Source organism: Scyliorhinus canicula, chromosome 16, assembly GCF_902713615.1.
Source record: "Scyliorhinus canicula chromosome 16, sScyCan1.1, whole genome shotgun sequence".
NCBI classification, from domain to species: domain Eukaryota; kingdom Metazoa; phylum Chordata; class Chondrichthyes; order Carcharhiniformes; family Scyliorhinidae; genus Scyliorhinus; species Scyliorhinus canicula.
This window is the reverse complement of record NC_052161.1, coordinates 133,139,835-134,273,486: the sequence shown is the minus strand read 5'-3', so window position 1 is coordinate 134,273,486 and position 1,133,652 is coordinate 133,139,835. Positions and strand designations below refer to the sequence as shown.

Here is a 1,133,652-nt window from a genome sequence, read left to right as displayed (position 1 = left end):
TCCTCCTCCTCTTAAGATCGCCTTGTGTGCAACTTCAACAGTGCCGACAGTGTTGGTTTGGCTGGTTGTAGGTGGGATCATTGATGCAGAGAAACGTGAGTTTAAATCCCATCATCGCCATTTGAGAATGTGAAAATCAATTTTTAACATAACTGACGTTCGTGTCCGCGACTGTAGTTAAATTGTTGTGAAACCGCTGCTGGTTCTAGAAAGCTCTTTTGGGATGGGTACCTCTCGTTCTAACCTGATCCTGGCGACACTACATGATTCCAGTCAGACAATAATCTGCAGCTCCTTCTGTGCTGCAGTATTCCATTACGTAGCAGGGCCGCTATTACAACTGGCCCGTTCTAATTAGACATCCATGAACCATCCCAATATCTGTCTCTGTAAATTCTGCTCCCATCTCCCGACAACACTTGACTCGAGGCACAAGAAGAGGATCCGTGGCTGTTAGCATGTGACCATCAGAGTGCTCGCTCACAGACAGCGAATAAAGCAGGGTTGGTGTATAAGTGGCTTCATTCGACCATTGGGGCGGATAGGTCTGTCCTCACTGACCAGCTTACAGTGCGTATAGATGCAGAGGACAATTTTATTGCGTTTTTTTTACATTTTTGAAGAGAAATGATAGGGTGGATGGAGGGAAACATGTTGCTGCTGGGGGAAGTTGTCCAGGGTGTGGAATATAACCTTCCCGTCAGAGCTTGCCATTCAGGAGATGTCAAAAACACTTCTTTAGGCAAAGGGTAGAATAAATGTGAGACTCTCTTACCCACGAAGACAGTAGATTCTAGCTCGATTAATAACTTTGAAGCTGAGATCAAGAGATTTCTGCTGGCCAAGGTTATTGAGAGACATGGTCCAAGGGAGGGGGATGGGGTCACCGATAGGCTCGGGAGTTGGGAGGTGGTCTACTTTTCTTCCTACATTACGAAAGTTGGTTCTATATTAACGGGCGCACTGTCAGCAGAGGGTCTTCACTGTAACAAATATAGAGCTAGCTGTTTGCAACAGCAAAGGAGGCCCGTATCTTTGTGGGTCCCACTTGCTGTTGGCTCCACTTAGTTTACATAGAATTTACAGTGCAGACGGAGGCCATTCGGCCCATCGAGTCTGCGCCAGCCCTGGAAAGAGCACCTCATTCAAGCCCCATAACCCAGTAACCCCACTCAACCTTTTTCGGCACTAAGGGAACTTAATCATGGCCGATCGACCTAACCTGCACTCTTGGACCGTGGAGGAAACCGGAGCACCCGGAGGAAACCCACGCAGACACGGGGAGAACGTGGCAGACCTCCGCACAGAGAGTGAATCGAACGGGGAATCGAACCTGGGACCCTGGCGCTGTGAAGCGACAGTGCTAACCGCTGTGCTACCGTGCTGCCATGTGCCACCCAGTGGCCCAGTGACAAATTCTGTTTGATAACACACCATTTGAGGCGGGTTTCACCAGGTGGAAGCCTTTATAAATGCAATTTATTGTAGCCGGTGAAGCCTCCTTGCGACTAGCCATGCTCCTGCTTTTAATGGGGAGCTTGACTGTCTAAACCAGGCCCAGAATAGCTCTGGATTTTCCTCTAATGGATTCTACATGCTGAAAGCACAAGTGTGTAATGACAGACCCTTTCCTTCTGCGGCAGTATTAGTACCAAGCTGACAGATGGAAGACATTGGACATCCAGCAGCAACCGCCTTGTTTCAATGTGGCTTGTTGAAGCTTTAATTGATCCTCGGGTCGTACGGTCTTGTTTCCTTTGGTAACAATGAATCTTGACAACTGTTTTTTGAGCCGGCTTTGAGGAAGGGGGCCCTTTAAGGCACAGCTAAGATTGATGACTTTAGATGCTGCGTGGGACGTACAGTTTCAGCAGAAAGAAGCTGGACATGCCATGCAATCAAGGACGTGTAAACTTATCCCCAGCAGAATGAACAAAAAATAATAAAACCAGATTCTGATTTTACAAAGATTGCCGTTCTCCAGCAGTGCACTGGACAAATACTGTCATGAATGAGCAGACTGTGCTTTACACGTTTTCAGCATGTCCCAAGGCAGTTCATGGCCAATGGATCACTTTTAAAAATGAAAACAACTACTGGAAACAGCTAGCGGTCTGTGTAGAAGAGGCACGAGGGCGCAGTCTAACGGTGCCGCGCCAGAGTCGGGACACCACCTTGCCGGTAACCTCGCGAGAGGGCTCTCGAAAAATTTACCCGGCTCGTTACGCCTCGCGAGATCTAACTGCGATCTGCACAGTCAAGATTCAAGATTCAGTCTGCATATTCGAGTGAGTCGTTAGCCTCACCTGAATAGTCTAAGCCAGACGTACCCAGCGTCCGCGATCAAAATCCCTCGCCTTGGAGACCCTGAGCTGGCACCGTTTAGCACTTAATGCCCACCCCAAATTGCACTTGTACTGAGGGCACGGGTCAGAGGGTAAGTAAGAATCAACTACATTGTTTTAAAAAAAAATGAATTTAGAGTACCAATCCTTTTTTTTTCCAATTAAGGGGCAATTTTGCATGGCCAATCCACCATCTTTTTGGGTTGTGGGGGTGAGACCCACGCAGACACGGGGAGAATGTGCAAATTCCACACAGACAGTGACCAGGATCGAACCCGGGCCCTTGGCGCCATGAGGCAGCAGAGCTAACCACTGCGCCGCCATGCCGCCCTTGAATCAACTACATTGTAGTGTGAGTCTGCAGTCACTTATTGGCCAGATCAGTTTAGGATTTCCTTTCCAAAAGAACATTAGTGAACCAGATGAGTTTTTACAAAGATCAATGATAGTTTCATGATCGTCTGAGACTCGCTTTATATTCGAGATTTATTAATTAAATTAAAATTCCACCAGCTGCCAGCATGGGGCTCGAACCCACCCGTCCCATTAGCCTGGGCCTCTGGCTCACTGATCCAGTGACATCACTGCTATGCCACCACTTCATATTTGTGTCCAGGTTGGACAAAAGCTCTTTAGGAATGGCTTTGTATAAAAACAGCCAATAGGCTCTGCGGCTCTCGTGGGTAGCCAACAGCTCTGTATGTACTTGTTTACTTAAAGATGCCACTCACAGATAAGTGGGGCTGTCTTCACATCCGTCATTGAGAGAAGGATGTGGCAGGATTGCTGGCATTCCATTGAAAACCGGCGGTCACACTGAGACCCGATTTGGCGCCAACGAGTCGGTGCATGCCACCTGTAATTACCATCGAGAATGTTCCCCGAGCCATGCCCAGAGCTGGGTGGAAAGACACTCCGAGGTATTCAGTCACAATACGTAAATGCTTAAAGAAAATGTCCAAACACCGACAGAGATTGTGAGATGCCTTGGATGCTTGGAGCAAATCTTTGTCAATGTGTGGAGTGACGCCTGCTTTAGTTTTGTAATTTTCCCTCAGGTACTGAAGGCAGCATCTTGAAAGGTGCAGTGTTCCAAACGTCACGCTAAACTTTACACTGTGACCCTGTAAAGGTTAGGACCTCGAGAAAAATACATTTTAAAAATTGCATTTATATAGCACCTCTCACTGCCTCCAAATTACCCAAAGATTCTGCAGCCAAGTTAGTCTTTTCATTGTGGACGTGTAGTCAGTGTTTTAAAGCAGGAACTACTGCAGCCAATTTGTGCACAGGAAGTTCCCACAAACAGCAATGTGATAACGACCAGCTAACCTGCTTTTTTTTTGCAACATTCTGATGAAAGATCATCAACCTGATTAACTCTGTTTCTCTCCCCATGGATACCGAGTGTTTACAGTATTTACTGTTTTTATTTCATTTCCCAGCATCCGCAGTAATTGGCTTGTGTGTTTTTAAAAAATGTTGATTGAGGGATAATTATTGGCCGGGAGGTTGTGTGCTCAACTCTCTGGATTGAGTGGGGTCTTGAACCCCACAGCTTACTGACTGGAGAGGCAGGAATACCAGCCACTAGGCCAGAGCAGATATTATATTATCACAAGATTCCCCCAGAGAGCTCTCTTTAATGTGCTTCTGGTCACAATGCTCCTGGGCTGGGCAGAAGAGTAAAAGCATCAGGGCTCTCAATTCTGATTGTTGCTAAAGTCAGCTAGCTAACCAACACACTGAACAATCAGCCCTCAGCGAAGGCCTTGTCATAATATCCACCAGTATACCATGATGCAGACACACACACTGATGGACATTCACGAGGACCAATCAACATGCACAAACACCGCAGCCAATCACCAGTTAGAACACACCCACTACTGTATAAATACAGAGGGCATCACTTTTCCCGCTCATTCGGGATGCTGCCTCTCAGATGCACAAGAGCTTATCAGTTACAGTACAGACTCTCACCACGTGCTGAGTGATTCAACTGGTTCGGACAGGCACAGGTCTCTAGTTAATCTAGCATTGTGTAAACCCACAGTTATAGTATGTCTAGCATTTTCTAAGAGTTAATAAAATAGTGTTGAACCATCTTCAGTGTTGGTGGCATATGTCTGCTTCACGAGTCCACAGTGCCCAACACTTCAGGCCCCAGCTTTATCCCCTTAAGCCACACCTCAATGATTTTCGAGCTTGGCATGACACTATGGTCTTCATCTCTGCGTCCACTTCTTTGGTCAAAAGTCTTCCCCCACCCCTGCCAGCAGTCCCTTATTGGAGTTACCCGTCTCCAACATTCTTCCTCCAGCTGGACCACTCCATCTGGCCTGTTGTCCTCTTCGATCTTTTCATTGCAAACTATCGGCATAACATCGGCCTCCTTCATTTCTCTGCTCCCCTCACCCACTCCGACCTCCCTCCCTCTGAACTTACAGCACTCCGTTCTCTGAGGTCCAACCCTCACATTTCAGTTAAACCTGCTGACAATGGGGTTGTTGTTGTTAGGCAGGCTGACCTCTACCTAATGGAGCTGAGCACCAACTCCCTGACGCTTCCTCCTGCCTCCACCTGGGCCATGGCCTCAGCACCAAACATCAAGTCATTGTGTCCAGGAATGTCCGATCCCGTCCTTTCCTTAGCTCACCATTACAAGCCTCTCATTACTCAGTTTCTGTAAGCACTCATCAATGGGTTCATTGGGTCTCAGTCACATGCAGGAAGCTTGACCGTTTCTTCCTCCTTTTGTTGTCCAAGGGCATTAAGTTGCCTGTAGCCACTATGCCATTGGTGGAGTTGTAAAGAACTTACTAACTTGGTTAGTGCTGGAAAGGTAACTTGGAAGTTGCATTAAATCCTTTCCAGTGGCAAGGAAATTCTTGCTTTAGAATCCATATCTAGCAAACACGTTTAGTTGTTCAAGACAGATAAGATTCCACAACAACAATTAAAAAAATAAATTTAGAGTACCCAATTCAGTTTTTCCAATTAAGGGGCAATTTAGCGTGGCCAATCCACCTACCCTGCACATCTTTGGGTTGTGGGGGCGAAACCCACGGAAACACAGTGATCCGGAGCCAGAATCGAACCTGGAACCTTGGCGCCATGAGGCAGCTGTGCTACCACTGCGCCACCGTGCTGCCCTACTTGTACGGAATCTTAAACACAGCCAAACGACTGTTCTCTTTCTTCCTTTGCTGCGCAAGTATGATTTGGGCATAAATAATTAGCTGTCAATGAAAGGCTGATCGATCCAGGCTGAACAGGAATATTTCTGGGCGGCACGGTGGCGCAGTGGTTAGCACTGCTGCCTCATGGCAGCGAGGTCCCGGGTTCGAACCTGGCCCCGGGTCACTGCCCGTGTGGAGTTTGCACATTCTCCCCGTGTCTGCGTGGGCCTCACCCCCACAACCCAAAGATGTGCCGGGTAGGTGAATTAGCCATGGTAAATTTCCCTTTAATTGGAAAAAAAAACAATTGGGTACTCTAAATGTCTATTAAAAATACATTTCTTCATACTTCTATGACTAATTCTTCACCGTCTGGGCTAATGAGCTGGAGAACAAGATAACTCCAAGTGTGTAAGTAATGTCTGGAGGAGGAAACTATCAGAGGCTCTTTCCCCCACTCTGCCCCAAATCATCTCAGTTGGGGTATTGATGAGAGTGCTGTAGAAAGATTGGGAAAGCAGCCTGGGAATTGCGGGAATGTTTCTGATCGTTATCCCAGGGCCCAATTCCGGACATGGAGCCACCATAAACGGGATCAGGATTGGGATTCGGCAGCGACGCTCTGTGCTGTTACTGGGGTGTTAAGGGACGACTCGGCCACCCAAACTGCAGCCGGGATGCCAGTAAGAACAAAAGAACAAAGAAAATTACAGCACAGGAACAGGCCCTTCGGCCCTCCCAGCCTGCGCCGATCCAGATCCTTTATCTAAACCTGTCTCCTATTTTCCAAGGTCTACTTCCCTCTGTTTTGGCTGTTTGATTCTTTCCAGCCGCACACACACACTAGATTCCAGCAGGAATTAAACCTGCCTGTCTACATTCCGACAGCAACACCGATTCGGTCGATGTGAAGTCCGATCTCAACCTCGGCAAGTGTACCATGTCACGTTCTGTGACGGACAGCCTGCATCGCCCATATTAACACACGTCACTGCTGCTGCCACCTGTTCTGAATCAGCGAGAGTGAAAGGTTTGTTCAAGAGAAAAATAAACCTTGCCACTGAAAATCTCTCACACATGGATGAAGGGAATCGCTTCCCATTATATTTTATTGTTTTCCCCATGACCCCCCCCCCCCCCCCCCCCCCCCCCCCCCGCGGAAGCTCGAGGCTTTGCTGAGCAATAGTTTCACAGGCTTCAGTCGCCCTCCTGCTGGGCCGTGATTCACATGGAAGTTGTGCAGCTTTTCGACTGTGCAGGGCGTCATTGCTGAATTCCAATCCTGATCCCGTTTCCACTGGCTCCTCATTCCAGGATTGGACCCTGGGATAAAGCTCAAAAATATTCCCCCAATTCCCAGGCTGCCTTCCCATTCTGAGCACAGGATGATCACAGTTGTTGGGAGATTAAAGATACCTTGTTGTTTCTGGGGAGCTTTTGGGCCGGACAATATTTCCCTATTTCCTCGACTGTAAACTCACCTCCCAGAACCTCCGCAGCTCCACTAGTCAAGGCAGTGCACACAATTCCACATCAGCAATTCCATCACCCGCTCCATAGAATCACCCCGGTGCAGAAAGGGGCCATTCAGCCCATCGAGTATGCACCGACCCTCTGAAAGAGCTCCCTACCTAGGTCCACTTCCCTGCCCACCCCGCCCTGTAACCTAATCTGCATATCCTTGACACTAAGGGGCAATTGATCATGGCCAATCCAGATAATCTGCACATGTTTGGACTGTGGGAGGAAACCGGAGCAGACACTTGACAGTCACCCGAGGACGGAATTGAACCCAAGTCCCTGCCACTGTTAGGCAGAAGTGCCAACCACTGTGCTACCATACCATGCCAGGCATGAGAGTTCAGCTCAGAGACCTTGGCTAGAGAAGAGGAAAATCTCCCAGTAGTTGCGTCCTGATTTTAGTGCCCATCCTATAGTGGCATCTCCCAGTGCAAGTGTCTGAGCCATCATGCCCACAGCTGACCAGGATCTATTTTTAAACTCTTATCAGTGGACAAGGGGGCATATTTTAGCGTTCGGTGCCCCCAGGACAGTTTTCGCCCAGTTTGATTACAAGTCAGGAATACAACTGCCCGATTCACAATACATCAATTGTGCAGCACAGGAACAGGCCATCCAGCCCGACTGGTTTTGGCTGGCGTGTCTGCTGCACACAAGTCATTAATTTTAATGACTAGGTGTTGAGCTGGGCTGAAAATCGGGATGACGGACATGCACATATTTATCATTCTGCCCCGTCACCAACCAAAATTGCATCATGAGTGCCAAATCGTTAGACACACTCCAGGGCGATTATTATATTATTTGGAGGTCCTGTCTCATTCAAACCTGTGACGCTTTAAAAAATAAACTTGCCTTCAAGAAATAAAGCACTTTATAACCAACAAAGTGTTTTTGAAATGTAGTTGTTATTATGATGCAAGAAATCTGGGGTGCAATTCTCACACAGCAAGCTCCCACAGGCACCGATGTGTTAGAAAGACGGCACCTCTGACAGTGCAACATTCCCTCAGTACTACATCGGAATGTCAGCCTGGATTAGGAAATTGGCAGAATTGAAGAACAAAGGCAAATGCACTTCCTTCTCAAATCTCGGTACTCCTCTGTGCTCCCATTTATGTACAGACAGGCCGCAATGTGCCATGAATTGCAGGACGCAGAAGGCACTGGACTTTGTCAATCCACTGTTCCATGTGTCAACAGCTAACCCTGTCAAAGTGCTCGCAACATGTGCCCCGAATTCATCAGAAGCAGGAGGTGCAATTGTCATCGTGCTGAGCAACTGGCGACGAGGGAAGGCAGGTGGGAAGCACAGTCATTGAGCGGGAAACAAGGAATAAAATATAACCTTGTCCAAAAGGAGCTATGATAAATTACACAACAGGTCATGAAACACCAGCTCCGGTGCCTCTATTTTTTGTTAAGATTGGTTTAATCTCACGCTTTGGGGTGAAAACCTTTAAAGGGAAGGAGTGCACCTAAATGTGGACGAGGTATTAAACAATATAGGAAAGGCACATTCAGAATTATCTCAGGTTAAGCTGTGGAAGCACTATCTATGGAAGAATTGAACACGACTTTTATGCCTCCTGAGCACCTTTTAAACAAAACAGTGGATCTGGTATTGTATTGAATTGTATTTGTTTTATTGTCACATGTACCGAGTGAAAAGTATTGTTTTGCGTATAGTCCTGACAGATCATTCCATACATGAGGAAAAAAAACATAGGTCATAGATAAATACACAATGTAAATACATAGACACAGGGCAGCACAGTGGCACAATGGTTAGCATTGCTGCCTCACGGCGCTGAGGTCCCAGGTTCGATCCCGGCTCTGGGTCACTGTCCGTGTGGAGTTTCCACATTCTCTCCGTGTTTGTGTGGGTTTCACCCCCACAACCCAAATGATGTGCAGGGTAGGTGGATTGGCCACGCTAACTTGCACCTTAATTGGAAAAAAAAGAATTGGGTACTCTAAATTTATTTAAAAAAAAGAGAAGATGTGTTAAGAGATCAGTTCAGTCCATAAGAGGGTCATTCATGAGGCTGGTAACAGTGGGGAAGAAGCTGGGCGAGATTCTCCGGATTCACGACGGTTCGGAGAATAGCGAGCGTCGGAAATTTTTACGGCGACGCTGTTCCGACGCCCTCCCGCTATTCTCCGAACCCCGCAAAATGTCGGAGTCGCCATTCCCGACAAATGCCTCCTTCCCGCCCCTGACACGACCAGAATCGCCACTGATAGCCCCCCCCGCTATTCACCGGCCCGGATGGGCCGAAGTCCCGACGTCATGGCGCCCTGTTTGCACGTCGTGAAACACACCTGCTTTTTAAATTCGTCAACCAGTCGGCCTGGCTGACGACAGCTTGGAGGAGGTCAGGGCACCACTCAGCGCACCGCTCAGCGCACCGCTCAGCGCACCGCTCGAGTCTGGCCACAACGGGGAAGGCATCCCTGAGAACGGGAGGGGGTCCAGAGCGGGGGGAGTGTGGGGCGACGGGGGAGACAGTGGGGGAGACAGGGGAGGCAGTGGGGGAGACGGGGGAGGCAGTGGGGGAGACGGGGGAGGCAGTGGGGGGAGACGGGGGAGGCAGTGGGGGGCGACGGAGGGGGGGGGGGTTAGGTAGAGAGTGAGCCGTTCAACCCCGTAACAAAATGTCTGCCAGCATGCCATGGTGTGCCGGTGACGAGGACACGGCCGCTAGTTCCCCTGTGGCTTCCGGACACAGGCCACTGACGCACCCGTGAGGAGGCCATAGTTTACTGGCCGTTGGATGCAGAAAGTGACCAGGGGTTAGGCTGACCGCGTGTCAGCAGCGCGACCAGGCCACCGGGACACACTGGTATCCCATGGCCGGCGGCTGCCGAGGTGTCGACAAACCTCCGTCTAACATGTCCCGTTTCTCTGCCTCCCACCACCCTTCTGTAGGTTAGCACGATGTATGGGTACAGAACGGCGATGTTCTGCGCAGTGGTTGGGGCAGCTCTACTGGATTTGGAGATGCAGCAGCATCCACACCCACAACCCGCAGTGGATGCAGGGCCAGCTGCAGCAGCAGAGGGAAGGGCCGAGGAGTTGCCAGTCGTCGAGCAGCATGGGGAGGGGGGGGGAGGAGGAGGAGGAGGAAGAGGAAGAGGAGAGAGTGAGGGTGCAGCCACGGCGCCAGAGGCGACGACCAAAGCCGAGGGTGTACCGTGTCCGGGTCTCTTTCCTAACAATGCCGGACATCACCTGCAGGAGATGACTCCGGCTGAGTAGGCAGACGGTGATACATATCTGCCAACTCCTGTCGCACCTCGCCCCACGTGGAACGGGGGGAGGACACGCGATCCCGGTTGCCATCAAGGTGACGGTCGCTCTGAACTTCTATGCTACCGGCTCCTTCCAGTCTCCGAGCGGGGACGTCTCCGGGATCTCCCAGTCATCGGTGCACAGGTGCATCCGGGATGTGACCGACGCCCTCTATGCCATCGCGGACCGCTACATCACCTTTCCCGAGGACCAAGCAAGTCAAGACTCACGAGCCCGTGGATTTGCCAGTGTGGCCGGGATACCGAGGGTTCAGGGGTCAATCGACTGTGTTCACGTCCCCATGCGCCTGCCTGCTGTGGACAAGGAAGTGTTCACAAACAGGAGGGGGACATACTCCATTAATGTCCAGGTGGTATGCGACCCCCACATGAGGTTCATGAACGTCTGTGCAAGGTTCCCAGGGAGTGTGCGTGACTCCTACATACTAGCGCAGTCGTTCATCCCTGCGATGTTTGAGGGACGTCCCCCCCGGCTGAGGGGCTGGTTGCTAGGCGACAGGGGTTATCCGCTGAGGTCTTGGCTGATGACGCCTATACGGAGGCCTCAGACCAATGCGGAAACACGATACAACGAGGCCCATGCAGCAACCAGGGGGTGGTGGAGCGCTGCCTTGGCCTCCTGAAGATGAGATTCAGGTGCCTGGACCGCTCCGGAGGGGCCCTGCAGTACCAGGCCGACAGGGTCGCTCGCATTGTAGTGGTCTGCTGTGCGCTGCACAACATCGCGATGCAGAAGGGAGATGACCTGCTGCAGGAGGCGGAGGGAGAAGCTAGTGGCAGTGGTGCCAGCACAGAGGAGGAGGAGGAGGAGGAGGAGGAGGCTGGCGGAGTGGCGGGCGCAGAACGCAGACACGACCCAGGTGCTGGTGATGTCCAGGAGGCGGCACGACGGACCCGGCAAAGACGGCGGGCACGCGACGCCCTGGTGGCAGCACGGTTCACGCATCGCATGTGACGTCCCCGATGAACACCAAACCACCACCTGCATCGCTAGTCATGCAGAGGGTCACCACACAACTGCCACCACCACACCCCCCCCCCCCCCCCCCCTCAGTGTACACTGCTCCACTTCGACATGACGCTTATCACTGGGTACAGACGGAATGGCACAACATTGATGGCTGTGTCAGTGGGTGTGATCAGTGCCATGTGGAATGATGACAGCCCGCTCTGCGAAGAGCTGTGAGCTCAGAATCGTTAGAGAGAGTCTGACCCATGGCAATAGCTGAACCATCCACCTTGGTGGCCGCTGAGTTCGTCACTGACACTCCATCACGTGCCCGCGTGGGCTAGCTGTGGGAGGGGGTAGGGGCAGGGACTGCACACCCGGCACCGAGGTTTCACCACCCGTCACCCCCAGCGACACTCGGTCACCATCACGATTCCTGTGGCTGTGGAACAATCACACGGTATTACAAGTAAGGTGGAACAGTGCGTTTAATATTAACAATTATTTACAGGTGCCCTAGCCCCTACAACTAAACTGTGCCCTTCACTCGTGCCAACTTACTCAGTGTCTATCTTAGTTGCCTTACGGGCCCTACCACTACGTCTAAGTGAATCCCCAGATGATACAGCAGGAGTGGAGGAGGATTGCTGCGAATCGCCCCCCTCGACTCGTTTCTCCTTGGCCAAGCATTTCCTGGGGCGACCCAGCCTTGATGGGCCAGGCTGCTCTGCGGGCGTCTCGGGTGACATTGTGCCACCCTGCTCTGCCTGCTGCCCACCCGATGCACCAGGGATGGGACGGGGGGAGGCCGAGAATTCCGGGACGTCCCGTGATGGAGTTAATGGGACGGGCCCCGAAACCTCCTCCTCCCTCGGGGAGCCCGGTGGCCCCCGGGCCTCACTTTGGGACAGAGGTGCGAGCGGGGAGGTGCCCCGTCGCACCACCGACACCTGGTGCTGCCAGTCCTGGAGGCCTGCAACGGTATCCACCAGGATCCGAAGGTTTGCAGAGACGGAGTCCAGGGAGTTAGACATTCCTGCCAGGGACTGTGTGATCTCAACCTGTGTGTGCACGACGCCATCCAGCACATGTGTCAGGCGGTTGATGGTCTCCGCGACCGACTGCTGCGACTGGGCCATGACCTGCTGAGACTCGGCCATGGCCCGCAGGGTGCCGGCAATGTCGTTTTGGCTCTGGCACATTACTGCCTGTGAGAGGGCAACCCTGTCCAGGGCCGAGGATGACGCGTGCACATTAACCCCAACGTCTTGCATAACCTGACCCATTGCCTCCACCGCGGATGCCACCCGTGCGGTGTCGGACTGGGTCTCTGCCATGAGCGGCACCACTCCCTGCTCTTGGACGCGGTTCGACTCCTCTAACAGCGTCTGCAGAGCCAGGAAGGCAGCCCTCCTCCCGCCATTGTTTCCCTGGGTTTCCTGAGGCATCGGCTGTGCGGGTGGGTTGATAAACTCCAGGAACTCAGAAAACGTCTGGGAGCCAGCTGCATCCTGGGCCTGGTCTGGCCTCCGCGAGTCCGGGCCCTCTGTTGCTCCGACCTCCACCTGCTGTACCTGCTCAGCTGTGATGTGTCAACCAGACTGTGCCCCAGGAGACTCATCACTAAATAGGCCCGCCGGGGTGTGTGTCTCTGGGATGATGGATGTGGTGGGAGAAAGCAGTGCCGCAAGCCCGACGCTCTCAATGTTTAGGGCCTCCTCCAGGGTGTGGGGCTGCTCAGCGACAGGAGGGTTGTCCCTGGCCATTTCTGGTGGTGGTGGTGGACTTCGAACCCTCTGTGCGTCCTGGTCCGCAGATTGGGTTGGGGCGGATAGGGCTGCCCGCTGATCGGGCACCCTCTGTTGTGAGGCCCCGGGTGAGGTGGCGGCAGATTCCTGTCTCCGTCTGGAGGCAGACGGCCCTGGTCGTTCGGCATCACGTCCTAGGGAAGAGAATGAGACGGGTTATTTCGATTTGCTTGGCAGGCCACTGGATGGTCCCAGTGGGCAGGGTTTGTGAAGGGACAGAGGATGGGGGAGGTGTCCCAGTGGGCAGGGTTTGTGAAGGGACAGAGGATGGGGGAGGTGTCCCAGTGGGCAGGGTGTGTGAAGGGACAGAGGATGGGGGAGGTGTCCCAGTGGGCAGGGTGTGTGAAGGGACAGAGGATGGGGGAGGGGTGAGTGTTTGTCAGGGAGGGTTGTCTCACTTGCTGCAGTTCCGCCAACCTCGCATTGCGCGATATCGCGGGTGGCAGACCCCCCAACAAGGTCCAGGGCCCTCTGTTCAAAGGTGCTGAGTGGGTGCAGGTTGGGCGAACCCCCTCCAGTCTTGTGCCGCTCACGGTGGTTATGACCGGCCTTGGCCTGTTGGGGGAGGGAACATAGGTAGATCATTACAAAACGGTAGGTATCAGCAGTCCGTTCAGATACTGGCACAGTTTGGGGGGGGCAAGTTGTCATAAGACGATTGCATCTCTCCTCGGGGCCAGAGCGCTGGGTCTGTGACAACTTTGTGAACCACCCTCAAATAACTCTGCCCCAATCCCTCCCCCACCCCCCCCCCCGTGCCGGGGGGGGGGGGGGGGTGCTTAAGTTAAGGGGGTGGGATGGTTGTGACTAGGGGGCACCCTCATGGCACTTACCCTGGCAGACCTGGTGAGGTCGTGTAGCTTCTTCCTACATTGCTCTGCTGAGCGAGGGGTCTGCCCCACAGCACTGACGGCAGCAGCCACGTCACGCCAGGCCTGGCGTACCGCGCTGGCAGGTTGGCGATGCCCTCTCCGCGGGCGGATGATGCCCCTCCTCTGCTCCACGGCATCGAGCAGCGCCTCGACGTCAGCATCTACAAAGCGAGGAGCAGCTCTCCTCGGCTCCGACATCCTGCCCGACAGATTCTGTGGTCGCCCGCGCCTTTTTACGGCGTCGGGCGGCGTCACGTGGGCGTGATCGTGTCGTTGTCGCGTTCCGTCGTCATCACGCACATAATTGACGCGGCCGCGCTACTAGCCCATTTCCAGGAAGTGAATCCGTCGGGAAATGAAGCCTTCGCGACCGTCGTAAAACGCTCCCGATTTTTACGACGGTTTTACGACTTTCCGCAGGTGCGGAGAATTTCGCCCGCTGTTTTTGAATCTGTTAGTGCGTGTTCTCAGACCTTTGTATCTTTTGTCCGATGGAAGAAGTTGGAAGAGTGAGTAAGCCGGGTGGGAGGGGTCTTTAATTCTGCTGTCCGCTTTCCCAAGGCAGCGGGAGGTGTAGGTGGAGTCAATGAATGGGAGACGGATTTGTGAGATGGACTGGGCTGTGTTCACGACTCTGAAGTTTCTTACGGTCTTGGGCCGAGCAGTTGCTGCAAATCTGATTGGGTCCAGTAAAATCAATGTATCAAACGCAGTCCAGTCTCCTTCAATTACATCACAGCATTAGGTCATGATGTCAGCACGCACATGTCTGCTCAATGACAACCAACACCACTCCCGTGAGCACGTGCAATAGTCAATTTGTCACAGTCACTCTGAGAGGATGCACCCTGATGCTGCTCCATGGGGTTTCCTCAGTCTCAGTGCCTGTGCTGTACATTGTGAACATCATGCATCTAACAATTTGCATTTATATAGCATTTTTAACCTAATAAAGCCCCCCCCCCTCCCCCTCACCTATCCTCACAGAATGTGATATTAGTATCAAGAGGTTGATCAAAGTGTGACATTTTAAGAAGCTTCTCACAGAAGATTTGGAGATGGGGGAAACAGAGAGGTTTAGGAAGGGAATACCAGAAGTTAGGAGTGAGGCAACTAAAGGCACATCCCTCAATGATCGAGCAAAGAAAACCGCAGAAGCGCAAAAGACCAGAATTAAAGGGTGTGCAAGAGGTGAAAATAGAAACGCAGAGATCTTGGAGGGGCGCCCGCCCTTCTGAGATAGGCAGAGATTTGAAAACAAGGGCGATCATTTTAAAATTGAAGCGTTTCTAGCTCAGGCGTCAGTTTAAGTAATTGGGCACAGGGCTTGATGGGTGACCTACAGGAAAGAGACTGGAATCTTTGGCCTAGCTCTGAATGAATGTACGGCTGCTGCCAGGACAAGGAGCTGGATGTATTAATGATGCTAACTTCCTGAAATCTGACCTGAACGAATGACAACAGAAAAGTGACATTTGATGACGTCACCACCTGTATTTACCTTCCGAAAACCATGACAAATGCTATGATTCAGGCCCTACATTTGAATGTGTTGGTTACATTTGAATGGTGGTGCTGGTTTGACCTGGTTTTGGTTTGAATAAGAATCAATTAGTTTTCACTGACAGGCACAATTACAGCATCTACATATGTAAACCTCATCTAATGACAGAAGGACATCTAATTGCCAACAAGGACAGGGGGCCAATGAGATGTCACTATCATTGGTGGTGTGGCCTATTCTTTAGCATTTAGGCTTTTGTAGTTTAGCAATTGTCTCCATTACAATGGGGATTTTAAAGAAATATTCTTTCCTGGGTGGTAGGTGTCACTGGCAGGAAAGCATTTGTTGCCCATCCTTAATGAGCTGAATGGATTGCTGGGCCATTTCAGAGGGAAGTCAAGAATCAACCACATTGCTGTCAGCGTCACATATAGACAGGACCAGTTAAGGATGATAGATAAACAGCTCAGAAAGGCCAGGGGTATGAGTATGGGGTGAAATCCAGCAGAATGCTTGCACAGCAACTTAGGAAGAGGGAGGCGGCCAGGGAAATAGGGACGGTAGTGGACGGGGCAGGGAACCGGGTTGGAGACCCGGCAGGATTGAACAGGGTATTCAGGGACTTCTACAGCAAGCTGTATACCTCGGAACCCCCCGCGGGGCCGGAGGGGATGAGGCGCTTCTTAGATGGGCTGACCTTCCCAAAGGTGGGCAGGGGATGGTAGAGGGGCTGGGGGCCCCGATTAGAGCTGAAGAAATAAGGGGGGGGGGCCTGAAGGCCATGCAGTCGGGTAAAGCCCCGGGGCCGGACGGGTATCCAGTGGAGTTCTACAAAAAGTTCTTGGGGATAGTGGGGCCGGTGCTGATTAGGGTGTTTAACGAGGCGAAGGACAATGGGGTGCTACCCCCGACGATGTCGCAAGCCACCATCTCGCTGATATTAAAACGGGTTAAAGATCCGGAAGCTTGTGGGTCCTACAGGCCAATTTCCCTGATTAATGTGGACGCTAAACTGCTGGCCAAGATCCTGGCGTCCAGAATCGAAGACTGCGTACCGGACGTGATTGTGGAGGACCAAACGGGGTTTGTTAAGGGCAGGCAGCTGGTAGCCAATCTAAGAAGGCTACTCGATGTGATTATGATGACCCCGGAGGGCAGAGAGGTGGAGGTAGTGGTGGCAATGGATGCCGAAAAGGTTTTTGACCGGGTGGAGTGGGACTATTTATGTGAGGTGCTGGGACAGTTTGGGTTTGGAGAGGGCTTTGTGGACTGGGTTAGACTGCTATATCAGGCTCCGGAGGCTAGTAAGGATGAACAGGACTACATCTGAATATTTTAGACTACACCGTGGGGACAAGACAGGGATGCTCCCTCTCTCCATTGCTGTTTGCGTTGGCCATAGAACCGCTGGCAATTGCTCTGAGAGCGGCAAGGGGATGGAAGGGAATGGTCGGGGGGGGGGGGGGGGGGGGGGGGGGGGATAGAACACAAGGTCTCGCTCTACGCGGACGACCTGCTTTTGTATGTGTCGGATCCAGCAGCAGGAATGGACGGGATTATGGAAATCCAAGGGGAATTTGGCCAGTTTTCAGGCTACAAGTTGAACATGGCAAAAAGCGAGATGTTTGTGGTGCAGGCGAGGGGTCAGGAGAATAGGCTGAGGGAGCTACCATTTAGGCTGGTTGGGGAAAGTTTTAGGTATTTAGGGATACAAGTGGCACGTGACTGGGCAAGATGCATAGGTTGAACTTGTCTAAGCTGGTGGAGCAAATGAGGAGCGAGTTTCTGAGGTGGGATGCGCTCCAGCTGTCACTAGCGGGGAGAGTACAGATGGTGAAGATGACGATGTTTATTTTTCAGTGTCTCCCTATTTTCATTCCGCAGTCCTCCTTTAAAAGAATCAATAAAATCATCCTGGGATTTGTTTGGGCGGGGAAGTCCCCGGGTAAAGGGGGGGATGCTGGAACGGAACTGTAGCGGGGGCGGCTGGCGTTGCCGAACCTCAGCAACTGCTACTGGGCGGCTAACATAGCCATGATAAGGAAATAGCTGGTGGGTACGGGGTCGGTTTGGGAGCGGGTGGAGGCTGCTTCGTGCAGGGGCACCAGCTTGGCAGCCCTGGTCACGGCTCCCCTGCCGCTCCTGCCGGACAGGTACTCCACCAGCCCTGTAGTGGTGGCAGCTTTGTGGATTTGGGGCCAATGGAGGAAGCATGCGGGGGAAGTGGGAGCGTCTGTCTGGTCCCCAATATGTTACAACCACCGATTTGTCCCGGGGAAGATGGGTGGCGGGTTTCGAGCGTGGCGGAGGGCGGGGGTGGGAAGGATGGGTGACTTGTTCCTGGAAGGGAGCTTCACGAACATGAGGGCGCTGGAGGAGAAGTTTGGGCTGGCGAGGGGGAATGACTTTCGGTACTTGCAGATACATAGACAGGTCCTGTCCTTTCCACGCCTTCCACCAAGGGGCATCCAGGACAGGGTCATTTCCAGGGGTAAGGTAGGAGAGGGGAGAGTCTCAGATATTTATAAGGAGCTTATGGGAGCGGAGGACACAGGGACCGAGGAACTGAAACTTAAGTGGGAGGAGGAGCTTGGTGGGGAGTTGGAGGGAGGCGTATGGGCAGACGCTCTGAGGAGGGTAAATGCAACCGCAACATGTACCAGGCTCGGCCTGATTCAGTTCAAGGTGGTTCACCGGGCCCACATGATGGTGGCCCGGATGAGCAAATTCTTTGGGCTGGAGGACAAGTGTGCTAGATGTGGGGGAAGGACCAGCGAATCATGCCCACATGTTCTGGGTGTGTCCAAAACTCAGGGGATACTGGCAGGGATTTGCGGACGTCCTATCCCGGGTACTGAAAACAAGGGTGGCGCTGAGTCCAGAGGTGGCGATTTTTGGGGTGTCGGAGGACCCGGGAGTCCAGGAGGAGATAGAGGCCGGCGTTGTGGCCTTTGCTTCCCTGATAGCCTAGCGACGGATACTGTTGTCCTGGAGGGACTCAAAGCCCCCAAAGACCGAAGTATGGCTGTTGGACATGGCAAGCTTTCTCGGCTTGGAAAATAATCAAGTTTGCCTTACGAGGATCACTATCGGGGTTCGCCCGGAGGTGGCAACCATTCATCGACTTCTTCGCGGGGAACTAATCGTCAGCTTGGGGGGGGGGGGGTGGAGTAGTGTAGAGTAGGGGGGAAGAATAGGCGGGTCTATTTGCGAGAGAGGAACTGTTATTTGCACTATGATTTTTGTAATTGGTATCTGCACACTAATGTATATTGTTACTGTTTACAATGCCAAAAAATACCTCAATAAAATTGTCTGTTAAAAAAAAAAGGATGATAGATAAACAAGATTGGGTTTGCAATCAATGATAGTTTCACGGTCACCATTTTACGGAGACGAACTTTCAATCCCAGCTTTGATTAATTAATTGAATTTAAATTCCACGACCTGCCGTGGTGGGATTTGAACTCCTGTCCCCAGCACTGGCCTGGGCCGCTTGAATTACTATACTAAAACTGTGCCGCCACATCCATATGAGAAATATTGTATTCAATATTTCCCCTGAGCTTATTCCTCTCCTCTTTATTTGGTCCTGTATCTTGTCTGAAGAGTGCAATACACATTGGCAATGTTTGTTGATGGTGATCGCAGAATTGTTACAGTGCAGAAGGAGACCATTCGGCCCAACATGGCTGCACCTATAATAATAATAATCTTTATTGTCAGAAGTAGGCTTCCAATGCAATGACGTTACTGTGAAAGGTCCCTAGTCACCACAAGCCGGCGCCTGTTCGGGTACACGGAGGGAGAATTCAGAATGCCCAAATTACCTAACAGCACATCTTTCAGTACTTGTGCGAGGAACCACGCACACACGTGGAAAATGTGTACACTCCGCACAGACAGTCACCCAAGCCGGGAATCGAACCTGGGACCCTGGTGCTGTGAAGCAACAGTGCTAACCACTGTGCTCCCATGCCGCCCTGGAATGGGGCAATTCATTGAGCGCCATTCTCCCTCCTTCTCCTCGTAACTCTGCACATTCTCCCTTTTCAGATAATAGCCTAATTCCTTTTTGAACGCTTCAATTGAACCTCAATTGAACCTTTGATGCAAAAGCAGAAAATGCTGGAAAATCTCCGCAGGTCTGTCAGCATCTGTGGGGAGAGAGAGAACAGAGCTAACATTATGAGTTTGGATGACACTTTGTCAGACGTGTCTTCCTTCTTCCTCAATCGTGATTGACAGGGCTCTCAACTGTGTCCAACCCATTTCCCTCCCAGAACCAGGGTAGGGACCTCCTTGTCCTCACCTTTCACCCCACCAGCCACCGCAATCAGAGAATCATCCTTCACCAGTTCTGCCAACTCCGGCATGTTGTCACCACCAAACAGGTCTTGTCCGCATTCTCTATTCTGGAGGGACCGTTCCCTCTGGGATACCCTGCTCCACTCCTCCATCACACCCAACACCTCACCCTCGTCTCACGGCCCCCGGGTGACGTAAGAGATAGAAATTAAGATAAAGGAAAAAACGTTTCCACAAATGTCAGACAGAAATTAGGTTTGAGAATCAGGCTATGTATATCAGGTTCAGATGGGAGGAGAGGAAGCAAAGAGGAGAAACAAATAGGTAGTGATCATTGTACCATAAGGTTTAGGCTGACAAAAGGACAAATCGCAGTCCAGAGTGAGAATAATTAACTGGGGAAAAACCAACTTCGATGGGTAAGAATGGAAGTGGGCTGAATAAATAGGAGTCAAAGATTTGCAGGAAAAATGGTAGCTGAAGACTGGGCTACCTTCAAAGGAGAGATAGCTCGGGTACAGTCAGGGGTTTTTCCCGCGAAAGGGTCAGCTGCCGAGGTCTTATATTATTATATATTATATTAACTTATGGAATTCATTACATAAACCTCTCCACCTCCCTCTCGCTTTCTTTTAAACACTTCTTCATATCTACCTATTCGAGCAAGCATTTGGACACCTATCTTCATATTTCCTAATACGTGGCTTGGTGTCAACCCTTGTTCGATAAGGCTTCTATCAAGCTTTTTGGGGTGTTTCACTACATTGAAGGTGCAATGTAAATGCAAACTCTTGCTGCTATCTTTAACACTGGCTTTCAATGTAATACTTGACGCCAGAGCAATTCCTTCACACTGGCATTCTGAGTTTTTGTTATTATTCTTTATCACTGGCTCTGTGCGTTGCCACATCAACACCGACATATTGAGTGACCAGTCCTGCCTGTCATTCCAAGCAGAAGTCCAGTATTGTTGTTTCAAAAAAGCAAGCTGGAAACCTGTCGAACCACATCTTCAGTAGTCATACAGTGTTTTATGTGCTGAGATGAGGAGAAATCTCTTCACCCAGAGAGTGGTCGGCTATTGTTTTGAAGGAGATAGAGATAGCATTTGGGGCAAAGGGGATCAACGGATATTGGGGAGAGGGAAGGCAGGATCAGGCTACTGAGTTGGATGATCAGCCGTGATCATGATGAATGGTGGGATAGGCTCGAAGGGCCAAATGGCCTCCTCCTGCTCCTATTTTCTATGTTCCTGTTTGAATCCTAAAACGACTGCTGCAGTACTCGTTACTGCTCCAGGCATGGGTTCACTGATAAGAGGGTTGGTAAAGGCACCTTATAACTGAGGTATGCTTGAAGGTCCCAAGCACAATTCTGGTCATTGATCATTGCCAAGATGGCGGGAAGGTGGAAATGCAATTGGTCTCAGTGCTCAAGCTGACAGAGGGTAAAATCAAACAGTACTCAGTGTCTTGAGATTCCCTGCTCAAGGTTTACAGGTGTAGTTGTGGTGGAGAGGTGAGTGAGGGAGGGGTTAGCTCGGTTGTGATACCCACCGTGTAACTCCCTTCTGCATCAGTCACTCCCTCCACCACCGACGCACGGTAGCAGCAGCGTGTATCCTCAAGATGCACTGTAGGTGTTAGACATTTAGCTGCTGTTGTATAACGAGTCAAAAGTTCTGCTCCTTTTCACCAACACCTTTATTTCACTTCAACAGACTCTGCACAAAACTCTAACATCACATCACCTGACACAAAGGCCACCTGAAGCCCATTTACGTATCAGTGTCAATTATTGGATACTTAACATAAATGAGACAACTAATTGGAATGTCACTTAACCCATTACTTAACAGCCTCCCCTTCCTTGGAGAAAAAAAAATAATTAGGTGAAAACATAATTTCAAGAAACTCAAAAACACACACGCAATTTCCCCCCTTCTTTATTTTCATTTTTTTGTTTGGAAGAAAAAAACAGGGATTTATTGTCAATGTGACAGTCAATAGGTATATTACCCAAATCTCCTAATCCCAGAATTTCTGTCAATATCTAAGATATATAAAAGGCCATATCCACCGCCTCTACAAAGCTTAACGTCTCAGCAGCCGAAGTGCTTTTGACCATTCTCCTTATTTTCTTTGTTTCCCACACAAGAGGGCAACATTTACTATTGTTACCCAAAAGGAAAATTATAAAACCTCCTGCGCTTGAAACCCCATCACATAAATTTGCATAGGACGCATCACTATAAACTATGGGCGCGATTCTCCCAGAGGGGGAGAAATCGTAAGGCTTGCGTCAAATCCGGGCGGGTTTGACGCCAGCCTCCCCCTCCCCGACCGGGAACCGATTCTGGTCCCCGGTCGGGGCTAGCATGCCACCGCCGTAAACTCCGGCATCGCGGGCGTAACGAATTTCGTTAAGCCCGCTTGCCAGAGTTTGCGCCGGCTGACGCGTCACATGACGTCAGCCGCGCTTGCGCGGATTGGAAGACTCCAACCCGTGCATGCGCAGATGACGTCATCACGCATTTGCGCGAAACCCGCGCATGCGCGGGCCGGGATGCCCCTCAGCCGCCCCGCGAAGTGATACAGCGGGGCGGTGGAAGGACAAAGAGTGCGCGTGTATCGGACCCGCTGCCCGCGATCGGTGCCCACCGATCGCGGGCCCATGGCACCCTTGGCACGGCCGTGGTACTGCCGTGCCAATTGGTGCCATGGTTTTAAAAATTGGCACTTTACGGCCGTTTTTACGAACGGCCAGACCAGGTGTGTTTGCCGTTCGTAAAAACAGCCGTAAAGGGCTTGGAACTCGGCCCATCGGCCAGCTGAGAATCGCTGCTGGCTGTACAAAAACGGCGGCAGCGATTCGTATCGGGAGTTGGGCGTGGCGGGGGGGGGGGGGAGAATAGCGGGAGGGCGTCGGAACAGCGTGGCCATAAAATTTTACCACCCACGCTATTCTCCGCACCGTCGGGAGTGCGGAGAATCTCGCCCTATGAGTCTCAAGTGCCTGAGGTCACCTAAAACTGGGAACCTCAAAACACACTCCTGCATTTTAGTTTGGCCAACGCTTTATTTGCTCTTATTATGTCTTCCACTTTGGGATCATTCATTTTTGTACTCAACTCTAAGACGTCAAAACTCACGTCCGGTCCAGTCTGTCTACCGAATCAATTCAGTTGCCCAATTAAACTTTGCAGTTGCTCTTTTTCCATCTTTGAAACCATTGCGTCTTTTTGTGAACCCAGGCCATGACTAATTGCTATTGGACAGATGCTTTCCAAATAAGATTGCCGACGTAAAGTTGCCCCTAACTTAGTTTGTCTGATTTCTAGTCCAATATATTTAAATGCACCAGAAGCCTGACTTCCAACCCTGAGTTCTTTCCTCAAATCAGAGATTACAATAGCTTTGAAATCACTAGTCCCACCCCACAAAAAAATTATCAACATGCATCATAAAGATACCAGAAAAATTTCCTTTATAGTGCCAGTAAAACATTGCCGGATCTGCTTTCAACTGGCAACAGCCTAACTTTAACAAAACTGACCCTACCAAAAAATACCAGACTCTAGACACATCATTTAATCCATATACACATTTGTTCAACTTCCAGAGTACCCCTTCTGTGTTAGCTGCTTCTTTAGGAGGACGGAGAAAAATGTCTCTCTGGAGCTGATGCCCCTGCAAGAAGGCAGCTTTTATATCTATAGATTTGCATTCCCATGCCTTTGTGGCAAATAGAGCCAAGAAGATCTTTAAAATAACCTTTCCTGCCGTACGTGAATCTACCGTTAAATCCTGATCGTCTAAGTTTTCTTCAAATCCCCTTGCCACAAGCCCGGCCTTTGCCTTATAAGTTCCATCCGGAAGAACCTTTTCTGTGCAAATCCATCTGTGGGAGAGAGCTCTTTGTCCCCTATCGGGTACTTCCGTATATGCCCCAAATTCACTCCAACTATACAGTTCTTGCTGCTTGGCATCTTTGATAACTTTTTCATTTAATTTATTGGAAGCCACCAAAATGTCACGTGCACGTGGGCTTCTACTCCTATTAGTATTTGTAGTCTTACTCATGTTCCGAGACCTTGATAAACTACGTCCCCTCTCCCGCCTGGTTTCTCGTTCTGTACTGCTACTGCTTGATCTTTCCCTTCTGCAGTGGGATGTCCTTCCAATAGTTCTCTTCCTTTTCCTGCGGACCTGTTCACTATCCAATGTACTATCTGAATTGGCACTGCGTTTCTGTGCCCTCCATTTTTGAACTTTGTTTTCCCGATCCATTGTCTTGACTCCCTCCACTGAATGCTGTACATTCAACCAATGTTTATACTTTTCAGTGGCCTTCCCTGCTCTACTAATTTTTTTATAAAAATGTTTTTATTCTCCATTTTCACCTTTTCCTTCAAACTTTACACCCCACCAACAAGCAGTAAACGGTAACAGATACAAAGTCAATACCCTTAACGTCAACAACGATCCCATCCTCCCACCACCCCAATCAACAGCCCACTGTCAATATATTCATCCAATAAAACAAACCCTCCCACGGTGGGAAAAAAAACAAAGGCAAAAAAGAGAAAGGAGTCCAGAATCGCTCATGGTCACCATTAACCAAAAGAGTCTCCCCCCCCCTCCCCCCAACGACACTCAATGCCATCCAACTTCGAAAGAGTACTGTAAATGATACCCAAGAGTTGTTAAACGCCCCCCCCCCCCAACTCCTCCCCTCCACTTCCTCTTGTAAAACTCCTCCCCCCAACTTTCCACCCCGGCTAGACCCCCTCGGACCCTATTCTGCCAGGCCCCTCCCCCACCTCACCCCCGTTCACTGGCCGGCTTAAACCGGCCAGCGTGGAGGCCCCCGTCCTGGTCTCTTTCCCCCTTGCCCGGCCCCAAGAAAAACCCATAAGTCCCCTTAAGCACACAAACCCCACATACACACCCAAGCCCCAAAGAATCCTCATCCTCCATCCATTTCTTCCCTTGTCCAAATATATACAACGTTGGCTCCTATAGCCCATACACCAGCACGCAGTGAAACAAAAAAAGAAAAAATACAGCCATGAGGCTACATCGGTACATGACCATTTCTCAATTCTGCCACAGTCCTTCTGCCTTCGCAAACTCCTCCGCTGCTTCCGCCGTCCCAAAATAAAAGTCCTTGAACTTATAGGTCACCCTCAGCTTCACTGGGTATACAATGCCACACTGCACCTTGCTAATGTACAGTACCCTCTTCATCCGGTTGAAGGCAGCCTGCCTCCTCGCCAGCTCCACTGAAAAGTCCTTGTATACGCGTATACCAGCTCCAGCCCACTGCACCACCCGCTCCTGCTTAGCCCAGCACAGGAGCTTCACCTTTACACTGTACTAACGGAAGCAGAGTCACTCCTCTTGGCAGTTCATTCGCCTTTGGTACAGACCTCCATGACCGATGAGCCTGATCCAGTTCATATTGGGAGGGATCCTCCCCCTCCCCCAATAGTTTCGCCAACATCGTGGCAAAATACTCCGTCAGCCTCGGTCCTTCAACTCCTTCGGGCAGCCCCACAATCCTCAAATTCTGTCACCTGGATCTGTTTTCCAGGTCTTCCATTTTGCCTCGCAGATCCTTGTTGATCTATCACCTTCCGCATCTCCTTCCCCACCGAGGTCAGTTGATCACTGTGCTGCAGTAATGTCTCTTCCACCTCCTTCAGCGCCTCGTCTTGTTCCCGCACCTCCGCCACTGCGCTCGCCACCACCGTCCTCACCGGGGTAATCGCCTCCTCCACCAGCACTTTCAAAACCACCCCCATCTCCTTCCTCATTGCTTCCATATGTTTTGTAAACTGCCTTTCGAACTCCACGTCATCACCTTAGTTATTTCTTCAGCCGTAAGCAATGCGGCCTCCCCTGGTGCTCCAGCCTCCATTTTCTTTACTGACCCCGTGGCGACCCTTCCACTCCCTGACGGACTTTCAGCTGCTTTTTTCACTGCCTTTTTTTGCTGGTCTTCGACATTTCCCTTCCCTGTGCTGTCTCCCGACTTTTGCTGCCTCCGCTGTCCTTAGGACCTGGTGTTAACCCCCAACAATGCCGTTCCCGAATGGGAGCCTTCCAACGTGCGGATGCCTCCCGCCCGCCATCACCAGAAGTCACCCCCTGCTCTACTAATAACAATTTCATCCTTCCATTGACTCGACCCTTCAGGCAAGTATGTCACTTTTGTACCAACTTTTGGCAGTTGTCCTTTCAGAGAAATAGCCTGTTCTAATTCATCAGGAGTGTTGTGTTCCTCTACAGAAACCCTGTCGAAATCAATTAACTGGTCCTCATATTTCTGTAACACATGCATACGAGATGACCCTGGTTCCTCGTCATGTCTGTCTGCTCTGTCTAAATTTGAAAATTTGTAATCTGTACCCATTATCCTTGATGAATGTACCCTAACAATTTGATTGGCATGTTGCAAAATAATTGTTTTGCCATCTAAGACTATGATCTTCTCTGGTCCTTTCCATTCATTAAAATCTCTTATAGTATACTATGTCTCCTTCCTGAAAAACGGTATTTGATGGCCATACATTATGCCTTAAAGCTCTGCAAATTCTTTCAGAGACTTCTGCTTCCAAAAAGGCTTTTCTTCTGCTATGTAATGCATTTTAATACTCAGCAAAGGCAGAGCTAATTGTAACCCCTTCCCAAGCTGGAGGCTGGTCATCCAAAATGGACGGAATTTTAGGATTTCTACCAAACACTAATTGATAGGGACTCTAACCCATTTCGTCCATGCTAAAGCTGAATTTAGCCTGCAATTCGGTCTATCTGCCAAAAGCATGTCATCAATTACAGCATGATTTCTTTCACAGACACCATTACTAAATAGGCTTTCTGCAGCCGTATTCATAACTGTGATATTCACGTTTTCACATGTATCCCTAAACCCATCATCAGCAAATTCTCCCCCATTGTCCGTAAGGAATTTTGCTGGTGGGCCCATTCCTGTCCCTATCCATTTTTCCACGATTTGATCCAGAATTACTCTTTTTTCTTTACTTCGTACAAACGCTGATTGACTAAATCTGGTTGCTAAATCTACAAAAGGCAAAATAAATATATTATTGGCTTTATCCCAGATCTTAAGGTCCATGGCCACAATGTCGTCAAAATTCCTGGCCAAAGGTTGGGTTATTATCGGTCGTGCTGGTGTCCTTCTGTACTTCCTACAAACTTCACAGTGGTCACTAACCTGTTCTATCAGTTTAGTATAGTCTTCATCCCTTACCCCTGCATCCTTTAATACATTTTTCAGCTTCCGAGGAGACTGATGCGCAAATTGCCTATGCAGTTTTAACACAACAAGCTTTTTATCAGCTAACGTCCCACTTTCAACTACCATTAACACATCTTTAACAACTGTACTTGAAATATTATTTGTCAGTAGTGGAATACAATAGTGTCCCGACTGTGTAAATTGTAAGTCCACCGCCTTTCCAAAAACTGTTGCCTTATCCTGTTCCATATCCATTTCATGTGTGCTTTCTTCATCGACGGTCTGCTCAGAAGCAAAGGTATCTCACTTGATACAAATAACGTGCTAATGAATTGATTCATTCTGGCAATATTGCAAGGGATCACCACTCTTTTCAGTGACTTCAGAGTATTATCATACCCAAACTTGAAACTTGTGGAACTTTCAAATTCCTTCACCTTGTTACGATTTTTAGCATTCAAGGAGTCCAGGTAACATTTTAACTAGTCAATTCCAGACACAGTAGATGTGCAGTCACTTTCCAATACAGCACAATTGAAGGATTCTGAAACCAACACCCTCATTACCAGCGTAAAACTGTTAATAGGACAATGGCTTCTTTCTGGTCACTATCTTTTTCCTCTTAAGACTCTTCCATGTCGTAATGGTATTGAGAGTTACATCGAAAACATCGATTTATCATGCCCCGTGCATTTCTGGGGTTCATCTTCCTATTGTAGGTTCTAACAGGGTTTCTGTCTTCATAATTTCAGGGTCTCAATCTCCTTCTATAGTCTTGGGACCTGTTCGTAGCCGTACGATTTTGCCATCCTGTTAGTAGTGTATCTTCCATATTCTGCTTTATTGCAGGCTGACCTATTTGGGTCATCAGAGCCATCGGAATCGAATGCTTTCCCAGAAACTTCTTTTAAAGCTTCTGTTATCTGATCAAATAAGGTATCCTTATCCGCAAACTGAACTCCTGTCAAAACCAGGAGCCTATCCATGTTGCTCACTCTAGCACAGTGAAGTAATTTAAAGGCCAACACAGACTGTGGAAATTCCAGGTTATGTTTCTGCAGCCTTTTATATAGTCTGCCAAATTCCATTGTATAGTCTTCAATGGAGAAATCCTCTATTTTCCAGAACCTATCAAAATCTAACCATGTTTCATACGCACTTAACAAGTGATCCTTCTTAAAAATCTTATCCAGATAACACAATAGAGTCTGCAGACCTTCTTCTGTGTCTAACTCATCCAATTCCAGCTCAATAAACACTTTGCTCCACATTTTACTGTCATAAGGTAGAGAAAGAGCCAGTGCCATACCTTGTTTTTTCTTTCCCAAGGCAGTTATAATAACTACTTCACACATAACTACTTCACAATCCTCTTTCAGAAAATAAGGGGGGATAGTCATATCCGGCCATCTTTATCCTAGGTTCAGCCATTTGTTTTGTTTTTTTTCCTTCTCACTCACTCCTTGGTTTGATCTGGAAAAGTCGTATCTTTCAACCCTTCACATTTGCACAGCAACCATCCTCTGCTACCAATTGTTAGACGTTTATCTGCTGTTGTATAGAGTCAAAGGTTCTGCTCCTTTTTGCAAACACCTTTATTTCACTTCAACAGACTCTGCACAAAATTCTAACATCACATCACCTGACACAAAGGCCACCTGAAGCCTCTTTACACATCAGTGTCAATTATTGGATGCTTAACATAATTGAGCAACTAATTGGAATGTCTCTTAACCCATTATTTAACAGCAGGAACTCACCAAGGCAGCACCTTCTTAGCTTATATTTGTTTTGTACCTTCCAAACCCACAATTGCTGCCATCTAGAGGGACGGGGGCAGCAGACACATGTGAACACCACCAACTGGACATTCAGCTCCAAACCATTCACCATCCTGACTTGGAACTATATCGCCGTTCCTTCGCTGTCGCTGGGTCAAAATCCTGGAGCTTCCTCCTAACAGCACAGTAGGTGTACCTACACCATATCGACTGCAGGGGTTCAAGACAGCAACTCACCACTAATTTCACGAGGGCAATTAGGGATGAGCAATTAATACTAGCCTAACCAGTGATGCCCAGGTCCTATAAATGATGGATGAAATGATAGATAGCCTGCCATTAGAGAGACTTCACTGTAGCTGGAGAGATTCACCAGTGCCAAGAGTGGAAAATCCTGCCAAACGAAAATACGGAGGAGACACATGTTCATTTTGAGAACATCCTCCCTGTACATCTTTGGGTTGTGGGGGTGAGACGCACGCAGACACGGGGGGAATGTGCAAACTCCACACAGTGACCCAGGGCTGGGATCGAACCTGGGACCCCGGCGCCATGAGGCAGCAGTGCTAACCACTGCGCCACCGTGCCCGCCTTAATTCTGTATGTTAACTGTCGCATTGCTCAGGGTCTCTGGTTTAATTAGGGGTGGCACGATAGCACAGCAGTTAGCACTGTTGCTTCACAGCACCAGGGTCCCAGGTTCGATTCTGGCTGGGTGACTGTCTGTGTGGAGTCTGCACGTTCTCCCTGTATTTGCCTGGGTTTCCTCCCACAAATCCTGAAAGACGTGCTGTTAGATGAATTGGATATTCTGAATTCTCCCTCTGTGTACCCGAACAGGGGCCGGAATGTGGCGACTAGGGGCTTTTCACAGTAACTTCACTGCAGTGTTAATGTAAGCCTACTTGTGACAATATAGATTATTAATATGTAATAGTTATTATTAGTAAATTGAAGGGGTGTAAATTAGGTTGATCTTAGATTAGGATAAATGGTCGGCACAACATCATGGGCTGAAGGGCCTGTACTGTGCTGTACTGTTCTGTGTAACCTCACTTAACCTGCACATCTTTTAGACTGTGGGAGGAAACTGGAGCACCCAATGGGGAGAAAGTGCAAACTTCACACAGTCACCCAAGGCCGGGATTGAACCTGTGTCCCTGGCGCTGTGAGGCAGCAGTGCCAACCACTGTGCCACCGTGCCACCCCATATTGCAGTCTCAGACCACTGGGTAGGCTCTGAGGGGTGGGTTTCTGAACTCTCTCTCTCAACTCTCACACCATCTTGTATATCAAAAAATTGAATGAACGAAATGATTATCACAAGAAGTTACCAAATGGTCAATACAAAAAATATTTTGATGAAACGCTGACAGCTGGAAATCCGACACCCTGAACTCAGGGAAGCAATGAGGTGCCAACAGTCCCATGTGCTATAACCTAAGGACAGGGCTGGTAACAATGCCTGTAACAAAAGGGGGAAGGACTTGCTTTAACTTAGTCCAGGGATATTATATTACGGCCAAGGAAGTACTTCAGAAGGGTGGCCACTGTTGCAATGCAAGAAACGCATCAGCCAGTATTATACACAGCAAGATCCCACATCAGAAATGTGATAGTGACCAGCCAATCAAATTTTAGTGGTCTTAGTTGACCGATAAATAATAGCCAGGACATCTGGGCTACGGTTCAAGTGGTGAATCAAATCAGGGAATGATTTTGTCCCTGGTTGACCTCAGTCATTGAGTAAGTAGGTGAACATTTGTCAGTTAGCGTGCTTGAGTGATCTCCAGCACATGCTGGCACGTGCTGCTAAAGCCGGCGACTTGATAAATGAGTGAATTGAACAATGTACAAAAGAGGGGAAAGAAACCAGCTGCATCGACAGTCAGGATAATGGCCATCTCACATGAGCTCTGTAGGAAGTGTACTGTATCCCATCTGTGGGAAAGATGTGCAACAGCTGAAAGCATTCACCTGTTACTGAGAGAGGAACGCACAAACACGGCACATATACAGGAGATCAGCTATGGTCATATTGAATGACGGAACAGGCTCGGGGAGGGCGGAGGTCCTGTGGACTACTCCTCCGCCTATTTCATGGGCTTTAATGTTCCTTTTTTAATACTGTCCTTAAATTTAATTAAATGCCTGGCCATTTGATCTAATAGCTCCTGTCTGAGTCAGTGCTAAAGTTTGCTTGTTAATGCTCCCGTGAAGTGCCTCTGGGCATTTTTATTACGTTACGAGGCACTGTGCAAAAGCAAATTGTTACCGTTTCAGTCTAAAGTTAGAATTTACAAAGTCACGCCTCTGAGCTGAGTTGCAAGTGAAGAATATTAACGAGGGGATTCTGGTCTGAATTCCAAGTGTGAAGTTGACAGGCAAAAAATCTCCAGCAAATCCGTTGAAACCTTTCTTCTCATCTAGCCAGTAGAAAGAACTTTAACCTGTTAAATATCTCCCCGCGGCACTGACGACCTGAGCTCGGTCCCGGCCCCAGGTCACTGTCTCTGTGGACTTTGCACATTTTACCTGTGTCTCTGTGGGTCACGCCCCCACAACCTAAAGATGGGCAGGGAAGGTGGATTGGCCATGCTAAATTGCCCCTTAATTGGAAAATTTGCAAAAGAATAATAAATAAATATCTCCCCTCTACTCTAGCTAAGCTGTAATGCCATCACTGCTATATACTGTGGTGTGCTTTATATTTCCCCATTACTGGTATACTGTGTCATGGTGTACAGTGCATGGTAGTGTCCCATTATCTGTTGTCTCCTGAACACTCATTCCGGGGTGCATTTCCATGAGTACTCCCTGATTGACAGCTCCTCATCCTTTCATCATGTATGAACACAGGCAATGTGTCAATCGGCTATTCAACTGTGGTAGGTCAGTTGAGCTCAATCCTGTCTCCACTTGACATCTGGACACTTCCAGAAGGGGCTAGCAGACAGCAATCAGATTGGATCATGGCGTAATACAGTGCAGGAGGAGGCCATTCGGCCCATTGTTCCTGTACTGGCTCTCTGAAAGAGCTTTCAGTTGGTCCCATTCCTCCTCCTCTTGTCCCAGTTGGGGTTACCTTGGCTGATGTTCCTCTCTCGGGGCAGCTAGCTCATTGTCAATTTCCTACACACCGATCTGCTATTAAAACTAGGACGTTCCCGAACACTGTACTTCCGAACTGAACTGTCACAGCAGGTTAATCACAGAATTAACGGGATTGTTACAGTGCAGAGGGAGGCCATTCGGCCCCAAATGTGAAACCCGCCTGGTGCTACTCCTCACCATAACCATATGCATTCTTCCTGTCCAGATAACAGTCTAATTCTCTTTCGATTGAACCTGCCTCTGCCACACTCTAGGCAACGTAGCCAGCTTGCCGCTCAAAGAGCTTTCTCCCCGCACCACTTTTGCTTCTTTTCCAATTTGTTTTAGATCTGTGACCTCTTGTTCCTGATCCTTCCACCAATGGGAACTGTCCCCCCCCCCCCCATCTACTCTGCCCTCGGGATTTTCAATACCTTCGACCAAATCTCCTCACAACCTCCTCTTCACTTTGATTCGTTGGTTGATTGTGACCAGACTTGAGCGATAGGGGAACGGGGAAGGGGAAATTGAAGCTGAGGTAGAAGGTTGGTCGCCATGGTATCAAACGGCGGAGCAGGATCGAGGGGACGGATGTTCCACTGCGGCTCTTCCGAACGTTCTGACTGATTGGATTACCACATCGCTGGGTCGGTCAGAGCTGTCCTGAGGACATTCACCTGAAGAAGGAGCCGTGCTCCGAAAGCTCGTGTTTGAAACAAACCTGTTGGACTTTAACCTGGTGTTGTAAGACTTCTTACTGTGCTCACCCCAGTCCAACGCCGGCATCTCCACATCATAATTTAATGTGATCCACATTCAAGGGGCTAACCTGTAACAATGCTGCCGTAGGAATTTAGGCAGAGGCCACAATTCAGGATCTGTGACAGCCACAGTACAATAGATGAATCTGCTCATTAGCCGCAAATGGATGGAGAGAGATTACAGGCAACATCTGTCCCACGGGCTGCTCGGCAGCTTAAAAGTCCCTTTGCTTCCATATGGTTCCAGCTAGTGGCCGCCTACACACTCAGTGTGAGCACATGGCCGACATCTGGAGGTACAGGAAAAAGGCATCAACTGTTCCCATAGCAACCATCTGTCACTGCTGGACAGCAAAAGAGTCAGCTGGAAGAGGAATTTCGGCTATGGCACCCCCTCGGCCACTCGGCCCATCCAATCAATCCATCCCCCCTGCTCTTTCCCCATAGCCGTGTTTCATTTTTCCCCAATAAGTATTCATCCATGGGTCACAATGATGAGGTATTTACTGTTATCAATGGGCCACAATGGGTCAGCTTCAGGCATAACCTGAGCTACTATTCTCAGCAAGGTCCCATTTTCAAATCCCTGGTCCTGACTGAGTGGGAGCACTGGGCTACAGCTAAGGAGAGAGAAATCAGGCTGAACTACAATTCCTCTGCTTGTTCCCCAGTGATTCCTGTCTGAGGTTCATAAATGTGACAATGAGTCCCTGCTGTGATACGATGGTAGCCTGACTGCCTGGGTCCACCCATGACAAACAACAACAACAACAACAACAACTTGCATTTTAACAGCACCTTTACACAAGTAACATGCCCTGAGGGTCCTCACGAGGGCCGCCATCAGACAACACTTGAATCAAAGCTGTGTAAGATGTTTGGACAGATGACTAAAAAAAAGCCCGCTCAGAGATAGGGGGCGCGATTCTCCGCACCCCACGCCGGGGGGAGAATCGCGGGAGGGCCCGGCGAATCACGACACGCTGTCCTGGCACCCCCCATGATTCTCCCACCTCCCCAAAATGACGTGCCGCGTTTGTCGACAGACCGCTCGGAGAATCGCCGCTCGCCGTTTCTCACGGTGACCGGCGATTCTCTGGCCCGGATGGGCCGAGCGGCCTGCCGAACCCGACCGGTTCATGCCAGCGCCAACCACACCTGGTCACTGCCGGCATGCACAGCACGCGTCCGGTGTTTGTGGGGCCTGTGGGGGCGGAGGGAGGATCGAGCACCACGGGCGTGCTCAGGAGATGCCTGGCCCACAATCGGTGCCCACCGATCGTCGGGCCGGCGTCTCTAAAAGACGCACTCTTTTCCCTCCGCCGCCCCGCAAGATCAAGCCGCCATGTCTTGCGGGGCAGCGGAGGGGAAGACGGCAACCATGCGCGGCTGACGTCACTTAGGCGCCGCCGGCCGCGTCATTCCCGGCGCGCTGCTTTGACGCAAGCGTCAAGGCCCGGTGCCCGAGATTCACGCACCGCCGCTCCTAGCCCCCCTGGGGGACGGGGGGGGGGGGGGGAGAATAGGGGGCAAGGAGCGGCCTCCGACGCCGGAGTGAAACACTCCGGGTTTCACTCCGGCGTCGGCTGTTTGTCTCCCGATGGGAGAATTCCGCCGAGGGTTTAAGGAGTGTCTGAGAGGTGGAGGCGGAGGTGTTTAGGGAGGGAGTTTCAGAACTTAGGACCCAGGTTGCTGAAGGGCAGGCTCGTTGGGTGAAGGCTTCCTTTGCCGAACTTCAGGGGAATAAGGGAGAAATTTCCTGAAACTGTGCCACACCAGTTGAATTTTCCTTTTGCATCTGAATTGACGCACTGGCGTAAACTTTGCTGCCAAGTGTCGTTGTCATGTGATGTCCAGCTGCCCAGCAGACCCAATGTGACAGATGAACCTCTCATTTCGGGATGTGGGGAAACAAAGCAAATGGAAAAAAAACATTCTGAACTCCTCAATGCCGTTTAAAAAAACAACAACAGTACTTGTAGCTCATAGCCACCCACCCACAGTTATCTGCAACCTGATGAGGAGACAAATAGGGTCAGGCAAAGGTCAGAGGGCATTTACTCCCGCCATTGTCCGAAGGGAAGGTCACATCCTCCTGCTTTCTTAATTGATTCAAAATGATGAGAAAAGAATGTGACTAAAGTGACAAGCAAGATGGGAGCACAGCTTTGTTCCGTGGATAAAAGGTATTTCGTTAAAAAAAAGAGGTTAAACCGGGGGTAAGAAATAAAGGTCCTTCTGTCAAATTATGGTGTTGGAGAAGAAATGTCGGGAGCGACCTTTGAGGTCAAAGTGCAACTTTCCTTGTGGCTCTGGCACACTTTGTCTTTGTGACACACCGATTATGAACCCTCCGCGTGTTTATCAAGCTGTTCGCCAATGATGAAAACAATTCAAAACCGTTAAACGCCAATTAAGATGTCTTGTTGAAGTGACCTGTGCTAATCTCCGGCAAGCTTGCATGAGCTGTTTGTTGTATTTTTCCACCTTTGCCGTTTTGTTTTTCTATCCTATTCAAAGCGAGAGTCTATACTCCAGTTCTCTTCCTTTGTGTACTGAAGGCAGTGCATTCCTCTTGGGATACTGTTTCCTCCTCTACCTCAGATTTGTCGCACAGCCTGCTCACCTTCCATTCCTGGATGAGTAGAAATTTCTTCCAACGATAGATGAGGAAAACTGAAGCCAATGTCTTCAGCCCCGGCTTCAAACTCTGTTTCCCAACCACCTCCTTGTTTTTTCCCCTCTTTGTTGGTTCCCTCACCACTTGCCAAAAGCCCAGCCTGGCAGTCACGTCCTTCAGTACTTGGCCAGCTCGGCCACTGCCGTACTGAGCTTCACCAGGGGGCTGGACATTGAAGCCCACACCCAGAGTAGATGAGGTGCCGTTGCTTCTGCCAGTGCTTCATCCAAGTGTTATTCAACATGGAGGAGCACTAGTTCATCGGCTGAGGAATGGCAGGAAGCGATAATCAGCAGGAGGGTTCTGTGTTGCAGGAAATGCTCAGGGGCAGTGACCTCGGCCCAACCACTTTCAACCTCTTCACCGATGACCTTCCGTCCATCATAAGGTCAGAAGTGGGGGTATTTCCTGATAACTGCACAGTGTTCAATAACGACACAACTCCTCTGATACTGAAACAGTCCATGACAGTACGCAGCAAGACCTAGGCAATATCCAGGCTTGAGCTGACAAGTGGCGAGTGGCATTCATGCCACACAAGTGCCAGGCAATCACCACCTCCAGCAAGAGGGAATCGAACCATCTCCTCCTCACATTGAGCAGCATTACCATCGTTGAAACCCCCACCATCGACATCCTCGGGATTGCCATTCATAAAATCACAGAATGGTTACAGTGTAGAAGGAGACCACTCTGCCCATCATTCCCATGCTGGCAATTCTGCAAGGGGAATTCAACTCGTGCCACTCCCCCACCGTTCCCCCATAGCCCTGCGCATATTTTCTTTTCAGATAACAATCCAATTCCCTCTTGAATGCCTTGATTGAACCTACTTCCACCATTGCCTCTCAGGCAGCACATTCCGGACCCGAAACAATCACCCTGTGAAAACATTTCTCCTCATGTCACCGTTGCTTCTTCAGCCAGTTACCTGAACTCTGTGCTCTCTGACTATCTTTCCGCCCATGGGAACATTCCTCTCTAGCTGCTCTGATCAGGCCCCCCCAACCCCCCAACGATTTTTGAACACCTCTATCAAATCTCGTCTCGGCCTTCTTTTCTCCAAGAAAATTAGTTCCAGCTCCTCCGATCTATCAAGTGAAGTTTCTCATCCCTGCAAGCTGTCATAATAATGGAGAATTATGTCTGAAAATCCATAGAATCCCGACAGTGCAGAAGGATGCCATTCGGCCCATCGAGTCTGCAGTGTCACGGGGAGATCGTGCAAACTCCACACAGACGGTCACCCAAGGCTGGAATTGAACCTGGGGCGGCAAGTGTCACTTTTTGTGTCACATGAGTGCCAGGCAATGCCCAACTCCAACAAGAAAGAATGTAACCATTAAACTTTGACATTCAATGGCATTACCATCATTGAATCCCCGGCTGCCAATATCCTGGGGTTACCATTGCTCAGAAACTGAATTGGACCCGCCATATAAATGCTGTGGCTATCCCTGTTGAATGTGGAAGCCAAACTGCTGGCCAAATTTTGTCCTCCAGGATTGAGGATTGTGTTCAGGACATTATTGGGGAGGACCAGACGGGGTTTGTTTAGGGTAGGCCGTTGGTGGCCCATGGAAGAAGGTGGTTAAATATGATCATGATGCCCCCGGAAGGTAGGGAGGTAGTGATCGCAATGGATGCAGGAAAGGCTTTTGATCGGGTAGAATGGGAATATCTGTGGGAGGTACTGGGACGGTTCAGATTTGGGCGGGGCTTTATTGACTGGGTCAGGTTGCTGTATCAGGCTCCTGTGATAAGCGTACAAACGAATAGGACAACATTGGACTATTTTAGACTGCACCGGGGATGAGACAGGAATGCCCCCTCTCCCCACTGTTGTTCGCGCTAGCTATAGAACCAACGGCAATTGCTCTGAGAGCTTCAAGGGGCTGGAAGATGCTGTTCTGCCGGTGGGGGAGGGGAGGGGGAGGGGGGGGGGGGCGGGGGGATGGGGGGGGTGGCACAGAAGCACAGAGTCTCGCTCTATGCAGATGACCTGCTTCTGTATGTATCGGACCCAATAGAGGGGATGGAAGAAATCATGAGGATTTTGGGGGAATTTGGAATTTGGGGAAAAGTGAGATGTTTGCGGTCCAGGCGGGGGACAGGAGAGGCGATTGGGGGAGCTGCCGTTCAGATTAGTAGGGGGAAGCTTTAGGTACCTCGGCATTCAAGTGGCGCGGGAATGGGACCGGCTGCATAAATTAAATCTGGCCCAACTAGTAGACCAAATGAAGGACGATTTTGGGAGATGGGACGCGCTCCCGTTGTCATTAGCTGGGAGGGTGCAGACGGCAAAGATGACGGTCTTCCCAAGATTCCTGTTTGTGTTTCAATGTCTCCCCACCTTTATTATGCGGTCCTTTTTCAAACGGGTCAACAAAGTGATCTCTGGCTTTGTTTGGGTGGGCAAGACCCATCGGGTAAGGAAGGTAATGCTTGAGCGGAGTCGGGGAGAGGGCGGCCTGGCGCTGCCAAATTTTAGTAACTATTATTGAGCGGCGAACATAGTCATGATCAGGAAGTGGGTGGTGGGGGAGGGGGCGGCATGGGAGCGTATGGAGGCGAGCTTCATGCAAGGGCACCAGTTTGGGGGTGTTGGTAACTGCGCCTCTGCCGTTCCCGCCGGCACGGTACTCCGCCAGCCCCGTGGTGGTGGCGGCCCTGAGAGTCTGGGGGCAATGGAGGAGGCATGTGGGAGCAGAGGGAGCATTGGTCTGGTCCCCAATCTGTAATAATCACCGGTTTGCCCCGGGAAGTATGGATGGGGGGTTCCGAATATGGCGGAGAGAAGGGATTGAGAGGATGGAGGATATGTTTATAGAGGGGAGCTTTCAGAGTATGAGGGCACTGGAGGAGGAATTTGGGTTGGCGAGGAGAATCGAATTCAGGTATCTGCAGGTGCGGGACTTCCTACGGAAACAGGTGTCAACCTTCCCGCTCCTACCGCTGAGGGGGATTCAGGACAGGGTAGTTTCCAGAGGGTGGATAGGAGAAGGGAGCGTCTCTGACATTTACAAGGAACTTATGGGGTCAGAGGAGACACAGACCGAGGATCTGAAGCCCAAGTGGGAGGAGGAGCTGGGAAGTGAGATAGAGGATGGTCTATGGGCGGACGCGTTGAGTAGAGTCAACACGTCCGCAACATGTGCCAGGCTCAGCCTGATACAATTTAAGGTCGTTCACCGGGCTCACAGACAGTGGCCTGGATGAGCAGATTCTTTGGGGTGGAAGAATAGGTGTGCAAAATGTATGGGAGGACCAGCGAACCATGTCCACATGTTCTGGGCATGTCCGAAGCTAAGGGGATTTTGGGAGGGGTTTGCAGATGTCATGTCCACGGTGTTAAAAACAAGAGTGGCACTGAGTCCAGAGGTGGCGATTTTCGGGGGGTCGGAAGACCCGGGAATCCAGGAGGAGAAGGAGGCAGACGTTCAGGCCTTTGCTTCCCTGGCAGCCCGGAGACGGATACTATTAGCTTGGAGGGACTCAAAGCCCCCGAAGTCGGAGACCTGGCTATCAGACATGGCTTTCAAATCAAGAGAAAATCAAGTTCACCTTGAGAGGGTCACTGTTAGGGTTCGCCCGGAGGAGGCAACCGTTCGTCGACTTCTTCGCGGAAAATTCATCGTCAGCAGAATGGAGGGTGGGGGTTATTTTAGCTGAGAGTAGGGGGTTAATACCTGTAAGGTAGGGAGACGGTTTTGCACTATGTTTATAGTTTCATTTACATTGTTTATTGTGTTGTTATTATACCAAAAAATACCTCAATAAAATGTTTATTAAAAAAAATACTGTGGTTGCAAGGTCAGATCACAGGCTAGTAATCTAGCAGCAAGTAATTCACATCCTGACCTCCCCCAAAGCCTGTCTTCTATCTACAGGGCAGAAGTCAGGAATGTGATGGCATACACTCCACTTGCTTGGATGAGTCCAGCTCCAACAACACTTAAGAAGCTTTTTAAAAAATTTTAGAGTTTCCAATTCATTTTTTCCAATGAAGGGGCAATTTAGCGTAGCCATTTCACCCACCCTGCACATCTTTTCAGGTTGTGGGGGCGAAACCCACGCAAACACGGGGACAATGTGCAAACTCGACATGGACAGTGACCCAGAGATGGGATCGAACCTGGGACCTCAGCGCTGTGAGTCAGCAATGCTTTTTTTTTAAATTTAGAGTACCGAATTCATATTTTTCAATTAAGGGGCAATTTAGCGTGGCCAATCCACCTAGCCTGCACGTCTTTCTGGGGGTGCGTCCCACTCAGACATGGGGACAATGTGCAAACTCCACTTGGACAGTGACCCAGGGCCGGAATTGAACCCGTGTACTCAGCACCATAAGGCAGCAATGCTAACCACTGCGCCACCGTGCTGCCCTTGAGGCAGTAATGCTAACCACTGCGCCACCGTGCTTCCCGACACTCAAGAGGCTTTACACCATCCAAGACAAAGCAGTCCATTTGATTGGAACCCCATCCACAAACATTCAATTCCTCCACAATCGACACACGGTAGCAAAAGTATACACAAGATGCGCTGTGGTACATCACCAAGGCTCCTTCAACAGCACCTGGAAGGACAAGGACAGCAGACCCATGGGAACACCACCACCTGGAGCTTCCCCTCCGAGTCACGCACCATCCTGACTTGGAAATATATCTCTGTTCCTTCACTATCGCTGGCTCAAAATCCAGGAATTCCCTCCCTAACAGCGCGGTGGGGTACCGACACCGCATGGACTTCAGCGGATCAAGAAGGCAGCTCACCACCACCTTCCCTGGGGCAATTAGGGATTGGCAACAAACGCTGGCCTCGCCACATCTCACCAATTAATGTTTTTTGTAAACTTCACTGTTTCTTGTCATTCAGCCAGTTTTATTGCAGTCCCATTCATTCCATGAATTCTATCCTTGCTCATAAGTTTGATGCGCAGTATTGTATCGAATGCGTTTTGGAAGTCCACGTTGCCATGACCCCCTGGACTAGTGCACGGTCAATTCCAGCCCCGCTTGACCCAGAGTCACAACACAGGTGCAATTAGATTTTATATTAATACTGGTGGTTGCGTGAAATTGACGCTCAGCAGGTTTGTAAGATTTAAACACAAGTTACCTTTTATTATTATCAGTAACTAAATAGGCAAAAAATACAATTGGATATCTACTGCCTGATTGCCCCCCACCCAACCCCGAACCCCAGCTTTCTAACACCACCCACTCTCTATATACACACACACACACACGCACAGACAAACACAGAGGGAAAGGGTGGTTGAAAGGGAAAGAAAGTGTAATAAAATAAAAGGATAATATTTTTTGATGCAGATGGATGTCTCCCAGTTAGTTTCTTTCTCAAGGTTCGGTCTTCAGTTGGGAACTTTCTTTCCTTCAGTTAGTAATGATTGTCACTGCAGACTCACAGAGAGAGGGAGAATCCACTCTTCCATCAAGGGTGCAGGAGGCTTCTGATGGTTTTCTCTGGCAAGGGTGTCTACTTTTTCTGTTGATTCAGCATCCTTTCACGTTTACAGCAAAGATGTGCCAGGCACTCGCTGTTTCCAGAACAATAAAGTAGTTCTTTCAGTCCTTCCCCATTCAAGGTCTAAACACTTCTGCCAAGCTCTCTCAGAAAGTATCACGCGGGATCCAATCAGTGATTGTTGTCAGGCAGAAGACGTTGTCAAGAGGCTTGACACAATCCAGGACAAAGGAGCCTGCTTGATTGCTCCCCACTCCACAAATATTCAAATCCTCCACCACCGATGAACAGTGGCAGCATCTACAAAATGCACTGCAGTAACTTACCAAGGTTCCTTGGGCAGCCCCTTCCAAACCCACGATCGCTACCATCTAGAACAAAGAACAAAGAAAATTTCAGCACAGGAACAGGCCCTTCGGTCCTCCCAGCCTGCGCCAATCCAGATCCTTTATCTAAACCTGTTGCCTATTTTCCAAGGTCTACTTCTCTCTGTTCACCACCCGTTCATATATCTGTCCAGATGCATCTTAAATGATGCTATCGTACCCGCCTCTACCACCTCCGCTGGCAAAGCATTCCAGGCATCCACCACCCTCTGCGTAAGAAACTTTCCACGCACATCTCCCTTAAACTTTCCCCCTCTCACCTTGAAATCGTGACCCCTTGTAATTGACACCCCCACTCTTGGACAAAGCTTGTTGCTATCCAACCTGTCCAAACCTCTCATAATTTTGTAGATCTCAATCAGCTCTCCCCTCAACCTCCGTCTTTCCAACGAAAACAATCCTAATCTACTCAACCTTTCTTCATAGCTAGCACCCTCCATACCAGGCAACATCCTGGTGAACCTCCTCTGCACCCTCTCTAAAGCATCCACATCCTTCTGGTAATGTGGCGACCAGAACTGCACGCTGTATTCCAAATGTGGCCTAACCAAAGTCCGATACAACTGTAACATGACCTGCCAACTCTTGTACTCAATACCCCGTCCGATGAAGGCAAGCATGCTGTATGCCTTCTTGACCACTCTAGAAGGACAAGAGCAGCAGATACCTGGGAACCCCCAGCACCTGGAGGTTTCCCTCCAAGTCACTTACCACCCTGATTGGGAATATATCGGCCGTTCCTTCACTGTCGCTGCGGCAAAATCCTGGAACTCCCTCTCTAACAGCACTGTGGATGTACCTACACCTCAGGGACTATAGCGGTTCAAGAAGGCATCTCACCACTACCTTCTGAAGGGCAGCTAGAGATGGGCAATAAATGCTGGCCTAGCCAGTGACACCCACATCCCGTAAATGAATTTAAAAAAAAGAATACTGTCCCTGGTCAACCTACTGCCAATTAGCCAATCAAACTGACTTCCTCCAAAACCAGTTCCTAAGTTTTCTCAGTGCTAGCGAGTCTGTTACTCTTCTGCTTGAAGGCACATTCCGATTATGGGTCCACGGACCAACAATAATAAAGTAAAAGGACTCTTACAATGTACACCACATCAACAGGATTACCCTCATCAACACTCTTACAATGTACATCACATCAACAGGATTACCCTCATCAACACTCTTACAATGTACGCCACATCAACAGGATTACCCTCATCAACACTCTTACAATGTACACCACATCAACAGGATTACCCTCATCAACACTCTTACAATGTACACCACATCAACAGGATTACCCTCATCAACACTCTTACAATGTACACCACATCAACAGTACTACCCTCATCAACATTCTAACAATGTACTCCACATCAACAGGACTACCCTCATCAACACTCTGACAATGTACGCCACATCAACAGGATTACCCTCATCAACACTCTTACAATGTACACCACATCAACAGTACTACCCTCATCAACACTCTCTGTTAGCTCATAAAAAAAACCAAAGCAAGTTAGTGAAACACAATTCTCACTCAACCAATCATATTGGTTTTTGCTTAATTCACCTGCAATTGTCCAAGTGATTGTGAATTTTGTCCTGAACCAATGGCCAAAATATTTCATTCTGGAGTCTAGGTTTTGTGGTGGGTGTGGCAATGAGAGTGATTTCTGTTGAGGGTGGTGGGATGGCTGATCACGAACGTTCTTGCACTGTTCAGCTCGTTACATACCCGCCTGCGAGGGGGATCTCACCGATTCACGTGGCGGGGGCGATGATCTGTGCCTCCACCCATTATAACATAAAGGTGCTTGGCAGTGGCAGAGCAAGGTTTAATATGGTACTGGAGAATAGCACTACCCACGTTATGATGCATGCAGCCACGTGGTAACAGACTCTCAGAGAACAGTTCAGAAGCAGAGCTCTGTAAATAAGCACCATGCCATGCATGACCATACCTTGAAAGCCTTCCAATAAAGGATTTGCGTTTAAACATACAGATCTCAAGATTTCATCAATGTGGAAGCACAACAACAGGGTCGGCAGCAAGTTGCTGCCACCTCACGGTATCCAAGCTTTGGGCACCATATTTAAAGGACAGTCTGCACTATCCCTCCCCAGGACTCCATTTAAATTCCACCATTGGCCATGATGGGAATTGAACCCTTGTCCCCAGAAACAAAGCCTGGGGCCTCTGGATTATTAGTCAAGTGATGTTACCACTACGCCACCGTGCGCTCCAACCACCAGCCATATGTTTTTAAATATAAATTTAGAGCACAATCTTCCGGTACTGCCAAAAGCAACCCCCCTCCCCATCCCCCCATCCCCCCGCCCTGCTGATGAGCCATGCAAAACGCCGTAGACCTCGGCAGGATGGGAAAATCCCGCACCCGGTGACCAATGGCGAAGCTTTCTCTGCTGCTAGAAAACACGCATGGGGTGGGGGGCTGGAAAATCCCAACCAATGTTTCTGCTTGATCCACTTTCCATAGAAGCACAACCCATTCATCCCATTTGCCTCAGGGTAGATTTTACCCCGCCCGCCACCAGGAGCGGTGTTCCCGATCCGAGGGAGAATCGAACGGCGGGATGCCAATCCCAATCCGTTGTTCCTGTCCCTCGCCACCAGCAGCTGGTACATGCCCCCCGCGCTAGCAGGAGGGTGCAAATATGTCATTTAAACCCATTTGTATCTGATTAACGGGCTTGAAGCCCAATTCCCCCCCCCCCCCCCCCCACCTGTGACACTCCGTCCCTCTCGGCCTGGATTCACATGGGTGTGGATTGGTCCAAGTATTCGTCAGCGTAGCCCTGATGGAGTGGACCCTGCAGTGGGTCAAGGGGGTAAGTATTGAGTGTTGGTGTCGCCAAAGTCTGACAGATGGCCCCCTCCCCACCCCCAACAATGCTACTTTGGCATTAATAGACAGCTCCTCATCACACCAAAAGAAATTCAGCGCTTTCTGCTTATAAAAAGAGGAAGTGAAAGCACGTATCTCCTGGATGTTTATAAACATTGTAGTTAGCTTCACCACAGGGTACTTGCGATGCATTCAAGTGTGAAGGAAAATGAAAATAAACAATCGAGACACCTGGCTGCCTGGAAGCTATTACACTGTCAATTACAGCCTACTAAAAGCTATTTCTCTTTCAAAGTAAATAGAAGCCTCGCATATCAAATGATCTGAGGGGGGTTTAAAGCCTTGTGATGTGTTTTGGATTTCTATGAAGTAACAGCCGCTGCTTTCAACACTTCTGTCTGAGGCAGCAGATGTAAGTGACTGGTATGTGAAAAAGCAGCTCTGTAGCTTCCAGGCAGGTGCATGATGGGGGCTGTCTCATATGGGGGTCTAATGGTGTCCTTGATGGGGATCTGATGGGGGGGGTCTGATGGAGGGTTCTCTGTTTGGGGCCCAATGGCGGTCAAGTCATTGTGTGCCTGGGGGGGGGGGGGGGTGACCTGTAATTTCTATTAGTGGTGGGGGTGAGAATATCCCTACTTGTCACTGGACGTGGGATAGGATTTACATCGTTGGGGGGGGGGGGGCAGTTGCTCGACCTTGGTGTCAGCTGCCCGCTTAAAATGGCGGCCTGATTGCAGGATTCCGACTGGAATCTCGCGAGCTCCCCGCCATACATGCCTTAGAATGGCAAGGGAGAGCGGCATGTGGCGCAGTGGATAGCACTGGGGCTGAGGACCTGGGTTCAAATGCCCACCCTGGATCACTGTCCGTGTGGAGTTTGCACATTCTCCCTGTGTTTGTGTGGGTTTCAGCCCCACAACCCAAAGATGTGCAGGGTAGGTGGATTGGCCAATGCAGATTGTCCCTTAATTGGAAAAAAAAATAATTGGGTACTCTAAATTTATTTTTAAAAAGAATGGCAAGGGAGAGTGAATCACTCCTGGATGTCACTCCTAATGTCTGGACTGACAAGGAGCAATTCTACTCCATCCCAACTGGAGAATCCTCACACTTGTCTTAGCCGATAGAAACCCATCTTGACAAGGGTCAGACATGTCCAAAACAGCGCAAGAGTACTTCTGGAGTTTAGTCAGCAAAAAACTGCAGCATTCATCTCTTTGGAACATTAGGAAGCTTCCCACTGCTCGAGGTTCTGGCTTTTAATGAAAGAATCAGGTGACAGACCTTGCCATCCATATCCATCAACAATTATATGGTGATTGTCCCTTTAAGGGCAACACAGCAGAGTAAGGGTCCCCTGGCCTGGAAGGCCAATCAGGACTCGGGGGAGGGGGGGGGGGGGGGGGGGGAATAATTTCAGGGGGAGGAGTTCTGTTCGGCAGGAGGCATTCCAGAATCAGTAGTAGACATGCTGCTTCTCTTGTAGATCTTTGTATATAAATCCTTTGTTATGCGTGAATGGAGGCCATAATTCTCCGGCTGTTGGGGTTCTCTGTTCCTGGCGGCCCAGCCATCGGGTTTCCCATTTTTTGGGGAGAATCACCCCCCCCCCCCTCCCCCACCCCCCACCCACACCGTGACAAAGGTGTCCATGGAAACGAAGATGCTCATTTTGATCTACTTTCTCTTCGCGATGGACTGCCGGCATGAAGGAGGACAATCCCCTTCGGACCACAGGCACTAAAAGTGTTCTGAGCAGCACGCACACAAAAATAAAACGTCAAATCACATACCAAAGGAGCCCCCCAAGGCAGACAGGCTGCTGCGAGAATGTGATTCGGTTAATCATTTCCTGACAGTTGTTAAAATCAAATTGGCCACAGTGGGTTAGCGCTGCTGCCTCACGGCGCCGAGGACCCGGGTTCGATCCCAGCCCCGGGTCACTGTCCGTGTGGAGTTTGCACATTCTCCCCGTGTTTGCGTGGGTTTCACCTCCACAACCCAAAGATGTGCAGGTTAGGTGGATTGGCCATGTTAAATTGCCCCTTAATTGGAAAAAATGAAATTGGGTACTCTAAATTTAAAAAAAAAAGAAAAAAGAAAATCAAATTGGCCACAAATCCTCTCTCTCTATTCAGAGGACGCACGCCAGTAGAAATAATCTCTTCCGTTTTTCCTTATCCCCTCACGATATTACCTCCTTTCTTTAACAGGCTCCTTTTATCTGTGCAACTTTTAGGCCTCAAACCCAAAATACTTTTGTCCCGTTGGCGTCGTCGTTTCAACGTGAATGAAATCAAAAAATAGAGAATTATTTTACTGAATAGATTTCTGTCTTTCATGAAATATTAACGAGTGCCTAAAGTATTTGTACACCCTTTTGTGTGGGTTTCCCCTCCAGTGATCTGGAAGCTTTGAACATGTTAATGTTGACATAAATTTCCCTGCAGCCCTGTTTAACAGGAAGGGATGGGATTTTGAGGTTTATTTATCTAGTACATAGCTGGGGTTTTACAGACCACCTGGCAGTAATCCACTCCAGTGTGAACTAAATCTCGCTTTTGCTACGTATTCTGATTTAACTACCGTGATCAACGCTCACCTCAACGCTATGGTTAACTCTCTTGATTTTTGTGCCAGCTTTGTGAGAGAATGAATATTCTAACACCCCCCCCCCTGATGTCTGAGGGCCTTACAGGCCAAGTGGTATGGGCAAGGGTGGCTCAACGTTGGATTTACACGTCTAAAGCCATGAACCACCTTTTATAGAGAAGATCTAAAAGAATTGCACAAGATAATTCTTTCTCTGAAATTCTCTCTTTTGTTCACTTGGCATGTCTCCACAGTGATGGAAGTTAGCAAGCGAGGCTGTGTTCAGTAATGTTGTGGTGCTGGTTTAGCTCAGTGGGTTGGGCAGCTGGCTTGTGATGCAGAGCAGTGCTGGTTCAATTCCCCATACCAGCTGAGGTTACTTGCAAAGGCCCTGGCTTCTCAACCTTGCCCCCCCCCCCCCCATTGTAATGTTACGGGTGTAAATTCACGTTAGTAAGGCAACCTCTTGGGTAGATGTCTGCCTTGTTTTGACAGAGTACAATGTTTAGGAACATGGCTCGTCGGGCACTAGGAGTGACTTCCTATACCCTGGTTGGTATTACATCTGGCAAAACCAACTCAGGAGCTTTCGCTGGTTCCTCAGATGACTCTGTCGTGACAGATTCTATAATTTTGGCAGTTGTAGTCCACTCTCTGTGGTGAAAACATCTGGTACTACATGCAGACAATAATTGGTCAGCGTGCCAACGCCAAATTTGTTCAATGTCAGACTGTACGGTATATAGAATCGGCGAATACAGTCCACTTTTCGCCTGAGGTGTTATTTATTGCAAGAATATGTTCCCCACGGTCATTCGTTTTGCTGTTGGAATGTTGCTTCTTTCTCACGTCTGATGTTGTTGCCTGACTATTTCTGAGGTTGAAGGGGGAGCCAAATGGTCGAATCGTGTGGGCAGTTTCCTTTTGAACATCAGTATGGCCGGTGAGCTTTGTGTTGTTGAATGTGCAGTGTTTCTGTACGTCATTAGATACGTTTAGGTAGAGAGCCTTAATCCCCCGAAACCTTCACTGCATTGCTTGAGCGATTGTACGAAACATTCAGCTAAGCTGTTGGTAGCTGGATGGGAGGGGGCAGATATGATATGGCGAATGCCGCACCCCTTCAGGTAGTCCTCAAACCCAGCTGATGTGAACTGAGTACTGTTATCGCTCACGAGTTGTTAAGGTCATCCAAATCTTACAATGACCTCATCAAGCCTTTCTATGGTCTGTTCCGTGGTTGTCGATTTCATGATGGCAAAATCCGGCCCCTTTGAATGTGCATCAACCATGACCAAAAACATGTGTCCTTTGACTGGTCCACACAGCGCAGGATTGGCATAACCCCACCTTCTCTTCAACCCGGGCCACCAGAAGAACCTTCTTGTCTACTCCTTCATTCTAATTACACCAGGATGGCCCTTGGGCAGATGTTCCAGGATTCTAGTTCGTAGACAAGGTAGAATGATTACTCTAATACCCCGCAACAATACTCCAGTTTGTACTGTCAACTCAAGATGCCAGGCAAGATAGGGTCTGGATTCTTTCTGTGCTTTTGTGCTAGTGTGTGTTTTTGAATCGTGTCCAACATCTCTCCCATCGCTAGATCTGTTCAGGTAAATGTTTGCACCTGAGAAGACATTACTGGAACATTTTCTACTTGAGGCAGGTAGAAAATGTAATTGAAGTGTTCATCAGATTCCTGATTATCTTTTTGGACCTGTTGATCCTGCAGTGGCCGTCTAGACAAAGCGTCTGCGTTCTTGTGCTGTTCAAATCTATGATTTTCAGTGACATAATCATGTGCCGACAAGGTTAACGTCCAAGGTTGTAATCGACTAGCAGTGAGTGAAGGGGTCCTTTTATGCGGCCAACAATTTGTTGTTAAGGGATGATGGTTGGTCAGTTGAGTAAATTGATGGCCAAATCAATAATGGTGGAACCTTTGAAAACCAAAAAATAATCCTGAGAGCCTCTTTCTCAAGTTGAGCATAGTTGGACTCAGTGTTGATCAACTTCCTGGAAGCAAATGCTCTTTGTTCTTCACCTGAAGCCATTATATGTGAGACAACTGCTCCAACCCCATGGGGTGATGCATCACAAGCAAGCTACAGCTTCAATTTTGGGTTACAATGGACCAATAACACCGATTCCTGTAATTTCTTTTGACATTTTGGTCAGCATCATCACAATCTTTTGTCCAGAGCCAAGATTGTTTGTTACAAAGCAACGTTTGTAAAGGCTTCAGCCTTGTTGCTAAGTGCGGTACCAGCAATTTAATAATCCTAGAAATGACCTTAACTGAGTCACGTTCTGCAGTCAGGTTCTAGGAGCATCCAGGATCTCTGACGTCTGCTTAGGCTCTTGGTGAAGACCACCTTGGTTGATATGTGTCCAAGATAGTGTATTGAAGATAGGGCGGCATGGTGGTGCAGTGGTTAGCACTGCGGCTCACAGCGTCAGATAAGCGATGGAGGGGGCTGATCAGCACATAATACAGAGTTGATAGTCATTTTGAAATCCCTGCATTTTCATACTGAATCATCCTTCTTTAAGACTGGGACAATTGGGGTCGCCCAATCGCTTGTGGTAACAGGCTCAATGACCCCTGTCTTCAATAACCTCTCGAGTTCTTCTTCTACTTTAAGCCGGATAGCATAGGGTATAGTACGTGCTTTCAAACACTTAGGCACGCAGTCTGCCTTTATCTTGAGTTTCACTTTGGTCATGGATCGAATATTTTTGCACACTTTCTCAGAAGTGGTTGGTTTGTTCACAGAATCAACAAGTTGGTTCACGATGGCCCAGTTGAATTTAATCCTCTTAACCAAGATCTCCCAAACAATGTTGGAAAGTTTCCTTGAAAAATATAAAGCGGCAACTCCACATGGTGCTCATCAACTTTTCACAGCCACCTTGATGAAGTCCTTCAGGAGCACGGCCTCCTCGGTGTATGTGCTCAAGGCCACATCAGATGGTTGCAATGCCAGATACTTCCATTTCTGATGGTACATTGATTCAGGTAGCAGGAGTCCGAGGGACTGTTTCCTAATCCAGACCGTGTTCTGTTGTAGCGCCCTGCTGGAATCACCTAAAAACAACAACGGCTGGAGATTAAACCTGGAACTTGCCTCAAGAACGTGTACGAACAACAGAATCACGTCGATATTTTTAACGTGATAAAACCCCTGTAATGTGTGCAGGGACTTTTCAAATTAGAATCATAGAATCCCTACAGTGTAGAAGGAGGCCATTCAGTCCATCAAGTCTGCACCGACCCTCCGAAAGAGCACCCTACCCATGCCCATGTCCCCATAACCCCTTTTGGACACTAAGGGGCAATTCAGAGGGCAGCATGGTGACGCAGTGGTTAACACTGCTGCCTCACGGTGCCGAGGTCCCAGGTTCAATCCCGGCCCCGGGTCACTGTCCGTGTGGAGTTTGCACATTGTCTGCGTGGGTTTCACCCCCACAACGCAAAGATGTGCAGGGTAGGTGGATGGCCATTAATTGAAAAAAAATAATTGGATACTCTAAATTTATGTTTAAAAAGAAGCAATTCAGAATGGCCAACCCACCTAACCTGCACATCTTTGGATTGTGGGAGGAAACCGGAGCACCCGGACGAAACTCCCGCAGACACGGGGAGAATGTGCAAACTCCACACAGACAGTGACCCGAGGCCAGAATTGAACCCACGTCCCTGGCGCCATGAGGCAGCAGTGCTAATAATTGTGCCACCGTGCCAACTTTGATTAAATGCATTAGGTTAAATATATAAGTGCAAGTCATTGTTGGCTGCCCAGTATCAATGGTTAAAAATCAAATCACTTTCTGCGGTGTTGCGTGAGAGAGAGCCATCTGTACCACACCTCAGGCAAGCGTGCGAGAGTCTTGGCGATGGCTCCCCTTTCCCCTGGTTCTTTTCTCTCCCAGTGGAAGAAATACTTCCACTCGGTTCTTTTCACCCAACAATGTGGTCCAATGAAGAACAAGAAATCTGTGACCTGCAGTGCTTCGTGATGTTGTATGTTAACAGTTTCAAGGTCAAAATAGAACCCAGAACCTGACCCAGGGTTGGCCAACTTGCCCCACTATTTATTTTACCTCACCAAGTTCTCCACCCCCCCCCCCCCCCAAATAAACCTCCTGACATCCTCCGCCTGGCCTGTTGTAAGGAGCCTGAATAATTAATACATAGCTAAAAGTCTCCTGTTGCCAACTCTTCTACCCTGTAGGGGAAACAGACACCCCTCCAGTCCCCCTGACAATGGGTCCTCACAGCACAGAAACCGGATAAAGAAAGAATTCTTCAAAATAATCCCTCTAATCCCAAACTCAATTGAATGCTTCCTGGAAGAAGCAGGTGAAAAGAAACTTGTTTGTGTGCAATCAGCATTCAAGTGATCACCGAGTGCTCAGGATTTTAAATTGGTTCGTTTGTGGTCACTTGACCATCAAAGTTGGCCCAACATGGAGCAGTGGCCTTCTTAATGAGCTATTCATGTCTCCAATAAATGCCGTAACAATGGGGGTCTGGATACCCATGGGGGACAGCATGCTGTCTCTATTATACACATCAGCACAGGAAAACTCTTTCCAATCACAATGGACTTTCTCGAGTTTAGAAATAGCTTGGCCTCAGATTTAACGCTTGCCTTTCTGGTTACAGCAGTGCATATCTTTCCTTCCCTAATGGTGCTAACTCAGGCTAGTTGAGCAAGGGGCGACATTTTATGAAGGAATTATGTTATCAAACCCCCCACCCCCTGCCCCCACCTTTAAGCAGGAAATGCACGGTGACCCATTTGAATGTTTAAATTGACATTAATAGGGCGGCACAGTGGTTAGCACTGCTGCCTCACGGCGCCGAGGAGCCGGGTTCCATCCCGACCCTGGGTCACTGTCCGTGTGGAGTTTGCACATTCTCCCCATGTTTGCGTGGGTCTCACCCCCACAACCCAAAGATGTGCAGGGTAGGTGGATTGGCCACGCTAAATTGCCCCTTAATTGGAAAAAAAAGAATTGGGCACTCTAAACTTATTATTTTTTAAAATTATGTTAATAACCTGCAGCTTCCCCTTCTGTTTAGGGTGCAATTGTGCAGTGCACTCTGCTCATCAATCTGGAAAGGGGAGTTCCACGTTTTAGGGAGCTATTAAAAGGGCAACAATCTTTGTGCAACCTTTGAACTGTTTCGATTGACGTTTCTTTTTCAGAATGTTTTATTCTCTGTTCCTCTTATACTTTAAAATTTAACATGGGTTTGTTTTTAGAAGGGGAATGTTTGCAAAAATGACGAATGTGATTGAAGTATCGAACAAGACTTTAGCAGAGCAGGAAGACCTTTACCAGAGAGGTGACATGTCAAAGGGGTTCTCATCATGTAAATCTGCATTGGAGGGCTGGGGGTGTTTGAGCTCTCGTCACACAGTCTGATGGCATTGATGGCAGTTGCCATGTCAACGTAAAACTAACGGAAGGGTTGGTTTCACTCCTCAAGACTCTCATGTTCAGGGGCAGCACGGTGGCGCAGTGGGTTTGCACTGTGGCCTCACAGCGCCGAGTTCCCAGGTTCAATTCTGGGTCACAGTCTGTGTGGAGTTTGCACATTCTCCCCGTGTTTGCGTGAGTTTTGCCCCCACAACCAAAAGATGTGCAGGCTAGGTGGATTGGCCACGCTAAATTGCCCCTTAATTGGAAAAAATGAATTGTAAAATTATAAAAAAAAAGACTGTCATGTTCGAAGTTGAAAGCAGGATTGTTAGGGAGGTCGGCAAGGATCGTGCTGGATTTACTCTGCCTCCTGGTATTTTTTCCAATTAAGGGGCAGTTTAGCGTGGCCAATCCACCTACTCTACACATTTTTGGGTTGTGGGGACGAAACCCACGCAGACACGGGGAGAATGTGCAAACTCCACACGGACAGTGACCCAGAGCCGGGATCGAACCTGGGATCTCAGCGCCGTGAGGCGGTTGTGCTAACCACTAGGCCACCGTGCTGCCCTTGCCTCCTGGTATTTAACAATTAAATTGTCAACTATTTAAAACCGCACAACTTACAGTGGCCGTGGACATATATCCATTAAACACTGTTCTGGTGACGCTCACTGAGAAAAAACTGCTGGCCAGAAAACCAGGGAGTATTGCCTCACGTTTCCTCGAATAGCGTCAAGGTTAGGGGAACCACTGCCTGGCAGTTCCCTCCAAGCCCCTTATCATCCCGACTTGGGAATGTGTCAGCCGTTCCTTCACTGTCGCTTGGTCAAAATCCTGGAACTCCCTCCCTATCAGCACTGTGGATGTACCTACACCACAGGGACTGTAGAGGTTCGAGAATGCGTTTCAGCACCACCTTCCCTAAATGCCGACCTAGCCAGTGCCACCCACATCCTGTAAATTCACACGTTAGCCTGTGATTGGAGAGCACCGACCCAGGAATTTTCAGGCGGTAGTGTACCCTTGTGTCTGCTGCCCTTGTCCTTCTAGGTGACAGCGGTCATGGGTTTGAAAGGTGTGACCTCAGGAACCTTGCTAAGTTCCACAGTGCACCTTGCCGACGGTATATACTGCTACCATTGTTAATTGGTAATGGAGGGAATGAAACGAAAATCGCTTATTGTCACAAGTAGGCTTCAAATGAAGTTACTGTGAAAAGCCCCTAGTCGCCACATTCCGGCGCCTGTTCGGGGATCTTTGATGTATGGAGGTACGAATCAAGGCGGGTTGCTTTGTCCTGGATGATGTCGGGCTTCTTGAGTGTTGTTGGAGCTGCAGTCATCCAGACAAGGGGAGAGTATTTCATCACTCTCCGCTGAACTGTGCTTGTTGATGATGGACAGGCTTTCAGAGTTACACAGTATTTATATGGCTAGTCCAATTCATCTTTGGCAACCCCCAGGGTGTTGACTTGTGGGGGGGATTCAGTGATGGAAATGCCTTTGAACGTCAAGGGGCAATGGTTAGATTCTCTCTTGATGGAGATGGTCACTTGCGTTTGTGAGACGCAAATGTTACTTGCCATTGTCAGCCCAAACTTAGACATGGTCAAGGTCTTGCTGCATTTGGACTGGGACTGCTTCATTATCTGAGGGGTGGCGGATGGTGCTGAACAAAATTCCCCACTTTTGACTTCATGGCCTGGTCTGATTGAGTCAGCTCCATTTTGTTTATTCGTTCTTGGGATATGAGTGTCGCTGGCAAGGCCAGCATTTATTGCCCATCACTAATTGCCCTTGGTGAGCCGCCCTCTTGAACCGCAGCAGACCATGTGGGTGTAGGTACAATCACAGTGCTGTGAGAGTGGGTATTTGACTATTCTGTAGCAAATGAAGTGGTTTACTCGTCCGTTTCAGAGGGGTAGTCAAGAGCCAACCACATTGCTGTGGGTCCGGAATCACATGTACACCAGATCATGCAACATTTCCCCGTCTGAAGGACATTTGCAAACCAGATGAGTTTTTATGACAACCCGATAGTTTCATGTTTTTAAAAAAAATTTAGAGTACCCAATTCATTTTTTCCAATTAAGGGACAATTTAGCATGGCCAATCTGCCTAGCCTGCACATCTTTGGGTTGTGGGGGCAAAGCCCACACAAACATGGGGAGAATGTGCAAACTGCACACAGACAGTGACCCAGAATCGAACCTGGGACCTAGGCGCTGTGAGGCAGCAGGGCTAACCCACTGCGCTACCGTGCTGCCCAGTTTCATGTTTATTAATAATACGGTTAGCCTTTATTCTAGATTAATCAATTTTGCATTGTCCCAGCTACTGAGGTGGGACTTGAACCTATCTCCAGGGCATTAATCCTGGCCTCTGGATTAGTAGCCCAGTAACATTACCACTAGGTTACTGTCCCCAACTGTTGACAATTCTTCATATTTCCCACTCAGCCTAAGGGAATGCCTGGTAAAGGCAGCGGCACCATAACTAGGGCATGGCCTGGGAAGCGACAAATAATTCAGGATTCTCTCTTGTGTTTCGCACTGAATGACCCGTCACTGAGTGATCTCACTCAGCCACAGAGGAGCTACAGCAGGTAGCCTCCTCCACTTGCAGCCCCAATACCAGGTTCCAAATTGCATGTCGGGCCATCCACGCGATCCCCCAGGGTTTAATCAATATTACATCACCCTCCGCAAAAGACCTCCGCTCCAATCTCAGTTTCGATGTTCACTGAAATAAGCGAAATGCCGCGGATGCGGGAATCTGAAACGAGGACAGAGGGGCCGGATTTCTCCGGCTTTTGCATTCTTTATCCCCGCTGGCAGCGATCCCCCCCCCCCCCCCCCCCCCGCCCATGGGCTTTCCGGCTTCAATGGCAAATCCCACTGACAAGCGGCGAGAAGAGAGAATCCCGCTGCCAGTGAACGGCGTGCCGCCGAGAATCAGACGGCTGGGGGACGGGAAAATCCCGCCCAGGTTGTCGGAAAATCTCGGCAGGTCCGGTAGCGGGAGCGAGCAGCGCTAACCGAGTCTATTTGGCTCCACGATAGGTGTTTACTCCAACAGTACAAGGGCGAAGGGTATGATGCGCCGTAACTCACCTATCCAGAGGAGCTTGCAGATCCTCCCGTCGCAACATTCCCTGCTTCGGAAATGATTCCATGATCTGATACACTCGTGTACAGTCTTCTCCAGTTGTTGCCAAACTCTTTGCACGAAGGACTTCGTGATAATTGTCCTAAATTCCCAGAATTAAAAGACATAAACTATCAGCTGGCTTAAACTAAGCGATCTGGAATTAAGTTTGCAGATGTACAAACGAGTGATTACCCAGAGAGAAAAGGACGTCGAGGAAGCTCACTGGACCAGAGCGGAATTTCCTCTGTTTTCTCAAATAATAAGGAACAGATCTTTTTAAAAAAAGTTTTGCTTCGAGTGGAGTGATCGTTGGGTGTTGGGAATTACGTTAGACGAGTGGAGAGTCTGTCAGCAATGCTGACCACTTAACAGTGTGAGATTTGGGGGTTAGTCACCTGCGAGAATGGGGCCACACTGTGCAAATGTACGTGAGTCACACACCAGATGTGTGAGAGCTCAGGATGAATGTAGTTAAGATCTGCTTAAGTGATGCCTGAGGAACTTAAGTGCCATCAATTCCTGCTGAATGATTAACCAGTTTCTCAAAATATTTACTTTCCCTATCTGCCCTGCAGCCCTGAAAGCAATGGCTAATTCCCCTGGTCCTTACATCCAATAGCACTTTTCCTAAACGATCGCTCAACAACTTACATTTCTCCAACTTAAAACATCCCATGATTATTCACAGGAGCTTTACCAAACCAAATTTGACACTGTAGCCACATAGGTACAAGTGCAGGTGCCAAAGAGCGAAGGGACAGGTTTGTGAAGCATCTTTGAGAAGGTAACAGGGACGTTAGACAAAAGAGAACCAGTGGACGTGATTTATTTAGATTTCCAGAAAGCCTTTGACAAGGTACCACATAGGAGACTGTTGAATAAGTTAAGAGCTCATGGTGTTAAGGGTAAGATCCTGGCATGGATAGAGGATTGGCTGACTGGCAGAAGGCAGAGAGTGGGGGTAAAGGGGTCTTCTTCAGGATGGCAGCCGGTGACTAGTGGTGTGCCTCAGGGGTCTGTGCTGGGACCACAACTTTTCACAATATACATTAATGATCTGGAAGAAGGAACTGAAGGCACTGTTGCTAAGTTTGCAGATGACACAAAGATCTGTAGAGGGACAAGTAGTATTGAGGAAGCAAGGGGGCTGCAGAAGGATTTGGACAAGCTAGGAGAGTGGGCAGTGAAGTGGCAAATGAAATACAACGTGGAAAAGTGTGAGGTTATGCACTTTGGAAGGAGGAATTTAGGTACAGACTATTTTCTAAATGGGAAAATGCTTTGGCAATCAGAAGCACAAAGGGACTTGGGAGTCCTAGTTCACGATTCTCTTATGGTTAATGTGCAGATTCAGTCAGCAGTTAAGAAGGCAAATGCAATGTTAGCATTCATGTCAAGAGAGCTAGAATACAAGACCAGGGATGTACTTCTGAGGCTGTATAAGGCTCTGGTCAGACCCCATTTGGAGTATTGTGAGCAGTTTTGGGCCCCGTATCTAAGGAAGGATATGCTGGCCTTGGAAAGGGTCCCGAGGAGGTTCACAAGAATGATCCCTGGAATGAAGAACTTGTTGTATGAGGAACGGTTGAGGACTCTGGGTCTGTTACTTGTTGGAGTTTAGAAGGACGAGGGGGGGGGGGGGGGGGGATCTTATTGAAACTTACAGGATACTGCGAGGCCTGGATAGAGTGGACGTGGAGAGGATGTTTCCACTTGTGGGAAAAACTAGAACCAGAGGACACCATCTCAGACTAAAGGGAGGATCCTTTAAAACTGAGATGAGGAGGAATTTCTTCAGCCAGAGGGTGGTGAATCTGTGGAACTCTTTGCCGCAGAAGGTTGTGGAGGCCAAATCACTGAGTGTCTTTAGATATGTTCTTGATTAATAAGGGGATCAGGGGTTAAGGTAGGAGAATGGGGATGAGAAAATATCAGCCATGATTGAATGGCGGAGCAGACTTGATGGGTTGAGTTGCCTAATTCTGCTCCTATGTCCTCTGGTCTTATGGAGAACGCGGCAAAGAGGTGGAAGAGATTAGGAAGGGAATTCCAGGAAGCTGAAGACACACCCACCGATGGTAGAGCGATGGAACCCAGGAACATCATAGATTATCATAGAATTTACAGTGCAGAAGGAGGCCATTCGGCCTCTTTGAGTCTGCACCGGCACATGGAAAGAGCCCCACCCTGGCCCACACCTCCACCCTATCCCCGTAATGCAGTAACCCCACCTAGCCTTTTTGGACACTAAGGGCAATTTAGCGTGGCCAATCTACCTACCCTGCACATCATTAGGGGTTGTGGGGGTGGGACCCACGCAGACACGGGTGAATGTGCAAACTCCTCACGGGACAGTGATCCGGGGCTGGGATTGAACCCGTGTCCTCGGCGCCGTGAGGCAGCAGTGCTAACCACTGCGCCGCTGTGCCGCCCTATTGGCCTTAATTTAATGGCCCCGATGACCGTGGGCACAAATCTCATAATGGCCGGTAAATCTCACAAGAGGTCAGGAATGGGATTTGCGCTGGCGTGATCTCAGAATAAGTTCTTCCCCGTCAGTGACGTAATCAGGTTCGCACCCAGAAAGGACAGGAACCTGATTTGCTGAAGCAGACCACATTCGCGGGCCTGATGTCCCTACCTCGACCCTCGGCCCAACTATCCACCCAGCTGGTGTGATGTCATGCCAATACTTCAAAGTTTCAAAAACTTTTTTTTTAAAATTAAATTTAGAGTACCCAATTATTTTTTCCAATTAAGGGGAAATTTAGAGTGGCCAATCTACCTATTCTGCACATCTTTGGGTTGTGGGGGTGAAACCCATGCAGACACGGGGGGAATGTGCAAACTCCACACAGACAGTGACCCAGGGCCGGGATTCGAACCTGGGTCCTCAGCGCCGTAGGCAGCAATGCTAACCACTGTGCCACCGTGCTGCCCTCTGGGTTTCAAAAACAAAAATCAGTCGCGATGACCACGCTGGGGGCGCAGGTAGCTGTAGCCCCCAGGCGGGTGAGGGACATGCCCGGCACTCTGACAGTGCGCCTGGCACACTGCCAGGGGGCCCTCTGGGGAGGCCCATTGTCCTTATCCACAGGGGGTTGCCCTTCTACGTCTGGGGGTCTCATAATAGCGCGTTCCACATCTTCACCACTCTCTGTTCCCCTTAGTTCCTTGTTAGATTTGTTAATGTGAGTGGCTGGTTTAGCACAGTGGGCTAAACAGCTGGCTTGTAAAGCAGAACAAGGACAGCTGCGCGGGTTCAATTCCCATACAGCCTCCCCGACCAAGCGCCGGAGTGTGGCGACTAGGGGCTTTTCACGGTAACTTCATTTGAAGCCTACTTGTGACAATAAGCGATTTTCATTTTCATTCAATGATTATTTTGTATCAATGGTCCCCAGCTTTGGACAGGATTTAATATATATTTTTTGGAGCAGGTTTGATAGACGGCTGAAGAAAATGGGAATGAAGGGGAAGAAGGGGCATGGGAGGTTGTTTGTTTGAAGAATAAGCGGCATCATGGGCTGTTTGGGTCACGGGTCAGTTATTGTTTTTTAAATAAATTTAGAGTACCAGTTTTCTTTTTCCAATTAAGGGGCAATTTAGCCTGGGCAATCCAGCTTACCTGCACATCTTTTGAATTGTGGGGGTGAAACCCACGCAGACAGTGGAGAACATGCAAACTCCACACAGACAGTGACCCGGAGCCAGAATTCAAACCTGGGTCCCCAGCGCCGTAGACCCAGTGCTAACCACTGCGCCATGTTCTGCCCACGGGGCGGGTGATTGTGTCAGGATTTCTATTGGGTTCCGTGGGATCATTCACAGGGTGTGAAATGGGCAGGCTGGGAAATGAAATGAAAATCGCTTATTGTCACGAGTAGGCTTCAATGAAGTTACTGTGAAAAGCCCCTAGTCGCCACATTCAGGCGCCTGTCCGGGGAAGCTGGTACGGGAATCGAACCGTGCTGCTGGCCTGCCTTGGTCTGCTTTAAAAGCCAGCGATTTAGCTGAGTGAGCTAAACCAGCCCCAGGAGCTGCGGCGTCAACATCATTTGCTCTTCCATTCGATTCGCAAAGTGCCGGCATCAAACGGGACTGCCAGAAACTGGTGCAGCATTGTCAGGAATGTCGATCACAACCGGCGGACATCAGGGAACCAGATGTGTTCCCCTCAGGAACCAGTCGCTGTACAGAAGGGAGACAGAAGGATTGAACCGCCCCCCCCCCCCCCCCCCCCCCCCCCCCATCGAGGGCTGTGTCTCGGTGCCCCTAACTCAATACGGTGCCAGTAATTGGCACTGTTCACACGCCGAGGGGGCACATTGCTGACATCTGGAGGAGGCAGGATTTCGACAGCAGCTGTTTCCATGGCGACCGTGTGCCATCGCAGCTAGAACAGCTGGGTGTCCAGCGGGGAGCCGCTTTTAACGTGGGGCTGGAGGAAGTTTTTTTGGCACTCGGGTTTTGTCTCAGTAACTGAAGGCAGAGGGACTGTGACTGTAACCCATTCTTTCAGTTGGGAAGACAATCGCTATTCAGGATTAAATAGAGCCGTAAATCGCTCCTAAACCCTTCAATTGCTTTCCAAGGCTGGCGTTTACTCAGATAGCGTTTCGTTTTGACAGGTTGGGATGGGTCTGGCCTCCGCGTCATAGCCCCTGAACTTAGCCATCCCAGGAGTGTGGGGCGTTTGGTCACAGGTTCAAACTATCCCGTCACTGTGCTCCCCCTCGTGGGTCAGGCCCCCTCCTCGGAATCTCCAGTCAATTAAATTACACTGACAGGGCAGCACGGTGGCACAGTGGGTTAGCCCTGCGGCCTCAGGGTGCCGAGGTCCCAGGTTCGATCCCAGCCCTGGGTCACTGTCCGTGTGGAGTTTGCACATTCTCCCCGTGTCTGCGTGGGTTTCGCCCCCACAGCCCATAGATATGCAGGGTAGGTGGATTGGCCACACTAAATTGCCCCTTAATTGGAAAAAATTAATTGGGTACTCTAAATTTATTTATTTTTAAATGTATCTATCCTCCGACACCACAAACCCAGATTGCCTGGTCTTTATCACGTTACGGTTTGTGCGCTCTTACTGTGAGCAGGTTGCCTGCCACGTTCCCCACATTACACCAGTCACAGAGTCGTACAGCACAGAAAGAGGCCCTTCAGTCCATCGCATCTGTGCCGACCATCAAGCACCGCCTACTATAATCCTATAGATATATATCCTTGCCTGCTATGGCGTTTCAAGTGTTAATCTAAATGATCCTTAAATGTTGTGAGGGTTCCCGCTCCTACCACCCTCTCGGGCAGTGAGTCCCAGATTCCCACCGCCCTCTGGGTGAAAAGGCTTTTTCCTCAAATACCCTCTAAACCTCCTGCCCCTGACCTTAAATCAATGACCTCTGGTTATAGGCCCCTCTACTGAGGGGAAAGATTTCTTCCTATCGACCCTGTCTATGTCCCTCATAATTTTGTGCACCTCAATCAGATCCCCCCTCAGCCTTCTCTGCTCTAAGGAAAACAACACTATCCAGTCTCTCTTCATAGCTGAAACGCTGCAGCCCAGGCAACATCCTGGTGAATCTCCTCTGCACCCTTTCTAGCGCAATCACTTCCTTCCTATAATGTGATGACCAGAACAGCTCACAGTACTCCAGCTGGGACCTAACGAGGATTTTATACAGCTCCACCATAACCTCTCTGCTCGTCTATTCTGTGCTTCAGCTAACAAAGACAAATATCCCTCATACCTTCATAATCAATTAATCTGCCTGTCCTGCTACCTTCAGAGACCTTTGGACATTCACCCCAAGGTCCCTTTGGTCTTGTGGACTTCCTAGCGTACGACCCCTCATTGTATATTCCCTTAGTCCTCCCAAAATACATCACCTCACACAGTTTTCAGGGTTAAATTCCATTTGCCCCAGTTCTGCCCATCTGCCCAGCCCATCTATATCATCCTGTAAGGCCTGCCTCCTCCTAGTTACCACACCGCCAATTTCCATGTCATTTGTGAACTCGTTGATCAAGTCTTCATGTGACCTAATGGACGGCAGCGTCTATCGTGGCAGCAGAGACAGCCCACCATTGCCCGGTGGCAGGATATTCCGGACCTGCCGTTGTCACCAGCTATTCCCATTGCTCGCTCCCTCTGCTGCCGGGGAAACATGCAACCGTCGGCGGCACTGGAGGACATTGCCCGCAGGAAGGGCTGGACAATTTCCTCAAAGGGGGCGGACAAGCTGTGCAGATCAGGGAAGTTTCCAACTTAAAAAAAAATTAATTTAGAGTACCCAGTTCATTTTTTCAAATTAAGGGGCAATTTAGCGTGGCCAATCCACCTACCCTGCACATCTTTGGGTTGTGGGGGCGAAGCCCACGCAGACACGGGGAGAATGTGCAAACTCCACACGGACAGTGACACAGGGCCGGGATTCGAACCTGGGATCTCGGCTGCCCCGGGAAGCTTCCAACTTGATACTCGACTTCTGATGCAGGTGTGGCTTCAGTCGGGGAACGCTGGACGTGAGCTCAGTTCTGCCGGCTTCGCAATGGGAAAATTACAGAAGGACCTCGCTCCCAAGGATGAACACTGGGAAGTACATGGATCAATTCTAATGGGTTGTGCCTGAATCATGACACTAGTGCCAGGGGGTGTTCCTTGCGCATTCCAACGATGATGTGGAGATGCCGGCTTTGGACTGGGGTGGGCACAGGAAGAAGTCTTATAACACCAGGTTAAAGTCCAACAGGTTTGTTTCAAACACTAGCTTTCTGAGCACTGCCCCTTTCACCTGAGGAAGGAGCAGTGCTCCGAAAGCTAGTGATTCAAAGCAAACCTGTTGGACTCTAACCTGGTGTTGTAAGACTTCTTAGCATTCCAACGATGTAGAAGCAAGGGGCAATCACCAGAAACTAACATACCGGGAATACCTGTCAGTATCGAATACCTGTCAGTATCGAATACCTGTCGGGATCGAACCTGGGAACTCGGCGCCATGAGACTGCAGTGCTAACCAGTGCGCCACCATGCTGCCCCAGGATGGATAAATATTGGCCAGTACACCGGGAATAAATCTCCTGCTCTCTTCCGAAAGCGTGCCACAGGATCCTTTGTGTTCAATTTGAGAGGGCCCAGTTTAACATCATTGTAATTATAAATAGGCTAATCCAGTCAATGCGATGGCATTGAAATTGGCCAGAGCACCTCCTAACCCTGGGAAGGGAAAATCGATTAGAGTCGCTGCTCTGGATTACTGTTCAATTCTTGGCCAATGCCGGGCGGGTAGAGTGGTGGTAAAGCTTCGGACTTTTTCTGCCATATTGTGCGGAACTCAGAAAAAAAAGTTAAAGTCGCTGGACCCACGTCATATCATTGGTGGGCGGCCTCTGATTTGCCTGCCCACCGGCCCTGCCGTCAACGGGGACACCTGGTGATCTGTGATGCCGTGGAATTACCCTGGCATCAAGCTGGCACTGCCTAGGTTATGCCAGTGGGTGGCGAGGTTGCCAACGTGATGCCAGGACACTACCTGGGCAATGTCCTCTCCCCCTGAAGGCTGCACTCACCTGAGCTCGCCTGAGTCCTCTGCTCGCCGTGCGCACGCCCTGGGAGGCAAGTTGCCCTTCACATCGTTCCGACATCTCGCCCCCGTGGATGGATATTTTGCCGTGCGAGTGGGTCGGGTGATTCTGACGTATGGACCTGATAATGACATGTTAATATATTACAATGACATTCCCGACATTGATTTGGGGGAGGGGGGGGGGAGAGACAATTTGTCACACTTTCACGCCAATGTAAAATGTGACTTTACACTTCCCGTGATATTTTCCGCTCCCATCACTGAACGTACCCAATGTGAAGGGGTGCCAAAATTCCTGAACATTTACTACTTTAGCCATTCGTTGTCCAGAACATCAGTATTTCTGAAAAAATACATTTTGTCAAAGCTTTTCATCTTACACTCATCAGGGCAATATCAAGAATACCGAAGTCAGGGGAAACAACAACTTTACTGTGTGATAAAAGAGTGCTGATTAGTTGGCAAGTGGACTCCAATTGGCAGACGTGTTGCCATGGAGAATGTACCAGTTGATGGTGACTGACAGTTAACTGCCAAACATTCTGTTTGAAAATTTAAATCAGGCAACTTGATTCTGATTGGTCAAGGCAGATAGCCCTGAGAAATGAAGAAGCCAATGGCTATCACCTATTTTGATTGGCTGAAACAGCCGCAACGTGTGTGAATGTTCTTTCCATCTGCAAACAACGGGGCCCTGTCTATTAATCTCTAACACTTCCAGTACACGCAAATGCGCCACTCTGCGAGCCGGGCTGACAATCGATCATTGTTTAGCAGCATCATTCTTTTTCGCAAACTGAGGATTATTTGTCCAATGACAGAATCACATGTAATGGTGGACACTGTTATGAGCTTTGCAAGCACGGGTTAGTTGGATACGGCCTGTACCTTGCCCACTGTGGACGGCAGAAGGGACATGTTGTTCGATACGAGGCCATGTGTAGGCCGTACCTCCCAAAGATGGGAGGGTTTTAAAACTGAGGTGTTGCTGTAGCGGAAACTAATATCGGTCAGCAAGCCGGGTGGTGGGCGAACAGAACTTGGTGACGCGACAGAATTCTGCATGAGGCCCAGTCCACGGTAGCTTAGCGGTAAACTTTGCCAACCGCCCCAGCACGGGCCAGGAGCACTCCCAGCATAAAACCCACACTCTCCCAGTGCGTGATTGTCTGTCCATTGCCTACCATGTCTGGAGTATGTGCTGATGGGGTTAATCAAGGAGACAAACAGTAAAACTTATAGCCCCCAATTAACATGTTCAGGCCAATTGAAGCACAGCACTGATTACACTCCACATTCCCCTGGAGTGGAGAAAGACTGTTCCCCCTTTGGAGCAAATTGTCTTCCTCATTCATTCGTGTCTGGATCTGGTGGGTTTCAAGCTCCCTCTGGTGGAGATCTGCGGTATGCCTGTTGAATTACACAAGGACATGAGGAAGGGGCAGGAGGAGAATAAACAACCCTTCGAGCCTGTTCCATCATTCAATCAGATTGTGGCAGATCTTTGTCCTCAACCCACCTTTCCTGCCCTCTTGCATATTCCTCGATTCCTATAGTGTCTGCTAATTTAGCAGTCGGAAACTTTAAGATCGGGGGGGGTGGGGAGGGAACAGAATGGGGTGTATGTGATTCATAGAACATAGAACAGTACAGCACAGAACAGGCCCTTCGGCCCTCGATGTTTGCCGAGCATTGTCCGAAACCAAGATCAAGCTATCCCACTCCCTGTCATTCTGGTGTGCTCCATGTGCCTATCCAATAACCGCTTGAAATTTCCTAAAGTGTCCGACCCCACTATCACGGCAGGCAGTCCATTCCATACCCTAACCACTCTCTGAGTAAAGAACCTACCTCGGACATCCCTCTTATATCTCCCACCCTGAACCTTATAGTTATGCCCCCTTGTAACAGCTGCATCCACCCGAGGAAATAGTTTGTGAACGTTCACTTTATCTATCCCCCTCATCGTCTTATAAAACTCTATTAAGTCGCCTCTCATCCTCCTCCGCTCCAAAGAGAAAAGCAGATTAAATTAAAAATTCAGATTAACACCAAGAGCGCAGGGTTCAATCCCCATTCTAGTCGAGGTAATTTTGGGGTCAGCCTCCACATGCTGTTCCACAGCAAAATCGTGGCATCAGCCAAGGTTCAGAGACCCTCAAACCTGCTGCCTTGAATATCCTCCATGGTCCAGCATCCACAATTCTCTGGGTGGCAAATTCCAAAATCCTCTGAGCGAAGAAATTCCTCCACATCTCAGTCGAAAAACGATGTCCCCGGATCCAGAGACTCGAGATCTTGCCTCCTTGTCCCAATTCTAGATTCCCCAGCCTCTCCGTAGTTACCCTGTCAAACCTTCGCGCATGTCACACGATTCAGTGGGATCACATTTAGAACAAAGAACATAGAACATAGTACAGCACAGAACAGGCCCTTCGGCCCTCGATGTTGTGCCAAGCAATGATCACCCTACTCAAACCCACGTATCCACCCTATACCCGTAACCCGAATCTGGGACCCTGGAGCTGTGAAGCATTTATGCTAACCACCATGCTACCGTGCTGCCCACCATGCTACCGTTCCTTTAAGCTACAGCAGACCATATCCTCATTCTACTCCACACCTCTTCACTGTGAACAACTCACCCCGTGAACAACTGTCCCTGACAACAACTCTCCCAATGAACAACTCTCCCCGTGAACGGCTCCCCCCAAGAACAACTCTCCCTGTGAACAACTCTCCCTGTGACAACTCTCCCCATGAACAACTCTCCATGTGAAAAACACTCCCTGTGAACAATTCTCCCCATGAACAACTCTCCATGTGAAAAACACTCCCTGTGAATAACTCTCCCCACGAACAACTCTCCATGTGAACAACAATCCCTGTGAACAATTCTCCCCATGAACAACTCTCCCCGTGAGCAACTCTCCCCGTGAACAACTCACCCCATGAACAGCTCTCCCCATCAACAACTCTCCCCGTGAACAACTCTCCCTGTGAGCAACTCTCCCCGTGAACAACTCTAACTCTCCCAGTGAACAACTCACCCTGGCAAGACCTCTCACAGTGAACAACTCTCCCCATGAAGAACTCTCCCTGTGAACAACTCTCCCTGTGAACAACTCTCCCCACGAACAACTCTCCCCATGCACAACTCTCCCCACGAACTACTCTCCCTGTGAACAACTCTCCCCAATAACAACACTCCCCGGCAACAGCTCTCCCAGTGAACAACTCTCCCCATGAACAACTCTCCCTGTGAACAACTCTCCCGTGAACAACTCTCCCTGTGAACAACTCTCTCCGTGAACAACTCTCCCTGTGAACAACTCTCCTTGTGAACAACTCACCCTGGCAACAGCTCTCCCTGTGAACAACTCTCCCCAAGAAGAACTCTGCCAATGAACAACTCTCCCCATGAACAGCTCTCCCAGTGAACAACTCTCCCCAAGAAGAACTCTCCCAATGAACAACTCTCCCCGTGAACAACTCTCCCCATGAAGAACTCTCCCTGTGAACAACTCTCCCTGTGAACAACTCTCCCTGTGAACAACTCTCCCCGTGAACAACTCTCCCTGTGAATAACTCTCCCTGTGAAGAACTCTCCCCGTGACAAACTCTCCCCGTGAACAACTCTCCCCATGAACAATTCACCCCAGGAACAACTCTCTCCAAGAACAACTTTCCCAATGAACAACTCTCCCCATGAACAACTATCCCTGTGAATATCTTTCCCGGTGAACAACTCTGACCATGAACAGCTCTCCCTGTGAACAACTCTCCCGGTGAACAGCTCTCCCTGTGAACAACTCTCTCTACGACCAACTCTCCCTGTGAACAACTCTCCCTGTGAATAACTCTCCCTGTGAATAACTCTCCCTGTGAATAACTCTCCCTGTGAACCACTCTTCCCATGAACAGCTTCCCCCATGAACAACTCTCCCTGTCAACAACTCTACCCATGAACAACTCTCCCCATGAAAAACTCTCCTTGTGAACAACTCTCCCTGTGAACAACTCACCCTGGCAACAGCTCTCCCAGTGAACAACACTCCCCAAGAAGAACTCTCCCAATGAACTACTCTCCCCAGGAACAGCACTCCCTGTGAGCAACTCTCCCCGTGAACTACTCATCCTGGCAACAGCTCTCCTAGTTAACAACTCTCCCCAAGAAGAACTCTCCCAATGAACAACTCTCCCCGTGAACAACTCACCCTGTGAACATTCTCGCCATGAACAACTCTCCCTGTGAACAACTCTCCCTGTGAACAACTCTCCCTGTGAACAACTCTCCCCATGAACAACTCTCCCCATGAGCAACTCTCCCTGTGAACAACTCTCACCATGAACAGCTCTCCCTCTGAACAACTCTCCCTACGACCAAAGCTCCCTGTGAACAACTCTCCCGGTGAACAACTCTCCCTGTGAATAACTCTCCCTGTGAACCACTCTTCCCATGAACAGCTCCCCCCATGAACAACTCTCCCTGTCTACAACTCTACCCATGAACAACTCTCCCCGTGAAAACCTCTCCTTGTGAACAGCTCTCCCCGTGAACTACTCACCCTGGCAACAGCTCTCCCAGTGAACAACTCTCCCCAAGAAGAACTCTCCCAATGAACAATTCTCCCTGTGAACAACTCACCCTGTGAACATTCTCGCCATGAACAACTCTCCCTGTGAACAACTCTCCCTGTGAACAACTCTACCCATGAATAACTCTCCCCATGAGCAACTCTCCCTGTGAACAACTCTACCCATGAACAACTCTCCTTGTGAACAACTCTCCAAGTGAACAAGTCTCCCTGTGAACATTCTCCCCACGAACAACTCTGCCTGTGAACAGCTTTCCCCATCAACAACTCTCCCCGTGAACAACTCTGCTGTGAACAACTCTCCTTGTGAACAACTCACCCTGGCAACAGCTCTCCCTGTGAACAACTCTCCCCAAGAAGAACTCTGCCAATGAACAACTCTCCCCATGAACAACTCTCCCCATGAAGAACTCTCCCTGTGAACAACTCTCCCTGTGAACAACTCTCCCCGTGAACAACTCTCCCCGTGAACAACTCTCCCTGTGAAGAACTCTCCCCGTGAAGAACTCTCCCCGTGAACAACTCTCCCCATGAACAACTCACCCCAGGAACAACTCTCCCCAAGAACAACTTTCCCAATGAACAACTCTCTCCATGAACAACTCTCCCCGTGAACAGCTGTCTTCGTGAACAACTCTCCCTGTGAACAACTCTCCCTGTGAACTACTCTCCCTGTGAACTACTCGCCCTGTGTACAACTCTCCCCATGATCAACTCTCCCTGTGAACAACTCTCCCCATGAACAACTCTCCCCATGAACAACTCTCACCATGAACAGCTCTCCCTGTGAACAACTCTCCCGGTGATCAGCTCTCCCTGTGAACAACTCTCTCTACCACCAACTCTCCCTGTGAACAACTCTCCCGGTGAACAACTCTCCCTGTGAATAACTCTCCCTGTGAACCACTCTTCCCACGAACAGCTCCCCCCATGAACAACTCTCCCTGTCTACAACTCTACCCATGAACAACTCTCCCCGTGAAAAACTCTCCTTGTGAACAACTCTCCCTGTGAACAACTCACCCTGGCAACAGCTCTCCCAGTGAACAACACTCCCCAAGAAGAACTCTCCCAATGAACTACTCTCCCCAGGAACAATTCTCCCTGTGAGCAACTCTCCCCGTGAACTACTCACCCTGGCAACAGCTCTCCCAGTGAACAATTCTACCCAAGAAGAACTCTCCCAATGAACAACTCTCCCCGTGAACAACTCACCCTGTGAACATTATCCCCATGAACAACTCTCCCTGTGAACAACTCTCCCTGTGAACAACTCTACCCACAAACAACTCTCCCCATGAGCAACTCTCCCTGTGAACAACTCTACCCATGAACAACTCTCCTTGTGAATAACTCTCCCTGTGAACAAGTCTCCCTGTGAACATTCTCCCCATGAACAACTCTGCCTGTGAACAACTTTGCCCCTAAACAACTCTCCCTGTGAACAACTCCACCCATGAACAACTCTCCTCACGAACAACTCTCCCCTTGAACCACACTCTCTGTGATCAACTCTCCCTGTGATCAACTCTCCCTGTGAAACTTGGTTCTGGCCCCTCAAACGGGAACAGATCCTTCCTTAGGTAAAAGAAGAACAAAACTATACTCGAAGTGTGATTTCACCAATGTTCTAAATAAAGAATAGCCGTCAATGATAAGGGACAAACTCTTAGGGAGAGCAAGTATTCATTATCTTTACTCCCAATCCCTGTAATAAAGGCTAACACACCACATGCCTTTCCAATTGCTTGTGACAAAATGACACCCAAAAATGACGTACGATTAGAGTGTGTGACAGTCGACATATGGAAATCCTTTGAGACCAATAGAAACGCCAACTTATGTTCAAGAAAGTTTGATGAAGGGCAGCACGGCGACGCAGTGGTTAGCACTGCTGCCTCACGGCGCCGAGGTGCCAGGTTCGATCCCAGCTCTGGGTCACTATCCGTGTGGAGTTTGCACATTCTCCCCGTGTCCTCGTGGATTTTTTCCCCACAACCCAAAGATGTGCAGGGTAGGTGGATTGGCCACAATAAATTACCCCTCAATTAGTAAAAATTAATTGGGCACTCTAAATTTATGGGAAAAAAAAGAAAGTTTGATGAGGCGTGGTGCTGTGAATGATGTAGGGTTGACTATTGGTCACAAACATGTATCGTTGCATGATTGTAGGTCAGGGTATTAGCATCAATTCTGTTGCATACCTCCTCTCATTGTTTAATGTCCATTTGTCTGGACGAGTGCAGCTCCAACAACACTCAAGAAATCGCAACACCATCCAGGACAAAGCAGCCCCGCTTGATTGCTCCTCCTTCCACAAACATTCAAACTCTCCATCACCGACAAACAGTGGGAGCCGTACGTACCATCCACAAGGTGCACTGCAGGAACTCACCTTCGACAGCACCTACCAAACCCTCCACCATTACCTTCTTGAAGGTCAAGAGTGGCAGATACCTGGGAACCCCACCACATGGAGGTTTCCCTCCAAGTCACTCAGCATCCTGATTTGGAGATATATATAATTTTTATTTTTATTTCCAATTAAGGGGCAATATTGCGTGGCCAATCCACCTACTCTGCACATGTTTGGTTTGTGGATGACACAACACTTGGAAACATTGTAAACTGGAGGAGGAGAGAATAAAACTTCAAAAGGACACAGACAAGTTGGTGGCGTGGGCAGAGAGGTAACTGTTATATTACCACGACTGGTCACATGTTGTATTCTTTACTGTTTCCTTCAGGATAGCCAGATGTAGTGTTGACAAAGAATATACAAATCAGAAGATTGAATCAAAGCTAATTTATTATTACACTACTAACTAAAATGAAGTTCGCACACTCTACTAAGTTATAGATAACAAAGAAATGATATTGAATCTGTACTGCAGTATTCAATATTCTATTTAACTACTAAACTACACTGTGACTTGATCTCGTGCTATATATCTCTATTCAACTTTCATTCTGCTCTCTCCACGTTCTCTTCAGCTTCTCCCAGAATTCTGAGAGACGCTGTCTTATATATAGTGAATTAATAACGCCATCTAGTGGTTGCTTCACACATAGATTCAATTATTAACCCTTCACTATACTGACAATATACATATCATTACAGTGACAGATGACATTTCATCCAGATAAGAGTGAACTGATGCATTTTGGTGAGGAGAGACAATAAAAAGTAAAAGTTACAACTCTACAGAGGGGAGCAGGTGCTGAGGGACCTGGATATGTATGTGCATTGGTCATTGAAGGTGGCAGGACAGGAAAACAGGCGGCGAGAGCAGTTAATAAAGCCTATATTATTCCGAGCGTTATTAATAGGGGCACAGAGTACAAGAGTAAGGAGGTTATCCTGAACATATACAAGTCACTGGTTATACCCCAGCTGGAGTATTGTGTACACTTCTGGGCACGACACTATCGGAAGGAAGAGGACATATTAGAGAGAGTGCAGAAGAGGTTTACAAGAGTGATCCCAGCGAAAGAGAAACTTCGGTTGTGAGGATAGATTGGAGAGGGGTGGGGACTGTTCCCCGGGAGAGAAAAAAGCTGAGAGGAGATTTGATCGAGACGTTCAAAGTCATGAAGGGGCTGGACAGAGTAGGTAGGATCAAGAATGAGAGGGCACAGATTTAAGGTGATTTGTAAAATAAGCAAAAGTGATGTGAGGCCAGGAAGTGTGGTGGAGGTCAGTTCAATCGAGGCATTCAAGAGGGTGTTAGATGATTATTTGAATAGAAACAATGTACTACAGGGGTACATTGCAGGAGAATGGCACTGAGACACAAAGGCCCAAATGGTCTCCTTTTGCACGGTAACACTTAAAAACGATTTATCTGGACAATTCTCGTTGTGACCACATGGTGGCGGCAATGTTCTATAATATAACCCAAGTGGACAGTGTTATTGCTTTGTGCGATGGACACATTTTAAAAATATAAATTTAGGGTACCCAATTCATGTTTCCAATTAAGGGGCAAGTTAGCATGGCCAATCCAGCTAACCTGCACATCTTCGGGTTGTGGGGATGAAACCCACGCAAACGCGGGGAGAATGTGCAAACGCCACACGGACAGTGACCCAGGGCTGGGATCGAACCTGGGACCTCGGCGCCGCGAGGCAGCAGTGCTAACCACTGTGCCACCGTGCTGGCCCCTAGCATATATCTTTTGACATACATCAAAAGTAACAATTCCGAAAGCACTCCATGAACTTCTCATCCAGGATAAGACGGCCAATCTGATTTTTTCAGTTGATATGTAAATTATTTATGATTATTGCTGTCCCTTTATCACACAAACCCAATATTTCTTCTTGTATACTTTGTCCTGCATGATGGTTACTGTTAGGGTGCCTGTAGACCACTCCCAGTGGTGACATCTTTCCCCGACTATTCCTCATTTCCACATAAACCGATTCTGCACTTGATCTCCTGAGCCAATGTCATCTCCATCTAATGCGCAATGTCCGCTTGGATTAACAGTGCTACCCCACCACCTTTACCTAGCTTCCTATTCTTCTTGAATGTCACATACCCCTCAATATCCAGGCCACAATCCTTGTCATTCTGCAGCCACATCTCCGCAATGGCGATCGGATCAAACTTATTTACTTCAGTGTGCGCAATCAATTCATTTACTTTGTTCTGAATGTTTCCCACATTCTGCTGCACCTTCAGAGCCTTTTTTTCTCTTTTTATTAATAAATTTAGAGTACCCAATTATTTTTTTCAATTAAGGGGCAATTTAGCGTGGCCAATCCACCTACCCTGCACATCTTTGGGTTGTGGGGGTGAAATCCACGCAGACACGGGGAGACCGTGCAAACTCCACAAGGACAGTGACCCAGGGCCGGGATTCGAACCCGGGTCCTCAGTGCCATCAGCAGCAATGCTAACCACTGTGCCACCGTGCTGCCCCACCTTCAGAGCCTTTTTGCCTTTTTTTGTTATCTTTGTCACATTTCTCTCTTTCTTTTCCTGCTATTCTCCGACCCTTATTTCCCATGTTGCTATTTTGATCTCCTGCTTTGACTCTAACCCGGTGATTTGCTACATCTGCCCAAGCTCGATCCCTCACCACCCCACCTTGCCAAGTTTAACATTATTTCTACTTTCCTAGTTAAGCGGGTCAGAAGAACACTGGTCCCTGTCCAGTTCAAGTGTAAAATGTCCCAATGGTACAGCCCCCACTTTTCCCAAAGCTGCTTCCTGTGCCCCACGAACCAGACTACCACGCCAGTCCGCCCGAGCCATGCATTCATCTCTCTCATCTTATTTGTCCTATTCCAACTTGCACGCGGCTCAGGTAATAATCCAGAAATTATTCCCTTTAAGGTTCTGCGTTTTAATTTGTTGCCTCGTTCCTGATGCTAACTATGCTGAACCTCTTTCCATGTTCTACCTAAGTCGTTGGTACCGACATGGACTCGGACAACTGGGTCCTTCCCCTCCCACTGTAAGTTCCTCTCCAGGCCCGAGCAGATGTCCCTGGCACCAGCCCTGCAACACCCACGTCTGGACCCTCACTCTTTGCTGCAGAGAACAGTTTCAATCCTCCTCCCCACACAGTCTCCGACTACCATTACATTCCTATTAGCTACCCCACTCGAATGGCTCCCTGTATCATGGTGCCGTGACCAGCCTGCTCGTCCAACTTGCATTATCTCGCTTCCATCCACACAGGTTTTCAGCACCTCACACCTGTTTGACAATTGTTCTCCACCCCTGTTTGCTCCATCCCTTTACCTGCCTCACTCGTGATCACATCCTCCTGTCTCTCATCGCTGGCCAAATCGGACAACCCTATTCTAAGAAGTGCAACCATCTCCTGGAACAAAGTGTCCAAGCGTTTCTCTCCTCCCTTGGGCGAAATTCTCTGACCCCCAGCAGGGTCGGAGAATCGCCTGGGGGCGCCTAAAATCCCACTTCCGCCATGGCGGAGATTCTCCGCCACCCGGGAAGTGGCGGGGGCAGGAATCTCGCCACTCCAATCGGAGAGGCCCCTGTGGCGATTCTCCGGCCCGGATGGGCCGAAGTCCCGCTGCTGGGAGGCCTCTCCCGCCGCCGAGGTTTAAACCATCTCTGGAACGGCGGGCTCAGTGGCGCGAGCAGGCCCCCGGGTCCTGGGGGGGCGGGGGGTGATCGAACCCCGGGGGGTGCCCCCACGGTGGCCTGGCCCGCGATCGGGACCCCCCCTCAGACTCCGGGCCAGTGCCTTGGCTGCACTAGTTTCTTCCGCGTCCGCCACGGCCTCCGCCATGGCGGAAGCGGAAGAGAACCCCACATCGCGCATGCGCCGGCAGTGACGTCAGCGGCCAGCTGCCGCTGATGTCACTACCGGCGCATGCGCGGACCAGCGAAAGCCTTTCGGACAGCCCCGCTGCCGGGGGCGCCGGTTTTTTGCGCCAGTCTTCTGGTGCAAACCGCTCCGGCGCGGGACTGGCCCCCAATGGTGGGGAGAATTCCCCACCTTTGGGGAGGCGTGACCCCTGAGTGGTTGGTGCCAATCCCCTACTCCGGGACCCTCCGTCACGCCGGGTAGGGGAGAATGCCGCCCCTTATCTTGTGCAGTGTCCACAGATCGGCCTCCAGATCGATAAACCCGATCAGGAATTCCTCTAGCTGCTTACACTTGCTGCCGAGGTGTTTGTCCTGGATCGCCTTGGCGTCCAGAAACTCCCACATTCCTCAGCTGCAACGTAACACCTGCCCTGCCATTGTTACGTATGTTATTTAGTTTATTTGCTAATTTGATTACTTTTTGAATTTATTTGGAACCATTTCTATGAATACTGAAATTTATTGTGCTTACTAAGTGCCAGTGTCACCCACAAATAAAACTAAACGGTTATCTTAATTACACTGGTTTGCAGGGCAGCACGGTGGCACAGTGGCTAGCACTGCTGCCTCACAGCCCCAAGGACCGGGGGTTCGATCCCGGCCCTGGGTCACTGTCCGCGTGGAGTTTGCACATTCTCCCCATGTCTGCGTGGGTCTCACCCCCACAACCCAAAGATGTGTAGGTTAGGTGGATTGGCCATGCTAAATTGCCCCTTAATTGGAAAAAAATACTCTAAATTTATTGTTTAAATATTACACTAGTTTGGGTATTGCTTTAGGTATTTATTTAAAGTATTTTATTTTCACACTTTCTCTTTAACTATTTTATGCTATATTTTAAAATTATTTTTGTTTTGTTTTATTTATAGATCTGCCTCAACTCGTGTGATATATCAGGTTGATTACATGGAAATAACTGACTGGGAACAAGCTGGTTACTGAGTTACCTACATTAGTAGTCGAGTGGCTCCATTTCTAAAATATTTAATTGACTTTGAAGCACTTTGGGATGTAATAATAATAATAATAATCTTTATTATTGTCACAAGTAGGCTTACATTAACACTGCAATGAAGTTACTGTGAAAAGCCCCTAGTCGCCACACTCCGGCGCCTGTTCGGGTACACGGAGGGAGAATTCAGAATGCCCAATTCACCTAACGAGCACGTCTTTCGGGATTTGAGGTTGTGAAAGGTGCTATACAAATGCAGTTCTTTTTTTTGTTTGTGTCAGTGCCCACCCCTCCCTGTCTGATTTTGCTCCCAGGTTCCGCCCCAGCCACTTCCCTTGGCTCCCTTGTATTTCCACAATGCTGCTCACACAGTACAGCCTTCAATGGAGAGGGGAAGCAACAGGGATTAAACCTTCACCTGACGTGTGAAGCCACGTCAGACAGATACTGACCTGTCACTGACGGATACTCTGATGGTTTGGCATGATTGTGTCCTCTGCCTGAAGAGATAGCAGCTATCTGTTTTGTATCTGAGTACAGCCATTTCACGGCTAATAGAGTTGCAATATATGCTGGGAGCTGTGAATTCAGAAATCCACAGCTTTCTGCATTGAAACATGAGGATAGCACTCGTGAAAGATGATTTTTTTCTTCTTCGATTAGTATATAAAGAGATACTAGGCTGGAGTCTCCATTGCTGAGACTGTGTTAGTGCTAGGGCAGGACTTTCATATAGCAAAACTGGTGCCAAACCTGAACCAATTCAGTGACTGTGGAGGGGCTAGAACGGGAGCCACGTGGAACACAATCGATTCCAATGAAAAACAGTGTGGCATTCACCAGGTCTCTGATTGACCCTCGGGAGGGTGACAAGCTGCAGCCGCACATACACATTACACTCCCCACACACACTCAACCCAGCCAACAAGGTGGCACTGGTTGTGCTGGAGCGCGCCCAGACAGCTGCTGGGTCGACTGGCGCCAGAGGACACATGGAGTGGGGGGGGGGGGGGGGGGTGCCCTGGGCGAACACCTGTACGACCCGTGGCATTAAGGTAATAGCGGGCTGTTAGCGGTGTGCGCAGCTGCAAGGCTGTCTTGCCGGCTGAAGCAATCGTGTTCTGTGCCCGTCCACCCCGACCCCACAGCCCACCTCCTGGCCACCCACATTACTCCCCCCGGCCCTGGCAGAAGCCCCCCGGCCAGCGGCATGACTGTCAGCACACTATGGGATGTGGGACGCTGTCCGTACTCCCTCTCTCTCCCTCAGCAGCCGCCATGCCAGTTTCACGGTTTTTAAAAGCACAAGTGAACCGCGCCGTTGGGAACTCGGCCCATCGGAGACGGAGAATCGCGGAGGCCCCGGAGAATATCGGGTCAGGCCCGCTAATGATATGCAAATGGTGTCTCCTGTGTATGCGTTCCGGACTGCATCGACCCCGCTATTGAGGTGAAGGAGAATTGCGATTTGGCGTCAAATCGGTGCTGCCGCAATTTTGGCATTGGGACCTATTCTCCGTCCAATCACATTCCCGATTTCAGCGTCAGCGTCCCGCCACTATATTTATATAGCGTCTTTCCCAGTATATCCCATAGCTTTACAGCCAATCAAGTATGTTCGCAGTGTAGTCACTGAGAAAACATGTCTGCCATTTACACACAACAAGCCCCCACACACAGTAATGTGATAATGGCCGGATAATATTCTGGTGATGTTAATTAAGGGCTGAATATTGGCCAGGACACTCGGTAAAGCTTCTCTACTCTTCTTCAAAATAGTGTCATTGAGCCTTTACATCCACGTGAGAGGCTGATGAGCTTTGTGTTTTTCAAATTCATTCTCGGGATGTGGGCTTCGCTAGGCCAGGGTTTGTTGCCCATCCCCAATTGCCTTTGAGAAGCTGGTGGTGAACCGCCTTCTTGAACCGCTGCAGTCCATGTTGGGTAGATCGAACCATAGTGCTGTTAGGGAGGGGGTTTCAGGAATTTGACCCAGCGACAGTGAAGGAACGGCCAATATATTTCCCAATCAGGATGATGAGTGACTTGGAGGGGAACTTCCAGGTGGTGTTCCCATGAGTCTGCTGCCCTTGTCCTTCTAGATGGTAGTGGTCGTGGGTTTGGAAGGTGCTGTCTAAAGAGCCTTGGTGGGTACCTGCCATGTGTCAGTGAGAATTTGTGCTTGTGAGTTGGTGGACTCGGGAATCCAGGGGAAGGCAAACCCAGGAGACAAGATTGCAACTCTGCAAAGTGAGGCTTTGGTGAAGCCACTCATGTTGAAGCGACATTTGGAGAGTTTCCAAGGCAAGGCCTTCGTAGGTGAACATTGGAACCTCTCATGAGAAAGATGAACCTTTGGTGAGATTGGTTGATTCACAGTGTTTCTGATGTCAGGAGGAGGGGGTGTGGTTGATAAATAATCCATGCAATCGGTTTTGGTTGCATTTGACATTTAATGTGTAGTGTGGGGTAATCGGCCACAGTTTGCCTGTTAATTCACATGAACCACATTTAACCCTGAATGTTAAAATGAATGTTAAAATGTAAGACACATGACTTCCGGTGGCGATCATGGAGGAGTAGGTCACACATTCGATAGCTCCCGCTTGAAACGGACTTCGGACCTTTTTTTCCAACTTTTCTCAGACTTTAGGGGATAGATCGGTGTAGTGGATGATATTAGGAAGGATTCCCTCTCCAATGTATGGCTAATTGGACTAGAGGTGGCCGTGTGAAAAGACTCAGCCCTGATAGAGTGAAGCAGTCGCAGCTGGTACCACGGCACAGCGTGGCGGAGGGTCAGGACCAGGGAGCAGTGGCTCAGTGGTCTAAGGAGCAGCAGATGAAGTTCTTTAAGGACTGTTTCACTGAGCTGAAAAAGGAAACGCTGGATCCGATCAAGGCTGCGATCGATCAAGTGGTATTTAATCAGGCGGCCCAAGGGAAAGCGACACAAGAAATTGAGCTGAAGTTGTCCAGCCAGGAGGACTATCTAACCATGCTGGAGCACTAGGTGGCGGTGTTGGATGAGTTCCACGAGAGAATGGCGGAGAAGTTGGAGGTCCTTGAGAACAGGTCCAGGAGGCAGAACTTAAGGATCGTTGGCCTCCCCGAAGGAATTGAGGGGTCGAATGCGGGAGCGTATGTGGCGAGTATGCTGGAGACGCTGATGGGGCCCGGGGCGTTTTCCCGGCCCCTGGAAGTGGACGGAGCGCATCGAGCCCTCGCAAGGAAGCCTCAGGCAAATGACCCACTGAGGGCCATGGTGGTGCGTTTTCACTGTTTTTCAGACAAAGAACTCGTCTTGCGGGGTGGGTCAAGGAGGAGCGGAGCAGCAGATGGGAGAACAGTGAGGTGTGCACCTACTAGGACCTGGGAGCAGAGCTGGCCAAGAGACATAGAACATAGAACAGTACAGCACAGAACAGGCCCTTCGGCCCTCGATGTTGTGCCGAGCCATGATCACCCTACTCAAACCCACGTATCCACCCTATACCCGTAACCCAACAACTCCACCCCTTAACCTTACTTTTATTAGGACACTACGGGCAATTTAGCATGGCCAATCCACCTAACCCGCACATCTTTGGACTGTGGGAGGAAACCGGAGCACCCGGAGGAAACCCACGCACACACAGGGAGGATGTGCAGACTCCACACAGACAGTGACCCAGCCGGGAATCGAACCTGGGACCCTGGAGCTGTGAAGCATTTATGCTAACCACCATGCTACCCTGCTGCCCCAAAGACGTGCTGAGTTTAACCGGGATGTGGAGATGCCGGCGTTGGACTGGGGTGAGCACAGTAAGAAGTCTTACAACACCAGGTTAAAGTCCAACAGGTTTGCTTCAAACACGAGCTTTCAGAGCACAGCTCCTTCCTCAGGTGTTGTAAGATTTCTTGCTGAGTTTAACCGGGTGTAGGCGATCCTCTTCAAGAAGGGGGTGAAATTCGGAATGCTGTATCCAGCGCGGTTGTAGGTTACACACTAAGACCGGCACTTTTACTTTGAGGCACCGGACGATGTGTGGTCTTTTATCAAAGAAAAGAAGTTGGAAGCGTCTTAAAGGGCCCTTAAGTCTTGAAGAAGTTATGTGGCGGCGGCTTGTAAATTTGTGTAATTCTTGTATCGGTTGAAATAAGACTGTATGGGGTTCTGGGTTAAGTATTGGGCTGGGGTGGTGGTTTGAGGGGGCTTTGTTTTTGCAGAGATTGGATGCGGAGGGGGGAGGGGAGCCTCGAAGTTGGTGCTATTCTGTGGGAGGTTGGGTCTGGTTCCAAGCGATTGTTTCTTCGTTGGTTTATGTTAATTTCTTTTATTTGAGGTTGTTTATTTACTGGGGACTGCGATGTTGTTAAATGGTTTATGCATGTCGGGAGAGGGGTTGTGAGGACGAAACCCCCACAAACACGGGGAGAATGTGCAAACTCCACACGACAGTGACCCAGAGCCGGGATCGAACCTGGGACCTCGGACCTCAGCGCCGTGAGGCGGTTGTGCTAACCACTAGGCCACCGTGCTGCCCCCATGTCCATAAAGTTTACTCCCGCATTGATTTTTCTGTTCTAAGCAGGGTGTTAGTTCCGAAGGTAGCGGGGACGGAATATTCGGCGATTGCCGTCTCTGATCATGTCCGGTATTGGGTGGATTTGCGGTTGAGTGAGGAGAGAGGGCAGCGCCCGCTGTGGAGGCTGGATGTGGGGTTGTTAGCAGATAAAGCAGCCTGCGGCCGGGTGAATAAGTCCATTCAGAATTACCTGGATACAACGATACGGTGAGGTATCAGCAGCGGTGGTTTGGGAGGCTCTGAAAGCAGTTGTAAGAAGGGAACTAATTTTGATTCGGTCCCATAGAGAAAAGGTGGAACGAGCAGAGAGGGAGAGACTAGTGGGGGAAATACTTTGAGTGGATAGGAGGTATGCAGAGGCCCTGGACGCGGGGCTCCTGAGGGAGCGTCGGAAATGACACAAAGAGTTTGAGTTGTTGACCACGGGGAGGGCGGTGGAGCAGTTGAGGAGGGCAAGGGGGGCGGTCTACGAATATGGGGAAAAGGCGAGCAGGATGTTGGCGCACCAGCTTAGGAAGAGAGAAGCGGCCAGGGAGATTGGGGGAGTAAGGAATAGGGAGGGCAACATGGTCTTGGACCCAGGGGGGGTGAACGATGTTTTTAAAGAATTTTACAGCAAATTATATGAGTCGGAACCCCCGCCTTGTGACGAAGGGATGAGGCAGTTCCTTGATCAGTTGAGGTTTCCGAGGGTGGAGGAGGACCTGGTCGAGGGGCTGGGGGCCCCGATTGAAGCAGAGGAAATTGTTAAAGGACTGGAGGGCATGCAGTCGGGCAAGGCTCCGGGGCCAGACAGTTACCCGGTAGAATTCTATAAGAAGTTCTCAGAGGTGTTGTGCCCACTGCTGATGAGGACCTTTAATGAGGCTAAAGAGAGGGGAATCCTCCCCCCAACGATGTCGCAGGCCTCGATTTCGCTCATACTTAAACAAGAGAAGGACCTGGAGCAATGTGAGTCATATAGGCCGATCTCGCTTTTGAACGTAGATGCCAAGCTGCTGTCTAGGATTTTGGCCACTAGGATAGAAGACTGTGTCCCGGGGGTGATAGGGGAGGACCAAACCGGATTTGTTAAGGGTAGACAGCTCAATGCTAACGTTCGGAGGCTTCTGAATGTAATTATGATGCCCTCAGAAGGAGAGGAGAGGGTGGTGGTGATTGCGATGGACGCGGGGAAAGCTTTGATCAGGTGGAGTGGGAGTATCTTTGGGAGATGCTGGGAAGGTTTGGGTTTGGGGAGGGCTTTATTGACTGGGTGCGATTGCTCTACCAGGCGCTGGTAGTGAGTGTGTGCATGAACCGGCTGAGGTCGGGGTACTTTAGGCTACACTGAGGGCCGAGGCAGGGGTGCCCTCTCTCCCCGTTGCTGTTCGCTCTGGCGATAGAGCCATTGGCCATAGCGCAGAGAGCATCAAGGAAGTGGCAGGGGCTGGTTCCGGGGGGGGGGGGTTTCGCTGTACGCGGACGATCTGCTCTTGTACATCTCGGACCCGGTGAAGGGGATGGGGAAGGTTATGCAGATCTTGGGGGAATTTGGCAGGTTCTCGGGGTACAAATTGAACATGAGAAAAAGTGAATTGTTCGTGATCCAGGCAAGGGGGCAGGAGAGGAGACTGAAGGAGCCGCCACTCAGGACGGCAGAGAGGAGCTTTCACTACCTGGGAATACAGGTGGCTCAGAAACGGGAGACATTACACAGGCTCAACCTAACTCGGCTGGTGGAGCAAATGGAGGTGGACTTTAAAAGATGGGACACGCTCCCATTGGCGGGGAGGGTACAGACCGTGAAAATGACGGTCCTCCCCAGATTTTTGTTTGTCTTCCAGTGCCTCCCCATCTTCAACCCTAAGGCCTTTTCCAAGCAGGTACACAAGATTATTTTAGGCTTTGTGTGGGCGAATAAAACCCTGCGGGTGAAGAAAATGTTGTTGGAGCGCAGTCGGGGGGGGAGGGTAGTGTCCGGTACCTGGGTGGGGGAGGGGAAAGTGTCAGATATCTATCAGGAGTTGTTGGAGGCGGAGGAGACCCCGGTAGAGGAACTGAAGGGCAAGTGGTAGGAGGAGCTAGGTGGGGAGTTAGAGGCAGGTCTGTGGGCAGACCTAAGCAGGGTTCATTCCTCCTCATCATGTGCTAGGCTCAGTCTAATACAGTTTAAGGTGGGGGCACACATGACGGTGGCGAGGATGAGCAAGGTTTTCAGGGTAGACGTTCTGACCTTTGCCTCCTTGGTAGCCTGGAGACAGATCCTTTGAATGTGGAGGGACTCGAAGCCACCGAGTGTGGAGGTTTGGGTCAGTGACATGGCTGGGTTTCTCAAGTTGAAGAAAATAAAGTTTGCCTTGAGAGGGTCAATGCTGGGGTTCTCTTGGAGGTGGCAGCCGTTCATCGACTTTCTCGGGGAAAATTAAAATGTCAGCAGAAGCAGCATTCTGAAGGGGGGGGTAGGTGCAATATGGCTAAGGGATGTACAGAAGGGGTTGGTGGGAAATGTCTATTTTACTATGTTGTTGTTTTTGTTATTATTGTTTTGTTTGTTATTGTTATAAAAATTTTCCAAATGCTTCAATAAAAATATTTTTTTTAAACTGTAAGACATATTGTAAATTGTTTTATCTTTCTGACCTTGTACAGTAAAGTTTATTTTTGTTTGTCCGAAACCTGTGGAATCTTGTGGCTTTATCCTCTTGGAAAATGTCTTCAATTGCAAACTATGTCGACCTTAAACAAAACGCTATTGGTCCCCAACTAAATCTCACCGGCAACATAGGGGCCTGGCATAGGATCAGGACAAAATAAATATCGGACTGAGTAAAGATTGGCTCCAGTGACCTTCTTCACCAACTGGCTTTCTGGGAATATAACACAAGGGTGATGGGAACTTATTGAAAAGACAGAGGAAGTCTTTGCACAAACATTGGGAGATACACTGGTCTGAAGGGAGTTGTAGCAAAATGTAGGATGGAAATCCATTGCATACATGGGGCAGGATTTTCCTCACTCACTCCCCCCCCCCCCTCCCCAAATAGGCTGCCATCGGCGGCACTGAAAGATCCCACCGGTGGGAAGTGCCGGAGAATTCCACCCATGGATTCCCATTCATCCATTTCTGCCAAGGGACCAGAATTTCCTCTATTGTAATCAGCTGAATTAGAGACGGGACAATGGGATTGGGCAAATTTGAGATTTTTGCGTTGTAGCTGTGCGCTTTGGTGTTCTGGAACTTTTACGGCTTCATATCAGTAATATGGTGCTTACAAATTAACTCCCACGCTAAAAATTGATTTGAAAATCTATTAAATAATAAACTATCAACTTGGATGAGAGCAAAATCAATCTTTAGTGATGCTACTTTTCATGGACTGTTTCCATACAGATGATCCCTCTGCTTTATATTGCTCATGTTTTTATGTTTTTTTACAATGACAGATTTATAGTGTGTCTTTGAAATTTCACTGGGCCAGAGCAGGAAAGTGTGGAACACATTACATCCAATCTCTGCACCCTGGGAGGGTTTGACAGCTGTTTTTTTTTTAAATTTAGAGTACCCAATTAATTTTCCAATTAAGGGGCAATTTCAGCGTGGTCAACTCACCTAGCCTGCACATCTTTGGGTTGTGGGGGCGAAACACACGCAAACACGGGGAGAATGTGCAAACTCCACACGGACAGTGACCCAGAGCCGGGATCGAACCTGGGACCTCAGCGCCGTGAGGCAGCAGCGCTAACCACTGAGCCACCGTGCTGCCCCGACAGCTGTTTGTTTAACATGATGGTGGTTCATTAATGTTCCATTGTGTAGCCCAGACTGATCAAAAACAGCAATGCGATAATTACCTGCATTGAATGGTGTGGATGTAGGATTCCACCCAGAGTCTCAATATTCAAAAAAGCACAGTGGGAGATAGGATAAGATATTTTTATTCTGCGCTAATACATGTGTGTGTAGTGACAGTTTGTGCATGCGGGTCGCGTACCATCTGAATGTTAACTTGCTGGGATCTACTCAGGTTGACAGTCAAGAACAGGCATCGTCTGGGCCATACCCAACTCACTTTCAGGTTGCTGTTAGCCATGTGCTGTACACTCCAGTGCCACTACCTTGCTTCTCAAGGCAGTCACAGAACAATGTCTTGATACATCAGTATGTCTACAAGTTCTATATGCCCATCGTCTACTGTTATGCATAAACACCTTTGCAACTATTGAGGTACAGGGGCTGCTTGCTGTGAAGGCCGGAAGGCCCACCAAATCATAGCAGAATGATGTCCACTTCATTTCAATGCAACCTTTTGCAAAAGATCAGTCTCGAGTTACGGATAGTGCTGGCAAGCCGACATTTAGCTCCCACCCCAGTCTCCTGTGGTTTGTCGCCTTCTCGAACCATTGCAGTCTGCATACTGTGGGCAGTGCTGCTAGGGAGGGTGCTCCAGGATTCTGAGCCAGCGACCCAATGCTACATTTGAATTCTCCTGTTTACTCTAACGTCAAGTTGAAGTCAGCAGGCGTGACGGCCACATCCAGCGCCAAGTTGTTTCAAACACTAGCTTTCAGAGCACTGCTCCTTCCTCAGGTCAAATTCCAGGCAATGACCGTCCGCTCCCAAAGAGAGTCCGACTGCCTCCCCTCAATAGCTAACGGACATGTGTCATCGTTCCTTCATTGTCACTGTGTCAAAATACTGGAACTCCGTCCCTCACAACTTTAGTGAGCATCATCGCCACATGGACTGCAGCGGTTTGGAAAGAAGTCCCACCTCTACTGTGTCAGCTGTTGCTCAGATAGTTGCACTCCTGCCTCTGTGTCGGATGGTTGAGAGTTCAAGTCCCACGTCAGAGACTTGAGTGGGGAAATGTAGGCTGGCGGCCCACCCGAGGAAGGAGCAGTGCTCCGAAAGCTAGTGTTTGAAACAAACCTGTTGGACTTTAACCTGGTGTTGTAAGACTTCTTACTGTGCTCACCCCAGTCCAACGCCGGCATCTCCACATCGTGTAAATAATAGTTATTGTAATTAAACTTTATTTATTTCTTAAACTCGGTGTGGACTCCCTTCATGGCCTACTAAAACATGACAGCCAATATGTTACATTTGAAGTGTAGTCATGTAGCAAATGCCGCAGCCAATATACTCACAGCAGCAATATGAAAATGACAAGATTGCTAAAATAAATCGTTAATGGGATGTGGACATGGCTGGCAAGGCCCAGATTGCCTATCCCTCATTTCCCTTGAACTGAGTGATGTGTTAGACCATTTCGGACGGTAGTTCAGAGAAAGCTACATTACTGTGGGTCTGAAGGCACCTGTAGGCCAGGCCAGGTGAGGACGGAAGATTTCCTTCCCTAAAGAGCATTAGTGAGCCGATGGGTTTTACAACAATCACTCATAGTTGCCACGGACACCATTACTGAGGCCAGCTCCAGTTTTATTAAAAATTACCTTAGAGCTTTAAACTGGGCCTCGGGATTACCCGCCCAGTAACATTACCATCACACCACCAAGTTATAAACTGTTGATTTAATGATGTTCATTGAGGGATAGTTATTATTTGTAAAATAAATTTAGTGTACCCAATTCATTTATTTCCAATTAAGGGGCAATTTAGAGTGGCCAATCCACCTACCCTGCACATCTTTGGGTTGATGATGTGGAGATGTTGGCGTTCTTTGGGTTGTGGGGGTGAAACCCACGCAAACACGGGGAGAATGTGCAAACTCCACACGGACAGTGACCCTGAGCCGGGATTGAACCTAGGACCTCGGTGCTGTAAGGCAACAGTGCTAACCACTTGCGCCACCTTGCTGCTCCATTGAGGGATAATTATTGATCTGATACAAGTGATAGCTCCCCTGCTCATATTCAAAATTTTGCCATGGGGTCTTTGAGGTCCAACTGATGGAGCCTTAACTAAAATCTCCTCCAAAAGACAACGCTTCCAACAGTGCAGCACTTCCTCGGTACTACATTGGGCCGCCAGCCTACATTTCCCCACTCAAGTCTCTGACATGGGACTTGAACTCTCAACCGTCTGGCACAGAGGCAGGAGTGCAACTATCTGAGCAACAGCTGACACAGTAGAAGTGGGACTCCTTTCCAAACCGCTGCAGTCCATGTGGCGATGATGCTCACTAAAGTTGTGAGGGACGGAGTTCCAGTATTTTGACACAGTGATAATGAAGGAACGATGACACATGTCCATTAGCTATTGAGGGGAGGCAGTCGGACTCTCTTTGGGAGCGGACGGTCATTGCCTGGAATTTGACTGATGCGAGTGCTACTTGCCACTTCAAACAGCATTGGTGAGCAGGTTATCGTGAGCAAGTCCTCACTAGGGTCCCCTTCCATCATTTTGCTGATGATTGCGAGTTGGCTGATGGAGCAGTATTTGTTTGAGATTGACCAGTCCTGCGTTTTGTGTAATGGACAATTCTCTGCAATTTTCCAGAGTGTTGTAGCTGTACCTGAACAGCTTGACTAGAGGCATGGTTGGTCTAGAGCAAAGGTCTTCAGCAGTACAAAAAGATATTGTAGGGACCTGTAGCCTTCAAAGTCCAGTGCACGGTACAACATTGATATAGAATTTACAGTGCAGAAAGCCATTCAGCCCATCGAGTCTTCACCGACTCTTGGAAAGAGCACCCTACCCAAGCCCACACCTCCACCCTATCCCCATAATCTAGTAACCCTACGCAACACTGTGGGCAATTTTGGACACTAAGAGCAATTTAGCAAGGCCAATCCACCTAACCTGCGCATGTTTGGACTGTGGGAGGAAACCGAAGCACCCGGAGGAAACTCATGCACACACGGGGAGAATGTACAAACTCCACACGGGAAGTGACCCAAAGCCGGGATCGAAACTGGGACCTCGGCGCCGTGAGGCAGCAATGCTAACCACTGTGTCACCGTGCTGCCTTGAAATAAGATGAAGTTAATCAAATTGGTTGAAGATAGGTATCTGTGATAATAGGCATCTCAGGAGGAAGCTGCGAAGCTGGCTGAAGCTTGTAGTGAATGTTTCAGCCTTGTCTTTTGTACTCACCGGCTGGGTGCAGTGAGGATCGGAGTTTTCATGGAGCGTCCTCTCCCATTAGATAGAACATAGAACAGTACAGCACAGAACAGGCCCTTCGGCCCTCAATGTTGTGCAGAGCCATGATCACCCTACTCAAACCCACGTATCCACCCTATACCCGTAACCCAACAACCCCCCCTTAACCTTACTTTTATTAGGACACTATGGGCAATTTAGCATGGCCAATCCACCTCACCCGCACATCTTTGGACTGTGGGAGGAAACCGGAGCACCCGGAGGAAACCCACGCACACAGGGGGAGGACGTGCAGACTCCACACAGACAGTGACCCAGCCGGGAATCGAACCTGGGACCCTGGAGCTGTGAAGCATTTATGCTAACCACCATGCTACCCTGCTGCCCCTGCTTGATGGATTTTGAAGCGTTTACTTCCTCAGAACCTTGGAGCCAATCAATTACCATTGCTGTTACGTAGACACTTGTCAAAGCCAATTTGGGTCGAGCAAGGTCACTTCAAACTGCAAGTGAGATGACTGGCCGGAGAATCTGCTTTTGCTGATATGAGTTCAGACATGAGCATTGACAGCAGGGGATCCCTGTATTGAGTTTGTGAATGTTGAGGAGCAGCAGCTTTCTGCTTTGGGTCGATGAAGGCTGACACTTGAGTTGCAATATTGGCTTTGTAAAGGGTGATGGACGGAAGGTCTCGGGTTAATGAAAGTTTCGAGGTGGTTGTCACAGCATTGGACGGGCAGAGATCCTCTTCTGAACCCACGTTTATGTGTGTTAGCTTCTTCCAGAATTTCTGGTCAGTGGCTTAACAGGGAGCGCTGGACAATCTTTATAATAATAATAATCATTATTGTCACAAGTAGGCTTACATTAACACTGCAATGAAGTTACCGTGAAAAGCTCCTAGTCACCACATTCCGGCGCCTGGAAGCCAACATAGCCTTTCTCACTACTAGCTATGGTCAAGTTATTTTTGCGCAACCATGTATTCGTTCACTATGAACACATCAGCAAAAGCTTGTCCCCCAGTGCTCTCCTTATGTTGGCTACAGAATGCTCAGCATTGTCATTGAAATGTCACCACCTTCGCAATATAATTTTTAAGAAATCATTATTGGATGTGGGCATCACTGGCTGGGCCAGAATTCATTGCCCATCCCTAATTGCCCTTGCAATCCATTTAAGAGTCAACCACATTGCTGTGGGTCTGGAGTCACGTGTAGGCCAGACCAGGTAAGGCTGGCCGATTTCCTTCCCTAGATGGCATTAATGAACCAGACGGGTTTTTATGACAATCGACAATAATTTCATGGTCATCGGTAGATTTTTAATTCCAGATTTTTATTCAATTCAAATTTCGTCATCTGTGGTTTGAAGCCAGATCCTCTGGATTATAGAGCAGTGACAAAACCACTCTACCACCACCTCCCCTCAATGCGGTTTATGCCAAAACACTTCAGTATTATGATGGGCCTCCTTTAAACCAGAATGTCGGCCCATTGCACAAGGAAACGATGAAAGCCAGGGGACATCACAGGGTACGTATTTCAAGTGGTGTCCGAAAGTCAAATTCACTCCCAGTCCTCAGAGTCCACAATGGGAGACAAGGAAAACTCTCTGTTCTGTAATTAATGAGTTTTTATAATGACACGGTAGATCTCACTGAATAAGTGCTAGACCCTTGTGGTTTGCTTTAGTGCTTCATCAAGTCCCTCCAATTTAACTAGAAGTGATTAACAGTAATAGCTCCTTTCAGATCTCCATAATGTCAAAATTGCTCTACGCCAGGCACTGCAGATTTAACATTCGCTGAGCATGTCCCTTCCTCTGCTCCACTCTTCACTGCAATACTGAGTCAAATCACATCGATCGCAACCCGTCAACTGACCAGCAAAACAAATGCTTTGCCTGATGCTGTGCCATGAAGTGTAGTGTTTGGTTTGTGTGTGTGAGCTGCCTTGTTCCATATTATTCCCAAATAAGCAGCAAAACATGCATTCATAGAACGCCTTTACTACACTCACAGTAAAACGTTCCCAAGCAATCCGCTGGAGCGTTGTCAGATAAGGTTTGACACTGAGCCTCAGGAGGTGTACAAGTGGCCAAAAGCTGACCAAAGTGATGGGTTCTATGGGCAGTCTTAAAGGAGTGGAAAAGCTTGGCCCGATTTGAACATTCGAGTCGATTCTCCGCCTGGTCACCAATTACGATATCGGCTTTGGGCAATGGAGAATCCAGCCCACGATCACGGGAATATGAAGGTCAGTAATAAAACTGGCCAGTACACCTAAGATACTAATACTGATAAAGCATCATATATACTCTTATATATATACCAATATGAAAGCACACACCCCTCCTTATATAGACATGTGTATATACTATTATATACCCTTATACATACTCATCATAAACACCAATACATAGACCCATATACATACTATTACATACCCATATATATCCATCATATATATCCTTATTTATCAATGGCCATTGCCGGTGAAAGTTGGTTAAAGCTAAGAACTGTTAAAACTAAAATGTTCATTGTCATCCTATCTCGGCCTTTCAAACAGCCTTTGTGAACCTTGATTGACAATCAGTTGGAGGAGATGAAATATATGCTGAATATTTCGCAGAAGGGTTTGCCTCAAGGTCGATAGAATCCCTCCAGTGCAGGAGGAGGCCATTCGGTCCATTGAGTCTGCACCAACCTTCCGAAAGATCACGACCTCGGCCCACTCCCCCGCACTATCCACGTAACCCGCAGCATTGAAAACGGCCTACCCACCTACCTACACATCTTTGGACTCTGGGAGCAAACCGGAGCACCTGGAAGAAACTCACGCAGACACGGGGAGAAAGTGCAAACTCCACACAATCACCCAAGGCAGGAATCATAGCCGGGTCCCTGACACTGTGCGGCAGCAGTGTCACTGTGCCACCGCGTCACCAGTTCCATGATTCTGTTTAGGATCCCGGACAGGAACACAACCATTTGCAATTGTACAACTGTGAGGAAATAGTTACTGCATCACAGGAGTGATCACACTGACCCATTGCTATCTTTTATGTTAAAACAAACTTTAATTGAAACACAGAATTAACCACATTAACAACAGAGAAATAGCTTTGCATGTAACAACAGTTTTTAAATGAGAGAAAAAAAATAACCTTAACTTACTTCCTAAACCTGCCACTATATTTTCCAATTAAGCAAATTAATATAGTTCAAATGCCACTCGTGAATAAAGTGAACAGCCAGGTTTCTACTTGCTTTTCAATGTGCAGAATCTGTGGAGAGAGAACAATTCAGGCCCAAAATTGAAAAACCTCTGTTCAGATTAAAACTCTAAGAACAACTTATTTTTCAGACAGACCTGACTCCTCCCCTTAAGTACATAATCTATCCCCAAAGCATAAAGTATTCTTCTGTCTCCACTCCCAAGATGTCCCAAGAACTGCTCAGCCAGGACCAAACACAAAACACCTAAAAAATTATTTACTTTTAAAAAATAAATTTAGATTACCCAATTCATTTTTTCCAATTAAGGGGCAATTTAGCCTGGCCAATCCACCTAGCCTGCACATCTTTGGGTTGTGGGGGTGAAACCCACGCAGACACAGGGAGAATGTGCAAACTCCACGCAGACAGTGACCCAGGGCCAGGATCGAACCTGGGACCTCGGCGCCATGAGGCAGCAGTGCTTACCACTGCATCAGCTTGCTGCCCGATAACAAATTATTTACACCCCAGCTGTCCTTCAAATGTAAACAATATTCCTAGACCAGAACACTTCACCTGCAAAATCAATGATTACCTCACTTTTGTGACCCCTTAATCACAACTTTAGCAGGCATGCTGTCTATGCATCTTAACCCAGGTTTTTAAAAAAAAAAATAATTTTTATTGAAAAAGTTTGTATTTATACAACAACAAACAGTAAGGAAAATAGCAACGGTCTCTAACAATAACAGTCATAACACCCCCAGAACCGTAACAGCTCGTACACCGAACCCCCCCCCAACCCCAATGACCAACAAAATAAATTAACAACAAATTAAATTAACAACATATTAAATTGAATAACTGTAGAACAAATAGATAACACCCCCCCCCCCTCTTCCCCCCCCTACCCCCCCGGGTTGCTGCTGCTATTGACCCATTTCCCTATCTCGGAGCCAGAAAGTCCAAGAAAGGCTGCCACCGTTTAAAGAACCCTTGTACTGATCCTCTCAGGGCGAATTTGACCCTTTCCAGTTTGATAAACCCCGCCATGTCACTGATCCAGGTCTCCACGCTTGGGGGCCTCGTATCCTTCCACTGCATCAAGATCCGCCGCCAGGCTACTAGGGACGCAAAGGCCAGGACACCGGCCTCTTTCGCCTCCTGCACTCCCGGCTCCACCGCAACCCCAAAGATCGCAAGTCCCCAGCCCGGTTTGACCCTGGATCCAACCACCCTCAACACCGCCCTCGCTACCTCCTTCCAAAATTCCTCCAGTGCCGGACATGCCCAGAACATATGGGCGTGGTTCGCAGGACTCCCCAAACACCTGGTGCACCTATCTTCACCCCCAAAGAACCTACTCATCCGAGTCCCGGACATGTGAACCCGATGCAGCACCTTAAATTGAATGAGACTATGCCTTGCACATGAAGAGGAAGAGCTAACCCTCTCCAAGGCATCCGCCCAAGTCCCGTCCTCCATCTGCTCCCCTAATTCCCTTTCCCACTTAGCCTTCAGCTCCTCCACTGACGCCTCCTCCTCCTCCTGCATTGCCTTATAAATGTCAGACACCTTCCCATCCCCGACCCACACCCCCAAAAGCACCCTGTTCCTTGCCCCCCGCGAGGGCAGCAAAGGAAATCCCTCCACCTGCCGCCTAGCGAATGCCTTTATCTGCAAGTACCTGAACGTGTTCCCTGGGGGGAGCCCAAATTTCTCTTCCAATTCCCCCAGGCTCGCAAACCTCCCACCCATAAACAGATCCCCCAACTTCCTAATGGCCACCCTGTACCACCCCCTAAATCCCCCGTCGATGTTCCCTGGGACAAACCGATGATTCCCCCTTAATGGAGCCTCCACCGAGCCCTTCACTTCCCCCCTATGCCGCCTCCACTGCCCCCATATTTTTGGGTCGCCGCCATCACCGGGCTCGTGGCATACCTCGTGGGAGGGAGCGGCAACGGCGCCGTTACCAGGGCCCCCAGGCTCGTGCCTCCACAGGACGCCATCTCCATCCTTTTCCATGCCGCCCCCCCCCCCCTCCCCCCCATCACCCATTTACGCACCATTGACACATTGGCCGCCCAATAATAACTCGAAAGGTTGGGCAGCGCCAGCCCCCCCCCCCCCCCCCCCCCCCCCCCCCCTCCCATCTCTACCTCGCTCCAGAAAGGCCCTCTTCACTCTCGGAGTCCCACGCGCCCACACAAAGCTCAAAATGCTACTAGTCACCCTCCTGAAAAAGGCCCTGGGGATGAAGATGGGCAAGCATTGAAACAGGAACAAGACTTACCCAGGTTTTAACAACACCGCTGCAAAAGATATAAAATATAACAGTTTCTTACATTCATCACACTTCATCACAACTCACAGGTTACAGTGCTAGTGAGAGGTAGACTGATGAACATCCCTTTACGATAACTCCAGCTCCTCATCCATCAGAGCTCAGTGTCCCCTGTGATTCAGTGCTGTCCCCAACGTTCTGGAGTAAATCGGTAAATCTTTGCTATCTACGTCAATGCAGAAAGCGAGACCAGCAGACCTTGGCACACCTCCACAGAAATGTACCAATGGCACTCTTTGTTCAACGTGGCCAGGGAGCAACTTGAAAATACATAGAACATAGAACATACAGTGCAGAAGGAGGCCATTCGGCCCATCGAGTCTGCATCAACCTACTTAAGCCCTCGCTTCCACCCTATCCCCGTAACCCAATAACCCCTCCTACCCTTTTTGGACACTCATGGCAATTTAGCACGGCCGATCCACCTAACCTGCATGTCTTTAGACTGTGGGAAGAAACTGGAGCACCTGGAGGAAACTCACGCAGTCACAGGGAAAAGGTGCAGACTCCGCACAGACAGTGACCCAAGCCGGGAATCAAACCTGGGACCCTAGCGCTGTGAAGTCACAGTGTTAGCCACTTGTGCTACCGTGCCACCCAAAATATTGAATTGTCTGTTCTTCCCAGAACCAAGCTGGCCAAGATCAGCAACGGTACTGCCAAGAGAGAGGGTGAGAGTGAATCTGACTCAATCGCAAGCCTAAAACTGTCTAATTGGCCTGATGGATCTTATTCTATAGGTAAACCCAGCACAGTGGTCAGCACTGTCGTTTCACGGCTCCAGGGTCCCAGGTTCGATTCCTGGCTTGGGTCACTGTCACTGTCTGTGCGGAGTCTGCACATTCTCTCTGTGTCTGTGTGGGTTTCCCCCGGGTGCTCTGGTTTCCTCCCACAAAGTCCTGAAAGACGTGCAGGTTAGGTGGGTTGGTCATGATAAATTGCCCTTAGTGTCCAAAGGGGTTGGGTGGGGTTGCGGGGTTACGGGGATGGGTCGAAGATGTGGACTTTTGTGGGGTGCTCTTTCCAAGGGCCGGTGCGGACTCGATGGGCCGAATGGCCTCCTTCTGCACTGTAAATTCTATGCCTATGTCTATGATTTACGCTCCAACACTCTACAATTATTAAATGACTGGATAATTTGCTTTTTGGCAATGGTGACTGAAGAAAGAGTATTGACCAGGATATTGGAAGAATTTCCTGCTCCTAATCATGGAATAAAGGAATCTCAACAGTGCAGTAGGAGGCCATTCAGCCCATCGAGACTGCACCGCCCCTCTGAAAGAGCACCCTACCCAAGCCCCACTCCCCCGCCCCATCCCCATAACCCCACCTAACATGTCTGGAAACTAAGGGGCAATTTAGCATGGCCAATCCAGTTAATCTGCTTTGGACGGTGGGAGGAAACCAGAGCAAACTCCACACGGACAAGGTGGGAATTGAACCCGGGGCTCTGGCACTGTGGCGCGGCAGTGCTAACCAGTGGGCCAACGTGCTGCCTATTCAGATGTTTTCTGTTTACCTCTGCCTGAGACTTAAAGAACTGTCTCTTGGCTCAGGTGGTAGCTCACCTCTCAGTCTTAAGGTTGCAGGTTGAAGTTTCATTCCAGGACTCTGTTGCAAAAATCAAAATTTACATCCCCGTTCAGTGCCGAGGGGGTGCTGCACTGTCAAAGGTGCTCACCTTCAGATGTGACATTAAAGCAAGGCCCAGTCTGCCATCTCAGGTGGATGTAAAAGATCCCATTTGGCACTGTCCCAAAGGAGATCATGGAAGTTATTCCCAGTGTTATTTATTTTTTTAAATTTAGAGTACCCAATTATTTTTTCCAATTAAGGGGCAATTTAGCATGGCCAATCCACCTATCCTGCACATCTTTTTGGATTATGGGGGTGAAACCCACACAGACACAGGGAGAATGTGCAAACTCCACACGGACAGTGACCCAGGGCTGGGATTCGAACCCAGGTCCTCAGCGCCGTAGGCAACAATGCTAACCACTATGCCACCATGCTGCCCCTAGTCCCAGTGTTCTGGCCAATATTTATCTCTCAATCAACATCACCAAAACAGAGTCCAGCACGGTGGTGCAAGTGGTTAGCACAGTTGCCTCACGGTGACGAGGTCCCAGGTTCGATCCCGGCTCTGGGTCACTGTCCGTGTGGAGTTTGCACATTCTCCCCATGTTTGTGTGCGTTTCACCCCCACAATCCAAAGATGTGCAGGCTAGGTGGATTGGCCAGGCTAAATTGCCTCTTAATTGGAAAAAATTAATTGGATACACTGAATTTATAAAAAAAACCAAAAAGAAATCACCAAAACAGACTATTTGGTTGTTACCTCATTGTTGTCTTTGGGAGCTTGCTGTGCACAAATGACCTGCTGTGTTTCCTCATTACAACAGTGACCACACTTCAAACGTACCTCACTGGCGAAAAGAGCCTTGAGGTGTTCAGCGACTGTTAATGTTGCTACATCAATGCAAGTCTTTCTTTCTATCTCTGAACACGGTGGCATTCTCAGAGGACTGCATCAAATACAAAAATCAACCTCAAAATGGGCAACCCACTTCCTGGCTGATTCAGCTGCTTAAAATGTTAAACAGCTGAGTCACGAAGATGGTGAAGAATCGCAGCACTTGCTCAGTTAGCTGATCCCAAAGCTGCAAGTCACCACCACAGGCACAACATCTTAAAGTTAACAAGGCAAAATAGCTCTTCCCTTCTTAATTTCTATCCAGGAGACCCTTAAGCTAAGTGCATGTGCACAGCATAGAGGGCCAAAGTCGTGATGCCACTGCAGTCCAATATCCTGCTGACAGTTCGAGAATATTGCACAAGATATGGGGGGGGCACCTGACCTCAATGCCTGTGAATCTGGCCCCCAGCACTTTAAACGGAATTAATTAAAAAGAAAGTCTCTTGGAGCAACCTGGGTTGTAAAAGACTCGAAAGACATACAGGTTTTTCAAAATATCAACGTCTTCAGGAGGAAAAGAAAAAATTGCGGAACAAGTAAAGCACGCAGACATTTAGTGCCTATCAATCGAATGGAACCTTGGAATACAGATTTGATTGTTTGTAATTTTGAAACAAGCAAATGACTTTCTTTCAGAATCAGCAATTGTACAATTGATTTCCTGTACACTTTTCCTGCTGAACAATGATGGTAAGGACAGGAATTCATGAAATATTCTGAGTCACAGCACTCCCTCTTCCAGAGTTTGATAGGCAATTCTTTCCTTTGCAATCAAACCTGCGATTTTCTCCAGCGCGGAACTGAATTTGTCGACTGGTGTTGGTTCTCCTGCCTCGGTGTTTGGTTTCCCCACCCTCTGGCACCTCCCCCCCAAGTGACCATTCTCCACGTATGAACGAAAGGCTCATGGAATTAAACACGGGCAAAATTAACAGAGGACAGGCCAAGAGACAAGGCGGATTCATCCAGTCAATCTTACCAATCAGACAGTGGAATTCCTCATTCCATAGATTCACCACTCTCTGGGTGAAGCAATTTCTCCTCACCTCAGTCCTAAAAGCTTACCCCTTATCCTCAAACTATGACCCCTCGTTTTGGACTCCCCCACCATCGGGAACATTCTTTCTGAATCTACCCTGTCTAAGCCTGTTAGAATTTTGTAAGTTTCTATGAGATCCCCTCTCACTCTTCTGTATTGTTTAGCTCAATGTGCTAGACGGCTGGTTTGTGATTCAGAACAAGGCCAACAGCGGGGGTTCAATTCCCGTACCAGCTTACCCGAACAGGCGCCGGAATGTGGCGACTAGGGGCTTTTCACAGTAACTTCATACTTGTAACAATAAAAGATTATATACACATTTTCCCCGTGTTTGGGTGGGTTTCGCCCCCACAACCCAAAGATGTGCAGGGTAGGTGGATTGGCCACGCTAAATTGCTCCTTAGTTGGAATAAAAATGAATTGGGTACTCTAAATTTTAAAAAAATTTATATAAACCCGTTATCCAGGTCACACGGGACACTTACCTGGGTCTGAAATTACTCTCAAAAAAGCAGATACGATCTAACCTCACCCCCCTCCCCCCAGCACCTGCACCCCCCCCCCCTCCCCCTTTAAAGTCTCAACTGATCCTGCTTCCCTACCCCTACACCTGTGCCTCCATAAATCTAAGCTGGGGAAAACCTGTCCCATTGCAGCACCAATATGTCTTTTCCATTTCCACCTCCTGTGAATACTGAGGCCTGACCCAAGGCACCAAACGTTGTTTAATTATGGGTAACTTTACACTATGGACTCCACGCTGCCAGAAATAGGATTGAGGCTAACCCAAATCCACTTTGCTTTGTGATAATGTGGAAATAACTCTCAGCCACCTAACTGTGTTTAAACCTGGCTCACGGTGGTGGAAAGTACGTGCTCTAACTCCCCACGTTTGCCCACACCCGTAACCCGAACAAACGCAGTTTCAAAGAATCCATGACAAGTGAAGCATCAATAAAATAACACCCTGCTATTTATGACAGGCTCTGTAAGATCTGCTTCAAACATAATAAGGCTGATGCTGCAGGTTACTGAATAACGAGACATTGAGCTCTCCCAGTCTGATGACAAATAAAGGTCATGAATAAAGGTCACAAATTGAGCCATTAATCTTCTACTAAAGTCACAGCTTTTCTACAATATGTGAGTGCATATTGAAACACACCAAAATAAGTTATTTAATCTAGACCCTGGTGAAATAGTAACAGCCGTGTCTGCGTGGGTTTCCTCCGGGTGCTCCGGTTTCCTCCCACAGTCCAAAGATGTGCAGGCTAGGTGGATTGGCCGTGCTAAATTGCCCTCAGTGTCCAAAAAAGGTGGGGTTGCTTGGCTAGGGGGATAGGGTGGAGGTGTGGGCTCAGGTGGGGTGCTCTTTCCAGTGGCCTGTACAGACTCGATGGGCCGAATGGCCTCCTTCTGCACTGTAAATTCTATGACCCTTGTGATTAGCTCAATAAATGTGGAGGTAAGTCACTCGTGGGTTAATATAATGCACTTTCGGGGCAGCACGGTGGTGCAGTGGGTTAGCACTGCAGTCTCAAGGAGCCGAGGTCCCAGGTTCGATCCCGGCTCTGGGTCACTGTCCGTGTGGAGTTTGCACATTCTCCCCGTGTTTGTGGGGGTTTCACCCCCACAACACAAAGATATGCAGGGTAGGTGGATTGGATATGCTAAATTGCCCCTTAATTGGAAAAAAATAATTGGGTACTCTAAATTTATATTAAAAAAAATATAATGCACCTTCTTCACTTTTCTTTTCAGTTTTCTCTCTTTCCTACCTCCTGGCGAATGGTTCCTCAGGTGCCCTCAGAACTATCACCCTTGACTGCCAGTGTGAGGAGCCCAAACATGTGCAGGTTAGGTGGATTAGCCATGATCAATACGGGGATAGGGTGGGGGAGTGAGCCCAGGCAGCGTGTTCTTTCGGCAGGTCAGTGCAGACCCGATGGGCCAAATGGTCTCCTTCTGCACTGTGGGGATCCTATTCCACTCGATTTGACATTGAAGCAAGACAGACAAATCCGAATGAGCTCTGAGGAAGAATCATGTTTGATTCACAGCGCTAACTCTGTTTCTCTCTCCACAGATGCTGCAGGACCAACTGAGCTTTTGTGTTTTTATAGCAGCCAAATCCACTCCTGCTCTCACCCACCACTTGCGCGCATGCACTTCCACCGGGGGCTTCCAGGTAGAAATCGGGAGCAAGAACAGTGGTCAGTTTTCATCTTCCCAATGTCATCAAGACAAGTTGCAACGCCGCTGAATTCTGTTCAGTTAACATGCTACAGAGCAGGGTTTGAACTCAGCAACTCATTCCATAAACTTACCCAGCCATTGAATGAACCCCGATATATAATTGGGGCCTCACGGTAGCATGGTGGTTAGTATCAATGCTTCACAGCTCCAGGGTCCCAGGTTCGATTCCCAGCTGGGTCACTGTCTGTGTGGAGTCTGCACGTCCTCCCTGTGTGTGCGTGGGTTTCCTCCGGGTGCTCCGGTTTCCTCCCACAGTCCAAAGATGTGCGGGTTAGGTGGATTGGCCATGCTAAATTGCCCGTAGTGTAAGGTTAATGGGGGGATTGTTGGGATACGGGTTACGTGGGTTTAAGTAGGGTGATCATTGCTCGGCACAACATCGAGGGCCGAAGGGCCTGTTCTGTGCTGTACTGTTCTAAAAAAAATAAAAAATAATATACTAAATAGCAGATGCCACCATTGCAACATACACAACGTTTGGCTTTAGGAGGGGAGGACATACACATTTATATCCAGCAGAAATGCATTTGAGGTACATTTTGTGCAAAAATAAAGCTTGTTAGTCTCCACACTGACTCGCAAAAGCTGAACGGTTATATGTGTGACCTCGGATGGTACTGGCTATGCAGTAAACGGCTTGACTTATTTCTGGATTCAGCAATGTTTCACTTCATTGGTTGCAAAGCGCATTGGGGACATTTTGAGGACTTAGAGGGCACTATACAAATGTCACACCTTTTACGCGACTGGCTGGTCCCCAAGCGCATTGTGGCCAATGAATTACCGCCGAGGTGTCGACCCAGCTGGTTTTGTGGACATACGTGGCAGCCCATTGTGTGCACAGTAAGATCCCACAAGCAGCAAAGCAGTAAATCCCCTGCTGCTTCGCATTCCAGAAAGCACTTGGAATATGGAATTCACGACCAGGAGTCACTGCGGTTAGGGCGGCACGGTGGCGCAGTGGTTAGCACTGCTGCCTCGCAGCACCCGGGACCTGGGTTCGATCCTGGCCCCGGGTCACTGTCCATGTGGAGTTTGCACATTCTCCCCGTGTTTGCGTGGATCTCACCCTCAAAACCCAAAAAGTAGGTGAATTGGCCAGGCTAAATTATCCCTTAATTGGAAAAAAAAAATTGGGTACTCTAAATCTATATTAAAAAAGGAGTAATTGAAGTGAAGAGGAGACACATTTAAAGAGGAAACTAGATAAGCACAAAAGAGAGAAAGGAATAGGAGGAGATACTGATAGAGTTTAATACAGTCGGGTGGAAGGAGATTCGAGTGGAGCACTAACTCCCAGTATAGACCAGTCGGGCCAAATGGCCTGTTTCTGTGCCTTGAAAGCCAATGTAATAATTGATTTTAGTGGTGTTGGCTGAGGGGGTATTGTTGATGATGGAGAATGCACCTACTGCTCTTCAGCTAGTGCTGCACGATCTGTTATGTTCACCATCCAATCATGCAGAGAAGGGAAAAAGAATCGCCAAATAAAATAGTGGCACACGTTTTCAAAGCAGCCCTGGCTTTGCCGCTTATGTACATCTTGTAACTCACACCAAGTGAAACAATCTGCTCCTTTAGCTCATTGCATTTACTCCAATGTTCCCCTGGCAGTCAGGGTCACACAGAGAGTCATCAGAGGCATTGAGGAAGACACAAGGCTCAGAGAATAAAGCAGGTTCATATAAAGGGAAATAGGAAGCTGGAACTCTCCCGCAACCCAAAAATCTGCTGAGGCTGGTGGGAGGGGTCAATTAAAAACTTTCAAAATAGAGTTTGATGGGGGATTTTTTTTGTCAGACAAGGTCAACAAACAAGGCAAGGCTTGCAAATGGAATTAGGGTACTGATCAGCCATGATCTAACTAGGGCCGCACGGTGGCGCAGTGGGTTAGCCCTGCTGCCTCACAGCGCCGAGATCCCAGGTTCGATCCCGGCTCTGGGTCACTGTCCGTGTGGAGTTTGCACATTCTCCCCGTGTTTGCGTGGGTTTCGCCCCCACAACCCAAAGATGTGCAAGGTAGGTGGGTTGGCCACACTAAATTGCCCCTTAATTGGAAAAAAATTAATTGGGCACACTAAATTTAAAAAAAAAAGGCATGATCTAACGGAAAAGTGGAACAGGCTCGAGGGGCTGAATGGCCTCTTCCTTTCCTATGCTTACATTTTGGTGGAGGTGGGATAATTGCATCACCAGTTCCGGTGGCAACGGTCTTTCCTGGCTGCTGCCAACTCTGTTTCAAACCATTGAGTTGTTAAGATGCATCACCCAGGAAATAAAGTTGCCAACTGTGATTAAATACATTCCTGGAGGTTTTGTCACATGACTTGCCCTCACACAGCCATTGGTCACCTAACGCATCCATCCTTGTGACCCACGGCTTCCCTACGTCAAGCGGAAAGTAAAAAAGACTCATTACCCAACTGGATGATGCTTCTCAGTCAAATCTTTGTTTCCCCATTTTCAATACTTTGTGTATCTGGTCATGACCTTCAATTCCTGCAGGCTCCAGGACGGTTGGCAACCCGACCAGGGGGATGTGTTTTTTTTTTCCAATTGGATCTTCCTGGATGCTGGCCGACCCGGATCCTTTAGGAAGGACCATGGGACAAAAACCTGTCATGAACCAATTGGATTCCATTCCACCATTCAGGGTGTACATTTAACAGCGGTATGTTCAGAGGCGTATCCAGTGGACAGGGGTCAGGTAGTGGGGGGGAGGGGCTTGAAAAATACACAAATCAGGTTTGTGTGAATGCAAGAGAAGATGAGAAGGCTGAACTCAGATCATGCACAACAGCACGTTCTTGAATTCAAACTAAGGAGGGCTGGATGTTTGCCACTCAATTCTAAGCTATAAAGTAACCAATCACTGCCATTAAAACTGGCTGGTAGTTGACTTTATTTTGCCCCCCGGAGACATATTTGAGTTGCAGAAGCAGAGCCCTGAGTTCATGGGGTAATCAACCGCTTTCGGTTGATAGAAATCTAAACACCAAACTTACCCAATAACCTCAGATGCTAAATCATCTACTGTCCCCTCCATCTTGTTGACCAACATTTGTCCCAGGTTCAAGTTCAGGAAACGCAGGAGTCATAGAGGTTTACAGGATGAAAACTGGCCCTTTGGTCCAACTTGTCCATGCCGCCCAGTTTTTACCACTAAGCTAGTCCCAATTGCCTGGATTTGGCCCAATTCACTCTATGCCCAGCTTTCCTATATAACTGTCAAAAAGCTTTTTAAAAGACAAAATTGTACTCATCTCGGCTACTGCCTCTGGCAGCTCGTCCCAGGCAGTCACCACCCTCTGTGTGAAACAATTGCCCCTCTGGACCCTTTTGTATCTCTCCGCTTTCACATTAAACCTATACCTTCCAGTTTTAGATTCCCCTACCTTTAGGAAAAGATGTTACTTTATCTATGCCTCTCATTATTTTATACACCTCCATAAGATCACCCCTAAGCCTCCTATGATCCATGGAAAAATGCCCCAGTCTATTTAGCCTCTCCTTAGAACTCAGACCATCAAGTCCTGGTAACATCCTAGTAAATCTTTACTGCACTCTTTCTAGTTTAATAATATCCTTTCTATAATAGGGTGACTAGAGCTGTGCACAATATTCCACGTGTGGCCTTACCAATGTCTTGTAGAACTTCAGCAAGACGTTGCAACTCCTGTATTCTGACCAATGAAACCAAGTATGTTGAATACCTTCTTCACCACCCTGTCAACCTGTGACTCCATCTTCAAGGAGCTATGAACTTGTACCCCTAGATCTCTTTGTTCTGTATCTCTTCCCAACTCCCTACCAGTAACTGAGTAGGTCCTGCCCCGATTTGATCTACCAAAATGCATCACCTCACATTTATCCAAATTAAACTCCATCTGCCATTCATTGGCCCACTGGTCCAATTGACCAAGATCCCGTTGCAATCCTAGATAACCTTCTTTACTGTCCACTATTCCATGAATCTTGGAGTCATCTGCAAATTTACTAACCATGCCTCCTAAACTCTCATCCAAATCATTAATATAAATAAGAGATTGGGAATCAATTCTCCCACCTGTTTTCTGTCAGGAGCAGCGGCCTGAGGCACCAAGAGTTAATGATCGAAGACCGAACAATCTTGTCTCCTTTCGCCCCCGTTGAACAGGTACTGACTTTTTGTTGCAGTAAAGGTCCATGCATGTTGTGCCACCTGCCTTTGGCCACCACCCTAACATTTGGATTGAATGCCCGTTCAATCATAAGAACCAACACTGCCAAATCCAATCCCATCGTCGGCCAAAGTCAAACAATAGGACCACTGGGCAACAGTCAAGAACTAGAACCATAATGGATTCCCCGTTCCTTAACAAAGGAATGCTGCGCCCAACTGTAACAAACTTGGCTTGAAAGCAGATGACGAGGCGAGGAGTAAACGGATCAATGATGAAGCTGAGGTCTTCATCACCTCCCCTGGGTTCCGCTAATCCATGGATCACGGAGCCAAGGCAAGGAAATTAGTCAATGTTAAGCTGGTCAGCTCACGAGCGATTCAAGGCAGTTGTTTTGGATTGGGGCCTGGTTGTCTGTGGAAACCGTGAAATATTTTGATTACCTCTGAACTTTAACCCTCCGTTCACCTATTTAAGACGCTGAAGAATTTCAGTCATTCTTGTCATTTTTAATTTGCCGTGGCTCCCTGCTGCTCTTCCAAAAGTAAAGGAAGATTGCTAGTCCAGAAGAGTTAATGAGATTGCCCTTGTTTTCGCCAATATATCAGTGAGATTCAAGGCTCTTGGTCATTTGGCAGTCTCAGGCACTTTTGGAAATGAATGAGCAATTCGTTTTTTGGCAAGCAGTACCAGAAAAAACATTTCATTTGTTTCTGGGCAGATTAAAGCAGGCCACATGCTTTCTGATTAATTACAAGAGACAGGGCTAATGGATGCATTTCCCTTCCCAGTCATTTAATAGATGCGCACTAATTAACATATCGATTCCTCCTCACAATTCACAATTCTCCTGCGTCTGCAATTAAACTGTACTCTGGCATTTGTTCAATATATCATAAATCTAAATGATGGAAAACAAATTTTACTGGAAATATTGATTTGAGGTCTTATCATATCATTTTTCCAGAAAGGTAAGTAATAAATCTTTGACTGATGAAGGTTGAATTTTCAATCCACTTTGCAGTAAGCTATATTAAATTCTGTAAGCAGAGCGGCTAATACTTTTCCAGTGCTAAATGGATGTTTTCTCATGGCTCCACCTTCTTAGACATTCCCTCAGGATCGAGGATAATTTGCTTCCACTCCAGTTCAATGGGCTCAAGGATGGCTGATAGATCCATGCATGATCTACAGACTCTACCATTTGGGAAGGCAGGCGCTTCTTGAAGGGCTGGGTAGATGGGGTGTTTGGAGGTCTATGTTCTTCCTCCGATGCTGTGGCTTCCCCTCTGCACATCCCTCTCTCGATGTATCCGGTGCCTTCCTGCATCAACTGTCTCCGCTTTGGGTGGTCAAAGGCCAGGAACTCCCACGAGTGAGCGGGAATGCCTAGGCACAGGGCCTGACCAATGGGAGGGCCCCTTGCTGGTGCCTGTGGGCATCCAGTCAGGGCCTGATGACTCTTGCATTTGCTGATAGGTTCTGCAGGTACAAATTAGCATGTCAGTAGGCAATGCAGAGTGAAACCAGACTCTGATTGGTGAGTGAAAGAGCGGGAAAACACTGGTCCAAACTGTATGAATAGCTAACCTGAAGCGCATGGACGTGAGTAAGTTTGCGACTCGACCCAGAGCAGGCCAGCAATAGCGAGGCACCGAAACGATACCACCTCGAGGTAAGGTCAGCTGCGAGCAGGGTAGGCCCAACGCCGTAAATCAACCCTTAGTCATGAGGAGACGACGGGCGAGGCAGGAGGCTGCCTTGAAAAACCCAGGCGACAAGGTGAGTGTGATTGTGAAAATGGGCGAGTGTGAGGTGTGGGGAAGACTGTGAGGAGATGGAGGATGGGGAGGAGGGTGTGTGAGGGGATTGCAGAGTTGCAGGGAGTGGCAGCAAGTGAGGGTCGGGTTGCATTTTGGAGGGAGGGCGGGTTTGTGACGGGATTGGGGGTTCCACAGGGACGGAGAGTTTGTGGTGGGTTCGGGAGGGGCGTGAAGTTGGGGCGGGGGCAGAACTGAAGATTAGCATGGGTCCCCACCAACTGTAAATCAGCCCCTGGTTTCCATTGTCCTGCTGAGACAGAGCTCCAAGCTGAGCAGTCGTTTCAAGAGTCCAGTGTCAGGCATACAAACTATATAATTGGACCACCTTTCTCCCCGACAGACTTGCAAGATCTTACAAAGACTCCGCTGATGGTTTTTGAGATCCCTGGTTAGACTATCCAAGTCTCCAAAGAGTAAAAGGTTGTAGGGATCACCCCAACCCAGTCAGATCCTGGTCACAAATACTCTTTTCCCCAGTCAGCAGAAGGCTGAGGTGGCAGATTGGGGGAATTCTGTTACTGATGTCTGCTTTCGTTGAAACATGACTCTGCACAATTCTTAAACAGGGCAGGGATCTCACTACTCTGAGGCCTGGGCCCTGTACTGAGTCTCAATGACACGACACAGCTCTGCATACACCTTCCACTTTCTATGGAGAACCTTTATTAACCCACCAAGTGATAGTGTATACTCACAACACCCATTACTTAGTAAGACCCACGTGCAGCAGCTTGTCCCTCGGTGGTCATTCCGCTAAACAAATCCTTCCTGTTGACTTCCTGTGACCGACCAAGTCACACTTACTGGCTGCAGCAACAATGTCATTGAGAGCTGCAGCTTTCTGACCCTTTATGATCCTGGCCTCGACATATAAGGAAATGTCTTAAATCGAGACATCCAATTGGGTTATCAATCCCACCCTGGCCATGCAAGGACCACCTGCATGTGGTCATGTGCTGCTCTCAGCATCGGCCGGTGGGGGGGGGGGGGGGGGGGGGGGGGGGGGGGGGGGGGGGGGGGGGCTCCGGGTACCTGTCAGCAATAGATGTGGGCCGGGATTCTCCCCTACCCGGCGGGGCGGGGAGTCTCGGTGTTGTGGAGAGGCGAGAACCACTCCGGCATTGGGCCTCCCCAAAGGTGCGGAGAATGGGGCTAGGCCCACACTGGAGTGGTTTCCGCTCCGCCGGCCGGCACGAACGGCCTTTGGCACCCCACCAGCCGGGGCTGAAAGGCCTTCGCCGGCCGGTGGAAGTCTGCGCATGTGCCGGTGCGTCAGCGGCTGCTGACGTCATACCGCCGCATGCGCAGGGGAGGGGGTCTCTTCCGCCCCCGCCATGGTGAAGACCATGGCGCCCGCCAACGTCGCCAAACCCGCCGGCACCAGACGTCATCCTGGCGGGAAAGGCCTGTCAGTGGCGGGACTTCGGCCCATCGTGGCCTGGAGAATCGCCGCGGGGGGCCCGCCGACCAGCGCGGCGCGATTCCTGCCCCAGCCAATTCCCAGGTGGCGGAGAATTTGGGCCACGGCGGGGGCGGGATTGACGCCGGCCCCGGGAATTCTCCAACCCCCCGGGGGTCCTGTATCTTGGTAAGGCAGGTAGAAAGCATTTCATACATACCCCAGTGATGCATGATCCAGTGAAGACGAGAGTTGGATACAACTGAGGCTTTATTGCTCTCAGATGTGTGGCCTCTCACTGCAGCTGGCGAAATGGCTGCTGCACGGAGGACACACATATTTATACTCCGCCTGCTGGGCGGAGCCAGCAGGCAGGGACTACCGTCGTACCTGCAGTACAGGTCCTACCATACATCACCCAATATAGGTGCAACAGTGGTATACCACATTCACACCCTGTTAAAATTGAGTCCGGCGGTGGAGAATTAAACACAACAACTGAATTTTACATATACAATTTTTGTGAGATAAAAAAATGTCTTTTGAATTCCAGTGGACCAGTTAGAGATTTAACTGGTCCGGGGCCTTGATGTGCCGCTGGGAGTGATGCAGTGGTGGCGGCGATGCCGATGCTGGTCTGGTCTTCGGTGACTCTGGGAGCGTGCCGAAATCCTCTTCATCTTCGGGCGTGGGCAGGGGGAGGACTGATGGTCCTGGGGGGGTTGCTGCTGGGAGCACCGGGGGAGGGGAGGGTGGCGCCGGGCCAGAGGGGTGTGTGTGTGGGGAACCTGCTGGTGCCAGGTCCCTGAGGGAGACAGTATCCTGGCGTCATCGGGGTACGCCACGTAGGCATACTGGGGGTTCGCATGGAGCAACTGCACCCTTTCCACCAAGGTGTCTACCTTGTGGAGTCGGATGTGCCTACGAAGCAGGACTGGTCCTGGAGCTGCGAGCCAAGTCGGGAGCGACACCCCGGATGTGGACTTCCTGGGGAAGGCAAAGCGACGTTCATGGGGTGTGTTGTTAGTGGCGGTGCACAGTAGTGACCGAATGGAGTGTAGTGCATCAGGGAGGACCTCCTGCCAGCGGGAGGCCGGGAGGTTCCTGGACCGTAGGGCCAGTTGGACGGCCCTCCATACCGTCCCGTTCTCCCTCTCTACCTGTCCGTTTCCCCAGGGGTTATAACTGGTCGTTCTGCTGGAGGCGATACCCCTGCCGAGCAGGAACTGACGTAGCTCATCGCTCATCAATGAGGATCCCCTGTCACTGTGGATGTAGGCAGGGAAACCGAACAGAGCGAAGATCGTGTTGAGGGCTTTGATGACGGTGGCAGGTGTCATGTCGGGGCATGGGATGGTGAAGGGGAATCTGGAGTACTCATCGACCACACTGAGAGTATACGTGTTACGATCAGTGCAGGGGAGGGGCCCTTTGAAATCCATGCTGAGGCGTTCAAAGGGGCAGGAAGCCTTCACCAGGCATGCCCAGTCTGGCCGGTAGAAGTGTGGCTTGCACTCTGCACAGATCTGGCAGTCCCTGGTGATTGTCTGTACTTCCTCGACAGAGTAGGGCAGATTGAGCCCTTTATAAAATGGTACAACTGCGTGACTCTCGGGTGGCAAAGGCTGTTGTGCAGGGCCCAGAGTCGGTCTACTTGTGCACTGGCACATGTACCTCGGGATAGGGCGTCTGGGGGCTTGTTGAGCTTGCTGGGGCGATACAAAATATCGTAATTGTAGGTGGAGAGCTTGATCCTCCACCTCAAGATCTTATCATTCTTGATCTTGCCCCGCTGTGTGTTATTGAACATGAAGGCTACCGACCATTGGTCAGTGAGGAGAGTGAATCTCCTGCCGGCCAGGTAATGCCTCCAATGCCGCACAGCTTCAACGATAGCTTGGACCTCTTTTTCGACGGATGAGTACCGAATTTCTGAGGCATGAAGGGTGCAGGAAAAGAATGCCACGGGTCTGCCTGCCTGATTGAGGGTGGCGGCTAGGGCGACGTCTGATGCGTCGCTTTCCACTTGAAAGGGCAGTGTCTCCTCTGCTGCATGCATCCCGGCCTTGGCGATATCGGCTCTGATACGGGCAAAGGCCTGTTGAGCCCCGGCTGTCAGGGGAAAATGGGTGGGCTGTATGAGTGGGTGGGCCTTGTCTGCATAGTTTGGGACCCACTGGGCATAGTATGAAAAGAACCCCAGGCAGCGTTTGAGAGCCTTGGGGCAGTGGGGGAGGGGGAGCTCCATGAGGGGGCATGCGGTCGGGATCGGGCCCCAGAACTCTGTTCTGGACCACATAGCCGAGGATGGCTAAGCGGGTCGTGCTAAACACGCACTCCTCCTTGTTTTAGGTGAGGTTTAGGAGAGTGGCGGTGTGGAGAAATTTGGCAAGGTTGGCATCGTGGTCCTGCTGATCATGGCCGCAGATGGTGATGTTGTCTAAGTACGGAAAGGTGGCCCGCAAACCGCATCGGTCGACCATTCGGTCCATCTCCCTTTAGAAGACCAAAGGGGCACTTCGCCGCAGTGTGCCAGGCCCGCGCAGTCCCTTTGGTGATGCCGAAAGAAACCCTGAGGAAGTGATAGAGGCGACCGTCTGCCTCGAAGGCTGTGTATAGACGGTCCGCTTTACGGATGGGGAGCTGGTGGTAGGCGGATTTGAGGTCTACCGTTGAGAAGACCCGGTACTGTGCAATCTCATTGACAATATCAGATATGCATGGGAGGGGGTATGCATCGAGCTGCGTGTACCGATTGATGGTCTGGCTGCAGTCCACGACTATTCTGTGTTTCTCCTCAGTTTTAACTACTACCACTTGGGCTGTCCAGGGGCTGTTGCTGGCCTCGCTGATGCCTTCCCGAAGCAGCCGCTGGACCTCGGACCTGATGAAGGTCCTGTCCTGGGTGCTGTACCGTCTACACTTGGTGGCAACGGGTTTGCAATCCGGGGTTAGATTTGCGAAGAGGGAAGGTGGATTGACCTTCAGGGTCGCGAGGCCGCACACAGTAAGGGGTGGTAGGGGCCCGCCGAATTTCAGGGTTAGGCTCTGGAGGTTACACTGGAAGTCCAGGCCGAGTAGTAGGGCAGCGCAGAGATTAGGGAGGACGTAGAGGTGGAAGCCGCTGAATTCTACGCCCTGGACCGTGAGTGTGACCGTACAGTACCCCAGGATCACCACGGAATGGGTTCCGGAGGCCACGGAGATTCTTTGATTGGCAGGGTGTACCGCGAGGGAGCAGCACCTTACCGTATCCGGGTGGATGAAGCTTTCGGTGCTCCCGGGGTCCAGCAGGCAAGAGGTCACGTGTCCGTCAATCTTAACGCTGGTTGATGTGGTGGCCATGTTGTGCGGACGAGACTGGTCGATGGTCACTGAGGCGAGTCGTGGTTGGTCATCGCTGGTGTTGGATGATGGGATGCCCGGGGGGGGCACGGGTCCTGGAACGCTGGTGGTGCCCATGTGCCATGGGGGAGACAAGATGGCGGTGCCTGAAGATCTTGGGGAGGACAAAATGGTGGCCCCCATAGGCCGCACGTGGCAGGGATTGAAAAAGATGGCGGCGCCTATGGGCCGCACATGTTGGGCGGAGGAGAAGATGGCGGCGCCCACTGGCCGCACGTGGCCCGGGGAGGTGAAAATGGCGGTGCCCATTGTCCGTAAACGAGGGGGGTAGGGGCGACAGCGGCGACTGCGCGGGCCTGGCACACCACGGCGAAGTGCCCCTTCTGACCACAAGCCTTACAAAGGGCAGCGCAGGCCGGGCAGCGTTGGCGGGGGTGTTTCTGCTGGCCACAAAAGTAACATCGGGGACCCCCGGGGTTCGCTGGCTGGCGCATGGCGCAGGTGTATTGGCTGGGTAAGGCCCCCGCTGGGTGGCCGTCTGTGGGGTCCACGAAGCATAGGAGGGGTGGGCCTCACGGCTGGGGGTGAAGGCCTGAACATTGCGCAAGGCGACCGTCATAGAAGCGCTAGCATCTTTGTCTCTGCGAGATCGAGCGTGGCCCCTTCTAAATGTTGCTGGCGTATGAAGTCCGACCCAATCCCCGTAACAAAAACGTCCTGCTTAAGGAGGTTAGAATGTTCAGTGGCCGTAATGGCCTGACAGTCACAGTCCCGGACTAGTGGGATTAGGGCCCGCCAGGAGTCTTCTATGGACTCACCAGGGAGTAGAGAGCGAGTGGCGAGCACGTGCCTGGCGAAGAGCGTGTTCGTCTTCTGGGCATAATTTTCTTTAAGTAGTGTCATGGCTTCGGCGCATCCTGGATCAGCGGATGGAGCTCAACCTCGAGTACAGTATCTGTATTTTCTGAGCCTCCGGAACAGGGCTTGGCGCCGAGTTGATGTACGCCTCGAAACAAGCTAACCAGTGCTGCAAGTCCTTTTTGGCGTTGTGGATCCAGCTGCAAGCGAACCGGCTTGATAGGGAGGTCCTAGGGCAGCACAGTGGCGCAGTGGGTTAGCCCTGCTGCCTCACGACGCCGAGGTCCCAGGTTCGATCCCGGCTCGGGGTCACTGTCCGTGTGGAGTTTGCACATTCTCCCTGTGTCTGCGTGGGTTTCGCCCCCAGAACCCAAAAATGTGCAGGGTAGGTGGATTGGCCACGCTAAATTGCCCCTTAATTGGAAAAAAATAATTGGGTACTCTAAATGTAAAAAAAATTAATTAATTGATAGGGAGGTCCACCTTTTGAAAATCTTAGAGCAATAAATTGATGCACAATCAATTGCACAAAGACTAGAGTTGAATACAACTGAGGCTTTATTGCTCTAAGATGTGTGGCCTCCCACAGCAGCTGGCGAAATGGCTGCTGCATGGAGGACACACATATTTATACTCCGCCTACTGGCCGGAGCCACCAGGCAGGGACTACCGACGTACCTGTAGTACAGGTCCTACCATACATCACCTAATATAGGTGCAACAGTGGTTTACCACACCCAGCGGCCATTGTCCGGGTCAGTTTCTGCAGACATGGTGATTCACCACCGCACCAGTGACATGTCTGTGTGTGTCTGTGTGTGTCCCTGTTTAGTTGAGGCTGTCTTTATTGTTAGTAAGTTCAATATTAGGCTCAGTGATGATGTCTTCAGTCTGACCTCTCCTCCATACTCTGTGTTCTCACCATCCTGCGCTGACCTCTGCACACTGCTCCACACCACAGCTAATTATATTTAACTCACAGACAGAAATACAAGACATGCCTTTTTTCATAACAGAAATACTAAAAGTATCAAAATGTCTTACAGCTCCCAAGATATGGGAATTGGTCCACATATACCAGGATCTTTCTGTGTTCTTAATCAAATGGGGGAGCGGGGAGGGCTGTTGTGTTGAGGGAGGTGTTTGGAAGTGGACCTTAGTTTTCTGGGTGTTTAGTGAGTGGCTCATTTTCTCATATGCTTCGGCGAAGGGACCACCAACATTTAAGGCTGGGGCTGTGGGGGAGGCACAGTGGAGCAGTAGTCTCCGGCCCCGGGTCACTGCCCGTGTGGAGATTGCACATTCTCCCCATGTCTGCGTGGGTCTCACCCTCACAACCCAAAGATGTGCAGGGTAGGTGGATTGCCCACGCTAAATTGCCCCTTCATTGGAAATTTTTTATTTATTTTTTAAAATTTAGAGTACCCAATTCAAATTTTCCAATTAAGGGACAATTTAGTGTAGCCAATCCACGCAGCCAAACACGGGGAGAATGTGCAAACTCCACATGGACAGTGACCCAGGCCAGGATCAAACCTGGGACCTCGGCGCCATGAGGCAGCAGTGCTAACCACTGTGTCTTGTTATGCCCTTGGAGTAGCATAAGCGGCTTCCTTGATGTGCACTCTGACAAAGGAAGGTTCAGATGTGGAGATAACTTCAACACGTTTATTGAACTATTTACAATTCTCCTACTCGGGTTCGCCACTACTGTTAATCCTTCTATAGCTACTCAGACTGACGAACCAGTCTGCTACAATCCACGTGGTGGGTGTGATGTTGAATCAACCCTGTGTCTGTACTGACTGAGTGTCTCCACTGGAAAGAGGAAGATCATGTGTGCTGTGTCCTTTATATATGGGTTGGTGTAATGCCCCCCTGTGGTAGTGTCACCTCTGTGTGTATCGTGAATGCCCATTGGTCATGTCCTATCTTACTGACCTATTTGTTGAGTGTCTGTGTGTCATGTCTCTGGTGCTCCCTCTAGTGTCTAGCTAGTCTACATGTATTTACATTAACCCCTTGTGTATTTACAGTGATGCATATCACCACACACTGCACCACCCTGCTGCCCTCCTTAACATAGAACATACAGTGCAGAAGGAGGCCATTCAGCCCATTGAGTCTGCACCGACCTACTTAAGCCCTTCCTTCCACCCTGCCCCTGCAATCCAATAACCCCTCCCAACCTTTTTGGTCACTAAAGGTAATTTTTTTTTTTTTTTTTGTTTTTTGTTTTTTTTAAAATTTAGATTACCCAATTATTTTTTCCAATTAAGGGGCAATTTAGCGTGGCCAATCCATCTACTCTGCACATTTTTGGGTTGTGGGGGCGAAACCCACGCAGACACGGGGAGAATGTGCAAACTCCACACGGACAGTGACCCAGAGCCGGGATCGAACCTGGGACCTCAGCGCCGTGAGGCGGTTGTGCTAACCATTAGGCCACCGTGCTGCCCACTAAAGGTAATTTATCATGGCCAATCCACCTGACCTGCACGTCTTTGGGCTGTGGGAGAAAACTGGAGCACCCGGAGGAAAACCATGCACACACGGGAGAACCCGCAGACTCCACACAGACTGTGACCCAGCAGGGAATCAAACCTGGGACCCTGGCATTGTGAAGCCACAGTGCTATTTTTAAAAAAATACTAGGGTTGTATTTGGAGCTGGTAAACTAGTGGCTGTCTTTGCCCCTTCCAAAGCAAGCGTTTCCTCAGCTCACCGAGACAGGAGCAGGCAAACTGCAGTCTGGGCTAACTGGGAGCTGGTGGTGTGGTGCTGGTTGTGATGGGACAGCTGGGAGGTCTCACCAGCGATGCACTTGACAACGTCACTCACAAAAGAGTCCATTGTTTTCATGACTTTGAAGTTGAAATATGTCTTTAAATCACCTTTCCAATGTTCCCAACTTCCAGATTTTGATTTGAGTTTGGCTCCTTGCTTTTACCTTCACTTCATTTTGTTCATCAAAGTAGTTCTTAATGATAAAGCGCACCTCTGTTTGGGACCTGCCCTGTTCACAGTTTTGGCTTAGGTGAAAGATAATCTGTCAACCACCACCCAACAACCTCTGTCATCTCCCCCGAGTTAGAATATGCCAAAGGGGGGAAAAAAATCTACTAATCTTTATTCTCACAAGTAGGCTTACATTAACACTGCAATGAAGTTACTGTGAAAAGCCCCTAGTCGCCACATTCCGGCGCCTGTTCGGGTACACGGAGGGAGAATTCAGAATGTCCAAATTACCTAACAAGCACGTCTTTCGGGACTTGTGGGAGAAAACCGGAGCACCCGGAGGAAACCCATGCAGACACGGGGAGAACGTGCAGACTCCACACAGACAGTAATCCAAGCTGGGAATTGAACCTGTGACCCTGGCTTTGTGAAGCAAATGTGCTAACCACTGTGCTACGGTGCCACCCAGCTGGGACATTATTAAGTAAAACCTAAAACCTGGACACCTACTTGCATCTGTCCATGCTCTTAGATTGGGATTTGATAGAGCGCTGGTAAATTGACCCTTAGACAGCTTTTCCGTGTTTATATAATTCTATTCACTCTCCCCTGAAAATCTTAGGAGGAACAAGCAGGAATGTTTCTCTCAAAATGATCAATCAGCCTTGTGTAATGGGACTGGAGGAGAGTGGAGATGGAGGAAAGTATGTTTATCATTTCTAAATAAATACTCCCAAGTAAAAAAATGTCAGATTGCATGCCAAAGGTAAGGTTGTAGCAAGCCTGGGATGTTATATATACTCAACACCACCGGGCAATTTAAATCAAGGGCAGACACCAGAGTATAGATGGTAGATTTTGAGATGGGAGAGGAAGGATGAAATATTCATTGTGGGGGTGTGGTGAAGGTGTGACATAACCACTATTGAAGGGTGCTACTCAGCTAAATGGGAGGTCTTGTGTCGCAGTGGATAGCGTCTCTGCCTCTGAACCCAGAAGTTTGGGGTTCGAGACCCACCTCAGGGCTTGATGACCAAAGCAGGTGTGTTCCTAACGTGGTCAAACCAGTTGAGTGCACCAACCTGCAAATCCATCAGGCACGCCAATGGCTGGCAGTAAGAGCAGGAGAGGCTCCCGGTCACCTGAGCTCGATACGGCGAGGCACCTCTTGCTCCAGGCTAGCGATCTGTTCCAGCAATTGTTAGCTATGGAAACGGTCAATAGTCTGCACTGACCCTCTGAAAGAGCACCCAACCTAGGCCCACGGCCTCATCCTATTCCTGAAACCCGCCCTATCCCCGTAACCCCACCTAACCTTTGGCCATTAAATGGCAATTTAACACGGACAATCCACCGAACCTGCACATCTTTGGACTGTGAGAGGAAACCGGAGCACCCAGAGGAAACCTATGCAGACACTGGGCGATTGTGCAAACTCCAAACAGTCACCCAAGGTCGGAATTGAAGCCCAGTCCTAGCGCTGTGAGGCAGCAGTGTTAACCATTGTGCCCTATTAGAGGTGGGAAGAGATTTGGGCATTGGATTCATCTAAATGGAGACAGGATGTCTTGCAACTTATCTTTGCTGTTCTGGTCAGATCATTAAACCTCTTCCTACACTGAATCTGTGTTCTCAAATCAATCTATGGAAGCTGACTACCACAAGCCTCTACCAGAACTGCTGCTTCTTGTGTTTTGGGCCCCTGGTGTTTGAGGATGAGGGGCCTCCTCCGTTCCCACGCCACCTCCACCAGTACCTCCACCACAATGTCACTAAACACGGGCGCACTGGTCCTTGCCACCCTGCAAATGCTGCAAGCAAATGTGAAAACCACAGAACGTATCCATTCTCAAGGACACTGCATAACTGATTCACAGAAATGACACATTTACACAGCAGAACCTCCCCTTCTCAAGGCCACCCACCCAACAGCCAAAGCTCAGAAACGACACAGTTATACAGCAAAACTTTACCATCCCAGTCCCACTGAACGACAAGCTAATACAGACAATGAAACAAGTGAACCTTCCCTTCTCAGGAGCATTGAACCAATCCCAAATCTGCAGGAAGTAAGTGTCTTTGGCTTTTAGGCAAGGACACCTCTCTCTGAGATAGTGCAGGTCTCACATGGGAAATGTATTGGATGGGCGGCCTGCCAACGTTCCCAATGGCCGTTCTGCCTGTCAGTCCCATTCAAAGGATACTACACCTGCCAGGCAGCCAGATCACCTGCCATACCCGCTGGCTGACTGAGCACCATTGAGGGATGGCTGTGGGAGGGGAAGGTGGCAGCTGGGGTGGAATCTACCCCAGTGGTTACTGTTGTCCTGTGATCGCTCACAGCAAGGTCCCAGAAGCTGCACACGAATGAGTGTGCTGACACGCTGCATTTTTAAAAAGATTTCGCGTACCCAATTTTTTCCAATTAAGGGGCAATTTAACGTGGCCAATCCACCTACCCTGCACATCTTTGGGTTGTGGGGGTGAAACCTACACAAACACGGGGAGAATGTGCAAACTCCACACGGACAGTGACCCAGAATCGAACCTGGGACCTCGGCGCCGTGAGGCAGCAGTGCTAAACCACTGCGCCACCCTGCTGCCCTGCCAAGCAGCATTTTGATTGGGTTAGCTGAGGGAGGAATGTTTTTTTTTTAAATTTAGATTACCCAATTATTTTTTCCAATTAAGGGGCAATTTAGCGTGGCCAATCCACCTACTGTGCATATTTTTGGGTTGTGGGGGCGAAACCCACGCAGACACGGGGAGAATGTGCAAACTCCACACGGACAGTGACCCAGAGCCGGGATCGAACCTGGGACCTCAGCGCCGTGAGGCGGTTGTGCTAACCACTAGGCCACCGTGCTGCCCTCTGAGGGAGGAATGTTGAGCAGGACACCAGCAGAATTCCCTGCATTTCTTTCTGCAATGCCAGGTGATGTTTCACACCAACCTAAACAGGCCAACAGCGGCTCTGCTCAATATCTCATCTGAAAGATGGCGCCCGTGACAATGTCGAGCTCCCTCAGCACTGCATCGAGGTTCCAGTTTAGATCCTGTGCTCAAGTATTGTAATCAGACCCAAAACCCAAAACGTTCTGACTGGGAGGTGAATGTCACCAGCTGTGCTGAATGTACCAGTGAATTTTGTACCAAACAATAACTTTATAAAAAAGTATTTTAATTCAATTTTTATCATTTTAAATATAAAACACAACAAAATAAAACAACAACAAAAAAATCCTTCTCCAACAAAATGAATGAACAAAAAATCTCCTCCAGTAACGAAAACAAACCCCCCCCCCACCTCCCTCCCTCTCCCCTGCTGCCGTTGCACCCCCTTCCAGCCCCCCCCCCCCCACCCCCCCCCCACCTCCCTCCCTCTCCCCTGCTGCCGCTGCACCCCCTTCCAGGACACCCACCCCCCCCCCCCCCCCCCCCAACCAGAAGCAGAAAACGGTAACCTGGGGTGGGATTCTCCGACCCCCCCTCCCGTGTCGGAGAACCGCCCGGGGCCGGCGTCAATACCGCCCCCGCCGTGTCCCGAATTCTCCGCCACCCGAGATTCGGTGGCGGGACCCCCGCGGTGATTCTCTGGCCCGCGATGAGCTGAAGTCCCGCCGCTGACAAGCCACTCCCGCCGGCGTGGATTAAACCACCTACCTTACTGGCGGGATTGGTGGAGCGGGTGGGCGCTGGGGTCCTGGGGGGGGGGGGGGTGTGCGGGGCGATCTGAACCCGGGGGGTGCCCCCACGGTGACCTGTGCCGTGGAGGCACTCTTTTGCTTCCGCCTTCGTCATGGTGAAGACCATGGCGGAGGTGGAAGGGACCCCCTCCACTGCGCATGCGCCGGTATGACGTCAGCAGACGCTGACGCTCCGGCGCATGCGCGGACTTACGCTGGCGAAATCTTTTCGGCCCCGGCTGGCATGGTGCCAAAGGCCGTTCACGCCAGCGGGTGGAGCGGGAACCACTCCAGCGCGGACCTAGCCCCTCAATGCGAGGGTTCACGCCACTCCAACACGCCGGGATCCCCCGCCCCGCCGAGTAGGGGAGAATCCTGGCCCAGCTCTTTAAAGTGTAACATAAACAGACCCCATCTCTTGTGGAACCCCTCACTCGTTCCCCTCAAAATGGACGACCTTCTCCAAATACAGGAACTCCACCAGGTCCCCCAGCCAAATTGAGGCACCGAGGAGAGAGACTGACCCTCACCCCAACAAGACCCGCCTGCGAGCAATCAGCGAGGCGATGGCTAAAACATCTGCCCCCACTCCACTCCCATCGAGAGCTCCGGCAAGTTCTACACCATGGATATGGCCCAGGGGACTAGGCTCCAAGTCAACGTCCAGGATCATCGACGCGGTGCTGAAAAACAACCTCCAAAATCTCTCCAATTTCGAGCAGAACCAAAACATATGTATGTGATTAGCCGGGCCCCTTCCAAACTGCTCACAGATATCTTCTACCCCCTCAAACAACCGGCTCATCTTTGACTTCGCCAGGTGAGCTCTGTGCACTATCTTTAGTTGAATAAGCGCCAGCCGAGCGCACGAGGTTGAGGTATTCACCCTCCGCAGCACCTCACACCACAGCCCCTCCTTCAGCGCCACCCCCAGCTCCTCCTCCCACTTGGCCTGAACCCCCTCCAGCGATGTCCTACTCTCCTCCAAGATCCTCCCATAAACCACCGGGTTTGAGAGGCAGGGAGAGACATAAACATGTGGAAGGGTTTAGGAAGCGAATCCCAGAGGGTAATTGGTGTCACTCCTCAATGCTCTGCCATTGACAGTGAGTTGCAGGGATGAAAAGTTGTCAAGACACCAGAACTGGAACAATTAATGGAATAAATGAGGGGCTTGTAAAATTTCTACAGTGCAAAAGGAGACTATTCAGCCCATTAAGTCTGCAACAACTCTCTGAAAGAGTACCCTATCACAGCCCACTCCCCTGCCCTACCCCCGTAACCCCACCTACTGCACGCAATTCAGACACCAAGGGATAATTTAGCAAGGCCAATCCACCTAACCTGGCACATCTTTGGACTGTGGGAGGAAACTGGAGCACCCGGAGGAATCCCATGCAGACACGGGGAGAACGTGCAGACTCCGCACGGTCACCCGAGGCCGGAATTGAACCTGGATCCCTCGTGCTGTGAGGCAGCAGTGCTAACCACTGTGCCACCGTGCCGCCCCAACTCAAAGCTTTCAGCTGTGTACAAGCCTCAACCCCCTCCACCCAATTTGGCTAAAAATTGAGCCATCAGAATCTAACTTGGTCTCCGCTCTGAAAGGAGCCAAGAAAAGGCAGAAACGCGGGCACACCATTGTCTCTCTCTTGGCTGGAGAAAACCACAAGGAATGGGCGACAGATGGCTTACAATTGCTGAATCTCCAACTAAACTACCGGCACCCTGGGGGTTACATTGACCAGAAACTGAACTGGACCAGCCATACAAATACTGTAGCTCCAAGTGTAGGTGAGAGGCTGAGAATTCAGCAATGCGTAACTCACCCCCTGACTCCCCAAAGCCTGTTCATCCTCTACAAGGCGCAAGTCAGGAATGTGATGGAGTACTCTCCACTTGCCTGGGTGAGTGCGGCTCCAACTGTCACTGTGGGATTTTATCAACCTATTGACAGTGGGCTGGGAGGCGGAAGGATTAACAATAAGACAGGGTGAGGTGTGAGGCGGCAGGCCCGATGTCTTTCTGCCACTGCAACATATTGCCAGTGTCAGGAAATTTGACAGCAGAGTGGCCCAAGGGACAGCCAACTGAGCCACTGAAGTGGCTAAGGTAAAGGACCAGATCCCATTCTCACCAGCATTTTGGCCACATCAGGAGGGCCTGCCACTACGTAGGGAAACTGCCAGGTAAACCATGATGGCCACGCAGCGGGTTCTGCTGGGGGGAGTGGGGATGGGGGTCCCTACCTGTTAGGCGCACCATACTCCACGTGGGGCCCCCAGTGTCTATAGCCTCCCCCCCCCCCATGACATCGGTGCATCAGGCCAACTCCGATTGCCAGGGTGTGGTGAACGTAGTGTACTAACCATTCACCACTGTATTACATTGTATCACGCTGCCCATGTGGGCTCCACCTATGGACCATTGTACTGTGCTACATTGATTGTATCATGTTGGAGCCCTTGTGGGCTCCACCCCTGGCTCCGCCCCCTTGAGGGGAGGTATCAAGAGCAGCTGCCCTGTAGGCGGCTCTCACTTGCAGAGCAGTCGCAGGTAGGCACTGTTCTAGTCGATTGAAGCCACTGTTCACTTCAACTCTCTGTCTCGCGTGAATTGATGGTCGCATCACAGGGCCTGCCTCCACGCCTGGCCCCTGCTTCCTCCAACCACAATTACCTCCATTTACGCCGCCAGTAAGGTACCAACTCCCGGCCAAACAGCCTCCGCACCGGTCAATGCTAGAGGAGGCTGCTGGCCATCTCATTGGATGTCCAGCTTCTCGGGGAGTGTGGTCCCATCGAAAGCCTTGTAATTGGCCGTCACGGGTAAATACTGCCCAGGGTTCTGCAGTTGACCATCAGCACCTCTTTGCAGAACATTCTAATGAAATTCAAATTGACGTCAAACACTTTGCAACATCGCAAGAGACAGAAAGCTGCCATTTAAGTGTAAATCCTTACTTTACCTTTTCTTTAATGCAACTCCCTGTCTTCTTATTCCTGTCTCCAGTTAAACAGTACACCGGCAGTTCCTTAGACACATTCGCACGATCACCTTCCTGGTCAGCACTGTGCATCATTTGGTCATTTGGAGTGGTTTCAGAGGTCGGCGCAACATCAAGGGCCGAAGGGCCTGTACTGCATTGTAATGTTCTATTGTTCTATCACTGTTCCATTTAAGACAAAATCCTTACTTTTGGTACATAGTGTTGGTCTGTCCTCATCCAGAAAATGGAAGGACAAGGAAATGATTTAGTCGCGTGCCTTTCAGCGGAACTAGTGCTTTCCATTCAACTGAAGGCTAGGAGGCTTTTAGCACTCATAAAACGTAGGCATGTCTGACTTGCTTAGTTTGAAGCTGCTGAATTTAAATTATTGCCTGATTTGGATTCACCCTTCTGAAGAAAATATGACTTTGAATGAACAGGAGTAGGCTTAAACTAGAAACGCTACTCTCTTTTGCTCTTTGGAGATGATGACTGACTGGCTGCACTATTCGAGCATGTTGCAGTCTGCTTTACAATTCCTATTTTTAGTTCCTCTGTGCGTACTCACGTCCACGTCGAATTGCAGCTGGGCTTTAATGTAAACATCTTGCCATATAGCCTTCCTGTTGAGCATTGAGAGAAAGGCCGAGCGAGGAAACATATGGGGAGCTCAGAGAACATTCAGCAGGTGAAAGCCAGACGTACGTTCCAGGGAAATACCAGGTTCTGGGGCTGCTTTTCGTACCGGCAGATTTGTACAAACGCGAGGACACAGATTTAAGATCATTGGGAAAAGATGTGGAGCAGAAATGAAGAGAATTTTCTTGAACGCAGGGAGTTGTTACAATTTGGAATGCACTCCCTGACAGGAGGGTGGAAGCAGATTTGATAATTACTTTCAAAGTGGACTTGGATAACTACTTGGAAAAGATACACTTACAGGGCAATCGGGAAAGAGTAAGGGGATTAATTGTGTTGCACCTATATTAGGTGATGTATGGTAGGACCTGTACTACAGGTACGTCGGTAGTCCCTGCCTGCTGGCTCCGCCCAGTAGGCAGAGTATAATATGTGTGTCCTCCATGCTGCAGCCATTTTGCCAGCTGCTATGGGAGGCCACCATCTGAGAGCAATAAAGCCTCAGTTGTATTCAAGTCTCGCCTTTGTGCAATTGATCGTGTATCATTAATTGGATAGATCTTTCACAGGGCTGGCACAGACAACATGGGCTGAATGGCCTCCTTGTGTGCGATATGATTCTATGAATTTCCTGCCTGACGAGCTGGGCTATACATCTCCAGGAATGGCATCTGGGTGGCACCAGACACCTTCCCATCAGGTCTAAATCCACTGTGACAGTCGTGCAATATTGAAAATAGGTGAGATAAATAGTGCCTCAGAATGATTTCAGAATGATTTCCTCTTACTAACAGAAGGGGAATGCGGCCAGTCACTCATATGGGCAGAATTACCACTTAGGTGATGCCTTCAATGCTTTTCAGGAACAGGAAGCCACATCTGGCCACTCGGTCATCAATGAACCAGTACAAGGAGATCACGTGTCGGTAGTTATCGATTCCCCAGTAGTAAAGATCCTTGACTCCCACCTCCCTCAAAGACAGTGGACTGCACTCAACTGAGTCTGCTCCATAAATGGAAAAGGAGGGGTGTGTCCAGGAGTCCCTAACCATTGACATCACATCACGTGAACCTGCCCACTAATTCCTGTTGACTGAGGCACCTCATTTCTCCACTTGTTATTTGAGGGGGCCATAGAACGGACGGCCAAACTAGACATACCCTTATTAGCTTTCCCCATCAGACAAAGGTAGCGGCATCAGTGCTTGGGCAATATAGAGGAAAGCAACTTGTGCTTGTGGATCTGCCGCAACATGACTATCTTCAGGAGACTAAGCGGGAAATGTCGAGTTCAATTGTTCTGTGTTCAATTATATGAGTCTGTTTACAATTGATACGCACTGGGCTTGATTGGTTAAGCCTGGGTGTGGATTCAGAGAAGAGTAAACAACCTGCAGACAGACCTGGAAACCTGAGATGTAAGCATGAGTGCAGACATTTTGTGACTGCAGAGATATTTTACAACATTGTAAAACTCTGTAAATAAAATTCTTGCACACATATAAACTAGTATCATCTCTGCATTGATCTGAGAGATAAAATATACAAGATAAAATGGAACAGCTCCTGCACTGGCCTCACAGATAAATTATTTTTTATGTGGTACGAATGTCTAAGGAACAGAAAGTTGCAGGCTTGAGACACCCACACTCTGCCCCACCCCAATGCCCCCCCCCCCCCCCCCCAATCCCCCACGAACCCAGCTCAATATTGAAGGAGCTGATCTCAGCCTGATGGCAGGGGTGTTTGACAATTAACTTCAACCCCTGTGGTCAGAAGGGGAGAAGTTGGGTGGGATTCTCCGAGCCAACGGCAGGTCGGAGAATCACCGGGGGGGGGGGGGGGGGGGCCTCGCGCTCCGACACTGGGCCGCCGCTTCTTGAGAATCGGTGACCCGGCCTCGGAGCAGCATGGCGCGGGCGCCATGGTGCCAGTCGGGGCCATTGAAAGCGGCCCCCCGCGGTGATTCTCCGCGCTTGATGGGCCGAGGGCCTGCCGAGTCCCGCCGGCATCATTCGCGTGCGGTCCTACCCAGCGGGACCTCGTCGTTCTGGCTGCTGGGGTCATCCTGGTAGGGGGGGGGACGGGGGGAGCCGACTCCAGGGGGGAGCCTCCATGGCGGCCATGCCCGCAATCGGGGGCAATGGATCGGCGGGCACGGTCATTCCGGGGGGGGGGGAGCCTATGGGCGCGATTCTCCGACCCCCATGCCGGGTGGGAGAATCGCGGGAGTGCCGGGCGATTCCCGCCACGCCGCCCTGGCACTCGCGTGGGCGATTGCGTGGCACCCGCACGCGATTCTCCCACCCCTCCAAAACGGCATGCCGCGTTCACAACAGGCCTCTCGGAGAATCGCTGTTTCTAACAGGCGAGCGGCGATTCTCCGGCCCGGATGGGCCGAGCGGCCTGCCCAATCCGACGGGTTCACGCCGGCGCCAACCACACCTGTCGCTGCCGGCATGAACAGCGCACGAACACTGCATGTGCGGCCTGTGGGGGGGGGGGAGGGAGGATCGAGCACCAGGGGGGTGCTCATTAGGGGTCTGGCCCGCGATCGGTGCCCACCGATCGGCGGGCTGGCGTCTCTAAAGGACGCACTCTTTTCCTCCGCCACCCCGCAAGATCAATCCTCCATGTCTTGCGGGGCGCCCGCGGGGAGGAAGGCAATCGCGCATGCGCTGGTGACGTCATTTAAGTGCCGCCGGCCGCGTCATTTACGCGGCGTCGCTTTGACGCGGCACCACTCCTAGCCCCCTGGGGGTGTGAGAATAGGGGGCGAGGAGCGGCCTCCGATGCCGGAGTGAAACACTCCGGTTTTCACTCTGGCATCGGCACTTTGTCTCCCTTTGGGAGAATTGCGCCCTGTGTTCCTCCCCACCGGGCCCCTGTAGGGCTCCGCCATGTTTCCCGGGGACCGGTGCGGAGACGGCCATGTCGCCGTGCTAGCCCCCGAGGAAGGGGAGTAAGACTGGGCCTGAAGGCCCGTTGATGCTGGCGACGCTCGCGCCGGTTTTGACGGCAGCGTCAACACTTGGCCGGGATTTTGGAGAATCCCAGCCATTAAACCTCATTCCTGGCAGGGGGTATATGCTCACGGTGACGTTGGGCTGGGGATGTAGTGTGGTGAGGCCGTGAAGACCACTTTTGTCACTTGCTGGCACAGCCAAGGCTTCACAGAGCGCCGGGGGACCGTGTGGCTGCTGCAACCTGTGGAACTGTTTCTCGAGCAGGGTCAGGGAAACAGTGGTGGAAAGAAGCAGATACAAAAAATGAAATGCATTTCAGGGTGGCACGGTGGCGCAGTGGTTAGCATTGCTGCCTCATGGCACCAAGGACCCGGGTTCAATCCCGGCTCCAGGTCACTGTCCGTGTGGAGGCTGCACATTTTCCCCGTGTTTGCGTGGATTTCGTCCCCACAACCCAAAAAATGTGCAGGTCTGGTGGATTGGCCACATTAAATTGCCCCTTAATTGAAAAAAAAAATCGGGTACTCTCAATTTAATTTTTAGAAATCCATTTGAAACAGTGGAGGAAGTACAGGAGCTGTATGAGGGAATAATAGATAATTACTGTGTGTAATAAGTAGTTATTCATCTTACAAAGTTAACTTGTGTGAAATTAACATATTGAAGTATGGATTGAAGCTGCAATATGGCCCTTGCTTCTACCAGAGTATTATATTCTAGGGCGGCGGTTTTAATGTAAATACATAGAAACATACATAGAAGCAGGAGGAGGCCATTTGGCCCTTCGAACCTTCTCCACCATTCACCATGATCATGGCTGATCATCATGTTCAATACTCTGATCCCGCCTTCCCCGCTATCCTTTGATCCCTTTAGCCCCAAGAGCTATATCTAATTCCTTCTTGAAATTACACAATGTTTTGACCTCAACTACTTTCTGTGGCAGCGAATTACACAGATTCACCACTCTCTGGGTGAAGAAATTTCTCCTCACCTCAGTCCTAAAAGGTTTACCCCTTATCCTCAAACTATGACCCCTAGTTCTGGACTCCCCCACCATCGGGAACATTCTTTCTGAATCAACCCTGTCTAAGCCTGTTAGAATTTTGTAAGTTTATATGAGATTCCCTCTCACTCTTCTAAACTCCAATTAATATAATCCTAACTGACTCAGTCTCTCTTTATATGACAGTCCCGCCATCCCAGGAATCAGCCTGGTAAACCTTCGCTGCCCTCCCTCCATAGCAAGAACATCCTTCCTCAGATAAGGACACAGTACTGCAGGTGTGGCCTCACCAATGCCCTACATTACAGTAAAACATCCTAATTCCTATGTTCAAGTCCTCACACAATGAAGGTCAACATAGCATTTGCCTTCTTTACTGCCTGCTGTAGCTACGCGCTCACTTTCAGTGACTGATGCACGAGGACACTAAGGTCTCGCTGCGTATCCACTTCTCTCAATTTACCCCATTCAAATAATAATCCGCCTTCCTATTTTTGCTACCAAAGTGGCTCACCTCACTTTTACCCACATTATACTGCACCTGCCATGCATGTGCCCACTCACTCAGCCTGTCCAAATCCTGCTGAAGCACCTCTGTATCCTCCTCACAGCTCACCCTCCCACTCAACTTTGTATCATCCAAATTTGAGAATAATACATTTAGTTCCCTTGTCCAAATCATTAATATATAACGTGAACAGTTGTGATCCTAGCACAGATCCCTGTGGAACCCCCCTAGTCACTGCCAGCCAATCAGATGACTGTAACATTATATTCTGCAGTCTCTCCTTCCTTCCTATGTACGGTATGCATTGTTTGTACAGCATGCAAGAAACAATACTTTTCACTGTTTACTAATACCATGTGACAATAATAAATCAAATCAAATCAAAATCAGAATCATTTATTCCAACATTTTGCTTCCTGTCTGATTTTTATTCATCTCAAGCCACTACCCGAAATCCACGCATTTTCACTTTTCATAGGAATCTGCTATGTGAGACCTTGTCAAAAGCCTTCTGAAAGTCTAAATAAACCACATCCACCGGTTGTCCCTAGTCAACTCTACTAGTTACATCTTCGAAGAATTCTCGTAGATTTATCAAGCATGATTTCCCTTTCATAAATCCATGCTGACTTTGTCTGATGACACCACTGCTTTCCAAATGTTGTGCTATGAAATCCTTGATAATGGACTCTAGCAACTTCTCTATTACTGACATTAAGTAACTTTACATATAACAAGGGAAGCACGGTGGCGCAGTGGGTTAGCCCTGCAGTCTCACACTGCCGAGGTCCCAGGTTCGATCCCGGCTCTGAGTCACTGTCCGTGTGGCGTTTGTGCATTCTCTCTGTGTTTGCATGGGTTTCATCCCCACAACCCAATGATGTGTAGGCTAGGTGGATTGGTCACGCTAAATTGCTCCTTAATTGGGAAAAAAAATGAATTGGGTACTCTAAATTTATCCAAAAAAAAAAGTTGCATAAAATAAATGACACTTTATGAAATGTTTATGTTATGGAGACGGGTGTTTAATTTAAACAGCCCTGATTTCTCCTCTCCCGACCCATCCGTGAACTGAAGGGTGTTTTGATTTCGATTTTGCACCTTTATAAGCGGCAACATATTTCCCAACCCCTCTCTTTTGATGTGTTGCAATTTCTAATAATAACACCACAGAACATTGAGACAGGATATCCTCAGAGAGTTAGTTTATTTGCACGCACTCAAACGCAGGAGAAGGGTAGCAACATTGCCTCCTTTTCACTCATACATCAAAAGTGGGGGAGAGAGAAAAGAAGGTTTTGCAGGGCAAAGGTCACGGAGAAATAACTTATTGTTTCACGTGAGTCCAAGTCCAGAATCAATAGTCCAATGGCGAATTCCTACACAGAGGTCGGCAGGCTGAACTAATGCTGGATAACATATTATTTCACTCGAGTTGACTTTCACATTGAGATAGGTACGCAGAGGTGAATCAGTCTTGAAGGCGATGGGGGAAAGGTGCAGGAGAAACAGTGTGGATGGGAGCCAGGCATTCAAGCCTGGACAAAGTCCCTTATCTGTGCTGCTGCTTGGTAGATGGAAAGATGGCAGTCTGCACTTTGCAGCTCCAGAAGGCAATATTACGGGCTCCACCAGCTAGGAGGATCATGGCACATGATTCCCACCTCTCCACTTTGGCTTTGACAAGGGATGTACATCCCTTATTCTGGGCTCCTGAGATTGCTAATATTCCAATTATTAAGAATTTGAAAGAAAGGTTGCTGGCTCTTTGTCCGAGCAGACCAGTAGTCTCCAGCTGGCCAGCTTGAGTTCTGAAATGCAGATGGTCTTGGTAGTGTTTGCTTAGAACTTGTTCTCAACAGTCCACAGGGATCATTACCACCTCTTCAGGGATAGTGAGGCATGAGTTTCTGTAAAACTCACAAACGGTGAGTGTCACAGCCAGACATAGCTTCAGTCATTTTAAAAGGTCCAGTTTCAACATTTAAAAAATTAGCCATGATGGTAAAGAATATATAAATAATTATATTTTAGAAAAGATAACAGCCAGAATTTTCCACTGGTTGCGCCAATGAGATCTTTCAACCCCACAGTTTTCCTGGCGGCGAGAGGTACATACAACCACCCATTGACATTGGGGAGAGTAGAGGAAACTTGAACCCTTGCAGCCCATGTGGTGTAGGTACGCCCACTGTGCTGTTAGAGAGCTTGAGGGTTTTGACCCAGTGACAGTGAAGGAACGACTATATATTTCCAAGTCATAGATTCATTGAATTTACAGTGCAGAAGGAGGCCATTCGGCCCATCGAGACCGCGCCGGCCCCTTGAAAGAGCACCCTACCTAAGCCCATGCCTCAACCCTATCCCCGTAACCCAGTAACCCCACCTAACCTTTTCGACACTAAGGGACAATCTAACATGGCCATTTCCGACTTACAACATTTCAACTTACAGGTGGTTTGCAGGAACCAATGGTGTCGTAAATCCAAGAATGCCTGCTTCTTATCTAAGACGTAGGAACACAGGAATTGCTGGACTTGAAAAGGCAACGGTTTATCTCCATCTCCTGCAGCCTTCTTGGTAGTCTCATCACGAATTGATAATGGAGTGGTTAACTAATCAATTTCTAGCAATTAGTCGACACAGACCCAGACATGAGATGAGGAAAACCTCCAGTGACAGAGAGCTCCAGGAAGCACAGAGTAAGGAAACATGTTCCTCCCAGGCTCGCTACACTTGCCACGTACCATGTCACAAATCTTTCATAGGTTGTATTCTAAAAGATAAAAAGATTGACAATAACAGTCAGATTGCCACTCCCCTCCCCTCCGCTCCGCTCTGCTCCACTCCCCTCCGCTACACTCCCCTCCATTTCACTCCACTCCACTCCATTCCACTCCACTCCCCTCCATTCCACTCCATTCCATTCCACTCCACTCCACTTCACTCCCCTCCCCTCGGCTACACTCCCCTCCATTCCACTCCACTTCACTCCGCTCCGCTTGCTCCACTCAACTTCACTCCGTTCCACTCCACTCCACTCCTATTTTCTTGCCCTTTGCTGAAGTTCCACATCTCTGGCCTGACCTTGCGACATTGGGACCACATCATAAAAGTGCAATGCACCTGATCTCGGAGGCCTTCTTCATAGTGCAAAATGGTTAGTGCGAAGCCAAGCCACAACCTCTTATTACAACTCTTGCTGCTGTATTTACTTAAGTTTTCATTCAATAATACAGTGAAAAGTTTTGGGATATTTAAGCAGTTTTTCAGTGTATTAGTGAATGAGTGTGAGTAAGTGGGTAGGGTTGGCATGGTGACGGGGTGATAGGTAGGAGGGTGGGAAGGGTTATAAAGGTGGCTTGGGTTGGGGGGTTGGAAGGCCATCGAGGGCTTGGAGGGTGAATGTGGGTTGGGTGTGTTAGAGGCCCAGGGGAGCCCACACTGTTTTGTCAGCGGGTCAGGGAGTCAAAGGGTCAGGGGAAATCAGAGAGTTACGGTCAGAGTCAGTGTGGTCAGCGATGAGTCAGGGGGGTCAGTTGTATGGTTACTCTGGAGTTCGACTTGATTTTTTTTTCAACCTAACATTTTGGGTAATTATCCAGGTAGCCAACTTGGAACACTCAAAGTTTCCGACTCTAACTCAGAGTTAGAGACCTTTTCGGAGGGTCCCAGGGAGCTGGAGGATTGCCTATCGGAAGTTTAAGCTTCCCACTGTCACAGCTACTGCGCGGTCAATTCCTGTCCCATGTGACCTGGAGTCGCACAAGTAAAATCAGGTCCTTGGCTGAACCCAATAAACCGCAGTCACCAAGTCTGTACCTTGAACACAAGTAACCTTCTATTATGTTCAGTATTATAATTAATCTGATTGAAAATGTAACTGACTATCTGATACCCCTTTCCCAACCCTTCCTTCTTAACTCGCCCCACTCTCTCTACACACACACACACACACACACACACACACACACACACACAGACAAACACAGGGGAGGAAGGGTGGTAGGCAGGTAAATAAATTACCAATAAAAGTAAAAGGACAAAAGTGTTTCGCACTGTTGCTTCACAGCGCCAGGGTCCCAGGTTTGCACATTCTCCCCCTGTGTTTGCGTGGGTCTCACCCCCACAACCCAAAGATGTGCAGGCTAGGTGGATTGGCCATGCTAAATTGCCCCTTAATTGGAAAAAATGAATTGGGTACTTGAAATTTATTTTTGTTTTAAATAAAAATTTTACTTTGAGACTTGTGACGGTTTTCTTTGGAAAGGTTGTCTCGCGTCTCTGCTGACTCTGCATCATTTCAAGTTCACAGCAAGGATGTGCCAGGCAGTCATTGGTTTTTGAACAATAGAGCAGTTCTTTCACTTCAGCAGCAGGTGAGGGAGAGAACGTTCCTTCTCCTCTCAAGTACGAAACTCTTAGAATCATAGAATCCCTGCAGTGCAGACGGAGGCCATTTGGCCCATCGAGTCTGCACCGACCCTCCGAAAGTGCACCCTACCTGGGCCCAATCCCCAGCCGTATCCCCATAAACCTACATCGGGCACTTGGGGGGAATTTAACATGGCCAATCCTCCTTAAGCTGCACACTTTTAGACTGTGCGAGGAAACCGGAGGTCCCGGAGGAAATCCACGCAGACACAAGGGCAAACTGTGTGCAGAAGCCACACAGACAGTAACCCGAGGTCGGAGTTGGAATCGAACCCGGGTCCCTGGCGCTGTGAGGTAACAGTGCTAACCACTGTGCCACCGTGCCACCCGATATATTTCCTGACTACACTGACAGTCCAGGCTCGGATCAAGAAGGGATCACTTGGTTGAGGTACTAGACTCCCAGTTCCCTCAGAAAGCATCACGCAGAAACCAATCACTGACCGTTGACAGGAAGAACACTGTTCCTGGCCGACCCACCAGTTGCCAATTGGCCAATCGAACCAGCTGCCTCCAAAACCAGTTCCTAAGATTCGCTTGTCACCGAAGAGTTAGTTCCTCCTCTCCAAACGTTAAACTTGGCAACACAGTGTCCTGACAAGCAGGCTAATCAGCTTGAGTCTTCTGCTTAAAGGCACATTCCAATTTTGGGTCCACAGACCAAAAATAATAAAAGCAATGGAAACGAGGAAATGAACAGGAAGGGCTGTTACATGGGGCAATTCCTGCAGAGAACTCTGAAGGGCCCTCTAGTGCATATTCCAAGATAGGTCCGGTCTCTGACCATACGGAGATTGGAAGACATCATTTTCAGGGCAGCACGGTAGCACAGTGGATAGCATTGTGGCTTCACAGCGCCAGGGTCCCAGGTTCGATTCCCTGCTGGGTCACTGTCTGTGCATAGTGTGCATGTTCTCCCCGTGTGTGCGTGGGTTTCCTCCGGGTGCTCCGGTTTCCTCCCACAGTCCAAAGACGTGCAGGTTAGGTGGATTGGCCATGCTAAATTGCCCGTAGTATCAAAAATGTTTAGGAGGTGTTATTGGGTTATGGGGATAGGATGGATCTGAGGGTTTAAGTGGGTCGGTGCAGACCCGATGGGCTGAATGGCCTCTTTCTGCACTGTATGTTCTATGTATCTAAGTCTAGAAATTTGCATTTGAATGATTCAGTGAGAATGGTATCTCCCAAGGTGCCGTCCCACTGATTGACCACTCGCTAGTTTAAATACTGATTCCCCAGGTTAGTTCTGAATTTATTCCCCTTCAAGTCTTCTTTTTTAAATTTAGTGTATCCAATTCTTTTTTTCCAATAAAGGGGCAAATTAGCGTGGCTAATTCACCCACATCTTTGGGTTGTGGGGGTGAGACCTACGCAGACATGGGGAGAATGTGCAAACTCCACACGGACAGTGACCCGGGGCCGGGAACGAAACCCGGGTCCTCGCGCTGTGAGGCAGCAGTGCTAACCACTGCTCCACCGTGGCGCCCTATTCCCCTTCAAAACTTGGCCATCATTCACCAGTGTTGCTTTCTTCCCAATCTCCATTCCCCTGTCTCCATATTTCCCCACATCTACTTCGCTCTCTCCCCCATACCTCCCCGATTCCTATCTTCCTCTTTCTGTGGTCCCTTATTGTCCCTGCAGCCCCCAATTCTCTGCCTCCCATTCTTCAGTCCCTCACCTCATTCACTCTTTTTTAAAAATAAATTTAGAATACCCAGTTAATTTTTCCAATTAAGGGGCAATTTAGCGTGGCCAATCCACCTACCCTGCGCATATTTGGGTTGTGGGGGCGAAACCCACGCAAACACGGGGAGAATGTGCAAACTCCACACGGACAGTGACCCAGAGCCGGGATTGAACCTGGGCCGGGATTCTCCTCTACCCGGCGTGGTGGGCCGTACCAGCGTCGAGGGGTGGCCTGAACCACTCCGGCGTCAGGTCGCGCGGAAGGTGCGGAATCCTCCATACCTTCAGGGGCTAGGCTGGCGGCAGCGGGGTTGGCGTCGCGCTAGCCGGCGCGGAAAGTCTTGGCGCTGCGCTAACCGGCGCCGAAGGGCCTCCGCCGGCTGCCGCGAGTTGGCACATGTGCGGGAGCTCTAGCGTGTGATGGATTCATCCCAGCGCATTCGCAGGGGGGTTCTTCTCCGTGCCGGCCATGGTGGAGTTTGACAGCAGCCGGCGGTCGTGTAGTCTATGGCCGGCGCTGAGGGAAAGATTGCTCCCCACGGCACAGGCCCAGCCGCGGATCGGTGGGCCCCGATCGCGGGCCAGGCCACCGTGGGCCCCCCCACCCGGGGCCAGATCTCCCCGTGCCCCACCAAGGACTCTGTAGGCCGCCCGCTGAGCCAAACCCGCCGGTAAGGACCTGGTTTGATTTATGCCGGCTGGAGCGCCCGAAAACGGGCAGCCACTCGGCCTATCGCGGGGCAGAGAATCGCTGGGGGGGGGGGGGCCATTGCCAACGGCCCCCGACCGGTGCGACGCGATTCCCGTCCCCGCCGAAAAACCAGCGCCGGAGAATTCGGCAGCCGGCGTCGGAGCGGTGGGGCTGGATTCAAGCCGCCCCCGGCGATTCTCCAACCCGGCGGGGGGGAAGAAGAATCCCACCCCTGGGACCTCAGCAGGGGTAGTATCCAGAAGTGCGTTGGGGGGGGGGCACTGGAACAAATGCACAATGATCGCCTGGGCTGTGAGCATTCCCCATTCCAGGAGACAGCAGAGACATCCAGTGGTTGTCAAGGTTCAAATATCAATGAGTTGAGATGACATTACCCAATTCCCAATGGACACAGGCCTAAACCTGGCAATAAAATGGCATTCACACTACAAGAGAAGTGATACAGAACATGGGGACGAAAGTGCACAGATTCTCTTGATGCACAAGGGCGGTATAGCTGGAACTCCATTCTGAATCGAACCATTCATTAACCTGATCTAGGCATGCTCAACTCAGACACTGAGTGCCAGCGGCTCACTCCAATACCTCGCCCCTCCCCGCAATGAAGGTGCAATTTTACCAAACTGAGTGCTATCTTGCCAGGAAGAACAGTGGAAAATGTTTCTGGAAAATAAATTAAAGCAAAGAATGCAGCATGTCTGGCAGCAGGAGGCGCTACAATTGGCTTCTTTGCACTCGGGTTAAGAAGTCCACTTAGCCACTGACAAATGGGCTCATCCATGAAGCAGCAACAACACCTTGGATTACCGTAGCGCCGTTAGCATCGTAAAATATCCCAAGCTGCTTCACAGGAGTGTTACCAACAGAATTTCACACCAGACAAGTGACCAGAAGCTTGGTCAGGTAAACTGGGTTTCACAAATAGGACAAATATTTGTCCGTTCAAACCTTGCTTGACCAGTGAGTTAAAGCGTGACTGATTTTCTACCTCAACAGCACTTTGCCGCACCATCACGATACTCCTTGATCACCTTCGTACTCAAAAATCTGTCGATCTCTGGGATCTTATAGAAACATGTAAAATTATGAAGGGAATAAATAGGGTAGATGCGGGCAGGTTGTTTCCACTGGCGGGTGAAAGCAGAACTAGGGGGCATAGCCTCAAAGTAAGGGGAAGTAGATTTAGGACTGAGTTTAGGAGGAACTTCTTCACCCAAAGGGTTGTGCATCTATGGAATTCCTTGCCCAGTGAAGCAGTTGAGGCTCCTTCATTAAATGTTTTTAAGGTAAAGATGGATAGTTTTTTGAAGAATAAAGGGATGAAGGGTTATGGTGTTCGGGCCGGAAAGTGGGGCTGAGTCCACAAAAGATCAGCCATGATCTCATTGGATGGCGGAGCAGGCTCGAGGGGTCAGATGGCCGACTCCTGCTCCTAGTTCTTTTTTTTTTTCTTTTTTTAAAATTTAGAGTACCCAATTATTTTTTCTAATTAAGTGGGCAATTTAGCGTGGCCAATCCACCTATTCTGCACATTTTTGGGTTGTGGGGGTGAATCCCACGCAGACACTGGGAGAATGTGCAAACTCCACACGGACAGTGACCCAGAGCCGGGATCGAACCTGGGACCTCAGCGCCGTGAGGCAGTTGTGCTAACCACTAGGCCACTGTGCTGCCCTCCTGCTCCTAGTTCTTATGTTCTTATGAATATACTCAATGACTCAGTATCCACAGCTCTCTGAGATGGACAATTGGAAAGATTCACAAGCATTTGAATGAAGGAATTTCTCCTTACCTCAACCCTAATTGGCTGATTCTCTTAAAAGAGGAGCGGGAAGTGTGGTGAATGTGATTCACACCGGATTATAATCTGTATATCATGTGTCTGTATTGTAAATTCAGTTGCACTACCTGTCCTCCAGGGGGAGTAGCTCTGGGAATGCTCGAGTTGTACGGGGCTTCTCCCTTGGCTCTGCCCAGGACTCCTCCCCCAGAAGCTGCTGTATAAAAGATCAGTGCCACATGGTCAGCTGGCCAGTTCACCGAAAGTTCAATGGCTAATAGGCTGGCTCTGTTGTGAGTATATTAAAACCGCTATTCTAATCCTACAAGCACGTGTCCGTAGAATTGTTGGTTCCAACAGGAAGGAAAGAGAATTATGGGGGGAACTCCAGGGGCGGCACGGCGCCGAGGTCCCAGGTTCGATCCCGGCTCTGGGTCACTGTCCGTGTGGGGTCTGCACGTTCTCCCCGTGTTTGCGTGGGTTTCGCCTCCAGAACCCAAGGATGTGGAGATTGGCCACGCTAAATTGCCCCTTAATTCGAAAAAATGAATTTGGTACACTAAATTTATATTTAAAAAATCAATCCCATTTGTCCATTCGACTGCAACACTGTGCCTGTGTCCAATCATATTTATAAAAGAAAAAGGGAGGGAACTCCATAGCTTCGGATCTGGGCAGCTGAAGACACGTCTGCTATGGTTGGAGCGAAGGAAATCTGGGGCGCTCAAGGGTCCAGAGGTGGAAGAGGGCAGGGATCTTAAAGAGTCATGGGGCAGGAGGCAGTTACAGTGACAGGGAGGGACACAGGCATGGAGGGAAAGTCCCAAGAGCTGCTGACCTACTGTAAGTCAGCAGGCAGACTGGGCAATGGGACCTGGTGTGAGATAAGATACAGGCATCAGATTGTAGCTGAACACAAATCTAGGGGGGATTCAATTTCAGACGCCAGCCAGAAGAGGGCAGCACAGTGGCACAGTGGTTAGCACTGCTACCTCACGGCATCGAGATCCCAGGTTCGATCCTGGCCCCCGGGACATTGTCCGTGTGGAGTTTGCACATTCTCCCTGTGTCTGCGTGGGTTTCACCCCCCCCCAACCCAAAGATGTGGAGAGGAGGTGGATTGGCCACGCTAAATTGCCGCCTAATTGAAAAGAGAAGGGTTCAGGAGCTGATGTGTCGAGGCAGGTGTGCTGGGCAGCATGGTAGCACAATGGATAACACTGTTGCTTCACAGGGGCGGCATGTAGCACAGTGGTTAGCACTGGGACTGCGGCGCTGAGGACCCGGGTTTGAATCCCGGACCTGGGTCACTGTCCGTGTGGAGTTTGCACATTCTTCCCGTGTCTGCATGGGCTTCACCCCCACAACCCAAAGATGTGCAGGGTAGGTGGATTGGCCACGCTAAATTGTCCTTTAATTGGGAAAAAAAAATAATTGGATACTCTATATTTTTTTTTAAAACAAAAAAAAACACTTGCTTCACAGCTCCAGGGTTCCAGGTTTGATTCCGGCTTGGGTCACTGACTGTGCGGAGTCTGCATGTTCCCCCTGTGTCTGCGTGGGTTTACTCCGGGTGCTCCGGTTTCATCCCACAGTCCAAAGACGTGCTGTTAGGTAAATTGGACATTCTGAATTCTCCCTCCGTGTACCCGAACAGGCGCCGGAGTGTGGCGACTAGGGGCTTTCCACAGTCATTGGGGTGTTAATGTAAGCCCACTTATGATACTAATAAAGATTAGATTACATTACGGAGGTAGAAGTAGGCACTCTTGTTGATGGTGAGGATATAGGGTTGGAAGCTCAGTTCATGGTCAAACGCAGGAGCCATGCGTTAGAATAACCTGTGCACTGCCGTGGGAAGTAGACAATAAGAAATTAATATTCCTGCGAATTGGCAGGCACAAGCAAATATCCTGGGTCTAATCTTTTTTAAAAGGTTACTTGGCTCTGTTGACAACACTCTCACACTCTCAGCTGACAATTAGAAAGCTGTGTTTACAAACTCCCACAGCAGGATTTTGTATTCCATTTAACATGCCAGCAAGTAAATGGGTAGCACTTTGTTTTTATTTATTCTTTCACGGGATGTGGGTGGTGCTGGGCAAGGCCAGCATTTGTTGCCCATCGCTAATTGCCCTTGAACTGAGTGGCTTGCTCGACCATTTGAGGGGACAGTTAAGCGCTAACTATATTGCTGGGCCAAATGGCCTCCTCCTGCACAGTAGGAATGCGATGGCTCCCAGAGCAGCACAGTAGCACAGTGGTTAACATTGTAGCTACAAAGGGCAGCACGGTGGCCTAGTGGTTAGCACAACCGCCTCACGGCGCTGAGGTCCCAGGTTCGATCCCGGCTCTGGGTCACTGTCCGTGTGGAGTTTGCACGTTCTCACCGTGTCTGCGTGGGTTTCACCCCCACAACCCAAAAATGTGCAGAGTAGGTGGATTGGCCACGCTAAATTGCCCCTTAATTGGAAAAAAATAAATAATTGGCTAATCTAAATTTATAAAAAAAAAATAAAAAAATAAAAAAAAACATTGTAGCTACACAGCACCAGGGTCCCTGGTTCGAATCCCATCTTGGATTACTGTCTGTGTGGAGTCTGCAGTTCTCCCCGTGTCTGCATGGGTTTCCTCCGGGTGCTCCGGTTTTCTCCCACAAGTCCCGAAAGGCGTGCTTGTTAGATGAATTGGACATTCTGAATTCTCCCTCAGTGTCCCCGAACAGGTGCCGGAATGTGGCGACTAGGGGCTTTTCACAGTAACTTTATTGCAGTGTTAATATAAGCCTACTTGTGACAATAAAGATTATTTAAAATAATTACTAGTCCAGTGATATTACTGCAGTATTACGGGTTAATAGAATGGATATGCTAATTAATGGGGAACAACATGATGTGGAGCTGACATCAGGAAGTTGTGCTTGGTGTTGTAGCTAGCAATCCCTGTTACTCACTATGTACATACTGTAAATAGTGTAAATAAACTAGTTGTTAAGTAAATACCCCAACATGTCTACAGCTCTTCCTTGCCAGAATCTTAGCTTCGCACATTCTCTTACCATTACATCACCATCTCCCCTTCTCTTCAGTGGTAGAATATGAGGTGATTTGCCATAACTCAAAGTGAGGGGATTTTCTGGGTGTCCTGGCCAACAGTCCTCCTTCAGTGATTACCACCAAAGGATACTTCATCATAACCATCATTGAATTTGAAAGTAATTCATTGCATGCCAAGTGCTCTCTGACAAAGAGATTTCGAAATCCCAATATATAGTATATCTACTTGAAGGGAAAGTAAATTACAGAACTGTGGGGAAAGAGCAGGGTGGTGATTCTAATTGGGTAGATCTTTCAAAGAGGCAGCACAATTGGAATGGGCTGAATGGTCTCCTTCTATGCTGCATCATTCTATGATTCTAAATTCCTTTCTTTAACCATTAGACGGTGCAATCTAGTAGTGAGGTCTCTGTAGAGTGTTAACTGAGAGTGAATCATTATTCTGCTTTGCACTGTTTATGAGGTCCAGACAGGTCCCAGTTCATACTTGTGCTTTCACACAGTCTCGAGCAATAAATCTAACAACTTCATTAGCTAAACCTAGGAGCACAAACCCCCCAACCTCTCAAAATTGGAGCCAAATGGTTTGGCTTTACCTTCAACCCTCTGGGAGAATGCGCGTGTTTTATGCTTTTGCTCACAGTATGGAATTAATTGCTTGTGGTTGACCAGAACAGTTGAATCCCATTACATTAATCATAACATTGCTGCGGTGTGCTAGACCCATGCTAGATAAACCCTGCAAATATATACACATAGAACCCTCCATGTCAGCCTGATACGAGTAGACTTTTGAAAACTGATCTAATATGGTTGTTCCTGTGACATGCAGTTCTGTTTCGAAGCAACAGTCAGCTTTATACGGAATTCGGTTAAACATTGAGTTACGATACAAGACTTTTGTTTGGGCTGTTGACTGGCACCCCGTCCACCATCTTAAACATTCACTCCCCACACATCCAGTGCCCAGCGGTTGAGGTGTGTACCATATACAAGATGCGCTGCAGCAACCCACCAAGGTTCTTTCAAGAATACCTTCCGAACCCGTGACCTCTGATGCCAAGAAGGACAAGGGCAGCAGGTGCATGAGGCCACCACCTCAAGGCACACACCATCCTGACTTGGAACTATATTGTGGTTCCCTCACTGTTGCTGGGTCAAGATCCCGGAACTCCCTTCGTGACCGCACTGTGGGGGTACCTACACCACATTTTTCAAACATTCATTTACAGGATTCAGGGGTCACTGGCAAGATCAGCATTTGTTGCCAATTCCTAATTGCCCTTGAACTGAGGTCACTTTGGTATCCAGTATGGCCTTTCTCACTACTGATATCTTTTGTAAAGTTATCTTTGCCCAACTTTGTTGTAATATCCTTGTCGGATGGTCTGATTTATATTACAGGAACACTTGTAGCTAAAGCTATAAATGATGTATTAACATTAACTGTGGGTAAACAGCATACAAAACAACAGATGAATAACAGTATGATCATGCACAAGCAACCTCTCTCTCCAACTCCCTCCAGCCAGTCTGCTGTCACCAGTCTCTAACAATCACTTATATACTAGTGAGACTCCTAGTGGTCAGTTGATGAATTACAACGCAACCATACTATCACTACACTTGTATTGGTTCACAATGAAAACATCAGCTAAAGATTGTCCCCCAGTGCTCTTCTTATGTTGACTGCAGAATGCTCAGCATTGTCATTGAAATGTCATCACTTCCACAACGTTTTAAAAAAATCATTTTGGGATGATTTGTACCCATCCCTAATTGCCCTTGCCAGTCCATTTAAGAGTCAATCACATTGCTATGGGTCTGGAGTCACATGTAGGCCAGACCAGGTAAGGGTGGCAGATTTCCTGCTCTACACTCCAGATGGCCATCATTAGACTTTTAATTCCAGATAATTATTTAATTCAGTTTCCACCATCTGCCATGGGATTTGAACCTGGGCCCCCAAAGCATTACCCTAGGTCTCTGGATTACTAGCCCAGTGTCAGTACTGTCATAATATACATACAAGCATATGATGGTGCATAGACAGACACTGACTGACACACTGAATGACCAATCAACACACAGAACACAGCAGCCAATCACCAGACAGGACACGGCCACTATAAAGCCAGAGGGCACTAGTTTTCCCACTCTCTTGGGATGCAGCCTCTGAGACAGCCAGAGCCCGTGATCAGCAACACGAACATCCACCATGTGCTAGCAGTATAGTCTGGTCAGGTTAGCCTCAGGTCTCCAGTCAACTCAACATAGTGTCAACCCACAGTGCAAGTATGTTTAACAGCTCATAGTTCAATAAAATAGAGTTGTACTTCTACAAGTGTTGGTAGCCTGCCTCTCTCACTGCTATGGTAAACGCAGTCCTCGCAGACCCAGCATACCACTAAGCCATGCCCACAGGCACTTCAATGGTTCAAGCAGGCAGCTCAATACCACCTTCTCAAGGTTGGACAACAAATGCTGGCCAACCAACATCATCCCATGAACGATTGAATAGAACACTGTTGCCAGCACAGGTTGATTGGATTTCTGAAGATCTCCCACCTTGAACTATTATGTCTCCACTACTATTGGCCCATCCTCTGGGCTTTGTCATGGCCAAACGGAAAACAAAGAGAACCCAAATGGATGAATCTTGACTATTTGTTGAATAGCCCCTTCCCCTCCCTCCCCAATATTTTTGGACCTCACACATGAAAATGGTCCAAAAAAATGGTTAATCTTTAAGAGTCACCTTCAAATCTTGGAGACTGCAGGACAATCCTGGACGCCTGGCGTCCCAGTTGCTAAGTTCCCAAAGCGTAGCTTTTGTACAGCCAGACCAGGTCGATTAATCTGGCTGATCGACCGGGAGCAGGGTCCTCTGGGCTGCCAGTCTTAGCCTGGCACCACAGCAAAATCAGGCAGGTGCTCAGAATAGGAAAGGAGAAGCAGAAAATGCTGGGAAACATGCAGCAGGTCAGGTGGCATCTTTGGAGAGCGAAACAGGTTCAGGTCGACGGCCTTTCATTGGAACTCTGATGAAAGGTCATTGACCAGAAATGTTGGGCCAGATCTTCCAGTCAGCAGGGATGCTGGGACGTTCACCGCTGACTGTGAAGGTACGGTTTCCCGACCGTAGCAGCAATCCCTCAACGAGGCGATCCGCAGGAAGCAATTGCAAAGAGGAGCAGCGGAGAGTCCAGACCCCTTTTCTGTGACACCAGATATACTCAACAAAGTTATTTTCAGCACTTAAGGGCCGGTAGTTAGGAAGGTTGGTAGTTGTGGGGGATGGGTATCCGGGTGGGGTAAGGTAGTCAGGTGGGTGGGTAGCCAGAAGAGGTTGGGGGGGGGCTGGTGTTGGGTTTGTGTGGGGGTTGCTGAGTGGGCTTCACTGCTAATCACTGGCATTAGCCAGAAAATAGCACTGGGACAATATTAAGGATACGTATTCAGTTGAGTATCGCACAACAGGTCTAAGTCTGGGGCTGGTTTAGCACACTGTGCTAAATCGCTGGCTTTTAAAGCAGGCCAGCAGCACAGTTCGATTCCTGTACCAGCCTCCCCGGACAGGCGCCGGAATGTGGGGACTAGGGGTTTTTCACAGTAACTTCATTGAAGCCTACTCGTGACAATAAGCGATTTTTATTTTTCATTTTCATTTCAGTCTCCGACAGTGAGGTCTGTGTTGGAGACATTTTCGGAGGGCCCCAGGCAGCTCCAATCTTCCCATTGGAAGTTGAAACATCTCAAGAATTGCTGTGCATTTGTGTCGGTCAGAAGCTCCGAGGGTTCCAAATGTTATTGAAATTGGAAGGTCCATACTGTGTTTCTCTCTCCACAGATGCTGCCTGACCTGCGGGGTGTTTGTACCATTTTCTGTTTTTATTTGCTTTAGATGCAGTTTGGGTCTTTACACGTGAGTTACTATTCAGGTTTAGCATTGGTGTGGCCAAACCTGGTGTAGCTCTGGGCCTTGGAGGGAGTGCAGTGTAGGATTACCTGTTTTCCAAAGGGTACATTCTTTGTTTTTATTAAGGGGCAATTTAGCGTGGCCAATCCACCTACCCTGCTCGTCTTTGGGTTGTGGGGGTGAAACCCACGCAGGCACGGGGAGAATGTGCAAACTCCACACGGACAGTGAGCTGGGGTCAGGATCGAACCCGGGTCCTCGGCGCCAAGAGGCAACAGTTCTAGCCACTGCGTCACCGTGCCGCCTTTAGTTCATCAAAGATCTTTTGTCCTTTTATTTTATTAATAATTTATTTACCTGTAAACCACCCCTTACCTTCTGTGTTTGTCCATGTGTATGTAGAGTGAGTAGGGAGGGTTAGGAAGTATTATGGAGTTCAATCTCAAATCAGCCATAGAAAACATGGAATCCCTTCAGTGCAGAGGGATGACATTCAGCCCATCGAGTCTGCACTGACCATCCAAAAGGACAAGATGTTTAGGCCCACTCCCTGCCCTATCTCCGTAACTCCACCTAACCTACAAATCTTAGGACACTAAGGTGCAATTTATCATGGCCAATCCACCTGCACATCTTTGGACTGTGGGAGGAAACTGGAGCACCCCGAGGAAACCCACTCAGACCCGGGGAGAACGTGCAAATTCCACACAGTCAGTCACTCGAGACCGGAATTCAGCCCGGGTCCCTGGCGCTGCGAGGCAGCAGTGCTAACCACTGTGCCACTCTGGCCATGATCTTATTGAGTGGAGGAACAGGCAAAAGGAGTTAAATAGCCTCCCCCTCTTCCTTTGTTCCGATTAAGTTTTAGCAGCTGATCTTACACAACAAGAATGTACCGGAACTGGATGGCCGTGGGGTTTACAACTGGACTGTTAAGCAGTAGCAACAGCCATCACATCTATCACCTCATCAGTTCTCATCAAACAAAATTGCATTTTGTGAGTCAGAACAAGAATACAAGCGGAGAATTCATGAGCTCTGTGTTGGACATCCTCCAGAATGTCTGTTAAATTCATTTCCTTAATAAAAGTGGTGAATGTTCCAGATGGTTTTTTTTGGGAGCAGTGAGTGATGTATTGATTGATAGTGATTCATCAATTGCTTCTAAGGCCGCATTAAAACTTTCTCCTGGGAGTGTACTGAACATTCATTGTTCACTCGCCTGTATCAGGGGAACCTCAAATTGTTGGTATTTGGGGAATTGATAAGTTACCACGCTCAAACTGAAATATTAGCTTTCAGCATGAGACAGGGGCCACACATATAATATATTTAAAAAAAATAAATTTAGAGTACCCAATTCATTTTTTTCCAATTAAGGGGCAATTTACCGTGGCCAAATCCACCTACCCCGCACATCTTTGGGTTGTGGGGGTGAAACCCACGCAGACACGGGGAGAATGTGCAAACTCCACACGGACAGTGACCCAGAGCCGGGATCGAACCTGGGACCTTGGCGCCGTGAGGCAGCAGTGCTAATCACTACTTATAATTATGTCTATATATGTGTGTGTGTGTGTGTATCTTATTTTTAAATCTCTTTCTCTGCAATAAGCATCATCATCTCCTGTTCTTCACCCCACCCCCCCCCCTCCCAAGTACAATTGAAAAGTTGTGTAGATAACATGCTCATCATTCTTAGCTAATCCTTGGTGCCTCACAATCTCCACTCTGAGGCAGAAGCTTTTGGATCCAGGCCATATTTGAGCACTTGAGCTCATAATCTGAACTGCTATTCCAGTGCAGTACGAAGAAAATGCATTACTGTTGGAAGCACCATCCATCAAACGAGACATTAAACTGAGGAACTGTCTCCCTTTTCTTATGAACGTTAAGGATCCCCATGACACTATTCAAAGCAGAGCGGAGAGTTTCTTCCAGTCTCTTGGCCAGTGTCTCTCCTCTCAAACGAACACCGCCAAACTAAAGATTAACTTCTCCTGCATCTCATTACCGATTGCGGGAAATTGCCTGCACGTAATAGCTGGCGCAATTCTCAGTGTTGCTTTATTTCTTCGGGAACGGTGCACACCTGGCCTCGTCGGCTCTCCGACCTGGGAATTGGGCAATTAGTAAAGTTTCAATGCTGCATTCAGCTACTCGAGGCATCGATTGCCCAGGCCCATCCTCCCAGATTAAGTGTCAGCGTTTTTGAATTGGATGGATAGAACACGCTGAATCAGGGAGAGGTCACAATGAAGAGGTGGCCGCTCCTCGGGTAATTCAGAAATGCAAATGATATGCTGATCATAGGCCTCTTTCAAACGCTGCTGCAGATGCCAAGGGTTTTGGCAGAGCCTTGCTCTTTGTCAACAAAAGCCGATTGTTTTGCTTTCGGAAAAGTGCACAAAAAATCCTTGGGACTGAAGGCAATGAAGCCACGGGGCTCACTCTCCGGACCCAATCCTTCTTAAAACCCAGCAGTTTTCACGGACCGCTTTAAGAGCTGGGCCATCATAGAGGCCTGGGGTGATACCGCTTACAAATGGCTGTTCTTTCTTCACTCGCATCACCACCCCCCGACAGCACCAGTGAGATTGGCGTCTCACAGAGTGGAAAACTGATTTTTAAAACAATGATTTCCCTTTCTTCCACTGTGGATACAACCTGTATTGGCGCACCTTCTCACGGCAATAATACATTCCAACCAGAGGCACCACACCAGCCATGTGTCTGCCTATTCCTGGGACTGTGCTCGATACAATTCCTCCCCCCTCCTCACCTCAGGATATGAATTCCCCCGGAAATTGGGGGTGGGGTTCCCTCTTAACAAGTGGGAACCTCTCAGTATAAAAGCCCTGATCTGGATGCAGGTCGGGGAGCGTGGCCCTTCGGGGAGAGAAGAGCTGTAACTTTGCGATTTTGTGTGAACGGTAATAAACCTTTGTTCGTTCCTACCCTACCCTTGTGTTCCTACGCCTCCCCCATTGGCTTCTACACTGGCGACGAGGGTGAAGTGGAGCAGCCGCAGCCATTGTGCGCGATACCGCCAAACCACTTTGTCCACCCAAAGAGGCCTCCGCTCCGAACAGTGAGATGCTGTACATGGGGAAACATTGAACAGTTCAGTGCTGGCCCCGATGACTGGATCCAGTATGTCAAGCGGGTACAGTTTTTTTTTGGTCCAACGCAATTGTTGGTGATGAATGACAAACTGTTATCCCACTGACCGCAGCGGGGGGGGAGGGGGGGGTGTCCACCTATGCGCTTATCAAAAGCCTCACCACCTGGACAGGCTGGACTCCAAGTCTTTGCCACGTTACTGGCCCAGGTCGAGGAACATCTTAACTCACAGGCCCCAATAATGGTCCGCCGGTTCCATTTTCAAACAGTCTCACAGGCCCAAGGGGTGACCGATGGTGACTTTTTGGCCCGTTTAAGGATACTCGGCGCCTCATGTGAGTTCGGGATCGCATTGTCCAAATCCTTACAGGACAGGTTTTTGTTAGCAAGAGAGCGGGACACCATTTGAAAATGGCGTCCTGATCTCAGAAGCCCCGAAGCAACTCCTGACCCAAGCCCCAACGCACGATGGGAGGGTCCCCCGGGCCCCCACATCATGCCCCCCAAAACATCTGACCTGCGCAGTGCACCTAGGCCTGATCACACCTGTGCAAAAAATACCAGCTTGGCAGCTTGACAGTGCCAACCTGGCACCCTTTTAGTGCCCCTGACACCTGAGAGTGCCACCTGGTGGCCCCCAGGTGGCACTGCCATGGTGCCAGTCTGGCAGTGCCGGAGTGCCACCCTGCTCTGAGGCATCTGTTTCCCTGGGAAACCCCTTATTTACAGTTTGCGGACTTTGGGACACCGGCACCCAGAGGAAACTCCTTACGGAGGCCCACTTAACCCTTCAACGGGCAGCAGACATAATAATAATCTTTATTATTGTCACAAGTAGGCTTACATTAATACTGCAATGACGTTACTGTGAAAATCCCCTAGTCGCCACATTCCGGCGCCTGTTCGGGTACCCGGAGGGAGAATTCAGAATGTCCAATTCACCTAACGAGCACGTCTTTCGGGACTTGTGGGAGGCAAACGGAGCACCCGGAGGAAACCCACGCAGACACGGAGAGGACATGCAGACACCGCACAGACAGTGACCCAAGCCGGAGCACCAAGACAGAGGCTGCAAGCTACAGGCTGGGCACGGCCACGGCTGGGACACCAGGCAGGCCCATGAAGGTGTCGTTCCTCTCCAAACCTCCAGGCGCTACCGACCCCTAGAGGCCAAGAATATCATGACGAGGAGCAGGAGGGTGCATACCAACAGTTGCATTGCGTTGCCGCCCCCAGGGTCGCGTCCATTTGGATTGCATTGAGGGTAAATGGACACCCCATTGACATGGAGCTCAACACAGGAGCGGCAGTCTTGGTGATCCGCTGCCAGACGTTCGCCATGATCAGAACCGGTCTCCAGACCTTGGACCTTTGGGACATGGTAGCCTGGTTGGCTACATACACTGGCGAGCCTTTGAGGGCACCACGCACGTGACCATGGTATATGGGGACAAATTGGCCTGGTTACCCTTGGTGATAATCCGCGGTGGAGGAACCAGCTTGCAGGTCCGTGTTGGCTGGGGCATTTAAAACTGGATTGGCAACGCGTCTGCTGCATGTACCCACACGGCCCCCAAGGAATGCTGACAACATTTCTTGGAGTCTTCGCTGAAGGCCTCAGCGTGATAAAAGGTGCAGTGGCCAAAATCAGTGTGGTCGAAAACGCACAACCCCGTTAATTTTGCACACGCCCAGCGCCAGGCCCAAGGTTGCTGCAGAGCTGGAACGCTTGGGCATCATCTGCACTCTCCACTTCACGGATAGGGAGGCGTCCGTGGTCCCGGTGTTAAAACCTGACGGGTCTGTACGGCTGTGTGGGGACTACAAGATGATAGTGAACCGGGTTTCTTGCCTTGTCCCTTATCCGGTCCCTCGCATCGCGAATTTGCACACCAAACTCTGCGGGCGAACAACGTTCACAAAACTCGATCTGAACCATGTTTCAGCTGGTCCTAGATCCAGGCTCTCGGAGGTTCGTCAGTGTCAACACCCACAGTGGGTTGCACCAATACACCTGTTCAGGGTTACATTGGCCTGTGCGATTTTCTAATGCGAGATGGAAAACATTCTGTGGCGCACACCCCAGAGTGGCCGTATACCTAGATAATGTACACATCACCAGGGCCTCGGGCAAAGAACATTTGGAGAACCTGGCCGAAGTCCTCCAGCGTTTTGAACAGCCCGGCGTCCGCCTCCGCAGAGAGGAAAGCGTTTTTAACGCCCCAAGGTCACCTATTTAGGGTACTGGGAAGACAGCCACGGCTTTTATCCAGTGGAAGACAAAGTGCAAGCCATCCGGCCGGCTCCAATCCCTCAAGGTCCGACCGAGTTCCGCTCTTTCTTCTGGTTCACAAATTACTACGGGAAATTCATCCCCAACTCAGTCGCATTGTTTAGCCCACTCCAACAATTGTTAGAGAAAGGACTCCAGTGGGAATGGGGCCCCCCACGTACCATAGAATCATAGAATCTACAGTGCAGAAGGAGGCCATTCGCCCCATCGAGTCTGCAGCTGCTCTCGGAAAGAGCACCCCACTTGAGCCCACACCTCCACCCGATCCCCGTAACCCAGTCACCCACCCAACCTCTTTTGAACACTAAGGACAATTTATCATGGCCAACCCACCTAATCTGCACATATTTGTACTGCGGGAAGAAGCCGGAGCACCCGGAAGAAATCCACGCAGACACGGGGAGAACGTGTAGACTCCGCACAGAGAGTGACCCAAGCTGGGAATCGAACCTGGGAGCCTGGAGCTGTAAAGAAACTGTGCTAACCACTGTGGTGCCGTGCCGCCGTACCGGAAGGTGCTCCAAAAGGTCAAGTGGCCATTGTCATCCGAGAAGCTGCTGACATACTTCAACCCAGAAACACTACTTCTCCTGACGCACGATGCTTCTCCTTATGGCATGGGGGCCACTCTCACACACCTGATGCCCAACGGGTCAGAGCGGCCGATAGTTTCGCGTCTTGCCCCCATCGTCGACGGTGAGCGGATCTATGCCCAAATCAATAAGGAAGGTTTGGCTCTTGTGTTTGGCATGAGGACGTTTCACCAGTATGTCTATGGCCACGCATTCTCGGTGCGTAATGACCACAAAAGGGATCGAGTGATTCCCCCGATCGCATCCGCCAGGGTCCAGCAGTGGGCTTTACTCCCAGTGGCGTACGAGTACACACCGGATCATCGCCCGGGCACGCAGATCCGCCACCTGCCCCTCTCCATGAGGCCGACGGCACCCACCTCCGTTGCAAAAGTAATAGCGGCCCTCCATTCATGGACTCTGATATGGGCCAGGGTTTAGAGAACTCCAAAGTGTAGCATGGAGTTCACCTGACCCACAACTTTGAATAGATTGTTGTTGTGGGGAACACATGGCCCACTCTACAGGTGTGATGCAAGAGAACTCGACAGTACTTTTAAATTAAAACAATGCTTATTTATGAAAACCAGTTAGCACTTTATAAACCCACAGGAAACATCTTAACAACAATCAACACCAATCCTCCCCACAGATACAATATTCTATAAGTAACCCTTTATCTTTCCTTGCAACATCCATAAGACAAAAGACCCTTTTTAACACCGAGATCTGGTTTAAATTCACTACTGAGAGCAGTTATCACGTTGAAATCACCCAATTCATCTGGAGACAGTCTTTAGATTGCAGCGAGATCCTTATGCAGCTCCGTGCTTTGCCTGCAGCGATCCAGCTCTCAACACGAAACTAAAACACACCCTGTAGCAACAGCCCAAAGCGAAAGTAAAAGCAGACAGACAGCCCAGCTCCACCCACACTCTCACATCACTGATAAACACTCTTTTCTTAAAGGTACATCCACTACAGCTATTTTATAAAAAAACACTCATTTCTTAAAGGTACTCTTACATGACAACTTTTAAAAAATAAATTTAGAGTACCCAATTCATTTTTTCCAATTAAGGGGCAGTTTAGCGTGGCCAATCCACCTACCTTGCAAATCTTTTGTGTTGTGGGGCCGAAACCCACGCAGACACGGGGAGAATGTGCAGACGCCACACGGACAGTGACCCAGAATCAAACATGTGTCCTCGGCGCCATGAGGCAGTAGTTCTAACCACTGTGCCACCGTACTGCCACATTCATGGACTCTTTACTGACCACAGCGGTCACATCAAAGAATGGACCCAGACGGACTCGCAATTATCCCGCGTCCGGCACATGGTCCAGTACACGGGCCGACACAGAGCTTTTTGCCCGACGATCTGCGGGCCTACACGACAAAACTCCCGGAGCTGAGCCTGGAGGACGGCGTTTTGATTTAAAAAATTTCTTTAAATAAATTCAGAGTACCCAATTCTTTTTTTTTCCAATTAAGGGGCAATTTAGCATGACCAATTCACATCTTTGGGTTGTGTGGGTGAAACCCACGCAGACACGGGGAGAATGTGCAAACTCCACACGACAGTGACCCAGAGCCGGGATTGAACCCGGGACATCAATGCCGTCAGGCAGCAGTGCTAACCACTGCGCCACCGTGCTCGCCAGAGAACAGCATTTTGATGAGGGGACACAAGTGGTCGCAGGACACGGTCGAACACTTTCGCTACAAGTCCTCCACAATGGACCTCCGGGATAGCCAAGGTGAAGATTCTTGCCTGCACCTATGTTTGGCGGCCCGGGATAGACTCGGACATCGGACAGGAAAACCAGAAGGTCCCACCCGCTCCTCCAATGCGCCCTTGGGAGTGGCCTGGAAAACCTTGGTCCCCCGTCCACATAAACTTCGCCGGCCCATTTCAGGGGGGACGTTCCTCATCATGGTGGGCGCCCACGCAAAGTGGCTCGAGGTCCACAAGGTGCAGACTATGACCACGAAGGTCACCATGGACCGACAGCGGCACACGTTCAGTACCCATGGAATACCCAAAGTGCTGGTGTCCGATAACGGCGCCGCCTTCACCAGCAGGGAGTTTGAGTCGTTCATGGCGTCAGAACTTGACACGACTGCCCCGGCCTCAAACAAGTTGGCCAAACGGGTGGTCCAAACCTTCAAAAGGGCCCTGAAGAGACTGGCCCTTTCACTCAAGTCTCCTCCCATATTTTCTCATCCACTGTGCCCCTCGATCCCCTTCTCCCTCATTGGCTTGTCTAGTTTTCCCTTAATTGTATCCACACCATTCACTTCAACCAGACCCTGTAGTAATAAGTTACACACTCTCACCAGGGGTGTGTTCTGAATTCCCCATTGAATTCCTTGGTGACTATCCTATTTTAACATTATGTTCTTTCACGATAGAAGATACATTCTCCCTGTATCCATCGATCAAAACATTTGATAATTTTAAAGACATCAAGTAAGTCATTGTTCAGCCTTCTGTTTTCAAGAGAAAAGAGACCCTAAAAGAGACACAGACTATCATTCCTTTCTTGATTTGCATTCTTGCTCATTGCTGGTATCTTTGTAAATCTGCTCTGTACCCTCACCGGTTCCTCTGCACCATTTTATAATATTGTGACCAGAGACTGCACACAGTGCTCTAAATGTGGCCTAACCGAGGTTCAACACAGGCTTAGCATAACTTCCCTGCTTTTCAAATTGATCTCTCTGGAAAAGAAGTCTAGTGTTTGTTTTTTTAATGGTCTTGCTAATCGGTGGTACAACTTTTTAGTGATTGATGTATTTGTCCTCCAAGATCTCTGTCCCTCTTCTCTCCCTAGACTTGAATTTTCCAAGTCATAAATTACCTTCCTATTATTCCTACCAAATTTATCTGCGTCAAACTTCATTTGCCTATTATCTGTCCATTTTTCAAGTTTATTAAAGTTGTCCTGTAATGTGTTGCAATTTTTATACTGGCTACCCCTCCCACCTTGGTATCACCTGAAAATTTAGAAATCGTATTTTTGATTCCAAAGTCCAAACCTTTAATTAATGTATATTATGAACAGCACTCGTCCCGAATCTGATCCTGATGTAGCATCACCCATCACCTCTGACACCCTGAATAACTACCCTTTATTCCCATTCTCTGCTTCTGTCTCGAAGCTGACACCTATGTGCCCTGAATCCAATCTGTCACCTTATTCGTCAGTCTGTTATGAGGCACATTATCGAAGTCCTTTCGAAAATCCAAATTGATTACCTCTATTGCAACATCATTGTTTACTTGCTATATTACTTCCTCAAAGAATTCAGTGAGGTTGGTCAGACAAAGTTTTCACATTTGAAATCCATGTTGACTATTCAATAAATTGTTTATTTTTTTCTAGATGTTCCTCCTTCCATTCTTTCCTTTAGTAAGGATTTCAGTATTTTTCCTGCCACTGATGTTAAGCTGACTGATCTAGAATTCCCTGGATATGAAAGTGAGAGTGACTGTCATTGACACCAAGGCAGCACTTGAAGGGGCCCTGGCAAAATTGAGATGAAAGGGATTCCGGGTCAAAGCTCTCCACCGGTTGGAGTCATATCCAGCACGTTGCTGTTGGATGTCAATCATCTCAGCCCCAGAACATCACTGTAGGAGTTTCTGAGGGTAGTGAGCTAGGCCCAATCATCTTCAGTTGCTTCACCAACAGCCTTCCCCCATCATAAGCTCAGAAGTGGGGATGCTTGCTGATGACTGATGACTGGACAATGTTCAGCACCTCGATGAGGCCACTCTTCAGCCTTAATTTTTCAAGAGAAAAGAGTGCAAATCTGTCTCTCCTTTCCTGATATGTAGATTCACTCGTTACTGGTACATTAGTGGAGTTTGCAACTCTGCCAATACTAAAGCAGTCAGTGTTAAAGCAAGACTTGGACAACATTAAGGCTTAGGTTGATAAGTGGCAAGTAGCGTGTCATACAAGTGCCAGGAAATGACCATCTTCAACAAGAGAGCATCTACCCATCTCCCCTTGACATTCAATGGCATTAACATCGCTGCTGAAACTCCTACATAGACAGATAGACATAGAACATAGAATTTACAGCACAGAAGGAGGCCATTCAGCCCATCAAGTCTGCACCAGCCCTTGGAAACAGCACCCTACCTAAGCTCACACCTCCACCCTATCACTGTAACCCAGTAACGCCACCTAACCTTTTTGGACACTAAGGGCAATTTAGCGTGGCCAATCCACCTAACCTGCACATCTTTGGACTGTGGAAGTAAACCGGAGCATCCGGAGGAATCCCACGCAGACACGGGGAGAACATGCAGACTTCGCACAGACAGTGATGCAAGCCGGGAATCAAACCTGGGACCCTGGAGCTGTGCAGCAACTGTGTTAACCACTGTGCTACCATGTCGCCTCATCAACATGCTAGAGGTAGGGGAGGCATGGTGGTGCAGTGGTTAGCACTGCTACCCAACAGCACTGAGGACCCAAGTTCAATACAGGCCCTGGGGCACTGTCTGTGTGGAGTTTGCACATTCTCCCCGTGTCTGCATGGGTCTCACCCCCCACAACCCCAAAGATGTGCAAGGTAGGTGGATTGGCCACGCTAAATTTCCCCTTATTGGAAAAAAAAGAATTGGGTACTCTTCAATGTAAAGAAACAAAAATCCTGGAGGTCACATTGATCAGAAACTGAACTGGACTCGCCATCTAAATATTATGGCTACAAGAGTCCAGGATCCAAAAGTGTGCCGGTCAGGTGGATTGGCAATGCTAAATTTCCCCTCAGTGTCCAAAGATGTGCAGGTTGGGTAGGGTTACAGGGATAGGGCAGGGGAGCAGGCCTAGCTAAGGAGCTCTTTCAGAGGGTTGGTGGAGACCCTGATTGGCCAAATGGCTTCTTTTTGCACTGTAAGAATTCTATGCTTCTCTGGTTCCGAGAGCAGGTCGGAGGCTGGACATTCTGCAGACAGTAATCACCTCTTGACTCCTCAAAGCCTGTCCACCATTTATAAGGCACAAGTCAGGAATATGAGGGAATACTCTCCACTTGGCTGGATGAGCGCAGCTCCAACACCAATCATCCAGCTCGACACCATCCAGGAAAAGGCAATCTGCTTGATTGGTCGCAGCCCATCCACCACCTTCAACATTCACTCCGTCCACCGCTGATGCACAGTGGCAACAGTGTGTACCGTAGGCAAGATACAGTGCAACAACTCAACAAGGCCTCTTTGACAGCACCTTCCAAAATGCAGCCTCTACCACCTGGAAGGATAATGCCAGCAGACACATAGGAATGCCGCCACTTGCAAGTTTCCCTCCAAGTCACGCACCATCCTGACGTGGAACTATATTATCGTTCCTTCACTGTTGTTGGGTCAAACCCTGGAACTCGACTCCCACCCCCCTAACAATTTTGTGGGTGTACCCACGCCAGATTAACTGCAGAGGTTCAAAAAGACTCACTGAGACTTCCTCAAGGGCAATTCGGAATGGACAACAAATGCTGACCTTGCCAGCGGCGTCAAAACCCCCGTGAGAGAATTTTTAAAATGTTCTGTCTCCCTTTGTTAATGGAAGAATTACATTAGCTACCTGCCAGTTCTCTGGCACTACACCTCTTCCTACTGAATTATTAGGTACGACATTTGGCAGGTGGAGTATAATGTGGGAAAATAGGAGCTTGTCCACTTTGTCAGGAAGAATAGGAATACAGCATAATATTCGACTGGAGAGAGATTGCAGAACTCTGCGGCACAGGGGGCTCTGTGTGTCCTGGTACATGAATCACAAAAAGCTAGCTGTTGGTGCAACTTCACACCCATCCTCTGTTCTTACCCGTCGGGCAGTAATGGGGGAAATGGTGGAACGATTTATGAGCTATTGAACAGCCCGTTGAACTCTCCTTCTGTGGCCAACAAGTACTGCCGCTGGACTCAAACCCACAGCTTCTAATTCAGTGATAAGTGTGCTACCACTGGGCCACAAGGCTTCCCTATAAAAAAGCTAGTATCCAGGTATAGCAAGTGACTCAGAAGGCAAATGGAATGTTGTTTATTGTGGGGAGATGGAATATAAAAATAGTTATGTTTTGCTACAGTTGTACAGGGCATTTGTGAGACCAGGTCTGGAGTACTGTGCATAGTTTTGGTCTCCTTGCTTAGGGAAGAATATAATGGCCAGACTAGAACAGTTCGGAGAACATTCAGTCGACTGAGTCCTGGAATGCAAGAGTTTTTTCGTGAGGAATAATTGGGCAGGTTGGGCCCGTATCCATTAGAGTTCAGAAGAATGAGAGATGACCGCATTGAAACATGTAAGATCCTGAGGGGACTTGACAGGGTGGGCGTTGAGAGGAGGTTTCCCGGAGTGTTTCACGACGGCGTCGGAGGCCGCTCCTCGCCCCCTATTCTCCCCCCCCCCCGGGGGGGGGGGGGGGGGGGGCGAGGAGCGGCATGCCATATATCTCGGCCGCCGGGAATGACGTGGCCGGCGCGCCTAATGACGTCAGCCGCGCATGAGTGGTTGCCATCTTCCCCTCCGCTGCCCCGCAAGACGTGGCGGCTTGATCTTGTGGGGCGGCGGAGGGGAAAGAGTGCGTCTCTTGGAGACGCTGACCCGACGATCGGTGGGCACAGATCGCGGGCCAGTCCCCTCCCGAGCATGGCCGTGGTGCTCACTCCCCTCTCCGCCCCCCACAAGCCACAAACGAACCTTTGGCGCCCATGTTCACGCTGGCAGCGACCAGGTGTGGTTGCTGCCGGCGTGAACAGGTCGGGAACGGCAGGCCGCTCGGCCCATCCGGGCCGGAGAAGTCTCTGAGCGGCGGGTCGCAAAATGCGACACGCCATTTTGGGGGGGGGGGGGTGGGAGAATCGCGGGGGATGCCAGAGCGGCCCTCCCGCGATTCTCCCACCCCAAGGTGCTAAGAATGAAGATGAGAAGTTTTTCTTGGTTGAGCGTCATCGGTCTGTGGAATTCCCCGGAAAGCAGTGGCGGGGGGGGGGGGATTACTGAATATTTTTAGATTTCAGATTGACAAGGGAATCAAAGGGTATTGGAGGCAGACAGGAAAGTAGAGTTGAGGCCACACTCAAACCAAGCATGACCTTCTCAATGGCAGAGAAGGCTTGAGGGGCTGAATCCTACTCTTAATTTGTATGTTTGTATGCATAAGCAGTAATGCCTTTGCTATCTCTTCCCTAGATTCTTTTGAAATATGAGGATGTAATTGATATGGACCAGGAGTTTAATTCTCTTTGAGTTGTTTTGCATATGTTTTATAGTTTTTTTTAAATCCTAAAGTACCAATTCTTTTTATTCCAATTAAGGGGCAATTTAGCGTGGCCAATCCACCTACCCCGCACATCTTTGGGTTGTGGGGGTGAGATCCACGCAGACACGGGGAGACTGTGAAAATTCCTCACGGACAGCGACCCAGAGCCGGGATCGAACCTGGGACCTCGGCGCAGTGAGGCAACAGTGCTAACCACTGCATCACATAATTTTGTTTCTAATTGGCTTCTGAATTGCTTTTGATTTGACTTCTCTCCTAATTTCTTCTTATATCCTCATATCTTGCATTCTTCTGCCATCTATATATTTAATGTATGCCTCTTCCCCCCCCCCCCCCCCCCCCCCCAACACTTCCTTCTGCCCTTACTCATCCAGGCAATCCCACTAGTGTTTAGTTTATTGTTCCCTTTAGAGGATGTTTTTACTTCACTCAAGTGAACACCACTTTAAATATTTCCAAAGTTGATCCACAACATTGTACGTTAATATGGCTGCCTATTTTATTTTGCCAAATTTCTGTTCTCAGCCCCTCAATTCAGCTTTTCTCCAATTTATTAACTTGGTTTTCTTCATACTTCAATCAATTTAGTCAGAACAGTTACGATGTTGGCAGCACGGTGGTGCAGTGGTTAGCATTGCTGCCTCACATCACTGAGGTCCCAGGTTCAATCCTGGCTCTGGATCACTGTCTGTGTGGAGTTTGCACATTCTCCCTGTGTTTGTGTGGGTTTCACCCCCACAACCCAAAGATGTGCAGCGTAGGTGGGTTGGCCACGCTAAATTGCCCCTTAATTGGAAAAAATTAATTGGGCTCTCTAAATTTATTTTTAAAAGTATGGTCGCAGTTTCAAACCTCGACTTAGACAATCCATATTCTTTTCATTAATTCCTGGGATGTGGGTGTCACTGGCTCGGCCAGCATTTATTGCCCATCCATAGGTGTCCTTGCTGGGGCAGCACGGTGGCGCAGTGGTTAGCATTGCTGCCGCACGGTGCCGAGGTCCCAGGTTCGATCCCGGCTCTGAGTCACTGTCCGTGTGGAGTTTGCACATTCTCCCCGTGTCTGCGTGGGTTTCATCCTCACAACCCAAAGATGTGCAGGGTAGGTGGATTGGCCACGCTAAATTGCCCCTTAATTGGAAAAAAATAATTGGGTAATCTAAATGTATTAAAAAAGAGGAATGAATTCCTGGATTTTGACACGGTGACAGTGAAGGAACGGCTGATATATTTCCAAGTCAGGATGGTGAGTGGTTTGGAGGGGAACTTACTGGTGATGGTGTTCGTATGTGTCTGTTGCCCTTGTCCTTCTAGATCAGGGGTGGGCAAACTTTTCCGTGCAAGGGCCGCATTCAGAAATTCACAATTCACAAAGGGCCGCATAGTATATTAAGTAAAATAATTACTTCACCCGGTTATGATTGTGGGCGCCTCATATAGAACATAGAACAGTACAGCGCAGAACAGAACAGGCCCTTCGGCCCTCGACGTTGTGCCAAGCAATGATCACCCTACTCAAGTCAACGTATCCACCCTATACCAGTAAGTAACCCAACAGCCCCCCACCCATTAACCTTTAAAACAAAATTTAAAAAAAAAAAAAAAAAAAATTTTTTTTAAAAAAAATTTTTTTTTTTTTTTTTTAATGACTTGGTGGGCCGCAGAAATACCTTTGGCGGGCCGCATGCGGCCCGCGGGCCGTAGTTTGCCCACCCCTGTTCTAGATGGTAGTGGTTGTGGGTTTGGAAGGTGCTGTCTAAGTAACCTTGGTGAGCTCCTGCAGTGCATCCTGTCGAAAGTACACACGGCTGCTACTGTTTGGTGGCGGTGGAGGGAGTGATTGTGGCTGTGGTGCCAAACAAGCGAGGCTGCTTTTCCTGGATGGCATTGAGCTTCCCGAGTGTTGTTGGAGCTGCACTCATTCAGGCAAGTAGAGAGTATTCCATCACATTCCTGACTTCTGCTTTGTGGATGGTGGACAGGCTTTTGGGGGGGGGGGGGGTGGGGGGGGGGTCAGGAGGTGAGTTATTTGCTGTAGGATTCCTGCTCTGGTAGCCACAGTATTTATATAGGGGCTGGTTTAGCACAGTGGGATAAGACAGCTGGCTTGTAATGCAGAACAAGTCCAGCAGTGCAGGTTCAATTCCCGTTCCAAGCTCCCCGAACAGGTGCCCGAATGTGGTGACTAGGAGCTTTTCACAGTAACGCCATTGAAGCCTACTTGTGACAAAAGTGATTATTATTATATAGCTAGTCCAGTTGAATTTTTGGTCAATGGCAATCCCCAGGATGCTGATAGTGATGCTGATACAGTTGGTAATGTCATTAAATGTCATGGAGTGATGGTTAGATTTTCTTTTTAAAAAGTTGTTCATGGCATGTGGGCATCGCCGGCTGGGCCAGCATTTATTGCCCTGAGGGCATTTGAGAGTCAACCACATTGCTGTGCGTCTTGAGTCACATGTAGGTCAGACCAGGTAAGGACTGCTGATTTTATAATAATGATAATAATCTTTTATTGTCACAAGTATGAAGTTACCATGAAAAGCCCCTAGTCGCCACATTCCACCACCTGCTCGGGTAGGCCGGTACAGGAACTCAGCCCACACTGCTGGCCTCATTCTGCATTACAAATCAGCTGTCTAGCCCACTGAGCTAAACCTGCCCATGATTGACTGAAGGACATTAGTGAACCAGATGGGTTTTTATGACAATCGATAATAGTTTCATGGTCACCATTAGACCTTTAAGTGGTTAGCACTTCTGCCTTAGGGCGCTGAGGACCCGGGTTCAATCCTGGCCCTGAGTCACTGTCTGTGTGGAGTTTGCACATTCTCCCCATGTCTGCGTGGGTCTCACCCCCACAACACAAAGATGAGCAGGGTAGGTGGATTAAACATGCTAAATTGTTCCTTAATTGGGTAAACAAATAAATTGGATACTTTAAATTAATTTTTAAAAATCATTCCACTTTTAATTCCAGATATTGATCGGATTTAATGTCCACCATTAGGAGTGGTGGAACTTTTTTTTAAAATTTAGAGTACCCAATTATTTTTTCCAATTAAGGGGCAATTTAGAGTGGCCAATCTACCTATCCTGCACATCTTTGGGTTGTGGGGGTGAAACCCACGCAGACACGGGAAGAACGTGCAAACTTCACACAGACGGTAACACAGGGCCGGGATTCAAACCCGGGTCCTCAGCGTCGTAGGCAGCAATGCTAACCACTGTGCTACCGTGCTGCCCTGGATTGGTGGAACTTGAACCTAAGGCCCCCAGAGGATTACCCTGGGTTTCTGACAATGACAACACCACTATGCCACTTCCTCCTCTTGGTAGAGATGGTCATTGCCTGGCACTTGTGTTGTGCGAATGTTACTTGTCGCTTGTCAGCCCAAGACTGGGTATTTGCCCAGGTCTTGCTGCATTTAAATATAGACTGCTTCAGTATCTGAGGAGTTGCAAACAGTGCTGAACATTGTCCAATCTTTTTTCTCCAATTAAGGGGCAATTTAGCGTGGCCAATCCACCCACCCTGCACATCTTTGGGTTGTGGAGGTGAGACCCACGCAGACACAGGGAGAACGTGCAAACTCCACACGGACAGTGACCCGGGGACAGGATTGAACTCAAACAGAAGGCCGCTGATGAGGCAGCTGAAGGTGGTCAGTTCTGGGACACTGCCCTGAAATATTCATGCAGTAAGATCCTAGAACTGAGATGATTGACCTCCAACAACTACAACTATCTTCCTTTGCTGCGCATGACTCCAACAGGGTCTCCCCCCGATTCTAAATGACTCCAGTTTTTGCACGGACCAGGAGGAGGCAGCGACATGGTGGTGTTGTCACTGGATTAGTAATCCAGAGACCCAGGGTAATGCTTTGGGGACTGACGTTCAAATCCCACCATGCCACATGGTGAAATTTGAATTAAATTAAAAGAAAATGAAAAGTCCAATGTCGATTTTCAAAAAAACCCACCTGGTTCACTAATGTCCTTGAGAGATGGAAATCTGCTATCCTCATCCAGACAATCTTTGCAACAGCACATTCCAGGAGGAAATGGCTGCTGTCCCTTTCCCCACCTCAACAGAAGCGCTCAGTGTTGCTTAGATGCTGAAAGATCCTTCTTAACTCGGAGTTCTGGAATGAGGCATACCACCAACTTTTTTCCCCGTTCATTCATGGGGTATAGGCATCTCTGGCTGTTCCCCATCCCTACTGAGATTCCACAATAATCAGATCAGCCATCACGTGATGTTCAGTCATTTATATTTTTAACAGCATTGGTGACTTGAGTATATATATATATATTTTTTCTTTATTTGTTCATGGGAGGTGGATGCCGCTGGCTGGGCCAGCATTTATTGCCCATCCCTGAGGGCATTTAAGAGTCAACCACATTGCTGTGGGTCTGGAGTCACATGTCGGCCAGGCCAGGTCAGGCTGGCAGATTTCCTTCCCTAAAGGACATTAGTGAACCAGATGGGTTCTTACGACAATCACCAATGGGTTTCATGGTCATCTTTAGACTTTTAATTAAAACTTCACCATCTGCCGTGGCAGGATTCAAGCCCATTTTGCCAGAGCATTACCCTGGGTGTCTGGATTACGAGTCCAGTGACAATACCGCTACGCCACTCTCTCCCCCAAATGGTTTTGACAGTCTGCTCAGAGAACCACTGTCGGATGGACCTGTCAGAGATGTTTTCCTGCACAAACCTTTCCATAAGGGACAGCTGGAGTCTTCCACAACAATGAGGCCAGACCCATCCTTTGCGACCCTGGGAAACCTCAGCACGTAATGACATTTGGGCCAGTTCTCAGTTCTCATCCGTGGCGGGAACTGTCGCTGGCGGGACGGACAATTTGACAGACCGGCCAAAGGTGCGTTGACTTAAGAGCAGGAATATCCGTCCCCGCTGTGGGCAGGACTGGAAAATCCCCACCTTGGCATTTGCGCACCGAGGGTCCACACACACACACACACAGCTTGATGCAGCTGCACTGTAAGATGGCTATCAGGATGTGGGCAACATTGGGTACATCCCCTCCCTCAGGATGTGGCTTGGATGACCACCGTGGGGCACGAGCTGGACATGGACCAGACCCACAACCCCCTGAGCGCCTGGTGACCATGACCCCCGAGAGCTGACGCTGGTTATGGGTGCAGGTGAAGCCCGCACCCAGAGGCCAGACAACTGAATGATAGAGTTAAGAGGAACGGGAGGCGGGGCGGAGGGGAGGAGGTTACCTGGAGGAGGGCTAGGAGGCAGTCACGGTCCGGCTGCTGGTATTTGGTGTTAGTTGGTAGCCAGGTATTTGCTGGGGGTAGTGGAGAAAGAGAGAGAGAGAGAGAAAGAGGAACCAACACTGCCCTCAACCTAAACTTGAACCGTGCACCATGTCTCACTGGTGTAGAAATCCATGGGTAGGCAATACCTGCCCACTCCCCTCCCCACCCCCAACAGCAGCAACCTTTCCACCCACACAAACCTGCTTCACCCTGTTGCATTCCTGCAGAGGGCAGGGAGGGGAGGGGAAGAACCACATGGGTGGGTGGTTTAACATGAAATTCCAGCAGGAACGGAACCCCCCCCGCCCCCCGGCCACACACCCACACACACATCCCCCACCACCCCACTGGGAGTGAAGTCTGATCACGTCGACGTGCGGTTATTGATTAACGCCGGGGCTTTTAGCTGCATTTCCGGGGGGTGGCGTTTTAAAGCTGTGCATCGCCATCAGGAGAGTGAATGAAGTGAGAGAGAGAGAGAGAGAGTGGGAGAGGTTGAAGGGCTGATCTGTATTCTGCAAACTGATTATGCAAATTCCCAGCAGCAGCGAGCGGAGCTGTGCTGAAGCTGAAGCTTTTGTGCCTCTGCGTCGCTAGATCAAATCAGCAGAGGGTCACAAACCTCTGCATCTCTCCCTCTCTCTGTGTCCCGTCTCTTCCTGGGTGTCTGCAAACCCTCCCCAAGTAGCAGAAACCACCCATGCCTTAAAACCCCGAAAGGAAAGAAATTACAAGGAGGGGTCAGCAGGAGCTGAACATTTCTGGGTGCTGGGGAAGAGGTGGGAGGGGGGAAATATAAACCTTTATTTTGAATTTCGATTGTCTGGTTTCTGTCGATGAGCATGGGACGAGAAGGAGCCGGCAGAATGGCTTTGCCCATTCATCTCTCAGTCCTGCTGCTGCTGCTGCTGCCTCTTGCCATAGAGTTTTGCTGGAGTTTGTGTCCAGAGAAAGAGTTGGAGAGCAGGGAAGAAGAGGCCAATGTTGTGTTGACGGGGACGGTAGAGGAGATCATGAATGTGGATCCTGTTTACAACACCTACTCTTGCAAGGTAAGGCTTTGTGGTGGGAGTGAGGGGGGGGAGGGGGGTGAGTGAAATTGCACTGGGTGAAACTTACAGAAGGGATCATTCTCCGGTGTTTGGGAAGGCGAGGGAGGGGAGGGGGTGCGGAATGTAAGCCACTTGTTGCATGCTGATGAACTCGTTTTATGCCCCCCCCCCCCCCCCCTTTAAGATCTGCCTTCAGGTGAAGGCGAGGCAGGTTCATTCTGTGTCCCCCCCGGGCTAAGGTGCTGTTTACCACACTGCAGAGATGGGTCACCTTTTAACTGAACCTCGTACAGTTAATTTGTATTCGAAGGAAAGAGAGCTTTTCTTCCATTAGTATGTGTGTGTGTGTGTGTCCCAGGGCTTGTGGTGGATGGCAGTTTTCATTCTGAAAAGGCATCCATTGAATTGTTGAAAAGGAGAAGAGTTTGGGGGATGGGGGGGGGGGGGGGGGGGGGGTGTTCAAGTTGCGACCTGTTTGCTTTTCAAAAATAAGCTTTGGGGAAGTTTGGGGAAGTTAGCCCGGATCGTGTTTTATCTCCGCTCCTGTGAGTTTTGCAGTGACTAAAGCAGTCCTGTTGTAAGGTAGGGAGGGCCAGGAGCGTGCAAGAGTAAACATGGCTGCAGGCTACTTAAACTCTACAAAGAACAATCTTTTGGATCACTGTAACTGCAGGATCAGGCAGTCTGTTGAATTTTGTTTGGGGAGTGCAATCACGGCAGAGTTCCAGTGACACTGCAGTGACCATCCGGCGGTTCAAACAAAACTTCAACTCAACCTTTTGATGGGTCAGAGCTTTGTGTGAATCATCTTCAAGTGACTTTATAATTGAGCCTTTCCAGAGGAAGCTGACCCTTTTCCTTTCGAGTCTGAAGGTTAGGTTTGACACCAGCAATGCAATTTCACCCAGTGGCCGTCTTGCCCCAGGCTGGGCAATAGCCAAGTCTTAACCCACTGACAATTCAACAGCTAGTTTGGGTCGACTGTAGCTGGTTCAATTCTGGCCTCGAGTGACTGTGTGGAGTAAGATGTGCAGGTTAGGTGCACTGGCCATGACCAATTGCCCCCTAGTGTCCAGGGATGTGGGAGTTAGGTTCAGGGGTTATTGGGATAGGGTGGGAAAGTACTCTTTCAGAGGGTCGGTGCAAACGCGATGGGCCAAATGGCCTCCTGCTGTACTTTAGGGATTCTATGATTCTAAGGGGGTGCTGCTGTGTGAAGTGGCTGCTCTGGTCACTGTGTACGCAAGGCAGCAGGAAATCAATTCTACCCAGTCCCAGGGCACACGCTGGCGCAGTGGCTAGCGCTGCTGCCTCACTGCACCAAGGACCCGGGGTCCGTGTGGAGTTTGCGCAGTCTCCCCGTGTCTGTGTGAGTCTCACCCCCACAACCCAAAAAGATGTGCAGGTTGGGTGGATTGGCCACGCTAAACTGCCCTTGGTGTTCAAAAAGACGGGGTTACAGGGTTCCGAAGATCGGGTGGATGTGTGGGGCTTAAGTGGGGTGCTCTTTCCAAGGGCCGGTGATGATTCGATGGGCCGAATGGTGTCCTCCTGCACTGTAAATTCTATGATTCTGAGATTCAATGTATTTGACCATTGTAGGGGAACCACAGCCTGCTCCTTGCATAACATTCACTTGTTTCAAAGGGGCTGCTGGGAAGTGATCCTGCATAGAGAACCCATCTGATTTTATTTTCATCTCCATCCCCCCAAACCCAACTAATTAGTGTCTTTTTTTAATTGTCCACACTGGTTCCTTAGCTCAGATGAGCTAACTCTAGCGGACGGCAGATCAAAGCGGCACTATGTTGAATGGTATGGCTCAGTACTGAATCGGAGTGAGCTGTTGCCGGGAATCAGGAGTGCACCTTGGCTTACTCGGTGGAGAAAGTCTCAAGATTGCTTTTGAATGCTGATTTGGAGAGGTGCTGATGATCTGTCTTGTTGGGGTACACTTGCACAGCCATTGGCTTCCCTCCAGGACCTGTTGTGTCTCTGTCTGTTGCTCAGGGTAGAGATCAGAGCTGCTCTTTGCCCTAACTCGTAATAAGTCCTTTTCACCCATCGCCCCTCACTGACCTGCAGTGCCTCAATTTAAAAATTCTCATTCTCATTTTCAGATCCCGTAATCGCTCCTGCAGGGCGGCACAGTAGCACAATGGTTAGCGCTGTTGCTTCAAGCGCCAGGGTCCCCAGGTTCGATTGCCGCTTGGGTCACTGGCTGTGCGGAGTCTGCACGTTCTCCCCGTGTCTGGGTGGGTTTCCTCCGGGTGCTCCGGTTTCTTCCCACAAGTCCCAAAAGACGTGCTTGTTATGTGAATTGGGCATTCTGAATTCCCCCTCAGTGTACCCGAACAGGCACCAGAGTGTGGCAACTAGGGGCTTTCACAGTAACTTCATTGCAGTGTTAATGTAAGCCTACTTGTGACAATAATAGAGATTATTATTATTATTAATCTTCTGCAGCCCTTCATGATCTCTGAGCTCCTTTTAAAAAAAATTTAGAATACACAATTATTTTTTCCCCAATTAAGGGTGGTCAATCTTTGGGTTGTGGAGGTGAAACCCACGCAGTCTCTGGGAGAATGTGCAAACTCCACACGGACAGTAACCCGGGGCTGGGTTTGAACCCGGGTCCGCGGTGCCATGAGGCAGCAGTGCTAACCCATTGCACCACCATGCCGCCCTTGATTTCTGCGCTCCTCATGTTCTGGCCTCTTTCATGCCCCACCCTTGTCTTCCGTATCTTTAGTATACCCTCCTGAATGGGCAGCACGGTGGCACTTAAGCATTGCTGCCTACGGCGCTGAGGACCCGGGTTCGAATTCGGGCCGTGGGTCACTGTCTGTGTGGAGTTTGCACATTCTCTCTGTGCCTGCGGGAGTTTCACCCCCAGAACCCAAAGATGTGCAGGGTAAGTGGATTGGCCACGCTAAATTGCCCCTTAATTGGACAAAAATAATTGGGTACTCTAAATTTTAGAAAAAAGTATACCCTCCCTAAACGTCTCTACCTCCATTTCTTTCTTTCTTGGCTCCTCAAGCCTAACCCTTTGGCAAAAGTTTTGGCACCAGCACTAATAATTTTTTATATGGCCTGGCGTCAAATTGTATATCGTTATGTTCCTATGAAATGCCTTGGGATGGTTTACTTCATTAAAGGTGCTACATAAATGCAAGTTGATGGCCGGACCAATTGTCAGCCTCATACCCTTCTATTCGGTGACCATGCAGCATTGCCCACGAAGGTAACAGGAAACTCCTGCCAGGACCCATGGGAATTATAGGTTTTCTCCACTACTTGGAAATACCCAGCAACAAACAGATTTTTTTCACTACTGGAATTATAATGTGTGGGTGTTTAGCTCTTTGTAGAAGCTGAACAGCATTCAGGTCACACTTGGGCCCCACACAATGGTCACAAAGGTAACTTACATAGAACATAGAACAGTACAGCACAGAACAGGCCCTTCGGCCCTCGATGTTGTGCCGAGCCATGATCACCCTACTTAAACCCACGTAACCCGTATACCCGTAACCTAACCCAACCCCCATTAACCTTACACTACGGGCAATTTAGCATGGCCAATCCACCTAACCCGCACATCTTTGGACTGTGGGAGGAAACCGGAGCACCCGGAGGAAACCCACGCACACACGGGGAGGACGTGCAGACTCCACACAGACAGTGACCCAGCCGGGAATCGAACCTGGGACCCTGGAGCTGTGAAGCATTGATGCTAACCACCATGCTACCGTGAGGCTTACCTTGGCTAAGTTTGAAGGTAGTTCTGAATATTGTGAAATGCAGCAGAGAGCATGAGCATCAGCTTCTAATGCTGTGATGAAAGGGTTGCCTGTTGTATGATAAGAGGTTGAGTAGAATGGGCCTCTACCGCCTGGCGTTTTCAAGAATGGGAGTTGACCTTCTTGAAACACCCAAAGCTCTGAGAAGACACAACAGGGTTGAGACAGGCTGCAGCGTCTACAACTAGGGGTCACAGTCTCAGGATAACATAGAACATACAGTGCATAAGGAGGCCATTTGGCCCATCGAGTCTGCACCGACCCACTTAAGCCCGTACCTCCACCCTATTCCCGTAACCCAATAACCCCTCCTAACCTTTTATCCCTGTAACCCCACCCTATCCCTGTAACCCCACCTAACCTGGACACGGGGAGGACGTGCAATCTCCGCACAGACAGTCACCAGAGGCCGGAATTGAACCCGGGCCTCTGGTACTGTAAGCTGGCAGTGCTAACCACTGAGCCACCATGCTGCCCATGAACCAAGATTCACCTGTTGGCTTGCTAATGGTTTTTTTGACAGAGGTGAGTTGGCAAAGCTGAGCCTAATCCTGTCCTCGCCTACCTCGCCCACAGCCAAATACAGCAGGGACCACTGGAGCTGGAGCCCTGCCAAACGTGGTGCTTCATTTTAGCTTGCTTAAAAGCTTGAGGTGTCGCAGTGGTAACTCGGCACAGGTTAAGAAACTAAACTGAGTTCTGCAGTCCCATGTCACGCAATATACCGGTGAAGTGAAATTTATATTCTGGACTGACAATGCATGAAAATAGAAAGAAGCGTCTGTCATTGGGTCGAAGGTGTGTGGCCACAGCTGATTTTGTTTGCCAGCTATATAGGTGGCATGCTGGTAAATCTTGCCCAGGGCACCAGCAGGTGATCCTCCCAAGACGATATGTGTTATGCATGTGGCTTGGTGTGGTGGTCATTACTTTGGGATACATGTAACCTTTATTTGCACTGTGTGGCGTCCTGTGCACTTTTTTTAGTTTGTTCCGATCTCAAAACTGGATATGCAATGGGTTTAATTCTACCACACTTGCTCCCCCACACTGCTCGCCACAGGTCCCATGGGGGTCACTGTGCGAAGTGTTCAAACAGCTGACAGCGCTGCTAGGTGGGGATCTGAGCGGGAGGTGTGTTGGAACAACACGTCACAATCAAAGGCACTTTGCTTTCTGAGCAGGTTGATTCCACCGTTTAACACCGGCAACCTCACTTCAGATCAGTTCCAGCTGGATATGAAATGTAAATTTCAAACCTGCCATGAGCACCAGGCTGGAGTGTGAAATTCCATCTTCTTGTAAATCAACTCCTTTCCAAAAGTTGGCTTGGGTTCTAGTTGAAGCGCTGGAGTAACCTCCTCCAGGCTCTATCCTTTCCTATGCGCTGCAGGTAAACTTAAACCTCAGTGGCATGAGATCAACCTCGTTCCACATAAATATTTAAGAGAGGAGTGAAGAAAACTGATGTAACAGAAAAAAAGGATTTGTCTTTTATGTGGATTTCAATCTCCATCCCCACATGTTCCCAGTGGATTGTTTCTTTATGTGTTTTGACTTGTTGTGTGGGAAATGCATTAGCCAATTTGTACACAGCAAGGCTCAATAGCCAGCATAAATGACCACTTAATCGTCCAGATGGAAGTTAGCACTGCTGCTTCACGGCATCGAGGTCCCAGGTTCGATCCCTGCCCCGGGTCACTGTCCGTGTGGAGTTTGCACATTCTCCCCGTGTCTGCGTGGGTTTCACCCCCACAACCCAAAGATGTGCATGTTAGGTGGATTGGCCACGCTAAATTGCCCCGTAATTGGAAAAACAAAATAAAAAAATCATCCGGATGGAAAAAAGTGGTTCGGTGTGGCTTGAGGGAGGAATGTTGACCAGAGAGTCGATGAGAGTTGGGGAAGTAAGTGATTTCAGTGTGATGCTACATTGTATCATCCATTCAGATACATTGTATTATAAGTATTGATGAAGTAGGGTTAAAAGCCTGGGTTAGAGTGCGTTTGACTGCTGAAGTCATGTTTTAAAAGAATCCTAGTTTGAAAGTCAAGTATATTTCAGGAGCCAATTAGCCATTGGAAAAAGCTTGGAGAAATGTAGTTTTGTTTTGATTCAGGGGATTCCCTGGGGAGTTAATTCATTTTCAGCTTGGTGAGATGATGTTATGGCTGGGTGAAGCTGAGGCATCAGGCTTTTTGAGAAAGCATTTTCATTCAGTTCTGATCTGTTCGCACAGTGAAACAGTTCTGCTCGCACTGTAAATTAGTGAAAAGAGATTAACTGTATTTAAAGCAGTGCAGACTTGTCTGAGGACAAGGGGGAGCCGAAACAAGCCAGTTGAAACAGTTTTTGGAAGGCATGCAGCCATAGTTTCTGCATGGGTCTGACCCGAGTTAGGTCTTTTCTGCAAAGCAGTGTCAAGAGATGTCATTCTCACACAATATCTCTGTATAGCAAGTATTCATCTGTGTCATTGGCATTAAAGATGGATTGAGAGGAGAGATCTTATTTTTCTTGTTGTTTGAATGGGAATGAAGGTAGCAATTAAGGGTATTTTATTCACTGCATTGAGTAGTATTGTTTAAGGGGTAATTGTATGCTATTTTGTCGTGTGATGGTAAAGATTTTAATACTGTGGTCGTGATCAAGTTTGTTTTTATGTTTAACATTTTTAAAAAGAAATTTAGAGTACCCTATTCTTTTTTTCCAATTAAGGGGCAATTTAGCGTGGCCAATCCACCTACCCTGCACATCCTTTTGGGTTGTGGGGGTGAGACCCACGCAGACACAGGGAGAATGTGCAAACTCCAGACGGACAGTGACCCGGGACCGGGATCGAACCTGGGTCCTCGGCGCCGTGAGGCATCAGTGCTAACCACTGCGCCACCGTGCTGCCCTTGACGGAAACAGAGTTAATGGGCTCTGAGGAATTGTTGGGCAAGATTTTGACTCCTTCAAAAGCCCACCATTAATTCTGTTCTTCTCTCTTCAGGTGCTGCTGGGCGAGCTGAGTATTTCCAGCACTTGTTGTTTTTTTAAAAAAATCGTCTTTCTAGTATCTGCAATATTTTTTTTTAGTATTTGAAAGGGGATAGGATAAGTGTTTAAAACTAATGGCAGAATGAAATGGGGGAGAAGGGGCATGAAAATGGAATTGAAGGGAAAAGCAGCACCTGGAGAGCTAGCAGAAACATGATAGGCCAAAAGACCTTGCTCGACGTTGTGATCTCTGTGGTTATTAATCGTTACCAAGGGCAGGATCTCCCGGCCCACCCCTCTTCTGGGACCGAATGGGCTTTTTTACTGGGTTTCCGGGCCCCCACTGTGGGGGATGCCGGAAAAGCCCCCCCCTACGGTTTCAAACCCTGAACCGACTTTGTTTTTGAACATAAGCATAGCAAAAGTAAAATAATGTCTGTCACTGAGGTGAAAAGCTTGGCTCTACCCTTTGTCCCGACTGTTGGTTATTACAATGAAACAGGGTGCTCGGAACGCAGAGTTAATGCTCCACACGTGAGTAATGGCAGGCGTACAATGTTAAACAACGTATGTGGCCTTTTGGTGCCCATTGATAAATGGATCTCACCTGCATTAAACCTGGAATTTCGAGAGTTGACATCATTGGAACTGATTTCCCACAGGTAACGTGAGGATTCTTCTTCACCCACAAGCAGCTGCACACTCGCCCTCAGTAATAGGCATAAGCTGTAGCCATAGCAACAGCCAAGGATTCTGGGGCATCGGCAACACTTTGTGGGGTGGGGGGGGGGGGGGGGGGGGGTGCTGTCGAAGGAGGGGGACAAAGCTTTTGGAGACTACACAGTGCGACCAGGAGGTTTTTATTTTGTCCATATGCCAAACGTCTTGCATCTGAAGAGGCTAACCCTCGGGCAGTTCTGACTGAGCGGGTGGATCAGAGAAGGGGAGAGAAATCTGGGGTTCCCATTCCTGAACCCAAAAAAAAAGAGGAAAATGGTCGGCAAGTCGGGCAGCAACCGGGCAGGGAACAATTGAGACCTGCTAGTTATGCATCGTTATTGAGACCCTACTCCCGATCGCGATAAGCACAGGGAAAGCTTATGTGGGGCAGGGTCAGGTTTGGTGCGCCATGCCTTCCATGCCAAATAGGCTGGCAACGCGTCTATAAAACCGTAAGACGCAAGAGCGGAAGTAGCCACTTGGTAGCATGGTGGTTAGCGTAAATGCTTCACAGCTCCAGGGTCCCAGGTTCGATTCCCGGCTGGGTCACTGTCTGTGCGGAGTCTGCACGTCCTCCCCGTGTGTGCGTGGGTTTCCTCCGGGTGCTCTGGTTTCCTCCCACAGTCCAAAGATGTGCGGGTTAGGTGGATTGGCCATGCTAAATTGCCCGTAGTGTCCTAAAAAGTAAGGTTAAGGGGTGGGGGGTTGTTGGGTTACGGGTATAGGGTGGATGCGTGGGTTTTGAGTAGGGTGCTCATGGCTCAGCACAACATCGAGGGCTGAAGGGCCTGTTCTGTGCTGTACTGTTCTATGTTCTATGTTCTAGCCCATTCAGCCCATCCAGTCTGCTTTACCATTCAATGAGATCATGACTGATATGCTAATCGGTCTGTGTGACGTTTACATTACACCGAGCCTCTCTGCCCCAACTCAGAATAAATGGGAAGATTGGAACTGAGCAGCCTGAAGGAGCTATTGGTCTCATTCTCTTTACAGCCGATAGCATGTGTGCGGGTAGTGGGGTGTGGGATGTGAAGCATTGCTACTTGAGACATGCCTTCCTGCCACTAGAATTCGAGGACCATCGCAGTCAAATGGCAGCAGTGCAAGAAATGGCCGTCAATCTTCAGTGGGAATGGGTACGATGTGGCAGCACAAGACACCCCACCAGATGGACAGTCTTCAGCCTCTGACACAAGCTCCCGTTTTTTGGTTACTGACTTGCTCCCTCTTAGAATCATAGAATTCCTACAGTGCAGGAGGAGACTATTCGGCCCATCGAGTCTGCACCAACCCTCCAAAAGAGCACTCTACCTAGGCCCACATGCCCACCTTATCCCCGTAACCCCACCTAAACTTTGGACACTAAGAGGCAACTTAGCACGGCCAATCCATCTAACCTGCACATGTTTAGACTGTGGGAGGAAACCGGAGCACCCGGAGGAAACCCACGCAGACACGGGGAGAACATGCAAACTCAGGACAGTCACCCAAGGCTTTTCCTGGCAACTGCTTGAGGCTGTTTGCAGCCTAAGTGTTGTATCTATCTCCAGATGAGTTTCTTCCTTTTTTCTAAATTTAGATTAGCCAATTATTTTTCTTTTCCAATTCAGGGGTAATTTAGGATGACCAATCCACCTAACCAGCACATCTCTGGGTAGCAGGGTGAAACCCACGCAGACATGTGGAGAACATAGAATATAGAATTTACAGTGCAGAAGGAGGCTATTCGGCCCATCGAGACTGCACTGGCCCTTGGAAAGAGAACCCCACTTAAGCTCCCCCCCCTCACCCTATCCCTGTAACCCTAGTAATCCCTCTTAACCTTTTTGGATACTATCATGGCCAATCCACCTAAACCTGCACATCTTTGGACTGTGGGAGGAAACCAGAGCACCCGGAGGAATCCCATGTGCAAATTCCACACGGACAGTGACCCAGAGCCGGGATTCGAACCCGGGTCCTTAGTGCCGCAGTCCCAGTGCGCCACATGCCGCCCTTCCAGATGCGTTTCTGACCACATATCTGCTCCATTACTCAGACTGCATTTTCCCACATCTGTAACACCCCCCCCCCCCCCCACTCCACCCTTGCCCTCAGCTTATACGCTGCAGAAACCCTCAACCTTCATCCATGCTTCTATTATCTCCAGACTCGACTATTCCAACCGATTCGTTTAAAAAAAATAAACTTAGAGTCCTCAATTATTTTTTTCCCAATAAAGGGGCAATTTAGTGTGGCCAATCCACCTACCCTGCACATAATTGGGTTGTGGGGGTGAGACCCACGCAGACACTGGGAGAATGTGCAAACTCCACATGGACGGTGACCCGGGGGCTGGGGTCAAACCATGGTCCTCGGCGCCATGAGGCAGCAGTGCTAACCACTGTGCAACCATGCCACCCTGTTCTAATTTGTCTCAGTGTCAAATTCTGTTCAATTTGTGAAGTGACTTGGGTTGTTTTATTACATTGAAGGCACTATATAAATGCGGATTGCTGTTTATGCTAAATGGTAAACGTCCAAGGAAATAGGTGGAACAGCCCCAGGAGCTACTGATTCTGCTCACTGACTATAAATAGGTGGCCCTGTCCTTTGGCTTTGCCAACCAGATCTGGGACTGATATGTCATTTTGGTTCAATTGGAAGCACTTCCTCTCAAGCCAGGGGGTTGTGAGTTCTAGCCACACTCTGGCAGTGTGCCACGTACTCTCGGAGCTCCGTTGCAGCACTGAGGGAATGTGCATGGTTGCAGTGGCTGGTCTTTAGGTAGGTATGTGAATCTCCGCCTTCTCCGGTGGAGGTGAAGGATCCCGTGGCACTGTGTGAGGACTGGGAGCGAGTTCTTCCCGTATACTGGCAGGCTGATTTCAAATCATCACTTATCCCATTTGCTGAATTTGGAACCTTGCTGTTGCCAAACTGGCTGCCGCACTTGCTTGCAAAGTAGCAAGTACACTTCCAGATTAATTAATTGGTAGTGAAGCACGCTGGGATATCCTGACGAGCTGAGAGGTGCGAATATAAAAGTTTGCTGTCTTTTTAAAGTGTCTCTGCCAATTTGCTAGGGGTGTTGTGTGCATGGATCAAACACCTCCCTCTGCCTAGTGTCTCTCAGTGTGCTTTCCTGTTCTGCTTGTGTCTCCCCCATTTAAACAGCGGTGTGATGTGATACAGACCTGCGCTGTCAGCTGGGTGAATGCTTTCATGTGGGTTTTATTGTTTAACGTGAAATTGGAAGATTAAGAAAGGAAGAGGGTCGACGTTCTTGTTGGGGAGGGGGGGGGGGAATGTTGTCATGGCCTAACTTGAATTTGGGACAAAGGCAATATTGGTCCCTCTTACAGGCTTGAGTATGGGACTGACAATCTTCCAGTTTATCAACTCAATGTGTATTCTCTGCAGGCGTGATTTAACAAAAATCATAGATCATAGAACAGTACAGCACAGAACAGGCCCTTCGGCCCTCGATGTTGTGCCGAGCAATGATCACCCTACTTAAACCCACGTAACCCGTATCCCAACAATCCCCCCATTAACCTTACACTACGGGCAATTTAGAACGGCCAATCCACCTAACCCGCACATCTTTGGACTGTGGGAGGAAACCGGAGCACCTGGAGGAAACCCACGCACACACGGGGAGGACGTGCAGACTCCACACAGACAGTGACCCAGCCGGGAATCGAACCTGGGACCCTGGAGCTGTGAAGCATTGATGCTAACCACCATGCTACCGTGAGGCCCCAAAAATGAAACAGAGCCCCGTGTCGAGCGCGTTTAGCCGGGTGTTTAGTCAGTCCCATATCCTGCATTATTCAGGGAAAATGCTGGAAAATCTCAGCAAGTCTGGCAGCATCTGTAGGGAGAGAAAAGAGCTAACGTTTCAAGTCCGATGACTCTTTGTTTCAGATTCCAGCATCCGCAGTAATTTGCTTTTATCCTACACTAATCAGCTTCACCCGCAGGAAGTGGTCTTGGCGCCGCGATCGCTGACCCCCCCCCCCCCCAAAAAAACCGGGGTGTGCTTTCTGGCGGTGGAGGTGGGCCTGCCGTTGGGATCTTCCAGTCTCGCCAGTGTCTACAGCATTTTATGTGGCTCATCTGCCAGAGAACCCACCCGGGGTGGTGGGGGGGATTGGTACCAGTGGGGCCATCAGATCCCGCAAGTGGGATGTGCTGGAAAATTCAGCCCTTAGTCATGCACATTCCCAGATAGTGACTGGGGAAATACACTCCAAGATGTTGCAACATGGGGAAGAATGAACAGGCCAGGGACAGTAGGGAAATGAATTCGAAAGGTCCACTTTAAAAAATAAATAAATTTAGAGTACCCAATTATTTTTTCCAATTAAGGGGCAATTTAGCGTGGCTAATCCGCCTACTCTGCACATCTTTGGGTTGTGGGGGCGAAACCCACGCAGACACGGGGAGAATGTGCAAACTCCACACGGACAGTGACCCAGAGCCGGGATCGAACCTGGGACCTCAGCGCCGTGAGGCAGCTGTGCTATCCACTAGGCCACCGTGGTGCCCTAAAGGTCCACTTTAAAGGACGAGAGATAAGGTGTTTATTCTGCCAATGGGCCAGATAATGAAACCATATTTCTGTATTGGGAACAAGCAGTTTAACCACAGTTTACTGCCATTCAAATATTTCAGCCTTAACACAGGTTGTAGGAAAATAAGGACTTGCATTTATTTAGCACCTTTCATGAACTCAGGATTTCCCAAAAACGTTTTAATGCCAGTCAAGTACTCCTGAACAAAAACGACACACGGCGGATGCTGGAAATCTGAAATCCAAACGGAAAAAGCTGGGAAGACTTGGCTGGTCAAGCAACTACCGTGGAGAGAGAAACAGTGTTAATGCCTCAAGTGAATTATGACTCTTCTTCAGAACATAAAGGACTTTTTGGAGTGTGTATAATGGTGTAGTATAGGAAATTTGTACACAGCAGGATCCCAGAAACAGCAATGTGATAATAGTCGTTGGTTGAGTAGTGTTGTTTGAGAGATGAAGGACGCTGGGGAGGACATCCCTGCTGTTCTTCAAACGCCTGCCTTGAAATCTTGTGCAGCCGCTTGAGAGGTTTTAATATCTCATCCGAAATTCGGCACCTCTGACAATGTAGCACTTCCTTAGTAGAGTATCCGGCTAGATTTTGAGCTCATGCCTCTAGAGTGGGACCTGAACCCACAACAATCTCACTCCCAAGGTGAGAATACTTTGCTAACTTAGCCTTGTGCTCCCTATTTGAATTGTTTGTGTGACAATCTGACTTAATCCTGAATTGTGTTGTGTGTTGAAGGTGCGTGTCTGGAGGTATCTTAAAGGCAGAGAGACGGTGAAGAATGAGATCCTCCTGGATGGTGGGAATAAAGTGATGATCTGCGGCTTTGGCGACCCCTTAATCTGTGACAACCAAGTTTCCACGGGCGACACCCGGATTTTCTTCGTCAACGTGGCGCCCAAGTCCATGTGGCCGGCACACAAAAACGAGTTACTGCTCAGCTCTAGCCTCATGAGGATTACCCTTCGAAACCTGGAGGAGGTGGAGAACCACGTGGAAGGTTTGGACATGTTCATGTGTTTGTTCCTCCTTTTTTAGATTCTTCTTGTTTCATTCTTCTTTTCTTCCCACCCTCCTCCCTCCACTCCTCCCCCCTTCGCACCTGGATTGCCGATACTGAGGTTGCTTCTGACAGCCTGGAGCAAGTACTCATCCTTCATGTGAAGTTTTACTTCAGTTCAAAGCAAATGGATTACCGCTGAGAGGTTGTGGAAATAAATCATTTCTACTCTTGCAAGTGAAGTGCTTTCGACATTGCAACAGATACAATAAGGTTCTTTCTAAATTAAATATGCAGTGAGGTCACCGTTTCATTATGGAGGTAAATGCTGCAGCCAATTTGCACAGAGCAAGGTCCTAGAATCTAATAAACATCCTGTTAATCCTTTTTTGGTGGTATTTGAGGGGGGAATGTTACTATTTCACTCAGTACAGTGGGACCTGTCACCTGAACAAGAGGAAGAGAACTGGTTTTAATGCTTTGCAAAAAGGATGACTCCTCTAACAATGTTGCACTCCTTCAGTACTGAAGAATTATCCTCATGTCTCACACGGTTAAGTCCTTGTGTGTGGGATTTGAAGATGATGTGAAGGTCACGGTGCTAGCAATTGAGCTAAACGGACACATGTGCTAATTGACCTCAGTGCTTTTATTTGGGAAGGGGAGATATCTGTTTGTGTTCTTGTTGCTGATTGCTATCTGGGGAGCCAGTGCCGGAAATTCTACCCATGTGGAATTTTGACCAAACTGAACTGGATGTGTTTATCATTCCTCTCGCTGTGGTGCTTCCTGGCGCTCCTGTCAAGGTTCACACTCTCAGAATGGCTGTTTCGGGTGGGGAATGAATGGTTTTCCAGCCTAGATGTACAGGACCGAAGAAAGGGAAGGCAACCTGGACGGAGAGAGATGGAATAGAAATAAAGAAATAAAGTGTAGGTGTTGATAGAATTCCAACAGCGCAGACCGTTCAGCTGATCGAGTCTGCACTGACCCTCTGAAAGAACATCCTACCTAGGCCCACTTCCCTGCCCTATCGCATAACCCCATAACCCCGTCTAACCTTGAACACTAAGAGACAATTTAGAAAGGCCAATCCACCTAACCTGCCCATCTTCGGACTGCCTTAGTTGGATGGACAGCCAGTGTGGGTCAGATAGGTGCCAACAGTACAGGGTTGTGGAGGGGGTGGATTTGGGACCTGCTTCCTTGCCTGATCCTGGGTGGAGAGTCACACCTGCTTTCTGGTGGAGAGCCCAAGAAGGATTGGCTCAGTGGTGGGGGCGCTCCAACTGGTTAGTGTTTGAGCTTAGCCCTCATCACTGTCCCTGTGAGCAGTAAATTAACCAATGAAGTTTTTTAGTTGCAGCCTGTTTTAATGATGCTGATATCTCCCTTTTCTCATTTGTTGATTCTGAACAAAGTGTTTTGAACTTTTGGTTCCAGCTCTGATAGCCACGTAGCAGTTTCCTTTTGTGAGGGAGGCGATGCAAGCTTCTAAAATGAGTCTAACTCTTCCACTCATTGATCTCGGCATGCAGCTCCCCATCGCGGATTCCAGGGCGTTGAGTGGGGTCCATCACTACAGCGCAGGGAGATGAGGTCAATTGCAGCCCCCCATTTCTGCCATGGCAGAGAGCAATTCACAAGGCACAGTTTGGAGATTGAAGTCACGCGATAAAAGGGCAGCAAATTCTATATTTCCCCTCCCTTGACTCCAAAGTCAGGAACATTTTTAGTTCTATAGCACCCAAACTGGTAAAAAGTGAGCTATTGTCAAGACATACTGCATGAAATAGTGTACTCGTGTATCAGAGCCTTTATTAAGACTGTTGCTCCTTTTGCTAAGTGTGCTTTACACTTAATTGGCTCTGTTTTATAACCTTGCTCTAGAGTCGCCAGGTATCTTTATGATACCACCACGAGGTTCAAGTTCAAGTGCTGATCAATAACTCAGTACACCAGTTAGTAAGGTTCAAATTAAAACACATTTATTATATACACAGTCAATCGCTACTCATGCATAAAATACTATTCACTAGGCTATTTCTAACACTAACAGGCCAATACTTAGCTTTGGAAAAGGGACCCACTAGGTCAGGGGAACAATTGGCCTCTCGTTCGATTCTGAGTCTGCAGGCTTCCAGCTGGTATGGACTAAGGGTCAGGAGCGCCTATCTCGTAGCGTGCGTTGACTGGACACTTACTTGGTTGGTGCAGCTGCTTGGCAGGTCACGGTCAGGAGTTGTTTCGAGCTGCTGAGAGACCCTACCAAGAAGCTGTTAGGCCGGACCCTGCCAAGAAGAACAAATTGAACTTGGCGACTCTACTTTATAGTCCCCAGTGGCTTTGCGCCTTTTTGGGCCGACCCCGTACCTGGTTCCAAGTGATTGGACTGAGTTCTGATCACTTGGATCGATTTCTCCAATACTGGAGCTGTTCCCTGATCGCTGGGCGGTTCCGAAGTGTCCGTTGGCCTTCCTTTGTCTAGGCTCCCGCTGGCGCCGAGGGGTCTGGCTTGGCCTCGATTATCTTAACTGGTTCAATTGTTCCCGGGGATCTCTCATCAATATGTAGATGGCCGTCAGTTTCAGTGCTGTCTGGGTTCTGCAAGTCTTAATACACAGGAAACTTTGCACCTGCTTGTTTTTCTGTCCTTGGCTGAATTACCCTGCATTCTTAGCGAATCTCCATTTTAAAGTCGGGAAGTGGCCAACCCAGGTGGCTACAAGACGAACTGTTCCTCAGTTTCTATGGTGGTACGTTCCTAATCCATAGTGACATCACCTTCTGTGACTTTCCACTGGAAGGAAGTGAAAGAGAGAATTTTCGTGCACTTCTTAATCCTCCCGTTCTGAAAAAAATAGCATCCCTCATTAGCACCAAATAAGATCTTACAAGCACCGATGAGAATCTGGGCCTAGGATTTAACTCTTCTGACTCCTAATGGGAACCTGTGATAGATCAGTGAAGCTGAAAACTTCAAAGAAATACGATTATCTGTGTAAAGGGAAGGCCAACATAGGTATCAAGATCTGAAAACACTTCGCACTCGACAGGTTTCTGTTTGATGTGCTTCTTATTAAGCGACTCAGATTTTGTTGCACAACCCTGGTTTCTGGTTTGGCGGAGATGGAAAATGGGAAGAAAAGTTCCACGTATTACCATGGTGACCACTGATGTGGCAGGGAAAAATTCATCTCTGTCTGCAGTGTTTGCCACCTGGCACATGTTCTTTTTCATCTCTGGCATTCCTATTTTAAACTTTCAGTCAACGCAAAATCATGTTGTTAAATTAATTGTCAAACAACACCTATTTTTGTAGTGTGAGCTGGCGGTGCCATGTGATTGTTGGAGAATCTTGCCAGTGAAAAGTCAGGAAGTTCAAATTGGGGAAAAGGTAAATTTAGGCCTCATATCAGGGGACTCCTGATCTACACAATGATTTCAACCAGGCTATTGGAGACAAAATCTTAAATTCCTCGATATCCTTCAGACAGCACCTTTCAAACCCACAACCACTACCATCTAGAAGGGCAAGGGCAGCAGATAGCTGGGAACCCCACCACCTGGAGGTTCCCCTCCAAGTCACTCTCCACCCTGACTTGGAAATATATCAGCCGCTCCTTCACTGTCGCTGGGGCAAAATCCTGGATCTCCCTCCCTAACAGCACTATGGGTGTACCTACACCACAGGGACTGCGGCGGTTCAAGAAGGCAGCTCACCACCACCTTTTCTAGGGCTCCTATAAATGCTGGCCTAACCAGCGACGCCCACATCCCGAAAAATTAATTTCTTAAATAATTGTGCATTTACATTCAAAGTTTGGATGGCTGGAGCATGAAGTTGGTTGCCAAAATTTTATGTTGTTTAGCTTCCTACATTGCAACAGTGGCTATGCCTCAAAACATCTTTTGGTTGTTAAGCACTTTGAGACATTGGCGTTTAAAAGCATTATATAAAAGCAAGTTTTCTTTCCCCAAAAAAATCCATGCCCTACAACTCTGGAGCAATGGATAAAAATGTGATATGTAATTATTATCCTGCTGGGATAAGGTTTTGGCCCTGTAAATAAAGGGAGCCTATTTAGGCATCTGATTTTGAAAATGCCTGGAGGAGCTCAATGGGCTGATTGAAGAGGTGGTGAGGGCAGATTTTGCTGTGGATGAATAAGTCAGGCAGGTCTCCCTGATCCCTATCTGCCTGCCATTGCTGATTTGCTACAGTGCTGATGTTTTGTGAGTCATGCAAGCAATGCCGTCTCAATGAAATGTTATGAATGGGTGTGAGCGATTTGTTTCTCTGGCTTGTCAGTGCTACATAGCTGGGCGGATTTACTTTCAGGCAAGCTGTCTTGTTACCTTGTTTCATCAGATGGTAGGTGATTATCTTTATTCAGGAAAGGGACAGCGTAAATTCCCTAATGAGAGGCGGCACGGTGGCGCAGTGGGTTAGCCCTGCGGCCTCACGGCGCCGAGGTCCCAGGTTCGACCTCGGTCACTGTCCGTGTGGAGTTTGCACGTTCTCCCCGTGTTTGCGTGGGTTTCGCCCCCACAACCCAAAAATGTGCAGGCTAGGTGGATTGGCCACGTTAAATTGCCCCTTAATTGGAAAAAATGAATTGGGTACTCTATATCTTAAAAACAAATTCCCTAATGAGTCCCTACTTTCCAAAATTGAAATCACTGGCAGTTGGTGTAGTCTATAGAATCATGCTGTGTTCATAAAATATGTAGCTGTTTCTCACTATAAATTCTTCTTGAAGTTTTAGCCCTATAAGATGACTCTGCTTCTATCTCTTCACTCCCTTCTCTTAAGGCATTAACTATGTATCACTATTAACATCCTGGGGGTTACCATTGATCAGAAACTGGGCTAGCCATATAAATACTGTGGCTACAAGAGCAGGTCAAAGGCTAGGAATCCTCTGACAAGTAACTAATCCCTGACTCCCCAAAGCCTGTTCACCATCTACAAGGTACAAATCAGGAGTGTGATGGAATACTCTCCACTTGCCTGGATGAGTGTAGCTCCGACAACACTGAAGAAGCTCGACAATATCCAGGACAAAGCAGCCAGCTTGATTGACGCCCGTTCCACAAACATTCATCCATTCGCCACCGACGCACAGTGGCAGTCATGTGTACCATCTACAAGATGCACTGCAGGAACTCACCAAGGCTCCTTAGGCAGCACCTTCCAAACCCACGGCCACTACCACCGAGAAGGAGAAGAGCAGCAGATACCTGGGAACCCCATCACCTGGAGGTTCCCCTCCAAGTCACTCACAATCCTGACTTGGAAATATATCGCCGTTCCTTCACTGTCGCTGGGGCAAAATCCTGGAACTCCCTCCCTAACAGCACTGTGGGTGTACCTACACCTCAGGGACTGCAGAGGTTCAAGAAGGCAGCTCACTGCCAACTTCTGATGGGCAACTAGGGCTGGGTAATAAATGCCAGCGACGCCTACATCCTTTAATATTAATTGTAAAATGGCTGGGGTAGAACTTGTGAGGATCCGCTTGTGTGTTGTCCTCTGGAACTTGGCCATTTGATAATGGGCCTGGGCTGTGCCAACCCATCCTCCATTTAGAATTAGATAGTTTGATGCAGCTGAATTAGAGCTGTTCAGAAACGTTAATGGATTTGAAGAGGGCATGTAAGTACTAATGCAAACTGGGAAGAATCTTTATTTCTCATTAAACTCCTACAACTCTTTAAGCACCTTTTCCTCTGGTAGAGGCGCAAGTTTTTGCTGCAGTGTAGTTTCACAAGTCTGGTACCTCAACCAAGTGATCCCTTCTTGACCCGAGCCTGGACTTTCAGTGTAACCAGGAAATATATTGGGGTGGCAGGGTGGCACACTGCCGCCTCCAACCTTGGGTTACTTTCTGTCTGGAGTTTGTACGTTCTCCCCGTGTCTGCGTGGGTTTCCTCCGGGTGCTCTGGTTTCCTCCCACAGTCCAAAGATGTGCGGGTTAGGTGGATTGGCTGTGCTAAATTAACCCTAAGTTTCTTAACGGTTAGGGAGGGTTACAAGGCTACGACTACATTGGGCCCAGGTAGGGTGCACTTTTGGAGGGTCTGTGCAGACGCGATGGGTTGAACGCCCTTCTTCTGCACTGTAGGAATTCTATGGACGGGATTCTACGACCCCCCGCTGGGTCGGAGAATCCCCGGGGGCGGCGTGAATCCTGTCCTGCCGCTCCGATGCCAGCTGCTGTATTCTCTGGTGCCGGTTTTTGGGCGGGGATCACGCCGCGCCGGTTGGGGGCCGTTGGCAGCGACCCCCCCCCCCCCCCCGCCAATTCTCCGGGCACTGATGTGCCGAGTGCCCGTCGGTTCCTGGCCAGTCCCGCCGGCGTCAAATGGACATGGTCCATCTTGGCGGGACCTGGCTTGTAGGCCAGCTACTGAAGCCCTGGGGGGGTCACGAGGGGATCCGGACCCGGTGGGGGGGCCCACGGTGGCCTGTCCCGCGATCAGGGCCCACCAATTGCGGACGGGCCTAAATCATGGGGGCTCTCCTTCCTTCCGCGCTGGCCTTTATAAGGCTCCGCCATGGCCGGGGTGGAGAAGAACCTCCCCCCTGCGCATGCGCAGGAAACACGGCGGCGGTTCTGCGCATGCTCCAACTCGCACCGGCCCTTCGGCGTCAGTTGGCATGGCGCCAACCCCTACGCCGCTGACCTAGCCCCCGGATGATTGGAGGCTTCCGCAACTTCCAGTTGGCCCAACGCCGGAGTGGTTTGCGCCGTTCTTGGCGCTGGCGTCAGGCCATCCCGCCAATTGCGGGAGAATCCCGGCCTCTGAGTCTACGAATGATGAGGAAGGAGTCACATTCTGACTCAAAGCCACCTCGCTCAGATTTAGCAACACCTATTTCAGTCCAGTACTTTGATTTGGACTGACCTTTGGCAACATCCTGAAAATACATGTCAGAGAAGCCAAGTTTACCATCTTAACAGTAAACCCGTTGCTGTTTTATTTTCTCTCCTCTTCCATGATTATGTGAGGTTGGAGGTGACACACAAACAGTTTCCAATCAGTGAGTCTTTGCACTGCTGGCCATAACCTGATCACAAATCTGTTTCCTTTCCCTTCCCTGGCACCTTGGCTTAACAAATCTGACAGACCTATCTTTTTAGGATGCAATTGGCTTGGCGCGATGGATGCATCAGAAGCCAAAGGTGCCGGCATGGGCCCCATATAGCATGAAAATGGCTCTGGTCTGTCTCGAGACAAAGGTGGCTGCAACTCACAAGGACTTCAATGATTGTAAAATGCTTGGGAGGCAACTTGGGGTCATGAGAGACGATCTATAAATGCACGTCTTTCCTCCTGTTCCTTTTTCTTCCCTCCTTCCCCAGATTTATTTTTCGCCCTGCTGGCGGCTCTTGTACCCCATTGGAGCCACTTTGCTCAGACCAGCGATCACGCCTTGTTGCTACATCGCGGTTTGCCGCATCATTTTGGCACATTTGCCCCTTTAACCATCAGGGCATCCGACGGTGGTTTTATTTTTGTTGAGGAGCAGAACCAGTTAACTGGAGAAGAAGGTGGATATAACCACTAACTTGGCACAATGAAGAGGTGACAGGTGCTTTGGCACAGAAGTGAAACCGGTCCAATTTTAAAAGTGTATAGTGTGGTTTAAATATTGTTCATGGCAGTGGGCGCGGAGCAGGGAAGGAAACACAATATAAAGTACGAGGTGGCTTTTCTATAAAGGGATTTATTTTTCATATTTAAGGTGGAAGGTACAAGGTCCAGCAGGTGCAGATTTAATGTTTTTGGGGGGAATGTGAATAAGGGCTATTTTACACATTGAGTGATAATGACTTGGAACTCGCTGCCCGGGAAAGAGTTGGGGCGATCAGTGATTTTGAGAGGAAATTGGATGGGCACTTGAAGAAAATTTCTTGGGCTACAAGGACAGAGCGATGGTATGGGACTGACTGGACTGCTGTACAGAGAGCTAGCATGGACTTGACAAGCCAAATGGCTTCCTGCACCACAAGGACTCTACGATCAGGATTTTAGCCATTAATCCTGCAATGCAGAATGTTGATGAAATATAATTGCAAATATTAGGGTGTTAAACAGAATTGGGTGGGAAGGCGGGCGTTGGTGTTTATAGGGTGTGGGTGTTTCTTGGGGAACTGAGTGATTGTGGAACCCCAATGCCTCCTGTCTCTGTCTCTCTCTCCCTCACTCTCTCTCACTGAGATCAGACAAGTTAACTGTGGCCACAATATTTTTAGATCTTTTAAACGGAGCAAACCTCCCACATTGCTTCACTGACGAGAAATAGACCAGCAGTAACTGAAAGCACGAGTGCACCGGACGTTGAATGCGGGACCTTCCTGTTTTAAGGTACTCAGTTCCCCCAGTCGACAGCGCATTTACCCACTTAACCATTGGCGTGCTTCTCCAGAATGAGTAATAGTGTGTGGAGCTGGTTAGTAAATGCCCCTTTTCCCATCCTGTTTTCTGCTTATTTCATGCCCTGTTGGAAAACAGGCATTTAGTAATGGGCTCCGGTCCAAATCTCGCAGCAGAACAATGCTGTAGATTAGTTGAATTTGCTGTAAATCCCTAAGCTAATTGGATGGAAAGTTTGCTTGCTTTGCCCCTGTCTATGTGAAAATAGTTAAACCAGGGGTGTCAAACCTGATGCCATTAAGCTCTCAGAGTACAGCCCTTGCAATCATCAGACAACTCATCCTATTTTTCCTTATAAAAATAGATTCTTTTAAGCCCTCAATTGTGCTGAATTACCTGCCATGTCACAACTATTGATAGGGGAATAAATAAGGCTTTGGTGATTGATCGTCTGACTTGTGGCGGGACGGATTATTTAACCTGTGCAAGGACTCAGACAGGCAGCCAAATATTTCTTCTTGACTGGCTTGGCCTCTTTTGATGTGAGTGGACCTGTAGATTTAGTGATACTGCCTCATTTGATGCACAAGCCCGAAATTGAAATGCTTAAAAAATGCAACTCGAGATAGAGTCATGAAAGTGTGGCCAAGAGGGCTCAATGGCGGGCCGTTGTGCAGCACATGAAGATGGCAGCATCCTGAGGTGTCTTTCCATTGCTCAGTGTGTGACTCTCAGCGTCCAATACTCCAGGTTGTGACCTATCTTTGAACAATGAGGTAATAAAAGGCCACACCATGAAAACAGGTTCCGTGTTTCTGGAATTTTCCAATTTGGATGCCCTACACGTGTTGGGAGGAGGGGGGGGGGGGGGGGGGGGGGGGGGCAGTTGAGCACTTCTCCTTTTGTATGAGACACCAGATACAGACACCGTCGAGGTCTGATGTCAGATAACTTACTACCTAGGTGCACACCTGAGGATTGACTACTCAGCTGAAGTACATGAGGGGTTCTTGTATCTTTGAAATGGTCCCGCACTGCCATTTGATCTGGTATTTTCAGGAGAGAGCTGAGAAAATGATGGAAAGAGGACAGCGAGGAAGAGGTATGCAAAGGCTTCAGTGGGCAAATTAACTTGGTTACACCTGAAAACGTGCACTCCCATTTTAAAGGTGGCTCACACACTGTTGGGACAAACTCTCTTTGTTCTTTAAAAGCCCAGGAACTGGCTGCTGTTGTGGAAGTGCTGAAGCTGAGCAATGATCCAATAGAATTTCATTCAGTGACCCCCATCAGCTGGGATTGGGTAAGACTTGCATGTTTGAAATTCCTGCTGCGAGTGTTGAGAATGGCCAGCTGATGATACAAGAGGTGGAGAGTGTGGGGGAGAGCCGGAGAAGGGAGGTGGGTGGTGGGGATTGGAGATGTGTGTGCAGAGGGTAACTTGGGAAAGAAAGCGTATTCTGCATGATTAAACTGACCAGTTTCCCCAGTGGAATTAAAGGACGAATGCATTGCGGAGGATCATGTTGAACCAGGCTGTTTTCTCTTAGACTGTAAGAAGTCTTACAGCACCAGGTTAAAGTCCAACAGGTTTGTTTCAAACACGAGCTTTCGGAGCACGGCTCCTTCTTCAGGTGAATGGAAAGGCTTGTTCCAGAAATGTTTATATAGACACAGTCAGAGATGCCCCGGAATGCGAGCACCTGCAGGCAATCAAATCATCAAAGATGCAGAGAGAGAGGTAACTCCAGGTTAAAGAGGTGTGAATTGTCCCAAGCCAGTTCAGTCGGTAGGCCTCTGCAAGTCCAGGCTTGTTGGTGGGGGCCGAATGTAATGCGACATGAATCCCAGATCCCGGTTGAGTCCGCATTCATGCGTGCGGAACTTAGCTATAAGTTTTTGCTCAGCAATTTTGCGTTGTCGCGTCTCCTGAAGGCCTCCTTGTAGAATGCTGACCCGGAGATCAGAGGCTGAATGTCCTTGACTGCTGAAGTGTTCCCCAACTGGAAGGGAACAGTCCTGCCTGTTGATAGTCGCACTTTACAGCACTTTAACCTGGTGCTGTAAGACTTCTTACTGTGCTCACCCCAGTCCAACGCCGGCATCTCCACATCATGGCTACCATTGACACCGCAAACTGCCGGCTCAAAGTGGAGAGGATCTCCAGGAAGATCGCGCATATAGACACTGACATTCAGTTTCTACAAAGATGCAAAAAAGCAGACAAGATCCCGAAAGGACTACAGATCAAAAACCCACTCAAGTCGACTTACAACACAGACAACGCTGAAAGACACAGCCACCGCACCTCTGTCACACTCCTCAAACACCTCGTACACCAACTCTACAGCAGTCGACGCAACCTGGAAACCAAGAGAGAGGCCATATTCTCAACTTGCGCTCAGGACACAGCAGACCAGCTGCGGAACACCGCCAAACAGATGAGACAGCAATACTATGCCACCTACATGCACACCAAGAACAGGAAGCTTGAGAAACTTGGCATCACCACCAGCAGCAATCAAGCTTCTCCCGGTACAACAGTCGAAAACAATACAGGGAAATCCATTGTCAACTTGTCAGACTACACCCTTCAACCAGACGAAATCGAAGTCCTCAGCAGAGGGCTCAATTTCTGCACCACCACCAAAATGGACCCCATCAGTCTCACGGCAGATACGGAGGAATTCATCAGGCGAATGAGGCTCCGGGAATTCTTCCACAGACCCCAAGAGGCCGACAGCGAACCCAGGGACACGACCAATGAACCGGAACAGCAGACCGCGAGATCTGCAGTGCAGCAACCGAAAAGGAAAGAGTCAAATTGGACCCCTCCGGAAGGCCGCTGCCCTAGACTCGACATGTATGCTCAAGCTGTCAGAAGTCGTGTCAATGCCAGATTCATCACTCGCAATCACAAGGCAGCCTCAAACGTCACCCAAGCACAACGCAACGCCATCCGCACTCTCAAGACCAACCGCAACATCGTCATCAAACCAGCAGACAAAGGAGGGGCCACCGTCATACTGAACAGAACAGACTACTGCAAAGAAGTATACCGACAACTCGACAACCAGGAACACTACAGGCAGTTACCCGCAGATCCAACCAAGGAACACATCCGCCAACTCAGCAGACTGATCAAGACCTTAGATCCAGACCTTCAGAACACCCTACGTGCTCTCATCCCACGTAATCCCCGCATTGGAGATCTCTACTGCCTCCCGAAAATACACAAGGCCAACACACCAGGCCGTCCTATCGTTTCAGGCAATGGGACCCTGTGTGAGAACCTCTCTGGCCACATCGAGGGCATCTTGAAACCCATCGTACAAGGTACACCCAGCTTCTGTCGCGACACGACGGACTTCCTACAGAAACTCAGCACCCATGGACCAGTTGAACCAGGAACATTCCTCGTCACAATGGATGTCTCGGCACTCTACACCAGCATCCCCCATGACGACGGCATTGCTGCAACAGCCTCAGTCCTCAACACCGACAACTGCCAATCTCCAGACGCAATTCTGCAACTCATCCGTTTCATTCTAGACCACAACGTCTTCACCTTCGACAACAAATTCTTCATCCAGACGCATGGAACAGCCATGGGGACCAAATTTGCACCTCAATATGCCAACATCTTCATGCACAAGTTTGAACAGGACTTCCTCACCACACAGGACTTTCAACCGATGCTATACACCAGATACATCGATGACATTTTTTTCCTTTGGACCCACGGCGAGACATCACTGAAACGACTACACGATGACATCAATAAGTTCCATCCCACCATCAAACTCACCATGGACTATTCTCCAAATTCAGTTCCATTCTTGGACACACTCGTCTCCATCAAGGACGGTCACCTCAGCACCTCGCTTTAACCGCAAGCCCACAGATAATCTCACGATGCTCCACTTCTCCAGCTTTCACCCGAAACACATTAAAGAAGCCATCCCCTATGGACAAGCCCTCCGTATACACAGGATCTGCTCAGACAAGGAGGAGCGCAACAGACACCTACAGATGCTGAAAGATGCCCTCGTACGAACGGGATATGGCGCTCGACTCATTGATCGACAGTTCCACCGCGCCACAGCAAAAAACCGCACCGACCTCCTCAGAAGACAAACACGGGACACCACTGACAGAGTACCCTTCGTCGTCCAGTACTTTCCTGGGGCGGAGAAACTACGACATCTTCTTCGCAGCCTCCAACACATCATCAGCGAGGATGGACATCTTGCCAAGGTCATCCCCACACCCCCACTACTGGCCTTCAAACAACCGCGCAACCTCAAACAAACCATTGTTTGCAGCAAATTACCCAGCCTTCAGAACAGCAACCACAACACCACAAAACCCTGCCAGGGTAATCTCTGCAAGACATGCCAGATCATCGACATGGACACCACCATTACACGTGGAAACACCACCCACCAGGTACGCGGCGCATACTCGTGCGACTCGACCAATGTAGTCTACCTCATACGCTGCAGGAAAGGATGTCCCGAAGCGTGGTACATTGGCGAGACCATGCAGACACTGCGACAACGAATAAACGGGCATCGTGCGACTATCAACAGGCAGGACTGTTCCCTTCCAGTTGGGGAACACTTCAGCAGTCAAGGACATTCAGCCTCTGATCTCCGGGTCAGCATTCTACAAGGAGGCCTTCAGGAGACGCGACAACGCAAAATTGCTGAGCAAAAACTTATAGCTAAGTTCCGCACGCATGAATGCGGACTCAACCGGGATCTGGGATTCATGTCGCATTACATTCGGCCCCCACCAACAAGCCTGGACTTGCAGAGGCCTACCGACTGAACTGGCTTGGGACAATTCACACCTCTTTAACCTGGAGTTACCTCTCTCTCTGCATCTTTGATGATTTGATTGCCTGCAGGTGCTCGCATTCCGGGGCATCTCTGACTGTGTCTATATAAACATTTCTGGAACAAGCCTTTCCATTCACCTGAAGAAGGAGCCGTGCTCCGAAAGCTCGTGTTTGAAACAAACCTGTTGGACTTTAACCTGGTGCTGTAAGACTTCTTACTGTGCTCACCCCAGTCCAACGCCGGCATCTCCACATCATTCTCTTAGACTGTAATGAGCTTTTCTTTATTCTTTCAAGGAATGTGAAAATTGCTGCATGGGACAACATTTGTCACCAGTCCCTGCTTGAGAAGGTTCTGGGGAGTCACCTTCCTGAACTATTGCAATCCATGTGGTTTGATACACCCACAGTGCTGTTCGGAAGGGACCTGCCATTCTTGACCCAGTGACAGTAAAGGAATGACGATAGACTGTCAAGTCAGGATAGTGCATGGCTTAGAAGTGGTCATGTCCCCATGTGCCAGGGCGCCACGTGTCACAGTGGTTAGCACTGCTGCCTGTGTCGCTGAGGACCCGAGTTAGAACCCCGGCCCTGGGTCACTGTCTGTGTGGAGTTTGCACATTCTCCCAGTGTTTGCGTGGGTTTCGCCCCCACAACCCAAAGATGTGCAGGGTAGGTGGATTGGCCACGCTAATTTGCCCCTTAATTGGAAAAAATGAACTGGGTGCTCTAAATTTATTTTTAAAATGTTCCCATGTGCCTGTCCTTCGAGGTGGTAAAGGTCGCCGGTTTGCAAAGTGCTATTTGAGAAGACGTGGTGAGTTGCTGTGGTGCATCGTGTAGATGTTACACACGGCTGCCACTGTGCGCCGCTGGTGGAGGGAGTAAACATCTAAGATGGGGCATGGGGTGCCAATCAAGCAGGCACCTTTGTCCTGGATGGTGTCGAGCACCTTGCGTCTTGTTGGAGCTGCGCTCACCCAGACAAGGGGGGAGCATTCCGTCACATCTGTGATGTACAGGCTGTGGGGAGTCGGGAGGTGAGTTAATCGATGCAGAATTCCCAGCCCGAGTGTTGGTAATGTTGGGGAACAGCTATGGACCTGACAATCTCAGAACAAGGACAAAGGCATAATGAGCATGTTTTTTTTCCTCTCCTGGTTGGCCATTGCTGCAAAGTCTACATTTGGGAACCATGGGCTATAGTGGGCTCAGTCTTGGCTGCAATGTTTTCCACGATCACAGATTCAATATACAGGCTCCTGAGTGTTGAAATTGGAGGTTCTGTAGGTGCAGAGTATCATAGCGGGAGTGCAGGATAGAGAATGGTCCTCGCCATGGTTATTATCCTATCATTGCTTCATATCTGGCTGGGCTGGAGTACGACGGTGCCCTTGAAAACTTTACCCTGTAAAAAACAAGCTTTGAGGAAGAGAAAAAGAATGGAAGGGGAAATTATCCCTTGGACCAGCATTTTGTGTGTTGCATTTTGGAATGAGCTATTTATCTGGAGGGAGGATGTTGAGGACCTGCACACGATGAGTTTGATGGAAGCATACATCGAAAGCTGCCCAGTTTGTTACAATCATTCTTCAGCATTGTATTTCTTTTTTGTGTTTTCTAGATGTGTCTTTGTTAAGCTGCCAAAAGAGCTGAACAAAGTAAAACTGTATTTTGCACCTGACTAATGTAAAATACTCACGTTGCCCCAAACGATACACTCTCACCTTCATTCATGTTCTGCCAAATTCCTTTGTTTCACAAAACAAACTGGCAGCCGCAGACTGAAGGATCATCTGACTGTCTGGAATTTGAAGAGTGAGTCTCCAGCTGTCAGAAGCCCAGGTATTTCGCCGAGACTATGAGTGGGTGTCATGCTGTGGGCCCCACTCACCAGAATCAAAACCCTACTGTTCTTCCTCCTCCCTCCGACCCCACCTCACACTGATTTCTCCACTCCTGTCTCTGCTGAAGGTGACACAGATGACTGGCTAAATTGCAATTTGATTTGATTTATTGTCACATGTATCGAAGTACAGCGAAAAGTATTTTTCTGTGGCCAAGGGAACGCACACAGTACGTACATAGTAGGCAAAAAGAATAATCGACAGAGTACATTGACAAATGGGACATTGAGAAACAGTGACTGGTTACATTGCGGAACAAGGGGCCAAATAAAACAAATACATGAGAAAGAGCAGCATAGGGTGTTGTGAATAGTTTCCTTACAGGGAACAGATCAGTCCGAGGGGGAGTCGTTGAGGAGTCTAGTAGCTGTGGGGAAGAAGTTGTTCCTATGTCTGGAGGTAGCTAGTTGATGTCGGTTTTGTTGTGATTGGGCGAAGGTAGCCTTGGTTGCCCTATTTGCCTCAGCCTTGTTGTGCAATGGTCTTCTGCAGAGCAAGGGTTAATGTGAGACTGGAGAGCAGTACAGTCCATGGTATGATGTGGATAGTTGCATGGTACTGGACTGTGCGTTGTAGAGTCTGGAAGGGACGACATGGAGGGAGCACCCATGCAGGGTTGTAACTTGGCTGCTAAACAGTTTATGTTTAACCATACTGTGAGGCAGCAGTGCTAACTACGGCGCCACCCACCTGCATTTTCTTGTTGCCGTGGGGAGGAGGAACCTTCCCAGCAGATGTTGGACCAGGGATGAAAATTGTTAAACTCTTTTTTTTTTGTATGAATAACTTGATAAAAATTCCTGCCCCGGTCTTGGATTTGGAGGAACAGTGAGAAGTATTTTTCTGCGAGCAGTTCAAACAGATCATTTAGTACATGAAAATAAAATAAAAAGAAAGTACATAATAGGGCAACACAAGGTGGGCAATGGAAATACATAGACTGGCATCAGGTGAAGCATACAGGGGTGTAGTATTAATCAGGTCAGTCCATAAGAGGGTCATTTAGGAGTCTGGTAACAGCGGGGAAGAAGCTGTTGTTGAATCTCCAGTAACTGATTTCTACTAACCACAGCGCCCCTCTCCCCTTTAAAACATTTTTTTTTACCGTGACGATCTGATGCAAACCCCACTCCAGTTCCGATGGATCAGGAATACCAACATCGCATCCGACTAAAACAGACGGGGCTTGCAAAATTTGCAGTTTCTCCTTTGGAATTGTGAAACGGGGTTGTGGTCGAGACTTCCAATTTTCAAAATACAAGAGGAGTTACTGTGATGAAAGAAGCACAAGGGGCTGACATTTTAGGCTGCTGGCTCGCCTGAGGGGGATAATGGACAAGAAGACTTGGGAGCCAAAGTAGGCCATTCGGCCCATCGAGTCTATTCCGCCAGTCAACTAGACATAAGTGTTGGAGATGTAGTATTCTGTAGCCCACCCACAGTTGGGTCACCTACCCTTTGACTTCCCTACCTTCCTGATACATGTCCTAGGGGTGGAATGCTGACAGGAACACTAGCCGACAGATCACCAGAGAAGTTGGTTGTGGTCATGTCTCCCTTCTGTCCCTTCGGTCACCCTGCTGATGGCTTCTGAAGTCTAGGCTCATCCGGGGCGGGTGTGGGGGGGGGGGAATCATGAATCAACCAGGATTCCTGCTCCTAATTATTGCCCAGCGATTCCTATAGGAAAGATGAGGACTGTGTACTTGCCAATGCACTCTGACCAGTTGAATGAAGCACTGTCGGGCGCTCCATAGAACTGTACCCAAGTACCAGTCTGCCTTTGGGAGAGAAGGCGAGCGAGACTTTCTGATGAAGTAAGTTAATTTTAGGATGATAAAAACGAAGCAAAAGAGCTGCAGTGCCCAACAGTTCCATACAGCAAAAGATTAATGTCATCGTTGCTGGAATGCAAGCTTTATTTCATGCATGAGAAAATGGCCTGATTCTCAAGGTTTTTTTTGTGTTGCACCTATTCACAAACCTGGACGCGGTTCAGCATGCCTGGAGAACAAAGAGGACTGTGTCCTACTGGCCAAGGGAGTGAACCCAGTGTGTGTAACAGTGTATATTACCATTCTGTCACTTGGCACTAACACTATGATAACTTGTTAAAGGAAAGCGCATTGTGCTGGTTGTATTGTATGACCTTAAGAGACAATGTTGAGCTCCTTCTGTGGAATCCAATCATAAAAGCCAGCAAAGTAAGATTTCAGTTCTTGTTTTGTGATGGGTTAGCTCATCACGACCTAGCAGCTCGGCCACGACTGCATCGCTGAGTTAGAACGGGGGGGGGGGGAAGCAAATATCATCCAGAATTCCTGATCAACTCTCAATGATTGGCACTGCTGCCTCACAGCGCCAGGGACCCAGGCTCAATTCTGGCCTCGGTTGACTGTCTGTGCGGAGTCTGTACGTTCTCCCCGTGTCTGCGTGGATTTCTTCCGGGTGCTCTGGTTTCCTCCCACAGTCCAAAGATGTGGGGGCCTCACGGTAGCATGGTGGTTAGCATCAATGCTTCACAGCTCCAGGGTCCCAGGTTCGATTCCCGGCTGGGTCACTGTCTGTGTGGAGTCTGCACGTCCTCCCCGTGTGTGCGTGGGTTTCCTCCGGGTGCTCCGGTTTCCTCCCACAGTCCAAAGATGTGCGGGTTAGGTGGATTGGCCATGCTAAATTGCCCGTAGTGTAAGGTTAATGGGGAGATTGTTGGGTTATGGGTCTACAGGTTAAGTAGGGTGATCATTGTTCGGCACAACATTGAGGGCTGAAGGGCCTGTTCTGTGCTGTACTGTTCTATGTTCTATGTGCAGGTTAGGTGGATTGGCTATGCTGAATTGCCCCTTAGTGTCCAAAATGGTTAGGTGGGGTTACGGGGATGAGGTGGAGGCGTGGGCTTATGTAGGGTGCTCTGTCCAAGGGCCGGTACAGACTCGATGGGCCGAAAGGCTTCTTTCCGCACTGTATATTCTATGATTCTATGAATCCCAATTGTCTCTACCATCCGATTCTTGATTATATATTGTGTAGGAACTGTGTATTTGTGAAGGTATTCTTCTTCAAAGCAATTTAGGATCGGGGTAATATACAATAAGCATCTTCCCAGCTGAGTGGGTGGATTTGTGCCAATAAAAGAAAGAACATCTATTTATTTAGCAACTCTGGGACACCCCGAAGTACTTCAACAATGCACTTATGATCCATAGTCACCTTGAGAATAAAGATAAATATAGTAGACAGTTTGCAGACGGCAAAGTCCCACAAGCAGCATTGAAATAATTACTGCATCATTTGTTTTACTGATGTCGGTGGAAGGATAAATGTTGGCTCAGAGAGTTATCCTGCTCTTAGTCCCATGGGATCACTTGTACACCACCTGAGAGGACAGTCAAAGTCTCGGTTTGCCATTTTTCCAAGAGCTGGCACCTCACGCTATTGCAGGAGGAATTGCCACACAAAGCAGCAGAGTAGACGGTGTGCTGACGTCACCTGAAGTGGGGCTTGAACCCATGGCCACCTGAATCTGAGGTGAGAATGCTTGCCGTGAGCCACGGCTGACAAAAAAGTGGCTCATTTCTCTGCTTCGAGTGGCCAAATTCAATTCAAAAATTTAAGAGCCGTGAGGTGATGATGCAGCTGTACAAAACCTTGGTCAGGCCACATTTGGAGTACTGTGTGCAGTTCTGGTCACCTCATTTTAGGAAGGATGTGGAAGCTTTGGAAAAGGTGCAAAGGAGATTTACCAGGATGTTGCCTGGAATGGAGAGTAGGTCATACGAGGAAAGATTGAGGGTGCTAGGCCTTTTCTCATTAGAACGGAGAAGGATGAGGGGCGACTTGATAGAGGTTCATAAGATGATCAGGGGAATAGATAGAGTAGACAGTCAGAGACTTTTTCCCCGGGTGGAACACACCATTACAAGGGGACATAAATTTAAGATAAATGGTGGAAGATATAGAGGGGATGTCAGAGGTAGGTTCTTTACCCAGAGAGTAGTGGGGGCATGGAATGCACTGCCTTTGGTAGTAGTTGAGTCGGAAAATTTATGGACCTTCAAGCGGCTATTGGATAGGTACATGGATTAGGGTAGAATAATGGAGTGTAGGTTAACTTCTTAAGGGCAGCACGGTAGCATTGTGGATAGCACAATTGCTTCACAGCTCCAGGGTCCCAAGTTCGATTTCGACTTGGGTCACTGTCTGTGTGGAGTCTGCACATCCTCCCCGTGACTGCGTGGGTTTCCTCCGGGTACTCCGGTTTCCTCCCACAGTCCAAAGATGTGCAGGTTGGGTGGATTGGCCATGACAAATTGTCCAAAATTCTATGATTAACCTAGGACAAAGGTTCGGCGCAACATCGTGGGCCGAAGGGCCTGTTCTGTGCTGTATTTCTCTATACCTCTAAAAAGCTGAAAATCCAACTTTAAAAATTTACTGGGAAGCCCCTGCTGGGCAATGAATCTTAAAGTTTAAACTACAGCTGCTACATCCATTTCAGCGCAGACCTACAGCTTAGACCCAAGCGGTTTGTACACAACGGAGCCTTCAACCTCCTCCATGCATTCAGACACAGCTTGCTCCAGAAACGTTGCTGGGAGGAAGTGGAAAATCTCTCAATGACAATTTAGCTTCGGTAAAGTTTATATTAAGAGATTTGACTCAGAAGCTGATGCACTGAAAATAAGGAACTGTTTACACACTTAATCCATTGTACTTCAAAAGCCATCAAGTCTCAGAATTTTTGTTCTCCCCCCCCCCCCCCCCCCTCCTCCCCACTCCACGTTGAACTTTACAAAGCCTCCAGGTCCCCCCATGCTCCGACCTTGACTTTGTGCAAGAAATAGGCCCAAAATTAATCAGGAAAACATTGCTAATCTGTGAAGGACTCGTGGGTTCTTTGCTTCCCACTAATTGGTTCAGTGCTTCTTTTTATTGGTAAGATGTCTTACAACACCAGGTTAAAGTCCAACAGGTTTGTTTCAAACACGAGCTTTCGGAGCACTGCTCCTTCCTCAGGTGAAAGGAGCAGTGCTCTGAAAGCTAGTATTTGAAACAAACCTGTTGGACTTTAACCTGGTGTTGTAAGACATCTTACTGTGCTCACCCCAGTCCAACTCCGGCATCTCCGCATCTTTTTAATAGGTTATCGATGACTCTTGGATGAGGATGACATCAAGGAATATGGGCCTTACCCAGCATGTTTAATTTTAGAAACCTGGAAGTTTTCTATTGCAGTAATCGTGGACCGTCTAATGGTAAATCCCAAAGTCCCCTTCCTCCCTTTTTCTTGAGATTTTCTCACCAGCATACTACTTCCTCTGATTGTCAGCAGGCTGCCCGACTATCGATTTCCTCAAGGCCCCCTAATTTCCTGCAAATACTTACTCGCTGGGACAAGTTTGTTCCACGGGTGACCCTCATCCAAGAGTTCGTCGGTACCGTTGAAAGAGCGAGCTGGCAGGCCATTCAACCGGGGGAAGCATCATGGAGCTCATCCTCAAACCTTTGTGAATATGTCTTCACAGTCTTCCAGTGGGAACCCCAGAATGGTGAGCAGGAATGGGAATCCCAGGTCTTTGTAGGCTGCCCCATCAGCCCCCATAAGGTCAGTTAATTCGATACTGACTAAGGGTTGAACTTAGGGGCCCTTCCCAGTTTGTCAGGTTGAACTGCACTTCAGTAAGCCTGGCATGTTTGAACATTTAGCAGACATAACTTGCAGTCATACAGTGTCTGTAATGAAGAAGACCACATCGAAATGCTTCATAGAAGCACGATCATACAAAGATTAACGCTGAGCTAAAGGACAGGTGACTAAAAAGCAGTAGTTTCTAAGATTGGTCTGCAAGGGAGGAGAGAGAGTTGGCAAAGGGGGGACTAGATACTGTAGACACAATTCCCAAAGGGGATACAAAATGCCCAAGATGCCAGAGTTGGCGGTTTATCACAAATCACACTGAATGGTGCGTGCACCCATTGAACATTTGGGAAAATGCATCTGATGTTGGGTTTAAAAGCTGGAGCATTTTTGTCCTGTGCATGCAAATCTAAAGCATTGTCTATAAATGGGTCATGTCCCCCAACACTCCTATCTACTCTTATGCTCTGTTACAACCTGCTGTCTGTATATTGTGATGATAAATAGTCCAACAGAGTGCTGAGGATATGTGGCTGGATACACACACACACCGAGCTCGATATTGGATTGAAACAGGGCTGTTGAGTTGCTGTTTGAGAGCGTGGGGCAGCATTACTGCCAGACTTGTGGAATGAAATATTTGAAATGCCTGAGAAGATTTGGTTTATTGGGGCACTGGCCAAGCTTTCTGACACAAGTTAACTGTGAGAAATTCCTGGGTGAGAGTTTATTTTGATAAAAAGCACCTGTCAATGTTCTTAATGTAACAATCTTTTCCTTTGCCCCCGCTCTACTCAATAACTGGCTGCCCTAGATGGTTAATGCACTACCCTGCACTGCTTAAAGAATGACAGACCCAGAAAGGCTCGCTTTGATGCTAAGCATTAGTCCAGTTAGCTGGTTTTGGATCTGGCTGACCTTCATAATCCCGCGGGAGTGAAGACTCGGAAATCAGGAATTGGCAAGGTTCTGATCCCTTTTGCAACTCAATTACCTCTTCACCCTCTCCCCCCCCCCCCCACCCCCCAACTCCCTGTTGTAAATTGCATCAACGTAAAATATTGGTGTCACATTTTATGACTTTGAAACTTCCTACTTTTGAGATGGACTGACTGTTGTGTACACAAACATGTCTGCCATTCTGCCTCAGCAGTGCCCTCCAGAGGGAAATGGACTGAATAGTCACAACCTGAGGGAGGAATGTTGGCCCGGATCCTCTGCTTTTGTTTCGATATATCCCGGGATCACCATTGTTCACATTTGAACTCCCTCCTGTCTATGTTTGTGGATGATGTATTGCGTGAGTGGAGGTAAACCCTATCATTCAGCAAATGCTGCTAAATACTGTTGTGGAAATTATTCCTTAAAATAAATTGTGGGGGTTGAGAGTTTAAATTGAATAATTTTATCCTTAGTGAAGTTATTATTTGAGTTTGTATAATCAGTGTTTATCTTGCTGTCTGGCCACTAAAGTAGGCGATTGGCGTTGCCAGAACGCACATTTTGAAGTAAACACTAATACAAATTCAGATGTTGGAAATTAGAAATAAAAACTGAGCCCCATAGGAGTCTCTTTGCTTGTCTCATTACCACTCCCTCAGGCATTGTTACGGACTCATTAGAGACCCTTTTTGATATAAAGTAGATGATATTTGAAATTGCTGTTGGTTGCTAAAGGAATGAAGCCACAGGAATCCATGGTTTTAAGAGGAGTGTTTTTATACAAGAGTCAGCAAAGAAACCACAAAATAACATCTATCCTATAATCTTAACATCCAGAATTAACATGAGTTCAACGTGAATTAACAGGCAAATTGTGGTTGAATAAAGTCTATGAATTATACCTTAAATGGAAGATGCAACTCAGACAGCAGCTCATTTAGATTTTGGTGATCATACTCAGTGACAAAGATAGCAGCTCAACTTCACTTGAGTTCCACAGGTACAATCCTCACCAAAAACGATTCCGGATTTCTCTCGGATCTGCTTCCGGATCTCAGAGGGTAGTTCGGAGTCCACCACATTGCTGTGGATCTGGAGTCACATGTCGGCTAGACCAGGTAAAGATGGTAGACTCCCTTCCCTGAAGAACCTGATGGGTTTTTAATCCAGCATGTGCATGGTCACAAGCAGCTTGCAAATCGAGATTTTCTTTTGTAATTTAAAGCACCCAATTCATTTTTTTTTAAATTAAGGGACAGTTTAGCGTGGCCAATCCACCTCTCCTGCACATCTTTGAGTTGTGGGGGTGAGACCTACGCAGACACGGGGAGAATGTGTAAATTCCACACGGACAGTGACCCAGGGCTGGGATCGAACCCGGGTCCTCGGCGGCGTGAGGCAGCAGTGCTAACCACTGTGCCAACCGGTATGTGTGCATTCGTATCTCTGTAATGCATTAAATCATAGAATTGTTCATTTTCCGATAATACTATAATAATCTTTATTGCCACAAGTAGCTTACATTAACATTGCAATGAAGTTACTGCGAAAATCCCCTCGTCGCCACACTATGGTGCCTGTTCGGTACACAGAGGGAGAATTCAGCATGTCCAAATGATCTAATAGTACTTTGTTCGGGACTTGTAGAAGGAAACCGGAGCACCCGGAGGAAACCCACGCAGTCACGGGGAGAATGTGCAGACTCTGCACAGACAGAGACCCAAGCCGGGAATCGAACCTGGATTCCTGGCGCTGTGAAGCAACAGTGCTACCCAATGTGCTACCAAGCTGCCCCCAATAAATATTGGGAAGTGCAGCTTTAAAAGCCACACTTTGTTGTACAAAAACAGCGGGTCCTTCAGCATCTGCTCAAAGCCAAAAGTAGATGATCTATCAAGTATAATTCAAAATTCTGGCAAAAGAGTTTGCATCCAAAAGGTTTTCTTTCTCTTTACGGCTGTTAATGGGTCGACTGGGCGGAACTTTGCACAGAGTGCTGGCTGAGGCGAGAAAACCTCCGGTGCAGCTCGCCAGCTGCACAGCCGAGCTTTCTCTCCAGCTACTCTGGCAATCTGCGCAGAAAATCTGGGGGGTGTTTTTGCCGTGGTCTGTGCTAAAACAACTACATCCACCGCCTCCCCCCCCCCCCCCCCCCCCCCCCCCCCACCTTGATAACCCCTGCCCATAGACACTTCCGGGTTGGCACTGCCATCCAGGACACTGCCTGGGGGTGTCTCTTCCCCCCACCCAAAATGAATACATCTCCCACCCTCCCCATTGATAACCCCTGCCCAGAGGCAACCAATGTGTATTTCTCACATTTGTAGTTTAATTTCAAATGTTCCACTGAGAGTCTTTAACCCTAGCTGCTTGAATAAATGGAAGGGCAGGTTCCACGTACAGAGAAGGTGCGATTGCTCAAAAGACAAAGATTGTCGAGAAAATACAGGAGTCATTTTCTGCTGGTTCAGTCATTGAATCCTCCAGATGATTGGGGGAAAAACAGCAAGCCTATGAATGGAGAAGAAAAGACATGACAGCGTGTTTATTGATCCTCAGTCCAGTGTCATTATTAAGGGTTGAATAGTTTACTTGAAATCTGTGAGAGCCTTCGAGTGAATCACTCGCTCACAGGACAAGGACGGGAAGTCAAACTTATTAACCTTGGGGGAAAAGGCTTGAAATGAATGCTCTAATCATTCTTCATGGTCTTGGAGGTGAGCAGTTTAGCAGATGTTACAGAACTGCAGTAAGCCCGATGTTCTTCAGCAGAGCAGATTGCCTGGGAATGTTTCCTGTACATATATCTCAATAGCACTGACAGCTAGAGTTTATCTTCATGGGCACCGCCTAAGGTTTAGTCAATGCCAAATGAACATCCGTCTTCCACCTTTCCCAACCTCCATCGTCAGACAAGTCAGCTCCGTTGTCCGTGTCCAAGCGCACACCAAGTTAATAATAATAATCTTTATTAGTGTCACAAGCTGGCTTACATGAACACTGCAATGAAGTTACTGTGAAAAGCCCCGTCTCGCCACGTTCCGGCGCCTGTTCGGGTACGCTGAGGGAGAATTCAGAATGTCCAAATTATCTAACAGCACGTCCTTCGGAACTTGTGGGGGGAAACCGGAGCGCCCGGAGGAAACCTACGCAGACACGGGGAGAACGTGCAGACTCCGCACAGACAGTGATCCAAACCGGGAATCAAACCTGGGACCCTGGAGCTGTGAAGCAACAGTGCTAACCACCGTGCTACCGTGCCTCCCACCCATTCGCCCATCACCTCTGTTCTCACTGATCTCTAATGGCCTCTAGTCTGACAACGCCCTGGATTTTAAAATTCTTATCGTCTCTTTTCCAATCCCTCCATTGACTCCCCCGTCCCTGCCTCTTGTAACCCCCTCCCAGTTCTCTCTGCCCCTCCAATTTTGGCCTCTTGCAAATCCCCGATTTAATCTCTGGAATTCCTTCCCCGAGCCTGCCCGCCTCATTATCCTTCTTTCCTCGGTGTCGGAAAGTTCTTAAAATCTACCGCTTTGACCGAGCTTTCGGTCATCTCCGCTAAGATCACCTTACGTGACAGGGTGTCAGATTGTGTTTGATGGCGTCCCTGTTAAGTGCCTTGCAGGATTTCACTGCTGTATTGTAATCGTATTGCAAGCGGGCCAGTCTGCTGCTGATTTGCTCCTGTTGTTTTCACTTCGCTATCGAAATTAGCTCATGTGAAAAACAGTCTACCCTATGGCTCAGGGGGAATAAGGACTTGAGTCATTTCAAAGCTCCTACTCGAAGTCAGGCCTTGCTGAGTTTGCCTGACCTCAGCCTGGATGAGTTGCTGGAAGAGAGGGTGAGAATGGAGGAACTACTGGCCGTGGTTCGTCCTCCTGATTAATATGCAGTGACTTTTGACGGAAAGGATTGAATAACCAACCAGGAGAAGACACAATTGGGTTTGGCTATGATTCCACAACCTGCTCCAAAGAAGCAGAACTCTGGATAATGAGCTGACTGGAAGAAATAATTTCTTTTCATTTGACGAGTGGACTCTTGTTCCCAGGTCGTCTGCTCGCAGCAGCCACAAATTTGTTTTTGCTCCTCCGAATCTCTGCTTTGTCTTTGCGTCTGAATTTCCCAAAGCTTCTTGTGGAGCCCTTTGGCTAAGCTGTGGCCCAGTTGGTGGCATATTTGCCCTTGAATTGCAAGGTTGCAGGTTCAAGTCCCACTCCAGGACTTGAGCACAAGAATCAAGGCGGAAGTGGCAGCACGGTGGCGCAGTGGGTTGGCCCTGCTGCCTCACGGCGCTGAGGTCCCAGGTTCAATCCTGGCTCTGGGTCACAGTCCGTGTGGAGTTTGCACATTCTCCACGTGTTGGCATGGGTTTCGCCCCCACAACCCAAAGATGTGCAGGATAGGTGGATTGGCCACGCTAAAATTGCCCCTTAATTGGAAAAAATTAACTGGCTACTCTAAATAAAATAAAAAAGAATCAAGGCTGACACTCGAGCACAGTTCTGAGGAAGTGCTGCACTATTGAAGGCACTGCCTTTTGGGTACACCATTAAACTGAGGCCCCATCATACATGCTTTGAAGGAAGAACTTGGGAGTTCCCACTGGTGTCCAGCTCAATATTTATTCTTCAATCAGTATGACACCAGATGATCCAGTCGTTATCACATTTCTGTTCGTGGGAGCTTGCTTTGTGCAAATTGATTGCCGTGCTTCCTAGATCACACAGTGACTACGCTGCAAACGTATTTCATTGTGTGTCAAGATGTCTGACGATCATGCGGCACGGTAGCACAGTGGTTGGCACTGTTGCTTCACAGACCCAGGGTCCCAGGTTCGATTCCCAGCTTGGGTGACTGTGCGGAGTCTGCACGTTCTCCCCATGTCTGCGTGGGTTTCCTCCGGGTGCTCCGGTTTCCTCCCACAAGTCCCTAATGCCGTGCTTGTTCAGTGAATTGGACATTCTGAATTCTCCCTCAGTGTACCCGAACAGGTGCTGGAATGTGGCGACTAGGGGCTTTTCACAGTAACTTCACTGCAGTGTTAATGTAAGCCTACTTGTGACACTAATAAAGATTATTATCATTAAAACATTTTTCTGAAGTCACAATTTAGAAGCAGGCGACTGGGTGGGATTTCCCCGCCATTCTTGTTGGCAGCACCTTCCTGTGGGTGTCTTCCCTGAAGGCAGGACGGATGATTAACGCAAAACGGCAGAAGATTCCATTGGTGGCCAATAGTGAGCCCCCATCTGCCAGCGAAAGCAGGCTACGGAGCAGTGGAGGGGGTAATCCTGCCAGAAAGGTGGGGGGGTAATCCCGGTTGTTGTTTTAATCAAGAAAGCATTTTAAAGTTGTATCTGGGAAATGAAGCAAAATTAGCAGGTGTGGTTAAAGTTGGGAGCATTTCAGAATCCTGACTACAATATAATTAGGTCCAGTGTAAAAATAGCAAAGGATACTTAACTTGGGGGGGGGGGGGGGGGGGGGGGGGGGGGTAAAGCAAATTGTAACAAAATGGAAAGGAAAGCCCAGTTTAAAGGGAAGGCGAATTTGACAAGTAGATTATGGTCCAGCAAGGAAAGCAAAGCAGTGTATCCAATTTGGGGCTTCCTTGTTGTTGAAATTGTGAAGGGTTTTGAGAGAGCGAACGGGACTAACTTGCTTCCACTGGTGGGAGAGTCAGTGACCAAGGTCAGGGTTAAGATAAATGGTCAAAAGACCAAAAGGGAAATGAGGAGAATTATTTTTAGGCAACGGAGTTGTTTTGATCTGCAATGCACTGCCTGAAAGGACGGTGGAAGTAGATTCAAAAAGGAGTCTGATATATATGGATATTACTAGAAAGGAGAATCTGCAGGGCTCAGCGGAACGTGCAGGGTGTGTGGGGCCAGGGGAAAGTGGATCCAATTGTACAGATTTTTAAAAACAGCCATGATGGGCCGAATGGCCGTTGTTCTTGTCTTAAGATTCTCAAAATACTGCCACCGAGACTTGAGGTTGTGTCCATGGTTTCTCCCAGGCTGGAGTCACAATGAAAACAGATCGCCTTCTGTGCAAATGCTCCTTGTGCATCGAAAGAAATGCATGAGCGAGTTAAGGAAGAAAGGGATGGTGAGGGAGATAAAGAGGGAAATGGGCAGAAGATGATGGGTAACCAAAAGTAGTGCCAAAAAGCAGGGGGCAGGATTCTCTGTTGGCCGACTAGGACATCGGGGCAAGTGATCAGACGGAGGATAGCTCCTGACGCCAAAATCACGGCAGGCGATGGTTTGATGCCAAATTGCGATGCTCCACCTCCTCAAAACAGCCGTCATTGCAACGCACGGCACGCGTAGTTGCAACCGCGTTTGCATCATCAGCAGGTCCACCCACGATGCTTCGCCTCTGATGGGCCGAGTTCCCGATGGTGAGGTACATGTGTGTGAACCTGGCGTGGTGGTTGCTGAGTGAGAGAGAGGGCGTACGGACAGTGTCCAGCACCTCCATACTTCGCCGACAGTCATGCCGCTGGTTGTGGGGCTTCTACCAGGGCTGGGGGGAGTAATGGGGGGTGGCCAGGAGGTTGGCTGTGGGGTCGGGGTGGACAGCGACGTGGTCCAGCACAACCAGTGCCATCTTTTCAGCTGCAATCGGTGTGGGTATGGGGGGGTCTTTAGTCTACGCGCAGCTGCAGCTTGTCAGCCCTGCACGTGTCCATCACGAACCTGGTGATTCCCGGACCATTTTTTGTGTGGTCTGCTGCTGTTCCACGCGAATCGGTAGCGGAATTAGTGCGGGTTTGATGCACATTTTTTTCTGACATGGAACTCCACGAATCCTCTGTTGGCTTCAGCACTTAGACTCAGGAATGGAGAATCCTGGCCATGGTTTTTGAAAGGTGGTAAAAGGGAAGGAGCTACGGGGCAGGAAAAGAGCGGCTGAATGATTGAATGGGAAGAGTTAAGAGATAAGGATGTGGGGACTGAAGACGGAAAAGTTGAAGAGTGTAGGGTAAGTGGGTTAACGGGTGAGATTTTACGTCCTTGCCCTATTGGGCAAGTGAAGTCCAAACATCTGTCAGAAAGAAAGAGCAAATCCACCACTTTGCGGACCCTCCGCTTCCTGCAACTCATAACCAGTAACATGGATCAAGTCCCATGGGGGGGGGGGGGGGGGGGGGGGGGGGGGGGGGGGAGAACAATCTTCCCCCTATCCTTTCGCTGCGATTTTAGTATGTGTCTGGGAGAAACCGAGATGGAGAGAGATGTCTGAACTTGAACCTATCCTTCAGAAAGTGTGGTTAAGGAGTGAACTGTGTTATAACCAGAGTTTAAGACTTGATTTGTTTATAAAACTGGGGCGCAATCTTTGCATATTGCTTAAATTGGATTTCCGTTTGTAACTGACCGTGAACCTATCAAAAGCCCTGTTCTTTATTCCAACAAAGCCCCTTTTGTTTCTTTCAGCTGGAGTTTGCTTTTTCCCAATCGTTCAATGAAATGGTGGAGTATTGTTGAAAATAGCTGTGGTTGCCAAGGATGTGACACCATTTAAAGAAGATTTAATTACTACCTTAGTGAACAACAAGGAAATAAATATGGGCATTCGTGGAGAATAAGGAAAAGGGCGAGGGAAACGTTTTATCCTCATTAAAAAGTCTCCTTTTGAACCCATTGAAAAAAAAAATCTTGTGAATATTTCTTGCTATTTAATGGTGTTGCTAACAGTGGACTTAACCAGAAGGCAACTTCAAGCGTTAATTCAACCGTTGCATAAAAAGGTTTTTGCTAACGTCCACCTTAAATTGCCTCTTTTATTAGCTTTAAATCGGCTTCTTCCAGTATCCAAGCATATCTTGTGTTCCAGATTAACTTTATCTCTCTTGTATACTTTCATAGAACCACCTCTCATGTGCTCTATGTTCAACATCAGGTTCTCTTGCTCCACTTGTCTAGTCACCCAATCCTGGATGGTAGAAAATAGCCTGCTGGCTTTTCTTTTATCATTGTGTTTGCATGCATGTTGAATGTGTTCGTTATGATTTGGTGATCAAAACAGTATACACAGTTTTCGCATTACCTCTTCTGACTTGAACTCAACTGATTAAGGATATAATGAATAATTTTATTCCAGTTCCAGCTTCGTAGGCAGTCTGAACGAGCAGACGGATTGATTTTGGTGGCAACCTTTTTAGGGGAAATCCTTTTCAAAATTGCAAATTAAATATGCCACATAGTTTCCCAGAGTTGGTTTGCGTCGAGGTCCGGGAAGTGGCAACATTTCCAACACCTCAAATCCCTCTCCATTAAGGAGGCTCCCTGCCCAGCATATTTTCATGTCGGTGGAGGTGACGGCAGGATGGAGTCGGAACTATCATCTCTGGAAGCAAGACCGATGCAGCAAAAGAAGTGGACAGATGGCAAGGCCGGTAGGCTAGAAGGCCCGTGTCCTTTACTGGGATATTAACCCGTTTGTAATCTTGATTGTCAGGCTTTAAAGGCGTCATCCCCTCAAGCTGACACCCCTCAAGTTCTCACCTCTCCACATTTATAATGTAGCCATTTGGAAAAACTGTTGTCTGTATTTGTCGATACAGTTACCAGGTAGCCTTGGCATGAATGCTGCACTGAGCTCCAAGAATGAGCTCAGTAGGCAATGTTTACACAATCTGGAGGGGAATACAAGCTTTTCTTAATTGAGTTCTGTTATCTTGTAATATCGTAATTTTTTTTGATGCAGTTTTTCAATGCCTGTGTGTTTATTTACACAAGATTAAGAGGTCTGAAGTCAATGAAAGCTTTTTGAAATTGATACAATGAATGGTGGTGATTGATTCACAGCTATATGTGAAGCCCATAGGTGTATTGTATTGCAATGGGAATGCTGAAAGCCTGTTTTTTATTCTTTTGTAACTTTTTTAAATTTAGAATACCCAATTCATTTTTTCCAATTAATCTAGGCCAATCCACCCACCCCACACATCTTTGTGTTGTTTTGGTGTAACCCACGCACACACGGGGAGAATGTGCAAACTCCACACGGACAGTGACCCAGGGCCGGGACCGAACCTGGGACCTCAGCGCCGTGAGGCAACAGGGCTAACCCACTGCGCCACCGTGCTGCCCGTCTGTTTTTTATTTAGGTGCTGACTCAGGACTGGAGTTCATCTTTGGTTCACGACTTCTGCAAGAATCTGTGAACCAAGTCTGCTAATGGAATTGCATCAAAATGACAGTGGGTTGGGGAACGGTGGTTTTAAATGCACTGCAATGGAGCCAGTCAGGGAGTGCTGACTGCTTGCACCTTTATGCCCAGCACATTAAAATTCCCGGAATTGGGTACACTCATTGCTGATAAAGGGTTTCCAACGCAGCAAAAAATCTGGACTCTATTGTTCGCTTCATATTTCTGAAAAATCCCATGTCTTTCACCGAACAGAGTTGCTGCTGAAAGATTTCGGTCTGGAGCCAGATTGACCAGATTCTTTCTGTGCAAGTTGATCCCAATGATCTACTTGATTATTTTTACAGACATTGCTGGTTGTGTAGACTGTAGATTTTTGCCACTTTTCCTACATCTATGTGTTTTTTTTTCCCTTTAAATTTAGAGTACCCGATTCGTTTTTTTTCCAATTAAGGTGGCCAATCCACCTACCCTGCACATTTTTGGGTTGTGGGGGTGAGACCCATGCAGACACTGGGAGAATGTGCAAACTCCACACGGACAGTGACCCAGAGCCGGGGTCGAACCTCTCTCACGCTCTCTCTCTCGCTCTCGCTCTCTCGTTCTCTCATATGCTAATTAGAATCATAGAATCATAGAATTTACAGTGCAGAAGGAAGCCATTCAGCCCATCGAGTCTGCACCGGCTCTTGGAAAGAGCACCCTATCCAAGCCCATACCACCCTATCCCCATAACCCAGTAACCCCACTCAACCAACACTAAGGGCAATTTTTGACACTAAGGGCAATTCAGCACGGCCAATCCACCTAACCTGTACATCTTTGGACTGTGGGAGGAAACCAGAGGAAACGCATGCACACACGGGGAGAACGTGCAGACTCCGCACAGACAGTGACCCAGGCCAGGAATCGAACCTGGGACCCTGGAGCTGTGAAGCAATTGTGCTAATCACTATGCTATCGTGCTGCCCGAATTGTTAGCATTTCACGAGTTTCATCTCTGGTCTCCTTGTGATACAATTGAAGAAATATTATCCACACTAAACCCATCATCCCCACCCCCACCTGAGATTTGTTAGTATTGAGTCCTTTAAGCCTGATTAGAACATCTACCTCATTGACGCCAGTGTCCTTCAAACCTGGACTGGTTATTCTCATAGTGGGGTATGCTACTGTTGAGCCGTCTGGTGAATAGTTCAAGGAGGTATTGATTCTGTATGTTAACTTCATTGCTCATCCCCATAACATTTACATTGGCACCCTTTCAGATGATCGTGCCTTCTTAATTTACCCTTTGGGTATTGGAAGAATTTCTTCCTGTTGTTTTTAGCAGCTACACCTACAGTGTGGTTAAATGAGGGAACAAAAAGCTGGCAAATGTGAAATTGTCCACTTTGTACAGAAGATTAAAAAAGAAGCATATATTATCAAAATAGTAAAAGATTGTAGAGCTCTGAGATGTAGAGGGACCTGGATGTCCTAGTGCAGGAATCATAAAAGGTTAGTGTGCAGGAACAGCAAGTAATTCGGAAAGCTAATAGAATGTTAGTGTCACATTTATTGTGAGGGGCATTGATTGCTCACGTAGGGATTACAGCTGTACAGGTCATTGGTGAGACCCCACCTGGAGTATCAGGTGCAGCATTGGTCTCCTTATTTGAGGAAGGATGTAAATGCGTTGACGCAGTCCAGAGCAGGTTTACTGGACTAATACCTGGAATGGGCTGGGGGTGTCTTATGAGGAAAGGTTGGACTGGAGAGGATCAAATCTGCTGGAGTTTAGAAGAATAAGAAGCTAACTTGATTGAAAATATAAAATCCTGAGAGGTATTGACAGAGTGGATGTCGAGAGGATGTTTCCTCATGTGGGAGAATCTAGAACAAGGGGTGACTGTTTAAAAATATAGGGTTGCCTATTTAAGACGGATGGGAGTTATTTTCTCTGCGGGCCAGGAGTCTTTGGAACTCTTCTTTTTTTTAATATACATTTTAGAGTACCCAATTATTTTTTTCCAATTAAGGGGCAATTTAGCATGGCCAATCCACCTACCTTGCACATCTTTGGGTTGTGGGGGCGAAACCCACGCAGACACGGGGAGAATGTGCAAACCCCACACGGACAGTGACCCAGAGCTGGGATCGAACCTGGGACCTCAGCGCCGTGAGGCAGCAGGGCTAACCACTGTGCCACCGTGCTGCCCTGGAACTCTCTTCTTCAAAAGACAGCGGTGGCAGAGTCTTTGAATATTTTTAAGGCCAAGCTCGAAGGGTGAAGGTTAACTGGGTGTCGGTAGGAATGTAGAATTGATCCGCCATCATCTTATTGGATGGGAGAGGAGCGTCGAGGGACTGAGTAGCCTACTCCTGATTTTCCAGGGCGGCCCCCGCACACTCACCTTCCAGGTCCCGCCGCGTGGGAGGTGAGTAATCCACGCTGGTGGGACTTAGCCAAAAACGGTGCCGGAGAATGGGGAAGTCAGCATCGGAGCATGATTCAAAATCCATCGTTTCTTGCTCCTTTTGACAAGTGTACACACTTTTTCTCAATAAATGGTGTGGAGATAAGTGAGCATGAATATAACATCTGGTGGTTTCCTCATAGTGGGAATATTTAGTGAAAAATCTATAGTAGATCGGCACAGGTACATTCTGAGGTTGCGTGGTCTCCAATCAGCCACTGGAAACCAAGGTTGTGAGTGGCCCTTGCAACGACTGAGCACAATTGTAGAGACGCTTGTGCATCAGCATCCAGATTTACAGACCCTGAGATTGGCACATCATTGGGGAATGCAACCACACAATCCATACTCCTGGGGGCATTGAATATTTTTGACACCGAGATCGAGAGATTATTGTTTGTCAAGGGAATCAAAGGTTATCGGGGGAGACAGCAATGCGGAATTTGAAAGACAGTCGGATCAGCCATGATCTTATCGAAGGGCAAAGCAGGCTCGAGGGGCTGAATGGTCTACTTCTCCTCTTTCTGTGTGTCCATATGTAAGCAAACCAGCCATTGTGTGTCAACAGTTTTGGGAATGGTGGATCAGTAAAGAACACTGAGCAGGACAATCCGGAATATTCCCTGCAGAATGGGATCTCAACTGAACAGGCAAAAAAAAAACATCACCTCGGTTTGATCTCCCAAGCACTGCCCCTCCAGCTGGCCGTTCATTTCTGAATACCAAAAACGGACGCAATGCTAAAATGAAATCTGAAAACGTGGTTAATTAGACCAGGGGCGGGATTCTCCGGTGCCCCAGCCGTGTGTTTCTTGGCGGCGCGACATTCGCTGGCGGTGGGATTCTGTCTTCCCACTGCTTGTGGGAAATGGGATTTCCCATTGAAGCCACCCCACGTCGCCGGGAAACCCTCGGGCGGGGGTGTGGTGCCAGCGGGAAAGGAGAATCCCAATGACTGGATAATTCCAGCCCAGATTTGGGATTGAAACACTGATGAAAGTTCGAAAGGATTTCCAGGGGTAGTATCAGTCTGTGTGGAGTTAGCTGGGGTCAGTTGAGGGTGCGATGGAGGTCTTCTTGTTGATCTTAGACTCCGCCTGAAACCGAAACTCAACCAGAGCCCCCTTGGCGGGAAAATCAAAATACTGCAGATGCTGGAAATCTGAAAGCAAAAGGGACAATTCTACAAATACTCCCAAGAGCATCTGTGGAGAGAGAAACCAAATTAATTGTTTCAGGTGTGTGGCCTCTCATCAGAACTGGGAAAAGGTGGAGGTGTAACAGGTTTAGAGGTAGGTGCTGGGTGCGGCAAGGAGTCCTGGACTCGCCCACATCCTCCTTGTCAAGGCCATTCAAGACCTTTAGAAACTTTGATCAAGACACTCCCCACTCGGGCAGCATGGTGGTGCAGTGGTTAGCATTGCTGCCTCACGGCGCCGAGGTCTCAGGTTCGATCCAGGCCCTGGGTCACTGTCCGTGTGCAGTTTGCACATTCTCCCCGTGTCTGTGTGTGTTTCGCCCCCACAACGCAAAGATGTGCAGGATAGGTGGATTGGCCATGCTAAATTGCCCCTGAATTGTACAAAATAAATTAGGCACTCTAAATTTAAAAAAATGACACTCCCCACTCTTCTAAACTCCAGTGGGAACAAGCACAGGCTGTCCAACCTTTCCGCGTAAGGCAACGTGCTCATTCCGAGTATCAGTCGAGTAATCCTCCTCCGAACTGCCTCCAAATCATTTACGGCCTTCCTTAAATAAGGAGACCAAAATAGCAAACTGTTTAAAGGGACATTAGATAAGGGCAGGAAGGAGAAAGGAAAATGCTGATGATGTTCACAACACTATAACTATGCGTCAAAAGCACTTTGAGGAGCCCAAAGGTTGTGAACCCAAGGGAACCACCTTTTTAAACCTCTGCAGTCACACCCACAGCGCTGTTGAGAGATCTTGATCCAGCGACCAGGAATGGGGATAGCTTTGGGTCAGGATGGTGTGCAGCTTGGAGGGGAGCTTGCAAATCTTTCTTTTCTTGATGGTGTCTAATGAAGTAAGGCGTATGGGCTGAATAACTTGTTGTGCGGTAAAATCCTGTGTGAGGATTTAAAAAAAAATAAACGTAGAGTACCCAATTCTTTTTTCCCCCCAGTTTAAGGGGCAATTTAGTGTGGCCAATCCACCGAACAGGTGCCGGAGTGCGGTGATGAGGGGATTTCACAGTAACTCTATTGCAGTGTTAATGTAAGCCTACTTGTGACACTAATAAAGATTATTATTATTATTATTATTATTACCCTGCACATCTTTGGGTTGTGGGGGCGAGACCCACGCAGGCATGGGGAGAATGTGCAAACTCCACACGGACAGCGACCCCGGGCCGGGATCGAACCCGGGTCATCGGTGCCGTGAGGCAGCAGTGCTAACCATTGTGTTACCGTGCCGCTTTCTCTGTGCGGATGTTACCAGGACTGGGATTAAGTAAACCAGGACTAGTCCTTGGTCTCTGGAAACGATAAGAGGACACTGCCTAACCTACTGAGCATTTTCAGTTTCAGAATTCCAGCATTGATAGTGTTCCTTATTTGATTTAGATACAAGTGGAGACAGGATAGAGCTTTTTAAAATTGCACAGGGGCTGGATCTGGTGGCTGTGCATAAACTATCATCTTGCACTTGGAATGGTCACCAATCAAGAATAAGGGAGGATAAGCATAAAATAGCTATGAATGGATCAAATGAAGAATTTAGGAAGAATGTTTGTAATTAAGTCAGCAGCAACATTAGTCAGAATTCTGACTCGACAAGCTGGCATGTTTAATTAGCATTTTCCTAAATTTATAGGATATTCTTTGCATGAGAAAGGTATGGAGATAAGTTTCCTTAAAGCAGATGTCTTATTCTAAATTTAAATGTTGCTTGAACAACTGGAAGTGGGTATGGGGTGGGGGTTATACTTTGCGAAAGGGCTGCTTTAAGTGAGCCTTTTGTTGGTGCCCAAGCATTTTAACCACAGATAATGTTTAAAAATTAGCGGCACTAAAGTCAGTCATTATGACTATAAAAAGAGGAACAGTCTGTTGTTGCCCCAAGCTGTACCTCTGTCTGTTAGTTCTTAACAAAGTACTTAGTTGATCAGAGCCCAAGGGGAGACAGCGGTGAATTTATTTAGCTGGGAGTGGGGGTTGTCTCTGTCAACATCATTTTGGCCCTGCAGGTTTTTTTTTAGATTTCCTTTTGTGGAAGCTTGCTAAACAAACTTCTTATCCGAGCGTGGAATTCCAGTGTAGTCACTAATTGCTTGTTTTATCTGGCTTTGACTTGCTATCCTTTAGTGTACTTTCTTGATGTTTATTGGGCAGGATTTCCAACTTAGCTGACCTTGCAGCATTGCTAAAGGCACCTGCAATGAAGGACTGTCTTCGACGAGCCAGTATCGCCGACTCCACTCTTGACTGATAAAATGATTCTGGTGTCTCTCAATCTGCTGAGCTCCAACCAATGCTTCCTAATGGAGTTGATTCTCACTGCGCCATTGTGCTTGCACCTTGCACCCACGGAGCGCTTCAATGCAGAGCCAAAGGAGATATTAGGAAGGGTAGTTCTAAGGTGAAAGAGAGGTGGGTTTTAAAGAGTGTCTTGAAGGAATAGAGGGAGGTGCACAGCTGCTGGAGGAAGGAAAGGGGGGGGGGGAGGGAGGAGTGGAGGGGGGGAAGAGGGGGCCTGGGAATGGAGAGTTGGGGGGGGGGGGTGGTTTGCGAATGGAGCCAATGGTGAAGGAATGCAATGTTCCTGGGGGAGTCATGGTGTAAAATTGAGCTGTGGTCTTTGTGTGCTATTGGACATAATCATTGCAGGTGGGGCAGAACATTTCACAGTGCCAGCATGTGGGACCCTATTGGTGTGTGTGAGAGTATTTGAATTGGCCTGGACAGTAGCTGGAAGCTGCCCACTGTATGAGTGTCATGTGGAGAGATGACACATCTCGAAACCTCGCCAGCATGTGCCAAATGGCCACGTAAATATCGCCACTACTCTTTGGACGTTGACCATGTGTCGGCGGCTTCTCAGCATCATTTGTAGTTATGAATGCAAAAGAGTTTGGGCAGCGTGGTGGCGCAGTGGGTAGCATTGCAGCTTCACGACACCGAGGTCCCAGGTTCTGGCCCTGGGTCACTGTCTGTGTGGAGTTTGCACATTCTCCCCGTGTCTGCGTGGGTTTCACCCCCACAACCCAAAGATATACAGGGTAGGTGGATTGACCATGCTAAATTGCCCCTTAATTGGAAAAATGAATTGGGTACTCTAAATTTTTTTTAATGAATGCATAAGAGTTGAACATTAAGGTGTATCATAGAACATACAGTGCAGAAGGAGGCCATTTGGCCCATCGAGTCTGCCCCGACCCACTTCAACCCTCACGCCCACTTCCGCCCCATCCCCGTAACCCAATAACCCCTCCTAATCTTTTTGGTCGCTCAGGGAAATTTATCATGGCCAATCCACCTAACCTGCACGTCTTTGGACTGGGAGGAAACCAGAGCACCCGGAGGAAACCCACGCAGACACGGGGAGGATGTGTAGACTCCGCACAGACAGTAACCCAGCGGGGAATCAAACCTGAAACCCTGGCACTGTGCAGCCACACTGCTATCCACTTGTGCTACCGTGCTGCCCTATCGAGTGAGTAGCCTTGCAGGGAATGATTACATTGACGGGATACATTGTATTATCTGTATCGTATTCACTTCGGAACAATTTCCCCTGACTGCTCAATTGATAAAGGTAGGTAGTGTAGAATGAGCCGACGCAACCCAGAGAGTCTCCAGTTCAGTACCCAGCCCAGGGGAAGTTAGTTGATCATAGAATCATAGACAGTGCACGCCACCCAAGCCCACACCTCCACCCCATCCCCGCAACCCAGTAATCCCACCCAACCTTTTTTTGGACACCAAGGACAATATAGCGCGGGCAATCCACCTAACCTGCACATCTTTGGACTGCGGGAGGAAACCGGAGCACCCGGAAGAAACCCACGCAGACACGGGGAGGACGTGCAGACTCCGCACAGGCAGTGGCCCAAGCCGGGAATCGAATCTGGGACCATTGAGCTGCGAAGCAACGGTGCTAACCGCTGTGCTGCAGCCAGTATGATAATGAGATAATCTGGCCAATTGTGAAGATAATCCAGAAATGTATGGGCCTAATTGAAAACAAACACTATATGGAGGAGGTCACGATCAGGCGCAGGGGCTGGGTGATGTATGGGAGTGGTAGGTCTATATTCATGTCACTCCCAATTTAAATCCTGCCTACCCTGATTCAGTATTCGATGTCAGTTCAAATTCGGCACGGTTGTAGCAGATGTTACATTGTGCTAAGTGAGGCTCCCAGCACATTACAGCCAGGGACTTGAGGAGACTTGTCAGGTTCACCAAGAATTTAATATATTTGTTCTGTTCCAGTTTCCAGTCACAAACAGCCTTTCCATAATTTTGTGTGTTACTTTGCAACATTTAGTGTAACATGTGCGTCAATGTTGCAGGCATGAATTAGTCATCCTCGTATTTTTTTTTAATGTTATTCTCTCCCCTGAAGTTGTCGACTCCTACAATTCGTATGCCAGTGACCCTCTTGTACTTGGTCCCGCTGTCAGATCTTCAGAACGTGACCCCGTACATTGCTGGCGATCTGGCAGAGGGGCATCTCTGATGCTGCTTTCGTTTTTCTTGACCTCTGTTGATGGTGCTGATAATCACCAGTACGTCTCTTATCTGATGTCACCTTGCCTCTGTTGATTGGTACTGAGTCTGAAGGTCTTGGGAGTGTTTTGAAACATCCTAAGAATGCGATAAGGTGCTATATCATAGAATCATAGAATTTACAGTGCAGAAGGAGGCCATTTGGCCCATCGAGTCTGCACTGGCCCTTAGAAAGAGCACCCCAATTAAGCCCACCCCTATACCCTATCTCTGTAACCCAGTAACCCCACCTAACCTTTTTGGATGAATGTACATGCTTGCTATCTAGCCATTACATGTCAGACAGGATGAGGGTAGACCCATGAGAGTGAGCGATTGACACGAGAACGCGATTTCACACTGCCCAGCAAATCAACGGACAGTCAGCATGAAGCACGTGCTGGAAAGGCTGAACGCTTCCAGGGATGGGGGGGTGCCGGGAAAAGGGAGGGTGTGGGCTGGCGCGGTGCATCCTCTGGGGGAGGGGTGGGGGGGGGGGGGGGGGGGGGGGGGGGGGGGGGGGGGGGGGAGGGGTAGAAAGCTGCTGCATAAAAACCATGCAAAGAGCGTCCAGGCAGCGTATTCAAACACCAAACCTCAGTCCTCAGGCAATTAAAAAAATTGTTTATTTGAGCCCGGACATTACATTCCACCCTGATTGAGGTTACAGCTAAAACAAAAAGGTCGCCTGGCCGATCGGCCCATCTCCCAACTGTAGAGGCAGCTGCGTTCAGTCGGCCCCTACATGAGCTGAATTGCCTTCCTGATTGTCGCCGCGCACGCTTCCAACTCGCGCAGGGCCACCGACCAAAATGTTGCTCTAATGCGCCAAGACGCTGGGGCACGCGCCCGACGTCTTCTCACCTGATTTCACGTGTTTTGGGATCAGGCAGGCGCCCCCTCCGTGCAATGTAGAATTCTGGCCCATGACCTGGACGCGGTTATTCCCCTGCGGGTCAAAGAGCGAAACAATTCGGCAGGTTTCCCTCTTTTAATATTAATAAAAATTCTTTATACCTGTGGACGGTGGAAAGGTGCAAAATGCTGGCAACCTGAAATAAGGCCAGTAAACCTTAGAAACGCTCAGCAGGTGCCAGCTTCAGTGGAGAAGGAAACCTGAGTTAACATTTCATTTCGCACTGCTGCCTCACGGCGCTGAGGACCCGGGTTTGATCTCGGCTCTGGGTCACTGTCTGTGCGGAGTTCGCACATTCGGCCCGTGTCTGCGTGGGTCTCACTCCCATAACCCAAAGATGTGCAGGGTAGGTAGATTGGCCACGCTAAATTGTCCCTTAAATTGGAAACATTTAAAAAAACATTTTGGTTTAAAGGTCATTTTGGTTGAAACCTTTAACCCTGTTTCTCTCTCCACAGATGCCACTCGACCTAATGAGTATTTCCAGCATTTTCAGTTTCAAATGTGAATCGAGTTTTTCTCCCCATATCTAACAATGAAACCTTGTTGCTTTTAATCAGGACAGCCCGAGTAGCCATTAATCTGTGAATGCAAAGGTCATCCCATTATTGTTGCAAATCCTAGCCGAGTTAATATTGTCTTTGAAGGTCTAGTCTTCTGTGAATCTGGTTCAGATTTGTTGTGTTATGCTTCTTCATGTAGCATAAACTGCTTCCTTGATGTATGCTCTGACAAAGGAAGGTTCAGACTTGGAGATCGGTTTAACACATTTATTGAACAGTTAACAATTCTCCCACTTGAATTCGACTCTCCTGTTAATCTTGCGATAGTAACTCAGTCTAACTAACCAGTCTGCTATAAGCCGTGCGGTGGGTGTGATGCTTCTGATCTGTCCCTGGCTCTCTGAATGTCGCCTATGGAAAGAGAAAGAGCATGTGTACCCTTTCCTTTTATATGGGTTGTGTAAATGGCCCCTTGTGGTAGTGTCACCTCTCGGTGTCCTATTCTATGTGTTCATTAGCTGTATTATGTCTGCATTTCATGATGTCTCTGGTGTTCCCTCTAGTGTTTACTTAGTCATAGTGTATTTACATTAACCCCTTGTGTCTTTACAGTGATGCGAATTACCACAAGATTGATCAATTTATTTTCCATGTTTAGAAACCATTCTCTTCCATTCCCGCCAACTATTTCAGTGAAAGAGGCAACCAGCCCTTCTTCCATGATCTGCAGCTTTAACGATTGATTCAGGAATCATGGAAAAGTCTCTGAAATAACTTGGCGCACTAGGACTTGAACAGCAGCAGCCTGTATTAAAGCTGCTCGGAATTGGCTGGCTTACCCAGGTACACTACACGTGGGTTGTCGTTCAAGAAGGTTCAGTTCCATCCCAGCTGAATCAGTACTTTTTGAAATGTGGGAAGAGAGTGGAAATCACTGACTTTTCATCCACAGCATAATCCATTGATAACCTGAGGATTTTGCTGAATGGTCTTCTATTAGCCACCAATGCTGTTCATTAACAGTCTAAGTGGTTGAGGGGGACTTTTAGGGGAGGAGGGTTTATGAGTGGTCATAATTTCGAACTGTTTGGGCAAGGGGCCCTGCTGAGTTCCACATGTTGCATGAAATCATGGTGTGTAAGTTATGACATTACTCATTGAACTGCGTTCTTCCCTATCTCTGCCATCACTTCCAATTATGCTGAAACTCTCCATCACCTCAATGATCCCCCATCTCTGGTCCCTTCGGGATTCCCCACTTGCTACGCTCCGCCATGGTCGGCCGTGCCTTCAGCTGTCTGGGCCCTAAAACGTTGCAGAATGCCCATCCCAAATCTCTGAACCCCACTCCCTCCCCCTCCTCTCTCTCTCTCTCCATGGGCGGCAAGGTAGCGCAGTGGTTAGCACCGTTGCTTCAAAGTGGCAGGGTCCCGGGTTTGATTCCTGGCTTGGGTCACTGTCCGTGCGGAGTCTGCACGTTCTTCCCGTGTCTGCGTGGGTTTCCTCCGGGCGATTCCGGTTTCCTCCCACAAAGTCCTGAAAGCCGCGGGGCAGGATTCTCCGTCCCGCCGCTCCATGGGCGCAATTCTCCACACTCACGACGGTGCGGAGAATAGCGGGGTCGTATATTTTTACGGCCACGCTAGTCCGACGCCCTCCCGCTATTCTCCCCCCCCCCCCCACGCCCGACTCCCGACACGAATCGCTGCCGCCGTTTTTTACGGCCAGCAGCGATTCTCAGCTGGCCGATGGGCCGAATTCCAAGCCCTTTACGGCTGTTTTTACGAACGGCAAACACACCTGGTCTGGCCGTTCGTAAAAACGGCCGTAAAGTCCCGATTTTGAAAACCATGGCACTGATTGGCACGGCAGTACCACGGCCGTGCCAAGGGTGCCATGGGCCCACGACCGGTGGGCACCGATCGCTGGCAGCGGGTCCGATTCCCACGCACTCTTTGTCCTTCCACCGCCCCACTGTATCACTTCGCGGGGCGGCTGAGGGGCATTACCGACCGCGCATGCGCGGGTTTCGCGCAAATGCGCGGGTTGGAGTCTTCCAATCTGCGCATGCGCGGCTGACATCGTGTGACGCGTCAGCCGGCGCAAACTCTGGCAAGCGGGCTTAACGAAATTCGTTAAGCCCGCGATGCCGGAGTTCACGGCCGCGGCATGCTAGCCCCGACCGGGGACCAGAATCGGTTCCCGGTCGGGGAGGGGGAGGCTGGCGTCAAACCCGCCCGGATTTGACGTCAGCTTTACGATTTCTCCCTGTCTGGGAGAATCGCGCCCCATGTTTCTGGTTCAGCACGCCGTCGGGATTCTCCATTTGGCCAGCTGGTCAACGGGGTTTCCCATTGTGGGGCAGCCCCACGTTGTCGGGAGAACCCCCCCCCCCCCCCCCCCCCCCCCCCGGGCTGCTGGCAAAACGGAATGTCCCGAAGGCGGAGAATTCAGCCCATGGTGAATTGGACATTCTGAGTTCTTCTTCAATGTACCCAAACAGGCGACTCGGGGATTTTCACAGTAACTTCATTGCAGTCTTAATGTAAGCCAACTTGTGACACTAATAAAGATTATTATTATTAGTAGTGGTATTATTTAAGACTCTAAAAACCCGTGGGTGGGGTTGTTTGGCCCTGGCACTGGCGGGGATCGCCGCAAGTGGCATGTGGATAGGTCGAGAGCCTCTGACTTTTAACGGTGCTCCAAATTTTAATGATGATGTGGAGGTGCCGGCGTTGGACTGGGGTGAGCACAGTAAGAAGTCTTGGAACACCAGGTTAAACTCCCAACAGGTTTGTTTCAAACACTAGCTTTCGGAGCACTGCTCCTTCCTCAGGTGAATGATTTTAATAATAATATTTGGGGTGGCAGGGTGGCACAGTGGTTAGCACAGCTGCCAACGGCACTGAGGACCTGGGTTCGATCCTGGCCCCGGGTCACTGTCCGTGTGGATACTCCGCACAGACAGTGACTCAAGCCGGGAATCGAACCCCGGACCCTGGCGTGGTGAAGCAACAGTGTTAACCGCTGTAATTTTCCAGTCCTGCCCGTGATGCTGCCCACCGGGGCCGGAAAAATCCTGTCACATGTCTTTGACGAAGAATATGGTCACCTGACCCGAGTGGTTTCCTCGTTGTGGCTCCGACAATTTTTGTCTTGTGTCCGTGAAGCGCTGTGCGATGTTTTAATGCATTGAAGGAGCTCCGTAAATGCAAGTTGTTGTCCATAAGACCGTAAGACAAAGGAGCAGAATTAGGCCACTCGGCCCATCGAGTCTGCTACGCCATTCAATCATGGCTGATATTTTCTCATCCCTAATTCTCCTGCCTTCTCCCCATAATCCCTGATCCCCATAACTGCTCGTCCAGCCTTAACATTTTGGAGTTTCTGCTTGGCGTATAACATAGATGTGCCATTATTACGGCTGCAGGGAATTCCAGACAGCAAAGATTTTCACTCTCTTGTGGAATGAACAACCAGCCATACACATTCCCATTGGCAGCCTTACAGCTACAGTATTAGTACCTTTGATTGGAGATTTTCCATTAGTATTCTCATCTTCGCAGACTCTCTTGACAGGTACAGATCTCTGCTGCATTAATAACGAGCCGCTTTTACAGTTCCCACATCTGAGAGCTGTGTTGTCTTGCTCTTGAGTCAGGAGAAGGTGCGGGTCCAGAATGCTACTATGCACTAAACGTTATCCAACATTGCAAATTAGACTTTTTGAAAGGGCGCCGTGTGGGCCAGTTTGTCTTCCTTGAGTTGTGAGTTTATATAAGGCCACCTCTGGCATACAAATTCCCCAAGATTACAGAACAAGCCATGCACTGTGTGCTGTGGAAGTCATGTGCTGCGCTCCAGTATGTAAACAGTGCCCAGCGACTGACAAAACAGTTGAAGACTATTAATGCGCGGCGTTCCCAGTGGGGGAAGTTTCTCCTTTATGACGCTTGTTTCTCACTCTGTTTTTTTAAGCTTGCTCTCTTTCTAACCCACCCCCCACATCTCAATAATACCTGTTTGACCGAGTTTTTGGTTACCTACCCTCGTATCTCTTTGTGACATGATCGCAAATTCAGTCTGCCTAGTCTTCTCGAGGCATTTTTTTTTAAAAATGACATTAAAGATGCTACATCAATGCAAGTTGTTGTTGGTGGTGTAGAACTTGAGGAAACCATTAAACATCTGTAGCTGTCTGAACTGTTGCGTTGGTTTTTGTGTACATTTGAAACATTTTTTTCGAAAAGGAGTTTGTTCGTAACAAAAGAAAGATTGACTTGAAATGCTACGGAGCACCTCCCTCCCCCAACACTTGCGCAGGGCACCCCTGGCCTGGTCGGCGCTGTGCAGAAAATGCCAGCGTGGCATCTTGGCAGCACCAACCTGGCACCCAGGTGGCACTGCCAGTGTTCCCAGGTGGCACCAGCAGTACCAGGGTACCATTCTGCCCAAGGGGCACGCATCTGGGTGCCTCCAATTCCTCAGTAAACCCCACGAGTGCCATTCCATCTGGTCCCGGCTTATGGAAACCAATACTGAACCGCACTCGCCCAAGTTCTCTGAGACAAAGGGCATAAACGACTCAGCTGCCTCAGGAAACTGCATATGAAAGAGCGACTAGCTGTCTCGCTTCAATTTGCCAAAAAGTGATCCCGCCCACAATGGACGGGATTTACATTGAAACGCCTCGCGAGATCGCGTTGGGTCTCACCCCCATTTACTGTTTGATGTTGGTCCGATGGAGTAGACTAAGCCTGTGGCCCTATAATTTCAAAGAATTGGAAACAATCCCCTTGAAACACATAAAATTCTGAAATAGCGTAACTGGGAGTTTGTTTCCCCGGACTGGAGAGTCTAGAACTCGGAGTCGCAGTCTCAGAATATAGAGTCGGCCGATTAGAATCAATGAGGGGAAATATTTTCACTCAAAGGGTTGCGAATCTTTGACATTCTCTAACCTCTGAACTCTGGATACTTTAATATTGACTATATTCAAGACACAGAATATTGGCTACTAAACTAATTGAGGGGTGTGAGGATAGGTGGAGTTGAGGTAGAAAATCAGCCATGATCTTATCGAATGGCAGAGCAGGCTTGAAAGCCCAATTTACCTAGGCCCTGCTCCTGTTTCCTATGGGTTTATGTTGCACTTTAGAAAGTGGCTTTGGGATACCCGAGATCATGAAACTGTGCTATAAATATTTCCTTCTAAAATGACAAATTGGAAGGTTTAAACCATTATCTTAGAATTTTCACTAATCTCCCCTATTGGATACCTTCCCCAAAATATAACATAATGAATTGCTGCAAATTTTACACTGCCTCATCTGATCAATAGCTGTGAAGATTTGTTTTAGTTTCCATGTTCCTTCCGCAGGCACCTCTGCAGTGTCACAGCTCTGTTGATCTCTTCTTGGTCTGGATGGACGGGACCCATTGAGGGGTATCTCTGGCTGCCCAATTCCCTTTGATACGTTGTCTGTTTGCATTGTCTATGTCTGAGTCCGAGCAAAACTGGAGGCAATAGGAATCGGCGCAAATGGCAGTAACGTGTGCCACACTAGTGCCAGACAATGGCCATCTCCAACAAGAGAAAATTAATCATCTCCCCATAACATTCAATGGCATTACCATTACTACATCAACATTGTGGAGGTTACCATTGACCAGAAACTGAACTAGACTAGCCATATAAATACTGTGGCTACAACAGCAGGTCAGGTGCTGGGAATTCCACAAGTGACTCACTTCCTGACCCTCCCAAAGTCTGTCCACCATCTACAATGTGGAGGTGCCGGCGTTGGACTGGGGTGAGCACAGTAAGAAGTCTTACAACACCAGGTTGAAGTCCAACAGGTTTGTTTCAAACACGAACTTTCGGAGCGCAGCTCACCTGAGGAAGGATCTGCGCTCCGAAAGCTCGTGTTTGAAACAAACCTGTTGGACTTCAACCTGGTGTTGTAAGACTTCTTACTGTGCTCACCATCTACAAGGCAGAGGCCTGGAGTGTGTTGGAAAACTCTCCACTTTCCTGGATGTGTGCAGCTCCATCAACATTTAAGCTCAGCGCCATCTGGGACACAGTAACCTGGTTGCTTGGCACCACATCCACCTACCTTGAACATACACTCTCCCCACCAACAATGCTCAGGGTCAGCAGTGCACATTAGGCTGTTTAACTGTGGGAACCTGGGATATCATCTACAAGGGGGCAGCAGGGTAGCATGGTGGTTAGCATAAATGCTTCACAGCTCCAGGGTCCCAGGTTCGATTCCCGGCTGGGTCACTGTCTGTGTGGAGTCTGCACGTCCTCCCCCTGTGTGCGTGGGTTTCCTCCGGGTGCTCCGGTTTCCTTCCACAGTCCAAAGATGTGAGGGTTAGGTGGATTGGCCATGCTAAATTGCCTGTAGTGTCCTAATAAAAAAGTAAGGTTAAGGGGGGGGGGGTTGTTGGGTTACGGGTATAGGGTGGATAGGTGGGTTTGAGTAGGGTGATCATGGCTCGGCACAACATTGAGGGCCGAAGGGGCTGTACTGTTCTATGTTCTAAAGCTGCTTTTACGCTGTTTTTGTTTGCCATTGAGACTCCCTGTGTCTGGGTCTCTGGCATCCAGCAACACCGCCTGAGCAATCTGGTAAGATTCAGCAGTGGCCGGTGTGACCAGCAGTGTTTTCCGAGCCATCAGTCTTGGTGAATCTCGCAAGCTTTACAATTTGTTGTCATGGTGGCACATGGGTTAGCACTGCAGCCTCACAGCGTCAGGGACCCGGGTTCAATTCCGGCTTTGGGTGACTGTCTGTGTGGAGTCTGCGCCTTCTGCCCGGGTCTGTGTGTGTTCCCTCCGGGTGCTCCGGTTTCCCCCCACAGTCCAACGGTGTGCAGGTTAGGTGGATTGGCCACACCAACGTTGACCCGTAGTGTCCAAAAGGTTAGGTGGGGTTCCGGGGATAGGGCAAGGGAGTGGGCCTGGGTGGGGTGCTCTTTCAGAGGGTCGGTGCAATGGGCCGAACGGACTCTTTCTGCTCTGTAGGGATTCTGTGATTCTCTGTCTGGCTACCCTGGGCCAAAGTAGAAGCAGCTGGTATATCTCCGTTGCACATCAGCCCACTGCGCTTGTCAGCTGAGCCACAGGAGGAGCAGACATTCAGCTCTCTTTTCCCATTCCCCTCCCCTCCGCAGAGTTGAAGAAGCACTCTGGAGAATCCTTTCAAGGGGGGGGGGGGGGGGGGGGGGCAGAAGGGGGGGGGCGGGGGGAGAGTACAAGCTCATGTGTGAAACTGGGAACTTGTTCTGTCTGGCGATCTGGGTTGGACCAAATTACGCAGCTCTGCTTCAACGGGTAATTAATATAACACTGATGGTAAATTCAGCTGGCACGGTATTGCTTCACATGATGAACATTGTACCATTCAGTATTGAAAAGGGGGGGCTGTGGGAGTTATGGGGTGGGGGGGGGGTGGGGCGCGGAATGAAGGCTTGGTTTATCGAACGAGAAGGATCAGTCTCGGTTTAAGATACAAGGGCAGACTTGCCAAGAATGTGGAGCGATCGGAAAGGCTTGCCCTTGCACTCCCCTCCCCCAGCCTACAGTGAAGAATCAGCTGGAATGTGCTCTGCATCGTGATGAACTTCATTCTCTGTTTGCCTGTGCACCAGAGCACAGGCTGGGGCCCAACTCAAAGAGACCCTACTTTTTTATTCAAAGCTCCCCCCCCCACCTCCCCTCCCACCCCACTTCCCGGCTACTTCATTGGAGTTACAGAGCGCAGAATCCTTTTTCACCAAAGCTGCAGTTTTAAACACCATGTTTAATTCATAGCGACAAGCTAACACTTGAAGCTACCAACCCTGCAATTTGTCTTGATTTCAGGTGGATGTGAGATCGGCTGTTTCACAACCACTAATAGGCTTGGGATCAGATTTGTGCCTTTAGCCAATGTTTAAATACTCACGGTAAATAAAACCTTTTAAATGTGTCCTTCATGAACAATCGTCTGATTTAGGGGCTGGTTTAGCACAGGGCTAAATCGCTGGCTTTGAAAACAGACCAAGGCAGGCCAGCAGCACGGTTCAATTCCCGTACCAGCCTCCCCGAACAGGCGCCGGAATGTGGTGACTAGGTGCTTTTCACAGTAACTTCATTTGAAGCCTACTTGTGACAATGAGCGATTTTCATTTCATTTCTGTGCAGTATGTGAGACATTGTGAAATGGATTTGCACGCAGTGCTTCAGCTTGGGGTTCAGGAAAGGCCATTCACTTAAAATGTTATCCTATCTCCCTCCGCCTATAGATCTCACCTGACTGGCGGGCTGTTTGCTCCACCGCGTTCTGGGTTGTTTGGAAATTTCAGATTCTCAGCTTGCTGCTGGTCCGTCACTGTCAGCAGCGCTGGGCATTGGCTGTGTGGTAGCAGGGTTTCGGGAGTGCAGCTGTGTGGAACCTGTTCCCTGGGACCACTGCAACTGGACATGGTGGCACAGTGGTTAGCACTGCTACCCCACGCCGCCAGGGACCCGGGTTCAATTCCAGCCTTGGGTGACTGCAGAGTTTGTACGTTCTGCGTGGGTTTCCTCCAGGTGCCCCCGTTTCCTCCCACAGTCCAAAGATGTGTGGGTTAGGTGGGGTTGCGGGGATGGGGGGTGTGGGTGGAGTGAGCGTAAGTGGGGTGCTCTTTCAGAGGGTTGATACGGGCTCGATAGGCCGAATGGCCTCCTTCTGCACTGGAGGGATTCTATGGTATTCTGATCTGATGTCCGGGTCTGTGTTGGTGCTGACTCCTTCCAAAACTCAGCTTGTTGGCACTAAGCAGCACAGTTGGCGGAGAGGGTAACCGTGCCACAACGCAGAACGAATACCTCGATGCCATTGCGAACAGTGGATGGCACCGTTTCTCTTCTTCCAACCTCCTTCCATGATCCGATGAGCACACCACTGGTTCACCAAGACCGAAGCTGTGGGCCCACACACTGAATGTTGGGACAATCTTCTTGAACTGTTGGCTTCTTGCTTGAAGGTGTCCGCAGTCTTTAGTAGACAAGCGCATTGTGGGGCTGGACCTCCGCTCCTACCGGGGTTGGGATCGGAGGTGGGGGGAAGCTAAAAGCAGCCCCACTTGGCTGGTGTTCTGGTCCCCCAGCTCCAACCCGCACCCAGGGCCACCATTGCGGAGACGGGACTGGGGGGGGGGGGGGGGGGGGGGGGTCCGTCAGGCTTGGTGGGGGGGGGGTCCGTCAGCTTGTCCACTCCCAGGTGGCAGGTATTTTCCCACGTCCACACAAACTGGCACTTTGGCAGGATTTGAACCCACGCATTTGGAAGCTGCAGGCAGCAGCGATCCATTTTGAGAATGTGCCTCCATGTGGAAGTGTCCTCTTTCTTGGCTTCCATTGCAGCTTACAGCTACTTTCAACCTGGGAGGCCTCTGACCCACTTCAAGGTCTGCCCACCGTCCCTATGCACAAGATGAGTCTGTCCCCAGGCTAAGCAAGTTGCAGAGCAAGGTTGCACTTTTCCTTTTAACTTAAGTCCACCTTAATATTGGGGTTGCCCCTGTGGCTCAGCGCGTGGCATTATTTTCTTTGAGGCAGAGGCCTGTAGGTTCAAGACCCCTCTGGAGATGAGAACCTATTTTGTAGATCAGCACTCCAGGATGGCACAATCTTTTCGTTCAAAATCATAAACCCCGCAGCCCTGTCTGCTGTCTCTGGTGGATATAAAAGATCTTATTCTACCACTTGAGGGAAGTTAACCCCCATATCTGAGCCAGCATTTGTCCTTCAGCCAGCATCGCCAAGAAAGGATGGACCAGGATTTTCTAGCCCACCCCCCAGCGTGGTGGTGTGACTCGCGTTTAGCCGCTGGCGTGACCTTCCGGTCCTCTCGAGGCCTGTGGTATGTTATATGGCTAGCCTGTCCTGCCATCAGGGGCTTCTTCAATCTCGTGTGGCATTGTAAGGTACACGGAGAGAATTGAACAGTCTGGATTAGTGGCTACAATTCCTCACGCCGTCCTTTCAAGCTTTCTCCTTCCTTTGATAATTATAATCGGACAGTGCAGCAGGAATTCCTGGAATGGGATGGTTAGCCCTTCAGAGTTAATGATTTAAATTCAGTGTTTGGAGTGGGAAGGGATGAGTGAGGGAGACACACTTGTGAAATTCCTGCCCTCCTGAGTTGTTTGTCTCTTTCAGAGCAACACAGCAGAGGAAGGCTCACATAGCCTTTGCGGCCAATCGAGACTCAGTGTGGAATCACCCCATGGTGAGAACATTTCTTGGGCAAAGAGACATTTAGGGAGCTAGTTATCAGCATGAGGCTACTGTCCAATTCTTATTAATAAATATCTTTACATCTGGCGACAAGGATAAATTATCCTGACACCGCCCTTGGACCGACACCTGATTGATTGATATTTATTGCCACATTTACTGAAGTACAGTGAAAAGTATTTTTCTGCAGCCAAGGGAACGTACACAGTACGTACATAGTAGACAAAAGAATAATTGATAGAGTACATTGATAAATGGTACATCGCCAAACAGTGTTGGGTACAGTGTGGAACAGGGGCCAAACACGCAATACATGGGCAAGAGCAGCATAGGGCGCCGTGAATAGTTTTCTAGCAGGGAACAGATCAGTCCGAGAGGGAGTCATTGAGGAGTCTAATAGCTGTGGGGAAGAAGCTGTTCCTATGTCTGGATGTGCGGGTCCTCTTTCAATCAAAGTCTGAAAATGCCTCACTTGAGGTGAAGGGACCCATTGATTCCTCCACGATACGATGAGCCCCATGGGTGTTATTTCCAAGCAAACTAAAGAGGAGAGGAGATGAGACGCAAAGCCATTCTCCAAAGTGTTTGTGGATCTCCAGACCATAACCTTATTCGCAGTCTTACAACCAAGGTCCGAGCTTCAATCCCGGCTGGTGAATTTATTAAAGGCTCAATTGCAACTGCAACAATGAGTCATACTCCAGACATTCAAATTTGGTTTGAGGCGAGAGGCCCAAGTCCAATCGCGACTTACATTGCTGAACTGAAGCACTGATCAGACTATTGTGAATTTGAAGCCAGACAAAATGACTTTTGTCCAAAGTGAGAGACAAAATACTCATAGGATGGGTGAATGTGCCAGTTTCCAAGGAAATGAAACTGTACTTTACCCGCAAGAATGAATTGAGTTGTCAGGATGGGATCTTGCCCTGGCGAGCCAAAGTAGTCAATCCTATGCCAGGCAGAGAGCTGCTCCGAACTGAATTACACAGCATTCATCGTGGCATCTCTAAGATGGTGATACTTGCCAGGAGTTAAGTGGTGGCTGTGAAAAGAAAAGGTTGCATTTGTGCAGCACCTTTTCATTATCTCAGGAGATACGACCCATGAAGAACTTCCGAAGTGTAGTCACTGCTGTAGTGTCGGAATGTACTACGTCCGCACTGGGTAACGAGCTTGCTGATTCTTGCTGGATTGGGTAGTGCAACTCTTGGGTGACCTTTTGTTCCCCCAAAGAGGTCACTGTCAGACTATCCTTCATGTGGATGGGTTGCAGACACAGTGACAGGATACTGTATTCACTCACAGGCCCCGTCCTTCCCTCCCACAGCCAGTGGTCTTATCGCCTCGCCGTGCAACATGGCGGCGGTTGCTCGCAGACCTGGCCCGCAAAATAGTTCCCCCCTTCTGCCGGTCGCCTGCCCTGGACCAGCCTCTACAGTGCCCCCAGCCCTTAATAAGTTCCCCCCTGCCCGAGGACCGGCCCTCCCCGACTGTAGAGGCGCTGGACTGAGTCCGCAGCCACCACGCCAAGTTCCCAACGGATGAGACCACATGCGGCCGACGCGGTGGGGGGGGGGGAAGGGGGGGGGGGGTGAGGGTTGGAGGAGGAATGACTGGCAAAACTGTTCAATTGTGGCATTTGTTGAAGGCCAGATATAGGTCCGGACTGCAGGTGAACCCCCCCCCCTCCCCCCCCCCCCCCCAGCATTTCAAATAATACTAGACTTTTTACAATCCACCTGTGGAGCAGCAGAAGTTGGCATGCCCAACAATACAGTACTCAGTTCCGCACTGGTATTGACTCTGTGTACTCTGGCTGCGTGACTGTCAGCTGTATCAATCAATTTGTCTTTCTATAATTGGAGAGTAGACCAGGCATTGTCAAACACGGGGGCGTGACCCGCAGGTGGGTCGTGGGCGGGTGTCGGGAGGGTCGCGGAGCAGTCCGTCGCGGCGCTCCCGATCGCACAAATCTGTGCGCAACAGCCGCAGCAGCCGACTGTTACAAACACCGGCTGCAAGCGGCCTTCAGAATGGCTGCGAACATGTTAAAAAAAAAGCGGCCGCAGTTCGCATGCGTGTCTGATCATCGGCGCGCATGCGCAGTGCGGCCTTTCTTTTTTAAACGGTTGCAGCTTTTTGTTTTACAAGTTCGGGGGGGGGGGATTTTTCATTTATTCTATTCATTTTATGTTAATTTTTTATTACAAGTTCGGCAGGGGGGGGGGGTTTATTTGATGAAACTCAACCGGAAAAAAATACTGAACTTTGGACAGATGGAAACTCCATACTTTCCGACACAGGAAGGCTTCACCTTCATCCAACCTGTTCCATTGGAGGAGCGTGTACGAGGGCCAAAGGGACCCAAAACCATGTCCTCCATTTTAATCAGCAGCAAACAAGGTAAGAGAAAATGGCGGGCCGCGCAGCTTGGCCGGGTTGGGTCCCGAAGGTTGGCCGATTGGTAAAAATGGGTCCCCAGAAAACAAAGTTTGAAGAACACTGGAGTTGACTGTGCAGAGAAGAGGGTGCAAGTGTCAGAGTGGAGCACAGATGAATGAAGGGAGATATAAAACTCAGTACTCGAGATAGATTGATTATCACAGCTGTTTAATTTGGTTCCTGAAAACAGGACTGTAGACCTTTTCCCACACTGCTTTCCTTTATTTTTGAGCAGATTGCAGTCTTCCTCTCCTTGCCGCCCGACAATTTAGCTTGGGAAGTGAGGGGGAGGATACTGAGGGTTTTCTACGTCAACCTTTTCATAACTTCCTGTGAATTGAGATGGAAACTGTCCTGTGGGAGCTGCTAGTCTGGCAGCTTTTTGGAAAAAGGTTGCATAGTTCAAGTGTTGTTCAGTCGGAAGTGGACACCAACACTGCCCTGGATAGAGCAGCATTAGCTCTGTAACTGAAATCCGAAACATTAAGCGGCTGTTACCAGCCTTGTGCACGTCAATCCCATTTGTGTGGGCAGCACGGTGGCGCAGTGGGTTAGCACTGCTGCCTCACGGCGCTGAGGTCCTGGGTTCGATCCCGGCTCTGGGTCACTGTCCGTGTGGAGTTTGCACATTCTCCCCGTGTCTGCGTGGGTCTCGCCCCCACAACCCAAAGATGGGCAGCATGGTAGCACAAGTGGATAGCCCTGTGGCTTCACAGCGCCAGGGTCCCAGGTTCAATTCCCCGCTGGGTCACTGTCTGTGCGGAGTCTGCACGTTCTCCCCGTGTCTGCGTGGGTTTCCTCCGGGTGCTCCGGTTTCCTCCCACAGTCCAAAGACGTGCAGGTTAGGCCATAATAAATTGCCCTTTGTGACCAAAAAGGTTAGGAGGGGTTATTGGGTTACGGGGATAGGGTGGAAGTGAGGGCTTCAGTGGGTTGGTGCAGACTCGATGGGCCAAATGGCCTCCTTCTGCACTGTATGTTCTACGTGCAGTCCAGGCAGATTGGCCACGCTAAATTGCCCCTGAATTGGAAAAAAAATGAATTGGGTACTCTAAATTTTTATTTTAAAAAATCAATCCCATTTGTCCACTTGACTGCAACACTATGCCTGTGTCCAATCATATTGATGTCTCTAAGCTTGACCCTCGACCTCATTCGCTCCCTCTCTCCCGGGAACGAGTTCTTTGCCCTTGAAGGGGACTCAAATTGTAGTCTACTGAGGCCATCGCTTCCCAATGTTTGGAATCTTTCTTATTGAGGAGTGGAGGAAGGGGAGAGACCAGAATTCTGTTACCTTTGTTTTCATTCAAAGGGATATGGGCGTCGCTGGCTGGGCCAGCATTTATTGCCCATCACTAATTGCCCTTGAACAGAGTGGCTTGCTAGGCCATTTAGGAGTTGACCACATTTCTGTGGATCTGGGGGTGTCACATGTAGGCCAGACCAGGTAAGGACGACAGATTTCCCTCTCTAAAGGACATTTAGTGAACCGGGTGGGTTTTTACAACAATCGACAGTGGTTTCATGGTGTAGACACTATTTCTTCCAGGTTTTTATTGCCGTGGTGAGATTCGAACCTGGGCCTCCAGAGCATTACCCTACGTCTCTGGCAATACCGCAATACCGCTACGCCACTGCCTCCTCTTGACGGAGTGTTGGTGACAGGTGATGGGCAATTTTCCTTTGTCAGTGATCTACCTGCTTTCTTGCAGAACTGTAGCGCTGTTATAGATTAACAGGAATTGAACCCACCATCTAGTGCTTCATACCATGCGATCGAAACAACGGGGAGCTGGTGCAGCGAGTGCCTGCACCGCGTCTGCCATCCGGCCTGTTGCACATCGGAGGCTCAGCCACCTGTTGCCCAGAGCAGGTCAGCTGACAGAAATGGCGCCACAGAAGCAAATCCAAACTGAGGGTTGCTTTCCTCTGCTGTATACAAGTGGGTTAAAAAGAAAGGTAGATATAAAAGGACCTTTTTTGAAAGTTGTGTCAAAATCCGAATCCTGGATGTCAAACCTGCCTGTCGGGAGATGCAGAGAAACGCTGAGGGAAAGGAAAATTGAGGACTAATGATGGATCTGCATAAAATCCATCTAACCACGGAACCCAAGCCCTGCCTCAGAAGATAGTGGAGACGGTGTCATTGTAGATAGATCCTTGTTAGACAAGGCAATCAAATGTTATCCAAATACATCCAACCAGGAAACAGCAACAGATCTTGAACCCACTTCAACCATCTGAGGGAATGGTCACATCAGGGGGTGTACTCGATCTGCTATTGCTCCTCTTCAAGTCCGGTCCCACTTCTGTTGTGGGGAGGAGATGCCCCCTGCCTTTCCCCCCTCGCCCCCACAACACAAAGGCCATCGGTGTGGAAAATGCGAGGCGCGGAGACATGGCTCCTTCCTCTTGACTTCTCATCTGCAACTGTGTGTTTGGTCTGGGATTATATCTGAGGCTCCTTTTCAGGCAGAATTTCTGGCTGGGTTTAAAAGTTCTTCAAGTGGGTTGAATTCCGTTCTGTTTCAGTTGAAACCTTTGTGCGGGAGGCAGGAAGTTGGAACACGTCCTGGTTGAGGTTAGGGTGTAGGAGGTGGGGGGCAAAAATTGATTTGGATCCTGTTTCAAGCCTCCGCTTTCCCCTCCCCTGCTTTTGGTGTGGACTAATCTGCAGGAGACGGGTTGGTGTGCCAGATTACTGGGGGGGGGGGGGGGAATTCAGACTTGTCCTGACTGGTGTAATCAGGTGAATTTATTGGCATTCAAGCAAAGAAATCAGTAAACAAATCAAAGAAAAGGGCAGCACGGTGGCGCAGTGGTTAGCACTGCTGCCTCATGGCGCCGAGGTCTCGGGTTCGATCCCGGCTCTGGGTCATTGTCCGTGTGGAGTTTGCACATTCTCCCTGTGATTGCGTGGGTTTCGCCCCCACAACCCAAAGATGCGCAGGGTAGGTGGATTGGCCACGCTAAATTGCCTCTTAATTGTAAAAAATGAATTGGGTACTCTAAATTTATTTTTTTTTTAATTCAAAGAAAGATGTACATTTATCCAGTGCTTTCCCATGACTCACCAGACAACCTAAAGTGTTGTACAGCCAACAAAGCACTTTTTTTGAAGATGTATTTGCTCTTATCATGTTGGGATTGTGGCAGCAGATTTGTGCACAGCAAGCTCCAAGACACAGCAGTCTGATAATGACCAGATAATCGGTCTCTTGTGATGTGGATTGAGTGATACCTGTTGGCCAGGACACCAGGGATAACTCCCTGCTCTTCAAAATCGGGCCACAGGATCTTTTTGCATCAACCTGAAGAGGCCTTGGTTTAATGTCTCCAGCAAAAGACAGCACTTCTAACAAGGCCATGCTCCCTCAGTACTGCACTGGAATATCGGCTTTGAACTTTACGCTCAAGCCCTGGAGTGGGTCTTGAACCTGGAACTTTCTGATTCAAGAGGCGAGCACACTACCAGCTTAGCCACAGCTGGCACACAGCCTCGAGGCCCTTCAAATTAGGCTCGCTGGCTGATGGGAAAGTCACTACATTGGACAAAATGCCTCTGAAGGCAGACACCTACATTGACAGCACTGATAAAGGTTCTGGATCGGCGCAGGCTGGGAGGGCCGATGGGTCTGTTCCTGTGCTGTAATTTTCTTTGTTCTTGTTCTTTGTAAATGTAAATGAGCCGACTTCTGGAAAGCCAAGATTTCACTGGCCTCCAATCACCTTTCCAGTTCACAGCGGAAGTGGGACCGGACTTGAAGAGGAGCAATAGCAGATCGAGTACACTCCCTGATGGCGCTTTAGGACCATTCCCTCAGATGGTTAAAGTGGGTTCAAGAGCTGTTGCTGTTTCCTGGTTGGATGTATTTGGATATTTATGGGAAATGACAAACTGGAGTGGGTCAGAGAGGCCTGGTTTAATAAAAGATCAAGAAATGACGGGACATCAGAAGCCAGGGCACTAAGGGTGTGGTGGGGAGCTACAGAAGTTCGACAAAAGTGCTTTATCTCCTGACTTAAGGCATCAGGAAAACTATTTCCCGCCAAAACGGGATTTACACCAGCGAGATCTTGGCTTGAGATCGTCCCTGCTTTCCCGCCGGTGACGTGATACATGTGACTTGATTTGCATGAATTTGCATTTAATTAAGCGGCTTTACGCCGTTGCAGCAGGCCCAGTGGAATGCCAACCCACCTGCCGGTGGGCACTGCCAGGGGGTAACCCTGCTCCATTGGAGGAGGGGGTTGTTCCCCCTGAGGGTGGTGGTGGGGGGAGAGGAAGAGAGTGCTCCCCGATACTTCTGTGGTGGTGGAGATGGGTCACCCAAAGGCTTGGGGGAGGGGGGGGGGCGTCCTCCGTGGCCATGGGGGTGGTGGGTGGGAGGGAGTTTACTTTATTTAGATCGGGGCACTCTTTAAAGATGGTGCCCCGATCTCTATGTAGCCAGACTTTTAAAAAATATATATTTAATTCTTCTCCTTTTTCACATTTTCTCCCAAATTTACACCCAACAATAAACAACAGTCAGTAATTAATGTAAAGTCAATCCCCATATCAATAAACACGATCCCATCCTCCCACCAAACCCCCAACATTAGCCCGCATGTTAACATAAACAAATGACTAAAAGGAATCACCATAGTCACCATTAACACATACAGTCCCCCTCCCCCCAACCCTCCCAGCTCCCCGCCCGCCCCCCCCACTAATGTTCGATGTGATCCAATTCTCGAATGTGCATAATGAATAATGCCCATGAGTTGTAGAACCCCTACATCCTTCCCCTCAGTTCAAACTTAACCTTCTCAAGAGTCAAGAATTCCAGCAGGTCCCCCCGCCACGCCAGGGCACAGGGTGGAGAGGTTGCTCTCCACCCTAACAGGATCCGCTTTCGGGTGATCAACGAGGCGAAGGCTACAACGTCTGCCTTCGCGCCCGTTTCCAACCCCGGCTGGTCCGACACCCCGAATATGGCCTCTCGGGGACCCGGGTCCAGTTTCACGTGCACCACTTTACAGATTACCCTGAACATCTCCTTCCAGTAATCCTCCGGCTTTGGACAGGACCAAAACATATGAACATGATTAGCGGGGCCCCCCTGCAACGTTCACACACATCTTCTACCCCCTCAAAGTGACGGCTCATCCTCGCCCTTGTGCGGTGTGCTCTATATACCATTTCAGCTGTATCAGCCCCAACCTCGTGGACGAGGTGGTGGCGTTCACCCTCCGGAGCACCTCACACCAGAACCCCTCCTCCATATCCTCTCCCAACTCTTCCTCCCACTTTGCCTTGATCTCTTCCAGCGGCGCCTTCTCCTCTTCCACAATAGCTCCGTCACCTCTGACACTATCCCCTTCTCCAGTTCCCCTCTCGTCAGCACCTCCTCCAGCAATGTGGAAGCCGGCTCTACTGGGAAGCTGTGTATCTATGCGACCAGATTTGTCAGTTCAATCAGGTCCCGCCCCCACCAGAGTGAAGGCGCAAACCACAGCTCCCGATATTTGTTTTTAACAGAGTGTCAGAATATCTGGGGTGCAGTTTAGAAATGGAAAAGTTTCTAAAGTGTAATTCGTGGCGGATTTTGCTGAGAATTTTACCCCGGCTCTGACAGCGAGTTCCTCACCCCTGTTTTATTGGGCCCTGTGGAATTTCTCTCGATCAAACCCACACTTACGCGGGATTTAACTAAATGGGAACGAAGTCCCATAGCGAGCGCGTTTAACAACGTGTTTCCGAGGGCTCGCAGCGCTGAGAAACACAATGCTATAAAACAGCACTCGTCTGGGTCACTGTCTGTGAGGAGTTTGCACATTCTCCCCGTGTCTGCGTGGGTCTCAACCCCACAACCCAAAGATGTGCAGGTTAGGTGTATTGGCCACACTAAATTGCCCCTTAATTGGAAAAAAATAATTGGCTACTCTTCAAATTTTTCTTGAAAAAATAAAAAATTTTTTAACGCCACTCGCGTTAGATAGGTGGCCTCTGAGACTGCACATAGCTCCATTTTGTGTACTGAAGCATTCCACTCGCTGGAACACCCCAGTGTAGCAATAGGTCAGGACACCATTTTTAAATGGCGTTTTTATTTCGGGAGATGCCGAAGCGAACCCTGATCCTCCCAAGCCCCATTGCACTATGATGTGCCCCCCCCCCCCCCCCACCCCAAATATTTGCTCAGGGCACCACTGGCCGCAGATTGCCACTGCGGAAGAAAATGCCAGCTTGGCAGTGCCAACCTGGCACCCTGGCAGTGCCCCCCTGCCAGCTGGCAGTACCACCTGGGTACCTTGGCAGTGCCAGGCTGGCACCCAGGTGGCACTGCCATGGTGCCAGGCTGGTAATGCCAAGCTGGCAATTTTTCTGCTCACTGCCGACTGGGCCAGGTGTGCCCTGCGAATGTCTTAGGGCGTTGGGCATGGAAGGAGGGGGGGCGGGTCGGAGTCGCTTCAGCGCCCATCCCTCTGAACACTGAGGTGTCCCGGCAAGTAGAGCGCCCCAGTGCACAAAAGGGGGCTATCGCTGAGGCTGCCGATCTAACGCCAGTGCCATTTTATAGCGTTGTGTTACTTGGCGCTGCGAGCACCAGGAAGCACGTTGCTAAACGCACTCGCAATGGGACTTTGTTCCCATTTAGTGAGAACGAAGCTGGTTTTCAGTTAGAACCCGACACTCTGCCATTTTTAAAAGAAAAAATTCCACCCTCCACGTTCCAACAATCTTCTGAAACATTATTGTCTTCTGACTTCCCTTTTTGTTCCCTTGATGGGCGAGATCCTCCGACCCCCGGGGTGGCGGGGGGGGGGGGGCGTGATCCCCGCCCCGGCGGATGCCGAATTCTCCGACGCCAGGGATTTGGTGGGGGAGGGAATTGCGTTTCGCCTGTCGGCGGCCGCTGGCAGCGGCCACCCTGGCGATTCTCCGGCCTGCAACATATATACCAGGTATTTGCCGGCTGGACCTGGCTCCACGGGTGGCCTCCAGGGTCCTTGGGGGGGATGCGGGGGTTGGGGGGATGGGGGGCTGGGGTCAGGAGGTGCCCCCATGGTGGCCTGGCCCGCGATCGGGGCCCACCGATCTGCGGGCGGGCCTGTGGCGTGGGGGCACTCTATTCTTCCGCGTCAGCTGCTGTGATCCTCCACGATGGCTGACGTGGAGATGATCCTTACTGTGGCTGGCGGAGGCCCTTCGGCACCGGTTCGGTTCACGCCACTCCTTGGCACCAGAGTTACCCACCCCACCAATTCCCGCAGAATCCCGCCCAATGATTCCTTCTTACTGATTCAGAAACTGATTGACCCTTTGCCCCATGGTAAACCTGGAACAGAATTGTCCATGAGTGTCCCGTTTCCTCCCCCCCCCACCCCGCCCTGCCCCCCAACCATGGAGGGATGGGTAAGCCCTTCCTGACTGTAGCCATGTTACTGCTATTCTGGCAAACCAATACAGTATTTTGCCTGGAAGTAATTCTGTATTCTTTGTACAATGTTTTTCGAAGTGTTTGTGCGTGGGTTAGGAGAGAAAAGATGAGGAGCTCCTGTTGCTGGAACGTGATCTGTTCTCTCTCCCTTTTGTTTCTCACTCTCTCATTTCAAGAATTCTGTAATTTTACCCATTCATTCATAAAACATCCAATGAACTGCACAACAAATTCTCTCGCTCTGCCTCACTCAGGCGCTCTCACTTGCTGGTGCTTTCTCTCATTTCTCCCTTGATGCCTCGTGCTCTCTTTCTTCGCTCTCTTTCTCGCTGTCTGGCTGACTCACACTTTCTCTCTCTCTCTCTCTCTAGCTCCTTTCTTTCCGACTCGTTCCCTCTTCGTTCTCTCATGCTCTCTCACATTCCTCTCTCTTCTGCTCCCTCTCCACATATTGTAAAGAGTTTAGTAAATAGCACTGGGTATGTAACACGTGTCCTGTGCGACTTCACTGGATACCAGGGATCGCTTGATTTGCAGTTATGGATTTCAGTTCTTTATCAGCAGTTGTGCTATATTTGCTTATTGTTTAATTTATCGACTCCTCCCATGTGTGCCCTGTACAGTTATTGATTTTGAGGCTGTATCCAGAGGAAGTGTCTGGTTTTACGATGAAAATAATTGGCAAGGCCCCAGCAACGATCCTCCAACCAGCGAGGGGCCAGCAACCGCGCCACGTAAAACGCACGGCCTTCCCGATTCAAACACCTGGACAATTGCCGGGTCCATGGCTGCGCATGCGCATGTGCGCGGTGATGACCTGGTATGAATGCTCCTTCTTCCGTGGACAGCAAGTCCTGGCGTTGAACTTTAACCCGGAGCTTCTGAGCCAGAGGTAGGGACAGTGACACTGTGCCACAAGACCGCCAGGCTGACAGTGAAGAAGAATCCAGGTAACTGTGTGGGTGTCAGCGACAAGGTCGAAATAACCCATAAAACTGAGACCAGGTGCCAACCTGTGAGTCTGAGATGGCACCAAGTAAATAATGGCAGAGTTATTTGATGACGGAGGCACCAATTCTGTAGATCATTGTGAAAACATCTAACACATTTTCTTTTAAAATTTAGATTTTCTTTCCAATTAAAGGGTGATTTAGTGCAGCCAATCCACCTACCCTGCACATCTTTGGGGTGTGGGGGGTGAGACCCACGCAGACGCGGAGGGAATGTGCAAACTCCAGACAGACAGTGACCCAGGATCGAACCCGGGTCCTCAAGCGCCGCAGGCAACAGTGCTAACCACTGTGCCACCGTGCCGCCCCCTGATGCTCCTACTCAACATAATCTAAAACACTTTGTACTGGTTGCTTGGTGGCAATTGCTGGATAGAAGCCATTTTGCGGATCTTATTGCCACATCTGGCAAGTGGGTGTTTATCTGCCCGCATTGAATTACTAATATTCCAAAATAGATTTGTTTTACACATTGTACAGTAATTGGCCAAATGCCACAAGCCAGAAACCAAATTCCCCTGCGAGTTGAGTGTTTGACTTGATTAATAAAAATATGCAGCCTCTGGCTGTCTCGCCGCACCCACTTTCTCTGAAGTTGTTTCCAAAGCAATGGCCCAACTGGGAGCCAGAAAGGGAACTTTTTATATATCCCGGGACCAGTTCACAGTCTCTCTCCTCACTGGAAGTGCGGGGCTCGGATTAAAAAAGAGTCCTGTTTAATAGTGGGTTGTTTTCGGCGATGCACGTACCGAGAGTCACTGTTCTAAATGCGCTCAAAACAGGACTCTTTCTTTTCTGTTAAATGGTGCCCCTGTTATACGGACATTACCTTTTTTTATCCTCTCCACTTTGCTGTCAAATATTTGGGAAAGCTATCCTGGATCCAGAGGAAAGTAAACCTAAACTATTTTATGAATGTTTCCAACCATGTTTTAAAGATGGAAAGTAAATCTGCCCTGTTTAAATCAATATCGAGCTCTCCCACTTTCTGTGTCTTAGTTTTGACAAAATGTCATCTGGATTTGAAACGTTAGCTCTTTTGTCTCCTTCCAGATGCTAATAATAATCTTTATTGTCACAAGTCAGTTTACGTTAACACTGCAATGAAGTTACTGTGAAAAGCCCCTAGTCGCCACATTCCGGCGCCTGTTCGGGTACACAGAGGGAGAATTCAGAATGTCCAATTCACCTAACAAGCATGTCTTTCGGGACTTGTGGGAGGAAACCGGAGCGCCCGGAGGAAACCCGAGCAGACACGGGGAGAACGTGCAGACTCCGCACAGACAGTGACCCAAGCCGGGAATCGAACCTGCGACCCTGGAGCTGTGATGCAACAGTGCTAAACACTGTGCTACTGTGCTGCCAGACCTACTGAGATTTTACAGGATTTTCTATTTTGTTTTCAGATTCCAGAATCTGCAGTAATTTGCTTTTATCGAGCTTTGCGGCTGAGGGACATCGCTGTGATTAAAACATGCGGCTTCTGATAGCCGGCTTTTTTGATAAATGAAAATGAAAATCACTTATTGTCACGAGTAGGCTTCAATGAAGTTACTGTGAAAAGCCCCTAGTCGCCACATTCCGGCGCCTGTCCGGGGAGGCTGGTACGGGAATCGAACCGTGCTGCTGGCCTGCTTGGTCTGCTTTAAAAGCCAGCGATTTAGCCCAGTGAGCTAAACCAGCCCCGTATTCATTGTTCTGAGTTCCTAGTGGGTTCGAATGAGCTGTTTATTCGGCTGGGGGGTTGACTTGGGAGGATAGGATGTGGAAACCCGTGAATCTGGCATGGGGTGAAGGAAAATCAGATCTGGTCTTTCAGTGAACCCTTTCCTGGAACCCTTTCCAAGGGCCTGCCTGGTTTGGACAGATTTGGGGTCTGGTGCGCAATAATCGTCCTGACGACTGCTAGCCTGACTGTAGGCCCATGTTTAGAGATTGGCAATTGGATACGGTGCTGAAGGACTCCCAGTTCCAGTGAAATGGTATTGCCATTGCCCCTGAAGTGTGTTCTGTGAGGTGCTGAGTTTTGGAAATACAATTCGAGGAGTGTCCTTTATCAGAAACCCTCGGGACCGATGTGCATTTTGGATTTCAGATCATTTTTGGATACCGTGTGTAAACTCAGATTACAATAGCCTCTGCCGGGAAGCACGGTGGCACAGTGGTTAGCACTGCTGCCTCACGGTGCCGAGGATCCGGGTTCGATCCTGGCCCGGGTCAATGTCCGTGTGGAGTTTGCACATTCTCCCGTGTCTGCATGGGTCTCACCCCCAGAACCCAAAGATATGCAGGGTAGGTGCCCCTGAATTGGAAAAATTAATTGGATACTCTAAATTTACAAATTAAAAAAAACAATAGCCTCCGCCTCGGCTACCTGTAGTCTGAAGTAAATCAAATGGCTGGAAAAGTACGATGCATCACTGAATAATCAATACAGGGCGCCTGTAAAAAGTTTATTTGTGACATGTTCGCCATAATGAGGTGAGCAGTGCAGACAGACAACTGGACTCGCCGCGCTGAAAGGTCAACAAGGTTCAAAAAACAAAAAGTGTGGTTTTTGGATGTGTTCAGTTTTCCGATTTTCCGATCAAGGACATTCCACCCTGTCAGAAGAAAAACAATGGACGTCTCCACCAAGTCCTGCTGATTTAAGTAGAAGCAAATCCCACAATGGAACATGTTCACGCGAGGAGGGGTAGGGGGGGAGGGGGGGGGGGGGCGAGGTGGGGGCAACAGATATATTTTAGCTGCATTGGAAGTTCCCCCGGCACCCAGTTAACAGGGAGTTTTGGAGCTGGCCCCTGAAAACGGGCCTGGAAGGGCATTTTAACAGAAGCTTTAACCAGTAAAATGACGATGGCTGCCGATCATAAAAGCTTTCCACAACTGTTGCCATAGCAACATACGTAGACTGGGTTTGCAATGATGACCTGAAACATTCGCTTAGCCTCCAGTAAAGTTGGATGCTGATCACTTTGCAATTGATAGGTTAACTTTTCTATTAAAGCGCTAAATGAATGTTTCCAGCGACATAGCAGCTAAATACAGGTCAATTTTGTCATTTAATTCCAGACATAAATCTTGTTACTTTTCCTATGGATCAGGAGTCACCCCTTCTAGTGTGTCGTATTGAATTGTGATATTGTCGACCCTCATTTGGAATTGACTTAAAGCCGCTTTATGGGGTCTCATGACCATCTCAAGTACTTGCTGTGTGAATGGCTCATACAAGGAGAATCCTTCAACTGTCTGCAACCTGGGCAGCACGGTGGCACAGTGGTTAGCACTGTCACCCAAGGTGCTGAGGACTGGATTCGAATCCCGGCCCTGGGTGACTGCCCGTGTGGAGATTGTACATTTTTCCCCTGTCTGCGTGGGTTTCGCCCCCACAACCCAAAAGGCGTGCAGGGTAGGTGGATTTGGCCATGCTAAATTGCCTCTTAATTGGGGAAAAAAAATAATTAGGTACTCGTAAATTTATTTTTAAAAACTGTCTGAAACTTGCAAAAATCTTGCGGAGGCATTGCGATTTGTCTCGATGTGTTCTGAAGCCCAAATTAATTCTGAAATCTGTCTGTGATTCTCAAAATCCATTTTGGTGCCTTTTTTTTTCCTTCAAATTCTGAGTGAGTCAAGAAGGGTTTTGTGACTGTATGAATCAGCTATTCATTCTTAAATAACCCAGTTTTCACATTCTTCCAGATAGTATCACGACGAACATCAAAGACAATTAGGGCTGGGAAGGCCGGGGGGGGGGGGGGGGGGGGGAAGGGGGGGAATACAGTTGGAGCATTATCGGCGATGAAATTTCAGTCTTTGTGCACTTTGTTCTGTGGCTATCTGACTCTGAATGGGACCTCACACTGAACAATTGGACCCATTGCTTTGACCAAAAATTGACCAGGTTCCTGGTCAGACCGCATGCGGTCAGCATACATTGGACTTGCAACAAAGCAATTGCTCATTGGAGACTGGTGCAGCTTCCTGATGAGATGGCGAGTAAGTGAACCGCAGGCCAAATTGGCCGTGGAAACCTAGGTTCAACTTGCTGACACATTGTTCAGATGTAACACCCGGTTGTGGGGAAGTTACTGGGTTCAGAGTGACTAGGCACATGACCGAGTATGAGCTGACCAAAGAGAGAATGGAATTGTGATCAATAGGGCCTGTCTCGTCGAATTGAATCTTTTGAGGTCACTTATGGGTGGCACGGTGGCACAGTGGTTAGCACTGTTGCCTCACTGCGCCAGGGAACCGGGTTGAACTTCTGCTCTCGGGTGACTGTCTGTGTGGAGTTTGCACTTTCTCCCCGTGTCTGCGTGGGTTTCCTCCTGAGGCTCCGGTTTTCTCCCACAGTCCAAAGATGTGCAGGTTAGGTGGACTAGCCATGCTAAATTGCCCCTTAGTGTCCAAAAGGTTAGGTGGGGTTACTGGTTTACGGGGATAGGGTGGGGGCATGGGCCTAGGTAGGGTGCTCTTTTCAAAGGTCGGTGCAGACTCGATGGGCCAAATGGCTTCCTTCTGCATTGTAGGGATTCTATGACGAGCATGCTGGATAGAAGTGTGTCAATGGTTGCCACCTATATTGTATTCTGCATTAGCAATGGTCTTGAGTGCGCAGAATTGGAGGTAAACTTGTGATATGGTTGATAATCGGTTGAGAGGTAGGTGACAGGCATCGGGGATAAAGAGTTTGTTCTTTGGGTAGCACGGTGGCGCAGTGGGTTAGCACTGCTGCCTCAGGGCGCCGAGGTCCCAGGTTCGATCCCGGCTCTGGGTCACTGTCCGTGTGGAGTTTGCACATTCTCCCCGTGTCTGCGTGGGTTTCGCCCCCACAACCCAAAGATGTGCCGGCTAGGTGGATTGGCCACACTAAATTGCCCCTAAAATTGGAAAAAAAAATAATTGTGTACTTTAAATTTATATATTTTTTAAATTGCCCTTTAATTGGAAAAAATGAATTGGATACTTCAAATTTATTTAAAAACACATGATTACGGGGGTGAGAAAGCACCCAACCTTGTGGTGGCTACATGGCACGGAAGGCTGCCATGCTGCCGGCAAACACCAAGTGCTCCTGTTCTGGGGACGCCCATCTGGGACCATAGCCGTGGTAGAGGGACAGACAAACGGGCCGGACAACCCCTTGATCACCTGCTGCCTGGACCTGCTAATGACCAACTTGGCCAGGCCCAGGAGCAGGTTCTTGAGATTGTTCAAGGCTGAGACAGACAGATTTTAAACCAGTACGGCAATCCAGTTTAATAAGGATAAGGCGGGAAAGTGGAGTTGCGGATTATAGCAGATATGATCTCTTGATGGGCCGAAATACCTGTTTCTGCTCCCACGTCTTGTGGTCATCTTAGTCTATAACAATTTCTGTGTAGTACACAGACTCCACAAGGCCACAAAAAGCGCAGACATCTTGGGAGTCCATGAACCGATGCATCCTATGACAGTATGGGACTACTGTGTGCCGCACCCTTAATCTTTAATTCCACATATTGGTAAATGGATGGACCCCCACATGGAGATCCCGTCACCAAGGACCTCCGCCGCCAGATGGAAACGAGGTAGGCGACGGGCGAATGCAAGGAAGTGCAAGGTATGTAGCAGCAGCGCTCCATGGCATGCTAACAGACATGGAGGGAGTCCGTTTCTATCTGAGCACCAAACCTTAGTAAAGATGTGCTGGCCTTGGATGGCGTACAGTGCAAATTGATGAGAATTGTGTACAGGGCAGCACGGTGGCACAGTGGTTAGTGCTGCAGCCTTACGGCGCCGAGGTCCCAGGTTCGATCCCGGCTCTGGGTCACTGTCCGTGTGGAGTTTTCACATTCTCCCCGTGTTTGCGTGGGTTTCGCCCCCACACCCCAAAGATTTGCATTGGCCACGCTTAATTGCCCCTTAATTGGAAAAAATGAATTGGGTACTCTAAATTTACAATAAAAAAAAGAATTGTGTATGCTAGGATTTAAAGTGCTAAACTGACAACAGGTTGCAAAAAGATGTGGGTTGTGGTGCCTTGCATTTAGATGATTGATGGGTGATCTAATTGAGATGTTTGATATAATAAAGTGTTTGATAGCAGCACAGTGGTTAGCACTGTTGCTTCACAGCTCCAGGGTCCCAGGTTCGATTCCCGGCTTGGGTCACTGTCTGTGCAGAGTCTGCACGCTCTCCCCGTGTCTGTGTGGGTTTCCTCCTGGTGCTCCGGTTTCCTCCTACAGTCCAAAGGTGTGCAGGTTAGAATATTCACAAAATTTACAGTGCAGAAGGAGGCCATTCGGCCCATCGAGTCTGCAACGGCCCTTACAAAGAGCACTCTACTGGAGCCCACGTATCTACCCCATCCCTGTAACTCAGTAACCCCCACTTACTTTTTTGGACACTAAAAGCAATTTATCATGGCCAATCCACCTAACCTGCACATCTTTGGACTGTGGGAGGAAACCGGAGCACCCGGAGGAAACCCACACCGGCACGGGGAGATTGTGCAAACTCCGCACAGACAGTGACCCAAGCCGGGAATCGAACCTGGGACCCACAATGCTACCGTGCTGCCCATGAAGCTAGGTGGATTGGCTGTGCTAAATTGCCCTTAGTGTCCAAAAAGACTAAATGGGGTTACGGGGCTAGGGTGGGGTGCTCTTTCCAAGGGCCGGTGCAGACTCGATAGGCCGAAGGGCCTCCTACAGCATTGTAAATTCTATGAAATAAGGTAGACACAGAAATTGGTGGAGAAATCTAGAATAAGAGGGAAAAATGTTAAAATTAGAGAGCGAGATCAGGAAGGATTTATTTTACAAAACCAGTAGGATAATCATCAAACTCATTCTCCCAAAGAGTGAGATGATAAATGTTTGTTTTATAAGGGGATAGGGAACAAAAGCAGATAAACAAAGTTACTTGTCCTATGCCCTCTATGGGTCAATGCTACCTGGGCAGAAGAAAGAGTAAATAACCTGTTGTTTCCAGCAATCTTCTGGTGCAGTGGGTAACGTACCAGCCTCTGAGCCAGAAGCTCGGGGTGCACGTCCCACCCCAGGAAGGTGTGTCTACAATGTAACCAAACACGTGGAGCCTGTCAACCTGCAAATCGTTCTAACACGGCAGTGGCTGGCGGTAAGAGTGCGAGATGTGGAGAGACGCCCCTCAAGCAACATAAGCCTCTTGCAGCAGACCAGCGACCTGTTACAGAAATAACTAACTATGGAAAGTCTGCCCGGCTTAGAGCACCACTAGGTGTGGGAAGAGCATTGGAATATAGCCATCCTCATCCCAAAACTTTGTATTGAGTAGTCCTCTAGTGGAACAGTATTGAAAGGCCATGTAGAGAGGGACCGTAGTATCAAGCTCCAGATGTCTAATCAGTACCATGCATTGTTGCAGTGAAACATTTTTTTTGTAAACTAGGCTGTCATCAAGTTGAAGCCGCAAATACATAAAAATAATTGGCATTTCTGGTTCTCCAACTCCTTTCAACTGAGGAAAAAGATAACAGATTTGGGTCCGGTCTAATCAAAACAGTCGGGCAGCACGGTGGCGCAGTGGGTTAGCCCTGCTGCCTCACGGCGCTGAGGTCCCAGGTTTGATCCCGATTCTGGGTCTCTGTCTGTGTGGAGTTTGCACATTCTCCCTGTGTCTGTGTGGGTTTCGCCCCCACAACCCAAAGATGTGCAGGCTAGGTGGATTGGCCAGGCTAAATTGCCCGTTAAATTGGAAAAAGTTAATTGGGTACTCTAAAAAAATTTTAAAAATCAAAACAGTCCAATGAACCATTTTTAAAAGCTGCAACTTAAATCCAAGTCACCCAAGGGGTGTACCCTTAATGCACTCGGATAGTCCACTCAGGCGGTTCAGTGTCGAAAAGCCAATTGTTCAACAATGTCAGCGCGGACCCTGGGAAGTGAGATTTCAGCCTGCCTCCACTCCCAATGGGGGGGGGGTTTCCAAAAGTCCATTGCAATATTGGCATAAAATAATGGCCGTACACCATAGCCGTGAAATGGAACCACTATCAAATCTGCCCGCATATAAAGTGAGACTATTCCCAACCAATTGTTTTAAAACATCTACTGACAGTCCTTGGACTTACGACATGGTTGGTTCCTGAAAACCGCGGCGTAAATCGGAATGTCCTAAGTTGCAATCGGTTTTCGCAGAGGAGCAATGTTATAACTGGCGGATTGGTTCCTGAACCAATACCGTATTTTCACTGAAGATTGCTAAGTTTGTGAGGTCTTGCTTCAGTATGATTGCCTTACAGTTGTCTATTCCCCATGATATAATAGTTCCTCCACTTCCAAAGACACGTCTGTACGTAACAGCTGGTAAAGATCGACTGTTCACTCGTGTGAAAGTTGTAAAATCGAAAGCGGAGTCGTAAAGTCAAAACAGTGTCAATTTAGAAACTTCAGAAGCGCCGTTTGTCATAACTCGAATGTTGTGAAGTCTAAAGCTGCCTGTACACTGAACAGAAAATGTTGGCTTGTGTTTGTAATTAATTTTTGATAAAGCTGGGACAGTATTTTTAGTTGGATTAGCAGGGTTTATTTCAAGAGAGCTTCCCGTGCAGACATGTGCTTCATTCAAGCTTATTATTCCTGCAATAAATATGATTCTTGCCTCAGGAGCCTTGGGTTTGACGTGTCCTTTAAAAGTTGGATTTGTACAGCAGAGAAACGACACAGTTATCTTAGGATCAGAGGACAAGCCCCAAGGGAAATGCTTAGCAACTGAGTAATAACTTCCAATTCTCTTTTTTTTCCGGTGTTATGGTTTCAAGCCGGTCCTTTGGGATTAATTCCCCGCGAAAGCCATGACATCCTCCTTGGACATTTAAGATTTTAATTCTGGCATGTTTGGTTAATTTTCAATGAACGGTGTATTCCCAGAGTACGAGCTCCAGAAATCCCACAGCTGGAAATAATAAGGGATAAGTTAGACATCTGGACTGCTTTTGGAAGGATTGTAGTTGAGGCAGAGGGAGGACGGTGATTTTCGCAGTTCAGGCATTGTTTCTCATCTGGATGCTCCGCGTTTTTGATTTGAAAATGGTGAAAGTTTAATTGGTGAAGCCTCATTACTGTCTTACATTTCTTGGTGTTGCCTTGGAAATCTTCCTGAAAAAAAAGAAGCATGTCACACAAGTCGCGAAAGTTGCAGTTCTGATCGCACTGTGCAGGTGTGTGCACACGCATGTATGAATGCACGCACACGCACGGGTATGTGCATGTGTGGATGGGTGTATGCATGGGTGTGTGTACGTGTGTGTATGGGTGTGTGCACGGGTGTGTGCATGTGCGAACGCGTGCATAGGTGTGTGAATATGCACACACGCACACATGTATGTGAATGTGTGCATGCACACACGGGTGTGTGAATATGGGCATGTGCGCACAGGTTGTGCGTGTCCACACGGTGAGTGCATGTGTGAACGGGTGTGTGACAGGTATGTGAATGTGTGCGTGGGTGTGTGAATGTGTCCAGGTGCGCCTGGGTCTGTGTGTGCACACGGGTGTGTGTGCAGGTGCTTATTCGCACACAAGTGTGTGCACAAGCGCATGCGTGAGTGTGTGCATGCACCAGTGTGTGTGTGCGTACGGCTATGTGCGGGGTGTGGTGTGTACTTGTGCGCATGGGTGTGTGCATGTGCTCATGTGCGCACAGGTGTATGAATGCGCGGATGGGTGTGTGAATGTGTGCATGCGCGTATGGGTGTGTGCGTATGGGCGTGTGCATGCACGCACAGGTGTGTGAATGTGTGCATGCATGCACGGATATGTGTGCGCGTGTGCATGCACACACAGGTGTGTGAATGTGTGCATACACGCACAGGTGTGTGTGTGTATGTATAGCAGCTCGCACAGCTCTTTTGCAGAGCACAGAATATTTGCAGGATATGTAAGATTAAGACTTGAATTTTGTTTGCCCCCAGCCCTTTGAACCGATAAGATTTGCATGTCCACACAACTCCACGGATGCTTTGGATGATTTGGATGTTGAAAGTAATGTTGTGGGGGTTGGGCGAGGAAGGGCTAAGGAGTGACTTGTTATGTAGTTGCGATCTAACCCAGATTCTGAGTATGTTCTTGGAAAGGATTGCGTAGGTACCTCTCTCAGTTAGCCCCAAACAGGCAATCAGAATTTTTTGCTTTGGAGATATTTTGTAAAACTTCCCTTTATTGGCACAAAGTTGAAACTCCACTCCTCTTAGTGTGTGCCCACACAATGGATATTGTGCGGGAGTTCATTTACTTTATCCTGAAGTATTGATGACACGGGCACATTCCAACAGGATTCAGCAGGAAGAGGAAGACTTCATTGATACAGAACCTTTCTCCTAAGACTCGCCATACCCTGTACCGATGATATTGTAAAGGCAGGGTGAACCTGGCGTTGGGACTGAATCTCATATTGGAATGAAGCGCGCAGTATGAGACTCCTTTGAGAAACTAGTTTGGCCATTTGTGCTCGATTTATCCTCTGGGTTTGCTGGGACTCCAACAAACACTAAACATATGGAGCAAAAATACACACGTCAGCAATGTTTCCCAAGTGCCTTGCACATAAGAAGTTGCTTTTCTGTCTAATTCGTCTACACGGCAGTCACTCTATATCATCCAATAGGAGGAAGTCTGGATGATGTTCTTTATTGTCTCCCCCCGCCAAAAGATAATAAAACACATGAACACTCATCATATTGGCCCCTGAGATCAGAGATTTGTATGATTTAAGTGTACACAAACATACAAATTAGGAACAGGAGGAGGGCCACTCGGCCTCGCGAACCTGCTCCGTCGTTCGATAAGATCACAGTTGATCTCATTGTAACCTCAACCCCACATTCCTGTCTAACCCCCCCACCCCCTCGATAATCCGCCCCCCCACCTCCCTTGTTAATCAAGAATCTGGCTCTGCCGTAAAAAATATTCAACGACCCCGCTTCCGCTGCCTTTTGAGGAAAAGGGTTTTAAAGACTCGCGACCCCCTGAGAGAAACCGATTTGCTTCATCTCCGTGTTAAATGCGCAACCCCTTATTTTTAAACAGTGAGCCCCCCCCCAGTTCTAGATTCTCCCACAAGAGGAAACGGCCTCTCCACGTCCCCCTTAACGGTTTCAGTCAAGTCACCTCTTACTTTCCGGAAGTGCCCTTTCCTCATAAGACAGCTCTTTCCTGGTTTTTGACCCAGCCTCCGTGAAGGAATGGCGATGTATTTCCCATGTCAGCATGGAGGGGAACTTGCAGCTGGCGGTGTTCCCATGCATTTTCCGCCCTTGCCCTTCTCGGTGGTGAAGGTCACCTGTTTGGAAGGTGCGGTCGAAGGAGCCTCGGTAAGTTGCTGCAGGGCATCTTGTGGATGGTGCAGGAAGGAGCCCCGCTTGATTGGAACCGCAACCACTACAGTCAACATTCACTCTCTCCGCCATCACCGTCGGTGACTGTAGTGGTTGTGGTTCCAATCAAGCGGGGCTCCTTTCTCCTCCATGGTGTCGAGCTTCTTGAGTATTGTTGAGACTGTTCGCTATGTGACAACGAGAGACGTACAGCATCACACAGGGTAAAGATTGCCTGTCTCGAGCTTCAATTTATAGCCTGCAAAGAAGGTAACTGAGTGGAGAGCTGAATGAACATCGGAACAGGAGTAAATTCTGACCCCCCTCAGTCCAAACAATTCAGATCATGGCTGACCCATCCCTCGATGACGTCCCTGTCACATAAAACCCTTCCGTATCTTAGACTGGAAAGTTTCAATTGTCACAACATCCACAACCCTTCCGAGTGGGTGAGAGTTCCACATTTCCCCCTATTGTTGGGGTTGGGAGTAAAGTAAAAATACATTAAATGAGGCAGATTAATTAACACAGGCAGCACGGTAGCATTGTGGACAGCACAATTGCTTCACAGCTCCAGGGTCCCAGGTTCGATTCTGGCTTGGGTCACTGTCTGTGCGGAGTCTGCACATCCTCCCCATGTGTGCGTGGGTTTCCTCCGGGTGCTCCGGTTTCCTCCCACAGTCCAGGTGGATTGGCCATGATAAATTGCCCTTAGTGTCCAAACGTGTTGGGTGGGGTTACTGGGTTATGGGGATAGGGTGGAGGTGTTGAATTTGGGTAGGCTGCTCTTTCCAAGAGCTGGTGCAGACTCGATGGGCTGAATGGCCTCCTTCTGCACTGTAAATTCTATGATAATCCATGAAACCCAGACTGCGACTTCCAGATAAACCAGGAAAATTAGCTGGAAGACCTAACTGGAGGTTAGTTGAATGTAATTTTAAGCTGGTGTCGGCAAGCATAATGTTACCAGTTCATAATCATTTGCCGAGATCTACATGTCAGGCTGGTGAACATATGAAAAGGACGAGGCCAGTCAGCCTCTTGGGTCCGCTTCGCCTTTCAACTACTCGTTGATGGACGGTCTTCTACCTCAATGCCATCTCCATATCCCTTGATGTTAGTATTTTGAAATAGAATCATAGAATTTTCAGTGCAGAAGGAGGCCACTCGGCCCATCGAGCCTTCACCGGCCCTTGGAAAGAACACCCTATCTCCACCTTAATCCTTGTAACCCCACCTAACCTTTTTTGTTTTTTGGACACTAAGGGCAATTTATCATGGCCAATCCACCTAACCTGCACATCTTTGGACTGTGGGAGGAAACCGGGGCACCCGGACACACGGAGAATGTGCGGACTCCACCCAGACAGTGGCCCAAGCCAGGAATTGAACCTGGGACTCTGGAGCTGCCAAGCAACTGTGCTAACCACTGTGCTACTGTACTGCCCACCATCACACTTTGAGCATGCTCACTGACTGAGCTACCACAGCCCCTGAGGTAGAGAATTCCATAGATCCGCCACCCAGTGTGACGAAATTCCTCCTCATCTCAACCCTGAATGAAAGCAATGGGATTGCCCAAAACATGTTTGAATTGAGCTCGAATATCAAACAGAGGTGCGCTGAAAGTTCTGTCAGCTGGCTTTCCCTGTGCCCAACCTAGTCTTCCTTCTGAAAGATTGTTGTTGTGTGCAGGCAGTTCTTTCAATGCGTGACCAAACATAGACGGTGCTCGGAATGGATCAAGGCCTGCATGTTGACATGGGCGCCAGGGTAACACCCCAGCTTCCTTGGTCCGATTGGCTCACTGCTCACTGTTTGCTCCTTGAGCTATTGAAGGAGTTCTCAGCAAGCGGAGGCGCTGGAGAAGGTTGCAAAGGAAAGGTTAACCAGGATGTTCCCAGAACAGCGAGATGATAAAGCTCAGGAAGGACTGAACAGCACGAGGCTCTTTTTCTCTCCCTCGCCAACAATAGGGCAGGCTAAGGGGTGGCCGAATATAGGCCTTTCAAATGATCGCCAGGGTAGACATAGAGAAGACATTCCCATATCAACATCAACTCGATGGGTCGAATGATCTCCTGCACTGTTGGGAAATCCAGTTCCACCATTTCTAAATATATATCGGCATTTATAAATCCTGTAAGGGAGTGATCAGAATGGGGAACTCGGGCTCTGAGGACTCCGGTTAGAATCCCGGCCCTGGGTCACTGACCGTGTGGAGTTTGCACATTCTCCCCCGTGTCTGCGTGGGTCTCACCCCCACAACCCAAAGATGTGCAGGGTAGGTGAATTGGCCGCGCTAAATTGTCCCTTAATTGGAGAAGAAATAATTGGGGTACTCTAGATTTATTTAAAAAAAGAATGGGGAACTCGGTACCACGTGGCGTGAATTGCAGTTGAAGGAAAGCTAGATAAATACATGAGGGTTGATATGGTTAGATGAAGAGGGGTGGGAGGATGCTCCTGTGGAGCACAAACACTGGCATAGATGATTTGGGCCGAATGGTCTGTTTTGGTGCTGTAAATTCTAGGTAATGCTTTATACAGCTTTGTTTGCATTTCTATCATGCACGTACACTCGATGGGTTGTGATGATGTAACGCTGCCAGTTACTAACTCAAGTCTTCAACATGTTGGGTCCAAATCTTATTAACATCTGTGCTGGATGCAAGCTTAGATTATAGAATGAATTTCAATGCTTTGCATGCTGTTTATGAAGAAAAACCTGTTCCTGCTGTAGAAAGATTTACTGTGATCGGAGTGGGACCTGTAAGCCAAATATAGGGTTCCCAGCTAATATCGACGTTCTTAACTAGACTAGCAGACGTATCTGGGTTAAAACAAATACTATTTTAGCTCCCTGATGGTTCGGTGAATAATAACAGAAGTGGAAAAGGACCAAAAACCTCTTCAGTGCTGTGTCAATTAATTGATCTCAGCCAAACCGGCAATTCAGTCACGGTATGAACCCTGCCTTCATGAGGCTCAGATATTGAAGGGAAGGGAAAACAGTCAGGATTCCCAGTCCTGATCACAACTCAGTCCTCCTCCAGGATGCTCCAGGATGAGAACAAGATTGGCCTTTCCTGTGATGCCCTTCTTGGAAGTTTACTGGGTGAAATGCCACGTGCTGGATTTCACTAGAAAAACAACACCGTGTTAACAATGCATGCTGTTATTAATGAGCATCTAAGCCAGCAAACTCAGGAGATTAAGACATGCTCCATGGGTTGTGAATCTCCAGAACTTACTGGTCGATTTTGTGCAACTCCGCCATTTGCTTCCAACAAACAGCACCCCGACCCAACTCCCCGCTCAATTATTTTTAAGAATCTCTTGGATTTATATGTCAAACTCGCCACAAAAAGATGCAGGTACATTTTTAATCATGTGATAATTGTAAGTGTAATGCCAATCCACATCTCTGACCCAGAAAGGGAACAATTTAAATTGCCCAATCTCATTCCTGTATGCTGTCAATTGTTGTGAGAGATTTTCAAAAATGTAATTTTTGATTTGTTTCCTTACGTTTCCTTTCTGTCTCTTTCCTAAATCTGGCCGTTCCCCCCTCTTTCTCTCTGACCTTCTTTCTTCCCTGTTCCACTGTTTTCTTCCTCGATCTGTAAACTGCATTGGTTACAGAAATGCACTGTTGAACCCACTGCTCACTGAAGACTCAAATACCTCATTGCAGAAGGGGCATCTCTTCTGCAAGTCCGATTATGTGATGGGTGGCAATCGGGCAAGAAAAACTCTTTAGCTGTTACCCTAGCGATGCTTGCCATTGTTCCTAACTGTGCAGCGCAACACCTTCTTGACCAAATATGGAATGATGGACGAATCCCAGATTTGGTGAGCGTGTTATGTTATTGTTGTGCACATGCTGTGTCCTTAACAACCGCTGCAAGTTCCTACATGTCACAGTTCTTGAGGTTTGGCCTCCCGACAGTCTGAAAATGGTGACTGCTCAATCAGTCTGTTGATCTATAGTTGGTCAATGCAGAATACCAAGTGTGGAACCAGTTAAATTTGGAGCGTCTAAATCATTTTGTGAAGTTGATACAAGTGAAATAAGTGTTTTAAAAAAAAATTTTGGTGCAACCCTTGGTTTTCATTGCTGAACGTCCCGCCAAATGATGACGTGAATCCCATAATTGTTGTGGCTCACAAGGAGGCCATTTAGCCCATCCGTATCTGTGCTAGCTCTGCAAACGAGCATTCTGTCTTAGTGCCATTCTCGTGCCTTTTTCCATACCCCTGAATATTGTTTCGATTCAATTAAAAAAATTTTTTTAAGAGTACCCAATTATTTTTTTTCCAATTAAGGGGCAATTTAGCGTGGCCAATCCACCTACCCTGCACACCTGTTTGGGTTGTGAGGATGAGGCCCACGCAGACACAGGGCAGAATGTGCAAACTCCACACGAACAGTGACCCGGGGTCAGGATCGAACCTGGGTCCTTGGTGCCGTGAGGCAGTTTCTATTCAATTAATCATCGAATGCCCTCTTGGATGCCTCGATGAAACCTGCCTCCACTTTGGAAAATACTGCCCGTAGATTTATGGAGCGAATAAAAGGTGGGAGAAGTTTGGAGAAGGAATTCTAGAATTTGGGGCCTAGGCAACTGAGCTCGGCCAGCAACGGGGGAGCGAAGAAAATCAGGGATACGCGCAAGAGCAGAATTGGGAGCAGGGCAGAGATCTGGGAGGGAGCACTGGAGGAAATTAAGGCGGGATGGGCCTATGAAAGGACTTGAAAGCAAGAACAAAAGTTTTGAAATCAAGGTGTCCTGCACCAGGTCAGTGAGAACAGTGACGACGGGGTGAATGGCGGTTGGTGTGAGTTAGGATACTGTGGAGTTGGAGGAATTTCTCTTTCCAGAGGGTGCAAGTGGCTGAACAGGAGGCAGCAGCATTGGTGAGAATGTGAGAGGACACTCTTGCTATTTGGTTGCAATAAACGTGCCCCCTGAGTCTTGCAGGACTCTGAACTGTTCCCATTCATTCTGCAGTGTAATAAATGAGCATGAGTTTGGATCGATACTGCATTAGCATCTACATGAGGTGATAGACATGCATCAAATCAAATCCCTTGGAGATGGGGGTAGTTTCACATGGTACACTTTTTTGCTGATGGGTATAGAGACCGATCCAGGAGAGGCAGGTCCAGCCACAAGTGTTGTAATGTGGTGGCTATCAGATGCCGTTGTATGTTGTTGTCTTCAGTGTTGGTGGTCGTTGCCAAGCTTTATCATAGAATCATAGAATGTACAGTGCAGAAGGAGGCCATTCGGCCCATCGAGTCTGCACTGGCCCTTACAAAGATCACCCTACTGATTGTCATGGTGATGCACACTGGCCCACAGATAATGTCAGCATTTCCCCCTGTCATTGACTAGTGCCTCCCTGTGACAATAAAGAATCTTTATTGTCGGTAGCACGGTGGCGCAGTGGGTTAGCCCTGCAGCCTCACCGCGCCGAGGTCCCAGGTTCGATCCCGGCTCTGGGTCACTGTCTGTGTGGAGTTTGCACATTCTCCCCGTGTTTGCGTGGGTTTCACCCCCACAACCCAAAGATGTGCATGCTAGGTGGATTGGCCAAGCTAAATTGCCCCTTAATTGGAAAAGATTAATTGGGTACTCTAAATTTATTTAAAAAAAAGAATGTTTATTGTCACAAGGAGGCTTACATTAACACTGCAATGAAGTTACTGTGAAAAGCCCCTAATCGCCACATTCCGGTACACTGAGGGAGAATTCAGAATGTCCAATTCACCTAACATGCACGTCTTTCGGGACATGTGGGAAGAAACTGGAGCACCTGGAGGAAACCCACGCAGACACGGGGAGAACGTGCTGACTCCTCACAGACAGTGACACAAGCTTGGATTCGAACCTGGGACCCTGGCGCTGTGAAACCACAGTGCTAAACACTACCCTGCGGCCATTGGAAGCACCACGAAGCAGTGATATGGGCACCTTCCCATTCAGAAAAGCCTTGGGTATTCATCCATCTGCAGAGCAGCAATCTGATACAGTACATCATATATACGACGAAGGCAAAAAGTACTGGTGCTTTCAAATTGGGCAAGATCAAAAGCATGGACAGGTGTTGAGTTTTGAACAGCCTGGCCCTGCAGGTATACTGTACTCGCGCAGATACATCAAAGGCTGCACAGGCAGCACTTGGCAGAACAACTGAATCTATTTACTGACAATGTTTAGTAGAGACATGATAGCTTCCTCCAGGGTTTTACCTTCAATGTTAATAACGTTCGAGGTATTCAGTGATTCATTTGTTATCTGAGAATCCTAAAAGGAAGAGGCAGCTGTGTGTCCGTCTGTCTGTTCCTGTCCTGTGTATTTGTTCTCTGTGTGTGGCTGTCTGCCCTGTTCGATGGTAATATAGGAGGGGGCGCTTTTAGCCAGAGACGAGGGAACATTCATCAGTCTTGATCTCCAATCTTAAACTACGAATCTAGCAGGGGTTTGCCTAAACCATCCGTGTTGTTAATGCTGGTGTGACTTCCACACGAGCTGGCTCCCAACATTTACACCGCAGAATCCTGTTTCCCAGGTCACAAACGAAACCAGTTCAAATTAACATAACTATTCAAAATTGATGTGGATGAGCCACATTGAAAAAGGCAGTTCACCATTTGAGGCAGTGTTAATGTGTCTCTCCTAGTTCTCGGAGAGAGCAGGTCCGCTACCTGTTCTGCATTAAATGCGTTATTATAGATAGAGGGTCAAAACAGTCCCAATTATTGAGTGGCCACAAATACCGTTACTATCGACACATTGGCCTGTGTCTTTTTAACATTTATTACGGGCTCACTCTCTTTTGAAAAGCCTGCTTTTCTCGCCACTGGTTAAGTGTGTGGGAACCGAGACGATGCTGAATGCTAGAGCTGGGGCACCCCTGTGTGAATCTTTGTGTGTGTTGGTTGTGTGTTCGCGAGTGGTGCCTTTTGTCTTACATCCCGCATTTCTTTCAATGGATGCTGCTTATTTTCTATATTAATCAAGGTGAAGGATAATGGCGCTGGGTTTCTTCCCATCCCAGTCCCCTCCCCCCCCACCCCACCACCACCCCTGTTCAGACACCTCTGGATTCGATGCAGGGGTCTCTGAAGGCCCTATCTATATTGAAACCTTCCCCCCGCCCCACCCCCACCCTCATCTCCCCTGGCCCAGGCTACTTATCCATCGAGAACGCTGTTGGAAAAAGCGAGGACGTGCCCAATCTACCCTTCCCGCCCAGCTCCATTTGATGACCGTTGGCTTTCAATTTGTTGGTTGGCCATTACCGTGTTAGAGAGGCTTCTTTGTGGTGATCGTTTGCTGCAGGGTGTTCAAACTTTACAGTAAGCTAGCTCCCCCACCCTCCTCCCCAGCCATTTCAACCTTTTCTCAAGGCAGGAGAATTGAAAGTGTTGGATGAACCTTGCCATTGTGCACTCCAAGGGAAGCCAAACTCTTTATTTTTGTTTGTAATGACTGCATTTGAGAACCGTGTTCTTTCAAGCCCAGCTTTCAGGTCAGCAACTTTATTCAATGGAGTGCCTTGTTTCTCCCAGACACCGCAGAGGAAATTTAGCCCAAAGGATCTGCAGATACTTGCCTTATCAGAAGTGGCTTGTCTGTTGCATTGTTTCTTTAATCTCTGATTTCAAGTTCCTCATTAAAATTCTTTGAAATCCAACTTGCGTAGTCCCAATATTTGGCCAAACAGGTCCACCGGCTCCTCCCATTCTTATTCACCTCATACCATCAACATATCCATGCGTTTATCTCTCTCTCTTTTCATTAGATCTGCGCAATTCAAAGCGGGGAGAATTTTAATGAATGGTGAGCTTTTTATGACCACATTAAGTAGTCTTATGGTGCCTCGCTTAAATGTTTAGAGCCCTTAAAACCATTGGGTAATGTTTTTAATTTGCGACACGCAATGATTCTGCTCACCACTCTGCATGGATTGGAGAAAGCAGTCATACATGGGTTTTACAGTAAAGGAGTTGTTACACGTCTCTCCGTGATCTAAGGTGGTGCTCCCTTTTGAAATATTTATCCCGTAGGCTCAGTTGGCAGAGGTACACTTTTTATGCTGGGACCACCTGTCTGAAAGATTGTCGTTTCATAGAATGCCGCTCGAGACCTCAGGGTGTCCAAATGCACTTTTGATTTCCTATTTTTTTGAAGTGTAGCCAATGCAGGGAAGTGTAGGAGACGCACAGCAAACTCCCTCAAACAGCAACGTGATAATGACTCTATTTTAGTGATGCTGGTCGAGGGATGAATATCAGCCAGGATGCTAGGGATAATAATAATCTTTATTAGTGTCACAAGTAGGGTTTACATTAACACTGCAATGAAGTTACTGTGAAAAGCCCCTAGTCGCCACATTCCGGCACCTGTTTGGTTACACAGGGAGAATTCAGAATGTCCAAATTACCTAACAGCACGGGGAGGACGGGCAGACTCTGCCCAGACAGTGGCCCCAGGCGGGAATCGAACCTGGCGCTGTGAAGCAACGGTGCGAACCACTGTGCTGCCCCACTAACTACCCTGCTCTCCTTCAAAATCATGCAATGGGATCACTTACATTCAACTGAGAGGCCGGACGGTTGAAGGCCTCATCTGAAAAACCATAGCTTTATCTATATATGTGTTTGTGTAACCTACCTCTTCACTCACCTGATGAAGGAGCTACGCTCCGAAAGCTAGTGCTTTGCCCTGAGAGAGGCTCGAGGGGACATAAACTGTTAGAAAGATAGGAAAGGATGAACCATTTTGGACAATGGCTATACAGGAAATGATTATAATGGTAAACCTCATTATTTACGGAAGGATGTGAAGGTGTTTATATTACTTTCCTTTGAGTGCTGAGATTACTTGTATCTTCACATGAGAATTCTGCTGTGGCTTCCATTGAACCAGCAATGCTCTGGCATCTCATTTCCCTATAAACCATCCGAAGTGCATCCATGCATTGCTGCATGTGTGGCTGTTGTAACTCTTGCTTCCGGTTAGCAAAGGTGCTCCAAGCCCAGTGTTACAGATCTGCACCAGAAGCCTCAGCCCACTTGCATCCAAGAATGGGAGCTGCTCCCACCCTGTTTGGCCCCAGCAGCGCTGCTACCTTTGCAGGGGGAGAGTTGTGGTATGGGGTGAGGAGGTTGGGAGCCACACATTGGTGGTCCTCCTCCTCCTCCACTTCTCCAAAGGCAGATGCAGTACAGCGGGCATGTCCAACCTGTGACACTTGGGCTATGAGAAGCCTCCCAAAACTGGTCAGGTGGCCCTCAAATCCCAGGCTGCTAAACCTCCATTATTTCTACATTTCCTAGCTGCTAGGTAGGCCTATTTGAATTTAGCCAGGAGGACTCTTGATGTTATGGAATTATTAATGGTCAAATCCTGAATCAGACACCAAGGCAGGGATTCACTGGTGACATGATTCTCCGTTTTGCCAGCGCCAGGGTGTTTCCCGACGGCGTACGGGAGAATCCCACCATTCGGTCGGGGCAGAAATGTGGCATGATTAGTAAATGTGTGTGCGCCAAATTGGGATGATGTGGAGTTTATAAAGAGGATGCTGGGGAAAATACCGGACCTGGACTCGCACAGGTTGGTCATGGGAGGGGACTTCAACACAGTTATTGACCCTGGCTTGGACCGGTCAAGCTCGAAAACGGGAAGGGTGCCAGCAATGGCAAAGGAACTAAAAGGATTCATGGAGCAGATGGGGGTGAGGGGTGGATCCATGGACATTTGGGCAGCCGAGGGTGAAGGAGTTCTCCTTCTACTCACATGTGCATAAAGTGTACTCTCAGATCGATTTCTTCCATTTTGAGCAGGGCCTTACTGGCAGGGGTGGTGGACACGGGGTACTCGGCAATCACAATCTCAGACCATGCTCCGCACTGGGTTGACCTGCGCCAGTAACCAGCGCCCACACTGGAGGTTAGATGTGGGACTTTTGGCTGACCAAGGGGTGTGCGAGCGGCTGAGGAAATGTATTCAGAACTACCTGCAGGTCAACGACACGGGGGAAATTTCAGCAGCGGTGTCTCGAAAACACTGAAGGCGGTGGTCAGAGGGGAGCTGATCTCGATATGGGCCTCATAGGGAGAAGGTGGACAGGCAGAGAAGGACTGACTTGTTAAGGAGATACTACAGATCGATAGCTGGTATGCGGAGACCCCAGAGGCAGAGCTTTTAAGGGAACGACGGAGGCTACAGGCGGAGTTCAGCTTGTTAACCACAGGTAGGGCGGTGAAGCAGATGAGAAAGGCAAGGGGGGCGATCTGTGAGCACAGAGAGAAGGCCAGCAGAATGCTTGCACAGCAGCTTAGAAAGAGGGAGGCAGCCAGGGAGATAGGGACAGTAAATGACGGAGATGGGAACCTGGTTGGAGATTCAGCAGGGGTGAATGAGGCGTTTAGGAATTTCTACAGTAGGCTGTATAGGTCGGAACCCCCTAAGGGGCCGGACGGGATGAGGCACTTCTTGTGGGGGCTGAATTTCCCAAAGGTAGACGGGGAGCTGATAGAAGGGCCGGGGGCCCCGATCGGGTTGGAAGAGATAGTGGAGGGTCTGAAGGCCATGCAGGCGGGTAAAGCCCGGGGCCGGACGGGTACCCAGTGACGTTTTATAAAACGTTCTCTGGGATATTGGGGCCGGTGTTGATGAGGATGTTCAGTGAGGCAAGGCGAAGGAGGGGTGCTGCCCCCGACGATGTCACAGGCCACGATTTCGCTGATTCTGAAGCGGGACAAGAACCCGGAGCTGTGTGGGTCCTACAGGCCGATCTCCTTGTTGAATATGGAAGCCAAACTGCTGGCCAAAATATTGTCCTCCAGGATTGAGGATTATGTTCCGGACGTTATTGGGGAGGACCAGACGGGGTTTGTTAAGGGTAGGCAGTTGGTGGCCAATGTAAGAAGGTTGTTAAATGCGATCATGATGCCCCCGGAAGGTAGGGAGGTTGAGGTAGTGATCGCAATGGATGCAGAAAAGGCTTTTGATCGGGTAGAATGGGATTATCTGTGGGGGGTACTGGGACGGTTCGGATTTGGGCGGGGCTTTATTAGCTGGGAGGGTGCAGACGGTGAAGATGACGGTCCTCCCGAGATTACTGTTTGTGTTTCAATGTCTCCCAATCTTTATTCCGCGGTCCTTTTTTAAACGGGTCAACAAAATGATCTCTGGCTTTGTTTGAGCGGGCAAGACCCCATGGGTAAGGAAGGTAATGCTTGAGCGGAATCGGGGAGAGGGTGGGCTGGCGCTGCCAAATTTTAGTAACTATTACTGGGCGGCGAACATAGTCATGATCAGGAAGTGGGTGGTGGGGGAGGGGTCGGCATGGCAGTGTATGGAGGCGAGCTTCATGCAAGGGCACCAGTTTGGGGGCATTGGTAACTGCGCCTCTGCCGTTCCCGCCAGCACGGTACTCCGCCAGCCATGTGGTGGTGGCGGCCCTGAGAGTCTGGGGGCAATGGAGGAGACATGTGGGAGCAGAGGGAGCATCGGTCTGGTCCCCAATCTGTAATAATCACTGGTTTGCCCCGGGAAGTATGGATGGGGGGTTCCGGATATGGCGGAGAACAGGGATTGAGAGGATGGGGGATATGTTTATAGAGGGGAGCTTTCCGGGTTTGAGGGCGCTGGAGGAGAAGTTTGGATTGGTGAGGGGAAACAAATTCAGGTATCTGCAGGTGCGGGACTTCCTACGTAAACAGGTGTCAACCTTCCCACTCCTACCGCTGAGGGGGATTCAGGTCAGGGTAGTTTCCAGAGGATGGGTAGGAGAAGGGAGCGTCTCTGGCATTTATAAGGAGCTTATGGGGTCAGAGGAGACACAGACTGAGGAGCTGAAGCGCAAGTGGGAGGAGGAGCTGGGAGGAGAGATGGAGGATGGTCTATGGGCGGACGCGTTGAGTAGAGTCAACGCGTCCGCAACATGTGCCAGGCGCAGCCTGATACAATTCAAGGTCGTTCACTGGGCTCACATGACAGTGACCTGGATGAGCAGATTCTTTGGGGTGGAAGACAGGTGTGCAAAATGTGTGGGAGGACCAGCGAACCACGTCCACATGTTCTGGGCATGTCCGAAGCTGAGGGGATTTTGGGAGGGGTTTGTAGGTGTTGTGTCCACAGTGTTAAAAACAAGGGTGGCGCTGAGTCTAGAGGTGGCGATTTTCGGGGTGTCGGAAGACCCGGCAATCCAGGAGGAGAAAGAGGCAGACGTTCTGGCCTTTGCTTCCCTGGTAGCCCGGAGACGGATACTATTAGCATGGAGGGACTCAAAGCCCTCTCAGGGACTCAGAGACCTAGCTATCGGACATGGGTAGATTTCTCTGTTTGGAGAAAATCAAGTTTGCGTTGAGAGGGTCATTGTTAGGGTTCGCCCGGAGGTGGCAGCCGTTCATCGACTTCTTCACGGAGAATTAATCGTCAGCAGAAGGTGGGGGGGGGGGGGATGTAGTTTAGCTCAGAGTAGGGGGTTAATAAAGGTGGGACCTGTCAGGGAGGGAGACGGCTTTTGCACTATGTTTATAGTTTCATGTAAATTGTTTATTGTGTTGTTGTTATAATACCAAAAATACCTTAATAAAATGTTTATTAAAAAAAAGAAATGTGGCATGGCGGGCAGAGAATCCCACCCCATGAGTTCTAAGCGTCAATAGCTTGAGATACAAGTAAATTATTTGAAATAATGGCATGGACTGTAATGGCGGAATTCTCTGGCCATTCACGGGATTCTATCCCACCCCAAACATTCATACGCTGCGGACAGAATTCAAAGCGGCATTCTCCGTCCGTTCTCGGCAGCGAATGGAGACTTAGCTCAGCGCCAAATTTCCTGGGCAGGAATCTCCCATGCCCCTCCATGTGGGAGAATCGCCGTCTGCGCCATTTTTTCCCGCGGCGACTGTCCAACGTCGGCAGGCGATTCTACCAGGAGTGGAGTATCGCCGCCATTTGCGCCGGCAGGTTTGGTGCGGCGCCGGTTGCGGACCGCTGTCCGCGGCCGGGCCGCCGATTCTCCGGCCTTGATGGACCAAGCGGCCGCGTGGAAACGGCAGAGTCCCGCCGACGCCGTTCACCCCTGCTCGCAGCCGGCGGGAACTCTGCGCGTAGGGTCGGGGGGCAGCCTGTGGGACGGGGGAAAGCGCTCATTTACCTGGGGGGGGACTCCAATGGGGTCGGGCCCACGATCGGCGGGCCGGCCTCTCCCCCACTCCCGCGTCCGGCCCGAGAACCCCCATGCGATGTTGTGTCAGGCCGGAGCGTTCAGTCAGGCCACCGCGCATGTGCGGGTTGGCGCGTCACCACTGCCCATGCGCGGGGTTGGCGCCGTGCCCAGCGTGCACCAGGAAGTAAGGCTGGAGCGGCGTGAACCGCTGCAGCGCCATGCTAGCCCCCAGTCGGGGAGAGAATCCCTACTGCCCACGCCCGTTTCGCACCATCGTGAAATACAACGGCGTTCACGACGGCGCGATTGGAGAATCGTGCCCCCTGTCTTCACTAGCAGTGGTAGCGGGATGGACTCGCAACGGAGACTCCCAGCTTGGTTGTCTCTCCCTCACCAATCAACCTGCCCCCCCCCCCCCCCCCCCCCCCCCCCAAGCGGGTCCCCCCTTCACCTGGGACACCATGGGGCACATGTACAAGACCCATGAAACAAAGAGCGGGGTTTTCTGGTGGTTCCCGCCGGTGGGATCTCCTGGTCCTTTCAAAGGTGACCCCCCTCCCACCCCTCCCCCCCCTGCAGCAGGTTCCCCGGTGGGATGGGCGAATCACGCAAATCTGGAAGATCCTGCCACCAACCAATGATGAGCCACCCCCACCATTGGGAAACATGAGGAGTGGGGTGGGGGGGGGGGGGGAGGGGGGTGTTAGACAATTTTATGTTATAGATCCTAAACCTGGGCCTGTCAAAGAGGCTGGCTTTGCTAATCCATGGATTGGATTTGAGGAATGCGGGACAACTTCCTTCAAAGTTTCCCTGAACAAATGAGGAGCTTGCACGGCTTACATCGAAACATACAAACAAAACAGAAGCAGGAGGAGGCCAATCGGCCCTTCCAACCCTCTCCACCATTCATTATGATCGTCACGTTAATCCTGCCTCCCCCCCCCCAATATCTCTTGATCCCTTTAGCCCCAAGAGCTATATCTAGTTCCTTTTTGAAATCACACAGTGTTTTCGGCTCAACTACTTTCTGTGGGAGTGAATTCCACAGATTCACGACTCTCTGGGTGAAGACATTTCTCCTCACTTCAGTCCGAAAAGGTTTACCCCTTATCCTCAAACTATGACCCCTCGTACTGGTCTCCCCTACCATCCGGAACGTTCTTTCTGAATCTACCCAGTCTAATCCTGTTGGAGTTTTTTAAGTTTCTATGAGATCTCCTCTTGCTCTTCTAAACTCCAATGAGTATAATCCTAACCGATTTAGTCTCGCTTCAAATGACTTGTTTTTCAACCTGTTAAACCTTCGCTGCACTCCCTCCATAGCAAGAACATCCTTCCTCAGATAAGGAGACCAAAACTGCACACAATACTCCAGCTGTGACCTCACCAAGGCCCTATTCAATTGTAGTAGAACATTCCTATTCCTAGATTTTCACAGTGACTTCATTGCAGTATTAATATATAATAAGAATCTTTATTAGTGTCACAAGAAGGCTTACATTAACACTGCAATGAAGTTACTGTGAAAATCCCCGAGTCCCCACATTCCGGCGCCTGTTCGGTATGTAAGCCTACTTGTGACACTAATGAAAGATTAAACACTCAAATCCTCTCGCTGTGAAAGCCAACATACCAGTTGCCTTCATTACTGCCTGCTGTACCTGCGTGCTTATTTTCAGCGACTGATGCATGACGGACACAAAGTATCCATCTCTCTCAATTTACACCCCATTCAAATAATAATCTGCTTTCCTATTTTGGCTTAATTTGAGATGGTGTTTCGTGAACTTCTTAAACCTTGCACTTCCTTTGTGTGTGTGTGTGTGTGTGTGTGTGTTCTGTCTGAACCTGTTCTCCCCTGTGATTGGTCAGTGTTGGACATTGGCAGCTTTTGGAAGTTATCTGAGCGGGTTCTGTTTCACAGCTGGATTTCCTGGAATTAGCATTTGTTTGTTGTAGAAGAGATCACAGGCCCTCTCGAGATGTCGTGATGCACCGACCAGGAGCTTGTTAGAATTTCCTTCCTTGCCCCTTGCTGACAAGCAGCTGTGGAAGCTGATAAATCTCTGTGAAGAAGCTGCTGCTCGGTGAGATTGCCAGAAAAATATAACACTTGTGTTTCAAGTTGAAAAAAACGTTAAGTGGAAAAGTTTGGATTTATGAAAGCCCATATATATGTAGGGATTTATGGGAATGTTTGCACACTCCTGCCAAGGTTAAAATTGCCTGTAAAATCATGAGCTCTATGGAATTCCCAGTAAGGTTAATTAAGTTTCAGTCCCGGCAACAAAGTTTTTTATTTTCTCGAGCCGCTTAGACAGAAGCTATTCTCAAGTTTGACTTTACAGAATCTACCTTTGTAGCTCCTTGCAAGAGCCACTCTCGCACCTTTTCCACTCTACAGATCCTTATGACTCTCTTCCCCTGAATGAAATGTAAAATGAAATGAAAATGAAATGAAAATCGCTCATTGTCACAAGTAGGCTTCAAATGAAGTTACTGTGAAAAGCCCCTCGTCGCCACATTCCGGCGCCTGTTCGGGGAGGCTGGTACGGGAATTGAACCGTGCTGCTGGCCTGCCCTGGTCTGCTTTCAAAGCCAGCGATTTAGCCCTGTGCTAAACCAGCCCCTCTGGATGGGAGTTAAAAATTCAGGGCAGCACGGTGGCGCAATGGTTAGCACTGGGACTGCAGAACTGAGGACCTGGCTACGAATCCCGGCCCTGGGTCACTGTCCGTGTGGAGTTTGCACATTCTCCCCGTGTTTGCGTGGGTTTCACCCCCACAACCCAAAGATGTGCAGGGTAGGTCGATTGGTTACGCTAAATTGCCCCTTAATTGGAAGAAAACATAATTGGGTACTCTAAATTTACAACAAAATTCAAACTGCAGCTTGTAATTTATACAGTGCCAGGGTACCAGTTTTTGGGGCGTATGAACGTTTAGGGTGGGAGGGAATGTGGCAGCCACCAAGCATGGGAAAGCGGGAAGTGGGGGAGATATGGGAAACGCTCTGATAGGGAGCTAAGGTGGAAGAGAAGGGAGTTGAGGAGAGTTTTGAATCGAGAGAAGGCAGTGGCAAAGGAGAAGAAATGAGATGAGAGCATCCCTTGTGTCGGTACGTAATAGCTAAGCAAGCAGCCATCATTGATGGTGTGGAGAGGAGATTCAGGGTTAGAAGCATGAAGGGGCAAGCAGAGACACGAGGACACTGTTGAAGTGGGTCAAGTAATTTGAAATCTAGGATGTGAGTTTTCTGACAGACCATTTTATTTTATAAATTTAAAATACCCAATTCATTTTTTTCAATTAAGGGGCAATCTAGCCTGGCCAATCCACCTAGCCTGCACATCTTTTGGATTGTGGGTGTGAAACCCACGCAAGCACGGGGAGAATGTGCAAACTCCTCACGGACAGTGACCCAGAGCTGGGATCGAACCTGGGGCCTCGGCGCCGTGAGGCATCAGGGCTAACCCACTGAGCCACCATGCTGCCCCTGACTGACCTTTTGGGGAGTAGTGAACCAGTGGAGTTTCGAGACGGTGGGGATGCTGGGATGAAAAGAACTTTTCACTCGAGATTGGTGGAGAGAAAGGTTTTTTTGATGGGGGCATGGGGGAAGACTGGCGTTGTCTATTTTTACACCACCTCAGGATATCACCGTTACGTTTTTAGAAACGATGGTTGGGACAGAACGGTCAGCTGTTGCTATGTTGAGTTTGTCTTGCACAATTTGCTGGACGTTGGATTTTCCTCGACTGTTTGGAAGATTAGGAACAGTTTAATGCTTTGACTTTGCTTACATGAGATTAGATTTTTCTCGTCCTAGGAAGTGGCAGGGCACCTTGCAATGTGGGTTATCACTCCGATAACCGGGTGTGCTACTTCGCCGTTTGTGAGGATGGCAAATCTACCTGAATGATCCACTGTCTGTGGTACAAGACCCGATTCGGGACCATTGCCCATTCTCAGAAGATGTTGGGGTTGGGGGTCCTTCAATTAGAATTTGTTTCGGTGCACAGTAATTGTGGCAGCTTAGCTGGAAAGAACTGAGCACAATTGCAATGAAAAAATGACAGCGCTCACGTGGAATGTTAACCAGAGAGACTACAGAGGAGCCCTGATGAACAACTAGATTACAGTGATGACGACACCACAGAATGCTGCTGAGAAAAGCACTTTGAGGATGTCCCGAGGTCATGAAAGGGGCAATATAAATGCAAGTCTTTATTTCCAAGGAGGCGACGACAACACCACTTGATGGTTTGCAATGTGATCCACGTCGGAAAGCTGCTAATAATGTGTAACTTTGAAAACCTTTGGACAATGGAGGGCAGACTTGGATACAGCAGGAACTGACGACTAAAGGCATGGAAATTGCCAGGTTGGACAACCTGGGTTCTCAATACAAAATCCCCTCATCTGTCAGCCGTGCAAGTTTGAAGGAGGTTCTAAGCATTGATTTTTTTAAAAATGTAAATTTAGAATATCCATTTCTTTTTTTTTCCAATTAAGGGGCAATTTAGCGTGGCCATTCCACCTAACCTGCACATCTTTGGGTTGTGGGGGTGAAACCCACGCAGACACGGGGAGAATGTGCAAACACCACACACGGAACATGACCCGGAGCCGGGATCAAACCCAGGTCCTCGGTGCCGTAGGCAGCAGTGCTAACCATTGCGCCATCGTGCTGCCCTGGTTCTAAGCATTGATGGCAGAATAGAATCAGACAACACACAAAGTAATTATATATATTTTCTTTTCAAAATAAATTTAGTGTACCCAATTAATTTTTCCAATTAAAGGGCAATTTATCGTGGCCAATTCACCTGCCCTGCACATCTTTGGGTTGTGGGGGTGAAACCCACGCAGACACGGGGAGAATGTGCAAACTCCACATGGACAGTGACCCAGGGCCGGGATCGAACATGGAACCTCGGCACCGTGAGGCAGCAATGCTAACCACTGTGCCACCGTGCTGCCCTAACCCACGCAAACATGGGGAGAATGTGCAAACTCCACACGGACAGTGACCCAGAGCCGGGATCGAACCTGGGTCCTCAGTGTCGTAGGCAGCCGTGCTAACCACTGTGCCACCCTACACAAGGCAATTCTGCTCATTGTACCTACCGGCAGTTACCATTGAATCTGTCATCACCACCTTTTCAGGCAATGCATTTATTTCCCCTGCTCTGGCTCTTTGATTTTCGGCCAATCACGGTAAAACCTGGTTCCCAACCCCCTCTGCCATGAAACTAGTTCCTCCCCGTGTGTCGAAATACCTCAATCATGAATTCCTCTATTAAATCTCCCTATAACCTGCTCTGCTCTAAGCAGAATAACCCAGGGTGAGATCTTTCAACCGTTCACGCCAGTAGGATCTTCCGAGCCCGCCGATGCCACGCCCCTGCCACGGGTTTCCTGGCAGCGTGGGGTGGATTCAATGGGAAATCTCTTTGACAGCATCGGGACCAGAAGATCCCACCGCCAGAGAATGGGGGCCTCCTCCCGCTGCTAAGGAACACACCATGGAGAGGCAGAGAATCTCAGCCCCAGATTCTCTATTCTCTCCACGTAACTGACGTCGCTCATTCCCTAAACCATGAGGGAGCCAGGGGTGTGGCGAAGTCATTAGATTAGTAATCCAGACGCCCAGGTAAACGCTCCGGGGGCACAGTTTCAAATTCCCACCACGGAAGAAGTGGGAATTTAAGTTCATTTAGCCTGGAATTGAAAGCTACATTCAGCAATAGTGACCATGAAACTATCATCGATTGTGGTTAAAAACTCATCTGGTTCACTGCTTATGTCCCTTTGGGTAAAAGCAGCAGAACTCCCTGATCTGGCCTCCATGTGACTCCAGACCCACGGCAATGTGCTTGACCCCTGACTGCCCCCTAAAATGGCCGAGCGAGTCCCTCGCTTGTACCAGGGACATTTTTTTTCATAGAATTCACAGTGCAGAAGGAGGCCATTCAGCCCATCGAGTCTGCACCGGCTCTTGGAAAGAGCACCCTACCCAAGGTCAACACCTCCACCCTATCCCCATAACCCCACCCAACACTAAGGGCAATTTTGGACACTAGGGGCAATTTAACATGGCCAATCCACCTAACCTGCACATCTTTGGACTGTAGGAGGAAACCGGAGCACCCGGAGGAAACCCACGCACACACAGGGAGGATGTGCAGACTCCACACAGACAGTGACCCAAGCTGGAATCGAACCTGGGGCCCTGGAGCTGTGAAGCAATTATGCTATCCACAATGCTACCGTGCTGCCCACTGCAGCAGTTCCAGAGGGCAGCTCTTCACCACCTTCCCAGGGGCAATTAAGGATGGACAACAAATGCCAGCCTTGTCTGAGACACCCCAAAAACCATCAAAAGAACAAAACAAACTTTTCCAAGGACTAGCGAGTGTTTTGCTTGTGAAGCTGCCAGTTTCCAGCACAGTTGTGATGGGGTGACTCATATTCCCAATGAAAGACTGGCAGTTGAAATTCACTGAAACAAATTAACCAGTGACCGTGGAAAAGGCATTGAAAACCTTTCAGGTGTCAGGGTTTTTTTTTGCATTCTGGGCCTGGGCAAATATTTTACAATGTGACAATTTTTCTCTGACTGCTTAATGAGGCAAAATTAATCTGTGAAAGGGTTAAAACCCCAAAAGATTGCAAGAATGTGCAATGGGTCTGCTCAAATGAAGCCAGCATTTGGGGATTGGCAGAGTCAACCGACCATTCACTAGTTTGACCTTCAAGGTCAAAGTTTTACCAAGGGAATTGTCCCCTCTCTCATTGGGAGCTCCTGGAGTAACTTGAGCCCTAAAACCAAAGGGTTTGTTTCCGGGTGAGGCCTGGACCCACCTGCCTGGAAGCATGAGTGAAATCAGGTCCTTCCTTGATGATTCAATGGTAACACTCTCTCCTGGGACAGAAGGTTGTGGGTTCAAATCCCACTCCAGATACTTGAGCACACAATCTCAGCCAATATATGAACACAGCACCGATGGAGTGCTGCTCAGTTCGCAGGTCCCAGCTGCCCCCCTAAATTAATTGTATAGGATTCTCTGGCTATGTTTGAAGGACTCTATGGAAGATCTTCCCTGTGTTCTGGATAACAGGCACCCTCCCCCAATCGGCACCATTTGAATAGATCATCTGCCCACTTATCTGCATTGTTAGCTGCAGGACCTTGCATGCAATTTGGGTATCACTTAAAATAATTAGCAAAAAAGTGCTCCAGGGTAAGTTAGAACATATTTGTTTTTGTCAGAGTTGTTATGATCTGGAATGCCGAGCCTGGTAGGAATGCTGGAAACACTGTAACAAAGGCAATGGCCTCCTTCTGTGCTGTCAGAATCTATGATAGCCTACATCCGGACGATGGCTACACTTGTTGTATGTCGACCGTGAAGCACTAAGGGTGCACACTGGGCCTGTGAAATGTGACAAGTAAATGCAAGTTGTTAGTCAGTGGAAATCAAGGCAATTCTTTGCTGATCCCCCTGAAGTGTGTCTTCCTAACTGTGAATTGACATGCCCCACGTCTCGAGTGCTTCATCCTTGTGATGTGGAGTGGAAACGTTGTTTTCACTCTCCGTATTAAACTGGCTCTGATTCTGACTTTGAGATTTTCCCCTGTGCCCAGCAGATAAAGTCGCCTTTTAAAAAAAAACATGCTTATCCGTCTCACTTCAACGATTCACCTTCCTCAAAGACCCCAGGTCGATAGCAATTGGATTAATGTTTCAGTCAGACTTTACAGAAGTGCTTCCCTTTGACTGCTTGTGCCAATTAGGAACTGGAAGAGGTCAAATGACTGTTTACGTTTGGTACGCAGAACTTTCTTTGGATTTTTCCGAAGACACTGGACGGGATTCTCCGCCCCGCCAGCCCCGTTTTCCGATGCGGAGCGCTCCCCATCGGCAGCGGGATTCTCCGTTCCCGCAGCTGCCCAATGGGGTTTCCCATTGTTTGCCAACCCACGGAGAATCACGCCGACAGCCTTGTCTTGTACCGGAGTGTGAAGTCCAAAGATGTGCAGGTTAGGTGGATTGGCCATGATAAATTGCCCTTAGTGATGAAAAAGGTTAGGAGGGGGTTATTGTGTTACAGGGATAGGGTGGAAGTGAGGGCTTAAGTGGGTCGGTGCAGACTCGATGGGCCGAATGGCCTCCTTCTGCACTGTACGTTCTATGTACTATGTACTATGTGGTTCCATGAGCACTCGCAGTCATTAAGAGTCTGCTCCAAGTGTCCACTGGAGTCCAGGCAATAAGTGTTTGCAGTTTCAGGCGCCGATGCAAGCCAGCTCGATAAGTGGCATTCTGAAAGCTGGGGTGGCCATGGAATTGGAGGTGCTGCCTGCTGCAGCTTCCTCCTCTTTTGCCTCCTTCCTTCCATCCCCAAAGTCGCCGTGACCAATTTTACTAATGCGCATGTTAACACCACAACTGAGACCAACCAGGGAATCAAACCTGGGACAAAACCAGTAGCACGGTGGTTAGCACTGTTGCCTCACAGTGCCAGGGGCCCGGGTTCGATTCCCGGCTTGGGTCACTGTCTGTGCGGAGTCTACATGTTCTCCCCGTGTCTGCGCGGGTTTCCTCCGGGTGTTCCGGTTTCCTCCCGAAAGGCGTGTTGTTAGGTGAATTGGACATTGTGAATTCACCCTCAGTGTACCTGAACAAGCGCCGGAATGTGGCGACCAGGGGATTTTCACCGTAACTTCTTTGCAGTGTTAATGTAAGCCTACTTGTGACAATAATAATGATTATTATTATTATTATTTAAAATTTGGAAAATCTCTCTCAGCGGGTCTGACGGCATCTGTGGAGAGAGAACAGAGCTTATGTTTCGAGTCAGGATGACTCTTCTGCAAGCCTTTCTGTGTGATATTTCTGGGCCTGGTTTAATTTACAATCCACCTTTCCCTCAGATTTCAGTTAAGATATGTATTTTTTAAATTTAAAGTGCCCCATTAATTTTTTCCAATTAAGGGGCAATTTAGCGTGGCCAATCCACCTACCCTACACATCTTTGGGGTATGGGGACGAAACCCACACAAACAGGGGGAGAATGTGCAAACTCCACACGGACAGTGACCCAGAGCCGGGATCGAACCTGGGACCTCGGTGCCGTGAGGCAGCAATGCTAACCACTGCGCCGCCGTGCTGCCCCAACCAAGTTTTAAAAAAAAAATTGGGTTCCCAATTCTGGCCTACATGTGACTCTAGATCCACAGCAATGTGGTTGACTCTTTTTTTGAATAAGGAGCAAATTAGCGCGGCCAATCCACCTACCCTGCACATCCCTGGGTCGTGGGGGCGAAACCCACGCAGACACGGGGAGAATGTGCAAACTCCACACGGACAGCGACCCAGAGCCGGGATCGAACCTGGGACCTCAGCGTCGTGAGGCAGCAATGCTCCTCACTGCGCCACCGTGCTGCCCCAAGACTTTTAAAATCAGCCTTTACACCTCCCCCCTCAACCCCCACCCAACGGCGATGGCACCCACAGTCAAATGTCTTATCGACACCTATAATCTAGGTTCACGTGTAAAGAACCTGGTTAAGAATGTCCTCTGTTGTATCCCTGAATGGCTCAATGCACTGAAGCGAAGAAAAAGACAGAAAGAAGAGAGAAAGACTTGTTTTTATATCGGCCTTCTCATCAGCACTGGATGTGTCAAAAGAGCTTTGCAGGACAATGAAGTACTTATTGAAATGTAGTCACTATTGTAAAGTAGGAAACAGGGTCGCTAACTGCACCCAGCAAACCCCCCACACAAACAGCAAATGTGGTATTGAAGAGCTAATCTGCTTTTTGTGATGTTGATCGAGAGATGAATATTGGTCAAGATCTCTTATCCATATTGTATAATATGACGTTTTCTCGGGGGTGGGGAGAGGAGGAAGCTCTCCAATTTCCTTTGCGAGTACATTAAATCCACCTCTCTTGAGCAAAGGCAGGATGAAGGGTTGGATTTGACTTGCTTAATTCTGCACAGGAATGTTGGATGGGGCCTGTGTTAACAAGCTTACTGGCACACTGGCTCTGTGGATTTAAATGCAAGAATGTTACCTGCACTGAATTGCAACTTAAATGCCAGATTGAATATTCACAGCTCTGAGTACCATGGAGAAGAATTTGAGATTGAGTAACGGAAACACCTGCCCCAATCATTTCAATTAAACGTGCGTCATGTCCCCTCAGCCCTTTAGAGATTATTCCTATCAGCCACAATTATAATATCAAGTTTTCAACTGTTTTACCACTTTATCTTGCTGGCTTCCGCTGATATCTCCACCTTCCTGGCACCACAGACCTGCTCCAAGAGGCTGATACACATCTGTGACATATTATTTATTTTTCCAATTAAGGGGCAATTTAACGCGGCCAATCCACCTACCCTGCACATCTTTGGGTTGTGGGGGTGAGACCCAAGCTGACATGGGGAGAATGTGCAAACTCCACACGGACAGTGACCCGGAGCCAGGGTCAAACCCGGGTCCTCAACGTCGTGAGGCTGCAATGCTAACCACTGCGCCGCTGTGGCGCCTTCTGTGACATATAAAGGAGCGTGTCATGAACCTGTGGGTATTACTGCAAAGCTTGATTCTACATCACTCTCCATCCTCAAGAGGACTTTCCATCAAGGAACAATCTGGAACTGTCTCAAGTGATCATGGGCAGAAGTTGTTCATTATTATGGGCTGTCAGGCTGTCCAACTTGTGTTCGACAGCTTAAGTGCCACTCTGTCCTGGCGAGGTGTGCGTGCGTACTCGTATGTGTGTGTGTGTGTGTGTGTGTCTGTGTGCACATACAAACCCAACACTGATGGTTACCGATGTTGGCTGATGAAATTTGGCCAGTTCTCCTCTCCCCTAGCCCAGGGACATTCAGCTCTCGCGCTGTCATTCGATCTAGTTTGCTCAGGAAGGAAAATGTTTGCATGATTGTGGGTAAACACAGGAAAAGGGCGGGGTGGGGGTGGGGGGTGGGTGGGGGGAGGTGTTGCTGGGGAAGGGGTGGTGTGTGATTGGATGGGATAAGTTGAATAGCTAGTACTGATGCGCCTGGACAAATGATTCTATCACAGACTGGGAATCAAATCATCCCGTCTCAATTTTCGCTAATCATCCGATAAACTCTGAACAATATTTTTTTGGAAGTTTAAAGAATTGGAAAACTTTTATTTCATCCTGGCATGGTCTAAATCTTCTCGGTTTTGATTGAGTGGTGCTTTCAAGTGCGTGCCTTGGGCAGCAACAGAGGCCCTGTAATTAGCCAATCTCTAGCGTGTTGCTACAAGTGTACCGGAGGAATAAATTCACAAGTAAATCAGAATTCTACATTCACTACTAGGATCAGAGCCTTACGGCTCGGAAGGCAGGTTTTGGCTGGACCTTTGAATTAGCTCTTCAACGGTCAGCACGGTAGCACAAGTGGATAGCACTGTGGCTTCACAGCGCCAGGGTCCCAGGTTCGATTCCTTGCTGGGTCACTGTCTGTGCGGAGTCTGCATGTTCTCCCCGTGTCTGCGTGGGTTTCCTCCGGGTGCTCTGGTTTCCTCCCACAGTCCAAAGATGTGCAGGTTAGGTGCATTGGCCATGTTAAATTGCCCTTAGTGTCCAAAAAGGTTAGGAGGGGTTATCGGCGCTGGATCCCACTGGATTCGGTAGTGCAGAGTCCTGGGGCAATGCTGTGAGGAGCAAGTTTCAATCCCACCTTGGCAGATGGTGTAATTTAAATTTGATTACAAATCTGGAATTGAAAGTCTAGTGACGTCTACAACGTCGATTGACATAAAAACCCATCTGGTTCACTAATACCCTTTAGGGGAGGAAATCTGTCGATCTTACCTGGTCTGGCCTACATGTGACTCCAGACCCACATCAATGTGGTTGACTAGTAAATGCCCTCCATTAAAGCCACTCTATTCAAGGGCACTTGGGGATGGGCAATAAATGCTGGCCCTGCCACCAACACTCACATCCCGTGAATGAATATACAAAAACATTACAAATAACCACTTGGATTAGATTCTAAAGTGCTACTGATGGGGGGGCTGCACAATGTGGATCATGGATTAAAAGCGAGGGAAAGCCTTCACAAGGACTGAGAAAGAGTGCCTCCAACTAGATTAAAAACCCCACCACTGAGTTTAATCGTTACTGTAATCCTTGAGGAATGTCAGACATTTCCTCTCTCCCTCCTCGCTTCTCCTGCCCCCAATCTTTGTTTTTCTTAAAACATCTCCTAATGGGTCACTGTCTGTGTGGAGTTTGCACATTCTCCCCGTGCTTGTATGGGTCTCACCCCCACCACCCCAGGTTAGGTGGATTGGCCGCGCTAAATTGCCCCTTAATTGGGAAAAAACTAATTGGATACTCTAAATATATTTTTTTAAAATCTCCTAATCTGTACCTAGTGGACGCACATTGAGGGGTTTGGGGTCAAAATGAATTACTAATTGGCCTGCCAATGGGTATATAGCTGGGGTCACCAAACCACTCCTGCTGTTGGACTGCTGGTTTCAGGAGGCACCTCGATTGCACCTTGACTTGCAAATATCTGGGCAGCACTCAGATCTCTGAAACCCAGCAGCATGGTGGCACATTGGTTAGCACTGCTGCCTCACGGCGCTGAGCTCCCAGGTTCGATCCCGGCTCTGGGTCACTGTCCGTGTGGAGTTTGCACATTCTCCCCGTGTTTGCGTGGGTTTCGCGCCCACAACCCAAAGATGTGTAGGTTAGGTGGATTGGCCACGCTAAATTGCCCCTTAATTGGAAAAATTTAATTGGGTACTCTAAATTTATTTTTTAAAAAGTGATCTCCGAAACCCTCCGACCTCATCCCCTCATCTATATCCTCACAATGTGCACCATTCTTTCTCTGAGGACAGACACGTGATTTTCCCCCTGGCACGTTTGTACTGCTGCTGTATAATTGGCTACCATGCCAACACCCTTGTGCCATTGTGCATAGAAAACCCATGTAATGCAAGAGAGAAACAATTAAGTTGCTGCTTTATTCAGACAATGCACCTGTGAGGAATACCTCTCGAGTTTTTGCCTGCTGTGATCTGGTTCATATAAATGTTGCTGTCTGAACAATATTTACTGCAGCCGCATAATTCTTGGCTTGTTATTGTCGCCAATGGGAGGTTAAGAGTCAACGACGTTGGGGTGGCTCAGTTGTTAGCACTGATGCCTCACGGTGCCGAGGACCCGGGTTCGATCCCGGACGTGGAGTTTGCACATTCTCCCCATGTCTGCGTGGGTTTCGCCCCCACAACCCAAAGATGTGCAGGGTAGGTGGTTTGGCCGCGCTAATTTGCCCCTTATTCAAAAAAAGAGTCAACCACATTGCTGTGGATCTAGAGTCACATGTAGGCCAGACTGGGAAAGGACAGCAGATTTCCCTCCCGAGAGAGCATTGGTGAACCACATGGGTTTTTACAGCAATCGGTGACACTTGTCCTGGTCACCATTAACAAGGCAAGCTTTATATTCCAGATTATATAGCTTTATATTACCACTGCACCACAATCTCTCCAATGTGGTCCACAGCACTCACCTTGGTTCAGTGAATTAAATGACATGAATGGCCACTAATTCTCGCAGTATATAAGTAAAGCTTTGACAGTGTGAATTCACATCTTTGAGATTGGCTGTTGCGCTGTCAGATGAGCGTGTCAGATGAGAGCCAGGATACTCCGTGGCGATTCCGCCTCGCCTCGCCTCGCAGCCAGCGAGGACGGAAAACTTGCCGCTTGGTCAAATCTCCATTCACTCCAACGGCACTGGAGATTCACGCCAGTGTGAAGGAACGGAAAATCAAAGTTGAGATGCTTTACCACAGTCCTCTCGGGTGAACGTGTAAAGTCCCTGACATTATTCAAGGATGAACAGGGGTGTTGTCGCCAATGCCCTGGACAGCGTTATTTTATCCCACTGCTGTTTGTGGGAGCTTGCTGTGCACCATTGGTGGGGACATTTTTTTTGTATTAGAACCCGCGATCATTCAACAGTGTACCATTGTTTGGAAAGTTCTTTAGGATGTCCTTGGACTGTGAAAGACACAATGTCGGCAGAATCCTCCTACGCCACCAGTGGGCAAATGGAGACAAATCAACACCAGTGCGGACTACCCTCTTGGCAGCAGCGGGCAGCTAATCTGCATAATTTGGTGACCAATGGGGCAGTTGCCTGGATCATCACACCCTGTGGTCACCATTTATTGTAATTTGGAGGTGGCGCTTGAAGATGGGGGTGCCCACGCGTTCCCCTTCCAACAGCGGCAGTGCCCTCCTCTGCTCAGCGGGTTTGGAGTCCCTCCAAGGCTTACAAGTCCTCTGATTGGCAGCCTCAGGCACTGGTCCACTGTCCTTAATTGGACGGTGGGCATGGAGGGGTGGCCTCTTAATTGGGCTGCCTCTGGGAGAAATTCCCAGGTGGCCACCAAGATTCCATTTAATAAGTGCGAGTCATTTTTTTTTTTAGCAGGTTGCCAAATCTGAGTGGGCTTAATCCTGGAGGTTTCATCGTGTGACCTCCCTCCTTGAACAATCCCCCTCCAACACGCTCGCCTTTGGCTCATCCTCCAGACCCACTGGGTTTTCGCAGGATTGACCGTTCTCAGGAAGACCTTCTTGAGGTTGTTCTGATGCCAGCTGCTTTGCTGCAGATTATCGTTTGAGCAGTGCATGTTTACTGATGGGCTTTCACTGCCAGATGCCAGTGGCTCAGGTTTCCACAGTCCGTTTCCAGGTGTTATCTGCTCTGTGTGTTGACCAGTATCTTGGAATGGTGGAGCATATCCCAGCCTGTTGAAATATTCCTTCCATAGGAGCAAAAAGAAGCATCCCGGCAAATTTGTGTGTTTGACATTGAGTGAGAGGTATCAGTGTGAGAAAAGCTGACTCGTGATGATCATAGAATTGGCCCAGGACTGATGTATCCAATATTGAGCTCTGCAGTGAGCTGTAAGATGTGTCCTTGGTTGGGGTTGCATTAGGCTGAAGGAGAAACAGTCTTGCAGTATCAGTTTAGCTCTGATAAGGGCAGGACGGTGGCGCAGTGGGTTAGCCCTGCTGCCTCACAGCGCCGAGGTCCCAGGTTCGATCCCGGCTCTGGGTCACTGTCCATGTGGAGTTTGCACATTCTCCCCGTGTTTGCGTGGGTTTCGCCCCCACAACCCAAAGATGTGCAGGGTAGGTGGATTGGCCATGCTAAATTGCCCCTAAATTGGAAAAAATGAATTGGGTACCCTAAATTTATATTAAAAAATGTTTAGCTCTGATTGCTCAAGACATGATGGGGCGGAATCTATAACATTATTTTACTTACAAATAACAAACTGGGAGCAATACAGCATTCTCACATAATGGAACAAATGTACTCTGCTGATTGTTAAAAAGATATATAATTAATTGATAAATGAATGAAGCATCCTCTCGTTCTTTCATCCCAGCAATTTGGGTTTAATAATCCTAGATGGGCAGCACAGTGGTTAGCATAGTTGCTTCATTGGGCAGCATGGTTAGCATTGCTGCCTCACGACGCCGAGGTCCCAGGTTCGATCCCGGCTCTGGGTCACTGACCGTGTGGAGTTTGCACATTCTCCCCGTGTTTGCGTGGGTTTCACCCCCACAACCCAAAGATGTGCAGGGTAGGTGGGTTGGCCACGCTAAATTGCCCCTTAATTGGAAAAAATGATTTGGATACACTAAATTTTTTTTTAAAAAAGCACAGTTGCTTCACAGCGCCTGGTCTCAGGTTCGATTCCCAGCTTGGGTCAATGTCTGTGCGGAGTCTGCACGTTCTCCCCATGTCTGCGTGCTCCAGTTTCCTCCCACAGTCCAAAGATGTGCAGGTTAGGTGGATTGGCCGTGTTAAATTTCCCTTTGTGTCCAAAAAGATTAAGTGGGGTTGCTGGGTTATGGGGGTAGGGCGGAGGTGTGGGCTTGAGTAGGGTGCTCTTTCCAAAATACGGTGCAGAGTCGATGGGCTGAATGGCCTCCTTCTGCACTGTAAATTCTACGGCCAGTGAAATATTCCTTCCTGTTCCTGCCCCAGTTTGTATCTATCTTTATCCTTTCATCTCCCTATGTCCCACTTCCTCCCTCTGTCCCTCTCCCTCCCTCTGTCCCTCCTTCCCTCTTTCTCTCTCTCCCTCCCTTCTCCCTCCTTCCGCCCCCACCCTCTCCCCTTCTGTACCCCACCCACCCTCTGCCCCTCCCTCCTTCCCCCTCTCTCCCGACATCTCCGTCCTCTACTCTCCATCCATCCCCCTCTCACCCTCTGTCCCCTCCCTCCCTCTATCCCTCTCTTCCTTCCTCCATCCCCTCCCTGCCTACCTCCCTCCTTCCACCCCCCTCCCACCCTACTTCCCTGTTTCCCCCTTCCCCCTCACTCCCTACCCGTTGCCCCCTCCTTCTCCCTCTCTCCCTCTTTACATTCCCCCGCCCTCTTTCCCTCTCCCTCCCTCCCTCTCCCTCCCTCTTTACCTCTCCCTCCACTTATTAGTGCAAAGCTAACTTTGTACCTGAAACAATATATATGGCTGGTTTATGGCCAAATGTACGGGTTTAGTTTATGACTCCCCCCCCCCCCCCCCCCCCCCCCCCCCCCCCCCTTCACCTCACCTCAACCCACCCCAGTTTCTTTGGTTGGGTTAAGGGTTATGTTTGTCTCCTTTTGCCCCATCCTGGAACCAGGAATTGTCTCTGACTCTCAACTCTTGGTCAAGTCTCAGATTGGTTTCACCAATGCTCAATGCCACTGAGAGCAATGCCAAGCCTGTGGTGAGGTTGTGGCAAATTTACTTTCATTTACTTCCCCCTCCTTCCCTCTTTCCTTTCCCACGGGATTGCCTCCAGCTTGTGTTGTATCAGTTGTTTCAGCTGAAGGCACCCGGGTTGGATCACACTGGAACAGTGACTGTAATTCCAAACTCCTCGATGGGGTGCAGAGTACTTTGGGGGGGATCCAGTAGGTGCAATGATACACGAGATAAATGGAATTCATTCCCTTTCCATGTCATTTCCAATAGGTAACGGCTTAAGTTATTAAGAGGGGGTGGTACTGGGGGCCTGGTAACGGCGCCGTGGCCGCTCCCTCCTACGAGGTATACCACGAGTCCGGTGGTGGCAGCTACCGTCACGATTTGGGGGCAGTGGAGGCGACATAGGGGAGAAGTGGGGGGCTCGATGGAGGCTCCGTTAAGGGGGAACCATAGGTTCGTCCCGGGGAACATTGATGGGGGATTTCAGGGTTGGCACAGAGCGGGCATCAGACAGCTGAGGGACCTGTTTATTGATGGGAGGTTTGCGAGCCTGGGGGAGTTGGAGGAGAAATTTGGGCTCCCCCCGGGAAACATGTTCAGGTATCTGCAGGTAAAGGCATTTGCTAGACGGCAGGTGGAGGGATTCCCTTCGCTTCCCGCGAGGGGGGTGAGCGACAGGGTGCTTTCGGGGGTCTGGGTCGGAGAGGGGAAGATATCTGATATCTACAAGGTTATGCAGGAGTGGAGGAGCCGTCAGTAGAGGAGCTGAAAACTAAGTGGGAGGGGGAACTGGGGGAACAGATTGAAGACGGGACATGGGCTGATGCCCTGGAGAGGGTTAATTCTTCCTCCTCGTGTGAGCGGCTTAGCCTCATCCAATTCAAGGTGCTGCACCGGGCCCACATGACTGGGACGAGGATGAGTAGGTTCTTTGGGGGTGAAGACAGGTGTGTCAGGTGCTCGGGGAGTCCAGCGAACCATGCCCATATGTTCTGGGCATGCCCGGCACTGGAGGAGTTCTGGAAGGGGGTGGCGAGGACGGTGTCAAGAGTGGTGGGATCCAGGGTCAAGCCAGGATGGGGACTCACGATTTTTGGGGTTGGGGTGGAGCCGGGAGTGCAGGAGGCGAAAGAGGCCGGTGTTCTGGCCTTTGCGTCCCTAGTAGCCCGGCGAAGGATTTTGCTACAATGGAAGGATGCGAGGCCCCCAAGCGTGGAGACCTGGTTCAATGACATGGCGGGTTTTATTAAGCTAGAGAAGGTCAAATTCGCCCTGAGAGGATCGGTACAAGGGTTCTTTAGGCGGTGGCAACCTTTCCTCGACTTTCTGACTCAACGATAGGGTACGGGGAGAGTAGCAGCAGCAACCCGGGGGGGAGGGGGGGGAAGGGGAGGGAAAAGGGGGGGGGGGGGGGGGGGCGATGACTATGTTTGTTTATTTAATTTAAATTTAATTTTTAAGTTCTCTTGTTGGGGTTGGGGGGTGGGGGGATATGATACATGCGTTGATATGGCCTGGGGGGGGGTGTTACAGTTGTTATGGGTCATTTTGTTGCATTTCATTGTTTGTTGTTATATTTTATATTTTCTGTAAAAAATTCCAATAAAAATTATTTTAAAAAAAAAGAGGGGGTGGTACAACGGTTAGCACTGCTGCCTCACAGCGCCAGGGTTCAATTCCGGCCTTGGGTCACTGTGCGGAGTCTGCACGTTCTCCCCATGTCTGCGAGGGTTTCCTCCTGGTGCTGTGGTTTCCTCCCACAGTCTAAAGATGTGCGGGTTAGGTGGGTTGGCCGTGCTAAATTGCCCCTTAGTGTCCAAAAGGTTAGGTGGGGTTACGGGGGATTGGATCTAGGTTGGGTGCTGTTTCAGAGCGTCGGTGCAGATTTGATGGGCCAAATGGCCTCCTTTTGAGCTGTGGGGTTCTATGATGGCTGGGCATCTCTCAATCAGGGTTGCGGCTGGTCGAGATGTGAAAGGCTACCACTCGGACATTTAATGAGCGCTCTCTCGTTGTAACCACAATTGTCTGAGAGCGCCGCTTGACTGCCGATGTTGAGGCTTCTGGGTGGGGGAGCTCGCCATCCTATATCTCCACTTTGGCATACTCCAGTTAAAATTTGCAGAAAGATAATTATCTGCCCGATCACATCAAATGGAGAAACAGTTGGATATAAGAAAGCCGTGCAGCACTAGCAAGGCAAACCGAGCTCGGATATAAACTAGCAGCCCTGGCCATTTGTGATCTCGCCTTTTAGTGGTCAAATTTTGTTTGAGTAGCTGCTGGCTGCCTGCCAGCAGACCACTTCCTTCTGCATCTCTCCTCACAAAGCTTATTGAATTGTAATAAGTTTCAAGGCCATGGTTCTATTTATTCCTGCTGCTTCAATGTACCTTACACAGCATAATGCACTCTGCACACTAATCTGATGTAAATGAATGACCAATCACAGCCACTCAAAGTTGCAAGGCTTTGCAGCAAAGCCCATTGTCTGGTGTTGTGTGTGTGTGTGTGTGTGTATTGCGTTCTGCGTCTTGTGTGTGTGTGTGTGTGTGTGTGTTTTGCATGGTGTGTGTTTGTCACTCTCTGCTTTCCCCCTTGCCCCTCCATTTCCAGCTGTTAACAGTTGTCACTGTGGAGTGTCAGTGACTGTGTTCTATATCCTTGACATGGTCAAGGAAAATTTATTTGATTTCAGAAATGCACCTGAGAGGGCGGCACGGTGGCGCAGTGGTCAGCACTACTGCCTCACGGCGCCGAGGTCCCAGGTTCGATCCCGGCCCCGGGTCACTGTCCGTGTGGAGTTTGCACATTCTCCCCCGTGTCTGCTTGGGTCTCACCCCAGAACCCAAAGATGTGCAGGTTAGGTGGATTGGCCATGCTAAATTGCCCCTTAACTGGAAAAAGGTTTTAAAAAGAAAAAAGAGTGTATCTAAAAGATTGAGAAACTGTTATAGTTCAACCTGTTAAGAGCAATGATGGAGCCACACCCAGAATCTTGGCTTGCATTCTCTGCTACGCAATGCCGGAAATGAGAAACGTGAGCAGGCGGTGAATCGCGGGTAATGAGAAGATCGAGGTTTGCGCACGGCGCCTATTCCAGTGCCAAGCACCAGTCCCTCGCTGGCGGTGATACGTATGTTTGGGCTGCACGCCGGCAGATCCACAGAAAACCGGCATTTACACGGGTTTCAAAATCATTAGCGGCTTGGACACTTCATTCTCCTTCCTTCCGCGATGCTCCACTCCTCTTCGTGCACGTATTGACAAGCGGGGACTGGTCAGCCTAGCTGAGGAGGGGGAGCGGGAGGCTAAAACACCCACTGAAAACCCCTCGAATATTGTCAGGCTGGCTGGGGGTTGGCTGCCCGGCTGGGGACAGAAGCAGGGAGCGACTTGGTGCCAGGCCCGTGGACCCGGGGTGTCCCACTCGGGATCAGGATGGACTGGATCAGACCGCCATTGCTGCAGTCTTAAATGCATCCCTTTGGTGCTACGTACCGGCTGTCCACACTGCTGAGTGCTCCCTGTGAATGCTTACAAGGCCTCTGGTCATCTGGGAGCCCACCCAGGCTGCCCCTCTGGACACCCTCATACCCCAGCTGTTCCATCAAGGGGATGGATGCGGCCAAGCTCAATCAGGGGCCCACCAGTTGTTGGCACTCCGCAGAAGCGTTGCCCCATTACAGAGGAAGCAAGGGATCAGCAGAGCTCACTACAACCAGAGGACACCTGCACTGTGGCCTTTGGAACTCTCCCTGGTTCCCTGCCCCTCTCAGGGCGGAGGACTCACCAGTGATCTGCACCTCTCCGTTTCACTGGCTCTCTCCTCCGACTGCCTCTGCCACCACCTCCGAGGCAGTGTTGAGGAGGGTGGACTTGAGTCTGTGGCCGGGACAGCACGGTGGCGCAGTGGTTAGCACTGCTGCCTCACGGCACCGAGGTCCCAGGTTCAATCCCGGCTCAGGGTCACTGTCCGTGTGGAGTTTGCACATTCTCCCCGTGTCTGCGTGGGTTTCACCCCCACAACCCAAAGATATGCAGGCTAGGAGAATTGGCCACGCTAAATTGCCAACGGCTGAGCCGTCTTGGTGGCTGCAGTGAGTGTGTGGTCGGTGGAGTATTTAAACACAGCTCCGTCTGTCAGGCTCATTTGACGCTAATCCTGACCCCAGTGGTTATAACAAATTTCTGTAGATTCACGTCAGCAGAGTGCTGACCCGCTAACCAAATAGCGCCCCAAATGGAAACGCAAACCGCACACTATTTAGTCCCGGCAGCAACAATTAGACTCCCAAACGGAGAATTCTGGTCCTTGTCTGCAATAATTTTGTAGCTTTAAATGCTTTAAATGCTTGTTTAGCAATTCAGGATAGTGTGACATGAGGTACACCTCTACCCCATTTTCGAATTGGATTAAATAACGGGATGGGATGGTTTGTTGGCATTCAGTTGGTTACAAACATTCGGCAGCTGGGAGAGAAACCTGAGGGCCTAAGAAATAGGAGCAGGGGTTGACCCGTTGAGCTTGTTCTGTCGTTCAACGCGATCATGGCTGAGCTGGAGCCTTTGGCTTCAAATTCTCTTTCCTGCCCGCTCCCCGTATCCCTGGAACGAAAGCAGAATGGTGCGGATACTGGGAATCGAAAATAAAAAGGGGAAATGCTGGACAAACTCAAGCAGGACAAGCAGCCGCTTCCAGAGAGAGAAACAGAGTCCGATATGGCTCTGCGGGACTTGCGTTTCCTACGTTGCAGCAGTGCCTACGCTTCTAAACGTTTGTCATTGGCTATAAGGCACTTTGGGATTGGCAGAGCACATGAAAGGTGCTATACAAATGCAAGTTTGCCTCTCCTTTATGATGAGCTTAAGTCGATGCTCCGACTTCTAAATCAGCTCATCACTTCCTGCGCTGTCAATGTGTTACTGAGCAACCGGTGATCTTTACTGTCCGAGTGAGCCGTTTAGTATTGAAATGCTGATTCGCTGGGATGGGATCATGCACATAATCATGTATAATCACTTCCTCTTCAAAGGACACCGAGGGCTTGATAACTTTGACGAATGCAGCAAGCCTGGGTGCTCTTTGATGTTGTGCCTTTGAAAAAGCTGTCCGCCGCTTTCAGTTTTCGCAAATCCTGCTTTTAAATGTGGAAAGCGTTAAATATAAATTTTTGAGGTATCAATTAGAAAATGTTCAACCAGCACTTCCAATGCAAAATTTAAAATCCAGCTTTTACTTTTATCTTGCCTGCATCACTGAGAGGCAAATGGTGGCCACAGTAGCTGAGGGAGAACATTGGCCGCTAAATGCACAATAAGCCTTTGAGATGGGAAGGATCAATGTGTGCTTCCTCACTCCTTTTTAAGTTGTCGTCCCATACTGGTGGATATGTCTGAAGTGAATAAAGAATCCTACTTCATTGATTGTCTGATTCGATCGCTGGCTTCTCTGTCTCCCAGCTCAGTTAAATTGAGTTCTTTGAAACGTTGCCCTGTACAGAAAAGACCTGTTGGAAGCCTTCGAGCCTGTCATGCATGCTTTGTTTCCCTCCCTCCCACCCCCACTGCGGCAGGGTTGCATCTTGGCCTGTGAATTCGGGGAAACAAAAAAAAAAACCATCAGCCCTTTGGTGGTGTCGGGAAGAATAGGGGCAGCTGTTTCGCTCGGGATTTCAATGACAATGGGGGAAATTCGAAAATGTCGGCCCCCTTTTTCTGACGCCTTGTCCCTTCCAAGGCATTCGTTCGCAATGAACTTGTGGCAAAACAAACACTCCCCCGCTCAAAACCGCTGTTTGCTTGTCACAGGAAGCAGTCACTTCCAAGTGGTGTCCCAATGTCAGCACAGAGCAATGAGCTAAAATGGCGCAGTGGATGGGCTTGAGAGATGGCCGCCACGGCAACCCCTCCTTGGCTTGAGGAATTGCAATTGCCACGTTTGGGAGGGCCTGGGATCAGCTATTTGTCGCGTTAGGTACACTGGCTGCAACTGGATGCAGCTTAGATCAGAAAGATACTCCAGACCTTGAAGATAGTTCAATCGGGTTTATTGAACCAATAGCACAGTTAGCACAGTTCTCTGTGAGTTCGACTCTCTGCTAACTTAAATGTGGTTACTCTGTCTGACTGAACCAGACTCGCTCTTAGCCACGTGGTGGAGGTGTGAGATTGTAACAGCACCCTTGACTGACTCTCTAGATGTTCATCAGTGGAAAAAGTGCCTTGTGTCTTTTATAGTCAGATCCCACCCCTGAGTGTCCTGCCTGCTTATTGGTCATGTCCTGTTCTCTGTGTCCATTAGCTGCTTGTCTGTATATCATTATGTGTGTGTGTGTGCCTGCATATCATGACACTAGTAACACAAACAATTCCCGCTTACAAAGTCCATTTATATCCACGCAAACCATGAGTGATGTTAGTAAATTACACTCACTCTGAGCTGGCACTTGTAGATAAAATAAGGCAAGTATATATGCTTTTGAAGATGGAGGAAGACTTCCTTAGTTGATTGTTTCATCCAATTTCTTGGACAGGCAAAGGTCTGGCCCCAAAATAAAATGGCCGTACGACCACCACTTGCCTTTGGCTCTTCCATTTTGTTCTGACTCCGTTTTCGAGAAGGATTCTGCTCAAACTGGAATTCAGGATTTGAAGATTGATCTCCAAGGGGAAAAGAACCATTGGGGGTGGAGGGTGTCGGGCATCTTATCAGCGCCCTTCTTCGTCATGATCACCACCATTAATATTCCCCTTGTCTTTTTGTCCACAACATCGCTGTCAATCTCTGCCCAGCTTCCACCTACCGCCGGCCCTCTACTCCCCCTTCCCCCCCACACCCCCACCCCACCCTGCACAGTATAAATCACACCCTATTTCCAGACCTCGCTCGCTCTGATGAGTTAAACTCGAAACATTAGCTCTGTTCTCGCCCCCCGGATGATGCTGAGATTTTCCAGCATTTTCTGATTTTGTAAATGCGGTACACATATCCAAATCCCATCCTCCCCACCACAACCCACCAATGGATTTTGTGTTTAATACGGAGAGGAGGGATGTCACGGGGAATGGAACCCTGCCCCTTCGGGCAGCCAGTGTTGGTATTGGGTTTGGTTAGGCCGGAGAATAACACATGGCGGATGAAGCTCTCTCCACCGCATTCCAACTGTGTAACCCAGGGATCAGCAGCCTGAAGAGGGAGAGGCATTTAAAAATTTTTTTTTACAGTATCCAATTAATGTTTTTCCAATTTAGTGTGGCCGATCTCCACCCCCCCCCCCCCCCCCACACACACACTCGACTTCTTACTGACCATCTCTGACTCTTTCTCCACGCGCCCCCCCCCCCCCCCCCCCCCCCTCCATCAGATGCTCCAACTCGTCCCAGCCCTCTCAAACCCCTTCCCCCTGGACCTCTGCCTCCTTCCCGACCCTCTGACCGACCCTGTAACTCCCCTTTAACTCCCTCCAACCACCCTCCTCCCCCAAAACCTCTCACTCCTCTGCTGTCCTCTGTCTCCTCCCCAACCCTCTGATACCTCACCCACCCTCTCAGCCCACCTGTCTGACCGTTCAACTTCCCCCAACCTTACCACTGTACCATTCCGGCCACACTGTCAGCTGACCCTCCCTACTCACTTACCTCACTCGCACTTATTCGCTGACACATTTAATTAGTTTTTTCTACCATCTGGAAAGACAAGGGTGGCAGACGCATGGGAACAGCACAATCTGCAAGTTTCCCTCCAGGCCGCCCACCCTCATGATTTAGGAGTAAATCGCTGATCCCTCACTGGCGCTGGGTCACAATCCTGGAACCCCCCCCCCCCCCAAGACTGCAGCGGTTAGAATAGAATAGAACACTACAGCGCAGTACGGGCCCTTCGGCCCTCGATGTTGTGCCGACCTGTGAAACCATCTGAAGCCTATCTGACCTACACTATTCCATTTTCATCCATATGTCTATCCAGTGACCACTTAAATGCCCTTAAAGTTGGTGAGTCTACTACTGTTGCAGGCAGGGCGTTCCACACCCCTACTACTCTCTGAGTAAAGAAACTGCCTCTGACATCTGTCCTATATCTATTACCCCCTCAATTTAAAGCTATGTCCCCTCTATGTCCCCTCTATGTTCAAGCTATGTTCAAGGAGGCAGCTCACCATCGCCTTCTTGAGGGCACTTTGCGCTGGGTAACACATTGGTCTAGGGTCCTGATTAGAACAGTGGGCTAAATAGCTGGCTTTTAATGCAAATCAATGCCAGCAGTCCGGGTTCAATTCCCGTACCGGCCTCCCCGAACAGGCGCCGGAATGTGGCGACTAGGGGCTTTTCACAGTAACTTCATTGAAGCCTACTCGTGACAATAAACGATTATTATTATGATTAACAACAGATGGAAGAGGCTTCAATCCAGTTAAACCTGAGCCGGTTTTTTTTTATAAATTTAGATTACCCAATTATTTTTTCTATTAAGGGGAAATTTAGCATGGCCAATCCACCTACTCTGCACATTTTTGGGTTGTGGGGGCGAAACCCACGCAGACACGGGGAGAATGTGCAAACTCCACACGGACAGTGACCCAGAGCCGGGATCGAACCTGGGACCTCAGCGCCGTGAGGTGGTTGTGCTAACCACTAGGCCACCGTGCTGCCCTACCTGAGCCGGTTTTAACCCCACAATTTGAAAACTGTCACAGCCATGAGCAGAACAACCTCCTTGGCAGCCTGATTGAAGCAGCACACCTCACCCACCACTGCATCGACTGCAGCTGGGATTGCTATTTGAAATGGCCTGTGGTATCGTTCAGTGCAGGTCTCGACATCTGCCTGTAAGATTTCCATGAAATTTGCTGCGAAGATTTGGGAAACAAGGAATTTTGGTGCCAGGAAGAGTAGAGCTCTTAAGTTTGAGGAATTGTTAAAATGAATTCCAATGAGATTAACGGCAAAGTGGTTCGCTATAAGGACTTAACTACTGGACGAGCCAGAACACATCAGATTGATCAGATGCCAGGAGATTTAATGCGCTGTTTTTATTAAGTGTTGGCACCAAATGGCTAATGGTCTTTTGGAAAGAAGTGAAAACTCTCTGCTTTCGCTGCCGTTTTCAATGAATGCAAAGGCCAATTAGGGATGGGCACTAAATGCTGGCTAAGCCAGCGATGCCCAAGTCCAGTAAATAAATGCAAAGGTTTGATTAGTACAATCTCTACTGTGTACAATGCAGTCCCCAATCCCAAAAAGGTTGGCCGATTTTGCCCCGGAAACTGTCCTTTCCTGCCCACTTTGCCCCTTCCTGTGCCACCCTGAGTGTAGTGATAATTAAATTCCACCATCAATATTTCAAAACACAAGCTGGAGAGTTCCATTTTGTGTTTGCACCTGGCTTTTGATTTTGCAAACATTATCACTATTTATTTTTCTTGGACAAGCGTGGACAAGCATTGACTAATAAAAGAGAGCCAGCACTGGTTTATTCAGGCAAACTGTGTTTGACTAAAGTGATTGAGTTTTCTGCAGTGGTAGCAGAGAGGGTGGATGGGAACAGTTCAATTGGTGTTGTGTATATAGACTTTCAAAAAGTACTCGATGAAGAATCACATTTTAAGCTTGTTAGCAGGATCGAGGTCCATGGGAACAAAAAGGGCAGCAACGACATGGAGTACAAAACTGGCTGAAGGACAGCACATAGAGTGGTGGCGATTGGTTGTTTTTCAGACAGGAGGAAGGTAGACAGTGGGTATTCTCAAGGTTCAGTAAATAAGACCGCTAGCTGGTTTCGATGTGCATGAATGAATGAGGTGAACTTGGAGGTGCAAGGGACTATTTTGAAGCTGATGTGTAGTAGACACTGAGGAAGGTATGAATAGACGCCCAAGAGAATATAGCCAGGCTGTTTGAACGGAGAAACGTGTGGCAGATGGAATTTGATGCAGATAAATGTGAGGTGATGCATTTTGGTAGCAGAAATAACGAGAAACTAATGTTAAAGTGGGCGCAGGAATTAATTGGGGACGTCTATGAACAAAATCTTTGAAGGTGGCAGGGCAGGTTTTTAAATTAATTTACGGAATTTGGACATCGCTGTCAAGGCCAGCAATTATTGCCCATCCCTAAATGACCTGGAGAAGGTGGTGGTGAGCTGCCTTCTTGAACCGCTGCAGTCCCTGTGGAGTAGGTTAATGAAACGGTTAAGGCTGCACCTGGGATCTTGGGGCTTTATCAATAGAAATGTAGGATTGGAAAACCCCAGGAAGTTGTTCGAAATCTGTATGAAACACTAGTTTGGCCCCAAGTCTATTGACGGCAGGAATTTAACTTCCTTTGCCCATGTGCTAAGGCTCGCAACCTGTGGCACACTGTGAACTCTGGGCGGCATAGAAGGGGGCGAAGTGGGTAGAAAAGGTCAGTGTGCCCAATTCTGAGCACGATGCTTCAGGAAAGATGTGAAGGTTTTAGAGAGAGGTGGCAGTGGATAGCACGGCTGCCTCACAGCGCCAGGGACCGGTTTCAATTCTGGCCTTGGGTGACTGTGTGGAGTTTGCACTTTCTCCCTGTGTCCGCGTGGGTTTCCTCCCACAGTCCAAAGATGTGCAGGTTAGGTGGATTGGCCGTGATCAATTGTCGCTTCCTATGCAAAAATGTGCAGTTCAGGTGGAGTGGCAATGCCAAATTGCTTCTTAGTGTCCAAAGGTTAGGTGGTGTTACATGGATAGGGCAGGGGGAGTGGCCCTGGGTAGCATGCTCTTTCAGAAGGTCCGCGCAGATGCGATGGGCCGAATGGCCTCCTTCTGCATTGTAGGGATTGTATGGTTCTCTGAGAGAATGCGGAAGAGATTTACTTGGATGGTTGCAGGATTGAGTGATTACGATTACACGGACTGGGGAAGCCGAAGAGGAGATTTGATTAATTTAATATCATTGAAAGGTTCAGATCGAGTAAATGAAGTGAAACTGTATCCGACAGATAACCAGAGGGCACAGGTTTAAATAATTGCCAGAAGGACCAGAGGTGACATGAGGAAGGACATGCTTTTTCTGAAATGAGGATTTATGAAATAGGATTTGGAAGTCGCTGCCTGGCATCGTGGTGGATGCAAATTCAGTTAATTGGATTAATACCTAAAGATGAAAATATTTCAGGGATATGGAAAAAGAGCGAGGGACTGGGATTGACTGCATCGCTCCCCAAAAGAGCCGGTGCAGACTGACTGGGCCGAACGGCCTCCTTCTGGTCTGTACTATCCAATGATTCGCATCTCCATCCGTCCCCAAACAGAGGGAAGATCATCTCGCTGCAGTTTATAACACAGTTTAAAAAGAAAGTTCCAATGAAGGGGCAATTTAGTGTGGCCAATCCACCCACCCTGCACATCTTTGGGTTGTGGGAGTGAGACTCACGCAGACGCGGGGAGAATGTGCAAACTTGGCACGGACAGTGACCTGAGGCTGGGTCCTCGGCAGCGTGAGGCAGCAGTGCTAATAACCGCCACCGTGCCGCCCTGTCGCACAGTTTTAAATGTGTGGGAAGAGTGGCAATTTTGTGCTACATCAGAAATTGCAGGTGCCATCTTCCTTTGCTTTCATGTGGCAACAAGTCATATTATTGTTATTGGTACTCAGTAATGTATGGTCCCGTCACAGCAGCGTTTGGGCATGTCTCCACCGTCCACCTTGTGGCTCCTAATGAGAGCTGTAATTTATCTTTCACAGTTACCCTGTGTTTTTAAAATTGGATAATGATGCCGGAGTGTGTTATTGCTCAACATTCCCAGCTGAGCTAATTTCCTCCATTCAGACCCGTTAAATTGGTGGTGATTGAGGAGTAACAAAAACAGAATTAGGGTTGATTGAAACAGTTGCAATGCAGGCTCGCGTGGGATCTTATTATATTTGCAAACTACGGACTTCTTTAGCAACAGTCAGTACAACCAGTTTCTCTGACCAGGGTTTATTCTGGCCGCCTGTCCTAATATCCCCTTATGAAATGAAATGAAAATTGCTTATTGTCACGATTAGGCTTCAATGAAGTGACTGTGAAAAGCCCCCAGTCACCACATTCCTGCGCCTGTTCGGGGAGGCTGGTACGGGAACTGAACCGTGCTGCTGGCCTGCTTGGTCTGCTTTTAAAAGCCAGCGATTTAGCCCAGTGTGCTAAACCAGCCCCTTGTATGGCTCGGTGACAGGTTCTGTTTGAAGAGGTCCCAGTGAAGCACCTTCGGGGATATTTACTGTGTTAAAGGTGCTATCTCAGTGCAGCTTGCTCATATTTCCCTTGTGCACAAAGAGCGACGAGAGATAATTGTCACCAAGCCAGAGATGTGGGTATTTGCACTGCGTAGATTTATCTGGAAAATGTTTACCCGATTTGAGTTCAGCATCACCTGACATCCCTTTAGAAGACGGCAGATCACGCCTGTAAATACTCCAAATCTTAATTAATGATTGGATTCAGCCCGCTGACCACCCCCAATAGCTCGGTAACTGCCCATTGTGAAAATCCTGAATCTATGATGGCACAGTGGTTAGCACTGTTGCCTCACAACGCCAGGGCCCCGGGTTCGATTCCGGCCTTGGGTGACTGTCTGTGTGGAGTCTGCACGTTCTCCCCGTGTCTGCGTGGGTTTCCTCCGCATGCTCCCGTTGCCTCCCACAGTCCAAAGATGTGCGGGCTATGTAGTATTATGGGGTTGAGTGGGTGGGGTGGGGGGGGGCCTACATAGGGTGCTCTTTCGAGTCGATGGGCTGAATGGCCACGTTCTGCACTTTTGGACTCTGAAAAATTTCTTACTAAATGTACGATTACTTTAGCTAGTTTAGTGGACTGTACATCGTGACCTATTCCGAAAACTAAAAACTGGGTCCGAACTAGTGATACCAGAACCAGAGCAGATTTTGAGGATTATTAGGAATAATTTTTCAAAGGAACACCTGCATTGTGAGTGACCTGTGCTTTAAAGTCTTCAGTTTGGCAGGTCCAGTGGATTTATTGATGTTAAATATTCAGACCAATGCATGACCGGTGCTGAATCCAATTCCATGGTTTCCCATTTTCAGATCTGCAACCATCTTTTTAAAAATAAATTTAGAGTACCCAATTAATTTTTTTTCCAATTAAGGGGCAATTTAAGCGTGTTCAATCCACCTACCCTGCACATCTTTGGGTTGTGGGGGCGAAACCCACGCAAACACGGGGAGAATGTGCAAACTCCACACGGACAGTGACCCAGAGTCGGGATTGAACCTGGGACGTCGGCTCCATGAGACAGCAGTGCTAACCACTGCACCACCGTGCTGCCCCTCTGCAACCATCTTAAATGACCCCACGTAAAACACAATGTATGTTGATAAACAGTTAAGTCTTAAAACAATACAATTAGTTGAGGTAATTTTCAGGTCTCTACATTAAGGTTGTATGTGTGTGTGTGTGTGGAGCGGTATAGGACTGGTGGTGCTGGAGTTGTAGGGGAGAGGAAAGAGAAGGGTGGATGTAAATGTGTACACACATGGATCTCCTCTATAAGGTTTGTGTAGACTCATGGATGTATTTTGTATAGACAATACGGAACCCAACTGTGACTTAAAATAAGTTTCTAAAAACAGGATTCAAAGCAGACAAGTGTTTTGACTTTGCCTGGTGGGTCATGTTGTTGCTGGAAAAGGAGGAAGTTCTTTTTAATTTCCACAGTTTCCTCCTTTGTTCTTCTGGTTCATTCCTGGCCTCCTCTGGCGTGGTCTGCCCAGGAAATGGGTGAGAAGATGGAAGTTCCCTCTCCAGCCCTATCAATGAACTCTGGGAACAGTCCATTATTTTCGTCTCTTAAAAGAGTCTTGTTCGTTATCAATTGGACCTGGCGATTTCAGTCTTTGGGCTCAACCCACGCTGTCTCCTGAAAGGTTTCCTTTCCAGCCGCATTAACAAGTCAGAGTGACAGTTGTGTGACAAGAATGTCTGGCAGTCTTAACCTGGGCTGGGGCCGGTTAGGGTTTGCTATTCCTCTTGGATTGTCCCAGAGTCTCCTGGAATAAAATATTAATCTCCTGGACATTTCTGTGACCAAATTGTGAAAACACATGGAGTTGGGGGGGGGGGTTGCTGTGTTTATAAAAAAAAAACCTTTCATTTAATTGGGCGGCACAGTGATAAAGTGGTTAGCACTGCTGCCTCACAGCACAAGGGATCCGGGTTCAATTCCGGCTCTGCCGTGATGTTTGCACTTTCTCCCCGTGTCTGCGTGGGTTTCCTCCGGGTGTTTTCCTCCCACAGTCGAAAGATGTGCAGGTTAGGTGGATTGGCTATGATATAAATTGCCCCTTAGTGTCCAGGGATGTGTGGGTTAGGTGGGGGTTACAGGGATAGGGCAGGGGATTTGGCAGAATGGGATGCTCTTTTAGAGGGTCAGTGCAGACTCGATGGGCCAAATGGCCTCCTCTTACACTGTAGGGATTCTATGATTCAATTTTGTTTATTAGTTATAAAAATATTGCAACTGAATAATTGACGGAAAGTCAAGAATCATCCAATCAAGCGAGGCAAGAATATTCGCTTTCACATTGGTTGGTGAAGATGGTTCACTGCGAAGATAGACATGTTTTCTGACCAATCAGGGTAGTGTAAGCATAAATAGTCAAGTGATGAAGGCACCTGAAATATATCCAACTAGAGTTGGACACTATAGAATCTGAACAAAGAGAATATGCATAACGAATGGTATGATGAAAAACAAAGATTTATTTTCGATATACACGGGTCTAACTCCACTCCCCGAAGGATGTCACGCCCTGACCTACACTCAGGTTGACATTTTGATCCGGTGTGTGTGGGCTCCCCTCCTTAAAGGGGAAGCCCCACCCCATTCCTGGGGAAGATCGTATTCAGTGGAAATCACGGGGGAAGCAGATCGTTCACACCCTGCGATCTCCGTGGGGGTAGTAACAGACACCCCTCGAGAGGGTTTTTCAAAGACTTGTTCATGGGGTTGAGTGTCAGTGGCAAGGCCTACAGTTGTTCTCCACTCCCTGAGAAGGTGGTGGTGAGCCATTACCTTCAACTGCTGCAGTCCACGTGGTTTTAAGTATTCCTGTTGGAAAGAAACTCTGAGGAATGTGATCCAGCAGAGTGAAGGAATAACTTGATGGCATGGTGGCACGCAGCAACAGGGACCCGGGTTCGATTCCAACCCTGGCTGACTGTCTGTACAGAGTCTGCACGTTCTCCCCGTGTCTGCGTGGGTTTCCTCCGGGTGCTCCGATTTCCCACCACAGTCCAAAGATGTGCAGGTTTGGTGGATTGGCCATGCTAAAATTGCCCCTTAGTTCCCAAAGGTTAGGTGGGGTTACGGGGATGAGGTGGAGGTGTGACCTGTGTAGGGTGCCATTTCAGAGGGTCGGTGCAGGCTCGATGGGCCGAATGGCCTTCTCCACAGCAGTGAATCTATGATTCTAACTTGGAGGGAAACGTGTAGGCAGTCGTGTCCCGTCATATCTGCTGCCCTTGTCCTTCCAGATTATCCTTCACGGGTTTGGAAGGTGCTGTCGCAGGAGGTCTGACATCTTGGGCGCGATTCTCCGCTCCCCACGCCGGGTGGGAGAATTGCGGGAGGGCCGGGCGAATCATGCTACGCCGCTCGGAGAATCGCCGCTCGCCGGGAAAAACGGCGAGCGGCGATTCTCCGGCCCGGATGGGCCGAGCGGCCTGACGACCCCGACGGGTTCACGCCGGCGGCAACCACATCTGGTCGTTGCCGGCGGGAACAGCGTGCGACAGGTAAGTGTGGGGCCTGTGGGGGGCGGAGAGAGGATCGAGCACCACAGGTGTGCTCGTGAGGGGACTGGCCCGCGATCGGTGCCCACCGATCGTCGGGCTGGCGTCTCTAAGAGACGCACTCTTTCCCCTCCGCCACCCCGCAAGATCAAGCCGCCACATCTTGCGGGGCAGCGGAGGGGTAGACGGCACCGCGCATGCGCGGGTTGGAGCCAGCCAACCTGCGCATGCGCGGCTGACGTCACTTAGGCGTCGCCGGCCGCGTCATTCTCGGCACGCCGCTTTGACGCAAGCGTCAAGGCCCGGTGGCCGAGTTACCCGCAACGCCGTTCCTAGACCCCCCCCCCCCCCCCCGGGGGCCGGGGGGGGGGAAGGCGAGGAGCGGCCTCCGACATCGTCATGAAACACTCAGGGTTTCACTCCGGCGTCGGCACTCAGTTTCCCATTGGGAGAATTTTGCTCCTTGTAGCTTGGCAGTGGAGGGAGTGATTGCTTAAGATGGAGGATGGAGGGCGGCATGTGGCGCAGTGGTTAGCACTGGGACTGCAGCGCTGAGGACCCAGGTTCAAATCCCGGCCCTGGGTCACTGTCCGTGTGGAGTTTGCACATTCTCCCCATGTCTGCATGGGCTTCACCCCCACAACCCAAAGATGTGCAGGTCAGGTGGATTGGCCACGCTAAATTGCCCCTCAATAGGAAAAGAATTAATTGGGTACTTTAAATTTATATGAAAAAAAAAGATGGAGGATGGAGAGTGCCAACCACACAGGCTGCTTTATCCCAGGTGGGTGTTGAACGTCTTGGAGCTGCACTCACCCAAACAAGCGGAGTGAGGGAATAAAAACTGAAAACGCTGGAAAAACACAGTAGGTCGGGAAGCCTGGGTTTGAAAACCCTGCTCCTAGCTGGCAGGACCTCGGCGTGGAAGGGTCCGGGGGTGGCCTGTGGGGGGGGAGGGGGTGTCTGACCCCGGGGGTGGGGGCCCTCCATTGTGGCCTAACCCGTGATCGGGGCCCACCGATCGGCGGCCCGACCTCTCGGACTGGAGGTCTCCTTTCTTCTGCGGCGGCCCCTGTAGCCCTACGCCATGTTGCGTCGGGGCCGGCGCAGAGAAGGGAGCCACTGCGCATGCACGTGTTGGCGCCGCACCGGTGCACGCGCGGACCCCACGGCGCCCAGTTGACGCCGGGATCAGCAGCTGGAGCGGTGAGGGTCACTCCAGTGCCGTGCTGGCCCCCTGTAGGGGCCAGAATTGCTGATCCTGAGGCCATGTTGACGCCGTTGCGTTTCCTGACGGCGTCAGCACTTAGCCTCAGGATCAGAGAATCCCACCCAGTATTCCAATCAGAAAGGTAGGCTGAATTTCCTTGATTTCGTCCTGAGGAAGGTTTGGTGGGTTTGCCTCGGTTCTGTGCTCAAGGAGCAGGAGTAACTGGATGAGAGTTTCCATGGGGGAGTGGGGACCAGGGTTTGTGAATCAAACATGTCACTTAGTCAGTGTAATGGTGTTCCACATTTTAGAACCACATCTTGTTCCAGGAAATCTGTTCCTGTAGTTGATCGTACAAGGACGAACATATACGGATTTAAGACGGACAAGAGCTTGATGCCTACGAGGGTGTGTAAGAGGAGGTGATGAAAGTTGTCAAAAGGAAATTGAAAGAGCACTCGATGGAAATGAGCATCGGAGCAGAAGTAGGCCATTCAGCCCGTCAAGCCTGCTCCGCCATTCAATTAGATAACGACTGATCTTTTACCTCAACACCACTTTCCCGCACTATCGCCATATCCCTGGATGTCATTAGTATCCAGAAACCTACCAATCTTTGACTTGAATATGCTCACGATTGAGCTTCCACAACCCTCTGGGATAGAGAATTCCAAAGATTCCCAACCCTCTGAGTGAATACATTTCTCACCAGCAGGATCATCCGGTATTGCCAAAGACCCCCCTCCCTCACCTGCCAGGGGAGGCACCCTATCTACACACCCACCTCTCATTTGCTGTAAGAAATCTGCGGGGTTATAGGGATGGAGGGAGGGAATTAGAATTGATTGGGTTGCTTCACAGAGAGCTAGCATGGTTTTGATGGGCTGAATCGGCTTCTATGTTTTAATGTTGTACTGGTGCAGAGAGAAATATTCCAAGCCTTAGCACGATCCACGTTCTCCTCAACGGCATCAATTTAAGGATGCTTATGCATACTAAACTGTACACTGTATCTATTTCTTGCAACTATGTTATCAAAATGGGAATGGACTGAAGCTGACTCAATGGCCTCTTTTTTTTAGACCTTGCCTTCAACTGACCTCTGTTCAGATAATTAAACGCTGGGCCAATTAACATTTTCGAGATTGAGAGCGATGTATTTTTGGTAGATGATTGTCCCTTTAAGGGCAACACAGCAGAGTAAGGGTCACATAGCCTGTGTGGCCAATCGGGGAGCGTGGAGTCGTCACAAGGCGAGAGAGACTCTTCGGCAAAGAATCATTTCGGGAGCTAGCTACAGCTGTACGTTTGCTGTACTATTTTTTTTCATAAATACTTGCTGTGTTCACTAATGGAGTCTCTCAAAAGTGCATCTTTACAGTGATGGTGTCGGGGGATAAGGACCAAAGGCAGGTCAATGAAATTGGGATTCAGATTAGCCATGATCTATCTAAATGGTAGACCAGGCTAGAGGGGTTGAATGGCCTATTCCTTTTTACTCCTGTTGACTGCTGGACTTCAGCTATCTGTGACCTTTGAGCCTGGTTATCCAGCAGCTGAGCTGAATCATTGTTCCATTTGCCCTTGGGTTCTTCTGCTAGGATTTCCTGAGCTTGTCCATGAGGAAAGGCTCGTTACCTTCCATGCTCGCTTATCACTGGAACAATTCTAAATCCATCCCTGCCGAGGAAGCAACATGTGCACCACCTCAAATTTATCTCGCCCTGTGTGAGAGGGAGATGTTGTCAATTTGCCGGATAAACGCACACGTTCTTTATCTGCAACTGAACGTCTGCGAGTGTATTTATGTAAACCTGCAGCAACATTGGGAGGGATTTCCTGGCCCTTCCCACCAGCGGGATCCTCCGGTATTGCCAAAGACCCCCCATCCCCCCACCCATACGGTGAGTCAGGCGAGCCACGCAAAACTGGAAGATCCCGCCACGGTCAATGACGAACCACCTGTGCTGCTGGAAAACATGCCACGGCGGGGGTGGGGAAGGGGATGCCAGTGATACCCCGCCCATTGTCTTTAATTAAGCAATGATCGGTTAAATGTGTTTATATTTTAGTTGTTTTTTTAAAACACAATTCCCAGGGATTTGTTGTAATACAACTAATTGGTTAAGGGAACCGTGCCGTGTAACTTCTTCCAACCAAGAACTGACCATTAAATTATCTCACAAATATGTTTTTTTAATAAAATAAATTTAGGGCACCCAATTAATTTATCTGTCCAATTAAGGGGCAATTTGCCGTGGCCAATCCACCCACCCTGTACATCTTTGGGTTGTGGGCGCGAAACTCACACAGACATGGGCCGAATTTGCAAACTCCACACGGACATCACACGGGATCGAACCCGGTTCCTCAGCGCTGTGAGGCAGATCTCCGAAGTATTTGATGACTGTTCCCCAATAGGAAACCTTGTCGTGATTTTTATTTTATTTTTAACATTCTTAAAGCAAGCTTGTAATTTTATAATTGCTACTTTGTGTGTGTGTTTTTCCATCTGTCTTTGTGTCTGCTTGCCCCTGTTTGTCATTCTCACTCTCACGCACAAAGTTATTTTCCGGGTTACAGCAAGTGTACGGAACAGAATGAGGCCATTCGGCTCAAATGGTCCATGTGGGTGTTTGTGCTGCACCTCTCCGTTTAACCCAATACCCCAGATACACTTGCCTGGCTTACCCGTACGTGGTGGTGTGTTTTTGTTCACTCGGAGTCCGAGTTGCCGTGGCAGCACGCACTTTTACAGTTGTATTCTGGAGCTGGTATTAGTGGTGGCAGAGGCTCCAATGCACTTTCGTGTGGCTGATCAGGAAACTCTCCCGTGCTTACTGCCTGCCTTCGGGGTGTGTTGGAGGAGTTTGTAAGTTGATACTTAACGTTTGACCACGCTATGAATGCACCTCCTTCGGCCATAAGCTCCTGGGGTGGGATTCAAATCCAAAACTTTTATTATGGCTCAGAGATGGGAATGCTACCTACGGTGGCAAAAGACCTCCTCTACAGGTGCACCAATGCTATTTGCTTCTGTATGATAGAGAGTTCCATTTTCTGTACAGTTACGACATCCTGGGCTGGGAGACGGTAAATTCCAGCCCCACTTGAACCGGAGCCGCAGCACATTTGAATTGACCACTAATCCTTCGAAAAATACCCGCAAGTCTTTGACCCTTGGCTGCCCAATAATTACAGTCACCAGGTTTGTAAGTTTAAACATAATTACTTTTTATTCATAAGAATTAGAATGAAATCTACAGTAAATACAACTGGTTAAGTATTATCTAATTTCTAACTCCCCCTACTACAACTTGCCCTCACCTTCTATATACACACACACACACACACAAGACAGACAAACATAGAAGGGTGAAAATCCTACATAAGAGTCTTTGTTACAGATGGTTATATATCAGCAAACCTTCCTTGAAATTGAGCTTTCAGATCCAGGCCTCTGTTTGCAGCCTGTAATGGTTTCCCTGTAGATTCATTTTGGTCTCTGCAGCTTCAGAAGTACAGCTACTCAGTCTTTTGGGAAAGAGAGAGAGTGAGAGAGAAGACGAAGAAGAGCAGGTCCTTCCCCTCAGTGTCCATGATTCAAACTGAGCTACTAGGGTCTCCGAAAACCATTCCACTCGAGTAGGACCCAATCACCATCTGTTATTGGGCAGAATACAGCCTTTAGGCCAATTCATTGGCCAACAGCCAATCAATCGAAGCAAGTTCCACCCCATCTCTCGAGAGCCACAAAGTCTGGGTCTTGTTGTCCAAAGCTAGCAGCACCACACGCTATGTTGCAACTTCTTCAATTCCTCATTCCCCCTGCAGCTTGACTTAAAGTCAGGGGAAGGTGACAACCCTGCTAGTGGGCAACGGTGCACACAATGTCTCATGGGCCGCACTCTCAACCCAGATTGGCTGCATGTGACCCCCTGGGACCGCAGGTTGCCCACCACTGACGTAGACCCTGGCTCACCTCCCTACGTCCACCTTGGTTCAGACGTGGTGAGGCAGTATGCCCTGTGTGTGATGAAGCGGCTCAGCTGAACCTGCGACCCCCGACCTGCTGCTCTGTAGAACCTGACCAAAAGTTGCCACCAGCTGAACCGTTCGTCCCAGCCACTGAAATGGAACGTCAATTGGGGCTGGGATGGATTAGCACGCAGGAGAGTTCATCCATTCCCAATCAAGTGCGGCATTCTCATAAACCGAGCAGGCAACCTTTCTCAAATATGGACTGCAGCTGACAGCAGCTGGAGCACTCATACTTAAAAGCACATCTGTCCAGTCATAAAGCAGCTGATTTATGGATGCCACTTGTATCAGAATTTGTCTTGCAGTTTCTCTTCCGAAATTCTGTTTGTTTAATGTGGCAGATTCAATTACTGGCTGAAGTGCTTATCCCAGTAAACCTTGAGTAGCCTAGCTGGGTTAATTGATTTCTGACATCTCTTTGACCGATGCCTCCTTATGTCCAGGCTAAACAACTGGCAACGAGTGCTTGATCAGCCAACGTGCCGAGGCGTGTTCTACCTCTTTATATGACGCCACTGTCATTTCCATTTTGCATTTGTTGAAAGGCTTTTGTTATAATGCTCAGAGTTGGATGATATTGCTGTTTTACGCCAGGTTGTTCAGAGCAAAGTGTTAAGGGAAGCAAGTGTGTCACAGGAAGTGTCAACTGGCCGACAAAAGCTCCCGGTTGAGCAGCTCCTCCATACCATATGCAAATTTTCACCCTCGCTTTCACATCCTCCATGGCCCTCTCCATCCCTAACTCCCGTCTCCATCCCGACAGCAATCCGTGATCTCTACTCTGCTCCAATTCTTTTTAAAGAAATGTTTCCAATTAAGGGGCAGTTTTTAACGTCGCCAATCCATCAACAGTGCACGCCTTTGGGTTGTGGGGAGGGGGGGTGAGGCCCACGCAGGATGGGAATAGAGGGATACGGACCCCGGAAGTGTAGAAGATTTTAGTTTAGATGGGTAGCATGGTCGGCGCAGGCTTGGAGGGCCGAAGGGCCTGTTCCTGTGCTGTACTTTTCTTTGTTCTTTGTTCTTTGTTCAGACACGGGGAGAATATGCAAACTCCAACTCTCCTCTAATTCTGCCCTCCTGTGTCCCTAATTTCCATTGCTGAGCTGTTAGTGGCCATACCTTCAGCTTCTGTAATCCCCTCCTCTGCCATCTATGACCCTCACCCCCGCTTAAAGATACTGTTTAAAAGTTACCTCATCAACCAAGCTTTCTGTCACCAATCCTGGGTGGTGTCATATTTTCTATGATGGTGACCCTTTGAAGTACCTTGGGGCATTTTGCCTGGTTAGAGGTGCTACATGAATGCAGGAGAGCCCATATCCATTTTCATCAAATTACTCTGTGTAAAAAAAACATTAACACCTGACGCCGATCTGCCCAGTGCTGGGACAGTTGTATGGCGCAGTCAGCTGGCACTGCATTCACCACTCCCATCAGTTTGCCCTGCGTGAAGTGCCCCAAGCTTGGAGAGCTCTTCTATCACCGACTGATCCTCCTTCCACTGCTTTGCTAAAATGACAGATTAAAACTCCTTCCCCTCTTCTGTCTCTGTTGGAGCTGAACCATCTTTACAGCCGTCATGGGAAATGCACCCTATGCATTTGAGGCTTCACCAAGCTCAGCCAGCAATCACAGACTAATTTAGACCAATTACACTCCCAGGACCTTCCGTTTTTTCCTATCCTCTTTCCTTTCCCAATTACTTCAGATACCAGCCACACGTGTATTCTGTTGGATCAGTGGGTTGTGGCTTCAACCTACTCCAGTACTTATACTGAGGGGGTGCTGCACTATCGGGGGTGCTGGATGAGAAATTAAACCGGCTCTACATCTGTCTTCACAAGTGGATGTTGAACGACATTGAGGGATGTGCTTCCTGGGGTCATGGCCAACTCTCAACCAAGCCCATGAGAAACAGATTATCTGGTTATTATCACAATGCAATGTGTGGTACTTGCTGTGCTCAAATTGGATGCTGTGTTTCCAATGTTACAACAGCGACTACACTTCAAAGAGCACTCAATTGTCTATAAGAACATACTATAAGAACTGGGAGCAGGAGTCGGCCATCTGGCCCATTCGAGCCTGCTCCGCCATTCAATAAGATCATGGCTGATCTTTTTTTAAAAATAAATTTAGATTACCCAATTATTTTTTCCAATTAAGGGGCAATTTAGCGTGGCCAATCCACCTACTCTGCACATTTTTGGGTTGTGGGGGCGAAACCCACGCAGACACGGGGAGAATGTGCAAACTCCACACGGACAGTGACCCAGAGCCGGGATCGAACCTGGGACCTCAGCGCCGTGAGGCGGTTGTGCTAACCACTAGGCCACCGTGCTGCCCTATGGCTGATCTTTTTGTGGACTCAGCTCCACTTACCGCCTGCTCACCATAACCTTTTATTCCTTTACTGTTCAAAAATCTATCTACCTTTGTCTTAAAAACATCCAACGCGGTAGCCCTAACTGCTTCACTGGGCAGGGAGTTCCACAGAATAAAGACCCTTTGGGTGAAGAAGTTTCTCCTCAACTCAGTTCTAAATCTGCTCCCCCTTATTTTGAGGCTCTGCCCTCTGGTTCTACTTTCACCCGCCAGAGGAAACAATCTCCCAGCTTCGATCCTATCCACTGGGGCGGCAGGGCTGTACAGTGGTTAGCACTGTTGCTTCATCGTGCTAGGGTCCCAGGTTGGATTCCTGCTTGGGTCACCGTCTGTGCAGAGTCTGCACGTTCTCCCCGTGTCTAGGTGGGTTTCCTCCGGGTGCTCCGGTTTCCTCCCACTAGTCCCGAAACTTGTTAGGTGAATTGGGCATTCTGAATTATCCCTCTGTGTACCCGAACTGGCGCCGGAATGTAGCGACTCGGGGCTTTTCACAGTAACTTCATTGCAGTGTTAATGTTAGCCCACTTGTGACACTAATAAAGATTATTATTATTCCCTTCATTCCCCCTCATTCTTCTAAATTCCAGTGAGTAAAGTCCCAGTCTACTTAGTCTCTCCTCATAATCGTCACAAGGGCATTATTGGTATGTCATGAGATTCTGGAAGGAGGCAAGGCTTTTTAAAATTGACCTTTTTGGGGCGCTTTGCCCTCAAGTGTGATACTTGCCCGTTTTGGGTGAAGGAGCTGAAGCTGAGATTTGAGGTGGAATGTTCCGGTCTGGTCCCGTCCCGGAAGGGGACGGGTAGTGAAATGCGGCGAGCCATTTTAAAGTCCACTGATTTCAATCTGGGGAGAGATCCCGCCAGCGCGAGGCAGCGTAAAATCCCGCCCTTGTCGTCTCGTTGCTATGGTTAATACAGCATTGGGCCACTGCATCGTACAAATAACTGGGGGTAGAGCAGTGATCTCCCAGCTGCTCTAAGGAGACCATGCCCTTCGAAATCCCCGGAGTTGGAAAGAAAACTGAGTTGGTTTTGTAGCTCTGAATCGCAGGATAGCAATTCTTATTACCAGCTAACCCAACCCATTCATTTCAAGCCTGCCGAGTATTTGTGTTTGGTCAGGTAATCAGGTCAGTGGCAGCTAAATGCAGAAAGAGTTTCCTGCAGCAGTTAGTCCTGTACAAGAGCGATGCCTTCGCCAGTGTCCTCTTACATCCGAAGGGGATTATTACTGAGTCTCTGTTTCCCTTGTTGACCAGAGACAAAAGCTTGCCTTCTTCTGTTCTGTGTGATCTGAAATTATTATGCTTGCGTCACGCTATGACAATGTTAACCTCTAGAACTTTGACCCCCTGACCCTGGACTCTGAGGATGCCTGTCGTTGGATGTCCAAAGCTGTTTTCAAACGTCTGATATCGTGGTGATTGCTATCTGCAAAACTCATTCATGAAAGGACTACCTACGCAGGGCAGGGGTTATGTGAAAGCAAGTTAGTGGATCCTGCCGCCTCATTTCCCCACATGTTGAAATTCGAGACACCATAAAATTTCACTTTCCTCCGACTTCATTCTGTGTGCTCTCGTTATAGTCTGCACTGATCATAGTCGTTTCACAATGGGGAGTCTCATCTGCATTAAATCCAGTCCAGTTGGCCGACTGTGAGCCAAGGTCACGAGAAAGCCTTCAGGATTAGCTCTTAAAATATTGCACCGTAGCAGAGTAAGCGGAACGAGAACTCGTGCCTGCTGGGTTCGCAAAGCAACAAGCGACGCCGAGAAGAACATGCACCGGAATGTTGCTTTTAAAAGTGTGTGGCTCCTTTTTGTTGCAAGCTTATAATGCCACGATTAATATTGTAACTAACCATTTTCAGATACTGAGTGGGAGAGGCGTTTCCTGGTACCTCTGTACAATGCATTCAATCTCCACCATGCCAGAATTTGCCTTTCCGTTGGCTTCCGTGGTTCTGCTGAGTTGCGTCAAGCCATGTTTCTCACTCCTGCTTGCTCTCCGATGAACATCGCTGAAAAAGGTCTGCTTACCTGGTGAAGGTGGGGACCTAGTTTGGAGGTGGTGACGCCCTCCAGGGCCATGTACTTTGCCAACAATGGTGCCCCAGGCTCTTCTGCAAAGAATGAGCAAAGTACCCGCGAGATTGTGATACTTACACGCCACCTTGAAATGAAAATCGCATATTGTCACAAGTAGGCTTCAAATGAAGTTACTGTGAAAAGCCCCCAGTTGCCACATTCCGGCACCTGTGCGGGGAGGCTGGTACGGGAATTGAACCGTCTGCTGGCCTGCCTTGGTCTGCTTTAAAAGCCAGCGATTTAGCCCAGTGTGCTAAACCAGCCACTCCTCCTTCCACAAATATTCACTCCCTCTACCGCCAATGCACATTATCAGCCATGTGTACCAGATAGGGGACGGGATCCTCTGAGCCTCCACGCTGAAATCGCGATCGGCGCGGGGTGGAGAATGGTCGTTAACGCTGAAAGCGGTGGTGCCACTCCCTCGATTCTCCGGTCCCCAGTCACGGTCTACGTGGCGCAGGTAGGGGGCCAGTGACAGAGGCCCTCACGGCGATTCTCCAAGGACAGCTGTCCGAGTTCCTGATGACGTGGTTCTCACCATGTTTTGCTTGTCGGGAACGGCCGGTGGCGGCTGCAGAGGGGATCCTTCATCGGGGGGAGGGGTCACGGGCGGCCAGGAAAGCGATCGGACGGCATCGATCAGTGGGGTACCTACATTCCTGATGCCACTCCGTGGACCGAGTCCGCCATGTCGCACAGAGTGGCCGCCGTGCGCGGACTCCCGGCAGGATGTGCAGGGCCCCCTATCTGCAACCAGAGCCGCGAGAAGCACTCCGGTGCCTTGCCAGCCCCCTGCAGATTGGAGAATCACTCTGGACTTTCCTTTTCTCCCGGCTTCCGGAATTCACCGCCTCCGCAAGCACAGCGTGAGGCCGCCGCGAATCAGTACCCGTTTCTAAAACACGGAAACCAGACGTGATGACCACGCCAGGGGGACTCAGAGGCCATTGCAACCCCCCGGGTGGTCAGGGACGGGGTGGGACATCACCAGGGTTCCAGGTTGGCAGTGCCAGGAGTCAGTGTAAGGTTCCTAGGGGTACTGTCCAGAGGTGGGGCCGGAAAGGAGTAATGGCTATGATGGGGTGCGGAAAATTGCAGGGTGGGGCAGGGGCCTGAAGGAGGTGCCTGGAAGGGGGGGCTGGAAGGCAAGGGGAGGGGGGGGTGAAGGGGCCTTACACCCCACTCCCCATTTAAGTGTGGGGGAATTCAGTGAGGGTCTCCCAAACTCCAAATAAAAGGAGCAAACGTGGGTGGATTTCAATGGGAATCATTCCCGAACAGCCAGTGGAATTCTCACTGGCTTTCCCTCCCAAAATAGCACTTAATTTTCTGGGAGAAGTGGGCAACAAGGTAGCACAGTGGTTAGCACTGCGGCCTCACGGCGCCGAGGTCCCAGGTTCGGTCCCGGCTCTGGGTCACTGTCCGTGTGGAGTTTGCACATTCTCCCCGTGTTTGCGTGGGTTTCGCCCCCACAAATCAAAGATGTGCAATCTAGGTGGATTGGCCACGCTAAATTGCCCGTTAATTGGAAAAAATGAATTGGGTACTCTAAATTTCATTAAAAAGAAACAATGCAGCGTCCACAATCCTGGAGTTCAAAGATTCCCTAATTAATTGGGTACTCTAAATTTATATTTTAAAAAATTTTTCTGGGAGAAATTATTGTATCGACAAATTAAACCACAACAAATGAACATTATTGCGCAATGGAGTCAAACACAAAAACAGTCAGAAGCTCCTCTCGGACCCCCACGACCCCCAGCTCCTCTTGGCCGTTCTCCAGCCTTGGGGACAGGCCTACCACGGACCCTTGGAGGAATCCTTCAGAACCCCCAGTTTGGAAACCCCCTGGACTAGGTTGTTCTTCTCGAACTTGGAGGTGGTTAGCTTCTTTGTAACAGCCTTCCCGATTCTCAAGCTAACTTGGCACAGTTTCAGAATCGAACCTGGGACCTCTCTGCCTCACAGAAGGCTGTTACGACAAACTCTTTATTCTCTTTGAATTCCAGGCTCGAATATGAACATGAAACGTCTCTCTGAATTCTCCTGTGATGCCTTTCCCTCAGGAAATTGCACATGAAATGTTAACACTTCTGAAATGTTTATCTAATGCATATTTGAGATCAATCCCTTGACTTGAGAGTCCTGCATGCACAAACCTTTCAATGCAACGAGTCTTGTCATGCTGCCTAACACTCCAACTTTAACAAGACCGATCAGCTACCTTTGGAGACAAAAGTTGAGGCACACATGGAGAGACTGGTAACTTTAAAACAGATCAGAATATAAAGCAGGAAGAGCAGAATTGGTGTTTTATGCATATCTAGTCCACATCCAGTTGTTTTTGTGGAAGGGAGGATGAACTCTAATGTATGAGCGCAGCGTGGAGTCAGAAACCCCCCACCCATATCAAACGATAGGAAAATGTCAAATTTACTATTTATCTATCCATCCATCTATCCATCTGTCCACTCTTCAAGTCTTGGATGACTCATCCAGAATCATAATTTGCTACACTGTTTTGAATGTTAAAATAAAAGTGCTTTAAAAGCCTCCTCGAAAAATGTCCAGCTCCCTGTTTGCTCTCTGGTGGGACGTTTAATCCTCCCTGCTGCATATTGATTTCTGAAATCCTTCACAAAGCGGACTCGCAAAGAAAATGCCTGCTGCCTAATGGGCTTGGCAAATCAACTGTGGAGCAGAAATGGACTTCTTGTTAACACAAACAGACTTGCATGTATGAAAGTGTAAATAGGGTACCAAGGGAGAGATGCTGGTTTAAAGCATGGACAATTGGCACGGTGTATGCCACATTATCATGCACTCCGCTGCTGTGGTATTCAGTTCTCACAAAACAGCCGCAACAAAAAAAATCGGAGTTGAATCTTTTTGTACTTTTCATGACATTTCGAATACATAAACTTTGCGGAGGTAGTGTTCTCAGGACGACCACAAGGAAAGGGAGTAAAGGAGTCGGAGTGGAAGACTTTTTAAAATCAACAATTATCTTTAAGTGCCAGAATACGGACATAACTTTCAAAAGAAAATTGGATCTCGACTTTAAAAGGGGGAGAAACAATTGCAGGGTTTTGGGGAAAGAGCAGAGGAGAGGAACCCAGGAGAAAACTCGAAGAGAACCAGGGGAAAGGTCTGAAGGTCCACAAGACCATAAAACAGAGAGCAGAATTAGGCCCCTCGGCCCATCGAGTCTGTTCCGCCATTCAATCATGGCTGATATTTTTCTCATCCCCATTCTCCTGCCTTTTCCCCATAACCCTTGATCCCCTTATTAATCTAAAGGATTAATATAAAGGATCGTCCCTTTGGTCTGAGATAACAATTTCAGCTGCTGCAAAGACTGAATTTCTGTTGCTCACGAATGCCACTTTGAGAGATGCCCTGGGCTATTTTTTCTATGTTATAGGCACTGTATGAAATCAGGTTTATTTGTTGAATATTGTAGTCTACTTCACTACTTTCTGGAAAAGCATGTGTCATTTTTGAATCAAAATGGATCCTTTCTTGACATGCCTTACATGGCAGAATAAGCATAGGCCGGTATCTCCCCCCCCCCCCCCCCCCCCCCAATAACCGGCAGCAGGATTTTTTGAAGTCAGTGGCCATTAGCCTCACTTGTTGGTCAATGGCGGCCCACCTATACCGCTGGAAAATCCACCGCGGGTAGGGGGAGGGACAGGATGACCCAGCCGTAGTTTTTGAGCTTTCAAAGTCTGTGGCTCGGCCACAAATCTGACTCCTGACATATCCGCGACGGGGCCGAATTTCGGAACTTTACGCCCAATCTATCCAAAATTATCAAATTTCAAAACAACATCTCAGTGAAGTTCTTTGCACTAGAAGAACAAAGCCACAGGGCTGTACGGCAATTTACCTTTCTGCTGCCTTTTTTGCAGTGAATTCAATGAAAAAATGCGGAATTAGAACACAGAACCGAAAACTTTAAAAACCAAGATGTGGAGATGCCGGCGTTGGACTGGGCACAGTAAGAAGTCTTACACCAGGTTAAAGTCCAACAGGTTTGTTTCAAACACTAGCTTTCGGAGACGTGCTCCTTCACCTGAGGAAGGAGCTGCGCTCCGAAAGCGAGAGTTTGAAACAAACCTGTTGGACTTTAACCTGGTGTTTTAAAAACCAAAGCATTATCATATGAGGGCGGCAAGGTAGCACAGTGGGTAGCACTATGGCTTCACAGCGCCAGGAACCCAGGTTCGATTCACGACTTGAGTCACTGGCTGTGCGAAATCTGCACGTTCTCCCTGTGTGTGCGTGAGATTCCTCCGGGTGCTCCGGTTTCCTCCCACGAGGCCCGAAAGACGTGGGCCGCGATTCTCCGCATCCACGATGGGTGGGAGAATAGCGGGAGGTCCGCTCCCGCATCTCCCGCTATTCTCCCACCTCCCCCCCTCAAAATGGCGTGTCCGGTTTTCCAACATGCCGCTCGGAGAAATGCGGGCCGCCGTTTTTCACGGCGGCCCGCGATTCTCCGACCCGGATGGGCCGAGCGGCCTGCCGTTCCCGACCTGTTCACGACGGTGGCAACCACACTTAGTCGCTGCCGTCGTGAACATGGTGCGCCAGGTAAGTGTGGGGCCTAGGGGGGACGGATGAGGGATTGAGCACCACGACCGTGCTCGGGAGGGGACTGGCCCGCGATCGGTGCCCACCGATCGTCGGGCCGGCGTCTCAAAGGGACGCACTCTTTCCCCTCCGCCGCCCCGCAAGATCAAGCTGCCACGTCTTGCGGGGCGGCTGAGGGGAAGTACGGCAACTGCACATGCGTGGGTTTGAGCTGTCCAACCCGCGCATGCGCGGCTGACGTCATTAGGCTCCGCCGCAGCGTCATTCTTGGCACGCCGGACCTTGAAGCCAGAGACAAGGCCCGGCCGCCGAGTTTCCCGGTGTAGCCCGCCTATCCCCCCTGGTAGGGGAGAATAGGGGGCCGGGAGAGGCTTCCGAACCTCTCCAGGTTTCACGACGGCGTCGGGCCTTGCGGAGAATTCCGCCCGTGCTGTTAGGTGAATTGGACATTCTGAATTCTCCCTCTACCTGAATAGGCGCCGGAATGTGGCGACTAGAAATCTTTCACAGTAACTTCATTGCAGTGCTAATATAAGCCTATTTGTGACAATAAAGATTATTATGATAAGGACATGACACCTATCTGTTCATGTGCTTTTTTTGCAGCAGCAATTAGGCCTCAGAGGAAACCTATTTGGTCACGTCCACCAATAGTAAAGAAATGCGAGCACTTAAAGAGGCATCGCAGCTTTTGACACTGACCCTGAGCTCCACATTAACCTTTGCTGCCTCAGAACCCGCCGGGACCCCAACATCACGTCTCGTGATCCCCGTTGTCCCCGTGCCTTAGACAATCCCTACTCTGATAAACGATTAATAAACGGCTCCTCAAACCCGGCATCCTCCAAACTCCTGTGGCCAGCCAGTTATTAACAAGTACCCAGCAAAAACATTTTCCTGAAAAATATTCACTGGTGAGATGAGATTTTAAAGTCACTCACATGGTTCGAAGGCTAAATACTGAATCCTTTGGGAATGTGCTGTTGTGATACCAGTGGATATGCAATCAGTGGGTACTGGTACAAATATTTTTCCCGAAAAAGTGACAAAGAGGAAAAGTAGTAATTCTCATCAATTTAAAAGGAGTTGGATTCGCTGTAATCTAATCTTGGGGCCCAGTTGTTGACAAAACTGCTCACCTTTTAGTTTTGTGGCTGTGACCTTGTATGAACCTCTTGATTAGATTATAGCTGAGTAACTCCCACATAGCTCATTATTATCTGAGTTAGACTGATATCTGGAGTGAGCACACTGGGGAGGGTTCAGTGTAACTCAGACAAAAATCCCTTCAATTCAATTTTAGGCCTTTTGGCCTAATTTGTTCATTCTTGTGTTCCTGTTCAACATAAACATCCTCTCAATACAATAAGACCATAAGATGTAGGAGCAGAATTAGGCCATTCTTCCCATTCAATAATGTCTGACATGTTTCTCATCCCCATTCCCCTATTTACCTCTACATCCCCATTATTAATCAAGAACCTATCTTTATCTATCGTAAAGAAACTCAGTGACTTGGCCTCCACGGCCTTCTGCGGCAAAGAGTTCCACAGATTCACCACCCTCTGACTGAAGAAATTCCTCCTCATCTCGGTTTTAAAGGATCGTCCCTTCAGTCTGAGGCTGTGCCCTCTGGTTCTCGTCGCTCCTACTGATGGAAACACCTTCTCTACCTCCACTCTATCGAGGCCTCTCAGTGTTCTGTAAGTTTCAATGAGATCCTCTCCTCATCCTTCTAAACTCCATCATACAGACCCAGAGTCCTCAACCGCTCCTCATATGACAAGCCCTTGATTCCCGGTATCATTCTTGTGAACCTCCTCTGCACCCTTTCCAAGGCCAGCACATCCTTCCTTAGATACGGGGCCCACAACTGCTCATAATGCTCCAAATGGGGTCTGACCAGAACCTTATACAGCCTCAGCAGTACATTCCTGCTCTTGTATTCTAGCCCTCTTGACATGAATATACTAACATTGCATTTGCCTTCCTAACTGCCAACTGAACATGCATGTTAACCTTAAGAGGATCCTGAACTAGGACTCCTAAATCCGTTTGTGCTTCAGTTTTTCAAAGCCTTTCCCCATTTAGAAAATAGTCTATGCCTGGGGCAGCACAGTGGCACAGTCATGGCGCCAAGGACCCGGGTTTGATCCCGATCCCGGGTCACCGACCGTGTGGAGTTTCCACGTTCTCCCCTTATCTGCATGGGTCTCACCCCCACAACTCAAAGATGTGCAGGGTAGGTGCGTTGGCCACGCTAAATTGCTCCTTAATTGGAAAAAAATAATTTGGTATTCTAACTATTGAAAAGAAAATAATCAGTGCCTCTATTCTTCCCACCAAAGTGCATAACCTCACACTTTTCCACATTGTATTCCATCTGCCAGTTCTTTGCTCACTATCCTAGACTGTCCAAGTCCTTCTGCAGCCCTCCTGCTTCCTCAATACTACCTGTCGCTTTACATATCTTTGTATCATCTGCAAACATAGCAACAATGCCCTCAGTTCCTTCTTCCTGATCGTTAACGCATGAATAGTTGTGGTCACAACACTGACCCCTGCGGAACACCACTAGTCACCAGCTGCCATCCTGAAAAGGACCCCTTTATCCCCACTCTGCGTTCTGCCAATCAGCCAATCTTCTGTCGAGTCCGGTAACTTGCCTCCACACCATGGGCTTTTATCTTATTTAGCAACCTCCTGTAATGCACCGTGTCAAAGGCCATCTGGAAATCCAAATCGATCACGTCCACTGGTTCTCCTATGTCTAACTTCCTCGTTACCTCCTCAAACAGATTGGTCAGGCTTGACCTTCCCTTGACGAAGCGGTGCCACAAATGGACACATCCTCTGTAATTAGAACAGTACAGCACAGAACAGGCCCTTCGGCCCTTGATGTTGTGCCGAGCAATGATCACCCTACTCAAGCCCACGTAGCCACCCTATACCAGTAACCCAACAACCCCCATTAACCTTATTTTTTAGGACACTAAGGGCAATTTAGCCTGGCCAATCCACCGAACCCACACATCTTTGGACTGTCTACCCTGTCAATTCATCTCATAATCTTAAATATATCTATCAGGCAAACGCCCCATCCCCCTCGAGACAAAGAACGTTTATGCTTGTCAGCTGTCATATGCCATGATAATTTTATATGTATACAATATGTGGGTATTTATTTAAAATAGTTCTCCAGGGGCCAGAACATGGTGGCAAACAACTTGACAAAATAGGATGGGAAATATTGACTGAGAAGTGTAACCAGATATTCCTATCGCTGGAGACCTGGTTAACAAGGAAGAGAGTGTGAACCCTACCGATGGTTTATTTAGTATAGATTGTATTCCTGTAGTGCCAAGTAGATTGCAAAAAGCATGTACCGATGATGGAGATGGGGAAATATTGCTCTCCTTATTTTGAGGCCCCCTGGTGTTTGCTTTTGTGATTGCATTCTAATTCCAATCGCTTCCCGCACCGAGTGGCAGGCTTTTGTCCGTTTCCATAGCTAGCTATTCCTGGAACAGGTCACTAGCCTATTGCCAGAGCCTTATAGCTTGAGGGGTGCCTGCCTCTCCACATCAGCCGTGGCTGACCACGTGTGTCACCCGCTCTCCTCGCCGGCCATTGGCGTGTTGGATGGATTTTACAGATTGTCACTCAAACGAGGGCAGCACGGTAGCATTGTGGACAGAACAATTGCTTCACAGCTCCAGGGTCCCAGGTTCGATTCCGGCTTGGGTCACTGTCTGTGCGGAGTCTGCACATCCTCCCCATGTGTACGTGGGTTTCCTCCGGGTGCTCCGGTTTCCTCCCACAGTCCAAAGATGTGCAGGTTAGGTGGATTGGCCATGATAAATTGCCCTTAGTGTCCAAAATTGCCCTTAGTGTTGGGTGGGGGTTTCTGGGTTATGGGGATAGGGTGGAGGTGTTGACCTTGGGTAGGGTGCTCTTTCCAAGAGCCGGTGCAGACTCGATGGGCCGAATGGCCTCCTTCTGAACTGTAAATTCTGATTCTATGATTCTATAAACCTGTTTGGCCGCGTTATGATCGCACCTTCGTGGCTATCACATCGTGGGGTAGGACCCCAACCCAGAGCTTCTGGCTCAGAGGCCGTGACGTTACCCGCTGCGCAAATCAATGTATTGTAACGACCCATTTATTAAATGTCCAGTATCTCCCCCGTCCAATCAGGATGTGGGCGATATTGGAAAGCCTGGCATTTATCCCCCTGAGAAGCTAACCCTTGCAATAGGCCACATTAAAGGGCAGTTGAAAATCACTTGGCATCACACAGAACCTCGGCAGTGCAGAAGGAGGCCGTTCGGCCCATTGAGTCTGCACCGACCCTCAGAAAGAGCACTCCATCCAGGCCCACTCACGTAGGCTATCCTTGTAACCCCACCTAACCTTTGGACACTAATGGGGAATTGATCATTGCCAATCTACCTAACCTGCACATCTTTGGACTGTGGGAGGAAACCGGAGCAGCCGGAGGAAACCCACGCAGACACAGGGAGGACGTGCATATAGGCTAGACTGGATAAGGGTAGCACATTTCCTTCCCTGGTACGTACTCGCAAAACGGTTGGATATTTATAGCAATCCAGCCGCTTGGTAGTCACTTCTTTGAATTTTAACAGTAATCTTTATTAGTGTAACAAGTAGGCTTATATTAACACTGCAATGAAGTTACTGTGAAAATCCCCTAGTCGCCACATTCCGGCGCCTGTTCGGGTACACAGAGGGAGAATTCAGAATGTCCAATTCACCTAACAAGCACGTCTTTCAGGACTTGTGGGAGGAAACCGGAGCATCCGGCGTAAACCCACGCAGACACGGGGAGAACGTGCAGACTCCTCACAGAAAGTGACCCAAGCCAGGAATCGAACCGGGGACCCTGGCGCTGTGAAGCAACAGTGCTAACCACTGTGCTACCGTGCCGCCCCTGGCTCAGAACCCCGAACTGACTTTGCGGGACTTGGACTCCAATTCTCTGGCCTACTCCTGGTATCTGGATTACTAACGCGGAAACGAAAGAGAGAAGAATAAAAAATGCCCACTCTACAATCCGATCAAGTGTTCGTCATTGAAGAGCCATTTGGTAAATTGGAAGTAAAGCAAATGTGAAACTGCTTCCATGTCCTCAGGAGCTCGCACAGTCTTTCGCAGCCAATGAATTATGTTTGAAATGTAGTCACTGTTGTTTTAGGCAAACACAGCAGCCAATTTGCACACAGCAAAATTCCACAAACATCAAATAAATTAATTACCAGTTAATCTGTTTTTTGGCACACTTGGTCGATGGAGGAAATGTTAGCCAGCACGCTGAGAGAACACGCTGAATTCTTAACTGGAGGATGTGTCTTTAGAATCATAGAATCCCTACTGTGCAGGAGGGGGCCATTCGGCCCATCAGGTCTGCACCGCCCTGCTGAAAGAGCACACTACCCACTCCCCCACTGTATCCCCTCAGCCCCTACTAACCTGTACATCTTTGGACACTAAGGGCAATTTATCATGGCCAATCCACCTAACCTGCACGTCTTTGGATTGTGGGAGGAAACTGGAGCATCGGAAGGAAACCCACGCAGACACGGGGGAGAACATGCAAACTCCGCACAGTCACCTGAGGCTGGAATTGAACTGGATCCCAGGCGCTGAGAAGCAACAATGCTAAACACTGTGCCACCGTGCCATCCTTGATTCAACTCATCATGTAACTCCCTTTAGATTGTTCCATACCGTATTAACAGCAATGGTTTTCCGTTCTATGGATGGGCTTTGACATGCCCACAAAGTTTTGACAAAGAGTCAACTAGACTCAGAACATCAGCTCACTTCCCTTTCAACAGTTACTGTAATGAGAAATACTGATACCCCTTGACTGTTCCAGGCTCCAGAAAGTTGATATTTTAATTGAAGGCCTGTCACTGGTATATAAAGCTTCAATCTCGTATGTCATTTGATGTGAACCACTTACATTGCCTTAACTGCGAGGCGCTCTTATACTAACGATAAACACACATTTTTGTAAGTGATCAACTTTTAAAAATATATAAATTTAGAGTATCCAATTAATTTTTTCCAATTAAGGGACAATTTAGTGTGGCCAATCCACCTAGCCTGCACATCGTTGGGTCGTGGGGTCGAAACTCACACAGACACGGGGAGAATGTGCAAACTCCACACGGACAGTGACCCAGAGCCGGGATCGATCCTCAGCACCGTGAGGCAGCAATGCTAACCACTGCACCAACGTGCTGCCCTACCGATAAAGGCTGCCTGACAAGTCCACTGCCCACCCACCCACCCGGAAAATGGGAGGCAGGTCAGGGGTGGGTGGGCAGGTAGCAGGCAGGGTCACATGCTGTATTGTATGACCCCCTACCTTCAAACCTCCCAGTGTGGAAGTATACTTTTAGGAGAATCCAATTTTGTAAAATCATCATTTAAAAAGTATCTTCTCTTTGGCCTTTTTAAAGTAAATTTAGAGTGCCCGATTTTTTTTTCCCCAATTAAGGGTCAATTTAGCGTGGTCAACCCACCTACGCTGCACATCTTTGGGTTTTGGAGGTGAGACCCACTCAGACACGGGGAGAATGTACAAACTCCACACAGACAGTGACCTGGGGCCGAGATCGAACCCGGGTCCTCAGCGCCGTAGGCAGCAGTGCTAACCACTGCACCACCATGCCGCCCAATCTTCCCTTGGCTTTGATAGTAGTGCCACCAGATGTGCCATGGTGTTTGATCACAGTGGATAGTAGGACAGACATTATATTAAGGCATATGCCAACATGCCATGCATTATTCTGGCTGCCAAGGGCACATAATCTGGTGTGTTCCGGTCAGCCTGCAGGGGGAAACCAATTAGAGACTGGTTGCCCGTAACAGATTCCGAGCCACTTGGGAGGCAAGTGGCCTTAAATGTTTTAAGGTGTTTATAATAACATTTTTGAGTCAATTAGAAGGAATTGTCTGTTGGTTAAGAAATTTCTTTGTCCGTTGAAAAATAATTGGCTGTCTCAGAATTGTGACATGGGTTTACATGGCTCAACACCTAACTTAATATATTTAAGCCTCAATGTATGAAATATGTCCTCTCCTTACAGTGACTGAATGGGTAAAATTCAATTTCAATCCCCTTGTGTTCAAGCCTGATTCTGGGAGCTTTGGGTATAGGAACAGGAGCAGGCCATTCGGCCCTTCTAGCCTGTAACACCATTCAGTGAGATCATGGCTGATCGGAAGAATAACTCCACCGGCCTGCCTTGTTTCCATTTGCCTGATTCCATCAACTCAATACTGATGGTTTCCATCTTTAACAGCGTTTCTTTTCCAATTAAGGGTCAATTTAGCCTGGCCAATCCACCTAACCTGCACATCTTTGTGTTGTGGTGGTGAGACCCACGCAGACACGGGGAGAATGTGCAAACTCCACATGGACAGTGACATGGGGCCGGGACCAAACCCGAGATCTCAGCGCCATGGGCAGCAGTGCTAACCACTGTGCCACCATGCCGCCCGTCAATATTGATATTTGCAATTGACATTCAGCCTCCCACAGCTTTTCTCGGAGTGTGTGGCGGGGGGGGGGGGGGGGGGGGGGGGGGGGGTTGTGGGGGGGGGGGGGGGGGGGAGAGGGGAGTGGGGAGCAATGCTTGCAGCCAGTGAAGTTCTGCTTGGAGAGTACAGTCAGAAGTTTACCGATATAGAGCAGGTTCTCCAATGCCACCCTGACACCGGTCCGCCGATTCTGCGGTTACCGGAGAATCGGCGCCATTGGCATCCGGTGCAGCGTCGGTCGGGGACCGCTTTACGCAGGCCCCCCCCCCCAGGCGACTCTCCCCACGTGATGGGCCAACTGGCCGCCGAGATAGGCCGAGTCCCGCCGGCGCCATTCACGTGTGGTCCTACCCGGCGGGACCTCGGCGTTCATCCCGCGGGGAGCGGCCTGGTGAGGGGGAGGGGGGGATCCGACCCCGGGGGGGGGGGGGGTTGCCTCCACCGTGGCCCAGCCAGCGATTAGGGCCTACAGATAGGCGGGCCGGCTTCTCCTGGTGGGGGTCTATTTTACTCTGGGCCCCTGTAGCTCTCCGCCATGTGTCTGAGGTGGCGTGGAGACGGCAACTTGAGTTCGCGCCGGTCATAACGCGCATGCTCGAATTCGCGCCGGCCGCAGCGCACGTGCACAGACTCGCGGCGCCCGTTTGACGCTGGTATCGGCAGCTGGAGCTGCGTGAGTCGCTCCAGTGCCGTGCTCGCCCCCTGTGCGCCGCAGGACCGCTGATCCTGGGAGCCTGTTGACGCTGTCGTAAAACGCGATGGTGTTTATAACGGCGTCAACACTGAGCCTCAGGATCAGAGAATCCCGCCCATAATTTCAGGCAGGCTGCGGGATTGGCGTCTTCTCCCTTCACGAACATCCTTTCACTTGCTGAACTGGAAATGGCCCAAAGCTAGTTAGCTGTGGTTCTGCACTGTTACTTGTGCTTTCTCAAGTGTCTGCATTGCGCAAAGTAACAAATTGTTAGGCTGAACAAAAGAACTGCAATCAATTCCTGTACAAGGGGGGGGGGGGGGGGGGGGAAGCATAACCCACTTGAGTTTCGTTCTCATGCTTTTGATATCATTTGAACTCTTTGATTGAACTGCAGCCTTGTGACTCCTTGCTCGCTATCGTTTATTTTGTATGAAGCTATTAGCTGCCATGCAGCTTGGCCGCTGAGTTGCCCTCATTGTTTTCAGGTTTATCTCGCGAGCAGTTATCACAAACCTGATAGTCATACATAACAAGGCGTGAGAGCTCATGACTGCCTCTCTATTTTTTAAACTGGAATGGCATTTAACGATATTTTGACATTTCTGATGGCTAAAAGCCTGGTGGAATAACATTAACAAGACATTCCCCAGCTTGACGAGGGCATTTGAACTTCATTCGAGCTCCCTGGCATTTATCTTGTGGCTCGGAGTGTCTGGGCCACGCTGAGCAGTGTGTTTCGAGTAACCTGACACTTTTGACACCATTGATTCGTTACATCAAGAGAGGCGTCACTCACTGAACTACTTCTACTAATGAGGATGAAAACAACAGGCGCGACTCCTCTCTCTTTTGCTGTGCCAGTCAGTGCTACGCTGCACAACCCATGTCATAGTCACAGCAATTCGGAGAGGCAGGTTCGGCAACGCACCAATTATTTTTCTCCGGTTATTTTTAGTTTGGCTTTTGACACTGACAGGAGTTTCAGTTAAGATCCCAGCAGCTTGGTTAAGATCTATCCACCACTTTCTCATCTTACAGTAGCATAGTCTAAAGATGGTTTTCACGCCACTCAATAATGATAATAATCTTTATTATTGACACAAGTAGGCTTATATTTTTAATCCATACGTTTACAGTACCCAATTCAATTTTTCCAATCAAGGGGCAATTTAACGTGGCCAATCCGGCACATCTTTTTTAGGTTGTGGGGACGAAACCCACACAGACACGGGGAGAATGTGCAAACTCCACACGGACAGTGACCTCGAGCCGGGATCGAACCTGGGACTTCGGCGCCATGAGGCAGCAGTGCTAACCCACTACGCCACCGTGCTGCCCCTTGACATTAACACTGCAATGAAGTCACTGTGAAAATCCCCTAGTCGCCACACTCCGACGCCTGTTCGGGTACGCGGAGGGGGAATTCAGAACCCCTCCGGAATATCCCGATTAATACCCGATGCAGAGTTACAGTTCGACTGCACAAGAGGAGGCCGTTTGGCCCATCATGCTTGTGCTAACTCTTTGAAAGGGCTGTCCAATCAGTCCCAAGGTGCCTGCAGCCCGTCTGGCCAGCACAGAAATGGCCAGGTGTCAGCTTTGACGTTGGGAGCGGGTATCCCTCTGCCCGTGGGGAGGGCAGCACAGTTGTAAAAGCAACACAAAGTGACCGGCAACATCACCAGGCAAGACTGGCGGAAACCAGATGAATAAATAAATTGACAGGTCTTTGGGATTTGTTGTTTATCCTGAAGCTGTGCAGGCAGTGATATTAATATCAGTGGCTGACTGCATTCTAGCAGAGTACTGTGTACAGTTCCAAGGATTCAATTAAAGCGATTTGGTTTTACAACCACAATTGACTTGAGTGTCATCAATAAATCTCCTCCACTGTACAAGTATTTCTCCTGAGAATGGAGTTTTCAATAACATTAGTTGCTATATCCCCCACAGTATTGCATAATGGAGATTGCTGTGTAACTGGATTAGATGCAGTGCTTCAGTTGGATCTATGTTTCTTCAGTACTTGGCTTCTCATTACTCTGTGCATGCTCATTGACTGCCACTGTGATAAATGCCTGAGAAAAGAAGATTGCTTTGGCTCTTCCAGTGAAGTTCTGCTGTTCCTGTGCTAATGCAAGCAATCATAAGGAGCACTTCCATACATTAAAAAGAGAGGAGCATCTTGCCAGCAGTGTTAAGCATTGCAGTGTGTTACTCAACTCTACTACCTTGAGTTTGGCTTCATAAACCAGCAATCTGTGAACTGGTGATTTTCCCCTTTTTTTTTTGGAATTTCCCAAATCCCAAATCAGGTGGTGCATACTTTGTACCTCAGATCCCGGACATTGAAAAAGCCTGAGAACCTTACTTGAAATGCAAGGGTTTGATTTTACGGCTCAGAGCCCCGCTCTTCATACCTCACCTCCTTTGGTGAGCCTAACGCATGCCAGGGTGTTGGGAGAATGGTACACCAGGGGCTGATGTGACTCTCTTTCCCTGCCTCCCCCCCCCAAATCCTTTTTTTACGCTTCAGGGCCGGGATTCTCCCCTACCCGGCGGGGCGGGGGGGGGGGGGGGGGGGGGGGGGGTCCCGGCGGGGTGGAGTGGCGTGAACCACTCCGGCGTCGGGCTGCCCCAAAGATGCGGAGAAGGCCAAGCCCTAACCTTGAGGGGCTAGGCCCGCGCCGGAGTGGTTGGCGCCCCGCCAGCCGGCGGGAAAGGCCTTTGGCACCACGCCAGCCGGGGCCCAAGGGACTTCGCCGGCCGGCGGAAGTCCGCGCATGCGCCGGAGCGCCAGCGGCTGCTGACGTCATCCTCGGCCATGCGCAGGTGAGGGGGTCACTTCCGCCTCCGCCATCGTGAAGACCATGGCCAACGCGGAAGGAAAAGGGTGCCCCCACGGCACAGGCCCCGATCGCAGGCCAGGCCATCATGGGGACACCCCCCAGGGCCAGATTGCCCCCCCCCCCCCCCCCCCCAGGACCCCAGAGTCCGCCCGCGCCGCCTGGCCCCGCCGGTAAGGTAGGTGGTCTGATTCCCGGCGGCGGGACCAGCATGACAGCGGCGGGACTTCGGGAGACGGTGGGGGCGGGATTCACACCGGCCCCCGGCAATTCTCCGACCCAGCGGGGGGTCGGAGACTCCCACCCCAGAGATCTATTGCGGCACTTCTCTCTCACGCTAAGGTCAGCTAACCCACTGCAGAGGACGGAACACAAGAGCTTCAAGTTTGTTACTCAATCACCCAGTGCATTGGTGTATGTGGTGATCAGCTACCAAATCTTGAAATGTTTCATATGAAGGTATGAAATTAGAATCTTAGAATGACTACAGTGCGGAAGGAGGCCATTCGGTCCATCGGGTCTGCACCGAACCTCCGAAAGAACACTCTAACCAGCACGCTTATCTACCCAAGCCCAATAACCCCTTAACCCGCACATCCCTGGATAATTTAGCATGGCCAATCCACCTAACCTGCATATATTTGGACTGTGGGAGGAAACTGAGCACCCGGAGGAATCCCACGCACACACGGGGAGAATGTGCAAACTCCACACAGTTACAAAAGGCCGGAATCGAACCCGGGTCCCTGGCGCGGTGAGGCAGCAGTGCTAACCACTGTGCCACCACGCCACCGTGAACTGACAGGAAGGAAAAGAGCGCTGGTCCATCAATCCTGCCCCACGCTCACGATGGTTAAAGCATCATCGTTCAAACCCTTCTGCCCTCTTCCCGCCCCCACCAAGCTTCCCACCGTCCTATAATCCAGGAGAGCCAAAATGCAGGGAAACAAACCCAAGGGCAATAAGGGAAGAACATGCCTTGGAAAACTCCTCTCACACTCCCTCAGGCAATCGAAACCAGTTCCGGAGATCACATGGACCAAGTGGTGTCTGAACACTTGCCCCCTATATAGTGCAGCTCTCTGCCACAATCAACAACAAAGGTGTTCAGAGAGTCCGAACCCACCACTTGAGGCAGCAACTTATTGCAGAGACTACAAAGACTACAGAGACTAAAGAACAAAGAACAAAGAAAATTACAGCACAGGAACAGGCCCTTCGGCCCTCCCAGCCTGCGCCGATCCAGATCCTTTATCTAAACCTGTCTCCTATTTTCCAAGGATCTACTTCCCTCTGTTCCCCGCCCGTTCATATATCTGTCTAGATGCATCTTAAATGACGCTATTGTGCCCGCCTCTACCACCTCTGCTGGCAAAGCGTTCCAGGCACCCACCACCCTCTGCGTAAAAAAATTTCCACGCACATCTCCCTTAAACTTCCCCCCTCTCACCTTGAAATTATGACCCCTTGTAACTGACACCCCCACTCTTGGAAAAAACTTGTTCCTATCCACCCTGTCCATACCTCTCATAATTTTGTGGACCTCAATCAGGTCCCCCCTCAACCTCAGTCTTTCCAACGAAAACAATCCTAATCTACTCAACCTTTCTTCAAAGCTAGCACCCTCCACTCATAGCTCGCAACCTCCATTAATAGTAATGTCTGGGAAAAGTAGAATTGGCCATAATTACTCTTACATAATTTTACTGGATGCCCCTCATGGTTTGCAGAATGTTACAGGTGAATATGAAGCTTTTTGATGTACCCATTTTCTAATACTTTCAAGCTTTTCTATTCAGAAGTTCTGAAAGAAAACTCAAAGCAAGTAGGGTGTTATAACCCTCATGAGGGCCATGGGGAAACAATCATTAATCTCCCCTGGTGGGACTCCCTAAGGAGTGGAGGCCAATCACCTGGGCCTCATTAAGGCAGATGATAAAAGCAGGCCCAACTCAGGGCCTGGTCAGATCTAGCCTCCCAGCAAGGCCTGCACTGGGAGTGGGATGCTGTACCAAGTATGTGCTTATAAATATGTAAATAAATTCACCTTCATTCACGATATTCCTCCTCTTATAAAGTGCCACTAGCTTCAAGACGTTAAGAATGCCACTTGTGATTCTCAGACAGTGTTCAAAACTGAACTATGCCCGTCGATTCTAACTGATGGGCATCGACACTATTAAGACGAGTGTGGGGGTCACTGTCTTGTAACACAATCGCACTGCCCAGCTGGTGGGAGAGACATTCGAACGTCAGCCTGCTCTAACTATCCTTCAGGCAAGATAAGTTTTCTGTTAATAAATCACACTTCCAACGAAAAATGACATTGCCTACTTCATGAATTGAACTATTCGATCTCCATGGCTGAAATAGGTGGCAATCGCAGTTAAATTGCTCACCCTGGGTTTAGACTTGAACTCTGGAGAGGGATACGAACCTACTGGACTAGTAATCGCGGGGCCTGGGCTAGTAATCTAGAGAAGGACTGTTCGATCCCTCCGAGGGCAATTTGAATCTGGTCGAAAAACATACAGAGAAGTAACGTTTTCAGGGGGAAAAAAACTGGACTTGAATCTAAAAATTCACCAGCTTACCAATGTCATTTGGAGTCTGGCCCAAGAGGGGACTCCAGTCCCACAACAACATGGTTCTCTCTTAAACGCTGTCTAGCAAACTACTCAGTTTCAGAAGACAGCGAGGAATCGGCAGCACGGTAGCATGGTGGTTAGCACAGTTGCTTCACAGCTCCAGGGTCCCAGGTTCGACTCCTGGCTTGATTCACTGTCTGTGCAGAGTCTGCGCGTTCTCCCCGTGTGTGCGTGGGTTTCCTCCGGGTGCTCCGGTTTCCTCCCACAGTCCAAAGATGTGCAGGTTAGGTGGATTGGCCATGATAAATTGCCCTTAGTGTCCAAAATTGCCCTTAGTGTTGGGTGGGGGTTTCTGGGTTATGGGGATAGGGTGGAGGTGTTGACCTTTGGTAGGGTGCTCTTTCCAAGAGCCGGTGCAGACTCGATGGGCTGAATGGCCTCCTTCTGCACTGTAAATTCTATAATTATCAGTGACGCCCATACCCCCAGAATGAGTTACATGGGGCTGCGCCCTCTGGTCCGCCAGCCGCGTGTTTTTTGGTGGCCCGGTGTTCGTTGGCCGCAGAATTCTCTGCTCCCACCGCTTGTCAATGGGATTTCCCATTTAGGCCACCCCACGCCTGCGGAAAACCCGTGGGTGGGGCTGCGCTTGCCGGAGAGAACAGAGCATCCCAACGGCTGGAGAATTCCAGCCTTGAAAGCGACAAAGCAGACGCAATTATCACGAGAATTGCCACAGAATTTGTTATGAAAATCCGTCCCCTTTTACAGTCCATTACCTACCACATTCTCAAGCAGCAGCCAGTGTACAATACTGTGGGGCTGACGTGGTGCTCAACCCAGTGCTGTCAATGGATTATCTAATTTTCTCCTGAACAGCCTGAGTTCAGGAGATCATTTGTTTCCCGTGTGTTGCAATCTGAAAACTACATCTGTTTTGAGTTTAAGACGGAAGGCCCCGCATTCCTCATGGACTGTCCTTCCGTTGCATTCTTGCCAGTTACTCCTTGTCGTGCATGTGCTTTGCAACTCACTGCTCAAGTGAGACATGCGCATTCCCCACCCCACCCCCCGGGCGTCAGCCTGCAATCGGAGGTCATGTCCATCCCTTCCTCTCCAACCCCCACGCCTCCCCCCCTCCAACTATTTGGGAGGTCAGTCAATACGCTGGCAAGGACTACCTCCAGTTTGCTCTCAGGAGCTTCTGTTATTCATCCTCCACCTCCAGGTCTGAACTCGAGGTCTGTTCAGACTTGCGTCCAGGAATACTTCTCCCTCGCCCCCCAGCATCGACAAGTAAGAGGTCAGAATGAGTAATGTTGGATATACATAAGAACATAAGAACTAGGAGCAGGAGTAGGCCATCTGGCCCCTCGAGCCTGCTCCGCCATTCAATTAGATCATGGCTGATCTTTTGTGGACTCAGCTCCACTTTCCGGCCCGAACACCATAACCCTTAATCCCTTTATTCTTTAAAAAACTATCTATCTTTACCTTAAAAACATGTAATGAAGGAGCCTCAACTGCTTCACTGGGCAAGGAATTCCATAAATTCACAACCCTTTGGGTGAAGAAGTTTCTCCTAAACTCAGTCCTAAATCTACTTCCCCTTATTTTGAGGCTATGTCCCCTAGTTCTGCTGTCACCCGCCAGTGGAAACAACCTGCCCGCATCTATCCTATCTATTCCCTTCATAATTTTAAATGTTTCTATAAGATCCCCCCTCATCCTTCTAAATTCCAACGAGTACAGTCCCAGTCTACTCAACCTCTCCTCATAATCCAACCCCTTCAGCTCTGGGATTAACCTAGTGATTAACCTAGTGAATCTCCTAACATGGGACCATAGCTAGGTATTGGCGATACTAATTAAAATCCATCTGGTATTTCTGAATACGGTCACCGTTTGTACTGACGTACCATTGCAATCCCTTAGCAGAACTGTTTTGTTTTGGGTTAGCCCCAGGTGTCTGACGCTCTGAAACCAATCACCAAGAGATGTTAAGATGGGGGAGGTGGTGGCAGTGCTGTATAACTAGTAATCCAGAGGACACAGGCATGAGTTTGAATCCTATCATGGCCGCTGGTGGAATTTAGATTCAATCAATAAATCTGGAATATAAAGTCACTCTCAGTTCCCGTGGAACTATCATCGATTGTGTTATGACATCTGGGGTAGGCTGCGGTCAATTGTAGCCTCCCTTAACTCAGAGTTGAATTGCAATTGATTTAGCAAATAATTCTTAGAGAAATACTCAAAGTAATTTGCGCCTGGCAGCCCAATAATTACAGTCACCAGGTTTGTAAATGTAAACACAAATACTTTTTATTAATAACAAGAACCATATTGAAATATGCAACAAATACAACTGGTTAACTATTATTAATTCCTAATCCCTCACTTTAACTTGCCTCCCACCCTCTATAAATATACACACACGCACAACAAACAGAGGGGAAGAGGGGACGATAAGTAAAAGTCAAAGATAAGAGTCTTTGTTTCAGACGGCTGTTGCTAACCCACTTTCCTTCAAACCAAGTTTTCAGGTCGAGATTTCTGCTTTCCAGTCTGTAATGGTCTTCATTCAGGTCTCTGCATTTTCAGAAATAAGGCCGTTTTCCTAGAGAAAACATGAGAGAAAGAGAGAGCCGGTCATTTCCGCAGAGTGTCCAGAATTCAAACTGCTTTCTTTGGGTAGGAATTCCATCCCAATAGGACCCAATCACCACCTGTCACTGGGCAGAGTACGGCCTTTTGGCCAATTCATTGTCCACCAGCCAACCCACCGAACCGAGTCCCACCCCATCTCTCGGGTTCCACAAAGTCTGAGTTCTCCCGTTCGAACACAAGCACCAAAAACTACATTGCGACATCTTGAATCCCTCATTCTCTCTGCTGCTTGACTTAAAGACACATGTCCATTAACCATCCTTGGATCAAAAATGATAACGGCAAAAATAAAGGAAAGGGAAATAAGGGAATCAGCAGGAAGGAACCTTACAATTGTCATTAAAAATACCTGGTTCATTAGTGTCCTTTAGGGAAGGAAATCTGCCATCCCTACCCAGTCTGGCCTACATGTGACTCCAAACCCACAGCAAAGTGGTTGACTCTTAAAAGCTCCACTGAAATGGTCGAGCAAGGCACTCATTTCAGGGGCGATTAGGGATGGAGAACAAGTGCCAGCCAGCAACGCCCACATCCCATGAAAGAATAAAGGAAAGAATCTTGAAACCAAGCTGCTTGAAAAAGTCACCAAGGTAGAGAGTCTGTCTTATGCGAGAGGGGCCGGAATTCTCTGTCTGTTGGCCGGTAGCTTGGGATAGCTTTAATGGGAATTCCTACTGACACCGGTGGGAGTAGAGCATCCTGCGGCCTCCTGAGGCTGGGCTTGGGAAGGAGGTGGGGGGAGCGGAAAATCTCACCCAGGGAGTCTGGGATAAGAGAATAAAACCTTAAAATCAAAGCTGGGACATTGAGGTGGGTAAGTGAGATTAGACCTCGTCACACAAAGGGTCGTCAAAGTATGGTACGCCTACCCACATAAGCAGCAGCTCCACCCCGCTGATATTGCTGGTTTTTCCGACCCAAAAGTATTGAGGGATGTGGAGCCATGGCGGGGGTGCAGTTACATTGCAGATCAGCCTTTATCTCTGATTTAGGGGGGTGGGGTGGTGGCATAGTGGTAATGTCACAGGATGAACAACAAAGAGGCCCAGGCTAATGCCTCGGGGAAATGGGTTCAGATTCCACCACGGCATCTAGCGGAATTTAAATTCACTGGATTAATTTGGAATACAATGTTCATCTCAGTGATGGTGACCATGACAATTATGAGGGTAGCACAGTGGATAGCACTGTGGCTTCACAGCGCCAGGGTCCCAGGTTCGATTCCCTGCTGGGTCACTGTCTGTGTGGAGTCTACACGTTCCCCCCGTGTCTGCGTGGGTTTCCTCCGGATGCTCCAGCCTTGAAAGCGACAAAGCAGACGCAATTATCACGGGAATTGCCACAGAATTTGTTATGAAAATCCTCCCACAGTCCAAAGATGTGCAGGTTAGGTGGATTGGCCATGATAAATTACCTTTAGTGTCCAAAAAGGTTAGGAGGGATTATTGGGTTACGGGGATAGGGTGGAAGTGAGGGCTTAAGTGGGTCGGTGCAGACTCGATGGACCGAATGGCCTCCTTCTGCACTGTATGTTCTATCTCATTGAATGGTGGGACAGACTCGAGGGGCTGAATGGCTTCCTCCACTTCCGATGTTCCCACTGGCGATGTACTGACTGTCAGCAGCAGGTCGTCGGGGGCCAACACAAAGGCCCAGCTGGCAGGCAACCAGCCATCTCTGGCCAGCACAAGACATCGCTGCTGCTGTACCTTCTGCTGCTTGCCCAGTGCAGGCCACATATTAGGCTTTTGGATTGTTGCGCAATCCTGTGCCACTCTGGTACAAGAATTCTTTTTAGTCAGAACGCTCATATAATTCTTCAAATCCAAATTGTTACAGTTGTGAGATTAAAAACATTCCCCGCGGGCAGGCATGGAATGAACTGGGTGCGGAGAGTCAGACCAGAAAAGATTAGGACACAAGATCAAGCAGAAGCTGTACATTCAGGTGTAAATGAAGATTTCAGTTTAACAGGTGATGGTGAAGCTGCTGGAAGTGGCTATCAGTGTAATGTGCATTTATATTAAGCAGAGATCAACGGGAAAGAATATACTTCACCAGAAAACGCTGTCAATATTGCACCAAGATGGAAGCCTCGACAACATTGTTAACTCTTCAATGAATAGGAAATGATTGCTTTGCATCCTCTGCAAAGCAACAATTAAACTGATGAGGCTTCAGGGTAGAGTGGGTATGTGTTCAAATTATGGTGCGGAAAGATCGATGATCGAGTTCTGAAACCTTGTTCGGCTTTTAGAAGCAAAGTGTTGCAAAAGCTCTGCGGGTCTGCCAGCATCCGTAGCAGGAGGAAGGGAGAGGTAACGTTTCAACTCCAATACCACTCTCCTTGGAAACCAGATCATCTCGGACGATCTGGGCGTTAACTCTGTTTCTCTCTCTCTACAGATATTGCTAGGTTTTCCCAGCACTTTGTTTTTATTGCGGATTTCCAGCATCCACGTTATTTTCACTTTTATCTCGTTGGGGTGAGGTTGGTTGGGCTTCTGCATTTGCAGAGAAGAATATTGTATCTCCAACTCACTGCAGTATGTACTGGTGTTATGAGAGTATAATTAATGTAACCCCTCCCTAAGGCTTACAAACCTATCCACAACAGTACCTCTCCCACTCAAGTCTCCGCTGAAGTCCGCTAATTTGGGATTTTAAACTTAAATGGATATCGATGATTTTAAAATGGTTGAATTTGGTGCACCCTCAAAGGAGCAGCATAGCAAAATCCCACACACATCCCACCATACATAGATTCTTACATAGAATATACAGTGCAGAAGGAGGCCATTCGGCCCATCAAGTCTGCACCGACCCATTAAGCCCTAACTTCCACCCTATCCCTGAAACCCAATAACCCCTCCTAACCATTTTTGGTCACTAAGGGCCATTCAGCATGGCTAATCCACCTAACCTGCATGTCTTTGGACCGTGGGAGGAAACCGGAGCACCCGGAGGAAACCCATGCAGACACGGGGAGAACGTGCAAACTCCGCACAGACAGTGGCCCAAGCCAGGAATCAAACCTGGGACCCTGGCGCTGTGAAGCCACAGTGCTAATCACTTGTGCTACCGTGCTGCCCGGTATGTGAGATGGTGACCATTTGAGATGGTGACCAGATAATCTGTTCTGGTGACATTGGTTAAGGGATATCTATTGGCCAGGGCATTGGGGAGATCTCCCCTCCTTTTCTTCGAAATAACACCAATTGACTCCACCCGAGGAAGCAGTTTTAGCAACTCATTCGAAAGATGCCTCTGATGGTGCGGCACTCCGCTAGCCCCACCCTGGAGTGCAAGGCTAGATTTGCTGCTTAAAGTTTTTGGAGTGGGTCCCCCACCACTTTCTGACTTTGAGGTGAGAGCGATCGATATCCATTGAAGCGTGGCCGACGTCACAAGGGAGTCTGTGGATGTAACAGTATTCATTGCGATGTGAAACACTTTGGAATTCTCCTGTGAACTAAGAATAGACTCAAGATAAATGCACATGCCCTGACCTTGTAGAGAGAGCTGCCTTGTGTAGTCCCGCAATTATTTTGCGTAACTATGAAAATGCAAGTTTTTCCAATCCTTTGATCAGACAGAGAGGGAGATTGAAAGTAGTTTACTGGCTCATTTGCCTCGCAGGATATTGAAGTATCATAATTTGTGGAAGAAAGAATAACTATTAATCAGAGAATTAGGGTGACGAAGTCTCTTTTTAGAAAAAAAATGTAAATCACTCTTCCAGGATAATTAGCCGTCAGTGGTTTTTGGAATATCCATTTGTAATCGCCACTTATCGAAAGACCTTAACTTCAATTAATGAACTGACTAATGGAATGAGATTCTGTGGAAAATGATGTGTCTGCAACATTTGGTTTGAATTAGTGCCGCTGTAACTGTCAGGAACTTGGAACTAGAATGTCTCCCTTTTGCCATGTTACCGTCTCGTATCGCCAGCACGGTTTATGTGACTGTGACCATACATGGTTATCAGCCTGGTGGACCTCTGTGACCCGAGTGGCCAATCTGTGAGCTGAGGCGGTGAGTGTCAGCACGCTGCTAGACTGTGGCGGGCATCACGGCTGAACCGGTGGCGTCCGTTCCTGGTGTCCACGCACTCACCTTTCAGCAGGGTCGTGAGGCAATGATCAGACAGGTGTGCTTTGTGTGTGTGTTTGTCTTCCTCCTTAATTTTCTTCCTTCCTTCCAAAACACCCCCCTCCCCCCACCCACACACATACCATACAAACCATACATACGCACATGTCATACTTACGCACACCATACAAACATACAACATACATACACACATGCCACACATACGCATGTCATACACACGTGCACATTTATTATTTCATGGGAGATGGGCGTCCCTGGCTAGGCCAACATTTATTGCCCATGAGAATGTGGTGGGTAACCATTGGCTTCATTGGTTGAGGAGGGCGTTGCAATGTCCTGAGGTTGTGAAAAGGCCTGTGTACATTCTAGTAGGGCAAGTTTGCTTTGCGGTGGTTTCGATCAGTTGTCCAGGTTAGTCAATGACCTTGAAATGGTGGGACGGTGTAAGTAATGCAATTTAAACGTGATATGGCCATCGCTTGGTGTAAAAGAAAAGACAACATCAAGGGTGAGAACTTATGGTGCTGACGGTGACTCTCCATAGTCACCAGAGGCCCAGTGAAACACATTTGATGGTAATTTCAAGTGTTATCTATTATGTTATCTATTATGCTAAAGGGGTCAAGGGATATGGGCGGGAAAGGCAGGATCAGGGTATTGAACTCAATGATCAACCATGATCATAATGAATGGTGGAGTAGGCTCAAAGGGCTGAATGGCCTCCTCCTGTTCCTATTTTCTATGTTTTTGGCATATCTAAACTGGACACTATATTTTGATCCTCATATATCTATATTAAGGATTCAAGGAAAAAATAGATTCTCTACCCGAAATGTAATGAAATGAAAATCGCTTATTGTCACGAGTAGGCTTCAATGAAGTTACTGTGAAAAGCCCCTAGTAGCCACATTCCGGCGCCTGTTCGGGGAGGCTGGTACGGGAATTGAACCGTGCTGCTGGCCTGCCTTGGTCTGCTAATAGCTAATGGGTTAATGTGCAAGTGTCCTAATCTCCAACGAAGCAGCCACTTAAGCAAATTAGAAATTGTTGGTTTGTGTAACTTGGTGTGGTGTGGTTAGTTCAGGCTGTGGCCTTCAAGTGAGTGTTCACGCTTCACTAAATAATAATAATCTTTACTAGTGCCACACGTCGCCTTGCACTAACACTGCAATGAAGTTACTGTGAAAAGCCCCTAGTCGCCACACTCCAGCACCTGTTCAGGTACACTGAGGGAGAATTCAGAATGTACAAATCACCTAACAGCATGTCTTTCGGGACTTTGTGGGAGGAAACCGGAGCACCCGGAGGAAACCCACGCAGACACGGGGAGAACGGACAGCGACCCAAGTCGGGAATTGAACCTGGGTCCCTGCCGTTGTGAAGCAACAGTACTAACCACTGTGCTACTATGCTGCCTAATCCGGGTTCATGCTGATGAGTGAATTCTAAAGCCCACAGGGGCTGGGCCATTGGAATGATATCCTTGCCATTTGTTTTTTCCTCCCAATTCCCTCTCTTACCCCCCTCCATGCCCCTCGTCTTTTGATGTTGAAGGAGAGGTATAAATTTTGGGTGCCACGTATATATAAAGATGGTCCATATTTAGTACATTTCTTGCTTCTGATGACCTGCTTTTCCTTCATTGAATGTTATTTGGCTATAATTTTTTTGTCAGCGGGTCTAATTAGATTTTTCTTTCTTTCCTCCTGCATGTGTGCTGCCTTCCTCCTGATTGGACGATTCCTCTCCAGGTAAGATCACTGATAGTTACTAAAAGACTGACCTCATACCTTCTGGTATTAACAGTCCAACAAAAAAATCAATAGGTATTGCTAGATGGCTCCAAGTAGATGAATTGTTAGTATTTGAGTCTGCATTGTGTTGATGTGATTGGGAAATGGATGTGGCCCCAAGTGACTTCAATGTGGATGACATGATATCTATGGACAGTTCAGAATTAAAAGGTACTGCACGGTGGCGCAGTGGATAGCACTGCTGCCTCACGGCACCGAGGTCCCAGGTTCGATCCCGGCTCTGGGTCACTGTCCGTGTGGAGTTTGCACATTCTCCCCGTGTTTGTGTGGGTTTCGCCCCCACAATCCAAAGATGTGCAGGGTAGGTGGATTGGCCACGCTAAATTGCCCCTTAATTGTAAAAAATGAATTGGGTACTCTAAATTTTAAAAACAAAAGTTCAGAATTAAAGACCACCTTTGTCTGAACGTAGCTATCAACTCTTTGACAGGATGTTTAAAGCCTATTAAAAAAATGATTGCTTTACCACTATGATTTCCATTAGGACTTTGGCTGTAAATTAACTGTTGCTGGAATTCCACGATAGAATGAGCATTGGCTGAGTATACGGAACTAAATTCTGCCTAGTCCATGGAGCTGAATTCTTTAGAAATACCTTTCCCTTGTGGGCTAGCAAGATAAGAACAGGAATGGGCCATTCAGCCCCTCCAACCAATTTGGCCATTCAAAGGTTGATCTGTACTTGGACCCTACTTCAACCTTATTTGTCCACCCTTGTAGGGGTGAGGGCATCTCTTCAAGAGCTTGGGAACATTCTGGACAAACACTGTGCTTCTATTACATACCAAATTGGGATTGTCTCTTTCCCAGAGGCGATACTGTAGTTGGTGTGGGAAACAGAAAAATATCACACTGGGGCCGTGAGCTTTGGACTTCTGAGGTTGTGACTGAATGACATTATTGGGCAGAGTAGAGGGTGTTTTACTCGACATCAGATGAAGAACGATTGCAAGCAGAGCAAAGCTTTTTTCACCAATGTGCTCAAAGCCCAACCACAGAAGGTTATCCCTCCACCTGAATTTAGCACCTTTTATTCCCAATTCCCATAGCAACCATCTGATGTCTGATGTGTGCCTGGCAGTTAGTGCTAAACTACAGGTAGTTTTCTGTTTTTGTCCCTTAACCCAGTGGAAACTGGATTGAAATTGCCTGCACTCAATTCACATTAGGATGAAAGAAGCTGTTTTTGCTTTTGAGTCTGTGTTCCTCCCTTGGAGCAATGTACTGGAAGGATTTGCAGGCGACAAATCTGTTACACGCGCCCTCCTTCCATGGCTGTAACAATCTTTACACCAGCTGGTTATCCTCTACGGGTGGCAGAGTTTGGTGGGCACCCACATCCCATGCAATGGTGATGGGGAAGTACCCATATCTGCACTCACACCCACTGGGCACAAATATCCCATTTATTGTTAATCCAGAATTCACTCACTAGGGCCATCTAGAGTTGGGTTCGGTCATTGAGCCTCCTGAGGTTGGATTGCTACCACCGAATCAAAGGCAGATTGAGGTGACTTTTATGATTTGGGTCTGGGATGGGTTTGAATTAATTTTCTTTTTAAATTTAGAGTACCCAGTTCTTTTTTTTTTACAATTAAGGGGCAATTTAACTTGGCCAATCCACCTATCCTGCACACCTTTGGGTTGTGGGGGTGAAACCCACGCAAACACGGGGAGAATGTGCAAACTCCACACAGACAGTGACCCAGAGCCGGGATCGAACCTGGGACCTCAGCGCTACAAGGCAGCAGTGCTAACCACTGCGCCGCCGTGCCGCCCTTCGATTTGAATTCATGTCCTGATGATGAAAGAGAGTGGTCAACCCGCTGCTTCTTCCTCTTCCCTTCAACATATCACTTATCAATTAAGACACTGTTCACTCTGCAAAATCAGATCCATGAATACACTTTCAATTGAAGCAATTGCGAGTTCTCTGTATTCTGTTTGTTCATTAGCTGTATGTTACTGTACGAGACTGTTGCTATAATGATTAAATGATAACTAGAAGTTCTTTTTAGAATTAAATGGGGGGTTATTTTATTATTGTGTGCCGTGGCAGAGATGATTGTGCTGGGTTGAATATCACATCAGTATTATTCATTTTGAGATTTTCTTTTTGTAAAGGCTGATTTTCTTCCAATCCTCATTCAGAAGGTTTTGAGATGATGCTTCACTCACTTTATATACATTGTCAAAGTGCCTTGACCTTGTGACGGCAGTTTCTAAATTAATATCTGCCCTCATTTTTCGTAATGTGCACAATATATCTTTGGGATTGTGTTGTTATTTATAGTGTGTGGGTGGCAGGGCTGTTGTATTCTGCTGATTAACGAAAGTCATGAGACCGACGACAGCAACAAGTGGATTGATGAAGACATCAATGAGACATCTTACAGACCCAAGAACAGGGGGGAATCATTTAGCTCCTCGACCTCTTTCCATCAGTCAATGAGATCATGGCTGATTTGTGGACGAACTCCACTGCCTGTCCAGCTCTAATTTTTAGACCAGTCTCCCTGGTCTGAGACTCCCCGGCCAGCATAAATATTTTCTCCTAATCTGCCCATCAGTTCCCCGCAATACCCTTAAAATATTGATCAAAACTTCCCAGGATGTGCAATCCTGGTTTCTTTTTCATAAGAGTCCAGGTTTTACATCTTTAGTAGAGAGCAGTAACTTTTTTTAATAGTAGATGCAATTTGAAACTCCAACTATTTACCAAAACAATGAACACAAGATTCCATGGTTTAAAACGGAAGAAATTTTACTATACAAGAGTCAACATAGCAAACACTGACTATCCTATTCCCTAACACCGAGAATAAACATAAATTAAAGTTGCATGAACAGGCAAATTGTGGTTGCATATAAACTATAAATTGCACCTTAAATGGCAGACACAATTAAGGAAGATTTTACGAATTGGCTCAGTGGCCCATTCAGGTGTTGGTGATCACTTTCAGTCACTAAGTCCTTCAAACCTTTGTCTTCTTCATGAGGAATTTCAGCTTCCTTTATTCTAGGAGCTTGTCTGATGCCCGGCCATCAGCAGCGCACAACGTACCCAGCTTTCACGGGTGCTGTCTTCGTGACAAATGGCACACGTGTGCAGAACCTGCTCAACTCAATCTGGATGCAGTAGGCAAACCAATAATATCTTTCAGCCACAGAAGAAGCTGCAGCAACCTATTCTCAGCTGTTGGACCTGAGCACTGTCTTCTTCAGGTTGCCTATGCTGCATCAGTGCGCTTATCAACTGCTACTGCACCCCTTGGTCTGATCTGTGTCCTTTTATATCTTGCAACCTGGTTCAGTTTGCTAGAAGCTTTGGTTTCCAACCACGGTTTGTTTTTGTTTCCTTTGAAATTGAGGGTGGGGGGGAGGGTCAGGTTTCTCTTCTATATTTATCTGTACTGTTTCCCTTTGCAGTTCATTCTGTGGCTGTGTCTCAACAAATACAAAACTAAATTCAAAATCACATTGCCTCACAAGGTGTCATTCTGATAAATCTGCATTGCAGTTCCTTCAAGGGCAGTATATCCTTCCTGAGGTGTGATGCACAGCACTCCTCTTAGTGTTCCAGGTGGGGTCTATTCGGGGCTTTGCAGCCTGGTGTCTACCTCCTTTATGTTCTATATTCGGACTCTTTTTCATAGAATGTACGGTGCAGAAGGAGGTCATTCGGCCCATCGAGTCTGCATCGGCTCTTTTGAACGAGCAGCCTACCCAAGCCCACGCCTCCACCCTATCCCCATAACCCAGTAACCCCACCCAACACTAAGGGGAATTTTGCACACTAAGGGCAATTTAGCATGGCCTGTCCACCTAACCTGCACATCTTTGGGAGGAAACCGGAGCACCCGGAGGAAACCCACGCACACACGGGGAGCACGTGCAGAATCCGCACAGCCGGGAATCGAAGCTGGGACCCTGGAGCTGTGAAACAATTGTGCCAACCACCATGCTACTGTGCTGCCCTTTCGTATTTGAATATTCTATTTACGACACAGCGGGACTTTCAGCCTGTAATCCGGAAGAAATCCCAAAGCTAGTGCCAAGCGTGCTCCGTTTCAGTTCTTCTTTCTCAGGGCCAGCAGGGATTGAATGTGAATACTGTCAAGTTTGCATGTGACCTGCTTTTTATTGAAACAAAATTCTTTCATGGGGTGCAGACTGGGCATTTATTGCCCATCCCTAACTACCCCCAAACGGAGTGGCTTGCTAGGCCATTCTGGAGTTGACCACTTTTCTCGGTGGCAGCAGAAGATGACATCATCCACCCTTGTGGTGAACTGGACAGAACGTGACTACTGTCGGATGAGAATTTTTTCTGAAGGGTGACGTTTAGCAGCGGACATGGCTAACCCCTGCTGTGCAGTTTGAGAATTGACAGTAACCGACCAGCTGGCTTTATATTCTGTGAGCCTGTCAGATAGGTTGAGGTTAGGCTGAATTAACCAGGGTTTTATTTTTTTTATAAATTTAGCGTACCTAATTCATTTTTTTTGCAATTAAGGGGCAATTTAGCGTGTTCAATCCACCTACCCTGCACATCTTTTTAGGTTGTGGGGGTGAAACCCACGAAAACACGGAGAGAATGTGCAAACTCCACACGGACAGTGACCCAGAGCCAGGATTGAATCTGGGACCTCAGCGCCGTGAGGCAACAGGGCTAACCCACTGTGCCACCACGCTGCCCTGAATTAACTAGATTATAGCAGCGGCACTTGTCTCAATTTAAGGCTCCTCTGTCGATAAACCTAAAGCTCGTTGACAGCCTGCTTGGTGATTGGTGTAAGGCAGGCTCACTCTGCGCTATCAGCTGCCGTGCGACAGGGGCTGGATTTAAATGTCAAAACATGGTTGTGTTCTGAGATGGTTTAGATTCGTTTGTATAATAAAAGCTGAAGTAGTCATCATGTTGTTATTGTCTCACGGGGACTTGCTACAGCTGGGGCCCAGTTCATGATGACTGTGATGATTTCTAGCCAATCGGTTGCAATGGACACGTTTCTTCAAGACCTCCCTTGTTACCATTTTAGTTGCCGGCTTTGAGTTCTTTTGAGAAGATTGAATGAAGATTCTTTGACAGCAGCTGGGTACAGAGCTCTGCCGCAAAAGGGGTTTGAAAACACATCCCCTCCCCCTTCCCAAGCACCAGGAGTATTAACTAGGATTTGTTTCAGCCACTGTTCAGATTAATATTTCAGAATTTGCTAAGTTTTTGCTGGATGTTCCATAAATTTCCCCACCCCGGTAAGGACTTGGTGCATTACAACGCTGGTTCAAAATGCTCAATTTTTCCCCCCTTTAAATTTAGAGCACCCAATTATTTTTTCAAAATGCTGAATTTTAAATGCCTTTTGTGCAGAACAGAAGAAATTCAAGAGTTTTGCAGTGGGTTTAAGAATGTGGAAGAAATTTGAAATTATACCGAGTGCTATATACTGTATAGGTTTATTTTGGTTATCCTATATTTAAGGAAAGCTCGACCAGATGATAATTTGCTGTGGGCTGCAATAACATTGTCAGGGTGAAGGGGGTGGTGGAGAAGAGGAAGGAGAAATTTGAAACAACAGTATCACTAAGCAGTGATAATGCATCGTGGAATGGATCCTCAGATTGGTATATTTGAATCATTTGTTCAGTCTTCGAAGGAAAGAAGTGGAGCCAAACTCGACACAATAAGTCCCCGTTTTAAGTTGCCTTGTTTAGCACTGTGGATGCAGTGGGGCCTGTGTGTGCACGTTGGGTCGGAATTTGTGCTTTAGCGTCATTTTACGCCAGGGCTGATGCAGCACCACATGGCCTGGTCGTCACGATTTTGGTACAGCTTTCCTCCCATCCACTAACTCTCTGTCCCTCTCTGACCCCCTTCCTCACCCACTCTCTCTCTCTTGCCCACTCACTCCCACTTACCCACTCCCTCCCACCCGCTGATTCTCTCCAGCTTTCTGCTTCCCACCCTGACCCTCCCGCTTGACGCGCCTCTCCATCACTCGCTTCCTCCCTCATGTTGCCCCTCTCCTAGACGACCCCTTCACAGCGTGCAAGAGGGTCAGCCAGTGGGCAGGAGACAGTTGGGGAGCAGGAGAGAGTGAGGGAGTATGGGGAAATGGAAGGTTAAAGGGTAACCCATATAAACATATGAATCGGGAGCAGGAGATGAACACGCGGCCCCTTGAACCTGCTCCACCATTCAATAAGATCACGGCTGACCTGATTGTAACCTCAACTGCACATTGCTTTTTAAAAATAAATTTAGAGTACCCAATTCATTTTTTTCCAGTTAAGGGGCAATTTAGCATGCACAATCCACCGACCCTGCACATGTTTGTGTTGTGGGGGAGAAACCCACGCAGACACGGGGAGAATGTGCAAACTCCACACGGGCAGTGACCCAGAGCCGGGATCGAACCTGGGACCTTGTTGCTGTGAGACTGCAGTGCTAACCACTGTGCCGCCCATCAGCTGCACATTCCTGCCTAACCCTGTTAACCGTTCACCTCCTTGTTAATCAAGAATCTATCGAGCTCTGCCTTAAAAATATTCAAAGATTCTGCTTCCGCTGCTGTTTGAGGAAGAAAGTTTCAAAGATTCACGACTCTCTTAGAGAAATACATTTTTCTCCTCTCTGTCTTAAATGAGCGACCCCTTATTTTTAAACATGATTGTCCCACAGGAGGAAACATCCTCAACCATATCTACCCTGTCAATACCCTTCAGGATATGTTTCAATCAAGTTGTCTCTTACTCCTCTAAACTCCAGCAGATACAGGCTTAGCCAGTCCGTTTCCTCACAAGACAATCCATTCATCCCCCCTCCCTCCCACACACACCTCGTGGTACCACCGGCCTATCCCCCGAGACACAATTTGTGCCCTAATGATCCCCCCCCCCCACCTCCCCACCCCCGTCCCCTGCCACCTCCTACCCGTTGGCCTGTCCTCCAGGGCCCGGGGGTTAATTCCAAAGCCACTCAGTTGAAGGGATGGGAAATGCCGTCCCAGTCAGCGATGCTCCCTGCCCATGAATGAATAAGACAAAAACCATTAGCAGAGTTACATTTCATTGAGTGAACAAGGCTTCTTCCTACTCCTCACAGATTGATACTGTGTTGGAGAAGGCCATTTGGTCCATCATACCTATACCACCTCTCTGACCAATCAATTCCCTTCCTCTTTCACCGCAATATATTTTTCTTTAAGTGCGTACTCCCTCGAGTAAGTTCGTCTTCTTTTCTACAGTGACCCTTTTCGTGATAAAGCCTACCTTTCTCCTGCAGCCGTGAACACCGTCATAGCTTTGTACGCAAGATGTTAAAAGCTTCACTCATCCATGGTGTATTTTCATACGGCTAATGGAAGGTCCAAAGCGACAGTAAAATCTAAAAATAACCTTTCATATAATGAAGGTAATTTAGTAGTTATCCTACCAGTTCATAACCTCCTGTCTAATGGTGACCGTGCACCGTAAGTTTTGTGACGTGAGGTTATGTTACTGGGTGGGCGGAATTTGAACAAAAGTGCAAAAATGCTAAGAAGTTGAAAGGCTCTTAAATGAATGGTCTTTTCGCATTTTTTTTAAGGAAGGGCCCTTCAGTTTCAGAGATCTTTACAATTCCACCGACAGCCCTGAATTCCTTTGTGCTGAGAGTAATATGCTGGTTGTACCCAGGTGAAAAAATGCCTGGCATTATTCTGCCGGAGGCTAAAAATGTTTCTTGGGAGTTTTAATGGGGAGGATTGAAAAAGCTTCGACTGCTATTAACCCTTCGAATACCAGATTTCCTCCCAGCCACTGATCGAGTCCCGGGGGAACTGGCAAGACTTTTTTTTATACATGTTTTTTATTGGGTTTTTGAACAAAGTATATTTACCGTTGAGAAGGGCACACACAAACATACCAAAACAAAATTTTTTTAAAAAATAATAAAAAATTAAAATAAAATAAATGGTAGGGTATTATCCACCAGCTCAACAGCAACAATTCTGTACAATTGGCAATATTATTTATAACACATAAGTAGGCATCTGTTTGTGGAGGGTGGGGGGGGGGGGGGAACTGGGAAGGTCGATATACATTTGGGTGCCGGAGAAACAATTACAGAGGGCAATACGTGAATGGGTCTGGTGTTGGTGTTGTCACTTGCTTCTCCTGGACGGGTTTCACTGCCGTTGCCGTCTCGCGTTCACCTCCGCTTCAACCGTTCGTTCCGCCTTTCACCTGGATTTTCCTTGCTCTCTGTTCCTGCAGATGCCAAGTTTGTTATTGTTTCCCATGCCCTCCTTCCGGCTATCATTCCCCTGCCTCTTCCCACCTTTCTGGTTCTCCTCTATTGTTCCCTGTCTCTTCACTCTTCCTCCCCCCTCCTGTGGTTCGCCTTTCTTTCCTTTTAGTTTTATCTGTCTTCCCGCCGGCCCGGATATCCTTCCCCCTCATGCCTTGGCTACTTTTCCCTAATTCCTGGCTGCCTGGTTATTCCTCTGCTTGTTCGTTGGCCACAAGCAGGCCCCGGAACAATTGGGTGAATGGCTCCCACGGTCTGTGGGAGTCAGACCCTCGGATGGCGAATTTGATTTTCTCCACTTGGAGAGAGATTCTGAGAGGTCGGACAGCCAGTCTGCAGCTTTAGGTGGTGCTGCTGACCGCCAGCCGAACAGGATTCTGGGGCGGGTGATTAGGGAGGCAAAGGCAAGGGCGTCCGCCCTCCTCCCCAGGAATAGATCTGGTTGGTCTGATACCCCGAAGACTGCCACTCTCAGGCATGGCTCCACCCTCATCCCCACCATTTTGGACATTGCCTCGAAGAAGGCTGGCCAGGTGAACTGGCAAGACTGATCATTGGTAGGGTTACATCCTATTCCAAGTGCCAGCGTACCGTCAATTGGCCTGCGGGGTCAGTGAAATGAACCTTCCAAGTCTAGGTTATGAACGAGCGCAGTAATTAGCTTTAAACTTGACCAGTTCTTGAAAGACACCTTGCTCCCATCTCCAAAATAAAGGATGGGAATGTAGGAGAAAGAAGTTGGATAAAAGTTGGGCAGCACGGTGGCATTGTGGTTAGCACAATTGCTTCACAGCTCCAGGGTCCCAGGGTCGATTCCCGGCTTGGGTCACTGTCTGTGCGGAGTCTGCACGTTCTCCCCGTGTGTGGGTGGGTTTCTTCCGGGTGCTCCGATTTCCTCCCAGAGTCCAAAGATGTGCCGGTTAGGTGGACTGGCCATGCTGGCCCTTAGTGTCCAAAATTGCCCTTAGTGTTGGGTGGGGTAACTGGGTTATGGGGATAGGGTGGAGGTGTGCGGTTGGGTAGGGTGCTCTTTCCAAGAGCTGGTGCAGACTCAATGGGCCGAATGGCCTCCTTCTGCACTGTAAATTCTATGAAAAACTTTGCGAATTAAGGGTCAGAAAAATCATTGTCAAAATGATGAATTGTCACCTAAGTTAAATTCAAGAGTTAGGGTTGAAAGTAGGAATGCAAGAAGAGACGAGGGAGAACGAGACACAGGGGGAGGAGGAGTTGGCTGCAATATTAGTTTTTAAAATTTGTCATTTTGATAAGAAATAAAAACTGTAAATGGTGGAAACAGTCAACAGGCCAGGCATTATGGGAAAGGCAGGAAGAGAGTTGGCCGGAATATTCCGGCCGTTCGCGAGTGGGGGGGGGGGGGTCCTTTCTTTGATCATGGAACGTTTTATGAGCCGGAGTATTTGAGAGGTTGGTCATTGCATCTTTTGAGAGAGCAACATATTGACAGAGCGAGAGCAGTGAGAATCATTTTGGGTTGCTCCAGGTAAAGGACTGGCACAATGGATGACGCGACCTTCTGTGCTGTAAATGCTTCTGAGCGTACGTCTTTCACTTCACAAATGCTGCTAAGGAAGGTCAGCCCGATTCATCCCCTCATCACTTTAAAACACGTCTATTAAATGGCCCCATGATGTCTGTTCAAATGCAAATGGCAAAATGAAAAGCCAGGTACCATCCTGTGCTTTGCCCTCTTCTATTTCCTGTTCATGCCATGCATAAATGTAGAGTGCAGTGTTTCTGTGTTGGCGCAAGAGTTTTGCGGAGTGGTTTCTGAAAAATGTGCCCTTTGTTCAGTTCTGGAGTCGACTTCAAGCTCTCGGCAGGCGGCAGCTCAGCAACATAAGGGTGGCAGCTTGACGGGTCTGTCTCAGTCAGATAGCTTTCATGAATGGAAGGCCTGTCAAGATTTATCAGAAAGGATGTTACAGCCTTATTGTTTTCAGTGGCCTGTCAGTTCCTGTTTTCCCCTCTCCTCCGTGGCATTGAACATGTTTCTTCATTATCTTTGCCAGAAAGGTTTCATGGGTAACGTTGAGACAGGTTTAACTTGGCAGAACATAATCTTCTGTCTGGCTAATTCCGCTGTGTTAATTAGACAGATTTTCCTTTTCTTTACGCACCAAGTGCAAACAACATTTTTGGAAGTGGGGGAGGGGAACGGGGGATGGGTGGTGCAAAGCATTTTTTCTCCACAACCACTTGGTAAACTCACTAGCTTGAATTCTGTCTGTCCAACAGATAGACGGACCGTGCATCAGACGTCATTGGTGATTTTGATGCCGTCATCAAGTTTGTCGAAAGATGCCACTTTACTTGGCATCAAGGTTCTTTGTCCACCACAACTTTTCTTTTTATAAATTTAGAGTACCCAATTCATTTTTTCCAATTAAGGGGCAATTTAGCGTGGCCAATCCACCTACCCTGCACATCTTTGGGCTGCGGGGGCGAAACCCACGCAGACACGGGGAGAATGTGCAAACTTGACATGGATAGTGACCCAGAGCCGGGATCGAACCTGGGACTTCGGCGCCGTGAGGCAGCAGGGCTAATCCACTGTGCCACCGTGCTGCTCTGTCTACCACAACTTTTGATGTTTGTATCAAGTGGGATACAACGCTGCCACTTTGGTGGTTGTCCAGTGTATAGAAGTGGACCAAGTCGACAGAACATAATTCTCCTGCTGGAGTGAGTGACGTTCATTTTCTTCACTGGGCTCTTTCAGCTTGCGCATCTCAAGCATTCCAGCATTGCTGTGGCTGCATTCTTGTTCAGCGAATACCATTGGAGAGTCTTGCTTTCTTCCATTCAGCAAGGATAGTATGCCTTTCTGAACCCCTCATAAAGGGGTACTTTTGTCGAAGGTATTGGTGAAACTTGCCCAATTGTTGATGCTCACCGACTTTTGGAGGGGGTCCCTGCTTTTCCGAAATTCCATCATGGAATGATGGAATCACTGGAATTTCGATGCCAATGTTGGTGGTTGAGATCCTGTGTGGACTGTTGGGGTTAATCATCGGCAATGGTGCTGGAGGCAGTGATTGGTTTCCCATTGCTATCTTTGGAGGGGAAAGGGGCAGCACGGTGGCCTAGTGGTTAGCACAACCGCCTCACGGCGCTGAGGTCCCAGGTTCGATCCCGGCTCTGGGTCACTGTCCGTGTGGAGTTTGCACATTCTCCCCGTGTCTGCGTGGGTTTCGCCCCCACAACCCAAAAATGTGCAGAGTAGGTGGATTGGCCACGCTAAATTGCCCTTTAATTGGAAAAAATAATTGGGTAATCTAAATTTAAAAAAAAAAAGAAAAAAAAATCTTTGGAGGGGAATCATTACGCTTCCTGCCACCTTGATAAATGGAATGAACCTTGACCTTCAGCACCAGAAAGGAGGAATATATTTGCTCGTAAAGCCCCTGTACCAATGTTTCTTCACTACAATTGACTTCTTTATTATCCCACATTCTGTTACAGTCTTGACTTGGGTGTTGACTTGGAGGGAGTGGTGGGTGAGGCCACAGTGTGCAGGTGGTCTGTAGACATTGGAAGAGGACTAGTTAGTGTAGTGATCTGTATATCTGATGGTAGATGAAGGGTTAATGATTCATTGTGTTAGACAACCACTAGATGGCAGCACAAGATTCAGGTATATAAACTGAACCTGGAAGATCCTCCCTCTCTTCGATCCAAGAGTGACGGGATATCAGAGTGTTAGAGAGAAATAGCTTAGTTGTCACGTGTCTTTAAACACAGTAATTACTTCTTCTGATTTACTTTGTCATAAGTTACAGTTCTGTAGAGTGAACAAACTCATTAGTATTCATATTCGTTATTCATTAAATGTTACTTGCTTTAAATTGAAGATTGGTAGTTTCATCAAAATGCCTTTGATGGCCAGTTTGCATGTTGGGATATTTGGTATGACATGGGGGCTCTCTGATCTGAAAGAGGATGTTGCTTAGTTCGGGATTCTTGCTGGGAGGTCGAATTAACACGTTTGCTGACCTTTGGGATGACATCAGTTGTGATCTAGAATCAGGTAAGGTGGCCTGGGCTACCAGATCTTTGTCGGCATCTGTTTTGTTCAAGTGCTTGAAGGTGGAGGATAAACATTAACCAGGAGGGCGCCAAGAGAGTGCCCTGCTCTTTGTGCAAGTGCCATGCAATCTTTTACTTTCAGCCATTTCTCTTTAGCTGTAGCTCAGTTGGTGGCACTCTCTCCCCTGAGTTGGCAGGTTGTGAGTTCAGGTCCAACTCCAGGATTTGAGCACATAAATCTAGGTTGACGCTCAGGTGCAGAACCGAGGAAGCACTGCGCTATCGAAGATGCAGCCTTCCAAATGAGATGTTGAACTGAGGCTCTGTTAAGTGGACATAAACGACCCCATGGGACCATTTTCTAAAAGAGTCAGGGAATTACCACTGATGCCCCGGCCTATATTCATCCCGCAGTCAACGTCACAGAAATAGATTATCTGGGGCGGCATGGTGGCACAGTGGTTAGCACTGCTGCCTCGCGGTGCCGAGGTCCCGGGTTCGATCCCGGCTCCGGGTCACTGTCTGTATGGAGTTTGCGCATTCCCCCCCCGTGTCTGCCGGTGGGTCTTACCACCACAACCCAAAGATGTGCAGGGTAGGTGGATTGGCCACGCTAAATTGCCCTTAATTGGAGAAAAAGATTCGGGTGCTCTAAAGTTTTCTAAAAAAAAGAAATAGATTATCTGATCATTATCACATTGCTGTTTGTGAGAGCTTCCTGTACGTAAACTGACTGCCGCACTTTTCCACATTACAACAGTGACGACACTTCAAAGGTACTTTGTGCATGTCCTGAAGGTTGAACGGTGCTATATAAATGCAAGTCTTTCATTCCTTTGTTTACTCTTGCCTGACCAGGCAGGTAAAAAAAGCAGCACCACTGATAATCCAACACTCCGATCAGTACTGCACAGATATATACCTGTTTATTTGCGCAAAAAAAGAAAGGCTTGCATTTCTACTGTGCTTATCATAACCTTTGGATGTCTCAAAACACTTCACAGCCAATGAAGTATTTTTTGAAGTGTAGTCATTGTTGTAATGTGTAATGTAATATGGATCAAGTGCTAGAAAATAGGATGAGAATAGATCGGTGCTTGATGGCTGGCACAGAAACGATGGGCCGAAGAGCCTCCTTTTGTGCTGCAAAATGTTATGACTCTAGTGGGCAGCACCGTAGCACAGTGGCTAGCACAATTGCTTCACAGTTCCCAGGTTCGATTCCCCGCTTGGTTCGCTGTCTGTGCGGAGTCTGCACGTTCTCCCCATATATGGGTGGGTTTCTTCCGGGTGCTCCGGTTTCCTCCCACAGTACAAAGATGTGCAGGTTAGGTGGATTGGCCATGGTAAATTGCCCTTAGTGTCCAAAATTGCCCTTACTGTTGGGTGGGGTTACTGGGTTATGGGGATGGGGTGGAGGTGTAAGCTTGGGTGGGGTGTTCTTTCCAAGAGCCGGTGCAGGCTCGATAGGCCGAATGGCCTCCTTTTGCACTGTAAATTTTATGAGTCTAGTCACTAGTGTAGTGTAGAAACTGTGGCAGCCAATTTACACACAGCAAGCAGAAATGTGAGAATGGCTGTCTTTGCGTGATGTTGATCAAAGGATACACATTGACCAGGACACCAGGGACAGCTTTCCTGCTCGTCTTCAAAATAGTGCCATTGGATCTTTCACATCTACCTGAGCAGGCGGACGGGGGTCCTGCTTTAACCTCTCACCTTTGACAGTGTCACACTCCCTCAGTACCACACTGGACGTTCTCCTAGATTAAACTTTTGTGCCAAAGGCTTGGAGTGGGACTTGAACCAGAAACCTTGCACTTCAGAGGCAAGAGTGCGAGCAACTGAGCCACGGCTCATGCTTAAGTCCTGAAATGGGGCTAAAACGCTTAACATTTTGACTGCCACTAAATGCCCTGGACAGAAGCACAGATTAAAGGATATTGATGTGGAGATGCCGGTGTTGGACTGGGGTGAGCACAGTAAGAAGTCTTACAACACCAGGTTAAAGTCCAACAGGTTTGTTTCAAACACGAGCTCCTTCCTCAGGTGAATGAAGAGGTATGTTGGAGGCATGTTAAAGGATATTAGCAAGGGTTACACAGGCATAAAGCTTGCCATAAGTTTGTGCAACAATCCCACGAATCCTTTCTCCATTCGCTTTTTATATATAATATTAGAGCACCCAATTATGTTTTTCCCAATTAAGGGGCCAATCCACCCACCCTGCACATCTTTTTGGGTTGTGGGGGTGAGACCATGCAGATACGGGCTGTGACCCGGGGCTGGGATTGAACCCGGCTCCTCGGCGCCGTACCTGTCTCCATTCTTACTTAATTTATACTCCCGGTGTGGGAATTGTTCATCTTATTCCAACAGCCAGTCAGGTAAAAGGACGATCGTGCCAACGAAACAGCAGTTCCGCCAGACTGTCGAGGCTAATATTTTATCAGCAGCTCCACTGATAGCCAAATAGGTTCACCAATGTATTCGTCATTCCAGCTGACTTGGGCGGAGGCAGAATCAATCAGCTGATTTGACGTCGTTCACTGCGCAATTCTGATAAGCCCCGTCAGGAATGAATGTCAATCAAAGGTCAAAGTTGAAGGAAATGCCAGACACGCCCAACATTCAAACAGTTCCCAAGTGGTCTTGTGTTGAAATTCATGTTGATACAATAACGTGGGCCCAAGAAGCGATCGTTAGATCACGTTATTCGAGTGGCAGTTTTGGAGAAGTGAAGGAATGCACCTGCGCCTGGTCACTTGACCCAGTGGCAGCGCTAAAGGGTGGAAGATGATGGTCAAGGACATTGAACAAACCCATTCAACCCTTTGGAATAATCAGCGTGTACTTCACTGTTGGGTTAATAACCCAGTAATTACAGTGTGATAGCAAACAAATACGATTGAGAGGTTTATTTGCATAACTATGGTGAAGGTTGAATACAGACAAACAGATTTCACGAAGAGCAGGGATGTGAGTCACCACACTCAGGGTGGTACGAGGTAATGACTGCCTGACTAACATGCCCAATAAATTCACTGAAGGTTAAGTGAGTTGCGTTGAGGCGAGAGGAGATTCTGAAGGTGGGTTCCTCAATAAATGGGTGTTTCAAATTTACAATAACAACATGGATTCGGAAGCTCATTGCCAACTGATCTGATCCACGGGCGATGCCAAATTGGCAAGGACGACCAACCTGTTCAGGGATTAGAAAATGACTCGGAACTAAATACAAAAGTGGGGAGATAGATTCATTGTCATTGCGCCACAGAAGCAGGCCATTCGTCCCTTTTTCGGGCATTCATGGCCCATTGATGGGCCCTCCAGCAGTCACGGTGCTGCCTGTCCTCAGTGACCTCCCCCCAGTCAATGAGGCCTGCCTGGCCTTCGCCTCCCCAGACTCCCCTTGCCATTCTCTGAGGGTGCCGGGCCTAGGATACGCCCTTGCCCTTCAGCTACAGCCTCAGCACTGACCACTGCCAGCAATGGAGCTGCTTAGCTGCTGGCCCTCTGATTGGGCTGACAGCTTTGAGAGGCGGACACGTCTTCTATTGGACAGTGCCGCCGATTGCAGCCACACAATTGGCCACCTTTGAGATGATGCCTCTCTGTATCCATCCAATGGCCTAAGCTTGTGCTTCCCTCAGAGTCAGGACTTCAGCTGTCTCAGTAAAATTCAGACCTGTGTGGAACAGTGTAGTCAAAAACAATTCAAAACCAAGGAAAGAAAACATGTCCAAACGGCACAGTATAGCACTGTAGTTAAATCACACACCTAGTACTGTGTCCATTGCTGGTCATCCAAGACACAAGGATATATTTGAGCTCTGGGCACATGTCAGAGAAGAACCACAAGCTGATCTCTTGTCTCGCAGGACTTTATATTATGAGGAAAAACTAGAACAATTTTGGCATTGGGCAGCACGGTAGCACAGTGGTTAGCACTATTGCTTCACAGCTCCAGGGTCCCAGGTTTGGTTCCCGGCTTGGGTCACTGTGTGGGGAGTTTGCACGTTCTTCCCGTGTGTGCCTGGGTTTCTTCTGAATGCTCCGAGTTCCTCCCACAAGTCCCAAAAGACGGGCTGTTGGGTAATGTGGACATTCTGAATTCTTCCTCTATGTATCCAAACAGGCGCCGGAATGTGGCGACTAGGGGCTTTTCACAGTCCGTGGTGGATAAGTCCGTGAGTGGCGTTTCCTCCCCACTATCAGTTGAAACCCTCTTGTCCCACTGTCACTGATACGCATCAGCAAGTGGGGTCCCTCATTCCCAGCTTCAGGAAGGCAGGGAGCTGCTGAGAGCCACTCCCCTGCCTCTTGCTGCAGAACCCCCTTCCATTCTGGCCTTGGACCCAGCAATGATCCGAGGCCTTGGGTGGGAGTGTCTTACTGGGAGCAGCCACTCCCTTCCTGGTGACACTGCCATTCCATCGAGCTGCCAGCTGTTGATTGGCTGGCAATTCTCGATGGATGGGGATACCGGCCCCTGGTGTCCTTCATCCCGGGGATCAGCCGCTGCTGGTCCGTGTCCCAAGGGGAGCAAAATCTTCCTCACACTAGGTGATGGAGGGCTCTTGACGCCATCTTCTGCTGGCAGCTGAGAGCCCCTTTTGCCTCCAAAACATTCCGTACGTGATACAAGGTGTTTGGGAACATTGGATGATAACTGCCCTTCATTTTGCACCCCGTTTTTCTGGAAATTAGGATGAGATTAAATTAATCTGATTAAACCACGACTGCACGAGGAATTTGCTTAACTGCCTAATTTTAGGGAAGTTCTCTCCATTAAAATGTAATTACCATTAAAATGAACATAATCATGCAGTGAAACTACCTGGACATCTAGTGATCTTGGTTTAAATCACGCTCTTTACGTCTCAGGATAGGTAATATCGCTGTTCTGACGGGCATGCTGCTTTGAAATTATGAACAAGGCCCTTCAATTGAAGGCTCTGTGGATATATCAGAAAGCTGTATACATCAGATTGTGCCAAGTCCAATTCATGGTTTCTATTCTAATGATCTCCTACACATCACCCCCAGACCCCTTTCCCTCCAACAACCTGCCATATTCTTGAGGTCATCCAAAACTCCGCTGCCCATATCGTCACACAAACCAATTCACCCCTAGCTTGTGACCGACATTGACTCCCTTTTTGGCATTTCTTCAATTTAAAAATTCCCGGTTTTGTTCTCCAATCCCTCCCACTGCCTCGCTGCCCCCGATCTCTGCAACCTCCTCCAGCCTCACGTCCTGACAACATCCTGTCGCTCCTCCAATCCCGGCCTTAACTGCATCCCCAATTTCCTTTGCTCTCCAGCCTGTGGGTTGGACGTCAGCTACCTCAGCCCTAAGCTATGGAACTCCTTCCCTGCGCCCCTCCCCCTCTCTACTTCTTCCTCCTGGTTGGCGTTGTTCCTTAAAAGCCTACCCCCTCGATCAAACTAGTCGCCCACACTTGTCCTGTGTGGCTTGGTGTCACTTGTTGTCTGATTACACTGCTGTGAAGCACCTTGTGAAGCTTCACTAGGTTAACAATGCCACATAATTGTAAGTTGTTGTTGAGTTAGCTGACATTGACCAAGTTGACATTAACCAGGCACAAACCGCTGAGTTGCTGTAACACCCCCGGGCTAAGGAGGAATAATAATACAGATATCCGGTTCCTGATCGCTATCCTGTGAGAGTTGCAGATAAACAGAGTTGCCCTAAGCCGTCATACCATCTGGGTTTGAATAACCTGGTGGTACTCACATGGATAAATGACCACTTGATCTGGCTATCGGAAGGTTGATGGTGACATGTAGCTTGCCCAGCAAGAATCATTAGTAAAGGATTTTAATCATCATCAATTACCAACAGTCATCAGTGTTAAAACAATGCCATTTGGGCGTAACATTGTGGCCCTCTTTCTTTAAGCAACCGTTGGTTGCTGTAAAACACCCCATGGCATTTATTCACGAACAGTATAGAGTTTCTGTAGTCAGGTCTTGTGGCTCAGTGGGTAGCGTGCCTGCCTCTGAGCCAGACGATCTGGGTTTGGGTCCCACTCCAGGATTTGATGGCCGGGGAAGCTGAGCTCATATCGCGGCCAAACAGGTTAGAGTATCGAGCAGCAAAAATCCTTGCAACACGCCAATGACAGGCGGTAAGAGTGGGCGAGACTCCTGGTTAACCATGCTTTGTGCGGAGTGGTGTCCCTCAAGCTATATGTCCTGGCAACAGACTGGCGACCCGTTCCAGGAGAAAATTTGCTGTGGGATCAGATGCAAGCTCATTAGAAATAAAGGTTCTATCCTGGCCAACATTTATCCCAAAAGCAACCTCAATAAGACATTGGTTTCCTTGCTATTGGTGGGACCTTGCTGTGTGCAAATTGGGTGCCACGTTTCCCACATTACAACAGCGACACTTCACTCGTTGCATTTCCTTTCAGGTAAAACATTTTGAGAAGATTTCGGGTTCTGAAAGGCTCTATAAAAAACACATGTCCCTCCCTTCAAAACCCTCTGAAATTTCCTCCGGATGTTTCTTTTAGCCCATGATGCACCATCAATTGGACGCGAGGCACGATGAAGGTCCAAACTTAGGATTTAATCAGCTAGATGTTAGCCCGGTGGTCGACTACAGAGAAAGGCCGACCGCCGGGAACTCTGGGTACTTATATCCCACCTCGGAGGCGGGGTCTACTTGCCTCTCGACCAATTGGTGAGCAGTCACGTGACTAGTCCCAGCCAATCAAACGAGAGGCACATGACCAGCCAGAGCCAATGGGAAACCAGTGCTCTGCACCAATGGTAGTGCTCCCATTCATGCCACCACAGCCCAGAAACCAGTTTCCAAATTACAGTCATCACTGACCTGAACCTGTAATGGACTGGGCTTTTTCTGAAATCATCAATGAAGCACTGAAGGCATGTCGTTCCGCTCATTCTACTGCAGCCCGCGATGGTGTCAGAAGTTACTCAGCTTCAAGATTACTAGTCAGAGAGCAGCAACTATCTCTGATTTATACATATTTATCCTCCCTGGCCATTATCTCATTGCTGTTTTTGAAGGCTTGCTGTGCGCCATTTGGCCAGCATGTTTCCTGCGTTGTGTGACAGTAACCACAATTGAAAAGTATTTCATTGACTGTAAAACTCCTTGAGACACCCTCGGCTTTGCAAGGGTGCTATTGATATGCAAGTTATTTTCATCCAACAATGTTTAAAGAACTTAAACTGCATGAGCAGCCGAAGAAGGCCTCCTTTATTCCCGCGTCTAGCTCATTCCTTTATGACTGCTTCATTCTGGCAATACGTCTCTTCTTGGAGCTGGATAGCATGGCGTGAAGCACAGGGAATTGTCCTGGAACACACCACAGGCTGGACCAGCTTTGTGAAGTGGCATCAAGTTCTGCCCTTGGATGCTGAACACTGGGACAGTTGGCAGATTTCCCTCGGGACACTGGCTGGCATTGTGCAGCACCATTTGTTTGATATAATCTGGGCTCTGTGGAAACTAACGCATGCAAGAAGGTTGCTGGGGACTGCCTGTGAATTATTGCTCTTCACTGCATGCACAGCTCAATCGCTCTAACTCCAGCACTATTTTACTGAGTGAGTTTCATCACAAGAGCAGAGCCTTCTTGTCCTCAATATTTTCTAAATTCGCCCAGCTATTGGAGTCGTATTTAGGGTTTTGGGGAATATATTAATAACTAAAATCAGTCTGTCCTTTTATCTTGTGCAAAATGCTGAATGTTTGACTTATTACAAGCTGCTTTTCACCAGTCTGGTGGGCACGATAGTTTGTGGGGGGGAGGGGGGGGGGGGGGGGGGGGGACTCTTCACAATGGCCGTCAATCCTGTTTACTGGTAAGAGTACGTAGGCTGGGTTGAATATGAATAACTTTGCATTGACTTTTATCTTTATCGGACTAAAATTTGCACATCTTACTCAAAATCTATCGCGCATGTTCATTTAGTAAATGTATCAGGTGGCCGTTGTCAGTTTTGGGGCTGGTTTGATTTTGCCCGGTGTTTGTAGACTTAGTGGCTTCGCTGTGAATCTTTATTCAAGTCTCCTCCGCCTGCCCAGATTCGGTCTGAAATATGCAGAGTGTCGTAGCAAGCACGGAAAGCATCGTTAAGATCAGGGTGCCTTTTTTAAAGGTGGCTTGAGACAAAAAAATAAAAATAGAACACTTGCCCCCCCCACCCAGGGGGCTGTGCCGGTGTGGGGTGTGGGGTGGGGGGTGGAGAGGGAGGGGGGGGGGCAGTGTTTGGGCATGACCCTCTTTCCAATCCCCGCCGAGCGATCCACTCACCTGAGCTCCTCTGGCAGGTTCTACTTGTCAGGTGCACGCTGTGGGACACCTGCCATTATCCGCATCGGCATGCCCCCACTGTTGGATGTTGGGTTTCCTGTTGTGTCACGTCACTGGTGGGAGATGAGGACAATTGTGTCAAGCCTTTACGTCAGGGCGACCATGATTTGGGCCTCTCGCGGGATTTCCTGTTCCTTGTCGCCGATCCCGTCCAACGCACACACGCACACACACAGACACGCAAACTCATACACGGACACATGATACCGACCAACAAAGTAATAAACCCCAACAGATAAAACGTAATGTTGAGCTGAATCCTTGTTAACTGAATTTGATGGCATCCCTGTATTTATAAAATATACCGGGCAGAATTTGACGGGACCGTTAGCAGCGAGCGCAAATCCTGTAATGGTCGCTAAGTATCACGAGAAGCCCAAAATGGGATTGGCGCCAGCGAGATTTCGGGAAGCAATCTTCCCTGGCTCTTACCAGTGACAGGGTCAAGTTCACGGCTCTTGTTTATGCTGGTCTTGTTTGGCCCCTGGTTCCGCACTGTAACCAATCACTATTTGTCGATCCACCACTGTCAATGTACTCTGTCGATTATTCTATTGTCTACTATGTTTGTACTGCGTATGTTCCCTTGGCCGCAGAAAAATACTTTTCACTGTACTTCGGTACATGTGACAATAAATATCAATCAATCAATCAAAAAAAAACCTGATTTGCATCAATCTGAATGCATTATACTAGACCCAGCGAGGATAACGTTACATTCCAGCCCTCATTGAATCTTCCCACCCACCAGGTGTGATGTCACGCTGGCAGGAATTACTACTACTTTTTAAAAACGGGAGCCAGACGCCATGGCATCCGAGAGGTAGGAAGGAGGTGATCACCGCTGACCACCGCTGACTCACCTGTTGGCATGTGTGAGTCTGCTGCCTGTGGGGGGGGGGGGGATATGGGCTGACAGGTTCGGGTCACATGGGGTGGGGGGTAGGGTATGATGGGAGTGAAGGAGGCAGGCCTAATAGGCTGGGTGGATGAGACCCTGAAAGAGAAGCAGGGGGAAGGGGCAGTAGTGGTGGTCCGGCCTGACAGCAATGAGATCTCTGAAGGATGCAGCCTGAGGAAGTGGGGTGCCTATTAGCCTTGCCCATTCCTGAAGCAGAAACAACTGTGCCATCGAACATTCCTGAGTCTCATGCTCGTCAAACAAATCGGCCATCAAGAATGAACTCTTAACAATGTGACAATGAATGAAAGAGATGTATAGGTCACTAAATTGGAAAAGCACAAACTGAGAGCAATGCTCTGGAGTTCCAGCTTCAAATCTCACCATGGTGGATGGTTGAATTTGAAGTCTGAAATAAATCACTATGCCTCACCATCTGCCTGACTTTCAGGGCCTGTGAGAAGTTCTCTGTCCAGATGGGGGGTTAAGGACTATGGGAGGAGGGTTAACCTTAAGGTTGTGAAGACCAATAGAAGTTAATACAGTGCCATGTGCAGATGGCACAGGTAATAAAGACCCCCAACTATCTGCCGAACTTCAACCGTGCCCATGATGTGCCTCTACAATTCCCACTATGTCCCACCACACCTAGGATAGACATCGGAAGTAGAGATGGTCTGCTGCCTTCCATGCCCTGTTACTTGAGATATACTTGGCGGGCTTCCTCTTGCAGGTCCCAGCCTACTTCCGGGTTGCATTGATCTTGTCGCACCACTCTGTTCTGCCGCTGCCCCTGAGTGCGCCAGTGTCAGGAAGGAGGGATTCAGATGGGCTAATCGCTCCCAAGGTCTCCGGGGTGCAAGCCCCGTGCTCCAGCGGATCTTCCTCTCTCAGGGTGCTCATGGGCCCTGGGTTACTCCATAGGATGGAGTGACAGCTGGAGTGAGCTCCATGACCTCAACATCATCTGGCGCTGCCAGTCCTGGACGCCTGCTATTGCCTGCACCACGTTGAAACCCTCAGCCATGGTCCTCAGGGACTAAGACATGCTTCAGAGTTCTTCTATTTTGGATCGGACCTCTTGCCCAGGCTTTCCACTGCGGGCGCCACCCGTGGAGTGTTGGTCTGGGTGCCACGTGTCACGTTCCTGTGTCAGAAGGTTTTGGGACTCCTCCGTTCAGCCTTGCAGTCACAGGAGTGTTGCTGACAACTCCTGGCATTCCTGGCTCTGCCATTGCATCTCCAGCAGCTGAGGGTCGAATGCGTCCAGAGTCATGGAGCCTGCCGAGGGCACAACTGTGACCTGGGATCCAGCAAACCTCTGACCCCAGGAATGCTCCTGCTTCCGCCTGATGTGCAGAAGCTGTGCGGCGCTCACCAGCAGGGTGAAGTGCAGAGAGGGGACTGGGAGCACTTGCTCTCGCTGATCATAGGAGGTCATTCATCTTTTTCCTGCATTACACAGACATCCTCTTGGTCAGGCCATTGCCACCGTGCCCAGGCAGGATTCTTAACTTGCTGGAGGGCCTCCTGCCAACCCGAGGGTATATTTAATTTAATAATTTAATAATCTTCAGTGTCACAAGTAGGCTGACATTAACACGGCAATGACGTTACTGTGAAAAGCCCCTAGTCGCCACATTCCGGTACCTGTTCGGGTACACTGAGGGAAAATTCAGAATGTCCAATTCATCTAACAAGCACGTCTTTCGGGACCTGTGGGAGGAAACCGGAGCACCCGGAGGGAACCCATTCGGACACGGGGAGAACGTGCAGACTCCGCACAGAGTGACCCCTAGCCGGGAATCGAATCCTGGTCCCTGGTGCTGTGAAGCCACAGTGCTAACCACTGTGCTGCCGTGCTGCCGATTAATCAAAGTGGAGAATGTGGGCAGCCCTTCTGTCCACCACAGCACCCAGCATACAGGTGACGGCCCTCTCCATAAATCTAGGAGCCGGTTTTCCCAGCTGCCATCCTCTTGGCTTGGCCAAGAGCAAGTGCTATGGAGCCTTTTACCTGCAGAGCCTCCTTCATTGATCATCCCGGGGGAAGGGGACGGGTGGGAATCGGATGCTTCCTGTTTTTCACGTGGGTAAATTTTTTTCTTCAAAGTGCCTAAAGATTGGGGTCCAGATTTCGCCCCGTGGGAGGAATCGTACCAATTTTCACACTGGAATCTATATTTCCATTTTTTGGGAGAATTCCGTCCCAACGTTTAAAGAATTTGTATGAAGGGGCAGCACGGTGGTGCAGTGGATTAGCCCTACTGCCTCATGGCGTCGAGGCCCCAGGTTCAATCCCGGCTCTGGGTAACTGTCCGTGTGAAGTTTGCACATTCTCCCCGTGTCTACGTGGGTTTCGCCCCCACAGCCCAAAGATGTGCAGGTTAGGTGGATTGCCCCTTAATTGCAAAAAAGGAATTGGGTACTCTAAATTTATATTTAAAAAAATAATTTGTATGATCCAGTGTGACAACCCTTAATCCCTATCAAGATTCTGGAGCCTGTATTTGAAGGTCTAGACTGGGACTACGGCGCTGAGGACCTGGGTTCGAATCCCGCCTCTGGGTCACTGTCTGTGTGGAGTTTGCACATTCTCCCCGTGTTTGTGTGGGTTTCACCCCCACAACCCAAAGATGTGCAGAATAGGTGGATTGGCCACACTAAATTGCCCCTTAATTGGAAAAAAAATAATAATTGGGTATTCTAAATTTATTTTTTTTTTAATCTGAAGGTCTGTCATAAAGGACTCAAATTATCTCAATTCAATTTGAAAAGGCACAAATCAATGTGCATCAATTGTGTTCTGATCAATAAAACAAAACAATTTAATTAAAGCAGAGTAGCTTATCTGGAGAATGGAATTACTAAATATTGTACCCACTCCCCTGCCAATTCCTCCCAGCCCTCCTCCCACATGGAAACATACATAGAAAATATAAGCAGGAGGAGGCCATTCAGCCCTTCGAGCCTGCTCCATCATTCATGATGATCATTACTGATCATCAAGCTGCCTTTTCACCGGCGATTAGTGTACTGGGGAATAAGTTCTCCCTGAAAAGACACTGGGCGCAATTCTCTGCACTCACGACGGTGCGGAGAATAGCGGGGTTCGTAAATTTTTACGGCCACGCTAGTCTGATGCCCTCCCGCTATTCTCCACCCCCCCCACACCCGACTCCCAACACGAATCGCTGCCGCCGTTTTTTTACGGCCAGCAGCGATTCTCAGCTGGCCGATGGGCCGAAGTCCCAGCCCTTTACGGCCGCTTTTACGAACGGCAAACACACCTGGTCTGGCCGTTCGTAAAAACGGCCGTAAAGTCCCGATTTTGAAAACCATGGCACCGATTGGCATGGCAGTACCACGGCCGTGCCAAGGGTGCCATGGGCCCGCGATCGGTGGGCACCGATCGCGGGCAGCGGGTCTGATTCCCGCGCACTCTTTGTCCTTCCGCCGCCCCGCTGTATCACTTCGCGGGGCGGCTGAGGGGCATTCCGGCCCGCGCAAGCGCGGGTTTCGCGCAAATGCGCGATGACGACATCCGCGCATGCGCGGGTTGGAGTCTTCCAATCTGCGCATGCGCGGCTGACGTCATGTGACGCGTCAGCCGGTGCAAACTCTGGCAAGCGGGCTTAACGAAATTCGTTAAGCCCGCGATGCCGGAGTTCACGGCCGCGACATACTAGCCCCGACCGGGGACCAGAATCGGTTCCCGGTCGGGGAGGGGGAGGCTGGCGTCAAACCCGCCCGGATTTGACGCCAGCCTTACGATTTCTCCCTGTCTGGGAGAATCGCGCCCACCATCTTCTCAGTTTGGAGACTGCTTGCCAATTTAGAAAAAACACTCTGGTCACTATCCAAGACAAACTTTGATCAGTACCCCATCCAGAGGCCTGAACAACCATTCTCTCCAACCTCAGCCTACTGTTCAGGGCAGCATGGTAGTATAGTGGTTAGCACTGTGGCTTCACAGTGCTAGGGTCCCAGGTTTGATTCCCCGGCTGGGTCACTGTCTGTGCGGAGTCTGCACGTTTTCCCCGTGTCTGCGTGGGTTTCCTCCAGGTGCTCCGGTTCCCTCCCACAGTCCAAAGATGTGCAGGTTAGGTGGATTGGCCGTGATAAATTGCCCTTAGTGTCCAAAAAAGTTAGGAGGGGTCATTGGGTTAGGGGGATAGGGTGGAAGTGAGGGTTTAAGCGGGTCAGTGCAGACTTGATGGGCTGAATGGCCTCCTTCTGCACTGTATGTTCTATGTTAACTGCAGTGTATATAGTCTATGGAAAAGTAGAATCAAGGTTTTTTTCAGCTTCTGCTCCCAAACCCTCAATCTCCACCAGCTGCGAGGGAAGGGGAGGAAGTGCAATAGGAACACCATTACCCCCAGGTTCCTCTCTCAGTGACACGCTGTCCTGACTCGGACAATCCTTCCTTCATGGCCGCTGGGTCAAAATGCTGGGACTCTGTCTCCCAACAGAACTGGGAGAAGCTAACACCACATGGTTCCAGACGCTGGCTTACCGCGCACTCTCCCCCCACATACACACACACACACACACACACACACACACACACACCTTCGCAATGACAACCAGAGATGTGCAATAAATGCTGGCTTTACTGATGAGGATGAATTTTAAAACATTGTTTGTTTTTCTGCTAATAGTTTAATATACTTCTCTTTGGGCTGTTGGCTGGCTGGGCAGAGACTGGGGTGATTCTTTGCCCGCACTGCACCCAGGGTACGTCCCGCGTATCCTGGAGAGCAGCAGGAGAGCCCCTGAACGTGGCTTACTGGTCTCCATCAACTGAGACCAGACATGAGGGTTCAATTTCCGTTCCAGCCTCCCTGAACAGGCGCTGGAATGTGGCGACTAGGGGGCTTTTCACAGTAACTTCACTTGAAACCTACTTGTGACAATAAGCGATTCTGGGGCTGGTTTAGCACAGTGGGCTAAACAGCTGGCTTGTAATGCAGAACAAGGCCAGCAGCGCGGGTTCAATTCCTGCACCGGCCTCCCCGAACAGGCGCCGGAATGTGGTGACTAGGGGCTTTTCACAGTAACTTCATTGAAGTGACAATAAGTGATTATTATTATTATAACCACCCTGGGGGGAAGCCCCTTGGTGGTTGGGGACAGGGCCATAGGAGAAGGGACTGATGCTTGCGAGTGGGGAAAGGGTGGGGGGTCTCTACCGATGAGTAGGTGGGGGAGGGATGGTAGGGTTGTCAGGAGACGGGGAGTCGTTTAAAAACGACGCCCCGATCTCCGAGAAGCAAAACTGGTTGGCCTCTTTAGGTCTTGCACACCTCTTTCCCGGCAGGAATCTTCCCAAGCTCCAATAAAATGACTGAGTGGGAGCGGATTGCAGTCTGGGTTGTGCCGATCTACCCGGCGGGAATCTCGCCACTTTTCCCGCCAGCAACAACATTTAGAAATTGTTTGGGAGAATTCTGCCAGTGTGTGTGGGGAAGCAGCACTGTAATGTGCTTTAAGGACATGCAATTTGTGCTCAGTTAGTGTTGATACAGTGTCAGCAGCGTGTTGCAATAATTAACACTCGCTCTGATCCGGCCATGTCACCTGGTCAAAATGTGTTCAGCATAGCTTCCAATTTGTGTCCGGTAAAAGCCGTTTTGGAAAGCAACACTACCATTCACCATGGAGGGGCGGACGCCTTGTTATTATCTCCCAAACCGGAATCATTTGAAGTTAAGAGGGTTAGGGCAGCAATTGTTAATTTTGTTTTCTAATTTCTTACCGCACATATTTCCCCCACTCCCTGCCTTCCGTCGCTTAGCCACTGAACAGCTGACTGTTCTCGGGACACTGTCCAGCCGAGCTCCATGTCACAGGCTGAACGTTTCTGGGCTCTGAAGAAGAGTTGTACGAATGGGAAACGTGGGCCGGGATTCTTTCTTAAAGGGACTAAGTCCCCACGCTGGCGGGACTGGCCAAAAACAGATGGCCCCTCGGCCCATCGGGGCCCAGAGAATGGCCGGGGGAGGGCGCTGCCAACGCCCCCCGCCCGGCGTGGCGTGAACCCCACCCCCACCCGAAACACGCCGCCGGAGAATACACCGGCTTCAGGACAGTGGGATGGGATTTGAGGCGCCCCGGCCGGTTGGGGGGGGGGGGTCGGCGAAGCCCGCCCATTAACTCTGTTTCTCAGGCAGCACGGTGGTGCAGTGAGTAGCACTGCTGCCTCACGGCACCGAGGTCCCAGGTTCGATCCCGGCTCTGGGTCACTGTCCGTGTGGAGTTTGCACATTCTCCCCGTGTTTGCGTGGGTTTCGCCCCCACAACCCAAAGATGTGCAGACTAGGTGGATTGGCCACGCTAAATTGCCCCTTAATTGGTAAAAATGAATTGGATAATCTAAATTAAAAAAAAACTCTGTTTCTCTCCCGCCGACGCTGCCAGACCTGACGAGTTTCCCCTGGCATTTTCTGTACATATTGCAGATTTTCAGCATCAGCTGAATTTTGCTTTTTAGGAGATTGCAGAATCGACTCACTATTTACGCAAGAGGGAAATGCCAACAAGTTCTCATTCCTCTTTATTTATAAACGTGCCTTCCGACCGTCTGATTAATTGTTCCATTAAGCTGCTCCATTTGCATTAACTTTGACCAAAAATCAAAGTAAAAAGTGAAAGGAATCACTTTCCTTTTTGATGCAAAGTCTTCGATATTTATGCGTGATCAACGTAGGTTTTATTACTGAGCAAGCTGTAACCTTCTATTAGCAATCAGTGGCTTTATAAATCTGTGCCCTGTGGGGAAATCTCATTGTGAGTGTGATGGCTGATATATTATGTTACCAAATTAATACGAAGGTATTTGCTCTTCCACTCAACAAACGCCAAATAGCTGATGGTTCACAGACTTTTGCTTATTTAATAAATAAATGAGTGGATCAGTGTTAATAAGATAATGCTACAGGTGTTTGGGTTAAAGCAATCTCAATGCATCTTTGTTTTTATAAAGTCCCTCGAAAACAGAGAATGGGTTTCACAATCCAGTGTGTGTTTGCACTGAGTGGAGAGTGGTGCTGTGAAGAAGGTGTGGTGGTGTTTCAGGCATCGATCTGCCTTCAAACTCTGTTCTTTAACCGCAGGCTTCACAATGCCCCAAACAGGAATATTGTGGAAATTTCCACAACTGTGAGAAACACTTCTGGATTTATTGTGCCTCATTGAACAAATGATCAGAATGACCTCCTCAATAGTGGCGAGCAGCATCAAAGAATTGGCTCCGGCGCCGGCCCTTTGAAGTGCTCTTTAGTTTGTTTACGTTTGGCTGCCGTCTTCACCGACCGCCCATAAACAGAGCCGCTTCGAAACTTCCTAAAGGGTATCAGTTCTGGAGAGATGGGTTTGAACACCACCCACTGGGTGGCAATCATCGTACCTCTCACCTCGAGAGACAGCAGAGAGGAAATGTGGAAAATGGCAATGAGTGCAGATAATTGGCTCCATTTGTGCTTTGCGTTCATATTCAGACAAGTCAACGCATTATTGCGGGGGCACGATGGTGCAGTGGTTAGCACTGCTGCCTAAGGCGCTGAGAACCCGGGTTCGATCCCGGCTCTGGGTCACTATCCGTGTGGAGTTTGCACATTCTCCCCGTGTTTGCTTGGGTTTCGCCCCCACAACCCAAAGATGTGCAGGCTAGGTGGATTGGCTACGCTAAAATTGCCCCTTAATTGGGGGAAAAAAAAAATTGGGTACTCTACATTTATTTTAAAAAGAGTCAATGCATGAAACGTTTTCCCAGGAATTAATGCACCTCAGAGCACTTGTGATTACATGATTAACTGTGAGACCAGAGGAGCAGCATGGTGGCCAAGGTCCCAGGTTCGATACTGGCTCTGGGTCACTGTCCGTGTGGAATTTGCACATTCTCCGCGTGTCTGAGTGGGTTTCGCCCCCACAACCCAAAGATGTGCAGGTTAGGTGGATTGGCCATGCTAAATTGCACCTTAATTGGTAGGGCAGCACGGTGGCGCAGTGGGTTAGCCCTGCTGCCTCACGGTGCTGAGGTCCCAGGTTCGGTACCGGCTCTGGGTCACTGTCCGTGTGGAGTTTGCACATTCTCCCCATGTTTGCGTGGGTTTCACCCCCACAACCCAAAGATGTGCAGAGTAGGTGTATTGGCAATGCTAAATTGCCCCTTAATTGGAAAAATTTAATTGGGTACTCTAAATTTATTTTTAAAAATTGCACCTTAATTGGGAAAAATTAATTGGGTACTCTAAATTTATTTTTTTTAAATTGCACCTTAATTGGAAAACATTTATTGGGTACTCTAAATTTATAAAAGAAACCTGTGACATCAGAGCACGACTGGAGTCCCTCATCAATCCTGAAGTCCGTCTTCGAATCCCAACAGTGCAGAAGGAGACCATTCAGCCTATTGAGTCTGCACTGACCCCCTGGAAGAACACTCTACCGAGGTTTACTCCCCACCCTATCCTTGTAATCCCTTGACCTCACCTTTTAAAAAATGATTTAGAGTACCCAATTCATTTTTCCAATTAAGGGGCAATTTTAGCATGGCCAATTCACCTAACCTGCACATCTTTGGGTTGTGGGGGCGAAACCCACGTAAACACGGGGAGAATGTGCAAACTCCACACGGACAGTGACCCAGAGCCGGGATCGAACCTGGGACCTTGGCGCCGTGAGGCAACAGGGCTAACCCACTGCGCCACCCCTTAACCTCACCTAAGGTCAGAATCGAACCCGTGTCCCTGGCGTTGTGAGGTAGCAGTGCCAATCATCATGCCATCCAAAATATAGTGTGTGGTTTCTAGATGCTTCTTGTTTTACTACTAGAAGGTAGACAGCAAGTTGCTGTGGGTTTTACTACTAACATGGGGGTATAGATTGGCGACGAGTTAAATGGGTTTATCTTTTCCTTTGTAGTAAAAGGGGAACCTGTAACATCTGGTTAACTTGCCTGCTAGAATTCTCCAACACAACCTCTCCTTCCAGCTACCGATCAGTGGTGACAGAGTGCAACCCTCTGACACGGCTGCCACCGCCAATTCTGGCCTCGTGTATACCCCTGATCCCCAGCCCTCCCGCAGTGGTGGCCATGGCTTCAGTTACCCTGGCCCTGAGCTTTGAAATTCTTTCCCTAAACCTCTCCACTTCTCTGTCTACCTGTAAGAGGTTTCGCTAAGCCTACCACATTGACCAGCCTTACCTAATATGGCCGTGTGTGGCTCGGTGTCATATTGCCTGATAACTTCCTACCTTGGACTGCTTTGATGACTTTAAAGGCACTATATAAATCCAAGTTGCTGCTGAGGCTTCGGGTGCGAAAAGGCATTGGATAGGGCAGCTCGGTAGCACTGCTGCCTCACGGCGCCGAGGTCCCAGGTTCGATCCTGGCTCTGGGTCACTGTCCGTGTGGAGTTTGCACATTCTCCCCGTGTTTGTGTGGATTTCGCCCCCACAACCCAAAGATGTGCAGGGTAGGTCAATTGGCCACACTAAATTGGCCCTTAATTTGAAAAAAATGAATTAGGTCCTCTAAATTTTTTTTTAAAAAAGGCATTGGAGTCTCAGCCGTGTAACATGTTTTTGTAAATTCAATTTATTGCCCGTCCCTAATTGTCCTTGAGAAGGTGGTGGGCAGCCTCCTTCTTGAACCGCTGCAGTCCATGTAGTGTAGGTACACCCACAGTGCAGTTCGGGAGGGAGTTCCTGGATTTTGACCCAGTGACAGTGAAAGAACGGCGACATAGTTCCAAGTCAGGATGGTGAGTGAACTTGGAGGTGGTGGTGTTCCCAGGAATCTGCTGTTCTTGTCCTTCCACATGGCCAAGGGCCTGAATTTGGGAGGTGCTGCCTAAGGAACTTTGGTGCGAACCTGCAGTGCATCGTAATGTAGATATTGCACACTGCTGCCTCTGTGCGACAGTGGTGGATGGGGTGAAACTCAAGCGGGGCTGCTTTGTCCTGGATGGTGTCGAGCTTTTTGAGTGTTGTGAGAGCTACACTCATCCAGGCAAGTGGGGAGTATTCCATCACGCCACTGACTTGAGATGGTGGGCAGGCTTTGGGGAGTCAGGAGGTGAGTTGCTCGCTGCAGGACCTGCTTTTGTAGGATTCACGTACCCCTCCAGTAACCTACCACTGTACAGAACTAGACTGTAGTGACTCAGAAACGTGGAGAGGCACCAGAATTGGAAACCTTGGATCCTCCGAAAGATCTGATCCACATCACACTTGTCGAAACTGTTCTCAAGCAAGACTGCAGTAGTTGGTAAAACTAAAAACAAAAAATTGTGATGATATGCATAAAGCAGTTCTGTACACAATGTTATGCACGACTTCCGACCACTAGGTAGCAGCATAAACCCACCACGCGACCCTGTGGCTGGGGAGTTGGGAGTAGGTTGTGTTGGAGAATAGACATATTTTGCAGTAGCTGTACAATAGTTAATTAGTGTTAGTAGTTTATTATTTTATTTATCCTAGTTACCTTTATCGTGCAATTGTTCCATTTAAAAAAAATACATTTAGAGCACCCAATTATTTTTTTTCCAATCAAGGGGCAATTTAGTGTGGCCAATCCACCTAACCTGCACATCTTTTGGGTCGTGGGGGTGAAACCCACGCAGACAAGGGGAGAATATGCAAACTCCACACGGACAGTGACCCAGGGCTGGGATTCGAACCCGGGTTCCTCAGCACCGCAGTCCCAGTGCTAACCACTGCGCCACACGTTGCCCTCGCAATTGTTTCATAATAAGTTACTTAAAGTAGATGTCACTCCGGCCAGTCTACTGAACTTGACAAATATGGCTGGAGAGTCACCCTGCGAATCAGGCAGGATCTGTGGAGAGAGAGAGATAGAGACAGAGTTAACAATGACCTTTCACCAAACCCTTGCTTGTTGATGCCAATACCAGATGAATCTAATCCCAGTCCCACCTTTTGTAGTCAGCTCCTGTTTCCATATTGAATTCTCATTTCCTGATCTTATTAGCATCACACTTGCTGGCAGTTGATGAAACATTTGATAAGGATGTAATGTGGAAGCCTTGGACAAGCTTTGATTTGCAAGAAGCGATTGCAATTTCACGCCGCCTCTTGTGGCTCTTTCACCTTGTATTTGGCACGAATCGCAAAAGTCGCTTTGGTCACGCATCCATACTCGACAGCTACACAGCTCGGGCTAGCAGCCTGGGACGAGGTGATTTGGGGCAAAGCTGTTTACGCGTCAGGAATTGCAGTTAAAAAGAATAAGATTGATTGGGAGCGGTTTTGGAATTTCCAGTTCATGCATATATTAAAGGGGCATTGTTTCTGATGGGAAAGTCTGCCAACTATTGAAAGCCACGCTGGGGAAAATAAATTGCTGCATTGTGAAAACGTAACAAATTGTGTGTGGCTGCTGTTCCTCCCGGCAACCTGGACAGTACTCCGCTAACACGCCGAGATTGGCTGGCACACATCCTTGAGTTTCCTCTTTTGTAGAAAGCAACAACAGAAAGTTGCAGATGCTGAAAATCTGACATAAAAATCTGAGAATGTTGGGAGCACTGAGCAGGCCCAGGAGAGTCTGCACAAAGACCTTCCATTGGCAGTTGAAATTTGGCCCAGATCTCTGGACCCCGCTCAGAACCCATTGACACCCCGTCTACCCCCTCCAGAGCCCCCCATTTCCCCCTCCCAACCTGACCTGACTGGCCCCCAACACCTGACTATCCCACCTTAGTGTTCAAAAGGTAGGGTGCTCTTTCAGAGGGTCGGTGCAGACCCGATGGGCCGAACGGCCTCCTTCTGCACTGTTGGGATCCTATTCTATTCTATTCTAATCCAACTACCCACCTACCAGCGTTCCCATGTACCACCCTACTCACTCCACTCTAGCACTGTATCTACCTGCCCCTTCACCCACCTATCACCCGAACAATTTACTTCATCCGCCTGCACACAGACCCGCTCACCCATCCATCCCTCAGCCATTTACTGACATAGTCACTATGCATTTAAATTAACCTTGTGACAGCTAGTGCTGTAAAAAAGGGGTCCGGCATCCATGCCATATTATCTTTGTTGCTCTCTGCAAGGTTCCTCTGCTGAGGGGGTTCATCTGCCCCTTGGAAAGGGAGTCAGAGCCTTTTCAACCTGTGCAGGTAAGTGGGGAACTTTGGTTTGATCAGCGTGGACCACAGTGCTCGACAAAGGGGTTTGGACGTTAATCAGCTCAGGGCCTTCTGCTCGGGGCCATTGTGACGAGGGATGGGCCTGTGGATGGCTTGTATCTCCACTGCAGAAAGAAGGCAGTGCCAACAAAGTGGTTCTGTCGCATCATAAAGTGGTCATGGAGTGTCCTTCACCTGGTCCTGAAAATAGTCTGCCAATATTCGGAAGCATCCTGAATTCTATGACTGCATTCAGAATTACTGCATTGGTTGTAAAGCGCTCCAGGCATCCAGAGGGCTTGAATGGCGCCACGTTAATGCAATTCTGCCCCTTCTGTCTTTCTCTTCTCTTTGCCTCAACTGCCTCTCTCTCTCTCTGATTCTTCTCACTCACTCTCTCCCTTTCAGTCACTCGTTCCTCCCCTTTACTCGGAAGGAACGAAACCTATCCTTCAAAAGTGCATGTTCAGATCTGTGCAGTAAGAAGTCATGTTAAGTGCAATTATGACTAATGCAAATTTGAAAGAGCCCTTTTGTGTGGTTCCAGCCTGTTCCGAGAACCATTAACTAACTCGTACTCCTCTTTGGTGAGTCGTGTTCTGTGAAGGCTGCTTTATGGGCTGTGTGATGACCCTGTTACTATCTCAAATACGCCTTGAACTAACAGACTGGGAACAGACTTGATTTTTAGACCCAACATTTCTGCCAAGGGCTGTTGCTTGGTTGTGCCTGATGCCACCCCCAGCCTAGGTTTTATCTCGGCAAATCCAAACATATTTGCAGCTGCTGTAATGTTTGTCTGATTTTGAATTCACCATAGTAATTTCTCTGATAAACGTCTGTGGTTCTAAGTGGCCTTTCCTGCATCAGATCTAAATGTCCAAAGATATTAGCTGCCAATTAATGTGTGGCTTCCCACATAATTGTGGTTTTACTGCTAAACTGTGATTTTCTTAAGTAATGTTGGGTCGAGTATTTCTTTGGCAGGCTGGAATACATCAGGGTACTTAACATTTTTATTGCTGTATTTCTTCATTTGTGACTAATGCCCCCAGCTACATCCAAAAATTATATTTCTATAGCAGAATAACACAACCTAAGGCACTTCAGAGGTGTGCACCTGATATTTGACACCACGGCCTAGGTGTTTGTAATGACTGAGAACCTGTCCGCAAAGCTCCCCTTTGGATATGGTTCCTGGACAACTTCTGGAGTGGTAAGGTGTCCTTTTGGAGAGGCCAGATTCCCTTGGGATTGTTCATAGTGGGCATTAATGTGTCCAAAAAGTGCACTAACTCGTTAACTGTCAAAGTGTTCAAATGAGTGTCAAAAGCAACTGTCAGGGCATTTAAAGCTCCTGCCCTTTAAAACATATGAAAAAAAAAATGGAGTATTTTTTAAAAGCTTGTGATTTCATTCTGCCTGTTGGCATAAACCTGAGGGTTACTATTACTGGATTGGTACTGCATGACTGATTTCACAATCTTACATTGTCACTTTAGGGTGCCTGCCATTTCACAGTTTAATTGACAGCTCTAAGTGGTTATAGACACTTTGAAATGGAACTGTGAATTGCAATGATTGTTTTTCTCAAGGATTATGCGCTTGAAGGAAATTTTTGTTCTTGGCAGGGATTATGCAGTCGAATGAATATAAATATAATAAATGGGTTTTTAATGAATGAGTGTTTTTTTTTTAACAAAATAAAGTCTACAATAGACACTTACATCTTTATATTGTTTCACCTCAGCATGGCTCCTGACATCTGCCCATGCTGGATACTGGCTTAGTTGGTATGGTTGGTGTAAGGGAAAAGGATAGTGGGAGGCATGGATTGGGTTAAGTTGGCATAGGTCGCTGTAAAAGCTGTGAAGGTGGGCAGAGGGACATGAGGTGGCATGAAGAGGAAGTGCTATCGAGGTGGGTCACAGTGCTAGGGCACGAAGGCAGACCTTTGCTCAGCCCATCTCTGCACCAGCCACACTCATTCTGAGGTCACTCACTCCATTTCCCAGAGAACCCAGCCTTGTCAAAATGAAAATCCCAATTTCTGAGGCACTATATCCTGGGTCAGGTTTGGAACTGTCCGGACTCTGTACCCCCAACCCAGGAGCTAAGAACCAGGCCCAAGCCACTTAGGTAGACACTGGGAGAGGTTAACTAATGTTTGGTCAAAGTGGTGGACCACCACATTGTTGCCTCAGACAGGTAGGTTGTCCTGTCTGAGACACCTCAGTACCATCCTCCCAATTGAAGGCAATGACAGAGGGGGTTTTCATTCACTGCCTCCAACTGAAACCTCTGTGTCTGGCCAAAATAAAAGGCGTGTGTACAAAAGGCACAGCGGACAGACCACCTGCCAAGGCAGATGGACCTGCTGGTCGAACAGGTATTGTGCCAGCTGCATCAACAGCAACTCATGGCTAGCACCCTTTACTCTGACCAGGGTCCCTGGTTCGATTCCCAGCTTGGGTCACTGTCTGTGCGGAGCCTGCACCTTCTCCCCGTGTCTGCGTGGGTTTCCTCCGGGTGCTCCGGTTTCCTCCCACAAGTCCCGGAAGTGCTATCAGGTGAATTGGACATTCTAAATTCTCCCTCCGTGCACCCGAACAGGCGCAGGAATGTGGCGACTAGGGGCTTTTCACAGTAACTTCATGCAGTGTTAATGTAAGCCCACTTGTGACAATAAAGATTATTAAAAATAAAACTCCTGTTCAAATTAATTATGCAACTGGTTCCATCAACTTCTCAGGTGGAGGAAAGATTTTATGACTATTTATCTGCTTGGTGGAAGAGAAATGTTTCTCCCCCTTTCCTACCCAAGTTGGAAATGGGTTTGGGACTGGGCTTTTTAAAAAATAAATTTAGAGTACCCAATTCATTTTTTCCAATTAAGGGGCAATTTAGCATGTTCAATCCACCTAGCCTGCACATCTTTGGGTTGTGGGGGTGAAACCCACGCAAACTCGGGGAGAATGTGCAAACTCCACACGGACAGTGACCCAGAGCCGGGGGACTGGGCTTTTAACACCGTTCAGTAGAACCCTGTTCTTCAAGCATCACTCAATGTATTGATTTTCTTTTTTTTAATAAACGTTTTATTGAGTTTTTTTTGGCATTGCAACAGCAGCGATATAAATAATGACATGAGAATATAAACATAGTGCAAATACCACCTTCCTCCCCCACAGGTCCCACCTTTATTAACCCCCTTCTCAAAGTTAAACTAACCCCCCCACCCTCTGCTGACGATTAATTTTCCGCGAAGAAGTCGATGAACGGTTGCCACCTCCGGGCGAACCCTAACACTGACCCTCTCAACGCGAACTTGATTTTCTCCAAACAGAGAAAGCTAGCCATGTCAGATAGCCAGGTCTCCGACTTCGGGGGCTTTGAGTCCCTCCAAGCTAATAGTATCCATCTCCGGGCTACCAGGGAAGCAAAGGCCAGAACGTCTGCCTCTTTCTCCTCCTGGATTCCCGGGTCTTCCGACACCCCGAAAATCGCCACCTCTGGACTCAATGTCACCCTTGTTTTTAATACCTTGGACATGACGTCATCAAACCCCTGCCAAAATCCCCTCAGCTTCGGACATGCCCAGAACATGTGGACATGGTTCGCTGCTCCTCCCGCACATTTTGCACACCTGTCTTCCACCCCAAAGAATCTGCTCATCCGGGCCACTGTCATGTGGGCCCGGTGAACGACCTTGAATTGAATCAGGCTGAGCCTGGCACAGGATGCGGTTGCGTTGACTCCATTCAACACCTCCACCCAAAATGTATTGATTTTCAATAGTGCAGGCTTTGCTTTTCAAAAGAGAATTCCCATCAGAATCCCTCTTAACCTGAGGGAGCCCTGCATAATGGGCATGGAGTGGGCACTTGCTTAGTTAGACTCACAGGAGACCCATTTTCTCTTTGTTTACATCGCTAAAGCCCGCCTCCTTATGGCAGAATCTTATTTCCGTACGTTGATGAATCTGCCATTTGGATTCGGGTGCATATTGACATCAGTAGTGCGATCACAGCCACAAGAAACATGAAAGGTACAAGTGCCTAGTAACTGACATGCAACAGATCTCAGAACAAGTCCATGCATGTTCTGTCAGAAATGGACCAACTCGATTGCAACCATTTTGGGGCAAAATTGATATTATTTGTCACCTGCTGATTTGATACATAGTATCCTTGGTTACTGAAGGACAAATAGTAGTCGGAGCAGCAATCATGCCTCTGGTTTGGTGTAAAGGTCTCCTTGGTTGTGATTCAATGGAATTATTCTCATTCGGAAATAGGAATACAAGGACTCGGGTTCAATCCTGGCCCCGGGGCACTGTCCGTGCGGAGTTTGCACATTCTCCCAGTGTCCGAGTGGGTTTCACCCCCCCCCCCCACAACCCAAAGATGTGTCGGGTAGGTGAATTGGTCACGCTAAATTGCCCCTTAATTGAGGGGGTGGGGGGGAAGCATTGAATACTCAAAATTTCAGAAAATATTATATATTCTGCGCCGTGCTAACTTTCATCTGTTCCTTTGCGAAGGGCATGTTGGACCACACTGACGCGGGGCTGTGGCGGAATGTTTTGGGTTACGCTGCTGATTTATACGCCATCTATAAACAAGGCTCTCAGTCGCTCCCTGGAGCGTGTGACATCCGTCGCTGCCAATGCCAGTCATGGATGAAGTTTGAACCACCACTTTAACATTATTTGAATTCTGATTCTGGTTGGCCCTCTCCTGGTATTTCTGAGACACAGAGGTACAAATGCTGAGAGCTAACTCAGGAACCACTCACAAATTCAGAGTTAGAAACGCAACGTATGAACAACTTGAGAATATCACATTATGAATGTATTGGCTTAAATTTGAGTTCCGTTACCCCCACAATAATATAATAGCTTAATGACAACACTACCTGACTGTAAAGCTAAGTCATCCTGTCTAATAGGGTCCTATCAGGCAGTTCTGCTTTTGTGTATTAGGTCGCATGACACGTTGACATGCAATGTTGATGTCATGACAAAGGGAAGTATGTTCCTCGTTTAGAATTGGACCTTTTGGACCAGAGAAAGGGATATCCTTCGGGAATTTCCATTTCATCTGATCCTCATCTCATAAATCCTCTGGATCAATATGTTCATTGAAACAGCGCTGAACACCTGGGATGGGATGTAAACCAGTGAATGTTGTTTCCCCCCTTTTATTGATATCATCTGTCAGGTAAACAAGGACCCCTGATGGTGTCTGCACAGACTTGCTGCTAGCGTGAGCAATGCAGGGCAAGGGCAGGATGGGGGTGGTCAAATTTGCTCTAAATATAGCCCCCATTCATTTGGACACAGCTGGAATTGTGTCCAGAGAGGGGCAGGTTTACAGGTGGCGCAGTCACAGGGCGGCAGATTCGTCTCTGCAATGCTGTAGGTAGGTGGAGGCCCATATTGGGATAGTGGGTTGTGGTTGACTCCTCTGCTAGATATTCTCTCGGTCAGTCTTAACCGGTGCCAGCAGTCAAATGTTGGGAACACAACTGAAACCAAACTTTAACCATTGTACAAATGAACGTTCTCCCCCTTTTTGTCTTCACTCGTGTATGTGTGTCTCTCTCTCTCTCTAACCTTCTACGTGTGTGTCCATTCCGCTTCCTGCCTCTGCTCTAAATCACTGCAGACGCTGTAGGCTAACTTAACCTTTACTATTGTCAGCCATGCCAGATCGGACATCTGTGCCCTATAAATTAGCAAACCCACACAGAAGATGGACCTTCTCCAAAATCAAGCCACAAGTCTCCGATGATTGCTATGATATGTTACTACAGACTGGGCTTTAGTCTCTCGCTACTTGCGAGGTTGAGCAGTCCTATGCAAACAGCACAGTCTGTTTTCAGACAATATCTCATTATGGGGTCAGCTATCATTCAAAAATCTTCTTGTAGGGTAGAGGTTGAACTCTGACTGGCCCTTTGTAAGATTGAGATTTGTGCTGCCTCATAGACATTAGGCAGTCCTGAAAAGAGCACAAATCAATGATTTATCCTTCCACAAGATTTTTCTTAAGTTGACTAGCAGTTTTCAACCTACCACTGCCAAGCACTGCTTCGTGCAGAATCATTCCCCTATTGTGACGAATGGAAGACTTAAAGAATATTGGATTCTATGTATTGGGCAATTTAAAGGTTAAAAGCCTGGGGTTGCAGTGTATTTGACTGCAGTGGTCATGTTTTTTCTAAATAATTCTGTTCTGCTGGGCCTGGGTACTTTTAACAGCCAGAAGGTGAAATTAACAGAGAAATGTGTTTTTCAGTCTGGTATAGTGGACTGTGGTTTGACTGGGAAAGTCCCTGTGGAATTAATGTGCTTTGCAGCCTGCAGAGGTAATTTGTTTTTTCAGCTTGGGGAAATGAGGTCATTGCTGGGTGGAGCCCAGGAAGGCAGAGAGACATTTTGAAAGGTTTTAGAGAGGCTGTTGGCGGAGAAACTTTGGAGAGAGGAGTTGAATTCTGATCTGCCTGATGCTGAGTCCACAATTCTCCCACAGTAAAATAGATTGAGAGCTGTAGGTTTCTTTTCTTGGTGTTTAACGGGAAATCGAGTCACAGTGTTTTAGGTGTAATTGTAAGTTGTTTTTTTCGTGTGTCAAATTAAAAAGTTTAACATTGTCTTCATAATAAAGATCTGTTTTAAAAAATACCCAAGGCCTATTTCTTCATACAATCACTCCTGCAGCGAACCATTCCTTCTGCACAGTCTGTCAAATAAACAAAAACATTGGAGATTCAGTCCAGTATCCTAGCCACTGTCGGGGTCTAGTCTGGGATTGTAATACTTCCAAAAATTCATTGGAAAGGCCATTTTTCCTGTACAGGCTACTGCAGTGCTGTAATTAGGGGTGATGGCCATTCCTCTCTCACTCCACCCTCTTTTGTCTCCCCCTCCCCCCGCCAACTTTTTCCCACAGATGTCTAGCACTTTGTAAGGAGGGTGAAGTGATGGTGCCGTGGTATTAAACACCCACAGCGCCATTAGATTGAATTTGGTTTGAAAGGGGCAGCACCGTGGCGCAGTGGTTAGAACTGGGACTGCGGCGCTGAGGATCCGGGTTCGAATCCCGGCCCTGTGTCACTGTCCATGTGGAGTTTGCACATTCTCTGCGTGAGTTACGCCCCCCAACTCAAAGATGATGTGCAGGCTAGGTGGATTGGCCACGCTAAATTGCCCCTTAATTGGAAAAAACATTGGGTACTCTAAATTTATATTTATAAATACATTCTGCTGGTCGGGGAGTTAAAACACAGAGGCCCAGTCTCAGGTAAAGGGCCGAGCATTTAAGACTGAAATGAGGAAATATTTCTTCATTTAAAAGGGTTGGGAATCTTTGGACTCCAGGATTGTGGATGCTGCATTATTTAAAAAAAAATGAAATGTAGAGTACCCAATTCATTTTTTCCAATTCAGGGGCAATTTAGCACGACCAATCCACCTAGCCTGCACATCTTTGGTTTGTGGGGGCGAAACCCACGCAAACACGGGGAGAATGTGCAAACTCCACACGGACAGTGACCCAGAGCCGGGATCGAACCTGGGACCTCGGCGCCATGAGGCAGCAATGTGCCACCGTGCTGCCTTGGATGCTGCATTGTTGAACGCATTTAAGGCTGGAATAGCCAAGTGTTTTGGGATGCGATCTACTACCACCCGAACTGGGGTGCGACCTAGCCAGTAGATGCCGGGAGAGGCGCCCCCCAGCTTCCTGACAGCCTACACCTCGCGGGATCTAACCAGCTCCTGGCATCTACCAGCCTCCCCAGGGAGAGCCCAGCTGGGCGCGGTTTAGGACTGGTGGATCAGGTGAAATGGCGCCCAAAGGGTCTCCCAGGCCTTTGGAGGTCCCTGGGTGGTCAGGGACAGGGCAGAGTGGCGCCCTGGTTCTCCCCCCAGCTCATGGGCACCATGGCACTGCCAACGTGGCAACTTGGCACTTCCAGGGTGATGATGCCAGGGTGGCACTGACAAAGGTTAGGGCCTGAGGGGGATCATCCTCATGTAAAGAGGGATGGGGTATGAAGAGTGTGGGGGGGGTGAAGGGTGGGTATAAAGGAGTCTCCAGAAGGTGGGGGGCGGGGGGTGAAGGTTGGGAGTCCAGGAAGGGAGTGGGCTGAAAGCAGGTGTAGGGGGTCTGGACCACATAGCGGGAAGTTCTCACTTGGCCAGCGAGTTCAGCTCTCAGTGATGAAAATAATTCGAAGTGTGTGCTGGGCCGGAGGGAAACTCCCCCATGGCCCGAAAAAGTGCGGTTAAATAGCAGTGGGGAACTCGCCTGCAGAGCTGGCGTGAAACATCCCAGCCAAACCTGCCTGAAATGACATTTAGGGAGGGGTTTACCAGCTGTTCACGCCGGCAGGAAAATTCAGACCCACGCCGGCGCATCAGTTTCTCCGCGTCGAGGGGTGCGTCAACGGGAAGCCGTGGGGTGGTGATTAATCCCGCCCTAAGAAACCCTTCCATTAGATAGCGCCCGTGGTCCGTCAGGGAGTTGAGCTCGGTGGACCATATGATCGACTCTTGCTCTAATTTCTCGTGTTCTTGTTTTTGTTCGTGCTGACCCACATCGCCATTTGTTACATTGATGGTTCTTTGTGAGCTTTGTGATTTATATTTCGGAATGCAACAGTTTATTTCACTGGCGTTCCTTCAGGGCAAAAGCAATGTGAAGTGAGGGAGAGAACAGCCGAAGGAGAAATCAGCTGGGGAGGTTGACCTGGGTTGCACTGACCATAAGACATAGGAGCACGATTAGGCCATTCGGGCCATCGAGTCTGCTCTGCCGTCCTATCATGGCTGATATGTTTCTCATCCCCAGTCTCCTGCCTTCTCCCCATAACCCCTGATTCCCCTTATTAATCAAGACGGGGCGATTAGGGGATTTTCAGGGTAACTTCATTGCAGTGTTGATGTAAGCCTACTTGTGACACGAATAAAAATCGTCAGAGACACTCCATGAAAGACTTGACCTCCACAGCCTTCTGCGGCAAAGAGTTCCACACATTCACCACCCTCTGGCTGAATAAATTCCTCCTCATCTCAGTTTTAAAGGATGGTCCCTTCAGTCTGAGGCGGGTTCTGACTCTTCCGTGATCTTGACAGAGTTTCACAAATCTTGGAATAGTGCACATTGGATAAGGAGTATTTTTTTTAAATTGAAGTGGTCGTTGAAAGAATATGTGGGTCTGGAGGCAGTGATTCACTCCAATAACCTTGTTGTCCTGTCCTGCTCTTCACTGGGTTGAATGATGCTCTGTGCTATGCAGACAGGTTGTCACTCTCGTGTCTGAGGCCATTGGATTGAGCAGTGCATCAAATTAGGAGCACGGCAATAATTTAATTTTCCCCTTTTGCAGCATCAATCGCGACACTCAGATGAATTGGTTTGAAGTGACCTCTGGGGAGTGGCACAATGGAGCCTGAAAGCTCGCTTAGATGAACCGAGCAAAATATGCAAGCAATGTTTGGAGTGCGGAGATATGCAGCAAATAGTAAACAGCACAACAATAATTATTTTAACCATTGTGACAGTTTAATGGATTGATTCAGTGACTTGGCAGCGCGTTGTTGAAACCACTTAGACACATTGCATTTCAAGTTTTGCTTCTTCATGGGGAACGGGTCTGTCCAATTCAATATTTGTCTCCCCCCTCCCCATTCATCTATCTTCTAAATTAATTACATTGACTGATGAATGGTTCCATGGCCGTCTAACTATAAACTGCAGTCTGACAATGTCCGCACTCATTCTACATACAGTAAATCACACCTTCGTGTTCAAGAAAATTGAATATGAAAATTGATCTCCTAAGCTAAGTCATTTCCATCTCACGCTGAAATCTTTAACCCTGGTGTGCTGGTTACGCTCAGTCTATCAATGTTACCAAAATACTCTTGTCACCTTCTAGAAGTCACGGACTGTTGAATACGTGTTTCTGTGTCGCATTTATTATGTGGAATTGCACCGAGGTTTGTGTGAGAGAAGCAGGTTACTTTACCCAAGGGGCTGGATTTTAATGGTGCTGGATGAAGGGATGATTCCATTCCAGCGGACAGCAGGACCCAGGGCTATCGGTTGTCCTGCTCAGGATGGCGGCCCCGCCTCCACGAACTGCCAGCCAATCAGTGGGCTGACAGTGGTAGCCTCAGCAGCACCACAGCTAGCAATGGCCATTGTTGGGACTGCAGGATGTAGCCAAACGCTCTCAAAGACAGCTAAGCAAGGTCTTGGGGTGCCAGAGACAGGGAGGTAGGCTCCAATGAGAGGTTGTTGTTAACGATGGCATGCACAGGGGTGCCCACTGATACTGGCAGGGAGAGGGGGGACTCTTCAGTCCAAAAAGTGCTCAGATAGGACAAACGCACCCTCACTCAGAGTCCACTTGGGGCCACCAGCATTTACCTGGCAATCTCCCCATGCAGCGGTGGGCCCCCGCTCCCCACTAAGTATATGAGTAGCACAAGTGATTAGCACTGTGGCTTCACAGCGCAGGGTCCCAGGTTCGATTCCCCGCTGGGTCACTGTCTGTGTGGAGTTTGTATGTTCTCCCCGTGTCTGCGTGGGTTTCCTTCGGGTGCTCCGGTTTCCTCTCACAGTCCAAAGACGTGCAGGTTAGGTGGATTGGCCATGATAAATTGCCCTTAGTGACCAAAAAGGGTAGGAGGGGTTATTGGGTTACGGGGATAGGGTGGAAGCGAGGGCTTAAGTGGGTTGGTGCAGACTCAATGGGCCAAATGGCCTCCTTCTGCACTGTATGTTCTCTGTGAGATTGGCAAGGTGAGGTGTAGTAACGAAGGAGGGAGCTCACGTGGAGCAGAAATGCCAGCATGGATATTTAGGGCTGGATTTTACCACTCCTTTGAGAATGGTCAGAACTGGTTTTCCAATTAAGGAGCAATTTAACGTGGCCAATCCACCTACCCTGCGCATCTTTGGGTTGTGGGGGCGAAACCCACACAAACACGGGGAGAACGTGCAAACTCCACACGGACAGTGACCCAGAGCCGGGATCGAACCTGGGACCTCGGCGCCGTGAGGCAGCAGGGCTAACCAATGCGCCACCGTGCTGCCCGGTGACTCAGAGATAAACATGCGACAGGATTCCAGGGAGGCCGCCTTGGTTCTCCCGCCAATTGTACAACCTTATCTTTCACACCAACCTGAGAGGGCGGGTGGGGCCCCGGTTTAAACATCTAATCTGGAAGATGGCAGCTGAGACAGTGCTACACCCTCTGCTCACCACAGGAAAGTATCAGCCTACGTTATGCAGTCAAGTCTCCAGGGATGGAGTTGACCACACCAATCTTCTAACGCAGAGTCGTGTGCTGCCCACTGAGCCACGACTGAGGCTATATTAGTAATCCTCTCGCAGCACAATCATTCAGTAAACTCTGGCATGTCGTATGTTAGTTCTTCTTTAAATATTTGCTGTTCAGCGACTTCCAGGTTTGCTGCTGCCCCCATGTTGAGGCAGGTCAGAATGAAATGGGGTCCGCCATGCCTCTGCTGCTCAGGCTTTGATTACACAGCGATGACTAATAATCAGCTGCGCACAGGGGTTAGAACACAGTCAAAAGCTATTGACACAACAGCTCGCATTCACATAGTGCCTTTAGAGCAGTACAATATCTCAAAGGCGCATTGTTAAAATCAAATGTGTCACTCAGCTGGCCAAGGAGATATTGGGACAGGCGATTAAAAACTTGGCCGACTATCTGCGTTTAAGTGGAAGTCCAATAAGCAGCTGAGGAAGGTAATAATAGACAGATAGAGTGTAGTGCAGTGAGGAAGGAGGGAGCTCTTGTTTTTTTTAAAATAAATTTAGATTACCCAATTATTTTTTTTCCAATTAAGGGGCAATTTAGCGTGTCCAATCCACCTACCCTGCACATTTTTGGGTTGTGGGGGCGAAACCCACACAGACACGGGGAGAAAAATATGAAATGGAATATCTGGTGGGGTATTGTGCACCAGCTCGACAGCGGCATCTCTGTACATCTGGCAAAATTACCCACACCACATAAGTAGGCGACTGCCTGCAAGGGGGGGGGGGGGGGGGGGGGGGGCGGGGGGGGGGGGGGGGGGGGGGGGGGGGGGGGGGGGGGGGGGGGGGGGGGGGTGGGGTGGGGGGGGGGGGGGGGTGGGGGGGGGGCTGGGACTTGGGGGGGGGGGGGGGGGGGGGGGGGGGGGCAAGCACACCTTTGTGTGGCCGGGGAGAAAATCACAGATTGCGATATTTGGCTGTGCTGTTCGTTGCTGTCGCCCGCCTTTCCCAGACGGGTCTCGCTGGCCGTCCCACGCTCGCACCCCCGCGTCGTGCTTGCTGCCGCTCCTCCCCGTCCTCGCATTCTCCATTTTCCTCTGTCCCCGCCTCCTGGAGGTGGCTTCCCGTGCCTTCCCTCCGGCTCCCGCTTCCCTGTCCCCCCCCCCCCCCCCCCCCCCCCCCCCCCCCCCCACCACGGTCGTCGTTCCCCACCCCCGTGGAACAGGAACCAGTTTTGTTTGTGGTCCTGGTGAGGAAAGCCCCGCCAAGGCCACATTTACCTCACTAGCTGCACAGGCAAGCTCAGCTCTTCAATGCCATTTGGAAATGATGCCCCGATCACTGGATCCCCTCAACGCCACACTGCGGCCTTGGACCCCCACACTGCCCCACCCTACCTCTTAAGCGGTCCTCAAGCCCCCACCCCCCCTCTTAAAGCCAAGGCATTCGCTGGCATGGGCAACTTGGCACTGAAAACCTGCCATCCTGGCAGTGCCATCTTGGCAGCTGCTGCCTGCGTGGCAATGCCAAGGTGCCCAGGTGCCAGCAGGAGTGTCTGGATATAACCCCTGCCCCGAGCCTGAGCCCTTGGGGGCCTCCAATGACCTTCGAGGCACCCCCCCCCCACCCAAGTGCCAACATAATGCTCCGTTCCGAGCATGGCGCAAATGCCGTTTAGGAGCTCTCCCGTTATCCTCCAGGGCATGATATCGGGGAGGATCACCCCCTCCCCCAAGTAAGAAGTGAGCGATGTTTTCACAATGCACAAACAGGCAATGAGGAGGATAGGACTGACCAGTTTAACTGTCTATATTCTGAGCTGCACTGTAACATGGAACTAAAGAAAGGAGCTGTGTCATTTTGCCATGGTTTATGTACCAGGGCCGGCGACACTTTCACCATCCATTTCCTGTCCCTTTACATCTGTTTCTGTTAGACCTACTCCCCCCATACCTTTAACAGGAAATCAAATGTTAAATATTTACTGTTTGGTATCTCACTTACCTTGCTGCTTCAAAACTCTCACAAGAAGGGGCATGGCTTTACTTTTCAAAAGATTACCAAGCAGTTTCTAAGTAAAAACTGTTTAATTCCTAATTCAATGGAAAATGATGCTGTGATTTTTAACTGACCATTTAACACACATGCACCATAATATTTCTGTCTTTTATATTAACTGATACACTACTTGATATTAACCGATATGCTACCCGGAAACAGGCTTAATTGTTTGTTCAATAACGTCCCAGAGCATTTGTAAATTCAAGCTGGCAAAATAGATGTTGTTCAAGATCTTTAGTTTCGGGGACCAAATCAATCAAATTTATTTTTCTTCAGTGAGTCTGTGGGATTATTACAGATGGGAGGGATTATGTTTCATGTCAACATCCATTTATCCAGGAAGATTGCAAATCGACAGCCTTGGTCATGTGTTTGAAGGGGTCAATTGTCTTCAAACATGCTGACCGTGTAATTTTGTCTTTGATGAGGTTTTACAAGATGATCTACTGTGCAAACCAGAGCTCTTTTCTGGGAGGTTGAAGGGAGGCGGAAGGTGTTGGCAATTTATCGATGGTTTGACTTGCTCACTGGCAGAAGTAGATGGTGAACAGTGCCTCGGGGGACTAACATTAATTCTCTTGGCACCCTGGAGGATTTTACGCAGAGTAGTTTACTGAACCCATTGTGGATGTGCTTACATCACGCGGATGACAGCAGCTCAAGAAGGTGCCTCGCCACCACCTTCTCAAGGGCACCAAATGATGGGCAATAAATGCTGGGTTTGTCAGCGACGCCCACATCCCTGGAATGAATATGAAAAAATTGAACACCCTAAAGTAATTTGCCTGAGTAAGTCAGCAAACAACATTGCTGCGGCCATGAATTAATCACGTCTGTTTGAATTACCATTCCTTTAAGCGCAGCGATTGTAAACACTCTGAACATGAGTCATTGACCTGAAGCGCTTGAAATGTCAGGAAATAATTTGTTTTAACCAGGCAGTATTCTTTTTGATATCCTTTTTTTGTGATCTGTGTAGGTGTTTTTTAACAATGTGTGTGTGTGTGCGTGAAAGAGGAGCAAAGGCAAAACATGATTGTACACGTCCAGGTGGCCAGTGGCCAGGGTTCAATTCCAGCTTTGGGTGACTGTTGGTGTGGAGTTTGCACGTTCTCTCCATATCTGCGTGGGTTTCCTTCCGGTGCTCCGGTTTCCTCCCACAGTCCAAAGATGTGTAGATTGGCCATGATCCATGCGGGGTTCATGGGGATAGTGCGGGGCAGGTGAGCCTGGTAGAGTGCTCTGTCGGAGGGTTGTTGCAGACTGGATGGGTTGAATGGCCTCCTTCTGCACTGTAGGGATTCTCTGCTGAGAATGTACATTGGAAAATCCTCCATCCATGGCTCCTGATTTTCTGTCGTTAATGGCGAATGGTTGGAGTGACCATTTTTCCATAGATGAATCTGGACAGTGAGTTATCAAACTTTTGGGGGCGATGGACCCCAAGGTCCTGAAGCAGAAATTTGGGGCCCATCAAGTTCCCACTAGAATAATCAACAACAGTCTGCACTTATGTAGTACCATTAACATAGAAACAGGTCTCAAGGCCTTTCACAGGATGATATTAGAATAGGTGACAAGTTTAGTCAATTAGATTGTAAGTAGATCTTAAAGGAGGCTAGAGAAGAGGAGCGGTTAAAATAATTAGCAACAGTAGTTAAGATAATTAAGGTACAAGTGTAATTGGCAAAAGAAACAATAAGGGAAAATCTCTGTGTAATGAGTGGTCAGGATCTGGAATGCACTGCCCTATAGTGTGGTGGAGGCAGGTTCAATCGAGGCATTTAAGAGTGAATTGGATTATTATCTGAGAAGGAAGAATGTGCAAAGCTATGGGAGAAGGCCGGTGTTATTTAAAAAAAAATATATATATTTTTTTTAGAGTACCCAATTCATTTTTTCCAATTAAGGGGCAAGTTAGCGTGGCCAATCCACCTACCCTACACATCTTTGGGTTGTGGGGGCGAAACCCATGCAAACACGGGGAGAATGTGCAAACTCCACACGGACAGTGACCCAGAGCCGGGATCGAACCTGGGACCTCGGCGCCGTGAGGCAGCAGGGCTAACCCACTGTGCCACCGTGCTGCCCTAGAAGGCCAGTGTTATAACCTGCATGCGATCTATGAGGTTGGAGCAATCAGTCTCCCTATGAGTCTCGCCAAGTACGAGCTCCAGTGCTAAGGGGATGGGGAGCCCGAGGACATTGATGATTGAGTTGTATGTTAGCCAAGTATGGAGCTGGCAGAGCAGATCTGGCTGGGATTGCTTGCTTTGCAATGAACCAAGTTTTCTTTTGACCATCTCAGTTTGGACTTGATTGGGGCCTACTAAAGCCAGAGAGTCATGCGAGGCAAATTGCTCCTTCAGAGAAGGGGCTCAGAGGCAATGGGTGAATGGCCCCACCTCTCTGTGCTGTAACCATTGTGTGATTCTGGTTTAGGGAATTTCAGAGCTGAGGCCCAAAGCAGCTGAAGGCAGAGCCAGCACTGCTGGGATTTCATAAAGACCGGTGGGGCAAGAGGGCAGAGTTGGAGGAGCGCAGTGACCCGAGCGGGTTGAAGGGCTGGAGGTGGTCACAGTGATAGGAAAGGGCAGGGTTTATAAAAATTCCCTGCATCCGTGGTATCTTACCCTTGATGGCGTGAACAGGTTTGCAGAGGGATTTGAAAATGAGGATGTGAACTTTAAAATGAAGGTTTTACTGGAACTGAAGCCAGTGTAGGTCAGCGAGCATGGGTAGATGGGTGAATGAGATTGAAAGGACTACTTGTCCTCTAATCACTCTGTGCTGTTAGTTGGAAGTGGCATTGTAACTGTGGCAATGGGAGGAGGATTGCATGCTCTTCACTCTTTCAACCAATCTTTGACTTGTGCATCAGTCTTTGTGGATGAAGGACAATGCACACCAACAAGTAGCTTGCTGAAGGTGTGCTTAAAATGGGTGAAAGGGAGTGAGAGAGAATGAGAGTGAGAGAGAGAGGGAGACCTACAGAAGCAAAGACAGTGATTCCACAATCTATGTGGTAGCCTTAAGCATTCTGGAGGAAACTCATCCACCATTCCAAAGTTCATTGGTTGATCTTTTCAAATAAAATCTTGATCGTTCACCAATTAAATTACACACTGCTCCACACCATGGCCCACTTAGGAGCTCCTTTATCTCTTGAGTCGGAAGATCATTGGTTCAATTCCCACTCGAGAGACTTGAGCACAGGTTCTTGCCCGGCCTCACCCAGTGCAGTCCTGAGGGAGTGCTGCACTGTGAGAGGTGTTGCCGTTCGAATCCAGTGTTATATCCAGAGGCCCTGTCTGCTCTCTTGGCCTGTGAGTTCCCATGGTACATCCACGTGTTTTCTTCCTCTTCGGAGAAGAGAATGTTGAGAGGAGATTTGAGGTGTTCAAAATCATCAGGAGTCTGGGCGGAGTGTATTGGGAGAAACTGTTCCCATTGGTGCAAGGGTCGAGTACATGTGGAGACCTATTTAAGGCGATTGTCAAAAGTACCAGACGCAGCATGAGGGGAAACCTTTTTTACATAGAGACGGGCGGGTTGTGGAATGCACTGCCAGAGGGCGAGGTGGAGGCAGATTCAATCCTGGCTTTCAGAAGGGGGTTGGAAAATTGCCCAAAGAGAAGAACCTGCAGCGCTACAGTGATAAGACACAGGGGAGTGGGACTATCTGGGCTAGTATGGACCTGATGGGCTGAACGGCCTCCTTCTGTGCTTCTGTGGCCCGAACTTTCCAGCAGTTCACGCTGACGGGATCTTCCGGTCCTGCCACAGGGTTCGTGGTGGTGAGGGGTTAATCCAGCGGGAAACCAGTCGGCGGTGGCGCAGTGGTTAGCACTGGGACTGCGGCGCTGAGGACCCGGGTTGGAATCCCGGCCCTGGTTCACTGTCCGTGTGGAGTTTGCACATTCTCCCCGTGTTGCGTGGGTTTCACCCCCCCAACCCAAAGATGTGCAGGCTAGGTGGATTGGCCAGGCTAAATTACCCCTTAATTGGAAAAAAATGAATTGGGTACTTGAAATTATTTTTAAAATTCAGCGGGAAACTCCGTTGATAGCTGGGGGACCAAATGGCCCCCCTCCCGGCCGGCCATTGCCGGGCCGTCTCGCAACGGGCTGCGTAATGAATCCCACCCTATGTGCATTTTTATCTCTTAACCAACAGTTCAAGAAAAAACAGATTAGCTCAGCATGATCGTATTACTGTTTGTGACAAATCAGCTGCCACTTCCCCGACATTGTAACAGTCACGACGACACTTCAAAACCTCGTTCATGTTTGTGAGGTGCTTTTGAACATTTGGGTTTGTGGGAAGCGACGTATAAAACGCAGGTCTTTTATTTTCTAGCTGACCTTCCAAGGCTTCTGTCGAGTAATGGTACCGTTTCACATTGGGATTAGAGTAGGTAGGTTCTTGAGGGCTGGTACAGACACGATGGACCGACAGGCCTCTTTTTGTGCTGTAAGACACCGATGACTCTGAGGCGTGGGAATCTGGCGTGGTCGGGGGACAGGAATTTGAGGGGCAATCTGATGCTGCCCCCTTCATGTGACAATAAATCAAATCAACACCAGCGTCCAGGGGAAAGGGAGGGAAAGTGGGAAATAGGAGCAATGGTAATCCAATAAAAAAACACAATCTCATTAATCTCGTGCTGAGATTCCAGATGCAAATGGTGGTGATGGGGAGAGGCAGTTGTTGAATGAGATTTTCTGATCTTTCCTTTGTGAAAATATGTTGGTTAAATTGCATTTTTTGGCTTTGCGGCTCACTACGTGTAGCGGGCAAATCACGCGAACACCAGCTTCAGCTGCTGCTGGGAATTAATCATGTCTGTTTGGATTACCATTTCTTTCAGCACACTCATTGCAAACACTCTGAACATTAGTCACTGACCTAAAGCGTTGAATCTGTCAGGAAATAATTTGTTTTAAACACGCGGCACTCTTTTTTGCGAACTGTGTAGGTGGCTTTTAACTGTTTGAGGGCTGGGAGAAGGGGAGGGGCCAGCGAGCGGAGGAAGATCGAAAGAGAAACGAGGCAGAATTGGAAAATTGTGCATCTCCACCCCCTGATTTCCTTGGTCCATTAAGATGAACGGGTGGAGTTGCCATTCCTGGGACTGAATACTCCGCACCCCGACGCCAAAATCGCGGCCGGAGCTGAGGCGGAGAATCCATTTCCCCGCACGGAATCAGAACCGATACCAGTTCCCTGATTCTGCGGGCCCCGAAAAGCGGAATACTCAGAGAGTGCGCCGCGCAGCACCTACCTGGGGCCATTGCTGGAGGCCCTCTCCGTCCCCGACCGCCCTTAGACCAGACGGCGTGGGCCACTCATGGTCCGGCTGGTTGGGAAACGAGCGTCGGGAGCGGGCCGATCGGAGGGCGAGGGGGGCCTTATTCACGGCTGGGCAATGTTCGAGTGGGTGGTCAGGGTCGGGCGCGCGGTCGATCGGGGGGGGGGATCTATTTTTAGTGACCAGCTCCGCGGTCCGAGTCCGCCATCGGGCATGGCAGTGGCCGCTGGAGGCCGCAGCCGTGCGCATGCGTGCCCTCCGACCCGGAGGTGCAGGGATCCGTACCTGCAGCAAAAGCTGCTAGATACACACCGGGTCCCTGCTCGCCCCCTGCAGGGATAGGAATAGGTCGCCTTTTCACGGCAGTTTTTCTGGCGTGCAAGTCCACAGTCTTTACGACGGCGTGGGGACATATTCCCAATAACGGAGAATCCAGCCCCCGGTCAATGAACCGGGGTGGTGAATTATCAGACTTTTGGCAATGGGGACTGTAGTTACCACCAGGGTTTGAAATGGGTGTAGATCAGGTGCAAATGAAAATGCATTCCATTGTCTCTGTGGCATATTGATCTCAGGGCTACACCTCGATGGAGACCCACCAGCAATGCTGCTAAAGTAAATGCTGGCATATTGTCCTGCTATGATATGCAAAGGGTATCTGTGAAACAATCTCTGCCCTCATAACGTACGTGTGATATTGTGGACCTGACAGGAGGCCAGCTTTTGGTTAAAGCTGACCCGGGCTGTGGGGTGTGTTTGTGTGAATCTGTGTGTGTGTGTGTGTGTGTGTGTGTGGGGGGGGGGGGTCTAAATGCTTGCCGTTTATGGTACATAATGTTCAGCTATCATCATTGATCACTGAGTTAGAAATACTAAACCTCTCCATTGCACACAGCAGCCTGATCATCTCGTTGACTGAACTCAACGTGGGTGGTGAGGCGTGTGAAGAGTGGACTGCCAAGTGAGGCAGCCCTCATATTGGGAGATTCAAGGGACGGTGACGGAGAGAACTGATGGAGCGGCAGGAGAAGTGCTGTGCAATGAGGTTTTCAAAATTAGGAGGGGTTCTATGATGGGGGTAAATGGGGTTTCTGCTGGCAGGTGGGAGTGTAACCAGTGAGCACGGAGTTAAGGTAATCAGGAAAAGGACCTGAGGCGAGGTGAAGAGATTAATTTTCCGACAAGGTGCGTTCTTGTGATCAGGAATGCATTGCCTAAAGAGCTGGCGGAAGCAGAATGGGCAACAACATTTGAGGCGAATTGGATAATGGATTGAAATTGTAACAAATCTGGAGTCACAGGGAAAGATCGGGGGGGGGGGGGGGGGGGGGGGGGGGGGGGGGGGGTTAATGACTGGGTAGCTCTTTCAGAGAGGCAGAACAGGCAGGGAACAGGCCAAATGGCCTCCCTCCACGCTGGATAACTCTCTAATAGTTCCACCGGGATAGAGCAGATGGATTATTCTGGATTCTGTTGATCCTTATGTTCTTGTGGATGTGCTTTCAACAATGTAGCCATGAGGAGCAGGAACCTTGGCTGAGTTTATCATTTGCAGCTCTCCTCGCAAGCTGGAAGTGTCAAGGCCACCTGCTGTTCCAACTGGCAATGAAACAGCCCAATAATCATACCTGGACCTGGATGGATAAGCAGGTCGTTTAGAAGTTTTGTGTCTGTGGCTATGAATCTTTCATACAGCAGACGTTGCAGTTTGTTGTGGGAGTAAAGCCATCTTTCTTTTTTTTTAAACAAAAATGTCGTCTTACCTCAAGTTCTTCGACAGTGAAGCTTGAATTTACAAAGACGTTTGCTGGCTTCGAATTGAACTCTGGAATTTAGTCGGTCACCATTAACTGGATCCTCACCAGAGCACTGGCTGCAAAAGTGACAGGTCGGGTAAGCAGTGAGTTTAAAGGAGATAAGATGAGGTTTGTAGCTCATCATCACGACCTCGACTTATCCAAGAACGGTACCAGGAGAGGTCAGAGAGCACATTCATGCAAAACAAGATGTCCTGTTGGATTCCCCAAAGGGAATTTCTGCTTATGGTCGGAAGGAGAATAAATATTAAGAGTTGTCTTGAGGCTTTTAATATCCACGGTCATGTCCCCCCCCCCAGTCATCGAATCATAGAACCCCTACAATGCAGAAAGAGGCCCGTTGAGTCTGTACCGACACTTCGAAAGGCCACCCTACCTAGGCCCAATACCCCGCCCTGTAACCCCGCCCTAATGGACAATTTAGCACGGCCAATCCACTTAACCTGCACATCCTTGGACATGAGGGGCAATTTAGCACGGCCAATCCACTTAACCTGCACATCCTTGGACATGAGGGGCAATTTAGCACGGCCAATTCACCTAACCTGCGTATCTTTGGATTGTGGGAGGAAACCGGACCATCCGGAGGAAATCCACGCAGGCAAGGGGAGAACGTGCAAACTCCACACAATCGCCCACGGTCGTAATGGAACCCAGGTCCCTGGCGCTGTGAGGCAACAATGCTAACCCAATCCCACTTCAGGACTGTGTTCATAAGGTGGCCAAACGGGTTGATTATCAGGCTGTAAATCCTTCTAACAAGCCTGTGCCGGGGGATAAGAATGAAAGAGTTTCCTGGTCAGGCATAGTGCAGAGGGCAGTTACAAACCACTGCAGTACTTTGCCGCACAGAATCATGGACCAATGCAATGGAAGTTTATGGGCACCAACACCGTCTTACGGCCCGATATCTGAAGCTGGAGGAAGAATGGGAGTGGGAATAATCGGATAGTCGATTTCAAAGAGCTGACACACTGGGCTGGATCCAATGCTGTAACATTCTATGATTCAATAAAGAATTCTCATGGTAAGCGGCCCTTTAGTTTCCCTGCAGTTTGAATTCAGTTCGTGTAGACTGTTTAACACGAGCAATGTAGTTGTGCCAAACACTTTTTTTGATCAGCAGGCACAGCCAAAGCCTGATGTGATAATTAGGTTGATAGTGCACCAGACAGATTGGAGGCCACGTTATTTAAAAACAGGCTGACGCCTACACCTTGTCTTGGTCGGACGGTGGCCTTCCATCATTTTGTTTTGACGATGTACTTTCTGGGTTCCAGTTACAGGTTTAGTTTGTGGAGATAAGGAACTCATGAGATGTATTAGATTAAAAAGGGGAATGACTAAAATGGACGGCATTGATACATCTCTGAGTACAGATTAACTGATGCGCTTTGTGTTTAATGTTAGGCTGCTGAGTGGAGGTTGGATGACATGCAGTTTCTCCCTCACATTTTATTCCAACAGGTTGGAACAGGCGCACCGGTGAAAGTAAAAGAGGGAACAGGACGGGTCGAAACAATTTTGAAATTCTTGTGGAAAAATAAAATCCCGTAGACAGGTGGCTGGCAGCTTGGTTCCAGACAATTCTCCTTTTTACTCTTTGCCTGTCTGCTCCCCACTCAAAGTGGCCTGTGGCAGCATCAGAACATCCTCACCAGCCAGTTAATGTTTTTGAATATCGGGACCTGGCTTTGGACATACTCAAATGATTAGATTCATACCCGAACAGCTGTCAAATCGCACTGATTTGACCTCGGCACCTGGTACCTGTACAGATTAAGGTGGACATTTTTAACACGGCAGGTGGAGCTTCCCAGTGTGTGCCTTCAAAGTGTTCTTAATTGTATCCTCATTGCTGTCTAATTCCTGAACCTCGGGCCTGGGCCGGCCTGGCCGATGAGGAAGCCAGGAATCCTCACTCCAGTCTCGAAAGCTTGAATTTTCACTCCCGGGTCAGGAGCACAGAGCCGGGGCGATTCCCAGCTCTGCAGACTTGATCCGGGTGGAAGTGTCCCAGAGGGTTGGGTTTACGGTTGGGGGGGGGGGGGGGGGGGGGGGGGGGGGGGGGGGGGGGGGGGGGGGGGGGGGGGGGGGGGGGTTGGGGGGTTAAATGGAATCATGGTGGGTGGCCCCAGGAACAATGCAAGGGCGGGCTGAGTGTGGAGCCAGGTTGGTGCGCGGAGAGTGGGGGGGGGTCCTGCTACCCGGGTAGTGGAGTCAGGCTAGGGGATGGGGAGTGAAGGGGTGACCTGCTGTGAATCCTATAGCAAATGCCAGCTCAGTGGCATTTCAGAAAAGTCATATGTAAAGTAGGGGGGGGGGGGGGGGGGGAGAAGGAAGTGACACTTGCTGGCTGAAGGATGGGGAAGAATACGCTTGACACGAATGTGACAGCGAAGCTGCCAACCAGTTCACATGCAATCTTTCTGTCTCACCCACACACTCAGGGTGGAAATCTCTGCTCCTGCAGCTGGTGAGGTTGGAAGCTGGATGGGCACTTCATCAGCTGACTTGCTGCTTCCCGCCTCCACTAGAATTAAGTTCTGGGCAGGAAAGAATATGACCAACCATCTTCCACTGCCGCCAACTAAGACCCTGAAGTGGCCAATTGATGATCACTGAAAGGCCTCTTCACACTACAGCTGGGATTCACCCAGCTCTGTGTGGACTGGCACGACTGGTAAAAGAGACTGTCGGGGGGGGGGGGGCGGCATGGTGGCGCAGTGGTTAGCACGGCTGCCTCATGGTGTCGAGGACCCGGCTCAATCGCGGCCACGGGTCACTTTCTGTGTGGAGTTTGCAAATTCTCCCGGGGCGGGGGGGGGGGGGGGGGGGTGTTGGGGTAGTTCCCTCAATCAAAGGCTTGGCATTTAGCAGCAGCTAGCCGCAGAGAACAATCCTCCCACCTCGCCCTTGTTTCCAACACCCCCTGATCCCCTGCACCTCCTGATGACCCCCACCCTCAGAAAATCCTTCCCCCTCGTCCCATTACTTTCCTTACTCCTGAGTCCTGGGATTCTGTGGGTTCGGTTCCAACAGCGGTCACCGGCTCCTCCAAGATGCTGTCAATCAGCCCTCTGATTGGCCAGCAGCTCCTGGCGGGTGGGAATTCAGCCTCCGGGATTTGAATCCTGATGAAGGCGCACTGGTATCTCCGGATCTACCTGATTGCGAAAGCCAGTGAACCTTCCAACGCACCTTGGCGCACCTTGGACTCATGCCAACTTACATTCCCACTCACCAGCCATTGTCCTTACAGCCTCCATACCAACTCACCCAGAATCCACCTTGGGCAGATCTCAGGAGCCTTGCTGTGATTAAATACAATAAACTTTTAAGTTCCTGTTGCAGAAGTTTTTTTTAACTCTCAAGTTTCATTTAAATGTTGAAGGCGTTATAAAAATTAAAATTCATAGTGCCACTTCCAAGAGCCCATAACCCACTTTTAGAGCTGCCAAACAAACTGCAAAATGACAGACCATCCAATGTGATAAAGGAAGGTTGTGAAATCAGGGCCGGATTCTTTGCCACATTCAGCAAAAAATGGCACCATTGCAATGCTACGGTCACTCACTGGCAGCGGTATCAAAGTTCATGTCCCGCCAGCGGGAGGCTGCAAATGGGTTATTTGAATCCAGTTGCATTTTTTTAACGAGTCGGACACCGGACTCTCCACACCTCCGTGACGCTTCGGGCCTCTGGGCCAGGATTCACGTGGCGTGGGTTGTGGCAAGTATTTGCCAACGTGGTCTTTTTTAAAATAAATTTAGATTACCCAATTATTTTATCCAATCCATCTACTCTGCACATTTTTGGGTTGTGGGAGCAAACACGGGAGAATGTGCAAACTCCACATGGACAGTGACTCAGAGCCGGGATCGAACCTGCGACCTCAGCATCGTGAGGCAGCTGTGCTAACCACTAGGCCACCGTGCTGCCCTCGCCAATTTGGTCTTTATGTGATGGACCTCACAGTGGGCCAAAGGGTAGGTACTTTACGTAGGTGCCCCCAAAAATCCATCAGGCAGCCCTCCCCCCGCACCCTCACAACACAATTCCTGTCCACCCCACGATCAGGCCCCCGCACCAGAGACCTCCCCACCAGGCAGCACGATGGCGCAGTGGGTTAGCCCTGCTGCCTCACGGAGCCGAGGTCCCAGGTTTGATCCCGGCTCTGGGCCACTGTCCGCGTGGAGTTTGCACATTCTCCCCGTGTTTGCGTGAGTTTCGCCCCCATAACCCAAAGATGTGCAGGGTAGGTGGATTGAACACGCTAAATTTCCCCTTAATTGGAAAAAATTAACTGGGTACGCTAAATTTATTTTAAAAAAAGAGACCTCCCCACCAGAGGCCTCCCCATTAGAGACCTCCCTACCAGATGCTCTCCCCCCCACTGCAAACCGCCCCCCCACTAGACACCCCCACCTCACCTCCATATCAGATGAGCCACCAATCAGTCACACCAGCCTGGAAGCTAAAGAGCAGTCCAGGCAGAAACAATGAAACGTCATTACTCTTTCACTTACCTGTCCCTTATACCTGCTGCCTCAGACAGATGTGTAGAAAGCAGCAGCTATTACAAAGTTAAAACACATCACAAGGCTTCAAGCCCTCTCAAATCCTTTGATCTGCAAAGCTTCTATTCATTTTCAAAGAAAAATTGTTTTTAGTATGTTCTAAATGACAGGATAATAGTTTCCAGCCAAGTGTCTGGATTGTTTATTATCATTTCCCAGAGTGGGGTGGGAGGAAGGCCAAATTGTCAGCCGGTGGGGGTGGAGGGATAGGATTTGCATTGTAGGGGGGGAGGGGGCTAGCTGCCAGACGTTGGTATCGGGCCGGCCACTCGAAATGGTGAACCAATAGCAGGATTCGGAACAGAATCCCGTGAGCTCCCCAACATGCTCAAATGTACATGGCAAGGAAGTGGGAATCTCTTCTGGGCTTCGCTCTGAGCATCAGCACAACCCAGAGCGATTTGCTTCAGGTGGAGAACATAGTCTCATCACGAACAGCTGCGCAGTTTTTTCAAAGATTTATTGAGGAAGAGTTTTAAACGCCTTGACAATTGGATAGTTGCTTCTCGTCCCGCTCACCGCGGACAGGATGGGTAGGTTGATGGACCATTTAAAGGTCCATTGACCTTGGCCAGGAATTTGGGGTGGACGCAACAGGAAAATCCTGTCCTGAGCTTTTGATTGGAGTCTTCTCCAATGGCGGGCAGGCTGGCACAGTGGTTAGCACTGCTGCCCCACAGCGCCAACCCAGGTTCGATTCCGATCTTGGCCGATTGTCTGAGTGAAGTTTGCAAGTTCTCCCCGTGTCTGCGTGGGTTTTCTCCGGGAGCTCCGGTTTCCTCCCAAAGATGTGCAGGTTAGGTGGATTGGCCGTGCTAAATCGCCCCTTTGTGTTCAAAGCTGTGGAGGGGAGGTGGAGTTACGGGGATAGGACGGGGGGAATGGGCCGAGGTAGGGTGCTCTTTCAGAGGGTCGGTGCAGACTCAATGGACCAAATGTCCTCCTTCTGCCCCGTAGGGATTCTATTTCTGAGATTTCCTACCAAGAATGTTGCAATTGAACTTGTTCACATTTACTGCAGACCATACATGCCAACCACACAATACACAGACCGTGTCACTGGGCAGTGAGAAACAGTGGGAACGCAGACTGAAAAACTGGCTGCTCTCCCAGGTCGACTCTTCCACTTAACTGGTTGAACAGTTGCACAAGTTAACTGTCGTTAAAATTCTCCTCTCCCCACCCACCGGAACACAGTGGCCAGGGAAATGTAAGTTGGTAACACACCAGCTGTGCTCTTGAGCACTGTGCCATGACATGTCGATGGCAGTATCAGTGAATGCCAGGAGCCAGCTTCCTGAAGGAAGATGGTGCTGTTGACATTTGCAGGATCTTTTTTGCCGCCGCCTTTCCTTCGATGAGAATATGTTGCAAAGAGGTGTTGCGGCAGAAAGGAAAATACAGGGGAACAGGAATTGTGACTGCATTTTGTTTCCAGGCCCCTCCTTAAATCCTTCACAACCTCAACAGAAACCATTTGATGTGCTGTTCCAGGTGAAGGTGGGGAATGGGAGGTTGGACTGTTTTCCGTCTCGGACTTGTTGCCTTGACTATTTCGTAACAAATAGTAGTTTCATTCAAGTCATCTGGCTTTTACAAGGCCATTCAACCCGTTTGATCACAGCTACCATTTATGGTCCAGACCGCAACTCCTCCCATCCCTTTTAATTTAACCCTATCTGCGTAACTTTCTATTCTTTCCTCCCTCCTGTCTATCCAGCTCTCACCCCTGTGTTGCCCATCTCAGCAATTCCACGTGCTTGCGATTTCTACACTTTCCCCACTTTCAGAGCCTGGAGATTTCTCTTGAATTCCCGATTGTATTTCAGAGCGCCAATCTTATATTCGCGACCCCTGTTTTTTGGCCTCCTTCACGGATGGAAACATGGTCTCCGCACCTCCCCTCATAACCTTCGGGACCTCCGCCAGTTCGCCATTAAAGGGAGCCCCAGCTCATTTTGTCTTTTGCAACGAGTATAATCTTTCAATTCTGACGAGGGGGAATGCAAACAATTTAATCCTCCCCCTGCCCTCTCCCCTGGCTAAATTTGTGTGGTATAGACAGGCAACATTAGAGGCAATTTTTCATTTCATTCTTCTACGAAACCGCACCCCTGCGATTGGGGCGAGAGTTCAGTATTAATTATTAGGGCCGGTTCCTGATTTGACGCAGTTTTTAATGAAAAAGAAAGACCCCGGGCAGAAAATGGTTCAGGGAACAAAGCACTTCATTCTCTCTCCTCGCTCAGCCCCACCTCTCTCCTCCTGACATTCTCTACTTTTGAAAAGGTTGGAACTGTGGCAGCCTTGTGGTGCCGATCTGCAGCACTTCAAGTAGAGAGCCTGAATCGGTTTTCTCATAATGGACTTTTGAAAGTAAAATGCTGCACTTGCACTTTCTAATCCACCATGGTTTGTGTATCTTGAGTATAAACTGTTTGGGGTTTTCTTTCCAACACCATAAAGCAGTGGGATTAAAGGGCCCACACAGTCTTTGTCTTTGTGTTTTCTGATTTACATTCCCCTTATTGTCCACAAACTCAGTTTTGGAACAACAACGGAAAAGCCATTGAATTATCCTGCACTGTTCCATTGAGCGACCTGTTTGCATTCTGCCATTGCTAAAAAAGGCCCAATCAAAGGCTGCTCTGTGGACTGATCTCCATATGAAAGCTGGGTTGCCATGGAAATAGCATGGCTCATCCTTGCCAGTCCGTAAGGATGTTGGGAAGTGAGCAGTGTACTGGTTTTCTGCACACCAATCTCCGCTCCCTAGGACAAAAATAAACTTGTTTGTGTTTACAGGAGGGAGATTTTTTTCCTCTCGCCTCTCTTCTCCCCCCCCCCCTCCCTTCCCCTCCAATTTGGTGGATTTCGGGTTGACAATTCCGGAATTCCGGACAAACATACTGCCAAGGTCATTGGCACCCATGAGGCTTGAATTGATTTCTGTTTCTTGTGGCAAATAACAAGTGGTCACAGGGCCTAAACTCTGGACACTTCACCAGACAGACTGCCGCAGTTCATGGAGCCTTATCACAAAGGGCAACCAGGGATCATAGAATTTACAGTGCAGAAGGAGGCCATTTGGCCCATCGGGTCTGCACTGGCTTTTGGAAACAGCACCCCACTTAAGCCCTCACCTCCACCCTGTCCCCATAAGCCAGTAACCCAACCTAACCTACGGGCAATTTAACATGGCCAATCCACCTAACCTGCACATCTTTGGATGGGCTAATAAATGCCAGCTTTGCCAGATGTGACCATATCTGAAGAATGTGTATTCCACCTTTCAGAAAATTCGGTGAAGAACCTTTGGCCCAGAATTCCATCCCAGGGTTGGGTTCACCGGTTTCGGTGATCTGCCTCGGCGAATCCGGCCTTTAAAAATGGCCGGGTTTTTGGTTGGGGGAGGGTGCAGTGTGGGCCGGCTGAAATAGAAGTTAGGATGGGCGACCTCGGAATGAATGCAGAGTCTACCAAGTGGGGAGGGTGGGGGGTGGGGGGGGGGGGGGGGGCAGACCTGCCTCTGTGCTCTGGCACTGCTTAAATAATAAAGCAAAGAACAAACCTCCAGCTCTCAACTCCCACACATTCAACATGCTTTATCAATGCCAACCCATGCCCCTTTTCTCACCCACATTGCCCCAATACCGCATGCCAACCGAATGTCCCGCTACCCACCCCATACCCACATGTCAACTTAGTGCCAACACATACCACCACCCACCACTCTTTGCCCTTATCCCCTCCATGGCAGCTCACCTAGTATTCTTGGACTATTCCTTGACAGCCTTGATACTTCCTGGACAGCTTTGCTAAGTTTGACACTTCCTTGACAGCTGGACAGGTCTTTGAAAGTTCCAATGAGCTTGTGTGTAAAATCATGTTCGCATTTAGTAATTACAACGGGTGCCTTCCATCTCCCAAAGGGTGCCTCCCACCTCTTCCAGCGATGTCCTGGGACATGACCCAAAGGGTACTTTACCTCATTAAAAGGGTACCCTGGCTTTCGAAACACATCCATCAAGTCCAGACGTCCTGTTGTAACCTGTACACTCCCAGATTCCACCCTCCTGTTCTTCCGAATTCCAACTTCGGTGGCGGTAGCTGGTGATTTAAAAGACTGGCTGCCTTCACGAATTGGACATCCACCAATCCTGGCTTGACTCCACCCCTGCTCCATGAAGGTGCCGGGGGTGGGACTGATAATTTTTGTCTGTTTCAGAGGTTTTCGCCATGGCAGAGAGCCTTTTGTCATGGGGAAAATCCGGGCCTTTATTGTTTAAATTGGGCCCCACCATCTCTTCCAGATATTTTTCTCTCTTTTAATTGATCTGCCACTCGGCGAGTGGTGTAGGTTTATCCAACACGTCGTTAAGCTGTAGAACCAAGAAATTTGAGAGTTAAGGGCAGGCGTGAGGAGCTGCTGTAATTTTCCCTCCATTCCGCACGATGCCGCCCCCGTGCCGCCTGTCGCTATGGTTTCAGAGTTTGTTGACACTCACTGTCGAGTGTTAAAAAGATCAGGGACCAATTGAGTTGCAAGTGAACTGAAAATGGGTGAGACCAGAATGAGGGGCTTCAAATATAACGTGGTCTCTAATAACTCCCGTAGAAAATGCAAGCGAAGCACCTGTACCCTAGTTGATTTGTGGATGATAGCCAGGTTTGGGGGCTTTTCCCCCTCGAGAACAGGAGGTTGTGAGGTGGTTTGATAGAGGTGTTCAAAATCATGAGGGGTCTACGCCGAGGAGATGGGGAGAAACTGTTCCCATTGGCAAAAGAGCCAGGAATCAGAGGACACTGATTGCAGGTGAAGGGCGAAAAAAAAAACCTAAGACAACATGAGGAAATATATTCTTTACACTACGAATGGTGAGGAAGTGGAATGCACGGTCTAATGGTGTGGTGGAGGAAATTTCAACTGAGGCTTTCGAAAGGGAATTGGATAAGCATCCAACGAGGAAACAAAAACTGGCCTGGCCATAGGGGGAAGGGCTGGGGAGTGGGACTAGCTCAGTAGCCCAGCACCGACGTGATGGGCTGAATGGCCAGCTCCTGTGCTGTACCTGATTCTGTAAATACCCTTGTTTTGGTCCCTGTACTGGAACACAAGGTAATGATACAACAATTACTGTTCCAATAGAATATAGTGAAGCACACGCTGTACATCTAACCTCTTTTGAAAATGCTTTGCAGTTGTCCCAAAGAGTTTGGTGGAATAATGTTATGCTTGCCTTTCCCAGAGCAGAGGTAACTAACTGCTGCTCAAATCTGCTCCCTGAATGTTTGTTCAGTGATAAGATTATTGTAATACCATCCGCGAAGTTCACATTCCTTACCCTCCACCTGCACACTTACTCTTTTGTGGAAATATAAATCGCTGCTGTTCACACCACTAGGCCCCCCCCCCACCCATCCTCGTGTTTCACCGTTATAATTCCCAGGCCCATGCGTGTTATCTCAAACACACTCGGGATTTCAACAGGTGTTATCAATTCACTGATTGTCAAAAAGGGAAGATTAGTGCGTCCTACAGGCTTCTGGCAAATGACTGTATATTTAAAGGGTTTACTTTTGATCAGTTTGCTCTAAGTGCACCGTTATTACAATAGATTATCTCAACTTCCTTGGAATGTTACAGCTTTAGTTCCATTTCCATGCCCCAGAACATGGCTTGTAGTTCTGGAATTGTCGAGGAGAAGGTAATAGCCAAACACTTAATGAGGCAGTTTGATGCTAAGTTATTCAGCGTTGACTTTCACCAAGGCAAACAGACGAGCGGCCTGGGGCGAGATCCTCCATTTCGCTGGCAGCGCACTCATGCCCGCAGATTTCTCGACGGTGCGGGGGTGCCCACAATGGGGAACCCTATTGGCCAGCTGCCAGGGCGGAAGAGCACGCTGCCGGCAGGGGCGGGGCGGAGAATACCGCCACTGATTTGTCGGCCCCACCAGGGCCAGGATTGAAAGAATTTCAGTTCGACCAAGAGGCCATCCCTGCCTGCCTGGGTGTAGCAGTGGCCACAGGCAGTACTGCAGAGGGTTCAAACCCCCCCCCCCCCCCCCCCCCCCCCCCATCCTCACTTGCCCCATACACACACATTTAAAAACAATTATTCATTTAGAGTACCCAATTCGTTTTATCCAATTAAGGGGCAATTTAGTGTGGCCAATCCACCTACCCTGCACATCTTTGGGTTGCGGGGGCGAAACCCACGCAAACACGGGGAGAATGTGCAAACTCCACACGGACAGTGACCCAGGGCCGGGATCGACCGTGGGACCTCGGCGCCGTGAAGCTGTAGTGCTAACCACTGCGCCACCGTGCTGCACACCCCATACAAACTCATGTGCTCACACATGCATGCTCACACACACACACACACGTGCTCACACAAACATGAAAGCAGTCACACACACCCACACATACGTACACGCACACATATACGTACATATACACATACGTAAACATGCAAGCACACAGAAATGCATACACAAACACATACAGACACATATATACTCACACACGCACACAGACATACATGCACACGCGCACACACATATATATACATACACACATACAAAAACACACACACACACACCTATATGTATATATACATATACACACGCACCTTCATACCGTAAGGTCTCTGATTGACCCTCAAATTTTGACAGCCCATATGCCATCATTAATTGAACAGGATGTTAAGGGAATAGTGTAGATGGGGTTTAGAGTGGTTTCACAGGTCGACGCAACATCGAGGGCCGAAGGGCCTGTACTGCGCTATAATGTTATATGTTCTATATAGTCACCTTGATCTCTGGCAATTAATTGCTTTTTTCAGGGAAAATTGCAAGAGCGACTGTCAGACAGAGCGGGTTTCTGACCCACAATGGAGCCGAGCAGCGAGTTTCAGAAACCCATTCAGAAAGTCCTGTCTTGTCGCTGAAGAGAGATTTTCAGCTTCAGGCTCAAGTCTGTAACAGTTGCACAGCAAATGGGGCCCGTGAAAATGTATCGCCTGACAGGTCGGTGCACAGCCTTAGGGATTTTGGTAAATTTTGCACCCCTCTGCTGACTCTCACAGACCCAACTTCCGAGTAAGTGATCTGTGCAGCACAGCAGGTGGAGTGCAGAGCAGAGGTGAGATGTCTAGACAGATGGATGGTAAACGTGTTAGTTACTTCAGATCGGCACCTCGCATTGCAGGAATTCTCAGACTGCCTTTCTCTGCATGTACAAGCACACACTGGGAGATGAAATAAGAGAGACAGAAAGATGGGGGGGGGGGAACACATTGTGAGAAAGTGGGAGAGAAACCCAGGGACAGAGGGAAGATGGGGATTGTGGTGTTCTTTGTGCTGCTTATTTTAGGGTGGTTGGCGTAGTGTTCACAAAGACCACAAAATAGCTTCAATTTACGCAAAGCTATAAATTTATTAACACTCCTAGTTTAGATTCAACATATACTCCTAAAAAATACACAGTTGATTATTAACATTTAAACTACACTCATTGACAGCTAATCTTAATACTGATATAAACTATGATCTGCTCTCACTCACACTACTTGTACCTCTGACACTCTCGCACTAACCCCTGCACACACTCTCCCATAAAGCTTAGCATCACTGCCTTATATACTTGTAACTGTAGCTCCCTCTAGTGGCTACTCTAGACACTTCATTAACACTTGCAGTTCCTACAGTTATGATAATACCACAGGGATAGTGAGATCAGGAGAGAAAAGGGAAAATGGGGGGGGGGGGGGGGGGGGGGGGGGAAGAGAGACAAGGAAAATGGAGGAAGAGTGAGAGAAGGAGATCTGCAGAAAGAGAGTTAAGGGAGATGAGAGAAAGAGGGAGGGATAGCGAGAAATGCAATTAGAGATGGGAGAAGGGCAGCCAGACACCGGTAACTGGTGCATTACCCTGCCCCTGTGTTTGACTGGTAGGTCTGTTAATCTTCAATTTCCTCACAGACCTTAGCCCTTGCTTGGTGGCACAAAGCATTGATGCTGATCACCATTTATGCCATAAAAGTATATTCACTTCAACACTCTGGTAACTAGCTCATCAGCATGTATCAACATTAATATAGTACCAACCCAACAACTAACACTCTGGCTTTGGTTCCTTGGAGTCTGAGATCTATACTGATGCAGCAGCGCAGCACTGAGGGTGTGTTCCATTGTTGGAGCGGCCTTCCAGAAGAGCTGCAAGCCTGAGATCCTGGGCCCGATTTAATGGGAAAAAAACAAAGCCCTGTTTTGGGCGTGAATAGTGGGGTTTTTCTTGACACTGGCAGTGCTGAGGACTTTGCCGCTATCAAATGGGACTCGGTGCCTGCTGAGGGCCGCCCTAATCTTCATTTCCTGCACTGACCTCCAGGAAGAGATCGGAGCGCCATTTTAAAATGCTCCCCCCCCAATGTACCTATGAGGGGATCCACAAGCCCCCCCCCCCTCCACTTCAGCCCACCTCAGAAGGGCAGGGCACTCGCTGGCCTGATCCCTAGCAGTGCCAACCTGGTGCCCTGGCGCTGGAACCCTGGCGGTGCCCCTCCCAGCCTGGCAGTGCCCGGGTGGTATTGCCAATGTGCCCCGGTGACAGTGCCCTAGTGCCAGGCTGGCAATGCCAAGGTGGCACCCAGGAGTGCCATGGGATTACCCTGCCCAGAGCCTGACCTCCGATGGCCTGGGAGATCCCCCAGGATTGGGGAACGCCTGGGTTTGTGTGGACCGTGCCAAACGGTGCCCCGGCGAGGTCTCACAGGCATGGCCGTTCGATCTCGGGCCTTGGGTGAATCCAGCGGCAACATAATTAAGTGGGCCTAACTGTTCATTTAAAAATGGAAATCTGGATCACGACTCATTAGGCATCCGAAGCCTCTTGCGTGATTTAATGGCCTCATTGCATCCCAAGTAGGGCGCGAGAAGGCCATTCGGTCGGGCCCCCTTACTACCTGCCCATATCCCGTAGCAACAGTGGAAGAAGAACAAAATGATTCCCAATGTCTTGGCCAACATTCCTCCTGGCATGGCTTATTCAGTCATTCGTTACATTTGATAGGATCTCAAGACAAGGCGCGAAAAAAAGGAATGCAATCTGCATGCAAATTATGATTGGCTGCTCAACAGCCATGGCTAAACTAATTCCAATAATAATGGGAAATTCTGGATAAGCTCAGCAGGTTTGGCAGTATCTGTGGAGAGAGAAACAAGGTTAACATTTCGAGTCCATATGGACTCGTTCTGTCGATCCTTCAGGGGGCGATTCTCCCAAATGGAGCCCAATTGTTTGCGCCATTGTGAACGCCGTCGCGTTTCACGAAGGCCCGGGTACAACCTATTCTGTCCCCCACAGGGGGCCAGCACGGCGCTGGAGTGGTTCACGCCGATCCAGCCTCCTTTCCCGGTGCCAAATGGGCGCCGCGCCAACCTGCACATGCGCGGGGGACTTCTTTAGCGCGCTGTCCCCGCCTCAACATGGCGTCGGTGTTCAGGGGCCGGCTGTTCTGGAAAGTAGGTCCGGGGGGTGAGGGGGAGAGTCCGGCCCGCCGATCAGTGGGCCCCGATCGTGGGCCAGACCCCGGAGGCCCCCCTGGGTGAAGGAACCCCCCGACCGTTCGCACAGAGTTCCCGCCGGCAGCGACCAAGGGTGAACGGCGCCGGCGGGGCTCTGTCGTATCCACGCGGCCGCTCGGCTCATCCGGGCTGGAGAATCGGCGGCCCCACTGATTCCAGCGGCCAGCGCCGTGCCAAACGCGCCGGCGCAAATGGGGCCGATTCTCCGCACCTCGTAGAATCGCGCACCGGAGTCATGGCGCGGTTGCGGCGATTCTCCGGCCCGGAGCGGGGCTCGGAGAATCGCCCCCTCTGTTTGTCTCCCACAGAGGCTGCCAGAACTGCTGAGTTTATCCAGCACTTCACGTTTTTATTTCAGATATCCAGCATCCAGGGTATTTTGCTTTTATTTGAGCAAATATAACTCATTGGATGTGAATCGGTTTGGGGTTGTCTTTTTTTAAACCATAGGCCTTTATTTTCGTAAGGAAGATGCTGCTGTTTTAGGAATGGTTCAGAATTGATCAATTTTACATTTATCTCCCGGGGTAGCACGAAGCTTTGTTCTTCTCCTTCTGATCCGCCTTTCATTTTTTTTTTTACCTTGTGGTGCTTGCAGGATGGAGCAGGAAGAATTACGGTGAGTACTGGTGTATTACCCGGACCGACAATATTCCTCTTCTCGGTCCTATTTATGTTGGGACCCACAAGATTGCACCTCCACTTTAACCAACCCCCGGACGATAGACAGAACACGCTCTTAGCGAGCAGCAGACAAATGTCTTCACGACGGGGAATTTTAGACGGGGTGGGTGTGTTAGGAAGCGGCAAAAAAAAAAATAATGCACGATTTGTTTCATGATTCTGTCCAATAGACTGCACAGCTTGAATGGGCCAAATGGCCTCCTTGCGCTATGAGAGTGTCTGATTCTACGATAAGCGTGGCCATATCCCGCGACACAACTGCATCAATCTGATCGTGCCATTTTACCTTTGACGAGATGTTACTGAGGATGATGCATGTTCCACTGCGAAAACCAGGAATTTTTCCCGGGATGTCAAAGGGATGGAGATGAAGGCGATTAAACGCGCAACATTTTAACAGCCATCTATTTAATTTGTTGCTGGAACCTCTCCATAGGCCTATTGTGTTTGGCTGCATTGCCACCGTGACCACACTGTAAAAACAACTCATTGGACATCAAGCAGTTTGGAATTCTCTTTCTTAACATACGTATTTCCCTTTTATCTTGTGCTGCGGATAGGATACAGAAGGATTAGTCATGGTGAGTAGTACCTGGTGTATTACCTTAACCCATCTCTTTTTACAAGGAAATTCAGTTAAGTCCCCCCCCCCCAAGAATGCCTCCCCAGCTCCACCCCCCACTCCATGCTGCCCCTCAGCGGCAGCATCTGTCAAAGGTGGTCTCAGCTCCCCCAAACATGTAGGTGACCCCCCCATCCCTGCCTCCCCACTGCACCCCCAGCCCTGCCACCCCAGCCCTGCCTCCCCACTGCCCCCAGCCCTGCCTCCCCACTGCCCCCCAGCCCTGCCCCCCCCCAGCCCTGCCTCCCCCAGCCCTGTCTCTCCCCTGCCCCCCCCAGCCCTGCCTCCCCACTGCCCCCCCAGCCCTGCCTCCCCATTGCACCCCCAGCCCTGCCACCCCAGCCCTGCCTCCCCACTGCCCCCAGCCCTGCCTCCCCACTGCCCCCCAGCTCTGCCACCCCACTGCCCCCAGCCCTGCCTCCCCACTGCACCCCCAGCCCTGCCTCCCCACTGCCCCCCAGCTCTGCCACCCCACTGCCCCCAGCCCTGCCTCCCCACTGCCCCCCCAGCCCTGCCTCCCCACTGCACCCCCAGCTCTGCCACCCCACTGCCCCCAGCCCTGCCTCCCCACTGCACCCCCAGCCCTGCCACCCCACTGCCTCCCCCTGCCTCTCCCAGCCCTGCCACCCCACTGCCCCCCCAGCCCTGCCTCCCCACTGCCCCCTCAGCCCTGCCTCCCCACCCTGCCCCCCCAGTCCTGCCTCTCCCCACTGCCCCCCAGCCCTGCCTCCCCATTTCCCCCCAGCCCTGCCTCCCCATTTCCCCCCAGCCCTGCCTCCCCACTGCCCCCCCAGCCCTGTCTCCCCACTGCCCCCCAGCCCTGCCTCTCCCCTATCCCCCAGCCCTGCCTCTCCCCTATCCCCCAGCCCTGTCTCTCCCCTGCCCCCCCAGCCCTGCCACCCCAGCCCTGCCTCCCCACTGCCCCCAGCCCTGCCTCCTCACTGCCCCCCAGCTCTGCCACCCCACTGCCCCCAGCCCTGCCTCCCCATTGCACCCCCAGCCCTGCCACCCCACTGCCTCCCCCAGCTCTGCCACCCCACTGCCCCCCCAGCTCTGCCTCCCCACTGCCCCTCCAGCCCTGCCACCCCACTGCACCCCCAGCCCTGCCACCCCACTGCCTCCCCCCTGCCTCTCCCAGCCCTGCCTCCCCACTGCCCCCTCAGCCCTGCCTCCCCACCCTGCCCCCCCAGTCCTGCCTCTCCCCACTGCCCCCCAGCCCTGCCTCCCCATTTCCCCCCAGCACTGCCCCCCAGCCCTGCCTCTCCCCTGCCACCCCAGCCCTGCCTCTCCCCTGTGCCCCCAGCCTTGCCTCCCCACTGCCCCCCAGCCCTGCCTCTCCCCTGCTGCCCCCCCCCAGCCCTGCACCCGCAGCCCTGCCTCTCCCCTATCCCCCAGCCCTGCCTCTCCCCTGCCCCCCAGCCCTGCCTCTCCCCTGCTGCCCCCCAGCCCTGCCCCCCCAGCCCTGCCTCTCCCCTGCCCCCCCAGCCCTGCCTCTCCCCTGCCCCCCCCCAGCCCTGCCTCTCCCCTGCCCCCCCCAGCCCTGCCTCTCCCCTGCCCCCCCAGCCCTGCCTCTCCCCTGCCCCTCAGCCCTGCCTCCCCACCCTGCCCCCCCAGTCCTGCCTCTCCCCACTGCCCCCCAGCCCTGCCTCCCCATTTCCCCCCAGCACTGCCCCCAGCCCTGCCTCTCCCCTGCCAGCCCAGCCCTGCCTCTCCCCTGTGCCCCCCAGCCTTGCCTCCCCACTGCGCCCACAGCCCTGCCTCTCCCCTATCCCCCAGCCCTGCCTCTCCCCTGCCCCCCAGCCCTGCCTCTCCCCTGCTGCCCCCCCCAGCCCTGCCCCCCCAGCCCTGCCTCTCCCCTATCCCCCAGCCCTGCCTCTCCCCTGCCCCCCAGCCCTGCCTCTCCCCTGCTGCCCCCCCCAGCCCTGTCCCCCCAGCCCTGCCTCTCCCCTGCCCCCCCAGCCCTGCCTCTCCCCTGCCCCCCCAGCCCTGCCTCTCCCCTATCCCCCCAGCCCTGCCACTCCCCTATTCCCCCCAGCCCTGCCTCTCCCCTGCCCTCCCCCCCAGACCTGCCTCTCCCCTATCCCCCCCCCAGCCCTGCCACTCACCTGCCCCCCAGCCCTGCCTCTCCCCTGCCCCCCCCCCAGCCCTGCCTCTCCCCTGCCCCCCCCAGCCCTGCCTCTCCCCTGCCCCCCCCAGCCCTGCCTCTCCCCTGCCCCCCCCAGCCCTGCCTCTCCCCTGCCCCCCCAGCCCTGCCCCCCCATCCCTGCCTCTCCCCTGCCCCCTCCAGCCCTGCCTCTCCCCTGCCCCCCCCAGCCCTGCCCCCCCAGCCCTGCCTCTCCCCTGCCCCCCCCCAGCCCTGCCTCTCCCCTGTCCCTCACAATCCTTCAGCTGTTTCTGTATTGTTGCATCTTCAATACGTCCTTAAAGTCGAAAAATGGCTGGAGTGGCGTGACTGGGAGGGGGAACAGTGGGGTGGCAGGGCTTTGGGGGGGGGGGGGGGGCGCACTGGTGGATGGGGTTCATGAAGTTCCGACCCAAAATTGGAACGCTAGCACCGATTTGGAGGGGCCGCTGAGAGTAAAGGCACAAGTTCCCTTCTGAGCGGACAACTGACCTGCAGTGAATCTGGTGACCTAACATGCAGCCTGCACTGAATTAACCCACTACTTGTTGGGGTGTGTAAGGAGAGTGCAGATGGATGGGGAACACCTTTGATCCTTGGGGTTTTTGACCTTGCACAAATGAATGTGTGTGCATTTCTTTTTCCTACCTGTTGTTGGGTAATGATTTAAATGGCTCGTGGTGTGAAGCTTTGGCAATTGATGTTACATCTGAGGTTTACAGAAACCCAATCCGTGGCTGACATTTTGCGACCTAGCTAATTCAATTAAACCTGAATCTGATTACATTCACGCTGACTCCAACAAACACCACCATAGTGAATCTCTTGTTCGTAGTGTTTCCATCGATAATGGCCAATCAACAAAATGTTTTGACTTGCTCTAAAATGATAGAGCAGAAACATTTCTCATTCCTTCTTCCAGCTGCTTTATCCAGAATGAGTCGTGGACAAGTCATTGAATTCCATTTAATCAATTGCAGACCCCTCTCATGATTCATTTGTGGTTCTGCTATGTTAAGGGAGATGTCACTGGACTAATATTCCCAGGGTAATGCTATCCGAACATGGGTTAAATCCCACCACGGCAGCTGTTTAAATTTTATTTCAATTAATAAATCTGGCCTTGGCAAGCAAATCTAAGCCTTGGTGACCATGAAACCATTGCCGATTGTCATAAAAATCCTGTAGGGAAGGAAATCTGCCGCCTTTAGCTGGTCACGTCTACATGTGGGCCTGCAACGGAGGGGCTGACCCTTCACTGTCCTCTGAAATGGCCTTGCAAGCCACTCATTTCAAGGGCAATTAGGGGTGAGCCGTGCCAGCAGCACCTACATCCCAGGAAAGAATAAAACAATTGGCACCGAAATGCGCCGAGCGCTCCCTCATGTGTAATTTGCGCAATTGTTACTAAAGGCCGAAAAGTTGATCAGCCATGATGGTTTCGTAAGATTTTCTGGGAACCAGTTGAGCCACACAGGACAGGGCAGGACAGGAGTGTTCAATACAAGATCTCAGCCGGGATATCTGTGCCGGGATTACAATCGGCCTCAGTGCCAGAAGGTTGGAAGGAGACACATTGCGTGAGCGAGGTTTCGCTCCACAAGCATCCAAACTATTTGATTAATGTTGATTTCAGCCGGAGGGATGTGTAATGATGGTGCTAACATGCTTTGCGTACAGGAGTTGGTGCACGTGCCTCGACAAGCATTGGAGCTCTTCCTTGTTAAGTGATCCAAACGCTCGATACATACTACATGCAAAGCACTGGTGGTGGAAAGTGCAAGTTGCTGTGGAGTGCAGCCCCTCTCTCCTCTGCCGCCACCCCATCTCATGTTGATGAATGAATGGGGGCTGAAAGTGCCAGTTGGCCATGAACACGTACAGTTCTTTATCCGCCGTCATCCAAATAAAGCTGGTTTAGCTCACTGGGCTAAATCGCTGGCTTTGAAAGCAGACCAAGGCAGGCCAGCAGCGCAGGTTCAATTCCTGTACCAGCCTCCCCGGACAGGCGCTGGAATGTGGCGACTAGGGGCTTTTCACAGTAACTTCATTGAAGCCTACTCGTGACAATAAGCGATTTTCATTTCATTTTCATATTCCACCAAGTCCATGAGGAAGAATTTGGAACCCCAGAACCCATCACGCATTCAGCCCGTTTCTAGTACATATTGTTTGTGGGGGGGGGGGGGGGGGGGGGGGGGGCATAGAGTGGGGGTGAGTGTAGCTTAAATCAGAAAGTCATGGGAGAAAGAGGATTGTTAAAAATAGATAAAAATGGATGGATTATAATGCCCAAACCCACACTGAATACTCGCTTGTTTCCCACACCAAAGATAGAATTGTGGAGACAGTTTCTTCAATAGGACAGAACAAGGTTCAGAACCTGTGTGATTTGGGTGTTGGAATGGTATTTATATTTTGCTGGTTTCAAGAAACCGTAGCAGACACTGTCCAGCCCTCCTCTACCTCTGTCTCAGCCCGTTGCTCTTACCTGGGCAGCATGGTAGCACAGTGGTTAGCACTGTTGCTTAACAGCGCCAGGGTCCAGGGTTCGATTCCCGGCTTGGGTCACTGTCTGTGTGGAGTCTGCATGTTCTCCCTGTATCTGCGTGGGTTTCCTCCGGGTGCTCCGGTTTCCTCCCACAAGTCCCGAAAGACGTGGGGCGGGATTCTCCGGCCCCCCGCCGGGTCGGAGAATCGCCGGGTGGGGGGAGAGCGGCGTGAATCCTGCCCCGCCGCACCAACGGCGGCTGCCGAATTCTCCGACACCGGTTTTCGGGCAGGGGTGGGGTTCACGCCGCGCCAGTCGGGGGCCGTTGGTAGCGCCCCCCCCCCCCCCGGCAATTCTCTGGGCCCCGATGGTCCGAGCGGCCACTCGTTATTGGCCAGTCCCGCCGGCGTGAAATGGACATGGTCCATCACTGCAGGACCTGGCTGGTTGGCCATCTACCGGAGTCCTCCGAGGGGGGGCGGGAGGATCCGGCCCCGGAATGGGGGTCCCCACGGTAGCCTGGCCTGCGAGCGGGGCCCACTGATCTGTGGGCGGGCCTGTGCCATGGGGGCACTCTTTCGCTCCGTGTCAGCCTCTGTAAGGCTGCGCCATGACCGGTGCAGAGAAGAAACCCACTGTGCATGCGCCAGAACACGCTGGTGGTTCTGTGCATGCGCCGGACCACGGCGGCCCTTCGGCACCGGTTGGGCCATCCCGTCGATTGCGGGAGAATCCCGCCCATGCTGTTATTTGGACATTCTGAATTCTCCCTCCGTGTACCTGAACAGGTGCCGGAATGTGATGCGTAAGGGATTTTCACAGTAATTTCATTGCAGTGTTAATGTAAGCCTACTTGTGACAATAAAGATTATTATTATAACCTTGGCTATGTCACCCTTCAGCTTGAGTTTTCTAATGTCCTCCAGCCAGCCTGTCTAATGTCAGCCGCAGCTCAGACTGTGCAGATTACTTCCGAACGACAAGGTTGCGGGTTTAAATCTCAGTCCTGGGCTTGTGCACAAAAATCTACATTGGCGCTCAACTGCCACGCCCAAGAACGATCTCACCGGATCTTTCACATCCACCCGAGGAGGCAGGTGGGGCCCCAGTTTAACATCCCCCCCCCCCCCCCCAAACGGCGGCACCTCCCGCAGTGTAGCACATCTGCAGCACTGCGCTGTTGTCGGTGCTGGCTCTTGGATGCGACGTTAAAGCAAGGCCCCATCTGCTTACTGGGGTGGATGTAAAAGGCCCCATGGAACTCTTTTGCAGAAGAAGAGGAGAGGTACAAGGGAGCACAGGCTCAAGGTGAGAGGGGGAAAGTTTTTCATGCAGAGGGCGGTGGGTGCCTGGAATGCGTTGCCAGTGGAGGTGGTGGAGGCGGGCATGGTAGCAACGTTTAAGATGTATCTTGACAGACACATGAACATGTGGGGAATGGAGGGATACAGATTGTTTGGGCAATAAGTAGTAGGTCTAAAGAAGGAATCTGGATCTGTGCAGGTTGGTGGGCCGAAGGGCCTGATCCTGTGCTGTAATGTTCTTTATTCTCTTTGTTCTTTGAGTTCTCCCTTGTCGGCTGGTCAATATTTATCCCTCAATCAACATCACAAAAATACATGACCTAGTCAGTGGCACATTGCTGTTTGTGAAAGTTTGCTGTCTTCAAAATTAACCAAGATATCTCCTACATTACAACGCTATACTTCAAAAGTACCTCACTGGCTGGAAAGTACTTTGAGACATCCAATGGTAATGAAAAGCGCTATATGAATGCAAACCTTTTGCGGGGAGATGGGGAGAAAGCTGGGCTGGACGCAGGGACCACATGATACGCACCGCTTGACGGAAATGAGTAGCAAAACAGGGAGTGGATATTATTTCCTGACACTTCCCTTGTGTTTTTCCGGCGTTCCATGTGATACACTGTAATTCATCTGTGATTTGTGACCCTGGCGTGCTTGATGCAGAAGAGGAGTGCCTGAAATACAATGTGTTCCGTGCCGAGCACTTAACATCCTGAGCTTGATGAGCACGCGATTAATGCCAGTAAGGTTAAACCCAGGTGTTAAACCAGTTGTGGAGGAATTAACACCCTGTGGTATTGGGTCAAATAGAAAGTGCTGGCAATATTCCAAGGACGATCTTAAACATAAACTCTCTCTTTGCAGAGCTATCCCAGTGTGGAGTCTGAGCACTGGCAGTGTTATATTGGGAAATCGCACAGATAAAACTCTGTATCCAGGCGTGAGTCCATTAAGATGAGTGATTGGTTGGACAATAATGCGCCGTGTTTAGCACAGTGCTCCATCCTGAAACTGCACACCTCTATTCTCCAAATTATTTCAGCGGCCGTCAGCCATGACTCAGAGGGGGAGGGGGGGGGGGGGGGGGGTCTAGGTCCCACACCCCGGGACACATTATTACAAAAAAAACAAGCCTGCCACTCCAGTGCAGTGGCTGTAGTGCTAACGTGTCAACATCATTGTCTTACCCAAAAGACAGCAAACCAAGACCATCCCCTCCGGATGGAGGGAAAGCTCTATTTCTTTGAAGGCAAGGGGGCAGTTATCCCTCATGTCCTGCTCAAAACTAATATCCCAAAAATCAGATTACTTGATTATTGTCACATTGCTGTTTGCAGGATTTTGCTGTGCACATGTTGACTGCTGCATTTCCTACATAACCATAATGCCTACAGTTCACCGACAATAAGGTATTTTGACGTCGTGCGGTTGTGAATGAGGTGATATAAATATCCGTCCTATTTTTTGTAAACAACTTGGGGCGAAATTCTCCGACCCCCACGATGGGTCGGAGAATAGCGGGAGGGCCTTCCCGACATTTTTCCCGCCCTCCCGCTATTCTCCCCCCCCCCCCCCCCCCCGCCCAACTCCCGACACGAATCGCTGCCGCCGTTTTTTTTACGGCCGGCAGCGATTCACAGCTGTTCGATGGGCCGAAGTCCCAGCCCTTTACGCTGTTTTTACGAACGGCAAACAGACCTGGTCTGGCCGTTCGTAAAAACGGCGGGAACAACTCGCTTTTTATAACCATGGCACCGATTGGCACGGCAGTACCACGGCCGTGCCAAGGATGCCATGGGCCCGCGATCGGTGGGCACCGATCGCGGGCAGCGGGCCCGATGCACGCGCACTATTTGTCCTTCCGCCGCCCCGCAGTATCCATTCGCGGGGCGGCTGAGGGGCATCCCGGCCCGCGCATGCGCGGGTTTCGCGCAAATACGCGATGACGTCATCCGCGCATGCGCGGGTTGGAGTCATATGACGCGTCAGCCGGCGCTAACTCCGGCAAGTGGGCTTAACGAAATTCGTTAAGCCCGTGATGCCGGAGCTTGCGGCGTCGGGCTGCTAGCCCCGACCGGGGACCAGAATCGGTTCCCGGTCGGGAAGGGGCGCGCTGGCGTCAAACCCGCCCGGGTTTGACGCCAGCCTTACGATTTCTCCCGTTTTGGGAGAATCGCGCCCTTAGTGCGGGAGCTGGTGGTATGTGGCCCACGTGGTATGGGACTGAATCCCCAGGGCTCTCCGATTTAGCCTTCCTTGTCTCCAGTGCTAGTGGGCACAATGGGTGCAACAACAAACTGATTCAGTTTTCCTGGATCCAGCAGGAGGCAAAAAAAAACCTGACACACGAGCTCGATTCAGTGGTCCCTATTGGAAATGGCAAGACCGTCATGTACAAGACTCACCGTCATCCATTGTACCATTGATTCATTTCACTACTATTTTTAAAAAAAATTTATGTAGCCAATTAATTTTTCCCAATTTAGGGGCAATTTAGCGTGGCCAATCCACCTAGCCTGCACATCTTTGGGTTGTGGGGGCGAAACCCATCCAAACACGGGAGAATGTGCAACCTCCACACGGACAACGACCCAGAGCCGGGATCGAACCTGGGAACTCGGCGCCATGAAGCAACAGGGCTAACCCACTGCACCACCGTGCCCCCCCCCCACCCCCCCAATTTCACTACTATTTGAAAGTTTCTGTACATTTGACTTTTTAAACAATTTTACAGCACCCAATTACTTTTTATTTCCAATTAAGGGGCAAATTAGCGTGGCCAATCCACCTGCACTGCACATCTTTGGGTTGTGGGGGGGGGGGGGGAGGGGGGGGGGGGGGGGGTGAGACCCACGCAGACATGGGGAGAATATGCACACTCCACACGGCCAGTGACCCGGGACCGGGATTCGAACCTGGGTCCTCAGCACAGTGCCGCCCTTGTACATTCGACTTCTAAGTGGAAAATTGTAGCTAGAATAATAATCCATGTATTATCCTGGCTCCTGATTCCATTGAGGTAACGTGGCTGTTTTATAGGAGATTATCTGTGGGTATCACCGCCAATTCCCCACACACAAGTGAAACAATGATCCATTTAATCCCTTTGTCTTTCAGGTCTAACCAGACTTGTATTGAACTGAAGAGTGGAAGGCTCGTACCAGCCTGCATTATATTCAAACAAGGGAGTTGAAAACCAGTAGGATTAACAGAAAAAGTTTGGAAAATATTCTTTTCCACAAGGTTTCTTTTCTCTCTGAGCCCTCGGGAGTATTTGGCCTGTGTCAGCAGTATTCCCACTTTGCACCTAGAAATTCACAGGCTAGATAGAGCTGCTGAGGTCTATCACCATGGAGGTATCGGTGGGGGCAAGGGCTGAACCTCCTAAGGTATAAAAGCACCCCTCCCCCCTGGACCTCCCACATACGTTTTTTAAAAATAAATTTAGATTACCCAATTATTTTTTTCTATTAAGGGGCAATTTAGCGTGGCCAATCCACCTACTCTGCACATCTTTGGGTTGTGGGGGCGAAACCCACGCAGACACGGGGAGAACGTGCAAACTCCACACGGACAGTGACCCAGAGCCGGGATCGAACCTGGGACCTCAGCTCCGTGAGGCGGTTGTGCTAACCACTAGGCCACCGTGCTGCCCCGACCTCCCACATACATAACTGTCGCGAACTGAAATATGTAGACATGGTCAATGTGCGGGCCCAGAATTGAGCCGGGCGGATAATGTCATGTTTCAACTAGGCCCTGTGAGCCTCTTTTCTCCAGTCTCAAGCTGGTAGCTGCGGTGCCTAAATGCTGGATTTGAAAATGGGAGGGATATGCTGTCTGGGGTACACCTCAGGCCCCCGGAGGATGTGAGACATGTTGTTCTCGCCACCTTGGGCCTGACAGAAATGAGACGTTCCATGTTGTTCATCTGAAACCCTGCTGAGAAGAATTCAAACCACTGAGAAGAGCCCTCCAAAATGGAGCTGGTTTCTTGACTGGTTGTGTTGGACTGGACGTGGCATTGGACGGCTTGAGCTGCTGTCTGGAGACCAAGTTAAGGATTGGCCGATGGTTGGAGCGGTGCGCACTGCTGGGCTTTTTAATCAAGTTGCCTTTGGAAGACACACCACATAATATGTCGTTTGGCTTATAAAACTGAGCCAGCATCTGTCTAAGCTGTGATTCTGAACATTCCACACCATCTCCTTTTACAGTTAAATATTGATCTCTGGTGGGGAGCATGTTGGTCACTCTCTTGTTTACCTTTAGAACTCAGGGGATCTTTTGTCCTATTGAACCACGGAGACATAATTAAATGGGGAATTTGAAGAGGAGGAAGGAACTAGGAATAGTCAGGACTTTAGCTGACGAGAATTTGGCATATTTCAATAATGCTAAATGATTTAATCGCTGGTAAACACTGACTCGAACTTTGAGTGCCGTGCCCATTTCCAGTCCCCAAGGGGCAAAGGGAAAAGACCTGCATTTCTCTCGTGCTTTTCACAATCTCCGGCATTGCAAAACAGCCATTGGTGCACTTGTTGCAATGTAGGAATTCACGGGATTGTTGCAGCGCGGAAGGAGGCCGTTCGGCCCATCGTGTCGGGCGCAGCTCTCCAAACGAGCATCATGATTTAGTGCCATTCGCCTGCCTTTTCTCTTGAATGCCTCGATTGAACCTGCCTCCACCACACTTCGATCGGTGCGTTCTGGACCCGAAGCACTCGTTTTTCTCACAACAGCCAATTTGTGCACAGGCAGCTCCCTCAAACAGCAATGTGACATTGACCAGATAATCTGTTTTGATGACATTGCTTGAGAGACACACATTGACCAGGACACTGGGGATAACTCCCCAGTGGCAGGGGACAGCGGCACAGTGGTCAGCACTGCTGCCTCACAGCACCAAGGACGCAAGTTGGAGTACGGCCTTGGGTCACTGTCTGTGCGGAGTTTGCATGTTCTCCCCGTGTCTACGTGGGTTTCCTCCGGGTGCTCCGCTTTCCTCCCACGGTCTAAGCAAGTGCAGGTTAGGTGGGCTGACCATGCTAAATTGCCCCTGAGTGTCTGGGAATGTACAGGGTAGGTTATGGGGATAGGGTGAATGGTACTGACGCATTAAAGATAATATAGATGAGTTTATATAGGGGAAAGGGAATAGGTCATCACAGTGATAGATATAGATGAGACAGGAGGGGAGGACATCGAAGTGGAACATGAGTACTAGCATGGATGGGTTGGGCAGAATGGCCTGATTCTGTGCCGACGATCCTATGTACACCTATGTACCCCACTATTGTTAATGAACGCAGCATTCTCTGATTTAGCTGATTTCTAAAGTGACCTGACTGCTCTGGGTGAAAAGGGAAAATATCACTCAGCATTCTCACTCCAGATTAATATCAGTCAGCATTCTGACACCAGGTTAATATCAGTCAGCATTCTGACTCCAGATTAATATCAGTCAGCATTCTGACTCCAGATTAATATCAATCAGCATTCTGACTCCAGATTAATATCAGTCAGCATTCTGACTCCAGATTAATATCAGTCAGCATTCTCACTCCAGATTAATATCAGTCAGCATTCTCACTCCAGATTAATATCAGTCAGCATTCTCACTCCAGATTAATATCAGTCAGCATTCTGACTCCAGATTAATATCAGTCAGCATTCTCACTCCAGATTAATATCAGTCAGCATTCTGACTCCAGATTAATATCAGTCAGCATTCTCACTCCAGATTAATATAAATCAGCATTCTCACTCCAGATTAATATCAGTCAGCATTCTCACTCCAGATTAATACCAGTCAGCATTCTGACTCCAGATTAATATCAGTCAGCATTCTCACTCCAGGTCAGTCAGCATTCTTACTCCAGATTAATATCAGTCAGCATTCTGACTCCAGATTAATATCAGTCAGCATTCTGACTCCAGATTAATATCAGTCAGCATTCTGACTCCAGATTAATATCAGTCAGCATTCTGACTCCAGATTAATATCAGTCAGCATTCTGACTCCAGATTAATATCAGTCAGCATTCTGACTCCAGATTAATATCAATCAGCATTCTGACTCCAGATTAATATCAATCAGCATTCTTACTCCAGATTAATATCAGTCAGCATTCTCACTCCAGGTTAATACCAGTCAGCATTCTTACTCCAGATTAATATCAGTCAGCATTCTCACTCCAGGTTAATACCAGTCAGCATTCTGACTCCAGATTAATATCAGTCAGCATTCTGACTCCAGATTAATATCAGTCAGCATTCTGACTCCAGGTCAGTCAGCATTCTGACTCCAGATTAATATCAGTCAGCATTCTGACTCCAGATTAATATCAGTCAGCATTCTCACTCCAGGTTAATATCTGTCAGCATTCTCACTCCAGGTTAATATCAGTCAGCATTCTGACTCCAGGTTAATATCAGTCAGCATTCTGACTCCAGGTTAATATCAGTCAGCATTCTCACTCCAGGTTAATATCAGTCAGCATTCTGACTCCAGATTAATACCAGTCAGCATTCTGACTCCAGATTAATATCAGTCAGCATTCTGACTCCAGGTTAATATCAGTCAGCATTCTCACTCCAGGTTAATATCAGTCAGCATTCTGACTCCAGATTAATACCAGTCAGCATTCTCACTCCAGATTAATATCAGTCAGCATTCTGACTCCAGATTAATATCAGTCAGCATTCTCACTCCAGGTTAATATCAGTCAGCATTCTCACTCCAGGTTAATATCAGTCAGCATTCTCACTCCAGGTTAATATCAGTCAGCATTCTGACTCCAGGTTAATATCAGTCAGCATTCTGACTCCAGATTAATATCAATCAGCATTCTGACTCCAGATTAATATCAGTCAGCATTCTGACTCCAGATTAATATCAGTCAGCATTCTCACTCCAGATTAATATCAATCAGCATTCTGACTCCAGATTAATATCAGTCAGCATTCTGACTCCAGATTAATATCAGTCAGCATTCTGACTCCAGATTAATATCAGTCAGCATTCTGACTCCAGATTAATATCAGTCAGCATTCTGACTCCAGATTAATATCAGTCAGCATTCTCACTCCAGATTAATATCAGTCAGCATTCTCACTCCAGGTTAATATCAGTCAGCATTCTGACTCCAGATTAATATCAGTCAGCATTCTGACTCCAGATTAATATCAGTCAGCATTCTGACTCCAGATTAATATCAGTCAGCATTCTGACTCCAGATTAATATCAGTCAGCATTCTCACTCCAGGTTAATATCAGTCAGCATTCTGACTCCAGATTAATATCAGTCAGCATTCTGACTCCAGATTAATATCAGTCAGCATTCTCACTCCAGATTAATATCAGTCAGCATTCTCACTCCAGGTTAATATCAGTCAGCATTCTCACTCCAGATTAATATCAGTCAGCATTCTGACTCCAGATTAATATCAGTCAGCATTCTGACTCCAGATTAATATCAGTCAGCATTCTGACTCCAGATTAATATCAGTCAGCATTCTGACTCCAGATTAATATCAGTCAGCATTCTCACTCCAGGTTAATATCAGTCAGCATTCTCACTCCAGATTAATATCAATCAGCATTCTGACTCCAGATTAATATCAGTCAGCATTCTCACTCCAGGTTAATATCAGTCAGCATTCTCACTCCAGATTAATATCAGTCAGCATTCTGACACCAGGTTAATATCAGTCAGCATTCTGACTCCAGATTAATATCAGTCAGCATTCTCACTCCAGGTTAATATCAGTCAGCATTCTGACTCCAGATTAATATCAGTCAGCATTCTCACTCCAGATTAATATCAGTCAGCATTCTCACTCCAGATTAATATCAGTCAGCATTCTGACTCCAGATTAATATCAGTCAGCATTCTGACTCCAGGTTAATATCAGTCAGCATTCTCCAGTATCATTCCTCCAGATTAATATCAGTCAGCATTCTGACTCCAGATTAATATCAGTCAGCATTCTGACTCCAGATTAATATCAGTCAGCATTCTCACTCCAGGTCAGTCAGCATTCTGACTCCAGATTAATATCAGTCAGCATTCTCACTCCAGGTTAATACCAGTCAGCATTCTGACTCCAGATTAATATCAGTCAGCATTCTGACTCCAGATTAATATCAGTCAGCATTCTGACTCCAGGTCAGTCAGCATTCTGACTCCAGATTAATATCAGTCAGCATTCTGACTCCAGATTAATATCAGTCAGCATTCTCACTCCAGGTTAATATCTGTCAGCATTCTCACTCCAGGTTAATATCAGTCAGCATTCTGACTCCAGGTTAATATCAGTCAGCATTCTGACTCCAGGTTAATATCAGTCAGCATTCTCACTCCAGGTTAATATCAGTCAGCATTCTGACTCCAGATTAATACCAGTCAGCATTCTGACTCCAGATTAATATCAGTCAGCATTCTGACTCCAGGTTAATATCAGTCAGCATTCTCACTCCAGGTTAATATCAGTCAGCATTCTGACTCCAGATTAATACCAGTCAGCATTCTCACTCCAGATTAATATCAGTCAGCATTCTGACTCCAGATTAATATCAGTCAGCATTCTCACTCCAGGTTAATATCAGTCAGCATTCTCACTCCAGGTTAATATCAGTCAGCATTCTCACTCCAGGTTAATATCAGTCAGCATTCTGACTCCAGGTTAATATCAGTCAGCATTCTGACTCCAGATTAATATCAATCAGCATTCTGACTCCAGATTAATATCAGTCAGCATTCTGACTCCAGATTAATATCAGTCAGCATTCTCACTCCAGATTAATATCAATCAGCATTCTGACTCCAGATTAATATCAGTCAGCATTCTGACTCCAGATTAATATCAGTCAGCATTCTGACTCCAGATTAATATCAGTCAGCATTCTGACTCCAGATTAATATCAGTCAGCATTCTGACTCCAGATTAATATCAGTCAGCATTCTCACTCCAGATTAATATCAGTCAGCATTCTCACTCCAGGTTAATATCAGTCAGCATTCTCACTCCAGATTAATATCAGTCAGCATTCTGACTCCAGATTAATATCAGTCAGCATTCTGACTCCAGATTAATATCAGTCAGCATTCTGACTCCAGATTAATATCAGTCAGCATTCTCACTCCAGGTTAATATCAGTCAGCATTCTGACTCCAGATTAATATCAGTCAGCATTCTGACTCCAGATTAATATCAGTCAGCATTCTCACTCCAGATTAATATCAGTCAGCATTCTCACTCCAGGTTAATATCAGTCAGCATTCTCACTCCAGATTAATATCAGTCAGCATTCTGACTCCAGATTAATATCAGTCAGCATTCTGACTCCAGATTAATATCAGTCAGCATTCTGACTCCAGATTAATATCAGTCAGCATTCTGACTCCAGATTAATATCAGTCAGCATTCTCACTCCAGGTTAATATCAGTCAGCATTCTCACTCCAGATTAATATCAATCAGCATTCTGACTCCAGATTAATATCAGTCAGCATTCTCACTCCAGGTTAATATCAGTCAGCATTCTCACTCCAGATTAATATCAGTCAGCATTCTGACACCAGGTTAATATCAGTCAGCATTCTGACTCCAGATTAATATCAGTCAGCATTCTCACTCCAGGTTAATATCAGTCAGCATTCTGACTCCAGATTAATATCAGTCAGCATTCTCACTCCAGATTAATATCAGTCAGCATTCTCACTCCAGATTAATATCAGTCAGCATTCTGACTCCAGATTAATATCAGTCAGCATTCTGACTCCAGATTAATATCAGTCAGCATTCTGACTCCAGATTAATATCAGTCAGCATTCTCACTCCAGATTAATATCAATCAGCATTCTGACACCAGGTTAATATCAGTCAGCATTCTGACTCCAGATTAATATCAGTCAGCATTCTGACTCCAGATTAATATCAGTCAGCATTCTGACTCCAGATTAATATCAGTCAGCATTCTGACTCCAGATTAATATCAGTCAGCATTCTGACTCCAGATTAATATCAGTCAGCATTCTCACTCCAGGTTAATACCAGTCAGCATTCTGACTCCAGATTAATATCAGTCAGCATTCTGACTCCAGGTTAATATCAGTCAGCATTCTGACTCCAGATTAATATCAGTCAGCATTCTGACTCCAGATTAATATCAGTCAGCATTCTGACTCCAGATTAATATCAGTCAGCATTCTGACTCCAGATTAATATCAGTCAGCATTCTTACTCCAGATTAATATCAGTCAGCATTCTGACTCCAGATTAATATCAGTCAGCATTCTGACTCCAGATTAGTATCAGTCAGCATTCTGACTCCAGATTAATATCAGTCAGCATTCTGACTCCAGATTAATATCAGTCAGCATTCTTTCTCCAGATTAATATCAGTCAGCATTCTGACTCCAGATTAATATCAGTCAGCATTCTGACTCCAGGTCAGTCAGCATTCTGACTCCAGGTTAATATCAGTCAGCATTCTGACTCCAGATTAATATCAGTCAGCATTCTGACTCCAGATTAATATCAGTCAGCATTCTGACTCCAGATTAATATCAGTCAGCATTCTCACTCCAGGTTAATATCAGTCAGCATTCTCACTCCAGATTAATATCAGTCAGCATTCTGACTCCAGATTAATATCAGTCAGCATTCTGACTCCAGATTAATATCAGTCAGCATTCTCACTCCAGGTCAGTCAGCATTCTGACTCCAGATTAATATCAGTCAGCATTCTGACTCCAGATTAATATCAGTCAGCATTCTGACTCCAGATTAATATCAATCAGCATTCTGACTCCAGATTAATATCAGTCAGCATTCTCACTCCAGGTTAATATCAGTCAGCATTCTCACTCCAGATTAATATCAGTCAGCATTCTGACTCCAGATTAATATCAGTCAGCATTCTGACTCCAGATTAATATCAGTCAGCATTCTCACTCCAGGTCAGTCAGCATTCTGACTCCAGATTAATATCAGTCAGCATTCTGACTCCAGATTAATATCAGTCAGCATTCTGACTCCAGATTAATATCAATCAGCATTCTGACTCCAGATTAATATCAGTCAGCATTCTGACTCCAGATTAATATCAGTCAGCATTCTGACTCCAGATTAATATCAGTCAGCATTCTGACTCCAGATTAATATCAGTCAGCATTCTGACTCCAGATTAATATCAGTCAGCATTCTCACTCCAGGTTAATATCAGTCAGCATTCTGACTCCAGATTAATATCAGTCAGCATTCTGACTCCAGATTAATATCAGTCAGCATTCTGACTCCAGATTAATATCAGTCAGCATTCTGACTCCAGATTAATATCAGTCAACATTCTGACTCCAGGTCAGTCAGCATTCTGACTCCAGATTAATATCAGTCAGCATTCTGACTCCAGGTTAATATCAGTCAGCATTCTGACTCCAGATTAATATCAGTCAGCATTCTGACTCCAGGTTAATATCAGTCAGCATTCTGACTCCAGATTAATATCAGTCAGCATTCTGACTCCAGATTAATATCAGTCAGCATTCTGACTCCAGATTAATATCAGTCAGCATTCTGACTCCAGATTAATATCAGTCAGCATTCTGACTCCAGATTAATAACAGTCAGCATTCTCACTCCAGGTTAATATCAGTCAGCATTCTGACTCCAGATTAATATCAGTCAGCATTCTGACTCCAGATTAATATCAGTCAGCATTCTGACTCCAGATTAATATCAGTCAGCATTCTCACTCCAGATTAATATCAGTCAGCATTCTGACTCCAGATTAATATCAGTCAGCATTCTCACTCCAGATTAATATCAGTCAGCATTCTCACTCCAGATTAATATCAGTCAGCATTCTCACTCCAGATTAATATCAGTCAGCATTCTGACTCCAGATTAATATCAGTCAGCATTCTGACTCCAGATTAATATCAGTCAGCATTCTCACTCCAGATTAATATCAATCAGCATTCTGACTCCAGATTAATATCAGTCAGCATTCTGACTCCAGATTAATATCAGTCAGCATTCTGACTCCAGATTAATATCAATCAGCATTCTGACTCCAGATTAATATCAGTCAGCATTCTGACTCCAGACGGTGACCCTGTGATCCCGGCTGGAATGTTTAGGTGTCGGGGTCAGATTGGACCGAGAGTAGGTTTGTATTCAACATCTTCCTAACTTAATGCCTGACTTCTTTGAGTGAGTGCCGGAGGGCTGCACCCTACGGAAACTTGGAAGCAATGTGTCAACATAGGGAACGTCTGGAGAAAACCCATCAGCAATCAATTAAATTCAGAATTTTCTCTCATATAATCGCCTAATCTGGCTCTCGAGGTGGAAAACCATTGAAATAATGACATAGGATATGGAAATGAAAAAATGGAAATCACTTATTGTCACGAGTAGGCTTCAATGAAGTTACTGTGAAAAGCCCCTAGTCGCCACATTCTGACTCCTGTCCGGGGAGGCTGGTACGGGAATTGAACCGTGCTGCTGGCCTGCTTGGTCTGCTTTAAAAGCCAGCGATTTAGCCTGGTGAGCTAAACCATCCCCTGTAGCACTGAAACAGACGATTGTGGCCTACTGAGCCATGTCTGCATTGAAACTCACACGCACCTGCTTCCACCGCTCTTTACCTTGCCCCATCAACGTACCCTTCAATTCCTTGCTCCTTCATGTGTTTATCTGTCTCCTAAATGCGTCAATGCATTTGATGTGGAATCTGCATGGGTCAGGGCATGAAACGTTAGTGGGGATTGTATATGGACCCTCAATGGGGCTGGTTTAGCACACTGGGATAAATCGCTGGCTTTTAAAGCAGACCAAGGCAGGCCAACAACACAGTTCAATTCCTGTAACAGCCTCCCTGAACAGGCGCCGGAATGTGGTGACTAGGGGCTTTTCATAGTAACTTCATTGAAGCCTACTCGTGACAATAAGATATTTTAATTTTCAACTGTAGTATTGATGTTGGGAATGGCATTCAGCAGTGAGTTAGAGATGTATGGTCAAAATGAACGCCTGTGATTATGGATGGCTTTAATCTGCTATAGATTGGGAAAATCAAATTAGTCACAATGCCGTAGAGGAGGAATTCCTGGCATGTATACGGGATGGTTTTTGGATGAATAGGTTGAGGAACCAACCCAAGAACAGGCCATCCTAGACTGAGTATCGTGTCATGGGAACGGAATCATTGACAATCCAGTCATCCTAGAGCCCTTTGGGATGAGCGTCCATAATAGGAATTCTTCATCAGGATGGAGAGTGGCGTAGTTGATTCTGAGACTAGGGTCCTGAATCTTAATAAAGGAAACAACGATGTTATGAGGCAGGAGTTGACCATGATGAACTGGGAGACATTACCTAAAGGGGTGATAGTGGATATGCAATGTCAGACATTCAAAGGGCGCATGGGTGAACTGCAACAATCGTTTCTTCCTGTCTGGCGAATTTGGCAGAAAATAACAGCAGACCTGAGGATTGGGAGCAGTTTAGAATTCAGCAAAGGAGGACTGAGGAATTTATGAAGAAGGGAAAAATAGATTACGAGAGTAAGCTTGCAGGGAACATAAAAACTGACTGCTAAAACTTCCATTGATTGGTGAAGACAATCCGAAATGGGAATTTACAACGGGGAACAAAGAAATGGCTGACCAGCTAAATACAGACTTTGGTTCTGTCTTCACAAATGAGGACACAAATAAGATACCAGAAATGTTGGGGAACACAGGGTTTGGTGAGGCAGCAGAGTACGTGAAAAACAGTGGCAGAGACCAAATGGATTTACGAAAGGCAAATCATGTTTGACAAACCTACTGGAATTCTTTGAGGATGTAAGTAGTAGAGTTGATGAGGAGGAGCGAGTGGATGTGGATGTATATTTGGACTTTCAGAAGGTTTCCGACAAGGTCTCACATAAGAGATTAGTGTGTAAAATTAAAGTGCAAGGGATTAGGGGTGGTGTATTGAGACGTATAGAACACTGGCAGGCAGACAGGAAACAAGAGTTGGAATTAACAGGTCTTTTTCTGAATGGCAAACGGTGACTCGTGGGATACCGCAGGGATTGGTGCTGGGACCCCAGCTATTTACGATATATATTAATGATTTAGATGCGGGAACTAGATGTAATATCCCTGTATCTTCAGATCACACACCAAGTTGGGTGGGAGGGTGAGCTGTGAGGAGGGTACAGAGATGCTTCAGTGTGATTGGACAAGCTGTGTGAGTGGGCAAATGAATGGCAGATGCAGTATAATGTGGACAAATGTGAGGCTGTCCACTTTAGTAGCAAACGCGGAAGGTAGATTATTGGTTATAAATTAGGAGGGGGGAATGTGCAACGAGACCTGGGTGGCCTCGTACACTAGTCACGGAAGGTAAACATGCAGGTGCAGCAGGCGGTAAAGAATGCGAATGGTATGTTGGCCTTCATTGCGAGAGGATTCGAGTACAGGAGCAGAGATGTGTTGCTGCAATTATGCAGGGCCTTGGTGAGGCCAAACCTGGAATATTGTGGGCAGATTTGGTCTCCTTATCTGAGGGAGGATGTTCTTGCTATCAAGGGAGTGCAAAGAAGGTTTATCAGACTCATTCCTGGCATGGTGGTACTGATGCCTGAGGAGAGATTGAGACAGCATAATATTCGCTGGAGATCAGAAGATTGAGGAGGTGGGGGATCCCATAGAAACCGATACATTTCTAACACGACTCGACAGGGTAGATGAACCAATGATATTCCCGTTGGCAGGGGAGTCCAGAACCAGGGGCCGCAGTCTGAGGATACTGGGTAAACCTTTGAAGACAGAGATGAAGAGAAATGTCTTCACCCAGAGAGTGGTGAGCCTGTGGAATTCTCTACCACAGAAAGTAGTTGAGGCCAAAACATTGTGTTTGGGATTCTCCCCGTTTGTGAGACGAAGTGTTGATCCCGGGGAACAATTTCAGGACTTTCACGACAGAATAACTGGCACCGAACCTGAACCGATTCCGCAACTGGCACCGACCCCACGTGGAACACAATCAATTCCGATGAAAACCGGTGTGGGATTGGCTGGGTCCGTATTGACACTCGGGAGGCTGACAAGCTGCAGCCGCACATACACATTACACTCCCCACACACACTCATCCCAGCCACACATACACATTACACTCCCCACACACACTCACCCCAGCCGCACATACACATTACACACCCCCACACACACTCATCCCAGCCGCACATACACATTACACTCCCCACACACACTCATCCCAGCCACACATACACATTACACTCCCCACACACACTCACCCCAGCCGCACATACACATTACACACCCCCACACACACTCATCCCAGCCGCACATACACATTACACTCCCCACACACACTCATCCCAGCCACACATACACATTACACTTCCCACACACACTCATCCCAGCCGCACATACACATTACACTCCCCACACACACTCATCCCAGCCAACAAGGTGGCACTGGTTGTGCTGGAGCGCGCCCAGACAGCTGATGGGTCGGCTGGGGCCAGAGTGATGCCCTGGGGAGACACCGGTACAACTCGTGGCATTAAGGTAACGGCGGGCTGTTAGCGGTGTGCGCAGCTGCATGGCTGCCTTGCCGGCTGCGGCAATGGTGTTCAATGTCCGTCCACCCCGACCCCTCAGCCCACCTCCTGGTCACCCCCCGCTACTCCACCCGGCCCCGGCAGAAGCCCATCAGCCAGCGGCACAGAACCGCGCCGTCGGGAATTCGGCCCATCGGAGGCGGAGAATCGTGGAGTCCCTGGTGAATACCGGGTCAGGCCCGCTAATGATATGCAAATGGAGTCTACTGTACATGCGTACATGCATGTTTTCAAGAAGAAGTTAGATTAGCACTTGGGGCTAAAGGGATCAAAGGATATGGGGAGGAAAGCGAGAACTGGTTATTGAATTGGATGGTCAGCTATGACCTTATTGAACAGCAGAGCAGGCTTGAAGGGCCGAATGGCCTTCTCCTGCTTCTATATTCTCTGTTCCTCTGCCGTTTGCTTCAACTCTTCCTGAGGATAGCAAAATCCACTCAGGGTAAAGAATTGTTTCTGAATTCCTCATTGGGTTCAACGGTGACTCTCTTTTATTTCCGGCTTCGATCTTTCAAGTTCACTCCTCCGCCATTTCTTTTCCAGGGGGAGACTGGTTCGGTCTTTCCTTGCAGTTGTAACCTCTCGGTTCCGGTATCACCCGTTGTGCTGTCGTGTAGCAGGGACGCGTGTGCTTTGTGAACTGGAGAGGCAGCAGCAGCCAGGAGAAGAGTGGGGGGTGGGGGGGGGGGGGGGGGGGGGGGGGGGGGGGGGGGCAAGGAAGGCGTTGGACGTTGCAGGGCCTTGTTTAAAAAAAAACACATGTGCAGTGTGATCTGCTGTTCTGTCACAGATGTGGGAAAGGCAGAGTTCTCAGCCAGAGGGGGTCCAGCTCAGAACGCAGACTAGACTGTTCGAACATCCAGAATTACCCCAGCACAAAAGAGGATCTGGGAATGGTCTGTGGCACAGATGCCTCCTTGTGGCGATGCATCACAGCGACCGAGTGAGGATCACCGATTCTGAGAGCTGCACAAGTCAGTTCACATATTCTCTTCTATCCACTTGCTGCTCCCGCTAACAGCCGTTTCTCAACACCCCTGTTTTTGGCTCCCAGGCTGTTTTTATGCAGATTTGGTACGAGGTATTTTCATAACTAGGTGAAGAAGATCCTCGACTGCGAGGTGTTAATCCTGTGCAAAAAAAAAAACCACAAGAGTGACTTCAAGTGCGATTGAAAAAGATGCCTGGGAAGGCTGGCAGAGAATGCAGCGCTAAACTCTTTTAGTCTTCAGCTATCTTGTTATTTTTTACCAACGTGTCAACACAATAACATTCGAGAAGTTAAGAAAAGGTTTGCACATGAAGCATCGTGGATCAGAGAGTCCTCCAGCACAGAAAAGGCCCATCCAGCCTGCACTGGTCAATAAACAACCACCTAACTATTCTAATCCCATTTTCCACCACTTGGCCGTATCCTTGTCTGTCTTGGCATCATAAGTGCACATCTAAATACTTCTTAAATGTTGTGGTGGGCGGCACGACCACGCAGTGGTTAGCACGGCTGCCTGCCGGCACCAAGGACCCGGGTCCGATCCTGGCCCCGGGTCACTGTCTTGTGCGGCGTTTGCACATTCTCCCCTATGTGTGTCTCACCCCCACAACGCAAAGGGTAGGTGAATTGGCCATGCTAAATTGCCCCTTAATTGGAAAAATGAATTGGGTACTCTAAATTTATTTTTTAAAAAGAGGACCGAGGTTATAGGGAGAAGGCAGGAGAATGGGGATGAGAAAATATCAGCCATGATTGAATGGCGGAGCAGACTCGATGGGTCGAATGGTCTCATTCTGCTCCTATGTCTTATGGTCTTATACTAGTGTGACTCAGGTTGCAAAAGGTAAAAGAAAATCCTGTCGGAAATAAATATAAGTGAACAGAAAGTAGCAAAAAATGTAGATGCACGGGTTATACCCACACCCTTAATGACATAGCAAACCCTTCGATTTTGCAGGCCATTCAAATGAGTAGACCTGTGTCTGTGATAACTTGGTGGGATCTATAAATTGTTCCTTCATTGGATGTTATGAGGGTTTCTGCCTCCACCAGCCTTTCAGGAAGCGAGTTCCACACCCCCCACCCCCTCTGGGTAAAAACACTTTTCCTCACGTCCCCACGCCCCCTCTAAACCTCCTGCCCCTTACCTTAAATCTATACCCCCTGGGGGAGGGGGGGGGGGGGGGGAGGGGGGGGGGGGTGATCCCTCCACCAAGGAGAAAAGTTTCTTCCTCTCTACTCTGTCTATGCCCCTCATAATTTTACACACCTCAATCACATCCCCCCCCCCCCCCCCCCAATCTTTCTTCATAACTAAAACTCTCCAGGCGATATCCTGGTAAATCTCCTCTGCACCCTTTCCAGTGCTATCACATCCCTCCAATAATGTGGATTCCAGAACTGCGCACAATGGTCGAGCTGTGGCCTCACTCTGTTTTATACAGGGAGAATGTCTGTTGTACCCTATGGTTACTCTGTCGCTTTCTGTGGATCAAGGTAAGATTATTGGACAGGACATGGACAGAAATCCTTTGTGTACCCTGTCGGGCTCCTTCAGTTATGCAGGGGCTCGGGTTCAGTGCCTTTGCTACATAAGCTGGGCAGTCACCTGGAGGGCATGCTGCACTGTTAGAGGTACTAGGCTGGATTTTCCAATAACGGGGCGATGTTCCCATGGCAGCCCCGAAAAAGCGAGCCTTTCACTCTGGACTTTCCTTGAGAAAGTCCTGAGCGATTCTCCTACCTGCAGGGTGCTGGCAGTGCCCCGGAGAGCTCCTCGCAGCTCTGGCTGCGGGTAAGGTGCCCCGCACTTCCGGTCGGGAGTCTGCACGTGCGCACGGCGGCGGCCTGCAGCGGCTGCTTTGTGGGACATGGCGGACTCGGACCGCAGAGTGGCAGCAAAAATGTAGGCCACCCCGAGATCGCGCACGCCCATGGCTCTGTGCCGCCCGATTGCTCACCTGGCTGTCCACGAGTCCCCCCCTCCCCCCCAGTGATTGATCCCCTCCCCCCCCGCTCCCCAATAGGGCGGCTGCGGACTGAGTCTGCAGCTGCCACGGAACGTTCCCGACAGCCGATAGATGGTTAGAACCATGCCGTCGGGAACTCGCCCAGTTTCTCGCGGAGAGTCGCTGGGGGGAGCTCTCTCAATGGCCCTCTCCCCATGCCGCGTAGTTCGCGCGCGAGACTCCCGAGCGATTCTCCGGGGACCGGCGGTGGGGGGGGGGGGGGGGGGGGGGGGGGGGGGTGGTGCTGCCTCTTCTCATCCCTCTTTATCGAACCCATTTAGAATGTAAAGGTGGCATTGCCCACTGGGGAAGCGGCATAATCATTGAATGTCACGGGACTTGGCGGAGGAGGTAACAGAGTAGGTTTGGCCTCAATGTTGCTGCTAAAGAGTTAACAGCAAGTCGGAGGCTTAACTGCTAGACAGATCATGATTTGTGCGGAAAGGTATTTGAGTTAGATGTTTCTCGAATGCTGAGAAAACGTCCCTGAGATTAGAAGGCGTGGGGTAGTGTTCTCCCACAGTTGCTGCTTGCCACACATTCCTGGCTGGCGTGACTAGTGTTAGTTTGTCTTGGCGCGTGCATTTAGAGGGAGAGAAGTATGAAATTCTTTGCTACTATTGTAACCTTTGACTGCAATGCAGATTGCATTGGATACGGAGGAGAATATCGTTACAGTGAAAATACCCAGCAAAACGGTGGTCCCACTATGATGTGATCCATCAATTATCACTCTGCACAATTCTTTATCCCCCCCACCCCCACCGCTGCACCTCACTCACATTAAAGTCAAAGCCGTGCGGACAGAATATTTACATTTGTGATCTTTTTAAAATAAAAAATCGTACAGTTTATTATCACCATTTTCCAGAAATAGCACCAAGCATTTCCAAGCGCAGTGATTCCTACCAAACAACAATGCAGGAGCTCTCAACTGCTTCAGGGAAGAATGTTGACCAGGACATCATGTGAACTTGACCCGCTCTTCGAATAGCATTGGATCTTTGACATCCTCTTTCTGTCTGAAATGTTCCTCTGCTGTTTGCTTGAACTACTCCCTGTACTAGTGGGCTCCCCATTCTAACCCCTCTCTGGGTGAAGTCATTTCTCCTAAATTCCCTCTTGCCTTTATCAGTGATTGCCCTATATTTACGATCTTCTAATTCTTACCTTCCCCCACAACTGGGAGCATCTTCTCCCCACATCGAAACTAGCAAGCCCCCTTCATGATTTTCTCTGGGTGCTATTTTGTTGGTGACATTATTAATATAAGGGTGACACAGTGGTGAGCACTGCTACCTCACAGCGCCAGGGACCCGGGTTTGAATTCGTCATTGGGTGACTGTGTTGTTACGACCCCCTAGGCCAGTACGCGGTCAATTCCTGCCCCACTTGACCGCGATTACAACCCAATTAATTCTTTGAAGATACCCAAAGACTCAGGTCATAGGCTGCCGAATAATTAGTCTTTGTAAATTAAAACACCATTATTTTTTTATTTATCACAAGAACCACAATGGAATTTGCAGCAAATACAACTGTTTAACTATTATCTAATTCCTAATCCCCCCCCTCTTTAACTTGCCCCCCACCCTCTGCGCGTGCACACACACACACACGGCAGACAAACAAACACAGAGGGGAAAGGAGGAGTGTGAAAATAATGATGAAAGTAAAAGGATAAGAGTCTTTTGTTTCTAACAGCTGTCTTCCAGTCTACCTTTCTTCAGTTCCGGCTTTCAGTTGGAGGTTTTTGCTTTAAGTCTGTAATGGTTTTCACTGTAGATTCATCAAGGTGCAGAATGTGGGAGGAAAGGGTCACCTCTAGTGTCCCTTCTGACTACATCTGCGGGAAGTGCACCCAACTCCAGCTCCTCGAGAGCCGCATTAGGGACCTGGAGCTGGAGCTGGATGAACTTCGGATCATTCGGAAGGTGGAGGAGGTTATTGAGAGGAGTTATAGGGAGGTAGTCACACCTCAGGTGAAAGAAGAAAGTAGATGGGTTACCGTCAGGGGAGGGAGAGGGAACCGGCAGGCAGTGCAGGGATCCCCTGTGGTCGTTCCCCTCTATAACAAGTATACCATTTTGGATATTGTTGTGGGGGACGACTTACCAGGGGTAAGCAATAGGGCGCAGGTCTCTGGCACAGAGTCTGTCCCTGTTGCTCAGAAGGGAAGGGAGAAGAGGAACAGAGCACTTGTCATTGGGGACTCCATAGTTAGAGGAACAGACAGGAGGTTCTGTGGGAACGAAAGAGACTCACGGTTGGTGTGTTGCCTCCCAGGTGCCAGGGTTCGTGATGTCTCTGATCGTGTTTTTGGGATCCTTAAGGGGGAGGGGGAGCAGCCCCAAGTCGTGGTCCACATAGGTACCAACGACATAGGTAGGAAGAGAGATGGGGATTTGAGACAGAAATTCAGGGAGCTAGGGTGGAAGCTGAGAGCTAGAACAAACAGAGTTGTTATCTCTGGGTTGTTACCCGTGCCACGTGCTAGCGAAGTGAGAAATAAGGAGAGAGAGGAGTTGAACACGTGGCTACAGGGATGGTGCAGGAGGGAGGGTTTTGGTTTCCTGGACAATTGGGGCTCATTCTGGGGTAGGTGGGACCTCTACAAACAGGATGGTCTTCACCTGAACCAGAGGGGTACCAATATCCTGGGGGGGGAGATTTGCTAGTGCTCTTCGGGGGGGGGTTTAAACTAATTCAGCAGGGGGATGGGAACCTAAATTGTAGTCCCAGTGTACAGGATGTTGAGAGTAGTGAGGTCAGGGATAGGGTTAAAAGTTCGAAAGAGGGCACTGGCAAGCAGGACGCTGGTTTGAAGTGTGTCTACTTCAACGCCAGGAGCATCCGGAAGAAGGTGGGTGAGCTTGCAGCATGGGTTGGTACCTGGGATCTCGATGTTGTGGCGATTTTGGAGACATGGGTAGAGCAGGGACAGGAATGGTTGTTGCAGGTTCCAGGATTTAGATGTTTCTGTAAGAACAGAGAAGATGGTAAAAGAGGGGGGTGTGTGGCATTGTTAATCAAGGAAAGTATTACGGCGGTAGAAAGGACGTTTGAGGACTCGTCTACTGAGGCAGTATGGGCCGAGGTTAGGAACAGTAGAGGAGAGGTCACCCTGTTGGGAGTTGTCTATAGACCTCCGAATAGTTCCAGAGATGTAGAGGAAAGGATTGCAAAGATGATTCTTGACAGGAGCGAGAGTAACAGGGTATTTGTTATGGGGGACTTTAACTTTCCAAATATTGACTGGAAATACTATAGTTCGAGTACTATAGATGGGTCAGTTTTTGTGCAGTGTGTGCAGGAGGGTTTTCTGACACAGTATGTAGACAGGCCAACAAGGGGCGAGGCCACATTGGATTTGGTACTGTGTAATGAACCCGGCCAGGTGTTAGATTTAGATGTAGGTGAGCACTTTGGTGATAGTGATCACAACTCGGTTATGTTTACTTTAGCAATGGGCAGGGATAGGTATATACCGCAAGGCAAGAATTATAGCTGGGGGAAAGGCAATTATGATGCTATTCGGCAAGATTTAGGATGTATAGGATGGGGAAGGAAACTGCAGGGGATGGGTACAATCGAAATGTGGAGCTTTTTCAAGGAACAGCTACTGCGTGTCCTTGATAAGTATGTACCTGTCAGGCAGGGAGGAAGTTGTCGAGCAAGGGAACCGTGGTTTACTAAGGAAGTTGAAGCACTTGTCAAGAGGAAGAAGAAGGCTTATGTTAGGATGAGACATGAAGGCTCAGTTAGGGCACTTGAGAGTTACAAGTTAGCCAGGAAGGACCTAAAGGGAGAGTTAAGAAGAGCGAGGAGAGGACACAAAAAGTCGTTGGCGGATAGGATCAAGGAAAACCCTAAGGCTTTCTATAGGTATATCAGGAACAAAAGAATGACTAGAGTAAGATTAGGGCCAATCAAGGATAGTAGTGGAAAGTTGTGTGTGGAATCAGAGGAGATAGTGGAAGCATTAAATGGATATTTTTCGTCAGTGTTTACACTGGAGAAAGACAATGTTGTCGAGAACACTCAGGTTCAGTCGACCAGGCTAGATGGAATTGAGGTTCAAAAGGAGGAGGTGTTAGCAATTTTAGAAAATGTCAAAATAGATAAGTCCCCTGGGCCAGATGGGATTTATCCTAGGATTCTCTGGGAAGCCAGGGAGGAGATTGCAGAGCCTTTGTCCTTGATCTTTATGTCGTCTTTGTCGACAGGAATAGTGCCGGAAGACTGGAGGATAGCAAATGTTGTCCCCTTGTTCAAGAAGGGGAGTAGAGGACAACCCTGGTAATTATAGACCTGTGAGCCTTACTTCGGTTGTGGGTAAAATGTTGGAAAAGGTTATAAGAGATAGGGTTTATAATCATCTTGAAAAGAACAAGTTGATTAGCGATACTCAACACGGTTTTTAGAAGGGTAGGTCATGTCTCACAAACCTTATTGAGTTTTTTGAGAAGGTGACCAAATAGGTGGATCAGGGTAAAGCTGTTGATGTGGTGTATATGGATTTCAGTAAGGTGTTTGATAAGGTTCCCCACGGTAGGCTATTGCAGAAAATAAGGAAGTATGGAATTGAAGGTGATTTAGCGGTTTGGATCAGTAATTGGCTAGCTGAAAGAAGACAGAGGGTGGTGGTTGATGGCAAATGTTCATCCTGGAGTTCAGTTACTAGTGGTGTACCGCACGGATCTGTTTTGGGGCCACTGCTGTTTGTCATTTTTATAAATGACCTGGAAGAGGGTGTAGAAGGATGGGTTAGTAAATTTGCAGATGACACGAAGGTCGGTGGAGTTGTGGATAGTGCTGAAGGATGTTATAGGATACAGAGGGACATAGATAAGCTGCAGAGCTGGGCTGAGAGGTGGCAGATGGAGTTTAATGCGGAAAAGTGTGAGGTGGTTCACTTTGGAAGGAGTAACAGGAATGCAGAGTACTGGGCTAATGGCAAGACTCTTGGTAGTGTAGATGAACAGAGAGATCTCGGCATCCAGGTACATAAATCCCTGAAAGTTGCCACCCAGGTTAATAGGGCTGTTAAGAAGGCATATGGTGTGCTAGCCTTTATCAGTAGGGGGATTGAGTTTCGGAGCCACGAGGTCATGCTGCAGCTGTACGTAACTCTGGTGCGGCCGCACCTGGAGTACTGCGTAAAGTTCTGGTCACCACATTATAGGAAGGATGTGGAAGCTTTGGAAAGGGTTCAGAGGAGATTTACTAGGATGTTGCCTGGTATGGAGGGAAGGTCTTACGAGGAAAGGCTCAGGGAATTGAGGTTGTTTTCGTTAGAGAGGAGAAGGCTGAGAGGTGACTTAATAGAGACATATAAGATAGTCAGAGGGTTAGATAGGGTGGACAGTGAGAGTCTTTTTCCTCGGATGGTGATGACCAACACGAGGGGACATAGCTTTAAATTGAGGGGTAATAGATATAGGACAGATGTCAGAGGCAGTTTCTTTACTCAGAGAGTAGTAGGGGTGTGGAACGCCCTGCCTGCAATAGTAGTAGACGCGCCAACTTTAAGGGCATTTAAGTGGTCACTGGATAGACATATGGATGAAAATGGAATAGTGTAGGTCAGATAGGCTTCAGATGGTTTCACAGGTTGGCGCAACATCGAGGGCCGAAGGGCCCGTACTGCGCTGTAATGTTCTATGTTCTATGTTCTATGTAGGTGTCAAGAACGTCGCTGCAAGTTCAGAGATCAGCAGTTAAGCAGCATTTCTTGAGAAAGAGAGAGACAGAAAGAGAGAGATAGACACTCACAGCTTCTTCTCTGAGCGCCCAGGATCCAATCGCCATTTCCTGCGTTCTCTGAAAACCATCCCACTCGGGTAGGACCCAATCACTGCCTGTCGCCGGGCAGAATGCGGCCTTTGGCTAATTCATTGCCCACCAGCCAGCCAATCGGACCGAATCCCTCCGATCTCTCGGGTGCCTGAAAGTCTAAGTTCTGCTGTTCCAAAGCTATATCTCCAATAATGCAGTGTACAATTCTGCACCTTTTGAGTTCCTCACTTCCTCTGCTCGACTTAAAGGTACAAATGTGCGTTAAATATCCATGGATCAAAAATGATGACGGCAAAATAAAAGAAGTGGGAAATGAGGGAACGAACAGGAAGGGCCCTTACAGTGTGAAGTTTGCATGTTCTCCCCGTGTCTGCGTTAGTTTCCTCTGGGTGCTCTGGTTTCCTCCCACAGTCCAAAGATGTGCAGGTTAGATGGATTGGCTACGCTAAAATTGTCCCTTAATGTCCAAAGAGGTGCTGGTGAGGTTGGGTTATGGGGATAGGGTGGGGGGTGGGCCTGGGTGGCATGTTCTTTCAGAAGATCAGAGCAGGCTCGATGGGCTGAATGGTCTCCTTCTGCACTGTAGGGGTTATATGACTCTAAGTTAACTGCACTAAGTATGCAGCGGAGATTTCCTTCGTCCTTTCGTTTGTCTTTTTCAAGTCAGTCGAGTTTGGAAATACTGGACATAAATGTATCTCCCCTCCCACCCTCCATACATAACCCTTTTCCAAGGTCACGGACCCTTTCGCTAACACGTACAATGGCCACCTTGGCGAGACTTTCGAGGCTGCCGCTGCATTTCGTACCTTAGCAGGTGTGGCCATTTACAGCAGGGGAATCAGGCTGGATAAGGTGAGGCATTGGGATGAAGGAGAAAGAAAATCCAAACACAGGTTTACAGGGAAAACACCCTTGTGTGTAATATGATGGAACTCCAGCAGGTGGCAGTAGAGGATCAGCAGAGTGTGGGATGTGTAATTGTAGGTTTGCTTAAACCCAGCAATCAATATTCTGGATTCAAGGAGCCCTATTATTTCACATTTCGAATTAAAGGATGATTTTTAAATTGCAGCCTCTAAGCAATTAATTGATGGTGCATTTTGATTTGCATAATTTCCTCACAATTTGAACTTTGCAAAACAGGGCTAACAGCTCCTTCTCATCATTGTGGTTTCCAACACTGAAGGAGGCCATTTGGCCCATTGAGTTTGTGCTGGTTTATGCTTTCGGCCAGCCCAAGAGTAATCCCACTGTCCCACTCTCTCCTCATAGCAACACATTTATTGGTGACCCTGTGTATGCTGTTTACCTGCTGACTTCATTGCTGTGTGAGTGAGGTTGGGATTTGTTGACATTCACAGGCTCCTTGTTCAAATCGTGTCAATATTTGCCATGTTGAGCAAAATCCACAGCACATATCAGGGTTTACATCTAACCCTGGAGAGGATTCACCACACCCCCTACCCTCTCTCTCCCAGCTAACATTCTTCCCCCCCCCCCCGCTCATTCCCCCCCTGCTCCCCACTGGCAGTCCCCCCACCCCTTCACTCTCGCCCCTCGCATTCTCTCTTCCCTTGGGTCCTCTCTCTTCCTCTCTCACTCCATCTCTCCCCTTGCACTCTTCCCCCTCAATCCCTCCCCCTTACAGCTTCTCACTCTCACTTTCTCTGCTTCACTTTCTCGGCTTCTCTTTCTCACACTCACTTTCTTAGCTCTCACTCTTTTATCTCTCTCCTTCTTCCCATCTCTCTCTCCCCCCCGCTCCTCTCCCCCTAACTTTTTCTTCTTTCTTCCTGCCATTTTACTTTCTCCCCTGGCTCTCTCTCTCTCTCTGCCCCTATATCTCTCTCATCTCTGTCCCTCTCTGCCCCATCTCTCTCTGCCCCTGGCTCTCTGTCTCTCTCCTCCTGGCTCTCATTCTCTCTGCCTCTGGCCTCTCTCTCTCTCTCTCTCTGTCCCTGTCTCTCTCTCTCTCTCTCTATCCCTGTCTCTCTCTCTCTAGCCCTGTCTCTCTCTCTCTCTGCCTCTCTCTGCCCCGTCTCTCTGTCTCTCTCGGTCCCTGGCTCTTTCTCTCTGTCCTTGGCTCTCTCTCCCCTGTCTCTCTCTCTCTGGCCCTGGCTCTCTGTCTCTCTCTCTCTGTCCCTGGCTCTTTCTCTCGACCCTTGGCTCTCTCTCCCCCGGCTCTCCCTCTCTCTCTCTCTCTCTCCCCCTGGCTCTCTCTCTCTCTCTCTGCCCCTGGCTCTCTGTCTCTCTCTCTCTCTCTGTCCCTGGCTCTTTCTCTCGACCCTTGGCTCTCTCTCCCCCGGCTCTCTCTCTCTCTCTCTCTCTCTCTCTCTCTCTCTCTGTCCCTGGCTCTCTGTCTCTCTCTCTCTCTCTCTGCCCCTGGCTCTCTGTCTGTCTCTCTCTCTCTCTCTGTCCCTGGCTCTTTCTCTCGACCCTTGGCTCTCTCTCCCCCGGCTCTCTCTCTCTCTCTCTCTCTCTCTCCCCCTGGCTCTCTCTCTCTCTCTCTCTCTCTCTCTCTCTCTCTCTCCCCCTTGGCTCTCTCTCTCTCTCTCTCTTGTCCCTGGCTCTTTCTCTCGACCCTTGGCTCTCTCTCTCTGTCCCTGGCTCTATCTATGCCCCTGGTTGCCTCTCCCACCCGGTCTCCCCTCACTCCGTCTCTCCCCTCCATTCTCTCCTCCCTCCACTCTCTCCTCACTCCTCTCCACATTCTTCACCCTCCCCTCCTCACTCTCCTCCCTGCCCTTCGACTCTCCTCCCTCCCCTCCACATTCTTCTCCCTTCCCTCCCTCCCCTCTGCACTCACTTCCCTCTTCCCTCTCCTCTCTAAGCTCTCATAGAAACATAGAAAATTGAAGCAGCCCTTTGAGCCTGTTCTGCCATTCATCACGATCATGGCTGATCATCATGTTTAATACCCTGATCCTGCCTTCCCCCCCATCCTTTGATCCCGTTAGCCCCAAGAGCGAAATCTAATTCCTTCTTAATAATTTTATTTTTTATTTTTAGAGTACCCAATTCATTTTTTCCAATTAAGAGGCAATTTAGCGTGGCCACTCCACCTACCCTGCACATCTTTGGGTTGTGGGGGCGAAACCCACGCAGACACGGGGAGAACGTGCAAACTCCACACGGACAGTGACCCAGAGCCGGGATCGAACCTGTGACCTCGGCGCTGTGAGGCCACAGTGCTAACCACTGCGTCACCGCGCTGCCCTCTTCCTTCTTCATAATAATAATAGTTATCTTTTTTTATTGTCACAAGTAGGCTTACATTTACACTGCAATTAAGCTACTGCGAAAAGCCCGTAGTCGCCACATTCAAGCATCTGTTCGGGTACACAGAGGGAGAATTCAGAATGTCCAAATTAACTAACAGCACGTCTTTCGGAACTTCTGGGAGGGAACCGGAGCACCCGGAGGAAACCCACGCAGACACGGGGAGAAGGCGCAGACTCTGCACAGACAGTGACCCAAGTCGGGAGTCGAACCTGGGACCCAGGCGCTGTGAAGCGACAATGCTAACCACTGCACTACTGTGAAACTACGCAATGGGTGGAATTTTCCCCCCACACGCCGGGTGGGAGAATCGCTGGGGCGCCGAGCGAGTCCCAGCACACCGCCCCGGCACCCGCACGCAATTCCCCCCTCCCCCCCAAAACCAGCTCGGCGTGATTCACGGTGGCCGCTGAGAGAATCGCGCTCGCCGTTTGTAACGGGCGAGCGGCGATTCTCCGGCCCGGATGGGTCGAGCAGCCTGCCCAACACCACAGGTTCCCGCCGGTGCTGTCTACACCTGGTCACTGCCGGCGGGAACAGCGCGGGAACGCTGGGGGGGGGGGGGGGGGGGGCGGTCTGTGGGAGGGGGAGGGGGGGTTCTTGCACCGGGAGGGGCCTCAAAAGGTGTCTGGCCCGTGATTGGTGCCCAACGATCGGCGGGCCGGCATCTCTGAAGGAGGACCTCCTTTCCCCTGCCGCCCCGCAAGATCTATCCAATGCCACGTTATTTTCGTGGCGCCGCTCCTAGCCCCCCGGGGGCAGGAGAATAGGGGGCTGGGAGCGGCCTCAGACGCCGGAGTAAAACACTTCGGTTTTCACTCCGGCATCGGGACTTAGGGCGCGATTCTCTGCTCCCACGCCGGGTGGGAGAATCGCGGGAGGGCCGCTCTAGCACCCCCCGCGATTCTCCCACCTCCCCCCAAATGGCATGTCGCATTTTACGACACGCCGCTCGGATGGGCCGAGCTGCCGTTCCCAACCTGTTCACGCCGGCGGCAACCACACCTGGCGCAAAAGGTGAGTATGGGGCCTATGGGGGGGGCGGAGAGGGGAGCGAGCACCACGGCCGTGCTCGGGAGGGGACTGACCCGCGATCGGTGCCCACCCATCGTCGGGCCGGCGTCTCCAAGAGACGCACTCTTTACCCTCCGCCGCCCCGCAAGATCAAGCCGCCACGTCTTGCGGGGCAGCGGAGGGGAAGACGGCAACCGCGCATGCGCGGGTTGGAGCCGGCCAACCTGCGCGTGCGCGGCTGACGTCATTAGGCGCCGCTGGCCACGTCATTCTCGGCGCGCCGCCTTGACGCCAGTGTCAAGGCCCGGTGGCCGTGATTTACGGAGCGCCACTCCTAGCCCCCTGGGGGGGGGGGGGGGGAGAGAGAGAATAGGTGGCGAGGAGTGGCCTCCGACGCCGTCGTGAAACCCGGAGTGTTTCACGACGGCTTCGGCCTTTGCGGAGAATTCCGCCCTTAGTCTCCCGATGGGAGAATTGCGCCCCATGTTTTAGCCTCAACTACTTTCTGTGGTAGTGAATTCCAGAGATTCACCCCTCTCTGGGTGAAGAAACTTCTCCGCGCCTCAGTCCTACAAGGTTCAGCCTTTATCCTCAAACTATAACCCCCCCCCTCCCAGTTCTGGACTCCTCCACCATCGGGAACATTTCTGAATCTATCCTATTTAATTTTGTTAAAGCATTTTAAAGTACCCAATTATTTCTTTTTCCAATTAAGGGGCAATTTATCATGGCCAATCCACCTACCCTGCACATCTTTGGGTTGTGGGAGTGAGACACACGCAGACACGAGGAGAATGTGCAAACTCCACACTGACAGTGACCCAGGGCTGGGATTTGAACCCGGGTCCTCAGCGCTATAGTCCCAGTGCTAACCACTGAGCCATGTGCCACCCTACCCTGTTTAACCTTGTTAGAATTTTTAAAGTTTCTATGAGGTCCCCCCTCACTCTTCTAAACTCCAGTATATATAATCCTAACTGACGTAGTCTCTCCTCATATGACAGTCCCGCCATCCCCCCAGGAATCAGCCTGGTAAACCGTCACCGCATTCCCTCCATAGAAAGAACATCCTTCCTCAGATAAGGACACCAAAACTGCTCACAATACTCCAGGTGTGACCTCACCAATGCCCGATACAATTTCAGTAAAATATTTCTAGTCCGATACTCAAATCCTCCCGCTATGAAGGTCAACATACCATTTACCTTCTTTACTGCCTGCTGTACCTGCGCGCTTACTTTCAGCGACTGGTGCACGAGGACACTGTGGCCTCACTGAGCATCCACTTCTCTCAATTTACACCCATTCAAATAATAATCTGCCTATTTTTGCTGCCGAAGCAGATAACTTCATATTTAACCATATTATACTGTATCTGCCAGACATGTGGCCCATCACTCAGCCTGTCCAAATCCCGCTGAAGCACCTCTGTATCCTCCTCACAGCTCACCCTCCCACCCAACTTTGTATCATCTGCAAATGTGGAGATAATACATTTAGTTCCCTCATCTAAATCATTGATATATGTGAACAGTTGGGGTCCGATCCCTGCGGTACCCCACTAGTCACTGCCTGCCAATCAGAAAAAGACCCATTTATTCCAACTTTTTGTTTCCTGTCTGCTAACCAACTTTCTATCCATCGCAAGACACTACCTGGCTGGTTTAGCTCAGTGGGATAGACAGCTGGTTTGTGATGCATAACAAGGCCAGCAGCGCGGGTTCAAATCCTATACCAGCTGAGTATTCTGAATTCTCTCTCCATGTACCCTAACAGGCACCGGAATGTGGCTTTTCACAGTAACTTCATCGCAGTGTTAATGTAAGCTTACTTGTGACAATAAAAAGATTATTTATTATTATCCCATACACTTTGACTTTACACATTAATCTGCTAGGTGATACCTTGTCAAAAGCCTTCTGACAGTCTAAATAAACCACATTCACTGGTTCTCGCTGATCAACCCTACTAGTTACCTCTTCAAAGAATGCTGGCATATTTGTCAAGCACGATTTATTTTCCTTTCATAAATGCATGCTGACTTTGTCTGATTACACCACTGCTTTCCAAATGCTTTCATCTCCCTCCAGACTCTCCTCCCTCCCTTTGGCACTCACCCCCCTCCCTTAAGCACTCTCCTCCGTTCCCTCTCCATTCCTTCCACTCTCTCCCTCTCCTCTGCACTCTCCTCCCTCCCACACTCACCTCCCTCCCACCAGTTCTGTACCTAGTGGATCGATGGGCGGCACGGTAGCACAGTGGTTAGCACTGTTGCTTCACAGTGCCAGGGTCCCGGGTTCAATTCCCGGCTTGGGTCACTGTCTGCGCTGAATCTGCACGTTCTCCCTGTGTCTGCGTAGGTTTCCTCCGGGTGCTCCGGTTTCCTCCCACAAGTCCCGAAAGATGTGCTGTTAGGTGAATTGGACATTCTGAATTCTCCCTCCGTGTACCCGAACAGGAATGTGGCGACTCGGGGATTTTCACAGTAACTTCATTGCAGTGTTAATGTGAGCCTACTTGTGACACTAATAAAGATGATTATTATTAAGAGTGGGTTTGGAAGAGGTGTTAGCGAACGGAGTGTGGGAGAGTGGGGTGAGGGCAAGGGGCCGAACAACCATGTTGAGAACTGGGATGATTTGGGCCGCACAGTGGTTAGCACTGATGCCTCATACCTCCAGGGACCCGTGTTTAATTCCGGCCTCGGGTGACTGTGTGGAGTTTGCACGTCCTCCCCATTTGTCCGCGAGTTTCTGCCGGGTGCTCTGGTTTCCTCACACAGTCCAAAGATGTGCAGGTTAGGTGTATTGGCCATGTTAAAAATTGCCCCTTTGTGCCCAAATGGTTAGGCTGGGTTATGGGGACAGGGTGGAGACGGGGGCTTAAGTAGGGTGCTGTTTCCAAAGGCCGGTGCAGACTTGATGGGCTAAACGGCCTCCTTCTGCACTGTAAATTCGATGATTCTGATACCCCAGCAGGTGGAGGCACACCTTCTAACCTGCCCAATTTGACATTCGCCCGGACACCTTGCAGCTCAGCAGATAGTGAGCCTGTATCCATCCTGGGCACTGCCCCCTCGGAATGAGGATATGGCAGCTGGGCCAGGATGATGGTGGGGCCGTGGAGTCAGGAATCTTCTCTCAAAGATAAAATCCAGCCCATTCTCTCTTACTTCCTCTGTGTCTCTCTCTCACTCTCTCTGTCCCTATCCATCTGCTTTTCCACTCCCTGCCTCTCTCTCCCCCTTTGACACACATTCTCTCTCTCTCTCTCTCTCTCTCACTCACACACACACTCTCCCCCTCTGTGTCTATGTATCTCGTCCCCTCTGTCTGTCTCTCCCTCTCTCTCCGCCCCCCCCTTGACTCTCCTTTTCTGTCACCTCTTTCCCATGGGCTCCGGTAGCTGTGGGAATGGTCTGATATCTGCCTGGGTGTGAACGATTTGAGAAGGATATTCACCTGATGGTTTTTTATTTGGACAGAAATGGAGGAAGGAAGCTCGCCTCCACAATTTGTTTCTGTTCATGACCCTCTTGGTGTGAGAGAAATGCAAATAGATTGTGTCTAGTACCATGTATATTGTGTTGCAAAAATATAGTTCATTCATAAAATATCTGAAAGAGACATGAGAAAAAATTTCAAATTGTTATAACAAAGTCCAGTGGTATTCATGTTTTCTCCAGAGACCAGCTGAGGTGCTTCAGTTCAGGAACGCAAATCACAGGATCATAGAATGTACGGTGCAGAAGGAGGCCATTTTGACCATATAGTCTGCACCGGCCCTTGGAAAGAGCCCCCTACCCAAACCCACCCCTCCACCCTATCCCCACGCTTCCACCCTATCTCCAAAACCCCACCTAATCGTTTTTTGGGCACTATGGGCAATTTATCATGGCCAATCCACCTAACTTGCACATCTTAGGATTGTGGGAGAAAACCGTAGCACCCGGAGGAAACCCACGCAGACACGGGGAGAACATTACAAACACTTCCATATTTTATTAGAGAATACAATTGTGTTTGAGCTTTACACATCGGTCAGGTTGCACTGTGAGGTGCTTCAATACAATTACATCCAGTTAGGATTAAGGACACCATCCGATGGGTTCCACATGGTTACCGACCCCTCGGTGTACATTGGCTGGAAGGCCTTACACAGAGGCCTTTCCCCATAGCACCTTGGCAGCAGCTGCCCCAAGCTTGCGTGTGTCCCTCAGCACATAGTCCCGGACCTTGGAATGTGCCAGTCTGCAACACTCGGTCAAGGACAATTATTTGCACTGGAAGATCAATAGATTTTGGGCAGACCAAAGAGCGTCTTTCACCGAGTTGATGATCCTCCAGCAGCAGTTGATGTTTGTCTCCGTGGAGATCAGCCCGGAGGAGCACAGAGTCCTGTGTTGCAGAGCTGCTCGAGATGAACCTCAACAAATACCAGCGCATCTTTCTCCCGATGTCTTTGCAAAGGCGCATTCCACAAGGAGGTGTATGACTGTCCCATTCCCCCTCCGCAGCCACTTTGGGGGCAGCATGCGACGCCGCTGAGACCTTGGGTGTACATGAAGGATCTGACAGCGAGGTCCCTTCTCACCACCAGCCAAGCTAGGCCTTGCTGCTTGTTTGAAAGTTCTGGTGATGAGGCGTTCTGCCAGATAACTAATTCTCCACGAGAGACAGTTGACACGGCACGCTCCAACGACTTAATAATAATCGCATATTGTCACAAGTAGGCAATAATAATAATCGCTTATTGTCACAAGTAGACAATAATAATAATCGCTTATTGTCACAAGTAGGCTTCAATGACGTTACCGTGAAAGCCCCTAGTCTCCACATTCCGGCGTCTGTTCGGGGAGGCTGGTACGGGAATTGAGCTCATGCTGTTGTCATTGTTCTGCATTACAAGTCAGATGTTTAGCTCACTGTGCTAAACCAGCTGGAGTGTTCCGTGGCATCGGGGCCAGGTAGAACCTCCGTACGTAGTGGCCCTTAGTGCTTGTGTACTGAGGATTTGCTTAAAGCTTGATGCAGCCGAACACAGAGGTGGCCATCAGGATGAGGGCGATGTTGCCAACGTTTTTCCCTCTCTTTTCCGGAGATTTGTATGTGATGTCCCTTCGGACATTATCCTTCTTTAATCTCCAGAGGGAGATGGTTCGGGTGCCTGCTGCAGTGCAGGATCGGGGTATGGGCCAGACCTGTGCCACATACACCAACACCGAGAGCACCACACACCTGATGGCCGGGTTCTTACCTGCAGTGGAGAGGAAGCGTCGCTCCCAATTGCCCATTACTGCCTCCCGTTCGTTGCTGGCTGCAGTTTTGCCCCCTCCAGACCAATAGTCAGATTTCGCGATTCCTGACCTGCAGGACCCTTCCGTGACCATCGCACCATTGGCCAGTGGGCCGGTGGAGGTCGCGAACCTTGCAGTTGGGCAGCTCTGCGTGCCCCAAGCCGTGGACATGCTCCGTGGTCCTGGCCTTGCTGCAGATCTCTGAACTCACCGAAGTGTAAGTGGAAAATTTCATGGAGCACTTTCACAGTATTAATGGAGGATGAATTATTCAGAGGGAAGGGAATTGTTAAGAGAGTGTGGCTCTTCCACATGAGCTCATTTACACGTTGCTGGAACTTTCTTTGCCATCCGGCAGCGTTTGCGACATTGCAAAATCCCTCCAGATTTATTTAGCCAGATTTTATTTTTGTCTTTTAGTCTGTGTGGAGAGTCAAAACATGGGACATGTCAAAAACCCCAGCAAGAGACCCTGCCTGTTACTCTGTGGCTGAGGCCTGAATGTGTGTGGCTCTCAAAGCCATTTGCAACCTGCCTATCCACCTGAGAAAAGAGAACATTTGTATTTATATCGCACCTCTCACTGTCTCAGGAGGCTTCACCGCCAATGATGTGCACAGCAACCTCCCACAAACAGCACAATGCGATAACGAACAGACAATCTCTTTGAAGTGGTGTCGATCTCGGGGATAAATATTGGGCAGGATACCCCCTCGGGGATAAACCCCACCCCACCCCTTCCTCTTTCCAAGGCTGGGGGAATCCCCCCCCCCCCTTCGCTGGCATGACGTCACGTTGGCAAGACTTACAACTGCTTTTCAAAAATGGAAGCCAGGAAAAGGGAATCCGCCAGATGTACACAGGTAGTTATAGCCCTCGGGGGTAGAGGAATATGCTCAGGCAGTACTCTGCCACTGCCCAGGTGGGACAGGCAGGGGGACTTCTTATCTGGCAGGGAAGGGGGGGGGGAGGGGGAGATGCAGAGTGGGAACTGCCGGCTGTAGTATGCCCCCCCCCCACTTCACTTGATGGCGTCAGAGGCGCCCGCTCAGTCTGCAATACCTGGCGAGGCAAGCCAGTTGTGCAGCCAGGGAGCTGGTTTGCTCACCAGAGCCGGCACTTAGAGTAAATATCGGAAAATTTCACCAAAAGAGTGCTGTGGGATCTTTCACCCGCGAGAGTTCAACATCTCAACAGGAAACAAACAAAAAGGGCTTGCTTTATATAATGCCTTTCATGCCTTTAGCACATTCGAAAGTGTATCACACCCAATTTTTCTTTTTAAACTTTAGAGTCCCCAATTTCTTTCCAATGAAGGGGCAATTTAGCATGGCCAACCCACCTACCCTGCGCATCTTTGGGTTGTGGGGGTGAGACCCACGCAGACAGGGGGAGAATGTGCAAACTCCACACGGACAGTGACCCGGGGCCGGGACCGAACCCGGGTCCTCGGTGCCGTGAGGCAGCAGTGCTAACCACTGCGCCAGCGTGTGGCCCAGTTTCACATCCAGTTAAACACGTTTCAAGTCGAGTGTAGTGCGGGAAACGCCACAGCTAATTTGCACACAGCGAGACCCCGCAAACAACAATTTGCTATGATCAGATCATCTTTCTTGAGCAATGTTGGTTGAAGGTTAGCTGTTGGCCCAGGTCCCTGGGACTAACGGTCCTGCTGTTCCTCAGGCAGTTAATGCATTCTGCTGTAATTCCAGAGTCTGGACCTGTTTCAGATATTCCTTTGGAGAGTTCATTGCTGCAGCTCATGATCACCAGAATTTTAGGGGCATTAACATTCATCATGTGCAGGAATAATCAATAAAAACTGCAAGGATGATTGCTGGTAGAGCCAGCCTTGCCAGTGTAAAGCCATCTTTCATCTTTAAAGTGATTAAACAGCTTTAATTGGTAAGATAAGTGGACAAGATGGATTGCATTAGCATTTAAATTTAATCCTTTGATGTTCAAACAAAGAGAAATCCTCTGTGAAGTTGTGTTAAACGTCTTGTCAACGTGTGCCACAGAAAATCCATGGATGCCGCTTAAAGACGTAGATTTATGCCAATGCTTGCATTTGCCCAGAGCCACGTCTGCAAAACTCTGCTGCCCAGGTCCTAACTCACACCCTGGCTCCCTCACCTTTCACGCCACCTTTGCTTGCTCACGTACACTGTCTCCTGGTCTCCCTGCACTTCTTGTTTTAAATTCTCATATTCCAACCCCTGATTTTATTCTTGCACGGGATGCAAGTATTCCTGGCAAGACCCACATTTATTGCCCATCCCGAATTACTCTGGAGAAGGCGTTGGCGAGTCGCCATCTTGAACCACCGCAGTCACATGTGGAGTAGGTGCGTCCACAGGATTTGGACCCAGCGACGATGACGGAACAGCGATATCTTTCCCAAGTTTGGATGGTGTTGCTGGGGAACATGCAGGTGGGGGTGCTCCCATGTGTCAGCTGCCCTTGTCTCTCCAGGTGGTTGAGATCGCGGATTTGGAAGGTGTTATCGAAGTAGCCTTGGTGAATGGCTGTGGTCATCCTGTGTATGGTGCAGACTGTTGTTATGGGAGCGGCGTTTTCAGAACCCCAAAATGTATCATGGAGTTCAACCAACCTCTCCCTTTAATGTATTGTAGCTTTTGAAGCACACGGCTTGGTCTCCTGGTGTGGTATTACAATTATGGACACGTGAGTTTTTAAACACAAAACAATGTTTGTTCCATGAATTCAACTTAACCTTTTTAAATAAACATTGGATCCCTTAACACCCCTTACTTCAAAGATAACCCCAAAATAATACAACACTAAATAATCCCTCAAAATGTTCCATCAAACCTCCAAAAGACTTAACACCTTTAAACAGAAACACATCAGGTTAAAGACATTACTGTTGTGAGTTTAAATCACCCAAATGATTCAGAGATAGTCTTTCCTGGCAGAGATCACAGCAGATCCAGCTCACTGCAAACACAGACACACCCAAGTGCTTTTCCTCAAAACTGGCTTTTCCTTTTAAACAGCTCACAGCAAACCAGCCAGGCAACTGAAACCAAAAGCCCCAAAAAGCAGAAGTTAGCGCAACTCAGCTACCCCCACCCTCCGACATCACTTCAGTAATATGAGCTGCTTCATTTCTTAAAGGTACATTGCTTAAACATCCATTTCTTAAAGGTACTCTCGCATGACACTGTTGCCTAACATGTCGGTGCTGGAGGGAGTGAATGTTTGAAGGTAATGGATGAGGTCCCGATGAAGCGGCTGCTTTGTCCTGGATGCTGTCGAGCTTCTTGAGCGGTATTTGAGTTGCATTCATCCAGGAAAGCGGAGAACATTCCATCACACTCCTGACTTGTGGCCTTGTAGGTGGTGGACATGATTTGGGGGAGTCAGGAGGTGAGTTACTCACTGCAGAATTCCTAGCCTCTGATCTGCTGTTGTAGCCACAGTATTTATATGACTGGTCCAGTTCAGTTTCTGGTCAATAATATTATAGGCCAGGGTTTAGAGAACCCCAAAGTGCATCATGGAGTTCACCTGGCCCATAACTTTGAATAGATTGTGGTTATGGGGAACACACGGGCCCACTCTGCAGGTGTGATGCACCAGAGAACTAAAGTACTTTTAAATTAAAACAATGTTTATTTATGTAACCAGTTAACACTTTATAAACCCACAGTAAACATCTTAACAATTATCAACACCAATCCTCCCCACAGATACAATATTCTATAAGTAACCCTTTATCTTTCCTTGCAACATCCATAAGACAAAAGACCCTTTTTAACACAGAGATCAGGTTTAAATTCACTACTGAGAGCAGTTATCACTTTGAAATCACCCAAATGATCTGGGGACAGTCTTTAGATTGCAGCGAGATCCTTCTACAGCTGCTTGCTTTTCCTGCAGCTAACCAGCTCTCAAAATTAAACTAAAACACACCCTGTGGCAAACAGCCCAAAGAAAAGTAAAAGCAGACAGACAGCCCAGCTCCACCCACACTCTGACATCACTGATAAACACCCATTTCTTAAAGGTACTCTCACATGACAATAACCCCAGGACGTTGATAGTGGGGGGATTCAGTGATGATAATGTTGTTCAGTGTCAAGGGGAGATGGTTAGATCCTCTCGCTGGAAATGGTCAATGCCTGACATTTGTTTGGTACATATGTTATTTGCCACTCATCAGCCCAAGCCTGAATTCTATCCATGTCTTTCTGCATTTGGACATGGACTGCTTCTGTATCTGAGGAGTTGCAAATCGAACAGATGATTATGCAATCAACAGCGAATTTCTTTTTTTAAATACATTTAGAGTACCCAATTCATTTTTTCCAATTAAGGGGCAATTTAGTGTGGACAATCCTGCACATCTTTGGGTTGTGGGGGCGAAACCCACGCAAACATGGGGAGAATATACAAACCGACAGTGACCCAGAGCCGGGATCGAACCTGGGACTCGGCGCCGTGAGGCAGCAATGCTAACCACTGCGCAACCTTGCTGCCCATCAGCGAGATTCTGACCTAATGTTGGAAGGGTGGTCATTGATGAAGCAGCTGGAGATGGCTGTGCCGAGGACATGACCCTGAGGAATTCCTGCAGCGATGTCCCGGATCAGAGATGACTGGCTTCCAACAGCTACAGCCACCTTTCTTTGTGTCAGGTATGACTCCAACCAGTGGGGACTTTTCCCCGATTCACATTGGCTCCATGTTTGCTCGGGCTCCTTCATGCCATACTCCATCACATGCAGCCTTGATGTCAAAGGCAGTCACTCTCACCTCACCTTGAGTTCAGCTCCTTGGTCCATGTTTGGACCAAGGCTGGAATGAGATCAGGAGCTGAGTGACCCTGGCGGAACCCAAACTGAGTCTCGGTGAGCAGTAAGTGTCTTCTGATAGCACTGTCCACAACACCAGCACGGTAGCATAGTGGTTAGCATCAATCCTTCACAGCTCCAGGGTCCCAGGTTCGGTTCCCGGCTGGGTCACTGTCTGTGCGGAGTCTGCACGTCCTCCCCGTGTGTGCGTGGGTTTCCTCCGGGTGCTCCGGTTTCCTCCCACAGTCCAAAGATGTGCGGGTTAGGTGGATTGGCCATGCTAAATTGCCCGTAGTGTCCTAAAAAGTAAGGTTAAGGGGGAGTTGTTGGGTTACGGGTAAAGGGTGGATACGTGAGTTTGAGTGGGGTGATCATTGCTCGGCACAACATCGAGGGCCGAAGGGCCAGTTCTGTGCTGTACTGTTCTAAATCTAAATCTAAACATCCTTCATCACGTTGCTGATAATTAACTGATGGGTTGGGAATTGGCCAGTTTTGCTCTTTGTGGACAGGGCATAGCTGTCCAATATTCCATATTGTCAGGTTCTGTAGCTTTACTGAAACAGCTTGGCTGGTGGTGTAGCTAGTTCTGGAGCACAGGTTTTCAGTGTCACTACAGGGCGGCAGCCTTTCCAGAATCCAGTGCCTTCAGCCAGTTCTTGATATTGTGTTTCACCATCTCTCTAACTTCCTCCACTTTTAGTACCCACCAACAGCTCTGCATTCTCCAGCCCTGCCCTCGTGTATCCTTCACTCTGTTTGCCCCACAAATGGCAGTCACCTTCAGCTATCTGGGTCCTAAGATCTGCAAGTCACTCCCTAAACCTCTCTGTCTCCCTCTCTCTCTCCTTGAAGGCTCACTCTTAAAACATACGGGCAGGATGACTGACCTTTGGACATTTTCCTTTCCACGTTGAGGAAACGTTATTGTTGCCTGTGTAAATTATTCAGCCCTATCACATGCTGCTGTTCTTTGCTTCGTCATCGGGACACAGTTTTTTTTAAAATTCCCAATTAAGGGGCAATTTAGCGTGGCCAAATCCACCTACCCTGCACGTTTTTGGGTTCTTGGGACTGAGACCCAGGCAGACACGGGGAGAATGTGCAAACTCCACACGGGCAGTGACCCGGGGCCGGGATGGAACCCGGGTCCTCGGCGCCGTGAGGCAGCAGTGCTAACCACTGCGCCGCCGTGCTGCCCATCAGGCCAGAGTTGTTAAGAGCATCACGACGAGCCGAGATTAGCCCAGAGCCCACCGCGTGGCTCGTGAAAAGGAAACAAAGAGAAAGCGAGTTGGGGATCAGCAGGAGTCAAATGGAAATTTCTAAGTGCGGCATCCACAATGCTTCACAGCTGCAGCAATGTAATTATATAGTTGAAGCCATGCCCCACTAGTAATGGGTAATTTAAGGAGAGCTCTTTAAATTGGGCAAATTCTCATTTTTTTTTAGCATTTATTTTTTGTTGAAGGGGCAGATTGAATGTTACTTTATTTTAAATAGGCTTTGAATTGTTCAGCAAATTGGATAATGCAATAATCAGCCAATTAACGAATTAAAAGGAAAACTTTGATCTCTACCCCGGCGATTAGGGATCAGGTCAACTTGTTTTTCCACGATCATTGTTCAAAGGGAATGGCTGTTGTGCGGCGCAGTGTGGCTGGTGCTGGAGGGCGCACCCCCAAGTGTTAGCGCGCTCTCTGTCACCCCGTGAGCTGCCCAGTGGGAGCTATTTCCAAACCGATTAGAACTCTGTGAGATGATGGAGCCCTGCACCGGTACTTTCAATGCTCTGCCTTCACCTGGAGGAATTGCTAGAAATTCAGATTGTCTTTTATATTTCCTCTCTGCTCCTGTCAGATCTTTACAGGAGTCTGGATTTTTAAAAAAATGTTATTTTGCCTTAATTTTGCCTGACTTGAAAGTCTGCATCATTAACTTTCACACCTCAGGGATTTTTGCCTCTGATCATTTGAATGGGGCAAAAAAAAATAGGAGCCTGTCAGCGGGGTCTGAACGTTAAAACATGATCTATCAGAGAGCACGCTTAAAAGGGAAAAAGCAGATGAAAGAATATTCTTGTTCACAGCGTGTTATCTGCTGTAAGTGAGATAGACATTAGGTAACAATTCCAATAAATGGTTATCTTCTGAGAGTGAATGTATCTCCTTAAGTGCTTATTCAAGAAATGTTTGGCTGTTTGCGTGATCATTTTTTTTTTGTGTCTAAAGCACATGGGAATGGGTCTTAGGCGCCGGGGCGGGGAGTAGTATCTAATAATAATAATCTTTATTAGTGTCACAAGTGGGTTTACATTAACACTGCAAAGCAGTTACTGTGAAAAGCCCCTAGTCGCCACACTCCGGCGCCTGTTCGAGTACACGGAGGGAGAATTCAGAATGTCCAGTTCACCTAACAAGCCCGTCTTTCGGGACTTGTGGGAGGAAACCGGAGCACCCGAGGAGCCCACGCAGACACGGGGAGAACGTGCAGACTCCGCACAGACTGTGACACAAGCCAGGAGCAACAGTGCTAACCATAATCCAAAATCATAACAATCCCTGTGAGAGAGAGCAGCCCCACCCCCACCCACCCCCGCCATTCTGCTCACCCCTGCCAAGAATTCACACAGGTGAGTTCTTGATTTGGAAAATGACCCACGTCCCTAAGTGTCAGCAGTGACTGAGTTGAGTTAATAGGATGCTCGCCCCTAAATAACGAGATTCCGATTTCAAATTCAGCTCCAAGGCTGAAGTGCGTTATTGAGGGAGTGCTGCACTATCAAAGGTGCTTATACCTTTTGGATGAGATATTCAAACCCAAGCTGCCTGCTCAGCTGGATGTTAAAGAGCCCGTGCACTATTTTGAAGAAAAGCAGTAACATTATCTCCACACCCGGCCATTATTTGTCCCTTATTCAACAAAGAAAAAACAGACGATCTGGTCATTAACTAATTGCTGTGGGTGGGCAGTTACTGCAACACATATTGGCTGCCTTGTTTCCTCCGTTACAAAAGCGACTACACCTCAAACAAATACGTCTATGGCTGTAAAATGCTCGGGTTCATGAAAGGCGCTATATTAATGCAAGCATCAATATTCCCCCTCTGGTGGGTTAGCCCTGCTGTCAAACGGCGCCGAGGTCCCAGGTTCGATCCCGGCTCTGTGTCACTGTCCGTGTGGAGTTTGCACATTCTCCCGGTGTCTGCGTGGATTTCTCCCCCACAACCCAAAGATGTGCAGGGTAGGTGGATTGGCCACGCTAAATTGGCCCTTAATTGGAAAAAAAATGAATTGGGTACTGTAAATTTTTTTTTTAATGTTCCCCCTCTGTCTGCCTCTTCCAGTCATGAAGAATTATTCCCCCCCCCCCCACCTCCAACTCCAACTCTGTTGAATCCCTCAAGATGGCTAAAAGTTGAGGTGCTGACAAAGAACATCAAGCTATGTATTTCAAACAAAGCAAGTTTATTTACACTACTTTAAAATGATTTGCACACCGTACTCAGAAATAACCAAGAAAATAACAGTATTAAATCTATGCTATAGAAATCTATATTATCTAACTATGCTGTCTAATCTCAAATACAATGAACAACCTGACTCAACTTTCCACTCACACCTTCAGAATCCCAGGAGTCACAGTATATTTATATGACTGCTCTGTGGTGCCATCTAGTGTTGAGATACATGAACATCATCTTGTTAACCCTTTACACGCCCCATATTACACACCACAGGCAGGGATAATAATATGTCAAAGTTGATGACTCTTGGGCCATCTGATCTGATAGCATGACTCGGTATCATGTGGTGTTGTACAGTACAATGATCCGACGATGCGTCTCGGGCCGTTTTATTGCGTTAAAGTTGCTAGACAAATGCAGGTCGGCGTTAGATGAGTGGAACTTGGCACTGCAGCCAAGGAGAGAAGTGAATTACAGTCTGTTGCCATTTGTTTTGGAGTGTGGATCCAATGAACATTTGTCGCACCTGGTAAACCTCTTTATTTGGTCTACTGTTGCTGCTGTGCGGCCTCGTTTGCCGTTCTGTTGATTTCTGACCCTCTCGGGTCACACTTTAATCCAGCGACAATTGCAAAGAATTAATGGCCTTGCGGCATCGTTTACGTGCTCTGAATGGTTGCATTCAGCAGGCCACGTTGAAGGAACAGGCCAGCACTGCTAGATTCACAGTCTGCGGCAGGGATAAGAGATAGTCTGTGGAGAGGTGGGGGGAGGGGGGGGGGGGGGGGGGGGGGGGGGGGGGGGGGAGTCTGTGGAGAGGTGGGGGGGGTTGATGGAAAGGATTCTCTGATTTCCCTAGAGGCAGTTCATTGCACAAACTTGGTTAATCAGTCTTTTTAAACGAGGTTTGGGGTCTTGCTACAGAATCGAATCATAAAAATAATTTCACTAATGGCTTCGCGACTTGTGTACTGAGAATTAGCATCCAGAGCTAAATAAATCTAAACTCTCTTTCGGTTTATGACCACAAGAAAATAACCATGGTTGCATCTGCAGTTATAGATCCCACCAAGTTATCACAGACACAGGTCCACTCATTTGAATGGTCTGCAAAATCGAAGGGTTTGCTATGTCATGAAGGGTGTGGGTATAAACCGTGCATCTACATTTTTTTGCTACTTTCTATTCACTTATATTTATTTCCGACAGGATTTTCTTTTACCTTTTGCAACCTGAGTCACACTAGTGTAAGACCATAAGACATAGGAGCAGAATTAGGCCATTCGACCCATCGAGTCTGCTCCGCCATTCAATAATGACTGATATTTTCTCATCCCCATTCTCCTGCCTTCTCCCTATAACCCCTGATCAAATGGGAAGATTAGGAAAAGACTTGCATTTGTATGGCACCTTTCGCAACCACCCGTCATCCCAAAGCAGGTACCGCCAATGAAGCGTTTGTGAACCTGCAATCACTGTTTTAACGTAGGAAACTGGGCGGCCAATCTATGCAAAGCAAGCTCCCACAACGTGATAATGACTAAATAATCTATTTTCGTGCTGATTGAGGGATAGTTATTGGCCGGGATGTTGAGGACAACTCCTCCTCTTCAAAATAGTACCTTGAGGTCTTTACGCTCGACTGAGAGGGCAGCCAAGACCTCAACTGAACATCTGAGACAAGTGACAGAGCCTCTGAGAGTGCAGCACCCTCTCAGTACAACAATGGCGTGTCAGGCTTGATTTTTCCACTTAAGTCCGAGAATGAGACTTGAACCCGACACAATCTCAGAGGCAAGAGTCACATAGCCGCCACAGCCCATACCTGACAGAATGAACAGGGGAACAGCAAGGCAAGTTGCATTATCCATTGAAGTGATTGGATGTTTGAGATGGCGGTCTTGTGCCACTGTGGGGGGTGCGGGGAACCATAGTCAAAATCACAGTGACATAACAGGAAAAATCAATCATTAAGAAGGAAATTAACTGTGGTCCAATGATGCATACATGGGACGTCCTAATCCCCAAAGAATTCCCAATTGCCCGTCCTCTGCATTTATGCTTCTGCGCTGTGCAGGTTTGGTACCTCATTGACGCTGTCAATCTTAGTTTAGCTCCTAATTGATTGCCATACTCACCGGCAGTTCTTCTCCTCAGCTGCTGCCTCTGTTCTCCTAGTTGCAATGTATTTTACTGTTGTAAATGGTTAATAAATTTTCAGAAGCCGCTAATTAATATAACCCAAGTTTTGTTCCCTGTCACGTGCCCCACCCCTGCTGGAGATGTCAACTCATACTTGGGTAACCAGTACACAAATCTACTGGTGCCCGAACCCCTTAGGTATAGTTTGTCCAATATTGCAGATCGTGTCTCGGTTAGGGAGGCAGTAGCGTTGTGGTATTGTCACTGGACTAGATGTCCAGAGACCCAGAGTAATGTTTGGGAACTTGGGTTTGAATCCCACCAACGCAGATGGTGGAATTTGAATTCAATTTTTTAAAAATCTGGGATTAAAAGTCTAATGATGACCATGGAGCCATTGTTGATTGTGGTAAAACCCCATCTGGTTCACTAATGTCCTTCAAGGAAGGAAATCTGCCATCCTTACCCGGTCTGGCCTACACGTGACTCCAGACCCAAAGGCATGTGGTTGGCTCTTAAACGCCCCCCCCGAGATGGACAACAAATGCTGGCCCGGCCAGTGACGGCCACATCCCGTGAATGAATGAAGGATATCTTTGGGAGTTTTTGACCGTTTTTCCTCAGAAGGAACTATATAGGGGTCGCACGGGGGGCACAGTGGTTAGCACTGCTGCCTCACGGCACCGAGTGCCCGGAGATTCGACCCCAGCTCTGGGGCACTGTCCGTGTGGAGTTTGCACATTCTCCCCGTGTCTGCATGGGTTTCACCCCCACAACCCAAAGATGTGCAGGGTAGGTGGATTGGCCATGTTAAATTGCCCCTTAATTGGGAAAAAAAGAATTGGGTAATCTAAATTTAAAAAAAAGAAGGAACTGTATGTGTTGCAGGAGATAAAATAAAATATATCCAAGGAAGTTTAAAAAAAGTGAATGAAAATGGTTAATAAATTTATTGGCGGTTGTTTACCTTGAAGATTAAAAGGACAACTGACTCGCTCGCCATGGCGACTTCACACCCAGTGTGTTAGGTAGCCTCTGATCCTCTCTCCGGGAAGATCTCAATGAAGGAAAGAACTTCGTCCAGAAAGGGCTGCTTGGTCAGTCAGATTTTTAAAAGTGAGGCTGTGAAAATAAGCTTTAGTCATGTTCAGAAGGCAAACGGAGATTAAGAATGAAATTTACTTCAGGGGTTTTGATCCACTCCTGAGGCAGTTTCATTATTTTTGTCTTATTATGGCGAGTTGTATTGATGGGGTGAATTTATTTATATCGTAACCGTTGCCCTGTATGTGTTCATGTGTTGGGAAATAAAGTGGATTAATGATTCAGATTTGGCCTCATCGTGGCATGTAATTTCTTTCGACCGCGTTTTAAAGCCTGCCTGTAAAAAGATTTGATTATCGAGATCAGATCACAAGGGGATGTTATTGTTACACCCCTGAGTTATCACTATTATACAGTTAGACATTGCACACTGCAGCCTGTGGGTAGAATGCGGTCACGATCTCGTTGGAATGACCAATCGCACTTTAGCCCAAAAGGCAGCAGTGTAACTTTGTAACCGGTGTCGATCACAAGTTATCTGCTGTAGTTGTACACACACAAATCCTCGTACCGGCTGAGGTTACAATGAAGCTCCCACATTTTCACCCTTGTCCCTTGCCTGGCGTGCGAGTGACCGTCAGGTTAAGCAGCCTATATCCCCCTGGGACAGTGGCAACTTCCATTTATTCACACACATTACTGCAGTAATGTGGGTTTTACCTTAATAATATAAGTGAGATGCAGGAGCGTTGACAATGAGCCGTATTTGTACACTGATTTTTCTTCAATATTAATGCAACTGACTCAGTCGGTAAAGGTCATTGGCCAGTGAGCCTCACAGACCGAAAGCCGATCTGTGCTAAGTGAGCTACTCTCCACATGGTCATGGGTACTGAAATTGCCTTCAATGCCATTGAACCAGAGAGGGCAAAGTTTAGACTTTGTAGCGCTGTCCTGCTTTTAAGGCTGTGCGTGGACATTCGGTTGAAGACATATCTCTGGTTTGATTGGTTGTCTCTGAGAGAGTCACCTGAGGTCGGAATCGAACCCGGGTCCCTGGCGCTGTGAGGCTGCAGGGCCAACCATAGTGCCACCGTGCCACCCTCATTTGCCTCCCGTCAATAAGATGTAGATGAAGGCCTGACTCCCCCCACCACCACCAGTTTCTCCATGCTGCCAATAGGAAAACATGCCAGCCTGAAACACATTTGGAACAACGTGGAGTGCAGATATCGGGATTCCATCTGAACAGTGCCAGGGGCTGCCTCCGGGGTTGAGGATAGAGGCTGCCCGCAACCCTGGACCCTGGAACACCACGTCAATGAGTGGGACGGGGGGGGGGGGGGGGGGGGGGGGGCACCTCCGCAGGTGGGCTTTCCAGCTTCAGTGTCCTGGAGGAGGGCCCAGCGTCCTGCCACGGAATGTTCCAGGAGATCCACCTTCATTTTCAGGATGCCCGCCTTATTTCTCCAGTCGTGGGTCAGTGATGTTGGGGCGCCTTTTCAATATGGTTCCTGGACACGCCGATGGACTGTCCGCCATCCAGGCTTGTCCTACCACGGAATACGGCATAACACACCTGGGTGCATAATTAACGAGGTCGGGGCTGGAGGATTTGGCATGTTTACCCGCCGTCCTCCGCTGGGGGAAGCACTCAACGTTCCCGTCTCTGCCAGGGCACTCAGTCTCAAAGTGGGAGAAATCCATCCCCCCTTCTCATTCCTCTAAACTCCACAGCGTAGAGGCCTAATTTACTTGGCCTCTCGTCCCAGGAACCAACCGAGTGAACCATCGCTGTCTAGCCTCCAATGTAAATACACCCACCCATCCTTGGATATGGAGACAAAAGTATATCCATCCTCAGATAAGTTTTCCAGGGGTGGTCGTCTCAACGGACTGCACCCCAACCAGGGGGTGACCTTTGTCACATCTTGGGTGACCATCCCCACTCACTGACTGAGGGATGAGAAAAGCCACTGGAAAAAGTTTGCCGCTGTGAGTTATGGGCGACCGCAACTCAAAAGGCAAGGGAAGGAAACCTGAGCAAGAAATCTCAGGCCTGTGTCCCAGATTCCTTTCCAGTGGAGATTTGGAAATTGGTTTCCGATATTTGCTGTCCGAAAGCTCCCGCTGTGTTGCTCAGTCTGAAATTCTGTTAGTAGTTTGCCGTGGTCCATGTAATGGGTTCACAGTGGCAAAGCTTTTTTTTTAAGTAGCTTTCCACAGTTAAACAGATAAGCCTTTTTATGACAAAAAGAAAGCCTGGTGACTTTAAAATGACAAAAGGCACTCAATAGATTTCTGACACTTAGAAACGATGCAAAAGACAGTTAGGAAAATAATAACAGCTCTGACAAAGACTGAAAGTCAATGCCATTACTTTTCAAAAGGCATTTATCAAGGAACATCAGAATTAGAAGCAGGGGTAGGCCATTCAGCCCTTTGTTCCTGCTACGCCATTTGATAAGATCATGGTTGATCATTCCACTTTCCTATCTGTCCCCAAAACCTTTTGACTCCCGTGTCTATCGGAAATCCGTTGACAATGTATTAACTGAGCGCTGAAGTTTTTAAAAATAAATTTAGAGTACCCAATTATTTTGTTTTTTCCAATTATGGGGCAATTTTAGCGTGGCCAATCCACCTATCCTGCACATCTTTTGGGTGTGGGGGCGAATGTGCAAACTCCACACGGGCAGTGACCCAGGGCCGGGATTCGAACCCGGGTCCTCAGCGCAGCAATGCTAACCACTGCGTCACCGTGCTGCCCTACTGAGCATTGAGTTAACAAGGGTTCTGAAAAGATGCATTTCAAAATATTTCAACAGACGTGTGAGACTGCATGATAGAAATCTATTACAGAAATGACATTCTCGCCTCCGCGACACAAGGTTCGGGATCCGGCTCCGCTCCAGAGGTTTGGCCTTGTCTGTTAGATCGACACTCTTTAGCCTTTCTGAGCTCGAGCACCGGACTGGGGCAGTGTGTGCCACCTTTCGGGTGGGACGCTGAGCCGAGACTCTGGCTGGGATCTTTTCCACACCTGCCCGTTGTAGGATCCGCTGTGGGAGGAGAGGGGGAAATCGCGGGCGAGCTAAAGGTTCATTGACCTGGTGGCGGGAGAGGCAAGAAAATCCCAACCTCAGACTCTCTCATTGTTGTGTTCTGTGGCTCCCCTGATCATGAAGACGTGTATAGGACATGGGTGTGTGGTTGTAACAAGTCTTTATTCTTAACACATGGGAAGGTAACCATTAATTCTATGTGCAGACAATTATCTCTTAAGTTACTGTGGAGCTAAGGTGAGAGGCGACCATCTTGTTGACCGTCCTGCTACCAAGTGGCTTGGTCTCGTCATCCACCGGTATATATGGCTCCATGTGTGTCTGGGTCCACCTACTGGCAGGAGGTCATAACTGTCACTACGTGCGTTGATCATCAGCTATATGCATTTGTACTATTATATACAGTTATATACATTGGTGCAGCTAGGTCCTGGTATCACCACAGCCCTGAAAGATCCCATGGCACTATTTGATGAAGAGCAGGCGAGTCCTTCTCGTGTTCCGGCTAATGTTTCACACTCCATTTACAGCTAATTGTCTGGATATTTATCACATTGCCGTTCCTGGGATCCTGAATCAACAGTGACAATGGGCAGGATCTTCCACTCTCGCCGACAGCGTACCCACCCAGAGGTTTCCCGGCAGGATGGAGTGGATTCGACGGGAAATCTCACTGACAGCGGCAGGACCAGCAGGCCCCGCTGCCTGCCAATGGCGGACCACCTCCTGTCACCGATGGCGGACCACCTCCTGTCACCGATGGCGGACCACCTCCTGTCACTGATGAGCACGCTGTGGGGAGGCCAGAAACCCTCGCCCAATGTTTCAAAAGTGCTTAATTGGCTGTAAAGGATTTAGGGAATGCCGTGAGGAGAACAATGTAAACGCATCTCCTTCTTGTGCTTCTCAACAACACGAGGGTTGAGTCTGTAAGTCAGATAGAAACACAGAATGGTTAGAGCACCGAAGAATGTTTGTCTTCTATTCCGGGCTACACGTTTGAATGGCAGGGCAGCTTTTGTCAACCGCTGCATCAGCTGAGTTAGTTTGATAATGTCAAGTAGATTGGAGCAGGCAAGGAGCTGGATTAGGGGTTCGCCTCTGTCCACACTCTAAGCTCTGGCTTTGTAACTCAGATAAAGTAATTTAAAAATCTGTTAAAAAGCTTCTCGGCCTTTTGGCTAAGATCGAGCGTAGATTGAGCCTTTTGGCTCAGATCTGGTATGTCTTTTTAATGGGGACCATGAATTGGATTCAATTTGAATTGGTTTTTGGAGCAGGCAAGGAGCTGGATTAGGGGTTCACCTCTGTCTACACTCTAAGCCCTGGCTTTGTAACTCAGATAAAGTAATAAAAAAAAAAATCTGATAATGTCAAGTGGAAACCCATTCCGTTGGCGGTGAGAAAAATCAACCAAGCCTGCTCCGCACCTCTTGTCTGGCCTCCTGTCAGTAATTTACAGATTGACCTAAAGAGGCTCCGGAGAAGTGAGCAGTGCTCTCTCTATATTTCTGGCTGCACAGTAATGGCTGCATCAATCACTGAAAATAACATTCCTCGAGTTTCTCTTCGCTGGGAAATTATTTGCATTTTATTAGTGTGTCCCCTGTGACATTGCCCAAATGGGCAGGACAGAGCCAGTTACCAAATGCTCTTCCCCTTCTACCTTCGCTGCATTAACAGTCGAATTGTCAGTGCTACTTGATTTCACAGTCTGCTTATCTAGGCCAAGCAAACAGGAATTCTATAAACCCCAAATCATTTCATGATTTATGGGAATAAAGGAGTGTAATTCGATGGTGACTATTGGTGAACTTTGGGTCCACCCTTGGAAAACATATAGGTCTCACTGGAGACCACAGTGGAGTGTTGGCTGCTTAGTGACTTCAGCGGCCGGGGGGGGGGGGGGGAAGGCAGGGTCATTGGAAGCTTTCTTTTATCGCTGTTGAGATTGGCGAGTGTAGTGGTTCCGGAACGCAACAATGAGAAAACTTTGGCCTCTTGATCAGGGCTGAGGCAAGTCAAAAGCTGTGGGCTTTGCCTGGTCTGAATCCGTTACTGTTTGTTGGGTACTATTAGAATTGCATTACGTGAGTTATAGTGACTTGTGCCCACTGGGTGGAGTTGGTGTGGAGTGGGGGATTCAGGCTGCCCGTGCATAATTCTCACTGTGGGCGCAGCTTAGCGGCTGTGACGGGCACCCGTTTGGGAGAACGGGGCCGGTAGGAGCCGGGAGAGGCCTCTTACTACCTAGCTCGCCACGCCATTGTGGGAAGGATCAGTATTCGGCAAATCTGCATATTATAGAGAATAGCTAGTCTCACTCTAATATGCAGCTCGCCTGATCAACCAAAGGCTGGTTGGGATCTAACCCCTTTGTCTCGGAGACCTTAGAATAGCGCCGTTCAGTACTGTTCCCCACAAACGGGGATGAGGTGGAACGGCACTTCGGAGGCTCTTCCACGGGATGAGAGGCCCTGGGTGGTTGCTCTCTGGGCAGAGTGGCACTGTGGCAGTGCCACCAGGAAACCGGGCCTGGATGTCCCGTGTGCGGAGGGGGCGCAGCGAGTGCCGGGAAACACCCGGCCAAAAGCGCTTGACACGGAACTCTTTTGCAATCCCGGTGCGTCGCGCCCTGTATCCTTTGCAGGTTGTAGAGTGAGGAATCTTTAATTCCACAGATTTGAGTTGGATTTAATCTCAAGCCTTGAGGCTACTAGTAGTTAAAGACTTACATTTATATAGCGCCTTTCAAAACATCCAGATATCCCAAAGCGCCTTACAGATAATGAAGTACTTCTGGAATTTAGTCATGTGTTGTAATCGGAGAATGATAACTGCCCAGACGGCTGCCATTCAGCCCCTTGAGCACACGAGGGTCAGCTGCCAAGAGCAAGTGTAATGCAGGAAACATGACAGATAATTTAGATATAGAACAGTACAGCACAGAACAGGCCCTTCGGCCCTCGATGTTGTGCCGAGCAATGATCACCCTACTTAAACCCACATATCCACCCTATACCCGTAACCCAACAACCCCCCTCCCCCTTAACCTTACTTTTTAGGACACTACGGGCAACTTAGCATGGCCAATCCACCTAACCCGCACATCTTTGGACTGTGGGAGGAAACCGGAGCACCCGGAGGAAACCCACGCACACACAGGGAGGACGTGCCGACTCCGCACAGACAGTGACCCAGCCGGGAACCGAACCTGGGACCCTGGAGCTGTGAAGCATTTATTCTAACCACCATGCTACCGTGATGCCCCTATTTGCAAACAGATAATTTGCGAACTGCAAAGAGTACAGACATAATGGCCAAATAACCATTGTAATGGGGGATCGGACAGGGCTGAATATTGGGTGGAACTCCCCTGTTGCTGAAATAGTGCCATGGATGCAGCACTCTCACCACACTGCACTGAAGTGTCTGGGGTTCAAGGTACTGGAGTGGGACTTGAACCCAGAACCTCTGACCCAGCTGTGGTATTATCATAAATGTAAGAACTGCAAGGGTGAATGAAATGTCTAGATCAGCCACGAGAGGGAGCTGGAATTACAAGTATATAAAACATTGATGCTAAGCCTTTTGGGGGAGAGAAGTGGGATAGTTAGCTGGAGACAGACTGAAGTAAATATAGTGTGAGTGAGAGCAGATCATAGTTTATTATAGTGTAGAGATTAGTTGCAAGTGAGTGTAGATTATACGTTAATTATCAACTGTGTGTTATTTAGGAGTACCTGTCGAATCCAAATTAGTTGTGTTCATAAATGTAGCTTTGTTCAAGTTAAAGCTATTTGTGGTCTTTGTGAACACTATGCCAACCATCCTGAATTTAGCAACGCAAAAAATACCACACCAGAGAGTGTTACTAACTCAGCTATGGCTGTTTTAAAGACTTTACCATCCGGACCATCATTGACTTTGTCAAATTTGTTTCCTGTAGGTTTGAAGGTTTCCCTGTCCTTTACTTAAGGTACCTTGTACTTCTAATGCTGATATATTGTCGTGCTCAGTGTAGGTGATAATCATCAAGAGGACCATTTGCAGAGGATGTTTTCACTCACAATGCAGGTTTCAGCCCCCTTCTTTTGCGATACAAATTGTATTTGCAGCATTTGAGCAATTCAGGCACAGTGTGCTTTCCAATGTCCTCAATGATCAGCTGTGACATTCAGTTTTTAAAAAAATATTGTTTCACAGAATATGGGTGTCGCTGGCTGGACCACCATTTGTTGCCCATCTCTAATTGTCCTTGAGAAGGTGGTGGGGAGCCTCCTTCTTGAACGGAGCAGTCCATGTGGTGTAGGTACACCCATAGTGCTGTTAGGGGGGGAGCCCCAGGGTTTTGACGGGAGCGGCAAGATATTTCCAAGTCAGGGTGGTGAGTGGCTTGGAGGGGAGCCTGCAGGCGGTGGTGTCTCCATCCAACTGCTGCTCTTGAACATCTAGGTGGAAGGGATTGTAGGTTTGGAAGGTGCTGCTGAGGGAGCCTTGTTGAGCTGCTGCTGCTCGCTGCTGACATTGTGTGTGAGTGGTGGAGGGAGTGAACATTGAAGGTGGTGGACGGGGTGCCAATCAAGCAGGCTGCTTTGTCTTAGATGGTGTCAAGTTGCTGGAGTGCTGTTGGACCTGCATTTACCATATAAGAGGAGAGTATTTCATCACACTCCTGGGATAAATGGACATACTGAACAGGCAAGACCGTGATGTGCACTTAGCGGGGGAGTAGAATTCGAGCCATCGAAACTCCAGCTGTACGCAGAATTGTTGTTCACTCTTCGGCAGATTGTGGTGATGTTCAGTAATTAAACATGCGGAGTGGTCAGCTACTTAAGCCACTTAATGCCGTTTGTCAGGGTTTTACCCCTTTTTGAAAATTGACACCCACTGAGCACTCAGCTTTGCTCTGCTCTGGGGTCAGGCTCTGTAAGTGGATCTGTAGGTGTTTTCAAGTCTGTAGTCAAGGCTTTCAGAGGCGTGATCTCTGGTAACCTTATGCTGCTGTCATTACCGTCTGTGAATGTACCAGCAAATTTAATTCTGCGGGGAGGGGAAAATCGGTTTGAAAGCAAAATTCGGGGCCGGCGCTTAAATTTTAACTCCGCGAAGTGGCGTCTGTCAAATTCTGCTGTTTGTGCAAAAAGTGAAATAGGTCCACCATGTCTAAATCGTGTTTATGATCTGTGTTGCCATTAAGTCCCTTTCTTCAGACTGACGGCAGTGATCAGTTTTGCTCGTCCCCTGTCACCTCGATGTATGCCTATCCATACGGAATGTGGCATTGCCAGACAAAGCAGTCAATCGAGGTACCAACCTGAACAGTATTCATCTCGAAGTAGCTTCACTCATTTCCTTTTTCCTTTTAAGGCGGCAAAGGCAGAATTGCAAATGCGGGTTTGCACAGTCAAATGTCCGGCTTAAAAAAAGCATCCTTGGGTGTTTCATTAGAGATTTTATTCTTGGCCAGAAATGAGTTGCTACATAAAGCCGTGTAGCTATATGGTAACCATTAATTCAACATTGAAAGCGGACAGATTGCTTTGAAATAGAACCCCTTCTATTAAATTTGCCCTGTTTACACTGCTGGGTAGGATGGGAGACCTGAAAATAGCCCCTTCATGGCCACTTTCAAGCTGTTATGTGGCTCTGGTGTGACACCGCCTGTCATTAGTACAGTTCAATACAGAGCTGCAACATTGACAGGCTCAGACATTCCTGTATCTCACAGCAGATTGCCCAGGAAGGTAAGATCAATGTGACAATCAGCTCCCCCACCCTGAGGATAGGACATTGTGCTCAATGCACCCACAATAAAACAATCCCAATTTACGGTAAGGGACACATCAGACTTGTCACGGCTGCTAGAGGGTCTTCAGGGGGCAGAAAAAGAAGCTCACAAGAGATGGGGTGGGCTTCTCTGCTGCGGTTCGGGGAGGGGATGTAGCTTCATCCCATTGATATTGTGTTACAGGGCGGCACGTGGCGCAGTGGTTAGCACTGGGACTGCGGCGCTGAGGACCTGGGTTCAATCCCAGCCCTGGGTCACTGTCCGTGTGGAGTTTGCACATTCTCCCCGTGTCTGTGTGGGTTCCACCCCCACAACCCAAAGATGTGCAAGTTAGGTGGATTGGCCACGCTAAATTGCCCCTTAATTGGGAAAAAAAAATAATTGGGTCCTCTAAATTTATATAAAAAAAGATATTGTGTTACATCCATGGAAGCACGCATAGTGATAGAAAGGGTTGTGTGTACCTTTGTGAAAATAACACTCCACACAGAGGGTGACAGGATGGGGTACATTATTCTTAACCATCAAAGCATTATGCAAACATTCTGCAGAGTTATGGTTTTGGGTACTTAACATTATTTTATTCTAGAAAGTGCAGATAGTTTTATGTCAAATGATTAATTCATGTTAAGTTACCCACGCCTCGGGCACAATTTGGTGTAAAAGGTTCTAAGTGTCATATCGGGGCGACTTCCCGGGTGCTTCCTGATGGCTGAGCCAGCAAGATCGAGGCCTGTACCTAACGGCACTTAGTGCTGGAAATGATCCCCCACCAGCTTCACAGCGGAACTGGCGGTTCCACCAGCTGTATCGCCGGACTCCAGTCCGGCAGCTCCGTGCTAACAAGGAGCTGCTCATAAACGCTTCCTCCAACCTGCATCCCTGGCAGCAAACATGCATGGTACCAAGCACCCACGCTTTGGGGATGTCAACTTGACCAGGCTGCTGAATGCCGTGGGTGTAAGACGGGACACCCGGGGTGGAATTCTCCGCCCTGCCGCACAACCTTTCTGCCCCGACCCGCCGGCGGGATGCTCCGTTACACCGGCCGGTCAATGGGGTTTCCCGGTGTGGCACACTCGGGAAACCCCCGGGCTGCCGGCGACACGGAGAATCCCGCCCCCTGTTCCCCCAGGGGTCGCAGGACTAGCAGCAGGGCTAGCAATGCCGCCTGTCTGGAATCAGTGGCAGCGGCCGTCCATTCTGGCAGCGCACAATGTTGGAAAAAGTTCAACAACCTCCACCGACCCCTTGGCATCAGTCCCGCCTGGCACCCCCCTGACCCCCACATCCGCCCCCGCCCCCCTCCCCCCTCCCCTGCAGAGGTGAGGTTCCGTCGTCCCTTCAAACAGATGGCCTGTCTCAAATTAGTTGTTCATGTCAACAGCGCCGGCCCTAGGGTTGCTGGCGCCCCGGGCAAGCTGAACTTCGGCACCCTTGGGGGAGGGGGGGGGGGGCGGGGGGGGGGGCCGGGGGGGGGGGGGGGGGTAGGGGGGCGGGGCCGGGGGGTAGGGGGGTAGGGAGGCGTGGCCGGGGGGCGGGGCGGGCCGAGCCCGAGGCGGGGGGGCGGGCCCGAGGCGGGGGGCGGGGCCGAGGCCGGGGGGGCGGGGCCGAGGGGGGGGCGGAGGGGGCCACCCTGGGGGAGGGCGGCCACCGCGCATGCGCTGGTTGGCACCGGCCCAACTGCGCATGCGCGGGATCCGAGTCTCTGGCGCCCCCTAGCACATGGCGCCCCGGGCGACTGCCCGAGTTGCCGATGCCTTGGGCCGGCCCTGCATGTCAAACAAAATGACCCTTCCCTCTCGCACATGTCCATTGAGGTGCAGGATCACCATCAGATGGAACCGGGCCATCAGGTGTCGCCCCCTTGCCTCCTCCCCCGCCAGCAGAACACCTCATAGGAGAGCTCCAAGGGCGACACGCTGGTGCAGTGGTTAGCACTGCTGCCTCACAGCGCGAGGACCCGGGTTTGATCCCAGCCCCGGGTCATTGTCCGTGTGGAGTTTGCACATTCTCCCCGTGTTTGCGTGGGTTTCACCCCCACAACCCAAAGATGTGCAGGGTAGGTGGATCGGCCACGCTAAATTGCACCTTAATTGGAAAAAAAGAATTGAATACTCAAAATTTATAAATTTAGGTGGGGGGAATCAGGGAATGCAGGGGATAAAGAGGCAAAATGGGTGGGAGGGAGAAGAATGGGGGTGGGATTGGTCAATGGAGGGAGGGGGCGAAGTGGGGGTAGTTTGACGGTGAGAAGGAGTGAGCTGACGGACAAAGCCTCGTCCTATGAGAAGCGGGCGAGGATGAGGGCCTCCCTTTACCTCCGGGCCTGCCGGATTCTCGCCACCGCTTGCCCCCCACCCTCCGGCTGCTACCCCGGGTCCTCACCCTGGCTCATCCTTCAGCCCCTCCTGGTCTGGCTCCTCCTCAGACAAGGCCGCATATCCCTCCTCCCCCTCCTTTTCCAGCATGTCGGCCCGCTGCTGTGCCAGGTTGTGGAGGGCACAGCAGACCACCGCGAAGCAGGAGATCCTCTAGAGGAAGAACCGCCAGATCGGCTCAGGCATCACGATGGCAACATGGGCCTCGTTATACCACGCCTCCGCCTCAGTTTCTGGCTTCCACATTGGCGTCGTCAGCCAGGACCTCAGCGGGTACCCTTTATTCCCCCAAGGGCCAAACCGTCATCCTGGGGTGAACCTCAAAGGTGCCGGGGATCTCCAAGTGTCCCGGGATGCAGCTGTCATGCACACTCCCTGGGAAGCGTGCACACACGTGCATGGTCCTGAGGTGGTGGTCGCACTCATGCTGAACATTCAGGGAGTGGAACCCCTTCCTGTTAATGAAGGGCACTCCCTGTTGCCCCGGTGTGTGCAAGGTGGCATGCATGCCATCTATTACCCACTGGACCTGGGTCACCCTGGTGATGGTGGAGATTCCTGCTGCCCAGGTATCTATATGGCTTGGTCCAGCTCAAAGTTGAATAAGTCAGCTGCCCAGTACACAGGGAATCCGGAACCTCATGAATGCACTTGTGGGCTCGGCACAAATGCTGCATAAGCTCCCGATTGAGCTCTGGAACGAACTGGTGGCATAAAGGTTCAGGGCTGCAGTAACCTGCATGGCCACCGGGAGCAGGTGACCTTCTCCTCCACGGGGTACAAGGTCCGTGAGGACATGGCACAGGAGCCGCACTGTTTCCTTGCTGAGGTGGAGCCTCCTGTGGCACATACTGTCAGTCATCTCCTCGGATTACCAACGACGCCGGTACACCATGGACTGGTGCTGGCATCTCCCTCTGGGTCTCGGCCTGATAAGACGGTTGGGTCTTCAGGGTATGTGGCGGCCGCCTGCACATGGGGTGCCACCTCCAACCTTTGTCAAAGCTGCAGCTGCCTTCTCCGGGAGCGCCCCGCCACCTGGGCTGTGACCAGCCACCATGAGCGCTGCTGCTACAGGGTCAACAACACCACCCATTGGCTGGAGAAGGAGGGAGGCTGACAATCGGTTAGGGCTTCCACCCCGAGAGCCTCATACCCCCCCAGCCTCCCCCCACAGTGACGTATCCCACCTTCTCTCTGCGTGCCATCTACTGAGACAATTGCGCTAGTGCACCCCACACTGCGCACACTCTCTCTCTCTCTCTCTCGCTGCACCCCCCCCCCCCCCCCCACTCCCTCAGCAGGAGCCCCTAGACCCAGACACCTGCCGGGATCACTTAGGAGACCGTGTTTGGATACTCTCCCCTGATCCACACACTCACCTTTGGTTTCGAGGATATCCCCAGTGCTGAAGCCCAGTGTGTGGGTGTCTGATTGTTGGCTGTTGCCTCTGTGGTGTTGGCAACCGCAGGGTTCAGGCAAAGTGTCCAGGCCTCACAGGGATGTAGGCAGTAACACTCATCTGAGACATGGCAAGTTTTACCACGAGAATGCACTTGAGAGCTGTGAAGTGTTCACATATCGAACAATGCCAATTCCTTGTCAGCAATAGCCTTCAGCTGTGAAGCTCACAGTCAAAGGGAGTTACGTGACCTTCAGCATATAACCACGAACAAGGCTCTGTCCTGGAAGTGTTTTATAGGATAGACAGGGAGCAGCTGTCTCTGCCCCTGTTATGGGTAGACACAATTCGGGAGGTGGCCTGCCGACCTTGCAGGCGCCCTGCAACCGAGTGGTGACCTCCGACCTGTAAACTCCAGACCCCCCGCTGTGGGGGTTACCCACCCCACCCAAGCACTGTGGGGGGGGGGGGGGGGGTCACCATCTCCAGTGACCCTGGGCTGCATGCCAGGTAATGCAAATGGCTAATCACCTCCTCAGCTCCCCTCAGCAACCATTACGCTAGCTTGCCATTTTTAAAGAGGGGTGCTGAACGATGCCTGCGTGACCTCTGGCTGCGGAACCAGTTAATTCTCGAAGGCCGTTAGATTGGACTTCCATCTCCCTAACGAGATGGAGATTGGTCAATTGGTGTCTCGCCGTGCCTGGGCAGGATCCGCAACCCACCACTGGGAGCCGGCCGGTTAGATCGTGAACCGATTCCCGGCGCGGATCCAGATTCCGGCCTCCTTTGCTATTTAACCAGTGCGCCTGGATCCACGCTGGGCGCAATGCGGCCGTTAAATCACGCCCCTAGACTCTACAACCGTGACTGTTTTTTTTAAATTTTGAGTACCCAATTCATGTTTTCCAAGGGGCAATTTAGCATGGCCAATCCACCTACCCTGCACATCTTTGGGTTGTGGGGGGCGAAACCCACACAAACACGGGGAGAATGTGCAAACTCCACACGGACAGTGACCCAGAGCCAGGATCGAACCTGGGACCTCGGCGCCGTGAGGCAGCAGGGCTAACCCACTGCGCCACCGTGCTGCCTCAAGTTAGGTGTGACAATGGAGTCAGAATTTAGGGATTACATTCCACCCCCCCCCCCCCCCCCTTCCCAGAATATGAAATGATCCCAGGCATGCAGACAGCTGCCAGTTCAGGCTGAAAATCCCAATTGCTTTGTGTAGCTGCCAGCATTTCTAGTTTGTGGGAGCGTCAGGGGAGTTTGAGACCTGCTATCGCGGTTTCAATTGTGCTCTGAATTATTGCATCTATCGTTTTGATAAGGACAACATTATGAATATGCTCTGGGGTGGTGGTGGTGGTGGTGTGGGGGGGGGGGGGGGGGTGCCAGGACTGTGCACAAAAGGCTGTGGAAACTCTGAAACAGCTGGTATTCAGCTCCACCCTTCCTCCATATAGCTCCACACCTTCTCTGTTTTCTTTCTCTCTCTCTCTCTCTCTCCCACCCCCTCCCCAACTCCCTTTCCCAAAATGGGAAGTTTCTGTCTGTTGTGGGAGGAGAATGGTGGGGGGAGAGGAGGGGGGGGGGGGGGTGTCGCTGCTGGTAGCATTTTGGCAGAATCAGCAAGCAGGCTAGTTGGGGAGGAGTGTGTGTGAGAAAGAGAGAGAGAGAGAGAGAGAACATGCTGTATTTCCAGTCAGTGCTGTTGTAGCTGCTCCGGGTCTGTTTTTTTTTTCCTCCTTTCTTTTGTTGCGCACTCTGCTCCCAGGGGAGAGAATTCTCCAAAGCTGCTGTTTGTGTTGCTGTGTCGGGGTGGGGGGCAGGACCAGTCTGAGTGGAGCAGCCCATCTCCTATTGTGCTCCTGCTTTTTAATAATAACTGCTCCTGCTTTGGGGAAGAGGAGAGGGGGGGAGACTGACTACCTGCTGTCTGTGTGGAGAGAGAGAGGGGGAAGGAACTAAAAGGTGCCTGTGTGTCAGCAGACAGCACGCTTCCCCAAGCAGAGATCAGGGGGAGCGAGACAAAGATTCTCTCCACTTCGCTGCTGAAACTTGAGGACTGGGAAGTCCTGGGAAACGGGGAGAATGACAGGGAGGCGAGTCAGAGACATTCCGGGGATCAGGAATGACTGAGACGGTCCCTGCATCGGACACAGCCCCAGCAGCACACAGGAGCCAGGGGTGGGGGACATGCCAGCAGCTTTCTGAAGGCGCTCAAACCAACTCGGTTCCCTGAAAAGCTGACCGCCTTCCCACGCCCACATCTCGGTGTAAACGCTGCCTCGGAGTCACAAGCTGAAGATCTTCTGCCTCTTCGTCAAAAGGAATGAAGTCTGCAGCGGAACAGCAATAAAAGGCTGGTTGCTGGGAAAAGAGGTTTTGTGTTGGACTGCTAAGTACTGGAGCTTCTTTCACTGCTGTTGCAGGGGGTGGATTTGGGCAGGCATTGGATACAGAGTGACACACAACAGGCTGATTTGGAGCCAGGGGACAGTGCCGCTGAAGGATTTGACTTGGGCTGCTTCTGGGATTCAGAGGTGGAGAGCATTAAAGGGTGCAGCAAAGGCGATTCTGCTGAGCAGTGAAGTCTGGACACAGGAGCTGCTCATGGATCTGCTGGCCAACTGCCCCTAGGCAGCGATTGTGCCTCTCAGCCTGTGCCCCCTGTGTGATGTCTCTTCAAGAGCTTTTGAGTTGCATGGGGCAGTAACACTCTCTGGATGAATTGCCTGGCTGCTGCTTGCCTTTCACGTGTCCACTGAGCCCGTTGACCGATTGTCATGCTGAATGTGAGCAGCAGATTTGGCCCCTGCACAAGATGCACCGCTTGAAGACTTGGGATTATTTTGTTTGGTCAGCAGCTCACTTGCAAGGGGCCAGCAGTCAGCGGGATTCCTGTGCCATGGGATCGTTTTGGGAGGGGTCGTGCAACCTGAGGAGAGGTGGAAGATGTTTGAGCAGCTATGGCCGGATTGTCACCGTGTTGAACATTGTGCCAGTCAGCTGGGAGGCAGCCGGGTGGGAGCTCTGATTTGAAAAGCCCCCCCCCCCCCCCTTTAGCCTGCCCTGCCACCTGGGGGACGCGAGATCAGCTTTACCTGGGGGGTTTGCCAGGAGCACGGTGGTTGGCATGGCTGGCAGCCGCTACCCCACCCCCCCGGCACACCGGGGCAGGATGTACCAGCACAAGGTCTCCCTGCTTGTCCGCTACTTCATGATCCCCTGTAACATCTGCCTGATCCTCTTGGCTACCTCGACGCTGGGCTTCGCTGTCCTTCTGTTCCTCAACAATTGTACGTTGCCCATTTCCAATCTTCCAAAAACATTGTCCATGCCGGGGTGCTTGTTTTTAAATCTTGTTGAATTGTTCTTGTACAATTTACTTTCCTGTGGCTGAGTTACATCAGCTACTGGGCATGCTTTTTACGCCTCACTAGTTGTATTAGCTATTTCCAACAAGGTGACCCCCAGGTTCCTTCCTCGCCTGAACATTAGATTTTACCTGGTCATGTACTAATTGGGAGAGGCCTATCGTCGGGAATACCCCTCATCTAAGAGTAGAACGTTGACCCCTCTACAGGGGGACCAGAGAAGAAGTAATATTAGGCATGGAGACTGGGGAGAACCAACAGCGAGCATAAGAAGCAGAGTGGAGCCAGTCAGCAGCAACTTGGGAGGCTATGGGTCTCCTCTTTGGGGAGATTTCAGGGGATTGAGACTAATTGGAGTGCAAAGGTTGGGCCCAATGGGCTAAATGGCCTCACTCTGTGCTGTAGGATTTGATGAGTAAGTGACCCCCCCCCCCCCCCCCCCCCCCCCCCCCCCCCCGAGCTGCACAAGATACAATATAAAAACGCATGTAAGATACCCCTGAATGGCAAAGCTTATATGCCACAGTGAGAAATTTACTGGTGGCAGTGAACAGCAGATCTGTAGCTTCCAATATTAAAGACGGGTAGTTTTCGGGAGCTTAGTTGCTCTATCTGAACCCATTCCAAATGGGGACATTTAGAAACTACTTCAAAGGTCTTCACTAGTTTTCTGATGTAGATCTGTCACTGTAGTCTTCAAAGGAATAATTGCAATATCACAGGAGCCAGAGGACACTTTATATGTAAATGTTATTCTTTTGAAGGCAAGATTATTAAAAGGTTTTAATTAACGTCTTCACAAGCATAGAATGCAATATGGCGAGGTTTAAGACAAATCTGTAATAATTAGGAAAACGGTCTTTGATGATGGATTTGGTAACCAGTGCTTCCTGGTGTTGTCGTGGTTCGATGTCAGATGGGTATTATGGGTAGCCTCAGGACCTTTGTTCTCAGGGTGGGGATTGACAGGGAGGAAGGGAGGAGAGGCATTTCTCTTAATTGCAATTCAGTAATTTGGAGTTACGAGCATTCGGACCCCGGGCAAAGAACCTAGTCAGTTAGGATGCTCTCCATGGGGTAGCCAGCTGCTGTCCACTGCGTGGAGGGTAACCATTTGGAGGGAAAATGTTGTAAGGTGCCTAATGCCTGAGAAGCCCCTGTAGGTGTATCTCCTTCGGGAGAAGGGGTTAAGAATCTGGGAAGTGAGAAGAGGAAAACTTGCGGTGCGAATGTAAAAGATTTAAGTACAGAATAATATTCCTAGTTTTCATGCAGTGGGGTGATGAATATATCGAGCTCGAGTCTATAGCACAAGGTGACTTGACTATTCATGATTGCTTCACAGCACCATTCTAAATTGAAGGACAGGACACTTGCACTCACTGGAGTCTCAGCACGTTGCAATATTCATCTCCTTGCTGACTGTGGTTGGGCATGACCTGAACCCTTTCAAGTTGCTCAGAGATGGAAGGATAAACCTTTCACACTTGGGCTTTTCACTGTTCACTGTACCTGCAGTTAAATCAGTTTGTAGGTCCATAGGACTTGGAAGCAGGAATAAGCCATTCAGCCCTTCGAGGCTGCTCCGCCATTCAATAAGAACATGGCTGATCCGGTTGTGATCTCATCTCTACCTTCCTGCCTCCGCCCACCCAAACTTTAATTCCTTTGCGTATCAAAAATCCAAATACCTCAACCTTGAATAGATTCAGTGACCCATCCTCCAATGCTTTCTGCGAAAGAGAATTCCAAAGACTAATGACCCTCTGAGTGTAAAAATGTCTCGGAATCAGAGAATACTACAGCGCAGAAGAGGCCCTTCGGCCCATCGAGTCTGCACTGATGCATGAAAACTCCTGACCTGCCGACCTAATCCCATTTGCCAGCCCTTGGCCCATAGCCTTGAATGTTATGACGTGCCAAGTGCTCATCCAGGTACTTTTTAAAGGATGTGAGGTAGCCCACCTCTACCACCCTCCCAGGCAGTGCATTCCAGACCATCACCACCCTCTGGGTAAAAACATTTTTCCTCAAATGCCCCCTAAGCCTCCTGCCCCTGACCTTGAAGTTGCCTCCTCCTAAGTGACCCTTCAACTAAGGGGTCAGCTGCTCCCTATCCACCCTGTCCATGCTGCTCATAATCTTGTCCATCTCGATCTGGTCGCCCCTCTGTCTTCTCTGCTCCAGAGAAAACAACCCAAGCCTCTCTTCATAACTTAAATGTGTCATCTCAGGCAACATCCTGGTGAATCGCCTCCTCAACTCCGTTGTAAAATTGTTCTCAAACCAGTTCTAGTCTCTCCCACAAGGAGAAACAGCCTTCCAGAATCTACTCTGTCAAGTCCCCTCAATATCTTGTATGTTTCAATAAGGTTACCTCCCGTATTTCTAAACTCTAATGGGTATAGATAGGTCTCATCTGTTTAATCTTTCCTCATAAGATACGTCCTTCATCCCAGGTATGAGTCCAGTGACCTTTCTCTGAGCTGCAAGCCGCCGTATTGGGGGAGTTATGAAGCTGTAGTGCACTTAGCACTGCTGCCTCACAGCGGTGAGGACTCGGGTTCGATCCTGCCCTCGGGTCATTGTCCCCGACAATGTGGAGTTGGCACATTCTCCCCCCATGTCTGCGTGGGTCTCACCCCCACAACCCAAAAAGATGTGCAGGGTAGGTGGATTGGCCACGCTAAATGTCCCCTTAATTGGGGGGGGGGGGAAAATTGGGTACTTCAAATTTGAAAAAAATGTATCTGGCAGGACCAAACGGAATTACAGCAAAAAGCAACTGCATGAAAAAGGCCCTTTAGAAAGAACACTTATTGGCAACAATTATACAGTCCTTCCCACTCTGGACTAGAATAGCTTAGGGTGTGGTGCAATTTAAAATGTGAGGTTTTACTGTCAACACCTATTTTAAAAGGTCAAGCGCGAAGAATTGTGTTGTTTTCCAATCGACATTTTAATCTTGAATACTGATGACCTTGTTAAAGAATGGTGGGAGGAATTATCGCGGTCAGAATGGGGAGAGAACTGAAGTGACGATGCCAGCTTACATTTACATAGCACCTATACCGTGCAAAACTCTTTAAGGTTTGAGGAAACTTTTTGTTAGAGAGAAACATAGGAATGGATGCGGTGCCGGATGGACATCGGAAAAGTGACCCAAAGCTTGGATGACACATTTTTGTCAAGATGTCAGGAGCAGTGGGAGGGCTGAGAGGGATTTAGGGGAGGGGCCATGGAGAATTGAGCCTTGTTGTTTGAAGACTGCGTTACCAATGGTGGAACACAGCAGGAGGACACACAGAGGAGCAGAGTGAGTGGACTGAAGGATGCGACTGCTGATGAAGAGATAGGGTGGACAAGATTGTGAAGGGTTTGTCGATGAGGACAAAGGGTTTTACCTTGGGCTCAGTGGCACTCTTGCCTCCTCAGTCAGTCAGTTATGTGTTCCAGTTCCACTGCAGGAGCGCGCAATCCAGGCTGGTATTGAAACACATAAGGAGGTATTGTAGAGGTATTGTCACTGGACTAGTAATCTAGAGTCCAATGGTATGTTCTGGGGACCTGGGTTCAAATCCCACCGTGGAAGCTGTTAAAATTTGAATTGATTGAAAAGTTGTCAATTAAAAGTCTAATGGTGAACATCAAATCTCGGGTAGCACGGTGGCACAAGTGGATAGCACTGTGGCTTCAGAGCTCCAGGGTCCCAGGTTCGATTCCCCGCTAGGTCACTGGCTGTGCGGAGTCTGCATGTTCTCCCTGTGGGTGCGTGGGTTTCCTCCGGGTGCTCCGGTTTCCTCTCACAGTCCAAAGACGTGCAGGTTAGGTGGATTGCCCTTAGTGTCCAAAAAGGTTAGGAGGGGTTATTGGGTTACAGGGATAGGGTGGAAGTGAGGGCTTAAGTGGGTCGGTGCAGGCTTGATGGGCTGAATGGCCTCCTTCTGCACTGTATGTTCTATGTATCTATGTAACACGGCGCTGAGGGGGTCCTGCACTGTCGGAATTGGCATCTTTCAGGTGAGGCACAGAACCCCTGTCCTGTCAGGTGGACAGGATAGATCCCATCGCTTTATTTTAAAGAAGAACAGGGAAATTGTCCCTGAAGCCCAACAGCTATCCCTTAATGAAGTGCACTAATTAACCGCTCATTTATCTCGCTGCCATTCGTAAAATCTCATTGGCAGCCACCTTTCCTACATTATGATAGTGACTACAATTAGGACCCATACCCTGTGCCAGCTCATCTGTTCCACATCACTGTTCAAACAAGTATGTTTCTCAACAAATTACCAGGGAAGGGATGTTAATTGCAGTTTTGTCTACAGTATCACATTTAAAAGGTGAGTGACTCTGAGATTCCCACTTCAAATCCAGGCTGTTGGTAAATTGTGTCGACTAGCGCAAGCAGGGCTCGCATTTGTGGTAATGTAACTAAGACTTGGCTGAATTGTTCATCATCGATTAGATACGTATGCATTCATTGAGGTCACTTGGCATGGTAGCTGGCAGGGGCTGGTTTAGCACAGTGGGCTGAACAGCTGGCTTGTAATTGAACCAGGAATTGAACCCGCGCTGCTGGCTTGTAATGTTAAACAATGCCAGCAGTGCGGGTTCAATTCCCACACCGGTCTCCCTGAACAGGCGCCTGAATGAGGCGACTCGGGACTTTTCACAGTAACTTCATTGAAGCCTACTTGTGACAATAAGCGATTATTATTAATTCATGCTGTTGGGATGTGGGCAACTGTATAACCCTATGAGCAGGGTTTAACCTCAACCTCAATCTTATGAGCTCCACATTGTGGATGTGCTCCTGTGCAGTTGTTTTGGGAAGTGTGGCTCATTTTTCAATCTTGTTGAATTCATGGTGAAATATTGGAAGAGCATAGCTGTGATTTATGTCTCAAATATATGATCATACTGTACAAAAACTGGTTACCAGATGATGAAATGGATTAGTACAATTATTGCTATCGTTGAATGAGAAGTGTAGAAAATCCCACGGCACATTTTTGACATAAAATCTATTATATCAGAGATCTGGGTGACTGGAATAAGTGCCGCAACTTAATAATGCTCCATTAGGAAGGCAGTGGGTCATTAAGTAGAATACACGGTCATTTTTGTTTCCCCCATAACCGTTAACCTTCCTGATGTTTTAGGGCAGCACGGTAGCATCGTGGTTAGCACAATTACTTCACAGCTCCAGGATCTCAGGTTCGATTCCCGGCTGGGTCACTGTCTGTGTGGAGTCTGCATGTCCTCCCCGTGTGTGCGTGGGTTTCTTCCGGGTGCTCCGGTTTCCTCCCACAGTCCAAAGATGTGCAGGTTAGGTGGATTGGCCTTGCTAAATTTCCCTTAGTGTCCAAAATTGCCCTTAGTGTTGGGTGGGGTTACTGGGTTATGGGGATAGGGTGGAGGTGTGGGCTTGGGTAGGGTGCTCTTTCCAAGAGCCAGTGCAGACTCGATGGGCCGAATGGCCTCATTCTTCACTGTAAATTCTATGGTAAATGTTCGAGGATACAATGTCGACCGTTTTAACCCCTTCACCTCCATATTGGGTAAATGTAAAGGTTTAGTACTGAAAATGTTTCAATTAGGGTGGCATGGTAGCACAGTGGTTAGCAGTGTTGCTTCACAGTGCCAGGTTCAATTCCCGGCTTGGGTCACTCCCTATGCGGAGTCTGCACGATCTCCCCTTGGCTGCGGGGGTTTCCTCCGGGTGCTCCGGTTTCCTCCCACACGTCCCTCAAGACGTGTTGTTAGGTAATGTGGACATTCTGAATTCTCCCTTGGTGTACCCGAACAGGCGCCGGAATGTGGCGACTAGGGGATTTTCACAGTAACTTCATTGCAGTGTTAATGTAAGCCTACTTGTGACATTAAAGATTATTATTATTATCCCTGCTTCCGAAGCTAATTCACTGATTCTCCGCCATATGAATGCTGGTGGACTGCTGGGTGAAGTGGTCTTTATTAAGTAGGTCTGACTTGACATGATTATACCTGTTTATAAACATTCAATACTTAAATCTAGGTTAATGGTGTTTAATGACAGAAATTCCACCAGTCTCAATAATAAGTGTCAATAATAAAATAAAAAGACGTGCATTTATGTAGCACCGTACACAACCTGAGGATGTCCCAAAGCGCTTCACAGCCAATTAAGTACTTTTTCATAGAATTTTACAGTGCAGAAGGAGGCCATTCGGCCCATCGAGTCTGCACCTGCTCCTGGAAAGAGCACCCTACCCAAGGTCAACACCCCCACTCAACACTAAGGGCAATTTTGGACACTAAGGGCAATTTATCATGGCCAATCCACCTAACCTGCACATCTTTGGACTGTGGGAGGAAACCGGAGCACCCGGAGGAAACCCACGCCCACACGGGGAGGATGTGCAGACTCCAGACAGAGAGTGACCCAGGCCGGAATTGAACCTGGGACCCTGGAGCTGTGAAGCGATTGTGCTATCCACAATGCTACCGTGCTGCTTTTGAAGTGTAATGTCGGAAAGGCTGCAGCTAATTTTGTGCACAGCAAGATCCCACATATAGCAATGTGAGAAGGACCAGATAATCCATTCTAGTAATATCAGTTAGTGGATAACTATTGGCAATGACACTGGGTGGAACTCCCCTATTCTTTTCCAAAATAGTACCACAGGATCTGTCATCTCCTTGCTTTGCTTTAATGACTAATGTGTTAAATGGCACCTCCGGCAGTGCAGCACTCTTTCAGCGTTGCATCAAAATGGCTGCTTTAGCACAGTGGGCTAAATCGCTGGCTTGTAATGCAGAACAAGGCCAACAGCGGGGATTCAATTCCCGTACCGGTCTCCCCGAACAGGCACCGGAATGTGGCGACTGGGGGCTTTTCACAGTAACTTAATTGAAGCCTACTCGTGACAATAAGTGATTATTATTATTAAATGTCAATCTAGGGTGGGATTTTCACCGCCCCCCCACAATCCCACCATCGCGTGTTTCACAGTGTGGCGGCGAGGGCATGTGGTTAGCATCTCCCATTGCCTGGAAACCTGCGACAAATCTTTGCCGTCGGTGGGACGAGACTATTCTGCCGGCAGGAACGGCAGAAAATTCCAGCCTAGATTTTATGCTCATGACTCTGGAGTGCGGTCTTTTTAAAAATAAATTTTGTATACCCAATTCATTTTTCCAATTAAGGGGCAATTTAAAGTGGCCAATCCACCTACCCTGCACATCTTTGGGTTGTGGGGGCGAAACCCACGCAGACACGGGGAGAATGGAGTGCTGTCTTGAACGCATCTCCCTCTGATTCTGGGAAAAGTGCTATTCCACAGAGCAAAATAACAAGGTTAAAGCCATTCATTTGAGGTAGATTGATGGATGTCAAATTCCCGAGTGTAATATCAGCGCACCTTTTAAACGTGCCTCGCACATTGCACTAGTTCCTCTGTTTTAACTTTTTCTTGCGATCTTGTTCCCTATTGGGTAACACAGACCCAATTCTTCGACTCCAGTTCTCTGCCTGAAAGCAGATCTGACCCCATCGTGTCACAACCTCTACCACGGGCAGGACAAGGAGGCAGGTCCCAAATCCACCCCAGTCAGAATTAGGATTGAACAGCTGAGCTGTTGACACCAGTCTGATACGTACCAACCCTCCCGCCAACTGCGTCAACCAGTCCTTCAAGGCGTCAGAGTTGCTGTAGCAACATACACTTTTTACATGCATGTTGTTGCCTGGAGCTATGACCAGTGACCTCTCCCCGCTCTTACCGCCTGCCATTGGCGTGTGGAAGGAACGATTTACAAATTGATAACCAAAATGTTGCAAACGCTGTGGCCATCAAGTCCTGGAGTGGGATTTGAACCTGGATCTCCTGGCTTAGAGGTCGGAACGCGACCCACAGTATCCCAACACCTCCAGTCTAGACCAAGTTATAAGAGGGCAAATAAATCCAAGAGGGTTGACTTTCTGCATGTACTTCAGTGAAATAAGATGGCTAATGTCGGACAACACATGCCTCGCCTCATAGTCTTTTGAGTCTACCAATGCCCCAGTCCATTGTAAACGCTGTTGATATCTGAGGAAGTGCATCTCCAATTAGCGGTGTTCCATCAATGGAAGATTGTCTTTAAGGAATTTGTATTGCATGACTTGCATTTATATAGTGCCATTCACCTCCTCAGGACATCCCAACATACTTGAGAGTGAATTTGTACTTTCGATGTGTCGCTGGTCGAATGTGTCTGCTATATCTGTGTGAACTCGCCCACCTGTATTTTATAAGACCACTTGGTCTGAATGGGTTGTCCATCTTTAGCTGTTGTAAGATTAACTCTGACCTAATTGAGGGGATAGTATTGGAATTGCTGAAAATGCCTCTGAGATCTTCCAGCGCGACCAAGATATTTGGCCCCAAACTGGAGCAGCTCAATGAGAATGTCACGGGTGAGATGGTTTGAGAGTTAATTCCCAGAGGAGGCCCCAATGTAAATATGCTTCTGAATAATTCCCATCGTTTTCAACTTGTGTTTTATTATTTATAATTGTTTCATATGTTAATGAGTTACCATGGTGATGTGAATTTTCTTTCAGAAAGCATTCGCTTCAGCTTTTCCAGTGAGCTTGATTCAAATACTTTTCATCCCCATCAGAAATGTAAATAAAGAGTGACCATTTATTAAACTGGGTTCAGGGTCCTGGCCGCCACAACGAACAAGAAAAAGAGCTGGAGATGCCTTGTTAAATTTTCTTTTCTGTGCTTTCCCCCCCATCTTTTCCTTTTCCATCTCTTTTCACTCCCCTCTTTTTGTCACATCTCTTTCTTCCAAAGAAACCGATTCTTGCTGGGTACAGCTCCATTGATGCCAGTGTTCTTTTAATGCTCGCTTAAAGTGGCCATTCTTCGTGCGTGAGTGAGTGTTGGCAAGTTTTTCAACTGTGTGGGGATCACTTTTATATTTGATCTTTCCCTAATGGTTTAGAAGGGAAGGGGAAGGCTCAGAAACTCTTGACTGATTTTCCCCCATCCTCGGCCCACGGTTACTGCGACCAGTTGCTGCATTTCATTGGCGGTCCAGCTGAGAAATTAACTGCCCCACCCCCTCCCCTGGTGAGTTTGGTGATGGGGCTGGAGGGGTCGGGAGGGGGGGTGGGCATTTAATAAGGGGGGGGGTGGCAGGTGGGGGCCTCACCAGCTTCCCACCTCCACCCCGATTTAAGTCCATTTTGGGAAGGCCCGTGATGGCCTTTCAATGAATGTTCACTGTGGCTACCAGGGCTGTTCAAAGGCTAGGAATATTACAGGGAGAAGCTCACCTCCTGACCCCTCAAAGACTGTCCACAAGTCAGGAATGTCATGGAATGCTCTCCACTTGTGCTTCTTGAGTGGAGCTGCACCCAAAAAGCTCGACACCGTCCAGGGAGCAGCCCACTTGATTGCTCCCCCTTCCACAAACCTTCCACCATCGACAAACAGTGGTCTACAAGATGCACCGCAGTAACTCAACCAAGATTCCTTAGACAGCACCTTGCAAACCCACGACCACTACCATCTAGAATGATAAGAGCAGCAGATGCCTGGGAACCCCATCACCTGGAGGTTCCCCTCCAAGTCACTCGCTACCCTGACTTGGAAATACATCGACCGTTCCTCCAATGTCGCTGGGGCAACATCCCTAATAGCACAGTGGGTGTACCTGCCCCTCAGCGACCATAGCAGTTCAAGAAGGCAGCTCACCACCTTCTTCTGAAGGGCAATTAAGGATGGGCAATAAATGCTGGCCTAACCAGCGACACCCACATCCCGTAAATGAATAAACATTTTTAAAAACCTCATCCCATCACCACTGGCATTAATGCAATTGCAGGCAAGTTTATTTTGGCTTTCAGGGTGGTCTCATTCAAAGGCACTTGGTGCCTGATTGAGGGACCCAGCATGCGGAAGGGGAGACAGCCCTTGCTCCAGATTTCTACATCCTTCCTTCTCCAGAACCCCCTTGCCACCATCACCAGTAACTGGGCCTAAGCTCAATCTGAATTCCTTGGGTCGGTGTAGTACAATCAGCAGCCACTGCCTCCACAGATGGGCTGGCAGATCTGGACAGGGGGGAGCCTCCACCCCTGGGGTCCTTAATTCCAGGGGAAGGCCTTCCCCTCACCTGTCAAGTGCCTAAGTGGCCTCAATTTGCAGGCCTTCCATAAAAGAGACGACACACTGGCTGTCCAGCCGGTGGGCAAGATCCGGGTAGTTTCCATTAAATTCAGCCCACGGTTTTTCACCAGCGTTCAACATCCATGCACAAATTTATAAGTAACATTTCCATAAAGGGGTGGTTAAGTGCCGCAGTGGTTTATACTGCTGCCTCATGTGGGCAGCCCGGTGGCGCAGTGGTTAGTACTGCTGCCTCACGGCACCGAGATCCCAGGTTCGATCCCGGCTCTGGGTCACTGTCCGTGTGGAGTTTGCACATTCTCCCCGTGTCTGTGTGGGTTTTGCCCCCACAACCCAAAAGATGTGCAGGCTATGTGGATTGGCCATGCTAAATTGCCCCTTAATTGGAAAAAATGAATTGGGTACTCCGAATTTAAAAAAAAACATTGCTGCCTCATGACACTGAGGACCCAGGTTCGATCTCGGCTCTGACACCGGCAAGTGATTCTCGCAAAGCAGAGAGTCGCCGCCATAGGCGCCGGCGTGGTTGGAGCAGCGCCGCTCAGGGGCCACTCTACGCGGCTGGCCCACCGATTGGATGGGCCAAGCGGCCATCGTAAAAAATGCAGAGTCCCGCCGGCGCCGTCCACACCTGCTCTCAGCTGGCGGGAACCCGGCGTGGAAGGGTTGGGGGGCGGCCTGTGGGGGGGGAAGGCGGATCTGACCTCGGGGGGGGGGGGGGGGTGGCTCCTCCGACGTGGCCTGGCCCGCGATCGGAGCCCACCGATCAACGGACTGGCCTCTCTGGCTGGGGGCCTCCTTTCTTCCGCGCCGGGCCCTGGAGACCTGCGCCGTTGCGTCGGGGGCCGGCACGTTGAAAGAAGCCACTGCCCATGCACGCGTTGGCGCCGGTGCCACTGCGCATGCGCGGATCCTGCAGCGCCCAGTTCGTGCCGGGATCAGCAGCTGGAACGGCGTGAACCGCTCCAGTGCCGTGCTGGCCCCCTGTAGGGGCCAGAATTGCTGATCCTGAGGCTGTGTTGACACCATTGAGAAACGCGACGGCGTTTCCGACGGCGTCAACACTGAGCCTCAGGATCACTGAATCCCGCCCCCTGTGTCTGCGTGGGTCTCACCCCCACAACCCAAAGATATGCAGAGTAGGTGGATTGGCCGCGCTACATTGCCCCTTAATTGAAAAAAATTAATCCTGTAAACTAAATTTATTTTAAAAAAACTTTTCCATGGGACCGTTCACAATTCTGGGCCGTTCTACAGGCACTTCATTACTTTTTGTTTTAATTGTAATCATTGTTGTGATGTAGGAAACACAACAGCCAGATGACACACAAACCTCCAAAGACCACAATGAGATAAATGTCCAGATAATCTGATAAATGATACCAATTGAGGGATGAATAGTGGCCTGGATATGAGGGAAACTGCTCCTGTTCTTCTTTGAAAGTGGCTAAGGGCTCTTTACCAATCACCTGAGAGGGTACATAGGGCCTGGTGACTGACGGCTTTCCTGAAAGGCGGTATCTTCACTATCTTCGGCATTACCCTTGTCATGGGACTGGGAACCATCAAACCCGATGCTCTGCTCAAGTCCATGAAGTGAGTCTCGAGCCTACAACCTTCTGACCCGGAGACGAGAGCAGCTACCCCACTGAGGGATTAAAAAGCTTGGGTTCCCATTCCTGCTTATTAGCCAATTACATCCGCTGGGAAGTGTGTGTGTGTGGTTGTCAACTGAGAAGGTCAGGAGCATTCAGTTGTAATGCTGTTAACTGGCCTGCTAACATTCACTGTCTAGATTCAAATATGCAAAGTGCCCACTTGAATAAAGTGCTCCTCGAATGCCATTGCTGCAAGTCACCAATGTGGCCATCCAATCAAAGAGGGTTTCCGAGCCTTGATGCTCGCTCTTCCGAAAAGTTAAGATTTAAAAAAAAAAGAAAGACACATCATGCGGTTGTAATGAAATTGTGCGACATGGTCGGCTTGACGTTATCCATTGCATCTATAAAAGTTCTGCCACAAATGGTTGACCGATGTTTGCTTTAAAGACGAACTGAAAAAAAAACATGCTGAGCCGAAAGAAAGATCTATAAATTCTCAGAGAATGATGTAAATCATTCTTGCTTTTGGGCTGAGCGTTGAAATCCTTGAATCCTCTATTGCGCACGGGTCCCATGCTGATTGACTCTGATATTTCTTGGTAATGTTGGCTGCATTGTAACATTTGGCTGTTTTACCTTTCCTTTCCAGATAAACCTGTGATCAAATTCACTCCGGCCCCTCCATCATCACAGGATGGTAAGTGAGCACTACTTGAAATTTGAAAGGAACAACTTTGCACAATCACAGGTGAAATCATCTTAAATGAGTTGCTTAGCTTGGATGTGGAGTGATTGAACTTTGCTTGTCAGGAATTGAAGAATAACCGTGAGCTTATAATCATGCAAAAATGGAACTGATTCACAGAATGTGGTCATCAAAGCATTGTTAAAAAGCCCCGGAGCTCTCGGCAATAAGCACAGTTAACCTGATTTCCTCGGTCTCAGCAGTATGCTATCCTCCATTATCTCCGAGCGTTTTTGTTAAATGAGCTGCGATCTATTCAAACTCCCGACCTTCTGAAGCCACTGAGTGGAGTTTGATGCCGGATGAGGGAGCGGGGCAAGAGGTAGGTGGGGGCCATTGACTAGTGCGGGAAGCAGAGTGTCAAGCCACTGACATCATGACAGAAAGGCTAAATAAACCCAGCACACAGGGCTAAATCGCTGGCTTTTAAAGCAGACCAAGGCAAGCCAGCAACACGGTTCAATTCCCGTACCAGCCTCCCCGAACAGGTGCCGGAACGTGGCGACTAGGGGCTTTTCACAGTAACTTCATTTGAAGCCTACTTGTGACAATCAGCGATTTTCATTTTTCATTTCATCTCCACGCTGCTGCAGTCCCCTTTGGAATTCCACCTTTTAAAAAATTTTGGTCTACTCTTCTTGTGTTTCCTAAATTCATCTTTTGCCGAATTGTACAGTGCTGGACATGTTGTCAATTTAACATTACACAGCGGGCGGTATGACAACAGGTATGTTGTCGTACGGAGCTATGAATAGTGATGATGGAGGCCACTCACCAACTGCAATTGGCGTATTGGACGGATTTGAAAATGAAAAATGAAAATGAAATGGAAATTGCTTATTGTCACAAGTAGGCTTCAAATGAAGATACTGTGAAAAGCCCCGAGTCACCACATTCCGGCGCCTGTTCGGGGAGGCTGGTGTGGGAATTGAACCGTGCTGCTGGCCTGCCTTGGTCTGCTTTCAAAGCCAGCGATTTAGCCCTGTGCTAAACAGCCCAGGATTTGCAGGCTGACATGCTCATACTCCTGTTTGGCCGCGTTATGAACACACGTCCCTGGGGTGGGTCTCGAACCTGGAGCTTCTACAATAATAATCTTTATTAATAATCTTTATTGTCACAAGTAGGCTGACATTAACACTGCACTGAAGTTACTGTGAAAAGCCCCTAGTCGCCACATTCCAGCGTCTGTTCAGGTACACAGAGGGAGAATTCAGAATGTCCAATTCACCTAACAAGCACGTCTTTCGGGACTTGTGGGGGGAAACCGGAGCACCCGGAGGAAACCCGCACAGACACGGGGAGAACGTGCAGACTCCACACAGTGACCCAAGCCGGGAATCGAACCTGGGACCCTGGAACTGTGAAGCAACAGTGCTAGCCACTATGCCACAGTGCCACCCTGGTTCAGAGGCAGAGGAGCTATTCACTGTGCCACAAGACCTCCTGTGAGCGATGTGACTCCTATCACATTGGACTCGTGCTAATCTCCAAACCCTCAGAAGCAGCTAAATATGGGGAACAATTGCCAAGAGAGGGTTTGTGCAAAGTCTCAAGTAGAGTTTATATAAAGGACATTCAAAGATGGCTTCCATCCATGATGAGCGGAAAATCACTGCGTCAGAGATTATTCAATATTCCTGCTCACTGTATGTGTTCCAAAGTATTGTTAAAAAGCTGTAGTATTTTTGATCATTCATTTCCTTCCCGACATCACCCTAAAACTGAACAATGGCACCTAGTGAATCAAGAACAGAGGATGTTGGAAATACCCAACAAGTCAGGCAGCATCTGAAAGGAGGGAAATGGTTAATGTTTTGAATCCTTTGGCTCTTCATCAGAACTGGACGGAGGGAGAATGCGTTAGATATCAAAGTGTAGCTGTGAGAGATTGCAGCTAAATTTAGGGGTGGTGTTTGCATCGGGGCAATACATGTTTGGGATATTTTTTTTAAAGCGGGTTGAAGATGGAGGAGAAAGATCAAAATCTAATGTCGCCGAACTCAGAGTTGAGTCCCGAGGGCTGCAGCGTGTCCAACCGGATGATGAGCTGCTGCCCCTCCAGCTTGCGTTGTGCTTCACTGGCGCATTGCAGCAGGTCAAGGACGGAGAGATGGGCATGAGAGCCGGGTGCTGAGTTAAAATGGCACGCAACAGGAAAGTTGGGGTCATGCTTAATAGGACAAGTCAGTTTGATTGCAGTGCAACATTCTGTAGCTTTTAAACTTACTGCATGTCGCCCTATTTTGCAGCCCAAGTCCAGCAGTATTACTTAAAATGTATGGAGTGGGGCAGCATGGTGACACAGTGGTTAGCACTGGGATTACGGCGCTGAGGACCCGGGTTCAAATCCCGGCTCTGGGTCACTGTCCGTGTGGAGCTTGCACATTCTCCCCTTGTTTGCGTGAGTTTCATACCCACAACCCAAAGATGTGCAGGCTAGGTGGATTGGCAATGCTAAATTGCCACTTAATTGGAAAAAAAAAAATTGGGTACTCTAAATTTCTTTTTAAAAATGTGTGGAATGAAAATGTGAGCAGTTACCTTGTCCATTGAGAAATGATGTGGAGATGCCGGCGTTGGACTGGGGTGAGCACAGTAAGAAGTCTTACAACACCAGGTTAAAGTACAACAGGTTTGTTTCAAACACTAAGCTTTCGGAGCACTGCTCCTTCCTCAGGTGAATCATTGAGAAATGTGTCAATAACACCAGCTTACATTTATACAGCACATTTAATATTGTGAAACATCCCAAGCGGTTATCAGACATTGTGCCACAGAAGGGGACATTAGAATATGTGTCCAAAGAAATGGTCGAATGGGTAAAGACGATAGGGAGAGAGGGTTAGGGAGGAAGTTCCAGACAGGCAGCTGACTATCAGTCATCTTTGAAGTCTGTCAGCCAAACTCTGTCCTGGGTCATTTTTAACACATGTGCGCGACTGGTCTATAGAAAGGTGCCAACCTCTGTACTGCCTGATGAGAATACATTCTTGTACTGGGCATGGATGAGTGAAATGTGAAGGTTAGGTGGCACCTCTGTGCCTGTCACAGATCAGGAGGATCGCAGCCAGTTAGAATATTCTGATCTCAAATGCTAATTTGGGACCTCATTTCAAATACCCACTTTGAACAATTTTGACTTTGAACACCAAAATGTTGTGCGAAGCTTCCTCTGGCATATTATTAGGCAGAGTAGAGTGTTGTTTTACCACCCAGAGCAATTATGAACAATATTGGAGCGTGGCCAGCTAAGTTTTGCTGCACATTTCCTTCCTGTTTTCATTTATTTCAGCAATGTGACAGAAATGCGCCTTTTTAAAAAAGAAATTGTTTGTTGTGCAACTTGTAATTAATTATAAAGGGATTAAGATAAGTTGGCCCACCATTATAAATGAATCACAGCTGCGACATTGCATGGGCATTGTTTCTGGCCTGTTAGTCTGAAACACCAAATTTAATAATTCATGTTGATAATGCAATTTTTAGTTAATTGGATTCAAGGAACCTTTTCATGTGCCTGGAGGATACTGTTTATAGGTTTGCCGAACCAGAGCGAGAGGGTTGGCGACGAGTTTAACTTTTCCATTCTCTGTTGCAAAGCTGGACTCATACCATTTTAAGGATTTGGAATAAACGATAACATGAAAGTGCTAGCTGGGATAGGAACAGAGAGAAGCTGTTTTTGAAGTTGAGTTGTGATCTCCGCAAAGCATCTGTGTTTTCTTTTTCTACATTAAGGATATGCTGGCAAATGAGAAAGAAAAGGAAGTTTTTTGTCATGGAGGGGTTTTCTGTGGGATGCGGAAGATTTCAGGCTTCATTGCCCTGAAGCAAATGTTTCGTGAGGGACTGACAGATCCCTACTGACAGATTTTCAAGTGGCTATTGGATAAAATTCCCCGGGTAGTCATTCCCTGGCTCTCCCAACCACCCTAACCTGTCTGCAAGTTATTCTTTTTTAGAAATTTAGAATACCCAATTCATTTTTCCAATTAAGGGGCAATTTAGTGTGGCCAGTCGACCTACCCTGCACACCTTTGGGTTGTGGGGGCAAAACCAACGCAAACACGGGGAGAATGTGCAAACTCCACACGGACAGTGACCCAGAGCCGGGATCGAACCTGGGACCACCTCGGCGCTGTTAGACAGCAGGGCTAACCCACTGCACCACCGTGCTGCCCCATCTGCAAGTTATGCTGACATGGGTGAGGCCCAGGATGATCCACTTTCCCGCATCCTGATTGAGGTCCTATAGTGACCACTTGAGGGCCACTACCTGCGGTCTCATGCTGGGGAGGGAGGATGCCCAGCAGGTCACCCCCTCCTTTGGCACACACAAAGATGTGAGGTGCCCCCCCCTCCCCTCAAAGGGACTGTTTCTACATCAGACAACACCCCCCCCCCCCCCCCCCCCCCCACCCAGCCCCCGCCACCAAAGGTGTACACCAGCCTCTCCATCAACGTCCACCAGGCCTCACATCCCCTCCTCAAAGACCAACCTGGTCTTGGGCTCCGGGATTTAGACTCACATAGAATCGTAGAATCATAGAATTAACAGTGTAGAAGGAGGCCATTTGGCCCATCGAGTCTGCACCGGCTCTCGGAAAGAGCACCACACCCAAGCCCACACCCCCACCCTATCCCCATAACCCAGTAACACCACCCCACACTCGGGGCAATTTTGGACACTACGAGCAATTTATCATGGCCAATCCACCTAACCTGCACATCTTTGGACGGTGGGAGGAAACCGGAGCACCCGGAGGAAACCCACGCACACACGGGGAGAAAGTGCAGACTCCACACAGACAGTGACCCAGCGGGGAATCGAACCTGGGACCCTGGAGCTGTGAAGCAATTGTGCTAAGCACTATGCTGCCCATCTAGGATTGCTCGTCGCCCAAGTCCCGGCTGCAGCTGCCGCAGGCACCACTGTCCAATTGGGTTGGCCGACAGCTTTCCGAGGTGGGACCTCTGCTCGAGTGAGAGGTGGTCGAATGAACTCTCCACGGAGCAGTATTGGGCTGCTGGGCTGCCATGATCATTGGGGATGCTTTCCACGGCGACTCTTTGAGTGGCGGGTTGGGAAACCACATCATCCAACAAATCCTATCTCGGGTACCTTTCGTGTTGAGGATGGGTCATTATCGTTTTCCTATCCAGGTGGATGTTAAGTACCGTTGAAGCTCATTAGTCAGTGGGGTTTTCTGCAATTTCATGCCACTGATCCATTTTTGTTAAATGCCACAAGCCCGGTCGATGCCACTCCCACCCGGGCACTGCTCTCGAAAGTGACTGACAGGGATACAGATCTGCGCCAGCAACCTCCCCACGCTGTGATTTCCAGGCACTCGCTGTGAGCAGCAAGTGGAGACCAAGCATTTCCCCCATCGGGGAAGGGAAAAAAAACACCATCCACCCAGCTGTCTCTTTTAATAAGCTCCTTTCACTGACTGTGCAGCTGGCTCCTGACAGCAGACACTTTGTACCTTCTGTTGAGGAGCTAGAAACAGAGAGAGAAAAAAAAAGAAAGACTTGCATTTATAGAGCGCTTTTCCTGACCTTGTATACCTTGAAGCGCTTTGCAGCCAACGAAGTATATTCACTGTTGCATTGTCGGAAGCACACTAGCCAATCCGCATTAAATAAATTCCCATAAACAACAATTGATAATAACCAGGTGACCTGTTTGTGATGTTGATTTTTGTTGTGATAAGTATTGGCCAGGATACTGAGGACAACTCCCCCCCCCCCCCCTCCTCCCCGCCCCGCTCCTCTTCAAAATAATGTCATAGAAGTTACAGTGCAGAAGGAGGCCATTCGGCCCACCGAGTCTGCACCGGCTCTTGGAAAGAGCACCCTACCCAAGGTCAACACCTCCACCCTATCCCCATAACCCAGTAACCCCACCCAACACTAAAGGCAATTTTGGACACTAAGGGCAATTTATCATGGCCAATCCACCTAACCTGCACATCTTTGGGCTGTGGGAGGAAACCGGAGCAACCGGAGGAAACCCACGCACACACGGGGAGGATGTGCAGACTCCGCACAGACAGTGACCCAAGCCGGAATCGAACCTGGGACCCTGGAGCTGTGAAGCAGTTGTGTTGTCTACAATGCTACCGTCTTATACATCTTCCCAAGCAGGCAGATGGGCCCTCGGTTTAGTGCCTCATCTAAAAGACGGTACCTCTCACAGTGCAGCGCTCCCTCAGTGGACGTGAGCTTACACTGGAGGGCCAAAGACACACATGTTGTAGAAAGGTTGTCAAGGGCCACAGATCAATAAAGGGAGGACTGTAAATGCTCCTCTTCGATTGGGCCCTGAATACTACATTTTGCAGATTAACTGGTCCCGTTGCTGAGTGTGGGATTTTATTATGCATGATGACAGTGGCTGAATTTCAACAGTGTCGGAAATGAAAAGTGTCATGCCAGAGCAGTTGGTGAGAGCTTGCGTTTATGTAGCACCTTCCACATCCACAGGATGTTGCTGAGCACTTTGTGGCCAGCAACAGCTAGGTCCCGGAAACTACAAATGAGCTAAGTGACTGGTTAATCTATTTTGGTGGTGTTCATTGAGGGATGGGGGCTGGTCAAGGCATCAATAAATTCTCCTGCCCCGTAATGGAGCAAGGGTCTTTCTGACCTTTAACATCCTCCTAAACAGGCAAATAGGAGCTAGGATCAACATTTCGCCCAAGAGACAAGTAGTGTCCTTCTATTTGTGGGGCGGAATCAGGGGTGGGGTGGGGGGGGGGGGGGGGGGGGGGTGTCAGCCTATTCTGTAATTAATATTGTTAGAATAACAGCGATTTATGTCGCAGATGTTGCCTGATGTGGTAGGAAAAATCAAAAAGAATATAATTTAAACGGGGAGAGACTGCAATGTGTCGCTGTACAGAGGGATCTGGGCGTCCTTGAATTCCAGATTAGGAAGGTGAATTAAATTGTGGCTTTTATTGCAAGGGAAATGGGATATAAAAGTCAGCGCCGTGAGGCAGCAATGCCAACCACTGCGCCACCGAGCTGCCCCATTTCAGGCAAAGAAGAGGAGGATTTTCTTTCCTCTGAGGGTTGTTAGTTTTTGGAATTCCCCACCACAGAAAGCAGTGACGGCTGGTTCATTGACAGGACAGCACGGTACCACAGTGGCTAGCACAGTTGCTTCACAGCTCCAGCTTCCCAGGTTCGATTCCTGGCTTGGGTCACTGTCTGTGCGGAGTCTGCACGTTCTCCCCGTGTGTGCGTGCGTTTCCTCCGGGTGCTCCGGTTTCCTCCCACAGTCCAAAGATGTGCAGGTTAGATGGATTGGCCACGATAAATTGCCCTTAGTGTCCAAAAAGGTTCGGTGCGGTTACTGCGTTACGGGGATAGGGTGGAGGTGTGGGCTTAAGTAGGGTGCTCTTTCCAAGGGCCGGTGCAGGCTCAATGGACCGAATGGCCTCCTTCTGCACTGAAAATTCTATGATTCTATGATGATTCGATATGCAAGGCTGAGTTAGATTGGGTTTCCTCCAGGTGCTCGGGTTCCTTTCTACGTTGCAACGATGTGCAGGTTAGGTGAATTGGCCATGCTAAATTTTCCCTTAATATCTATAGAGGTGCAGGTTAACTGGGGTTACAGGGATAGGGTGGGGGAGTGAGCCCAAGCAGGGGGCTCTTTCGGAGGGTCGGTGCATACCTGATCTGCCGAATGGCTTCCTTTTGCACTGTAGGGATTTAATGGATGTTCCTGAATGGTAGAGCAGGCTTGATGGACCCCAATGATCTCTTCGCATACATGGTACTTAAAAAGAAGAGTGGGGCAGCACGGTGGCGCACTGGGTTAGCACTGCTGCCTCGCGGCGCCGAGATCCCAGGTTCGATCCCGGCTCTGGGTCACTGTCCATGCGGAGTTTGCACATTCTCCCCGCGTTTGCGTGGGTCTCTTAATTGGAAAAAATGAATGGGGTACTCTGAATAAAGGAGAGGTAGGTCTTAATTCAGTTGGTATACAAGCACATGTTGCTGTTACCTGGCTGTCACATTAGTGCTTAGACAAACTCCAGACTCCAGGGTACAATCTATTTAGGTGCAGTTCCATGATGAATACACTGGACTGACTATGGTGTTGCTGAAGGACAGCCTTGGGTATTGAGCATCGTTCTATTCCTTAGCCGCTCACATGGACCGAAGCTTTAAGTGGCTTTAGGCTCCAAGGCCATTGTTCAAAACTGGGAAATGCCGATAATTCCACAGCGCTGGCGTCCGGGATTAGTCACAACCGCTTGTAAATTTTAGTTGTCAGAATATAGAATTTGAAAAAAAACTTTTGTGGCACACTACAGGCATTTTTACATTGGCAGTGGGATATTACAGCAGATTCTGTTATGCCAGAAGTGAAATGGCTGAATCATTGGTTGGGCTGATATTGCTTTGACACAGAATGTAAACGCCTCGCACTGCAGATGATGCCAACATCTTCAGCTGCTTAAATTAGATTTCGAGAGGGAAAGGATCACATTGTGCCTGATGACCTGAACAGTCAAAAAGCATTCGCCCAGGTCAAAAGTGAAGCCTTTTTGTGGTGTTAGAGGATTCTGAGATATCCTAGTAACACAGGAAGGTTGGGGACTACAACTCCAGTAGATGGGAGAGAGAAATCAGGGGTTCGATTCCCCGATGTGAAGACTAAGTCCTGGTGCCGGCGTGGGAAGTGGTGTTTTATGCCCGACAAGACGGCGTAAAAGCTGCCCCGCTGCTCCATCTGGTGGTGGTGGGGGGGGGGGGGGGGGGGGGGGGGGGGTGGGGGCTAGTAAGGCGACAAATTACCGGGTCCGTGGCTGCGGACGCGCCGTGCAACATGGCGCCGGCCGTGCGCGGACCCGGCCTGCCAAATACTGTCCCCCTTTGACCAGGCTCGCCACCCCCGGACCAACCCCCACCGTATCCCCCAGCCCCCCTGCCTGACTGGCGGTGCTGGACTCAGTCCGCAGTCCCCACGCCGGGTGGATAAGTGTTCCACACCTTCGGGAACTCGGCCCATCGGGGGAATCCTGAGGCCGTACCGATGGCGTGCGGCGTACTCTGCAAGTACGCCATTTTCGAGGGGGGGGGAGCATTGTAAAAGCGGCACCACCCCCGATTTCGGCGTAAACGGGGATCGTCCGGCCGATCGCCAAAAGCGATTTCAGCGTCGGCATGGGAGGGTCCTGCCCATGCCTCCCACCATCGCCCTCTGAACCAACATGAATAGCAAAGCGACCCTCACCCATGTCTCTGAGGCTTTTAGTTCACTTTCATCAGCTAATTCCGAATGAGGCTGAGACCGTGGGGGGTGGGAGGGGGCACCAGAGATTTGAGACCCAACCACATCTTGGTGGACCTCCTGTTCGCTCTGACCTGCTATTGGTCCTTCTATCCCCACACCCGGGTGAAATAATGATTTGGACAAGGATTGTATTTAAATAAAGAAAAGCCTTGGTTCAATACAGTACAGTAATGCCCAACATAAGAGTTCAGAAATACACAGCAGATCCCATTTGATCTGTAAAGATAAAAGACATGTTTATTTAGATTTTTTTTTTGTTTGTAATCTGCACTGGGACATTAATCTGACTTTAGGGGCTGGAGTTAAAGAAGCCCCCCACAGTAGGAAGCATGGCGGCTGCGCCCCGCCATCGTCAGGCACTCTGATCAAGGGATCTGGTATCGGGGTGGTTGCTGAAAGCCATCCCAGGACCTATCTCCCGCTTCTGCCACCTCATGCGCCATGAGGCCCACCTTACGATCTCCATCCCACCTTCGCTGAGCTATGGACTGGGCTCCCAGAGTGACCGTGGGCCTCTGCCGGGTGTGTTTTTCAGCTGCCGCCACTCACACTGTCCCCGGCAACAATGAGGATTCGCTGGTCTCGCCACAAATGTAGCTCCCGGCTCTCTACGGGCGGGAACTCCGCAACCCATTACCTCAGTTGCGGCGAAGATTCTACGGTGGCCACTTTACTGTCTGAAGGACATTTGATTCTGTTGGGTCTTTCCCCACGGAGCTGATGGGTGTTCCCAGCTGGTTCTCCGGCCGGTGGGCAAGGCCCCCCCCCCCCTACCCCCGAGGGCCTGCCCGAACCCCGGCCCGGTTTTCAGACGCTGACGTTCCATCTGCGCAAGTCTTACATCCGCACTTTCTGTTCCTTTTTTTATGGACTTCCTAATTACATCGCAGCTTTATTTACCTTCGCCGCCTGGTGTTTGTTAAATGGCATGTGGAAGAGCATGAAGGAAATGTAAATAAAATGTTGCGTCAGTTTCTGAACCTTAAAATAAGCCAATTCTAACAGCTCGCCCAGATGCTCCTTCCTCACCCGTGAATCTGGGTAATGTGCAGCATCGAGCAGCTCCACTAGAACCGGGGCCATGATTCCAAACCTGTCCCAGTTTTCCACTGAGCCCCCAATGAGGAAGCTCAATAAACAGGAAGGAGAAAGGAATGCGAAGGTGATTGAGTGCGATGAATTGGACTCGGATGGGGCTCCTGTGGAGTACGAATGCTGTCACAATCCAGCTGGGATGAATGGCCTGCCTCTGTGCGCCAATCAGTCAAACTGCAGGGGTTTCATGTGATAGTGGGTGAGAGCTTGGCCTGATTGCATTCTTCTCTCTTGCCCAGGCGGGACTGAGGATTCCCATGTCAGCGCAGTAAACTGAGCACAGTGAATCTTAACCTTCCTGATCTGAGCAGGTCACCCACAAAATGTAGCGGGTTTGCGTAACCTGCATGAGTCGTAATTTATCACTCGAGATTTTCCATGAGAATAATTTGTGTTTATTTATATATTTTTAATGTATATATACATATTATATATGTGCCATTTCAGAGGGCAGTTAGTAGACAACCACATTGCTGTGGGTCTGGAAGCACACTGTGGCTTCACAGCACCAGTGTTATGGACCAGGGTTTAGAGAACCCCAAAGTGTATCGTGGAGTTCACCTGACCCACAACTTTTACTAGATTGTGGTATGGGGAGCACACGGCCCACTCTGCAGGTGTGGTACAGCAGAAATGGAAAAGTATTTTTTTAAAGCAAAACAATGTTTATTCTATGAACTCAAGTTAACCTTTTTAAAACATACAGTGAACATCTTTGCAACCATTAATTCAAATACAACCCCCAAAGAATACAACACTAGGCAATCCTTTAAGCTTTCCTTTTAACATCCATACGACTTAAGGCAGCACGGTAGCATTGTGGATAGCACAATGGCTTCACAGCTCCAGGGTCCCAGGTTCGATTCCGGCTTGGGTCACTGTCTGTGCGGAGTCTGCACATCCTCCCCGTGTGTGCGCGGGTTTCCTCCGGGTGCTCCGGTTTCCTCCCACAGTCCAAAGATGTGCAGGTTAGGTGGATTGGCCATGATAAATTGCCCTTAGTGTCCAAAATTGCCCTTGGTGTTGGGTGGGGTTACTGGGTTATGGGGATAGGGTGGAGGTGTTGAACTTGGGTAGGGTGCTCTTTCCAAGAGCCGGTGCAGACTCGATGGGCCAAATGGCCTCCTTCTCCACTGTAAATTCTATGATCTATTAACACACCTTTAACCAGAAGCACATCAGGTTAAAGTCACGACTATTATTAATTTTAAATCACCAGGATCGATTTACAGTCTTTAGATTACAGAGAGAGATTCACACACCTTCTGGCTGTGACTGCAGCTATCCAGCTCCGAAAACGAAACTAAAACACACCCTGCAGCAAACAGCCTAAATCAAAAGTAAAAAGCTGACAGACAGCCCAGCTCCACCCACTCTCTGACATCACTGCAGTAATAAACACCCATTTCTTAAAGATACTCTCACAGGGCAGCACGCTGGCGCAGTGGTAGCACTGCAGTCTCACGGCACCGAGGTCCCAGGTTCGATCCTGGCTCTGGGTCACTGTCCGTGTGGAGTTTGCACATTCTCCCCGTGTTTGCGTGGGTTTCGCCCCCTCAACCCAAAGATGTGCAGGCTAGGTGGATTGAACATGCTAAATTACCACTTAACTGGAAAAATGAATTGGGTACTCTAAAATTTATTTAAAAAAACAAAAAAAAAGGCACTCACTACAGATACTTATACACACACCCGTTTATAAACACCCATTTCTTAAAGGTACTCTCTCTCACATGGCACCAGGGACCAGGGTTCGATTCCCGGCTTGAGTCACTGGCCATGCAGAGTTTGCACATTCTCTCCGTGACTGCGTGGGTTTGCTCCGGGTGCTCCGGTTTCCTCCTACAAGTCCCGAAAGACGTGCTTGTTAGGTGAATCGTACATTCTGAAATCTCCCTCCGTGTACCCGAACAGGCGCAGGAGTGTGGCGACTAGGGGATTTTCACAGTAACTTCATTGCAGTGTTAATGTAAGCCTACTTGTTACACCAATAAAGATTATATTATTACGTAGGCCAGATTGAGTAAGGACACGTTTCCTTCCCTAAAGGACAGTAGTGAACCAGATGGGTTTTGCTGACCTTAACTTTTGTTTCCTTCCAACTGTATTGAATTAACCAAACTTAACTCCTTCAGTTTCATGGCTGGGATTTGAACCCACGGCTCTGGATCATTGTTCGAGATCCCGGATACACTCGTCAGGGAGCAGAATCACGGGGCTACCATATCCTGTGTACCATGTAGTTTATGCAGCAGACTGTGTCCAAGGTGGGATCTGTCATCTGGACAAGCATGTGTACCTTAACGGGAATGTGAAGGAGCCTGAGTGTAGCTTGGGTCAGTGCAAATGGTGTTTGATTTACAATTTTTGTTTTCGTGTCTCTGAGGCAGAAGTCAGATTTCACAGGATTTTATTTATGTAGATTGGCAGAGCATATATTTCTTCATGCCGTGTGGAAGGCACACGCAGCGAAGAAGCCACGTTGTAAATATTAATACCAGATGTTCATCTCATGTGGAGTTTCCAGAGGAGAAAACCAAATGTAAGTAGGGTTAGAAGATCAGACCCGGGTGTGCAGTTATAATTCAGTCCCCACTGTAATATCATCCACTCTGCCCCTTATTTCGATTATAAAATCTGATGCCCAGCTTTATAATGGAAACCAAGTCCTGTAAACTCGTCACACTGTAATTACATATTCCAACCAGCAATGGAACAGCAGGCTCATAAAATAGTACGGAATAAAAATAAAATGTAATGATAAAGGAATATATATATATATTAATTTTTGACAACATATCAGACCGTGTTCAAAACTGAGAATTAACAATATTCTTTCAAAAGTAGCCAACATGGAGTGGATGGGCTGAATGGTCTCTTCCACTTCTGCTGCGACTCTGTGACTAAAGTAAAGTAAAGTAACCTTTATTGTTACATTAACACCGCAATGAAGTTCGTGTGAAAAGCCCCTAGTCGCCACATTCTGGCGCCTGTTCGGTTACACTGAGGGAGAATTCAGAATGTCCAATTCACCTAACGGCACATCTTCCGGGACTTGGGGGAGGAAACCGGAGCACCCGGGGGAAACTCACGCAGACACGGGGAGAACGTGCAGACTCCGCACAGACAGTAACCCAAGCCAGGAATCGAACCCGGGATCATGGAGCTGTGACAACAGTGGTACCCACTGTGCTACCAGGACTAGTGGTCCATTTGAAAATTGTGTGGTCTTAAAATGTTCAAGGATATTTCTGTCAGAGGTATGAAGGCACGGTCAACCCAGCTAGGTCTTCCCGTTCGTTTAAGGAAGGTGACTGATAATTAAAAAGAGAGATTTGCATTTGTGATGCACCTTTCACAACTTCAGGAGTTTCCCCAAGCGCCCCACGGCCTCTTTTTTTAAAATTTAAAGTGCCCGATTTCCTTTTTCCAATCAAGGAGCAATCCACCTATCCTACACCTTTTTGGGTGTGGGGGGTGAGACCCACGCAGACACGGGGAGAATGTGCAAACTCCACACGGAAAGCGACCCAGGGCCGGGATCGAACCCGGCTCCTCGACGCCTTGAGACAGCAGTGCAAAACACTGCGCCACCGTGCTGCCCCCAAATCGTCCCACAGCCTATGAAGTATCTTAGGATTATAATCATTGTTGTTGGGGAAACGCAGCCGCCAACATGTTTTCGTGATGTGGGTTAAAAGATAAATAGTGAGGGCAGCACGGTGGCGCAGTGGGTTAGCCCTGCTGCCTCACGGCGCCGAGGTCCCAGGTTCGATCCCGACTCAGGGTCACTGTCCGTGTGGAGTTTGCGCATTCTCCCCGTGTCTGTGTGGGTTTCGCCCCCACAACCCAAAAGATGTGCAGGGTAGGTGGATTGGCCACGCTAAATTGCCCCTTAGTTGGAAATAAAGAATTGGGTACTCTAAACTTATATTTAAAAAAGATAAATATTGGCTGGGTTAGTGGGATAGCTCCCCCGCTATTCTTCAAAATAGATTTTTACTTTATGGGTCAGAGAGGTGTCTGTTTGTATGGGTCTAATGCCGACAGATGCAGGCCACCAACCTGTGCAGAGGACACTGTCGTGCGTCAGTCTGGAATTTCAACAGTATTTGACGGTGCATTTCATGAATGCACTATGATATTGCTAACTGGGAGCTATTTTCTCTTGCCTGAGTGTTTGAAGGAAATGTGTGTGAAGAACTGGGGGGTGGGGGGGGGGGGGGGGGGGGGGGGGTGGCAATCAGAGTGAAATTTGTCGATCTGGGCAGGTGGAAATATGAATCCACACAGTGTTTGAGATAAATATCTGATATCCAAATCTTTCTGGTTTGGTGAAATTTGGAAGCCCTTTTACATATATTCCAGATTAATTGACCATCTTTTGATGGATCTAATTTTCATGCTTTTGCAAAAATGCTTTCAACTGACAACATTGATTGCTTGCTTGAAATAAAACTGCTTGTCGTAGATGTGACACAAATGATAGTTTGATTGGGTAATTGGACTAACCAACTGTTCGAAATGGAGCAGTAGTTGACATAATTTCAATTTTGGGGAGGCAATTGCCTTGATTTAACTGATTTAGCTGATTGAAGTTATTTGGCCTTTTCCAGCCTTTGCAAGTGAAATAAATTCTGTTTTTCGCAAAAGCGTTTTTTTTTTTCTTTCCTTAACTCCTTCCAAACAATAACAACTTGAGTGAACGCAGAGCCTTCAACCATACGGAAGGTTTTTCACGGGAGCTTGATCGAGCAAATTGTGAGGCTGAGCCACGCAGAGGTCGTCTTCGGACACATGACCCTACAGTTGGGTCAAAGTGCCAAGGCGCTCGGGAGTGTTTGAAGGCGGAGAGAGGAATTCAGAGGTTTAGGAAAGGAAGTGGAGGGCCCGAGTAGATGAATTCAGGGCTGATTGTCTGTTGTTGCTCTTCCTGCACCGAGTGGTGCTGTAAGGCAGACTTCCGTCTCTCTCCATAGCTAGTTATTCCCAGGATAGGTCGCTGGGGACTTACAGCTTGTGGGGCGCAACTCCGCATCAAACATGGCCGACCAGGAATCTCTCCCGCTCTTACCATCATCTAGTGGCATGTGTGAAGGGATTTGCAGATTGATACTCAACCTGTTTGGCCGCAGTATGAACCCACCTTCCTTGGCCACCAAAGCCTGGGGTGGGAACCTGGGGCTCCTGTCCAAGAGGCAGGGGCACTATCCATTGCAGCTGAAGACCCCATGTTGTCAATGGACGTGCAAGAGATCAGAAATAAATTATAATCACTGGTTTCAGCACAGTTGCATCTGACTACAATAGGCACTGAGGACCATATAAGGGATATACTCCTCACTCTTTATTACTCCAGCAAGTTGCCCACCTCTTTTCAGAGTGATTGACTCGGTTTGCTGTGGGAAGAGGTGTGTGAGGACATTCTTCTCATGTGAGCCCAGGCAACCGGTCTACAATGAAGACCATTGCAACTGAGACTAATCCTGTCCTGATTCGTTTCCAAGCCTTGTGGACCCGTTAGCCAGGGTCACTGGGTAGCAACAGGGAGTGGGGACCCTGATGGTATGTTTTGTTTTCTCCCTCCTTCCCACTTCCAGGCTGGAATCTCAAGAAGCTGAATAAAATCCTCAGTATTGTTGTCTCCAGCGTACTTTTCTGTGTCTCTGCTGATTCAACGCAGACCAGAGAGTTGAATCTGGCAGATCTCCTGGTCTGTGTGGTGGGGTATCACAGCTGGAGTGGAGGTGGAGAGAACATCTTTTCATTACTCTGCTCTGCGCTTGGCTTTGAATTCACGAGCGAGAAGAGCGGGAGTGAAATTTTGCAACACCAGCCATTCCACCGCCCACTGAGAGCGAGCTGGCAGGCAGAGAGGATGTAAAATTGGGTGGCATGGCAACGCTGCCACCCCGGTCCCCTACCCACCTCGGCTAGTATTTTACCAGTGGCAGGAAAGGTGTTGGGTGACCCGCCCAACCTTGGACCAATTGAGGTGGAACAGTAAATGGCACAGTGGTTAGCACTGCTGCCACACAGCGCCAGGGTCCTGGGTTCAATTCCCACCTTGGGTGACTGTGTGGAGTTTGCACGTTCTCCCTGCATCTGCCTGTGTTTCCTCCGGGTGGTCCGGTTTCCTTCCTCAGTCCAAAGATGTGCAGGTTAGGTTGTGGGGATAGGGTGGGGTAGTGGGCCAAGGTAGAGTACTATTTTCAGAGGGTCAGTGTAAACTCAATGGGCTGAATGGCCTCCTTCTGCACTGTAGGGTTTCTATGGAATGTTCAATTAAAGGGCAATGAAGCATCTGCTCCAACTACCGCTGGTGTTTAACTGGCGGCCTTTGTGCAGGCTTTTGTTGCCCATCCCGAATTGCCTTGGGTGGCGGTGAGCTTCCTCCTTGAACCGCTGCAGTCCATGTGGTGTAGGTACACCCACGGTGCAGTTAGGGAGGAAGCTCTGAGATCCAATGACAGAAAAGGCAGTATAATTCCTGGTCAGGATGGTGCGTGGCTTGAAGGGGAACCTGTACATGGTGGTGTTCCCATTTGTCTGCTGCCTTTTCCCTCCAGTGTGGTAGAAGCCACGAGTTTGGAATGCCGAAGGTGCCTCTGTGAGTTGCTGCATTGCACCTTGTAGATGCTACACCCTGCTGCCATTGACCAATGGTAATGGAGGGAATGAATGTTTAATGTGGAGAGTGGGATGCCAATCAAACAGGCTTCTTTCTCCTGGATGGTTTAGAAATGATTGAGTGTTGTTGGACCCTCCTTGACAGACAAAAGCTCCTGAAGACAGCTGCTTGTGAATGAAGTTTCCACTTTTAATTGATTATTATTAATTTCCATCAGGGGCGGCACGATGGTGCAGTGGTTAGCACTGCTGCCTCACGGCGCCGCGGTCCCAGGTTCGATCCCGGCTCTGGGTCACTGTCCGTGCGGAGTTTGCACATTCTCCCCGTGTTTGCGTGGGTTTCACCCCCACAACCCAAAAATGTGCAGAGTAGGTGGATTGGCCACGCTAAATTGCCCCTTAATTGCAAACAAAGAAGAATTGGGCATTTTAAATTTATTTTTAAAAAGTTTATTTTTAATTAATTTTCATGCCGGGAATTGGGGAGTATCCCATCACAATCCTGATTTGTGCCATGTAGATGTTGTACAGGCTTTAGGGAATCAGCAAGTGAGTCACTCGCCACAAAGTTCCCAACCTCTGACCTGCTTTTTCACGTTATTTATATATCCCGTTCAGCTCAGTTGCTGGTCAATGGTCACCCCCAAGATACTTATAGTGGATAGTAATGCCTTTGAATGACTAGGGCAGATGGTTAGATTCACCCGAGATGATCATTGCTTGGCAATGGGTGGCACGAATGTTACTTTCAGATGGAGGGGGTCCGGGCTCGTTCATGTTCGGGCACCTTCTGCCCAATGGAGATCCTCCCACCCGACTCGCCACCAAATCTGTCTCCAACCGCCCCCTTCCTCCCCCCACCCGCATAGGGGACAGCTTTCATCCCAGGAGTGACCGCAGCTCCTGGTGGCACCCCTTGGTATAACTCGCACACGAGGGCAGGAGCCTTACCCTAACCAAAGTTGTAAAAATCGGCTGGGGGCTCCCAGCCAAGGGGAGGCCAACTCGCCAAGGCTGAGGGGGTGGGGTGGGGGGGGGGGGGGGGGGGGGGGCATCCATATAAAATCCAGGCCGAAGTGTTCATGTTCGAGTGGTTGAACATTTTTTTTTTTTTTTTTATAAATTTAGAGTACCCAATTTTTTTTTTTTCCAATTAAGGGGCAATTTAGCGTAGCCAATCCACCTAACCTGCACATCTTTGGGTTGTGGGGGCGAAACCCACGCAGACACGGGGAGAATGTGCAAACTCCACACGGACAGTGACCCAGGGCCGGGATTCGAACCCGGGTCCTCAGCGCCATAGGCATCAATGCTAACCACTGCGCCACCGTGCTGCCCTGAGTGGTTGAACATTGAACATACAGTGCAGAAAGAGGCCATTCGGCCCATCGAGTCTGCACCAACCCACTGAAGCCCTCACTTCCACCATATCCCCATAACCCAATAACCCCTCCTAGCCTCTTTGGACACTAAGGGCAATTTAGCGTGGCCAATCCACCTAACCTCCACGTCTTTGGACTGTGGGAGGAAACCGGAGCACCCGGAGGAAACCCACACAGACACGGGGAGAACATGCAGACTCCGCACAGACAGTAACCCAGCAGGGAATCAAACCTGGGACCTGGCACTGTGAAGCCACAGTGCTATCCACGTGTGCTACCTTGCCGCCCAAGATGTGTTGGGTGTGTCAACTCCAGTTTCCATTGGTTGTAAATGATCTAACAAATTTTCATTGTCGGCTGAGCTCCCAATGGCTCAGCAATGCTCGGCAGTAAGGGACTGGATCACACGAGGGCGAGGAGGAGTCCACGTTCGACCCCCTGGCCTGTGCTGTGGAGATCACACTTGGTTCCAACGTCTGACTGGTGACCAGGGACCTGTACTGGAAATGTGCCCACGCCGGGGGTGGGGGGGTGGGGGGAGAGATTAGGACTTGGCAGAGGTGTTCCGCAAGGTCAGGGGTCAGCTGGCCAGGCTGTGCGTTCACTGATGGGGCTTCATGTGAGTAATGGCTCCTCCGGCATGGTTCGCAACTTGCAGCTGAATCTCAGCTAGCAGACGGCATGTTTGTGAGCTGAGAACATTATTGGAAAAGGCGAGGGGAAAGAAATCTTTTTTCTGTTTCAGTCAACAACTGAAAAAAAAATCATAAATCTGAAGCTAGGCCCTCAGTGTCTCAGTGTTGGTGTCCTGGCAGCCCTGATGTTCAGTTATTGAAAGAACAAACATATGGGAGATACAAAGATTGGACCTGTCAAAACATTGAGATTTATCTCTGTATAAAAATGAAGCCTGAGGCAATAGTCCGAGGTGGGTTCTCATTTTCAAATTTGTGGGGGGGGGGGGGTCTCCACTGCTATTTTGGCAAACAAATGAACCATTTTTCATCGTGTCTTTGTTCCCTTTGGCCTGTTTCCAGTAGAGCCAGACTTAAATCTTTCAGGAACAATGCTGCATTTCAGTTGATAAACGGACATTATTGTGGACATTTCGAACTTGTTTGAGGGTTCTTTGTAATCCAGGATTGAATAAAGAACAGAATAACCCAGGCTCTGAACAATATTATGTTCAGCTGTTCAGCCCCTGCTCATAAAACTCCATCTTCAGTCTCCTTTGCCAGATCTGACTGCCTGAAACTAGCTGCCTAATTGATACGTAGTGCGATGTTATGCACTCGAACCGACGTGAAGCACAGAAGGAAAGGAGCATGTGTAAAAAGAATCAATTAGAATTCTGGCAAAAAAATCGGTAAACAGCAAATGGAATAGTAATATCAAAAATCACAGGGGACATACCTCCAAATTTGTGCTTTGGTGTTAAGCGTCACTGGAAATTCACACGCAAATGATTTCATGAGATACACCTTGTAGACTGAGTTCGTAGCACTGCTGTCTCCAGCCAGAATTGTTTCAAATCCGGTCGCTCTCGAGCTGGTGCGCAATGCCGCACTGAGGGGATGCTGTATTGTTGCAGACTGAAGATATACATAATATTGTTTTGAGCTCCAGTTATTTCTCCCTTCATTCATTCAGTCTCGGATTACGAAAAACCTCAAGTCAAGTTCAAAGTGTCCACAGTAATGTCCAGTTATCAACCAAAATGGTTGCCGGGGAGCCCCGCAAACTACGTTCATATGTTTTGGTCCTGTCCAAATCTGAAGGATTACTGGAAGGAAGTGTTCAGGGTAATCTGTAAAGTGGTGCACGTGAAACTGGACCCAGGCTCTCGGGAGGCCATGGGTGGGATTCTCCAACCCTCCGCCGGGTCGGAGAATCGCCGGGGGCCGGCGTCAAGCCCGCCCCCGCCGAGTCCCGAATTCTCCAGCACGGAGATTTGGCGGGGGCGGGAATCGATCCGCGCCGGTCGGCGTGCCCCCCCCCCCCCCAGGCGATTCTCCGGCCCACAATGGGCCGAAGTCCCGCCGCTGTCAAGCTTCTCCTGCCGGCGTGGATCAAACCACCTACCTTACTGGCGGGAGCAGGCGGCGCGGACGGGCTCCGGGGTCCTGGGGGGGGGACGCGGGGCGATCTGGCCCTGGGGGGGTGCCCCCACGGTGGCCTGGCCCGCGATCGGGGCCCACCGATCGGCCGGCGGGCTTGTGCCGCGGGGGCACTCTTTTCCTTCCGCCTTCGCCATAGCCTTCACCATGGCGAAGGCGGAAGTGACACCTGCGCATGCGCGGGGATGACGTCAGCAGCCGCTGACGCTCCGGCGAATGCGCGGACTTCCGCCGGCCGGCGAAATCTCTTCGGCCCCGGCTGGCGTGGCGCCAAAGGCCTTCCACGCCAGCTGGTGGAGCACCAACCACTTTGGCGCAGGCCTAGCCCCTCATTGTTAGGGCTTGGCCCCACTTGGTGCGGAGTAGGGGAGAATCCCGGCCCATATTCGGGGTGTCGGACCAGCCGGGGTTGGAAGCGGGCATGGAGGCAGATGTTGTAGCCTTCGCCTCGTTGCTCGCCCGAAGCGGATCCTGTTAGGGTGAAGATCAACCTCTCCACCCTGTGCTCTGGCGTGGCGGGGGTCCTGCTGGAATTCTTAACGCTTGAAAAGGTCAAATTTGAACTGAGGGGAAGAATGGAGGGGTTCTGCAACTCATGGGCGTTATTCATTATGCACGTTATTGAAGAATTGGATCATAGAACATAGAAGATTACAGCGCAGTACAGGCCCTTCGGCCCTCGATGTTGCGCCGACCTGGGAAACCCCTCTGAAGCCCATCTACACTATTCCCTTATCTGATCCCTGATTCTTTTTTGTCATTTGTTTATGTTAACATGCGGGCTAATATTTGGGGTTTGGTGGGAGGATGGGATTGTTGTTGTTGATATGGGGATTGACATGACATTCGTTATTGATTATTGTTTATTGTTGGGTGTAAATTTAGGAGAAAAGGAGGAGAATAAAAAATATTAAGGAAAAAAATCAACCAAAATGGATGTCTCTCTTCGGATATGGCGGTGCTTAGCACTGCTGCCTCAAAGCGGCAGGGACCCAGCTTCAATTCCGGCCTTGGGTCGCTGTCTGTGAAGTTTGAACATTCTCCCCGTGTCTGCGTGGGTTTCCTTCAGGTGCTTCGGTTTCCTCCTGAAGACGTGCGGGTTAGAGGGATTGACCTTGCTAAGTTGTCCTTTAGTATCCAAAGGTTGGGTGGGGTTACAGGGATAGGTTGGGAGATTGGGCCTGGGTAGGGTGCTCTTTTGTCGGGTCGGTGCAGACTCGATGGGCCGAGTGGCTTCTTTCTGCACCACAGGGAGTCTGTGATATGCATGTTGCGCCAGTGCCTCGTTTGCCACCTCCTGCAGTTAAGTACCGCATGGCACTCATCAAAGAGCTGCTCCTGGCCCGACATGCCTCCCTGAGTCAACAACGTGAGAAGCAGGATTATTAGGGCCTTCATCCAACTGCTGCTTGAGGGATCTTGCTGTTCGGCAAATGGTTGCTACGGCTACCTGACTATCTGCCTCGAACCATTGAATGTTGCAACATGTTGTGTCACTCGGTTCCCCTTCATTGAATTTCAGAATTCACTGCAGAGGAAGGCAAGTGTGAATTATTTTAAGCTGCAGCCTGTCTCGCACCTTGAACTGTTTGCCTCAAGTTAGAGATATGTTAGTCACCCCGACATTAGCATCGCTACACAGGAAACTGTCTGGACATGTGTGATGCTATCACATGGCACGTGACACAATGTCCATCATCACATAGTGCACATTAAGTAGTACTGATGTAAAAATAAGATCACTATTTCCAATACAGATCTGTCAACTTGATGTCTTTGTAAGGGGCACATTTCAGGACTAAGTGGTGTAAATTTACAATTATCTCTGACATTTCAAAACATTTTTATACATTTGTAGTTTGCTCAGAGAATTCCCAGGTGATCAAGCGGGAGTTCACCTTTCCTTCACTGACATAAGGCACTGAAGAGAATGGAGAAATAAACTCTTCTGCACGGACGGGAAGAGAGTCCTTACCATAAATCAAAGATTCTGTCATTTCAGCTTATAAACCCTGACATGCCGCAGCAGAATTCAAAGTGAGTATAATACGAAAGGATCTCGGAGCTGGCCAGGATGACTAAAATGTCCTCGCCCAGTTGATTCAGCGGGATCTTCCACTCCCAGTGAAACAGCTCCCTCCCTCTCCCCCTCCACCCCTCGCGGTGGTGGGGGGAGAGCTTCACACTCATAAATAGTGACCACGCAGATACACAGTCACACACTGAAACTCGCACACGGAAACGCACACACCCACACACAGAAAGACACATCCAGATACACATGCATAGGTGTTGGTGAGCTGCCTTCTTGAACCGCTCCAATACCTGTAGTGTAGGGACATCCACAGTGCTATTAGGCTGTAACTGTGCGGTGTAAGTGTGCAGTGTGAGTACATAGTGTGAGTGTACGGTAAAAGTGTGTGGTGCGGAGACTTCTGGTGGCGGCGATGAGCAGTTAAGCCGCACATTCGGCAGCTCCCGCGGAGAACAGACTTTGGGGCTCTTTACAGGGCCCCCAACGAAGCTGTAGCGGCGAATCCCAATGGGGGAAGAGGACAGGAGTCGACCCCAACGGTCCCATGGTCCGGACCAGGAGCGGGGCAGAGAAAAAACCGGAGAAAGCACCTCTGAAAAAACGGGGGCAGGAAGATAAAATGGCGGCCGGCGGAGGCCTTGAGGAGCTGAGGAAGTGGGCCCAGGAGCAGCTGGCGATTCTGCTGCGCTGCTTCCAGGAGCTGAAGTTGGAGCTGCTGGAGTCCCTGAAGGTAACCAACAGGGAGCTGATGGAGACCCAGACAGCCCAGGGGGCTGCGATCCGGGAGCTGCAGCAGCAGGCCTCCGAAAGGGAGGATGAGGCCGTGGCCATCGCGGGGAAGGTGGAGATGCACGAGGCTCTCCATAAAAGATGGCAGGAGCGGTTCGAGGAGCTGGACAACCGGTCGAGGAGGAAGAATTTGCGGATCCTGGGCCTCAAGGAGGGGCTGGAGGGGTTGGACCAGCGGCCTATGTGGTGATTATGTTAAACTCGCTGATGGGGGCTGGGTCCTTCCAGGGGCCCCTGGAGTTAGAGGGGGCCCACAGAATTCTGGCTAGGAGGCCCAAGCCGAACGAGCCGCCGCGGGCGGTGTTGGTGCGGTTTCATCGGTTCGTGGATCATGAGTGTGTGCTCCGGTGGGCCAAGAAGGAACGGAGCAGCAAGTGGGAGAACACGGAGTTGCGGATCTTCCAGGACTGGAGTCCGGAGGTGGCGAGGCGGAGGGCCGGGTTTAACCGGACGAAGGCGGTGCTCCACAGACGGAGTGTTCATTAAATTGGAGTGGGTGAAATTTGCCCTGAGGGGATCAGCACAAGGGTTTTTCAGGCAGTGGCAGTCTTTCCTGGACTTCCTGGCGGAACGGTAGGGAAATCGGCCGACAGCAGCAGCAACCCGGGGGGGAGGGGGGGAGGGGGGGAGGGGGGGAGGGAGGGGGGGAGGGGGGGAGGGGGGAGGGAGGGGGGGAGGGGGGGAGGGAGGGGGGGAGGGGGGGAGGGAGGGGGGAGGGGGGGAGGGGGGGGGGGAGGGGGGGGGGAGGGAGGGAGGGAGGGGGGGAGGGGGGGGGTGGGGGGGAGGGAGGGAGGGGGAGGGAGGGAGGGAGGGAGGGAGGGAGGGGAGGAGGGAGGGAGGGAGGGAGGGGGTGGAGGGAGGGAGGGAGGGAGGGGTGGAGGGAGGGAGGGAGGGGTGGAGGGGGGGAGGGGGGGAGGGGGGAGGGAGGGAGGGAGGGAGGGGGAGAGAGGGAGGGAGAGGAGGGGGAGGGAGGGAAGGAGGAGGGAGGGAGGGAGGGGGAGGGAGGGAGGGAGGGGGGAGAGAGGGAGGGGAGGGAGGGAGGGGGGAGGGAGGGAGGGAGGGGGAGGGAGGGGGGGAGGGAGGGGGGAGGGTGGGAGGGAGGGAGGGAGGAGGAGGGAGGGAGGGGGGAGAGAGGGAGGGAGGCAGGGGGGAGGGAGGGGGGAGAGAGGGGGGGAGGGGGGAGGGAGGGGGGGGAGGGGGGAGGGGAGGGAGGGGATAGGGAGGGAGGGGGAGGGGAGGGGGAGGGAAGGAGGGAGGGGGGAGAGAGGGAGGGGGGAGAGGGAGGGAGGGGGAGGGAGGGAGGGAGGAGGGAGGGAGGGGGGAGAGAGGGAGGGAGGGAGGGGGGAGGGAGGGAGGAGGGGGAGGGAGGGAGGGGGGAAGGGGGAGAGGGGGAGGGAGGGGATAGGGAGGGAGGGGGAGGGGGGGAGGGAGGGAGGGGGGAGGGTGGGAGGAGGAGGGAGGGAGGGGGGGTTTGGATATGGGGGGAGGGAGAACTGTGTACATGGGTCTGTGGGATGTGGTGGGTGCTATCTCTTTCCCTTTTGTTGTTTGGGTGCTCTCTTGTTTTTTTTCCCTTTTGTTTGAAGTTGCTCTTGAAGTTGGGGGGGTATTGTTCTTGGGGTGTTACCGCGGTTGTTTGTTAATAGAGTTAAGATGTTTATATTTTGTTAAAATTTCAATAAAAATTATTTTTTTTTAAAAAGTGTGTGGTGCGTGAGGACACAGTGTGAGTGTGCGCGGTGTGGGAGTGTGCAGTGTGAGTGTGCGCGGTGTGGGAGTGTGCAGTGTGAGTGTGCGCGGTGTGAGTGTGTGTACAGTGTGTGTGCACAGTGTGAGTGCGCACGGCATGAGTGTGCATGGTGTGAGTGTGCAGTGTGAGTACACGGTGTGAGTGTGCAGTGTGTATTTGTATCTCTTTGTGTCTGTGTGTTAAGTAGCGAATCAAATGTTTGAATGGATTTGGAGTTGCCTTTTGCCCTGGTGCGGAAATTCCATTTCCAACCCTCCCCCTTTCTGTCCTACATTGAGCTTCCATTCAGTGACAACCCATTCACTCATGGCTAATTAAGACTGCAATAGTATCTAAATTAGTGTGTTTCTACCACCAGTCTCGGCTGAAATGCGGAGCCACCAGGGAAAATAACATTATCAGCCTCGCGCAAGAAAGAAATTAACACTGGGCAAGCAGGCTGCTTCAAATTGAATGAAACCAAAATGAAACACATTCATATTAAAAATCATTTGACACAGAAAAATTATGAAGGGACTTTTAGGGTTTATTTTTAAGTGTCCACAGTAGGCAGGAGAGGGTCGAGAGGTAGGTTAAAATTTTAAACCTCAAACCTAAGTTCGCCTGCAATGCGCTGACTTCTGGTTTTAGTGGGGGTGGGCTGTGAGGAATGAAGGGGTGGGTAGTTGAGTTACCAACTTTCCCCCGAAAGGTTGTTCCATTATTTAACTCTGGCCTCTCAAGCAAACCTGCCGCCTGACACAGGCTGCACTCCGAACCCCTGAACCCAACGCTGCGACCCCCTCATAATCTCCCTCCCATTCGCCCTTCCTCATCCACGCCATGGCTGAAACCAGCACCCCCATAAATATTGGGGCTGTAATTTAAATATCAGATACTTCGATTGGGTGTGTTTTTTTAAAGCTGTCAGTGTAACCATTCTTAAGCCCACGGGGTAAATGGAAGCAGATGAAGGTCTCAGCTGGATATTAGGCCTCACTTATCACCATGGCGACAAACAGCCAGCTCTCATACAGTATTCATGTGACCTTTTCTATTCAAACACAGCCTCCAAAATGGAATAATTTGCAGTCAACAGCCTAATATCGTGCCCCCCAAGTGGCACTCTGCTGGGCAAAGCAAGAGGGGGCAAAATAAATTAGTTGATAGAGCGTTAATAAATAAGTGGACTGCTTTAAACTGGACAAGAATAGTGCCTCACAGTCTTTTGACTGCCCTTTTCCCAGGCACCCTCCCTCCCCACCAACTTCATGACATTTTAAAATTGGTGCAAGTAGTTTGTCTTTTCATGTTAGGGGAGGTCACCATCAGAACAACACCCATATGTCATTCTCACGTTTCTGGCACCGTCCTATGGTGCAGCGCACTCCAGGCCCATCGGAGTCCTGAATTGGCCCTGGCCAATGCACAAAATAGGAAAGTAACTCCAATTTTAAGGTGGTCAGAATTCTGGGACCAGGGAAAGCTGACTTAAACATAACGTGTACTTACAGCAATCTCACATTGAGAGCCACGTACGTTGGCATTGTGAACAGTGGTTAGCACTGCTGCCTCACAGCGCCAGGGACCCGGGTTCAATTCCGGCCTTGGGTGACTGTCTGAGTAGAGTTTGCAGGTTCACCCCGTGTCTGCGTGGGTTTCCTCCGGGTGCTCCGGTTTCCTCCCACGGTCCAAAGAGGCACAGATTTAAGATGATTGGAAGAGGATTAGATTGGGCATGAGGATGGGGCGGCACGGTGGCGCAGTGGTTAGCACTGCTGACTCACAGCTCAGAGGACTCGGGTTCAATCCCGTCTCTGGATCACTGTCCATGTGGCGTTTTGCACATTCTCCCCGTGTTTGCGTGGGTCTCACCCCCACAACCCAAAGATGTGCAGGTTAGGTGGATTGGCCACGCTAAATTGCCCCTTAATTGGAAAAAATTAATTGGGTACTCTAAATCTATATATAAAAAAAAGAACGGACATGAGGTGATTGAGGTTTAAACGTTTAACCCGTTTAAAAGATACCTGGATCTGCACTTGAAGTGCTATAACCTGGAAGGTGCAGGTTAGTGGGATTAGAATGAGTGGCTAGTTTTGTTTCCTGCTGGTGCAGACTGAATAGGGCTGAATGGCCTATTTTCTATGTGGTTTCCTCACAGACCGAAAAGTTGTGGTGCACATGGACTGAGGCCCTCAAGTGCCTCAATTGTCCTATAAAACAGGCAGCTGCATAATGCTTGGCCCCTCCCTCCTCGCAACGCAGAAAGGCTGGGGAACACGCTTTATTTTATATGTGTGTTCCCCCCCGCCCCCTGCCATCTTCACTACATTGACGAGGGGGGTGGGGGGGTAAAATTTACCCCATGATCTAAGTTACAATGTCAGGAGAAGGGCCCTAAAGAGGCTGGTTTAGCACAGTGGGCTAAACAGCTGTCTTGTAATGCCGAACAAGGGCAGCAGCGCGGGTTCAATTCCCGTACCGGCCTCCCCGGGCAGGTGCCAGAATGTGGCGACTAGGGGCTTTTCACAGTAACTTCATTGAAGCCTACTCGTGAGAATAAGCAATTATTATTATTATTATATTTTTCTCCTGGTCTCACCTTGATTCTTGGAGACTCCAGGGCAATCCTGAAGACTTGGCAAGACTCGTATCCAGAGACCCAGAAAACAATGTGAGTCTTTAGTTACTGCCGATTATATGTGCGAGCTGTAACTTGATAATCTGCAAAGGAAGGATTACTCGCGCCATTTGAATGATAGAAAATGTACTTTTGTACAAAGGACGTTCAAAATTCAGGTGCTGCTTGGTTACCCCGGGTCCTGTTGAAATATGTTTTCAGGTCAGGTGCCAGTGGGCCTCGTGATGGTTCTGAGAACACAACATTCCACCTCTTTGCATTCTCGTCCTGCGCTTGAAAGAAAGACTTGCACTTGTCTAGCACCTGCCGTGAGATCCTAAGCACTTCACAGCCAGTGAAGCACCTTTGAAGCTGCTGTAATGTTGCAACCAATATATGCACAGCAAGCTCCCAAAACTGCAATCTTATAATGACCAGATGATCAAATTCTGTGATGTTGACTGAGAGAGAAACATTGATGGGGGCAGAGAAGGGATAACTGCTTAGCTCTTCTGCGAAATGGTGCCATGGGATCGTTTACATCCACTTGGGAGAGAAGTTGGGGCCTCACTTTAATGATTGCCTGAAAGATACTTCCTGCGACCGTGCTGCACCCCCTTTAGTACTGCACTGGTGTAGCAGCTGAGATTTTTTGTATTCAAATCTTGGAGTGGGACTTGAACCTGAGGCAACGAATGGTGCCAACTGGGCCACAGTTGACATGAACGATTGTTTTTGGACATTTGTGGTGACCAAGTATTGACAGCACAGGAACAGACCATTGAACCCAGCCGACCCATGCTGGTGCCTGCACTCCATATGTGCCACCTCCCATTGCCCGTCATCCACAAAAGTACCCTTCTCCCCCAGCTGTCCCCGAAGAATATCCACGTGGCTTCCCTCAAGTATTCTCTGTGACGGCCAGTTCCACAATCCGAAACAGTCTCTGGGTGAGGAAGCTCCTCCCGAATTCCCGATTGGATTCGTAATCCCTGTTGGTGTTGGGTAGGTCCTTGCTTCAGCTTTGAAGGATGCCTGAAATGATAAATTGAAGAGGAAATTAGTTTTGAAACCTGGCTTGGCAATTCTGCGAAGCAATAGCAGGAGCTAATGCAAGAATGCCTCTGAGGCTTGTAACAGAGCAGCACATGTACAGTACTGACAGACTCTCACTGACTAAATAACTCGGAGAAAAATTATGCCGCCTCCTTTTTACTGTTCATTCACCCACCAATAATATTTATGGAGTATTAATGATTAAATGTCCAATGTGGATGGATAACAGGGCCATTTTGTAACGTAACATTGGCTCCTATTAGCTGTATTGTTTCGCGCTAGAATTTTATTTTGAATCTATTCGTCCTGTTTTGCTGTGTTCCATGTGTAATGTTGAAGCATCCATTGATGCTTCCTGCCCTTGGTGAGTGGACAAGAGCGTGGGCCGTGGCGACAGTGGGACCACTGCCTGCCCTTGTTTCCATGGCGACATCCATATCCAACATGGCGGCGTACAGGACTGGGTTGTTTCAGTCGCGCTTTTCTAAGGTTTGGAATATTGTGATTTTTAGTCAGGTGTACCCAGCCGGCAGTGGCACAGGTGAAATCCCTCCCAGTTTAGTCATATGAGCCAGTTTCTAGCGGGGCGTGTTACTTTGTTCCAATCCTGACAAGCCTGCTCGTGTGCATCAGTTTTTCAAGGGCTCCTGTGGGTGGGCCCTACCGACATTAACACCCGTCCGGGGGGGGGGGGGGGGGATTTCCTGCATACATGAACATAATCCTCTTACCCTGAGGGAGACTGCGTTCTACTCAAAGGAAAGCAAATACTATCCTTCTGGAATGGGTTCTCTCTCAGTACGTTAATGGCCTGAACCTTTTGACAGGAGGGCCAGGTCCATACTTCACTTTCAGTGAGCAAGCTGCGAACGATTCAATTTCTTTTTTGGATCAGACACGATCAGGATTTTAAAAAAAACACAATCAATCCCTTCTCTCCGTCAGAACAACTTTACAGCAAGTCGAGGAGCAGATTTTTCTTTTTAGTTCATGGTGTGGTTTCAAGCAACCAAGTGGTCTCTCGTACCACAAGACAGCTCATTAACAAAGCCATCGCACAGCGTACCTCCGAAATGCAGGATGATTCCGTACCATGTTTTCTCATTGTGCCCAACACTCGCCGTGGTTACATCTTCATTGTTGCTTGCAAGTATTTACGTTGATGCTTCCACAATATACCTTCGCACGAGCAATTAAAGGATGAGTAATATGCTAACCTTGCCAGCCACGCTCACATCCCATGAAAGAATTAAAAAATAATTTCGAGTGAATCACACTTCTAGGGACAGCATTCCCTGTTAGTCTGTTTATGATTCCCCATTGTCCTTTATCCTCCTGTTGGTCATGTCTTACGTCAGGCGTTTCACATGATTGCTCACGGACTCTGATTTCAGTAGAGTTCAAAAATTTAAAACTAAGCGTAACTTAAAAATGAAACTTTGGATTGAGCTTTATTGCAGATCACCAACACCGCTACCCCCCCCCCCCCCCCCCCCCCCCCACCACCACCACCACACACACACACCACACACACACACACACACACACCCTTTGCATGCCCACGCAGAAACAAAAGCTTCTCAGCAGAACTCGCCTTGCTGTTAAATCTCCATCGTCCCCGGGATGTCCTTACTTCAGCACCGACGGATTGCTTTTTGAAACATTCATGGGCCCGATGTCAACCTCAGGCCTGGCTGAGTTAGAAAATTGGGTCCCGTGGTCACTGTGAACAAGATGACACGAGCCATGGCTTAATGTCTGAACTGGCAAATGTTACCTCCAACGATACAGCACTCCCTCAGTACTGGATTGAGATGTCAGCCTTGGGATGGAGCTTTAATCCGCAACCTTGCAACTCTGAGGCACTGGCTAACAGCTTCAGCGTTTGGCTGCGGCTCCAAAGGAGCTACCTTTGCCCCAGTGGCCTGTGGCATGGACTCACCAACCTTTCTCTTTCCTGAGCCTTTTCCATTTCAGACCTGACCACTGCAGCCTTATTTGGTTTCCTCCCACAGTCCAAAGATGTGCAGGTTAGGTGGATTGGCCATGATAAATTGCCCTTAGTGTCCAAAATTGCCCTTAGTGTTGGGTGGGGTTACTGGGTTATGGGGATAGGGTGGAAGTGTAGACCTTGGGTAGGGTGCTCTTTCCAAGAGCCGGTGCAGACTCGATGGGCCGAATGGCCTCCTTCTGCACTGTAAATTCTCTGATCTATGATTTATTTTTCTGCTCCTCTGTCTTCATCATTTAGCTGGGACCTCTCCCTGACCCCCTGTCTGGAACTACTCCCTTGGGTCTCGCCCTGTCCCCCTCTCCCTTGTCTCCTGTCTGGGACACTTGTCTGCAAAAACGCTCCATCCCTGGTCACCTGATCGTGTCTCTCGCACCACTTTCTTTATGCGCAAGCGCACTGGGCCCATCCTCGGCCCAAAGAACCTAAAATGCTGAATATGTGGAGTCTGTACGTTTTCCCTGTGTCTGCGTGGGTTTCCTCCGGGTGCTCCGTTTTCCTCAAAACAAGTCCCGAAAGACGTGCTATTAGGTGAATTGGACATTCTGAATTCTCCCTCTGTGTACCCGAACAGCCGCCGGAGTGTGGCGACTAGGGGATTATCACAGTAACTTCATTGCAGTGTTATTGTAAGCCTACTTGTGACAATAAGAATAAAGATTATGTGCAGGGTAGGTGGGTTGGCCACACTAAATTGCCCCTTAATTGGGGAAAAAAGTAATTGGACACTCTAAATTTATAAAACAAAAAGATCTTTGGGTTGTAGGGGTGAGACCCACGCAGGTTTGGGGAGAATGTGCAAACTCCAGACGGACAGTGACCCGGGGCAGAAATTAAACCGTGAGGCAGTAGTGCTAACCACTGCGCCGCCGTGCAGCCCCGGTTTCCAATTAATTATAAACTTTACCAGACGATGACTTACACCTTTTTTTTGGGTCAATTGCCTCAGATCACTGACACAGCTTCAGTTAACTAGCACTCTGGTGATTCTAGTCAATGAGGATTTAACCATTATCTTTCAGCTAGAAGGACACATCCTCCAATCGGAGATCATACTGCTGTAACCCTAACATCTACCCCTCAAGTGCACTTTCAAATTGTTGTGACAGCGATTCGCTGTGATGGTACTTAGTCAGCTGTGCAGTGCACCCGTATTCCAGCCTTGACAGAATCTAGACAATGAAAAATGTGCGGCAGAACAACAATTTTGCTTTTAGAGAAAATAAATTTCTCTTTGCCGACTCTGCAATAAATATAAATCTAGCCATGACAGACATGAGGGTCCAGAATTTCTCTCTGAGCTGTATTTTCTGGGAGGAATTTGTGGCTCCAGCTGTATAGTAACATTTTGAAAATGGCTTTGATGCTTTGAGAGAGATTTCCTGCTGTCCTTTGTCCTTCTGGATGGGGGGAAGATGGGGAATCTCTTGCCCTGTGGAGTGTGCCACTGCCATTATGACGGATAGTGATTTCAGGTCTATGCCTTAAGGGGGGGGTCTTGCGTACAAGGCTCTGTTTTTCATTGTCTTTTGCAGATTTGTTTGTTTTAGGACTTCAGATGCACTGCCCAGTGACTTTGCAATCCATTTTGTCTGGCAGCTTTAATTTTATTGAAGTTACTTCTTCTGTCCTCCTTTGTAGCAGTCGCAAAATTGAAGGGGTGGGATTTCTGGTATTTTTTGAGCCGGCCTTTGCCGCTTGGTGCTTTCAATGAGATTTCACTCATTTTTTTTTTGTAATAAATTTAGAGTACCCAATTAATGTTTTCCAATTAAGGGGCAGTTTAGCATGGTCAATCCACTTACCTTGCAGATCTTTGGGTTGTGGGGGCGAAACCCACATGGGGAGAATGTGCAAACTTTTTTTTTTAATTTAGAGTAGCCAATTATTTTTTCCAATTAAGGGGCAATTTAGCGTGGCCAGTCCACCTAGCCTGCCCATCTTTTAGGTTGTGGGGGTGAAACCCACGCAGACACGGGGAGAATGTGCAAACTCCACATGGACAGTGACCCAGAGCCGGGATTCGAACCCGGGTCCTCAGCGCCGTAGGCAGCAATACTAACCACTGTGCCACCCCCAGAATGTGCAAACTCCACACGGACAGTAACCCAAAGCTGGGATCGAACCTGGGATTTCGGCGCCGTGAGACGGCAGTGCTACCACTGTGCCACCGAGGTTTTACTCATATATAACTCGCCATCGTCAACACGTAAGCTGAAGGAACAAGGAAAGGTATTAAGATTTCAGAACTTAATTTTTACAAAGGTGAAGCAAGGTTGAATGAATTACTGAAATTCAGGGGGAGGCACGGAGTCGCAATGGTTGGCATTGCTGCCTCAGGGAGCTGAGGATTCCGGTTCGATCCCAGCCCTGAGTCACTGTCCGTGTGGAGTTTGCACCTGAAATGAAATGAAATGAAAACTGCTTATTGTCACAAGTAGGCTTCAAATGAAGTTACTGTGAAAAGGCCCTAGTCGCCACATTCCGGCACCTGTTCGGGGAGGCTGGCACAGGAATTGAACCCACGCTGCTGGCCTGCCTTGGTCTGCTTTAAAAGCCAGCGATTTAGCCTCCCCGTGTCTGCGTGGGTCTCACTCCCACAACCCAAAATGATGTGCAGGGTACGTGGATTGACCACGTTAAATTGCCCCTGAATCGGAATAATACGTTTTTGGATCCTCTAAATTTATTTTAAAAAAGAATTACTGAAATTTTGCGATTCTATTTTTGGACTTCATCAATAAATTAATAAATTAGCAGTTTGTCTCCAGCCTACAGATAGCCATTCCCATCGGCGGGATCTTCCCGACCCACCGTCGATGCGCCCCCCTCCGCTGCGTGTTTCCCGGTTGCTGAGGGGTGCGTTTAGCGGAAACCCCATTGACAACGGTGGACCAGACAACCAATGGCAGTGAAACATGCAGAAGGTTGCTCGGTAAATCCCGCCCAAAGAGTTGTTGCATGGATTGAGTTTATAGTTTCTTGATCATAAAGATTAAGTGGTGATCTATTTGAGGTAGGAAACTACCAATGGGGGCGGATTCCAGAACAAGACAGCAAAACCTTGAAATTAGAGCAAGGACGTTTGGGATGATATTCCCACAAAAGGTCGTGGAAAGCTGGAACTATTTTCCCGAAAAGCTGGGGGAACAATAGATAATGTTAAAGCTGGGTGTCTGATAAATGAGGCTATTAAGGGATATATGACTAAAGCGGGTAGATGGAGTTAAGATGGAGATCAGATATGATCTCATGAAATGGGTGAAGAAGCTCAAGGGCTCTTCCTGCTTCATGTGGTCCTCTGGAAATGTCACGTTGACAGGTAATCAACTATCATTCAAAGAGATCAGCATCTCTGATAGCCCCGAGGTTGACAGATTGCCACTACCCACCATCAAAGCTCACTTGGACGATGGCCACAGTGCACCCCACCCAGACAGGAGTCAGTGCTTTGAGGGAGAACATGGAAAATAAGTAAAGAAAGAGAACACCATTTAAAGTCCAGTGTCACAGCATCTAGAAATGAAATGAAAATCGCTTATTGTCACAAGTAGGCCTCAAATGAAGTTACTGTGAAAAGCCCCTGGTTGCCACATTCCGGCGCCTGTTCGGGGAGGCTGGGATGGGAATCGAACCCGCACTGCTGGCCTGCCTTGGTTTGCTTTAAAAGCCAGCTATTTAGCCCTGTGCTAAACCACTCCCTGGTTCTTCCTTAAATGACTGGAAACTAGGACAATGGCTGTCGTTTTTAACAGTTAAAATGAACTGAATTCATGGTAACATTCCATTTGACTATTTTCTGAGTGAAATGTGCAATTGGAATTGTTGGAGAGTTAATGAGTAGCATGTTCTCCAGATGGTTTGGTATCCCCACGCTCCCTTAATTTAACAGAATTATTTAACCCTCAGTCACTATTGCACACTCAAGCTACATTTAATTCAAAAGACTGATGTATTAAGATAGCATCAAAACCCCAGTGCATTGATTGGTGGAGAAGCAAGCAAATGAAATATTCAATCATCTATAACTGCTCAGACTTTCTCTCAACTCCTTCACCTTCGACTGTTTCTCTCCTTGTGTTAAGGTAGTCTCGATAAAGATAATCTTGATAAGCAGCTCGAGGCTCCTCACGTTCAACTTGCACTATTGAGGGTGTTTCATCTGAGTTAGTCTGTCCAGGATTAACAGTTGCCCCGTGATTATATCAAACACTGATGCTCACCCAGGATTCCCGGCAGGTTTCCCTGATAATCACCTATGGCCCCTGTGCCCGCTGACCCGCATTGGCACCCAGTCAAGCCAACATCTCAATTTTGAAATCCCCATCCTTTATTTTTTTCGAATCCCTCCATGGTCTTGCCCCGCCTTATCTTTGTAATCTCCTCCAACCCTACTACCCTCTGAGATACCTGCCGTTCTCTAATTCTAGTCTCCCGTGACATCCCCAATTTAAATCGCTTCGCCTTTGGTGGCCATGCCTTTAGACGCCTCGCCGCCAAGCTCAGGAATTCCCTCCCTGCATTGTCTCAACCTCGCTTTCCTCCTCACAGACACACCTTAAATCCCATCTCTTTGAGCGAGCTTTTAGTCACCTGACTTAGCGTCTTCCTTGTTAGTGACTCAGTGTTGTATTTTGTTTTATAATGCTTCAATTTGGCACCTTGAGAAGCTTCATTACTTTATAGGATCTTTATAAATTAATGCTGTTGACTATAGGGGGTGGCAGGGTGGCACAGTGGCACAGGGAGTAGCACTGCTGCCTCACAGCGCCAGGGACCCGGGTTCGATTCCAGCCTTGGGTGGAGTTTGCACTTTCTCCCCATGACTGCTCCGGTTTCCTCCCACAGTCCAAAGTTGTGCAGGTCAGGTGGATTGGCCATGCTAAATTACCCCTTGGTGTGCACAAAAAAAGGTGCGTAAGTTCGTTTAAAGGGTTATTGTGATAGGGTGGGGGGGGAGTGAGCTTGGGGGGTGTACTCTTTCAGAGGGTCAGTGCAGACAGGATGGGCAGAATGGCCTCCTTCTGCACTGTAGGGGTACTGTGATAATTGAAAGGGTGGAATTACTCCACTCGTGTTGTTTTCCCCGGCACTTTTACTGGCTGGTTCAACAATGCAGAGCAGCAGCGAGACTTGAGCGAGATATCGGAATGAATGCGGCAATCCTTGCTGCGGGAGAGCCTAGCTTTGTACGAGTGAGGGTCAGACGTGGGGGCTGTAACACTGACTGATTGAAGTATTTCACACAATAGGTCAGGTCAGATTGTCAGGTTAACTCAGGTATGACCTGGCCCTTGAGAAGTCCAGAACAAAAATAGATACTTGGAATTTAAACAGAGTGCGAAGCTTAGAGAGAGAGAAAAAAAATCATCAAGGGCTTGTGCGATGGTGGAATTTAATGTTTCAGAGGGCTGCTGTTACAGAGTGACCTGAGGTATTTTAGAGGTAAGGGGATGGGGTGGGGGGGGGGGGGGGGAAACTAGGCAGGGAATGATCAACTTCAGAAAAGGTTTAGAGTAGCCTTGTTTAGACAAATGGTCAAATTGTCTTCCGGAAGGGTTTTTAACTGAGGCCTCTCTGTCCTCGCAGGTGAACATTAAAAGTCCCAGAACATTATTTGGAAGAAGGGCAGGAAAGTTCTCCCCAGTGCCCGAGGCAACATGTAATCCTCAGCCAATAACACTACCCGTTGATTGCCACATTGCTCTTCATGGGAGCTTGCTGTGCACAAATAGTCTGCCTTGCCGACTCCATTGCAGCGGTGATTGCATTGAACAGGTATTCCTTGGCTGTGGAGCACTTTGGGGTGACCTTAGGTCACGAATGACCTCATGTAAAAAGGAGGTGTTTTTTTTTCCATCTCTATCCCAGTGCCTACATTCTGAGGCCAGTCACGAGCAGTAGCTGATTGTGCAGTCCCCTCCTGGCTCGCCCAGCAGTGCTCAGCAATGGTTGCTGGAGCGAGGAGCTGCCAAAGGGTTGAGCCCATGTACATCTCTCCTCAAGGCGATGTAGCTGAGATTGGAAATCAGTAGAGTAGAGGAATCAAGCCCGGCAGTGCCTTTGGCATTTCCCTTACTGTGTGACGGTACATGACACCGAGCTCTGCCAAAAGGCCTTTGTTCAATCGGCTCACGGGTTTCTTGGGAATAATTTGACAAAGCGTCAACAAAAACCTCGAGGGGCCTCATGGAGATTTGGAAGCCTGGGACAAGGGAGGGAGGGGAGAGGGTGGGGAGAGAGTGAAGAGTCCTCCTGTATTCCATTTCTGATTATTGTCCCATAATTGTGACCAGGGTGAGGATATGAGTGAAACGGCTCTTTGTCAGCTTAATTTTTTCCAATTAAGGGGCAATTTAGAGTGGCCAATCCACCTACTCTGCACATTTTTGGGTTGTGGGGGCGAAACCCACGCAGACACGGGGAGAATGTGCAAACTCCGCACAGACAGTGACCCAGAGCCGGGATCGAACCTGGGACCTCGGCGCCGTGAGGCAGCTGTGCTAACCACTAGGCCACCGTGCTGCCCCTGCCACACCAAGTTGAACTGTCTGCCTGTGTTCTTGACAAAAGGTGCAAATGGATTTTCGGCAACCTACAAAAAGAGATGGGCTCTTGGAGAAATTGCAAGTATGCTGTTTGCTGTGGCAAGGTCGAGTAATTTTGGAGCACTTATTGGTGGAAAAAGGAAGATGCAAGTGCCCTCTTTCCACTCATTCCACCTGTAGATTCTGTACATGTTGACAGAGAGGTCCCATTGTGAAACATGTACGTTTACAAATTGAATTTCTAACTTTAATGTCAAACTTCAAACTCCATTCAGCACCTGCCAAATGGAACTGCAGAAAGAACTTGCATTCTTGTGACCCCCCCTCCCTCATCCTCAAAAATAACCCCAAAAGGCTTCCAGATGTGGTCTGATTAGCCTGCATTAAAGGTAGCGCAGTCAGTTGTGGTTAGTGTAATCTGCCCATACGGGCGGCACGTGGCGCAGTGGTTAGCACTGCAGCCTACGACGCAGACAATCTGGGTTCAAATCCCGGCCTTGGGTCACTGTCCGTGTGGAGTTTGCACATTCTCCCCGTGTCTGCATGGGTTTCGCCCCCACAACCCAAAGATGTGCAGGGTAGGTGGATTGGTCACACTAAATTGCCCCTTAATTGGAAAAAGAATAAAATAATCAGGTACTCTAAATTTATTTTTAACAAGTGTAATCTGCCAATGTTCCAATGTGAGGTGAATGGTGGTTTAGTCTGCTTTTAATGGTGGTGGGGGATGGGGGGGGGGAGAGGAGGTGGTTAAAGCATGAAACTGTGGACAAAGCCTTGGAAGGACTCCAACCGTCTTCTTGAATAATGGCACAGAATCTTTTATATCTGCTTGAACCACCTGATTTAAGAGATGAATTCTGTGACTGCCGACTAGCGCAGCACTGTCCTGTCATCCTATCAAACAGCCTTTCTACTCCCATCTCCAATATTTTACAAACGACTAAAAAAAAACTGTTCTGTGGAAACCAAGAAAAGGGCACCCAATTTTAATTAAGGCCCCTATGATTCTTCTCCCTCGCTTGCTTGGAGCTGTACCCACCCAGCAATTAATTCCTGGATCCTCCAGGGACCTCATGGAGATTTAGAAACCTGGCACGAGGGGGGGGGGGGGGGGGGGGGGGGGGGGGGGGCGGGAGAGTGAAGAGTCCTCCTGTATTCCATTTCTGATTATTGTCCCATAATTGTCACAGTGACCAGGGTGAGGATATGAGTGAAATAGCGGCAGGAAGGAATCGGTCAACTGGATGAGGAGAACCTGACAATGTTTTTTTTTAAATTTCCAATTAAGGGGCAATTTAGCGTGGTCAGTCCACCTACCCTGCAGGGGTGAGACCCACGTTGTGGGGGTGAGACCCACGTTGTGGGGGTGAGACCCACGCAGACAGGGGGAGGATGTGCCAACTGCACACGGACTATAACCCAAGACTGGGATTGAACCTGGGTCCTTGACGGCGTGAAGCAGCAGTGCTAACCACTGCACCACCGTGCCGCCTCGAGAGTCGGTTAATGTTGCAGAGAAGAAGCAGCGAAGAAGGGAAAACGGGGCAATACATGAAATACAGGCGGAATAAGCCATGGCCATTTTGACTTTTTAAAAATAATTTCAAAGAATATGAAGGTGGAATCTGTAATGTCCAAATAACCACTCAGATTGCAATCATGATAATTGGCTGTAGGGAAATGGAAATGATTGCCATGAAAAGTGTTTGGATGAAGGTGGCAACAAAAACCTTGAAAAGGAAAACTAACTTGCGTTCAGACGACTTGAAGGAAAGTAGACCCATCAAATGCTGCTTTTAGTGCAATTTGGGGGAGGTTAGATATCTTCATATTGTAATTCATTATGTCTGAAATATACCTCAAAACTATCAACCTGTCAGCCAGTGTTCCTTCAGCACAAGTGTCAATTTAGTTTAATTTGTAGCTCTCCTGCCTCTGAATCAGAAGATTGTGGGTTTAAGCCTAAGGACTTGAACAACACATGTCACACATTCCAGGTCAACACTTGAGTACTGTGCTGATGAGGCTGCTTTGTCGGAGGTGTTGGCTTTCAAATGAGATGCGAAACTTGATCTGTCAGCTCAGATGGAATGTCAGCCCATAGCACCATTCATAGAGGAGCAGACGCCAATGTTCTTCCCTCGTCCCATAGCCAGCAGCACCCGATCGCATATCATTGGGTGCTGATAACCTGCCGTTACCCCTCTTTCCTGGAGAAAGTATCCTCATGTTTCTGCTGACACCCATTTGAGCCTCTGCGTGCTGCTGGTTCACAGGTTCAATGCCCTGTGTTCATTATGAGTACCTCACTGGTGGGCACATTATGATTCGCCTCTACCCCGGACCACAGACAGGTAAAGGTAGAGGCAGTCCCCGCGCCTGAACGCTGTTCAGTCTTTGCAAGCTGCGCACTCCTCGTTGTTGAATATTGACAGGGTCTAGCATGGCCCAGCTGCCCAAGACAGCCGAGTTAACAACTTACGCAGCAGCATTTTGTTTATCAAATTTAGAGTACCCAATTCTTTTTTTTTTAACAATTAAGAAGCAATTTAGCGTGGCCAAGCCTGCACATCTCTTAGTGTTGTGGGGGTGAGACCCACGCAGACATAGCTTACTCAACATCATTCATGTGGCAAATTGTCCCAATGCTCCTCACAAGCAACAGTATCCAACTAAATTTGACACCCAAGCTATGTAAGGAAATGTTAGGACTGACGGCCTAGTTTAAGGAATTGATTTTAATGAGAATCTGAAACAGGAGGGGGAGAAAGGTTCAGGAAGTCACTTCTGAAACTTTGAGCCCAGACACTTGACAGCTGCTGGTTCTGGAACAAAGGCAATCACACATGAAGACTGGCCACTTACAGTGAGCCTCCAGAGGGCCGCTCGTACGCACATAAGCAAACGCCAGCCCCTACTAAAGACAGGGAGAGCAGATTTGACAATATATAGTAAGCTGGGCCCAGCTTCATGAAAAAGTTTAGGAAATGTTGCCTTTGCCACAAACACAACTTGCTGACCATATGAATGGAGACAACATACAACTTTTTAAAAAAGCATTCGTTTTTGAGCCCTGAGCAACAACAACTTGTATTTATGTAATACCTTTAATGTCCCACCAGAATATTGGCAAATGCTTTTTGTTGAAGGTTCTGCCCCTTTAACAGAGTGTGTTTGTGTGCTTTACAAACTGCGCTACTGATCGGCAAGCCCCAGAGCCATACAAATCCCTGTACTGAGGCTGGAATGTGCCTTTAAGTCCACATTCTGCCGTTAAGCATGCAGGATGCCAATGCGGCCACAGCGCAAGACATTCAATTTGGGCCATTGCAGTGAGAATGGAGGCAGAGTTGCAACTCAAACTAGAGCTTTGATGTGCATTGCTTGGCAAACTAGAAAAACAAATTTGTCTAACCGTTAGCTTATTATAAATTTAACAGCATCTTGGGGAAGGTTGAGGTGTTGTTGGCTCTCATGTTTATCACATTGTGGGGCAGCATGGTGGCATAATGGTTAGCATTGCTGCCTACGGCGCTGAGGACCCGGGTTTGAATCCCGGCCCTGGGTCACTGTCTGTATGGAATTTGCACGTTCTTCTCGTGTCTGCGTGGGTTTCACCTCCACAATCCAAAGATGTACAGGGTAGGTGGGTTGGACATGCTAAATTTTTTTTAAAAGATAGAGTACGCAATTCAATTTTTCCAATTAAGGGGCAATTTAGTGTGGCCAATCCCTGCACATTTTTGGGTTGTGGGGTGAAACCCACGCAGACACGGGCAGAATGTGCAAACTCCACACGGACAGTGAGCCAGAGCCGGGATCGAACCTGGGACCTCGGCGCCGTGAGGCCACAGTGCTAAACCACTGCGCCAATGTGCTGCCCTGGCCACGCTAGATTGCCCCTTAATTGAAAAAAATAATTGGGTACTCCAAATTCAAAAAACAAATGTTTATCACATTGTCTTGGGTTCATCTGATTTCTTTTCCTTTTCAAAAAGGAGGATATACCCGTACTTTGCCTTGAGTCAGAATTTAATTGGGTCAGATGCTTATTTATAAATCTCGATGCGCTGACGAATTTGCTACGATTTGCTGAGCCAGCTTACGGAAGCTGGAGTCGGTAATGTGAGTAAAATGTGATGGAACTGGGGCTGCTGCACAGCTGAGATCATTAATGGGTGCCTGTGCAGACTGCGTGAGACCGTGCGTCATGTGCCCTGGGAAAGGCAACAATGCAAAGTGTGGGTTAGAATCAGTGGCGGACTGGGTCTAAAAATATTGGTTGCCAGGAGACAAAGGGGGCCCACCCACAACTACAATGCTATCATTTAATTTTCATAACGAATAAATACAATTTTCAAAAAATACATATGGAAAAAAGGGTACAATTAAAATTTTTGTGGAAAAAAATGGGAATTTCTTAGTAATTACAGTGTCCATGTACTGTACATATTACTGGCAGTAGATACCAAATGTAAATACAGAATTTAATAATTTAATTTTTAAAAAAATTATAAGTAATTGGTTGATATTTTTAAATAGTTTACTGCACAATTTACACATTAACAGATAGTTCAAAAGCATTGCATGCAGTCCACTATATTAAGAGCAATTGCTAGATGATTGTGCGAATCTGCCAATAATTGCTTCTGCATCCAATTCATCTAACAATTCCTTTTCAATGGATAGCAACATGTATGATTCCAAATTCTCCTCAGACAGCGAATTTCTTAACCTTGTCTTTATGATCTTTAGCTTTGAAAATGTCCTCTCACATTGGACTTGAGTAACTGATAGTGTGCAGATGACTTTATAAAGTTCATAAAGGTTGTCATATGCCTTGTCATGAAGTCTGTTGGATGTCAGAATTTTTAGTACACACGATGGGCAAGTGCAAATTTTACAATTGTTGCAACTGGAATCCATATTCTCACCATCATTAAGCAATAGCTTTAATACATCAAAGTTTGAAGCAAAAGAAAACAATTCCAATATTACTTGATCTTTGCTGATTTGTGGAAACAGCTTAATGATACCTTCCAATGCTTCATCTTCAAGGCCCTTCTCTGCAATAGTTTTAAACTTTGCTGGGTCCAAGCAGGACAAATCTTTATACAACTGTTTGTGTTGTACAAAGCGTGATTCTAGTGACTGGACAATGCGATCCATTATTAGGTTAAACACATTTACTGGAAAATCAGCTAGAGAATCCGAGGAATTTATTTCATCATCAATAAGCTCATCTGCCAGTCTTGTCTTCTTCCTCTGCCTCTTAACTGGCAATGCTGTTTCCAATACATCAATTTCCAAAGTTTGATTTTCATCCATATTCATCTGTGAAATCCTGTCAGTACATTTATTTACAAATTCCAAAGCCTTGCTGCGAACGTTATCAAATGTTCTTGTCTGTTCCTTCAACTTTGTTGTAGCTGAATCTACTAAACTCCATGCAGTAAACATATCTAAACCACTTGTCTGTAGATAACTTGATAACGGGGTTGTAGTTTCAAATATATACAAGTAAGTAAATGCTGTCAATATGGTTTCAAACTTTAGAAGACTTTGAAGTAAAACATTTGCTTCATGTTTTGTTTTTGCATCAAACTTGTCTGAATCTTGTATCATTGATAAGCATGTCAATAGATTTACGAAAGTACTGGCAGCGGCATCATCAAAACGTCCAAATATAGTTGTTTTTGGATTTTCCTGACCATCTGGTCTCACCAATTAGCTTTAATTGTTTCATTTCTTCTTGTCCTAGATGTTTTCCAACAACTTCTATCCATACAGCCATTCTCTTGTATGATGCTTTCACAAAAGTTGCTATATTCTGGAGCAAATTGAAAAAAGAAACTGCAGGCACACAACATTTTGTTGTTTCAGTTATCACCAAATTCAAGACATGGGCATAGCACCATATATGAACATGTTGATCAGCCACATCAACAATTTTACTTTGTAAACCATTATACTGGCCATGGTAGCTTGCAGCGCCATCTGTGCTATCAGATAAAAATTTTTGGGGGTCAATTTTAAGATGCTGTAATGTTTCAATCAATAGTTCAAAAAGTCCCTGTCCTGTACCATCATTACTTGGCACAACTGAAAGTAGTCGCTCACAGATAATACCTTTAAGCACATACCGAATAATAATGCTAAACTGATCGATGGATGAATTATGTTGTGTTGAATCAATCTGAATAGAATAATATTTTGTTTGAGAAACTTCATGACTAATTCTTTCTTGTATCATATTCTTCATAATTTTGATTAACATGTTTATAATTGTTTTACTCAGGTATGTAACAAGTCCACCACGGCCTTTACTTTGAGCCTTTCCTTGTTGCTCTAATCATTTGATTCTTCATTTAGACTTGTTTTGCACTGCAGAAACATGAGCTGCCATAATGGGGTCATATTTTGCCATCAACTGCCCTGTAGCTAAAAAATTGCTATGATTCAGAGCCTCATTATCTAGAGTGTAGGCCGATTCATTTCTGTGACCTCGAAAACGAAGTGCTTGCTTGCCTAACATCTTTATGATGTCTATCCTCATGACAATACTTCTCTGCTTCAATACTTCTTTCCTTTTAATTAGTGATGCTGCAAAAAATTTATCTAAGGTGCCATCATTAACCACACTGATGTATTGCTGAGCATTTCTGACATGTGTTGTTGTCGATTCATGTAAAGTCAAGCTCTGGCCAATACGCCTGTAATCACTAAAGCCACGTACAAAGGGTGATGGATTACAAGTGTTGGGAAACTCAAAGGCTAAGCAGTATGAACAATATAAGCATCTATTTTCTTTGTTATATGTTAGCCATTTTCTTGGGACTGAGTCATTCATAATTTTCCTCTCATACAAACGAGCATCAAATGGCAGATCATCAAGTGGCTGAAGTGGATGTTCAGCAAAAAACTGTTTTAGCTTTGCTCGTGATGGATATTGGAAGATTCCAGTAATTGATCTTTCATTTTCTTGCGTAGGTTCATTTACAGGATGTGCTTCAGAAACCAAGTCATTTATGCTTGAAGGAATATCTGATTCCCTGCCACTAGTTGAAGCTATGTGTTCAGATGTTGCAACTACAGGCAGTACAGATACCGGAACAAGGAAGCCAGAAGAAATATTGGGCCTGGGTTGATTAGTAATGGATGCACTTGTATTTGTCTCTACATTCAAAGTAGCTCTTCTCTGTTCTTGTAACTCGCATGTCATTGCATCATCACCATGAGCATTGTTTCTTGCTTCTTGATTATTTGTTGCAGAACTGGATATTGATGTGGATTGTGCATGTGGTATTATAAACTCTGTAATAGGCCTGCATCGCTTGGCTGATTCCTTCCTTTCTGCTTCTTTTTGTTCTTTGCATTTTAGTGACCCAGATTTATGCTTTTTCTTTTACATGCTGGTAGGTGTAATATTCCTGAAATAAAAACTTAATTTAAAATAGCCCACATTGGGAAAAATGAATATTGATGATTGCAAGAATAACTTGAAGGAACACCAGATATACCCTTACTTGATAAAAAATATAAAATAGCTTACTTACACTTCAATAGGCTATGTTCATTAGTCAATACTACTGTGGCCTATGCAGCTTCAGAAGAGGAGACAATCCACTGTCCAGTGTTCACATCAGCAAGCAACTGAGACAACTGTTGAAACTTAGAAGTTTGGTCCGACTATAGTAAGACATTAAGAATGGTCCCACGACCAAAGTTAACATGTCCAGTTTGATACCAGTGTAGTGTTACAAGTCGTAACCCTTTGAGTTTACCGATCATGGCTTATCACTTCAATATCTTTGACCTCATGATTCACGGTCAAAGGTACCGCTTCTCCTTTTCGGTGACCTCACGACCCTATGTACTGCTTGATATCCTTTCAAGTTGCCGACCATCTCAAATCACGAACTGTAACTTTACCTTTAAATTCACACACTCTTGCTGAAAACGTGGATTTCCAACTATGTCCGACCCGGGTGAACCAGCCCCCCCCACCCCACTCCTTTTCACATCTGTTTAACACTGCTTCGTTCCTTCATACACTGAGTGATTATTTGTTTGTTTCTGTATTGCATTTTTATTTGGTATTGCTCTTTTTAAAAACAATTATACTTTATTTTCCTTTCTTTTTTTTTATAAATTTAGAGTACCCAATTATTTTTTCCAATTAAGGGGCAATTTAGAATGGCCAATCCACCTAACCTGCACATCTTTGGGTTGTGGGGGTGAAACCCACGCAAACACGGGGCGAATGTGAAACAATTATATTTTATTAAGTTAGAATACAAATCTCAGGAAAGAAGTTGGAGATTTATTTATCTAATTTATTATAATTTTTATAATCCACCTAGCCTGCACATCTTTGGGTTGTGGGGGCGAAACCCACACAAACACGGGGAGAATGTGCAAACTCCACATGGACAGTGACCCAGAGCCGGGATCGAACCTGGGACCTCGGCGCCGTGAGGCAGCAGGGCTAACCCACTGCGCCACCGTGCTGCCCTAAATTCACACACTCTTGCTGAAAACATGGAATTTCCTTAATTCTGCCCAACCCGGGCCCCCCTATTCCACATCCTTCCACTGTGTGTGCGTGGGTTTCCTCCGGGTGCTCCGGTTTCCTCCCACAGTCCAAAGGTGTGCGGGTTAGGTGAATTGGCCATGCTAAATTGCCCGTAGTGTCGTAAAAAGTAAGGTTGGGGGGGGGGGTGTTGTTGGGTTACGGGTATAGGGTGGATACGTGGGTTTGAGTAGGGTGATCATGGCTCGGCACAACATCGAGGGCCGAAGGGCCTGTTCTGTGCTGTACTGTTCTATGTTCTATACCTCCCCTGCTTCGTTCCTTTTCATGCACTGCTTATTTGTGTCCTGTTCTCTTTTTTTACTTATTCCTTTTTATTACTAAAACAGTTGTCTGTGTTTGTTTCTTTATTGCATTTTTATTTGAAATAGGGGGTCCACTTCATCAGGGGCCCACTTGCCATCGGGCAAGCTGACACTCTGGCCAGTCCGCCACTGGTTAGAATTCCTCCTGGAGACTTGCACTCAAATGCTTCCTTTTTCACACAGCTTTGGTACTCTTTTAAGTTGATCAAAGTTTACCAACTGGATAACGTGGAAATTAACATCCTGGGAATGCATGAAGAGTTTCTCGTTGTCATGGGACCCCCGTGGATCCTTCAGTGGAGAGTTGGTGCGTTAAAGCTCTCAACTGTTGGGCTAAAATGCTGCCAGTGATTACCGATGAGCCCTAAGTATGGTGGCACGGTAGCACAGTGGTTAGCATTGTTGCTTCACAGCACCAGGGTCCCATGTTCGATTCCCGGCTTGGGTCACTGTCTGTGCGAAGTTTGCACGTTCTCCCCGTGTCTGCGTGGGTTTCTTCCCACAAGTCCTGAAATATGTGCTTATTAGTTGAATTGGACATTCTGAATTCTCCCTCTGTGTACCCGAACAGGCTCCAGAATGTGGCGACTAGGGGCTTTTCACAGTAACCTCATTGCAGAGTTAATGTAAGCCCACTTCTGACAATGAAGATTATTAGGACAAGATCCCAGGCTTGCCTCTCAGCTGGGCCTCTGCAGAGCAGGAAAAGTTGCACATGGTTTCCGATTTTATTGGCTGTTCGTTGACTTTGCTGGAAGTTGTGCATGTTGGGTGCATGCTTAGGGCGTGTTGAGTGCTTGCTGGATGAGAGCTGTGGGTGGGTGGGCTTAATAGTCCAAAAACTCAGCAGCAAATAGAGGGACTGGAGAGTCAGTGTACCGGGGAAATGAAGAAGAGAAATTAGAAAAAGCAAACCTTTTTTTTATAAAAAAAGAACACAGCAAATAGCTTCTTATTGAAGTGTGTTCACATTTTCACTGGGCTCTCAAGCGTTGCAAGGTACTTAGAGTTTAATATGTGTGAACAGGGTAAGAACATTTGGCCATTAAGCATTCCATTTCTGGCAGACCAACTTAATCGTTAAAGAAATAACTGCAGGTAAAAAAGACAATGATGGAATTTATTCCAGATGTTGGAAGTTAATGGAGTGAGAATTCGCAGATACCAATTATAATCCATCTTGTTCGATGCTGACCTTGGAACTTCATTCTCACTGCAACTTCTCTGCGAGGGAAAGAAAAAAATCATTTTAACGTCCAGAGTCATTGCTGCCTTTCGAGCACATCAGTGACTCCTGATTGAAGCTCGTGGTGACTTCGATTGAAGGATGTTGGTGCTGTGGAGTCCAGCATTTCACATTTCAGACAGTTTTGTGTTCCACTTCAAACTCTCTCAAAGTCGGAAACAGTGTGGCTCAGTCGCGACTGATGTTCCCTCTATCTACCCGAGGCTGGTGCCTTAGCTCAGAACCAGAGTGAACCACTGTCTTCTCTTGCCTTCCCCAAACATCTGAGCATCTGTCGGATAAGAGAGTTGGCGAAATGTGGTGCTATTTTGTCCTGTGGAGCCCATGCAGCTGAATTGAGGCGCCCTCCACTCATTTTCCACATTAAAAAACCCCCCTGTAATGAACAAATGGTTCAGCCTGGGTCAGATGAGAAGCAGAGGTATAAGGCTAGCATCTAGCCCCATGCACTCCCTGACCAGGTTAGAATATTGTATAAGCGTTGAATGGAAACTGGACTGGATTGGTTTATTGTCATGTGTACCAAGGTGCAGTGAAAAGTATTGTTCTGCGTACAGCTCAAACAGATCATTCCGTACATGAAAAGAAAATACATAATAGGGCAAATATAAAATACACACTAAATACATAGACACAGGCATCGGGTGAAGATGTGTGAAGAGATCAGATCAGTCCTGTGCAGTCTGCACGTTCTCCCGGTGTCTACGTGGGTTTCCTCCGGGTGCTCTGGTTTCCTCCCACAAGTCCCGAAAGACGTGCTTGTCAGGTGAATTCGACATTCTGAATTCTCCCCCCGTGTACCCGAACAAGTGCCGGAATGTGGCGACTAGGGGATTTTCACAGTAACTTCACAGTAAGCCCACTTGTGACAATAATAAAGATTATTATTATCAGTCCATAAGAGGGCCGTTTAAAATGCAAGTCAAAATTTTTTATTTTTTTTTAAATTTAGAGTACCCAATTATTTTTTCCGATTAAGGGGCAATTTAGCGTGGCCAATCCACCTACTCTACATTTTTGGGTTGTGGGGGCGAAACCCACGCAGACACGGGGAGAATGTGCAAACTCCACACGGACAGTGACCCAGAGCCGGGATCGAACCTGGGACCTCAGCGTCGTGAGGCAGCAGTGCTAACCACTATGCCACCCCTCAAGTCAAAATTTTAAGAATTCTTCCAAAAGATCCTGGAAATTGTACATATTTAACTCTCAATATTGTCGGGACCTAGAAGCATGAATAAACAATTCAGCCTATTTCAATACTCCATATACCTGTCTTACATAGATTACATAGAATTTACAGTGCAGAAGGATGCCATTCAGCCCATCGGGTCTGCACCGGCTCCTGGAAAGAGCACCCTACCCAAGGTTAACAACTCCACCCTATCCCCATAACCCAGTAACCCCACCCAACACTAAGGGCAATTTGGAACACTAAGGGCAATTTATCATGGCCAATCCACCTAACCGGCACATCTTTGGACTGTGGGAGGAAACCGGAGCACCCGGAGGAAACCCACACAAACACGGGGAGATGTGCAGACTCCGCACAGACAGTGACCCAAGCCGGAATCGAACCTGGGACCCTGGAGCTGTGAAGCGATTGTGCTAACCACAATGCTACCGTGCTGCCCCTAAAGTCTTGGCACCATAGTCCATAATACACTTGTCTTTAAAAGAATCGAATAGACTTTATAGCCGTGTGATCTGGGAGCCCTGTGAATCATCTTCATTAGACACAAGATTATTTATTTCCAATTACCTGTACCTACACGTATTGGAATTATAAAACTCTCACCACTGGAAAATAGTGCATCAATCGCACAATAAAACATCAAGTGGTAAAATCGTGTATCAGTAGACAACCCGATCAACGATTTGATTAATTGACTCTAAACATGGACCTAACCTAGGGATAATGAGAAATATTGAACTGCAATGAAAATATGAAGGGCTGCCTTATTTAATATTGGCTTCCTGAAGAAGACGTCTTGGGTGTAGTATGAGTAGAGTGGAACAGAAAAAGTAAATTAGTAAATTGAGCGAAAAGAAAAAAATGCTGAAAGTGTGTCACGGACCTGTTGACATCTAAAAGCAGAAAATCTAGGTTAATATGTCAGGATTCGTCAGAATTAGAAAGTTATAGATAAGCAGACCCCTTAGAGAGCTTATTATTCATCACTCATTTTTCACTTACTGCAACATAAAAATTGTTTCTAAAACATTAATTCGATGGTTGTTTTTCTGTGACACGAGTCAGCAGGTAGGGTGGGTAGGTGAGGGAGAGGGTGCTTCCAAGTGGAGGTGTTGCCTCTCCAAACTTTTCTAAAATTAATTTAATGGGCATTGCAACCTGGCCACCGTTGTGGCCAGGAAATTCTTCTAGGTGGCGGCCCCTGGCTGCTGCTGCACCTGGGCAGACAGGTAGGCCCCAAACCGCAGCGGGTCCAGCCCAGTATAGCCGATATTCATTTACTAGTTTTCCCTCCTTCGTGTTTCGTCCGAGAGAGTGGCTTGTTTACGTTCCACTTCCTAGTTTTCCTGATGAAGGCCTCTGGCCCCCAAATGTTAACCTCTCTGTAACTCTTGTCAGTTGGAGGCAGACCTGTTGGTCGGGCCCAGCTTTTTCTGTCTCTGTGGTTACGTTCAGGCAGAATTGTAAAGTTTCTAATCTTGGTTAGCGCCACACTCACCGTTACCTCGCTTGCTCCGGCCACGTTGGGAGACCCGTTTTCTGACAAATGTCTCCACGCTGTTTGCCTTTGTGCTTCTGTCGAGGCCCAAAAGAGAGAGTGGTGCTGGGCGGCCATCTCCGGTTGGGCGTGGCCCTGGATGTTTGGTCATGCGAGATCTTCAATCAAACAAGCTGTTTTCTCATCTCCGATACATTGACAACAAAAAAAACGGATGTGGTCAAAGATAATTGGGAAGTTGGGGGGGGGGGGGGGGAGAGAATGTAGACACTCGTTCTGCTGTCCCCATGATTTTTGTCCAGTAGATCGATCTTTATTTCCTGGAGGTTTGGCAACCCGCGTTGAAGCTAAATCCGAGAGAGGGCCACGAGGGACCTTAAACCAGAAAAGTAATTGAAAAACACTTAGAAAGCTGACCAGTTTGAGATATCTCTCTCTTTAAAACAGAATTGAAAAGCTGGAATGTTGCATATACAACTTGGGTTAGAGCACACATGGAGTACTGTGACTAATTCTGGGCGCTACAGGCTGGATCTAAATGTAACCCAGCGCTTTGAATCACAGGAGAGGCCCCAAGCCAGTCTCTGGGCAGTGGCAACACTTCCCCCGATTAAGGTGGAGGGCAGAAGGGGCTGAGGCTGGATTGGCGGCCACCGGCAGCTCATTAATGAGGCAAAGAGCGAGGACAATATACAGGATAGGGTTAGATGAAGTAAAGAGTTAGAAGGTTTTAATGGAGCAAATGGTCCTTGCTTCTGTGCTGTTTTTTTTTTAATTTAGTGTACCCAAATTATTTTTTCCCAATTAAGGGGCAATTTTAGCGAGGCCAATCCACCTAACGAGCACATCTTTTAGGTTGTGGGGGTGAAACCCACGCAAACACGGGGAGAATGTATAAACTCCACACGACAGTGACCCAGAGCCGGGATTGAACCTGGGACCTCGGCGCCGTGAGGCAGCAGGGCTAACCCACTGTGTCGCCGTGCTGCCCTTCTGTGCTGTTCATACGTTGTAACTATACCTATAGAAGCCTCACGGCGCTGAGGACCCGTTTTCGATCTTGGCCACGGGTCACTGTCTGTGTGGAGTTTGCACATTCTCCCCATATCTGCATGGGTTTCGCCCCCACAACCCAAAGATGTGCAGGGTAGGTGGACTGGCCACGCTAAATTGCCCCTTAATTTGAAGAAAATAATTGGGTACTCTAAATTTATTTTTAAAAAGGATACCGATAGAAAAATAATAGCAGGTCCATACTCTTGGTCTTTAATCGTTGCTCCTGATGTTTCCCTGATGATAATGTTGCTGGTACAATCTCGGCTATTTCTGTATTTAAGATGGAAAACATTTGTTCTGGTCGATATTTGCTGGTCGATTGGTGAGCATTGCTCATTGTGTTCCAAGACGAACCTCGATCCAATTTATGGCTTCGAACCTGTGATCATTAGAAAGAGGGGAACTCTAACATCATTCTCCCTTCTTTTTCCCGCAGTGTGTCGAGGTGTCCTCTGCGGATTTGGAGCCATCTGTGAGCGAGATCCCGACGAGCCAGCCAAGGGAATGTGTGTCTGCAAGAAAGGCGCCTGCCCATCCGTCATTGCCCCGGTTTGTGGGTCAGATTACTCCACATACAGTAATGAGTGTGAGCTGGATATGGCCCAGTGCACCCAGCAGCGGAGGATCAAGGTTATCAGCAAAGGACTTTGCGGTAAGTCTTGAGACTTATTTAGGAAAACAATTGAAGCTTCAATGTGGCAAGAACACTCAGTAATAGACTAAGAAAGGGTTTGCATCCGTACCAGCCTCCCCTGAACAGGCGCCAGAATGTGGCGACTAGGGGCTTTTCACAGTAACTTCATTTGAAGCACTACTTGTGACAATAAGCGATTTTCATGTCATTTCATCCAGTGCCTTACCTGCCCTTGGCAACCAATAAATTTCTTTTGAAGTGCAATCATCGCTGCTGCAGAGCCACATGTGGCAGTTAATTGTAAAGTCAGTGCTCCGCAAACAGCAGATGAGTTGAAGGATGCGTTAACATGTGTTTTTGGAGTCCTTTTACTTGCGGCGGTGTGGAAGGGGCGGGGTGGGGGGGATGGACGGATGTGGGCAGGGCACATTTTGAGCAGGATTCCTTCTGTTCTTCTAAACCGGCAGATGAGGCGTCAGCTTAACTTCCAAGCCAGAAGTCAGCACGTTTGAGAGTGCGGCACTCCCTCAGCACGGCACTGAACGCGCATTACACCTCCAAGTACCGGCCTTGGATTTAAACCTGCAACTTACTGACTCAAAGGGATGAAATGAGGTGAAATCTCTTTTCTGCCGCAGATAGTTGCTGGGGCTGGAATGCACTGTGATAAATACCGGTGGTGGGGGGGGGGGGGGGGGGGGGGGGGGGGCTTAATCTCCAGGAACATTTACAAGAAAAGTGGATGCACATGAGAGAAGAAAGTTTTGTGGAAGGTCGACAGCAGAATGGGAGCAAGTGGATAACCATGTGACAGAGCTTACACAGACATGATGGCATGAATGGTCTCGCTCTCTCTCTGCATTGCGATGATTCAGTGATGATAAAAAGAAGGGGATGACAGCCAAGCCAGATGACCTGACGGGCCCGATAGAAGTTAGGGAAATAGTTGAGTCTAGAATGGTGAAAGGCACGCCTCAGCGTTTGAGAGGTACAACATTAGATACGGGGATTCAGGCCAGCTCATTAACAGATAGCCCACTGGCCTCTCAGTGCGTGAGCGGGGTGGCATTTGGGGCTGGAGGGGGGGGGGGGGGGGGGGGGGGGGGGGGGGGGGGGGGGGGGGGGGGGGGGGGGGGGGGGGGGGGGGGGGGGGGGGGGGGGGGGGGAGGTGGGTTGGAGGGGTCAGGGTAACAGCAATCTAAGCCGCTTCAGTTCTATCACCAGTCAATGTGTCCAATGTGCCCATTCTGTCCAGTTGTCTCGTTATTATGTCAAAGGAGCCAATTGGAGCAGGCGGGGTGTTGTCATTAAAGGAGGGGATCAGAGTGGTGCAGTGGTTAGCACTTGGACTGCGGCGCTGAGGACCCGGGTTCGAATCCCGGCTCTGGGTCACTGTTCGTGTGGAGTTTGCACATTCTCCCCGTGTTTGCGTGGGTTTTGCCCTCACGACCCAAAGACGTGCAAGTTAGGTGGATTGGCCACGGTAAATTGTCCCTTAATTGGAACAAAATGAATTGGGTGCTCTAAATTTAAAACAAAATGAAAAAAAAAACAGTCCAACACAAATTTTAAGGCTGTGCCTCCTGTTCAGAACCTCACCACAAAATGATTGAGTTTCTCTCCATCGACTCTTGACACATCACCTAAAACACTTTCCATTAGATCATCCCTGAAGCCTCTGTGTTGAAACGGATGCCAGCCTTGTATTTCAACCCGTCCTCACAATTTTACCGTTAACCATGTGGTGAATCAGCCGTGCATTCCTTCTCAGGCCAAGGATAGCATCTTGAGGTGTTCATGATCTAACTGGACACAAGAGAAATTAGGAACTCTAGCCAACAGATCCCAACCAGCACTAATGTTAAGGAATTGCACCTTTGGCTGCCAATTCCCCGCCCAAAGGCAGGTCAGTCCCAAAGCACCATAACCGCCAACATGGTTAAAACAAGGGGGCAGGTCCTGAATCCATCTTGGCAGGAACAGGGATTGAACCCCATGCTGTTGCCATCAATTGAATCCACACAGGCCACCTGAGTCAACCGGCCCCCAAGGTGTCCACTATGCACTTCTATCTTCATGTTGTTGTCTGGAGCCATGAATGCTGGTGGTAGATGCTGCAACTTTCTCTCCATTCCACTGCCTGCCATTGGTGTATCGTGAAAGATTCTCAGAGGCAGGGACGTTACCCACTGTGCCACAAGAGCTCCCAGCAAGGACAATCCCTCCCGTATCCTGAATTCTCCTGTTCTCTATACCGCTTCCAGATCACATCCCTTGGAATCTTGCCACTCCATTAGGTAATGGATGTTGCCTTTCCATTTCCTGATGAACAACAGTTCCTTAACACTCAAACATCATTAGCACTTATTGTAACAGGTTTTGTTGTCTAGTTAGAGATTTTTATTTTGTAACTACTTTAAGAGGGATAATGACGACAACTGTGAAGCGACCTCTAGTTAGCTTTGCTCAAACACTTGCTATTGCTTCATTAAGTTTGCATCGCTGCACAATTATTTTAATTTGCTACCCACGGTGTTATGAAAATTGCAGCCAATTTTTTTTTTTAACAGGAAGATGTGGCAAGCTGAATTGCTTTCCTGAGGCAGTTAACTTTGTTATCGACGGGCGGCACGGTGGCACAGTGGTTAGCATTGCTGCCTACGGCGCTGAGGACCCGGGTTCGAATCCCGGCCCTGGGTCACTGTCTGTGAGGAGTTTGCACATTCTCCCCGTGTCTGCGTGGGTTTCGCCCCCAGAACCCAAAGATGTGCAGGGTAGGTGGATTGGCTACACTAAATTGCCCCTTAATTGGAAAAAATAATTGGGTACTATAAATTTATTAAAAAAAAAGAAAAAAAAACTTTGTTATCGACTCTGAGTATAGACCAACTGGAGTACAGGCTGTATCGACCAACTGGAGTACAGGCTGTATAGACCAACTGGAGTACAGGCTCTATAGACTAACTGGAGTACAGGCTGTATAGACCAACTGGAGTACAGGCTCTATAGACCAACTGGAGTACAGGCTGTATCGACTAACTGGAGTACAGGCTGTATCGACTAACTGGAGTACAGGCTGTATAGACCAACTGGAGTACAGGCTGTATCGACTAACTGGAGTACAGGCTGTATCGACTAACTGGAGTACAGGCTATATCGACCAACTGGAGTACAGGCTGTATCGACTAACTGGAGTACAGGCTGTATCGACCAACTGGAGTACAGGCCGTACAGACCAACTGGAGTACAGGCTGTATAGACCAACTGGAGTACAGGCTGTATAGACCAACTGGAGTACAGGCTGTATCGACTAACTAGAGTATAGGCTGTATCGACCAATTGGAGTACAGGCTGTATCGACCAATTGGAGTACAGGCTGTATCGACCAATTGGAGTACAGGCTGTATCGACCAATTGGAGCACAGGCTGTATCGACTAACTGGAGTACAGGCTGTATCGACTAACTGGAGTACAGGCTGTACAGACCAACTGGAGTACAGACTGTGCAGACTAACTGGAGTACAGGCTGGAGAGACTAACTGGAGTACAGGCTGTATAGACCAACTGGAGTACAGGCTGTAGAGACTAACTGGAGTACAGGCTGTATCGACTAACTGGAGCACAGGCTGTAGAGACTAACTGGAGTACAGGCTGTAGAGACTAACTGGAGTACAGGCTGTATCGACTAACTGGAGTACAGGCTGTATAGACTAACTGGAGTACAGGCTGTATCGACTAACTGGAGTACAGGCTGTATCGACTAACTGGAGTACAGACTGTATCGACTAACTGGAGTACAGGCTGTACAGACCAACTGGAGTACAGGCTGTATAGACCAACTGGAGTACAGGCTGTATAGACCAACTGGAGTACAGGCTGTAGAGACTAACTGGAGTACAGGCTGTATCAACCAACTGGAGTACAGGCTATATCGACCAACTGGAGTACAGGCTGTATCGACTAACTGGAGTACAGGCTATATCGACCAACTGGAGTACAGGCCGTACAGACCAACTGGAGTACAGGCTGTATAGACCAACTGGAGTATAGGCTGTATCGACCAATTGGAGTACAGGCTGTATCGACCAATTGGAGTACAGGCTGTATCGACCAATTGGAGTACAGGCTGTATCGACCAATTGGAGCACAGGCTGTATCGACTAACTGGAGTACAGGCTGTATCGACTAACTGGAGTACAGGCTGTACAGACCAACTGGAGTACAGACTGTGCAGACTAACTGGAGTACAGGCTGTATCGACTAACTGGAGCACAGGCTGTAGAGACTAACTGGAGTACAGGCTGTAGAGACTAACTGGAGTACAGGCTGTATCGACTAACTGGAGTACAGGCTGTATAGACTAACTGGAGTACAGGCTGTATCGACTAACTGGAGTACAGGCTGTATCGACTAACTGGAGTACAGACTGTATCGACTAACTGGAGTACAGGCTGTACAGACCAACTGGAGTACAGGCTGTATAGACCAACTGGAGTACAGGCTGTAGAGACTAACTGGAGTACAGGCTGTATCGACCAACTGGAGTACAGGCTGTATAGACCAACTGGAGGACAGGCTGTAGACTAACTGGAGTACAGGCTGTATAGACTAACTGGAGTACAGACTGTATAGACTAACTGGAGTACAGGCTGTATCGACTAACTGGAGTACAGGCTGTGTAGACTAACTGGAGTACAGGCTGTAGAGACTAACTGGAGTACAGGCTGTATCGACTAACTGGAGTACAGGCTGTATAGACTAACTGGAGAACAGGCTGTATCGACTAACTGGAGTACAGGCTGTATAGACTAACTGGAGTACAGGCTGTAGAGACTAACTGGAGTACAGGCTGTAGAGACTAACTGGAGTACAGGCTGTATAGACTAACTGGAGTACAGGCTGTATCGACTAACTGGAGTACAGGCTGTATCGACCAACTGGAGTACAGGCTGTATAGACCAACTGGAGTACAGGCTGTATAGACTAACTGGAGTACAGGCTGTATAGACTAACTGGAGTACAGGCTGTATAGACTAACTGGAGTACAGGCTGTATAGACTAACTGGAGTACAGGCTGTATAGACTAACTGGAGTACAGGCTGTATAGACTAACTGGAGTACAGGCTGTATAGACCAACTGGAGTACAGGCTGTAGAGACTAACTGGAGTACAGGCTGTAGAGACTAACTGGAGTACAGACTTTATAGACTAACTGGAGTACAGGCTGTATAGACTAACTGGAGTACAGGCTGTATAGACTAACTGGAGTACAGGCTGTAGAGACTAACTGGAGTACAGGCTGTACAGACTAACTGGAGTACAGGCTGTATAGACCAACTGGAGTACAGGCTGTAGAGACTAACTGGAGTACAGGCTGTATAGACTAACTGGAGTACAGGCTGTATAGACTAACTGGAGTACAGGCTGTATAGACTAACTGGAGTACAGGCTGTATAGACTAACTGGAGTACAGGCTGTATAGACCAACTGGAGTACAGGCTGTAGAGACTAACTGGAGTACAGGCTGTAGAGACTAACTGGAGTACAGACTTTATAGACTAACTGGAGTACAGGCTGTACAGACTAACTGGAGTACAGGCTGTATAGACTAACTGGAGTACAGGCTGTAGAGACTAACTGGAGTTCAGGCTGTAGAGACTAACTGGAGTACAGGCTGTAGAGACTAACTGGAGTACAGGCTGTAGAGACTAACTGGAGTTCAGGCTGTAGAGACTAACTGGAGTTCAGGCTGTAGAGACCTCATCCCTGAAGTTTCTTTGTTGAAGCGAATACCAGCCCAGTTTATTCAACCACTCCTCATAATGTTATCGTTAACAATGTGGAGAGTCAGCCCTGCACTCGCTCCAAGGTCATTGATATCCTCTTGAGGTGATTGTGACCAGAACATGGTCATGATATTGGAGAACACAAGACAAATGAGGAACTCTAGCCAAGAGAAATGAGGAACTCTATCCCAAACAAATCCCAACAACCACTAATGTTAAGGAATTGCAGCTTTGGCTGCCAGTTCCCTGTCCCGGTCCAGGTCCGACCCCAGGCACCGCCTTCATCAACATGGTTAGGACAAGGAGGTAGGCTCCGAATCCAGCTCAGCAGGAATGGGAATCCAACCCCATGCTCTGATCCACACCGGCCCCTCAAGGTGTCCACTGTGTACGTCTCCCTGCATGTTCTGTCACATGACAAGCTTTTAGGACAGGTGGAGGTGGTTCCAGGAGTGCCTTAGAGGAGGGAAAAGCGGGAGGAAGAACGATTCAGAGAGCGGATTCCAGAGCTGATGTCTAAAAGCATGGACACCAATGGACACGTTACCTGGGACTCGCGTGTAGTGTGGGGCAATCTCCTGGGGTATGGGGGGGGGGGGGTGCGGAGAGAGATCTGTGGGCCACAGTTTGAACTCTCAGTCTCCTTTATGTGAAACACAAAGGCACTGATGATTCAGTTGTGGCTGCATCACCCCCATTGACCTCTGACCGTTTGGGCTGCAGGAGGACTGAGCAAGAGACTGATCTGACGGGTTTGCTGTAATGAAGTTTATTAGGTCCCAGCCTGTCTGCCGAGAGCTGCTTATGCTGAGGCTGCCTTTGCCGTGCGAGTTAATGAGGTGTTTGGCTGTGGCCTGGCTCACAGCAGCTGCACCTGGGGTGCTGAATATGAAATTCAAATCCTACAGTTACTGTGTAAATTAGACTGACCTTTTCCCTCACAGCGTTTGATAACATAACTGGAGCTCGGAATGAATCGAGAATTTCATTGGAAAGATGTCACAGCAGATTGGCACTGGCAGAAATATAACGTCATTACAGAGTAATTTTCTTCAAATGAATAGGGTAGAGTGAAGAAGCAGACCGCTCGAATCTCTGACTTAGATATTCAGACGAGTATGTTAAATCTGAAGCCATTCCAGCGCATCTTTTAAGGGGGACGGTTGTGGTTTGGAAAGTTTGGGCGCTGTTCACAAACTTTCTCAACAGCTTTGAAACTGCTGCGATTCATCAGTCGGAGAAACCATTTTTTAGTTGCCTTTGTTTTCCCAAGTGGAGAGAATTTGCAGTGTCAGCAAGGGAAGAAGTGTGGGTAACAGGAGCTGAAACATTGGGTGGAATTCAATGCCCTCCCTTGAAGTGAGTTTGGTGATGAGGGGGGCATTGAAGACGTGTTTGGAGACCCCACAACACCTACCCGCCTCTATTCCAAATTAAGTCTGGGGCAGGAAGACTTGTGGACGTCATTCCCCCCCACCCCTGTCAATGGAGGACCTCGGGTGGGCAGTTAATGCCCACTTAAGGGACTCATTGAGCCACCATTGATGTTTAACCAGCTGCCAGTGGGGTAGATGTCATGAATTCTACCCGAAAAGCAAACTCTGTCCGGTTTGTTTGTTGGCTCCCGTGGTGGGGGAGTCCCTCGTTCATGGTACTCCGTGTCTGATCAAGGGACCGAGTATCAGGAAGGGGGGGTATGTCCTCTGAGAGCAATCTCCTGCACTTGTTGCTGACTCCCTCGCCCCACTCAGTGACCCCCCCCCCCCCCCCCCCCCCCCCCCCCTCCCACCTGCCCTCACTCACCTGTGGCCTGGATCGCTCAGCCATCCTGGGCCTCTGCAGGGGAGCGTGACCACCACGTCCCCTGCGTGGCACCAACCACAATGCGCTGCTGCTGACATCTGATTGGCCTGTCTCTCTTGGGGGGGGGGGGGACAGGATTTCTGCCTCCAGGATCCTTGATCTCCGGAACGCATGCCACTGGTCACTTTAGTGCCCGAGAGGCCCTTGATTTAGTGGGCCTTCCCCGAAGGAAATGAAATGGGGCTCTCACTGGCTTTCCACATCAAATTCCACCCGTTCTTTTATTTCTGAATTGGGGTAATGCTGTCACTCAAAAGAGAATGTACAAATAGAATTTAATAATAAAAACAAATGGAATGTTAATGTTTATTCAAAAGGACTGGAGGAAAAAGTAGAGAAGTGTTGTTACAATTGTATAGGGTGTTGGTGAGACCATATCCGGAGTAGTGTGTCCAGTTTTGGTCTCCTGATTTGAGGAAGGATGTGGTGGCATTGGAAGCAATTCAGAAGAGGTTCACCAGATTGATTCCGGGGATGAGGAGAGATTGAACAGTTTGGGCTTAAACTCGCTGGAGTTTAGAAGAATGATAGGGGACCTGATCGAGGGATACAAAATACTAAAAGGGATTGATAAAGTAAATGTAGACCACATGTACCCCCTTGTGGGGCAACCTAGAACAAGGGGTCACAGATACAGGTTGAGAGGCGGTAGGTTTAGAACTGAGATGAGGAGGAACTACTTCTCGCAGAGGGTGGGGAACTTGTGGAACTCACTACCCCATAGTGCGGTGAAGTCTGAATCATTAAATGGTTTCAAAAGGATATAGATATATTTCTAATTTTTAAAAAAAGATAAGGAGGTGGCTTTGAGACCAGGAAGAGATTGAATGGTGGAGCACGTTCGAAGGGCTGAATTGCCTACTTCTGCTCTTAATTCTTGTGTTCCTGAATAGCAGTGGTTATCGTATGTACTTATCCATTGGTAAGTATAATTCTCATCCTTTCATTTTAAATTCCTCCATAGCTTCGCCCCTCTCTATCTCTGTTGTTTCCTCCAACACTACGGAGGCGATTCTCCAATATGGAGCCCAAGTGTTTGTGCCGTCGTGAACGCCGTCGCCTTTCATGACGGCGCGAACCGGGCCCGGGTACGACAGATTCTGGCCCCCACATGGGGCCAGCACAGCGCTGGACCTCCATTCTGTCGCGCCAACCTGCGCATGCGCGGGGCACTTCTTTAGTGCCCGCCCCGACTCAACATGGCGTCGGTGTTCAGGGACCGGCCACGCCAGAAAGTAGACTGGGGGGGGGGTGAGAGGCCGGCCCACCAATCGGTGGGCCCCGATCGCGGGCCAGACCCCATCAGAGGCTCCCCCTGGTGAAGGAGCCCATCTCCCCCCGCCCCCCGACCGTTCGCGCAGAGTTCCCGCCGGCAGCGACCAGGGGTGAACAGCGCCAGCGGGACTCTGTTGTATTGGTGCAGCCGCCCGGCCCATGCTGGCTGGAGAATCAGCGGCCCCACCGATTCCAGCGGCCCAAGGCTGGCGCTGCGCCAAACGCGCCGGCGCAAATGGCGCCGATTCTCTGCACCTCGGAGAATCGCGCACCGGCGTCGTGGCGCGGTTGCGGCGATTCTCCGGCCCGACGCGGGGCTCGGAGAATCGCACCCTACATATCTCCAAGAACTCTGCGCGCCTCCAATTCTGGCTTCTGGCACAGTTCTGATTTTAATCGCTCCACCGGGGGCAGGGGGGAGTTCTGCTGCTGAGGCCTTGTGCTCGGAATTCCCGCCCTGCACCGCCCCACCTCTCTGACTCACGTTCCCACTTTATGATGGACTTTAAAACTACTGTTTTGACCGACTTTGTGATACTGCTTCATAACATTGCCTTATGTGGCCCAGGATCAAACATTGTTTGACAATACCTCTGTGAAGTGCCTTGAGATTTTTTTACCAATGAAGTGCACTGTATAGATAAGTTATTGTTGGTGTAGGCGTTGGACAGCGTGGCTCAACTTCCAGTTGCAAGTGGTGGAGCTGTGAACTTGTACGAGCAAATTGTAAGGCCTATGGCTGAGTGTTGGAAAGGTTAATGGGAAGGCGGTGACATAGAGCATAGAACAGTACAGCACAGAACAGGCCCTTCGGCCCTCGATGTTGTGCCGAGCAATGATCACCCTACTCAAACCCACGTATCCACCCTATACCCGTAACCCAACAACCCCCCCCCCTTAACCTTCCTTTTTTTTTAGGACACTAAGGGCAATTTATCATGGCCAATCCACCTAACCCGCACATCTTTGGACTGTGGGAGGAAACCGGAGCACCCGGAGGAAACCCACGCACACACGGGGAGGACGTGCAGACTCCGCACAGACAGTGACCCAGCCGGGAACCGAAACTGGGACCCTGGAGCTGTGAAGCATTGACGCTAACCACCATGCTACCATGCTGCCCTGGTATTGTCACTAGACAAACAATCCATTAACCCAGGGCAAGATCCGGGGACCCGGGTTCAAATCCCACCACAGCAGATGGTGAAACTTGAAATCCATAGAAATCTGGAACTGATAGTCTAATGATGTCCATGAAACGATTGTCATAAAAACTCATCTGGTTGACTAAAGCCCCCTCAGGGTAGGAAATCTGTGCCATCCTCACCTGGTCTGGCCTACATGTGACTCCAGATCCACAGCAATGTGGTTGACTATCAAATGTCCTCTGAAATGGAGGACTGCTAGGGATGGGCAATAAATACTGGCCTCACCAGCGATGCCCACGGCCCACAAATGAATAAAGAAAATTGTCAAATCATGGCACAGCATAAAAGGCCATTCATTTTCGTGCCGACCCTTTCAAAGTTAGTCCAACATTTCATATCCATTTTTTCTCATCTTCAGCTTTCTCCCCGTGTCTTGCGTGGGTTCTTCCGGGTGCTCCGGTTTCCTCCCACAGTCCAAAGATGTGCAGGTTAGGTGTATTGGCCGTGCTAAATTCCCCGTTAGGGTCCCAAAGGTTAGGTGGGGTTCCTGGGTTACGGGGTTAGGGTGGAGGTGTGGGTTTGAATAGGGTGCTCTTCCCAATGGCCAGTGCAGAATCGACGTACCGAACGGCCTCCTTCTGCAAATTCTATGATTCTATTTATTCAATTCTCGTTTTGAAAGTGACAAATTAATCCGCTGTATCGATCACCATTATCAAGCAGTTCATTCCAAATCCTAATCACTGGTTAAGTAAAAATATTTTGCATTGAGATTCATCTAGTTCTTCTGCCAATCATTTCCATTCTGTGCCTCGGACCATCGGACATTGCCTTTCTTTACTCTCTCTGAACTTTCGCTGATCTTAAATACCACTGTTATAATCTCTCAACTCTCCCCTTGACCATCACGGCTCTACGGAGAACAACCCAACTCCTCCGGCCTTTCTATGTCTGTTTTATGTGTTCAAAGGATGCCGCTGGCTAGACCAGTGTTTCTTGTCCGTCCCAAATAATTTGAATTTTAGCCCTTTCCTGTAAAAGCCAATAGTTTGTCCCATCATGTAAACGCTTCATTGCCCATTGAATGGATCCTTTACTTTCTTGTCTTTCATGCGGTCTGGGCTTCGGTGCCAAGGCCATCTTTTGTTCCTATCTCTAATTGCCCTTGAACTGAATGAGTTATGGGACCATTTCAGAGGGCAGTTAAGTGTCAGCCACGTTACTGTGGGTCTGGAGTCTCAGGTAGGCCAGGATGGGCAATGATGGCAGATTTCTGTCCCTTAAAATGAACCAGATGGGTTTCTTTTTTAAATAAAAATCGACGTGGGCGGCACGGTGGCGCAGTGGTTAGCGCTGCTGCCTATGGTGCTGAGGTCCCGGGTTTGATCCCGGCCCCGATTTAAACAAACAATTCATGGGATGTGGGCATCGCAGGCTGTGCCAGCATTTATTTCCCATCCCTAATTGCCCTTGAGGGAGCAGTGAAGAGTGAACCACATTGCTGTGGGTCTGAAGCCACATGTAGTCCAGACCAGATAAGGATGGCCAGATTTCCTTATCTAAAGGACATTAGTGAACCAGATAAGTTTTTGTAATGTCTGCAAAAGACAGGATCCGAGATAGCAAATGGCACTGAATTGACTGTGCAAGGCGAGAGCAGAAATCATTCCAGGAGACTGGCCATCTCCATTGGGAAGATAAGCAGCCAGGATGCGGGATGCATTATGTAAATAAGGTTGGAGAATAAGTACCTGTGTGGAGATTTAGGGAAGGTTTCAGTGTGAATGATGCAATGCAGATGCCATCAATAGCCTGCAGAACTGCTGACTTTCCAGCCACCCTGACAAGCGCTTAGAACGTGTAAAAGATGGTATTGAGCGGCGGTGAGGTACGCTTGATAATTACTGGTTGTGGATTTCAGCTCATTCACAAGCAGCAGGGATATTGTCTCCTTAATTAAATGTGACTCTGTTTCACTGTCACGAAATAGGCTTTCCTGTCAAACAACAATGCACAGTTAAGGATGTGTTAGGCAGTGGAGCCCATGGTAGTCTGATGAGAGCTGGCCACAGTCATAATTAAATCAGACGTTTGCTACAGGTGACATTTCTGTCGAATATTTACTTAAATTGCTCGAGCTATTGCGAATTGCACTTAATTATATACTGAGAGATTTTGTTATTTTAATAGGCCGTGCTTTTTAAATATGTCTTATTTTGAAAGTCCTCCTATTTCTAATTTCTTATTTGTTTTCGATGAATGGCAGAGATGGGAGGTTATTGGAAAGCAAGGGACCTGCTATTATCCACTATTCTGATTCTCACTGAACAAAGCCTTTTCCACTTGACATTGTTCATTCGCAAACATATTTTAGTTTATATTTCATCTCCATTTCTTGATGACGACATCTGTATTGTGCTTCTCCTCTAATATATACAGTGATTATCTTTATTTTCAACCAGTTTATAAACTGGAAGTCCAGGATTTGGGATCACCATTCTCCATCGGAGGTGTTTCCATACTGCCGTGCTGGCTACAGGATGGTCTGGCTGTAGTTTTCCGCTTCTCCGAAAGTCGGAGATGGGGTTGCCATGGGGAGGGTTTTACCTGCACGCCCGTTAACTCGCTCTGACGCACGTGCTGACTCATACTGGGGAGCGAGTGATTCCCTGGGCATCCGCAGGCGTCCTGCTATCTGCCCTGATTCTTCATGCTTTGTCCGTGAGGCTGAATGTGAGAATTATTGTTGGAAGCAGGCTGTTTGATTGTGTGGGGCATCACAGCGGAACCCCATTCTGTTGTTATCTGACGCTCCCAGAACAAAACAAAAACTGAAACGATGCAGGTCGACCCCTTCCATCCCACCCAACTGTTGGGCTAAGGTTTGCACACACCCGCGTATTGGGGGTAAAACATTTATTAGAATCTACGACAACACAGGTTTAAACCGATTCTATTCTAAATATGGACCCAGGAATTTATAGGGATATGGAAAATATAAGAATGAAGATGAAATGTATACATTTAGAACGAGGAAGGAGTCATGCCTGCAGGCACGATAGCACAGTAGTTGGCAGGTTCCAGGTTCAATTCCCGGCTTGGTTCACTGTCTGTAAGGAGTCTGCACGTTCTCCCCGTGTCTGAGTGGGTTTCCTCCGGGTGCTCCAGTTTCCTCCCACAAGTGCCGAAAGACGTGCTGTTAGGTGAATTGGGCTTTCTGAATTCTCCCTCCGTGTACCTGAACAGGCGCTGGAATATGGCGACTAGGGGATTTTCACAGTAACTTCATTGCAGTGTTAATGTAAGCCTACTTTAAAGAGTATTCTTATTATACTCTGGTACAATTATACCCTACTATTTGAGCTGCCATGGGTCATGTGTATGTGTTTAATGTGTATACATCAATCCCCCACCCCCAACTTGATGCTTTTGGTAATCTTGTGACTCTTCTGTGAACCGCCCCCAGGGCTGGATTGTTGTGCTTGTTGCTCAGTGACCCAAACTGGGATGCATTACTCAATGTGTCCATCCAAAACACTTTACAGCCAAAAGTGGCTTCCTCTGGCCCTGTTTTAGTATAAAAGATCTGCACATTCTGTTTGTTTTTGCTGATTTCAGTGATTAAGCTTGCCGAGAGATCATTCTCCTGAACCCCTGACCTCTCTCCGTCCCTGGCCGATGCTGCTCCAGCGCCATTTGTGGAGTCTACCTGTCGCCTCTTCTTTCATTTTGTTGTTGTACAGAGTTCTAAAGAAAGAAAGATTTGCATTTGTGTAGCCCCTTTCGTCAGTGTCCTCCCAAAACGCCTTATAGCTGAAGTACTTTTGAAGTGTAATAACGACACTGATGTAAGAGCAAGGCCTTGGACAATGAAATGAAAATGAAAATCACTTATTGTCACAAGTAGGCTTCAAATTAAGTTGCTGTGAAAAGCCCCAAGTCGCCACATTCCAGCGCCTGTTCGGGGAGGCTGGTACGGGAATTGAACCCGTGCTGCTGGCCTGCTTTCAAAGCCAGCGATTTAGCCCAGTGTGCTAAACCAGCCCCTCTGTGCTGCTGGTTGAGGGATAAACACTGGACTGGACACTTCAAGATTGTTGGTATTAAATTTAATTTGACAGCGACCTGCCCCTAGCATGTCAAGTAGAATTCTTCGGCCTTCCTCTACCTAATTCCCGGCGCCGGGAACATTTCCGGGCACCTGGTATTTAAGGGGAGATAGAGAGAGTGCAAGTGAGACTGAAAATGATGGGCAAACCCAGTAAGGACCTGCTATTTTGATGTGTGTTGTCTTTGTGTGTGGTAATGCAGGTCTCACTTTTTAACCACTTTCACATGGACCCTCATCCACCTGTTGTGTGAGTGGGGGTTGGGGGGGGGGGGCTTGTCTCAATTAAACATGAGAATCTCACAATCACTACTTACGGCTTCTGTAAATATTGAAGGATCACATTTAAGAAGCAAGACTGTTCGGGCAGCAAGGTGGTGCAGTGGTTAGCACTGCTGCCTCATGGCGCTGAGGACCTGGGTTTGCTCCTGGGTCACCGTCCGTGTGGAGTTTGCACATTCTCCCCGTGTCTGCGTGGGTCTCACCCCCACAACGCAAAGATGTGCAGGGTAGGTGGATTGGCCACGCTAAATTGCCCCTTAATTGGGAAAAATGAATTGGATGCTCTAAATTTATTGAAAAAAAAAAAGAACCAAGATTGTGATTATGAGCAAATGTCCTTGATCAGCGTTAAGGAACGGTAAAGTCAGTAACTTGCAGTGAATGAAGGAACCTCCAATAGTATGTTGAGAACAGTCCCAATCTCTGTGGGATATCTGGAAAGGTGATTGTGAGACGGGCTGTGAAGTGATTAACAGCACTGAGCACTTTTATCAGAACCCCAATTATTCACTTTCTCAGGGGAGTGGAAGCAACGGGCTGTCTGGGACAACAGAGGACTGGCTCTGCCCACGGACCCATCTACAAGTAGGACTGACTAGCTAACGAGCAGAGGGTTACAGCCAAGCTGAGCAGGCAGAAATCTTCGAGACAACTTGATGAATGTTGCTTCTTCTGTAGCCGATTGCAATTGGGCACAGAAAATGTGATTTTTAAAAACGGAATGATTTATTTTTTCTTTGTGGCCAGAGAGGAGACGAATATTTCCAGCAGACAAGTCAACACTTTGCTGTTTCTGCCACTGAATATTGGCAGCAGTCACACCCGGGTTGGATATAAAGCAGGAGCCCTGCCTTGGCTTCACAACATACTTCAGTAGTGAGAATTCTTCCTCTCTTAATGCCAATCTGAGTGAGGTGTCAGTGAGATTCGGGGCCGTGCTGTGTGTGCCCTTTGCTACCAGGAACTGGCTTGAGTTTGCAAAACTCATTTGACTTCAAAAGTATTGAACCCAGATTGCATGGCAGCCGATGTCTAACTCCTGAACTGTGCCCTGTCCCGAATCCCTCAAATTAAGATTGGACCATTCGGTGAGGAGCTCCCGGACTCTGGCGCAGTGACAGGCTTGTCTTTATGGTCCCTCGGGGAAGGCAGCTGTAACATCCCATGAATGTCATGCCCACCAGCTACCTGTCCACCCCTGGGTGGTGGGGGGGGGGGGGGGGGGGGGGGGGAGATATGCGCTGGTGAATGAATTTAGACACATGATTGGAACTGTAATGTAATATCTTAGCTTGACCTAGGTATCCAGGCTCCCCATGGCCCCTCTCCCCCACCCAACATGCTGAGATTCTTATTCCCCAGTGAGCAGGTTGTGTCAAGCCTCTGGTAATCCGTTGCGTCCATTTTTGTGTCTGTAATCAGCGAAAAACTGTTCTGGGTTACATTAAACAGTTGTAAAAATCGGATCATATTCTCACTAACCCTCCGAATGACTGGTACAGGCCCTTGGAGGGCCGAAGGGCCTGTTCCTGTGCTGTATTGTTCTTTGTTCTTTGTACTCTTGGCGGCCATCATGGACGTGGCTTCTGTCTTGTGACCTTTGCAGAAGGGGTGAGGGAGCGCAGTTGCTCGGAGTGGTGAGGAAGGGTATTACGCTGATGCTGTGCACTCTGTAAGGCAGGCAACACTTCTTTAGCAGACGTATCAGTTGCCACAATAATGCATTAATTGTAAAGCATGGTTCCCCGGGGATTCGTTAGTAAGCACAGTGCCTAGTTTAGGACTTGAGCAATACAAAGATATCTTGACTATGTGCTGAGCATTTTAATTTAATGGTTCTTTCTGGTAACATGAGCGTCTGAAGAAAGCTTTGCCCATCCCTAATTGCCCCTCGTGAAGGCTGCAGTTAGACTTGCTCCTTGAATGTCCGCACTCCCATGTGGTAGAAGTGTTCCCACAGTTCATCCAGGGAAGCTATTGTTTTTTAAAAATAAATTTAGAGTACCCAATTTTTTTCCAATTAAGGGGCAATTTAGCGTGGCCAATTCACCTAACCTGCCCATCTTTGGGTTTATCATAGAATTTACAGTGCAGAAGGAGGCCATTGGCCCATCGAGTCTGCACCGGCTCTTTGAAAGAGCACCGTACCTAAGCCCACACCTCCACCCTATCCCCATAACCCAGTAACCCCACCCAACACTAATGGCAATTTTGGACACTAAGGGCAATTTAGTGTGGCCAATCCACCTAACCTGCACATCTTTGGACTGTGGGAGGAAACCGGAGCACCCGGAGGAAACCCACGCACACACGAGGAGGATGTGCAGACTCCGCACAGACAGTGACCCAAGCCAGGAATCAAACCTGGGACCCTGGAGCTATGAAGCAATTGTGCTATCCACAATGCTACTGTGCTACCGGATTGTGGGGGCGAAACACACGCAAACACAGGTAGAATATGCAAACTCCACACAGACAGTGAACCAGAGCCGGAATCGAACCTGGGACCTCGGCGCTGTGAGGCAGCAGTGTTACCCGCTGCGCCACCGTGCTGCCCCCCAGGAAAGCTATTGTGAACATAAGGCTGTTCTTGATGGCCCACGGCTAATGGACATACCTTCAGGTGTAAGATCAGGGCAAGGTCATTTTGTCATTCGGGCCTGCACCGCCATTCAACAAGGTCATGTCTGATCTTCATCTCAACTCTACCTTCCTGCACCGCCCCCATATACCTTTTCCACTTTGTACCTAAACTCTATCGACCTCTGTCATGAATATACTCAATGATTGAGTATCTCCAGCACTCCTGGGTAGTGAGTGACAAAATTTCTCTTCATCTCAGTCCTAAACTTTTGACCCCTTATATTGAGACTGTGACCCCATGTTCCCCAGCCAGTGGAAACATTTTCTCCGTGTCTACCCGGTCAAGTCCTGTAAGATTATTTTTTCCCCTGGGTCACTGTCCGTGTGGAGTGTGCACATTCTCCCCGTGTCTGCGTGGGTTTCATCCCCACAACCCAAAGATGTGCAGAGTTAGGTGGATTGGCCACGCTAAATTGCCCCTTCATTGGAGAAAAATGAATAATTGGGTACTCTAAATTTATTTTAAAAAAGATTATTTTTCATCTTCCAATCAGATCACCTCTTGTTTGTTTAACCTTGCGAGGAAGGGTCTTCCCTCTCCTGGTGGGTAAAAGATGCATGGCGCACTATGACTATCGGGTGACAACAGATTTGGACTCTGATTTGATGGCAGCGAGCAGCGACCACTGTTCAGGCTGAATTACAAAAAAATGGTAATTTGGGTCAAGTATGGTTGATATTGTGCCAGTTATGTAGATAGCCTTTAAAGGCAGCGAGTATATTGACGTGTTGACTTCATTGAAGTTGTCAGCAGGAGATGTAACGAATCGTCTCAGGTGTGCGTGTTGGCGATGGAGCATGACCACACAGGCTGGCTTCATGACAAATCTATTAACCAATTCATTTTCAGTTCATTAATCTTTGCAATTATGTGTCCAGCTTTGGTGCATTCAGCCTCACAGATCCGAGACTGAATAATTCTTCAGAAGCACCGCGGAGCTGGTTCTCCGATCGGGACGTTCCCAGTAGGGATAATCAAATGCTGTAATTACTGGCTGGGAATCAGATGTAATGTCCCGGGCTGCAGACCACGATCAGAGCTATTCTGTGCGCTGCAGTTCAGCGTCTGCCCGTGTGTCAACGCTCCATGCTTGGGGGAGGGGGTTAACTGTGTGACGAGATTTTCATTGATAAAGGCTTGGAGGCTAACAGGTACTCTTTCACCCCTGTATCATTTTGCAGCAATGCAGATTCCACAGTATAACTGTGCTCCTGATGTAGCTAGAGGGTAAAGAATGGAACCTGCATCACTGGAGTCAAAGGGAGATGGTTTAGCTCACAAGGCTAAATCGCTGGCTTATAAAGCAGACCAAGCAGACCAGCAGCACGGTTCGATTCCCGTACCAGCCTCCCCGGACAGGTGCCGGAATGTGGCGACTAGGGGCTTTTCACAGTAACTTCATTGAAGCCTACTCGTGACAATAAGCGATTTTCATTTTTCATTTCATTTCAGATGCCTGAACGTAGCTGTTATAATAAAGGCCACTTGTTTCTCTTTGTGCCTCAGGCTCGAAGGACCCCTGCAGTGAGGTGACCTGTGGATATGGCAGCACCTGTATCCAGTCGTCAGATGGCCAGTCGGCCAAGTGCGTCTGCCCCAACACATGCAGCAAGGACCAGGAGAGGATGGTCTGTGGTAGCGATGGCAAAGATTACAAGAACGAGTGCGAACTCAATAAGTACGCCTGCGACAACCACAAAAACGTGTACAAGAAGTCTGATGGGCCCTGCGGTGAGTGAGGAGATGAACAGCTGAGGAGGGATTCAAAATTACCAAAGAGGAGATAAGGTCCCAGGTTTTCTAGGCACAATTCTGGCGTAGATATGTACACTAGATTAAAAAAGGTGAAACCATAAGGACAAGTTGCATTGACTAGCCCTGTATTCTCTTAGAGTACAGAAGGTTAAAGGGTGATCTAATTGAGGCGATTTTAAGATGGTTACAGGATTTGATAGAGAGAAACTGTTTCCTCTGGTGAGGAGGTTGAGGACAAATTGGTAAATTGTTCAAGAGCTAGGCCATCAGAGATGATGTCAAGGAACACTTCTTGACACAAGTGGAAATCTGCAACTACCTCCTCTAAAAAGCTATTGGGACCAGGGGTCAATTAAACATTTCCAGTTCTTTGTTCGGCAAGGGTTGCAGAACCAAGACGGGTGAATAGGGTTAAGGTAAAGTTCAACTTGATCTACTTAAATGGGGCAACAGGCTAGAAAGGATTGAATGGCCTCCTCCTGTTCCTAGGGTACTCGGGTTTTGAGGAAGTATGTAACGCCATTGAAATTTGTTCTTCACCAGTGAACTTGCGATCTAGATGACCTTGATTTCAACAAGGTCTACACCATCCTGCACTGTAGAGGCTCCGGTGTAATGAATGCTCCTTCTGGTCCAATTGAATATGTTCCCATCCCCGCTGTGCTAAAAGCTCTAAATTTGCACCAAGTAGTTAGAGAGTCATTCTCTGGGTTGATAAACTAGCCTCCAGCCTGCAATTATTCATGTGACCTGATTTTTCCAAACATCCACTGATGGATAAATGCACTTTGTGCTGCTCCAAGATGTAGACCACCGCTGTCCAGCTCTCAATTTCTGTCCACCAACCTCAATCAAAGTGACAGCAGTGGCCTTTCGCTTGCTGTCATCGCCCTTCGTGTGAGGAGAGACAGATTGGGTCAGAGTTTCTGCTCCTGTAGCCATCGGGTTCAGTGCTGATTCCGATGGCCAGATATTTGTGTCAGGCAGCGATGATAGATAGTGGAGGCGGGGGTAGCAGCTTGCACAAGGGTCAGCCAACACCCCACACAACGGGCGCCCAACACTTGGAGAGAAAATGAGGTGAGGAATATTGGGCAGAATCTTCTGTGGAGGGGCAGTCTCTGTCGGATTGTCACTCCATACCATTTTCCTACCTTTCGTCTGGAGCTCCACATTTCTCATCCTTACTTCAGACCTGGGCGTCCCGAGAAATGTGAAGGTTGGCTGCTCCTGGAGTCCTGCAGAGCATTGCAGGATCGTCACTGGAAACAGAGCCACGGCCCACTTTCTACAGCTCCAGCTGCCATATTCCTGTGAGTTAGAATGGCCGGGGGGATAGGATGGTTGGGGGAATCGGATTGAGTGGCCGGGAGATAAGGTAGTCGGGAGAGGTGGGTAGAGGTGGGTCCAGGGGGATAGGATGGTTCGGGGAGGTAGGCTGAGTGGCCAGGGGGATAGGGTGGTCGGGGGAGATGGTGAGAGTGGCCAGGGGGATAGGTTGGTCGGGGGAGATGGTTAGAGTGGCCAGGGGGATAGGGTGGTCGGGGGAGATGGTTAGAGTGGCTAGGGGGGGGATAGGTTGGTCAGGGGAGATGGTGAGAGTGGCCAGGGGGTAGGGTGGTCAGGGGGAGATGGTGAGAGTGGCCAGGGGGATAGGGTGGTCGGGGGAGATGGTTAGAGTGGCCGGGGGGGGGGGGGGGGGGGGGGGGGTGGTAGGGTGGTCAGGGGGAGGTGGTTAGAATGGCCAGGGGGGTAGGGTGGTCAGGGGAGATGGTGAGAGTGGCCAGGGGGTAGGGTGGTCAGGGGGAGGTGGTTAGTGGCGGGGGGTGAGGGTGGTCATGGGGAGGTGGTTAGAGTGGCCAGGGGGGTAGGGTGGTCAGGGGGAGGTGGTCAGAGTGGCCGGGGGGGGGGGGGGGGGGGGGATAGGGTGGTCGGGGGAGGTGGTTAGAGTGGCCAGGGGGGGGGTAGGGTGGTCGGGGGAGGTGGTTAGAGTGGCCAGGGGGGGCTAGGGTGGTCGGGGGGAGGTAGTTAGAGTGGCCAGGGGGGGGTAGGGTGGTCAGAGGGAGGCTGAATGGCCAGGGGGATAGGATGGTCAGGGGAGGCTGAGTGGACAGGGAGATAGGGTTGTCGGGGGGAGGTGGTTAGTGGCCAGGGGGGTAGGGTGGCCGGGGGAGATGGTTAGAGTGGCCAGGGGGTAGGGTGGCCAGGGGAGATGGTTAGAGTGGCCAGGGGGGTAGGGTGGTCAGAGGGAGGTGGTTAGAGTGTTCAGGGGGGTAGGGTGGTCAGAGGGAGGCTGAATGGCCAGGGGGGATAGGATGGTCAGGGGCGGCTGAGTGGACAGTGGGATAGGGTGGTCGGGGGGATGTGGTTAGAGTGGCCAGGGGGGTAGGGTGGTCGGGGGAGGTGGTTAGTGGCCAGTGGGGTAGGGTGGTCGGGGGAGATGGTTAGAGTGGCCGGGGGGGGGGGGGGGGGGGGGGGGGGGGGGGGGTTGGTGGTCATGGGGAGGTGGTTAGAGTGGCCGGGGGGGGGGGGGTAGGGTGGTCGGGGGGGTGGTGGTTAGAGTGGCCAGGGGGGTAGGGTGGTCAGGGGAGGCTGAGTGGCCAGGGGGGTAAGTTGGCTGGGGGGGGGGTTAGAGTGTTGAGGGGGACAGGATGGTCAGGGGAGGCTGAGTGGCCATGGGGGGATAGGACGGTCAGGGGAGGCTGAGTGGCCAGGGGGGGATAGGACGGTCAGGGGAGGCTGAGTGGCCAGGGGGGTAAGTTGGCTGGGGGGAGGGGGGGGTTAGAGTGTTGAGGGGGATAGGATGGTCAGGGGCGGCTGAGTGGCCATGGGGGGATAGGACGGTCAGGGGAGGCTGAGTGGCCAGGGGGGAGGGTGGTCAGGGATAGTGGATTGGGAAGGTATTCTAGGGGGTTGGTGGATTAGTTGGCGGTGTGGTTGGGAGGTCGGCGGGTGCAGGGCGGGGGGTTTAGATTGGTGGTCAGGGGGGCTCGGGGGGTAGTTGGAACTGTGGAGAGGTAGTCGGGGGAAAGTCAGAGGGAGTGGGGCTGATAGTCAGGGGCTGGGGTGGAGACTGGGAGGTGGGCGGGTAGTATGGTGGCCTAGGTAATTATTCTGCTGAATAAGACAGAACCATTCAAAGTCTCTGACTTTAAATCCGGGCTTTGGAGGATTCCAGGATAATTGCCTCATGGAACAGAGAACAGTACAGCACAGAACAGACCCTTCGGCCCTCGATGTTGTGCCGAGCCATGATCACCCTACTCAAACCCACGTATCCACCCTGTACCCGTAACCCAACAACCCCCCCCCCCCCCCATTACCTTACTTTTTTTTATTAGGACACTATGGGCAATTTAGCATGGCCAATCCACCTAACCCGCACATCTTTGGACTGTGGGAGGAAACCGGAGCACCCGGAGGAAACCCACGCACACACGGGGAGGACGTGCAGACTCCGCACAGACAGTGACCCAGCCGGGAATCGAACCTGGGACCCTGGAGCTGTGAAGCATTTATGCTAACCACCATGCTACCCTGCTGCCCCCAATTTGAAGTTGAAGTTGAAACTTTCCATGCAATCCTTGTGAGAGACGTCCCAGCGCTTTTTCCAAGATAGCTCCGGGGTTCCCCCTCAAACCGAGGGCGGAAGATGTGGGCCAGCAGTTATCTGCCCAGACTGTCAGATGTGATACGTTTCACCTCTCACATTGTACAGAAATGTCATCCTCACTCCCTGCTAATTGCTACCTTGCCTGCTAGTTTCCCAGCTATCTCTTCTCATAACCTGTCAGACCAAACTCCTCTGTTGTGTTGCGTTCAATATTCACTTTAAACCGCACAGACAGGTGAAGGAGCTTTCATGCCTGGGATTGGGATTATTGAGTCGCAATATCAAGTTTATGGAGCAACGGTGGGGAAAAGGGTTTGGGGCGTAGATCAGGTGGGATCTAACAGAATGGCACCAGCACAGGCGAGGGGCTGAATGGCCTCGTGCTGTGCTCACGTTTACTTGGTCCTGGGCTGGAGAAGGAAAACATTGACAAGAGCCCCTCTCCTGATGGTTGCAATTCCCCCCCCCCCCCCCCCCCCCCCCCCCCCCCCCCACCCCCCACCACCACCACCACCACCACCACCGCCGAATCAGCCATTCTCTGCCTGGAATGAGAGCTGCGTTGTAGGCCAGGACTCTCCATTCCCCGCCGCTAAGATCGGGAATTCCGCTCGGGCAGAGAATCCCGCGTCGGCCCAAAAACAGGATCAGCGGCGGGTGCCACACCTGTCCCCAGTCTCCATTCCCACCCTTCCAGCGATAGCGGGCATCCCATCCCGCACCAGTGGGAACATGTAAACAGCAGATATGTATTGATTAGAATGCGATTAACGGGCTGGAAGCCAGAATCTCCACACCCCAGTCGCTCTCCGATCCCTTCAGCGGGAACTCCTCCGGGCAAGCTTTGGTGCAAGTATTGATCAGTACTGCCCTGGCACAATGGAGCTGAGCTACTGGCCCCTTCAAAACAGCTAAGTGCTTTCACTTCCATTTTTCTAACCACAGACAGCACTTAGCATTGTTGAAGTGTCCAGCAGCTGTCAAACAGAACAAGAATGTTTATCAACATTGTAGCTAGGATCAGTGGAGGGTACTTCAGATGCATTCACGCGTGAAGGGAAAGATGAATAAACAAACCTTCTGGCAGCTACGTTTAAACCATCAAGCTGCCAATCAAAGGCTAGTTAAAGGTACTGCACTGAAATTGAATGAATGAAATTTCAAAGGGGGGTTTCAAGGCTTTTCTAGCATTGTGGGCTCTCTAGGAAGGCTCTGGCACTTGAGAAAGCAGCAGTTTTGATAGCATCGAGCTAGAATTCCTGGCTGGAATCTTCAATGAACTGTCTGATGAGCTGTCAGGCAGAGCAGTTCAGAGTGAGAAGGCCACTTTAAAGTTTAAACAAGTCAAACAAAGATGATGATTTTGAACTGAAGGCTGTAGGTGCGATCACCAATACAAGAGTGATCTTCAGGTTGCCCAGGGTGGGAAGGGGCTGTCCTGACATGGAGTCAAACCCTTAGCCAGAGCCCATGACCTACCAGCCCCTGAGCCTTTGTGGGACCTTCTCTCTGCAGCCTGGCAACGGCAGAGGGGCACATGAGCACCCCCCCCCCCCCCTCGGGGTCCATCATGCCAGGCTAGGATGTCACTGCCAGCATGTCAGTGCCATGGTGTGCCAGGGGGCAGTGCACCAGCAGCAATGCCAAGAAGCGGGGTCTGAAGGGAGAAGGCTTGGGGAGGGGCCGGCGGCTGAAGAGAGGGGAGGTAGGAGTGGCTGATTGCGTGGGGGGGGGATGGGGGGGGAGGTGGGGCGGGGGTGCCGGGTCATTATCATGCGTGTGGGGGGGTGGCCCGTGATTGCCATGGTGGGGGTGAGGACACCCCTCCTTGATGATGGGTTGGGGGGGGGGGGGGTCAGCGTTTGCATTTTGGGAGGGAGGGGAGCCTGTCTCTGGACGCTGGGATCAGGTCGCCCGTTAGAAATGGCGGGCCAACACCACTGAGTGCCGGGGAAACCGGCGGGTCCGCCACTATACATTATATTGCAGAGCAGAGGTCTGAGAATTCCCCCTCGGCCATGCCAGCAGGACACAGTCCCTATTCTCCACTGGCAGGAGCACCTAGTCGCTGGAACAGAGAATCCCGTCCGTAATATTGATACGTTTTAGAGGAAGCTAGGTAAACTTACGGGAGAGAAGGAAATTGAAAGTTCTGCTGATAGTGTGAGAGGAGGCACATGTGGAACATAAGTGGCGGCACAGCCCAGTTGCTTTATAGGTTGCACATTCTGTGTAATTCTGTGTCACGTGTGAATTTGTAGCAGTTGGCCAAATGGGCGTTAAACCCCACCGCTTCAGAGTTTAACAGGCTGATGGGTAGAGAGAGGGGAGTCGCTCCGGAGTCCTCACCGGCCGCTAACTGCTTCCTCTCTTGTGTGCAGACCCATGCAAAGATGCTCAGAGCGATCTGAATAAGGCGTGTCGAGTACATCCAAGAGCTCGCAAACCAGAGGTGCTGCTGAAGCCAGAAAGCTGCCCGCCAGGATACGATCCGGTGTGCGCGGACGATGGGCAGACCTACGACAGCAAGTGCACCATGGAGAGAATGGGAGCGATCAACGGCATTAACCTTCAGAAAGTTCGCTCGGGTCCTTGTCAGGCTAGAGGTGAGCTGCAACTCACTGGAACCTCTGAGATTGCCTTTGAAGATTGACCCTGTTGGGCGATTGTCAGTTTAGTCCTGGCTCCCATTCATTGCTCGGCACCTGCTGATTAATTTTAACAGATCTGAACATTTTCCTGCAAAAACAAACCCCCCAGATCCCTCTGATTGCACCTCAAAGCGTGACCAATTTAATTTCTCATTAAGCTCATTACTTCAGGCCAAATACAAAATTAAGTATTGTCTCTAATTGGTTCTCGAGATCTGGCCCTGGGTTCCTCTCATCATTGCAATTGCCTTCATAACAGGTGTGCTTTGTGTTATGGGCCAGGGCTTGGAAACTCAAAAGTGTATTGTGGAGCTCATCTGACCGATAACTTTTATGTTGAATTTGGCTAGAATGGGCACAGAACCCTTCACTTCAGGTGTGATTCATCAGACTTCCTCGACACTTTAATCAAAACAAAGTTTATTCTAAGAATGTAGCTCACATATATATATATATATATATATACAGAGCAAGGACTTTTATCAATTACAAACATAAAGACACACAGCTATAGTTTTTTTTTAAATTTAGAGTACCCAATTATTTTTTCCAATTTAAGGGGCAATTTAGTGTGGCCAATCCACCTACTCTGCACATTGTTGGGTTGTGGGGGCGAAACCCACGCAGACACGGGGAGAATGTGCAAACTCCACACAGACAGTGACCCAGAGCCGGGATCGAACCTGGGACCTCAGCGCCGTGAGGCGGTTGTGCTAACCACTAGGCCACCGTGCTGCCCCCACAGCTATAGTAATATACGTACATAACACTTCATGAATTCCCCCTTAGCTGTTCCAATTCAATAACAAAATCCCTTTTCAAGGGCCTGGCCCAGCACACTGTATTCTCACTTGACTGGGATTGGTCCTTTTCCTGAGATTCCGATCCAGGTCCAACCAGCAGCTTCAAACTCCTTCCGGAAAGCAGCTATATCTTTCAGGCTACCAAGGCAGTTACCCAAAGACAATGTGCTTTTCACTGGAGCAGCTTTTAAAATGAAAACAGAGACAAACAGGAAAAACAATTCTTTCCCCTTCTGCAGTCCAAAGCAGCCAAACTGAAACTGAAACCTCCCCCTCTCTCACCTCACAGCCACACCCCAATGTGCTACAAGTCACATGATAAGAGACTAAACCTTTCTTAAAGGGACACTCGCATGACATTTGTTAAACCTCCTCAGAGGACATGAAGGGGCTATGTGGACTGGAGCCACGTGTAGACCAGACCAGTTAGTTGTGGCGGTTTCTTGACCTGGAAGGGCATGAAATGAGCCAGTTTGGGATTTTGCCACTTGCCGCCGGCTCTTACATTAATTGTTTACATTGCAAGCCTGGCAAATGACTAATTGGATTCCATTCCACGATCTGCAAGGTGAGATTTTAACGCAGGATCTCGCTGGGTGGCTAGTTGGGTGTCCAAACTACTCCATGGGCCAAATGGCCTCCTTCTGCACTGTATGTTCGATATATATATTCTTGAACACAGCTGCATCTCTGGGTGGGATTCAGACACCACCCTGTCCCGTGTCTTTCGGGGCGAAGGCAGCCCGCTAGTGGGATCTAGCGGTCAAGCCATTGTCAACGGGTTTTCCCGTTGACAACACCCCCCCATGTGCCAGCGTGGGACCGGAATATCCCGCCGGCGTGAACAGTCGGTAAATCCCACCCTTTTTATCAGATGATTCTAATCTTAATTCCCGATCCTTGTTCGTTTGGGAGCGTCACGTGGGAACAAGGGATGGTGGCAGGGTCATTCCACTGGGCTCCTATTTAGTGAGGCTCCAGGCTTGAATCCCGGTCAGAGTGTTCACCTTAGCTCAGCATTATTCCAGTGACTTGGGCACGTTATGAGGGAATGCTGTACTGTCAGCGTTCCCGACATTTGGATGCGACAGTCTTCCTCCTCGGGTGAGGGGGAAAAGATCCCATGGCAGAACTGGAAGAAGAGCAGTGAAGCTCTTCCCCTTGTCCTGCCCAAAATCTCTGCCTCAAACCACATCACCAAAAACAAATGATCTCTTTTGAGTTTATTGCGGTTTGTGGGATCTTGCTGTGCGTAGGTTGGCTGCTGTCTTCCCGTATGCTGCGACAGATTAATTTTCCTGAAGCACTTGGAATGTTCTGAGGTAAAGAAACTGCACTGTTCAAAGAACAAAGAACAATACAACACAGAAACAGGCCCTTCGGTCCTTCAAGCCTGTACCGGCCATGATACCACCCTTGGCCAAAACCCTTATTACTTCCTTGTGCCATATCCCTCCATACCCATCCTATCCATGTGTTTGTCGAGATGCCTTTTGAACGCTGTTAATGTATCTGTTTCACAACCTCCCCTGGCAACGCGTTGCAGGCACTCACCATTCTCTGCATAAAAAACCTGCCTCGCACATCTACTCTAACTTTGCCCCATGGTCCTCAAACCTATGCCCCCTGGTGACTGACTCCTCCACCCTGAGAAAGAGTGCCTGCTCATCCACTCTATCCATGCCCCTCATAATCTTATCGACCACTATCAGGTCGCCCCTCAACCTCCGTCGTTCTAATGAAAACTGTCCGTGTCTATTCCGCCTCTCCGCATAGCTAACACCCTCTAGACCAGACAACATCCTGGTAAACCTCCTCTGCACCCTCTCCAAAGCCTCCATATCCTACTGGTAGTGTGGCGGCCAGAATTGTGCGCAATATTCCAAACGCGGCCTTACCAAGGTTCTATACAACTGTAGCATGACTTGCCAGGTTTTATACTCGATGCCCTGTCCAATGAAGGCAAGCATTCCATATGCTTTCTTGACTACCTTGTCCACTTGTGATGCCACTTTCAAAGATCTGTGGACCTGTACGCCCATATTTCTCTGACTTTCTATATTCCTAAGAGTTTTGCCATTCACGGTATATTTCCCCTCTATGTTAGATCTACCAAAATGCATTACCTCACATTTGTCTGGATTAAACTCCATTTGCCATTTCTCTGCCCAAGTCTCCAACCCATCTATGTCCTGCTGTATCCTCTGACAATCCTCAACACTATCTGCCACTCCACCAACCTCAGAATCAGACCGGCTACATTTCATTCCAAATCGTTTATGTACGTTACAAAACAACAAGAGGCCCCAGCACCCATCCCTGTGGAACATCACTCGTCACAACCTTCCATTCAGAAAAACACCCTTCCAGATGTTGGCACCTGGCACATTGATCAGAGCGTACGGTTAAAACCACCTCACTGTTTCGATTACAGACAAATGCAAAGAGGAGTGCAGGTTTAACGCAGTCTGCCTCAACCGGAGGGGCATCGCCCGCTGCTCCTGTGACCGCATCATTTGCGACGGAGCCTACAAACCAGTGTGCGGTCAGGACAACAAAACCTACAGCAACGACTGCAAGCGGAAGCAGGCCGAGTGCCAGCAGAGAGCCTTCATTCCAGTCAAATATCAGGGTCCTTGCGGTAAGTGCAAGCGGTGGCTCTGTGCGTGGAGCAACCAACATGTTTACTTGGCTGTAAATCTGCCTGTTGCCGTCACCTGTATAAAGATATTGCACACTGCGTAGCTTCTTCATGACTTGAAACAAATATCCGTTTTCGTCTATTCCAAATGTTGCCGTCACAACTCGACACAAGAAGTGAAGTAGGATTGATGTTGCAATATAGTTTCTGTTCAACACTCTCCCATTTCTCCTTTGGATCCATTTGCCATCGTGTCATGTCACAACATCGTTCTACGTGCCCATTACATTTGGTAGTGCCAGACCACCGCTCCATCACTCTTGTATCCCTTGCTGCATTTTCAAGTGTTTCTGTTTCAAATGTGTTTTCTCGTACGCAGTGTCTCACCGATGATCACCTCTTTTTGTCTTGTCCCGGGAACTGTCCAGTCAGAGTCGGAGCGGCGCGCCACTATCCCCTGCGAGTTCGACCTCTGACCCTATCTGTGAGGGCTCTTCGGACCTTGACTGTGACCCTGCCGGACCAGGGGCGGGAGAAGTTGTCAAGTGAGGGGAAAGGTCAGGTCTGTCCAGGCCCAAAAGGATTTGCTCTTAAGACTTTCTCAACATTTAAAAAAAAACTTAAGACAAAATGGAGCTGATGTTTTCAAATGCTGCCACACATTCCTCTCCCGTTTTTTTTATTTGTAGAAAAGACAGTGAAAAAAACAGGGTTCGATATCTTTAATGAATTGCAATGTTTCTAAGATTGTGACTTTTTTTTGTGGGGGGGGGGGGTATTTCAAATGATACATCCCCAAGCTCTCAATATGTTTTGTCTTCTACTTACGAGAAGCTAGAAACCTTTTGTAAGGTTAGAGACGTCTTCTTGTTCAGGATGCATTGCTTGCCCCTTTACTGATACTGTAGTTTTTAAAAGGTATTCCCCCCCCCCCCCCCCCCCCCCCCCCTCTAAAATGGCATGCTGCATGATGTGGGTGTGCAGGGTCGGGGGCAGAGGGCAAAAGTGAGAAGATGTGTCTGTTACACTTGGATTTGTTTCCGTGATTGGTGAGAAGCGAAAATAAACTCAGAGGATCGTGTTCGCCACATGATCTGACCAGTGCGTCTTCAGGTTCCAGTTTTCGACAGATACATAGCCAAATGTTAACTCACTTTATCGGTCTTCACATCCATCTTCACCACCAGATATGACAGCGCCAGCAGGTGTCATGGCAACCCAATCCCCCCCCCCCCCCCCCCCCCCCCGCCGCCCCAAAGTCACACACCATCCTTACTTAGACATGTGACACCATTCCTTCATTGTTGCTGGGTCAAAACATCCTCAGCCCCTGACCTAACAGCAGTACGGGAGCACCCACACTACACAACTGCGCCTCCTTGGAGGGTGGGGGGGGGAGTAATTCAGGATGCACAATAGATGTTGGTCAAACCAGCAAGGCGCACATCCCAAGAATATCTTTTCTTTAAATAACAAGGGCAATGCCTCTTTGCGCCACAACCATATGTTTGAAAAATATAGAATTATTGCCCACATTCACACATGTAAAGTTGATCCCTCAAAGGCCTTTTGAAAGCACATCATTTGCATGCCTTGGGAACAGGTAGATGAAAGAGGTTGGGTTCGCGAATTGATCTAATAATTAAATGTTTGGCTGAATTGACTCCATTTGGACTCTGCTACTTGCGCTGTTGTTGTTTTGCACAAGGTTTGCATTGCAGCATTTTCACAGATGGCAGTCAATCCCCAGCTGTCAACAACTGAAGACTCACACTGGGCAAGCTAATATTCAAGCACCGTTCCCCCCCCGCCCCCCCCCCACACACACAAAGATAGGGCCTCACCCTAATTGGAGAACTTGAGTCCTAATCCAGGCTCTGGTTCGCGAGGAGTGCGTGTGTCGATCCAGGCGACTAGTTGGAGCACGCAGGCGGGCAGGGGACAGGAATAATTCCAATTTCACCTCTGTGGCAGATTGCTCCCTGTCAGCTAATCATGAAATTCCACTGGTGCCAAACATGACAAATGTTCTTCTGTGCAAACAAGAATCTGATGGAGGGGATTTTGATGGGAAATAATGGGTTTATGGTTTTAGATTTACTTCAGCGCAGGCTTAAACCCTAAGGTTTTGGTTCCTTCCCTTATTGGTTGTTTTATTTGGGGGGGGGGGCTCCAATGTTGCTTATTGTAGTATTGAGCACTATAAGGTGGAAAGTGTCAGTCTGGGCCGCCTGCCTGTACTCAGTTAACAATTCCCAGTTAGAAAGAGCAATCGCGCTGCCAAATCCGTGTCTAATTTGAATGGCAAGTGAAAAGGAAATAGCAGCCAGCGTTCATGGTCCTTGTGTGCTAGCCAAGGACACCATGCGTGTGCAGAGAGATGCTTTCTGTGTCCAAATAGTCAGGATGGCAATAACTTCTCAAATGAAAAATAACGATGACGTGAGATCACGGAGGCTGTCTGTGGAACTGTGGAAAATTAGGGGAGGAGAACATTTTTAGATCAAGAAGGACGGATGCATTTTGGACTCTGAAGTGATCAGGTTGGTGGGAAGGCCAGCTTTAAATTTAGTTCACCGCAACTTCAGAAAAAAAAATAGGCACGGTGTGAAATGAGTAAATCATTTCTTCATTTTTACGCGCCGATTCTTTAAAAATCTTGTTCTCGATTGAAAGCTAACATTCCGCTGAGTGATAGCACTAAAATGGGTGAACAGATTTTTAAAGGGTTGGGGTCTCCCCATCCAGCCTCCTCGAGAAGTGGGGTTTTGAACAATTTTTTTTTGTTTTAAATGAGTCATCAGTATTTGCCACGTGATTTCTCCCACTCCCTGTAACGCTGGTGCCAAGGCAAGAGATTACGTCATTTCCTAAGAAGTTCCATCGATGTTCTGGTCAGCGATTGGGAATTATGGGAATGTTACCCCTGAATTTTTGGGGGTATTGGTTTTCTTTTTGGTATTTATTCTTTCATGGGTGTCACCGGCCAGGCCAGCGTTGGCTGGCCATCCCTGATTGCCCTCAAGACGGTGGTGGTGAGTAGCCTTCGTGAACCCCTGCAGTCCATTTGGTTGTTGGTTGAGCGTTGTCTGGAAACACATATTGGCCTCAGGAGAGTGCCAAGGGCTGTAATAACACTGATAGGTACAGTTATCAGTCTGTTCACTGAACCAGTGTTACATCAACTTCTTTGTATTTTCAAGTGTAGAATCTCATGCCAGCTAGTTCCCTCCAAACCCCCGCGCACGCACACACCTTGACGGGCTCCAGATATCCAGATACACTGTTGAAACAAAATTATCATAGTTCGTAAACAGCACAAATTCCCACTTCACGCAGATATCTTTTGATCAAGAATGCTACCATTTAACTTGCATTTAGTTAGACCTTTAACACAGTGAAAATGTTTTTGTTGTCTCACAAAAATTGTCACTGGGCCAGATCAAGAGCTCTGACAGGTGATCAAAAGCTTGGTCCCCGACAGGTTGGCTTTAAGGAACAGCATGTAGGCATGGAGAGGCAGAGGGGTTCAGGGAAGGAGTTCCCGAGCTTTGGGCTCAGTCCGCTGAAGATACGGCCACCAATGGTCGAGAGAAGATAACCAGTGGTGCACAGGAGGACTGAATTTAAGGAGGGTGGAGAAATTGGATTGATGTAAGGGGGGGGGGGCAGAGGGAATTACAGAAATAGGGAAGGAGGAGGCCATGAGGAATTTGAACGCTGGTGCACAAATTTTAAAAATCAAGACATTGTCAGACCAGGAATCATTGTAGGTCAATGGGGACAGGTGTGATGGTTGAACAGGACTAGGTGCAAGTTAGTATATAAGCTGCAGCGTTTTGGGTCAACTTAAGTTTACAGATGACGCCCAGACAGAAGAGAGTTGGAGTAGTCGGTCTTGAGGTATCAGAGGCATGTGTGAGGGTTCAAGCAGCATATTATGTCAAACAAACAGTGAATTGTCAAAACGGAGGGATTAGCGTCAAATGGTCAGGTTGCATTTAGAGACTAAGCCAATTCCTGTGAGGATATAGCCAATCTGTGTGTGTGCGTGTATGTGTGTGTGCGTACCCGTGTGTGTGCGGGTGTGTGTGTATGTGTGTGTTCCTGTCTCTGCCACCTTCACGTGTCCATGGACCACCCTTATTTTCATGAATCATAGCTTCTTAAACTGGGCGTGTAATAGCTAGCCTGTTGCCTGGCGTGCTGATTACAAGCTGTCTTGTGTGCATTTTATGCAAGTCTGCATAAAGGGTGTGTTAAAAAAAAATGTGGATCTTCTCGGCAGATTGACAGTAAATCGGATTAGAAATGTTCATTAGACAGACTGCTAGCTCCATCCTGAAGTGTCTTGACAAGCTTCTTTTCATATTGTAATGTCTGTGCCTTGATTGTTCCAAGATAAAGCAATTACTGACCTGCAGTCAGTGAGGGCTGCTTAATGTTTAACTGGAGCAAACGCAACTCCTTTGTTTGCATTTAAAATGTGTTAGATTTCATCAATCTATCCTCATCATGTTGTTTAACTACTGGGCTGCATTTTCACTGAATAAGAGACTGTTTTTGCTGAGGTCCTTATTCATTCTGCCTGGGATTAAAAACCCTAAAGGCACAGGAAATGGTTTAACCCATCATGGACATCGTTCTTCTTCAATTCAGAAAGACAACTATTCCCCCCGCCCCCCCCACACCACCCCATCCCCAACCCACCCACAACACACACACACACACACACACTCACACTCACCATCAACCTTTGGTTAAATTACCCTCCGTAGTTAGTAATAAACTTACTAATTTTCGGTCTAGTTGCGGTGCAAGAATCAGATTTTTGTCATGTATTGTCAAAATTAGCATGAAGAGGAATCTTTGGGATGGTTAGTTAAGATGTGTAGGCATGCATGCTTTCGTGCGAAATTCCTTTATCCACTTGTAACCACAGCATTAATCTTTTCAAACTCTTGGCTTGCTCATTAACATACCAGAAGTCCGCACATGTTGCCACATTCATCAGTGATATCGCTCAGCGTGGATTGCTCATTGCTGACGCACGGTCCTGTCAGTCCCCTCTACGAGCATGTATTTTGTCCTGTAATATCTCCCCCCCCCCCCCCCCCTCCCCTCCCAGCCTTCATTTCCCCCACTCCAAACCTACTTGTGAAAAAGCATCAAGAATAAATTCTGCCCGAGCTGCATGGCAGGAAAGTATTTTGAAATCTGCACTTTCGCGACACAGGGTTAATGAGTAGAGAATCTCATGATTTAACTGCTTATTAGGCGTCAAGTGGGCAGTTATAGGAATGGGTTTTGACACACGTCAGCACTGCTTCTCTCTTAAGTATCTTTCCGCTTGAAATGTGTATTTTTTTTAAACTTCAGCAAATCTGATTTCATTTGAAGAAGTGGCCATTGTATTGTTCAGGTCTGGGAGCCGCAGTTTTGGAGGGGTGTGAGGGTGTTAGAGGGAGCGGGGGGGGGGGGGGGGGGGTAATGTTTTCCAAGAGAGGTTACAGGACTGAGGGTCTTCAGTTCCAAACATTGAGGAGAGAAGCTGCTCCCCGTAGAAAAGAGCAGGTTGAGAGGAAATTTGTTCAGAGATGTTCAGAAGCATGAGGGTCTGCACTGAATGGTTAGAGAGAAACAGTTCCCGGAGGCAGCGAAACGGGCGACAATCAACGGTCAGCGGGTGTACAGTGAACGGCAAACGACCCGAAGGCGATATGAAGAAGAATACCGTTGTCCACACGGCCAGTGGTTAGGGTCTGGGAGCACACTGCCTGCCCGCGAGTGTGACAGAGGCAGATTCAGTCGGGGTTTTCACAAGGGAATCGGATAATTAGCTGAAGAGAAAAGACGGGGAAAAGAGTTGGTTTTACAGAGTTTGGCCACTTTCTGCACTGTAACCGCAGTGTGTGGTTCAAGGTACTGCAGTCTCTTCTGTTGCTGGGGTGCCACTAGCCGTAATTCAAATTTACAACAAGGTCCTATCATGTGATTGGCGTGTATTTTGAAGGCGATGGGGCCTCGGTCACATCTCTCAGTCGACCTGACCTGTAGGCCTCTGCTGTCCCAGCCAGTGCCTCAGGTGCTGCACCATCCGATTGGGGCATTCGTCTGCAGGGAAATGGAAATATGTGTCACTGGAAGCTTCACCAGTGAAACGTAACCAGATCTTCAGAATTGTTCCAGTGTGCAGATACTGCTTCTTTAATGGACATAAGAAAACCATTTTTATCTTTTTAAATCTTTGAGCAGCATTACCTACTCACAAATGTAGGGCGGCGCGATGGCGCAGTGGGTTAGCACTGCTGCCTATGGCACCGAGGACCCGGGTCCGATCCCGGCTCCGGGTCACTGTCCGTGTGGAGTTTGCACATTCTCCCGTGTCTGCGCAGGTCTCACCCGCACAACCCAATGATGTGCAGGGTAGGTGGATTGGCCTCGCTAAATTGCCCCTTAATTGGAAAAAAAATAATTGGGTACTCGAAAGAAAAAAAACTACTTACAGATGTTAGTGGTGTCACCTTTCATATATTCATTTGTGGGATGTGGGCATCGCTGGTTAGCTCAGCATTTATTGCCCATCCCTAATTGCCCTTGAGAACGTGGTGTTGAACTGCTGCAGTCCATGTAGTGCAGATACAATCTACAATGCTGTTCGGGCGGGTGTTCCCAGGGTTTTGACAGTGAAGGAACAGTGATATATTTCCAAGTCAGGACGGTGTGTGGCTTGGAAGAGAACTTGCAGGTGGTGGTGTTCCCCATGTATCTGATGCCCTTGTCCCTCTGGGTGGTAGAGGTCATGGGTTTGGAATGTGCTGTCGAAGGAGCCTAGATGATTTGCTGCAGTGCATCTTGTCGATGGTAATCAGTTGCTGGCACTGTGAATCGGTGGTGAAGGGAAGGAATGTTTGAGGTGGCCGATGGGTGCCAAACAAGTGAGCTGCTTTGTCCTGGATGGTGTCATACGTCTTGAGTGTTGTTGGAGCCGCACCCATCCAGGTAAGAGCTTTCCATCACACTCCTGACTTGGTCCTTGTCAATGGTGGACAGGCTTTGGAAGGGGGGGGGGGGGGGGGGGGTACGTTACCCATCACAGAATTATCATCCTCGGACCTGCTCTTGCAGCCATGGTATTTATATGGCTAGTTCAGTTCAGTTTGTGGTTAATGGTAACCCCCAGGATGGTGATTGTGGGGGACTCAGTAATAGTAATGCCATCAAAAGTCAAGGGTTAGATCCCCCCTTGTTGGAGATCATTGTCTGACACTTGTGTAGCTCGAATGTTACTTACCCCTTATCATCCCAAGCTGCCAACATCACCAGTTTAATTTCAAATGACATTACCCACTCCTCCAGAAAAGAAAAAGTCTTTAATTAACGATCCGGAAATTGCTTTGTCACATATAATCATAGAAATCTTGAAGACTAGACTGACGATTATTGGGGTTGGGCTAGGGTGAAGGTGCTATAATTGGCCTCAGAAGGAGAATCATCATAGAATTTACAGTGTAGAAAGAGGCCATTTGGCCCGTCCAGTCTGCACCGGCCCTTGGAAAGAGCACCCTACGTCAGCCCACACCTCCACCCTATCCCCGTAATTCAAAGATGTGCGGGTTAGGTGGATTGGCCATGCTGAATTTCCCCTTAGTGTCCAAAAGGTTAGGTGGGGTTACTGGGTTGCGGGGATAGGGTGGAGGTGTGGGGCTTAAGTGGGCTGCTCTTTCCAAGGGCCGGTGCAAACCCAATGGGCCGAATGACCTCCTTCTGCACTGTAAATTCGATGTACATTCTATGTAGCTTAGGACCATAGAGTTGCAAATCGCACCTGACCTATGGTCAAGCATTGCGTTCTGTTCCTCTTCTCCAATTCGGTATTTGAACCTGACCCTGAGTGAAATGGGGGGGGGGGGTTACACGATCCAGACGTTTGCCTTTCTAAAACAGTTGCTGCTCTTGGCTTTAGTCATGCCTGTGTCAGACATGCCAGAATTTATTACCAACCCACAAATAGATGGTCAGGTTAGCTGGAGTAGTCATCCTTCAGTACATTCAGCTTGGGCGGCCTTCCTTTAAAAGGCAGCACTGTTTGTCGGCAGAAGCATTTCACTGCTTCAGTGGTAGCACATCCAACAGCATTTTGATCTCAGCTACTGGGCTTAAATGGCAAGGCATCAGCTTGTTGAACCTGTAATCAAGTTCTGGCGATGTCAACAGATGATTGCACATTTAGGCAGCACCAGGGAAGGTGTCACATGTGATTTCAAGCTATCCCCAGCTCCCTTAGGAAGCCGTAATGGAAAAACTCAACAGGAGGATTGAGACTGTCTGAAATATTGCTGGCGGCTTTTTCAGCACCGCCATCGATTTCTATTGACAGTCACTAAAGTGTGCTTAGCTGCGGCACCTTGTCCCTTTAAATTTATTTAGATTACAATTAAATTTCGAGTGCCCAATTCATTTTTTCCAATTAAGGGGCAATTTAACATGTTCAATTCACCTACCTTGCACATCTTTTGGGTTGTAGGGGCGAAACCCACGCAAACACGGGGAGAATGTGCAAACTCCACACGGACAGTGACCCAGAGCCGGGATCGAACCTGGGACCTCGGCGCCGTGAGGCCGCAGTGCTAAACACTGTGCCACCGTGCTGCCCTGCACACCATTCTAATAATCACTAACCAGAGGCATCGCCGCAATTATTGCCGGAGTGATATTTGATGAACCAAACCTGTGTTAGAATTGTTTTCTCCTGGGGCAGCACGGTGGCACAGTGGTTAGTGCTGCTGCCTCACGGTGCCGAGGTCCCAGGTTCGATCCCAGCTCTGGGTCACTGTCCCTGTGGAGTTTGCACATTCTCCCCGTGTTTGTGTGGGTTTCACCCCCACAACCCAAAGATGTGCAGGGTAGGTGGATTGGCCACGCTAAATTGCCCCTAATTGGAAAAAATGAATTGGGTACTCTAAATTTATTTTAAAAAAAGAATTGTTTTCTCCTTCCGACTGAGATTGCAGCTGGATTGTTTACCCTGTTGACATCAAAGCAGAATGAGAGCTGAGAAGCCGGTTTTGGGGGAGGAAAAATTAGCGAACTGAAATTTTCAACTGGGCCCTGTCCAAATTGTTGCCTGTGCAGCTGTGAGGCATTACAGCTGTTTCAGACATTCCATTGTCAGTCGGGCCTCATAAACTGGGCGGAATCCTGAAAAACAAACTCTGATTTTCAGCAACCAGACCTCTCGAGTCCTCCAAATAACGCTGGAGCTGGCCAGAACTGGGCGGCGTTTTCTGGTCCGTTTCCACGCCCTCACTCCTGACAAGCGGTAACCGTTCACCAAACTCACTTTGAGGCAGCAGTCGATGCACCACATTGGAGTTGGAGCTCCTGGGATAGGGAGGGAAGCAATCCGCTCCAGATTCCCCCCCCCCCCCCCCCCCCCCCCCCCCCCCCCCCTTGGCACCCGTGTGCTTGCTAAGGGAGGAACGATTGGGGTGCGGGAAGTGATGCCTGGCGCAGTCTAATAGCCAGATTGCATTTTCTGCCGAGTCTTGCACGTGATTAATGCCCATGTGTACGAGGTGCTCGGGTTGTCCAATATCCAGGAATCACCCGTATTGTGAGTGATTGTGAGCGAGAACATTCTGAAGAGGAGGAGGGGGACACTGATAGAATTGTTTGAAGCTATTTCTACATTCCCCTCTCCGAACCCAATCTGTTGAGCTGTGCCTTTTCTGATGTTTTTGGTCAGTGTGGTTGGTACTGCCTGATTTACCTTCACCTATCTACTGAATGGCAGGTTGAAATCTGGCCACTATTTCCATCTGAAACTGGTTGTTTCTCTGTTGACTCCCAGTGTGTGAGATCTATCTGAGGAGGTGGACTCAGGGGCTTGGGACTGTCCCAAGATACACAGGATCTGACTCATATATAGAAGAACATAGGGTGGCTTCCACAAGGCGAGTTTGGAGGCTGGGAGCATTTGATTATGAGGGTGCCAGATTTAGGACCCCCTTTCCTTCCCGCCTCTGCCCCGATTAGATTTGGGCTGAGAAGGATCACGGACAACTGCTAGTGAGATGGGCCGATGAACAAATCCTCCTCGTTGTCAGTCCCTCAGTGCCTGATCAAGGGATCTGGCGTCTGGAAGGCAGGTGGAGTTGCTGAAAGTCACCCCACGGACCTTGCTGCCAACCCTCATACCCCATGACCCCGCCCATCTCGCCTTCACTCACCTGTGACCTGTGACCCTCCACTGTCCTAGGCATCTCCCTGGGTGCAAAGGATAATGGGCTGCTTCTAAAGGTCACCTCACTGCACTACACCTCCTCCCCCCCCCCCCCCCCCCACCCCCCCACCCACCCCCCCACCACCATGTCCTGATACCGAGTCGCTCGATTAAATTGAGGTAAACTTTAAGGGAAACAACAACAAAGGTTGTACCTCCATGGCAGAAACTAAGGCAGTGGATTGGGAAAATGCCATATTGGTCCAGTCAGCAGTCACCTGACTTGCTTTGTAGACCTGCATTACCGTAAAGACGGCCAGTGTCGAGCCTAGTTCCTGAAATTTCAGAGGTTTGAATGCTGAGCTTGCAGGACTACACTGAGGTTTATTTTAAGAATGAGAGGTGCGCCCGACTCCGTGACACGCCGAGGCCATTTATTTACAATGCTCGGGACACCGTGAGAGTTTCAACGAAATAGTGTGAGACATCGCAATCTGGATCTCGACCAGCGAGGGCGCGATCCAGATAAACATGTTTAAATTAGCTTTAATATGTCTGCGACCGATTATCCCATGCCCGGGAGCTAATGCCCACGCCTGGGCGACCTCGCCATGGCGCCCTTTAGCACTAGTCCACACAAACGTGGGCCAGGTGTAAGGGTACCCGGGGGGGGGGGGGGGGGGCACTCACAGACCATCGGAGATCCATGGGTGGTCAAGGACAGGGCAGGGGGGCACCCTGCCACTCCCTCTTGCAGCTGGGCACCTCGGCACTGCTGGGCTGACATTGCCAGGGTGCCCATGTGGTAGTGGCAGGGTGCCCAGGTGCTGTTGTTAAGGGCTGGGGCCTGAGGGGGCCATACCTGTGAAAGGGGTGATGAAGGAGGGGTATGAAGGCTGGGTGGGGTGGGTATGAAGAAGCCATCTAAAGGTTGGTAGGGTGAAGGGTGGGGGTCCTGAAATGAGGGCGAGGTGAAAGGAGGGGAGGCCTGGAAAGGTGGGGGGGGTCCTCACTGACCCCATAGGGTGGGTCCTCACTTGGGGGGGGCTGGGTAATGCGCATGTTGACATTGCCCGTGGATTGGGGGTGTGGGGGAACCCTAATTAATAATAATCTTCATTAGTGTCACAAGTAGGCCTACATTAACACTGCAATGAAGGTGCCACGGCTGGGAATCAAACCTGGGACCCTCGCACTGTGAGGCCACAGTGCTAACCACCGTGCTGCCCTGGCCAACGCTCCCACCGCTGACAATTTTCTCAGTGTGGTCTAGACCATGGAGAAACTCCCAAGGCCCAAAATATTGCCAAGGGCGGAATTTACCGGCTGTTCACACCGGGCATATTCCGGTTACGCCAATGGCGCACCCCCGCCTCAGGTTTCCCGGCGACGAGGGGTGCTTTCAACGGGAAATCCCCTTGACAACGGCAGAACCAGAAAATCCCACTGGCGTGCTACCTCCCCGCTGAAAAAGACAGAGTGGGTTGCTGGGTAAATCCCGCCCTAAATGGCCATAAATACTGGTGTGGGTCTCACCGAAAACGCCAGCGAGAAGCACCTTGCCAAACTCGCCCAAAATGACACTTAGAAATGTTTCTGTTAAATTGCGCCCAAGATATTATCCCAGTCAGCAGCCCAGTTAATCAGCTATTTATTGCTGGTATTAATGCCAGTTGTGTTCTAATCAGCATTCAGGAAATCACCCCTGTTGTGACTGGGGAGCTGTTTGTTTTTAGGCGACTGTTACCTGCTCTGTCTAGTTCTTTAATTCAGCTGAATTTACAACACTGTTTGTGAATATTTGTGGGCACTATTACATTGTCAGATATGCCGAGTTTACAGATCTGGTTCATGCTCCTGCATGGAGCTTTTACACAGTAACTTTGATATAAATTAACTTTCTAGGAAGCATATAATCCCTACAGCACTGAAGGAGGCCATTCGGCCCAGCGGGTCTGCACCGGCCCTCCGAAAGAGCACCCCGCCCAGGCCCAATCCCCTGCCCTATCGCCACAACCCCAGCCAACCTTTGGGCATTGAGGGGGCAATTTAGCTCAGCCAATCCTGCCGCCCTGCCCATCTATGGACCACTTCTCTGCTGGGAACTTGGAAAAACAGATTTCAAAACGGGAGTGCCTTGATTTTCCAAATGGAGGATTGAGGGGGGCCAAGCGAAGTTTAAACCAAAGGGCAGACTCTGGAAGTCTGAAATATGAATAGAAGGTGCTGGAAATGCTCAGCGGGCCAGGAAGAAAGATCCTCTGAGCATTTCCAGCATTTTCTGTTCATACTCTAGGTCAAGTCTGCGATCCCATTGATTTATGCACGCCACAGGCTGTCGATGCGAAATCCAGGTGTTGTGTATTAACATTTATCCAGCGTGAGGTAATGGGCCTTTTCCAATCAGTCTAGACCCATGCAGGACCAGTAAGGAATAGAAGTGCAAAAGAAGCAGGTTTCTTGGGTCAGGTTGCTAAGGCTTGGGGCCTGTAACATGGACTCTTCGGGGCCCAAAGTGTGTGAACAGATGTCCGACAGACACGGGCTACCAGCGTACTCCTGAGTAGGAGGCCTGGACGGGCGAACGGAATGCTGGATGGGGTTGGATTTCTGGTCACTTGTAAGCGAAGCCACTTCAAATGGCGACACGTAACGTCAGGCGATTGACATAACCTCCTGCTTGATTTCTTCAAACAGACCTTAACACTCTGAGCCCCTGCCTGAACGTTGAATGTGATTTTGGGGCCAAATGCATTGTGAAGAATAACAAACCTGTGTGTGAGTGCCAGCAGACATGCCAGAACGTGTACGAGCCTGTGTGTGGCAGTGATGAACACATCTATGGCAACCACTGCGAGTTGGAGGCCATGTCCTGTATCCTGAAAAAACACATCACCATCAAACACAAGGGTCCTTGTGGTAAGTAAAAAATAATCGATCCCGGAAGTTCTTATTAAAATAAAAGCATTAACAGCTGTTAATTTTATTCCCATGATTTACTTCTCTGTTTCAGATAAGAAATAAAAGTATGAATTGTAAATGTAATCTTGCGGGTTTTACATCGTTTTCACTTTGTTCTGTCTGATTCTCCGATATATAAACCTCTCTTGGAGTCAGTGGTTGTTCCTCGCTCCTCTCCATCCTACTCTAGTTATCTGGCTAAGGTTATTTCAAAGGATAAAGTCAAGTTAGTTATTAGTGCATCAACATAATAATGCCTCTCGTTCTCAGCATGGTGTGTCGGATGAGGTCGAGTACCCATCTGACTGCTCAACCAGCTCTCAGCCAAACTATCCCCAATATCTTTGGAACAGAGAAAGAATATGAAAAACAAAACCCGAGGATTTTTATTGCCTCTCGATCGTCCTGCTGGGTTGCTTGCTGCAATGCGCTGCAGGTCACCCTCTGTGCTGGCCGGCCTAAATTGGCCTAAACTTGCTCCCGGTTAAGCAAAGTCTTAATTTTAAACTTCTCCCCATTTGCTTTTGAATCCCTCCATGATCTCTCTCTTTCCCTATCTCCTCCAGCCCAACAACCATCTGAAATATCTAACTGATCTAATACGTGGCTCCTCAGCACCCCCGATTTTAATTGCACCACCATTAGAGTCTGTGCTCATCATCACGGACTAAACTTTGAAATTCCCTCCTTAAACTTCTCTGTGTCCCGAGCTCCCTAACTTCCTTTAAGACACATCTTAAAACCAACATCATTGACCAAGCTTTTTTACCTGTTGTTCTAATTTTTTTTTTCAATTCATTCTGATGGGATGTGGGCTTCGCTAGGCCAGGATGTGTTGCCCGTCCCTAATTGCCCTTGTGAAGGTAGTGGTGAGCTGCCTTCTTGAACCGCTGCAGTCCATGTGGTGTAGGCACACCCACAGTGCTGTTAGGGAGGGAGTTCCAGGATGTTGACCCAGCGATAGTGAAGGAACGGCCGAAATATTTCCAAATGGTGAGTGACTTGGAGGGGAACTGGCAGGTGGTGTGGTTCCCATGGGTCTGCTGCGCTTGTCTTTCTAGATGGTAGTTCTTGGGGGTTTGGAAGGTGCTGCCTAAAGAGCCTTGGTGAGTTCCTGCAGAGCATCTTGTAGATGGCACACACGGCTGCCACGATGTGTTGGTGGTGGAGGGTTTGAATGTTTGTGGAAGGGGGCGCAATCAAGCGGGGTTGCTTTGTCCTGGATGGTGTCGAGCTTCTTGAGTGTTGTTGGAGCTGCACTCATCCAGGCAAGTGGAGAGCATTCCATTACACTCCTGACTTGAGCCTTGTAGGAGGTGGATAGTCCTTTGGGGAGTCAGGAGGTGAGTTGCTCGTTGCAGGATTCCTAGTCTCTGATCTGTTCTGGTAGCCACAGTATTTATATGACTAGTCCAGGTCAGTTTGTGGTCAATGGTCATCCAGGGTGTTGATTGTGGGGGATTCAGTGATGGCAATGACATTGAATGTTGAGGGGAGATTGTTTGATTCTCTCTTGTAGGAGATGGGCATTGTTTGGCTCAATGTTAAATGTTGCTTTAGAAGCCACCTTTAGGACATTTTATTGGGCGAAAGGTGCTATATAAATTTAGGTTGTGACTGTTGGAGATTCCGGGATAACCTTGGATGGTTGACAACCCAGCCCTGGTTCCATTTTCAGTAAGAGACGCATCCATCAGTCAAATATGTGTCCCGCTCCTTCGCTATATTCCCATAGACTCCACTGATGCGTGAAGGGTTTTCAGGGATGATTAGGATTAATGACCTGGCCTTCGTCGCGCAGATGGTCACAAATCGAGGCCCAGAGTGCTGCCTGTCTTCCCGAGGTTGCCAAAAATTGACTGTACTGCGTTTGGAGCCTCGTGCGGCTCTGCTTTTTAGGCGGGATATCTTGAAGGATGAGGTTATGGCTGCCTGACGCCCCTCTGCAAGCTGCACTATCAGCTGCATGAACTGACATGCTTCGCTGGTGGAAAGGTCTGTCACTGGACTGGGTCCTAGCATGCCACGAGGCGGACGGGGAGAGAAAAGAATGTGTTGGGTAGTTCATGTGATCCGTTGCCATGGTTATTCCCTTCCCCGCTCTCTGGCCACTTCACTGACTAAGGCCGACATATGTCACCGTCCCTCCACTGGATGTGCAGATGGGTTTTATCTCCAGGGGCTGCCTGACTGACACGAGGTCAGAGAGTAAATTAGAAGAGATGGGAGTGGGTGTTATTCAGCGGCTATTGCTTATGCTTCGTATTGTTACACAGCAGAGGACCAATAACCACGGTGGTGTTATTAATCTGAGGCCACAGAACAATGGATTGATTAATAGATTTATTCCAGACTCTGCCAGTGATGAATAATTCACTAACTCCATTTAAGGCTTGAATAATGGGCATTGGGTTAAAAAACAATTTTTTAGCCCGGAGTTAAAACCCAGGGTTTGTGTGTGTTCGCCTGAGCTGCACAAAGTTATGAATTGTCTTTGGAGCGTTAGATATTCGAGGTCAGGGGTCCAAACCCTTTGTCTCCTTTGGCTGTGTACAGCGCATGTATGAAATTTAAATTTATGTTCTCCTTCATTTACATTGAGTCACAGAAGGAAGCCATTTGGTCTATTGTGTCACCGCCTGTAAGTGCTGATGCTAACAAATGAAGGTGTTCTGATTTAGGATTTACCCCCCCCCCCCAAATGCCACATTAGAGCGGAATACAGCCCTTTGCAAACCTCAAACTTGTGACAGCCGGTTGGTGAAGGAGGAGGCCAATCTTTATTCACAAACTAAAACTGCAAACTCTACAACTAACCACCAGTGTCGTCCTTTATGCCTTTTTGTTGAACCTTCAACAGGTGAAGTATCCCATTTGAAAGGGGCTCTACCGCCCCTTTTCAACAACAAAAAGAGCAAAAGCTGTAAAAGAAACTTTTATACTTGCATTAAAATGTAATTTCTGGTATTGACGATGCAGTCCAGCCCTGAGCGTGCCCAACGGTTAAGGAAGGCCTCAAAAGCACGTTGTCCTTCTCCAGTGGCAGTCGGGCGAGTACGAGGCTGCAGTAGAGGGACTGGGAGTCAGACCGAATGTCCCCCCCCCCCCCCCCCCCCCCCTCAACTGCCCGGCTGCCTGGACCTGTTAGTGGCCACCTTGTCCAGGACCTGGAGCAGGCTTACGAGGAGGCCCACCACTCTGCCTGTCGCCCTCCGCACCAGGCGGCCAAAGATCAGGAGCATGGGAAAGAAATGCAGCCATTACCTGAGGAGCAGCCCCTTCAAATCAGCAAAAAGGGGCTTCAACCTCGGGCCTAGAGGTGGAATACGGAATCCTCAAGGTCACGGGAAAGGCATGCAGCCTGGGAGTCTTGCTTGTGGTACTGGACTTAGACCATAAGACATAGGAGCAGAATTAGGCCACTCAGCCCATCAAGTCTACCCCGCCATTCAATCATTTTTAAAAAACATTTTGAGTACCCAATTCATTTTTTCTCCAATTAAGAGGCAATTTAGCGTGGCCAATCTACCTACCCTGCACATCTTTGGGTTGTGGGGGTGAAATCCATGCAGACACGGGGAGAATGTGCAAACTTCACACGGACAGTGACCCAGAGCCGGGATCGAACCTGGGACCTCGGCGCCGTGAGGCAGCAATGCTAACCACTGCGCCACCGTGCTGCCCTCCGCCATTCAATCATGCCTTCTGTTTGCAACATCCCGCATGCCGAATCCTTAATGGTGAAGGGAAGGAGGCCTGTGTAGAGAGACTAGCCTTATGTGTGCACAAGTAATTGTCCAAGAGCGCCCCCACCCCCCCCCCCCCATCTGTATACACTTAACTTTGCAAGTTATTCAATTAACACTCAACGTTCTCAGAATACAAACTTGAGAAACCAGCAAGTAATGGAGAGAAATGCAAAAGGGGTGTGACCAAGACTTCAAACCTCAGCAAATGGATATTCATTACCATCCAGGAAGTGAGTGGGATGGAATTGTGTTTGCATTTAAAATTTTAAACCCCTCCCTTAGACATTTGTTGCCCATTCCGGGAGCGCTAAAAGTTCCATTTTATGTCTCTCTGCCCCTCTCTGCTCTTACTTTCTAATTCTAACGCTGGTTTCCCCTAGTTTCTTGGTGTATTTTTCTCTCCTGTTCATTTGTTTGTTTATCTGTCTGCATCTTCTTATTTTTAGTCAGTAAAATAGAAGTTGTCTGATGAGTGTTGCTGTGGCAACAGCTTTACATGCACAAATTGGACTTCCTGGTCGCTTTCCTGGGCATTTTCACTTCCAGTCACAGTGGGGATATATTTTACATTCTAACTAACCAGATTAATGGACATTTACTGCCAGTACTACAAAGTAGTGGATGTTCCTTTAAGAAAGATATATCGGGTGGGATTTTCTGGCTGTCACCACTGGCGGGATCTTGCGGTCCCACCAACAGAGTTAACCCCCCACCCCCCTCCCTCCACCCCCCTCCCTCCATGTAGAATCCATGGGCTCCCTGCAGTGCAGAAGGAGACCATTCGACCCATCAAGTCTGCACCGACCCTCCGAAAAAGCACCCTATCTAGGCCTACCCTCCCGCCCTATCCCCGTAACCTCACCTAACTTGCACATCTTAGGACAGGGCAATTGATCATGGCCAATCCGCCTCACCTTTACATCTTCGGACAGTGGGAAGAAACTGGAGCACCCGGAAGAAACCCTCGCAGACACAGGGAGAAAGGCAAACTCCGCACAGATAGAAATTGAACCAGAGTCTCTGGCGCTGTGAGGCAGCAGTGTTAACCACTGTGCCACTTTCCTGCCCGTCTCACCAGCAGGGCCTTAAATAACGATCCCCAGACCCGGACAGGCAGTTCCTGATAGTCCCGGGCTGGGACGTTTGTTTTGTGCGCTATGACTGAGGCATTATCTTTGTTTGGAAGCTTTGCCTTTTAGTCTGCGCCTCCTGGAATTATTACATGACGTGACTGTTTCACACACAAAATATTCTTCTTTTTCCCCAATTTTGCTTTCTGTTTGTTTCCTTAAAATCTCTTACCTGGGTTGCAGGCAGCTGCCTATTGGCTCCCAGCTTCGAGAGCCCGCCCACCGTTCTTAGTTGGACTGTGAGGCCGCCCTCCACTCAGAAATTGGACAATTCGGGGGAAATCTCTGCCAGGTGACCATTTCCCACAGAGTGCGGTGTCGTGCAGCTTTGGGACCCCGAACCCAAAAAAGTCCAAACCCTGTCCAGACTCATCTAACTTCAGTAAATTTAGTACAGCTGCTGGCAAAAATGGGTAATTTCTCCTCTCAGTCACTACCATAAGTCACACCCTTTCTCCAATTCATTGATGGGCACAATCGTGTCAATATTAATTCTATTCTGATAAATTATCGTTTGGAAACCTTTGTTTTGAACCTCTGACTTTATATGCTTGACCTAATGGACAGTAAAGGATTGATTAGCCTGGAATACTGTGTACAGTTTTGGTCCCCTTACCTAAGGAAAGATAGACTGGTGTTGGAGGCAATCCAGAGAAGGTTCACTAGATTGATCCCAGGCATGGAGGGATTTTCGTGTGGCGCAGTGGTTAGCACTGGGAACTACGGCGCTGAGGAGCCAGGTTCGAATCCTGGCTCCGGGTCACTGTCCGTGTGGAGTTTGCACATTCTCCCCTTGTCTGTGTGGGTTTCACCCCCACAACCCAATGATGTGCAGGGTAGGTGGATTGGCCACGCTAGATTGCCCCTTAATTGGAGAAAAAATAATTGGATACTCTAAATTGATTTAATAAAAGGTAATGTAGGGATTTTCCTATGAGGAGAAGTTGGGCCTGTACTCATTGGAGTTTAGACGAATGAGAGGTGACCTCATTGAGACATGTCGGATACGCAGGGGGCTTGACAGGGTAGATGCTGAGAGGTTGTTTCCTGTTGTGGGAGTGTCAAGGAGCAGAGGGCATAACCTCAGAATAGGGGGTCACCCACTTAAGACAGATGAGGAGGAATTTCTTCTCTCAGAGGATAGGGAATCTGTGGAATTCTTTACTGTAGAGGGCTGTAGAGGTTGGGTCATGAAGTAAATTCAAGCACGAGATGGACAGATTTTTAATTGGTAATGGTATCGAAGGTTATGGGGATAAGGCGGGGGAAATGGACTTGAGGATTGTCACATCAGATCAGCCATGACCTCATTGAACGGAGTAGCAGGCTCGTTGGGCAAAATGACCTACCTCTGCTCCTGCGTCTTATGGACTTACGGACAAACAGCTAGATGGTTCGAGTGTGACGCAGAATCAGTCCAATAGTGTGGGTTGAATCCTCATACCAGCTGACACAGTTGTGGGGTCCCATCTCCTTTCCTTCCCCCACAATGATATCATGGCTTGAGCCATGTCTAGCAACCCTTGGGCAAGGAGGACACCACACTGAGAGAGAAATGCAGTGCATTCTTTTCAGAGGCCTCAACTTGACAGACATCAGCGGTGAGGTTCTTTACGGATGAGTTTAGAAGAAGCAACAGCAGCAATCGGACCCTAAATGGGACTAGAATTGGTTTAGCTGGTCCATGTTTTCCAGGTTGTGACATCCAGTGGGCTCCACTTTCACTTCTACTGTAAAGTTAGAAGTGGCAATGACCTTCCATCACTTCACTACAGTGCAAAAAACATTCAAGAACAAACATTTCCGCTGTACAATCCCGATAAATTAAGTCATTTCTGGCAGCTCCCGCTGCAATTGAGCTTTGATTTTACTGTATTTTCTGTTGGAAGGTGTTGCATTAGATTGATGTAGAACGACAGTGATAATGAGGGGAATAATGGAATAGAAACTCATTATCTAGAGTAACAATGGCCATGAACCGGCAGAACTGACAGTGCAGATGTCATGTCAGACTAAACTTGGAACAAATTAGGAGCTCAGAATTAAAACCAACGGTAGAATGTGATGTGGAAATAAATTGTGGGATCCATTGTAACTAAACATATTGAATAGTTTGGGCCGTATTAGCTTTGGTAAAAGAAGGGCAACACAGTGGCGCAATGGTTAGCACTGCTGCCTCATGGCGCCGAGGTCCCAGGTTGGATCCCGGCTCTGGGTCACTGTCCGTGTGGGGTTTGTACATTCTCCACGTGTGACCGTGGGTTTCGCCCCCACACCCCAAAGATGTGCAGGGTAGGTGGTTGACCATGATAAATTGCCCCTTAATTGGAAAAAATGAATTGGGGACTCCAAATTTATATTTAAAAAAAATCAAATTGGGCCTGTACCCCCAAATGTAGTTGCTAAATTTGAGAAACAGTGCGAGAAGTAGTGAAGGTAAATGCAGGGGCGATTATTCCCTTCATTTTTTCAGTTTTCTGGTGAACTTTTGTGATCATCATTGTAATAGATGTGAGAATGGAACCAGTAAAGGCCACAAGCAATTTCAAATTACAGGAAGCATCGTCTGGTTCTGAGTAAAAGGCCTTTAACTGTGTCCCAGCACTGAGGTGAAAATGCATTTTCAGAACAGACGTAATAAAATCACAAATGAAGAACCTGGGACGGAATCTGGGAGAATCGCCCGGGGCCGGCGTCAATCCCACCCCCGCCGTGTCCCGAATTCTCCACCCCCCTGTGATTCGGCGGGGGTGGGAATCGCGCCTCGCCGGTCGGCGAGCCCCCCCCCCCCCCCCCACCTCCCCGAAGCGATTCTCCGGCCCGCGATGGGCCAAAGTCCCACCACTGACAGGCCTTTCCCGCCAGCGTGGTTTAAATCACCTCTGGTACCGGCGGGATTGGTGGCGTGGGCGGGCTCCGAGGTCCATTGGGGGGGGGGGGGGGGATCTGACCCCGGGGGGGTGCCCCCACGGTGGCCTGGCCCGCAATCGTGGCCCACCGATCGGCAGGCGGGCCTGCGCCTTGGGGGCACTCTTTTTCTTCAGCCCCCTCCATGGCCTTCACCATGGCGTTGGCGGAAGAGACCCCCTCCACCACGCATGCACCGGTGGTGACGTCAGTGGCCGCTGACGCTCCGGCGCATGCGCGGACACACGCCGACCGGCAAAGGCCTTTCGGCCAGCCCCGACGCTGGCCGGCGTAGCGCTAAAGGCCATTGGCGCCAGTTTTGCCGCCAGTCGGTGGAGCGGGAGCCACTCCGCCGCGGGCCTAGCCCCTAAAGGTGCAAAATTCTCCGCACCTTTGGGGAGGCCTGACGCCGGAGTGGTTGGCGCCACTCCGCTACGCCGGGACCCCCCGCCCCGCCGGCTAGGGGAGCATTTCGCCCCTGGTTCTGGTTTTGTTCCCTCTGCCATGCAGGAGATCTTTCCTTCTCTTGAGAAAGCACCACCGCCCTTTAAACAGAAGGGATTCTCTCACCTTCCTGAACTGTTTTCCCCACCCATCCTTCACTTTGCAACTGCAACCCCCAGGGCTGGACAGGGAGGAGGAGAATTGGGCCTGAGACATGGTGGGCAATTTGAACCTAACTCATTGGGTGGGAAACCAGTGAGATTATGGAACATACTGATTTTTAAACCCCGTCAGTGGAGATCAAAATTGGGCTTTGTGTCAAACCCACTTTGTACCCAGTCCTGTCAAGTTCCCACCTGGCGGTTACATTTGATCCCACTGGCAGTGGTCTCATGGACGGAATAGGTTAAAATTGCCCCATTGTAGGGCAGCACGGTGGCACAGTGGTTAGCATTGCTGCCTACGGCGCTGAGGACCTGGGTTCGAATCCAGGCTCCAGGTCTCTGTCCGTGTGGAGTTTGCACATTCTCCCCGTGTCTGTGTGGGTTTCACCCCCACAACCCAAAGATGTGCAGGATAGGTGGATTGGCCACGCTAAATTGCCCCTTAATTGGAGAAAATAATTGGGTACTCTAAACTTTTTTTTTTTAAATTGCCCCATTGTAACAATAGATTGTCCCAATTTCTTTTTGCTCCAATTTGTTACGCCTGGAACCATGGGTGGATCACAAAGATAACTCCTCGATCCCAAATGCTGCCCTGGCTGAGATTAACTAGATCACTACGAACAAGAGAATCGATTCAAGGATCGAGCAAGGTTTCTTTCAAACGTCATAGTTGACTTACTTACCTATCAAGTATTGGCTGCTGCTTAATGCCACAGTGATTGATATACGTTCACATATTTTGTTTGATCAGTCGTTTGCACAGCCGGTAAACTTATGGGAAACCATTTTCTTTTTTTAAATATAAATTTAGAGTACCCAACTCTTTTTTTCCCAATTAAGGGGCAATTTAGCATGGCCAATCCACCTACCCTGCACATCTTTGGACTGTGGGGGGCGAAACCCACGCAAACATGGGGAGAATGTGCAAACTGCACAAAGACAGTGACCCAAAGCCGGGATCGAACCCAGGTCCTCAGCGCTGTAGGCAGCAGTGCTAACCACTGCGCCACCGTGACGCCCGGGAAACCATTTTCATTTGCGATATTTTCCTTTGAACGATTGAGTGTACCTTTTGTTTCTCTTCATAGTTCAATTGATTTTGAATGATTTCGCGAAGTTTCGCCATCAGCAACTATTTCTCTGCGAGGAGGGTGGGAATGTGCTGTGGCCGTTGCTCATTTTATGAGCTGAGTTATTTCCACTAAAATGTGTCTTTTTTTTTCAATTTGCTGCTTTCCCATTTTCGCCGTGAAACTGTTTAATCTTTCCATTTGATGTATAATATTCTGTTAATGTGAATTATGGCCGACTTGTCGATCCTGTGCCAAGCTGGCTTCTATAGCTTATTGTGTGTAGCAAGCAGAATGACATTCCATTAAGGTTTTATGTTGAATCCAATTTCTACCCATTGTCACGTACCATTATTAATCTCTCTGCAATTTTAGTGCAGAGCTGAGTGTGTTATCAATAACACTCCTTAATAAAGAGTCTGCGATGCTATTGAAACAGCTATCTCTATAATTCAGGAGACAGGTGATGCTGATATAGAACCATTATATTTGAACATGGGATGACCTTAATTTAAATGTACAAATGGATATTGCAATTGAGCAAGCATAACCTTGAACTGGATCACGCCTGTATAGGGTATCAGCTGATCTGGAGGGAATCGTTTTATTAAATTCTATCTCTCCAGAGAGGGGGAAAAACCAGGTAGCAAAGTGGTCTCTGAACTGTCCTTTCACCTCCTGAGACCCAGGTCCCATTAAAACTCAGACGGATGGACTGTCAGCTGGCTGTTGGGCAGCACGGTAGCACAGATGATTAGCACTGTGGCTTCACAGCACCAGGGTCCCAGGTTCGATTCCCTGCTGGGTCACTGTCTGTGCGGAGTCTGCGCGTTCTCCCCGTGTCTGTGTTGATTTCCTCCGGGTGTTCCGGTTTCCTCCCACAGTCCAAAGACGTGCGGTTCGGTGGATTGGCAATGATAAATTGCCCTTAGTGACCGAAAAAGGTCAGGAGGGGTTACTGGGTTACGGGGATAGGGGGGAAGTGAGAGCTTAAGTGGGTCGGTGCAGACTCGATGGGCCGAATGGCTTTCTGCACTGTATGTTCTATGTCTATGTAAATTATGACATAGAATTACAGTGCAGAAGGAGGCCATTCGGCCCATCGAGTCTGCACCGGCCCTTGGAAAGAGCACCGTGACACAAGTTAGTGCATCTGCAGGCATCTGCTTAAGCATGTAAAACTGCCCCCAAGATTCGGCATTCAATTGGCAGCCTCAATCGTGGAGCAGCTGATGTGGGAAGCAAAAACAATATTACACTGGCATGTTCTCATATTTTCATGTTGTCACAGTAATCATGGGCAGCACGCCTACACTTTACTATTGGGCATGTCCAGGGCCTGATAGATTTCACTTTTTCGATACCACTTTAAATCCCTCTCTAAAACCTCGCTGCCATGCTTACAAGAGACAGCAGTACCAGTCCTCTCTTATCAGCTCTCAAGTCTCCATAAATTTAATGCAATTTGTTTGCATTATGGTGAGTGATGCGGATTCAAGATTGAATCAAACATATTAATGGATTCACAAACTACATTATTGCAAATTTGAATCCATTTTTATGCTTGAATTCATGGACGCGTAAGCTTGAGAAGGGTTTGAAATAATAGGACTTGCCGCTATCAATTAATATCTCCAGCTAGTTATGAATACGACTGAATTAATTTGTTAATGAATAACGTGCCGGGGGGGGGGAGGGGGGGGGGGGGAGAGTCAGTGACCTATTTCCGGAGCTGTTTCTTCCAGCAGGGTTGTTGCATTGTGGTGAGAGATACTCTGGAATGGGAAAAAAATAAACCTTGGTTAAAATAGGTGCATGTGAATGGCTGCCAGTCCTTCAATACAGCGGGTTCCTTCGTGATAGCGGTGGCTGAGGTTAAAGTCAATTCTTTGTGCTTTTTGGTGAAGCAACATCTGTACCTGGAACTCCAAACATCTACAGTACGCGCCATTGCATCAGTGACTAGACTTCAAAAAGGTCCCCTCTACACTGGGGAGACTAAACGCAGGCCGGGTGACCGCTTGGCGGACGCCCTCGCTGGATGGCCAGCACAGATCCGATGGGCCGAAGTACCCCTTGCTGTGCTATAAAGCTCTATGACTCCGTCTGCAAGCATGACCACAACCTTCTGGTCACTTGCTGTTTCCACTCAGCATCTTGCTCTCATACCCACATGTCCATCCTCGACCTGCTACAAAGCTCCAATGATGCCAAACGCAAACTGGAAGAACAACTTTTAAAAAATAAATTTAGAGTACCCAATTCATTTTTTCCAATTAAGGGGCAATTTAGCATGGCCAATCCACATAGCCTGCACATCTTTGGGCTGTGGGGGTGAGACCCACGCAGACACGGGGAGAATGTGCAAACTCCACACAGACAGTGACCCGGGGCCAGGATCGAACCCGGATCCTCGGCGCCGTGAGGCAGCAGTGCTAACCAGTGCGCTTCCTGCTGCCCCTGGACCCAACACGTTAGCTCTGTTTCTCTCTCCACAGATGCCAAATCGGCTAGGTTTATTCAGCCTTTTCCATTTTATTTTGATATGTACTTCATTAGTTACAAAAGTGCTTGGGGGTGTCTGGTGGTTGTGGAAAGCCCTATAAAAATGTACCTTTTCTATCGGTTTCTGCTTGGCACAGGAGTCAGTGATGTAAATGAATTTCACTTTTTCAGCTTGCAGCTTAATTTCTATAAAGCCAAGGGTCCTCACGCGGTTTCATAGAACGTAAAGTGCAGAAGGAGGCCATTCGGCCCATTGAGTCTGCACCGACCCACTTAAGCCCTCAATTCCACCCTATCCCCGTAACCCAAAACCCTTCCTAACCTTTTTGGACACTAAGGGCAATTTAGCACGGCCAATCCACCTAACCTGCACATCTTTGGACTGTGGGAGGAAACCGGAGCATCCGGAGGAAACCCACGCAGACACGGGGAGAACGTGCAGACTCTGCACAGACAGTGACCCAACCCAGGAATCGAACCTGGGACCCTGGTGCTGTGAAGCCACAGTGTTAACCACTGTGGTGGCGTGCTGCGGTTAGTTAAAGGTGTGATTTCCCTCTCTGACTGTATGCACACAATAAATTTCTATCTAGTTTTCAGGCTGGCCCATACTTTCCCCATTCAGAGGGCTGCGCAGTGATCTTCTTTGGTGCTGTGAAGATGGTGAAAGCCATTAAATTATTTAAACGGCAGCTGTGTGTCTTGAGAGAAGAACCATAGGACTTTCTGCTGATTAGATTGATCAAATGGCCTACTTCATCCATATCTTTCCTGTCATTATACTTGTTCTTAAGCATATCAAGGCATAGCTGACAGTCATCGCATAAATCATTCATAGTAGAACCTGCATTTGGAACGGGTGCTCCAATTAGTTGGTATGTATCATGATCACCTGCAGTGGATGAGACGGATGAAACCAGATACATACAGGGGAGGCAGTGGCATTCATGGTACTGCCACTGGATTAGTAATCCAGAGACTCAGGATAATACTCAAAGGACCCAGATTCGAATCCCACCAGGATAGATGCTGAAATTTGAATTAAGTAAAAATCTGGAATTAAAAGTCCATTGTCGATAGGCCTAAAAACCCATCTGGTTCACGAATACCCTTTTAGGGAAGGAAATCTGCCATCCTACACGTGACTCCAGGTCCACACCACTGTGGTTGACTCCACTCAGTTCGGGGGCATTTAGGGATGGGCAATACATGATGGCTCTACCAGCGACATCCACATCAAACGCATTTTTAAAAATGCAGGAGAAAGGAAGAGGCAGGCTGTAAGGATTAGATGAATTTGGGTGGGAGGGGAATTGAGTGGTGCATAAGCACTGGCAAGGAACTGTTGGGCTGAATGGCTGTTTCTGTACTGCGTCATCGCCTTGTTAATAATACCAGCTCTCTCTGTGAACTTATTATTGTTGTTGAACAGGCATTTTGCTTCCTGCAGCAGCACTGAAATTATCCTAAAGGGTTGAAAACAGGGATGCAAGAGAATAATAGATCTGCACATTCCCAATATATCTTACCACAGTTTCTGTATGTACTTGCCTACTGCTAATTTGTGCGTTTGTGTTGTTTCATTATTTTCTGTCGCTGATCTACACACAAGAAAAGGATAACTTTGGCTTTTGAGTGATGCCATCATGTTTTTTGTTTGCTTCCAGATCACTGCGGAAACTGCCAATTTGGAGCCATTTGCGAGGCAGAGACAGGAAAATGTCTTTGCCCTACAGAATGTGTCAGCTCTGAGCAGCTGGTGTGTGGCACAGACGGCAGGACGTACATGAACGAATGCGAGCTGCATGTTCAGTCCTGCACCAGGCAAACAGACATCCAAGTAGCAGCCCAGGGAGAGTGCAGTAAGTCCTCTTGTGTTGCCTTTTATGGAGAGTATCCCGGGAGCGAGTTGCAAGGCCATAATCCTAACTTGAGGTTCAGCCTTGAGTAGTTCACATGGGCGCCAACCATCCCGTGGCACTATTTGAAGGTGACCTTTTCGAGCATCTCGGACAACATTCCCCACCCGACCTGCCCAATCGTCAATTATCATAAAGCACATTTCAATGGTTGTTTATCTCATTACTGCTTGCTGTTGTTAATTCAGAATTCTTGCTGCAGTTTACTAAACAATAATTGTCACTATAATCCAAAAATAATCCATCACATGAAGCGCTTTGAGTCAATTCAAAGTGATAAGGCACCAAATATTTTTGAAGGATTTTATTATTAACGATGACTGCAGGGATTGAGTGGTGTTCTAAATACAGTGTCTTGAGCTCGTTCTGATTTTGGTTGTTTTATGTTCATAACGTTCTCACTTTTTCGGTCTTCTGTTTTGAGCAACGTCTTCCTCTGATGGCTGAAAAAACACATTCGGTCCTTGATGCATCGGCAGAGTGGCCGAATGGTTTAGGGAGATGAATGTTATTTGGTTATCATTGAAGTCCATGTTTGTGCGAGTTCTCGTGAAAGGTTTACTGAAATGCGATGAATGTGTCGTTAATTCTTTAAAAGCATCTAGTTTGCTGGATAGCCCAGTAGCCAAACAGAAATGCACTTTCAGAGTGCGTGCTGTAGCTTATTTCCTCGGACGTGTTTCACACTCTCAGCTGGCTGGGGGGATAGCAGGGATCTGGTCCTGTATTAACTCCTGACAGCTGCATACAAAATGAAGACTTGCATTTATCTAAGAGCCTTTAGCCATCTCAGGATGTTTTAATGCACTTTCACAGTAATAAAGTACACTTTGCAATGTGCTCACTGTCGTAGTCAAGGAAACGCGGCATTGAATTTGCACACAGCAAGCCCTCAACACAGGAATGTGATAGCAACCTGATCATCTTTTATGTGATGCTGATTGAGGGGTAAATATTGGTACGGTTCCTTTTCCTCAACTCTCAAATAGCCAACGTTCCAAGGGTGGACAAAGGCAACACTACAAAGACACTCTGAAGCTCTCCTTCAGAGTCGGCAAACATTGATGTTAATGGCTGGAAGGAGCTTGTCACCTATCGTTCAAAACGGCAAAATCGTGTCCGACAAGCTGCATCACCCTGAGTCCCGGCTCCTTCATGGTGACGCAGAGCGGCGGCAGAGAAGGAAAGAAAAGGAAGAATCTCCTTCTCTCCGCTTCCCAACTCCCTGGTGGGAATTCCTACCCCAGCTTCCCAAAGATCTTTTTAAAAAATAAATTTAGAGCACCCAATTCTTTTTTTTTCCCCAACTAAGGGGCAATTTAGCGCAGCCAATCCACCTACCCTGCACATCTTTGTGTGGTGGGGGTGAGGCCCACGCAAACACGGGGCGAATGTGCAAACTCCACACGGACAGCGACCCGGGATCGAACCCGGGTCCTCGTCGCCATGAGGCAGCAGTGCTAACCATTGCCCCACCGTGCTGCCCTATCTGCCCAAAGATCTGCGTGTCGGACATCTGCCTGCTCAGTTACTTGAGGACACGTGGCAGAAACCCATGACCCTGAGTGGACGTCACCCTCAAATCGAGGGATAGGCGACGCAGAGTAAATATTGGAGGATAGCGGCTCTGCACTTCTTCGAAACAGTGTCAGGGGAGCTTTTACCTCCACCTGAGCAGGAAGTTGTGTCCTCGTTTTAATGTTCAGTTCAACACGTCAATAATAGACACTTAAGTATGCAACAATGTATAATTGTAATATTTAGATTTTGGTTTCCTAAATGAATGAAAGAATGCATTTTGGTGAAGACGATTCCCTTTTAAATGAGGCCCACCTGAGAACTGAGCTGGCTGCAGTGTCTCCTCCTATTCATTATCAACCTAGAGGCCATCTATTTAAATGTAAATTTTAACGTATGTGTTTTTGATCACATTCCTCCTCAGCTGAGTTTAATAAACGTACCCTGTACTATGCCATGTAACCTCCTCGAGGATTGGGAACATCAACCATTGCAGCAAGTTACCCCGATCATTGCAGACACTGGAGTTTGTTGCAAATGGTACGGAAAGTACCTTTTAAATGTGATCAAGCTTCAGTCCGACTTCCTTGAAGAATGGGGAGGAGGGAGCATAACACTTATCCAATAAAAAGGAGGAGGTTCAGCATCAACCAGCAACCAGGCTCCTTTCCCTCTGACTGCTCGTGGGTTGGAGCCCTGTGTTGCCTGTCTCAGTTGAGACCTGTTGTTGACTCGGTTCCTTGCTGACGGAGGATTCACTTTAGGTTTGGCGGAGAAAGGCTGCCATCTTGTGCTGTCTGTGACCTGGGTGACACCTATCAGCTTGTCCGAAAGCAGCGCCACTGGTAACCTTGAAGAGTTCCGTGACCACGTCACTGCTTGTTGACCCTCTCAGCTGAGGGTGGTCAGATGGGGGTGAGGCGAGAGACACCTTAAAAAAAAGGGCAAATCAAAAGTGACAGAATGTGACGAAAAAAACAAATAAACGTATCACTGACGTGCACAGATGTTATGTTTTCAATATCCCCCCCCCCCCCTCCCCCACTCCATCCTGTAACTTTAATAGTTTGGGTAGGATTTTCCAGACCTTTCCGAAGACGGGATTTTCCGGTCCTGCCAAAGGAGACCCCCGCGGCGGGTTCCCCAGCAGGACCAGGTGATCCCACCAGTGGCCAATGGGGAGTTGCCTCTGGTGCCAGGAAATCCCGGCCTTTGTCTCTGAGCATTGGGTGGCGATGTTGCTCATTCTAACACAGGGGTGGGCAAACTACGGCCCGCGGGCCGCAGGTCTTTATGCGGCCCACCAAGTCATTAAAAAAAAAAAAAAAATTTTTTTTAAAAAAATTTTTTTTTAAGGTTAATGGGGGGGCTGTTGGGTTACTTACTGGTATAGGGTGGATTCGTTGACTTGAGTAGGGTGATCATTGCTCGGTACAACGTCGAGGGCCGAAGGGCCTGTTCTGTGCTGTACTGTTCTATGTTCTATATGAGGCGCCCAGAATCATAACCGGGTGAAGTAATTATTTTACTTAATATACTATGCGGCCCTTTAAAATTGTGAATTTCTGAATGTGGCCCTTGCACGGAAAAGTTTGCCCACCCCTGTTCTAACACCATGTTGAAGCTGAGAAGATTGGGAGGTAATCTGCTGTCTGTTGTTTGCCTTGGTTTGTACATGACCATCCGGTTGATTTAACCCCTTGATTATTTCTCCAACTTTGTCCTGACCACATGGTTGAAGTAAGTAGCAAAGGTGCCTTTAAAAGATAAGTACGTGAGGTTAAATGGAATAGGGTATGTAGATAGGGTCAGATATAATAGGGAGGTAAGAGACTCATGTTCAACATAAAACTTTGAGATGAAGTGACATGTTGCTGTGCTGTAAATACAATGCAACGTAATGCCCTGGAAGAGGTAAGAGAACCTCTCAGAAGTGGAGAGATCATTTGGTAGTTTATACAGCATCGCTCTTTAGGATGCCGTGATTTCTTTGAGAATGGATCTGGTGTGACCGGCTACCTTCTCAAAGTCAAAACGATTCAATTACCGTTGGAGGGATGCCTCTTGGCGTGATGCCAAAAAGAATAAAGAAGCTCCTTCATATTCCTGCTTGCTCACATTCCTGTCTGTTCCATTTCTTAGGGAAATGTGGCGCCAGCATCTGCCTGTTTGGGGCGGAGTGCCTTGACGGCCAATGTGTCTGCCCCAGGTGTGAGAGCCAGCCCAGCTCGCCAGTCTGTGGGAGCGACGGGATCACGTACACCCACCTGTGTGACCTGCAGTCTGCCTCCTGCCAGCAGAAGAAGAAAATTGAGGTCGCGGAAGAGAGTCCTTGTGATGATGGTATGTACCCCATGTCAACGGGTGCTGCGTGTGCAACTGCAGAATGGAGACCTGAACAGGTTATTGACGTCACCCCATAAATGGAAGCTTGACACTCCATTCCTCCTCCCCCCCCCCCCCCCCCCCCCTCCACTCTGTTTACCAAGAAAATAAAATACTTGAAACAAGCACAGGTTAATGCCCCATGAAATATAATCCGTCCATTGCTATCCAATATTCCGTGCAGCTGCAATGAGCTATTATTAAATTTACTGGTATGGTTTTTACACTGACTGCCTCTAAGCAGGCCCCTCGAATACATTTGAAAGTTATTTCATAAAGCGATGGCCAGGTGCAGAGTCCTTGACTGTGTGATGGTCTCATCAGTCCGCACAGAGGCTCGGCTCCAGTCAGTGGGGAATCATTGCTGGAGTTATTAACACAGATTTATTGGCCTCCCACCCTCTGCCAAAAGCCCTTATTAAATCGGAGGGGCAGGCAACCCGTTGCATGAGGAGTTTGGATGATGCGGTTGACTGAACCTATCCGTGTACAAAATTATTCTTTCCCATCGAGCCCAGTCCACCAGCGGTATGGAAGTGAGTGGCAAGGCTCTGAAATGATTGTTCGAATGACCAGCAGGTGAAAAGATGCACTTGCTTTCCGTTCTTTGATGGGATGTGGGCATCACTGGCGTCGCTGAACTGACAGCCTTGCTAGGCCGTTATCAGGGAGCAGTTAAGGGTCGGCCATTTTGCTGTGGGTCTGGAGTCACATGTAGGCCGAATCGAGTCAGGGCGGCAGATTTCCTGCTCTAAAGAGCATTACTCTGTGAACCAGATGGGTTTTTACAACAATCGCTGATAGTTTCAGGGCCACCATTACTTTTTTTTTATTTTTTATTTTTTATTTATAAATTTAGATTACCCATTTATTTTTTCCAATTAAGGGCCAATTTTTTAGTGTGGCCAATCCACCTAATCGGCACATTTTTGGATTGTGGGGGCGAAACCCACGCAGACACGGGGAGAATGTGCAAACTCCACACGGACAGTGACCCAGAGCCAGGATCGACCTGGGACCTCAGCGCCGTGAGGCAGTTGTGCTAACCACTAGGCCACCGTACTGCCCTGAGGGGGGGGGGGGGGGGGCACCATTACTGAGACTAGTTTTACAATTGCAGATTTTATTAAATTGGATTTAAATTCCACCAGCTGCCATTATGGAATGCCCCCCAAACATTAGCCTTGGACCCTGGATTGCTAGACCAGTGACATTGCGATTACATCACCATCGAAGACAAACTCCAATGTCCCCTGTGAGACGTGAGTGAATCTCTGCCCCCACTCCCCACCCTACCCACCGCTGCCCCCTCAGTGATATTTTTTCAATCATTCCCGCGCGGTGTTCTCAGCCGGGAGGCCCCGCCCAACTCTTTGGCAAGAAGGTTTGCTATTCCTTTTCCCAATCAACTCAATATTCAGTTCTGTGCTTACGAAGATTGGGACTGTCAGTGTGGACAACAGCAACCGTTTGGAGATATTTAAAGAGATTTATTGCAGCTCAAGTGGAAACTTGTTCACAGTGAGTTTCTGCCCAGGCATTAATGGGCAGAGTGTAGTAAGTCAAGCATGTCGAACACTGATCACCTGGTGCAGCGCTGCACTTGGATAGATAACCTGGTGTACTTCATTTCAAATTTCCTCGTTGACAACCCTTGTCATGTTGTTTAATCTCCTTTGATGTCAAAGGTTCAGGAAACAATAAGCAAGCCTGTGATTTACTTAAGTGTTGTGAAATTCTTATACTTGGCTCGAACGAAACAGCCTGGTCAACCCCTGTCCAAATCATCATAGAATCATAGAATTTACAGTGCCATTCAGCCCATCGGGTCTGCACCGGCCCTTGGAAAGAGCACCCGACTTAAGCCCCACGCCTACATCCTATCCCCTTTATCCCCGTAAACCCACCTGACCTTTTGAACACTAAGGCAATTTAGCATGGCCAATCCACCTAACCCGCACATCTTTGGACTGTGGGAGGAAACCGGAGCACCCGGAGGAAACCCACGCACACACGGGGAAAACGCGCAAACTCCACACAGACAGTGACCCAAGCCGGGAGTCGAACCTGGGACCCTGCCGCTGTGAGGCAACTGTGCTAACCACTGTGCTACTGTGTTGCCCAATGAACAGTAGAAATGCTCCATAGACTAATGCCTCACTGGATCCCCAAGCTCCCTTCAACATTAAATCCCCCCCCCCACACCAAAAAACAAAAACTGCAGCAGGAGGTGGGAAGATAGCCATTTACAACAAGAAAGGTTAAATTCAAACAGAAGTGTAAGCGATTGATCTTTGTTCACGTGAGGCGAATAGGTGCGAGAGGGGGGTGGGGTGCTGGGGTTTGGGATGAGCGTTTGATGGTAAATGCTGGATGCCTATTCCTGAGTATTGTGTGAGAAGAGCGAAGGTGGTGGAGGTGGGAACACTTCAAAAGTGTCTAATGGCATGTGGAGAAAATGGTCAGTTTTTGATACCCCGAGGTCAATAATCAATTGATTGTTCCAGAGTCGAAAGATGTACAAATGTTTACACCACAGAGTCCCTGCACATGTTAAATAACATTTTGTTTGCGGAGGACTTTCAATGACTAATGTAAAATCAGGATGCAAAGTGTGACCCTTTCTCGCAAGGTTTTTAATATTTAATTAACAAAGTCATTCTAAATAAAGATCCGAGTGTAGCTTTAGGAAACACTTCTCTAATTAGGGGTATAGGGTGGATACGTGGGTTTGAGTAGGGTGATCATGGCTCAGCACAATATTGAGGGCCGAAGGGCCTGTTCTGTGCTGTACTGTTCTATGTTCTATGTTCTAATTCCAACTGTGGGTCCATGTCTGAGGGAGAAACTAAAGCCTTGGTGAGAGTGAGGACTTGCGAACGATTGATCACCTGTTTTAGCTTGATTTGTTCGGAGCTCTTCAGGAAAGTGAAGGGATGGGTGACAGAGGAATTGAAATCGAGGACTGAAAGGAACTTTTAAAATCAAATCTGGCCTCTTATCACTCAGTGTCACAATAGAAGGTACATTTAAAAGCTGTTCTGCGGAAGGCAGGTATTTGTTTATTTTCTGTTCAGTTTATTTTAGATGCTCGCAAACAGATAAATGGAAATGGTTGTCATTCTCACATTGTACTCATCATCCTGCACTGTTAAATGCTCTGTAGTCATCAGAGTTCTACAGCACAGTAAGAGACCCTTCGGCCCATCGTGTCTGCGTCGGCCATCGAGTACCTCTCTAGTCTATTCCTGGTTTGCAGCACTTGGCCTATAGCCTTGTATGTTCTGAAGTTTCAAAAGCTCAGCTAAATGCTTCTTAAATGTTGTGAGGGTTCCCACCTCGAGCATCCTTTCAAGCAGTGAGTTCCAGACCCCACCATAAAGCTATTGCTCAAACTTGACCATAATTCAGATCACATTCGCCAAAGGCACATTAATGTTGATCTTGATTTCCATCATGGTCATCTCTCCATTGAGCTCACGCCCGGACACCAAGCCAGGCATATTTTCTTTCTCCTTGGGGGGGGGGGGCCTTTAGTTCTGTTACTTCCTCGTCTTCTCCCTCTGTATCTTTTTTCATTTATGGACAAATGAATAAAAGTTTTTCTCATCCCGAAAAGGAATAAGCTCGATTTCATTCTGGAAGGCAACGTATGGAGCCCGAGCCTCGGTTTTACGTTGATCGTTGACTTTTGTTCGATGTGAAGTAAATCAGTGCGCTGCCCACCTCACCCACCCCTTCCCATTACCGTTGCTTGCTGAGCCAGTAATCATGTCTGTTTGTCCTTTTCGTTCTTGTCAGAATGTGGTTCTGGAGGGTCCGGATCAGGGGAGGACAACGAATGCGAGCAAGAACGGTGCCGGAAGTACGGAGGAATGTGGGATGAGGACGCAGAAGATGACCGATGTATTTGTGAATTCTTCTGTCGTACCGTCCCTCACAACCCAGTGAGTAATGGCTCCCCTGGTTTCCGTTACTACCCCAGGCAACTGTAAATTATGATGAAGCTTTGTAATAATGTCGTGAAAAGTGATTCCTTTACCCCTGTACTGTTTTTGTTTTAACAAATGCACCCTGATGATTGATGATAAGATATCCGATTGTTCCTGAATTACAGATGCTGCCATTCAGCCCTTCAGGCTATTCTAGCCCAGAGATCCAAGAATCTTTCATTAGAAACCTTGGGCGAAATTCTCCCCCCCCCACGACGGGTGGGAGAATAGCGGGAGGGCCTTCCCGACTTTTTTGACGCCCTCCCGCTATTCTCCCGCCCCCCCGCCGAAATCCCGACACGAATCGCTGCCGCCGTTTTTTTACGGCCGGCAGCGATTCACAGCTGTTAGAAGGGCCGAAGTCCCAGCCCTTTACGACCTTTTTACGAACGGCAAACACACCTGGTCCTGCCGTTCATAAAAACGTCGTGACCACCTGGAAAAAAATAACCATGGCACCGATTGGCACGGCAGTACCACGGCCGTGCCAAGGGTGCCATGGGCCCGCGATCGGTGCCCACCGATCGCGGGCAGCGGGCCCGATGCCCGCGCACTATTTGTCCTTCCGCCGCCCCGCAGTATCAATACGCAGGGCGGCTGAGGGGCAACCCGGACCGCGCATGCGCGGGTTTCGCGCAAAAACGCGATGACGTCACCCGCGCATGCGCGGGTGGAGTCTTCCCATCTGCGCATGCGCGGCTGACGTCATATGACGCGTCAGCCGGCGCTAAGTCCGACAAGCGGGCTTAACGATTTTCGTTAAGCCCGACTTGTCGGAGCCTCCGACGTCGGGCTGCTAGCCCCGACGGGGGACCAGAATCGGTCCCCCGTCGGGAAGGGGCGCGATGCCGTAAAACCCGCCTGGGTTTTACGGCAGTTTGACGATTTCTCCCGTTTTGGGAGAATTTCGCCCCTTGTATTTTAATATCTTTCCAATGTGATGAGTCTCAGACTGAAATGTGCTTTCACCGAATGGAAGAATTGTGTTCATGTAAAATGAACATTTCCAGTTTGGGAGCTAGTCAGTTGAAGAATTCAGGAGAAACCTTTTCATCCAGAATGTAGAATTCGCTACCACATGGATGTAATGTTGCACTTTCACAGATTTCATTAGAAACACAACAGGTATTTAGTAATAAGAAAAACTATACTTATAGTAAGCAAGGCATGTCTATTATAACCAATGACCTCTGTGTAGTGTGTCACATGGTTACGTGGCGATTTCACTAGAGGTACTTAAGAGATTTCCCTCCACTTCGATCTTAGGCTGTGAGCAGGCAACACCTCAGCAATAAACTCTTGACAACTGGTTCAGTGACCTGCGGTGGGGTTGACCTTGTTATCTTTTGTTTGTATGTGAGTAAAAGTAAAAACTCCCCAAAAACATAACAAGCGGCCAGCACAACTCCACCTCGTCCCCTACATGTCTCCTGCCGAACTTCCTACCTCTAACGTGATTACCCACTCTGACTCCTGATTGGCCTCCCAAGCCAGGTGACCCTTACTCTGCTGTGCTGCCCTTAAAGGGACAGTCACCACATGAATCGCCACAGCGGAGTACTTGAGCTGAATACCACAGATGATATTTAAGGAGAATTTAGCCAAGGAGAAGCATGCAAGGGCAAAAAGAACAGAAGGGTGTGCCAATGGGATTAGACAAAGTAAGGTGAGGCCCATGGAGAGTATCTTTACTGACGTGGATCAGATGGGCTGAATGGCCAGAGTCTAAGCAGCAATTGTGAGCCCAGAGCCTCACAGTGAGCCAGGCTGTAGTTTTATACCTCTTTTGAAGTGACCAGAGAGATTAATTGGGGGGGAGGGGTGCAGCTGTGACATTACTATTATTTATAGGAGCCTGCATTGATTTTTTTTTTCCAATAACCTTGTGTGTCTATTTGAGGCTCATTTTGCTAAGACCTCTTTAACTTATCACCCACAGCCTTCTGCGCACTGGGTCAGATTTCAAGCTTCTGTAAATCAGTGCCACTTCCATTCAATACCATTGCACTGTTCTTTTTCTACACTCCCCGGGGCAAGCGACGTTTGCAAATCGTGCCTTGTCTGCTCAGCTCAGTGGTAACAGTCTCACATCTGTATCGAGAGGGTTCAAGCTCCCATCCCTGCATTTGAATGCATAACCCCGACAGATACATCAGTATCAACCGGTATATACTGAGCTTTGTCAGAGATCTTTCGGACGTGGTGTTAAACCGAGGCCCCATCCTCCCCCGAAGATGCCTGTAAAGGACCCCACGGGAAAGTTAATTTCTTCCCACCACAAAATGAATGGTTCTGTACTCGGAGACTCGGAGGGGTCGTTGTGACCTTTAATGGCCCGAAATGGAGGTGAGAGGTCAAATAGAAATTAAATTGGGTGAGCTGTTGTTGCACGAGGGGTTACTGAATTTAGAATGGATCTCTCTCTCTCTCTCTCTCTTCTTCTCTCTCTCTCCTCTCTCTCCTCTCTCTCTCTCTCCTCTCTCCTCTCTCTCTCCCCCCCCCCCCCCCCCCCCCCCCCCCCCAATGCTCCTTTTGACTTTCCATCGATATTTGGACTCCCACAGCGGGCTAAAAGGACCAGGCTTGTTGTGGGATTTCAAGTCTGGAAAGTCAATTTGAAGGTGTCGCCAGCAGCCTGAAAGATTGATGAGAAAACATCCCTCAAAAAATACCCTTCTCTTCAACAGGAAAGAAAAGGTTTATGAATCAAACAAAGTTCCTTTTATTCCTGTTAGCAGTATTTCTGTTCAAGGTTTTCAAATCCTGCTGGGAATGCTGAGCAGTTGCCAGGTGCTACTTTTTTTTTTTGAAACTGGGTTTATTACTTTTCGTGTGAGAGGATTTTTTTTTCTCCCTTTTACTATGAGATTGCCTATCTTTCTCCTCCGGCTAGATCTGTGGGTCTGACAGGGTAACATATTGGAATGAGTGCGAGCTGAAGTCGACACGCTGTCAGCTACAGAAGGACCTCCACGTCATCATGTCCAGCTCCTGTGAGGGTAAGTACGCACATGCGTGCACATTTTAAAATTAATTTACGAGGCTTGCATTCATTGCCCATCCTCCACTTCAGGGGGCGTTTCAGAGTCAACCACACTGCTGTGGGTCTGGAGTCACGTGTAGGCCAGACTGGTTAAGGACGGCTGATTTCCTTCCCTAAAGGACATTAGTGACCCTGATGGGGTTTTAACACAATTGACGATGGGTTTCATGGTCACCGTTAGACTTTTCAATTCCAGACTTATTTATTGAATGCAGATTTCGCCATCGGCCGGGGTGGGATTTGGACCCTAGCCCCTCAGATCTTGCCCTGGGTCTCGGGATTACTAGTCCAGTAACAATACCAATGCGCCACCGCCTTCCCCCATACATACGCACACGTGCTCACACATGCACACGCATATGCATACTTGTGCAGATGCACATGCACACATATGCATATGTGCACATACATGCACACGTGTGCACGTTCATTCAGCCAAGAGGCTAGCAGTGGCCATTGCTGAGACTGGAGTTGCAATCAAGACGGACTCAATGGCTAGCACCAGGACAGTCCCGGCTATTTGGATGGGGTGGGGGGGGGCGGCATCATTACCACTGGCTGACCCTCTGTGGGCCATGGAGTGCCCAGAAGGTAGGGCCCACTCCCATGGTCTGATGGGATGCAGCTTGACGTCACTGGTTGGTCTCCCCACATGGCAATAGCCCCCTCCACCCCCAACATGGGACAAATGCCCATGGAGGTGTGGGAAGTGGCTCTTAATTGCCCACTAGGTGGCACAATTGGGCTTCTGTGGGTGGCACTTCTGCCAACTTTCCCATCACTGGCAAAGTGGTACGGAGTTGGGAAGACAGTGGGCACCCTCCCTGAATCCTGCCCACCACAAAGCGCCGATAAAATTCCAGCCCTTGAATCTGTCAGCCAGGTTTTCCTTATAGTGGTGCAGAGTAATACATTAACAATAGATAAGTAAGTTAACTCACCAAAAATCTCTCGAGACCCATTTCTAATGTTTTCCAGTAGGTAGCTGCCAGGAGCAGCTCTTAATACTTGTCCTGTGGCCATCTGTTGCCAGGGAGTTGCAAGCTGTTTATTTGTACTTGAATTTGTTCCCCCCCACCCTTCTGCCAAGATCAGCCACCAGCTGATCACCCATCGTTTTGTCAACTATTTTTATATGACCTCCTGCACACCTACCTTTTCATGAGCATACCTGGGTGGATTTGACATGAGATATGGTTGGTACTATTTAGTATCTGTTTGGACCAGGCGAGAAGGGGGTGGACTGGTTCCCCTCTTATTCAACCTCCTCGTTGGGTTTAATTAATTTTTCACAAGCATATGCCTTCTCCAAATCAAAATGTATTTAACCATTTAAGCTGTGAGCAACAAGGAACCAATAAAACAAGGGTTTCTAATTCAGAAAAAGGGCACATTTATTAACCACTGAACCCACATAAAATAATAACAACGTGACGTCAAGCGTCCGTTCCTCAGGCAGTCATTCAGACACGCACGCATACATGTGCACGCACCCACACATGTGTGCACACAGACACACAAGCATGTGTGAACATGCACAGACTCGGAATATGACGAGGGTATGGAGACATTGAAACCCCAAATAAAGAGAGGAACTACACTAACATATCCTACCTACTCCAGTTTTACAACCCTCTGAGATTACACGCCTTTTCTGCACCCCAGATTTTAATTGTCGCACCATTTGTGTCTCTGCATTTACCTGATTGATCCAGTAAACTCAGAAATTCTACCCCCCCCCCCCCCCCCAAACCTCTCCGCCCCTTGTCCTTTCTCTCTCCCTTCACGCTGTGCCTTAAAACCGACCAAGCCTTCAATCATCTGGCCTCAAATTTCCTTATGTAGCTGGGTGTCCATTTTGTTTCTGCAAACCTCCCATTCTGCTGGTACTGTTACTTAAAGATGGTGTATAAATGCAAACTGTTGCGAAACTGAAGAAGCCTAAATTACGGTTTTAGTCCAATTTTTTCACATATTCTTTCACAGGATGTGAGTGTTGCCGGCTAGGGCAGCATTTGTTGCCTATTCCGAATTGTCCTTGAGAGGGTGGTGGTGACAGGGGGGTGGGGGGATCAGAGAACCCTGCTCTTAACCTTAGGGCATGCTGATAGTGAGTCATGCTTTAAACTAATCAGCATCTGATTGATAAAAAGTACAAACACATCAGGTGAAAATGTACGGCTGTAATTCCGTCTTAAGGTGAGAGTCATGAATCGCACCATCATCATTCTGGCAATTGGATACCTCCCATCTATAAGAGGCAATGCAGCAACTCACCCAAGACTTCCACCACTTAGAAAAACGGGGGTGGGGGCAGCATATAGACATGGACAAAGACAGTGGAGAAGGAGGCCATTCGGCCCATCAAGACTGCACCGACCCACTTAAGCTCTCACTTCCACCCCATCCCCCTAACCCAATAACCCCTCCTAACCTTTTCGACACAAAGGGCAATTTATCATGGCCAATCCACCTAAACTGCATATTCTTGGACTGTGGGAGGAAACCGGAGCACCCAGAGGAAACCCACACAGACACGGGGAGAATGTGCAGACTCCGCACAGACAGTGACCCAGCAGGGAATCGAACCTGGGACCCTGGCGCTGTGAAGCCACAGTGCTAACCACTATGCTACCGTGCTGCCCACAAAGTTCCATGGGAACACCAAAACCTGCAAGTTTCCCTCCAAGTCACATACCATCCTAACTTACATATGAAAACGGAGCAGGAGTAGGCCATTCAGCCCCTCCTGCCTGCCATGCCAACCGGCGCCGAAGGGCCTCCGCCGGCCGGCTTGAGTTGGCGCATGCGTGGGATGCTGGCGTCATACCAGCGCATGCGCAGGGGGGTTCATCTCCGTGTCGGCCATCGCGGATGTCCACAGCAGCCGACGCGGAGGAATAGAGTGCCCCCATGGCACAGGCCCGCCCGCGGATCGGTGGGCCCCGACGGCGGGCCAGGCCACCGTGGGGGCACCTCCTGGGGCCAGATCCCCCCCGAGGACCCCTGAGGCCACCCACGGAGCCAGGTCCCACCGGTAAGTACCTGTTGTAATTTACACCAGCGGGACTGGGCGAAAACAGGCAGCCACTCAGCCCATAACAGGCTGGAGAATCGCCGGGGGGTCCGCTGCTAGCGGCCGCCGACCGGCGCGATTCCCACCCCCGCCAAAACCCCGACGCCAGAGAATTCAGCAGCCGGCAGGCGCGGAATTCACACCGCCCCCTCCGGCGATTCTCCGACCCGACAGGGGGGTTGGAGAATCCCGCCCCTCCTCTCCACTTTCAAATTTCTAGGGGTGCACATCACCAAAAATCTATCCTGGTCCACCAAGAAAGCACAACAACGCCTATACTTCCTCAGGAAACTAAGGAAATTCGGCATGTCCACATTAACCCTTACCAACTTTTACAGATGCACCATAGAAAGCATCCTATCGGGCTGCATCACAGCCTGGTATGGCAACTGCTCGGCCCAGGACCGCAAGGAACTTCAGAGAGTTGTGAATACCGCCCAGTCCATCACTCAAACCTGCCTCCCATCCATTGATTCCATCTACACCTCCCGCTGCCGGGGGAAAGCGGGCAGCATAATCAAGGATCCCTCCCACCCGTCTTACTCACTTTTCCAACTCCTTCCATCGGGCAGAAGATACAGAAGTCTGAGAACACGCACAAACTGACTCAAAAACAGCTTCTTCCCCACTGTCACCAGACTCCTAAATGACCCCCTTATTGACTGACTTCATTAACACTACACCCTTTATGCTTCAACCGATGCCAATGCTTATGTAGTTACATTGTATATCTTGTGTTGCCCTATTATGTATTCTCATGTATTTTCTTGAATTGTTTAATTCCCTTTTCTTCCATGTACTGAATGATCTGTTGAGCTGCTTGCAGAAAAATACTTTTCACTGTACCTCGGTACACGCGGCAATAAACAAATCCAATCCAATCCAATCCAATCCACTTCCACTCTGTCAAGGACGCTCACGGTCTTGTATGACTAGGAAGTTATCGCCATTCCTTCACTGTCGCTGGGTCAAAAACCCTGGAAGTCTCTCCATGATAGCACTGTGGGTGGACCTACACCACAGGGACTACACGGTGGCTCAGGAAGGCAGCTCGCCACCACCTTCTTCCGGATGGGCAGCAATTACTGGCCACACCAGTGGCATTCACATTCCACCAGTGTACAAACTTAGCAACTCAGCTGAATTCTACCTCAACCACAACCTGCCTATGTCCTCCCTCATGCATAATTCACACCAATCCGCTTCTTATCGAGTAAGAGTGTGGGTGATACTGAGGAGAGAGATACCTGCCATTTAGTCAAGAGCCAAAATCATAAGTTATGACCACAATCACAAGTCTAATGCAGAAAAATGTTTTGACTGAGAAACGTTAAGTTAAAGGATCCAGTACAGTCACTGCATCCTTGTGACATTACTGCAAAAAGGCAACTCGGTTTAGATTGGAAACCCAATCTAGAATTTTTTTAAAATTCCAATTAAGGGCCAATTTAGCGTGGCCAATCCACCTACCCTGCACAACTTTGGGTTGCGAGGTGAGACCCACGCAGACACGGGGAGAATGTGCAAACTCCACACGGACGGTGACCCAGAGCCGGGATCAAACCAGGGTCCGCGGCGCCGTGAGGCAGTAGTGCTAACCACTGCGTCGCCGTGCCGCCCTGAAACCCAATCTAGAATTGTCAGGCAGTGTCCATGCCTTGCACCAATGTGCAGGATCCCGTTCAAAGGTAGCGTTGAAGATTTGACCGTGTCTTGCAGAAATGGTCTGTCAGTCTGTGTCGGAGAGTTTGGAGGCCGAGATCAGAGGGAGCTGTGAAACTACAGCGCGTCTGTTGCCAAATGGTGTTGCTTCGATTTGCTTTAAAGCAGCCTGTAGATGCTTGATTGTGATTTGAGTGTCGGACCAGATGCACTGTGGGCTGGAAATGACTGGGATCAGCTGCTTCCCGACTTAAGTTGTTTAAAGTGCTATGGAAGGAGATATAATTGCATTAAAAGCCCATGACTGAAGCAAAGCTTCGATCCAGATGGTCTTGAGTACGGTCAAATAGGTTACATGGAAAGGGAGCAAGGTTTGGTTTTAACTACTGGAATATTTATCTGTCCACATTTGTTACCAATGACATTCTGGATTTTCAGTGCATAAAAAATTAAATCATTGGTTACATTTGTGTGGGTGTTTATATATTATATACCGAGTTATTCTGCATTAGCAGTCTTATAATTAGCACACAATTCCATGCTTAAAACTAGCATCAGTCTGGGAACTAAGCTGCCTAGTCTGGAAATGGGTAACAGGTTTAGTGATCTCGCCTTCACTGCCCACTACCCTTGCTGACAGATCCTTGTATTTTCCCCTCCCCAATGGTCCCTCGATCTCTGGATCCCATTGCCCATCGCAGCCAGAATTCTGAATTAGCCACCCATTAGTACAATCCTCAAACCCAAAAACTTCCCTCTACCCCCACCCCCCCCTCTGCTCCTGAATTCCTTCTGTCCCCCACCCTCCAACCCCAGCACTAACTGCTGAATCACAAAGAAACATTCAATCAATCAAATCCCACACTCCAGCCTCCCCATACCCTCTAACAGCAGTGCCCCGTCACAGGAGCATGGCTATCCACCAGGTCCACCTTCTTACGCCACCTCAAAAACACGCTAAAGCCGTCCCCACTGTTGCCAAATGTCACGCCATTGCCTCCAATCTTGCTGCACCTTCCTGCGCCCCAACAGGAGGGGCAGCAAGAACTTGTTGACAATAAACAGAACCTCTCGGTGTTCATCCCATCAAACACAAAGTGTACATATTAGATTATCTGCATTGGTGTGTTCAATACGTTATCAGTTTCACGCTCTCTTTCTGCAGCTACAATCTTGACGTCTGCCCCACAACAGCATTGCAGCAAATCGGTCTACGGCTGTTGCCTTGATAACATAACCGCTGCCCAAGGAGTCGGCCTTGCAGGTTGCCCGAGTAAGTTGGGACGTCGGTGCTTATGATTTGCAGGAGTGTAGCCAGCTGTAGTCACCCGGTTCTCCTGTAGCTGCTTCCACAACCAGCAGCATAGAATTGACAAAAGATGCTGCTGTTGGATCCAGGCTACAGGTTTTTTTTGTCATGTTTGAACCTTCATCTCCCGAGTGAATTTGCTGCCCCCAGTGTATCCATCCTAATTGGCCTTGCAGCTTCAGGACGCAGCTTGGGAGTGCTGGGCATTTAGAACATAGAACATAGAACAGGACAGCACAGAACAGGCCCTTCGGCCCTCGATGTTGTGCCGAGCAATGATCACCCTACTTAAACCCACGTAACCCGTATACCCGTAACCCAACAATCCCCCCATTAACCTTACACTACGGGCAATTTAGCATGGCCAATCCACCTAACCCGCACATCTTTGGACTGTGGGAGGAAACCGGAGCACCCGGAGGAAACCCACGCACACACGGGGAGGACGTGCAGACTCCACACAGACAGTGACCCAGCCGGGAATCGAACCTGGGACCACTGGAGCTGTGAAGCATTGATGCTAACCACCATGCTACCGTGAGGCCCCCAAAGAGGTGCTTCTTGGAGGTGCTTCTCTGCGTTCTTGTAGGAGGAGGATTTCCAACTCTGGAGTCGTTTACCCAACTAAGGATAGACTGTCAGGGATGGCGCCGGAGCTAGTCTCCCACAAGGTTACAAAATGTGACCATGACAAGGAAGCCACATGGATTGAGACAGGGAATCTCAGTCTCCCCTGCCAACACCATAAAGACTCTCTGCTTCTAAGCAAGCAGACATCATCATATCTGCCACTGTAGTAGTTAACACCCTGACTGTGAAAGACCCACTATCGCAACCGCAGAAGGCAAGCTCCTCTATTGAAAGAACTCCCTCACCAATCAGGCCCACCATTGCCCCCTATGCCCACCCCGACCAAAGTTTTTTTTACATAAATTTAGTGCACCCACCCAATTAATGTTTTCCAATTAATGGGGCAATTTAGCGTGATCAATCCCCCTACCCGGCACATCTTTTGGGTTGTGGGGGCGAAACCCACCCAGACACGGGGAGAATGTGCAAATTCCACACGGACAGTGACCCAGAGCCGGGATCGAACCTGGGACCTCGGTGCCGTGAGGCAGCAATGCTAACCACTGTGCCACCGCGCTGCCCGACCCCCATCAAAGTTGATGAATAGTTCTGGGGTGTTGGGGATGCTTGTGGTGGCAAAGGTTATGCACCTATCCTCTTTATTTGGAAATTGAGACAGCCGCCGGAACGATGGCCTGCGGCACAGGATGGAGCACAAATTTATGCACCCACATGTGTGCTTGTTCCCTTCCCCTCCGACCCATGCAATGTATTTTATATGGGCCTAAATCTTCTGATCCCGCCTGCCGTGGGCGGGACAGATAATTTGGCGGACGAACAAAAAGGCCAGTTGACCTCGGGTGGGGAGTCCTTGTCCCGGGTCAAGCAGATGCGGGTTTTAAAAAAAAAAATTCAATACTATCCTATTATTTTTGTGCACTCGTCTTGAAAATGTATTCTCTAATAAATAGAGACTCTGCATAATAAGCATGGAGACAAATGGAGAATGTATTTTGATCTTTCCAGGTACCTGTCGGTGTAATAAGTATGGATCATACAGTGGAACGTGCAGCCCCAGCTCTGGTCAGTGTTCCTGTAAGCCCGGTGTGGGTGGCCTGAAATGTGACCGTTGTGAACCTGGCTTCTGGAATTTCCGTGGCATCGTCATAGACGAGAAAAGCGGATGCACTCGTAAGTGAACACCAGGGATAATTTAGTTGTGTAAGATGTGACGGTAATGTAGTTTAAAGCATTCTCTTCATTTTACCCCCTCCTTTCCTAACCAAATGGATTAATGAGCACTCCACACAACAATTATAGTGCAGCCTTCATCAGAAAATCCTAGACCTGTGTTGTGTGTGGCCCACTGCGTTTAATTGTGGTGGTATTAAAATTGGGTTCTCGCTCAGGGCAAGAGAAGTGTTATCTCGTGACCCTCGCACGTTTATGTTGCTCAGGCTGACACACACAGAAAGCCCATTTTAACGAGTCACTGATGCTCACCATTTCATCTGGAGCAAGTGACTTCTTTCACCTCTGGAATTTGCATCTAAATCCATTCCAAATTGGGCTTTGAAATTACTGACGTCCCATCAGGGTAGCGGGTCACTATCAGTCTCGTCATCCCAAACTATTGGAAAAACAATCTGATAAGTTTTTAGTTCCAGATGCGTGTGTGTGTGTGTGTGTGTGTGTGTGGAGCACATTGATTGCCTGAGACATGTGGAGTGTATATGCGCAGGGCGTACATGCATGGTTTGTGTCGTGTAAGTGCATGGTATTCATGCATGCCTGTTGGAGTGCATGTGTGTGTGTGTGTATGTGGAGCCTGCCTGTGGAATAGAATGTTTGCAGAGTGCGAGCGTGTGTACTCAGGCTCTCCCTTGTTAAGTAACTTACTGACACTGAGCTCACAAAAGAATGGCAGATTGGACAATGACTGGCAGTGCTCAACTGAAGATGAATCCCAGTAAGGGTCAGCTCCTTCGGGAAGGAAAACCGCAATATTGTCTTTTTTTTCTACAAAAAAACCTGCAAGAACGTAAAATTTAATAAGGTAGTGACAATCTAATTGTGCTTCTTAAAGGGCACGAACCAGCAGCATCGCAGGATGCTGAGTAAGAGACAACTTATATTATTCAAACCGAATAAAGGGAGCTTTACTCTCAATCCAACTATGCTATACCCTGCTGTAAATGTTTGGTGCAGGTATCAAAATGGAAATATGTTTCGTTCCCCGGCACTGGAGCCTTTATCTTGACGAGAACAGGTTTTCTACACTATATCACGGACTGACCTATTCTTAATTAAACCTTTTAAAAGAACAGAGAAGTTGAAAACGCTTATTGATTTCATTGCACATGCCGCTAGATGCTCTGAGCGTATTTGTTGTTTAATTTCCCCCTCCCCCTACACTAACACATTGTTATTTTCCCTCTCTTACATGCACAGCTTGCAATTGTGATTCGGTCGGGGCCATTCGAGATGACTGTGAGCAGATGACCGGCTTGTGTTCCTGCAAAACGGGCATCACTGGAATGAAGTGTAACCAGTGTCCTGATGGGAGCAAATTGGGTCAAAATGGCTGCAACGAAGGTGAGAGCATCAACAGGCGCAGTAAGAAAATCCCTGTGAAGCATTTCTTGTAAAAGCCTGAAATCTGAGATGACCCACTGGAAACAAGGTATCAGTGTTAGATTTCAGAGAGTTTAAGTGAACCATCCAGCGAACCCAACAGGCAAGTGTTACAACGATTCTTTCATCAGGACACCCAAGAGCCTTGAAACGCCTTGAGCACTCAGGATTGCAGTGGTGATTAATTTGATGGAATGTTGATCTTAAATGTTAGTGTATGATGGAGGAATAGTCCACCATAGAACATAGAACAGTACAGCACAGAACAGGCCCTTCGGCCCTCAATGTTGTGCCGAGCCATGATCACCCTACTCAAACCCACGTATCCACCCTATACCCGTAACCCAACAACCCCCCCTTAACCTTACTTTTATTAGGACACTACGGGCAATTTAGCATGGCCAATCCACCTAACCCGCACATCTTTGGACTGTGGGAGGAAACCGGAGCACCCGGGGGAAACCCACGCACACAGGGGGAGGACGTGCAGACTCCACACAGACAGTGACCCAGCCGGGAATCGACCCTGGAGCTGTGAAGCATTTATGCTAACCACCATGCTACCCTGCTGCCCCAACCTGCTCCACCAGTTTGTCTTTTACCTCCAGCAAGTTTATTCTGCATTCAAACTGCCTCTGCATCCCCTCCACCAACTGTTCCAGTTTTGTCCATTGATACTCATTTAGAGGTGGACCCAATAACCATTGCCTGCCTTTAATCAGGCAATTAGCTTCCCAATGTAATTGCCAAAACATGCACTTCCTGATACCTTGTCATAGAATACTGTGACCGATTCAGTCACATAAGATTTTTTTTAAAACACATAAATGTCAGCTTCTATATGAGGGATTCACAGAAATGGTGTAAAAGCAATTGGAATAAATAATAAAAGTCAGAAATTTTGTATGTACACAGTGGGTTTTTGATACCTAAAAAGAGAGAAGCTGGATTAAACATCCAGCACGGCATCCAGAATGGGCAACACGATAGCATTGTGGATAGCATAATTGCTTCACTGCTCCAGGGTCCCAGGTTCGATTCCAGCTTGGGTCACTGTCTGTGTGGAGTCCGCACATCCTCCCCGTGTGTCCGTGGGTTTCCCCCGGGTGCTCCGGTTTCCTCCCACAGTCCAATGATGTGCAGGTTAGGTGGATTGGCCATGATAAATCGCCCTTAGTGTCCAAAATTGCCCTTAGTGTTAGGTGGGTTTACTGGGTTATGGGGATAGGGTGGAGGTGTTGACCTTGGGTAGGGTGCTCTTTCCAAGAGCCGGTGCAGACTCGATGGGCCGAATGGCCTCCTTCTGCACTGTAAATTCTATGAAACATGCTAAATGTCCGAGGCCCAATCATCTTCAACTGCTTCATCAAAGATCTCCCTTCCGTTATAAGGTGAGAAGTGGGATGTTTGCGGATGACTGCACAATGTTCAGCACCATTCACGACTCCGCAGATAATGAACCAGTCCATATCCAAATGCAGCAAGACCTTGACGCTATCCAGGCTTGGGCTGATACGTGGCAAGTTACATTCGTACTGTGCAATGACATCTCCGACAAAGTATGGGGATGCCGGCATTGAACTGGGGTGGGCAAAGTAAGAAGTTTTACAACACCGGATCAAAAGTCCAAAAGGTTTGTTTCGAATCATTAGCTCTGAAAGCAAGTGATTCGAAACAAACCTTTTGGACTTTAACCTGGTGTTAAGAGAGTTCTTACCATCTCCTACAAGAGAGGATCTAACCATCGGCCCTTGAAATTCAATGGCATTACCAACACTGAATCCCCCACAATCAACATCCTGGGGGTTACAATCGATCAGACACTGGATTAGCCATATTACTACTGTGGCTACCAGGACAGGTCAAAGGCTAGGAATCCTATGGCGAGTAACTCACCTCCTGGCCCCCCCAAAGCCTGTCCACCATCTACAAGGCACAGGTCAGGAGTGTATTGGAAAACTCTCCACTTACCTGGATGAGTGCAGCTCCAACAAAACTCAAGAAGCTCGACATCATCCAGGACAAAGCAGCCCACTTGATTGCTCCTCCTTCCACAATAAACATTCCAACTATCCAACCTCGACGAACAGCGGCAGCCTTGTGTACCATCTACAAGGTGCACTGCAGTAGCTCACTGAGGTTCCTGAGGCAGCACCTTCCAAACCCATGACCACTACCATCTAGAACAGGGGTGGGCAAACTACGGCCCGCGGGCCGCATGCGGCCCGCCAAAGGTATTTCTGCGGCCCACCAAGTCATTTAAAAAAAAAAAAAAAATTTTTTTTAAATAATTTTTTTTTTTTTTAATTTTTTTTTAAGGTTAATGGGGGGGGAGAGGGGGGGCTGTTGGGTTACTTACTGGTATAGGGTGGATACGTTGAATTGAGTAGGGTGATCATTGCTCGGCACAACATCGAGGGCCGAAGGGCCTGTTCTGTGCTGTACTGTTCTATGTTCTATATGAGGCGCCCAGAATCATAACCGGGTGAAGTAATTATTTTACTTAATATACTATGCGGCCCTTTGTGAATTGTGAATTTCTGAATGTGGCCCTTGCACGGAAAAGTTTGCCCACCCCTGATCTAGAAGGCCAAGAGCAGCAGATACCTGGGAACCCCATCACCTGGAGGTTCACCTGCAAGTCAATCACCACCCTGACTTGGAAATATATCGCCGTTTCTTCGCTGTCGCTGGGACAAAAATCCTAGAACACCCTCCCTAACTGCACAGTGGGTGTACCTACACCTGAAGGACTGCAGCGGTGCAAGTTGGCAACTCACCACCACCTTCTGAAGGGCAACTAGTGATGGGCAATAAATGCTGGTCTAACCAGCGATGCCCACATCCTGTAAATTAACTTTTTTTTAAAGACCCTTTGACAAAACATCATGGTTTGTTGGGAGGTCTTCACCCAGAATATAATCTGGTTCTTTCTTTACAGATGCCGATGGGCCTTCTATGAATTTCCAGCATTTTCTACAATGTTAAGAATCTTGAACAATCTAACTTACATAGAAAAACAAGTGTTGAGCAATAAGTTAGCAAACTGTTGATGACGTGAGGGACAGGTGGTGTGAGAAATGTGAATGTCATATAGATGGGGAGGTGCTTCTCTGAGGAATAGTGGGCGGGATTCTCCAATCCCGCAGCAGAGTGTCCACGCCGTCGTAAATGGCGTCGCATTTTACGACGGCGTGAACGGGCCGCTCCCACGACTAACTCTGGCCCCTCCAGGGGGCCAGCACGGCGCTGGAGTGGTTCGCGCCGCTCCAGCTGCAGATCCTGGCACGAACTGTGCGCGCTGGATCTGCGCATGTGCAGTTGTGCCGCCGCCAACAAGGACATGTGCAGTGGCACCGGCGCCAACGTGCACATGTGCAGTGGCCTCCTTCAACGTGCTGGCCCCAACGCAACATGGCGCAGGAATACAGGGGCTGGTGCGTAGGAAAGGAGGCCCCCCCAGCCACAGAGGCGGGCACGCCGATCGGTGGGCCCTGATCGCGGCCAGGCCACATCGGAAGCCCCCCCCCGCCCCGGGTCGGACCCCCCCCCCCCCCCCCCCCCCCCCCACAGGCCGTCACCCGACCCTTACACACTGAGGTCCCACCGGCCCAAAGCAGGTTAGAACGGGACCGACGGGTCTCGCCTCTTTCTTACGGCTGCTCGGCCCATCCGGCCGCGTAGTGGCCCACGACCGGCACCGCGCCAACCACGCCGGCGCCGATTCTCCGCACCGCGGAGAAGTGAAGTTCTGTCTGACCTCTACTTTGGAGAGTGGATATTGGTGGGCCTGCTGATCTTTTGTTTCACTATTGTTTGTTCTTGTGCCTCTCGGTGGCGAGGGAAAAAAATAATCTAACTTCCGACTTCGCTTCTTTGTCGACAAATGCATTAAAAACTTTCAGAAAATGAATACAGAGAGAGAATTGAATGAGTTTATTTTCCTACTTTCCCACAGATCCATCCATTTCCAAATCATGTGCTGATCTTCAATGCCAAAATGGAGCAACCTGTGTGGAGAATATCGGACAAGCTCACTGCGAGTGTCCCCCACCTCTTTGTCCAGCGAGTAAAAAGTCAAAGGTAAGACTTCATTGGTGCTATTCCTGTTTCACCTTTTCTCCTGAATGCTCGATTTGAGAATACGATATCCTTCTAAAGGAGCCATTTTACAAAAGTCTGTTCCTGTTTCAGAGTTTCAGTCAACATTGCATTTTGCATTTTTTGCATTTTGCAAATTCAGTCGAGCATTCCCCATGTTTTTCCACCCGAATTTCCAAAATGTGCTCCTGATGGAGGTAGCTATGCACCAGGAATGGAAATTCGTCCATTAAAATCCTGCTCCCTCCACTCCCCAGTGCTCGCTGGCAACATAAAGGTCCCCTTAGTTCAAGGATGCTACCTTTTCTTCATTTCCCTTGGAAGAGGAACAAAATGTTAGTGGAACCAAATTGACCCAAATTCAAAGGGAGGGATTGTAGTGACAGTTTTCAGACAGGGGAAGAAATGGCAATGGAGCTTAGATTCGGACTTGAGATTGACAAATTTCCACCCCAGTGTATCAGAAGAAATGGGTGAGGATATTATCTTTGTCGCTAGATTCCCCAACCTCGCTAGATTCTGAAATTGTACAAATGTCAGTCCATTGTTTAAAAAGGGAAAGTCAGAGAAACCACATTGTTGCAGAGTAGCCAGTTAAAACATCTGTGTGGTGAAGTTACTGGAACCAAAGATCAGGAAAGGAGTAGCTAGACATGTATGAACTGATCAAAGAGTCAACATAGGTTTATCGAGGGTTACAGATGTCCTGGCATTGTTGAGTACTTTGAGGAAGATGAACAATATGTTGTTGGTATGGACCATGATAAGGCATTTGATAATGTAAAAGTTCTTCCTGTTTATTTCCTTTGTTCCCACTTATTTTATTGTGTGTGTGTGTATGTATGCGTGTTTGTGTGTGAAAAAGGTATTAGAAAGTCAGTTACATTTTCTGTACAGTTAATTATAGTACTGTACATAATAAAAGGTTACTTGTGTTATAGTTACAAACCTGGAGACTGCAGTTTATTGGGCTCAATCAAGAGCCAATTGACCGCACACTAGGCCAGAGTGTCGTGACAATTAGGTCCCGCACAAGCTTAGAACATTGGTTGGTAATTGACTGCGTGGCAAGAGAATTGATTCTGACTGACAGGATGTAAGGTGTGCCCCCCCCCCCCCCCGTTTCCCATCCCCCAGAGAGGTCTACTGGCGCATTGTTTTTTCCACCATATGTAACGGTGACTTGGATGAAGGAATAGGGAGTTGTTTATCTAACGCTGCAGATGCCGTGGTTCAAGAAGGCGGCACACAACTCCACCTCCTCAAGGGCAGTTAGGGCTGGTCAATAAATGCTGGCCTAGCCAGCGATACCCACATCCCATGAATGTGTTTTTAGAAAAAAAAACTTGTTTGGCAGTTCAGTAAAGTTTTGTCAATGGGAACCAGAACTAAAGCAACAGAGTGTGTTCAGACCACAAGACGTAGGAGCAGAAATAGGGGGCGGGATTCTCCCAACGGGCGGCTAAGTGCCGACGCTGGAGTAAAAACGGAGATCCCAGCCTGATCCCAGCATCGCGGGGTCCGCGCATGCGCAGTTGGGCCGGCGCCAACTAGCGCATGCACAGTGGCCTTCTTCCCTGCGGCGGCCCCGATGCCAAATGGCGCAGGGCCCCAGGACCCTCTGCGGAGGAAAGGAGGCCAGGGGGTCAGAGATGCCGGCCCGCCAATTGGTGGGCTCTGATCGCGGGCCAGGCCACTACAGAGCCCCCCCGAGTTAGACCCCCCCTCTCTCCCCACAGGACGTCCCCAGACCCTTCAAAGCCAGGGTTCCGCCGGCTCAGAGGATGTTAGAACGGCGCCGACGGGACTTGGCTTTTTGTTGACGGCCACTCGGCCCATCCGGCCGGAGAATCGGCGAGAGTCTGCGCATACCCGGACCGGCGCCGCGCCGTGCTGGCACCGATGGCAGCGATTCTCCGCACTGCGGAGAATTGCGCCCGGCGTCGGGGCGGCGTGGCACAATTCGCAAGGCGTCGGGCCAATTCTCCGACCCGGCGGGGGACGGAGAATTCCGCCCAGGATGTTCGGAGTGACGGGCAAGCAGGAGGGACACGTCGCGAGGGACCGGTCCTAGGGCAAGCTAAGGCCCAAACCAAATTGTAAATAAACGCTTGTAAATACGTGTTTTGGCCATATTGGGGAATGTAAAATATGTAAAGTGTAAAATAAGAGGGGGAGCATAACCACAGTTGTACTGAAGATACTCGCTTGTGAGTATATGTGTTGATTTTTGTCGCAGTCGTGTACTTTACAAATTGTTGGATATGGAACATAGAACAGTACAGCACAGAACAGGCCCTTCGGCCCTCAATGTTGTGCCGAGCCATGATCACCCTACTCAAACCCACGTATCCACCCTATACCCGTAACCCAACAAACTCCCCCTTAACCCTACTTTTATTAGGACACTACGGGCAATTTAGCATGGCCAATCCACCTAACCCGCACATCTTTGGACTGTGGGAGGAAACCGGAGCACCCGGAGGAAACCCACGCACACAGGGGGAGAACGTGCAGACTCCACACAGACAGTGACCCAGCCGGGAATCGAACCTGGGACCCTGGAGCTGTGAAGCATTTATGCTAACCACCATGCTACCCTGCTGCCCCCCATATAAAATATGAAAACTCAAAAAAAACATTTTAAAAGAATAGCCGTTCGGCCCTTCGAGTCTACTCCGCCATTCAATAAAGCTGTGGCAGGTAAACCGGGAATGTGTGACAGTCGTATGTTTTGAATCTGAAAAGAACTAAAGAATATATATTTTTTTCTATTCTTTCATGGGATGTGGCCGGTGCTGGCTGGGCCGGCATTTACTGACCTTGACCTGAGTGGCTTGCTGGGTAATTTCAGAGGGCCTTTCAGAGTCAGCCACGTTGCTGTGAATCTGGAGCCACAGAGGCCAGACAGGGATGGCAGATTTCCTTCCCAAAAGGACATCCAGGGAACCAGAAGGGTTTTTACGACAGTGCTTATCAAAAGACGTTTAATTCCAGAATGTTATCAAATTCAAATTACACCATCTGCCATGATGGGATTTGAACCCACAGCATTACCCTGGGCCTCTGGATTACTAGCCAAGTTAAAATACCACTAAACCACCACCTCCACGCTGCGCGGTTCTGAAGAAGCAAGCACCAAAACCTCAGTAAGGATATATTGGCCTTGGAACGGGTACAGCACCAATTCATAGAACGATACCTGGGTTTAAAGGATCAAACAATTAGGTCAAATTGGCGTGACCTGGCTGATGTTCCCTTGAATTTAACAGGTTGAGGAATGAGCTAATTAAGGTATTTGAAATGATGAAAGGATTTGCCGGGAAGGATATGAAGAAACAATCTATTCATGCGCAGGAATCCAGTGAAAAGTCTTAGAATCAGAGATTTGCCTTTTTGATATTGGATTCAGGAAGCATCTTTTCTCACAAAGTGGAGGGCGTAAATGTGGAACTTGATCCACCGAAAGCTTTTGGATGCTGGGTCAGTTGAAAATTTCAGGGCTCAGGTGCATGGATTAATGCTGGGCCAGGGTGGCAAGGATATGAAACGAGTACTGTGGATGGCGTTGAGGGACTAACCCTCCACAATTTAACATAACGGAGAGACTGAATGGCCTATTGCTGTTGTTTCTGTGTTGTTGGGCATGCAGTTCAGTGTTTGACCCTTGTTTATTTGCCTCCTTGTACAATATCAGGTTTGCGGCTCAGATGGCATTACCTACGCCAACGAGTGCCAGCTTAAATCTATTATGTGCCGCCAGGGCACAGCAATTGCAGTTGCGTACCAGGGGCCTTGTCAAGGTAAGGAAGTTGATCAAGCACAGTGCAATGTTTTAACTTGGAAGGGAGAAGCAGCGGGGGATCAGGAGAAAGACTATGGAGAGTTAGCTGAAACCCCCTGTGTGGTGTTTGCTGGCAAAATGGATTCAGATGAAGCTCGCAGAGTTAAATAGGTCGTTTGTGTCCTTTTGAAAAAAGCTCACTGAACTGTTCGCATGGCGATAGAGCCCTGTTTACATGGCATCCGAGTGCAAGGCGAAAGCTTTCTGAAAGAAACCCATTGAAAAGTGATGGTACCTGGTTAATGTTTTGCTCCAAAGTTGAATTGCTGCCAATTTGAAAAGGTTTTTACATGAGGTCGCTCACTCAGTTTGGTTCCCAGGGGATCGGCATTTGTGAGCTGGCACCAGCCTAATGAAATTTGGGGTGCTGACACTGCATCATGCACCTGACCAGGTAGATATCAGGAGTTGGGACTCTGATCGGCTGTACAGAAATCAAAGCAAAAACAGGTCGCCTGAGAACACACTTGGTATACAGACGGTCCCTTTGTTCTCCAGTTGCCAGCATCAATTCATTCTGAGTATTGTATCCAGCGTTCATGTCCAATTTCAGATACCCGATGGAACAGCGAGACAGAAGAATGTTTTCTCACCTGAGTGTGCTATGTGCAGCCCAGGCTTGCAGTGAGCAGCTGGACTTCAAGTCAATGACCAGCAGCCCATGTTTGACTCGGGGCAGGGCCAGCCGAGGGTGTGATGCAGCGGCCAAATGTGGAAACAGTCCCTGGAGCGAACTGTGGATAAAACACATGGATAAACTCTGAACTATGTACCCGAGGAGGGAGCTATTCTTGAAGGGAGTGCGGTTTAGGAAATCAACGCTACTATGTTGAAACCCTGACAGCAACAAGCGGTCACTTTGAATGTGATGCTTGTCAGGAATGCAACATGGGTGAACATACCCTTGGGAATAGGATTGCAGGAATCAAACTATTGATTATTTATTTATTTTAAAAAAAATTTAGATTACCCAATTATTTTTTCCAATTAAGGGGCAATTTAGCGTGGCCAATCCACCTACTCTGCACATTTTTGGGTTGTGGGGGCGAAACCCACGCAGACACGGGGAGACTGTGTAAACTCCACACGGACAGTGACCCAGAGCCGGGATCGAACCTGGGACCTCAGCGCCGTGAGACGGTTGTGCTAACCACTAGGCCACCGTGCTGCCCAAACTATTGATTATTGATACATTTCCAGCGTTACAATAGGGCAATCCTTTCATAGAATTTACAGTGCTGAAGGAGGCCTTTCGGCCCATCGAGTCTGCACCGACCCTTGGAAAGAGCACCCTTCCCAAGCCCACACCTCTACCCTATCCCCCGTAACCCCAACTTTCCTTTGTCTATTACACATCAGTGATCTGAAACATGTCAACAAATTGTGTCAACGTACGTTTCCAACAAATAAAAATGGGCATAAGCTGAATCTTAAAGCTCCCCCTGCTGCCCTGCCCCCAACAATAAACCTTTTGCATGTGGCCTATATTTTTAAAATAACCACACGCTGAATTATTGTAAAGGTCACAATCTAATGGAGTTCACGCCATGTTGTAAATAGCTCTGGTGCTTTTATTTTATGTTTATTTTCTGATATCCTTCCTCACTCCCTGAAGGGGTGGACTCGTGCTTGGTTGGCGCCAGTATCACGGCTCAGCCCTGTCCTTTTGCCCGCGGACCTTGAGGCCCCCAACCTCCACCACAACTGAAAGCTGTAAACTCAGCCAAGACCAAGGGGTAGACCGCTGGATCTTACTCATTCGCATGGCTCAGTACCTTGATGAGCAGTTCAGCTACTGAATCAGTGAGTGGGGAAGCTGCCATGAGGAAGTTCTGGTTGCACATAACACACGACGTTTGGGAATCGCTGTACCGTGCTAATGAGCAAATGCACCAATGAATTATTGCATGCCACCATTTTATCCAGTTGCTTTTGAAGTATTTTTAAAGCCAGTGTTTCACTGATTATTGCACAGTTATTCTCCTCCAGATAATGTTACGTCCACAATTATCTGCGAGAGTTGCTCTGAGAGCCACCACTGTTTTTTTTTATAGATTTAGAATACCCAATTCATTTTCCCAATTAAGGGGCAATTTAGCATGGCCAATTCACCGACCATGCACATCTTTGGGTTGTGGGGGCGAAACCCACGCAGACACATGGAGGCTGTGCAAACTCCACACGGACAGTGAGCCACCATTGTTGAAGTGCTCACTAAATAGTGCATGAGACGGTAAAAACGCACTGTGAATTCCACTAGCTGTTTCCCCTTCAGTGTCTGTGAATTAATATGCTGTCATTTCCTCCCTCACCCTCTGAGAATTGCAGTAGAAATAAATCATGTTTGCAGCTGCTAACAATGGAATTAAGAATGGAAAGCAAATTGTGAGGCCAACAGGTGTCCAGATTTGGAAAACATGGCAGACCGTGACAGCAGAAGTTCACATGCTTTGCAATAGTCACCAAGAGTGTAAGATTCACATTCTCGAACCTGGTCCCAGTCCAGATAAAGAACATAGACCATACAGTGCAGAAGGAGGCCATTCGGCCCATTGAGTCTGCACCGACCCACCCAAGCCCTCACTTCCACCCTATCCCTGTAACCCAATAATCCCTCCTGACCTTTTTGGACACTTAAGGGCAATTGAGCATGGCCAATCCACCTAACCTGCACGTCTTTGGACTGTGGGTGGAAACCGGAGCACCCGGAGGAAACCCACGCAGATATGGGGAGAACGTGCAGACTCCGCACAGACAGTGACCCAGCTGGGACCCTGGCGCTGTGAAGCCACAGTGCTATCCACTTGTGCTATCGTGTTGCCCCTATGTATGTATAGTATGTCTATGTATGTATATCTATGTATAGGTTGCATTACTTTCAAATGCGCAGCACGGTAGCACAGTGGTTAGCACAGTTGCTTCACAGCTCCATGGTCCCAGGTTCGATTCCCGGCTTGGATGACTGCCTGTGCAGAGTCTGCACGTTCTCCCTGTGTCTACGTGGGTTTCCTCCGGATGCTCCGGTTTCCTCCCACGGTCCAAAGATGTGCAGGTTAGGTGGATTGGCCATGCTAAATTGCCCTTAGTTTCCAAAAACAAAGGTTGGGTTTGGTGAAGTTACGCTGATAGGGTGGTACAGAGGTATGGGGGTAGGTTGGAGGTTTGGGCTCAAGTAGGGTGCTCTTTCCAAGGGCTGGTACAGACTCGATGGGCCTTCTGCACTGTAAATTTGATGATTCTATGAAATGGCAACAGCTCTCTCACATATCCTGCAGCTCTGGATTTTACAGATGTCCACGGCCATCTCATGGAAGATCCTGGCTGCTGTTATGTGATGACAAGCTTGGGAATGACAATCTTGGGTTACATGCCCATGAAGACCACCGATGTGGAAAAATATTTATTGTCATGGCTTACGGGAAGTGGACGAGATGTTTGTGCAAACTATAATAAATAGCTACTCTCCCTCTTTTGTCCTCGCCCTGAAAACCAATGTGTGCTGTATTTAAACACCTCGGGCAGGATTCTCTAAAAATGGGGTTATGTCTCCACACCGGCATGAAAACCGGCGCCAACGACTCCAGTGTCAACGGCCCCCGAATGTGAGGAATTCTCCCCTTTCTAGGATGCTAGGTTGCTGCCAGAGTCATCCCCGCAGCTCCAGCTGGCGGGGAACGGCCCGCGCGAGTTGTGCGGACCAGCCAGTTTATTTAAACGCATGCGCAGATTGGCTGGTGTATTTCTGCGCATGCGCGGGGGTTCCCGTCTCCGTGCCAGCCCCCTTGCAATATGGCGGAGCCCTACAGGGGCTTGGCATAGAGTAAAGTAAGCCCCCACGGAACCAACCCGCCCGCCGATTGGCAGGCACCCATCGCGGGCCAGGCCTCCCCCCCCCCCCCCCCCCCCCCCACAGGGGGCGGATCCCCCCGCCCACCCTCCAGGACGGCCCCCGCACACTTACCTTCCAGGTCCCGGCGTGTGGGAGGTGAGTAATCCACACCGGCAGGAATCAGCCAAACTCGTCGGCCACTCGGCCCATCGAGGCCCAGAGAATCGCCCAGGTGGGGGGGGCTGCTGTCAACGGCCACCGACCAGTGTCGTCGCTGGAGAATAGGGAGGCCGGAGTCGGGGCGCGATTGTCCCCCCCCCCCCCCCCCCCCCCCGGGGCATTCTCAGACCCGGCACTGGGTCGGAGAATCCCGTCCCTCGTTTTTGGTCCTTTATTATCTAAAATTTGGCAGGTCAAATGTCCATTGGGAAGCTTCAAATCTTGCATTTCCTGTACAGCGTTCCTAACCCGCTTGCTGTGATTGTCACGTTTCTGTAAAAGCAATCATCTGTTGAGATCAACAGCAAGTGAAATAATGGATGCTTTGTTGAGCCTCACGCATACCCATTCACTGTTCTGGGGGGCCTTTTCAAGAACTAATGACTTTGTCTCTTGTGTGTGAGCCCAAAATGACTTGAGACCATCTGCTTTGCTGCAGTTAACCTTAACCATCTTGCCTTTCATGAAAATTGCATTGAATGTTCAGTTTCAAAGAGTTCAAGTTCGAACGATGCAAAATTATTTAGTTAGATTTACTTGCATGCCTGTTAAAATTATGAAGTTGATCCGTGTGTGTATGTAGCTTAAAATGTTCTGTTCATTTTTAGGCTTCCAGAATTGAGGAGCCATTCCTTAAAGCCTGCTGTTACCTATATTTGTTTTGATGCTATGCTTTCCTAAACATTTACTTCTGTAACACTTTGGAAAAATCTCACCTCTTCATGCAGGAACTCCACTGAGACCATCCGCTCCTCCGACCGCCCCCTCTCTTCAGACAACCAAAGGGTCAAAGGTGTCTTCGTCGACAGTCAAGCCTTCGACAAGGGAAGAAATCATTCCGACAGAACGGGTTGAAAAGAAGGAATCTGAAATTCTTGAAGCCGCGTTCAACCCTAGATCCACAGCATGGCCTGCACATACCACACGATCACACATCCGGGCCAAGTCATTCATGATAACCAAGCGACCTTTTGTCACTGCCTATCCTCCTACCACTCCCCAGCCTCCAACATCAGTCATTCCATCTGAGCCCCCTGATCTGTCAGGCAGTGGGGATTTCAGTGGGGATACAGATCTTGAAGCAAGTGGTGATCTAGAAGCTAGTGGAGGAGAGCCTATGGGTAATGTGAATTGTTTCTGCTTGGTGAAATGGTCCATGGGGATGCATGAGAGCGCTTGTTTCTTGTGGGGTGCTGCGCAGAACGCTGAATTCGAACAATGGTGCTTTAGGATTATTGGAATTAATACCTAGGCGCAGAAGCCAATCTCTTAACCTTTCACCTCCCCTCCCAAAGAGAGGTTAACTTTGGGGGCCCAAAATCTAGATTGCAGGAGGAAAAACCAGCGGTGTCTTAGCAAGAGTCTTGCTTTTAAATGGTGTTGGTGTTGGAGTCATGTGGCACTGCTCGAAGTGTTAATGAGAGCCACCATTGAAGCTGAAGAGCCCTTCAACAGTTTTGGTGGATCAACCATTGAGTAGCTCACTGGGTGAAATGAAATGAAATATGATTGATCCAATTTAGAATCGTAATTGTCGCCCAAGTTTTGCAAATCTTTGAACTCAAAGGTCTGTCAAGTGTAATGCTTTGTGTATAAAGGCTTACAACTGCTAATTGCAGTTTAAGTCTATTGCAATAATTTTATAACCTGTCAAAAGACTGAGGTACAAACAATGATGGACAGGTAAAGATCTTCTCCATCCAGCCTCTCTCATACCATTTGTGATACCTTATTCATCACAGTATAGATACTCCCTACCCCGCCCAATATCAATGCTCCTCTGAGAGCCGAAAGAACAGATGAAAAGGTAAAAAGGTTCCTCTGCAACCTCCTTATTGCAGGGAAACGTAAAATAATTGCTCAGCAAACTGATCTTTGCCCCATCCAGCAAAATAGCAACATAGAGGTTCCCGAAATGGGCATCACCATTGTGCACTGTCCTTCATTTAGCACAAAGCCATATTTTAACTAGCCCTAACTAGAGGTTAACCAGAATATTAACCTCGTGGATCAGCACAAATTCAAAAGTCAAACATAGCACCTTAGTCCACAGGCTCCTCTCCCATCAGCAGTGCTACCTAAAATGTTCTCGCTGCCCCGCAGAGTTGGAAAAGCAGAGTCACTGGGCACGTGCTGAAGGCTGGTGACCAGTAGGAATTCAGCTATTCCCATTGAAAGTAAAGCTCACCATTCAGTTCCCCCAGTGACCATGTGGTCATACGTGTGAGACCTCTGCCCTTGCAGCTGAACTTGGCCATTAGCTGTTTGCAGTGAGCAAGCTCAAAGTGTAAAATTGGAATACAAAGAATTATTCTAGTACTTATATTTCAAGTAACTCTGTTAAGTTGAGTATACATTAAAAACCTTTGCTGTAAATAAAGGTGCAGAGTAGCATTCATTAGATACAATATTTATCAAAGCAGACAGATGCAACTAAATAATTCATGCCTTACATTGGCTTTATCTGGCAAGTCTCCGTTGCATATGTATTCTTTATTTGCACCAAGAGGATTTATATAAAACATAATTTAACAATGTTCTGAATATTAAATAAGTGACTGTGATGGCAACCCTACTGAGTTGATGTGTGCGTTCCCAGTGACCTCACGACACCGTAGAAGGTTTTTGGTTGTCAAGGCAACATATTTTCTGTGATGTGTCATTCACAAGCACGAGGTACAAGTTCACTCCCCTTGTCCGTTTAAACCCAATTTTTATAAAGCACCCAAAGGTTGGAGTCTAAAATTGTGAAGTCGCTCGATCCAAATGCTTCATCACAAAATCCAACAGCAGAGAAGGAACCGTTCGGCTCACATGCTGATTTGTTCGAGATTCTGTTGCCTTTTATGGGATCAAACCACCTTTTTTAATGTGTTAGCGGAGAAAGTAATTTTATGTTATTTGTGTCGAATATTCATGTGCTAATATCGATTTCACTGCCCAGAGTGCTGTGAAAGAATGGATTAATATAGATTATGGCTTAGACATGCACGAATAATTGCAGTTTGTGGCTGGTTTAGCACACTGGGCTAAATCGCTGGCTTTTAAAGCAGACCAAGGCAGGCCAGCAACGCGGGTTCAATCCCCGTACCAGCCTCCCCGAACAGGCGCCGGAATGTGGCGACTAGGGGCTTTTCACAGTAACTTCATTGAAGCCTATTCGTGACTATAAGCGATTTTCATTTTCATTGTCATATTTTTGGTGTTAATATGTAGACATCATAATTTGTTCAGTGTACAACGCTGTTAAAATAATCGCCTCCAGTTGTTCTGTGGGTCTGTCAGATCTTTTTTTTTAAATAAATTTAGAGTACCCAATTCTTTTTCCAATTAAGGGGCAATTTACCTACCCTGCACATCTTTGGGTTTATAGGAGTGAGACTCGCGCAGACACGGGGAGAATGTGCAAACTCCACGCGGACAGTGACCCGGGGCCAGGATCGAACCCGGGTCCGCGGCGCCGTGAGGCAGCAGTGCTAACCACTGCGCCACCGTGCCGGCCTGGGACTGTCAAATATAATGGCCTTTACTTATTGCATTTAGAAGCTCAAGTAAAGCATTTAAAAGATGCCTTGAACAGCTTTTAATTTTTAGAGTTCAGTGTGTAGCTGACCTAAGTTATAGCTCGGTATTTGTCATCTGTAGGTTCCAATGAGTCCTTAATAGTTGTTCCAACGCCAGTCCCAATTGAAAGGTCATCGTGCGATAACACCGAGTTTGGCTGTTGTCCTGATGGAAAAACGGCGTCTGTGGATGGTGAGGGAAGCAACTGTCTACGTAAGTACCTCGATGAACACAAGAGCCACATTTGGCTGAGATCACTAACACTTTTCCAGAGCCAGGTGGCTCTGCAGTTTTTGTCAGCGTGCCAGGTGTTGGGTGAACTGGATTATTTGGGGGCAGTGTTCTGAGTGTAAACTCACGTTACCTTGTCCACATCAGTGCATATTGATAAGACACAGACTGCCTTCACGTGCACACAAAAATTTAGCCTTCACTGTCTTAAAAACTGAACCTGGTTTAGCACAGGGGCTGTTTAGCACATTGAGCTAAATCGCTGGCTTTAAAAGCAGGCCAGCAGCACGGTTCGATTCCCGTAACAGCCTCCCCGAACAGGCACCGGAATGTGGCGACTAGGGGCTTTTCACAGTAACTTCATTGAAGTCTACTCGTGACAATAAGCGATTTTCATTTTCACAGGGCTAAAGAGCTGGCTTTTAAAGCAGATCAAGGCAGGCCAGCAGCACGGTTCAATTCCCGTACCAGCCTCCCCAAACAGGCGCCGGAATGTGGCGACTAGGGGCTTTTCACAGTAACTTCATTTGAAGCCTACTTGTGACAATAAGCGATTTTCATTTCATTTTTCATTTTTCCGGTGCAGAAATTCCACCCGCAGAAGTTGTGGCAATTTAACACAGGCACCTGATGGATCCATGGGGTACAATTTACTCTTGTTTTTACTGCGCTGGTTAATGAAGTTACATTTTTGTCTGCAGTATCGTAACGCAGTTTGTTCACCCACTTAGTGTTAAAATAGTAGAGCCAGTGGCAATATTCTAGCACAATGATAACAGAAATGCAGCAGAAAACAAATCCCCTCGTGTTTCATTTTCATTTTTTTAATGAGACTATTCCAACATTTTTTTAATTGCGAACCGACAATTCATTTTCTTTCCAAGTGCCTACATGTAGCCAGCCTAAGCAGGTTGGCCGGGACTTCACAGGAATTCTGAAAATCCATTCAGTGAGAGCATTGCGGTAGTAAATGCGTCTTCGTATTTTGCAAATTATAGATTTTGAATTCATTGCAGACGAATGTGTTGGAAATTCTTTCTCTCCATAAACCTCCAATCAAGAACTTAAGTAAATGATGGCATTTCAAATAATAGAAGGAATTGAATCAATCAGCGATGTATTCATGCCTGCATGAAAGTGCAGTCTGAATGTCACTGATGCAAAGTGTGTTTTAATTTCTATTGAGAAGCTACTGCTCTGGAAATCTAATTTCTTTATTCATTTCCTGCTGGTTTAAACCTGCCTCTTCTCTAACAACTCTTTTCTCTTTGTCTGCTTAACTTCTTGCCAACCTCAATAGTTTGGAGCTGTGGAGCAAATCTTGTGGTAAAATCTGGTATTTATGGCATTGTGTTATGAACCAAATTCACATGTACACCTATTCCAAGCTTCCTCTGAACTACTAATTCAAAGAATATGTCATTCTACTAACCCTAAGACTGGCACTACCAACCACCATTCACTGTTCTATCAGCCAGTGATACAGCTTTGTTTATTGCTGCTGACAGGGGCATTGATTAATGCCAGGTTTCCCACTGTGATTTTGCTTTCAATAGCTACTAAGGTATTCCAAGGAGTGCTCGTTTTGGAAGAGGTCGAGGGTCAAGAACTTTTTTACATTCCGGAGATGGATGATCCTAAGTCGGAACTGTTTGGTGAAACGGCCAGAAGTATTGAGAGTGCTGTAAGTGATAGTTGGCAACTGATGAATGATCCTCTTGTCCCCCGAAGTAGGCCAAGGATGTTGGCGGATACTGTTAATTAGCCAAATCCGTTTCCAGAAATTAAAAGTGAAACTTGCTAAATTTTTGGTGCGCATCAGCTTCTGAAGCTTGATCGCTAACATGCCGATGGATCTCGTTTCTGATTTATTTGCCATGCATTGTAATGTGTTGGTCCAGAGCCCACTTTCTTCATTCTCTATGAAGAATGGATTGAGTATTGCTGCCGCAGAGCATTGCGGTTAATCCCCTCTTTCACCAGCAACCTCTGGGAACCGCGTTTTCATCCCTGGGTGACATTCACCTCCATTCAGCCTCCTACTGCTGTTACCCTTTTTATTTAGCGAAGTAAGTTTTGCTTGCCATTTAGTGGAGAGGGAGTATATACTGCAAATGCTTTTCGGTTAAAGCAAATTTAAATTAAACCTGGTTCACGGCAGCAATGGAGTTTCAAAGAACAATACAGCACGGGAACAGGCCCTTCAGCCCTCCAAGCATGCTACCTGCTGAAACTAAAACCATCTGCACTTACAGAGTCCGCATCCTTCCATTCCCACATTATTCATATATTTGTCCAGATGCCCTTAAATGCCGCTATCATACCACCACCTTCTCCTTCCCATTCCAATGAGCCCATTAGGAACCCTTCATTACAGGCATTTGCTAATATTACGCTTCGCTTAATCTTGGCAAACAGCTTGAAAATTTGGCACAAGTTGTTTCGCCCTCACATTTTCCCTTCTGTCCGTATCAGTTGCACCCGTCACATTTTGGAAGCCCTCCTAAAATTGGGCACTCAGTCAGTCATTCTGTGTGTTGGGGTGAGGGGTAAGGATACCAGCAAAGAGGTTACCCATCCACACAATTTTGGTTGAGAACCACACACAACGCAATTATCTCTGAATAGGAATTGACTAGTCGCATTGTTTTGAGCCGGGTTAAGGTTGTTGCTAACGTCTGATTGTTTAACCATGTGTCGCACAATCTCAACTCCGTCCAGCTGGAAGAACTCTTGGGGAACTCGAACGTGAAGAGAGATTTCAAGAGTGTCCGAGTGCGTGGTCTGGGTTCCAGCAAATCCGTGCGTGCCACCATTGAAGTCCACTTTGACCCAAGTAAGTACAATATGGGCCAACCTATCGCAAGAGTCAATCACAAGGAATGAACAGAAAGGTCAATAGGCTAGTCTTGTTCCAAGGATTTTTAAAAAAGTTGCAGAATCTTTTTGTGTCAATATTATGTTTTCTAATTTTCCCAGGAACAATCTACACTTCCCGTGATGTACAAAAGGCTTTACTTCAGCAAGTAAGACTCTCGAAGAAGAAATCTATTATTGTGAAGAAGCCAGAACAGGACAATATCAAAATCATGGACTTTGGTAATGTGTTTTCCATTCTCTTTCCCATGGCCACCTGCTCAGATTTCTGTCTTCATTCTTACGCTGTTAGAGGCCTCTCTGGGTGAGAGTCCCACTGGTCCTTCATGCCTAGGCTGACACATTGAGCATCACTGGGCTATTTAGCGTTGTGGAACAGCTGAACTGACTTGGCAACCCACACACATCAGTGCAAAGCAGCCAGAAGTCTTGGCCAGACTGTCCCACAATGCCATCGTAACTCTGACTAAATAACACAGGCCCAAAACCTAAACCAGAGACCTTCGTAGTCTATAAAACTCCTGGTCACGATTAGTAACTTTTTTCTGAGTTGTATAAATGCACCTTCTTTACCAGCCTATAAATGGAGTCATTATCCATTTTTAATTGTCAGTGCTTGTTAACGAACGGCATCTTCTGCCAAGTATTCTGAACCTTACGGTGCTGTACTGTGGAGAAATATAACTTGCTGGAATGTTAATATTTGCACCCTCCAGGGAAGGCTAGCATCTCTCACAGCGTGTTCTGGGTAACACAACCTCATCATAATCAACTCAGCTCTGCAGATGTTCCTTTTTTTTGAAAGAAAGGTACACCTCCGCAGAGTTTTGGCTGACAACTGGAACAGCTGTTTTATTTGCTAAAATTCTCCGGAAAGTTCCACGCAGCATGTGATAAAATGCTTGCCAGGCTGAAGTGAATGAAAGAGTACCACTATCACCCTCTAGTGGTAGGAAGGTAAATAGACCAAGGTTCTCGGTACCTAATTAAGTAAAGTCCCAGATGACCATAGGCTGCTTTCCCCTTTGAGTGGGGCAGAACTGACCAGTGGCGAGTTAACCTGAGGATCACCACACCTCAAGCGGGGAGCAAGGTTGAGAAGGCGGTACGGGAATTGAACCCACGCTACGGGCCTTGCTCCGCATCACAAACCAGCTGTCCAGCCAACCGAGCTAAAGCGGCCTCAGTACATTCAGGGTGTGGGACAGTCTACGTGGCAGAGCATTGGGTTCTGTGAACGTGCCCTGTGAAATCTTAAAGCAAAAGTAAGGTCAGAGGTCCACTTTGAAGAAAAGACATTGATGGGTTTGCACTCCACTTGCTGTTGCTGTACTGATCCCTGTTTCGAGCCCAGGAATCTACGGACAGGATTTTCCCGCTGGCTGGATCTTTTGGGGCCGCCGAAGGTGACTCCCCCCCCCCCCCCCCCCCCCCCCCGGACGCAGCGGTTTCCCCAGCGGCAGGACAGGCGAGCCACACAAAATGGCGTAGACAATGGAAAGCAATGCCAATGGGGGGTGCATAAAAATCCCGAACGCCGGGAATGAGGGATGGAATCCTGAACTGTGGTGCCATCCGCCGTTTTAAAATTCCTCCCCCGTCCCCCTTCCTCGGTTTCAACATGGACAAAAGCATGGCTATTCAACCCATTGAATTTACACCACGGAAACAGGCTAGTTAATTCTGGGGGACTTGCCCGTTTATGTTCCCTACGGACTTCTGCTCAATCTATTTATTTAGTCTTCCCCATCAATATAATGCCATTAAACAGGAAATTAGAGGCGCATGGAATAAAGGACCATCTGTGATTATGGGTGATTTTATTCCACATATAGATTGGGCACATCAGGATTAGCCACAATACCATGGAGGAGGAATTCCTGGACTGTACAAGGGATGGTGTTCTGGACTAATACATTGAGGAACCAACAAGAGAACATAATAATGATCTTTATTAGGGCTTACATTAACACTGCAATGAGGTTACTGTGAAAATTCCCAGTGGCCACATTCCGGCGCCTGTTTTTTAAAAATATAAATTTAGAGTACCCAATTCATTATTTCCAATTAAGGGGCAATTTAACATGGCCAATCTACCTACCCTGCACATCTTTGGGTTGTAGGGTTGAAACCGATGCAAACACGGGGAGAATGCGCAAACTCCAAACGGACAGTGACCCAGAGCCGGGATCGAACCTGGGACCTCGGTGCCGTGAGGCAGCAATGCTAACCACTGTGCCGCCATGCTGCCCATGTTCGGGTACACTGAGGGAGTATTCAGAATGTCCAATTCACCTAACAAGCACGTATTTCAGGACTTGTGGGAAGAAACCGGAGCACTCGAAACCCATGCAAACACGGGGAGAACGTGCAGACTCCGCACAGACAGTCACCCTAGCCGGGAATCGAACCTGGGACCCGGCTGCTGTGAAGCAACTGTGCTAACCACTGTGCTACCGTGCCGCCCATCCTGGACCGGGCAATGTGTAATGTGTAACAGCTGCTTCTGTTCTGCATCAGAAAAAAGGGCAGCACGGTAGCATTGTGGATAGCACAATGGCTTCACAGCTCCAGGGTCCCAGATTCGATTCCGGCTTGGGTCACTGTCTGTGCGGAGTCTGCACATCCTCCCCGTGTGTGCGTGGGTTTCCTCCGGGTGCTCCGGTTTCCTCCCACAAAGATGTGCAGGTTAGGTGGATTGGCCATGCTAAATTGCCCTTAGTGTCCAAAATTGCCCTTAGTGTTGGATGGGGTGACTGGGTTATGGGGATAGGGTGGAGATGTTAACCTTGGGTAGGGTGCTCTTTCCAGGAGCCGGTGCAGACTCGATGGGCCGAATGGCCTCCTTCTGCACTGTAAATTCTATGAGAACGGAATCATTGGCAATATAGTTGCGCGAGACTTCTTGGGGATGAGCAACCACAATATGAGATAATTTTCCATCAATATGGAGAGCAGAGTGGTTGATTTTGAGACTAGGGTCCTGAATCTTAATAAAGGAAACTGCGATGATGTGAGGCATAAGTTGGCTTTGATTGATTGGGGAACATTACTTTAAGGAATGCAACAATTCCTTTCTGGCACATTAGTAAGATGGGAATGTTAGCCAATCCATGGCTTACAAGGGTAATTAGAGATAGTATTCGATCCAAGGAAGAGGCATACAACTTGGCCAGGAAAAACAACAGGTCTGAGGATTGAGAGCAGTTTTTAATTCAAGAAAGACCAAGGGATCAAATGGTGAAATAGAGCACGAGAGTAAGCTTGCAAGGAACGCAAAAACTGTCTATAAAAGTTTCTAATGGTACGTGAACAGAAAAAGATTGCTGAAGACAAATGTAGGTCCCTTACAGTCTGCACATCCTCCCCGTGTGTTCGTGGGTTTCCTTCGGGTGCTCCGGTTTCTTCCCACAGTCCAAAGATGTGCAGGTTAGGTGGATTGGCCATGATAAATTGCCCTTGGTGTCCAAAATTGCTCTTCGTGTTGGGTGTAGTTACTGGGTTATGGGGATAGGGTGGGGTTTTGACCCTTGGGTAGGGTGCTCTTTCCAAGGCACGGTGCAGACTCGATGGGCCGAATGGCCTCCTTCTGCACTGTAAGGATCGGACAGAGTTGGCATGGATTTATGAAGGGGAAATCATGCTTGATAAATCTACTGGAATTCTTCTAGGACGCAACTAGTTAAGTTGACAAGAGGGGGCCAGTAGATGTGGTGTATTTGGCCATTAAGAAGGCTTTTTACAAAGTTTTGCATAAGAGCATGTAAAATTAAAGCGCATGGGATTGGGGGCTGTGTATTGAGGTGGATGGAAAACTAGTTAGCAGACAGGAAACAAAGAGTAGGAGTGGACGGGGTTTTATCAAATTGGTAGGCAGTGACCAGTGGGGTACCGCAGGGATCGGTGCTAGGACCCCAGCTGTTCAGAACATATGTTAATGATTTAGATGAGGGAACTAATATCTCAAAATTTGCAGATGGCACCAAGTTGGGTGGGAGGGTGAGCTGTGAGGAGGACGCAGAGATCCTTCAGTGTGATTTGGACGAGTTGAGTGGGTGGGCAAAGGAATGGCAGATGCAGTATAATTTGGAGAATGTGAGGTTATCCATTTTGGTAGCCAAAGCGAGAAGACAGACTATTATCTGAATGGCCATAAATTAGGAGAGGGGAATGTGCAACGAGATTTGGGAGCCCTCCTACACCAGTAACTGAAAGTAAACATGGAGGTACAGCAGGCAGTAAAGAAGGCAAATGGTATGTTGGCCTTCGTAGCGAGAGGATTCTCGTACAGGAGCTGGGATATCTTGCTGCAATTATGCAGGGCCTTGGTGAGGCCACAGCTGGAGTATTGTGTGCAGTTTTGGTCTCCTTATCTGAGGAAGGGTGTTCTTGCTATGCAGAGAGTGCAGCGAATGTTTACCAGGCTGATTCCTGGGACAGTGGGACTGACGTATGACAAGAGATTGAATCGGTTAGGATTGTATTTGCTGGGGTTCAGAACAATGAGGGGGGATCTCACAGGAAAAGATTCTAACAGGACTGGACAGGGTAGATGCAGGAAGGATGTTCCCGATGGTGGGTGTGTCCAGAACCAGGGGTCACAGTCCAAAGACCATTAAGGGCAGAGATGAGGAGAAATGTCTTTACACAGAGAGTGGTGAGCCTGTTGAGGCCAAAACATTGCATGTTTTCAAGAAGCAGTTAGATACAGCACTTAGAGGGTGGCACAGTGGTTAACACTTCTGCCCCCTTGGCCCTGGGTCACTGTCCGTGTGGAATTTGCACATTCGCCCCATGTCAGTGTGGGTCTCACCCCCACAACCCAAAGATGTGCAGGTTAGGTGGATTGGCCACCCTAAATTGCCCCTTAATTGGAAAAAAAAAGTAAAATTAAAGAAACGATATAGCACTTGGGACGAAGGGGATCAAAGAATATGGGGGGAAAGCGGGATTAGGCTGATCTGGACTTTCAGTTCTGGAATTATCCATGCAAATCCTTTTTGCTCTTCCCCCAGTGCTTCTCTGTGTAATGTGGAATCTAGAATTGCCCACAGTGCACTCTGAGTGTGGTCACACCACTGCAGTCAATGGAAATGAATGTAAGACACTGTGTAAAAGGTCAGCCAATCCCGTTTCACCCATTTGGCACCATCGCCCAAGATTATTTTCGGCCCCCAACTACATTTAAACGCTTTTCAATTCTGTCCCTCCAGCAATGCTACCCAGCGTTTTGTTTGAACCTGGGCTTGTTTCATCCTTCAGTCTTTCAGGTACGTGGAGCAGTACAACCTTTGTGCTATGGGCTTTTAACACTTTGAACTGTAGCAGATATGTTGGTTGGCCGGAATTAGACGTTGTCCACTAATTCACAAGCCTGCATGGGTAGGCGAGAGGCTCAAAACTGTTTTTCAATGATAGGCAGGTAGAGAAGAAGCCCTTTGTCGGCTTATCCTGATATTTGAGGCCTTGGCAACTGGTGAGGGAGAGAGAAGTGGGTTCTGCGTTAAGAATTGCAGAGTCTTCCCGTACATTAGCTGTGATTTATGTTCATAGCTTATAGTGGATGTTAGGCTCATTGCTTCACCTTTAAACCATCCAAATGATCTGGGGGAGGAGGATTTCTTAAATCTTGTTTTTCCCATAAAACTGAGGGGCTAATAACCTTCACCATCTTCCAGTTGCCTTTTGTATTCCATGGAATGATAAAGGGAGTGAGGGTGAGTGTCTCTATTTTTCCTGCAAGGTATGTACAGCTCAAAGACAGATGTAGAATGCGGCTGTGAAGTGAAAGTTCTGGAAATTAAATCACCCAGATAGCATTATGTGGATCTGAAATGTAGGTGAAAAATATATTTTTAATTTTAAAAAGTACCTTGCTGTGTGGATACAATTATTTTTTGTTTTGACAGACTGATGTACAAATGGAGGTTGTTATAATTAACATTTGACAGATTTATGTAAATGTAGCTTATCAAAATGTTTTAAATTCTGTTGCCATCCATTATGGGACAGGTGGTTTAATTTAGTTTGTATGTGGGTTTTCTTATCTGATTTTTGTTGTAGATTTGGCACCAGTGTTGTTCACAACCACCAGCACAACCACAGCAGCCACAACAATTCCGGTAACCACTGCGTCTACACTGGTCACCTTCCCCCTGACCATTACCAGGCGGCCCCTCTCTACCACCAGACGGCCGAAACCCCACCAACCGGTCAAGGCGCTTTCCACCACGGCAACCACAACAAAGGCAGCCACGACCAGGAGGCCCCATATCCCCAAGGAAATCCATGACAAACTGCCAGTTGTCTACTACCCCAAGCCATGTGATGTCCATCCTTGCCTCCATGGAGGTACCTGTGAAGATGATGGGAATGATTACACTTGCAGTTGTCCGGCTGGAAGGGGAGGAGCAGTTTGTGAGCAAAGTAAGAAATGCAAGAGTGACAATGGGGCGTTTTTATTTTCTAAGTAATCAGTCGAAGGGTGAGACTCCCCGTTGCTTCCCCTTGCCTCTCCCCCAGACTTGTTCTCTCCAATTCTTTGTTTCCCCAGATGTTGTTGGCTCTTAACTGGTGTAAAGTTTAAAGGCCCTATGGTCTTCTGCACAACTGGCCATTAGACATCTCGGACCTTTGTGAGTGAATGTTGGCAGGAGATTAGACTGAAGGACATCAAATCTGATTCCATCTTCATCTAATTTTCATAATAACCATCCCCAGGACAGCACGGTGGCACAGTGGTTAGCATTGTTGCCTGCGGCGCTGAGGACCCGGGTTCGAATCCCGGCCCTGGGTCACTGTCCGTGTGGAGTTTGCACATTCTCCCCGTGTCTGCGTGGGTTTCGCCCCTACAACCCAAAAGATGTGCAGGATAGGTGGATTGGCCACCCTAAATTGCCCCTTAATTGTAAAAAATAATTGGGTACTCTAAATTAAAAAAAAATAAAATAATAACCATTTCCAGTAGAGATCGCTGCAATAAGAAGTCAGAGTGCCGATAATAGCCATCCCCCCCCCCTGCCGGGCCCAGAGAGGTATGTGGCCATTTACAGTATCCGACCGTTGCCATTGCAGTCATCAAACTCTCTTAGTGTGGACCAATGATTGAACCTGGAACCTTGCTGATACCCATGAAGCAAGAATTTACTCCTGGCTCTTAAACCTTTCCCTTTACTTTGTTTCTCTAAGTATCATGTCTGGGCGAAAGAAACATGGAGGTGTCTTTTTTTCCAAGGCCAGCATAGTTTTCTGATAGTCACCCACCCCACCCCCAACGCCACCCTTCTTTATTTAAAAATATTGTTATTAAAGCTTTTCAATTTTACCAAATAATACAAAAAGTTTACATGTTTACAATTCCCCAAATACAACGTACAAGAAAAAATACTGAATACAATATAACCCCGCACAGCTCATATCTGTCCCTTCCCAACCTCACTCCACCCCCCACCCCAGCAACTGACACTGATTAGGTTCTTAAAACATGCAATGAAAGGTTGCTACCGTATCCGGCGCCCTGAAGATGGAAACAAGACAGGCTCTGATTCGACTTTCAGAATAGACAACATGTTGTTCAGGAAGGAGACCCAAAAACTCAGCCGTTTGGGACAAGACCAGAACATGTGTGCGTGATTGGTCGGGTCCCCAGATCATCACTCACACCTATGGTCCGCCTCTGGGGGGAAATTCCCATCTTTGCCCTGGTTTGCTTTGCCCTAAAGATTACCTTGAGCTGGATCAGGCCCAGCCTCCACACCACCCTTCTTATGAGAAAGTGATGAAACCTCTGCACGCTACCTCCAAAATCAGGGGCCCAACCTGCAGCATCTCTGCCATGGACCGGCAGTGAACCTATTCTGCACTGCAATATGTCAAGGCCTAATCCAGCTCGTATTGTGTATCTTTGCTCAAAGTGCATAAGATGGAGCCAATTCTTCATGTCAATGGTGTTATTTTTTTGACGGAAACTGGAGGACATAGACGTAAAGAGCCTAACCAGAGCCCTTGACCAAGTTATGTTATTAAGTGAATAATATACACCGTTGTTAGCATTGTATTTGCCCTGTAAGTCATAAACTAGATTCATTTCATAGAATCACTGCTGTGCCATATCTTTGAGAAAGATATTTAGTTTTCCCCAGTTCCCCACTCTTTTCCCATAAGCTCTCACATTTTTCCTTCACATGTAATGGTGCCCGTTACATTTTCTTTTGCAATTTAGGCATCCAAATAGCTGAATAATTGTTAATGTTTGGAATACTCTGCGATTGAATTATGCCATGTTGTCATTTTCCATACCTGTTCGAGATGGTGACAGAGAATTGTTACAGAGCAGGAGGAGGCCATTTGGCCCATCGTGTCTGCAGTAGCTCCCCAACATGACTTAGTGCCACCCCCCCCCCCCCCTGCCATTTCCCCGTCCCCCCTACACATTTCTGATCCTGAGATGAGCTCCCGACCACAATTTGCGATGTAACTAAAATCTATCTATTTCCACCCCCTTAACTTTGCCCAATTTCACCCTCAGTCTCTGTTCACCTGTTGCTGAAATTCTTATTCATAGCGTTGTCACCTCATCTGGACCATTCCAGTGCACTCCTAGCTGCTTCGCCCACATTCTCCCTAAATCTTAGATTATCCAAAATTCTGCTGCCCATGTTCTAACTCACGCCAGTTCCTGTTCACCTCTCGCCCCTGTGCTCGGTGGCCTTAATTGGCTCCTGGTCGAGCAGTGTTTTGATTTTAAAAATCTCTTCCTTGGTTGAAAATGCTTTCAAGGTCTCACCCCTCCATTCCCAGCCTCCCCGGACAGGCGCCGGAATGTGGCGACTAGGGGCTTTTCACAGTAACTTCATTGAAGCCTACTCGTGACAATAAGCGATTTTCATTTCATTTTCATTCATTTCAGTAACCCAGAGGCTCAGGCTAATGTATCCGGAGGGAAGGGTTCAAACCCCACCAGGGCACCTTGTGGAATTTAAATTCAATCAATATTCTGGAATTGAAAACTTTGTCTCAGTAATGGTGACCATGAAACCATTGTTAATTGTCTCATTCACTTAACACCTTGCCTTTGGGGAAGGAAATCTGCTGCACTTACCCTGGCTTGGCCTACATGTGACTCCAGACCCACAATGGTTGGCTGTTACCTGCCCTCTGAAATGGTGTGGCAAGCCAAGGGAAATTAGGGATAGGCAACAAATGCTGGCCATGCCAGTGATGCCCAAAGGTTTTGTATATTGACCTTGTAGGTCTCCCAGAGTGTGTAAATTACATCACCTTTCATTTTCTCATCTCTGCTCCTGGTTTAAGGCACGTTAAGGATATAAGCAATAAAGTGGCTGATCCAACTGCAAAGTACTTTGCAGTTACGGAAGGAGTCATTAACATGGCGTCCACAAGACTCAAATATACAGCCACCTGTTACATATAATTCTCAAAGGTTTCTTGAAATCTCACTTCAATAAGATTATAAGCTGCCTGCCACTACCTTATTTTAAAAAGGGAAGCACCAAAGTGAAATTATAAACTTTGTCTCGCTTTCTATAAATTATTACTGGCATTGGGAGGCAGTGGTGTAGACTAATTAATCCACGGACCCAGGACAAGATCTGGGGACCTGGCTTCAAATCCCACCACGGCAGATGGTGAAATTTGAATTCTATAATGATCTGGAATTAAAAGTTTGATGATGACCATTGTTGAGGGAAGGAAATCTGCCGTCCTTACCCGGTCTGGCCTACATGTGACTCCAGACCCACAGCAATGTGGTTGACTCTCAAATGCCCTGAAATGGAGGGTAGTTAGGGATGGGCAATAAATGCTGGCCCAGCCAACGAGACTCACACATCCCGTAAATGAAATTTAAAAAAATAAATGCGTTAAAGGCCAAAATCCTTCGGCCATTCCCGCTGCCGGAATCTTCCGTTCCCCTGCAGGTTCCCGGTGGTGGAGAGTGCGAACAATGGAGAAACGAGTGGCGGGGCAGGAGGGTACCACAAAGTATGCCGGGGGGGGGGGGGGGGGGGGGGTGTTTGAAATACCCGCTCATTGTTTTTGTCTTTATTACTTATTTGGTTAATCAAGTTATCATATGTCAATTCAACAATGGGTCTTGTTCAGAACTCACAGTCAGTGCTAATACCTGAAATTCTGCTAAGATCTATTTCATTTTGTGCAGCAATTGTATACCATTTACCCGAGTTTGGGGGCAAGTCTTACCTCGCATTTAAGACGATGAAGGCTTACTACACGGTACGCATCAGTCTGGAATTCCGTGCCTCTGACCTAGATGGCCTACTGTTGTATAATGGACAGAAGAAAGGCAAAGACTTCATCTCTCTAGCCCTTGTAAAGGGCTATGTGGAGCTCAGGTAAAATGTGCATTTCTGTTAAAAGAGTATTTAATCATGTCAGTGGGTAATAATTGTTTTTAAGGGGCAGCACGGTGGCCTAGTGGTTAGCACAACCGCCTCACGGCGCTGAGGTCCCAGGTTCGATCCCGGCTCTGGGTCACTGTCCGTGTGGAGTTTGCACATTCTCCCCGTGTCTGCGTGGGTTTCGCCCCCACAACCCAAAAATGTGCAGAGTAGGTGGATTGGCCATGCTAAATTGCCCCTTAATTGGAAAAAATAATTGGGTAATCTAAATTTAAAAAAAAACAAAAAAAAAAAAAAAATTGTTTTTAATAATCTACCAAATGGTATTAGAGCTCAAAACATCTGGATTGTTTAAAATGCAGCTGGATGATATTGATGGGAGATTTAACGCAGTTATTGTGGCACCACAGTGGTTAGCACTGCTGCCTCACAACGCAGGGACCCAGATTAGATTCCGGCCTCGGGTGACTGTCTGTGTGGAGTTTGCACGTTCTCCCCTTGTCTGTGTGGGTATCCTCTGGGTGCTCCGGTTTCCTCCCACAGTCCAAAGATGTGCAGGGGCGGAATTCTCCGACCCCCCGCAGGGTCGGGGATTCGCCCGGGGCCGGCGTAAATCCCTCCCCCGCCGTGGCCGGAATTCTCCGCCACCCGGGAATCGGCGGGAGCGGGATTTACGCCGGCCCCGGGCGAATCCCCGACCCTGCGGGGGTCGGAGCGTGCCCCCCCGCGGCGATTCTCCGGCCTGCGATGGGCCGAAATCCCCCCGCTGACAGGCCAATCCCGCCGACGTGGTGCCGCCGAGATTGGCGGTGCGAGCAGGCCCCTGGGGTTCTGGGGGGGGTCGCGGGGTGATCGGACCTCGAGGGGTGCCCCCACGGTGGCCTGGCCCGTAATCGGGCCCCACCGATCGGCGGGCGGGCCTGTGCCGTGGGGGCACTCTTTTCCTTCCGCCGCCGCCACGGCCTCCACCGTGGCGGAGGCGGAAGAGACCCCCCTACCGCGCATGCGCCGGTGGTGATGTCAGCGGCCGCTGATGCACCGGCGCATGCGCGGACCGGCGAAGGCCTTTCGGCCAGCCCCGATGCCGGGCGACATAGCACCAACGGCCATTGGCACTGGTTTTGGCGCCATCGGCATAGCGGAAACCACTCCGACGCGGGCCTAGCCCCTAAAGGTGTGGAGAATTCCGCACCTCTGGGGAGGCCTGACGCCGGAGTGGTTGGCGCCACTCCGCTACGCCGGGACCCCCACCCCGCCGGGTTGGGGAGAATCCTGGCCCAGGTTATGTGAACTGATATATTAAATTGCTCCTTAGTGTCCAACGGTTAGGTGGGGATACTGGGTTGGGGAGATGGGCCAAGGGAATGGGCCTAGGTAGGTGCTCTTTCAGAGGGTTGGTATATACTCAGTGGGCCGAGTAATCATCTGCACTGTCGGGATTGTATGATTCTAATTAGAGGAGTCTCAATGGGTCAGATAGTCTTCTCTCACCTTTGACTTCCCTTGTGTTCCTACATGGGCATACCCTTTGATATTCAGTCCCTTTTGTAACCGGGCACACACCCATCCCTCATTCTTCTTAGTCTGTTCCAGATATCTCCTGCCCATGGGTATGGAAGGGGACCGTTTCAAATTTCTATTTGTGTCCGCAAATGCTGCAATTTAATTTAAACAACCTGCCAGAATTCATTTCACCAATGCTTTTCAGCATTTTAGAAACTTGAACATAGAACATAGAACAGTACAGCACAGAACAGGCCCTTCGGCCCTCGATGTTGTGCCGAGCAATGATCACCCTACTTAAACCCACGTATCCACCCTATACCCGTAACCCAACAACCCCCCCTTTAACCTTACTTTTTTTTAGGACACTACGGGCAATTTATCATGGCCAATCGACCTAACCCGCACATCTTTGGACTGTGGGAGGACATGTCCCAGAACAATTTTTCCTTCAGTCAGAACAACCTTAACTCAGTTAGCTTGTACTCCTCACAGGGCTACAGAATTCTATTTACTTCTTCCCCTCCCTGTCGTCATGTATAGCCTTGGGGAGAACGAAATGAGGTCAAAGCATATACATTACCTCTCTGCCTCTCTCTACACCTTTAACAACATCCTCAAAACCAATCTTTTTGTTCAAGGTATCGGTCATTGTTCCTAACCTCTCCCTCCCAACTCAGCATTTATCTTCCCAATAATTGCTTGTGGAATGTGCTTGTAAATTGTTACTCTCTTGTTCTTGACTGTTACATTTCTGAGGTCTGCGTAAGTAATGGAGTTTGTCAATCATAAGTAGGTTTTATTAACAAGCTATGGGAAATTGATCTCAAGTTGAAAGTTGTTGCAACACTTAAAAACTGCAATAATAAAGAACATCGCTTTCAGAGACCTTGTGAGAAAGCCAGTGCTTGAATAGCTGAGAATCTGGTTGATGCTGAGTATTCAACCTGTTCCCAATTCTTCCCGTAGTCAATTTGTTTCTTTCTCAATCCCTGCAGGTTCAACACTGGCTCTGGAACGGGCATCATCATCAGTAAAAGGCGTCTAGGACCTGGGAAATGGCACCAAGTGGTTGTGAATCGTAACCGACGCAGTGGGATGCTGTCAGTGGACAGTGAACCGCACGTGATTGGGGAAAGTCCTGCTGGAACAGACGGGCTAAATCTCGACACAGATCTGTTCCTTGGAGGAGCGCCGGAGGATGAAATGGCACTGTAAATGTTCTTTACTTTCCCTGGCTGGCATAATTTGTATTTTGATAATTTGATTGTCTGTTTTCAGCTTTGCGCCTGCACGCTGCCCTCACAATTGCAGAAGCACTTGACTATCCGATAGGACAGTCTGAGGCTGTGTCTTCCCTCTGAAGGGGAATGTAAATCCAGTGCATGATTGACAGGCATCCTGGGTAGAACCTGCTCATTATCCCAACGCTGGCTGGGATTCTCCGGCCTCCTAGCCGCGTGTTTCCCGGGGGTGGGAGGCGACGTGCTCCTTGCTGGGGGCGGGATTTTCTGTTCCCGTCACTGTCAATGGGAATTTCCATTTGAAGCCACCCCACACCGCTGGAAACGCATGGGATGTGGTGAGCTACTGGTGAGACCAGGGAATCCCACCACCAGCGAACGACTGGAGAATTCCGGCCACTCTGTACAATTATGTTGCCACATTTCCTACAACATGTCAGTTACTACACTTCGAAAGAACAATGTGGCATGTGAGCTTGTGCTGCTGGGTACAACTACGGTTGACATTACAAATTGTGGGCGGGATTCTCCCAGCCCCGCGCCAGGCCGAAGAATCCCCGCAACCGCGCCATGCAGCCCCGACGCTGGCACAGGCGGAGAATCGGCGCCGGCGCGTTTGGCACGGCGCCGGTCGTGGGCCGCTGTACGCGGCCAGGCCGCTAGTTCTCCGGTCCGGATGGGCCAAACGGCCGCTCTAAAAAGGCAGAGTCCCGCCGGCTCCGTCCACACCTGGTCGCAGCCGGCGGGAACTCTGCGCTCACAGTCGGGGGGGGGGGGGGGGGGGCGGCCTGTGGGGGGGAGGGGTGCTCCAACCCCGGGGGGTGGGCCTCCGGCGATTGGGGCCCACCAGTCGGCGGGCTGGCCTCTCGCACCCCGGGTCTATTTTCTTACGCGCGGCCCCTGAACTCCTGCGCCATGTTGCGTCGGGGCCGGCACGTTGAGGGAGGCCAACGCGCATGCGCGGGTTGGCGCGGCGCACAGTTCGCGCTGGGATGGGAGGCTGGAGCGGCATGGATCAGAATCCAAGGGCCAGAATCGGTACTTCCAGTGGCCCGCTCATACCGTCGTGAAACGCGACGGCGTTTCCGATGTCGTGGACACTCTGCTGCCGAACGGGAGAATCCCACCCGAGATCTCTGATATTGTTTGGTTCCTCAATCTCAGGACAGGTTCTGAAAATGCACCTGTGCTGGTTGCCCAGACAATACCGGACTTAGGGTAAATGCAGATTTTGGGTTACGCAGACTTCATTCGTGGTGGATTGACTTCAGCTTGTTCCTTTTACATAGAGGGTAGTGGGTGCCTGGAATTTGCTGCCGGAGGAGGTGGTGGAAGCCGGGACGATGGTGACGTTTAAGGGGCATCTTGACAAATACATGAATAGGATGGGAATAGAGGGAGATGGACCCCGGAAGTGAAGACGATTTTAGTTTAGATGGGCAGCATGAGATAAGGGAGGTGATGTCACGTGGGTATCTCTCAATGGAACAATCTGGACAGGTCAGGAGGCCGGAGGGAGGGTTGCAGCTGGAAGCAGAATCCTAAAGTTGGGGGAAAGGAACATCTTTATGGGAGGAAGACACTGGCTGAAGAAGTGGGCACAGAACCAATGGTGACAGAAGAACTGCTCAGTGCCGGGAAATTCTTTCTGATGTGGATGTAAAGGGATAAAGGTGACCCCTTTCCTGATGGGTCAGGGTCAGGGAGGGAAAGGTCAGAGGGGATAACAAAAGCATGGCAAGAGGTTGTGACATTATGCAGAATGTCTAGTGTATAAAGTGTTAATGTAATATCACAATTGACCACTAGATGGAGCTGCGAACCGACCTATAAAAAGGACTGACTCTCAGGCTTCTGGGAGAGTGTAGGAGAGAGTGGGAAAGAGTGTAGGAGAGAGCAGAGTACAGCTTAAGACAGAGTGCATGAGACAAGTATTAGTATAGTGTAGTTTAATAGATTATTGCTTGGTATAGGATTAAATGGTCAAGTTGTATATTAAGTAGTGTACTAAACGTTAGCTTTGTTATTGAACTTAGCTTGTGTGGTCTTTGTGAACACATCCTGAGTCTACGAAACACAAAGAACACCACAGAGGTGAGATTCGAAGAAGGGAGGGGGATTGAGAGAAAAGTGAAGAGGGAGAAGGATCTGGGGCAGCATTGTTATCCAAGAATTGTTGAAGCAATGAACCTTAAACTCTAAGCCGCTATCTACATGGAAATGATTCATTCAGTGGTTACTCCTTCGCCATCAGGAAGAGGAACCTTTGCTGATGGTGCTCCCCCTAGTATAGAGGCACCAAGTAACAGGGCACAGTTCCGGAATAGGACATCGGTCTGCACAGATTTAAACTACCATCTGAATGTAGTGTGCAACCCAAGTCACCAAGAAACGAGATATAAAAAAAACGATCAAAATTGACTTCCTACCTGAACGTTCAGTAAAATAATGGTAAATATGCTGGAGGTACAGTCAATATCAGAGGGAGGAGAAACAGGGTTAGCTTTTCAGCTCGATAAATTCTGATGGAAAATTACCAGCCTGACACATTAACTCTGCTCGTCCGTTGCCTGATCTGTTGAGTGGTTTCCAGAATTTTCTGTGTTTATTTAAAATTTGCAGCACCCGCTGTACTTTGCTTTTTTCTTTTCTCTGCGAATTTGTATGTTGCATCATTACACCGGTTGTCAGGCCCACAGTACTGCTCTGGGGTTTTTTTTTTTTACAAAAATGCCTTTTGTTTTCCAGTGTTACGGAGAGAACAGGAGCAACAAAGGGGCTCAAGGGTTGCATTCGACTGCTCGATGTCAACAACCTGGTCTATGACCTGGAGGAAACGGGCAGCGATGTCCTCTACGGCAGTGGGGTTGGAGAATGCGGTAATAACCCCTGTCAACCCAACCCATGTAGGAATAATGGCAAGTGCCGTGTGAAGGAGGCCGAGATGTTCCACTGTGAATGCGTCAGCGGATTTTCAGGTAACCAAGCAGGCCACGAGGGCAAGAAAATAAACAATATAGCTTTCTCAATATCGTACAGAGCAGGGGCCTAAATATTTTTTTTCCCTAAACCTCTACTGCCGTTACTTCCAAAGTGTACCAAGACCTCATCGATCTTGGTGGAAATGGGACCAATAATCTACTTCGCATTTTCCAAAGATGAGTGTAGCTAGGAAATCCTTGAGATTTACTTAAGGGCTACTTATTAATTCTCACTAACCCCTTTATAAGGGAATGCCACCTTTTATATTGTGTTGAAATTTTGGTTAGATTTTCCTTCAGATAGATTCGGTGCGTAAATATCAAAGGCTACATGCTTTTTAAAATCATTTTTCCCTTGATGCCTTTTTTATCTGGGGGAGGCGGTGGTGTAGTGGTATTGTCCCTGGACTAGTAAACCAGAGACCCAGAGTCATGCTCTGGGGCCCAAGTTCAAATCCCGCCGCTGCAGATGGTGAAATTTGAATTCCATAAAAATCTGGTATTAAAAAGTCAAATGCCGACCATGAAACTATTATCTTAATAACTCGCCTGTCCTTTAGGGAAGGAAATCTGCTGTCCTTACCTGATCTGGCCTACATGTGACTCCATACCCGCAGCAATGTGGTTCTGCCCCCTCAAGGGCAATTAGGGATGGGCAATAAATGCTGGCACAGCCTGCGACGCCCACGTCCCATGAACAATTTTTTTTAAAATTATCCCTTCGACTCAACTATTTCAACACTCCTGGCTGTTCTCCCTTATTCTATCCTTAGGAAGCATGAGGTCATCCCAAACTCTCCCTCTCACGCCTTAACTTGCAACAGTTCTCGTTCCCCTAACGCCCCGTGATCGCTGACAAATATTACAGTAATCCGCAGGCCCCGGGCGTTTGTAGTTACCAGTTCGCTGCGATCATGAGCGGACCTCCCTGTTCACAAATGCTGGCATAAAGGGCGGCACGTGGTGCAGTGGTTAGCACTGGGACTACGGCACTGAGGACCCAGGATCGAATCCCGTCCCTGGCTCACTGTCCGTGTGGAGTTTGCACATTCTCCCCATGCCTGCGTGGGTTTCACCCCCACAATCCAAAGATGTGCCGGGTAGGTGGATTGGCCACGCTAAATTACCCCTTAATTGGGAAAAAAAATAAGATAATTGGGTACTCTAAATGTATTTTTCAAAAAACAAATGCTGTGCTAGGATCATTGACGTGGGAGGACAGGCACACAAACTATTTGTGGGGTGACTGGATGTTCTGCCCTGTCGAGGTCTCTGAGAGAATTTCAGAGCAGCTCCTTCACGGCGGATTGGTCGGTCAGGCAGAAGTCGCTGAAGCGCGGAGAAAAAGAAGGAAAAATTCACAATGCCTCTTTTTTGTTTTGCTTTCCGAGCTACACTCCTCTTCGGAAAATGTGAAGGATTTGGTCCCATTTCCACCAAGATCGATGATGTCTTGGTACACTTTGGAAGTAACTACAGTAGAGGTTTCTGATAGACGATGGGTATAAACTACCGGCCGCGTTGCGCCCGAACCGGAGCGTGACACGATCGCTAGATGCCGGGAGAACGGGAGAAGTCTCCCACGGACTTCCCGGCAGCCAGTACACCTTGTGAGATCTACCCGGATCTTGCACGGCGCAGCGATCAGGATCCTGCCCACAATGGGCATGACCAAGCTTTGGACGCCTAAGTCGGTTTTAAACCCGCTTGGGCGTGCTCAACTGGGATCTACCGACCTACCAAGGGAATCCCCGCCGGGCACCGTTCATTATTGATCCACACAAACATGTTGAAGGTTGGGTCTGGGAGGGAGGGGGGGCGGCGGGCGAAAGAGGGTACGAGAAAACTTGAAAAGGGAGGCCCTCAGTGACCCCACAGCAGGTGTCATCACTTGGGGGGTTTGTGGGATAATGCCCATGTGTGTGTGTGGGGGGGGGGGGGGGGGGGGGGGGTGATATTGCCCATGGGGGGGGGGGGGGGGGGGGAAGTGGACCTACAAGCCCTCTTCCAGATTGGGGCACCCTTTCAAAAGGGTGGTCCGGTCTCTGAGGAGCCAGTCTGGCCAGCGTATTCAGCCCCCCAGCGATGGAAAAAGTGCGGGCTAGACCAGGGAGAAACTCCTCAGGGCCCAAAAACGTCACAACGGGTGGGATTTACCGGCTGTTCATGGCGGCGGGAAATTCCGGTCCCATACCGGCGCACAGGTTCCCCGTCGCTGAGGGGTACTATCAACAGGAATTCCATTGACAACGGCGGGACCGGTCAGATCCTGCTGGCGGGCCACCTCCCCCGCGGAAAGACATGCAGCAGGCTGATGGGAAAATCCCACCCTGAGTGTGGTTACATAGCGGTGGGGAACTCGCTGCTGTACAGCTGGTGCATCTCCACGGCCTGTAGAATTTGGCAGGATGAAAGAATGAAGAGATTTGGCTGCACTGGGTCGAACTCTGACCCACTTGGCCCTGCTGTGTTGCCACTGCATTGCTTCCGCCAGCCCAGGAACCCCTGAGTACCGCGTTTATACTGCCTTGCCCACCCAGGACATTGGGCAATATTCTCCGACCCCCTGCAGGGTCGGAGAATCGCCTGGGCCCTGCGTAGTTCCTGCCCCTGCCGTGGCCGGAATTCTCCGCCACCCAGGAATCGGCGGGGGCGGGAATCCCGTCGCGCCGGTCGGCGGGCCCCCTGCGGTGATTTTCCGGCCCGCGGTGGGCCGAAGTCCCGCCGCTGACAGGCCTCTCCCGCCGGCGGGAATTGGGGCACCACTGGTGCCAGTGGGAGCAGGCGGCGCGAGCGGGCCCCGGGGTCCTGGGCGCGGGGCGATCGGACCCCGGGGCCTAGCCCGCAATCGGGCCCACTGATCAGCGAGCGGACCTGCGCCGTGGGGGCACTCTTTTTCTTCCGCCGCCACCATGGCCTCCACCATGGCGGAAGGAGAAGAGATCCCCCCTACCGCGCATGCGCCGGGATGACGTCAGCGGTCGCTGACGCTCCGGTGCATGAGCGGCCTCACGCCGGCCGGCGAAGACCTTTCGGCCAGCCGTTCACGCTGGCTAGCGGGGCGGAAAGGCCGTTTGCAGCGACCGGCGGGGAGCCAACCCCTCTGGCGCGGGCCTAGCCCCTATAGGTGCGGAGAATTCCGCACTTCCGGGGAGGCCCGACGCCGGAGTGGTTGGCGCCACTCCGGTACGCCGGGACCCCCCGCCCCACCGGGTCGGGGAGAATACTGCCCATTGTCTCTCATGGGAGGGAAGAAGAACGGTGAGGCAAAGCTGAGTGTGTGGATTTGAGGAATGGAAAGACAGAGAGTGGGTGAGGAGCTAAAGGTTTAAAAATACACATTGTCCGGGTACTTCATGGCACTGCCGGTGATGAACCAGGTCGCCACGCTCATTCCCGAAACCTGGACAATAAACCTACCACGTGGGAGCTGGTATTGTTCCCACGTAGCTCCAGACAACCCTGAAGATTAATGTTTTATTGGGCAGGATGGCCGTAGCTGTGTAACCATCAGGAAGCTCAACAGTGCCTCAACACGTTCAAACTAGTTAGGCTCCAGCTGCATCCTTACCCAAAACCTTCCTTGGTTCCTGCTAATCTGTTAACTAAATGGGACATGTCCCCTTTGGGGAGAGAGTGCCCAACAATAGCAGACAATCAGAAAGCGTCAGTGTGCATTTTTCAAAAGCTGTAGGTTTGGAATCACTCGAGCATGATGATGGCTTTCTGAGTGTGTAAACACACAGCCAACAGAAAATCCACCAAAGCCCACAACTAAATATAAAAGCCTTCTACGTGTTGACAGTCATGACTCAATCTTTTGAAACTTACGAGTCTCCATGCTCTGACTGTTTAGTAATTTGGAAGAAATGCCTCTTATTCAGAGGGAATTGGGTGTCACAGTGAGTTACAGAATTGTCCTTTCAACAAGGCAGCCTGAGGGAGATGTCGGACGGAGAGACAGGGTGGGTGAAAAACCTGCCCGGTTGGTTATGTGGGTTCTGCTTGACGTATGTTTGAAAGGTTCCTGGTAGATATCAACCCGCTGCAGGGAACCCGCCACAGTCTGACGTGAAGCTATGGGCAGAATTGTCTGGCTATCCCCTGGCGGGACCCACCATGGGAGAGGCAGTGAGACAGCCAAAGAAACCATTGGCTTTCACGGGAGCTGGAAGATCCCGGGCAGTGGGCAGGGCAGAAAATCCCGGCCCATGTCTGATACGGAAAACAAAAGATTGTTGCATTGGTGCAGATTGAGGTGCTCGCTAATGTTGAGTTGAGGCACATTGCTGGGGCATGATGGGTCTAAACGGCACTTCAGAAGGTGACTTAAATTGGGGAATGTGAAGTGGAGGTAGGAGATTAGACATAATGCCCGGAATTCTCCAGCTGTTGGGATTCCCTGTTCCCGCCGGCAGTGCACCCACACCCACGGGTTTCCCGGCAGCGTGGGTTTCCCGGTAGCCTGGGCTGGCTTCCATGGGAAATCCCATTGACAAGCGGCAGGAAGAAAGAATCCCACCGCCAGCAAACGGCGCGCAGCCGAGAAACACGCAACTGGAGACAGGAGGATCCAGTCCGGAATCTACTCCGTAGCCGACTCTGTTTCCCCACGTTCTTACTCGGCATTTCTCCTGATTTTCAGCCGGATGAGTGGCGGTGTTCAATGCCGCTTTTGAGAAAAGTGTTGCGTTTTCACTCCCCAACATTTACGACACAGGTCCTGAATTCCTGAAGGATTGAGGATGTAGAAAATCATCCATTGAGCAGAAAATACTTCCTTTCATCCTTGTTTATTCCCTGTTGTTCAGATGTCACGCACAATTCCATATTCTCACAGTGCGGGACCAGTAATTTACAGGCCTTTGTCAATTCAGCTCTTGAAGCTGCTCGATAGGAAGTGTGCGAAAGTGTAGCCCATGGGTCGCTACCTCCCTGGTCATATTTCCTTCAATCGCTTCATGTCTGCTCGCGTGTGTAATACAGATTCGAATTGCAAGATGCAGTTTAGTTTCCTCGTCGTGGTAGTTAATGACATTTGACACTTCGTTCTTCCAGGACCGACTTGTGCAGATGAGCATAACCCGTGTGACCCCAACCCATGCCATCCATCAGCCAAATGCTTGGTGCTACCCGAAGGTGGGGCGAAGTGCGAATGTCCGATGGGGCGCGAGGGAGAGTTCTGTGAGAGAGGTACGTTCCAGCGCAGCAGCCTCAAATCAAGCGAGCGAAAAATCCCCAGCGGCGGCCTTCAATTCAGTGATCAGTGTTGTTACGGCTGGAATTGAGATTAATCAAAGCTATTACGGTTCAGTCAGAAGCACTTCCATTGAAAACTGGTGTGCGATCAAATTGAAAATATGAGCAGCCCACTGCTTGGTGATAGATGTTCCTGTGAATATAAAAGAGGCCTCAACTGAGATCATGATTTCTCTTGTTTCCTTGCCGAAATTTGTATCGGGGGGCGAAAATATAAACAAAAACAAAAAACAGGCAGTGATCAGCTGTGCCAGCAGCAATCACTGTTACTTATCTTCTGGGGAAGAGAGATTTAATTTCAAACATTACTCGGAGATTTGATGGCAAAATAGAAAATTGCGAGTTTAAAGATCAGCTAAAATCGCTCTCCAGCGTGGTGTGAAAAAAATCATCAGCCTCTTTGGAAAAGAAAACAAAGCTGAGTAACTGAGCAAATGCTATCAAGGCCAGGGAAACATCAGCTGAGAAACATCTATCGGAATGTGTTTGATTTTTAAACTGAGATGAGAAGTGGCTGCTCTTCATGGCTGATCATCTCAGAGAAGCAGAGGTTGTTCTTCTTGGAGTAAAGGAAATTGAGGAGCGAATCGATAGAGGTGGACGAGGTTATGACAGGTTTCGGTAAAATAGGCAAAACAAAGTGCTGTTCCTATTAGCGAATCGTACAAGGGGAAATGGAACACAGGTTTAAGGTTCTAAGAAGAGATAGAGGGTGGCATGTGAAGAAGAAACCCTTTATACACCCAATGTTAATAGAGTCTTAGAGGAAAGGCCATTTGGCCCATCATGACTGTGTTGGTCAAAAACAGCCACCGAACTATTCTAATCCCATTTTCCAGCACTTGGCCCATAGCCTTCTATACCTTGGCAAGTGCCCATCTAAATGCTATGTGGATATCTGCCTCCAAAACCCTTTCAGGCAGCGAGTTCCAACACCCTCTAGGTGAAAAGGTCTTTACTCACATCCCCTTTAAATCTCCTGGTCCTTGCCTTAAATCTCTGCCCCCTGGTCATTGATCCCTCCACCAAGGGGAAAAGTTTCTTCCTGTCTGCTCTATTGATGCCCCTCATAATTTTAGACATCCAAATCATGCCCCCCCCCCCCCCTCTCTCTCAGTGCCCTCTGCTCTAAGAAAAACAATCCCAGTCTTTCCAATATCTCTTGATAACTAAAACTCTCCAGCCCAGGCAACATCCTGGTAAATCTCCTCTGCACCCTTTCCAGTGATATCACATCCCTCCAATAATGTGGATTCCAGAACTGCACATAATACTCTAGCTGTGGCCTAACCAACGTTTTATACAGTTCCACCATAACCTCCCTGCTCCACATTATAGGAAGGATTTGGAAGCATTGGAAAGGGTGCAGAGGAGATTTACCAGGATGTTGCCTGGTATGGAGGGAAGATCTTGTGAGGAAAGGCTGAGGGACTTGAGGCTGTTTTCGTTAAGAGAGAAGAAGGTTAAGAGGTGACTTAATAGAGGCATACAAGATGATCAGAGGATTAGATAGGGTGGACAGTGAGAGCCGTTTTCCTCGGATGGCGATGGCTAGCGCGAGGGGACATAGCTTTAAATTGAGGGGTGATAGATATAGGACAGATGTCAGAGGTAGGTTCTTTACTCAGAGTAGTAAGGGCGTGGAATGCCCTGCCTGCAACAGTAGTGGACTCGCCAACATTAAGGGCATTTAAATGGTCATTGGATAAACATATGGATGATAATGGAATAGTATAGATGGGATTTAGATTGGTTTCACAGGTCGGCGCAACATCGAGGGCCGAAGGGCCTGTACTGCGCTGTTATGTTCTATGTTCTATGCTCTTAAGCTCTATGCCTCAGCTAATAAAGGCAAGTATACCATATGCCTTCTTAACCACTGTATCTACTTCCTCTGCTACCTTAAGGGCCCATGCACACCAAGGTCCCTCTGATCCTCGGTGCTTTCCAGCCTGGTTTGTTCTGCCCAAGTGCATCACCTCACACTTATCCGATTGAATACCATTTGCCACTGATCAGCCCATCTGACCAGCTCGCCTATGTCTTCCAGCAATCTAATCTATCCTCCTCCCTAATTACCACCCTACCAATTTTCATATCATCCATGAACTTATTGATCAGCCTTCCTCCATTCAAGTCGAAATCATTTATATAAACCACATCAGCAACACTGATCCCTGTGGGACCCGAACGGACACAGGCTTCCAGTCAGGAGAAACACTCTCGAACCATCACCCTCTGCTTCCTACCACTCTGCCAATTCTGGATCCAATTTGCTGAATGTCCTTGAATGCCATGGGCTCTTACCTTCGCTATCAGTCTCCAACATGGGATCTTCACAAAAGCCTTGCTGAAATTGAAGTAGACAATGTCAAATGCATTTCGCACATCTACACACCTGATCAACTCTTCGTAAAATTCAAGCAAGTTGGTCAGACGTGCCTCTCAGTATTGCTTCCAATAGTTTCCCCACCACGGAGGTTCAACTGATTGGACTGTAGTTTCCTGATTAACCCCTTCCTCCCTTTTTGGTGACCCTCCAGTCCTCCAATATCTCTCCTGTGGCCAGAGAGGAATTGAAAATTATTGCCAGTGCCCCTGCTACTTCCTCCCTTGCCTCACACAACAGCCTGGGATATATTTCATCCGGCCCTGGAGCTTTATCTACTTTTAAGCCTGCCAGACCAATCAGAACCTCCTCTCTGTCTGTGCTAATTTATTTAATTTTAACGCAGTCCTTCTCCCTGATTACTGTACCAACATTGTCCCTCTCACCAGCGAACACCGACACAAAGTATGAATTTCGAATCCTACCTCCATCCTCCAGCTCCACACTGTGGTCTTTAACGGGCCTTACTCTTTTCCTAGTTATGAATGAAATGAAATGAAATGAAGCCTACAAGTAGGCTTCAATGAAGTTACTGTGAAAAGCCCCTAGTCACCACATTACGGCACCTGTTCGGGGAGGCTGGTACAGGAATTGAACCATGCTGCTGGCCTGCCTTGGTCTGCTTTCAAAGCCAGCGATTTAGCCCAGTGTGCTAAACCAGCCTCTAGTTACCCATTAATCCTTAAATGTACTTGTAAAACAACGTAAGGTTTTCCTTTATTTTACCTGCCAGTGTGCCTTCATGTCCCCTTTTTTGCTCTCCTCATTTCCTTTTTAAGTTCCCTCTTGCACATTCTATACACCTCTAGGGCTTCTGCTGTTTTGAGCCCTCGCTATCTGCCATAAGTCTCCCTTTTTCTCTTTATCCAATGCTGCATAGCTCTCGATAACCAGGGCTCACTGGATTTGTTAGTCACACCCTATTTCTTTATTGGAACATGGTGGCCTGGTTCTCTCCCTGTTTCCTACTTGAATGTGTCCCACTGCTCTATCACAGAAGTTGCCTGTAAGGGTGATGGAAGCAGAGACAATGCATGATTTCAAAAGGAAATTGGATGGACACTTGAGGGAAATGAAGGGCTACAGGGACAGAGTGGGGGAAAGGGTCTGATTGGATTGGTCCATAGAGAACCCAATGGGCCAAATGGCCTCCTTTTGTGCCATTATGACTCTATGGCAATCAGCAGATGGGGCGTTGACAATGCCAAGAAGAAGAAAGGGTATAGATGATCATTTTACATTTCAGTATGATGGATTCCTGGGTCACTTGATCCACGGATGTAAGATCCGGAGAATGAAACTGGTTGGAGTTCAATTTAATCCAATACCTTTTGAGTTTTGCTTCTTTGGTAGAGTTTTAACTCCTGAAGACTTCTCTCTAATTGGTTGTTTCACTCAGCGGATTGAGTTGTGTTGAACACTTGAAGGATACATTATTTAAATGCTGCAGAGAGTAAAAGGGAGTTAATTGGACCTTTGCTGATTGCGTTCCAGATAAATTTCCTTAAAATGTACCGCGCTGTTGAGGGAGAATTGTTCCCCGAGAGAGGACTGGGAGAGTAAAAATGTGAACCCCCCACCCCCTTAAATCATTTAGACACGTAGAGAGCGGGAGAAATGACATGAGGCGTGGCCTGGAATTTTGGGTGTTGCCTGGGGTCTTGTGTGCAGAACTGTTACTGTTCACAGCTTCACCAATAAGTGGCGCTCTAAGCTCACAGAGTGTTGTTTCATTCAGCACTGATGTGTGAACCACCTCTTGCAGTTGTCCCAAATGAGTTGGTGCCTTTCTTTGAAGAACCGACTCACCCAACTGAAACTGATTTCTATGAGATTCTACCTGAAGATCGAAAGATGTAGGGCAGGCATTTTCTGCTCCCCCCGCGCCCCCCCCCCCCCCCCCCCCCCCCCCCCCCCCCCCACTGTGCCACCGTGCTGCCCAGATTAGTCAATTCTGCATTGGTTCCATGATTGCAGTTGAATTGACAGTTCCAACTATTTTGCCTCTTGACGATACGCTCGCCCCCTTGCTCACCGCATTTAGAAACAAGCCTCATTCTTGCTTCTGTGGGTGAGTTTCTAGCGGCTGAAATGAGACCTGACCTCCGAGGCTTTTTAGACGAAAAAGACAAATGCTTGACGTGTGTATATATATATATTTATATATAGTTAACACGACGGACAGGAGAGAGTTACTACCAACCGTTGAAAAAAGGCACATAAAATATAAAACAGTTTCAATCCATTTATTCTCCTTCCGCCCCTTGCCTCTTTAAACTGATTACTTTGAGAAACTACTCGACATTACATTTAAACATGCAACATAAGGATTATTCAACCTTTTCCCTAGATAATGCATCGTGCTATAGCAGGATTCAAAGTAGTGTGCGCTGAATGATAAATGCCAGTTGAAGAAGTGCTAAAAGAATGAGTATTATGTTTTTGGTTGAGTGAGTACTCTTTACATTGACAGAGCTCAAGGGCAAGAATATTTTATGTAGTCTTCACAAAACCTTGGAAGTGCAATTGATTGCTCAGAATTCTTTCATCCCCCCAGCCCGCTAAATGAATAGAAATTTGATCGATTTGAGAAAATTGTGACTGAGACGTGGTTCCCGGAAACATGCATGAAAAAGGATATTTATTGTCGCCTTGTGGAAATATGGTATAAGTGGGGTTGACAAAATTGCAGGTGTAGGAGACTGCTTTCTTCCTGATGGCCTCTGGTAATTGTTCGAGTGCCAATTTTTTGTGTATGAATCAGGGCAGAAAATCAGAGCACGGCTGAAACTTAGCCACAGGGGATTTTACAGCCAAGATGGATTCATGTTATCGGATGTTACAGTTTGGTAGGTCTGAAGAAGTCCTCGTAGTTATACGTAGATTAACTTTACGTCTTTATTGAGTCTCAGAACTATATTTATAAATATTCAGTGCAGGATACAAGCTAGGAGCTGACTCCATGCTGTCACTGACCCTGGGGGCGGGTCATGTGCTCTCTTACATCACTGTGTGCACGGTACTGTACTCAGTCCCTCAGTAACTGTGTCAGATTACGGGCAGCACAGTGGCACAGTGGTAGCCCTGCTGCCTCACACCGCCGAGGTCCCAGGTTCGATCCCAACCCTGGGTCACTGTCCATGTGGAGTTTGCACATTCTCCCCATGTTTGCGTGGGTTTCACCCCCACAACACAAAGATGTGCAGAGTAGGTGGATTGGCCAGGCTAAATTGCCCCTTAATTGGAAAACATTAATTGGGTACTTATCAGACTCTTATGCTGCAATCTTGGGCACACAGGATTCTCCTCACAGAGAACGAAATTTAATCTAGACGATCAGGTCCCGCCTGCCAACTCGGAGAGCCACTGGGAATCCCAGTCTCCTCCGTTGGGAAAGCCCACCTTCCGACGTAGGCCATCTTGGGCCTTCCTGAGGATCAAAGACACCAGAGATTGAAATCCTGCACACTCCCCCCCCCCCCCCCATCCCCCTTCACAATCCCCTGTCCCACCCAAACGCTCCTGACCACAATCAAAATCAAAGTTTAGGAGCTCCCCATTGCCGCCAGTGCCACCAGTAGCTGTTGACAATGCATAATCAGAGGCCAAGCATTAGCGAGGGACCCAGGCCACAAATGACTGAGAACAGGGCAAGGGCTGCAGAGAGAGGTCAATCGCTAGTTCAAGGGAGGTGTGGGGCAGGTTGGGGGAAAGAGGAAAGGAGGGGGGGGGAGTTCTCAGTGCCCCTGCCCCTGTCACAACACCCCCAGTCCCCCCCCCCCCACCACCATCACTCTCAATCAGGCACTGAGTACCTGAAAACTAAGGACCCACACCATTAACTGATACATACATGCAAGTCATGCTGTGAATCATTGGGAATTAAGATATCCAGCAAAGCTCTCGTGTATCACAGCCAACTGTTCCTTCTTTTTGTGCAAGACTAGTGGCTGAGTTTCAGCAGGCTATTTAACCAAGTCGGAGGGGTTGCTCAGAGTAGAACCTCTCCAGTTCCCTGTGTATAGTCACATGTGCATTTTATCACAGAGGCAACTAGATGGGTGGTCAGGAGCAAGAAACTTGGCTGTGCTGTTTTTATTCTCGCTTTTCTTCTCCCTCACCAACTTCGAAACATTGCGCATATTTATATCGTATTGGCGTCCAGGATCCAGGTCCGAAGTTTTTCCAGATGGTATTAACCAGTTCAATGCCTGGCCGATGTTCTACCCGCTGAGACAGCACCTTTTCCCTGTCTGAAAGCTCCCTCATGTCTCCCACGTCCAGATCGCTGAGGCAAACCCCTTCTGTGGAAGCCCCGGCCCAACACCTGCATTGGATCTGCTCCCTTGGCAAAAAACACCTGTGCCTCCCTGATCGGGTTCCGCACAGTGGTCCCAAAGAACACCCCCAAGCTGGAGAGGTTTCCATTTGGGTTCCTCCTCTTCGTACCCCTGGACCTATTGAAATGAAGGATGCAAAATGATTGTGGGCAGCGTCACTTTGACCCCTGATCCAAGCAGCCATTTTGCCGAGAGGTTAAATGTCAAGTAAACCTTGTCGCCATGGGTGCCATCACAAACCACCTGGTCCTATTCCCACCCAACGCCAATTCCTGCTGGGCTAACTGACCTTTTGCTTCCATTTTGACTGGTTGTGTGGCACCCTATTTAGCTTCTCCTAGCTTCCAGTGAAAAGGTTTACACAGACACCTTTTAGCAAGCAGTAGATTTTGAAAGCTTAACTTCCCGGTGATGTCTGTTGTTGGGTCAGCTTTCTTTGAAATGTTTATAGGTCTGAGCCAATGCCACGTTTGGTTTGACTTCATTATATTGATGGCAATCTCTTTTGTTTTGCTCCCAGAAGCCGAACAGAACCAGGCAACTGCCTTCATCCCTGAGTTTAATGGACTTTCATACATCGAAATGAATGGAATCCACACATTTGTCAACGACATGCTGTGAGTTCAGTTGCTGCTTAGGAAATGTGCTAAAATTAGACTCGGTCAGTACTCTCTGCCTGTGTACACACATCACCGAAATTCCCTTCCAAACATTTTCAAAAACAGAGCTCTTACAATGACCACTAGTGATCATCTCCTGTATACCAACCTTCAAATGTTTCTTTTTCTCCGATCATGGGGTATGGGCGTCGCTGGCTGGGCCAGCATTTTTTGCCCATCCCTGAGAGCATTAAAGAGTCAAACACATTGCTGTGGGTCTGGAGTCACATGTAGGCCAGACCAGGTAAGGACGGCAGATTTCCTTCCCTAAAGGACATTAGTGAACCAGATGAGTTTTTACAAAAATCAATGATAGTTTCACAGTCACCGTTACTGAGATTGGCTTTCAATATTCCAGATTTATATTAATTAAAATTAAATTCCACCAGCTGGTGTTCTGGGATTTGAACCCCTGTCCTCAGAATGCTGGGCCTCTGAATTACTCATCCAGTGACATTGCCAAGATATCACTATCTCTCCATTGGTGGGATTCTGGCTTCAATATTTTGACATTGAATGGTCAAGGAAGATGGGAAGATAAATCGGTGCTAGGTGTTAATGAGGAAGTAGTTGGAGCATTTTGCCCCCCCCCCCCCATTCATGATAAAGTTATTAACAGACTACCTTGGGTATCGAAACCTGTATGATTGCTGTGCTGGTACATGGCGAGCTTCCTTTTAGCAACATACAGGAGGCACATGGGTCTTGTGGTGCAGTGTGTAGCTTCCCTTCACTAAGCCAGAGACTCCAGGTTTGCGTCCCACCCCAGGACTTGTTGGCCAAGGAAGGTGTGTTCAAAATGTGATCAAACAGGTTGAGTATGTCAACCTGCAAATCCTTCCCAATATTTTCAGTGGCTGATAAGAGTGGGAGAGACTCTTGGTTAGCCATACTTGATGTAGAGTGGCGCCCCTCAAGCTTTAAGCCGCTGGTGACCTGTTCCGGGAATAACTAGCTATTGAAACAGTGGGAAGTCTGCGTTAGTGCAGCATTTGGTGGGGGAAGGAGTCACTGATAATTGAACTGGGGTTGCTCAACCTTGGTCCATTAACCACTAGATTCTGTCCAAGTAGGAAGTGGTCGACTTTCAACAATCTTTAACTTACCAAATTACGAGAATGGTGTTCGACATTTTGACACAAACCTGTGAGATTTCAGTTCATTTGCAGCAAGCTAGCCTGCCTCCCAACGATTTGAATGATCTTTGGAATTGGCAGTGTGATATGAATCATGCTCCAAAATATTCAGAGTTCAGGAGAAAGAACTATGGGGGATTCAACTCCACTGCTGGAGTATCAGGTTAATGATTCAGCGACTGATGCTCTCAAATGTATCAAGTTGAACTATCCTTTCCTCATATTCTTCGAATGCATCTCCTTGACAGTTGCGTTGCTGAGGCAATAATATGGACAGAAAGCAGGTTAGACCTTGCAGACTTGGGAAAAACGGCGGCATATGTAATGTCACTTGACTGCAAATCTAGAGGCTCTGGGCTCAAATCCCACCAGGGCAACAGGTGGAACTCAATTAATTAAAGCTAATCTCAGCAATGGTGACCGTGGAACTTTAATCCATTATCCTAAAACTCTGTCTGGTTCATGAATGACCTTTGGGGGAAGGAAATCCGCCATCCTTATCTGGTCTGGCCAACATAAGAACATAACATAAGAACTAGGAGCAGGGGTAGGCCATCTGGCCCCTCGAGCCTGCTCCGCCATTCAATGAGATCGTGGCTGATCTTTTGTGGACTCAGCTCCACTTTCCCGCCCGAACACCATAACCCTTAATCCCTTCATTCTTCAAAAAACTATCTATCTTTACCTTAAAAACATTTAATGAAGGAGCCTCAACTGCTTCACTGGGCAAGAAATTCCATAGATTCACGACCCTTTGGGTGAAGACGTTCCTCCTAAACTCAGTCCTAAATCTACTTCCCCTTATTTTGAGGCTATGTCCCCTAGTTCTGCTGTCACCCGCCAGTGGAAACAACCTGTGTCTCTAGGTCACAGCAATGTGATTGACTCTTAAACTGCCGTCTGAAATGCCCAGCAAGCCACTCAGTTCAAGGGCAATTATGGGTGGGTGACAAATGCTGCCTTGCCAATCACACCCACATCCTGCGAAAGATTTTTATTAAAACTTGGGATGTCGAGAGTGAATCGTGAGACTGAATAATTCCAAAGGGTAGTTGAAATGAGTGAGGGAGAAATGAAATCTGTTTACTCATGTGACAGTAAATGTGATGTTTGATTACAGTGTCAAGATGTCAATGGAGGTGGTCTTCTTAGCAAAGGATCGCAATGGGATGATATTTTACAATGGGCAGAAGACGGATGGCCGTGGTGACTTTATCTCGTTAAATCTCCGTGATGGTTACTTAGAGTTTAAATACGACCTTGGGAAAGGGCCAGCAGTAATCAGGTAATGCTGAAAAATATACACCATCTTGAGTTACTGTTGTGGTTAAGATTCTTACCATTTATCCCTGGAAATGGAGATGCTTGTCTCTTTGAGATCAATACTTATAATTAAGATAATAATTGGCTGTGAAGTTCTAACTGTCCTGGCACTTTGAGGGTTTTCTATTCCACAAGGCTGTCCGCGACCCTTGCCTCGATTTATATATATATATATTTTATTCCATGCAGCGTTTAAAATATTAATCAGACGCAATTGAATAAAAGTTTCTTACCTGCGGAGGTGAAAATTCTCCATACATAAATTAAATTTGCTCATTCTGTGGTGGGCTGCCTAAGGTTTTTTAAAAAATCAATTGTACGGGATGTGGGCATCGCTGGCTAGGCCAGCATTTATTGCCCATCCCCAGTTGCTGTTCAGAAGGTGGTGGTGAGCTGCCTCCTTGAACCGCTGCAGTCCCTGAAGTGTAGGCATACCCACAGTGCTGTTAGGGAGGGAACTCCAGGATTTTGACCCAGCGACAGTGAAGGAACGTGAATGTGATATCCGAATTGCCTTTTTTCCAAGCGGCATTTTGTGAAAGTAAAACCTGCAACATGCTAACATGAGTAAATATTGGCTGACAAAGATAGTAGCTAGTCTTGCATTCGTATTGGTCAAAAGCCTAATATACGCTGGCCAATGAACTTTGGGTTATAAAATTCATGTGCCCGATTTGGGTCACAGCCCTCTTATACAAGAAGCCTTCCTTGCTCATCGGGTAGACTAAGTGTTTTGCCAACTCTGCCTGGATGAAATAAAAGCAAATTACTGCAATTGTTAGAATCTGAAACTAAAACAGAAAATAGTAGGGTGGCATGGTGGCACAGTGGTTAGCCCTGCTGCCTACGGCGCTGAGGACCCGGGTTCGACCCAGGCTCCGGGTCACTGTCCGTGTGGAGTTTGCACATTCTCCCCGTGTCTGCGTGGGCTTCGCCCCCACAACCCAAAGATGTGCAGAGTAGGTGGATTGGCCACGCTAAATTGCCCCTTCATTGGAAAAAACATAATTGGGTAATCTAAATTTATTTTTAAAATACAGAAAATGCCGGAAAAACCTCAACGGGTCTGACAGCATCTGTGGAGAGGGAAGTGAGCTAACGTTTTGAGTCTGGATGACTCTTTGTCTGAGCTAAAGGGATTTGGAAATCGAGTGAGATTGATACTGTTGTGGGGGAGGGGGTTCGGGCAATTAGGGCTGGATAGAGGGGCAGAAATAGGTGGAGGTTGGGGGGGGAGATTGATAAAGATGTCGTGGAGAAAAAGACAAAGGGAATGTAAATGGTGGTGTCTGGGTGAAACCCTGGAGACCACATCACATGACCACCACATCTGTCTCACTGCCCCGACCGACACGCTTCCCCTATTGGTTGCCCACCCTGTCCATTCTCAGGGATGTGGCGGTGCCTTTGCAAAGCTGACTGGGAAAGGAAAAGACTCTCCATTGTTCGATTGGCCAGCTCCTGCATTTTTATAATGAATAAATAAAGGTGGTCAACAAAAATATATTCTCTCTAGTGTCCAGATGATCTTTCTCCCAGGTGCTCTCAATGTCCTGGAGGTTACCCTTCGCTATCTGAAGACTCCAGGAAAATCCGGGAGGGCTGAGGTGGAATATATGCTTAACTTTTTTCCATTGTACATCCTGTACACCTCGAATTACATTCTGTATGTGTTTGTAAAATAGAGTCCAATGAACTGCCCCAAGAGGGCTCATCTTCTAAGCATTCATTGGCTTCAAGGGCTCTCCGAACATGCCTCGAGGAAATGTGTGAGCAGCTTACCAACAATTTTCTATACATAGCTGATATAAAGACCCCCTGTCAACAATGCATACTTGTAAAATCAACCCTTGTGTGTACATATTTGTGATGGAATTTGAAGGTTGCTACTGGAGTGGCTGTTTTCTCAACTGACAATGCTTGAAATACCATTACTCAGTCTCTTTTACCACAGAAAATGGCTGATTTCCCCTTCCTTTATTAAAATAGGAGCAAGGAGCGCATCCAACTCCATGTTTGGAATGTGGTTACTATTGAAAGAAATGGAGGGAAAGGTTTAATGACCATTAATAAGGGTGAACCCGCCAGTGGCGAATCCCCGGTAAGTCACACAAGGAATAACTTCCCATTGTCAACTGCAAATGATTCAGATTTCAAATGTGCTGGGGCAGGGGAGACTTTACTGTCTGCATTCTCAGGGTACGCACGATGGCTGGGATGTTTCTGCCTGGTCATCACTATTGGGTTCCAAACACCTTTGAGTCAATAGGTGTCAGCTTCTGAATCTTCAACGTCTGGGCTGATTTAAGTAACCCGGTCAATAAGGATGTCACGCACACCAAGTCACCAATCCCTAATATGGGTGGCGCATGGTGATCCGTAGCCTGTGCTTTTCCCACAAAGCTGTTGAATGATGTTATCCTTGAGATGCTGGAATGTTGTAGCCCTCCTCTGGATATTCCTACCAGTTGTGCCAATCTGACGTGGTAGAGGACATTTCTGGAATTGACCTGCAGTTCAATACTGCGCTGGTCGACATTATTGTAATGGTGTTTTAGCTGAAGGTTTTCCAGGCCCTTGTGTTATTCCTCTCGGAATGATGCTGCAGTAATTTTGGGGTTCCTGGTTTTCTGGGGGCTAATAGTCTGTTGAGTCTGGTTTATGGATGAGAGTGAGTCATTGCATGTTAATGCCTGTGCTATAATGTCGACTTCTGCGAGGGAGGATGTGTTAGAGAGGGACCATATGCAATTTCACCCGTGGGGGATTAGTTGTAAATGTGGGTGTTTTTAGGATAACATTCCCTCTTTCAGTGTTGTTCTTCGCCACTTTCCCCAGTTGGGATAATGAGCTGGAGCGACCCCCTCCTTCCCCCATCGGAATCAAGTGGCCTCTGCTTGACTGTCTCTACACAGACTGATATCAGGAGCTTGGCAATGTTTGGAATTGTAGAAGCACCTGTCCCATCGCTCTATGGCATTCCAGTTTAAATGACGCAATCCCACACCATGCCTGCTCCATCTGAGATTGTGCAGCGTTGAACACTGTTGAAAAATAGCTTATGTTTCAGAGGTCCGTATCTGTGTTGGCAAAAGAATGCAAAGAAAAACCCCAAAGTAAGCATCCTTCAGCAGCTGTAAGCAGTTGAGAACATTCGTACAATTGCCACGCATCCTCTGTTTTGTGAGGGCCACGAAGAATCCAGCACGAGTTGAAGGATAGAAAGAAATAACATTTATTTACAATGACATATATATACAGCAGCAGCAGCAACTCCCTTGCTGCTCACTCTCCTCTATAGCTGGTTCCATACTGGCCAGCTTTATTTATGCTGGGAATTTGCTAATGATTTCTGCCCCCCCCCCCCCCCCCCCCCCCTCCTCCCCCCCCTCCTCATTGGGGAAGCTCATACTCCCAAAGGATTGTGGGATTGCCATTAGTCCCCAGCCCGTGGTAAGCAGGCAGGTTATAACACTCTGACTGCAATTCAACACAAGATTCACTGTTCTGTTTACAAATAGCTCTCCCTCCGTCGGGGACACACCACTGACACTTATCGCCCAACCAGAGAAATGCAGGTTTCTGTGCAAGGGCCACCAATGGCTCAAGGAATCCCGATGTTTGGAGCAGAATTTGGGTGTTTTGGCTCTGGTGCCTAACAGTTACAAGATGGACTTGGAAAAACAAGTTCTGGCTGTCATCTTGCTCTGTCAAGAGCATGCTACTAGGTAGCTGATTGTGGTACAATGGCCGCAATTGTTAAGAAGGATTCTGCAACCCCAAACCATCTAACCCTCCCCAATGGCTCCTCCAGGAATAGGAATGAAAGTAGTGAAAGGTAACAATTTTTTGCAATCCACAAGGGTAATGAATCTATTGAGGGTTTACAGGGAATCGCAATGATGATCATTTATTTGATTATTTTTTTAAATTTAGAATACCATATTAATTTTTTCCAATTAAGGGACAATTTAGCATGGTCAATCCACCTACCCTGCACATCTTTGGGTTGTGGGGGCGAAACCCACGCAAACACGGGGAGAATGTGCAAACTCCACATGGACAGTGACCCAGAGCCGGGATTGAACCTGGGACCTCAGCGCCGTGAGGCAACAGTGCTAACCACTACACCACCATGCTGCCCATTTATTTGATTTTTAAAAATTCTTTCAAGGGATGTGGGCTACGCTGACTAGACCAGCATTTATTGCCCATCTCTAAGTGCCCTTGAGAAGTCGGGAGTGAGCTGCCTTCTTGAACCGCTGCAGTCCCTGTGGTGTAGGTACTCCCACAGTGCTATTAGGGAGGGGTTTCCAGGATTTTGACCCAGCGACAGTGAAGGAACAGCGATATATTTCCAAGTCAGGATGGTATGTGGCTTGGAGGGGAACTTGCAGGTAGTGATGTTTGCATGTGATTAAAGATGCCAGCTATTTGTTTCAATCCTGATGAGTTTAGAACACTTATCAGTGGTAAATATGCCTCAGGCTTTGGGAGAGGATTTATTGGGGCTTCATAACTTCAGTGGTTTGGTCTATGCCTCATCACATTTGCGCACACCCATCAATCATACACAGTTTCTACCATCTATCTTACCAGCTCACAGAGAAAGCACTGAAACCACACGGAGGTCATGTCTTTGAACCAATGCAGCACTGAGAACCCGGGCGCCCATGAATCCCTGACTAAAGGGATGTTTGTTTTCTGTTTGTGGTGCGCAGCCCCTTTTTAGAGGTGGACCCTCACGGCCCACGTGACCGACTGAGGGCCTGTCGGATGGGAGTGTGTGAACTCCCGACGGGGAAACGCACAGGGCCCTGGGAGCAGGCTCCTGGGCAGAGTGGACCCTGAAGCCAGAGAGTGAAGACCTGGCCATAGACTCTGTGCCTGTCGATAGTTTACCCTTGTTTCTTGCCAATAAGCCATATATAGACCTGGCTTCCTTAACTGGAGCTGGTCCAGTGCCGGCTTCACTCACAACAACTCAGTATTACCGAGGGGTTCACAAACAGGCTTCAGGCCCTTTATTTATCTAAACACCTGCCTCGGGTACGGCTCCATTTTGTTTGCTGCCTGTACCAATATAGTGGATCAAAAACATCCTGCTCATCATAAGCAAGCCCTTCCTGCCCATCTCATTGGTCAGCACCTGAAAAACAGACGCAAAGTGAACAGATTTGAAGAGATCAGTAAATCTTCATCCAGCAACCTGAGATGTTTATATCAGTTGAACCACCGAGCTGAAAATAGGTTCCACACAAAGAGTTTGGCAGGGGTAAAATTGTTAGCGGAGAGGCATATGGGCGGTAGCATTGTGGTTAGCACAATTGCTTCACAGTGTCAGGGTCCCAGGTTCGATTCCCGGCTTGGGTCACTGTCTGTGCGGAGTCTGCACGTTCTCCCCGTGTGTGCGTGTGTTTCCTCCGGGTGCTCCGGTTTCCTCCCACAGTCCAAAGATGTGCAGGTTAGGTGGATTGGCCATGCTAAATTGCCCTTAGTGTCCAAAATTGCCCTTAGTGTTGGGTGGAGGTGTGGATCTTGGGTAGGGTGCTCTTTCCAAGAGCCGGTGCTGACTCGATGGGCTGAATGGCATCCTTCTGCGCTGTAAATTCTATAAATAAATATCTTTGTGTCGGAGTATGTTGCCGTTGCAGTGTGCTGATCTGAGCAGTGATCTTAGCATCCCGCCATAGAAGGTGAGGGAGAAAGTGGGAGAAGGCCGGTGAGATCTTCTGCAGGAGCAGGCAGAGTCGGGGGTGATGGGATTGGAATTCAGCCCCTTCTGCACCCCGCTGTGGCCCAGGAGCAGACCCGGCGGAGCAGACCCAATGGGCCGAATGGCCTAATTCTGCTCCTATATCTTATGGTTATGGTCACTCATCCAGTATCCTTGGCCGGTGGTTTTAATAAAATTCTTTCTTTTCAGCCAAATGTATGTATTTGATTGTGACTCCCGGAGGGATGTGCAGAAGTTTGTTGTAAAATGCATTTATAGTGTGAGCATTGAATGAAAATCACCTGGAAAATTTGATTCCACCTCTAACAAAGTGGAATGCAACCTTTGGAGTATCGTTTATACTTTGGTCAGGTGCTGTGTGTTTACATGTTTATTCTCTACCTGACGTTCACTGATTCCCTTTTCTTCTCTTATGTTTTTTTGCACTTATTCTGATGTGCTTTCTGGATTTAAGAAATCGCGCAAGGTAAAACAAAAAGCAACCAAAAAAATTGATTTCATCATCCGATCACCACTTTTTTTTTCCCCATTTCTAAGCTCATCCAATTCCATTGCTAAACGTAGAGGTAGTTGTAGAGCACATAGTCTTTGCATTTTATAGTGTCTTCAGAAATTCCGGTCATTGAATGTCAGTCACACGAAATGCAGGTGAAGTGGGGGTTTCTGTGGGCCTCCTGTTGCGTTCAGGCCTCTGTGTTTTCAATAGACACTCGAGGCAGAATCTCCCGCTGGCGCGTTTGGTGGCAGTGGGGAGGGGGATTTAATCGGGTTGGAGGGTGGTGTGTTGGGTTCCGGTGAAGTCCAGAACGGCCTCTGCCTTCTTGTCCCGGGGTCTATTGAGACCCTGACAAGGTTACTTGAGGGCTTTCATTAGCGGAGGGGTCTCTCGTGCAGGGGTCCTGCATGGGGAAAGGTGGTTCCCCCAAAGAATCAACCCCCCCCCACCTCTGCTGAACCCCACTCAGCAATCCCCAGCCTGCCAACACTGACCAGTGGCCTTGGCTCCCTCAGCAGACCTGAGCCCCTGGTGGTTGCATTCCTGGCGGTTGCATTATTGGCAGCTGCCAGCTGGCGGTGGTGCCGAGCAGTGAAGTGCGTCCGGTCTCGATTGGCCAACAGCTCTCTCGGCGAGCGGGGCTTGCCGCTCCCAGGAGCCCTAGATTCCGGGGGAAATCCCGCCTCTGCCAAGTTGACACTTAATTCGCTGGGCCTTCCTGAGGAGAGGTGACACCGGCTCCCAGCCGCCGACCTTAAATACCGCCCACCATGTTGGTGCTGCTGCAACCCTGACCCATGGAGCTATCTTCCTTTGCCAACCCCTTAAAAAAAAATCTAAAGTCACTCTTGTTCGCCCGCTCAGACTCCGATAAACAGGGACTGCGCTGGTAAGGAGGCACCTCGACTGGGGCTTCTCACAGCACACAATTCATGTTACAATTTCCCTTGGCTTCTAGTGCTCTGACAGTTATCATGTCGCACAGTGGCAGGTAGCGGAAGGAAACAGGCAATAGTTCATTTGGTTTCCAACCACCCACTGGCTGCCCCAGCCAATGAGCAGTCCAGAACACACTCTGACCCTGACTGCTGCCTATTCCTGAGCCCTGTTCCAACCCTCCACCATTTCAATGTCATCACATCGTGTTCCTTACAGGCAGCAACAAAGTTAGTACTAAATCTGCTCCGTCTCGTGAGTTACAAGGGAATAAAATGACACAAAGTGATTTATTCTAAATGGAAAACAGGAAAAATGAAATCAGCATCACAAGAGGAAAAAGTACCAAATTGGAGTAGAGAAAGAATAAACTGTCAAGCCAGCGATAGCAAGAATAAGGGGAATAAAAAGATTGAAGAAATAAAGGCTAATAAAGGAATGGGAAACGAAGCAACGCAGAGAGGGAAAGAAAAGTAATTTAATTTTCGCAGTATCCATTTTTACCTCTATACTTTTGCAGTAAGCACCATGCAAGATGTATTGGTTGAATGATCTCTGGATCGCAAGTTCTTTTGTACTAGAGTTACTACCGTTCTCTTCACCCTCCGCTAAAAAACAACTTGCTGAGATGTAAATTTTCAATAACCTGGGGTGAAGGAATGGGAATGGTCGGAGCTAAAGTCAAATAAAAAAATACAGAATATTACTGAATCAATTAAAGGAAAAAATGAACAGATTGTAGTCTGAAATAAGATAGAAAACATTGAAAAATACGCTGTGGATCAGTTCCATGTAAGGAAATGAAAGCCCATTATTCCCTGATTTATTTTTCCTCTGACCTTGATAACCTGGCCTCTCAGCAAGGGTAGGAACCAACCACTCCAATCAAACTTTAGACCGACCTAATTAGTTGACTATGTCAGAGAAAAGCCTTGAACAGCAGCCATCAAGGCAAATTACACAGTGTTAGATTTTATCAGCTAACCAACCACTAACCCTGAAAAGTTACATACCTGCAAAATCTGTTTGTCAGTTTATCTTCGAACAATGTTCCCCAAAATTGCATGAGGAAACCCATATTTTCCTCTTAAAACAATAGCAAACTTAGTATGAACCGAAAACAGGGGAGTTTGACGCTAATATTGTCACCCCAGTCCAATCTTTCATGATACTCTGCGGAAATAAATGAGCAAATTGCAGGAACGAGGGCCCCAACATCAACGGCAAAACTATTTTGGCAGGGGAACGTAATGAGGCAGGAAGAATGCCCTTTATGAAGAAGGCAGTGTTAGTCACGATCAGGCCACTTGCCCAATGTTCTGATATTAAAGAAAGAACCGGCACCTCGTTCTCCAGTCCATTGCCTTCTGTATTTACCATGAATGGTATTCCCATGTATTGCCAGTACGCGTTTATTTCTGAATAGAACGCTATCACTTTGAGGATCCAACAGATTTAAGTTGGGTTTCAGAATGTGTGCAAAATAAAAGGTGGCGCCTTTTTGTTTTGAGACACATTGGGCAGCAGGGTAGCATGGTGGTTAGCATAAATGCTTCACAGCTCCAGGGTCCCAGGTTCGATTCCCGGCTGGGTCACTGTCTGTGCGGAGTCTGCACGTTCTCCCCGTGTGTGCGTGGGTTTCCTCCGGGTGCTCCGGTTTCCTCCCACAGTCCAAAGATGTGCGGGTTAGGTGGATTGGCCATGCTAAATTGCCCGTAGTGTCCTAATAAAAGAAAGGTTAAGGGGGGGGTTGTTGGGTTACGGGTATAGGGTGGATACGTGGGTTTGAGTAGGGTGATCATGGCTCGGCACAACATTGAGGGCCGAAGGGCCTGTTCTGTGCTGTACTGTTCTATGTTTCTATCATTCCACCTTCGGCATTTGAGTGTGAATTACATAATTAGTGACAGCTTAGTTTTTTTCCCAAAACAGAAGCAGTAAACGATTAGCCATTCTGACCTCGGCTGACATTTAAAAATGTACAGTATCGCACTGTGCATTTAAAAACAGTGAAGTGCCTGCGGTAGCCTTGATTTAAAAGTGTTTATGTTTTAATGTTTATCTCTCTAACACAAGCAAGGTCACCACTAACCTGAGAAGCATTACATTGTGTTGTGTGTGTGCGAGTATTTGTGTGTTTCTTCGTGAGACGTTTGTCGAATTCATTTGACATTATTCATTCATCTCATACATTTTTAATCTTGTCTCGCCTCCCATTTGGCACACACAAGCTCAAGTGGCAACCCGTTGGTCTGTTTCTGGTTACTTATTGATCGTAGCACTCGATTAGGGGGATTTGGAAAGGGATTTATTTGTAATCGCTGATAAAAACATTCATTAGCAACCAACACAAATGGATCACGGGGGGGGGGTTTTTTGAGTGAAGCCACAAAGGCCAAGTTTGCCATTTAGCAATACTGAGCCCGGCGATGATGAAAAACGGTACTGACTGCCCAAAGAACATCTTATCCGGCACATTTAAATTAAACTAGAGCACCTCTGGGCCTCTGGTCCCCTGAAACCAGTGCTCACGCCTGACAGCTGAAACTGTGAAGTTGGCTGATGAACAGAAGGTAAATAATCCCGAACATCCATGAACATTTCTGTCAATTGATAAGCACATTTCCATTTGGGCTCCTGTCTCGTTATGTGTCGGACTCTATTTTAAATGTGTACAAGTTTGAACATGTCACTGGCGTGATCTGATCTAGAGTTTTACACATAAGACGGCAGCTGTTGGCCGGTATTTTTTTTTTTGAGAGTCTTTGACTCCAGCTTTTGGGGAGGGCGAAATAGCAGCTTCAGGAAAGAGATCCGAGCGAGCGCCTCCCTGACTAACAGCAAGCACACCTCGCTCGCACTGCAATTGTTCACAACATTTTCACAAGCGGGCAGTTCTGCATTAGGATATTTCAGAAGCAGCATTTCCTTTTTTTGCAAAGCTATTTCCGAAAGGTAACTGAGCCACACCCTTATCAGTCATAAACCTGTGCCGAAATGTGGTGAGTAGAATCTCATCTTTAGAAAACAACACACATCGCCGACTTGTAAACAGAAACAGACTTCATTAGCGCAGTGTGAATGGGATACAACGCTGTACACCTGGAATTTCAGTTCCACTTCATTAAGGTTTTCGTTCAGTTATTCATTTCCTCCATGAATCTTATTTCGGCGTTGGCGTTGTCAGTTTTCCAGCCCAGTGCATTCCCCTAGCAACACCAACCCTCCTCTGCCCACCAACCCCATTAACTAGTATATTGCTCCATTGTTACAGAATTATACTGCTAATAATTGTGCGGAAGCTTAAAGCCAGTCTGTCAAGTTGAAAACAATCAATTTGGTCTATTATTAAAAGTTACCATGGAATGAAAAGCTCTTTGCATGTGACTCTAGTGCAGGTTCTTCAATTTTAACAATAAAACCCCATTGAAATTAAACCTTGTACTGTTATGGTAACAGACTGACTTTTTGTTGAAGCATTGTGCCATGTTTGGCTATTGGCTTGATGCATTGTCATTTAAACGGATAACATCTCCTGCAAAGATCATGCAATTAAATGTAAAGATGTTCTTCATCCCAAGGCCCCACACACAGCACTGAACCTCAAGGAGGCCCTGTATGTGGGAGGAGCACCGAACTTCAATAAATTTGCCCGCGCAGCTGCAATCACCTCTGGATTTACTGGAGCAATTCAGAAGGTAAATATAATTAGAACATTTATTGAATTGCCCTCAAGTAGGAATTAGGGGCCAAGAACTGATTAAAAACGATTAGTTGCTCCTCCTAATTAGATTCAGCTCTTTATTACTAGATTGGAAAACAATCTTACCATACATACTTGTATTTTCTCAACATTTGAGCTTACTGTTAAGTTTTAAATTTGTTGCGGAAATGTTCTGTCAACTTGTTTCAGACATGTTTTGACGCATAAGTTTAAGGGGTGTTTTGGGGCATTTCTTTTTTGGTTAAAATAAAAATCAGGAGCTGGCGCAGCGACATCAAGACTTTGCATTTTATTTTCCTTTTAGTGCACAGCATCTGGTTTAATGCACCTTGTGCTTCTGATTCGTAAGAGCAGACATTTTCCCCCCAAATCCCTTTCTTCATCCAAAATGTTCTTAACATCGGCATCAATAAAACTGGGAGCGACCTCTTTTGGGCACCAACATACAAACCTCCCCCACCATCCAAAATGGCACTCCCGAGTTGGCACACTCTGAGGGGTTAGAGCTCCTGCCCTCCACTCAGCAACTCACCCCGACGACATGGCTGTGATGCGGAATTCATCACTGTTCCCGCACCAAGGAACAACTGCGGAGCCACCGCGGCTTCAGCTACTGGCCAAGCCCTGGGGCCAGGGGGCTGCCCCTCCAGGATTATGCCTGGGTCACTGTGGCTGTTTTAAAAATCAATAGAAATACCTGGCCTCCTCCCTCTTTTGCTCTCACCCCTTCCTCCCATTGTCAGATTCAGGGCATCTCCTACCTCAGCCAGTGGATAAGTGCTGGAGGGCCTCCAATTGGCCCTCCAGCCTTGGGGGTCCACTCTCCATCTCACATTGGAAGGTGAGCCCGCTCACTGACCTTGAGTTGGCCGCCCATTTCAGAATAGCAGTGGGTGTGTCTACAGCAGGCATTACAAAGTAGGGCTCCAGAACTAGCTCACACGTTCCTGAACCCTGAATGAAACGCGATATTGGTGGGTTGAGTTTTGTTGTTTCAAAAGGAAGCTTGAATTTTTGGAACTAAGTCCATCAAATCAAAATGTCTTTGTTGAGGTATTTTACTAAATGAGTGCTTTTTGCCTCGTTCCCAGGTTTAAAAAGTGGCGACCATTTTATAATTGGTTTCTTCTTCTGCATTTGCTCCTAGCTTTCAATAAAATCTGTTCCGCTCCTTAAAAGAGAAAACATTAAAAAGGCCATGGAAATCTCCAATTACCGCTCCCACCCATGCACAGCCAGACGCAATCCATGCCGCAATGGCGGAATCTGCAGTCCAAGACTCGGGGAATATGATTGCATGTGCCAGCGTGGGTTTTCAGGACTACAGTGTGAAAAAGGTAGGGTAATCTGTGTTTTGTGTGAAGTTCTGATCGTCATCTCCTCTTTTCTCAGTTATTTTCCCCCTTAAGGCGTCGACTCCTTCACTTGACCTGTGCTCCTACTTGATGGGTATTTATAGCGGAGGCCTGTCACCTGCATATGACGTAAATGCCCTGAAACTGACTCACGCGTTTTCAACTGGGGTCACTACATTGTGATCAGAAGTGGAAACACTGGCTGATTTTCCTCCTCTCTAATGGAGAGCTGTGGTCAGTTCCGGAGAGAAAGAAAGACTGCATTTATCTCGTGCAATGTTTCCAAAACTGAAGAATGCTATAAAGCAGTTTGTCCAATCCGAGGCTGGCTTCTCCCTGTATTGGTTGCAGAGAGACTCACTGGGGAGCTTATCAGCAGCCATTGCAGTGATCCTCTGATTGGACGAGCTGGAAACACCAGGAAAGTAAGTCTTCAAAGTTCCAGGCCAGAGAGAGCACAGACTGCAGCCACTAGAGAGGGGCAGTGGCCATGGAGTGGTAGAAATAAGTGGACTATGGAGCGAGGGATGCTGTGGACTGGAAATGAGAGTGGGGCAAGGGTTGGGTTGGGAGAATGTGGACTACCGGCACATGACAGAGAGGGTGTGCCGTGTGTGTGGGGTGTGTGAGAGTGAGGTGTGTGAGTGAGGTTTCTGAGGTTTCACAAGTAGGCTTCAAATGAAGTTACTGTGAAAAGCCCCTAGTCTCCACACTCATGTTCGGGGAGGCTGGTACGGATGTGAGAGTGAGGTGTGTGAGAGTGAAGTGTGTGGATGTGAGAGTGAGGTGCGTGATTGAGAGTGAGGTGTGTGTGTGAGAGTGATGTGAGAGAGTGAGATGTGAAAGCGAGATGTGCGGGTGTGAATGAGGTGTGTGTTGTGTGCGTGTTAGGTAGGTGTGTGTGAAAGTGAGGTGCCTGTGTGTGTGTATGTATGAGAGAGAGGCGTGTGTGAGTGAGGGGTGTGAGGCATGAGTGAGAATGAGGTGTGAGATGTGAATGAGTTGAGTGTGTGTGTGTGTGTGAATGAGTGAGGTGCGTGAGTGTGAGTGAGGTGTGTGGGTGTGGCAGTGAGAGGTGTGTGTGAGAGTGATGTGAAAGCGAGATGTGTGGGTGTGAATGAGGTGTGTGTTGTGTGCGTGTTAGGTAGGTGTGTGTGAAAGTGTGTGTATGTATGAGAGAGAGGTGTGTGTGAGTGAGGGGTGTGAGGTGTGTGAGAATGAGGTGTGAGATGTGAATGAGCTGAGTGTGTGTGTGTGAATGAGTGAGGTGTATGACAGAGTGATGTGTATTTGTGTGTGAGAAAGTGAGGTGTATTTGTGTGTGAGAGTGGGGCATATATGTGAGTGAAGAGTGTGCGAGAGCGTGCGTTTGCGTGTGTGAGAGTGAGGTGAATGTGTGGGTGCTCCATCAGGCAACAAAGTTGTCTGAAACTCACTGGCTTCAGAGATGCCTTTTCTGGCCTGATTAGACCGCACTCTGAGCAATTTCAAAGTGCTGGTGAGGATTACACAGCCGAGGGGAGGGGACTAAGCACACCGGCTAGGCTGGGATTCTGCAATCTATCGCCTGGTCACAAAGCTACATTGAAGCCCGCTGGGAGCTGTACTCACCTCCACACCCCCGGCAATACAACTGGTTTTATATCCGGCACACTACTTGAAAACAAGTAGTGATTCCATGCCAACATGGGTCCCGCCACCTTTGGGAGGTGGGGGAGGGGTGGCTGCATGCTAGGGCATAAAGCCATTACAATTCATGAAAAGCACGTCACTGGTGGGGTGGGGGGAATATCTCAAACTGAGATCTCGCCGGTGCAGATCCTGTTATGGCCCTCTCATGACACGGAATTTAGCGGCCACAACGGGTTTTGTGCCCACGGCGAGCGGGCTCTCTATATTCCACTCTTTATATCTTTATGTGTATGAGAGAGAGAGAGAAAGGTGAGTGTGCGTGTATGAGAGAGAGAGGTGAGCGAGTGAATGTTTGTGTGTGTGTATGAGAGAGAGATAGGTTACGCGTGTGAATGGTGCGTGAATGTGAGAGAGAGGTGTGTATATATACATGTGAGTGTGTGAGAGAGATATGCTATGCGTTTGAGAGGTGGGTGAGTGTGTGTGAGAGAGAGGTGTGTGTGAGTGTGTGAGAGAGAGTGAGGTGTGTGAGAGAGAAATGTATGAGCTGATTTATTTATTTAGCGAATGCAAAGCCCTTAAGCCAAGCTGTTTCCTGCTGTGAATGCTGTTGAATGTGGATAGGCCTCCGCTGAGTCTGTGAATGGACATTCTTCTCTGACGTGGAGCATAGTTTGCTGTTCCACAGGCACCTCGGGGGCTGACACTAATGCCCCATCTGTGGAGGTTGGCCAAGCAGGATGCCGTGGCGACCAGCCCTGAACCTGGTCAGGGTGGACCACCCTTTCCTTGGAAGATTGAGCCAAGGCAGGTGTCGGGTTGAGCTTTGTTGGCATATTTGTCCAGCTGTGTATGAGAGAAAAGTAAGAAAGTGAGTGATGAAGGTGTGTGTGTGTGTGTGCCAGATATAAATCCAGCTCTCCAGCAGCATCCTAATCTTAAAAAAATTTGAGCAAAAGTAGCAGCATCACTCTTTAGAAAATGTCAAAAGGAAGATTTAATTATAATAAATGTATAATAGAAAAGATATGTTTGTACTTGTTGCTCAAAAACAGTCACTTTTCTGTTGCTTAACTCTTCAACATAATAAGAAAGTTTCTTTGGGGTTCTTGGGAAATCAAAAGGGTTCTGTGGCCAGAGAAGTTTAGGAAACCCTGATCTCGTGCTTTTCAAAACTACCGGGGATATGAAAGTGCTTTACTGCCAATGACATATAGTAACTGTTGTGGGAGCTCTCACTAACAACAATGCGATAATGACCAGGTAATCTTTGTTTTGTGGTCTCAATTGAGGGACGATGTTGGTCAGGACTCCAGGAATGACTTCCCTGCTCTTTTGCAATCAGTAAGAAGTCTTACAGCACCAGGTTAAAGTCCAACAGATTTGTTTGGAATCACTAGCTTTGGGAGCGCAGCTCCTTCCTCAGGTGAGTCCAAACAAACATGGTTGTAAGACTTCTTACTGTGCCCATAATGCCGGCATCTCCATATCATTGCTCTTTTGAAATAGCAGCATTTGCATCCATCCACGCCAGGCAAGTGAGATCTTGGTCTAGTCTTATCTGACAAGTGGAACGTCTTTTTTTTTAAATTTAGAGTACCCAATTCATTTTTTTTTCCAATTAAGGGACAATTTATCGTGGCCAATCCACCTACCCTGCACATCTTTGGGTTGTGGGGGTGAAACCCACGCAGACACGGGGAGAATGTGCAAACTCCACACGGACAGTGACCCAGAGCCGGGATCAAACCTGGGGCCCCGGCGCCGTGAGGCTGCAGGGCTAACCCACTGCGCCACCGTGCTGCCCCAACAGGTGGCACTTCTGACAGTGCAGTCCTCTCTCAGTGCTGCAGCGGAGTGTCACTTTTGTGCTTGAGCCCCGGAGTGGAATTTGAACCCAGAACCCGATTTAGGGGCAGGTGTATTACCAAGTGCCGCTGCTCAGGTGTCAGTGAATTAACTCTGAGCAGAGAGGCAAACGAAGCTGTGATGCCCAAGGTCGCTTCAATTCACTGGATAAACTTAGCAGGCCACCTCGGATCTTAATTGCCTCTATTAATATCGATAAATGAATGTTGTTTTAAATGAACTTTGTTCAGAGAAGGCTACTGGTTTTCTTAACCACAGATCTGCTCTTAATTGCAATACGAAATCTGTCATGTAATGTGTGGTTACAATCATTGTAAATACTGCATGTTGTGTAAATCTAAGAACTCATTTTTTAAAAATTCTTTAATTAGCTAAATGGCGTGCATGTTTTATTTTGGTATTTCCGTCATTGCCAACCAAGGAAAATCTTAGTTAATGCATGGTCTGAGAAAGTGTCTTTACCAGGCCCATCAGAGGCTGTAATTATCATAGAATTTACAGTGCAGAAGGAGGCCATTCGGCCCATCGAGTCTGCACCGGCTCTTGGAAAGAGCACCCTACCCAAGGTCAACACCTCCACCCTATCCCCATAACCCAGTAACCCCACCCAACACTAAGGGCAATTTTGGACACTAAGGGCAATTTATCATGGCCGATCCATCTAAACTGCACATCTTTGGACAGTGGGAGGAAACCGGAGCACCCGGAGGAAATCCACGCACACAAAGGGAGGATGTGCAGACTCCGCACAGACAGTGACCCAATCCGGAATCGAACCTGGGACCCTGGTGCTGTGAAGCAATTGTGCTATCCACAATGCTATTGAGCTGACAATATTAATTCAGAAGGAAATCAGTGTGATTTCACTTCTGTTTCTGCTCTTCATCATTAAGGTGCTGGGTTACAGTTGGATGTCAGTCACCTACTCAAATGGCGACATTGTGTGTGAATCCAGTCAATACATTATCGATAGGTTGTCCATGGGAGATGGAGCACCAGCTTCGTTCCACTCCCACACACACTGAGTCTGCTCAGATACATTCCTTAGTCAGGAGTAAGTCAATTCACCCCACCCCTACAGATCAGCTGTGGTCTGGCCGGTTAGTGCCCACACAGCCGCCCAGGTCAATTAACTCCATGCAGGAAGGAAATCAAATCTGGGACTTTCCTACTTTGTATGAGTCAGTCCCATTTCGAGCAGCAGAGTGGCTGACTTCACCATTTGGGAATCCCCGAAAATAAGTTTTGTGAATATGCCCTAAAAATTATAGGACCCACACAAGATGAATAACTGACATTTGTGGATATGCTTGAGTACGATTGCATATTTCATTCACCCCAGCATTTTATGTGCATGTTTGTTGCACACGGTGCTGTCTCCTACGCAAAACAGGATATTTCTTTCTAGAAAGTGAGTTGAGATGTGTCCAAGAGTGCCGAGTCTAAGCTGTCGTTATTTTAAGCTCGGGTTCCATTGCCTTATTTGTCAGCCTCCTGTTATGAAAGATACGTGTGCACTAGATTTTGTCGTGTGCCTAAACGGGCCAGCAAACAAATGCAACAGTGTCATAATCCACTTAAAGATATGACTTGAGAACTCGAAGTTGCGAAATTTAACATTATATGCCTTTCTGTTTGGACTTGAAATAAACATGTTCCAAATACCCCTGATGGGGCATTCGCAGCATGCCACATTATTAGGTTTTATTCTGAAATTGATGGTTGAATATAATTAGACTATAATGTTTTCCCTGTTTCTACAGCACTCGAAGAGAAGTCTGCAGGTGAAAGTGAATCTATAGCTTTTAATGGCCGGACTTTTATAGAATATCACAATTCAGTAACAAGGAGGTACGTCATGTTTTCTGCACATGAATGATTGCTGGTACCATGTTCAGTATTTGACATAACCAGAAATAGTAGATGTTCTCCCTAACTTTGGGACACTGTGCATTGTTCCCCACCTGAGCTCATGGGCAGCACACCTTTCCACCTGCCCCTTCCTTTAACATTACTGACACAAATTGAGGTGTTTCACTTAACTTGCCTGTCAATATTTACCACCGTTTCGTGAACACACTTCGTTAACACTTAGTATTAGCAAACAAAAACTAGAATATATATCTTTCACCACAAATACAACCTTGGGGCTGTCTTAGTCCCACTTTTCCCATCACACTAAGGGTGAAATTTTTCCCAAAGTGGACCGCGTTTTCAGACCAGATTTTCAGTCACTTAATGCAGAGAAAGTCTGGGGCGTGGTTTGCGCCATCACCCTGGCAGGGCATGGCCTGACAGAGCTGGCATGGCCGGCTCCACAGAGATCGGGCACGGTCTCCACAGAGATCGGGCACGGTCTCCACAGAGATCGGTCTTCAAAGTGCCACCCCCGACCTGCGTTTAAAGTAAGTTCCCCAACCCTGCCATAGACACAGAGGACCAGCCCCACAAGCTTCAGGGTGACCCCAACCCCACTGCGTAAATATAGGGGGGGGCACTATCCCCTACACCCCCCCCCCCACCCCCCAGCACTGTCATCGAGGCTCCACCTTCTCTTCCCCCCCACACCTCCACGCTGCCATTGGACTCTTCCCACTTATCCCACCCCCCAAAATGAAGGATGGTTACCCACCCCCCCCCCACCAGAGCCCTCCATGGGGGCACTGTCAGGGTGCCAATGGGCACTGCCCAGCCTTAACCCTCAACACCCGGGGCCTCCAGGCACCTTCGCGCCCCCCCCCCCCCCCGGATGTGGTCATCTCAACTGTCTTTTGCCGGGGATGTGTGTGTGTGTGTGTGGGGTGGGGGTGGGGGGGGGGGGAGAGAGAGAGAGAGAGGGGGGGGGGGCGGGGGGGGGGGGGGGGATCCATCCTGAGTGGATGCTATAGCGTTAAGCCATTTAAAGCATATTTAATTTTATTAAATTTCATGGTAATAGGGCCGTGAAGCTGGTCACGCCACCAGCGGGGAAGATCTCAAAGGGAGATTTAGCAGACATATCGGGATTTGCACCCGCGGTGTACAGGCCCCCTAAATTTCACCCTCAGTGTATAGTTCCTGTAGGAATTCTGATCTTTGTACCATGTGGCTTAAGCTGCTCTTTTAATGGAAATTTCTGCTCTGAGGATCGCGGGGCTTTGCTCCACTTCCAGTGTGACTTCCTGACCAATAAAAAGAACAGTTGCTGCAAGGTGATGACCATCCTGAAAGGCAGCTTCATTTCTGAAGCCCCTTCAAGATTCGACGGAACTCACGCGCTGAAACTGAGGAGGGTTCAAATGTCAAATGTTGGGGAAGCTAAGATCCGCCATTTTGATTCGTTTTAATGCCAAAATGTGTTGTGTGTTACTTTTAAGTATTCATACGTCACAGGTCAATCCATGCAGAAATCCAAATGTGGAGCTGATTTATTTATATTACCTTTTTTTTTTTTAAATTTAGATTAGCCAATTATTTTTTCCAATTAAGGGGCAATTTAGCGTGGCCAATCCACCTACTCTGCACATTTTTGGGTTGTGGGGGCGAAACCCACACAGACACGGGGAGAACATGCAAACTCCACACGGACAGTGACCCAGAGCCGGGATCGAACCTGGGACCTCAGCGCCGTGAGGCGGTTGTGCTAACCACTAGGCCACCGTGCTGCCCTTTTATTTATATTACCGACGAACTGTCTTGTTTTCCTTTGTTTTGTCTGGTTCTTAGAAATTCTCCTTCAGTAAGTGATTTGTGCCTGTCCCAGTTTTATCATTGTGCCGTGGCTGTTTTTGTCTCTTATGTGTGTCCTTGTTTTCTCTACTCTCAAGCCATCTTGCAAATGAGATCCCAGAGTAAGTACAATGTCCAGATACTGAACTCATTCATATGTTATACCCCCTTCCCCACCATGTTTACATGACCATAATGTCAAATATACAAGGAGATGGCATGTGTGTGAAAAGCACCTTTTTGGGAGGAGTAGATTGTGAAATATGAATAGAAACCCATGTTCCTCGGGCATGTTGGAGATTTCTTAGCTGTGTTATGGTTTACTTTTCAGACCTCACAATTTCCCAATGTGTGCTTTTCTTATATTTTCCTCTTCCCGAGCAATTAATATATAATGAAGGCAGTTTTCAGATTGCATCAAAGGGGACTGTTGTCTTCGGAACAAATCTCGTAAAACTTGTTGGTATATTGCAGTATTCACTAAGGGTCTGGCATCCAGCCACACAAGACCTGGGCGTTAGGCTTTGCCTAAAATTAAAGCCCCTTAGATTAAAGGGGAAATAAAAGGTGTTAAATGGCTCCTTGCTATTGAAGGCCGATGTCTTCAAAGACCATACAACAATCTTTGGATCTCCTGGGTTGTATTCTGTCGACTTACAACTACTGAGTGCGAGACAGTGCTGGAAACACAACCTGTATCTTATGGCTTGAAATAAAATACGTCTACACAATATAAATTCCTTCACTTCCCGCACAATCTCTGATCTCCATTTATCTGTTCTTATAGTTATGCAGCAAGAATAAGAGTTTCTCACTCATTACCAAAAAGAGTCCGATTTTAAATCAAAGTGTGTTTTCCCCCATCAAAGTTTAAATTGCGTAACCAGCACAAGTGGATGACTGGCCTGAAACGTGAGATTCGGCTGCTGTGGGGAGTACGCGCATACAGTTTAGGGTGACGTTTCCTGCGATTATAGAGGGAAAGTTTAGCTGTACCCATACCCCAGGGCACAGCGATCAGGTCAGCATGCACACCTGTAAACAAACTCACCTGTGTGTCCTGCGATACTGCAAAATGCTCCATTATTTCATTCCCCTTCCACCTCAGCACAGTGAGCTTGGAACAATTAGCTCAGCCTTTGAGGAGCAGAGAAGGAAAGCTTCCCTACCACTGGGCTATGTAACTGATGACCTATATTTTTAAAAGACTATGCTAGTCGCTGGGTCAACGTGAATATGTTGGCACTGAATATCTCTCTTCTATCAGGCAGTTGTACTTTTGTATAAAAATTGAAATAATCATGTTTAAAATATGCTTTTTAACAAAGAATAAAACAGATAAGGGAGTATATTGCCTCGACCAGGGTGTGTGGTTAAAATGGCACCTTTGCACCAGCTGCCATTTTAGCTGCTGGACTGACAGCCTTGGGCCCACCTGCCATATAATTGGGGTCTGAGGCATATTTTGGACCCTGATGCAATTATTACTGCAAATTCACAGACAATGCTAGACCCACCAGTACCATTTAAGCCAGGTGGTGAAGTATGAATCGAGAATCGCACCCTTTTCTTGAGGTTTATTCACAGAAAGCAGCATTACGTATCGCTGCCTCCTACCTGCCAACGACCCCATTTCCCAACAATCTCCCTTTTTTTTACTCATTTGGGTAAACTAAAACCAAATGTACAGTTTAACTAATGACCATCCCCTGAAAGAGGCACTGTAACAAAAAACAGTCCTTTTTTAAACACGAGTGAATATATTAAGCAAAGGTGACACTGATGTTAGCCCTCGGTGGGACACTAACGCAGAACAAAATGTCAAAGGGAACTTAACTAAGTAAACCCAGAATATCGTTCCTGGGGGTGACAATGCACAGCCGCCGCCATGCCGCCCACCGATCGCGGAAGGCATGAAGTGTAACAGTGGACGCCCCATGCGCCCTCCCAAGGCCACCCAGCCGGGAATGTAACAACGGTGCAGGCGCAGACAGTCTGGTCTGGTCGGGCGATGCCCCTCGACATCTGCTGCCTGGACCTAGTCCCTTTTTTAGTTACTGGAGATACTGGAGAGGGCAAACCCTCAATCTATCTCATTGTTTGCTCCAAAAAGCAACCCAAATTCAAATTGAGGCTAATTCATGGTCTCCTCAGGCGAGAGGCATGCAAGATCCAAGCTGACAAGAAATGGTATCGCACCTCGTCCTGGGCTCGATCTGACACTTGATCTGAGCCAAAAAGGCCGAGAAGCGATTGTGCTCAAGATACTTAATCAATACCCTCCACTTGTTCATCCTTAACAATACAATTAACATAACACTAACACACACAGGCAAAACCTGAGGACTGGTATAATTGGGGCAGTTGATACCTAGTTCAGAACTAAACTTTTTTGTTACAATTTTATTGCGGAGAATTATTAATGGTAACATTGTGTTTCTTCATGTCCAAAGAGGAAACCTTGGGCCTCCCTCCTCTCCCCTGATCATGCCCGATTTCACATCTCACCCCTCCTGGTCTCAGCACTTAACCTTCCACTGAGAAAGATTCCATCCTGTTGTGCAAAATCCTGCTCTCGCCTGCTGACCACCTCATCATTCTTGCAAGGCATTGCAGTTCTAGCGGTGACAGGAACAAAGCGGTTGAATGTTTCCTTACAGACAGGGTTCTGGTTTCTCTTGTTATTCTTTTCAAAAGAATCTCTCAAATTAAATACTTAAAAAATCTCCACCCAGCTCTCACTCATAATGATGCTATTTATACTCTCTAAGTGTGCATCCGAGTAAACGCTACTGTGCAAATAATTTTCCATCGTCTGATATTGGACTTTTAAAAAATGAGCATATCGGTGCTTCTTTCACCTGATTACGTAGAAATCCTGCAACATCCTGCTCATCAGGGCTGACAAATTACTTTCTCTCCAAGCATTTTTTTTTTGTCCATTAGCGCACGTCCTGGTGAATCATATAAATTTGTGGTTAGTTGTTCATTCATCTGGAGTTAACTGGCCATTCAGAGCAGGATGTGGAAAATGCTATCTTGCGCTTTGAGAGTTTGGATGCAGATTCATAGGGAGTGTTCCTTGCACCAGAATAAAGCCAGGAAGACCACATGGCTCATCTCATGTCAGGCGTCCCAAAGAGCAGAAGCCAAACCCTGACCATCTTCACTGCTGCAAACAATGCAAATGAGACGAGGAGAATGTTTCTCAGAGGGTGGCGAGTCTCTGCAACTCTGTTCCTCAAGAGGCAGTGGAAACAGAATCATTGGATATTTTTAAGGTAGAGCAGGATAGATTCTTGATTAACAAAGGGGGCGAAAGGTTATAGGGGTAGGCAGTAATGTGGATTTGAGGTTAAAATCAGATTTGCCACGATCTTATGGAATGGTGGAGCAGGTGTGAGGGGCCGAGTGGCCTACTCCTGCTCCTAATGCGTATGTTTTGCTCGTGAATAGCTGAGAGGACAGTCAGGGAGTGTAAAGAGGGAGACGACCAGTTAATGTGTACGTTGTTTGTTGGAACAGCTCTGGTGAAGGGTACATACCTGAGTCATTACCTAACCTTTATACAGACAGTGTCCAATCGGCAAGAATAATTACGGCATTTCCTGCTTTCTCTCTATGTTATGTGCATGTTGGTCCATCCCTTTACCGCAAGGACAGTGTTTATTGCCGAGGAGAATCTTTATAAAATCCTGAATTGTTGTTAGGTAAATTTACTTGTGTGACTTTGATTCAAAAGCTGCAAAACCTCTAAAGAATGTGTGCATAAATGTTGATAATGAGCAGAAAAGGATGTAAGCCCTCCACAGCAAACAAATGCACCCCGATCTCGGCTGTACTGAATTAGCTGCAGCAAACAGTGGGTGAAGCAACAGAGAGGGAGACTTTGCATTGCAAGAATTCAAATGAACTCAAAATACTTTTTAATTGATGTTGCGCCAACAATTTTTTGTTTGGGAGGGGGAGGAACTGGTGGCGAGGTGGGTGACGGAGAGTACAAGTAGTTTTTAAAAATACATTTAGAGGCAGCACGGTAACGCAGTGGGTTAGCCCTGATGCCTCACGCCGCCGAGGTCCCAGGTTCAATCCCTGCTCTGGGCCACTGTCCGTGTGGAGTTTGCACATTGTCCCCGTGTCTGCGTGGGTTTCGCCCCCGCAACCCAAAGATGTGCAGGGTAGGTGGATTGGCCACGCTAAATTGCCTCTTAATTGGAAAAAAGGAATTGGGTACTCTAAATTTATAAAAATAAGTAAATTTAGAGTACCCAATTTATTTTTTCCCAATTCAGGGGCAATTTAGCGTGGCCAATCCACCTACCCTGCACATCTTTGGGTTGCGGGGGTGCGACCCACGCAGACACGGGGACAATGTGCAAACTCCACACGGACAGTGGTTCGAGGTGGGGATCGTACCCGGGACCTCGGCGCCGCAAGGCAGCAGTGCTAACCACTGAGCCACCGTGCCACGCGGGAGTCCAAGTAGATACACTGAAGCTTTTTAGTTGGTTTGGAACGAATAGTTCGCTGTTCCATTGGCAGCTACATCAGGCATGTAGCACTTTGGCTCTGTTGCCTGAAATGACGTTCAAAAGATTCTCCCTTCAGTGCCAGCTTAATAAAGTTCCTTTTGTAATTCCAGTGGTGGGTGGGTGAAATTTTCTTACAACATTCACTGCACTGCAAAAAACATTCAGCAATGTAATTACCAATTTTGCGCAACAAAATTGGCTTGTATCTTCAAAAATGCCCCATTATGAGTGTTGCAGGGACTTTAACCCGTAATGTGAGAATTATGAATTGATGGAGTAGATGTAAATACTTTTTTTTTTTAAATTTAGAGTATCCAATTCATTTTTTCCAATTAGGGGGCAATTTAGTGTGGCCAATCCACCTAACCTGCACATCTATGGGTTGTGGGGGCGAAACTCACGCAAACAGGGGGAGAATGTGCAAACTGCACACGGACAATGACCCAGAGCCGGGATTGAACCTGGGACCTCAACGCCTAACCATGAAGATGTAAATACTCTTGAAGGGCAAATAAGGTCTACTTAAGTGTAATGACCTGAAGGTTTTTAAATCCCCCGCTCTTTAAAAGGGGATTGGGAGGGGGTGAAAGCAGGCTTCAGCTATCAGTGGGAGTTAAAAACCCTCTACTGGACTGCTTCAATTGGCAGGTCATCTCATATAGGTAAGAAGAAAGAAATTACCTTTGGTTTGTGCACTTTCAACAGAGGTCGATGTTGTCATTTCTCCAAGGGCTATCATTATATCATTTTGAAAGCTTGGCTCAGTTTCAACGGCTAAAATTTTCTCAGCAGGTGTTCTAATTTTATTGTTTTAAAAAACTCAAGAAAACTTAAAATAATAGCTGTCTTTGATGTGGACTCTGAATAGAAGTTTCAGGTTGAGATTTGAGGTTGAGAAACTTTAAGAATAGGTTTCTTGAATGGCATTTTATTATCAGTATCAAGTAGGCTGAATTTACTCCTACTCCCCAGACCATGGGTGGGATTCTCTGATCCTGAGCCTAAGTGTTGACGCTGTCGTAAATGGCGTTGCGTTTCACGAGGGCGTCAACATGGCCTCAGGAGCGAACATGGCCTACAGGGGTCCAGCATGGCACTGGAGTGACCCATGCTGCTCCAGCTGCCGATCCCGGCATCGGATGGGCGCCACGGGGTCCTCGCATGCCCAGTGGGACCGGCGCGATTGCCATGCATGCGCGGTGGCTCCCTTCTCCGCGCCAGCCCCAACACAACATAGCGTAGGTCTACAGGGGCCAGCACGGAACAAAAGAGGCCCTCAGCCGAGAAGCCGGCCCGCCGATCGGTAGGCCTCGATCGCGGGCCAGCCCGCAGCAGAGGACCCCCCTGTGGTCGGACCCCCCCCCCCCCCCCCCAGAGGACCCCCCACCAGGCCGCCCCCAGATTCATCCACCCTGAGGTCCCGCCGGGAAAGAGCAGGTGTGGACGGCGCCAGCGGGATTCGGCTTTTTCAGCGTGGCCGCTCGTCCGAGAATCGCCGGGGTGGGGGGGGGGGGGGCCTAGAGCGGTGCCCAACTGGCATCGTGCCGATTCTCCGCACCCACCACTGGGAAAATGGTAGTGCAACGTTCCAGGTGGGACATCCAGCTTCAGGTCTCCATCACCGTTTATGTAATGCTGTGAGACTCTCCGTCTTGACCAAAATTCAGGCCATAGTCTTCCGTGTTTCTGAGATCAAACATAAATACAGACGATGGAAAGCAGAACCTTTGGAAGTGCCCAGCAGATTGGAATTTGCAAAGAGAAGGCCGGTTAATGGTTCAGATGCTCTTGTCCTCCGCTGTTGATGGACCTCTTTTCTTTTCCAACCCCCTGTTTTTATTCCTCACATTTCTTCACCAGCTTCTGATGGTTCGGGTTGAATAAGAAGCAAACTATGTTCTGTGAATGGAAGATATTAAAGCAAAACTTTAGGATTATCGGCACAACTGTGTAATATTGACCTTGTATAGATACATTTGATTTCCGGTAGCAAAGGCAAGAGGAACAATGTTATTATTGAACAATAACATTTTGTTCCTCCCAATACTTTATACAAAGCCAGCTTTATATAATTAGCAGGTGTGAAATGCCACATTTGTAAAATGATCTGGTAATATATACGCTTCATAAAAAAATAAAATGATGGGGAAGAGAATTAAAAATGTACTCTTCCTTGAGAAATTTTCATCCTTACCTTCCTCGTACTCCTCCTTCTCGAGGGAGATACTGACAGGGTGCGGCTATAGGAACAATAGAGGACCAGGTCCCCCCTTGAGAGTGCCTTAATCATGTCATCAGTCTGATCTGATTAGGATATTGATGCAACAAATTAAACTGCGGGATCTCCAGATTCCGCATGGATATTGCAGCATTTATTCGACGGTGTGAGTTCCTTTTCCCAATAAATTCAATACAGGCATTCAGGCTCTTGAAGACACTGGGTGGGATTCCCTGGCCTCTCCGCTGCATGTTTCTTGGCATGGGAAGCGTCGCGCCATCCGCTGGCAGCAGGATTCTCTGTTCCTGCCGCTATCAATCGGGATTCCCATTGAAGCCATCCCACACCACCGGGAGACCCGGGGCCGGGCGCCGCCACCAACCGATGGTCGGAGAATTCCGGCCTCTTATTTGGCTTAATACATTTTACGATTTGGCACAATCAGTAATCCAGGCGCAAATTGCATTCGTCTTTTTTTTGGTCAAGTATCTGGTCAAATTTGCAATTTTCCAGAAAAGGAAATACAACCAAACCAAGGACCAAAATGTTCTGACCCTTCCCTCCAGTGGCATCTTTGGGTCCCATCGATGGCAACCCCCCTCCCTCTCCAGTCCCGGGCACGTTCCCCAGCGACAAAGTGTGTGAGTCACGGTAAAAGCGGGCTGCCTACGCTGCCACAAAATACGCCATGCGGGGGGGAGGCAGAAAATCTGGCCCCAGATCTTTGATGGAGCAGAGCAGTAGGGAAACATTTTCAAACTTGTTCTTGCATCATAAAATATCCCATCACAGTCGGATAGTATATATTTAAGTATGATAACCTGGTGCTGTTGTATAATGTGATGAATGCAGGATTTTAGATCTATAGGATTATAAACATCTGGCAATTTAAGGATTCACGGTCTGGGTTAGAGTTTGTTCGGCTGCAGTAGTCCTCGGTGCCATGAGGCAGCAGTGCTAACCAGGGCGCCACCGTTCCGCCCTCCTAGAGGTGAAATTGCCCAGAGGAATGTGTTTTCTGCCTGGGCTAATGCAATGTTGTTTGACTGGGGGGAGTCTGGGGAGTTACGTGTTTTCAGCTTTGGGAGATGATGTCATTGCTGGACGGAGCTGTGGTATTCAGACGTTTTAAGAAATTGAGTTTGTTTTGAATTGAGTTCTAAACTGGCTACCCTTTGTGACCATAATTAAAGTCTTTTTCTCACTGTAGGATAGTTAAAAAAAAGATTTGATGGTATTTAAAGCAGAGCAGACTTGTCTGAGGACAAGGGAAAAGCTTAAACAAACCAGTTTAAATCCAGCCAGAGTCTGTAGGCATTCTAACAGGAGCCAAATCTGTTCTGGAAAGCTCATGTTAATCTGTGCCACTGGAATGTTGGATGGATTGAGAGCGGTATGTTTTTATTTCCTGTTGTTTAATTGGGAATAAAGATAGTAATTAAAGGTATTGTGTTGTTTATGGGGTAATTGTAAGCTATTTTCAGGTGCGATGTTAAATTGTTTAATATTATATTAATAACACAGATTTGTTTCAAAATATCAAATCCCTATTTTGTCATGCTCCTGAGCAAAGTATTCTTTTCGCGCATTCTTTTTAAAAAAAATAAAAAATAAAAGGCTCACATAACTGCAGGGTTAGAATGGGATGGTTCTTTGTCAGTTTGCAAAGGTACAGAATAAATATATTCCTTCGGATGCCACAGATAAACAGTGGTTTTGGAATTATGGTTTGGAATACACTGCCTGAGATTGTGATGGAGGCAGATTCAATTGAAGCATTCAGAAAGGAATTAGACTGTTACCTGAAAAGGAAGAATGTTCAGGGTGAGGAGTCGACAGCGGGAAAATTGTACAAGGTGAATTTCTCAGTCGGAGAGCCATTGCAGACATGATGGGACAAAGCCCCCTTCCGCACCCAACAATTCTGTGATTCTTTTTAAACACCCACCCCTCTTCACTGCGGAGAATTCAAGACCACTTGTAGAATCTTCGCCATCAGATCAGCTGGCTCAGCATTGAGCCATTAGAGGACACTACTATTTCTGCTACCCCTTTCTGCTCGCATACTGTAGCCATGATGTGGAGATGCCGGCTTTGGACTGGGGTGAGCACAGTAAGAAGTCTTACAACACCAGGTTAAAGTCCAACAGGTTTGTTTCAAACACTAGCTTTCGGAGCACTGCTCCTGTTTGAAGCAAACCTGTTGGACTTTAACCTGGCATTGTAAGACTTCTTACTGCGCATACTGTAGGATAGAGATCAGGAAGTTCAGGGGATCAAACTGTGCTGGTGCATTGAATGATAATTCAACTTTTTCTTCAAAGAGTTTTTGGTGACCTATTTTTAAAAAATTGACGATAAATTTCCTTTTCCTCTCTTAGCTAGCATTTTCCTTCCTTGGGTCCGCTTGCCTCAAATATAGTCTGCGGTTGAGAGACAATGGGCGGGATTCTCTGGCCTCGTTCGCCTGGCGACCGGAGAATTCAGCCCAAATTCAATGGATTTTTCCATTGTTGGCGTCTTGCGGCTTTCTTGCGGCGGGGGAGATGGAAGAATCCAGCCCATTGGCTGTTGGCTTATTCTAAGACTTCCTTTTATGTGCTATTGTAAGCACTCCATTGTAGGAGCGCAGGGGCCAGGTAACCTCTGTATCCAGTTAACACTGGCCCAGCTGCTCCAACACTTTACTGTAAATTTTTTTAACCTTTATCTTTCATATCTACGTTAGTATTTCCTGAGTTTTACATTTGGTTTGCAGAATTAAGATCAACTTTCTATCTTAAGTGTGTTCTCGTAAAAAAAAAAAGTTCCACCGTTTCCATTCTTGGTATTTTCAGATTTTTGATTTAGAGTTTACATGTGTTGGTTGATTTAGGTAAAACTTGGCTTTTTACTGACTGCTCTTTAGCTTTCCCTTAATGATTCAGCAATTAAACAATCTTCACTGCTACTTACTGCATGCATGCATTTTTCTTTCTGCCTCCCTTCCCCCTAAGTCCTGAGTTCATGGACTATCCTTCAGATCAAAGGTGAGTCTTCACCATGCTTACACTCACTGCATTTGTCTGTGGCTGTCCTGTGTGGTGGCTTTCATCACCGCGTCTTGGGTCTAATTAAAAAGAAAATGAGAGCTCACTTGAATTTGCTGTACAATTGGATTTTTCCAGCTTCTCTGATTTGGATATCTAAATCTGTGCTATTCAGTGAAATCACTGAGACAGTCACACAGTAACCACCAGAGTTAGAGATCTGTCATGCTCTTTTTTCATTAATTTTAGAGTACCCAATTCATTTGTTCTAATTAAGGGGCAATTTAGCATGGCCAATCCACCTAGCCGGCACACCTTTGGGTTGTGGGGGGCGAAACCCACGCAGACACGGGGAGAATCTGCAAACTCCACACCGACAGTGATCCAGGGCCGGGATCGAACCTGGGACCTCAGCGCCGTGAGGCAGCAATGCTAACCACTGCGTCACCGTGCTGCCCTCAGATCTGCCATGCTCTTAAACGATAATCAAAAGATTTAGCCGACTTCACGCCTTGCTGACGTTACAACAGTGGTTACACTTCAAAAGCATTACCCTGGCTGTGAAGCATCGGGGATGTTGCCGGGGCGAGGGGGGGGGGGGGCATAGGTGCTAGATAAATGCAGCTTCTTCATTGACCAGAGGGGAAAACTCTTCCTCCTCCCCCTCCCCACGCCACCAATCACAAAGCCCTGCCCAAAATGAAAAAAGAAAGTAACATTTACAATGTATTGTTGTTGGGGTTGGTTAAAAAAGCACATTGGTAATACAGCAGCATCTGTATAGATGATTAAAATACCATTTTGGTTTAGGTAGTGCCTTGAGACACTGAACATCATAAAACCGCAAGGCTGAGGCAGAGTTTTATTTCATAAATTGAGAGTACCCAATTTTTTTTTCCCCCCCCCCCAATCAAGGGGAAATTTAGCGTGGCCAATTCACCTACTAGGCATATTTTTGGGTTGTGGGGGTGAGACCCATGCAGACATGGGGAAAATGTGCGAACTCCTGCAGTGGATTTTATAATTATAGTACTACACAACACAAAGAACAATACAGCACAGGAACAGGCCCTTCGACTCTCCAAGCCAGTACTGGTCATGATACCCCCCTTGAGGGCAGCACGGTGGCACAGTGGTTAGCATTGCTGCCTACGGCGCTGAGGACCCGGGTTCGAATCCCGGCCCTGGGTCACTGTCCGTGTGGAGTTTGCACATTCTCCCCGTGCCTGGGTGGGTTTCACCCCCACAACCCAAAAGATGTGCAGGCTAGGTGAATTGGCCATGCTAAATTGCCCCTTGGAAAAAATAATTGGGTACTCTAAATTTATTTTTAAATGATAAAACCCTTGGCCAAAACCCTCAGCACTTCCTAATGCCGTATCCCTCTATACCCATCCTATCCATGTATTTTTCAAGATGCCTCTTGAACACCATTAATGTATCTGCTTCCACAACCCCCCCCCCTGGCAACGCGTTTCAGGCACTCACCACCCTCTGTAAAAAACCTGCATCGCACATCTCCTCCAAACGTTGTCCCACGGACCTTAAACCTATGCCCCCTGGTGACTGACCCTTCCACCCTGGGAAAGAGTGCCTGCCCATCCATTCTATCCATGCCTCTCATAATCTTGTAGACCTCTTATCAGGTCAGCCCTCAACCTCCGTCGTTCTAATGAAAACAGTCTGATTGTTTCAGCCTCTCCACATAGCTAACACCCTCCAGACCAGGCAACATCCTGGTAAACATCCTCTGCACCCTCTCCAAAACCCTTTGACGGTTGATCAAAAAGCAGCAGAAGCTTGATCATTTGGCCAATCCTACTGGCTTGTCCCAGTTTGTTCCTGAAGTTGAAAGTATGAAAGTTTTGAAATATTTGTCCACTTCTCTTCTCGTCACTATTACGTATTCTGCTTCCTCTGCTGTTTCCAGTAGATTACCCGTCGCCATTAATTGCATCTCAAAATGTTGTTGCTTGTCAAAAACACAGGCTATACGGTGCTAGAATAGACCATTTCCATCAATCTTGCCATCCCCAGAATTCAGAAACACAATGCACAGGTCACCACCTGCATCCCTTCAATGGTCCCCGATGTCTGTCACACCTTCTCTCAGAGCAATTAATATCAGCCTTAGTCTCCATTCAAAGCAAACATTCGGTAATCTCTCTTCCTATCTCCACTTTACATATATTGTACTCGACTCTATCCATTTTAATTCTTTCAAACTTCAAATATTCATTCTCTGCCTTTTTGCTCCCACTGGTCATTTAGCAGTCGGAAGCAATTGCAATCCCCCAAAATGGATTTCATTGGGTGAAATCCAGCTTTTAGGTCTGATTTTCTTGTGTCCTGTTGAATAAATCAGCCTGACGCAACCTGGGTGAGTAAACCTTCCCAAATAGTCAAACAGGGTGTGTGCCTCGCAGGCTCATTGGCCCATAGCACATTGCAGCTTATAGTAAGAGACTTCAGTGTTCGTATCTTTCTGCGACACTCCAATTCTAAACTCTGAACATTGGCATGAATCTTAAAATCAGATTGCTGGGATTCCTGTATAAAACACTTGTTTGGCGTAGATTTGAATCTATGATGTTTAAACCCATATTAAGTTCCATTATTTATAGTTTTATCAGCCAGCACAGGAGTGTGCTCTCGGTTTCTTTTAACCTAAAGGCTTGCTGATGGTGTATTTGATGCTGTTTGGTCTTTAAATGTTCTGTATCTCTGGGTGTTGTGTCTGTGGCACTGTAAGTAACCAGTGTGGTCTGTTAACCCTCTGACATTCACAAGCCGAGCCTGTATTTTATGATGGATATCGCCCAGAAACTAGACTGTGTTCAAATGGTCAGCAGCAGAAAAAGGGTGGAAACCCCATTTGGACAGTGCTCTGCCCATTTGTGCATTTTTCTGTCATTTTAATGTGCAGGATATCAAACATTTGAAACAGCTATCCAGGATTTCTCAGCAACAGTAAGACGAGGGAAAGTGTGCAGGGATATTAAGGAAAGACTATTTCTGTCACCTTTTCAGATATTTTTCTGCATTTGTTTGGGCAGTTGAGTTTTCAAGAAGCTTTGTCAAGTGTAAATAGCATTTCAGTCCTCATCCTGTTAGACACCCAATGGGCTTCCCACTGGGAATACCCCTGTCCGACATGTTTGAAAGAAGAGAAATTCTTTTGGACGTCTGAGTGGTGCGAGAGATTCTCTATGTCCTTTAGGCACTGCCTCAACTTGATGGACAATTTTTCTTTTATGAATTTCGAGTACCCGATTCTTTTTTTCCAATTAAGGGGCAATTTTAGTGTGGCCAATCCACTTACCCTGCACATCTTTTTGTGTTGTGGGGGTGAAACCCACGCAGACACAGGGAGACTGTGCAAACTCCACATAGACAGTGGCCCGGGGCCGGGATCGAACCCGGGTCCTCTGCGCTGTGAGGCAGCGGTGCTAACCACTGTGCCACCGTGCTGGCCTGACTTGATAGACAATTGGTGCTACTGTTGACAGTAGACCCAATGGCATATTACAATATGTGAGTACCTGCCTAGCCATAATACAATGCTTCCAAATCACAGAATACCAAGGTTTTAATGGCACGACATTAAAGACAGCATGACTTGGAGATGATATACAGCCTGATTGGGCACCAGCTTCTCTGGCGTCCGGCCTCGTTTTCCTTAATTTCAGTCAAGTCGCCTCTTAATCCCCTGCCTCCCAAACCAAGGGAAAAGCTGCTAAAGACTTCTGAGGTTCTCCATAGGCTTTCACCCTGTTGTAATAGTTCCCCCCAATTGGGTCACCCCTTTAGATTTTGCAGACATACAACGTTCTGCTCCTACCACTCGTTTGCCCTGTAAACCTCTTCAAATCTGTCCTTGAAGACATTCAAATGCGCTGAGCATAGAATTTACAGAATTCACAGTGCAGAAGGAGGCCATTCAGCCCATCGAGCCTGCACCGGCCCTTGGAAAGAGCACCCGACTTAAGCCCACACTTCCAACCAATCCCCATAACCCAGTAACCCCACCCAATGGGCGGGATTCTCTCAGCCCAGGCCGGGCCGGAGAATCGCCGGGCCGGGTGAGAATCGTGCCACACCGTCCCGACGCTGGTTCGCCGATTCTCCGACCCAAGGTGGGGCCTCCGCTGTGGCCTGGCCGGTGATTGAGGCCTACCGATCGGTGGGCCGGCCTCTCTGTCTGTGGGCCTCTTTTGCTCTGCGCAGGCCCCTGTAGCCCTACGCCGTGTTGCACGGGGCCGGCGTGGAGAAGGGACCCACCGCGCATGCCCGCAATCGCGCTGGTCCCACTGCGCAAGCGCGCATTGGCACCAGTCGCACTACGCATGTGCAGACCCGCAGCGCCCATCTGCCGCCTATATCGGCAGCTGGAGCAGCGTGGGTCGCTCCAGGGACGTGCTGGCCCCCTGTCAGAATCGCTGCTCTTGGGGGCATGTTTCACGACGGCATTTACCACGGCCTCAGGATCTGAGAATGTCGCCCAATCTTTTTTTTTTGGACACTAAAGGCAATTTAACGTGGCCAATCCTGCACCTAAACTGCATATCCTTGGACTGTGGGAGGAAACCGGAGCACCTGGGGGAAACGCACGCAGACACGGGGAGAACGTGCAGATTCCGCACAGACAGTGACTTAAGCCGGGAATCGAACCTGGGACCCAGGACCTGTGAAGTAATTGTGCTAACCACTATGCTACCGTGCTGCCCCAAATGACAAGCACAACAAATAAAGTACAAATGTCCAACTTCCTTAAATCTGGCTAAAACCCACCAAATCTGTGGAACTCTCAACCGCAGAGGGATGCGAAGGCCAAATGACTGAGTGTCTTTAAGACAGAGACAGATAGGTTCTTGATTAATAAGGAGATCAAGGGTTATGGGGATAAGGGAGGAGAATGGGGATGAAAAACACATCAGCCATGATTGAACGGCAGAGCAGACTCAATGGGCTGAATGGCCTAATTCTGCTCCTACGTCTTATGGTCTTATGATACTTATTTCATCTAGACAGCTCCAAAAGCCGCAAATCTATGTCTCTGGGTGGTATATGGGAAAAGGCTTTCTTGGAAATGTTTGATGTAAATTAAAAATTGATCATTTAAACTGAGTCACGGTGACAGAGGAGTTAGTGAGCCCTGAAGGTGCTAACTGTAGTGAATATTTAGCACTGCCAGTGCGCTTCCACCGTGTTAGAAATGTGAAATTCTGAACCTGTTCTTATCAGACTTTTGTTTCTGTGTTAGTGAAAAAGCGATACAAGTGAATTACTTCGAACTCAGCATCAAAACCGAGGCAACGCAGGGACTGATTCTGTGGAGTGGTAAAATTGCTGAGCGATCTGACTACATTGCACTCGCAGTCGTCGATGGGTATGTGCAGATGACTTATGACCTTGGATCCAAGCCAGTCATACTCCGGTCTACAATTCCAGTCAACACGAATCAGTGGGTTAGGATTAAAGCTAACAGGTAAATGTCACATCTGTATTGGTTTTGACTTCAATTGTTACTTAACAGTACTTTGGGGAAGATTAATATCAGAATTGGAGAGTAGACGCACGTATAGAGATTGCTGATGGTAATTCTAGTGATTGAATGCTTAATGCATCCAGATGACAAATCTTTCTTCACTATTTCGCAAGGATATTAAGACTAATGGCATTAATATTGCTAACATGAATGTATTAAGTATTTTTCCTGCGTATAACGAACACTAGTTTCTCGGCTCTTCTAACCAAGGTCTAAGACTTACAGTTTCCAGTGTGATGGTCAGATTTTGACTTTGCAAACTAGTGAGTAATTTTTTTAAAAAGTTTGTTCACTGAGACATATAATGACAGCATTAAACAATGCAACCACTTATTTTTTTCCATTTTCGCCATTATTTATACAGCACAATCTCTCCTTCTCTCCCCCGACCCCTGTCATGTAATCTCTACAGCACAGAAAGAGGCCATTCGGCCCCTCGGGTCTGCACCGACCCTTTGAAATGCCACCCTACCTAGGTCGAATCCCCCGTCCTGTAACCCCCACCTTAAGGGGCCATTTTGCATGTCCAATCCACCTAACCTGCACATCTTTGGAATGTGGGAAGAAACCGGAACACCCGGAGGAAACCCACGCACACACGGGGAGAACGTGCAAACTCCAGGCTGACAGTCACCCGAGGTGGGAATCGAACCCGGGTCCCTGGCGCTGTGAGGCAGCAGTGCTAACCACTGTGCCACCTCATCTCAAATTTGAATATACAAATATGGAAAGAGAGGGAGAGAAGAATGGAAACGGAAGGTTTACTATTGGTGAAATAACATGAAGAAAGCACGGATATATATTAAGAATGCCACCCAGCCATCTAAGGAATGGCCCATTCACATACCCTCCATCAGATCTGTAGTATATCGTGAGGATTGTTCGTTATCATCAGTTCACTAAAATTAGTAATTTTCTCCTTCTCTCTGGTCGTCCAACAGAAAACACAGATATGGGACTCTCCAGGTGGGAAATGAAGCCCCAGTAACCGGGTCTTCTCCTTTTGGCGCCACACAGCTGGATACCGATGGAGCCCTCTGGCTTGGTAAGTTGGAAAGACCATGAATGGTCCTTACAATTCCAGTATAAACATTCTCAGCAAACATAGATGTCAAGACATTTAGCCTGAATTAAAACAATCACTTGGAAGCCAACTGGCAGAACCCTGTCCCATCACAGCTACACACTCGAGATCAGTTAACACATATCAGGGATGGAATCAAAGACCTTTATTTTTTTATAAATAAATTTAGAGTACCCAGTTCATTTTTTCCAATTAAGTGGCAATTTAGCGTGGCCAATCCACCTACTCTGCGCATCATAGAATTTACAGTGCGGAAGGAGGCCATTCAGCCCATCAAGTCTGCACAGGCCCTTGCACCCTACATAAGCCCACACCTCCACCCTGTCCCTGTAACCCGGCAAACCCTTCTAACCTTTTTGGACACTAAGGGCAATTTGGCATGGCCAATCCACCTAACCTGCACATCTTTGGACTGTGGGAGGAAACCGGAGCGCCCGGAGGAAATCCACGCAGACACGGGGAGAACGTGCAGACTCCGCAGAAACAGTGATCCAAGCGGGAATCGAACCTGGGACCCTGGCGCTGTGAAGCAACTGCGCTAACCACTGTGCTACCGTTTCCCCCTTTAGTTGGGGGAGGGTGCGAAACCCAGGCAAACAAGGGGAGTGTGTGCAAACTCCACACGAGCAGTGACCCAGAGCTCGGATCGAACCTGGGACCTCGGCGCCGTGAGACTACAGTGCTAACCACTGCACCACTGTGCTGCCCTGCAATCAAAGACCTTTAGGGCCTGTCTTACTCAACCAATCATTAAATAAACTTCCCAACTCACCAGGGAATGACAGACTGATGGTTTTTGAAATAGGTACTTGCTGTGGCAGCAAACCTGAATTTCAAAAGGAAAAGCAAGGGCAGGTTTCCTATCAGTGTGCCTGGGTGATGTGAGTAAGTTGACAGGTTTGTGTGTCCGAGGATTCAGAAGTAAGTGTGGGAGTGATGTCGTGGAGCAGTACCACTTGGGAGGGTACCACTTGGGGTTGGGAGCGCTTCAGCTCTGTAATGAATTTGCACTGACTTTACTCCTTCTACTTTTGTGTTAACCGCACTGGTGGACACTTAATTTTCCATTTGGATGAGAGAGAGAGAATGATATACGTATAAGTGCAATAAATCTTTGCAATGTGCTGTAGAATTTCTCTTTGAAGACAGTCCACGTAAACACTTCTTAATACTTCCTATAACAGTGACTCAGACTTCCTTTCTTAATTGCTCTGTGAAATTTCCAGTGCAAAGAGTGGACATGGATTGAAGATGTGCCAGTTTCAAAGTGCAGTTGACAATTGTCATTGTAAATGTGCTGAACAAACAATTTCTTATGGATTCCAAAGTAAATGTGTTTTTTTTTAAACCTGCAGTCTATGGACATCCTGAACTAAGCAGAACCCACTTTAACACACTGATTATGCAATTATACATTAATCGAAATTCAAATGTATTGATCTGTGTCATTAGTACCAAGAAGAATTCTTTGCCCTGAATTGCAATATTCCCATTAATTCAGTGGGTTTTGCCTTCAGCAAAAGTGCTTGGAATGGCAATTGATATCGCTTTTTGTTTCAAAGAGCGTGCTGTGCTCAATTCTCATGGCCAATTGTCCGCTTTTCTTCTAGGTGGAATTGAGAAACTAGCACTTGGAAATAGATTGCCAAAGGCCTACAGCACTGGTTTCATCGGCTGCATAAAGGATGTAACCATTGATCGTCAGGAACTTCAGCTCGTAGAAGATGCCTTGAATAATCCCACTATATTACATTGTCCAGCCAAATAATAAACAGGCCATGCCTATTGCTGTAATTATTTTCTATTTTTGTATACTTTTATTGCTTTTTATATTGAAAATGTTTTGTTGCAGTATATCAAGCTGATCTCACAAGCGAACCAAACGATCAAATGTCCTACGCTACAATTACACTGTACACAGTGAATTCAGTCATACTTGAAGCTGTGAAATTTGGTGCTGGTGTTACCTGCTGCCTTCTTTGAACCATTTTGCTTCACAATCTTAAGAACTTGTGGTTAGGCTCTTCGTAATTATGGCAACGGGAAGAGTTAAATGCTTTCGTATTTGCAAGCTGCAGACTAAATATGACTAACGTATTTACTCAGATTTGACCCTTTACATGAAATTGTCGGACACAATAAAGCTCCTGCCCCTTTGTTACTGTGCTTTTGATGGTGTGTGTTTATGTTTGGTTCTGTGACCTTTCCAAGGATTAAATATACTGCAATGCTGAACTAGCCAACACGAGCGGTGTTGTGGGGAAAATGCTGTATCCCATTCATGGAAGATGAGAAATCATTCGACAAAAAGATACACTGCTCGATGTCTTCACATCTCTTTTTTTAAATACATCCACTTTCAACTTTCCAAAATCAAAGCAGCACGCTTTCAAATTACTCTGAATTTGTCTCTTAGCCCTAAGTAGTTTTAATTTTTCCGAACCTTTTTTTCACGGCACAGTCTCGTAAACACACTGCTTTTCAATCATCGGAGTTAAGATATTTTGGCTTGAGATCAAAAGGAAATCAAACAAAGCCTTTGATCATTTTGTAGTTTCACGAGGAAAAAGAACATCATTTAGATAAGATCTACTAATGCAATATTTAACTATTAACTTTTTTCTCAACAATATTGGAGCAGCTTGTTCCTCTCACTCCCACACCAAGAATAATCTTTTTTAAAAATACAGCGTTCCTTCGGCCTGTGCATACGAGATAACGTATGGTTTCGTGCTCAGAAGGAAAAGCCTTCGCTGCATTTCATTAACAAACATTTGAAACTCGACGTGGAATCAAACAGATATCGTTTCCTGAACTTGCTATTTCATTCATCTATATTTTTCCATGTAAAGACTCAAATTGTGTAGTTGTTCCACTTTACCACCTGCAGAAGTAAACCTCCCCTTTTGTTGCCCACTGTGTATAGTGTGTGTGTAGTCGTATGGACCAATATGTAACTGATACCTTTCACTTAACACTTGTGAGGTTGCATGTGGCCTGCCGGTGGTCCATTTGTTTCTAATGGTCTTGGATTGGGGAAAGATCTGGCGACATTTTAAGATTAACGGATAAAGAGTGATGTCCTGTTGGAGGTGACATTTTTAAAAATAAAACAACGAGCTTTGTACCACATGTGGCATGCTACTGAGCCAGTCCCAGAATATAATTTTCTCCTTCGCCCGCTGCTTGCTGCAATGGACTCCACCTGCAGACTTGACCAACGGAAAGCACATGAGCGCCAGTTAGGAGCTTACTGCTGTAAAGCCATGCCCATTAAAGGTCATTTTGAATTGCAGCAGGCTGTTGGAGAAGGTTTGTGGAAATGAGCTTTGCTTTCATGAACTATGAAAAATGCCACGGGTTTTGCGAGTGGCATGGGTGGCCATGAATGTGTCTAGACTGCTGTAAAATTTGGTCTCTGCAATGCGCATTGACTCAGATTGTGATATTTTGTCATCGACGCCACTCAGTGGTGTCAATTATTTTATTCCTGATCCAATCACCTAATTTTTTTTTGCTGAAAATTTCCACAGAAGGTATTTTTTTCTTTTAAATTCAGCCTTAACAAAAAGTGCATATTCACGGAATTTCTTTATATTGTATAGCATTCAAGAACATATCATTGTATAAACCTGTGAGGGGTGGGGGGGGGTGGGGGGGTAACCTATGCGAATGCAGTTAGGAATGCAGAGAGGCACTGCATCACCAGGAATTGGAATGTGTCCGTCCATCAAACTAAAAATCATTGCAAGGCGGGCAAACAGAGGTGACTGTCATGGAGAGAACGTGGGCAGGTTATCGCGATGAGAGCAATGCTGCTGTCGGTCTGTGAAAGGCAACCAGACCACGTTGCAAAGGAGATACGTCCTCCCTGTCACTGTGTGAATATTGTCATCTCTTAGGCCAGTACTTTGTAGTTATCGTGCTTTCGGTCACCATTGTTGAGGTGAGGTCCCACGTTTTTCCTAGTGTTTTGCTGCCCGATCTTATTTTTCAATATAATGTCTGGCCCTTTGCAACGACTGCCGATGAATGCAGCCTGTGGTCTGCTATCCTTATAATGCTTACCTCATCGTCGAGCCAATATTCCGCTGAGGGCGGCGCGCAGGCAGCTCTGTCATGCTGGTCACTGGGGTGGGGGTGGGGTGGGGGGGGGGGGGGACAACAAAGTGAGCTGGGGCGGGGGTTTTTGTGTTTTGAACATTGGGAATTGAAGAAATGGGACGTAAGGTGAAACATTCCAAATGCTGTGTCTTGTCTTCGAAAATGTTTGTGAGAAAGGGGGGCTTTTAGAAATGCCTTAAATGCCAATTCACCAACCTTGTGGTGAACCTCGCCGCGCACACCTTTGTGATGTGCACTTATTTTTATTTGATGTTTTACTGCTGGTGTTTTAACTCTAGTGTAAAAATATTCGAGCCCTTTTTTTTTAAAAAGAAAGAAATGCTGGTTTTATTTATGTGTTTCCATACAGTGTATTTTCAGGTACATGACCATTGTAAACTGCTGTAATTAATCTGTAAGGACGGTGCACAGTATATGATCAGCATGATGTAACCATTACTAACTTTATTACTTGTGTCCTTTGTCCAATCACCATGAAATAAAGTGTAAAACTTCCAAATAATTTTGACTTCTCTTTTTCTTTCCCGTTGGTGCGGAACGCGGTGATGAATGTTTCGTTAAAGGTAGAATGTTGGCTTGGAGAATTTTTCTGGCCTACTCCCAATAGGACAGCCTCCAAAACAGAAGCAAAATATTGTAGGTGCAGGAAATCTGAGATACAAACAGAAAATGCTGGAAATGCTCACCTGGTCAGGCAGCATCTGTGGAATGAGTAACTTGAGTTAACAATTAACTGGGTCAGTGGCCTGAGATGTTGACTCAATGCTTGCTACCTGGCCTGCTGCGTGTTTACAGTATTCACCTGTCTTGATTGATGAGATTAATGATTTCTATCAAAACTGTGCAGTAACAGCTATTTGGAAGAAGGCAATATACCGAATAACTTCCCTTTACCTGCTGGGTTTCCCCGATGTACAAGAAGGCAATATACCTAATAACTATAGCTTCCCTTTACCTGCTGGGTTTCCCCGAGGTACAAGAAGGCAATATACCTAATAACAATAGTTCCCTTTACCTGCTGGGTTTCCCCGAGGTACAAGAAGGTAATATACCTAATAACTATAGCTTCCCTTTACCTGCTGGGTTGCCCCGAGGTACAAGAAGGTAATATACCTAATAACTATAGCTTCCCTTTACCTGCTGGGTTGCCCCGAGGTACAAGAAGGCAATATACCTAATAACTATAGCTTCATTTTACCTGCTGGGTTTCCCCAAGGTACAAGGATCTTGGGCCGATATTAATTAGAAAATAAAAAGCTTGTAAAACCGGAAGCATACATCATCTTAAAACCTTTACTGACCTGTATACCTCCTGAAAGCAGATTGGCCACCAACACCTATATCATGGAAGCGATTGGGGGTTGGGTAGCTGCTGATCAACAAGGTGTCGGGGGTGGATTTATGTCCTGAGCAGGGTGTGTTGGAGCTAAACTCTGTGGTAGGGGTGGGGGGAAGCAGGCGGTAGGGGATGGTCTTATTGTTGGGGTGGGGTACAGTGTTTTAGCTTCTGAGAGGTGTGGGGGATGCTGGTGATGTGGAAGAGGTTTAGGGTAGGAGGAATTAGTTAAACTGCAGAGTGTTTTTGTTTTAGAAAAAACTAATGCCTACCTTTGAAAGAAGTATTAAGGCCTCAAAGATCTGTCGGGCTACGCTCCATAGTTCTGTGAATAGTTGTAAGCGTCAATAAAGACTTACTATTAACCTACATATGACAAGAAGACTTCTTCAAACCTACCATACTAATCAACATCCTAAAGAGAAGTCAAGTGTTGCAATAGCTGCATGGTTTGGTAGTTCTTTTTTGCTTCTAAAGGTCCTGTTTTAAATTAGGTCCATAGAAAAGAAATGATACTATCCCATTCTTTTAATGGTGGTTAAAGTAGACTCCGCCTTGACCACAGTAGACATGAGCAAATAAGCACTTGTGAATGAAGTGGATTGAGTTCCAAGATGGCGCTATAATGCAGGGATTGACTGAGGCTTTGCCAGACACCATTATGTGTTTTTTTTTAAATCTACTGACGTTTTACCTTGGTTAAAGAAAAGGGGGTAGTGCCAGAGGGACGTTCCATTGGAGGAGGGAGTATTGCTGTGTGGGGGGGGGGATGGGTTGAGTTCTGCCAGGGAAGTGCTGGGGAGCAATGCCAGGGTACTACCCGGGCATGACCCTCTGTCCCCTGGAAGTGGTGGTGGGTTCTGCTCGCCAGATGTACCGCATGGTGGAACCTGTCGTGTTTCAGGACCGCATACCCTCACGCTAATGTGAATGGACAATTTAACAGGGGGAGAGTTGTGGCTACTATCTGGCGTAAAAGCCTGATTGTATTGTGAGACCTGCCCGATTCTCCGCCCCCTCCACCATTCCTGCTCCCTGGAAAACAGGAGCAGAAAATGCCCCCCGCCTCTCCCCCCGGACACACAAATACACACACAAATGATAAGATACGTACATAGGCATTCGGGAACTTGGCTAAATTAGATGGTTCGGTAATGCAATGTGGTATATTAGACAGGTAGGAAATAGGCTACGAATCCCAAACCTAGAGCCTTAGAACTTTTAGAACCAAAACCCAATGAGAACCATGGCTCCGGGGCAGAGGTTCAGCAATTCAGAAATTACCAATAAGGAAAAGATTACAGATGGGTAACCTCACCTGAAGTAAATTCTTGCATCTATAGAATCTAGGCTGCAGGTGTAACAGGTAGAAGTCAGAAGCCGAGGCCTTGAATAGTGCAAGAATACTACAGTACACTATAAGAAGGCAAAGATGTGAACAGAAAATAAGGCAGGGTATTCAAAAAAAAGGCATCAATTATTGGTGGCACAATGGATAGCACTGCTGCCTCACAGCGCCAGGGTCCCAGGTTCGATTCCCGCTTGGGTCACACCCCATTGTCTGCGTGGGTTTCCTCCGGGTGCTCCGGTTTCCTCCCACAGTCCAGAGATATACAGGTTAGGTGGATTGGCCAGGATAAATTAGCCCTTGATGTCCAGGGATGTGCAGGTTGGGTGGGGTTAGAAACATAGATAACAGGAGCAGGAGCAGGCCATTCAGCCCTTTGGTTCTGCTCCACCATTCTCCCCGATTGCGGAGATAGGGCGGGGAAGTGCTCTTTTGGACGGTCGATGCTGGCTCCATGGGCCACTTGGCCTCCTTCTGCACTGTGGGGATTCAATGGATTCTTCTGACAAGTAATTCGAAATGGGGGTGGGTTAGCTCAGTTGGGTCGATAGCTAGAATGCGGATTCGGTCAATGCCAACAACATGGGGTTCAATCCCTGTTCCAATTGAAATAGATTCAGAGCCTGCCTCCTCACTCTAACCATAGTTTCAAAATCATAGAGCTTAGCTGTGCTTTGGTGAATACTTGTCAAGAACCTGCCTTCAGGCAGAACATTGAAGAAGAGTTCAAAATACTTCAAGTATTCTTGAAAGCTTGCCACTCCTCCAACTATTTACGTATTTAATTTCACTAATTTTATAAGTCCCACCCTGCCTCCTCAAATTGAACTGCCTCTGCGGCTTTCTCCTTCCTCTTAACACTTCAGGTGAATGGGGAGGGGACCTTTCAGCCCCTCAAGCTTGTTTTGCAATTTAATTCAATCGTGTCTGGTTTGCCCCCCTCTCATCCACATTCCTCACCCATTAAAATTCTTTCCAAAGCAAAATACCAAAGCGGATGCCGAAAACCTGAAATAAAAACTGAAAATACTGGAAATACTCGGCAGGTCAGCCAGCATCTCGAGAGACAAAAAGGAAAGTTAATGTTTCAGCTCAATGACCTTTCATCTTTAGTTCTACCTGCACTATATTGAAGTTATACCAACAATAGCGTTGCACCTATATGAGTTGGGGGTGCTTCAGTTTTTATAATCATTTTATTCCAACACATACATCGTTGAAAAAAATAATTGGTGCACATTTAAAAATAAAACAATTATGTTGCTTGAAAATAAATGCAAACCTTTTACACATTTGAACCCGCTTGAACTTAAGGTTTGTGCCATTGCGTAAAATTAAGCCTACTTGTGACAATAATAAAAATAATTATTATAAATTTTGGAAGAGAATGCTACAGAACATTTAAAATATTTGTTACATGTTTCCTAATGTGCTTTCATGCAGTACAGTTCCACAAAAATATGTATAATTTCTAAATGAGTTTAAAAGCTTGTGTGTAAATAAGTATGTGGCTCTCAGACCTTTTGACAAAGCACATTTGTATTTTAGTCTTGTGATGGAAGACAGTGCTGAACAGCATGAGCGACTGGTAGTTAGCTGGAGTCTTTGTCTTGGACTGAATGTCACGAGGAGCCTAATTACTACATACGACAAATACAAATGGATTTTTGCAGCTGAGAGACATCGATGCTTGAGTCATATTTTTTCTCCAGACACTCAGCCTTTGTTACTTAGTTAAGCCCATTTTCCCCCCCTTGAACAAAATCCCAGTGTTCAAGTTCATTGGCACTTGGCTATAAATACCAAAATTTGATTAATTTTTAACAAGGTTCATAACAGATTACATGGCGTGGCGTATGAGTGGGTGCATTATTCAAATCTAAATTAGGACCCTCAAGCAGAAAAGAAACATGTTATTTGCATCCCCAACCTCGCAATATTTCTCCCAAGAAATTCAGAATGAATGGGCCCCTGCTGTAGAAAATGCTTAAAGATTAACGAAAGCTGTACAGGTGGATGTAAGGTAATCCTTTACGGTTAGAGTTTAGTCATGTTGCGGCTCTAGGGGAAAAGTATATTGTGGAATGAATTATCTGCAATGTGTTGTATCTCAGTAAGTGTCAGGGAAATTGTTATTAAGGTACAGAAAGCAGTTTGCTTAAGTTTTGGAATATGTTCTACGCAACCAAAGGTTGCCAAATGTAAATATACAGTTTTTTTTTTTTAATTTAGATTACCCAATTATTTTTTCTATTAAGGGGCAATTTAGCGTGGCCAATCCACCTACTCTGCACATTTTTGGGTTGTGGGGGCGAAACCCACGCAGACACGGGGAGAATGTGCAAACTCCACACGGACAGTGACCCAGAGCTGGGATCGAACCTGGGACCTCAGCGCCGTGAGGCGGTTGTGCTAACCACTAGGCCACCGTGCTGCCCTGTAAATATACAGTTGAATGGAAACTATTTAGCATCAGTTCAGATGTTAATGATCTTTCCGGTAGCAGTGTAGAGTAAGTGAAATATTACTTTAAAAAATTAAATATTTTTTGTATATATTAACTTTGCACATTGCAATTGAATAATATGCAAAATAAGAGAGCACAAGTGCAAGTAAGCCCAGAATTATTGCTGGAGGCAATGGATAAATGCTTAACATGGATATTCCTCGTTCTGCATTTACTGTTAGCATCGTACCATTTATTTTTAAACGATGGAAAAATCACCTCTTTTATTGCTTTGTGCATGAATAGTCTGTCACCCCTGGGTGCCTCCACTTGGGGCCTGGGAGCCACAAGTCACGTACAAACTGCGACTGTCATTCTGCTGACTGGCAGAGGGAGGCTTAGGCGGAATTCTCCCATGCCCCGGCTGGTGGAATCAATGGCGGAGGGGGGAATATGGTGGGAGGGCCAAAAATCGGTTTCACGCCAGCGGGATCTTCGATGCTGTCCACCATGGGGGATCGGGAATCCCCCTTGAGCCCGGCATGAAATTGATTTGCATCCTGCTAACGGAATGCAGATGAAGGGCTGAATGGAAGCATTCCCAACCACCCCACCACTGATTCGGGCTGCTGCCAGCAGGAAACAGTGTCGGTCCAGAATGCATCTGGACCAATCTGGCGTGCAGAAGTTGGGACTAAACTGAAGAAGGCCTGGGAGTTCGGGATGGAGGCCACCGACCATAGAACACCACAGCAGTAGGCGGGGGAGTGTCTATCAAGTGGATCTTCCAGCTTCCAGTGGAGCTAGTTATAATGCAGACTTTGTTTGCACTGGAGTGCTGAACTGGTTGCATTTAAGTGCTACAGTGAGAGCTGGTGACTGAGGGAGTATAAGGGTTCATTTTTTATTTAAAGTCTAGTATTTCTTTTATATAGTTAATTAACTTAAAAGTTGCTGTTTGGTCGAAAAAAAGGTGAATTTTGAATCAGCTTTAAACAAGGTTCTACTTGTAGGTACTTGCAGCTGGAGCTTGTTAAATAGTTAATTGGATTAGGCCAGTTTTCAGAGGCTAGATTCACAGCATAAATAGGAGCTAGTTACAGTGCAGACTTTGTTTGCACTGGAGTGCTGAACTGGTTGCATTTGAGTGCTACAGTGAGAGTTTGGTGACTGAGGGAGTGCTGAACTGGTTGCATTTGAGTGCTACAGTGAGAGTTTGGTGACTGAGGGAGTGCTGAACTGGTTGCATTTGAGTGCTACAGTGAGAGTTTGGTGACTGAGGGAGTTAGGTGAAGAGGGAGTAAGGTGCTCCTTACATTTCATTTCCTATATTTATCAAAGAGCGTGAAGGGAGCCAGGAGTTTAGAGTGCAGCTGACTGGAAGCAGAGTCGGAGGGCGGAGGTCCAGTTGGTCTACGGGGCAGCTAATTCTGTAAAGTAAGAGGGGATGGAGGCTAGGGCAGTTGCATGCTCCTCCTGTAGGATGTGGGTGGTGAGGGATACCACTGGTGTCCCCGTTGACTATACCTGCGGGAAGTGCACCCAACTCCAGCTCCTCAGAGACCGTGTTAAGGTACTGGAGCTGGAGCTGGATGAACTTCGGATCATCCGGGAGGCAGAGGGGGTTATCGAGAAGAGGTACAGGGAGGTAGCCACACCAAAGGTACTGGACAAGAGTAGCTGGGTTACAGTCAGGGGAAAGAAAACTAACAGGCAGACAGTGCAGGGATCCATCGTGGCCGTTCCCCTTCAAAACAAGTATACCGTTTTGGATGCTGTTTGGGGGGGATGACCTACCGGGGGAAGGCCCTAGCGGCCAGGTCTCTGGCACTGAGTCTGGCTCTGGGGCTCAGAAGGGAAGGGGAGCATAGAAAAGCAATAGTAATAGGAGATTCAATGGTTAGGGGAATAGATAGGAGATTCTGTGGTCGCGAGCGAGACTCCCGGAAAGTATGTTGCCTCCCGGGTGCCAGGGCCAGGGATGTCTCGAATCATGTCTTCAGGATCCTGAAGGGGGAGGGTGAGCAGCCAGAAGTCGTGGTGTACATTGGTACCAACGACGTAGGTAGGAAAAGGGGTGTGGAGGTAATAAACAAGTTTAGGGAGTTAGGCTGGAAGTTAAAGGCCAGGAGAGACAGAGTTGTCATCTCTGGTTTGTTGCCAGTGCCACGTGATAGCGAGGCTAGGAATAGGGAGAGAGTACAGTTGAACACGTGGTTGCAGGAATGGTGTAGGAGGGAGGGCTTCAGGTATTTGGATAATTGGAGTGCATTCTGGGGAAGGTGGGACCTGTACAAGCAGGACGGGTTGCATCTGAACCAGAGGGGCACTAATATCCTGGGCGGGAGGTTTTCTGGTACTCTTCGGGAGGGTTTAAACTAATTTGGCAGGGGAATGGGAACCGGATTTGTAGTCCAGCAACTAAGGAAGTCGATATTGAGGATGCCAAAACACGTAGTGATGCAGTGGGGAAGGTAACACTGACAAAGGAGAGGCAAGGAGATGGGTTGAAGTGTGTATACTTCAATGAAAGAAGCATCAGGAATAAGGTGGGTGAACTTAAGGCATGGATCGGTACTTGGGACTACGATGTGGTGGCCATCACGGAAACTTGGATAGAAGAGGGGCAGAAATGTTTGTTGGAGGTCCCTGGTTATATGGTTATAGATGTTTCAACAAGATTAGGGAGTATGGTAAAAGAGGTGGGGGGGGGGGGGGAGATTGTGTATTGAGTCTGAAGAGATAGGAGAGGTCTCGAACAAGTATTTTTCTTCAGTATTTACAAACGAGAGGGGCCATATTGTTGGAGAGGACAGTGTGAAACAGGCTGGTAAGCTTGAGGAGATACTTGTTAGGAAGGAAGATGTGTTGGGTGTTTTGAAAAACGTGAGGATAGACAAGTCCCCCGGGCCTGACGGGATATATCCAAGGATTCTATGGGAAACAAGAAATAAAATTGCAGAGCCGTTGGCAATGATCTTTTCGTCCTCGCTGTCAACAGGGGTGGTACCAGAGGATTAGAGAGTGGCGAATGTCGTGCCACTGTTCAAAAAAGGGAAAGGGAATAGGGATAACCCTGGGAATTACAGGCCAGTTAGTCTTACTTCGGTGGTAGGCAAAGTAATGGATAGGGTACTGAGGGATAGGATTTCTGAGCATCTGGAAAGACACTGCTTGATTAGGGATAGTCAGCACGTATTTGTGAGGGGTTAGTCTTGCCTTACAAGTCTTATTGACTTCTTTGAGGAGGTGACCAAGCATGTGGATGAAGGTAAAGCAGTGGACGTAGTGTACATGGATTTTAGTAAGGCATTTGATAAGGTTCCCCATGGTAGGCTTATGCAGAAAGTAAGGAGGCATGGGATAGTGGGAAATTTGGCCAGTTGGATTACGAACTGGCTAACCGATAGAAGACAGAGAGTGGTGGTGGATGGCAAATATTCAGCCTGGAGCCCAGTTATCAGTGGCGTACCGCAGGGATCAGTTCTGGGTCCTCTGCTGTTTGTGATTTTCATTAACGACTTGGATGAGGGAGTTGAAGGGTGGGTCAGTAAATTTGCAGATGATACGAAGATTGATGGAGTGTGGATAGTGAGGAGGGCTGTTGTCGGCTTCAAAGAGACATAGATAGGATGCAGAGCTGGGCTGAGAAGTGGCAGATGAAGTTTAACCCTGACAAGTGTGAGGTTGTCCATTTTGGAAGGACAAATATGAATGCGGAATACAGGGTTAACAGTAGGGTTCTTGGCAATGTAGAGGAGCAGAGAGATCTTGGGGTCTATGTTCATAGATCTTTGAAAGTTGCCACTCAAGTGGATAGAGCTGTGAAGAAGGCCTATGGTGTGCTAGCGTTCATTAGCAGAGGGATTGAATTTAAGAGGCGTGAGGTGATGATGCAGCTGTACAAAACCTTGGTCAGGCCACATTTGGAGTACTGTGTGCAGTTCTGGTCACTTCATTTTAGGAAGGATGTGGAAGCTTTGGAAAAGGTGCAAAGGAGATTTACCAGGATGTTGCCTGGAATGGAGAGTAGGTCTTACGAGGAAAGGTTGAGGGTGCTAGGCCTTTTCTCATTAGAATGGAGAAGGATGAGGGGCGACTTGATAGAAGTTTATAAGATGATCAGGGGAATAGATAGAGTAGACAGTCAGAGACTTTTCCCCCGGGTGGAACAAACCATTACAAAGGGACATAAATTTAAGGTAAATGGTGGAAGATATAGGGGGGATGTCAGAGGTAGGTTCTTTACCCAGAGAGTAGTGGGGGCATGGAATGCACTGCCTGTGGAAGTAGTTGAGTCGGAAACGTTAGGGACCTTCAAGCGGCTATTGGATAGGTACATGGATTAGGATAGAATAATGGAGTGTAGATTAATTTCTTCTTAAGGACAGCACGGTAGCATTGTGGATAGCACAATTGCTTCACAGCTCCAGGGCCCCAGGTTTGATTTCGACTTGGGTCACTGTCTGCGTGGAGTCTGCACTTCCTCCCCGTGTGTGCGTGGGTTTCCTCCGGGTACTCCGGCTTCCTCCCACAGTCCAAAGATGTGCAGGTTGGGTGGATTGGCCATGATAAATTGCCCTTAGTGTCCAAAATTCTATGATTAACCTAGGACAAAAGTTCGGCACCACATCGTGGGCCGAAGGGCCTGTTCTGTGCTGTATTTCTCTATTTCTGTTTCTATTTCTATTTCTTCAGCGCTATCGAGGTGCCCCATCTTCCAGCCTCAGACTGTCCCTGGAGATCCATCTTCTTTCTTCAATGGTGGATCAGTCATCTTGGGCGCCTTTTAAATATGGCACCCAGATGGTGCGGTGCACGGCATCAAGCCCACCCACGAAGATGGCTCAAAATCACTGAATGCCTTCGAATAGAATAGAATAGAACAGTACGGCACAGAACAGGCCCTTCGGCCCTCAATGTTGTGCCGAGCAATGATCACCCTACTCAAACCCACGGATCCACCCTATACCCGTAACCCAACAACCCCCCCCCCTTAACCTTACTTTTTAGGACACTACGGGCAATTTATCATGGCCAATCCACCTAACCCGCACATCTTTGGACTGTGGGAGAAAACCGGAGCACCCGGAGGAAACCCACGCACACACGGGGAGGACGTGCAGACTCCGCACAGACAGTGACCCAGCCGGGAATCGAACCTGGGACCCTGGAGCTGTGAAGCATTTATGCTAACCACCATGCTACCGTGCTGCCCTTACGCCAGGGACAGGAGATATGGCGTGGCTCACATCCGCCTCCACAGCGAGTACCACTTCCGCCACGAGACCTGGTCTCAGATAGGAGAATTTCGCACTTATTCTTCCCTTACTGAGAAAATAATACAAGTTGGCCAGTGTTTCCCCTGGACAGCTTCTGTCTTTGTACACCTCTGTTTGCTGAATCTGTAATACATATTTACTTCTCCCAGAAATACAATCTAGCCCTGACGTTCCCCAGGTTCTGATCCTGCCTGCTGTACTGGGATTGTGCCCCACAATGCCTCCCAACACTGACCCTGGTCAGTGGAGGGTACTTCACTTGCATGGGTGAGGTTGGCATGTTAAAGCCATTCAATTTAAATGGGTTCATCCCTCTGTGAAAATAATGACAGCGGAAAGTCATGCGAGCACGTTGAGAATTGTTCTGCCAATTCCACTGTCAGTAATTTCAAGGTTATATTTCCGTGTGCACATGTTTATGGATACAGAAATAGATGCATGCATATATATTGAATAAATTCTGCACTTTATCTTCCCTTTGCCGTGTTGAAATCCATGATAAGCCAATCGCTGACATTCAGAGTAACCAGAACTAAGCATCAGATTTCACTTGAAAAATTGCATCAATGAATACTTTAAACTGAATTTCTTTGTGAATAAAATAACAAACATTTTGAGCACCGACAAATGGTTGCAGAAAAAAAAAAGAGTCTGGGATGTTTTCCAACAAAGCAACACAAGGTGAGGGTCAAATGGCATAAATGATGAAAGCAGCTTATCAGTATCATTCCAACCCAAGCTGTGCCAATCCCTTGAGTGTTCTCCGGAGTGTGGCTCCTCAGAATGTGTTGGCATGAAACAATAACTATTTCCCATCTTTTGCTTTGCCAAGATAAATTCAATGGTGAAGAGTTTTTTCTGCCTATTCGGCCAGAAATAATATTGTGATTTACTTTGCTGTTGCTGAACGACCAGCATGGTTTCCCCACACTACCAGGTGGAACGTGAATGTATTTTTTAAAGCATATCATCAGACTGTATCCTTATGTGAGCTCCCATCAAAGATTGAAAATTAGCATACTGATAAGCACCTTGCCCGGTAGATCCGTAAACATTTGTTGCCTCCTCCATGCCTCTATGTTTCATAGAATTTACAGTGCAGACGGAGGCTATCCGGCCCATTGGCACCAGCTCTTGGAAAGAGCACCCTACCCAAGCCCACACCTCCACCCTATCCCCATAACCCAGTAACTGCGGGAGGAAATCGGAGCACCCGGAGGAAACCCACGCACACGGGGAGAACGTGCAGACTCCGCACAGACAGTGACCCAAGCCGGGAATCGAACCGTGGACCCTGGAGCTGTGAAGCAATTGTGCTAACCATTATGCTACCGAGCTGTCCCCAATATATCTGTGTTGTATCATATCAAACTCGATAAGTAACGTTCATCACTCTCCGCATTCCTTTTGAAAATCAATATACTTGCAACCACACATCTGTGAGTGGTAATGTAAATGTAGCAAGCTCACAACAAAACAAAGTTGTGTCACATTTCATACAGGCTAACAGATAGCTCATGTTCAGTGTGCTACCAGACAACGAAAAAGCTGCATAATTCATGAGTGGCAAAGTCACAAGTCCTTTCCCAGTTCGGCAGATTAAATTACCAATTAAGTTCTGTCCCCCAACCTAGACACAACTTGTACAACTTTGAGAGATGAAAAGGATGCCCTGGTCTAAGACAGGGCTTTCAAAATGTGGGTCGTGACCTGCGGGCGGGTGTCGGGAGGGTCGTGGGGCAATCGGTTGTGGCGTTGCTGCGGATCTGCCAATCACGGGGGAAGCACACAATGGCCGCGACCGGCTTGTTAACTGAGAATGCCGGCCACGAACAGCTTGTAAATGGAATGATACACAGTCTTTCAGCCGGGAGCGGCGGCAGAGAGCAGGTTACGGACCCGGCCCGTGCATTGACATCACACACCGTGTACGTCTGTGCTTTTGACGCGAAATCATGGAGGAGAGGTTCCTCCATTTTCTAGCTGTGAGCAAGCAAGACAAGGAATTCTGAGGGACGGAAGATGGATCGTTTTGTTAAAAGGAAGAGAGGGCCAAAGACACAAACAGGCAGTGTACCTCTTGCCGGGGGACTCACAACTGAACCTGCTGGAGAGAGCTGCACAGGAGAGTCCATGGCAGGACAAAGCAGTGCTAATGTTAGCTCTGTACAGAGCGCCAGAGCCTCTGGTGAACAGCTAACAAAGAAATAACTGGAATTCGGAGCAAAGTAGTAGAAGGATGCTTTCTTCAGGTATGGCTTGGTTAATTGTGCCAATGGAAATAAGGATGCAAAGCCCATGTGTGTTATATGCAGTGACATACTGGCAAATGAGAGTTTAAAACCCTCAAAACATTAAAGGTATTTGAAGACGAAGCATGGCAAGTTTGAGGCCAAACCTCTTGATTTTGTTCAAAGGATGCAGCGAGAACTTAAATCATCAGCTGAAGTCCTTAGCAGAAATGTATCAAAGCAAGTGAGATTGTGAGGGCCAAACAGGCTCGCCTGTCACATTAAAGGTAAGCGAAAATGGTGTGTTGCAACGGTTGTCCGGCGTGGGTCACAAAGATTGACCTATGTGGGTCGCAAAGGTCAGCCAGCGTGGGTCCGGGGAAAATAGTTTGGAAAATGCTGCTCTAAGAAACAAAATCAGCACCCCTTGCGAGCCGTGAATGGATTTTATAATCATTATTTGAAGAAACATTGGACAGAATTCAATGGCTCTGTTGGTGTGTGGGTAGGGCCATTACCCTCACAATCTCAATTTCGCTTTAAATTTTGCCCTTTGAACTTCCACTCTATTGTTTCGATAGTCCTTTAGAGTTTCCTTTTCCCAGAATGTACCAATCTTTCATGTTATTTTATGGCTACTTTTTGAGACTAAACTTACTGCTTTGCCTCACCCATTTATAATATCACAATTGTATATGCTCCTTTCGAAATACAGCAATGAACTTGAAATCACTTCCCTTATCTGCCTAACGTAAATCCATGCTGACCCTTGAACTCCATCTTAGCCCTGCTTCAACCAATTGCCTTCACACCCACCCCTTATTGATATTTTCTCCCTTGCAGCCTAACTGTCTTCAGTTTAATTAAACCAGTCACACCCATACTCACACACACCAGTTATGTTTCACAGTACATGGCAGTGATATTGAAAAAATATTGAGAATCCTAATTTTTCCTCACCTCCGCCCCCTCTCTTTGGGCCATAGAATGGCTCCTATGCCCCCCCCCCCCTCCGGCCTGTCACAAGGAGGCCACTTCCATTCTGATGGTAGCATTTTCCAATACCACTGAAACTAGACTCACTGGCCTGTAATTTCCCAGTTCATCCCTACCACCCTTACTGGTTGGACGTTTTTCTTGCTTTTCTCACGTTTATTTTGTTAAATTCTGTTATGATTCTGAAGTTTCATGCTGGACCCAAAAGAGAGATACTTATTTTTTTATTCATTTCGAGGATGCGGACATTGTTGGTAAGGCCAGTACCCATCCTTAACCTCCCTTGAGACGATGGTGATGAATGTAATCCTCGAATCCAACTGAGCAGCATGCTAAGCCATTCCAGAGGGCAGCTAAAAGTCTGGAGTCATATATAGACCTGTCAGGATAAGGATAGCAGATTTCCTCCTCTAAAGAAGGGGTTCAACAATAATCCAGCAGTTTCACAGCCAGCAGCACTCACACTAGTTTTTTTTTAAATCACAGATCATGCAGGGAGAGTCCAGATGATCAAAATGAACGTACTGCCCAGGTTCCTCTTCCTGTTTAGATCCATTCCGATCTACATCCCCAAGGCCTTTTTCAAAGTGCTGGACAAACTTATCATGGCGTTCGTATGGGGGGGTAAAAATGCTAGGATCCCAAAGAAGGTCCTACAAAAAAACAAAATCCAGGGGGGGGCTAGCCCTCCCGAATCTACAATTCTACCACTGGGCGGCAACAGCCGAGCGAGTAAGGGGATGGATCCAGGAGCCAGAAGCCGAGTGGGTGCGTGCGGAGGAGGCCTCCTGCATGGGGACCTCCCTCCGGGCCCTCGCCACGGCAGCACTCCCATCCCCACCCAAAAAACACTCCAGCAGCCCAGTGGTGACAGCCACCCTCCAATCCTGGAACCAACTGCGGCAGCAATTTGGCCTGACCAAAATGTCGGACAAGGCTCCCATCTGCAACAACCATAGGTTCACACCAGCACTGACTGACGCCACCTTCAAAAGGTGGAGGCAGGACGGGGGGACACTGACAGTCAGGGACCTATACACGAACGACAGGATCGCAACACTGGACGAACTGACAGAGAAATTTCAGCTAGCTGGGGGGATCGAGCTACGGTACCTGCAGCTCAAAAACTTCTTACGAAAGGAGACAAGGACGTACCCACAACCGCCACGCCAGACACTACTGGAGGACCTGCTGGACGCAAGTATCCTAGAGAAAGGGAACTGTAGCGACATGTATGACCGACTGGTAGAAAGGGACGACACCGTACTGGATGCAACAAGAATGAAATGGGAGGATGACCTGGAGATGGAGATAGGGTGGGGACTCTGGAGTGAGGCACTGCATAGGGTCAACTCCACCGCCACGTGCGCAAGGCTCAGCCTGACGCAACTAAAAGTGGTACATAGAGCCCACTTAACAAGAAACCGTATGAGTAGGTTCTTCCCGGAGGTGGAGGACAGATGTGAACGGTTCCAAAGAGGCCCGGCCAACCACGTCCACGTGTTCTGGTCTTGCCCCAGACTTGTAGAGTACTGGACAGCCTTCTTCGAGGCTATGTCCAAAGTGGTGGGGGTGAGGGTGGAGCCATGCCCGATAGTGGCGGTCTTCGGGGTTTCAGACCAGCCAGATCTATTCCTGGGGAGGAGGGCTGCTGCCCTTGCCTTTGCCTCCCTGATCGCCCACCGTAGAATCCTGTTTGGCTGGCGGTCAGCAGCACCGCCCAGAGCTGCAGACTGGCTGTCCGACCTCTCGGAATCTCTCCAAATGGAGAAAATCAAATTCGCCATCCGAGGGTCAGACGACGGCTTCCACAGAACATGGGAGCTGTTCACCCAATTGTTCCGGGACCTGTTTGTGGCCAACGAACAAGAGGAAGAGTAGTCGGGTGGCCAAGAATCAGGGGAAAATGGACGGGAATCGGGGGAAGGTAGCCCGGGGGGGGGGGGGGGGGGGGCTACTGGTTCGTTATGGGGGTTTGATGGCGAGCTAAGGCCCAAAACCAAACTGTAAATAAATGCCTATAAACATGTGCCTCGACCATATTGGGGAATGTAAAATATGTATGCCAGCTAAAGGGGGCGGCCACAGCGGTTATTGTGAAGATGCTTACCTGTGAATATACATGTTAATTTTTGCGTGTTTTTTTTTCTAATAATTTGTAATTTGTTGGATATAAAATATGAAAACTCAATAAAAACCATTTCACAAAAAAAGAATATAAAAACAGACAGTAAAAGTTTCTACAAATAGACAACAAAAAGTGGCTAAGGTAAATATTGGTCCTTTAGAGGATGAGAAGGGAGATTTAATATTGGGAGATGAGGAAATGGCTGAGGAACTGGCTGAGGAACCGAACAGGTTTTTGGGTCAGTCTTCACATTAGGGTACTAAAAGAGATGGCTAGGGAAATTGCAAATGCACTAGTGGTAATTTACCAAAATTCACTAGACTCTGGGGTGGTCACGGCGGATTGGAAATTAGCAAATGTGACACCACTGTTTAAAAAACAAGGTAGGCAGAAAGTGGGTAATTATAGGCCAGTGAGCTTAACTTCGGTAGTAGGGAAGATGCTGGAATCTGTCATCAAGGAAGGAATAACGGGGCATCTTTTGGAAATTGTCCCATTGGGCAGACGCAGCATGGGTTCATAAAGGGTAGGTCGTGCCTAACTAATTTAGTGGAATTTTTTGAGGGACATTATCAGTGCGGTAGACAACGGGGAGCCAATGGATGTGGTATATTTGGATTTCCAGAACGCTTTTGACAAGGTGCCACACAGAATGCTGCTGCATAAGATAAAGATGCATGGCATTAAGGGTAAAGTAGTAGCATGGATAGAGGATTGGTTAATTAATAGAAAGCAAAGGGTGGGGACTAATGGATGTTTCTCTGCTTGGCAATCAGTAGCTAGTGGTGTCCCTCAGGGACCAGCGTTGGACCCACAATTGTTCATAATTTACATGGATGACTTGGAATTGGGGACCAAGGGCAATGTGTCCAAGTTTGCAGATGACACTAAAATGAGTGGTAAAGCAAAAAGTGCAGAGGATACTGGAAGTCTGTTGAGAGATATGGATAGTTAAAGTGAATGGGCTAGGGTCTAGCGGATGGAATACAATGTTGACAAATGTGAGGTTATCCATTTTGGTAGGAATAACAGCAAAAGGGATTATCATTTAAATGATAAAATATTAAAACATGCTGCTGTGCAGAGAGATCTGGGTGTGCTAGTGCATGAGTCGCAAAAAGTTGGTTTACAGGTGCAACAGGTGATTTAGAAGGCGAATGGAGTTTTGTCCTTCATTGCTAGAGGGATGGAGTTTAAGCCTAGGGAGATAATGCTGCAACTGTACGAGGTGTTAGTGAGGCCACATCTGGAGTATTGTGTTCAGTTTTGGTGTCCTTACCCGAGAAAGGACGTACTGGCGCTGGAGGGTGTGCAGAAGAGATTCACTAGGTTAATCCCAAACCTGAGGGGGTTGGATTACGAGGAGAGGTTGCGTAGACTGGGACTGTACTCGTTGGAATTTAGAGGGATGCTGGGGGGATCTTATAGAAACATATAAAATTATGAAGGGAATAGATGCGGGCAAGGTCTTTCCACTGGTGGGTGAAAGCAATTCAATCAAACTAACAATCAACAATGGTTTCATGGTCACGCTCACAAGTCCCCAAAAACCTGCCTGTTAGGTGAATTGGACATTCTGAATTCTGTGTACCAAAACAGGCGCTGGAGTGTGACGACTGGGGGATTTTCACAGTAACTTCATTGAATGCAGTGTTCAGCACACTGGGCTAAATCGCTGGCTTTTAAAGCCGGCCAGCAGCACGGTTCAATTCCTGTACCAGCCTCCCCAAACAGGTGCCGGAATGTGGCGACTAGGGGCTTTTCACAGTAGCTTCATTGAAGCCTACTCGTGACAATAACACATTTTCATTTTCATTTTTTAATGTAAGCCTACTTGTGACACTAATAAAGATTATTATTATTATTACTAGTCTAGTGACAATACCGCTACCCTACCTCCTCCCCCGTACTGAGTGGGCTTGTGATGCCATTTCAGGGGGCAGTTCAGAGTCAACAACATTGCTGCGGGTCTGGAGTCATATGTGGGCCAGACCAGGTAAGGATGGCAGATTTCCACCGCAACCCCCCCCCCCCCCCCGAGAGCATTAGTGAACCAGGTGGCTTTTTGTGACAGTTTCTTGGTTACTATTACCAGCTGTATATTCCAGATTTTCATTCAGACAAATTCAAATTCCACCAGCTGCCGTGTTGAGGTTCGAATTCATGTCCCTAGTGGAGCCCGACGTAAGCTAGAGGAGCAGAATTTCATCTTCCTTTTAGGCGCGTTACAGCCCTCGGGACTCAACATAGCAAACTATAGGATTGGCTCCCCGTCCTCTTTCATAGAATTATCATAGAATTTACCGTGCAGAAGGAGGCCATTCGGCCCATCGAGTCTGCACCGGCTCTTGGAAAGAGCACCCTATCCAAGGTCAACACCTCCACCCTATCCCCATAACCCAGTAACCCCACCCAACACCAAGGGCAATTTTGGACACTAGGGCAATTTATCATGGCCAATCCACCTAACCTGCACATCTTTGGACTGTGGGAGGAAACCGGAGCACCCGGAGGAAACCCACGCACACACGGGGAGAACGTGCAGACTGCGCATAGACAGTGGCCCAAGCCGGAATCGAACCTGGGACCCTGGAGCTGTGAAGCAATTGTGCTATCCACAATGCTACCGTGCCACCCACCTTTCTCAACAGACTGCCAGAAACAGCTGGTGTAAACATGTCCATTTGCTGGTTTAACTTACAATTAGAATGAGATTGGCATGAAAATCAATTTTTCATGCTCTGCGATATCTAATTCTAATGGTTACTGCCCAAATATTATTAAGGGCTAATGATTCTACTCAGATATTGCTGATAAAATGACAGTTTAGCAGTGTTTTAATTGCTGGATTTTTTTATGCAACCAATTGAGAATGACATAATTTATCCTTTTTCATCATTTTACTATATGGGAAGGTTTCTTTCCGAGGGTAACATTTGAAGGATTCTCATTAGATTCTTCATGCCTTTATAATTATCACCATATACTTTATTTATAAATATCTGGGTCAGCATCAGGTCCACTGCTTTTTTTGATCAATATTTAATGGCTTGACCTTGGTAATACAGGGCATAATTTCAAAGTTTGCAGATGAGACAGAATTTTCACAGAAAATTAGGATTCATAGAATCCCTACAGTGCAGAAGGAGGCCATTTGGTCCGTCGGGTCTGGACCGACGCTGTGAAAGTGCACCCTACCTCAGCGCTGTCCCCCACCCTATCCCCATAACCCCACCTAAAGGCAAATTAGCATGGTCAATCCACCTAAACTGCAGATCTTTGGACTGTCGGAGGAAACCGCAGCACCTGGAGCAAACCCACGCAGGCACGGGGAGAACGTACAAACCCCACACAGACAGTGAACCGAGGTCGGCATCGAACCCGGGTCTCTGGCACTGTGAGGCAGCCGTGCTAACCAGTGTGCCGCTGTGCCGCACCGTGTAGTATATGAGGTCATGAGGTCAGTTTAGCTCAGTTGGCTGGACATCTGGTTCATGATGCAGAGTGAGGCCAGCAACGTGGGTTCAAGTCCCATACCTGCTGAGGTTATTCACTAGAGGATGTTATTCTCTACCTCACTTGAGGTGTGGGTGACCCTCAGGTTAAATCACCGCCAGTCAGCTCTCCCCCTCAAAGGGAAAAGCAGCCTGTGGTCATCTGGGACTATGGCGATTTTACCTTTATAATGAGGAGGATAGTAATACACTTCAGAAGACAAATGAAATTAGAGGAAATATGGCAACAAAATTTAACACATAGAGGTGCGAGGCGATGTATTTTGATAGGGAGAATGAGAAGAGGCAATATTAATTAAATTATACCATTTTAAAGGATAGACCTATACATACACCTTTGCAGGTGGTAGATTGAGCTGAGAAGGACCCAAGGGTTTATTATTAGAGGCATAGGTTACATGAGAAAGGAGGTTATATTAAAGCTTGAAAAAATACTGGTGGGTGGCACGATGGTGCAGTGGTTAGCACTGCTGCCTCACACCGCTGAGGATCCGGGTTCGATCCTCACCCCGGGTCACTGTCCGTGTGGAGTTTGCACATTTTCCCTGTGTCTGCGTGGGTTTCGCCCCCACAACCCAAAGATGTGCAGGGTCGGTGGATTGGCTAAATTGCCCCTTAATTGGAAAAAGAAGAATTGGGCACTCTCAATTTATTTAAAAAAAATTACTGGTTAAGCCTCAGCTGGAGCTCTGTGTCTGATCTTGGGCATCTTATTTTAGGAAGGATGTTAAGAATGTTAGGAGAGCGTGGAGGAGGTATCCTCATATGCTAGCGTCGATGAGGGACTTCAGTTATGTGTAGAGACTCGAGAAGCTGGGGTTGTCTGTCTTTGGCCAGAGAAACCTGAGACGGTATTTGGCAGAGGCGTTCCAAATCATGAAGGTTTTGGAGAGGAGAGGTAATGAGAAACTGTTTTCAGTTGCAGAAGGGTAAACAAAATCAGAGGGAACAGGTTTAAAGCAAAAGAACCAGAGATGAATAAAGGATTTCCTTTTTGTTAACTATAGCATGTTACTGAGGTCCCAGGTTCGATCCCGGCTCTGGGTCACTGTCCGTGTGGAGTTTGCACGTTCTCCCCGTGTCTGCGTGGGTTTCGCCCCCACAACCCAAAAATGTGCAGAGTAGGTGGATTGGCCACGCTAAATTGCCCCTTAATTGGAAAAAATAATTGGCTAATCTAAATTAAAAAAAAAACAAAAAAAAAAACTATAGCATGTTATCTGATGGAGAATGCTCTATCGAAAGGTTGATGGAAGCCGATTCGTCAGTAACTTTCAAAAGGTGTTTGGATAAATACTTGCAAGGCTAGAGGAAACAAGCATGCAGTACTAATTGGATAGCACTACTGAAGAGCCAACATAGTCATGATGGGCCAAATGGCTTCCTCTTGTGCTGTATCATTATATGATTCTATGATTCTTTCATGGACATTAAGTTATGGGCATCACCAATCAAGCCATGACCATATGGGTGGTACGGTAGCACAGTGGTTAGCACTGTCGCTTCACTGCGCCAGGGTCCCAGGTTCACTTCCCGGCTTGGGTCACTGTCTGCGCAGAGTCTGCACGTTCTCCCCGTGTCTGCGTGGGTTTCCTCTGGGTGCTCCTGTTTCCTCCCATAAGTCCCGAAAGACGTGCTGTTAGGTAATTTGGACATTCTGAATTCTCCCTCTGTGTACCCAAACAGGCACTGGAATGTGGCGACGAGGGGGTTTTCACAGTAACTTCATTGCAGTGTTAACGTAAGCTGACTTGTGACAATAAAGATTATTATTATTATTACATATTTGGACTACTTCAATACCTTACATTATATTGGTTTAAAACCACCTTATTTTCATTCTTTATTCAGCTTGAAAGCAATCTAAACTCCTGCAAGATCCACATAATTTGGTTGGTAAACTGCCATATATTCTACTCCAATACATTATGCTGGAATGCAATTACAGAAAAAGCTCAGAATGTATTTCCCCTCAATTCTTTCTGGTTTAGCACAGTGGGCTAAATCGCTAGCTTGTAATGCAGAACACAGCTAGCAGCGCGGGTTCAATTCCCAAACCAGCCTCCCCGAACAGGTGCTGGAATGTGGCGACTAGGGGCTTTTCACTGTAACTTCATTGAAGCCTTCTTGTGACAATAAGTGATTATTATTATTATTTCCCTTTCTCCACCTTTCTCGAAGACGGTGATTCAGGCAGAAAAATTATGGCATATTTTGGCAGCCAGTGTACTCCTTTGAACTTTTCAGATAAATCTGGATTTCACATTTGCCTATTTTTAGTCTGGATTAAGGAGGAAAAAATAACCTCTTTGCACTTTGTGCGTCTAGTACAAAGAGAACGTTGCATACAAAATGTTTTAAACTACATTTAATCCACTTATAAAGGAGACTTCTGTAACTCACTCAAGCATATTTTGTAACTCGGTCTGGTCTGGTGTTTTTTTAATTGTATAGCACGAAGCTGCAGCCAATGTCGCTCAGAATGCAGAAAGACAGTTCGTCATTTTGGCCCTGTTGGCATGATCAGTTGACATTTAGCTGTCAGAAAGTCATGGGTTGGAATATGGGTGTACGTGATGAGTATTAGGACACAGTTTTGGTGGGTTGGATTGATTTAGTAATGTTGTGCTAATGTATTTGTTCTAAGGTTGTATACATGTCAGCATCCGCTCTGTTGTAAACAATATTTGAACTCATGCAATTCTCCAGAATGACGCTGCGCATAACTGGCTAGGGAGGTGGTCACATATACAGCTGGCACTGGCTCGTCACGGTATGGTAGCACAATGGTTAGCTCTGTGCTTCACAGCTCCAGGGCCCCAGGTCCGATTCCCGGCTTGGATCACTGTCTGTGTGGAGTCTGCACGTTCTCCCCGTGGCTGCGTGGGTTTCCTCCGGGTGCTCTGGTTTCCGCCCTTAGTGTTCTAAAAAGGTTAGGTGGCGTTACTAGGTTAAGGGGATAGAGTGGGGATGTGGGCATAAGTGTGATGCTCTTTCCAGGGCCAGTGCAGACTCGATGGGCCGAATGGCCTCCTTGTGCCCTGTAAATTCTATGATTTTATGATTAGGGAGGCCATTCAGCCCATTGAAACTTCCATCCAGTACATTGAGGGAGCATCCAGCTGCTTGATGTCTTTCCAACTTGGCACGAAGCTTGTAGCAAAGCGGAGGCCTTGGTGCAGGAGTGACACTGGAAAGAGAAAGTTAAACTTTCAGATAGAATTCTGCTTTAGATCAGGTTCTTAGTATTGTGGCCTCACAAAATACATTCCACCTATCTATTTTGCACACAAGGAAATATGGGTATGGCGTTCTTTTATGACAACATTAATATGCATGCCGCTAGAACTCATTTCTTTGTGTTTTGCCGACTGCTGTCGGGAAGCCGGGAATGGCTGCGGGTGGGATCGAACCCTCGACGCTGTGGTCGCTGGCGCTGAGCTAGGGCACGGAATAGGGGCGGGGCGGGAGGAGGTAGATTGACAGGTGGGGGGCGGCGCCCCAGCGGTGGGCGGTGCCTGTACGTCACCCTTGGGGGGCGGGGTCAGGTCAAGAGACGCTTATCAGTTGGCGAGTCGAGCCCCCGTTTGGAGTTGGGGGGGTGGGACAATCAATCAATTTCAGGGAGCCGGCGGGGCGGGGCCGCAGCTCGTGGACACCAATGTGGAGGGGGGGGGGGGGGGGGGAGTAACTGTCAATCAATCGTGCATGCTCTGAGGGTGGGCGGGCCGGTGGGGGGGGGGAGGGCAAAACTGTCAATCAATCAGTCCAGCTGCTGTGGGGGGAGGGGGAAGTGGGACTCCTCACGACTGGGGGAGGCTGTTGTCAATCAGCTCGGACACCCGCTGACGGTTGGCTCGTGAGCGGTGGGCGTGGCGGGAGGGGTTGGGCCTAGCGCGCGCGGGGGGGGGGGGTGGGGGGCTGTCAATCAGGAACGGATGCCAGTTGGTGGCTGGGCGCGCGCGTGTGCGCGCTCTCTATAAGCCGCCGGCATCCCCTCGTCCCTCTCCAGTCACCGCGCCGGCCCGCGCCTCCGGGACAACAAGAGCATGACATCCCGCAGGTAAGGCACAGCACAACTTTCTCAGCCACCTGTCACCTGCTGATCGCGCTCCCAGCCACCTGGCTGGCTGCTGTTAGTTTGCTGTGTGTGTGCTTTCCCTCTCTGTCTGTCCCTCTCTTCCAATCTGATGCCTTTGGGAGCCGTGTCCATGGGACTGGAAATAGGTCTCAACCCTGGCTCGCTCCCACCTGCCAGGCCACAGGAGGGGGAGGAAATAACATTGGATTTTTAAACTTTCTCCAAATATTGGCCGGCTTGTTTCAGAGTCCCCACCCCCCCCCCCCCCCCCCGTTGTCAGGCTGCACTTGTGTGTGCTCTTTTTATAATTGTGCACTTGTGTCCTGTCAGGTTTTGTGGCACCTCCTCTTCCTCTGTTCATTTTTGAATTCGTTCATTAAAAGTTATTTGACTTTTCTTCCACCTCCCTGCTTACCGTTCTGTTCAGGACAAATGGCAATGCACTGATTGCAGTTGTGGTTAAAAAATACCAGCAAACGTTATTATTGTCACAAGTGGTCTTACATTGACACGATGTGGAGATGCCGGCGTTGGACTGGGGTGAGCACAGTAAGAAGTCTTACAACACCAGGTTAAAGTCCAACAGGTTTGTTTCAAACACGAGCTTTCGGAGCACGGCTCCTTCTTCAGGTCTTCACCTGAAGAAGGAGCCGTGCTCCGAAAGCTCGTGTTTGAAACAAACCTGTTGGACTTTAACCTGGTGTTGTAAGACTTCTTACTATTACATTGACACGGCAGTGAAGTTACTGCGAAAATCCCCCGGTCGCCACACTCCGGCGCCTGTTCGGGTACACAGAGGGACAATTCAGAATGTCCAGTTCACCTAACTTTGTGGGAGGAAACCGCGAGCACCCGGAGGAAACCCACGTAGATACGGGGAGAACGCGCAGACTCCACACAGACCTGGGACCCTGGTGCTGTGAAGCAACGGTGCTAACTACTGTGCAATTTACAATAATGCCAAACTCACGATTAACGGATGGATTTTTACTTGGGGCCGCTCCATGGATGCCAACAGACAAATGTAATTATTAAAGCATTTCAATATTTGTCCTCCCCCCCCCCCCCACCTTCCCCCCCCCACCTTCCCCACCTCCTCCCCCCCCCACCTTCCCCACCTCCTCCCCCCCCACCTTCCCCACCTCCTCCCCCCCACCTTCCCCCCACCCCCCCCACCTTCCCCCCCTCCCCCCCACCTTCCCCCCCTCCCCCCCACCTTCCCCCCCTCCCCCCACCTTCCCCCACCTTCCCCCCCCTCCCCCCCACCCTCCCCCCCCCTCCCTCCCCCCCTCTCCCCCCCTCCCCCCCACCTTCCCCCCCTCCCCCCCCACCTTCCCCCCCTCCTTCCCCCCCTCCCCCCCCCCACCTTCCCCCCCCTCCCCCCCCCCACCTTCCCCCCCCTCCCCCCCCACCTACTGCAATCACAAATTTTAAAATCCCCTGGGGATTTCTTGCTCTTAAAACAGGCATCACTTTATAAACTTCTCCATTGAAGCCCCAAAGGTGATCACCTTTTGTAAGCCTATTCAGGGGAACGCTTTGGGCAGATCCCTCTCGGGAAATAGATCGGACCTTACTTTACTTTATTCAGTTGTATACAATTGTAACTTGGTGTGCAGAATGTGAGTGCACTCCACAAATAGCACTTTTTAAATCATCTTAATAATCTTTATTATTGCCACAAGTAGGCTTATATTAACACTGCAATGAAGTTACTGTGAAAATCCCATACCCGCCACATTCCAGCGCCTGTTCGGGTACACAGGGAGAATTCAGAATGTCCAATCCACCTAACAGCACGTCTTTCACTGTTTCTCTGGGTGTTTTTTTTTGCAGAAAGGATCCTGTTGCTATCACTTTTTAACACTGTAACATAAAATGTTAGCATAGTTGAGATGGTTGCTGTGTCAGATTAATCAGATCACTGGCGCAAAGCACATGGAATGGGAAAGAACCTATACCCCAGATTGTTTTAGTCTATTCTAAAGTTTGATAGATAATTCTTGTTTGTGTTTATTCCTGTTCATGTTGTACCTACCAATGACTGATTTATAAATCGCAAGTCTACTTGGGGAAACAAAATATACATGAAGGTGTGACGTTATACCAAGTTTTACAGTTTATTTTTGTTCGCCACTTTTTGAAATTGAATGCAATAACATGTAAAAAAAATAGCTACAACTCAATAACAAGTTCAGCAAATGAAACATAATAACATTTAAAATGGTAAATTATTGCAAATGCTGGTTTGAAACCTTGGTATCATTCAACATTCAGAAAGCCCTGCTGGAACTTAAATGGTTCTTTTTGTACAATGCTTATTCATTCAGCAATTAATGAACCATCTTTTATGTTGTAAGTCTCACTTATTTCGTTAATAACATAATTGGAGATGAGCTATTGCTAACATTGAATTACTAGTATTAACATATGATCTGTTCAACTGCTTGCAGAAAAATACTTTTCACTGTACCTTGGTACACGTGACAATAAACAAATCCAATCCAATATATTAGGGACTTTACCAAGGAAATATAAACTCTGGCATCAAGTTTTGTCTTATCTGCAACATCTTCACATTGTTTAGAAGTTAGTGTAATTATAGCCAGCTGGTCAGTAAGATAAAAATGTTACCATGACATTGAGTAAGATAACACCTTTTAATTTTCGTTTAACAAATTTATATAATTGTGAACCACGTTAATGCAAAATGGACTAATCTGAGAGGTTGTTGTCATCTCAGGTGGGATTTATTTATCTGGGCTGTTACTGACCTGGTTACAGGTGGACAGAAGACCAAATAGAAGTTGCAGGTACTCATGTTATGCTGTGGACTGACTTCAATCTCAAGGATTTGGACAGCTCTTAACAAAACTCTGACATTCACAAGAACATTCAGCTTCTATGCAACATGATCTTTTAAGGTCATAGCTCGGCACAGCTACTGGAGAAGGCAGTCAACTGTAACTGCATAAAGCAAGTCACTGACATGTTTGTCAGGGAAAACACCTTTGACAACTTTCCCAATGGAAAAGTGACAACAGCTGGAGAGGGCGCAGACCTTTTACTGTCAGGTTTTCCAGATGTCCAATGCATTGTAGATGCAGCTTATGTTGCCACACATCAAATGGAATGCATGTACAAACACAAAACTATACCATTGCATAAATGTTTAAGTGGTTTCTGACCACAAAAATATAATGCTGTACATGAATGTTTATTTATCCGGGAAACATCTATGATGATTCTATTGTGCAGGAACCTGTGCAGCCTGTATTATTTGAAAATCCTGAGAGGGAGAGAACCGGAACCTTTTGAGAGAGGGAATAATGTCCTCAATTAGAAACCACAGCAACAGAGCTTTAAACAGTGAAGCCAATAGCATTTTGCAATGCTGTTGAATAATTGGATCTTAGGATCAATTTCTGCTTGCTACCGGTCGACTTTCTGCTCCTCTGAGATCCTTCAACGCGATGCGACAAACTTTACCAGCTCCTCTGCCGATGATCTGCCCCTCCAACACCTCCTGTATCCTCACCCTCTTCACTACTGACTCCAAGGGGCAGCACGGTAGCATTGTGGATAGCACAAATACTTCACAGCTCCAGGGTCCCAGGTTTGATTCCGGTTTGGGTCACTGTCTGTGCGGAGTCTGCACATCCTCCTCGTGTGTGCGTGGGTTTCCTCCGGGTGCTCCGGTTTCCTCCCACAGTCCAGAGATGTGCAGGTTGGGTGGATTGGCCATGATAAATTGCCCTTAGTGTCCAAAATTACCCTTAGTGTTAGGTGGGGTTACTGGGTTATGGGAATAGGGTGGAGGTGTTGACCTTGGGTAGGGTGCTCTTTCCAAGAGCTGGTGCAGACTCGATGGGCCGAATGGCCTCCTTCTGCACTGTAAATTCTATGACAAACCTGAATAATGCTGCATAATTGCAAGTTTTGTTTTTCACTGATTCATGCCTCTTGCAAGGACACTCCATAGAGTTGATTATTAACCTCAACCAAAGGCAGAATCTGGTAGGCAGGCAGGGTTAAAATTGCTTGTGTGTCTCACCTACCTCCACCCACCACTGTTTTACCCTGTTCAGAGCAGGTGAGACGGACACCCACCGGAAACTGGCAGTGTCCTTCTTTAAGTATGCAGATCAGTCTCTGATGATGCCATCAAGACGTGACTGCCATTTTTTAACTAGAGGCATATCTGAGGAGAATGTGAAGCTTTTCAGCCAGGCAAGCTTTGCAGTTTAATTGGTGCATTTCTCTCTTCCTCTCTGCCCCTTCACTGTTGTATTTTGATGACTTTGAAGGAAAGCCCTGTTTGAACTCATTTCATTCTTAGCTGGACTCCAATTACCAAGACACAGAGCCAATTACACAAATGCAGTAGTTAAAGCTATGCTTCCTGTTAATGCTTTATATATATATAAATGGGTAAATACAGGGGACTACCAAGCCGCAAAATATTGAAGGATCTATTACACTACACAAAATAGCTAAACACGGCCTGATATAGGAGGCTTCCTGTAATAACCCTCTGAGGACCATGGGGAATCGCTAATTGTTCTCTTTGTGGGGCTGGTAGAGTACGAGTTCCCATGGTGGTGGTTGGAGGCCTGCCCAGCTGGGACTTGCTAGTGAGCCCTTTAAATGCTGCTTCCAGACTCGGACCAGGAGTTCTGATAGTCCTGGGCTGGGACTTGTGCTACGTGGCGTGGTAACGACTTTTCTTTTTGAGTTAAAATAAACCTGTTTAGCCTTCTTCCTATCACCTGGATTACTACATTGGCAACGAGAATCAAGCACGAGATTCTGGACAGCCTTCCTTGAAACTCTGGTAAGGAACAAAATGCAAGGATAACCTGCAAGTGCCCCTATTCGGGGAAAACCCGAACCATAAGATGCGGGCATAGAGGATTGGTCCCAGTATGCCAGTACTTTTGTGCTAACGGCAGAGAAGGTGACAACTGAAACAAGGTAAACCTTCTGACTACTTGTGGAGCCTCGATGTCAATGTCTCCGAAGTGGAGATGTCGATAGCTTTAAGTTCCTGGGAGTCACCATCACCAACAGTCTGTCCTGTCTTGGTCCACTCACGTTGCGGAAGCTAAAGAAATTCGCCATGCCTGCATCAACTCTCTCAAACTTCTACAGATGTGCCACAGAGAGCATCCTATCCGGCTGCAAAACAGCTTGGTATGGCAACTGCTCGGCACAAGATTGCAAGAAACTGCAGAGTGTGATGAACTCAGCCCAACACATCACACAAGCTTGTCACCCTTGCATCGATTCTGTCTACACCTCCCGCTGCCTCAGGAAGGCAGTCAGCATTGTCAGAGATCCCTCCCACCCAGGCTTTTCCTCTTCCAGACTCTTCCATCAGGCAGAAGATACAGAAGTCTGAAGACCCGCACACCCATACATCGGAACTGCTTCTTCCTCACAGCTACTAGACTCCTCAATGATTGTCCCTTGGACTGATCTGTTCCCTGTAAGAAAACTATTCACGATGCCCTATGCTGCTCTTGCTCATGTATTGCTTGTTTGGCCCTTCTTCCACACTAACCAAACACTATTTGTTGATGTACCATTTGTCAATGTACTCTGTCGATTATTCTTTTGTCTACTGTGTACGTTCCCTTGGCCGCAGAAAAATACTTTTCACTGTGCTTCGGTACATGTGACAATAAATATCAATCAATCAATCGAATAGGGAGTTAGTGGCAAACCATTATGACCCAAGACGATTGATAAATCTCCAGCATTACAGATTTAAACACTGCTGGAAGGACCCCTGGAGAAACCGTGAAGGAATTCCTGACCAGTCTCAGGAAACTGGCAGAACATTGAATATGAGCCATCCCTTCCTGAGAGGCTACGAGACTATTTGGTATGTGGGATACAATGTCGCAATACAAAGAAGCCACCCTAAACCTTAAGAACCATAGAACTGGTGTTGTCCCGAGAGAATGCCGAGAAATTAGCCCAGGAGCTTCAAGGGTCAATGGATGGGAGTGTGCTCAATGTAGGACAACCCCTGTATAGGAAGATCAGCTTCCCCGTCGAGAGCACAAGTGTCCCACCCACCGCCTGTTTGCCACTTAGTCACGGCACTCAAAAATATTGATGAATGGCCAAGAAATCCCAGAAATATTAGGGAATGTTCCCCAGAGCACTTCAGGGAAAATTCGCAAGGCTGCTGTATCTGTGGCCGAAGGACACGCCTAAGGCAAGACTGCCACAGTATGCATGCCTCCCAGGCTGGAAGCCCAGCCACCTCGGACGCAAGCCTTACAAATCCACCAACCTGAACAGGACAAAATGAGAAGTTGAACTGTATCACTGCCCTCTTAAAGTTGCTCCAGTTAAAATCAAATTCCAGATGAACGGTCACTTCTTGGAAATGGAAGTCGACACAGGAGCCGCCGTCTTTCCGTTCCTTTTTCGTTAAAAAAAAAATTGAGTGTACCCAATAATTTTTTTTCCAATTAAGGGGCAGTTTAGAATGGCCAATCCATCTAATCTACCCTGAACATCTTTGGGTTGTGGGGGCGAGACCCATGCAGACACGGGGAGAATGTGCAAACTCCACCTGGACGGTGACCCAGGGCCGGGATTCGAACCTGGGTCCTTAGCGCCATAGTTCCAGTGCTAACCACTGAGCCAGGTGCCGTCCTGTCTTTCCATTCCTGAGGAAAAGACTTCCAGGAGCCTCAGGAATGGGCAGTGTGTCGCTGGGCTTGCTAGACACTACGGCAGGTTGGTATCGTATATGGGGAAATCTCTCTACAGATTGTAGGAACCACCATGACCTCGGTTACTCATTGGCAGCAGATGGTCTGACTCTCTCTGATGGTCATACAAGGAACAGGGCCTAGTCTCCTGGACAGAGACTGTCTCCAACAGATCTGTTAGGACTGGTGGCAAATTTTCAAAATAGGTACTGGTGGTCTGCATATACATGAGATCATCAGAAAATATCCCAAGATATTTGAGGAAGGCCTCCCTAAAATCAAGGGAGCAAGGCAAAATCTATGTAGATCCCGATGCCCTACCTCAGTATTTCATGGCATGTCTGGTCCTCTATGCCTTTCTCACCAGGATGGAGACAGAACTCGAGTGATTGGAGAGTCTGGGCATCATATGCCTGATGCAATTTGAAGAATTGACCACACTAGTAGTAGGGGTCTACTAGCCCGACAATTCGGTCTGCCTTTGCGGAGAGTATAAACTAACTGTTAACAGAGCCTTCCATCTGGACCGGTAATGCATGCTGCAGCTCAAGTATCTCTGTGCAAAAGTGGCAGGGGGCCACACTTTTAACAAGCTTGATAAGAGTCATGTGCACACCCAGTTAGAGCTTGATACGGCATCCAGAAAATACATAACTATCAATACTCATAGCTTGTATGATTAAACCTGCCGACCTTTTGGAGTCTTCACCAGCATGTGCCATTTTTTAGAGCATAAAGGAAAATATCCTTCAAGGATGCCTGTGGTTACACTGCACCTAGATGATGTCTACAGCTGGCACTTTATGATAATCATGGACCATAAAGCCCTGTTAGGTCTTCTTAAGGAGGACAAAGCATTGGATACCACAGGTCCTCGTTTCAGACAATGGGACCTCCTTCACCAATGGAGAATTGCAGGCATTTGTGAAATCCAGTGGGATTAAATATATCCGAATGGCATCATCCTCCAACGGCATGGCCGAACAGGCAATCCAAACGTTTAAAAACGGCACAAAGAAATAGACTGCTGGTTGTCTGGACACCAAATTGGCCCTGTTTCTCTTCTATTTCAGGACCATGCCACATACGACAACAGGGGTCACGCTGGCTGTCAACTGCGGACCAGTCTCGGTCCTACTGTTTTCCAATCTTGGGGGATGGTGGAATCAAGACAAGAAGCCCAGAAAAGAAATGTTGATACTCGAAGGCCCGACAGGATCTTCAAGACACGAGACTCAGTATATGTACGTAACTTTGGAGATGGATCTCCAAGGATCCAAGGAATAATAGTGGAACGATTGGCCCCATTTCGTACAAGGTCAAGACTAGAGAGAAGGCTGTAAGGAAACACGTGGACTATCTAAGGACCCCCCGTTGAAATGACTTTTGGTCGGGACCACGCCCTCGACGTTCTTTCCGCTCATCTCTGGGCAGGGGACTCGGTCCATGGGGAAACCCCAAGAGTCGCTCCCGATACCCGGGATCAGAAATGGAGACTTGAGACAACTGACCCTCAGGTGGAGGCCAGCGTTGAAGAGGAACCCCCATGAGTGGTGCTTCGATGCTCTGCAAGGAAGCGACGATCCCTTGTCTGCTTCATGACTCTTCCCCCCCGGAACCAGCTCCACTGATGGTTGACCCGAGGCCATACGCGAAGGAGGCCTCATCGTCGCGGGAGTGTGGGGGAGGGGGGACCTGGATTTGGTTGGTTTGTGGGGGGATGTGATAGCCATCACGGGACTACAGGGAATCACTAATCAATCTCCCCATTGGAAAGTATGGGCTCCCGTGATAGTGGGCGGAGACCCGGTTGTCTGGGACTTGTTAGTAAGCCCTTTAAATGCTGCTCCCGGACCCAGACCAGGAGTTCCGATAGTCCCAGGTTGGAACATTTGTGATGCAGTGCAGTACCGCTTTTCTGTTTTGAGTTAAAATAAACCTGTTTATCGGGAAGACATGGGGGCAGATGGCATGACCGTCCCCTGATTTTATGGGTGGCAGCTAATTAAGTGGCTGTCAACCATCTTATTAAGAATGGCAAGCTGCCCCCAAGAACTGCCAGCTCAATGAGAGGGGTGTGAGCATCGTTGGTTAGGCCAGCATTTATTTCCAAACTCTAATTGCTTTTGAGAAAGCGATGGTGTGCTGCCTTCTTGAACCACTTCAGTCCGTGTGTTGTAGGAACACTCCCATTGCTATGCGGAGCAAAATTTCAGGGTTTTGACCCAGTGACAGTGAAGGAATGCAAGATACTTTGTGTCAGAAGGTGTGTGACTTTGAGGGGAACTTTGGAGGTGGTGGTGTTCCCATGCATCTGCTGTCCTTGTCCTTCTCTATGGTAGAGGTCACGGGTTTAGAAGGTGCTGTAGAAGGAGCCATGGGTGAGTTCCTGCAGTGCATCTTGCAGATGGTACACACAGTTGCTACTGTGCATCACTGGTGGAGGAAGTCGATGTTCAACAGGGTGTTATGCTAGTCAAGCGGGCTGCTTTGTCCTGGTTAGTGCTGAGCTTTTTGAGTGCTGTTAGAACTGTACTCCTAAGACTATAAGATATAGGAGCAGAATTAGACCATTCGGTCCATCAAGCCATTTGATCATGGCTGATATGTTTCTCATCCACATTATCCTGCCTTCTCGCCATAGCCCTGATTCCCCTATTAATCAAGAACCTATCTATCTCTGTCTTAAAGTCATTCAGTGATTTGGCCTCCACAGCCTTCTGTGGCAATGAGTTCCACAGATTCAACACCCTCCTGGTTGAAGAAATTCCTCCTCATCTCGGTTTTAAAGGATTGTCCTTCAGTCTGAGTTGTGCCCTTTGGTTCTAGTCTCTTACTAGTTGAAACGTTTTCTCCACATCTACTCTATCTAGTCCTCTCCGTATTCTGTTCTGAGATCCCTCCCTCATCCTTCTAAACTCCATCGAGTACAGACCCAGAGTCCTCAACTGCTCTTCATATGACAAGCCCTTCATACCGTGGATCATTCTTGTGAACCTCCTCTGGACCCCCTCCAAGGCCAGCATGTCCTTAGATACCGGGCCCACAACTGCTCACGATACACTAAATGGGGTCTCACCAAAGCCTTATATAGTTTCAGCAGTCGGTCCCTGCTCTTGGATTCTAACCCTCTCAAAATAAATGCTGATTTGACATCCTGGACTAGTGTGTGGTCAATTCCAGCCCCATGTACTCCGGAGTGACAACACAAGTGAATTAACCAATAATTCTTATAAAGGTCTTTGGCCCTTGGCTGCCCAATAAACACAGTCACCAGTTTGCAACGTAAACACAATTACTGTTTATTTATAACAAGGTAGAGAATGAAATATGCAGTAAATACAACTGGTTAATGACAAGCTAATACTTAATACCCACTTTAACTTGCCCTCTCCTTCTATACATACACACAGCAGACAGACAAACGTAGAGGGGTAAAAATCATAAGTGGAGGGAAAAAGAGTCTTTGTTTCAGATGATGGGTCTTTAGCACAGTTTCTTCATAGAAAACTTGCAGATTAAAGTCTTGGTTTGCAGTCTGTAATGATCGCTGTAGTTTAGAAATGCATTATTTGGCTTTTTCTGTTCAAACTTTGCTTTTAGTTCGAGATTTGCATTCCGGCTTCTGGAGTTTTAGGAGAGAGAGTTGGGGGGTTCTGCCCTAGCCTTTCAGGAGAGAGAGTTGGTGGGTTCTGCTTTTGCCTTTCAGGAGAGAAAGTTGGTTGATTCTGGAATTTGCTTTCACAGCCTGTAATGGTTCTCCTGTACATAGATTAATCCAGGCTTTCTGGAGAAAAATAGAGGGGAAAGGATAGTTGGGCTTTTCCCAGGGCTGCCAAGATCAAAACTCAAACCCAACTCAAACCTTGAAACTCTGAAAAGCATATCAATGCTGTCAGATCCAATCACCATCTGTTCCCGGGAGGCACACAGCCTTTTGGGGTAATTCATTGGCCACCAGCCAAATCAATCAAAGCGTGACCCAACCCATCTCTCTGTCACTGATGCCTGCTTGTCTACAGCTTCTGTTTAAACCAGCATAGCCTTCCGGATTCGTCCTGCTTGAGTTAAAGATACATGCTTCTTGCCTTAAAGTGGTTATCCATTCAACATTCATGGATCAAAAATGTAACGGCAAAAATTAAAGAAAGGGGAAATAGGGAAATAAACAGAGTGTAAACAGGAAGGATCCTTACAATGCTAACAGTGCATTTGCCTTCTGCCAACTGAACCTGATGTTAACTTTAAGAGGACTACTAAGTCCCTTTGTGCTTCAGATTTCCGAAGCCTTTCCCCATTTAGAAAATAGTCTGTGCCTCTATTCCTCTTACCAAAGTGCATAACCTCATACTTTTCCACATTGTATTCCATCTGCAACTTCTTTGCCCACTCCTATTCTGTCCAAGTCCTTCTGTAGCCTCCCTGCTTCATCAACACTACCTGTCCATCTACATATCTCTGTATCATCTGCAAACTTAGCAACAATGCCGTCTGTTCGTTCTTTTTCCCCAGATCATTAATGTATATTGTGAATATTTGTGGTCCTAATACTGACCCCTGCAGAACACTACTAGACACCGGCTGCCAAAAATGCTCCTTTATTCCCACTCTCTGCCTTCTGCCAGACAGCCAATCCTCTATCAAGGCCAGTACCATGGGCTGTTATCTTATTCAGCAGCCTCCTGTACTGCACCTTCTCAAAGGCCTTCTGGAAATCAAATAGATAATGTCCACTGGCTCTCCTTTGACTAACTTCCTCATTGGCTCCTGAAAGATTCAAACAGATTTATCAGGCATGACCTCCCCTTGACAAAGCCGTGCTGACCCAGCCCTATTTTACTTCCAAGAACTCCACAATCTCATCCTTAATAATGGACTCCAAAATCCTACAAATGACTAATGGTAAAGGCTAAATGGCCTACAATTTCCCGTTTTATGTCTCCGTCCCTTCTTAAACAGGGGCGTTGTATTAGCCATTTTCCAGTCCTCTGGGATCCTCCTTGACTCCAGTGATTCCTGAAAGATCACCACCAAGGCCACCACAATCTCCTCTGCTATCTTCTTTCGAACCCTGGGGTCGGTCTGAATGATTTATCCTTCTTCAGACCTTTCAGCTTCCCCTGCACCTCTTTAGTGATGGTCTGCCCCCTGACTCTCTTGAAGTTCTGGTATTCCACTGTTATCTTCCACCGTGAAGACTGATTCAAAGTACCTATTCAGTTCCTCCACCATTCTTTGTTCGCTATTACTACTTCTCCAGCCTCATTTTCCAGTGGTCCAATGTCCATTCATGCCTCTCATACCTTTTTATATATCGGAAAAATTTCTTGCAATCCTCTTTTATATTACTAGCTAGCTTACACTCCTATTTCATATTCTCCCCCCCCTTTTTCTTTTTTAGTTGTCCCCTGCTTGCTTTCAAAGGCTTCCCTATCCTTTGGCTTCCCACTAATCCTCGCCACATTGTATAGAGTCATATAGTCATAGATATTTACAGCATGGAAACAGTTCTATCACTAAGCTAGTCCCATTTGCCTGCATTTGGTCCATAGCTTTCTATACCTGTCCTGCCCACGTAACTGTCTAACTGCTTTTTAAAGGACAACATTGTGCCCGCCTCTACCACTGTTTCTGGCAGCCCGTTCCAGATGCTCACCACCTTCTGTGTGAAGAAATGTCCCTTCTGGTCTCTTTTGTATCTCTCCCCTCTCAACCTTAAACCTATGCCCTCTAGTTTGAGACTCCTCTACCTTTGGGAAAAGATGTCGACTATCTACCTTATAACTCAGACCATCAAATCCTGGTAGCATCCTCGTAAATCTCTTCTGCACTTTTTCTTTTATGCTGTCCCTGACTTCCCTTGTCAGCCATGGTTGCTTCGCCCTCCCCTTAGTATGTTTCCTCTTCCTTGGAATGAACATCTGTTGTGGGCTCCCCCCAAAAAAAACTCCTGCCATTGCCATTCCATCATCTTCACTGCTCGGCTCCCCTTTCAATCAACTCTGGCCAGCTCCTTTTTCATGCCTTTTGAGTTACCATTACTCAGTGTAGTACCATTGCATCTGATTGCAGCTTCTCCCTCTCAAACTGCAAGATGAATTGTATCATATTGCGGTTACTGCACCCTCAGGGTTTCTTCCTTTTAAGTTCCCTAATCAAGTCTGCCTCATTATACATCATCAAATCCAGAATTGCCTGTTCCCTATTGAGCTCTACCACAAGCTGCTCCAAAAAAACATCTTGTAGATATTCCACAAATTCCTTTACTTGGAATCTGCATCGAACCTGATTTTCACAGTCCACCTGCACATTGAAGTCCCCCATGATTATTGTAATATTGCCTTTCTTATATGCCTTTTCTATGTCCTGATTTATTTTCTGCCCTACATCCTGACTACTGCTAGGGAACCTGTACATATCTCCCATCGGGGTCTTTTTTCCTTTGCGATTCCTCAACTCTACCCTCACAGATCCATCCAGGCAGGTGGAGAGTATTTTATCTTCTGACTTTGCCTTGTAGGTGGTGGACAGACTTTGGGAAGTCAGGGGGTGAGTTACCCATACAGGTGAACACTGCACATATTAATTTGGATTCTGCACAGTGTAAAGAAATACAAACACGATGAAAGATTAAAAAAAAATTTTTTATTACAAGATTATGGAATGCCACATAGAGGTATTTAAAATGTTGAAGGGAGTAGATATTTTTCCATGGAGTGATATAAAAAGAGATTCATGGCACAGCACATAATTACGAGTACTATTCATTGAGGGAATACCAACATGGAATAGTTAAGCCAAATGGCCTGTTTCCATTTTCCAATTGTGTAATTCAGTTGACCAATAGCCCAGTTGACCAAATGTCCAGCTATGCCCTTTAGTTAGAACTTGCCAATCAGTGGAATTTTTATTTCCCTGTTTACCTTATCAAAATCCCTCATCAGTTGGAACATCTCTATCAGATCTTCTGTTAATCCTCCTTGTTCCACCGATTTACTGGCAACAACAATGTTGGAATACATATTCCATGACAGAAATTGTTTTCAGGCAAGCACTAAGGTTTACATTGACTCAAATTGGCTATTTTAACTGAATTCTGCATAGCTTTGGGGATAAGATTTGAGGGCGTTCGGCTCAATTTTTTTCCCACTTCGTAATCTGTTCCGTGGGTTTTTGTGCACAAAAATAAGCCCAGAAAAATAAGACTAATTTCAACTACTGAAAGGAGGCTAAACAGTGTTATTTTTGAAATATTCTTAAAGATTGCCATCGTTTTGGGCTTGTGTGTGAATAAATGTTTAGCAATGTAAAGAGTTAGCTTCCAACAGTGAGGGGAAATCAAAGGGTACAAAACTAACTCTAAGCCAGTTTCCTGTACATTGTAGTGACATTGGCAGGGCTCTGAGAATTAAAAATAAAGTGCTTTTTGTTAGTTTCTTTCTTCCTTAAATCTTTTTGGGCATTTATTTACATGTCCAGTTGCTTTTGTTTCTTCAGTTGGCTTTGTGAAGTTATTTGATGCTTCCTTTTAACTTGCTTCCTTCTCTTCAGTAAGTTTTCAGGTGAAAAATTAAACAAAAGTAGCGAGCCAGTTCAATATTCAGCCTCGTTTATTCAAATTGTGCAAGCATTTAGGACTTCTAGAAGAAGGTGCTTGATAAGGTTCCACACAAGAGACTACAGTACCCCAAATCCGGCAACCAAAGGAGTCCCAAAGGATACGAGTGCAGGAGATAGTGCCAGCGATGCGTGGCACCAAAGCCAACACTACAGTGGAGAGCTATGGAGCATGATGTCAGCACCATTAGTGGTGATGACCAAGATGTTGCTCAGTCAGTGATGGCCATGGTAAGAAGTCTTACAACACCAGGTTAAAGTCCAACAGGTTTGTTTCAAACACGAGCTTTTGGAGCACGGCTCCTTCTTCTTCACCTGAAGAAGGAGCCGTGCTCCGAAAGCTCGTGTTTGAAACAAACCTGTTGGACTTTAACCTGGTGTTGTAAGACTTCTTACTGTGCTCACCCCAGTCCAACGCCGGCATCTCCACGTGATGGCCATGGCTGTGTTGTGGTGGGACCTTCCCCAATCACGCGTGGACCTTGCTGGGACGCTGTGGAGCGTGTTCCAGTCTCAGGTGGAAATTGGCGAGACACTGCAGAGCATGGCCCGCTCACAGAGGGGCATCGCTGAGGGCATCAAAACCATGTGCAGACATTGGGGAGTAGCCAAGCTGGCAGAGCCAGATGATGCAGGGGTATCGTAAGCGCAATCAAATTTCCCCTCCCTCCCTACGGGCATGGACCAGAGGAGGGAGCGTTCGAGGCTGAAGCAGAGATTCCCGATGGGGTGACAACAACTGTCACTATCCCGCCTCCCAGAGTCAGGTGCGGAACAGGGTGGCATGGCAAGGTATGTGCCACTGCCAAGTCGGACAGGGCCCTCCGGCACCACGCCCTCAGAGGACGCCCACCAGGGGCATCAGGCCACGGTTTGTGGTAAGCAGCAGACTGCCCTCACCCCTGATGTACATCCTAGGGACACACCTAGACATAGCATTAGAGCACGGAGGGCTAAGCAGATAGACAATTACTGAGAGGGTACTGATTGAAGGAGATGGTACTGGGGGGAGGGCGGGGTGGTACCATTGGGGGCTGGGGACGACTGGGGTCATGACTGCACACCATTAAAATACGTCACATACGAGATATGTGAAACCCGTGTCATGTTATTCCGCACTACAGGCCGGTATGCACCCCCCTCCTCCCGGTAGCCTTTCCACCCCCCCCCCCCCCAGCTCGCTGTGCTCCCAGTTACCAGACCTGCCCCCCCCCCCCCCCCCCAAGGCATACCATGAGCAAAAGATGTGTATGAACGCACACTCAGCAGACAAACAGGAGTCAGACTATTGCATAGATTGTGGAGCACCAGTGCTCAACTCACAGCGGGTTATCATCACGCTTCTGCTTTGTTTATTGACCTGCTAACAGTGCTGACACGGCCCATCACCCTGGTATGTCGACCTGTTTACAGTGCTGACACAGGCCCATCACTCTGGAGTGATGTAGCATAGACCTGGGAGGGTGTAACAAGGCAATTGAGAGGGGGAAGGGGCGGGTAATGGTTGGGTGGGTAATGTTCGGGGGTTGTAGTGAAGGGAGGGGGTAGTGTGAGGGCAGGGGTGGGGAGGTGGTGGTTAGGAAGGGACGAGGTGGAGAGATGACGAACAAAGCTTTTGACAAGGTGCCACACAAAAAGTTGCTGCATAAGATAAAGATGCATGGCATTAAGGGTAAAGTAGTAGCATGGATAGAGGATTGGTTAATTAATATAAAGCAAAGAGTGGGGATTAATGGGTGTTTCTCTGGTTGGCAATCAGTAGCTAGTGGTGTCCCTCAGGGATCAGTGTTGGGCCCGCAATTGTTCACAATTTACATAGATGATTTGGAGTTGGGGACCAAGTGCAACATGTCCAAGTTTGCAGACGGCACTAAGATGAGTGGTGAAGCAAAAAGTGCAGAGGATACCGGAAGTCTGCAGAGGGATTTGGATAAGTTAAGTGAATGGTCTAGGGTCTGGCAGATGGAATACAGTGTTGACAAATGTGAGGTTATCCATTTTGGTAGGAATAACAGCAAAAGGGAAATGATAAAATATTAAAACATGCTGCTGTGCAGAGAGACCTGGATGTGCTAGTGCATGAGTCGCAAAAAGTTGGTTTACAGGTGCAACAGGTGATTCAGAAGGCAAATGAAGTTTTGTCCTTCATTGCTAGAGGGGAGGGATGGACTTTTAAGACTAAGGAGGTTAAGCTGCAATTGTATAAGGTGTTCGGGAGGCCACACCAGGAGTATTGTGTTCAGTTTTGGTCTCCTTACCTGAGAAAGGACATACTGGCATTGGAGGGTGTGCAGAGGAGATTCACTAGGTTAATCCCAGAGCTAAAGGGATTGGATTACGAGGAGAGGTTGAGTAGACTGGGACTGTACTCGTTGGAATTTAGAAGGATGTGGGGGGATCACATGGGCCTCGTTATATCTGGTCTCCACATGGGTCACCAGACTCCGTGCTGGCATCATCAGTCAGGTCCTAAGCAGGTACCCCTCATCTTTTAAGAGCCATCCAGTCACCCTGGGGTGGTCCCTTGAAGTTGCCGGGGATCTCCGACTGCCCCAGGATGTAGCTGTCATGCACAACCCCTGGGTTGCATGATACATACGTGCATGATCTTGAAGTGGTGGTCGCACACAAGCTGAATGCTCAGGAAGTGTTTCTGTTTAAGAAGGGTGCACCCGGACCGCCTGGTGTGCAGAAGGCAACATGTATGCCATCTATTACCACCTGGGGCATCCCAGCGATGGCGGAGAATTCTGCTGCCCGGGGATCTTAGTTTATGTAGTTGGCTGCCCGTTCAAACAGGGCATTTGTAACCTCACGAGTGCACTTGTAAGCCTTGGGTTGGGTATGCCGCACAAGTCCTTGCTCGAGCCCTGGACAGAACACAAGATGTAAACATTCAGGGCTGCGGTGACCTTGACGGTCACCAGTAGCGTTAGTCTCCTCCTCCACATGGTGCCAAATCCGCAAGGACATGACACAGGTGCTGCGCCATCTCCTTGTTAAAGCGAAGCCTCCTGTGGCACATGTTGTCCATCATCTTTTCGAAGGACCAGCGATGCTTGTACACCGCGGGCAGGCACTGGCCTCGCCTTCTGAGTCCCTCCCTGGCTTGATGGGTGGCCGTGTCCTCGGGGTGTGGGTCGGGATCTGCACGTGGGCCACTGCCTTGAGCCTCTGTCGGTGCTGCTGCTGCTCCCTTCTCCGGCGTCTGGCTGCCTGACCTGCCAATGCCACCGTGAGGGCAGCTTCCGCAGGGTCCAAGATATCGTCCATAATATCAGTAAAGGAATTGGAGAGGGTGAGAGACAGTCAATCAGTTAGGGCTTCCACCCTGGTACCCTCAGATTCCCCCAAGCCTCCCACACCCTCGCATTCTCAGCCACCCTCAGGGTTCCATCCAACACGCCCTGCACACACACTCCCGGTCACAGCAGTGGCGCCAGCACATCGTACCTCATACACTCACTGGCACTGTTGCCTGGGCCAGGTACTTGTTCCCTCCATAGTCACACACACACACCCTCTGTTCGCGGGGATGTCCCCAGTGCTGAGGGCTAGCTCCTGGGTGTTATGATGCTGGCCACTGCCTCTGTGGTGTTGATACCTCCAGTGTTGCCAATTCCCCACTAGCTATAGCCTTGAGCTGCAATTCTCAATTGTATGGAACAACAGGTTCATGTTCTCTCCTAGTATCGTTTCAAGCTTTCCTCTGCATTCAAAGTTTTCGAAGCATATTGTCATGAAGAAATTGTCCAATTCCATCTTTTTGTATGTGTTCGACTCATAGTCATAGAGTTTTACAGCTCAGAAGGAGGCCCATTGACCCATCGAGTCTGTGCTGGCCAGCAAACACCTATCCTAATTCCATTTTCCAGCATTTATTCCGTAGCTTGTATGTTGTGGCATTTCAAATGCTTATCTAAATGCTTCTTAAACGTTTTATGCAGAAGGGGACTAAATTCTTGTTGCTTAAATATAAAGTTGCCCTGTTAGCATATTAGAGAACTAATCCTAGTTCATGAAATCATGTTCTTTCCAATTGCAATGGAGTTATTGTAGCTGGCGGTGGGGAAGCTTCAATAATACCAATTTGCAATGTCTCCTAAGAGCTGCTTGAAATCACCTTTAATAGGGAATTAGTGTCATAGTCAATCATTGCTGCAAGCAAAAACAGTTGAGAAGTAACCGGAGTTATTTCACGCTAAATTGTAATAGTGGCCATACAGAATTGTCATGACACCTAGTAAAATGCATTTCTATTTGAACCTCTCTATTTGATAGGCAGCTTAATAATAATGGTAAACAAATTGTATTGATCAAATTTGTTTCTAAGCAAAGTTCTTATTCAATATAGTAATACAGTTCAATATTAAATATTTCTTGAAAAGGAACCTGTGTGGGGCGCCAATATTTATGGGGAGACTGGAAGGTGACATCAAGGGAAGATGGTGGGGTTCTGGATGGACAAAAGAACATGTTTCCTGAACAACCTGCAGAAATTAACTACAGAATGTATTGAAGTTTTTTTTCGACAGATTTCCAGCCTGATAACCAGCCTGATTGATAGGCTGCCTGCCTGTTGAGTGGGAAGACCTGTGGCTGCAGATGAAGGACAGAGGGCAAGGAGGGAGATATCCTAGGGAAGGGAGTATTGTGAACTGGAGGAAAGACCTTGTTCAGGGGCCAGATCCTGGGAAGAGATTGTAGTTGCAGGGATAGATTGTGGTCCAATCGCAGAGAGTGGGAGTGGCTTGCAATTGGAATGAAGGAGAGATCGTGAGGAGGTGGAGCATGTGGTCTTGGGAGAGAGGTTAGGGGATAGGGAGAGCATGAAAGTCGGGGGGATTGCGGGGGAAGGAAATCAGGAGCTCGGGGTATCTGTGATTATGTGGAAGGAAACAGTTAAACGTATGGGGCCTGGAATAAATGCACCATTTATGGAATCATTTCCTTGCAGGGTCTGAGATACAGCTGAAATTGATTTTTTAAAAAAATGTCAAAATGGAGGAACACAGCCTCCCTAAGAGCTTTTGCCAACCACCCCACCCACCGAGAGAAAATAATCACCCACACCCCATAACAATCACACAGATACACCGAGTGAGTTGGGGTCAGGTTTGATTTTTTTTTTAAATTTCAACTTCTCAAGTAACTTTAACCTGCAAGACTTTGTGTTAATATCCCCATTGAGACTGACAACTTAAAAAAAAAAATTTGAACTTCCAGTTGACTGAAAGGATGACACAACAAGATTTCACTTTAAAAAGATTTTTACGACACAAATTCTATTATTGTAGGAACCATATATATTACTGCAGCTGAAAAATCCACTTCATAGATATGTGTTACATTGCTCCGTAAGTAATCACTCAATCTTCTTGGAACAAGTCCAAAGTGATTCTCGGCACCTAGTTTACTTCCATTCCTTTCCTTTCACAACCCCAGAACACTCATTATGCGGGGTTTCCTCACCAATTCTCCCACTGGTGCAGCTAGGTGAATCTTCCAGCCTTGTTACAATTCATCACAAATTTGGTCTCCTCAACTGAACACAGGCTTCCAACTGAATTCCACGTTGATGCAACAGTCAAGAAACCCCAACTACGTCTCTCCTTCCGACAGAAGCTAAAGAAATTTGGCATGTCTGCATTGACTCTCTCAAACTTCTACAGATGTGCCATAGAGAGCATCCTATTTGGCTGCATTACAGTTTGGTATGGCAACTGCTCGGTCCAAGATTGCAGGAAACTGCAGAGTGTGGTGAACTCAGCCCAACGCATCACACAAGCTTGCCACCTTCACATTGATTCTGTGTTTTTCACGGCGACCGGCGATTCTCTGGCCCAGATGGGCCGAGCGGCCTGACGTTCCCGACCGGTTCACGACGGCGGCAACCACACCTGGTCGCTGCCGTTGTGAACATGGGCGCCAAATGCTCGTTTGTGGCTTGTCGGGGGCGGAGAGGGGAGTGAGCACCACGGCCGTGCTCAGGAGTGGACTGGACCACGATCGGTGCCGTCCGATCATCGGGCCGGTGTCTCCAAGCGACGCACTCTTTCCCCTCTGCTGCCCCACAAGATCAAGGAGCCACGTCTTGCGGGGCAGCGGAGGGGAAGACGGCAACCGCGCATGCGCGGGTTGGAGGCGGCAGCCGTCGTGGCGTCAGCCTTGCATGCGCGGGTTGGAGCCGGCCAACCTGCGCATGCGTGGCTGATGTCACTTAGGTGCCGCCGTCACGTCATTCTCGGCGCACTGCCTTGACGCGAGCGTCAAGGCCCGGCAGCCGAGATTTACGGAGCGCCGCTCCTAGCCCCCTGGGGGGGGGGGGGGTGAATAGGGTGCGAGGAGCGGCCTCCAAGGCCGTTGTGAAACTCGGCCGAGTTCACGACGGCCTTCCCGATTCCGCGCGGGAGCGGAGAATTCTGCCCACAGTCCCAAAACATAACAAGCTTGAACTTCATATTAGTAACATTTGGCTATTAACAATGAGTTCACGTGATGATACTTTTGGTGATGCCAATAAGGGAGAGTCATTCATCGCAAGCAATGCACTTGCCAGAGCCTTAATTAATTGTCTGCACACATAAGAAGATTAAGATTGAACAAAATCCTGTCCTTCTCTGAAGAGCAATACAGATTCTATCTTCAAGCGTAATTAGTGTTGAAACATTTATTATTTGGAACACTGCTATTGTCGATAAATACGGCTGTATGCCATCTTTAAAAGATGACAGTTTCGGGCTGGACAGAAGAAGCTTGATTACAGATGCATCAAAGATATTTAAAAAGCACAAATAAAGTAGGTGTGGAGCACAAGAAAATGGAAACATGTTAAAATTGATGAAGGGACTTTTTAAGACAGATATTGATATTGGCAATAGGTTCTTCACATGAAGTGATCAGTTGCTTGTAGTTATCTTGGCCAGGACTGTGGAAACAAGAATGCTAGATTCATCAAAGATACAGATAGGTGTGGGCTGGGAGTGTGTACTGGGAGTTATCCGTCTTTTTTTCTAGATGGTTGAGCTAAATAGCTTCTTATCTATATCAATCTTGGGAATTTGTAAGTCGAGCCCTAGCTCTTTTTGTTATTTTTCGCAAGACTTAACCCCATCTTTCTAAGCATCCAATGCAGTGGTACGTGTTACAGCAGATAAACACATTGTCTGATTATGAATAAAATGAACACACAAACATACGAATTAGGTGCAGTAATAGGCCATTCGGCCGGGCGGCCCCTCATGACTGCTCCACAATTTGATAAGATCATGGCTGATCTGATTGTGGCCCGTACTTTCCTATTCATCCCCCATATCCTTTGACTCCCTTGTCAGCCAAGGATCCACCTAACTCAAATTTGAATATATTCAATGATCCATCCTCCACTGCTCCCTGAGAAAGAGAACTCCACAGACTAACAACCATCTGCGAAAAAGACATTTCTCCTCATTTCCGACTTAAATGAGAGACCCCTTATGGAGACCATTTATTTTTAAACTATGTCCCCAAATTCTAGACTCACCCACAAGGAGAAACATCCTTTCACCATCCACCCTGTCAAGTTGCCCCAGGATCATCATATTATATGAATCGCTGCATATTATTAGTTTTCAAATTGCCAATGGCCAGATCTTGCAGTGGCAACGAAATTTGAAATACAGGAGTCTGCATGTCTGCAAGATAATGTGAAAATCCAGATGTTGTCAGTAATTTTATGCTTCTCCAGTGGGGGAACTGTTGAGTCTTCTCTAGAGTGCAATCAACAGGAAACCTCTGAACAGAGAACATTGCTCTTAGGCTGTTAGTCTCTCTGTACAATCCCTTGGCAAAAGTTGCACCATGTTGAACGACATATAGCTGGGCTTTTAACAGCATACTAACTTCATAATTATTTCTAAACACCCCATTGGCCTCAAGGCCAACCACCTGGCCTTGAAAAGCCAATTTTATATTTGTGGGATGTGTCAAATTTCTCCACTATGATAACTTTGACATTTTACATATTTTTAAACATTTGTTTATCTTTGAATTGAGATATAAACTATGTAAGGACCCTCGCAAGACCCATGGGGCCACCTCAATTGATCTTCCCATGGGACACGTGGGATATGGGCCCCCCGGCTAGTGGACGGAGGCCCATCAGCTGGGGCACGTGGAAATCGCCCTGTAAAAGCTGGCCCTGACTGAGACGGGCTGAAAACGGTAGTCCCGTTTGGGACCGTAGAGCTTTCAGCAACGTTGTGACCTTCACCTTTGTTGTCGAATTGAACATTTTGGATTTATTTTCTTGGGCCGCCTGAACTTTTAAATTATAGGTAAAATGGTTCAGTGGTTTTAACTTCCTGGTTTTCTGTGGTGAGACTACTCCAATGTGATTGGCTGTTCACCGTCTTTGCTAAAATCATTGCTGCTACGCACCTGGAACTTATCTTGACTTGGGGGAGAAAATTTGACAGGCAAGAGGAAGTCTGCGCCACAAGAGACCACTAGATCTGAGTGGGCAACTTTCTTCAAGGTCAATGTGAAACAATGACTGAATAATCAAGACCAAATCCAACACATTCCAATGCTTTGGAAACATTAATTGATCGTTTCTGATTCACTTCTTATTTGCTTGCGTGTTCTGTCAATAGTAAGGTGGCAATGTACTGCACTACCTCTGGTTTAAAATATCCCAATGAATTTACATCATTTAATATTTCCTTACGTTATGCTGCTTCTTTTATCCCGATACAAATCGAAACCACGTTATATAATTGCGAATGTGGCAGCATATCTGCTACCCAAGATCCATCACTTCATTAAATCTATCATCAGTGTTCCCAGAAATCTGATTCTATCCTTAAACCATTTAAAAGGAAGTTTATTGATCATTTGCTGTAATTTGAGATGATACCCTATGTTCTGATACAGTAATGTTTATTTTGTTTCCTAGTGGAGCCCAAAGTTGAGCTAAAATATTAGTTATGTTATAAAGGCCGGGATTCTCCCTTCTGCGGACTAAGTCCCCACGCCGGCAGGAAAACCGGCACCAATGACTACGGCGTCAACGGCCCCCAAGGTGAGGAATTCTTACCTCTCTAGGGGGCTAGGCGGATGCTGGAGTGGTTGGCGCCACTCCAGCCAGTGCTGAAGGGCTGGAATGAGTTTGCGCATGCACGGAATGACCGGCGTGATTCCGTGCATGTGCAGACCGGCCGGCGTATTTTTGCGCATGTGCAGATGCGCGGGCCGCCACAGGGGCCCGGTGCGGAAGAAAGAAGGCAGAACGATGCGCCCCGATCACAGGCCAGGCCACCTTGAGGTCCCCCCCTGTGGTCGGATCCCCCAGCACCACCCCCGAGGGCCGTCCCGCATGCTTACCTGCCAGGTTCCGCCGTGCGTGAGGTGAGTAATTCACGCCAGCAGGACTGGCCAAAAATGGACGGGCGCTCGACCCATCGGGGCCCGGAGAATCGCTGGAGGGGCCGCTGTCAATGGCCCCCGACCGGCATGGCGGGAATCCCGCCGCCACCCGACAAACGACGCCGGAGAATACTGCAGCCGGCGCCACGGTGGCGGGTCGGGATTCACGCCTCCCGCCGGGATTTCTCTGACCCAGCGGGGGGGCGGAGAATCCTGGCCAAAGTGTTTCTCTTTATATTTTTCACACTTTGGGATGCAATTTCACCCGGCATCTACCGGCCTCGCAGCACTCATTCGAGTGCAACGTGGCCAGTAGGTCGCACCCTGTGGCTACAAGAACAGGTCAGAGGCTGGGAATTTTGTGACGAGTAAGTCGACTCCTGATTTCCCCAAAGCATGTTTGCCATCTCCAGGGCTTCAGTCAGGAATGTGATGGAATACTCTTCAGTTGCCTGGATTAGTGCAGCTCCAAATACTCAAGAAGCTAGCCACTGTCCAGAGCAAAGCAGCCTGCTTGATTGTCATTCCATCCACTACAATAAGCATTCACTCCCTCTACCATCGATGCACAGTGGCAGCAGTGTAGCATCAAGCAGCATGGCAGGAACTTGCCAAGGCTCCATTGACAGCATCTCCCAAACCTGCGACATCTACCACCTTGAAGGACAGGGATAGCAGACACATGGGACACCATGTTAGGAGAGACATTCCAATTACATGTCAAATTGATGTTAAATATCCAATAATTAACACTGATAAGTAAAGGGCTTGCAAGTGGCACTTGTGGTGTGGTGATAGAGTTTTGTATAGAGTGTCTTCAAGGAAAATAAAGGTGTTTGGGAACGGAGCAGAACTCTTGACTCTTTACTCAACAGTAGTCAGAAGCGAGCACACCACCACCCGTAGGTTCCCCTCCAAACCACACACCGCTCTGACATGGAACCATATCGCCATTCCTTGACAATCACTGGGTCAAAATCCGGGAACTCCCTCCGTAACAGCAGTGTGGGTTTACCAGCACCATGTGTACCGCAGTGGTTTAAGAAGGTGGCTATCGGAGGGCCATTGGATCACCAACTTCTTGAGGGCGATTGGGGATGGGCAGTAAATGCACCCTGGACATGGGGGAAATCCTCCCCGAAAATGTCGAAGCTAATTTGTGGTGGATTTTTCAGGGAGTTTCGCGCCTGCTCTGCTGGCAAGTTCCCGACCACTATTCAATGAGACAGTCACTTTATTGGACCCTGGGGAGTTTCTCACTGGTTTAGCCCACACGTAGAATTTTATTTAGCACTGGGGAACTGCGAGATTGGGCCGCTATTTTGAAAGGCTATCCCAATCTCTAAATGAGCTTGTGGGTTCCCCTACATCCCCCACCCATGGGCAATGTGATCCCCCGCAAACATGGACACGACCCCACACCCGCCCAAGTGAGGACATCCCGCTGTGGGGTCCCTGGAGGTCCCCCCTCTTCAGGCCTCCCCAAGCCCGCTTATAGAACCCCCTCCCTTCCAGAACCCTCGCCCATAATCCACCCAACTTCCCAAAGGCCCTTATTTACCTGCCCTGCGTTCCACCACCTTTGAAGCCCCCAACCTCATTTTATGGGCATGGCCCCCCTTGCCCTTGACAGTGCCACTCTGGCACCCTTGTGCTGCCATCCTGGCACCCAGGCATTGCTTCTGCCGGCTTGGCAGTGCCACCTGGACACCGTGGCAGTGCCAAGATGTCATCTGAGCAGTGCCAAGGTTCCCATGTTCCACGGGGAGGGCCAGGGAGTCACCCTGTACTCACCCTAACCACCCAGGGGTCTCTGATGGCCCGGGTGCCCCCCAACCCCCACCGGGTGCCGTTGTGCCTGCCGCCAGGCTGCAGTCTTTCTGAGGAGGCCGAAGAATCAAGGGAGGCCGGTGGATCGCAGGCAGGTAGGTCGTAAGTAGGTTATGACCTACATCTGGGAGTGGCGTTTTGTCACGTCCATTTGGGGCGGAGCTCTGACTCCGATGTCTCACAGAGCTTCGGTGAATTCCGCACCTTGCGGAGGTTGTCAGGAGGCTCGCTGCAGGCCTCTCCAGAGATTCTCTGGCCATGTTATGCTCTCGCTTGAGCGCAACGCAGCCAGAAAATCGCACCCAATAATTCCCACCCCCTGTGAAAGAATAAAATAACAATTATAACCTGATTATGAGCAGGAGTAGAATTCTGACTTTCTTTTCCCTCTGCTTGTTTCTCTGCCTTGACTCTCACCAACCTATAATTCTTTGTCACATTGTGTTGACAACTGAGCTATTAAGTATTACAATATTATTTTTAATTTATTTTATGGATTGCTATGACTTTGCCAGTTTTCATACTCATAATCTTGACAAAGTGAAATAAACTTAAAAACTTTATTTCACAAGCAGAAAGGTAGGTTGGTGTTGCTGGAATTGAGAGCTATCACCTTTCATCTTTCTTCTGTTTTGCCGATTGTCATGGTCTTGAAGAATAGGTCTGGTGCTTATGCATGAGGAAATAGAGTTAGGAAAAGTTACACATTGGAGAATAAAAGTATGAAATAATAACTGATAATAGGCTAACTTTAAGAAGAGTGCCAACTTCAGGAATGCCTCGACCTATCCAAACTTGGTTGCTTTATGATGAAGAATTTTAAAATGCAATTAGGTTTTGTTCATTATTTGGTGAATTAGTTCAGAATCATTACTATAATATTGTTTGTAATACAAGTTCATTGGTAGTATTGTCACCTTAGATACAGTAATGTGGTAACATTTGCACTTTGAAGTTGAATTATCAAAGATGACTGCATTTGTAGGAAACACACAAGTATTACTGATTTTCTCTTAATGCCTTTGAAGTTTGTTCCTTAGCTATGTTTAGGAATCTACATTCTATAATTCAAATTTTTGGAATAAGTGCTTGGGTTGAGCCAGAGGCCCAACATGTGTGCTGATTGTTCTCCGATAGTGGAATTGAAATTGGTAAAAAAGATGTCCACCTAGTATTGACATCAGCTAAAACAAAGATGGTTTAACCTCATATTTCAACAAGAGATAGGGAAAGAAGGCATTTTAATTTCCGTTTAAAACATTTAGAGTACCCAATTATTTTTTCCCATAAGGGGCAATTTAGCATGGCCAATTCACCTACTCTGCACATCTTTTTGGGTTGTGGGGGTGAGACCCACGCAGACATAGGAAAATGTGCAAACTCCACACTGACAGTGACCCGAGGTTGGGATCGAACCGTGTCCTCGGTGCCGTGAGGCAGCATTGGGGGGCTGGTTTAGCACAGGGCTAAAGAGCTGTCTTTTAAAGCAGACCAAGGCAGGCCAGCAGCACAGTTCAATTCCCGTACCAGCCTCCCTGAACAGGCGCTGGAATGTGGCGACTAGGGGCTTTTCACAATGACTTCATTTGAAGCCTACTTGTGACAATAAGCGATTTTCATTTTTCATTTCAGTGTTAACCACTGTGCCGCCCCAAAATGCTAAGCATTTGATGTTTCTGCCCGGCTTCGAACCACCATCGGTGTGAGGTGAACGTGATAACCACTACACTACAGCTGGCAGTGTTGCATTTTCATTTCCATGGAAAATAAATGAGGAGAGGGGAAAAACAATGGCAAGGTTACAAATGTTAAATACTTATGCGAACAAACCTGTGAATTGTTTTTTTTAAAATGAAAATGAGTGAAACCTTCTCATTCATGCACAAATCACCCTCGGCTATGTAAAGAAACTGTGGCGACTAGGGGCTTTTCACAGTAACTTCATTGAAGCCTACTCGTGACAATAAGCGATTTCATTTCATAGACATAGAACATACAGTGCAGAAGGAAGCCATTTGGCCCATTGAGTCAACACCGATCCACTTAAACACTCACTTCCACCCTATCCCCATAACCCAATAACCCCTCCTAACCTTTTTGGCCACTAAGGGCAAACCACCTAGGAGGAGGGCTGGGGTACAGATTTTAGGGTATGCTGGGGAGCTGACGTTTTGTGTTGGGTGCTGGGCTAGGCCAGGTCTGGTGCAGTGATTTGTATTCTGTTGTCTCCTAGAGCTTGGGATGCCCCTTCTCAAAAGTGCTTATTAGGGATGTTGTACCTGTAAAACCTCAGGTACTTTCGACAAGTTTACTTATTCAAATGTTTTACCTAGGGTGTCTTTACTTAGGAGGAAACAAACCATAAACACAAGTTTAAAATTCAACAATATTTATGAGTACAATTAACCCTCATATTACCCACAAATACCAGAGGTGGGAATAAAGCAAATTAAAACATGAATGGAGGAAGTTGGTAGGAAAGACTCAGAAATTATAAGAATGTAATTTTGCCATCTTTATTATGTTTGCTGTACATTCTGGGTTTCAGTCATCTAGTTTCGACTGGTTTGAGAAATAATTCCAGGCAGTTAGTTGAGCATTCCGGGTGTCCTAAAAGACACTTGGGTATCACTGAATTGAGAACAGTAGGTATTTAACATCTGATTTTTTATTTAAAGCATCATTAATTTTTACCTAATTCTGGATGGCATGGTGGCGCAGTAATAGCACTGTTGCCTCACGGCGCCGAGGACCCGGGTTCGATCCCGGCCCGGGTCTCTGTCTGTGTGGGTCTCACCCCCACAGTCCAAAAAGATGTGCAGGGGTGGTGGATTGGCCACGTTAAATTGCCCCTTAATTGGGGAAAAAAAAGAATTGGATATTCTAAATTTATTTTAAAAAACAAATTCTAAATTGCACCCTTGTCTTGCAAATAATTTTTGATTCCAGATCTAAAATAACTAAATTATCGTATATTGCAAGTGAAGGTGTTTATAGAAGAGCAACAATATTACAAAAGTAAAATATTCTCAAACTCCCAAGGAGAGAAAAATTTATCCACAAAGTCTTACTGGGGGCACTACACAGAGTTTGTGGATTCCTCGGAGGCAAACAGTGTCATGGGGCGCTATCTCTGCAGCCTGCAAGGAATTCCTCATTAATATCAGGGAAGAAATCACACAGGTAGCTCCTTGTGCTACATTAATGAATTTCTCCACCGCCGCCGCCCCGCACCAATGTCTTTTTGATTCATGAAGATCATTGTTTTAAGATGCAAATTTTTTCACCATGAGTTATGATTCCCTGGGAGTAAATTTTAGCTGTTATAACATTATATAGAGGATGCAATGGGTTTTACCCCTACAAATGCTAAACTGTACAATCTTGACAATCAGAATATTGGACAAATTTTATTTATCTTGGTAATTTGTCAAGAAATGTAGTCCTATTCACCAAAGTATATTCTCGATTATTACATTGTGGTAGAAAGTTTAGATGGTTAGTGCCCTTTATTGAGTGCTGTAAGTAACTTTAGAGGTACAAAATGAGCATGTGTGAGGTGAGATATCTGGGTGTCACATTGGTGACGGTTTTAGCATGCACACAGTGAACATATCCTGGATAAATGCAGATTAGGAAGATCATGATGCCAAACAATGCTGTCATTTCAGAGCTCAGTGCTTCAGACAACTTGGTCTCTTAATCGTTTATGACCAAACATACATTCAGCAAGGGTTGTCTTATGGTGAATGGCTGGATGCGCAAGGCTTGTGTGCACTGGAGTTTTAAAGAAAAAAAAGCCGACCTGATAGACACATAAGATCCTGTTGAAAGGATGTACACTTTGTAGTGAATGTATTATACTAATAATCCACCAGTGTATTTGTATCTGTGCTGTCGCACTTATATTTGTATCTGTGCTATACTGTTGCCCTTGTGGGCTTCTCCTATGGGCCATTGTATGGCATTATCCATAGGGGAACATGTTGGGGCATGTATGGGCTCCGCCCATGGCTCTTCCCCCTCGAAGGGAGGTATAAAGAGCAGTTGACCTGCAGACAGTTCTCAGCATTGGTTCAGTCACAGGCAGGCACTGTTCTAAGTTGATTAAAGCCACGGTTTACTTCTACTCGTGTCTCAAATGAATTGATGGTTGCATCAATTTAATCAACTTAAACGCAACTATGGAATCGGCCCTCAAACCTGACCGACTGGAACTCGATCTGCCGGCTGCGGAGGCAAAATAAATGTTTCCGCACTGGCTCTGCTGCTTCAAGGCCTATCTTGCAGCCTTCTCAACGTCCAAAAAAAGATTAAGACGGGTTACTGGGTTATGGGGATGAGGTTGGGTGAGGTGCTCTTTCCAAGGGCCGAGGCAGACTCGATGGGTCGAATGGCCTCCTTCTGCACTGTGAATTCTATGACCAAGAGGCCTTTTGATCCATTGGGTTTGTGCCTGCCATCAAGCATCTATCCATTCTAACCCCAATCCCAAAAGTCCTGTAGGTCACCGCGAGGGGACAAACTCTTGTAACCAGCTATATGGCCAGGAGGCAGAGAGGTGTGATTTGCAGCACCTGCTTCCGCTACAATGTCACATCCCTTTTACGAGGAGCAAGCCAGCTTAAAGTAGTTCAGGCTGGCTTTACCTCGTGCCAACCTTGAACTATTTTGGATATTGCTGAGGCGTGAAGCCAATCAGTAGTGAGGTTTGTATTGGCTTCACGCTGCAATCATTTAAATTAGCAAACAGCACCAAGCTGACTTGCTGTCTGCATCAAAGACAAGGAGGCGCGGGTTAATTGCAAATCACGATCCCTTTGCTGTCTTTCAGGGGCAATATAATTTGGCCACATTGGTATTTCATTGGAATGATTTATGGCAAAGAAATTACCGGGGAGATAACTGCTAGTGTTTTCAGACTGGTACTCTTTTCCTCCGCCGACGTACTGCACATTTTAGTCCTTCAAAGTGGTTTAATAATAGAAATTAGTTGCAAGTTCAAAACTGATTCTCTTGGAAAAATTGACAATGAATGAACAAACAAAATTGATACATACATATCTTTCACAACCTCAGGTGCTCCCATAGCACTTTACAACCATTGAAATCCTTTTGAAGTGTGGCCACTGTTGATCTACATTACAGCATAGTTGGGAAGGTATTTATAATATTTTGCACCCACTAAACCTTTTGACACTAGATTATTTTTCCAAAGGAAAAATATAGTTTATGTTAACATTAATAAAAACATTGTTTTAATCATTTATTTTTCTTTTAGTGGCCAGTTTTGTTATCTTATTTCCTCCCCTTCCTGAAACCACATTTTCAATGATCTAATACTGTTACAATTACAGGATGGCTTTTCTAACACGTCTTTTAAAGTCATTTTTTCCCCATATATGTGTGTGTTGTACTATAATAGACCTAAGAGTGTTTTACTGTGTGTTGCTCTACACAAAACCTCAGTCTCTTTTTCAAGAGTGCTTTTAGAAAATGTTTTCTTGTGCTATCTTGTGCTAATTTGCTTCTTTTCATGCTTCTCACAAAATCATCAATCCACAAATATTTCTAAGAAGTGATACATGTGGTATTTACTAAATATTGTTTGGAGCTTGTTGTATAAAGTTTGCTGTGTGTTCTTAATCAGTCAGCTGACATTAGGTTAAATGGGGATCAACATCCTTTGCAGTCCGGGATGTTCGTCCCAGTTTTACAAAATGGCATAAGCCATAAGTGCTGACATGTACTTAAGGTAAAAAGCTTGAGCCAACAATCAAGAATAGGAAGCATGCTGTTTTCCTACTCTACTAAAGGCAGACTGCCAGATACATCCTTATAGTTTGGAGACTCAAAATACTGCATCTCTATCATGTTACTTTTCTTTGTAAGTGAAACAGTAAACATAGCAGGTTGAAACTGGGCTCAAGTTTGAACACTGTGAGGCCCTGTAAACTGCCAAAATGACAGCCAAGATATGAACGAGTGCACTGGACATGATAGCTGATAAGGGCGCACCTACATAATTGCCGCCAACATGTAGAGTTGGTAGACCATGACACAGTACGTTAATAATTAGTTGCCAGTGCATTTTGGAGCTCTGTACTATAATTTCAGCTCTCTTCTAACCTTGGACAAATGTTCAAAAATGTGAAGGACCTTACCCCACCAGCGCTATTTGCATTGGTGGCCTAAGATTGTTTCCTCCTGGCATTGAGCATGACTGGGAGAATGAGCAGAGGTTACACAGAATAGGGCAAACTAATAGAAAAGATTGAAAAAGCAGGGGTAGAAGGACTCTCATTCCCAAAATAGTCAGTACTGTTGTTTCAGTAGGGGTTGAAATGTGCAGACACACTACTCTACCTCCAGTTAATTCCTGCAGAGTCCTATTAGGGATAGAGAAATACAGCACAGAACAGGCCCTTCGGCCCACGATGTTGCGCCGAACTTTTGTCCTAGGTTAATCATAGAATTTTGGACTATTTTTCACGGCCAATCCACCCAACCTGCACATCTTTGAACTGTGGGAGGAAACCGGAGTACTCGGAGGAAACCCACGCACACACGTGGAGGATGTGCAGACTCCACACAGACAGTGACCCAAGTCGAAATCGAACTTGGGACCCTGGAGCTGTGAAGCAATTGTGCTAGCCACAATGCTACCGTGCTGCCCTTAAGAAGTTAACCTACACTCCATTATTCTACCCTAATCCATGTACCTATCCAATAGCCGCTTGAAGGTCCCTAACGTTTCCGACTCAACTACTTCCTCAGGCAGTGCATTCCATTCCCCCACTACTCTCTGGGTAAAGAACCTACCTCTGACATCCCCTCTATGTCTTCCACCATTTATCTTAAATTTATGTCCCCTTGTAATGGTGTGTTCCACCCGGGGAAAAAGTCTCTGACTGTCTACTCTATCTATTCCCCTAATCATCTTATAAACCTCTATCAAGTCGCCCCTCATCCTTCTCCGTTCTAATGAGAAAAGGCCTAGCACCCTCAACCTTTCCTCGTATGACCTACTCTCCATTCCAGGCAACATCCTGGTAAATCTCCTTTGCACCTTTTCCAAAGCTTCCACATCCTTCCTAAAATGAGGTGACCAGAACTGCACACAGTACTCCAAATGTGGCCTGACCAAAGTTTTGTACAGCTGCATCATCACTTCACGGCTCTTAAATTCAATCCCTCTGCTAATGAACGCTAGCACACCATAGGCCTTCTTCACAGCTCTATCCACTTGAGTGGCAACTTTCAAAGATCTATGAACATAGACCCCAAGATCTCTCTGCTCCGCCACATTGCCAAGAACCCTACCGTTAACCCTGTATTCCGCATTCATATTTGTCCTTCCAAAATGGACAACCTCACACTTGTCAGGGTTAAACTCCATCTGCCACTTCTCAGGCCAGCTCTGCATTCTATCTATGTCTCTTTGAAGCCGACAACAGCCCTCCTTACTATCCACAACTCCACCAATCTTCGTATCATCTGCAAATTTACTGACCCACCCTTCAACTCCCTCATCCAAGTCGTTAATGAAAATCACAAACAGCAGAGGACCCAGAACTGATCCCTGCGGTACGCCACTGATAACTGGGCTCCAGGCTGAATATTTGCCATCCACCACCACTCTCTGTCTTCTATCGGTTAGCCAGTTCGTAATCCAACTGGCCAAATTTCCCACTATCCCATGCCTCCTTACTTTCTGCACAAGCCTACAATGGGGAACCTTATCAAATGCCTTACTAAAATCCATGTACACTACATCCACTGCTTTACCTTCATCCACATGCTTGGTCACCTCCTCAAAGAAGTCAATAAGACTTGTAAGGCAAGACCTACCCCTCACAAATCCGTGCTGACTATCCCTAATCAAGCAGTGTCTTTCCAGATGCTCAGAAATCCTATCCCTCAGTACCCTTTCCATTACTTTGCCTACCACCGAAGTAAGACTAACTGACCTGTAATTCCCAGGGTTATCTCTATTCCCTTTTTTGAACAGGGGCACGACATTCGCCACTCTCCAATCCTCTGGTACCACCCCTGTTGACAGCGAGGACGAAAAGATCATTGCCAACGGCTCTGCAATTTAATTTCTTGCTTCCCACAGAATCCTTGGATATATCCCGTCAGGCCCGGGGGACTTGTCTATCCTCAAGTTTTTCAAAACGTGCAACACATCTTCCTTCCTGACAAGTATCTCCTCGAGCTTATCAGTCTGTTTCACACTGTCCTCTCCAACAATATGGCCCCTTTCGTTTGTAAATACTGAAGAAAAATACTTGTTCAAGACCTCTCCTATCTCTTCAGACTCAATACACAATCTCCCGCTACTGTCCTTGATCGGACCTACCCTCGCTCTAGTCATTCTCATATTTCTCACATATGTGTAAAAGGCCTTGGGGTTTTCCTTGATCCTACCTGCCAAAGATTTTTCATAGAACATAGAACATAGAACGATACAGCGCAGTACAGGCCCTTCGGCCCTCGATGTTGCACCGACATGGAAAAAAAAACTAAAGTCCATCTAACCTACACTATGCCCTTATCATCCATATGCTTATCCAATAAACTTTTAAATGCCCTCAATGTTGGCGAGTTCACTACTGTTGCAGGTAGGGCATTCCACGGCCTCACCACTCTTTGCGTAAAAAACCCACCTCTGACCTCTGTCCTATATCTATTACCCCTCAATTTAAGGCTATGTCCCCTCGTGCTAGCCACCCCCATCCGCGGGAGAAGGCTCTCGCTGTCCACCCTATCTAACCCTCTGATCATGCCCTCTCTTAGCTCTCCTAATCCCTTTCTTCAGTTCCCTCCTGGCTATCTTGTATCCCTCCAGCGCCCTGTCTGAACCTTGTTTCTTCAGTCTCCTTCTTCCTCTTAACAAGACATTCAACCTCTCTTGTCAACCATGGTTCCCTCACTCGACCATCTCTTCCCTGCCTGACAGGGACATACATATCAAAGACACGCAGTACCTGTTCCTTGAACAAGTTCCACATTTCACTTGTGTCCTTCCCTGACAGCCTATGTTCCCAACTTCTGCACTTCAATTCTTGTCTGACAGCATTGTATTTACCCTTCCCCCAATTATAAACCTTGCCCTGTTGCACGCACCTATCCCTCTCCATAACTAAAGCGAAAGTCACAGAATTGTGGTCACTACCTCCAAAATGCTCCCCCACTAACAAATCTATCACCTCCTCTGGTTCATTACCTTTTTTAAAAAAATATTTTTTATTGGAATTTTTTACAGAAAATATAAAACATAATGACAAACAATGAAATGCAACAAAATAACTCATAATAACTGTAACACCCCCCCAGACCGTATCGACGCATGTATCACATCCCCCCACCCCCCCAACCCCAATGAACAACAAAAGAACTTAAAAAGAAATTAAAATTAAATAAACAAACATAGTCATCGTCCCCCACCCCCCCTTTCCCCCCCCTTTTCTCCCCCCCCTTCCCCCCCTTTCTCCCCCCCCCTTTCCCCCCCCTCTCTCCCCCCTTTCTCCCTCCCCCCCTTTCTCCCTCCCCCCCCTTTCTCCCTCCCCCCCCTTTCTCCCTCCCCCCCTTTCTCCCTCCCCCCCCTTTCTCCCTCCCCCCCTTTCTCCCTCCCCCCCTTTCTCCCTCCCCCCCCTTTCTCCCTCCCCCCCTTTCTCCCTCCCCCCCTCCCCCCCTCCCCCCCACCCCCCCTCCCCCCTCCTCCCCCCCTCTCCTCCCCCCCCTCCTCCCCCCCCTCCCCCCCCCTCCTCCCCCCCTCCTCCCGCCCCCTCCTCCCCCCTCCTCCCCCCCCTCCTCCCCCCCCTCCTCCCCCCTCCTCCTCTCCCCCCCTCCTCTCCCCCCCCTCCTCCTCCTCCTCCCCCCCTCCTCCTTCCCCCCCCCCCTCCTTCCCCCCCCCTCCTCCCCCCCCTCCCTAGCTTAATGAAACCCGCCATGTCATTGATCCAGGTCTCCACGCTTGGGGGCCTCGCATCCTTCCATTGTAGCAAGATCCTTCGCCGGGCTACTAGGGACGCAAAGGACAGCACACCGGCCTCTTTCGCCTCCTGCACTCCCGGCTCCACCCCAACCCCAAAAATCGCGAGGCCCTATCCTGGCTTGACCCTGGATCCCACCACCCTCGACACCGTCCTCACCACCCCCTTCCAGAACTCCTCCAGTGCCGGGCATGCCCAGAACATATGGGCATGGTTCGCTGGACTCCCCGAGCACCTGACACACCTGTCTTCACCCCCAAAGAACCTACTCATCCTCGTCCCAGTCATGTGGGCCCGGTGCAGCACCTTGAATTGGATGAGGCTAAGCCGCGCACACGAGGAGGAAGAATTAACCCTCTCCAGGGCATCAGCCCATGTCCTGTCTTCGATCTGTTCCCCCAGTTCCCCCTCCCACTTTGCTTTCAGCTCCTCTACTGACGCCGCCTTCGCCTCCTGCATAACCTTGTAGATATCAGATATCTTCCCCTCTCCGACCCAGACCCCCGAAAGCATCCTGTCACTCACCCCCCTCGCGGGAAGCGAAGGGAATCCCTCCACCTGCCGTCTAGCAAATGCCTTTACCTGCAGATACCTGAACATGTTTCCCGGGGGGAGCCCAAATTTCTCCTCCAACTCCCCCAGGCTCGCAAACCTCCCATCAATAAACAGGTCCCTCAGCTGTCTGATGCCTGCTCTGTGCCAACCCTGAAATCCCCCATCAATGTTCCCCGGGACGAACCTATGGTTCCCCCTTAACGGAGCCTCTATCGAGCCCCCCACTTCTCCCCCATGTTACTTCCACTGCCCCCAAATCTTGAGGGTAGCCGCCACCACCGGACTCGTGGTATACCTCATAGGAGGGAGCGGCCACGGCGCCGTTACCAGGGCCCCCAGGCTTGTATCTCCACAGGACGCCCTCTCCGTCCGTTTCCATGCTGCTCCCTCCCCCTCCATTACCCACTTGCGCACCATCGACACATTGGCCGCCCAATAAGACCTGGTTCATTACCAAGTACTAAATCCAATATGGCCTCCCCTCTGGTCGGACAATCTACATACTGTGTTAGAAAAGCTTCCTGGACACACTGCACAAACACTACCCCATCCAAACTATTTGATGTAAAGAGTTTCCACTCAATGTTTGGGAAGTTGAAGTCACCCATGACTACTACCCTGTGACTTCTGCACCTTCCCAAAATCTGTTTCCCAATCTGTTCCTCCACATCTCTGCTGCTATTGAGGGGCCTATAAAAAAACTCCCAACAAGGTGACTGCTCCTTTCCTATTTCTGACTTCAACCCATATTACCTCAGTAGGCAGATCCCCCTCGAACTGCCTTTCTGCAGCTGTTATACTATCTCTAATTAACAATGCCACCCCCCCCCCCCCACCTCTTTTACCATCCTCCCTAATCTTGTTGAAACATCTATAACCAGGGACCTCCAACAACCATTTCTGCCCCTCTTCTATCCAAGTTTCCGTGATGGCCACCACATCGTAGTCCCAAGTACCGATCCATGCCTTAAGTTCACCCACCTTATTCCTGATGCTTCTTGCATTAAAGTATACACACTTCAACCCATCTCCTTGCCTGCAAGTACTCTCCTTTGTCAGTGTTACCTTCCCCACTGCATCACTACGTACTTTGGCGTCCTGAATATCGGCTTCCTTAGTTGCTGGACTACAGATCCGGTTCCCATTCCCCAGCCAAATTAGTTTAAACCCTCCCGAAGAGTACTAGAAACCCCCCCCCCCCCAGTATATTGGTGACCCTCTGGTTCAGATGCAACCCGTCCTGCTTGTACAGGTCCCACCTTCCCCAGAATGCGCTCCAATTATCCAAATACCGCCTACACCATTCCTGCAGCCACGTGTTCAACTGCACTCTCTCCCTATTCCTAGCCTCGCTATCACGTGGCACCGGCAACAAACCAGAGATGACAACTCTGTCTGTCCTGGCCTTTAACTTCCAGCCTAACTCCCTAAACTTGTTTATTACCTCCACACCCTTTTTCCTACCTACGTCGTTGGTACCAATGTGCACCACGACTTCTGGCTGCTCACCCTCCCCCTTCAGGATCCTGAAGACACGATCCAAGACATCCCTGGCCCTGGCACCCGGGAGGCAACATACCTTTCGGGAGTCTTGCTCACGACCACAGAATCTCCTATCTATTCCCCTAACCATTGAATCTCCTATTACTATTGCTTTTCTATGCTCCCCCCTTCCCTTCTGAGCCCCAGAGCCAGACTCAGTGCCAGAGACCTGGCCGTTGGGGCCTTCCCCCGGTAGGTCATCCCCCCCAACAGCATCCAAAGCGGTATACTTGTTTTGAAGGGGAACGGCCACGATGGATCCCTGCACTGTCTGCCTGTTAGTTTTCTTTCCCCTGACTGTAACCCAGCTACTCTTGTCCAGTACCTTTGGTGTGGCTACCTCCCTGTAACTCTTCTCGATAACCCCCTCTGCCTCCCGGATGATCCGAAGTTCATCCAGCTCCAGCTCCAGTTCCTTAACACGGTCTCTGAGGAGCTGGAGTTGGGTGCACTTCCCGCAGGTATAGTCAGCGGGGACACCAGTGGTATCCCTCACCACCCACATCCTACAGGAGGAGCATGCAACTGCCCTAGCCTCCATCCCCTCTTACTTTACAGAATTAGCTGCCCCGTGGACCAACTGGTCCTCCGCCCTCCGACTCTGCTTCCAGTCAGCTGCACTCTAAACTCCTGGCTCCCTTCACGCTCTTTGATAAATATAGGAAATTAAATGTAAGGAGCACCTTACTCCCTCCTCACCTAACTCCCTCATTCACCAAACTCTCACTGTAGCACTCAAATGCCACAAGCTCAGCACTCCCTCAGTCACCAAACTCTCACTGTAGCACTCAAATGCCGCAAGCTCAGCACCCCCTCAGTCACCAAACTCTCACTGTAGCACTCAAATGCCACAAGCTCAGCACTCCAGTGCAAACAAAGTCTGCACTGTAACTAGCTCCTATTTATGCTGTGACTCTAGCCTCTGAAAACTGGCCTAATCCAATTAACTAATTATCAAGCTCCATCTGCAAGTAAGTACAAGTAGAACCTTGTTTAAAGCTGATTCAAAATTCACCTTCTTATAGACCAAACAGCAACTTTTAAATTAATTAACTAAATAAAAGAAATACTAGACTTTAAATAAAAAATGAACCCTTATACTCCCTCAGTCACCAAACTCTCACTGTAGCAGTCAAATGCCACAAGCTCAGCATTCCAGTGCAAAAACCTCAATTTTTTGTCCTCCATCTTCTCCTGGAAGAAAGCAGTGTCACTGAGTGCCCTGCAATATGTGATGTGGATGTCATGGTTGAAAAGCTGCCATTTTATGCAACCTGAGATGCCACTATGAAGCTTATAACAGTCCTAGGTGTCTGAGGGCGAGAGTTAAAGCACATGAATGTTAGTTATGAATTCTAATTAGCCTGGGTAAGTGTTGGTAGATGAGTAATGGAGGTGTAGTGAATTAAGCAATAGAGGAGGCTAGGATATGGCATTTGAAGGTGCCCCCTGGCCGTAACAACTTGTGTGGGAATAATCAACTTCTTTCTGTCCAGAATCCAGGTCCTTGGGCCTACACCTCTGGCACTGACCTTTAATTTCTTTTTACCTGCATGTGCCTGGAGAGCTGCTGCCCCCCTGGGAACACTGAACATCTTTCCTCCTTTCCACCTCTTTCACCAAGACCTCCAGTTCAGCCTCCACAAGCTTTGTGCAAAGCTCTCTCATCGTCAACTATTATCGAATTTTTTACCGCACAATATTCAGAATGATCGAGCACGACCAGCAACCAGAATGCAAATATTCCCAATTTTATTTGCAATTATTATAAAAGAGGATGAAGGGGAAGCAATTTTGGATGCTCGAGAGAAGATTAAGTTAGTTTGAATACTTTCAGATTTAAGTTCTTACTTCTATGTGTTATCTTGAAAAATAAGATTGATTCAGTGAATTGCTTCGCCACAGGTTGAGATTTAATGTTTCGTCTCCACATGTTGAGATTGAATAATTCATGTCTCTGCTTGTATGTTGAATTATTTCAGTGAAGCATATTTTGGGAGTTGCCTGCACATTGACTCTTTACCACCTGAGACTTGGTGCTACAGGCCAGCATATAGGCTCATATTGGTGTTTTCCACCTGGATGCTGGTTGATTTCCAGATCACTCTGTCGTATCTGTACGAATGAAATTAACCCTACTATGCATCAGAGGAGAAGTATTGCAATGGTACACTCCTGAAATGGTTAGTCAATGAACTCATTCTCTGAAGTAAAAATGCGAAAAGTGCTTTTCTTTTGAAAAGAACATCCCTAGTATTTTCCTTTAAAAGTGAGACCATTTACTTTCAGCTTTGTCAGATAAGAGATTTCAGCGCCTGGAAATTTGTTGCCTCTTCACATGATGCAGTGATGGTAACACACAAATTGGAGATTAATGGAGTTGTATTCCTTAAAATTCATGCATGAGGCATACCTGGCAGGAAGGCCAAATTTGGCCCCGTAGATCCCTTTACATTTGGCATATAACCACCCTGTTATATAGGGAAAATTCTATTGGTATTTGCAGTTCTGAATAAGGCATTCATCACTTTGGAGCAAGTAACCAGGAAGCCAAACAAAATGGTCATGGCAGTCGTCACTTTGAATGTGACTGAGATGACCATGCTTGCTTTGAAATGTGCTGGAGGGCCTCCTTCAAGAAGATATGGAACCTTTGGACCTTTTCCTTAATAAAGCATACTTTCTGAAGGCAGTCCTCCTTTAATATTTATAAATATACCATGTAGCTGTTAGATATATTCTTTTGGAAAATGGCGACTGAAGAAGTAGTATTTGTCGTCTCCCTCCTTCCGTGAACGTAACTCCCCCCGGCAACCACTCAAAGTTTAAAACAAATTTTTGGGAATTAATTGAGGTGAGTGCTGCAGTCCATCTGGTGTAGGCACGCCCATAATGCCGTTACAAAGGGAGTTCCAGGTTTCTGACCCAGTGACGGTGAAGAAATAGTGATATAGTTCCAAGTCAGGATTGTGTGTGACTTGGAGGAGGTCTTGCAGATAGTTGTGTTCCTAAACATCTACTGCCCTTGTCTTTCTAAACCAGTAATTTCCATCACCTAGAAGGTACTGTTGAGAGACTTGGTGAGTTTCTGCAGTGCATCTGCCACTGTGCGTTGGTGGAGGAGGGAGTGAATGATTCAAGTGGGGGATAGGATGACAATCAAGCTGGTTCATTAGTCCTGAATGGTTTTAAGCTTCTTCAGTGCTGTTGAAATGAGAGATTGGTGTTGTTGGAAACATCCAGGCAAATGGAGTGTATCCTGTCACATACCAGACTTGTGTCTTGTGGATCGTGAAAAGGGTTTGGGGATTCAGGAGTTACTCTCTGCTGCAATCCCAGCCTCTGACTGCTCGTGTATCCACAGTGGCTAAGAGATATGGCTGCTGCAGTTCAGTTTCTGGTCAATGATAAACCTCAGGATAAAAGCAAATTACTGCGGATGCTGGAATCTGAAACGAAAGGGAAAATGCTGGAAAATCTCAGCAAGTCTGGCAGCATCTGTAGGGAGAGAAAAGAGCTAAACCTCAGGATGTGGATGGTGGAGGTCATACCGCAGAATTGTTGATGAAGTTCTCTCTTGTTGATGAAAATTGCCCACCAATTGCGTGGCGTCAGTATTACTTGTGCAACCCAAAAAATGGTGAGTTTAAATGGGAGCGTGTGACCAGAAGAAATTAAAGAAAGCATGTCACGTGACCCAGTAACATTGCTTAACCCCATGCAAAATTGGATTCTCGTAACATGCATAAAAGCAGAGCTGCAGCAACAAGTTGAATTGCGTGAACTGCATAATTAAGGTAGATAGATATCTGTTAATATTTTCTTCTGCTCTTTCCCTCTGGTTTGTGTATCATCAATAGGTGTACATCACGTGCATAGCAGAGGAAAACTGGTCCTTAGATCTTATTTGAAGCCTTGATGGCACGGAAGGAAACTGAACATATATTTATATAGGATTGTGTTATGGCCAGTTACAATGTTCTTTTACTGTTATTCTTTGCACTGCTTCCTGGTTTTATCTCTGGAAGTCAGTTGGAACACATTTGGAAAGCCAGAAAGTCATGCCTTATTTAAGCTATTCATTATACCCTGGTGTTTTAGCATATATTTAGCGATGTCAAGCTGTACCATCTGGGGATCCACCAAGACACCACGAAGTTAGACACCAGTGAAGTTGGCACAAGTGCACGGCACAGTTAAGTTATAGGGGCTACGGCACAAATCTGTAAATACATTGTCATATATGTTGTCACATTAAACACCTGTTCACACTGTTACAATATGTCTCGTTGCTGTCTCAGATGGGTGAGAGGGATGGGCTGGACCGGGCAGAGGAAGGGTGGATTGGAGGACATTGTGGGTAGCTACCCCCCCCCCCCCCCCCCCCCCTCCCCCTAACCCTTACCGTCACCCAAGGGATTTGTTACAACTGTGTGATGGAATGACCAGCTCGCATGCAGGGATCACCCAGATAGACGGTGGAAAGTGCTTCCTTGGGCAGGGGTCAGGCGTTTTTAAACGATGTGGATGACCAGAGGCCATTGCAGAGCGGGTTGTCATCATCCTCCATGACCAGCCCAGCGCCCCCACCCTAGAATGCAACAGATAAGTATCATGCGGGTGGCCAGTGAGGAGAGGATGTGGGGGGATGTGTTACCTATGTTTCTAGCCAGTGTCAACCCAACCACCTTGTCAGTGAACCTGGAGGCTATCAGAGCGTCCGTGGACATTGGCCCTGGCGCACACGTTGTGCAATCTCCCATGCCTGCCTGGGCCACATGTCCTACCCACCCTCGCCCTCCCCCGCATCCTCCTCATTGGACAAGGCCCGCCGTTCATCGTCCTCCTTGTTGTTGTGGAGGACTCAGCAGGCCGCCACTATGCGGGTGACCCTCTCAGAGTCATACTGGAGGGCCCCTTCAGAGCGGTCCAGGCACCTGTCAGGAATCGCCGAGTGTGCTAGGATGACGGCGTCATGCACACTGCCTGGGTATCGGGTGCAGACGTGTATGATACGCAGCTTATGGGTACATAGCAGCTGCAAGTTCATAGAGTGGAACCCCTTTTCGGTTTCTGTAGAGCAGCCTGTCATCTGCAGGTGCTCATAGGGGGACATGTATCCCGTCGATCACCCCCAGGACCCTGGGCATCTCGGCGATGGTGGCGAACCCCACTGCCTGGGCATCCTGGTGGGCTCGGTCCACATTGAAATGGATGTATTGAGCCGCCAGAGCAAATAGGACCTCCGTGATGGCGCATATGCACCTGTGCACCGAGGTCTGTGAGATCCTGGGCAGGTCCCCACTCAGTGCCTGGAAGAACCCTGAGGTGTAAAAGTCACCTTGATGGCCATCGGGACTGAGGGTCTTCCCCCATACCCCCACGGTGCCAGGTTTTCCTAAGACCTGTCAATTATGTCGCATTGTCTCCCTGCTCAGCCGGAGACTTCGGCGGCATGCCCAGTCCAGCAGGTCCTCGAAAGACGGGCATTGCTGCTACACATGTGGCCTCAAGCGGTGCCGCCATGGCACCTCCTCCTTCTTGGCCTGTTGGGTGGCTGGCTCTCCATCCTGGCTGGTTGCCTCCTGTTCCTCTCGGGCACACGCCGTTGCTGCAGGTTCCTCCTCCTCGAGCAGCATCAGCTCTTACAGGGCTGCAGCAACTAGCAGGAAGGCCATCATTGCTGGTTGAATTCGAATATCCATTGTCTGCAGGGGGTGAAAGTCCGACATGTTAGCATGGTGCGTACTCCCATGCCCAACCAGGTCCAATGGGCTACATGGTGGCCCCGGTTGGCACTGCAGGCTCCGCCCCGCATGCCCTTTCCCTCAGCCCTGGCTGGACCCATCGGTGGCCAGCACCTAGTGCCTGTCCCTGATGCACGTTTCGGACCGTATTGACACCACTGTTGAGGTGACGGACAATTGCATTTTGGTGTCAGATCGGCACCTGCCGTGATTTTGGCGTCAGAACCTATCCTCCGCCCAATCGCGTTTCCCGTCAGCTAACGGAGAATCCCGCCCAGCGCACCATTCTTGCTTCTGAGTCAAAACAGCATTGGGTTGTGTGGTAGTCACCACTGTTGTACATATCACATACGAGATGTAATACGGTAAGGCGCCTGTACTACAGGTACGGGGATAGATCCCTGCCTGCTGGTTTGTGTGTGCTCACCGAACTGCAGCCATTTCGGCAGCAGCTGCAGGAGGCTACACATCTCTGCTTAATAAGTCCTCGATTATACTCTACTCTCGTCTCGTCGTAATTGATAGTGCATCAATTTATTAAGCAGAGATTTTACAACAATGGACCTCCGCATCAAGCCAGATAGCCTGCAGCTGCATCCTCAAACAGACAACGCCAAGTCGGCCTTCGCCCACTGCCTAGCTTGCTTTGAAGCCTACAGCAGATCTGCGACAGAACCACCCATAGAGGCACAGAAACTCCAGATCCTGTATACACGGCTAAGCTCCAATATCTTCCCCTCATCCGGGACGCACCCACCTACGCTGAGGCCATGGCGCCTCTGAAAGAGAACTACACCCAGCAGACCAACAAACTCTGCACTAGGCACCTCCTGTCCACGTGGCATTAACTCCCCGGTGAGTCTGTGGAAGATTTCTGGCGTGCCCTGCACGCCCTGGCGAGGGACTGCGATTGCCAGGCCATTTCGGCCGTTGAACATTCCCGAACTCGGAATCAGGGACGCTTTCATTACGGGCATAGGGTCGGCGTATATCCGCCAGCACCTCTTAGAAGGGGCTACCCTTGACCTCGCGGCGACCAAAAAACTTGCAATCTCACTAACGGTCGCCTCCCGTAATGTACAAGCGTACGCCCCCGACCGCACGGCGCCCCCCTCCTGGACATCGTGGACCCCATCAGCGAACGCCCCATCGTGGACCCCATCAGCGACCGCCCCATTGTTCACCCCATTAGCGACTTCCCCCAGCCAACCCAGGACCCAAGTGCTACTTCTGCAGACAGACAAAGCACCCCCGGCAGCGCTGCCCAGCGCGGAGCGCACTCTGCAAGGCCTGCGGGAAGAAAGGACATTTTGCTGCTGTGCCAGGCCTGCTCAATCGCCGCTGTAACCATGCCCATTGTTCCTACACCCGCCACGTGCGACCCGTGGCACCGTCATTTTCGCCCCGCAACCCACGTGTGGCCTGTGGGCCCCGCCATCTTCCTCGCCTCAGAATATGTGCGGCCCGTGGGTGCCACCATCTTGCTTGCCTCAGGACACGTGCGGCCCGTGGGCACCGTCATCTTCCCCCCCCCCCATCAGACCTCATGCGGCCCGTGGGCGCCGCCATCTTGAATGCCACCCGCCATGTGCGCCCTGTGGGCGCCGCCATCTTCCCCGCCTCTGGACCCCTGCTCGTCGGACACCTCATCGGGCCGTTCATCGCCTGCAACCACCGCCGACCAGCCAGGGCCCTTCCAACACCAGCTGCAGCTCGCCTCCATCAGGATCGATCAGTACCGGCCGCACAACCTTGCAACCGCGTCAACGAGTGTAAAGGTCGATGGGCACAAGACATCATGCCTTTTTGACTCCGGGAGCACAGAGAGCTTCATCCACCCCGATACGGTAAGGCGCTGTTCCCTCGCGGTACACCCCATCACACAACGAATCTCCCTGGTCTCCGGATCCCACTCCGTGGAGATCCGGGGGTACTGCACTGTCACCCTCACCATCCAGGGCGTAGAGTTCAGCGACTTCCGGCTCTACGTCCTTTCCAACCTCTGCACTGCCTTGCTACTCGGCCTGGACTTCCAATGCAACCTCCAAAGTCTCACTCTGAAATTCGGCGGGCCCCTACCACCCCTTACTGTATGCGGTCTCACGACCCTTAAGGTCAACCCACCTTCTCTGTTTGCAAACCTCACCCCGGATTGCAAACCTGTCGCCACCAGGAGCAGAGGGTACAGTGCCCAGGACAGGACCTTCATCAGGTCTGAGGTCCAGCGGCTGCTGCGGGAAGGCATCATCGAGGCCAGCAACAGACCCTGGAGAGCCCAAGTGGTAGTTGTGAAAACTGGGGAGAAAAGCAGGATGGTCGTTGACTACAGCTCGACCCGTACTCCTTCCCACGCATACCTGATATGGTCAATCAGATTGCACAGTACCGGGTCTTCTCGACAGTGGACCTGAAATCTGCCTACCACCAGCTCCCCATTCGCAAGGCAGACCGCCCGTACACTGCGTTTGAAGCGGACGGCCGCCTTTATCACTTCCTTAGGGTTCCCTTTGGCATCACTAATGGGGTCTCAGTCATCCAACGGGAGATGGACCGAATGGTTGACCGGTACGGACTGCGGGCCACCTTCCCGCACCTGGATAACGTCACCATCTGAGCCACGACCAGCAGGACCACAACGCTAACCGTTCCAAATTTCTCCACACCGCCAAACTCCTCAATTCTACATACAACAAGGAGAAGTGCGTGTTCAGCACCAACCGCTTAGCCATCCTCAGGCATGTGGTGCAAATGGAGTTCTAGGGCCCGACCCCGATCACATGCGCCCTCATGGAACTCTCCCTCCCCCACTGCCTCAAGGCTCTCAAACAATGCCTGGGCTTCTTCTCATACTACGCCCAGCGGGTCCCTAACTATGCGGACAAGGCCCGGCCACACATTCACTCCACTGCTTTCCCCCTGACGGCCGAGGCTCACCAGGCCTTCAACGGTATCAAGGCCGACATTGCCAAGGCCGCGATGCACGCGGTCGACGAGACCCTCCCAAGTCGAGAGCAATGCATCAGCCAGGCAGGCCCGTGGCATTCTTTTCACGCACCCTCCATGCCTCCGAAATTCGGCACTCCTTCGTTGAGAAGGAGGCCCAAGCCATCGTAGAAGCTGTGCGGCATTGGAGGCATTACCTGGCCCAGCAGGAGATTCCCTCTCCTCACTGGCCAATGGTCGGTTGCCTTAAAGTTCAATAAAACACTGCTCTCCACCTATAATTACGAGATTTTGAATCGCCCCGGTAAGCTCAACGAGCCCCCCGATGCCCCATCCCGAGGTACATGTGCCAGCGCACAACTGGACCGACTCCGGACCCTACACGACACTCTCTGTCATCCAGGGGTCACCCGGTTCTTTCAATTCATAAATGCCCGCAATCTGCCCTACTCCATTGAGGAGGTCAGGGATATCACCAGAGACTGCCAGGTCTGCGCGGAGTGCAAACCGCACTTGTACCGGCCAGACCGCGCGCATTTAGTGAAGGCCTCCAGCCCCCTTGAACGCCTCAGCGTAGATTTCAAAGGGCCCCTCCCCTCCACCGAGGGAAGGGGCCTTTAACTCCATTCGTGGTCGCCGAATATTCCAGATTCCCCTTCACCGTCTCATGCCCCGATATGACGTCTGCCACAGTCATCAAAGCACTCAACACCATCTTCGCCCTGTTCGGTTTCCCTGCCAACATCCACAGCAACCAGGGATCCTCCTTTATGAGTGATGAGCTGCGTCAGTACATGCTCAGCAAGGGCATCGCCTCGATCAGGACGACCAGCTAAAACCCCGGGAGAAACGGGCAGGTGGAGCGGGAGAATGGGGCGGTATGGAAGGCCGTCCAGCTGGCCCTACGGTCCAAACATCTCCCGTTCTCTCGCTGGCAGGAGGTCCTCCCCGACGCCCTTCACTCCATCGATCGCTACTTTGCACAGCGACTAATGCAACCCCCATGAACGTCTCCTTGCCTTCCCCAGGAAGTCCACCTCCGGGGTTTCGCTCCCAACGTGGCTGGCAGCTCCAGGACCCGTTCTCCTCCGCAAGCACGTGCGGCTCCATAAGGCAGACCCGTTAGTCGAGAGGGTACAGCTACTCCATGCAAACCCGCAGTAGCGTACCCCGACGGCCGCCAAGAGACAGTCTCCCTCAGGGACCCCCCCTCCTGCCCCGGCGCCACCCTTCCTCCCCCCAGTGCACCTCACCACAGCCCCCGCTTCAAGACAATCCGTCCTTCCCTTGGTCCCACCCGGGGATGAAGATGAGGTCTAAACGCTCCCGGAGTCATCGGCGACCGAGCAGACGCCTGCATCGCTACCCGATCGGCTGAATTTGTGAACTTTCCCCAAAATGTCAACCTTAAAATGCATGTTAATAGTTTTTCCACCACCCCCCACTGGACTATTTTTTTTAACGGGGTGAATGTGGTAGTCACCACTGTTGTATATATCATATACAAGATGTAATACAGTAAGGCTCCTGTACTATAGGTATGGGGGTAGATCCCTGCCTCCTGGCTCCGCCCAGTAGGCGGAATATAAATGTGTGTGCTCACCGAGCTGCAGCCATTTCGGCAGCAGCTGCAGGAGGCCACACATCTCTGCTTAATAAAGCCTCGATTACACTCTACTCTCGTCTCGTCGTAATTGATAGTGCATCAGTGTGCAACATTTTAGATTTGAGCCTATAATCTGGGCTGACACCTCTATGCAGTATAAATATTGTTGAAGAGAGATGGCCGGGATGATGTTTTCAGTGGGGTTGAAATTGGATGAGTTTTACAATGGATTTGGGGAATCTGCTCTGCCACCTTTCTGGCCCAGGTGATGAATTTGAAAATCATACCTGCTGTCTGCCAAATCAGAAAACCTATTTCCCTTCTTGGGTGCTGGAAAAAGATTCAATGTTTCTGAAGTGAAGATTGACTCGTTTTATGTTGTGTATGTGATGGATTAAGTGTAGAGCTTCTGTTTTGCCAATTTAAAGATACATATAAATAAATTGTTATAAATTAAAAAGTAGATATGATTCATTGTAATGAAAATGAAATTTGCTTATTGTCACGAGTAGGCTTCAATGAAGTTACTGTGAAAAGCCCCTAGTCGCCACATTACGGCGCATGTTCGGGGAGGCTGGTACGGGAATTGAACCGCGCTGCTGGCCTGCCTTGGTTTGCTTTAAAAGCCAGCGATTTAGCCCAGTGTGCTAAACCAGCCCCTATTTAAGTATTAATTTAAGTAGTAATTTTTAGTGTTGGGAATATTAATGTTAACTGTAAAAATGAGATAAATGCAAATAAAGTAGCTTGAAGACTATTTTACTTAAAACGTTACGGCCATGTTGAATTAAGGGGTTAACTGCTAGAATGGTAAGATCTTACCTGGTTGGAGGATTGGGACAACGGGCGTGATCTAACCAAATTAGAACAGAGAGCCGTGATGAGTGCGTTCAGCCAGGTGTTCCTGGTGCTCGCTGAGAAACACCACACTATCGGGACTCTATTTCAATTCAAAGCCTCAGCGGGGAACTCCCCGCCGAGGCCGCACGTTAACCCGTTTCCTGCTCCGCTCGCCGGAACTCCTGCAGGAAGAGATTGGGATGCCATTTTCCTGTACTGGTGAACAAGTTGGCTCCTCACCGATTTGAATGGCTGTCCCGATGCATGGCCCCCATGCCCCGACCACTGGCTGTGCCAACATAGCACCTGGTCACAAAGCATTGCCATCCTGGCACTGTGGCCATGCCCCTGGCACCTTGGCAGTGCTAACTGACCCCCCCCCCCCCCCCCCCCCAGTGCCCACTTAGATCTCTCTTGATCTTTGCGTGGTCTTGTGCTATGTCTAGGTGTGACCCCAGGATGCACATCAGAGGTGGAGGCAGCATGATGCTTTCTATGCCCTGCGGCCTTTGATGCCCTCGGCAGACGACGAGGGGGACCTCAGCCGATTTACTGGTGTCACTGGCATTGCCGTGCCACCCTGTTTTGTCCTTCAGATGTGATGGTGTCTGGAGGGGGGGATTTGGAAGGACTGGAGACCACCGCCATCTTCTTGGTTGCAGGCGCGGGTTGGCATCCAGCACTTCCCCTTCCCTGACGGTGCCCGTGGGGGTTTCTATGGGATGGAAGAGAAGCAGAGCTCCAGAGGCATCTGCATCATCTGGTTCTGCCAGTCCCGACGGCTCACCATTATCTGCACCATGGTGTTAACGCCCTCAGTGATGTTCCTCAGTGACTCGGCCATGCTCTGCAGCACCTTGGCAATGTCCACCTGCATCTGAGACAAGTCCCTCATTGACTAGGACATGAGGCCGAGGCCCTAGGCCATCGTCGTCAACAACTGAGCCTTGCCGTGGACACCATCATTCAAGACAGGGCCATCGTGCTCCAGGCTTTTCACTGCGGTCACCACCCTGGCAGTGTTGGCCTTGGTGCCATGCATTGTTGGCATCATCACTTCTGCCCGTAGCCTTTGGGAATCCTCCAGTCGGCTATGCACTCCCTGGAATGTGGCTGACAACCTCGTGAATCTCATGGTTGTGGCCTATCATCTGCATCCGCTCTGGGTGAACTTTGTCCAGTGGCTCGGCATCTGGCTGGGACTTGGCTAAGTCTTGGGATCCAGCATTCCTCCGACTGCTGACTCCGTTGGATATTCCTGCCTCCACCTGATGTGCATCAGCAACTGTGTGGCGCTCACCAGATTGTGCCCCAGAAGCCTGTCCACTAATGTCACCTGTGATGTTTCGATGGTGGTCTCCTCGGAGCTCTCCTCCGAGGTGGTCTCTTGGGTGGCGGGGGGATGACTGTAGATGGCACAGCCCCATCAGATGGAGATCCTGCGAGACCATGGACATGTGGTAAGTGAGAAGAAAGGATCATTTTGTCTGACATGAACAACTCACTTGAGACAGGTCATCTGGGTGAAGGGGCAGTGGATCCTCACCTCTGCGGCACAGGCCAATCTTGATGTCGGAGACTGCTCTCTCCTCGGACACTGGATTTTCAGGGCCCTTTCCCATAGAGGGTGAGGACTCGAATTTCGGGTCCCTCACCCACTCCCTCCCTTGATAGCACTTTATCCTGCAACTCCCAAGGGCGTCAAACCAGGAAAGGACGGCACCTGCTTCCTCACAAAGTCCCGAATCTGTAAGTATCTAAACCCATTCCCACTGGGCATCGTATGTTCCTCCTCCAGGTCCTCTGAACTGGCAAAGCTGCCCCCCTCAAACAGGTCCACAAACCGCTCGATCCCTGCCTGCCGCCACTCATCTGCTTCGCCCATTTCAATGGAATCGGTGGAGACGAACCACCATCGCTCTCGGCAGCCCTTTCGCCTAGAGCTTCCTCATCAGTGCCCTGTGCGCTCGGTCAACCTCCAAGGGCCAGTCAAAGGCCCCCTCCCCCATCAACGTCTCCAGTATCTTGACCACATATGTGCCGGTGTTCGCTCCCTCAAAGCCTTCAGGCATCCCCACGCTTCGTAAATTCTGTCTCCTGGAGTGATTCTCCAGCTCCTCCACTTTCCAGTTCAATTGCTTCGGAGTCTCCTGCATCACACCTATTTCAGCCGCCAACGAGGCCAGCTGCTACTCGTGCTCCCCCATCGCCTTCTCCACTTTCTGAGTAGCTTAGCCCTGGGACTTCAGCCTCTGTTCCACACGGACAATTCCCGCTCTAGTGGTTCCACCGCCTTGGCTAGGTCCTCGTGGGCTTCCTTCCTCTGCCAGCTGTACTTCACGTTCAAGAAGTCCACCAGTTCCGACCACTGGGTGGGTAGGACAGACACTTTACCCTCCGCCATCTTGACCTGTGATGCACAAAGATTCTCTTGCTCCAACTGCTGCCTTTTTGCCCCACGTCTGGTCCATGGATCCATCCACCAGCCACACCAGTGGAGTTTCGCTTTCTCCAGTCACTCCTGCACTTTCTTCCACCAAAACCTCCACCCGACAAGCGGGGAAAAGGTCCAAAAACACAGCCTCGAGCGGGAGCTGCCAAATGTGCGCCCACTCACGCCATGGCCACCACCGGAAGTCCGCCAACAAAAAATGACTTGATTTGATTTTGATTTTGATTTGATTTGATTTGATTTATTGTCACAAGTACCGGAGTACAGTGAAAAGTATTTTTCTGCGGCCAAGGGAACGTACACAGTACGTTCATAGTAGTCAAAAAAGAATAATCGACAGAGTACATTGACAAGTACAGTGATTGGTTACAGTGCAGAACAAGGGGCCAAACAAAGCAAGTACATGAAGAACATTATTAGTAATTATATATGAAGTGGAAAGGAGTTTTAGTAAGTCAGAATGGTGATAAGAGATAAAAGAAAAGGGTCTGGGGGAGAGAGCTTGCAGAGAGTCGCCATGCTCTGGCGCCATCTTGGAATCTTTTCTTGTCTTGTCCCTTGACTTGTCCTGTCTTAACTTGTCCCTAATTGGATCTTACCAAACACCTGGGGATCTGGTCGAGGATCATAACAAAATCTAATGTCAGTGTTCTGCCTGACAAACCTGCAAAAAGTGTTTAGAAAGAAAATTTGGGGAAGTTATTTCTGTGTTGTATTTTTATTTTTATAAATTCCTCTGTTAATCTCATGTCCACTATGTCACCTAATACCTACAGCAAAAGGACCTCTGTAATGATCCATTTAAAAAGTGGACTAACTCACTTTCCTACGGCCTCAGCCCTGCAGAAATGATTACTTCCCTTTCTCTACAATATTCAGATTTTAAAAGCTTAAGCTTGAATCGCCGAATTGTCAGTTCCTGATTTACTGTGTTTTCTACTTGGAACCTGGCCCTTGAGCTACATTCTCAGTAATAAAAATCTGCAATCGTGCTGCTGCAGTAAAGCTTGCCGACTGGACTGTGACGTCACTGTGCCACGTACCCCAGCTTTCCTTGCATCCAACGTCACTGTTTTGCCTCCAATGACAAAAACCGCAATGATTTTCAGCAATCTTTTCTACAATGTTTGTGCATTATTTCTGTAAAGCTGTGCAAGAAAAGCACCTCAAAAGACTAGAAATGTCAAATTCAAATGTTGAGTCCATATTATAGCTTCAGGGTCCAACATGCCCGTGGCGTCAGAAGGCTTCAAGAATTGCTGTTGTGACAAATAGTCTACAAAAGTTCACTAAAGTTGGAAGTTGCTGAAGCATTTTGGAGATGACCCTTCATCCCTCACCTGGCAAGACTAGATACTGACACAGGGTGCAACATGTGGGAAGTGTTCCAGATCCCTGTACTAATTTAACAAAAAAGATTAATCAAAAATAAAAATTGTAATGACACTGAGGGGAGTTGGGTTGACCCTCTGATATTGTTTTATTTTGTACCTAGTCATTATCGTAACAAGGTAAGGAGCGTTTGGAATTTCCATGGAGTGAAAGTTAACTCCTACAATACAGGAGAGTTATCAAATAAATAAACTTGTTAAAGTCAATGCCAGAAGCACCAAGTATAAATTGGCTAAAATGCACAGTTTCGTTATAATGTTCTACTTTCCAAATTGGTTAATTTGATCAGCATTGGATATTAATTAACATTATCCATTGATCAACGAATAAAATGAAACCAAAGTAATTAAATTGTTGACGTTCCCATTTATGTAAACTTTCTGACGACTTTTTGAGTTGAACATGGCCATAATTTGTCAATCTAAGTTTAATAAGTGGAAGGAAATTATTTTAATGTTTTATTGTAGCATTCATTTGCTAAGATCACATTAGCTGTTGAGTAGTAGTGGAGTATTAAACTTGAGTAAATCTGTATGGTTGCAGTAAACATTGGGATATTTTGGTGCAATTATAGGCACTAGAATGCCTAGGGCGGGGGAGGAAATATTTTAAAAACTACCAGCTGCTTGTATGCACTCTGGTACAAGATTGATATTCAGTAAAATAAAAATGGGTCAGTCGCTCAAATTCTGTTAACATTAACTGAGAGTTGTTATTGGACAAAATGCTATTCTTCAACATGAACAGTTACTTCAACAAATGTTAAATGGAAATTTTTTACAACACATTGAATGAATATTAAGGAAACGTAAATTGTAAAAAGTTATGTTCTGACATGAGCTAGCACGAAAGCTAGCAGCGTTTTACTTCCTAAAAATGTCTGCTGCTATTTCTAAGATAGGGCTTTGATCCGATTTCCTTTTCCGCTATATAACCTCATTGAAGCAGCTGTCGTCTCAGCTTGAAAACCTACTGGGGTACTGTCATAACGTAATGTTGCAGTAACTCTGAACAAGCGTTGCAATCTGTTCATTACAGAATTCTCTGAACTGCCTGACCACACTCTCTCCAAATCGTGATTAAATTCCTTTCCCTTATTTCCCCAAGCTGTTCTGGAGCTATTAACTTCTGTATACTTGAGCTGGATTAACGGCTGTTTTATTTGTAGGGCTGAAGAGCTTTGGACAATATGGTGAGGTATGGAAGCTGTTAAGATTTTTTTATTGAAATAGTAGAATTTTCTTTTATATGAAACTTTTTTTGTAATCAAATGTATATGATTGGCCACAGGATCTTGTTTTTTGCTGGGTATACAATAAGAAATGTGGAAGTAGAAGAATTATCCACCTGTTAGATTGCAGTATAGTGTGTTAAAGCATACTCAATACAAATTTGAAATACTAGGGTGCTGTACCTGTTGTAAAGATCCTTTTGTAGATTTAAAAATATTCTGCACTCTGTATATTTTTATTTTAAGTGGATCAACATAGATTGGGTTATAATTTTTAAAAGGCCATTTTCTCTCTTTTTCATTCTTTTTCAATTTGAATTTAACATTTGTTTACTCTAATCACTATACAGCTTAAAAATAATCAATTCAAAAGTTGACAATATGAAATGTGAAAGGTTAGCCTTCTACGCGCAAAGGGTGACAGAGTTAGAAATTCCCTGCTGCAAACAGTAATTGATACCAGACAAATGGTTAATTTTAAATTTGAGATTGGTAAATGTTTGTTAATTGCAGATATTGAGGAATGTGAGGTAAAGGCAGCTATGTGGATTTAGGTCACGTATCAGCCTGATCTCATTCAATGGCGGAACAACTTTGAGGGAATAAATGTCTTATTGCTGTTCCTATATTCCTACATACAAGTGGGCTCATTTGAAGAGGAAAACCATGGCTTTATACTTTTATGTTTCGCACAATGTTTTTCCCTAATTATCAGAAACTTGTTCACTGAAAGTAGGTAAGAGATTGTTGTGAATTAAGTTGTGGGCATTTCTGAATGCTCACCCTATTTGTTTGCCTATTTAACCTATGACATTTTTGTTCCATTATCATACTTATTCCACTAACATACAATTAGGAAATCATGAGACAAGATTTAAGCGCATTTGACACTGAGTCTATAATTCTTGTAACCTAATTTCTTGGCCAATTAATACTTGATTTTATTTCCCTGCTATTAAAGGGAATTGTGTGGTGACTAAACCAATCACTAAAAGTCTGTGATGCTGATTTAGATTTGGCTTTGAACACAATCTAAAAATATTGCGTAGTGATAAACTCTTTGTTCCTTTTATTTTTAAACAAAATATTGAAAGATTGTATACAGAGTTCTGGAATTACTGTATCAATTGTGTAATATTTTTCTAAATAGTAATAGTTTCTATTATTGAATTCAAAACTGTTGCAAGGACTTTTGTAGGGAGAACTCTTGCCATTAGCAAACAGTTGTTAATTATATCGTATTAATGACACTGACCATTTCTGCTAATGCCCAGAATCATGTCAGCATACATTCCGAAAAGTTAGCTTGCTTTGCTTTATTTTCTTACTTGCATGTGTTGGTCCCTCCTGCATTCGCTCTTTAATCTCCTTCTTCATTTGGCAGGAAACCAATTTATTTCAATACCTTTTGAATTGGTTTATTTTATATCGCCGTTGGCTTGATGGTGACCTGCTGTCCACTTTAAACAAGTACTGAAAACTGCACACCCTAATCACCAGCTTGCTCCTCGATTATTACAGGGATAATGGAATAGCAATTTTTAAACCGTGGTTATTGTGTCAAAATTTTCAATAGTAAATTTAGTTTTGTATTTAAGCTTCTGTGTTTCAACTGATTCTTAACTGTTTGATCTTATGGGTGGCATGGTAGCACAGTGGTTAGCACTGTTGCTTCACAGTGCCAGGGACCCGGGTTTGATTCCTGGCTTGGGTCACTGTCTGGAGTCTGCACGTTCTCTCCGTGTCTGCGTGGGTTTCCTGCGGATGCTCCGGTTTCCTCCCATAAGTCCCGAAAGACGCGCTTGTTCGGTGTATTGGGCATTCTGAATTCTCCCCCCGTGTACCCGAACAGGCGCCGGAGTGTGGAGCCTAGAGGATTTTCACAGTAACTTCATTGCAGTGTTTATGTAAGCCTACTTGTGACACTAATAATGATTATTATTATGTCATGTGAGAAGATATGCAACTAAATCAAGGTGTGACCCAGTGTCTATTTTTAGTCAATAAATGTTTAAAACCAGCCCCCAGAAATCCAACAGTTGTGTTTTTTTTTAAATAAACAAACATTATCAGTGGTTCCTGCTTTACTTTTGTTTTGAATACTCACTGCATTTTAAGGTCAGAAATGAATGTTTTCCACCATTCACAGCTCCTCAGATACTGAAACAGTCCATGTCCATATGCAGCAAGTCCTGATCATCATTCGGGCTTCGACTGATAAGTGACAAGTAACATTTGCACCACATTAGTGCCAGGAAACGACCATCTCCAACAAGAGAGAATCTAACCATCGCTCATTGACATTACCATTGTTGAATTGCCAACTGTTAATATTCATTGACCAGAAAAGACAAGACATATAAATACTATGACTGCAAGAGCAGGACAGAGGCTGGGAAGATGGCAGCAAGTAACTCACCATTTGATTCCCCAAAGCCTGTCCACCATCTACAAGGCACAAGTCAGGAAGGAGTCTGATCGAATACTCTGCACTTGCCTGGATAAGTGCACCTTCAACAACACTGAAGAAGCTCAACAGAATCCGAGAAAAAACAGTCATCATGATTAACAGCCAGTCCATCAACTTAAAACATTCTCTCCCTCCACCACCAATGCACTGTGATAGCAGTGTGTATCATATTCAAGATGCACTGCAGAACTCACCAAGACTCCTTTTGACAGCACCTTCCAAACCCATGATTTCTACCACCTGGAAGGACAAGAGCAGCAGACGCATATGAACACCACTATTTCCAAGTTCCCCTCCAAACCACTCACCATCCTGATCTGGAACTATGAGATCGTTCCTTCACTGTCACTGGGTCAAAAATCGAGAAATCTCTTCCAAACAGTGCTGTCGGTGTATTTACACTACATTGATTGCAGCAGTTCAAGAAGGTGGCTCAACACCACCTTCTCAAGGGCAATTAAGGATGCGCAATAAATCCCGTGAAAGAATACAGCTGGATTTAAAAATAAATCATTAAGCTCAAGATTCCATGCTGCCTTATTATACTAATTACGATTTCGAGACCTTAATTATACATTTATTTGGTGAAAATATTAGAATAGGTTGAAAAAAAACCAAAGAAAATTAATGTAACCTTTTTATCTGCCTCTTTACATGGTTTTACAAAAGTGTAACCCAAGTTAAATGCAAACTTCTACAGTCATTCAATGCCTGACCTACCTCATTACGGCAACAGTAAAGATCTTTTTTTTAGTGGGTCTTCTGATCTACAATTGGAATAGCGATCTCCATTGTTTGTCTGCTGAATGCACTGAGCCAGTTCAACCCACTCAATATTATGATGCAAGCATGTTGAGACATTAAATCTGGCTCAGCCTCAAGTAATCTGACCTGCCTGCCATATGTAATTGAATGATGGCACAACTCTTCCGAGCTTGCGCCTGAACTAGTAGTCTCTGATAAGCCAGGGTGAAGACTGGGATGAAGTGCAAGAACATAACATAAGAACTAGGAGCAGGAATTGCCAATTCAGCTCCTGGCGCCACCATTCAATACGATCATGGCTGATTGTCTCTCGGCCTCAATTCCACTTTCCTGCCCATTCGCCATAACCCTTCAACCCATTATTAATTAAAAATCTGTCTATCTCCTCAAATTTACTTCAAGTCAGGGCTGCACGGTGGCGAAGTGGATAGCACTGGGACTATGGTGCTGAGGATCCGGGTTTGAATCCCGGCCCTTGGTCACTGTCTGTGTGGAGTTTGCACATTCTCCCTGTGTCTGCGTGGGTTTCACCCCCACAATCCAAAAAGATGCACAGGTTAGGTGGATTGGCCATACTAAATTGCCCCTTAATTGGAAACAATAATAATTGTGTACACTACATTTATTTTTTTAAAATGTACTTAAAGTTCCAGTATCCACTGCACTCGGTTGTGAAATCCACAGCTTCACAACCCTTTGAGAGAAGTAATTTCTTCTCATCTGCTACCCCTTATCCTAAAACTATGACCTCTCGTTCTAGATTGCCACACAATAGGAAGCATCTGCTCTGTGTCTACTTTGTCAATACCTTTTATCATCTTATAGAGCTCAATTAGATCATCTCCCATTCTTCTAAACCTGAGAGTATAGGCCTAAACTGCCGAATCATTCTTCATAAGAGAAAGTCGTATTTAAGGCAAAGTAAGTAGGATGGTGCACAGAAGCAATAATAACTCTAATCTGAAATGATGAGCACTCTTGATTGACGAATGTAATATAATCTTTGGGGAAACGCAAAACTGATATTTTTAAAAAAAATTATGCATTTGTGTCTCCTTAGTAGAAATCATAGAAATTGTAACCAGTTTATTTTAAATATGAAACCCACCAAATTGTGTGAAACACAATAAAATACCATTGTGCTACAGTGCCAGTGGTAGGATGCAGACTTGAATTCCCACGCTGCTGAGTTCCTAAGCTCCACAAAGAGGGACAGTTCAACACAAACTTTCTGGCAGCTTCCTTATGGTGGCCTCTGAAGAAATCACTCTCTGGGATACAAGTTGTACAGATTGCCTTAGAGAACAATTGGAAAGAATTCAGAGTTACGTAAAAATATACATTCACCAACAAGCTCAACACCGTAAAATAAAAGCAAATTACTGCTGATGCTGAAACTGAAATAAAAACAGAAAATGCTGGACAATCTCTGAATGTCTGATAGCATCTGTGGAGAGAGAACAGGGCTAACGTTTTGAGTCTGGATAACTCTTCTGGGCGAACAAGCTGTTTGGCAGACTAATAACTGTGACACCGTAGAAGTCATAATTATGCTTCTACATATTGTGTACAATGGGAGCACATATTACAGAATTGTGAATCCCAACCTGACTATTTTTATGTTATGTTAAATTTGATGGATGGAAAATTGTGGTCTACTGCCATGCAGTTTTACAGCCCGCTGAAGCTACCAGGACTTAGGACATTTCCCATGCCTAGTGACAAAGCACGTGTTCATCCGTTTGTTACTTTCTTGGAACAGGTCGCCAGAGGCTATAGCTTGAGACTTGCCACTTTGAATCAAGCACGGCTCACCAGGAGTTTCTCCCACTCTTACGGCCTCCCACAAAGTATTGGAAGGATTTACAGGTTGATTATCAACCTGTTTGGCCCAAGTTATGAACGCACTTATTGTGGCCCTCCAGTCCTGGAGTAGGTCTTGAACTCAGAGCTTTTGGCTCAGATGTAGGGTCGCTACCTACTGTGCACAAGACGTATAATAATAATTTTTATTAGTGTCACAAGTAGGCTTACATTAACACTGCAATGAAGTTACTGTGAAAATCCCCTAGTCGCCACACTACGGTGCCTGTTCGGGTACACACAGAGATTTAGAATGTTCAATTCACCTAACAAGCACGTCATTTAGAACTTGTGGGAGGAAACCGGAACGCCCGGAGGAAACCCATACAGACACATGGAGGACGTGCAGACTCCTCACAGATAGTGACCCAAGTCGGGAGTCAAACCCGGGTTCCTGGCACTGTGAAGCAAGAGTGCTAACCACTGTGTTATGTCCCCCAAAGCTACTAGGAGGCAAACGAAGGCCATTACATATTCTTTGGGGAGCACCTGACTGAAAAGTAGAAATATTGTATACTATCGTACATTGTTTAAAACCATCACGTTAAACATAATGCAGAAGATGGGTTTGGTCATGGTTTAATAAGTATATGCTGCAAACCTTGAAAATATGCAAAAGTGGTTTGAATTTTTATCTGGAGGGCTTGTGTACTCGCAAGCTACAACAAAATGAATATTATTCTCATGCCACATACAGGCTTGATTTAAACTGTTTTTTGACCAAAAAGGGCAGCAAGGAACTTTTCAACACAGCACCAATTAGTAGCCGTTGACAGAAACCTTTGTGGCTTACTGCTGGAATATTTTAGACTACAATAGCTGTAATCAATAACCTATCTAAATTTTGATAAAATTTAGTTGACAATCGCGAATTTCTCAGGGACTGAATTGAACGCAGTTCACATTTCTATTGAGAGCACTATTTGGGGAGCAATTCAGGACATGCTAATGAACCAACACTCAGCTGGCACGAAGGCCGAGCAATTCCTGAGCCAGCAGGTGTTCTAACCACTCGGGCTGGAGTGAGCACCAAAGAGCCCTCCACTTACCACAGTTTCACTGCAGCCACAAGATGGCTCAGAGAAGAGTTACCCCCGAGGTAGGGAGTCCAAGGTGACCCACAACTCCATGCCACTGAGGAAGGGACGGATCCATCCTGTGGGCCGCAGACTTGAGCCCTCCCGATAGTTGCCTGGTAGGTGAAGGCAGAGTCAGTCAGTGCTGTCAGTGACACCAGGAGGAGACCGTTGGTTATCTGGAGGAATTAGGGGTCACTGGTGAGTCCTTTGCCCTGAAAGGGGCAGAGAACCAGGGAGGGTTTTGTAGGCTGCAGTGCAGGAGCCCTCTGAATGGGCTGCAGTATGCTTATCCCGTGCTTCCTCTGCAGTAGGGCAGTGCTTCTGAGGAGTGCCATCACCTGGTGGGCTCCAGATGGACTTTGGACCTTGACGAAACAGCTGGGGTATGAAGGTGTCCAGAGGGGCAACCTGGGTGGACTCCCAGATGACCAGAGGCCTTTTGAGCATTTAAAGGATACAGGCAGCACTCAGCAGTGTGAGCAGCCAGGAGCCTGTAAGTAGCACCAAAGGGGTGAGTTTAAAAGAGGGATTGCAGCAATGGTGGTTTGGGCCAGGCCACCCTGATCCTGAGGGGGCACCCACGACCCAGGACCTGGCACCAAGTCACTACCTGCTACTGCCCCCAGCCTGGGCTTCCACCCCCATGACATATTTGAGAGGTTTGCAATGTTTTTTAATCCTCCTGCTCAACCTCTGCATCTATGCTGCAGAGTCCATGTCTGTAAATACTTGTAGTAATTCCACCTCAGACGAGCGGAGCATCGTCGAAGGGCGGAGCATGAAATGTCCAACCTGCTAATCTAATTTAAATGTATCCAAGTGCCGGTTTTGCATGCTGGCATGGGCCGCAAACCTTGTTATCGTCACCAGCGAGGGACAGGAGCATGGCACCCGAATCGGCGCCGAGCATGGACCTCTATTTTGGCCAGACACCTGATTCTCTGCCCAATCGCGGTTTGCGTTTGCTGCATTGCAAGGCAGAGAATTTGGCCCACTATCTGGTCAAATGGCACAGTTAATACTGCATTAAAAAACCGTAACCATTTACTTTTATTTTTAAATTATTTTTAATACAAACTTGTATCAAAGCAGGTTACAGCAAGTAAACACCCGGGAAACATACTTCCCAACAATCAGTTATACAGTCTGTACAGATTTTCCCCCTTTTTCATCCCCCCTCTCCCCATCACCCACACCCCATCCCCTGCAACATACAGTTCCTCAAACACGATCACAAACATCCCCCACCTTTTCTCAAACTCCCCTGCTGAGCCCCTTAACTCATACTTGGCGATGTTGACCGCCGCTCTAGCAAAATTCGTTGCCATGCAATCAAGACAGGCAAAGGCAATGACATTGGCCTTCCTCCGCTCCATGAGCTCTGGCTTCTCTGAAACCCCAAATATCGCCACCAAAGGGTGCGGGTCCACTTCCTCCTCCACTATTCTGGCTCAGACCGCGAACACTCCTGCCCAGAATCTTCCCAATTTTTCGCAACCCCTAAACATGTGCACGTGATTCGCTGGACCTCGCCCACACCTCTCATGCTCACCTGCTACTCCCTAAAATAACCCACTCATTCTCGCCCGAGTCATATGCACCCTGTGCACCACCTTAAACTGTATCAGGCTCATCCTTTGCAGTGCCTCACTCCATACTCCCCAATTGATCTCCATTCCCAACTCCATTTCCCATTTCTCTTTGATCTTCACCACCCGCTCACCTCCCTACTCCCCCAGCGACTTATATAAATCCACAATTGTTCCCCACCCCCTTCCACATCGGGAAGCAGCAGTTGCTCCAGCAGGGTGTATCCCAGCAACCTAGGGAACCCCTTCCAGACCTTTTGTGAAAAGTCCCTAACCTGCAGATACCTGAACTCATAGAACATAGAATGTACAGTGCAGAAGGAGGCCATTCGGCCCATCAAGTCAGCACCGACCCACTTAAGCTCTCACTTACACCCTATCCTCGGAACCCAATAACCCCATCTAACCTTTTTTTTTTGGACACTAAGGGCAATTTATTATGGCCAATCCACCTAACCCGCACGTCTTTGGATTGTGGGAGGAAACCTGAGCACCCGGAGGAAACCCACGCAGACTCGGGGAGAACGTGCAGACTCCGCACAGACAGTGACCCAACGGTAATCGAACCTGGTACCCTGGCGCTGTGAAGCCACAGTGCTATTCACTTGTGCTACCGTGCTGCCCAACTCATTCCCCCTCGGCAGCTCTACCCTCTCCCTTAGGTCCTCCAGACTCGCAAACCCTTCCTCCAAAAACAAATCCCTCACCTTGACCAGCCCCACTTCCCTCCACCTCCTACATACACTATCCATCCCCTCCGGCTCAAACCCATGATTCTCGCACAGCGCCGTTAGCATCAACATCCCTTCCACCCTAAAATGCCTCCTCGGCTGATTCCATATCTTCACCGTGGACTGCACCACTGGGCCCGCTGAATATCTACTTGGAGCCATTGGCAATGCTTCCGTCACCATACCCCTCAAACTAGATCCTTTACAAGATTCCTCCTCCATCCTAACCCACTCTACCCCTTCTCCTTCCCACCACCGCTGCACCTTGTCTACATTCGCCGCCCAATAATAATGAAGCAAGTTTGGCAACGCAAACCGCCCCCTTCTGCCTCTGCCTCTGTAGCATGCCTCTAGCATGATAGGGTCCTCCCCATCCTCAGCATCGTTCCCGCCCATACAAAGCCCGAGATGATTGTGTCCACTTTCCGCAAAAAGGTCTTTGGTATACAGGTCGGGAGAGCCTGAAAGATAAACAAGAACCTCGGCAGAATATTTATTTTCACCACTTGGACCCTCCCCGCCAACGTTAAGTTCAGTGTATCCCCCTTAACCGTAACCTTTAAGGTACCTTGGACTTAAATGTTCCAACATAAACATCAGGTCAGTCAAATGTGTACAATGGCAGAGCAAATAGAATTTTGGCTTTTCAGTGGTACCAAGAGTTTGTGCTCTTGTGGATTAAATTAACTTTGAATTATATACATCTTTAGAGATGCATGTCTGATCTATTATATGTCTCATGTGAACATGGAATTACTGAACTTATTAATGTATCTTTAATTTAAAACAAAAGCCTTAATGTGGAAATGCTCAGTGTGTGTGACTATTGTCAGCAGAATGTGATATATCTTCACTTTCCAATATGTTCCTATCACTGTGGTTAAATGGCATTGCTTTGAACTTATCTCTGGTGCCCCCAGGGATCGAACCTTGGCCTCCTCCTATTTCTCAGCTACATAATCTTTGGCAGCATCATTTTAAAACACATCATCTTTTTCCACAAGTGCAGACGTAGCCAGCTCTACGTCATCACGGCTTCTCTCAATCCTTCCACTAGTGCTGAAATTGTCGCACTGCTTGTCTGACATTCAGAATTGACTGCGTAGAAATTTCCTCTAACTAATTGTTTGGAGTGCCAAAGTCATTGTTCTCAGGTTCTGCCACAAATTCTGTTGCCTTGCCATCAAGTCCATACCTCCCATTGTCATCTGAGGGTCAACCAGACTGTTTGCAAACTTGGTGTTGTACATATGGGATGAGCTTCCAGCTAAATATCTGCACCATCATTGGGATCCCCGACATTGCCTCAGCTCACTTGCTGCTGAAATCCTCATTCATCCTTTTGTTACCTCGGAGACTTGACTATTCCAACACTGTTCTGGCCATAATAGCATCTCATCTTACACCCTTGTAAACTTGAGGTCATCCAAAACCTTGATGCCCGCGTTCTAATACGCACTCAATACCCCGTCACCCAACGACATTAAAGTACTGCCTTAATTTTAAAATTCTGACACTTTTTTTCAAATCATTTCATGGCCTCATCCCTGTCTGTTTCTGTAATTTGCTTAAGTTCCAAAACCCTCTGAGATATTTGCATTTCTCTACTTCTAGCTTCTTGAATATCCTGATTTAATTGGCTTACGTGTCATTTTGACCTGAAATGTTAACTCCGTTTCTCGCCACAGATGCTTGCCTGACCTGCTGAGTATTTCCAACAATTTTTGTTTTTATTCCGATTTTAATTGCCTCAGCATTGGTGGTCATGTCTTCAGTTGCTATGGCCTTAAGCTTTGGAATTCCTGTCCTAAACCTCATTGCCCGTTTACCTTTCCTTCTTCTTCCTTTTAAGGTGCTCCTTAAAACCTCCCTCTCTGCTCCTGGAAAGCCCTTGGAATGCTTTATTACATTGGACCTATATACAAGTTTTGTTGAACTGCTGCTTATAGGTTACAATCTAAACTGCAATTTGCAAATGTGAAATAAAATTAGCTTGTCTAGTTCAAACTGGCAGATTTTAATTTAATGTCTATAATGTTTCAAGAACAGGTGGGTAAGCATTGGGATGCAATATTTGTGAAATCAGCAAGTTAAATCAATCTGTTGCAGCTATATCTGATGCTGTATTTCCTCATAATTCTGTAGATTGTGAGACTTGCAAAAAGTTTTTTGCTTCTGTCAATGTTTGCCCTTACCTTGTTGGAGGCCAGTATAGCTGCGGTTCCTGGACGGAGAATGGCACTGATACATGGAACAAATTGCTGGACAGATCATCTTAATCATCTGCATTCTCGCGGAGTGTGTCCCACCTCTGCAGGTCCTTTTTAACTCCTTTGTCATACCAGTCAGGTTCCATTTGTGGATTTGCGTCCAATCGTGGACGATTTGGATCCCCAGGTAGCAGAATTTTCTTTTGAGTTTGCTTGAACAACAGCCCCTACAGCTCTGCCACTCTCCCTTTCGGGTTTACCGGGAAAATTTCACTCTTGCTCCAGTTGAGTTTGTAGCCCGAGAAGACCCCAAACTCTTTCTTGAGCTTCATGATCCATTCCATGCTGCCTTGTGGGTCTGAGACGTAGAGGAGCAGGCCATCCGCACAGAGTGAAACTCTGTTCTTTCTGTCCCCTCTCCGGATTGCCTTCCAATTTTGTTGCCGTTCTGAGGGCAATCGGCAGCGGCTCAGTTGTCAGGGCGAATAGAAGCAGCGACAGTGGGGCATCCCTGCCATGTGCCCTTGAGAAGCTGGAGATATTTAGAGTTGGTGGTGTTGGTCTATACGCTCGCCATGTTGTACAGGAGTCTCACCCAGGAGGTGAGACCTATTCCGAGCCCAAACCGCTCCAGTACCTCAATGAGGTTCTTCGACTCTGTTGAAGGTCTCTGGTGTTCTCTCCCTCCCGTGGAGGAGGGGGGGGTCATTATTACGTTCGGCAGGCGCCTGATGCTCTCTGTTAGCTGCCTACCCTTAACAAACCCCGTCTGGTCTGTGACCACCTCTGGTGCGCAATTCTCCAGTCGCCTGGCCAGTATTTCCATGTCTACATTGAGCAGCGAGATGGGTCTCGTAGGATCCACATCCAGTCGGGTCTTTGACTTTCTTGGTTATCAGTAAGATAGTGGCTTGTGCTAGATTTGGAGGCAGGGTGCCCCTTGCTAGCGAGTCTGCAAACATCTCTCCTATGTGCGGGGCCAGTGCTTCCGCAAATGTTTTATCCATCTGGTCCCGGCGCCTTTCCCGCCTGAATGGAGTTAATTCTCTCCTATAGCATCTCCCAGTTCTACTGGTGCTTCCGGTTCCCTCCCCCTATCTTCCCCCACGACTGGCATGTCCAGTCCATCACGGAACTGTTTCATCCCCAAGTTCCCTTCCGGGGGGGGGGGGGGTTCGGAAGTGTACAGTTCCCCGTAGAAGGCCTCAAATACTTCATTGACCTTTTCTGGCTCGGCTACCAGTCTGCCATTGTTGTCCCTAACCTGCGCTATTTCCCTCATGGCTGCCTGCTTTCTCAGCTGGTGAGCCAGCAAGTGCTGGCTTTCTCTCCGTATAGAGGGTATCAAGTGTCTGGCGGAGTTGATGCACTGCTTTCCTGGCTAAAGCCCATTTGCAGCTTTTTCTTCTCCGCCCGAAGGTCTGCAGTTAGGGCCTTGGAGTATCGCCAGTCCACCTGCAGTATGGAGACGACCAGTTGTTGCCTGGCTGCTCTCTCTTCCCTGTCTCTGCATGCTTTGTATGTGATGATCTCGCCCCTGATCACAGCCTTCAGCACCTCCCAGAATGTGGAGGGTGAGACCCTCCTATTTTGGTTGTTGGTAATGTACTTGTCCATGACTTGTGGTATTTCTTGTAGAAAGCCTTGTCGGATAGGAGAGCCGTGCCCAATCTCCATGGAGGACGTTGGGCATGGCCCGTCTCCAACCTCACATTCATGTAGTATGGAGCGTGGTCAGAGATTACGATCACAGAGTATTCCGTTCTTACTCTTCCTGGAAGCACGATTTCCCCACTACAAAGAAGTTGATACAGGTGTAGACCTCGTGTACCTGTGAGAAGAATGAGAACGCTTCTCCCCTGGGTGCATGAACTTCCACAGATCCAGTGCCTATGTACTCCATAAATGCCCCTACTTCTTTTGCCATGTTTGATGCCCCCCCCCAATGATTAATCTGTGGCTATCTGTCGGGAATTTCCACCATGGTCTTCTTTATAAACTCTATGCTGTCCTAGTTGGGGAACGTACACGTTCGCCGCTGACCATAATGCACCTCCTATGTCCATAACTGTCCCCGTCACAGTAAATGATGCCCTCTTACTAAGCAGTATGGCCACTCCCCCTAGCTCTTGCCCCGTAACATCAATGGTACGTCTGTCCCACTCATTGCTTTCTTACCCGCAGTCGGTCCTTCTCCCTCAGGTGCGTCTCTTGGAGGACGACTATCATACCTTTCAGGTGGGTGAAGACTCTAGATCTTTTCACTGGGCCTTTAAGTCCCCTGACTATTCTGATGGGGGGGGGTTCTGCCCCACCCCAACTGCTGGGTCAACCATACTTAGCTTGTGGATGCGCCCCCGCATTCTGGGGTTTCCCTTTGCTGTAGCCAGCCTCGTGCCCTTGTCCCTTTGTTCCTCCTGTGGTTCTGCTTTACTCCCTTCTCCAATCCCCCCCTACTTCTGCTCCCCCCCTCCCATCTACCCCCCGAGCTATCCACCCAATGGTGGTCTATGGTGCTCAGAGCGAGGCAGTACAGTCCCGTGCAAATTGTCCTTTAGCATTCTCCGTGTCTCTAGTGTCTGCCTCATCATTATCTCTGGTGCTCTTTACCCAGCCCGTTCTTTTGGATGAACCCGTCCGCGTCCGCAGGGGTCATAAAATAATGTTCCCTGCTCTGGTACGTGACCCAAAATCTGGCTGGTTACAGCATCCTGAACTTCACTTCGCTCATCTACTGGGCCGATTTTGCTTTGTTGAACTCTGCCTGACGCTTTCCCAGGTCTGCTCCAATGTCCTGAACTTGTGTCCTTCCCAGTTGCAGGCCTTCATTTGGCTGGTGGACCAGCGCAGGATTCTCTCCTGGTCATGGTATCGGTGTAATTTGGTGAAGATCGCCATCGACTGCTGCCCAGCCTTGGGGTTTTGGCCGGAGCAACCCATGTCGATCTCTGGTGGGTTGGGAAAGCTGTCCCTCCTCACTAAATGTCTTAGTATCTGGGCCACTTAGTCTGTGGGGTCCTATACTCGCTTCCCTTTGGCAGGCCCATTATTCTGAGGTTTTGGCACATTGACCGATTCTCCTGGTCCTCAGTTTTTCCCTTCAGATTCTCCTGGGCCGCCACCGACCTTGGTTTTCCACCTCCAGGGCAACAATCCGGACGCTTTGGGACGTTGAGGCCTTTTCCAGGTCCTTGATCATATTTCTCTGGGCCTCCAATCTCCTTTCTACTTTGTCGAGAACCTCCTGCATGGCAGCCAGTGCTTCTTTGTCCGCCACCTTGATCTCGCTGTTGATTTTCAACTTTCAGCTCCTTTAGTTACCTCATGAGGAACTCCTTCCATCCATCGTCCGGTGGGGTTGAGCTCGTTTTGCGGTTTGCTGGTCTCCCTCTCTCGGATGTAGCTGGGGATCCTTATCCTCGTGGGCCCTCTGATCCGCTCGTTCATTTCTCCTGTCTCTTGCCGTTGCCATTGGTCTCTTTATGACCTCTGGAGCTACTGCTACCCGGCATCTCTCCTTTTCCGCATGCTGTAGAGGGTGAGGGATGATTTTCTGCTTTTTGTGAGCTAATTTTGGTTAAAACTGTCTGTTTTCTATTTCTTTGAAGGAGAGTCACCTTTTGTGTGTCCACTCAGCACATCCCCAGCACCAGAAGTCTCAAATCCCAGAATTTCTTTCTGCAGAGGGGCTCCTTTGTGACAGTGGTACAGTTTTGAAACGGTGCCCCGATCTCAAAGTGAGCTTGAGGGTCCACAGCATCTCTCACGCACGGTTAATGTAACTCTCCTAACACATGGGTAACAGCCCAACCCTTGACCCCCGAAGGGCAATCTCCTCCCATCCATAAACGTTAGCGAGAGCCACGCTGCCCACCACACACCCAGGCATGAGGCTAACCCTGCCCCACACCCATCCATCCTTGTGGGTATCGGGGCATCACCCTTCGCCAAGTGAGCATACCTCACTATGGAGTTGCTGAGTGTCTTGCCCCCCCCCCCCCTCAGGACTCCACCTTCAGAAAATGTAACACCACTATTGAAGAAGGGAGAGAGAAGAAAACTAGGGAACTTGCAGGCCAGTTAGCCTAACATCAGTCATCGGGAAAGTGGTGGAATCTATAATTAAGGAAGTTTTAAAAAGGAACTTAAGAAATGCATTGTATGATTAGAACAAGTCAACATGGTTTTACAAAATGGAAATCCTGTTTGATAAATTTCTTAGTGTTTTTGAGGAGCGAACCAGTTAATGTCATATTCTTGGATTTTCAAAAAGCATTTGATAAGATGCCACACAAAACGTTAATACACAAGATAAGGACCAATGGAGAGATGATTGTTTAACAGATATGAAGCAGAGAGAAGGAATAAATGCGGCATTTTCTTGTTGGCGGGCTGTGACTAGTGAAGTGTCATGAAGACCAGTGCTGGGGCCTCAGCTATTGACAATCTGTATTAATCTGTATAGACAAATAGACAAGAGAGGCATGTACTACAATGTTCGGTGGGGATGCGAGCTGCGCGGTGGACACAAAGAAGCAGCAAAGAGATATGGACAAGTGCAGTGAATTAGCTGCCAAGTGGCAGATGGAGTATATTGTGTAAATGTGAAGTTAATCACTTGGGTTCTAAGTATAGAAAAGCAGATTTAAAAAAAAAAGGCGTGAACTTGTAAATGTTGGAGTTCAGAGAGACTTGGGTATACTTGTGCAAGGAACGCATAATGTTAACAGTAAGTACAGCAAATGATCAGGAAGGCAAATGGCATGTTGGACTTTATGGTAAAGATTTTGGAATAAGTACAAGAATAAAGAAGTCTTGTTATAAATTGTATGATACTTTGATGAGACTACACCTGGAATGGTGTGTATAGCTTTGGCCTCCATATTTAAGGAAGGATTTACTGGCACAGGAGGCAGTACAGTGAAAGTTCAATAGGTAGGTCCCTGGGATTAGGGTTGTCCTCTGATGAGAGGCTGAGTAAATTGAGTTTATAATCTCTGAAGTTTAGAAGAATGAGAGGCGATCTCATTGAAACATTCAAGATTCTGAAGGGGCCTGAAAGGGTAGATACTGAGAGGTTGTTTCCCCGGCTGGGGAATCTAGACCAAGGGAGCATGGTTTCAGGGTAAAGGAGCAATCATTTAGGACAGCGATGAGGAGAAATTTCTCCACTCGGTTGTGAATGCTTGACAACCTTCCGGGGTACAGAACTCCGAAACAGAAAATTAGTCCCACGGGAATCGAGGGTTATGGGGGCACGTGGGAAAGTGGATGTGAAGCCCAAGATCAACCATGATCATATTGAATGGCAGAGCAGGCTTGACATGCCACATAGTCTTTGAAGTGTTGGCTAGTGTAGATTTGAGAGATGAACAGGCACTTCCAACTCAATTTTATTAACTATTTCTAACTAACTAACACACGATGACTGTGGGTCTAAATGATGCTAACTTAAACTAGAGACCTAAGCCTTGTCCGAACCAGTTGCTTCTCTCAGCATGTGTTGCGAGTCTGTGCTGGGCTGGATGAGTTCTTGTTACACTCAGAGGCAGCACCCAGAATAAGCGGGAACCATGGTGCCCTCTGCCTTTATAATGTGTGTATTCTAACTGGTGATTGGCTGCGGTGTTTGTCCATGTTGATTGGTCCCAGTGTGTGTCCATCAGTGTGTGTCTGCACCATGATATACTGGTGTATATTATGACAGTCTTCTCCTGCTCCTATTTCTTATGATGTGGGGACTCCGGCGTTGGACTGGGGTAGCACAGTAAGAAGTCTTACAACACCCGGTTAAAGTCCAAAAGGTTTGTTTCGAATCATTAGCTTTCGGAGCACAGCACATTCACCGAGAAAGGAGCTGTGCTCCAAAAGCTAGTAATTCAAAACAAGCCTGCTGGACATTAACCTGGTGTTGTAAAACTTCTTACTGTCCTATTTCTTATGCTCTTCTACAATGAGGTGGCAATCTCCTGCCTCGTTGGATGATGGCTTGTACTGTTGTGGTCAACTATTTTAACCATATCACCTGGTGTGGTTCTGGCATAGCAGTCTCTGCCGCATTTACTGCTGAGGAAGACTGTAGGCTGAGAAGGTGCATAATTTGCTGCTTCTTCGCTCCTCATTGAATCATGGTTGGTCCCCAGGTTTGATGTTAATTGTAGAGGAAGGAGTATGCTGGGCTATGAAGTTCAAGATTATGGCGGAATGCAGTTTTTGCTGGTGCTGATGACAGCCATGAGATGATGTGGGTCAGTTTTGAACTTCTGGATGTGTTGTGAATCTGTGCCATTTAACATTGTGATATTGAGGAATTTTGTCTCCCCATAGTTGTTACTCCCATGTTGCCATGGACAGATGCATTTACGATAGCTAGATTAGTAAAAGACTTCAATGCTGAGCTATTCTGTGTTATAAGGCGATGAGTAAATATCTGAGGGGCGTGCCTTTACCTGTTGGATTAATCTGCCATGGAAGTGACAATTATCTTCAGTGGGTAACCCTGTAAATAGATTAAAGTCAATATATGCAATAACTAAACTGTAATTCTTTTTAAAAACAAATTGCCAGCAAACCTCTAACAGTGGTCATAATTTTAGCAAAACAAATCTGAATCATTTTGGATCTGATCAGTATGATGGCTTACCTAATATCGTAAAATTCACAAGCAAAATGTGATGAGAGACTACAAATTTGAATTGTAAATCTGGATGTCTAAAGGCTTGTGTTTTGAGCAGCATAGCTTTACACTTCCACACAACATTTTTTGATGTTATAAGTGAACTGGGACATGATCTGATTTGTGCACTGGAGCACCCATACTGTTAAGGTAATTGAAACACTTGTTGTAATGTGCTTTTTCAAAATGAGGAACGAACAGTTTAAACATAAGGGGCGGGATTCTTCGACCCCACGCCGGGTCGGAGAATTGCCGTCGGGCCTCGCGAACCTGACTCCGTGGAGAATCTGCGCCATTGGCGCTGGCGTGATTGGCGCGGCGCTGGCCGCAGGCCGCTCTACGCAGCTGACCCACCGTATGGGCCGAGCGGCCGTAAGAAAAGAGCCGAGTCTCGCTGGTGCCGTTCTAATCTGCTCTGGGCCGGTGGGACCTCGGCATGTAAGGGTCGGGTGGCAGCCTTTGGGCGGGGGGAGGGGGATGTTCGACCATGGGGGGGCCTCCTTTGTGGCCTGGCCCGCGATCGGGGGCCACCGATCGGCGGCCGGCCTCTGTGGCTCGGGGCCTCCTTTCCTACGCGTCGGTCCCTGTAGTCCTGCGCCATGTTGCGTCGGAGCCGGCGCGTTGAAGGAGGCCACTGCGCATGCACGCATTAGCGCTGGTGCCACTGAGCATGTCCTCATTGGCACCGGTGCAGCTGTGCATGCGCGGATCTCGCAGCGCACAGTTCGTGCCGGGATCTGCAGCTGGAGCGGCGCGAACCACTCCAGTGCCGTGCTGGCCCCCTGGAGGGGCCAGAATTAGTCATGTGAGTGGCCCGTTCATGCCGTCGTAAAACGCAACAGCGTTTACGACGGCGTGTACACTCTGCCGTGGGATTGGAGAATCCCGCCCACGGTGTAACTGGTTTAAGCTTCATTAAGCGTATGAAATTATTTATAAAGAAGCATTGAAAGCATCTATTACACGCCATTGCTCACATGGTAGAGAAAATACCACCAAATCACAACTGAAGAAAGAAATAAGAAATACAGTTGTTTTCAACAATTCTTTCTGACTTTGCAATAAAATGAGTAGGCTGCTGAAATAAACAGAGGAGCCAAGCAGATGCCAATCTAGAGAAACTTTCAACAGCAATAATTAGCCTCTAATTGACCGAAGGAAGTGTTCATATCATTTCCCCACAGGGATCACACAAGCAGTGTCCTGAAAGCAGCTAAACATTACAGCTGTGCTCAAAAGCCAGGGTACCCATTAACGGCATCATGGGTAATCAGCTCATACATCGGATAAAAATATTCTTACTGTGTTGTAAAATCAATTTTAACTTCATGCTCCATGTAGGCAAATGCCTTTTTTCATCACCGTGACCGTTGTTGTTGGATGCTGTGTTGAGGCCTCACTGGTTTTGATCAAGAATGGGCCAAATAAACTGAAAGACCTCCCTCATCTATAGTCTGTAACTCACCTCGGAGTTTCAGCTTTACTTAAAAGAAATGCAGATACTAAATGAGCTGCGTTTCATTAGAAGCTAATCTTAATCAGAGAAAAAGTGTTACCGCGATTAATGTGACCTTTTATAGAAGCAAATATTTGTACTATTAGACCCGACCAATTTTTTAAAAATCTATTCTACCATCAGTTTCACACATGTGAGTATTGTTTCACTAACATTTTGCTACACCTGGAATACTGTGTGTAGTTATGGTTGTCATATTGTAGAAAGGATCTACAGGCACTAATGAGAGTGAAAAAAAAACCCCAAAACTGCAAGATTGGGAAAGGATGAGAAGACCGGTCTCTTTTTCCGTTGAAAACTGTGGGGCAACTTATTCGGCATCTTGAAAAGTATGTGATGGATTGATAGAGCAGACACCATTGTGATTGTTCCCACTAGTGTGAAAGAGAAAAACTAGTTGCCATTGATAAAGGATAATTACCAAGAAATAAAATAGGGAATTCTCAAGAAACCTCTTTCACCAGAGAGTGGTGAAAATGTGGAACTCGCTACTGCAGGGAGTAGTTGAGGTGAATAATATAGATGCAGTTAGGGGAAGCTAGATAAACACATGAGGGAGGTGGGAATACATTGTTATGTTGATAGAGGTAGTTGAGGAAGGATGGAAGGTGGCTTAAATTGAGCATTCGTGTTAACATGGACAGTTCGGCCAAATGGCTTCACCAGATGCCTTTTGGTTTTCTCTATTGCTAACCATGGGATCGCATATGGCATCTCTTTAACTGACATATCTTGTCCAATTTTGTGGTGTATGCTCATTTGCACTAATTGTTACATTTCCACTCTTCTGCACCCCGCCTCCCCCCCCCCCCCCCCCTTAGAAAACCTGCATTGATTTGAGGTGCCTTTGGTTAACAATACGTCAATTACTTGCTGATGTACTGCTGGCATAGAGGAGAACCTGGGGACAGGCTGGAGAAAGTGAGGCCCTGAGCCTGGCTGGAACTTGTTGAGTATTTTAAAGCAAAAGACTCTAACACCGAGTTTTCTTCACCAATGTCTGACATAATGTTGGAAACCTTATTACGTTCCTGTAATTTCTAGATTTTATTACTGCTGATTTTTGTTTTAACGTCTATATAATTCCACACTAATTGAAGTAAAAGGTTGGCTGATTATTATTAAAGTGAATCACATTTCTGATAATGGTAAATTACTTGATAATTATTATCTTATAATTTTGTTCTATCTTTTTGCGAACAATTATTATTTAATTGCATAATACAGTGGAAAATTTTAAGGTTGATTGAAACTTCAATTAAAAGGCCCGTTTGTCGTTGTCTCCATATCATAATGAATAGGTGGTTGACCTGATCAGTGTGAAGTTTGCTTGTTGAAAAATACTGTTCAATCAAAGGATGACGGAGAGGGGAGCGGAACTCTGAGCAAGAGATATGACTTTCTACATAGCTTCATCAAATGTGAAGGATGATTTGTCACTGGGATATGTGGAAGATTCTATAGAAAAATTGAAAACTACAGTACAATGTAATCCACTTACAACCATGTGCAGATATCTGGCACATTTCTTTCCCGGATACTGGTCTGTACAGCTCAGTATGATAATGTGCAGTTTATTTGCCCGCTAAGTCCAGAAGAGGTATTATTTAAACGTTTATTTAGACCATTAATACTTTATAAGTAGTGGGAGGCACGATGATGCAGTGGTTAGCACTGCTGCCTCATGGCGCCGAGGACCCGGGTTCAGTCCTGATCCCGGGTCACTGTACGTGTGAAGTTTGCACGTTCTCCCCATGTCTGTGTGGGTCTCACCACCAAAACCCAAAGGTAGGTGAATTGGCCATGCTAAATTGCCCCTTAATTGAAAAAAAAGAATTGGGCACACTCTAAATTTATTTTGAAAGTACTTTCTAAATATGGAAACTTTGGTTAGATTTAGACCAGGCCATAAGCTATTTTTCTGATACTCGTGACCAAATGTGGAAAGTTTAATTGGATTCCAGTATAATTGAAGATGTAGCAAAGCCCAAGTAACCAAGGTGGGTTCTTGGCTTGTTTTAAACTTGTTTTGTTAATGTTCTAACATTGCATTATACCTTAATTGGGTGTCGCAATTGCTCAGTGGAAATATCTGTTTCCTTTAGTGGCCTAGATTTGTATTATGGAAACATTTTGGCTGTCTGTGGAAAGTGTTTGCAGGTTATTGGTGAATTTTGTGTCTGGTGAAATGGAACACTGATGAGTTTTAGATGGAAAATATGGTTAGCCACAAAAAAATGTGTCAGGGCGAGTACGAAGATATGATGGTTGATTTTAGCTGCCACTTCATATTGACGTGAACTCTAGCTGCCTTGTGCATTTTACATATTAAATATTTCACTTCTCAATTTGGTCAAAACACTTAATTAACGAACAGGAAACTTTCAAACTATAGGCGACGGAGAGGGGCTGGTTTAGCTCACTGGGCTAAATCGCTGGCTTTGAAAGCAGACCAAGCAGGCCAGCAGCATGGTTCGATTCCCGTACCAGCCTCCCCGGACAGGCGGTGGAATGTGGCGACTAGGGGCTTTTCACAGTAACTTCATTGAAGTCTACTCGTGACAATAAGCGATTTTTATTTCATTTCATTCAAGTTTTTATTTTAGGGCTTGTGAAATTAAGTATTCTCTTTCAAATGCAGATTCTTTTTAAACAGAAATGTGAAAATATAGTAATGCACATCACAGAATGTATGATTAATGCTATGTATTGCTAACAGTTCCTAGTAGAGGTCTCGTGGTGTAGTGGGTAGCGTCCCTGCCTCTGGGCCAGGAGCTCTGGGTTCAAGTCCCATTTCAGGAATTAATGGCTATGGAAGGCGCATTCATAACGTGGCCAAACAGTTGATTATCAGCTTGTAAATCCTTCCCATACGCCTGATGGCAGTTCGGAGAGTTTCCTGGTCAGCCATAGTGAGGAAGGCAATAACAAACCACTGCAGTACTTTGCCAGGCATAAATATGGACCAATGCAGGGAGGTCCATGGTCTTCAATGCCATCTTGGAGCATGGTACCTGAAGGACGAGGAGGATTGTTTTTTTTTAATGCATTTTGCAAACACGTATCAAAACAGGTTACAGCAAATAAACACCCCGGGAAACATACTTTCCAACAATCAACTATACAGTCTGTACAGATTTTCCCCCCTTTTCACCCCCCCCCCCCTCCCCCCTGCGACGAACAGCTCCTCAAACACACACATCTCCCACTTTTTTGCAAACCCACCTGCTGAGCCCCTTAACTCATACTTTATTTTCTCTGGACAGCACGGTGGCACAGCAGTTCACATCACTGTCTCCCGGCGTCGAGTGCCCAGGTTTGATCCTGGCTCTGGGTCACTGTCCATGTGGAGTTTGCACATTCTCTCCTTGTTTGCGTGGGTTTCGCCCCCACAACCCAAAGATGTGCAGGCTACGTGGATTGGCCACACTAAATTATACCTTAATTGGAAAATATGAATTGGGTACTCTAAATTAAAAAAAACACAAATACTTTATCTTCTCTAACCACAGGAAGTCGTACAGGTCACTCAACGAAGCCGCTACCCCCGGTGGCAATGCAGACCGCCACTCCAGCAAAATTCGCCGCCATGCCATCAGAGAGACGAAGGCCATGGCATCGGCCTTTCTCCTCTCCATGAGCTCCGGCTTCTCTGAAACCCAAATATCGCCACCAAAGGGTCCGGGTCCACCTCCTCCTCCACTATCCTGGCTAAGACCACGAACACTCCTGCCCAGAATCCTCCCAATGTTTTGCAACCCCAAACATGTGCGCGTGATTTGCTGGCCCCGCCCACACCTCTCACACTCATCTGCTACTCCCTGAACGAACCCACTCATTCTCGCCCGAGTCATATGCGCCCTGTGCACCACCTTAGACTGTACCAGGCTCATCGTTGCACAAGAGGAGGTCCCGTTTACTCTACTCCTCACTTCATACTCCCCAATTGGCCTCCCCTCCCAACTCTGCTTCCCATTTCTCCTTGATCTTCACCACCCGCTCGTCTCCCTGCTCCCCCAGCCACTTGTACATATTCCCAATTCTTCCCTCCCCTTCCACATCCGGAAGTAGCAGTCGCTCCAGCAGGGTGTATCACGGCAAACTACCACGGCAATCTAGGGAACCCCCTCCAGACCCTTCACACAAAGTCCCTAACCTGCAGATACCTGAACTCGCTCCCCCTCAGCAGCTCTACCCTCTCCCTCAGCTCCTCCAGACTGGCGAACCCTTCTTCCAAATAAAAATCCCTCACCTTGACCATCCCCACTTCCCTCCACCTCCTGTATACACTATCCACCCCCCCCCCCCCCCCCCCCAGCTCAAACCCATGATTTTCGCACAGCGGCGTTATCACCGACATCCCTTCTATCCTAAAGTGCGTCCTCAGCTGATTCCACATCTTCACCGTGGACTTCACCACCAGGTGAGCTGCCTCTGCCACCACGGAAGACATGCCAGGGCGAGGCCAGAAAATCCCAACCAATGTTTCAGGCCAAATGTTAACTTTAACTTGACAAATGCTACCTGACCTGCTTGGTGTTTCCAACATTTTTTTGCTTTGCCCATTTTAACATTTATGGTTTACAGCAGTTCCGAGTATACATCAAAGATGAATTTTGAAGTAGGTCTCTGTTACCAAGCGTGGTGTCCATTGTTCCTGTCAACTAAAATGATGATGCGCTGGATGATTTTTGGACTAGAGTTTGGAAACTCTCACTCTTCTTGCATGACAATCACCTGGGGGGGGGACTCTGAGGAGACATCCACAAACATTCACTTGTGGTTCAAAGTGAAGAGTATATTTGCCTACTGTCATTGTGTGTTAATGAGACTATTGTAGATTAAGATGTACTTTGTAAACTGTGTAAATCCTAAAGCCTGTGTATAATCGTTAAGTATTATATCATAGTCCAATTTTTTCATATTTAATAAATATGCATTTTTCTTGTTATTAAAACTAATTTGTGATTCTGTCCTCCAAGTTTTATATTTTTTTGAACTCGGGTTTCCATTGACCTGGGTTTTATTTGGTTTTTTGCTTCTCCCAGGAGTTAAAATGGTGAGTGGGGAACATATGCATTGTGATGTATAAGACAACAGGTGTATGCAGTAAAGGCTTGATGAATCTTTTCCTGTTCATCATTTCTGTATGTTTCTGGATTAATTAATTTTTAACTATTGCTTAGAAAGGAATTCCTAGAATGCTTAAAGTAATGTGATCCCTGGTTCTCTGCTCTTAAGCCAGTAACCCTAATTTGCATTGTACCTGCTGCATTGCATTTAACTCTAAACTTGCTTATCATTTTGTCCTTGTCTGTTGTTTTGCTCTTCTCACCTACTCCATGCTCTTGGCAGCAAGAGCAAATTACAACTCAAGAGGCAAAACTCGACAAAAGTAAAGGTGTACACCTGAATAGCGGTAAAACATACAAGTACCTAAAAGAGAAAAATTGACTTGTGTCCAACACAGCAGGTTTCAAAGCATACATCGGAAAGAGGTTCTGTAAATATAAATACAAGTATGTGCAGTGAAAGAGAAATCTGTTTCACCACTCAACATGGAATTCAGATTTCAAAGGATTACTGTATTGCAATGCTCAGCACTATCCAATTTAACTGTATTTTCTGCTCAATTTTAAGTGACTTAAATCAAAATTATTAAATAATTCCACTTTATAGCGCATTTAGATTTGATATTATTATTTAAAAGTTTTGTTTCGTTCTGTTATACAGGTGGTTCCATCCCAATATCACAGGGATTGAAGCGGAACAGCTCTTGTTGACAAGGGGTGTTCATGGAAATTTCCTAGCTCGTCCCAGCAAGAGCAACCCAGGAGACTTCACTTTATCGGTTAGGTAAGGCACAGCTGACTACGTGAATGAAATTATACTTTAGAAGAAAGAATGAGGAAAATATTTATGTTTAAGAATTCAAATCTCAATGTGGAAAATTCAATTGTGGATCCCACTATTGTTTGGTGCCTTCCATCTGTCTTTCGATACATCATTCCATACAAGAAGATATTCCAAGTGGGGAGATTTATCATTTGAGAGGTTAATAAAAAGACTGGGTGTTTTGAGCTGGTGGTGGGTAGGGGTATACTGGGGTGGAAATTTGGAGTACCGACAGGCTTTCTTTCACTGTGTGTCAATAGGAGTACTCCTGCTCCTCCACATTCGGGTAAATGTGAAATACTCACCTTTTTTGGTAGGTGGCAGTCTACTATTCTAGTGTCTGATGCCAGGGGGAAACCAAGCTTTAAGTGGGGACCTCATATGGGAGCTTGACACCCTTTTTTGCATATGGAAGAGGCCTAACACTCTTTCAGGCACTTTTTGCCATCGCTGATTGGCACATTTGTTTCTGGACTGGGTGAGTACTTCCTGCCAGCCATATTAGGAGGCCAAGTTAGTATTTGAAAAACGGGTGCTGCGCAACTGATTTTATTGACTCATAACTTCCTAAAGCCTACAACGGTTGAAAGCATTCATAATTTCAGTGGGGAATGTTTTTTTTAAGGTTGCAGTAATTGTTACTTTTATTTATTCATGGGGGTGAGTGTTGCTGGCATTTATTGCCCATCCCGAATTGGCCTTGAACTGAATGGCTTGCTCAGCTATTTCAGAGGGCATTTACGAGTCAGCCACATCGTTGTGAATCTGGAGTAATGTAAGGATGGCAGATTTCCTTCCCGAAAAGGCAATAGTGAAGGGTTTTTAATCAATTCATGGTTTAATTCCAGATCTTTTATTGAATTCCAATTTCACAATCTGCCATGGTGGGATTAGAACCCGTGTCCCCAGAGCATTACCCTGGGCTCAGTATAGTCCAGCGACAACACCACGGCACCACCACCTCCCCTAAATATTTTTGCTGTGATATTTTAAAAATTAGCATTTTTGGAGCATGCTGGTACGGTATTTATGCCAAAGGTATTAGCACTTCCATTTTGATTTGGTGCGGTCACTGTTTGGGTGATTGTCAATATACAACAGGATTTAATTTGATTACCATATTTTCCATGGCCAAACTACAATGGGCTGTCAATTCACTATCTTATCATACACTATTGCTCGAGATTAAAGTTGTTCCCAAATAATTTAGTAATTGTGAAAAGAACAATAAATTGTAATTTCTTTTGAGTAATATCACAGTCATATTTCATACGCACTGGAAGACAGACTGTTGGGGTTGCACGTATGGGTATTGGAGCAAGAGACAGTGACTACAAGAATCTAAACCAACAGTAAGAAATAGTTTGATACGTTGAACCAAGAGAACTCCAATAAGAATTTTACATAAAGCAATAAAGGGTGTAGTTTTGAATGGAGTTGTTTTAGGACATAGAACATTACAGCGCAGTACAGGCCCTTCGGCCCTCGATGTTGCGCCGACCTGTGAAACGACTCTAAAGCCCATCTACACGATTCCCTTATCATCCATATGTTTATCCAATGACCATTTAAATGCCCTTAATGTTGGCGAGTCCACTACTGTTGCAGGCAGGGCATTCCACGCTCTTACTACTCTCTTAGTAAAGAACCTACCTCTGACATCTGTCCTATATCTATCTCCCCTCAATTTAAAGCTATACCCCCACATGCTAGTCATCACCATCCGAGGAAAAATGCTCTCACTGTCCACCCTATCTAATCCTCTGATCATCTTGTATGCCTCAATTAAGTCACCTCTTAACCTTCTCTCTAACTAAAACAGCCTTAAGTCCCTCAGCCTTTCCTCATAAGATCTTCCCTCCATACCAGGCAACATCCTGGTAAATCTCCTCTGCACCCTTCCAATGCTTCCACATCCTTCCTATAATGCGCCAACCAGAACTGCACGCAATACTCCAAATGCAGCCGCACCAGAGTTTTGTACAGCTGCAACGTGACCTCATGGCTCCGAAACTCAATCCCTCTACCAATAAAAGCTAACACACCGTAAGCCTTCTTAACAACCCTATCAACCTGGGTGGCAACTTTCAGGGATCTATGTACATGGACACCGAGATCTCTCTGCTCATCCACACTACCAAGAATCTTACCATTAGCTCAGTACTCTGTCTTCCTGTTACTCCTTCCAAAATGAATCACCTCACACTTTTCTGCATTAAACTCCATTTGCCACCTCTCAGCCCAGCTCTGCAGCTTATCTATGTCCCTCTGTAGCCTGCAACATCCTTCCGCAGTGTCCACAACTCCACCGACTTTAGTGTCATCTGCAAATTTACTCACCCATCCTTGTACGAGGCATTCCAATTAGTTTGTCTCATCCTGTGGTACACCACTAGTAACTGAACTCCAGGCTGAACATTTCCCATCAAGGTTTAGTTCAAAGGGGCATATATACAGGTTGTAAAAAGGTGCACGTAAGTAAGGTAAAGATGGGTAAGTTAAATTTTTTTTTGAAAGCCCAAAAGCTAAAGTACAGAACTAAATCCAATCGATTTTAGCAAGAAAGCATTTCTGAAGAGACCGATTGGAACAAAAGGGAAGGACTGTATTTAAGGAAATACTGAAGTCTATGCGAGGAGTTAGCTGCTTAGATCTCCCAGAAGATAGCAGGATAGCTGGTCAGAACTCCCAGAAGATGCAGTGTGAACAAAGCCTTGCTTGGAAAACCAGTTTCTGTCAGCCTCAGAAGACATCCCCAGAGAACAAAAAAGGGTACTGTTTCGTAAAAATTACTGGAATTCTATAGATTTTAAAATCTGTAACAAGTTATTGAACAGAAAAGGAGATGGTTAGCTTTGAGGGTAGTTTAAGTTTAAAGCTTTCGGAACTGTTAAAGAATTGTCTCTTACTCCAATTGCTGCATAAACACCAGTCATTCTTGTAAGTGTAATTTTAAAAAAATAAACACTTACAATAAGATCATCACAAGTAGTCGGAGACATGATTTCCTGATTTTGGAATTTCTCCTCATCAAATAAAAATTGCAAAACCCGTTTTAGAACTGTTTCAAGTTTCCCTTTGGGATTTGGCCAGCTCGGCATTTACCACCAGAAATGCCAAATTATAATGTAGACAAAAGAAATTGAGTAACAATAATTGTAAAATCAGGTAAATAAGAAATAGTCACTATAATCTGACAGATTTAGGAGCTAGCAGAGTCCTTTGATATATATTACATACATCAGGCTAATTTGGTTTAAGCTAACCCCAATTTGTTGTTACGTAATGGGTTAAGAGGCATTCCAATTAGTTGTCTCATTTATGTTAAGTATCCAATAATTGACACTGATTATGTAAAGAGGCTTCAGGTGGCCTTTGTGTCAGGTGATGTGAAGATAGCGTTTTGTGCAGAGTCTGCTAAAGTGAAATAAAGGTGTTTGTGAAAAGGAAAAGAACCGTGACTCTTTATACAACAGCAGCTAAACGTCTAACATTTGTGTTCTAAAGGAAATTCTTATTGTTGAAGGCAATGGAACACAACAGCTTTATGGAGTTCCCAGTTTACTGATTCTCTACTCTTGCAACTGCACTATTTATACCAGGGGTCCAGTTCGGTTTCTGGTCAGAGGTAGCCCTCGGATGTTGATGGTAGGGGAATCAGCAATCCCATTCCCATTGCAGGTCATGGGGAAATGGTTAGATTCTCTCTCGTCGGAGATGCTCATAGCCAGGCACTTCTGTGTCCTGAATGTTACTTACCTCTAAGCAGCCCAAGCCCGGATGTTGTCAAGGTCTCTGCACAAGAATCACTTCAGTATCTGAAGATTCAGCGGTGGTAGTGAACATTGGACAGTCATCAGTGAATATCCCCACTGCTGACCTTCTGATGGAGGGAAGATAATTGATGAAGCAGCGGAAGATGGTTGGACCTAGGACACGACCCTGATGAACTCCTGCAGTATTGCCCTGGGACTTACATGACTGGCCTCCAACGACCACTTTGTGTTAACCTTGAAAAGTTGATTTTTGCCACACAATCTCAGAAAGACGGTCAGACTTTTCTTAAATCTGTTTACTGGTTAGTGCAAGCATGCAAAACGGGTTCCTTGCATTTTATAAGAACTTAGCACTGACAACAGCACCTTAAGGAGCTTACAAAATCACTTTAAAAGTAGAAATTAGATTTTAATTAATTAGAAAATAGCTTAAGTTATAATCTAACTCTTAGAAATATGCAAAAATTCTTGTGTTTCCTCCAGCACCTTCCTGCAACTTTAATGAAAGATAAGCAGATATCCCAGAGGAACAACCAAGACAAACAAGCATTGCAACAAATGAATGATCATAGTAATTGTACTTTTCCATCGCTTCTCGGCCATTTGGCTAAGATGAGCGTGGGATCAGGTGTAATGCCTGGATCTGGTATGTCTCTCTTGTGGAGACCATGAATTGGATTCAATTTGGTTTTTGGAGCAGGCAAGGAGCCGGATTGCGGGTTTGCCCCTGTCTGCACTCTGAACTCTGGCTTTGTAACTCTGACAAAGTAATAAAAAATATATATATTTTGTTTTAAATTATACTTTTCCAAGGGACAGATGCCACTGCGAAATGTAATTTAGCTGAATTTAACTGTTAAGTTAAATTGTTTAGGTATCCATGGCTCAGCTTAAGTAACATTGCATAGTAATATCACTTTTTAAATTATGATTTTAATTTCTCACTGACTGATATTTTCTTATACAATTAGGGTGATCTTGTAGTCAAGGCAATACAGTGTTTCAGTTAGCCACTTTGAATCATAGCAACCAACAGCAGTAGATGTTTCGTATTGCTTTACTTCCGGACAATACAGTACTCTGTTTAAAGTGCAAGCTTTATGATTTAAAAATGGCTACAGTTGGAGTACAAAAAATTCTTAACTTTCCTTGTAGAAGGGGACTTCCGGTGGTGGCGATGTGCTGAACAGTCCGCACAAAAGTTGGCTCTCCTCTGGAAGCTTGAATTTTGGCCACTTTAACCTAAAAAGTGATGACAACCACCCCCCCCCCCCCCCCCCCCCCCCCCCCCTTACCCGCAACAAACCGAATGACAATCATCCAAGAAAATATCCTCAAATCTGCCAAGAAACAGAAGAGAGCAGGAGCGGTAAGAGCCAGGAGAGAAGGATGCAAACGGCAGACACAAGGAGTGAAGCCGAGTACAATGTGGTGGACTGAGCGGGATTGCTGATGTGATCACCGGCACCGACCCAACCTCCAAAGGAGCAATGGATGGAGCTCCTAGCATAGGAGCACCTAAAGCTGCGAGGCTCCATCAAGGAGGACCTCATGGAGACCGTGAAGGCGGACATAGAAACTTTGGCCCCCTTCAAAGAGGCCCTGGAAAAGATGGAACGATGGTTGGATACACAGGAAGAGAACTGGAAAGAGCTGCTACCAACCAGAGCAACCGGATCATGGAAATGGTGGCGGCAACATTAGTGGCGGCCCAGTGCTCACTCGGGGTGGGGTTGAGGAGCAGGAGAATAGATTCCGCCACTAGAATTTTGAGGATCTTAGCACTACCTGAAGGAACAGAGGGCAGGAACACAACAGTATATGTAACGCAAATGTTGGGGAGAATTTCTGCTGGTGGAGGGTGCAGGTGAAACTTGCTACAGCTCTACAGGTGTGAAGTAAGTCCTCAGTCCTCTCTAAGGTATCCTGTGGGCTGTATCTTACTTCTGGGGCAGGTGCTGGCCTCATTCTCTTGCCATCTAGAATAGAGAGAAGGGAGAGAAAGAGTGACTGTCTAGGCCGGCCCAAATATCCATAAAGACATTTAGATTGATTGTGGGCATATATGATGAAAGAGCAGGCCAACAGCTGCTAATTCTGTGGCTAAGAACTAACCTCATCAGCCATGATCACATTGAAGGTGTTTAGGCTTGGGAGGCTAAATTGCCTACTCCGGTTTCCATTCAAGGGCGGCACAGTGGTTAGTACAGTTGCTTCACAACTTCACAGTCCCAGGTTCGATTCCCGGGTTGGGTCACTGTCTGAACGTTCTCCCCGTGTCTGCGTGGGTTTCCTCCGGGTGCTCCGGTTTCCTCCCACAATCCCAAGATGTGCAGGTTAGGTGGATTGGCCATGCTAAATTACCCTTGGGTTAGGTGGAGTTGCGGGGATAGGGTGGAGATGTGTGCTTACCTGGGGTGCTCTTTCCAAGAGCCGTTGCAGACTTGATGGGCTAAATGGTCTCCTTCTCCACTGTAAATTCTATGATTCTATTCTATGATTCTGTGTTGCTATGCTCTGGCTGTGCTCAAGTTTGGTGGAATGAGCGCTAGATGGCAGGGAATTGTTCGACCCCACCTCCCCACGCAGTAAATGGGGAAGAATTGATCTGTGGTCTTGTGTACTGGGTTGGAGGGAGAAAAAATTGAGGTTGGGAAAGGAGAATGGTCGTGATGCTTTATGCTTTTATAGCACCAAATTTGGGGCTGGATACTTGGAGGAAGACCTGGGCCACAATATCTTATTGCTTTCATATCATCTTCTTGAATTCCCTACCCGAAGGCAGGTTCTTGATGATTCGTCACTGAACGACAGCCAAGTGTTTTTTTAAAACTAGGGCAGGATGAGGAGGCAGACCTCAGCTAGAACAGGGATTAAACCACATGCTGTTCGTGTCAATCCGATCCACATGTTAGCCATCCAGCCAACTGAACCAACTTGCTATCGTATATATACCGACCCTAAAATAGGAAACTTATTTCTGGTCTTCCTGCCACAAAAAAGCACATTAAAAAGGCACGTTGAAACAATGGCATTTGAATAATATGTGGGGAGCAATGGTTTGAGAGTGGGTCCGATACATATAAGACAACATCATCAAACAGGAAGCAATGAAAGAAAATTTACTCAGATGGAAAATTCAGTGATACATTGCAATACTTTTACAGCCACAATCAGATAAAGAATAAAGATAAATTAAAAATGAACTAATTAGAGTTTTAAATTTCAGATTAGGTTAAAATCAGATTAAGAACTCAATTGAAGGAAAACAATTTGCTGTGCTTTTCCGGTGAATGATATTGCCCTGGTCTTGTGACATTCTCCTTTAGGGGGAAGCTACAAATGTTTGCCTTAAGAATTCTATTTATTCTGTCTTGTTAAGAATTGCAAGCAATTGCAAGCACAAATTTATTTCCAAAACACTTCACTCTCCACCAAGTTATGTTGTTTTTCTGGACAGTACTTTATCCGTTTTCTAAATGAACAAAACTGACAAGTGTAATTCGCTGAACTGATGCGACAGAGCATTTACAGGAATAAGCAGCAGGGAAAGCTTGAAATGCAAGACTTGCTCAATGATTAGTGAGCGGACACCAATTATTGTTTACTCAGCAGAGCATTTTAAAATATATCAACTTCTCTGATTTTTCAATATACTAGTAAATTGAAGATGATGTGGGGTGACTGGAGCGGCTGGGGCAAGATTTTCCCACCAGGAGCAGGAAACTGACACCAAGTGGAAAGAAATAGCTACCCCGATTTTCACGAACTCCCTCAGTTGGCCTGGAGATGGGCTTACATCTCAATCAGGACGGGTTGGCGGGTTCTCCAGAGGCCTTCAAGCTTGAAAGGAACAACAGGCTACAACAGGGGGTAAATAAGGGCTTTAAAATGGAGGCACTCTCTTTCCAAATTCTTTTAAACAATGGGGGGTGGCTCTAGGCCACTGGGGGAGGTGGAGGGGCACCTCTAGGCACCTAAACTGCACCCTGCCTCTTTTGCAAGAACCTGGAAGCAGACAGGAAACTCCTAGTTATCCACCTTTAATTGGTCTTCACTAAGCTCTTTAAGCCTTGTCAGCTGTCTTCCATGAGTGGGCAGGCTGCCCTGCTGAACCCCATCCCGCCCAGTCAGCAGTGCAAAATCTCAGATACACATTCCTCTGTGCCCACCCCCAAAGCTCAGCACAGGACGTTTGCCCTTTTGAATCTGTATTGACTTTACAATAATTGCTGAATTTTGATTCGTAAAGCATTAAAAAAAAAATTGTGACTGATAATTTCGACAACATCTTTGAAAAATAGCAAATTTAAGTAAGGAATCATACAAGAATAAATCGTGTTAAATGTCCATTGACAAATGCATCCGACTTTACAAGTGGTGCTGTGCAACAAGCACTTTACCACAAAGGAGGAGATCTTGTGAGTGAACTTCAGTGATGTAACAAATTTATTTTGTAAATATGTCCAGTCTCTTGCAATCCTCTCCCCCTCAATCATGCTGTTACCAGTATAGCAGGGAACCATATTTTCCCCACAGTGTTAAGGGAGAAATTCTACTCGAACCTTAAAGAAATGAGTCAGCTGTCTCGCTTCACTCTTCAATGAAATTGGCCACCTGCTACCTCCACAACTGCAGTCCCTGAGCAGGGTGAGATCCAATTCACCAGTGTCTGCAAAGGTGATCATGACCATGAATCTTTAACCATCTGGTTTCTTCTAGGCAACATCTCCTTGTTTGTCATCCATTGTTATAAAGGTCACTGAGGCTCAATGATTGATTGCCTGGTGAAACAGAAAACGTCAACAAATTAATTTATTTTCAATTCTGAGACATTGCCGGTGAGATTGATGAACATGATCCTCAGGAAGTATGAATTCCAATGGCAGAATAAAACTACAGGGTATATCATTTTAACCCCCAAAAACAAGTGGACTTGAGTTGGTTGGGAAATAAACTGTTAAATATTTCCAACATGAAGCCCAGTTGAATCTATCACATTTGCATTACAACTGTTGATGCGATGTTTAGGTGTATTTTTCAAAACATTGTACAATATGCGCCATTAAACAATAAAGGCAACATTTGCAGTTAATTGTTCAGTCCCTGCCATATGGACTTGTAACTAAAATAATGGTTCAACCGTTTGCTAAATTTTATTTAAATTCTATTTCAAGTGAATGGCTCAGTTGTGTGAATAGATTGATTGCATGTTCAGCATTTTGCATTTTACTTGACTACAGTAGGGGTAGATAATTGTGGAAGTGGGCAGTTTAGAGCTGATTTTTCGGGTATTTAGGGCAAAATTACATGCAGTAGATAATTCTTGGAAAAGGTGATTACTTTAAAAGCTGATGTGTAAATTTTGTGATAGTGGCATTGATGTTGGAAGGAGCAGATTGCTGCACTCGTCGGATTAAAGTATTATGCAGTTTTGTGCAGATTTGAGGTGCAGCATTGAATTCAGTGAGTTGTGTGGTTTGTGGTTTCAGTGGTAGGAATGTCAATAGTGAAGATTGCTTTAAAGAAACCTTATGCCATATATATGTTTCAGTTGCGGCACTTGACTTTTTAAGGGTTCCTCCTAAGCACGGGTTTGCTTTGCAAATTTATTTGTAATATTTTAAAAATTGTAGTTTTGATGGAATTTCATTACACCATGAAACAAGTTAATTTAGTTCAAGCTACTTTTCTTGTACTGTATGAAATCACCAAGTTGGATTGATGCCACGTTTGGCCCTGTTTTTACATTGTTGGTTAGACCAGGACATAATATTGGAAAATTAACATTTAATTAAAAAAAGATAGAACAAAGAAAATGGTAAAGGGAGGTTAAGGGACAAGTGAGGAAGATGTTTATCATAAATATAGCAGGAAGATTTCCTGAGTTCACTAAACATAAGCATGCTCTTTAAGAATGTATCTACAATAGCAAACATAGGAAATCAGGCCACTGTTTACAACACCACTTGCAAATAATGACTAGATGGAATCTTCACCAAGAATGAGCTGACTAGCGTTTATATTTCATTTTTAATTAAGATTTAAAAAATTTATATTTTGTAATTTAGAGTTATGATTACACGAATAAAGCTTCTTCAGTTATTCAAATAGCGGTGTTACTTTGATATTAGTATTTGTTTCAGCACCACAATGCATAAGCTGAAAACTTAGTATATTGAGGAGCTTAATTCAGGAACTGTTAGTTAAAGTCCTCAGTTTTTGATGTTGAAGTTTGTACAAATAAAGTGAGTTAATTTAGATTATGGAATGTGCAATTTTAATAAAAGAAAATGAACGACTTGTAGCTGTTAGCAATTTATTATTGAATATACTGAAATGGACAATATCCCAGTAAGCCTGTTTGTGCTTCAATCAAAGGTAACATTACAGCAGCTGAGAATGAAGATGTACAATTGGTATTTTTAAAAGGAAAAAAATGTTCATCAGTAGATTTAGGTTTTTTTGTTTCTATGTTGTCCTTCTTTGGTTTATGTTGGAGATGTTCTCAAATATCATTGCAGTTCTTTATTGGCTATTGTACAGAAGGTTGCAAGAGAACTGGACTCCGCTAATTTTGTTTCTTCTCATCAAACAGCCAAATGAGAATTGGTAGAATACATGGAAAAGAGCTGTGCTCAAGTGACAATCTAGCATTCAGACATGGGCCTTTTTTGTTTCTACCCCTTTCTAGATTGAGACATTCCCCTCGCAGAACCGACTACCACCCATTCTGGAGGAGCCACACTGATCCTGGTCTGTTTTTAGACAGTGGCTTATTTACGTATGAGAGGCTGACTAGCTGGATTGCTTCAAATACATCAGTATAGGGGCAAAGATTTGCACAGCAGGCGTGGAGGGCCTTCTCCAGGGAGCTTTGGAGGGCCTTCCCCAGTGAGAGGAAGAGAAGACAAATTAACTCCTTGTTTTTTTAAAGTGGCCTGACGTTTTTGGTTTAAACCAATTGGGCAGGGGCACAGTTACACTCTGAATGTGCTCTTATAGATCCCCTTTTTTCGGTCCATAGCCCCCTTTCCAACAACTGAATGATGGAACAGGCAGCCTGGCATCCAAAATTCTAAAAGTGCTAATGGCAGAAGCTATGGACCTTGCATATGCTCGGTAGAGCATGTCTGCAAGTTAGTTTCTGTCTCTTCAGATATGTTTAATAATTGTTGAGGCCTAGGCCAAAAGACCTAGTTGCATCTAGTATATATCTTCAATTGTTGATCATTACTAACTCAAAAGAACTGTAAACCCTAAACCAATTATTGATAATAGACAGTTTACTATATTGAAGCAAAAGCACCACGTTCTTTGTGGAAAGCGGAGCCTTGTGTGTTATTCAAGATGAACCCTATTAGAATAGTAACTCGAGAAGTTTCCTGCCACTGAACCTTTCCTGCGATGCTTGCTTTCCATTACCACAGTCAAATATTTCAAACTGCAAATGTGTCAATGTTTAAACGTGCTGGTATTTGGAATACTTTTCATTAGTTCTCATACAGGTTGGCCTGGGGCTGTTGTTGGCTTTTCTTTGAAGGACAGATTCCAATAATTTAATTGTAGCTCAAATGTTTCAAAAATTGTCCGCTGTCTATTTCATTTCTGAAATGTGTATGGAGGAAAATGAAAGGGATAGTCACAATGAAATGAAATGAAAATCGCTTATTGTCACGAATAGGCTTCAATGAAGTTACTGTGAAAAGCCCCTAGTCGCTACATTCCGGCACCTGTCAGGGGAGGCTGGTACGGGAATCGAACCGTGCTGCTGGCCTGCTTGGTCTGCTTTAAAAGCCAGCAATTTAGAGAGGCTCTCTGATGAGCAGTGCAGAATAGCATTGACAGATCGTCAAGTGGCTTTCATCTGAAGCACTGGGGGGGAAATAAAAATAGAAAAAAAGTATTTTAAAATTTGTAAAGTATACCGATACACAATTTGACCTCTCCGTTGTAACTTGTTACCCTCTGCTTCCTGACATTTTACACCAGAAAGACCTAAGTGCTCACTGAGAAAAGATTTCAAAATAGACTTTTCTCGGAACACCTAATTGTCTTTGAGATTAGGTAGGTTTGATGGTATGTTAAACCTCGTTGATACGGGCGGATGTTTTTCTCAATATTCTGCTGCCTGCAAAATGATCGAAAGCATTATGATTTACTAAAGCACAAGCTTCCTTGGCATCCGAACAATTGATTGCTCATGAAATCAGGGAAAGAATCCAGTGGTGTCACAGGTCACAACTTCTCCTAATTCACACAAGAGCCTAACTTGTTTTGTTTGTATGTTTGTTCTGTTTGTTTGTAGCAGTTTTGTTGAACTTGAATGGGACAGGAATTAACCTGAACTGGTACTTAAGTACTTGATTGCTGTGGCCAGCTGATATTCAACTGAAGAAGCCATGAAACTGACATGTATTTCTGCTATCTCTAAAATATCAGGGCTTACGAATTACATCAGTAATTGGCGAGTGCTGGCAAGGATGTTCCCAGTACCTTTAGTGATGATCTTTTGAAATGATAAACATTCTTTCAATCAGAATGTGGAGGGTAGAATGTGAGAGACTAGCTAGGAGTGCTTTGGAATCATTATGTAGAGGTAACGGGCATAAAGATGAAGGTTTCAGCAGCAGTCGGATCTGAGACAAGGTGAAGTTGAGCAATGTTAGGGAGGTGGAAAGAGGCATTGTTAGTGATTTATATGAGAATGAGATGAGAGGACGTTAAGAAGATATCTAAATATCGATAAGTTATCTCTGCATTCTCGAGTGGTACTGGAAAAGCGAGCGCTTTTAGACAAAAACTCAGAGTGCTGTGAGGTCCAGCCAGATGTGGCGATGGATGGCTAAACCGGTTCTTCACCATGGCCTGGATTCTCCATTCTGGAGCCTTAATGCTCCTGTCAGCGGAGAATCGCGACTGGTTTCTGCTGGTGTTAGGAACGGGGCCAACCCAGTATGCGAGTCGTTTAGAAACATTTTAAAAATTAATTTACGGGATGTGGGTGTCATTGGTTAGATCAGCATTTATTGCCCATTCCTAGTTGTGCTTCAGAACATGGTGATGAGTTGCCTTCTTGAACCACTGCAGTCCTTAAGGGGTAGGTACACCCACTGTGCTATTAGGGAGGGAGTTCCAGGGTGTTGCCTCATTGACAGTGAAGGAGCGGCAATATATTTTCAAGTCAGGGTGGTGAGTGACTTGGAGGGGAACCTCCAGGTGATGGAGTTCCCAGGTATCTGCCGCTCTTGACATTCTAGATGGTTGTGGTTGTGGGTTTGGAAGGTATTATCTATGGAACCTTGGTGAGTTACTACAGTGTATCTTGTAGATGGTACACATGGCTGCCACTGTTGGTCAGTGGTGGAGGGTTTGAATGTTTGTGTAAGAGGGAGCAATCAAGCGGACTGCTTTGTCCTGGATGGTGTTGAGCTTCTTGTGCGTTGTTGGAGCTGCACTCATCCAGGCAGTGGAGAGTATTCCATTACACTCCTGACTTGTGCCTTGTAGATGGTGGACAGGCTTTGGGGGGGCCAGGAGGTGAGTTACTCGCCGTAGGATTCCTTGTCTTTGACCTCCCTGGTAGCCACAGTATTAATATGGCTAGTCCAGTTCAGTTTCTGATCAATGGTAACCCCCAGGATGTTGATTGTGGGGGATTCAGTGATGGTATTGCCATTGAATGTCACGGGGTGGTGGTTAGATCCTCTCTTGTAGGAGATGGTCATTGCCTGGCACTTGTGTGGCACGAGTGTATCTTGCTACTTGTCAGCCCAAGCCTGGATATTGTTCAGGTTTTGCTGCATTTTCACATGGATTGCTTCATTATCTGAGGAATCGCAAATGGTGCTGAACATTGTGCAGTCATCTGCAAACATCTCCACTACAGACCTTTATGATGGAAGTGACGTCATTGATGAAGCAGCTGAAGATGGTTGGGCCCAGGACACTACCGTGAGGAACTCCTGCAGTGATGTCCTGGAGTTGATATGATTGACCTCCAACCACTACCACCTGATCGGGAGTTCTGACACCAGTGTGGGGCAATGGAGAATCCACCCTATACCCGTTCAAATCTGTGACTTAAGGGAGCAGAGATGAGGGTTGTACTGGGTGAATAGCAAGATCACGGTGCCCTGGGCTGGTGCATGGTCAGTTCCAGCCTCACTTGACCTGGAGTCGCAACATGGGTAAAATTGGCTGAGCCCAATAAATTATCGTCACCAGGTTTCTAACTTTAACACAAGTAATCTATTATGTACAGTATTATAATAAAACTGACAGAAAACATAACTGACTATCTAATACCCCTTTACCAACTCTCCCCCCTCCCTTCCTAACTCACCCACTCTCTACACACAATCAAAGCTAAAGAACACAGAGGGGAAAGGGGTAGAAAGGGGAAAAAAAATAAAAGGCTAAAGATTTTTGATGCACTGAGATGATTTTAAGTTCGCGACCGGAATTCTCTTTTCACACTGCCAGCGAGTACCAATGGGTTTCCCAGTGGCATCAGGTGATTTCAATGGGAAATCCATCAACAAGCGACGAGAAGAGAGAATCCCGTTGACAGTGAACGGCAAGTGGCTGAAAAACACGCAGCTGGGGTACCGGAGAATCCAGCCCAGCATCTTTCTGAAGTTCAGCTTTTATTTTGATACTTCTTGCTTCGAGGCTTGTGACGGTTTTCTTTGGAAAGGTTGTCAACCTTCTCTGCTGACTCTGCATCATTTCAAGTTCACAGCAAGGATGTGCCAGGCAGTCAATGGTTTTAGGACAATAGAGCAGTTCTTTCACTTCAGCAGCAGGTGAGAGGGACAGTGTTCCTTCTCCTCCCAAAGTCTTTTTTAAATGTAAATTTAGAGTACCCAATTATTTTTTTTCCAATTAAGGGGCAATTTAGCGTGACCAATTCACTTACCCTGCACATCTTTGGGTTGTGGGGGTGATACCCATGCAGACACGAGGAGAATGTTCAAACTCCACACAGACAGTGACCTGACCTGAGGTCGGGATTGAACCCGGGTCCTCGTGCCGTGACACAGCAATGGTAACCACTACGCTTCCATGCCGCCCATCTCCTCCCAAAGTATGAACACTTCTGCCCAGTTCTCTCAGAAAGCATCACTGACCTTTGTCAGGCAGAACACTGTTCCTGGCCAACCCACCGCTTGCCAGCTAACCAATCAATCCAACTCCCTTCAAAATCGGTTTCTGAAGAGTTTGGCCCCTCATCTCAAAACACAAAAGCCTTGGAACACAGGGCCCTGGGAAGCACTCTTCTGCACAAAGGCACGCTCCAATTATGGATCTAGGGACCAAAATAATAAAATAAAATAAAATAAATGGGAACAAGGGAAATAGGAACGACTCTTGCACAAGAGTGAAAGAGAGTAATGGTTTGACTAGGGACTAGAGGTATCAAGTTGGAAACGAGAGTCTAGTTAATTAATCAGTGACTGCAGAAAGGCTGTGGTGCACAGGAGGCCAAAGGCGGACTGTTGAGGTTCTGAAGGTGCAGTTGTAAGTGAATTGAGGGCTATTTTATTCTGGGGTAGATACAGAAGGAAGTAGGGCAGGGATGTGGAAGGAGGAAAAAGGCTGGAGAATGACACCAGCAGGTGATCAGAGATGTTCTTTTCTGTGATAGGATGAGACCATGTGAGAGTGAAGGGCAAGGAGTGGCCATGATTCTGACAGATTCTGGAGAACGAGGCGGGGAATCGGCATCTTCCCAGCCGCGTGTTTCTCGGCTGTGAGAGGCGACACACCGTTCGCTGGCGGCGGGATTCTCTGCTCCCGCCGCCGTCAATGGGAGTTCCTATTGAAACCACCCCACGTTACCAGGAAATCCGGGGGCAGGTGGTGCGCTGCCAGTCTGACCAGGGAATCCCGCCTCCAGTGAACGACCGGAGATTTCCTACCCAGACCGGAGATTTCCTACCCAAATCTCACGAAAGATGATCATGCTTGAACAGTATTGGAAATTTAGTTCTTTGGGCCTGTAATTACTGGGAGCTGATGCCCAAATAATGAAAGGATCAGTGTCATACACCAGTATTTATTCCAAATAATCCAGCAATTTGTGGAGCAATTAGATACTATAAATGGTCTGGCTCTCTGCAATTTGCTGAGGCTTTTATGCTGCTTCATCAATAAACTCACCACAGCCTTTAAAATCTCTTCATGCATTCAGGCCACTGTTCAAATTGATGGTGATCAGGCATTTTGACCCACATAAAGAACTGTCCCTTAATTGGTCAAGCGACACATTTGTGGAATGGGGGGTCCTAACCTGATAAGCTGGGTCAGTGGGCAGTGATATCCTGGGTCAGTGGGCAGTGACACCCCCATGGGAAATTATACCTGTGTGAGACAGCTCATTTGGGAATTTGATCGTAACTCAGGAGTTCTGAAAATGATAATCACCTAAACCATCATTGCAGCAATTTCAGCTAGGTTCAATTCGCCTTTCCTAAATTTTGAACATGCCTGAGGGACAGGATGAATTAATTTCATGTTTAATCCTGTTAAATCATACTGCGCTGCCATTGCTTTATAGGATATAAACACACCTAAGTGCATAGAAATTGAGTTTAACTTTCTTTTAATAATAATAATAGCTTATTGTCACAAGTAGGCTTCAATGAAGTTACTGGGAAAAGCCCCTAGTCGCCACATTCCGGCGCCTGTCCGGGGAGGCCGGTACGGGAATTGAACCCACGCTGCTGGCCTTGTTCTGCATTACAAGCCAGCTGTTTAGCCCACTGTGCTGAACCAGCCCCGGTAGCATGTTAGGTCTTGGTACTATTTGGTATTTGATGAACAAAATCTTAATGATAGAAGTTCAGGAGAAAATAAAGTTTAAGAAACACAACTGTAGTTTCCCCCCCCCCCGCCCCCCTTCATTCCTTCATCTATCAAAATCATAATGAAAGATGTGCAAATTCTTAACATGGATAAAAGCAAAACCAATTAATTCCAGTAGGAAACCGAGGGAGACCCTTTCTTAATATCTTTATTAAATGTCCTCTCAACAGAAATGATTGCAGATTTTATCTTGCTGAATTATGAAGACTGGCTAAAGAAAGGTTTAAATTTATTCTCATTAGAAAAATGATGAAGGGATCCATATGCTTCCAATTTTATATTCATAAACCATTGACAGCATCAATGAGAATAAGTTGCATATAATGAAAATGAGCAATTCAATCTCAATAGTATAATGTTCTATGTAATATATTTGATTCTAAATGTATTGCAGAAAGCATTACATGGTTAAAATGGTATTTTTTAAATAAATCCTATTAATTTTATAACTAAGATGTGCAATAATGATAGTAAACACCTATAGACTAAATTATTTGTACATTCATTTTCGATCTTTAAATAAATCTAGCTCTAAAATCAGCAGAGATTTAGATAAAGGATCTGGATCGGCGCAGGCTGGGAGGGCCGAAGGGCCTGTTCCTGTGCTGTAATTTTCTTTGTTCTATAACAAATATATCACGGAACAATAGGGTGGAATATTATGCTCGACCAGGTCTTAGCATAAACGGGTATCTGCCACGTAGCCATTTAACAGTCGGCAAGCGATTAGTTGGCTTGAGGTGAGTCTTCCGCCCCAATCTGGGTGGAAAGTACCGTCTCTAGGAGTTGTCAGCCAATTAAATAGCTGACAGCTGCCTGGTCCCAGTAACGCTATCATGAGAGGTGGACACTGCTGGGACTATCCAGTCCTCGGGCAATCATTGTTCCAGTCAGACACAAGAGATAGGTAGGGTGGGAGAGGTATCGCCGATCACTGATGAACCCTGGAAAGGGGGTGGGGCTGGGGTGGAAAGGCTAATGAATGGGGAAATGGGGTGTGCTTAGATACCCTGATGGATACCAAGGCCCATAAAACAGGTCGCACCAGCACTGAAAACCGCTGGGCTTCACACTGGGTGTCGCCCATATCTAGTGTTGGGAAAATTGGGACAGGACAGAAAGAGGCCCTTATGTGACTATTAATTGAGAAAGAGTGCTCCTTCTGCTCCAAGTGGTTATGTTTGAAACCGCCATGGCCTGCTGAACCCCCACCATAGAGGTCTGCTGGGGACGACTTGTCTGCAAATGCATGATCACACTCGTATGTTGGTGAGGCCCGAGGATCAATTTCTATCAATTTGCCGGCCTCTTGCTTCAGGCACACGCAGACCATGCAATGCTGAGTCTTGACTCCCAATGGTTCCAGGTTCATTTCTATCCCCTTGTATTTTTGATTGTCTTGGAAAGAGGGTACATTAATAATTGCCATTGCGGTGTCTGCTTTTTTACTGTGAATGTGCTACTGACCACTATGCATTTGCAGGCATATGCTGCAGCATCTTTCGTGTACATGTGGAAGAAGTTCAACTGTTCAGTATAACATTGCCTCACACACACTGTACCTATTTGCTTCAACCACTTATAGATCATTTTTCTACCTTGCTAAGCCATAAGGACACTCCAGTTCTTGCATTTATCAGAAACACAGGTATGAGCTGCAGGCCTGCACAGGAATTTAAATTTGATTGTGGCAGTTTAGCTGTCAGACCAGAGCTGACACGTTACACCGTTCCAGGATTACCACAGTGGCAGTCATAGTATGGTATTATTTTTGTTCCATATTTATACTGCTGCAATCATTTTAGGATTTAAAAAAATGGTATCAAATAGTATAAATCCCCAAAGGACCTCCATTTTGATTGATTCGAAAAAGCAGAAACAATGTTGCCTTATCCAGCTAAAGGAATTATTAAACTCAAAAGAATTAACAGAAATCTGTGTGTAATTACAAGTAACATGCATCTTTCACAGATTTGTTCACTTATGAATGAGAATTAGTCATTGCTTGGAAAAGGGATGTACATGTTATACATAAAGGCTCAGTATATTGAGGCACCAATGTACAGTGACGAGATCAATTTCAGCATTCTAGACTATGGAGTTGGAAATTACAGTTACGTTGTTGAGAAAGCCTCCAATGGAGGACAAACATCTTTCTCCGATTTGGGGGGGGGGGGGGGGGGGGGGGGGGGTAGAAAAACTGAGGTTTATTAAGATTATCAATCAGAAACCTTAATTTGAATGCGATTTAGATACAGATTACAGTTTCTCAATTCACTTTGTTTACTTCCATCAAGTCTCCATGTGGAAAGATTAAAAATACCCTGAATGCTAATTAGGAATTTTCAACCGTGTAATGGAACATTACTTTATTGTGAATACTGACTTTGACATTTTAATAAAGTATTAATCCTGACACAGCACAGTGCTATCTTTCTTCACTCTGAATAAGGGCATTTTTAGTTCTGGAAATACTTTGCAATGGATATGGTTTTGCAGATAAAATTATAAGCTGAGTCTCTTCCGATTAAAAGGAGGACTGCCAAAGTGACGACTGTGTGCTATGAAATTGTCATTGTATTTGAACAAAGACACTGTTCTCGTGGAAGCTGATGACATGATTTTGGAATGTATACCAGGGTGCCGTTAACTCCTTAGAATCCCATCTGGAAATCAGAGATCAGGAGTGTGATTTAACAGAAACATTTCAAAGTGTCAGTTTGGGCACGACTGGCGGGTTGTTTCTCGATGGCCGTATTGGGGAGATCGCGGCACACAGTGCCGGAAATGAGCACCCATGAGTATCTCGCAATTAAAGGTTGTCTTGCCGTCAATTCGACAGACTCATGCCTCAGCGCCTCACCGCTAACGAGGGGAGCTGCTTTTGAACGCTAACAAACAACAAAGAACAAAGAAAAGTACAGCACAGAAACAGGCCCTTCGGCCCTCCAAGCATGCGCCGACCATGCTGCCTCATGTTGTGAAGACGCTCCCTCACTACTCATGGCAACACGCAGACCTGCTCCTCATTTTGGGGATGACGACCTGACCAGGCTTCAGGCATCTCGACACAGTGGACGCGAGAAGGGGGACACCCTGTTCCCCTGATGGGGTTGGAGGACCAGCAGCAGGTTCACCAAGGAGAACTGCCATACAATGTCAGAAAACCAATGACCTCCACTGAGCTGCATGGGTAAATTACCACCTCTTCTGGCATCTGTTTGCCACCCACCCCCCACAAATCACTGGCTGACACCTCACAAACTCCCCACATCCGATCTTCATGCTTGCTCCTCAGCATCCCCTGGCATTCACCAGCCCAACCCCTTCTTATCCAGATGCGGTACCCACACATGCCATCTGCTATAGATTCCCCCATACCTATCAACCGTGGGGCTCACAATGCCCAGTCTTTGACCCTGCAGGGGAAGATAATAAGGGGGGGGGTTGCCAGTGGAGTACCTGAGATCCGAGACTTCACAGCTTTTGAGGAACGGGCCCTGGAGATCTCTAGGTTGACTGAGGAGAGAGCACTCACCAACAACAAAGTTGAACTGCGCGCAGAGGCGAGCCCCCACCCCAGCCAGGACTGGCAGAGCCAGATGACTCCGAGGCCCCTGGAGCACACTCCAGCTGCCGCTCCACCCGATGGAGACTCCCAGGGCCCTAATGGCACAGTGAGGGAGGAGGAAGCACTGAAGGCCAATCCTGGGCTTGCCACCAGGGAGACAAAGGCGGTCTCGGGTTCTTCCAAACTCCTTCCCCGCCAAGATATTGGCACATCTCAAAGGCAGCGGGCAGAGCGGCGTGATGATGCCAGTGACACTGGTAAATTGGCCAGACCCCCCCCAGCTCCAGGCCCTCCAGGGCAAAACTGCCAAGGGCATCATGACTACAGGCAGCAGACTACCTTCACCTCAGACGGGCATCAGGTGGGGACACACCTGGATGTAGCAGCAAACCACTAAAGAGCAGGAGAGAGGATCTCTGGGGAGGGGGGGGTTACTATCTGTTGTTAGGGGAAATAGAAATGTCAAATGTTCACACTTAAAATGTGTTACAGCTGGTACATGTGAAGCCTCTGTCATGTTGATTTTCACTGTGAACCTGCCAGCACCCCCACCCTGTTGCCTTCCAGTCCCCCTACCACCTGCCCCCAGGCCCAGTGGTCCAAGATCAAATGCCCAGATACAGACTTGGTTCAGAGCGTGAGCATGCTGTCAGAAAGACAGGAGCTATACTTTGGCATAACTGAGAGCACCAGAGCAACTTCACAGCGAGTTATCGTCATTCTTCTGTGTATAGTGACCCACTGACCATGCCTACACAGGCCCATCACCCTGGGGTGGTGTTATACAAACCCTTGGGAATGTGGAACAGAGTAGTGGGGGTGGGGGGATGGGGGAAGGAGGGGGGGAGATGGGGGAAGGAGGGATTGGGAGTTGAAGAGGGGGTGAACTGATAGCTAAATCATTGTGCTATGAGAATCAGGTGAGGATGAAGGCCGCCATGGTCCTCCGGACATACCGGACCCTTGCCGTCATCTGTCCTCCATCCTGCAGACCTTCTCTGTGCTCGTCCTCCATACCTTCCTGCTCTGCCTTCTTTTCAGACGAGGCTGAATGTCCCTCATCTTCCTCCGGCATGTCCCTCACGGATGCACTTGTGGGCTGTAGCATGCGCTATGCCACTCAAACCCTGGCATGATCCTGTTGCATAGAAGTTCAGAACTGCAGTGACCTTCATTACCACCGGGAGCGGGTGCCCTCCTCCGCCACAGGGTGCCAGGTCAGTGAGAACATGGCACAGGTGTTGCGCTGACTCGTTGAGATGGAGTCTCCTGTGACACATGCTCTCCATCAACTCCTGGAAAGACCAGTGACGCCTGTGCACCATAGGCCGTCACTGTCCTCACATTTTGGTTCCTCCTCAGCTTGAAGGGCGGCCGTGTCTTCAGGGTGTGTGGCGGCCACCTGCACACGGGGTGCTACCTCCAGCTTGCGTTGACGCTGGTATCTTCACCAGCGTCTGGCCATCTGGACTGCCACCAGCACTGCGAGGGCAGCCTCTGTGGAACCGACATCACCAGCCATATTATTACATTGGTAAGGAATTGTAAAAGGAGAATCAGGTAGGGTTACACCCCAGGACCAGTGGCGGACTGGCCAGGGTGTCAGCTTGCCCGATGGCAAATGGGCCCCTGATGAAGTGGGCCCCATATATTAAATAAAAATGCGATAAAGAAACAAACACAGACAACTGTTTTAGTAATAAAAAGGAATAAGAAAAAAAAGAGAACAGGACACAAATAAGCAATGCATGAAAAGGAACGAAGCAGGGGAGGTAGTGGAAGGATGTGGAATAGGGGGGCCCAGGTCGGGCATAATTAAGGAAATTCCATGTTTTCAGCAAGAGTGTGTGAATTTAAAGATAAAGTTACAATTCATGATTTGAGATGGTCGGCAACTTCAAAGGATATCAGGCAGTAGTCTTGGTTCATCCGGTACATCGGTCCGGGGCCCGGAGAGCCAAGAAGGGGCCCGTGAATCTCTGAGGGGCCCTTAAAAATTATAATTAATTAGATAAATAAATCTCCAACTTCTTTCCTGAGATTTGTATTCTAACTTAATAAAATATAATTGTTTTTAAAAAGAGCAATACCAAATAAAAATGCAATTAAAAAACAAACAAATAATCACTCAGTGTATGAAGGAACGAAGCAGTGTTAAACGGATGTGAAAAGGAGTGGGGGGGGGGGGGGCGGCTGGTTCACCCGGGTCGGACATTGTTGGAAATCCACGTTTTCAGCAAGAGTGTGTGAATTTAAAGATAAAGTTACAGTTCGTGATTTGAGATGGTCGGCAACTTGAAAGGATATCAAGCAGTACATAGGGTCGTGAGGTCACCGAAAAGGAGAAGCGGTACCTTTGACTGTGAATCATGAGGTCAAAGATATTGAAGTGATAAGCCATGATCGGTAAACTCAAAGGGTTGCAACTTGTAACACTACACTGGCATCAAACTGGACATGTTAACTTTGGTCGTGGGACCATTCTTAATGTCTTACTATAGTCGGACCAAACTTCTAAGTTTCAACAGTTGTCTCAGTTGCTTGCTGGTGTGAACACTGGACAGTGGATTGTCTCCTATTCTGAAGCTGCATAGGCCACAGTAGTATTGACGAATGAACATAGCCTATTGAAGTGTAAGTAAGTTATTTTATATTTTTTATCAAGTAAGGGTTTATCTGGCGTTCCTTCAAGTTATTCTTGCAATCATCAATATTCATTTTTCCCAATGTGGGCTATTTTTAATTAAGTTTTTATTTCAGGAATATTACCCCTACCAGCATGTAAAAGAAAAAGCATAAATCTGGGTCACTAAAACGCAAAGAACAAAAAGAAGCAGAAAGGAAGGAATCAGCCAAGAGATGCAAGCCTATTACAGAGTTTATAATACCACAAGCACAATCCACATCAATATCCAGTTCTGCAACAAATAATCAAGAAGCAAGAAACAATGCTCATGGTGATGATGCAATGACATGCGAGTTACAAGAACAGAGAAGAGCTACTTTGAATGTAGAGACAAATACAAGTGCATCCATTACTAATCAACCCAGGCCCAATATTTCTTCTGGCTTCCTTGTTCCGGTATCTGTACTGCCTGTAGTTGCAACATCTGAACACATAGCTTCAACTAGTGACAGGGAATCAGATATTCCTTCAAGCATAAATGACTTGGTTTCTGAAGCACATCCTGTAAATGAACCTACGCAAGAAAATGAAAGATCAATTACTGGAATCTTCCAATATCCATCACGAGCAAAGCTAAAACAGTTTTTTGCTGAACATCCACTTCAGCCACTTGATGATCTGCCATTTGATGCCCGTTTGTATGAGAGGAAAATTATGAATGACTCAGTCCCAAGAAAATGGCTAACATATAACAAAGAAAATAGATGCTTATATTGTTCATACTGCTTAGCCTTTGAGTTTCCCAACACTTGTAATCCATCACCCTTTGTACGTGGCTTTAGTGACTACAGGCGTATTAGCCAGAGCTTGACTTTACATGAATCGACAACATGTCAGAAATGCTCAGCAATGTATCAGTGTGGTTAATGATGGCACCTTAGATAATTTTTTTGCAGCATCACTAATTAAAAGGAAAGAAAAAGTATTGAAGCAGAGAAGTATTGTCATGAGGATTATAGACATCATAAAGATGTTAGGCAAGCAAGCACTTCCTGTTCGAGGTCACAGAAATGAATCGGCCTACACTCTAGATAATGAGGTTCTGAATCATGGCAATTTTTTAGCTACAGTGCAGTTGATGGCAAAATATGACCCCATTATGGCAGCTCACGTTTCTGCAGTGCAAAACAAGTCTAAACAAAGAATCAAACGATTAGAGCAACAAGGAAAGGCTCAAAGTAAAGGCCGTGGTGGACTAGTTACATACCTGAGTAAAACAACTATAAACATGTTAATCAAAATTATGAAGAATATGATACAAGAAAGAATTAGTCATAAAGTTTCTCAAGCAAAATATTATTCTATTCAGGTTGATTCAACACAAGATAATTCATCCATCGATCAGTTTAGCATTATTATTCGGTATGTGCTTAAAGGTATTATCTGTGAGCGACTACTTTCAGTTGTGCCAAGTAATGATGGTACAGGACAGGGACTTTTTGATCTATTGATTGAAACATTACAGCATCTTAAAATTGACCCCCAAAAATGTTTAACTGATAGCACAGATGGCGCTGCGAGCTACCATGGCCAGTATAATGGTTTACAAAGTAAAATTGCTGATGTGGCTGATCAACATCATATATGGTGCTATGCCCATGTCTTGAATTTGGTGATAACTGAAACAACAAAATGTTGTGTGCCTGCAGTTTCTTTTTTCAATTTGCTCCAGAATGTAGCAACTTTTGTGAAAGCATAATACAAGAGAATGGCTGTATGGATAGAAGTTGTTGGAAAACATCTAGGACAAGAAGAAATGAAACAATTAAAGCTAATTGGTGATACCAGATGGTGAGGAAAATCCAATGCAGCAACAACTACATTTGGACGTTTTGATGATGCCGCTGCCAGTACTTTCGTAAATCTATTGACATGCTTATCAATGATGCAAGATTCAGAAAAGTTTGATGCAAAAACAAAACATGAAGCAAATGTTTTACTTCAAAGTCTTCTAAAGTTTGAAACCATATTGATTGCATTTACTTACTTGTATATATTTGAAACTACAACCCCGTTATCAAGTTATCTACAGACAAGTGGTTTAGATATGTTTACTGCATGGAGTTTGGTAGATTCAGCTACAACAACGTTGAAGGAACAGACAAGAATATTTGATAACGTTCACAGCAAGGCTTTGGAATTTGTAAATAAATGTAATGACAGAATTTCACAGATGAATATGGATGAAAATCAAACATTGGAAATTGATGCGTTGGAAACAGCATTGCCAGTTAAGAGGCAGAGGAAGAAGAAAAGAATGGCAGATGAGCTTATTGATGATGAATGAAATTCCTCAGATTCTCTAGCTGATTTTCGAGTAAATGTGTTTAACCTAATAATGGATCGCACTGTCCAGTCACTAGAATCACGCTTTGTACAACACAAACAGTTGTATAAAGATTTGTCCTGCTTGGACCCAGCAAAGTTTAAAACTATTGCGGAGAAGGGCCTTGAAGATGAAGCATTGGAAGGTATTATTAAGCTGTTTCCACAAATCAGCAAAGATCAAGTAATACTGGAATTGTTTTCTTTTACTTTAAACTTTGATGTATTAAAGCTATTGCTTAATGATGGTGAGAATATGGATTCCAGTTGCAACAATTGTAAAATTTGCACTTGCCCATCGTGTGTACTAAAAATTCTGACATCCAACAGACTTCATGACAAGGCATATGATAACCTTTATGAACTTTATAAAGTCATCTGCACACTATCAGTTACTCAAGTCCAATGTGAGAGGACATTTTCAAAGCTAAAGATCATAAAGACAAGGTTACGAAATTCGCTGTCTGAGGAGAATTTGGAATCATACATGTTGCTATCCATTGAAAAGGAATTGTTAGATGAATTGGATGCAGAAGCAATTATTGGCAGATTCGCACAATCATCTAGCAAACACAAACGATTGCTCTTAATATAGTGGACTGCATGCAATGCTTTATTGTGCTTTTGAACTATCTGTTAATGTGTAAATTGTGCAGTAAACTATTTAAAAATATCAACCAATTACTTAAAATTAAAAAAATAAAATAAAAAATTCAATTATAACATTCTGTATTTACATTTGGTATCTACTGCCAGTAATATGTACAGTACATGTACACTGTAATTACAAAGAAATACGCATTTTTCCCACAAAAGTTTTAATTGTACCCTTTTTTCCATATGTATTTTTTGAAAATTTTATTTATTCGTTATGAAAATTAAATGATAGCATTGTAGTTGTGGGTGGGCCCCCTTTGTCTCCTGGCAACCAATATTTTTAGACCCAGTCCGCAACTGCCCAGGATCCTCAAATCTCCCAAGCCTCCCCCACCAGCATGTGTCCCGCCTTCTCTGAGTGCCATCCACTGAGCCAGTTGTGATGGAAAACCTTGCTCTGCACACTCACCCCCGGCCACAGCAGGAGCCCCTAGACCCCTGCTGGGAACATTACGGAGACCGTTCAAAGGTGCCCTTCCCTGATCCACTCACTTACCCTTTGGTCATGAGGATATTCCTAGTGCCAAAGTCCTTGAGTGTTTGATTGTTGGCTGCCACTTCTATGGTGTTGATGCTTCTAGAGTTCAGGCTTCAAGGTTTGATTGAAACGCAATGCAATAATCATTGTCAGAGACATGGCACGTATACTCACATGAAACCACTTGAGAATATTTGTTTATTAAACGGTCAACAGTCCCTTTGGACAAAGAGGTGAAAATCTACGACTTAGCAGTCCATAAATCACACTAACCATTAATCAACAAGGAAAAGGCACGGTGCCATAAACACACATGTATCTTTCCACTACAGAATATGAGCACAAACACAAAGCTACAACAGTTCATTTTTACAAAGAAAACCAAACACACTGGGCTGGATTCTCTGATTCTGAGACTAAATGCTGACGCCGGTGTGGGAATGGTGGTATTTTACGACTGAATAAAGGCGCAAAACGGCCACCAATCCTCTGTCTGGTAGGGGACTAGCAGACACGCAGCGTAGAGCACCCGGCTCTAGCTGCGGATCCGGCCGGAGAATTGCCGGGTCCGTAGCCACACATGTGGACGGCAGCGGCTGCGCCGTGCAACATGAATGTTATGATGTGCCAAGTGCTCATCCAGGTTCTTTTTGAAGGATGTGAGGCAACCCGCCTCTACCAACCTCCCAGGCAGTGTGATCCAGACCGTCACCACCCTCTGGGTAAGGTTTTTCCTCAAATCCCCCCTAAATCTCCTGACTTTGAACTTGTGTCCCCCTCATAACTGACCCTGTCCATGCCTTTCATAATCTTGTCCACCTCGATCAGGTCGCCCCTCTGTCTCCTCTGCTCCAGAAAAAACAACCCAAGCCTATCCAATCTCTCTTCTCATAACTTTAATGCTCCATCCCAGGCAACATCCTGATGAATCACCTCTGGTCCCCCGCAGTGCAATCACATCCTTCCTATTATGTGGCGACCAGAATTGCACACAATACTCCAGTTGTGGCCTCACCACAACTCCAACATGACCTCCTTGCTTTTATAATCTTTGCCTTGATTGATGAAGGAAAGTGTCCCATGTGCCCTTTTTCACCACCCTATTAACCTACCCTTCTACCTTCAGAGAGCCAGGAGGGACTGCAACTGGTAAAAAGATATCTGCAGTGACATCATAAAATTCATCCCTCCCCCAAACAAAGAAAAGCAAACACAGTGCAAAAGGACACCAAGGAACACCAGCGACCCGCATGGCTCTTATAACCACATAGCATCCATAGAATCCCTATAGTACAGAAGGAAGCCATTCGGCCTTTTAAGTCTGCACTGACCCTTCGAAAGACCACCCTACATCGACCTAATACCCTGACATACCACACACTAAGGGGCAATTAGCATTGCCAATCCACCTAACCAGCACATCTTTGGACTGTGGGAGGAAACCGCATGAAACCTACACAGTCACGGGGAGAATGTGCAAACTCCCCACAGACAGTTACCCGAGGTCGGAATCGAACCCGGGTCCCTGGCGCTGTGATGCAGCAGTGCTAACGGGAGCAGCAGATGGCTACTGAACATAAAAAGTCACTGGTAGTCCATGTGTCCCGGCGCAACCTCCGTGCTGTGTAGTCTGGCTTGGCCACCACCCATCCTCTCCTGCAGTATCAGCGTCTGATCTTTCATCATCACCCTGTCCGTCGACCAGGCCACTTGAACACGGGGGCTTTAAGAGGTGACTCTCAGGTCCAGAACAGATCATAAATTTACAGTACCCAATTATTTTTTCCAATTAAGGGGCCAATTCAGGGGATCGGTGGCCCCCAATCTCTAGTCTAGCCATCCTGGAGGTCCTCCCCCGGTGAAGGATCCCCCCCACCAGGGCGGCCGTGGACTGACTCCGCAGCCGACTCCGGCCGTTCCTGACAGGCAAAACGTGGTTTGAACCACGCCGTTGGGAACTCGGCCAGTTTTTGTTGGTGAATCTCTGTCAATTGCCCCTTACGGGGACCGGAGAATTGAGGGAGCGGCTTCGTGCCACTTTTCGGCATCAGTGCCCATTCTCCACACCCGTGCCAATTGGGATTTCGGCTCGGAGAATTCCACCCCTTATCTGTCCATGATCCATTGCTAGGTAGAGCTGTCATCAGCTAAGAATAATCATTGCACTTATTTTGTTTCTAGGGAAACAAAAGTTTCAGCAAAACACACTGACCGAACCTATTCCTTTATCCATTTTATACTGACTTGGAAATATGCTTATTCCAAGCAAGTTTTTAATTTTTAATACTTGTTTTCTCATGTCTCAATATTAAACCTTGCCGAGTAAGGCCCTTTTGAGGAGCCATGGGACATGTCTACATTTCTATGACATTAAAAGTGTTATGTAAATGCAAGTTGACGTGTCAAAACTAGGGAAGATTATGGAGTCTGCTAAAGCAGTAAGGATAGTGGGTTTTGAGAAATAGACCAATGCATCTGGGGCTTGGTATCATAGTATCTTGAAATACTGGGGAATTGGGATGTAGGAACACTTAAGAGGGGGATCTCTTGATTTGGGAGCACTCCTAGAGTTGCTCATAGTCTGCCGCTCCACGGGGCAGAGGCTGATTAGTTTTGTGAGTCAGTATTACTAGGAAAGGTGAATGAGGTTGATTTGCAACACTTTGTGGCACACTTGAACGGGTCATCTATCTGGTAGAAGGTATTGTACTTTGCGATAGCACTTTCCTGAAGATCTGACATCTTCTGCATATATTATATGATTCTGCGTTTACTGCACCCTTCGTTACTACCAGCTATTTGCTTCTGCGAGGAAAGTGTTCAACTTATTACTGAGCAGAATCCTTTATATTAACAAACAGAACAGTCTTGCCCATGTAACAGCACATCCACTTCATCGATCAAACCGATGACCCGGTTCCATTGCCATTGTGGAGAGACTCCATCTACTACTACGTTTTTTTGCCCTACTTCTTTTATTCCTCACTACTTCTTCGTGCCATCCCAAATATTTCCTGCTGCCCATTTCCCTTTGCCAGCCAAGTATTTATATTCTCCACATTCAACCACTTTAAATAACAATCCTGCCACTGAGTGAGCTCTTAGTGATCGGCTGAACTTTGTGAATTAACTATGCTTATGTAATTTAGCTGGATTCCTTCTGCATCCAAAGTATAGGTATGAATGACTGCATGGCATCATGGAAAATACACGCCATTATTTTTATCAGTAGATAATAGTTATTTGAAATCTATTTTGTTATTTCTGCTCTTGATTATGAATATGCAAGAAAATATGTGCATAAACGGGAGTGCTGCAGTGCCATGTCTGCATTAAGGATTGGTCTGAGTTGACTTGTAAAACAGCAAGCCAATGAAATGAGAATTCTCCTGTCCCCCAGCCGCATGTTTCTCCGCAACGGGAGGCGACATATTGTTCGCTGGTAGCAGGATTCTTTGTTCCCGTCACTCAATGGGGTTCCCATTGAAGTTACCCCATGTCGCCGGGAAACCCGTCGGTGGGGGTGCGCTGCCGGCGGGACCAGAGAATCCCTCTCTCTCTCTCTCTCTCTCTCTCCCCCCCCCCCCCCCCTCCCCCCCAGTGAACTGCCAGATAATTCTGGCCATAGTACATAGGAATAGAAGTTAATCCCTGTGACTTTAAACATGCTGTTACACTTTAGGTAAGCCACTTTTACCCATTGGATGCAGAGCAGGTTCTCCACTCAATAATCTCATTCAACACATTCCATTCACACAAACATCAGGATAAGTGTTAATCTACACCCAAAATGTGCTATAATTAAAAAACATGTGAAAATGACAAAAATATACAATTCATTTAAGAACTTTGTACTTTGCACGATAGGAACTTGGAATTTGAAAGTAAACCTTCTGTTTGAGTTGAATGTAACTATGGATTGCAAACGGCAAATATCTACAATTTTCAGAAAAATTTAAACTGATGTGTTTGAAATCCAAGAAAATAATTTAGATTTTCCACCAGTTGTACATCATAATATGAACAGTTATTATTGGATATTAATATTTGTAATGCTTTTATTTTGATATAATATAGAACAAGTTATCTTTATTCAATTACGGCATTATAAATAAAGATGGTAGTTGTCTAAAATATGTATGAAATGCAGTCAGTGAAGGACATTTGCAAAAGCAGTTATGCAATAACAGCAAATGTGTGTCATGATAGTCAGTTTGTGTATTAGTAACACCAGATAATGCTTGCCATAAAATAACGTGATGCAATGGAATAGACATTAAAAACACACAGCCATGTTTATTATTGAATTAAATATAATCTTGCATGTTTTGCAAAGTGCAGGTGCAAAATAATTGAAAATACTATTGTTGTTTTGATTAATCATTTATATTCAAAAGAAAGAAACTAGCTCTCATAGTTACTATTATTCAAAACAATGGTATAGAATTCTAAATGTTGATCCTGACCTGATGCTTTTCTGTTTTTTTAAAACTGATTGGCATTAGTGTTTTTATATTCAAGATCTTATCTAGGCCCGAAAACTATGCGGTATGTGGGAGTTTAAGCAGCAGTGTGAAGGGAAGGTTACCAGTGCTAATTTTAAAGAAACTGCAAACACCGCACAAAACTAGATCAGACATTGTAAAAATTACCCACTTTTTATATACCTGTATTTACAATAGCACACATTTTTACTATGGATTTCTCTAATTGCAGCATTTTCTAAGGAATTTCACAAATGGAAAACGAACTCTACCTGTAATTTTTAAACTGACTGTATGATCTCTTTCCATTCTCATTAATTAGTTTCTGTCATTGTACATGCTAACTTTAAAAAAAAACAGACTCTATCCCACAAAAACTGAAAAGAAACACCATTGGCATGTCTAGTAAGATTTCCACTGACCTTCCACTAAAGTCACAGTGGTTACAAGAAAGAACCATTGAGGAAGGTTTGGGAAGTAAACATGGGGTTATCGATTATATCACATGTTGAGCTTTGTAACTGAGTGTTTGTCCCAAAAATGTTTTATTAAGTGCAAGTTTGATCAGTTTCATTCAATACTGTATGTAGCCCATTGAGACACCTCACTACAATTGCAATTAGAATTTAGATGGATAATATTCATTCCATGTCAAATGTACAGCTTGAAGGTTTTCTTTTATTCTTTCATGGGCTGTGGGCCTTGCTGGCTGGTCCAGCATTGATTGTCCATCCATAACTTCCTTTAATTGAGAAGCTAAGAGTCGATAATATTGCTGAGGGGCTGCAGTCACATGTAGGCAGACCAGGTAAGGATGGCAGATTTCCTTCCTTAAAGGGACATTAGTGAACCAGATGGGTTTTTAATGGCAATTGACAGTGGTGGTCATGATTAGATTTTAATTTAAGCTGTTTTGTTTAATTTAAATTCCTCCATCTTCCATGGTGGAATTCAAACCCAGGTTCACAAGAGCATTACCCTGGGTCTCTGGATTACTAATCCAGTAACAATACCACCACACCACTTCCTCCTCATGGTTTCCAACTGCTCAGGGTACAATGGCAGGAGGACTGTGGTCTTTCTCCATTGCGCCTTTGCAGCAGTGGCCCGAAGCTTCAGGAAATCCCTGCATTTATTGTTCCACTTGTTTTGGAGAAAAGACTAAGGGAATTGTCTGAAGGGACTGCTTCTTCCTAACCACACATTAAAAGCCACTGACAGATTTACTGTTCCCCCACCTCTACTTTCAGCACTCCCTTCTCCTTAATTGTTCAAATTCTAGTCTTCACTCACCGTTTGGTGTAGGGCTTGGACCCATCAAGGTGGGATTGCTACCACTAAACCAAAGGCTCACTCCACATAAAAGTGGTGTTGAGGGAAGTTATAAGCTTGGTGGGAAAATTCCTGCAATAGCTTCAGGAATTACTTTGTGGTGTGGTCACACAAGTTTGGAAAACTATTGTGCCGTTTCATATTAAAGCATGTTAATTTGTGACTGACATGTTTTATGCAATTGTGCGAATAATGTTGGCTCATAAAGCTTTGCTATAAACACAGTTAAGTCACTTGCAAATACTACCTGAACAACTGAATCTTTAATTCAGTAGAATTGCCCATATTAGTCTTGTAACTAGTTTAATTTCATGCACTTTACATCAGAGACAAGCTAGGTTTATGGTGGAATCTCTTCGTTAATCCAGAAACCTTTGACCATGAGTCCTAAGATTGTTTTTACGCGTAGATTTCGGCCATCTGCAGAAATGAATCTTTTCATTCTGATACAGTTTTTCTTAATCCTGCAAACTATTTGATAATCAGTAGACTATTGAAACAATTACCTCCTTGGTCAGTGCAGCAAGTACATTATATTACCTGCTAAGCCAAAATGTCAGACAGTAAGTATAAACATTTTTTACATGTCTGTTCTGCTTCTGAGTAAATTGGACCTCTTACTCATTAGGTTTGAAAGGGTAGACACTGAGAGGTTGTTTCCCCTAGTTGTGAAATCTAGAACACAGAGGCACAGTTTCAGGGTCAGGGACCGATCATTTAGGACCGAGATGAGGAGAAATTACTCACTCAATGGGCTCTGAGTCCCTGAAGTTCTCTACCCTAGACAAATATGGATGCTCCAAATTGTTAAGTCTGAGAGAGATGGAGTTGTTTTTATCACCCAGGAAAACAATGATCACAGATCATAGAATTTACAGTGCAGAAGGAGACCATTCGGCCCATCGTGTCTGCACCGGCCCTTACAAAGAGCACCCTACTCAAGCCCACGTACCTACCCGATCCACGTAACCCAGTAACCCCCACTTAACCTTTATGGACACTAAGGACAATTTAGCCTACGTATCTACCCTATCCACCAAACCCACACATCTTTGGACTGTGGGAGGAAACCGGAGCATCTGGAGGAAACCCACGCAGACGCGGGGAGAACGTGCAGACTCCGCACAGACAGTGACCCAGCCGTGAATCGAACCTGGAACCCTGGAGCTGTGAAGCAACTGTGCTAACCACTGTTCTACCGTGCTGCCACATGATGTGGGGAATGGGCAGGAAAGTGGTATTGAGGCAAAATATCAGTCATGATCTTATAGAGACGTAAGATTCTGAGGGGGCTTCACAGGTTAGATGGTTAAGGGATATTTCCTCTTATGGAATTACCCAGAACTAGGGGCCCCGTTTCAAAATAAGAAGTTTCTCATTTTAAGACTGAAATGAGGAACTTCTTCTCTCAAAGGATCACTAGTCTTTGAAATTCACTTCTACAGAGACCATGGAAGTTGGGTCATTGAATATATTGCCTAATTACCATTTTTAGAATCCATTTCTTGACTTCAGCTGCCAAATTGAACAGCTAATTGGGTGTTGAGCAGTTAGACGCCTGGCACAAGGCTGCAGTGTTGGGAAAGGGAAATAGGAGTGGACTGTGCATGGACATAGAGGGGGCTGGGGACATTGATGGGGAACTCGGGAATATCTGGGAAGGAGAAGGTGCTGGGGACATTGATGGGGAACTCAGGAATATCTAGGAAGGAGAAAAGTAAGATTGCAAAGAGGTCTTGTGAGATCTGAACAAGACAGACAGAACACAAGGGGACGTTCAGGAGATTGCCGAGAGTCAGAAAGCACTTGAAGTATGGTGAGTAAGAGATTGTGGGCTGGGGAAGGGCAATCTGGGGGATATCAGATTATTGGGGTGGGAGCCCAATTGATGGGGTAGTTACTGAGGCAGCTTTCAGGGCTGAGGGAAAGCACTTTGGCTCCTCCTAGCCCACAAGAATTGCTGGAAATGCACCTGCACCTTAATATCAGCAGTCCTCACTTTCTTTAGCTTTCTGTCTTCCCAAATTCTGAGAAATTACAGGGAAACATTCTTATTCAATATTTGAAGTCTGTATCAAGTTCCCACCCACCTGCGTCTGGAAGGTTAACTCTCTGTGGGCTCAAATATCAAGAATAGCCATTTGGGAAAACATCAGCCGCACAAGGGATTAGTAATTCCAGGTGTGTGTGTGTGTGTGGGGGGGGGGGGGGGGTGGGGGGGGGGTGCATGAACGTATAAAAGAAAAAGATGCTTCTGTATTATTTGAAACCAATTTTTCTTTAGTTTCATTCCTCAATTAATTAATAATCTAATTAAAGATTATTCATAATCAAATACTAAAGTCCACACCAATTTTGACCGATGTGTGGTATTAATTGAAATGAGCAGATAAAATCAGATATTCCCCTCTTTAATAACTCGATCAATCCTTTAAAAAAAATTCTCTTTCCCCACTTCTCATCCAATTCTGTGTGATAGATGCACCCTTTATGATTGGCATGATAGCTCAGAAACCAGCCGCTACCATCACTGATGATAAGCTGCCATACTCAGTTATGTGTATGATTGAATATCTGATTTCCCCTACCCACCCCCCCATCTCCCTTGAGTGTGAGGAAAAATCACCATATGATAAATTGTAAGCTTATACCCAGGTTCTGCTGTTCTGCACTGTCAGTCATGTTACTGTTTTCAAAAAATCTTCTTACTTCAATATTTTTGTTTGTTATTAATGAAGGAAATTATGATGATATCTGTCTTTTTGTTCCTAGCATCTCTTGTAGATCAACTTCATGTGTGGGCGGCGGAAATGAGTAAATGACAAACATAATTTTAAAAGATGACATTTTGTACAACTTATATAAGTAAGAATCTTCAATATTTTTAAGAATTGGACACTTTATTGGGGAAACATTATACGTCAGGATTAAGAATAATTGAAACATTTCTGTCAACTTGCCAGATCAATTTTAATTTGAAATAAAAACATAGTGCTGGAAATACTCAGCTGGTTTGGCAGCATTTGTGGAGTGACAAACAGTATTAACATTTGAGTCGAAAATGACTTCTCATTTTCATTTGATAATATTGCAGTTCAGAACATGTAAATAAATTTTTGGTTTTACAGATTGGCACAGAATATTTAAACTTGGTGCAGAACTACAATTTTAAAAGTACATTGTTTTATCTATATTTATAACTATATATATATACACACACGTATTATTACATTCGTAGAATTGAATCTGTTCAGTATTTCCATTCTTTGCTCTTTTATCTCTTATTCCAAAATAATTTTAAGATGGTTATTGAAAGAAATGTTAGTAATTTTTTTTTCTAATTTCACCACGAAATGTACTTAAAATCTGTGGAAATATATAAAAATGTCAGTTAATAATGCAAAGTTACCAAAAGCAACTGAAGATTATAATGATTAAACCCATGTGTTTTGAAGCATTTAACAATTAATCTCTTTATTAAAAAAATACTTGCATTCATATTGCATCTTTTGTGACCTCCCAAAGCATTTTGCAGCCAATGAAATAATTTTGAAATGTAATGTCAGAAACACGGCAGCCAATTTGTGCACTGCAAGCAGCTACAAGTGAGATAATGCTGGATGATTATTTTCAGATATTGATTGAGGGATATAAAAAAGGGTTGGACACCATGTTAACTCCCCTTATTTTATTAAAATCATATTGTCATAACCCCCACAAGAGGACACGGGGAAACCATTGTTGATCTCCCTGTGGGACTTGTGGTGTACAAACTTACCTGGTAGGGAACAGAGGCCACCCAGTTGGAGCTCGCTAAACCTACATATAAAGACGGCCCAAACAGGGCCCAGAGTTGTTGGGTATCCCAACAGGGTCTGGATTTGGAGAGAGTTACTGCCGCTGACAGTGAATTGTACATAGTTCAATAAACTCTTGTTCCACTACCGCTGGCTTATCAGTTACTAAACGTATCATGGAATCTTTTACATCATTATGGGAGAGTACATTGGGTCTCAGTTTAACATCTCATTCAGAACACGCCACCACCACAGCACAGCATGTCCCTCAGTATTGCCCTGAAGTGACAGTCTGGATTATAGCCCTGGATGGAAATTTAACCCACAACCGTCTGACGCCACCAAGAGTATTATCTACTGTGTCATGGCTGACACGACTCAGCATGTTTATTGTAACCTTGTGCTAAAATTATTTTAAGAAGTAAATTATAGTTTGTTTTAATACCAGCAGTTATCAGATTATAAACTCAGTGAACATTAGTGAACACTGTTTTCTTGGAAGAACGTAAGCAATAGGAGATAATGTAGGCCATTCAGCCCCTTCAGCCTGCTCTGCAATTTAGTAAGATCATGGTTGATCTGATTGTGGCCTCCACTTTCCTGCTTGCCCCTCATAATCTTTGACTTCCTTGTCAATCAAAACGTTCAATGACCCAACCTCTGCTCCTCGATGAGAAAGAGAATTCTAAATACTAACAACGTTCCAAGAGAAATTATTCCTCCTTTTCTCCATCTTAAATGAGAGGCCCCCTTATTTTGAAACTGTGCACCTTAATTCTAGATTCCCCTAAGAGAGGAAACATCCTTTCAGCATCTACCTTGTCAAGCCTCTCAGAATCTTTTATAGGATCACCAACTCTCATTCTTCTTAGCTCCAACCTACTCAACCTTTCCTCATAATGCAAAGCCCTCATTCCAGGAATCAACCCAGTAAACAAAATAATGTTTTGGAGAGCAACCTTTGAAGAATGAACATTAGCGCTTGCACGCTCTTTACTGACATTTCTCTCTCCTGCTTTTAATCTATTTGAACTATAGACCATATTTAAGCTAAATATTTGGATGCCATGTCAACCATCTTGAAATATGCTGATGTCTTTCAGACATACAGATACCACAGTTTAAGGGAGATTTCTAGAATTTGGGACAAAACATGCATAAATGTTTATAATTGTGTTTATGAGGTATATTTTCCTCTGCGTGTAATGTAAATACCAAATTATTTTACCAAACTGGCTTTATAAACAAATGACGGATTTTTCATTTACAAGGAGGTACTGTTGACGTGAATGAAATTTTAGTCAGGCCACACTTGGAGCATTGTGTAAAATTCCAGGCACCTAATTTAAGAAGGAAATAACAGTATTGGGAAATGGACACTGTAGATTCACGAGGATGTTGCCAGGGATTAGGGATTGCGGTAATGAAAAGAAACATGAGAAGTTGGAGTTGTGTTTCTGGTTGTAAGATGATGAAGATCTTTAAAGTTATGACAATGTAAATAGTGATTTGGTGTTTTGGTGACTGGTCATTGGGACTGAACAAGAATAATATAATTTACAGTGCTGTAGGACGCCATTCGGCCCATTGAGACTGCACCGGCCCTTGGAAAGAGCACCCTATTTAAGCCCATGCCTCCCCCTATCCCCGTAACATAGTAACCCCACCTAACCTTTTGGACACCAAGGGAAATTTAGCATGGCCAATACACCTAACGTGCACATCTTTGGACTGTGGGAGGTAACCGGAGGAAATCCACACAAACACGGGGAGAAAGTGTAAACTCCACACAGTAACCCGAGGCGGGAATTGAATCTGGGACCCTGGAGCTGTGAGGCAGCAGTGCTAACCACTGTGCCACCGTGCTGCATGAGTTTAAGATAATCACATAAATAATTATATTAAGTAATTAAAAAGGAGGTTAGAAAGAGTTTCTTTACTGGGTGATGGGAAAGTAAGAGTATATGGTGAACAAACATGAGAGTTTAATTCGGAATAAATGGCTCATGAAGAGAAAATCTCAGTACAGAGTTTATGGGTCAATTATTATGGAAGAAGTTTAAGCCACTTTACCTGTAAATGGGGTGTATGCAGTTAAGCTGTCTGTACAACGACTTACTGCTTCATTCCCACTTGATACCTGCCCACTGTCATCCTAACTAGGCCCATTTCTTCGCCAGTTGAGGAACCCATCTGACACAGGCCACATAATACATTCACATCAAGACCCTCCAATTTCATTAGATTGTCAGTGACATTTTCCTAGCCTGCTGAGTGGTCTGCCATGCATAAGCATAAACTGCCAGCAAAGTAAGTCAAAAAGTTTCCTTATGGAGACCAAGAGGAGCAAAAGTGCTTTACTTGTCTCTATAACGAAAGTCTACCTCCGCTCCCCTAGGGTCCGTTCTCTTTTCATGTATAAAATGCATCTTGGGAAACCTTCACACCCAGTGATTCTCACTTGCCTGAAACCAATCAGCTGCCTCTTACCATCCATTTTAGACAAACATCTGGCCAAGGATATGCAAATAAAGTCCATGAGTTAACACAGCTCAAGTTTCAAAAAGTGCCAAGTAGATTATAAGCTGCATTCACCACCACTGAAAGAAGAACTGATACTTACAAGAAAACTCCTCCTAACGTGCTCGGTGATTCAGTCAGGCACACACCCTTTTAACTGACTCTCTACACGGGCTGTTAACTTCTAAGATGGTACTTGCAAAGATGTGAATCAGAGATGATAGATGGGATTTTATGTGCCCTCTGAGGCATGTTTCACAGCGGCGGGTATCCTCCATGGAGCTGTTTACTGGAAGAAAGGGGTCATTGCTTACTGAAGGTGGCTTACTGAAGGGTTCTGATATTATTCATGGTATCATTCTCACAGTCCATGGCGGAGAAGTGGGGGAAGTGTAGAAGTGGCAGCAGAAGGAGGTTCAGCAACGTATGCTTATATCTTTGGAGGAGAGGGAAGTAGGGGTTGGCAAAGGCTTGCGAGTGCCAGGGCTACAAATGTTGCAGGGCTGAGCAAAGCAAGATGTGAGTACAAGTTCTGCCGGAACAGCTCTGGTCAATTCATTGTTTTTTTCAGCTTTGTTGCCAGCTCCTCAACTTAATTTTAATGGGACTGTTTGCTTTGGTACCTTTTTTTCATCTCAAAAAGCTTTCCTCCTGCTGAACTCCTGCACAAGGATCTCCATGACACCATCTGAAAATCTTGGGGCCTTACACTCCTTGATATGCATCCCCCCCCCCCCCCCCCCCTCCAATGAATCTCTTTTTTAACTCACTGTAAAATAGCACTGAGTTTTGGAATGATGGGAATTGTTAGCTTAATGCATCCTCTGAAGAAAATACAGGTCTTGATAATACAATAAAATCCAAAAGAAAGATATTTGCATGACCATCAGAGGTAGAATTCCTCATGCTAACCAATGAGGATTGACATTCTTTTCACAGCTGCCAGCTTGAAGGAATTACTGGACCGTGTTAAAAGTATTGAATTATCTGGAGAGGCAGCAACCTGGAGCCAGTTTAATATCAATCATCAGTAATCATTGAAATGGATTGAGAAAAACAAAAAATAATTCTGCCCTACATTAATCTACTAAATTGAGCCAATAAATTAACTTTTCTCCTATATTGCTCAGACCGATTTGCTATGCATGGGATAAACATTTTTGCAAATACAACCTCTCTTAGAATTTTGACTTTCATTGCTTCAGATGCCAAAGCCTTCACTTTGATCAAAATACTTTTAGATGAATGAGGTGACACAGCATCCAGAAGTACCAAATCACCTAAAGGAGTGTATTTTCCAGTGGGAGTATTACTTTGGGATTTAGATCTCCTATTTATATTGCAGAGTGTATTCCACAGCTTTTGCAGCAACAAACGAACCACAGCACATGCACAGACTAGTGTGCGGACCCTGGTTTGAAAGTCATCATTCAAAACTCTATTTCCTAGGCTCCAGAGTTTGATAGCTGATCTCTATTATTGACCTGAAAAGTTGGTGGTTAGTGATCTACTCGATATTAGAATCCCAAAGTATTTTACACCTTGAAATAATGGGACCCCTTATTCGGCATCCCAAAATCCAGAAAAACAGGAAAACTGATCACATTCAAAGCTGACACCCTGGGTAGCAATTTGAACAAAACACCTTTTATTTTTCATACTTTATTCTTTTTTTTAAATTTAGATAATCCATTTTTTCCCCCCAATTAAGGGGCGATTCAGCAAGGCCAATCCACCAACCCTGCACATCTTTTTGGGTTGTGGGGGCGAGACCCATACAGACATGTGGGAGAATGTGCAAACTCCACACGGACAGTGACCCAGGGCCGGGGTCGAACTGTGGTCCTCTGCGCCGTGAGGCAGCAGTGCTAACCACTGCACCACCGCGCCGTCCTTCCATACTTTATTCTAAGTATTATAAGTACATGCTAGGCCCAGGACCTAAAATCCCCAAATATGGGGCTGGTTTGGCACACTGGGCTAAATCGCTGGCTTTGAAAGCAGACCAAGGCAGGCCAACAGCACGGTTCGATTCCCATAACAGCCTTCCCGAACAGGTGCCGGAATGTGGCGACTAGGGGCTTTTCACAGTAACTTCATTGAAGCCTACTCGTGACAATAAGCATTTTCATTTCATTTCCTTTTCAAATATAGCACAGAATACGGTCCAGAACTTCCTGGATACGGGGCTGGTTATACAAAAGGCAGCATTAGTTACTCAGATTGGGAAATCTTAAAATGAAAGCATGAAATGATGTCTGTGTGGCAACCCCTTAAAACTGATTGTTCAGTTTGTATTTCAATACTTAAATGTCTGTGTCTTGTTTCTACAAAAATAATGGTATGATGAAAATTTGCTGATAAAAATTTGCTAAGCAAACAGTATATGAAACGGTTGGTTTCACATTAAGGCAAAGGAAAATCCAGGAAGAGTATTCTACCCAATCTACAAGACTTCTTAGTAATGGACAGCTGCAAACATGTAGATCTGAGTTACTACATTGTAAACAGTTAGGCTCCACAACTTTGAACTGACCTAAATCTACCCGATTCTGGGAAAACATGCGGCTTGGCTAAGCACACCATTTCCAGTGCTTCCCTTTATTTCCCATTTACTTCCCTTTCAAGGCTGACGCTTTGGCAGCCGGCATTTTGAAAGGGGCCTTCCTTTGAGCAGACCGAGCATCCACCTGATTCATACAATGGGCCCTGTAATTATGCAGATATGACCCTAATTTTGTGTGTGGAAAGAAGAAAAATAGAGTCAAGAGTTGCTCATTTCTTTTTGGGTGATGTGCAGTTCAATCAAGAAAGCTTGGATATCTAAATTATATTCAGTGAAGGGAGAGACTTGCATGCCTTTCATGGGGCGGAATTCTCCGACCCCCCGCGGGATCGGGGAATCGCCCAGGGCCGGCGTAAGTCTCGCTTCCGCAGCGGCCGGAATTCTCCGCAACCCGGAAATCGGCGGGAGCGGGAATCACGCCCCGCCGATCGGTGTGCTCCCCGCGCCGATTCTCCGGCCTGCCTGTGGGCGGGCCAGTGCCGTGGGGGTCACTCTTTTTCTTCCATTGCTGCCACGACCTCCACCATGGCGGAGGCGGAAGAGACCCCCCTACCGTGCATGCGCCAGTGGTGACGTCAGCGGCCGCTGACGCACCGGCGCATGCGCGGACCGGCGAAGGCCTGTCTGCCAGTCCCGACGCTGGGCGGCGTAGCGCCTAAGGCCGTTGGCACCGGTTTTGGCACCATTGGCGGAGCGGAAACCACTCCCGCACGGGCCTAGCCCCTAAAGGTGCGGAGAATTCTGCACCTTTGGGGAGGCCCGACGCCAGAGTGGTTGGCACCACTCCGCTACGCCGGGACCCCCCGCCCCTCCGGGTAGGGGAGAACCCCGGCCATGATCTCAGGACATCACAATGTGTTTGACAGGAAATGTTGTACTTTTGAAGTGTAACTACTGTTGTAATGCTGGAAACGTGACAGCCAATTTGCACAAGTACCCAAAAGAACAAGGTGATAATGACCAGATAATCTATTTTTTCTGATGTGGATTGAGGGATAAATATAAGCGCAGGACACCAAGAATAACTCCCTTCCTCTTCTTCCAAATAGTTCTAAGGGGTCTTCCATGTTTACTTGAGAGAGTAGTCAGGGGCTTGGTTTAACATCTCATTTGAGAGGATGCACCTCTGACAATGCAGCACCGCCTCATTACTGCACTGGGGTGTCAGCATAAATGTGTGTGTTCAATCACTTGACCCCTCGCCCCTTGACTCAGAGGCGAGAGTGCTACCCACTGAGCCACGGCCCAGACCGAAAACATGAAGCACTTAACTGGGGAAAAATAGGTACGGTGAAAGTTTCTTTGGCTCAATTAGGGGGGAGGAGTTTGAATGTAAAACCCAACAATTCGAAATAAAATTCAAAAAGTAATGCTGTGGATTTAAGATTAAATAATGTTGAGCAAATCCAGCATCTTTAATCTTCATTGAAATGTTTACATTTTTTTGTGATTATACAAGATCAGTAAAAGGAATGACCGTTTTTAGCTTTTACCCTGGAATAGAATCTGATTAAACAAAATTTAAGTTATATTATCTTTTTCCTCTATTTTACGTGAGATACTTGGAGGATGTGTGGGGGCGAGCGGTTGGATTTAAAAGAAGTGACACAACCGCAAATATGATAATCCAGTCGAGTTAAGTACTTGCCTCGTTCACCGCTCTGCAAGATACCAGATAATGATGTCACATGACATTATTGGGTTCTGAGCTCTTACTGTGGTACTTAAAGGGTATTTGGCATCTGTTCAGCATTGAGTCGTGCAGACTCGAAGGGCCAAATGGCCTCCTTCCACTCTGTAGGGATTCTATGGAGAACTTTTCAACGTAAGTCAGCTATTTGCATGTTCTATTCAGGAAAAAAACTTTTAATGTTAAAGAAAATACTTGCATACACTGTACCAGATTGTAACATGATTTCCTGCACCGCAATGACATCTCGATGCAAAATGCACATTCTTTTAAATGTCCATTTTTATTCTATTGTGCTCTGGCATAACCCACTTACACAGTGCTTTTATTTTTTTATATAAATTTAGAGTACTCAATGTATTTGTTCCAAATTAAGGGGCAATTTAGCGTGGCCAATCCACCTACCCTGCACATCTTTGGGTTGTGGGGGTGAGACACAGGGAGAATGTGCAAACTCCACATGGACAGTGACCCAAAGCCAGGATCGAATCTGGGACCTCAGCGTCATGTGGCAGCAGTGCTAACCACTACGCCACTGTGCTGCCCTCTACAGTGCTTTTATAAATGCTTCATTTTGAAGTGAAATATATTGGTCAGATATCATAGTCATTCCAGCTTTGTTTTATACCAACTAATACACAGCAGTGCCTTAAACCTTGCATGTTCCTCATAGAATAATAGGGCAGAATTCTCTGTTCCAGCGGCTACGTACCGGTGCCAATGGAGAATTTGTGGATGGTTCACGACAGGAAAATCGTCTCAAACCCTGCACCGATTCCAGTACTGGTGAGGGGCTAGCACCGGCGCCGCATGAACCACCCACGGACCGCGCAGAGAATGACTGGGTCCGGGGCTACGCATGCGCAGGGATGATGGCCTGCACCGGTCGTGTCAGAAAACATGGCGCCAGCCGTGCTGGAACCCTACCCCACCTATCCCCACCCCACAGTCCACCCCCCATCACTCTCCCCAGCCCGAGCAGAAACCCCCCCGGCCAGCAACATGGATCCCGGACGAGTGTGGCGGCACTGGACACTGTCCGTAGCCGACATGCCGCGTTCCCAACCTCATGTGACCCACACCGTCGGGAACTCGTCCCATGGGGTGGCGGAGCATCATGCATGGGTGACCGATGATTCAACAACGGACATGTGACTACGTGCGGCAGAGCATCATGAACCAGCATCAAACCGGCACCTGCCCCGCTTCTGCCGTCAGAATCTATTCTCCGCCCGATCGCCGATCCTGATTTCGCCGTCAGGTTACGGAGAATCCACCCATGTTTGCTTATGTCAACAACATGCAGCTCCAGGGCATTTGCAGAAAAATGCAATACGTGCAATGTACTGTTGCTCGTTATGCTTTTCCTTAAATTGCTCTGTTTTTTGCGGGAGAGTGAGCATCAGCGGGGGGGGTGGGGAGAGTAGAGTAGAGTAGGAGGGATAAATCGGCGGGTAGTACCGGTGGGAGAGGAGCGGGCTTGTGCAGTATGTTACGACTGAAGTATTGAATGTACGTGGATGTTTGCACATTTTTGCCTTTTTTGCTTTCTTTCTGTTGATGTTTGTAACTGTATACAATGCCAAAAAACTACCTCAATAAAATTGTTTGTTTAAAAATTTTTTTTAAATTGCTCTGTTTTAATTACCTTTGCTCAAGAGTCGCCAGGTATCTTTCTGATACCACCACAGGGTTCAAAGCCAAGTACTGATCAAAACTCAATATACCAGTTAGTAAGTTTGAAATCAATACACATTTATTTACACACACAGTCAATTATTACTCATGCATAAACTCTATTCGCTAAACTACAACTACTACTAAAGCCTATACTTAGCTTCGAGTGGCCCACTCAGTCAGAGGAACAATGGCCGTTATCCGGTTCTGATACTGCTGGCTTCGAACTGGTATGGGATAGTAGGTTGAAGCGTCTATCTCGTAGCGTGCGTTGACCTTAGACTTACTTGGCTGGTGCTTGGCGGGCCTCTCGTCGCTGAGAGCCAAATGCCAAGGTGAGAGTTCATCCAAGAGCTTCCAAGAGCCTCCAAGAGAGCGAACTGAACTTGGGGACTCTATTTTATAGTCCCCAGGGGTTTTGCGCCCTTCTGTGCGGACCCCGGACTTGGTCCCAATTAATTGGACCATGTCCCAATCGTGGGTATTGATTTTCTCCAATACCGGAGGTGTTCCCTGATCGTTGGGCGGGCCCTATGTGGCCGCTGGCCTGCCTTTGTTTCAGCTCCTACTGGCACCGGGGAGTCTGTCCTGGTCTCGATTGTTTCAATGTTTCTTTTTGTCCCTGGAGATAGCTCATTGATATGCTAATGGCTATTGGTTTCAGTTCTGTCTGGGTTTTGCAAATCTTAATACACAGGAAACCTAACACCTGCTTGTTTTCTTTAGCGTTGTCCGTTTTTCCCTGCACTCTTTGCGAGTGTCCATTTTGGAATCGGGACGTGGCCACCCCAGGTGGCTACAGTACACAGGTCTACTCGGTATTTATTTGTTAGATATAACAAAACTAAAATATAGGGGGCGTCAGCGCAAATGGCGCTGATTCTCCGCACCTCGGAAAATCGCGCGCCGGCGTTGGGGAGGCGTGGCGCGGTTGCGGCGATTCTCCGGCGCGAGGCTGGGAGAATCGCGCCCCATTTTTTTGAATTTCGCATTATGCAATTTTATATAGAAACTCAGTACGTATGAAGACTTTATGATGTGTACATTGTCATGCTTATTCTATATATGACATGAACCACATTTAAAATAGACCAATAATATTCTGAAATTAATATTGTCAATTTACGGTACTGAGCTGATAAGGTACTGAATAACCCTACAAGTCCAATAAGTAGTTGACTAACTCTTCGATAGATTATACCTGTTTTCTGAGTTGTAGTTTTATTTTGCTTTCCTCTTGTTTATCTGCCCTTTTCTTCTCAGGCGAAATGAAGAAGTGACCCATATCAAGATCCAGAATACAGGAGACTATTATGACCTATATGGAGGAGAAAAATTTGCAACATTAGCAGAACTGGTTCAGTATTACACAGAGCAACAAGGTCTCCTACGGGAGAAGAATGGAGACATAATAGAACTGAAATATCCTCTGAACTGCCAAGATCCAACATCTGAAAGGTATTTATTTTTCTCCCTGTACCTCTCAGCTCTTCTGCTTGATAGAATTGCCAGTCAATCTATTTAAGATCTTTGCCATTATTCTCCCTCTAATGAATTGCAGTGAGCAGTCTGAGTTGCCCCTTTATACTCTTTATTTGATCATGGCCGTATGTGTTGCTGCCAAGGTCATCGTACATTGCCCACCCCTAATTTCCCTTGAGAAAGTGGTGGTGAGCAGCCTTTTGGAATTTCAGCAGTCTGTGTGATGTAAATGCTCTCACAGAGCAGTAGGTGGAGACTTCCAAGATTTTGACCCAGTGATAAAGGAACGGCAGTACGTTTCCAAGTCAGGATAATATATGACTTGGAGGGAAACTTGCAGTTTGTTGTGTCCTTATGTGTTCCCATACCAGCCTCCCCGAACAGGTGCCGGAATGTGGCGACTAGGCTTTTCACAGTAACTTCATTTGAAGCCTACTTGTGACAAGCGATTTTCATTCATTCATTTCATTTCATATGTGGCTGCTGCCTTTGTATTTTTAGGCAGCAGAGGTCACAGGTTTGGAAGGTGTCGTTGAAGAAGTGTTGCTGCAGTGCATATTGTAGATAGTACATACCGCAGCCACTGTATGCAAGTGGCAGAGGGAGTAAGTGTTTAATGTGGTCGATGTTTCTGAGGGGATGAGAGAGAATCAAGAATGTTTCACCACCAACTCGGGTTTAAAATAAGCACCCTAATCAATCATAGGTGATATTGTTGAATTTTGTCATAATTCTAACGAAGGGAGTCAGAGAACCCCTAATAAATATAAACACCAGGCAATCAATCAAGAATCCATATGCAGTTTAATCAAGGTCAGGAAAGTGGTTGACAATAACTTGGAGATGAGATACTTATCAATGAGAATATATTTGGCAACCTAGCCATTGATTGATACACTGAAACCATGCAGGGGGTTCTTTTAATCAATTGCCTTCAAACCACGCCATGCCATCACCTGTTTTGCATAGCCACCAAAGTTGTATTTCACCCACTGATTCATAGCTGAAGTTGTAACTGATTGTTATTTTTACAAAGCATTGAGCAAAGAATAAGATCAATTAGCATTTATACTATGGGTGCTTCCCGATGTCATTTTGTAAACATTAAGACGTTTTTAATCTTGATTTTAACTTCCAAGAATCTGCCCATAACTGGTAAGATTTTGGACAAGTGTTCCAAGAAGGTAGTTTTTTAAAAGAAATACTCCCTTGTGGGCTAGGATGAGTAGCAGCACTCCTCTGAGGCTTGAAATGAATTCTTGAACTGCCCATACCGATCCATTTACCTTAGTGTCAGAGGATATTCCCACAGACAGAACCTTGCTCCACACATTTTGGCCAGGCAGTGATTCTTTCTGATTTTTGGCCAGGGAAGACCCCCTCAACATCAAAACGAGGCCTGAGATTTAAAATGGTCCAAACCTCAACTCAATGCAGCCGCACAAGCTTGATGCTTGCTCTGCACATCCTGTACTGCACTGGTGTCTCAAGTTGTATGTTCTTGAGGAATCATTAGAACATAACATGGAACATACAGTGCAGAAGGAGGTCATTCGGCCCATCGAGTCTGCACCGACCCACTTAAGCACTCACTTTCACCCTATCCCTGTAACCCAATAACCCCTCCTAATCTTTTTGGTCATCAAGGGCAATTTATAATGGCCAATCCACCTAACCTGCAAGTCTTTGGAATGGATTCAGTTTCTGGAATGTTAAGGGATAGCTTACTCCAAGAATGCAGTTTCATGGTCATCATATTGGTTACCACAGGAAATGCAGCACCGCATTTTATCATTTTTGGAGATTTCTAGTCACATCAGTGGCCGATTGTCACAAACGACACTAATAGCGCTCATTTTACTGAAATCACTAACAGGCCGCTTTAATTACTTCTCCAGGAATAGTATGTGATAGTGTATATGTGTTCACAAGTTTATAGAGAATGGGAAGGATGCAGGGATCATAGAATCTCTACAGTGCAGAAGGAGGCCATTCATTCCATCGAGTCTGCACAGACCCTCTGAAAGAGCACTCCACCCAAGTCCACCTCAACGTCTTCTAACCACTTAACCTAACCTACACATCCCTGGACACGAAGGAGCAATTTAGCCAATCCACCTAACCTGCACATCTTGGGAGTATGGGAGGAAACTGAAGCACCCGAAGGAAACCCACTCGGACATGGCGCGAATGTGCAAACTCCACACAGACAGTCACCCAAGGCCAGAATTGAATCTGGGTCCCTGGCACTGTGAGGCAGCAGTGCTACCACTGTGCCACCATGCCGTCCCAGTTGTCCCCTGTTGTCATCGTTAATATCATCTGTTTTCAGGTGGTATCACGGACATCTATCAGGTAAAGACGCTGAAAAACTTCTGACAGATAAAGGAAAACCTGGAAGTTTCCTGGTGCGTGAAAGTCTCAGTAAACCAGGGGATTTTGTACTATCAGTATTAACTAATGAAGAAAAGGTTGAAAATGGAGATCGCAAACCAAGAGTTACACATGTGATGATTCGGTATCAGGTGGGTTGATCAGATTGGTCGTAAATATTTAATACTATATTATGGAAATTTTTAATTTGCTATTCTTCAGCTAATGAAAAGTGCTTTGCAATGTAGTCTAATTTTATTTCAAGTTTAAATATTATTTGCCAGTTGGTAAGGTAAGATAAAGTTGCCATTTGACCATAGATTGCTTCACCCCTTTGAAGGGGAGCGGTGTTTTAAACTGAGGATCACCACACCTTAGGAGAGGCAAAGTTGAGAAGGCGGGGCCTTCATAGAATCATAGAATTTACAGTGAAGAAGGAGGCCATTCAGCCCATCGAGCCTGCACCGGCTCTTGGAAAGAGCACCCTACCCAAGGTCAACAACTCCACCCTATCCCCATAACCCAGTAACCCCACCCAACACTAAGGGCAATTTTGGACACTAAGGGAAATTTATCATGGCCAATCCACCTAACCTGCACATCTTTGGACTGTGGGAGGAAACCAGAGCACCCGGAGGAAACCCACGCACACACGGGGAGGATGTGTAGACTCCGCACAGACAGTGACCCAAGCCAGAATCGAACCTGGGACCCTGGAGCTGTGAAGCGATTCTGCTATCCACAATGCTACCATGCTGCCCCATTCATGAATGACCTCAGCAGGTACGGGAATTGAACCCGCACTGCTGGCCGAGGTCTCCAAGGCGAAGGGGATAGATCCCAATGCCTTGGTAACCCACTGAACTGCATATTAGAGTGAGACTAGCTGTTTCACTTTAATATACAGATTTGCCAAAAAGTAATCCTGCCCACAATGGGCGGGCTTCACATCACAAGATTGCATTAGATCTCGCGAGATGTTGTGCCGCGGTGCGCTGCTTTTTGGGCGCAGCGGGGCCAATAGATCGCACCCCATAGTTATTTTAAAGCCATTGCTTGCGTAAGGAGAAGATTAATCATTATAGTTATTTTTTTAAAAATATTTTTATTCTCCTTTTTCTCCTTTCTCCCAAATGTATACCCAACAATAAACAATAATTAGTAACGAATGCAATGTCAATCCCCATATCAATAACAACAATCCCATCCTCCCACCAAACCCCCAAACATTAGCCCGCATGTTAAGTTAAAAATCTAAACAAATGACAAAAAGGAATCAGGAATCACCCACAGTCACCATTATCACAAACAGTACCTCTCCCCCCCAACCCTCCCAGTCCCCCCCCAATGTTCGATGTAATCCAATTCTCAAAAGTGCATGATGAATAATGCCCATGAATTGTAGAACCCCTTCATCCTTCCCCTCAGTTCAAATTTGACCTTCTCAAGAGTCAAGAATTGTAGCAGGTCCCCCCGCCAGGCCAGGGCACAGGATGGAGAGGTTGATCTAATCATTAAAGTTATGATGAAAGAAGTTTATGGAATAACAGTTGTGCTGTAACACAAGAATGGTTTCTGGTTGAAGGTCACGATGATAAAATCTGAAACTGTGAGAGTCAGTTTCCAAGCAGTTTATGTAAGTTCTCAGTACACTGAAATTGTTTTGCTATCCATTGTTCACCAATTCCCGCAAGTGTTACTGAAATTATAAAATCTGAAATATTCCCCTGATCCAACCAGTAAAATAAATTTGAATATCACTAATGATCCAGTCACATGGTTCATGAAACTTAACTGTCTGACATTATCAATTTCTCCTTCCAAAAAAACCTGAAAACAGTCAACAACAGCTTGTTGGTAAGTGAATGAAGGGGTTTGTGTTTGGAGCAGTATAGGAGGTAAGTTGTTTATATGACATTTGAAAATGCACTCACTCATCTTTTCCACCCACGTGAGGTCATTGAACTTCTAACGGCACTACATCCAGGCTCTCTGGGCTACATTGCAGGCATTAGCCACAACGGCTATCTGTTCCCACTCTTTTGCAGTGTCTAACTGGAGAATCTTTATGGATAAAGGATCTCTCTCTTCCTTTTGACTTCCTACACAAAGGCCTCCAATATTGCGTCAAGAGAACTTTGGAGCACACACTTTACCATGTAGATCTTCCAGTGTTCTTCCTGCTTGCACACTTTCCCACTGCCAATCCCAGCACCTGCTCCAATCAAATGCCCCTCCCCTTTAAGAAGTAGAGGCTGGCTTTAAATAGTGTAGGTAGGCTTTAAGTGATGCCAGTCTCACTCATGCTCCAGCCTGCAGCCATCCATTCATGCACTTAGCGCTGGATATACAATTTAATCACGGTAATGAACAGAGTTCATCCAAAGTCATCCATTCTACCTGCATCAGAAGGGATGGGCCCAAGTTAATTGTGCATCATGATGTCCAGCCTTGTCTTTGGGCCTTTACTGAATTTGACAGCCCATGTATTATACAACCAGCTCCTTCATATGAAATTTGCAATAACCGCCTCTATAAAATTTCAGACAGCATATTGAGTTCCAAACCTCTCTGCATATTTATATTCTATATTTCAAGTCATCTGTGCCTTTTAATGTGTCTGTTTTTTGTATTGATGTAGGATGGAAAGTATGATGTTGGTGGAGGTGAAAGATTTGATACACTTACTGACCTGGTGGAACACTACAAAAAAAACCCAATGGTAGAAGTTTCTGGAATCGTCGTCCACCTTAAACAGGTACATTATTTGTCCTTTTAAGGGGTAGGTTTAACTACTTCTGGATGATTTTCCAGTGTGCTAACTTATTATTGATAAGGCACACAGAGGGAATTTGACAAACTATTATCTTTTAATATTTTTCATTTATAGCACGAGAACCTGGGATGGGAGAATTCTCATTATTATAATAATGTAATTCTCATGTCCTCCTGAATATCAATGCATGTGTGCATCTATTATCAGAGTTATTGAATGATGCCGCATGGGAGATCATTCAGTCCATCATAGCTGTGCCTGCACTTTGATAGAGCTTTCCAGCTTGTCCTGTTCCCTCACTCTTTCCCCATAGTCCTGTAAATATTTTCCCTTCTGTAAGTTGCTGTTGATTCTGCTTCCACCTGGCCTTTCAGACAGCACATTCCAATCATAACAACTCCCTACGTTTAAAACAAAATACATTCTGTCATGTTGCTTTTGTTTTTTTTTTGCCATTCACTTTAATTCTGTGCTATCCTCCTGTCATCCCTTCTGCTACTGGAAACAGTAGTTCTTATTTACTCTACCATAACCATTCACAAGTTTGAACAGCTGCATAAAATTGCCTCTTAACCTTCTCTGCTTCAAGGAGAGCATCCTAAACTTCTTTGTCTCTTCACATAATTGAAGTCCCTTATTCTTGGTACCATGATAGTAAATCTGTTCTGCCTTTCTTCGGCATGATATCCTTCCTAAAGTGTGGTTCCCAAAATTGGTCACAATCCTCCAGCTAAAGCTGAGCCATCATTTGTTTTTTTAAATTTAGAGTGCCCAATTCTTTATTTCCAATGAAGGGGCAATTTATCATGGCCAATCTACCTACCCTGCATATCTTTTGGGCTGTGGGGTGAGACGCACGCAGACACGGGGAGAATGTGCAAACGTCACACGGACAGTGACCTGGGCCCGGAATCAAACCTGGGTCCTCAGAGCTGTGATGCAGCAGTGCTAACCTCTGCGCCACCGTGCCGCCTGAGCCAGCATTTTATAAAGAGGTTGTAATTCCTTGCTGTATGTATCTTGGTCTTCTACTAATAAAGTCTAGGATCACAAATGCTTTTTTAACAGCCTTCTCAACTTGTCCTGTCACCTTCAAAGATTGGTATACAATTCACCTGTGGATCCCGCTGTTCCTATAGCCCTTTTAAAATTACTTTGTTTATTTTGTATTACCTCTGCTCATTCCTCTTGCCAAAATGCCTCTTCACATTTTATTGTATTAAATTTCATCTGCCAAGGGTCTGCCTTTCATCAGACTGAATTATATCCTCCTGAAGTCTGTTACTATAAATCTTAGCTCGCCATATCAATATCATAATCCTTTATAAGATTTTCCAAAAACTTGGTTAGTGACCTTTTTTACCATAAGATTCTTTATACTAGTTAAAATGAAACCATCATTCATTGTGACTGAAAATTTCCAGATGTCTGCAATAGCCAAAAAAGTGAAATCTGTAATGCTAATTTAAAAAGTATCCGCCAAATACATAGGCATAATAAAATGGCTTTCTTTCTGCTTCTGGGAATGCTGAGCAAATGTGACTTTGTTGTAAATTAATGTTGCTACCAATCAGTTATTATTTTGATTGCTGTTTTCAAAATGACTGCCTTAAAAAATAAACTTCGATTTTGTTTTTTGGTTTTAATCATTGGGTTTGTAAGGGCGGGCATAAGACTATAAGAACTTTTATGAACTGGATTTAGATCCACAGAATCAACAATCCCATCCTATTTTGATCCATTTCGGCTCCTTTCTATTAGCTCTTTCATCATGTGTTAGGATGCCAGATGAGAACCAAACTATTTGCAAAATTTGTACAATTGCAAGGGAAGGTGACTGCACCACAGGAGTGATAACACTGACCAACACGTATCTTTTATGTTAAAACAAACTTTAATTTAAACACAGAATTTAACCAAATAAACATCAAATAAATAGTGATACAGCTAACAGTTCGTAAATAAGAAGCAGTTCCAATTAAGCAAACCAATATAGTCCAAATACCAAATATAAATAAAGTTAACAATCTGGTTTTACTTGCTTTCCTCTGTGTAGAGACCTTGGAGAGAACCTTTCAAACTGAAAAACATTTCTTCTCAGACTAAAATCCTATGGCAAACGGCAACTACAGGCAAACCCAGTTCCTCCCCTTAATTACATAATCTGTACCCAAAGCACAAGGCATTCTTCTGCTTACTCCCACAGGATGTCCCATGACCAGTTTAGCCTGAACCAAACACAATATCCCTCATTGATTATCTACATCCCAGGGACCACCAAACCAAAACAATATTCCATTAGCCAGCCATCTGTAAACAAATAAATGCTTCTCAAATCTATCAGCAGAACAACCCCCCCCCCCCCCCCGCAAAATCAAGGATTACATCACTTTTACAACACTTTAATCAAACATAATGGCTGTATGCATCTTAAACCCATCTTTTAAAGAACATCACAGCAACAAATATAAAATAACAATCTCTGACATTCATCACACGTATGCCTCAGTTCCCTCTGTACTTACATGTTTCTAAATAACCCAATGCACAGCACCAGTCACAGCTGCTGGGTCACATAATTGAATCTGCGAATATAACTCACCATTTTAAAAGCTTATTATTTTTCTCTACTGCAGCCAGATCCAGAGCTGAAATTTATATATGTGTCCACAATCATCCCTAGCTTTTTTCTTGATAGCAGATTTATGTCTATTGAACTTAATACATGTTCCTTATGGTCCCTTGTTCATATACTTTTAATCTATTCACATTGAATTGCACCTGACACCTATTTGCCTAAAACATTTAAATCCTTTACAAGCTGGTTGCATAGTGTCTTATTATTTTCAGTGCCTTAATTCAGTATCAGGAGTAAACTTGGAGTTTACGAAGGATGCCACATCCACATCATCAACAGGATACCAAGACAATAACATTTCTTTCTTTTGTGTACGATGGCTACAACGACATCTGATTATTGCATCAAATATTCTATTGCATACAATTCAATTTTTGAAGGGCAACCTTTAAAATGATTTTACAGTTGCAGTGCTTCTAAGAGTGTGGGAGAAGCACAAATGAAATGTGCACCTCTACCCCATGAAATTTCCATCCATTTTAATTATTAGAAGAAAATCATGGGCTGGCAATGTTTTGTTTTACATTATTTTCACACAAAGCTGCACTGAGGAACAACAAGAGTGATACTTCTACCTCTTAATATCCATAGTTTCAAAGAAAATCTTTGCGAATTCCAACATCTAGCACCCAGTAAAAGTCACCCAAGTCGGCATTCATTCCTGCCCACAATTCTGGTACAGTTCAGATGCAAAATTGAGAAATTGATGATTCTACTCTGGAAACGTGCACAGCTGTGAGTTGAATTTCCTCCCAAAAGTAAGACAAGGATCCACTGCGATTTTAATTCTTCATTCAGTGGACCCTGTATGTTTTATGGGTGGCACAGTAGCACAGTGGTTAGCACAGTTGCTTCCTAGCGCCACGGACCCGGGTTCAATTCCCGACTTGGGTCACTGTCTGTGCAGAATCTGCACGTTCTCCCCGTGTCTGTGTGGGTTTCCTCCGGGTGCTCTAGTTTCCTTCCGCAAGTCCCGAAAGACATGCTGCTAGGTGAATTAGGCATGCTGAATTCTCCCTCAGTGTACCCGAACAGGCGCCGGAATGTGGCTACGAGGGGATTTTCACAGTAACTTTATTGCAGTGTTAATGTAAGCCTACTTGTGATAATAAAGATTATTATAATATATATATATATATATATTTTAATTTGGCCATTTATGTTTGTTGTTGACTCTTCAGTTGAATTTACTGAAAATGTTGTAATTTTAACGGAGCAATCTTTTCCCACAGCCATTTAATGCTACAAGAATAAATGCTGCAAACATAGAGAATCGAGTGAAGGAACTCAATAAAACAGCAGATAACACGGAAAAGCCCAAACAAGGCTTTTGGGAAGAGTTTGAGGTAGGTATTTTTAACATATAGAACACTACAAGGTGACAAGAATTGTCACTGGATTAATAATGCAGAGGCCAGAGTAATGCTCTGGAGTCTTGGATTTGAATCCCACCACGATAGAAGACTAATGGTGACCGTATGACCATGAAACTACTGTCGATTGTTGTAAAAACCCAACTGGTTCACTAATGAAGAAAATCAGCCCTCCTTACGCAGTCTGACCTACATGGTTGATTCTTAAATGGCCCAACAAGCCCCTCCATTCATGGCAACAAATGCTGGCTCAACCAGTGACGCCAACTTCCAATGAATGAAAAAGAGGCCTCGCACACAAACATGCACACTCTCCCCCACATCAGTTGAGATCATCAAAGTTAGAATGAAATAAGCACAGAAAATGCTGGAAATACTCAACAGGTTTGGCAGCGTCTTTGGAGAGAAAAATTGAGGTAATGAGAACTTTGTTTTTAATGTTTTTTATTGAGTTTTCATATTTTATAGCCAACAAATTACAAATTATTAGGAAAAAAAAACACACAAACATTGACATGTATATTTACAGGTAAGCATCTTCATAATAACAACTGTGGCCGCCCCCTTTAACCGGCATACATATTTTACATTCCCCAATATGGCCGAGGCACATGTTTGTAGGCATTTGTTTACAATTTGGTTTTGGGCCTTAGCTTGCCATCAGACTGTCGCTTGCGGCTTTGTCCTTCCTTTTTTTTTGGAATAATTTTTATTCAAGTTTTCAACAACAAATTTTTATCACAACAGAGAAAAACAGTAACCCCTCCCCACCAATACAAAAACAATAAATTAACAAGAAAAAGAAATAAGCGTAAAACCATGTGAACAAACCCCCATAACGAAGCCGTGGCCCCCCCCCCCCCCCCCCCCCCCCGCTACCTTCCCCCGATTCCCGTCCATTTTCCCCTGATTCTTGGCCACCCGACTATTCTTCCTCTTGTTCGTTGGCCACAAACAGGTCCCGGAACAATTGCATGAATGGCTCCCACGTTCTGTGGAAGCCGTCGTCTGACCCTCGGATGGCGAATTTGATTTTCTCCATTTGGAGAGATTCCGAGAGGTCGGACAGCCAGTCTGCAGCTCTGGGCGGTGCTGCTGACTGCCAGCCAAACAGGATTCTACGGCGGGCGATCAGGGAGGCAAAGGCAAGGGTGTCCGCCCTCCTCCCCAGGAATAGATCTGGCTGGTCTGAAACCCCGAAGACCGCCACTATCGGGCATGGCTCCACCCTCACCCCCACCACTTTGGACATAGCCTCGAAGAAGGCTGTCCAGTACTTCACAAGTCTGGGGCAAGACCAGAACATGTGGGCGTGGTTGGCCGGGCCTCTTTGGCACCGTTCACATCTGTCTTCCACCTCCGGGAAGAACCTACTCATACTGTTTCTTGTTAAGTGGGCTCTATGTACCACTTTTAGTTGCGTCAGGCTGAGCCTTGCGCACATGGAGGTGGAGTTGACCCTATGCAGTGCTTCGCTCCAGAGTCCCCACCCTATCTCAATCCCCAGGTCATCCTCCCATTTCATTCTTGTTGCGTCCAGTACGGTGTCGTCTCTTTCTACCAGTCGGTCATACATGTCGCTACAGTTCCCTTTCTCTAGGATACTTGCGTCCAGTAGGTCTTCCAGTAGTGGCAGTTGTGGGTACATCCTTGTCTCCTTTCGTAAGAAGTTTTTGAGCTGCAGGTACCGTAGCTCGTTCCCCCCGGCTAGCCGAAATTTCTCTGTCAGTTCGTCCAGTGTTGCGATTCTGTCGTCCGTGTATAGGTCCCTGACTGTCAGTGTCCCCCCGTCCTGCCTCTACCTTTTGAAGGTGGCGTCAGTCAGTGCTGGTGTGAACCTATGGTTGTTGCAGATGGGAGCCTTGTCCGACATTTTGGTCAGGCCAAATTGCTGCCGCAGTTGGTTCCAGGATTGGAGGGTGGCTGTCACCACTGGGCTGCTGGAGTGTTTTTTGGGTGGGGATAGGAGTGCTGCCGTGGCGAGGGCCCGGAAGGAGGTCCCCATGCAGGAGGCCTCCTCCGCACGCAGCGCTTTGAAAAAGGCCTTGGGGATGTAGATCAGAATGGATCTAAACAGGAAGAGGAACCTGGGCAGTACGTTCATTTTGATCATCTGGACTCTCCCCGCGAGGGAGAGTGGGAGTGTGTTCCATCTTTGCAGGTCCTTTTTTACTTCCTCCGTCAGACTGGTGAGGTTCCATTTGTGGATCCCTTTCCAGTCATGGGCTATTTGGATCCCCAGGTAGCGGAATTTGTGTTGGGCTTGTTTGAACAGCAGCCCCTTTAGTGCTGCCCCCCCCCCCCCCCCCCCCCCCCCCCCCCCCCCCCGGGTGGAGAGCAGGTCAAAGTTCCTTTGTAGTTCTTTCCTCTCCGCCAGGAGCTCTACGGTCGGGGCCTCGGAGTATTTACGGTCTACCTCCAGTATGGAGTCGACCAGCTTCTGCCTAGCCACTCTTTCCTCCCTATCTCTTCGCGCTTTGAAGGCAATGATTTCCCCTCTTAGTACAGCCTTAAGCGCTTCCCAGAACGTGGAGGGTGAGACCTCCCCGTTTTGGTTGTTCTCCGTGTACTCTGCTATGGCCCGCGCTATCCTTTCGCTGAAGGCCTTGTCAGCTAGTAAGGCACCGTCCAACCTCCATGTGGGGCGCTGGGCCCTTCCCGTCTCTAGCCGCACGTCCATGTAGTGTGGAGCGTGGTCTGATATCACAATTGCGGAGTATTCCACTTTGTCTATCCCTGGAAGCACCGTTTTCCCCACCACAAAGAAGTCAATTCTGGTGAACACGTTGTGTACTGGGGAGAAGAAGGAGAATTCTGTCTCCCCCGGGTGGGCAAACCTCCAGGGGTCCACTGCTCCAATCTGCTCCATAAAGTGACTGAGTTCCCTTGCCATGCTTGAGGTTTTCCCCGTTTTGGGGTTTGATCTGTCCGTCTTTGGATCCTGTACACAGTTGAAGTCCCCCCCCATGATTAGTCGATGCGTCGCTATATCCTTTTGATTACATCTTCCCATCAGAATACTACTCTTCAGATTTTGACCACAGCATTCTGATGGGAAGATGTTCAGCCACTTGACGTTTCCATTCATGTTTTTATGAATGGAAACGGCAAGTGGCTGAACAACGCGAGTAAAGCCAGCTGGAAAGCTGTTCGAATCGCGAACAGCTTTCACAGCAGAATCCACTCTTCCCATCTTCCCATCAGAATACTACTGATTGTGACCACAGCATTCTGATGGGAAGATGTTCAGCCACTTGACGTTTCCATTCATGTTTTTATGAATGGAAACGGCAAGTGGCTGAACAACGCGAGTAAAGCCAGCTGGTAAGCTGTTCGAATCGCGAACAGCTTTCACAGCAGAATCAACTCTGCAGAAACCACACACAATGATACCATTTGGAAGTTTTAGTTTCCAAAATTAATTTCCAAAAAAGTCACTCGCATGATACATGAGGTATACCATAAAATCATGTTTTGGGGACGAAAATTTAGGGGTCGCATGATACGCGAGATCGAAGGATACGCGAGTATATATGGTAGATAGATAATTTGGCCCTTGGAACTTGTTCTGGCATTCAACAAGATTATGGCTGATCTATACCTTTCCCAATACGCACAAATCTATCAACCTCTGCCTTGAATATACTCAGAGGCTGAACATTCACAACTTTCTGGGGTCTAACAAGTCTCTTACCTTCCCACTTAACCACTCCATCCTATTAGGAGAATTTTTTTTAGCTAGTTACATTTGTATCTCACTTTCTCAACTTTGTTCGGTTCCATGTACCTGGATTCCTTGTTTGTTTTGAATTTGGGGATTTCACAAATTCTTGCCCACAATAGTATTTCGCCAGAAGGTCAGTGTCGGAAGGACAAAAGGGGAATAACAAACCATCCCACAAAATCAAAAAGTGTACGTCAATCTACATTATTATTTCTTTGTAGTTAAAGATCATTTGCATATCACAGAACAAGAAACAGCGAAAGCAGAAAATGCGAGATAAACTCAGCAGGTCAGGCAGCATCCGTGGAGAGAGAAGCAGAAGTTAGCGTTTTGAGTCCAATATGATTCCTCTGCAGAACTCCAACATTTTCTGTTTTTTATTTCAGATTTACAGCATCTGCTGTGTTTTGCTTTTATGAAAAGTAACTGAAGTTCTGTGCACTGTGATAAATATTCTCCAAATCAATTCATCCCATCAAAGGCAGGTCCAGCTAATTGGATTTAATTGTGAGGAGTTACTGCAATCATATCATATGCTTCTTTTGCAACTTTCTTCCAACAGCTTCTTCAGCAACAAGAATATAAACTCCTATATAGCAGAAAAGAGGGACAGAGAATGGAAAATAAAAGCAAGAATAGATACAAAAATATTTTACCATGTAAGTGAACTTGACTTCTCGGGGTTTGTGCCAGCATTCTCATTCCGTGATCCAGAGTGAAGCCTTCAACTAAAGCTCAATTCAATGAGAAAATGGGCATAACAACAGAAAATGCCTGGATAACCTCAGCAGGTCTGGCAACCAATGTGGAGAGAGAAGCAGAGTTAACATTTCGAGTCCATATGACCCTTCTGCAGAAAATGGGCATGTTCTTCAAACCTGCAACAGAATTTGATACTATTCTTCTATTCATGGATGACATTGCTGATTTGATTTTTCTTTTTATAATTTTACGCACATGGCAGATAAAATGTAGACTGAGTTTATGTTTCCAAATTTTATTACTGCCTGACAATACCAACTGCAGTGAAATATGGGGACAGTTACAATGAACTGTTTCCCGCATTAATTTAGTTGTGCCCATCTCAGCACAGTTTTTTGATGGCAAACAAAGTTGTACTTATTCACAGAGTGCAAGTTTCCTATGATTGACATACAACCTTATAAAAAAAACTTTGCAGGTATAGGTTTAAGGATATATACTAATGTATACTAATCATTTTAATTATTACTTTCTTGATGTAGTTGATAATACCAGAGTAACACTGAAGGAAGTGGATGAAACAATATTGGGATCAGATTATATCAATGCCAATAATATCACAGTAAGTGTCTTCTTCTTCATGATCGTTTGTGGTTACTTTGTTCTCCATTCTAATTTCAATCTGATGGCTTGATGTATTTTGTGCAGTATGCGATCTAGAAATTCAGTCCCTTGGTTACTTTGCCAATTCCATTGGGCTTGTGATGCTACAGTTTAAATGTATTAATAATACATGAATTAAACTTCTCCATTCAAAACAAACAGAACATGACAGGCTGGAAAAATAACATCAATGTTGAAAAATTGTCTGCCTCTATAAAATGTACACTGAAATGCGCAATTTTCACTCTTGGTGTTCAGCATGTGGTGCCGGGTGTTGGGGCAGGGTGGGGGGTTTGGTGAATGGGTTTTGGATACAATTGGATGGCTGACCCTAGGCAGCCATGGGGTTGGAAAGTGCCAATGCAGATTGGCTCAAATGCTTGTCACAATTCTTTGGCCCTTTGTCCCTTTGTCCAGATGTCTTACCAGCCGTTGGGTTCTTTAGCCCCCAAAGACTATTACTTAACCCTCCTGGCCCCTTATACCCTCCATGCCACCTGCCTAGTCATTCTCGCACTATCCACCAATGGCAGACCTCAAGAGCCATTTGAAGATGACGACAATAAACTTCTAACAAGCTCACTCATACACGCTTGGGATTTGGGGAATAGAACCTCCCATTCATAGAACATATTCAAGCTTTAAAATCTACTCAGGTGATTAATATCTTAAACTTCTAGGCAGACCCTACATCAAATAAAGCTAATCCTTTAATAGTGTCTCAAAACTATTAGAAGCCCTCACTGAACTAATTGTAACTTTTGATACTCAGCCAAACATTCATAATAAGACCATAAGACATAGGAGCGGAAGTAAGGCCATTCGGCCCATCGAGTCCACTCCACCATTCAATCATGGTTGATTTCAACTCCATTTACCCGCTCTCTCCCCATAGCCCTTAATTCCTCGAGAAATCAAGAATTTATCAATTTCTGTCTTAAAGACACTCAATGTCCCGGCCTCCACCGCCCTCTGTGGCAATGAATTCCACAGACCTACCACTCTCTGGCTGAAGAAATTTCTCCTCATCTCTGTTCTAATGACATGATGATAATGATCATGTACAAATGTGGTGAATTGAACAGTGTCTGAGGTGAATATTGCAGACACCATCATATGACATTTGACAATGCATTTACTGATCTTGACCTGTTATGAGGTCATTAAACTGCCCAAGTTACGATATCAAATTCCTCGAGCTTGATTCCTGGCATTGGCCTTTTGCTCCCACAGCCTATTGTGCAGGTATTTCATGGCCCTCCTGGTCCCCCATCTCCTGTCTGTTCCACCTCCTCTAAGGTCTCCAGTGCAAAATCTAAAGTCCACTTCCTCCCATGTTGCACCATGCTTCAGTGTTTCCCAGGTCAAATTCACTTCTTGCATGACTGCGAGCACCTGCTCCAACCACCCCTTTCAGCGGTGCAGAGAAGCTTTAAAGTGGTGCTTGCTGCTCAGGGTATTGAGCCCCTGCTGATGCCTCCTGGAAATCAAAAGAATGGTTAACACTGGCTGGACGCTGAATACGTTGAAATGAGCAGACAGAACAAAGTTGCCGTGCTGCCTGTATTGCAATAAACTGGCACAGATGAATCACTTGAAACAATTCCCTCCCCTATTTTCAGAGGCTATCCAATTTAGTCCTCATAATGTTACCCAAAAGCTGCCTCTCCCCTGTCAAATACAATGGATCGTAAGGAGATATCAATACTATCAAATTCAACCAAATCTAATTATAATAATAATAATTATAATATAATAATCAGGGCAACACGGTGGCCTAGTGGTTAGCACAGCTGCCTCACGGCGCTGAGGTCCCAGGTTCGAATCCCGGCTCTGGGTCACTGTCCGTGTGGAGTTTGCACATTCTCCCCGTGTCTGCGTGGGTTTCGCCCCCACAACCCAAAAAAATGTGCAGAGTAGGTGGATTGGCTACGCTAAATTGCCCCTTAATTGGAAAAAATAATTGGGTAATCTAAATTTAAAATTTAAAAAAAAAATTTATAAAAAAAAATAAAATGAAATAATATAATAATCGCTTATTGTCACAAGTAGGCTTCAATGAAGTTACTGTGAAAAGCCCCTAGACGCCACAGTCTGGCGCCTGTTCGGGGAGGCCAGTATGGGAATTGAATCCGCGTTGCTGGCCTTGTTCTGCATTACAAGCCAGTTGTTTAGCCCACTGTGCTAAACCGGCCCCTGTGGTAATTTGTCCCCATGGAGGATATTTGGGTATTTCTAATTAACCATAACATGTACAATTGCAGATAACTTTAATTGATCCACTAACCCTATTTTGAACATGTGCCGAAACAAGGCAAACCAGCGGTACAGCTATTTAGTGTGCTAATGTACTACTCGAGCCGAATCAATGCACAAATGAGACCTGTACCCAGGGATCCTATGCCACTACGGAGCCTCTGCAAAACTGACAACTCAGTTGTTTTCTCACAGGACAGGAAGTTGGAGCATTAGTCACATGGTGCTACTCTACAGTGCATCCTGGGGTCTCCAGAAATGGATAATCAATTTCCTGCTTTGAGCAACCTGGGTGAAATTTGGAAAGTGAATTTGCAGTGCCCACATCCCACCTGTGGTTTGCGCACACTTGCAGACTTCTTTGTCTGCTTGCAATGGCTGGCCAATCTTGGAACCTCACACACAAGACATGGCTGATTCCAGCACTAAATATTTCACTGCACCCCCAGTTTCATAACTCTCAAAAGGCTGAGATGCAGAACAGTCAACAATTAGGCATGATAACAAAAGTTCTTAGTTAAAAGTGGGCTCAGCTTTGTTTTCATATCAAATAGTGTTACCTATAACTGCAGTTGCAGCATTTTAGCATAAATATTAATCTTAATATTCACAGTAATTACAGGATTTTCCATCTTCCCCATGGATTCCAGTCTAGCAATAAATAAATGCTTCACAATCGTTTTTCTTCCTCCAAAACATATTCTCCTAATAAATTAAAGAATTGAAATAAGTAGCTAATGGCAGGCATATTCAGGTATTTTGATGTGATGCTGAATGTAGCAACTATATCTTGGATTATTCTTACTGAGAAACACAATTAAAATATTGAATGTCTTGGTGTTCATATCTCTAATTTTATACTGATAGTACATAAGTAATGTGATACAACAGAATCTTATTAAACCTGGTGCTAAGCTTACAAAATGTACAGTCTTTTTGAGTGTGACATAGTGAAACAGTATCATTTAAGCGTAGTATATTGTGATATGGTTTGCTTTATTATCAATGTATGTAAACATTCTAAAAACAAATTTCTCCATGCATTTTACTGCAAACATATGTTTTAATGAATTGGGTGATGGTGTGTGGGGTGGGCAGTTGTTGCATGGGGTGTGGAAGAATTCTACATATTCTTGATGCCCAGGGCCTCAAATATTCTTAATTTTTCTCTGATACAGCTCCAAAATTAGCCACATGCAAAGTTCCCATTCTCAGCTGTGACAGCCGAAAGAGACGGTTGGCACAGACCAGTAAATTCCACCTCAGTGCTTCCAAGATTCCCATTTCAGGCCAGATATGACAGAGGTCTGAGAAATTGTGTACCAAATTGATCTCCTCTAATCTTGTATTTTGAACAAATTATTTTTTTAATAAGAGAAATATCAGACTTCATGTTAAACAAAATTGCTGCACATAGTTTAAAAGACAATCCTTGCCCCTGCAGAATCTTTCATAACTTTGAGCAGATGACACCATTTTGCTCACTTATTTGTAAGCAAGCAATCTGATCTTATCTCCAAATGGTAAACAATATAAATGTAATTTTGTTGGAATGGTAAAGGATGATATTAACCAATTAATATTTTTCTAATTTTACAAGGCATGACTGAATAGTTTGAACAATCCACCTAGTATGTTTTTTAAAATAAATTTAGAGTACCCAATTCTTTTTTTGTCCCGATTAAGGGGCAGTTTAGCGTGGCCAATCCGCCTAACCTGCACACCTTTGGGTTGTGGGGATGGGACCCACGCAGGCACGGAGTGAATGTGCAAATCCTGCACGGACAGTGACCCGGGGTCGGGATCGAACCTGGGCCCTCAGCGCCATGAGGCAGCAGTGCTAACCACTGCGCCACCATGCTGCCCCATCCCCCTAGTATGTCTTAGTCTTGGTGATGATCAGTAAAATATCTCACATCAATTGAATACGTTGCAACATTTGTTTTCCTTATTCCATATGAAACTTAAGAACGGAAAACATGGAGATGAATCTAAAACCTATATTGCAACACAAGGCTGCCTTCAGAATACAATCAATGATTTTTGGAAAATGATTTATCAGGAAAATACGCATGTCATTGTCATGACAACAAAAGAAGTTGAAAGAGGAAGGGTGAGTAAACTCTTATTCATGGATAAAATAATTTATTATATTTGGTACAGCCAAAAATACGTTCATGAAAAAAATCCTTGGAAAAATGGTTGTCTAAAATTACTATTAATCAGAATTTATAAGATTTTGTTTAATTGAACATTTTAGCAGAAGGGTCAAAGGCAGTTTCATAAATTAAGAAACTAATTAGAGACATGGATGAACTGAGTTGTAGGACTGCCCATTGACTTTTAACAAAAGAAAAAAAACATTTAACTACTCCTTCACTCCCTCTACACCTTCACAGATGCACACAGATCTATGAGAATTACACAAGTTCCAAGATATCTTGCTAATGTTCTCAGGAAGTGCACAGTCCATCTAAACCAATGGCAAAATTTGGTCAGGCACACGACACTTTGAAACCAAGTGAAAGATGCTACTCAAACAACTTCTGTGAATTTCTCATCAAATACCCCTAGATGCTTGTCACACTGTGAGCCAACTGGTCTTGCACATGAGAGTTTCCAATTCCCACTCTCGGAAGAAAACTCTTTGAAATCTTCTCCCACACAAGTTTTTCTCTCAGATGGCTTTACCAAGGATCCACATCCAGGATTTTAACCTCTCCTTTCAATATTCCTCTGCCTTGGATTGACATGTATTCAAGCTTCCACGCAATCACAGAGTACCCAGCCACACCGACAGAACATCCTGCTCCACAGGCTATATTAAGGTGCAATCAACCGTAGAACTACTTCAGATGTCGAGCTGACTTCACCAGTTCTGGACTTTGCAGCTCTGTCTTTGCCTCATAACCTCTCTGCTACTTTCTTTGACTTTAGTAAATAGTGTATTATTCAGATTCCAGTTCTTTGTTCCTTTCACTTCAGTCTTCTTGGGACTTCTCTTCATTCCTTGATTTCTAGAACTATCTGTTCTTAGCTTCTGGGACTTGTTTTCTGCACCTTGCTCCATTGCCTTGCCGCTGTTGGCAGTTTCTCGGAGAGCTGTTTTTTCCCCAAATACGTGGGGCAAAATTCTCCCCTACCCGGCAGGGCAGGGGGTTCCGGTGTAGCGGAGTGGTGCCAACCACTCCGGCGTCAGGCCTCCCCAAAGGTGTGGAATTCTCCGCACCTTCAGTGGCTAGGCCCGCGCCGGAGTGGCTCCCGCTCCGCCAACTGCCGCCAATGGCCTTTGGCGCCACGCCGTCCGGCATCGGGGCTGGCCGAAAGGCCTTTGCCGGTCGGCGTGAGTCCGCGCATGCGCCAGAGCGTCAGCGGCCGCTGACGTCACCACCGGCGCATGTGCGGTGGAGGGGGTCTCTTCTGCCTCCACCACGGTGGAGCGGCGGAAGAAAAAGAGTGCCCCCACGGCAGAGACCCGCCCGCCGATCGGTGGGCCCCGATCGCGGGCCAGGCCACCGTGGGGGCACCCCCCGGGGTCCGATCGCCCAGCCCCCCCCCCCCCCCCTCGCCGCCGCCCCTGGGGCCCGCTCGCACCGCCTGCTCCCGCCGGCACATAGGTGGTTTAAACCACGTCGGCGGGAGAGGTCTGACAGCGGCGGGACTTCGGCCCATCGCAGGGCAGGGCGCGATTCCCACCCCCGCCGATTCCCGGGTGGCGGAGAATTCTGGCCACGGCGGGGACGGGATTTACGCCAGCCCCGGGCGATTCCCTGACCCTGCGGGGGGTCGGAGAATTCCGCCCCTGGTTTCAACTGAACCACACATGTTTACACCTTTCAGTGTGAGCCTCAGATTCGTTTTACCTCTATAATTGCTTTTTTGTAATGGTTTACAATGCAAGCACAGTTTGAAGTTAAATCAAAATCCACAGACTTGCAGGCACCTTTCTTTAACATAAGCTAACTGAAGTTTATTAAGTTCCACCAATCTCAGGATTACTTCTGACGTCTAGCTGACTTCACCAGGCCTGCACGTCTCTTAGCAAACAAGTACAGGAGCACAATTTAAGCTTAAACGTAAACTAATACCTTATTTCTGATACCCACAATATCAGTATAAATAGTTTAATCCAGCTCTATTTCCTAACTGAGTATGTTAAACAACCGCAGAAATGCATAGGCTGTTGAAAGCATACCTGCTGTTGCTGTCCTGTGCTAACTCCAGAAAACATGCAGGGCAGGTCACCTCACCAGGCTAGCCACCTCTCTTGTGAGAGGCTGGCAGTGCCCATGCCATTACTGATGCAACTTTTCTTTCACACCTGTTCCGTGCTTCTGTGTACTCCAGTGCATGACTGCCATCAGGGATTGGGCATATACCCAGCTTGTCCTCTGCTGCTCTCATTTCCCTCCCGCCACCAGGCACAATACACTTTGTCAGTCCAGGACCCCAATACAAGGGGCCAAAACTACCATCTTTGTGAAAATGCTCCCCATTTTCAGTGATTTGACCTGGGCTGGCCCCCATTGGATCCACTTGTGCAGCCAAACATTCTTTTTACCAAATTCTTTACAAGAACAGCTATTTGCACATATACAGCACCTTTAACGTAGGTGCTTCATAGAAGTGTTATCAAACAAAATTTGTAATTTAAGACCCGAGAAATGTGGTTGACTTAAAAGGGCAAGGAAAGTTTGTGCAAGTTTTAAAAATATTTCTTCATTGCATGCATTCAAATGGCGTGTTCTGTTGATCCTACAGAGCATTCCTATAAAATTTGCAGTCCACTAAGTCCTGACATTAATAAATCATAAATAATTGCAAAGTGATACTTTCTGAGAAACATTCCTTGCTGTGCTTTTCTTAAATGGGCCAAATATATTTCATAACGTTCCACGAGTCTGGCTTCCTACAGAAACATTTTCTCAGGTCTATGTTGAAATAAATATACGCGGGTGCATTTTGCAAGGAGATGCATTAATTATACAAATACGTTGCCAGTTGTAGGATGTCAGACTGTACTAGAAACGATGTTCCTGTGTTTTTAACACATGGGGCAGCACGGTGGCACAGCGGTTAAAACTGCTGCCTCATAGTGCTAGGGACCCAGGTTCAATCCCGGCCTTGGGTCACTGCGTGGAGTTTATCACCATGTTCAGGTTTATGAAAGGCCTCCTTCTGCACTGTAGGGATTCTATGGCTGGCTTAAATTTTTACTTCAGCATACTCTGCTGATGCACTTGAGCTTCATTAAGGGTTTGAAAATTATTTCAATGACGGGGCCTCCCTGATGTCCAGTTTGCCCCAGAAATGCAACATCATCACTGAAGGGTTGAATAGAACACTCCTGGCCTCTGAGAGTCACTTAAAATTTTAATCCGTTTGTTCGTAAATGAGTGAGCTATTTTTTAGTGTCTAAGTTGCTTTTGTTTAGTCTGGTGCATTTGTCATGCATATTGTCCTCGGTGTTTGCATTGTTATATTCTTCTTCACCTCTGACAGTTGAAGGAGGTTTACAGTCTGCAGATGATTCAAAGTTCCTTATTTCACGAAAAGAATGAGGGCTGAATTATTTTTAATTCAACAACGTAAATAGAGACAATAAAGTGGAACTTAAGGTGCATTGCCAAATACTTTGTAATAATCATTGTTAAATGAAAAGGTTAGTGAGGCACGGATAATGGAATCTTAGCCAGAATTTAATGTTGCAATGGTCTTGCCCGCCAACTGGAAAACTGGATGGACTACAGTGCTTCCCTTGGGATAGGCCTGCTGAAATTAATTGCACATCAGATGCTTAACTGGCCGGTGTCAGATCTTCTCCAGGATTTAGGACCCCGGGGTCAGAGCCCCGCACCCTGAGAGCTGCCTACCAATAAGAGGCCGGTAGCTCCCTATTGCTTGGGAGTGGTGGCAGCTGTTGGTAATGCATCCATCCGAGGTCTGTGATCAGTGAGGGTCCCAGGCCACAGGTGAGTGAGAATAGGATGGGGTTGGGGACGAGGAGGTCGTGTGGGAAGGGAGGGGGTCAGAAGAAAAGGCATGGGATGGGCTCTCAGCGGGAGCACCCTCCTGATGCTGGGTCCCACAAAGAGACACAAAGTGCCTTAGAATGAATGAAACCCTGGGATGAGGCCATTAAGTGGGCAATTCATCCCATTTTAAGGGCCTCAATTAACACCTGGGCAGGAAGGTCATCCACGAGTCTTCCTGCCCCAGGCTTGATCAGGCGGAGGCAGGAAGGAGGTAAGGCCCCCAAACCCGCCCACCCAGAAAAATGCACCTGCTTCCAAACCCACCACCTGGGTGCATTAAATTCCACCCCTTGCACTATCTAAGCATCACCAAAGATATAGTTTTGAAACTTTATCATCCTCTGCAGGGATTCGCCTGAAATTTTGGGACTGTGGTGATTCTGCCAGTGTTGTTGAAAGATACTATTACCTTGTATTTCCATATCATTAACTTTATTCGCCTGCCTCAGGTGGCAAAACTCACATTGGTTAGTCTCAGTGTCCTGCTTCATGTATCAGGTGACTGATATTACCTGCCAGGGGTGATGGCTTTATCATTTGACAAATGGAAAACATTTGTATCCCTGACCTCATCACAAGTAAAATAAGCAGTCACCTAGAACATAGAACAGTACAGCACAGAACAGGCCCTTCGGCCCTCGATGTTGTGCCGAGCAATGATCACCCTACTCAAACCCACGTATCCACCCTATACCCGTAACCCAACACCCCCCCCCCCCCCCCCCCAACCTTACTTTTTAGGACACTACGGGCAATTTAGCATGGCTTATCCACCTAACCCGCACATCTTTGGACTGTGGAAGGAAACCGGAGCACCCGGAGGAAACCCACGCACACACTGGGAGGACATGCAGACTCCGCACAGACAGTGACCCAGCCGGGAACTGAACCTGGGACCCTGGAGCTGTGAAGCATTTATGCTAACCACCATGCTACCGTGCTGCCCTAATTGACACCTGCTCTGTCAATTCTTCTCAGAAAGCCAGGATAGCAGACCCCTGGGAAGAATGTTCCTCTGCGGCAAAAACACTCATTTTCTTTTATTGCACCTCTCTCAGATCACCTTCAGGGTGCAGCTTTGGGAAGGGGGAGTCCCCCATCCTCCTTGCATTGTCCTGCATTGCAAACACAGACTGCTGTAATGGTTTGCCTGCTCCATTAAGACACAACAATAGGTGTTTAAAACTGCTGACTCATTGACTATCGCATTCAACCCCGTACTCTCAATATGTAGACCAATCTGTGCTGGGAGCTCAGGGCAGTCATTTTAATGAGGCTACATTGAAAACATCCGTGAGGTGAATTCTGTGTTTGCACTCTTTCAGGCACGTCATTGCTGAACTCCTATCACAGAACCAGCTCTATGAGTTTATTACCCATGTTATCTGAATAAGTTACCACCCAGAACATCAGAAAGGGAAAGTGATTTATATTCAAAGCACTACACCTAAAGTTTCCTCATTCCTTTGGAAAAATTAGGTTTCTTTATCTTATCTGATACAAAAGTACACGTAACGGCCTGGTTTTGCAGTTATGACGACAGTGAACGAACAGCATTTACTTCCATTACATTTGTGCAACTGATGACCATTTATGCATATGTGCAATTAAACATGGAAATCCACGAGTTGCTTTCGGGGATTTCTTACTCCCCAACAGGGTGCGCTGTTGAAATACCCACAGGTGGAATTCTTTAGAAATCACTCTGAATTACATTAACTTCCCCTGTTATGCTCTTAGTTTCACTGTACGATCCTGTGGGAAAAGTTCAGCATTGTTGAATGAAGTGTAATTAGGTTTTTATTGATATTGTGGCCATAATTACTCATGAACAACATCCCTGGCTCCGAAAAAATGCCCAGTCTCTATTTCACTGTCTGAAAAATGATTAAAAAGTTAAGAATAATCATTTAGTGTCGCTGAGAAATCTTCAGTGCTTGCTCACCCAGCTTGGTGACATCACTGTTTCTCACACCAGACTGAAATTAATTTTTTTTTAAATTTAGAGTACCCAATTCATTTTTTCCAATTAAGGGGTAATTGAAATGAAAATGAAAATCGCTTATTGTCACGAGTAGGCTTCAATGAAGTTACTGTGAAAAGCCCCTAGTCGCCACATTCCGGCGCCTGTCCGGGGAGGCTGGTACAGGAATCGAACCGTGCTGCTGGCCTGCTTGGTCTGCTTTAAAAGCCAGCGATTTAGCTGAGTGAGCTAAACCAGCCCCTATTTAGCATGGCCAATCCACCTACCCTGCACATTTTTGGGTTGTGGGGGCGAAACCCACGCAAAAATGGGAAGAATGTGCAAACTCCACACGGACAGTGACCCAGAGCCGGGATCGAACCTGGGACCTCGGCGCCCTGAGGCAGAAGTGCTAACCACTGCGCCTCCATGCTGCCCTACCAGAGTGAAATTAATGTCGGAAAAAGTGAAATCCACACCACAGATATTGCGAGATCTTTGTGGACAGCCTTCTTCCTTCGAGATCAGCAAGAACTCCTGACCACAAAATTTTTGTTTATAAATATTTCTGAGAGGGCAGCACAATGACCCAATGATTAGCACTGCTGCATACTGCGCTGAGGACCCGGATTAGAATCCCGGCCCTGGATCACTGTCCGTGTGGAGTTTGCGTGGGTCTCACCCCACAACCCAAAGGTGTGCAGGTTAGGTGGATTGGCCGCGCTAATTTGCCCCTTAATAATAAAAACTCAAAAACTAAAAAAAAATCAATATTTCTGATGAACTACCTGTTCGGAAATTAAGTATTTGCTTATTTTCTGTTTCTTCCAGAACAAATGTTTTCGCTATTGGCCAGATTTAGAAGCATCAAAACAATATGGCACGATTTCTGTGCGAAATCTGAAAGAACGCATGGCACAAGATTACATCGTACGGGAATTGGAGGTCACACAAACAGCCCAGGTAACTATTATACTCTTGATCAGGAATGTTCATCGGCAGCATACTGGCTTGTTCTGTGTTCTCCAGAGATAATATAGAATGATAGGTATCGAGAAGAGAGTTCCAGGTCCTGTAGATCAGATCACTTAATTGGTGGAAATCTGGTGCTTACCATTGTAACTAACACAATCGTAATTTTGTGGGGAGGGAGAACCACAGATACAGATAGAAAATAGGTTTTAAATATAGATAAAATAAATAGAACAAGAAGAGGTTAAAGATTATTATTCAACCAAGAAAATATTGCTTTCATTGCAGTTCTAAAAAAGATTATAGCATGGTTACCTAGATTTAATTTGCCGGATGAAAAGGACTGCATTTTCTTATGCCATTTGATCACAAAGTGAAACTTATGATATTGCAGGAAAACCAAATTTTTAAAAGCTAGCTCCATTTAAGAATAACTCTCAGCATTTGATAATCTCCCACAACTAATATTTAAAAAAATGTAATTATTCATTTCTGATCAGATTTATGGAGAATTTTATTTTGGGAAAATTGAATTAATATACAGGCACTTCCATGTTTCTTGTTGCTAATAGTGCAGGATTATTTGTCTGGAAATGTGTAATAATTGCTGCAGCCCCTTTTTCACACTCGTCAGGGAATTGAAAATGTGCTGACAAGCCCTGTATTGTTTTATTTCACACAGAATGAACCACCTAGGCACATATGGCACTATCAGTATCTCAGCTGGCCAGACCACGGGGTGCCCAATGAACCAGGAGGAGTACTGAGTTTCCTGGACCAAGTAAACCGAGCACAGCAAAGCATTCCAGATACTGGCCCAATTATAGTGCACTGCAGGTACTTGGATGATATGCAGATCTGATATTGGATCACTGTAAACTGACCACCATATGCTGCCCATCCTCAAAGCATGTCATTGTAAGAGTTTCAAGGTTAATAGATCATTCTGTAACTGGTCAAAACTTGAACCATTATTCCATTGCTGTATCATTGTATTTGGAATGAACTGGCCATATGTGCTTTTAAATATGGCTGGGTCTTGTCGACCGCTTATTTTATTTTGTAAATATTTTATTGAACATTTTAAAATTTGTATAAAAATACAAAAGCAGAACACAAAAACAAGAACAGCCGCCTCCCCAAAACCTTCCTCCCCACCAACAGCTGACAGTGATCATCTTTCAAAAAGATATAACGAACAGTTACCATCTTATATAGAACCTCCCAATCGACCCCCTCAGCATGTATTTAGCTTTCTCCAAATACAATAATTCCAGGAGGTCCCCCAGCTGCACCAAGGCAGTGGGTGGAGAAGCTGACCTCCACTCCAGCGGAACCCGCCTCCTAACAATCAGCGAGGCGAAGGTGAAAACACCTGCTCCCGCTCCAGCCTGCAACTCCGGCAGCTCTGACACCCCGAATATGGCCTTGAGGGGACCCGGCTCCAGCTCCCTGCCTAAGAATGGCGACATGGTGCTGAAGAAAGGTCCCCAAAAGTTTGCTAGTTTAGAACATGCCCAAAAAGCTCCAAACCACTTTAGTATCCCCAATGTGTCCTCCATCATCAGGACCGGGTACATGACGAGGACAAAATACATTTTCACACAACGGGTGGTTGGGGTCTGGAACGCAGTGCCTGGAAATGTGGTAGAGGCAGGTTTAATTGAGTATTCAAGAGTGCATTAGAGCATTGGATGATTATTTGAATACAAACAACTTGCAAGGGAAGGGAAAAAGGCAGGAAAATGGCACTAAGCCATGATGCTCATTTGGAGAACTTGTGCAGATCCAATGTGCTGAATAGCCTCCTCCTGCCATAACAGTTCTGTGACTCTGATTTAGTCCTGCTCCTGCTGTTTTATATGGAGCTGCCTGAAGATGTTTGAAAAAACTCCCCATTAATGATATCAGCGCAACCTAACAGGCAGAAATACTCAATTTGAGGTTCTCCATTAAAAGAATATCAAGCAAATTCTTGCAAGTACATCAGGGATGAAATTCCTTGGCCCCTCCAACACACGTCTGCTGCAACTGTAGCAAGACTGCTGCAACTGTAGCAAGACTGCAGCAGAAGGGAAGAAATCCAGAATTCCATGATCCAGTTACATTAACTTCTACCCTTGCCCGGAAGTCCCCTCTGATCCTTGCATGGGCTGACAAACAAGACCATCGACGCAGGTGCCGGGGGCTTCCCAGCTTGTGGAGTTCCTCTATCCCAGGCAGGAGCAGTTTCAGCCAAATTCAAAGACAAAGACTGGAACTTTCTGGCTGTTTCCGCCGGCAGGGTCTTCAGGTCCCACTGACGACCCTCCCCTGCCACAGGTTTCATGGCGACGGGGTGCATTCAGCAGGAAACCCCGTTGACAATGGGGTGACTGGAAGATCCCCCTGCCGGCCAATGGCAGGCCACATTTCATGGCAGGTTGCGCAGTAAATCCCGCCCATGCGTACCAACCTGCTATTTGATGGGTGTGAGCCTACGTAAGGGTGCAGGCCTCAATAGTGACCTCCTCTTCCAAGGAAAAAGATGTTTATTTAAAAGCCTGCTTTACAAAGGAGTAAGGTAGAGGCATACAAATCTTATTTTCCGTGGGATGGGACCCAGCCCCGCCTTCCCCCATGCAGTTTATCAGCCTTTGATACCAAGATGGGCTCCAAATCGTGTGGCACTTGTCAGTGGCATTCATATTTTGTTTCCTTTCCTGACCCCGGACGATTAAACAGCCAGCAGAATCTTGGCATGCCTAACACGACCACTGCAGGTCTTCTAAATCCTTTGGCTTTTCTGTGAAAAGTCTGGATTAATTTTTCTCTTTAAAAGCAGGCTACTTTTTAATTTAAAATGTGGCCAGAACTCATTAGTTCAAATATGTGAGGACCGGCAAACTATTTTATTGCCGGGGAGTTCCTTGCAGAGCTCTTAAGCTCTTCTACTGATGCAAATGGATTTTGCAACCCAAACACTGGTCATACTTGAGACCACGACCCATAATTAATGGAATCTTATTGGTCCCTTGGTCTCCCTTTCCCTTGGACATGACAGTTCAAAAATATCCTCTTTTGGCCCATGGAATATTATGGGCTTTACGATATATTATCAATCTCTACGTCCAACTGTACTCTCCTCTCTCGTATTGTGATTCTCAGTGTTGGAAATCCAAACACAAAGGCCAGGCTGTTAATCTACATTTAACTTACTTTCCGACTAACACAATGTTTCCTTCTTCAGTGCTGGGATTGGAAGAACAGGAACCATAATTGTTATAGATATGCTGGTAGCTGACATTAACAGGCAAGGTAAGAAACAATAAAGCCAAATAAAAGTGAGATTCAGAAGCAGACCATTGATTAATTTACACTCTTGTAGAATTTTCGATTGTTTATTATACATGAAAGAAAAAGTACAATTCTCCCACAGCGATGAGTATAATGTGTCTGAGTTCATCCTCTCTTCTTCCCCCCCCCCCCCCAACGCCTCTCTCATACCCCCCCCCCCCCCCCCCCAACGCCTCTCTCATCCCCCCCCCCAAACGCCTCTCTCATCCCACAGTGATTTTAGTCCTCTAATCTTCTCTGTTCCCTTTCCTCTTCTGGAGACCTAAGTTAGGATTTCAACTACATCTGTCTGCCATAAACGGGGCAATAGCTAGTGATGTTGTTGGGTCAGTTACCTGCTTGTTTGAGTTTGCAGTCTGGCGGCTGCCACCTTGACAGGGATCCCTCACCTGATGCTTGCATTGTCTACCTGAATCCCACGATGTACAGATAATCTCGGTTGCAGTGTTTGAGTTATAAATGGACCGAGCATGCACCATGGATGTTCTTTACATTTGTACCAGCATTGAACAGCTGAAAGTCGTTAAAAAGACCAAAGGAGGTCGCTCAGAAGATGACCAGAAAACATTGTCACCTATTTTATGGAGGAGTGTTCCTCCTAGTCCCAGAAACGTACACCTGGCAGCTGCTGGGCCCCATATATCTGACCCTACTTGCCCTAGAACTGGACTATCAAATCTGGTTGTCATGCGCAGATCGGCAGGTCATATGATATGAGGTCCGCGTCTCAAAATGGCTCACGCCTCATTCAGCATTAGCAGCTATGCGGCAGTATCACTCCTTTCATCAACCCAGTTTGTACTAAGTGTTAAAATAGAATCATAGAATAACTACAGTGCAGAAGGAGGCCTATCGGCATCTGCACCAACCTTCCAAAATTGCCCCCACCCAGGCCGAGCACCCTACCCAATCCCCGCAACCTAACCTGCACATCTTGGACACTAAGGAACAATTTAGCATGGCCAATCCAACAAACCCGCACGTCTTTAGAGAAAACCAGGACACCTGGAGGAAACCCACGCAGACACTGAGAGAACGTGCAGACTGCGCACAGTCACCCAAGGCCGAATCGAACCCGAGTCCCTGGCGCTGCGAGACAGCAATACTAACCACTGTGCCACCATGTCTGCCCAAGGACCCCAAAATAACTCCATTTAGTCTTTATTAAGTACATCTGTAACTACTGGTTTTTTTTCTTGGTATGTTGTCTGGTGCCCATCAAGTTTGAAGCTTGGCAAGCGTGTTGTATTCTATTCAGTCACAGCAGACATCAGGGAAATCTTTTCTGAAAAATGTTTCCCCTGAATTGGGCTTTCATTTAGCACCATTGACATTGACTGATATACCTTACACAGATCTGCAATTTATCTTATCTGTTTGGCTCAGCTGTCCATTAATTCAATGGAGAAGCAGTGCTTTTTATTTTAAAATTGAATTTGAGGTGTTGGGAGAGGAATTCTGTGTAGTGTATTTGAGTAGGAAATACTTCACTTAATTAGTCCATATAGAGTTGAGTACATAAATTTAATTCTGGTCCTTCCTTCCACTTCTTTTGGCTTCTCAGCCTTCAACCATGTTGTATATCTGTGCAAATCAAGTTCCCTACTTCTTGGCTTCTGGCACTGTAACACTGTAACTGTTAGTGACTGTGGGCAGGGTTGACTGGGCTAGATTATGCAGTGTAGTCACCGAGACCCTCAATGAGGGAGAGATCCAGATCGCGATGTCTTGCGAGATCTTGTTAGATCTCCCGAGACGTTCTGAGTGTCACAAATCTCGCAAGGGGCCTTTCCTGAAATTTAATGGCCTCGCCGCGTCACCGAGTTGGGCGCGCCGAAGCCATTCGATCGCGCCCAGGATTTATGCTCCTCTGGGACAGGAGGTCGCACCTCGGGTGAGCTGTCAGCCAATCAGGCTGCCGACTCTCTGTACCAGCAGCACCAGCCGGAGCAATGGCCACTGCTAGTACTGCACTCGTAACAAGGTGGCGAGCTCTGTCAGGTTACATTTTTAAAAATGTTTTGAAGTCAACGAAGGAAATCGGGTGCAGGGTTTTAAATGCCAGTAAAGGTGGCATCCAGAAGTGGGGAGGGGCAAGGGGGCATTACACCTTGGGCACCCATCGCCTGTAAAGGAGGGCCTTTCTCTGCCCACCACATGCCTACAGAGGAAAGTCTGCCAGGTTGGCAATCTAGCATGCATCTCTCCCACTGCCTGTTAAATGCTGACAGTGGTGTGGTAATTGGCCCACCTGGTATAACTGCAGTTGGGGCAGAGGACTAGGGTTAGGCGGGGTCCAGCTGCCTGCTGGAATTAATGTGCTCCCCCCCCCCCCCCCCCCCTACCGTCACACCCATTAGCTGGTGAGTGTTAAATCAAGCCCAATTTGTTTCATCCTTCTAGACCACCTGTGCCACTCATCTGACTGTGATGGTTCACCAGAAATGGATGTGTTTCATACCTGAATATATGGTGCATTTTAAAGGTGTCTGACCAATTACTCTGCTCCCAGCCAGGCACTAATTTAAGCCTGATTATATTTTCATTCCAGTGTTTAATTATTGATGTTATGCATCCCGTTCCCATTTGTCTTGCTTTTCATCTTCTCTTCCTTTCAATGTGCATTTACTGTGCCTGTCCTCGTATTATTATTTATTTTTATTCTTTGTTTGCACTTTTTAATGTCAATAATTGCAGTCTGTGTCTGGTCCAGGCAGAATCTTGCAGTTCGCTGCACCTGAGGAAGCAGATGGCAGGTTGAAAAACAGAGGCATTGCTTTGCAATGAAAATTAGATTTAAGAAAGTGAGCCATAGAATCACACAGAACAGAAGGAGGGCATTCAGGCCATCGTGCTGGGCATGAAAATGAGACAAGAAAATGCATTCTGCATCTTCTGAAAGATTTTTATTAACCAATAGCCGGCAAGATATAAATTAGGAGAAACAGCAACGGATAGAAATGACTGGATGTGGGGGGGGGGGGGGGGGGGGGGGGGGGCGGGCTGCTCTTCCATAAAGTAATAAAAAGGCTACGTATTTACACAGGAGGTTTCAGGCTCAATGTTAAATAAAACCTTCAATATATGGGCAGCACGGTAGCACAGTGATTAGCATTGTTGCTTCACAGTGCCAGGAACCCGGGTTAGATTCCTCTCTTGGGTCACTGTGCGGAGTCCGTACGTTCTCCCCGTGTCTGCGTGGGTTTCCTCCGGGTGCTCCGGTTTCCTCCCACAAGCCCCGAAACATGTGCCATTAGGACATTCTGAATTCTCCCTCTGTATACCCGAACAGGCGCCAGAATGTGGCGACTGGGGGATTTTCACTGCAGTGTTGATGTGAGCCTACTTGTGGCTTAGTAAAGAGTATTATTATTATTATTATTATTATTATTATTATTATTAATGGCACTGATTAGACTAGCAGGCGAGGAAATAATATCTAGGACGATACCTGATTTTTTTATCCCACCGAACTTGCTCAGTATATTGGTAGAAACCGCTTGGAAATTCTAGGTGCTACTTCAAACTCTGATAAGCATTAATTAAATGACAATGTTAGGCAGAGATCCTATTGTCATTGTATTCAGGTTCAGAAATGCGTTTTGTGAGCCATTGTCGCAGCTCCACCTTAAAATAAAGAATATGAAACCTTCATTTTTTTTCATCGCTAGGTTTGGACTGTGATATAGACATCCCTAAAACGATTCAAATGGTACGAAAACAAAGATCAGGAATGGTCCAGACAGAGGCTCAGTATAAATTCATATACATGGCTGTACAGCAGTATATTGAGACAGTTCAGAAAAGGCTTCTGGAGGAACAGGTAATTATGTCACCTATCATCCATCTTGGGAGAATTTAAAAGCTTCAATAGAAAAGACAATCCTTTCTCACAATCTTTGTGCTCCATTCATGTCAGAAAGTAAACAGGAAAAACACTTTTTTGCTTGAAGGAATGCTGACCACAAGACTGGTGTTTCAAATATTTAAACTTCCAATGTTACCCAAACTTACAGCATTTTGAATGTACAAGTCTTCATGAAAGCAAGAATGGATTGGCTGAAATCTCTTATCCCATAATACTTGATTTGTGAAATTAGATTTACGTTAATAACTTCAGTATAGTTGAACAAAAGAGCCATGCTGTTGCAGCCTTAACAAATCAGTTCTCTTGCCAATGCAAGAAACTTCAGAGAGTCATGAACATAGCTCAGTTCATCACACGAACCTGCCTCCCATCCATCGACTCCATTTACACCTCCCGTTGCCTGGGGAAAGCGGGCAGCATAATCAAAGACCCCTCCCACCCTGTTAACTCACTCTTCCAATTTTGTCCATCGGGCAGGAGATACAGAAGTCTGAGAACACGCACAAACAGACTCAAAAACAGCTTCTTCCCCACTGTTACCAGACTCCTAAACGACCCTCTTATGGACTGACCTCATTAACACTACACCCCTGTGTGCTTCACCCGATGCTAGTGTTATGTAGTTACATTGTGTTATTATGTATTTTCTTTATTTCCTTTACTTTTCAAGTACCTGATGATTTGTTGAGCTGCTCGCAGAAAAATACTTTGCACTGTACCTTGGTACATGTGACAATAAACAAAATCCAAATCCAAACCAACCAACACTCCTTTCTCATGCAGTATAAACTGTTGCTCTCTTTGTAATTTGGTATTCTTGCATCTGTCCAGATGAGTGCAGGACCAAAAGCTTCAACAGCATGTCTGTTTTTTTCCCTCCATAATACCCCGGTGTTGTACTACCAAACGGCTACTTTGTAACTTGGTTTTCCTTCAAAATGGGCCCAATATCTAACTTGGATCTTTGAATATTTCAGCACTTTCTGCACTACGCTGCAGCAGTAATTTAAGCAGCTGGAAGCGACAACAGATGTATCGTTCTGATCTGTGCTGTTCTCGCTGTATGCCTGCATAGTTATATCTGTTACCTGCCCTTCAGCAAGACTTCGATTTGAAAACGCTTTGAAGCTTAACAAGTATCCTATATTTTTCATAAATTGTGCAATTTCTGCCCTGTCACAGAACAACCTTCCATCAGCTGTAATCATTGAATGTGCCAGTAAATACAAATTTAAACCTCTCGCCGTTTCGCATTTTAAACAGATTAGTGAAGTATACCAGTGGTTACGAAAGCCCGAGGAGAAAAACTAAAAAATAATTGAAAGGAGAAAGAATAAACGGCATACCTCGCAGCAGCCAGTGTAACGATTGATAAGCAAACCGTTATGTCAGTATTTTTCATTCATTCATAGGATGTGGGCATTGCACTAGCAAGGTCAACAATTATTGCCTATATCTGATTGCCTTTGAGATAGAACTGAGTGGCGGGCTAGGCCATTTTCAGCAGGTAAGAGTCAACCACATTGCTGAAGGTCTGGAGACACATGTTTTCCAGACTGAGTTGAGATGATGGATTTTCTTCCCTGAAGGACATTAGTGAACCAGATGGATTTTTATGGCAGTCTGGTAATTTCAAGATCTCCAAAAGCTGCTGCTAGCTTTTTATTCTGGATTTATTTCATTATTTGAATTAAAATTCCCACGTGTCATGATGGGATTTTTACCTTACTTAATGGAGGCACTTGGGGGGGTCTGCCAAGAGTCCGCACGCGGTGCCTCTTTGAAGGCCCACCAGAATGAAATTCCATTCGGGGTAAAGAACGATCTTTCGAGCTTTTCTTTGACTTAGACTTTTTTCAAAGAGTTATTTTTACTGCAACAAAATGAGAGAAAGCACAGAGTATAACGGGGAGAGGGTCATGAATGAAATTGAGTTCTCTCGCCTTGGAAAAAATGTAACAACGTTCTGGGTGGGGTATGACTTATCACCATGTTCCCAATGATGGTATGGCTGGTGTTATATTCCTAAATACCTCCTGCTGGGAAACCGATGCATCTGCTTGTATCAGTGATACAGAAACATAGCCTACTCCTGCTCCTATTTTCTATTTGGCCTTTCGAGCCGGCTCCGCTATTCAATAAGATCACCGCTGATCGTCCAACTCAGTAACCTGCTCCAGCTTTTCTCCCATATCCTTTTTATCGCCTCAGCCCCAAGAGCTGTATCTAACTGCTTCCTCAACAGTGTTTTGGTCTCAACTGCTTTATCTGGTAGAGAATTTCACAGGCTCAGCAGTGAAGAAATTTCTCATCTCAGTCCTAAACAGTTTACCCCATATCCTTAGACTGTGCCCCCTGGTTCTGGACGTCATTTAATACACATAGCGATGCCTTCCGATATACATAGGGCCCCAGTTCCCATTTATTTTTACTCTTAAACTGGATGGAGATGCTCTACAGTTTCAAATGACACAAAATAACCTGAACACTACCACATCAGATCATCTGCCCTTCCAGAGAAACAACGCTGCCCCCATACCTCTATTTTCTGAGCCTGGAGGTCAACTGAGCTGCCCAATAATATGGCAGCCCAGAGCCTTGGCACATTCGGTTTCTGTCACAGCCGGCTGGATGGATGTTAGCGAGTCCCAGCCTTCAAACTGGATTGACTCTCCCGCTAGCACTGTCAGGCAGTTGGACCACATCTTCTGCTGGCTCGCCGTCCAAATCACATGGAGGGGAAACCTAAAGCATATTTTGTGCTGTACATGCATTAACTGCATTATATTGGTGTAGGCATACATATATCGGTATAAATTGTGTCTCAGCGGACAATATTCCATTCCTCTTTACTGTTTAGCTGTCTGGGGACACATGTTAGATGTCTGCACCTTGATAGTGAAACTCCAGAGACCCGGGGAGGGATTCTCCGACCCCCCCGCCAGGTCGGGGAATCCCCGGGGGGGGGGGGGGGAGGGGGGGGGGGCGGCGCAAGTCCTGCCCTGCCGCTTCGACACCGCTTCCATATTCTCCGGGGGCCGGGATCACACCACGCCGGTCAGGGGCCGTTGGCAGCGCCCCCCCCCCCCGCCATTCTCTGGGCCCCGATGGGCCGAGCGGCCGTCGGTTTCTGGCCAGTCCCGGCGGCGTGGATTGGACATAGTCCCACATGGCGGGACCTGGCTGGTAGGCTGGCTGGTGCGGTCCTCGGGGGGGAGGGGGGGCGTGGGGGGATCCGTCCCCGGGAGGGAGGGGCACGGTGGTCTGGCCCGCAATCAGGGCCCACCGATCTGTGCCCTGGAGGCACTCCTTCCTTCCGCGCCAGCCCCTGTAGGGCTGCGCCATGGCCGGCGCGGAGAAGACACCCCCCTGCACATACGCCAGAATATGCCGGCCGGTCTGCGCATGCGCTAAACCACGGCAGCAGTTCTGCGCATGCGTTAACTTGTGCAGTACCTTCGGCGCCGGCTGGCACGGCACCAACCCCTCCGCCGCCGGCCTAGCCCCCGGAAGTGCGGAGAATTCCGCAACTTCCAGTTGGCCCAACGCCAGAGTGGTTCGTGCCGTTCTTGGCACCGGCGTCCGGCCAATTCGCCGATTGCGATGAATCCCACCCCCAATATTAGGCGTATCTTGGATCTATCCATTCAGTCATAGAAAGCACTCCCAGCCTGTTCTGTGCACCCAGAAATGGGTATGTACCAAATACTGGGCCACAGACTGCCAATGGGTGCGAAAAAGGCATCCAGAAAGAAAGGGAGAGGGAATATAATGAAATGAGCGAATATGAAAAGTAGATGTACATACCCATACGGAGAGGGAGAAGCCAAGAGACACAGAAAAGACAGATGAGAGAATCAAAACGGAGTGACTGAAATAAAGGAGAGAAATAGAGCCCTAATTGTAATCGTAACAGCTGCTTGCACATTCAGCGCGCACACAATTCACCAATAATTAAAAATAGAGTTTAGATTAATTTGCCAACAATATTGGCAACTCTTAGAGTAAGCAGCTGGAAAGTGCCATCACTCTTCAGAAACTGAGTGATGTGACCATCAATTCACACGAGACCAGGAGTAGAAGTAAACTGAGGCTTTAGTCAACTAGAACAGTGTCTGCCTGCGACTGGTCTGTTAGTGGGAGCCACCTACAGGGCGACTGCTCTTTATACCTCCCCTCAAGGGGCGGAGCCCACACAGGCCCCAGCATGCTACATTATAGGTAATACCATACAATGGTCCTTAGGTGGAGCCCACATGGGCAACAGCGTAATATAGATAAGCACATGGTGAATTGTTACAGCAATACATTAACCACATTCACCTCCTGTTAAAAAAAATGAAGTCCGGCGGGGGTGACGGGTTCATAAGTTCAGCCTGTCCAGCGCACGGATTGTGCACTGTGAACGCCGAAACTCTGATGTCGCCGCTGGTCAGGGCATCGAACTCATCCGTGCTCGCATCGGTAGTGAAGTTGCAGGTGCGGGTACAGACGCGGACTCCGGGAGTGTGTCTTCCGGAACTTCATTCCTGTGGGTCGGTGAAGAGGAATGTCGGGCAGGAGGGGATGCGGGTGCCACGTAGGGGCGGGGGCGCTGGTCAGCATAGGTTGGGTGGGGTAAGATGGGGTGGCGGTGGTAGTGGAACCTGCGGGTGCCAGATCCCGGAGGGAGACCGTATCCTGACGGCCGTCGGGGTGTTCGATGTATGCGTACTGGGGGTTGGAGTGTAGGAGCTGGACCCTCTCGACCAGGGGGTTGGACTTATGGCTCCTGACGTGCTTGCGGAGCAGGATGGGCCCTGGTGTCTTCAGCCAGGGCGGAAGCAAGGCCCCTGAGATGGATTTCCTGGGGAAAACAAATAGGTGGTCATGAGGGGTCTTGTTTGTGGCCGTGCAAAGTAGGGGCCTAATAGAGTGGAGTGTGTCAGGGAGGACCTCCTGCCAGTGGGAGACCGGGAGATTCCTAGACCGTAGGGCCAAGAAGACGGTCTTCCAGACCGCGTGTTCTCCCTCTCCACCTTCCCGTTTCCCTTGGGGTTATAACTGGTAGTCCTGCTCGAGGCGATGCCTTTGCTGAGCAGATACTGACGCAGTTCGTCGCTCATGAACGACGAGCCCCGGTCACTGTGGACGTATGTGGGGAAACCAAACAGGGTGAAGACACTATGTAGGGCTTTAATGGCGGTGGCAGCGGTCACGTCGGGGCAGGGGATTGCAAAGGGGAAGCGGGAGAACTCGTCGATGATTTTGAGGAAATATGTGTTGCGGTTGTTGGAGGGGAGGGGCCCTTTGAAATCGATACTGAGGCGCTCAAAGGGCGGGGATGCCTTTACCCGGTGGGCCTTATCCAGTCGATAGAAGTGTGGCTTGCACTCAGCGCAGATCGGGCAGTCCCTGGTCATGGCTCTGACCTCCTCAGTGGAGTAGGGCAGGTTGCGAGCCTTGATGTAGTGGAGAAGCCGGGTGACCCCCGGGTGGCAGAGGTCATTGTGGATAGCACGTAGTCGGTCATCTTGCGCGCTGGCGCATGTGCTGCGGGACAGGGCATCTGGGGGCTCGTTGAGCTTCCCAGGACGATATACAATATCGTAATTATTTATTTATTTTTTATAAATTTAGAATACCCAATTATTTTTTCCAATTAAGGGGCAATTTAGTGTGGCCAATCCACCTACCCTGCACATCTTTTGGGTTGTGGGGGTGAAACCCACGCAGACACGGGGAGAATGTGCAAACTCCACACAGACAGTGACCCAGGGCCGGGATTCGAACCCGGGTCCTCAGTGCCGTAGGCAGCAATGCTAACCACTGTGCCACCGTGCTGCCCACTATATCGTAATTATAGGTGGAGAGTTTGATCCTCCACCTCAAGATCTTATCATTCTTGATTTTGCCCTGCTGTGTATTATCGAACATGAAGGCTACCGATCGTTGGTCGGTGATGAGGGTAAACCTCCTACCAGCAAGGTAGTGCCTCTAGTGCCACACGGCTTCCACGATGGCTTTGGCCTCCTTTTTAACTGAGGAGTGTCGAATTTCGGAGGTGTTGAGGGTTTGAGAAAAAAACACTACAGGCCTGCCTGCCTGATTGAGGGTAGCGGCGAGGGCGACCTCTGATGCGTCGCTCTCCATCTGGAAGAGGACGGACTCATCCACCGCGTGCATCGCGGCTTTGGCAATATCTGCCTTGATGCAGCTGAAGGCCTGGCGGGCCTCAGCCGCCAGTGGGAAGATGGTGGCCTTGATTAGTGGGCGGGCCTTGTCGACATAGTTGGGGGCCCACTGGGCGTAATATGAAAAGAACATCTTTTCAGGGTCATGGGGCAGTGGGGAAGGGGGAGTTGCAGGAGGGGGCGCATACGGTCGGGGTCGAGTCCTGGGACTTCGTTTTCCACGACGTAGCCGAGGTTAGCTAGTCTGGTCATGCGGAAAACGCATTTCTCCTTGTTGTAAGTGAGCTTAAGGGTTCGGGCAGTTTGGAGAAATCTGTGGAGGTTGGCGTCCTGGTCCTGCTGATCATTGCCGCAGATGGTGACGTTGTCCAAGTACGGAAATGTGGCCCGCATCCCGTACTGGTCCACCATTCGGTCCATCGTTCTTTGGAAAACCGAGACCCCGTTCGTGACGCCAAAGGGGACCCGGAGGAAGTGGAAGAGGCAGCCGTCTGCCTCAAAAGCCGTGTACTGGCTGTCCTCCGGGCAGATTGGGAGCTGGTGAGATGCAGACTTCAGATCCACCGTGGAGAACACCTGGTAGTTCGCGATCTGATTAACCATGTCTGCGATCCGGGGAAGGGGGTACGTATCGAGGTGCGTGTACCGGTTTATGGTTTAGCTGCAATCTACAACCATCTGGTTCTTTTCTCCGGTCCTGACGACCACCACCTGGGCTCTCCAGGGGCTATTGCTGGCCTCGATGATTCCCTCCTGCAAGAGTCGCTGGACCTTGGACCTGACTGACTGGTTTGCAGTCGGCAGTGAGGTTTGCGAAGAGCGGGGAGGGTTGACGTATGGGTCTCGAGGCTACATACGATGAGTGGGGGTAGGGCCCGCCGAACTTCAGGATGAGGCTCCTGATGTTACATTGGAAATCCAGTCCCAATAGAAGAGGAGCGCAGAGGTCGGGGAGTGCATATAATTTAAAATGGGCGTACTCGGCCTCCTGTATTGCGAGGATTGCGGTAGCGCACTCTCGGACCTGCACCGAGTGCGACCCGGAGGTGAGGGAGATGGTTTGATGCGCCGGGAAGATTGGGAGCGAGCAGCGTCTTGCCATGTCCGGATGAATGAAGCTCTCTGTGCACCCGGAGTCGAAGAGGCAGGGCGTTTCGTGCCCGTTTACCCGGACGGTCATCATAGAACTCTGGAGGTGTTTGGGTCGCGACTGGTCAAGGGTGACCGCGCTGAGTTGCAGGTAGCTGGCGTGGTCGAAGATGCTGGGGCGGTCCCAAGGTGGCTGTCCCCGTTGGTCGCATGTGTCGGCCGGCGTTGCAGATGGTGGCCAAGATGGCGGCCCCCATGAATCGCAGGTGGCGGGCCGCGTGGGCGAGGATGGCCAAGATGGCGGCCCCCGTGAGTCGCACGTGTTGTGCGGGCTTGGAGATGGCTGCCCCCACGGACAACACGAGGCCAATGACGCGTCCGGGAGGAGCAGACACGCTGCCACTCTGCGGGATCTGCGGCCTGTGAGTCCGAAGGTCGGGACTGCGATTTAGAGTTTTTGGACCTGACCAGGCAAACTTTAGCAAAATGTCCTTTTCTCCCGTAGTCACTGCAGTTCGTGTTCCGGGCCGGGCAGCGTTGCCTGGGGTGTTGAGGCTGGCCGCAGAAATAACAGGGTAGCCCCCACCATGGTGGGTGGGCTGCCGCGCGGCACAGGCCTGGGGTATTCTTTGGCTGGGGGTCCACGAGGGGGTCGCGTGATCGGACGGGAACGAGTTAAGGCTTTGGAACGCTACTTCTAGGGAGGAGGCTAATTTTACCGTCTCTTCCAGGTCTAGGGCACCTTTTTCTAGTAGGAGCTGTCTCACGTAGTTGGACCTGACTCCAGCCATGTAGGTGTCCTGGATGGTGAGGTCCATATGTTGAATGGCCATAACGGCCTGGTAATTGCAGCTTCATGGAAGGACTTTGAGGTCGCGAAGGTACTCTTCCAGCGGTTCCCCGGGACGCTGGCAACGAGTGAGGAGATGCCGCGCGTATACCTCGTTCACGGGCCTTACATAGAGGTGCTCTAGCACCGCAAGGGCATCTGCGTACGTGGAGGCTTCCTCGAGAAATATCCCTTCACCATCTAACCTGTCAAGCCCCCTCAGAATCTTAGTTTCTATAAGATCATGACTGATCTTTTGCCTCAATTCCATCCTGCCCACTCCCCACATCATGTGGCAGCATGGTAGCATAGTGGTTAGCACAGTTGCTTCACAGCTCCAGGGTCCCAGGTTCGATTCCCGGCTTGGGTCACTGTCTGTGCGGAGTCTCCACGTTCTCCCCGTGTCTGTGTGGGTTTCCTCTGGGTGCTCCGGTTTTCTCCCACGGTCCAAAGATGTGCAGGTTAGGTGGATTGGCCATGATAAATTGCCTTTAGTGTCCAAAAACATTCGGTGGGGGTTACTGGGTTAGGGGGATAAGGTGGAAGTGTGGGCTTAAGTGGGGTGCTCTTTCCAAGGGCCAGTGCAGACTCGATGGGCCTAATGGCCTCCTTCTGCACTGTAAATTCTATGTTCTATGATCAAAGTGGGTCGTTAGCAGCAGATAGTAATACAAAAAAAGGAAACTGGTGAAATTAATTTGTTTAGCCCTTATTGGGAACATGCCAAACTTTAAACTTTGCTCCTTGAAGTTGAGCTGCAGCCCATCTGAAGTGTCATGTATATTTCCTGGTCCAGGCTGCCCTGTTCAGGATCACCCCAAAGCCAGCACGCACTTTGATTGTCAGGCCATTTTCACACCATCCCCACCCATTTGCAGACATTAGATTCCATTGCCAGCGTGGAACTGGGAGAGGCAAAAAATTAAGCACCCAGAAATAAGAACATTTAAGTCATTGAGGTTTTCGGGGGAAACTTTTTTAAAAATGTGATGGGTATTCATCCTGAATACACGGGTAATTAATTCCTGAATACCATGTCATTAAGTATTTGAATATTGTTTCGCACAGAAAAACAAAACAACGGAACGAGAATATTCAAATATCCACTATCTACGTATGGAGAAAGCTAAAACCAAACGACATGCTGCCCCACCTCGAGTTTTTCCCGCGTAAGTAACTTTTTAAGGCAGATTATAAAAAGACATTACAGGAACTTTAGCAAGCTTTGGCTAGTGTTATGATCCAACAGGTGGTAAATGCTGTGCAAACTAAATCTCAAAGAGAAACTTGACAACGATCGCAACAACCAGAATTCTCCAGCCGTTGGGATTCTCTTTTCCCGCTGGCAGCACCCCCATTCCCGCGTTTCCCGCCGCCGTGGGGTGGCTTCAATGGGAAATCCCGTTGATAAGCAGCAGGAAGATAGAATATCGCCACCGAGAAACACTCGGCTGGGGGATTGGAGCATCCAGCCCAACTATTTTCTATTTGTATTTTACCATGTGTCACACTTTTGGAGATTTAAAATATTAAATTAAAACATTTATTGACAAGTGAAAAAAAACTTAAACACACGAGATTACATTTACACAATTAAAATTAGTCTCACAGTACATTCCCTCCAAAAGATTCCTACTTGGTTAAGCTCAGAAATAAACACCCCTTTAAGCAGCAGTCCTCATAGAGGCCAGCATTTATTGCCCACTCCAAGTTGCTCGTGTGACGGTGGTGGTGAGCTGCCTTCTTGAACCGCTGCAGCCCCTGTGATGTATGTGCACCCACAAAGCTGTTCGGGGGGGGGGGGATTTTGACCCAGCGACAGGGAAGGAACAGCCAATTATTTTCCGAGCCAGGATGGTGAGTGACTTGGGAGGGAGCGGGGGGGGGGGGGGGTTTCCTCCGGTTGTTCCAGTTTCCTCCCACAGTCCAAAGATTAGGTGGATTGGCTATGTTAAATTGCCCTTGGTGTCCAAAAAAAAAGGTTAGGTGGGAATAAGGTGGAGGTATGGGCTTAGGTGGGGTGCTCTTTCCAAGGGCCGGGGCAGACTCAATGGGCCGAATGGCCTCCTTCTGTACTGTAGATTCTATGATAACTAGAAACAGTTCAGTATGGTTTTTGAGTTATTTATAATTGGGTGAATCACAATTGATAGACAAGGCACCAATTAAAAATGCTTATTTATCACAAGAATTTCAATTTCAGCTGAATTCATCAAAATCCATTTAGTTACCACTTAAAAGTATTGAGGGATGTTTTTAGTACAATTTTTGAAATAATATATATTCTAAAATCCTGTTCAACTGAATTGGTTTGCAGCTGATTTTTGTTTGATGGGGAAAAAAGCTTGCCAAAATGAGCGCAATTTTGGGCACAATTTGAACACAGAATGCCCAAGCAGAATGCCTGCCCTTAAGACCTCGAATGTACAGTATGATATTCTTATCCTAGTGGATTTAAACCTCTTGACAAAGTAGCAAATGAACTTATGCAAACTTTAGTACAATAATATCTCTCGGTTTAAGTTCCAGATCTTGCATTTTATTCTTTCGCAGGACTGCAAGATGGCAGATGGCCAGACTTCTGTAGTGCCCTGAGACCAGCACTACGGAAACACTGAAGCAGTAAAATGGATTGGGGCATATTTCTGGGATTCTGGCATGTTCCGCACAGCACCCCCACACTGGAAAAGTGCTAAAGAGGGTGCGCCTCCCACAGCAGCTCAAGGAGAGATCTAATTGTAATGCTGCAAACCATCCAGTCATCTTGCTTTTCCCTGCTGAGGGAGAGAATAATTTACTCTCCTCTCCTGACGTAAAGGGCCTCTATGATCTCTTGGGTGCATCGCTAGATGGCGTGCTGGGAAATGTTGGATATATCACCTTCTCCAACCTGGAAAAGTCCAGTTGACAGAGGTTCTGTACCACTTTGCCCATGCTGGTGAGAGGCTTTATGTTGTGAAGAAAGCAACGCAATCTGCGCAGACCAAGTTTGTCAAGGGTAATAGGCGACAGGCAGAAAAGTTGAGTTAAGGCCACAAGCAGGTAGGCCGTGATATTATTGAACGATAGAGCAGGCTCAGTGGACCAAATGGCCTACTCTTACTCCCAATTCTTATAAGAAATGTCCATCAAATGAGTTGGGATAGCTTATTGGCATCACAATCAGACCTCTCCTTGAGCTGCTGCTGCAGGTGCAGCTTGCCTGCACAAGCACTTTGTCCAGTGTGGGGGCGCCATGTGAAACATGCTGGATGCTCAGCAACACACTCCATTCCATTTTATTGTTTCAGTGTTTCCACAGTGCTAGTCTCAACGGCACTTCTCAACTCAAAGCCCCGCTCAAAATGCCATCTGGCTGTTCTGCTAAAGAATAGAAATTAAGACTTGGAAACGTATGCTGAGACGCATTATTGTACAAAAGTTTGTACAAAGAAACAAAGAACAAAGAAAATTACAGCACAGGAACAGGCCCTTCGGCCCTCCCAGCCTGCGCCGATCCAGATCCTTTATCTAAACCTGTCTCCTATTTTCCAAGGTCTACTTCCCTCTGTTCCCCGCCCGTTCATATACCTGTCTAGATGCCTCTTAAATGATGCTATCGTGCCCGCCTCTACCACCTCCGCTGGTAAAGCGTTCCAGGCACCCACCACCCTCTGTGTAAAAAACTTTCCACGCACATCTCCCTTAAACTTTCCCCCTCTCACCTTGAAATCGTGACCCCTTGTAACTGACACCCCCACTCTGGGAAAAAGCTTGTTGCTATCCACCCTGTCCATACCTCTCATAATTTTGTAGGCCTCAATCAGGTCCCCCCTCAACCTCCGTCTTTCCAATGAAAACAATCTTAATCTGCTCAACCTTTCTTCATAGCTAGCACCCTCCATACCAGGCAACATCCTGGTGAACCTCCTCTGCACCCTCTCCAAAGCATCCACATCCTTCTGGTAATGTGGTGACCAGAACTGCACGCAGTATTCCAAATGTGGCCGAACCAAAGTCCTATACAACTGTAACATGACCTGCCAACTCTTGTACTCAATACCCCGTCCGATGTATAAATGTATAAATGAATTGTATAAATGAATTTGTCTGCCAGTTTATCAGAGGCGGTGACCTGTTAAATCCTCTATTAAATAATGGTGCAGGGTGGCAATGCACCTGACTCATCTTCCGCGGCACACACACCCTTTCCCCACGTCAGTGAGGAGAGTTATAGGAACTACTATGGGCCATCTCTCCCATTGCCCACCAGTGTATAATGGGTTTTTGGAGTCAGCTTGCCAGTTTAATGCTACATTGTGAACAATTCTGAGCTGTGGGTCCACACCCACAAGGAAATATGCTGTAACTTTCATGTACGGGGGAGGGAGCAAATCACTTACAAATCCTCAATCCTCTTAATGTTGGACAACTTATTTATGCAACATTGCAAAATTACAAATGGTCATTATTTTTCTCCTGTCCTAAAGGTTGAAAGAAGAGCCATCCTGTCTTTACGAAAATTTAAACATCAAAAGCTCCAAATCATCAGGAGGTTGCAACACAAAGAGATAAAAGCATCAAGGGTAGAGTGGTTGTATTCATAATAAGCACATTAACAATACAAGTAATTTTAAAAATTTCTGTCTTTGTTCACAATGCGCACGCTCCTATTTGTCATGTTGTAAAGTGTTCCTTGTTGACTCGCATTTCATATTTTGGATGTTCTCTTCTCACCTGAAGGTCAAATTCTCCAGTTTTCTTCCCAAACCGTCTCCCCTGCCCCCACAGGCCAACTAATGCTGGCACATCAGACGTCTTCCCCAACCCAATCCAGTAGGACCATAACTTGAATTAAACTAAGCCTCGCGCAGGAGGAGGAGAAATTCACCCTCCCCAGGGCATCCGCCCACGTCCCCTCATCAATCTCCTCTCCCAGCTCCTCCTCCCATTTATCTTTCAGCTCCTCCACCGAGGCCTCCTCCCCCTCCTGCATCACTTGGTAGATTGCCAAAATCCTCCCCTCACCGACCCACGTCCCTGAGAGCACCCTGTCCTGAACCCCCCCTGGCAGCAACAGTGGAAACTCCGCCACCTGCAGCCTAACAAACGCCCTTACCTGCATATACCTGAAGGTGTTCCCTGGGGGAAGGCCCAGCCTTCCCTCCATCTCCTCTAGGGTTGCAAACTTCCCATCGGGAAAGAGGTCCCCCATCTGCCTGATACCTGCCCTGTGCCAGCTCAGAAACCCTCCGTCCATCCTCCCTGGTACAAACCGGTGGTTCCCACGTATCGGGGACCAGACTGAAGCCTTCACCTCCCCCCTATGCCGCCTCCACTGCCCCCAAATTTTGAGGGTAACCGCCACCACCGGATTCGTAATATACCTTGTTGGGGGGAGTGGCAACGGCGCTGTCACCAGCGCCTCCAGGCTCGTGCCCACACAGGACGCCACCTCCATCCTTTTCCAAGCCGCCCCTCCCCCTCCATCACCCACCTACGTATCATCGCAACATTGGCAGCCCAGTAGTACCCCTATAGGTTGGGCAACGCCAATCCCCCCACATCCCTGCTCCGCTCCAGGAACACCTTCCTCACCCTCGGGGTCTTCTGCGCCCACACAAACCCCATAATACTCCTATTGACCCTCCTGAAGAAAGCCTTCGGTATGATGATAGGGAGGCACTGGAAGAGGAACAAGAACCTCGGGAGCACCGTCATTTTGACCGACTGGACCCTGCCCGCTAGGGAGAGTGGCAACACATCCCACCTCCTAAACTCCTCCTCCATCTGCTCCACCAGCTTCGTAAAGTTGAGCCTGTGCAGGGTCCCCCAGCTCCTGATCTCCTTTAAGTTTCTCATTGTCTAAAACCTTGTTCATATTCCTGAAATCTCTTCCCACTGGAATTAAATTTATACACTTAAATGCTCTTCCACCGTCAATCACCCTGCTTCACCCCCTATTAATTCACAAAGATTTATCACTGGTTGACAATGAAGAAGGTCATAGGTTACAGATCAGTGACAGATGGAATTTAACCCTAAAAAGTGTGAAGTGATGCACTTTGGAAGGAGTAATACGACAACGGAGTATTCAATGAATGGCAGGGCACTAGGAAGCTCAGTGGGATCTTTGGGTGCTTCTCCACAGATCCCTGAAGACAGCAGGGTAGTTAAGAAGGGATACGGCCCAGTACACCCGCAAGGGGGGGGGGGGGCAGCACTAAAGGGGCTGCCGTTCAATCAAGCCCGACATAAATTCCGCTACCTGGGGATCCAAATAGCCCATGACTGGAAAGGGATCCACAAATGGAACCTCACCAGCCTGACGGAGGAAGTTAAAAAGGACCTGCAAAGATGGAACACATTCCCGCTCTCCCTCGCGGGGAGAGTTCAGACGATCAAAATGAACGTACTGCCCAGGTTCCTCTTCCTGTTTAGATCCATTCCGATCTACATCCCCAAGGCCTTTTTCAAAGCGCTGGACAAACTCATCATGGCGTTCGTATGGGGGGGTAAAAATGCTAGGATCCCAAAGAAGGTCTTACAAAAAACAAAAACCAGGGGAGGGCTAGCCCTCCCGAATCTACAATTCTACCACTGGGCAGCAACAGCCGAGCGAGTAAGGGGATGGATCCAGGAGCCAGAGGCTGAGTGGGTGCGTGCGGAGGAGGCCTCCTGCATGGGAACCTCCCTCCGGGCCCTCGCCACGGCAGCACTCCCATCCCCACCCAAAAAACACTCCAGCAGCCCAGTGGTGACAGCCACCCTCCAATCCTGGAACCAACTGCGGCAGCAACTTGGCCTGACCAAAATGTCGAACAGGGCTCCCATCTGCAACAACCATAGGTTCACACCAGCACTGACTGACGCCACCTTCAAAAGGTGGAGGCAGGACGGGGGGACACTGACAGTCAGGGACCTATACACGGACGACAGGATCGCAACACTGGACGAACTGACAGAGAAGTTTCAGCTAGCTGGGGGGAACGAGCTACGGTACCTGCAGCTCAAAAACTTCCTACGAAAGGAGACAAGGACGTACCCACAACCGCCACGACAGACACTACTGGAAGACCTACTGGACGCAAGTATCCTAGAGAAAGGGAACTGTAGTGACATGTATGACCGACTGGTAGATAGGGACGACACCGTACTGGACGCAACAAGAAGGAAATGGGAGGACGACCTGGGGATGGAGATAGGGTGGGGACTCTGGAGCGAAGCACTGCATAGGGTCAACTCCACCTCCACGTGCGCAAGGCTCAGCCTGACGCAACTAAAAGTGGTACATAGAGCCCACTTAACAAGAACCCGTATGAGTAGGTTCTTCCCGGAGGTGGAAGACAGATGTGAACGGTGCCAAAGAGGCCCGGCCAACCACGCCCACATGTTCTGGTCTTGCCCCAGACTCGTGGAGTACTGGACAGCCTTCTTCGAGGTTATGTCCAAAGTGGTGGGAGTGAGGGTGGAGCCATGCCCGATAGTGGCGGTCTTCGGGGTTTCAGAACAGCCAGATCTATTCCTGGGGAGGAGGGCGGACGCCCTTGCCTTTGCCTCCCTGATCGCCCGCCGTAGAATCCTGTTTGGCTGGCGGTCAGCAGCACCGCCCAGAGCTGCGGACTGGCTGTCCGACCTCTCGGAATCTCTCCAAATGGAGAAAATCAAATTTGCCATCCGAGGGTCGGACGACGGCTTCCACAGAACGTGGGAGCCATTCATGCAACTGTTCCGGGACCTATTTGTGGCCAATGTACAAGAGGAAGAATAGTCGGGGGAAGGTAGCGGGAGGGGCTACAGGTTCGGTACGGGGGTTCGATGGCTAGCTAAGGCCCAAAACCAAACTAAATAAACATGTTGGGGGGGGGGGGGGGGGGGGGGGGGGGCGGGCGCAGTTACTACTACGAAGATGCTTACCTGTAAATATGTATGTTAATTTTTGCGTGTTTGTTTGTTGTTTTTTTTTTTTTTTTTTTGTTCTTTTTCTCTCCTAACAATTTGTAATTTGTTCAATATAAAATATGAAAACTGAATAAAAACATTTATAAAAAAAAAAGAAGGGATACGGGACAGGGCAGCACGGTGGCGCAGTGGGTTAGCTCTGCAGTCTCATGGCGCCGAGGTCCCAGGTTCGATCCCGGCTCTGGGTCACTGTCCGTGTGCAGTTTGCACATTCTCCCCGTGTTTGCGTGGGTTTCACCCCCACAACCCAAAGATGTGCAGAGTAGGTCGATTGGCCATGCTAAATTACCCCTTAATTGGAAAAAATCAATTGGTAATCTAAATTTATTTTCTTTTAAAAGAAGGGATATGGGACACTTGTCTTTATCAGTCATGGCACAGATTATAAGAGCAGGAAGGTTATGGTGGAGCTGTACAGGACTTTGGTTAGGCCACAGCTGGAGTACTGTGCGCAGTTATGGTCAACACACTGTAGGAAGGATGCGATTACACTGGAGAGGGTGCAGAGGAGATTTACCAGGATGTTGCCTGGGCTGGAGCATTTTCTTTTTTTAAATTTAGATTACCCAATTATTTTTTCCAATTAAGGGGCAATTTAGCGTGGCCAATCCACCTACTCTGCACATTTTTGGGTTGTGGGGGCGAAACCCACGCAGACACGGGGAGAATGTGCAAACTCCACACGGACAGTAACCCAGAGCCGGGATCGAACCTGGGACCTCAACGCCGTGAGGCGGTTGTGCTAACCACTAGGCCACCGTGCTGCCCTGGCTGGAGCATTTTAGCCATGGAGGGGCTGGATAAACTCGGGCTGTTTCCTTTGGAGCAGAGAAGGCTGAGAGAGGTGTATAAGATTAGGGGGATCGTGGACAGGATGGATAGAAAGCAACTGTTTTCCTCAGTTGAAGAGTCAATAACAAGGGGGCATAATTTTAAGGTGAAAATTAGGAGATTTGAGGAAAAACCCCTTTCACCCAGAGGGCGACGGGAATCTAGAATGCATTGCCAGGGAAGGGTAGTTGTGGCAGGAAATCTCACAATCTTCAAAAAGGACTTGGATGAGCACTTGAAATATCATAACGTTCAAGGCAATGGGCCAAGCGCTGGGAATTGGGATTAGTGTAGATTAGATTAGTTTAATTTATTTTTGTCGATGCAGGCTTGATGGGCTGAAGGGTCTCTTCTGTACTGTTTGATTCAATAACTGGACCATTTCCTCATTCCACACCCCGAGTTACCCCTCTCCCTCGATATACTAAGCCCACCTTGCTCTCTCAAACACTCCAGCTCACTTCCTTCAAGTATATTTTAAAAACCTCCATCTTCTGCTGTGATTTGGCCTTTTGCAACATCCCCCCACCCGATTATAATCCCTTTGTTGCTACTTGATATCCGCTTATCTTCAGTTTTGACCACCATAGAAATTAAGCGCCACTTTACAAATTTTAAGTTACTGTTGGTATCAACTTCTGTGTTGTTATAAATGAACCTGGAATTAATATTTTCATTAACGTAGAAGACTTTGTAATTGCTCATATCGGGTGATGTTTTTCCTCTATAATGATGAAGAATTTAGTTACATGAGAGGATATTATTATTTAACAGAACGTTTCTATCTTCTAATCTTCTAATTCCCCCTTATCCAACACCTTTAAACTGCAGCAGGAACAAGAATTATGTTGTCACCTTAATGCCCTCTTTTTGTTCTCTCCAGAATTACTTCTGTTTACGTAACGCTTCTGCCTGCATCTGCAATGACAATTACTCTGTCCCAACTTGCCTCTGGATCGCTATGCAGTGCAATTCTACAAACCAAATTCTAGAGGAAATTGCCTTCCAATAAAGACTTTAATTTATTAACAAGAGAAAATAGATTTTTTTTTAATTACACTGTTGTTGTCAGCTTGTATTTATATATGTACTTTAAGTGCCTCTTCTTGAAACTGATAAACAGTGGGGTTTAATTTTCATTTTGAGATTTCACGACTATCCAGACAATACATTGGATGCATTTAGAAAAAGAGAACAGAAATATTTGACTTGCAATACCGTAGGCTCATTAATTTTATCACCCGCTCCGTTGCATGTTCTTCAGGTGAAAAGATTAATTATGACCACTACTTTTTGCAAATGGTTTTTTTCGGTATCCATCCACGTCACAAACAGCTGAAATACTGCTTGAAGCGTGTTGGCTTCACTACTCAGTTTTACTGCAATTCTGGTGGCGAAGGAGCCAATAAACTCAGCAGCAGTGCCGCCTGCAGGAACAATGTGGTTCTGCAACTTGGAATTCGTGTGGAAGTTCAAAATTCGTATTTTGATTCTAAATTGTTTCGCATGGTAGCAGTATTGTAACAATTTTGTAAATTTGAGAATTGCAGAACCTTTTAGGTTCTGTTAACTTGGGATTTGCCGAAGTTTTGACAGGCACAATTCATGCACATTGAGTGAATTTTGAGAGATTGGGATTTCTCACATGTTGAATTTGAAATTAGTTGATGCATCTACAATAGCCAAAGATATGAGGGTTTGTGTATTTTTTTAAAAAGATGAGTTTATTGAACACGGCATTAATAAGGCATTCGGTGGTGAGGAAAGACAACTTTCTTAAAAGCCGTTGTTTATGTGATAAAATAATGTAGTTTTGCTTTGTGAGAGCAAATATGAATGGCTGGTTCACTTAACAATTTTGGTATGTTTCCAGTGTTTAGTATGTGCTGGTAATTGCCTCAGAAATTAAATGAAACGGGATACACGCCTACATGCCACCAGTTACAACCACAATTCACCCTGCGTATGTCTACATTTACTGTTTTGTACCAGCATTTGTTAGATAATAAATGCTGACATGTAGAAAATACCATACCGAGGGAAGTGGTGAAAGGGAAGAAACTTTTCATCAATAAACTGAAATTAAAAGCTTCTTATACTGTGTTCAGCTGATTATTAGCCATTAACCTATTGAATTCAGGTCTGACTTTTGGTGAAAGTAGTTCCCGTATTTGACCCGATGCAATACTCTGTCTGCAACCTCAAGTTGATTATTTTGGGCAGGAAATTGTGTTTTCTGATCTTTAATTATAATAATGGGGACTGTTGTGAGATCAGAGAGAGCCTTTGGTACCCGTAACCGCGTTATATCTCGCTTCCAGCTAATATTTTTCTATCTCCATCATAGGAAGTTATGATGAGAAGGCTCAGCTATATGTAAAACCCCAATAATTTTATTTTGGAGTCCAGTTTAACCATAAAACCGGCTTCTTATTCTTCTAAGCTTAAACTTAAAGGAGTATTTCTATTTATAAATGGCGTTAATGATTTTGGAATTCTGACGTACTAGCTTGGGTCCCAGGTTCAATTCCCGGCTTGGGTCACTGACTGTGCGGAGTCTGCACGTTCTCCACGTGTCTGTGTGGGTTTCCTCCGGGTGCTCCGGTTTCCTCCCACAAGTCCCGAAAGATGTGCTGTTAGGTCATTTGGACATTCTCAATTCTCCCTCAATGTACCTGAACAGACACCGGAATGTGGTGACTAGGATTTTCACAGTAACTTCATTGCAGTGTTAATGTAAGCCTACTTGTGACAATAATAAAGATTATTATTATTGGCAGCATCTCAGTGGCTCAATGAATGTAGCAGAACAAATGTACTCCTTCAACTACTTTGTTGTTTTTATGTATTAAATATTGTATATCAATGCTGTTACTACCATCATAATAGCAAATGGCAATCCCGTATTTCATTAATTTAATATACACATACAAGCAAAAATACTCCAGGTGTGTGTGCCCTGGGTACATCTGGTGCTTATGTACATTTTCAGGCTTTTTAAAACCTTGCATTTTAACAGATTTCAGGACCAGTTTAATTCAACTTATTTTAAATCAGAATTATTTTATTCCAATGGATATTTTTTCTTACATTACCTCTTCTTCCAAACACGCTCATCCTGTTCAGATCACATTTCCAAAATAGGTGAGCTTCCTTGATATCACTGCTTCAAGCAAGTTGCTGTTAACACCAGATTTCTTGAGCACCTACTTGCTTGTCTGCTTCTCCGTCCCTGATGCACATAATATCCAAGTCAAATGCTCTTATTCGAGCCAAATCACTTTTCTTGATGGTTTCACAGCTGCTCATCTTCACTGGCAACAGAAAGGTTTTCAGAAGACAAATTTAACTGATTACATGTTGCGTTATATCTGTTGGCCATCAAATAAGACTGGCTTTCAGACTTTGACTTCCCCATTGCTGTTTGATTGTTCGACTGGCTAGAAATTTGCATATCCTCAGTAAAATGGGCAAAATATTGTTTTATTCACGTAGCTGTACTGAAAACTAATCAAACACAATATTCCTAAGGGGGGGATTTAATAAAAGTGCCAATGTTATTGGGTCTTAAGGAACGGTTGAGGACTCTGAGTCTGTACTCGTTGGAGTTTAGAAGGATATGGGGGGATCTTATTGAAACTTACAGGATACTGCGAGGCCTCGATAGAGTGGACGGGAAGAGGATGTTTCCACTTGGAGGAAAAACTAGAAGCAGAGGACACAATCTCAGACTAAAGGGACGATTTTTAAAAACAGATGAGGATGAATTTCTTCAGCCAGAGGGTGGCGAATCTGTGGAACTCTTTGCCGCAGAAAGCTGTGGAGGCCAAATCACTGAGTGTCTTTAAGTCTGCGAAGATAGGTTCTTGATTAATAAGGGGATCAGGGTTATGGGGAGAAGGCAGGAGAATGGGGATGAGAAAAATATTAGCCATGATTGAATGGCGGAGCAGACTTGATGGGCCGAGTGGCCTAATTCTGCTCCTTTGTCTTATAGTCTTATATTTTACTGTAGAAATATGCCCATCTACTTGATCAGGTATTTGGAATTAATGCACATTTAGTTGCTTTATAATGGTTCTGAGTTGTGTTACGTAAGTGCAGCTAGATGCTGATATATAGACCTTGTGCAACCACAGCAATCCCAATATAATAGCCACCAAGAACATAGGTTTATTCAGCAAAACTGAGCTCCCACTGAGACCTTAACTCTGTGCTCCTATGAACAATTCCGATAACATATCTTTGCCACTATTAACACTCTTCAGTCCCTAATGGCACCCTTTGTCTCATGTCCACGATATCTTTGTCAATCTCCCCTTCACTCCGAACTATCACTGACTTCCTATCTGCCCTATTCACTTCTCCCAACCATATAATTCATCACATTTCTATCCCTTTTCAGTTGTGTAGAAGGGTCATATAGCCTGTTAACTCTGTTTCGCTCTCCACAAACGCCGTCACACCTGCTGAGTTTATCCAGCATTTTCTATTTTTACTTCAGATTTCCAGCATCTGCAGTATTTTTCTACATGTTATTTTTCCCACTGTCATACCAGCATTAGTCAATTCAACATGTCTGCTTTAGGATTGCTAAGCTACATGAGAATTGTATGTTCCCGGAGACAGTGGCAGGAGCAGTACAATATAAAAACAATGTCTTCTTTAATTATTTGCCAAGATTTTGTCTTTACGAATTGACACCATTTCGATTTGGGTTCTGAAAGCACTGACATTCTTGAGCGTACCTTTCAATAGTTACACAGCTAGATTTGGCTCCTGCAACCCAGCAGCAGACCCGTATGTGCAGTTTCTCGTGTCTGCCGCTCGGAGAGGGGAGCTCAAACGTTTTAGTGCCAGAAATGTCCTGGAATATGAACTGAGAAGGTGCTAAAATAAAAGCAGCTTTAACCTTTACAGGGCAGGTATGCAGTGAGCGGATGTATATAATAAACTCACTGAGCTATAATTTTACTTAACAGTTTTGTTACATTGTCAGTAATATTGCTGATTGCAATTATGCATGTATTTTTAAAATTTTATTTACCTGTCGTGCACTTTTTCACTTCCTGTAATGTAATTTCAAACAGAAACCAATAGCCAGGCAGTACAAAATCGTTTCATTGTTAATTAACCATAGAATATATATATTTTTAATAAAAACTCTAGGTTAACATTTAAGGTTGAAATAGAGACTTCCAAGTCTTTTTTTAAAATGTTGTTTCAAGAAAATATTTTTATTGAAAAATCTCACGGAACATAAAGGTGGGACTAACACTGAGACACACAATATCTGGACCGAAAATGTAGATTGGAACTTGATGATGTTATATTGAACTGTTTGGCCTTCCCAAAAGGGTGTGAGACATTTGTTTCACATTCCTGTGGGTCAAGGGCTACCTGTCCCTCAAATCTAGAAACAATGTTGGCCCTTTGGATAAACTTTCAGGGGCGGACACCTTTTTATTCATTCATAGCTTCACTCGGCTAGGCCAGCATTCATTGCCCATCCTTAATTGCCCTTGAGAAGATGCTGATAGCAAATTTTTTAGCAATGTGGAAAATTTCCAAGCTATGTCCTATACACAAAAAACAGGACAAATCTACGCTGGCCAATTACCACCCCATCAGTCTACTCTCAGTAAATGATGAAAAGGGCCATCAACAGCGCCATCAAGCAGCACTGGTTTAGCAATAACCTGCTCACTGACCCTCAGGGCGGGATTCTCCGACCCCCCCGACGGGTTGGAGAATCCCTGGGGGGTCGGATCGAATCCCGCCACGACTCCGGCTGCCACATTCTCCGGCGCCGTTTTTCGGGCGGGGTGGTATTCACACCACGCTGTAGGGCTCCGCCATGGCCGGTGCGGAGGAGAGAACGCCCCGCGCATGCGCCAAAATATGCCGGCCGGTTTGCACATGCGTGGAACCATGTGCCATGCATGGAACGGAGAATTCCGCACTTTCGGGGCTGTTGACGCCGGAGTGGTTGGTGCCGGTTCTCCCGCCTGCGTGGGGACTTAGTCCCCAGAAGGGAGAATACCGGCCCGTGTTTGGGTTCCATTCAGCTCCTGACCTCATTACAGCCTTGGTTCAATCATGGACAAAAGAGCTGAACCAGAGATGAGGTGATACCAAGGCCACATTTGACCAGGTGTGGCATTAAGGAGCCCTAGTAAAACTAGAGTCAATGGGAATCAGGTAAACTCTCTCGATTGGTTGGAATTATACCTGGCACAATGGAAAATGGCTGTGGTTGTTGGAGATCTGGCACAAAGGAAGATGGCTGTGGTTGTTGGAGATCAGTCAGGACATCAGTGCAGGAGTTCCTCAGGGGAGTGTTCCAGGCCCACATGTGTTCAGCTGTTTCACCAAATACCTTCCTTCCAACATAAGGTCAGAAGTGGGGATGCTCGCTGATGTTTGCACAATGTTTAGCACCAATTGCAACTCCTCAGGCACTGAAGCAATCCGTGTCCAAATGCAGCAAGACCTGGACAATATCCAGGCTTGGGCTGACAAGTGGCAAGTAACCTTTGTGCCATACAAGTGCCAAGCGATGACCATCTCTGACAAGAGACAAATGTAACCATCACCCTTGACATTCAATGGCATTACCATCACTGACTCCCCCACAATTAATAAAAAAACCATCCTGGGGGTTACCATTAACGAGAAACTGAACTGGACCAGCCATATAAATACTGTGCCTACAAGAGTAGGTCAGACACTGGGAATCCTGCGGCGAGTAACTCACTTCCCCACTCCCAAAGCCTGTCCACAATCAACAGGGTTCATGTCGGGAGTGTGATGGAAATACTCTCTACTTGTCTGGATTAGTGCAGCTCCAACAACATTCAAGAAGTTCAACACCATCCTGGATAAATTATCTTGCTTGATTAGCACCGCTTACACAAACATTAATTCCCTCTACCACCAACACACAGTAGCAGCAGTGTGTACCATCTAAAGGATGTACTGCAGGAACTCCCCAAGGCTCCTTAGACAGCACCTTCTAAACCCCAACCACGGCCATCTACATAGACAGGAGCAGCAGACACATGGGAACACCCGTTCCCCTCCAAGTCACTCACCATCCTGACTGAAATGTATCGGCCTTCCTTCACTGTCACCGCTTCAGTTGCACCTTTTTATCTTTCATTCAATAGAAGACCATAAGACAGGAGCAGAATTAGGCCACTTGGCCCATCGAGCCTGCTCCACCATTCAATCATGGCTGATATTTTCTCATCGCCATTCTCCTGCCTTCTCCCCATAATCCCTTATCCCCTTATTAACATCTCAATGCAATCATCATGCACGAGAAGATGAATATGTAGGCAGTGATGGACTTGCAGTTTGTAGTAATCCACGGGAGGCAGGAGTTCCGTCATCACACCAATATTTATTTACAATAACGATATTACAGGAGCAGCTACAAACAGTGCTGCTAGCAGTCCAGTCAACTTAAGACTGGCTTACAAAGCCTACACAGGTGATTATATACTCCAATTGGCCAACCAATAAAGCCAATTGGAGTTCATTACACGGTTCTAACTCTGGCAGCCATCGTTTATAAATTACTTCACAGGATGTGATCATCGCTGGCTAGGCCATCAATTGTTGCCCATCCGTAATGGCTCGCGAAGATGATGGTGAGCTGCCTTCTTCAATCATTGCAGTCCATGCGGTGTAGGAACACCCACAGTGCTGTTAGCGAGGCAGTTCCAGGACTTTTAGCCAACGGCAGTGAAGGAATGGCAGCTATAGCTCCAGGTCAGGATGGTGCATGTCTTGGAGGGAAACTTGCAGGTGGTGGTGCTTCCATGGATCTTCCTCCTTGTCCTCGAAACCGGCAATCTCCAGCCCCCAGAAGGTTCTGTGGAGGAGAATCACCGCAGAATCTTGTATATCGTATATTCTGTATGCTGCTGCCACTATCATGGGTGGTGGATGGGGTGCCAGTCAAATGTGCTGTTTGTTCTGGATGGGTTTATCCATGAGAAAAGTCCATAATTTCTTACATATTAATGTTATCGTGTTTTATCTAAAAGACCAAGGCCGGGATTCTTTAATCCCACGGCGGGTCGGAGAATCGCCGGGATGGTGCGCAAATCCTGCGACGCCGGGCCTCCGATTCTCCGGGGCCCGGAGAATCGGCGCAAATCGCACCGGTGAGGGGTCCCCCCGATGATTCTCCGCACCCGACGGGCCGAGTGCCCGCCGAGTCCTGCCAGCGTCGTTTACGCATGGTCCTACTCGCGGGACCTCGCGTTCTGGCTGTGGGGGCGGTCCTGGTGGGGGTCGGGGGGAGCTGACTCCGTGGGGTGGCCTCCATGGTGGCCAGGCCCACGATCGAGGGCAACCGGGCGGGCTCATTCCGGGGGGGGGGGGCTATGTTCCCCCCGCATCGGGCCCCTGTTGGGCTCCACCATGTTGCCCGCAGGCCGGCGCGGAGACGGCCGCGGTGCGTGCATGCGCGGACCCGTACTGCGCATGTGTGGACGCGGACCGGCTTTCGGCGCCGGAGCAGCACACAGCACTCCGGCATCGTTCCAGCCCCCTTATAAGGGGTGAATGCCTGGGCCTGGAGGCCCGTTGACGCCGGCATCGCTCGCGCCGGTTTTGACGCCGGCATCAACACTTGCCCGGGATTTCTTCCCTGATCAAACTGCAGTCCAGCGCGAGTCAACACATTCAGGAAAGGACAAGGGAGCAATGGGCAAAAGTTTTAAAAACAATTGAAACTATTTAATCAAAACTTTTACAAACAAAATGCATTGGGGGCAGTGAATAAATGCTTGAGTGTTGTGTGGTTAATGCTGTTCATTTGTTACTGGTGTATTTTTCTGCCAGATAGAATTAAATGAAATGAAAATTGCCATAGTCTCAGAGGTGGCTCTCTGGTGGTGATTTCATCCTCGGGTCACCCGCGCTTCAGGCGAGGGGAAAGTTTGAGAAGGCCTTCATGAATAACCCCAGCTAGCACAGAAATTGAACCTGCGCTCTTGTCCTCACTCTCCATCACGAACCAGCCTCCACCAGATAGAATAACCAATGGAGTATAAAAGCAGACGTTGGAAAACTCAACAGGTCAAGAAATAGAACATAGAACAGTACAGCACAGAACAGGCCCTTCGGCCCTCGATGTTGTGCCGAGCAATGATCACCCCACTTAAACCCACGTAACCCGTAACCCAACAATCCCCCCCATTAACCTTACACTACGGGCAATTTAGCATGGCCAATCCACCTAACCCGCACATCTTTGGACTGTGGGAGGAAACCGGAGCACCCGGAGGAAACCCACGCACACACGGGGAGGACGTGCAGACTCCACACAGACAGTGACCCAGCCGGGAATCGAACCTGGGACCCTGGAGCTGTGAAGCATTGATGCTAACCACCATGCTACCGTGAGGCCCCGAAATATCTGTGGAGAGAGGAGGGTAGAGATTACAGATGAATCTTTGATTAGTTTGAAACATTTTCCCGCTAGTGCTGTCTGACTTGAATGTTTGCTCCTTCTGGAATACATTATCAGTTTGTACCAATCCCAAAGAATCATGATCTCCAACAAACAAGTCTTTGGCTCTTGATTTAGTCACTGATCCATTCCACCAGAGGGCAGAACCGCTTATAAATTTAGAGTACACAATTATTTGTTTTCCCAATTAAGGGGCAATTTAGCGTTGCCAATCCACCTACCCTGCACATCTTTGGGTTGTGGGGGTGAAACCCACGCAGGCACGGGGAGAATGTGCAAACTCCACACGGACAGTGACCTGGAGCCGGGATGGAACCTGGGTCCTTGGTGCCACGACGCAGCAGTGCTAACCACTGTGCCGCCCACTTAGCAAATTATCTACAATCATACAATTATGTAGAATGTACAGGCCATTTGGTCCAAACAGTGAATGCCAGTTTCCATGCTCCACTCCAACCTCCTCCCATCTTTTTCATCTAAATCTACCATTGTAACCGTCTAATCCCTTCTCTCTCATAGGCGTGTCTAGCTTCCCCTCAAATGCACCGTCACTATTCACTTCAACCACTCCTTGTCGTGCACAGTTTCACATTCTCACCACTCTCTGGGTAAAGAAGTTTCTTCTCAATTCCCTATCAGCTTTCTTGATGACCATTTTGTATTGACGGCCTGCAGTTACATTCTTCTCCACAAGGGACAACATTCCTACTGTACTAAGCGACCAAGAAAACTTTCTCTCCTGTAATTGTTCTGGTATTATTTATTTTCAGGGTTTTAACTCCGCCAGATTTCAGTGTGTATGAAAATCAGAAATTAAATAGAGGAGCCACCCTATGTACCCAGTAGGTTGAAAAAATCCCAATTTTGTGTATGAAGCTCTGGAATTTGGTCATGCCTGAGTTTTGCGGTCAGGAGCGAGGCCAGCGACCTCAAAAAAGCCTCACAGGGAACCAGCTATGACTGAGGTGACAGCTTTACATGTGAAGAGAGTTCATGTTTAATGGGGATCCTCAAAGTCGTACTCCAATGATAACATCAAGCAGGCAGCTACTCACAAAGAACTCTCACAAATAGCCAGCTAACATGGCTGGGAAGTGTGGCATGATGGTAATGCTACTGGACTGGTAATTCAGAGGCAGAACACCAGTTGTCGTAAAGGTCCATGCAGTTCATCCATGTTTTTCAGGGAAGGAAATTTGCCATTGTTACCTGGTCTGACCTACATGTAACTTCAAGCCCATAACTATGTGGTTGATGCTTAACCTGCCATCTGAAATATCTCAGCAAGTCATCATTTAGGGACGGGTAACAAATGCTGGCCTAGCTGCCGATGTCCACATCGCATGAAAGAATAAAAATGAAAAGCACTAATCAAATCACTTAAATTTTTTTACAGAGAGCTAAATAAAGATTGGGATATCAACATGGGGTTAATATAGAAGCTGAAATATTCTGAACATAAAATTAATTTTTTTAAATCTACATTAAAACAATCTAGTAATTAATCATAAATCGAGACCCCTAACTTCCCATAAATATAAAATTATTTTTTTCTAGGCCAGACCTTCCGCACTATGACGTCTATCACCTCGGAGGACAAGGGCAGCAGATGCCTGGAACCCCACCATTTGCAAGATCTCCTCCGAGCCGCTCACCACCCTGACTTGGAACTATATCGGCTGTTCTTTCACTTTAAAAAAATATATTTTTATTGGCATTTTCCATATTTATAAGCAAGCCGTTCCTTCACTGTCGCTGGGGCTAAATCCTGGAACTCCTTCCCTTTTTAAAAAAAAAAAAATTTTTATTAAAGTTTTCACAAAATATAAACAACAAAACAATATTAACAGGACAACCATGGTAAAAACCCAAGAACAACACCCACCCCATTACAAAAGCAACTGCAAAAACAAAAACAAAAAAAAGAAGCAAACAACAGAAAGGAAAGAGCTAACACCCGCCACATCCAACAAACCCATGTACACACTTCTCCCTCCCACCAAACCCAATCCCCCCCCCCCCCCCCCCCGGGTTGCTGTTGCTGCCGGCTTACTTCCCTACCGTTCCACCAGGAAGTCCAGGAAAGGCTGCCACCGCCTAAAGAACCCCTGTACTGATCCCCTCAGGGCAAATTTCACCTTCTCCAATTTGATGAACCCCACCATATCATTGATCCAGGCCTCCACGCTTGGGGGCCTCGCATCCTTCCATTGAAGCAAGATCCTCCGCCGGGCTACTAGGGACGCAAAGGACAGGACACCGGCCTCTTTCGCCTCCTGCACTCCCGGCTCCACTGCAACCCCAAACATTGCGAGTCCCCAGCCTGGCTCGACCTGGATCCTACCACCCTCGACACCATCCTTGCTACCCTCTTCCAAAACTCCCCCAGCGCTGGGCACGCCCAAAACATATGGGCGTGGTTCGCTGGGCTCCCCGAGCACCTAGCACACCTGTCTTCGCCCCGAAAAACCTACTCATCCTCGTCCCAGTCATGTGGGCCCTATGCAGCACCTTAAACTGTATGAGGCTAAGCCTCGCACAGGAAGAGGAGGAATTCACTCTCTCCAGGGCATCCGCCCACGCCCCCTCCTCAATCTCCTCACCCTAGCTCCTCTTCCCATTTACCCTTCAGCTCCTCCACCGAGGCCTCGTCTACCTCCTGCATTACGCGGTATATGTCCGAAATCCTCCCTCCTCCAACCCACACCCCCGAGAGCACCCTGTCCCGTACCCCACGTGAGGGCAGCAAAGGGAACCCCTCCACCTGGCGCCTGACAAACGTCCTAACCTGCATGTACCTGAACATGTTCCCCGGCGGGAGGCCAAACTTCCCCTCTAACTCCCCCAGGCTAACGAACCTCGCATCCACAAACAGGTCCCTCAACCTCCTAACCCCTACCCTATGCCAGCCCAGAAATCCGCCATCAATGCTCCCTGGAACAAACCGGTGGTTCCCCCGTATCGGGGACTCCATCGAGTCCCCCACCTCCCCCCTATGCCATCTCCATTGCCCCCAGATTTTGAGGGTAGCCGCCACCACCAGGCTCGTGGTGTACCTCGTTGGAGGGAGCGGCAACAGCACCGTTACCAGCGCCTCCAGGCTCGTGTCCACACAGGACGCCATCTCTATCCTCTTCCATGCTGGCCCTTCCCCGTCCATTACCCACATACGCACCATCGCTGCGTTGGCAGCCCAATAGTACCCACAGAGGTTGGGCAGCGCCAGCCCCGCCATCCCTGCCCCGCTCCAAGAACACCCTTCTCACCCTCAGAGTCCCATGCGCCCATACAAATCCCGTAATGCTCCTGTTAACTCTCCTAAAAAAAGGCCTTCGGGATAAGGATGGGAAGGCACTGGAACAGGAACAAAAACCTCGGGAGCACCGTCATCTTGACGAACTGCACCCTCCCCGCCAGTGACAGCGGTAACATATCCCACCTTTTGAACTCCTCCTCCATCTGCTCCACCAACCTTGTAAGGTTGAGCTTGTGCAGGGCCCCCCAGCTCCCAGCCACCTGGACTCCTAGGTACCTGAAGCTCCTCCCTGCCTGCTTCAGTGGGAGCCTACCAATCCCCTCCTCCTGATCCCCCGGGTGCACAACGAACAGCTCGCTCTTACCCAGGTTGAACTTATACCCAGAAAAGCTCCCAGATTCGCTGAGAATCCTCATCACCGGCATTCCCCCCACCCGGGTCTGCCACATACAGCAACAGGTCGTCCGCATAAAGCCACACTCGATGCTCCTCCCCACCCCTCACCAGGCCCCTCCAGTTCCCTGACTCCCTCAACGCCATGGCCAGGGGCTCAATTGCCAACGCAAAGAGCAAGGGGGACAGGGGACACCCCTGTCTCATCCCCCGGTGTACAGCCGAAAGTACTCCGACCTCCTCCTATTCGTAGCTACACTCGCCATCGGGGCCTCATAGAGCAACCTCACCTAACGGACAAACCCCTCCCCAAACCCAAACCCTTCCAACACCTCCCACAGATACTCCCACTCAACCCTATCAAAGGCCTTCTCCGCATCTAATGCCACCAATATCTCCGCCTCCCCTTCCACAGCCGGCATCATAATGACATTGAGGAGCCTTCGTATGTTGGTATTCAACTGCCTTCCCTTTACAAACCCCGTCTAGTCCTCGTGAATGACCCCCGGCACACAATCCTCTATTCTTGTAGCTAAGATCCTTGCCAACAGCTTGGCGTCTACATTTAGCAGCGAGATCGGCCTATATGACCCACACTGCAGAGGGTCCTTGTCCCGCTTCAGGATCAAGGAAATCAGCGCCCGTGACATAGTTGGGGGCAAAGCCCCCCCCCTCCCTTGCCTCGTTAAAGGTCCGGGCCAACAGGGGGCCCAACAGGTCCGCGTACATTTTATAAAATTCGGCCGGAAACCCATCCGGCCCAGCGCCTTCCCCAACTGTATGCTCCCTATCCCTTTAACCAGCTCCTCCAGCTCAATCGGCGCACACAGTCCTCCCTCCTGCCCCTCCTCCACCCTCGGAAATCGCAGCTTGTCCAATAAGCGCCCCACCCCCCCCCCCCCCCCCCCCCCCTCCACCGGGGGTTCAGACCGATACTGTTCCCCATAAAAGTCCCTAAAGACCCCATTAACGTCTACCCCCCTCCGCACCACCTTCCCAACTCTATCCATCACTCCCCCAATCTCCCTGGCCGCGTCTCGCTTTCGGAGCTGGTGTGCCAGCATCCTGCTCGCCTTCTCCCCGTATTCATACACCGCCCCCTGTGCTTTCCTCCACTGAGCTTCCGCCTTTCTGGTAGTCAATAGGTCGAACCTGGCCTGAAGGCTACGCCTCTCCCCCAGCAATCCCTCCTCCGGAGCCGCCGCATATCTCCTGTCCACCCTCACCATCTCCCCCCACCAATCTCTCCCTCTCCCTCTGCTCTCCCCTCTCCCTATGGGTTCGGATGGAAATCAACTCCCCTCTAGTCACCGCCTTCAATGCCTCCCAGACCGTCCCCACTCGGACCTCCCCGTTATCCTTGGCCTCAAGGTACTTCTTGATAACCCCTCCCATCTGATCCATAAACCCCCTCAACACCTTAGCCGCCGCCAGCCTCCTACCCGTCCGGGACCTGGATCGATCCAATGGGGGATCCAGCACCGTGTTGAAGTCCCCCCCCCATGATCAGGCCCCCCGCCTCCAGGTCCGGAATGCGGCCCAACATGCGCCGCATAAACCCCGCATCGTCCCAATTTGGGGCGTAAACATTCACCAACACCACCCGCTCCCCCTGCAGCTTACCACTCACCATCACATACCTCCCGCCACTGTCAGCCACCACATTTAATGCCTCAAACGACACCTTCTTCCCCACCAGGATTGCCACCCCTTACTCTTCTCATCCAGCCCTGAATGAAATACTTGGCCCACCTACCCCTTCCTCAGTTGAACCTGGTCCGCCACTTTCAGGTGCGTCTCTTGGAGCATGGCCACATCCGCCTTCAGCCCCTTCAAGTGCGTAAACACCCGGTCCCGCTTGAACGGCCCGTTCAGCCCCCTCACATTCCAGGTTATCAGCCGAATCAGAGGGCTCCCTGCCTCCCTCCCCTGCCGACTAGCCATAACCCATCCCCTGCCCACCACTGGCCAGCGTCCCCCGCTCGGCCTGTTCCCCACGGCGGCAACAACCCCCCCCCCCTCAGCACCCACTGCATACTCCAGCTCCTTTCTGGCCATTTCAGCAGCAACCCGGTACCCCCCCCCCCCCCCCCCCCCCCCAAGGCTAGGACCCCTCCTAGCCGCGCCCCTCCCTCTATAGCACTCTGGAACTCCTTCCCTGACAGCACTGCGGGCGTACCTGCACCACATGGACTGCAGCGGTTCAAGAATGCAGCTCACCACCACCTTCTCAAGGGCAACTAGGGATGGGCAATATAATTGCTGGATGAGCCAGGGCCATGAGGAAAAGCCCTGCTAACCCAGATATGGTGTAACCATGTGCACGCTTGACTCATAGGTAGTGGCTGAAACAAACAACCTGCAACACATTCTGGAAATACTCTGGGGAAATTCCAATCCAACCCCATCAGATAATTCAGCAAAGCTTGATGCCACTTCAATACATATTTTCATTGTCATCATAGCTGAATAATAATTCATTTCTATATCCTCTTTACTCTGGAACTTCAAATTCCATTTAGAAGGGTGACAGGGAAACCACGCCAAACACATAATAGCAATTGATCACCGTTAAAAATTAACATTTCCTGATGGAAATATATGAAAATTAGTCAACCTAAATCTTTGAATATGGACATTAAATGTATGGTCTCTAGCCCAATCATCCCTGTAGGAACATTGTTATCAATGAATTAGCAAGAATGTTTATTAATTTGCATATTCTCCCCGTGTTTGCGTGAGTTTCGCCCCCACAACCCAAAGATGTGCAGGCTAGGTGGATTGGCCACGCTAAATTGCCCCTTAATTAGAAAAAATTAATTGGGTACACTAAATTTATTTTTAAAAAAGAAGAGAAAAAAAAGAATGTTTATTAAGATGCCGGACAAATCCCTACCCAGCTTCTATCTTGTCTTAACTTCAGTCAAATGGTCACCTGCTTTTACCATCTAAATTATACATTTAGATTTATTGTCATATGTACCGAGGTAAATGTTCTGTGCAATCCTGACCTGTGACACTCGAGGGGAGGGGAGAGAAGGGGAGGGGATGGGAGTGGAGGGAGGAGACGGAAGGGGAGGAAGGGAAGGGGCTCATTCAGCTATTCCAGTGCCAGCACATTGCTGCGAATCTGGGCTCACCCAGACCAGACTGTTGGGCTGAATTTAAAGGAGATGTGCGAGGGAAGGTTTTTTACACAGAGGGTAGTGGGTGCCTGGAACTCGCTGCCGGAGGAGGTGGTGGAAGCAGGGACGATAGTGACGTTTAAGGGGCGTCTTGACAAATACAGGAATAGGATGGGAATAGAGGGACAAGGACCCAGGAAGTGTAGAAGATTTTAGTTTAGACGGGCAGCATGGTCGGCACGGGCCTGGAGGGCCGAAGGGCCTGTTCCTGTTCTGTACTTTTCTTTGTTCTTTGTACAGTGAAAAGTATTGTTCTGCATACAGTCTGGACAGATTGTTCCATACATCAAAACATAGAACATACTATAACTACATAAGGATACAAAATGAAAATACATAAACATCAGTTGAAGTATACGGTATATAGTGCTACAACTGTCAAGAAAATGCGTAGAAAGATCAGATCAAACCCCAAGAGGATCATTTTTGAATCTGTTAGTGCGAGTTTTCAGACTTTTACATCCTCTATCCCGATGGAAGAGGTTGGAAGAAAGAACAATCCAGGTGGGCGGGGTCTTTGATTATGCTGCCCGCTTTCCCAAGGCAGCAGGAGGTGTAGACAGAGCCAATGGATGGGAGGCGGGTTTGTGTGATGGACAGGGCTGTGTTCACGGCTCTCTGTAGTTTCTTACTGTTTTGGGCTGAGCAGTTGCCACTCCAGGCTGTGAAGCAGCCAGACAGGATGCTTTCTATATGGGATGCAACCTACAAGTTGTTGAAATGTTGCTTCCTGAACTGTCTTACATAAACTCGTTCAGATATTAGTATTTGGATTTTTATTCATTCATTCATTCTCGTGTCTCCGGCAATGTCTGCAACATATGGCCACCCCTAGTTACCCTCTCAAAGGTGGCGATGGGCCACCTGCATGAACGATGCACTAAAGGTCTCAGAATGTTGTTAGATCAAGAGTTCTGAGGTTCGGACCCAGCCACCTATCGGAATCAGAGTGACTTAATCAAGCCTTTTTGGCAATTATCAAAGACAAAATGACCAAAATATTCATTAATTAATTTGTTTATTAACCTTAGAATTATAGTTAGCAACATCTAAACTTTAATAAGAGATAATGACTAGATTAGTTATTTATTGAGCGAATGCAAAGTCCTGAAGCAAAGCAATTGCTACCGGCCCTGCCAGGTTGAGTTACCAGATAAGGTTATTGAATGAAATAACAGAGTTGCAGAGGCACTTTGGTGATGATGCAGTCATTTAGCATTAGCTGTTTGCCGACTGAACATTTACAATTGGGATCAGTGTCTGGGATGGACTGAGGAGATCAGTTTAGGATTCGTCAAATCAAACACTTGAGAAGTTGACAGCATTATAGAGCCACTCTATTGAATAGTTATGTTCATATATGTCTGTCATCAGAAACTTGTACAAGCTGCCGTAGTGGGCTGATCCCTTCACCTTCCTCTGGGAGGATGATGTTCATAGAACATAGAACATAGAACAGTACAGCACAGAACAGGCCCTTCGGCCCTCGATGTTGTGCCGAGCAATGATCACCCTACTCAAACCCACGTATCCACCCTATTCCCGTAACCCAACAAACCCCCCCCCTTAACCTTAATTTTTAGGACACTACGGGCAATTTAGCATGGCCAATCCACCTAACCCGCACATCTTTGGACTGTGGGAGGAAACCGGAACACCCGGAGGAAACCCACGCACACACGGGGAGGACGTGCAGACTCCGCACAGACAGTGACCCAGTCGGGATTCGAACCTGGGACCCTGGAGCTGTGAAGCATTTATGCGTTCATCTTCGGAGACACCGGTGATGAACCTCAGTCTGTAGGTATGCTCCAGTGGTTCTGGATGCTCCTCTCCTGGGGCTGTTCCTCTTCGGAGCAGGTTACCTGTCTCCAGCTGAACCGTCTTAAATCTCACCACCTTTGTTCTCAGGGAAACTTGCAGATCTGGCTGGCAAAACCTTATAAAATTAACTTCTGCAATCTTTTGTCTCTCCCTCTCTCCATCTTTTTGTCAAAAATACTCTTTCCATCCCGTGGCTCAGTTCCTGGTGATTTTGGCCCACTGGGCTACAAGGTTCCAGGTTCAAGCCCCACTTGCTTTGAGCGTAAAAATCAAGGTTGACACTCCGATGCCGTATTGAGCGGGTGCCGCACTGTTGACGACGCCATCTTTTTTTTTGGATGAAAAAATAAACTTAATTCCCATCTTCCCTCTCCAGGTTGATGTGAAAGATTCTATTTCATAATTTTTATAGGACGGCAGGGAATTATTCCCAATGCCCTGAACAACATTTTTCTCTCAATCAACAGCACAAGGAAACAGATTATCTGGACTTCCATTGGCCATAAAGCACTTTGAGATATCTATTGATCATGAAAAGCTCTATATAAATTAAAGCTCTTTTTGTTCTTTGAATTGTGCAGAGGTGTCCCCAAGCACTGGGCAAAGAATTGCTAAACCTTGTTGTAAAGACTTTATTAAGCCTGAATTACTAAATCAAATAATTATTAAAGTAAAGCCAAAGGACTGAAAATTCTTGTGTCAAATAATTTAATGTTGTGAATTTCTGAAGCAACGCCATAATTCTGTGTTCAGAAAAACCAGGTCTGCTTGTGGTATAGCAGAGTCCTTAATATTATCCACTGCGTCACTAATTCTTCGCTGAATGTGGAGTCCCTGAGGGGGGGGGGGGAGGGGGATGGCGAAGAAGTGGGCACAAAATCTCACCGGTGACATATAATGGAGTTCACACCCAGAAAGATCGGGGTCCTCATTTTATTAAATTAACATTTCATCAAAGGGTATTCCCCGCCGCATTAGGAACTCCCCCCTCGCTGGTGTAACATCACGTCGACGGGGTTTACAGCTGATTTATTTTTAATGGAACGGTGGATGGGGTCCCGCGATGGGAGTGTGGGAACAGTCGCGATTTCCCGAGCTCCTTATCTGCTCACCTTTGAATCTGCTGTTTTGTTCTGATTTTTTGGTTTTTAAAATATTTTTATTCTCCTCCTTTTTCACATTTGCTTCCAAATATACGCCCACCAACGAACAATAAGCAGTAACAAATATAATGTCAATCCTCTTATCAGCAGCAATCGCATCCGCCCACCAAACCCCCAAACAGCAGCCTGCATGTTACCATAAATACAAAAATAGAAGGAATCAGGAAACACCCATAGTCCTGTATGGGTCCAGGAAACACATGTAGCCCCCCCCCCCCCCCCCCCCAACCCTCCCTTAATGTTCGAGGTAATCCAATTCATGAAAGTACATAATGAATAATGCCCATGAATTGTAGAACCCCTCCATCCTTCCCCTTAGTTCAAACTTAACCTTCTCAAGAGTCAAGAATTCCAGCAGGTCCCCCCGCCACGCCAGGGCACAGGGTGGAGAGGTTGATCTCCATCCCAACAGGATCCGCCTTTGGGTGATCAACAAGACGAAGGCTACAACATCTGCCTCCGCACCCGTTTCCAACCCCAGCTGGTCCGACACCCCGAATATGGCCTCCTGAGGGCCCGGGTCCAGTTTCACGTGCACCACTTTAGAGATTACCCTAAATACCACCACCTTCACAAGGGTAATTAGAGATGGGCACTAAATGCTAGTCTAGCCAGCAAAGCCCGCATCCAGTAAAAAATAAATGTCTTTAAAAGAACTCAAACGACCTTACTAACACAGGACAACAGGATGAGGATAATCAATGGCACAGGTATAAGGCTCACATTTCACTGTCATTCAGGAGGAAAGGCAACAATAAAAGATGCAATAACATGATCAACAGGGAGCAATATTCAGGATTCACAAAGGGCCACAGATTCTATCTGGCTGCATCACAGCCTGGTATGGTAACTGCTCGGCCCAGGACCGCAAGAAACTTCAGAGAGTTGTGAATACCACCCAGTCCATCACACGAACCTGCCTCCCATCCATTGACTCCATCTACACCTCCCGCTGCCTGGGGAAAGCGGGCAGCATAATCAAAGACCCCTCCCACCCGGCTTACTCACTCTTCCAACTTCTTCCATCGGGCAGGAGATACAGAAGTCTGAGAACACGCACGAACAGACTCAAAAACAGCTTCTTCCCCATTGTCACCAGACTCCTAAACGACCCTCTTGTGGATTGACCTGACTACACCCCTGTATGCTTCATCCGATGCCAGTGCTTATTTAGTTACATTGTATATCTTGTGTTGCCCTATTATGTATTTTCTTTTCTTCCCTTTTCTTCCCATGTACTTAATGATCTGTTGAGCTGCTCGCAGAAAAAGACTTTTCACTGTACCTCGGTACACGTGACAATAAACAAATCCAATCCAATCCGATTAGATTGCAGGATGACGATATCTTCCACATCACACGAGAAGACAAAGGATAAGGCAGGAACATTCTCCAGGATTGCTCCACGATTCTATTGAGCGAAGCTGGGACTATCACTTCCACCATGCCATCTCTCCGCGCTGAGACTGCCTACTGCCAAGGCCCGGCTGGGGGGAATGACTTCATCTGCTCAGCCATCTCCAACTCCTTACACTGAGCATCAAGAATAGGACCAGTAATCGGTCAACCCTCCTGACCCCTGGACGCGCAGACAGGATGCACTTATGTTCCATCGAAACTGTTGCACACTGCCTCCAATTCAAGCTTACCAAAGCATGGCAACCAATATTTGAACTCAATCAGGAACTTGCCTCCAACTCCTCGCTGGGACCCGTCTCTGGAAGACACCCCACCCGGCCCCCATCTCCCGAACCCGTCAGAATAACTGACACACCCATGCAGCTGGATTTAGATGGCACGAAGGCAACCACTAGCCAGGGGCAATGCTCTGTTGAGTGCACAAACCATTTTGTGCACATCCAGTTCTCTAAAGGTGTCCCGCAGCCCAAGGAAAGAAATAATTAAGAAATGTACATCAGCAATGTTTCAATTCATGCAGGTTCAAGATTTTGCCAGGAAGGAGATACAGAGCTTCCCGGTAGAACCGGCCTCCACATTGCTGGAGGAGGTGCCGACGACAGGGTGACTGGAGGAGGGGGCAGTGTCAGTGGTTTACGGGAAGAAGACATCACTGAAAGGGATAACAGCAAAGTGGGAGGACGAGTTGGGAGAGGGTATGGAGGAGGGGTTCTGGTGTGAGGTGGTCCAGAGAGTGAATGCCTCTACCTTGTGCGCAAGGCTTGGGCTGGTGCAGTTGAGGGTGGTATATAGAGCGCACCTCACGAGGGGGAGGATGAGCCGGCTCTTTGAGGGGGTCGATGATGAGCTGCCTGCTTGAACCACTGCAGTCCATTTTTTGTAGGCCTACCCACTGTGCTGTTAGGGAGGGAGTTCCAGGATTTTGCCCCAGCGGCAGTGAAGGAACAGCGATATATTTTCAAGTCAGTGACGTGGAGGGGAACCTTCAGGTGGTCCTGTTCCCATGTATAGACAGCCTTTGCCCTTCTAGATGGTAATAATTGTGGGTTTGGATGGTGCTGCCTAAGGAGTTCCTGCAGTACATCTCGTAGATGGTACACACGGCTGCCACTGTGCGTCAGTGGTGGAGGGAGTGAATGTTTGTAGAAGGAGGAGCAATCAAGTGGGCTGCTTTTTCCTGGATGGTGTCAAATTCTGAGTGTTCTCAGGGCTGGAATCATCCAGTCAAGTGGAGAGTGTTCCATTACACCCCTGACTTGTGCCTTGTAGATGGTGGAGTCAGAGAGTTTGGGGGAGTCAGGAGCTGAGTTACTCGTCACCTCATTCTTAGACCCTGACCTGCTCTTGTAGCCACAGTATTTATAAGGCTAGTCAAGTTCAGTTTCTGGTCAATGGTTACTTCCAGGATGTTGATTGTGGGGAGATTCAGTGATGGTAATGCCATTGAATGTCAAGGGATGATGATTTGAACAAAGAACAAAGAAAATTACAGCACGGGAACAGGCCCTTCGGCCCTCCCAGCCTGCGCCGATCCAGATCCTTTATCTAAACCTGTTGCCTATTTTCCAAGGATCTACTTCTCTCTGTTCCCCGCCCGTTCATATATCTGTCCAGATGCATCTTAAATGATGCTATCATGCCCACCTCTACCACCTCCATTGGCAAAGTGTTCCAGGCACCCACCACCCTCTGCGCAAAAAACTTTCCACGCACATCTCGCTTAAACTTCCCCCCTCTCACCTTGATATCGTGACCCCTTGCAATTGACACCCCCACTCTTGGAAAAAGTTTGTTGCTATCTACCCTGTCCATACCTCTCATAATTCTGTCGACCTCAATAAGGTCTCCCTTCAACCTCCGTCTTTCCAACGAAAACAATTCTAATCTACGCAAACTTTCTTCATAGCTAGAACCCTCCATACTAGGCAACATCCTGGTGAACCTCCGCTGCACCCTCTCCAAAGCATCCACATCCTTCTGGTAATGTGGCGACCAGAACTGCATGCAGTATTCCAAATGTGGCCTAACCAAAGTCCTATACAACTGTAACATGACCTGCCGACTCTTGTACTCAATACCCCGTCTGATGAAGGCAAGCATGCTGTATGCCTTCTTGACCACTCTTATCAACCTGCGTTGCCACCTTCAAGGTACAATGGACCTGAACTCCCAGATCTTTCTGTGCATCAATTTTCCCCAGGACTCTTCCATTGACCATATAGTCCACTCTGGAATTAGATCTTCCAAAATGCATCACCTCGCATTTGCCTGGATTGAACTCCATCTGCCATATCTCTGCCCAACTCTCCAATCTATCTATATTTTGCTGTATTCACTGACAGTCCTCCTCGCTATCTGCAACTCCACCAATCTTAGTATCATCTGCAAACTTGCTCATCAGACCACTTATACCATCGTCCAGATCATTTATGTGTATCACAAACAACTGTGGGCCGAGCACGGATCCCTGTGGAACACCACTAGTCACCTTTCTCCATTTTGAGACACTCCCTTCCACCACTACTCTCTGTCTCCTGGTGCCCAGCCAGTTCTTTATCCATCTAGCTAGTACACCCTGAACCCCATACGATTTCACTTTTTCCATCAACAATTCTGTCTTATTGGAGATGGTCATTGCCTGACACTCCTGGCACTCATGTGGTCATTGCCACTTGTCAGCCCAAGCCTGCATATTGTCCAAGTCTTGCTGCATTTGGACATGGACCGCTTCAATATCTGAGGAGTCACGGATGGTGCTGAACATTTGGTAATCATCTGCGAACATCTCCACTTTTGACCTTATGATGGAAGGGAGATCATTGATGAAGCAGCTGAAGATCATTGGGCTTAGAACACTACCCTGAGGAACTCTTCAATCATGTCCTGGGACTGAGATGACTGACCTCCGACCACTACAGCCATCTACTCGCTGTAGATCTGGGGGGGGGGGGGGGGGGGGGGGGGGGGAAGAGAGAGAGGTTCTGTGCATTTTGTTTTTGTAAGGGTGAGAATGGCAAATCCATTCCTGGCTCCTCCATGCGTGCAGGTGGCCTGGAATCCAGAAAGAGAAGGCTGTGTTGGGTCATTGGCGCTGATAGAGTGAGGGGGATGAATGTTGGTGTGCACCCAATCACTGCGTGGGAGGTTTATCCTGATCTTCTGTGATGATTGCAGGGCTGTGTGGTGTGGGAGGCTATGCGTCATTTGATTATGCTGTCAGGCTCTTATCCTGTTTGTCTGAGCTCTGGGAAGTTGATGTGGGTGTCTAGTTTTGCTAATTATTGTATTAAGCCAATTGTAATGTTAACACGTTAAAAAGGAGGAGCAGGCAAAGAGAAGCCGCTGGGGGTGGGGTTGCCGAGGAAGTACCCTGGCACTGCTCCCTGGCATGGGCCACACCTGCAGGTTTCTTCTGTTCTGTAGCAAGAAAAGAAAGCTGTGCAGACGGCAAGCTGCAAGCCCGTCTCCCCTCCTCAGCCAGAAGGTTCCGCCCCCTGAGTTCATGTTTCAGATAGGAGTCTTTTCACCATTTGCATAGGTGGAGCGAAGAAGATTGGGGACGGTCCAGAGAGCAGAATGGGAAGAGCACAGTGACGTCAGGAAGCTGGAGGGTCGAATCCATGGCGGGATTTAAAAACACGGATGAGAATTATAAAGTCAGGGCATTGCTGGAATGGGAATTAATGCAGGGCAATGGCTGCAGGAAATGAACAGGACTTGGGAGAGAGTTAAGATGTGGGCAGCAGAGTTTGGGATGAGCTAAGTTTAAGTTTATTATTTGCAAGTGTGACCAATTTGCATTGAATTTCTATATCTGAAGTTACTCATGTAAATTAGAAGCAGCACAATTTCCATGCTTGAACTTGCCTCAACCTGATAAATATTGGGAATTAGACTGGAGAACATCTTTGTAGCATGAAGGATTTGATCAAGCTATCGGTGGACTGAGCTTTTTTTATCCTTTGGAAGTTTAATTTTTGTCAGATATAAACAATTCAAAAAACATGCTTAAATATTTAAACTGTCATATTGCAAGATAACAGATTAGATATTTAACCATGTTTGAAGTTTTAACAATACCGTGAAGGTGTCATGTGAATGTCATTTTAAGAAAGGTTTTGTTTCACCACATGGCTTGGGCTGTCAGGTGAGAGGGTTTTTTTTTTTTAAAAAAGTGCTTGGTTTTCAGTTTTGGTTTGTTGCTTTGGACTGCAGAGGAGAAATAAAATTTGTGTTTCTCTGTTTTTATTTTAAAAGCTGTTCCAGTGAACTGAAAGCACATTGGGCGGGGAGATACCGGAAGGAGTTTTGAATCTGCGGGTTGGAGGCTGGATCTCAGGGAAAGGACCAGTCTCATTCAAGTGAGATTAGTGTGCTGGGCCACGCCCTTAAAAAGGGGTTTTGGTTTATTGGATTGTATAGTGAATTGGAACAGTTACTAAGGGGATTCATTAAGAGTTATATACATAATTAAAATGTCAGCAGCAGCAATCCGGGGGGGGGAATGTTTACTTACTACGTATTTTTTTTATATAATGTTAACGTTCACCCTGTTTTGTTAAATGTTGTTAATGGTTATGTAAAAATGTTGTTTCGATAAAAACCTGAATAAAAATATTTTTTAAAACGTTATATACATAAATTACTGTAACTGTGGTGTGTTTTTCATGTCTGTAATTGATAACATATGTTAACTACATTCTTATAATAAATTTTGTTTTCATAAAAGCACCTAAGAAGTCTGATGAATCAGACCTGCAGTGAAGTCTCTTGTGCTCATCCTAGCCAAATTCAACATAAAGGTTATAGGTCAGGTGAGCTTCATAACTCACTTTGGAGTTTCTAAGCCCTGGCCCATAACACAGAAAACTATGGGATGATTAACTGTGGTAAGGGCCTGTACAATGCATTGAATTTCAGATTCTCATCCTTAACATAAAGGCCGACATATCCTCACCAGACTATTGCTGAAACCCTCTTCAGCCTTCCTCGCCTTAATCTCGGCTGTTTGTGTTCACATCCTGTCCTCCCGAACATGCGTCAGCTTTCAGACGCCTCAGTCCAACTCCCAGGAACTCCCTTCTTGAACCATCCTTGCATCAGAGCCGAGTAGTTAGAGGAGGATGGTGGTTGACCAGAAAGGATCATTCGGACATTTTTTGACATTAGGTCAGCACTCAATGCAAGTTGACACGTTGCTAAATGTAAACATGATTAACAAATTCCTTCAATTTTAACCCCAGATTCAAGCCTTTATTCTGGGTGTATGCACTTTATTTGGGCAGCAGGATAGCACAGTGGTTAGCATGGTTGCTTACAGCACCAGAGTCCCAGGTTCAATTCCGGGCTTGGGTCACTGTCTGTGCAGAGTCTGCACATTGTCTGCGTGGGTTTCCTCCGGGTGCTCCGGTTTCCTCCCACAGTCCAAAGATGTGCAGGTCAGGTGGAGTGGCCATGATAAATTGCCCTTAGGTGTCCAAAAAGGTGAGGTGGGATTACTGGGTTATGGCAATAGGGGCCGGTGCAGACTCTATGGGCCAAATGGCCTCCTTCTGCATTGTAAATTCTATTACAAAATAGGCCATTAATCCGCAAAACACATCCTTTGGAGTGGGAATGTGAACGTTGTGTTGGAACATAAAGAGGAACCCAGACTGGTGAATGGTGCAATTTCATCCTCCACATTTAACAAACACTTTTGTCCGGTTGCAGCTTTCAGAATAGGTCTTTTAAAAAGCTATTAAAATGGATATTGCTGCCCTCGTTCATGAAAGAAATTTTCAATGCCTGTAGCTTATTAAAAAAAATGCAGCATATAATAGACATTCCGTAAGGTCCGATGGTTTTAAATACAGCTCAAAATGAAGTGTGTGGCATCAGTTACCAATTGCCACAGCAGGAGTTTTAACATTTCTATCTTGTGTATTTGAATTATGTTGAACATACCTTAAAGATAGAGAGAGAAAAAAAACTATATTAAAAATCTTTATTATCGGTAAACCGTACAATTACAAGGAGCTAGAATATTTCAAAATAATTTAAAAACCGAATTAAATTAACCTTCAATTGATTGCAATCCAATAAGGATAGCAGGTAGGAGATCCTTCACCTCATTAGCACATTTGGAGAACCTTGCTGGGAACAGAATCCCAAGTCATGGAGAGACAGCTCGAACTAAGAGTCCAGTCATTGCATTGCATGATGATAAATTCCTCCTTCAGGGTGGATACAACATTCATTTTCACAGTCCCCGATGGCTTTATAAAATTAAAAATAAAATTCTAAAATGCTCTGTTTTCAGCTGTACACAAGGTCATTAGATTCAGCAGCTGCCATGCGAAGCATGGTTTGAAGAAAATAAAGTCAACAAATCTCACATTTTGAAGATATAATGGATCAGTGTTTCACAAGTAATATTAAATACTGCATCAGTCAGCTGTGAAGATGCTTCTTACACCAAATGTGAAGGAGCATATCACACATACTGCCAATGAAGTGACAATGAAGTGACTGTGACACACACAAACACACAATTTTGATGAAATACTTGATATAGTTATAGTTAGCCAGTGTTCCAAGGGACAATGGTTAAAATGTACATGCAGGCTTCAAATGGGGCTTACTTCAAGCATCTGGGACCCCTTTATTTGTACAAACTGACCACTACTAACTTGGTAAAGAGAAATCCCATATATTTTAAGATTTTACCCAAATGGAAGAGCCATTGCAGAGTTTTTACTACAGCTGGCAGAGAAGCAAGCAGTGGCTATGCCAAATAGGTGCCCAGATTTTAGTTGAAGAGAAACAGGTCCCCTTATCTTCAGTGTGCAGCTGAAGTAGTAGCTTTCATAAGGGTTTGAAACGATGCATTGGAAGTTAAAATATGCAACAATAAAAAAAAGAGATATTGTTAGATCAAGAACTCGACTAGAATGGATATGTTACAGACAATTTTCATTTTAACCATCAGGTGAGTATTGCAAAGTGCAAAGATTTTTGCCAATCTTTCCTAAAATATATAACCAAAAGAGAAAATAAGATGACCCCCCCATAAAGATTGAAATATATTCCTATAACATGGAGACTTGTGACAAGTTCCCTCCCCAAATAATTAATTTCCTCTAAAGTGAACTGTGACAGAAACAATGATTCCACACCCACCCCAAAAAGAGTTGACCAGTTGATCAACAAAGTGCTCAAGTGCCACAAATCAGCCATTGGCTTTTGTTGGTTAGGTAACACCAGTGTGTACCAAGTATTAAACTTTTGCAAAGTTTGTGAAGCCTCTCCCCACCTGCATGGCTCTTGATCCATTAGACGAGGAGTGAAATAAGTTACCACTTTTTGCGATCAAGTGTGATAAAAAGGGAGCACTTCAGATCAAAGTGCTTTACATATCCCTGCCCCCTGGAATATCAAGCTTCACACTACCAAGTTTGGTATGCAATCTTCAAAAAGTTACTGTGAACACAAACAGCTCGAATCCAATCAAGCTACAGCAACAGAACATAGATCCTGTTGATGTTCCCATTTAACCTTCTTAGTCCTTATTTGGCTTGACTGCTAATCCATTCACTTAATTTTGATAGTGGCATTTGTGTGCGTGTGTGTGTAGAATCAGCAATGTCACTTTGTACCAGGAGTGGAAACTTAAAACAAACATCATATCAAGTAATTATATTTGTTCTTGCTGGGATTTCTCCCTCAATTGCTTTCAAAGTCATTTAGAAACACTGAGTTCTCTGTTGAAGAATCCTCAAGGTTCGAGGAAGCAGCGAGTGGCGTGTCCAGTGGCGTACAATGTACTTGTTCTTTCTTTCAACCTATTTGCCCAGATTATCCTGCTGTCATAGTAGTGACTGGGGCAAATGTTGGTGGAGGACGGACCCTACAGCTCAGATTCTGGGTGGCAATCGCACATCGGAGTGGCCATAACACAATACCGAGGAAAATGATCAGTACCAGTGTAAATAGGATCAGTCTCTTCCAGTCGCCAAACAAGCCATAACAATTTAGTAGTCTATTGTCTGTTGCTGTTGAAGGTGGAGATGAACTTGCCAGTTTTGATTCGCCAATGTCAATGCAGATACAAAAGTCAGAGTTGCCAGGCTCACTGGAGTTCTTGCAGCAGAGTTTCTTGCCCTCCACCCACACTGGCTCTTCCAGTTGCAGATGAGGGGGTAGTTTGGAGAGCAGTTCCTGGCTCGTTTTTAAGGCAGGGGTCCCATTGTCAGGCAAGGCTGTCTGGCCCCTGCAAAGCGGGCAGGTGACGGCGGGGGTCTGGTCCTCAGGTATGGTGGCCACGAGTCTGGCCAGGCACTCCAAGCAGAAGGCATGTTGGCATTCAAGCAACTTGGGCGTCTTGAAGATGTTGTCATAGGAGCTGAAGCAGATGGTACATTCCAGACCTCCCTCAGAGTTCCCATCGGGGCTTTCCAGAGCAGAGGCAGCTTCAGTGTGCCACACCTCAGTTGAAACAGACATTGTGTGCTCCTGCTTGTGAGGAAAAAGTTAAAATACAAGCTTGTTAACATTTTTGAGGGGTGGCAACAATCACATACTTTGCTGACTCTTAATTACACTTTTTATTTTTAAAACTGCTGGCATCAACTTTGGAGATCACACCTTGAGGTCTGATACTGACCACAAAAAGGCAAGTAATACCAAGCAAGATTCCTGTTTATTTCAATAACAAATCAATCAGTTGGTAAAGGTTCTGTGCCAAGTGCTGTCACTTATAGTAAAAAAGCCAGAGAGAGAGAGATTGCTGCACAACACAGCAAGTAAGCTACTGTCCTAGAATGGGTCCATTAATAAAATTGTTGCTGCACAAACAGTTACACTTTCTCCTCCCTCCCAAGAGTAGCCAAGGTGAGTTTGGGACAGGATAGGAGTACAGACAAAACAAAGACAGCAGGTCTGAAGTCTGCATCAAAGTTGGACAACAGCAGGCCACAAATCCATACAATAAATTGTGAACTGCCAAGTCTTCTCAAAACTAAATCATGTTTCACGTTGTCATGGGGGAGAAGGGAAATTTCTGACAATAATTCCTAAAATAAACAGAAATTGGCTGCAGGTGGTTTTACAATTTGTTAGATAAACAGATGAATTGCGAGCCTTCACTCGTCAGGAAGGATTTTAACTAACTGGACCATTCGCTTCCAAAATTAGCTCAAAGACATTTTAAAATCGTGCACATCAAAGTCGTGCAAGCAGTCTCCAAATTGAATTCAAGATAATTCTAAATCACACAGCTAATTCAGGATATAGGAGCATTTGAATATGCAAGCTTCTGCATAAACTTTAACTCGAAATGATTGAATAATTGGGCAGGGGTGACAGTGCACAAAGAGCCGGTAGATATTCTTTGCATTTCTAAAAACCCTGGGCAGTTGAGCAGGTAGATGTCTCGTCCCCAAGGAGGTACATCCCCAACCTTATCCAAGGACAGTAAGAAGTCTTATAACACCAGGTTAAAGTCCAACAGGTTTGTTTCAAACACTAGCTTTCAGAGCACTGCTCCTTCCTCACCTCAGTAAGGAGCAGTGCTCCGAAAGCTTGTGTTTGAAACAAACCTGTTGGACTTTAACCTGGTGCTGTAAGACTTCTTACTGTGCTCACCCCAGTCCAACGCCGGCATCTCCACATCATGGCTATTATCCAAGGACAGTTTGAAATGTTGAGTTAATTTCTCCTCCACTCAGTTTAGCTGCAACTCTGGTGCGAGACAGGCTCAGGTTGTTGGTTTCATAGAACCTACAGTGCAGGAGTCCATTCAACCCATCGAGCCTGCACCAGCCCTTGGAAAGAACACCCTACTTAAGCCCACACCGCCACCCCATCCCCGTAACCCCACCTAACCTTTTGGACATGAAGGGGCAATTTAGCATAGCCAGTGCACCTAACCTGCACATCTTTGGACTGAGGGAGGAAACCCAAGCAGGCATGGGGAGAATGTACAAACTTCACACAGTCACCCCAGGCTGGAATTGTTGCCACCGTTGCAAAGAGGAGGCAGGGGTTTCCCGCCAGTAAAAGGAAACAAGAGGTCATTCGGCCAGTCGCGGCCGTGCCAGCTCTGGCCAGTTCTGCCTCTTTCCCGTTGCCCTGCCATTTTACCCCCCTCCCCGCGCCATAATGATCCAAAGTACTTTGCAAAACCACCAGATAAAACTAAGGAACCAAAACATTCGGTTTAAAACAGAAATACACCATACACCTCGTCCCCACAGAAAATTGATACCAAAAAAAAATGTAATGGATTTATAAAGTAGCAGTTTACACTGGGAATAAACGACATTCCGAGCGAGAAATTGAAGGGGAACTGGAACATTGTTACTCAGTCGCACGTTGGGATTTTAATAGACAATCAGCCTGGTCTTCCCCTAGAAAAAGTTTTACTTTGCGAACACTTAGTTTTACTTTGTTGGCCACTGCAATTAGCAAACTGCTCCTTAGTTAAACAATTCCGAGGATTAACATTCCAACCAAAACAAGCTTTCCCCCTCCCATAAAATAAAACAATTTAAACTGAATCCAGTTAATAAACTTCCTGCTGAAAGAGTTTGTTAATAGATTAACAACAATACCTTGTTCTGCGTGTCCAGAGCGAGCAGCTGACGTCCTGAAACTTACAGCAATGAAATTGAATGACTGATGCGTCCCGCTGCTGCCTGGGCGCTTTGTTTTATATGGAGATCTGTCTCAAACCTATTTCCTCCTTCCCACCTTGAGACCTGCTGCTTCTATCTGGTTTCTGAGTGGCTGTGGGCTGACCCGTGCCAAGATCCCGCCAATCATCCCCCCCGGTATGTCCACGCCTCTGACTCATTCCATACACATTTCCTACAATCCCAAGTCATTGCCGGACACGGGAAGTATTTCAACACAAACAAACTAGTGGAGCGCTACCCCAAATAGTAGAGATCGGAAAAAGTCAAGGGGGCAACATTAATGTGGAATCATGCTCGCAATAAACCCGTGTGCTTTAATTTCTTCAACCAGTTTATTTATAACCGATGTAGAAGTGAATGCAAAACAAAAGGGAAGTCTGCTGCCTTTAAACTTGGGTTTCAACAACACAAACTGCTGACATCTACACTAATAATAGTGACTTTATTATTATCACAGGTAGGCTAACATAAACACTGCAATGAAGTTGCTGTGAAAAGCCCCTAGTCACCACACTCCAGCGCCTGTTCGGTACACTGATTGGACCTGTGGGAGGAAACAGGAGCACTCAGAGGAAACCCACGCAGACACGGGGGAGAATGTGCAGATTCTGCACAGACAGTGACCCAAGCCGGGAATCGAACCCGGGACCCTGGTGCTGTGAAGCAACAGTGCTAACCACTGTGCTACCGTGCCACCCCAGGATATTTATTGGACTCTGGGATATCAGAGTTTGAATACTTAACCCCTACCTGCCTGAAGTGTTAAATCTTCCTACTCATCTTACTTCTATGTGACTTCATAGAGTTTTACAGGTACAAAAATGAGGCCCTTCTGCCCATTGTGGCAACACCAGCCATCAAGCACCTATCTAAATCCCACTTTCCAGCACTTCGTCCATAGCCTTGTAAAGTTGGCCATAGGCTGCTTTCCTCTTTGAGGTGGGGGGGGGGGGGGGTTAGGGGAGGGGGAGAGCTGATTTCACCTGAGGATTACCACACTGTTAGCGAGCATGAGAAGGCCGGGGCCTTCATGAATAACCTCAGCTGGCAGAGAATTTGAACCCGCGCTGTTGGTCTCGCTCTGCATCACGAACCAGCTATCCAGTCAACTGAGCTATACCGGACCCTTATTGGCATTACAAATGCTCATCTAAATGCTTCTTAAAAGTTGTGAGGGTTCCCGCTTCTACCACCCTTTCAGGCAGCGAGTTACAGATTCTTACCGCCCTCTGGGCGAAACGCTTTTTCCTCAAATTCCATCTAAATCTCCTGCCCCTTAATGTAAATCAATGTCCCCTTAGTTATTGACTATGTTAAGGGGGAAGGATCCTTCCTATCTACCAGCACATTGCTTCATTGAATAAATAATTTGGACTGAACACCTATTTTGATTGCTGTATGATTACAATGATGAAGGTCACAATCCATCAGTGCAGAAATATTAATTTCATTCAATCTCCGGACCTGGGTAAGAATGACATTTATTGGTCATTTCCCGGGGGGGTGGGGGTGCACTTGGATTTCACCATGAACAGATAAAACCCTTCTGTAGACAGATCTCCCGCAATGGGGTTCGGTTGGGAATTCCAGGATATTTACTCTGCGATGATGAAAGAGTGGTGATATGTATCCAGATCTGGACAGTGGGTGACCAAAGGCATCCTATGGATACTGCAGCCAGTACACCAATGATACATAGGAGTACACTGGATGTGTGGCACAGAAACGGACTCAACCAGCCCACGATGGTGCCTACACTCCACTCGAGCCTCCAGCCATCTTTCCTACGTAAATGCATTGGAAGCAGCTCAGAGAAGGTCTACAGGATTGATACCTGAAATGGGAGGGTTGCCTCACGAGGATAGGTTGGAGAAGTTGGGCTTGTATCTGCTGCAGTTTACAAGAATAAGAGGCGACTTGATTGAAACATATAAGATCCTGAGGGTTGTTGACAGGGTGGATGAGGGGAGGATGTTTCCTCTTGTGGGAGGATCTAGAACTAGGGGTCACTGTTTAAAAATAAGGGGTTGTTCATTTAAAAGGGAGATGAGGTGAAATTCTTTCACTCAGAGGGTAGGGAGTTTGTGGAACTCTCTTCCTGAATAGGTGGTGGAAGCAGTCTTTGAACATTTTTAAGACAGAGGTAATAGGGGTGAAAGGCTATTGAGGGTAAGTGCGAGGCCGATGAGAGGTTGCTATCAAATTAGCCATGATCTGATTAAATGGAGGGGCAGGCTCAAGGGGCTGAATGGCCTACTCTTCTCCTTGTTTGTACGTATCATCGACACCCTCAAATGTACCTAGTTTCCCTTTAAATATTCACTTCAACCATACCCTATGCAAGCGAGTTCCACATTCCTACCCTTTGGGTGAAGAAGTTTATTTTGAATTCCCAATTGGATTTCTTGTTGACTATCTGATAGTAATGACCTTTGATTATGGTCTTCTCTGCAAGAGGAAAGATTCTCTCTGCATCCACTCTTATCAAAACCTTTCATAAAGCCCAGATTCTCCGGTTAACCAGCCGTCTGTTCCTCAGTGATGCGCCGTTCGCTGGCGGTGGGATTCTCTCTTTCTGCCGCTTGTCAATGGAATTTCCCGTGTGGCCGGGAAAGCCATGTGTGGGGGTGGGCTGCCAGAGGGGAAAGAGACTCTCAATGGCCAGAGAATTCCGGCCCTCTATTCGGTCACTCCCGGGGTTGTCAGCTGTAATTAAATGTATTCCTGGAGTTTTCATCACATGACTTGTCCCACCCCCCCCCCCCCCCCCCCACACACACACACACACACACACACACACATACTAGCCATTCAGCAGCCAGCAAAACCTTGTGACGCTCTGCACTAATTGGAAAGCAAAGAGGTTCTCTATTCAATTGGATGATGCTGCAATGTCAACCAGATTGCCTTTCTCCCCCATTTCCAGTATTTTCAGCCCAGTTCTGGAGAAGGATAATTTAGATCCGAAACATTAGCTCAGTTTCTCTGCACAGATGCCAGGCCTGCTGAGTTTATCCAGCATGTTCTGTTCTTCTTTCAGATTTCCAACATCCGCAGTATTTATTCATTATTTCCATATCTGTTCAAGAGAAATGTTCAAAGAAATAACAAGAACAAAAATGCCAAGAACCTGGTGGAGTGCTGTAATGACAACAATCTCTCCCTCAATGCCAGCAAAACGTAAGAGCTGATCATTGACTGCAGGAAGCAAGGTATTGTGCACACCCCTGTCAGCATCAACGGGGCCGAGCTGGAGATTGTTGACTGCTTCAAATTCCTAGGTGTGAACATCACCAAAAATCTGTCCTGGCCCACCCACGTCGATGCTATGACCAAGAAAGCACAACAAAGTCTATACTTCCTCAGGAAACTAAGGAAATTCGGCATGTCCATACTGACTCTTACCAACGTTTACAGGTGCACCATAGAAAGCATCCTATCTGGCTGCATCACAGCCTGGTCTGGCAACTGCTCGGCCCAAGACTGGAAGAAACTGCAGAGAGTCGGGAACACAGCCCAGTCCATCACACGAACCCGCCTCCGATCCATTGACACTCTCTACACCTCCCGCTGCCGGGGGAAAGTGGGCAGCATAATCAAAGACCTCTCCCACCCGCCTTCCTCACTCTTCCAACTTCTTCCATCGGGCAGGAGATACAAAAGTCTGAGAACACGCACGAACTGAGTCAAAAACAGCTCCTTCCCCGCTGTTACCAGACTCGTGAATGACCCTCTTATGGACTGAACTGATCGCTCCACACATCTTCTCTACTGTGTAGTACTACACTCCACACGCTTCACCCAATGCCTGTGCCAATGTATTTACATTGTGTATTTTAGGTTTGCCCATATTATGTATTTTCTTCATGTATGGAATGATCTGTTTGAGCTGCACGGAGAACAATATTTTTCACTGTACCTCGGTACACGTGACAATAGACTAAACCAAATCAAACCAAAATCTTTCTAAATGCCCCCTGACTTTCCTGCAGGGTCGCACACAGCAGTGTCCTGGAGATTAATCTTCAATCCCTGGAGACTCCAGGCCAACCCTGGAGGGTTGGCAACCCTCAGCCTTCTTATATCACAGTGTGGGTGGTAACTGAGTCTTGCGGAAGGCAGCACTGGCCAAACAACGTGTCCTGTCTTGGATGGTGTTAAGTTTGAGTGTTGTTATATCAGCTCCCAATCATGCTAGTAGTAAGTATTCTGTTGCATGCCCAATTTGATGATGGTGCGGGATTGAGGGTCGAATTACCAGTCGGGAGGAGACATCTCCTCAAGGGGCAACATGGTAGCACAATGGTCAGCACTGTTGCTTCACAGCTCCAGGGTCCCAGGTTCAGTTCCCGGCTTGGGTCACTGTTCGGAGTCTGCACGTTCTCTCCGTGTCTGCGCGGGTTTCCTCCGGGTGCTCCGGTTTCCTCCCACAGTCCAAAGATGTGCAGGTTAGGTGGATTGGCCATGCTAAACTGCCCTTAATGTCCAAAAAGGTTGGATGGGGTTAAGGAGTTACACGGATAGGGTGGAGGCATGGGCTTATGTGGGGTGCTCTTTCCAAGAGCCGGTGCAGACTCGATGGGCCGAATGGCCTCCTTCTGCACTGTAAAGTCTATGATTTCTATGATCATCTGCCGTGCTGTTGTGAATGAGATAGAATGCATTGAGCAGCAACAATCTAAGTGACACTTCCTGGACTAAAATACAATAAAATCATTTCATTTTTATTTTGTCTCTGTCCCTTCTGTTGATGGGATATGCATTGGGCGAGTGACTTGTCTTGAGTTAAAAGATTGCGAATGGGATAATTGAAACAAGTGGTTGCCAAAATATCTGGGGCATATTTTTCTCTCACTTTGACTCAACCCTTGTTGTCAGTTTTCCCCTTACCTACACACGTCAGGGATTGGAATTCAACTGTTGTTAGCCTTCTGTTCCCTTGCTTAACACTGAAAGAATTCCTCCAGCTGATTATAATAAAACCTGTTCTTGCAGTTCTTGAGTGTTCAGCTTAATGGCATTGCTTTTTTTATAAAATAGGAAGTGCCTGTGAGTGGAGTGATTACCTCCTTTGAGTTAGTAGCTGCCCGATGTAGCTCACTAACACTTACATTCGGCATCTTAGGAGAAGCTTGGCTCTTGCTAATTGTACGACCACTGACCCATTATTCAGCTAAGGACAGTGTTGGGTGGACAGAGAGAGGTAAAATGCCAGCATGTCTAACAGGTTAATTAAAATGAAAGTGCAAGTTTTAATTTTCTATTAGGGAATATGGGCATGACTGGCTACATCAGTATTTGTTGCCCATCCACAATTGCCCTTGAACTGAATGACTTGCTTACCATTTGGAGGGCAGTTGAGAGTAAACCCCATTGCTGTGGGTGTGGCGTCACATGTGGGCCAGACCGGATCAGGCTGGCAGATTTCCTTGATAACATTAACTGTTAATATAAGGTGGAGAGGAATAATACAGCAGCTTGTCTTTTACCTTCAACGAGCTTATTGTGGGCAAGGTGGTGCAGTGGTTAGCATTGCTACCTCACGGCACCGAGGACACGGGTTCGATCCCGGCCCCGGGTCACTGTTTGTGTGGAGTTTGCACATTCTCCCCGTGTCTGCCTGGGTCTCACCCCTCCAACCCAAAGATGTGTAGGGTAGGTGGATTAGCCATGCTAAATTGCCCCTTAATTTGGAAAAAAAAAGAATTGGGTACCCTAAATTTATTTTTTTAAAAACAAGTGTATTGTGATTTCCACTCAGAGGAGATACAACCTCCATTTAAAATCTCCCCCCCAACCCCCGGAAACTGTTCCAGATGTGTCCATTTATACTCAAATTGCGAACAGTGCTTGCAAGTCAGCTCTTTTATTTTAATTATTCCCGTTTAGCTTTTACATAACACAATAGAACCGGACGGCATAGAGCTCAGCATTCAGCCCATCGTAACGTGCCACATCTTTGTAGGAGTGCTTCAGATAGTCCAACTCCCTCACCCCCTCACCGTAACCTGCACATTTCTCCTTTTAAAGCTGTGGTGAATGTAATATATATATGATAATTCACACTGTCTTTGTAAGCACAGTAGCGCTATCCTACCAATAGGGGAAGTAGCTCTGGGAGTACTCAGGAACTTGTACTGGGCTCCACCCTTGGCTCCGCCCGTGACTCCTCCCCCTAGTGCAGCTGTATAAATACCCTTGTCCAGAGTCAGCCTGAGTTCACTAAGAGTTCATCAACGGGTAACAGGCTGGCTCTGAAGTAAGTCGATTAAAGCCTAGATTCATATCGGAAACACGTGTCTGGTGAATTGATGGTTCCATCAAAAGCATATATCAAATTTCCTTTTAAAAGTTACGATGGAAAACGCTTTCACCATCCTTTCATGTGATAGCGGAATGGTTGCATGATTTCTCCTCGAGCAGATGGAGTGCAATGTAGGGAGTATAAACTTATTAACTTTGGAAGAAAGGACAGAAAGGCAGCATATTATTTTGCACGGAGAGCGATGACAGAACTGCTGAGGTACAGCGTGATCTGGGTGTCCTGGTACATGAATCGGGAAAGGTTAGTTAGCAACACAACAAGAGATTAGGGTGGCAAATGGAATGTTGTCATTTGTTTGGAATATAAAAGTAGGGATGTTTTTCTACAGGGCATTGCTGAGGCCACATTTAGATGTGACTGTGTCTCCTTATTTAAGAAAGGACATAACTACATTGGAAATAGTTCTGAGAAGGTTTGCTTGATTGATTCCTGCGATGAAGGGGTAACCCTATGAGGAAAGGTTGGACAGGTTAGGAGAATGAGGGGTAATCGTATGAATGTAAGATCCTGATGGGGCTTGACAGGGTGGATGCTGAAAGAATGTTTCTCCTTGTGGGAGAGGCCAGGAGTGGGCAACATCATTTGAGAATAAACGGTCTCCCATTTAAGATGGGGATGAGGAAAAAAATGTTCTCTCAAAGGATCGTGAGTCTGTGGAATTTTCTTCCCCAGCAAGCAGCAGACAGAGTCAAAGGGTGTCTGGGGTAGGTAGGAGTGTGGAGTTGTGGTCACAATCAGATCAGGCAACCTGGCTGTCGCTTTCGAACTAATGAGAAAACATGGATCCTGCGATCCCACAATGCACTGGAGTGAAATCGACGGCGAGCCAGACACATCTTACAATGCGTAACGTCCAGTCTCTCTCTCCCTCAGTCCCCTGATGTTGGAGAATTACCTCCGAGAGGCTCATAGAATTTACAGTGCAGAAGGAGGCCATTCGGCCCATCGAGTCTGCACCGGCTCCTGGAAAGAGCACCCTACCCAAGGTTAACACCTCCACCCTATCCCCATAACCCAGTAACCCCACCCAACACTAAGGGCACTTTTGGACACTAAGGGCAATTTATCATGGCCAATCCACCTAACCTGCACATCTTTGGACTGTGGGAGGAAACCGGAGCACCCGGAGGAAACCCACGCACACACGGGAAGGAAGTGCAGACTCCGCACAGACAGTGACCCAAGCCGGAATCGAACCTGGGACCCTGGAGCTGTGAAGCGATTGTGCTATCCACAATGCTACCGTGCTGCCTCGTTTTGTGTTTTGGAGGCGAGGCAGTGTTCTAATTTATTCTAATTTAATCAGTGCAATGCATTCTAATTTATTCAGTGTCCAAATTTCTTGGAAAGAAAGAAAGAGCCAAACATGTGGCATCAACCATTCCTTCTCTCTCTTTCCTCTTTGAGAAAGAGAAGAAAGACTTGTGGAACGTGAAATGCTGTGATGGGTTGATTTGGGTTAGGTTCCAGAGATCCTGTACTGCTTCGCAATGGTTGCCAGCACTGTGGATCGCAGAATCAAACAGATGTCGGTGCCTTCAACCGTGCAGCGAATCTATTAGAAACCCTCAATCTTACAGAAGTTGAAAATAGCCGAGATTATCAGTCACCCCATTGTGGTGACCTGACAGGGCCTAGTTTTGAGCCCGATTAAATTGGACATTTTCAATTAACCACAGTCAAACCTCAGGCAGGCTGTAGGGAATTCAGACTTGACCAAAGTCAACTACACAACCCACAGACCAATTGCCAGAAACATGCTTGGAACACACCCGTCAGGGGATTATCGCACCCTATTGCTGTGCACTGTTCTATTATTATTAGCCCAGATCAAGCCAGACTCTAGGGCATCCAGAGATCCGGCTGTTACCTGAAATGGCAACAGGTTATGTGCAGAACACAACACCAGCGATGGACACCTAGGGCAAGTTCAGGTGAATGAAAAATGAAATGAATGAAAATTGCTTATTGTCACAAGCAGGCTTCAAATGAAGCTACTATGAAAAGCCCCTAGTCACCACATTCCGGCTCCTGTTTGGGGAGGCTGGTACGGGAATTGAACCATGCTGCTGACCTGCCTTGGTCTGCTTTCAAAGCCAGCAATTTAGCCCTGTGCTAAGCCAGCTCCCTCACCGTAACCTGCACATTTCTCCTTTTATATCAAATTTCCCTCCAGGTGTCCCTTCAAACGGTCATCAACCAGACTATTGGGTGCTGAAACCCTATCCCGAGGTCTCATTGGCAGAAAGCCAGAGGAAATGGTAAAAGGGCACGAAGGGAGGGAGGATAAAGATAGACACCCCGGCCACACCAGCAGCGAAGACCCCATGCAGAGGTAATCAAGCCGGCTGAACAGAGGAGGAAGGAAGGAAGAAGCAGTATGCGAGACTCACCTTCGTCCTGATGGCAGGGTGGCGCAGTGGTTAGCCCTGCTGTCTCACGGCGCCGAGGACCTGGGTTCAATCCCGGCCCCGGGTCACTGTCCATGTGGAGTTTGCACATTCTCCCCGTATCTGCGTGGGCCTCACCCCCAAAATCCAAAAAGCGTGCAGGGTCGGTGGATTGTCCACGCTAAATTGCCCCTTAATTGGGAAAAAAAAGAATTGGGTACTCTAAATTTAAAAAAAGAGACTCACCTTCATGCCGATGGACCAGAGAGGCTTAGCAAATCGGGCCTACAGTTCAACCAAGCCATCTTTGGAGTTGATCTTGGATGTCTCCTGCATTTTGTGTGGGTTAATTTAAGGGTTAATAATATTATTTTTTAATAAAGTTTGTTGAATTTATACTTGTGTTTTGTTCTTTGTTCATCTTGCAACTAAGGGCACCTGGGTAAAACTTTGGTTATATACTGGTCGAAGTACCTGAGTGCAGATACAACTGTTGAGTTAGTAAAGGTTTCAGAATACAGGTGAGTCTGACACAGCATAGAACACACCACCCGTGTTTCAGCAACTTAGTGCCATTATTAATATGTCATAATAGGACCACCGTTTCTTCATCATTTTATTAAAAATATCTTGATGGGAGGTTTATTAGAAAATTTATATACAGTTCTACTCTTCATTTTGCAAATCAGATAAAATTTCAAGTGAAAATTTCATATATTTTGAGCATTCTTTATATCGCTTGCCGTCGAGTACTTTTTAATTTAACTTTTGCTGTTTCTTTTGAACCTCTGACTTTGGGTTGAACAAGGCAAGGCCAATTAGTGTTGAAGAATGGAACCATTTCTATTTCAGGGATGCAGGGTGGCACGGTAGCACAATAGTTAGCACTGTTGCTTCACGCGGCAAGGACCCAGGTTCAATTCCTGGCTTGGGTCACTGTCTGTGCGGAGTCTGCACTTTCTCCCCGTGTCTGCGCGGGTTTCCTCCGTGTGCTTCGGTTTCCTCCCACAAGCCCCGAAAGACGCGCTTGTTAGGTGAATTGGACATTCTGAATTCTCCCTCTGTGTACCCGAACAGGCGCCGGAATGTGGTGGCTCGGGGATTTTCACAGTAACTTCATTGCAATGTTAATGTAAGCCTAATTGTGACAATATTCAAGGTTATTATTATTATTAGTAGCAGCATCAAGGATTGCCAGGTCAAATACAACACAGGCTGATTCCAGCTTCCTTTACCACATCAATGTCTCAGTTCAAATGTTACTCGTTCCTCAAGTATTTCTCCCAGTGGCCATCCTGTTGCCTCTCCAAGTGAGATTGCTGTAGCCTCACTGATTAAGATTGTTGGGTTTGAATAAAAAGACAAATTGCTGCTCTGCATGTATCTTCACTAAATTCTGGATTGAATTTTGCATTTGTAGAATCTACAGCACACACACGGACCATTTGACCCAATTGAGCTATACTCATTGACCCAATTGGGCTCCACTCCACATGAACCTCTCCGCATCCTGATTACGACCCTGTCCCATCTTCCTCTATTGTTCTTTATATATGATTCATACCTTGTCGTGCATGTATCAATGCTCTGTGCTTGAACTCAACCAAATGGCAATTGACTTCCATATCCTTAGCACTCTTTGTGTGAAGGAATGTCTGTCCAATTCTTTATTTTGCCTGTTAATGGCTATCTTATATTTATGCACCTTTGTTCTAGATTCACAAACAAGGGGAATAAATTTCTCGACATACCTTAAGGAACCCCTTCATAAATTTAAAGACATCTGTCAGGTCCTCCCACATTTCTTTTCCGGAAGGAATGAGCCTTTGCCTGTTTCTTCCACCAGGATAGTTAAAGTTTTCAAAATCTGGTAATATCCTTATCAGTCTCTTCTGGACTTCTGGTGGTGCGATGTGAGGGGAAGCCATGCATGAGGTGGCTCCCGCTGGAAACCTGACTTTTTAACCCATTTTCCTGGTGCCACGGGTCCTGAACTTCTCGTGTAAATCCTGAAATTTGATAGTGTCGAGTTCTCTCTTATCTGCGATGCCCAAGAGAGGCAGAACCAAAAACGAACCAGTCTGAAACTCGTCGACTGACTGAAGTCTCTCAGAGATCTACTGGAGGTAAGATGGCGGAGTCTGTGTCTCTTCCAACCACTCTGCTGACGGCCAGAGCTCTCACTAAATTTTTGGCGATCAAGCTTGATAGACGCCGACAAAACCTGCCCGTGGATCTTAAAAGATTAATTTAAGAGGCTTTGGGCTCCCATTCATTTAGTTCTTGAAACCAGCAGTAAGACCGATGAGGCTCATGGAGCCACAATTAAGGACATGGAGTCAGCATTGTCGGATCATAGTGACAGGATCACATCGCTGGAGTCCCACCCTGCATCTGTGGTCAAGGTTAACAGAACCTTAACAACTAAGCTGAATGATCTGGGTAACAGACCCAGTGGACAGAATGTGCATATTGTGGGGTTACCAGAGGAGATTGAGGGCCACACCCCGACTGAAGATTTCTCAGACCTCTTCCACAAGACGGTGGGTGTGCTTCCATCCCCCTCGGAATTTGACCGGGCCCATTGCTCGCTTCGACTTCAGCCTGGTTCTGGAGTTCCTCCTCATGTGGTGGTCACAAGATTTCATAGTTGGAAAGAAAAGGAGCTGGTTCTAACGAGGGGCAAGGGACCATCTGGATCTCAAGTGGGAGATCCACCCCATTAGGCTGTACCAGGCCTAGCTGAGAAAAGAGGCGCTTTTAATGGAGTGAAACACATCTGGTACAAGAATGGAGTCAAGTTGGGGATGGTTTATCCAGTAACATTCTGGAAAAAACCCCACTTTTTTGATTCACTGGGAGATGAGGACCTCATTGTCCAGAAGCACAAGTTGTGCTCTGTTTAATCTGTTTTATGGCTCTGTGTACGGGCACTTTGTCTTCTGTATCTTGATGCCTTTAGTTATATTTGTGAGATGTCTGCCATTTGTTCCTCACATCTATTGTTCCTTTTCTCTTTTCATTATTGTCATTTGGTGCAAACTTTAGTACCATGGCGTTGTAAGTCAAATAGGTTTTTACTCTCCATTTGGGAGTCTCCCTGCTAACAAGGGGCGTTAGTTAACGGGAGTGGTATTGGAAGGCTTGCTGCAGTTCATAACAATAGTTTTAGTTTAGGGATGGTGTTTTGTTTTGTTTTGTTAATTATAGGCTTTAGGGTAAGTTATTGTTTGCCACCATTCCATTTACTTTTGGGTGTGGTTAAACCCGACTGTGATGGTGTTTTTGAGGAGGGGAGGGTGGGTGGGGTGGGTTTTGGGGTTAGTTTGCTGACAGTGTCTGTTGGCCTCTCTTTGTTGGGTCATCTGACTTGGCTCAGTGGCCATCTTGGGTGGATCTTTTTGCTTTGTCTTTGCCGTGCCCCTGGTTTGATAGCTCTCTTTGGGAATGGCTGGCTCTGGTATGAGGGGTGGTGGGGGGGGGGGGGGGGGGGGGGGGGGGGGTCAGGGCTTTGTCTTCTTTTATGGCTCAGGTGGAGGGGGGGGAATAGATTCCTGGCGCTTTTTGCACCCGGATACACCATGCTTTTCACATATCCACCACGCATATTCCCACATTGATTTTATCATTTTAGACAGGGCACTCCGCCCTTTGATTGTGGCCGAGTACTCAGCAATTGTCATTTCTGATTACGCCCCACACTTTGTTGGTCTGTTGCTGGTGTCCGGCCCGACCCTGGAGACTGGATTTACTTCACTGGCCAGTAAAAAGTTTTCCGAGCGCCAGTCCACCTTTATTGATGATTGCATCAAATTAAATAAGTCCGACTCAGTATCGCCTCCACGTTGTGGGAGGCTCTCAAGGCCGTCCTTAGGAGGGAAATTATTTCTTATTATAAAAATCTTTTTTATAATAATCTTTATTGTCACAAGTAGGCTGACATTAACACTGCAATGAAGTTACTGTGAAAATCTCCCAGTCGCCACACTCCGGCACCTGTTCAGGTACACTGAGGTAAATGTTCCTGACAGCATGTCTTTCGGGACTTATGGGAGGAAACCGGAGCACTTGGAGGAAACCCACTCAGACACGGGGAGAACGTGCAGACTCCACACAGACAATGACCCAAACCGGGAATCAAACCTGGGGCCCTGGTGTTGTGAAGCAACAGTGTTAACCACTGTGCCACCGTGATAGCCCTTTTTCCTTTTTTTCAGATATCCTACAGAGCAAACATGCCGAGGTCAAACAGGTTGGAGCAGCAGAGGCTGGTGACTTCATCTTAGAATAGGGGCACTAGACAGGGCTGCACATTCTCCACTCTTATTTGTCCTGGCGTTAGAGCCGCTCTCTATAACCTTGAGGACCTCTAGTCAATGGAGTGGTATTAATCGAGGTGAGGTGAAATATCGGGTACCTGTTTATGCGGATGACCTACTTCTATATATTACAGGTCCAACTCCCTCCGTCAACAGCACGGTAGCATTGTGGATAGCACAATGGCTTCACAGCTCCAGGGTCCCAGGTTCGATTCCGGCTGGGTCACTGTCTGTGCGGAGTCTGCATATCCTCCCCGTGTGTGCGTGGGTTTCCTCCGGGTGCTCCGGTTTCCTCCCACAGTCACAAAGATGTGCAGGTTAGGTGGATTGGCCATGATAAATTGCCCTTAGTGTCTAAAATTGCCCTTAGTGTTGGGTGGGGTTACTGGGTTATGGGGATAGGGTGGAGGTGTTGACCTTGGATAGGGTGCTCTTTCCAAGAGCCGGTGCAGACTCGATGGGCCGAATGGCCTCCTTCTGCACTGTAAATTCTATGAAACAGCATAATGAAGACACTAAATACCTTCAATCCCTCCTCTGACTATAAATTAAATCTATGAGAGAGTAAATGTTTTGTGGTTAAGAAGGCGAGCCCAGTTAGGCACGTTACCTTTCTGCCTCTCTAATACAAGTTTTTGTTAATTGAGGGTCAGGGTAGCCCTCAATTGGGCCTCAATCCATAAAGGGAATTACGGGCAGCACGGTGGCGCAGTGGGTTAGCAGTACTGCCTTATGGCGCCGAGGTCCCAGGTTCGATCCCAGCTCTGGGTCACTGTCCGTGTGGAGTTTGCACATTCTCCCTGTGTTTGCGTGGGTTTCACCCCCACAACCCAAAGATGTGCATAGGTTAATTGGCCATGCTAAACTGCCCCTTAATTGGATAAAATGAATTGGATAATCTAAATTTAAATAAAATAAAATCAAGGGAATTACTCGAAACTGCTCAAAAATGTCGCAACCTACAGAGATGGAACAATCTTCCTCCATCTTTGGCAGGACGCATTCAAACAATAAAAATAAACATACTCCTGAGGTTTTTCTTTTCCTTTCAATGTCTCCCATTTTTCTACCCAATTTTAAAAAAAATTACGCTTAATAAATTAATCTTTGCTTTTATTTGGGTGGGTAAGAATCCCAGAATCTGCAGCGTGCTACCTCAAGAGGGATAGATGGAGAGGGGGCCTGGCGCTCCCAAACCTATTGTTTTATTACTGGGCTGCTGAAAAATGTTGCTGTGGATCAGTGATCCCAGTTCCAGCTGGGGCCAAATGGAAGCTTGCTCTTTCACTCTATCCACTCTCCCAGCCGTAGTCGCTGCATCATTTCCCTTTTCTCCCGCTAGATTCTCCTTGAACAACCGGTGGTAGTCGCCTCTCTTAGGATCTGAAAACAGTTCAGGCAACAGTTAAAACTCCTTTTCCTGTCTTCACTGGCTCCTGTCTGCAATAATCGCATCTTCTTACTTTCTGGATTGGACCCGACATTTAAATCGTGAAAAGTGAAGGGAAACTGAGCATTTTGGGGACCTGTTTGTGGAGGGGAGGTTTGCCAGCTCGAGAGTTAGCGGACAAATTTCAGCTGCCCAACTCAAGCCTTTTTCGTTATTTTCAAGTTTGTGATTTTTCTCGTACGGTTTTCCCTTCCTTTCCTCTGGCTCCACTCTCCTCCTTGCTGAAGAGGATTTTATCCTTGGCTCAGCCTAGCAAGGGAGGCCGGGGGTGGGGGGTGGGGGGGGGGGGGGGGGGGGCAGTGTGAGTTAGCATATGGGAGCACAGTGATAAGCACTGTGACTTCACAGCGCCAGTGTCCTGGGTTCGATTGGGTCACTGTCTGTGCGGAGTCTGCACGTTCTCCCCGTGTCTGCGTGGGTTTCCTCCGGGTGCTCCGGTTTCCTCCCACAAGCCCCGAAAGGTCACAAACGTATTCATTTTTAATTTGATTGCTTTTATAAAGTGTAAAGCCTCGGGCAACTGTGGCAATATTGAAGCTTCATCAAAAAGAGATATAGTCCAGCCTGCGGAAGGCATCTTTATGATGGAGAACAGGAAAATTTGACTTTCCAATTGTTTTTTGGCCCATCTCCAAATATTTCCATCCCACCCTTGGCGATGCCCGCAACTGATGGGACTGGAAAATCCTGCCCGATTTTTTATTAGAATCACCAGGGTTCTGGTAAATAACTGTCTCATTTAGCAATCTAGTTCAATGGACAAGCACCTTAGCAAGGGTTTATATACTTGTGTCCAGTGTCTGGATAAAAGAGTTAGCACGTTAAGGACTAGCATGAGTTAAACTCACTGAACCTTGGAACAAACATATTGCTTTTATAAAAAAAATTTTTAGAGTACCCAATTCATTATTTCCAATTAAGGGGCAATTTAGAGTGGCCAATCCACCTACCTTGCACATCTTTGGGTTGTGGGGGCGAAACCCACGCAAACACGGGGAGAATGTGCAAACTCCACACGGACAGTGACCCAGAGCCGGGATCGAACCTGGGACCTCAGCGCCATGAGGCTGCAGGGCTATCCCACTGTGCTACCGTGCTGCCCTAACATATTGCTTTTTGACCATCATTTTAAGCCATTATATTTAACATCATGTGCCATGGGCGGTATGCTGGCACAGCGGTTAGCACTGTTGCTTCACAGCTCCACGGTCCCAGGTTCGTTTCCCGCTTGAGTGACTGCCTGTGTGTGGGTTTCCTCTGGGTGCTCCGGTTTCCTCCCGCAGTCCAAAGACGTGCAGGTTAGGTGGATTGGCCATGCTAAATTGCCCTTAGTGTTCCAAAAAGATTGGGTGGGGTTACTGGGTTACGGGCAGAGGGTGGAGGTGTGGGCTTAAGTCGGGTGCTCTTTTCAAGGGTCGGTGCAGACTCGATGGGCCAAATGGCCTCCTTCTGCACTGTTGATTCTATGAGGCTTCCAAACTTGGATTGGGGCTAAACCTGATTCTTTACAATGGATGGCTGGGTTGGAAGGGTATATGTGTTTTCAAAAAATTGAACACAAGATTTTGAATGGTGCTGGACTGGAAGAGCAATAGTCAGCCCTTGCAAGCCACAAATTTCCACTTCAGTCATTTCCTATAAACTGCTATTCTCCCATTTTCCCCCACTTTGCTATTCCATTACTAACTCTATGAGCTTCCCCAACAAGAAAGAATTGACATTTGTAGACGGATCATCACAACCTTGAAAATCCCAAAGTTCTCACAACAATCAAGTAGTTTTGATGTGTATTCACTCTTCTTATGTTAGTGAACACACACAGAGAAGAGAGGGATGAAGAAAAGGCAGGGGAATGTTGCTAGAGGGGGAGCAGGAGACAATGGGAGGTATTGGTCTGGCTCGCCAGATGGAAATCCATCCAGAGCCCTTCATCGCCTCCTTTCAGGCAGGTTCACCGAAGGAAGTGCCAATCAGGTAGCATCGGGCCTTGATTAGGATCAAGGACTCCGGAAGCAGAAATCCCGATGCCGGGTCCCTCAGTCAGGCACTGGGTACCTTTGAACGAGGGCCCTCCTTTGGAAGCGCGCAAGCAACCCTGCCAGGGTTCAATTTCCAGTCTTCCTGCATCGTGAACTCCCCACCCTGCCGCTGTGCGAATACCAATGGCAGACGAGTGGGTATGGATTACGCAATCCAAAAATGGGCAGGTTAGGTGGATTGACTGTGCTAAGGTTTCCCCTTAATGTCCAATGGTTAGATGGGGTAACAGGATTAAGGTGGGGGTGTGGGTCTAGGTAGGGTGCTCTTTTGGAGGGTCAGTGCAAATTCGATGGGCTGAATGGCGGCCTTCTGCACTGTCGGAATTCTGTGATTCTATAATTTAAGGTTTCAATTGTTGGCAGAAACCTTCCCACCTCAAACTCAATTGAGGCAGAGGCAGTGACACAATCACTCTCAACCCTCCTGTCTGATTAAATACCCCACTGCACACCAAACTCACCTTAGGGGGGTGGGAGCCTTTTAAATAAAAAGATAACATTAGCTGGGTTTCCTAAATACTGATTGTTAAAAATAGTGTGGTCAGTTAGTGACATATTTATTCTAATGATTATTTCATCGTGTTTCTCAAGAACTCTGGCCTCAAAAAGAATTCCAACAATGTTTGTGAAAAACACCCAAGGCTGGCCATTTTAAATAAGAATGGCTATTTAAAGTTGGTATTTACAACTAATTACAGGTTGTGAAGGTTTATTGTTGATGGGGAGGGCTATGAAACATCACAATACAGTGCTTGTGATATAAACCTTCAGGCATGTTGCCACATGATCAGATCAGCAAGTGATGTGCTGTATTTTCATTATTGGGGGACCAGACTTTGCGCGTCTAGTATAATAGTCTATATTCCCCATTGCACTAAATGTCTGTCTTTCTAACATACTTCCTGGGGCAGAGTTCAGTCGGCACCAGACTTAGCCCCAAGTGACATTGTGCATTGATGCTCTGCAGGTTTGAGGTTTGAGTGGATCTCCCGGAAGATGGGAACAAAGGTGGATCTCCAGGAACATCCTGAGGCTGGAAAATGGATACCCTGCAGGACACCAAATCTGAAAGGTCCACCTGTAGATACTCCACCTCACCCACCGCTGTGGTGTTCCGCGATCCAGTGTTACCAGCAGCTACCATCCTGAACTCCAGAGGTACTCCCAGGCGTTGTCCCGGTGATTCCTGCCATCTGCATGCCATGGTGTTCCAAACGTGATTTGCACCATCGTGTTTTCCCGCCAGCACCCAAAGAATCGAGCTTGAGTGGCCCGGGATTCATCTGAGGATCACAGTGGCCTCTAGCGAGTTTCCAAATCCAAATGGCTCTGGGTAGTGAAATTCTTCACGTCCCGCCTCCCGTGAACTCCAGCAATAAGAATTTCTAATTTTCAACTCAACACTTTCAAGCTTCCATTAACAGTTGCAAAGTTGACATGCAGAGCTCGACACATACACTTTAGCCATGGAATAAAGCGGAGTGGTTTGTACAGATTATTCCAGACCATTCCTGCCTTGAACTCTTTGCCGTGTTTCCCCTGGGAGTTTTGTAAATTCTTGCAGACTGACTTGTAACCAGAGGTATCTCACAATCATAATGTATGATGTCAGCACAAGTTATAATTAGATCATCTAAACCAATTAATAAATATTTTCCCTAATGGATATTATTTCTAAGCATGCTATGATGAAGGATGTTGTGATACAAGATATGTCTAGCATTTGGGAGACTTGCATGTATGTCATATATACATATAATTACCCTTTCCCCATCAACGAGGGTAGCTCAAGGTATTTTTCTTGTTAGGAGAGTGAAGGGAGATGAAATGGAGGACTGATATTCTACTTCTCCAGCACTCCCAGAGATAGTTGGTGTTGACTTGAAGATTTGTGCTGGTTTTATCTGTGTTAACAAGTCAGGGCAGGAGGGCGTGTTAACCAGGGAAATCACAACTATCGGCCACACCATCTTAATTTTAAAACTCCACAGTAGAACCAGATGTCCTGGTTGTCACTTGAGAAGAGGGCCAGTTCACAAGTAATCTGTGAAAACCATATTTTACACAATCGCATAATTGTTACCCCACCGAGGGAGCCCATTCAGCCCATTGTGTCTTCACCAGCTCTCCAAATAATCATTATGGCTTAGTGTCATTCCCCCGCCCTTGTTTCTATTCAAGTTATCGTCTAATGCCCTCTTTGATGCCTCGATTGAACCTGCCTCCACCACACTTCCAGGTAGTGCGTTCCAGACCCAAACCGCTCGCTGTGTGAATGGTTTTTTTTTCTCACATCACATTTGCCGTTTTTGTAAATCAGTTTAAATATGTGGCCCCTCATTCTTGATCCTTTTTACAGAAGAGAGCAATTTCTCCCTGTCTACTCTGTCCAGCCTCCTCATGATTTTGAACACTTCTTTCAAATCTCCTCATAGCCGCCACGGGGAACAGTCCCAACCTCTCCAGTCTGTCCTCATAACTGACGTTTCTCATCCCTGAAACCATTCTTGTAAACCTCTTGTACACTCTCTCCAATATGTTCACATCCTTCCTATAGTGTGGTGCCCAGACGGTACAATATAGTCCAGATAAGGTCCGTTGTTGTGGCCTGGGTAACATCTACCTCTATGAAAATGAAATGAAATGAAAATCGCTTATTGTCACGAGTAGGCTTCAATGAAGTTACTGAGAAAAGTCCCTAGTCGCCACATTCCGGCGCCTGTCCGGGGAGGCTGGTACGGGAATCGAACCGTGCTGCTGGCCTGCTTGGTCTGCATTAAAAGACAGCGATTTAGCCCAGTGAGCTAAACCAGCCTAAAGATGGATGCAAAGTATTAATTGAATACCTCAGCTATGCCCCCAGCCTCCAGGCGTAAATTCCCTTCTCAGTCTCTAATCGGCCCTACTCCTCGTTTGACCACCCTTTTGCTGTTTGTATGCTCAAAGAAGACATTACGACCCCCCTTTATGTTGGCTGCTATACTTTTCTTATCATTCTTCTTTGCTTCTCTAATGTGCTTTTCAGAGGACCAATCGATGGAACAGTTCAGCATAACTTTCTTGCTCTTGTACTCTATGCTCTTGTTAATAAAGTCCAGAATATTCTCCAACTGTCCTGCCATCTTCTATGGTCTATACATTGATACACCCAGGTTCCTCTGCTCCTTCACCACCCTTAAAAATGTTACCACTTATTTTAAATTGCTTCTCCATGTTCTTCTTACCAAAATGCATCACTTCACATTTCTACAAATTGAACTTCGTCTGTCACCTATCTGCCCATTCCACCCCCTTGCCAATGTCCTTTTGAAGTTCTGCACCGTCCTCTTCACAGTTTACAATACTTCCAAGTTTTGTATCATCTGCAAACTTTGAAACTGTTCCCTGTGCACCAAGATCAAGATCCCTAATATATACCAGGAACAGCGAGGGTCCGAATACCGACCTCTGGGGAACTCCACTCCAAACCTTCTTCCAGCCTGCACAATATCCCTTAACAAGGGCAAAGCGTCGAAGAGCAAGGAGGTCTCTACTTCCTAATGCTCAGCCAATTGTGTATCCATGTTGCCACTGTTCCTTTTGTTCCATGAGCTGTAACTTTTCTCACAAGGCTACCTACTGAAAGCCCATGCACACCAGATTGACAGCATTACCCTCATCAACCCTTTCTGCTACATCCTCAAAAAACTCCGACAAGTTAGATAAACATGATTTCTCCATGAGAAATCCATGCTGGCTCTTCCTAATCAACCCACATTTTTCCATGTGACTCCTAATTCTATCCTGAATAATTGTTTCTCGAAGCTTGCCCATGACTGATGCTAGACTAACTGGTCTGTAATTGCTGGGACTATTCTTACAACCTCTTGTGAACGAGGGTGTTATATTTCCAATTCTCCAGTCCTCTGGCACCTCCCCTGAGTCTAGTGAAGACTGGAGGATCATTGCAAGCATCCCTGCAATTTCCATTCTCACTTCCTTCAATATCCTTGATGCATCTCATCCAGTCCTGGTGCCATGTCAACTTTAACTATCGGCTGTCTGTTCAACTTGTCCTCCTTATCAACTTTGAGCCCTTCAAGGGATGGAGTTTCCTCATCTGTCTTCATGTCCTGTGTAGCATCTACCTCTATGGCGAGGACGGATGCAAAGTATTCATTGAAAACCTCAGCCATGCCCCCAGCCTTCATGTGTAAATTCCCTTTTAGGTCCCTAATCGGCCCTATTCTTCCTGCTATTTAAATGCTTTGGGATTCCCCTTTTTGTTGGTTACCAGTCTTTTGTCATAGTCACTCTTTGCTTCTCTGATGTGCTTTTCAGAAGGTCAATCGATTAACAGGCAACCTCGGTAGATGATGGAAGCAGTTCATATTCATTCATTGAAACATCAATTAGACAAATTCTTCCTAGGAAGATAACGATTTGCAATATGGTATGCGAGCAATGTGGGGTATGGTGTGTGGTGAATATGCTTCCGGTGGGGGGTGAGATGGAAACCTCTCTATAGCTGGAGTTGCATCATGTCTGCTGTAGTCTAATTGATAAAAATTGATTGCTATGACTAGTCACTATCTCCATTACGTCATGAGACTGACAGGGTGGTGGAAGGCAGGATAAACTTTGGTCTATTGCATTGAGCAATCCCTACGTAATATTCTTATGCAAAGCAACTTAATGGTGGTTATTAATAAAAAAGAAAGACATGCATTTTTATCGCACTTTTCACAACCAGCAGACGTCTCAAAGCATTTTACGGCCAATGAAATACTTTTGAGGTCTGTTATAATGTGAGAAACATGACAGCCCAATTGCATCCAACACACTCCCATGAACAGCAATGTGATAATGACCAGGTAATCTCTTTTACAAATCCTGCTGGAGGGATAAATATTAACCGCTTAATGAAGAAATCTTTCCTCTCAGTCCTAAAAACTGGCCTGACTTCCAGGCTGGGATTTTAAAAACAAATTTAGAGTACCCAATTATTTGTTTTCCAATTAAGGGGCAATTTAGCGTGGCCAATCCACCTGCTCTGCACATCTTTGGGTTGTGGGGGGGGTCAGACCCACGCAGACACGGGGAGAATGTGCAAACTCCACACGGGCAGTGACCCAGAGCATGGATTGAACATGGGACTATGGCGCTGTGAGGCAGCAGTGCTAACCACTGTGCCACCGTGCCGCCGCTCCCTGGCTGGGGTTTTGCTTTTGCTGTGGCTGCAAATGAAAAAAAAAAATGAAAATCGCTTATTGTCACGAGTAGGCTTCAATGAAGTTACTGTGAAAAACCCCTAGTCGCCACATTCCGGCGCCTGTCCGGGGAGGCTGGTACGGGAATCGAACCGTGCTGCTGGCCTGCTTGGTCTGCTTTAAAAGCCAGCAATTTAGCCGAGTGAGGTAAACCAGTTCACTGCCACTACGCCAAGTTCATGAAAACTGAGAGCACAGGTGCCCCACGCCGTCGTGGACTCGGCCCATCGAGGCAGAGAATCATGGGAGGGCCTTCGGTAACATCCTGAGGCCGTCCCAACAGCGTGTGGCGTACTCCCCGATGATGCTGTTTTGGAGAGGGTGGAGCATCCGGAAACATGCGCCACCCCCCGATTCGGTCGTAAAAAGGGATTCTCCGCCCAATTGTCAATTATGAAATCGGCGTCAGGGAATGGAAAACCTAGCTCCTTGTACAACTTTTATTGATAGAATGTAGGCCAGTCACCCCATGCTTGTTACTAATATCACACAGCACAATTTTCAATCCCTAAATGAATAAGGATGGGAGATTAAGAAAGGCACTGAGAAAATTAGGTCAGTTTGGCAGTGTTGAGACTACAGTACTGAACAAATTGAAGCGAGGAATGCAACTAATATCAGCTGGATGGGGGGGCAATAGAAGATGGACTTAACCAGAGGAAACAGATTCAAAAATATGTGGAGACAATTAAATTTAAAGGAAAGAAAGTGATACAAAACGCAACGACAACTTTAAATAGTGACGTGACAATATAACTCTCACTGGAGCAAAAATAAATCTTGCCCATTGCCCCAATATCTGTCCATCGACTAACATGAGAAACCACTTATCTGCTCATTACCTCATTGCTGTGGGATCTTACTGTGTACAAATTGGCTGCTGCACTTTTCAACATTCGCTTCCGTGACTGCACCTCATTGGTTGTGAGGCGTTTTGGGTTACCTTAAGGTCATGAAAGGTGCTATATCAATGCAAGTTCTTCCCTTTAAATTGATACTGCAAGAAACTAAGAGAAGTAAGTTCTGACGTTGCGTCTTCAGCTCCTTAGCGGTATCTCCTCTAGAACTTGCGATGAGATACTTCTGGAGGGTGGAGACAATTCTGGGCTGACCAATGATGAACTGACTCAGCTGGTCCCTGCCTCCAGTCATTGAGGTGGATATGAACTCGGAGGTGGAAGGAAGCTGACTGGCGGTCAGAGGAACTTGAGGAACAGGTTTCCCAAAGGTGCTGCTGAATCTAACATCAGGACCCGGTTACTGTTTTATCTTCCGTCCAGCCAGCCAGACTGAGAGGGCGAGTGACTGTCAGCTGGGCAGGAACCTGGCATCAGGCTGCAGTGGGAGAGGAGCTGGAAAATGTCAGGGAGGCTGGGGGTGAGGCAGGAAGAGAGTCCGGAATCAGGGAAGTGAACGGCACTTACCTCCTGGGTCCAGCACTCCTTGCCTCCCCTGAGCCACCGGCTTTCCTGAGGGACAAGAATCTCGGCCAGCAAGGGTTAGGTTCAAAATGGTGGTTAAATATGAGGTATGCAGAGCCATGGCCTAGCGAGCTTGTTTCCCTCAAGTGCCCATCCAATTTACATTTGAAACTGTTGACCATCTCTGTTTCCACCGCCCTCATTCTCAGTGAGTCCACGTCCTTTACAACTCGCTGTGTGAAAAAACCAACCCACTCACATCCCAACTTTTCATAGTTTCATTTCACCCTTGACCCCGTCTGATGCTTCGGGCTAGAGCTGTAACTCTGCAGTTGAGAATCAGAGCGATGGAAAGATATTTTCCTGTATGACCAGGTTCAAAACCCAATCCAATGAACGTGCTGCTTCTGTTTTAGAATTGCAGCTTCTTGTCCGGGCAAAGCAAAACACAAAAATAATCATTTTGTGGAACCTAAATGTGTCAGGTGCCTGCTGAACAATCACAAGCCTCAAGTTTGATCAAACTAACTCTTTATAACTGATGGGAGGAGACATTTTTACACTTTGTTCTGTTCCAGTTCACAATAATAAAGGAGGTTCACTTTTATACATTTGGGAATAAATGCCGATTAATTTGTCTTTGTCTCATTGGCTGTCTCATTTCCATATGTCCAAATTTATGTTTAGAAGGTACTGTAATTAAAAATATATATATTTGTCCATAGGGATTGGGTGATGCTGGCAAGGACTGAGGTGGTATAGTTCCCATCAAGGAAACACGTTCCTGACTGTATCTCTCCCCCTAGCTCTGCACTCAGACTGAATCAGTACGTTAGCATAACATGGAGAAATACAGGAACGTGGTTGGTAGGTTACTCAGCTACTAATCCAGAAGCCTGCACGTGCGGGCTCAAATCCTGCCAAGGTGGCGGGGGAATTTAAATTGAATTAATTCATTTAAAAAAACATATCAATGATAATGACCACAAACGACTGGATTGTTGCAAAATCTTGTTCGGTTGATCAATACCCCGGTCGGAAGGGAAGCTGCTATTCTGATCCAGTCAGGCCTATGTGTGGCTCCAGATTCACAGGAATGCAGCTACGCCTTTGAAAGGCCATTCAGTTCCGTTCAAGGCAAGGGATGGGCAACGATGGTTGGCCTTATCAGTGACGTCCACATGAATGGATTCCTTTTTGAAAAATACGCAACTTTGATTCTCTTGCATGTGCAGCTTCCGAGGGAAAGATCAACAGATCTGAGGTGACCTACCCTGACCTGGTCTGACCCAGTTTGGACGGGTTTTCTCTGGTATTATAATACTTTACTCAATCCATGACCACAACCCCCATCTGATGTAATGCGATTCTTGCCTGTTACCGAACCACTCACGCTACCGGTTTCAGCAGAGACTGAAGATGTGGCAGATTAGCACCAGGCTCGTGTGTACTCCTGAGGGTGAATCTCCTTTCTGACGTCAGGAACTAATTATAACAAGGTGACTGTAACTGGTTTGAGGCAATTACTCATGGGAAAGTTTTGGAGTCAGATTTTGGCAACAGAGTTGAGAATTTCATCCTGCACTGTATCTGACTTTGGTTCTTGCATTGTCGAAGAGGTAGATTGTCACTCCTGGAAATTTCTATTTGACTTTTGTCACTGTCAAAATCTGAGTAGGCGATTTTTGTTTTGGAACAATCTGCTGACAATTATTTTTATGATGTGTAGATTAATATTTTGCAGTTTAGAGAGAATATGGTCATCAGTGTTGGGAATGTACTGCCCAGTACACTAAAAGGACCATCCACAACCAATATTCCTTTATTAAGATGTGCAACAAACTTCAATGTAGCACAAAATAGTGTGCTCCCAACAATGATAATTTTTTTAATAAACATTTTATTGAGGTATTTGTGATTTTGTAACAATAACAGAAGAAACAGTGCACATACAAATATAAACATTGTGTAAGTGCCGTCTGACCCCCTCACAGGTCCCACCTTTCTTACACACTAATCTAAAACTATCCCCCCCCCCTCTCTGCTGACGGTTAATTCTCCCCAAAGAAGCCGACGAACGGCTGCCACCTCCAGATGAATCCTGACACTGACCCTCTCAGGGCGAACTTGATTTTCTCCAGACAGAGAAAGCTAGCCATGCCAGTGAGCCAGGTCTCTGACTTCGGGGGCTTTGAGTCCCTCCAAGCTAGCAGTATCCGTCTCTAGGCTGCCAGGGTGGCAAAGGCCAGAAGGTCTGCCTCTTTCTCCTCCTGGACTCCCGGATCCTCCGACACTCTGAAAATCTCCACCTCTCGACTCAATGCCACCCTTGTTTTTAACACCTTGGACATGACGTCGGCAAACCCCTGCCAGAATCCCCTAAGCTTCGGGCATGCCCAGAACATATGAACATGGTTCGCTGGTCCTCCCGCATAGTTGCGCACCTGTCTTCTATCCCGATAAACCTGCTCATCCGGGCCACTGTCATGTGCGTCCAGTGAACAGTGGGCCGCACGGTAGCATTGTGACTAGCACAAGTTCCAGGGTCCCAGGTTCGATTCCCGGCTTGGGTCACTGTCCTTGCGGAGTCTGCACTTTCTCCCCGTGTGTGCGTGGGTTTCCTCCGGGTGCTCTGGTTTCCTTCCACAGTCCAAAGATGTGCAGGTTAGGTGGATTGGCCATGCTAAATTGCCCTTAGTGTCCAAAATTGCCCTTAGTGTTGGGTGGGGTTACTGGGTTATGGGGATAGGGTGGAGGTGTGGACCTTGGGTAGGGTGCTCTTTCAAAGAGCCGGTGCAGACTCAATGGGCCGAATGGCCTCCTTCTGAACTGTAAATTCTATGATTCTATGAATAACCTTAAAATGTATCTGGCTGAGCCTGGCGCGACACGACTCAACGCATTGGCCCAGAGACCATCCTCTAACTCTCCTCCTAACTCCTCTTCCCATTTGTGTTTCAGCTCCTCGGTCTGCGTTTCCTCTGACCCCATGAGTTCTTTATCGATGTCCGAAACCCTCCCCTCTCCCACCCATACTCTGGAAACTACCCTGTCCTGTATCCCCTTGGTGGTAGGAGTGGGAAGGTTGAGACCTGCCTGCGAAGGAAGTCCCGCGCCTGCAGGTACCTAAACTCATTCCCTCCTGTCAATTCAAATTTCTCCTCCAACTCGCTCAGGCTGGGAAAACTCCCCTCTACGAACAGATCTCCCATCCTCTTAATCCCTGCTCTTTGCCATCTCTGAAACCCTCCATCCAGCCTCCCCGGGGAAAACCGATGATTATTGCAGATTGGAGACCAAACCGATACTCCCTCTGCTCTCACATGTTTCCTCCATTGCCCCCAGACTCTCAGGGCCACCACCACCACGGGGCTGGTGGAGTACCGTGCCGGCGGGAACGGCAGAGGTGCAGTTACCAATGCCCCCGAACTCGTGCCCTTACATGATGCCGCTTCTACTCGCTCCCACACCGCCCCCCCCCCCCCCCCCCCCCCCCCCCCCCCCACTGCCCACTTCCTAATCATGGCTATATTTGCCGTCCAATAGTAATTGCTAAAGTTTGGCGTCTACATTTAGCAGGGAGATCGGCCTTTCGGACCGCATAGCTCCGGGTCCTTCTCCCGCATCAAAATCAGTGACATTGTTGGGGGAACCCGCTGTGGTGGTATGAATTGCATAGCTGTCTGCCATTGGTGCAGAACACCGGCTTACCATTGGCCCTGGTCGGTCATGTGCCTCTCGACCGATTGGTTGAGACCAGTCATGAGACGGCTCTCCGATTGGTCAAGAGGTTGAGTTAACCACGCCTCCATACCGAGGTATAAATAGTCAGAACGCCCGGCGGTCGTCCATTTATTGTAGTCGACCGCAGGGCTAGGTTCTAGCTTATTAAAGCCTAACTTTTGTACAGCAACTTGTCTCACGTGCAATTGATGGCTCATCAGCCCCCCTCACCCTTGCCTCATGAAATGTCCTCATCAGCAGCGGCCCAGTATCCCAGACAACTTTTTATAGAACTCCACTGGGTACCCGTTTGGGCCTGGGGCTTTACCAGACTGCATGGCCTTCAGCCCTTCAGTTATTTCTTCAATCCCAATTGGGGCCCCCAGCCCTTCTACCAACCCTTCGTCCACCTTCAGGAACCTCAGCACCCCGAAGAATTGCCTTATCCCTTCCGGCCCAGCTGGGGGTTTCGATTCATACAGCCTGCTATAAAACTCCTTGAACGCCCTGTTAACCCCTGTTGAATCTCCGACCAAGTTCCTGTCTCTATCCTTCACTCTCCCAATCTCCCTAGCTGCCTCGCTCTTTCTGAGCTGCTGCGCAAGCATTCTGCTTGCCTTCTCTGCATACTCATATACCACCCCCCTCGCCTTCCTCAGCTGCTCCACCCCTTTCACTGTAGTTAGCAAGCCAAACTCCGCCTGTAGCCTCCATCGTTCCCTTAAAAGCCCTGCCTCTGGGGTCGCCCTATATTTCCTGTCGACCTGAAGTATTTCCCCTAGATCCGTCTCTGCTCTATCTACCTTCTCCCTGTGGGTCCGTATCGAAATCAGCTCCCCTCTGACTACAGCCTTCAGCGCCTCCCAGACCATCACTGCTGAGACTTCCCCCAACAATGATAAATTAAAAGGAACACTCAATTTATTCAAAGCGTACGGATTTATTTCAATGGTAATAAAGGAATGGGGTGGCACGGCGGCGCAGTGGTTAGCACTGCTGCCTACGGCGCTGAGGACCCGGGTTCGATCCCACCCGGGTCACTGTCCATGTGGTTTGTACATTATCCCTGTGTCTGTGTGGGTTTCACCCCCCCCAACCCAAAGATGTGCAGGTTATGTGGATTGGCCATGCTAAATTGCCCCTTAATTGGGAAAAAAAAATTTGGTACTGTAAATTTATTTTTAAAAATAGTAATAAAGCAACATCCAGAACCTCTGACAGATCACTCACTAGCACGGTGAGTTGTTATGACCTAGAATATAAAAAGATAAGAGCATAGAATTTCTACAGTGCAAAGGGAGACCATTCAGCCCATCAAGTCTGCACCGATCCTCTGAAAGACTTTTTAAATTTAAAGTGCCCAATTCTTTTTTTTCCAATTAAGGGGCAATTGATGTTGCCAATCCACCTACCCTCCACATCTTTGGATTGTGGGGCTGAGACTCACGCCGATACGGGGAGAATGTACAAACTCCACACGGATGGTGACCTGGGACCGGGATTGAACCCGGATCCTTGGCGTCGTGAGGCAGGAATGCTAACTATTGCGCCACCCTAAAGAGTACCCTACCTAGACCCACTTCCCTATCCCCGTAACCACACCCAATTTGCCCATCCCTGGGCACTAAGGGTCAATTTAGCATGGCCAATCCACCCAACCTGGGCATTATTGGAGAGTGGTCGGAAACTGGAGCACCCAGGTCCCTGGCGCTGTGAGGCAGCGGTGCTGACCACTGTGCCACTGTGCTGCCCTGATAGTAGATTCAATAGTAACTTCCAAGAAGAAATTATTTTTTCTCTTGAGGGGGAAAACAATTACAATCAGATGGGGAAAGAGCAAGAGTGTGTGAAATTGGTACATCTTTCAGAAAACTGGCACAATGGGCTAAATGGGCACATTCTGCATTGCACGAAAATGGCCCACTGTGATCTTCTGTCTCTCTCTGCTACTCAAGGCATCAAGAAATATCCATCATTGAACAGTTCTATTGGGATTACAGGGAGAGGAATTTGATACAATTATACAATAACATCAGTCCATAATTTCCTGTATAATACCACGGCAAGCACCTCTCTTATTACATTGCAATGCTGGCTGAAAGGATGTTATGGACAATGCGCTCAGAGATGGGATGCATTTATCTTTATTCAATCAAAGGCTGTGCACATCGCTGGTTAGGCCGGAATTTATACCCCACCCCAAAATGCTCTTGGGAAGTTGGTGCTGAGCTGCCTGCAGGAACTATTTCAATCTATGAGGCGTAGCTACGGCCCTATATGTCTTTCCTGCAACAGTTTGATACAAGTGAGTGCCTGGGAGGCCATTTCAGAGGACAGTTGAGATTTAGCCAGATTGTTGTGGGTCTAGTGTCACATGTAGGCCAGGCTTCATAAGGGTGGCAGATTTCTTTATCTGAACGTCATTAGTGACACGGATCGCTTTTTACAACAGTCCAGTTGTTTCACGACCATTATTAACGAGACTAACATTTAAATCCAGACTTATTACTGAATTGAAATTTAAATTTCGGTTTGAGGTTGTATTTGCACTGTCATTAGCAGGACCCGGGTTCGATTCCCAGCTTGGGCCACTGTCTGTGCGGAGTCTGCAAGTTCTCCTGGGTCTGCGTGTGTTTCCTCCGAGTGCTCCGGTTTCTGTGCGCAAGTCCTGAAAGACGTGCTTGTTGGGTGAATTGGACATTCTGAATTCTCCCTCTGTGTACCCGAACACCCGAATGTGGCGACTAGGGGCTTTTCACAGTAACTTCATTGTGGTGTTAATGTAAGCCTACTTGTGACAAGAATAAACATTATGAATCTTGGGAAATTTAGGGCGCGATTCTCCGCAAATGCGGAGAGTCGTAAAGGCTGCCGTGAAACTGGCCGTGTTTCACGGCAGCTTCCGCGCCCCCTCCCGGGACCCGATTCTCCCCCCCCGGTCGGGGCTAGCAGCGCGGCCCCGTGAAGAACAGCATCGCAGGCTTAGCGACCGTAGCTAAGCCCGCGCGCCTAGTGTCACGGCGGCTGACGCGCACGATGACATCAGCCGCACATATGCGTCAAACCCGCGCATGCGCGGGCCGTCATGGCCCTCAGCCGCCCCGCGTACTGATCCTGCGGGGCGGCGGAGGAACAAAGAGTGCGCGGGTATCGGACCCGCTGCCCGCGCTCGTTGGCACCGATCGCAGGCCCATGCCACCCTTGGCATGGCCGTGGTACGGCCGTGCCAATCGGTGCCATGGTTGTCCGGGACGGCACTTTGCGGCCGTTTTCACTGAACGGTGAGAGCAGGTGTGTTTGCGTTTGTGAAAACGGCCGTAAAGGCCTGGGAACTCGGCCCATCGGCCTGGGGAGAATCGCTGTTTGCTGTAAAAAACTGCGAGCAGCGATTCGTGTCGTGGGGCAGCTGTGGGGGGGGGGGGAATAGCGGGAGGTCGGGAAAAATGTTGGGAAGGCCCTCCCGCTATTCTCCGACCCATCGTGGGCAGCGGAGAATCGCGCCCTTAGTCTCAGTATGACCCCAAAATTATTATTTGTCGTTAAAAACTCACCAGCTTCACTAATGTCCATTTAGGGAACAAAATCTGCCATCCTTACCGGGCTGGATAACATGTGACTCTAGGTCAGTAATGGGCAAACTAGGCTAGTGAGTGGACTGCATGAGTGGCCCCCCTGCGGAAATCATTGCCGCAGAAGGATGTGGATGACGCCACTGAGTGTCATTAAGACAGAGATAGATAGGTTCTTGATTAATAAGGCGATCAGGGCTTATGGGTAGAAGGTAGGAGGATGGGGATGAGAATCATATCAGTCATGATCGAATGGTGGAGTGGACCCGATGGGCTGAATGGTCTAATTCTGCTTCTATATCTTATGTTCTTTCATCTCATTGGGCCCCAAGATTGAAATCAGGCTTGTTCACTAACCAGGGGCGAAATTCTCCTACCCCCAGCAGGGTCGGAGAATCGCCTGGAGCCGCCGAAAATCCGGCCCCCGCCGTGGCAGAGATTCTCCGCCACTCCGATCGGCGAGGCCCCTGCGGCGATTCTCCGGCTCGCGATGGGCCGAAGTCCCGCCGCTGGGAGGCCTCTCCCGCCGCCGAGGTTTGAACCACCCCTGGTGGCGGCGGGATCGGCGGCGCGACCGGGCCCCCGGGGTTCTGGGGGGGGTCGCGGGGCGATCGGACCCCGGGGGGGTGCCCCCACAGTGGCCAGGCCCACGATCGGGGCCCCCCGATTGGTGGGCGGGCCAGTGCCTTGGGGGCACTCTTTCTCCTCTGCCGCCACCATGGCGGAAGCGGAAGAGAATCCCCCAGCGCGCATGTGCCGGTGGTGACATCAGTGGCAGCTGCCGCTGACGTCACCACCGGCGCATGCGCGAATCGGCCAAGGCCTTTCGACCAGCCCCGGCACCGGTCGGCGGGCCTGAAAGGCCGCTGGTTCCGGATTTGCTGCCAGTCGGCGTGGTGCAAACTGCTCCGGAGCGGGCCTAGCCCCCAAAGGTGCGGAGAATTCCGCACCTTTGGGGAGGCCCGACGCTGGAGTAGTTAGCGCCACTCCCCTATGCCAGGAGCCCCCGTCCCGCCGGGTAGAAGAGAAGGCCGCCCCAGGGCTCCATGAATAAGATTAAGTACATTTAATCCCCACCAAATATTTCATAATGACTTTCAGACAATGCTTAATCATTTATGTATAATAATAATCTTTATTGTCACAAATAGGCTTACATTAACACTGCAATGAAGTTACTGTGAAAAGCCCCTAGTCGCCACATTCTGGCGCCTGTTCGGGTACACTGAGGGAGAATTCACAATGTCCAAATTACCGAACAGCACGTCTTTCGAGACGAGTGAGAGGAAACCGGAGCACCCGGAGGAAAACCACGTAGACACGGGGAGAATGTGCAGACTCCGCACAGTCAGTGACCCAAACCGGGAATCGACCCTGGGACCCTGGCGCTCTGAAGCAATAGTGCCAACCACTGTACTACCATATGACTAGAACTATCATTAACAATAAATGGCAAAAACAAAAATGACACTGTGGACACAGAGGGAGGGCATGGCTCTCACAGTCAACATTGAGAGCAATCAGCACTCAAGTCACTTCATTCGCCCTCGCTTTGTGTGCAAATCACTTCAGTCAAACCAGTGGAAAGATGAAGTAGGTGGACAGAAATCAGCAGAATGTGGCGACTCTGCAACGGTCAACGAAATGTCTCGTGGGCTGCACTCAGAATCCAGAAGGGCTGCATGTGGCCCCCGGACTGGAGGTTACCCACCTCTGAAATGGACTAGCAAACCATTCAGATCAAGGGCAATTAGGAATGGGCAACAGATGGCCTTGCCAGTAACACCCAGATCCCATGAAAGCCTATAAAAAATTCAGCAGAAAGTCCTGATGCTGGAATACAGTGATGCATAAATGCAAATATGTAGTTAGGCTACAGCGGTTAAATTATGGTGACCCATTTCGACCCCCTGGATCTGCCATCCAAATTAGCACAGTGCATTTACAAAATGAACAAAATAATTCAGCTGAAGGAAATGAAACATTGGTGTTTATTGGATAAAATCTGAACCCAAACGAGCCCAGACAGGTTTGGTCTGCTCACCAATTACCGCGGTTGCTCTGCGGAATGTAAAGAATCAAGACGTTCAGCATAGCCCAGTAGTAACATTCAGCAGCTTCACTTGCATTACCAGTTTCAGCTGGAGCTCTGATTTGACAGATTAGAGTAGGATTACGGGCTGGAGGGAAATCTCCCACAGTCTTCACCTGTCAAAGATGCAGGGCAGCTTCAGGTTGGAAATTCAGCACAGAACAAGTTTGGGAAAGTTCTCTCTGCACACACGTTTATAGAGGTCAAACCCATTCTTGGATAGCTTCCCAAACCATGCTCATTACCTGGAGGCGATGGTGAAACGGAAAGAATTTGCTCTGAATTATTTGAACATCACTGTTTAGCTTTCTGCATTGTTGGGTAGAACGAACAACAATAATTTGCCTGTTTCACATGCATTGGAAGAATATAATTTCATTTGTATAGTGACTTCCACAAACACTGGTTATCCAAAGCACCTCCAGCCAATGAAGTTGTTGTTGAAGTATAGTCACTGTTGTATTATAAGAAACACGGCAGTCCATATCCACAAAGCCAAAGTCTCCAGTGTGACAATGACCAGATTATCTGTTTTTGTGATGTTGATTAAGGGATAAATATTGGCCAGGACACCAGGAATAACTCCCCTGTTCTCCTTCGCAATGGTGCCACGCTTTCACACGCACCCAAAGCAAGAGGATGGATATTTTTAAATTTAAAAATAAAAAAATTGCCCAATTCACTTGTCCCAATTAAGGGGCAATTTAGCATGGCCAATCCACCTAGCCTGCACATCTTTGGGTTGTGGGGGCGAAACCCACGCAGACACGGGGAGAATGTGCAAACTCCACACGGACAGTGACCCAGGGCCGGGATTAGAACCTGGGACCTCGGTGCCGTGAGGCAGCAGGGCTAACCCACTGTGCCACCGTGCTGCCTCAAGCGGATGGATATGATGTCCCATTTTGAATCGTTACCTCCATAGTTAGTGCATACAGGAAGGACACAAGGAGCAAGTACTACGAACATTCGAGCAAAGAGCAGGAGCAGGCCGTTCGGCCCCTCAAGCCTGTTCGGCTACTCAATCATGGCTGATCTGGGCAGCACGGTGGCGCAGAGGGTTAGCCCTGCTGCGTCACGGCGCCGAGGTCCCAGGTTCGATCCCGGCTCTGGGTCACTGCTGTGTGGAGTTTGCACATTCTCCCCGTGTCTGCGTGGATTTCGCCCCCACAACCCAAAGATGTGCAGGGTAGATGGATTGAACACGCAAAATTGCCCCTTAATTTGAAAAAATTAATTGGGTAAACTAAATTTTTTTAAAAATCATGGCTGATCTGATAGTAACCTCAAACTACACTCGCCTACCTCTGATAACCTATCACTCCCTTGTTTACCAAGAACCTATCCAACACTGCCTTAAAAATCTTGTAATGTTCTTTTGCTGCTGTTTAATCGTTTATTTGTTCCAGTTTTCTCCGAGGTACCAAGTCCATGGGATTCGATTCTAGCTGATGAAGCATGGCTCAGCTCTAACCACGGCCGAGATTCTCCCCTACCCGGCGGGTCGGGGGGTCCCAGCTTAGCTGAGTGGCGCCAACCACTCCGGCGTTGGGCCTCCCCAAAGGTGCGGAATTCTGCGCACATTTAGGGGCTAGGCCCGCGCCGGAGTGGTTTCCGCTACGCCGACTGGCGCCAAAGGCCTTTGGCACTACGCCGCCTGGCGTTGGGGCTGGTCGAAAGGCCTTCGCCTTTACGCTGATCTCACCACCGGTGCATGCGCGGTAGGGGGGGTTCACTTCCGCCTCCGCCATGGTGGAGGCCATGGCGGCGGCGGAAGAAAAAGAGTGCCCCCACGGCACTGGCCCGCCGGCCGATCGGTGGGCCCCGATCGCGGGCCAGGCCACCGTGGGGGCACCCCCCAGAGTCCGATCGCCCCGCGCCCCCCCAGCACCCCGGGGGCCCGCTCGCGCCGCAAATCCCGCCGGCACTAGAGGTGGTTTAAACTACGTCGGCGGGATTGGCCTGTCAGCGGCGGGACTTCGGCCCATCGCGGGCCGGAGAATCGCCGCGGGGGGCCCGCCGATCGGCGGGGGGCGATTCCGTCTCCCGCCGATTCCCAGGTGGCGGGGGCGGGATTTACGCCGGCCCCGGGCGATTCCCCGACCCTGCGGGGGGTCGGAGAATTCCGCCCCAGGTGTTTGCAAACTAAATTAGGATGTTGTATTAAAACAGGGCAGCAAGATGGTACGGTGGTTAGCACTGCTGCCTCACAAAGGGCGGCACAGTGACGCAGTGGTTAGCACTGCTGCCTCATGGCGCTGAGGACCCGGGTTCGATCCTGGCCCCGGGTCACTGTCCGTGTGGAGTTTGCACATTCTCTCCGTGTCTGCGTGGGTCTCACCCCCACAACCCAAAAAAATGTGCAGGATAGATGAACTGGCCAAGCTAAATTGTCCCTTAATTTGGGAGGTTGGCGCAGACTCAATGGGCTGAATGGCCTCCTTCTGCACTCCAGTGATTCAAGAACACTTGAGTAATAAGAAGTGCTGAAAACCTGATAGAATTCAGACCTGAACCAGTTCAGACAAGCCAAAGGCCCACATTAGGGATGTGAATACATTTGCAACAGAAGCAAAGATTGCAATCGTACTGATTGGAATCACACATAACTTTCCAATCAGATTCGCACTTATAGCAATGCCACTGACTGTACCAGTTTCATCTGGAAGTATAATGTGGCAAATTAGTCACGGACAGTTGTAAATAACTGAGATGCAGATCCCTGGCTTAGATTTCAGTATCACCCAATAGCCAATAGGCAGCCACCAGGCAGCAAGTGAAGGACAAAGAAACTAGTTTGGCCCAGTCCCAACCCGCCCCCCCGCAAATCTTTTCAAGGGATTGAATTTTGATCAAGGCACATCTTCCTGCATTTTCGCATTTGACTAGAAATCTGACCAAATTTGAAATCTATCACAGGCTTGTCTACCTAGCTGCTGGCTGCGACCATGGAATTTGTGGGGTTTCAAGTGTCGGGGTGAGCGTGGCTGTCAGTTCTTGAGCCCCCCCCCCCCCCCCCCCCCCCAGTGGTTTGCACAGTTTTTAAAAAAAAAATTTTTTATTCAGATTTTCACAAGATATCAATAACAGAAAATATTAACAAAAAACAAAAATATTAACAATTAAGAAAAACAAAAAAGAACAACCCCCCCCCCCCGTTAATACAAAAAGAAAGAGATTAACACCTGTCATAACCAAAGACACATTGTACAAACCCCTTCAACCCAACCCATCGAACGACCCCCCCCCCCCCCCCCCCCCCCCCAGGCTGCTGCTGCTGGCCTTTTTTTTCCCTACCTTTCTGCCAGGAAATCCAGGAAAGGCTGCCACCGCCTAAAGAACCCTTGTACTGATCCCCTCAGGGCAAATTTCACCCTCTCCAATTTGATGAACCCCGCCATATCATTGATCCAGGCCTCCATGCTTGGGGCCTCGCATCCTTCCACTGAAGAAGAATCCTCCGCCGGGCTACTAGGGACGCAAAGGCCAGAACACCGGCCTCTTTCACCTCCTGCACTCCTGGCTCCACTGCAACCCCAAATACTGCGAGTCCCCAGCCTGGATTGACCCTGGATCCCACCACCCTCGACACCGTGCTTGCTACCCCCTTCCAAAATTCCCCCAGGGCTGGGCATGTCCAGAACATATGGGCGTGGTTCGCTGGGCTCCCCAAGCACCTAGCACACCTGTCTTCACCCCCAAAGAACCTACTCATCCTCGTCCCGGTCATATGAGCCCTATGAAGCACCTTGAACTGTATGAGGCTAAGCCTCGCACATGAAGAGGAGGAGTTCACTCTTTTCAGAGCATCCGCCCACGTCCCCTCCTCAATCTCCTCACCCAGCTCCTCTTCCCATTTACCCTTCAGCTCCTCCACCGAGGCCTCGTCTACCTCCTGCACCACTTGGTATATGTCTGAAATCCTCCCCCCTCCAACCCACACCCCCGAAAGCACCCTGTCCTGGACCCCACATGGGGGCAACAGAGGGAACCCCACCACCTGCCGCCTGGCAAACGCCCTTACCTGCATATACCTAAAAATGTTCCCCGGGGGGAGCCTGAAATTCTCCTCTAACTCACCTAGGCTCACAAACTTCCCATCTACAAACAGGTCCCTCAACCTCCTAACACCTGCCCTGTGCCAACTCAGGAACGCGCCATCGATTCTCCCTGGAACAAACCAGTGGTTCCCCCGTATCGGGGACCCCATCGAGACCCCCACCTCCTGTGCCGTCGCCCCCAAATTTTGAGGGTAGCCGCCACCACCGGGCTCATGGTATACCTCATTGGAGGGAGTGGCAGCGGCGCCGTTACCAGCACCTCCAGGCTCGTGTCCACACAGGACGCCATCTCCATCCTCTTCCATGCTGCCCCTTCCCCGTCCATTACCCACTTACGCACCATCGCTGCGTTGGCAGCCCAATAGTACCCACAGAGGTTGGGCAGCGCCAGACCCCCCCCCCCCCCTATCCCTGCCCCGTTCCAAAAACACCCTTCTCACCCCCGGGGTCCCATGCGCCCATACAAATCCTGCAATGCTCCTGTTGACCCTCCTAAAAAAGGCCTTCAGGATAAGGATGGGGAGGCACTGGAACAGGAACAAAAACCTCGGGAGCACCGTCATATTGACGGACTGCACCCTGCCCGCCAGCGACAGCGGCAACATGTCCCATCTTTTAAACTCCTCCTCCATTTGCTCCACCAGCCTTGTAAGGTTAAGTTTGTGTAGGGCCCCCCAGCTCCTGGCCACCTGGACTCCCAGGTACCTAAAGCTCCTCTCTGCTCTTTTTAGTGGGAGCCTACCAATCCCCTCCTCCTGGTCCCCCGGGTGCACGACGAACAGCTCGCTCTTACCCAGGTTGAGCTTGTACCCTGAGAAGTCCCCAAAGTCCCTGAGAATCTTCATCACCTCCGGCATTCCCCCCACTGGGTCCGCCACATATAGCAATAAGTCATCCGCATAAAGCGACACTCGGTGCTCCTCCCCACCCCGCACCAGTCCCCTCCAGTTCCTCGACTCCCTCAATGCCATGGCCAGGGGTTCGATCACCAATGCAAAGAGCAAGGGGGACATGTCTCGTCCCTCGGTATAACCGAAAGTACTCCGATCTCCTCCTATACGTGGTCACGCTCGCCATCGGGGCCTCATATCACAACCTCACCCATCTGACAAACCCCTCCCCAAACCCAAACCTTTCCAGCACCTCCCACAAGTACCCCCACTCAACCCTATCAAAGGCCTTCCCCGCGTCTAGCGCCACCACTATCTCCGCTTCGCCCGCTACCACCGGCATCATAATGACATTCAAGAGCCTCCGTATGTTGGTGTTCAGCTGCCTTCCCTTCACAAACCCCGTCTGGTCCTCGTGGATGACCCACGGCATCCACGGCATCTAGTCCTCTATCCTTGTGGCCAAGATCTTCGCCAACAGCTTGCCGTCTACATTTAACAGCGAGATCGGCCTGTATGATCCACACTGCAGGGGGTCCTTGTCCCGCTTAAGGATCAAGGAAATCAGCGCCCAGGACATAGTCGGGGGCAAAGCCCCCCCCCTCTCTTGCCTCGTTAAAGGTCCTAACCAACAAGGGACCCAGCAGGTCTGCATACATTTGATAGAATTCGACCGGGAACCCATCCGGCCCCGGCACCTTCCCCGACTGCATGCTCCCTATCCCTTTGACCAGCTCCTCCAGCTCAATCGGTGCCCCCAGACCCTCCACCTGCCCCTCCTCCACCTTCGGGAATCTCAGCTGGTCCAAGAAGTGCCCCATTCCCCCTCCCCCCCCCCCTCCGCTGGGGGTTCAGACCGATACAATTCCCCGTAAAAGTCCCTGAAGACCCCATTAATGTCCACCCCCCTTCGCACCACATTTCCTCCCCTATCCGTCACTCCACCAATCTCCCTGGCCGGATCCCGCTTACGGAGCTGATGCGCCAGCATCCTACTCGCCTTCTCCCCATATTCATAAACCGCTCCCTGTGACTTCCTCCACTGAGCTTCCGCCTTTCCTGTGGTCAGTAAGTTGAACTTGGCCTGAAGACTACGCCGCTCCTCCAGCAATCCCTCCTCCGGAGCCTCCACGTATCTCCTGTCCACCCTCACCAACTCCCCCACCAGCCTCTCCCTCTCTTTCTGCTCTCTCCTCTCCCTATGGGCTCGGATGGAAATCAACTCCCCTCTAGTCACCGCCTTCAATGCCTCCCAGACCGTCCCCACTCAAACCTTCCCATTATCATTGGCCTCCAGGTACCTCTTGATACACCCTCGAACCCGCCCGCCCACCTCCTCATCTGCCAGCAGCCCGACCTCCAAGCGCCAGAGCGGGAGCTGGTCCCTCTCCTCCCCCAGCTCGAGGTCCACCCAGTGCGGGGCATGATCCAAAATGACGATCGCCGAATATTCGGCATCCTCCACCCTCGGAATCAGCCCCCTGCTCAGAACAAAAAAATCAATCCGGGAATAGGCCTTATGCACGTGGGAGAAGAATGAATACCTCCAAGGATCCACCCCTCCCATCTGGTCCATAGACCCCCTCAACACCTTAGCCGCTGCTGGCCTCCTACCCGTCCTGGACCTGGATCAATCCAATGGGGGATCCAGCACTGTATTAAAGACCCCCCCCATTATCAGGCCCCCCGTCTCCAGTTCTGTAATGCGGCCCAACATGCGCTGCATAAAACCAGCGTCGTCCCAATTCGGGGCGTATACGTTCACCAGCACCACCCGCTCCCCTTGCAACTTACCACTCACCATCACATACCTCCCGCCGCTGTCAGCCACCACCTTTGACGCCTCAAACGACACCCTCTTTCCCACCAGGATCGCCACCCCCCCCGATTTTTTGCATCCAGCCCGAATGAAACACTTGGCCTACCCATCCCTTCCGCAGTCTAACCTGGTCCGCCACCTTCAGGTGCATCTCCTGGAGCATGGCCACGTCCGCCTTCAGCCCCTTCAGGTGCGTAAACACCCGGGCCCGTTTGCCGGCCCATTCAGTCCCCTCACATTCCAAGTTATCAGCCGGATCAGGGGGCTCCCTGCCCCCCTCCCCCACCAACTAGCCATAACCCATCCCCTGCCCGCCACTGGCCAGCTCCCCCCCGCTCGGCCTGTTCCCCACGGCGGCAAACCCCCATCTCGACCCCCCCTGTATACTCCAGCTCCTTCCTGGCCATTCCAGCAGCAACCCGGTCCCTCCCCCCCCCCACCCCCCCCCCCTCCCCCCAAGCTAGGACCCTCCTAGCCACGTTACTCCCTCCACAATACTCCCATAAGTCAGCTGACTCCTGCTGACCCCGGCAACTCCCGCCACTCCTCTGACCCCTCCCAGCGTGGGGCTACCCCTCCTCCCCAGTGCCCACCAGCAGGCTCTCCTCCTCCCCCTCCCGCTCTCAGGCGGGAAAAAAAAAGCCCGCGCTTCTCAGCTCCAACCCCACCCCCATCCACCCTCAGCGCGGGAAAAAGCCCGCGCTTTCAACTTGCCCGACCCCGCCTCCTCTAAGGCAGCTCCCATTGTCGGCCCAAGCCCCTCGCGGGGCCCCAGCCCCCTTCCCACCATCAGCTCCCCACACTACAAATCTACCCCCCACCTCGAGCCCATCCACCGAACCCACGCAAAAAGACAGTGCCCCGCCCGCCCTGAAAACCACACAGAGCCAGCATTTAACAGAAAGCCCCCCCCCCCTCAGAAAATAACACAGTTACATACAGACCCCTGCACCCAACCCTTTGTTTGAGTCCAACTTCTCGGCCTGCACAAAGGCCCACGCCTCCTCCGGGGACTCGAAGTAAAAGTGTCGGTCCTTGTAGGTGACCCACAGACGCGCCGGCTGTAACATGCCAAACTTCAGTCCTTTGCTGTGTAGCACCGCCTTCGTCCGGTTGTACCCAGCCCTCCGCTTAGCCACCTCCGCACTCCAGTCCTGGTAGGTCCGCACCACCGCATTCTCCCACCTGCTGCTCCGCTCCTTCTTGGCCCACCTGAGCACACGCTCCCAGCCAACGAACCGGTGGAACCGCACCAGCACCGCCCATGGCGGCTCATTCGGCTTGGGCCTCCTGGCCAGTATTCTGTGGGCCCCCTCCAGCTCTAGGGGCCCCTGGAAGGACCCAGCTCCCATCAGCGAATTCAGCAGGACGACCACGTAGGCTCACAAATCCGACCCCTCCAGCCCCTCCGGGAGGCCCAGGTTCTGCAAATCTTTCCGCCTCGACCGGTTCTCCATCTCCTCGAACCGCTCCTGCCATTTTTCATGGAGAGCCTCATTCATCTCCACCTTTACCGCGAGGGCTGAGACCTCATCCTCTCTTTCAGAGGCCTGCTGTCGGATCTCCCGGATTGCCACCCCCCTGGGCTGTCTGAGTCTCCAGCAGCTTGTCGATGGAAGCCTTCAACGGCTCCAGCAGCTCCGCTTTGAGCTCCCAGAAGCAGCGCTGGAGAGTCTCCTGCTGCTCCTGCGCCCACTGCCTCCATTCCTCTAGGTCTCCGCCGGCCGCCATCTTGTGCTTCTTCCATCGCTTTTTCTTAGGCGCTGCCACCGCTCTCTTGCTCGCCCCACTCCTGTCCAGGCCATACACCAATGGGGAACTGCTGCTGACTCCTTCCCACGTCGGGAATCGTCGAAAAAGTGCCGCTGGGGGCCCTAAAAAGAGCCCAAAGGTCCCTTCCTGGTGGGAGCTGCCGAACGTGCGGCTTAGCTCCACATAGCCGCAACCGGAAGTCGTGGTTTGTACAGTTGCTTCACAGCGCCAGGGACCCGGGTTCAATTCCCGGCTTGGGTCAGTGTTTGTGCGGAGTCTGCACGTTCTCCCCGTGTCTGTGTGAGTTTCCTCCAGGTGCTCCGGTTTCCTCCCACAAGTCCTGAAAGACGTGCTTGTTAGGTGAATTGGAGATTCTGAATTCCCTCAGTGTACCCGGAATGTGGCGACTCGGGGATTTTCACAATAGCTTCATTGCAGTGTTAATGTAAGCCTACTTGTGATACTAATAAAGATTATTATTATACGAGTGAGCAGGATATAGTGACAAACTTTGAGTTGCCTCTGGTTTCAAAGATTTGAAGTAGATGTATCCAGGTTCATCTGGCTATTGTTTAGAAGTTTTTGAAATGATTTAGAGAAGATGGAATATGTCCAAGGTTTCTAAGTTTACAGATAACATCAAATTGCCTTTAATAGTCACAGGTGAAATGGTTTTGTGGAACTCTCTAAGCGATAATGCGAATATAACTTGTTTATACGCTGCAGATGGTGCATAATTGGAAACATCATTACATTAATCCTCATAATCTCCCAGCGTTTCTAAAGCATTCTTTAACATTGTTGCACCACCCATTCTACAAGACATGGGGCAGAATTCTCCGACCCCCCTCCGGCTCGCAATGGGCCGAAGTCCCGCCGCTGACAGGCTTTTCCCGCCGGTGTGGTTTAAACCACCTCTGGTACCGGCGGGATTGGCGGCGTGGGCGGGCTCCGGGGTCCTTGGGGGGGGGGCACGGGGCAATCTGACCCCGGGGCATGCCCCCACGGCGGCCTGGCCCGCGATCTGGGCCCACCGATCGGCGGGCGGGCCTGTACCGTGGGGGCACTCTTTTCCTTCCACCCTGCCATGGCCTTCACCATGGCGGGGGTGGAAGAGACCCCCTCCCCTGCGCATGCGCCGGTATGACGTCAGCAGCCACTGACGCACTGGCGCATGCGCGGGGCGCCAAAGGCCATTCGTGCCGGCTGGTTTACGCCACTCCGCCCTGCTGGGACCCCCCGCCCCGCCGGGTAGGGGAGAATCCCGGCCATGGCTTGTAACGCCAGCATTACCTGCGATTAAATACACGGGTGCCACCAATCACATCAATTTGCTGTAGTTGAAACATGCCTTCCCTTTCTCTCCACCTTAGCTCATTGATCTCCTCTTAACATAGAAACTGGGAGCAAGAGTAGGCCATTCAGTCCTTCGAGCCTGCTCCGCCATTCAACGTGATCACGCTTGATCCTCTATCTCAATGACCTATTCCCCCTTTCTCCCCATACCCCTCGATGCCATCAAAATCTACAAAATCACCCATCTCTTTCTTGAACACATTCAGTGACTTGGCCTGAACACTCTTCTGTGGTAGAGAATTCCACAGGTTCACCATCCTTGGAGTGAAGTTTTTTCCCATCTCTCTCCTACTATCCTGAGACTGTGCCTCCTGGATCTCGGCTTCCCAACCAGGGAAACATCTTCCCTGTATCTAGACTATCCAGCCCTGTTAGAATTTTATACATTTCAATCAGATCTTCTTTCATCCTTCTAAACGCTGGTGAATACAGCCCCAGTTGAACTAATCTCTCCTCATAGGCTAGTTGCCCCCAACCCATGGTGCCAGTCTGGTGAACCTCTGTGGCACTCCCTCAATGGCAAGTAAATCCTTTCTTAGGTAGGGCATTTCTGACATTCCTGATGCCGTTGGGAGAAATTGTTTCAGAAAATATTCCTCAATTACAGAAGTGCACTTTTCTCTCCAATCACAACATTGTCTAAAGTAATCATTGAGAGTTTGGCTCCAGCTCGCTGGCTCTGTTCGGCTGCCAACTATTATTCCCCGAACGTATTATTTCTTTAATAAAATTAACACTGAGAAAAGAAATGAAGGATAAAGTGCAATTAGGAGGTTTGTGAATAATGGAAACATTTTATTAATTTTACAGCTCGGTATTGATCCCTAACCCTTTGAGGAAGGCTGGCACTATTTTAATAATAATGGCATTTGCCTACAGATTAACAATCATCAAACTTGAATAAAGTCATTATCAAGTGAAGTGCGTTGCGATGATAAAATGCTAGATAAATTCAAGTAACATTGTTACATATAAAATCAAATTGCTGCCGAACCATCTTGGGAAGCCATCTTTAACCTGGCTTCAAATCGTTCCCTGAACTCAGGGTAAGATGACTGGCAAAGGAACCAGAGATTGCAGTATATGCAACGGGCGGTTAGAACCTGGGACCCATTTCCTGAAAGGGTGGTCGATGCAAACTTGGCAAACAGGGAACGGGATGGGGAGTGGGTGGAGTTAAATCGCTCCTGCAGAGAATCAATGCGGACTCGATATGCCAGATGCCACCCTCCCCCCCCCCCCCCCCCCCCCCCCACTCTGTACTGTAACCATTCCACTACTTTACCATTCTATTTAAGGTTGTGCAGTAAGGGCAGCACGGTAGCGCAGTGGGTTAGCCCTGCTGCCTCACGGCGCCGAGGTCCCAGGTTCGTTCCCGGCTCTGGGTCACTGTCCGTGAGGAGTTTGCACATTCTCCCCGTGTTTGCTCAGGTTTTGCCCCCACAACCCAAAGATGTGCAGGGTAGGTGGATTGAACACGCTAAATTGCCGCTTAATTGGAAAAATGAATTGGGCACTCCAAAATTTTTTTTGAATGGTTGTGCAGTGACCCCGAAAACGAGTGGAAGAAGTGAGTTTGTGAAAGGCAACTTGATTTTTTTTTCACTCACGTGACTTAAGGGAGGAACTTCATCATCTGGGGCAGAGAGTGCAGTAACTCTATACTACTGTCAATATTATCATAGAATTTACAGTGCCATTCGGCCCATCGAGTCTGCACCAGCCCTTGGAATTAGCACCCCACTAAAGCCCACACCCGTAACCCAATAACCCCCCCTTAACCTTTTGGACACTAAGGGCAATTTTGCATGGCCAATCTACCTAACCTGCACATGTTTGGACTGTGGGAGGAAACCGGAGCACCCGGAGGAAACCCACGCAGACTCAGGGAGAACGTGCAGACTCCGCACAGACAGTGACCCAAGCCGGGAATCGAACCTGGGACCCTGGAGCTGTGAAGCAACTATGCTAACCACTGTGCTACTGTGCTGCCCAAAAGTCACCTGATGAAGGAGCTCCACTCCGAAAGCTAGTAATTCCAAGCAAACCTGTTGGACTTTAACCTGGTGTTGTAAGACTTCTTACTGTGCCCACCCCAGTCTAATGCCGGCATTTCCACATGATAATTAGTCATTGCAGAGCATTGGGTTTTTTACTTGTTAAATCTCATCTCGCAACTCATTACTATCGCGGCACGGTGGTGCAGTGGTTAGCTCCGTTGCCTCACGGCGCTGAGGACCCGGCTTTGATCCCGGTCCCGAGTCACTGTCTGTGTGGAGTTTGCACATTCTCCCCGTGTCTGCATGGGTCTCACTCCCACAGCCCAAAGATGTGCAGGGTAGATGAAGTGGCCATGCTAAATTGTCCCTTAATTGGCAAAAAAGAATTGGGCACTTCAAATTTATTAAAATTTAGAATATTTTCAGGAGTTTCAGGGTGGGATGTGGCAACTGGCTCTGGACAATCATCAGCGTCTACGTTTCTACCAGAGGCCGCATCAGCTCAAAGATGAAATAAAGTTCCGGTTAATTCACATCATATTCCAGGAAACCCCAGATTGTAAGCCAGTTCTCTGAATGCGCTTCCAATCCAGCCCGTAGATCTGCACTTGTTGGTTGAGCTGGTCCCACCTGCACTCGAAGGCGGAGGTAAAGGATCCCACAGCACTATTTTGATGAAGTTGTTAGATGTTCCAGGGTTTAGATGTTTTCAGAAGAATAGGGAGGGAGGTAAAAGAGGAGGGAGAGTGGCACTGTTAATTAGGGAATGCACCACAGCTGCAGAAAAGGAGGTAGTTGAGGAGGGTTTGTCCACTGAGTCAGTATGGGTGGAAGTCAGAAACAAGAAAGGAGCAGTCACTTTATTGGGAGGTTTCTACAGACCCCCCCCCCCCCAATATCAGCAGAGAGATAGAGGAACAGATTGGGCGGCAGATCTTGCAAAAGTGCAGAAGTAACAGAGTTGTTGTCATGGGTGACTTCAACTTCCCTAATATTGACTGGAACCTCCTTAGTGCAAATGGTTTGGATGGAGCAGATTTTGTCAGGTGTGTACATGAAGGATTCCTGACTCAATATGTAAATAGGCCGACGAGAGGGGAGGCCATATTGGACTTGGTGCTCGGCAACGAAGCAGGCCAGGTGTCAGATGTCTCGGTGGGAGAGCATTTCGGTGACAGTGAACACAACTCCTTGACCTTTACCATAGTCATGGAGAGGGATAGGAACGCACGGTATGGGAAGGTATTTAATTGGGGGAGAGGAAATTATAAACTATTAGACAGGAGCTGAGGAGCACAAAGTGGGAACAATTCTCTGGGAAATGCACAACTGTAATGTGGGGATTGTTTAAGGAGCACCTGCTGCGAGTGCTGAATAGTTTTGTCCCACTGAGACGAGGAAGGAATGGTGAGGTGAAGGAGCCTTGGATGACAAGAGAAGTGGAGCTTCTAGTCAAGTGGAAGAAGGAAGCTTATGTAAGGTTGAGGAAGCAAGGATCTGACTCGGCTCTAGAGGGTTACAAGGTAACCAGGATGGAACTCAAAAATGGACTGAGGAGAGCTAGAAGGGGGCATGAAAAAGCCCTGGCGGGAAGGATTAGGGAAAACCCCAAGGCGTTCTCCACTTAAGTGAGAAATAAGAGGATGATCAGAGTGAGAGTAGGGCCGATCGGGGATAGTGGAGGGAACTTGTGCCTAGAGTCTGAGCAGGTGGGGGAGGCCCTAAATGAATGCTTTGCTTCAGTATTCACTAGAGAGAGGGACCTTCTTGTCATGAGAACAGTGTGAACCAGGTTAATAGACTTGAACAGGTTGATATTAAGAAGGAGGATGTGCTGGAAATTTTGAAAAGCATCAGGATAGATAAGTCCCCTGGGCCTGACGGGATATACCCAAGGTTACTACGGGAAGCGAGGGAGGAGATTGCTGCACCGTTGGCGATGATCTTTATGTACTCACTCTACACTGTAGTAGTATCGGATGATTGGAGGGAGGCGAATGTTGTTCCCCTGTTCAAGAAAGGGAATAGGGAAATCCCTGGGAAATACAGACCCATCAGTCTTATGTCTGTGGTGAGCAAAATATTGGAAAGAATTCTGAGAGTAAGGATTTATGATTATTTAGAAAAACATAGTTTGATTAAAGATAGTCAGCGTGGCTTTGTGAGGGGCTGGTCATGCCTCACAAGCCTCATTGAATTCTTTGAGGATGTGACGAGACACATTGATGAAGGTCGGGCAGTGGATGTGGTGTATATGGATTTCAGTAAGGCATTTGATAAGGTTCCGCATGGTAGGCTCATTCAGAAAGTTAGGGGGCATTGGATACAGGGAAATTTGGCTGTCTGGATACAGAATTGGCTGGCCGAAAGAAGACAGCGAGTGGTAGTGGATTCTGCCTGGAGGTCGGTGACCAGTGGTGTCCCGCAAGGATCTGTTCTGGGACCTCTGCTCTTTGTGGTTTTTATAAATGACTTGGATGAGGAAGTGGAAGGGTGGGTTAGTAAGTTTGCCCATGACACGAAGGTTGGGGGAGTTGTAAGTAGTGTTGAGGGTTGTTGCAAGTTACAACAGGACATTGCCAGGATGCAGAGCTGGGCTGAGAAATGGCAGATGGAGTTCAACCTTGATAAATGTGAAGTGATTCATTTTGGAAGATCGAATTTGAATGCTGAATACAGGGTTAAAGGCAGGATTCTTGGAAGTGTGGAGGAACAGAGGGATCTTGATCCACATACATAGATCCCTCAAAGTTGCCACCCAGGTTATCATAGATATCATAGATATCATAGAATTTGCAGTGCAGAAGGAGGCCATTCGGCCCATCGAGTTTGCACCGGCTCTTGGAAAGAGCATCCTACCCAAGGTCAACACCTCCACCTTATCCCCATAACCCAGTAACCCCACCCAACACTAAGGGCAATTTTGGACACTAAGGGCAATTTATCATGGCCAATCCACCTAACCTGCACATCTTTGGACTGTGGGAGGAAACCGGAGCACCTGGAGGAAACCCACGCACACATGGGGAGGATTTGCAGACTCCACACAGACAGTGACCCAAGCTGGAATCGAACCTGGGACCCTGGAGCTGGGAAGCAATTGTGCTATCCACAAGGCTACCGTTCTGCCCTGATAGAGTTGTTAAGAAGGTGTATGGCGTGTTGGCTTTCATTAACGGGGGATTGAGTTTTAGAGCCGCGAGGTTTTGCTGCAGCTTTATAAAACTCTAGTTAGACCATACTTGGAATATTGTGTCCAGTTCTGGTCGCCAAATTATAGGAAGGATGTGGATGCTTTGGAGAGGGTACAGAGGCGATTTCATAGAATTTACAGTGCAGAAGGAGGCCATTCGGCCCATCAAGTCTGCACCGGCTCTTGGAATGAGCACCCTACCCAAGCCCATACCTCCACCCTATCCCCATACCCCAGTAACCCCACCTAACACTAAGGGCAATTTGGACTCTGAGGGCAATTTAGCATGGCCAATCCACCTAACCGGCACATCTTTGGACTGTGGGAGGAAACCGGAGCACCCGGAGAACCCACGCACACACGGGGAGAACGTGCAGACTCCACACAGACAGTGACCCAAGCCGGGATTCGAACCTGGGACCCTGGAGCTGTGAAGCATTTGTGCTAACCACTATGCTACTGAGCTGCCCTTTTTACCAGGATGCTGCCTGGACTGGAGGGCATGTCTTCTGAAGAAAGCTAGGACTTTTCTCACTGGAGCGAAGATTGCAGAGAGGTGACTTGATAGAGGTACACAAGGTGATGAGAGGCATGGATAGAGTGGATAGCCAGAGACTATTCCCCAGGGTGGAAATGGCTGTCACGAGGTGATATCATTTTAAGGTGATTGGAGGAAGGTATAGGGGAGATGTCAGAGGTAGAATCTTTACACAGAGAGTGGTGGGTACGTGTAATGCACTGCCAGCAGAGGTGGTAGAGTCAGAGTCATTAGAGACATTTAAGTGACTCTTAGACAGGCACATGGACAGCAGTAAATTGAAGTGGTGTAGGTTAGGTTGATCTTAGATTAGGATAAATGGTCGGCACAACATCATGGGCTGAAGGGCCTGTACTGTGCTGTACTGTTCTATGTTCTAAGTTATCCCAGAAGTCCTGACCAATATTTTTCCCTCAATCCATTTTTCACAAAAGCAAATTCTTTGGCTCTTGTCACATGACTGTTTGTGGGAGCTTGGTGCCTGAAGATTGGTTTCCTACATGTCATAATATCCACTCATGTATATAATGAGATGCAGACATGCAGTGATTGACACACAGGATGACCAATGAACACACAACACAGAACAACCAATCACCATACAAGACACCACCACTATAAAGCTCACAGGGCATTAAGATTCCCGCTCTTTTCGGGACCCAGATACTGAGACAGTCAGAGTGCTCAAGTCAGAGAACATTATTGCCATGTGGTAGCTAGTAAGTCTGGTCGAGCCAGTAAGAGGTCGTCAGTAGGATTAGCAGAATGTCAACCCACAGCTGAACATGTACAGCCGTTCATAGTTTAAATAAAACCGTGTTGGATCATCTCCGATGCTAGACGTTTGTTTCTAGCTTCCCTGCATCCTGTTGCAGTCAACGTCAAACCAACCTGCCTAACACATCACTACACTGCAGCAATTTATTTATTTATTTATTTACTTACTGATTTCTTTCTTTCTTTCTTTCTTTCCTTCTCTCTCTCTCTCTCACTTTCTCTGTCTTTCATTCTTTCTTTTATCTTTCTTTCTTTCTTTCCTTTCTTTCTTTTTCTTTCTCTCATTTTCTTTCTTTCTCTCCTCTCTCTCTTTCTTTCTTTCTCTCTCTCACTTTCTTCCTTTCTTTCTCCCTTTCTCTTTTTATCTCTCTCTCTCTCCGTTTCTTTCTCTCTCTCTCTTTCTTTCTTTCTTTCTTTCTTTCTATCTTTCTTTCCCAAATTCTGCTGTGTAAATGTAAAGAACTGGTTCATTAATCCCAAACTCTGGGAATTGAAGTGATACAAGGTAACCAGGATAAAAGTGGCTACATGTTTCTAAAGTCATTACCTCCCTGTCCCACAGGTGGTTTAAAATATATGAGCACACAGTACTGAAATAATACTGATAACACCGTGGTTCCCAGACAGCATGTCAATGAGCAGAGGGAGGATTTGTAGGATTGGCAGCTGTCTTCTCAAAGTTAAGAGTCCAGTATTGCCTCTGATAAGATGTGGCTGGGCTATCACAGTCAGTAAATCAGAGGTCAGACAGCCATCAGAATATGTCTGATGTCTGGATAACCTGAATCTGTACAACTTGTCTTAATTGCAAGAGGATATATACAGAGTATGTTGAGGGGAGAGAGGTTTAATTGACAAAACTATGATGAGGTAGAGTCATTCTGAAGCCAGTTCAGCAGTTCCTCTGCTGCTCACCCTTGCATGTTTTCCGTTAAAGATATTGGTCTTGATACAGTGAATATTGTTTTGGGGATATGCTGCTTTATTTGTGATGATATGGGGAGCGATTAAAGCAAATGGGAACTATGTCCCTTTGTGAGCCCCTTTAGCCGCTTGTTTCCCAGCATTCGCAGCACTGAGAAACACAGCGCTATCTAACGTGGCTCTGGTTAGATTTGGGGCCTCGGTGGGGACATGTTGGCACAGCCAGACTTCGTGTTGTTTCCTGCACTGAGGAACCCCGCTCGCCGAAACTCCTCAGTGCCGTGAGCCCCCGACGCGACACAAACCCCCTTCTCCCACATACCCCAACTCACTGTAAGGGGTGGCCTGGGCCCCCCCTTTAACTGCCTCACCCACGTAGGGCACCCCCTGCCTGGTCACTAATGTGCAAAAGGTGCCAGCTTGGCACCCTGGCAGTGCCATCTGGGCACCTTTGCAGTGCCAGGATGGCACTAAGGTGGCACTGCCAAGGTGCCAGGGTGCCCAGGTGGCACCACCAGTGCACAGGTATCACACTGCCCAGAGGGCATGTACCTGGGGATCTCTGTGGGGACCAGTACTGAACGGCACTCACCCGAGGTCTCCAAGGTAAAGGAGATACATCCCAATGCCTTGGTTATCTCAGGGAACTGCAGACTAACGTGAAACTAGCTGTCTCATTCCAATATGCAGATTTGCCAAAAAGTGATCCTATCCACAATGGAACCTTTGGAGGCGTGGTGAGCTGGATGGATCCCGGGACAGGGTCTTCCATCATTTACTGGCCACGTTGCGCCACGGCGCACTGCTTTTCGGGCGCAGTATGGTTGGTAGATTGCACCCATGATTTTATTTTTCAGCTGACTGGAAATTTTGCAGTTTGAACTGAGAAAGAGCAAACAGTTTGGAAAGCCAAGGCCACATTCGAAGGTGATGGTGAAAAACCAACAAGTCACCCTCAGGATTTCCTATAATCCTGACACCCATAAAAACTCGTAACTGTTCAAGGAGGAAACATTAAAAATGCCAAGTACTGGATATTGAAACAATGGCCGCCACAGACCGACCCACCTGAAACCTCTTGGAAATACACAATGGGTGAAGTATTTCAAGACAAGACATGCGAGAGATTGCGAGCGACACAGGCATTGTCAAAAAAGTATTCAGCAGAGGAAACAGGCTGAAGGCTGTTCCGTCTCCCTCTCTGTCTTTTGGAATAAGTGTGTTTCCCGGTTCAAGAATCCAAATTAACCAGGAATCTACTAACAAACCGAGAAGCTGTTTTTGAATCTGTTAGTGCGTGTTCTCAGGCTTTTGTATCTCCTGCCCGATGGAAGAAGTTGGAAGAGTGAGTAAGCCGGGTGGGAGGGGGTGTTTGATTATGCTGCCCGCTTTCCCCAGGCAGCGGGAGGTGTAGACAGAGTCACTGGATGGGAGGCGGGTTTGTGTGATGGACTGGGCTGTGTTCATGACTCTCTGGAGTTTCTTTCGGTCTTGGGCCGAGCAGTTGCCATTACCAGGCTGTGATGCAGCCAGATAGGATACTAGTTTGGTCAATCGGACATTCTGAATTCTCCCTCAGTGTACCCGAACAGGTGCAGTAGTGTGGCGACTAGTACTGTGTCCCAGTTTAATGTAAGCCTACGTGTGACAATAATAAAGATTATGAGAGTGAATTTGCATTTTTATTACTTTCTTGGGTTTTACTGGTTAATAAATTTGCCCTTTCTTTGATTGGCTCCTTGGCACTCATTTTGCTTTGAAAAAGGTGAAATACCATTGTTGTGACCAGTCGAAGAGGTTGAATAGAGGGTGTTAGTTCACGCCTTCTCGCCTGGTCGTAACAAAGTTGGGAGAGTTAATGCAGCATCACTTCTTTTATCAACGGGGATCCATTTTGGTGAGACTACTGCAGTTCTGATCTTCATATTATAAGAAAGGATATAGAAGTACTGGTTAAGGTGAAAAAAAGGATGATAGCAGACCTGAAAGGTTACAATGTTCAGGAAAAGGCCCAACAAGATTTTGCACTTTTCTTTAGAAAAAGGAAGACTGAGTGGTGATCGAATAGTGCTCTTCAAAATTTTCAAGAGATTTTCAATAGGATGTTTCACCATGTGAGGGAGTCCAAAAACTCCATACTGGAGTACTGCATCCTGTTCTGGATGTCATACTTGAGGAAGGATGTGGAGAGAGAACAAAGGGAGATTCACAAGAATGATTCCAGAGATAAAGACCTGTTGCTATGAGGATAGGTTGGAGAAAATAAGGTTGAGAGGAGACTTGATTGAGGCATTCTCGATAGAGATCCTGAGGGGTATGGACAGGGTAAACAGTGAGAAATCCTTGCCTCTCAAGACAGCATCAAGAACAAAAGGGCACAGATTCAAAATAATGGCCAAAAGGAGTAAAAAGGATGAGAGGAAAGGCATTTTCACCCAGAGGGAGGTTGGAACAAACTTCCTGAGAGGGTGGTGGAGATAAGTTCGATCGAGATATTAAAATTGGATTGGGAATTGGATTGTTATCTGAAAAGAAAGACTGTGCAAGGTTACGGGGATAAGGCAGGGGAGGGGAGCTCCGGAGAATGTTCTTTCAGGGAGCCAGTACAGACTCGTTGACGGGATGGCATCCTTCTGCATTGTAAAGATTCTGTAATGAATCTGATAAGGAATCAGCGAGAAATCCCTTCTTCCAAAGAGTGGTTAGATGGTGGAACTTGCAACTACAAGGAGTATTTGTAGTCAAAGACATTGTGGAACACAGAGATTCCAGAAAATTGTTGGCTTCGACTCCCTAGAGGCAGTACAGCGGTGAATTAAACAAGTAGTTAATTACTCTTAAATTGAGAAAAACATTCACAATGCTATTTCAATAACTGACCTTCTTCAGACTGTATGTCATCATCGCTACAAGCAGACACTAGGACCCTGAGTAAGACATATTCAAGGTGGCATTTGAAGAATTGGATCCGATTTGAAGATAGGACGGGATTCTCCCTCGCACCAGCCCCGTTTTCCAGCGCGGCGTACCCCGCCGGAAGTAGGATTTTCCATTCCCGCAGCTGGCCAATGGGGTTTCCCATTGTGGCCACCCCACGCCGTCGGGAAACTCGCCGGCATGAGTGCGCTGCCAGCGGCGTGGGGAATGCCGCTGACGGTGAATCCCACAAAGAGCGTAGCGTCTGGGAAGGATGTCAAAGGTTCAGCTGCAGGAGAAAGTTTTAAACAAATCAATATCCCATATAGACCAGGAAGATCCGGGGTTATCAGTACAACAACAATGTTTGATGTCAATAGCAGGGAAGTCACAGAATCCCTACAGTGCAGAAGGAGGGCATTTGGCCCATCCAGTCTGCACCAACCCTCTGAAAGAGCACTCCACCCAGCCCGCCCTATCCCCATAACCTCATAACCTAATCTGCACATCTCTCGACACTAAGGGATAATTTAGCACGGCCAATCCACCTAACCTGCGCATCTTTGGACCGTGGAAGGAAACCCACGCAGACACAGGGTGAAAGTGCAAACTCCACATAGACAGCCATCCGAGGCCCGAATTAAACCCGGGTCCCTGGTGCTGTGAGGCAGCAGTGCTAACCGCTGTGCCACCGTGCCGTGTTCGAAGCTGCTTCACAGAAGCGTCAGAAAGCATAATGTTTAGACTGAGCCCTCGACACGAAGATACTAGAACAGGTGTGCCAAACGGGTAGGCCGAGGGTCTGAGAGGCTTGGGAAGGCAATTCCGGAATGACATGTCGAGGCAGCTGGTGATGTCTTTCCACATTCAACAAATTCCTGGAGATTGCAGAACCTTGGTGGTCAAATTCTCCAGTCCTCTTAAAGCACAATGGATGAATCACTACTCTATCTCAACCTCCAATTCTTTCAATTCTTCATGGGCGGGATTCACTAATAATGGGGCTATGCCCCCACGCCGGCGTGAAAATCAACGCCAACCATTCCGGCGTCAACGGCCCCCGAAAGTGAGGGATTCTCTACTTTCTAGGGGGCTCAGTTGATGCCAGAGTGGTTCCCGCAGCTCCAGCCGGCGGCAAAGGGCCGGCGCGAGTTTGCGCATGCGCGGAATGGGCGGCATACGTCCGCACATGCGCGGGGGTTCCCTTCCCCGCACCTGCCTCCGAGCAATATGGCAGAGCCCTACAGGGGCCCAGCGCGGAGGAAAGAAAGCCCCCACGTAACCAGCCCACCGCCGATCGGTAGGCCCCAATCGCGGGCCAGGCCAGCGTGCCCCCCCCCCACCAGCGCAATGTCGGAGAATCCCGGCCCACGTTTTTCAGCCCAACATGTAGGAGCCATTATCATTGGTCACTCTATTTTCAGTCTTTTCTGCAACCCAAAATTCTTTGCCTTACCATCTCCACTGCATTCGGTTAAAACCCAACATCTTCTCCATGGACCCGAAGAAGTTTACTTTAATTTCTCCTTCGTCCCCTTCAAGAGCTCTTAATTTAGAGTCTGTCCGAGTGTTAAAAACTTCTCCCAAATCTGGGGAGACACTTACTCGAACCCTCTCACACTTCACGACAGGATACAACAAAATACCGCAACAAGCCAGTTCAAAAGTGCTTCACTGGCTGTTAAAGGCCTCGGGACAACCTGAGGTCAAGGAAGCTGAGTGAGTGGGCAAATGCGTGCCAGATACAGTGTAATGTGGATAAATGTGAGGTTATCCACTTTGTAGCAAAATTAGGAAGGCAGATTATCTGAATGGTTATAAGCTAAGAGAGGGGAATATGCAACGAGATCTGGGTGTCCTCATCCATCAGTCACTGAAGGTAAGCATGCATATGCAGTAGGCAGTAAAGAAGGCCAATGGTATGTTGGCCTTCATAGCGAGAGGATTCGAGTACAGGAGCAGGGATGTGTTGCTATACAGGGTCTTGGTGAGGCCACACCTGGAATATTCTGTGCAGTTTTGGCTTTCTTACCTGAGGAAGGATATTCTTGCTGTAGAGAGAGTACAGCGAAGGTTTACCAGACTGATTCCTGAGATGCTGGGACTGACGTATGAGGAGAGATTGAGTCAGTTAGGATTATATTCGTTGGAGTTCAGAAGAATGAGGGGAGGTCTCATAAAAACTTACAGAATTCTAACAGGATTAAACAGGATATGTGCAGGAAAGATGTTTTTGATGGCGGGCATGTCCAGAACCAGATACCATCATCTAAGGATACCGGATAAACCGTTTAGGACAGAGATGAGGAGAACCTTGTTCACCCAGAGAGTGGTGAGCCTATGGAATTCATTACCACAGAAAGCAGTTGAAGTGAAAACATGCTTTCTAGAAGGAGTTCGATAGAACTGTTGGGGTAAAGGGGATGAAACGATATGGCGTAAGGCAGAATGAGACTGTTGAGTCGGGTGATCAGCCATGATCATAATGAATGGCGAAGCAGGCTCGAAGGGCCGAATGGCCTCCTCATGCCCTTATTTTCTATGTTTTGATGAAAGGCGCTTTATTTTCTTCAATCACTGGAGATCTTTCTGCCTCATTCTAGTCTCCATGTCATGAAAAAAGATACAGAGGCAATGGGAATGTGCATGATAATTCAAGATGACAGGTTGCCACTCCCTTCTCGTGGCCCGTTAGGGATGGACAATGAATGCTGGCCTTGCCAACGATACTCACATCCCATTAATTAATTTTAAAAATAGTTGAGGCTGCCAGGAAAAATTAAACACGGGGCCGAATCTGAGCAGAATTTGGGAAGGGATCAAGCTCAGCCTGAACACTGGTGTGTAGCTCTCCAGCTGCACAGAGCGGTTTTCTCTCCAGATCACGTTTCCCAGTTCTCTCCGGATTTTCCACCCGCACTGCTGATCCCCCGTGGGGCTAGTGTGGGCACAAATCGCCCCCAGGAACTTTTGTCTGGAATAGAGAAGATAGGGGGGTGACCTGATACAGGTCTTCAAAATTAGGGAAGGGTTTGATAGGGTAGATAGTGGGAAAGCGCTTCCACGTTTTGGGGGAGACCAAACCTTAGAAATATGTAAGAAAGTTCCAGATAAATTTCAGTAGAAACTCCTTTGCCCAGAGAGGGAGATTAGAAGGTGGAACTTACCACCTCCAGGTGTAATTAGGCAAATCGGAATAGATAAATGCAACGGAGAATGGAATGGAAGAATATGCTGATGGGATTGCAACATTATCATAAATGTACAGAACTGGAAGGGTTAATATTATGTCCAAATCAACCACTAGAGGGAGCTAGATACAGAACTATATAAGCCTTGTGGATGAGAGGTTGAGGGGAAGCTAGAAGACAGACTTTGGGTAGATAGTGTGAGTGAGAGCAGATCACAGTTAATTTATTAGAATCATAGAATCATAGAATTTACAGTGCAGAAGGAGGCCATTCGGCCCAACGAGTCTGCACCAGCTCTTGGAATGAGCACCCTACTTAAGCCCACGCTTCTACCCTATCCGCGGAACCCAGTAACCCCCCCACCTAACCGTTTTGGACACTAAGGGCAATTTATCATGGCCAATCCACCTAACCTGCACATCTTTGGACTGTGGGAGGAAACCGGAGCACCCGGAGGAAACCCACGCAGACACGGGGAAAACGTTCAGACTCCGCACAGACAGTGACCCAGCCGGGAATCGAAGCTGGCACACTGGAGTTGTGAAACAGCTGTGCTAACCACTGTGCTACTGTGCTTCCCTATTAGTGTAGAGATTAGTAGCAGATGAGCGTAGATTGCAGGTTTATTATCAATTGTGTATTATATAGGAGTAAGTGTCGAATCTAATTAAGCAGTGTTAATAAATCTATAGCTTTGTTCAATATATAAGCTATTTGTGGTGTTTGTGAACACTACGCCAAGTAAGCTAGAATTAGCAACACAAAGAACACTACAGGGATTAAATGACAGAGGGCAGGATTCTCCATCCGTCCCCACCAACGGGATTCTCCAAACCGCTGCAGAGAGTGGAGCTTTGGCTGAGCGCCAAATTCTCCGTTCTCGCTGTCAGCATCAGCGGGCAAACTCGGTTTGAAGAATCCCGGCCAGCGGCTGCAAAGTGTCTCGGTGAAGCATATAAGATATCAGCACTGACCAGTTGAGGTTGAATGGCCTGTTGCTGTGCTGCAAACTCTATATAATTCTTTGTAATTTCTAAGTGTTGACGTAATGGAAGCTTTTTTTGTAGCTTTTTTGCCATGTTTCAATTTGCATTTGTGATTAAACTAATTTCCAAGTTAAAACCGACAACACATGGCCTCACAGTTACAATTGTTCAGTCAACGGAACGCTAGGTGGGCACGGACACCTCAGCATGGTAGCACAGTGGTTAGCACTGTTGCTTCACAGCGCCAGGGTCCCAGGTTCGATTCCCGGCTTGGGTCACTCCCTGTGCGGAGTCTGCACGTTCTCCCCGTGTCTGCGCGGATTTCCTCCGGGTGCTCCGGTTTCCTCCCACAAGTCCCGAAAGACGTGCTTGTTAGGTGAATTGGACATTCTGAATTCTCCCTCTGTGTACCCGAACAGGCGCCGGAATGTGGCGACTGGGGGCTTTTCACAGTAACTTCATTGCAGTGTTAATGTAAGCCTACTTGTGACAATAATAAAGATTATTATATTTCATTTTCAAAATGAACAGAATAAAGTAATAAAGATATCCCAGCCCGGTATGAAGCCTGAGGCTCAATGCAGTTAATGGGACCACTCGGGGATCTATCTGATTGATCCCAGTCAGTGACATTTCTAAAACGGCCTGGAGGCAAAGAGAGTCATCAAGGTTTTCATTGAAGTGAAAAAGTTAACACGTTTTTTCACAAAATGTCAGGCATATATTCCCTTTCAAAAGTTCTCCCCTCTGCATTTCCTTCGTCTTTAAATAGTCTTGTCGATGATGATGTTTTCAGATAGCTTGAAACAAAAATAGAATGCTGGGAAAGTTTAAAGAATTCTTGACAGAAGGTGGGATTCTCTGTAGCCCAACGCCAAAATCGTGTTCGAGTCTCCCCCTGTCTGCGTGGGTTTCTTCCGGTTGCTCCAGTTTCCTCCCACAGTCCAAAGATGTTGCAAGTTAAGTGGATTGGCCATGCTAAATTGTCCCTTTGTGTCTAAAAAGGTTAGGTAGGGTTACTGGGTTACGGGGATAGGTTGGAAGTGTGGGTTTAAGTGGGGTGCTCTTTCCAAGGGCCGGTGCAGACTTGATGGGCCGAATGGCCTCCTTCTGCACTGTAAATTCTGTAAATTCTGGAAAGGATTGTGTTGCTTTTTCAGGTCAGTTCTTTCCAACAACAAATCCAGCAAGTTGCCTTCAAATGGCCAACTCCATTCAAAATCCACGCATCGGGAGCCTGGAATACTAGTATGACACTCAACCCGATGGGAGAAACCATCTGAGACATATAATATAGGGGGGCATTTTCAGAGGGCGGAAACAGCAGAGGGAGCAGAGAACACTGCAGGGGTCCCAAAATGATTTTTATGTCAGTGGAATTTCCCCGATCAATTGTCTCTGCCCCCGCCAATGACAGGAATCCTGACTTTAAAAGCTGGGACCCCATTTGCACAATTTAAATATTATCAGTCCTTTACGCCGGATAGTTCCCCCTCATGTTAAATTGTCCATTCTGACGTGAATCACAATAGGTCCCCCAGTGCTTTCTGCAGAGAAAAAAGGGAAGTGAGAGCACTTACCTGTCTTTGCTGTGGTCCAAGAGCTGTCAATCATGGCTAGATGTTTATAAACATTTGTTAGTTTTACAGCTGACTACTTGAAATCCACTCAAGCATGAAGGGAAATGAGATTAAACAATCCAGATGGCTGGCCGTGTGTGGAAGCTGTCAGTCACAGCCGAGTAAATCAATTTTGCATTGATATGAATGAAAACATTGCAGATCAAAGATATGAAGGCGTTTAAACCCAGCTGATGTAGTTTTCTCTTTCTAGGAATTTGCAGGTGCGGACTCCTCTGCCTGAGCCAGCAGGTGTATTGTACAGGAAAGTTTTAAAGCAATGACTTTTTTCACTATCTCTGGACTGCTTTTTAGCATCCCACTTAATCCCACACTTCCAACCGATCCCCGTAATCCAGTAACCCTACCTAACCTTTTTAGACACAAAGGGACAATTTAGCACGGCCAATCCACCTAACTTGCAACATCTTTGGACTGTGGGAGGAAACCGGAGCACCCGGAAGAAACCCACGCAGACACAGGGAGACTCCACTGAGGCAGTCACCCAGGCCGGGAATCGAGCCTGGGACGCTGGTGCTGTGAAGCAACTGTGCTAACCACTGTGCTACCGGGCTGCCCTGCCAAGGCAACAGGTTTGCTGAATATGTCCAGTGTAACTGGGCGAAGCCAATGATTGTACGGAACACACGTTCGGGGGCCAGCGGCAAACGTAAAAAAACAAATTCAAAAAATCCATTTAACGCTGATTGCCCAATCAGAGGGCCGGCTGAGCAACATCAGGAGAGTCACTGCCAGTGGTTGCCGGTGATGAGGCCGCAGCGGTAAGGAGAGAACACCTTGATTGGGGGGTGCACCCTCAATTGGGTTGGGGGCAGACAGGCAGCTCCCAGCAAGTAGGGTTGGTGGATGTGCCGCTGAGCAATGTTCCCACAATGGAGGCTTTCCCTTCAGTGGTAGTAAAGCAGGGGAACTCTGTGTAGTCAGGTGTGTCGTGTTGCAAGGCGTCGCCAAGAAACTGCTTAGACGGCGATGTAATGAACCTTGGTCCTTGGATGCTTTCAGTGCAGACTTCGAGGACTGGACAAACCTTTCAGCTAAAACAGCCATGGATGGGTGGTCATGTGCTTATCTTATGTGTTAGATCTCTAGATAGTCCTCAATCCCCCGAACCCTGAATTGTGGACCGTTGTCGTTCAGTTCGTTCTGGTTCCCAAAGTCTGGCAAAATTTCATTGAGCTTTTCAATAGTTTGTTCCACAGTTGTTGACTTCATTAGGGCCACCTTAGACCATTTGGAATGTGCATCCATGACAATCATAAACATGTGCCCTCGTATGTACCAGCAACTTCAATGTATAGACGTTGCCAAGGCATTTTCGGCCACTCCCATGGATGGAATGGGGACAATGGCGTTCCTCCCTTACCCACACACCTGACTGGCACAGCCCTGCTTTTCCCCTGATCTGGGCATCAATTCCTGCCACCAGAGGTAACTGCTCCTGAGTTCCTTCATTTGAACTGTAGCCGAGTGTCCTTCATGTAATTATTCAAATACACTTTGTCAAAGTTTTGAGGAACTATTACATTCATACCCCATAACAGGGATCTGCTCTGTACTGTTAACTCAAGTTTTCTGGAATCCTCCCTTTTAACACCTTCCCCATCACGGGAACATTTCTGGTCTGTCATTGGACGTGAGCTGCAGTCACTGGAACGTACTCTCTCTGCAAACAATAGAAGATATTTTCAGTACTGGGTGGTACTTGACCAGTGGGTATGGGCCGAATCTGTTCAACACTTTTTCACAAGATAACCCCATTCACCCCAGAATGATTCCAGTGAACCTTCTCTGAATTGCTTCAAAGGCAATTATATTTTTTGTATATAAGGAGACCAAAGCTGCACACAATATTCCAGACGTGCTGTCACCAAGACCCTGTACAGCAGTGGTTAAACATTCCCTACTTTTATATTCCATTCCTCTTGCAATAAATGTCAACATTCCACTTGCCTTCCTAATTACCTGCTGTGCCTACATACTAACTTCATGTGATTCATGTACCAGGACACCCAGATCCCTCAGTACCACCACATTCTGAAATCTCTCTCCATTAAAATAATGGCCGGCACCATAGCACAGTGGTTGGCTTCACAGCGCCAGGGTCCCAGGTTCGATTCCCAGCTTGGGTCACTGTCTGTGTGGAGTCTGCACGTTCTCCCCGTGTCTGCGTGGGATTCCTCCCGGTGCTCCGGTTTCCTCCCACAAGTCTCGAAAGCTTATTAGGTGAATTGGTCATTCTGAATTCTCCCTCAGTGTACCCTAACAGGCGCCGGAATGTGGCGATGAGGGAATTTTCACAGTAACTTCATTGCAGTGTTAATGTAAGCATACGTGCAACATTAATAAAGATTATAAGATTATTCTAAGTATACCGTTTTTCTATTCTTCTAGCCAAAGAGAACAAGTTCACATTTATCCACAATATACTCCATCTGCTAATTTCTTGTACACTCATTGAATCTGCCTACATCCCTTTTCAGACTCTGCACCTTCTCTTGACAGCTTACGTCCGACTTAACTTGGTAGTGTCATAATATACACCAGTATATCATGGTGCAGACACACACTGATGGACACACGCAGGGACCAATCAACATGTACAAACACCACAGCCAATCACCAGTTAGAATACACACACTATAAAGGCAGAGGGCACCACGGTTCCCGCTCATTCTGGGTGCTGCCTCTCAGTGTAACAAGAACTCATCCAGCCCAGCACGGACTCACACCACGTGCTGAGAGAATCAACTGGTTCGGACAAGGTTTAGGTCTCTAGTTCAAGTTAGCATCATTTAGACCCACAGTCATCGTGTGTTAGTTAGTTAGAAGTTAGTTAATAAAATTGAGTTGAACCTTCATCAGTGTTGGAAGTGTCTGTTCATCTCTCAAGTCTACACTAGCCAACACGTCAGGTAGCATTGGCAAATTTGGCTACCGTACAACATTGGGTCCCTTTACCCAAGGGCTTCCACCGCCCCAAGCTTTGCACCGTTCAAATAATACTCAGATCTACACTTTTTTGGTCCAACATGGATGACCTCACATTTATCTGCGTTGAAATCCATCCACCACAGCTTCACCCGCTCACTTAATCTATTAATATCTCTTTGTAGTTTTATATATCCTTCTCCACTACTTGCAACACCAGCAATCTATCTGTTTTTGGAAAGTAGGCATGAGGGAAGTAATTCCACCCCCTGAGGGTATCTCCCGCTGTCACAGGGCTGTGTTGGCCACGATTGGATGGTGCACAATTAAAACCGGGAGGACGGGATTACCCGTCCTCTTCCGGGGCAGGACCCATTGCAAGCGAAAATGGAAAATTTGGCACTCCATCCAAAACTCCATTCACCGTCAGCAACACCAGGAAACCTCAGCCACGAGGACAGAAGATTTTGGACGGAGTAGCTGACATATTTGTGCGGCCGTGGACCTTTGGACAGCCAATGCGTAGCAGTCAGCACACATGGTCACGAAAAGCACACCATATTATACACTAAATACCGCAACACGTCGTCATGCTCAAACACCAACCCTGTTTCTCTCCAGCATTCCGTGTTTTGATTTCCGAGTTTCTGAAACCGTAGAATTTTGCTTTGGTTCTAAAAGCGGAGTGCACTTTAAAAAGGGGAGTTTTGCTAGCCAGGCCTTCTGTTCTTTCAGGACGGTGATTAAAAAAGAGCATCAATTAAATTTTGCATCCTGTTCTAGGGTTTGCAACAAACTCTCCCCGCTCAACAAACTCCTCCTCAAAATGACTGAGAGCATTTACTGAGAATCTGACGTGAAAAATGAGCCTGTTCTCACATGGATGTTGTTGGAAAATGTTTGTCCCAATTAATCAGTATCATTTAAAAAAAATTGTTCTTTATGATGTACCTCGACTCTCTCCACCCCCCCCCCCCCCCCCCCCCACCCCCCACACACACACACCGTCCACCCCCCACTTCCCCCCACAGCCCTGGGAAGGCCAGAAGTTATTGACCTTATTGCCCTGGAGAATGTGATTTTTGAACTCTGCTGCACTCCATCCAGTGTAGGTATGCCGGCAGTGCTGTTACGAAGGGTCTTCCAGGTGTTGGGCCCAGCGACATCGAAGGAATGGTGATGCAGTTCTGAGTCAGGATGGGGTGTAAATTAGAAGGGAACGTGTGTATGGTGGTGCTCCCATGTGTCTGCTGTCCTTGCCCTTTCTGGGTGGTAGAGGTCGCAGCTTTGGAAAGTGCTACCAGGAAGGTACTTTTGTTAAAAAGTACATTTCTAGCCACTTGTCTTGGAATTGTCAGACATTTACGGCAGACAAAAATCCCTTGGGGGTATGATTTACAAAACAAAATACTGCCGAATCATCCTGACTGTATTCACATTCCTGTCATTCCCTCGTATTCAGTAACACCACATCAAAACCTCATTGTTACCACTGGCACAAAAATAAATCTTATTTCAAAAACCAGAGGAAGATTCGGCTCTCGTTTAAACAAAGGCTTCCTGACGACGAAATGTTGCTCTGTGTGTTGTACAATGTTTAATTCTGGCGATATTCTCAGTCCTGAAGAGTAGGGGCAAGGTGGGGGGGGGGGGGGGGGGGGGGGGGGGGAACGTGGACAAACACCATCTTTTCTTTGAATAGTGCCATGGGATCTTTTGCATTCACAGAGAGAGGAAGCAAAGACCTCGGCACCTGTATAGAACATAGTACTTACAGTGCAGAAGGAGGCCATTCGGCCCATCGCACCGGAGTAAACCCACGCAGACACGGGGCGAATGTGCAGACACGGCACAGTCAGTGACCCAAGCTGGGAATTGAACCTGGGATGCTGGAGCTGTGAAGCGACAATGCTAACCACTGTGCTATCGTGCCACCCACTCTGCTGGTGTAGCATTCCTTCAGTAGTGAGCTGGAGTGTCAGCTGAGATCATGTGCTGAAATCCTCGGCGTTAGAGTGCCGCTCACTGAAACACGGCAGTACGTAAGAGGAAATTGCTAGGATCCAATAGCTAGGCCACTCGTGTGGTCAGATCAGATAGCGAACGTTTCGGCCCGAATCCTTCCACAGAAATTACAAAATGAGAGGCAGCCTCGTGACTTTAATTTTCCCCCCTGTTATTTATGTTGTCCTCTTTTATTTTCTGATTTTATTAAAACTCGAGTCCATCTGCCTCTGATGAAGATTCAAACCAGAATTGTAAACATGTCTCTTTTTTTCTGCTCCCTTGAGGCTGACTGACCATGCTGTGTGGTTCCAGCGTTATCACTTTTTGATCTTGAAATAGAATACCTCAGCGTCTGCAAAAACAAAATGGCTTTTTTCCTTCTCATGAAAAGGATTCACAATGGTTCTGTTTTCAAATAAAGAGGCCTTTACATTCTCACAGTGCAGCTGATGTTTCAGATACAATTGGAAGCAGATAAAAGCACCTTTCACCTGGCAGCCGCACAGAGTCCCCAAGGTCTCGTGATCAGGCTCCAGATTCTGATCGAGACCATCACCAGGCCAGGTGCTGAAAATGGGGGGCGCTGCCACCGGAAAACTGGTGCTGTGTCACTCACTCACTGAAGCAGGATAAAAATAAGTCGGAAGGAAGGTTGACAGAGGAGCCTTTGGCTTAATTCCCAAGGAAAAGCATTTGGCATCACAGAATCGAATCGGAGACTCTTACAGGAAAGAAGGAAGCCATTCAGCGTTCCCCTGCCCTCTTTGTGGGCAGCACAGTAGCGCAGTGGTTAGCACTTTCGCTTCACAGCACCCAGGGTCCCAGGTTTGATTCCCGGCTTGGGTGACTGTCTGTGCGGAGTCTGCACGTTCTCCCTCGGCGCAATTCTCCCAAAGAGAGACAAACAGACGACGCCGGAGGCTGCTCCTCGCCCCCTATTCTCCTCCCTGGGGGGCTAGGAGCGGTGGCGGTGAATTCCGCGCACCGGGCCTTGACGCTTGTGTCAAAGTGGCGCGCCGGGAATCACACAGCCGGCAGCGCCGAAGTGACGTCAGCCGCGCATGCGCGGTTGCCGTCTTCCCCTCCGCTGCCCCGCAAGACATGGCAGCTTGATCTTGCGGGTCGGCAGAGGGAAAAGAGGGCGTCTTTTAGAGACGCCAGCCCGACGATCGGTGGGCACCGATCGCGGGCCAGACATCTGCTGAGCACGCCCGTGGTGCTCGATCCTCCCTCCGCCCCCCACAGGCCCCGCACTCACCGGTCACGTGCTGTTCACGCCGGCAGCGACCAGGTGTGGTTGGTGCCAGCGTGAACCGGTCGGGTTCGGCAGGCCTCTCGGCCCATCCGGGCCGGTGAATCGCCGGTCGCCGTGAGAAACGGCGAGTGGTGATTCTCCGAGCGGCCTGTCGCAAAACGCGACACGCCATTTTGGGGGGGGGGTGGGAGAATCGCGGGGGATGCCAGGGCGGCGTGGTGCGATTCGCCCGGCCCTCCCGCGATTCTCCCACCATGCGTGGGGTGCGGAGAATCACGCCCCCTGTGTCTGCATGGGTTTCCTCCGGGTGCTCCGGTTTCCTCCCACAGTCCAAAGACATGCTGTTAGGTGAATTGGACATTCTAAATTCACCCTCTGTGTATCCGAACAGGCGCCAGAGTGTGGCGACTAGGGGTTTTCAAAACAACTTCATTGAAATGTAAGCTGACTTATGACAATAAAGATTATTATTATTGTGATTTGAGGGAGCTATCCAATTTAGTCCCATACTCTGGAATTTTCTTCCATAGTCCTGTAAACTAGACCCCTTCCATTGCATGTTCAACTGCCTTTTGAATGTTCCTATAGAATCTGGGGCGAAATTCTCCGCACCTTTGGGGCTAGGCCCACGCCAGAGTGGCTCCGGCTCCACCGGCCAGCGCGAACGGCCTTTGGTGCCACGCTGCCCGGCGTCGGGCTGGCCGAAAGGCCTTCGCCGGTCGGCGTGAGTCCGCACATGCGCCGGAGCGTCAGCGGCCGCTGACGACACCGCCGGCGCATGCGCGGTGAAGGGGGTCTCTTCCGCCTCCGCCATGGTGGACGCCGTGGCGGCGGCGGAAGAAAAAGAGTGCCCCCACGGCACTGGCCCGCCCGCTGATCAGTGGGCTCCGATCGCGGGCCAGGCCTCCGTGGGGGCATGCCCCGGGGTCCGTTCGCCCCGCGCCCCCCCCAGGACCAAGGGGCCCGCTCCCACCGCCTGCTCCCGCCGGCACAGAGATGGTTTAAACCACGCCGGTGGGAGAGGCCTGACAGCGGCGGGACTTCGACCCATTGCGGGCCGGAGAATCGCCACAGGGGGCCTGCCGATCAGCGCGGGCGGCCTGCCGACCGTCAGGGTGTGATTCCCGCCCCGTCGATTCCTGGGTGGCGGATAATTCCGGCCACAGCGGGGGCGGGATTTGTGCTAGCCCCAGGCGATTCCCCGTCTCTGCGGGGGTCACAGAATTCTGCCCCTGGTTCCAGCACTCCTTCCAAACCCGAATCCTTTGAGTGAAAATATTCTCAAATTCTCCTGGCAATTATTTTAAATCTATGAGAGTTACTCGCCAGTGGAAACCTTGGGTGGGATTCTACGGGAAACGGTGGGACGGGCAACTCCGGCGCGAAGGAGTGGCGTGAACCACTCCGCCGTCGGGCCTCCGCACCTTCAGGGGCTAGGCCGGCGGTGGAGTGGTTTGCGCCGCGCTGGCTGGTGCGGAAGGGGCTAGGCGCCATGCCAACCAGCACCGAAGGGCCTCCGCTGGCCGGCGTGAGTTGCCGCATGAGTGGGAGCTCCAGCTTGCGTTGCGTCATCCCAGCGCATGCGCAGGGCAGGTTCATCTCTGCGTCGGCCATCGTGGAGGTCCCCAGCAGCTGATGCGGAGAAATAGAGTGCCCCCACGGCACAGGCCCGCCCACGGACCGGTGGGTCCCGATCGCGGGCCAGGCCACCGTGGGGCCACCTCCCGGGGCCAGATCCCCTTGTGCCCCCCCCACACTCTCCCCCCCCCCCCCCCCCCCCCCCCTGAGTACCCCAGAGGCCGCACACGCAGCCAGGTCCCGTCAGTAAGTACCTGTTTTAATTTACACCGGCGGGACTGGCCTAAAACGGGCGGCCACTCGGCCCTTCTCGGGCCGGAGAATCGCCGGGGGGGGGGGCGCGATTCCCGCCCCCGCCAAATCCCCAGCACCAGAGAATTCGGCAGCCAGCGGGGGCGGAATTCATGCCGCCCCCCAGCGATTCTCCGACCCAGCGGGGGCGGGGGGGAGGGGGGGGGGGGGGGTTCGGAGAATCCTGCCCAATGTCTTCTGCCTTGCCCAATTAGGCCTCCCCTTAACCTTACACGCTCGAGGGAGAACAATCTCAGGTTTCCCAATTTCTCTGCTCTGTAGTCTCTCCTGCATGGTAACATCCTGGTACACCTCTTTTCCTTCTCCAGGGCCGTAACATCCTTCATAAAGTGCAGTGTTCAGAATTGGACGCAACGCTGAGGCCGAACTAGTGATTTGAAGAGGTTTAGGATGACTTCCTTGTTTACTCATTCAATGCCCCTTATTTTCAAAGTGAACCACTTCCTTAGCTGCTTTATTAACTCGCCTTCTGCCTTCAGAAATTTGTGAATGTGTATCTCTGGGCCCCTGTACTCTTGTATCCTGAGTCCTTATGACATAGCAGTTTGTCCATAACAAGAGCACAATGAACAATCGTGATGTGTGAGGAAATGATGGTTATATTATCAGCAGTAAAACATTAAACTCAGTGGTATCTGATTTCCGTTATCGAACAAGCTCAGGTTCTAGAACTTCTCAATTGTAATCATTACCATTGGATTATGGAATAGATGGCTGCTGGTAAAACAACTTTTTTAAACCCCCAATTTAATCAAAGTCATTTACATGTTTATATCATAAAAGAATAAAATGCCAGGAAGAAAATTCAAAGCTATAATCCGACATCAGGGGTGTGAGTTATGGTTATAAACCATTTGATCTTTACTCCCAACAGATTATGGTACCACGTGGTCATCCTGTTTGATAGTTACCTCGTAATCATTTCCAGTTATCCCTTAGTGTACTGGGTTGGACAAGAGATAACAATTTGGAACTTCTAGTGAACTGTGACGATTATTTCAACAAATAAATAGTCATTGATAGTTTTTATCTCAGCTAGGTCATAGAAGGCAGAGAGTAGCAATGGAAGGTGCTTTTCTGATTGGAGGACTGTGACTAGTGGTGTTCCGCAGGGATCGATGCTGGGACCTTTGCTGTTCATAGTATATATAAATGATTTGGAGGAAAATGTAACTGGTCTGATTAGTAAGTTTGCGGACGACACAAAGGTTGGTGGAATTGCGGATAGCAATGAGGACTGTCAGAGATACAGCAGGATTTAGATTGTTTGGAGACTTGGGCGGAGAGATGGCAGATGGAGTTTAATCCGGACAAATGTGAGGTTATGCATTTTGGAAGGTCTAATACAGGTAGAGAATATACAGTGAATGGTAGAACCCTCAAGAGTATTGACAGTCAGAGAGATCTTGGCGTACAGGCCAACAGGTCACTGGAAGGAGCAACACAGGTGGAAAAGGTAGTCAAGAAGGCATACGGCATGCTTGCCTTCATTGGCCGGGGCATTGAGTATAAAAATTGGCAAGTCATGTTGCAGCTGTTTAGAACCTTAGTTAGGCCACACTTGGAGAATAGTATTCAATTTTGGTCGCCACACTACCAGAAGGATGTGGAGGCTTTAGAGAGGGTGCAGAAGAGATTTACCAGGATGTTGCCTGGTATGGAGGGCATTCGCTATGAGGAGAGGTTGAAAAAACTTAGTTTGTTCTCACTGGAACGAAGGAGGTTGAGGGGCAACCTGATAGAGGTCTACAAAATTATGAGGGGCACAGACAGAGTGGATAGTCAGAGACTTTTTCCCAGGGTAAAGGGGCCAATTACTAGGGGGAAGAGATTTAAGGTGTAAGGGGCAAGGTTTAGAGGAGATGTATGAGGCAAGTTTTTTACACATACGGTAGTTGGTGCCTGGAACTCGCTGCCGGAGGAGGTGGTGGAAGTAGGGACAATAGTGATGTTTAAGGGGCATCTTGACAAATACATGAATAGGATGGGAATAGAGGGATATGGACCCCGGAAGTGTAGAAGATTTTAGTTTAGACGGGCAGCATGGTTGGCGCAGGCTTGGAGGGCCGAAGGGCCTGTTCCTGTGCTGTACTTTTCTTTGTTCTTTGTTCTTATTCAATGAATCACTGCAGTACAGAAGGAGGCCATTCAGACCATCGGGTCTGCACCAACCCGTTGAAAGAGCTCCCTACCTAACCCCAATTCCCCACCCCATCTCGGGACCTCCACCTAACCTGCACATTAATGGACAGTAAGGTCAATTTTTAGCATGACCAATCTAACCTACATATCTTTGGAGCATGGGAGGAAATTGGAGAACCAGGAGGAAACCCATGTCGACACGGGGAGAACGTGCAAACTCCACACAGACAGTCACCAAAGATGAGAATCAAACCTGGTCCTTGGTGCTATGGGGCAGCTCTGTGCCACCATGCTTTCATTGTTTGGGATTTGGGTGTCACTTGCAAAGCACGTATTTATTATCCATCCATAAGTGCCCTGAATAGGTGATGGGCCTTCTCGTTGAACCTCTACAATCCGTGTAGTGGAAGTACCATTTAGCAGTTTAATACAAGTGAGTGGCTGGCTAGACCACTTCACAGGGTAGTTAAGAGTCACCCACATCCATGTGGACTGAGGTCCTGTATAATTCGGACCAGAAATGGATGGCAGGTTTTCTTTCCTATATAAAAAAATACATTAAAAAAATACAATCTCACAACTTCACTGTCACTTTTATTAATTGCAGTTTTTTTACTCAATCCTTCTGTCAGATATTTTCATTTCCTCCTATTCTTTGCTCAGAAATTAGTTATTTTTGATATCTAGAGCTCTGTGAACTTCCTGATTGAAAATCAGAGACATAATTCTGCAATTTGCCTGTTCGGTTTCCTTTTTCTCCCCCTCTTGATAACTTCACCATCCTCCCCTGAAGGCATTGACCTCTTAATAATGTGCAGATCCACACGAGCCAACCACTGTTTCCCAAGTGCCATTATTGATGATGAATCTGGATGTTCGGTGTTGTTGGCCTATTCAGTTGCAGCCCATGTCAACTCCAAGCAGACCTCCCTTTGTTTCCCTTGCTCCCCCAGCGCCTAAAATTTTAAACCTTCACTTCTGAGTTTTAATCCCTACTTGGTCGGACTCCTTATCTCTGTAACTCTCTCTCCAGCCCTAAAGCTGGCTGGGATCTCTGCCAAGGTCAGGAGGGAGCTGATTTGTCCATCAGGCCTATGCAATTTCAGCTGAGGAAAGGTACCGGCTGATTAATGTTCCCTACTCTCTGCCTCTCAGTGTATCCAATGCTTCAGCTGGTACTGCCTCTGCTGTACCTAATCAGCTCTGTGTATACGGCTGGATTCAAAACAGTGTGTGCAGACTCATAAATCTTGCTTTTGAAGCATCTCGTGACTCAGGAACGCGACTTTACAATACCAAGCATCATACGAGCAAGACTGTAAGTCACAAGTACTAAAATACCTGCACCTTTATAATAGAAAAAAGTCCCAAATCTCGCAGTTGCGTTATCAGACAAAATCCGACACCAAGATAAGATTGATGAGAAGAAGAGACAAAATATTTGGTTAAAGGTGGAGGATTTAAGAAGTGGACGCAGAAGTGAAGAGGTGTTGGGAGGGAACAGAGAGGTATAAGCAGCTGAAGGCACGGCTGCCAATGATGGATGGATGAAAATCAGCGATGTGTAAGAGAGCAGATTGGAGGAGCACTGAGATCTTGGATTGTTGTAGGGCTGGAGGAGGCCACAGAGATGGAGAGTGAATGAGATCAGGAAGATGGAGGCTGTGGGCGCAAGGCTGCCTTCGACTTGTAACAGAGACAGGGAGAAGGCAAGGCCAGGGGAGCATTTTTGACCTGTAAGGTTGAGCTGAGGGGCCCAGCCATTCTCACAGACACACCCTGAAGAGTCATTTTAAATCAGCAATTTTCAAGAGGGTTTTCCTTCTTTTGTGAATCATTTTGACATTTATACTCCAGGCTTGTCATTGATGACATATGGTGTAACGCCGCAATATAAAGAGGTGTGATCTCCCTCTTAATGCGTCAGAATGAATTGCCTTTGACTTCTCATACTATCGATCAGGTACAGTCAACAAATTAAAAGGATCATGACTCAATCTCAGCAGTCCAAGAGAGAAGGAGGTTGTAGGGGTGGATTGTATCCAGGAGTGGGGGGGTGTGTGGTTGGGGGGGGGGGGGGGGGGGGGGGGCGGGAGGGTGCTGCGGGAGGACGGAGAATTGGTGGAGGGGGGCGTTGGCGACTGCAAATTTGGAGGCCTCTACATTTTGCTAGTCAAACATTCACAGGATCCCTTCGGTTGCCCCCGATTGGCTGAGGGCCCTTATCCAATTGCACTAATCCAAGCCCACCCAAGACCAAGCTCGTGAAATACCTCCTGGAGTTAAATAGCCTACCTGAGGCAGAGTATCAGAAGGCTACAGCACCCATTAAACATTACTCACCTGGGAGGACATGCTTTGGAAGGGGGATGTTGGGGGAACAGGGTGGGGGATGGGGGCATATCCAAAATACAGAGAAATACAATTCTTTGGGATATAAGCTCTCCACATTGGGGGATATAGATTGTAGATGCCTGTAGCACAGAAGGTACAGTTTACAACAACCTCACCTTCGGAATATGCAGCTGTGTAAATAATATAAACAGCATGTGAGGTAATTTGCTGTTCACGATCACTTATTAAATGGCTCAAAGAGGTATGATTGAGGTTAAATGAAAGATTCCATTTGTACAAAATGTACTCAATAACCTTAAAGGCTACTGAGTGCACCGATATTAAAAAGCAGAACAACGAACAGACTTCTTTACTTTCAGCAAGAACCTCTGATCAGTCAGGTTCCTGGAGCCAGTCCACCACAACTGAGCAAGACCGTGTCCATAGGTTGCCGTTATCTGTAATTAGCCTTGGTGCCCGCACCACCATCCCCCCCCACCCCCACCCTCCACCCCACACCACCACCACCGCCACCCACCTCCACAAACCCCAACCCCCGATCTCTAGTGTCCTCTGTGAACCCAGACAATGTGTCATCAGGCCACATCACAACCGACCCGGATTTTGCTCTCACCTGAAATCTAAGTGCACGCGTTTCCAATTTAAGTCACTGAGATGAAACATTGGTGATTTGAACCTTACTGATCGGAGCCACATAGCCAGGCTGAGATCAACATTGACTGTCATGGTATCAATCCTGTGCTTGTCCTGCCCAGCCACTCGCTCTCTTATCTAGCACTGGGGAAAGAATTCTGTAACCCCCATCTGCAATGATATGCATAAGCAATTCTGTATGCCAATATGTTAGCCTGAAGAAGGAGCCGTGCTCCGAAAGCTCGTGTTTGAAACAAACCTGTTGGACTTTAACCTGGTGTTGTAAGACTTCTTACTGTGCCAATATGTTAGACCTCCAACCAGCAGGTGGCAGTAGAACTGCACCACGTGACACTGCAACCTTGGGGAGTCTGGGAGAGGAGCATTCGTGGATAAACGGGTTTAGTATTACCTCTCTTATTCTGGTTTGTTAGTAGTATTGGTAGTTTTCTACCCATTAAATAAATCTTAACTAGTCACAAACTAGACATTATTTGGTGCACTGACTTAATCATTGCAACGTGCTAGAACGTAACACCGTTTTCTCTTCAAAACAGCCATTTATTAAGCTTGATCTACCTTCATCTCTCAAAACCCACTGGTTAAACGGATCATCTGGTCTGATGCCATCAAACCCAGTCGTGCCACTCTGTGCAAGCAGAGAGATTTTATAATCTTTATTGTCACAAGTAGGCTTACATTAACACTGCAATTAAGTTACTGTGAAAGGATTACAATCACTGCTGGCTGATAGCAAACTCAAGCAAAGTGGAATTATTGCAAATCTGGTGGATGCTTTGACAGGATCCAGGTCGGTGTGTTGTGTGTAACGAGGAGGCCATATGACCCGTCGGAGACTTGTGTTTGTTTGGCAATGGGGCGGGTGGGCAATGAATGCTGGTCTCGTCAGCAGAGCCCACCTTCCCTCGGCTGAGTAAAGAAAAAGCTGCAAATTGTAAAATTAGAAAAGGATCAGAAGAGCATGATTTAAGTGGCACCTGTCAGAATTTCAGGATGTTGGGAGCACATCACAGCCAATTAAATACTTTTGAAGTGTTGTGTCTGTTTGAGAATGATTTGTGAAGCTGCTTTGTCAGTCATGCGGAATTGAGATGGATTCACACAGTGCGTTGAGATTGGGTGATGGGAGCAAGTTTATCAAACTTTGTAAAGCTGATGAGGCTTTAAAAAAAAAAGCATCCATGGTTTTATATATAGAAGCAGCATGGGGGCAGCAGGGTAGCATGGTGGTTAGCATAAATGCTTCACAGCTCCAGGGTCCCAGGTTCGATTCCCGGCTGGGTCACTGTCTGTGTGGAGTCTGCACGTCCTCCCCCTGTGTGCGTGGGTTTCCTCCGGGTGCTCCGGTTTCCTCCCACAGTCCAAAGATGTGCGGGTTAGGTGGATTGGCCATGCTAAATTGCCCGTAGTGTCCTAATAAAAGTAAGGTTAAGGGGGGGGTTGTTGGGTTACGGGTATAGGGTGGATTTGAGTAGGGTGATCATGGCTCGGCACAACATTGAGGGCCGAAGGGCCTGTTCTGTGCTGTACTGTTCTATGTAAGCGCAGAGTACAAATGCTTAAGAGATTATGGTATGGGGGGGGGGGGGGCACGGTAGCATAGTGGCTAGCACAGCTGCTTCACAACTCCAGGGTCCCAGGTTCGAATCCTGCTTGGGGCACTGTCTGTGCATAGTTTGTACTTTCTCCCCGTGTGTGTGTGTGTGGGTTTCCTCCGACTGCTCCAGTTTCTTCCCACAGTCTAAAGATGTGCAGGTTAGGTGGATTGGCCATGCTAAATTGTCCCTTAGTGTCCAAAAGTTTAAGCTGGGTTACAAGGATAGGGTGGAGGTCTGAGCTTAGGTAGGGTGCTCTTTCCAAGGGCCGGTGCAGACTCGATGGGCCAAATGGCCTCCTTCTGCACTGTAAATTCTATGATCTAACCAACGCCACTGGCTAGTCCTCATCCGGAATACATAGTATCCAATTTTGGACAAGGTGCAGAGCAGAGGTGCATCAGAATGACACCAAGGATGAGGAGTTTCAGTTCTTTGCAGAGACTGGAGGAATTGTGATCAATATTGCAGAGAGGCTAAGAGGCTTTTGACTGAGCAGACAGGGAGCAGTTGTTTCCACTGGTCGGATGGTCGGTAAGCAGTGGCCAGAGATTTAAAATAATTGGCAGAGAAACATCAGGGAGGAAGTAAGAATGATTTTCCACAGCGAGTTGTAATGTAGGGTCAGGGAGGAGAACAACTTTTCCCTGTCTGCTCAGGGTCAGGAAGGAGAATCGATGGTCATTTACAAAAATTAATTGTGTACACAATACTGAGAAGAAACAGAAAAAAAAATCACATGGCTACGGAGAAGGAACAGGAAAGTGGAACTAATTGGATAATTCTTTCAGAGAGCCAGCATACTTAAATGGGCTGAATGGCCTCTTTTTATCTTGTATGATTCTGTGAGGAGTGTTGTCCACTGCTATAGCATTCACCAGTGTGTGTATATATGAGGGCGTGTATATGAGGGCCCGCATGACTGCCTGAGGGCCGTGTGCTTGATCTTGTGTTCTTTATTATATTCCTCAGATTGAATGGTCAATAAATTTGCTCTTTATTTGACTCAATAAAAACTTGTTTATTGCTTAAATAGCTAAATATATTTTGATTTGAGAAAGACATACCCTCATGAAAAAGAAACTTCAACCTTTGTTGTGACTAACCACGGAGGTTGAACAGAGGGGAGCCAATTCGCCCTTCTCAGCTGGTTGTATCAAAGTCACTGTTGTACTGTGGAAAAACAGCAGCTACCCTTGTGCATAGGAAACTATTACAAACAGCACTGAAATAAATGACCAGATAATCCACTTCAGTGATGTTGGTTAAGGGAGAAATCTGGGAGAACTCCCTTGATCTTCTTGGAAGAGTGCCAAAGGATCTTTGAAATCTGCCTTAGAGGTTGGGCAGTTTCCTGGTTTAATACCTGAGCCAGAAGACACCACTCACTCAATAATCCATTTAAGTGCCAGCTTAGATTTTGTGCTGAGGGTGGTGGAGTGGAGCTTGACGCTGTAACGTTCCCACTCAAGGGCAAGAGTTATGCACATTAAGCCAAGACGCAACTTGGCATGAGTCTGTGACTCAATTAGCAGTTCTCTCTCTCTCTCTTTCTCATTAACAGAGGTGAGGAGGAAACAGACTGCACACAACTTCCTGCTTATGATTGATATCCAGCGACACACTGTCTGAATTGATATACATTCAAAGGCAGGTTACCACGGAGCTGTCGGTGGCAAGGTTGACTCTTCGGTTTTTAAAGGGGGAGAATTCTTTAAAAAATACTGGATAGATTTAATTTTTCAGAATGTAATAATGGCCCTGAAATTGTAGGATAAATAGTGGTATCAGGGATAAATCCCAAACTTATGTAATACCAATTTATCAGAAATGCTGGTTTTATAGACAGACTTGCCTGTTTGGAGTGGGTATTATTTTGGTTTATTTTTTCAGTCAGTTCCCCGATGGAAATTATTTGATTTAATCGTTTGCGGATTCCTCTTTGTTTTAGCGTGTGGTCCTGTACTGTGAATTAAATCCATATTTCTGTTTGACCGTTTCGCTGTTCTTCGATTATTTCGCTATATATTTTTTAAAATTTGTATCCGGATGTGGGCGTCGCTGGACTGGGTCAGCATTTGTTGCCCGCCCCTAATTGCCCTTGAACTGAGTGTCTCACTCGGCCATTTCAGTGGTGGGGGGGGGGGGGGGGGGGGGGTGCAGTTAGCAGTCAACCGCATCGCTGTGTGCGGGTCTGGAGTCACATGTAGGCCAGACCGGGTAAGGACGGCAGATTTCCTTCCCTGAAGGACATTAGTGAACCAGATGGGTTTTTACGACAATCGGCAACAGTTTCATGGTCATCGTTAGGCTTTTAATTCCAGGTTTTTAGTGAGTTCAAATTTCACCATCTCCCATGGTGGGATTCAAACTTGTCTCCATAGAGCAAGACCCTGGGTCTCAGGATTACTCGTCCAGTGACAGTACCACTACACCACCGTCTCCTCAAATTCTAAGGGTGAACAACACAATACCGGTTTGAAGGAAAACTTTTTTAAGGAATGAACGTGGCCCAGAACCATTTCGTAACAATGGGATTTACCTGTAGTTTAATGGGACCTGCTGTTTTTAGTTGTAAATGATCCAACTATTGTGGCAAGGGAGAACTATCTGGCGAGTTGTGTTTCGCCAGGAGGTTGCTGCACAATTAGTCAATAGTCTCATGGACATGGACACTCACTCCAGCAAGTTCTGAGCCCTCGTATTAAACCATCTTCAAAAGCTGACACCACTGCTGAAGATCCGAGGATCTGTCTGGAGATTGTGTTCCAGGCTTGCCATGTGCTTGTTAATGTGTTACTGTACATCCTATTTGCACTTCTCGTTGTTATGAGAAACATGAGTCCTTTTCTTACAGAGAGCCTGTAAAACTTGTATTTCCATCATACTGGAGTCAGATGGATAATTGGTCAATCTTTTTCTTTTAATTGATATTTCAAAACCAAACTGGCAAAAGTCACCTTGTGATAGACATTACAAAGAGAATCCAGAGTCAGGAGGTATTTAATTCACTTGATTCCACTTTAGTTGGTAGGCAGCCAACAAGACATTAGACAGGAGTATAATGGAGGTCACAAGATTAGATATGTCTACATTGTTTATCGTTGTGGTGTAGCTACCTGTCATTGAACATCAAAGTAGGGGAGTGGGGTGTAATTTTCCCTTCTGGATGTAGGTGTGGAGCACTGCATGGGTGGGGCATTCAAAGCACAGAGGATAGCAACTTGCATTTATATTTATATATACTTAGATTTATATATTCAGCAGGAGCGATTGTCAAACAAAATTTGACATTGAAGCACTTTAGGAGATGTTGGGAGAGGTGGCCAAAATGGTGCACGCCATTATGAGCATATAAATGGTCCAACAAAGACAGAAGTTTCGGTCAAAGGCAGAGGGTGGGATTTAGCAGGCCCATTCGCCGCGGGCACAAATCCTGTTATGGCCGTTAAATCTCATGAGAGAGCCATAACGGGATTTGCGCCGACAAGATTCAAATCTCCCCCCCCCCCCCCCACCCCCACTGGTGATGTGATCAGAATCACACCCGCAAAGGGCGTGAACCCTAATTTCCATAAATGTATTTACATTAACATTTACCTGTTGTGCATGGTGCCGTAACGTCCCCCCCACGTTATCCTCCCACCCGGTGACGGTCACACTGGCGCGAGTCACTACTGGGTTTCAAAAATGAAGAGCAGCCACGATAAGCAATGCTGGGGCGAGGAGTTCAGTATCGGCCCTCGGTGGTGAGGAACATGACCTGGTACAGCCCCCTGGCAACCTGACACTGCCCCAGGCAACCTGGCACTGACCCTGGCAACCTGGGTAATGTTAGGTTGACACTGTCAGGGGAGGGCTCTCTGGGGAGCACCTTTGTGTTTGCCCCTTCCATGGTGGTGGGGGGGAGGGGGGGGGGGGATGGTTGTGATGGGTGGGTTAGGCATGAATTGGGGTGGAGGGGGGGGGGGGCAGAGACTGTTGAAGACTGTGGAGGGGGATAGGGGCTGTGCCAGTGGTGGTGAGGGGACAGTGGCAATGATGGGCAACGGCACAATGCCAGTTAGAAGGGGGGTGCCCCGATCTTTGCGTGGTGTTTTTTTTTGTACATTGGATGTGGGCGTCGCTGGGCCAGCATTTCATAGAACCAAATAATCATCGAATGTACAGTGCAGAGGAGGCCATTCTGCCCATTGAGTCTGCACCAGCCCTTGAAAAGAGCACCCTACCAAGCCCACACCGCCACCCTATCCCCGTAACCCAGTAACCCCACCTAACCTTTCTTTTTTTGGACTTAAGGCCAATTTAGCATGGTCAATCCACCTAACCTGCACAAGTTTGGATTGTGGGAGGAAACCAGAGCACCCGGAGGAAACCCACACAGGCACGGGGAGAACGCGCAGACTCCGCACAGACAGTGACCCATGCCGGGAATTGAACCTGGGACCCTGGAGTTGTGAAGCAACCACTGTGCTACCATGTCATTTATTGCCCTTGGATTGCTAGGCCATTTAAGAGTCGACTACATTGCTATGGATCTGGAGTCACATGTAGGCCACACCAGGTAAGGACGGCAGATTTCCTTCCCTAAAGGACAATTGTGAACCAGATGGGTTTTTACGACAATCGTTTCATGGTCTTCATTAGACTTTTAATTTCAGGTTTTTATTGAATTCAAATTTCACCATCAGCCATGGTGGGATTCGAACCTGGGTCCCCAGAACTTGGGTCTCTGGATTACCAGTCCAGTGACAATACCATTATGCCACAGCCTCCCCGCGGTGGTTACCCTTCTGCGTGTGGAGACTGTGGGGTATTCTCCTTGTCTGCCAGGCATCCTGATCTCCATGGTGGGGAGGGGGAGGGGATCACAATCTCTGCGGGGGGGGGGGGGGGGGGGGGGGGGGGGGCGATTTCCCAGACTGGGGTGGTGATGGTGACAGGTGGTAACCTTGAGATCGGGTTCTCTTTAAAAATGGTGCCCACTCTCAGCATCCCGGTTTGTTTAGCAACCCCCCCCCCACAAAGCTGGCTATGTGATCCTCACCAGCACTTTCAAATTGCACAGAGTGCAAATGAGGTGAGTAAAAGCATCTGTGAAGCCAGTGGGTTTTGTGGTATTATCAGACATGAAGATAGTGCAAGGGTTAATGAAATGTATCCAGACAGCCACGAGAGGGAGCTAATCCCATCAGAATATAAGAATATATAAGCAGCACGGTAACACAGTGGATAGCATTGTGACTTCACAGCGCCAGGGTCCCAGGTTCAATTCCCCGTTGGGTCACTGTCTGCACATTCTCCCCATGGCTGCGTATGTTTCCTCCGGGTGCTCCGGTTTTCTCCCACAGTCCAAAGATGTGCAGGTTAGGTGGATTAATGATAGAAATCAAAGATCCATCAATTGGCCATGCTAAATTGCCCTTAGTGTCCAAAAAAGGTTAGGAGCGGTTATTGAGTTACGAGAATAGGGTGGAAGTGAGGGCTTAAGTGGGTCGGTGCAGACTCGATGGGACGAATGGCCTCCTTTTGCACTATATGTTCTATGTTCTATAAGGGATGACGCTGAGCCTTGTGGGGCGGAAGGTTGGAGAAGGTGGCAGGAGTGAGGAGTTAGCTAGAGAGAGTGAGCAGTTGTGTACTTGAGAGTTCTGTTAGTTAGAGATAGGATAGTTGAATCTAGAAACCTTCTACTTTAGGAATGTGAATGAATCTTAGTTAGTAGTGTACTAAATTTATTATTTTGTTCACTAACAAAGCTTTGTGTTCTTCATTCAACACTACGCATTCAAGCCATCCAGGTACAGCAAAATAGAGAATGCAACATGGTACCAGAAGTGGGAAGTACCACCATGGTACCAGAAGTGGGAAGTTCCAACATGGTACCAGAAGTGGGAAGTTCCAACATGGTACCAGAAGTGGGAAGTTCCAACATGGTGCCAGAAGTGGAAAATTCCAACATGGTACCAGAAGTGGTCCTCGAGTAGATTAGTACGGTTTGGGAAGAAAGAAAGAATCTTCGTTCGAAGAAAGAAAAAGAAAAACGTGCGAAGAAAAATCTCAACCAGAATCCAAGAGCAAGAACCAGCAGCGTCACAAAAAGAAATACAGAGCCACAGCTTCATGGAAAATCTGCAGACTCCAAAGTCATTCAGGACATCAGGTAAAGTGGATGGGAAATTTGGAAAATTTTCAAACAAGAATTTGAACAGTACCTCTCAGCCTTAAAATTTGAAGCGGTCAGTGAAAAGTGAAAAGGTTGCGCTGTTACTAAATTGGGATGGACCGCGGGCTATAGAATTGTATTACTCTTTCCACTTTGAAAATGAAGTTGAAAAAAATAAGTTTGATGTGGTCATTGAAAAATTTGACAGCAATTGTGAGCTTAAAAGAAATGAAAACCTGTGTAAATGACCGCAAAAGCAACATAAATATAATGCTGGAAGATCCTAGTAATATATCCCGTGCGAGTAAAGCAACTAAAAATAGGAGTTTTGAAAAATTCTCTGGGGAAAGTAACGTGAAAAACGTTGCCTCCGTTGAAGCTGTGGTACAGCAAAAAAATTAAGCTCGCTGGAAAAGAAAACCAGTTTGCGTAAGCACTCCTGAAAAAACCCGCACTTCAGAAGTTGGACATTTCAGACATGTGCAGAACACTGCATTTCTGATTAATACGGCACACATATAAAAGTGAAAGAAAACTACGAAGTGTAATAATTTTTCTTTAGAAGAAAGGGGGGATGTGGTATTATCATACATGAAGGTAGTTAGTGCAAGGGTGAATGAAATGTATACAGACAGCCACTAGAGGGAGCTAATCTCACAAATATATAAGGGATGATGCTGAGCCTTGTGGGGCGGAAGGTTGGAGAAGGTGGCAGCAGCAGGAGTGAGGAGTTAGCTAGAGAGACTGAAGATAGAGAGATCGATAATAGTTTAATCTGGTCGTGAGTGAGATGTAGAGAAGAATAGTTTATGTGTTATTAATCAACTCTTTGTTTCTTAGGGATAAGTGTGAAACCCAGTTCAGTTAAATAATGTTAATAAAATAGTTTTGTTAGTCAACAAGACTTGTTGTTCTTTGGATCAACACTACGGAACAAACCATAAGGGTATAGCATAGCAGAGAACAACATAGGCTTCACACAACCTTTCTCCACTGATCCAGAAATCCGCAATTTTGGGAGAATTCCGCTCAAAAAGGATTGATTGAAAGGAGCAGAGGTTGTCAGCCGAAGGTGTGATTTCTGAAGGTGGAGCAATAAAAATCAGGGATGGACAGAATAGGCCAGGACTTGAGGAGTGCAGAGAGCTCGGAGGGTTACAAGGCTGGAGGAGGTTGAGGCGATTTAACGGGGGGCAAAAACAAAGTCCCGGTTTGGGGGCGTTTAGTGGGCTGTTTTTTGGCACTTGTAGTGCTGAGGACGACACCGCTATCAAACGGGACTCTTTTTCTTGGCCTCGACAAGGAACGCCGTGCCGAGACCGCACTTACCTCAATTCCAGCAGTAATGAGCTGAGCTGAGATTGGGGCGCCATTTTTAATTACTGTTTTAAAACCTTTTATCAGGGCATGAATGAAAGGCGATTGTAATAGGGGTTTATGGGCAGAGTGAGACTCAAGTGATGAATTACAAGATGGCATCAATCAGTAAATGTTACAACTGATGTTTTCCACATGAATATTCAACACAATTGTTTTATTTTTTATTTTTTTTAAATAAATTTAGAGTACCTAATTTTTTTTTCCCAGTTAAGGGGCGATTAAGCGTTTCCACGCACATCTTTGGGTTGTGGGGGCGAAACCCACTCAGACTTGGGGAGAATGTGCAAATTCCACACGGACAGTGACCCAGAGCCGGGATCGAACCCGGGTCCTCGTCGCCGTGAGGCAGCAGTGCTAACCACTGCGCCACCGTGCCGCCCTCTTAACACAATTGTTGCACAGTAACCGAGCTGGGAAAGAAGAATCTAAAATGTTCCAAAATCCGACACTGAAATGGTAATTAGGCCAAGACAATCATTGTCTTGGTCATTGTAATGAAGTCATAAATCTGTTCAAAAAAAACAGATGTCACTAAATGCAGCAGCTGGAGTCATTTCCACCCCCGCATCCTCATAAGGGTTTGTTTAAAGTCTTTACAAAGAATTTCAAAAGGTCAACCATCAAAACAAAATCGGCTAAATGACAGTCAAAAGGGTCTCCAACTGTGACAAGTAATTCATAGGTGGGTCTAATCTTCTATTTTGCAGCAGATTTATGGGGAATTAGTTATACAGCATTTGCTGTAGTATAATGCAACAATAATTGTATCTCTGAACACAGACTTCCTTGTTGTCAGTTGCAAAGGGCAAGGTTTTTGTTTGGAATGAATATTTTACTTATCCCCTCTAAATTTTGACAAGGGCCTTGTCAATTCTGTTTGCTGCCAGGGCTTCTCCTCACAGGAGGTCGGATTCTTGTCAAGTGCGAGTAAATATCCCAGCACCTGGTTGAGAACGGTGCCAATATGTCCCATTGGGATTGTCTAATTCTGGAGCGTGTAAGTTGTGCGTGGGATCCTTACATGGCAAGAGATATAAAGAAGATTGAAGTGATCCAGACTTGCTCTGCATGTTTGGTGTTTAGAAGAGTAAGAGTCGACTCGATTGAAACACGTGAGATTCTGAGGGGCGTTGACAGGGTGGATGTGGAGAGGATGTGGGAGCATCGAGAACTAGAGGTCACTGTTTCAAATAAGGAGTCGTCCTGCTAAGACAGTGATGAGGATTTTGTTTGTCTCTCAGAGGGTTGTGAGACTCTCTTCCTCAAAAGGTAGTTGAGGCAGAGCCGTTGAATATCTTCAAGGAGGTGAAAGGTCATCGGGTGGGCAGGGGAGTGAAGGTGACAATCAGATCAACCACGATCTTGTTGAATGACGGAGCAGGCTCAAGATGCCAAGAGGCCTACTCCTGCTCCTATGTTCATAAATTCAATTCTGCCCGAATCAGTGTGGGAAATGCCAATCTCGCACCTTTGATCAAAGATTTTGAATGGGAATTGTGGTGATATGCCTATGGGCTGTATCATAGGTGGATGGTGTGCGACCTCCAACCAGCAGGTGGCGGTGCAGATACGCCATGCGGTCTCAAGACCAAGGTCATGTGACATGTGACTCCCATATAAGGGGGAGGCACATCCGGCCAGCTTGAGAAGAAGATTGGGAGGGTAATAAGACATACAAGTGAATGGTCGTTGCTAGGTGCATATTCCAGAGGAGTAATAATCAGACTCCATGATAACGTGCTCTGCAACAGATTGCTATCATACCACACGAGACTCAATAGAAGATTCTGGTTTGGACAAGTCATGGTGTTTAGTGAATTCCTTCGTAAGGTATTAAAAACCAAACACACCAGCAATCACTACAGGAGGGACAAAAATAGACTGACCATGTTCTATAAAATATGGAATGGACTGGTGAAAATTGAGATACAAATTCCTGGTGCCCTCTGGAAATGACAAAACGTGATAGTCATTCCCGTAAATTACAAAGACCCTTGTTTCCAAGACAATCTATCAACAATCTTTCTTCGCAAGTACAATCTCACAATGGAACAAGCTGGCAAAGGAAATCGTCACAGTACCCTCACTCGAAATCTCCCGGAACCCATCTTTAGATTTAAAAGTTTTCATTATCATTTCTTTTTTTTTTAAATTATAAATTTAGAGGATCCAATTATTTTTTTTCCAATCAAGGGGTAATTTTGCGTGGCCAATTCACCTACCCTCCACGTCTTTTTGGGTTATGGGGGTGAGACCCATGCGGGCAGGGGAAGACTGTGCAAATTCCACACGGACAGCGACCCAGGCCCGGGGCCGGGATTGAACCTGGGTCCTCGGCACCCTGAGACTGCAGTGCGGACTACTGCACCTCGATGCTGCCATGACTACCATTTCAGCCGGCCGTGCCTGGTTTTGCTAGCGCGGTTCATTTACATGTTGGCGGAATACGGATATTAGTCTGTGTTGCGGACACAACTAAAGCAGAAGGGGATTTAAATATTCACGGATTCTGGGATGGGTTGTACCACTGGTTTGCATTTCAACTGTCACGTTAGAGAAGAATCCAGACACTCTCCTAGTTGCAGTACTGAAGGTCTACTGCACGAGCCCAGATGCTGAATTTTGGTTCAGATGCTAACCGAGGCCCTGCCTGCAGTCTTGGCTGTTAAAGATCCCATCACATTATCCAAAGAACAGCGAGCGAGTTATCCCTGGTGTCCTGACTAATTCTCAGCCCTCGATCAATAGCACGAGACACAGATTATGTCTTTATTGCCTTGCTGCTTGTAGGGGCTCGCTGTGTGCAATTTGGCTGCAGACTTTCCTACGTTACAACAGTGACTTCAAAAAGTATTTCATTGGCTGCAAAATGCATTGCAATGTCCTGAGGAGGTGTCATATAAAACCAAGCCCTTTATTTTGCAATGTCAAATTTCTAACATCATTGGATTATTATAAACCAGGACAAATCTTCTAATGAGGAAGAAATGGAATAGAAGCGAAATAGGGTAAGGCAGCACATTGGAATGAGTGACAATTAATTAATCCATACAATGACATACTAGCTTTTACGAGCACTGGAATTGATTTGTGTAGTTGTAGACTTATTTTCACTTTGGAATAGGTAACAATACAAGGCTTCATTATTGGATTAGTGATCATTGATCCGTATCGATTGGTGAATTGAGATTTTAGATATATCGGTCCATTGAAGCACATCTTTAGAATTTAGAATTTAGAACAGTACAGCACAGAACAGGCCCTTCGGCCCTCGATGTTGTGCCGAGCAATGATCACCCTACTCAAACTCACGTATCCACCCTATACCCGTAACCCAACAACTCCCCCTTAACCTTACTTTTTAGGACACTACGGGCAATTTAGCATGGCCAATCCACCTAACCCGCACATCTTTGGACTGTGGGAGGAAACCGGAGCACCCGGAGGAAACCCACGCACACACGGGGAGGACGTGCAGACTCCGCACAGACAGTGACCCAGCCGGGAACCGAACCTGGGACCCTGGAGCTGTGAAACATTGATGCTAACCACTATGCTACCGTGCTGCCATTCTTGTTCTTATTCTTTCTTGTTCTTTCCAGAAGTACAGATCGGAAATCTACAGATTAATTGACTTGGGCCACACTGTTGTACCAAGAGGAGGAATCAATGTGGAGATGCCGGCGTTGGACTGGGGTTGGCACAGCAAGAAGTCAGGTTAAACAGGTTTGTTTGGAATCACTAGCTTTCGGAGTGTAGCTCCTTCATCAGGTGAGTCGCCTGAGGAAAGGTATGATTTGTGTTATAACCCACAGGTATCTTACAGGGTGGGAACAATGAACTTCTCCATGAATCTTGCAGTGTACGAGCTCCCCCGCTAATGAGGAGGAGGTTCTCTAAAGAATGTATAGTAGTAGGGTACATAAAGCCAGCCAGTTAGACACCGGCATGGCAGATTCAGGTGGGATCTACCGTGTGATGTATATAATACTTATTGTAAATAAACGAAGCTTCTTTGAACTACTCAGTGTGGACGCCTTCATGACCTTATAAAAGCTTCACAGAAGCTGAGGACAGTAAGCCAGCCCACTCCCTGGGTTAGGGAAGTGGCACAGAGGAGACCAAAAGTAGAAAAGAATAAGGATAAAAAAAAGTCACTGATTTAAGAACAAAACTTCTTTTTAAGACAGTGCACCCCTGCATTACAACAGTGACTACATTTCTAAAGCACTTCATTGCCTGTGGGGTGATTTGGGACGTCCTGAGGTTGCACAAGGCATTCTATAAAGGCATGTTCTTTCTCTTCTTTTGTGATGATAAGTTTGTTTTCATATTTTGGTTCATGAGATGTGAAGTTCGTCATTGGCATTTCAGTGGCATTTCCTCCCGGAAGGGGGCGTGCCACCAGCACTTTAGCTCCTTCAGTCACCCCAATACTGTCAACTTGCCCATTCAAATATGGTCAAAAACACTTTGCATCAGGTTAGTGTAAAGGTGCCCTGATATTAAGGAAAACTGGGTCAGTGTTCTCCTGTGACAGAGGTGTGAAAAGCAGTTGAACAGTGATTGCGGGCTGGACCATTAGCAGAAATTGTTTGGGTGGGCTGATCAAACTGTCGAGTCATTTCCTTTTATTATCTATAATTGTAAGTGAAGGCCACTTCCTCATTCGTCATAGATCAGATGGAATCTATGTGCAAATAAGTCTGCAATAACTAGGCTGTTATTCCGGTTTTCAATTTTTAGTCGTAACTGAAGGATGACAAAGTTCGGGTAACACCACTCTTTGAAGTCACGCTCTGGGCGGGATTTCTCAGTGCCCCCCGCTGCGGGAATTGTCACAAACTGGAGGGGGGAATTTGACGGACCTGCAAAAGGTCCATTGGCTTTGGGCAGGAATAGCTGTTCCCTCATTGAGATGGGAACTGAGATGAGGAGGAACTACTTCTCGCAGAGGGTGGTGAATTTGTGGAACTGGCTGCCCCGTGGTGCGGTGGAATATGAGTCATTGAATGGTTTCAAGGAGGAGATATAGTGGATGGGATTTGTTTATTGTCACGTGTACCGAGGTACAGGGAAAAGTATTTTTCTGCGAGCAGCTCAACAGATCATTAAGTACATGGGAAGAAAAGGGAAGAAAAGAAAATACATAATAGGGCAACACAAGATATACAATGTAACTACATAAGCACTGGCATCGGATGAAGCATACAGGGTGTAGTGTTAATGAGGTCAGTCCATAAGAGGGTCATTTAGGAGTCTGGTGACGGTGGGGAAGATGCTGTTTTTGAGACTGTTTTTGAGACTGTTTGTGCGTGTTCTCAGACTTCTCTATCTCCTGCCCGATGGAAGAAGTTGGAAGAGTGAGTAAGCCGGGTGGGAGGGATCTTTGATTATGCTGCCCGCTTTCTTCAGGGAGTCAATGGATGGGAGGCAGTTTCGTGTGATGGACTGGACGGTATTCATGACTCTCTGAAGTTTCTTGCAGTCCTGGGCCGAGCAGTTGCCATACCAGGCTGTGATGCAGCCCGAATGCTTTCCATGGTGCATCTGTAAAAGTTGGTAAGGGTTAATGTGGACATGCTGAATTTCCTTAGTTTACTGAGGAAGTATAGGCGCTGTTGTGCTTTCTTGGTAGTAGCGTCGACATGGGTGGACCAGGACAGATTTTTGGAGATGTGCACCCCTAGGAATTTGAAACTGCTAATCATCTCCACCGTGGCCCCGTTGATGCTGACAGGGGTGTGTACAGTTCTTTGCTTCCTGAAGTCAATGACCAGCTCTTTAATTGAGGGAGAGATTGTTGTCGCTACACCACTCCACTAGGTTCTCTATCTCCCTCCTGTATTCTGACTCGTCGTTATTCGAGATCCGGCCCACTATGGTCGTATCGTCAGCAAACTTGTAGATGGAGTTGGAACCAAGTTTTGCCACGCAGTCGTGTGTGTACAGGGAGTAGAGTAGGGGGTTAAGTACGCAGCCTTGCTGGGCCCCGGTATATATATTACTGATTTTAAAAACGGGTTAAAGGGATATGGGGAACAGGTAGGGAGGTGGATTTGAGACCAGGGAGAGATCAGCCATGATCTGATTGAATGGCAGAGCAGGCTTGATGGGCCACTTCTGCTCCTAATTCCTATGTTCCTCCCACCCTGAGACTCAGAAGGTTGGGGTTAAAGTCCCATTCCAGAACACTGAATCTAGGCTGACATTCCAGGCAATACGGAGGGCTGTCGGAGTAAGGGGGGGTTCTCCCGATTCCATTACATTGCTGTTTATGGACTGCACAGAGATTAGCTGCCATGTCAACTCTTGGCTGCAGTGTATAACATGCTGCATTTGCTGTAAAGTGCTTTGGGGCATCCTGAGATCACGCAAGGTGCTCTAAAGATGCAAATCTTTTGCTTATTTACCTCTGGTTTCATGAGGAATTGAGTATTATTAAACTAAGCTGGGTAGGAATGAAAGAGACCATTTATCCCATCCTGCCTGTGCTAGCCCTTTGAAAGAACTGTCCAAATAGTCCCAGTACCCTATTTCTTTCTCATAACCCTGCGATTGTTTCCCCCTGTCAAGGGCGGCACAGTGCTTAGCACTGCTGCTTCACAGCATCAGGGACCCGGGTTTGATTCTGGCCTTGGGTTACTGTTGGTGTGGAGTTTGTACGTTATCCCCGTGTCTGTGTGGGTTTCCTCGGGGTGCTCCGGTCTGCTCCCACAGTCCAAGGACGTGCAGGTTAGGTGGATTGGTAAATTACCCCTTAGTGTCTAAGAATGAGCAGATTAGGTTATGGTGTTAGGCGGATGGGCGGGTAGAGGGCTCATCCCTCGGGTTGGTGCAGACCCGATGGGCTGAATGGCCTCCTTCTCCACTATAGCGATTATATCTATCCAATTTCCTATTTCAAATTTCTCAATGAATTTGCTTCCATCGCTGAGCCTTCCAGTTGGATTCACCACGCAAAAACAATCCCATCTCATCTCTGGTTCTTTTCCTATTAGGTTTTAATTTAACCTTTTTAAGAAGGTGGGAGGATTCACAAAATCATTCATTATTTCTTCGCTCTGCCTATTTGCTGCAGCATTTCCTCCGGAGATTAATGTACGCTGGGCAACAACGGGACTGTTGCTTAATATATTGAAAGCCTTGTGCATGCATTATTACTCTGTTCATATCTGAATAGTCTCTTCAGCCCTCACTTAGCGTCGTCTTTGATTTAAGGCCAATCATGGGGAACACAATGTTTACACCTCGTTGCTTTTTCTGGTGTGAGTCGCTGCCGCCACCTTTTATGGTAAACTGACAGTCACGTAGAGGAATGATGAGAGGGGGCAGCAAGAAAGTGGCATCGTACACTTTACAATGGGCGCCGGAATGTGGCGACGAGGGGCTTTTCACAGTAACTTCATTTGAAGCCTACTTGTGACAATAAGCGATTTTCATTTTATTTTCATTTTCAACTGTCTTCAGCTCAAAAATAATCCTTCCAGTCACACGGTGATGGTGTAGAAAATACGAGAAGGTCCAAGTTACACATTGACTTGAGACAAGCAAGTCATTTATTTATTTAACTTTTATTGCAATGAACAGTCAAAAGGTGGAGACGCATGTGTGGGGCGGGAGAATATATACATATTGCTTTGCATCTCTATTGAGGTAGTTCACAGGGTTCATTTGATTTATACGAAAGCCACTCTTCTAAAATAAAAAAAACTATATTCATGATCAATGTGTTCTATAATTGGATTGTTTTTCTCGTGTCAAATAATATTAAGGATTAATATAGATCTCTGATAAAAAGGTTTGAGGCAGTTGACACACAGGCCACCTACAGCAGTTCATCGATCTCACACACACACACACACATAGCGAGGCTCTGATTTATACACAGAATTTTACAACTTAGCAATGTTCAAGCTGCTGCTGGTTCAGCTCACACACTGTCACTCAGTCTCTTATCTCCCGCTTACCAGGCCCCAAATAAAATCCTCTCTTGTAATGCGGTTGTTAGAATTACTCAACCTCTTTTTTTTCATTCTGCTCCATTCTTTATTTTCATAATCAAAGGCGAACAATTAAAGCTGTTAGAGTGGGGTGGAGTGGGGGGGGGGGGGGGGAATTATGGATTTTCACACCACGTGGTGAGTTTCAGCCAAGGGAGCACATGAGTACTCCCTAATATTTTACCTCAACATGGCATGCACATCCACACAATTACCCCAGTGCAGAAGGAGGCCATTCGGCCCATCGAGTCTGCACCGGCCCACTTAAGTCCTCACTTCCGCCCTAGCCTCGTAACCCAATAACCCCTCCGAACATTTTTTGGTCACCAAGGGAAATTTATCATGGCCAATCCACCTAACCTGCCCGTCGTTGGACTGTGGGAGGAAACCGGAGCACCCGGAGGAAACCCACGCAGACACGGGGAGAACGAGCAGACTCTGCACAGACAGTGACCCAGCAGGGAATTCAACCTGGGACCCTGGCGCTGTGAAGCCACAGTGCTATCCACTTGTGCTACCGTGCTGCCCTTATGCATTATATTGAGGTGCTTTTTGTGTTAACATGCAACTATTTCCAAGCGATACTACTGTTTAAAGCTTGTTAGTGTCAGTCGGCTGCATCAACTGTATCAGTATTCCAAGGCAGTGGCTCGCTCAGAGCTGATAACGTGATAGTTCAAGCTGTATTTACATATACATGATCTATTTACAAATTTTCGTGTTCTAGAGAACATTATACTGAGAATCGTCAGCCGCGACTGTTCTTCCAGACAGGAGGAGATATTTCTTTGGCATTCTCTACCCTGGAATATGGAGATAGAGTGAGAAGGTAAAGTTGCAGCAGAAGATTAAAAAAAATTTATTTAAAATACCCAATTCATTTTTCGTCCAATTAAGGGACAATTCATCTGCCCTGCACATCTTTTTTGGGTTGTGGGGGCGAAACCCATGCAGACACGGGGAGAATGTGCAAACTCCACACGGACAGTGACCCGGGATCGAACCCGTGTCTTCGTCGCCGTGGGGCAGTAGTGCTAATCACCGCGCCGCCCTAATGAGGCAGGAAATTAATTGCGGTCCCATTAAATGGCAGAACAGGCTTGAAGGACCAAACAGTCCACTCCAGTTCCTATTCTGTTCTTGATTTTTTACACACATTGTCACGGCACCCTGGGCTAGTGCGCTGTCAACGCACACACGGGGAGCATGTGCAGACTCCGCACAGACAGTGACCCAAGCCGGAATCGAACCTGGGACCCTGGAGCTGTGAAGCAATTGTGCTATCCTCAATGCTACCGTGCTGCCCTTTTTAGGCAGGCCCCTCACGCGGCCCAGTGGGGTATGGTCCCCGTCAAACGTTCTGCAGCCCGACAGCCGATTTGCCCCCAACCAGTGGGAGAGGGATGTGAATAAAGGTGCCACCAACCAAACCCAACTCTAGTGCACCACTCAGTGGACACCGGGAGAGTAGCAGCTGCTGGGTCTATTTTCTAAAACAGATGGAGTTGGTACAGGAGTCGCAAATGCAAAAAAAATCTATTGACAATAATCCTTTATTTGAAAACACAATTAAAAAACAGCTCTCAAATCAGTACAAAATAATTATAGAACAAATATCAGAGAAACTATCTTGCTGTACAACAGCAGTAAAGCATACAACAGCAGCTAACACTGAATCAATTTGGCTAGTTCAAGCAACTGTGATTAGTATAACACAAGGTTCACTTCTTGCATAGTACCTGGCGATCAAATCCTGGTGTTTTGTCTCTTCCAAATAAATCACTCAACTTATTGCCATTTCACTATTAAAAATATGGACAACATTAGGATATTCGCAATTGAACAGCAACTGCATTTTGGTTTTGATTTTCTCTCCTCTTCCCCCACTCTCATATTCACAATGGTTTAATCCCAAGAGGATCTACGTCTCCCAAACTGAACTGCATCAAACTAATAATTCACTCCTTATGCACACGTTAGCTGCAATCGGAGAAGAGGCATGGGTGAATGAAGTACATCGGCCACATTAATAGCACATCAAGCCTTCCATTTTCCACGGGGAAATTTGCTCGGGAACTTGCACCAGTATCACCATCTCCCCAGTTTCCAGAAGCCAGCACACATGTTGGCCAGTAGCAAATTAAATCCCAAAGTGTAGGACAGGGCCTCCTCCGAATTCCCCACTGTTTGCTTCATCGGAATACTGGATAGGGGTACGGTTGTCAGCTAGGCCTCGGAGCCTAATGTGATTGGTGGTGTTGTATGGGACTGGAGTAACTCCGTGTGCCATTGTGCCGGAGGCTATTAGTTATCCCCAAAGGTTTACTATGAAGAAAAAAAACATTACTGGCAGCAAAACGATAGAAGGCCAGCGGGTGTGCCTTTAATATAAATCCTTTATCAAAATACTGAAGTAAATGGAACCCTTTGAAATGGTTTACTGGAATGAATGGGAACAACTAAGTTAAGGAAACAATTACTGATTTGTTTGGCTATGTTATCCTTATTTAACTAAAACCAAAACCAAGTTGAATCACTGGCTGCTGTCTTTGTTCTGTTTCCAACAAGTTGACACGCACTGAAATGGGCCATTGTAATGATCAGGAAACACTTTGATATTTTGACCAGTTGATTCTAACTTGTTGGAAGCAATGAGAATTTGCATTTCATACCTAATAAAATTCTTTTGATGAAGTTTAGGCAATGGTCTAATGTAGAAACCACAGGAACCAAGTTGTGCACAGCAAAGCTCCCACAAACAGCAGTGAGATAAACGTCCAGAATTTTTTTGCTGCTGGTGATGTTGGTTAAGACTTCCTGGATGTGATTTCCTTTGCAACAGGTTTCATTTATTTTCGTGTTTCGATAAAGGATTTCTATTCAAGTCACGTTATCTGGCCTGCTATCGTTCTAGCTGTCAATCGTGTTTTTCACTCAAAGCAAACCTTTTAATGAAGTGAAGATTTGGTTTGTCGATTTGGGGAGATTTAAAATAAAATGAAAGCACGAGAAATGAAGGGGAGGAGAGGGAAGCACAATGTCAGCAGAGTAAGGGGAGAGGCAACAAAAAAATGATATCGCAAGAAATATATATCTTTGGGAAGACTCTGAACATGTTCACAGAAATGATACTGCTATGTATCTCCAGCGGAATGGTTGGAAAGATAAGGGGAGTGGGGGCTGCAATGCAAGGCTCACCAGGTTTTACCTGGCGTGCTCGAGACCCAGCTTTAGCCTCCCCTGCATGGGTGAACGTCCAGTGGCGGCAGGAGGAGGCCCGTAAGTGGCTACTTAGAGGTCTTGATTGGCCCACTGGCAGACTGCCTGCATGGTTAAAATACCCGAAGGGGTGGACAGGTAATGGGCACAATATAATTGGCCTGACCCCCAATTTTATGCCCCCTCCCCCACCGCCCTGGGGGTGGGTGTAATGTAACTTTAGCATCTACCTAAAGCACAACACACCAGGCAGTATTATTGGACTGGACAGTTTATTTTAACAATGCAGCACTTGCTCCTGAAGTCAAGGTCTTGCACTGGAACTTCATTTAAGTTCTACAAGAGGCAGCAGTGCTACCAACTGAATCAAGCTGACATTACAGAGGAGGTGCACCTTTTGCAGCAGGGCGGCAACGTTTTGAGTGAACTTCTCTACGATCTCCCCCACACAAAGATCCCCGTGAGTGTTCAATCTAGGCCGCATGTGTGCCTGCTACAGTGGTCGGTGTGGATAGGGGAACTCAGCAGTTCCTCTCACTTGAACAGGAATACTACATCTTGTGAATTGTGATGCATTTCATGGCCAATTCTTTTTAAACAGTCTCAAGAGTCACTTGACAGGCCGGTGTTAACTCCCTGGCAAGTAGGTAAAGGCACTAGTGCAACATTACACCATAAAGCTGATGATAGATTTTACCTTTCTTTTTGAAAACATAATCACACTTAAAAAGAATACCTTGCACCTAAATAGTTTTCATCTTTCTGCTTATGTAGTGCATTGAACTCTCACTTTGACAATTAAATGTGTTGATGGTACACTCTGTACAAACCTAAATTTCCTAGTCTGGGAGAATGTGGCAAATCTGCTGCTTCTATTCTGCATAAGGGCAATTGGATTTATTTGGAGAAGTTTCACTTTACAAATTCCCGACAGTCAAATGTTTTTTTAATACATTTAGAGTACCCAATTCTCTTTTTGCAAGTAAGGGGCAAGTTAGTGTAGCCAATCCACCTACTCTGCATATCTTTGGGTTGAGGGGGTGAGACCCATGCAGACACGGGGGGGGGGGGGGGGGGGGGGGGGGGGGGGGGAATGTGTAAACTCCACACGGGCAGTGACCCGAGGCCGGGATCGAACCTGGGACATTGGCGCGTGAGGCAGCGGTGCTAATCACGGCCCCTCCCACAATCAAATGTGAGTGAGCAAATATGTTTGGGCTTCTGTTGGCTATCTTCCCACGGAGACCACTGGGAACCATCCAATCGCCTGCAAACCTGAGGCAGGAATTCTCCACAATCAATATCAGCCCGAGTCCCATTTCCAACTCGGGCTAACAGCTGCTTGTTCTGACTCAGCTCCTCCACAGATCGGTGATCGTGCCACAAAACTGCCAAAACGCTGTCAGCTGAACTGGGCAAATAGATGTGGCGGCCAGCTCTGGGAAATGAACACTCGGGGTGGGATTCTCCCGTACCCGGCGGGGCGGGGGATCCCAGCAGGACGGAGTGGCGTGAACCACTCCGGCGTCGGCCCGTCCCAACGATGTGGAATCCTCCACTCCTTCAGGGACTAGGCCGGCGCCGGAGTGGTTTGCGCCCTGCCGGCTGGCGTGGAAGGCCTTTGGCGCCACACCAACCGGCGCCGAAGGGACTCCGCCAGCCGGCCCGGGTCCGCGCGTGCGTCAGCTGACATCATCCCCGCGCATGCGCGGGGGGGGGGGGGGTTCACCTACGCGCCGGCCATCGCGGAGGCTGACACGGCCGACGGGCCACCGAGGGGGCACCCCCTGGGGCCAGAGCACCCCGCACCCCGCGCCCCCCCCCCCCCCCCCCCCCCCCCCCCCCCAGGACCCCGGAGCCCACCCACACCGCCAGGTCCCGCCGGTAAGGGACCTAGTCTGATCTACGCCGGTGGGACTGGCAAAGAACCAACGGGACTTCGGCCCATCGCGGGCCGGAGAATCGCCTGGGGGGCCGCTGCAAGCAGCCGCCGACCGGCGCAGCGCGAGTCCCGCCCCCGCCGAATCTCCGGTGCCGGAGAATTCGGTGGACGGCGGTGGCAGGATTCACGCCGCCCCCCCCCCCGGCGATTCTCCGACCCGGCGGGGGGTCGGAGAATCCCACCCTCGGTGTTTACGTTTTAACATCTCCTCAGTTCAATAAGTGAAAGAAATATTGGCCCATTGGGGAAAAATAGCCACAAGTTAAATTTCCCTGTTTGGCACACAGTGCAGCTTTGTATAATCTTAGCAGAGCTTTCGACACAAAACCGAGGACCAATCTTCCAATGATTTCACAGACACATAAGACGGAGGAGCGAGCCACTCAACCCAAAGCCTAAACATTGAAGGGAGGGGAAGAGCTCAGTTCTGAGCAAGTGCACAAACAGCTGGTCTACATTTGCTATTGAACACAGGAGTCACCACATAATTCCATGGACTGAAACATTAAGGCGGGTCCTCATCTCCTCAATAACCCCAGGTGATTGAACCCTACAGAACAAATAAACAGACAACCGCCATGCAGAAACTGTAACGAACATTGTAAATTATCTGCTCGGATCCCCGTAACTCATTTTCATATTTACTGGGAGTTGATATTGTGCGGGTGGCGTGGTGGGTTAGCACTGCTGCCTCACGGCGCCAAGGTCCCAGGTTCGATCCCGGCTTGGGGTCAGTCTGTGTAGAGTTTGCACATTCTCCCCGTGTCTGCCCGGGTCTCACCCCCTCAACCCAAAGATGTGCAGGTTAGATGGATTGGCCATGCTAAATTGCCACTTAATTGGAAAAAAATAATTGAGCACTTTAAATTTATTTAAAAAAGCAAGATATTGTGCATCTTAGTTGTTCCAGCGTGCTCGAGAATCTTAAATTGTCCTAATACGATGTGCAATATTGGATTAGCAATGTGAAACCATTAGGTGTAAATTCAAAACTAGTATAGATGGTAGCACAATGGGAAAAACACACATATTTATTCTAGGCAGGGGCAAAATACCAAATCGCCAGACTACCATCCCATGCCTCCGACTGGCGAACTTAAAAGCTCATGTCACCAATCTACCCTTTCTGCTGTCTGATCACAAAATGTAGGGAATATTTGCCCCAAATGGGGAAACTCTAGTTACATTCAGAGACACAATCCGGTGTGAAACGAAAATGATATATACTAGAATGCCTGGTCTGTTCAGAGTTAGGAAATCTCAATGCAAAGATATCATTTGGCACAATGTAAAATTGTTTGCATGAACATCAGGTGAGGAGATGATCAGCTGTCTCAAATCACAATCAAAAACAGAGTCTGCTCTGATCCAAGTTCAACACCTAAACAATGATCACTGGAGATGCCAGTGGAATGGTATCGTAGGAAACGTCAGCACCTTCAGAGGAGGAGAGAGAAAATGCAAACTCTCGACTAAGTTTGGCAGTATTTGAAGAAGGTGGAGGAGTTAGAAAGAATCCAGGTGAAGATTAGAAATCGGGTCAGTTGGTCTTGGATACCAACAGCTGGACGATGTAAACCCACCTGGGAAATAAACTGATGCTTTCCTCTGTTACATATTAACCTTTGGCTTCACCATCATGTCACCTCTGACTCTGGTGAAAAGCCCAATGATAATGAACAGTCCATGCCAGACAGGGCAGAGAACCTGTTTGTACAGGTTTGCTGCAGTATGCATCTCCAACAGCGTGTCAATAAAACAAGCGATCTGGAAAGTAGCCCCCATCACAGGCAATGTAGCAGAACAATGATGTCCTTCAGTACAGGGATGCACAAATTCAAAACAACACCATTTCTTGAACGCACACAGTAGATGGGGCAGGATCATACATCGCTTATGGCAGCGGATGCAAAGGAAGCTGCAGAAGCAGAGAGTCTTTCTCTTCTTGAGTATCTTTGCTTTCGCACTGAAATACAAGAGGCAGAAAAGTGAACAAATTAGACAACAGAAAGGGACAACATGCCAGTGATTAATTGTATTATAAGTTCTTGGTTGAGCAGATTATTAACATGGCAAGCACAAGAGTTCAAATTGTCAGCCTGCATAAAAACCTTTGTGCAACTAAGGAGTCAGCAGAACCTCAACCTTCACATCTACTTCAGGTACCATCAAATCTCATTCTTGCTCATGGATAGAAAACAGTAACTTGTATTCATATAGTGCAGTTAAAATAACAAAATGTCCAAAGGCACTTCCCACGAGTGTAACTGGGGAAGAAAAAAAAGCCATGGAAGGATTTGAACATGAAGGTAAGAGTTCTAAAACCAAGGTGTTGGTGGACTGGCTACCAATGTAGGCCAGTGGGAACAAGGTGATGGGCAAAGTTCCCTCCCAGTGGTTTATATGGATCTTACCACAGAGATTGGCGGAGGCACGGTCACCTCCTCTGCAGGGCAAAGGGGGACAATTCAGAACACAAGCAAGCAGCCACACTGCAGCGGGAGTGTGTCTGAGATACAATCAATTCAGCAACAGCTTCTCCAGCTCCATGTCAAAGGGGCATTCTACATTGGAATTGGAAATACAATTAAGGAGGACCAGGGTAATCAATATGCTCAATGTAATGTTTCTTTCCATTGCAAATTCCGTTCAAACCAGCGCTTGCAAGCTCAAATAGTTGACATCAAACACTCATGTACAGTTATGGATGGAATTCATACCTTCCAAATCTGCCGATAAATCTTAACAGGACAACAAAATTGCCACTGTTGTTAGAAGATGTTGCTGGGATACACAGGCGAATGGGACCCCCGGCTGCTATTGATGGAACTTCATTTGGCTTTGTTACAGATCTAAATGCACCAAATTATTAGCAGCTCACCCCTGACATTGTTCACCAGCAACCTAAGCATAAGGACGGCGGAGAGGAAGAGGAAGAGTGAAGGCTCAAATTCCCTGAACAGCATTAATAAATCAGATAAACTGGGCAGCACGGTGGCACAGTGGTTAGCATTGCTGCCTACGGCGCTGAGGACCCGGGTTTGAATCCCGGCCCTGGGTCACTGTCTGTGTGGAGTTTGCACATTCTCCCAGTGTCTGCGTGGCTTTCGCCCCCCCACAACCCAAAAGATGTGCAGGGTAGGTGGATTGGCCACGCTAAAAAATTGCCCCTTAATTGGAAAAAATTATTATTTTTTTAAAAATAATTTTTATTGAGAAATTTTGATTTTATACAACATTGACGCACCTTAGTAAAATACCGAAAATAACAATAATATTAACAATCATATACATTCGCCCCATCCCCATGAACAACCCAGCATTTTAACAACAACACATATTAACACACTATAAAGTTACAGAATAAACACTACAATAATGCACCCCCCCCCCCCCCCCCCCCCCCCCCCCCCCCCCGGGTTGCTGCTGCTATTGACCCAGTTACCTATCTCTAAGCCAGGAAGTCCAAAAAAGGCTGCCATCCTTTATAGAACCCTTGTATTGATCCTCTCAGGGCAAATTTGACCTTTTCCAATTTTATAAATCCCGCCATGTCACTGATCCAGGTCTCCACACTTGGGGGCCTTGCATCCTTCCATTGTAACAGAATCCTTCGACGGGCTACTAGGGACGCAAAGGCCAGGACACCGGCCTCTTTCGCCTCCTGCACTCCCGGCTCTACCGCAACTCCAAAAATCGCGAGTCCCCACCCTGGTTTGACCCTGGATCCAACCACCCTCGACACCGTCCCCGCCACCCCCTTCCAGAATTCTTCCAGTGCTGGGCATGCCCAGAACATATGGGCGTGGTTCGCAGGACTCCCCGAACATCTGGTGCACCTGTCCTCACCCCCGAAGAACCTACTCATCCTAGTCCCGGACATGTGGGCCCGGTGCAGCACCTTAAATTGGATGAGACTAAGCCTCGCACATGAGGAGGAAGAGTTGACTCTCTCCAAGGCATCCGCCCAAGTCCCGTCCTCTATCTGCTCCCCGAGTTCCTCCTCCCATTTAGCCTTCAGCTCCTCCACTGACGACTCCTCCACCTCCTGCATTACCTTATAGATGTCAGACACCTTCCCCTCTCCTACCCACACCCCCAAAAGCACTCTGTCCATCGCCCCCTGCGAGGGCAGCAAAGGGAATCCCTCTACCTGTCGCCTAGCAAACGCCTTTACCTGCAGGTATCTGAACATGTTCCCCTGGGGAAGGCCAAATTTATCTTCCAGTTCCCCCAGGCCCGCAAACCTCCCGCCAATAAACAGGTCCCTCAATTTGCTGATGCCCGCCCTTTGCCACCCCCTGAATCCCCCATCCGTGTTCCCCGGAATGAACCGATGGTTGCCACCCCGGGATGAACCGATGGTTGACACATTAGCTGCCCAATAGTACCCCAGAAGGTTGGGCAGTGCCAGCCCACCTCCATCCCTTCCTCGCTCCAGGAACACCCTCCTCACTCTCGGAGTCCCATGTGCCCACACAAAACTCAGAATACTGCTAGTCACTCTCCTAAAGAAGGCCCTGGGGATAAATATGGGCAGGCACTGAAAAAGGAACAAGAACCTCGGAAGCACTGTCATTTTGACGGACTGCACCCTCCCCGCCAACGACAATGGCAGCATGTCCCACCTCCTGAACTCCTCCTCCATCTGATCTACCAGCCTGGTAAAGTTATGCTTGTGGAGAGTCCCCCAGTCCCTGGCCACTTGCACCCCCAGGTACCTAAAGCTCTCCCCTGCCCGCCTAAGTGGGAGCCTACCAATTCCTTCCTCCTGGTCTCCAGGGTGCACCACAAACACCTCGCTCTTGCCTAAGTTTAATTTATAACCTGAGAAGGTCCCAAACTCGGCTAGTAACTCCATCACTCCCGGCATCCCTCCCACCGGGTCCGCCACATACAGTAACAGGTCGTCGGCATACAACGACACCCTATGTTCCTCTCCACCTCGCACCAAGCCTCTCCACCTCTCTGAATCTCTCAATGCCATCGCCAGCGGCTCGATTGCCAGTGCAAACAACAAGGGGGACAAGGGGCAACATTGCCTGGTCCCTCGGTAAAGCCGGAAGTACTCCGACCTCCTCCTATTCGTAGCCACGCACGCCATCGGGGCCTCATATAACAGCCTTACCCATCTAATGAACCCTTCACCAAATCCAAACCTCCCCAACACCTCCCATAGGTACCCCCACTCCACTCTATCGAAGGCCTTCTCCGCATCCAGTGCCACCACTATCTCTGCCTCCCCCTCAATCGCCGGCATCATAATGACATTCAGCAATCTCCGCACATTCGTGTTCAGCTGCCTTCCCTTCACAAAACCTGTCTGGTCCTCGTGCACAACCCCTGGCACACAGTCCTCTATCCTGGTGGCCAGGATTTTTGCCAGCACCTTAGCGTCCACGTTGAGGAGAGATATGGGCCTGTATGAACCACACTGCTGGGGGTCCTTGTCCTTCTTTAAAATTAACGAGATCAGCGCCCGTGACATCGTCGGGGGCAAAGTCCCCCCCTCCCACGCTTCATTGAGTGTTCGAACCAGCAAGGGGCCCACTAGATCCACAAACTTTTTATAAAATTCCACCGGGAACCCATCCGGCCCCGGTGCCTTCCCTGACTGCATCTGCCCGATCCCCTTAACTAGCTCCTCCAGCTCAATCGGCGCACCCAACCCCTCCACCTTCTCCTCCTGCACCTTCGGGAAAGAAAGCCCGTCAAGGAACCTCTCCATTCCCCTCCTCTCCCCCGTTGGCTCCGACCGGTACAGTTCCCCGTAAAAATCCTTGAAGACCTCATTCACCTCTACCCCCTTCCGCACCACATTCCCACTCTTATCTCTCACTCCAGCAATCTCCTTAGCCGCATCCCGCTTACGCAGCTGATGAGCCAGCATCCTACTCGCCTTTTCACCATGTTCGTACACTGCCCCTTGTGCCTTCCTCCACTGTGCCTCCGCCTTTCTAGTGGTCAGCAAATCAAATTTAGCCTGCAGGCTGCGCCTCTCCCCCAACAGTCCCTCCTCTGGTGCCTCTGCATACCTCCTGTCCACCTCCAGCATCTTTCCCACCAGTCTATCCCTCTCACTCCTTTCGCTCCTCTCCCTGTGTGCCCGGATAGATATCAGCTCCCCACGAATTACTGCCTTCAGGGCTTCCCAGACCATCCCCACCTGAACCTCCCCCGTATCATTCACCTCAAGGTACCCCTCAATACTTGCCCGGACCCTCCTACACACCTCCTCCTCCGCCAACAACCCCACATCCAACCGCCACAACGGACGTTGGTCTCGCACCTCTCCCATCTCCAACTCTATCCAATGCGGAGCATTGTCGGAGATTGCAATGGCCGAATACTCGGCCTCCTCCACTCTCGGAATCAGTCCCCTACTCACCACGAAGAAATCTATCCAAGAGTAGACCCTATGTACGTGGGAGAAGAAAGAGTACTCGCGTGCCCTCGGCCTTACAAACCTCCATGGATCCACTCCACCCATCTGATCCATAAACCCTCTCAGTACCTTGGCCGCCGCCGGCCTCCTACCCGTCCTAGAGCTGGACCGATCCAGTGAAGGATCCAACACCGTATTAAAGTCCCCCCCTATGATCAGACCTCCCGCCTCCAGATCCGGGATCCGTCCCAACATACGCCTCATAAAGCCCGCATCGTCCCAGTTTGGGGCATACACACTAGCCAGTACCACCTTCTCTCCTTGTAGCCTGCCCCTAACCATCACATACCTACCCCCCTTATCCGCCACCACCTCCGATGCCTCAAACAACACATTTTTCCCCACCAGAATCGCCACTCCCCAGTTCCTCACATCCAACCCCGAGTGGAAAACCTGCCCCACCTTCCTCAGGCGGACCTGGTCCGCCACCCTCAGGTGGGTCTCCTGAAGCATTGCCACATCCGCCTTTAGCCCCTTCAGGTGAGCCAGTACCCTCGACCGCTTCACCGGCCCATTCAACCCTCTCACATTCCAGGTGACCAATCGGATCAGAGGGCGTCCCGCCCCCCTCCCCCGTCGGCTAGCCATAGCCCGTTGACTGCCCGCCCCAGGCCAGCACCCCCTGCTCGACCCCGTCCCCATAGCGACAACCCCTCACCTCTGTCCCCCCAGCCCCCACCAGCTCCTTCTTGACCCTACCAGCAGCAACTCGGTATTCCCCTTTCCCCCCAGGCTAGGAACCCTCCCAGCCGCGAACCGTCCTCCATTGTACTTCTGTGGGTCAGCTGACTTCTGCTGACCCCGGAAACTCCCGCCAATAGCCCGACCCCTACCGAAGTGGGATCATCCCCCAATCTATCCCTCCTCCTGGCACCGCTCCAGCGCGGGGAAGAACCAGTTAAGGCCCCGCCTCCCCCGTCACCATCTCCCCCCCCCCAGCCCCGCAGCACGGGAAACCAGAGGAAAGCCCGCGCTTTTGCACTGCCCCACCACACCCTTCTGACGCAGCTCCCAAATATCAGCCCCACTCCATACCCCCACTCCGGCATAGAATACAACATACCCCCCCGACCCTCCCCTCAAGATACACAGCCCAGACAATGTCCCACAGCACAAAAACAAAAACATAGCAGAACAACCCCTCCGTAAATAACCATATCAAAATTGGAAAAGTACTAAAACAAGAAGAAAACAACAGAAGAAAAAGAGAACACAGCAACAGCAGAATCCAGCACTAATATCTTACAGCCGACCTCGTAACCCCCAACCCCTAGTTCAAGTCCAGTTTCTCCGTCCGCACGAAGGCCCACGCCTCCTCCGGGGATCGAAATAATGGTGCCGGTCCAAATAAGTTACCCACAGGCGCGCGGGCGGCAACATTCCGAACTTTATCTTTTTTCTATAAAGCACCTCTTTCGTCCGATTAAATCCGGACCGCCGCTTAGCCACCTCCGCACTCCAGTCCTGGTAGATCTGCACTACCCCATTCTCCCAATTGCTGCTCTTCACCTTCTTGGCCCAGCGCAGCACGCACTCCCGATCACTGAACCGGTGGAACCTCACCAGCACCGCACGCGGGGGTTCATCTTCCTTGTGCCTCCTGGCCAGCACCCTGTGCGCTCCCTCCAGCTCCAAGGGCAGATGGAGAGATCCGGCCCCCACTAGCTAATTCAGCATTACAGCCACATAGGCTGTCAGGTCCGATCCCTCCAGCCCCTCTGCAAGGCCCAAGATCCGCAGGTTTTTCCGCCTCATGCGGTGATCCAGCTCCTCAAAGCGTTCCTGCCACTTCTTGTGGAGTGCTTCGTGCCCCTCCACCTTACTCACGAGGACCACGGCCTCCTCCTCCTCTCGTTCAATGGCCTGCGTCTGCAACTTCTTGATGGCAGCACCCTGGGTGGACTGAATCTCTGACAGCCTTCTGTTCGTTTCCTGCAGAGAGCTCAGTACTTCATCCTTGAATTCTTTAAAGCAGCGCAGGAGATCAGTTTGTTGTTCCTGGGCCCAGAGTCTCCATTCCTCTGGAGCTCTGTCGGCGGCCATCTTGGATCCCTTCCCCCGTTTTTTCTGAGGAGCTGCTGCTGTTTTTTCCTCCCTTCCACTCCAAGTTCGAGTCATGGACTGCAGGGAAAGTCGTTCAGCACACCTTCCCCCACCGGGAGACGTCGAAAAATTTCCGTTTTGGGCTCTCAAAAGAGCCGAAAAATCTCTTTAAAACGGGAGCTCCCAAATGTGTGGCTTACTGATCCATCACAGCCACCGGAAGTCGGAAAAAATTATTGAGTACGTTAAATTAAAAAATTAATAAATTAGATAAACTCTGGTCTGCGGTCAAAGAGCTATGTAGTTTTTATTGACTGTGGTTTAAGGTTATAGTGAGTCATCACAGAAGACCTCTACCCTAGTTAAAACTAGCAGGGAATCAACGGCACAGAAGGGATGTGAAAGAGAATTTGCGTTGTGTAAATTATGTTTTGCCAGCCAATCATTTATAAGTTTTGGGATGAAAGAAGAAATGAACGAAACCACATTCACAGACAAATTAGCTTCCATCAAGTAATAGCCACGCACAAACGTGAACGGTGCCAGGGAGGTCCGGCCAGCCACACCCACATGTTCTGGACCTCTCCCAGGCTTGTCAGATACCGGACTGTCTTTAGCAAGGCCATTTCCAAGGTTGGGGGAGGGGGTGAGTGCCATGAACACTAGTGGCAGTCTTCAGGGTTTCGGAACAGCCAAAGCTGGGATCAAAACAGATGACAGAAGAGGAAAAGAGGGGGGGGGGGGAAGTCAGGAGAAGGGGAAGGGGGAGAGACACCAACCAGGATACAGAGTAAGCAGTGCCGAGAAATCAGAGGGGCCAAGGATGACAAGGAATATTTTTTTTAAAAGTACCAATTATTGTTTTTCCAATTAAGCGTCAATTTATCGTGGCCAATCCACCTAACCTGAGCATCTTTGGGCTTTGGGGGCGAAATCCCACGCAGACACAGGGGAGAATGTGCAAACTCCACACAGCGAGTGACCCAGGCTGGGATCGAACCCGGGTCCTCAGCGCCGTGGGGCTAATCACTGCGCCACCGAGCTGCCCTGAATGGCAAGGAAGCACATGGGTGGAACCACATCAACAGCACCAAGACACATGCCGGTGGCGGCAAACAAGCCCCTGGTATGTTTCAATACCGGGAGGCAACGTGTATAAAATGAATACAGCACGGTTGCGGTAACCGATTACTGGGGACCAAAAAAGGTAGGGACCCCGTATCTATACACCTGTTACCCTTGTCTGCATACCTGTTCATGTTCTTATTTTTTATTGTATACCCATTCTGTAGCTTTCTCTTTATTATTGTGGGATGCTCCTTGCCATGTTATGAGAAATGCAAAACTAATAAAAATATACATATTAAAAAAAAAGTCATGCATCCAACCAAAGGGGCTGGGTTAGAGATATTGTCGTGGTTGGTTAGGTGTAGCAATGCTCCAAATTGTTCTTATTGAATGCAGTTAGATTACAACACACAGCTGCAGCAGCCAAAGCAAATCTCTGCCACTGGAGGTGGAGGAGAGGGTGGGGAGAGTAAGATTGGAAAGAGATGTAGGAAGCCACACTTTATGAACACGGGGGTGATTATCATGCACTTGACATGCACAAAAGGATTAGAAAAGCAGTTAATATTATACGGTATGTTAAACCTCACGTCCTGGCACCCCCCCCCCCCCCCCCCTTTCATATTTACACACATGGCTGAAATAACTTGTCCCCATCTGTTAACTTCATGTCCATTACCTGACCTAACGGGGCTCCTCATCATTTCTGCCTGTAAAACAATTGAAGAAGAACTTTAGTCACATTAATGCCACTGATTAGAGTTATTGCAAGATCACATTAACACCGAATTAAAAAGGGACTGATGATAGCCTGAATTAGTGAGAGAACGTTCGACAGCATTTGCACATAAATTGCCGAGAGCTGTCAAGCAGATCAAATGAAGGCAGCTGACTCTGAACCAATTCTAAATTCCATTATATCCATGACAATTAGCGCACACTCCTGATCGGGTAGAATGCCAAGTTATCCTGCACTTCCACAGTGCTCTGTTGCATTGTTTGTGTGAAATTATGATCTGAAAGGGCAAGAAGCAGATTTGATCGTCGTTTTAAAAAAGGAAGGAATTGAATAAATACTTAAGCGGAGGGGAATGCAGGTTGACGGGGATGCAGCAGTGGAGTTAGGACTAATTGGGTGGCTCGATCAAAAGAGCGGTCATATTCAGAATATTTGAATAGCCTCCTCCCTTTATTGTACACGATTACAACAGTCTGGTGACCCATGCCCCCCAACTTCATTCCAATCCAGAATTACTCCAGAAATGCAAGATTGCCTGAAACAGAAAGGCCTGTCCCATGGTATCTGGCACATTGCTTTCCCAGCTAGATAGTGTCTTTCCGATTGGAGGGCTGTTACATAGAGTTTACAGCACAGACACAGACCTCTGGGCTCAACTCACGTACGCCATTTTTGTTTGCTTTACTCAAGCCTCCCCAACCCAGTCACAATCTCTTCATCAAACTCTATTAGCAAAATAATTCTCTGCCTTTCTCCTTGTATAGTCCTACTTCTTGAAGCAGCACATCCCACATTCTTACCACTCAAAAAGTTCCTCCTAAATTTTCTTGGGTCCCTCTTTGCTTTCGGACTGTAGACCCAGAGGGAGAGGAGCAGCCACCACCACGACAGTTAACGGTTTGAAGCCTGGGAGCAGGAAGGACAGGAGGGGTCAGGCACCCAATTCCACAGGTGACAGGGCACAAAGGTGTCCGACCGAGAATTTGGAACCATAGTGAACATTGGGAGTTCGCAACCTGGGAGTTCGTGACCTGGAACCCGAACGACTCAAAAGCAGAGGCCACGGATGAACAGAAGGGAAATGACGGGTAACTGATTTAAGCTCGTGCAACTCAACGTGAAGCCTGGAAGCATCGTGAAACTACAAAACGGAAACAGGTCTGTGTTGGGGGTCATAATAATCTTTATTATTGTCACAAGTAGGCTTACATTAACACTGCAAAGAAGTTACTGTGAAAATCCCCTCATTGCCACACTCCGGCGCCTGTTCGGGTACACGGAGGGAGAATTCAGAATGTCCAATTCACCCAACAATCACATCTTTCGGAATATGTAGGAGGAAACCGGAGCGCCTGGAGGAAACCCTCGCAGACACGGGGGGAATGTGCAGACTCTGCATAGACAGTGACCCAAGCTGGGAATCAAACCCGGGTCCCTGGCGCTGTGAAGCAACAGTGCTAGCCACTGTGCCATCGTGCCACCCCATATGAGTAGGATGCCAATTCCAAGGGCCTGCCCAGCTGTTCCCACAGCTTTATCTTCTAATTATTGTTTGGATGTGTATACAGGAGGGAGGGCAGTTAATAACTGCAGCAGAGCTGAAAGCTAGCGCTGGTAGATGTGGTGGGGTCGATAATAGGCAGCCAATATTTTTTCACAGAATGAGTGACTGATCTACTACTCCTAGATTTCCGTCCATGCTGCAGCTGAAAATTAGTTCTCATGGTCTGTGTGTCAGTTTAGGACAGGTTTAAGCAAGATAAAACTTTGGACATTCAAAGTTAGACGGCAGACAGCAATCCAACAAGTGAATCTTTACTGAGGTTTGGACAAATACCTGGGGCTGGATTCTCCGTCGGCGGAATCCTCCGCCTCTCTGGCAGCGCACTCACGCCCGCGTGGGGGTGCCCACAATGGGAACCCCATTGGCCAGCTGGCGCGATGGAGGATGTTGTTGCCAGCGGGGGCAGGCCACACCAGGAAACGGGCATGGCACATCCCACCCCGGCATCTTGCAATTAATATTTCCTTTACAAAGTGCACAGGTTTGGTTATACAAAGAACAAAGAGCAGTAGAGCACAGGATCAAGTCCTTCGGCCCTCCAAGCCTCTGCCGATCATGCGCCTGACTAAACTAAAAGCTTCCACACTTCCAGGGGTCCGTATCTCTATATTCTCATCCTATTCATGTATTTGTCACTATCCTACCTTCTTAAATGTCACTATCGTACATGCTTCCACCACCTCCCCCGGCAGCGAGTTCCAGACACCCACTACCCTCTGTGTAAAAAAACTTCCCTCGCACAGCTCCTCTGAACTTTTCCCCTCTCACCTTAAACCTAGCAATTGGCTCCTAGCAATTGACTCTTCCACCCTGGGAAAAAGCTTCTGATGATCCAGTCTGTCCATGCCACTCCTAATTTTGCAAACTTCTATCAGATCGCCCCTCAACCTCTGTCGTTCCAAAGAAACAATCCGAGTTTCCTCTCCTCATAGCTTCCAATAGAACCATAGAATTCCTATAGTGCAGAAGGAGACCATTTGGCCCAGCGAGTCTGTACTGACCCTCTGAAAGGGCAGGCTCACCACCCCCCCCCCCCCCCCCCCCCCACCCCACCCTATCCCTGTAACCCTACCTAACCTGCACATCCTTGGACTGTGGGCAGAAACCAGGGCACCCGGAGGAAACCCACGCAGACACGGTGCACCACTTTCTGACATATCTTAATGGAGGCTCACTCTGGATTTGGGGAATTACCTTGCCTAAATACTTTGGATGTTGAAACAAACCATCTAATATTACAAGATGCTTTCTGAATCTTCTTCATACATACACGATAATTAATACAGAGAATAGGGCAGGGATAGGGGAAAGAATGGAGGCAGAAACCACGAGGATCACTTGAAAAACAATTATATAGGTCAAGTTCATATGTACCAAACCAAACAGCCCTCATATCTATACTGTCAATGACCTGTGAATGGTATGGTCAACAAACAATCATGGAAAATACCAGGTAGGTAATTAAAATTACAAATACCAGAAATTAATAAAACCTAGAACTAAAACCTGAACATATCCACTCTTTTTACAGAATTGTCTTTCCAGGAGTTTATACTTTTATTCGAGGGGAAGCATCTGCTTTGATTGTCCGTAACCAGATGATTAACTGGCGATTGTTTAGTAATCAAATAATCTCGGATGATCACTAGCACGCCTATCGAAAGCAACTAGGGGCAAAGAAAATCGTGCTTGCAAATGCAAATCAGCGATATTCATTGAACACATCCAAGTATAACAACAACTTGCATTTACATGGTACCTTAAATATAGAACAACCCAAAGGGCTTCTTTTAAGTTTCACTTACCATTTCACTTGGCTGCAGTATAGAAGCTGAAAAAAACAATAAGAGTCACGTTAGTAATAATGCTCATGTTCAGACTGGCCGACAATGCCAACTACATGGTGATGCTATATCCACACACAGCACTTTATGGAGTGACTCACTGGAGGTCAATTTATCGTGTAAACTCATTACAGCCCTGGCCAAAACCACAGTACAAACTGAAGTTAAACTGGGATCCTTCTGGTCTAGAACATTTAGCTAAATCAAATCTGTGAATAAGCTGGTTGAGCGATTGAGAAGACCCGAGCCAACACTTTAAAACTGAAGCTTAAAAATAGCCCAGGTAACCCACTGGACTGCTTTGAGTTCCTAATGTTGGGAAAGAGCTACCTTTTCACTGGACACCAGGCCTCAACCAATGTATTGTGTTCAACATTTTGAGGACGGAGGCCAAAATCTTGGAAAGGATTTACTAGAACGTAGAATGAATGGCACATGGGTTGGAGAATCTTCAGTTATGTGGAGAGACTGGAGAAGATGACATTGTTCGCCTTCCATGCAAGGCCAAGAGGAAATTGAATAGAGATGTTTCAAAACCATTCATGACCTTGAGAGGGTGAATAAGGGGAAACTATTTCCAGTGGCAGAAGGGTCAGTGACTAGAAGCCACAGATTTAAATTTAATTGGCTAAAGAACAAGAGGTTACACAAAGAAACCTATTTTTAGAAAAAGAATCACGTGAATTGTCGCACTGCCTGAAAGGATAGTGGAAGTAGATTCACCAGCAACTCAAAAGTGAAATAGATAAATAATGTTTTCCCTTTAAGTAAGAGGGCTATGGGGAAAGTCCAGGGAAGTGGAATTAATTGGATAGCTCTATTAAAAGAGGCAGCACCAGGTAAGGGCCAAATAACCTCCTTCTGTGCTGCATAATTCGGTGAGTCATTGAATCTTTTCAACATAACGGAGGGGTGTAGAATTCAACTTTCCCTGGGGCTGGAACTGGACACGATCTGTTGGCATCACTTCCACAAATCATTAGTTCAAACTGGTAGGTGTAACATAAAATTCAGCATTTGTTATCTATGGTGTTAATCAATCACAGGTTTAGGAAATTGCTTGGGCGACTGCAGCATCCAATTTTGTAGAATATTACTCCTTCCTTCAAAGCTGTGCACTTTTATAAAAAATAGGGAAAGGAGTGTGAGACAATTCAACAATTCTGAGGGGCGGGAGAAAAAGAGCGAGGGAAAGAAAGGGGTGGGGTGTAACAAAGGGAAGAATTATATTTCAGTGATGGTACCACGTCTCTGTTTCTGGATCCATTTCAGAAGTCACATTTTTAAAATGGCCAAGGTATCTTAATTTGAACGGTTTCAGATGGAAGCTTAAAGTTGCACAACATAAAGTGAACATCTACAGTGCCAATTATATCAAGCTCCATACTGTCTGCCAAATATATAACACCTTAATGCAGTTCACGGTTGCCAAGAGATTGTTGGCCTTTGCTGCTAAGGAAATAATGTCAACTGTTCATTTTCTTTTGTCAATGCAAATGTGTCTGAATAGTACCCTTTTTAAACGAGTTTTAATTTCTATATTAACATTTTAATATATTAGGTATTTGAGAATTTCTGTGGTTTTTTTAACAGTTTGTTCAGAACATTAATATAGACTTCGACCTACATTTTACGCTGCACTCTGGGAAGCTTTTAGGTGGGGAGGACAATTACTGGTCACTTAAGGTCCGCTTCTCTTCCAACCTCAATGTTTAGGCTGGCGGGAAGATCCATGGGAGAAGGTCGGAAATAGTCCAAATTAGATGTGGGACAGGAAGAGGATTGGGGGGGGGGTTCTTTTTGTTGCTAAATTCAGGATGATTAGTGTAGTGTTCACAAAGACCACAAAATAGCTTTAACTTGAACAAAGCCATAACTTTATTAACACTACTAATTTGGACTCGACACGTACTCCTTAATAATATACAGTTGATAATTAACATATACACTCATCTACAACTAATCTCTACATTATTATAAACGATGATCTGCTCTCACTCACTATCTTTCCTGCAGTCTATACTCCAGCTACCTTCTTCACTTCACTCCCCACAAGGCTTAGCATCAATGTTTTATATACTTGTAACTCTAGCTCCCTCCAGTGACTGATTTAAACATTTCATTAACCCTTGCAGTTCTTACATTTATGATAATACCACAGTGGTGTGGTGGAGGGCATCCTTATCAGAGACCCCTTTCTGACTGGGAACGCTCACCCCTCAAGTCCCAGTGACCTCCGAACTTCCCTCCTCACCCTGGCCTCCCCCCACGATCCTGCCCCAGGCTTCACCTTTCTTGCCCTGGGATCCCTGAGAGTTAACTTCTCCTCCACTTCCCGGATTTGGTCTCGGGTCACCTGGTGTCAGTTCCCCTTCAGTCCACCGCAGCACTGTTGCTGCAGGGACTGGGGAGTGGCCAGCCAAGCAGATTGGCCAGCAGTTTTCTTAGGCGGGACATCCTCTTGGTTGAGGGCAGAAGTCCCGCCTAGTGCCAATCAACGCTCATAGAGTGCAAATCGGCAGCGGGGTAGCTGGAGTCAGTGGGAATGTATTTCACGCCCACTCTTTGGTTGGCACACCGAAAATTTCTGGCCTTAAGTCCCGTGATTATCAAAAACTTCTACACTAAATATGATGGAGATGGCGTTTAGCTGTCTTAGGGGTCAAGTTGAATACCAATTCCTGTGCAGGCCCACCAACTGCTGCTTTTGTTAATTGGCAGGAATCAAAGGCCGTTTTCTTTAAATCCAAAAAGATGACCAAGCAGTATAATGTATTCCAAAAAGCTATTGACAACTATTCGGACGTGAGCACGAGGTGGATGAAGACTTGGGAGGAAAATCACAAACACGTGGCTGAGTTAAGTGGCAATGTTGTGATATCATTAGGACCAGAAACGACTCTCGCTGCCGAGGACCCGGGTTCGATCCCGGCCCTGGGTCACCATCCCGGCCCCTGGATCACCGTCCGTTGAGAGTTTGCACATTCTCCCCATGTCTGCATAGGTCTCACCCCCACAAACCAAAGATGTGCAGGGTAGGTGGATTGGCCACAGTAAATTGCCCCTTAATTGGAAATAAAAATTAATTGGGCATTTTAAATTTATTTTAAAAAAGGGCCAGAAACGAGATGGATGGGAAGGAAGATCAAATGCAGTTATGTAATTCCTACTAAGTGGCGTTGGGGGAGGGTGAAATGATGAAATATCAATACAAGATGAGCTAGATGATCGCAGTCAAATGAGCATGGGATCAATTTAAACTGTCAAACTGTTCAATCTCATCCGTCTGGAACAAGACTCTTAACAACCATAACAAACCAGTACAAACAAAGTCTTCACCTTTGTTTCGTTGGTAGAGCAAATGTGGGAGTTTGTTGGACCGCTTGAGGTAGAAAAATGCAGCCACAGACAGAATGAAGAATGAACTGATAAATAGCGTTCCCAGACATAATGAAGCAGCTATTCCCGGTCCTCCTTCATAAAATAAAAGAGACGAAAGAGATGGAGAAATCACTTATTGTTGGTGTTGAGTAAATGATGTTACTTAAGCAACGGCGAGAAGCTTCATGGCAACCTCTATGCTTTTCGCAATTGATATTCTTACCAATTTTAATGATGGCCGGGCCCACCGTGGTGCCATTTGCCGAATTCACTTCACTGCTGGAACGTGCTGTAGCAGAAAAACTAATGAGTGTGAAATTCATACAATACTAATGACATCCAAACAATGAACTCTCAAAAGGACAATTTTTCCTGAGGAAGTTGCACCGTTTTCTTGGTGTACGGTGTTGTAAAAGTGGAATTATAATTGGATGTAGAATTAATAAATGAGATCCAAAGTGCAATTCTCACACTCTAGCAGCTGTGCATCATACCACAATAATATGTTGAACCCATATGAATGGAGTAGACTGGTTTCCAGCATTGAACTGGAAGCTTTGGGATGGGTAGTATAAAGGAGAAAGCATAAAACATTGTGACTTCAATAGCGAATCAGAGTTTCCAGCGGTCGACATGCAATTTGAGGAAATATTGCTGATCTTCTCCGCCAAAAGGTTTGATGTTCCGACGCTTCTAATTTCCATTAAATGTTAATTAAGACCAGCAGTTTTGCATTTGGAAACAGACAACTGAACCCTTTCAAATGACAAAGCTCACATTATCTTCTAAACAACAGCTACTTGGTTCATGGCCTTGCATTGATAGCAGAATGAATGCAAACTTTTCACAACACGCTTTTAAATTACTGACACTGAACCTCGCCGCCAGTCACATCAGAAAACCAAGACAATTTTCATGAGAGTAGTCACTAAAGTCTGAAACTAACTACATTCATTTCTTTTATTTCAATAAAGTCTCTTTTTTGAAAAGAAATTTTGTTTTGGAAATTTGCTGTTTATACATAGTTTACAAAAGGTCATTATTGTCTATTTATGTATTTTTAGTTCCTTCCCCCCTTCCCCTCCTCCCTCCTGTCAATTAGCACTGCCCTCCCTCTCCTTCCACCCCTCGTTTTAGCTGTTCCCTTGTCGTCTTGGTCTATTTCTCCTGTCTCCCCCCTCCTCCCCTCACTCTGTTGGCTGTTGGCTTCACCAGGTCCTGGAACAAGTTGGCCTCCACGTCTTGTGGAAGCCCTCCTCCGACCCTCAGATGGTGAATTTGATTTTCTCCAGGTGGAGAAATTCCGACAGGTCGGCCAGCCAGTCTGCAGCTTTGGGTGGTGCTGCTGATCGGTAGCCGAGCAGGATTCTTCAGTGGGCCAGTGGGCGATTAGGGATGCAAGTGCTAGGGTATCGGCCCCCCTCCCCATCGTGAGTTCTGGCTGGTCCGAAATCCCAAAGACTGCCACTTTTGGTCTTGACTCCACCCTCACCCCCACAACATTAGACATTGCTTCAAAGAAGGCTGTCCAGAACCCGACAAGTCTGGGTCATGCCCAGAGGTTTATTGGTCTGCTGCTCCTCAGAAGATGAAAACACAACACCCACTTCTGTGCAAGTCAGGTCTTATCCCGCTACTTGTCCAGTAAGTTTTTTACAACTACATATTGATTCCCTTGTTGACCAGCACAACTGGCAAAACTTGCCCAACCAGTCCGAACGGGTGGCACGGTAGCACAGTGGTCAGCTCTGTTGCTTTCACAGTAACCTCATTGCAGTGTTAATGTGAGCCTACTTGTGACAATAATCCCGGGTTCGATTCCCGCTTGGGTCACTGTCTGTGTGGAGTCTGCACGTTCTCCCCGTGCCTGCGTGGGTTTCCTCCCACAAGTCCCGAAAGACGTGGAGCGCGATTCTCCGCCCCCCCACGCCGGGTGGGTGAATAGCGGGAGGGCCTCCCGACATTTTTCACGCCCTCCTGCTATTCTCCCCACCCACGCCCGACCCACGCCACGAATCGCCGCTCGCTGTTTTTTACGGCGAGCGGCGATTCTCCGAGGCCGATGGGCCGAGCGGCCAGGCCTTCACGCCCGTTTCAACACGGCAGCAAACACACCTGCTCGTTGCCGTCGTGAAACGGGCGGCAGATGCCCGTTTGGGGCATCTGGGGGCCCGATTGGCACGGCAGTACCACGGCCGTGCCAAGGGGGGGGTATAGGCCCGCGAAGGGTGGGCACCGATCGCGGGCCGTGCGTCCGTAACGGACGCACTCTTTTCCCTCCGCCGCCCCGCAAGATCAAGCCGCCATGTCTTGCGGGGCGGCTGAGGTAAAAGACGGCAACTGCGCATGCACGGGTTGGCGTTGTCCAACCTGCGCATGCGCGGCCGATGCCGGCGTGATGCTTGACGTGCGGCCTTGATGACCGTCATCAAGGCCGCGCTGCCGTGATGCATGGGGCCGCACTCCTAGCCTCGCCCGGGGGGGGAGAATCGACCCCGGAAGTGGCTGTGAAGGCTGCCGTGGGTCACGGCCTGTACCACGGCAGCCTTTACGATTCTCCGCATTTGCGGAGAATCTCGCCCGTGCTGTTAGGTGAATTTGACATTCTGAATTCTCCATCTGTGTACCCAAATAGGCGCCAGAGTGTGGCGACGAGGGGCTTTTCACAGTAACCTCATTGCAGTGTTAATGTGAGCCTACTTGTGACAATAATAAAGATTATTATTAACATCGGAGTTTGGAAAGCCAACTTTGTCTTCTGGTCAGAAACATAGTCCTCTGCCCACTGTAGAGACTGAAGTTTTAAATGTTCTCAATGGGCATCTCTCAAGAAGACAGCCAGGCTTTGTGCAGGGAATTATCGGAGGGCTTCAACAGATAACCCCGACTGGCAGCTGCTAGTGTACAAACAAAGTTGTCAATGACCTGAAACTTCAGTCATATGAATGTAACAATACTTTGTTGCTTACTCACAGTTAATGCATTCAGTCTGATTGTTCGAGGAATCGGTGAAAGTTCCATTAAAGCACCTGATGCAGGTGGTACTTCCATTCTTAAACCAATATCTGTAACAGCCTGAAAATTGACAATGAGTGTAGAGACATGTGCTGATGCAAACACCAGCAATCCTTTTCAGCTTACTGGGAGGACTTAATACAGCACTTCAGTTGAACAACTGAGCTATCAGGTTATAATTAATCCCCCTTTTCCGACCCAACGACATGCTGATGGAGTTCGAGCTGGCCCCTGGACCATTGCAAACTCTGACACCAAGGCAAAGATTTTGCAAACTCTTGAGAAAAGCTAACTATTTTTATGGCTCAATGATAGGTAGCTAATTCATGGCTGGTGTGAAGACACAATTAGTCTCCATAGAATTCTTACAGTGCAGAAGGAGGCCATTCTGCCTATCGACACTCTGAACGAGCACCTCACCCAGTCCCACTCCCCTGTGCTATTCCCATAAACCCACCTAACCTGTGCATCTTTGGACACCAGTGGGCAATTTAGCATGGCCAATCCACCAAACCTGCACATCTTTTGTGTACAATAAATTATTCAAACAGGAGTACAACTTTGCTAGTTCAGCATAAGGAAGGAAATGGAGGAAGAGAGATGTTGGTATTAATTCTGGGAAGGATTTGTAAATGTAATAATTTGGGCACTAATAGGTTAGAACAGGGATGGGCAAACTTTTCCATGCAAGGGCCACATTCAGAAATTCACAATTTTAAAGGGCCGCATAGTATATTAAGTAAAATAATTAATATTTTAAATAGCCAAAATAAAAGGTCTTTAAAGAAAAAAAAGCACATTTATTTGAAAAACAAAGTAACTCAGTAAGTAACAGAACAATTTCAATGAGAATGATGCATCTGACTGCAGTCATTTACCAGTTTGTTGAAATCAGGTGTCAAGTTGCTTGTGCTGATCCTTAACACTGACAGAAGCACAGCCTAGCCGAGTCAACGATAAAAACGCGCGTAGTGGGGTGGATGAGTGGGGCTGCCTTATTGGTCGGTTTAGTTGGGTGTGCGACCAATAGGAGTCCAGGTTACAAACAATAATAAGGCTTATTGTTTGTAACCTGGACTCCTATTGGTCGCACACCCAACTAAACCGACCAATGAGACAGCCCCACTCATCCACCCCACTACACGCGTTTTTATGCGGCCCGCCAATGAGGTGCCCGGAATCATAACCGGCATTTTTGAAAAGCCGCCAGAGAAAAGCCGCTGAAGTAAATGCGCTTATTGAATAAGCGCATTTACTTCAGCGGCTTTTCCCCGGCGGCTTTTCAAAAATGGCGGTTATGATTCCGGGCACCTCATTGGCGGGCCGCATAAAAACCTTTGTCGGGCCGCATGCGGCCCGCGGGCCGTAGTTTGCCCACCCCTGGGTTAGAACTTCATCCTGCCACCAAAGGTGGCTAAACTAAGACATGTGATGGGCTGAAGGGACTCTTTTTGTCTGACTCTCCGACATGCGAGTCCTAATAATTAGTTTAGGTCGACTCAGCTTGCTGCTTGATGCCTTATAATTCAAGGGCTTTACATGCTCAAAAAAACCTGGATTATCCAATAATTTAAACTAAGCAAGGTGGTAATAAAAAGTGAATTTCCATTTATTAGCAGGTGTAGACCTGGGAGTCCTTGTTCAAGATTCTCTTACGGTTAATGTGTAGGTTCAGTCGGCAGTTAAGAAGGCAAATGCAATGTTAGCATTCATGTCGAGAGGGCTAGAATACAAGACCCGGGATGTACTTCTGAGGATAGACAAGGCTCTGGTCAGACCCCATTTGGAGTATTGTGGGCAGTTTTGGGCCCCGTATCTAAGGAAGGATGTGCTGCCCTTGGAAAGGGTCCAGAGGAGATTCACAAGAATGATCCCTGGAATGAAGAGCTTGCCATATGAGGAAAGGTTGAGAACTCTGGGAGCTGGATTCTCCGTCCCGCCGCGCCATATTTCTGTTTCACCCCGCCGGTAGGATGCTCCGTTACACCGGCTGGCCAATGGGCTTTCCCATTGTGGGGCAGCCCCATGCCATCAGGAAACCCCCCGGGCTGCCGGCAAAACGGAGCATCCCGCCGGCAGAGAATCCAACCCGGGGTCTGTACTCGTTGGAGTTTAAAAGGGTGAGGGGGGGATCTTATTGAAACTTAAAGGATACTGCGAGGCCTGGATAGAGTGGACGTGGAGAGGATGTTTCCACTTGTAGGAAAAACTAGAACCAGAGGACACCATCTCAGACTGAAGGGATGATCCTTTAAACGGAGATGAGGAGGAATTTCTTCAGCCAGAGGGTGGTGAATCTGTGGAACTCTTTGCCGCAGAAGGCTGTGGAGGTCAAGTCACTGAGTGTCTTTAAGACAGAGATAGATAGGTTCTTGATTAATAAGGAGATCAGGGGTTATGGGGAGAAGGCATGAGAATGGGGATGAGAAAAATATCAGCCATGATTGAATGGCAGAGCAGACTCGATGGGCCAAGTGGCCTAATTCTGTTGCTATGTCTTATGGTCTTATAGATAGTAAAACTGCATTACTTTAACGCTAAATTTGCATTCTCGCTTAGGCACAAAGATGTGTGCTGTGAGAAACGGAAAAGACTGGTTCACAAGGGGGATGTTCTTCTGGGGCAAATATCCGAGCTGGGAATAGTTAACATGGCCAGAAGGTATATTCAAAGCTGAGTGATGTGGAGATGCCGGCGTTGGACAAAGCCAAGTGCTTCATTCTCCAATATAAATATTTCTTATCTTGCTAAGGAGCAAAGAACAAATCAAAAAGTAGATGTTTCCTTGTTCTGCGGACTGATGTTACTAATTTTGCGATTTTGAAAATGTACCTGGATGACAAAAGCTGTTTTGCGGACAAAGGCCAGATTCGTCAAAGAGGTCTGCGCAGCATTCAGTGAGAGCAACTGGTGGGATCTAGAAAAGACAGAGAAAGTGAAAGATTTGCATTTCCATAGTGCCTTGCACAACCCTCGGCAATTCCAAAGCATTTAACAGCCAATTATGTACTTTTGCAAGGGCGGCACCAATTTCACACCGCAAGTTCCCACCAACAATAATGAAATAATGGCCAGATCATCTATTTTGATTATGTTGGTTGAGGGATTATTATTGGCCAGGCTGATGAATATACCTTCTGGCATTCAGAAGCTATTCCGAATCTATGGCAGCTTTATTAAGAATCTAAATTATGAAGCCACTAATGAATGTGTTCAGCAGCAAATTCATCACAGAAAGTATGTTACAGAAATACACATTAACCTGGCCAATTATTCACAAATTTCTGCAGGCTGAAAGCTAGACAACATTTGAGTAATTCTGGATAGAAAAGGCTTGGGTGGTAATGTAAAATGGGCAATTATATATTGTTTGATTGTCTGAAACTCTACTGTTGGAGGTGGTGCAGTAAGGTGTTGGTGGGGGGAGAGAAAAATAATTTTGGGGGGGGAAGTCAATCAAAAAATTTCGAAGAAGGCAGCACGGTGGTTAGCATTGCTGCCTCACGGCACCGAGGTCCCAGGTTCGATCCCGGCTCTGGGTTGCTGTCCATGTGGAGTTTGCACATTCTCCGCGTGTCTGCGTGGGTTTCGCCCCCACAACCCAAAGATGTGCAGGTTAGGTGGATTGGCCACGCTAAATTGCCCCTTAATTGGCTGGTGTTTTGGCTGAGATCCACATCTGTCATTATTTTGGGCCTTGGGGAGTTTCTCCCCGGTCTATCCCACGCTTAAGAAATGTTTTCATCACTGGGAAGCCAGACTGACTCCTCAGAGATTGGGCAGTCATTTTGAAAGGTGCCCTGATCGCTAAGTGAACTCGAGGTCCTACACGACCCCCACCCACGGGCAATATCACCCCCATACATGAAAATGAAATGAAATGAAAATTGCTTATTGTCACAAGTAGGCTTCAAAAGAAGTTACTGTGAAAAGCCACTAGTCGCCACATTCCAGCGCCTGTTCGGGGAGGCTGATACGGGAATCGAACTGTGCTGCTGGCCTGCCTTGGTCTGCTTACAATGCCAGCGATTTAGCCCTGTGCTAAACAGCCCCTGCGTTGGCATTACGCTTCCCCCATCCCCGCTAGTAAGGATACCATGTTATGGGGTCACTGAGATCCCCACTTTTCAGGCTTTATGGGGCCCCTTCATACCCGCCCTTCATCTACCCACCCTGCATAACCTCCCTCGTCCCCCTTTCATGGGCATGGCCACCCTCAGGTCCTGACAGTGCCACTCTGGCATCTGGGCACAGCAATGCTAGCATGCTGGCAGTGCCCTGCCAACTTAGCACTGCCACTTGGGCACCCTGATGATGCCAGGTCGAGACTTGCTGGGGAGGCCATTAGTTTCCGGCTGCCGAGAGAATCCTATAAAATTCTTACAGGATTAGATAGAGTAGGAAGGATGTTCCCGATGGTGGGTGTGTTCAGAACCAGGGATCACAGTCTGAGGATACGGGACGGGTGGACAGAGTGTTCAGCCTGTGGAATGCATTACCACAGGAAGTAGTTGATACCAAAACATTGCATGTTTTCAAGAAGCAGTTAGATGTAGCACTTAGACGAAGGGGACCAAAGGATATGGGGGAAGAGCAGAATTAGGCTACTGAATTGGATGATCAGCCATGATCATAATGGATGGCAGAGCAGGCTCAAAGGGCTGAATGGCCTCCTCCTATTTTCTATGTTTCTATCTGTGCTTCTAATCTGGCGCAGACATTTTTAAATGAACCATATGACTGATTTAAATATGCTGATCTGAATCTCGCCCGGTGAGGGAGAGATACAAGTCCGGATGTCTTGCAAGGTTCAGTTGAATCTTTTTTTTTTATAAAAAGAGTACCCAATTAATTTTTTTCAAATTAAGGGGCAATTTAGCGTGGCTAATCCATCCAGCCTGCACATCTTTTGGGTTGTGGGAGCGAAACCCACGCAGACACGGGGAGAATGTGCAAACTCCACACGGACAGTGACCCAGAGTCAGGATCGAACCTGGGACCTCGGCGCCGTGAGGCAGCAGGGCTAAACTACTGTGCCACCGTGCTGCCCTGAATCTTGCATGATGTCTCAAGCGTCGCGTCACCAAGTCAGGCACGAAGAGGCCAGTAAATAGCGCCTTGGAGATGTGACGTGGCCTGCTGATTCACTGCCATACATTTTGTATACTTGCTCAAAATGAATTTAACCTTCCCCACTCCAATTGTCTCTCCCACTCCTTCCACCAACTGTGGTCAGAATACATCAACATTGAAAACTGTACCTGAATAAGCCAGCTTGGTTTAATCAGCCGTTTGCCTTTCTGTGACAAATCATACTTGCGTCTCCCCAGTGCATCCTTGCTTTTCTGTTTCATGTACTTCTGTACAGAGTCATGAAAGGTATTCTAGCTGCGTCCTTTCTTTAAACTTGCTCAAATCATCCCGGTTGTCTTTCTTGGACCTTCTGCGTGAGCAGCGTTTCTTGTCTAAGCCGTATTACTCTGCTGTTCTTGGTTCTTTGCATTATAGATATTCCCAAGTATTCCTCTCAACCTTTCTGCTATTCTTATGTTACAACTCCCAAATCAATATAGTACAGTTTAGCCATCTCTTCCCACCTTACACCCACATCCAAATGTCTGCTACCTGTATTTGAACTCATGCCACGTTTCACACACTTTGTGTTTGCTGACATTCTGTGGCTTCACATTCATCCCCTTTGAAAAACCTCATCTTTCTTTCCAAATCCCTTCATTGCCTCACTCCTCCCTTACCTTGCAGCCTTCTTCAGCTCTGCAACACTTCAAGATTCTTTTTTGTGACAATTGATGATAGCTTCATAGTCACCATTACTGAGACTAGCTTTCAATTTCAATTAATTGCAACAAAATTCTATCAGTTGCATGGCAGGATTTGAACCTGTGTACCCAGAGCATTAACACGCCGTCTGGATTACTGGTCCAGTGACTTACCGCTACACCTGTGTGTACACCCTAACACTTGGAAGATATCTGCACCCTGATAATTCTAGCCTCTTGATTACCCCAAGTTTCAACTGGCCCAGTGGTTAGCACTGCTAACTCACAGCATCAGGGACCCAGGTTCAATTCCGGCCTTGGGTGACTGTCTATGTGGGGTTTGCACATTCTCCCCGTGTCTGCGGGGGTTTCCTCCGGGTGCTCCGGTTTTCTCCCACACTGCAAATATGTGCAGGTTAGGTGGATTGGCCATCTTAAATTGCCCTTTAGTATCCAAAAGGTAAGGGGGGTTCTGGGATATTGGTCGGGCATGGGCCTAGGTAGGGTGCTCTTTCCAAGGGTCGGTTTAGACTCGATAGGCCGAATGGCCTCCTTCTCTACTGAATTTTTGAATAACGGTGGCACATTGACAATTTTCCAGGATTCTTGGACGTTTACCACCAGTGCATCCACTATTTCTGGAGCTACTTCCTTTAATATCCTAGGATGCATCCCGCCAGGCTAAGGGGACCTATTGGCTTTAGCCCCATTAGTTTCCTCTAGTGATAGTTTTAAATATATATATTTTTTAGGAGTACCCAATTTATTTTTCCAATCAAGGGACAATTTATTGTGGCCAATCGACCTACCCTGTGCATCTTTGGGGTTGTGGGGGTGAAACTCACGCAGACAGGGGGAGAATGTGCAAACTCCATACGGACAGTGGCCTTGAACACTCGGCATCGTGAGGCAGCAGTGCTAATCACTGTGCCACCGTGATGCCCTTTCTAGCGAGTTATTGTATTTATTTCCTTCCCCCTTTTTGCTCTTGATTTAGTATTTTTGGAATGTTATTAGTGTCTTCTACCATGATGACTGACACAAAGTATTTATTTAATTCCTCTTCCATTTCCTGGTTACCATTATTATTTCCTCAGTCTCATTCTCTAAGTGGCCTATGTTAACGTTGGTCTCCCTCTTCCTTTTTATACATTTAAAGAAGCTCTTACTGTTTGCTTTTATATTACTTGCTAGTTTACCCTCAGGTTATCTTTACCCTCTTTATTATTTTTTAGTCATCTTTTGTTTGTTTTTTAAAAAACTTTTCCAATCCTCTGGCTTACCATCAATGTTTGCCACATTGTATCGTTTTGTTTTCTTTCAGCTTAATTCTATCCTTAGCTTCCTTGGTTAACTAACCGTGGTTGATTTACCCCTTCCTAGAATCCTTCTTCCTCACTGGAATATATCTTTGTTGAAAGTCATGAACTATTTTCATAAACATTTGCCATTGCTGATCAACTGTATTTTCTGCCAAAATTCCTTTCCCAGTCCACTCCAACCAACTGTTCCCTCATTCCTTTATAGTTACCTTTACTAGGGGAGGCAGTGACATAATGGTATGAAAATGAAATGAAAATCGCTCATTGTCACAAGCCGGCTTCAAATGAAGTTACTGTGAAAAGCCCCTAGTCCCCACATTCCGGCTCCTGTTCGGGGAGGGTGGTACGGGAATGTGGCGACTAGGGGCTTTTCACAGCAACTTCATTTGAAGCAGTAGTGGTATTATCGCTGGACTACTAACCAGAGACCCTCAGAATCATGCTCCGAGGACCCGGGTTCGAATCCCACCAGGGCAGATGGTGAAATTGGATTTCAAGAAGAATCTGGAATTAAAGGTCAAACTATTGTCAAAACTCAATCTGGTTCACATGACCTTTAGGGAAGGAAATCTGTCATACCTGCTACATCTGGCCCCAATGTGACTCCAGATCCACAGCAATATGGTTGACTCTTCAATACCCTCAGGGATGGGCATCAAATGCTGGCTTAGCCAGCAGCTCCCACATCCCATGGATGAATAAAACAAAAATCTAATTGAAATGTAGCACAGTTGTTTCTGACCCAGGTTTCTCAGTCTCAAACTGAATGATAAATTCTACCATGTATTGGTCACGATTTCCAAGTGGATCTTTTACTCTAGAGATTGTTTACCAAACCTGCAAACCAGACTACTCCCAGCAGTGTCTTTTCCTCCTATGAGTACTCAATTCATTTTTTCCAATTAAGGGGCAATTTAGCGTGGCCAATCCACCTAGCCGGCACATCTTTTGGGTTGTGGGGGCGAAACCCGCGCAAACACGGGGAGAATGTGCAAACTCCACACCGACAGTGACCCAGAGACGGGATGGAACCTGGGACCTCGGCGCCGTGAGGCAACAGGGCTAACCCACTGCGCCACTGTGCTGCCCCATCCGCTTGTTATTTCTTACCTTCACCCATATAGACTCTACATATTCCGATCCAAGATAATTTCTTGCTATCGTCCTTATTCTATCTTATACAAACAAAGATACCCCATCACCCTTTTCTTCCTGCCTATCCCGTCAAATATCCCTGAATATTAGTTCCCAGATATGATCTTCTTTTAACTACATTTCTATAATGGCTATAAGATCATAACCATCAACCTCAATTTGTGCCGTTAATTAATTTATTTTGTGCCGAATACTATGTGCGTTTCAGTCAGGAGCCATTAATTTAGTCTTTTTATCATTTTTTCTCCCTTTGACACAATTTGCTGCTACTTTTTTTTCAATGCTTGTACACTCTGTCCCTTCCTGCCATTCTGGATATCATTACCTAAATAGCTGCCTTGTAATGCTAACATATCCTTTTGCTTTTTAAGCCTACATATTGTATCCCCTCTCCAGAACCATCCCCCCCCCCCTATTTAGTTTAAAGCCCTCTCTATTTCTTTAGTTATGGGGTTAGCAAGAACACTGGTCCCAGTGTGGTTCAGATGTACGCCATCCCAATGGTACAGCTCCACTTTCTGCAGTACTGTTGCCAATGCCCATGAACCAAAACACACTTCTCCAGACAAGTCTTTCAGCCACATATTCATCTCTCTAATTTTATGTCATGTGCCAATAATAATCCAGAGATTAACCTTGGAGATTATGTTGTTTAATTTAGTGCCTAGCTCCTTAAACTCTCTGTGTAGAACCCCTTTACTCATTCTGCCTATGTTGTTGGTACCTACCTAGGCCATGGGAATGGAATCATCCCCCTCCCTTTGCAAGTTTCTGACTGGCGTTCTTTTATTATTGTTGCCTGTAGTTGTAAATCTTCCTCTTTTTGGGTGTTTGAGCACGAGGTTGTAAACATCCCCAACCCCAACATCCCATCCCCACCCTCCTCAGAGTTTGAGTATGAATAAACTAACCTTCTGAGTTAATCATAATGTAAGTTTGCTGCGAGTGCTTATTCAATTGGATCATGCAAACCGAGGGACACTAACTCACACAATGGAAAAGTCATTGGTCTATGCGATTAGCTGATCTAAAAAACAAACTGTAAAAAGGGAGACACTTTAATTATTGGCCTGGGCTATAAAGCACCAAACCCACTAAGTTCCTAATTGCTCACCCATGCCAGAAAGTTTGTATCAGCGAGGGGAAAAAATTCCCACTGTCAAACAGATTAACAATACTCATTCAACATCTGAAATGACACATCAGAGATCGCCATCAACCATGGAGATTGTGCTGTAGTGTAAGTGAGAATATTGGAGGTGGGGAAAAGGATTGCATTAGACACCATTTGGTAATGGCGTGTGATGGAGGACATTATAGTGTATCTCTGAAAGTGTTACTTTAAATACAAAATTTAAGGTTTGCTGCCTAGTAGAAAATATAAAAAGAGATATGGTTTGTTTCAGCACATCTGCACGTTATCTTTCAGTACTTGGATCATAATCTCGCATTTAATATTGTGTCAATTGTGTGGAACACACTCTTGTCATTAATGACATCTTATTGCATCGTTTTATTCCCTCTCTGTTGCATATCGTGGAGGAATTAATCCATGCCTGAGTCAGTGTACCTTTTAACTGAACATTTCCTCCTTCAAAAGAGTGGTTTTAACTATTACGCACTGAAGGGAATTATGCATTTCAATGGTTGGAGAAAATCAATTACCGAAAGGCTAACCGTTAGTTGCGTGCCAGAAGTCTGCACTTTACCTTTAAGATGGAGGGGTGGGGGGTGCGCGGAGGGGGCGTTGAAAGAAATCGAAGCCAGTGTACAAGTCACGGTGACAAAGCAAAATGGTTTCAATTCCAGTCAAGGCACATTTACTTTAGGAACAGGAATTATCTTTGAACTATTACACTGCACCATTATTTAAGCTGAACACTCCCAAAGGGGAACAAAAAAACAATAATTTACTCGTCAATCTTAACTAAATTCCAGACATAGTCTTTGTTGTATTTTTAAATGGAAACATGAATTGTGGTACAGTACACTGGACCTCGGAGTGAAGGGGGGGATGTGGTGATTGAGAGAGAGAGAGAGAGAGAGAGAGGTGGAGACCCCAGGTCACTATGGGAAGCCAGCAGTTGATTATACACATGCAGAATAGAGGAGTATCACTAATTTGCTAGTTCTTTCAGAGGAGCAGCAAAGCAAAGATTGGTTAAATGTCCTCTCTCTGTGACATCTGATTCTTTAAAAAAAACATTTAAAGCTCCCAATTCTGCCCCCCCCCCCCCCCCCCCCCCCCCCCCCCCCCCCCCCCCAATTAAGGGGCAATTTAGCGTGGCCAATCCACCTACCCTGCACATATTTTGGGTTGTGGGGGGGAGACCCACAGCAACACTGGGAGAACGTGCAAACTCCACACGGCCAGTGACCCGGGGCCGGGATCGAACTCGTGTCCTCGGCGCCGTGAGGCAGCAGAGCTAACTACTGCACCACCGTGTTGCCCCGTGACATCTGATTCGATGAAAGATGGAGGATCAAGGACCAACACGGGAACATTTCAGAAATGGAGTCCAACCTGAATAGGTACATGGGTTGCAGAACAGAGGAGCCAAAGTGGTGGAAGGAGAGATTAATGTTGATAAAATAAGCATTCCTGTCAATGAAGGATGTGAAATTCGAACGTTGGTTCAGGGCTGAAAAGATCGTCAAGGTTTCACAAGAATAGCAAGGTTGCAGAGTTTAGAATGAGAGTCAAAAACGTCCTCGATTTTTCTGCTGTGATGGAGCATTTGTTGCTTAAGACTGGGCAGGGAGTCTAGACAGTGTGGAGGGTGATAGATTGCCTGTGGGAAGCAGAGCAGGTGGGGTAGAATGTTCTCAGGGTACAGATAAAATCTGTGAATGGGGATGGTGCCCTGAAGAGGTGGCATGTCGGTGAGGAAAAGGAGATGGCAAAGGATAGCTGTGTGCAGACGGTGGGGATTTGCATTAGACAAAAATGGAAACATGAAAGGGCAGTCCCAGGCAACTGAAGGGAGATGATGGTGGGGAATGATGTGGCCAGCTAAATAGGCGAAGGGGGTCAAAGGTACAGATTGGTCTGATAAAACCGATAAGCTTTTAAACACAGGGAAGGGGCGGGGGGGGGGGCTAAAGTTTTTTAGGACTTTAAATAGCCTGCATAGATGCCATAAAATCAAATGGCTTACGCAGGGTTTTTTAAAAAAAACGTGGAGTTGTTTTGATAAAATTGATACTTTCCATTCCATATTTAATGTCCCTATTGGTTTTTATATAATAGACATAAAAATCAGAAAGAAACTTGCACCTTATTGGTAGAGTTTCAGTTTTATTGAAGTTGTAGTAGCTGGAATAAAAAGTTTTGCAGAGGGTCATACATACATTGTTCAACAAATATCACCACTCGCACAATGTTTGCACATAAAATTGACAGCCTACAGATTGGTCATTGGGTTTAACTGGTATATGTCGATGTTTATGTTCCACAGTGGCCTCTTTCCATCCTTACTCTATCAAGCGCCATCGGCATAACCTTCTATTTCTTCCTCCCTCGTGAGTTATTCTAGTTTCCATTTAAATACATCTGCGCTATTTGCCTCAAGTGCTCTACATGGAATAGCTCCACGTTCTCACCACTCGCTGGTCATAGCCATCGTGAATCCATTAGACTTTAAAGTTTCAAGTGCTAAATAATATTTTGAGAAAATTGATCACTGTAGGTTGGTTTTACAGACATTTCTTTTTTAGAAAAGGAAATTTTTACACACCTGAACCTTGGTTAAATCTGTCCAGGCTGTAGCCCCATTTTATTCTGAAGTCAGAGAGAACACACCTAGGAACCATCACTGCTAGGAATATGAATTTCATCTTTTGCAAACATAAATCTTTACCAAAGGGGTTTTCAAAGTGCCCCTTTATGGAAAACCATCAACTTGCTGAATTTAGGTTGAGCTTTAATTGTAGTGGTAAACACAATGGGTGGAGTTTATTTTGCCGTTCATTGGCAGAGTCGCTCGGGCAGGAAAAGCAGAGTGTTACCTGGCTGCAACCCTGGCTTTTCCTGCCATATTTTTACACTTTGTCAAAACAAAACCGAAGCCTGCCCCGCCAGAAACTTAGGTTTTTGAAAGATTGGGAAGGACACCCCGATGTAAAAACAAAACCAAACCAGAAAACAGAACCCACCCCTGTGTGGAACGGCCCCTCGCCCTCCGCAACTTCCTTCACAGTGCGTCGGGGGCAGTGCCCGGGGACTACTTGGGCATGACCCTCTTCCCCCGGGAGCTGTACATCTCCTGCGTTCCCCAGCTGCACATAGCGAGGGACCTGTTGTGATTCACCTGATGAAATGACAGCCCAACATGGTGGGGAGGGGTGGAACAATCCGGCTTAAACGCCCGATACACACATTCAAAGCCAGGATCCCAGTCTCACCGTTGCAAACACAGCTTCGGGCCTCCCACTCCTTTCTCCGCCCCCACTGCTGTTCCTGACCCCCGAAAACATGGATAGAAAGTCCCCCCACTACCTTGCAAAAAGGGAAGACATGGGTTTGTGCTAATAATTCACATGTTCGGCCTGGAAAAAATCAAGTTCGCCTTGAGAGGGTCGGTGGTAGGGTTCACCCAGGAGGTGGCAACCTTCATTGACTTCATTAATCATCAGCGAAAGGGGGGGGGGCCGCTAGGGTAGTATAGAGTAGGGGGTTAAATAGGCGGGCCTTGGAGGGACGGATGTCGGCGGCTGATTTTTGATTACTGTTCTTTGTACTCTATTATTTTTTGTACTGTGGTTGCTTGTTATGCCAAAAATACCTCATTCAAAATTGTTTGTTAAAAAAAAATTCTCATGCTAAAATGTGATTTCAGTTGTTCCAGTAACAAGAAGCTCAAAGAAATGTGGCTTTTGTGTGCTACCTAAAAAGACCTGCAACTAAAATGCCATCCTTCATGACACATGCATACCTCCTAGCGGCTAACTCGAGAAAGGCATCAACAGTCCTGGGTGAATTGTTTCTCCATGAATAGTGCAGATACAGGAGCCTAAAACAATGACTTCAGTTCCTGTACATTGATTATAAAGAACCTACACTTACACTAGCAGAGTTAATCATTATTAGCATGTTGGTCTGCCAACTTTGTCACAAGTCCAAAATCAGGAAGTATTGTATTTTGATCTTTGAATTTACATGAGCAACAAAACAGTCGGAACCTCAAAATTGACAAGCAAGCATTTCCCGCACAGGGAAAAAAAACATAATTTTGCAACAGAAGTTTCTATGGTCGACTCAAAAAGCAGACTGGCTCAAAACAGGACAATCCACAGACTGGTTTAGCACAGGGCTAAAGGTCTGGCTTTTAAAGCAGCCCAAGGCAGGCCAGCAGCACAGTTCAATTCCCGTACCAGCCTCCCCGAACAGGCGCTGGAATGTGGCAACTAGGGGCTTTTCACAGTAACTTAATTTGAAGCCTACTTGTGACAATAAGCGATTTTCATTTCCTTTCAAGTTTATATTTTTTTTAATAAACTCTCATTATATTGAAAGTATGCAGAAGTTGAAAGGCATCAAGGAATTGGAGTTGACTGGGCAGATCCAGTCGTTGTGGAGCAGTAATCAATAAAACCAAAACAAGAATTATATTCCAAAGTCATTGGGCAGGAGATATGGTGACCAGACACGCTGTACCCATTGTTCATTAAGCCTCATGGTGCCCAGTAACTTTCCTCCAAAAAACTCAAATATTCCTGTTTGCAGAGTTTTGCTCCTTACATATCAGAGATTTCCGTCAGCACTTCACTTTTTCGCACAGAACCAGCGTATCTTCTTTTTCACTTCCTCTCCTCTCGGCTTTCCTGCCTCTTGCTGCACGCGCAAAAATCCGTATCACTGGCATCCAGACCCGGTGACGGGGGCAAACTTACCTCTTCCCCCATCATGGATTGATTCTCAAATGGGATAGCTTCTCACTGCACGGTTGGTTTGCCTTTCAATGCCCCGATTGACCATTGTCAAAATCACGCCCCTCCCCCCCAGTTGTTCCGACGCAATTTGCATCGCAATCTTCCACACCTAGTCATTGTTTTTTGGAGGGTAGGGCGGGATTTGCACTGGCATGAAGAGGGGCAGAGCCTAAAGACGCCAGCAAGCCCCCCCCCCGACACAGAAATCAGGGCAGCATTAAGAAAGGGCGCCCCGGTCTCAAAGTGACAGGTCAGGCCACCACTCCCTCAACATCAGTGGCATTAGGGCTTCAGTGCACGCCCCCTCTCCCACCATCCTTTCTGGCCTGAACCACCCTACCCCCCTCCGTATCTCCCCCTTCCACCCACAATGATTTCTGTCATTGGGGTTCCCCCCAATGGGTCTCCCTGCAGCGGCGTGCAGAGGGGGGGGCCGACGGGGCGCTGGCCCCGGGCAGCGACTGGATGGGGGCAGCACCGCGGTCGGCCCGAGCGCGCCTGCGCACCGCGGTCGGCCCGAGCGCGCCTGCGCACCGCGGTCGCCGCGGTCGGCCCGAGCGCGCCTGCGCACCGCGGTCGGCCCGAGCGCGCCTGCGCACCGCGGTCGGCCCTAGCGCGCCTGCGCACCGCGGTCGGCCCGAGCGCGCCTCCGCACCGCGGTCGGCCCGAGCGCGCCTGCGCACTGCAGAGGCTGGAGAGGGAGCAGAAAGGGCGCGAATTTTCCAGAATGGACGGCATTGCCACCATGGGTGAGTTTTATTTATTCATTTATTTATTTTATTTATTTGATCTATTTTAAAACTCTTCTCTGCACCCTCTCTGTAGCTGTCAACTTTTAAACTGTCGTGCCCAGAATTTGACATTTGGACCAGGGGCACCCATTTGGGACAGAACCAGTATTTTATAAAAATTCATCATGGCCTCTTAACTTTTGCCCTCTTACCCTTTATACTTAAAGCCCAGGGTCAGCAGGGTGCAGGGGAGATTCTCAGAGACTTGACTGCAAGCTGCTGGAGCTCGGATCTTGAACAGAGCTTTTATATCTGGATTTGGGGACCCTTTATGCACTGGCATAGTGCACAAACAGGCCCCACATGACCAGGGTTTTGTGAAGAAGAAGGGATCTGGAAATGTGTTGACTGTGAAAATTATATTTGTGGAAATTGGGTGAAGTAGTTTGATGAGACTTGGTGCTAAAGCTTTAGAGAAATGAAGATGGAATTTGATTTGAAGAAGTTCAACGTTTTGAAGGATATTGTGGCTGAAATGAAAGCGATACGTGCTGAATGAGCTGACCGAAATGTGTGAGATATGTCTTTGTATCTGCTATGTGTAATTTATCGGTCATATTATTGCAATTTTCCTGTTAATTCATGTTTAATTTACGTTGATTTTGGTGTGATTGCTAATATAAAAGTGAAGTCTTGTATATTGGTCTTAGTTGGGTTGTTTGTAGTTGTTTCCACAAGGGTCATAACAGTATTTCCATGACGTTCTGCTCATATCCTTCTCCATGGGGGTTGCAGAGGAGGGAGGCGCAACTTTTGAGACATAACATCTCACCCATTGATTTAGATTTAGAACAGTACAGCACAGAGCAGGCCCTTCGGCCCTCGATGTTGTGCCGAGCAATGATCACCCTACTCAAACTCACGTATCCACCCTATACCCGTAACCCAACAACTCCCCCTTAACCTTACTTTTTAGGACACTACGGGCAATTTAGTATGGCCAATCCACCTAACCCGCACATCTTTGGACTGTGGGAGGAAACCGGAGCACCCGGAGGAAACCCACGCACACACGAGGAGGACGTGCAGACTCCGCACAGACAGTGACCCAGCTGGGAACCAAACCTGGGACCCTGGAGCTGTGAAGCATTGATGCTAACCACTATGCTACCGTGTTGCAAAGCAAAATGACTGAAGAAGAGAACAATATCCCTAGAATTCCAGCGCTAAGGGGAAATTGACTAACTTACAGCGCAATTTAACCTCAGGCAGCCGTCCTATACCTTAGAGATGGCAAAGATAAAGAGGTCAGTGAATAGCTCTAGAACGGGTGCAACTACGTTTTTTTATAGGTTTTTTGGTGATATTTAATGAAATATTTACGTGGGATGTAGTAAGAGTGAAGCCTGGATGATCAGAGGACTGCTATGGCATTTAATCTCGGAATAGGAGACATTTATTCCTTAACATGCTAATATTTGAATACAGATACCACTAATTTGCAAGTCTATGATATAAATTGCACAAAATTATCAGTGGAGATGAACAAGAAAGAGAGAAATTAAAAAAGGAATGTTCAGACTTTGCAAATTATTATGACAATGATGTGGTTGCAATTCAGTTATATGACGAAATTATTGATTTTGTGATGCTCCTTCGAGCTGGAGGGACTAGAGTTCCCCCTGATCCTAAAGATGCTCTGGAGTCTTTACTGCAGTATGGGAGGGATGTCTTTCCGACGCTGTGTGTTTCATACAGATTACTGCTTACAATTGCATTTTCAGTCGCAAGCTGTGAAAGGTCATTTTCAAAACTGAAATTAATAAAAACATATCTGAGGTCTTCTATGTCACAGGAGCGACTGACCAACCTGGCTTTAATAAGCATTGAAAAAGAATTTCTCACAGCTGATGTAAAAAATGAAGTAGTTCAGGTGTTTTGTGACAGGAGGTATCATTTGGGGAAAAGAACTTAATAAATTTGATTGATTAATATTAAAATCGAATAAATCAGGGTAGCATGGTGGTTAGCATAAATGCTTCACAGCTCCAGGGTCCCAGGTTCGATTCCCGGCTGGGTCACTGTCTGTGTGGAGTCTGCACGTCCTCCCCCTGTGTGCGTGGGTTTCCTCCGGGTGCTCCGGTTTCCTCCCACAGTCCAAAGATGTGCGGGTTAGGTGGATTGGCCATGCTAAATTGCCCGTAGTGTCCTAATAAAAGTAAGGTTAAGGGGGGGGGTTGTTGGGTTACGGGTATAGGGTTGATACGTGGGTTTGAGTAGGGTGATCATGGCTCAGCACAACATTGAGGGCCGAAGGGCCTGTTCTGTGCTGTACTGTTCTATGTTTAAAGCGTTTATTTCATGTTTCATCTGTGTTTATATATTCAAAATGTTTTCCTTTCTCATAATATTTCTCAGTATATTAGGCCTTATACTTGAGTCTTTGGGGGCATATAATCAAGATTTGCCCCGGGCATCACCAGACCTCTGCACGCCGCTGGTCTCCCTTCAGAACCCCCCTCCTTCTCACTGGCATCAGCCCCCCCCCCCCCCCCTCCTTCTCACTGGCATCAGGGCCTCCCCCCCCCTCCCTCCAATCACCGGTACTAGTAGCCCCCTCAGGTGAGTGGGTTGTCAAAGAACCCCCCCTTCATTCCCTCTTTCAGGCCCCGCCACCTTGGCAGTGCCATTCCTGTCCCCAACCACCTGGGGGCTGCAATGGCTTCCGAGCCCCCTGGCGTGGACATCATGTTCGGTCTCCTCTGGTGGTGGAGACCGGCAACGTTTTCTGCCAGGCTCACATTGTGCCGGTGGGGGCGGTGCAGGAGATACTGGGAGCAAGGAGAATCCAGCTTGAAACGGATCTGATATTTAAATGCCGAGTTAAATATGTTAATCCGGTTCATGTCCAGCGAAGGCATGAACCAGATTAATTCTGCCGCAGCGGGCCGAGACCATCGTGCACTGATTGGCGCCTGGCGTGGATCCTGTTTAGGGGCTCCCCTGCTATTCACCCGACATAACCAGATGTAACGTGGCTGGAGAATCGCTCCCTCTGGGATTAATTTATAGTGCACCACCTGTGAGCCAGGTGGGATTCAGCCTCCGAGTGAAAACAGAATTTGACAGCGGAATCCGTAAGCCACGCCTGTAGAGGTATCAGACGGCACCATCAGTAAACAAGTCAGCACTGAGTAAGGTGGGAGGCAAGTTCGGTTGAACGATGGCAGGTTCAACCAAACATCTCATTGAAGGATCGCAGCTTTCCTGCCCGTGCTCGGAGTGCAAACAAAGGGCGTGATTTCACTGAAAGGGAACCAGGTTCCAAAGCGGGCACGTTAAGCCACGTGTTTCCCGTTATTAGCAGTACTGAGAAACACATGGTTATAAAATGCGACTCACATTAGAGAAGGTCCCGCAGTGGGGAATGCGTGGCCGAGGCCACACGTAGCCCCGTCTGCTACACTGCGGAGCTCCGCTTGCCGAGGCCCTCGACACAACACTGCCCAAGACTCAATGCACTAAGGGAGGGTCCCATCCCCCCACCCCCGCCCAACACCCACACATGGCACCCCCACCCGATAGCCAGCACACAGAAAATGCCAGCTTGTCACCTTGGCAGTGCCAACCTGGCAGCACCAGGGTGCCAATGTATCACCAGCAATGCAAGGGTGCCTCGTTACCCAAAGGGCATGCACCTGGGGGTCTCCGATTCCCTGGGTGACCCCCCCCCCCCCATGTGTGCTGTTCCATATGGTCCCTGTTTGTGGAGACCAGGACTGAACGTCGCTCGCCCGAGGTCTCCGAGGAGATGGTGATTGATTCCACAGCTCATGTACTCAGGAATCTTCACATTAAAGTGAGACTAGCTGTCTCGCTTTAATTTTCAGATTTGCCTGAAGGTGATCCCACTCACAAAGGCCGGGATTGGCACTGCCACGTCTTGTGAGATCATGGATCGCACAAGGCATGGTGAGTGGGGGAGATCCCAAGAGCGGGGTCTGCCGGCATCCATCGGCAACACTGCACCGCGGCGAGCTGCAATTCGGCCCCAGCATGGCTATTCGATCGTGCCCCAAATCTCCCACACTTGCAATTTAATCCAACTTCCTGCTGTCTATTTCTAGAAGCCAGTGTGCAAATGGAAACAAACAATAAAGATTGGGCTTACCATTGTGCATTACACACAGGGAGCTAGAGTGGAATAGAGGATTCTGGGGTCTTATGCTTAAAAAAGTAGAATCAATACTTATTTAAGAAATGAGGCAGAAATGTGATTGAAACAAATAAATGTCTGTGGTTCATAACCGCTGTCTACAATAGTTGGGTATGTTTCGGACTGGACATATTCCAGGAAATGTCATCACATGACCTGCCTTCAACTGCCCCTCTCCCAGACTCCTGACATTGGTCGCTCAACATGTGCGTCATCTGCAAATTCCCCTCCAAGCCACACACCATCCTGACCTGGAACTATAATTGCGGGGTAGCTCGATGGCACAGTGGTTAGCGCTGCTGCCTCTCAGTACCGAGGACCGAGGTTCGATCCTGGCCCTGGGTCACTGTCCGTATGGAGTTTGCACATTCTCCCTGTGTCTGTGTGGGTCTCACCCCCACAACCCAAAGATGTGCAGGCGAGGTGGATAGGCCATGCTAAATTGGGGGGGCGGGAAAAAGATTTGGGTACTTAAAACTTTTTTTAAAATAAGGAACTATAATCTCCATTCCTTCACTGTCACTGGCTCAAAAGCCTGGGACTCCCACCCTAACAGCACTGTGGGAGTACCTATATGATATAGAACTGCAGCATTTCAAGAAGATGGCTCACCATCTCCTTCTCAGGAGCAATTAGGGATGGGGAATAAAAATGCTAGCTTAGCAAGTGATGTCCCAAGTCCCATGAAAAGGTAGAAAATACTTAAAACGTAGGACTGATGTCAGGCAGTATGTAACATATTGCATGATTGACATTGGAGTGGATACTCTGGGTAGGGTAACAGTAAAATCTTGCAGAATCATTTGAAAGAAGACAGTTGAACGATGTGATATGGCAGGGTGGATGTAACTTTTAGACCGATTAATTGAGATAGGTCAAATACATACCACATTCATTTGATGAGTGATCACGTGCTCATGGTGATGTGGTAAGAAACCTCTTTCCACGAGGTATTATTTCAGCCAATGACTTTCACAAACTAATTGCAGAATTGAAACTGTTGCACAATGACATACACACTCTGAACATTAGATCATGCCTCCAGGCTTTATGTTCCTTCTCCCAGTAAAGTTTAGTGTGACAAATTCAAATGAAAGAACGAATTAGAGAGGCTTGTTTGTGCACAGCCCGAGACCTTGTGTTACATAACCAGCACGGGCTCGTCAGGCCAAATGGCCTGTTTCTTGCTGTAGCATAAAGTTTTCAGTCTAGTTTGGGCGAAGGGAAAATGCCACGTAGCAGACGTCACAATAGACACTTCCTGCTATTCAGCAAGCAGTAGCATTAACCACACCTTGTCCTGAACAAACGCTGGGTCACAGCAAAAAGAAATGTTCAACGTACCAAAGATTGTGGCGTTTCAGAGCAGACTGGAAGCATTAGTCCTACCAGGATTATAGTAAACGGCGCAGTCATGGCCAGTTGGAAGAAGGTTCTGTGAAAGGAGAGAAAAAAAACCAAATTCATCCTCCTGAAAACAATATATAAAACGTAACTTCAATACAGGTACTAAGAGTCAGTAGTTGGTTAAAACATTTGCGATCAATGCGCTTCTTCAAAGTCACAGTCAACAGCAGCATTTGATAAACACATACAAGGTAGACTTACTTACTGAGCCCAGAGATTTCCTTTAAACAAAATAAAATCTTACTTGAGTGAAAGAATTAAGTTGAGGCATTCGGATTTTCAGCCTGTTACAGCCACTGAAAGCAGTTTCCTCATAATGGCAACCGTGTTTGTTGCTAGGATACAAGGGGCCTTATCTGAATACAAGGACAGCCTGACTGCTTTATTCCACACCCACCCAAAATCAATTTGAGCAATTATATCCTTACTCAAAGCTTTCGTTGAAAAATCGCCCTGACGAGTGGTTTTAAGATAAATAAATATTTCAAAAGGAGAGAAAAAAAAAATGTGATCCTCATTTTTGCTTCCCTATTTTGTCTGGCAATTCGGAACTAAACAATTTAATACAGGCTGCAGCTGGCACGGGTTTAAACCTGACTGCATTGCTGTTTGTTTTTCAAATCTCCAGAAAAAAAACTACTGAAGTTAAAAAAACGTGTACATCCGTGAACATTCACAATTTTCTGATGGTGTGGAGTACAGCAATACAGTCAAGCTCATGCACTACATTTTCAATAGGTGCCAACTCCCAGTATATCACACGTTGAGTGCCATGCAAGGGTGGGAGACAGGCTTTAATTTACCATGCTTAATGATTCACAATTTAATTTTGGGTCATGTGGGGAGTTGTTGAAAAAAAGACATTAGATGCTTCACCTGTGAGAAAGGACAAAATGATAGGAAAGTCACCCTTGCGTACCTTTTGAAAATTGGTTCTAAATAACATTGGAGGACATCATGTCCCCACCCACACCTTTGATACATTTGGCGAGTGGCTTAGGGAGGATAGGAGACGGATCAGGCAATTTTCCTTTCAAATCAGAAAAATAACAATTTCAAGATAATAAAATTAAAGTACTTAAGATACCTTGATGATAATGACAATGACTAAATGACCATCCTTGTTCAAATCGCTCTATCTTTCACTGTTCCACGTTGAACCAAGTAAGCAGAGTCCAGGGATGAATATCCCAACGAACATCCACATTGTTCAAGGATGCTCCGATCTGGCACTCTGGAAATCCACACGTCAAGGCGTCAGCCACTGCTCCTTCGTCCCAGTTTCTTGCACATTTTGATTCTGGGGCCATTTTCTTTTCAACTTAATGTCACAGAACTGTGCAGGGATTTGTGGGACAGCAGACTATGCGCATTATGGCTGCAGAGCATGAACTCATGATTAAAGTCCCTGAGTGAGTCCCCCCCTATCATTGTTTGAACCATCACTTTGGAAACACCCCCCCCCCCCCCCCCCCCCCACCACTTTACTGATTGATGGTGCAGTTTGGAGTCCCGTGGCTTTTGCGTTGAACCTGCTAACTATTAATGGTTAGCGTGTTAACTCGTTAACTTTGTACTCTTCTAGGAACACGAATAGTCCCTCATTCGGGATCTATCTCCAGAAAACAGGGACGAATGGTCATCCTATGTTAAGTTCCCCTAAGACCCATCCTTAGATTATTTCCATTTCTAAATTTTCATTATCAGGGCTGCCACTTCAGCAGGTCAGGCCTGGTTTACTCTGCGTTACCCATATACCCGTTGGCAGAATATGGATATTAATTGCTGATGCCGACACAACTAAAGGGGGAAGAAGCAGTCTACATTGGTGTAACTCCAGTCAATTTCCTACAGTGCACACGAGGAGTCAAGGGTGTGAGATTACTGAGCAAGACGAAAGCCACACAATTTGTCTTCATTGTTATAACACTTTGATTTGATATTATCTATAGTTACATGGCAAACCATGCAGCAATTTCAGGAACTGAGAAGTTATGTCTGTTAGATCACAGGAATTTTGTCTGTAGTACGTGTTGGGAGATGTAAAACGACAGCACTCTCACTGGTGGGAAGATAAAAACACACAATGACGAGTAACCAATCTACAAATATGGATACAGGTATTTATAATGGAAAAAAATGTAATCAAAGAACTGTGACTAAAACCATGACAAGCAAAATTAAGGCAGGAAGTTGTTTGAGATTTTAATAATTTTGTCACCGACTTGCCTGAAATAAAGATATACCACATTCCCTTTTAAAGGAACACTGCCACTATATAGGAGGGGCTCGGTAAACCTTCCTTGTCAGGGGAGGAAGAAGACAAGTTGTGTGTCGTATTTGTCTGACGTTATCATCATACACGGCTGGGGCAATGGCACACTCCATATGTGTGTCTGTAAAACTAATGTACAATACAACAAAGTTACTCACACAGAATGCTCACCATCTGACCTGCTCTTGTGGCAACAGTAATTATGTGGCTAGTCTAGTTAAGTTTCTGTCGTGATGGGATATTCAGCAATAGTAATGCTATTGAATGTCAACAAGAAGTGGTTCATGTCTCTTTTGCTGGAGATGGTCACTGCCTGGCACTTAGGTGGTGGAAATGTTACTGGCCATTCGTCTTGAATGCTATCCAGGTCTTGCAAGTTGAACTGAAGACTGTGAAATAATCTGCAAACATATCCACTCTGACCATATGATGGAAGGAAGGTCATTATTGAAGATTGTTAAGTCTAGGACACCACCCTGGGGAATTTCTGCAACAACTACAACCTTCTTCCTCCTATGTGTTGGGTATGACTTCAGCCAGTGAAGGGTTTCCCCCTGCTTCTCATTGACTTCAATTTTGCTGGGGCTGGTTGATAACACACTTGGTCAAGTGGTGTCTTGTTGGCAAGGACAGTCACTCTCACCTCCTCTGGGATGCAGCTCTTTGTCCACGTTTGAACCATGGCTGTAACGAGGTCTGGAATGGCGTGGCTCTGCCGGAACCCAAACTGATTCAACGCATCTCATAAATAATCTTTTTTCTACAAATTTCACGTAAGCCCTCTCATTTTGTGCCTCTCCATGGAGTCAAAAGAACTTCAAATTTAAGTTATTGGAAACCAGCAATTTTAATGTTTGTATCATATTCTCTTCTTTGTGACATCCCTCCACTGTGCCAACCTACCTCACCCCAATCCTTTTTCAATAAGAAATACATATTACATAGAATTTACAGCAGTGAAACAGGCAATTTGGCCCAATTTGTCAACGCTACGGATTCTGTTCCACATGAGCCTCCTGCCATCCCTACTTCATCTAACCCGATCAGTACAACTTTCAATTTCTTTCTCTTATTTAAATTGCTCTTAAATGCATCTATGCTATTCACTTTAACCACTTCATGCGGGAGGAGATTTCACCATTCTTCGATTACATTGTCATTCATCCAACATGCATCCATTAAAATGCCTAACTTTATTTTTATTTTTTGGTTTTTTTAATTTCTAAATTTGGAGTACCCAATAAATTTTTTCCAATTAAGGGGCAATTTAGCGTGGCCAGTCCACCCACCCTGCACATCTTTGGGTTGTGGGGGAGAAACCCACACAAACACGGGGAGAATGTGCAAACCCCACACGGACAGTGACCCAGAGCTGGGATCGAACTTGGGACCTTGGTGCCATGAGGCAGCAGTGCTAACCACTGCGCCACCGTGCTGCCCAAGTGCCTTACTTTATTACGAATGTGAAACTGTATTGTTTTCAAATTAAAAAAGAAAGCTAATTATTGCCGGCTGTTTTTTTTTCTGACCTTTCCCCAAAGCCAGAGGCCACTGATCTACAGAACCCTTTGTGAGCATTTTCTCATGGGGAGTATCTGAACAATGGGTTCAAAGGAACAGGCTAAGCATGGTTCTACATTAAAAGCAAAACACCATGACCTTACTCCACATCCCAGGCTATTGGTAAGCAATGTCACAGGAGTGCAGCACGTATATGTCAGTAAGTGCCGAGATCAACATCAATGACAATTTAGCCACACTATTTCTCTTCAACTTTACATTGTAAAGAAATATATGAAAGAATGCCAATTGTCTCTCACTCTGAACAGAGCTTTTGTCTCCTGAGTGATATTCTTTCTACCACCCCAGCTAAGCTACTCAACTACAATGTAATTCATTCCACATGCACCAAGACTTTACATGAAGTACAATATACCCTGTGTAATAAATAGATGTGATAAACCTATCGAACATTAAATATCCCATCCCTAATCAGTCCTTAACATTGATTATCATTCAATTACAGTTGGATTCACCTTTTACACACTTACCTTTATATTTTCCATATGGTTACTCCACATCCCATTTACAAAATGAAAATTAGTAGAATTCTAAAAGAAAATAAATTGCATGCAAAAGTCATAAGATTCACATTGGTAAATTTTCCTATCTCTCCAAATTGCTGTTATTCGCCTTTTATCTGTCCAATTCCTTTCCGTCTCCTTATTTTCTTCCTTTGTTTGTAACCTCCATTGGCAGTATTTCTGATGCACTCTCAGCTGCTTTCTGCCCAGCCACTTGGCTTTCCATTCCTTTTGTTCTACGCTCTTGGGAATTTTCTATTCATTCCGATCACCTCTCCCCATTAATTCTACCCTGCCTCTTTGCGCTCTCCTTCTATCTACATTTTTTTCCCCCTGGATCGCTGTTGTTACAAAAGTTCTTCAAAAATTATGTATGTCGGGGACTAAAGGATTCCCAAGCACACTTATTAATGCAATCAAAGGGTGAAAAGGTTTATAAAAAAGCAAACATTTCTACTGAACGTACCGAACTATTAGCTTAATATTTTTTTGACAAAAGCAGCAATGGGCCATTCAGCCACTCAAGGCTGTTTTATTATTCATTTCGATTGTGGCTAAGCTCTAATTATCCCATTTTCCTTAAAAGCCATGCCAAAGAAAAAACCATCAATCACCGTTTTGACATTCTCAATTGACCCCCCCCCCCCCCCCCCCCCCCCCCCCCGAGCCTCAATAGTTTTTTGGTACAGGAATCCCCACATTTCCAGTACCCTTGGATGAACAATGTACTTCGCTACATCATTCCTGAATGGCCTTGTTTGAATATTGAGGTTATGCCTCCTTGTTCTGAAATGTCCCATATTAGGCCACGTCTTAAAAAACTCTATACTGCAAAGAATGCTATTTTTTCGTTTGTTCGGCCTTCCTTGAAATGTAATCATTCATTTTTGATGATGAAATGCAGTTTATTCTAACCTCAATATTCTGATATAAGGAATTATTGAAGTACTTTATGCGAATAGAAATAAACAAACAAAAGAAGAGGAAATAAAGATAAAGAGCCTTTTTGTTGCATTGTAAGCCACCCCAGGTAATAACTTTGCCGTCCGATATCCTGCTCATGTGGCAACAGCCTTAGCTCAGAGATTAGGTTCATCTCTGTCCAGTTTGTGTTATTTCACACATTCAATTGATGGAAAAGGCTGCCACCTAGTGTAGAATTTAACTGAAAAGGAAATCGATTTCCTCAGAGGTAAAACTATTTAGTGTTCTTCCATTATACGGATCTAAATGACTTTCATTCCGACCCTTCCAAATATTGGCATTCCTTTCAGTAAGTATTAATGGACAAGTCCATTTTCACGTATCTTAGCTAGCGTATTCAACACGTTGGGCGTTAGTCAACCACTACGTTGCACTCAGTGCGGATCCGTGTGTGCCGGGTAAATAGCGGGAAAGGCCAAAATCAAGATTTGTGCCGGGCGCGAGCCAGTTTTGCCATTGACTCAGACCATTCCCAATGGCACATTCCATATCGCGGCCAAAAATGGCGAGCACATCATTAACCGTCATTTTCGTTCATTTCAAACTCATTAGCGGGATTGAAGTCGAATGCAGCGACTCGCCAGCGAGAAATCATGCGGGCGTCGTTTAGTACTCCTTTTTAAAAAGGTCAAACTGGCTTCTGAAGGGAAGGGAGGAGGTGACTAGCTATTTTCATTTTTCAACATGCGGCTCAAAGGTACCGGAGCTGCTGGCCCAGTGCTCGGTGGGAGGGGATCCCTCAGGGGGGTTGGGCTGGGTGGTGAGGGGCTTTTCGTCTGCGACGCCTTCAAGTCATCTTTAAATATTGTGGAGCCCCAATACAGGGGCAAGTTGCAGCCTGTCTTTCCCACCAAACACTTTTAATAATAATCTTTATTGTCACAAGTAGGCTTATATTAACAATGCAATGAATCCCCTAGTCGCCACACTCCAGCGCTTGTTTGGGTACACTGAGGGAGAATTCAGAATGTCCAATTCACCTAACAAGCACATCTTTCAGGACTTGTGGGAGAAAACCGGAGCACCCGGAGGAAACCCACGCAGACACAGGGAGAACGTGCAGATCCGCACAGACAGTAACCCAGCAGGGAATCGAACCTGGGACCCTGGAGCTGTGAAGCAACAGTGCTACCCACTATGGCTTCAATGCTGAAAGTCAAATTCACTCCCTTTGACTGTGACCAGCCTGTAACTTCACAGCTGAAGGCTATTGCTAAATGAGGAATTGTCCTTGTTAGTTGTGAGAGCACTTTCCAGCTGCAAGTTGTGTTTGCTGCTTGCCACTGCTGGTGGCTGCAAATGCCTGGATGCTGCTGTAGCTGAGAGTTTGTTTGCTGCTGTCTTTTTCTGCTTGCCTGCTGCCTTGGGCTTACTTGCTGCTTTCTGGATGAAGGGAAGGAAGAAAGAAGGTAGTTGCCTTTCGGTCTCTTTCCCCCCCGTGTTCTTTTGGCCCGATCCTCGGACAGGGTGGTGATAGATCAGACGCTGATACTGGAGAGGAGGGGAGGCGGCCTGGCCCAACTCCCCAGCCCGAGATTGTGGTGGGACACTTTCATGGACTACCGTTGACTTTTTATGTTAAGTAGCTATCTGCTGCTCTCGTTATGGGAGACGTGCAGGTCACTGGTGTCTTCTGTTTTCCTTTTTTACTGCATTTGGTCTACGTTTGTTGGGGGAGGGGTTTGTTGTGCTCCAGGTTTTCCATGGCGATCGCCACCCTAGCAGTGTGCCAAGCGAGCACTTTTCCAGGAGACTCATCCGGAGTGAGACTCATCCAGAGTGGGGGATTGAAACTTGGTAATTTGGTGCAGTGAGGTAATTCGGTGCAGAGTGTAAGGAGGTGCTTTTTAACCCTGGTAAGTGACTGGTAAGTAGTTTCTCTTTTTCTTTTCATTGTCTAATTTATTTATTTTTTATTTTGAAATTCTAGTTGTTTAAGTTTACCAAGGGTTTAAGACATGGCAGGAGATCCCAGACCCGTGTCATGCTCCTCATGTGCGATGTGGGAGCTCAGGGACACGTCCACTGTCCCTGGCTCCTTCACGTGCAGGAAGTGTGTTCAGTTGCAGCTCGTTAGACCGCTTGAAGGCTCTGGAGCTGCGGATGGACTCACTTTGGAGCATCCGCGATGCTGAGGAGGTCGTGGATAGCACGTTTAGCAAATTGGTCACACCGCAGGTGAAGGTTACTGAGGGAGATAGAAAATGGGTGACCAAAAGAAAGAGCAAGAGTAGGAAGGCAGTGCAGGTGTCCCTTGCAGTCATCTCCCTGCAAAACAGATATACCGCTTTGGATACTGTTGAGGGAGATGGCTCACCAGGGGAAGGCAGCAGCAGCCAGGTTCATGGCACCGTGGCTGGCTCTGCTGCACAGCAGGGCAGGAAGAAAAATGGCAGGGCTATAGTGATAGGGGACTCGATCGTAAGGGGAATAGACAGGCGGTTCTCTGGACGCAATCGAGACTCCAGGATGGTATGTTGCCTCCCTGGTGCAAGGGTCAAGGATGTCTCGGAGCGGCTGCAGGACATTCTGGGGGGGGGGGGGGGGGGGGGGGAGGGTGAACAGCCAGCTGTCGTGGTGCACATAGGCACCAACGATATAGGTAAAAAACGGGATGAGGTCCTACAAGCGGAATTCAGGGAGTTAGGAGTTAAACTAAAAAATAGGACCTCAAAGGTAGTAATCTCAGGATTGCTACCAGTGCCACGAGCTAGTCAGAGTAGGAATGTCAGGATAGATAGGATGAATGCGTGGCTCGAGAGATGGTGCAAGAGGGAGGGATTCAAATTGCTGGGGCATTGGGACCGGTTCTGGGGGAGGTGGGACCAGTACAAACCGGACGGTCTGCACCTGGGCAGGACTGGAACCGATGTCCTAGGGGGGGTGTTTTCTAGAGCTGTTGGGGGGTTTAAACTAATGTGGCAGGGGGATGGGAACCGATGCAGGAAGTTGGAAGGTAGTAAAACAGGGACAGAAGCAAAAGGAAGTAAGGGGAAAAGTGCAAGGCAGAGAAGACATAGTCAGAAATCTAAAAGGGCGACAGTACAAGGTACAGTGACTGAGGGGAGCACAGTGAATAGGCCTAGTAATAACAAAAGGAATAAAACTGGAGATGTTAAGATTCAAAACAGAGGTAAAAAAACCAACATAAGTGTACTTTACCTGAATGCTCGTAGTATTCAGAATAAAGTAAATGAGTTGATGGCACAAATCATCGTAAATGACTATGATTTAGTGGCCAATACTGAAACATGGTTAAAGGATGGTCACGACTGGGAGTTAAATATCCGAGGGTATCAAACTATTCGGAAGGACAGAGTGGATGGCAAGGGAGGTGGTGTTGCTCTGTTATTTAAGGATGACATCCGGGCAATAGTAAGGTATGACATCGGTGCTATGGAGGATAAGGTTGAATCCATTTGGGTGGAAATCAGGAATAGTAAGACGAAAAAGTCACTGATAGGAGTAGTCTATCGGCCACCAAATAGTAACGATATGGTGGGGCAGGCAATAAACAAAGAAATAACTGATGCATGTAGAAATGGTACAGCAGTTATCATGGGGGATTTTAATCTACATGTCGATTAACCAGGTCGGTCAAGGCAACCTTGAGGAGGAGTTTATAGAATGTATCCACGATAGTTTCCTAGAACAGTATGTAATGGAACCTACGAGGGAACAAGCGGTCCTAGATCTTGTCCTGTGTAATGAGACAGGATTAATTCATGATCTCATAGTTAGGGATCCTCTCGGAAGGAGCGATCACAATATGGTGGAATTTAAAATACAGATGGAGGGTGAGAAAGTAAAATCAAATACTAGTGTTTTGTGTTTAAACAAAGGAGATTACAAGGGGATGAGAGAAGAACTAGCTAAGGTAGACTGGGAGCTAAAACTTTATGGTGGAACAGTTGAGGAACAGTGGAGAACCTTCCAAGCGATTTTTTACAGTGCTCAGCAAAGGTTTATACCAACAAAAAGGAAGGACGGAAGAAAGAGGGAAAATCGACCGTGGATATCTAAGGAAATAAGGGAGAGTATCAAACTGAAGGAAAAAGCATATAAAGTGGCAAAGATTGCTGGGAGATTAGAGGACTGGGAAATCTTTAGAGGGCAACAGAAAGCTACTAAAAAAGCTATAAAGAAGAGTAAGATAGAGTATGAGAGTAAACTTGCTCAGAATATAAAAAGACAGTAAAAGTTTTTACAAATATATAAGACAAAAAAGAGTGGCTAAGGTAAATATTGGTCCTTTAGAGGATGAGAAGGGAGTTTTAATAATGGGAGATGAGGAAATGGCTGAGGAACTGAACAGGTTTTTTGGGTCGGTCTTCACAGTGGAAGACACAAATAACATGCCAGCGACTGATAGAAATGAGGCTATGACAGGTGAGGACCTTGAGAGGATTGTTATCACTAAGGAGGGAGTGATGGGCAAGCTAATGGGGCTAAAGGTAGACAAGTCTCCTGGCCCTGATGGAATGCATCCCAGAGTGCTAAAAGAGATGGCTATGGAAATTGCAGATGCACTAGTGATAATTTACCGAAATTCACTAGACTCTGGGGTGGTCCCGGTGGATTGGATATTAGCAAACGTGACGCCACTGTTTAAAAAAGGAGGTAGGCAGAAAACAGGAAATTATAGGCCAGTGAGCTTAACTTCGGTAGTAGGGAAGATGCTGGAATCTATCATCAAGGAAAAAATTGCGAGGCATCTGGATAGAAATTGTCCCATTGGGCAGACGCAGCATGGGTTCGTAAAAGGCAGGTCATGCCTAACTAATTTAGTGGAATTTTTTGAGGACATTACCAGTGCAGTAGATAACGGGGAGCCGATGGATGTGGTATATCTGGATTTCCAGAAAGCCTTTGACAAGGTGCCACACAAAAGGTTGCTGCATAAGATAAAGATGCATGGCATTAAGGGTAAAGTAGTAGCATGGATAGAGGATTGGTTAATTAATAGAAAGCAAAAAGTTGGGATAAATGGGTGTTTCTCTGGTTGGCAATCAGTAGCTAGTGGTGTCCCTCAGGGATCCGTGTTGGGCCCACAATTTACATAGATGATTTGGAGTTGGGGACCAAGGGCAATGTATCCAAGTTTGCAGATGACACTAAGATGAGTGGTAAAGCGAAAAGTGCAGAGGATACTGGAAGTCTGCAGAGGGATTTGGATAGGTTAAGTGAATGGGCTCGGGTCTGGCAGATGGAATACATTGTTGACAAATGTGAGGTTATCCATTTTGGTAGGAATAACAGCAAACGGGATTATTATTTAAACGATAAAATATTAAAGCATGCCGCTGTTCAGAGAGACTTGGGTGTGCTAGTGCATGAGTCACAGAAGGTTGGTTTACAAGTGCAACAGGTGATTAAGAAGGCAAATGGAATTTTGTCCTTCATTGCTAGAGGGATGGAGTTTAAGACTAGGGAGGTTATGTTGCAATTGTATAAGGTGTTAGTGCGGCCACACCTGGAGTATTGTGTTCAGTTTTGGTCTCCTTACTTGAGAAAGGACGTACTGGCGCTGGAGGGTGTGCAGAGGAGATTCACTAGGTTAATCCCAGAGCTGAAGGGGTTGGATTATGAGGAGAGGTTGAGTAGACTGGGACTGTACTCGTTGGAATTTAGAAGGATGAGGGGGGATCTTATAGAAACATTAAAAATTATGAAGGGAATAGATAGGATAGATGCGGGTAGGTTATTTCCACTGGCGGGTTACAGCAGAACTAGGGGACATAGCCTCAAAATAAGGGGAAGTAGATTTAGGACTGAGTTTAGGAGGAACTTCTTCACCCAAAGGGTTGTGAATCTATGGAATTCCTTGCCCAGCGAAGCAGTTGAGGCTCCTTCATTACATGTTTTTAAGGTAAAGATAGATAGTTTTTTGAAGAATAAAGGGATTAAGGGTTATGGTGTTCGGGCCGGAAAGTGGAGCTGAGTCCACAAAAGATCAGCCATGATCTAATTGAATGGCGGAAAAGGCTCGAGGGGCCAGATGGCCTACTCCTGCTCCTAGTTCTTATGTTCTTATTGCCGGCAACATCTCCTGCAACCGAAGCCTTTGGGAATCCTCTAATGGACTATGCAATCACTGGAATGTACCTGACATCCCCTCCTGAATGTCACGGTTCTTGCCCATCATCTGCTCTGGGAGAACCTTGTCCACAGTGGCTCAACATCTGACTGGGACCCAGTGGAGTCCTGGGATCCAGCAGACCTCCGACTCCCTTGGATGTTCCTTCCTACAGATGTGCATCAGCAACTGTGGTGGTCACCAGATTGTGCCCCAGAAGCCTGTCCACTAATGTTGCCCACTGTGGTGTGTGTCTCTGCGCTGATGGAAGGTGATAGCTGTGATGCTTCGCTGGTGGCCTCCTTGGAGCTCTCCTTCTTGGTGGTCTCGTTGGCCCGGGGGGGGGGGGGGGGAAGGAACATCTCCAGATTGGCCGGATTGGAAAACCTGGAGCACAACATGAGTGGTGGTGCCCAAGACATGGCTCAGTCTGTGATGACCATGGCTAGGGGCCTCGACATGATGTCCCAGTCGCTGAGGGATGTGCCCCAGAGCGTGACAAAGTCTGTGAGGAGCATCGCTGAGGGCGTCAATACCATGGTGCAGACAATGGGGGACCACCAGGACTGGCAGAGCCAGATGACTCCGAAGCCTCTGGAGCTCACTCCAGACGGAGATCGTGTGAGACAATGTACTCAGTGAGAGGGAAGCATCACATTATCTGACATGGTCTACTCACTGGAGACAGGTCATCTGGGTGAAGGGGCAATGGATCCTCACCACTGTGGCGCAGGCCAACCTCGCTGTCAATGACTGCTCTCTGCTTGGTCAACCCCGAGATCTCCAGGGCCCGTTCCACATAGGGGATGAGGTCTCGGATATCTATGTCTCCACCTCCCGTTTCTGCCCTTTCCCACTTATTATGGGCTATCTTCTGTCGGGACAAAGAGAGGGCATTGTGAGCTGCATGTATGATGGGTCAGGGGTCTATAGCAGGTGACGTGTGGGCACCATCCCTGGACACGAAGGGGTTGTGCTGTTAGGTACCGGGTGTTCTGAGGAAGAAGCATGAAGATCGGATGTGGGGAGTGCATGAGGGTGTTAGCCAGTGATCTGTGGGGGTGGCGGTTTAGGGATTTGAGGGATGGCAGGCAGAACTGATGACACCGATAAAATGAACTGAGAGATTGGTTCTGAAGAAAGATGGTGCTTACGTGTGGAGAGGTTGGGTTTTGCAGAAGTGAGTTTCACTGGTGCCCAGGTGCTGAGTGTGAAAGAGTGTGATTGATAAGATGGTCCCTGATGCTGAATGGAAAGGTAGAAGTTGTATACTGACAGCAGCTCTTTGACTTACCTTAATTGGTTGCTTCTGAGGTCAGTGAAGCTCTTTCTGCACAGACATTCTCTGTGGTGGAGGAGGTTACACTGACTGTCTCTGCCACCTCCCCACAAACATCCTGCACCATTCTCTTTTGGGCATTTGCGCCATGAGACTATTCCTTCTGGGCTTCACTGCTGCTGGCAACAACTCCAGAAATGCATTGGAAAATCTGGGACGCTTCCACCTTATTGGAACCTGTTGGAGGCACCTTCTCCTTTTCTCCTCACATTGTTAAGTGGTTCACTCTTAATTGCAGTCTTTTAAAGGCTGCAGCAGAACTGTACTTACCTCCTCCTCAGTGATGGTAAGCTAACGGTGGGTGAGTTTCAGGATATCAAGCCACCCTTTGTGGCTAATGAGGGTTTGAGGAGGAAATGATGGGTTAACAGTGATTTCACATGGCAGATGTTGAAACAATCTGTTCAAAAACCAGAAATGGAGAGACCAAACCCAGGGGTCTTTGCGATTTTTCTCTAAGTTTATTAAAAGATTTCCGTAAGAAGTTAGTGGGATTCCTTTGAAGTTCCTGTGACGGGGCTGGTTTAGCTCACTGGGCTAAATCGCTGGCTTTTAAAGCAGACCAAGCAGGCCAGCAGCACGGTTTGATTCCCGTACCAGCCTCCCCGGACAGGCACCGGAATGTGGCGACTAGGGGCTTTTCACAGTAACTTCATTGAAGCCTACTCGTGACAATAAGCGATTTTCATTTCAAGTCCCAGAATTAAATAACAATATGGCAAAAAAGGACCACCCAGGGGTGGCACAGTGGCCAGCACTGCTGCCTGACGGTGCCGAGGACCTGGGTTTGATCCCGGCCCATGGGTCACTTTCCGGGTGAAGTTTGCACATTCTCCCCATGTCTGCTTGGGGCTCACCCACACAACCCAATGATGTGCAGGGTAGGTAAATTGCCCCTTAAAACTTGTAAAACATTCTAAAAATACCCTTCATGTCCAAAAGGGTTAGGAGGGGTTATTGGGTTACGGGGATAGGGTGGCAGTGAGGGCATAAGTGGATCGGTGCAGACTCGATGGGCCGAAATGTCTCCTTCTGCATTGTATGTTCTATGTTCTAAAAAGGAACACTGAGGAATTTGGGCTATCAACTTGTTTATACATTTTGTCTACACCCCCGGTGTTCAAGGTGGCACAAAAGAAATTCAACTAAAAACCATTCTTGTCAAATTAATTCAACCTGAATCTGCAGTGGCATATGAGAAATAATACCAACCTAAGACTGTCATTAAAATCCGACCCATACTGAACCCTGATAAGACAACATTTCACAATTGCTCTCATGTCCCACATGGTTTGTGTATTTGCCTCTGAAACAATTAATCAACTGTGAGTTTAGATTAAATACAATTCAGGTGGAATGGGGATTCTGGATTATCTGGGGAAAGGTTCAATATTTAAACATTTACCTCATGTTTCACTTGACCTATGATTGGGCTTTAAGTTTGTATAAAATAACTGAGGGCATTGTGGAACTGATGAACTGAGAGAAAACTAATCAATTGAAAGATTGATTCTTGTCAGCAGTGTCAACCATTGATGCTAGCTGACTGGGGATGATTACCATTAATATTACTGATAAACTGGTGAAAGCTATTCAAAATAAGGTTGTTTGTGTATTTGCAGTTAACAGAGAAAGTAATTAGATTTGGCTGAATTATTAATGAAAGGTCACGTATAAGTTCTTTTTGAATTTAGAATTACAACCTATTTTGATTTCATTAATGCTTCATTTGGATTTTGTTGATGGTAAATAGTTATTTGTTTTTAGAAACGATTTATTGAATCATTTGCAATTTTGATGGTAAATAGTTATTAAGTGAACTTAAACATTTGGTTCCTCCCCAGTGAAAGAGAAATCGGCCACCTGTTGTAAATTCCTGAATCTGACCAGCCACAAACCATTTAAGTCTGTCATTATAGGGAATGGTGCAGCTTGAAATAATACAAAGACCAGAAGATGCAGCTTTTTACTTTTTTTTGTTCTAAACGACCACAGTGCATAGGCACAATAACAGAGTGGTGGGGTGGGGGTAAAAGGGGGTTGTTGGGGTGCTGTAACACGTTGTTCAAGTTTGGCTGAAGCCTCCATCTAGAACTCTTGGAATGTTTTCCAGAGTTGCTGTGATGGATCCTGGGATCTGTCTATTTAACAAACTCAATATTTTCCCCAGTTACACAAATGTAGAACTTGACCTTGGTCCTGGAATGTTTGAAGTAGCAGCCAGGGCTTCAATGATTGTTGGAAATTCCTTTGTCTGGGCTTTGAGAACCAGCTGGCAATCCTGTAATACACAGTTCTTTCTGGGATTACTGCATTTAATGGCCAATTTAAAATGGGCCTGTAAAGTGCATTGTTATAAAAAGAGTATTTGGTTTAGGAGTCAAACTTGTAATAAAAACATACAGTAATGCAATTTCAGAGTCCAATTATTATTAATATTTTATAACAGGATTTTTACTGCTTTTTAAACAAATTTTAAACCCAATTTTATTTTACTATTTATTTTGCAATAAACTTCTGTATGCTCTCCTTTTCTTTTTCCCAGTACTTGTTTCACCATAACTTCCTCCCATCGGAGAGCCATTCATCTATTCGCCTTTCTAATCGACTTCAAACAGGCGCATGGGAGTGACCCTGGATGAGACTCCCCAAGGTTCACTCTCTCTGCCTCAATGAGTTTTAATGGCAATGCCAAATGCAGCTCATTTTAAATTAAGCAAAAGTAAATAAAACTCATATTATTCATGCTGTACCTTCCTGATGTTTAATTTTTGTGCTTTGGACTCGCTGCTCCAGTGAATATTTGCTTTGATCAGATTTGTCAATCCTGATCCTTCTCACAAGATCTGAAGTTCAGCTTTGGTAACCCCTGCACATAACTTTGGTTCCTGATACCTAGAATCACTTGGTGGTTCATTTCTCAAGGACAGGAATATCGTTCCAATGAACACGTCGCTAGGACAATACACAGAACCCAGGCAGGGGTCTTCAGTAAAAGTTTATGCAGCAACAATAATTTTGATTTCTTCTTCGCCCTCTGATAATGTCTTTCCAATTACTGCCAAACACAAGGCTGATGATTTAATAGGCGTATTTGTTATAACTCAAGAGGCATACTTCTTGATTAAGATGATGTGTGAACATTAAATTTAACAATTTTTTGTTCCTTATACCTTTATTATTTTACATTGAGCAAAACTGAAGAACTCAGGCCATCTTTTTCCCAATATACAAAGATTCAAAACCTTATCTGGTCCGCGTTATGTGCTGTTTGCTATTTTGGATCACCTACAATTGTAATGGATAGTTTTGTCCAACTCATTAATCTATGCATTAAAAATACCAAAGACAACATCTTCAAACAAAACCCTGTGCTATGTTCCTTTTAAACTAAAATATGTTCCTTCATTTCCTCTTAATACAAAACCCTGTGCTATGTTCTTTTTAAACTAAAACATGTTCTTTGTTTCCTCTTAATAAGCAAATTATTTAATAATTGTCATCTTAATGCCCTCTTAGCCATTAATTGTCAAGATGTGGAGATGCCAGCATTGGACTGGGGTGAGCACAGTAAGAAGTCTTACAACACCAGGTTAAAGTCCAACAGGTTTGTTTCAAACACTAGCTTTCGGAGCACTGCTCCTTCCTTAGGTGAATCTGAGGTGAATCTGAATTAATTGTCAATGCAGAGCCTTCACATTAGTATTCTGAAAATCCACATGTACAATATTATGTGCATTACCATTGACTATCAGGCAGAGGAAAAACAACATCAAATTAATTAACATAACAGTTCCCACCTGACACTCTGCTGAATGTCCTATTAGCTGTGCTGGAAGATTTTTCCTCCCAACTAATGTTAAAGTTACCACTTTATATTTCCCATGACTTGCCACTTTTAAAAAATAATTGAGTTGTACTGGCTAAATTTTAAATACTTGGACATTTATAGTGGATTTTCAAATATGTCTAACATTTCCTCATTCCAGATTCCAATCTCCTTTATATCTTGTGGATGCATGTTAATTTAGCCACAGCTATTATAATTTGCATACTCTCCGGCTCCTCCTCTTTTTGGGCACCTCATTTCTTATTTTGGCATCATTCCTTCTTCTAACTCAGTAAAGATATTTGCAAAATAATTTGGCTGAGCAAATATTCCCTCTATCATTTTAAGCCTCAATACAATACTATCCAATGGTGTTGTTTTAAAATATAAATTTAGAGTACCCAATTCTTTTTTTCAATTAAGGGGCAATTTAGCGTGGCCAATCCACCTGGCTTGCACATCTTTGGGCTGTGGGGGTGAGATCCACGCAGACACGGGGAAAGTGACCCAGGGCCGGGATTGAACCTGGGTCCTCGGCGCCGTGAGGCAGCAGTGCTAACCACAGCGCCACCATGCCGCCCTTATCCAATGGTGTTAACAACAACAATAACTATTTAAATAGCACCATTAATGCAGTAAAATGACCCAAGGTGTTCCTTAGGTGCGTAATCAGACAAAACAAAATTGACTGAGACAAAGAAGGTGACAAGGTAGGTTGAAAGGAGGGGGGAGAGAGAGACAGAGTAAGCAGGTTCTTTCTGGAGTGAATTCAGAGTTTAGGGCTCAGACATCTTAAGACTTGGTGGTCATTGAGGTTCAGCTCTCTAAACCAGTCATACTACAAACTCTAATTACTAAGGACAGAATTTACCATATTCGGCATGAAGGAACAACTTTAAGTATACACATGGTTTGCATCTGCGTTATTTCCCACACACAGTTGATCGCACATTATTATAGAAAAACACACAAGACAGTTTAATTGTTCGAGGCAAATTTATTCAGGAAACTGCTTTTCTGAAAACGATTTGAATGGTTAACATTCTTGCATTTTTCAGTCAATTTTGGTGTGCCATTCTAATTGTGTATAATTTGCTTGAGACAATATTTTTATTAGACAATTGAAAGAAAAAATCATGGAATTATTCAACACAGAAATGGGATATACTGTTCATGGAGTCAAGGCTGATGATTTTTTCCAAATGGAACATCTCAGGCGCGATTTAACGGGAAAAGACAGAGTTCAGTTTTGGCCGTGTTTAGGGGTGTTTCTCAGCACCTGCAGAGCCGAGAACGACCCCGCTATTAAACGGGATTGTTTTCTTTTGTCCTCGGAGAGTAATGCTCCCAGGATAACGAGATGGCTGATCGGGGAGTGGAATATCTGCTGAGGTCATGTCTGATGACGCCAGTGCGGAGGCCAGAGACCACATTGCCTCTTGTGCTGTCGTTGAGCAGTGCATTGGCTTGCTGAAGATGCGGTTCTGATGCATTGACTGCTCCGGCGGTGGCTCACAGTGCACCCCCCAGAGGGTCTTTCGCACAGCAGCGGGGTGACATGCTGGAGGAGGAGGAGGCTGAGGAGGAGGAGGAGGTGGGGGGGGGGGGGGTATGCGGTCAGCTGAGGAGGAGGAGGAAGTGGTCCTGGAGGCGTTGGAGGACAAACCTGAGGAGGAGCGGGAGGATGGGGGACAAGTGGCGGCAAGGTCCCAACATGCCAAGAGAACCAGGGAGGCCCTCCTAGGATGAGGCTGTGTCCTTCAGCTCAACCCCTCCCCCCCAATCCCCCTGCCATCCCCCCTATTCCCCACCTTCCACTCCATTCCCTGCCCCACCGTCCCCCTGTCAGGCCCCCCTTTCCCTGCCGCCCCATCATACCGCCCTCTCCCCGATCACTCTGTCCCCCACTCCAAGGGGATGTGTAACATCACTTCGAGGTGATGGGCCTGTGTTGTCAGCCGGTCACCAAGCAGGTGGAAAGCTCTGCTGCTCCTCAGTGTCTGCTAAAGTCTGGCTCCTGTCTTTCTGATGACACGGCGCTCACACCCATCTTCTGAACGGGGCCTGCATAAGGGGCGTGTGGACTTGAACCACTGTGCCCTGAGGGGGGGGGGGGGAGCGGAGGGCAACAAGGGGTGAGGGTGTAGGCAGGCCCGCTGTGAAGATTAATGTAACAAAGGCTTCACATGTATTAGGTGTGACATGTTTTAAAAGTGAACATTTTATTGTGACAGATTTCCAATTCCCCTGGCTACAGAAAGTGACCTCACATCAGTGTCCACTTAGTGCTCCTCACTCTTTTTGGTCTTCCATGGCCTAGTGCTACCTCTGGGTGTGTCTCCAGAATGAACATCAGAGGTGGAGGCACCTGCTGCCTTCTGGGCCTTGTGGCCTTTGATGTCCTTGGCGGACGTCTTCGGCGGGCCTGGAGCCAGGGGGCTCCGGCCAACTTACCAGTGCCAAAGGCGTCGCCGTGGCACCCTGTTCTGCTTGCTGCCCTTGAGATGCCCAAGTGTCAGGAGGGAGGAGGGACTTGGAAGAACTAGAGACCACTGTTGTCTCCTTGGTGGGAGGCCACGGGTCAGCCTCCAGCATGTCCTCCTCCCTGACCGTGCCCTGGGGGGTTCCATAGGGCGGAGGGGCAGCTAGAATGAACACCAGAGACCTCTGAGTCATCTGGCGCTGCCAGTTCTGGAGGCTCCCCATTGTCTGCACCATACATCGATGCTCCTCACTGACTAGGCTCTGGAGTGCCTTGGCAATGTACATCTGCATCTGGGACATGCCTGTCAGTGACTGGGACATGATGTCGAGGCCCTCAACCATGATCGTCACAAACTGAGGCAAGCCTTGGACACCACCACTCAAGACTCGCACGTCAGCTCCAGTTTTTCCATTGTAGTAGGCATTCTAGCAGTGTTGGCCTCAGTAACACGCATTGCTGGTGCCATCTCCTACGCTTGCAGCCTTTGGGACTCCTCCAATCGGCCTTGCATTCACTGGAATTTCGCTGACACGGTGTGTCACGGTTGTGTCCTATCATCTGCATCCGCTCTGGGAGAACCTTGCCCAGGGTTGGCATCTGGCTGGGATCCAGCAGTGTCCAGGGATCTAGCAGACCACCAACTTCTGTCTCCCCATGATGCTCCTGCCTCCGCCTATGTGCATCAGCAACTGTGTGGTGCTCACCAGGTTGTGCCTATCCACTAATTTCGCCCACCGAGGTGTGTGTCTCTGCGCTGATGGAAGTTGCGGATGATAGCTGTGATGCTTCGCTGGCAGCCTCCTTGGAGTTCTCCTCTGAGGTGGTCTCTTGGGTGGCGGGGGTGGGAAATGCCTCCGGATGGCCTGGCCCCACCAGGTGGAGATCCTGCGAGACAATGGACATGTGTTCAGTGAGAGGAAGGGATCATTTTGACTGACATTAGCTACTTACTTGAGGCAGGTCATCTGGGTGAAGGGGTAGAGGATCCTCAGCTCTGTGACACAGGCCAACCTTGCTGTCAGTGACTGCTCTCTCCTTGAGTAACCCTTCAAATTCCAGGGCTCGTTGCTCATAGAGGGTGAGGACTTAGATCTCTGGGGCTCCACCCCCGTCTTGGCACTTTACTGTTTATTATAGTCTAACTTCTCCTGCGGGGTCAAAGAGAGGGGCCGGGGGGTCTTCCCGGGCACCGCACCTGGACATGAAGGAGTTGTGCTGGTGGGTGCCAGGGAATTCCGAGGAACATGCATGAAGATTGGATGTGGGGAGAGTGAGAGGTATCAGCCAGTGAATTAAGGGGGGGGGGCGGGAATTTAAGAGATGGCAGGCAGAACTGATGCCAGGAGAGAGGTGGTAACTTACCCTTTCAGCTCATTGGAGCTCATTTGTCTTCTTCCCATTTTGGATGACGGTCCTCCAAGTCATGCTGCCCACACTGACGCTGTCGCCGCCACTGACTTACAGGTGGCATTGTTGACCTGCTGCTGGTCCTCTGACCCCCTCGGGGGAACAGGCTGTCCCGCCTCTCATTTACAGCATTGAGAAGCTGTGTGAAGCTGCCACCCCCAAAGCGAATAGTAGGTCTGCATGCTGCCATGCTTGTGTGTTGACTGGGAGTGAGTGATGAGGGAGCGTTCAGAAGCACCTGCCCCTTGTTACTTGTGAGCCGATGAGGCGCAGGTCGGGTGAATCAGATAGCGAAGCAGCCAAAAATGTTGAGAATCTCATGGGGGCTTATTTCTGGCAAGTGCCGTTGAGTATGGCCCAATGCAGCCGTCAGCAAAGATCCCACCAAACACGTCCAAAAACGGACGTTGACATTTTTCCGTTGAATCGCGCCCCAAATGTCTGATGCCATCAGTTGCTGAGAAAGGAGCAGTGCTCCAAAAGCTAGTGTTTGAAACAAACATGTTGGACTTTAACCTGGTGTTGTAAGACTTACTGTGAATGTTTTGAGGGTTCCCACCTCTACTACCCTTGTAGACAGTGAGTTCCAGACTCCCACCACCCTCTGGGTGAAAAAGCTTTTCCTCAAATCCCCTGTAAATCTCTTGCCCCTTAACTTAAATCTATGCCCCCTGGTTATTGACCCCTCTACTAAGGGAAAAGGTTCCTTCCGATCTACCCGATCTCTCCCACCTAACCATCCACCTTGCTTGACTGTACACGTTTTTTTGGAGTCTTTCCCATTATTGCAATGTCCCATTGTCATGATTTGGTGTCAGAAATTAAAATTGGCCTGCTACTTCATCTCTGGACTTTGGATTACCGTCGTTTAGGAAACAGGGGAGTTAAACTGGCTCTATTACTGGGATATTTGGCAACAATCTTTACTCAACTCTAATCTCTATTTCTAATGCTCTTCCCCGCTCTTCTGAATGTGGTGAATATTCATGATGTTTAGAGTCCAAGACGAAAGGTATTGATATTTGATATAGATATGGACTTATAAATCCAATAGGGTATTCAGGAGAAACTTCCTATCCAGAGGGATAACAATGTTGAATGGAGTAAGTCTTTGAGACAAATAGAAACGTTCATTTAAGTGGAAGCTAGGTAAGCACACGAGGGAAAAAAGGAATAGAATATCCTGGTGCAGTGGAAGGAGACTCATATGAGACATAATTGCGAACATAAAATATTTGCATCGAATAGTCCGTTTCTGTGCTGCATATTTATTATGACTCACCCAAGTGGTCCTGCTTTACATACAAGTGAATATAATGCATATCAGCAGAATATTTAGCATATATTATATTACACACAAGCTCAATTTTATTCTACAGCACTCTTCAGTGATCGTCATGAGATAGATCAACAAGAACTCTGACGGGTTTTTTTCCCCCCTATCTCTGTACCAGGAAAACTGAGGCCAATTGTACAAATTAGCATGAGCAGGAATTGAACCTGGAGCATTTAGTCTGCACGGGTTAGTATGATACTACTCTTTGCACCTGCACACTAAGCCATCAGAGAAGCTCTTAAATTGCACCCCTTGTCTTGAATTTTGACTTGCAGGTCACAGTCCAGCATTTTTACAAGGTAACTTAAACACTGATTTACTCGCTTTTGAAGGGAGGGATGTGGCCTCTGTAATGTTTACACATTAGCGTTTTATTCCTGAAATCACAAGCTAGTTAGTTAGTCTTGATTCTACAGTATTGATTGTTCAACCTTGCCTCAGGGGTTAGCCTTGACATGGTACAATGGCTTTTCACCATCAATTCCTACAACTATTAAATGCAGGCTAAAACTTTATCAAATGTTTTAACGATTAGGGCTTCATTTTAGAAAATATTTTTCAGTTATGCACTGCAAACTATTTCTACAAAAAAAAAGATCGAAAGCATTAAACTACTGGAGTTGCAGATGTCCTGATATTAAACCATACATTCCCAGGCTAAGTTGATCTGCAATTAAACTGAACATCAAAGAGTAAGAATTTTATTTCGTACAACACTCATTACTTCTGCAACGAAAAAAGCTGAAACTTACATTATAACTCAAGAACTACACTCAATTTTGTTTTAAACATGGATTTAAAATAAAAATGAAGATGTCCTTTATTTTTGCACAGGATTAGTGGCATTAATCGGCCATATAGTCTTTTATCAAACAATGACATTTTATGGAATTTTTTAGCCTACTTGTATTGTATAGGGAAGTGAAAATCTGCATTATGGACAATCAACTGGCGTGTCCCAATTAAAACTTATAATTATTACGATACGTGAATTATAGATGAACATTAAGAAATAATAGTGAACTGGGTGGCAAAATAGATTAGTCACTGGCCTTTCATTCTGGGCCCCAAGTTTAAATTCATTCAACGATTGCTCAGCAGTGGCATTTTTGTCTCGGAATCAGAAGATTGAGGGTTCAAGTGCTACTCTAGAGCACATAAACTATGACAACACTTCAGTGCAGCACTGAGTCAGAGGCACTGTCTTTCAGTTGTGACATTAATCTGAAGTCCCATCTGCCCACTCGAGTGGAAGGAAAAGATCTCATGACACTCTTCCCCACTGTCCTGGCCAATATTTATCCCGTAAATAATACCGAAAACAAATTGTCTAGCCATTATCACATTACCACTGTTTGTGGGACCTTGCTGTATAAAAGGTTGTTGCTCTCTTTCCCACGTTACAACAGTGACTCAACTTCAAAAATACTTAATTGGCAAAAACATGCTTCGGAGGCTCAGTCATTGAGTATGCTCAAAGCAGAGATAGATCGATTTTGAGACACCAGGGGATATAGGGGATACCACAGGAAGGTGGCATTGAGGTAGAAAATCAGCCATTATCTAGTTGAGTGGCACAGCAGACTTGAGGGGCCAAATGGCTACTCCTGCTCCTCTGGGACATCCTGAGGTTATGAAAGGTGCTCCAGAAATTCCAATATTTCTTTGCGATTCAGCAGCAATTTAAAACCTCACATGATTTTTACAATGTTTTTTGGTGCTGAGGGCAAGTCACAGAGGCAGGGAAGAAGAAGCCCGACACTGCACTTCGCTGTGCCACATCTGACTTGGATTATGCCGTGCGGACAGTGAGTACCTAAAATAGGAAGCATTCTAGTTCCCAGACTAAAACTCCTCACTTTAATCGACATTACAAATAAATAATTATTTGCATTATTTATGGGTGCAATTCTCCCAAATAATTTCTAAGTTCAGCTGTGCTGGATTTTTCAGGTAGTTTCCCGCCGGCTCAGCCGGTGAGTTCCCCACCACTATTCAATGGCACTTAATTCACTTTTTTGGGCCGTGGGGAGTTTCTCACCAGTTTAGCCCTTGCATAGGGCTCGATCTTCCCAAAAGGGAACAAAGCGAGCATGTTTAGCCACGTGTTTCCCAGCATTCACAGTGCCGAGAAACACATGGCTATTTAATGTGACTTGCTTTGATTGAGGGGTCTAAATGAGGAATCCACCGCTGAGGCTGCACATAGCATAGTTCTTTACAATGGGGTGCTTCACTCGCCGGAACTCCCTGTTGTAGCGAGAGATGGTTCCCCGATCTCCTAGGCCTCGAAAAAAGTCCCTGACCTCCCTGCCAGCCCAAACACAACATGGGCGGGTTCCCTGGCTGGTCCCCGCACCACCCCATGCGATCCCCATCCCCACCCGATCGCAAATGTGCAAACAATACCAGCTTGATACCCTGGCAATTACCCTGACAGCACCACAGAAGTTACAGGCTGGCACCCAGGTGGCACTGCCAGGATGGCAGACTGGCAGAGCTAGGGTACCCAGATGGCACCAGCAGTGCCAGGGCACACCCTGCCTAAAGGGCACGCAGTTGGGAGCCTCCAATTGCCTTGGAGACCCCCACGAGTGCTGTTTCGTCTAGTCCCCGTTTGTGGGTACCAGCACCAAACTGTGCTCACCCAAGGTCCCCGAGGCAAAGGGATTGAATCCCAAAGCCTCAGCTACCTCAGGAACCTGCACATTAGAGTAAGGATTACTGCCTCCCTCGAATATGCAGATTTACCAAAAACTGATCCCATCCATTGTGGGTGGGTTTCCCGTTGCAATGTCTCGCAGGATTGCGATGAATCTAGCGAGACGTTGCGAGACGGGTAGATTCTGGGAGTGGTGTCTCCCAGCTTTCACCAGCCACCCTGCGCCGCAGCGAGATGCTTTTCCGACACAGAGTGGCCGGAAGTCTTCTCTTCACTCAAGTGAAACGAGGCCGGTGAATAGCGGGAGAGGCCAAAAAAGAGAACTGGGCCAAGCACCAAACAGTTTGCGAAGCAACCCGCCCACTCCCTTAGGCGTAATCCGGATCTCGCCGTAGTGTGGTGAGAAACAAATTATCACCACTTAATAATAATAATCTTTTATTGTCATAAGTATGAAGTTACTGTGAAAAGCCCCGATTTCCATTGCAATTAACGAGAGCCACCCCATATCCAACGGCCTCCCGTCATTCAGTGGCCTCCCCAACAAGTGGTTACGCTTGGGCCGATTAGTACTCCTTTTGAAAAAGGGGAACCTGGCGGATAGACGTGCTTTTTAGGGAAATTGGGCATTGTGAATTCTCTCTGTGTACCTGAACATGCGCCTGAGTGTGGCGTCGTGGGGATTTTCACAGTACATAGAACATACAGTGCAGAAGGCCGTTCGGCCCATCGAGTCTGTACCGACCCACTTAAGCCTACTTCTGTGGGGAGCCGAGGTGAATAGCCACCTTAGCTCCCAGGTAAAGAGCCCGGGGGCGTTGGGCTTGCCACCCCATTGCTCGGTGGGAGAACCTTGGCTAAGGATGGGTGACCTTCAGCTGGGAATGGGGTACTCTCTGCAAGGATGCCCACCGCCATGCGATAGTGGGGGGCATGTGCTGGGGAGGTAACCGGAGGGGGGGGGCAACTGTGCGCAGCACCACAATGCCAGCCCCTGGATAGTGCGTGCCTGGTCCGGGGGCAACCTTTGTACCTGCCCGTCTGCCCCACCGACCACCCATAACCTGCATCGTCTGCCGAGGCCTCTGGCCATGTGGCTGAAGCCTATTGCTAATAGGGAATTGGCAATTGTGGTTGAGTAGCACTTCACACAACCCAAGTGGATTCCTGTGGGTGAACATAGAACAGTACAGCACAGAACAGGCCCTTCGGCCCTCAATGTTGTGCCGAGCAATGATCACCCTACTCAAACCCATTCACCGGCCTCGTTTCACTTGAGTGTCCATTGGTACGTGCAGCTCATTGCCTAGCATCCCAATCACACCATGATGCCTGGACAGTGTGTTTGAACACTGCGGAAGGCAACACCACACACGCAGCAACCAACATCCAAACACCAGGGGATGGGAGACAGCTCCAGGGACATATCCATGGCCGGAGGATGGGTGAGTGCCACAGGGAGTGGAGGATGCCTGGAGAGTTAGGCCAAGGGTTCGGAGGTCAGTCCGCTTTCGAGGAACAAAGTGACAGAGACATCATACTGGTTGTGCACAAGGTGTTTATTGTGTGTGACAATTCCAAACTGACCTGCCCCCCCATCCCGGCTCACCCCGTACCTACTCCCTCCCAACCGGAACACCCCTCCCCCGGTGCTCTCAGATCCTCGATGTGCTGGGCACTCCTAGCTGTACCACTACGTCTAGGTGTATCCCCAGGATGCCCATTAGAGGTGGAAGCATCCAGCTACTTTCAATGGCCTGTTGCATTCGATGCCCCTGGTGGGCATACTCTGAGAGCTCTGGGACCGGAGCACTTATCGACGGCACATGCACAGCCGACAGGAACTCGGGGGGGAGCTGGTGGCCACCGTCGCCACTCCATGGGACAGGTCCGGGTGGCACTCAGTGCCTCCCCATCCCACTTGGTGCCCTAGGGCCCTGGGATTCACCTTGGGACGGAGGGGCAGCTGCTTCGAGACCCTGCATCATCTGGCTCTGCCAGCCCTGGCGGTTCTCCAATGCCTGCACCATTGTGTTGATCCCCTCGATGATGCTCCTCAGTGACTGAGACATGCTCTGCAGTGCCTCGGCAATGCCCGCATGCGACTGGGACAGGTCCATAGCACCTCGGCCATTCCCATCTGAGAGCAGGACATGTCCTACAGAACCTCATCAAGGTCAGCCTGGTACTGGGTCAGATCCCCCATCGAATCGGACAGTCTGCTGAGACCATCAGCCATGGCCGTTAACGGCTGCACCACGCCTTGGACACCTGCATTAATGGTGCCGATGTCGTGCACCAGGCTCTCTACTGGGGTTGCTACCCTAGCAGTGTTGGCCTCAGTGCCACGCACTGCCGGCGACGTGTTTCACAGCTTCGATTCGAATCCTGCTCGAGTCACTGTCTTTGTGGATTCTGCACGTTCTCCACATGTCTGCGTGGGTTTCTTCCGGGTCCTCTGGTTCCCTCCCAGAGGTCCCGAAAGACATGCTTTTTAGGGGAATTGGACATTGTGAATTCTCCCTCTGTGTACCTGAACAGGCGCCTGAGTGTGGCGTTGTGGGGATTTTCACAGTACATAGAACATACAGTGCAGAAAGAGGCCATTCGGCCCATCGAGTCTGCACCGACCCACTTAAGCTCATTTCCACCCCATCCCCGTAGCCCAATAACCCCTCCTAACCTTTTTGGAGACTAAGGACAATTTATCATGGCCAATCCACCTAACCTGCACGTCTCTGGACTGTGGATTGTGGGAGGAAACCGGAGCACCCAGAGGAAACCCACCCAGACACGGGGAGAACGTGCAGATTCCGCAAAGACAGTGACCCAGCGGGGAATTGAACCTGGGACCCTGGCACTGTGAAGCCACAGTGCTATCCACTTGTGCTACCGTGCTATCCTTCGTTGCAGTGTTAATGTAAGCCAACTTGTGACACTAATAAATATTATTATTATTATTATCCCCTGCGCCCGTAGCCTCTGGGACTCCTCCAAGCAGCTATGGACCTGCTGGACTGTTGCTGACATCTCCCTCTAAATGTCCCAGCCGCTCCCTAACATCTCCATCAGCTCAGGGTAGCCTGTTCCACAGGCTCAGCATCAGCCTGGGACCCAGCTGGGTCCTGGGATCCAACAGACCTCCGACTGCTGTCTCACCTAGGGGTTCCTGCTCCACCTGATGTACATCAGCAGCAGTGTGGTGTTCACCAGATTGTGCCCCAGAAGCCTGATCATTAACATTTCCGACCGAGGTGCATATATCTGCGCTGGTGGAGGGTAGGATGACAGCTATTATGCCTTGATCGTGTCTTCCTTGGGGCTCTCCTCTGAGATGTTCTCCAGGGAGCAGGAGCGGGAAGCCACCCGCGATGGGCCGTCGCCATCGACTGGAGGACCTGTGGAAGAATGGACATATGGTCAGTGGGAGAGATGGGTCAGTCAGTAAGGCAATATCAACTCGTGTTTGACAGGTCCTCTTAGAGGGGCCTGGTGCTTCCGCACCTCTGCGGCGTCCGCCAGCCTCCGCGTTGGTGACTGCTCCGTCCTTGGCCACCCCTATCATCTCCAGGGCACACTCCTCAAAGGCAGTGAGGATCCTTATGTCCGGCACACCACCGCCATTCTGGGACCTCTCTTGGCGATCGTGGGAGAGGTTTTCCTGAGGAGACACAGAGAGGGCATCATTAGCCACACGAATGGTGGGGGTGTGTGTGTGTGTGTGTGTGTGAAGGAAGGATGGCTGGGATTTGAAAGGAGAGGGGAAGTGGAGAGAGGGTTGGGGTCACATGGAGAGTTGGGGGGGGTGAATGCTCGCATGGGGGCAGAAACGTCTTGGGCGGGGTTGGGCGTTAGTGTCTACTCACTTGTGCTGCCCGGTGTAGATCGTTGACCTTTTTCTGGCACTGGAGATCAGTCCTCCTGGTCACACTCCTGGTGCTCACAGCTGCTGCCACCTCATCCCAAACAGAACTGGCTGCCCTATGGCTCACCCTCCGGGACACTCGGGGGAACAGGACATCCCTCCTGGCCTCCACTGTGCCCAGGGGCCTCCCCAGATCTGCACCCCGAATCTAGGGCCGGTCTCCTGGACGCCATCGTTGCGATCTGGCTGAAGTTGGCTGAGCAAGTGATGCTTGGCCTTGTTTGCGGGAGGCTGGCGAGCGTGGTGCCGACGAATAGGCTGGTGAGCCTTCGTTTGCGGCCCGAAGCCCGTGGGGCCTCGTTAAGTGGACCAATTAATATTGAATAATGTTGCCGGCCTCACTGAGCTGCTCGCTACAACACTTAGAAAACTTTCTGGAGAATCGTGCCCATAGAATTTCTTTTAGCTCTGGGAGCTGAACTCAGAGATCGGACCGCCATTTTTGTGGGCCAGCACTGATCGGCGCCCAGCTGCAGCCTCCCTGGGAAGGCCGGAAAATCATGGGAAGCTGGTGGATATAGGGTGAGTAGGCCTTAAGTATTTTTTTGACCTATTTCTGACAGTGTTGTTTGGTCGTGCCCTTTTGGGAGGAGTTCTGAATCCGATGCTGCGCAGGCTGCCAGGAAACCCGTGAGACGGCTCTCTCAAGGTTCTCCGCCGTGTTGTGCTCTCTCTCTCTCTCTCTCTCTCTCTCGAGCAAAACGAGGCCAGAGAATCGTGCCCCATGTGTAAAACTGAGGAACAATTTAACTTAAACAAGTCCAAAGATGTGCTAGAATTGGATATGCTAAATTAGCCCTGTGTCCAAAGATGCGGAGGCTGTATGGTGGCACAGTGGTTAGCCCTGCTGCCTCATAGAATCCTCACAGTGCACGAGACCATTTGGCCCATCGGGTCTGCACCGACCCTCCAAAAGAATATCCTACCTAAACCCATACCCCCACCATGTCACCATAGCCCAGCAACCCCATCTAACCTTTTGGACACTTAGGGGCAATTTCACATGGACAATCCACCTAACCTGCAAGTTTGCACTGTGGAAGGAAACTGTGGTACCCAGAGGAAACCCACGCAGACACAGGCAGAAAGTGCAACTTCACACTGTCACCCAAGGTTGGGATTGAACCCAGGTCCCTGGTGCATCGTTTCATGTGTTTGGAGTCTGCACATTCTCCCTGCGTCTGCGTGGGTTTCCTCCCACAGTGCAAACGTACAGGCTAGCTGGATTGGCTGTGCTCAATTGTCCCTTGGTGTCCAAAAGGTTAGGTGGGGTTAGTGGGTTACCAGAATTAGGGGGGTGGGGGCGTGGGCTTAAGTAGAGTGCTCTTTTCCAAGGCTCGATGGGCTGAATGGCCTCCCTCTGCTCCTGTGGCATCTGCAAAGCCAGGGGTGAAATAAGGGCGTAATCGAACACGACAATCCCAAAACAATGGACACTGAAGCTCTCCGCATCGTGGAGTCGGCCTGTGCCAACATTGACAGCAGCTGTTAACCGCCCTTACCTGAGGCGACAGAGAGAGAACCGCCTCCTTTGCTTCGGGCGGCGGCCCTGGGCGGCGCGGGGGACTGTGGGAATTGTAGTCCGTGGGCCAGGCCGCGGGCGGCGGCCCTGGGCGGGGTGCACGCGGGGGACTGCGGGAGTTATAGTCCTTGGGCCGGGCCGCGGCGCGCGTGGGAGTGCGGGAGTTGTAGTCGCAGACGGCGCCCAGACCACAACCCCCGAGAGGCCTTGCGCCACTCGGCCAGGGAGGAGCATGCGCACTCGGCCGGAGCGGGGGGGGGGGCCGGTTGCTAGGCGACGGCGGCCGCCATCATCCCGGGCATCGCCGAGGAGGCAGATTCAAACCAGCGAAAGAGAGGAGCTCGCGCGTGAATGAAAACAAAAACAAACCGATGCGGACAGCCCGAAGGATTGAGGGTGGGAATTGTCAAAGAGAGCGATAAAGAAAAGGTGGGTGAAGAGGTTGTTTGGTGACAGCGTCCCGCAGGCCGCCCCGCCTCAGCCCTGGCGGCGTCCCAGCCAGAGAGCCGCCTCACTCCCTGCCGATTAATCAGTGACTTTTAAATCAGATATCACAGCCCGCCAGCCAGCACTGCACTGCCGGCGGGGAAATGGCTGTGCAATCGGCCAGCGAGGACAGCGGCGTCCGCCTGCACTTTGGGCAGCACCGTGCGGCTGGAAGCAGGGGAGCGGAGCGGCCGCCGCCCACCCTCCAGACAGCTTTCCAGCAGTTCAGGAGCAGACGCCAGGTAGGCGCATTTTGTTGGTGGGGGGCAATAACCAGCCGAATCAGCAAGTTTATTGGGGTTATTTGTGTTTTGCTCCTTTGGCCGCTGCTGACAGTGCCAACCAGGGTGGGTGGGGCACAGCCGGCCAAGTGGAATGATCTTTGCCTTCCTCTCTGTACAATCTTTTGGAGGGCTTTTTTTCCTTTACCTGCTTGGGACGGGGATTGTCTGCATTAAATCTGGGCAAAAGACCTGGAACGAATGCTGGACGTACCCAACAGGTATGTTGGGCAGCATGGTGGTTAGCATAAATGCTTCACAGCTCCAGGGTCCCAGGTTCGGTTCCCGGCTGGGTCACTGTCTGTGCGGAGTCTGCACATCCTCCCCGTGTGTGTGTGGGTTTCCTCCGGGTGCTCCGGTTTCCTCCCACAGTCCAAAGATGTGCGGGTTAGGTGGATTGGCCATGCTAAATTGCCCGCAGTGTCCTAAAAAGTAAGGTTAAGGGGGGGTTGTTGGGTTACGGGTATAGGGTGGATACGTGGGTTTGAGTAGGGTGATCATTGCTTGGCACAACATCGAGGGCCGAAGGGCCTGTTCTGTGCTGTACTGTTCTATGTTCTATGTATGTGAAGGGAAGAGTCAGAGTCTACCAAGGGGGAGTGTGATATTATCCAAGTGTGCATTTCCACAGCACTGGCAGCTTTTCCTTCATATCATTTAAAAAATGTTTGAACCTTTTTCTCAAGTGGCTTGCAGACACAAGTGCTCAAACACACCCATGCAGTGACTGATCCAAACCCATAACAAGAATTTTATGCCACGTTCAACTCTTTTTAAGGGTATTGTCAATTACTTACCTCTAAAGTCTTCACCTACTTAAAATAAATTAAAACACCCCGAACATTGTGGTCAGAAAATCATTTGCCTCAACAACAGGTTTGAGGGCAGCACGGTGGCGCAGTGGGTTAGCCCTGCAGTCTCACGGCGCCGAGGTCCCAGGCTTGATCCCGGCTCTGGGTCACTGTCTGTGTGGAGTTTGCACATTCTTCCCGTGTTTGCGTGGGTAGGTGGATTGGACATGCTAAATTGCCCATTAATTGGGAAAAAAATGAATTGGATACTCTAAATTTATAAAACAGTAGCAACAAGTTTGACCCTAGCACACTGCTTGAAAACAGCACCACTTTTCTCCAGCTTGTGCTCAGATCATTGTGAGAGGAAATGTGGTTCTGATTCAGTATTATTGTGCACACGGGGCTGAGGAAGAAATTGGAGACAGTTGCAACTGCAGGGGGATCTAAATATTTCAGGAGTGTTATGGGCACTTACAGGAAGCATAGTCTCATAGGTGCAACATTTAACATCAAACATTAGATTAATCTTTATGTACAGACATATATGCATTATTTCAAGACACCTCAGCAATAGTAATACATGAGCTACTGGTCTTGTGATCATGCCTAAGGTACCGTAAACAAGCAAGTAATAGCTCACTAATTACGAAGTGTTGCTTTTAAGAAATCAGTTTTTAAAAAAAATAATTTTTATTCTCCTTTTTCACATTTTTCTCCCAAAGTTACACCCACCAACAATAAACAATAATCAGTAACAAATATGTCAATCCCCATATCGATAACAACGATCCCATCCTCCCACCAAACCCCAAACATTAGCCGCATGTTCACATAAACAAATGACAAAAAGGAATCAAGAATCACCCATAGTCACCATTAACGCACATCGCCCTCCCTCCCACCCACCCCCCCAACTAATGTTCGATGTTATCCAGTTCTTGAAAGTGCATAATGAATAATGCCCATGAATTGTAGAACCCCTCTATCCTTCCCCTCAGTTCAAACTTAACCTTCTCAAGAATCAAGAATTCCAACAGGTCCCCCTGTGGCACGCCAGGGCACAGGGTGGGGTGTTTGCTTTCCAACCCATCAGGATCCACCTTCGGGCGATCAACGAGGCGAAGGCTACAACATCTGCCTCTGAACCTGTTTCCAACTCTGGCTGGTCTGACACCCCAAATATGGCCTCCTGGGGGCCCGGGTCCAGTTTCACGTGCACCACTTTAGAAATTACACTAAAAACCTCCTTTCAGTAATCCTCTAGCTTTGGACAGGGACAAAACATATGAACATGATTAGTGCCGCCCCCCCCCACTCCTTCAAAGAATCGGCTCATTCTCGCCCTCATGACGTGTGCTCTCTATACCACCTTCAGCTGTATCAGCCTTTAAAAATTCATTTAAAGGGATGTGGGCATCGCTGGCTAGGCCAGCATTTATTACCCATCCCTAATTGCCATTGAGAAGTTGGTGGTGAACATGCCATTGAGAAGTTGAACTGCTGCAGTCCCTGTGGTGTTGGTACATCCACAGTGCAGTTAGGGAGGGAGTTCCAGGATTTTGACCCAGCGACAGTGAAGGAATGACAATATTTTTCAAAGTCAGGATGGTGAGTGGCTTGGAGGAGAATTTCCAGGTAGCGGTATTTCCATGTATCTGCTGCCATTGTCTTTCTAGAAGTTTGTTATCATGGGTTTGGAAGGTCCTGCCTAAGGAGCAAAATATTCACAAATATTGCTGCATAAACTCCTGAAAGTGAATTTGGAAGATGTTGGATACAAGGGAAGATTCATATTGAGATATTACTTTTACAAAAGCAAAATACTGCAGATGCTAGAAATCTGAAATACAAACAGAAAATTATGGAAATATTCAGGTCGGCAAGGTCTGCGGAGATAACATTTCAGATTGATGTTTTAAACAAGTGTAGAGGCAGAATGGTACGAGGACAAAAGGGAAGGATTAGAAGGCAGGAAAATTTAAATGACAAAAGAGATGACGGTGCATGGCCAGAAGGAATGGTAATAGAGCAATATAAACAAAGAATGGGTCAGAGGAGGTGTAAATGGCAATAGCAGAATTATTGGCAAAAGCTGCTTTCTGAAAAAAATGGGAGCAGTCTGTGATTTTAAATAGTTGAACTCCTGAGTACGTAATGTTATAACTGCACTAATCAAAAGATGAATTGCTGCTCCCTAAGCGCCCATTGAATTTCATTAGAACCCTGAAATGGTGAAGGAAGAATGTGGAGTCTGTTGGAGTGGAAAGTGAGGAATAGGAGAACACTACCGTGGTTCTGGGAGGGAGGGGAAGGGATGAGAGCAGAATGGAGACCGATGCGGTCAAGGGCTTGTCAAACACAGTGGAGAGGAATACTCAGTTTAGGAAAAAGGAAAACATATTTACCCATTTGTTTGGAAGTGAAGAGTCGTACACACCCCTGTCTGCATCAATGGTGCTGAGTTGGAGATGGTTGACAGCTTCAAATTCCCAGGTGTAAATGCATTCAACAATCTGTCCTGGTCCACCCATGTCGACACTATGATCAAGAAAGCACAACAGCGCCTATTTTCCCTCAGGAAACCTAGGAAATTCAGCATGTCCACATTGACTCAAATTTTTACAGATGCACCATAGAAAGCATCCTACCGGGCTGCATCACAGCTTGGTATGGCAACTGCTCAGTCCAAAACCGTAAGAAACTACAGAGAGTTGTGAACACAGCCCTTTCCTTCATGTGAAATGCCTCCCATCCATTGACTGTCTACACCTCCCGCTGCCTTGTTAAAGCAGGCAGCATAATCAAAGACCCCTCCCACCTGGGTTATTCTCTCTTCCAATCTCTTCCGTCGGGCAGAGGATAAAAAACACTTGAAGATTCAAAAGCAGCTTCCCACTCCTGTTACCAGACTCCTGAATGACCCTCTTATGGGCTGAACTGATCTTTCCACACATCTTCTCTACTGTGTATCACTACACTCCGTATACTTCACGCGAGGTCTATGTATTTACATTGTGTATTTATCGTATGTCCTATGTTCATACATGGAATGTTCTGTCCAGACTGTATGCAGAACAATACTTTTCACTGTACCTCGGTACACATGACAAATCTAAATCTAAGATGGCATTGTCAGAATAGGTGCAACTGAAAGAATGGAATAGAGTCCTTAAGGAAGTTGAGTGGGAGGAAGAGTAGTCAAGGTAGCTGTGGGCATCAATGTGCTGATGGTAGATATTGGATGACAACCTATATCTGAAATGTAGACAGAGAAGTCGAGGAAGGAAATTGATGAAGATGGTGTATGTGAAGGCAACGGAAGCTTGAGGAACAGCTGCTCATCTTTCATTTAGGTATTTTCCAGGTGGCTGGACTCAACACGTGCTCAAGAATTTCAGACCATAACCATTGCTTCCATGGGCGGGATTGTCCGACCCCCCGCCGGGTCGGAGAATCGCCGGGGGGGGGCAGCGTGAAACCCTCTCCGGCGCCGGTTTTTCGGCGGGGCGGGAATCGCACCACGCCGGTCGGGGGCCGTTGGCAGCGGCCCCCCCAGCAATTCTCTGCTCCGCGATGGGCCGAACAGCCGCCCGTTTTCGGCCAGTCCCACCGGCGTATGTTACACCAGGTCAGTACCGGTGGGATCTGGCTCTGTGGACGGCCTGTGGAATTCTCGGGGGGGGGGGGGGGGGGGGGGGGATCTGACCCGGCGGGGCCCCCACGGTGGCCTGGCCCGAGATCAGGGCCCACGGACCTGCGGGCGGACCTGTGCTGTGAGGGCACTCTTTCCCTCTCTGCCGGCCGCTGTAACAGTCCGCCGGCGCGGAGAAGAAACCCCTGCGCATGCGCTGGGATGATGCCCGTACACGTTGGCGCTCCCACGCATGCGCCAACTTGCACCGTGTGGGAGGCCCTTCGGCGCTGGTTGTCGCGGCGCCAGCCTAGACACTGAAGGTGCTGAGGATTCCGCACCTTCCGGACGGCCCGACGCAGGAGTGGTTCATGCCACCCTCGGCACCGGTATGGCCCGCCCCGCCGGATTGCGGAGAATCCCGCACCATTTCTTTAGACAGTAACTTTTGGTAATGAATGTACCTTTGCCGTTTACACCTCCTTTAGATTTATCTTTTGTTTCTTTCATTTGACCAATTAACATACCTTTTTGCCGACTTCCGGTTGCGGCTATGACTAGCTAAGCCGCACATTTGGAAGCTCCTGCAACAAAGGTGTTTTTGGGCCAATTGGAGGGCCCCAACGGCGCTGAAAAAACGAATCCCGGTGGGGGAAGGTCCCCTGAGGAGAACTAGACCGATTTTATGGTCGGTACCCGGAGTGGAGCGGCAAGAAAAACGGCAGCAGCTCCCCAAAAAAAGCGGGGGAAGAAAATCAAAATGGCGGCCGGCGGTGCACCGGAGGAGTGGAAGAAATGGGCGGAGGAGCAGCAGGCCGCTCTCCTCCGTTTTTTCACGGAGATGAAAGTGGAACTCTTAGAGTCCATGAACGCGACGGCCACCAGGTTGGTGGGAGCCCAGGCGATCCAAGAGGCGTCGATTAAAGATCTGCAGCAGGAGATGGCCGCGAGGGAGGAGGAGGCCACAGTCATCGGGGCAAAGGTGGAGGCGCACGAGGCACTCCACATGAAGTGGCAGAGCCGCTTCGAGGAGCTGGACACTCGGATGAGGAGGAAAAATTTGAGGATCCTGGGCCTGGAAGAAGGCCTGGAGGGGTCGGATCTCCCGGGATATGTGGCGGAGATGTTGAGCTCCCTGATGGGGGAAGGGGCCGGTCCGGCGCCCCTGGAATTGGAAGAGGCATACCGGGTCATGGCCAGGAGGCCTAGGGCAAACGAGCCCCCGAGGGTGGTGCTGGTGCGGTTCCAGCGGCTAAGTGATCGAGAGAAAGTCCTGAGGTGGGCTAAAAGGGAGAAAAGCAGCAAGTGGCAGAACTCGACGGTAAGGGTGTACCAGGACTGGAGTGCGGAGGTGGCAAAGCGGCGGGCCCGGTACAACCGGACAAAGGCGGTGCTACACGCGAAAAAGATCAAATTTGGAATGTTGCAACCGGCGCGCTTGTGGGTCACCTACAAGGACCAACATCATTATTTTGAGTCCCCAGAGGAGGCCTGGACCTTTGTACAAGAGGAAAAGTTGGACACGAACTAAAACCTGGGAGCACCGGCGGTCGTAGCCGCCGGGGGACTCTTGATTGTGCAAGTGGCCCTTTTCTTTTTCAGGCCAGGTCGGAACTGGGTAACAGTTTCGTGGAGTGTTTGGGGTGTTTTTTCTCGAACGGTTGACTTTTCTGAATATTTTGAAGGTTTCGAGTTGTTGGGTGTTTCTGTATATTTGTACTGTTGAAATCTCTATTGTGGGTCGTTGGCTTCTTATGGGGTGTTTTTTCCCGTTTCCAATTTCCCTTAGTTATTTACCCCTCTTACCCTTTTTCTTTGGGTGCTTGGGGGGGTTTTTTGGTTCTTTTTTTTCTTTTCGGGTTATGGTTATCTGCGGTTATTTATACTGTTTGATGGAGGGTGATGGTTGGGCACGCGGTTAGTTGATAGTTAGTTAATTATTTTGTTATTTAAGTATGTAGTTAAGTATTTATGTATTTAGTTGCCATTGGGTATTTGTATTTATATCGTTAAGTTGGGGAGACGGGACGGGGGGGAGCGGGTTGATTATGCGGGTCTTTCTCGGGGGTTTTAAGGGGATCTTTCACGGGCGCAGATGGGGTGAACCGGGAGGAGTCGGAATGTGGCAGGAGCAGCCGGGTCAGCGGAGACCAGCTGACTCTCGGGAGTACGATGTGGGGTACATCGCGGCTAGGAGGGGTCCTAGCCAGGGGGGGGGGGGGGGGGGGGGGGGAAGGGGGGGGGGGACTGGGGGGGGACACCGGGTTGCTGCTAGAAAGACCAGGGACGAGAAGGGGAGAGCCGGGGGGGTGGGGGGGGGGGGGCCATCGCTATGGGAAGCGGGTCAGAAAAGAAGGGATGACCCGGGGCGAGCAAGGGACAAGACATGGCTAATCGACAGGGAGTAGGGACGGGTCGCTCTGCGACCCGATTGATCACGTGGAACGTAAGGGGGCTGAATGGGCCGGTCAAAAGATCAAGGGTCTTCTCACACCTGAAGGGACTGAAGGCTGATGTAGCAATGCTGCAGGAGACTCATTTGAGGGTAGCAGATCAGGTCCGCCTGAGAAGGGGGTGGGTGGGACAGGTGTTCCACTCAGGCTTGGATATCAAGAACCGGGGGGGTGGCGATTTTGGTGGGAAAGAGAGTGTCGTTTGTGGCGGCAGAGGTGGTGGCAGACAAGGAGGGCAGGTACGTGATGGTGAGGGGTAGGCTGCAGGGAGAGAGTGTGGTACTGGTAAATGTGTATGCCCCGAACTGGGACGACGCGGGTTTTATGAGGCGCCTGCTGGGCCTCATCCCGGGACTGGAGGCAGGGGGCCTGATCATGGGAGGGGACTTTAATACGGTGTTAGACCCTGGGCTGGATAGATCGAGTTCCAGGACGAATAGGAGGCCGGCAGCGGCAGAGGTGTTAAGGGGGTTCATGGAGCAGATGGGAGGGGTAGACCCATGGAGATTTGGTAGGCCTAGGGCGAGGGAGTATTCTTTTTTCTCCCACGTCCACAGAGTGTACTCTAGGATCGATTTTTTCGTATTGAACAGGGGGCTGATACCGAGAGTGCAGGACACGGAGTACTCGGCCATTGCGATATCGGACCATGCACCACATTGGGTGGACGTGGACATGGGGGAGGCGCGGGACCAACGCCCGTTGTGGCGCCTGGATGTAGGGCTGTTGGCGGACGAAGAGGTGTGCAGAAGGGTGAGAACGGGCATTGAGAACTATCTGGGTACGAATGACACAGGTGAGGTGCAGGTGGGGACGGTCTGGGAGGCCTTGAAAGCAGTGATTAGAGGAGAGCTGATCTCCATAAGGGCACACAGAGAGAGGAAGGAGAGGCAGGAAAGGGAGAGGCTGGTGGGGGAGCTCCTAGAAGTAGATAGGAAATATGCGGCGGCGCCAGAGGAGGGGCTATTAAGGGAGCGGCGTAGCTTGCAGGCCAGGTTCGACCTACTGACCACTAGGAAGGCGGAAATGCAGTGGAGAAGGGCGCAGGGTGCGGCGTATGAGTACGGGGAAAAGGCGAGCAGGATGCTGGCACACCAGCTTCGTAAGCGAGATGCAGCCAGAGAGATTGGGGGAGTGAGAGAGAGGGGTGGGGATGTAGTGCAGAAGGGGCAAGAGGTGAATAGGGTCTTTAGGGACTTCTATAGGGAATTGTATAGGTCTGAACCGCCGAAGAGGAGAGGGGGAATGAAGAACTTTCTCGACAAATTGGGGTTCCCAAAGGTACAGGAGGAGCTGGTGGAAGGGTTGGGGGCGCCGATAGAGCTGCAGGAGCTAATTAAAGGGATAGGCCAGATGCAGGCGGGGAAGGCGCCGGGGCCGGATGGGTTCCCGGTGGAGTTTTACAGGAAATTTGTGGACTTGGTGGGTCCAGTGCTGGTGCGAGCCTTCAATGAGGCGCGCGAGGGGGGGGTTCTGCCTCCAACAATGTCGCAGGCCCTGATCTCCTTGATTTTGAAGCGGGACAAGGACCCGGTCCAGTGCGGGTCCTACAGGCCTATCTCCCTCTTAAATGTAGATGCCAAGCTGTTAGCAAAGGTCCTGGCAACCAGGATAGAGGACTGTGTGCCAGGGGTAGTCCATGAAGACCAGACGGGGTTCGTGAAGGGACGCCAACTTAACACAAATGTTCGGAGATTGTTAAATGTGATTATGATGCCAGCAGTGGAAGGGGAGGCGGAGATAGTGGTAGCGCTGGACGCGGAGAAGGCATTTGACAGGGTGGAGTGGGAATGCTTGTGGGAGACGTTGGAAAGGTTTGGGTTTGGGGAGGGATTTATCAAGTGGGTAAAACTGCTCTATTCAGCTCCGATGGCAAGTGTGGTAACAAACGGGAGGAGGTCAGAATATTTTGGGCTGCATCGAGGTACTAGGCAGGGATGTCCCCTATCTCCCTTACTCTTTGCATTAGCGATTGAGCCGTTGGCGATGGCACTGAGGGGTTCAGGGGGTGGAGAGGACTGACAAGGGGAGGGGAGGAACATCGGGTCTCGCTCTATGCGGATGATTTGTTGTTGTATGTGGCAGACCCGGAGGGGGGAATGCCGGAGGTAATGGGGATACTAGCGGAGTTCGGGGACTTTTCGGGATATAAATTAAATCTGGGGAAAAGTGAGGTCTTTGTAATACACCCGGGAGACCAAGGGGAGGGAATTGGGAGGCTCCCCTTCAAAAGAGCAGTTAAAAGTTTTAGGTATTTGGGGGTGCAGGTGGCAAAGAACTGGGGGACCCTACACAAGTTGAACTTTTCCAGACTGGTGGAGCAGATGGAGGAGGAGTTTAAGAGGTGGGACATGGTGCCGCTGTCGCTAGCAGGGAGGGTGCAGTCAGTTAAAATGACGGTCCTCCCGAGGTTCTTGTTTCTGTTTCAGTGTCTGCCCATCTTCCTCCCCAGGGCCTTTTTCAAGAAGGTAACGAGTAGTATCATGGGGTATGTGTGGGCACATGGCACCCCGAGAGTTAGAAGGGTCTTTTTGGAGCGGAGTAGGGATAGTGGAGGGCTGGCGTTACCCAACCTTTCCGGATATTACTGGGCGGCAAATGCATCGATGGTACGAAAGTGGATGATGGAAGGGGAGGGGGCAGCCTGGAAGCGCATGGAGAGGGCGTCCTGCGGCAACATAAGCTTAGGGGCACTGGTAACGGCACCATGGCCGCTCCCTCCCACGAGGTATACCACGAGCCCGGTGGTGGCGGCCACCCTCAAGATCTGGGGGCAGTGGAGGCGACACAGGGGGGAAGTGGGAGGTCTGATAGGGGCACCACTAAGAGGGAACCACAGATTTGCGCCGGGAAACACAGGAGGGGGATTCCAGAGCTGGCAGAGGGCGGGTATTAGACAACTGAGGGACTTGTTTATAGAGGGGAGGTTTGCGAGCCTGGGAGAGCTGGAGGAGAAATTTGGGCTCCCCCCGGGGAACACGTTCAGGTACCTCCAAGTGAAGGCATTTGCCAGACGACAGGTAGCGGGGTTCCCCGCGCTCCCCGACAGGGGGGTGAGTGATAGGGTGCTATCAGGGGTCTGGGTCGGGGAGGGGAAGATCTCGGACATCTATAAGATTATGCAGGAGGTGGAGGAGGTACCAGTAGAGGAGCTGAAAGATAAGTGGGAGTTAGAGCTGGGGGAACAGATAGAGGACGGGACATGGGCAGACGCCCTGGAGAGGGTTAACTCGTCGTCGTCATGTGCGCGACTAAGTCTCATTCAATTTAAGGTACTGCATAGAGCCCACATGACGGGGACAAGGATGAGTCGGTTTTTCGGGGGTGAAGACAGGTGTATTAGATGTTCGGGAAGCCCTGCGAATCATGCACATATGTTTTGGGCATGTCCGGCACTGGAGGAGTTCTGGAAGGGGGTGGCAGGGACGGTGTCGAGAGTGGTGGGGTCCAGGGTCAAGCCAGGATGGGGACTTGCGATCTTCGGGGTTGGGGTGGAACCGGGGGTACAGGAGGCGAGGGAGGCTGGAATATTAGCCTTTGCGTCCTTGGTGGCTCGGAGGAGGATCCTGATTCAGTGGAGGGACGAAAGGCCTCCGAGTGTTAACACCTGGTTAAACGACATGGCAAACTTCATCCAATTGGAAAGGATCAAATTCGCCCTGAGAGGGTCGGTGCAGGGGTTTTCCAGGCGATGGCAACCCTTCCTAGACCTCTTGGATCAGAGATAGAAACTGAGGCCATGACAGCAGCAACCCGGGAGGGGAGGGGAGGGCGGGAGGGGGGGAGGGGGGGGGGGAGGGGGGAAAACGACGAAGGAAGTACGGTAGCGGCGGTGGCACGGGCAAGGCCTGCCCGAGGACGCTGCTAGAAATGATAAGTTGGTCTGACTGTCGGTTCGCCGGCGGGGGGGGGGGGGATGCGCGGGTAGGGGGGGGGGGGGGATTCTTTTTCTTTTTCTTGTTAAGTAGGGGGGTTTGACTTTGTTTTGTTATAATTTAAATGTAAATGTAGGGGGGGTTAAAATGTTTGTATTTTGAAAAATTCAATAAAAATTATTTTAAAAAAAAAAAAAAAACATACCTTTTTGCCCTTTCGTCATTTTATCCTCTCCTGCCTTCCACCCATCACAGACCTTCCCTTTTGTTCTTTCCTCTCCTCTCCGAGCCCTGCTTCTGTACTTGCTTAAAGCCTGTTACATCACTTATCCTTTGCCAGCTCTGATGGAAGGTCATCAATCTGAACTGCTAACTTTGTTTCTCTCTTCGCAGATGCTGCCTAACCTGAACACTTCCAGCATTTTCTGTCATATGTTACTTTAACGTTTGAGCAATATAATGACGTGGATTACCAAGGATAATGAATTTTTGTGCCGTTCACCAATAAACAATAACCAAATAAACCCCTTGTTCAGTGAGGAAACATGTCAACTGACTATAAGTGAACTGACTGCTGTTCATGGAATCATATTGTAGTTGAAGACATAAATCATAATGTGCTGCTATTAATAAAAAAGGTATATTTACTATACTACCTTTGCTGTACCCTATATTTCCCACTATTCCATTGCTCACCTAGCAAATAACTGTGCTACATGTCTCAGTCTTACAATAAATGGGAAAATAATATTTCTCACCCCAGTTATAATTTTCTGTTTCTGGTCCTGATTTTATATATGGCAGAGTATACATTGCGGAGAGTTTTCAGAAATTATTTTGTTTTTTTCCCCCCTTTTTAAATGCAGCGATTCCCTTCAGCCAATCTCCTTGGCAGATGCTTCCCTGAATCAATTTAATTATTTTGTTTCATCTCCTTTTATTTCACCTTCATATTGATTGTTCTAGGACTCAGCACTAAGCTAATGCAATTGAGTGAATCCTGTTTGCTTTTACAATGATGCCTTGGCTGCTATTACCCACCTCTGACGCATTTCTTTTATGGTTCTATGCTAATTGTTTGCATCTGTATCTTGCACTAATTTGTATTTGCATAATTTAGAATTTCAGGAATACGTAAAAGTTTCATTACTATATAATAATATATAATAATACATTTATTGGATAGCGTTCAGGTTCTAATATCTTCACTCTAGTCATTGTGGATGATTCCTGTGGATCGAGATTAAATACACTCAGTTAAATTGAGTGTCAGGTTTGCCAGTTTTGAAATATCATTTACTTACTTCAACCATTTCTGTCTGTAGCTGAATCTTTCTCAGTTATTAATTCAATCTATGGGTCCAACAGGCATACCGCTCAATTCTACCCTCAGTTTATGATGCCATCTGACCCCTCAAACTCCACTGTTTTGCAATGCAAACATGTTTGGTAAGTTCAATTAAACCTGCAATGATTAGTCATCTTGTGGACATAGCAACATATCAGAAGAATGATAGAAGCTGTTAGCTTCAGTGTGTACCTGCTTCAGCTGGAGTACAACCATATTTGGACAACTAATTTGTTTTTTCATTAGTAGTGTCCACTTTTCAAAGAGGGTGGCACCATTAATGAAAAGGGAGAACTTCAACTGGTAAATCAGTTGAGCAAAAACAGAATAAAACATCACTTTACCCATTCACCTCTTACCTACAACTGAAATAGAACAATGGGTATCCAGGAGTGATGACCAGGGATTTAGATGACAACATAAACCACAAGAATGAGGTACAACAGATTATAACCATCACCTGAACCCAAAATGAATCTGCAATCTCACAACCACAGCTGCAGATTTTTTCAATGAAAAGAAATCTATTTTTATTCAAATTCTTAACATTTTAACATTCAAAACACCTAACATTACAAAGTAATACCATTTACTATATAGTAATACCAACACATAACCCCAAATCCACCCCCTTCCCAGCAGTCAACGGTGACCAATTCCTTGAAATGTGGTATAAACAAGCTCCAGCTCCCGTGGAACCCCTCACTCACCCCCTCCATGCGAATTCCACCTTTTTCATGTGCAAGAACTCCATTAAATCCCCCAGCCACACCGAGGCACAAGGTGGGGAGATTGACCTCCCCCACCCCAACAGGACCTGCTTGCGAGCGATCGATGAAGTGAAGCTAAAGCATCTGCCCCTCACTCCTGTCTGCATCACCAGCAAGTCAGACACCCGACTATGGCTCCCAGGAGACTAGACTCCAAATCCACATGCAAGACTGCTGACATTATGCTGAAGAACAACCTCCAAACTTTCTCCAATTTCGAGCAGAACCAAAACATATGTACGTGATTAGCTGGCCCCCTCCCAAACTGCTCACAAATATCATCTTCCACCCACTCAAACTTCAACTTCGTCAGGTGAGCTCTGTGCACTACCTTTAGTTGAATAAGCGCCAGCCGAGCGCACGAGGTTGAGGTATTCACCCTCCGCAGCACCTCACACCACAGCCCCTCCTTCAGCACCATCCCCAGCTCCTCCTCCCACTTGGTCTTAATCTTTTTCATTTATGATATATAGATCTTCCTTGGTATTATCCACAGATAGATAGTTTTGGATCTTAAGCATGATTATGGTGTTTAGCTGTTTGCCTGACCTCTGCTTTTGAGCACGTTGCTTTAAATAGCTAAATCTATTACTTATAAACTGCTGAGGTTAATCATGGGCATTTGTAACTTTGGAAATTTCAGACTGAGTTAATGACTAGCTTACTTGTTTTTATAAATGGTTTGTAATAAAGAGGCTTTCTGAAGTTTCGTAGAGATGTACTGGACAAGAAACTGCTTTGTAGAAAGATTTCTTTCCACTTTGGATCTTTATTTGCAACAGTTCGAATGCCGTATGTAATTTCATACGTGGTGAGATTCACTAGAATAATTAACCATTACAATTTTAGTATTGCTGAAAAAAGAGACATGTTGTCGAAGCTTTTTCATCTTGTACATAACATGACAGTTGACAAGTCAAGGGGACAACAATTTATGCTGCATGATGAAAGGGTGCTGATTGGTTTGCGAGTGGCCTTTGATTGGTAGAGGCATTACCATGGAAATTGCACCAGGGAACAGTTAGCTGTCAAGCTTTTGTTCAAATTCAAACCCAGCAGGTCCTCTCTGATTGGTCAAGGATTTGCCATGGGGAATAACCTAGGGAATGGCTGCCCTCCCAAATTTTTGTTCGGTTGCAAAAAAGTATAATGCATGACATGCTCCTTCTGTCCGCAAAGGCCAGGGCCCTGTGTGTGAATATATGTAGCTTCTCATGTAAGTGATACATTGGTGAATTGTCTCACAATGTCAAATGAGCAGATGTACATAGCATTGCCATCAATATAAAAGTCCTGGATGCAAAGTCTTTGCAAAGGTAAAGAATCCTTCGCTGTATGTCAAAAACCTGCTCGGAACTGGTTGTTGAAATTTGGCCAATTCATTTTGTGCAGAACTAGTCATAGGTAAAGGGACGTCACTTTTGTGTGTCTTGGGAAACCCATACATATGTGGACGCAGTGGTTCTGCACTACCAAATGACTAATCACAGTTTTAGAGAGGTGACCATCTCTGTAATTGCTCCTGGGAAGGGGCCTTTGTACATACGGTTTAGGGGCAGTGCGGTAGTGGTTAGCACTGCTCCATCACAGCGCCAGGGTCCCAGGTTCAATTCCTGGCTTGGGTCACTGTCTGTCTGAGTCTGCACGTTCTCCCCGTATCTGCATGGGTTTCCTCTGGTGCTCGGGTTTTCCTCCCACAGTCAAAAGATATGAAATGAAATGAAAATGAAAATCGCTTATTGTCACAAGTAGGCTTCAAATGAAGTTACTGTGAAAAGCCCCTAGTAGCCACATTCTGGCACCTGTTCGGGGAGGCTGGTACGGGAATTGAACCGTGCTGCTGGCCTGCCTTGGTCTGCTTTAAAAGCCAGCTCTTTAGCCCTGTGCTAAACCAGCCCCTGGTTGTGCAGGTGAAGTGGATTGGCATGCTAAATTGCCCGTGTCCAAAAAGGTTAGGTGGGGTTACGGGAATAGGGTGGAGGTGTGGGCTCAAGTGAGGTACTCTTTCCAAGGGCCGGTGCAAACTCAATGGGCCGAATGGCCTCCTTCTGCACTGTAAATTCTCTGATTCTATGATATCTTTGTCACATCCATATACATAATTCCTTTGCTCTCCAGCCCAGGCACCCATCATCCATACTGTAAATTTCTATTAAACCAAAACTATACTCCCTATCATGTCTCATGCTAGCTTTGTGCTAGATATGACTCCAATCAGTGGACAGCATTTCCGCCGATTCCTATTGACTTCAGCATTCCCCGGGATCCCTGATGCAGCACTCAGTCAAATGTAGTCTTTATGTCAAGGTCAGTCACTCACACCTCGCTTCTGCCACTGCTCTCCTGTCCATTGTCAGTTCTTTTTATGAAGAATGTCCTCACCTGAGGAAGGAGCAGTGCTCCGAAAGCTAGTGATTCAAAACACACCTGTTGGACTTTAACCTGGTGTTGTAAGACTTCTTACTGTGCTCACCCCAGTCCAACGCCGGTATCTCCACATCAAGTTCTTTTTAAAGCTGAGTTTTGGAATTATCACAGGTGTTACAGGAGAGATTATGAGAGAAGGTTAAGAGGCATGGAATTATGAGGAGTACAAGAACATTTAGATTAAAAATTTGTTAGAAGGGGAAAAAGCAGTAAGCGTTATGAGCAGTTTACCAGAGTGGTTGTAAGTGGGTCATGATGTCTTTGGCACCACTTCCTGCCTGCAGTATTAGTCTCCACACCAAAGGGTGCACGCTGACAATTTCAAGATGTTCACCATCAACTGGATCAAGCAACACCTTAACTTTCACTATGTTGATTGCTTAGAAAACACCAGACTCTTTGCAATATGCCATCTTTGCTTGGAATGTTTTGTCTGTAAATACTTTAACATTCTTATCTCACATTGTCAAAATGACATAGTGCAATAGTGTGCAATTCTTGGGTATCTTTGGCATATGTGTGTTACATTTTAGAACTAGGTCCTTCTTAATACAGAATACAGGTATTGATATAACCTGTTTCCTGACTTTTCTTTATTCATTCATGGGATGTGTGTGTTGCTGATACAGCCAACGTTCATTGTCCATCCCTAACTGCCCCAGAGAAGGTGGTGGTGAGCTGCCTTCCTGAACCGCTGCAGTCCATGTAGTGCACACATCCACAGTGTTGTTAGGGAGGGAGTCCCAGAATTTTGACCCAGCAACAGTGAAGGCAATATGAAGTCACAGCAATACTGTATAGCTCCCAAGTCAGGGTGGTGAGTGGCTTGGAGCAGAGCCTCCAGTTGGAAGTTAAGCTATTTAAGTTCCTATGACGTACTTTAATATGAGTTTGTTTCATGAATTCTACACTGTTTTACAAATACACCGATTTGTATATTTTATTTTCTGGCTTGTCCTACCTTTTTATTCATCCTAGTTTGATTCCAGGCTTACCAAAGTACTTTTGACCTCGACTCTGGGTCCCAGGTAATTGAATTTAAGTTTCTTCTTACTTCAAATTTCCTCTATTGCTTTGCCCCTCTCTTTATCCATAATCTTCACCCCAATGTCCTGGTATACACCCTTATTCCACCATTCATAGTTCTTACTACAGCCATTTTGCCCTGTCCTCCATAGTTCCTCACTGAGCCTCACTGCCTTGCTATCTCCTGAAGTTGTAAGTTACCTTTGACTGAGCTTTTGCCCTTTCTTATCCCTCAGCCCGCAACCTCCCACCAGTCTTATCGTACACAATGTCCACTTAATATTAACTGCCGTCAAGCAGTGTGAATCATCTGTTTGCAATGAATACAACAAAAATACGCTGTCTCCCCTGCTTGCCCCACTTTATTTGTATATGATTTTCATTCAGACATTTCTGGATATCATAAAGACTCAAGGAGATGATATCAGCTCAGGAAACAGAGATACCACACAGGTGCTCTGCATCACACTGGAATTGTTGGGGCTAAAGGTGATGCAAAAGATGTGGAATATATTTACTTGGCTCGCCCTTACATTTTAGTTCCTGTTTAATGTAAAATGGTAAACATATTGCAGATTATTAAACAACATTTGACAAACTGTTGGCTTAAATACTTTTCCTTCAAGCGGAATTTTGTCCACTTTTCGCTATGCATAGAAGTATGTCTATTAGTAAGTTTCAGATCCGCAATGTTGATTTAATGAACCATAGACTGCAGCACAGTATTTAGAGTTGCCAACAGGACTGAATTGTGGATACAGTATTTTTATTGTTTATTTCATTATAGCATCAAGATTACAAATAAAGTATCAGTTGGATACAAATAGTACATTTAAACATGTGTGTTAAATGTGTCTTCATTTTAAAATGAACTATACACATTTGCTGGACGAAATATTGATTTAATAAGATACGGGTAGGTTTCTTCAGTGAGGATTGTAACCTACATCAATTAGTGCATAAGTTTGTATTTGACATGAAAGGGGTAGTTGAAAAGTTGTATTTACTGCTACTTCAGAATATTTTATTGCCCAAAAATATGTTTCCAGTATTGATGCTTTAATACAAAAACAGAAAATGCTGGAAAATTTCAGCAGGTCTGACAGCATCTGTGGAGAGAGATCAGAGCAAACGTTTCAAGTCTGAATGACTCTTTGCCAGAGTCTTCATCGAGTCATTCAGACTCAAAATGTTAGCTCTGTAATCTCTCCACAGATGCTATCAAACCTGCTGAGATTTTCTGTTTTTGTTTCGGATTCCAGCATCTGCAGTAATTTGCTTTTATCTTGGTGCTTTAATATGTTTGCTTCAAGGCACTATTAATTCTTGACAAAGAGTCTGGATCCAGTACTAAGTATAATGAAAAATTATAAAAGATCTTGAAAACTCTGGCATTCAAATGGAGTGCTTCTGCAATTTCCACTCTCACTTCCTTCAGTATCCTTGGATGCATCACATCGGATCCTGGTACTTTATCAATTTTAAGGAAAGATAACCTTTCTGACACCACCTCCTTCTCAATTGTAAATTCTTCGAGTGTACCAGTTACCATATGTCTCACCTTTGTAAAAACAGACACTAAGTACTTGTTTAAAACCTTCACTATTTCTCCATGTGTAAGTCTCTTTTTAAAAAATAAATTGAGAGTACCCAATTAATTTTTTCCAATCAAGGAACAATTTTGCGTGGCCAATCCACCTACCCTGCACATCTTTTTGGGTTGTGGGGATGAGACCCACGCAGACACAGGGAGAATGTGCAAACTCCACACGGGCAGAGGCCCGGGGCCGGGATCGAACCCGGGTGCTCGTTGCTGTGAGGCAGCAGTTCTAATCATGGCGTCACCAGGCTGCCCCTGCAAGTCCCCTTTTTTTTAAATCCTTAATCATCCCTACTCTTTATTTTATTATTTATATGTGTGGTGAGTGTCCCTTTAAGGGCAACACAGGCCATGAGGCAACACAGGCCTTATGACTCTTACTCAACTGTGTTGCCCTTAAAGGGACAATAACTGGATGTGGTGATTGCCCCTTTAAGGACAACATAACATGCTGAGCGAAGACTTTGGAATTCATTTTAATGTCAGCTGCTCTTTTGAGGCTCTCTTCTTGATTTTCTTATTGTTTTTTTCACTTCCCCTCTCCTATATTCAGCCTGATAATCCATTGTATGTTCTACCTGACATCTGTTGTGAACGCAGTTCTCCCTTTTCACCTTCACCTCTATCTCTTTCATCATGCAGGGCACTCTGATTCTTTTGTCCTACATTTCCCCTGCAAAGGGCTATACCTTGACAATGCCTGCAATACTTTTCCTTTGATGGTGGCCCATTGTTCAGTCACCACCTCTTCTGTTAACATTTGATTCCAACTCACTCGACTCCAATGCATTCTCATCCCATCAAAGTTGGCTTTCCTCCAATTAATTATCTCTGCTGTGGATTGTTCTTTGTCCTATGCGATGCCCAACTTAAACCATATGGTACAATGATCACTGTCACTTGAATGCTTTCCCCACTGATATTGATAGCTTGGGCCAAGTCATTCCCAGAACCAGATCCAACAGTTATTGCCCTCTCGTTGGACCAGAACCCACTGCTGCAGAAAATTATCTTTAACACATTCCAGGAACTCACCCTTTTGCCTTTTGCACTATTCCTATCCCAGTTTGTATTTGGATAATTGAAGTCGCTCATTATAATTCTTGCGCCAATCTGCAGTTTCTTTGCAAATTTGTTTCCCTAAATTCTTTGCACTAGTTGGTAGTCTGTCTACTGCACAGATCCGTTTTATTGCACCATTTTCATTCCTTATCTCTAGCCAGAGAGATTCACCCTTGACCTTTCTGGAACAGCCTCTTTCTCCAGTACTGTAATGCCCTTTTTAATCAATATTGCCACCCCCTTGCTGCTCCCCCCTCCCCAAACTTCCTTTTTCCTTCTCGTACCCAGGAATACTTCATGCCCTGTCCTGCTCTTCTTTGTGCCAGGTATCTGCTCTAGCAATATCATAATAACTGGGGCTGTTTAGCACAGGGCTAAATCGCTGGCTTTGAAAGCAGGCCAGCAGCACGGTTCAATTCTCGTACCAGCCTCCCCAAACAGGCGCCAGAATGTGGCGACTAGGGGCTTTTCACAGTAGCTTCCTTCGAAGCCTACTTGTGACAATAAGCGATTTTCATTTCATTTCATAATTCCATTTGTCAACCTGTGCCTGCAGTTCGCCAATCTTATTAACCACACTCTACGTGCATTCACATACATGCACAATAACCCTCATTTAGGCTTTTGTATTTTCCCCCTTATTCTGTCCCCATCTAATGACTTCTTATTACCTTTATTTTATCAAGCTCTTCAAATATTCTATTTGCTTTGATACTACTCTCTGATATACCCTCCTTATCAGTTAAAGCGTCTCTACTTATCACTGCCAGTTTTTCTCCTCTCCAAACTGAATTTACCCTTCAGGTTTCCATTCCCTTCCAATCTAGTTTAAACCCTTCCCGATAGCACCAGCAAACTTCCCCGCAAGTCCTGTAAGTTGTAACCTATCCTTCTTGTACAGGTCCCACCTGCGCACAACCAGTCCCAGTGCCTCAGAAATAAGTTCTCCCTCATATTCCATTTCTCTAGTCACTGTTGAAATTCTCAATCTTTCTATTATTATGCTTACAAGCACATAGCACTGGCAGTAAAGTAGTCGCCATAGTCCCAGATGACCATAGGCTGCTTTCCCCTTTGAGGGGGAGAGCTGACTAGTGGTGATTTAACCTGAGGATCACCACACTTCAGGCGAATGACAAGGTTGAATAACCTCAGCCACCCATGCAACAGTTCTCTGAGGAACCATCTCGCTCATCAGTATCCAGAATAGAAAATTGGTTAGAGAGCGATATGGCCTCAGGGTATTCTTGAGCTACCTGCCTGTTTCTCTTGAGTACTCTGGCAGTCACCCATTCCTCTCTGCCTGTGTACTTCTTAGCTGTGGGTGTGACCATCCCTCTGAATGTGCTACCCATATAATCCTTAGCCTTGTAGATGCACCATAGTGACTCCAGTGGCTGCTCACATTCTGCAACCTGGTGCTCAGGTTTCTACAACTGGTGACACTTCCTGCAGATGTAGTCATCGAGGGCACTTTGTGCCAGCATAACTTCCCACACGTTGCAGGATGCACATTCCATATGACCAAGCTGCACTGATGAACATTAAACTGTATGTAAAGTGTTTATCACAGTCCGGTATCCTATAATAACTTGCCTGTCACTCACCAATTGACTCCTCTCCGAGTCCGGAAAGGTCTATTACTCACCAAGCAATCAACTTATGGATTCCTGTGATGTCACTTTTAGATTTTACCTGTAAACCTTGGCTCGCTCTCTCTCTCTGAACTCCTGCTGCTTTATGAGTTGGGGATTGATTTACGAGGTTACAGCTGGAAAGGTAAGCTTGTAAAACTGCAGGAGGACTTACTTCGCTAAAGAATGGGGGCCATGATATCTTCAATCCTTGCAAAAATCCAGAGAGATGTTTTTATTTTGGGAGTTGTGTTATTGTGGTTTTATCTTTGGTTCTATCTGTGGTTTAAGGGGCAGCAGGGTAGCATGGTGGTTAGCATAAATGCTTCACAGCTCCAGGGTCCCAGGTTTGATTCCCGGCTGGGTCACTGTCTGTGTGGAGTCTGCACGTCCTCCCTCTGTGTGCGTGGGTTTCCTCCGGGTGCTCCGGTTTCCTCCCACAGTCCAAAGATGTGCGGGTTAGGTGGATTGGCCATGCTAAATTGCCCGTAGTGTCCTAATAAAAGTAAGGTTAAGGGGGGGGTTGTTGGGTTACGGGTATAGGGTGGATACGTGGGTTTGAGTAGGGTGATCATGGCTCGGCACAACATTGAGGGCCGAAGGGCCTGTTCTGTGCTGTACTGTTCTATGTTCTATGTTCTATCTTGGGATTTGTTAGTTTCTTACTCTAGAAGAGAACTTGCTGGAAACAATGGTCTTTTGTTGAAAACACATTTATTTACATACTCAGAAGCTTACATGGGGACAATCCATTGTGCAACTAGCTGAGTGAGCTCAAAATAGTCAATCTTCAAGAGGTCCTTGACAGTGCATACTCCTTGCTCAGCTTTTCTGTCAGATTGTGGGTATTTTTGGGAGCTTGTAGCATGTACACATCCATATGACTTTGGGAAGGATTGAAAGCCATCATTGGTGATTTGTGGCCTATTATCATCCTGACAACATCAGGAATGCTTTATGTGTAGAGAACATTTTCTTCAAGAAGGTAATAATGGCTTCAAAGGTAAGGCCATGTAGCTTTTGTTCCTTTATCTAGCTGGAATAATAGTCCACCACTATAACAAAATATTATCCCTTTGTGGTCCGACAAATCCATGCCAAGGCATTCCCAAGACCTTGATGGAAATGAGGAAGGCAGAAGTGGCTCTGTTCTTGCCTGCGGATGGAGAAGGTGACACTGGTGGAGACCATCTGATCATTAGAGTGTGAAATCTCTGGCCACCAGACACACTGCTGTGTCCTCAGTTAACCTACTTCATGATACCAAGGTGCCTTTGTTGGATCTCCTGGAGGATCACAGGCAGAGAGTTCATGGTGCCACCACTTTCACATTGTGTACCAGGTCTGCGCTGTTGAAGCTGTGCCGTCGTTTGAAATACTGCCTCAAGACAGGGTTGCTTAGGCTGTACCATAGCTGGCCTTCCAGGCAGTACATGCAAATATGGTTGGACACTTCTTTGTGTCTTTGGGCTGTATGAAGTTTACGCAACTACTGGTCTGTTGCCAGTAAGTATCTGATAGTCAATGCTGTAAAGGCTTCACCTTCCACTATGAAGGTTGTGTCGTCCTGTACTGAGTAACTGGTGGATATTCTGCACAATGTAATGGCTGTAGTCTGATATTTACTCCACATATTCCACAGTAGCATCCTACTGCAAGAGTAAAAGTCAGAATCGCTGAATCCTAGGTGGCATCTTTGCGATTTCCATTGTGTCCGACCAATAATGTGACTAATGGCTTATGATCAGTGTCAATCTTAAAGTGTAGGCCCAGTACACAGAGAATTTCTCACATGCCCAAGTTGCAGCAAGGGCTTCCTTTTCGATCACAGTGTAGCGCTGTTCAATTTCTGATAATGACCTGGATGCATAGTAAACAGGCCGTCTTTTGCCATCACTTTGGATCTAGTATAACCCAGTTCCAAGACCCATTGCAGATGCATCAGCTACCACAATTTTGGGAAGTTCTGGGTTGTAATAGGCTGGGACCTTTGAGGATGTTAGTATCATTTAGATTTTTTCGAATGACTGCTGCTGATTCTCAGGCCAGCTGCACCATACCTGGTCCTGTCATAACAGATGCCTGAGTGGTTCATTTTTCTGGGCTAAGTGAGGCACGAATTTGCCTAGTTGGTTGACCATGCCCATAAATCTTTTGGAGCTCTTGTAACATTTCTAGGTGGTGGGGGATTTCCCCAGTGGCCCGCAATATATTGGACACTGTACTTCGGAATATTTCGGGGGCTGGCCCGATGCCAAATGATAGATGGTTAAAATACTACATGTTCAAAGGGCATATTAAAGGTGTCAAGAGGGCAGCAGGGTGGCGCAGTGGCTAGCATTGCTGCCTCACGGCGCCGAGGTCCCAGGTTCGATCCCGGCCCCGGGTCACTGTCCGTGTGGAGTTTGCTCATTCTCCCCATGTCTGCGTGGGTTTCGCCCCCACAACCCAAAGATGTGCAGGGTAGATGGATTGAACACGCTAAATTGCTCCTTAAGTGGAAAAAATGAATTGGGTACTCTAAATTTATTTTAAAAAAGGTGTCAAGAGTTTAGTCTCCTGGACCAATGCAATTTCCAAAACCTGCTGCCGGCATCCAATTTGGTGAAGATGGTGCTTCTTGCAAATTTGGTCAAGTTCTCATCTATCGGTGCCATTGGATGCATTTTTTCAACTTTCTTGTTGAGCTGCGTTAAATCAACTCCGATACGACTGGAACCATTAGTCTTCGGGACTGAGATCATACCAGAGCACCACTGGTTGGTTTAGTGACTGGTACAATGACTCTTTGTTGCAACATCACTTTTGACTCTCTTCAATAGTGTGTGTGGGACCTTCTTTGGCATGAATAGACAAAGGGGCTCAGCGCCTGCGTCTTGCGTGTAATTTGATGCCAGGTCTTCAGCTTTCCCAAGCCTGTAAAGAGCGTGGGAATTCCATCCTAAATTAGTTATGTATGTTTAGCATTGATGTCACCAACTTTTAGAAGTAGGTTCAGAACTTGAGAGGCTTTTACTGCTCAACCAAGAGCATTCCTGATAACGAGCAATATTTTTAGAAATTTCTCGATGGGAGAGATCCGATGGGCACGTTGATGCCCGACTTGGGGCGCGATGTGGCCGGTAAGTCTCGTTAGAGGCCTCTCGTGAGATTTACCCGGCTTGCCACGCCTCGCGAAATCCAGCAGGATCTCGTGAGACGTCAAGATCTGTATCCTGCCCACAATGGGAAGGATCTAAATTTGTATATTTAAGTGTCCAGTTGGGCACACTTGGATATGTCTCTGCTGGATCTAACCAGCGCCCGGGATCAGATCCCCTCACCAAGGAGACCCCGGCTGGGCGCCATTTATCACTCTCTGCAACAGGCAATCCCAGGCAATTGAAGGTCCCTGGGTGGTTAGCCTTTGGGAAGGGTGGTACCCTGGCACTGCTGATTTAACCTAGGCACCTTGGTACTGCCAGCCTGGCAACCTGGGTATCAGCCTGGCACTGCCATGGTGCCAAGGTGGCCATTCTGCCCACACTGGGGATTGGGTCCTGGGGTGCCCTGCCCTTATGAGGTCGGGTACAGGGGGCTCAAGGACCCAACAGCCCATTACAAGATGAAGGAATTACACTCTCCCTCTCTTGAAGGGAGGTGCCTCACCCTCTGATTAATCCATCGTTGTTTGCAGCTCTAGCAGTGGGCTGCACTGTTACATATGTTACTATTCTCGTATGCTAGTTAATGTCATTCTATTACGACCTTGACTATACTCCATGAAAAAGTGCTTTCATTTGCTTTTTTTTAATATGGTTCTGCTTCAATTATAAGTTACTTTGTTGATCGATAACTTGGAAGCTACCAGACCTTAGCAAAACCATTAACCTACTGAATTCTTAATTAACAGAATTGTCAATTGCTGTGAGGTTTGATCACCAATGCTGCCACTAAGCCATTAAAGTCTCATTTATCCAAATAATCACTTCAGTGTCTGCGACTGGCAAAAATGCAATACAAAGGTGACTTATTCATTTGAGACTGAGTAACCATGCATCAAAATATCAGAATGTAATATGCAGTAATTACATAATTATTGGTGCTTTTTGAGCAAGAGGATGAATTCACATGTCAGGAATATGTGGAGTGGCTCAGCTTCACAGCCCTGAACAAACTTTGTATTTGACCTGAATTGTCTTGTTATGTAAATGGCTGTTCCTTTTAGTGGTGGGATGAGTTCAGAGTAAAATAGAACACTGAGGGCGAAAACAGTCTAATTCAATGTGAGACGGTGGCTAGGAATTAAAATAGAATTGTTGACAAGGGCACTGAGCTTGCGTTGGGCATCCCCAATGTTTAACTGGCGGAAATTGTGGTTCATCCAGACTGTCCGACATCACAGAGGCAGTGATGAGGACGCAGAACATGGGGCCATCAGCATAGATGTAGAAAGGGGCACCAATTCTGTTGATGGTGCCGCTCGGGGCAATATGTCGACGGAAAGAGGAAGGACTCGCGTTTGGATCCATGGGGCACCCCAGAGGTAACTGGAATGAATGTTCCGGCTGCAGGTAAATGGGCTAGTGTGAAATCAGCTGCGGGCAGTCCCACCAAGCTGGACAGAAGAGGAGGAAGGTCTGATCAGCCGTCTTGAAGGTTGCAGACCGGATTGCAAAGAATGAGGAAGGAGAATGCAACAGAACAACAGCCATGGAGAATGTCATTTGTATCAGTGTCCGAATTGGGTGTTTTAGATCGGTAAAAATCTGGTTGAAGAACTTCGAATTGGGAGCTCAATAGGAAAGATGAGCACGGATTAGGGAGAGAGAAAATTAAAATGCCTTGGTTGGGGAATTCCGTTCATCACTTGCTTTCCAGTGTTGCAGATTGTTGACATTCTATCATATTCCTAGAATCCCTACAATGTGGAAAGAGGACATTCAGCCTGCACCAGCCCTTTGAAAGAGCACCTTAGCTAGGTCCACTCCCCTGCCCGATTCCCTTCACCCTGCCTAAGCTGCACATCTTTGGACTATGGGTGGAAGCCAGAGCACCCAGAGGAAACCCACGCAGAATTGGAGAACGTGCAAACTCCACACAGTTACTCAAGGCTGAAATTAAACCTGGATCCCTGAAGCTGTGAGGCAGCAATGCTACACACTGTGTCACTGTGCCACCCATTGGAAGCCTCTTTTTTTAAACCATGGAACCATAATATTCCTACAGTACAGAAGGAGGCTATTCAGACCATCGGGTCTGTACTGGCCCCCTGAAAGAGCACCCTACCTATGCCTAATTCCCTGCCCTATCCCTGTAACTTACGTATCTTTGGACACTAAGGGGCAATTTAGCATGGCCAATCCACCTAAACTACACATCTTTGGTCTGTGGAAGGAAACCGGAGCACCCGGAGGAAACCCACGCAGACATGGGGAGAATTTCTCCCTGGTGCACAAGGTGTATCCGAAGATTGATTTTTTTGTGGTGAGAAAGGTGCTGTTGGCTGTGGTTAAGAGGTCGGAGTACTCCGCAATTGTGATTTCAGATCATGCTCTTCAGGAGATGGGTGTGAATTTGGAGAAGGGGGCAACCCCCGTAACAGCCTCCCTGAACAGGTGCCGGAATGTGGCGACTAGGGGCTTTTCACAGTAACTTCATTGAAGCTTACTCGTGACAATAAGCGATTTTCATTTCATTTCATTTCAACCCAGAGACTGGGGTGGAGAATGGATATGGGGTTATTAGCGGACCGGAGCTTCTGTGACACAATGGGGATTGTGATTGAGGAGTATGTGGGGTTTAATTGCACGGGGGAAGGTCTTGTGGTTGGTGGCCTGGGAGGCTCTGAAGTCGGTGGTGAAGGGGGAAATGACCTCGTTTGAGGCCAAGGTGGATAGGGAGGAGAGGAAGGAATTGATAGAAGAGATTTTGGAGGTATGCGGGGGACTCAGACCCAGGTCTCCAGGCAAAGAGGAAGGAGTTTTAGGTGAGGTTCGACCTATTGTCCACGGGGAAAGCGGTGTGTCTGTTGAAAAGGACGAGGGGAGCTCTCTGTGAGTCTGGGGAGAATGCAGGACGTATGTTGGCTGGTCAGCTCCAGAGGGAGGTCGCGGCGAGGGAGATTGTTCGGGTGCAGGACAAGGCTGGGGAGATGGTGGTGGCTCTGGATCAGATTAATAAATTGTTCAAGGAATTTTATCGGGGCCTGTATAGATTGGAGCCACTGGAGGAGGAGTGGGGAAGGAGGGAGTTTCCAAGTAGGCTGTAGTGTCCGAGGTTGGGAGAGGTGGAAAGTGCAGGGTTGTAGGAGCTTGTGGGGAAGAAGGGGGTGAAGGTGGCAATTGGGTAGATGCAGGCAGGATGGGCGGTGGCACCCGATGACGTTTGGTTGAATTTTATAGAAATCTAAGGACAAGCTGGTGCCATTAATGGTGGGACTGTTTGAGGACACGATGGGTAGGGGTGTTTTTCTGCAAACAATGGGGCAAACTTCCATCTCGCTGTTGTCAAAGAGGGACAGGAATCCGGTGGAGTGTGGGTTGTATAGCCCCATATCTCTGCTGAATGTAGATGCCAAGATATTGGCAAAGGTGTTGGCGTTAAAGTTGAATGGTGATCGGGGAGGACCGCACGGGTTCGTAAAGGAAAGACAGTTCTCGAATGTGAGCAGGTTGTTGAATGTGGTGCGTTCTCTGGCTGAGGGGAGGGAGAGGGAGGTGGTGGTGTCGTTGGATGTGGAGAAGGAGTTTAATTGGGTGGAGTGGAGTTATTTCATGGTACTGGAGAAATTCAGGATTGGGCCGAAGTTTGTGGCGTGGGTGCTGCTGCTTTACAAGGAGCTGATGGTGAGCGTGTGTACAAAAGGTACAAATTCCAGGTATTTTGCATTACATTGATGTATGGGGCAGGGATGCTCCATGTCCCATTTTCTGTTTGCACTGACTACAGAGCCCTTGGCCATTGAGCTGAGGAGTTTGGGGTTGTGCAAGGAGATAGTGTGGGGGTGGGGGGGGGGGGGGGGTTGGAACATAGGGCGTCTCTATATGCAGATGATCTGCTGCTGTATATTTCGGAGCTGAGGGCTTTGATGGGGAATATAATGGGGTTGCTGCAGAGATTCAGGAGGTTATTGAGGTACAAACTGAATTTCAGGAAAAATTAGTGTTTTGTGGTCTCACTGGGAATGGGAGGAGGAGTGGGGCCTGCCACGTCGCCTGGCGGTGTCTCATTTTAGGTATTTGAGGGTGCAGGTGGCCCAGGATTGGGCAGGGCTTCAGAAGTTTGATTTTACTAGTTTGATGGGGAGGGTGAAGGTGGATTCGCTGAGATAGGACCATATCCCACTGAGATGGGACCATATCCCACTGAGATGGGACCATATCCCACTGAGATGGGACCATATCCCACTGAGATGGGACAATATCCCACTGAGGGGATGACTGTGGATCTGGAGTCACGTGTAGGCAAGACCAGGTAAGGACGACAGATTTACTTCCCAAACGGGCATTGGTGAACTAGATGGGTTTCTACGACAATGGTCATCTTTAACCTTGTGGGTCGCACAGTTGCTTCACAGGTCCAGGGTCCCAGGTTCGGTTCCCGCTTGGGTCACTGACTGTGCGGAGTCTGCATGTTCTCCCTGTGCCTGCGTGGGTTTCCTCTGGCCACTCTGTTTTTCTCCCACATGTCCCAAAAGACGTGCTGTTGGGTCAATTAGACATTTTTAATTCTCCCTTTGTGTATCCGAACAGGCGCCAGAATGTGGCGACTAGGGGATTTTCACAGTAACTTCATTGCAGTGTTAATGTAAGCCTACTTATGACAATAATAAAGATTATTATTATTATTATTAATTCCAGATTTTAAAAAATTGAATTCAAATTTCACCATCTGCCATGGCGGGATTCAAACCGGATCCCCAGAGCAGGACTCTGGGTCTCTGGATTACTAATCCAGTGACAATCCCACTATGTCACTGCCTCCCTCCTGTAGAAACAGGTTGCCTATCCTATTTCTTAAATGGACAGCACAACACTGCCTCTTTGTGGCAGGAGATGCAAATAACATACAGTTTATATTATCTGACTATTTGCTTTTGATGACATTTTGGAGTAGAAATTACTCTGGATCCTTTTTGGGTTCAAATTCAATGTTGCATCAGCAAAGTGATTAAAGGTGTTAGCGACAGTGCTATCAAGTGTTATTTACTCAACAATAAATTGCTCACTGACACTTAGTTTTGGTTCCACCCATGGACATGATGGACAAAAGAGCTGAACTTGTGAGGTGAGAGTGGCTGCCCTTGACATCAAGGCAGCATTTATTTGATCGAGTGTATGTGGCGTCTAGGAGCCCTAGCAAAACTGAAGTCAATGGGAATCGGGGGGGGGGGGCTCCACTCTCTGACATTTGAAGGATATTTCAGAATATTCAGAATGAGTCTATTTCTACTATCAAGAAAAATTCTAAACCAACAAAGTTAAGGAAAGCATCAAACTTAAGGAAAAAACATATAACTGCACCAAGATCAGATAAGGTCAGGTCAGATAATTAGTCAGAATATAAAGGATGGCAACGAATGACTGAAAGGTTAGTCAGGAGCCAAAAATTAAAGGAAGCTAGCTCGGAATGTAAAAAAAAATATCGCAAGAGTTTCTACAGGTATTTAAAAAGGAAAAGAGTAACAAAGTGAGCGTTGGTGCTCTGGAGTGTGAAGATGGGGAGTTAATAGTAGATAATAAGGAAATGACGGATGAAAGGAACAAATATTTTGCTTCTGTCTTCACTATAGAAGATACAAAAAACATTCCAGTAAAAGCTGTAAATCAGGAGATGGAAGGGACAGAGAAACTTGGTGAAATTACTATCGCTCGGGAAGCTATACTGAGCAAACCAATGGAGCCGTGGGCTGGCTGGTCTTCAGGTCCTGATAGTTGTCATCATAGGGTCTTAAAAGAGGTTTTTCTTTCATGGGCTGTGGGCATTGCTGGCTGGGCCAGCATTTATTGCCCATCCCTAATTGCCCTTGAACTGGGTGGCTTGTTAGGCTATTTCAGAGGGCAGTTAAGAGTTAACTACATTGCTGTGAATCTGGAGTCAGGTAAGGATGGCAGATTTCCTTCCCTGAAGGGCATTAATGAACGAGGTGGTTTTTAACGACAATCGAAAATGGTTTTGTGGTCATCATTCGACTTTTCATTCCAGGTTTTTATTGGACTATCTTCCACTATCTGCCATGGTGGGTCCCTTGGTTTCTGGATGACTAGTCCAGTGACAATGCCACTATACCAACACCTCCTTGCCATGTGTGCTCCTCAAACCCTGGCCACAGGAACAGCCTGTTCTGCTGAGGCATTGAGAAGTCGTTGGAGGGAGCCTGAGGCAATAATGGTGAAAAGGGCTGATACATGTGCTGTGAAAGGATGATATTGCACACGCCTCACTAGGCAGATAGCTTGCTGTCTATTTATCATGCTGTGGGAGACCTCCATGCTTTGCCACAACGGATCTCTGACCTCGGGGGCATGACTCTCTGGAAAAGACCAGGGAGGCCACCTCCTATACAGAAATGATCCGAGGACTATAAATATAGTCATGGTCTGTGGGGTTGGTGCTGGATGAGCAGGACTTGTCTTCTGGGCTCTGTGACAAAGGGTTTCTCCCCTACCACCCAATTCCAGTCCACATCTCTACCGATCAGATGCCCCCGTTACCTGATTCAAAACCCTTCCTGGAATTTACCGAAGGGCCCAGTCCGTGGATGAATGTACATTTTTCTCATGGGGCAGATTTCAGATCAACGTTGGGGTTTTTTGAAGCAGCTGAAGGTGGTTGGGCCCAGGACATTACCCTGAGGAACTCCTGCAGCATTGTGCTCGGACTGAGGTGATTGACCTCCAACAACTACAACCACCTTCCTTTGTGCTAGGTATGTGTCGTGGAAATTATAATAAAGACAAATTCTTCGAGGTTCGATTTAAGGATATTTATTTGCCCAAATATTTGCGGAGAGGGGAGTGGTCTGGCTGCACAGCCATTCCACAGCACTCTGAGTTATACACTTGAAAACCATTATATTTATAGTGTGAAATAAAGAACTTTGAAGAGATAAACCTTGGGAACAAACGCAAGCGGAAATATGAATGTTTTGCCCTTGATTTAAAAACAATTCTTGAGTATGCATTTTGTTGCCCTTCAGAAGAACAACTTCTTATCATAATAAGGCCCGAGTCCAAAATATTGAGCAGTATTTTGTTTATGTTATTTGACGTACTTATTTTCATTCAAAAGCAATGTTAAACTAGTCAAGTATTTCCCAGCATGCTTCTAAGTGGGCAACTCATTAGTTTCCCTTCCATAGTATGACTCCAACCAATGAAGAGTTTGCCACTGGACTCCCATTGACCTCAGTTTTTCTGAGGCTGCTTTATGTTCTTTTAAGTGTTCATTTTCATTTTACTATTTTGCAAGTTTTTTCCCCCTCTTTTTCTCTTCTCTACAGGTGATGTGGCTGAGAGGCAACTGGGTGACTTACTTCCTGGCCTCTCACTTTCTCTGATGCCTTTTACTAAGAGTTGTGCAATGCTGGTTCAGCAAGTTTTTCCGATAATTATTCACTTCCTCCCTTTGAGGTGACTTTTACTTTTCCACAGAAAAGAGGCTGAAATCTGGAAACAGCAGAATTAGAGAAATCAAGATGGAGATGCCGGCGTTGGACTGGGATGAGCACAGTTAAAAGTCTTAAAACACCAGGTTAAAGTCCAACATGATTGTTTCAAACACTAGCTTTCGGAGCACTGGTGAATGAAGAGGTTCACCAGGCAGGAATGTTCCCTTCCAGTCAGGGAACACTTCAGCAGTCAAGGGCATTCAGCCTCTGATCTCCGGGTAAGCGTTCTCCAAGGCGGCCTTCAGGTTGCGCGACAATGCAGAATCGCCGAGTAGAAACTTATAGCCAAGTTCCGCACACATGAGTGCGGCCTCAACCGGGACCTGGGATTCATGTCACATTACATTCATCCCCCACCATCTGGCCTGGGCTTGCAAAATCCTACCAACTGTCCTGGTTTGAGACAATTCACACCTCTTTAACCTGGGGTTACCCCTTTCTTTGGATCTGTAAAGACTTAATTACCTGCAAATGCTCGCATTCTAAGCATGGTCTGGCATCTTTGAATTTGTCTACATATGTTTCTGGAACATACCTCTTCATTCACCTGAGGAAGGAGCAGTGCTCCGAAAGCTAGTGTTTGAAACAAACATGTTGGACTTTAACCTGGTGTTGTAAGACTTCTTACTGGAGAAATCAAAGCATGATCCAGAAATACTGGATCAATGAAAGAGACGAGGAAGTGTTTCAAGGTTCAAGGCCTTGGATTGCTGCACATGATGTGAGATTATTTAAAGTCATGCCATTATTAAATACTAAAACAGACAACCAGAAAATCAACTAGAAATAATTTTTTTAAATTAAGGGGCAATTTAGCGTGGCCAATTCACCTACCCTGCACATCTTTGTGTTGTGGGGGGTGAGACCCAAGCAGAATGAGCAAACTCCACACGGACAGTGACCCGACCCCGGGATTGAACCCCGGTCCTCGGCGCCGTGAGGCAGCAGGGCTAACCATTGCGCCACTGTGCTGCCTCTTACTAGAAATACACTGAGCAACATCAATGAGGCTAGAGACAGTGGGCTAGATTCTCTGATTCTGAGGCGATATGCGGAGGATCTCACGTTTTATGTGGAAATAATTGGCGCCGCCCCCTCTCCGATGCTGCGACCGGTGATGGGCTAGCAGCTATGCCACATAAAACCCCCGGCCTCCACAAAAACAGCCGGAGAATAGCCGGGTCCGTGGCCACGTATGCACACGGTGACGACCTGCAGCGGGTCATGCCATAAAACATGGCACAGACCATGTGCGCACCCGGCCTGCCAGCTAATGCCCCTCTGGCCACACCCTCGCAACCCCTGTCTACTCCCCACCAGTCCCCCCAGCCCTCTCGGAAGCCACTCAGTCAGCAGCATAGCGCCTGCCTGACTGGCGGTGCTGGACACAGTCCGTAGCAGCCACGCTGGGGTCTCGCACAGCTAAGACCACAAGTCAACTGCGCAGTTGGGAGCCTGGCCCATGGGGGCGGAGCATTTAAAACGTGGCTCCCGTTCAGGCAGCATGGTAGCACAGTGGTTAGTACAATTGCTTCACAGCTCCAGGGTCCCAAGTTCGATTCCTAGCTTGAGTAACTGTCTGTGCGGAGTCTGCACGTTCACCCTGTGTGTGTGTGTGTGTGTGTGGGTTTCCTCCGGGCACTCCGGTTTCCTCCCACAGTCCAAAGATGTGTGGGTTAGGTGGATTGGCCATGCTAAATTGCCCTTAGTGTCCAAAATTGCCCTTAGTGTCCAAAATTGCCCTTAGTGTTGGGTAGGGTTACTGGGTTATGGGGATAGGGTGGAGGTGTGGGCTTGGGTAGGGTGCTCTTTCCAAGAGCCGGTGCAGACTCGATGGGCCGAATGGCCTCCTTCTGCACTGTAAATTCTATGATTCTATGAATTCATTCTCCAAGCCTAATAATTTCAATATGACTTGGACTGTCCGTTGGTTCTAGTTTCAGACCTCTAAGTTTCTGAGACCGGGGAGCGCAGTTTTGCAGCAGATTGCCAGTGGCGAGAGCGGGGTGGAATTACGGTGGAACTGGGGTAATGTGCCTTGTTAAAGTTAGTTAAGAAAATAATAGGGTACTTAGTTTTGCAATCTCGATAAACGATCACAATTATCTTCTTTGCTCAATAATTAATGTACATGAAATCCTAATTTGTTTATTTAGCTTTTTATGTCAATTTGTGATTTGCTGGGATAATTTGGAGAGTAAACCAAATACTTTAGCATCCCGAGTCTCATTGTAAAATATGTTTTGAAATGCTCTTCTCTCTCCTGACCCCACTGACTCTCTCCTGCACCTAATCTAGTTCCCTCACCGAAAAGGCAGGAAAAACTAGTCTGACCTCGAGCCTTTGAAGCTTCCGGGTTGAGCTGTCATTGCTATTGTGGTAGGACATGCATTCAATTCAGGACTTTGCTTTTTTTTCATATTGTGAGAACAAATTGTTGAAACAGAGTCCGTCTGTTTTTTAAAAAATGTACCCGGGAAGACTCTTCTTTATGATGCCCAGCCTTGTCCCTGGATACGAGTGCCAAGAGTCAGTCAGTTAACTAGAGATGTTACTTGAATGAGAATCTGTCGAGCTTGTTGTACAGAAAGCAGCTGATCAATAAGTGGTATATTTTTGGAGACATGTTTTTGTACACAGTTAGGACATGTGGGACCATTGAATGCACTTTTGATCCTACCTGTCACCATTTAAATGAATTATTATGGAATTAGCATATGCTGCACCACTGACTACAGTCACTAGAGGTAGTCAGAGTATCACTCACTCCACATGTAGCACTTTGGATGGCACCCACCCTGTGTTTTCTACATCCATAAAAATTTCAACTTTTAAAATTGTAATAAATTTAATAAAAAAAGCTGGCATCTTTCAATAATAATTTACTGCTAATTAGAGAATGTTTAATTTGAGTTTTTATTTTGGAATTTACAGTGCAGAAGGAGGCCAATCAGCCCATCATGTCTGCACCGGCCCTTGGAAAGAGCACCCTACTTAAGCCTATACATCCACTCTATCCCGGTAACCCAGAAACCCCACCTAACGTTTTGGACACTTAAGGTGGCAATTTAGCATGGCCAATCTACCTAACCTGCACATCTTTTGACTGTGGGAGGAAACCCACGCAGACACGGGAAGAAAGTGCAAACTCCACACAGTCACCCGAGGCCAGAATTGAACCCAGGACCCTGGAGCTATGAGGCAGCAGTGCTAACCACTGTGCCGCCGTGCCTAGTTACTATGAAACACTTGTTAAATTTAAATTTAATTCAATTTGTATGTGAATTCTACTAAAAACTCTCCACAAGCTTCAATGTAATTATTAGGTATCAAGATTAGCTCCAATAAACACATTCACGTTGAAAGATTGCATATAATTATTACTTCACCAGTGAAGGTGGACAGAGGTAATGTTTTTTCTCCTGTTAGACTGCTTGTAAACAATATATCTCAAAAAATGAATGAATACATTTCAGTGAAACTTGATACATGGATAGCATATGGGACAAGGATGAATCGATTAGATTTTGGTGAAGTTATCGATCCACATCCAGGAATTAAAGGATCTATTAACATTAGGCGAGAAGGCAGAGTGACTTTGTTTTTAGAATGTTGTGGATTGACTCAGCTGCTGTGGTGGAATTTGTCCCAGCTGTCAAAATGTGAGCAGAGTTTTCAGAGCAGGTTGCTGGATGTGGATTGGCATGAAAGCCTCCTTCGTGAGATTGAAATGCTTCAGAAAAATATTTATTTTTTTCCAGCTTTTGTTGTAACTGAGCAGGGAAAAAAAACAAGGAAGAGCTTTGTAATTGTATAAATATTGAGCTAACACAGATAAGCTCTGCTGAGTGCCCTCTTCTAAAATTGAGTCATACAACTTGCATGGTGGTGTCAGAAATCCTAGCAGCTAACTTGGAGCAAAATGGATTCCACAAGCATAAATGATCATTTTGATGCACTGTACCTGAAGTGAGGGGCGGCACGGTGGCACAGTGGTTAGCGCTGCTGGTTCACAGCGCATGGACCTATGTTCAATTCCTGCCTTGGATGGCTGTCTGTGTAGAGTTTGCATGTTCTCACTGTGCCTGAGTGGGTTTCCTCTAGCTGCTCCAATTTACTCCCACAGTCTATAGATGTGCATGTTAGGTGGGATTGCGGGGATAGGGCAGGGGAGTGGGCTTAGGTGGGGTGCTCTTTCGGAGGGTCAGTGCAGATTCGATGGGCCGAATGGCCGCCTTCTGCACTGCAGAGATTCTATGAAGTGGCAGATTGTGGGGTAATTGCTGCGATTTCCCATTTGGTGAGCGCCTATGGCTCTTGCATTGGGCAACTTCCCCTGAAGAATAAATGAAACATTTGCACCCACGTCTTAACCTATGCAGCTCTACAAACGGCACTAATTGAAAAACAAAATAGCAAATGCATCTGTTTTTGAAGAGCAAAATATCCCTCCGCTCTCCCACTGGGAAGGTTGTGTTGTTCCTCTCCATAACAAGATACAAACACAAGTAATTAATTGAGATGCGAATAATGAACTACCCACATTCTAATCAATGCATTAACACAGTGATACTCCAAGGTTCAGTACCAGAAAGGGCTAAATACCTGATTGTGTAGGACACAGTTAAAGTTGAGAAGATCAGGAAAGAATCATCAAGACATAAGTGAGTGGGTGTTTTAAGAGCCCTATAAATTGAGGGAAGAAGGTGAAACCTGGCGAGGAAGGAAAGAATACTAAAAGTGAACTCTGTGATTACTGTTATTGATATTTTGGGGTTGCCCGAGAGTGCATTGTTTCATTGTATACTACATTTTTGGTATCCTCGCAATTGAAAATCATATTATTACAGTTTTGCAAGTGTAGTTTGAATTCTGCTGCTTAATTGTGGCACTGCTGTTGCTGAAAAATTCACGTATTTTTCAGAAGCAGTACTGTGTCTCAAAACACTGGGTTTCAGGATGCTGAATTTTGGAGAAGAGGGCATGGATATTAAACCCTTATTTCTCATGGAGTGAGTTCCAAAACTCAGCCGGGCATTTCCGTGCATTAAGGAAGAATAAAGCAAAGCGGGAGTCATAAGCTTTGTAACGGCCAATGCCTATTACTCATACGTAAACTTCAATCATGAACATTCCAACGTGGGGACCAATTGCCGCTGAAGTTGTCGCTGTTCTCCTCGAGCATCTCCATCAGTCATCAAGCTTTTCAACCCGAGGTGTTGAAGTCAACTTTCCAGGCCCTCTACTACTCCATCTCTTTATCTTACTGAGCATGAGGAATTGATCTGTGATCTTCCTTGCTTACTCAAATACCTGCCGCACACACACTTGCACAGCCATTCTGGGCGACTTAACTTCTATTCCTAAATCAGTATGTCAAAGATGGAATTTAAATTAGAGTGTCTGGCTATTTTAACAGCTCTCTTAAAATGAATGTTTATATGCAGGGCTTCATCTGTATGTGCTGCAAAGTAGACTACTTATCAAATTGAAGTTAATTTACACACACCTTCATTTCAAAATTGATTGCAGTCATGCTGCTAAGACAACTTGTATCTTTGGACGTGGTATAATTTCAATTGATACTTCACTGACTTGCAGTTTAATGAACTTAATTAAATGCAATGAGTCTTTGCAAAGATGGGGAAATTGGAGCAGCTAGAGGAAACCCACTCAGGCACAGAGATAACATGCAAACTCCACACAGACAGCCATCCAAGGCAGGAATTGAACATGGGTCCATGCGCTAAGTGCAGATCGTTTAATGTTGGATACCTGTTGTTTTAGGAAAACAAAGGTAAGTTTTTCGAGAGATTTATATTTATTTGGTAAACATTAGAAATAAGGTATATTTTTAAGTTTGTTTTTGTGCCCGGAAGGATAAAACTTATAGTTAGATTCATGCTGGACAAGGTTTTTGTATGTGTGGGGATCGGTTAAGTTCCAATGTTTCTATTGTGCTTAGAGAGGGCGTGAAGAATAAATAAAAGGCACATGTATGTGGGTGTTGCTTAGCAACTGGAGGCCCTGGATATATTGCAGTTGGAGATAGGACACTGGGAGTAAACCTCTTTCAACTCTGCCAGGGGAAGGGAGTTGCAAAGGTGAGGCTTCTGAAGAAACAAGGAGCAATCAGATGACCACGGAATTGGAACAGGAAAAATGTCTAAGACGACTGAAGGTAGGAGAACAGACCATGGTATTGTCCAGAAGAATTCCAGGAAGAGTAAACAAAGTGTTCTGAGTTAAAGAAATATTTGCAGTCACCCAGATTTAAAGTGGGACAACAAACCTAAATGTCTTTAATAAGAATCTGGGACTCTAGAATTAAAGCAATTGTGAACAGTTTGTACAGCATTCAAGACAAAGAAATCCTAAAGGGGTTGGTGTAAAATCCTGGACTGAATTCTCTGTTAAATGTGGAGTGGAAACTTTGCTTAAAAGAGTCATTTGTAAAACCTGGTCTGGATTTCGGAACGCAAACAACTACTGGAAAGCATTATCGTGACAAAGATTTTAAAGCGTGTTTATCTGGGAGTGAAGTTTAGAAACTCTACATGACAATCATCTGGGGGGATTCTGAGAAGTTGACAAGGTTCAGAGTAGAGAGTGTATTTGACCACGGCCATCTTGTGTGTTTTAAGGTGTTGGGTCACTGAGATTGTTGTAGTTTAAAATATATTTTGTGATGTTTGTTAATCTTAAAATCTGTGTATTTGTTAAGTTTAAGGAGGGGAGTGAAAATGTATTGTATCATGCAATTTTTCAATGTTTAATAAATGTTTTTTTCTTGTTAAAACTAATAATGGTCATGTCACTCTGTTCCTCCACGTTTTATAAAAAGATGTAAAAGTTAAGAGTCTTTTGAGCTAGGGTTCAATTCTGGAATCTTCCCATCCAGTTATAACATCAACTGGGATTGTATAAATTGACAGATGATTTTGAACAAGGCTGAAAAATAATGATTGTTAAAGGCAACCATAAGACAATTTAAACTGCGCACATTCCAAAAGAGGGTGTTATTATGGAACCTGCAGACTAGCAATCATCCTTTTATTTTGGTTCGAGAGAGGATTCCTCATTTGCACATTTAGAGAAAGATTTGTGCTGCTGAGGGTGGTGCCAATAATCTACTGCTCAAATTTGTTTGATGATGAAAATGCCATTTTCAATGAGCAAACGACATCATATTCCAGAGTTTGCCAAACCCCTGATATATTTAGAAACCTGAGGTTTGAATTTTTTTTAAACAAAACATTTTATTACGGCATTTATGATTTTATAACAATAAACGATATAAATACAAATGTGAACATAGTTCAGTGCGTAACACATCCCTCCATCTCCCAATGTTCAAGCCTACTCTAGACACAAAATAGCCTAACTCACCCCCTCCTCCCCCCCCCCCCACCCCCTAACTTCCCCCTTATAGAATCTGCTGACAGTTTAGTTTCCCCCGAAGAAGTCGATAAACAGCTGCCACCTCCGAACGAACCCTAACGTTGATCCTCTCAAGGCGAACTTAATTTTCTCACGTCTAAGAAACCCCGCCATGTCGATAACCCAAACCCCTGATTTTGGGGGCTTTGAATTCCTCCACGCTAGCAATATCCGTCTCTGGGCTACCAAGGAGGCAAAAGCCAAAACGCCAGCCACCCCTGGACACCCGGATCTTCCGACACTCCAAAAATCGTCACCTCTGGACTTGGCTCCACCCTCGTTTTTAGCACCGTGGACATGACATCCGCAAATTCCTGCCAGAGTCCCCCAAACTTCGGACATGCCCAAAACATGTGGACATGGTTTGCGGGCCCTGCCGTGCACCTTGCATACCTGTCCTCCACCCCAAAAAGCTTGCTCATCCAGGTCACCCCCACGTGTGCCCGGTGAACCACCTTGAATTGTATCAGGCTCAGCCTGGCACATGATGAGAACGTGTTGACTCTGCTCAGAGCATCCTCACACAGACCCGGCTCTCAGTCCCCTCCCAGCTCATCTTCCCATTTACGCTGAGGTTTGAATTTTAGTCATGTTGCATTCTTTGAGAGCGCCGGTAGAGCTTTATTCTGCTTTTATTTTTTAATTTTAAGTTTAAAGTTATAAAGTTATTTTTACTTGCAACAACAACAATAGCAACCTGCATTTCCATAGCATCTTGAACACTGTAGAACATCTGCAAATCCTTCACAGAAGCAATAAAGAGCGAAATCTTCCATCGAGAAGATATTTAGATAGGTGACCAGAAGTCTGAGTAATTAAATGGATAAAGAATCTAAGTACATTGACAAATGGGAATACCCCCCCCCCCCCCCTCCCCCCCCCAACAACCCAAAAACCCCAGAGATTTAGCTTCCGCCATCTTTCCTGCTACTGGGCTGACCCAGTACCTGGCCGTGAAGTGCCGCCCATACTATCTTCCACGTGAGTTCACTTCAGCCATTTTCACAGCGGTCTACATCCCACTCCAGGCAGAAGGGAGGAAGGCGCTGGACGAACTGTACAGAGTTATAAACAACTACGAAACAGAACACCCGGAGGCCTTGTTCATTGTGGCCGGAGACTTCAAAAACCTCAAGAGTGTACTGCCAAAATTCCACCAGCACATCTCCTGTCCCAGCAGGGCCGACAACACTCTTGACCACTGCTACTCAAAAATTAAGGGCGCCCACCATTCCATTCCCCTGACCGCACATTGGGAAAGCAGGCCATAAGATGGTGCTCCTTCTCCCGGCATACAAGCAGAAACTCAAGCTGGAGAATCCAGCTAAGAAGGTCGTGCAGTGTTGGTCCGAGGAAACAGAAGACTCTTGCATGACTGCTTAGAGACAGTGGACTGGCCCATATTTAAGAACTGAGGGACCAACTTAAATGAGTATGCCACCACCGTCACAGACTTCATCAGCAAATGTGTGGGCGACTGCATGCCAAAGAAAGCAGTATGTACGTTTCCCATCTGGAAACCATGGCTCAATCGCGACATTGACTCCCTACTGAAGGACAGGTCTGAGGCATTCAAGTCAGACGACCCTGACCAATACAAGAAATCCAGGTACGACCTCCGCAAAGTCACCCGAGATGCCAAGACAGAATATCAAACCAAGCTGGATTCACAGACAGACTCTCGGCAGTTGTGACTAGGACTAAACAACATAACGGGCTACAAAGCAAAGCCGAGAAGTATCTCCGGTCGCAGCGCACCCCTCTCCGATGAACTATGCATTCTATGCTTGGTTCGAGCATGTAACCACCAATTCGCTGTCGAGTGCCCCAACAGCCCATAACTCACCCACACCCACCATCACAGTTTCCGAAGTCAGATCGGCCGTCCTGAAAGTGAACCCTCAGAAGGCGACGGGCCCGGACGGGATCCCTGGTCGTGCAATCAGAGCCTGCGCGGACCTTCTGGCAGAGGTGTTCGTGGCCATCTTTAACCTGTCCCTACTCCACTCCGAGGTCCCCACCTACTTCAAAAAGACCACCATCATACCGGTGCCAAAGAAGAACTAGGCAACGTGCCTCAATGACTACCGTCCGGTGGCCCTGACTTCAGTCGTAATGGAGTGCTTCAAGAGGTTGGTCCTGAAACGCATCACCTCTATACTCCCAGAATGCCTTGATCCACTGTAATTCGCATACCGCCGCAACCGGTCCACAGCAGACACCATTTCCCTGGCCCTACACTTATCCTTACAGCATCTCGACAACAAGGACTCCTACATCAGACTCCTATTTATTGACTACAGCTCAGCTTTCAATGTTAGATGTTTAGTTGATGTTGCATAAAGAGTCAAAAGTTCTGCTCCTTTTCATAAACACCTTTATTTCACTTCAACATCCTCTGTGCACAACTCTAACATCACATCACCTGACACAAAGGCCACCTGAAGCCCCATTACATATCAGTGTCAATTATTGGATACTTAACATAAATGAGACATACCATAAATAACACTAATTGCAATGTCTCTTAACCCATTACTTAACATTCAACACCATAATCCCAGCTGAACTCATATCAAAGCTCCAAAACCGAGGACTCGGCTCCCCACTCTGCAACTGGATCCTCAACTTTCTAACCCACAGACCACAATCAGTAAGAATGAACAACAACATCTCCTCCACAATAGTCCTCAATACTGGGGCCCCGCAAGGCTGCATACTTAGCCCCCTACTCTACTCCCTGTACACACACGACTGCGTGGCAAAATTTGGTTCCAACCCCAATCCTCAAGTTTGCTGACGATACAACCAGAGTGGGCCGGATCTCGAATAACGATGAGTCAGAATATAGGAGGAGGATAGAGAACCTAGTGGAGTGGTGCAGCGACAACAATCTCTCCCTCAATGCCAGCAAAACTAAAGCGCTGGTCATTGACTTCAGGAAGCAAAGTACTGTACACACCCCTGTCAGCATCAACGGGGCCGAGGTGTAGATGGTTAGCAGTTTCAAATTCCTAGGGCTGCACATCTTCAAAAATCTGTCCTGGTCCACCCACGTCGACGCTACCACCAAGAAAGCACAACAGCGCCTATACTTCCTCAGGAAACTAAAGAAATTTGGCATTCCCAACTTTTACAGATGCACCATGGAAAGCATCCTATCTAGCTGCATCACAGCCTGGTATGGCAACTGCTCGGCCCAGGACCGCAAGAAACGCAGAGAGTCGTGAACACAGCCCAGTCCATCACACAAACCTGCCTCCCATCCATTGATCCCATCTACACCTCCCGCTGCCGGGGGAAAGCGGGCTGCATAATCAAAGACCCCTCCCACCCGGCTTACTCACTCTTCCAACTTCTTCCATCGGGCAGGAGATACAGAAGTCTGAGAACACGCACAAAAACAGCTTCTTCCCCACTGTTACCAGACTCTTAAATGACCCTCTTATGGACTGCCCTCATTAACAGTACACCCCTGTTTGCTTCATCGGATGCCGGTGCTTATGTAGTTACATTATATATCTTGTATTGCCCTATTATGTATCTTCTTTTATTTCCTTTTCTTCTCATGTACTTAATGATCTGTTGAACTGCTCGCAGAAAAATACTTTTCACTGTACCTTGGTACACGTGACAATAAACAAACTCAATCCAATCTAACCCGTTCACTCAACGGTGAACGTTCGCCAGCCACCCCCCCCCCCCCCCCCTCCCCCCTGCCCCCAGCCCCACTCTTCCCAGAGGCTTTTTTCTGGGTCTTGGACATTCCCCACTTTCCTTATGCCTTCCTGCAACAGCTTGTTCAAAAATTGACCATGGAACCGGGCTTTAAACTCCAAAAACCAGTGCCTCGAGCAGTAGCTACCCAACGTGCAACTTCCACCTGCATGCCGCAACCGGAAGTCCCCATTTCCCTACTAATATTGATTTCCTTCTGTTCCTACCTCTCACTAAACCCTGTTTTCCCCAACATCTCTGATAGGCTCTCTGTGTACTACTTTGTGAAGACAGAACCAAAGTTTGTATTTAGTTGGTCAGCCATCTCTTTGCTCCCCATTATAAATTTCCCTGTTTCTGACTGTAAGGGACCTACACTTTTCTTCATCAGTCTTTTTCTCTGCATATATTGGTTAAGTGATGCACACTGACTTGTTCTGGTCGGGTGATATGGGTAAGTGATGCACACTGACTTGTTCTGGGAGGGTGATATGGGTAAGTGATGCACACTGACCTGTTCTGGGAGGGAGATATGGGTAAGTGATGCACACTGACTTGTTCTGGGAGGGTGATATGGGTAAGTGATGCACACTGACTTGTTCTGGGAGGGTGATATGGGTAAGTGATTCACACTGACTTGTTCTGGGAGGGAGATATGGGTAAGTGATTCACACTGACTTGTTCTGGGCGGGTGATATGGGTAAGAGATGCACACTGACTTGTTCTGGGCGGGTGATATGGGTAAGTGATGCACACTGACTTGTTCAGGGTGGGTGATATGGGTAAGTGATACACGCTGACCTGTTCTACTTGGGTGATATGGGTAAGTGATGCACACTGACCTGTTCTGGGAGGGGGATATGGGTAAGTGATGCACACTGACTTGTTCTGGGAGGGGGATATGGGTAAGTGATGCACACTGACTTGTTCTGGGAGGGGGATATGGGTAAGTGATGCACACTGACTTGTTCTACTTGGGTGATATGGGTAAGTGATGCACACTGACCTGTTCTGGGTGGGTGATATGGGTAAGTGATGCACACTGACTTGTTCTGGGAGGGGGATATGGGTAAGTGATGCACACTGACTTGTTCTGGGAGGGGGATATGGGTAAGTGATGCACACTGACTTGTTCTGGGAGGGGGATATGGGTAAGTGATGCACACTGACTTGTTCTACTTGGGTGATATGGGTAAGTGATGCACACTGATCTGTTCTGGTCGGTGTAGTGATCTCTATATGTGCATGTACATAAGGGGTTAATGTGTAATCAGTAGTACCACATTATCACTTGAGGGCCGGACCAACAGGGGTATAAAAGCAACCACATTGTGTCTCTCCCTCTCTCTTGGGTGCCAAGAGCACGGCAGTATCAGATTAGTTCAGGTGGCTAGTGGAGTTTACGTATAGTTACTGTAGTTAGATCTTGTTAACCTTATCACTAGTATCAAAGTTAAAATAAAGAACTCATGCAATTATTGTTATAGTTACTCAATAAGCCTTTTGTTACTACTGGACGAGTTCGAGGCATTCGAGTCTTCTTCATCGAGATTCAGAAGTCATCATCATTAACCAAGGATTCAGTAGCACATGTTCATAGCATTTACAGTGCAGAAGGAGGCCATTCGGCCCATCAAGTCTGCACCGGCTCTTGGAAAGAGCACCCTACCCAAGCCCACACCCCCACATCCCCATAACCCAGTAACCCCACCCAACACTTGGGGCAATTTTGGACA

At 47.8% G+C, this 1,133,652-nt stretch overlaps 4 protein-coding genes and 2 long non-coding RNA genes across 21 annotated transcripts; 3 read left to right on the top strand and 3 right to left on the bottom strand.

Annotated features, from left to right (window-relative positions):
- The first annotated feature begins 158,692 nt into the window (after positions 1-158,692).
- On the top strand, positions 158,693-693,140 carry agrn (agrin). Of its 11 annotated transcripts, XM_038822297.1 has the most exons (40): positions 158,693-159,317; positions 172,139-172,400; positions 397,494-397,514; positions 477,436-477,483; positions 529,198-529,413; positions 548,008-548,232; positions 554,251-554,475; positions 557,758-557,964; positions 570,887-571,108; positions 584,790-584,984; positions 588,702-588,902; positions 592,746-592,891; positions 595,830-595,935; positions 601,883-601,990; positions 603,623-603,787; positions 605,048-605,191; positions 609,189-609,313; positions 613,029-613,134; positions 617,952-618,344; positions 620,869-621,000; positions 622,575-622,702; positions 623,740-623,854; positions 623,998-624,117; positions 629,959-630,321; positions 634,076-634,268; positions 636,776-636,991; positions 639,770-639,999; positions 645,061-645,195; positions 652,511-652,607; positions 654,906-655,070; positions 657,098-657,209; positions 661,300-661,311; positions 665,859-665,975; positions 667,149-667,338; positions 672,621-672,708; positions 674,664-674,687; positions 684,312-684,344; positions 689,608-689,832; positions 690,834-690,937; positions 692,587-693,140. In XM_038822297.1, exons 1-40 carry the CDS (start codon positions 159,102-159,104, stop codon positions 692,742-692,744), a joined length of 6,288 nt encoding a protein of 2,095 aa, XP_038678225.1. In that variant the 5' UTR covers positions 158,693-159,101; the 3' UTR covers positions 692,745-693,140. The 11 variants fall into 11 exon arrangements, with proteins under 11 accessions (XP_038678225.1, XP_038678226.1, XP_038678227.1 ...); XM_038822298.1 differs by lacking the exon at positions 661,300-661,311; XM_038822299.1 differs by lacking the exon at positions 397,494-397,514 and having other exon boundaries at positions 158,694-159,317.
- A 25,169-nt stretch (positions 693,141-718,309) lies between these two features.
- ptpn11b (protein tyrosine phosphatase non-receptor type 11b) lies at positions 718,310-894,692 on the top strand. 4 transcript variants are annotated; one of them, XM_038821748.1, is made up of 17 exons: positions 718,325-718,446; positions 772,291-772,314; positions 796,986-797,108; positions 842,840-843,034; positions 845,391-845,583; positions 848,073-848,189; positions 852,078-852,191; positions 856,505-856,601; positions 857,187-857,266; positions 861,533-861,676; positions 868,393-868,524; positions 869,216-869,370; positions 871,763-871,830; positions 875,541-875,692; positions 884,897-884,997; positions 888,298-888,393; positions 893,484-894,692. In XM_038821748.1, exons 1-16 carry the CDS (start codon positions 718,433-718,435, stop codon positions 888,380-888,382), a joined length of 1,794 nt encoding a protein of 597 aa, XP_038677676.1. In that variant the 5' UTR covers positions 718,325-718,432; the 3' UTR covers positions 888,383-888,393; positions 893,484-894,692. The 4 variants fall into 4 exon arrangements, with proteins under 4 accessions (XP_038677677.1, XP_038677676.1, XP_038677679.1 ...); XM_038821749.1 differs by lacking the exon at positions 772,291-772,314 and having other exon boundaries at positions 718,310-718,446; positions 861,521-861,676; XM_038821751.1 differs by lacking the exons at positions 718,325-718,446; positions 772,291-772,314 and adding an exon at positions 745,823-745,845 and having other exon boundaries at positions 861,521-861,676.
- Positions 894,693-919,298: 24,606 nt separating this feature from the next.
- On the bottom strand, positions 919,299-924,063 carry LOC119950671 (RING finger protein 223). Of its 2 annotated transcripts, none has more exons than XM_038773306.1 (2): positions 923,920-924,063; positions 919,299-921,823 (listed from the first exon to the last, which is right to left on the bottom strand). In XM_038773306.1, the coding sequence occupies exon 2, from the start codon at positions 921,809-921,811 to the stop codon at positions 921,164-921,166; it is 648 nt and encodes a 215-aa protein (XP_038629234.1). In that variant the 5' UTR covers positions 921,812-921,823; positions 923,920-924,063; the 3' UTR covers positions 919,299-921,163. The 2 variants fall into 2 exon arrangements, with proteins under 2 accessions (XP_038629234.1, XP_038629233.1); XM_038773305.1 differs by having other exon boundaries at positions 919,299-921,820; positions 923,920-924,062.
- A 94,918-nt stretch (positions 924,064-1,018,981) lies between these two features.
- c16h1orf159 (chromosome 16 C1orf159 homolog) lies at positions 1,018,982-1,059,028 on the bottom strand. The gene is made up of 9 exons (XM_038773540.1): positions 1,059,003-1,059,028; positions 1,058,735-1,058,825; positions 1,041,091-1,041,175; positions 1,038,217-1,038,318; positions 1,035,467-1,035,532; positions 1,035,202-1,035,336; positions 1,031,824-1,031,849; positions 1,028,395-1,028,425; positions 1,018,982-1,020,125 (listed from the first exon to the last, which is right to left on the bottom strand). Exons 2-9 carry the CDS (start codon positions 1,058,804-1,058,806, stop codon positions 1,020,043-1,020,045), a joined length of 600 nt encoding a protein of 199 aa, XP_038629468.1. The 5' UTR covers positions 1,058,807-1,058,825; positions 1,059,003-1,059,028; the 3' UTR covers positions 1,018,982-1,020,042.
- Positions 1,059,029-1,086,416: 27,388 nt separating this feature from the next.
- LOC119950777 lies at positions 1,086,417-1,088,758 on the bottom strand. Its single transcript, XR_005457412.1, has 3 exons — positions 1,088,702-1,088,758; positions 1,086,779-1,086,935; positions 1,086,417-1,086,672 (listed from the first exon to the last, which is right to left on the bottom strand). It is a non-coding gene; the product is annotated as an uncharacterized LOC119950777 (long non-coding RNA).
- A 218-nt stretch (positions 1,088,759-1,088,976) lies between these two features.
- Positions 1,088,977-1,106,600, top strand: LOC119979458. 2 transcript variants are annotated; one of them, XR_005463727.1, is made up of 4 exons: positions 1,088,977-1,089,449; positions 1,100,635-1,100,879; positions 1,101,610-1,101,690; positions 1,105,765-1,106,600. It is a non-coding gene; the product is annotated as an uncharacterized LOC119979458 (long non-coding RNA). The 2 variants fall into 2 exon arrangements; XR_005463726.1 differs by lacking the exons at positions 1,101,610-1,101,690; positions 1,105,765-1,106,600 and having other exon boundaries at positions 1,100,635-1,101,010.
- The last annotated feature ends 27,052 nt before the right edge of the window (positions 1,106,601-1,133,652 follow it).

What these genes read in the sequence shown, in the direction of transcription:
- agrn (XM_038822297.1), top strand. Translation starts at nt 159,102, where the DNA reads ATGAGCATGGGACGAGAAGGAGCCGGCAGAATGGCTTTGCCCATTCAT. An exon ending in TATCAGCAAAGGACTTTGCG is followed by an intron (nt 529,414 to 548,007) that starts GTAAGTCTTGAG and finishes TTTGTGCCTCAG; the next exon opens with GCTCGAAGGACCCCTGCAGT. An exon ending in CTTGCAAATGAGATCCCAGA is followed by an intron (nt 674,688 to 684,311) that starts GTAAGTACAATG and finishes CTTCCCCCTAAG; the next exon opens with TCCTGAGTTCATGGACTATC.
- ptpn11b (XM_038821748.1), top strand. An exon ending in GACTTCACTTTATCGGTTAG is followed by an intron (nt 797,109 to 842,839) that starts GTAAGGCACAGC and finishes TTTTCTTCTCAG; the next exon opens with GCGAAATGAAGAAGTGACCC. An exon ending in AGGTCACACAAACAGCCCAG is followed by an intron (nt 868,525 to 869,215) that starts GTAACTATTATA and finishes TATTTCACACAG; the next exon opens with AATGAACCACCTAGGCACAT.
- LOC119950671 (XM_038773306.1), bottom strand. Translation starts at nt 921,811, where the DNA reads ATGTCTGTTTCAACTGAGGTGTGGCACACTGAAGCTGCCTCTGCTCTG.
- c16h1orf159 (XM_038773540.1), bottom strand. Translation starts at nt 1,058,806, where the DNA reads ATGACTGCGCCGTTTACTATAATCCTGGTAGGACTAATGCTTCCAGTC. An exon ending in AAACAGCTTTTGTCATCCAG is followed by an intron (nt 1,038,319 to 1,041,090) that starts GTACATTTTCAA and finishes GTCAATTTTCAG; the next exon opens with GCTGTTACAGATATTGGTTT. An exon ending in CCCGGCCATCATTAAAATTG is followed by an intron (nt 1,035,337 to 1,035,466) that starts GTAAGAATATCA and finishes TATTTTATGAAG; the next exon opens with GAGGACCGGGAATAGCTGCT.